General features: G+C 40.2%; 2 protein-coding genes and 1 non-coding gene across 3 annotated transcripts; 2 read left to right on the top strand and 1 right to left on the bottom strand.

Annotated features, from left to right (window-relative positions):
* The first annotated feature begins 192510 nt into the window (after positions 1 to 192510).
* LOC136863948 (mitogen-activated protein kinase kinase kinase 1) lies at positions 192511 to 738218 on the top strand. The gene is made up of 15 exons (XM_067140398.2): positions 192511 to 192630; positions 310563 to 311239; positions 502479 to 502604; positions 626604 to 626708; positions 626854 to 627060; positions 638238 to 638354; positions 657377 to 657546; positions 664846 to 664964; positions 675327 to 675793; positions 676100 to 676303; positions 683821 to 685044; positions 685135 to 685275; positions 712959 to 713253; positions 725601 to 725875; positions 734104 to 738218. The coding sequence occupies exons 2-15, from the start codon at positions 310631 to 310633 to the stop codon at positions 734254 to 734256; spliced, it is 4212 nt and encodes a 1403-aa protein (XP_066996499.2). The 5' UTR covers positions 192511 to 192630; positions 310563 to 310630; the 3' UTR covers positions 734257 to 738218.
* LOC137498663 (U1 spliceosomal RNA) lies at positions 666365 to 666525 on the top strand. The gene has a single exon (XR_011017898.1). It is a non-coding gene; the product is annotated as a U1 spliceosomal RNA (small nuclear RNA).
* A 69577-nt stretch (positions 738219 to 807795) lies between the features above and the next one.
* Positions 807796 to 948888, bottom strand: Cht11 (Chitinase 11). Its single transcript, XM_067138935.2, has 8 exons — positions 948675 to 948888; positions 948437 to 948594; positions 922583 to 922875; positions 911628 to 911752; positions 873565 to 873798; positions 841419 to 841634; positions 821558 to 821768; positions 807796 to 809336 (listed from the first exon to the last, which is right to left on the bottom strand). Exons 1-8 carry the CDS (start codon positions 948731 to 948733, stop codon positions 809154 to 809156), a joined length of 1479 nt encoding a protein of 492 aa, XP_066995036.2. The 5' UTR covers positions 948734 to 948888; the 3' UTR covers positions 807796 to 809153.
* Between the last annotated feature and the right edge of the window lie 7930 nt (positions 948889 to 956818).

Here is a 956818-nt window from a genome sequence, read left to right as displayed (position 1 = left end):
GGTGACTTACCACCTACATTGATTTTTTTCTTCTTCAGTTTTAGCCTATTCTTCTGATGTTGGTGAAGAAGTATAAACAGGAGCAACTTTTCTTCTCCAGTTTGGGAGCTGCTCCTTGCTTTTTATGTTTCTTTACAGCTGACCCTCCAGGTTCATACTCCGGTTCTTGTTCAGTACTTACATGTATTTCAAAGGTACCAGCCAAGTCACGTACTTGTTCCTCTTCTACAAGACAAAGTATTCTTCATCCGTTACTTCATCGACATCAGGGGAAATACAGACAGCGTCAATGTAATCTGCATTCAATGAGTCATCTCTTCTTCTTCTACTTCTTCTAAGATAGCTATGAGTTCTGTCACAGTCAGTGTTTTTTGGTTGATGTGACACATGTCGGAAAACAATGAAATCCTAATATAAATACAAAAGATGTTATTCATAATTCCACAGCAAACAAAAAAGTCCTATTTATAAAATAATTCATTTTTAATACAGTTTAGCATACGGTACCTTTCTTGCGATTTTGTTCCTTTATCAGCACACAATTACAGTTTCATGCTTCCTCACTGCACTACAAACATACACTTCAACAATGAAGGTAGGAACAGAGTTACAAGTGCAGTCAAGTGAGCAGTCTATGTATCACGAATACATCCTTGTTAATCCCAAAGTTACGTAAACGCAACATTATTGTAAATTTCAAAAAGAGGCTTCACGTGATAGATTCATCATGTGAAAAAGACCTACTGTCTTACAAGTATGTCTATAAAATATGAATATATAAAAATAGACACAAAATATCTATTATATTTCTGAAAAAAAATAATCAGAACTCAACCTGGTTACATGTTGTGATTTTCTTCAATCTTAGAAAATTCCAAAAAAATGCCATTACATGTATTTAATGTAGACAACTGGATCAACAATATTTCTAGGATGTTCCTTCAATATGACGATGCTTAAAATTAAAATTCACTGCAACCTTATGTCGGGACAAAGACAAAAATAAAATGTTGCGTTAACGCAACGTTGGGCCTTAATGGGTTAAAAAGTATCATCTGATTGTTACCAAATTTAAATACAATGTCAAGGGACTTATTGTTGATCTGTATACCAAGTTTCATTTTTATCTCATATTTGTGAAAGAGGTTCTTGTAAATTGTGTGAAACAACTTTTTCTCTATACTGGGTGATCATAGCCGTAAAAAATTCAGCTTGTTATGAAACCCATGAGAACGTCAAGCTAAAATTAAAACTGCTTTGTGCCTGCATGCAGTTGTTGATTTTATATTGATTTATATTTAATCGGGTGGTTGTGTGAGAAGAAAGCAGCATAGCGGCCAGCGAGAACAATGCACTTGGCCAGTGAAACCCTAGTGACGTTGCTGGGTTGAACATCAATTGGGCATTCCCTGCTATACAGTATGTGGATGTTTATTGTTTTGTCAGTTGTTTAAATTCTTTATTGAACTAGTGCTTGATATATCAAGTGTCGAACATTCTTATATTTGGCGATAGCCAGGCAAGGGGAATTGCGGAGAAAATGAACAATTAAGATATTGCAGCATCAACCGTCATCTATCCTGGAGCCCCAATCAACAAGGTATTGGAAAACACCGAACAGGCAGCAAGAAATCTCGGAAGTCGTGATGCAGTAGTGATCATCGGCGGGACGAACGACGTAGCTCACAACGACGCTAAGAATGTCATTTCTCAACTTAAATGTACACTAGGTAAGCTGACTCACACTAACATCTTTGTAGTGAACGTGCCCCACAGACATGATTTGACTAGAGACTCGTGTGTGAACATTGAAGTGGACAAAGTTAATACAGATATGGTTAAAATTTGTAAACATTTTCATAATACACAGGTAATTGATAGCAGCAGTTTCGAGAGACACTGTTACACAAAGCATGGCCTTCATCTAAACAATTCAGGTAAACAAAAGACAGCAAATATTATTCTAGATTTTATTAATCTTAAGATATGTACTGTAAAAAAGGCAACTCCCTTGAGTTATAATACTGACCAGGAAAACTAGTTGAAAGAGCCAGCGGTACTTCAAGCTGGCTCAGTCAACTAGAAAATGAAACTCAGAAAAGTAAGGAATTTCAAGTTACCCAATTGCAACAGTCAAGTTTTAGGGAGGAAGGGGATCTGAGAATGCTCTTGGTTAACTGTCAGAGTGTAGTAAATAAACAACTAAATTCGGTACATTGACGGAACCTTATGAGACTGATGTGGTGATAGGAGTGGAATCTTGGTTGAGAGAAGGGGTGGGTAATAGAGAAGTATTTCCAGAAGGGTTCACAGTCTATTGTAGAGACAGAGGAGATAAAAAGGGAGGGGGGGGGTGTTTATTCTGGTGAAGGAAACTTATAGTTCACATGAATGGTTTACCGATGAGAGGGATGAAATATTAGGGATAAAATTAGTTTGTCATAATATGAAGGAGGTGGGAATTATAGGAACATACAGGCCTGGAAGAGAGGAAAGAGACATGGAAATATTTGAGAAAATAATAGATTATACTCATAAAAACAATAATAATGATATGGTAATAATTGGGGGAGATCTAAACTTGCCTGAAGTTGAATGGAATGGAGCTGCAAGTGAAGCCCATGAACAGAAACTGGCAAATAAATTTGGGAGGGAGGATTTACACAGGTAGTATAAGAACCGACTCATCTCAATAACTTACTAGATGTATTCTTGGTTAAACCACGGGAAATTGTTGATAAAACTGAGGTAATTGAAGGAACAGGTGACCATAAGGCTGTAATAATGGATGTAGGACTGGTACCAAAAAGGCTTAATAAGAGGGTCACACAAGACAAGAAATTGTACAGAAAAACTAAAGTTGTTGAATTTGGGACTTTCCTTAAATCACATTTCAGTTGTTGGATATGGAGGGAGTAATGTGGATACACTTTGGGCTAAATTTAAAGGAATCATTTGGGAAGGAGAGAAGAGATTTGTATCTGTTAAGAAGGGTAAAATATCCTCAGACCCTGTTTATTATACAAGGGAAATAAGAAAATAAAAAATAAAATGTAGAATAGTAAACAGGAAAATCAAAGAGGGTAGGGAGAGTAGAGAAACTAGAAAACAGCTAATGAGGGAATTGAATAGAGTGAAAAAGGAAGCAAAAGAGAATTATATGAATGGCATACTTCAAGAGGGTAATGACCACAAAGGGAAATGGAAAAAGCTGTATTCATATATCAGGAATCAGAAAGGAAAAGGAATCCAAATCCCTACAATGATGTGAGAAGGGGGTGAACACTATTTAACAGATACTGAAAAAGCAAACCTATTTAGTAGGGAATTAAGTGATTCAGTAGAAGATTGTCAGGAGTTGGAAACCGAAACAGAAGATAGAGAAGGAGAGACACAGAGGGAAACAAGAAGCTTCTCATTCACAAATGAAGATATTTTCAGAGAAATCCAACTGCTTCAGCAAGGAAAAGCAGCAGGAAGTGATCAAATTACTGGGGAGGTGTTAAAGAGAATGGGTGGTACATAGTGCCTTATTTAAAATTTATCTTTGACTATGTCATAAATAATAGTGTAATACCAAAATAATGGAAGGAGTCTATAATAATAATATTTTTCTAAAGGAAAGGGTGATAAAAGGAAACCAGAGAACTACAGACCAATCAGCCTGACCAGTATAGTATGTAAAATACTGAAGAGTTTAATAGCAAAGTACATCAGAGGGATATGTGATGATAAAAATTTGTTCATGAGGAGCCAGCATGGATTTAGAAATAAATTTTCCTGTGAGGCACAACTGGTGAGATTTCAGCAAGACATATCAGATCAATTGGTTACGGGAGGCCAATTAGATTGCATAGCCATAGATCTTTCCAAAGCCTTTGATAGAGTGGAACATGGAATATTATTAAAGAAATTGGAGGGAATAGGATTGGACGTAAGGGTTACACGTTGGATAAAAACATTTCTAAATTCAAGGGTTCAGAAAGTCAAAGTAGGAAATAATGTATCGCAGGAAGAGAAAGTTTGGAAGGGAATTGCACAGGGTAGTATAATCGGTCCGTTATTTTCTTAATATACGTAAATGATTTAGGGAACAATATAACATCAAAAATAAGATTGTATGCAGATGACATAATTGTTTATAGGGAAATAAATAACATTGACGATTGTTCAGAATTACAAAGGGACCTTGAGAGTATCCAACAATGGGTTGAAGAGAATAATATGAAGGTTAATGGAGGCAAATCAACTGTTACAACATTTACAAACAGGAGCTTTAAAACTGAATTTGAATATACTTTGAATGGGGTAGTTATCCCAAAAGATGGCAAGTGCAAATACTTAGGTGTGAGATTTGAAAGTAATTTGCACTGGAAGGGTCATGTGGATGACATTGTTGGGAAAGCATACAGATCGTTACATGTCATAATGAGGCTACTTAAAGGATGCAACAAAGAATTAAAAGAGAAAAGTTACTTAAGTATGGTTCGTCCATTATTGGAATATGCAAACAGTGTTTGGGATCCTCACCAAGAGTACCTAATAAAATAAATAGATAGTGTGCAGAGGAAAGCAGCAAGATTTGTAACAGGGGATTTCAGGAGAAAGAGTAGTGTATCAGAAATGTTAAAGGAACTTCGGTGGGAAACTTTAAGTAAGAGAAGGGAGAAAACTAGACTTATAGGATTATATAGAGCCTATACAGGAGAAGAAGCATGGGGAGATATCCGTGAGAGGCTTCAGTTGGAAAATAATTATATCAGCAGGACTGACCACAAATATAAAATTAGAAGGAATTTTAGCAGAAGCGAATGGGGTAAATTTTCATTCATTGGGAAGGGTGTGAAGGAGTGGAACAGTTTACCGGGGGTAGTGTTTGATCCTTTTCCATAATCTGTACAGATATTCGAGAAGAGAATGAACAGGAACAGAGAAAATAAATGAAGTGTTAGAGGGCATTCGACCAGTGCAGTTAATGTAAATAAAAAATGTGTGTGAATAAATTAATTCCATCCCCTGGTCTAAGGAGTTTGGACAGCCAACGTAGGGGAAGGGGTGAAGTACAATGGGGACTTTGAGGGCCCTGGGACTGCTACAGTAGCTGTGAAGGCCCTTCAGGAACTCTGAAAATTGGTGGCAAAAGGGGCTCTGGTTAAGACGCAGCATTTCGTTATGTTACTTAGGTTCCAGAATGGGTAAAAAAAAAAAAAAAAAGTAAATAAATGCAATGTAAATTGTAATCTTATACCAGTTGTATAGTATCATTTGAAGTAATTCCACATACTGTATATCAGTTGACTATATTTGTAAGTAGTACAGGAGATATAATAAGTAGAATTTTGTAAACAATATAAATTTATTAAGGATGAACTGTGTGTTTAATAGAAAAAATTGTTAGCGTAAATTGTATAATATTGTATTATAGCAAAATTTTCTTCATGTTAATTTAATATTTAGTGCTTGACAATAATGTATTTTAGTGTACCATTTGCCACTGAGGTAGACACCTCATTTGCAAATAAAGAGATTTTGATTTGATTTGATTTTAATCAATGATAGAATTACATTAGTATATCTTGTATTTTGCCGTTTGTTCCAGCATAAGAGAAGGATCTCTTTATTTTGTTAGTGATTAATGCATCAGTGCACTTTGCAGAATTATTTGGAAACTTACTTTCCTTAGAAGTAGAGAAGAAGTCATTGTTTCTTCAAAATGTCTCATTTCTGCGTGAACTTTAGCAAGAGTGGACAGATTATGCTGACGCTAACAAGTTTGTTCAGCTGAGCACGCGGAGCACAGTAGCATTCACTCCACAGTGAACTCTCGTAGCGCGTGCATAATTCAATACGGTAAAGGTCAAAAACAGATTTTTTTCTCTAATTTTTGTAAGAAAAATACCATTTCCTGTTACTTTCTCTCATCAGCGCTTTGGACCATCAACGGCACATTTAAGAATGGTGTGCCAGCTGAAAAGCTGTTGTCATTGTATTACTGTATAACACACACAGTATTTACAACGTTTTCACTGCTTATTTACAGAGTTCATTCTTTAAAAATAAATGATGAAATCAAATGTTTGAAAGTTTTACAACATTCTTTAGGTGTTAATAGCAATGGTGGGATTTGTTCGACTTTTGAACATCTTATAATTACTTATTTACCACAAATCATACAGATTATATGGATGGTCTAGCGAAAAAGGGCAAGCCCCATGTACGGTACATTAGTTACTTCACAGACCTACTAAGCTAATATATACAATAATTATATTATTCACATATTTTCATTCACTCAACAACATTTTCTCTCCCTTTCACTCCTCTCCATGTACACACCTTGTTTTTACATGGTTTGTAAACTGCATTAGAGGCTAGGCTTTTTTTTTTTTTTTTTTTTTTTTTTTTTTTTTTTTTTTTTTTTTTTTTTTTTGCTTTACGTCGCACTGACACAGATAGGTCTTATGGTGACGATGGGACAGGAAGTGGCCGTGGCTGCTTCAGCCGTAGCTCCTCCAAGGTCACAGTAGGAGTGGATTTTGACAACAACAAGGTTATGGGAAGATTCCTTTATTAATAGCAAAACAGCAGTCATCTTCAAGGTTCCTGAACTAACCGAATTCAAGAGACATTTTGTAAATTTAAAACAAATAGCAGCCACCTTGGAGGGAGTAAATGAAGTGAATACCTAACAATATTCAGAACAGTGACAAAGAAAAGTTATATATTTTTTCAAAAACTTTTTATTAGAAGACAAGCGGAATATTTTAGTGATAAAAGTGCTGGAAACATTTTTTAAAACATCTGTTCAAATGAATAGAAATAGTTTTTTTTAAATAGGCTAACCATAAGTAGATCCATTTCCCTCTCATTTCACTAACCCATTCAACCATCCACATTGTTTTTAATTTATTTTAAATTCATGTAGTATTTAAGAAAAACAAGGTACCTGTTATGATGTACTTAACAAAGATAAACACTTAGTGAATCACCTAAGCAATGTAAAACAGCTGAATATGTTCTAAAAAGGAACGAAACATGTACTTAGTATGATTAATTGATTTGCTAAAATGCAAATATAAGTATCAGAAATGTGGAAGATTTTTTATTGTTATTAAGTCTTTGTAAACAGGATTTCATACGGGAAATGAAGCTGATTTCTTGCAATGTGATCTTAATTTACCAAATGTCAATTGGGAAGGTAATGCGTATGACAGGAAGCTTGACATGGCAAATAAGTTAATATGGGACGGGCATCTGATTCAGAAAGTGATGGAACCAACTAGAGGGAAGAATATTCTGGATGTGGTGCTGGTAAAACCAGATGAGCTCTATAGAAAAACCAAAGTAATAGATGGTATTAGTGATCATGAAGCTGTTTATATGGTAGTTAAAAATAAATGTGATAGAAAAAAAGGAAGGTATTAAATGTAGGACTGTTAGGCAGTACCATATGGCTGATAAAACAGGCATGAGGGAGTTTTTAAAACGTAACTATGATTGGAGGAAAATGGTGAATAAAAATATAAACAGACTCTGGGATGGATTTAAAGCAATTGTTACCGGGTGAGTTGGCGGTGCGGTCAGGATCACGCGGCTGTTAGCTTGCATCCGGGAGATAGTGGGTTCGAATCTCACTGTTGGCAGCCCTGAAGATGGTTTTCCGTGGTTTCCCATTTTCACACCAGGCAAATGCTGGGGCTGTACCTTAATTAAGGCCATGGCCACTTCCTTCCAACTCCTAGGCCTTTCCTATCCCACCGTCACCATAAGAACTATCTGTGTCGGTGCGACGTAAAGCAACTAGCAAAAAAAAAAAAAAAAAGCAATTGTTGAGGAATGTGAAAATAGGATTGTACCTTTAAAGGTGGTAGGGAATGGTAAAGATGCACTATATTATAACAGCGAAGTAAAGAGACTAAGAAGAAAGTGCAGGTTGGAAAGAAATAGATTTACAAATGGCTGTGGAAGTAAGGTACAATTGAAGGAACTTACTAGGGAACTGAATCTAGGAAAGAAGTCAACTAAGGATAACATGATGGCAAGCATAATTGGTTGTCATACAAATTTTAGTGAAAAATGGAAGAGTATGTATAGGTACTTCAAGGCAGGAACAGGTTCCAAGAAGGACATTCCAGGAATAATTAATGAACATAGGGAGTGTATACGCAAGGATCTTGCAGTATGTAAAGATTGCTGGTTACAAGGATAATGTCCAAATAGAAGAGGTGACTAATACTAAAGAAGTATTAAAATTGACCTATGACAACAATGACATTTACAGTAAGATACAAAAGTTGAAAACTTGAAAAGCAGCTGGAATTGATAAGGTTTTGGGGGATATACTAAAGATAATGGGTTGGGATATAGTACCATATCTGAAGTACTTATCTGATTATTGTTTTCAAGTAGGAGCTATACCAAATGAATGGAGACTTTCTATAGTAGCCCCTGTGTGTAAAGGATAGGGTGATAAACATAAAGTTGAAAATTACAGGTCAGTCAGTTTGATATGCATTGCATGTAAGCTTTGGGAAAGCATTCTTTCTGATTATATTAGACATGTTTGCAAAATTAATAACTGGTTTGATAGAAGGCAGTTTGGGTTTAGGAAATGTTATTTCACTGAAGCTCAACTTGTAGGATTCCAGCAAGATATAGCAGATATCCTGGATTCAGGAGATCAAATGGACTGTATCGCGATTGACCTATCTAAGGCATTTGATAGGGTAGGTCATGGGAGATTACTCTCAAAAATGAGTGCAATTGGACTTGACAAAAGAGTGACTGAATGGGTGGCTATTTTTTTTAGAAAATAGGACTCAGATAATTAGAGTAGGCAAAGCTTTTTCTATCCCTGTAATAATTAAGAGGGGAATTCCTGAAGGCAGTATTATTGGACCTTTATGTTTTCTTATGTATATCAATGATAAGTGTAAAGAAGTGGAATCAGAGATAAGTCTTTTTGCAGATGATGTTATTTTTTACAGGGTAATAAATAAGTTACAAGATTGTGAGCAACTGCAAAATGACCTAGATAATGTTGTTAGATGGACAGTAGGCAACAGTATGATGATAACAGGGTTAAAAGTCAGGTTGTGAGTTTCACAAATGGAAAAAGTCCTCTCAGTTTTAATTACTGCGTTGATGGGGTGGGAGTTTCTTTTGAGGATCATTGTAAGTCTCTCTCTCTCTCTTTTCGTTTAATTGATTCTGACTCTCCATGACCCCATGAACTAAAATATGCCAATTTCTTCTGTCCTGCACTGTCTTCCGAAGATTTTCCAAGCTGGAAGTTAGTACTTTTGTGATGCCATCAATCCATCTTATTCTTTGCCGCCCTCTTCTCCTTGTGCCTAAGATCTTCCCCAGCATTAAGGTCTTTTCTAATGAATTGTATCTTCTCATGATATGTCCAAAGTAGCTTAGTTTTTATTTCAGGATTAGCCCATCCAAGGAACACTCTGGTTTTATTTGCTGTAAAACTGACCTATTTGTTCTCTTCGCAGTCCATGGGACTCTAAGGATTTTCCTCCAACACCACAATTCAAAGGAGTCTATTCTACGGCGTTCAGCTTTTCTTATGGTCCAGGTCTGACATCCGTACATCACAACTGGAAAAACCATAGCCCTTACTATATGGATCTTTGTTGTTAATGTTATGTCTCTACTCCTTAAGATATTGTCAAGATTGGCCATTGCCTTTCTACCAAGTAGCAATCGTCTTTTGATTTCATGGCTACAGTCACCATCAGCAGAAACCTGTGAGCCAAGATAGTTGAAAACGGAGACTACCTCCATTTTTTCTCCCCCTACATGCCATGAATTGACAGGTGTAGTTGCCATAATTTTTGTTGTCTTGACATTCAACATTAGTCCAGCCTTTGAACTTTTTAAGTCTTCTTCCTTTTCTGCCATCAGGATAGTATCATCTGCACATCTCAGGTTGTTTATATTTAACCCAGTTTTTTTGATTCCTCTTTCTTCTCCATCTAACCCCACACTTCTCATAATGTGTTCCATATGCAGATTGAAAGGCAAGGTGACAATATACAGCCTTGCCGTACTCCTTTCTGAATCTTGACCCATTCCAATTTTTGCCTGGAATTTTCCTTTGATGTCCCTAACTTTCTTGTTCCATATATGGTCCTCACCATAGCTTCTTGGTCAGAGTATAAGTTCCGTATGAGGTTAATGATATGAACTGGTACTCCCATGTGTTTTAGTACTTTCCATAATTCATTATGATCAACACAGTCAATGGCTTTAGCATAATCAATAAAGCAGAGATACACATCTTTCTGGAATTTTCTTGCCTTCTCCATTATCCATCAGATGTTGGCGATTTGATCTCTGTTCCCTCTTCCTTTACAAAATCCAGCTTGTTCTTCAGGTAGCTCTCGGTCTACATACTGGCGAAGTCTATTTTGCAAGATTTTAAGCCTGAATTTGCTAGCATGTGAGATAAGTGCAATTGTTATGTGATTTGAGCATTCTTTAAAATTTCCTTTCTTTGGAATTGGGATGAATACTGAACTTTTCCAGTCTTTTGGCCACTGTTGGGTTTTCCATATTTGCTGACATATGGAATGCAAAACTTTCACTGCACTATCTCCAATTACTTGGAATATTTCTACTGGAATTCCATCATGTCCACTTGCTTTGTTTTTAGCAGTATTCTCTAGGGCCCATTTGACTTCACTTTCTAAAATATCTGGTTCTGGTTCTAAGGGCACATGAACTTCATTATCAATAATACACGGTTCTACCTTATACAGATCTTCTACATATTCCATCCATCTTTCTTTAGTGTCCTCTGCTTCTGTTAGATCTTTACCACTTTTATCTTTTACCATTCCAATTTTTGCCTAGAATTTTCCTTTGATGTCCCTAATTTTCTTGTAGAGATCCCTCATCTTCCCCATTCTGTTAGTTTCTTCAACTTCTTTGCATTGATCATTTAGAAAAATATTCTTATCTCTTCTAGCTAATTTCTGAAACTCTGCATTGAATTCAAACATTGCTGATCTATCCCCGTTTTTGCTTTCCTTCGTTCTTCTGCAATTTGCAGTGCCTCACCCAATAACCATTTGGCCTTCTTGTTATTCCTTTATTTGGGAAAATGTTTTTCTGCTGCGTCCTTGACAGCAGAGGATACTTCTGTCCACTGCTCTTCAGGGTTTTTGTCTTCTACCTGTAATGCATTAAATCTGTTCCTGATTTCTACTGTATAATCACAAGGAATTCTTCCAATGTCATATCTGTACGATGAGGTGGCTTTAGCCATTTTCCTCAACTTCGACCGGAATTTTGCAATTAAGAGTTCATGGTCTGATCCGCAATCAGCACCGGGTCTTGTTGTAGTTGATTGATTTGCACTCTTCCACCTACTATAACAAATTATGTAATCAATTTGATTCTGGTATTTGCCGTGTGGTGAAGTCCAAGTGTATAGACTTCGTTTGGGTAGCTGGAATAGTGTGTTGGTAATAACCAGTGGATTGTCTTGGCAGAATTCTAGGAGTCTCTGCCCTGCTAAATTTGTTGTACCAAGACCAAATTTCCTTGTTACACCATCTACAATTTGTTTTTTGTTTTTCTGCTAGTGGCTTTATATCGCACTGACACAGATAGGTCTCATGGCGATGATGGGATAGGAAAGGCCTAGGAGTTGGAAGGAAGAGGCTGTGGCCTTAATTAAGGTACAGCCCCAGCATTTGCCTGGTGTGAAAATGGGATACCATGGAGAAAATCTTCAGGGCTGCCAACAGTGGGATTCGAACCCACTATATCCCGGATGCAAGCTCACAGCCGCGCGCCTCTGACTGCACGGCCAACTTGCCCGGTACAATTTGGTTTCCCACTTTGGCATTCCAGTCTCCAACTATGAAAATGACATCCTTTTTTGGTGTTGACTGTAGTAGTTCTTGTAAATCTTTATAGAACTGGTCAACAACACCCTCTTCAGCATCAGTGGTTGGTGCATAAACTTGAATGACTGTGACATTGAGAGGTTGACCTTGAAATCTGATGGACATCATTCTACCATTTTTATAGTTGCAACCCATTACAGTTTTACCTACTCTGTTACTGACCATGAAGGCTACTCCATTACCGTTGTTGTTGTCTTGTCCAGAAAAGTATACCGTGTAGTCATCCGAATTAAACTCTCCCATTCTGGACCTTCTCATTTCACTTATTCCCAATATGTCAATGCCAATTCTCTCCATTTCTCTTTTGACTACATCCAATTTTTCTTGATACATGGATCTCACATTCCATGTTCCTATAGAGTACTGTTCCTTGCAGCATTGCTCTCTTCTTGAGGCTTCTCTCAACCTAGTTACCCCCGGAGATCCGAATGGGGAACTTGAAACTCTGGAAATTTTAATTTGAGAAAGGCCATGGGGTTTTCTTGGGATAATTTCAGTGGTGGTTTCCCGTTGCCTTCCACTGACCTTCAAATCCTGTCTGCTCACCGACTCAGTTTCCCCGCTGGGGTTGGGTATTCAACCTTCCATTGAGTTGCTCGGCTTAACAGGGGCACCACGCGTAGATAGGAACTTGGAGAATTGAGGTGACAGAGGCTAAGAGAACTCACTTCCTGAGTTCTTGTAATTGCATATCACCCCCATTTTTTTTTGCCAGAGTCTCAAGGTGTACTCAGAGACTCCCCCAGGTTATCTCCTGTGGCCCTCATTGTAAGTACCTAGGTGTTATGTAAGGAAAGATTTTCATTGGGGTAATCTATATATATAAAGTAGCTTGTCCTGACTGACTGACTGACTGACTGACTGATTCATCATCGCCGAGCCAAAACTACTGGACATAAAGAAATGATATTTTGGGCATAGATTCATATTAAGATGTAGGTGCTCGCTAAGAGAGGATTTTTGGATATTCCGTCGCTAAGGGGGTGAAAAGGGGGGTGAAATTTTAAAATGAGTGTGTCTATATCTCAAAACTTTAAAAGTTTACAGATGTGAAAATTGGTATTTAGAATCTTCTTTAAAAATAAGGAAACACGTATTTTTTTGTTTTCAGACAATCCCAATAGGAGGGGTGAAAAAGGGTGAAAAAGGGGTTGAATGCCTTTAATCCGGATACGCTACTTATATCTCAGAAACTGAAGATATTACAGACCTCAAAATTGGTACTTTTGATCGCTGTGAAAAGTGAAGAAACACATATTTTTTTGTTTTTGGAAAATCCAATTAATGCGAGGGTGAAAGGGGGGGTGAATTTTTAAAATGAGTGCATCTATATCTCAACAGTTTTAAAGTTTAGAGATGTAAAAATTAGTATTTAGAATCTTCATAAAAAATAAAGGAACACGTATTTTTTTGTTTTCGGAAAATCCCAATAGGAGGGGTGAAAAGGGGTGAAAAATGTGTTGAATGCCTTTAAAGAGAATACATATATCTCAGAAACTGAAGATATTACAGACCTCAAAATTGGTACTTTTGATCGCTTTCAAAAATAAAGAAACACATATTTTTTTGTTTTTGGAAAATCCAATTAATGCGAGGGTGAAAGGGGGGGGTGAATTTTTAAAATGAGTGCATCTATATCTCAAAAGTTTTAAAGTTTAGAGATGTAAAAATTGGTATTTAGAATCTTCATTAAAAATAAAGGAACACGTATTTTTTTGTTTTCGGAAAATCCCAATAGGAGGGGTGAAAAGGGGTGAAAAATGGGTTCGGATGCCTTTAAAGAGAATACTTATATCTTAGAAACTGAATATATTACAGACCTGAAAATTGGTATTTGGGATCTACTTTAAAAATAAAGAAACAGGTATTTTTTCGTTTTGGGAAAATCCAAATAATGGGGGGGTGAAAAGGGGGGTGAATTTTTAAAATGAGTGTGTCTACATCTTAAAACTTTAAACGTTTACAGATGTAAAAATTGGTGTTTAGAATCTCCCTTAAAAATAAAGGAACACGTATTTCTTTGTTTTCTCTAAATCCCAATAGGAGGGGTGTAAAAGGGTGAATAATGGGTTGAATGCCTTTAATGAGGATACATATATCCCAGAAACTGAAGATATTACAGAACTGATAATTTGTAAATGGGATCTCCTTTAAAAATATAGAAACACGTATATTTTTGCTTTTGGAAAATTCAATTAATGGCGGTTAAACAGGAGTGGCAAATTGGGGTGAATTTTTTGAAAGACTATATTTACAGAATATCTGAGAAGCGTAAAATGTTACAGACGTAAATAGTGGGTATTTGGAATCTCCTGTAAGTGTAAAGAAACATAGGTGATTTGTCTTTGGAAACTCCACTTAAGGGGAACTAAAATGGGGTGAAATTTTAAAATAAGAATTTCTACAGTATATCTCAAAAACTTAACATGTACAGAAGTGAAAAATGGTCATTTTTTATCCTATTAAAAATAAAGAAAAGTGTATTTTTAGTTTTCGGAAATACAACTTGGGTAGTGGGGGGTGGGGGGTAAAAGTGACTGAAAATGGTGTTGAATTCTTTTAATTAGGCTACTGATATCTCAAAAATGAAGATGTTACAAACGTGAAATTTTATTTTTGGAATCTGCTTTAAAAGTAGACAAACACGTATTCTCGGAAAATCCAATGAAGGGGATTTGGAGTGTTAAAGGATAGAAAAAATTAATTGACTTAATTGTATGAGAATACATACACCTAATAAAAACTAAAGTTGTTACAGACGTGAAAATTGGTATTTTGATCTCCTTTAAGAAAAGCGCGTTTTGGGGGGAAACAATCTTGAGGGGGGGGGCTGGAGTGAAAAGGAGTTGAATTCCTTTCATGAGGACACATAAATCAAAAACTGAAGATTAGAGTGGTGATAATTGGTATTTAGAAGATCCTTTACTATTAAAGGAACAAGTATTTTTTGCTTTAATATCACTTTGTGAGGGAGGGGGGGGGGGGGGGGAGTGTGGAAGGAAGTTAAAAACGTGAATTATTTTTAAGGGGATACTTATATCTCAAAACTGAAGGTAATAAACGTGAATATTGGTATTTGGAATCTCCTTTAAACATAAAGAAACACGCCTTCTTTTAATTTTTTGGAGGGTGGGGGTAAATAAACTTAACGGCGGTGGGGTGTAAAAGGAGGTGAGACCAATTGATTTTACTGTTCGTAATGTACTTATAAGGAGCCTCCGTTCCTCATTCGGCAGCGCGCCGGCCTCTCAGAGCTGGGTTCCGTGTTTCAAATCCCGGTCACTCCATGTGACATTCGTGCTGGACAAAATGGAGGCGGGACAGGTTTTTCTCCGAATACTCCGGCTTTCCCTGTCATCATTCATTCCAGCAACACTGTCCAATATTTCATTTCATTTGTCACTCATCGATCATTGCCCCAGAGGGGAGCTTCGGCAGCCGGCACAATTCCTATTGTCGCCGCTAGATGGGGCTTTATTCATTTCATCACTGATCCTGTCGAATGATAGGAAACAGGCTGTAGACTTGCGATGTACTTATTCTGATCATAAACCGATCATTTTTAATCTTTCCTGGGTTCTTTTTCAACAGCCATATTTTCCTTCGGAGAACGTTCTTCGATTAGAGTAGATTTTCCTGCCATATAAATAAAAATTTAAACACATTTGAAATAAACGATAGGAATGAGATTGGCCGTCAAATTGTTCACCTCTATAATAAGGTCAATAATACACGGAGGTATGTCATTCGTATCGCCAGAAATTCCGCACACTTGCCTACGCGCAACAATGGTGCTGGTCACATTGTTAGCAATGACAATGGCAGCAGATGCATTTTACCGCCAAGTAGCGGTCTTGCATATTGCTGTGGGGTCCAGAACATCAATAATAATAATAATAATAATAATAATAATAATAATAATAATAATAATAATAATAATAATAATAATAATACCTAAATTCAATTAATTTCAACCACCCTAATAATAATAATAATAATAGTAATAATAATAGTAATAATAATAATAATAATATCATCCTGGACCGTCGTCAACATGTGCGGACCGTGCTGGAAACGGGTCCTGGACGGGTAATGACTACGATTGCAGTCCGGCCGCCGGTTTAGTACCGCCAAGGCACCTAAGAGGACACCACGCCGGATCTCCTCAAGGATTTGATCCACATTAAAAATGCTTATAGGAAAGCATGGCTATGATTTAGGAACCCAACTGACCGGGTGGAATACCTGGACCTAGCCCGGGAAATACGAAATCGATTGCTGGAAAGAAAGATTGAAAAATGGGAGGAACGTTGCCGTAATCTCTCAGTAAACGAGTCAGATCACGAATATCGGCGGGTTGTATATAAAACGATAAGCATTCAATTATAAATTTCAGTAAATTACCGTAGCGAAGCACGGGTATCTTGCTAGTCTATATATATAAAATAACTTGTCCTGACTGACTGACTGACTGACTGACTGACTGACTGACTGACTGACTGACTGACTGACTGACTGATTCATCATCGTGTGATACATGTGTTATTGATTCATCATCGCTGAGCCAAAACTACTGCACATAAAAAAATGAAATTTTGGGGATATATTCATATTAACATGCAGGTGCTCACTAAGGGAGGATTTTTGGATATTCCATCGCTAAGGGGGTACAAAGAAGGTTAATTTTTTAAATGAGGATATCTATATCTCAAAAACTTAAAAGTTTACAGACGTAAATATTGGTACTTGCACTGCCTTCGTAATGTCCAGGCCGTACTGTACCTCTGATGACGTCACGCTTTGGGGGGGACTTGAAGGCGATACGCATACGCTCCGCTTGAATAACACACTCGTTTAAATTACTTAAAGAACTGTTAACACCTTCTAAAACCAAAACCTATCCTCAAATATTTGTTAATTCTGACATACAATGCATATCCTTCTCCGTAACGTTCTATTTCTCGCGTATATACGTTCGTTTGCGTGAGTACAGCCTAACACTTTGAGACACATTCTTGCGATTTTATCCATTTTCTGGTCAACTGGAACATTCACATCATACACATTGACAGAAAACATGCAGCCAATTACCATTACTATTTATTACAAATATAAATTATTTCTGTACCTCACTGTTTCCACTCCATGCACACTGCAGCTTTCCTGGACCTCTTACAGGAAGTTACACCAGTATGGAGTAGGTCTGCTCTCTTTGAAGCACTTTGTTGAGTACACAATTCGGTGTGAATTTTGGAAAAGTTATTTAAAAATATATTCACCCAAATATATATAGGCCTACACTGTCCGGCCAGGTCTTCCAATTTCTTCCCGCAGTCAAAAATGACTAGGGAATCTGCCAACTGCATTGACTCCAAAGCCACGGATTTTGTGACACACTTAGGATCGTCTGGATTTAGAAATACCATCTTATATGTATCTGACACTAACACACAAAATACTTTGTACACCTCAATTCCAAGTTCTATTGACATGTCTGATGGATACTTTAAGCCCCCTCGATTTAGGAAATTCTGATTTCTTACTTCTGGAGGTAATTCATAAATAAGATCTGAATCTGTCAGAAGATAAGATTTACATAAATCACACTGCTGTTTGATACTCATAATTTATTTATTTTTTAAAATTATTTTTTGCTATTTGCTTTTCGTCGCACCGACACAGATAGGTCTTACGGTGACGATGGGAGAGGAAAGGTCGAGGAATGGGAAGGAAGCGGCCGTGGCCTTAAGGTAGAGCCCCAGCATTTGCCTGGCGTGAAAATGGGAAACCACGGAAAACCATCTTTAGGGCTGCCAACAGTGGGGTTCGAACCCACTGTCCCCCGAATACTGGATACTGGCCGCAGTTAAGCGACTGCAGCTATCGAGCTCGGTGATACTCATAAATAAGACTTGCATTTTCAAATACACCGAATTCAGATAAGCCGTAGGACTGATTACATAAAAATATAGGGCCTACCTAATGTTACCCATGTTTATGACATAATAAAAAAAATTAACTCACCATCTGGACGGGACACTCTTATTTCTCTCAGGATGTGATTTTTAGGAAAGTGCTTAATACACACAACTGTGTTGTGATTAACTATTAAATTCCCCCTGGGAATAGCCTTCTTCCATAATTAAACTCGTTCTTCATCAGAAGGAAACACTAATACCGGAGTGTACTCTGCTTGTTTATAATTGGCTTTGCAGCCAGGCACACAGCAACTCTTAGGCATGGTGATTTCCCTCACTGATCATCTTAATTCAAGTATATACAATTCGTGGTTAATAATAAAACACAGAATTAATTTTACACTATAAATATAACTGTACATAAATAAACTACAAAATTAAAACACTGAAGAACGATCTTCTTAACCTATAGCTTCACATAAATACACGCACATACTAAGTTTTCTTCACTAATTAACGACTTTCCACTTAATAATGCAGTCGATGACGACTCATTCTCACGTATATCTGAGTGAACACGCGGCTATCGTTAAAAAAATCAATAAAACTGCGAAAATCTATGTTTAACTCTACTAACTCATGTGCTAAACTTCCCCCCTAACGATCAGCTGATTGCTTTCCTGCGCTCGTTATAGTACAGCCTGGACATCACGAAGGCAGTGGTACTTGGAATCTCCTTTAAATATAAGGAAACACGTATTTTTTATTTTTTTTGGAAAATCCCATTAAGAAGGGTGAAAAAGGGGGAAAAGGAGTTAAACACCTTTTATGAGGAGTCTTATATCTCAAAAACTGAAGATGTTACAGACATGAAAATTGAAATTTGGAATCTCCCTTGAAAATAAAGAAATACGTATTTTTGTGCTTTTGGATAATCCGATGTATAGGGGGTGAACAGGAGTGACAAACTGGGTGAATTAAAAAAAAGACAATATCTGCAAATTATCTCAGATACATAACATATTACACATTTGAAAACGGGTATTTGGAATTTCCTGTAAAAGTAAAGAAACATAAATATGTTTTTTTGGATAATCCACTTAAAGGGGAACTGAAAAAGGGGGTGAATTTTTAAAATGAGCGTATCTACGGTATCTCTCAAAAACTTAACATATTGCAGACGTGAACATTGGTATTTGGAATCTCCTTTAAAAATAAGGAAAAACATATTCTTTGGTTTTTGGGAAAAACCCTTAACAGGGGGGGGGGGGGGTGAAAGAATTGAAAAATTAGTTGAATTATTTGTATGAGAATGTATACCAAAAAACTAAAGATGTTAGAAACGTAAAAACTGGTGTTTGGAATCTCCTTTAAAAATAAAGAAACACACATTTGTTGGGGGAATCAACTTGGTAGGTGGGGGGGAAGAAAGCGGAGATGAATTCCTATTACGAGGATACATATATCTCAAAAACCAAAGATGTTGCAGTCGTGATAATTGGTATTTGGAAGCTCTTTTAAAGAAACGAGTACTGTTTGTATTTGGAAAATTCACTGGAGTGGTGAGTGTGAAAGGAAGTAAAAAAAAATTGAATTCCTTTTCTGGAGAAACATATATCTCAAAACTGAAGATTAAAGATGTGGTAATTGGTATTTGGAATCACCTTTAAAAATAAAGAAACACGCACCTCTGGGGAGAGGGGAATCAACTTAATGGGTAGGAAGGGTGGAGGCGGGGGGGGGGGGGGTTGAAAAAGGAGTTGAATTACTTTTTTGAGGATACTTATATATATTAAAAAAACGAAGATGTTACAGACATGAAAATTTGTATTTGGAATTTTCTTTCAAAATAAAGAATCACGTAATCTTTGTCTTTGGAAAATCCACTTAAGGGGGGTGAATTAATTGAAAAATTAGTTGAATTCTTTGTATGATTACACTTATATCTCAAAAACTAAAGATATTACACATGTGAAAATTTGTATTTGGAATCTCCTTTAAAAATACAGAAACACGCATTTGGGGGGGGGGGGAATCAACTTGGGGGCGGGAGAAATGAAAAAGGAGTTTAATTCCTTTTTATGAGGATACATATATCTCAAAACTGAAAATGTTACAGTTGTGATAATTGGCATTTGGAAGCTCCTTTATAAATAAAGAAAGAAGTTTTTTTGGTTTTTGGAAAATTCACTTACTATAAGGGGGGAGGGTAAAAGTGAATAAATTTAATTCTTTTTATGGAGACTCTTATGTCTCAAAAACTTAAGGTGACACACGTGAAAATTTGTATTTGGAATCACCTTAAAAAAAATAAAGAAGCACGCATTTTTTTGGAGGGGGGAACAAACCTAATGGGCTGGGGTGAAGGAGGAGTTGAATTCTTTTTATGAGGATACTTATATCTCAAAAACTGAATATGTTAGAAGCATGAACATTTGTATTTGGAATCTTCTTTCAAAGTAAAGAAACACATATTCTTTTGTCTTCGGAAAGTCCACTTAAGGGGGGTGAATGAATTGAAAAATTAGTTGAATTCTTTGTGTGAGGATACTTATATCTCAAAAACTAAAAATGTTAAAGATGTGAAAATTGGTATTTGGAATCTTCTTTAAAAATAATCACGCATTTTTGGGGAGGGGGGAATCAACTTAATGGGTAGGAAGGGGAGTGAAAAAGGAGTTGAATTACTTTTATGAATCCGGCCCCGCAGTGTAGGGGGCAACGCGTCCGCCTGTCAACCGGCGTCCTCGGGTTCGATTCCTGGCCAGTAGTGGTTTTTAATTACATACATACATTATCATTATATACTGTTATGCCTTTCAGCGTTCAGTCTGCAAGCCTCTGAGAATTTACTAAACGTCGCCACAATCCTCGATTTGCAACTAGTGTTGTGGCCTCATTTAGTTCTATACCTCTTATCTTTAAATCGTTTGCTAGGGGCTTTACGTCGCACCGACACAGATAGGTCTTATGGCGACGATGGGATGGGAAAGGCCTAGGAGTTGGAAGGAAGCGGCCGTGGCCTTAATTAAGGTACAGCCCCAGCATTTGCCTGGTAAAAATGGGAAACCACAGAAAACCATCTCCAGGGCTACCGATAGTGGGATTCGAACCTACTATCTCCCGGATGCAAGCTCACAGCCGCGCGCCTCTACGCGCACGGCCAACTCACCCGGTCTTTAAATCGTTAGAAACCGAGTCTAACCATCGTCATCTTGGCCTCCCTCTACTTCCCTTACCCTCCATAACAGAGTCCATTATTCTCCTAGGTAACCTATCCTCCTCCATTCGCCTCACATGACCCCACCACCGAAGTCGGTTTATGCGTACAGCTTCATCCATCGAGTTCATTCCTAAATTAGCCTTTATCTCCTCATTCCGAGTACCCTCCTGCCATTGTTCCCACCTGCTTGTACCAGCAATCATTCTTGCTACTTTCATGTCTGTTACTTCTAACTTATGAATAAGATATCCTGAGTCCACCCAGCTTTCGCTCCCGTAAAGCAAAGTTGGTCTGAAAACAGACCGATGTAAAGATAGTTTCGTCTGGGAGCTGACTTCCTTCTTACAGAATACTGCTGATCGCAACTGCGAGCTCACTGCATTTGCTTTACTACACCTTGATTCAATCTATCTTACTATATTACCATCCTGGGAGAACACACAACCTAAATACTTGAAATTATCGACCTGTTCTAGCTTTGTATCACCAATCTGACATTCGATTCTGTTGAATTTCTTACCTACTGACATCAATTTAGTCTTCAAGAGGCTAATTTTCATACCATACTCATTGCACCTATTTTCAAGTTCCAAGATATTAGACTGCAGGCTTTCGGCACAGTCTGCCATTAAGACCAAGTCGTCAGCATAGGCCAAACTGCTTACTACATTTCCAACTAACTGAATCCCTCCTTGCCATTTTATACCTTTCAGCATATGATCCATGTAAACTACAAACAGCAAAGGTGAAAGATTACAGCCTTGTCTAACTCCTGTAAGTACCCTGAACCAAGAACTCATTCTACCATCAATTCTCACTGAAGCCCAATTGTCAACATAAATGCCTTTGATTGATTTTAATAATCTACCTTTAATTCCATAGTCCCCCAGTATGGCGAACATCTTTTCCCTCGGTACCCTTTCATATGCTTTCTCTAGATCTACGAAACAGAAACACAACTTCCTATTCCTCTCGTAGCATTTTTCAATTACCTGGCGCATACTGAAAATCTGATCCTGACAGCCTCTCTGTGGTCTGAAACCACACTGGTTTTCATCCAACTTCCTCTCAATGACTGATCGCACCCTCCCTTCCAAGATGCCATTGAATACTTTGCCAGGTATACTAATCAATGAGATACCTTGATAGTTGTTGCAATCCTTCCTGTTCCCTTGCTTATAGATAGGTGCAATTACTGCTTTTGTCCAATCTGAAGGTACCTTACCAACACTCCACGCTAATTTTACTACCCTATGGAGCCATTTCATCCCTGCCTTCCCACTATACTTCACCATTTCAGGTCTAATTTCATCTATTCCTGCTGCCTTATGACAATGGAGTTTATTTACTATCCTTTCCACTTCCTCAAGCATAATTTCACCAACATCATTTTCCTCCTCCCCATGAGCTTGGCTGTTTGCAACACCACCATGATGATTTCCTTTTACATTGAGAAGATGTTTAAAATATTCCCTCCACCTCTCCAGTGATTCCCTGGGATCTATTATGAGTTCACCTGAATTACTCAAAACACTGGTTTTTAATTGTAAATGATTAATATCCTGGCCTGGGGACTGGGTGTTTTTGTCATCCTTAATGTTCCTTTCCTCACATTCAACACGTTATACTTCAACCATTTACATAATAAACGCAGGTTCCTCAAATATGGTGCAAGTAGGGGCAAAAGTTCTTCCTAGGTCGACGCCACAAACAAATAAAAATAAAAAAACTTATATCTCAAAAACTGAAGATGTTACAGACGTGAAAATTAGTATTTGGAATCTTCTTTAAAAATGAAGAAACACGCATTTGTTGTTTTGTTTTTTTCGGAAAATCGACGTAAGCGGTGTGGGGTTGAAAATAAATATATAAGGAGTTGAAATACATTTATGAGGATACCTTATCTTAAAAACTGAAGCTGTTACAGACATGAAAGTTGGTATTTTCAATTTCCTTTCAAAATAAAGGAACATGTATTTTATGTTTTCGGAAAGTCCACTTAAGGCGGGAGAGGGGTGGAAAGAAGTGAAGAAGAAGAAGAAGAAGAAGAAGAAGAAGAAGAAGAAGAAGAAGAAGAAGAAGAAGAAGAAGAAGAAGAAGAAGAAGAAGTTGAATAACGAGTATACATTTATCTCAAAAACTGAAGGTGTTACAGACGTACAGGCATGAAAACCGGTATTTGGAATCTCCTTTAAAAATAATGAAACAAGTATTTTTTGTTTTTGAAAATCCAGTTAAGGGGCTGAAAAGAATTGGAAAAGCGGGTGAATTTTTAAAATGAGTGCTGGTATATCTACATTATATGTAAAAAAACTTAACATGTTAGAGACAAGAAACTTGGTATTTGGAATGTCCTTTAAAAATAGATGAACCTGTACCTTTTTGTTTTCGGAGAAGGTACTTAACAGGAGATGAAAAGAAATGAAAAATTGTTGAATTATTTTTTATGAGGATACTTATATCTTAAAAACTGAAGATGTGACAGATGTGAAAATAGGTATTTGGAAACTCCTTTAAAAATAAATAAACATGCATTTTTGTTTTCGGAAAATACACTTAAATGGGGGTGAGGGTGGGGGGAGGACTGATCAAGGTGTTGAATTCTTTTTATGGGAATACTTATGTATATCTTAAAAACTGAAGATGTTACAGATGTGGGAATAGGTATTTGGAATCTCCTTTAAAAATATAGAAACATGTATTTCTTTTTTCGACTTGAGAGAAGACTGTTTCTCACATGTATAGTTCTATGTTGCATGATCATCTTAGCCTCAAAAGGTAATACCACAAACATGGTTTACAAAGAATTTCTGGGGTAAAAGAAACTCAGTTTTTGGGTGAGTTTTTATACTTTAGGTATTTTCAGATAATGTCTTAGTACAATGCCGAGGAACGATTAGTTTGTTCAAATTACGAAATCCACGGGAGCGAAGCCTTGCTAGTCTATATATATGAAATAACTTGTCCTGACTGACTGACTGACTGATTCATCATCGCCGAGCCAAAACTACTGGACATAAAGAAATCAAATTTTGGAGAAACATTCATATTAACATGTAGGTGCTTGCTATGTTAGGATTTTTGGATATTCCATCGCTAAGGGGATAAAAAGGGGATGAATTTTTAAAATGTGGATATCTATATCTCAAAAACTTAATGTTTACAGAAGTAAAAATTGGTATTTTTAATCTCCTTTAAAAATAAAGAAGCACATCTTTTTTTGTTTACAGAAAATCCCATTAGTGGGGGGAAAAAAGGGGGAAAAAGGGTTGAACACCTTTTATAAGGAGTCTTATATCTCAAAAACTTAAGATGTTACAGACATGAAAATTGGTATTTGGAATCTCCTTTGAAAATAAGGAAACACGTATTTTCATGTTTTTTAATAATCCAATGAATAGGGGGTGAACAGGAGTGACAAACGGGGTGAATTTTTAAAAAGACTACATCTGTAAATTATCTCAGACATGTAACAAACATATTACAGATTTGAAAACTGGTATTTGGAATCTCCTCTAATGGTAAAGAAACCTAGGTGATTTGTTTTCGGAAACTTCACTTAAGGGGGACTAAAAAGGGGGTGAATTTTTAAAATTAGCATATCTACAGTATGTCTGAAAACCATAACATGTTGCAGACATAAAAATTGGTATTTGGAATCTCCTTTAAATTTAGGAAACATGTATTTTTTAGTTTCGGAAAATCCCATTAAGGGGGAGGGGGGGTGAAAAATGGGGGAAAAGGGGTAGAACACCTTTTATGAGGAGACTTATATCTCAAAAACTGAAGATGTTATGGACATGAAAATTGGTATTTGGAATCTGCTTTAAAAATAAAGAAAAACATATTTCTGGGTTTTTGGATAATCCAATGAATTGGGGGTGAACAGGAGTGACAAACGGGGTGAATTTTTAAAAAGAATATATCTGCAAATTATCTCAGACATGTAACATATTACAGATCTGTAAACTGGTATTTGGAATCTCCTTTAAAAGTAAAGAAACATAGGTGATTTGTTTACGGAAACTCCATTTAAGGGGAACTAAAAGGGGGTGAATTTTTAAAATGAGCATATCTACAGTATATCTCAAATACGTAACATGTTGCAGACGTGAAAATGTGTATTTGGAATCTGCTTTAAAAATTAGGAAATACTTATTCTTTTGTTTTCGGAAAAACCCTTAACGGGTGGTTTTGGTTAAAAAATTTAAAAATTAGTTGAATTATTCATATGAATATATATATATATATATATATACACACACACCAAAAAATCTAGATGTTACAAACGTGAAAACTGGTATTGGGAATCTCCTTTAAAAATAAAGAAACACGCATTTTTGCGGGGGTAACCAACTTGGAAAAGGGGGATGAAAACTGAGAGGAATTTCTTTCGAGGATACATATATCTCAAAAACTGAAGATGTTACAGTCGTGATAATTCGTATTTGGAAGCTCTTTTAAAGAAACGGGTGTAACGTTCCAGACGTCACAGTGTAATTATGTTAATTTTATTATGTGTAATTAATTCAGGAATTTAACGTCATGATATTTATCTTGGTATGTAATTTTATTAATATTCATGTTTGATCATTTGCTCACTATCATTTCATTACTTTGTAACTACGACTTGTAAACGAGGGCTGAATATCCTAATATTAACTTAGATTCTTGCGACATTCGTTTAAATTTAACTTGCAGTAGATTTTCCTCTATCTTGCCACATCACCGAGGAAGAAGGAAGGACAAATTTAGACATCAAATTCTTGGAAAAGCGAGCACGTGTTCAAGCGTTGTAACGAAAGCTACTGTATTTCGACCAGAATAATTCAAACTGATCACCGCCTATATTTTCAAAGGAGCGTCATGTTGCCATGGATACTGAGTGAAAGGGCTAATAGAAGAACAGTTGATATCATGGTTGGGACCCATCAACTTTAATATCTGGAGTGGGGAGAGACGTGTCAACTGATTGGACCACGTGTAGCGACCTGTAATTAGAGCCAGAAAAGGTTATAAAAGGGCGTGTTGGAGCTCTTGGCATCATTATTCTTCTTAATCTTCTTGATTCTTCTATCTTGAATTTCGCTTTAGGTCTGATAACTTGTCTTATGGTTGTTGTACCATAGTGGACCAGTGTGATAGTTTATCACTTCTACATTCATTACTTCGTTACCACGACGTGGTACTTAGGAATTTCTGAATGATGGGTGTATATCCACTCTCATCAGGAAGTACGAACAGCTCTGTATTAGACCAGTTTATACCAGTCTAAGACAATAGGTAGTATTAAAGTAGATAGAAATGAAACTTCAGTGCACATTTTCAGTAAAGTTGGAAGGATTATTAATTGAGTATCCTCTCCACATAACCCAAGGAGGTTTTTCTAACTATGACTTAGGGCTCATCTCCAATATATGGGATAGAGCATAACAGGGAGTGATAGTTTCAAAGCCATCATTCAATTAGTGGTTGATGCAATTTGCAAGGCAGGAATGGTACTTAGCTGCAGATGAAGATATCTCAAAGATGACCGGTGATGTTCCAGCTACAAGGATGGAAGCTTTCCAAGGACCAGCAGAACAAGACTACATGGTGAGCAAGCGAGTTAAAAATATTGCAAGTTTTCGCGAAGTAGAGTCATTCAACTTTTTGTTAAATTCATTTCCTATTTTAAATTCAGTTCTCGTTAAACCGTCGTCATTTATATTCAATATAATAAATAGTATTTTCCTAGTTCACTTTAATCAATCTGCCTTAATTAGCCTTTTGATTTCTAATTCTCCTGCTTAATGATTAGTGCACTGTCACCCCATCCCTGTGATAAGAGTCCGTCCAAGCTTGATTATAAATTTTTATCTTTAAGTCATCAACTTAAAGATTGGCGCCCTTAGCTTGCATGGTTGCATTTCTCGTTCAATTATTGTTCTCAAAAAGGGGAAGTCACATAAATGCCGCTCCAACGTAGGGCGAGAAAATCATTAAGTACGGAGCAGTTAATGACAGTAACGATATCAGAATTCGTATTATGGGAAAAAATTTGGATATCCAAGTTGCATTAGGAGTGTTTGATTGTGGGGAGGGTCATGGCTGATCAGACGAAAGAGGAGAGGATGTTGCGCAGTGGACGGGCGATAAAAGGCAATAACGTATTGAGTTCAGAGGAAGAATTGTGTAGTCTAGTAGAGGAAATTGAAGATAGAAGTGTAAGTAGTATGGAGAGTGAAGGCAAGCAGAAAGAAGTCAGTATGGAGTCAGATGATAGTAGGATGGGGGGCGAAGCGGAAGTAAACACTAACAATGAAAGTAATAATAATGATCAGTTAATGGGAATGATGCAGTTAATGTTGAGTAAGATAGAGGACAGTAAATCTGAAATAAAAAATGAATTGGAACAAATTAAAACAGATGTAGAACAAACTAAATCTGAGCTTAAAAGTGAATTAGAACAAACTAACACTAAAATTGAGAATATTAAATATGAACTTAAAGAACAGTTAGAGCAAACTAAAGCTGAATTAAGCAGGGAGATGAGGGAAAATAAGGAGGAAGCGAATCGGAGAATGGACGAACACAGTAGGCAGTTACGCGATCTGGTGGTAAAAAATGAACATTTTAATAAGCGATTAGAGGAACAGAAAAGTGAATGTGAACGGCAAGGGAAAGAGGTAGAAGAAAAGTTTGCGGAGCAGAGAAGTAAATTCCTGGAATTAATGGGGAAGGAAAACAACTCTACTAGGGAGGAAGTAATGAGGCAGGTTACTAGTATTGATAAGAAAGTTGAGACTCAAAAAGGGGAAATACGGGTATTCAAAGACCACGTCCAACAAGAGATTGACACAGTAAAGCTTAGAATAGAAGATGAGACCCGGGCAAGTGAAGAAAGGTTTGCAATAGCTGAAGAGAATAAGATTGAAATTAGGACACTGAAAGAGAAGCAGGTTAATTTGGAGAGCGAAATTGATAGGAGAGACAAAGATGTAGAATGCCGAATGGAGAAAGCAGAAAATCAGTTAAAACAGGTGGCAAAGGATAAACAGGTTTTCACGGGAAAGCAATGTCTAGGAAATAGCTACATTAGGGAAATTGAACTACCTAAATTTAATGGTAAACAAACGAACCCGCTAGATTTCCTTAAGATGATAGAAAAACGGTTTGAAAAGCGTCTAGAGGAAGGGTCTATGGACTGGGAAGACGTTATGGAAAATATTGATCATGCTTTTGTAGGAGAAACTCGGTCTTGGTTCATGGTATATAGGCAAACGATGACGAACCTGAAAGAATTCAGAAATAAGTTTAGAGAGAAATTCTGGAATGAAGCGATACAAGCTCGGGAGAGAGAAAGGGTGGTATTTGGGAGGTACAAACAGCATGAGGGAGTCACTATGACCGAATACTTCCTGGCCCTTGTCATGATTTGTCAGAACTTAGATGGTATAACCGAGAGGTCTGATGTAGTTAGACTACTTTTGAGACATTTTCTGGACAGGGTGAGAGAAGCGGCCTGCATGCAAAGAGTTGGTACTATTCAGGAGATGGAGAACCTACTAGGCAGTTTTGATGCTTTAGGTAACCTTAGGAGTAGAACGGAGAATATTCAGAGCTTTAGTCATCACAACGGAATGAGACATAACGGAAGAACACAGAATCACGAAGCTCGCAATCAGTTCAGACCTCAGCATAACAGTAGGAGCGGAGCACCTGAATATAGGACAGGAAATTCCCAACGGGGGCCAGAGCAATATACTAATGAGTCCAACGTCAATACACAAAGGGAACCTTTAAACTAACTAGAGGCTGTAATCTTAGGTCAGAATTCCAGCCTAGTACGAAGGTAGCGAAGTGTCTTGTCATGAAAGTGTTACCATATGACCTAGATGTTAGAGACGATTTGTTGTATGAACCCGAGCAGAATAATGGAGATTCAAGTAATGAAGTAGTCAATCCCGTTGTTAAATTGAAAGTTTGGGGGGCGTGGGTTAAAGTTTTTATTGATTCTGGTAGCCAAATATCATGTATTAGTTCTCAGTGGTATGAGTCATTAGTGAAACAGGGTATTCAGTTGGAGGAAATGCCTGTTAAGTCTACTTTCATCATTACGGCTGTTGGAAAGAGGTCTAAGCAAATTTGTAAACATGTAGCTGTTCCGATCTGTATTAATAATTTTATTAGCGTTCAGATATGTTTGGTAATTCCGCATTTGGTATTTGATCTTATCTTGGGATCTGACTGGTTAACGTTAAAATTGGCTCAGTTAAATTACAATGATTCAGTGCTAAATTTGAGGTGGAATAATGAGGATATCAAGGTCAAGTTTGAGGAGGAAATTCAGAGGAAAACGGAAGTTAGTACAGTGTGGAGAATGAGAGAGGTTTCTAAAGTTAATGAAGAGGCTAGTGAGGGCCTGAAGTTGTGCCAGTTGTGGATTAATGAGGATAAAATATGTGGCTTGAAAGAAGCCGTAGGTAGAAATCAGTTAAATGAAGTCCAGAAGGACAAGTTATTTGAAGTGTTATATGAACACATGGAGATTTTCTCTGAGAAACCTGGTGTTACCCATCTGTACGAGCGTTCTTTTTCTGTGCTGGATAAGAGTCCATTCAGCGGACCGCGGTATCCGATACCACACAAATATGCCATAGCCGTAGAGGATCAAATTCAAGCTATGTTAGCAGACGATGTGATTGAATTATCAAACAGTCAATACGTTAATCCCTTAATTGTTGTACCTAAGTGTGATGGATCAATACGTCTGTGTATTGAATGCGAGAGCGTAGTGAATGGTTCATATAACAGTAGCTTACGGAGATACCTGTCGTGTGAGGTGGCTGAACCGGATTGTGAGATAGAGATCAGTAACACGGGGAAGTTGCTACCTGTTATGTCAGACTACGAGCGGAATGAGTTTACCTCTCAATTGTGGTGGTATTTCCTAGTTGTGTTTGTAAACAAGGGAGGTGTTTGTGTGTAGCGGTAGATTTACGCTCGTTCATTGACGATAGATCGTCTGTTTTCTGTATGTGAGGCCATGAAATTTTATATCTTATCTGTTTTCTGAGATGTTACCGAAGGCTAATTAAAGCTGACGACGGCAAATAATTAATTTTCCCGTATGTGCATTTCTAACTTGCAATAATTTTACCATGAGCTTAAATCGCGTGTGTATTCGTGTGAAGTGTATTGCATCCTGCTTCAAGATAAGGTTGACACATTCGAGAGAGTGATGAAGGTGTAAATTGTTTGTATCATTTGTTTTCCATGGTTTTAATGTAAAAGATTGGAAGAGAACGTGTTACTGCTATCTAGCAAAGAATGTCTGAAAGATGGAGAGTAAAAGGACTAATAGACACTCGGGAGAGTTTGTAATCTGAATTGTATATATATTATGTTATATTCTCAAAGATAATCTTGTTTTAAAAAATGGAAAGTTGCTCATGTTGGGCATAATTTAGTATCTAAACCTCAAGATGAACTGAAATAACAGACATTCGCAATGGTAAGCAGTCTAAGAGAGATATGGAGACAGTGAGATATAATTAATTGTATGAAAATAATGTTGCTCATGTTGGGCATAATTTAGTATCTAAACCTCAAGATGAACTGAAATAACAGACATTCGCAATGGTAAGCAGTCTAAGAGAGATATGGAGGCAGTGAGATATAATTAATTGTATGAAAATAATGTCGCTCGTAATGGGCAGGTAATAGAGGTATTTCAAGTCAATGTGGGAGTAAGTGTGTGAGTTCTCAACTCATGTGATATTTGTTAAGAACTCATGGGGGCGTATGTAACGTTCCAGACGTCACAGTGTAATTATCTTAATTTTATTATGTGTAATTAATTCAGGAATTTAACGTCATGATATTTATCTTGGTATGTAATTTTATTAATATTCATGTTTGATCATTTGCTCACTATCATTTCATTACCTTGTAACTACGACTTGTAAACGAGGGCTGAATATCCTAATATTAACTTAGATTCTTGCGACATTCGTTTAAATTTAACTTGCAGTAGATTTTCCTCTATCTTGCCACATCACCGAGGAAGAAGGAAGGACAAATTTAGACATCAAATTCTTGGAAAAGCGAGCACGTGTTCAAGCGTTGTAACGAAAGCTACTGTATTTCGACCAGAATAATTCAAACTGATCACCGCCTATATTTTCAAAGGAGTGTCATGTTGCCATGGATACTGAGTGAAAGGGCTAATAGAAGAACAGTTGATATCATGGTTGGGACCCATCAACTTTAATATCTGGAGTGGGGAGAGACGTGTCAACTGATTGGACCACGTGTAGCGACCTGTAATTAGAGCCAGAAAAGGTTATAAAAGGGCGTGTTGGAGCTCTTGGCATCATTATTCTTCTTAATCTTCTTGATTCTTCTATCTTGTATTTCACTCTAGGTCTGATAACTTGTCTTATGGTTGTTGTACCATAGTGGACCAGTGTGATAGTTTATCACTTCTACATTCATTACTTCGTTACCACGACGTGGTACTTAGGAATTTCTGAATGATGGGTGTATATCCACTCTCATCAGGAAGTACGAACAGCTCTGTATTAGACCAGTTTATACCAGTCTAAGACAATAGGTAGTATTAAAGTAGATAGAAATGAAACTTCAGTGCACATTTTCAGTAAAGTTGGAAGGATTATTAATTGAGTATCCTCTCCACATAACCCAAGGAGGTTTTTCTAACTATGACTTAGGGCTCATCTCCAATATATGGGATAGAGCATAACAGGGAGTGATAGTTTCAAAGCCATCATTCAATTAGTGGTTGATGCAATTTGCAAGGCAGGAATGGTACTTAGCTGCAGATGAAGATATCTCAAAGACGACCGGTGATGTTCCAGCTACAAGGATGGAAGCTTTCCAAGGACCAGCAGAACAAGACTACATGGTGAGCAAGGGAGTTAAAAATATTGCAAGTTTTCGCGAAGTAGAGTCATTCAACTTTTTGTTAAATTCATTTCCTATTTTAAATTCAGTTCTCGTTAAACCGTCGTCATTTATATTCAATATAATAAATAGTATTTTCCTAGTTCACTTTAATCAATCTGCCTTAATTAGCCTTTTGATTTCTAATTCTCCTGCTTAATGATTAGTGCACTGTCACCCCATCCCTGTGATAAGAGTCCGTCCAAGCTTGATTATAAATTTTTATCTTTAAGTCATCAACTTAAAGATTGGCGCCCTTAGCTTGCATGGTTGCATTTCTCGTTCAATTATTGTTCTCAAAAAGGGGAAGTCACACGGGTACTGTTTATTTTTGGGAAATTCATTTAAATGGGGAGTGTGAAAGGAAGTGAATAAAATGTAATTCTTTTTCTGGATAAACTTATATCTCAAAACTGAAGGTTAAAGACGTGGAGATTGGTATTTGGAATCTCCTTGAAAAATAAAGAAACACGCATTTTTCTGGGTGGGGTGGAGTTGAATTCGCTTCATGAGGATACTTATATCCCAAAAACTGAAGATGTTACAGACATGAACATTTGTATTTGGAATTTTCTTTCAAAGCAAGGAAACACGTAATCTTTTGTTTTTGGAAAATCCAATTAAGGAGGGTGAATTAATTGAAAAATTAGTTGAATTCTTTGTATGAGGATACTTATATCTCAAACACTAAAGATATTACACATGTGAAAATTTGTATTTGGAATCTCCTTTAAAATAAAGAAATGCGCATCATTTGGATGGGGGGAGAGTCAACTTAACGTGCTGGGGTGAAAAAGGATTTCAATTCTTTTTATGAGGAAACTTATATCTTAAAAACTGAAGATGTTAGAGGCATGAACATTTCTATTTCGAATCATCTTCCATAGTAAAAAAACACATGTTCTTTTGTCTTCGTAAAATCTAATTAAGGGGGGGTGAATGAACTGAATTTGTATGAGGATACTTATATCTCAAAAACTAAAGATGTTAAAGACATGAAAATTGGTATTTGGAATCTCCTTTAAAAATAAAGGAACACACTTTTGGAGAGGGGTGGATCGATCGGGTAGGAAAAGGGAGGTGAATTACTTTTATGAGGATACTTATATCTCAAAAACTGAAGATGTTACAGACATGAAAATTAGTATTTGGAATCTCCTTTAAAAGTAAAGAAACACGTGTATTTTTTTGTTTTTGGAAAATCCAGTTAAGGCGCTGAAAGGACTTGAAAAAGCAGGTGAATTTTTAAAATGAGTACTGGTATATCTACATTATATGTCAAAAACTTAACATGTTAGAGACAAGAAACTTAGTATTTGGAAAGTACTTTAAAAATACAGGAACATGTACCTTTTTGTTTTCAGAGGAGGCACTTAATGGGGGAGGGGGGGTGAAAATAAGTGAAAAGTAGTTTAATTATTTTATACGAGGATACTTATATCTTAAAAACTGACGATGTAACAGACGTGAAAATTGGTATTTGGAATCTCCTTTAAAAACAAAGAAACATGTATTGTTGTTTCCGTAAAATACACTTAGATGGGGTGGGGGTGGGGGTAGGGTTGGGGTGGGGGAAGGACTGATCAGAGGGTTGAATTCTTTTTATGGGGATACTTATGTACATCTCAAAAACTGAAGATGTTACAAATGTGGGAATAGGTATTTGGAATCTCCTTTAAAAATAAAAAACATATATTTATTTTTCTGACACTAGAGAAGACTGTTTCTCACATGTTCAGTTCTCTGTTGCATGCTCGTCCTAGCCCCAAAAGGTAATACCACAAACATGGTTTACAAAGAATTTCTGAGGTAAATGAAGCTCAATTTTTGAGCGAGTTTTTATACTTCAGGAATTTTCAGATAATGTCTTTGTACAATGCCGAGGAACAATTATTTTGATCAAATTACGAAATCCATGCAAGCGATTGCTAGTACATAAATATGTTTGTAAATAAAGGGTACAGATCTCTGCACATGGTTATGAGGGTATTTAGTGGTTGTAATAAGGATGTAAAGGAGAGGGCATATAAATCTCTGGTAAGACCTCAACTAGTGTATGGTTCCAGTATACGGGACCCTCACCAGGATTACTTGATTCAAGAAATGGAAAAAAATCCAAAGAAAAGCAGCTCAATTGTTCTGGGTGGTTTCCAACAAAAGCGTTACAAAAATGTTGCCATGTTTGGGCTGAGAAGATTTGGGAGAAAGGAGACGAACTGCTCGAATAAGTGGTATGTGTAATAAATAACACTTGTATGTTTTTATTGTTTACCCACCTATTCAATACAATACAATCTTAAAAATTAGGACTTTGTCCTTATTAAAATTGTTAACATAAAATTAATACATTGGATGGTACATGTTTCGCCTATCAATAGTAGGCATCATTCAGCCGTACTTTTAACCTTAAGAATAGATCAGGTACCTGATTGTAAATAACTTATGAATACAGTTAAAAACTATGTCTTGTAAAGTGGATTAGAGATCATTGAACAAATATTACAATATAAAATGTAGTATACTATTACCTAACAATATTTGAGTCTAAAACCATGAAAAATTATTTGAGGATTATTACATAGGTGGTTGGTTATTGATATTAAAAGATATTACAATAAAGATAAAAATAAGAAAGCACATTCCATTTAATTGTAAAATGGCGTGTTGTTAAAAACTTGAGGAAAGTTGAGCATTGGTAATGGTCGTTGGTTCTTGAAGTTATTAAGTGTTGATTTCCATTTATATGCTTATAAATTTTGAAGAATATTCATATGGGCAGTTTTTCTTTGAGATAATATAAATTGGAATTGCTGGTGCCGTAGGCTATATTGAAGTTTGTGTAGGCAAGATATGGAGAATCTGCCACCTGGGCGACTGCCCTAAATGCAGATCAGTAGTGACTGACTGATTGAAAAAAGTCACCGCCCCTAAACATGGGAAATGCTACAACTTTTTCTGATAATACAACTCCACTTTTTTTTCTTTTTTCTTTATTTTTAAAGGAGATACGAAATACCAATTTTCACTTCTGTAAACTGTTAAGTTTTTGAGATATAGATACAGTCATTTAAACAATTCCCCACACCTTTCACCCCTTAGCAATAGAATATCCAAGAATCCTTCCTTAGTGAGCACCTAAACCAGGGATGGCGAATCTATGACACGTGTGCCATTAGGTGACACGTGAATGTGACTTCTGCGGCACTTCAGACAACATACTAATATATGTGAATGTTTCTAATGTGTAATAAATAGGTCAAGAATCTACCAACTTAGCATATTTTAACATTACGCTTGAATAAAGAAGTATGAATATTTGTTTATAGGAAAGTGAGTTAGGGAATGGAATAAGTTACCAAGGGAGATATTTAATAGATTTCCAATTTCTTTGCAATCATTTGAGAAAAGGCTAGGAAAACAACAGGTAGGGAATCTGCCACCTGGGCGACTGCTCTAAATACAGATCAGTAGTGACTAATTGATAAAACGGTTAATTATCCTACTGTAGATCTTTAATATTTTGAACAACAAACTATTTCTTCATCAGTCCTCTTTAGGTGTGTATACTGACCAAAACTTCCTTCTTTAGCCATACAATATGAGGAATCCAACCCTTACATTGCAGCTTTCCATTTTGAATAATCGCTTATATTGACCAGTATTTAAATCAGAGCTTACATTGGGAATGCTAATCTGAGCCGTAGGTGGAACTGGGCATAGCCATAGCCAGACTGTTCTACCGTGCTTGGATGATAGGCAGATTAACCAAAAGAACATAGTAAAAGGTGGGTTAAGGTCACATGTTGTGATAGTTGCAATGAAGTCATTACAAAACTAGATATGAATTTTTATAAGGTCTGCTTATTAATCATATTTATCTGCATTTTCTATTACCTGACTTTGAATGAAAGGAAAATCTTGTTTATTTGTGAAGGCCATATTTTATTTTTGTTATGAATAAAATCAATCAAAGGCATTTTATGTTGACAATTGGGCTTCAGTGAGAATTGATGGTAGAATGAGTTTTTGGTTCAGGGTACTTACAGGGGTTAGACAAGGCTGTAATCTTTCACCTTTGCTGCTCGTAGTTTACATGGATCATCTGCTGAAAGGTATAAAATGGCAGGGAGGGATTCAGTTAGGTGGAAATTTAGTAAGCAGTCTGGCCTATGCTGACGACGTGGTCTTAATGCCAGATTGTGCCGAAAGCCTGCAGTCAAATATCTTGGAACTTGAAAATAGGTGCAATGAGTATGGTATGAAAATTAGCCTTTCGAAGACTAAATTGATGTCAGTAGGTAAGAAATTAAACAGAATTGAATGTCAGATTGGGGATACAAAGCTAGAACAGGTCGATAATTTCAAGTATTTAGGTTGTGTGTTCTCCCAGGATGGTAATATTGTAAGTGAGATTGAATCAAGGTGTTGTAAAGCTAATGCAGTGAGCTTGCAGTTGCGATCAACAGTATTTGTAAGAAGGAAGTCAGCTCCCATACGAAACTATCTTTACATTGGTCTGTTTTCAGACCAACTTTGCTTTACGGGAGCGAAAGCTGGGTGGACTCAGGATATCTTATTCATAAGTTAGAAGTAACAGACATGAAAGTAACAAGAATGATTGCTGGTACAAACCGGTGGGAACAATGGCAGGAGGGTGTTCGGAATGAGATAATGGCTAATTTAGAAATGAACTCGATGGATGAAGCTGTACGCATAAACCGGTTTCAGTGGTGGAGTCATGTGATGAAAATGAAGGAGGATAGGTTACCTAGGAGAATAATGGACTCTGTTATGGAGGGTAAGAGAAGTAGAGGGAGACCAAGACGATGATGGTTAGACTCAGGTTCTAATGATTTAAAGATAAGAAATATAGAACTAAATGAGGCCACAGCACTAGTAGCAAATAGAGGATTGTGGCGATATTTGGTAAATTCACAGAGGCTGGCAGACTGAACGCTGAAAGGCATAACAGTCTATAATGATTATGTATGTATGTATGGATAAAACACTAACTTGAAAGCTTTCTAGTCTGTTGAACATACAAGTTAAATATCAATATTACACTATAACATACCTGTAAAAAAGCACATTATTAAACAAAGAATAACATGTTTCTTTCTTGAAAGAACATCAGATTCTATCAAGTCACACTCAGATATTTAGAATATTTATGTTTATTTCTGTTTAATACTAAGGAACTTGAAATCTGGAACTTATCTAAATGATGTCCTCCTTTGTCTCTACTCCAGCATTTGCAAGGTTTTTGGAAACCGTTGCCCTATCATTGGTGTGGGTCCAAAATGGCTGCAGTTCGTTGACCTCCTTTCGCCACGTCACGTCCCTCTTCTTCGCTATGTCAGTGACACACTGTTTTATTTTTAGCGCTTCCTTCAGTTATACAGTTGTTGTTATTTTTTATTTTGGGATAGTCTAATGAGCTTTATTAAATCTTTTGGTTAGTTTTCCTTTAATTTTCTATTATGCAATTTACGTTTATGTGAACTGCTTCCATGGAATTATATTCATAGTTATTATTGTTATATTTATTACTAGCTGTTACCTGCGGGTTTGCTCACATGGATTTTGTAATTTGATCAAAATAATCGTTCCTTGGTATCGCACTAAGACATTATTTGAACATTCGCCAAAAAATTGAGTTTCATTTACACCAGCACCTCTTTGCAAACCACGTTTGAGGAAATTTTTGTGGCTAAGATGACCAAGCTACTGACAGAGTTAACTCTGGAACATGCAACATAGAACTGTCCATTTGAGAAACAGTCCTCTATCAAGTTGAAAACATAAAAATAAAAAATAAAAAGTGTTTTTTTATTTTTAAAGGAGATTTGAAATACAAATTTTCACTTCTGTAAACTGTTAAGTTTTTGAGATATAGATACAGTCATTTAAACAGTTTCTCCACCTTCCACCACTTAACAATGGAATATGCAAGAATCCTTCGTTAGTGAGCACCTACAGGAAGGATGGCGAACCTATGACTGTGTGCCATTAGGTGACACGCGAATATGACTTCTGTGGCACGTCAGACAACATACTAATATATATGAATGTTTCTAGCATGTAATAAATAGGTCGAAAATCTACCAGCATAGCATATTTTAACATTACGCCTTAATAAAGAAGTATGAATATTTGTTTATAGGAAAGGGAGATATAGATACAGTCATTTAAACAATTCACCCATTTTTCACTTCTTTTCATCCTCCCTTAAGTGGATTTTCCAAAAACAAGAATGTTTGTGTTTCTTTATTTTTAAAGGGAATTCCATGTACCAATTTTAACGTCCATAAAATCTTCAGTTTCTGAGATATAAGTATCACCATAAAAATAATTAAACTCCATTTCTTTTCACTCCACTTAAGTGGATTTTCCAAAAACAAAAATATATGTTTCTCTATTTTTAAAGGAGATTTGAAATACCAGTTTTCACATCTGTAAACTGTTAAGTTTTTGAGATATACAATTCACCCCACCTTTTACCCCCTTAGTGACGGAATATCCTTCCTTAGTGAGCACCTACACCAGGGATGGCGAAACTATGACACGCGAACACAAATTCTGTAGCATGTCAGACAATATACTAATATATTTTAATGTTTCTTTTTTTTTTGCTAGGGGCTTTACGTCGCACCGACACAGATAGGTCTTATGGCTACGATGGGATAGGAAAGGCCTAGGAGTTGGAAGGAAGCGGCCGTGGCCTTAATTAAGGTACAGCCCCAGCATTTGCCTGGTGTGAAAATGGGAAACCACGGAAAACCATTTTCAGGGCTGCCGATAGTGGGATTCGAACCTACTATCTCCCGGATGCAAGCTCACAGCCGCGCGCCTCTACACGCACGGCCAACTCGCCCGGTTTTAATGTTTCTAACTTGTAATAAATAGGTCAAAATCTACCAACATAGCATATTTGAACATTGTGCTTTAATAAAGAAGTATGTCTCATTTAATTCTATGCCCATATTCATTACAATTTATGTTATTAGCTTAAAGTAAAAATGTACCTTATTCTTAAAATTTACCTGTTTTAAAATGTAATTTTCAGTGATGTTTGTAAAATTAAAAAATTAAGCATTCAGTCAAATGTATATGTAATGCAATCTGATACCCAAATGAAGTCAAATGAGGGGTTTCATGATGATTGTAAAGAAAAATAACCAATGGCACACTAGACAGTAAAAAAGAAATAAACAAGGCTTTAATTGACACGGTAGTCGGAAAAGGTTTGCCATCCCTGACCTGTACTGTAATATAATGTATCTGCAGAATTTAATTTCTTTATGTGCAGTAGTTTTGGCTCGGTGATGATGAATCAGTCAGTCAGAACATGTTATATATCTAAAATAGATTATATTTAACTTGTGTGTTCAACAGACTGGAAACCTTTTATTGAAAATGTTCACAAAATAAACTATTTAGACATCACAATCAGTAGGAATAATGACAACCTGTCTTACAAAGTATACAGAAAGCCCACTCAGACATCACACACTATTGACAATGAGTCAAACCGCCCATACAAACACAAAATAGCAGGACTGAACACAACGATATACGCAGCTATTTCCATACCAATGAACACAAAGGATTTCAATGAAGAGATACGAATCATTAAACAAATCATGAATGAAAACAACCAACCCCAGGGCACAGTAAATAAACGATTAAATAAACGTAAGAAAAATGCCCGGGAAACCACCACACATGACAGAAAAAAATACGTGGTTCTCAGTTACGTTAACAAGAACACATACAAAGTAGCTAATATTTTCAACAACAACAACAACAACAACAAAAACAAGGTCTAAAAGTAGCATTGAGAACCAACAACACACTGCAGAGACACATCAGCAAGTGCAACCTCAATAGAGTATGGTTGCAGTGTATGGGACCCTCACCAGGATTACCTGATTCAAGAACGGGAAAAAATCCAAAGAAAAGCAGCTCGATTTGTTCTGGGTGATTTACGACAAAAGAGTAGTGTTACAAAAATGTTGCAAAGTTTGGTCTGGGTAGAATTGAGAGAAAGAAGGAAAGCTGCTCGACTGCGTGGTATGTTTACATACAATTTACAAAATATTCATTTAATGTTAACCTAGTAAATACTTACAATACCACATTTTGTGGTTAAATAATTATAAAAAATAGAAAGATCGTGAACATGTTTCGCCCTTCTTAATGGGCATCATCAGCACAATGGATAACCTTAAAACAAATAATTACAATTAAGACTGTTTACAATTATTGGTCATATAAAATTGGAATGAGACGTTGTGATGTTAAAAGTTATTTTCAATATCATGATTAAAAAGTTTGACGTGAATGTTACAAACACAAGTTTAAACTATTGTAGTACAATTTTACAATATTGTCTAAAAAATATATATTTATATTGGTGAAGTTTTTTAATCGGCATTCGTTTGGAATTGAAATTGATCCTCTTCTTTTAACTTTTTGGTGAAAGTCAATATTATTGTCGTGTTAACCACCAAGTAGATTTGAAGAATAAAATATGTATAAAACATATGTTCCTATTGTAGAAAATTAGATCAGGAATGAACATTTGGTGTTTCTTCTTGAGTTAAATTGGTTAAAACACATTCAGGTGAGAATACGTTAAAATGGAATATACGTCGAAAATTTTTCCGATGTACTAGTTGGAATATTTATCACTATAACAGTAGTCTTCCCATTTGTTGTGTAAATCTTAATGGTTAGAATGTTGATAAACTGCAAAGAAATATAAAAACACTTTTAATGTGTATGTATAAATAATGGATGTGATTGTATAGTGTTATGGTTTACGTAAAAATGGATACTTACTCGAATGCCGTAGAGTGTCTATCTTGTTCTGTTATTAGCGTTAGTCTGACTGGCGTTCCTGCTACACGTATTGTATGGGTGTGGCGGAGGGAGGGGGACGGGTTGAGGGAGGGAAGAATTGGGCAGAGTAATACGTATTGGTATCGGTACGGGATAGGGATTATTCGGAGGGGGAATTGTAGGTTTAGTATTCGGGGGGGTAGATGGAGTTTTTGAATTGGCAACTTTTAATATATGCAGAATTTTCTTTTGATTTGGGATAACTGTTTTCAATAACTTAGGTATTAATGTGTATAAAGAACTCTTAATCTTGGTGTCGTCATTAAGGTTGGGGTCTTTATTAAATGTTTTATCCAGATAAATATAAATTTATATTTATCTGGATAAAACAAACACAAAATAGCAGGACTGAACACAACGATATACGCAGCTATTTCCAGAGTTCTTAATACACATTAATACCTAAATTATTGAAAACAGTTATCCCAAATCAAAAGAAAATTCTGCATATATTAAAAATTGCCAATTCAACAACTCCATCTACCCCCCGAATACTAAACCTACAATTCCCCCTCTGAATAATCCCCATCCCGTACCAATACCAATACGTATTACTCCGCCCAATTCTTCCCTCCCTCAACCCGTCCCCCTCCCTCCGCCCCACCCATACAATACGCGTAGCAGGAACGCCAGTCAGACTAACGCTAATAACAGAACAAGATAGACACTCTACAGCATTCGAGTAAGTATCCATTTTTACGTAACCCATAACACTATACAATCACATCCATTATTTATACATACACATTAAATGCATTTTTATATTTCTTTGCAGTTTATCAACATTCTAACCATTAAGATTTACACAACAAATGGGAAGATTACTGTTATAGTGACAAATATTCCAACTAGTACTTCGAAAAAATTTTCAACGTATATTCCATTTTAACGTATTCTCACCTGAATGTGTTTTAACCAATTTAACTCAAGAAGAAACACCAAATGTTCATTCCTGATCTAATGTTCTACAATAGGAACATATGTTTTATACATATTTTATTCTTCAAATCTACTTGGTGGTTAACACGACAATAATATTGACTTTCACCAAAAAGTTAAAAGAAGAGGATCCATTTCTATTCCAGACGAATGCTGATTAAAAAACTTCTCACCAATATAAATATATAGTTTTTAGACAATATTGTAAAATTGTACTACAATAGTTTAAACTTGTGTTTGTAACATTCACGTCAAACTTTTTAATCATGATATTGAAAATAACTTTTAACATCACAACGTCTCATTCCACTTTTATATGACCAATAATTGTAAACAGTCTTAATTGTAATTATTTGTTTTAAGGTTATCCATTGTGCTGATGATGCCCATTAAGAAGGGCAAAACATGTTCATGATCTTTCTATTTTTTATAATTATTTAACCACAAAATGTGGTATTGTAAGTATTGATTAGGTTAACATTAAACAAATATTTTGTAAATTGTATGTAATCACTAGCATCAATACAGACCAAAAATGAGGTTAATGACTTGTAATAAATGGTATGTTCCGAGCTGTCAGCGGAGAGATGGCGTGGAATGACATAAGTAGACGAATAAGTTTGAGTGGCGTTTTTTATAAAAGTAGGAAAGATCACAATATGAAGATAAAGTTGGAATTCAAGAAGACAAACTGGGGCAAATAGTCATTTATAGGAAGGGGAGTTAGAGATTGGAATAACTTACCAAGGGAGATGTTCAATAAATTTCCAATTTCTTTGAAATCATTTAGGAAAAGGCTAGGAAAACAACAGATAGGGAATCTGCCACCTGGGCGACTGCCCTAAATGCAGATCAGTATTGACTGATTGAATAAAACAGACCCTTTCTCCAAGTCAGGAGTCTATAAACTCAAGTGCCAAGAATCTAACTGCACCGACCTCGATAGCTGAATACAGATGTTGATTCCCATAGGGAATTTAAAATATTTGTCCCGAATGAGTAAATTTATAATACCAATATAATGGTCCGTTATTGGACATTATACATTTTCCAGCTAACTCATTCTTGGTTGCCTGCGTTTCGCCCTCGTGTGCTAAGTTAGGCTCACCAGTTGGGACTTAGCACACCACCCAAGACGCAAGGCTAGTGCATACCGTGGAGGCCACTGCATAGGGTACTTGAAGCCACCAGCAGTGCCAATGCACTATGAGAGCTATGTCTCATTTTCAAAAATTGAAAATGCGAAATGCAGGCAACCAAGAATGAGTTAGCTGGAAAATTTGTAATGTCCAATAACGGACCATTATATTGGTATTATAAATTTACTCATTCGGGACAAATATTTTAAATTCCCTATGGGAATCAACATCTGTATTATCTGATGGCCAGGCAGGCATCAATTTTTGGAAATGAGACATAGCTCTCATAGTGCATTGGCACTGCTGGTGGCTTATTATTATTATTATTATTATTATTATTATTATTATTATTATAGATGTTCTGGACCCCATAGCAAGATGCAAGACCGCTACTTGGCGGTAAATTACATCTGCTGCCACAGTCATTGTTAACAATGTGACCAGCACCATTGTCGTGCGTAGCCATGTGTGCGGGATTTCTGGTGATACGAATGACATATTCCGTGCATTGTTGACCTTATTATAGAGGTGAACAATTGGACGGTCAATTTCATTCCTATTGTTTATATCAAAGGTGTTTAAATTTTTATTTATATGCCAGGAGAATGTACTGTAATCTAAGAACGTTCTCTGAAGAAAAAGATGGCTCTTGAAAACGAACCCAGGAAAGATAAGAAATGATCGGTTTATGATCAGAATAAGTACATCGGAAATCTACAGCCTGTTTCCAGTCATTCGACAGGGTCAGGAATGGAATGAATAAAGCCCCCATCTGGCGGCGGCAATAGGAATTGTGCTGGCTGCCGAAGCCTGTCGCACTCCTCTAGGGCAATGGATAATGAATGACAAATGAAATGAAATGATATTGGACAGTGTTGCTGGAATGAATGATGACAGGGAAAACCGGAGTATCCGGAGAGAACCCTTTTCCACCTCCATTTTGTCTGGCACGAATGTCTCATGGAGTGACAGGGATTTGAACCACATAACCCAGCTGTGAGAGGCAGGCACGCTTTCACCTGAGCAACGGAGGCTCCTTATAAGTACATTATGAACAGTAAAATCAACTATTCTCACCTCCTTTTACACCCCACCACCGTTAAGTTTATTTACCCCCCCCCCCCCACACACAAAAAATAACATAAAGGCATGTTTCTTTATGTATAAAGGAGATTCCAAACACCAATGTTCATGTCTATTACCTTCAGTTTTGGGATATAAGTATCCCCATAAAATAATTCACTTTTTTCACTTCCTTTCACACTCCTCCCCCCCCCCCCCCCAACTCAGTTGAATTTTCCGGCAAAAACCTTGTTTCTTTAATAGTAAAGGATCTTCTAAATACCAATTATCACGACTCTAACTTCCTCAGTTTTTGATTTGTGTGACCTCATGAAAGGAATTCAACTCCTTTTCAATCCCGCCCCCAAGATGATTCACCCCCCCCAAAAAAATGCGTTTTTCTTTGTTTGTAAAGGAGATCCAAATACTAATTTTCACGTCTGTAACAACTTTAGTTTTTATTAGACGTAAGTATTCTCATACAATTAAGTCAATTAATTTTTAATTCTTTCACCTCCCCCCCCCCCCTTCATTGGATTTTTCGAGAATACGTGTTTCTTTACTTTAACACAGAATCCAAATATCAAATTTCATGTCTGTAACTTCTTCATTTTTGAGATGTCAGTAGCTTAATTAAAATAATTCAACATCATTTTCAGTCACTTTACTCCCCCCCCTCCAGCCAAGTGGTATTTCGGAAAACTAAAAATACACGTTTCTTGACTTTTAATATAGATAAAAAGTACCATTTTTCACTTCTGTAACAGGTTAAGTTTTTGAGATATACTGTAGAAATTCTCATTTTAAAATTTCACCCCGTTTTTTGTTCCCCTTAAGTGGAGTTTCCAAAAACAAATCACCTATGTTTCTTTACATTTACAGGTGATTCCAAATACCGCTTCTTACGTCTGTAACATTTTACGTTTCTCAGGTATTCTGTAGATATAGTCTTTCAAAAATTTCACCACAATTTGTCACTCCTGTTTAACCGCCACTACAGTAATTGAATTTAAAAAAAAAATGTTACTTTATTTTTAAAGGAGATCCCATGTTCAAATGTTCAGTTCTGTAATATCTTCAGTTTCTGAGATATATGTAACCTGATTAATGGCACTCAACCCATTATTCACCCTTTTACACCCCTCCTATTGGGATTTTCCAAAAACAAAAAATACATGTTTCTTTATTTTTAAAAGAGGTTTTAAATACCAATTTTTACATCTGTAAACTTTTCAAGTTTTAAGATTTAGATACACTCATTTTAAAAATTCACCCCCTTTTTCACCCCCATATTTGGATTTTCCAAAAACGAAAAATACCTGTTTCTTTATTTTTAAAGTAGATCCCATGTACCAATTTTCAGGTCTGTAATATCTTCAGGTTCTGAAATAAAAGTAGCCTCATTAAAGGCATTCAACCCATTTTTCACCCTTTTCCACCCTTATTACAGTATAAGGATTTTCCAAAAACAAAAAAGCATGCGTATCTTTATTTCTGGGGGAGATTCTGAATACCAATGTTTACATCTATAATCTTTAAAAGTTTTGAGATATAGATACACCCATTTTAAAAATTCACCCCCTTTTCACCCCCTGCCATTAATTGGATTTTCCAAAAACAAAAAATACGTGTTTCTTTATTTTTAAAGGAGATCCCAAACACCAATTTCCAGGTCTGTAATATCTTAAGTTTCTGAGATATAAGTATCCTCTTGAGAGGCATTCAACTCGTTTTTCCCCCGTTTTCACCCCTCCTAATGGGATTTTCCGAAAACAAAAAAATATGTGTTTCTTTATTTTTAATGAAGATTCTAAATACCAATTTTTACATCTGTAAACCTTCAAAGTTTTGAAATATAGATACACTCATTTTAAAAATTCACTCCCTTTTCACCCTCCCATTAATTGGATTTTCCAAAAATAAAAAATACATGTTTCTTTATTTTTAGAAGAGATCAAAGGCACAAATTTTCAGGTCTGTAATATGTTCAGTTTCTTAGATATAAGTACCAGTATCCTGATTAAAGGCATTCAACCCCTTTATCACCCTTTTTCACCCCTCCTATTGGGATTTTCTGAAAACAAAAAAATACTTGTTTCCTTATTTTTAAAGACGATTCTAAATACTAATTTTTACATCTGTAAGCTATTCAAGTTTTGAGATATAGATACAATCATTTTAAAATGTCACCCCTCTTTTCACCCCTTTAGCGATGGAATATCCAAAAATCCTCTCTTAGCGAGCACCTATATCTTAATATGAAAGTATCCCCAAAATTTTATTTCATTATGTCCAGTAGTTTGGCTCGGCGATGATGAATCAGTCAGTCAGTCAGTCAGTCAGTCAGGACAAGTTATTTTATATATATAGATAAGGATTTTCCGAAAACAAAAAAGTACGTGTATCTTTATTTCTGGGGGGATTCTAAATACCAATTTTTACATCTATAATCTGTAAAAATTTTGTGATATAGATCCACTCATTTTAAAAATTCACCCCCTTTTCACCCCCCATTAATTGGATTTTCCAAAAACAAAAAAATACATGTTTCTTTATTTTTAAAGGAGATCCCAAACACCAATTTTCAGGTCTGTAATATCTTAAGTTTCTGAGATGTAAGTATCCCCTTGAGAGGCATTCAACCCGTTTTTCCCCCGTTTTCACCCCTCCTAATGGGATTTTCCGAAAACAAAAAAATACGTGTTTCTTTATTTTTAATGGAGATTCTAAATACCAATTTTTACATCTGTAAACTTTCATAGTTTTGAGATATAGATACACTCATTTTAAAAATTCACCCCTTTTTCACCCTCCCATTAATTGGATTTTCCAAAAATAAAAAAAATTGTGTTTCTTTATTTTTAGAAGAGATCAAAAGCACAAATTTTCAGGTCTGTAATATGTTCAGTTTCTGAGATATAAGTACCGGTATCCTGATTAAAGGCATTCAACCCCTTTATCACCCTTTTCCACCCCTCCTATTGGGATTTTCTGAAAACAAAAAAATACTTGTTTCCTTATTTTTAAAGTCGATTCTAAATACTAATTTTTACATCTGTAAACTATTCAAGTTTTGAGATATAGATACAATCATTTTAAAATTTCACCCCTCTTTTCACCCCCTTAGCGATGGAATATGCAAAAATCCTCTCTCAGCGAGCACCTACATCTTAATATGAATGTATCCCCAAAATTTCGTTTCATTATGTCCAGTAATTTTGGCTCGGCGATGATGAATCAGTCAGTCAGGACAAGTTATTTTATATATATATAGATTATCAATCAATCAATCAATCAATCAATCAATCAATCAATCAATCAATACTGATCTGCATTAAGGGCAGTCGCCCAGGTGGCAGATTCCCTATCTGTTGCTTTCCTAGCCTTTTCCTAAATGATTTCAAAGAAATTGGAAATTTATTGAACATCTCCCTTGGTAAGTTATTCCAATCCCTAACTCCCCTTCCTATAAATGAATATTTGCCCCAGTTTGTCCTCTTGAATTCCAACTTTATCTTCATATTGTGATCTTTCCTACTTTTATAAACGCCATTCATACTTATTCGTCTACTAATGTCATTCCATGCCATCTCTCCGCTGACAGCTCGGAACGTACCACTTAGTCGAGCAGCTCTTCTTCTTTCTCTCAATTCTTCCCAACCCAAACATTGCAACATTTTTGTAACGCTACTCTTTTGTCGGAAATCACCCAGAACAAATCGAGCTGCTTTTCTTTGGATTTTTTCCAGTTCTTGAATCAGGTAATCCTGGTGAGGGTCCCATACACTGGAACCATACTCTAGTTGGGGTCTTACCACAGACTTATATGCACTCTCCTTTTCATCCTTACTACAACCCCTAAACACCCTCATAACCATGTGCAGAGATCTGTACCCTTTATTTACAATCCCATTTATGTGATTACCCCAATGAAGATCTTTCCTTATATTAACACCTAGGTACTTACAATGATCCCCCAAAGGAACTTTCACCCCATCAACGCAGTAATTAAAAGTGAGAGGACTTTTCCTATTTGTGAAACTCACAACCTGACTTTTTACCCCGTTTATCAACATACCATTGCCTGCTGTCCATCTCACAACATTTTCGAGGTCACGTTGCAGTTGCTCACAATCTTGTAACTTATTTATCACTCTATAGAGAATAACATCATCCGCAAAAAGCCTTACCTCCGATTCCACTCCTTTACTTATATCATTTATATATATAAGAAAACATAAAGGTCCGATAATACTGCCTTGAGGAATTCCCAGTAAGTAAGAACCCAGTAAGTGAGTAAGTGAGACAAAGAAAGTTCATGTAACTGGTTTAGACCTTAATAAAGCGATTTTATCAACACCTTTTTATATGTATTTTCAGAACCTTTTTCACCCCTTTTCTCACTATATTTTCCACCTTAAAATCCTTTCCCTAATAATAAGTAACATTACTACTAGTAAAGATCAGGAAAAGACTGTCCTGGAACTACTGGTACCTAGTCCAGGAAACTTGAACTAGATTCTGGACAGAGTAACATCTCAATCTAAAATTTGGGTTCAGAATTAAATAATGACCTATAGGGTAGAAATAAACACTTCAAAATCTTTCATCAGAACATTCAGTGCCTTCAAAATAAAATTTTGAAATTACAAGTGATTTTTAATTTAATACAGTATGTATGAGATTTTCTTATGAAAATAAAGTTCATAAAATGTTTAGTAGGAAAAGCAGCAGAGAAGTAATATTTTGTGGGCTTTTACTTTAAAAATTCTTTCACTTCTTTTGAGACACAATCCTGCCTCCTGAGCACCACAACCAGCTACTCCTTTAAGCTACTCAGTCCATTGTTCTTGCCTGGTTCAAATTCATGGTAAGGGTAATGTTATCTGTAGATAGAAAGTGATGGTTTCCTTATATTAGCCCACTGCTGCTGTCATCATATACTGTTTCAGCCATTTTTGTGCATTGGCAACTGTATCTAAATATATTCTCTGCTCCTCTTTGAGTTAATCTCTGTCAGTCACAAACATGGAAACTGATAGCTTGAAGGTAGTTCTAATTTGCAAAACACAGCAAAATGGATTCTGCTATTGGTGGTTGGTTCTAATCTCTCTAGAGGGCAGCACACTACAGATTGAAGTTGGTTCTATTTTGCATAATAAACTACAGTACATATATTTGTGATAAATAAGCTTTTGGGCTTTTGATGTGTCTCGAAAAGAAGGTGAAATTCTTTACGTTTTGCAGAGAACTTTTCTCTGTGTTTTCAGAAGAAATGCTCGACTGTTCACGAGGAACTCCAATAATGAAGATTTGAATTCAAGAAAGCTCCACTGTTGGTCTGTAGTAAGTGGTACTCTAATTTGTCACCAGATGGCTAACTGTAAGCTAGTATTCCAAGTAGGAGTTGATGACACCATATAAGCTCCAATCAATCAATCAATCAATAAATCAATCAATCACTACTGATCTGCATTTAGTTCAGTCGCCCAGGGGACAGATTCCATATATGTTGTTTTCCTAGCCTTTTCTTGAATTATTGCAAGGAAATTAGAAATTTGATTAACATCTTCCTTGTTAAGATATTCCACTCCCTAACTCCCCTTCCAATAAATGAAAATTTGCCAAAATTTGTCCTCTTGAATTCCAACTTTATCTTCATATTGTGATCTTTCCTACTTTTAAAGACACCACTCAAACTTATTAGTCTACTAAAGTTATTCCATGCGATCTCTCCACTGACAATCCGGCTCCATGGCTAAATGGTTAGCGTGCTGGCCTTTGGTCACAGGGCTCCCGGGTTCGATTCCCAGCAGGGTTGGGAATTTTAACTTTAATTGGTTAATTTCACTGGCACGGGGGCTGGGTGTATGTGTCGTCTTTACCATCATTTCATCCTCATCACGAAGCACTGTTGTTAGGATGTCTGGGAGTGTTTACTGCAGCAGAACGACTGACTGCTGCCGCGCTTCTGCTTCTTGTATTGTAACAGTGTGGATGTTGTAGTGGGGGGGTGAGTCGGGGAAGGAGGGGTGGGTGGAGCATTGAGAACTAGCGTAGCGAGTGGAGGGGAACCATTGGAGGTAGTAGAGGGAGAAGTTGTTTCTGTTGGTGTGGTGGGAGTATTTATAGACGAGGGTTTAAAAATTTTTAAAATCTGCTTTTTTCGAGGATGGCTGATTATGCCTGAAAAACAGGCGAAACATGTCGCAAAAGCAGAATTCGTAACAAGGATTAAATGCTAATCAGAAGGAATTTTATGTATTGAATAGGTGGGTGTATAAATAAATGCTTGTAATTTTTACATTGTATATTGAATTTCAATACGGGTTCATAATGAAAATGATTACTTGCAATGTGACAGCCAACCAGGCTATTATGAAAACTACCATCTAAACCTCAAGGTTAAAGTTAGTAAAATTTCTAAAGACATATGTTTCTTAAAGGAATGTCTGAAGCTCAGAATAGTTCCAAAATTCTTAAAGTCGGTTCAAAGAAATAGCACTATATATCCAGGTACACAAAATAAAATAAACAAAGTCTAGTTAAAAACGAGATTAAGTTGCTTTATAAAAAGAAGTCATTTTTAAATTTACAACTATATCATGCACATTTAACTATTTCCCAGTTCTTATCTCCATAAGAATGGAATTTGTTCCAAAAGTATGATATTGATAAACTCGTTGACATTTTAGACAAGAAGCAAAAAACATTAGATAGTAAACTTGCTCATCTGAAAGAAACTAAGCCAAAATTACACAGGCAAAATATAAGAAAAACAAACTCTACTTCATCCTTAAGTAACATCTCCACTACAGTTAATTTGTCAGACACTAACTTTACGCATAAGGAAATGAATCTACTCAATAAAGGTTTGAAATTTGATTGGCCCAATTCGCACAACGTAAACGACGTGATTACTACAATAGCGAAGGTTGAATCCAATATAAGTAAACTACCTTTAGAACAACAGAATGACAGCAGGTTTGAAATAAAAAAGAAACTCCCCACCTTCGTAAAAGAAATGAAAACTAACTCTGATTCTACCCTTTTAAAGCAAACTAAAGAACTAAAAATTAAATTATTGAAAATAACGTAATTGTTACAAAAGCGGACAAAGGAGATACTACGGTCCTAATAAATAGGAGTGACTATGTTTTTAAAAAAACGAAGAATTTTTTTAGATAAAATTTAAAATAGTAAAGAAAGACTCAATAACTAAAATTCAACTAAATTTAAAACAATACTTAAAAGCTCAACTTTTCTGCTTAAGGAACAGGAATATAAAAAAAATGGTCAATCTGAATCCAAAAATACCCACAGCAAAGGCAGTGCCCAAAATTCATAAAAAAAAGATATACCCATTCGACCGATTATTAATAGCAGAAATAGTCCTACATATAAAACATCAAAATTCATACATTATTTTCTCAAAAAGCACTACAAATTTATTAATTTATCTTCAATCAGAAATTCAATAGATTTTTGTGAAAGACTAAATACATTCAACCTGCAACCCTACAATACCATGTGTTCCTTTGGCATCACAAATATGTATCCTAATATCCCAGTTAGTGAAACCGTCAATATTACAGCTTATAAATCTCATACTTTGTCCCATATTGGCTCAACACAACTAAGGTTAAGTTATAAGGATACTCCCACCTTCCAATACTTGTCAATTTCCTATAGCTAGTTTATTGTTTACATGACATAATCCAGCTTAATCTCTAGGTGTACACAAATTAGAACATGTTTCGTTCCGATTATGGAACATCTTCAGATAAAATATTTGACAGAAAATGGCAGGACAATTAAAACACATGTAATGATTATGGTGATGAAATAAAATGTTCATTCATGTGGGGTTAAAATTTCCAACAAGTCAGTGTCCACGTAACAAATAATATCTCCTTATAACTTAACATTAACCGTCAATATTATCAAACTTAATCTTTCCAAATACAGCATCATAAGTAAATTTGAAATAGAGCATTTCATTAATTTATTAAGTTTTGTTTTAAGCAGCAATTATTGCACTTTTAACAGCAGAATTTACCATCAGAAAAGTTTAGTAATGGGCGACCCCATTTCAGGAATCCTCGCAGATATACATATATACAATTTAGAACATAACAAGAATATCATCATCATCATCACTTTACAGTTCCAGTTTCCCGGGTACTGTTGGTGAGGCTCTTCCATTTTGTCTCATTGAGATACATTCTGTTGTTAATGATGCCCTCCAGTGTCCTTCCCCGATCTGCAATGTCCATCTTTACGATGTCCATCCAGTGGGATCTTGGTCTTCCCACCATCCGTTTCGCTCCAAGTTAACATATGCTATCCTTGTTGACTCCATCCTCATTTCATGCCCAAACCACCTCAGTCTGGACATGCTGATCCGATCTAATAATGATGTAACAATCCCAGCTTCCCTCCTAACCACATCATTCCTCAACTTGTCCAGTTTGGTTTTTTGAATTGTGGACCTAAGGAACTTCATCTTGGATGCCTGCAACCTAGATGAGTCTTTCTTAGTGAGGGTGCAGGTTTCAATACCATAGGTTAAGATTGGTATGAAGTACTGATTGAACATCACCAGCTTTGATTTTGTTGGTACTTTGGGATCCCAGAGGAGTGTTCATACTTGCTGGTAAAAGTGAGAGCTCTCCTGCATATAACATGATAAAGACAAATATTAAAGGGCTCTGTCTTTGGCTCAGGTACGTTGATGACACATTTGTAATAACAGACAATCAACAAAACATTAGTGAGAAAATTCTTGACTTTCTAAATAATCTCGACCATAATGTAAAATTTGCAAAAGAGGACGAAATGAAAAACTCTATAAATTTTCTTGACATCAACGTAACACGCATCGCTAATAGGTTCAATTTTCAAATATATGAAAAACCATCTTATGCCCCAATAACAATAAAAACTGATGCTTTACACTCAAAATCCCACAAACAAACAGCCTTTTTCAGCTTGGTTTATAGAGCATTTAAAATTCCCCTTTCACACTACAACCTAAAAAAAGAACTCAATTATATATTAAGTGAATTTTCCAAAGACAAAAGATTACGTGTTTCATTACTTAGAAAGAAAATTCCAAATACAAATGTTCGTGTCTGTAAAATCTTCAGTTTTTGAGATATAAGTATCCTCATGAAAAGAATTCAACTCCTCTTTCACTCCAACCCGCCCGTTAAGTTGGTTAACCCCCACCCCCACCCAAAAAAGTGTGCTTCTTTATTTTTAAAGGAGATTCCAAATACCAATTTCCACGTCTGTAGCCTTCAGTTTTGAGATATAAATTTCTCCAGAAAAAGAATTCAATTTTTTTAACTTCCTTTCACACTCCTCACTCAAGTGAATTTTCCAAAAACAAACAGAATCCATTTCTTTAAAAGAGCTTTCAAATACCAATTATCATGATTGATTTCATCCCCCCCGACCAAGTTGATTCCCCCACCAAATGCGTGTTTCCTTATTTTTAAAGGAGATTCCAAATACCAGTTTTCATGTTTGTAACATCTTTAGAAAATAATTCAATTATTAATACAAATAATTCAACTAACTTTTCAATTCTTTCACCCCCCGTTAAGGGTTTTTCCCGAAAACCAAATAATACTTGTTTTCTTATTTTTAAAGGAGATTCCAAATACCAATTTTCATGTCTGCAACATGTTAAGGTTTTGAGATATACTGTAGATATGCTAATTTTTAAAATTCACCCCCTTTTTCAGTTCCCCTTAAGTGGATTTTCCAAAATGAAATATGTATGTTTCTTTACTTTTACAGGAAATTCCAAATACCAGTTTTCAAATCTGTAATATGTAATGTGTCTGAGATAATTTACAGATATAGGATTTTTTAATTCACCCCGTTTGTCACTCCTTTCACCCCCTATTCATTGGATTATCCAAAAACACAAAAATATGTGTTTCTTTATTTTCAAAGGAGATTCCGAATTTCAAATTTTCATGTCTGTAACATTTTCAGTTTTGGAGATATAAGTCACCTCATAAAAGGTTTTCAACCCTTTTTCCACCTTTTTTAACCCCCCTTAATGGGATTTTCCGAAAACAAAAAATATATCTTTCTTTACTTTTAACGGAGATTCCAAATACCAATTTTTACATCTGTAAACTGTTAAATTCTTGAGATATAGATTTCCTCATTTTAAAAATTCACCCCCCCCCCTTTTCACCCCGTTAGCAATGGAATATCCAAAAATCCTCCCTTAGCGAGCATCTACATGTTAACGTGAACATATCCCCAAAATTTAATTTCTTTATGTCCAGTAGTTTTAGCTTGGCGATGATGAATCAGTCATCATAGGATGTAAACTTCATGGTTCTGATCCTTATTGAATTGTAATCACAATAATAATTATTAAATTAATGTTGTAATGTCCACCTTTCAATACTATATAAGCAAAATTTTGATTTACATTAACTAGGGACTAGTTTCGGCCTGGGCTGGCCACCTTCAGCCTTAATATACCCTAAAACATCTAATTACTAAACAAATGTACATACACACAATTGACATAAAACAAATGAACAAATATATACAATTGACATTAAAAACTGGGATGAAATTATGAGAATAAAGTAGGCTCTAAATTTATAGCATCTTGAGTATGCTCACCATCGGGACTCTTTTATGCACTAATATTCCCAGAACTGTTAGTTCCATCACTGCTAATCATTGCAATTTCAATTCAAAACCAGGGACTGGTAAATGTTGTTTCTGTAGTAAATCACCAAATCTACTTGAGTGGTGTTAGCCGTATGCAAGTCACTGAACCCCGCTGTAAACAACCAACAGCTGACGCAGCTGCTAGATGGTGTTTCAACATCAGTCAAAGGAAATGCTCTCGTAGTGCTTGTTAAAATCATGCTGAAATGTTATTGGACACTGTCAGGACGGCATATAAAGATGTGGTTAAAACAGTTACATTGTGTCTGGTATAACATTTGCAATTCATTGCGGTGTCCATGAAGTTGTAAATAAAATTAGATAAAATTTAATTAATCAATTGAAGGAGAGAGCGTGTTAGTTAGATGGCATAGGTTATATGAGACTTACCTCTCATCGCGGCATGTAGTGTGTGACCTATTGTTGTGTGTGCCTCGTACTAACGGTTGTGAGATTTAAAGAAAAAGAAAGTGGCGGGACAAGGAGGGAGAGGTGGGGCAAGGTGAGAGGTCACGAATGAGATTTTTTTTGCTTTATGTCGCACCGACACAGATAGGTCTCATGGCGACGATGGGACAGGAAAGGGCTAGGAGTGGGAAGGAAACGGCCGTGGCCTTAATTAAGGTACAGCCCCAGCATTTGCCCGGTGTGAAAATGGGAAACCACGGAAAACCATTTTCAGGGCTGCCGACAGTGGGGTTCGAACCTCCTATCTCCCGAATACTGGACACTGGCCGCACTTAAGCGACTGCAGCTATCGAGCTTGGTCTCAAAGGAGAGAGGGGGTGCATTGGAAAGGAGTGAGAGGGGGGGGGGGGATTAAGGCAGGGCTGAAGGGTGTGGGAAGGTTCTGTGAATATTATGGAAAACTGAATTATGACTTGTTGGTTTGACGTTTCTAGAAATGGGAATTAGAAGATCAAAAAATATTTGGCTTTTCTGAAATTTCATTAAGATTATGATTCAGGTTGAAATATTGATCTATATGCATGAAGCAGCTTTCGGTAATGTTAAGGAGTGGTCCTTTGTTGATGGTTTTGAGAATTTCCATATCTTGTTTTATGTCTGTGAATTTGTGATTATAGTCATGCATATGCTAGCCTACAGTTGAAAATTTATTGTACTTCAGGGCATTGAAGTGTTCCAAGTACCTTCTATTAAAATTCCTCCCGGTATGTCCGACGTAAGAACAATTACAACTGTTGCAAATAATCCTGTATACTCCTGATTTTGAATAATTATTGAACCAACATCTTTAAAAAGCATGATGTAAAAGTAGTTTTCAAAACCAACAATAGGAATGCACAAGTCTTACATAATGCCACATCCATAAACGAGTTCAATAGTTTCCGAATCATAATCTTAATGAAATTTCAGAAAATCCTTTTTGACCTTATAATTCCCATTGTCCGACTCGTTGGCTGAATGGTCAGCGTACTGGCCTTCGGTTCAGAGGGTCCCGGGTTCGATTCCCGGCCGGGTCGGGGATTTTAACCTTAATTGGTTAATTCCAATGGTACGGGGGCTGGGTGTATGTGTTGTCTTCATCATCATTTCATCCTCATCACGACGCGCAGGTCACCTACGGGTGTCAAATAGAAAGACCTGCATCTGGCGAGCCGAACCCGTCCTGGGATATCCCGGCACTAAAAGCCATACGACATTTCATTTCATTTCCATTTTTAGAAACGTCAAACCAACAAGTCATAATTCAGTTTTTCATAATATTCACAGCACCTTCCCACATCTTTCAGCCACGCCTTAATCCACCCCTTCCCACATACCCCCTCTCCTTCGCGGCCTCTCGCCTTGCCCCACCCCTCTCCCCTGCCCCGCCTCTCCCTCCTTGTCCCGCCCCATCCTTTTCCTTTAAATCTCACAACCGTTAGTACGAGGCACACACAACAATACGCCACACCACATGCCGCAATGAGAGGTAAGTCTCATATAACCTATGCCATCCAACTAACATGCTCTCTCCTTCAATTCATTAATTAAATTTTATCTAATTTTATTTACAACTTCATGGACACTGCAATGAATTGCAAATTTTATACCAGACACAATGTATCTGTTTTAATCACATCTTTATATGCCATCCTGATAGTGTCTAACAACATTTCAGCATGATTTTACCAAGTACTACGAGAGGATTTCATTTGATTGATGTTGAAACACCATCTAGCAGTTCTGTGTCAGGTGGTGGTTGTTTACAGCAGCGTTCAGTGACTTGCATATGGCTAACGCCACTCAAGTAGATTTGGTGATTGACTACATGATCAACATTTACCAGTTCCTGGTTTACAATTGAAATTGCAATGATTAGCAGTGATGGAAATAACATTTCTGGGAATATTAGTGCGTAAAAGAGTCTCGATGTTGAGCATACTCAAGATGCTAAGAATTTAGAGCCTAGTTTATTCTCATAATTTCATCCCAGTTTTTAATATCAATTGTATATATTTACTCATTTGTTTTATGTCAATTGTGTGTAGTGTATGTACATTTGTTTAGTTATTAGATGTTTTATATTAAGGCTGAAGATGGCCAACCTAGGCTGAAACTAGTCCCTAGTTAATGTAAATCAAAATATTGCATAAGTATTGATAGGTGGACCATTACAACATTAATTTTATTATTATTATTATTATTATTATTATTATTATTATTATTATTATTATTATTATTATTATTATTATTATTATTATGAAACAGTCAACCAGTCAGTCAGTCAGGACATGTTATTTTATATTTATAGATAATATAACTGTTTTTAATTACAAAATGAAAACTTGTTACTTTACCTGTAAATATTGTATATGACTGTTTTAGTTTAGGATTTAGGTAATTATTTCAAAGGTCAGGGGGTACTACACGTAGGGAGGCCTGTCCTTTTCCCCTGGCCTTCCATAGATACTGTACAGGTTTATGGTAAATAAATAATGAATGAATGAATTGCAAATTAGTTTTAAGACTGCAATTTATAAATTACAAATAACATATAAAGATTAGAGTCAGGATCCTGATCTAACCTTGAGGCACTATGATGGCTGATGATGCCTGAAAAACAGGCGAACCATGTCCCAAAGACAGAATTTGTAGCAAGGATTAAATCCTAATCATAAAGAATTTTATGTATATAATAGGTGGGTGTCCGGCCCCACGGTGTAGGGGGCAACATGTCCGCCTATCACCCGGCAGCCCCGGGTTCGATTCTTGGCTGGGTCAGGGTTTTTTAATTGTAATGATTAATATCCCTGGCCTGGGGACTGGGTGTTTGTGACGTCCTTAATCTTCCTTTCCTTACACACAACATTCCACACTACCACCATTCAATTTACGTGCAGGTTCATACAATATGGTGCCAGTAGGGAAAAAAGATCCACATGGGTCGACGCCCCAAACAAATAACATTTAATAAAATAATAATAGATGGGTGTATAAATAAATACTTGTAATTTTAACATTGTACATACCACTTAGTCGAGTAGCTCATCTTCTTTCTCCCAAGTCTTCCCAGCCCAAACTTTGAAACATTTTTGTAAAGCTACTCTTTTGTCGGAAATCACCCAGAACATTTTGAGCTGCTTTTCTTTGGATTTTTTCCAGCTCTTGAGTCAAGTAATCCTGGTGAGGGTCCCATACAATGAACCATACTCTATTTGGGGGCTTACCAGAGACTTGTATGCCCTCTCCTTTACATCCTTACTCATCATCATCATCATCATCATTTCCCTTTATCCAGCTGTAGCCGGATAGGGGCAAATATGGTTCCTCTCCACTTTCTTCGGTCTTTCCACCACTCCTCCTCCAACACTGTGTCCCAGTCCAGGTTTCTTTCTATAATGCTGCATTGGATGGAATCCTTCCATCTCAATCGTGGTCGTCCACGGCCTCTCCTTCCTTGGATTTGCATTTCCATCACCTTTTTTGGCATTCTTTCATCGCCCATTCGCTTTATGTGCCCAAACCATCTTAGTCGGCTCTTTTCTATTCTATCATTCATTTTTTCCACTCCAATTTCTTCCCGGATTTTCTCATTCCTTATTTTGTCTCTTCTACTCTTCTGTATCATACTCCTCAAGAACTTCATTTCGGCTGCCTGTATTCGACTCTCATCCTTCTTTGTCATTGTCCAAGTTTCTGCTTTGTAAGTTGTTATGGGTACGTAATACATCTTGTACATAGTATCCTTTGCTTCCGTTGGCACATCTTTGTCCCATAACATGTTTCTTACACTATGATAGAAACAACTTCCAGCTTGAATCCTTTTACTAATCTCAGCATCCAGTCGAGCATTCTCCATTAATTCACTCCCCAGGGATTTAAACGTTTTCACTACTTCCAGAGGCTTGTCTTCAAGTCTTATCTGACCTTTCCCTTCTTTCTCCCCTCTAGTCATAACAAGAGTTTTACTCTTTTCTACACTTATTTTCAATCCACATTCTTCATTCTTCCCATTCACCACATTCAACTGTTCTTGAACCTTCCTGTCGTCTTCTCCCCAAAACACAATATCATCTGCAAATAACATCATGTTCATGTCTCTTCCTCCATATGCTGCTTTTGCTGTTCTCATGATGTCATCCATTACTATTGTAAACAGGATTGGTGATAGAACACTTCCCTGTCTCAGCCCACTAGTTATTTTGAACCAACTTGTCCTGCCAACTTGTGTTTGCACGCAACTACAACATTCCTTATACAATGCCATGATCATTTTTATTAATCCCTGTCCAATTCCTTTTTTGACCGGGCGAGTTGGCCGTGCGCGTAAAGGCGCGCGGCTGTGAGCTTGCATCCGGGAGATAGTAGGTTCGAATCCCACTATCGGCAGCCCTGAAGATGGTTTTCCGTGGTTTCCCATTTTCACACCAGGCAAATGCTGGGGCTGTACCTTAATTAAGGCCACGGCCGCTTCCTTCCAACTCCTAGGCCTTTCCTATCCCATCATCGCCATAAGACCTATCTGTGTCGGTGCGACGTAAAGCCCCTAGCAAAAAAAAAAAAAAATCCTTTTTGCACCAGACTGTCCCAAACTTTCGTCCTGGGGACACTGTCATATGCCTTTTCAATATCAATGAATGTCATCACCATATCATTCCCGTACTCCCAATGCTTTTCCATTAGTTGTCTCATAATGAAAATGGGCTCTATTGTTGACCTTCCACTTCTGAAACCAAACTGATTTTCCTGTATCTGATTCTCAACCCTCAACCTTATTCTACTTTCCAGTATCCTTTCCATTATCTTAGCAACATGGGATATTAGAGTAATTCCCCTGTAGTTCTTCAAAACTTTCTTATCACCTTTCTTGAAAATTGGGATGATTATTCCTTTTCGCCAGTCCTCAGGGACCTCCTTATTCTCCCAGACATTCCTGAGAACCCGATATGTCCACTGCAGGCCTACAGCTCCAGCTGCCTTTATCATCTCCACTGAAATTTCATCTATTCCAGCAGTTTTTCCATTCTTCATCTTTCTTACTGTCATTTCAATTTCATTCATTGTAATTTCTTTATTCATTTCTTCATCAACTAGTTGCATTTCCTGGTCGCCCATTGAATGACTGTCATCCGTTCTTATGTTCAGCAGCTTCTGAAAATACTCTCTCCATCTATTTCTTATTTCTTCTGGCTTTGTTAAAATTATGCCACCTTTATCCTTCACAAATCTGGTGTTTACTTGATCTCTCGTTTTGTTTCTTAAGGTACCATACAGTAATTTCTTGCTGCCCTGCGTATCATCTCTCAATTTCTGTGTGAATAAGGCCCAGCTTTTCCTCTTTTCTTCCTCCACTACTTTCTTGGCCAAATTCTTTGCCTCCACATATTTTCTTCTACTTTCTTCAGTCTTAGATGTTTTCCATGCTTTCCATGCCATTTTATTTTCCTTCACTTTAATCTTTACCCTATCATTCCACCAGTGTGTTTCTTTGTCTTTCACATTTCCTGATGTTCTACCACACACCTTTCCTGCACATCCGACCAGTGCTTCCTTAAATCTTTTCCATTCCTCTTCAACATTCCCCACCTCTGTCCTGGGTACCAAGGGTGTTATTTCCCTTTGAAATTCTTCTTGTATGCTTTTCTCCTTCAACTTCCATACTTTAATTCTTTTCTCTCTTCTTAATTGGGGTTTTTCAATCTTGCCAACTTTCAATTTTCCTATCACAACTCTATGATCTCCACCAAAGGCTTCTTCAGGCATGGCTGTTACATCTACAAGGTTCTTCCGGTGTTCTTTCTCTATGATTATATAATCAATCATGGTCTTTGTTCGTCTGTCTCCCCAACCATACCTTGTAATCTTCTGACTGTTCTTCTTCCTAAACCAGATGTTTCCAACAATCATTTGATTCCTCATGCAAAAATCCACCAACAACTCGCCTTCTGGATTTACATTTCCATATCCAAAGGGCCCTACAACATCTTCCTTTCCTTGTTTTTCCATTCCAACTTGTGCATTTAGATCTCCCATCAATAGTACTTCCTTATCTTCTATCTGTCTCTCCACTTCCTCTAAGAAGTCCTCTAGATGTTCATCTATGCAACCAGTTTGTGGGGCATACAACTGAAATAGATCTTTCACGCCATTTTCAAACTGGAGTCTTATCATCATCATCATCCTATCGCTGACGTACTTTGTATATTCTACATATTCTTGGATTTCTCTTCTAAGTATGATGGCCACTCCATTTTTTGCTTCAGGTCCTCCGCTGTAATACAGCCTGTATCCTTCTCTCAGAGGGATCTCCCCTGTACCCCTCTTCTTGGTCTCGCACAGTCCAATTATGGCTATATCTTTTTCTATCATGAAGTCAACCAGTTCTTCTGTCTTTCCCGTCAGTGTCAGTACATTTATTGTTGCAATTTTGATGCGGTTTGGTGCTGGTTGCCCATTTTTCACAGTTCCCCCAGCACCTGAAGAGCTGCGCGTTGCTTTTAGCAGGGGACGCCCTAACCTTTTCCGAGGCACCATATCTGCTTTGTCCATATAGGCTATTGTTACGATGGGCTCACCACACCCAAAGGCATTTTATACCTACTGCCAGGTTCAAAATTAGGCCGCCCCTAACATGGAGAGAGACCCCTTTCGTAGCCGTTCCTCTGGAGTACAGACGCCACGGGTATGCCCCTTCCACCATCTCCGCCGTACCGAAGTCCACCTTCTCCGCCGTAGATGCCGTTGAGGTCTTCACTCGTAACCCTGAGCTGGGACCCATACCAGATGTTACACACCGGGTTAGTGTGCTCTGGGACTCACATAGGCAGGGGCGCCACTCCCTGGGTAGGGCTGCCTCCGAAGAGGGTCCCTACCTGGTACATCCTTACTACAACCCCTAAATACCCTCATAACTATGTGCAGGGATCTGTACACTTTAGTTACAATCCCATTTATGTGATTACCCCAATGAAGATCTTTCCTTACTGGGCGAGTTGGCCATGAGGTTAGAGGGGCGCGGCTGTAAGCTTGCATCCGGAAGATAGCGGGTTCAAACCCCACTGTCGGCAGCCCTGAAGATGGTTTCCTGTGGTTTCCCATTTTCACACCAGGCAAGTGCTGGGGGCTGTACCTTAATTAAGGCCACAGCCACTTCCTTCCAACTCCTAGGGCTTTCCTATCCCATTGTCGCCATAAGACCTATCTGTGTCGGTGCGACATAAAGCCACTAGCGAAAAAGATCTTTCCTTATAATAACACCCAGGTACTTACAGTAATCCCCATAAGGAACTTTCACCCCATCAACGCAGTAATTAAAATAGAGAGGACTTTTCCTATTTGTGAAACTCACAACCTGACTTTTAACCCCGTTTATCACCATGCCATTTCCTAGTAAGTTCCTTCAATTTCTCCATACTTCCACGGCCATTTCTAATTCTATTTCTTTCCAATCTGCACCTCATTCTTAGACTCTTTACTTCTCTGTTATAATATAGTGGGTCTTTACCATTGCTAATCACCTTTAAAAGTACACACCTGTTTTCACATTCCTTAACAATTGCTTTAAACACATCCCAGAGTCTGTTTAAATTTTTATTTACCTTTTTCCACTGATCATAGTTACTTTTTTAAAACTCTCTCGTGCTTGCTTTATCAGCCATATGGTACTGCCTAACAGTCCTGCATTTAAGACCTTCCTTTCTATCACATTTATTTTTAACTACGACCAAAACAGCTTCATGATCACTAATACCATCTATTACTTCGGTTTCTCTATAGAGCTCATCTGGTTTTACCAGGACCACGTCCAGTATATTCTTCCCTCTAGTTGGTTCCATCACTTTCTGAATCAGCTGTCCTTTACAAAGGAAAAAATTAAATGTATCCTTCTAATTCAATAGGTACAAAACATAATTCCATCATTAGATGGAGCAATGAAATTCAAACATGTTTCGACTTGTTTAAGCCATCTTCAGTGAAATAAGGGTGGGGAGGTTAAAGTAATCTACATAATACAAGCTAAAAAATGTGCTAAAAACATAATGAAGGAACAAATGAAAAGCAAAAGAGACATGACGGAAATAAAAACAATAACAATATACAATATTTACATCACTAGAAGGAGCAATAAATAACTTGCTGAAACAAATTCCCCGAAAAAAAAAAAAAGGTTAATTTAAAACATATTTGAATCCAAAAAGTGTGCTAGCCTAAGAAGATAAGAAAACAAATGATACAGACGGATACGAACAATAAGTGCTTATAGTGAGGTTGCGGACCTCTTAGTCTAAATTTTTTTTAGTTTGATAAAAATTCAAAAACAGGACGAAAACACTGTGTTGAAAATTCAGGCTGACAGTCTCTTTGTAGAAACACCATCACCACGAATGGTTATATTAACTTATTTGCCATTCGTTGGTCATGCTTCCTATTGTTCGCATTACCTTCCCAATTGACATTTGGAAAATTGAGATCTCCTGCTACAATCACAATTCTTTCCATGTCGTTCCCCACATAGCTGATTATCTTATCAAATAATTCTGAATCAGTGTCAGCGCTACCCTTTCCCAGTCTGTACACTCCAAAGACATCAAGTTGCCTATTATCTTTAGAATTGAGCCTTACAACTAGAATTTCACATTTGTCATCTTCAACTTTTTCATAGCTTACAAATTCTTCTTTCACCAGAATGAATTACCCCTCGCCTACCATTCCTATCCTATCTCTACAATACACACTCTAGTTCCATGAGAAAATTTCTGCATCCATTATATCATTTCTCAGCAAATGATTCAACTTCTGGTAAGTATATATGTATTAAATTAACAAACCCCATGGCACTACAGCCCTTGAAGGGCCTTGGCCTACCAAGCGATCGCTGCTCAGCCCGAAGTCCTGCAGATTGTGAGTTGTCTCCTCTCAGCTGTTATTCTTAACTTTCTGGACTGAGATCTATTAAATTACTCATTCTATTCCTTTTTTTACAATACTTCTACAGTACAACACTAACATTTTTATGCCATCCCTACTTGACTTCCAGTTCCCTGTTCCCTTATCACCACTGCCTAGACCATCCTGTTTCCCTGAACATACCTCCCTACAACCCTTCTAAACAAATTTCCTAACTTATACATATTACTGCGTTTAAATGAAGACCATCTGAACACAGATCCCTGTCTCCTACCCACCCATTAGTATCTAGAATTAAGAATTAAGATTTAGAATTACGATGTTCCCTGTTACATCATATGTGCGTTGCGAAGTAACTGCAAGGTCATCAGACAAATCAGAGACAAATGTGGTAAGGAAGTAGAAATAAAAATAATAAAACAGAATAAAGTCCATGAAAGACTCACAGGATAGAAGAATAGAATAGAGCTGAAGAATGGAAAGAAAGTATGTAGAAGAAAAAAAAATCACAACAGGATATTGAGTGTCAGTCAGTCGGGCAACGGGGGGGCATAACAAGTGTACACATGTTATGACGGTATGACACTTAACACATAGCCTGGAATGAACATCTGGTGATAAGGAATGTACAAATTTGGAAAACACTGAAACAAAATAACAACAGTGAAAGGACCTACGTAAATCCTTAATGGTTGGCAACCACATATTTCTTAATTGATAGCCAGTGTCCCTGTTGAAATTGTTAGGAATTTTATGTATTTCCACAACTCCCTGTATAATCCTAGATCTGTAAGGTTTAGTGTGCATAAGAGCTCGAACATCTTGGAATACGACATCATGACCTGTTCATAGGACGTGCTCAGCTCTTGCTGACTTGTCTGGCTGTTTGAGACAGATAATTTGTTGGTGTTCCTTGATCCGAGTACCAATGCACTGGCATGTTTGGCCAATATATAACTTGCCACAAGTACAGAGAATTTTGTACAACCCAGGGTGTAATAGTGGGGACAATTTGTCCTTGCTTTTACCTAAACTGTAAGCAATTTCAGAGATGGTGCCAAACACAGTTTTTATATTGTGCTTGCGGAGGAATTTGGCAATTCGATCTGCAGCATTGTGAATGTAAGGCAGATAGGCAGTTCCATTGACTTCTTCTTTCTGAGATCTCTGCTTAGTGTTCTTGAAATGACAAAATGACAAAAGCTTATTATCATGTCTACAATTACGAGCCATAAAAGCATCAATCTATACATATATTCTAGTACATTTTGCTACAGAAATCCAGAAATCTTTAAAATGGTGGTTGTTCAACAATGCAGCCATTACCAAACTATGGTCCGGGGACCCCTGGGGTGGGGGTGGAAAAAGTACTTAAAGTACATATAGTTTATGTAACTCTTAACTTGGCCAATAGATGGTACAAGTTAGCAGCTTACTGTTAGTAACTTTTAAAGTAGCCAACAGATTGCGTGGAGTGCCTTCATTTGTCGTTTAGTTTGGTACACAGCTATACTAGTAATAACTAAAGTTGATGTATGACATTTTTTAGAGGGAGGTCGGTTTACTGCCTGCCGAGGCGGGATACAGGGAGTGGGGGTATGGTTGCCTTGGAAACGAGGGTGGGGCGACTGCGGTTGCCATAGAGATAAAACTTCTGGGTAGCTCGTCTTGCTGTGAGTTGCCAAACCTCTCACTTCACTTGTGAGTTAGATCTTGTCGCAAGCAGTTCAGTGTGAGTGGCATTCTATTTCTGTTTTGTGGCCGTTAGTAAGTTTCTAATTGTATTTTAAATACTATTTACATACGTATGTACGTACAATCATTGTACGATGAAACGCGCCAGGTACTCTACCGCTGGGTGGTGTGGAAAAGAGTACACATGAGCACCCTTTTCCCCTTGAACTCACTTTTTCTTATTTGTTTTACGTCCTATACTTATGCCAATAAGTTGTACAGAGACGAAGTATAGGACAAAGGGCATGCTGAAGGATTTGCCAGGCTATAGGTACCACTCCTGTTAAAGAATAATAATGTTATTGATTTTACATTCTGTAGCACTTTCAAATACCACCGGACTGAGCCAGGATCGAACCTGCTAAGTTGGGATCAGAAGGCCAGCGCTCTACTGTCTGAGCTTATCAGGCTGGTCCCTGTTAAAAATAATGCAACATGAGACCAAGTCAGTCACAGTCACAGCAAAATTTGTCCCATTTGCGATCACTCCCATTACAGTGGAAAACAAGAATGTAAAGAAAGACCAGTTCATGTTACAGCGGTCAGAATGAAGGAGGGAACAAGCGAGGCAGAAGCGAGGGGTTAGAGAATGTAGAAAGGAATGCTGGAATGTGGCAACATCGTGAAATGGCACGTACAATGCTCCTCCCTCCAACCTTACCTGCCATACGCCAACTTTAGTTAAGTCTAGTATAGTTGCCAATGCAGTCATGTGTCAGCCACCTGATGCTAACAGAGCTATCATTTCATATTCATATAGAGACTATCTTCGCTCTTCCACAAACTCAAACTGCAGGAAACAAAAAGCAAACAGGAATATAGTGTAAGTATAAGAGTACTCGTAGATGATAATATGAATTGCTGTTTGAAGTTTTGTTCATTGAAGAGTGCATCTCATTCGAACAGTGTGTTCCGGAATGCTCCTGCCAGCTGGAAAACTGTTAAAGAAGTGCAAAAAGTTGCAAATATGACGATAAATATCTGGAACTGGGATTTACTGTGTTGAACGTTGGATATGATGAGAAGCTCCTGTGTGTGTTGTATGGTGATGTTTCATCTAACAAGAGTATGAAATCTTTGAAATTAAAAAATCTCCAAACCATGCATAGGAGTGTAGCTGACAAGCAATCACCTACTTGCACAATAAACTTGCTGAACTTCATGAAACAGTGTAACGGGAGGCTAGGAAAATTTGATTTTAGCATCATATTGCGTTTCCCTATTAATTGCAAAACATGGCCAACCACATACCAATGGAGAGAAGCTACTACCACTACTTGCAGCAAAACCGATGGTAAATACTGTAGCCTACTTGGTGAAAAGTACTCAGTACAATTGGGTGCTATATAGTTTTCTGACAACACTGTCAAGCGCAGAATAGAAGATATGGCAGGAAATGAGCTATATACATTGTTAATGAGTAGAACCTGGTTAAAGCTATGCTTTACAGCTTGACAAAAGCACTGATATTTCTAACAATGCAAACTTTCATTCAACATGAATTTGAAAAATGATCCACGAGGATTTGCTATTTTGTTCAATCTTATCCACTCACACGTATGCCGAGAGTATCTTTACGGTCTTCAGCATATTCATGATTCAAAATGGACTTAACTGGGAGTAATACGTTGGATACAGTAGCGGCGATGAGGAGAGACAGTCGCCCCCCCCCACCACCACCACCACCACCACCACTTTGTGGAAAAAAATTCAATTTTTATTCCCTTTCAGCTGCCTGAAACTGGGAATTTTTTTAAAGCAGTTTGGAAAAACCCTGTTGACTTTTCAGCCAATTCCTTCCTTTATTTTATTTAATTATTAAGAAAAAACTTAGTGGACATACGCACAAGATGTCATTCGTCATGGCTAACAGAATTGTACAGCGCCACAGCAAGTAGTGGAGACCTACGGAGCAATGTGTTACACGTTCTGCGACGAAGGGTAGCAGGGGTATATTTTTGCCAAGGTCACCTGCTCACCTTCATCAGTCTGGCAGTCTCACTCATTCAGGGTCCGGCTCCATGGCTAAATGGTTAGCGTGCTGGTCTTTGGTCACAGGGGTCCCGGGTTTGATTCCCGGCATGTTCAGGAATTTTAACCATAATTGGTTAATTTCGTTGACACGGGAGCTGGGTGTATGTGTCGTCTTCATCATTTTTTCATCCTCATCACGACGCATAGGTCACCTATGGGCATCTGGCGAGTTGAACTTGTCCTTGGACACTCCCGGCACTAAAAGCCATACTCCATTTTTTTTACTGTTACTTCTGTTACTTAATGTGTACTCAAATAGTAAATTGCTTTTGAATTGTATAATCACGCCAAACTTCTATTTCATTGTAATAATGCGTAATTATTGTTCCTTTAGTACTAGGTATTACCGCACTTAAGTTGGTAGACTGTCAACCCTCTATTGAAATTCGCTCAGAGAGCACCAAAACTTACCATTTTATAGCAATTTCTTTCAATTTTGAAGTATATCACCCCCACTCCCCCACCCCACCATAGCCCTTGGACCTGAGGACTTTTCTTTTCTATATATTTTTTGCCCCACCCCCCACTTCTAATTCCCAATCGCCGCTACTGGTTGGTTAAACTACTGATGGCACAGAGGCCTTATCTGAAAAATATAAAGGCGTAATTACAGACGTGTAGACTGTCGCCCCTCGTGTAACGTGGACACACTGTACATCTACCGTGAAGAACTAGCAACTCACAACAGGACCCCAGAATTGGATGATGTGCTGAAGGAAGCTGTGAAAGTTATTAAATTGATCAAAGCCAGGCATCTAAATTCTAGGTTAATTTAATTTTGGAGCTATACAGAGAAAAGGATGATGATGTGGCATTCACCAAATCCCAGCTTAGGAGAATTTCAAATTGATCCCATGGCAACCTCCAGCCCCCAGGAAATAATGAATGTCAGGGTTCAAAAGGAAGCCAATGTGGACTATGGGACATTACCTCCTGTCTGGAGTATTACTCAAAAGCACCAAGAGAACCCCATTCAAAATCAAAAGATTTAAGACCAATGAGCCCAAAGTGAATCAAGTAATCATGGAGAAGTACAAAAAAAGAACTTCAACTCTTAGACTCGTACGAACCAGAAGAAATTACCAACAAAATCCAGGAGGTGACCCAACATACGATATTCCTGGAAAAGAATATAAAACATCCCTGGTAGGACAATGGGTGCGATGAAACACTGCAGGAAATACCTAGAGCATGGAACAGATGGTGGTCTAACCACAATGATTTTGAAGAATTCAAAAAACAGAGAAAATGTACAACCAAAATCCTCAAGAATGTGAAGTGATGATACAAAAAGGAGCAACTTGACCACATTGAAGAAAATTGTAAGAAAAGTAATACAAAGGAATTTTACCAGGTTTTTAAGAATAAAATTTAGGAATTTGCTCCTAGCAACCTGGATTTCATGAATGAGGAAGGAAATGTCATCGCAACCAACAAGAAAAATGTTGAAGAAGCTTTTGAACTGTGCAGAAAAACTGCAGAGAAGTCAGGTAGCTCCTCGCGTAGTTGGTGCACACTGGCGCCTCCTTAAGTGCCGCGCAGGCCGTGTGGTAGTGATCACCCCCACAATGGTCGCACCTCACTTAGAGCCCACACCTATCATGACGGTGGCCCCACCTCAGGCAGCGGAAACACTGCAAGAGCTGCCGAGCGGGATGTTTCGGTCTCACCTGACTGCCACTACCCGCTGAGGCCCTCTCCTGATTGGCTCCTCGGTTGACTGCTGTACTGGGAGCAGTCCTGGGATGCGGCTGGGCGGCCCTCACTTGGTTGGCCGGCGACGTCTTCTTCTTGGTGCGGGGGCGAAAAGGCTGAAGATGGCCAGCCTAGGCCGAAACTAGTCCCTAATTAATGTAATTTAGAATATTACATATTATAGTATTGAAAGGTGGACCATTACTACATTAATTTAATAATTACATTGTACTTGCAATTCAATACGGATCAGAACCATGAAGTTTATAACCTATGATTATAACCTATGTTTACAACCTATGTTTATAACCTATGATGGATTTGACCTTGCCGATCAACTACCGTTAGTTTGGTCTTTTTGATGTTTATCTCTAGACAATACTGAAGACTAGTGTTCTTCACCCTTGTAAGCAGGTCATGAAGTTCCTCTTCCCTACCAGCGATGAGGGAAGCGTCATCTAAAAAAAAACCAGGTTATTCATTTTTGTGCCACCAATCGAAATTCTACCATTCCAGCAATTGAGAGCTCTTTTCATGACACACTCTGCATAGATGTTGTAGAGTTGAGGTGATAATATACAACCTTGCCTTACTCCATTTGTCACATTGAAAATGCCTGAGAGATCGCCATCCACCTTTATGGTTGCTGCGTGGTTTTTATACAGGCTTTTCAGTAATGATATTAAGTGCAGTGGAACCCAAAATTCCTTTAGCATCTGCCACAACTTGTCCCACATAACACAATCAAAGGTCTTTTTGTAGTCCAGGAAGCAAATAAAGGCAGGGACACAGAACTCGCGACATTTCTCAATTATCTGTCTCATGTTCAGGATAGACTGTCGTGTTCCTTTACCTGCAACAAAGCCTGCTTGTTCTGCTGATATCTGAGGTTGCAGGAATGGTTTTAGGTGTTGATTTATTATGGAGAGCAGAACTCTGCTTGCATGGGATATTAGTGCGATAGTACAATAATTGGAACAATCCCTTATAGACCCCTTTTGTGAAGAGGGATTAGTATTGATGTTGTCCAGTCCTTGGGCCATTCACCAGTTTTCCACACCATATTACATACCAAATGTAAAACACGCATGCCCTCCTCCCCCATCACTTTCAACATTTCTCCTGAAATACCATCCATACCTGGGGCTTTGTTGTTCTTCAAATGATTGACAGCATTCACAATTTCAGTGAATAAAATATCAGGTTCTTCGTCATACCTCATAGAAATTTCCCGTTCGGCAGAATTATGTCCTTTGCAATACAGCATTTCACAGTATATATATAAGAAAACATAAAGGTCCAATAATACTGTCTTGAGGAATTCCCCCCTTAATTATTACAGGGTCAGATAAAGCTTCACCTACTCTAATTCTCTGAGATCTATTTTCTAGAAATACAGCAACCCATTCAGTCACTCTTTTGTCTTGTCCAATTGCACTAATTTTTGCCAGTAGTCTCCCATGATCCACCCTATCAAATGCTTTAGACAGGTCAATTGCAACACATTCCATTTGACCTCCTGAATCCAAGATATCTGCTATAGCTTGCTGGAATCCTACAAGTTGAGCTTTAGTGGAATAACCTTTCCTAAAACTGAACTGCCTTCTATTGAACCAGTTATTAATTTTGCAAACATGTCTGATATAATCAGAAAGAATGCCTTCCCAAAGCTTACATGCAACGCATGTCAAACTTACTGGCCTGTAATTTTCAGCTTTATGCCTATCACCCTTTCCTTTATACACAGGGGCTACTATAGCAACTCTTAATTCATTTGGTATAGCTCCTGGAAACAAACAATAATCAAATAAGTACTTCAGATATGGTACTATATCCCAACACATTGTCTTTAGCATATCCCCAGAAATCTTATCAAATCCAGCATTTTCCTAGTTTTCAACTGTTATATCTTATTGTAAATGTCATTGTTATCATATGTAAATTTTAATAACTCTTTAGCATTAGTCACCTCCTCTATCTGGACATTATCCTTGTAACCAACAATCTTTACATACAGCTGGATGAATACTTCTGCCTTTTGAAGATCCTCACATACACACTCCCCTTGTTCATTAATTATTTCTGGAATGTCCTTCTTGGAACCTGTTTCTGCCTTAAGGTACCTATACATTCCCTTCCATTTTTCACTAAAATTTGTATGACTGCCAATTATGCATGCCATCATGTTATCCTTAGCTGCCTTCTTTGCTAGATTCAATTTCCTACTAAGTTCATTCAATTTCGCCTTACTCCCATGACATTTCTAACTCTATTTCTTTCCAGTCTGCATCTCCTTCTTAGTCTCTTTACTTCTCTGTTATAGCATAGTGGATCTTTACCATTCCTTTCAGGTACAGACCTGTTTTCACATTCCTCAACAATTGCTTTAAACCCATCCCAGAGTCTGTTTACAATTTTATTTATCGTTTTCCACTGATCATAGTTACTTTTTTAAAACTGCCCCATGCCTGCTTTATCAGCCATGTGGTAATGCCTAATAGTCCTACTTTTAAGACCTTCCTTTCTATCACATTTATTTTTTACTACAACAAAAACAGCTTCATGATCACTAGTACCATGTATTACTTTGGTTTCTCTATAGAGCTCATCTGGTTTTCAAATCAAATCAAAATCTCTTTATTTGCAAATAAGGTGTCTACCTCTGTGGCAAATGGTACACTAAAATAAATTATTGTCAAGCACTAAATATTAAATGAACAAGAGAAGAAAATTTTCCCATAATACAATATTATATAATTTACGCCAACAATTTTTTCTATTAAACACACAGCTCATCCTTAATAAATTTTTATTGTTTACAAAATTCTACTTATAATATCTCCTGTACTACTTACAAATATAGTCAACTGATATACAGTATGTGGAATTACTTCAAATGATACTGTGCAACTGGTATAAGATTAAAATTTACATTGAATTTATTTACTTTTTCTTTTCTGTACCCATTCTGGAACCTAAGTAGCATAACGACCTGCTGCGTCTAAATCAGAGCCCATTTTGCCACCACTTTTCAGAGTTCCTGAAGGGCCTTCACAGCTACCGTAGCAGTCCCAGGGCCCTCGAAGTCCCCACTGTACTTCACCCCTACAGGCAGTCCCCTACTTTGGCTGTCCAATCTCCTTAGACCAGGGGATGGAATTAATTTATTCACACACAATTTTTATTTACAATACCTGCACTGGTCGAATGCCCTCTAACATTTTATTTATTTTCTCTGTTGCTGTTTATTCTCTTCTTGAATATCTGTACAGATTTTGGAAAAGGATCAAACACTACCCCTTCCATCGCTTCTGCTAAAATTCCTTCTAATTTTATATTTGTGGTCAGTCCTGCCGATATAATTATTTTCCAACTGAAGCCTCTCACGGATATCTCCCCATGCTTCTTCTCCTGTATAGGCTCTATATAATCCTATAAGTCTAGTTTTTTCCCTTCTCTTACTTAAAGTTTCCCGCCCTAGTTCCTTTAACATTTCTGATACATTACTCTTTCTCCTGAAATCCCCTGTTACAAATCTTGCTGCTTTCCTCTGCACACTATCTATTTATTTTATTAGGTATTCTTAGTGAGGATCCGAAACACTGTTTGCATATTCCAATAATGGACGAACCATACTTAAGTAACTTTTCTCTTTTAATTCTTTGTTGCATCCTTTAAGTAGCCTCATTATGACATGTAACGATCTGTATGCTTTCCCAACAATGTCATCCACATGACCCTTCCAGTGCAAATTACTTTCAAATCTCACACCTAAGTATTTGCACTTGCCATCTTTTGGGATAACTACTCCATCCAAAGTATATTCAAATTCAGTTTTAGAACTCCCGTTTGTAAATGTTGTAACAGTTGATTTGCCTCCATTAACCTTCATATTATTTTCTTCAACCCATTGTTGGATACTTTCAAGGTCCCTTTGTAATTCTGAACAATCCTCAATGTTATTTATTTTCCTATAAACAATTACATCATCTGCATACAATCTTATTTTTGATGTTATATTATTCCCTAAATCATTTACGTATATAAAGAAAAGTAACGGACCGATTTTACTACCCTGTGCAATTCCCTTCCAAACTTTCTCTTACGTCCAATCCTATTCCCTCCAATTTCTTTCATAATATACCATGTTCCACTCTATCAAAGGCTTTGGAAAGATCTATGGCCATGCAATCTAACTGCCGTCCTGAATCCAGTTGATCTGATATGTCCTGCTGAAATCCCACCAGTTGTGCCTCACAAGAAAATTTCTTTCTAAATCCATACTGGCTCCTCATGAACCAATTGTTATCATCACATATCCCTCTGATGTACTTTGATATTAAACTCTCCAGTATTTTACAAACTATACTGGTCAGGCTGATTGGTCTGTAGTTCGCTGGTTTCCTTTTATCACCCTTTCCTTTATAAATTGGTATTATTGTAGATTCCTTCCATTCCTTTGGTATTACACAATTATTTATGACATAATCAAAGAGAAATTTTAAATAAGGCTCTATGTACCACCCCATTGTCTTTAACACCTCCCCAGTAATTTGATCACTCCCTGCTGCTTTTCCTTGCTGAAGCAGATGGATTTCTCTGAAAATATCTTCATTTGTGAATGAGAAGCTTCTTGTTTCCCTCTGTGTCTTCTGTTTTGGTTTCCAACTCCTGACAATCATGTACTGAATCTCTGAATTCCCTACTAAAGAGGTTTGCTTTCTCAGTATCTGTTAAATAGTGTTCACCCCCTTCTCCCACCATTGTAGGAATTTGGATTCCTTTTCCCTTTTGATTCCTGATATATGAATACAGCTTTTTCCATTTCCCTTTGTGGTCATTATGCTCTTGGAGAATGCCATTCATATAATTCTCTTTTGCTTCCTTTTTCACTCTATTCAGTACCCTCATTAGCTGTTTTCTACTTTCTCTACTCTCCCTACCTTCTTTGATTTTCCTGTTTACTATTCTACATTTTCTTTTTAATTTTCTTATTTCCCTTGTATAATAAACAGGGTCTGAGGTCATTTTACCCTTCTTAACAGGTCCAAATCTCTTCTCTCCTTCCCAAATGATTCCTTTGAATTTAGCCCAAAGTGTATCCACATTACTCCCTTCACTAACCCAACAACTGAATTGTGATTTAAGGTAAGTCCCAAATTCAACAACTTTAGTTTTTCTGTACAATTTCTTGTGTTGTGTGACCCTCTTATTAAGCCTTTTTGGTACCAGTCCTACATCCATTATTACAGCCTTATGGTCACCTGTTCCTTCAATTACCTCAGTTTTATCAACAATTTCCCATAGTTTAACCAAGAATACATCTAGTAAGTTATTGAGATGAGTTGGTTCTTTTACTACTTGTGCAAATCCTCCCTCCCAAATTAACTTATTTGCCAGTTTCTGTTCATGGGATTCACTTGCAGCTCCATTCCATTCAACTTCAGGCAAGTTTAGATCTCCCCCAATTATTACCACATCATTATTATTGTTTTTATGAGTATAATGTATTATTTTCTCAAATATTTCCATGTCTCTTTCCTCTCTTCCAGGCCTGTATGTTCCTATAATTCCCACCTCCTTCATATTATCACAAATTAATTTTATCCCTAATATTTCATCCCTTTCATCGGTAAACCATTCATGTGATCAATAAGTTTCCTTCACCAGAATAAACACCCCCCTCCCTTTTTATCTCCTCAGTCTCTACGGTAGACTGTGTCCCCTTCTGGAAATACTTCTCAATTACCCACCCCTTCTCTCAACCACGATTCCACTCCTATCACCACATCAGTCTCATAAGATTCCATCAATGTACCGAATTTTAATCTCTTCCTTTCTTTCACATTTATTTTTAATTACCACAAAAACAGCTTTGTGATTACTAATACCATCTATTCCTTCGGTTTCTCTATAGAGCTCATCTGGTTTTACCAGCACCACATCCAGAATTATCTTCCCTCTAGTTGGTTCCACCACATTCTGAATCAGCTGTCCCTTCCATACTAGCTTATTTGCCATTTGTTGGTCATGGTTCCTGTCGTTCGCATTTCCTTCCCAATTGACATTTGGTAAATTCAGATCTCCCGCTACAATCACTTTCCTTTCCATGTCGTTTCCCACATAGCTGATTATCTTAACAAATAAATTTGTATCAGCATCAGCGCTACCCTTTCGCGGTCTGTACACTCCAAAGACATCAAGTTGCCTATTATTTTAGAAATGAGGCTTATACCTAGAAGTTCACATTTGTCATCTTTAACTTTTTCGTAGCTTACAATCTCTTCTTTCACCAGAATGAATATCCCCATCCCCTCCTACCATTCCCATCCTATCTCTACGATACACACTCTAGTTGTGTGAGAAATTTTCTGCATTCATTATATCATTTTTCAACCATGATTCAACTCCTATTACAACATCTGGTAAGTATATACCTATTAAATTACTTAATTCTATTCCTTTCTTTACAATACTTTTACAGTTCTACATTAACAATTTTATATGTCATCCCTACTTGACTTCCAGATCTCTGTACCCTTATCATCGCTCCCTAGACCACCCAGTTTCCCTGAATGTACCTCCCTATTACCCTTCCAAACAAATTTCCTAACTTATACGTACCACTGCGGTTTAAGTGAAGGCCATCTCAGCGCAGATCCCTATCTCCTACCCACCCATTAGGATCTAGAAATTTCACTCTCAGTTTCCCACATACCCACTCCATAGTCTCATTTAAATCCCCAATCACCCTCCAGTTGGTATCCCTCCTACAGGGTATTCCACTGATAACAATCTCTGCTTCCTTAAACTTCATGCGTGCTGCATTTACCAGATCCCACACATCCCCAACTATGTTGGTACTTATATCTCCCCGAAGACCTTAAAAAGTAGTTAGAGGGACGTAAAGCAAATAACATTATTAGGTACTTATACCAGCTTACCTTACATTGTTGGTACCAACGTGAAACACTACCACCTTCTCCTTCCCCTCCTCCTTCTCTTCTACTTTCCTCAACATCTGCCTTAACATAATTCCTGGATAACACTCTACCCTGGTTCCCTTTCCTCCACACATTTTCCCCACATGTCTAATGATGGAATAACCAATGACCAGAGCCTCAACCCTACCCACCTCATTTGATACCCTCCCCTCCTGGTCAGCCCTATCTTTCCTGATAGCTGCAGAAGTTACTTTCTCCTCCCTTTTCTCTCTCCCATGACCCTGTTCCACCTGTCTTTTCCTATCCTGTACTCTACATTTCCCTTTCCTACCTTTTCCCTTCCTCCTACTTCCACACATCTCAGCAACAGTTCCCTGTCCCTCATCTTCCCTCTGTTGTTCTACCTGGAGTGACTCGTACTGATTTCGCACAGACACCTGTCCTGAATTCTGATCCTGAATAAAGCCTTTAGTCTGCAATCTTCTTCCCTTTAAAACATTAGACCACCTGTCTTCTAAAATTCCCCTGTTTCCTTCCCATCCCTCTTTTACACCTACTGTAACCTGTACATTGTTTGAGGGTGTCCTACCTCCTTCCTGTCTTCTGAGAAAATCCTAATTATCTCCCTCAAACTCTTAATTCCTCCCTCATACCCCTCAATGCCTCGCCACACCCATAGTTCCTACACTTGCACTCCTTAGCCATTCTTTATGAAAAAAATGAAAAGAGAAAGAAAACTTTTTGTTATGTGCAAAAAAAAATGAATGGAAAGAAATACTGACTAGGATAGTACTCAAAGATCACACGACAATAAGGTAATTAATAGACTACTACACTACAATACGACTTAGTCGTACTCTATTTTTATCCTACAACACCCTAACAGGATAAAAACTGCTGTTAATTACTGAATACCAAAAGGAATACACAAGAATTACACAATTATTCTAAACTGCAATTAAGCCTATCCTAATTACTACAACAGAATTCTAGTAAGAGAGTTTATTTATTTATTTATTTATTTATTGGTGATAAAAGGTCCCATGAGCCTCTGGCTCGTGATAGGGACAATACAGTACATACTTTTTTAAGGCAACACAATAATTACATTTCATATACAATGGCTTTTCTGTAAAGTGACAAGTACTTTTTTCTTTCTTTCTTTTTACATGTTAGGATCATAATTTTTCAGAAGTTTCTTTTTACATGTTAGGATCATAATTTTTCAGAAGTATATTCAGATATTGCATGGCTGTAATATACTAAATATGGACAATATATATATTATTGTATTAATTAAAGCAAGTTATATAGAGATTATATTAAGATATCTGTACAAGAGTAATATTCCTTCAGTTTTTTCTTAAAACATATAATCGATTTAGAGTTCTTTATAACAGGAGGCAACACATTATATTCCCTAAACATTGATGATTCTATGCCTTTCACTCCGTACTTTACTGAATTAGAATGAGAGGGATATATCCTTAATGATCCTCTAGTTTCATATCCATGAACTTCACTAAAGTGGGAGAAGTTAACAGTAGAATGGGTTAACTTCCTGTCTAGCTTATACATAAAGACTGCTGATGAAAATGCAATTTGTTTATGGAATGGCAGAATATTTGACTCTGAAAAAACTTCATGTGATGGTTTGAGGAAGGGGAATCCATACATGATTTTGATGGCTCTTTTTTGTAGGATTTCCAAATTATTAATGTAATCTTTCCTACATCTTCCCCAAATAAACCTTGCGTATGTTAGATGTGGGTGGATTATTGCATAATATATACACTTCAATTGTTGATGAGAAAAATTACTGTATCTTAATCTGTGCATTATTCCTATCAAAGGGGTAATTTTGCTGATTACATAATCAATATGGCTTTTCCAGGAAAGTGTTGAGTCTAATATTATACCAAGATACTTAGCTGAGTTGACTCGCTCTATTACTTGGTCCTTTAGGTTAACAGTGTTAGCCGCTGTTATCTTATGGGCTGTTTTATGAAAGATTAGGTATTTTGTTTTAGTCACATTTATGATCATTTTTTTAGATAAAGCCCATTCCGATAACTTGTCCAAGTCACAATTTATGTCTTCCATAATTCGTGTTTCACATAGTCCTTTGTAAGTTATTAAGATATCATCAGCAAATACTTTACATTTCCCCTTTAGTGTTAGAGATTGTATGTCATTAATATAAATCAGAAATAGAATTGGACCTAGTACTGAGCCCTGCGGTATTCCCGTTTTTGTCTGCTGCTTAAAACTTTTAGTATCGTTAATCATCACATATTGTGTTCGATTTGATAAATAATTTTGGAACCATTTGTGTGCTAAACCTCTAATTCCTGCTAATTTTAACTTGTTCAGAAGTATTTTGTGGTCAACCAGGTCAAATGCTTTTTTAAGATCTATGAGTAGCCCTGCTGCTAATTTATTTTCATCTAAGGTCTTTTGAACATCTATTACTGTATCAAATACAGCATTATCAGTTCCTCTATTTGGGAGAAACCCATATTGATTATTGGAGAAGTAATTAGTTTTACACAGAAAATTTACCAATCTAATTTTTACTACCATTTCTATGAGTTTTCCAATTGCAGATAATATACTAATTGGTCTGTAATTGGATGGATCTGTGTTATCTCCTGATTTAAAGATAGGTACAATTCTGGCACATTTGAGTAATTGGGGTATTTCTCCACTGAGAATTGAACGGTTAATAATTTCCACAATATATGGTACTAAACTTTCAACACAGGTTTTTAATATGACATTGGTTATTTTATCTTCAGTTAAATTATTTTTATTTTTTAGAGAAGTGATAATTTTGAGCACTTCACATTCATCAGTAGGAGACATGAAAATACTATTAGTTTGACTTTCAGCTGTTGTGCTGCCATGAACTTGCTCGTCTTCAGGAAGACCTTTTCTTATATTTTCAGCTACATTAACGTATAGTTCATTTAGGTTATTGCATATGTCCTCTGTGTTTGTAATGCTGACATCATTTACCACCAGATGGCTGATTTCATGTTTATGTCCAAGCTTCCTATTTAACACTTCATTGACTACATACCATGTTTCTTTTTGGTTTTTGCAATTCTGTAATCTGTGTTCATAATACCTTTTTTGTAACTCTCTCTTCAATTTGGTTATTTTATTACTGATTCTTTTGTATTCTTCAATTACTTCTGCAGAGGGGTTTTTTACTTTAGTTTTTGAAAACAGTGAGTCTTTGATGTGAATCAGTGTTAGTAATTCTTGGGTAACCCAAGGTTTTAGGGGAATGTCTTTGGGGTTCTTTCTTTTTATTGAAATTGAGCTGGTTTCAATTCCTGTGCTGATATACTCAATAAATTTATTATAATAAGTGTTTATATCTATTTCCTCACATTTAAATTTATTTTGTAGGATATACTGATTTAATTTGTTGTAATTTACAAATTGCTTACCACTATCTTTGATTATTGGTACTGCTGGAACTGATTTTTCACTAGAAATTTCACATACCAGTAGGTAGTGATCGCTTAAGTTATTTGTTATATTGAATACATGACATTTTTTACTACTATTTGTGACAAGTATGTGATCAATTAATGTGGAGGTTGTTTTTGTTACTCTAGTTGGGTATTTGTTATTACAAGTTATATAGCCGTAAGTTGTTATTAAATTGTCATACAAAGTTCTGTTTCTGGAGGTAGAAAGCAAGTCTATATTTGTATCTCCAAGTATTATTGAAGTATGCCCTGAACTGCTATTTAGGATATTTTCTAGATCAAACAAAAAACTTGAAGAGTTACTATCCTGTGGGTTATAAATGGTAATGATTTCATATCTTTGATTTCCTTTTGTAATCATGACTTGCAGTATGCTATGAGATTTATTTATTTCATTTATGACATTGCTTTTCCATTTGTTTGAAACATAAAGCGAAACACCCCCACCTATCTGCTCTCTTACCACATGATGAGAAGTGTAGTTTTTTATTTCAAAAGCGTGGGTTAGTTTGTTGGTTAACCAATTTTCAGAGATTGCAAGAATATCTACTTCTTTAATCTGATCTAAGATAATTTGTATATTATCAAATTTATTTTTCATGCTTTGTGCATTTATGTGTAGGCCTTTCAATTCACATGATCTACTTTCTGAAACTCTATCTTTAATATAATTATAGAGGGTTTCACATTTAAATTCGTGTACTTCAAGAAATTTGTTTTCAGGATCCAGGTTTGGTTATGTAAGGACAAAAATTTGAAATTAAGTAAAGAAAGCTTGGAATTGAAGCGGGCACAACACAAGGAAAGGTTACCTCATTGTTTCCAGATCAGCTGGAGTGAGCAAGTTCATGCAGAACTTCAGGGTTTGCCACTAGCCTCGAAGGACCGTCCTGGAACTTACGGATATACACTTTACAGTCCCTGACCCATGTGCCAAATATTTTCCCCTGTTGCCGTAGCTCGCGGCATTTTTTGGCGAGGGTCTCATTCCTAGGCGTTAAGTGCTCGTTGATATAGATGTTATTTACCGAGCTATATCCGATTTCGTTCGTTTTTAGTGTCTTTTTTTGTCGTCTGCTACTGAGGATTTCTTCTTTCTTCCATCGATTAACAAACTTCACGATGATAGGTTGTGGTCCAGGTTTCGTGGATGGAAGTCTGTGTGCAGCGTCAATATCTTCGGGCTTTATATCGACTCCCAGCGCCTTGCCAACTTCAGTTACTTTCTGGAACACTTTTTCATCCTTTTCAGCAGGAACTCCATACACTAGTAAATTGTTTTTGCGTTGATACTGCTTCAAGTCTTCTAGCTCGTTCACGGCTGCCGTTGTCGCAATTTCCGCATTTTTCTTATCTTTCCTCAAAGTGTCTAGTTCTTTCTTGAGGTCATCATATTTTTCAGAAAGAAAGGTCGCTAATTTCCGTAATTCTTTGTTTTCTTCTGTTAGTACTTTGAGGGACTCTTCCAGTTGTTTGGAGAAGTTCGCCATAACCTCATTTATGTTAGGTTGTGCAATGCAGTCTTCACGTTTACACGACCATTGGAATTGTTCTTCCTTACGGAAGTTTTGGAGAGTTTCTTTGTTCATTTTTACACATGTTACGTGGAACCAACGTTCGCATTTACCATCACAGCCTACAGCCTGTTGATTGTTTTTTATTTTCTTGCCACACGGGGAGCACACGAACACCATGATGTTGTTTATCTTATTTATTTAGTTGTAGCTGTTTGAGTGCTAATTAGATTTTGTTTTAATGGTTTCCTGAGTTATTGATGTTACTGATCTGCAGTATATTCCTGAAGAATTGTGGATATTACTCACATAAATTTGTTTTTTCGTCACTTCACTTAATATATCACATACTCACTGCCGCCATTTTAAGACCTCTACTGTACTACACAAATATTTTACAATAATAAAATACGCACACTAATTTCTAATAAGATATTACTCATATACCACGGTAGCTAAAGAGAGACGGTAGGTGTCACGCGCAGCCTGCCAGGAGCGTGTGACGTCAGCGGACTCTAGTCTGCAAGGCACTGTTACCTATTATAAATCAGTGTGCGTGCCGAGCGCCCCATGTATCTTCCTTATGACAAATATGTTTGCGTTGTAATATAGTATTTTCACACGAAAACCACTAAGATATTGCATAAAATTATTATTTTTATTATTTTGTTTGTGTGCTTTCGTAAATATTGCATACCTACTTTAAAAGCCAGAATAGTTTAAAAATCATTTTTAAATGTTCCAATACACTGGAAATTTTAGTATTTACAGTTCCCAATTACTTGAAAGAATTTAATGTAGGTAACCTATACACATACAGATCAAATAAATCAAAAGCTTAACAATCAAGAAATGATATTAACAGAAAAAGTCTAAATAAAATACATAGGATTAAATACTGCATGTTGTTATTTTTCCTGAAAATAGTAAGTAATGTACTAACATTATTCCTTTTTTATTACTAACAAAAATCTATAATAATAGTAATATTATTATTGAATATCCAGTACAATATGGATCCCTATTTCTCAAAACTATATTAAGGCTGTAGTTTATAATCACCAAATTGTTCAAAACAAAAGATTAAGAATTCAAGTTGTTAATAATAATAATAATAATAATAATAATAATAATAATAATAATAATAATAAATCTACATAAAAAGTAATATTACTATTAATTTAGGCCTACTTTTCAGGACTTAATTTTGTTCATCTTCTTTGATTTTTTCCGTGCAGCGTCAGCATGCACAACCGGAATTCAGCTTTCATTCACTGACCTCTTGAGTGCTCTCATTTTATTCAGTTCTTTCATTCTTATAAATGAACGAGTTCTCACAAGACGCGTAACAGCTAAGTCGTCGACTTCACTATACTTAGGTCTGATGATATCTGTCAGTTCCTTCATCATTTTTGGGCACTTCCTCAGACCATTTCTGTGGAGCCTTTGAAAATCTTTTTCTAGTTCGCAAACAGTGTTGAACCAATGGGAAGATTAGGCCTCCTATAGACAAAGCCGAGATCCGGTCAGAGTCCCTAATATTATCGCATTTTCTTGTTTTTCCTGCGTAGATGAAGCTAGTGGTAATTCCTTTGTTCGTAACTCGGTATGCAATATACTCTGCCAACATTTTCAGTAAGTCCTTATTTTCATTATGTAAGCAATCTTTGAGACTGTGCTGCTCACTAAACTAATCTATTAATGAGTCAACTATACAATTAAAGTATTCATACCCTGAATTAAAAATTTCCAAATTTAGACTGATTCTATGGTGTCATTAATAACAGCAAAGTCTACTCAGTGGAGGACATTTACAGTTAATGTTTTACACTCTTCCCTGTTGCAGTTTGCAGTTTTAATCATGTCATATGCACTTTTGCTCATTAATACGGACTTAATTCTCTAGGTAACTGTTGTGGGCAGGGGATGGTCATAAAACCGACCTAAGCCCCTGACCATAGAAAAATATGACTAAAACATCTTGGTTACATTTCGATGCTAGTAGATATTGATATCCAGATTTTAGGTTTTAAAATAATCCCTGCAAACTACGAATGAAAACTATACAGCCTATTTGAAAAGGTAGTAAGTCGGTCTTTCCAGTAACTCTTGCTGATGAAAACAGGTCAAGCATTTTATTCAGGATACCATCCTGTTCCTCTAAACTTGTTCTGTAAGTACTTTTGAACTTGTTTGTTAGATGATGAGGGATTCTGTTATTAAGAACACCAAATTATTAACAGTTTCAACAAACTGTACTACATGTTCATTCCCAGGAAAAATATACGATATAGCCATAGCCACAGTGCCAGAGAGAAGCTGAGCAGCTTTTCTTACATTTTGTCATTCACTACCAGTTACTAGCAAATGTTGTTGGCTTATTTTGTGAGTGAGTTTTAAGTCCCTGATTTGCTGGTACTGTACTAACTCTACAAAGATGTCTTTTGTAATTTTTTTCCAGATGCAAGCTTGTATCCTTGATCTAACAGATGGTTTCCTATTAACTTACGGAGGTGAGGAACATCACAAAATGCTCAAATCACACATTCTTCAGTACATGGATTTTTTAATGGAAGACTTCTCTGGACTTATTCCTGGGTCGATGCTTATCACTCATATCACTCACAAAAGCCCTTAGGTGAAATCCCGTTTCCTCAACAAGTTTTACCGTTTCATAAAATAAATCAGTCTGGTCGAACTGATAGTAGACAGGCTGTTTCCATTTATCAGTTTGATTTCTTACTATAATAACCTGCACATTTACATGAATCCCTATCTTCGACACTATCATAGCATATATCAGATTTAACTTTCATCTCATCAAAGCTTATCACTACATCTCTTATCCGACTCATTGGCTGAACGGTCTGCGTACTGGCCTTTGGTTCAGAGGGTCCCGGGTTCGATTCCCGGCCGGGTAGGGGATTTTAACCTTAATTGGTTAATTCCAGTGGCACGGGGGCTGGGTGTATGTGTTGTCTTCATTATCAGTTCATCCTCATCAAGACGCGCAGGTCGCCTACGGGAGTCAAATAGAAAGACCTGCACCTGGCGAGCCAAACCCGTCCTGGGATATCCCGGCACTAAAAGCCATACGACATTTCATTTCATTACTACATCTCTTTAAAAATTATCATTCATAATATTTGCTTGACCATTTAGTAGGTTAAAACTGATATCCAAAAACCCAGGTGGAGTTGACACTTGTGACAACAGCCGTGTTATTGTTGTTTCACTAGGAAGGGGATATTTTAGAGTTTTCCTAACATATGACAAAGCTTTTTTGTAGATACACCGAATTGTAACTGCTTTGGCTACATCTTCAGGTGACCAGTTTGTACCCTTTCCCTTTAGTAAACATTGTTTTTGACATTAAAAAAAAATTCTCTCCTCCACCCCCGGAGGTCCGGGTTCGATTCCCGGCTCTGCCACGAAATTTGAAAAGTGGTGCGAGGGCTGGAACGGGGTCCACTCAGCCTCGGGAGGTCAACTGAGTAGAGGTGGGTTCGCTTCCCACCTCAGCCATCCTGGAAGTGGTTTTCCGTGGTTTCCCACTACTCCTCCAGGCAAATGCCGGAATGGTACCTAACTTAAGGCCACGGCCGCTTCCTTCCCTCTTCCTTGTCTATCCCTTCCAATCTTCCCCATCCCCCGCAAGGCCCCTGTTCAGCATAGCAGGTGAGGCCGCCTGGGCGAGGTACTGGTCATTCTCCCCAGTTGTATCCCCCGACCAAGAGTCTGAAGCTCCAGGACACTGCCCTTGAGGCGGTAGAGGTGGGATCCCTCGCTGAGTCCGAGGGAAAAACCGAACCTGGAGGGTAAACAGATGATGATGATGATGATGATGATGAAAAAAATTCTCTTTGTTCTTTAAAATTGCCTCCAATTTAGTTATTTTGGTTTGGGCCCTTTTTAGATCTTCAGTAAATAATTGTATTCGTTCTTTTAATTCTTCATTTTCGACCATCACACCAGCTAGTTCACACTTCGTTAATTTGTCCTTTCTGAGAAAGGTGATCAAGTTCAACTTGATTTCTCTACAGATTTGCTTATTAGCGATTCTAGAACTTGTTTACAATCCCGCCTTTCGGCGCGTATATTTCTCTCTGAATAGTCTATTGATGCAGTTCAGATTGTAAATCTCTTTCAAAATCAGAGGACAGTAAATGTTCGGGGCATATACGTCTAATTTTGAATTAAAAGCATATTTTCTTTTACAAAAATGTACCCGTTGTTTGTGTAGAATTGGGTATTTTGGTAAACTATAAAAGGACAACTTACGGTACGATTTTTTGCGTTGTTGGGATGGTTTTTATAGCCTGCAACCGCAAACCACGTCATTTTAACAGCACAACCACGACATATACAGTGGAATTCACTCTCGAACGATACGCACAAGTTCACGACTTTCAAAACATTCGCAAGCCTCGAAAGTAATTAGATAATTAAAGAAACAATATGCAGGCCACATACGAACAGCAATGCACTGAACTTCACTGCTTGAGCGAAATCACCGACACCAAAGAGTATATCGACTGATATTAGCGCGCCAAACAACGCGTAGTATAATTGGAAGGACGGTCCAGTAACGTCACGACCACGGCAGTCTACTGCGCATCCGTCTCATGACACCGTCTCTCTTCTAGCTACCGTGTTCATATACTACTGTACAGTACACTACAATAATTTTAAACTACGTTCAGACGTATCCTAATCACAATACCGGTACCGTATCTCACTACTAAGCACAAACAGAAATGAAAATTGCAAGTTTGAAATTTGCAAGAACTACTGTAGCAAATACAGTAAGAGACAATACGCGACACTCTGCGAGATATCGAGGGACAGTTATTAGAGCTCTATCTAGCGGAGTGACATGAGAGTTACTGATTCTGTCATAAGAGCACGTGAGTTTGTTTTTGAAGTTTTTGGCGTTATTTATGCGTTTGCATTAAGTTGACATAAGTAAATAGTAGCGTGTGTCATTCCTTTATATCTCCCCTCAATATGAGTGGAAAGATATGTACTGTGTTTTGCTGCAATAACTATGAAGAGCAGAAGAATTCGCGGTCTTTATTCCGTTTCCCTCGTGAAAAGAAAATGTAAGTAAATATTGTGTTTGCATATATATTCTTCCAGTTACAAAGAGATTTTTATAGTACTTCCTAAACGTCTGACCTGTGCGACCCACATTTTAACTGGCTTAAAATATAATAAGCTTATTTTATTGTACAGTGCAGCAGTTAACCTTCAATACCGATGTGTTGTAGGTGTGATTTGTGTGTTTGATTTAATGCAGGAAAATACATATGTATATGTGTGTGGCTGGTTGTGTTCCAAGTTACCCCATTTGGAATGCCGTAATGCTTGTCAAGCACTGAAGAAAATTGGGTGATTTAAGAAATGTACATATTTTGTTGAAACAGTATGATGATGCATATTTGCTTTACACTAATGTAATGGCATTATGGCAAGTATTGCTTCTAGGAAATGTTTGAATGTTTTTGAGGCTAAATTTATAGATTTTCTTTCTGTTAGTAGGCTTCAAGTTAAAATTGTCCAGCTCTTAAATGTAAATTCATTGAATCATGTGTGTAAGGAATGTGCCGATATTTTTGTTGACAAGTATTTTAATGTGATGATAGAATGCTTTTAAATGAGAAAAAAGACAAATCTAGCCGTAAACGTTCAGGCAGGAATGCTAAAGCTAAAAAAGTAATGCATAAATGAAAGATCAAGCCCTTTCACATCAGTCCATTTTATATCTTGATTATAATATGTCTAATTTCAGTCTTTAAATAATAACCTGTTAAATAATTCTTAATTCATTTATCCAGAATTGCTTTAGCAACATTGAAGTTAATATCTTAGTAACGCTTTCTTTCTAGACGTAATTTATTTATCCATTTCTGTTTATACATTTCCATTGATATTTGAATTTAGCGCGAATTTTCAGGTCACGCCACTAGGAGCGCCACTTGCGACTAGTCTCCCATATTAACAAGGCTTTATCCGGAAGGGTCGCGTATTGTCTCTACTGTATTTGACTGTAGGTACTCAAAGATTACGAACAAAGCTAAATGCTTAGACAGATTTTTATTAGTACTATGCTCTAATAGATACATGCGAAAAATACACACACAAAGATACACACGAATATAGCAGGCAAGATACGATACTATCTAAATATACCGTATCTACACTACAATTCTCAACTGAAATGTGGTTATATGATTTTTACCGCTAGTGGATTACTATTATTTTCCCTACTACGCGGGACGGAGAATAAGAGTGTCCTTAGATACTGAAAAATAAGAGGTTGTCAACAATAATTTCTGTCCAAACTACGCCAGGGGCTTGAACTGCAGTATTATTGTGATATAGGAATTTGATTATTAACTTTTACTCGATGAATAAACGAAGGTGCAAAGTACAAAGTATGCCGGGAACTTGAACTACAAATTATCAGAATAAAGTAATCAGCTGATTTTGTATTTGTATACACAACTACCATGTGCATGTAGCCTACTCTTTGATCTCGTCGGAATGCAGCAACAATCGTATTGTAAAGGTGGTGAAAATTTATCCTTATTTTCATGTTCATAATCTGACGTCCAATACGGTCTACAATGAGATTTATTACGTGTAATCGTCAACAATCCAAAAACTGTTAAGTACCGTAATTATCCAGTGAAATCACCGTGTATTCTCTTTAACTTCTTTTTTAAATCGAAGATTACAGGCGTATCGTGTTATTTAATGTAATAAATTATTGCCTTCGTCATAGTTTGAACGGATATCTAGGCCTATACGAAATACCGGAAAAGTTGCGGCGGAAGTTACAACTCCTTATAATAATCTGCCTTTGTAAGTATTATACCAACGAACCTACGGATATTTAAAAAAAGTTAATATTATTAGGTACCCGGTACCTAAAGTATTTCCTAAACCTAAATTCGGAACAAGGTACACCTAGCTAATCTACTTAACCTAGAAAACGTAATCTACTGAACAACTGAATTACTTGTTATAAAATTTAAATAAATATCACTACTCCCAATTTCTACCAACAAGCATTAACAACCAATATAACTTATAAATAGCACTAAATTGATCACGCACACACAAAATTAAACAATTTCAATAGGTTTTAACTACTTTACCACTGCAATAATGCAAGAGCTCTCTCAACAACCGACCGTTCACGAGCGCATCCAACAATGGAATCCAAGAGTCAGGTGGTGGTGGTGATTATTGTTTTAAGAGGAAGTACAACTAGGCAACCATCCTCTACATAACACTAATCAGAGGGGAAAATGGAAGGGATCCGACACTTCGAAAAATGAAGATATCGGCCAAAGAAAGACAAGGGCCACGAAGGGCGTGAAAGTGAAAGACTCCCTAGCCCTCGCAAACCTAATAGCGTCGGGGTCGGAAAAGAACAAGAGTTGACCAAGGGAGGTCGGATAGGATAGATGAAAGTGAGGAGCCTGGCACAAGTAAGTGGAAGCATCCAAGAGTCATACATACAGTTTCGTTCGTTTATAATGCGTTACCTTAGATTAGATTGAATAAATTAACTGCATAAATTAGCCATCTTTGTGTGCGGTAGGCTGTACAATATCACAAACCATAGAAAAATACACAAATGATGTATCATAACTTATTTCAAATAAGTACACACAGTGTTTGGCGATTGGCAGAATTATGTTGCTTTTGCTTGTAACACAGTCCAGCATGTGTACGTTTTTTTAGTACAGTGGGCTTACTTTTCTGTTAGGAAATAACGAAACAGCGAAACGCGATAAACGGTATCCTGCCTGACCGAGTGAATTTATTAGTCACCTCATCCCGTCTGCCTACGATACGGAATAACATGAGGACTTTCAGTCCTACATAACCATTGCTATATAGTCCGACTCGTTGGCTGAACGGTCAGCGTACTGGCCTTCGGTTCAGAGGGTCCCGGGTTCGATTCCCGGCCGGGTCGGGGATTTTAACCTTAATTGGTTAATTCATATGGCACGGGGGCTGGGTGTATGTGTTGTCTTCATCATCATTTCATCCTTATTACGACGCGCAGGTCGCCCACGGGAGTCAAATAGAAAGACCTGCACCTGGCGAGCCGAACCCGTCCTGGGATATCCCGGCACTAAAAGCCGTACGACATTCCATTTCATTGCTATATAGAATTTACGGTAATTTAGATTTAAGTTTTACTTGGTTTTGATCTTGGCCTTTTTGGTAAAAATTCCAGTATTTCTTGTTCATCTATGACTACCGAAGATTGAATCCTACTGTCGACAGCCCTGATATGTTGTCTTCTGTGTTTCCCATTTTCACATCAGGCAAATGCTGGGTTTACTGTACCTTAAAAGAGGCCACTGCAACTTCATTCGCAGCTATTATTATTATTATTATTATTATTATTATTATTATTATTATTATTATTATTATTATTATTATTATTATTATTATTATTATTATTATTATTATTATCATTATCATCAACAACATGTCATGTTAGCTAAAAGCTGAGCCTACTGGTCTTTGGCCCAGTGGGTCCCGGGTTCGATTCCCGACCGGGTCGGGGATATTTTACCCTCATTGGTTGATTTCATTGGCTCAACGGCTAGGTGTGTGTGCCATCTTTACCGTTAGAATTCGTCATAGGTAGGGCCCGATCTCCACAGATGCGCAGGTCGCCTATACGGTGTCAACTCGAAAGACCTGCACCAGACCTCGTCGGAGGCCACACAACATTATTATTATTATTATTATTATTATTATTATTATTATTATTATTATTCAAGTCCGACTCGTTGGCTGAATGGTCAGCGTACTGGCCTTCGGTTCAGAGGGTCCCGGGTTCGATTCCCAGCCGGGTCGGGAATTTTAATCGCTTCTGATTAATTCTTCCGGCTCGGGGACTGGGTGTATATGTCCGTCCCAACACTCTCCTCGTCATATTCACACAACATACTACACTACCAACCACCACAGAAACACGCAATAGTGCTTACATCCCTCCATAGAGGGTTGGCGTCAGGAAGGGCATCCGGCCGTAAAAACAGGGCCAAATCCATTGTGCGACGCAGTTCGCACCCGCGACCCCACAGGTGTGGGAAAAGCGGCAGGAAAAGAAGAATTATTATTATTCAAGGGATGTGAACAATTTCCACCATAGTACTTTATTGTTTTATTATTACTACAATTGTAATTTTTATAATGTGCTATTTCATTACATTATTTTATTACAACGGTCTGACTCCATGGCTGCAGGCCTTTGGTCAGAGGGGTCTCGGGTTCGATTCCCGGCAGGGTCGGGAATTTTAACCATAATTGGTTAATTTCTCTGGCACGGGGGCTGGGTGTATGTGTCGTCTTCATCATCATTTCATCCTCATCACGACGCGCAGGTAGCCTACCGGCGTCAAATCGAAAGACCTGCACTTGGCGAACCGAACATATCCTCGGACACTCCCCGCACTAAAAACCATACGCCATTTAATTTTTTTTCATTACAATTCCAAGTACCGGTATTATGAATAATTTCTCCATTTTGTTGTATTATTTTGTTCAAGATTTTCTGTTCTATATTTTCATTCTCTGTAAGTAGGGATATACGTATTTAATGGAAATTAATTGTGATTTCTTTTATAATTACTGAAATATGTTAACGTTACGAAATTGCCTTCATTTCTGCAACCTGTGTACGGTACTTGCTTCATCACCACGCCTACTTGTTTTGATCGCTTAAAATATGCAGACGCGTCGCTCAAGTGGATTCTAATATGGCGATGAAATAGCCATTAGCCACTGTATAGTTCTCTTTCTAGCTTGTTGCTGACAAACTACACAGCTCCGAAGCCCTGAATGCCGTGCTTGATTGAGAAAGTTCGAAGTCAGAGAGATAATTCTCGGGAAGACCCTAGGCCCGGTACTGTAAAATGGGGAATACTGGAGACGTCAAAACTTCAGAGCTCTCTTCCCCGATAGAGAGGCTCTCTGATTGTACCAGGAAAAGGAGGGTAGCTTTCTATGGCCATCTGACAAGAGTGTCTCCCAACAAACTGATCAACCGCCTGTTCACCTTCTGCCGAAACAAGAAAGTCCGTACCACCTGGCTGACGAGACTGAGAAGGACGCCGGCCTGAGTGGCTCAAATGGTAGAGCGCTGGCCTTCTGACTCCAACTTGGCAATTTCGATCCTGGCTCAGTCCAGTGGTATTTGAAAGTGCTCAAATACGTCAGCCTCGTGTCGGTAGATTTAATTGCACGTTAAAGAACTCCTGCGGGACAAAATTCCGGCACCTCGGCATCTCCGAAAACCGTCGAAAGTAGTTAGTGGGACTTAAAGCCAATAACATTATTATTACTGAGAAGAACATAAAAGAACTGGGGGTGACAAACTTAACAGGCAGGCTATGAGGCAGGTCCTGAAGAAAGTCGGTGGTGTTCAGAAAAATCCACTGAAGAAGAACGGTACTCTCTGATCGGATGGAAGAAAGGAGTTACGCAGGGAGAAGATGCAAAAAATAATCTTCCAGTACCGTTCTTAGGATCATTCCGAGAATCCTTCTCTCTCTCGACTTCCAATTTCCCAAACAAACATGGCACGCGGGGTTTCCGAGCGGATGATATCAAAGCCTTACGGTTAAACAAGCTGATTCCAAGTAGGCCTATTTGAAGGAAGAAAAAGAAACAAATTGATTTTTATACAGTGCTTAAAAATCATTAACTTAAGTTATAAATGTAAGTTGTAAATTAATGAAATTTACATATAATACATAAACAAGAACAAAACATTCAACTTGACACTCAGATGGCAGATTTTTAAAAATTTTAATAATCAGTTGTATTAAACGCAGTGGTTGCCAGAAGGAAAGAAACCAGGACCCGAGCAATGGACAGGAAACAGTGGTGAGCTGTCTGTCAAACTTCAACACCGCAAGGTAGATGAGGTCTCCAAGAAGAAGAATTTTAATAAACATATAGATATATTTTCATGATATCCAGCCGCTAGAAGATTTTTTCAAAATGTATCAAACCTGTAAACATGTTTAATAAATATTTTTAAAATCCTCAGTTTTTAAACCAATGACATAAATCTCTGTCTTGTGCTGCACATACGTATCCTAGCGTACGCTGACCACTAGACAGTTATGAATATACCTCTCCACTTAACTAGTTGAGTTTATTACTTATTTAACCCGTTTACCCTGCAGGGTTGCTTTTTACCCCGGACTCAGCGAGGGATCCCACCTCTACCGCCTCAAGTGCAGTGTCCTAGCGCGTGAGATATTTGGTAGGGGATACAACTGCAGAGGAGGACCAGCACCTCCCCAGGCGGCCTCATCTTCTCTGCTGAACAGGGGCCTTGGGGTACGGGGGGATATGGGAAGATTGGAAGGGATAGGCAAGGAAGAGGGAAGGAAGCGGCCGTGGCCTTATTTTAGGTACCATCCCAGCATTTTCCTGAAGAAGAAGTGGGAAACCACTGAAGACGGCTGAGGTAGGAATCAGAGTCCCGTCTTCCCTGTCGACCTCCTGAAGCTGAGTGGACCCCGTTCCAGCCCTTGTATCATTTTTCCAGGCTTCCGTGGGTTGCAGCTAACCACACTAACCACTACAGCACAGAGGCAGACGAGTTGTATAAGGTACTGCTCTAAAAGTGTTTCATTTTTAATTCTGTAGAAGCTATTTGAAAGTAAAAATATAGAGATTTTATTTCCTCCTCAAGTTTTTGTCTTTGGAAGTTCCCCCCACTCCCAGAAAATCTTAACCTCCCGAAAAAATTCCTGGCTGCGGCCTTGCCTTCATATCGCTAAGCCAGAAGGAAACATAATGTGATGACCTAGCACGTCCAAAGCCCCTAAAACGTATTAAAAAGTAACGCTACACTGACTGACCACTGTTATAAGTAATGTGTGCTTTGTGTCTTCTGTTGCCACTGCTCTCTACTAGATTACATTACAAAAATTAACCCATCAACGACGGGTAAAACAACAGCTAGTTCTGGGAGTGAAATTTCTAGATCCTAACTGGTGGGTAGGAGATACGGATCTGCGTTCAGATGGCCTTCACTTAAACCGCAGTGGTACGTGTAAGTTAGGAAATTGGTTTGGAAGGGTAATAGGGAGGTACATTCAGGGAACGGGGTGGCCTAGGGAGCGGTGATAAGGGAACAGGGAACTGGAAATCAAGTAGGGATGACATAAAAATGTTAGTGCTGAACTGTAAAAGTATTGTAAAGAAAGGAATAGAATTAGTAATTTAAAATATAAGTATATATTTACCAGATATTGTAATAGGAGTTGAATGATGGCTGAAAAATGATATAATGGATGCAGAAATTTTCTCACGGAACTGGAGTGTGTATCGTACAGATAGGATAGGAATTGTGGGAGGGGGAGTATTCATTCTCGTGAAAGAAGAATGGAATGGAATGGCGTATGGCTTTTAGTGCCGGGAGTGTCCGAGGACAAGTTCGGAAAGCCAGATGCAGGTCTTTTGATTTGACCCCCGTAGGCGACCTGCGCGCCATGATAAGGATGAAATGATGATGAAGACGACACATACACCCAGCCCCCGTGTCAGCGAAATTAACCAATTAAGGTTAAAATGCCCGACCCTGCCGGGAATCGAACCCGGGACCCCTGTGGCCAAAGGCCAGCGCGCTAACCATTTAGCCATGGAGCCGGACACGTGAAAGAAGAATTTTTAAGCTACGAAAAAGTTAAAGATGAAAAACATGAAATTTTAGGTATAGGGCTCATTTCTAAAGATAATAGGCAACTTGATATCTCTGGAGTGTACAGACCGGGAAAGGGTAGCGCTGACACGGATTCAAAATTATTTGATAAGATAATCAGCTATGGGGAAACGACATGGAAAGGAATGCCATTATAGCGGGAGATCTGAATTGACCAAATGTCAATTGGGAAGGAAATGCGAACGACAGGACCCATGACCAACAAATGGCAAATAAGCTAGTATGGGAAGGACAGCTGATTCAGAATGTGGTGGAACCAACTAGAGGGAAAAATATCCTGGATGTGGTGCTGGTAAAACCAGATGAGCTCTATAGGGAAACCGAAGTAATAGATGGTATTAGGGATAATGAAGCTGTTTTTGTGGTAGTTAAAAATAAATTTGACAGAAAGGAAGGTCTTAAAAGTAGGACTATTAGGCAGTACCATATGGCTGATAAAGCAGGCATGGGGCAGTTTTTAAAAAGAAACTCTGACCGGTGGAAAACGGTAAATAAAAATGTAAACAGACTCTGGGATGAATTTAAAGCAATTGTTGAGGAATGTGAAAACAGGTTTGTACCTTTAAAGCTGGTAAGGAATAGTAAAGACCCACCTTATTATAATAGAGAAATAAAGAGACTAAGAAGGAGGTGCAGATTGGAAAGAAATAGAGTTAGAAATGGCTGTGGAAGTAAGGAGAAATTGAAGGAACTTACTAGGAAATAGAATCTAGCAAAGAAGGCAGCTAAGGATAATATGATAGCAAGCATAATTGGCAGTCATACAAAATTTAGTGAAAAATGGAAGGGTATGTATAGGTATTTTAAGGCAGAAACAGGTTTCAAGAAGGACATTCCAGGAATCATTAATGAACAAGGGGAGTGTGTATGTGAGGATCTTCAAAAGACAAAAGTATTCAGTCAGCAGTACATGAAGATTGTTGGTTACAAGGATAATGTCCAGAGAGAGGAGGAGACTAATGCTAAAGTATTAAAATTTACATATGATAACAATGACATTTACAGTAAGATACAAAAGTTGAAAACTAGAAAAGCAGCTGGAATTGATAAGATTTTTGGGGATATACTAAAAACAATGGGTGGGGATATAGTATCATATCTGAAGTACGTATTTGATTATTGTTTGGTTGAAGGAGCTATACCAAATGAATGGAAAGTTGCTATAGTAGCCCCTGTGTATAAAGGAAAGGGCGATAGACTTAAAGCTGAATATTACAGGCCAGTAAGTTTGAAATGCGTTGCATGTAAGCTTTGGGAAGGCGATCTTTCCGATTATATTAGACATGTTTGCAAAATTAATAACTGGTTCGATAGCAGGCAGTTCGGTTTTAGGAAAGGTTATTCCACTGAAGCTCAACTTGTAGGATTCCAGCAAGATATAGCAGATATCTTGGATTCGGGAGGTCAAATGGACTGTATCGCGATTGACCTGTCTAAAGCATTTGATAGGGTGGATCATGGGAGACTACTGGCAAAAATGAGTGCAATTGGACTAGACAAAAGGGTGATTGAATGGGTTGCTATATTTCTAGAAAATAGATCCCAGAGAATTAGAGTAGGCAAAGCTTTTTTTATCTGTCCCTGTAATAATTAAGAGGAGAATTCCTCAAGGCAGTGTTATTGGACCTTTATATATATAAATGATATGAGTAAAGAAGTGGAATCAGAGGTAAGGCTTTTTGTGGATGATGTTGTTCTGTATAGAGTAATAAATAAGTTACAAGATTGTGAGCAACTGCAAAATGACCTCAATAATGTTGTGAGATGGACAGCAGGCAATGGTATGTTGATAAACGGGGTTAAAAGTCAGGTTGTGAGTTTCACAAATAGGAAAAGTCCTCTCAGTTTTAATTACTGCATTGATGGGGTGAAAGTTCCTTTTGGGGCTCATTGTAAGTACTTAGGTGTTAATATAAGGAAAGATCTTCATAGGGGTAATCACATCAATGGGATTGTAAATAAAGGGTACAGATCTCTGCACATGGTTATGAGGGTGTTTAGGGGTTCTAGTAAGGATGTAAAGGAGAGGGCATATAAGTCTCTGGTAAGACCTCAACTAGAGTATGGTTCTAGTGTATGGGACCCTCACCAGGATTACCTGATTCAAGAACTGGAAACAATCCAAAGAAAAGCAGCTCGATTTGTTCTGGGTGATTTCCGACAAAAGAGTAGCGTTACAAAAAATGTTGCAAAGTTTGGGCTGGGAAGAATTGGGAGAAAGGAGACGAGCTGCTCGACTAAGTGGTATGTAATATAATATAAGAATATTTATTTTAACTTCAACCTATTCAGTACAATACAAAATGTTAACGTATTAGTTAAACATCGTTAAAATAATTGAGACATGTTTCGCCCCTTCTGTGGGGCATCATCAGTCATTGCAATACCTCAAAATTCTACCAGACGTTTGGTTGGAAATTATAAAAATATGTTGCATGAGTGAATACATTAAAAAACATTTACAAGATCTTATCATCAATAAAATATCAAATTGATTAAAAAATGTTACACTAGTGAACACGTTGGTGAATTTTCACTTAAAACAATGGTAGTTTAAAGTCTTATTTGATGGTAAGTTCGAAGACAGTTTAAAATTTATATACATATATTTGTGAATGAGTGCAGAATACATATAATTACAACTGCTGTACATGTGTTTTACATTGTAAAATGTTGTGGAAAAGCATTCCAAATTTGTATTAGTTTCCATTTTTTTAAATTTTCTTTACCTCAATATTACATTCTTGATGTAGTTTAATCAGAATTAGCTTCAAGATGTGAAATTTTATATGTGATATTATGACCAGCTCATGTAAAAATGTTGCATTACATCGTAATTCAACTTGGATGTCTATGTTGACTAATTATATTTTAGACTCAAACAAATTTGTTCGCCGAAGTAATGTTTTCACTCATGCAACATATTTTTATAATTTCCAACCAGATGTCTGGTAGAATTTTGAGGTATTGATATGACTGGTGATGCCCCACAGAAGGGGCGAAACATGTCTCAACTATTTTAACAATGTTTTAACTAATACGTTAACATCTTGTACTGTATTGAATAGGTTGAAGTTAAAATAAATTTTCTTTTATTACACTGACTGACAGAGCAAATGCAACACCAAGAAGGAGTGGTCAGAACTTTATGCCAATTGCAGGGTAGACTGACGTCACTGAGGTATGCTCATGATGTGAAATGCGCCGCTGTGCTGCGCACGTAGCGAACGATAAATGGGACACGGCGTTGGCGAATGGCCCACTTCGTACCGTGATTTCTCAGCCGACAGTCATTGTAGAACGTGTTGTCGTGTGCCACAGGACACGTGTATAGCTAAGAATGCCAGGCCGCCGTCTACGGAGGCATTTCCAGCAGACAGACGACTTTACGAGGGGTATGGTGATCGGGCTGAGAAGGGCAGGTTGGTCGCTTCGTCAAATCGCAGCCGATACCCATAGGGATGTGTCCACGGTGCAGCGCCTGTGGCGAAGATGGTTGGTGCAGGGACATGTGGCACGTGCGAGGGGTCCAGGCACAGCCCGAGTGACGTCAGCACACGAGGATCGGCGCATCCGCCGCCAAGCGGTGGCAGCCCCGCACGCCACGTCAACCGCCATTCTTCAGCATGTGCAAGACACCCTGGCTGTTCCAATATCGACCAGAACAATTTCCCGTCGATTGGTTGAAGGAGGCCTGCACTCCCGGCGTCCGCTCAGAAGACTACCATTGACTCCACAGCATAGACGTGCACGCCTGGCATGGTGCCGGGCTAGAGCGACTTGGATGAGGGAATGGCGGAACGTCGTGTTCTCCGATGAGTCACGCTTCTGTTCTGTCAGTGATAGTCACCGCAGACGAGTGTGGGGTCGGCGTGGAGAAAGGTCAAATCCGGCAGTAACTGTGGAGCGCCCTAACGCTAGACAACGAGGCATCATGGTTTGGGGCGCTATTGCGTATGATTCCACGTCACCTCTAGTGCGTATTCAAGGCACGTTAAATGCCCACCGCTACGTGCAGCATGTGCTGCGGCCGGTGGCACTCCCGTACCTTCAGGGGCTGCTCAATGCTCTGTTTCAGCAGGATAATGCCCGCCCACATTGCTCGCATCTCCCAACAGGCTCCACGAGGTGTACAGATGCTTCCGTGGCCAGCGTACTCTCCGGATCTCTCACCAATCGAACACGTGTGCGATCTCATTGGACGCCGTTTGCAAACTCTGCCCCAGCCTCGTACGGACGACCAACTGTGGCAAATGGTTGACATAGAATGGAGAACCATCCCTCAGGACACCATCCGCACTCTTATTGACTCTGTACCTCGACGTGTTTCTGCGTGCATCGCCGCTCGCGGTGGTCCTACATCCTACTGAGTCGATGCTGTGCGCATTGTGTAACCTGCATATCGGTTTGAAATAAACATCAATTATTCGTCCGTGCCGTCTCTGTTTTTTCCCCAACTTTCATCCCTTTCGAACCACTCCTTCTTGGTGTTGCATTTGCTCTGTCAGTCAGTGTATATTAAGATTCTTTCAATACAGAGAAAATTATTTTCATTACTTGTAATAATAAGTGGTATGTTCCGAGCTGTCAGCGGAGAAATGCCTCCGTAGCGTAACGGTTAGTGTTATTAGCTGCCGTCCTAGGGGGCCCGGGTTCGATTCCCGGTACTGCCAGAAATTTAAGAATGGCAGGAGGGCTGGTATATGGTTGCAATGGGGGTGTGCCTGAAAAGAGCTGCACCACCTCGGGATGAGGACATGAGTTTACTTTACATTAGCGGAGAAATGGTGTGGAATGACATTTGTAGACAAAGTAGGAAAGATCACAATATGATGATAAAGTTGGAATTTTAGATTACAAATTGGGGCAAATATTCATTTATAGGAAGAGGAGTTAGGGACTGGGATGACTTACTAAGGGAGATGTTCAATAAATTTCCAATTTCTTGCAGATCAGTAGTGATTGATATTGATTGATTCTTAAACAAAGTACATATATAATCTTTTTGATGCGTTTAATTTATTGCACAAAAGGATAGCGTGTATATATAGATATAAGAACAAAGTTTTAGTTATTTGCTGATCCACAGCTTGTAAGTCTCGCATACCATTGAAAATGAGTTAAATAGAGATTCCTATGACTTCTGCGAATTATTTTAGCGCGTCTATTGACCTAATACTGAGGCCTCTTCTGCTTTCGTCAGTCCGGCTGTATGGCTAAATGGTTAGCGTGGTTAGGGTCCCGGGTTCGATTCCCGGCCGGGTTAGGGATTTTCAACCATCACTGATTAATTCCAATGGCGCGGGGGGCTGGGTGTAAATGGCGTCTTCAGCATTAGAATTCAGCGTGGATAGGACCCCATTCTCACAAACGCGCAGGCCACTTATCAGGCATCAACACGAAAGACCTACATAGGCCTTTCTGGAGGCCACAAGCTATTATTATTATTATTATTATTATTATTATTGCTACTTGCTTTACGTCGCACCGACACAGATAGGTCTTATGGCGACGATGGGACAGGAAAGGGCTAGGAGTGAGAAGGAAGCGGCCGTGGCCTTAATTAAGGTGTGAAAATGGGAAACCACGGAAAACCATTTTCAGGGCTGCCGACAGTGGGGTTCGAACCTACTATCTCCCGAATACTGGGTACTGGCCGCACTTAAGCGACTGCAGCTATCGAGCTCGGTATTATTATTATTATTATTATTATTATTATTATTATTATTATTATTATTATCACACTTACGAGGTATGTTGAAATTGTAAAATTCTAGGCGGAATCATCGTCTCATTCTCTCTCTTTCCTTTACTTTCTAGGCCAAGACAATGGTCTCCACTTTAATTTGCTTGACGTGGCCCCATCACACAAGACGATTCGCATGTACAGTTTCAACCGAAGTGTTCATTTCAAATTTAGGTTTATCCTCACGAACTTTCTCTTGCCTTTGTCCCACCTGCAACCAAACTCGAAAATTTAATGTAGCGGCTTCTATATAATGAAGGTATTCCGGGCTGAACTCATTCCCTCATCATCATCAAGTCCGACTCGTTGGCTGAATGGTCAGCGTACTGGCCTTCTGTTCAGAGGGTCCCGGGTTCGATTCCCGGCCAGGTCGGGGATTTTAACCTACAATGGTTAATTCCAATGGCCCGGGGGCTGGGTGATTGTGCCGTCCCCAACATCCCTACAACTCACACACCACACATAACACTATCCTCCACCACAATAACACGCAGTTACCTACACATGGCAGATGCCGCCCACCCTCATCGGAGGGTCTGCCTTACAAGGGCTGCACTCGGCTAGAAATAGCCACACGAAATTATTATCATCATCATCAGCAGCAGCAGTAATTTTAACCCAGAAGTTGGTTTGGAACAATTGTCACAATGCTCCGTTTCATTTCATGATAGGTTGTTCGAGTATCTCGAACAAGTTGGAAACTGTAGAACTAACTTAATACTAAGGTGAGCTACATCTAGAGTTCCTCCCATCGCCATGTTCTTCAATTGGTGCTTTCAAATGATTTCGGGTTTCAGTATATGCTCAATTAGCTGTACTTGCCTCTGCTACATAGAGATGCAAAGCAGTGATTTCGCAAAAATCATGGAGCTAACTGAATCACATGTTTAGGCTTATCTGGAAAAATGTGATTAGACGCAATGACGTACTATTAGGAATTTCAAAAGTACAGCTCTATGAACACTCACCAACATATTTTTAATTTTTTTTATAAGTTGCTTTACGTCGCACAGACACAGATAGGTCTTATGGCGACGACGGGATGGGAAAGGGCTAGGAATGGGAAGGAAGCGACCGCAGCCCCAGCATTTGTCTGGTGTGAAAATGGAAAACCACGGAAAACCATCTTCAGGGCTGCCGACAGTGGAGTTCGAACCCACTATCTCCAGGATGGAAGGTCAGAGCCGCGCGCCCCTAACCGCACGACCAACTCGCCCTCTCACCAACATAAAAAGCAATGATTACTTAATTAAACTAATTTTAAGTCCTTAGATGTGAAGCTTCCACGGTATGTAGACTTGTCTAGTCCTTCTTCCGGGTTGAACCATGTTATTGTTTTCTGTACATTCAGCCGGATGCCCTTCCTGGTGCAAACCCTACATTTATTGTTGCCTGCCGGGCTGAGGGGCTCGTACGGTTGTGCGCTGGCCTTCTGACCCTAACTTGGCTGGTTTGATCCTGGCTCAATTCGGTGGTATTTTAAGTTGCTCAAATACGTCAACCTCGTATCGGTAGATTTACTGGAACGTGAAATAAATCCTACGATACAACATTCCAGCACCTCGGCGTCTCCGAAAACCGTCAAAATGTAAAATGTGGGACATAAAACCAATGACATCAGCTATCATTATTGCATGGTTCATTGGTGGTTGGTAGTGTGTTGTATGTTAAATGATGAAGAATGAATGACGAATACAAACATTCATTTCCAGAGCCAGAGAGATAACCGTACACATATAAAATCCTCGGCCCAACCGCGAATCGGACCCGGCGCTTTGTGAACCGAAGACCAGTACGCCGACCATTCAGCCAAGCAGCCGGACAATTTACAATTTAATCCGTTTAAATTATACATTACATTTTAACACACATCTCTTCACAGCATGTCACGATATTTAAATATTACTAATTTCCTTTCTCCTCATTGAAAATAAACTCTACCTTCATTATATCCATTATTTTCTCATATACTTAACTGGCAGAGAAGCGGAGTAGAGCAATGGTAGTTGTAAACAATATCCGACTCCACAAGAAGACGGATTACCCGAGTAGAGAGCCGATTTCTATACTCTCTCACTGGAAATGGCTGCCGGTTAGTTATGTCTGAAGCGTTGTGCGGAATAGGTCAATCAATAAAATTGATCCTATTAGCCCCATGATTCTAAAAGTCCCACCCTACCCTGCCGCTATTCTGAAATAAATGGTGGCTAATGGGAATATATAAAAAGAAGGGTCAGAGAGAGAAATAACGAAAATCAGTGTTTACTGTGTGGAGAAGAAATGGAAGAAGCGCGTCTATTGAGAGTACCGAAGTACCGATTGTTAAACATCTGGAAGTGATTATAAAACAAAAAGAGAAAGAGAGAGATAATTCTATACAATTGTTAAAGCCGGGCTGAGTGGCTCAGACGGTTGAGGCGCTGGCTTTCTGACCCCAACTTGGTAGGTTTGATCCTGGCTCAGTCCGGTGGTATTCGAAGGTGCTCAAATACGTCAACCTCGTGTCGTTAGATTTACTAGCACGTTAAAGAACTCCTGCGGGACTAAATTCCGGCATCTCGGCGTCTCGGAAAACCGTAAAAGTAGTTAGTGGGATGTAAAGTCAATAACATTAAAAATATTAATAATTGTTAAACTATTCAATAAAGAGTGAATTACACCGGAAATAATAGCAACATATTTTTTTATTTCAAGAAGTGTGGAAAAAGGAAACAAGAAAAATCAAAACAAATATGAACGAGAAATAGAAGGATAAGAGGCAAGCCTGTCCTATAATTACTAGAAGGTTAAATATAAATCTCAAATGTAGTGAACCCTTGACTTACCAATCCATCGTTGGTTGGCCACAGCTGCTGCAGTAGAGCAATATCGAACTCTTAAATCTAGGGGTCGTAGCGGGAATATTTCGGTCACGATGTTAACCAAACGATGGGGTTCAGACGAGAGCCTAACTACTTGAAATGAGGAGCAAATATGTGCTTACTAACTTTTATTGAATCAATTAACTGCAAAAAAAAATATTTATATAAAATCATTGATCAAGAAAAAATTAATTATTTAATGTTTCAAACGCAATCACTTTGCGTGGCGTTAGTTTTATTAGTTACATTATCGAAGAATTTTATTCGGAGAAAAGTAGAAATATCATAGATTAGTGGACAGCTAAAACGAGAAAAATGAAAGAAAACCTGAAAATCAGGCACCTATTTATCCAAAGGATAACTGAGAATTAATCCACACGATCCTTGGAAGATCTGACCTTCAACAAGTAGAATTCCAGATTTACTCTTAACTAAGGTTATCCACCAGTCAAATACCCTGTCGGATATGGGAACACCCGCCGAATGGACCCTTAATCGAACCAAATTGACTGTCAGTTGTTTTGGATAGGTTGCAAAATATTACTGGAAAGCATGATGTTCACTACAAGTTAACAGCAGCATTCCCACTTGAAAATAAAATTCCACCATGTATTGTCATTTCGTGACACCCTTAAGTTATAAAATAATCCCGATGCTGAAACGTGCATCACCCAAACAGCTGTTCAGAAGGAACCAATAACAACACGATCCGAGAGGATCTTACGTTACGTCGTTCTGAAGGAACAAAACTGCGAAATGCAGGAAACACTTATTCATCATGCATTTAGAAGAAATGCCAAACACTGAAGTTAAAGAAAACGTGGTAAATCACTTGCAAAATATTCTTATAAAACCAACTTTCAGGTTATAAACGATTACGTTAAGTTTAATAAAATTACAAGTCCACGTGGTAAAATAGGATCAAAAATCTAGGAATTCTTTCCTTTACAACAGCGACTACCATCACAGATCCATCTACTCATTGTTTGTCCCAACAAACTAACTACAAAGTTATTGATCGACCACAATCAACTATTACAAAAATGAAGAACGACAAACATTGAAAATAAAATATATTCCCGGCTGACGAATCGAACCCGCATTCGTAACTCAAATCTCACATAGATAAACTAAGTGTCAACACGCACACTAGCAAAGCAGTCGGACGTCAGAACGACAAAACAATTAAGTCCGTAACTAAAATAAAATACTGAAGTTCAATGAACTCAAACGCGCGTGGCAAACCGCAGTAATATTCAATCACTGTTAACTCAGTACCCAATATTGGACAACTCTCACGTTCATGCCACTAGTGGTTCCATAATCTTAGGTAAACACCTTCCAGCTGGTAAGGGCTGTGCCACACATGACCTCAATATTACTTAGCTAACACTCTTCGCATTGCATACACTACTGCAGACACTACCATCGCTCTAGTCACTTCGCAAAAACACATAATCTAAGACTTGAGTATATACAGCCGACACCCTAAACCTATCCTCGGGCCTACATAATGTCTACACACCTTAACACTATCCTCTATGTACATACACACACCTTCCTAAACCTTTCGTGGAGCGAAAAGTGGGACGTCTTATCATCAGTATACTCCTAGGATAACATGTGACGTCCTAAATCTATTGTCGAGCGGAAACTGTGTTGTCTGCGCTTCCTCTAGAATGTCAGGCGAAATCGTAACTTCAAACACATTCTTTGATTTTTTTTTTTTTTTTTTTTTTTTTTTGCTATTGGCTTTACGTCGCACCGACACAGATAGGTCTTATGGCGACGATGGGACAGGGAAGGGCTAGGAGTTGGAAGGAAGCGGCCGTGGCCTTAATTAAGGTACAGCCCCAGCATTTGCCTGGTGTGAAAATGGGAAACCCCGGAAGACCATTTTCAGGGCTGCCGACAGTGGGGTTCGAACCTACTATCTCCCGAATACTGGATATTGGCCGCACTTATGCGACTGCAGCTATCGAGCTCTGTCTTTGATATTTAGCTGTAAACCTTGTCGAAACAATAGCACACCATGAAACTTTCCGCAGAATGAACGCAAGTCGGGAAATGCAACTAAGTCCCTATCTTGTCAATAAAACGTGAAATTGAAAATGAATAACGCGAGGCAAACAATCCACAACTCAAACACGATCTCGACATGCGCAATGAAGTTTGGGAAAAATAATAATAACTTTCAGCACACGTCTAACAATACGTGAATATCGCCAAAACAGTAATCATCACACCGCAAAAATCCACACTATAATTCTAGGGTGAGGCCCAAACTTCGCCTAACATCTCACTATTCCAAACATCCATATCCGTGAACTTATCCAGTGAAGCGAAATTCAATGAATCTACACAGCCCAACTATCGCTTTAATAACGTGCAATATCTCATCCCACAATGTTTCCGATTTAATGATAAATTATCGTCTCGTAATTTATGATATTTACTGAGTGGAAATTTGTTATAACAACCAAATCACACCAACCGTGTATTCGGAATGCTCTTTTACACCTGAGGTCGCCTATAATGTTCATTATGCTGACTTTACATAATCGTCACTTGGACTTAACTGCCAAGAGCTACAAGCTTCAAAAGAAATTGTTTTTCACTGGGGGATCTTAACTTGAAATCAAAATGTGCGTCAGAGAGCACTCATTTCGAACCAACCTTCACCCGGTCAGCTGTTCCGGATTGTTAGCGGAATATCACTACAGCCTGCCTCAGAAATTTCACATTGAATATACAGCCTGTCTCAAAAATTCATCTTCATCGCCTACCACGGCGGCATCACACATGAAATACAGGCTTCCTCTGCCTTCAACATCTATACAACTCTTATCTTAACATATCCCGGCACAATCCATTTCTTCCTGTTTCAAAACTTTTCACCTCAGTCCTCCCGTAACGAACAACTTTTATAAGAATCCTTTTCATTTATTTTTACTACAACTTTCGTACCTCAAGAATACAATAACACACCGTGATTCCCTATATCACCGACATACACGATGTCACAAAAATTACCTTCCCACGAAACAAACATGACTTTATCAGACTTCACTGGATTTCGAGAAAACACAAATCTTATTGAACATATCTGTTAAATACACTTTTAACATAGAAAAATTTTTATCCCGCGGTAGATATTATTATTATTATTATTATTATTATTATTATTATTATTATTATTATCCAACAAAAAATTTCTGAACTCATACGATAATCGAAATTAAGACATTCACCACGACTACGTTATCATTGTCACCTTTCTAACTTTACTCAATTTGAACAACACCTCAAAGAATATTAACACATTATTTAAACTTCGCATTTTATAGTTTCTCGACATGAATTTTACAGCCCTGAAGAGTTTCACACGACGACCAGAAATGTAACACATTCGCCTGATCATTATTAAATATTAATTCGACACACGCACTGAAATTTTATTGGGACAAACAAATTCTAACTACAACATTGATAAAAATATAGTCACAGACCTGTAATCGTAGTCGTCTTGGAGATTCCGGCCACATTTAGCCAGCTTCCCTCGTGCTTAGCCTTTCATGGCTACATTTGACATCATCTTCTTATATAACTTAAATTTTACACTCGTTATCGGTTAACACCGCAAATGACACACTTTCCTCGCGTTTAACATGCACCGAGCACCCTTCTCAACTGGCGACTGCCACAGTTTTTCCAGGACCCTGCTTTCGTTCACGCTACTGCTGGCCAGGTGGTTTCAAATAGATAACAAAAATCAGACCTCACAGCTAGCCTCCAGACTTCCCTTCGACAATATCAAACATACACAATTCTCATACGGAGAGAAACTCAGCTACGTATTTTAACCATATATCTAAACCTTCACAGTTTTCATTGGCGGAAGCTCAGGAAAATTTCTATCACCTTCCATTTAATATTCTACTTGAACCATTGACACGAATATATAACAAGTTACTTTGAGAACAAACCCCCGCATTTTCTTGCAGACGAGTGACGTGGGTTTCAGCGTTCAGACCAACAGATAGAATGTGTAAATTAGGTGGAGGGGGTTTCTTTTATACCTTCTGGGAGGGACGCCACCCTCTCCACTAGGCTCGATTGCGCAATCTGCTAATTCCACATCCACTGAACCAATTTTCTTGTAATTTATTCCATAAATCCCGACTGACTTATAATTCATTATGGTGTTAATTTTATATTTTTCCCATACTTGCAACGGGCGTAATGAATTATTTCTGCCATGTAGTTTCGCGGCTTTTCTTCAGGAAAATGACCTCGCCACGTGTCGCAGATCCGCGAGCAGGACGCCAACTTTCCTCCAGGCTTAACTGCATTTATATTTACCCTGGGGATTCTATCTTCACATACGGTTTATAAATAATTTAGATCCTTTATTCCTGGATTTACCATGTCGCTAAAATATCTCGTTATGAAGAATTTTTCGAAATTGGTAACTTATTCAATACTCGAGGTCCACCGAAGTGTACCGGCATTTCACGAGCTCGCGGCTTGCTCGTCACGGTAAGTTCGTTCCCACGAGAAAGCGTGGTTCTTGAAATAAAACATAGCTACTCTCAAAAAGTTGTTTGTAGTTGAAATAAATATTTGGAATTATTTTTCATCGACGGTTCATGTTTGTGGGTTACTGTAGTCACGTCCTAGTGCGTGAACCATGGGCAACGGCTGAGTGGCCTATTAAGTGGTCCTGAGAGTCGGGATACCAGTTGCTATGGAATGGGAGTGGGCATCTCGGAGTCATGGCCCTCCTTGTGCTCAGGTTGCTAGGACTATACAATTCACCGGTGGTCCATAACCCGTTAGAGGAGAGATACTTACTTGGACTATGTGCAAGTAGGGTAGCATCCTGCTTCATGAATTTACCGAGCTCAGAACATTTTAAGGAAGCCTCGGACCTATGTGAGTAACGGAGTCCCACTCTCATTTGACAGGCGAGGGACTCCTTGGAAACAACTTGGCGAACGAAATGGAATTCGATGGGGAGCTATGAATATTAATGGGGCTTATGGAAGAAAGAAGGTAGAACTGGCTGAGTCAGCAAAGAGGATGCATCTGGATGTGCTAGGAGTAAGTGATATTCGGGTAAGGAGAGATAATGAGGAAGAAATAGGAGATTATAAAGTGTACTTGACGGGTGTTAGAAAGAGAAGGGCAGAGTCTGGTGTAGGGCTCTTTATCAGGAATACCATTGCAAGAAACATAGTTCTTGTTAGGCACGTAAATGAGCGAATGATGTGGGTAGATTTGTTAGTTGGAGGAATTAGCACAAGAATTGTGTGCGTGTATTCACCATGTGAGGGTGCAGATGAGGATGAAGTTGACAAGTTTTATGAAGCATTGAGTGACATCGTGGTCAGAGTCAACAGCAAGGATAGAATAGTGCTAATGGGCGATTTCAATGCGAGATTTGGGAATAGAACTGAAGTATACGAAAGGGCGATTGGTAAACATGGGGTAGATATGGAAGCTAATGGGAATGGGAAGCTTTTGCTGGACTTCTGTGCTAGTATGGGTTTAGCTGTTACGAATACATTCTTCAAGCATAAGGCTATTCACCGCTACACATGGGAGGCTAGGGGTACCAGATCCATAATAGATTATATCTTAACAGACTTCGAATTCAGGAAATCTGTTAGGAATGTACGAATTCTCCGGGGATTTTTCGATGATACAGACCACTATCTGATCTGTAGTGAACTAAGTATCTCTAGGCCTAGGGTAGAGAATGTGAAATCTGTCTGCAAACGAATAAGGGTAGAAAATCTCCAGGACGAGGAAATTAGACAGAGGTACATGGATATGGTTAGTGAGAAGTTTCCAACAGTAGACTGTAAGCAGGTTCGGGATATAGAAAGTGAATGGGTGGCATACAGGGATGCTGTAGTAGAAACAGCAAGGGAATGCCTAGGAACAACTGTGTGTAAAGATGTGAAAAGGCGAACATCTTGCTGGAATGATGAAGTGAGAGCAGCCTGTAAACGTAAAAAGAAGGCTTATCAGAAATGGCTCCAAACAAGGGCCGAGGCAGACAGGGATTTGTACGTAGATGAAAGAAACAGAGCGAAACAAATAGTTGTTGAATCCAAAAAGAAGTCATGGGTAGATTTTGGTAATAACCTGGAAAGGCTAAGTCAAGCAGCAGGGAAACCTTTCTGGACAGTAAAAAAGAATCTTAGGCAGGGAGGGAAAAAGGAAATAAACAGTGTTTTGAGTAATTCAGGTGAACTCATAATAGATCCCAGGGAATCACTGGAGAGGTGGAGGGAATATTTTGAACATCTTCTCAATGTAAAAGGAAATCATCCTGGTGGTGTTGCAAACAGCCAAGCTCATGGGGAGGAGGAAGATGATGTTGGTGAAATTATGCTTGAGGAAGTGGAAAGGATGGTAAAATAAACTCCATTGTCATAAGGCAGCAGGAATAGATGAAATTAGACCTGAAATGGTGAAGTATAGTGGGAAGGCAGGGATGAAATGGATTCATAGAGTAGTAAAATTAGCGTGGAGTGTTGGTAAGGTACCTTCAGATTTTACAAAAGCAGTAATTGCACCTATCTATAAGCAAGGGAACCGGAAGGATTGTAACAACTATCGAGGTATCTCATTGATTAGTATACCAGGCAAAGTATTCACTGGCATCTTGGAAGGGATGGTGCGATCAGTCGTTGAGAGGAAGTTGGATGAAAACCAGTGTGGTTTCAGACCACAGAGAGGCTGTCAGGATCAGATTTTCAGTATGTGCCAGGTACTTGAAAAATGCTATGAGAGGAATAGGCAGTTGTGTTTATGTTTCGTAGATCTACAGAAAGCATATGACAGGGTACCGAGGGAAAATATGTTCACTATACTGGGGGACTATGGAATTAAAGGTAGATTATTAAAATCAATCAAAGGCATTTATGTTGACAATTTATCTTCAGTGAGAATTGATGGTAGAATGAGTTCTTGGTTCAGGGTACTTACAGGGGTTAGACAAAGCTGTAATCTTTCACCTTTGCTGTTCATAGTTTACATGGATCATCTGCTGAAAGGTATAAAATGGCAGGGAGGGACTCAGTTAGGTGGAAATGTAGTAAGCAGTTAGGTCTATGCTGACGACTTGGTGTTAATGGCAGACTGTGCCGAAAGCCTGCAGTCTAATATCTTGGAACTTGAAAATAGGTGCAATGAGTATGGTATGAAAATTAGCCTCTTGAAGACTAAATTGATGTCAGTAGGTAAGAAATTCAACAGAACTGAATGTCAGATTGGTGATACAAAGCTAGAACAGGTCGATAATTTCAAGTATTTAGGTTGTGTGTTCTCTCAGGGTGGTAATATAGTAAGTGAGATTGAATCAAGGTGTAGTAAAGCTAATGCAGTGAGCTCTCAGTTGCGATCATCCGTATTCTGTAAGAAGGAAGTCAGCTGGTACAATGAGGTGGGAACAATGGCAGGAGGGCACTCGGAATTAGGAGATAAAGGCTAATTTAGGAATGAACTCGATGGATGAAGCTGTACGCATAAACCAGCTTCGGTGGTGGGTCATGTGAGGCGAATGGAGGAGGATAGGTTTCCTAGGATAATAATGGACTCTGCTATGGAGGGTAAGAGAAGTAGAGGGAAACCAAGACGACGATGGTTATACTCGGTTTCCACCGATTTAAAGATAAGAGATATAGAACTAAATGAGGCCACAACACTAGTTGCAAATCGAGGATTGTGGCGACGTTTAGTAAATTCTGAGAGGCTTGCAGTCTGAACGCTGAAAGGCATAACAGTCTATAATGATAATGTATGTATGTATGTATTTTTCATCGTAGAATTAAGGGTTCAGTAGTAATATATAAATTGTTCTATTGTCGATCCATAATCATCTGTCCTAGTCCATCTCCATGGCTAAATGATTAGCGTGTCTGACTTTGGTCACAGGGGTCCCGGGTTCGATTCGCGGCAGGGTCGGGTATTTTAACTATCATTGGTTAATTTCTGTGGCACGGGCGCTGGGTCTATGTGTCGTCTTCATCATCACGTCATCCCCATCATGACGCGCAGGTCGCCTGCGGACGTCAAATCAAATCACCTGCACCTGGCGAGCCGAACTTGTCCTCGCACACTCCCGGCACTAAAAGCCATACGCCATTTCATTTCATCTTCTATCCTTAATTCAGCCGTTACGTATAGGTGAATTGAATGATAACATGCCTTAATTAATTACTTTCATGAAACTCTCTCCCAATTTGCTGGTCATCCCTGACTGGGAGAGAGGACCTGGAATCCAGTCCATCCATTAACTTATTCATTCATCTGTTCAGGCAGTCAGCATTTCTTTCATCCACAATTAAAAGTTCAAGTTACTTCATCAATTCACTATCTAGCACGAAACTCTCTCCGCAGTTGGTGGCTATCCGCGACTGGGGGAGAGGACTTAGAATCCAGTCCATTCATTCCTGCACTCGGGCATTCATCCATTCATTCATTCATTTAGGCAGTCAGGATCTCACTCATAAAGGAATTCTCAATCCAGTCCACTACATTTCAACCATGAAACCATCCATTTACCAATTCATGCGTTCATCCACTCATTCAATACAGTCATAAGGCATGCCGTAATGGTAGGGTACTCCGTAAGACTTATGACGAAAAAGTAAGCATTAAATAAGCTAAGAAAGGGGAAGATACAGGTTGTCCTAGACTATATAACGTTGTTGACGTCTAGGACAAAATAAATTATATTTAGTGTAGTAACTGTCAAATAATTATAAGAGGAACATATAATGTATGAATCGAATTTAATAAATTGCAGTAAATGAATGAGCCCCCCCCCCCCCACTGTTTCAGTCGATCCAGTACTAGGGAATGGGTGTATTCCATTCTGAAATAAAACACACCCATCTGAAAATGCCCACCTGGTCCGACTAGACATTGTTTTCCATCGACATTAATTTAACACCGAAAGTGCCGATTTTCATATTGTAGTCTCTATTCTTACTATTTGTTTTACGTCGCACCAACACAGACAGGTCTTATGGCGAAAGGGCTGGGAAGGAAGCGATCGTGGCCTCAGAGCACAGCCTGGTGTGAAAATGGAAAACCACGTGAAAACATCTTCAGGATTGCCCAAAGTGCGGTTCGAACCCACTATCTCCCGAATGCAAGCTGACAACTTCGTGATCTAAACTGCAGTGGCGGCCGGTGGTCTCTCAGGTCGGGGGACTCTGTCAAAGTGAAAGCCTTTTCCCGCAAACGTTCTCCCCACGAAACCACTCACCAGCGTGTTTCACCCTTACATCTCATACCCCTCACCCACGCTATATCTTCGGACTGAAGCTCAAGAGTCCGTGCCTTATCTTCAACCTGAAAATATTTACCAGTGAACTGCGCGCAGAAAGTCAGTCACCTAAGTTTGATATTGACGAATACTCTTCCTTATTGATGCGAATTTACAGTTTTACAGTGAAATGTAATTTCTTTTAGCATTATTTGAGTCCAATACTTGACTTCAAATGTCGAGAGAAAATAAAAGACCGGGCGAGTTGGCCGTGCGCGTAGAGGCGCGCGGCTGTGAGCTTGCATCCGGGAGATAGTAGGTTCGAATCCCACTATCGGCAGCCCTGAAAATGGTTTTCCGTGGTTTGCCATTTTCACACCAGGCAAATGCTAGGACTGTACCTTAATTAAGGCCACGGCCGCTTCCTTCCAACTCCTAGGCATTTCCCATCCCATCGTCGCCATAAGACCTATCTGTGTCGGCGCGACGTAAAGCCCCTAGCAAAAAAAAATAAAAATAAAAATAAAAGAACCTTTTCGTTCCCCTGGGAGGGCACCGTACGGGAGTCAATTGGGTGGGGGGGACGTCAACCAATATGCATGTGCACAGAAAATATCATATATCTCCCATACCACAATTCACATACATATGAAAAGTGATAGGCGCATTGCTAGTATAATTATCACAGAGCTCGATAGCTGCAGTCGCTTAAGTGCGGCCAGTATCCAGTATTCGGGAGATAGTAGGTTCGAACCCCACTGTCGGCAGCCCTGAAAAGTTTTTCCATGGTTTCCCATTTTCATACCAGGCAAATGCTGGGGCTGTACCTTAATTAAGGCCGCGGCCGCGTCCTTCCCACTCCTAGCCCTTCCCTGTCCCATCGTCGCCATAAGACCTATCTGTGTCGGTGGGAAGTAAAGCAACTAGCAAAAAAAAAAAAAGTATAATTATCTACAAATTTTGCAATTTTCAGATTTCTATCTTAAAATTTCGAGTTTATGTTGAAATCCAAAATTTTAATTTTGAATACCAATTTATGTATCTTTTTTGCAAGAAACCTTCGAATCGAATTTTCTGAAAATTGAAATTGGATCTCACCAATAGTGTAAACAAATAGGCGCAAGGATATTTTTCTTGGTATAATATCAACGTTTATGAAATATTTTAAAATTTTTGCATTAAAAATTAGTGAAAATGTTCAACAGATGCCTTTTAAAAATTTTATTTTTCAAATATACCATTTCTGTTGTGGTAAAATGTGTGTTCTTATTAGTTTATTAAGTGTAAAAAAATTCATACATACATACATTATCATTATAGACTGTTATGCCTTTCAGCGTTCAGTCTGTAAGCCTCTGTGAATTTACTAAACGCCGCCACAATCCTCGATTTGCTACTAGTGTTGTGGCCTCATTTAGTTCTATACCTCTTATCTTTAAATCGTTAGAAACCGAGTCTAACCATCGTCGTCTTGGTCTACCTCTACTTCTCTTACCCTCCATAGCAGAGTCCATTATTCTCCTAGGTAACCTATCCTCCTCCATTCACATGACCCCACCACCAAAAGCCGGTTTTTGCGTACAGCTTCATCCATCGAGTTCATTCCTAAATTAGCCTTTATCTCCTCATTCCGAGTACCCTCCTGCCATTGTTCCCACCTGTTTGTACCAACAATCATTCTTGCTACTTTCATGTCTGTTACTTCTAACTTATGAATAAGATATCCTGAGTCCACCCAGCTTTCGCTCCCGTAAAGCAAAGTTGGTCTGAAAACAGACCGATGTAAAGATAGTTTCGTCTGGGAGTTGACTTCCTTCTTACAGAATACTGTTGATCGCAGCTGCGAGCTCACTGCATTAGCGTTCCCTCGCCTGTCAAATGGGAGTGGGACTCCGTTACTCTCATAGGTCCGAGGCTTGCTTAAAATGTTCTGAGCTCGGTCGATTCATGAAGCGGGATGCTACCCTACTTGCACATAGTCCAAGTGAGGATCTCTCTTCTAACGGATTATGGACCACCGGTGAATTGTTTAGTCCTAGCCGCCTGAGCACAAAGGAGGGCCAGGACTCAGAATATGTCCGAGATGCCCACTCCCATTCCATAGCAACTGGTATCCCGACTCTCAGGACCACTCACTAGGCCACTCAGCCGTTGCCCATGGTTCATGAAGTAGGACGTGACTACAGTAACCCACAAACATGAACCATAGTGTTGAAGAAAAAAGAACATTTGTTGAAAAAATGGAAATACCGGAAATCATAAATGAAAGTTTGTTAGTCATAAAACTCTGTTTAATGAGCTAAAATGCTCCAGGGCTCTGATCTTTGTCTTCCTCATTTTCTGCTCTTCTCTCTTCACCCCTCTTCTGTTGCCTTCTTTGTTTCATTCCAGCTAGAACTTCAGTTTTGGCTGCAGCAACATGTTTTTGGTCAATAGCTCCATGGATGCGGCATGTGCAGACTCCAATCTCGAAGCCCATATTTAGAATATTAATTCTCTGTTCATTTCCATCAGTGTAGATATTAACAGCATCATTTGTGGTCATTCTGACAGTGGTGAAGGAGCAAAAAGTGATTTTCGGATACCACATACAGATCATTGAGTTCAGGAATTAATTGGGATTTTGTGTTTTCCCATGGAGACATCGGTGGAGAAGGTCGGGATTTCAAAAGGGCTCGGTAGACCGGCCTTATCTATACTAATATATAAAGAGGTAAAGTTTGTATGTAATGGCTAATCTCAGGAACTACTGGACTGATCCTAAAAATTATTTTACTAATGTAAATATTCATTATCCCTGAGGGACATGGGCTGTATCTTATTTTCTAAACAATTCGAGGGGGGGGGCATGAGGGGAGATATAAAAATACTAGGCTAATAAAGGTGAAATATCGAATTTGTCCTAAAAAGACGAGACAAAGCTCAATTTAAGTGCCTTGACGCAAAGAACAAAACTCGGTAAGCCCTACGGGCCCGGAAACCATGTTTTAAGGCCCTAAAACCAACCGTTAAGGCCGGGCGCACATAGAGAAGCAAGTGGCCGCAGAGCAGGGCAGATCAGGTCAGGAGAGCGTAGCTCTGACGAAACTGCGAAGTGCATGTGAGCGCACATTGCCACGCAGTCTCGCGTCAGTTCTCTGAAGGAAGGAGCAATGGCTAACTACATTGATCTAAGTTCCGAATCAGACTCTGATGAAGAAATCGATACCATTATGCTAATGTATATCGCTTCGAAACGTAAAAAGTCAACTTGGAAAAGCGAGTATATGAAGAAGAGGAAAACTCATGGTGAATTTGCCTTGACGTCAGAATTTTCAGATAAACAGTTCAGTAACTACTTTCGTTTAAACAAAATCCAGTTCAACGAAGTTCTGCATATTTTACGAAATGCTATTCAATCTGAAGGTTGTAATGCACAAAGACCGATTGAACCTGAAGAAAAATTAGCTGTATTCCTTAGATAAGCTCCTTTATTTATCACATTTTATTCAATATAAATCAAAATGTATTCACAACAGATTGTCATTGTTGATAGAATTTTAGAATACGGTGTCTTGTGGCAAATAGATAAAAGTTTAGCGGTTAAAAAAAAGAAAAATCTCATTATTTTCACAGAGTTCAAAACCACATACATATTTTCACTCATGCATTCAAAGAGTAATATCACACAAAATGTAAGTTTCTCACAATTATCATTCTAAAGTTGTCACGTAGATCCTGGGAAACTGTTTATGTAGTGCACCAGATGTTTGCGATTTTCGATCTCGATTAACTGAGCGTCATCTATGGGGCTGTTTGAATGGGTCAGGGGTGGAGTACTTGCCGGTGAAACTGAGAAAGAACTGGAGGGAAACTGGAGTTCATTCAATTGCTTAGGCTGTTCTTGGAACGAAGTACGTGGCGTGTTCTACAGGGCAGCTTCAGCTTGGTCAACTGCTTCAAATATTTCATTTCTAACAATACGCTGAGTTGCTGGCGGCATTTTTTGTGTTGCACGGTACATCGAGATGGAAAAAATGATACAAAGAGTCATCTGGAGGTTTCGTATCATGCAGTTTTTGGCGTTCGGCTGCTCTCTCTCTCTTGCCCTGCGTTCACGTTCTGTAATTGACCTATGTAGTAAGCTGCTCACGTCAAGCTTTGCAATTTTCTTGCGCGATTGTTTCAAAATCGGCTTTTTGACAGCTGATACAGAAATATCTTTCTCAGACTCAGCGCTATTTCCGTTTTTGTCTGTAACATCTTCAAGGTCAGTGTCGTCATTTTGCATCTCGCCATCTTCGTCTGCTATTGCTGCCTCCATATCTTCAATGTCCTCATCAACATTTTCACACTGGGCCTGTGACTCTTCATCATTGCTGTTGTGCAAATTGACGACTCGCTTCCTGTTAACCATGTATGGCAATAAAAATTCCATGTGTTTCTGGAAATCATTCATCTCAGCTGCAGCTCCACTTGTAAGATATTTGCGTCGCCTACGAAGCGCATCTCTATGGCAGCTCCTTAATTTTGTCCAGATGGACTTAGCTTTATTACCTGAAAAGAAAAAGAGATCATTTTCAGTTATTCTGGTAAAGCGATGGATATTTCAACTTAGATGTCTAGTTGTACTTTCAACTTAATTTATTATTCTTTGTTAATATTTGGTAAGCTCCAGTGTATTTAGGTGGATGGATTCTTTCGTTTCCATATTTTCCTCTTGTTTACAGGTTTTTGGCGTCTGGAGACAGTTACAAAAGTATTGCTTATAGCTAAAGAATGGGTGATCGAACCGTTTCGAAGATTGTTAATGAAGTATCAACCGCAATATGGGATGTTATGCAACCACTGTATTTACCAGAACCTACAGCAGAAATGTGGGGGCAGACTGCAGTTGGATTTGAACAACGCTGGCTGGCATTTTCCACACTGCAATTGGTGCGTTGGATGGAAAGCATATCGTCATAAAGAACCCAGCAAAAAGTGGTTCTTCGTTCTTCAGTTACAAGCACACTTTCTCGGTCGTGTTAATGGCTGTAGTTGACTTCAACTACAAGTTTATAATAATTGATGTTGGTCCAGTGGGAAGATTTAGTGATGGAAGCATATTTTCAACTAGTGTCTTGGGCAAAAAAATGAATGAACAAAATTTGAAAATCCCGCCTCCAGCACTGGTGAATAATTTTGAAGAACCATTGCCGTACGTTTTTGCTGGTGATGAGGCCTTTCCATTGTCTGAAAATGTAATGAGGCCGTATCCCAAACGAAGTGTAGCCGGAAACTATGAAAATAAGATTTTCAATTACAGGCTGTCACGAGCACGGCAAACTGTTGAATGTGTCACAAATGTTAATTTGACCCTATTTTGCGGCCGGATGCCCTTCCTGACGCCAACCGTATGTGTAGAGATGTAATTACTATTGCGTGTTCCTGTTGTGGTTGGTAAAGTGGTATGTTGAGTGAATATGAAGAGGAGAGTGTTGGGACAAACACAAACAACCTGTCCCCGAGCCAGAAGAATTAATCACACGCGATTTAATTCCCGACTCAGCCCGAAATTGAACCCGTAACCCTGTGAACCGAAAGCCTCAACGCTGACCACTCAGCCAAGGAGCGGGGCAGCTTTTAAAATGAGTATATCTGCATTATATCTCATAAACTTAACATGTTACAGACGTGAAAATTGGTATTTGCAATCTCCTTTAAAAATAAAGAAACACGTAGGCCTATTTTTGTTTTCGGAAAATCAATTTAAGCTGGAGATCAAAAATAAGTGAAGAAAGGGTTGAATTCTCTTTATGAGGATACTTATATCTCAAAAACTAAGATGTTATAGACGTGCAAATTGGTATTTGGAATCTCCTTTAGCATAAAGAACTCATTCTTTTTTCGACTTAAAAGAGGACTGTTTCTTACATGTAGAGTTCCATGACGCATGTTCCAGATTTAGCTCTGCCAGTACCTTGGTCATCTTAGCCCCAAAAGGTAATGCCACAAACGTGCTCATGCTAATGAAGATGCAATTTTTCAGCGAGTTTTTATACTTAAGGGATTTTCAGATAATGTCTTAATGCAGTACCGAGGAACAATTAATTTTTATCAACTTACGAAATCCTTGCGAGCGAAGCCGTGGGTAACAGCTAGTTGGTAATAAAACTGGTTCAGGTAGACTGTGTGACTGGATATCAATGAATCTAAATCCACTAGATTTAGGCGCACTTGGAGGTGTGGAGATACTAGCCACAACGTTATTTACGTCACTTTTGCCTGGTTTACATTTCGTCTTCCGAACATCAGATATTTTTTGTACTTTCTAAAAATTATGTTACATCTAGGCATATTAGCTGTTACCATGAACACCGCTCAGATAAACAATCAACAATACATAGCAAGTCACATGGCAACCACAGAGATGTCAACTAAAGCAATACTCGCGCCAGTTTCACAGACATCTAAATCATAAACACAGTCGTGAACTTTGCCAGTCACGTTGTAGTTATATTACGCCTTCCAGTACAGAATTCTGCTAATATGCAAGGATAAATAGCAATAAATAGAAGACTTGAGCTGGTACGACTGTATGTTGTGAAAAGTGGGCGTGGCCTATGTGCATCATCAACAGCTTTAAGTTTAATAGACTTAGAGATTTAACCCTCTCATGCATGGTGTCCTCATATGAGGACATCCGAATTTTTAGGCATTATTTAGTCCCTGGAGTTTCCAAAGATGGAGGTAAAGTTATCAAAATATTATTTTAAATTGGTAAGAGTGGAAAACATCAGTTTTAAAAAGAACCAATTGGTGGCAGCATTTAATTGGCATAATTGAAAACATGATATTCATGGTTTGCCATTTTTTGAGAAGTCATCATAGTTTCCAATTGTTTTGAGCTGTTCCTATTTCGAAAATGCCCAAGGTAAGTGTGTAGTTCTTCATTTTGTATATTCTACTATGGTTACCAATATAATTTAGCTTCATCTAGTTTATAGTCTTTACACAATATTGGTATAATATGGGTGTCCACATATGAGGACATCATGCAACAAACTACCATGTGTTATTTTTGAGGTTAGCTTGTATTCTCAATTGCTTCAGCCAATATTTATTTTCCAGGATTCTCCAAATGGTTTATAATGTTATCAGATGAGCGAGTGATATTTGTAGGACATGATTATAGTAGTTTACAACATTCCCACCAGACAGCAGCATTTAACTGATAGCATGAAATAATCAGTGTTCGTGTTTCTCCAGTGTCAAACAACATATTACATTTACTTTGAGCTGTTTCACCGTCTCAAGCTGTCTCAAGTAGGTTTTTAACTTACAATTTTAAAGAATATATTAAAATTGTAAAGAAACCAAACCCCATGGCACCGCAGCCCTTGAAGGGACTTGGCCCACCAAGCGACCGTCACTCATCCCCAAGACCCCTATCGACCTGCTCGATTTCAAGAGTCGAGTGGCAACAGGACTTGTCTTCAGTGGTGGGGCAGAAGAAGCACCACGGAAGAGGGGACGGCCATGCGCAAATGGCCCATCACCACCACTCAAGAAATAGGCTACACATACTGTGCCTGCTGAAAAGAGGATGGATGGAATAGTACACTATCCGTAGAAAACAAAGGCTAGAAATGCTAACAGGTGCCGTGACAAAAACTGTGCAATAAACCCAGTATATTTGTGGAAAATGTAATGTACCACTATGTCCAGAGCGCTTTCAGTGTTTCCATACCATTGCCTGAAATATGAACGTGTGAAGTACATCACTTACATATAAATGCCCCAGTAGGACCAGTGTAATTTCGCTGTACTCATACAATTGCCTCAGATGTAAAATGTTCTTGTAAATACTAGTATAATAAACCAAAGTAGTAAATGTATGACTTGTTGACATTCCACTAAATGCATGATGTCCTCATATGAGGACATCAAATTCCCGCCAAGTATGGTAACTTCGTTTTGTGTTTTATGTTTGTATCATCTAATAGGGTCGTTTTAACCAGGAAAATCACATTACAATATTTTTAATTTAACTTTTCTTAAATTCATGCATGAGAGGGTTAATTCACCGGGCGAGTTGGCCATGCGGTTAGAGGAAATCGGCTATGGCCTATGAATAGGAACTATCTCGGCATTTGCCTGGAAGTGAAAATGGGAAACCACAGAAAATAATTCTCAGGACAGCCGACGCAGGGATTCGTACCCACGTGTTTCCAGAATGCAGAGCTTGGCTTCATAACCGTAGCGCGTTAACACGCGCGACCACTGCTCGGTTCAAGTTTCAAGTTTGCAACACAGTCTCCCTTTATGAGACCATCTGGTCAAACTAAAATGTTTATGAGATTTCTCCCTAACTCTCTGTATCCCTCCCTATCAATCAGTAAACTAGGTTATTCATGTAAGGTTGGTAGATTTCAACCTTGCCTGATCCTTGTAGTATTTTCTTTTTTTTTACAAGTTGCTTTACGTCGCACCGACACAGATAGGTTTTACGGCGACAACGGAACAGGAAAGGGCTAGGAGTGGCATGGAATCCTTAATTAAGACACAGCCCCAACATTTGCCTGGTGTGAAAATGGGAAACGACGGAAAAGCATATTCAGGGCTGCCGACAGTGGGATTCGAACCCACTATCTCCCGAATACTGGATACTGACCGCACTTAAGCGACTGCAGCTATCGAGTTCGGTCCTTGTAACTACTATGAAACAAGAACAATTTTATCATCAAGTCCCAACGAACCTGGATCGCTTGTAAGAACCTACGTTTGTTACCACATTTCCTTAATATCGTTAACATGTTTTTCCTTAGTACTGCGGTATACGCATTCTAGAACTAAAATTCATGAATACATCTCTGCTGTTTTCGTAGCATTCCTGAATTACTTGACATGAATAGGAAATTGGTCCAGACAATCTCTTTGTGATTGAAAATCCGCTCTTTCATTCAACTTATGTTTCATCCTCACTTTTCCACGATGTCACAAACACTTTCTCTATCCCTACCTGTTTCTACTGTATAATATTGTCTAATACCACCCCCTCCTGATGCTTTGTGACATTACCATTTATTTTATACTCCCTCCACTTCTTCAGCCATAAAAATGGGAAGTCTTCACAACCCAAAGTTTTCAACAGTTTCGTAACGCTACTTTTCTGCCGGAAATCACCCAGAACAAATCGTGCTTCTTTCCTTTGAATCTTTTTCAGTTCTCGTATCAAGTAATCCTAGTGTGGGTCTCATACACTGGAACCATACAGTAAATGGGTCGCGCGATTCCCCACTCCCACCCCCTTATAAAATACGAGCCTCCTTGCTTTTCAGATAAACTTTAAATTAGAAAATAATCGACATTAAGGTATTTACGTCATCATGGCTTAAATACAGCCAATTACATGTAGGCCTGTCATATGCTTCAATTCTTCTAGTCCCAGTGCTAAATGCAACAGCCGGGCATAACCCTCTCTGTGACTGAAGAAGCAGTGTATAAAGGTGCCCGTAAACTTGAGAGTAAATACTGGCGAGAACCTCTCGATAGCAGTTACTCGCCAATGGACACAGTGCCGAGAGCAACTCTCGGAAATTCCCTCGCAACTCTCCGAAAGCTAACTTGTCTCAACGTGCTCGCTAGTCGACACGTGCTCCCCGGCCCTCTCTCGGAGATTAGCTCTCCAGATACGAACCGTGTTCGAATTGTGGCGAAGCTATCGAGAGCTTGGTTCTATTTTCAATTGCAAGATGGCTAAAAATTGATCACAGGAGGAAACAAAACTGTTCATTGAAATGTATGAAAGTCGAGAAATTTTGTGGAATGTGAAATGTACCGATTACCGTGACAGAGTGAAGAAACATAAAACTTCAGAGGAAATAGGAGTGAACTTTTCGTGTTCCGGAGCTGAAGTTCAAAGGAAACTCCACATCTTAAGGAATCAGGTAAGACTGTTAAATAAAGTTGAATTAAGAGTAAATTGTTAGTTTAGATTGTATTAAATCACATCAATTTTCATTAAAATAAATATATTATAATGATTGTAACCTGGTCATTATAATATAATATAATATAATATAATATAATATAATATAATATAATATAATATAATATAATATAATATAATATAATATAATATAATATAATATAATATAATATAATATAATATAATATAATATAATATAATATTTAAATTAAGCGATAATGTGATGCTCTCTATTGTTTAAAGTATCTCAAGAATTCAAAAAATTAAAAACAGAAAAAGCGGTAGCGGGACAGATAATACCAAAGTAGTTGCCCTTATTTCAATGCTCTGAAGTTCGTCATTTCGGGACTTATTCCCTGTCCAACACAATCTTATTTGGTAAGTTCATAATCTAGTAAGTTCCCTCTTCAACGCAAGTTTCTTATTCTCTGTTGTGGGTTGCGATGTGTATATACTGCCAGTCCACTTCACCCTCAGCAGTCATAAAACAGTTTTTGAATTCATCTCTCACATCATTTTGTGAAGTTGTATAGTTATTTCTTTTGCCTCGTTCCAGCGGAAAAGTGTATTTCCAGGGTTATCTTCATCACGCCAAAGTCCAGATATCACCTCTAGACTTTCCGCATCTTCTGAATCAATCATTCCATTTCCTAAATAGGCTGACTCATTTGCGTTCAGTAGAAAATTTTGAAGGGCACATATTGACGACACAACGTCTTTAATTGTATTCGGATCCAAGAGCACAGTTTTTTTTAGTACTCGAAATCTCTTTGCTAAAATCCCGAAACTGTTTTACACAGTTCTACGAGCCCTTGACAGGCGATAATTAAAAATTCGGTTGGGTGCTGGTTGATCACGAAAGGGATACGTTTTCAAAAGATATGTTTTCATTGCAAAAGCATCATCACCAAGAAGACAGTATGGTACTGGCATATTTCTTCCTGGAAGTGGTTCAGGACAGGGTAAAGGTAGTGCCTTTTGTTCCAATTTATCGAACAAATTGCTGTTAGAAAGTACACCTCCATCAGAAATGCGGCCATTACAACCGATATCTAAAATAAATTTATAATTAGCATCTGCGATTGCCAACACAACAATACTGTGCGTTCCTTTGTAGTTGTAAAACAGGCTCCCACTGTTATTAGGAGCTTGTATAACTACATCCTTCCCGTCCAAGGCACCCAGGAAATGAGGGAAATTCCATCGTCTTTCAAAATCTTCTGCTATTTTAAGCCATTCATCCGAGTTTTGTGGAAACTGTAATGATAGAATAATAATAATCTGCTTAGGCAATGATTTTTTTTTTTTTTTGCTATTTGTTTTACGTCGCACCGACACAGATATGTCTTATGGCGACGATAGGACTGGAAAGGCCTAGGAATGGGAAGGAAGCGTCCGTGGCCTTAGTTAAGGTACAGCCCCAGCATTTGCCTGGTGTGAAAATGGAAAACCATCTTCAGGGCTGCCGACAGTGTGGTTCGAACCCACTATCTCCCGAATACTGGATACTGGCCGCACTTAAGCGACTGCAGCTATCGAGCTCGGTTAGGCAATGAATAACTAGGAAGATGTATTAATACATTACTGTTATAATATTATGATAAAGGTAAATAATAGTAATAATAATGATAATAATAAACAATAACAGTTAACTTTATTGTTTTTTATTTGATTTGTTTTGAATTTGGTAAATTGGTATTTAATTTTAGGCGGAGAGTTCTTCAAATTCTGACAAAGACATACCAAAGGATGGAGAAATTTTTGAGACTTCGGAAAAGTCCTTTGAAACTCTAAATATAGTAAAGAAGAAAATAACTTCGAAGTCGTCTAAAAGGAAACGCGAGGAAGAAGCTGACATTGCAATAAAAACTGCATTAGACGTTCGGGCGAAAGGAACATCAGACGAATACGACAAATTAGGGGTATATGTTGCTTTAGAACTACGCAGTCTTCGAAATTAGTATATTAGAAGGAAGTTGAAAAATGAAATAAGAAAAGTCATAGTTCGTGCGGCATATGAGGACGAAGAAGCAACGTGTTCATTCTCTTCAGGGAGTGCCAGCAACAGCACTTCACCACGATACAATGATTTTTTCTCATCTCCTCCTGCATTACCAAAGACTTCTGAGGCGAATTCGGCAAGAGATTTTATTAATACTTTTCATTTGGCAGATCTGTAATGCAAAATTATGTACACTATATTTCTTTCCTTCCTGTACGAAGTGAAAACTTACGTACAGTATGCCTAAAATTGTACTTTTCGGTTTCTTTACCTTGAATTATCAGCTTGCTTTACTAGAACTCGTGTAATTACATTCTCGAATGAATGAGATTACATGTGTGTATGTTGTATGTTGGGTATTCAGCCCGAAGGCTGGTTGGATCCTCAACAGGTTCACCATTAGCTGTCATAGATGGCCTAGGTGTCACTGAAGAGGCGTACTAGGAAAAATGAAGAGTGAGGTAGTTTCCCGTTGCTTTCCTCACTGAGCCAGAAGTTGCAATTGCACATAAGTCTGCCAAGCCCACTGAAATGCGTGCACCAACCGACCCTATGAGCGACATTTTCACACCATTCATAGCAGGGACTGGCTGCATAAGGAATGGCATTACTAGCGTCACTCATACCTCAGCCACTTTCATATTGTCAAAGCCAAGGAAGAGACTGAGACGGGTCAATGAAAGTAACAATTTTATTCTAGCCCATACCGGAAGACATAGTGCACTGTAAACACTACATCTTGCCAGCAAAGGCATAAGATGACATAAGGATATTATTTCATAAGTGATTTCTTTACCTGTAAGTATTTTCCTTTGAGGGCATTGTAGATAGCGGGAGCAACTTCTTTTACTATTCGTACATACAGGGATACGGAAAAGATACTGAAGACTGCTAAACGAATCACCTGAAAAGAATTGCATTGTATACAGTAGGTAAACAATTAGCACGAATAGAATACATCTTACTATAAATACAAATATTTCAAATAAACTTACCTGTGGCAAAAAAATCTTAGAGTAGCCATCACTCGATCACGCACTGATATAGATTTTCTCATTTTATTGTCCTTCTTGAAAATTACCGGTCCCACAGATTAGACAATAAACTCAACATCCTCGTCAGTCTACAAAATTTTCGAAACTGCTGTGCGTCTTCCACTTGTAATTCCCGAATTAGCATATGACCGGCACCTGGAGCACTTCTCTTTTCAATCCATGGCTAAACCCAGCACCGTTTCCTTTTAGATTTTTTTACATAGAATAATCACAGTTATTGCGACTTGTCTGTGGTAGTGTGATGACATTTCGACTACTCTCCGCTCTCTACAGGTGGACAAGTGGACAGGATGTGACGAGAACTCGTGAAAGCTATCTTGGCGAGGGATTCGCCGGGTACTCTCGATAGTTATTCCGGCCGAAGTTTACTTTCAAATGGACAACAACCTGAGAGCGGATATCAAGAGTTACTCTCCCAGTTAATCTCAAATGGAAATCCACCTTTAGGAAACCTTTCGGCTATTTTGCCGCTGGGCATGTGGACGAGGGAGAATACTGCAAACATTACAGCAGCCTTGGGCACAAGCTCGATGTGTCCTCGGAGCTCACTGCTGGCACTGGGGTGGACGGCGCATTGGGGGTTTCTACCGGTACTATCTTTTCACCCTGGAGTGCTGTTCGAAGGCTGCAAACGTGCTGTAATAGTCAGTGTGCGAGAAATTGCGAAAGCAAGTGCGAGTGCGGTTTGTAATATTTATCAATCCAACAATTCAATCGTTATACTTAGTAATTTCTTCGTAAGGATGAAAATAGTCCGAATGATGTTTCAATCAATCAATCAATCAATCAATCAATCACTGATCTGCATTTAGGAGAGTCGCCCAGGTGGCAGATTCCCTATCTGTTGCTTTCCTAGCCTTTTCTTAAATGATTTCAAAGAAATTGGAAATTTATTGAACATCTCCCTTGGTAAGTTATTCCAATCCCTAACTCCCCTTCCTATAAATGAACATTTGCCCCAATTTGTCCTCTTGAATTCCAACGTTGTCTTCATATTGTGATCTTTCCTACTTTTAAAGACGCCACTCAAACTTATTCGTCTACTAATGTCGTTCCACGCCATCTCTCTGCTGACAGCTCGGAACATACCACTTAGTCGAGCAGCTCGTATCCTTTCTCCCAAGTTTTCCCAGCCCAAACTTTGCAACGTTTTTGTAACGCTACTCTTTTGTCGGAAATCACCCAGAACAAATCGAGCTGCTTTTCTTTGGATTTTTTCCAGTTCTTGAATCAGGTAATCCTGGTGACGGTCCCATACACTGGAACCATACTCTAGTTGGGGGTCTTACCAGAGACTTATATGCCCTCTCCTTTACATCCTTGCTGCAACCCCTAAACACCCTCATAACCATGTGCAGAGATCTGTACCCTTTATTTACAGTCCCATTTATATGATTACCCCAATGAAGATCTTTCCTTATATTAACACCTAGATACCTACAATGATCCCCAAAAGGAACTTTCACCCCATCAACTCAGTAATTAAAACTGAGAGGACTTTTCCTATTTATGAAACTCACAACCTGACTTTTAACCCCGTTACTCTCTTTATTTTAATTCAGTGTTCATTGTTTACAATACAATATACTTAGTGTATTCAGTTTAGTATTTACTATACAACGCACTCTATTCTGTGCACAGCAATTCACTTTTTTTGCGTATTCATAACACTATTGTAAAGTAAAACGATCCAGAGGATAATAATAATAATAATAATAATAATAATAATAATAATAATAATAATAATAATAATAATAATAATAATAATAATAATGTTATGCTGAATACTTCAGACGGTAAAGTGCTGCCTACCTGAGCTCAGTTTCGCAATTTCGAATCCGGCTCAGTCCGGTAATATTTGAAGGTGTTCAAATACGTCAGCCTCGTGCCTGTAAATTTACTGGTGCGTAAAAGAACTCCTGCAGGACAAAATTCCGGTACTTTGGCTTCTCCGAAAACCATACATGTTCAGTGGCGCCTCGTGAGGTACGAATGTATTAATTAATTTATTTATTTATTTACTTATTTATTTATTTATTTATTTATTTATTTATTTATTTATTTATTTATTTATTTATTTATTTATTTATTTATTTAGTTTAGTTCTGTTCTGTTATCGTCTGCTACTACTACTACTACTACTACTACTACTACTACCACGAAACGTTTTCATTCCTCCCCTGAAGGGGGAGGGGGGCCTCTTAGACGGTTACGCCGTCTCTCAGGCCGAAAGATTTGTTACGGTGAAGGAGATGTGCGGTGAAGGTGAGGGGGTAGGCGGCCGTGGCCTATACTATGAACTGTCCCGGCATTCGCCTTAGTGCAGGAGAATGGAAAACCACGGAAAACCATTCTCAGGACAGCCGACGGGCGAGGCCAGGTGAGAAATGCAGCACTGTGCCCCAGGCCCGTCTCCCGAATGCAGAGGCGTAGAGCCACGGTAGAGCCGTGACCACCTCTCCTCTGCTCGGTTGGCCGGTCAGAGTACAGAGCTTATGGGACAACAACCCACTCTGCATCTACCGAACTTATCGTCTGTGTGACCCCCTCAATTCATACCTCACGAGCCGCCACTGTATGTGTGTATGAGACGGGCTACTGCTCTCACCGTTGCTTCTATCTGTCCATGTTATTCTAAACGAAGGCTGTACTCGCAACCAAATAATTTCGTTTTAGATTCGTCCTCAAAAAGTACACTTCGCTGGAATTAACTGCCAAAATGCTATTTTAATGCGTCGGCTGTGAGCACAAATCAAAGTAAACATTAGAAAGTCTGGGACCCTGCTTGGACACTCCGTCACCTTGTGGCAAGTTATGAAATGAATGTCGGGCGCTGGCGCAACCACACTACTCGCGTTAAAGCGCTATGGTCTTCTCGATACAGGGTAGCCAACTTATCAAATGTTAATATCGATACGCTAAGTTATGAGAAGGGTGCATTTGTATGTTGTCACTATACCTCCTGTCCGGCTCCATGGCTAAATGGTTAGCGTGCTGGCCTTTGGCCACAGGGGTCCCGGGTTCGATTCCCGGTAGGGTCGGGAATTTTAACCATCATTGGTTAATTTCGCTGGCACAAGGGCTGGGTGTATGTGTCGTCTTCATCATCATTTCATCTTCATCACGACGCGCAGGTCGCCTACGGGTATCAAATCAAAATACCTGCACCTGACGAGCCGAACTTGTCCTCGGACACTCCCGGCACTAACAGCCATACGCCATTTCATTTCACTATACCTCCTAATTTCTGGACAAACATTTATTGCTTATACAATATCAAGAAGTATGCAAGTAGTTTATGTTACTTTAAGGAACGAGATCTACCTCAGTATAATGTGATTATAAATACTCAATCGTCAATAATTGATTTCCTCTCTAAGGTGCGCAGGGAATCGCGTCTATTATTATTATTATTATTATTATTATTATTATTATTATTATTATTATTATTATTATTATTATTATTGTCTGCCTACCCCTTAGTCCTGTTTCCTGATCCGGGGTCGTGGATGAGGTGAGAGGGAATTATTACCTGGCATGTTTTACGAGCGGATGTCCTTCCCGGCGCCAACCTCAGTTCAAGAGCAAATAAAAATGAAATGGATGATTGTGAATGAAATCGGATAAGAAGGTGAAAGGAATCGACCTTGGCCTATGAATAGGAGCTGTCCCGGCATGTGCTTGACAGTGAAAATGGGAAACCATAGAAAATCATTCTCAGGACAGCCGACAATGAGATTCGAACCCGCTCGACTCCCAGATGCAGAGCCTGGGTCCATAGCCATATCGCGTTAACATACGCGCCCACCCCGCTCGGTACTACTACTACTACTACTACTACTACTACTACTACTACTACTACTAATAATAATAATAATAATAATAATAATAATAATAATAATAATAATAATAATAATAATAATAATAATAATAATAATAATAATCTTTGTCTACAGCTTTTCCCACACCTGTGGGTTCGGGGGTGCGAACTGCGTCACACATGTGGATTTGGCTCTGTTTTTACGGCCGGATGCTGTCCGTGACGCCAACCCTATATGGAGGGATGTAATCACTATTGCGTGTTTCTGTGGTGGTTGGTAGTATGGTGTGTTGTATGAATATGAAGAGAAGAGTGTTGGGACATACAAGAGCACCCACTCCCCGCGCCAGAGGAATTAATGATAGCGATTAAAATCCCCAACTCGGCCGGGAATCGAACCCGGGACCCTCTGAACCGAAGGGCAGTACGCTGACCATTCAGCCAACGAGTCGGACAATAATAATAATAATAATAATAATAATAATAATAATAATAATAATAATAATAATAATAATAATCTATAAAATTCTTTTATTTGTGTCGAGATGATAGGGGAGTGGAAGTAGATTCATTCAAATTACTTTCGAGATCGCAGTGCGAGGGTGAGTTTAGAGTGAAACCTGCTCTTAATTCACTGTCTGATAATTATTTTAAAATATCCCAAGCAAAAGTTGTAGTTTTACGTGGCTGTTGGTTTCGTGAGTATAGACCTGGGATCCTTAGTTTTACTAGGAATTCGACTCACAGGCACATGATTTTTCATTTCAAACATCACAAAAGCATTGCTGGAATTCAAACCGCAGCCGCCTCGGTGAGAAGCCAGCGATGATATCTCTCTGGAGTCATACCCCTGTGTATTCTCCCTAGCATTACCCACAGCTCCGCTCGCGCTGAAGTAACACTGTAGGCAACAATAGTGAACAGTCCAATAATCTAACTGCAAGCCAGGATTATGGAATTTCTTGTATGATGACGTCCTCGCAGTACCTCTTCCCACGACCTGCAAGATTGTTGCTTACGTTGACGACGCATTTTGTTAATTGAAGCTGACAATGATGCTGACTTAAAGCACTCGAACGAATACAGTACTACACGTTCTGTTCCACTGGGGTTCGAAAAATAAGCTGTAATTTAATCCTCTGAAAACTAAGGCTATGGTTAGATGTTATAATTCTCATATTTTTGTCCGTATTGAAATGTACAATGAAGACAAATAAATAATAAAGTTTAAAGTTTAGTTGCATAGGTGGAATAATTAAACTTTATTATTTATTTGACTTATAGTTGTTACGAGAAGAAGAAATCTGATACAGCCACAAATTTGATATAGCCACAGCTCAAGATGAATGGACACGAAATCGTACTGGAAGATCAGCTTTTATCTCTGGGAGTCCTGCTGGACAAACATTTAACTTTTAGGCCACATTTCAATAAACTAAAGCTTAAATCAGATAAATTTCTTCCGGTCATTGCTATTGCATGCGGGCCGTCATGGGGAACAAACTCAGAAGTATACCGCATTCACAACCTCTGTTCCACTGATACTGTATTGTGCTTCATCGTTTCGTTCTACACTCGAAAAGCAGTGGGCTAAGGAAAAATATCTGCAGATTCAGAGAGGAGTCGTCCTTCGAATTTCTCGTGGCTATTGCACAATAGCTACACAAGCAGCCCTAACCATCGCTGCAATAAAACCCCTGTTCCTTACTGCCATCGGAACGGCTCCATGGCTAAATGGTTAGCGTGCTGGCCTTTGGTCACAGGGGTCCCGGGTTCGATTTCCGGCAGGGTCTGGAATTTTAACCATCATTGGTTAATTTCACTGACACAGGGGCTGGGTGTATATGTCGTCTTCATCATCATTTCATTCTCACTACAGCGCGCAGGTCGCCTACGGACGTCAAATCGAAAGACCTGCACATGGTGAGCCGAACATGTCTTCGGACACTCCCGGTACTGAATGCCACACGCCATTTCATTTCATCGGAACGGCCAAACTCACATTAATGAAGAAAAACGTAACATCTCCCGCACCAATTCTTGAAATCACCGTGGGCAAGAACTGCCTGGAATCCGGTCACCCTAGTTTCTTCAAGACTTACGTTTGCAATAGCTTTTTTTTTTTTTTTTTTTTTTTTTTTTTTTTGCTAGTTGTTTTACGTCGCACCGACACAGATAGGTCTTACGGCGACGATGGGACAGGGAAGGAAGCGGCCGTGGCCTTAATTAAGGTACAGCCCCAGCATTTGCCTGGTGTGAAAATGGGAAACCACGGAAAACCATTTTCAGGGCTGTCGACAGTGGGGTTCGAACCTACTATCTCCCGAATACTAGATACTGGCCGCACTTAAGCGACTGCAGCTATCGAGCTCGGTTTTTGCAATAGCTGCTCGCTCAACGACGACTATTATATTTACACAGACGACTCTCGCACACCTTATAACACTGAATCTGACAAAGTGGGATGCGCATTCGTTGTCAACGAGAACAGCAGGGAAGTGTTTTCAGCCCAATATAAATTGTCTTCCAGCTGCTCAGTATTTCAAGCCGAGGTATGGGCCATCAAGTCTGCTGTGGAGTGGTGTGAACGCAACAGCAGTAGTGCTTGGATACTAATAAGTGACTCGCAGGCTGCATTGAACACAATCAGCGACAAGCACAATGTCATTCCAATAGCTGCTATTATAAGATCTAGAGCACAGGAGTGCCCCCATGTCTGTCTTTCCTGGATCCGAAGACACACCGGTTCTCCTTGAAATGAAACGACAGACATCCTTGCAAAAGAAGCCTCCTCATCCAACATAGAAATTACCTAGGCCTACAACAAATCAACCCCAAGCTATAGAAATCTCAAATCAAATCACATCTAATAACTCGTAGGGCCCGGATATTTTAAAAATGCATATGCGCATATGCAAATGCATATTTTGAACGTTAGTGCATATACAGATATATTGTTCTGGTATGTGTGATCGATTACCTCGATTCCTGAATGAAATGAAAAATCGAATGAACTCTATATGTTGTACATCCCTTGGGAACACGAGAAGCCTCCCCTGATCAAGGGAAGAGCTACCAGTGTCGCAATACAAGCAGGTATACGGATAATGACCCATTCCACAACAGCTAGTTCCTTCTTTTTGACATTCCTTTCTCCTTTCAGTAGCCTTCCAATGTACCATATGCTTAACCAAGAGCGTTCGTCTGTTAACTCGCTCTTCGTCCATTGCAGTGTTTTACCAGATTAAACTGTAAAAATGCCTAAAGATAAGAGCTCTAGGTCTTTTTTAATTAAACAGTGGATATCAGGCAACAGTGACTATACAAGTGATGGTGATGTAATATACTGTCACGTGTGCGACAGGAGTGTAAAATACGATGAAAAATTTCAAACTGAACAGCATTCGAAAACAACTTCACGTCTCAGATTAAAAAAAAAAAAAGCAAGAATACAAAACAGCTTCTTTTAACCGACGTGAAAACACGCTGTGAAGTTAGTATAGTTTCCCCTGACATTTGTAAAGCTTTTGTATGCAGCAACATTCCGCTGCATAAATAAATTAAATAATCCACATCTACACTCGTTTCATGAAGAGTATTGTGCTAGTCGAAGGATACCAGATGAATCTATCCTTGTTGTTGTTTGAGTCATCTGTCCATACACTGGTTTGATGCAGCCCTCCATGCCACCCTATCCTGTGCTATCTTTTTCATTTCTACGTAACTACTTCATCTTACATCTGCACTAATCTGCTTGTCATATTCACACCTTGGTCCATCCCTACCGTTCTTACCACCTACACTTCCTTCAAACACAAACTGAACAAGTCCTGGGTGTCTTAAGATGTGTGCTATCATTCTCTCTCTTCTTCTTGTCAAATTTAGATAAATCGATCTCCTCTTACCAATTCGATTCAGTATATCTTCATTCGTGATTCGATTTATCCATCTAACCTTCAACATTCTTCTGTAACAACACATTTCAAAAGCTTCTATTCCCTTTCCTTGTGAGCTAATTTCTAATTCCTATATCAATGTTTGAAGTGAGGACATTTTTTTTCTTAAGAAAGCTCTTCCTTGCTTGTGCTAGTCTGCATTTTATGTCCTCCTTACTTCTGCCATCGTTAGTTATTTTACTACCCAAGTAACAGTATTCATCTACTTCCATTAAGACTTCATTTCCTAATCTATTATTTCCTGCATCACCTGCCTTCGTTCGACTGCACTCCATTACTTTTGTTTTGGACTTATTTATTTTCATCTTATACTCCTTACCCAAGACTTCGTCCATACCATTCAGCAGCTTCTCGAGATCTTCTGCAGTCTCAGATAAAATAACAATATCATCGGCAAATCTCAAGGTTTTGATTTCCTCTCCTTAGATTGTGGTTCCTTTTCCCAATTCCTCTTTGATTTCATTTACTGCCTGTTCTATGTAAACATTGAAAAGGAGGGGGGACAAACTGCTGCCTTGCCTCACTCCTTTCTGCATTGCTGCTTCTTTTTCAAAGCCCTCGATTCTTATCACTGCAGACTTAATTTTATACAGATTGTAGATAATTCTTCGTTCTCGGTATCTGATCCCAATCACCTTCAGAATCGTAAATAGCCTGGTCCAATCAACATTGTCGAATGCCTGTTCTAGATCTACGAATGCCATGTACGTGGGCTTGTCCTTCTTGATTCGATCCTCTAAGATCAGACGTAAAGTCAGGATTGCTTCACGTGCTCCTACATTTCTTCTGAAGCAAAATTGATCTTTTCCCAACTCAGCTTCAACTTGTTTTTCCATTTTTCATAAATAATACGTGTTAAAATTTTACAGGCATGAGATACTAAACTAATGGTGCGGTAGTTTTCACACTTGTCAGCACCGGCTTTCTTGGGAATAGGTATAACAACATTCTGCCGAAAATCGGATGGGACTTCTCCTGTCATCTTACACCCTAAATGAAATAACCTTGCCATGCTGGTTTCTCCTAAGGCAGTCAGTAATTCAGAGGGAATGTCATCAATTCCAGGTGCCTCGTTCCTATTTAGGTCTCTCACAGCTCTGTCAAACTCTGACCTCAAAATTGGGTCTCCCATTTCATCAGCATCAACAGCCTCTTCTTGTTCCAGAACCAAATTATCTACATCTTTACCTTGATACAACTGTTGGATATGTTCTTGCCATCTTTCTGCTTTGTCTTCTTTCCCTAGAAGTGGCTCTTAATATTCATACACCTAGATTTCCTTTCTCCAAAGATTTCCTTGATTTTCCTGTATGCAGCATCTACCTCTCCCAGGACCATACAACCTTCGACAACCTTGCACTTTGTATCCACTTCATTCCTTAATCGCCTGTATTCTTTTCTTCCCTCTTCATTTCTAGCATTCTTGTATTTTCGTCGTTCATCAATCAGATCTAGTATCTCCTGAGTTATCCACTGATTCTTAGTTGATCTTTTCTTCCTTCCTAACATCACTTCAGCTGCCCTATTGACTTCATTTTTCATGACTATCCACTCTTCCTCCATTGTGTTTCCTTCAGCCTTTTCATTTAGCCCTTGTGCAACATGTTCCTTGAAACAATCCCTCACACTCTTTTCTTTCTACTTGTCTATATCCCATCTTTTTGCATTCTTTCCTTTCTTCAATTTCTTCAACTTCAGATGGCATTTCATGACCAACAAGTTGGGGTCAGAGTCCACATCTGCTCCTGGGAAAGTTTTGCAATCCAACACCTGGTTTCTGAATCTCGTTGGCCTACCACTGCATTCCAGCCTCCCATCACAATTAGATTCTCGTCACCTTTTACATATTGTATTAAATCTTCTATCTCTTCATATATTCTTTTGATTTCCTCATCATCCGCTGAACTACTGTCGGATTTTTTATTATGGACACTCGAGTTTAGGCTTTAATTACAAACGAACCAATAGGCCTATGTAAATTCGAGTTATACCAATATTTTCCTTGTTTAATTCTACATTAGCGTATATAAGACGCATTGTTTTCGACGTTCATTAAATATTTTTTATTTGTGGTTGTACTGAATATTGCCCGGATTTTTGGCTTCTTCTCTACGAAGCGCTCACTTAGGAATATATACAAGGAAAACGACTTGTCTGTTTCTAATGAAATTTGTATATGTTATAACCACATACATTTATAGTGTAATACTCAAGTTACAATTTTTTTCAACCACCCTGAAAAAAGTTCTTATCATTTTTCTAAAGCAACTCTTTCTCAGCCCAGGATAAACGTACAGCAGCAAACTTGGGCTTATTTTGAAGCACTCAGTCATGGTTATCAGAAACTACAACAACTGTAACCGTGCAGAGTGGTACCGAATTTATGAAGAGTAATATTGAAGGGAGGTTTTGTCCACGCCGGACAGTGCGATTAACAGCAGGCCGGGTGGTGAAATTGGGCGCAGTGTTGCCGCGTTCAGTAGTAATCACGCGCGCAACGAACAAAGTACACTCGCCCCGGGCAGTTGGGAAACGGAATGCCCGTGACCTTGGTTTGTCCGGAAGCTATTTTCAGTTTTCCTATGTTCTGCATGTTGACCACGTCACTTCAAGATGCCTCCGAGACCACCGGTATCAGAGGGTGAACTTGCAATGATTTTTTTTTGTTGTTGTTATTTGCTTTACGTCGCACCAACATAGATAGGTCTTATGGCGGCGATGGGAGAGGAAAGGCCGAGGAATGGGAAGGAAGCAGCCGTGGCCTTAATTAAGGTACAGCCCCAGCATTTGCCTGGTGTGAAAATGGGAAACCACGGAAAACCATCTTCAGGGCTGCCCTCAGTGAGGTTCGAACCCACTATCTCCCGGATGCGAGTTCACAGCTGCGCGTTCGTAACCGCATGGCCAAATCGCCCGGTTTGCAATGATTTCGAGTGCTATTTTTTCTTTCAATGTGAGGGGTAAAGTAGGGGACAAGAGGTTCCCTGTGTACCAGAAGGTGGCAGATTGTCTTGGATTATCGCTGTCGTCAGTGAAGAGAGTAGGAGCCGCTTCAAAGGAGAATGATGGAAATACGTCATCCAGGTCATGATTTTACGTATCGGAAGTGAAGAACGATTTCTTGACGGTGCAGAACTTTGTTTTAATGGCAAGAAAAGTAGTGGTGATTACCAGAATGAGATGAACTCGACTCATTATGAAGAATGGTTCAAGAAAGTCCTGAGTTTATTTCCTCAAAGTTCGGCCGTCGTTATAGATCAAGCTCCATATCATACGAGGATCGATCCTTCATCTAAAAACCCGAACATGTCATGGCTGAAACGTGAAATTATACATTGGATAACGTCAAAGAATATTTCACTACAACCTGGAGTTGACGATTATAACAAATTAACTAAATCAGAGCTGATTGTCCTTGCCAGGCCTTAGTTTCAAACGCCGGTAAAGAAGCTGGAACAACTGACTAAACGACTTCGACCAGATGTACAGATTATTTGGTTACCAGAGGCCCATTGCGAGCTTAATCCAATCGAGCTCATTTGTGCTTACGTAAAAGGGAAAATAAGCAAAAACAAATATCGCTAACACATTAGAAAATGGTAGAGGTATGGAAGCAATTTACGCTTTATGCCGAGAAGCCTTACGTACCGTGACCCCTGAACTCTGGAAACAATGTATTAAACACGCGACGAAAAGTGAAGACCACTACTGGGGGAAAAAAAAAAAAAAAAAAAAAAAGATGGACTGTGTGCAAATGTCCCTTATTTCGAGCCAGTCATAATCAACATGAATGAGAGCAGCACCGATTCTTCGGAGCAAAGTGATTTTTCAGACGAAGAAAATTGATAGAATTAAATACCGTAAATATATGTAAATAATAATAAAAATAACTCTTGTAATAATTGTACAGTGTGATATTTCTAAATTAGGAAGATAACCATTTTTAAACCTGCCGTTGAAGGTACAAAGTCCTTATGAGAAAAGGTGATGGGAAGTGGAATTTATAAGAGGAAATAAAATTAAAGGTTGAAAGTAAACGAAGAGCTGTGTTCGTTGCGCGCGTGATTACTACTGAACGCGGCAACACTGCGCCCGTTTTCACCACCCGGCCTGCTGTTAATCGCACTGTCCGGCGTACACAAAACCTCCTTTCAATATTACTCTTCATAAATTCGATACCACACTGTACGGTTACAGTTGTTGTAGTTTCTGATAACCATGACTGAGTGCTTCAAAACAAGCCCAAGTTTGCTGCTGTACGTTTATCCTGGGCTGAGAAAAAGTTGCGTTAGAAAAATGATAAGAACTTTTTTCAGGGTGGTTGAAAAAAATTGTAACTTGAGTGTTACACTACAAATACATGTGGTTATAACATATACAAATTTCATTAGAATCAGACAAGTCGTTCTCCTTGTATATATTCCTAAGTGAGCGCTTCGTAGAGAAGAAGCCAAAAACCCGGGCAATATTTACTACAACCACAAATAAAAAATATGTAATGAACGTTCAAAACAATGCGTCTTATATACGCTAATGTAGAATTAAACAAGGAAAATATTGGTATAACTCGAATTTCAATAGGCCTATTGGTTCGTTTGTAATTAAAGCCTAAACTCGAGTGTCCATAATAAAAAATCCGACAGGTAGTAGGCATATAGACCTGCACTATTGTGGTGGGCATTGGTTTGGTGTCTATCTTGACGACAGTAATTCTTTCACTATGCTGGTCGTAGTAGCTTACCCGCTGCCCTATTTTCTTATTCATTATTAAACCAACTCCTGCATTTTCCCTGTTTGATTTCGTGTTGATAATTCGGTGGTCGCCTGACAAAAATCCTGTTCTTCCTGCCAACGTACTTCACGTATACCATCTACATCTAACTTTAGTCTATCCATCTCTCTTTTCAGATTCTCTAACCTACCACAACGATTCAAACTTCTCGCAGAATGTCAGTATCCATCTTCCTGATGTTCGCTTCCTGTCGTGTAGTCCTCACTCGGAGATCCGAACGGAGAAGTAGTTTACCTCCGGAATATTTTACCCGGGGGAAGCCATCGTCAGTAAATCATTCATACAGAGAGAGCTGCATGTCCTCGGGAGTTAGTTACGGCTGTAGTTTCCCGTTGCTTTCAGCCTGTAGCAGTATCAACACAGCTAATCCATGTTGAGTATTATTACAAGGCCATATCAGTCAATCATCTAGACTGCTGCCCTTGCAACTTCCGAAAGGCTGCTACCCCCCTTTCGGTGACCCATTCCTTAGTCTGGTCTCTCAACAGATACCCATCCGATATGGTTGCACCGGCGGCTCGGCTATCTGCTTCATTGGGACACGCAAGCCTCCCTACCGCGGCAAGGTCACATGGTTCGCAGGGGAGGGAATGTACCCTTAGGGGAACTTTTTACTTTCACTGCACGCTTCTGTCATCAATTCGATACGATCTGACATAGGACGGAACTGTGTCTCGATATTGGTAGATGAAACAACCGATTCGTGTGGTCGATACATTGCGAACTCCATAGTGGGTAAATTAGGTCCGGAAGAACCCGAAAACCTCATTTACTTTCGTGCAAGGTGCTAGAAATACAACCATGCTACAGTTGCAAGATTTGTTAACGATTCCCTGCGACTTCTGTGGCCTAGTGAATCGAAGAGCGATTGTTATAAAGATCGCCTTTTAGACACAGATGCAGCTTCGTTTATGTTGAAAGCTGGTCAGTCTCTTCGATTACTTTTTTCCAAATCTCATCATGTCACATGTTTGGTGCATCGTATTGCAGACGATGTACGTACCTCTTTCCATATGTCAACAAAGTAATTTCAAATGGGAAAAAGCTATTCCTAAAACCGCCAGCTCGTGTACTGTATGTATGTTTATTCTTCAGCCCTAAGGCTGGTTGTATCCTCAACAGCTCTGCCATCAGCTGTCATAGATGGTCTAGGCATCACTGAAGAGGCGTACTAGGGAAATGAGGAGTGAGATAGTTTCCCGTTGCTTTCCTCACCGAGCCAGAAGTTGCTAGTACATATCACTCTGCCAAGCCCACTGAAATGCACGCATCAACGAACCCTATGAGCAACGTTTTCACACCATTCATAGCAGGGACTGGCTGCATAAGGAATGGCATTACTAGCATCGCTCATAGCTCAGTCGTGTACTGTACAATTGTACAAAACTCATCTGCCTCAGGTATCTCTTCCGCCGGAACCTTTTCTCAAAAGATGGGGAACTTCGTGGGGAACTTGGTTATCCGCAGTATCGTTCCACCAGGAAAATTTTAATCGAGTGAAAGATGTAGCTAAAAGTATTGGTGATAGTTATACTGCGTGGATTCGTGAAGTAAAGTGCGCCTTGAATCTGAAACTGTATATAAAGATATCAGTTTCATCCATGTGCATTATTCGTCACTTTCGAAGGCGATTAAGTGCCTAAAAACTCGCAGTGCACCCCCACACCAATCCCTTCAGTTAATTCAATTCCATTCCTTAAATGGTGTACCTGGTGAAACTGGAGGAAAAGTTAAAAGGAAACTCGGTGTGGTGTTGAAATCAAACCCAAGACTGAAGTAGATTTAATCGATAAGCAACTACATAGTGCCGAAAGAATGTTCCAAGCAGTCAATGCCAGTCATTGCCCAGTTATGTCCGTCGACGTAGAACGATCATTTTCAGCGTATATATTCATTCTGTCCGACAACATTGAAAAACTGTTGATAACCTACTACCATGCATCATTTTGCAATAAATGAAACATGTTTGTCAATTCAACAATGAGTTAAAGTTAAATAATACGTTTGGTAAGTGTATTTTGTTTTATTTTTAGTGCATATTTTCGTGCATATTTTCAACATTTTTTGTGCATATGTGCACGCATATTTTTGGAGTTTTTAGTGCATATGAATCCGGGCCCTACGTAATAAGACAGTGGAACAACCTCCGGACATCAAGAACAAAATGACCGAGCTCGATAGCTGCAGTCGCTTATGTGCGACCAGTATCAAGTATTCGGGACATAGTAGGTTCGAACCCCACTGCCGGCAACACTTAAGATGGTTTTCCGTGGTTTCCCATTTTCACACCAGGCAAATGCTGGGGCTGTACCTTAATTAAAGCCACGGTCGCTTCCTTCCCACTCCTAGCCCTTCCCTGTCCCATCGTCGCCATAAGACCTATCTGTGTCGGTGCGACGTAAAGCAACTGGCAAGATGTAGTGTTTATAGTGCGCTATGTCTTCTGGTATGTGCTAGATCAATTTGTTACTTTCACTGACCTGTCTCAGTCTCATCCTTGGCTTTGACAATATGAAAGTGACCGAGGTATGAGCGATGCTAGTAATACATTCTTTATGCAGCCAGTCTTTGTTATGAATGGTGTGAAAATATTGCTCATAGGGTCGGTTGGTGCAAGCATTTCAGTGGGCTTGGCAGACTGATATGCAATAGCAACTTCTGGCTCGGCGAGGAAAGCAACGGGAAACTACCTCACTCCTCATATCCCTAGTACACCTCTTCAGTGATGCCTAGGCTGTCTATGATAGCTTTTGGTGGAGCTGTGGAGGATCAAACATTCATACATACATACATACATACATACATACATACATACATACATACATACATACATACATACATACATACATACATAAATACACAGCCGACTCCAGTGCAAAATATTAGTGCCCGAATTCATTCTCACTCATTTTCTCTCCGGCCATGGAAAGTTTAAGTACTACTTTGAACGCTTCAGAATTAACATTGCAGACGATTACTTGTGCCTTTATGGATCTTCACAAACAGTGGACCATTTACTGTTCGACTATGCCATATTTGGAAGAACACGATTCGAACTTGAGTATCACCTAAGCAATTGTAATGTGGAACGTTCAAAGCCATTATGCCGTCTGTTCAAGAAATCCTGCTGTTACAAACAGTTCCTCAAAGTTCATTTCACCACATCTTCAATAATTCATTTCCTAGTTTTGTGTCAATGTCCAATAATTAAGAAATTGATCAAAACTATGTAACCCTAATATACTCACATTCAATAGGGTCCAAAGTGTTAGGACAATAAATAAATAAATAAATAAATAAATAAATAAATAAATAAATAAATAAATAAATAAATAAATAAATACATAAATAAATAAATAAATAAATAAATAAATAAATAAATAATAACTTGACTGTAATCAGCTTCTCTGTAACGTTTCATCTCTCTCCTTAGATTCTAGCCTAAATCAATGAAACATGTCAGTTCTCGTAACCTCGGAAAGTTACTTGTACTTCTGATATATGTTGCAGTGTATTCACGTAAGAGTCCCAGACATACACTTCATTTGGCTTGTTCCGCAATTTCTCATTACACAAGAACCTCGTTTATCCAGCCCTCATTAATCCGGATCTCCGGTTTATCCGGATCGAAAATACTAAAAATTAGGTTTTACTCGTACAGTATTTCTTTCATGGGGTCGATTCTTCTTGAATGTCTTTTCCGCGAAGGATAGTTAAGGACAGGAATTTGAAGTAAGTCGTCCGCGTTCTATCAAGGGTACCGCTCCGGCATTCGTCTGGAATTGAGAATGGGGAACTGTGGACTCTTTTGAGTTCCTTGACACATTTCTACGCATTCCCGGATGTTCGGACGTAGATGTGAACGACGTAAATTACTGGTTGAAAAATTATTGTATTTCAGGTTACGACATAATGACAGATGAATAAATTATTGCCTCTTGTTCCTCGGCAGGTAATGACGAGAGTGATGGGGAATTCGAAAATAAAACCGGTGCTCCATCAGAAGAAACAATGACTCGTGCAACAATATAGCTGGACAAACTGATGGCCTATTTAGAATCCCAGACTGAAAACCCACTGACAGAACTGATCCTTGGATGGTAGTAAAGCGTCTTTGTGATCATGCTGCGCGCAAACCATATACAAATGTAAAACAGAAAAAGCTCACACATTATTTTAGTGCACAAAACAGAGTTGTAAATGTAAGAAATTTTTTCTTAAATTTTTGGTTCAATTGAAAAAGGTCTTACTGTACAGCTTACGTTACAATATTACATAACATGTACTGTATTTGTTTTCTTAGTTGTTCCGGATTATCCGGATCTTCGATCATCCGGATCAGTCCCGGTCCCACTTAATCCGTATAAACGAGGTTCTTGTGAATTTATTTTATTTATCGTATGGCTTTTAGTGCCGGGAGTGTCCGAGGATATGTTCGGCACGCATAGTGCAGGTTTCTCTATTTGACTCCCATGGGTGACCTGCGCGTCTGGATGTAGAATTATGATAATGAGATAGTGAAAACCGGTGTCGGCACGTAGGCTACTCCTGTTGAATAACACCAAGGGGGTCTGCTCAAGGTTTAACGTCTCCATCCGACGGACGAATAACCATCGACAGCATTATATATTCTCACACCATATGAAGTCCGCCTCAATAGTGTAACGGTTAGCGCTATTAAGCTGCCGTCCTTGGAGGCCCGGCTTCGATTCTCGGTACTCCCAAATACACTGGCGGAAAAAATATCCAAACAACAAGAAGGAGTTGTGCTGCAGTAACGAACGTTGGTAGACGTGTTTATACATCTAAAAGATGACGTTGATTCAAATATCCCGCAAATTGCATTAGCGTGGCGCTAGTAGCGGTCCCATGACGTTGCACAACAGGTTTGCTCTAAATACGGTCTTTACTGTGCGAGAGCGATAAGAGGACGAGCTTGGCAGTCGAAGCGAGAGGACGTACGTGCTTCCCGCTGATCACTCTCCTCGCCAGGCTATTTGTTAAATTTGTACTTTCCAAGTACCACTCACTCCAGTTCACTGTGAGGCGTGGTTGTGTTCACATCGAGTGTTCCGCTGTTGCTCCAGCGTACTAAGTACTGTGTTTACATGTGGAATAGGTCTATGGCCTATGTATTATTAGATTTTACCTATCTGCCGCTAATAGTTGACTGTGTTTCCTTTTCCTTTACTTTCAAATAAGATTAGCAGCAGTTCGAAAATTCCGTTTGTGTGTGTTTATGTGAGTGCATCATGAACGATCCATCTGACACGGGTCAGGTAATTAACGTTGCCTTACAAGCATGCTACAGCCACTCTCCACCGATGACTCCAGACTTTACTTTAAGTGCCAAAAATCCTCCGAATCACATCAACATCTGTCGCCTCAACAACCAGTCCACACCCACTGAACAGAGATGCAAGTTGCATCTGCCGCATTACTACAAAGAGGTCAGGTACCAATACCCACTGCTTCAGCACAGCCAGCCATCAAATCAGGTAATTCTGACTCTGAATTTTTAAGATAATTCAATCCCCAGTGCAAAAAATGTGTCCTAGTGGAAGTGAACCCCTTCCTACAGAGAAGTCTGACATGCTCCTTGATACCATAAACAGTTCCGGTTCAAATTATACCACGAACTGTTCTAAAGGTTCAGCTGTGGGAGAAATAAATACTTTATCCCCATCTGTAAAACAGCCCAACACTAATCAAAGAGTTGTATTTCGCAATAGCAGCGAAAATAGGTACAATCCCAATGATCATGGCCCTTTCGCTGTTATCGTCGAAAGTGTAAACAAAGACGTGGGTAGTCTCCATCCAATGACGCTTGGCAGGCTGTTATTTAACGAGCAGGTCGTATGCCGTCAGAACATCCTGGACATAAAACCCATAGGGCGAAACAGACTTCGAGTTGAAACCACTTTAGGAGCAGTGGAGAATCAACTAGTGGAAACATAATTTTTTCGTAAACAAAATCTAGAAGTTTACATTCCGTCTAGTGTTATTCAAAGACAAGGTTTAATAACAAATGTCGACGCCTCACTTAGTGAAACTGAAATATTACGGGAGATGTCCGACTCGTTGGCTGAACGGTCAGCGTACTGACCTTCGGTTCAGAGGTCCCGGGTTCGATTCCCGGCCGGGTCGGGGATTTTAACCTTAATTGGTTAATTCCAATGGCACGGGGGCTGGGTGTATGTGTTGTCTTCATCATCATTTCATCCTCATCACGACGCGCAGGTCACCTACGGGTGTCAAATAGAAAGACCTGCACCTGGCGAGCCGAACCCGTCCTGGGATATCCCGGCACTAAAAGCCATACGCCATTTCATTTCATTACGGGAGATACAAACCCCGTTACCACTTGTTCGTGTAAAGCACTTCACTAAGATTATTCGCGGGGAGAGAAGGCCTATCCCAGTTTGTTAACTTTTCGTGCTCAACAACTGCCAACATACGTATATATCCACTTACTCGGAACTAGATGTCCAGTGCAACCATTTGTGATGTCTGTGCGATTATGTGAACGATGTTTGAGATTCAATCATTCTAACCTGCAATGCCAAAGTGCCCAACGCTGTAGCCGTTGCTCAGGGCCTCATGATATTAGTCATTGTTCGGATTTTATAACTCCCTGTTGTGTTCACTGCAAAGGAGGTCATCTCTCCACTGACAAACTGCCCTGAATTTAAAAAGTGGATTTCTATTCTATTCAATATTATTATGCTCACAGTAGGTCAACTTCAGTCTTCAGCGTCCAGCAACATTCATCCAACCGAAATCCGTGACATGATTACCAATATTTTCGCCACTGAAAATGGCCTTTGAAATCTTACAGTGGAACGGCCGGTCGGTGACCTCGAACAGAGGTGCTCTACAGCGTGAGATTCAAAGCCGAAATGCATCTACAACAGCACTACCTGGGACATGGTTCATTACTCTACTGATCCAACAATCTTCTTCTCAACCATCTGACTCTCTACAACTCATGGCGATCAAGAATATGCTGCTACAGGTTTTCCTATCTCATAATGGCATTTAAAATTCTTCAATGGAATGCATGATCGGCTATTTCAAACAAAGATAGTCTAGACAATGCACTTCACAATATAAAGCCTCGTGTTGTTGTACTGTCAGAAACATGGTTCAAACCTCAAATATATATACATTTTCACAACTATACCACTATAAAGGAAGACTATGATGATGGATATGGTGCTGTAGCTCTTCTGTTACACACGACATTATCTTACAGACAGCTAACTATCGAAGGTAGTGTGCCCTCGCCATTTCAACTGTTTGCAGCTAGTATCCAACTACCCTCTAGAACTCTTACGATGGCATCTGGATATTGCCCACCGAGAACAGCAATCACATTGGATATTTGGCAAGAAATCATGATGCAACTTCCTCCCCCACAGATCATCTGTGGAGACTTCAATGCTCACTCCACGGAAAGGAGTCGTCCAACCACCGATGATATAGTCGATATGGTCGAACAATATAATTTAGTCATCCTGAATGATCATTCCCCTACATTGGTTCCTTCACCGAATCGGCAGAAATCGACAGTTGACCTCAATATTACCACCCCTTTTTTATCCTTGTCCACCAACTGGTCCGTCCTTACTGATTCTGGGGGTTCCAACCAATTTCCCATCTTGATTACAATAGAGAATTCTCCTCTTATTCAGCCCCAGAAAGTGTTGACAGGAAAATGGAACTGCTCTAAAGCAAATTGGCCAATATTTAGAGCCAATATGAATGAAGAGATATTACGCCTCAAACTGCAAACTTCTAGTGGTGTCAGCTATAATCTCTATATCTCTGCTATGGAGAAAGCTGCATCAGATTCAATTCCCCTGAAGAAAGTTGGTTCTACACACACGGGAAAAACCAGCTGTCTGGTGGACCCCAGAATACTCTCGAGCTGTTGCACGACGACGGACAGCGCTTCGGGAATATCGGGAACAACCCTTTTTTGAGAGGTACCAGTAATGCCTGCACACTACAGCTCAAGTAAGAAGATTGTTGAAAGAAAGGAAAAGACAGAGCTGCAAGGAATTGTGTGCATCATTAGGTAGGAATACCAACATCTCCGACGCCTGGAACAAAATCAAAGGATTCCGCCACAAGGATCACAGTCCACGAACCCATAAGGTATCACCAGCCTGTATAGAGGGATTCTTTGACAAAATAGCTCCACCGTTTGTTGATTTTCAACCACTTCATTTCAACACGAACCCGAGTACTCATTTCATATGCTCTCCCTTCACATTGACTGAGTGGCAAAATGCAATAAAACAGTCCTGAAGTACTTCGCCAGGTTTTGATAATATATGTTACCCGATGCTAGCCCATTTATCAATCCATCCCCTACAATGGCTGCTTCGGATCATAAACGAAATCTGGACTCAAGGAGAATTTCCGATATCCTGGCTAACACAGATTGTGATACCCATCCTCAAATTCGGAAAGGACCCAGAGGATCCGAACGCATGCCGTACTATCGCCTTGTCTTCCTGTATACTGAAAACCCTCTAGAGAATGAGTAAACTTCGACTCGAATGGTTGTTAGTGTTTCATAATCTTCTACCACGAACTCAGAATGGTTTTCGAAAAGGAAGAAATACCTATGCCAGTCATGCACTGCCCCTACTGAGAAGGTCCTGACTCTCCTACTTACTTTAAAAATTAATCTGAATTAAAATGAAAAATACTCGAATGTCGGACCTTGTACTCACACTTAGTTCTTACCAGGTTACTTACACATACAATATTTGATGGGCGCCAGCTACTACTCAGTGCAGCAATAAGAGAATGAGAGTCTTGAATATCTCTAGGGTGTGGGGTAATAAGCTTACTTTTGACAACATACCAGATACTGTAGGTTCTGGGATAAGGAGATTGTCGTTTTGCTTCCGCATTACATTTCAGGTTATCTAATTCTACCATTGAAATAAAACGATAAATTCATTTGATAGAACAAAATATATTCTTAAATTGTATAGAAAAATAGCAAGACCTGCTGGGATAAATCAGATGAAAATATAAAATTATGACATTACAACTGAAAGAAACTCAGCATTAAATTTGAATTCCTCTTGACCGGACATTTAAAAATTATACAAGAAATTTATCCCTCTCTGGTTCACTTGACTGTACCTTCAACACTTTGAGTGTAATTGCGACGTATTCCTTTGAGTTGATGTTTGCTGTAGGTGTATCAAGCCTAATTTGGTGATGTATCCTTTTTGTTTCACTGACGACTAAGTATCCACGTGACTGCTGGTTCTCCATCCAGATGACTGACTACTATCATCTCAGCACAACACTTCTTGGCAAGCGCCTCCATCCATATGACTTCTTGGCAAATCTCTTCTTCTATATGACTTCATGGCAAGTCTCTCCTTTTATATGACTTCATGGCATGTCTCTCCGTCCATAATCCATATGACTGAGCGACCAACTGTGGCATCACTCTCCCAATGACTCCAACTAACTGACCGACTTAGGCCTCTTCATCCCTTTCACTCACTCACTGTTTACCATCCATTTTACAGACGCTATAAGACGCTGGTCCTAGTATATATAACCATTAGTTAACACACCTACGCAATATCCAGAAATAAGTATAATGCTACTCCCACCCGGCTCCAAATGTTACATACAATGGTGAAATTGCCTGGGGCGGCTGTAGGTATCTCCAATAAGTGAGCTCGCCGCTAAATGCACTCATTGACAGAGCGATGACTCGGCAGTGACGCTAGCAATATTGCAACATATTGTAATGTCACAAGTTATTACACACACTACATCCACATCTTGATATCATACAGCAACTCTCACTGTACACGTCTTGAATGTTAATCTACACACACATATATACGTAACAATTTAACTACTATCACGTAAGCGATAATCATTGCATAATTGAATTGAACAATAATAATAATTACAATAAAGTAATAATACAGACATAATAATAATAATAATAATAATAATAATAATAATAATAATAATAATAATAATAATAATAATACAGATATCACCTGGTAACGTTATTTGAACCGTTACACTACGGACATACATAAGGCATATGTTAAGAACAGTTACATGCTTGCCCTTTTTCTGAATATTTCTGCTGCATACGACAATGTTGATATCTCAAGATTAGTGTCTAAATTATGGACCTCGGCCTTCCTCATCCGATCATCAAGGGAATTTACAATCTTCTGCACACCAGATGGATATATATGCATTATCATGACAAACTACTTGGCCCCCACCAAGTCTCACAAGGACTGCCTCAATGTGCAGTGCTTAGTCCTCTGCTCTCCACCATTTACACCATTGATCTAGAAACCATATATTCATCCAGGATTAAAATGTTACAATATGCTGACGATGTGTGTGTGTGTGTGTGTGTGTGTGTGTGTGTGTGTGTGTGTGTGTGTGTGTGTGTGTGTGTGTGTGTGTGTGTGTGTGTGTGTGTGTGTATACTAGTGCAAGCTCTCTCCAAACTGTAGAAGCCCACATGGCTTCAGCTGTATATCAATTAGAGCAATGGCTCCTTGAAAATAATTTATCCCTTCCAAGTCTCAAGCAGTGATATTTACGCGAAAATACCTAACAGTAACGCCGTTAACCTTGAACTTGGGACCGCACAACTTCAGCGCAAACCTCAGGCAAGGATTTTAGGTCTCACATATGACATTCGACTGACATGGTCGCCACATATATCTGAGCTTACACCAAAACTGGAACGAACTCTGAATATTCTTCGTGCTCTCACCCAGACTTGGTGGGGGCTGATCCCTGTGTTCTCCTCTTATATCGCAGTTTGATCCTATCCAAAATGGATTATGGGAGTATGTTTTATCACAACGGAAGCAAAATCGCCCTGCGCAAGCTGGACAGAATACAATATACAGTAGCTGTGTCAGAACCTGCATTGGAGCAATGGCTTCAACCCCAGCAAATACGTTGTTACTAGAGTGCGCCGAACCTCCTCTTGCTGTACGTCGACAGTATTTAGCAGACAAATTTGTATTAGCCAGGATGTACAACAATCAACCACCAATCTGCAGCAGTCTCGCTGATTTAGAAACAGTTATGAGAGAGCACGGACACCAAAAATGGATGAAAAATATATGCCTTCTGAACAGTCTTCAGTTTCTACGCCTCATACTTCCATCGTCAACACCCCACAAGTCTTGCCCTGCTTTGAGATTCCATACTCCTACTTATTCCTTTCTGTTCCAATACATCTTCCTACACCAGACTTACTTCCTCTAACCGGAGTTCAGTCTTACTTTGTAGAATATACTCAAAGACAGTGGCCCAATGCTCTTCAGACCTTCACTGATGGCTCAAAAATTCCATCGTCGCCCTCAGTGAAAGGCGCGCATTTTACTGTCCCGCAACTGAAGAATCTCGTTTACTTACTTTACGAAATCACTAGAGCTTGCATCTGGGAGTTAGTGGGTTCTAATCCCACTGTCGGCAGCCCTGAAGATGGTTTTCCGTGGTTTCCCCATTTTCACACCAGGTAAATGCTGGGGCTGTACCTTAATTAAGGCCACGGCCGCTTCCTTCCAACTCCTAGGCCTTTCCTATCCCGTCGTCGCCACAAGACCTACATGTGTCGGTGCGACGTAAAGCAACTAGCAAATGACTGGACTATTTTTACCGCAGAAGCTGTCGCTATTTCCAAAGATCTAGCATACAGTTTAAGAGTTAAACCTTCTGCTGTTCTTATAATTACTGACTGTCTGTGTCTTGAAGACTTTACAGTCCCCTGGTACATACAAACTAACACTTCATCAAATTCAGATCTTTCATAGAATTCGATAACTTATACGTCTCAATATTGCTGTGCAATTTCTTTGGATACCTATCAATTAAGGTATCAAACACAACGAATATGTTGACCGGCTCGCTAGAGCAGCAACGCATTTGGGCGAACGACTAGATTATTTTTTTTTTTTTTTTTGCAATCTGCTTTACGTCGCATCGACACAGGTCTTATGGCGACGATGGGATAAGAAAGGTCTAGGAGTGGGAAGGAAGCGTCCGTGGCCTTAATTAAGGTACAGCCCCAGCATTTGCCTGGTGTGAAAATGGGAAACCACGGAAAACCATCTTCAGTGCTGCCGACAGTGGGGTTCGAACCAACTATCTCCCGAATACTGGATACTGGCCGCACTTAAGCGACTGCAGCTATCGAGCTCGGTACGACTAGATTCACCAATGTCCATTCGAGACTATGTGCCACGTATCAAGCAGCTTTCACGGACGCAAATTGAAGAAGAATGGTATATTACAAAAAGGGCAACGGGGAAAACAGTACGCTGCACTCCAACCATACCCTCCTCACTCACCTTGGTTCTCCAAATGGAATGCTTGTCGCCGATACATCACTTCTCTTATTCGCATGAGGTTCAATCACGGCAGTTTTGCAAATCATCTCTACCGGACAGGAGTCCTAAACTCGCCGTACTGTTCCTGTGACCGCCAAGCAATCGCTGACCTCATCCACATCTTCTTCTTGCGCCATCTGTATAATGTACAGCGGCAAAAATTCATAACAACTTTACTTTCATTTAAGTTCCAACTACCACTCAACATCCAGTGCATTTTATCATCTCAACAAGCAGAAGTGTATAATGCAATCGCCATATTCTTAAAAGGCACCGATTTAAGATTATAAAGTTTGACGTGATACTACTTCAGAAAAAAATACGTAAACATCGTACAGTGTCCCAATGTGTTCTTTTTCTCTCTATGTGTGTGCGCGCGCATTCTGTAAGGACTCAGAACGTCTTCACAGTGTAATATTATGGAAGATTCATATGTGTATACGTATTCGCAGTGTCTATTTAATGTACATGTTTTGTATTACAATGTATTTTTAGCCGGCTGTTTGGTTTGGTACCTAAATCCAATAAATTAAAAGAAAGTACTACCCAGGCCACCTGTACTTCTTGGTACAGACAGGAAAGGAGCAGCATTTGTCGGTGCCAGTGCACTTCTCATCGCACGGCATAATGTGTACTATGTACACAAATAAAGCATTGTCTACCAGCGCTTCTCAGCGCTACTTTTCAAGTGTGTTTCAGGCACTTACGGAAACGATGGCGGACAACGGCGAGGGCAGCCAGATGAAGAAGGTGACTCTACGGAGGCAATCATCCAGGAGGTCCTACGGCCACCTGTACCGACGCTGGAGCACAAAACTGAGCCGGAGACGTCGGCACCTGGGCCGGAGCAGGAGACGCGGGAGATCGAGGTGGAGACGGAGCCGTACAGGGACGGGTGTGACCCACGCTAACGGCTTTTTGTTCTCCGAGGGCTACACGGGGCCGGAGTACGAGGCGCTGCTCGTCTACTACAGGCCCGGGCGCCCTGTACCTTCTGAACGGGGCCTAGTCCTGGACAAAATGCGGCGCCCTCTCCATGGAGGCAAGAAGATCTCGACGACCATGTCTGTCCAGAGCTTTCTACCAGGAAGTTTCATCATCATGCATCAGAAGTGGACGCGCGAGGTGGAGAAGGAGCGCTCTACTCTGTTTCAGGTCGTCCGACTACCAGGGAGGGACGGAGTGCCAGGGACGTACGCCGGCGCCCTCAGGAGGAGAGCCGAGACGGAGACGAGGCAGGCCATCACTCAGACGCCGAGGAGGCTAAGGCATAAGGCGGTTAATACCGACTTAGTCCAAGCCACCTAGCCGGAGACCAACAACGCCACCAATCAGATGGCGCGCGCCGCCCCGCGGAGCGGCGGCTGTGCGCCCAGGCCGAGTGGTTCGGCTCTGCCAGGTGGACGCAGACCGAGGCCAACCAGGCAGGGCCTATTACCCGGGCGCAATCCAGGAAAGCGCCCCATACGGCGGACGGCAGCACAGCAATGGAAAAGGACGCCCCCTGGCGTTCGGAGGCTGCTAGCCAGGCCCGGCCTGTCAGCGTGTCTGTCAAGGTGCTGACATAGACGTCCGCCCCACAGGGCAGGGAACGGAGTCGGGCGTCAGCATGGACCGAAGCCGCCACCGCCGTCAAACAGGAGGACGGATACGCCGTCTCCACAGCAGGACAACCCGCCACCCCAGAGTCACCAGGCCGGGAAGAGGGCCACCAGAACGAGGCCTCTTCCTCTGAGAAGAGACCCCCATCGCGGGGAAGAAGACGCCGCCCAGGACAAGGAGGAAGAAGACGACGTCGGCCCAACAGGAGAGAGCCGCCCAGCCGCAACCAAGGACTGCTTCCAGGACAGCAGCCGACCGAGGAGCCAATCAGGAGATGTCCTCAGCGGATAGTGGCAGTCAGGTGAGACCTGTACGTCCCACTCGGCAGCCCTTGCAGTGTTTCCGCTGCTTGAGGTAGGACCACCGTCACGGTAGGTGTGGGCTCTTAGTGAGCTGCAACCGTTGTGAGTAGTAGGGCTGGGCGGGTTCTAAAAGAACGGGAGCTGAATCAGCATTTTTCCCACGAGGTCATTGTCCCCATGACGTCATGGCCACGTGACCGTGACGTCACGAGCACGTGGTCTTGTTTGTAAACAAAAGCACGTGCTCTTGACAGCTGTCAGCTGTCACTTTGACAGACCCTAACCTCACTTCCTTTGAGCACGTGAGCGCGGCTAACCTTACTGCTGCCATCTTGACAGGTACTAACTGAGCCATGTATTTGATTTTTCCTCCCCTCTTATACTATTTATTGTGTCTGTTTTAATGTTTTTCAACTTTTATCTATTATTGTGTTCTTCGCCCGTTGAGTTGTCCCTTTGGGCAAATAATAATAATAAATTATTCCTAAATGATGGTCCCAGGGTAAAGGAACCTTTTCCGCCCTGGGAACGGCCCGGCCTGTGCTGCCTCCCCTTTGCTTTCCCTCCCGTACCCCTGCGGGTGCGCCGTGCTCTTTTCACGCAGCCTGTCCGTGTCGCTTTGCGTCACGTGGTCTCGCGTCACGGCTACTCTTGGCGAGGCCGTGCGGCCTGGCTGGGAGGAAGTGTTATTCTTGCCTCGCTCTCTGACTTGAGCATTTCACGCACCCGCCTTCGAACCCTGGACCGCTAGGGGTATGGGAAGTAAGCACCTAAAACTTAGTTAACATTTACAGACGATGGAAGGACATTATTTTGATTGTAAACCACTGAATTGGCGCTGGAGTTGTTTCAAGGTATTATAAAAGCAGAGTTGTTTCCAAATCATAAAGTATGTGTGAACCCCTTGGGTCTGTTTACTGCAGCCTTACTGCAGCTTGAGTTATTGGGAGTTTGTCCCCTGGGTAGTTGAAAATAAGTGTATATACGTATATCTTGAATGATGTATTCAACTCCCCTAGGAGTTTTAGGCGCTTAGAAGCGTCCCTTAATGAAAGTATAGTATGTTATGTTAGGGGAAGTTTGCGCTCCTCCTTGAGCCACCTGAGGTGGCGTATTATCAATAACCCTTATCTAGAATTATCTTTTACACTGTTCTTTGGTGATGAACTGTGAACAGGGCTGGATCCCTGTAAGTTACAATAGGGCACGTGTCGGAGGAACCTGAGTGATGTTGGTGTTTAAATATTTTAATCTTTTTTACTTTTCTTGGTGTTTACCTATTTTGTTTAATAAACTTTGTTAACCTGTTTTCCTCGGGTATTAGTGATCTTGCCCTCTGGGTTGTACCCTATCCTCGCTAAGTCCAGATTCTATGGGGGCCGCACCTTCTGAAGGTTTGCCAGTGATAATTTACGGTACAAAAACTGGTAGCAGAGCGTGGTTGGATCTGGACTTGTTTTCGATTAGCCGAGGAATTTGAGCCCGTAACATTCTTTCCGTTTCCAGGATTTCTTTAGTTGTTGTGTGGTTTATATCCATTGCACCATGTCCATTCGAGACATACCTTATCCGGGTTCCCTGCGGAAGGAGGAGCTTTTGTATGAACTTTGGATACGTAACTTAGAGTCTAAAGGCACCGTCAAGGCCGATGAAATTTTGTTACGGAATAACTTAAATAGACCGATTACGGTACCCCATTATACTGAAGGTGAGGTCGCTAGCGCACTGTCTCTTATTCAGGCTAACCTTTCTAATATTGCATCTGTGATGGATTTTCTGGAGAATGACGTGGCTTCTCCTCATCAACTCAAGAGACTGCAGGGTAGATTAAATCATTATTGTCAACGAGTGGAAGATCTCCTTTCCCTGGAATTGAAGGAAGAGATTTCGGGTCAGGTTCTCGAATTAAAGGACACATCAGCTGACCTTTTAGAGAAGGTGGAGGCCTGGTTAGCAGGGCTTTCCATTAAATCTAAGCCCGTTCTTCCCCCACCTGCCCAGGTGGAAGGCGAGTTGAATCAACAGTCTCGTAGCTGTGAGCTTGACGAGGAGAGAGCTTCGCTTCCACCGCAGCAGTCTGTTCATTTAAATGCTCCTTCTGATTGTCGCCCGTTGAATCAACAGTCTACTGTGCCATCTTTGAGCTCACCCTTTTCGAATATGCCTCACCCTTTGAATATGATGTTGAAAAGTGCCCCTCGTTACTCAGTAAACTCGGCAAGCGATGTGGTTTCTTTTCTTCAGTTTCTGGTTGAATTTTTGGATCATGCCTTAGTCTTTGGGTTAACGCTTGCTCAAATTCTACAGATTATTTACCCATATACGATTGGGGTTTTGTCAAATAAAATAGTAAACGCTATTTCGAGTCAATCCTCACTACATCAGTTTCATGCTCATTTATTGGCTCAGTTCATTCCTCCTAGGGCTCTTCATTCGTTAGTCCAGAAATTTTATTACAGAGTGCAGCGCCTGGATGAGCCTCTATCGGAGTTTATTTCGGATATCAAGTTTTATGCCAAGGTTTTTGCGCTGAATTTCACTGAAGAGCAAATTGTAGCTACAATTGTGGAGGGCATTTCTCCCTTATACCGTTCATGTTTATGCTTCGCGTCCCAGCCTCGTAATTTTGAAGAGTTGGAAGCGATGGTTGTGTCCGCGGAGGGTTTTCGGCATGCTGATTCACTTCGAGTTGAGAATACTTCTTCCTTGCCCTGTGATAATTCTGGTTCTTCGTTGGTTAATAAACCTGCCCCATTAAAAAGATGTTTTGGTTGCGGGGCTTCCGATCATCTTCGAAATAAGTGTCCTGCTCGTTCTACTAGCGCACAGGTGTCGGGTGCCAGTTCGGGCACCAGGGTTCAGTCTAGGCCTTCTAATGTTGTATGTTTCAAGTGTGGGGTTCCTGGCCACGTGGCGCGGCAGTGTTCGCGTAAGCCAAATGTTAGCTGACTAGATCGGGAAGCGGGAAGTGTTGGCCTCCCCGATCTAGCGCCTGTAGAACCAGGTTATTCTCGCCCTTTTTCCCGCGAATATTCTCCTGGGTGCCCTGATCAGTGTTTAGCCATATCTACCGAGGTTAAGGGATTAGCCCCCTTCGTCAAGGTAGAAATAAATAATGAACCGGTATCGGCCCTTTTGGATTCGGGAAGCGTAGTCTCGTTTATCAGTGAGAAGTGGTTTGCTCTCAATAGTTCTGTTTGTAAATTTTCCGATGTATTGCCTGTTTCTCTGTCGTTTGTTGCTGCAAATTCTTCGAGAGTGGAAGTTTCCGGCGTGGTAAAGTGCAAAGTTCGACTGGCTAATTTCTCCTGGAAATTTCCCCTTTATGTAACTAAAAATTTGCCATATCCTATAATCCTCGGCTCTAATTTTTTTGCGCATACTGGGCTCCTGTTGGATATGCAGGAGGGCTCCTGCTGGTTTAAATTCTGCAAGCCTACTAAGGTACCCTTATTTATGTGTAATTCTCTTTCTTCATGTATTGCCTCACCTCCTCAAGACCAAATGGCATTAGACCTTAGTCATTTGCCCGAGAATCAAGCTGAATGTATTAGGGAAATATGTGATGACTTCCCGGACGTTTTCACCGAAGAATTGGGGATGACGATTCTTTTAGAGTACAAGATCGAGGTCACGGACTCGGTTCCGGTTAGGTCACCGCCCTATCGCTTGGCTCCTCCCAAAATGCAAGCGTTAAAGGAGATAGTTAATAAAATGTTGGATCAGGGCATTATTCGGCCGTCTACTTCTGCCTACTCCTCTCCCATCTTCCTTGTCCCGAAGCCTCAAGGTGGTTATCGATCTGTGTTGGACTATAGGGCTTTGAATAAGAAAGTCGTATTGCAGTCAGTTCCTCTCCCTGATCTGCATTCTTGCTTCTCATGGTTCAAGAAGGCTAGATATTTTACAGTTTTAGATTTAAATCAGGCGTACTACCAGATTCTGTTAGCTGAAGAGTCTCGTCACTTGACAGCCTTCGCTACGGACTGGAATCTTTACGAATTTTGCCGTTTGCCCTTCGGTATTTCCACTGGCGCTGCTGTCCTCACTAGGCTGCTTGATCAACTGTTTTCTAACATAAAGTTCAACTATCTTTATCACTACCTTGACGATGTCGTAATTTTTTCCGAAACCTTCGAGGATCATCTCCGCCATTTGAGGGAAGTGTTGTCCCGTCTTCGCAAGGCTGGTCTTACGGTCAAACTTTCTAAGGTATCCTTTGCCAAGCCCCAAATGTCCTTCTTGGGACATATTGTGTCATCCAATGGCGTCTCTGTTGATCATTCTCGCACCGAGGCCATTCGCCAGTTCAAACCTCCTCTGGATGTTAAGGGTGTTGCTCGCTTTGTTGGGATGGTGAATTTTTTTTCGAAAATTCATTCCAAACTTTGCCAATCGAGCCGGGCCTCTTAACGCCCTCCGACGTAAAGGGGTTAAATTTGAATGGGGGCCCTCCCAACTAGCTGCCTTTGATGATTTAAAGTTGGCCATATCTAACGCTCCGGTGTTGGCTATGCCTGACTTTTCCAAGCCTTTTATCGTTCAGACCGATGCATCGGCGTCTGCCGTTGCGGCCGTCCTTTTGCAGGACTCGGAATTGGGGAGACGTCCCATTGCATATGCTTCTAGGACCTTGTCTTCTGTCGAAGCCAAGTATTCTGTATACGAGCTAGAAGGATTGGCGGTATTGTTCGCTTTAGAAAGGTTTCGTATTTACCTAGAGCATGAAAGGTTCGAACTCGATACTGACAACCAGGCTCTGAGTTGGGTTTTGGGGAAACCTAAGAAAACCGGCCGTCTGGCCCGTTGGGCCATTAGGATCTCAGCTTTCCAGTTCAGCGTACGTCATATCCGTGGTTCGGACAACGTAGTCGCCGACTCTCTCAGTCGCATGTTTTCGGATCAGCCTACTCAGGAGAGCGAATCGTCAAGTTCTGAGGTTCCCTTGTCTTTACCCTTAGCGGGGGCTATCTTGTCTGATACCCCATTACTGTATCATGACGTTGCTAAGTTTCAAGTGGAGGACCCTATTTTGGGACCTATTGTTCAAGATCTTAAGGAAGGGAAAATTATTGATCCTTATGTGTTAAGCAATGGCGTACTGTGTTGTCCCGCCCGTCACGATCATAAAATGAAGGTCGTTATTCCCTCAGTCCTGGTGCCTATGATTTTTAAATACTTTCATGAAACTCCTCTCGGTGGCCACCTAGGAGTATTTAAGACCAGGGAGAAGATTAGGGAAAATTTTATTTGGAAAGGGTTGGACGCTGAAGTACGTGAACTTGTTAAAGCATGTAAGGTTTGTGCGCTCAGTAAGCCTTCTCCTAACACACGTGTAGGCTTACTGTCTTCTAGCCAAGCTACCCTCCCTATGCAGCGGCTCTATATCGATTATGTAGGTCCCTTGCCGAAAACTAGGACTGATGGTAATAGGTTTGTTTTCGTTTGTGTGGATGGTTTTACCCGTTTTTCCTGGTTGATTCCGACGAGGTTAGCCACTTCTGAGACTACAATTAGATGTTTGAAGTCTATATTTTCGTCCTTTGGTCCTTGCCAGTACTTGGTCTCTGACAACGCCAAGGCCTTTACATCGAACCTGTTTAAGAAATTTTGTTTCATCTTGTCCATTTCTCATGTTACCACATCCCCCTATTACCCACAACCTTCTTACGCTGAGAGGGTTAACCGAAACTTGCGGTCTGCTCTCATTGCCTTTCACCACGACGATGTTTTGAGGTGGGACACGTCGTTGCCTTGGCTTGCATTTGCATTCAATTCTGCGGTACACGAGGCTCATAAATTTTCCCCTAATTCTCTCATGTTTTCTTTCGTTCCTAACTCTCCGCTCACCAACTTGTGGAATATAAATGAGTTGTTGCCTGAAAAGATTGATCCCCCTAACATCAGGGCCGTTTGGAGGAAGGCTAAGCAAAATCTGAAGGTCTCGTATGAGAAGAAACGGGAGCACTATGATAAGGGGCGCCGTCCTACCGATCTTGCCGTCGGTGACAGGGTGTTTGTTAAGAATTTCGTGCCTTCTGGGAAACTCGCTCCTCGCTTTCGCGGGCCCTGCGAGATTATTGATTTCTTGACACCAGTCACCCTGTTGGTGAAAGATCCAGACACGGAGAGAGTGTTCCGAGTCCATTTGTCTCAGGTTAAAGCTGCCTAGTGCTATCTAGGTTTTGTGGCATTTTGTTTGCTATGAGTATTTTCTCTGTTATTCTTTTCCTTGTGTTTACCTTCCCTTCGGTTCCCTTGACACGTGTTCTGCCTAAAGGGGAGCTATTTTCTTTAGACTTAAAATTTTAGTGGTATGTTTAATGATTATGTGAGTCCTCCCGGAGTCCCGTTTCTCCCTTATCACTCCCATACCCCGGTCCGGTTCTTCGAACCATCTCCTGCCTGTATCTCCCCAATGTGCTGGGCATCCATTCGACACCATTGCTGGCGCTTGATTTATTTTACAGTGTACTGGAGTGACTATCTTCGCCCGTGCCTGCATGGGAAGGGCCCCCCGTGTGGGCTGCCTTGGCGTGCCTCGTCTCCAGTTCCCGAGCCCTTCGACCTTTGCTCTTGTTGGACTATCTACTGCCAGCCTACTGCTGACCTAGTGTGTGAAGGTCGCTACTGCCTTTCGTCATGTGGCGTGTTTTTGCCACAAGAACTGTCCATCTGCCTGGGAAGATATTTTTCGTTGTATTGGTGATGGTGTGTGAGGCCGGTCTGGTCTCGATAATCTACTGAGATGTCACTTTGTGAAGCTATTACTTAACTAACTGAATTAAGCTGAAACTATTACTTGTCTACATCCCGGGATATTATGACAAGAATTTTCGTCTATTATATTGCAAGAACTTTCGTCTATTATACTGCAAGAATTTCCTCTATTGTACTCCAAGTTATTTATTTATTAAGCTTATTAATTGTAAGGCAAGATTTTTATTATATTATTAGCCTATGAGCAAGTGAATGGACTATACTGCAAGAGTATTTTATTGATGAAAATTTATTGCTCACCCTGGTTGGTGCTTTAGGGGGGGGGATCTGAGCCATGTATTTGATTTTTCCTCCCCTCTTATACTATTTATTGTGTCTCTTTTAATGTTTTTCAACTTTTATCTATTATTGTGTTCTTCGCCCGTTGAGTTGTCCCTTTGGGCAAATAATAATAATAAATTATTCCTAAATGATGGTCCCAGGGTAAAGGAACCTTTTCCGCCCTGGGAACGGCCCGGCCTGTGCTGCCTCCCCTTTGCTTTCCCTCCCGTACCCCTGCGGGTGCGCCGTGCTCTTTTCACGCAGCCTGTCCGTGTCGCTTTGCGTCACGTGGTCTCGCGTCACGGCTACTCTTGGCGAGGCCGTGCGGCCTGGCTGGGAGGAAGTGTTATTCTTGCCTCGCTCTCTGACTTGAGCATTTCACGCACCCGCCTTCGAACCCTGGACCGCTAGGGGTATGGGAGGAAAGCACCTAAAACTTAGTTAACATTTACAGACGATGGAAGGACATTATTTTGATTGTAAACCACTGAATTGGCGCTGGAGTTGTTTCAAGGTATTATAAAAGCAGAGTTGTTTCCAAATCATAAAGTATGTGTGAACCCCTTGGGTCTGTTTACTGCAGCCTTACTGCAGCTTGAGTTATTGGGAGTTTGTCCCCTGGGTAGTTGAAAATAAGTGTATATACGTATATCTTGAATGATGTATTCAACTCCCCTAGGAGTTTTAGGCGCTTAGAAGCGTCCCTTAATGAAAGTATAGTATGTTATGTTAGGGGAAATTTGCGCTCCTCCTTGAGCCACCTGAGGTGGCGTATTATCAATAACCCTTATCTAGAATTATCTTTTACACTGTTCTTTGGTGATGAACTGTGAACAGGGCTGGATCCCTGTAAATTACAATAGGGCACGTGTCGGAGGAACCTGAGTGATGTTGGTGTTTAAATATTTTAATCTTTTTACTTTTCTTGGTGTTTACCTATTTTGTTTAATAAACTTTGTTAACCTGTTTTCCTCGGGTATTAGTGATCTTGCTCTCTGGGTTGTACCCTATCCTCGCTAAGTCCAGATCCTATGGGGGCCGCACCTTCTGAAGGTTTGCCAGTGATAATTTACGGTACACTAACCTTTAAATTTTTAGCCACGTGGGGCTGGGAATTTGATCAAGTGAACGGTGTTAACCTGATAGCCGTCATCTTGACAGGTACTAAACACGTGCACTTGTTTCGCGCGGAATTTGAACAAGTGAACGTGGCTAACCTCCCTGCTGCCATCTTGTCAGGTCCTAACCTTAATTTTTGGCCACGTGGGTTCGGAATTTGAACAAGTGAACGTAGCTAACCTGACCAAGGCCCTACACAGCTGGCTGCGCAGTAGCGTGTGACTGGGGAAGAGCTGTCCATGCGCGTATCGCCATGTTGCAGGCACTCCACAGCTCGCCGAGGAGATCGTAGTATGGAATTCATGCATTAACTTACATTACACACGAATGAAAAAACCTGTCGACAAGTTATTTTTATTGCTGCGATACAGGATAACACGGTAAGAACAGATGTTCATCAGATACATCCAAAATAAAATGTTAAAAAGGCAGAAGATCTGTACGGAAATTCCCGTCTCTTCGCAAACCAAAACTACAGTACTAATTTTAAATCAAAAGCCTCGAGAAGTTATACAGAGCAATAATCCTGAGGTCTGAATAGTACCAGTGGACCGTGAAGTTTGAAAGTCTGTGTGTTCCTTCACATTAATCTCCGGTAAGCGTCTAATACTGTTGCATTCCAAGCATCAGGGAAATTTAGCCATTCCCAGGTCCTAATTCATTAATAATAAAAAGCACAGCCTACACCGACTAATGCGAATACACGCAATAAATATACCGTACAAGAATCGAGACGTTAATAACACGAAAATGATACTTATACATACAGATTGAACATATTTGCATTGTTATTGAACTAGGTAATCTGCACAAATAGTTTGGATAGCTAGCCTATAAGTAACAGGCGTATTAAAACAACATTTAGAAAACTGGATAAGAAGATTTCAAAATACACTACTAATGATAGTAAATATATAACTAGGTAGATAAACAAATACCGAGCTCGATAGCTGCAGTCGCTTAAGTGCGGCCAGTATCCAGTATTCGGGAGGTAGTAGGTTCGAACCCCACTGTCGGCAGCCCTGAAGATGGTTTTCCGTGGTTTCCCATTTTCACACCAGGCAAATGCTGGGGCTGTACCTTAATTAAGGCCACGGCCGCTTCCTTCCCACTCCTAGCCCTTCCTTGTCCCATCGTCGCCATAAGACCTATCTGTGTCGGTGCGACGTAAAGCAACTAGCAAAAAAAATGCCTGCCTCTTACTCGGTGACCCCGGGTTCGATTCCCCGCGAGGTCAGGGAGTTTTACCTAAGGGCTGGTTCGAGGTCCACTCAGCCTACGTGTTTACAATTGAGGAACTATCTGACTGTGGGATAGCGGCACCGGTCTAGAAAAACCAAGAAACAGCCGTGCTGACTACACGACATCTTATAATCTGCAAGCCTTCGGGCTGAGTAGTGGTCGCTTTTAGGCCAAGGCCCTTCGAGGCTGTAGGCCACGAAATTGAAGATCATTCTAGACCTCGTAAATATAATACTGTTATTATTATCATCATTATTATCATCATTATTAATATTGCCTGCCTCCTACCCGGAGACCCCGGGTTCGATTACCGGCGAGGTTAGGGATTTTGCGGATCGACCCCAGAGCCCTCTAGGTAATAATCTCAACCCCCTACACTACCGGCTGATTAAACATTTTTAAAACGTATGTGATTAATGTTATAATTCCCTTCTACTGTACGTTAGAGAATGTTACACGGTGAACAAGCACCGGTCTGTATGTTTGGGCTGTTTCTACGGAAATTTGAAACTTCCTGCTTCCTGTTCAGGATAGCAGAGAAACACGCTCAAACAGGGCAGGCACATGCATTAATTTGATAAGACAACGCACACACAAGACCTCTTCAATGCAGAGATTACATTCATAATTTCAAAACATGAATAAATCCACCTTTTATTTTTTACATGTAAGTATATATTATGCTACTGTAAGGTGAGTACAAAAAAAAGCGATCGAATTGTATATTGAAACAGGGACGCCCGTGCTTTAGCTTAGTGGAGAGCATGGATTGACGACAGAGCGTGTACGGTCCATGCTCAGAGAGTATTAGAAAGAAGGGTAATGCAATAAGTTCGTTTTTAGTGGAACCTGCAGTTTATTCAAGAAAACGCAGAAATTATATCACCTTTACAGATGAATGGTTGAAGTTTGAATGTTCTGAAAGATGTGGAGAAGGCATCGTCCCTCCGCGCTTAACTCCTCACCTCCCACCAAGGTACCACGACATCCTACGGCGATTGTCGACCCTCGATGTTAAAGGAGACTCGAACCTGGGGTCTGTCGTCTGGTTATAGTGCAGCGTGGAATAGTTGATTAGCTTTTTATTCCACTAAAGTCCCATGAAGGGAGTAGAGAAGTGTAAGAGGTTTGCACAGAATGTCAATAGAATCTGATACGACACTTCTCTACCGCAGTGCACTGCAAGTTGTGGCGAGACACTGTTTATTAACTGAACAATTTCCACTGTAAATGGTGTTGAACGCACATTACTTTGGAAGAATGGATTCAAAATCACAGTTTTATGAAAATAATAGAAATTAGCACTGTTCATGGAATAGTCACTGGCGAACTCGAAGTGATAGGCAACGAAAAAATAATCTGGAGCTTTCTGAGATTCAACTGTGTGAAGAAGAAAAATAAATTGAGTCCTACGGACACAGTCTTTCGTACTGTTTGTAATGAGTACGGAGAAGCAAATGCAATGATCTAGCACACACACATGTGGAAATATATTAAAGGTTCTATGAAGATAGTAAAGAAACACTTAATGACTCTTAACACGCAGTCTTGCGTAAAAGAACCAAGTTCCATTAAGACACAGTCTTAATCAAAAAAACACACAGTTTCTCAGAAATAAGTTCACCACTGAGACACAGTTTTACAAGTAGCTTAACACAATATCTCGACAATAAATGCAGACACAGTCTTTCACGAGGGGATTTAACTCGAAGTTTATTAACACAGTCTTTGAAAAGAAATGTCGGCACAGTCTTATGAAAAGAAATGTCTGCACAGTTTTCCACGAAGTGAATAAACACAGTCTTTGAAAAGAAATGTCGGCACTGTCCTTTACGACGCGAATTAACACTGTCCTTTGAAAAGAAATGTACTTTCACTAGGGCACAGTTTTCTCGAAATAACTTAACACAGTCTCTCGAAAAGAAACAATGTTTCACTACGGCACAGTCTTTACGCACGAAGTCCTTCACACTCTTATAACAGCACAGTTTCAAAAATATCTACGAGACAGCGATTACTGTATAGACTCTGCAATACGAAGTTCACAAGACGAAAATAATGTTAATCAGCTCGACAGATCGACATTACAAATGAACAAGTTTCCTGCTTGCACGCGAAGTTGGAGTCTGACGAGAATATGTTCGACACTTGTATCGCGTATTTTCTACCACCGGTCCTTAGCCGGACAGAGTAACAGACTGTACTACTGAAGCTGGCCCGCACGGCGTGGCAGCTGGTACACGACGAAATCACACACTCACTGTCTACTACGGTGCTGGCGATCTCCTTATATTGCTCTAGGTCGGATGGCCAGACTGAAAATATGAGCTTCTTTAAAATTGTATATCTCGGCCATCCTTCCGCCGATTTTCATGAAATTTTGGGCTGTAGTATTTATTATCCAGACCTACAAAGTGGCGTTCTTCAAATCACGATCGGACATCCCGTTCGTGATATAATGACATCGAAGCGAATGGAACAGTCGATCGTGACGTAACTTGGACTTGGCTGGTACTCTGCAGCGAGCGACCACTTGCACGCTGTCACCCATGATGCCTGCGCGCTCGGAACTCGTTATAAATCCACACAGTCGGGTGTTAGCCCGTTCTCCTCAAGAAATACATGAACGGCGAAAGCTGACAGGGCATTCCCGTTTCAACACACAGAATTAAAACACGTACATAAATGCTGTGAAAATATGTATATTTTTCCGTTCATATCTTCACTACGTTTGAAGATGGTGTTACGTAGTTTAATGCGTGTGCTCTTGCGTGTGCTATGTAATGTGTTTATTATCATTCGTTCCGTAAATAGGAGCAAATCCATCTCCTTAACACAATACGATGTAGAAAAACCGTAGAATTAGTTTTATTGCACACGACTGTGGTTATTGTGAATAGCTGCTACACACCCACAAATCGAGCTGCTTTTCTTATCGAGCTGACTGTTACGTAACGGTGCGGAATAAAAGAAAGAATGACTATTCCTTTGAAGTGTTGAACTCATAAATCTATGATGAGAAAATTATTTTCTTTCTTCTCCAATATTTATTCCAAATAAAAGTTACCTGTTTGAGAGCGGCCATGTTTGCATTTCATGAGTCTGGCTGTCTCGTGGGAACGAGCTCCCCGTGTCGAGCCGAGCCGCAAGCTCGTGAAACGCCGGGACACTTCGATGGACTTAGAATATTGAACAATTTTTCGAATTCAAGGAATTCTTCGTAACGAGAGATTTTGGCAACACAGTAAATCCAGTAAACCCTATGGGAAGACAGAACCCCCAGGGTAAATATAAATGCAGTTAAGCCTAGAGACAAATCCGCGTCCGACCCGCGGACTACCGACACGTGTCAAGGTCGATGAATGAAGAAAACCCGCGAAACGCCCGGGCAGAAATAATTTATTTCGCCTGTTGCGAGTATGGGAAAATTATTAAATTAACACAGAAAAAATCGTAAGTCATTCCGAAGTTATGGAACAAATTTCAGGAAAATCGGTCTATTGGATGCGGAATTAGCATATTGCACAACAGAGTTTCATGATGTGAGTAGCGTCATCCCATAGAGTATAAAAGAAATCTCCCTCCGTATATTTCTCAGTGTCTGTCTGGTTTCTGGAGCGGCGGAGCCCACGTCCCTCGTCGGCAGAAAATGTGAAAAGTTTGGTCTCCAAATAACTTATTACATGTTCGTGGCTATGGTTCAAATATACTGTTAGAAATGGAAAATGATAGAAATTATATCAAAAATGGCTTTCACGGCCGCAGATCTTACAATCACATGAATAGAAGCCAGCTTTTGGGTGGTTAGGCCGTGTGCATTTTGCAGAGTTTCGCCCAGACGTGCCATTTGGGCTCATCAGCTGGATTGGCACGCCCCTCCAGGACTCTGCTTAGCAGTGGAAGACCAAGTGCATGGTCCCGCCGTGTTAGCAAATAGGGATTGCTAACCTGCTAAAGGAGAAGTGAATTCTCCGTTTCCAAAAAATATTACTCCCCATGGAGTTACAATATCAAACATGGCTTTCACGGCCGCAGATCTTACAATCACATGAATAGAACCAGCTTTTGGGTGGTTAGGCCGTGTGCATTTTGCAGAGTTTCGCCCAGACGTGCCATTTGGGCTCATCAGTTGGATTGGCACGCCCCTCCAGGACTCTGCTTAGCAGTGGCAGACCAAGCGCATGGTCCCGCCGTGTTAGCAAATAGGGATTGCTAACCTGCTAAAGGAGAAGTGAATTCTCCGTTTCCAAAAAATATTACTCCCCATGGAGTTACCACCCAAAAACTGATCTATTCATGTGATTGCAAGATCTGCGGCCGTGAAAGCCATTTTTGATATTGTAATATTTTTTGGAAACGGAGAATGCACTTCTCCTTTAGCAGGTTAGCAATCCCTATTTGCTAACACGGCGGGACAATGCGCTTGGTCTGCAACTGCTAAGCAGAGTCCTGGAGGGGCGTACCAATCCAGCTGATGAGCCCAAATGGCACGTCTGGGCGAAACTCTGCAAAATGCACACGGCCTAACCACCCATAAGCTGGTTCTATTCATGTGATTGTATGATAGAAATTTTCTTAGCTGCCGCTAATGGAAACTTTGAAGGTTTAGAAGTAATTGAATTTCTCTCGGTATTCAGTGTGTGTTTGTTAAACAGGAGTTTGAAGTTAGCTACTGCGTCTGGTTTCTTATCTGTTGGAACACCTGGACCTTTTAGTAGGGTGAAGGAGGCAGCGGTCTTGTGAACGCAGTAAATGTAGTCATTTGAGCAGAGTGTTCGTCGCTTGCTAAATGTTTGAAAGTTGCGTTGGAAAGTGTTGTGTAATTTAAGTTGTATGTATGAGAAGATGATGATAAATTTAGCCATGGAAGGCTAAAATAAACGAGGTTTGCTGGTTAAATGCAGCTAGAATCCAGGACGATGGCTACAATTGCAGGTCTGCGAATATTTTGTATCAATGTTGTAGTTAGATTATTGTTTGTCCCTACCAATTTTCATTGCGTGTGTTGGGTTGATATTTTGTAATGATCAGGAAAAGATATTATATTTCTGGTCAGCGTGTGAAAATCTTTAGTGTTGAAAAATTCACGTTAAGGAACTATAAAATGCGAAGTTTAAATCTTGTGTTAATATTCTTTGAGATATTATCCGAATTGAGAAAAATTAGGAAGGTGATCATGATAAAGTAGTCGTGGCGAGTGTCTTAATATCGAATATCGTTTGAAGTCAGAATTTTTTGTCGAAATAATAATAATAATAATAATAATAATAATAATAATAATAATAATAATAATAATAATAATAATAATAATATCTACCGCGGGATAAAATTTTCCTATGTTAACAAGTGGATTGAACAAGCATGTTCTACAAGGTTTGCGGGTGTCTAGAAAATTCCAGTGAAATCCGATAAAGTTATGTTTTATTCATGGGAAGTAAAATTTTGTGACATCGTGTATGTCGTTGATAGGGAAACTCACGGTGTGTTGTTGTATTCTCGAGGTCCGAAAGTTGTAGTAACAGTAAAATAAAACGGTGTATTTTTATAAAAGTCGTTTGTCACGAGAGGGAGGTTACAAAAAGTCTTGAGATATAAGAAAATGGATTGAGAGCGAAGAATTTATATATGTGGAGATAAGAGTGGTAGGAATGTTGAAGGCAGAGAAAGCCTGTATATTTCATGAGAAGGCGATGAGAATGAATTTTTGAGACAGGCTATATTTGCCGAGGAATAATTTTTGAGACAGGCTGTGTATTAAATGTGAGATTTATGTGCCAGGCTGTAGTATATTCCGCTAGCAATCCGAAAACTGGGACCTGGAGAAGGTCGGTTCGAGATAATTATTGTGTGAAGCACAGTAAATTACAAATAAGATCCCAAGTGAAAAACGATTTGGTGAAAATGGTAACTCTCGGTAGTAAAAATTCAAGTGACTAGTTACGTAAAGTCAGTATAAGGAATATTAGAATAATATGACCTCAAGGATAGAAGAGCATTTTGAATACACGGTTGGTGTTGTTTGCCTGTAATGACAAGTTTACAATCAGTAAAGTTCATAAATTACAAGGCGGTAATTTATCATTAAATCGGAAACATTTGTGGAATGAGATATTGGACGTTTTAAAGCGATACGTTTGGCTGTGTAGATTCATTGGGTTTTGTTTCACTGGATAGTCATGGATATTAATGTTTGGAAAATGACGGTAGGCGATTTTAGGGCCTCACCCTAAAAGTATAATATGGATCTCTGCGGTGGTGATGATTATTATTTTTGGACGACATCCACTAAATGTTAGACGTGTGTTGGAAGCTATTATTCTTTCCTAAACTTCATTTCGCATGCTGAGATCGTGTTTGAGTTCGGGGATTGTTCGCCACGCGATATTTATTTTTAAGTTCACGTATTTTTTGTAACAAGATAGGGACTTACTGCATTTCCCGACTTACGTTCGTTGTGTGGCAAGAGTTGTTTCGTTGTGTGTTATTAGTTTCGACCAGATTTACAGCCGACATATTTAAGAGTTTGTTTGAAATTACGATTTCGCCTGATATGCTAGGGGAAGCGTATACGACCCAGTTTCCGCCCGATAATAGATTTAGGACGTCACATGTTATCCTAGGAGTATACTGATGATGAGACGTCTTAGTTTACGCTCAACGATAGAATTAGGAAGGTACGTGTACATAGAGGTTAGTGTTAGGGTGTACAGACGTTAAGTAAGCACGACGATAGGTCTGGGAGTTCAGCTGTAGATACTCAAGTCTTAGATTAGATGTTTTTGTGAAGTGACCTGGGCGATGGTAGCGTCTGCAGTAACATACGCAATGTGAAGAGTGTTAGCTCGGCAATAACGAGGCCAAGCTTGTGCGCATCCCTCAACAGCTGGAAGGTGTTTACTCAAGATTATGGAACCGCTATCGGCAAAATGAGGTTTGTCCAATATTGGATACTGAGCTAACGGTGATTGAATATATTACTGCAGTTCTCCATGCGTGTTTGAGTTTAATTAACTTCAGTATTTTATTTTATTTTATTTTATTTTACGGACATAATTGTTTTGTCGTTCTGATGTCCGTTTCGCTTTGATAGTGTGCATGTTGACACTCAACGTATTAGTGTGAGACTTGAGTTACGAACGCGGATTCGATTCGTCAGCCAGTAATATATTTTATTTTCAATTTTTGTCGTTCTTTCAATTTTATACGTAGTGGAGTTCGACCAATTGATAACTTGTAGGTAGTGTGTTGGGACAAACAATAAGTAGATGGATCTGTGATGGTAGTCATTTTGAAGTAGGAAAGAACTCAGTAAGTTTGTGTATTTTTTCCCTGTGGACTTGTAATTTTATTAAGCGTAATGTAACCATTCATAACCTGAAAGTCGGTTTTATAATAATATTTTTTCAAGTGATTTGCCACTTTTTAATTAATTTCAGTGTTTGGCATTTCTTCTAAATGCGTGATGAATAAGTGTTTCCTGCATTTCGCAGATTTGTTCCTTCAGAACGACGTAACGTGAGATCCTCGCGGATCGTGTTGTTGTTTTTGGTTCTTTCTGAACAGCTGTTTGGGTGATGCACGTTTAGCATCGGGTTTATTTTATCACTTAAGGGTGTCATGAAATGACAAATACATGGTGGAATTTTTTTCAATTGTGAATGCTGCTGTTAATTGGTAGTGAACACCATGCTTTCCAATAATATTTCGCAACCTATCCAAAGCAACTGATAGTCAATTTGGTTCGATTAAGGGTCCATTCGGCGGGTGTTCCGTATCCGAAAAAGTATTCGACTGGTGGATAACCTTAATTAAGAGTAAATCAGGCGTTCTACTTGCTGAAGGTCAGATTTTCCACGGATCCTGTGGATTAATTCTCAGTTATCGTTTTGATTAATGGGTGCCCGAGTTTTCAGGTTTTCTTTTCACTTTTTCAGTTTCGCTGTCCACTTATTTATGAGATTCCTACTTTCTCCGAAGAAAACTCTTCGATATTGTAAGAAATGAATTAACGCTACGCAATGTGAATGCGTTTGAAACATTTAATAATTAGTAATTAATTTTTTTGTCAAGGATTTATACAAATAAAATTTTTTTGTGCCATTAAGAATTTAATAAAAGTTAGTAAGCACATATTTGCTCCTCATTTCAAGTAGTTAGGCTCTCTTCTGAACCCCATCGTTTGGTTAAGATCGTGACCGAAACATTCCCGCAACGACCCCAAGATTTAAGAGTTCAATATTGCTCTGCTGTAGCAGCTGTGGCCGACCAACGATGGAATGGTAAGTCAAGGGTTCAGAGTCTCCTTCAAACAATCACTACTGATCTGCATTTAGGGCAGTCGCCCAGGTGCCAGATTCCCTATCTGTTGTTTTCCTAGCCTTTTCCTAAATGATATCAAAGAAATTGGACATTTATTGAACATCTCCCTTGGTAAGTTATTCCAATCCCTAACTCCCCTTCCTATAAATGAATATTTTCCCCAGTTTGTCCTCTTGAATTCCAACTTTATCTTCATACTGTGATCTTTCCTACTTTTATAAACGCAACTCAAACTTATTCGTCTACTAATGTCATTCCACGCCATCTCTCCGCTGACAGCTCGGAACATACCACTTAGTCGAGCAGCTCTCCTCCTTTCTCTCAATTCTTCCCAGCCCAAATTTTGCAACATTATTGTAACGCTACTCTTTTGTCGGAAATCACCCAGAACAAATCGAGCTGCTTTTCTTTGGATTTTTTTCCAGTTCTTGAATCAGGTAATCCTGGTGAGGGTCCCATACACTGGAACCATACTCTAGCTGGGGGGTCTTACCAGAGACTTATATGCCCTCTCCTTTACACCCTTACTACAACCCCTAAACACCCTCATAACCATGTGCAGAGATCTGTACCCTTTATTTACAATCCCATTTATGTGATTACCCCAGTGAAGATCTTTCCTTATATTAACACCTAGATACTTACAATGATCCCCAAAAGGAACTTTCACCGGGCGAGTTGGCCGTGCGCGTAGAGGCGCGCGGCTGTGAGCTTGCATCCGGGAGATAGTAGGTTCGAATCCCACTATCGGCAGCCCTGAAGATGGTTTTCCGTGGTTTCCCCATTTTCACACCAGGCAAATGCTGGGGCTGTACCTTAATTAAGGCCACGGCCGCTTCCTTCCAACTCCTAGGCCTTTCCTATCCCATCGTCGCCATAAGACCTATCTGTGTGGTTGCGACGTAAAGCCCCTAGCAAAAAAAAAAGAACTTTCACTCCAGCAACGCAGTAATTAAAACTGAAAGGTCTTTTCCGATTTGTGAAACTCACAACCTGACTTTTAACCCCGTTTATCAACATACCATTGCCTACTGTCCATCTCCTGTACCTGCGAACAGTGAATCAAGTGAATGTGAAGAAAACGTCGCAACACCGATAGATTTACTGCAGTTCAAGAGGGAAACAAATCTGATCATGATGGGCACGATTGTTGGACATTAACTCAGAAAAATGACGTCTTCCAGAGAAACGGGTGGCTTTATGCGAAAAATAAATTGCTAGGTTGTAGGTTGCGCCAAGGTTTTACAAGTTTAGGACCAGAAAAACAGAAGAAAGTGAACATTTCTTCAGAGTGGGGCAATAATAAGATCCGTGCGAGATGCAGCTTATGAAGAAGTTCGGGTGAGCAGTAGCGACGATTGGAATTAGAAATGGGGGTGGGGGGTGAAGTACAGACAGAAAATGTACCCGAGTTTGTGGGATATAGCGGGGGGATGGTGGGGTGGGAGTATATACACCAGAACTGAAAAGAGACCTACAAAATGGTAAGTTCTTTCTATGCTCTCTGAGCGAATTTCTTCAGAGGTCAAAGTTGACAGTTTACCAACTGAAGTGCGGTAATAGTTTTTTCTAATATTTTGATTCAAAACTATACAGCAAAATTTTCACCAAAGGAACACTGTTACACATGTGTTGCAACTAATAGAAGTACCGGTACGGCGTGCTTCTACAATTCATTTAATTTCGTGTGGCTATTTCTAGCCAAGCGCAGTCCTTGTAAGGCAGACCCTCCGATGAGGGTGGGCGGCATCTGCCATATGTAGGTAACTGCGTGTTATTGTGGTGGAGGATAGCGTTATGTGTGATGTGTGAATTGCAGGGATGTTGGGGACAGCACAAACACCCAGCCCCCGGGCCATTGGAATTAACCGACCCGGCCGGGAATCGAACCCGGAACATTTTGAAACGAAGGCCAGTACGCTGACCATTCAGCCAACGAGTCGGACATAATACAATTAAAAATCATTTAGTATTTGACTACACAATAAGAAATTAAGAGACACAAAAGAGACTAACATGCAGTCAGTCTCCACTACTGTACTTGTTGTGGCGCTACAGAAATCGGTTAACCGCGACATCTTGTGCATATTTCCGCTAATAATTTTGTTAATAATTAAAGATAATAAAGGAAATAATTCGGTGATAAGACAACACAGCTTGTGCAAATTGCTTTTTTTTTAATAATTCCTAGTTTCATCCGGCTAAAATGGAATAAAAATGTAATGTTTTCTCTACAAAGTGGTGGGCGACTGCCCTCCTCCCCCCCCCCACCCCGCTAATCGCCACTACTGCGGGTGAGTACCGCCACCTCTTTTCTTAGAAAAGAAGCACTGCCAACAACGAGTTTCAACCTAATCCACTCAGTTGTACCACCGTCGTCGTGCGTGCCCTCCGCGCCGTACACTTGAAATTCTCGTTTAACATGTAAAAGCTTAATTATCCGGCAAATTATTAAGAGTTACGGAGAAAATGCATATGAAGTTTTATAGGAAATTAAATTCTTAATCCTCCGCGAATGCCCCTTGTTTGAAACAATCAATGTTGTTTTTTATCCGGTAAAATGTGCACCAAAGCGTATTTTTCCCTGGAAAACTGCACGAGTTAGGAAGAAAATGCACATTAACTATTTAGTTGTGGAAAAGTGAATTCTAAGCAAACATGGCGGGCTCCATATTTTAATAGAACTAACAATTCAGGGCCCGTGCTTTTAAGGCTCCCGGACACACAATTTTTCCGACTTGAACTACTTTCTTTAGAAATGTAGCATAAGGCTCCCTTCACATGATCCACTGCTTTCCATGCCACGCCACTCCACTTCTCAGACACTTTTTTCTTCCTTGTTGTCCACTTCCGGCAACTAGTCGTCAACTTCTAGTCCCCACCACATCTGTTGGGTCTCAGTTTTACTTTAGACCATGAACGCGAACGTTAACCTTGGGATTTATATTCTTAGTAAAAGAAGATTGAGGAGAAAGAAGAGTACTATGGTTCAATGGATCCATCCATTGAATTCATATCGCCTAGAACGAGGGGCTCATCGTTTTCTTCTAGATCAATGTAGGCCTGCCAGCGATCCAAAAAATTCTTTCATTATTTTCCGTATGTGTGGGAATTCGTTTGATGAATTGTTGTCAATCCTTGAAGCAAATTTACAGCGACAGGTCACCAACATGAGACAATGTGTTTCACCCAAAGGGAGGGTTGGTGTTATTTTAAGGTAAGTGATATTTTGTATTTCAATTACCGGTATTAATTTTTCAGCATCTATGAATGGAACAGACGTTTTGAGACAAAAAATTCGATCTTGTGCCGCACACAATGTTGACCGTCTTAACGAACTAATATGTTTTAGTGAGCTAGCAGATTTTAGGCCGGTTGTTCACGAGAGTGGAGGGAAGTGGCGCCACCCAAAGTGTCTCATGAGAATGCTCCGGGCGCCTTTCTACACCTCTGATGAAGTGAAGTGGCGTGGAAAGCACTAGATCGTGTGAAAGGGGTCTTATGGTTGGACTGAAGGCATCTCAATCGGTGGCGTCGAGTGACCTGGCTACGCGGTTTGACCACGTAGCTGTTAGCTTGCATTCGGGAGATAGTGGATTCATACTTTACCCTCAGCAGCCTTGAAACTGGTTTTCGGTAATTTTCCATTTTCAAATCAGGCAAATGCAGCAGTCTGTGTTGGTGCGACGCAAAACAAATAGCAAATCAAAGAAATAAAAAAAATCGGTGGCAGAAGAATAAACAATCTGCGCTTTGCTAATCCCACATCTTTCCTTACCGGAAGGGAAACTGAACTTACAGACCTACTTGCAGGGGTAAATGACATAAGTTTAAAATATGAACTAGAAATCAGTCGAAAGAAGTCCAAAGTTATGGTAATCGATCGAACAGCCCAAGTGTAAGGGGTCGCAGACGATTTTGTCAATCTAGGTTCGAAGATCTCTCTTACAGAAAGCTCCGAGGATGAGGTAAGGAGATGAACCACCGTAGGTCGAGCTTTTATGAATAAACTAACCAGGATCTGGCAGAATAGTGCTATTACAAACAACACAAGTATCCATCCACCTTGTGAAAACATGTGTATTTTACGTCTTGTCCAGTGCTTGCGAGACATGGACTATTAAGGCTAGAGACAAACTTCGCGTCGATGCCGTTAATAAACGGTGTTGCGCTAGCAGAAAGAACTGATTCGCCCATTGTCGCCGAGTTTAATATCACCAATCGCCGTCAACCATCGATTCCCAGCCGGGTCGGGGAATTTAATTTTCATTGGTGAATTCCTCTGGCTCAGGGGCTGGGTGTTCGTGTCATCTTTACCATTAGAATTTCTCTTATTTTCATCTTAGGTAGGGCTCCATCGTCACAGACGTGCAAATACCATCGGACTGAGCCAGGATCGAACCTGCCTAGTTGAGGTCAGAAAGCCAACGCCTCAACCGTCTGAGCCACTCAGCACGGCAATGGTGGCTTGTGTGATATCGTAGTTGAAAGTTTCAATCAATCAATCAATCAATCAATCAATCAATCAATCAATCAATCAATCAATCAATCAATCAATCAATCAGTCAATCAACCAATCAATCAATCACTACTGATCTGCATTTAGGGCAGTCGCCCAGGTGGCAGATTCCCTATTTGTTGTTTTCCTAGCCTTTTCTTAAATGATCGCAAAGAAATTGCAAAATTATTGAACATCTCCCTTGGTAAGTTATTCCAATCCCTAACTCCCCTTCCTATAAACGAATATTTGCCCCAATTTGTCCTCTTGAATTCCAACTTTATCTTCATATTGTGATCTTTCCTACTTTTAAAGACGCCACTCAAACTTATTCGTCTACTAATGTCATTCCACGCCATTTCTCCGCTGACAGCTCGGAACATACCACTCTCGAGCAGCTCGTCTCCTTTCTCCCAGTTCTTCCCAGCCCAAACTTTACAACATTATTGTAACGCTACTCTTTTGTCGGAAATCACCCATAACAAATCGGGCTGCTTTTCTATGGATTTTTTCCAGTTCTTGAATCAAGTAATCCTGGTGAGGATCCCATATACTGGAAACATACTCTAGTTGGTGTCTTACCAGAGACTTATATGCCCTCTCCTTTACATCCTTACTACAACCCCTAAACACCTTCATAACCATGTGCAGAGGTCTGTATCCTTTATTTACAATCCCATTTATGTGATTACCCCAATGAAGATCTTTCCTTATATTAACACCCAGATACTTACAATGATCCCCAAAAGGAACTTTCACCCCATCAAAGCAGTAATTAAAACTCAGAGGACTTTTCCTATTTGTGAAACTCACAACCTGCCTTTTAACCCCATTTATCATCATACCATTGCCTATTGTCCATCTCACAACATTATCGAGGTCATTTTGCAGTTGCTCACAATCTTGTAACTTATTTATTACCCTATAGCAGGCCTTTCCAACTCGAGCACTTAGTGCTGGGGCGCACCAGCGCTGCACTCAGCAGCACCGTTCCCCTCCTTCCCCAACTACTCCACGCAGTACACTGCATTTTATATCAAGAACAATTATGTGCAAAAATCTTTCGCAACTTTAAATCTGTTATGGATACTGTGTCAAAATGTGTAAATTTCTGCAGAAAGCAAGGTTTGAACCATCGGCAGTTCAAATGATTTTTAAAATATCTCGAGGCAGAATGTAGCGACATTCCCTGTTGTTGTATTGTGCGCTGGTTAAGTTGCGCGAAAGTGCTAGCAACCTTCTTTGCAATAATTGAAGTAATTTCTCTGTTCATAGAGATGAAAGATTCTCCACAACCAACTTTGCGGAATAAACAATGGGTAGCTGATCTCGCTTCTTTGGCGGACATAACGTCTTATTGAAATGATTTAAATATTTCATTGCAAGGTAGAAACACATTGATTAGCACCATGTGTGATAGAATTAATACTTTCAAAATGCAGAGTTTGTTATGGAAAAGACATCTTGAAGCCGAAAAATTTGACAATGTTACTTCATTAAAATCATTACATTTGTCTACTTACGAAAATCTTGGAGACTATCAGACGTCGTTACAGACATTGCACGATGAATTCAATGCCCGATTCAAAGAAATGAATGATATGACACCCCAACTTGAAATATTTATGACCCCAATTTCAGCGCGTCCTGAAAAATCACCATCATATTTCCAAACAGAGTTGATAAAACTACAGTGCAACGCAATCCGAAAGGCAGGTACTACCACTACAACGGTGATTTAATTTCATTTTACAAAGGTGTTCATCCACAAGAATTTCCCAGACTTAATGTTTTTGCCTTAAAATTTACGTCAATGTTCGGTACAACTTATGCATGCAAACAGATGTTTTCAATTCTTAATTTAAATAAATGTAGAACTAGGACTTCTCTCTATGATACTGTCTTAGAGACTGTACTTAGAATTTCTAATGCCAAATCGATTGTAAATATCGGTAAATTAGTTGCCGCAAAACGATGTCAACAATCGACTTAAACACTACATGTACATTAAGGCAAACGCAATGTATGCACGGAATAAATTGTTTGTTTATGTGTTCACAGAATTGCCATAAATAATATTGTTTTCATAAGCTGCGCGCTGACTTGACGACCTGTGGTTCTGCCTCTGCTACTTCCCCTGCTTCCCCCACCACGTCTACGGTGCTATAGCACAGCACCGGGGCTGCTGCCGGGGCCGTGAGAGCACCTCAGTTGGAATCGTTTGCTCTATAGAGAATAACATCATCCGCAAAAAGCCTTACATCTGATTCCGCTCCTTTACTCAAATCATTTATATATATAAGAAAACATTGGCATTGAGAGAGGCATTGAGGGGCATGAGGGAGGAGTTGGAAAGTTTGAGGGACAAATTAGGATTCTCACAGAAGACAGGAAGGAAGATACGACGGTTCTGTAAAAGTTGCGCCGAGTAAAATTTGCGTTGTGGATTTTCCCCGCCGTAAGTAGAAGTGGTTTGACAGCTGTCTTAACCAACTGCTACCTGCGCTGCATCGCAGGGGCTTATTTCCAGGTCCAGCGAATGGTGTGAATATCTGTAGTACTGAGATTTTGAAATTAATATATATAAAATGTTATTCATTTTATCAATGTTGGTTTCTTGCACATTTAGAAGACCTGCATCGTATTTATATCAGTGTGTGAAATGTGTATAACTACGTAGTTTGACTTTATTTACAAACCAGATGTGGAAACATGGAATTAGCTTTTCAGTCTTATGAAGAATATCCGCAGCCTGTTTGTAGCTGACAGGGTCAGGAAAAGAATGAATGAAGAATGAAATACCGCTAAAGGAAGAAAATACTACCGAATGCGAGGTCTGGCGTGCTTTTCCGGACAAAGATTAATGGATGGCAAATAAAATGATAGCGAATTTGTTGAATAAAGAATGACCAGTGAAAACAAAACAAAAAAAACTGTCTTACCCTACGTTTCCCCCGACATGCACCCCTTATGAAGTGATAGGTGTCAAGAATGAACCATAGCTACTGCCAAGGAAAGGAAATTGTGTGCCCTGGCGAGGCCTGTCGCATTCCCCGGGGTATAAAAGATTAATAAATGACAAATGAAATTGTTTCAAACAGTGATGCTGATATGAAGATGAAGAAACCAGAAATAATATTTTGAATGCCAGTCTTGTCCAGCATAAACGCTACCTAAAGTGATCGGACATTGAACCCCAGAAACACTGATGGGAGGCCTACGTTCCACTATCAGCGTCATGAATAAGCTTTTTTAATCTTAACAATAACTGAAATTTACAAAAGTATCGTAAACATTCGTAACATCGCCATAACTTTTTCAGAATATTAAATTTAACATGTTGTATGTTTTAGTCATCAGCCCGAAGGCTGGTTGGATCCTCAACAGTTCCGCAATGAGCTGTCATAGATGGCCTAGGCATCACTGAAGAGACGTACTAGGGAAATGAGGAGTGAGGTAGTTTCCCGTTGCTTTCCTCACCGAGCCAGAAGTTGCTATTACATATCAGTCTGCCAAGCCCACTGAAATGCATGCACCAACCGACCCTATGAGCAATATTTTCACACCATTCATAGCAGGGACTGGCTGCGTAAGGAATGGCATTACTAGCATCGCTCATACCTCAGTCACTTTCATTTTGTCAAAGCCAAGGATAAGACAGAGACAGATCAATGAAAGTAACAAAATTGCTCTAGCCCATACCAGAAGACTTAGTGCACTGTAAACACTAGGTCCCACCAGCAAAGGCATATTTAACATGTATTGCATTGAAATTTAAAGCTTTCCCTCGCAAATGTTCATTCGATCAGCGTTGTTTCATTATGTCTTATTGAGACGATCTCCGTTGAATTTAAAACAGCCGCTTAAGTGTTACTTGAATGATTTGGCACTATTTAACTAACCAAGTCTAACAAGTGGCTGGAAAACACTGATAAGGGGTAAGTAGGCTGTCACATTCTGAAACACGAAACTTCCCTGTGGAATTCCCAGACAAACAAGACCTCTCGCTAATGAGATCCTAGAATGATTAATGACCACGGCGCAAGTTTTACTGATTTTAACTCGGCGCAAGTTTTACGACACCGATAGGACTCCCTCAAACAATGTACAGGTTACAGTAGGTGTACAAGAGCCCCCCCTCTTGAACAGCCCCCCCCCCCGGCTGTAGAAGACATCATTTATTTAATATCAAATCATCTAAACAGGTCTCTAACACAGAACATTACCACCCTGATGTGGATTCTTCATAATGACTGCAGGCTACATTTGTTCTGAATTCCGCGTTACTAGCTTCCCTCTTTCTGACTGTATTATTACTGTTCGCCTCTGTGATGTAGTGGTTAGCTGCCATCCCGGAGCGCCCAGGTTCGATTTCCGGCTCTGCTACGAAATTTGAGAAGTGGTACGAGGACTAGAACGGGGTCCATTCAACCTCGTGAGGTCAACTGAGTAAAGAGGGTTCGATTCCCACCTCATTTATCCTCGAAGTGGTTTTCCGTGGTTTCCCACATCTCCTCTGGGCAAAAAACGGGATGATACAACTTAAGCCACGGCTGCTTCCTTTCCTCTTCCTTGTCTATCCCATGCAACCTTCCCATCCCCCTCACAAGGCCCCCGTTCAGCATAGCGGGTGAGGCCTCCTGGGCGAGGTACTGTTGTATCCCCTGACTCGACAACGCCTACCTAAACAACGTCGAAATCGAGCACGATCTTCCACTGCATAAAAAATTTTCAGTCGGTGTTTAGGTAGACGTCGTTTAAAGTTTCAATATTGGTTCGAAAATGGAAATAGAAGTATCTTCCATGCAACTCCTTGCTTGTCGCAACCAATAAAATTCGTCTGTGCGTGCGCCAAACGGCGCCAAACGTTAGTCAGCTGTCGTCTTCCTACACATTACTCAAATATGGCTATGCATGAGCATGACTTGCCCACAGATAAGAATATCGTTTTCAGTGGAAATACTATCTCATAATATTATCAACACTAAAGCGACACGCCACCGTACAAGGAAGTGTAAATTTGATTATAGTGTTGTTACGGCGAGTGTAATCTAAATAGTTTCTGCGAAGGGAAGATTAAACTATATTACTGTGATAACCGAATGAGTTTTACGGGCCATATAGATGTAGCTTGCATTCTAGAGATCATACGATCGAAACGCACCATCTGCAGCCCTGAAGATTGTTTTCCGTATTTTCCCCATTTTTATATCAGGCAAATACTGGGGCTGTTATTATGGCCACAGATCTCCCTTTCAAGTCCTTGCCTTTTCCTATCTTATAGTTGCCGAAAAATTATCTGAAATAGCGCGACGATTATTCGCAAAAATCTTACTTCGGCAGTAAATGTAATAAGTGAATCCCTCCCGATTGATGTATGTGACAGCCGATGATGTAGTATCTTTACATACATAATATATCATCGATGACATGCCTCTGACGATCGGAACTAGTTATTCTGATACGGATTTAATCGAAGTGACCTATAATACCGGGGAAATTATTCCAAATATAATAAAATATATCGGTTGCCAAGAATCTTGTAGTCAAGTTGACAGTTAACGGACTGTCCCTTGTGTAATATGTTTCATGGTACATAACCTCTGATTGTTATTCACTCCTAAAATTTGAGGTTAAACAGTGTTCCTGGCAGTGTTTAAACATGGCCGGTTGAACGTCGGTTTTAGACAGTGTCTACGTTATAAATGACGTCTTTGCAATGCGGCAGCCGTACATTGCTTAATCGTAAACATCGTCTAAATACAGTTTCTGCAATCAGCCCTTCAGTCTCACGCTCCAGGACACTGCTCTTGAGACAGTAGAGGTGGGATCCCTCGCTGAGTCCGAGGGAAAAACCAACCCTGAACGATAAACGGATTAAGAAAAAAGATTATTATTACTGACCTGATTATTCCTACACTGCAACGCAATAGACTGTGCGAGTGCGGACGTCACTCCGTTGCTATGCATCTCTAAACAACTCGTTGCTAAGGACAGTACATAGTACGGTACAATGTGTAGCCTTTACTGAAACGTGTAATTCTTTTTAAACGGATTGAAAATGAAACTGCTTGCTATTTTAATAATGATAATGTTGTTGGCTTTACTTTCCACTAACTAATTTTTTTTTACAGTTTTCGGAGACGTCGAGGTGCCAGAACTTAGTCCCACATGAGTTCTTTTACGTGCCAGTGGCTGATGTATTTGAGCACCTTCAAATACCACTGGAGTGAACCAGGATCGAACCTGCCAAATTGGGCTCAGAAGGCCTGCACCTCAACCGTCTGAGCCTCTCAGCGCGGCGCACGCTGTTTTAAATCTTCTTAAGGAAGAACTGAACATCGTAGAGCATGTAGAGAACGCTGTTGAGTCCGATTATGTGGTTTCCTGTTGTTATGATAGCATTTCGTCTTATCTGCATGGAATTGCAGCTAGCATGAAAAAGAAAATGTATAATATAGTCTACAGGTAACAGTAAAACATACTTTGACGTTTATTGTGCTTTACACATTTCGTATTCTTTTGAAATATTATCTATAATCAATCAATCAATAAAAACGATTTAGATTAAAGAGATGTGATAGATATTTTTGTTAATAAATAAATGGGGACATGTTCTAATATACATATTCCTATTACAACCTACAACCTCTGTCAAATACTAAAATACTTCATGGGATCTCATTTAAAAATACTCTGTAATGCTAAAATGGTTAGTGATAAACGCAAAATGTAGAACAGTAAATTAACTTAATCTCACAATACAAGTGATAAGCTTTAACAGCTTCATTTCAAGTAATCCCGTATTGACTAAAATCTTCTTTCTTTCTTTCTTTCTTTCTTTCTTTCTTTGTTAATCTGTTTACACTCCAGGGTTGGCTTTTCTCTCGGACTCAGTGAGGGATCCCACCTCTACCGCCTCAAGGGCAGTGTGCTGGAGCTTCAGACTCTGGGTCGGGGAATACAACTGGGGAGGATGACCAGTGCCTCGCCCAGGTCGCCTCACCTGCTATGCTGAACAGGGGCCTTGCGGGGGGATGGGAAGACTGGAAGGGATAGACAAGGAAGAGGGCAGGAAGCGGCCGTGGCCTTATGTTTGATACCATCCAGGCATTTACCTGGAGGAGAAGTGGGAAACCACGGAAAACCACTTCCAGGATGGCTGAGGTGGGAATCGAATCCACCCCTACTCAGCTGACCTTCCGAGGCTGAGTGGACCCCGTTCCAGCCCTCGTACCACTTTTCAAATTTCGTGGCAGAGCCGGGAATCGAACCTGGGCCTCCGGGGGTGGCAGCTAATCACACTAACCACTACACCACAGAGGCGGACATTGACTATAATCAATGAATATTCAAGATAAACTTAAATATTATAACTAAATGGTCAGCCTATTCAATACAATATATAATTTATTATATTTAGTACATGTTTCGTCCCCTAAGGGACATCATCATCTAATAATAAATTAACATTAATATATCAGAAATACAAAATAGATATTATTAAAATTGGAAAGACGCATTAAAATATTGATATACGGTTACGACATTTAAAATAAGATCTTCGAAATTTTGTTAAAATTGTAAGTCATATGATAGATAAAACAGTTAAATTGTCCATTTTACTCTTGTTGATATTCTTGGAAAATACCAGTTTTGCTTTATAAAATCTTAAATGATCAATTGTTGTAAATAGCACACTTGATTTGTATCTCTTGATGAAAGAGTTGTTAAAGCTTTAATATGTATTACGTATTATTGGCCTCGATGTGCAAAGAAGGACTCACTTCTACCGAGGTAAGTGTGCAGATGCACATCTACTCAGATGACCTCCCGAGGCTGAGTGGACCCAGTTCCAGCCCTCATACCACTTTTCAAAATTCGTGGCAGAGCTGGGAATCGAACCCGGGCCTTCGAGGGTGGCAGCTAATCACACTAATCACTACACCACATACAGATGCACACTTGCCTCGGTAGAATTGAGTCCTTCTCCGCACATCGGGGCCAACAATAAGGAATAAAATTATATCCATTACCACAAAGAACTTTGCCACTACGGCCCCGAACTGACTTTAAATTCTGAAGCATTCGATATATTATACTATCTAAGGAATACATATTAAAGTTTTTACACATCTTTCATCAAGAGATACAAATAAGTGTGCTATTTACAACAATTGAACATTTCTTCTTCTTAATCTGATTATCCTCCAGGTTCGGTTTTTCCCTCGGATTCAGCGAGGGATCCCACCTCTACCGCCTCAAGGGCAGTGTCCTGGAGCTTCAGACTTTGGGTCGGGGATACAACTGGGGAGGATGACCAGTACCTCGCCCAAGCGGCCTCACCTGCTATGCTGAACAGGAGCCTTGTGCAGGGATGGGAAGATTGGATGGGATAGACAAGGAAGAGGGAAGGAAGCGGCCGTGTCCTTAAGTTAGGTACCATTCCGGCATTTGCCCGGAGGAGAAGTGGGAAACCACGGAAAACCACTTCCAGGATGACTGAGGAGGGAATCGAACCCACCTCTACTCAGTTGACCTCCCGAGGCTGAGTGGACCTCGTTCCAGCCCTCGTACCACTTTTCAAATTTCGTGGCAGAGCCGGGAATCGAACCCGGGCCTTCGAGGGTGGCAGCTAGTCACACTAACCACTACACCACTGAGGCTGACTACCCTAATGTCACAAAAAATATGTGCAGTCCATTTCGTCCTTCAGTAACATAGATCGTTACATCAACACTTTTTCCGTATTCATCACAGTGAAGTCCCAAACACTGAAGCGTTTTAGCAAAACTAAACAAATGTTTCCATGTGTCTGGTTTCGCAGAATTCTCAACTTCTTGAAGTTGAATAACAATAATAATTCTAACACTTTGATAAAACGAACATCAGGAATATATTCCTTGCGGCTGAGTGATATAATTTACATACATATAGACTATTAAGTGGAGGCGGATCGGGGGTAAGTCGATGATCGATCTGTAAGAAGCACGCTGACATATTACATGCAAGTAGGCCTAAATGTGGCTACTTCAACTGGAAAAAATAACATAACCAACGAAGCATGCAAATGTAAACAATGACATAAAAGAAAATTTCAATGTTAAAAAGTATTCTGTCCGCCTCTGTGGTGCAGTTTCGATTCCCGGCTCTGCCACGAAATTTTTGAAAAGTGGTACGAGGGCTGGAATGGGGTCCACTCAGCCTCGGGAGGTCAACTGAGTAGAGGAGGGTTCGATTCCCACCTCAGCCATCCTCGAAGTGGTTTTCCGCGGTTTCCTACTTCTCCTCCAGGCAAATGCCGGGATGGTACCTAATTTAAGGCCACGGCCGCTTCCTTCCTTCTTCCTAGTCTATCCCTTCCAATCTTCCCATCCCCCCGCAAGGCCCCTGTTCAGCATAGCAGGTGAGGCCGCCTGGGCGAGATACTGGTCATCCTCCCCAGTTGTATTCCCCGACCCAGAGTCTGAAGCTCCAGGACACTGCCCTTGAGGCGGTAGAGGTGGGATCCCTCGCTGATTCCGAGGGAAAAACTGACCCTGGAGGGTAAACAGATTAAGAAGCAGAAGAAGAAGAAGAAACTATCCTTATAACTGAAACGCACTGAAAAGTATTTTGATGAACTACAAAAGCCCCATATAACTGGCATGTACCTTACAGAATTTACATTTCATCAGAATTCAAACCTAATCATTATCATCGTTGTCATCATCACTAATGTTATCTATGTGGATTGTGGTTTATAATTATAACGTCTGTAAGACCTGGGATTTTAGGCTCTAAAAAAATTAGTTTTAGGCGCCTAAAATAGGCTTTCAAAACAAGTAAATAGGCTTTTAAGAGAGAAAATAGGCACTTAAAATATGTTTTAAAATGTGTGGATAGGCAGGAAATAGACTTTAAAATATTACAATATACACTTAAACTCTAAAGTGATACTATTTTACTTTAACAAACATGGTATCCCTATTCTTAACCGAAATAACTGCAAAATTAAGACAGAATAAAAAAGACATTTATCAAAAACAATATAAAAAGTCATGTGTCAAAAAAGTTATGGATTATATGATATATCATCATCGGTACTGATCTAAAACCTTAATACTAAAATCACTGTACATAATTACAGCACTGTAGGCATCCGAAAACGGTGTAAACGCGAATGGAGTATGTGTTTATTATTTGTGAGGAACATTCCTGCAGTACTTTCATTCGTAGTTTGCTTTACAGTACATAACAATAATCTTCTCCATATTTTCCACAGTCAGGCTGTGTCTTTTGTCTGTTAAAATCGTTTTGAAAGCAGAAAAAGAGCGCTCCACACTCACAGATGTTGGAGGGGCATAGGAAAATTTACCTACATTTTTCAATTCAATTTCACTTGGTAAGTCTACCTTTTCCCCATCCATTACCTGATGTACCCTTTTCAGCACTGAATAACTTGGGATCTTCTGCAGTACACTAGACCACTTGTCCCTTATTTTATCCCCCACCTTGCCCCTAGCACTTTGTATGTTATTCTCAGCTTCCTCAATTACAGAAAATTGCTGTTTGAGACTGTTTCCTTATCCCTCCATTTTTGTAATGGTGACTGGAGGAAATGAAAAATTTGCCTGAATATACGTAATGTCTCTCTGAGCACTGGAACAATCATTTAACAGCTCTTTGACATGCAGAGTTGTCCGTTAAAGGCAGATTGTCCATCACAGTCATGATTTCCTCAAGATGTTCTGCATAATACAGGGCAGCTTCCATCCAGGAATCCCAACGGGTGATGATTGGCTGTGGTGGAAGGGGAATAGAGGGGAGTTTCTCTCGAAAGATGGCTATGCTTGATGGAGCCTTACAGAACACTTTCTTCATTGTTGAAATGAGAGTATTTACTGCAGGAAACTCGGCCTAACTGTTTCTGCGAGTCTATGCAAGGCATGGGCCATGGATGTAACATGAATTAAAGAAGGATAGAAAGTCCTGAGGAGAGGTGCAGTGGCAATCATGTAGGAAGCAGCATCGGAGACAAGGAGAAGGACTTTAGAATCATCAACACTCCCAGGATACAACAATTACAACCCCTTGTAGATGAATTATGCAATGCTTTGACTATTGACTTTCTCAAGCTGTTTAGAGCAAAGAAGGTAAGCGGTAGATGCCTGATTGGGTTCCAGTTTCCCTACTATAAGGTTAGCAATGTACCTGCCCACCGAGTCGGTGGTTTTGTCCACACACAACCATATGCAAGACTCCCCAATATCTCCCTGATTGACAAAATTACCTCATTGTAACAAATATCTAAGTAGTTTTTCTTTAATGTAGATGCTGATGGGATGTGCTGCTTGGTGTATTTCTGTAAGAAATCTCTGAAAACTGGATTATGCACAGCATTCCAGGGGATATTTGCTGCAACTAGGGCTCTACACGTAACAGCATAGAAACCATTATGGGTTGTAGGAGGTATAGTTTGTGTGAGCAGAGTCTGCCTAATGTTACTTTTCATGGCTGCTTTCGCTTTGTGACTGGCAGTACCTGCATGATGCTGAAGGTGGCATTTTTTCTCGTGTGAAATCTAAAACACAATAAAGTGATGCCAATTAGAGACTAAGATGAGGAATATAAAAGGTGAGCTATTGAATAAAATTTGTAATTTTGAACTATTTAAATTAAGTCATTATTACTATAAAGTTAATTAAGAACAAGAACACTACAGTCCCCGAAGGGCCTTGGCTTTCAATAACGGTTGCTGCCCAGGTCATGGCTGCAGATAGTGGGTGGCGTGTGGTCAGCGCGATGCATCCCTCAGTCGCATTGCCTTGCCTCCGTGAACCCTGCCCACTGTAGCTCCTCAATTGTCCTCACGATGCTGGGTCAAAACAGATCCAGACCTCATACATTTGTAAATTACTGCCAGTATTGGAAATCGAACCCAGGTCGCCTGGACTAGGTCTCTACAATTAATTAGAGGAACCAATATCAAAACCTTAGTTTTAGATTAATATGAAATATAAGATATATGCACATACCTGTTTATTGCAGTACTGTCAGAAAATAACCTTGCCATCAAAAGTCATCCCTGGAAATTGTACAAGCCATTGTTGTATAAGTGCACTCTTAAATTATTTCGTTTTAGGCATGATGAACTATATTCACTTAAACAGATGTTCTTTCACTGGCGACTTGACAGAGTATGTCCTTTCTTACTACCTGCTCCTTGTTCTTCCTAGTTAATCGTCCCCCTCACCCCGTCCCTCGACACAGTACGTCCTTTACTACCTGCTCGTTGTTCTTCGGAACTAATCCTCCACCTCCAACCCTTCACTCAGTATTCCTTTGGTGACAGTTGTCTGGGAAGAGAACATTTCTGTGAAAAACCCACCCTCTGTTATTCTGCTCGTTCCAGGGATATCCATTGTGTGATTGTAAAAATTACAGAAGTTGAATTTTATTTTAAATGTAGAAAATAGGCATTTTTAGGCACTAACATAGTAAAATAGGCTCTAAAGGTCCAAATAGGCATTTAAGGGCACTAGAAAACTCTATTAATGTAAGGGATTATCATGAAACGTCAACATATTTAAAAAAAATCATATTATTTCGTAAGGAACGAAATAGGCATTTGCCTTAAAATCCCAGGTCTAGAAGGTAGCTAGTAAACTAAATACATACATTTCATTATAGACCGTTATGCCTTTCAGCGTTCGGTCAGCAAGCCACCGTGAATTTACTAAACACGTCCACAATCCTCTATTTGTAAGTAGTTCTCTGGTCTCGTTTAGTTCTATACCTCTTATCTTTAAATCGTTAGAAACTGAGTCTTCGTCTCCCTCTATTTCTCTTACCTTCCATAACAGAGTCCATTATTCTCTTAGGCAACCTATCCTCCTCCATTCGCCTCACATGACCCCACCACCGAAGCTGGTTTCTGTGTACAGCTTCGTCCATCAAGTTCTTTCCTAACTTAGCCTTTATATCCTCATTCCGAGTACCCTCCTGCCATTATTCCCACATGTTTGTACCAGCAATCATTCTTGCTACTTTCATGTCTGTTACTTCTAACTTATGAATAAGATATCCTGAGTCCACCCAGCTTTCGCTCCCGTAAAGCAACGTTGGTCTGAAAACAGACCAATGTAAAGATAGTTTCGTCTGAGAGCTGACTTCCTTCTTACAGAATACTGCTGATCGCAACTGCGAGCTCACTGCAATAGCTTTAGTACACCTTGATTCAATCTCACTTACTATATTACCATCCTGGGAGAACACACAACCTAAATACTTGAAATTATCGACCTGTTCTAACTTTGTATCACCAATCTGACAATCAATTCTATAGAATTTCTTACCTACTGACATCAATGTAGTCTTCGAGAGGCTAATTTTCATACCATACTCTTTGCACCTATTTTCATGTTCCAAAATATTAGACTTAAGGCTTTCGGCACAGTCTGCCATTAAGACCAAGTCGTCAGCATAGGCCAAACTGCTTACTACATTTCCGAATAACTGAATCCCTCCCTGCCATTTTATATCTTTCAGCAGATGATCTATGTAAACTACGAACAGCAAAGGTGAAAGATTACAGCCCTGTAAGTACCCTGAACCAAGAACTCATTCTACCATCAATTCTCACTGAAGCCCAATTGTCAACATACATGCCTTTGATTGATTTTAATCATCTACCTTTAATTCCATAGTCCCCCAGTATAGTGAACATCTTTTCCCTCAGTACCCTTTCATATGCTTTCTCTAGATCTACGAAACATAAACACAACTGCCTATTCCTCTCGTAGCATTTTTCAATTACCTGGCGCATACCGAAAATCTGACCCTGACTGCTCCTCTGTGGTCTGAACCACGCTGGTTTTCATCCAATTTCCTCTCAATCATCGATCGCACTCTCCTTTCCAAGATGCCAGTGAACACTTTGCCTGGTATACTGATGAATGAGATACCTCGATAGTTGTTGCAATCGGGGCCGATGACCTTCGATGTTAGGCCCCTTAAAACACCAAGCATCATCAAGCAAGCCAAGTTGTTGCAATCCTTCCTGTTCCCTTGCTTATAGATAGGTGAAGTTACTGCTTTTGTCCAATCAGAAGGTATCTTATTAACATTTCATACTAATTTTATCACTCGATGAAGCCATTTCATCTCTGCATTCCCACTATATTTCACCACCTCAGGTGTAATTTCTTTTATTCCTGCTGCTTTATGACAAATGGAGTTCATTTACCATCCTTTCCACTTCATCAAGCGTAATTTCATCAATATTGTTTTCTTCTTTCCCATGAGCTCGGTTCTTCACGACACCACCAGGAAGATTTCCCTTTACGCTGAGAAGATTTTCAAAACATTCCTTCCACCTGTCCAGTGATTCCCTGGAATCTATTATGGATTCACCTAGATTATCCAAAAATACTATTCATTTCCTTTTTCCCTCCCTTCCTAAGATTCTTTTTTTACGGTCGGGAAAGGTTTCCCTGGTGCTTGACCTAGTCTTTACATGTTATTAAGAAAATCTTCCCACGACTTCTTTTTGGATTCAACAACTATTACCGAGCTCGATAGCTGCAATCGCGTAAGTGCGGCCAGTATCCAGTAATTGGGAGATAGTCGGTTCGAATCCCACTGTCGGCAGTCCTGAAGATGGTTTTCCGTGGTTTCCCATTTTCACACCAGGCAAATGCTGGGGCTGTACCTGAATTAAGGCCACGGCCGCTTCCTTCCTATTCCTAGGCCTTTCCTATCCCATCGTCGCCATAAGACCTATCTGTGTCGGTGTGACGTAAAGAAAAAAAAGCAACCACTATTTGTTTCCCTCTGTTTCTTTCATCTACGTAAAATTCCCTGTTTGCATCAGTCCTTGTTTGGAGCCATTTATGATGCGCCTTCCGTTTACGTTTACAAGCTTCTCTCTTCATCATTCCTCCATGATGTTCACTCTTTCCCATCCTTACACACAGTTGTTCCTAGGCATTCCTTTGCTGTTTTTATTAAAGCATCCCTGTATGTCACCCATTCTCTTTCTATATCCCGAACCTGCTTACTGTCCACTCTTTGGAACTTTTCACTAAGTATTACCATCGCCTTCTGCTATGTAGTGCATAGCAGAACGCGATGGTATTACATACATGGTAAACTAAATAAGGATACGTAAGTCCTTCTTTTCTTTTCTCTCTTTCTTTCTGGACTTTTACTAATATCGTTGTATCGGATATGAACCAGTTATACGTCAGGGTATCCTTCCCGACGCCAAACCTATGTGGAGGGGATGTGTTCAGTATCGTGTGTGTGTATGTGGTGGTTAATAGTGTAGTGTGTTGCTTGTTTTGAAGAGGTGGAAAAGAGACTCGGCTAAGTCTACAAAAATAAGGTAAATTTGGAAGTATGACGCATTTTGAGAATGATTATCGAAATAATATTTATACACTGGAACAACTGATACTTATGTTATATTTGTTGAATACTTCAAAATCAATTTTTAAATTTTCAGTTACCGGGCGAGTTGGCGTGCGGTTAGGGGCGCGCAACTGTGAGCTTGCATCCGGGAGATAGTGGGTTCGAAGCCCACTGTCGGCAGCCCTGAAGATGAATTTCCGTGGTTTCCCATTTTCACACCAGGCAAATGCTGGGGCTGTACCTTAATTAAGACCACGGCCGCTTCCTTCCCATTCCTAAGCTTTTCCTATCCCACCGTCGCCACAAGACCTGTGTCGGTGCGACGTAAAACAAATACCAAATAAAGTATTCAATTTACAATTTTCAATTTACAGCCCCAGCATTTGCCTGGTGTGAAAATGGGAAACCACGGGAAACCATCTTCAGGGCTGCCGACAGTAGGGTTCGCTATTTTTTTTTTTTCCTATTTTGTTTTACGTCGCACCGACACAGGTATGTCTTTTGGCGACGATGGGAGAGGAAAGACCTATAAAGTGGAAGGAAGCGGCCGTGGCCTTAATTAAAGTACAGCCCCGGCATTTGCCTGGTGTGAAAATGGGAAACCACGGAAAACCATATTCAGGGCTGCCGACAGTGGGGCTCGAACCCACTATCTCCCGATTACTGGATACTGGCCGCACTTAAGCGACTGTAGCTATCGAGCTCGGTAGAGTAGGGTTCGAATCCACTATCTCCCGGATGGAAGCTCACAGCTGCGCGGCCCTAACCGCACGGCCAACTCGCCCGGTGACAAAATCAATTTACTTTATAAATGCATTCAATGAAAAGTAACTCTTCGGCTAAATTCGCAACAGTCCGGGTAATTCCGCAGCATTGTATGTCTAATTGGGCAGTAGCCCCTGAATTCATCGTAAATAAGACTTTTTGAAAGTAGTATTAAGTATTGTAGAAATACTCTTCTTAAAGCAGCCTGTTATCCAGACACAGTAAACAGGGTATGTAGTGAAGCTTTTTCATGCTACCACCAAAGGAATCACTGTACAATTTACAGCCTTTACCGTCAGAGTACGAGACGTTTAGAGGACGTGATAAGCCGAGCAGACCTTGGGTAAAGCCGCAGCAAATTTGTAATTCAGTTATTGCAGAATTAGCCGAGCAAAGCAAAGAGCAGTGCCATCTCCGTACAGGCCATGAAGGTCCTGGGAGGGGTGGAATATAAAGGCTTCCACTATCCGTAACCTCGGCACTTGGTGTGGTAGAGTGGTTAGCTCTCTACGCCCGTCCGCCTTTGCTCCCAGGAATTAACCTGGTACTCATTTTTGGGGTAGGCTTGGTGAACCTCTGGGCCATATGCACCTCCGGAAGTTGATATATCGTTTCTTAAATTTTTTGACTTCTTGGTGGGGAATTGAACCCACGTCCTTCAGGGTAAACCGAGCACTCCTTTACCGCCTCGGATTTAGCCGAACACCCACTATTTTAAGACAAATACCCAGTTCTCGAACAAGAGGGATTAACCGTACGTGGTTGAAATCCTCGTCCTGGCAAGGAATCGAATCTAAGGCCCTATAACCATAGGTCGCTACATTGTCGATTCGGCCAAATAGCGGGCAAATAAGAATATGTTATAATAGTTGAATTTTAATGGAATACTGAATCTTCACAAGCCCACAAACTCCTTGGTAGGTTCATTAAGTTATTATGCCGTGGATGCCGTGTTAGAGCAATTCACTGAGTAGCAGATGGTCCTTAGTTCGAACCCAGGTCGCGCCGTACAATTTTACCTGCGTACTAAACATCCGTGTGGCTTGCACTCGATACATCATACGCGATCCCGTAGTTGGAAGACATACCATAATCATGAACGTAATTACCAAAATGAAGACTTCAGCTCGATTCCCGGGCGGGTCGGTATTTTAACTTTGTCTGGTCATTTCTCTAACTTGAGGACTGGGTATTTGTGTTCGTCATTACACACATCTTCATATACATAGGCCTACAACGCATCAAACTAAAAACAAACGCAAACTGGTATATTATGACTCGAACTTTTATTGAAAACTAGGAAATAAAACTATTTGATATGGATAAGTATATGTGCTACAAACTACGGTACCTGAAAATATTAGAAAAGGGATATTGTGCATATAGCGAATATTTTTTATTGGAAGGGGCATCTGTCTGTCTGTTAGGTCATCAGCCCAGAGGCTGGTTGGATCCTCAAATAGCACCACCAAAAGTTATGCGGTTATAAGGAAACCGCAAAAACAAATGGCAGCACCAAAATGAGGCGTTCTAGGCAAGACGAGGAGTGAGGTAGTTTGCCATTGCTTTCCTCACTGGGTCAGAAAATGCTATTGCAGCACGACTGACCCTATGAGCAACACCTTTCATAACACTCAGATGCACTAGTCGTGCTCTGAATGTCATTACTCAGCACCACCCATACCCCAGCAGCTTCCATATTGTCACAGCCATGGATGAGACTGGGACTTCGGTGAAAGCTACACTTTACTCTGGCCTGTGCCAAGAGATGGATACAAAAGTACTGTATCCATCAGGAAATGGCAGCAGGCAAGGAAGGGGCATAAAACGTCATAATTCTAGCGAGTGTCGAGGTGCTATTTTAGCTATCATCGTGTTGGTTGCCCTGCTATATCATTGTGCTTCGTTTGTTTGCAGGGCTGTGTCCAGATGGCGCTGGTGTTCGTGTAACTTGCTCTACTGTTTGGAATCTGCCTGGTTGGTCTGAGACCACAGTAGCGTTGTTCAGTGTACGGCAGTGAAGCTAAGGTTACTTTGGATGTGTTTTGTGTGTGCGTGAAAATTGTTTTTATCAAGTGCAAGTGATTACTAAGTACGAATAATGGAGTTAATGAATCTACCAACGGGATAAGGTAAGACCATAAGTTTTCTTAACTTCAGTCTTTTAATATGGTCGTGTCTTAACAATTCTTACCACGCCGCCACTTCATTTCGGGGCCATTTCAAATCAGAGCGTTTGTTGAACGTATGTTGCCAGTATCGTCGTAGGTGATGTTGCCAATTTGGTCAGCTCTCCCTTCGATTGCTCACATTTTATTTAACAGTATTCCCTTCATGTCATTGGAAAACTAATTCGTCTTGAAATGTTGTGGGATTTATCACCGAAGTAAAGCAAGTCAGTTTTCAGAAGTATTTGAGTTTTTAAAATTCTATGTCTTGACTCCTGTAATTGAATATCAGTATGTCATATTTATGTTAGTAATAGGCTGATGTCCCATTGATTCATACATTTTCTTCTCTTAGCGTTGGCGACTCGAAAATAGACCGTGTGTTTACTGAATTTTGTGCATATCTGGAATGTCTTGCAATACTTAGATTATAATTTGTTTTTGAAATTTTATTTACCAAAGTGACCTTTTTATGCCTCAAAATTCCTTCATTTCATATAAAGTTTAATGTATAATACTACAGCAGTTTCGTTAATATTGGAAGAGGACGTGGTTTTATGCGTAAACAATATCGCTATGTGGAGTGTACGGTATCCTATGTATTAAGGGCTGCTGTACCATGTATCATTCCAGCGTCTCTGCGGCGGGAGGGCGTGGAACTGCTCGTCCGGGTTAATGTGCTTTTCGTAGGCCATTCTCCCCTAGCCCGGAAGTCAGGGTTACTCGGCTTAGTAGTAGTAGTAGTAGTAGTAGTCTGAAATCATCAGAACTAGTTCTGAATTCTCATTAATATTTAAACTTCCGATGGACAGTTTTGAGTTGAGATTGATGCTTTCATGGCTCGTAATTGTTTTGAGTTATTTTTGTAAGGACACGTTTCTTTTGTTTTGGATTCTTGTTAGGGTTTACAGTTCAGAGACATTTGAAAACATGATCATGAATGCCGCACTCTTTTGTGATTGGGATTAGTGGGAGGTCCGTGGGGAAGTGGGGTCGGAGTTGTACTTGTCTGGCAACCTGTTGCATTTATTTCGTGTTATCTGAAACATACTGTTTCCTACCTGTTGCAGTGGGCAGTTTTGTACTTCTAAAATTGGTAAGGAAATATTACCCTGTTTTTTGTCATGTGGGATTTTTTGAATGATACGTCACGTCTGTATGTTTCACATTCCATGTAGGCCTACGTAAACCTGAATGTCCCGTGTCTTGATTTGAGATAAACAGTCACCCGATCTAAAGCTTTCAGTTCTTGTATATAGTTAAGCGTTGCAGAATTCCAGCATTTGTTCTGGGCTCTCGTTTTCTCTTACCATTGTAAAGTCTTCAGTCCCCAGCGTGGTGGATCCTTTGCCGTTGAAATATACTCTTCCAGTACTTATTAATTTTAAGTGAGTTATGCGAAATAACCCGAAAATTTCAGTTTACCTCCAGAACGTTGAGGAAGTTTACCTCCAGAATGTTGAGGAATTTCTGAAAAAATACAAATTGTTCGAAATATTTGGTATTTGAAGGAATAACAAAAATAATTACTTACCGGTACAACTAAATTAATAGCCCAAGTCAAACGAAAACTGTCAAAAACGTCATCTTTTAGGTTATTTATAATAATATAAGTTCTGGGTGATTTCAGTCAAACGAGTAGTTACGAAAATGTTACAATTCTTGAACTGGGAAGGGGAGTAAGGAGGCGAACTGTTCGATTTAAGCGGTTTTATTTATTCTTGTCAGAAGCACTTACAATGATTTAAGTAAATATATTAATAATGCATAATATGTACATGATGCATGAAAAATATAACATTGAATTGACAGTTCGTTTACACTTTTGCCGCCCAGAAGTTAGCAACATCGATTGCATTTGGTGTAGCATAAATCAGATCTTCCAGAGTACATGATGTAGGAAACTGACTACATTGGAGCAGGTGGGAGGACGTCTGCACTTCGCCACATTCACGTTGCGGCGACTCTCACAAATACTCCAAAAGCATTTGTGAGATTTAAGCGGTGTGTTCCGGGCTAAAAGTAGGAAGATAAAGTTGGAATTCAAGACGACTAACTGAGGCAAGTATTCGTTCATAGGAAGAAGAATTTCGAGGATGTTCCATAGATTTTCCAATTTCTTTGAAATTATTTAAGAAAATACTAGGTAAACAATACTGATGGAGAGTCTGCGACTTGGTTGACATTCCTAAATACAGATCAGTCGTAAAGTGCAACCCTTGTAAGGTAGACCCTTCGACGAAAGTAGTGTTCTTCGGTTCCGAGGGCCTCGGGTTCGATTCCCGACAGAGTCGGAGATTTTAATCATAAATGGTTAATTCCCCTGGTTCGGGGCCTGGGTATTCGTGCTGTCCCCAGCACCCGTGCAACTCTCTTACCACACTCAACATTATCCTCTGCCACAATAACAGGCAGTTTCCCGTAGGCTACACGGTGGATGGTGCACACCTTCGTCGGAGGGTCTGCCGTACAAGGGTTGAATCAGGCTAGAGTGTAATGTAACTACTACTACTAATAATAAAGTCATGTCTGTGCAGGTCATTTAGGCTCCTGAGGCAGTGGAAGGTTTCTACTGTTTCATAACCTGTGCGTTGAGTGTGAAAGAGTTGTTAGTTTTATGTCTGACTGTTTTTGCCCCCAGGAATTAACCTGGTATTCATTCCTGGTGTAGGATGAGTGAACCCCAAAGTCATGCGTTTCTCCTGGAGTGGGAGTCTCGTATCAGAATTTTTCGACTTCCTGTCTGAAAGTCGAACACGTCCTTCTTTTTGACCCGAGCACGCCTTTAATACCTCAGTTAGATAGCCCCTGATGATAATAATACGTTCATGAAAGTAAACATAATAATGGAATATTCCTGTGAAAATGCAAGTCTTTTTCAGCCATTCATCACCATTACGACAACTTGAATAACTGACTGTTAAGGTAGATTTCATCTTTCTTCTTGCAATATTTGTTGTGTTCCACATTATTTTACGTGCAATTTTCTGTTATCTCATTGATATTATTTTGTTATGTCAATTTTGAATCAGACTCGATCTTATTAACGATGTCCTTATAGATAAGGATAGTTCTTACTTGTAAACTTTGATATGCTGTCTAAAAATATTTTCCTGAATAACTACTATTCCACCATCTCATTTCCAATACAGAAATTACACCAAGGGACAGATGAAACTTACCTCTAAATGATTCTTCAAATGTTTTTATTTACATGACGGTGTGTCAATGCCCTTAGTTTAGGTGTAACGTTTGTCATTGCATGCAAGGAAGCTTACATAGTAGACGTAGAATTTTAAAAATTAATCACTTTTTAACTACCTAACACTAATTCTTCCTCTCTTGCTTTACAATTAGACTGAATCACCTGCTCAAAATCAGAGTAAAGCTTCGAACAGTACAGTGTATAGAGTGTCAATTGAAAAATATTGTTAGTTGATATTTTCTGGGACATAGACGAACAAAATGTGAGGACATAGTGTATGAATATGTTATCCCGAAGGATCGCTCTCTATAATTTCGATTTCTTGCTAGCCTCAGATTCTGCAATGGACTGATTTGTGGTCACAGTATGAAAATCTAAATGGCAGTGTTGCTGACAGTAATTAAGCCAGTTCTGTAGTATCAGACTGGACTCATAGTTCGTAGAATGACTTAATGAACTCTAGATTATATCGAAGTAAAACGTTTTGAGTCACAACTCAAATGAGAGAACTCTCGTCTTATCGGCAAACTATTTGTTTTACACGAGTTCTGTAATTTCAAATGACAAAAATTGAGCGTCCATCTTTCAGTGGATTTTCCTCTAATTCTGCTGTTATTCACTCGAGGCTAGTTTAAAAGCGTCAATCAGTTCTCTTCATCATAAAAATACGGATAAGTGTAGGTACATTAATAACCGTTCAGCACATGTTTTTCATGTTCACCTTAATTGTGAATCGGTAAGAAAATAAGTAATTATATCACATGTGAAAGTATTATTTTACATATGACGAAGGATTTAAATCTTTAAAATTTGAGGTGATTTTATACAGAAGAAAATTACCGGCACTTTAAATGGTAGTTGCTTTACGTCGCACCGAACGGATAGGTCTTATGGCGACGATGGGACAGGGAAGAGCTAGGAGTTGGAAGGAAGCGGCCGTGGCCTTAATTAAGGTACAGCCCCAGCATTTGCCTGGTGTGAAAATGGGAAACCACGGAAAACCACCTTCAGGGCTGCCGACACACGTTAAATGAGGAGTAAAGGCAAACACACAACTTTTGAACTATACCAACTTGTTATTATTCACCACGCAAACGGACACAGTTGTAGAAAAAATTACAGACTTTTTAAATATGATTTAATCACTTACAGAATAGGACAGGATTCAGTCCATAAGGAATGGATTTAATTGGAGTGTAGCTGGTTAAGATACTTTATCAGTGACGTGAACATAAGGAAAAAACTTGTTTAATTTTTGATAGGCTGTGTTAAAAAACGGCAGAGAAAGGAGGAGAAACATTTCTCTTCTGAGTGAAAGAAATTTAAATATCATTTGAGTGTGGGGGAAGGAGAATGGTTTGGCACAAGCCAAAGGAAGATTAGATTCCAAACTCTTGCAAGCAACGGTATGACAAAACACGAAAGTGGCAGGCAAAACGTCGCCTGTTGAATGTAATACAGTATATGTATTGTAAACTATATCATGCTACATAATAACAGAAGAGGGAGACAAAGCTCCAGGTTAGAAACATACATCACTCTGCTAAAATAATGATTCCAAATATAGAGTTTGGAATGTCAGAATTTGCTAACTGTTCGTCTACCCAAAAGTGCTTGAAACTCCACATCAGTGAAAATGAAATGGCGTATGGCTTTTAGTTGCCGGGAGTATCCGAGGACAAGTTCGGCTCGCCAGGTGCAGGTCTTTTGATTTGACACCCGTAGGCGACCTGCGCATGAGGATGAAATGATGATGAAGACGACACATACACCCAGTCCCCGTGCCAAGAGAATTAACCAATTACGGTTAAAATTCTCGACCCTGCCGGGAATCGAACCCGGGGCCCCTGTGACCAAAGGCCAGCACGCTAACCATTTAGCCACGAAGCCGGACTCCACATCAGTGCCCAGATCTTAATAGGATTTAGTGGAGTGAACATGACACAAGGATAAGAAAGAAATAACGCCGAAAGAAGAACTAAAAAAAAGACTCATGTAAGAATGGGGGAAACATCGATTCAAAATACATTGAAAAGTTAGTTTTCTCCAAGTCAAAATGGATATTTTTTTAAAAAACAAGGAGATGTTCAACCGAGTACTAGATTCTACTGTGTTTTCGACACTTATCAATATAATTGTGTTTTCCGAGCGAATTGGCCGTGCACATTTAGTCGTGTAGCGGTTTGAATCCCTCCATCGGCAGCCCTGAAGATGGATTTCCGTTGATTCCTCAGCCAATGCTGGAACTGTATCTTAATTAAGGCCATGATCGCTACCTTCCCAATCCCAGCCCTCTCCCATCCTTGCGTCACCGAAAACCATCGATGTTCAGTTTTGGTCCACCGGCCGAGTTGGCCGTGCGGTTAGGGGCGCGCAGCTGTGAGTTTGCATTCGGTAGATAGTGGGTTCGAACCCCCACTGTCAGTAGCCCTGAAGATTGTTTCCCATTTTCATACCAGGCAAATGCTGGGGCCACGGCCGCTTCCTTCCTACTCCTAGCCCTTTCATGCCCTATGATCGCCATAAGACCTATTTTTATCGGTGCGATGCAAGGCAGATTGTAAAATATGTCCTGTTTAAAAAGTTTACATACCGTAACAAATATTATAGAAGTCTTAATTTTCAATTTTTATATGTAATACATTTTACCGCGTCCGCCTCTGTGGTGTAGTGGTTAGCGTGATTAGCTACCACCCCCGGAGGTCCGGGTTCGATTCCCGGCTCTGCCACTAAATTTGAAAAGTGGTACGAGGGCTGGAACGGGGTCCACTCAGCCTCGGGAGGTCAACTGAGTAGAGGTGGGTTCGATTCCCACCTCAGCCATCCTCGAAGTGGTTTTTCGTGGTTTCTCACTTCACCTCCAGGCGAATGCCGGGATGGTATCTAACTTAAGGCCACGGCCGCTTACTTCCCTCTTCCTTGCCTATCCCTTCCAATCTTCCCATCCCCCTACAAGGCCCCTGTTCCCCACAGCAGGTGAGGCCGCCTGGGCGAGGTACTGGTCATACTCCCCAGTTGTATCCCCGACCAAGAGTCTGAAGCTCCAGGACACTGCCCTTGAGGCGGTAGAGGTGGGATCCCTCGCTGAGTCCGAGGGAAAAGCCGAACCTGGAGGGTAAACAGATGATGATGATGATGATGATGATGACATTTTACCGCAAGAGTTTTTTGCCAGGTGCTTTACGTCGCACCGACACAGATAGGTCTTATGGCGACGATGGGGTAGGAAAGGCCTAGGAGTTGGAAGGAAGCGGCCGTGGCCTTAATTAAGGTACAGCCCCAGCATTTGCCTGGTGTGAAAATGGGAAACCACGGAAAACCATCTTCAGGGCTGCCGATAGTGGTATTCGAACCTACTATCTCCAGGATGCAAGCTCACAGCCGCGCGCCCCTACGCGCACGGCCAACTCGCCCGGTACCGCAAGAGTTATAATGGTGGAGATATTCTCGAATTTAGATATTTATTAAGAAGTCCATCAACGGAGAGCATCTCTGATGTGGAAATATTGTTTATTCTTTATGATAACGATGGTGATGGTTGTTGTGATTGTTTTAATAAGCAGCAAAATCGCGTGATCATTTGCCCCTGTTGATGAAGAAGATAATGAAGATGATTATCGAAATGAAAACGTGGGAGAAAGAGAAGGGAAAAGAACCATAAAAGGATGGATTGATAGCCCGGGCCCCGAATGCTGTAATATCGCCAAGCCAGAAGAAAACAAAATGTGATGACCTACAATAAAATGTGCCATGCCCATAAAACTTGGCAGCAGTAACGTTACACTGACTGACTGTTGTTAGTTGAGGTATGCTTTGTATCTTTTGCTGCAATTACAAATAGTTACCCATCAAAAAACTAACAGACGAAAATAGCATCTGCCAAACATTCGATTTATGAGCTTATTTAGGTATTCATTTGGTCAGGTCGACATGTTTTTCTATTGCCGTCCTCGATCACATATTTCTCATGCAATGAAATACCATGATAATTAATCAGAGTTATTCACCTGAAGGACAACTCTGTTAGTGGAGAAGGTATTGACCCACAACCCTTTCTTGGGAGAACAGTACACCGGCCGAAAAGCTGCTCTTATTTGTGACGAAACCAAGTAAATTCTACATTATTCGGGAAGAAAACTCTAAAGCAAATTAACAGACTATGTAGGGATCTTAATTTTAATTATGGTGTGTCTAAGGTCTTCAAAAATACCTCAAATCAAAGGAAGGATCGTTTGCTTCGCTAAGTGTAGAATATGCAGCGAAAAATGTTTATTTTTCTTTTTGGAGAGGGAAATGATATTCCTTCATTGATATGAACAGCAATAGAGTACTTCAAGTCCAATACTGGGGCCACGGCCCTGGCGATTTTCTGAAGCTAGGCCCTAGCCTAAGTACTGTGGATTTTCACTTCATTTCTTATTTCATAGAAATTGTGGGATGGTAAACTTACCAGATTCAAGTATATACTTATCTTACCAAATCCTGAGCTGAAATATTTAATGGTACCACGGTCATCGCTATGATTACCTAGCCACTGAATGTTAGCTTACATCTGTTCTTGATTAACGTTATTTGTTTTATGTCTCACTAACTCTTTGTATGGTTTTCGGAGACGCTGAAGTGCCGAAATTTTTGTCCCAAAGGAGTTCTTTTACATGTTGGTAAATACCGACAAGGGGGTACATATTTGAGCGTTTTCAAATACCGCCGGACTAAGCCGGGATCGAACCCGCTAGTGTTACTTTCCACTGTCAAATAAATATTTAGGTTTTCTGAATCTACACTATACATTTGTACCGTCGATGACAATACAAAAACCGAGCGAGTTGGCCGTGCGGTTAGGTTTGCGCAACTGTGAGTTTGCATACGGGAGATGGTGGGTTCGAATCCCACCGTCGGCAGCCATGAAGCTGGTTTACCGTGGTTCCCATTTTCACAGCATTCGAATGGTGGGGCTGCCTTCCGAATTCTAGCCCTCTTCCACCCTTGCGTCGCCGAAAACCTTCAGTGTGTTAGTGCGACGTTAAACCACTAGCAAACAATAAAAATAACCAAAAACTACAAAAAGACTTGGATTTTTATTCTTTTCATAACCTTTTTCACTTTCTTCGCACATACTAAGAATGTGATCTTGAAAATATTCAGGTTTATCTAAGAGCAGAATACACCAAGGCCTACGTTTAATCGTTGAGTTCTTTATATTCTCGATTTCACGAGCAAAGAACCATAGAATTTAGGAAGTCATCAATTTGGCTGAAACGTGTCTGTGATGTTACCAACAAAATTATTGCGCGAAAACCGCTTCGTAGGTATCTACTGTATCTTTGAGCATAGGCTTTCCATTATGTTTGGGTGAAATAAATTCAGCTGATTAGGATTGTTAGGTATTAATTCATAACTATTACAGCTATGATACTAGAGTAGAAGAGAAGTGATAATACATAAAATTTTATTATTGGTAAGTATTTGTTACAATAACGGGAAGGGTACTTGAGTGATATCGTCACTGACTTGCCACCATTGCGGCCACTGTTCGAATGCCGGCAGGGTTTTTGAAATCAAAAGTAACGATTTTGTGGTTCGGTTTCTATGTACCGGTACCTGTAATGAGGTGTCATGACTATGATGACTGTTTTTTATAGCAACTATGTAAACCATCAAGCATGGTTGCTGTTTTCGTATACGATACATTAAATATGTTCAGGATGACAGTAGTTACGAACTAAAGCAACTCTTAACAACTGCGAACCATGTGATCGGGCCGATGACCTAGATGTTGGGCCCCTTTAAACAACAAGCATCATCATGTGACCTTGCCGCGGTGGGGAGGCTCTAGCATCCCAGTGAAGCTGATATCCGAGCCGCAGGTGGAACCACATCGGATGGGTATCTGTCGAGGGAACAGACTAACCAGTGGTTAATCGAAAAGGGGGTAGCAGCTTTTCGGAAGTTACGAGGGTGCAGTCTAGATGATTGACTGATATGGCCTTGCAATAATACTCAACGTGGCTTAGCTGTGTTGATATTGCTACATGGACGAAAGGAACGGGAAACGACAAACGTAACTAACTACCGAGAACATCCAACTCTCTGTATGAATGATGTACTAATGATGGCTTCCTTCTGGGCAAAGTATTCCAGAGGTGAAATAAGGTAAATGTACCAATAGATGACACCCTTACCTGGCAATGCCAATAGGTGAAATCAGTCTAAACGTCGTAACACGAAGGAATTTCCACATTCCAAGGGTCGGTAGATGCAGAGTGTGTATCGGCCCGTAATTGGTCCAACAGCTCTGCACTCTGACCGGCCAACCGAGCTCTACCGTGGCTCTACGCCTCTGCATTCGGGAGACGGGATAGGGCTGGTCCTCACGGCTGGCCCCAACCGTCAGCTGTCCTGAGAATGGTTTTCCATGGTTTTCCATTCTCCTGCTCTAAGGCGGGTTTTTTGCTAGTTGCTGTACTTCGCACCGACACAGAGAGGTCTTATGGAGACGATGGGATAGGAATGGGAAGGAAGCAGCCGTGGCCTTAATCAAAGTACAGCCCCAGCATTTGCCTGGTGTGAAAATGGGAAATCACGGAAAATCATCTTCAGGGCTGCCGACAGTGGGATTCGAACCCACTATCTCCCGGATGCAAGCTCACAGCTGCGTGCCCCTAACCGCACGGCCAACTCGCCCGGTTCTGTGCGACGTAAAGTCAAGTGTAAAATAATAATAATAATAATAATAATAATAATAATAATAATAATAATAATAATAATAATAATAATAATAATAATATAATAACCCTTACCTACGTTGTTCTTCGTTAACCTATTCGTATGCTTTACATATCAGCTGTTGACTTTGCTTGCTTAAATTTTTAGTCTCCTTTCTTTTCTTCGCAGAACTGCTACTACCACAGTCTCTACTACTACTAGGTTGAGTATCACTCATGGCTACCAAACCAGTACTATTTGGTGGAGTATCAGTGCTACTGATGCTCGGTTGAGGATCGTTTGTGTGCACTGTCAGATTTAATTCAGGATCTTATGATGTTCATTTCCAGGTTTGATTCCCACGGCCTCCACATTATTTCATGAAGCTAAATGAACAACAATACACTTCACACATATTAGTTAATGAAGTGAATATTACAAGGCTTTCAAACAGCGAACAAACACGTGCGAATTGTCCGAGCCGGAAAAAGAGACTGACGTCTATTGTAATAAGAGGTGCATTGGCAACAGAGCTCTGTGGATTTCTGTTGGGGAATGAGAACTTCCGTGGTAAAGCCCACTACGGTCATAAATCACCCCGTACTGGGCAAGCAAATGGCCGAGAGATCAAACGTTTGCCGAAATGTTTGAATGCCGATGGGTATGCGTTGCCCGTCTCAGCTATACCTTTACCCTAGTCTCCCATTCGGATCTCCTGGTGGGGACTACACGAGAAGGGGCAGTCATCAGGAAGATGGATACTGACATTCTGCGCGTCGAAACGTGGAATGTTAGAAGTTTGAATCGTTGTGGTATGTTAGAGAATCTGAAAAGGGAGACGGATAGACTAAAGTTAGATGTAGTTGGTATAAGTGAATTACGTTGGCAGGAAGAGCAGGAATTTTGGTCAAACGACTAAAGAATTATCGACATAAAATAAACGGGAAATGCAGGAATTGGTTTGTTAATGGGTAAGAAAATAGGGCAGCAGATAAGCTACTGGGACCAGCTTAAGTGGGAGGATTATTGTTGTCAAGATAAACACCAAACTAATGCCCACCACAATAGTGCAGGTCTATATGCCTACTAGTTCAGCGGAAGATGAAGAAATCGAGATAATAAATGAAGAGAGAGAAGATTGAGTACACTTATGTTCATAAAAAACAGAACACCTTGAAAGTCTAGAGCAAGGAAGTTCATATTCACAAGACATATTCATTAGTATGTTCTGCAGAAACGATTAGCATTTCAATCACCTAGGTCCAGCATGTGCCCTGTTACCTAGTAGGCACTTGCTTCTCCGTGGGCACTGATAACTTGGCTTATGCGTGATGGCATCGACGCGTATAAGGCGCGAATGGCGTCCTGGGGTATAGCTAGAGCCCTGCATGGATATAGAAAATATCATCCGCACATCTTTCATTCGCATCCGCGAATGGTTATCCGCATCCGCAAACGATTATGCGCGGATATTATAAATATTTACCTACAGTATATTACACCCAAAGTACTGAAACTGATAGATCTGTTAACATAATACAGTAGGCCTGGCACCACAACCCCTACAGTCACAGCTTTATGAGGGATTTTCTCTTGCGACAACTACTGACGTATTGACCTTCGTTCCTCCTTTCCACTAATTGCGGGCAGAAGCCAATTAGGCTTAGGTCAGATTTACGGTTTTATGATCTCAATGCTCTTTACATATCACCATTCTCCCATACCAATGTTAAGGGTCGCCTAACTACAAGCAAAGGTAAGAGTATACCTGAGTGAAAATCAATAAACATCATTATGTGGAGATTATGAGCAAAATTATCCGCACTGGCGTACAGTTTGTATCCGCCAAGACACTAACTTCGCGAATATCCGCATCTGTGCGGGGATCTAGGTATAGCCATCCATGCTGCATTCACCTGGTTCCACAGTTCATCTTTGGTGGTTGGCATTGGGTCGCAGCGCCGTACCCGTCGTTTCACCATATCCCATACATTTTCGATTGGCGACAAGTCCGGTGATCGGGCGGGTCAGGGCAACAACCTGACATCCTGTGACAACAAGAAGGCACGAGTTCGTGCAGCAACATGTGGTCGCGCATTGTCCTGCTGAAATATGGCGTCTCGGGTATCATGCAGAAAGGGTATGGCTACGGGTCGCAGGATGTCATTCACATAGGTCAAACTGGTCATAGTGCCCTGGACACGCACCAGCTTGTGATTTGTGGTTGTACCCCATAGCACCCCACACCATAAGGCATTGAGTAGGCGCTGTATGCCTTGTGCGAGTGCAGTCGATGTGATGCCTCTCCCCTGTCTGCGGCGAACCGAAATGCGGCCATCATTTTCAAACAAACAGAACCTGAATTCGTCCAAAAACACTGTCTGCTGCCATTCTTGTCCTCAGTGACGTCGTTCCATACACCATTGCAGTCTAACAGGTTTATTTACATTAGTGATAGACGCCAACGGACTGTCACTCCTGATAGTGTACGATGTGTTACATTGTTCCACTGTTGCGCCAGAGCCGAGGAGGACGCAGATTGTCCTGCAATGCCATTCGGGTTAGGTGTCGATCGCCTCGGGGCGGGGGGGGGGGCGGCTGGTCTGGGTGATGTGACCAGACTATCTTGTCGTGTTCTACGGCCTTCTGTAAACCATTCTGTATACACCCGTTGCACTGCCGACATACGTCGTCTCACACGAGCAGCAATTTCCCGGATGGATGCATCACATTCTCTCATGCCAAAAATGCGCCTTCTTTCAAACTGGCAGTGCGGTTCTCGCATACGTCTGCGGGACATCCTGCACGTCTGCTCGAGTCACACTGATCCATTACCTTCGGTTTATAGCGATAACGAGAACCACAGGCACATTTTACCAGTCGTTGGTGGTGCGCCGATATATTGATGTGGACGTTGAACCTGAGGGTTGACAAGGTTCAAATGCTGAACATTTCTTCAGAACGTACTAATGGACATGTCCTATGAATAAGAACTTTCTATCTAGTCTTTCAAGGTGTTCTGGTTTTTATGAACATGGGTGTACAATAATGTAAAAAGTGACGAGAATCTAATTGTAATGGGAAACTGGAATGCAGTGGCAGGCCAAGGAAGAGAAGGTAATACAGTAGGAGAATTCGGACCGATCATAATTTAGTCCTTGCTAACACTTGGTTCAAACACAATAAACGACGGCTGTATACGTGGACGAGACCTGGAGATACTGGAAGGTATCAAATAGACTTAATTATGATTGGGTAGATTCAGAAACCAAGTGTTGGATTTCAAGACCTTCCCAGGAGCAGGCATGGACTCTGACCAAAATGTGTTGTCATGAAATGCCATCTGAAGTTGAAGAAATGAAGGAATGCGAGGAAATGGGATCTAGAGAGGTTTAAAGAAAAGAGTGTGAGGGATTGTTTCAAGGAACGTGCTGCACAGGGATTAAATGAAAAGGCTGAACGAAACACAATAGAAGAAGGATGGACAGTCGTGAAGAATGAAGTCACTAGGGGCTGCTGAAGAAATGTTAGTAAGAAAGGAAAGATCAACTAAGAATCAAGGACTAACTCAGGAGATACTAGACCTGATTGATGAACGACGAAAATACAAGAATGTTAGAAATAAAGAGGGCACAAAAGAATACAGGCGGTTAAAGAATGGAGTGAATAGAGCGTGCAGGACAGCTAAGGAGTAATGGCTGAAAGAGAAGTGCAAGGATGTTGAAAGTTGTATAGTTCTAGGGAAGGTAGATGCTACATACAGGGAAATCAAAGAAAATTTTGGAGAAAGGAACACTAGGTGTATGAACATTAAGAGCTCAGATGGAAAACCACGGAAAGAAGACAAGGAGGAAAAGATGGCAGGAATATATCCAACAGTTGTATCAAGGTAAAGTTGTAGATGGTATGGTTGTGGAACAAGAAAAGGCTGTTGATGCTGACGAAATGGGGGACCCAATATTGAGGTCAGAATTCAACAGCGCTTTGAGAGAGCTAAATAGGAACAACACACCTATAATACTTGGTTTCTGAGGGAATTGCAGGCGGTGAGAACGGTATGGGTAAACCAAGGTATGAATATGACAAGCAGATTAGAACAGATGTAAGGATGTAGTAGTTAGGCCTACATGGAAATGAAAAGATTCGCACAAGGTGCGATGGCATGGAGAGTTACATCAAACCAGTCTATGGAGTGATAGCTCAAACAACAATAACAACAGCTAGAAATTTCTCCTAGTACAGTAGTAGGCTACTTGTATAGTCTAATGGTAATAAGTGGTGTTACATCAAATACTCTGTACAAGTACAGGTGTTCATCTTTGTTGTAATACAGTGAAAACCGGTAGTAAATCAGTGAGTAAACTATATTTAGAAATTGAATGGCTGTTATTATTATTATTATTATTATTATTATTATTGGTTTCCCTTTTTGACACCAGGGAAATATTGGGGCTTTACCTTAATTAAGCCAATCCTGGTTCTTTCCCATCCTTACATCGCCGAAAACCTGCGATGTTTTAGTGCGATGTTAAACCACTAGTAAAAAGAAATTATAGAGGCGGGATTGGGAACAGTAATGCATACAATTCTTACCTTACTTTGAAGTGTATTAATAAATTTAAAGGGGACTTAATAGGCCCTTTATGATCACTTTTAATTGCATATTTGCCATGTGCTGCAGATTTCATTAAATTGGATCTGTTCCAAATTATAGGTGGGCGTGTTACCTTGCAAGAGATTTCTTTACTTAAGGAAAGTGTGGAGTGGATCTTTATTTGATGTTATACTCTGCGTATAGAAACATATTTGTGTGTTTCTTACGAATAGCATTTGAACCACGGAGGTACAGAAAGTGAAGACACTAGCCAGTGCTTGCCCCTGGGTCGCACAGCAAGGCGCTGCGCAGCAAGAACCGACCGTGACACAGATAACCAGCCTGTTGCAAGTAGCGTGCCCTTTACATGGCGACCATTACTACCGGACTGTTGTAACCTGATTGTAGTAATTACGTCAAAAGTGCGGCAAGAATATTATGGGCACTGGTACATTTAAGTTGGCAGTCGTAATAGGTATCGTGAAATACAGTGATCCTCGAATATTGATACTTGAAAAGAAAGAAAAAGGAATATAGTTTTTGCTATTTGCTTTACGTCGCACCGACACAGATAGGTCTTATGGTGACGATGGGATAGGAAAGGCCTAGGAATGGGAAGGAAGCGTCCGTGCCCTGAATTAAGGTACAGCCCCTGGTGTGAAAATGGGAAAACACGGAAAACCATTTTCAGTGCTGCCGATAGTGGCATTCGAACCCACTGTCTCCCGGATATGAGCTCACAGCTGCACGCTCCTAACCGCACGGCCAACTCGCCCGGTAGGAGTAAAAAGGTATCGTGAAATACAGTGATTCTCGAATATTGATACTTGAAAAAAAAAGGAAAAGGAATAATATTCAAGGAAATAAAGATTAAACAAGTAACGTCATTCCTATGGAACCTCTCATATTGATTGTTGCATGTGAAAAGAGATTTATTTTTCTAGAGATGTTATTTTTCCACTCCATTTCAAAAAACTGTAACTATCAGACACACTGTCAGCGAGGGTCACTGTCATGTAATTGTTATGCTTTATGTAAAATGACGTGTGGATATAAACATGAAGTGGAAAAATATATGTAGTCTTTACAAAATGTAATTATTTATTCACCTCCCGTAGGTCTTACGAGATCGGAATGCTGGAATTTTGCCCTAGAATGAGGTTTGTTAGTGTGCTGGTATAACTGCGGATGTCAGTATTTCAGCCTACCTATATAAATATACCTGTACTTGATAATAGAAGACATAAATACAAGCGAGTGAGTGTGCCCGTAAGTACGGTAAACTTCATACGGTATACTTCCATCAAATTATATTTGTTTGTACACTTCAAATTGTTGCTTTTTATCTCGAATTAAGTCTGCAAAAGTCGAAAGTTGATTCAATTAAATTTTTGCGTGTTTTTTTGTTTGTTTGTTTGTGGCGACATCACGGAAAACCCGCTGAATAGAATTTCTGGTAACTCTGTGTTTTAAGTCCAGGTATAGCCAGAGTGTGCATCAGGCTATGCATTATTTTATTAGTAGACAGTAGCGGATGCAATATTAAGAGGACCAAAACAGGAAATGTCAAATTTCTCTGTTATAATAATAATAATAATAATAATAATAATAATAATAATAATAATAATAATAATAATAATAATAATAATAATAATAATAATAATGGCCTCCGGAGAGACCTGGTGCAGGTCTTGTTGAGGCCCATGGGCGATTTGCGTGTCTAGAGGATGTTAATGCTGAAGACGGCACACACGCCCAGTCCCCAAATTAGAGGAATTATCCAAAGTAGGTTAAAATACCCAATCCGGCCGGGAATCGTACACAGGACCCCTGATTCCAAAGGACAGCATGCTAACCAGTTAGCCATGGAGACTGACGTTTCTCTGTTAATATTTTCTGTATCCAAAAACTGTATATGATAAATATTGTGCAAAATATAATTTCCAGTGTTTCTTGTTTCATGTCTTTTTACCATACAAAGAATATTATTAACGGAGATTTGGTCGACATTTTTCACAAACTTTCATATATCTCCGGAAATACTAGTTCTATCTAAAAACTGTACATAAGTTATGGAAACTATGGTTTCCGATCATTTATGTCTTGTACATTTTGGCCTCACGGACTATGATAACAGAAATATTTATGAAATTAGGTTTTTAGTAGTAATCCAGTCCGCTTCGGTGGTGTAGTGATTAGCTGCCACCCCCGGAGGCCCGAGTTTGATTCCCGGCTCTGACACGAAATTTGAAAAGTGATGCGAGGGCTGGAACGGGGTGTACTCAGCCTCCAGAGGTCAACCGAGTATAAAGGCGGGGGGTCGATTCCCACCTTAAACATCCTCGAAGTGGTTTTCCATGGTTTCCCACTTCTCCAGGTAAATGCCGGGATGGTGCCTAACTTAAGGCCACGGCCGCTTCCTTCCCTCTTCCCTATCTATCTCTTCCGATCTTCCTATCCCCCAAGAAGGACCCTGTTCAGCGTAGCAGATGAGGCCGCCTGGGCGAGGTACTGGTCCTCCTCTCCAGTTCTGTCTCCTCGACCCAAAGTCTCACGCTCCAGGACACTGCCCTTGAGGAGGTAGAGGTGAGATCCCTCACTGAGTCCGAGGGAAACACCAACTCAGGAGGGTAAACGGATTAAGAAAGAAAGAACGAAGTACTAATCCATCAACGCCGAACATGGCTGAAATGGAAGTGTTGTCCAATCGTCATAATAAGATGACTGGCGAGGATGGTCTTAGTTTGTTGTGATTTTATTTATACGATGCAAAATCGCGTGATCATCATCCCATGTTAATCAAGAAGATAATGGCAATGACTATCGAAATGTGATAGAAAGCGTGAAGAAGTGTAATGAGAAAAGGAAGCCATGAAAGGTGGGGAGAATGGTCCCTGACGTCGGATAACCTAATATCACCGAACTGGAAGAAAAGTAAATGTGATGGCCTAAAATGTCTCAAGCCGGAAAATTTAACAGTAACATTGCACTCACTGACTTATTGTTAAGGTGTGCTCAATTTCTTCTGCTGCCAGTTATCTCCACTAAGGTGCATTGCTGTTGCAGTGACAAAACATGGATGCTATTTGTTAGATATTATAGATTGTCATACAGAGTGCCCCACTCGCTACCCGTTATTCTCTCAAATACCGAGCTCAATAGCTGCAGTCGCTTAAGTGCGGCCAGTATCCAATAATCGGGAGATAGAGGGTTCGAGCCACACTGTCGGCAGCCCTGAATATGATTTTCCGTGGTTTCCCATTTTCACACGAGGCAAATGCCGGGGCCGTACCTTAATTAAGGCCACGGCCGCTTCCTTCCACTTCCTAGGTCTTTCCTATCCCATCGTCGCCATAATACATATCTGTGTCCGTACGACGTAAAACAAATAGCAATATATATATATTCTCTCAATAATTCCAATACCAATGGAGATATTGCAACGAAATTTGCACAGGACTCCTCATTTTGTAAAGGATGTGTCATCATGACATGTGTTGGAAGTGGCCACCATCTGTGTGTAGACAAAATTCAACCCGGCGCACCATATTCTCAGTACCTCCGCTGCACTGCCTGAATGTCTTCGACATGTTTGGACGACCTCCTGCACAGTCGTCCAGTAAAGTCCCATTGGTTTCCAGCTTCTTCGACAAGGCTCAAATGGTGGACTTCCTCGGTGGATGTCGGCCTCCAAACGTCTCAAGAAATTGCTGTTGACATGGCGTTATCGATTCAGTTTTCCAATAATTGCGGACAATAAACACTCGCTTCTACGGAGTATATCCATTCATTTTCCAACTATCCTATATTGAATTCACATGCACCCCGCAATGCATTGACACTCACAAACAACAACCAACTGTACATTGTTGTGTAAGCCCCTCAGCCAAATGACAGGGAGGACAACAGAGGTAGGCTGGCAAAAGTCAAGCTGGCTGACTTGCGGCTGCTCCGTGTCGCAACAGTTAGGCGCTAGAACGTATTCTTGTTCAAATTTCGTTGTACAGTAATCTTCATTAGTGTTGAAATTATGGGGGAAACTCTGTGTTCGGTAGCGAGTGGGGCATACTGTATAATCCCTTTCTAACTATCCAGTATGAATTCAAGATGGAAGCGTGTGGTACATGGCCCCCATGTTCTAGTTGCTATTTTAATTCACACTTAATAATGAACAGCAGCATCGTCGTTGATGATCTGAGTGCGGCCTAGCACTGGCGTAGTAAAAACTCCATACTGGGAGCGACCACCGGGACCTAAAGCACTTTTTTCCTTAGTGTATTCCATCTGATAATCGAATTTGCAATAAATATCAGGCAGCTAAGTGGCAGTGGAATTTCTAATTGAAAGATACTGAGGACTCACAGGTATCTGGCATGGGAATGTAATTGGAGTTTTATGTTAAGGAGTTAGCCATTCGACTTAGTCCTTTAAGAAAGAACTCGTTACAACGCATTGTGTGCTTTTTGAAATGTATCACGAGTATTTTTACTATAATAAAGATTGTGATCGCTTTGGAATATTGACATATTCTCAGGTGAATATTGCTGTGACGTTATTATCAGGCTTTGAAAATACAACTGCATGATGATTAGGCTGCAGTTTGCCACACGTGCAATTACAGTGAGTGCATCTGGCGACAGCGATATTCCTAGCTTCGGTGTAGAATTAAACAATAATCACTTACACCTTTGTAAAGAGAGTTCGATTTACATACCGTAATTCAGATCATGCATTTTGATCGAATCAATTACTTCTAGTAATTTGTACACACGGAAAATTTGCATACAATGACTACACGATTTATTTGCCGAAGTCCTGTTGGGAAATAAGAGTGGCTGTACCTGTGCGTATTAATGGTGGGAAATGTACGATGTGCTGTTCTCACGGTTAGTCTGTCAGGACGTTATCACTTAATACCCTGTGAGTTATTCAATTTTAGCTAAGAGCTAATTTCCATGATGAAGTCGGAAATTTTAAATTAAAGCGAAGAAAATACAAAGTGAGAACTAAATGCTGACCGTGGACATTGGTGTAGAAATAATTCGTGCAAATGATTGGAAAAGTCCTTAACTGGACTGCATCTTTGATGGTGATTTCTTACAATTGGCTTTACGACGCACCGACACAGATAGGTCTTATGGCGACGATGGGAGAGGAAAGGGCTAGGAGTGGGAAGGAAGTGGCCGTGGCCTTAATTAAGGTACAGCTCCAGTATTTGCCTGCGACGACGATGATAATGATGATGATGACGATGATTGTTGTTTTATTGAATTTATTGAACTGAACATAACAGGCTTTCTCCCAGTTACAATGTTCCAATATGCAATTCAAAATAAAACACTCACAGACTATTTATAGCTAGACACTAACTACTTACTACTTCTAAATCTACTGTGTAGCATCTTGCACATGGGCGGATCGCCAGCTCCACATGCAACACACCACCTAACTAAACTAACTACTTACTACATGAATATACTACTTAACTACTTCTAAATCTACTTTGTAGCATCTTGCACATGGGCGGATCGCCAGCTCCACATGCAACACACCACCTAACTAAACTAACTACTTTACTACATAAATATATACTAAATCTATCCTAAATCTGTCCGGCCGCGACATCACCCCTGGTGAGGAACTGCTACCACCCTTCCCTGGGATGCCACGACCAGACATGTCTCATGAGGCTCGGGAACCGATACCTCATAGACCCTTTAAGCTGTCAATGTTATTTCCTCACCACTCCTTCCTGTAACAACCCACATGTGTGCGGATTGCCTAGCTCCACATGTAGGCTGTCACACCTGTATTTCACTGCCGAGACGGATTCCATAACTCGGCTCATCTTTCACTGTCTCATTGACAACTTACTTCCTCTAACCTAACACTATTCACTACTTTACTCTACTTTACATGTGCAGACGTACCGAATCAACACTTTAGCTTGAGATAGGACAGGCCTATCTCCACCTCTTCCAAATCTACTGTACGTCAGCAGCCAAAAACAAACAAACTAACAAAACCAAACTAAAATAAAACCAAAACAAAAACGGGCCGACAAACAACCAACAAACTCATTAGAAGGTATACAGTACGGCTTACATATCAATGAATTGAATCTACTAATTAGAAATATACAATACCTAAGGAACAAAGAAACAAAACTGAACAAATATAAAAACAAAACATAATACTAAACTTAAAATTATTTTCGCCCTTACTTATTAGTGAGTTATACTACATAATGTTCCATATCTGTGAATAAAGATTGTTGTTTTATGGGGCCTAATATTGAGGTTATCGTTGCCATGCATATTTCGGATTGGTGAGAATCACTACACAAAACGCATCATATTGTTATAATTTCTTCACTAGGAACTCGTCCCATTTTGAGGTCGGGAAATCACAATATTATTAGTATCGTTGAAGGCATCCCACGATGTCTAGTTAGTTCACATGTTCAATACCATTAGCTGCTAATCGAAAATCTTGTCCGCAGGAGAACGAGGGAAAGTTTACCTCCTGTGTGTGTTACAGAAGGCATCTGTCTCTGAATAGAAATGTGATCCATGGGAGATAAGAGCTACATTTTAAGAAGTCGTTGCCGGTGTTCACAAAATGATTATAGCAGACTTTCAACTTCACCATGAGCAGCCAATGAAGGACCAGTCACCTTAGAAAATGGAAAATGCTCCGATAGTATAAAGCTACAACGAGAAAATGGAGTATAACATTGCACGGCCGTGAAAAGTGGACGATGGGTGCCGAAGCGGAAAGATGGCTGATCTTGTTTAAAGTGTGGTATTGCTGGAAAATGCTTAAGATAAATTAAACTGATAATAATGGCGTGTGGCCTCCGGAGCGGCCTAGTTGTAGGTCTTTCGAGTTGACGCCTAATAGGCGACCTGCGCGCCTGTGAGGGATGGAGCCCTACCTATGATAAATTATAATGTTGAAGACGGCACAGACACCTAGCCCACGAGCCATAGGAATTGACTAACGAAATTAAAAATCCCCGACTCGGCCGGGAATCGAACCCGGGCCAGGATGATAATCATTTAGCCATGGAGCCGGACAACTGATACAATGAAAAACGAGGAAGTGATGGAGGAGATAAATTAGTAAATGTATTATTGTTGATCTTGTTGGACACATTACAGAATCATGAGTAACTGTTAAAGTTGATAATGAAAGGAAGGGTAGCGGGCAAGTGATATCGAGGAAGACCGAGGTTGCAGTATATCCGGCGAATCATGGGTTAATTTAAATGTCCGCACAAAAATTGGTCGTTTTCATTGGTAATGTGTTAAATTATTCGAGGCTAAATTTCTCTCTGGTCATGTTTTCATCCCAGAAATTTCAAAATTGTTTGTCTGATAGAAAAAATATGTCCGCCTCTGTGGTGTAGTGCTCAGTGTGATTAGCTGCCACCCCCGGAGGCCCGGGTTCGATTCCCGGCTCTGCCACGAAATTTGAAAAGTGGTACGGGGGCTGGAACGGGGTCCACTCGAAGTGATATTCCGTGGTTTCCCACTTCTCCTCCAGGCAAATGATGCGATGGTAGGCCTACCTAACTTAAGGCCACAGCCGCCTCCTTTCCTCTTCCTTGTCTATGCCTTCCATTCTTATCAACCCCCATAAGGCCCCTGTTCAGCATAGCAGGTGAGGCCGCCTGGGCCAAGTACTGGTCCTCCTCCAGTTGTATCCTCCCGACCAAAGGTCACACGCTCCAGGATACTGCCCTTGAGACGTTAGAGGTGGGATCCCTCGCTGAGTCCGAGGGAAAAGCCAACCTTGGAGGGTAAACAGATTAAGAAAGAAAGAAAGAAAGAAAGAAAGAAAGAAAGAAAGAAAGAAAGAAGAACAAATATAAACTATACCGTACATTTTTAATTCCATTGATGGTTCACGTGTATAAAGGCATTGCTCTCTAAAGACAAGGTAGCGAGTAATTTCAAAGTTTTCCGTTGTTTCCGATTTCCCCCACCAGGCTGGGGTTGTGTCGTAATTAAGGTCAGGTCCTCTTGTCTAGCCCTTTCGAAGCTGAAAACCTTGAGTGCGATGAAAAATATCTTCCCTTCATGAATTCTTTTTACCAGCCAGAGCAGCAAAACATAGAGCCTCCGTGGCTCAGGCGGCAGCGCGCCGGCTCTCACCGCTGGGTTCCGTGATTCAAATCCCGGTCAGTCCATGTGAGAGTTGTGCTGGGCAAAGCGGAGGCGGGACAGGTTTTTCTCCGGGTACTCCAGTTTTCCCTGTCATGTTTCATGCCAGCAACACTCTCCAGTATCATTTCATTTCATCCGTCCTTCATTAATCATTGCCCCAGAGGAGTGCGACAGGCTTCGGCAGCCGCTACAATTCCTATCCTCGCCGCTAGATGGGGCTTCATTCATTCCATTCCTGACCCGGCCGAATTACTGGAAACAGGCTGTGGATTTTCATTTTTTCAACAGCAAAACATATTCGCCGTCTCTGCTAGTTAACACCATTAAGTCATACATCTTGAAACGTTAGTACTGTATTTCCGTGTAAAACCTTAGATGGGGAATATGCGGACATAACACATCTAGAACATAGGACACTGACATTCATATGTCACATGACTTTGCGGCCTCGGTGCTGGCAGCTACGCAGTGAACCAAAAGGCGTTCTATTGTATTCTTACTCTTGTAGTTTCATTAGCACGACTTATGCTGTGACTGTTAATTGAGGTTACATCGTGTGCTATGACAACCATCCCACCACAACAATACATTTGGCTGCGTTGAGGCTTCATTCGTGTACGTTCCAATCAGGCAGGATGCATAACATAAGAATTTCAGCACGAAAGTAGACAGCTCTATACAGGAAGTCGTATAGGTGGTCTTCTCACTTGACCCATAGATACGGTGACCATATTTTTGACAGTCAAAATCGGGACAGCCTTGTTGGTGGGGAAGGGAGGGGGATAGAGAATAGAGAAATTATAGTTTGACTCTAACATATAGAGTTTTTTTAAATTAAAGGTATGGCCTTTCACAAAATTTAATTTTAAGAAGTTCCACAAAAATCGATCCACCAAAAATCCAGTACAGAGGGATACATGAACACAAAGTTTATTTTAGTGTTTTTTATTTATTTATGCAAGTACCGTATAAGTTTTGTGAGAAACAAAAAGAAAACGTCAGTAAGTTTATTTTTAAGTTTCTTACTTTACATCTTATGATTACAATAACAAAAAATCTTACTGAGTCTTTACAAGCGCCTGAAGTCTTTACGAACTAGGTCAGGGTCGTGGAACATGATGGTTGATCACTGCTGCTCTTCTTACTCCATTCGTATTTTTTCGTCGACGCCAATGGTTTCAACAAAGTATTGTTTTTTCTAATTTGGTCGTACATGTCTGTGCACAATTCATTTGCAAGATCAAGTTCGCTTTTACACATTCAGTTGACATTGAAGATTATTTTGGGCCCCAAAAGTTATTGATAAATGAAAATGCTCGTTCCACAGAAGCGTTAGTCCCTGGCAGGGGAAGAACGAACTCGACAAACATCGTGAGGTTAGGGACTTGGGTGTCATTTTTTACTCAAATCCTGGAACACAAGTAGCCATCTTTGTTCTGTTGAAATATTCTTTTCTGCTCATTCTGCTAATGTGCTATCAGAGAGCTGTGTATTTAGCACACTCAATTCATTAAACAAGTTGTCAACTGAAATGGGTGGCATACTATTTGAAACAAAGTCCAACTTCCCTTTAATTCTTCCCACTTTTGTGATTTCTTCAGATCCGTCCAGGATAACTGACTCAAGGAGTCTACGTTTGACTTCCAGAGTTGTAGGTAAGTTATACACTGATCATAAAATGAACAAACTGTGTCTTCAGGATTTGTAAGGCACAGTCATAACCTGCAGCTGTAATTTTCCTTTGTATCTCTTTCACTTTTATAGGTAGAAACGAGGATGCTTTTCTGTCAACCAAGTTCTTGTACAAAAGCAAATATTCATTAATTGCATGTGTTGCTGACACTTTATCACCTTCCATCTTCTTGACAGTTTCATTAAACATTGAAGATACAGTGTGTAGAATCCAAAGCCAAAGTTTTCCTTTTCGGTCGTCAAAGAATGGTTTTAATACCACGGGAGGATTCGATTGAGGAGCAAAGTAGTTTCTAAGGAGTTCAGACAATTGAAGGAGACGCTTTAAAGCTGGCAAAAGTCTCAGCCATTGAGTGTTGGAGTAAGATAAGATGTTTTTGTATTCCACGCCAATAAAGTCACAAAACTCTTTCATTTTTTCCACTCGGACAGTGTATATATGAAAATACTTTAAAAGTTTAACAATAATAACCTCAGCATCAATAGGAAGGGTATATCATCAGCATTGTTAATGAAGTTACAATATGAGTCAACTAAGGTTGTCAGTACTTGCCGATAATTTACAAAACAGGTTATTTTTTCCTTTTCTTTCTGCACCCCCGAAATTGGTGTTTGTGTTGTCTGCTGACATTCCATCTAATTTGCTAACCAGGTTATTGCGGCTTAAAATTGAAAATATATAATTGTTTAGTTGGTCATATTGTTCCCCTGGCAATGTTTCAAGTTCTAAAACCGTTTACATTTATTCCACGGGTACATGAAAATATCTCACAACGATCGGTACTAGGTTTTGAACACCATGCTTTGAACTGTCTACCTTCAGTGCAAAGCAAGAGGTTTCCCTGAGTTCCTGCATCAGTTGTTTTTGACAATTAGGAACTAAAACATTTTTAACAGTAGCTTCACTTTTTGTTCTTGCTGAAGATAATTTTTGATCAAACAACGTTGAAATTAACGTTGATGCACAATCTAACGGTCTGAGTCTATGATTGTGTTTTACAGTATGATATGCAAAAACTGCTTCTCTTGATAAAATCTCTTTTTTTCTGATTCATTCCTAGTAACAAACTTACTCATTGATGATGACATTGCCACCAGCCAAATGATTTTTAGTCTTCAAATGAAGCTTGATATCAGAAACGCCACCATGTGCGATATTAATCTCACTTGAACATTGAGAAGAAAATGCAACATCCGGGTTATTTTCACGCTTCTTTAAGAAAGGATAAGGGACCGTGCGTAACAACAAATTTTCGACCGCAGCGCCCCTAGCGGAAGAGACGATTATTCATCGGTAGGAGAAACACCAGAATAACATCAGCTGTCGTTGTTTACTTATTGAAATGTGTTGTGAATACGTATAATTTGAATTATTCAGCTATGTCGAATGCTGTTATTCTTGTGGGTTTTCAGAAAATTATGTGGAGTTTTCAGTATTTTAGGAATTCTACTTTGAGGAAAGGAAGAGAGCTTAATGATAGCCATCACATGTATCAGGTGGAAGAAAAACTTTCAAAAGAAGTATCTGGTTTATGTTTGAGAGAGACAAATATTAGTCGAACCCCCATATAATATTAACATCAAGATAAGAAGATCCTTTGCTTACGTGTACGAATCCGATCCACGAAATGTCACGGTATCATTTGTCCCAAATGGAAGATAATAATTGTTTTTACTCAAATAACGTGTAAAATCTGCGGTAAATTAAGAAAAAGTAAAAAATATTTTACTTGAAGAGAGTAATATGGATACATACTTTACTACCTTACAACTATTTTTTTTTCTGCTACGTCGCAGCGCTTCCGTACGTGTTTTGTTTGCCTAACACGTTCGTGTGTAAAATCGTCAGAGTTTCTGAATCACATTTTGAATTATCACTGAGCAAATATAAATTACAGAATAGTACATTTACATTTCCCCGGTCATATGAAAATGGTAAATTATCAGTCTGAATACCTATACCGTGGTACTACAAACAGTTCGGAGAGATTGTGATTCAGGAACAGAATTCATGTTTTCTTGCATTTCACTTTGTCTCCCTTTCCTGCTCTTGTACCTGACTGTCAGATTCCTCTGTATTTCGTCCTCATTAGTTCTTCCCGGTAACATATGCAAAGTAGGTTTATATCCAGGGCTATCAGGGTCTCTGGTAGGTGTTCCATCAGTGAAGTGTCGGATGCAGATTCTGGAATTACTGGCAGGAACCCACAGTTTTCCACCAAGTTTTGAACGTTTTAAAGATGTCATCCATGCTTCCCTTATGATTTTATGGGCAGCTGCGGCTGGAAAAGGAAAAATTTTCGTTCCTGGTGGGCTGTTTTAGTAGGTATAATTACAACCGTGCATGGAACAGTTCACGTGACATTTACTGCGTTTACTGGTACGGTACTGTGAGTATCGTTCATGCGTAGAGAATATTATGCTGAAAGAACCTAATCAAAATGTAGGCTACCGCAGTAAGCAATGTGAACAGTCAAAGACTTACAGCTAGTAAAATAAAAAACATTATTCAATAACTCGATGGTGACAAATGCTCCTACCGCTCCTACCAGTTACTTCAGATTAAGCCACCAGATGGCAGCACTCGCTATACGCACGGTCCCGCCCAGTTTTTTAAGTGCGGATGGCTGTACAGTAAAAACCACAGTCAAATCACAGACGCTATTTGAGTATTTCTTCTTTGATTTGACACTTGCTACTAACAACTAACTAGACTCTAGACTAGCAGGAACAGGTGTATCTGATTCGCGTCGTCTCGTCTTGAGTGTGACCTTCAAAACTGATGGGAGTGGGTAGCAGGGGTAGTATCCCGCCACACACTGACACACGCACACAGAGCGTTGCCCGCCACCTGTAAAACAAGCACTGAGCTGCCGACATAGGCTGGAAAATCATCTGCTGTGCTAGTTGCGTACTTAGGAAAAGTCAATTGCACTACCCAAATAAAAGGCTACAGTTTGTTAAAATGATATTTCAAAACAGAATGTATTTTTCGTTTAATTACGCATATTTTTCAGAGAATTATTATTGATTTTTTCGAACTTAAAACTCGGGACACTTTTATTAATATGTCGGATGCCGGGACATGCTCCTTTAAATCGGGAGTGTGCCGATTTTTTCGGGACGTATGGTCCCCGTACCCACAGATGCTCACTTCTCTCTGTACTGAATACCGTACTAAAATAATGTGATATTGTTTCTTTTTGGTTCTTTAATCTGTTGGCCTACTCTGTTAATTCACACAGGCTTACAGACTGAACGCTGAAAGGCACATTGCAGTCTGGACGCTGAAAGGCACAATGAAGTCATGCATGTATTTATCTAATCTGTATGGTTGACCATTGACTGAGCTTTGTGAATGTTCATCTACCTGTTTATCGTATTTGACGTTGCGTAGAGCACGTCGCTGCTTTGATTCAGTAACATGCTACAACTTCTGCAGCAATTTCGTTCTTTCTTTCTTTCATTCATTATTTCTTTCAGGAACTATTACCACCCATGATTTTATGTTGAATTGCTTTCTGTTTCAATAACGGAAACCCAGCTATTAGATAATAGCGTGGTGAGAAAAGGAGTGCGTATCGTACTATTTGGGTCATTTCACTCACTACAATGAATACTAATGTATGCTTCCAATGCCTTCCTCATGATAGGAATGGGAAATTTTGCATTGGATATGTGCCTGTACACATGATGCCAGTGACACAAAATGTTCCACGGAAACCCGATTAGTATGCGTGTGTGTGAACGTGGCGAGCCCTTCTCGGATTTGTGCCAAGCTCAGTCTTCAGGACAGGTGCCATTTTCTTCATGAAAGAATCGATTGTATTTTTACTGTATTTTTTGGATGTTTAACGAGAAACTACTGTTTTTTTACAGGTACATGATTCAATCTATGAAAACATTTTTCCGCCTTCTCAATACTTCATATTTTATTATATTACGTCCCGTACATGTTTCGAAAGCTCAACTGCTCCTTTCCTCAGCGGTGCATAACATCAAAGAAAAATCCTTGGACTCGACACATTTGTACAATACAGTCATCAATAAAACAAATTAGAAATAACATCTTGAAATTGTTAAAACATCCTTTTGTGTCTAAAAGTCCATTTATCCTTCACTATTACACAATTACACAATTCATAGTCCCGACATTAAAGACTTGTACCCCAACATCCCCATCTTTGAAACGATAAATATTGTTAGAAGGAATTTAACAGAACATAGAGGGTGAATTAAAAGAGAGATTGAATACTTTATCAAGTCTTTAGCTTATACATTAGAGAATAATTCTTGGGTTTCCTAGCGTCGGGTATTCTGGCGAATATTTACATGGACTATTTGGAATCAAATAAGGTTATTGAAAAAATTAAAGGATTAATCAAGTATTGGAACTGAATTACAGATTAAGAAATTTGAATATAATGCTTTTCCTTTTTAGGTGTAAATAAGGATTTAAGAAAAGGAGAAGTTTTCAAGAACAGAGCAAACAGCCTTTCAAATGATTGTATACAATGACTAACTTATTAAATTTTATTCATTTTTTTTGATTTGAAATATTTAGAAAGTTTTTACTAAGTGACAAAGTGAACGTAGTGAAGGATAAGTGAACATTTTAGACACAAAAGGGATGTTTTAACGATTTCAAGATTTTATGTCTAATTTGTTTTATTGATGCCTGTATTGTACAAATGTGTCAAGTCCAAAGATTTGTGTTTGATGTCATGCACCGCTGCCGGCCCCGTGGTGTAGGGGTAGCGTGCCTACCTCTTACCTGGAGGCGCCGGTTTCGATTCCCGGCCAGGTCAGGGATTTTTACCTGGACCTGAGGGCTGGTTCGAGGTCCACTCAGCCTACGTGATTAGAATTGAGGAGCTATCTGACGGTGAGATGGCGGCCGCGGTCTAGAAAACCAAGAATAACGGCCGAGAGGATTCGTCGTGCTGACCACATGACACCTCGTAATCTGCAGGCCTACGGGATGAGCAGCGGTCGGTTGGTAGGCCAAGACCCTTCAAGGGCTGTAGTGCCATGGGGTTAGTTTGGTTAGTTAGTTATGCACCGCTGAGGAAGGGAACAGTTGAGATCTCGAAACATGTACGCAAGGGGGAACAGTGTTTTCATAGATTGAATGTAAGTCAATATGGACAAAGTTGAACCATCGTGGTTAAAATAATCAAAGGTACATGATTGTTTAAAATTGTTAGCACACTACGTTTGAATGTTCATATCAAGATACAGCTTGTAGGTTTACGTGATTGCTAACATCGTGATCTTAAGCATGGATCCTCCAATCTTTCCTGGAACTCGAACCATAGGAACGTGATATAAATCCTTAATACGTATCTAGTCGGCTTACCATCGTGTCTTAGAGATTATATTGTAGTGGCGGTGCTGAAGAAATCCTGCCAAATCTGAAATCACCACCATCTCTATCCAAATATTTGAGTTCGATTTGCTATAGCTATTATATAAAATTTCTGTTAGTGAATACACTGACTCCTATGGGGCTACCTCCGTTGGAAGGCGGTCTTGAAAGATAACAAGTAATACGTACAGTTAACCTTTCCGTTCGTTTTCGTCAAAGTTCCCCTCATATGAAGGGATTGATAGCTATTAGCGATATGTAGAGCTCTATGGCTGAGAGGCCTTCGATCCTCAAAACTTCGAGTTTGATTCCCGGCCGCTTCGAGGGATCTTCATCTTAAACTGTTAATTCCCTTTGCTCGGGGGACTGGGTGTTCGCGCGTTCCCCACTATTCGTGTAACTCATACACCACACACAGCACTATTCTCCACCACAATAACACGCGGTTTCTTATTATACGGCAAATACTGCCCACTTTCGTCGGAGGATCTGCCTTACGAGGACCGAGCAAGTGGTCGCGCGGTTTGGGTCACGTAGCTATAGTGAGTTCGAACCTGCCGGCAGCCCTGAAGATGCTTTTCCGTGGTTTCCCACTTTCACACCAGGTGTATGCTTTACGGCTTTACCGTATTTAAGGCCACGGTCGCTTCCTTCCCACACCTAGCCCCTTCCTATCCCATCGTCGCCGTAAGGCCTATCTGTGTCGGTACGACGTAAAGCAGTTTGTTAAAAATGCCTTACGAGGACTGCATCAGACTATAGATAGCCATACAAAAATTAAACAACTTATTAGCAACATTACTTAATTTAAGGTTTAACATTTTAATCACCCCAAGAGTAGTGGTAACTTATATTACGAGAAAATGGCTACCTATAGGAACTTTCCTTGCGTGATGTTGCCGTCATACAGCCGTCGATGCTCATTCTAGACTCAGAATGATGATATAGTAACATCGGAGGGCAGAATCAAACGGGAAATGCCATGCATTTTGCAGTTAAAACGGTAATATCGTTAAGTATTTTGCGGTTATTTTCCGCCATCAATTAGTCAGTATTCCATATTTGTATGATGTACTGGAGTCGAAACGTGTGCCATGCTCTAGTTAAAATTTACCGGGCGAGTTGGCCGTGCGCATAGAGGCGCGCGGCTGTGAGCTTGCATCCGGGAGATAGTAGGTTCGAATCCCACTATCGGCAGCCCTGAAGATGGTGTTCCGTGGTTTCCCATTTTCACACCAGGCAAATGCTGGGGCTGTACCTTAATTAAGGCCACGGCCGCTTCCTTCCAACTCCTAGGCCTTTCCCATCCCATCGTCGCCATAAGACCTATCTGTGTCGGTGCGACGTAAAGCCCCTAGCAAAAAAAAAGAGTTAAAATTTACGCGAATATCGTTAATATCATAAAAAGGGTCGTACGTCTTGTGTGATGACTGACTTTAAGACTTACAAGTGTCAGTATCTGCCTAACAGATCATTCGACCTGTCGAGTATTCCTCACTGGACTCGTGGTGTGAATCGGGCGATTGTCGACGCAGTGCTGAGACATTTCTTACATATTCTGACTGAAATTGTAACGAAATTAAATAAAAATCAGGACATGGAAATAATTATATTACTTCCCCTTTTAAGTGATCTCATAGTATCGATTCTTCACTTATACTTTCGTTAGCAAACGTAGTGTTCTTGAGAACTTCCTGTAGGGTTGTTTACTTTACCCCCGTCCCATTTCTTGTTCTTCCAGAAAGGGTTCTTCTATACCAGGGCCTCTCAGGGTGCATGCGCGTGGTGCATGCACTGTGCACGGTGCAAAAGACGACTTGGCTTGGTTGACCAGAGTGCAGACCCCCACTCATCGATTTGGAGCAATAGCGCTAACTCTCTCTTTCCTCACGCCTCTCTCGCTCGCTCCGCCTGTCTCCCTCTCCCCCACTTGCGCCGTAGCGCTCCAAATCCGGGCTGAGTTGAGCCGAGTATAGCCGAGTAGAGCCGAGCATAGCCGAGCATAGCCGAGTAGCCCAGAGACGAAGCGTTGTTCCGAGCCATACCGAGCGGCACCGAGCGACACCGATGCACAGTGCACGGAGCTCTTGCGCCTCGCTCTGCACGCGTGAGATTTTGGGCGTTTGAGAGGCCCTGTTCTATACCATCGCCGAAGTTAAGGGGTGGACATAGTACCGTAACTTCCCGACCGATCAGCCCATGTACAGTTGCCGGTTTTGCCTTGATTTAGTGCATTGTCCAGAAAAGGGTGCATTGTCCCTCAGGACCACAGAGAGGATAATTGTTTAGAATCCCTCTCACGGACATCCTCGTGCGGTAGCGGTAGTAGTAATGCTGATCGAACGTCCCTTCAGTTGCTGTTCATTTTTAAGAAACAGCGGGGGGCTGGAATTTTGCTCTGCAAAGGGATTTTTAGCGTGCTAGTAAATGTACGGACATGGGTCTGTCTCATTTCAGCATTTCTAATGCCAACCGACTGAGCTGTTATACAATCTCTTAACCTAGAAGACATAAGGCGAGTGTATAATCAACTACGCTACGCAGCTTTTTGGTTTTCTGTGAATTTTCTCTTCACCTTGCGGTATAATGTGGGCAGTACCAAGCGCTTCCCCTCTTACCTCCAAGCTACAATTATTTACTAATACATGCATCAGCACGGATAGGCTACATCAGCCACGCAGGCTGCCAACAATGCTTCACTACTACCATGACGACCCAGGCCTCCAGCATGTGTTCAGCAATTTTTGTTGTTTACGTATACAATCTAAAACGGTAGGGTGAATAAACCCGAAAGTGGATGAAATGTTTGTGTATCATGGTTGAGTTTTCGTTCTTCAATAGTATCTACACATCTGATCACTCTGAATGATTTACCACACTGAAGGAGTTACCATCGTTCTCCTGTGGGCAAGGAATTTTATTAGCAACTAATAAATAGTACGCATGCGAACTAGACGTTGTACGGCGCTTTCAACAATATCAACAATATTTTCTGCCTTGAATTTGGATGGTTTCCTCGTTAATTTTTTTTTTAATGACAATTCATATTTTGAGTTTGCAAGAGACTTTTCTTCTTACTGAGATAAATGGTCAACTGTAGGAGCTAACTTTTGATTTTAGATCAAGTTAATAACTGTGGAAGAACGGGTTTCATAGGAAAGTATGACACAGATTAGGTACAAAATTGAGGAAGTGGCCACCACAGCCTATGAGAAAGGCGCTATCCAGGTATTTGTCTGGAGTTGAAATACAGTTGAACCTCGATATCTCGAACCTCCATTACTCGAATTTTCAGTATCTCGAAGTAACTTAAATTTTCTTGCCGTTTGTCCTATTCTTCACGTGTATTTATTTCTCTATTACTAGGAATTCTATTCCCGGCAGGGTCGATTTCGAATTTCTCGATTTCTCGAAGCAAACATTTCCTCCCTTGAAGCAAAACATACTCTGTAACTCGAATTTTGTGTACAACTTTTACTGTGCAATACATTTGTGGTTTGTAAGGAACAGTTAACAAGTAAAGAAACGTTTACAGTGATGCTGGAAGCTAATATGATGGGAGCCAAAAACTAAAACTTCTAGAGATCAGGAAATTGGCGACGCCTCGCTGTTTCTCGGGTACGAATTAATTACCGGTCACGTAGAAAGCAACCCCCAAAGTCGCGGATGACAAGCTCCATCTACGAATCTCGGCTGAGATACACTACTGTATGTACTGTATCCTATCTTCTAACAAATTTCTATAATAAGTGTTATGATTAAAGTGAAGCTGTAAAATAGAGTTGGTTTGTATATTTTTAAGTACTGTTCAAAATATTGTCGCCGGCCCCGTGGTGTAGGGGTAGCGTGCCTGCCTCTTACCCGGAGGCCCCGGGTTCGATTCCCGGTTAGGTCAGGGATTTTTACCTGGAGCTGAGGGCTTGTTCGAGGTCCACTCAGCCTACGTGATTAGAATTGAGGAGCTATCTGACGGTGAGATAGCGGCCCCGGCCTCGAAAGCCAAGAATAACGGCCGAGAGGATTCGTCGTGCTGACAACACGACACCTCGCAATCTGCAGGCCTTCGGGCTGAACAGCGGTCGCTTGGTAGGCCAAGACCCTTCAAGGGCTGTAGTGCCATGGGGTTTGGTTTTTTTTTTATAAGCCCGTAGAAACATGACTCAATTATCTGCCATACATGCTCAAAAATGATATTCTCTATATCTGGAAATTTCGATAACTCGAAATAAAATTTAGCTCCCGAGGTGATTCGAGATACCGAGGTTCAACTCTATGAGGTTATTGAAAAGCATTTCTAGGAACGGCCAGCAGAGGAGTTCGAACTCACTCGTCCATCCGAATTCAGATCTCCACATTAAACGCCTCAACGCCTTGAGTTAACCTAGTCAGCCTTTGACAAATCATTTCAAAAATGTGTATGATACTAAATTATTATTATTATTATTATTATTATTATTATTATTATTATTATTATTATTATTATTATTATTATTATTATTATTCTGCAGTATTACTTGATGCAGTCCGCCTCTGTGGTGTAGTGGTTAGCGTGATTAACTGCCACCCCCGGAGGCCCGGGTTCGATTCCCGGCTCTGCCACGAAATTTGAAAAGTGGTACGAGGGCTGGAACGGGGTCCACTCAGCCTCGGGAGGTCAACTGAGTAGAGGTGGGTTCGATTCCCACCTCAGCCATCCTCGAAGTGGTTTTCCGTGGTTTCCCACTTCTCCTCCAGGCGAATGCCGGGATGGTACCTAACTTAAGGCCACGGCCGCTTCCTTCCCTCTTCCTTGCCTATCCCTTCCAATCTTCCCATCCCTCCACAAGGCCCCTGTTCAGCATAGCAGGTGAGGCTGCCTGGGCGAGGTACTGGTCATACTCCCCAGTTGTATCCCCCGACCACGAGTCTGAAGCTCCAGGACATTGCCCTTGAGGCGGTAGAGGTGGGATCCCTCGCTAAGTCCGAGGGAAAAACCGAACCTGGAGGGTAAACAGATGATGATGATGATGATTACTTGATGCTGGCCAAGGGAGCTGTTTTACGCTGCTCTGGAAGCAAATGGATTGTTATACTCGTAGTTCTGTGGACTTTCTATCAAATAGCCCTCTGTTTTTTCTGTTTCTGCTGATGAGGAAATTACTTTCATTTTAACGTTTCTTGTGTGAATGGTCAGCGTAGTGACCTACGGTTGAGAGGGCCTGGGTTTGATTGCCGGTCGGACTGGGGATTTTAACTGCGTATAGTTAATTCCTCAGGCTTTGGGGCTGGTTGTTTGTGTTCTTCTTAATACACTTCTTTTCATATACTCACAACACACCACACTACCAGTCATCAGAACACACAGTAGTGAATATATCCCTCCACATCGGGTTGGCTTAAGGAAGGACATCCGGCCGTAAAACTGGGCAATATTTTTTCCTAAGTGCCGATCCCAAGAAATTGGAAAAGGACCAGGCAGAATATTATTTTCCCTAAATGTTCACTGGACCCTATATTCGATTCTGTGACAACTTCCTAAAAAGTCATGGCTGCAGTTTTCTTGTGACCTGAATTTCTTACTGTATATTGTATTAGCTATGCACTATAGTGAGATTGATGTAATATAATAATGTCTCTAAAACTACCTGTATATGTACTAACGGCTAATTCACTTGAATTGGAATTTGTGACATAAATGTACAAAAACCTTTTCTCTGGCAATGATTTTAGGCTTTTGTTAGGTGTACCGGTTGTGATGATAGCCTTGAGGCTTGAAGTGCAGGACTCCCATGGTTGTAATGGAGAACGCTGGAGGTAGAGATCCATCAACAGTTCGTAAGCCGCCGCAGGCAGCTCTGCTTGAAAGTCGCCGTGGCATGCTGCTCCACTCGACGCCCATGACCCTTCTCGACTAGGCTGTTGCAAAATGGACAGTCGAGACCTTCGTTGTTAACTGTGAGAGCTGTGTGTTACTGCTCACTTCTTGCAAACGTCTGTAGAAGGAATCTACAAAATTTATATCTTTCATATATACCGGTATATAAAACATACGACAGCGGGGGAAACATGTGATTTACATTAATGGTAACAACATATCAAATCTACTACGCATTTCACATGCGGTTACCAGATCGGTGAAGTGAGAAAAGAGTACAATTTTTAACAACTCGTGGGAATATGACAATATTTTAAACTAGTTGTGGCAGCAGCGTAGGTCTAACGGGGTCGGTAGATGCAGAGTGGGTCTAGGCCCATAAGGGGCCGCGGCTGGTCCATGGTCCAACAACTCTGCACTCTGACCGGCTAACCGAGCAGAGGAGGGTTGGCCACGGCTCTACCGTGGCTCTACGCCTTTGCATTCGGGAGACGGGACAGGGCTGGACCTCACGGCTGGCCCTAGCGATTCAAACTTCTAACATTCCACGCTCCGACTCGCAGAATGTCAGTATCCATCTTCCTGATGATCGCCCCCTCTCGTGTAGTCCCCACCCGGAGATCCGAATGGGGGACTAGTTTATCTCCGGAATATTTTACCCGATAGGAAGCCATCATCATGACATCATTCATACAGAGAGAGCTGCATGTCCTCGGGAGTTAGTTACGGCTGTATTTTCCCGTTGCTTTCAGCTGTGTAGCAGTATCAACACAGCTAAGCCATGTTGAGTATTATTACAAGGCCATATCAGTCAATCATCTAGACTGCCGCCCTTGCAACTTCCGAAAGGCTGCTACCCGCCTTTCGATGGGTGGCGTGCCAGATGCGACAGTGCCGCGTGCGACCCGTGCCACTAGCGACCGCATAATCTGTAGCCGTGCCGGATGCGACCGGCGTTGACAAGCTTTGTCATCACCCAAGATAAGGTAAGGTAAATCAGAACCAGAAAAAGTTAGAAAAAAGGCCAACAATTGAGAACACTGCTTGCGGGGTAGGGAATGAAATTGTGTTTGTTCTGTTGCAAATAATAATTAATGAGTACATTTCTTACGAAAGTTTAAATAAAACATAAATTACTTCACACACACACACACACACACACATACACACACGCACACAATATGTATATATCTAAACCCAATTCAAGAACTCGTTGAAATATGTCAGTGTAATGTATAATTTGGAATGCCATAAACCGACGTATTACTCCCCCAAAGAAAGCACAAGTCGGTCATAAATAGGCATAACGCAAGAGATATTCCAAGGACAAAATCCTAAAAATTTGGGGGAAATGTACAACCAGGTAATCTTCTGTTGAATACTAGAATAACACAAGTTCGGTTATATTTTAACAAGGATTATTTGTTTTACAGTTCACTGATCTGTATGTACAGCTCTTGGGGATCATCAGGACCAGTCCCTGGATTTTCGGGAAACAGATATGACAGAGCAGCATCTTTTTCAGTTGCTTTTCAAGAACTTTCCTGTGAAGTACCAGTACGGAGTGCAATGTCATTTCAACAGCAGCTACTGCCGCTACTTTACGTAACACTTCTGGGGGAAACTCGTTGTTTTACAACACGAAATATGGTGATGCGTTTACGTCTTTTCCTAAAATATGTCCATATATGGAGCTGCGTTTCCATGTCTGGGAGAAGGTACCAAGCAGGTTAGGTCAGTACGTTGCAATACGACTAGTTACAGCTACTACGGTAGGCTGCTGGATTCGATACCTCGTTGGGCATCCTCAACAATGGTTTCTCGTGGTTTCCCATTTTCATCTTCAGGAAAATGCCTTGATGGCACCTTCTTCCAATTTCTAGCCCGTGCAATTACACTCACAGGCAACACCATCACACAACATAATCCTCGGACACTCCTGGCACTAAAAGCCAGATGCTAAAAAATAAAATGTTAATAAATCAATGATTTGTTGTGCCTTCTAGTGAGGAGTGTTGTGGCAGGTATAGGCCCTACAGAGAATAGCTGACATTAGAAACGTCATGCCCATGCGTGAGGCTGGTGAGTCTAAGCCTGATCTTCGTACAGAGGACCGCATATTAGAATTTACTGCAGAGGACCCCCAGCAGGAATACTCGCCAAATCGCGGCAGTGGTATGAGTGGACCGTTCTACGAACATAACGGGAAGACCGGCAACATCAGTATCATTTGCAGTGTGTTCAGCACTATTGGAAAGAAATTATGCACCGCAGATAGCCTTCTGTGAATAGGTCCACCTTCAACCCAAAGACTTCATGAATCATATTTTGTTCACAAATGAGGTCTCCTTTACGAGGAATGGCAGCTTCATTTTTGACAACACGCATGTGTAGTCGGAGAACAAGCCCCATGCTTTGAGACATTCCCACCACAAGTTTCGGTTTTCTCATTAATGTTTGGACAGCGATTTTGGGGAGCATTGTCAGGGGATCTGTGATATTACCTCATAGAATGTCTGGTGTATCTTATCTACAGTTTCTAGAAGGCACTCTACTACTACTACTACTACTACTACTACTACTACTACTACTACTACTAGAGGACGTTCCACTCCATACGCGACGGCATCTGTGGTTGCAACATGATGGAGCACCCCCGCACATTATCAACGCAGTGCGCCGTCACCTGGACGCCGCCTATCCGCAACGATGGATTGGCCGACAAGAAGTCCCGATCAAAACCCCTTAGATTACTTTTTTGGGGGTTATGAAATCTAAGGTTTATCGCAGAGAAGTGGAAACTCTGCAAGAGTTCTGGGAATGTGTCTTGGAAGCTGCTCAGGGCATCAGTCAAATCAACGAGGTACTGAGGCGGGTTCAAGAGAATTTTCTCCGAAGGTGCCGAGCATGTATTACCGTCAATGGTGTTTTCGAACACTGCCATAACAATGAAAACCATTTCCCACGGCCAATCTGGTCAAGTGTGGTATTTTCTGAAAGGTACATAGACGCTTTGTTGTTGTTTTAATGTTTTTCTATTAAAAAGTAAATACGCTTAGTTTTACGTGACTTTTACTTTTGTGATCATAAGCCACATTTTTAGGTGGAATCCGACCCATAGGACGTGGCATTTCATTTCGTAAATCCCACACGTATTGGCCGAGAACCAAACCCGGACTGCCTTGGTGTTAAGCGAGCAGTGATGCCACTGGGCTCGTTTCTATTACTGTACTCTCGACTTTATCCGGTTTTTACTGCGGGTCAGGGTTTGTAGAAGATTTGGCAGACTTTTACGGCTGGATGTTTTTCTTGACGCCAACCATTAGAGGAGAAATGCTATGTGTTAATGTGGTGGTGGTGATGATTATCAGAGAGAAAAAAAAGAAGGTATCCAACACTGCGAAAAATGAAGATATCAGCCAAAGAAAGACAAGGGCCACGAAGGACGTGAAAGTGAAAGAGTCCCTAGGCCTAGAAAGTTGTAATACCGTCGGGGTCGGAAAAGAACAAGAATTGACCAAGGGGATGGGATAGGATAGATGAAATTGAGGAGCCTGGTACAAGTAAGTGGGAGCAGTGCCAGGACTCAACTCAGTGCCCCGTGGTCGCTAACCCAGGCTCCCAAGTTGAGAGCCTCTTACGACAGGCAGGGAATACCCTGGATGTTGTTCCACTGCCCCACCCACAGAGGTATGTGGAGTTAGATAACTTTCTTCCTTAGCATAACATTCCTCTGCTTCATCGATTGTCTGATACTACTGGCACGTAACGCACTGGTTTATCATAGTATTCCACACATTTGATCCCTACTCTGAGGAGCTGATTGGAATGAGCATTGTGCACACTTAAAGGAACAATGGCAGAGGAGTGTTCACGGTCGTCTGCGGTCTGGTCATTCCAGGTCGGGAACTTGGGATTGTTAGATCGGCAGCATAGCACTGTTCGTTAAACATGAGGAAATGTGCGGTTTTCTGTTTGATTGAGTATTTCATATGATAATATTGCTTGTAATCGCGACATTCCTACTGACTTCATTGTAATGACCTATGATGATTTCAGTTGGAAAAACCACAAAGACAACCTTTCTGAGGATGTAAAAAGGCAGGTGGAGAGTAAGTGCTATTATCATCAAACTGTCCAACTGACTGGCAGTAGGAAGTGGGCCTGCCATCATAATGAAAACTCCCCAAGTTCACTGTGACTGACAGTAGGCAAATGGACCTGCCATTATAATTCCCTAACCCAGTCTTCACGCGGGAAAAGAGGTATGGTGACTTTCCCGTCGCTTTTCTGGGTAACTTTAAGAACTATGCAATTTAATATAATCTTACTCACAACGTATAGAGTACTTAATCTAGAATTCTGAATACAATGTAGGATTCCGTAGCGAAGCAGGGGCACATCAGCCAGTCATATCTAAATTTGTTTCAGAATCTAATTACGCTGTACCGGGGACTCCGAATTTAAGGTTGAACCCCTTTCCGAAAAAATCGATAATGTTAGGTAACAAAACACACGAGTAGCGTTACGAAAATGTTGCAAATCTTGGGCTGGGAATGCTTAGAAGTAAGAAGACGAGCTGCTCGACTAAGCGGGATGTTCCGAGCTGTCAGTGGAGAGATGGCATAGAATGGCATTAGTAGACGAATAAATTTGAGTGGTGTTTTAAAAGTAGGAAAGATTACAATATGAAGATAAAGTTAGAATTCAAGACGACAAATTGGGGCAAATGTTCGTTTATAGGACGAGGAGTTAGGGATTGGAATAATTTACGAAGGGGGATGTTCAGTAAATTTCCTAATTCTCTAAAATTATTTATAACTTTACGCCTACTTACCTATCGTGTCCTATTAGTGCCGGGAGTGTCCGAGGACGTGTTCGACTCGCCTGGTGCAGGTCTTTCTACCTGACACCCATGGGAGGCCTGCGCTTCTGGATGTGAGATTATGATAATGAGGTACGGAGAGGGTGAAACCTGGTGTCGGCACGTAGCCTACTCCTCTCGAATAACACCAAGGGGTCTGTTCAAAGCTTTACGTCGTCATCCGACGGAAGAATCATCATCAAAACATCATATTCCCTCACTCCATTTGAACAATGCGAAGAGCTTTGAATTTGAATCCAGGCTTTTGGCACGCAATCTAGTGATTACAAATTGTATACCACCAACTTTCGTACCCTGCCGGCCTACATTCTGATGGTGAAAATTTTTTCATCCAGGTAAGTGGTTCAGACGGTTGAGGTGCTGGTCTTCCAACTTCAACTTGGCAGGTTCGATCCTGGCTCAGTCCGGTTGATGTTTGAAGGTACTCAAATACGTCAGCTTCGTGTCAGTGGATTCACTGGCACGTAAAATAACTCCTGCGGGACTAAATTCCAGTACCTCGGCGTCTCCTTAAACCAGAAACATAGTTACTGGGACGTAAAGCTAGCAACATTATCATAATTACTTTTTCGTCCAACGACACTCGAACCGGCTAACCCCGGCGTCAGACCTTCATTTTTCAAAAGACTAAGTTAGTAACTGATAAGCAATCTGCCACTTGGTGACGGCCCTAAATGCAGATCAATTGTAAGTGATTGATGGGTCGCATGCGGCAAACCACTCGGTCGCTATTAGCACGATAATGGCCGGGTCGCATCCGGCACGGTCGCTTCTGGCACGTAACCTTTCGATGAACCATTCCTTAGTCTGGTTTCTCAACAGATACCCATCCGATATGGTTGCACCTGCGGCTCGGCTATCTGCTTCATTGGGACACGCAAGCCTCCCCACCACGGCAAAAGGTCACATAGTTCGCAGGGGAAGCCAGGAATGAATACCAGGTTAATTCATGTGGGTAAAGGCAGCCAACCATAGAGCTAACCACTATATCGCACTTCGTGCCGAGCTTACGGAAAGTGGAAGAGATTATCTTCCACTCTTCGAAAGGCCTTTGAGGCCCGCGCGGAGATGACTTGTTGCTCGAGAAGGATAGAATATATGGTGCCACCAAGAAAAATAATTGTTGATAACATTTGAAGAATCGAAGTTAGCTGACCTCAGTGAAATAGTCTGTTAGTCATAGTTCTTGTGTTCCCAAGTGGGTTCGAACTGTGCTGAGGTCGGTGGCAGTTGAGGGTGTTCAAACTTGACAACTCCGTGTCATTAACTTCAAGGACTGGAGAAACTCCTGCATAACAAAATTCCGACTACCGGTACCCAGCGGCTGGTAAAATGTGTAGCAATTGAAGAGACATTAAACAAATTACATTATTACATCAAAATTCGCTAGTTTCTGCTTATTTACTTTGGGTTCGCGGTTTATGATCATAAAAATACGAACTTGCCTGGTTTTCTTTACTGTAAAGTTAGTATTAACTTGCAGTCACAGTGCCTATCCTTTTACGTCGACCACCGAAACAGAATGTGGTCCATAGAGCAGAGTAGTTTTTTATCATTCTTATTCATCTGTTGACATCACCCGCCGTATTTGTGTGACTGGAAAGGTTTGAACCCATTATATTGTGTGCCTGATTAATTAGCGTAGTAGTTGATTATATTGGGCTTAGGATAGTGATAGGTGCTAGTATATTAGGGTCATGCTCGGTTTCTGGAATGGAGAAAACTTAGGATAAGGAATCATAAGTTTTACGGGAATGAAGAAGAAAGGGGGTTGAAAGGAACAGCAGTAACAACATTTATTTAAATAATATCATGAATATACAATGAGTAATCTGTCCCATAGCTATTGGTTTGTTACAGTTGTCGACTCGATGACTCTTTTCTGCGTTGCATAGCGTAATAGTAACCTGTCCGATAGCTGCTGACTTAACTACTGGGTCGTTGATCAAGTTTCATAACTATTCACCAGATGCCACCCGTCGCACTGCTTTGTTTTTATACATAAGCTTTGTTCGTTCCCAGAGTGTTAGGCGCATGCGCACATGTAATTCTTCGTAATGTATTTCGAGCGTTCATGCAGCGAGAATTTGAGTTTCCGACTAATATTTTAGTGTTCTTGCAGGCGTGGTTTTCAATTTCGTACGTTATCAGAACAGAATAATTTGAAGATTGCTTGCGGATAGCCTTATAAACATACCGTGTGTATTTTCTGTTATTGCCAAAATATAAACATTGTTTAACAGCAGTACAGTGATAAAGACCGTGTAATTAACGTACATAACCTCTTAATTCCTTGTAATGTAACGTCGTTAATTGAAAACAAACCCATGAAAATAGTTTACGCCCACAGCCAATGTTAGTAGGCGTACAGTACTACGATAAATTTTTAATTATCTGTTATACTCAGTTACTGGTACCAGTGCCTTTATGAACACGAATACAGTCGCCGATAAAAATCTGATGACTCAGTAGTATAAAAGCGTATCGTAATCAATACTTGAACAAGAGGGGCAATGTGTAACTACTATTTGTCGCAGGACGCAAATTGTCACCTATAACCTCAAGTAAACGCACGATGGTCTGTCTATATGTGTAGTCTGAAGCTTTCACTTCACCCTTACTAAACATCATAACAACATCTGTCTATAATAGAACTTCTCCGTCGAAAGATGCACATAAACAATATACAGTATTAGCTGCCGACTTTTAGTATGATACTGCGCATACGCCCGAAAAGTTAACGAATATATATATCTCCTTTTCAAGGGTCTCTGAATTAGCGGGCAGTTTATCGAACTGATAGATGTAGCCTACTGTATCTTACGTTCGTGCAACGCAAAAAACACAAGTTAACAATTCGATGCCGCTATAGGTTCAATATCTCACGTTCCAGAAACCGGGCATTTTTGTCAGCCTTTTACAGAAAATACACAAACAAAAGCAGTAATACTACATTCAGTATTACCGGGCGAGTTGGCCGTGCGGTCAGGGGCGCGCAGCTGTGAGCTCGCATTCGGGAGATAGTGGGTTCGAACCCTATTGTCGGCAGCCCTGAAAATTCTTTTCCGTGGTTTCCCATTTCCACACCAGGCAAATGCTGGGGCTGTACCTTAATTAAGGCCACGGCCGCTTCCTTCCCATTCCTAGGCCTTTCCTGTCCCATCGTCGCCATAAGACCTATCTGTCGGTGCGACGTAAGGCAGAATAGCAACAAAAAATGCAACATTCGATAAAAGTCTGCATTTGTGTGACTCAAATTTTTTTTGCTTTACGTCGCACCGACACAGGTAGGTCTTATGGCGACGATGGGATAGGAAAGGCCCAGGAATGGGAAGGAAGCGGCCGTGGCCTTAATTAAGGTACAGACCCAGCATTTACCTGGTGTGAAAACGGGAAACCACGAAAAACCATCTTCAGGGTTGCCGACAGTGGGGTTCGAACCCACTATCTCCCGGATGCAAGCTCACAGCTGCGCGTCCCTAACCGCACGGCCAGCTCGTCCGGTGACTCAAAATATATCGCGGGTTAAGCAACAATACTACGTATCTGACAATGCTCTTACTGTCCATTATTATCCGTAAGACTAGCCACGCCTGCCATCCACAATGGATAAGCAGTCCATCAGAACAGTTTTCGTTGTGTTCATTTTCCTACGCTAGTATGTAAAGGAAAATTAACCTTATCGTACCGTAGCGTACTGTTGGAGTGCATATTTGCCTGACGTATTTTCGTACTCGTACAGTATACTATATTTGAAGTTCATTTTCTTTTACGCACAATCGTATGAAAATGAACACAACGAAAATTGTTCTGATGGACTGTATACCGACCAGGCGTGACCAGTCTTAAGGAAAATAATGGATAGGAAGACCATTGTCAGATAGGTGGCATTGTTTCTTAACCCGCAGTATACTAAATTTGCAACCCAGGCAAAATTCTGCCGGCGCCGCCATCTTGGTAAAATAGTTCCAAAAAATTAGCTTTTTCAAGTATCTCGGCTTCAGTGCATTCTAGCGCAAGAAATGTAGATTATAAAGAAGGATAGAGGATAAGCGTTTCTACAGGTGAGGTCTTATTTACTTTTTTCGTAGAATCATTAGTTTGTACGTGACAATCCTACGAATGTGAGATGTACTCGAGGAAACGTGCATTTTTCGTACTTATTCTTTTTATTTCCATTTTAATCAAGTGGAACCGTTTTCTTTTTCTGCATATCACTTAACATTTATTTTTTAATCTTTTGTAATATTGTTTGAACAGTGTTATTTGAATTATTCAATAAAGAGCCATTGGAGTTGACCGACATACACTTTCACTTTTGCGTTCAGAAGATGTCGAAACAGCCGAAAACATTCTAACGATACACGGAATCATCTTTTTGTTGAGTAGAGGTATTCTCCTTCCTCTGTTAACGCTTCAAAAGGCGTCATAGAGCCTCCGAAATTCAGAACCTGTTTCTATTCAATGAGGCACGACCATAGCTTACCGTAGCAGAATACGGAATTGTGTCACGATGTTTGGTGCAATATTGTTTTATTGGCGAAGAAAATTTATCGGAATGTGCCACTTGTGTCGTGAAAGAGAAAGGAATGAATGCTTTCCGAGTGTTTAGTGTCAAGAGAGAGATATTTTTTGACATAAATATGTCTTATGGCAGGGGGTCATCTGAAAATTTGCGTTACGGAAGTTAGCGTGACGGTAGTGTAACCCTAGCAACCGTATGGATGGACGGTCAGACATTGTTATATAGCAACCATGCAGGTTATTATGTCTTATGGCTGGTGGTTTTCTGAAATTAGCAGCCGTTGTTGGATGGCCATGACTGCGAGACATAGGCCTATTTATAATTTGATTTTCGCAAAGAGAAACACGTTTTTATATTTATGTTAATATTAACGTCCGTAGTCATTCACGATGCATACCATAAGCAATATACGAATGAAAAGTATGTTTGTTAATGTAAACGGCAACTAGCTGCCAATGTTCAGTCACCTTCACCGAGATCGAATGAAGATACATTTGATTTTTTAAATCGTTTCTTGTGGACAGGAGAAACAACAGAAGCATTTTTTAAAGAATCAAAATAAGGAAGCTAAGTGATCGTGAAATCGCGTAGGACGTCTGGAGTATTAATTGAAGATGTTCCAAAACGCACTAAGTCAATTTTCTGTTATTTTGTATTTTGCGTTTGTTATTGTTTACAAGGCATAGATGTATCATTTGAGAGGAGAATATTTGCCACTTAGTCACGTAGATAATAATCAGGTGGAAAAATGGAGATTTTTTCCAAACTGTGCTAAAGCAGTTAATGTAATATTCCATAATGTTTTCAGTCACAGTCTGCTGCCAGTGTTCAGTCACCTTCGCCGAGATCGAATGAAGATACATTTGATTTTTATTGCGTATGAGCAGTAGAACACGTAGTAGTAATATTTTACCACGACATTTCTTGTGAAACTGTGGAACAATGTGTGATTTTGATTTAGAATGTTTAGTTAATGCACAGGAAAATGAGAAGAGTAGGAAGATAAAACTGAATACAGAAAATTGGGACAAAAACAAACGCAAGAATGCTCGGAATAGTAGTAATGCCCATGGTGCTCCTAGCAAAGACTGCAATCATTATATAACGAAGCAATGCATGGCAGGGGATTTGAATAAAGAAGACAGTAAGTTGTATGTTATAAAAACCAAACCTGAGCAAAATGTTTCACATATATCAGGCTCTTTCTGGAGATCCTGCTACGAATCCTGCTCAGAAATCGAAGAGAAGAATAAGATAAGTGAGTTAAAGAAGAAGGATGTGGAGAAAATATTAACCTTTGTGCAGCTCAATCCAAAGGACAAAGCCTTTTATGATAAAGCTCTGGGCCACTGCACATCACTAGCTAAGGACGATGACGATGTTCACTGGGATGAAGAATCTTTTCTGTAATATAACCCTGATGTCAAGCTGTAAGATTACTTTAGTTATGTTCCCACGAAAGTAGCACTCAGGAATGGTTTTGTTTTAATGATCTATGTACTTAACCAATTATTCTTTTTTCCAAAATGCACTAAGTCAGTACATTTTGGAAAAACCCAGCATAATAAAGTCCAGTACTTTTCCGGGAATGGACGTTTGTATTATAAAAATAATAATCATTCTACATTTAAGAGGCAATTAAAGGCCGTGGTACAAACATTATGAATAATACTTAAATATATAAAAAATGCTTCTCCTGAAAAATACTATTTTTTTGACTTAGTGCGTATTGGAATCCACCTCTTCAATTGTTAAAGACAGTCTTAAAATCGGCGAGAAAGTGCAGTGATGAATGGGCCCGTAAACTTATTTAACACGTCTAATTTACTCTCGCTGGTTATAGCAGATGCGAAATATCACAAATCCTGCATGGAATAACTGCCTAGACCACATACCACTGGTAAAGAGAAACACCGTCCACCGTCTGTAAATGCTGATGAAGCAGAGCAAGATATACATAACTTATATGCGTTCCTGGAGCCAAAGCGTGAAAAATGTCCGTTTAATCTATTAGAGCTTATGGATGAAATGAAATAAGACTTACGCTCGGATCTGAAGAAAGCAACAAAAATAAGGTTGCAAAAATACGGGGAGAATATTCTCACTGTGGAAGCAGCGAAAAATCTCCGGTTGTTTGCTCCCGCAATATGGTATGTAACGCAGTTACTAACGCATGTTTTGAAAATAAGAAATAAAATGCAAATGAAGAGCTAAATACATTGGTGGCGTGGCGTTTAAAAGAATCAAATGCGTTGAAGATGGAACCGGAGCAAACTGATCTCATCCCAGTGTTAACATTGATAGATCTTGATCCTGAAGCGCTAATTAAATGTATAGGCAAATGTAGGATAAGGTGCGGAACAGAATGCGGTTGCAGAAAAGCTGGCCTAAAATGCTCACTAATTGACTTAAACTGTCACGAAGAAACTTGTACAAATATAGGGTCTCTCATATAAACTAAGACCGAACAACGCGCGGTGTTTGTACTCTGCGCTACGGCAGCTGCCTCAACCGAACTTACGTCACGCGCCGCCGCCCTGCTTTTAGCTTGTATACAGTCGTCGGTGAAATCTTACCTTATAAAAGATGCTGGAAGTGTCATCTTTCCTGGGTTACAGGGATTGTATCTGGCAACCACATTCTGGCTGACGCGAGTGAGTTCTGCCACTGTAATATTTCTGATTTCGTTTGTAATTTTTCTTTCAGTTCATCCAATGTGTGAGAATTTGTTCGATACATATTTTTCTTTCAGTTAACCCCACAAGTAAAAATCACACACTGTTAGATCTGGAGAACGAGGGGGAAATAGACCAGCACTGATCACTCTGTCTGCAAACACTTCCGAGATTGTAAGAAGGAATTTTCCGCTGTATGAGCAGGGACTGAATCCTTTTGGAACACCCGCGCGATTTTTCTTCTTCCGTTAATTGTTCGAAGAACGGCGTCAAAATGTCATCTTGGTACCTCTCTGCATTTACTTTCGTCTCGAAAAAATAGGCCCAATTATTCGTCTTTCACTAACAACACACCAAACACCAATCTTCCTATCATAATGAGGGACTTCATAAACGCTATTACGATTTTCTGCACACCAACAGCAAAAGTTATGACTGTTCACACGACCATAAAGGTGAAACTAGCACTTTTACATACGAAAATACGGTGGTTGCAATGATAACTGTCTCACCATGTTAACAGCTGAGATTCATACTGGCGACTGATGATTGCCAGGTCGAACACTTGCAGGCTCCTTGCAAGGTCAAGAACGTTTTTTTGCTATTTGTTTTACGTCGCACCGACACAGATATGTCTTATGGTGACGATGGGATAGGAGAGGCCTAGGAAGTGGAAGGAAGCAGCCGTGGCCTTAATTAAGGTACAGCCCCGGCATTTACCTGGTGTGAAAATGGGAAACCACGGAAAACCATCTTCAGGGCTGCCGACAGTGGGGCTCGAACCCACTATCTCCCGATTACTGGATACTGGCCGCACTTAAACGACTGCAGCTATAGGTCAAGAACTATGCGCGCGTCTCCTATACTGCAGCTTACGTATCCGAAAGTAATAACCCCGCTTCGACGGTCTTAGTTTATAGGAGAGACCCTGTATACAGGTGTTCTCAACGAGTCTTCCGAGTGGACGGTGTTTTATTACCAGTCGAAACATTTTTTCTCAGTATTGAAAACGATGACGCGCTTCGGTCAAAGAACAGTAGTATTGAATCCGAAGATTTTAGCATTAATTCCAGTATTAATATTCATACAGAAGAAGATCTTAGCGATCTTAATCTATCAGCACCCGAAGTATAAACAAGAAGCCATACAAGACCATAGATCCATGTTACTTTCTGTGGAGTAGGTCAATGGAGACACATTCTAATTAAAGAAGAGGGAGGGAGGGAGAGAGAGAGAGAGAGAGAACGCGCCGTATACTGTATATCAAAAGGTGGTCTGGAAAAGATTTTATTTGAGTATTCTGTTGAAATATTATTGCAAACTATGAAAAGAATGTTAAACTCTGCGTCTCTTTTTATGTGCACATACAAATTCCTTGCAGTGTCTTTTCCACTGCGGGGATCAGATCAACGACGTGACCTCTGAGGGGTTAAATAAAATGCAGAAAATAAAAACAGTGTCACTTGATTTTAAGAAAATGTGAATAAATTGAATAAGTATGACAAAATGCCCTTGTTAACTATGAAAGAAGGAATATTTTGAAAATTTTCTCAACGTAAAGGGAAATCTCTCTGTTGGCGTTGCGAATAACCGAGCTCATGCGGAAGAGGGCAATGATGTTAATGCAATTACGCTTGAAGTATATATATTGCTAGTTGCTTTACGTCGCACCGACACAGATAGGTCTTATGGCGACGATGAGATAGGAAAGGCCTAGGAGTTGGAAGGAAGCGGCCGTGGCCTTAATTAAGGTACAACCTTTGCCTGGTGTGAAAATAGGAAACCATGGAAAACCATCTTCAGGGCTGCCGACAGTGGAATCCTGACTCACTATCTCCCGGATGCAAGCTCACAGCCGCGCGCCTCTAACCGCACGACCAACTCGCCCGGTGCTTGAAGTATAAAGGATGATAAATAGTCTCCATTGTCATAAAGCAGCCGGCATAGATTAAGTTAGACTTTAAATGGTCAAATATAAGGGGAAGACAGGGATGAAATGGCTCCAAAAAGTAATAAGATTAGCATGGAATGTTAGTATGGTGCCTTCTGATTGGACGAAAGCCATAAATAAGCAAGGGATCAAATCGACTACCGAGGTATTTGATCAGTATACCAGGCAAGGTGTTCACTGGCATTTTGGAAGGGAGAGTGCGATCTTTGGTTGGGAGTAAGTTGGATGGAAACCATTGTGGTGTCAGACCACAGAGGGACTATCAGGACAAGATTTTCTGTATTCCCCAGGTAGTTAAAAAATGCTTCCAGAGGAATAGAGAGTTATATTTTTATGTTTCGTAGATCTGGAGAAAACATATATATTTGCTATTTGCTTTACGTCGCACCGACACAGATATGTCTTATGGCGACGATGAGATAGGAAAAGCCTAGGAATTGGAAGGAAGCGGTCGTGGCCTTAATTAAGGTACAGCCCCGGCATTTGCCTGGTGTGAAATGGGAAACCACCGAAAACCATCTTCAGGGCTACCGACAGTGGGACTCGAACCCACTATCTCCCGATTACTGGATACTGGCCGCACTTAAGCGACTGCAGCTATCGAGCTCGGTGAGAAAACATATAACAGAGTACCGAGGGAAAAATATTAGCCGTACTGAGAGATTGTGGGATAAAAGGGTAGATTATTAGAAGCATTCAAAGCCACCAATGTTGGTAATTGGGCTACAGTGAGAGTCAATGTCCAGCTCCATGGCTAAATGGTTAGAGTCCTGGCTTTTAGTCCAGAGGGTCCCGGGTTCAATTCCCGGTCGGGTCGGGGATTTATAACCTTCATTGGTTACCTCCGATGGTTCGTGGGCGGGATGTGTGTGCGTGGCGTCTTCATCATTAGAATTCATCATAGGTAGTGCCGAATCCTCACAGACGCGCGGGTCGCCTATACTCAAAAGACCTGTTCCGGACCTCTTCGGAAGCCACACGCCATTATTATTATTATTATTATTATTATTATTATTATTATTATTATTATTATTATTATTATTATTGTGAGAGACAGTGGTATAGCGAGTTCTTGGTTCAAGGTTCAAGCAGTAATCATAAACTTTTATTGTTCATAGTTTACACGGATCATCGAGTGAAAGGTATAAATTGAGAGGGACGGATTCAGTTTGAAGGAAATGTAGTAATCAGTAGGGAAAAACCTAAGAGAATTGAATACAAAACTGGAGGAAACAGATCATTTCAAGTATTTAAAAAGTGTATTCTCCCATGATAGCAGTGTAGTAAGTGAGATTGAATTAAAGTGCAGCAAAGCTTTATGCAGTGAGCTTGCAGTTGCGATCAGCAGTATTCTGTAACAAAGAAGTCGACTCGCTGACGAAACTATCTCTATACCGATCTGTGTTCAGCCCAACTTTGCTGTACGGGATTGAAAGCTGGGTCAACTCAGGATATCTTATAAGTTAGAAGCAACAGACATGAAAGTAGCGAGATTGATCGCTGATGTAAACAGGAGGTAACAATAGTAAACTCGTGTCTTCATCCTGAGGTGGTGCAGCTCTTTTTCAAGCACACCCCCATTGGAGGTGAGCTGCATGTACCATTTTAACCACATACCAGCCCTTCTGCCAGTTTTAAACTCCTGGCAGTACCGGGAATCGAACCCGGGCCCCCGAGGACGGCAGCTAATAACACTAACCGTTACGCTACGGAGGCGGACAGGAAGTAACAGTGACAGGAGGGCACTCGGGATGAGGAGGTAAAGGCTAAGTTAGGAATGAACTTGATGGGTGGGGTCATCTGAGGTGAATGGAGGAGAATAGGTTACCGAGGGGAGTAATGGACTCGGTTGTGGAGAATAAGCGAAGTATAGGGAGACCAAGACGACAATGGTTAGCCTCCGTTTATAATGATTTAAAGATAAAATGTACGGAACTAACCGAGGCCACAGAGCTAGTTACAGGTAGAGGAGTGGGGAGGTGTTTAGTTAATTCACAGAGGCTTGGAGACTCAACGCTGAAAGACAGAACAGTCAGTGTATGTATGTATGTATGTATGTATGTATGTGTGTATGTGTGTATGTATGTATGTATGTATGTATGTATGTATGAAGATATCTCACTTTCGTAGGAATTTTTAATCAAAATTATTGATTGAGCGAAAAACATGAAATGGATCTTACTTGTAGAAATTTTTATCCGGTATCTTTTTTGGTGATAGCCACTGTTCCTCTAGAATGCGCAGGAGCACTTTTATTTATAAAAAGCCGATTTTTTGGCACCAGTTTCCCAAGATGGCGGTGCTGGCGGAAATCTGAGTTGCAAAATTTAGTAAGCTTTGAGTCACCCAGATGTACCCTTTTACCATTTTTTTAAAAACTACCGTACCTTGCTTAATGCGATCAAAATCTTGCTTACTGAACTACTTGTGAGCGCTGTTATTTGAGCCTGTAATATCAGAATTCCCCATTTCTAATTTGGAAGTGTGATAATGCACTCACTGAGGGGTAGCTGTGCGGTTTGGGTCACGTAGCTGTCGGCATGCGTTCGGGAGATATTGGGTTCGAACCCCACTCTCGGCAGCCTTGACGATTGTTTTCCGTTGTTTCCCATATTCACACCAGGCAAATGTTGGGGCTATACCTTAATCAAGGCCACAGTCGATTCCTCCCCACTCCTAGCCCTTTCCTGTCCCATCGTCGCCATAAGACCTATCTGCGTCGGTGCAATGTAAAGCAACTTGTATAATAATAATAATAATAATAATAATAATAATAATAATAATAATAATAATGCATCAGCTATGAAGTTGCGTTTTTATATTTCATGTTGAGTTAATAGCAGAATAACCAATAGACCACCATTATTAAAATGTGAAAACAGCTCATCCAGTTTATGTATCATAAAGTCTTAATCACTGTTACAATTCTCGTCAATTTAATTTTTAACGAAATCTGTTGATTCTACTTTCTAATGGAATTCAATCTTATTCTCCGAAAAGGCACCGAGACTCAGTTTTCAGTGGTATGAAAATGAAAATCCACAGCCTGTTTGCAATCATTCAGCCGGGTCGGGAATAGAATGAATGAAGGCCCCATCTAGCGCCGAGGTTAGTATCTGTGCTGACTGCTGAAGCCTGTCGCACTCCTCTGGGGTAATGATTAATGACCGACAGATGAAATTAAATGTTAATGGAGAGTGTTGCTGGAATGAAAGATGACAGGGTAAACATGAGTACCCGGAGGAAAACCTGTCCGAACTCCGCTTTGTCTAGCCCAAATCTCATATGGAGTGACCGGGATTTGAACCACGGAACCCAGCGGTGAGAGGCCGGCGCGCTGTCGCGTGAGCCACGGAGGCTTATTTCATTGGTACATAATAGTTAATTTATTTTTGTCTTAAAACTGTATTTGTGGTTGTAACTATACTTTTTTATCTTTCCGTTGAAAGTGTTCACATACGTAACATCGGTAAGGAAAATAAGGAAAATATTCATCCATAATCACCAGATCCGTCTAGATGTAGTAGCGTCCGAAGGATAGAGGATCGAGTGTTTATTTCAGGACCACTGTTTGCTGGTATGGGGAAATTTGGTGCTATTACCCTTTAGATCAAGTTTGTAGTTTTACATGTCGATTAATATCGTGAGCTCTACTGTGAAACTTCCAGCCTTACATGGAATCTGAACCACCAGGAAGTAATTTCTAATTTCAAAAATCCCGTATGAATTGAACGAGTTCGAACTGCGGCCGCTTTGATGAGGAGCTAGTGGCTATTCCATCCGACTGGTACGTTACCCTGTTTAGATCAGTGCGATATAAAATTGAGGTGAAATCTGTGTTCATTATTCTGCTTTACTTTTCCACCTTCATTATTGTGCATATATGGTTTTCACTCTATTGTTTAATCAAGGCCACAGTCTATTCCTTCCCACTCCTAGCCCTTTCCTGTCCCATCGTTGACAGTGACCGACTTTGACAGAAATAATTTAATAATCACGAACTAAACCAATAGATCCAGTATAGTTATTTTGAACTTACAATCGTATTGTGATTTCAGATGTAATTGTCGTTAATATTTACATTTAATTTAACCATCTGCACGTTAACAGAACTAGAACTGAATTACAAAAATGTACACTTTCAACAAGATTAATGGTTGGAAGACAACCGAATGTCGTTTGTACGAAGGTTCAGTTTAGGTTACCGGGCGAGTTGGCCGTGCGCGTAGAGGCGCGCGGTTGTGAGCTTGCATCCGGGAGATCGTGGGTTCGAGCCCCACTGTCGGCAGCCCTGAAGATGGTTTTCCGTGGTTTCCCATTTTCACACCAGGCAAATGCTGGGGCTGTACCTTAATTAAGGCCACGGCCGCTTCCTTCCAACTCCTAGGCCTTTCCCATCCCATCGTCGCCATAAAACCTATCTGTATCGGTGCGACGTAAAGCAACTAGCAGTTTAGGTTGATACTAGAGTGTTTACCATACGCTCAAGATCTGTGTTACACATATATTTCTTTGAAGCTTCGTTCACAGAACAGTAGGCACAGAGGAATCGTTGTGTTTGGTTGATATTGTGCTATACATGAAGGCATGAAATACGATCACCTAACAGCTGGAATGTTTTTGCGAGCATTTGAAGGCTTTCGTGTGTTTTATCATTCAACCGTAGCTTTTAATGGTAGGAGTGGCTGACTTTCGGAACATCTGTTTATGCAGAACATTTAAGTATGAAAAATCTAAAACCGTCTGGAGAGGATATCTTTTACTCTATATTCTACTCTATAATTCCAAAAACTGTGTACAAATTACTTCTTTGTTTTCTGCACAACTGGACGCTTGTATTTCAGTATATAAAGTTGGAAAATATTTATCCTAAATGATTTACGGCTTTCAATCGGCTGACACATTTGATCGACTGAAGAACGCTAATTGTTTAGAACTTAAAGGTAGGTAAAACTAGAAAATAGTCCTTCAGTTTTACTGTTCATTATTTATTCCTGGTCCACTCTGTGTGATGTATGTATTAACAAGGGAGACTGTTAATGTTCGCGGAAGCCATCAGTATACATCACCAACGTGCATGTTGGTACGTACAGTAGTTGTAGAGATATAGAAGCGTTTTCAGGCATCAAAAATGCGTTACATCAGCTCTCAAAGTCTTGTCACTGATTTTCGATTTTGAATGTGTTCATTTTGTCCACAAATTAGTCCCCTTAACTGGCTGCAAATGTAACGATCCACATTCAGCCATACCTCTCAAAAGCAAACAAAGAACAGGAGGCATGTTTCCGTAGTTCAAATCGTACAGCCAGGATGGAAGCATTGTGTTCCTGTTGTGAACTCTCCATAGAATCTAGTCTATAACGAGATTGCCAGTGTTGAAAGAGGATCGTGACAGCACAGTCACTACTTTAAGAAAGACAAGTAGGGAAATTTTCAAACTCGTTAGTGATGTAATTCGAGCATGGAATCGTTTCATGTATGGGGCATTCCACGTCAAGTCGGATAAGAAACTGCAAAAAAGAAAAAGAAAAAAAAAAGAAAAATGAGCTAGGTATTGTTAAATATCACGAAAAATTTTAAGAGATGCAGAAAAGCTTCAAAATCAAGATCATGTAAATAATATTTTCCTAACTGCAATAGTGCTCACAAATATTGTTGTTAAATCTATCGTATATTATTATTTTTCGTGTTTTCCGAGACTCCTATTTCAGTTATCCTGATGATGATGATGATGATGATGATGATGATGATGATGATGATGATGATGATGATGATGATGCTTGTTGTTTAAAGGGGCCTAACATCGAAGGTCATCGGCCCACATAGAAAATTGAATGAGTTTATTTCACATATATAATATTCGCCTATGATATGTAAAGCATGTTTATGGTTGACGATATTGTTGAGAAAAGCATTTAAATGTTTATTTTATTCCACAATGGAATAAAAATCTGTTAATGGTTTTAGTTTCGGCAGTTAAATAAGACAACGCTGTCAAATTTATAGAACATTGTATGATGTACGAATAAAAAAGTAATAATGAATTACTATGGTAAGGTTGAGATCCTACATGAAGCACGTTGCTTCTCAACAAGCGGGTAGCAATGCAGTGCCTGTTCAGCTGAACTTTGAAAATTCTTTTCGTGTAGGGTTGCATAAGTTCAGGCGCGAGTTCCGGAAAATGAATGGAGACTTTGCTTGAGACAGCGGTCTACGAACTCGTTCAGTTGTTATACCGTGGATATTAACAAGGGCTTTTTTTGCATACTTGAACTTCCCTTGTTGGTGTTGAAATTTCATACAAATATGTAGCTTCTCTGTTTGGTTTGCTAGATTTGCATTTATCTTTTCTCCTACGCACGTGATGCACAGAAGTTGTTGAAATCTTCCCGAGCAAGTAGATTTCCTGTTCGTTCTTTATGTCAAAACTTCTGAACTTGGCATAAATAGCAGCACGTTCCATCTTACAAATCCTGCCATAACATTTGCGTTTACACCTAAAATATCATTAAAATAAATATATTGCATTAAAACATTGCACAAAGCACAGTAAAACATATATATTCTAGCCTTATATATAGCAGATTTTAAAATAATTTTAATGAAGGTTATATTTAACTAAAATTGAAATTGCTGTTGTCAGCAAAATTAACTTACTTACAATCATCTCCTTACTTTATTTCTGGTCTGTTGCGGTCCTTCCAGTCTGTGTATGATTCACTATTTACTCTAGCTTTTTTAATCGCATTTCTCCTGCAATCACTCTCAATTATTATTCCTCTCTTCCTTATTATTTTATCATCGGGAGGAGACCTCGGTTCCGTGTCTAAATCCATATCAAGTTACTGAAATTTTACACAAAACAATAGAAAACCGAAATTTCAGACACAATAATCACAAAACACCATGCAACTCTAAAATCAGCTGATTAGTAGAGTTGACCCTGGAAAAAGTAAGTTCTGTATGTATCGGCTCTTTAGTACAGACACCACGTAAGTCAGTGACTTACGTTGTTTCTGCATTAATCGCATCTATCACAGCCTTCCAAATCTCTGAAGTATGGTCGAACTGGTATTGTTTCTGTTCAAAACGATGAGTCTGCATAGAAAGATGTCGCATTTACACTTCACTAAAATTGGCCAAAATAGTGACACTTTTTTCTGAAATAAATTATTCAAATGAGTCTGGGACTTCGGTAGAAACTGTATTTTGCTCTGGTCTATGACAAGAGACAGATGCAAAAATACTGCATTCATCTGGCAATAGTGATAGGCGGAAGGACAACCTTAATGCCCGGTTTCTGGAATGGTGAGATATCTGACCGGTAGCCGATTTGTTACAGTTGTCGACTCGATAAATCTTTGCTGTGTTGCACAGCATAATGACAACTAACTAACAGAATTGTTAACTGTTGGCTCGTTGATGAAGTTTCGTAACTATTCACTAGATGCCATTCTTCCCACTGAATCTGTCTTTCAGTTCACCTTCACTATGCATCATGAGAGCATTAAGCCGGCGACGATAATGTGATAATCGTGGTCGTTCTAGATTATTAACCATGTCTAGAGCTTCTTCGTCGAAAGTTGATGAGAATGCACAGAAACAATGTATTAACAGTCGATATTCAGTAAGGTACTGTGCAAGTCATGTGCCCGGCAAGTTAACGAATAGATATATCTTCTTCAGTGTCCTCTACCTATCTTGCAGACTTCAAGTCCTACTCGTTGGCTGAATGGTCAGCGTACTGGCCTTTGGTTCAGAGGGTCTCGACTTCGTTTCCCGGCCGGTTTGGGGATTTTAACCTTCATTGGTTAAATCCAGTGGCTCGGGGCTGGATGTTTGTGCTGTCTCCAACATCCCTGCAACTCACACACCACACATCCTCCACCACAATAACACGCAGTTACCTACACATGGCAGATGCCGCCCACCCTCATCAGAGGGTCTGCCTTGCAAGGGCTGCACCTGGCTAGAAATAGCCACACGAAATTATAAGACTTAGTCTTCACATTGCCGATATCGGCCATCTACAATAGCCTTGAAGGCTGTTATATATGCCTGAGATTGATGAAAACAGGTTGTTTTTGGGCATCATGACTAACCACGTATATTACAAAACTTTCGTATAATCGTCATTAAAAAGTGGGACGGATAGATCAACCATGTTGATGGGCAGTATGGATACAAAAATGCATCACTAAATGAGAACGATTTACCTAATACTAAAGATGGTGAAACTGATATTTATAATGCAAACTAAGGAAGCAATGCCCTGTTCTTGAAGGAAATGTCCCGTAACATATCGTACCACTAATGAAATAACTCAGCCTGGAACATTACTACCGCTTCTCTATGTAGCAATGTATAGAGAGACAGTTGCATACAGTTCGTAAGCAATAAGTATCAGAGATACATACCTCACATTTGTTTTTCCATGAACTGTTCAATCCATGGGTAATGGAGATTTTGTGTATGTAAACTAATTTAAAAACTGTTTCGTTTCGTGACATTTGAACATAATATTACGGGAATACTTGTCTATTTAGATTTATCAGACTATCATTTAAATTTTAATAAGCAGTACTTTTTGATTTTTTTATGTCTCTTTGCTGACTTCAGAGCCACTAATCAATCAGTCACCACTGATCTGCATTTAGAGCAGTCGCCCAGGTGGAAGATTTCCTCATCAGTTGTTTGTCTAGTTTGTTCTTAAATAATTTCAAAGAAGTTGAAAATGTATCGAATATCTTCCTTGGTAAATTACTCCAATCCCTAACTCCTCTTTCTATAAACGAATATTTGCCCTAATTTGTCCTCTTGAATTCCAACCTTATCTTCACTTTGTGATCTTTCCTACTTTTAAAAGCACAGCTCCAGCTTATTTGTCTACTAATGGATGAAGTTAATAAAAGGTAGAATCTACATAGTAGAATCTAGTGCCTAGACTTAGCGTCGATTAATTTTGAGATGAATAAACAGAAGCTAAGTCTAGGTAGTTGTATCCTCTTTACCTGGAAAAGAAGTAAGATACATCGTTTTCCGCTTGCGACCTGTCAACAGCACTTCCCTTCTCTCTCCTCTGTCCCTGTCATCTGATACAGCACAGTCGGTAGTTGATAGTTTACGTTGCTGGGATAACACACAACACGCAAATTCACAACTGCAGGATGTCGTCGAGTGAAGGTGAAGATTGTGATAAAAGTATGGAAATAAACAAATATTTGTTAAATTATTATCAGAACATATTGTTGTTCTTGAGGTCCGACTCATTGGGTGGTGTGAATAAAAATGAGTCTGAGGGAGTGAGCGTGTACTCGCTGAGTGCCTGAGTGTCTTCCTGCCGATGAGCTTCCACTCTGCATTTGCGGTGAATAAAAATATAGAGCGGAAGTACAGCGTACACTCGAGTGTCTGGAGCAGCCACTCAGTGTCACTGATCAAGGTCGTACACGTGCCATGTATATAACACCTTAGACTGTGATAACACTTCGATGACTTCCGGGTAGTTCAATGCTTAACATGACAGACAACAGTTTTCATCTCCATTTTAAAGGAACATACAATTATGTTTTCAAAGTCACAGTTACCGGATAAGAAGCACAAGAAAACAAGTGCAATAAATGCAGTTCAGTGTGAACTACTCGCTAAATTTAACTCAAACATTTCCGTCCAACAACTGTCTGATTGGCTGAATGGTCAGCATTGAGGCCTTCGCTTCAGAGGGTCGCGGCTGGGTCGGGGATTTTAATCATATCTGATTAATTATTCTGGCCCGGAGACAGGGTATTTGTGTTTGTCCCAACACTTTCCTCTTCATATTCGCACAACACACTACGCTACCAACCATCACAGAAACACGCAATAGTGATTACATCCCTCCATGTAGGGATGGCGTCAGGAAGAGCATCCGGCCGTAAAAAGGGCCAAATCCACATGTGCTGCACAATTCACACCCGGACCCCACAGAGGGGGGAAAATCGGTAGAAGGGGAAGAAGAATTTCCGTCCATCAACTGTTGGTAAAAAATTACAAAACATGAAAACAAGACTGAAATATAAAATAGAATTAAAGCGTACGGGAAACAAATGCATATCGTTAAAATAATGGGAGAAGCGGCTGATAAATCTGATGCAGGGGGAGAATAACTCTACCATCGGCCGTCTGAAATGTAGGAAATCATAGCCTGAATATTACGACATTAATAAATTGAGGAAAATGGTAGGCCTATGACGTAAATAACAAACATTAATTATGATGAAAATAATATATTGACAATTGAATGAAATATTTAAGGAGCCAGATCTTCAGGCCCGGATGAGTTGGCCGTGCGGTAAAGGGCGCGCAGCTGTGAGCTTGCATCCGGGAGATAGTGGGTTCGATCCCCACTGTCAGCAGCCTTGCAGATGGTTTTCCGTGGTTTCCCCATTTTCACACTAGGCAAATCTTGGGATTGTACCTTAATTAAGGCCACGGCCGATCCCTTCCTACTCCTACGCCATTCCTATTCCATCGTCGCCATAAGATCTATCTGTGTCGACGTGACATAAGCAAGTTGTTAGATCTGCAGAAGTTGTCATCCCTTCGACTTCCTACAGAGGCGTCATAATTCTGCAAACATTGGTGTTTCTCGAAATTCGGAAGTCATAGACAGAGTCAGGCCGTGATGCGTCTACGCTGGTTGAATTCTTCCTTTCCATTGCAAGTGACCTGTACATTAATGCTAGGGACGCCTTTTCTGTAAATGCAGTAATTCCCATGAACATGTGGCTTCTGAATTTGTACATGAGTACAGTCTACAGTTGCGACAGCATAAGGGAACCTCAAACGTTCTTGTCACTTAGCCCGTGCTTCCTGCATCTAAGCAACATTTGTTGGAATTTTATCTAATAATATGCTTTCATTTCTGTTCATGTCAAAACCTGTGAAAATGTTTTTGACACAGTTCTCCGAGATGTCTTCACTCCACTCTGAAACCCAGGGTCACCAACAAAACGCAAGATGATATACATTTTTTCTTCATTTGTTAGTGCACCACCTCTTGTTTGTTTGGAGTGCCCAAGGAAATGCTCCGCTAACCATTCAGCATGCTCCTTGAAAATCCACAGTCTGTTTCCAGTCATCTGACCGGGTCAGGAATGGAATTAATGAAGCGGCGAGGATAGGAATCGTGCCGGCTGCCAAAACCTGTCGCACTCCTCTGGGGCAATTATTAATGACTGACAGATGAAATATAATATAATATAATATAATATAATATAATATAATATAATATAATATAATATAATATAATATAATATAATATAATATAATATAATATAATATAATATAATATAATATAATATAATATAATATAATATAATATAATGAGAGTGCTGCTGGAATGAAAGATGACAGGAAAAACTGGAGTACCCGGAGAAAAACCTGTCCCGCTTACGCTTTGTCCAGCACAATCCCACATGGTGGCCGAGATTTGAACCACGGAACCCAAAGGAGAAAGGCCGGTGCGCTGCCATCTGAGCCACGCAGGCTCTTCAGCATGCTCATTAGTGGACCTTTATAACACTCTGTAATCAAGTTGAGGTCATTCTCTGCGAAGTTTATATAATTTTCTTTTCCGATTAACCACCACCGTCACCTCTGCCATGCTACTGAACTTGACACTATCATTTGGAGTCACCTACTGAGTTAGCTCAAGGAAACATGAGCAGGCGCTTACCGGAAAGAGTGCCTGCTTCATCTTTATTCACCAGAAATCTGGAGCGCCCACTCTGCTACTCGAGCGACTGGAGTGTGTGCTCAAGGGCACAGGTCTGCTGTGAGTGACTGCTTCCGACAGGCGGTTTTTATTCACCTCATTGCGAGTGCCTGCTCTAAATTCGCGAGTAAAGAGTGCGTGCTCATTTTTATTCACACCACCCATTGGCTGAATGGTCAGCATTTGAGTCCTTCGGTTCAGAAAGTCCCGGGTTCGATTCCCGGCCGGGTCGGGGATTTTAATCGCGTCTGATTAATTCTTCTGGCTCGGGGGCTGGGTGTTTGTGTTTGTTCCAACACTTTCCTCTTCATATTCAGACAACGCACTACACTACCAACCAGCACAGAAACTCGCAATAGTGATCACATCCCCACATATAGGGTTGACGTCAAGAAGGGCATCCGGCCGTAAAACATGGCCAGATCAACATGTTCGACATACTGTAGTTCGCACCCGTGGCCCCACAGATGTGGGAAATCGGCAGAAGAAGAAGAAGATATTCTTGAAAAATCTAGAGTAGTCTGCCTAAGTTAGTGCAAGGAAAAAGAATGCATGGGATAGTATTGCGGATAAAAAACGTTAGTGTTGCTCAGTTGAATAAACTATTAATAAATATGAAGAGCCAGATAAAGAAGAAAACGGACATAAAGGCAGCCGGCAGTTGTCATCGGCATTGACAGTAGCTTGCACATTGATACTGGCATACCATTTCCGATTTATGTACTCATCGCCGTGCACAAATGGTTTCTTTATTTCTGTTTGAGTGCAGTCCAATGCCCCTGCGACGGTTAGCGGATGAAAACGAGTTTGTCAGTGTAACTTAGCATTATTCATTTCCTGCATTGTGGAAATCAATTTTATCGAATTGTTTGTTTTGTCAAGAACACGATCCATAAAAAATGAATAGTTTTACACACTGTTGTTCGATCAATTCCGAAGTCCTCTGCTACTCCACCATGGAAACCTCAACCACCTATACAACGAAGAAGTATCTCAATCCGTTTTCTGGGAGATAGGGCTCCCCCGCGCATTTCTTCAGTTACTGCCAAAAATTCCGATATCAAAAAGTCTACATTTTCGCTATTGAAACGTAACAGTTCCTTACATTTTCTCTGTTTAACCGGCTTGAACATCGCCATGATGAGAACTGACAAGCAGCGAGGAAAAGCTAGCATGCCCCACCACAGTCTTATAAAAATTAAGATGCATTTAAACAAAATAAGTAGAATCTACTCTTTATTCACACCAAAATGAAGATATATCTAGCCTACATGAAATGGGGATACATCTACAAAATGTTTAAGACTGAGATTCAACTACTTTTTTATTCACTTCACTCAATTTCGTACCACGCCATCTGTCCACATTTCGCTTAGAAGAGCAGCTTGTCTCCGTACTCCTACGTTTTCCCAGTCCAAAGTTTGCAACATTTTCGTATCACTAATCTTTTGTCCTAAATTACCGAGAACAAATCGTGTTTCCCCTTGGCGAAACTCACAACCTCGCCGTTGTCAGTGTAGATTGGCATGACACAAACTTCTCAGCCAAGAAATTAAAATAGATGATTGATTTGTATGGCATTGCTGTTCATTACTGTCACTTTGATGCTGTTGCCGTACGGTACCCCTTGTTCTAGTGCATCTATTCCTTGTGGATCCTTCCTCCACCTCCTCCCCTCCCCCCATATATCACAGGTTGTGTTATTCCATATGTGGTGCGAAACGTTACGGGAATATCAAAGACATTGGTGTTATATTTTGTTATATTTAGTCTAGAATGAGACTTTCTAAACTGCATGAGTATCAGATTACCCGTTTCATAGCGTGTATGAGAAGTGTTAGCTATCATATTGGTGTCATGTAATCCCTGTAGGGCGATTCCTTAATTACCGACAAAATACGCCGTTGCTTGCTGTCGCGACTTGTCATTAGAGACCGAAGTTAAGAGATGTAGCTGTATATGCAATCGTACCATTGTCTACTGCAGATTTTTTATAAAACTTCTTGTATACCAAGTAAAACCGGCTTCTGTAGATATGCACGTGAATACATCTGTCAGCCTATTAAAATTGAAGTGATATTTGAAAGAGAAGAGAACATCTTTTTTTGCTATTGGTTTTACGTCGCACTGACAGATAGGAACGATGGGATAGGAAAGGGCTAGGAGTGGGGAGGAAGAGGCCGTGGTCATAAGTAAGGTACAGCCCCAGCATTTGCCTGGTGTGAAAGTGGAATACAACGGAAAATCATTTTCGGGGCTGCCGACAGTGGGGCTCGAACCCACTATCTCCCGGATGCAAGCTCACAGCTGCGCGCCCCTAACCACACGGCCAACTCGCCCGGTAGAGAACATCTTGGAAGACACGATTTGAATTCTCTAGATCTCAGTGCAGCTCTGATTTTGCGTGATCTTGTATCTGATCATTTGAAAACACAGATAAATACAGTGAATTGAATTGTTACTGTAGCCTATGCATAGTTGAGCGTAGTAATTGTAGTGATATTCTTAGCGGTGCGCCATCGCTCGCTCATGGGGTATGTAATACAGAATGGAGTCGGTAGATTTATTAATGGATGGAGTCAAGTGGCTAGTATAGAATTGACATAGCATTTGTCTTTTCCTAACTAGCTGCAATGAAGTGAGGGCAAACGGTACTTACATTCATCTCTTGTAGTAGTGAGTGAAAGACAAGGACAAATATTTTTGCATCATGCACCATTGTATGTCATAGCCTACGTTTATATTCATATCGCAGATTATAAGAGAGGTCATTATGAGTCTCTTTTGCTGAGACATTGCAACATCGTGAACGAATATTTTTGCGATGTTCTGCTTGCAAAGTATATTTGTCGTTTTAGCGGTACTAAGACGCACGGTGGGGCATGGATTCAAGTCCATGGTTATTCCCATGTGGCATCGATATCGTTTAAGAGCTGTTTTATTTGAAATGATGTATTGGATCCCGGAGGTGGTTGTGCATGTCTTCCCGTGGAACGCATCGATGATGAATGAACGCGGTTTTCTTTTGATATGTTTGTACAGAACTACGCGTCCCATGTAACTTAAATTTGTATTTATTTATTTATTTATTTATTTATTTATTTATTTACAAGTCCTTGCGTTGAATAATGTGCTGAATGGTTTGTCAGTCGCTTCAGATAAGAATCTAATAATAATGTTGTTTGAGTCATCAGTCCATAGACTGTTCTGATGCAGTCTTCCACGCCACCCTATCCTGTGCTAACCTTTTCATTTCTACGTAACTATTTCATCCTACATCTGCTCTAACCTGCTTGTCATATTCATACTTTGGTCTACCCCTACCGTTCTTACTGCCTACGCTTCCCTCAAAAACCAACTGCACAAGTCCTCAGTGTCTTAACATGTGTCCTATCATTCTATTTCTTCTTCTGATTAAATTCAAATCGATCTCCTCTCACCAATTCGATTCAGTATTCGAAGTGAGGAAATTTCTTTTCTTAATGAAGGCCTTCTTTGCTTGTGCTAGTCTGCATTTCGTCCTCTTTACTTCTGCCATTGTTAGTTATTCTACTACCCAGGTAACAATATTCATCTACCTGCTTTAAGACTTCATTTCCTAATCTAATATTTCCTGCATCACCTGAATTCGACTGTACTCCATTACTTTTGTTTTGGATTTATTTTCATTTTGTACTCCTTACCCAAGACTCTGTCCATACCATTCAGCAATTTCTCCAGATATTCTGCAGTCTGAGATAAAATAACAATATCATCAGCAAATCGCAGGGTTTTGATTTCCTCTCCTTGGATTGTTATACCCTTCCCAAATTCACCTTTGATTTCTTCTACCGCCTGTTCAATATAAACATTGAAAAGGAAAAGGGGGTGGGGGACAAACTGTAACCTGCAACAAAAGGCAAACTGCAATCTTATGTGGATTGCTTCTACTTTTTCAAAGCCCTCGATTCTTATCACTGCAGGCTGATTTTTATATAGATTGTAGGTAATTTTTCGTTCTCGGTGTCTGATCCTGATCACATTCAGAATCTCAAATCGCTTGGTCCAATCAACATTATCGAATGCCTTTTCTAGATCTACGAATGCAATGTTTGTGGCCTGCCCTTCTTAATTCGATCCTCTGAGATCAGACATAAAGTCAGGATTGCTTCACGTGTTCGTACATTTCTTCTGAAGCCAAATTGATCTTTTCCCAACTCAGTTTCAACTTGTCTTTACATTCTTCTGTAAATAATGCGTGTTAAAATTTTGCAGGCGTGAGATACTAACTAATGGAGCGGTAGTTTTTTTTTGCTTAACTTCGCGCCGACACAGATAGGTCTTGCGGCGACGATGGGACAAGGAAGGGCTAGGAGTGGGAAGGAAGCGGCCGTGGCCTTAATTAAGGTACAGCCCCAGCATTTGCCTGGTGTGAAAATGGGAAACCACGGAAAACCATCTTCAGGGCTGCCGACAGTGGGGTTCGAACCTACTATCTCCCGAATACTGGATACTGGCCGCACTTAAGCGACTGCAGCTATCGAGCTCGGTGCGGTAGTTTTCACACTTGTCAACACAGGCTTTCTTGGGAATAGGTATAACAACAAACATTCTGCCGAAAATCGGATGGCACTGTTCCTGTCTCAGACATCCTACACATTAAGTGGAATAACCTCGCCATGCTTGTTTCTCCTAAAGCAGTTAGTAATTCAGAGGGAATGTCATCAAAAAGCTCTGTCAAATTCTGATCTCAAAATTGGATCTCACATTTCATCAGCATCAACAGCCTCTTCCCGTTCCAGAACCTTATCATCTACGTCTATACCGTGATACAACTGTTGGATATGTTCATGCCATCTTTCTGTCTTGTCTTCTTTCCCTAGAAGTAGTTTTTCATCTGAGCTCTTTAATATTCATACATCTAGCTTTCCTTTCCCCGAAAGTTTCCTTGATTTTCGTGTATGCAGCATCTAATAATAATAATAATAATAATAATAATAATAATAATAATAATAATAATAATAATAATAATAATAGTATTTCATATAAGCCAACCTCAGTGGCGCAGTCGGTAAGTTGTCCTTCTGTTTCCACAGTAGTGGTTTTATAAGGATTGAAGGGAATTTAAGCAATTATTATCACTATTATTATTATTATTATTATTATTATTATTATTATTATTTACATACCATTAACTACGTTTATGGCTTTCAATGACGGGGAATTGCCGAAATTTTGTTCAATACTAGTTCTTTTACGTCCCAGTAAATTACCGGCACGAGGCTAACGCATAGGGTGATCAACTGTTGAAAGTAGGAATGAGGGGCAAGACAGTCAAAAAAGTGGGGCATTCCACGATTTTGGGGGACAGCTACTTTTTAAGCATTAATTTTAAAACGTCAGAAATATTAACATTTCCAAAAGCATTGCGTTGCTGCATTCCCTCATTTTTGGTCAAGAGTACTCTTAGTGAACATATAACATTGAAAAAAATATCATTCGTCCTTATTGTACAAAATCTTTTCCAGTCTTTAAGAAACGCCTTGTAGACGTTTCTTCGGTTAGGAGATAAGTATGGAGTGTTAGCTTCCCCATTTTGCATTATATGCACATATGCGTTTATATTTCCCCTTTGCCGGGCTGAGTGGCATAGACGGTTGAGGCGCTGGCCTTCTGACCCCAACTTGGCAGGTTCGATCCTGGCTCAGTCCGGTGGTATTTGGAAGTGCTCAAATACGTCAGCCTCGTATCGGCAGATTTACTCGCACGTAAAAGAACTCTTGCGGGACTAAAAACCGTACAAGTAGTTATTGGGACGTAAAGCAAATAACATTATTTATCATATCTCCCTTTTGCCTTCTCGGCTTTAAATGATGGCTTTCCGTTTTGTGACGAGGTAGAAGTACAGTCGTCACACTTTCGACGCCGAATCCATTTCAGAAATCACATAGATTTAAAGAAACACGTCTATGTTGATGCGCTTCTTGCTACGGATAGGCCACGCCACGCACTACCGTAACTCGGAACGCTTCTGCAAAGATGCTGTAACTTGCTTCCTTGCACTTTCAAAAATCATACTGTTGGCAACGGTTACGCTATGTTAGTTGAAGCTAGATGACAGGACAATTAATTGCGTATTGTGAAAATTCGTAGCGAAGATAATAACACGAAAATTAAATTCATTCGAGCAGAAAACGAAAGAATTGCGGGACAAATGTCGCCCTCTGCCGGACATTTACAAAATACCTTAAAATGCGGGACGGTACTATAGAACGTCACCGGAACCGAGCCGGGATCGGACTCCCTAGTTAGAAACCAGCAGGCCAGCGCTCTGCCGTCTGAGCTACTCGGCCCGACATTATTCTTATTATTGTGCAGTTTCTGTTACTTTGAGTCTTGTCGTGTTCACGCACGACTTTGTTATTGCGTAGTTCTTTTATTGGAGTAACTGCTGTAGATAGACGGTCTCCATACTGTATCTACGTACATTCTAAGCCAGTTATTAAATGTGACTATATCTGTGACTTTCACGTCTTGCGCCATGATGGCGAGGAACTGGAGTGTACGTTGGTTATTCGTGAGCGAGTGTGTTCTTTTCTATTTTCTTAACTAGCTTCTTCTGTTTGTGCATTTTTCGTGTTTTTATTTACATGTCATTAATGAATTTCTTGGAACTCCTCGTGGCTGTACAAGTTTCTTTCTCTACTTTAATTACACCATATTATAGAAGAGCGCTCACAACTTACCGTGATTCTTTTGCTGCTGACACGACAGTCATTTCGTTTTATTCCTGAGTAAATTTAATAATTATGTACTGTGTTTTCGCCTTACACCACGGATGACAGATTTGACTTGCATCGTGGGTGCCACTAATAGCCTTATGCCATGAATTCTGTCCGCTCCATGGCTAAATGGTAAGCGTGCTGGACTTTGGCTCAGAAGGTCCCGGGTTCGATTCCCGGCCCGGTCGGGGATTTGAACCTTTATTTGTTAATTCCGATGCCTTGTGGACTGTGTGTGTTTGTATGTGTGTGTGTGTGTGTGTATGTGTACCGTCTTCAGCATCAGAATTCAACGTAGGTAGGGCCTCGTCCTCACAGACGAGCAGGTCGCCTAAAGGGCCTAAAGATCTACACCAGGCCTCCCTGGAGGCCACACGACGTCATTATTACCATTAATTCTCATTTCAGTAAGTTTGCATCCTTTTCAGGAGTTTTATTTTCTACTGCAACCTCTGCATGCAATTTTACAGTCACTGTCTTTCTGAAATCATCTCCGCGTGCTCTTTGATCATGTTCAGGGAATAGTAGTCACAATGCAGGCACAGCATTGAAAAGAAAAGATTAAGGCTAGATACGAATAAGTGGAAATATCTACTTGTTCAGTTATATCCAACCTTGCTTCCCTTCAGTTGCTGTCAATTTTAAGACTCGGCGGGGTGTCAGAATTTTGTCGCCTGTCTTAAAATACTCAGTCATTTTTGAAAATATGTATTTTTCTATCAGCTGAGGATTTTTTAAAAATCGTCATATTTTATATAGGCTACCCGAGATGTACAGTAGCCCGCTGGTTTTCTGATTCAACATACTGTTGGTTAAGTTTTTGCGTCAGTAATCTCACTGTCCACATATGACTGAACTCGGTGTGCCATGGTTCCCTGTATGTCTCGCTGTAGCGGAAGCTCGGCTCTCCGCCAGTGTCCAGATAAGGAGCCGTGTGTATCTTGTGTCTCACTGAGCCGTGCTCGTTCACATTTCTTTCGGTGTGCCATGGCTCACTTGTATGTCTCGCTGCAGCGGAAGCTCGGCTCTCAGCCAGTGTCCAGTGTGCCGATAAGGAGCCGTGTGTATCTTGTGTCTCGCTGAGCCGTCCTCGTTCACGATTCTTTCGATGTGCCATGATTCACTGTCTCGCTGCAGCGGAAGCTCGGCTCCCCGTCCACGTCCAGTGAGTGCGCCACTCATCACTGTCCGCTGGGAGTAAGCTGAATCGTGTGCCTTGAGCTCGCCGTTCATGTGAATCGATTCACTCGGACACTTCACTGCTTCGAATCATGCATTAAGTAGCCAACTCTATGTGTACAGGAACTTGGTGCCGACGAGAAAGAGCAATTGCGGAACAAATGCGGCACTTTCCAGAAGTACTCGATTGCTCTCGATGAGACTACTGACAAAAGTGACACGGCACAGCTATCTATTTTCGTCAGGGGAGTCGAAAAAAGATTTCGCTATAACTGAGGAACTACTGGATATCATTCCCCTCAAAGACTCTACCACCGGCGCAGATACTGTATATTTGCAGCTGTTGAAGACGCAGTGAACGATATGGGCTTATCACTCGGAAAGCTGTCTCGTGTCGCTACTAACGGAGCACCAGCGAAGTCGTCGTCGGATGGGCAAGGTTTTATAGGCCGCATCAAAACGAAGGTGCGCGATGCTGGGTTACCTCCAGTATTATCGGTACATTGTGTTTTACATCAAGAACAATTATGCGCAAAGAACTTTCGCAACTTTAAATCTGTTATGGATACTGTGTCAAAATGTGTAAATGTCTGCAGAAAGCAATGTTTGAACCATCGGCAGTTCAAAGAATTTTTAAAATATCTCGAGGTAGAATGTAGCGACAATCCGTTTTATTGTATTGTGCGCTGGTTAAGTGCTAGCAACCTTCTTTGCAATAATTGAAGAAATTGCTCTGTTCATGAAGATGAAAGGTTCTCCACTACCAACTTTGCGGAATAAACAGTAGATAGCTGACCTCGCTTTCTTTTCAGACATAGCGTCTTATTTAATTGATTTGAATATTTCATTGCAAGAGAGAAACAAATTGATTAGCACCATGTGTGATAAAATTAAGGCATTAAATTTCCTTTTACAAAGGTGTTCATCCACAAGAATTTTCCAGACTTCAAGCACTTGCCTTAAAATTTACGTCAATGTTCGGTACAACGTGTGCAGGCGAACAGATGTTTTCAATTCTGAATTTAAATAAATGGTGAACTACGACTTCTCTTTCTGATGCTAACTTAGAGGCTGTACTTAGAATTTCTACTGCCAAATCGATTGTACCCTATATTGGTAAATTAGTTGCCGCAAAATAATGTCACCAATCGACTTAAACGCTAAATGTACATTAAGGCAAACTTGACGACCTGTGTTTCTGCCTCTTCCACTTCCCCTCCTTCTCCCACCACCTAAACGGTGCTACAGCACAGCGCTGGAGCTGCTGCCGGGGCCGTGGAAGCACCTCGGTTGGAATCGCTTGGTTTAGAGCAGGGCCTCTCAAACGCCCAAAATCTCACGCGTGCAAATTGCGGCGCAGATTTCCTGTGCACAGTACATCGGTCCCACTCGGTTCGGCTCGGACCAACGCTTCGTCTCTGGGCTACTCGGCTAAGCTCGGCTCAACACGTCTCGGATTTGGAGCGCTACGAAGCAAGTGAGGAAGAGGGAGACGGGGGGAGCGAGTGAGACAGGCGTGGGGAAAGAGAGAGTCAGCACTATTTCTCCAAATCGAGGAGTGGGAGTCTGCACTCTGTTCAACCAAGCGAAGTCGTCTTTTGCGCCGTGTACAGCGCATGCACCAGGTGGATGCACCCTGAGAGGCCCTGGTTTAGAGGAATGTAATTTAGGCCGAGCAGTTGTCTAGGTAACATATTTATTTGATTAACGTTCCAGGTCACAGGTTCAAGTATACGCGAGAAGACATGTGACATGGTGGTACATTAATAACCGCTGTAGTCGCCACGATTTTGAATGAAAGTATACATTGTGTTGTACAGGTACCTTATGCCATTCTGTAGGATGGAGTTCGACACCTGTTGCACTTTGTCAGTCAAATCAGCAACGGTTAATGCTGGTACTGGATGACGCTGGAATTGTCGCGTACTGTCCGCTTCGTCGTAAGTGGGCGAAAGGTCTGGTGATCTCGCAAGCCATAGCAACTGGTCGACACGCTGTAGAGCACGTTGGGTGACACCCCCCCTCCCCTTGAATACTGCGATGAATGGTAACACACCCGGTTATCCAGGTGGCTGTTTGGTCTGTAACTGATCTAAAGCCAAATAAATTTAAAAAAAACAACACACACACCCGGTTCAGTCACAAGTCTGACGTACAATCATCTGTCATGATTCTTGGGATAACGACGAGAGCGCTCCTGCAGTAGTGAGAATGATCGCTCATTGGTGCTTTCCTAATGAGGCAAACTTGGACGTAAAGAAAGCTACATTTCGAGCGATGAAGAACAGTGCGCCAGTTCCTCAGGTATTTACTGAACAGGCATTACGAATTCGTTACAAGGAGGCCGCAGTTACGCTGTATCGAAACAGAAACCATGCTCAGAGAGTGCAAAAAGAGCCAAGATATTCCGAGGATGTTGTTCTTCGTGAGGAAATTCTAAAAATATGTGACTGGGAGAATTTTCTCCTGGCCGATGATGGTGTAAAAGATAAGTTGTTAGTGTTAGCGGAGGCAAAGGAGGTTTTGAGAAGAGAAAAGTCTTTCTTCATGGACGGGACATTAAAAGCTACAGTAGACAGTTTAAAAAAGCTACCCCATACATGTCGACCTTGGAAGCACAGGAGATGAAACGAACACCAGACGTCTTTGTTCTTCTTCTTGACGATTGTTTCTACGAGAAGTACCTGAGACGGTATATACTGATTTTGAAACATCGGCTATCGCATCTTAAAGGAGGTATTTTCCTCAGTTAATATTCGCGACTGTTTCTTTCATTTTACGTAATGTCTCTGGAGGAGGGTTCAGACTATTGGTATGACTACGCTATACGAGGAAAGTTAAGACGTCAGACTGTGTGTACGAATGTGTGCTATGCATTCGGGAGATAGTGGGTTCGAAGCCCACTGTCGGCAGCCCTGAAGATGTTTCTTTCCCAATTTTACACCAGGCAAATGCCGGGGCTGTACCTTAATTAAGTCTACGGTCGCTTCCTTCCCACTCCTAGGCCTTTCCTATCCCATTGTCGCCATTATACCTATCTGTGTCGATGCGACGTAAAGCATAATTTAAAAAAAAATTGTGTGCTGCACTTGCTCTTCTCAAGCCTGAAAATGTGTAAGAACAGTATATCCACGGACAAGCACCAGAAGAAGAAAAGCTTGTCGAATTCCTTGACTACTTCGTGGACCAATGGCCAAGGTAAGTAGAATGGGGATGTATCACACAAAACTTGTCTGCTAGGCAGCGCTTTCCGCTGCTCGATTGTTTTACACGAGACTTATATGAAATATTCCTACATTTGTGATCATCGAAACGAAACTTTTGCTCTAAATGCATGAAAATGGAGTTATCATATTCTGCTAATGTTTTTAACAAGACGGGAGATGGTATAGGTGCAATGACGATTGCGGATTTGGAAGCAGAATTGAAGAAAAAGGGCGAAAAAATATCCGAAAAAAGCAAGAGTTAACTGAAAGGTAAGGACTAAATGCAGCAACTCATTCTTTTAGCGTTTTTATTAAGATTGAATTTTTTAAGTACAAATAGCACTTTGAAAACATTCCTAATACGATATTTTTCTTTTCTTTGCAGGTTAGAGGCGTATATAAGGCACGACATTGGTGTGACAGCAGTACCTGGGACTACATCCAGTACGACTGAACTTCATTTCCCTGCAGCGCACGAGTTTCAGGATCTTGTTTCGGATCATAAGACAAATACAAAGATTTCAAATTTGGAATTAATTATTATTTCGTGTTCAGGAAGTCTGAAATTGATGGTGCTTCAGTGTCAAATTATAGGCCACGGTGTACCGCACACGGTGTTATGGCTGTTTTCCTACTTCTATATCTTCTTGCTCTCGGAGTTATTTCCAAGGTGCCGGTGCCGCACCATGAAAATATTGAAGGTACAGCGTTCTCCTTAAGTCTTCGTCTTTCGCCTAAAATTATTAAAATAGGTCATATTAACTCCCCAGAATGTCACTACCTTATTATAAAATGATTTCTTAATAAGTACTAATTAGCTTACCATTTTCAGTAATGACATAATCTTCAACTGTAAAATGTTTCGAGCAGACCTTGATATTAGGAGTCACATTTTTATTTCGTAGGTCCTGCCTACGAATCGCATGCAACTACTTTCTACGGAAAGGACCTTGCTTAGGAAATTGATGGTATGAATACGACCGGGCGAGTTGGCCGTGCGCGTAGAGGCGCGCGGCTGTGAGCTTGCATCCGGGAGATAGTAGGTTCGAATCCCACTATCGGCATCCCTGAAGATGGTTTTCCGTGGTTTCCCATTTTCACACCAGGCAAATGCTGGGGCTGTACCTTAATTAAGGCCATGGCCGCTTCCTTCCAACTCCTAGGCCTTTCCCATCCCATCGTCGCCATAAGACCTATCTGTGTCGGTGCGACGTAAAGCCCCTAGCAAAAAAAAAAGGTATGAATACGGTCGACCTTGATTTTGGCACGTTAGGACACAGCAATAGTCAGGCATCACAATTTTCTTGTTGTCTTTGTTGTCGTTACGATATATTAAATCTTTAACTTCATCATTTAACTAGGTAACTTCCATTAAAAACACATAGAAACAAATGATCGACAAGCGCATACCGTGTACTACTCGTGGGACATCTATCGGTAGTGTTCCAGTAGGTAGGTATCACGGGAGAGGTGTGTAGTAGCAAAGCGGATTTGTGACGTCATGCCGGATCCCCAAGCTGAAGCTGCCTGAACGAGGCAGAGGTACAGTAAAGTAGTTTGAATAAGAATCGCTATGCACGCAGAAGCTAGGAGCTAATAATACACAATAATATCACATCCGTGGCGTAAAAGAAACCGTGTGTATTTATTTTGTGTGATAAAACGTAAAAAGCTGTGTTAGTGTATACTTTTCAGTATGGTTTGTTGCGCCATTGCAGACTGCACAAATCATAGCAGACCGGACTGAGTGGCTCAGACGGTTGAGGCGATGGATTTCGGACCCCAGCTTGGCAGGTTCGATCCTGGCTTAGTCCGGTAGTATTTGAAGGTTCTCAAATACGACAGCCTCATGTCGGTAGATTTACTGGCACCTACAAGAACTCCTGCGGGGCAACATTCCGGCACCTCGGAGTCCATGCCTGTAAAAGATGTGACTCGTTTTCAAGAAATAATGCAAGGGTGTGTTCCGGATATTTTGGAGATGGAGGTTATCAACGAGATTTGAAGTCAGAGTTACTTTAGTTAATCTCCAGAAGAAAGCTGAAATCAAACTCTGTTACACATTTGAAGTTGCCGTGGGTACTAATATAGGGATTATTATAATAATAGTGCAAGAAATCGGAGATTAATAATGAGAGTTACAAAGAAAGAAGTGGACAGACGATTCTGAAAAAAAAAAAAAAAAAAAAAAAAAGGAAAAGTGAAAAATTCCGATGCAGCAGATTAATCCGATTCGACAGATAATTGGTACTCCAACCTCCGAATAGACTTTAAACGAAGAATCATTTTCTGAGAATAATAAAAAGCTTGAACAACAGAATAGTGCATTGGTGGAGGAAAATAAGCACTGGCGGAGGAAAATAAGGATCTCCTCAAATTGCCAACAGCAAATGTTCGAGTCGGTAATAATTAGAGCCTCTTGTTATTGTTGTCACACTCAGGTGTTAGAAACATGAACGTATGGAATGGCCATTGCACTGCGATGCCTGTAGTAACATTGGTACAACCTTTTATATACAGTAGGCCTTATATAAATATTTCGGAAATTCTTAACTAATTCGCATTTTATTTGATTCTCATATTATTACTCTAATGTAACAGTGGAGTACTTTTCTAAGGTGGGGTTGAAATATCAATAGTTTTCTTATATGTAACTTGTGGTTAAAAACAGATCGGCTCACAGCTTTGTATTACCTCATACATAGGACCAGGCGATGAGATGTCCGGGTTCCGATGACGTCACCGACGGCCAAGCTCGGCGGGGAGACGTGAGCGTGATACCTAACCACCTTCAATGGCTACAAAATCCTGAAATTAAACTGCTACAGGTGACGTCTTAGTACGAGTAATTCAGTTGAAGGGTGGAATCATAAACCGAACAGTCGGAACCGGGCAAGTTGGCCGTGCGCGTAGAGGCGCGTGGCTGTGAGCTTGCATCCGGGAGATAGTAGGTTCGAATCCCACTATCGGCAGCCCTGAAGATGGTTTTTCCGTAGTTTCCCAGTTTCACACCAGGCAAATGCTGGGGCTGTACCTTAATTAAGGCCACGGCCGCTTCCTTCCAACTCCTAGGCGTTTCCTATCCCATCGTCGCCATAAGACCTATCTGTGTCGGTGCGACGTAAAGCCCCTAGCAAAAAAAAACGATCAGTCGGTTTCGAAGACCACACTCCAGAGTGAACGAGCTCATCAAGTTCTTAAAATCTGAAGCTGAAGGAATCTAATCATAAAATTCTGAGGACGGACTTGATTTCCGGCAGGGTCGGAAATTTAACCATCATTGGTTAATTTCGCTGGCACGGGGGCTGGGTGTATGTGTTGTCTTCTTCATCATTTCATCCTCATCACGACGCGCAGGTCGCCTACGGGAGTCAATTCAAAAGACCTGCACCTGGCGAGCCGAACTTGTCCTCGGACACTCCCGGCACTAAAAGCCATACGCCATTTCATTTCATTTTCATTATAGAATTATTATTTCTTAAAATTATTTTAATCTAAACATTTTCTTAAAATTAAGTTTTGGACTCTTGTACATCTAATCCGAGTGTACAGACAAAATTATAATGTTATTTATATAGGTGAAAGTACGCTGAATGGCCGCGCGAGTTAAAGCGCTACGACTATGGGGCCAAGCTCTACATTGGGGAGACGCGTGGGTTCGAACTCCACCGTCGGTTGTCCTGAGAATGGTTTTCTGTGGTTTCACATTTTCACTTCCAGGTAAATGCCGTTCCAGTTCCTGTTCATAGGCCACAGCCGATTCCTTCCACCTCCTTACCCAGTTGCATTCACCATAATACATTTCATCTTCATTAGTTCCTAAACTAAGGTTAGTATCAGGAAGGGCATGCGGTCGTAAAACATGCCATATAAATTCATCTCACCTCATCCCCGATCCCGTAACAAGAAACGGGACTTGGGGTAGACTTGCATATAGCTGAAAGTAGGCTAATAATAATTTTAACATTTGCTTACTTAACGTGTCATTTTGAATATTCGAGCAGTTTAAGCATTATTTACGCATTAATTTAATACTGTTCCCTGTTGTATGGTGGGAAAAGAAAGTGTAAATTTACTGCTAAGATGGAGATGAGCTACATTTGCTTGAGAAAGGGTCGCACTGTCCAGGAAGTTGACTGCCTTTTACACTCACAACCATCTGGTAACCCTAAATAAATGGCACAAATGGGTCGTATTTAGTCTTTGTCCCGAAATTATCCCATCAGACTCACACGGTAAACATAAGTTATTTAATGAGTTTCAACATCAGAATCCTAGTACATAGTTGTCCCCATTTACATAAGAGCTGTCTCCCTGTTATATTCCTTCAGTAGGGATTCCCTCACAGCAACCTGAGTGTTTGTAAGTCGTCATAGTCTCAGAGTGATCACACTGATAAGAGTGATCGCAAATGGGGCATTGCTTAACACGCCAGTAATAAATTATTCTTGCATTCTATCTGAACGTAGCCTCCGTGGCTCAGGCGGGAGCGCGTCGGCCTCTCACCGCTGGGTTCCGTGGTTCAAATCCCGGTCACTCCATGTGAGATTTGTGCTGTACAAAGCGGAGGCGGGACAGGTTTTTCTCCGGGTACTCCGGTTTTCCCTGTCATCTTTCATTTCAGCAACACTGTCCAATATCATTTCATTTCATCTATCAGTCATTGCCCAGAGGAGCACAATTCCTATCTTCGTCGCAAGATGGGGGCTTCAATCATTCCATACCTGACCCGGTCACTGACTGGAAAACAGGTTGTAGGTTTTCATTCTATCTGAGTGTTCGGAAGTGGTACGACACCTCCTAATATATTGATCACGCCCGCTTCCTCTCCGCTCTTAGTTAATTGCATGTATATACACTGACTGAGCAAATGTCATGGGATAGCGGAGCACTGATGCGCAGGTGTGTTGTCTGCATACCACACGCCCCCTGTGCCAGCGGCAGTTGTATAGGAGACCTTGTGAGCAGTGGCTGTGCATGTGACAGCTGTAACATGGAATGTCGTCGTGAGCTGACACCGTTCGAACGGGGTACGGTGGTCGGTGCCCGACGGATGGGAAATGCGATTTCGGAAGTGGTGCGGGAATTCGGCTTCACACGATCAACCGTGTCCAGGGTGTATCGTGAATAGTTGAATGCGGGTGTCACCGTCCACAACAGACTAACGACCGGCCGTCCAGCCACCCTCGATGACCGTGACCGGCGATATCTGACACGGATTGTCAATACGACAGACGGGCAACCGTGCAACAAATCACGGCTCAATTCAACACAGGCCGTGCTAGACACGTCTCCCAGTGGACAATCCGTAGGAACATGGGTTCTATGGGGTATGGGCGCCGGCGCCGCACACGGGTGCCACTGTTAACCCAACGTCATCGGACACAACGAAGCGCATTTGTCGCCAGTCACCAGGGATGGACACTGGAACAATGGCGTAACGTGATATGGTCGGACGAATCACGATTTCAACTGCACCATGCCGATGGGAGGCACCGTGTATGGCGCAGACCACATGAAGCGATGGATCCCGCCTGCCTCGAAGGTGTGGTCCAGGGCGCTGGTGTCTCTGTTATGGTCTGGGGTGCATTTTCCTGGTATGGAGCGGGCCCCCTAGTTGTTCTGGAAGAGACTTTGAATGGTACGCGGTATGTTGAGCTGCTCGGAGACCATCTCCACCCATTTTTGGCCTTCCAGCGCCCAGACGGTTCTGCGGTGTTTCAAGATGATAACGCGCCGCCACATCGCTCCCACGTCGCCCGGGAATGGTTCCAGGAACAAGCAGCGGAGGTCCAACGACTGCCATGGCCACCCAGGAGCGCCGATATGAACCCTATCGAGCAAATCTGGGATGGCCTGGAACGCAGGCTCCGTGCCATGGATCCTGCACCCACGAACAGACCAGCATTGGCGGCCGCTCTGCAAACGATTTGGTGTCAGCTGCGTTCAGAGGACTACCAGGGACTGGTCGACTCACTTCCACGGCGTCTCACTGCAGTTCGGAGGGCCAGAGGAGGCCCCACACGCTATTAGGTGACTATCCCATGACATTTGCTAAGTCAGTGTACTTTCCAGTTCAGACACGACACCAGCGCAAGTTGTCAGGCTGACTTCGCACATCGTTAGTACACGGGACTGTTGGCTTCGATGCGAAGTTCCAATCAGTTAACAGTAACAACGTCAACGACAATAAGGAATGTCTGTAAATGGTTCTTTCGTCTTTCTGGTGAAAATCTGCTTAGCACTGTGGTGGCAAGTACATTTTCAGTTTTTTTGTTTTTGCTTCAATTTGATATCAGTTGTAATTCACGGTTGGCATTGTACGTCAGAACTGTCCAACTTTAATTTACCCGAGGTACAGTACTTATTTTATATTCCTGGGAAGTTTGGGGGCCGACATTGTAGAAAGTAAGCGTGCGCCGCAAATTTACTTTGCCAGCACTGTTTTCTTTCAGTGGGTACTTTAAAAATAAAAATACGTTACTTGTTCTACTAAGTAATGTTGTTTCATTTGTGATGAAGAAAGAGGCTTTGCTGTTTGATTTCGTCCTGCAAACTAACGGCAGGACACGTTGTGTATATTACTGCAGATTTACTATTGTACTCAATGAAACCACTTCCTTTTCCTACATAATACATTTTACAGACCATTTAAGTATGATCATGCTTTAGGTGCCATTGATCGAGCGAGATGGCTTGCCGTTTTTCTCATTTTCACACCAGGCAAATGCTGGAGCTGTACCTTCAGTAAGGCCACGGTCGCTTCCTTCCCAGTACTAGCCCCTTACTGTCCTTGCGTCGCCGAAAACCTTCGATGTGTTAGTGTGACGTAAAACAAATTGTATAAAAAATTAAAAAGCCTTGTAGGACTATGTTCCTAAATGCTGTTACATAATGCGTCACCAGCCTCCGGTTGGACAGACAGACAGACAGACAGACAGACAGACAGACAGACAGACAGACAGACAGATAAATTTACGTATTATGGATGTCACTCGAAAATACTGCATATCATTACCGGTTTTAGATGTTTTATAATAAATACTTTTCAGAATGAGAAATGTGGACTTGTGGGTGGTACAAGAAATGTACGGCATATTTCTCTTCATGTAATATAATAAGTCATATTACCACTGTTTGTACTGAATCCACATTCTTAGTTGTACGTGCTAAGGAACACATATCAAATCGAAGCTCAGAACGTTTACCTCTTGGCAGTCATCCTGAGTGTGGCTTCCCTTTCTCCTCATCCTACTTAACCCAGGTATCCGAGATGTTACTTGATTTCATTTCCTCAGACTACTTTAAACCCTAGACCCAGTTATTTACTGATTCACACTCGAGTACAATTATCACAGTAGCATATGTTATCAGGCTTAACTTTTAAATGAGCAACAGTGCACAAATGTAAAGAAGAATTTACTTCCTTGCTATACATTCTATTAGACAGTTAAATATCGCTATTTCTGCTTTACAAGTTTGCAAAACTCTTCTTTCTTGCTGTTGAATTTGCTAGATGCCTGTAAGGTAGCATAACGAAAAATCTTTCTCAAATCCTGCTCAGATATGTCAGCCTCGTGTCGATGGATTTACTGGCATGTAAAAGAACTCCTGCGGGACTAAATTCCGGCACCTCTGCGTCTCCGAAAACCGTAAAAGTAGTTAGCGGGACGTAAAGCCAATACCATTATTATTATTATTATTATTATTATTATTATTATTATTATTATTATTATTATTATTATTATTATTATTATTATTATTATTATTTCTTAATCAGTTTACCCTCCAGGGTTGGTTTTTCTCCTGGACTCAGTGAGGGATCCCACCTTTACCGCCTCAAGGGCAGTGTCTTGGAGCGTGAGACTTAGGGTCGGGAGGGTACAACTGGGGAGGATGATCAGTGCCTAGATTAGGCGAGGGGCCTTGTGGTGGGGGTGGGGGGTGGAGGATTGGAAGAGATAGACAAGAAAGAGGGAAGGAAGCGGCCGTGGCCTTAAGTTAGGTACCATCCCGGCATTTGCCTGGAGAAGAAGTGGAGAAAACCACGGAAAACCTCTTCGAGGATGGCTGAGGAGGGAATCGGACCCCCCTCTACTTACTTGACCTCCCGAGTCTGAGTGGACCCCGTTACAGCCCTCGTACCACTTTTCAAAGTTCGTGGCAGAGCCGGGAATTGAACCCGAGCCTCCGGAGGGTAGGCAGCTAATTACACTAACCACTACACCACAGAGGCGTAGTAGTAGTTCGATTGTGAATCTATCTGGAGTGCTGAACAATTGTATATTATCATATACGTATGTATTTATCTATGTTTTTAGTAGTGAGTGTTGTTTCGATATGTAAAAAATCAGCATTGACATAACCGAGTAAGTATATTCTCAAACAGTGAAGATAAAATCAGCACTAAAATGGTGTTTATCTGAGAGCATTCATGAGCGTGGATGTTCCCTAAGGCTAAACTTTGGTAGTATCCTCTGTAGCGAATTGAACAGTATGCAAAACATGGACTTTCACTTCAGAAATATTAACAGCAACAAATTCTGATGCTTACGCTTTACTTTTACAATGAAAAAAAAAAAATGAAAAAGATGATGCATTGCGCAAACGATGGAGTCTAGCTCATTCCATGTTAAGAAAACAGTATTGTTTTTATGACAATAGGGTTGTCTTATTATGAACGGCTCTGCTCGACACCATCACGGGAAAACGCCGACACATAAATTTGTGAAATTCAGTATCGTACTTACGTTCAAGTCAAAAAGCGGAAGAAACTAAGCTACACGTTATTTTTATGAACTAAAGGGGACGGGGTGTTTGCAGGGGCTATTTTTGGTTTGTACAAAATCAGAGGTAAACTACTGCACATAAAAATCCTCAGCATTGAAGTGTAAGGCAAATTGGGGAGAAAATAGACAATCTTCAGGGGCTCGAGGGGTGAGGGATGCATTTAATTGCATTTAATAAATTTCTCCAGGCAATAAAGACTACACGCGGCTTGTGCCAGAGCAACACAGAAGAAGGAAAATGAAGGAAGCCAACGAAGTGATAGTTGTTTTCGCCATTGTGCTTCCACCCTATAAATGTATTTATGAAAAAGAAAATGGCAAAAGAAAGGCAAAATCGCCTCATCCTTTTTATCTATCTTTCATAATACACTGACTGACAGAGAAAATGCAACACCAAGAAGGAGTTGTCAGAACTTTATGCCAATTGCAGGGTAGACTGACGTCACTGAGGTATGCTCATGATGTGAAATGCGCCGCTGTGCTGCTCACGTAGCGAACGATAAATGGGACACGGCGTTGGCGAATGGCCCACTTCGTACCGTGATTTCTCAGCCGACAGTCATTGTAGAACGTGTTGTCGTGTGCCACAGGACACGTGTATAGCTAAGAATGCCAGGCCGCCGTCAACGGAGGCATTTCCAGCAGACAGACGACTTTACGAGGGGTATGGTGATCGGGCTGAGAAGGGCAGGTTGGTCGCTTCGTCAAATCGCAGCCGATACCCATAGGGATGTGTCCACGGTGCAGCGCCTGTGGCGAAGATGGTTGGCGCAGGGACATGTGGCACGTGCGAGGGGTCCAGGCGCAGCCCGAGTGACGTCAGCACGCGAGGATCGGCGCATCCGCCGCCAAGCGGTGGCAGCCCCACACGCCACGTCAACCGCCATTCTTCAGCATGTGCAAGACACCCTGGCTGTTCCAATATCGACCAGAACAATTTCCCGTCGATTGGTTGAAGGAGGCCTGCACTCCCGGCGTCCGCTCAGAAGACTACCATTGACTCCACAGCATAGACGTGCTAGACGTGCACGCCTGGCATGGTGCCGGGCTAGAGCGACTTGGATGAGGGAATGGCGGAACGTCGTGTTCTCCGATGAGTCACGCTTCTGTTCTGTCAGTGATAGTCACCGCAGACGAGTGTGGCGTCGGCGTGGAGAAAGGTCAAATCCGGCAGTAACTGTGGAGCGCCCTACCGCTAGACAACGCGGCATCATGGTTTGGGGCGCTATTGCGTATGATTCCACGTCACCTCTAGTGCGTATTCAAGGCACGTTAAATGCCCACCGCTACGTGCAGCATGTGCTGCGGCCGGTGGCACTCCCGTACCTTCAGGGGCTGCCCGATGCTCTGTTTCAGCAGGATAATGCCCGCCCACACACTGCTCGCATCTCCCAACAGGCTCTACGAGGTGTACAGATGCTTCCGTGGCCAGCGTACTCTCCGGATCTCTCACCAATCGAACACGTGTGGGATCTCATTGGACGCCGTTTGCAAACTCTGCCCCAGCCTCGTACGGACGACCAACTGTGGCAAATGGTTGACAGAGAATGGAGAACCATCCCTCAGGACACCATCCGCACTCTTATTGACTCTGTACCTCGACGTGTTTCTGCGTGCATCGCCGCTCGCGGTGGTCCTACATCCTACTGAGTCGATGCCGTGCGCATTGTGTAACCTGCATATCGGTTTGAAATAAACATCAATTATTCATCCGTGCCGTCTCTGTTTTTTCCCCAACTTTCATCCCTTTCGAACCACTCCTCCTTGGTGTTGCATTGTCACTGTCAGTCAGTGTACATTACAAAGTACTATATATAATATCCCTTAATCACGAGGAATTATGGTTGTCTCAGAGGGTGTGCGTTCACTCCTTTTATGTCCATAAGAGCAATACTGTTTTCTTAACGTGGAATGAGCGTAAGCAGACGACTAAGATATCTTTGCCTCTTCATGAAGCAGTAGCAACATCACAAGAAACGTTAAAGCAATCGTTCGCTCTGTGGCTATAATGTTCGTTGAAATCGGTATACAATTCTCCGTATGGGAGTGTTTTTGGTTGTGTTCTCGCCACCCGTACAGCAGCAGTCATATTTATCCAAGCTACCAGTTCCTTGCATCATTTGAGTAGGGCGTTCACTCGAATGCTATCCTGTCCTTATTGCTTTCCATTTCCGGTTGTGTTCACCTCTGTCTTCACATACGAAAATAGATACAGGTTCGGACAAATATATTGTTAAAAGTTTATCTGTTTTCAAGTATGATGCTGAGTTGTTTGATGTTTTTGAAGATACTATCTTTCGTTATTGGCGTGAAATGTTCTCTTTTCGCTTAGCCTGAGTTGAAGTTATTCGGTATCTTTTCATGAGGTAGTGCTATCCAGAATACAGTCCGCTGCCACCCTTCTCATAGCCTAGTGGATTTAGAGTAATGCACTGTCAATGCAAATTTTATTCTCAACCTTTAGCTTTTTCGTGTCGTTTACAGACGTTACTTATCATGGCATGTGGCTTCTGCATTGTCTTCACGAGACGAATAATAATAATAATAATAATAATAATAATAATAATAATAATAATGTGTTTTAATGTCCTTCCCAGGTATAGAATTTTAGAGACGCCAGAATGCCAGAAGTTTTCCCTGAAACGTATTATTTTTAGCTTGCCATTAAAACTACTGCCACAGATTTCTTGTACTTAAGCATTCTTAAAAAGAACAACTTATTGCGCCGGGATCCGATCCTGCGTCTCGAACACTGAGGGCGAGTGAATAACTGACTATAATTCGCAACCAGTTGGAAAGTGAAGGCGTTCTGTAGGCGGATAAAAATAAAAGTTTCAGGATAGATAATTAGGCAGCATTACATGGACTCGGCGAAAAGCTTGAAATAATAGACAGGAAGCAGGTTTAGGATATTGAAAGAGAATGACTGGCATATTACAAACTGAGTGAACGACACTGAGACGATCCTACTCTAGTTTGCCTAACACAAATCTTGGAGAGGGCCAGACAGAATAGTGCTAATGGGCGATTTCAATGCAAGAGTAGGGAACAGAACTGAAGGATACGAAAGGGTAATTGGTAAATGTGGGGAAGATATGGAAGCTAATGGGAATGGGGAACGTTTGCTGGACTTCTGTGCTAGTATGGGTTTAGCTGTTACGAATACATTCTTCAAGCATAAGGCTATTCACCGCTACACATGGGAGGCTAGGGGTACGAGATCCATAATAGACTATATCTTAACAGACTTCGAATTCAGGAAATCTGTTAGGAATGTACGAGTTTTCCGGGGATTTTTCGATGATACAGACCACTATCTGATCTGTAGTGAACTAAGAATCTCTAGGCCTAGGGTAGAGAAAGTGAAATCTGACTGCAAACGAATAAGGGTAGAAAATCTCCAGGACGAGGAAATTAGACAGAAGTACATGGATATGATTAGTGAGAAGTTTCGAACAGTAGACAGTAAGCAGGTTCAGGATATAGAAAGTGAATGGGTGGCATACAGGGATGCTGTAGTAGAAACAGGAAGGGAATGCCTAGGAACAACTGTGTGTAAAGATGGGAAAAGGCGAACGTCGTGGTGGAATGATGAAGTGAGAGCAGCTTGTAAACGTAAAAAGAAGGCTTATCAGAAATGGCTCCAAACAAGGACCGAGGCAGACAGGGATTTGTATGTAGATGAAAGAAACAGAGCGAAACAAATAGTTGTTGAATCCAAAAAGAAGTCATGGGAAGATTTTGGTAACAACCTGGAAAGGCTAGGTCAAGCAGCAGGGAAACCTTTCGGGACAGTAATAAAGAATCTTAGGAAGGGAGGGAAAAAGGAAATGAACAGTGTTTTGAGTAATTCAGGTGAACTCATAATAGATCCCAGGGAATCACTGGAGAGGTGGAGGGACTATTTTGAACATCTTCTCAATGTAAAAGGAAATCATCCTGGTGGTGGTGCTGTGAACAGCCAAGCTCATGGGGAGGAGGACAATGATGTTGGTGAAATTATGCTTGAGGAAGTGGAAAGGATGGTAAATATACTCCATTGTCATAAGGCAGCAGGAATAGATGAAATTAGACCTGAAATGGTGAAGTATAGTGGGAAGGCAGGGATGAAATGGCTTCATAGAGTAGTAACATTAGCATGGAGTGTTGGTAAGGTACCTACAGATTGGGCAAAAGCGGTAATTGCATCTATCTATAAGCAAGGGAACAGGAAGGATTGCAACAACTATCGAGGTATCATTGATTAGTATACCAGGCAAAGTATTCACTGGCATCTTGGAAGGGAGGGTGCGATCAGTCATTGAGAGGAAGTTGGATGAAAACTAGTGTGGTTTCAGATCACAGAGAGGCTGTCAGGATCACATTTTCAGTATGCGCCAAGTAATTGAAAAATGCTACGAGAGGAATATTCAGTTGTGTTTATGTTTCGTAGATCTAGAGAAAGCATATGACAGGGTACCGAGGGAAAAGATGTTCGCCATATTGGGGGATGTGGAATTAATGGTAGATTATTGAAATCAATGAAAGGCATTTATGTTGACAATTGGGCTTCAGTGAGAATTGATGGTAGAATGAGTTCTTGGTTCAGGGTACTTACAGGGGTTAGACAAGGCTGTAATCTTTCACCTTTGCTGTTCGTAGTTTACATGGATCATCTGCTGAAAGGTATAAAATGGCAGGGAGGGATTCAGTTAGGGGGAGATATAGTAAGCAGTCTGGCCTATGCTGACGACTTGCTGTTAGTGGCAGATTGTGCCGAAAGCCTGCAGTCTAATATCTTGGAACTTGAAAATAGGTGCAATGAGTATGGTATGAAAATTAGCCTCTCGAAGACTAAATTGATGTCAGTAGGTAAGAAATTCAACAGAATTGAATGTCAGATTGGTGATACAAAGCTAGAACAGGTCGATAATTTCAAGTATTTAGGTTGTGTGTTCTCCCAGGATGGTAATATAATAAGTGAGATTGAATCAAGGTGTCGTAAAGCTAATGCAGTGAGCTCGCAGTTGCGATCAGCAGTATTCTGTAAGAAGGAAGTCAGCTCCCAGACGAAACTATCTTTACATCGGTCTGTTTTCAGACCAACTTTGCTTTATGGGAGCGAAAGTTGGGTGGACTCACGATATCTTATTCATAAGTTAGAAGTAACAGCCATGAAAGTAGCAAGAATAATTGCTGGTACAAACAGGTGGGAACAACGGCAGGAGGGTATTCGGAATGATATAAAGGCTAATTTAGGAATGAACTCGATGGATGAAGCTGTACGCATAAACCGGCTTCGGTGGTGGGTCATGTGAGGCGAATGGAGGAGGATAGGTTACCTAGGAGAATAATGGGCTCTGCTATGGAGGGTAAGAGAAGTAGAGGTAGACCAAGTCGTCGATGGTTAGACTCCGTTTCTAACGATTTAAAGATAAGAGGTATAGAACTGAATGAGGCCACAACACTAGTAGCAAATCGAGGATTGTGGCGGCGTTTAGAAAATTCACAGAGGCTTGCAGACTGAACGCTGAAAGGCATAACAGTCTATAATGATAATCTATGTATGTATGTATTTTTTTTTTGCTATTTGCTTTACGTCACAGCGACACAGATAGGTCTTATGGCGACGATGGGATAGGAAACGCCTAGGAATTGGAAGGAAGCGGCCGTGGCCTTAATTAAGGTACAGCCCCAGCATTTGCCTGGAGTGAAAATGGGAAGCCACGGAAAACCATCTTCAGAGTTGCCGACAGTGGGGCTCGAATCCACTATCCCGATTACTGGATACTGGCCGCACTTAAGCGACTGCACCTATCGAGCTCGGTCGTGATTAAAAACTGCAGTGCAATACCGATCACTGGTACGGTATTCCATGTTTTTATCAGCATACTGTTGTTGAGTGCTCAGACCGAAGGCTGGTTTGGACCTCAACAACTCTGCCATCAGCCATCATAGGTGGCTCAGGCGTCACTGAAAAGGCGTGCTAGGAAAATGAGGACAGAGGTAGTTTCCCGTTTCTTTGCTCACAAGCCAATTTAAATTGTATGTCGCAAAAATACAGCTAATTATATTCAACTCTGAAGACTTGCCCTACAGATAAAGTCTTATCGGACCCTCGAAGTACGCGCTAGGTAACTACGGTTTGTGCATTCGGGAGATAGTGAGTTCGAACCCAAATATCGGCAGTCCTGAAGGTGGTTTTCCGTGATTTCCCATTTTCACACCAGGCAGTTGGTGCTGTACGTTGATTAATACTGCGGTCGTTTCCTTCCCACTCTTAGCACTTTCTTCTCCCCCATCATCGCCATAAGACCTATCTGTGTTGGTGCGGCGTAAAGCAAATTAAAAAAGAAACTGTGCTTTATGCTGCCCATAGCGGTATCCGGGAGTGGTTGAACGGAAATATCCTTTTACGCGAAAGGCAAGTTACGCGTTACTCTACCCGTAGGTGGTAGAACCGGTCCTAAGAGTAAAAATCCATCGACCCGGCTGGGAATCTAACGCGGAATCCTGAGGACTTGAGGCTAAGACGATGATCATTCGGCCATATAGCCGAATAGGGGAATAATACTGCAGTAATTCCATGAAACGAATGAAATGATCCTTAATCGAAGGAAAACGTGGTTTTGATTTTTTAAACAATGTGCTATACGTCGCACCTACATCGACAAGATGGAGATAGTTAGTTGTATCTGTTAGTGGTGCAAGGCTAACATCGATATACTTTTTTCACTTCGTGAGAGCAAGTTAAAGGTGAAAGGCACAGGCAATGAAAGACAGTATGGACCAAACCAAGGAAAATGTACGTCGGGGCCCTTAAAAGAGAATGTACTGTCTAATCTGTTAGAAGTACAGGTTCTGGGAAAGTAATGTATCCTGGTTACGACCTTGGACATGTTATTTGATGTAGAAGCCGAAGGGAGGGATGAAATTTGACAGAAATATTGATCAGAGGTTCGTTATTTTTGGACTGTTCACTTTTGTTCCCAACAGTATATAAATCCTTTCTTCAGCTTATGTGTTTAAATCCAATTGTCTGACTTCAGTGCCTGCGGAGCCGCTGGAATTTCTATGCATTCATATTTCACTAGCAGACCATCTGTCTGTCTGTTAGGTCATCAGCCCAGAGGCTGGTTGGATCCTCAAATAGCACCACCGAAGGCTATGCAGTTATAGGGAAACTGCAGAAACCAAATGCAGAGCCCAAATGAGGCGTACTAGGCAAGATGAAGAGTGAGGTAGTTTGCCATTGCTTTCCTCACTGGACTAGAAGGTGCTACTGCAGCAAGACTGATCCTATGAGCAACACCTTTCGTAATACTCAGACACTAGTTGTGCTCCAAATATCATTACTCAGTACCACCCATACCCCAGCAGCTTCCATATTGTCACAGCCATAGATGAGACTGGGACTTCGGTGGAAGCTACACTTTGCTCTGGCCTGTGCCAAGAGACGGATACAAAATACTGCATCCATCAAGAAATGGCAACAGGTGGGTAGCAGACCATAAGGATTCCTTACTTGCTTCATACAAGCCTTAAAGACTGTCAGTAGTACTGATAGTGTAGAGTCAACGTTCGCAACTGCTGTTCACAATACTGCCAGTACTATTGATTTAGTATTACTGACAGTAATACGACTTTGAAGTGCCGAGTGCAATTAAGACCTTGGCAGCTCACAGGGTGCTCAGAGTACATCTCAAGTATAGACTAGAAGCTCTTGCATAGTTCCAGCTTATCAGTGACTGGTTTAATTTGTAGCTCAAGCGACACATTCAGTTCACCGTAGAGACATAGTAGGAGGAAACAAAGAAGTAAAGCAGCATTTGCTAGCGACCTCTGCAGATAACCCGGACGAGATGGGACGAGTGTCTGGCGGCGCTCAGTTATCATTCAGTCTGTATTATTATGAAAACAGAGGGGACGTTTTTATCAAAGTGTGTAAAATAAGGAAATCTCTCTACTGTTCCATTTTTCTAGGACCATAACACATACTCTACAAACGTTCTCATGCCATGCATTTTGTGCTTACCATGAATTGCCCACTTCCTTCCCATTAAAGGTTTGGCATGGTCACCGTCTTGCATCATTCACGCTCTTCCCCTATTCCGCACTTGTACTAGTTGAATACCACAGTAATGTTAACTTTATTCGCAAGATAGTAAAATACGGAATAGATGGTTAGAATTATTTGATTATTATTGTATTCACCTATAAAAACTGCCGAGAATTTTAAGAGCTGATTTCTCAGTCTTTGTATTGAGTACTGGAGTTCGACTTATTTCTCCGTGGTGGTGGTGGTGAGTGTAGTAATGGTACTGATAATGTGTAAAGGTGGCGATGAATGATAACATTTGCTTGGTGTGAAAATGGGAAACCACAGGAAACCATCTTAAACCCTCTTTAGGGCTGCCGACAATGGAGTTGGAACCAGTTATGTCCCGAATACAAACTGGTTGCTACGTGACCCGAACCGCATAGTCAACTCACTCGGTCACTGCTGTTTGTATGAGACAAATGCCAAATATATATATACAAACACTAATGATAATTCAACTATATCTTGAAAAGACTAGCCTCAACCTACAGATTACCTTTAACAATGGTGTATGAACGAGGACACACGCCCCTTTGCGTCTAGAATATTCAAGAAGGTAACGATGACTTCGCAATATTACTACGAAGCGTGTCACAAAGTTGAAAATTTGCCAATTTTCTCCTCTATTAATTACAATCTTACATTTTATTCGGAAGTTGTTGTTGCTGTTGGGATTTTACGTCCTTTATGAAGGCAAGGACTGTAGCTGTCTGAACCAGTGGCTGTGAACGGTGCACAGGGGTCAATTTTATTCATGTTTCCGAGTGAGAATCTCCTGTATCTGTGTCGACTTTGGGAGATAGTTCTTCATTATATCGTCATTCTTACCTAACTATATACCAATTAGAAGTATCAGATGGATTTACCTCTAACATTTATACCATACATTGAAATCTCAAGAATGTTGATATTCTGTCTCCCATACGCCTGAAGTCATGGGCATTTGTCTTTGTGTTAATTCAGGTGATAACGCATAGTAACGTTCTTTCTACGAAACAGTGGCAGTCTTAACTTTACTGTAGAAAACTTCCCAAATATTTCTTGAAAGGAATTTCGTTTCTCCCAGTCAGACTGCCCGCACATCTCTCAAAAATCTCCCATTGTTAACTTATCACCTACCAGTAACATGAATTCCATGAATTTACCACGCTCCTGTAAAATTTAGACTGTTACCCTCGGTTTGTATGGAAGAGCAGCAGGTAGAGAAAATAAACTACTAGGAAATATGTGGTTGAAAACTGTACCCCACAACGGCCATACTGGGTGCCTTCCCCTCCCCCAAACCCCACTTTTTCTCCACATCCACTTGTGATATGTCAAAAATGTGCCTTATTTTTAGTCTCGGGGTTATTTTTCCAGTCCCAGGCCCAAATTAATTATAGTTACCCACACACGTAGGCCTACATATCACATTATGATGATGATGATGATGATGATGATGCTTGTCGTTTAATGGGCCTAACATATCACATTATTATAGACTGCCAGAGACATACCCATGTCCCTATGTTTAGGATATCACGTAAAGCTGGAGGTCCCGTGGCTTATATGCAATATCAACAGTCTCGTAAAACTACGAGTTTGCATACATTTTTATATTTCGCGTATTTGTTTCTAGACCGTTATCACACATTTTAAATGTAAGACTTGCGGGAGATGGAAGAAATCACGCTTTAATCCCTTCCTACAACATTTCACTGCTGCAAGCAGGTGTAAGTAAACGATGCTGATAGTGTTAATAATAATAATAATAATAATAATAATAATAATAATAGTAACAATAATAATAATAATCATCATCATAGCCATGTTAACGTTCCGCCCAACTGTCGGTCTTAGCAGATGGAGTGCTGTAATATTTCCCTGAAAAGGCGTTTTAGCGTTAAAAGTTCTTAAATGCCAACAGACCGCGCAGTAATTAAATTTTACAACCCTGAACTCAGACGACGTGAGCCTGAACCAGTACAGCTACACTACCAGACGGGGGAGAAAGCACTTAAGGGCCATTCAACACCTTTGCGTGTCCCTATATATGAATTTGTTCCTTGATTGCAGTTAGCAATATAACTTGTAAGTTTTTCAGTCTGTCGAAACGCGAAATATAGCGTTTAATACACAATAACATACGTGTAAAAAATGACAGTGTCATACATGTACTTACAAGTCATTAGTTAAGTCCACATTGAAGCAGAATGGCTTCCTTCTTATCAATCAGTCAATCAATCAATCAATCAATCAATCAATCAATCAATCAATCAATCAATCAATCAATCAGTGAATCGCCACTCATATGCATTTGGGGCCGTTGCCCAGGTGACAGATTCCCTATTAGCTGTTTATCTAGTCCTTTCTTAAATCATTTCAAAAAGTTAGAAATTTATCGCAGATTTCCCTTGGTCAATTATTTCAATCCCTAAGTCAACTTCCTATAAACGAATATTTGCCACAATTTGCCCTATTGAAGGCCAATTTTATCTTCGTAGTATGATCATTCCTACTTTTAAAACCGCCATTCTGCCCTAATCGTCTACTAATGCCATCTGAAGCCATCTTTCCGCTGACAGCTCGGAAGTCAAGCTGTTCGTCTCCTTACTCCCAAGTCTTCCTGGCCCAAAGATTACAACATTTTCGTAACACTACCCTTATGCCGGAAATCACACAGAACAAATTGTGCTGCTTTCCTTTGAATCTTTTCCAGTTCTCGACTCAGATAATTCTGGTAAGGTGAAGTTGACTTAATAAAAAAATATAGTTGGTTAACATATCATTAACTCATGCAGGCTTTCAGCTACAATGGGAAGGTAGCGCTTGTGGCCCTAATTAAGGTACAGCCTTGGCATTCGGCTGATGTGGAAATGGGAACACACGGAAAGCCATCCTGTGGGATGTCAGCGGGGTTCAAACCCACCATCTCTTATAACTAAATGACACGTGCCGCGTAGCGTATTCGCTCAGTGGTCAAGGCAAGACAGTTAATATTTAGAAATTAAATCACATTCGCAGTCGTTAGTAGAGTAATGTGTGTCAAGCTGAGAAATGTGAAATTATTTGTTTTTTCAACAGTATTTATCACAGTGTTTCAAGAAGTACCACCAGATTTGATTAAAAGCTTCAAAATGAACTTTAGAAGTGGGATGGACTTCATATTCCTACATCCAGAGGATACATTGTGCTTCCAAAGTGATTGCTTGCAGCTTGTGACTTCGTTACTACAGAATACAAAGGAAGACTACCATAATGGTGTAACAGTTATGGCATCACCCTGTACCAAAGTCCAAGTTTCATTCCTCAGTAACATCCATGGTGTTTAACCATGTCGCCCGATTTCCGCTTAGCCCCCCCCCCCCCCAGTGTACTATATCAACTGTAAAACATTGTTTATCGGAGTGACATCCTCCGTTAAACAACTTTCTGCGGATAAAAACCGGTCAAGGCTTATAAAGTGCAGAGCACACCATCGCAATTTCCTGTACCAGTGCCTTAACCTCCACAATCCCTGTTAGCCAGTAGGCCGTAAGGAATAAGAAAGACAGTAATGGATGAACCACGATTTGGAAGCTCACTGCGTTTAAGCCTTGGGCGTTATAACAATTATCCTTATACCATTACACTGTTGGTAATCTTTCAATTGATTTACTATGGTTTTCACTCCTGGAGCGTTCTGGAATGGTGCCTTCATAAGGGCATTGTCGCTCCATTTCCATGTTTAGCTCCAGTTAATTACAGATCCATCATATTATTTTTCCTGGTTCTTTTCCCAGTGTGTTGGGGTAGGCAGTTCTTATGAATTTTCCTAGTTTTTCGGCCGGAATGCTCCTCCTGTCGCCAATCCTATGTGGAGGGATGTATTTACTAATGCATGTTTCTGTGGTGGTCGGTACTGTGGTGTGTTTTATGTAGATGAAGAGATATGTATTAGGACGAACACAAGCAGCCAGTCACTGAGGCAGAGTTATTCACCATACGCAGTTAAACTTCCGGCCAGGTCGCGAATCGAACCCAGAATCCTTGAGAACCGAACCTTACAAGGTTCCAGCCAGTGATATTCGTTTTCAGCTGAAACATCTGATAATGTCCCATTGGGAGTTGGAGTGGCAGGCCACTCCTCTTTCAAATACGCTGAGAACGATTAAAGGAACTACTAAGGTATGGAAGACTTCTCTTCGGGTTTCTCGGAGAGAAGCGGTGGTTATGTTGTCTTCGGATCGGCCATGGTATAGTAACACGCTCCTACTTACGGAAGAGAGAAGGCCTCGCCGCTGTGTACTTGTGGCGGTCGTCTGACCGTAGTACACATCTTTATGGAGTGCGCGAACCTGGCCGATCTGCGCCATTGTCTTAAACTTCCGAGTACCATCTCCCTCATTCTACGAGTTGACGAGCAGTCAGTAGACATTTGTCATTCGTTTTATGAGGGATATAGGTCTGTTTTGTGGTGTTTAACAGTGACGTTTCTATTTGTTTTTATATTTTATTTCATTGTTAACTGCACTTTTTATTCTACTGTCCATGTTTCAGTCTGCCGTTGTGTATTTTAATGTGTTTTTAAACTTTTAATTTGAATTGAATGAAATATACGATTTCACTTCAAAGGGGTCTTTTTTTCCATTTTATTACATTTTGATCTATTTTTAAATAGTTTTATAAGAAAATAAGGCATTGCGAATTAGATCCACTGATTATCATACTCATAACCATTTTCATCATCGTCGTTTTTAAAATCCTAGTCGGCGGGTAAATTTCTAATTTTAATTATTACATTTCGTTTCATCTCGTACCATTAGGGGCCCATGACCTAGATTTTAGACCCCTTTAAACAACAATCATAATCATTTTCTTCTTCTTGGTGATGCTTGTTTAATGGGGCCTAACATCTAAGGTTCGGCCCCATCATCTTCTATTCATTCATTGTCATTGAATCGCCGTCACCCAATGCCTCTTTGAGTTGTCATAGCAAATGATAATAGCAGGACGATGAATCTGGGCTGCATATGTGGTGTCCTAGTGGTGTATAGTGAATTTCTTCCACCTTATCATGCGTTAAAGCAGTAATATGGGGCTCTGCGTTATCGTGGATAATAATGACGTCTCGGATTGGTTTCTGACGTGTGCAATAAGCAGCATTTACTGTTCTATAAATCTATAAAATACCAATGAAATCCGAGCAAGCAGTTGTAAGCGACTTTTGTCCTTTACGGCGAGTTTTCTTTCTCTTCCGCCATTCCATGCTCGCTTGTTTGGATCTAGGAGTATAGTGGTTGACCCAAGATTCAACACAGGTAAGGAGTCGGTGCGAAAATCCTCTCCTTCCTCATTGTGAGCTAGTGTGTGCTCTCGATGCTTGCTTCGCAGCCTCGAAAATCAACGCGTGGCCGAGATGTCTCCGAGGGTCTTGCAGCTGGCGAGGTGAATAGCCTGTTGGGTATTGAGATTGTGTAGTCTGTCACTGAAAGTCTCCCTTCCCAGTTGTTCGAGGAACTCTTCTGGTTGTGATGGGTAGGCAAGGTGGATGAGACGATTGACATCAGTCTCGAACTCTTGGAGCGTCTCCGTACTCCTGGAGACCTGGTTCAAAGCAGGCCTATTGGAGGTGGTGATCTCCGTATCCGACGCTCAAGTTAGCTAGCAGCATAGTGTACTTCCTCTGAGCGCCTTCTGGCATTGCATGTTGAACATTAAAATGCGTCCCCTCTCAGAGCCACGACGAGGCATGTAACTTTATTCCTATCGCTGCAACGGTCAAGAGAACTTAACGCCTCGAACTGCCGCAGATACCTGCTCCATAGCACTTTCCCCTCGAACGTTGGTGGCTTCACTTTGGTCGAACTCGGTACTGCAGGCGTTGGCTCCTCCGCATAGGCCCCTTCTCCTACATTATCGCGTAACTGGGCGACTTCTTTTTTGCAGGTCCTGATAAATAGCGTTATATTTTTGTTCACCCGCGTCTATTTTGTCGAGAACCGTGCCTATTTTTTCTTCAAATTTGTCTTTCACTTACACTATTTCTGCGTGCATAATAACTTTATCTCGAGGTGACCATCCTCGATCTTTCTCTGCCCGTCTTCTCTACCTTCTTCTGGTCTTTTCCCATATTCTTCATCATCTCCAAAAGCGCATTTAACTGAGCCTCCATTTTCCTGTGGCTCCTGGTCTCAGTTGGCATGATGTACAATACCACAAGCGGAAACCTAAAGATTTATATATGTGTGTGTATTCACTATACACAGATTTTCTGGAATGCTGCCGAAGGCGGTCGAAACCTGCAGTATCCGGTCCGCTGATTCACGTTGCTTGCAATGACGTGTTAGATACGGGGTCTATTCCGTCTTCTGACACCACTTTTATTACGAATAAAACAAACTGTTTTATTGAACTAATTTAATCTAGGATGACCCATTCAGCACATACAGTTTATTTGAAAATGCATGGCAACACTTCACTAATTATTGATTATCTACAAAAGTCTCTTGTGCTCGCGGTGGGTCTTGGGCTGACAGTCTTTATTCGGAACTGGTGATCTTCCGAAATCTTGACTGACGTGTATCACCTTTCACTTTCACTTCGCTGCACACGCACCACAGTCGCTTCAGACAGTAGTTCCATGTAGTCAGTTCCGAACACACGACCGTTACCTATCACAACGCACAACTGTACACTTGGCTGGACTTCAGACAAGACCAATAACTCGCGCAATCAACTCATGTGATCGCTCCACACACTGAACTCTCAGCTCACGACTCGAAACTGACCATTCAACATTCCATACAGCACAAGACAACAACCAATTACTCCTGGACAAGTGTTCTAGTTTCTCCTGCCAGAAAATTTACAGAGGTACCAGACGAAAAGGACAATAGAAGCAGAGACTGTCACACGCACTTCGGAATGGATGGGAGCATCCCAGCCTACTCACTCGTCCATTCTAGGAACTACCAAAGGGAGCTTCAGTCGCATTATCACGTAACATTCCTTAACAACTTGAATGCAGAACAGCAACGTATTTATAAAGTGATGTATATGTGTAATTTACTTCCTCCATCGTATGAGATTTGCTGCTTCGTGTTAGTCTTTATATTCTCTACTTCTCGTATTGAAGTCCTCGCCATTTCTCTTCTGTTATATATCTTTGTGTCAGCCATGTATGTCTTTTCACAAAACCATTTCAGAACTAAATACCCTTACGAAGATCAGTTACAACTGGACGTTAAACACATCAATCTAGCGTTTCAACACGTCGACTACGCTTGGTAGTCTACCGTGGTGATATATACCTGGCCTTGAATTTCACTGTATTTTCAAGTTAATTGACGGCATTTCCATAGTGTATAATGATATGTTATTAACGCTCCTTAAAGTGCTGTCAGTCTTAGGGAACGTCGGAGTGCCGAAGGTTTACCCTGTAAATGATTCTCGAACGTGCACCGTGCCAGGAAAAATCGATTAACACGGGTCCCTCGCATTTAAGCACTCCTCCGCGATTCGATCCCGTAACCTTCGACTCGGGTAGAACATTCAACCAACTGTGCTATTCTGTCATCTCCTTTAAAGCTATTCTTGTCTTCTGTTCTTCGTAATATTGGTTAAAACTTTCACCATTTTTCCACATTCACTCTCTTTTCTGAAAGTTGATAGTCTCCGAAATGTGTTCGTGATTTTCATGGCGTAGTCGAATAACACTTCTTTTGGACACTAGATGAAACGTTTTTTTACTTTGCTTTTACCATCGGACCAAATTTTTCCACAGATCGTTTTCATTTTTCTCATTTGTGTGTGTCTGAGTACATGTCAGTCCTTGCGTCACTGTTATCTCTGAATGTAGACTATCATCTTAACGTGCTCACTTCGTTTACCATCCATCATGTATAGAAAATATGTTCAGTCCTATCTAGAGATACAAGCTATCACCTCAACGTGCTCTCTTCTACTTACCTGTAGCTTAACTTCAAGGTTCTCTACTCACCAGTCGTACGTATGGTCGATTGTATTAATTCTCTTTTATTGGCCTTTATATACGACTATGAGGAGTTTCTCATTTTCTCTTTTGGGCGTCATAGGTTGTTCGTCTAGAATGTCTCGATGTTGGCCAAGCACCGGTAGGTTATTACTGAAATAAATTCGCTGGCCGGTGGAAGTTTGTTAAGGTTTTTTTTTTTTGTCACACTTCTGGTTTTGCGTTGATCATACATTAATACTCCGAGTGAAAAGCCGAAACCATCATCCTCCTGGAAATCAACCTTGGTATCTGAAGTTTAGGGAACTACCAAGTGTGGCAACTGAAGAATGCTGCCAAATATATACAAAGAAAAGGACTGCACCTCTACGAAATGAGAGCAATTTTGCTAGGTTGCTAGTTGCTTTATGTCGCACCGACACAGATAGGTCTTATGGCGACGATGGGACAGGGAAGGACTAGGATTGGGAAGGAAGCGGCCGTGGCCTTAATTAAGGTACAGCCCCAGCATTTGCCTGGTGTGAAAATGGATAACCACGGAAAACCATTTTCAGAGCTGCCGACAGTGGGGTTCGAACCTACTATCTCCCAAATACTGGATACTGGCCGCCCTTAAGCGACTGCAGAGAGCAATTTTAGTAGCCTCATAAAGTCGTGCTAATATTTCTTTTTCCTATTCGTCTGTTTGCATACTTGTAAATGATGCGCTAATAGTTTTCCTATCCGTGTGGACTGATTTGTGATGTTAACTCACGAGTATTTTCTAAGAGAAATTTCCTTACCACTTCGTGATCACTCTCTTTCGAGGAACCAACTTCGCTATGTTTGCGACAGACCTTTTGAAGAGCCCTTCCAGTTGTCCGTTAAACTGTAGGTCCAGTAATCACGAAATATACAATTCTGTATTGTTTCACTTTGTTTCGTTAAAAAAACGATTTTCTGGCAGCTGAAGATCGAATTTATCCGGCCCCAAGATGTAGGGGGTAGCGTGCCTGTCTCTAACCCGAAAGTCCTGGGTTCGATTGCCGGCCGGGTCAGGATTTTTACCTGGATCTGAGGGCTGGTTAGAGGTTCACTCAGCTGACGTAATTACATTTAATGAGCTACCTGACGGCGTGATAGTGGCCTCTGTCCAGAAAGCCAAGAATAACGGCCTAGACAATTCGTCGTGCAGACCACACGACATCTCGTAATCTGCAGGCCTTCGGGCTGAGCAGCGGTCTCTTAGTAGGCCATGGCCCTTCGGGGTTGTTCGCTAGGGGGTTTGGTTTGAGGAGCGAATTCCGATTGTGACAGCCTCCATCAACTACCAATATTTCCATCATCTCACCGTTATCCTCGAGATTTTTCTTACTTACTCCACATCAAATACTGGGATAGTACCTTATTTCAAATGCTGTACAACTTTTCCCTCATCTTAGTCCGGCTATTTAATTCGCTAGAAAATATATTCGAATATAATAACAATTATTGAAAATATAATCCATCATCCACATGTAGACCTAATATTTTTCCAGTTTAACGTTAGTAATTGTCCAGCGTATGTGAGTGAATGTCTTATTGTTCATAGCAGGGTGTTACGGTAGTACAGGAGGACAGTATACAGAGTTATTCACCTAACATGTTACACGGAAATAACTTCTAAACCGTTAAAGATATCGGCATTCTGATTTCATATTCGTAAATGGTAATCAGGGTCTTGTAAAATAACGTGCTTAGGTGATTAATAACCGAGATATTGATACTAACTCCATATTTTAAAATGGAACGTCACAAATTTATACAGCTGGCCTAAGTTCAACTGCGTACAAGTTCAAATATGTAAGTATTTTCAAAATCGGACAAGTACTTTTTGAGATATAAATAAGAACAACAGCGCGGTTTCACATGCCGCATTAGACGGCGTGCAGTCGGGCAAGGGCATACTGACGCGCAAGCAGTTTCCTGGAAGTGAGTTCAGCCTCAGAACGGATACCAGGCATGTATTGTAAACATAATGTGATGTACCGAGGCTAGGAAAACAACAGATGGGGAATCTGCCACCTGGGCGACTGCCCTAAATGCATATCAGTATTGATTGATTGATTGATTGATTCATTCATTCATTCATTCATTCATTCATACCGTAACATACCCTGGGTGTGCAAAGTTATTGTATGACTGGCAAACACACAACGGGAAAGGGAGATTAATTTTTTTTGTTTCGTTTTGACATCCATGTGTAATAGGCTGCGCTCAGTTTAGCGTCTTTCCCTACGGATGGGAATGGGAAGGATTTGGAAAGGACGTCGGTCGTGGCCTATCCCAAAGGTACCTATCCGGTATTTACCTGGTGTTGAACATGGGGCTCCATGCAAATCACTTTCATGTTGGGCGAGGCAGGACTCGAACCTGCGCTCTCGCGAATGCAGAGCAGTCTGTCGAGTTTTTTAATCACGTGTAGCGGCTAGCATTCGTAGCTGTCGCCGCGGTGGTCCGGGTTAAATGCCCGGCTCTGATAAGCCATTTAATTTTGGTTGGAGGGCTGGAACGGAGTACACTCAGCTCCGTGAGGCAGAACGGAGAAGAGGTGGATTCGGTACCCATCTCACCTATCCTGGAAGTGTTTCTGTGGTTTCCCACCGCCACTCCAGGCAAATGTCGGGATGGTTCCTTACTTACTACAACGGCCGCCTCCGTCCCAATTCCTCACCTGAATTACAAATACAGTACATTACTACAGGTACCACAATAACACAGGTTATCAGACACATTATAACACACATACAGAAAACACACACACACACCCAGGCACATGGGGCTACACGACCACGATGTCCAAGCCCCGGAAATGAAATAACAACTATTCTCTGAACCCCTTCAAGTGTCTTAATTACGTACGTCTGGAGAGGAACCCGAACAATAAGATGCATTACTAAAAGTGCGACCGTATAAGCATTACTCTTCTGGAGTAGACTTAGTGCTTGAAAATGTGGATTTTGTCATGCAATCGCAGTGTGAATGACACACGTCCTGCAAACAGATGGAAATAGTAAGATAAGGTAGTGTAGCTGCTATTAGAGGTCGTAGGAGGGGAAGGTCTTGTCTGCCCTGTTCTCCTGTAAAACGTACCCCTTAACATACGACAGGGTATGTGGTTCCAGCACGACGGTTCTTCTGCCCACTATTCGCCTGTAGCCCGGCAAGTCTTAAACGAGATATTCCCCGGTCGATGGATCGGACGTGGAGGCCCCATCAGGTGGCCAGCACGTTCCCCTGATTTGACACCGCTGGACTTTTTCCTCAAGGATACGTGCACGGACATAGTCTACGCGTAAGTTCCAGCAACACCACAGGATCTCAAGCGACATGTCATCGCAACATGTGCTGCAATGTCGAGGGAAACTCTTCGGTCTGTGTCATCCCTCGCGACACGACTCCAGATGTGCATTGCCATTGATGATCACTATTTCGAGCACATAATTAAATGGACATAGTGTGTATGCGGATCACTGAGACGCAGTCCGGCTCCATGACTAAATGGTTAGCGTGCTGGCCTTTGGTCACAGGGGTCCTGGGTTCGATTCCCGAAAGGGTCGGGAATTTTAAGCATAATTGGTTAATTACGCTGGGTGTATGTGTCGTCTTCATCATCATTTCATCCTCATCACCACGCGCAGGTCACCTAGGGCGTCAAATCAAATCCAAAGACCTGCACCTGGCGAGCCGAACTTGTCCTCGGACACTTCCGGCACCAAAAGCCATACGCCTTTTCATTTTTTACTGAGACGCACGTATTCAAACATCACCCACCTCGTATCTTTATTGTTGTGATAATTCAGCCTCCAGCCAATCAACGATTGGCCACGAATGACTTTGCCACATAAAGTACTGAACTCATTGCCAACACAGTATCTACATACAAAATGCCAAAATACCCGACTCATAACAATTAAACTGACGAGACGTTGATATGTTCCCATTCCTACGCCCTTAGGATCATTTCCAATGAAGTCTACCTCAGACATTATTCATTTGCTTTTCTGGAAGGAGCTCTTCCGGTGTTTTGTGTCATGCTTACTTCTCAACTGATACAGTAGTATGTACTGTACACTAAAACCAGTGACAATTATAGCTTTCGTTATGTTCCTTTCAGCCGATTACCTTCGATGTTAGGCCCCTTAAAACACCAAGCATCATCATCATCATCATCATCATCATGTTCCTTTCAAGGCAAAGTACTTACTTTATTCCTTTTAAACACAGCAGTCCTCCGTGTCCTGTCATGACTTCGCTTGTCATACACACTTTACAAACCCATCACATGTGTACGAGGTGCATACATGCCTGGTATCCATTCTGTGGCCGAACTCACTCCCAGGAAACTCCTTGCGCGTCAATGTGTGCTTGCCCGACTTCACGCCGTCTGATGCGGCATGCAAAACCGCGCATGCTGTTCTTATTTATATCTCAAAAAGTACTTGTCCGATTTTGAAAATACTTACATATTTGAACTTGCACGCAGGTGAACTTTTAGTTCAGCTGTATAAAATTGTGCCGTTCCATTTAATATGGAGTTAGTATCTATATATCGGTTATTAATCACCCCATGACACTAAGTGGCACGTTGTTTTACAAGTCCATGGGTACCATTTACGAATATGAAAACAGAATGGCGATATCTTTAATCGTTTAGAAGTTATTTCCGTGTAACATGTTAGGTGAATAACCCTGTATACAATACACCGGAGAGTTATTACATTGTGACCACCTATCTAATCTATATATATAAAATAGCTTGTCCTGACTGACTGACTGACTGACTGACTGACTGACTGACTGACTGACTGACTGATTCATCATCGCCGAGCCAAAACTACTGGACATAAAGAAATGAAATTTTGGGGATATATTCACATTATGATGTAGGTGCTCGCTAAGAGAGGATTTTTGGATATTCCTTCGGTAAGGGGGTGAAAAGGGGGGATGAAATTTTAAAATGAGTGTATCTATATCTCAAAACTTTAAACGTTTATAGATGTGAAAATTGTGTATTTAGAATCTTCTTTAAAAATAAGGAAACACGTATTTTTTTGTTTTCAGAAAATCCCAATAGGAAAGGTGAAAAAGGGTGAAAATGGGGGAAAATGGGTTGAATGCCTTTAATCAGGATACCGGTACTTATATATCAGAAACTGAAGATATTACAGACCTCAAAATTGGTACTTTTGATCTCTTAAAAATAAAGAAACACGTATTTTTTTGTTTTTGGAAAATCAATTAATGGGAGGGTGAAAAGGGGGTGAATTTTTAAAATGAGTGAATCTATATCTCGAAACTTTTAAAGTTTGCTGATGTAAAAATTGGTATTTAGAATCTTCATTAAAAATAAAGAAACACGTATTTTTTTGTTTTCGGAAAATCGCAATAGGAGTGAAAAGGGGTGAAAATGGGTTGAATGCCTTTAATGAGGATACTTATATCTCAGAACCTGAAGATATTACAGACCTGAAAATTGGTGTTTGGGATCTCCTTTAAAAATAAAGAAACACGTATTTTTTTGTTTGTGAAAAATCCAATTAATGGGGGGGGGGTGAAAAGGGGGTGATTTTTTAAAATGAGTGTATCTATATCTCAAAACTTTTAAAGTTTATAGATGTAAAATTTTTTATTTAGAATCTCCTTTAAAAATAAAGAAACACGTATTCTTTTGTTTTCGGAAAATCCCAATAGGAAGGGTGTAAAAGGGTGAAAAATGGGTTGAATGCCTTTAATGAGGCTACTTATATTTCAGAACCTGAAGATATTACAGACCTGAAAATTGGTATTTTGGATCTACTTTAAAAGTAAAGAAACACGTATTTTTTTCGTTTTTGGAAAATCCAAATACTGGGGGGGGGGGGTGAAAAGGGGGGGGGGTGAATTTTTAAAATGAGTGCGTCTACATCTTAAAACTTTAAAATTTACAGATGTAAAAATTGGTAGTTAGAATCTCCTCTAAAAATAAAGGAACACGTATTTTTTTGTTTCCTGTAAATCCTAATAGGAGGGGTGTAAAAGGGGTGAAAAATGGGTTGAATGCCTTTAATGGGGATACATATATCTCAGAAACGAAAGATATTACAGAACTGAAAATTTGTATATGGGATCTCCTTTCAAAATAAAGAAACACGTAATTCTTAGTTTTTGGGAAATCCAATTAATGGCGGTTAAACAGGAGTGACAAATTGGGGTGAATTTTTTGAAAGACTATATCTACAGAATATCTTGGAAACGTAAAATGTTACAGACGTAAAAAGTGGGTGTTTGGAATCTCCTGTAAATGTAAATAAACATAGGTGATTTGTTTTTGGAAACTCCACAAAAGGGGTGAAATTTTAAAATGAGAATTTTTACAGTATATCTAAAAAAACTTAACATGTTACAGAAGTTAAGGTATTGTTTATCTCTATTAAACATAAAGAAACGTGTGTTTTTAGTTTTCGGAAATACCACTTGGGTGGAGGGGGGTGGTAAAGGTGACTGAAAATGGTGTTGAATTCTTTTAATTAGGCTACTGATATCACAAAAATGAAGACGTTACAGACGTGAAATTTGATATTTGCGATCTTCTTTAAAAGAAAAGAAACACGTATTCTCGGAAAATCCAATGAAGGGGGGAGGGAAGAATTGAAAAATTAATTGGCTTAATTGAATGAGAATACATACATCTAATAAAAACTAAAGTTGTTACAGACGTGAAAATTCGTATTTGGATCTCCTTTAAAAACAAAGAAAAGCGCGTTTTGGTGGGGAAACCATCTCGGAGGGCGGGAGTGTAAAGGAGTTGAATTCCTTTCATGAGGACACATAAATCAAAAACTGAAGAAGTTAGAGTCGTGATCATTGGTATTTAAGAAGATCCTTTACTATTAAAGAAACAAGTAATTTTTGCGGGAATATTCACTTGGGGGGGGGGGGGGGAGTATTGTGATATGAAGTGCAGAAAGTAAATTATTTTTATTGGGATACTTATATCTCAAAACTGAAGGTAATAGATGTGAACATTGGTGTTTGGAATCTCCCTTAAACATAAAGAAACAAGCATTCTTTTAATTTCTTTTGGTGGGGGGGGGGGAGTGGCGGTAAACAAACTTAACGGCGGTGGGGTGTAGAAGGAGGTGAGACCAATTGATTTTACTGTTCTTAATGTACTTATAAGGATCCTCCGTTGCTCAGGCGGCAGCGCGCCGGCCTCTCACAGCTGGGTTCCGTGGTTCAAATCCCGGTCACTACATGTGTCATTCGTGCTGGACAAAACGGAGGCGGGACAGGTTTTTCTCCGGATACTCCGGTTTTCCCTGTCATCAGCCATTACAGCGACACATAATAATAATAATAATAATAATGTTCCGGACCGTCGTCAGTTGTGCGGACTGCGCTGGAAACGGCTCCTGGGCTGGTAATGACTAAGAATGCAGTCCGGCCGCGGGTTTAGTGCCGCCAAGGCACCCAATATGACACCACGCCGGTTCTCCTGAAGGATTTCATCCATATTAAAAATGATTATAGGAAAATATGGCAAAGATTTAGGGACCCAATTGACCGGGAGGAATACCTGAGCCTAGCCCGGGAAGTACGAAATAGATTGCTGGAAAGGAAGATTGAAAAATGGGAGGAAACATGCCGAAATCTAATAGAAAACGAGTCAGAACGGGAATTTTGGTGGATTCTCGCCGAAAACGAGTCAGAACGCGAATTTCGGCGGATTATATATCTAAAACAATGAGCATTCAATTATAAATTTCAGTATAATACCGTAGCGAAGCACGGGTATCTTGCTAGTATTGTATAGGACCACATTTAGTCCGCAGAACCACAGCCATCGATTTGAGGAGGTGGAAAAAGGCTCATTAGGGGTTACGACACTAAAGCAAGTTCTCTGCCATACTCCACGAATCTGTCCATCACAGTCCTGGCAGTGTTGTATACGCATTGTCCAGTTGGAAGTGGCTATCACCAGCAGGGAACACTGTTGACCTGAATAGATTAACTTTGTTTCCAATAATGTTCAGATACCGAGCAGCGGTCAAGGATTGGCTTATCGAAACAATGAACCACAATGTGTCCCATGAAAACATTGCACAGACCATTACACTTCCTCCACCGGTCTGTCCCTACCCAACCGTCTAAACAGGTGCCATAGCCTGCTATGTTAATCGACGTACGCTCACTCGGCTATCGATGAGGTGAACAAGGAATCTGGATGCATTGGAGGAGGCGACCTTTTTCCAGTCATTTACAGTCCACTGTCGATAATTTTGTGGTCACCTCATGCGCTGCTGTTTATTAAGGACAGTCATCATTGGGGTACGACCGAGTTTTCAACTCCGCATTTCCATGCGCAGCAGTGTTCGCTGAACCATATGTCGTGAAACATTGCTCTAGTCACCATTGTTGTACTTCTGGCCAATTTCTCGAACTATGGCTCTGTGGTCTCTCCGAACAATGTGCGACAGCCTCCTCTAGCCAAAGAGTCGCTGCCAACACTAGGGTGTACGACGTTTCATTGTTTGTCCATCGTTGCACCACTTTCGATACAGGGCCACAACAGCATTGCGAAATCAACCAACAAACCGTCCCGTTCCTATGCCGGTACCTGCCATCCCAATTTACCCTCTATCAACCTCGGAGCGATCGGCCGTTTATTCCCTTTTTGACACCGGAGAAATAACTAACAGTGAACCAGTAGGCCTACCCTACATACAGTTTATTGTGCTGTCAGCGTGTAATGTGTAAATCTTCGCGCTCCAGGCACGATTAATGCTCTCGGGTTGTGGTGGTCATAATGTATTGGCTCATCGGTGTATTCTCTAATACAGGACATGTTTCCTAGTTACAGATAATCGCAAAAGTATCTGTACACCCGTTGATGTGATAAGCACTTTGCCGTGCCATCCCAATTTGCCCTCTTATCACCCTCGGAGCTATCGGCCGCTTATTCCCTTTCTGACACCGGAGAAATAACTAACAGTGAACCAGTAGGCCTACCCTACATACAGTATATTATGCTGTTAGCGTGTCATGTGTAATTCTTCGCGCTCCAGGCACGATTAATGCTTTCGGGTTGCGGTAGTCATAATGTATTGGCTCATCGGTGTATTCTCTAATACAGGACATGTCTCCTAGTTACAGATAGTCGCAAAAGTATCTGTCCACCTGTTGATGTGATAAGCACTTTGGTGCATGGATATCCAAATACCTTCACGAAGCCGCGTAATAGTATCATTCAAGGTAAATTTAAGGCGGAATGTAATGGTGTCATAATATATTAACCTCCGTTTCTGTTAATTATTCATAAATGTACGAACGGTAACGCAGAAGTATTCGTCCGCTATATTCTCTGTGAAATCTACCATCATAACATGGAGAAGGCATGAGTCAGGTTTCTGGCGAGCAGTACGTTCTGACGATGCAGTACGTGAACATCACGTACAGAGCTAGAATGGGTATGACAAGGGAAAGAACACTTCTTGAACGGGAGCGAATTGCTGAGAAGACACGAATACCACGACCGATAGTAGAAGATATTTTTCACAAATTCAAAACCACTTCGACTGTGGTAAATAAACCAAGAACAGGACCTTCCGCAGAGCGTGAAGAGAGACTCATCCTACGCACCGAGCGGCAAAATCCGCATGTTTCTGGTCCTGTACTTGGAGACATATATAGAATCGTCAAAGTGGACGAACATCAACACCGATACTGTAAGACGAGTATTAAACAGAGCTGGTATGAAAGGCCCTATAAGCAGAAACTAACCGTGGATAAGTAAGGTAAACAGACAGAAGAGGTTGGAGTTCGCAAAACAGTATGTTAGCAAGTCACTTTTGGAAACGGATGTTATTTACGGAGGAACGTAAATTCAGCGTGTCCTGATACGTCCTCAAAGCGTCGTGCGTGGATGAAGAAGAACGAGGAACTCCACAGTAAAAACTTTAAACGTGCGTGGTGGATCTTTTTTTTTTTTTTTGCTTTACGTCGCACCGTCACAGATAGGTCTTATGACGACGATGGGAGAGGAAAGGCCTAGGAAGTGGAAGGAAGCGGCCGTGGCCTTAATTAAGGTACAGCCCCGGCATTTGCCTGGTGTGAAAATGGGAAACCACGGAAAACCATATTCAGGGCTGCCGGCAGTGGGTGTGAAAATGGGAAACCACGGAAAACCATATTCAGGGCTGCCGGCAGTGGGGCTCGAACCCACTATCTCTCGATTACTGGATACTGGCCGCACTTAAGCGACTGCAGCAATCGAGCTCGGTCGGGGTGGATTCAACATGATAAGTAGGTGTATGTCGGAGGCTGTTGTAGGCAACTTCGAAATAACACCTGGAACAATGGATAGGACGATGCATTAGGACATTTTAAAGCATCATCTGAATCCCGCTATCGAGAAATTAGGGATTACAGGTGACCACTAACTACATCCAGCAAGATAATGGCCCGAAACTTACTACATGGGTCGCTAAGCACTGTTTGCTTTACCATACACCTCGTGCTTCAAACAGCATTCAGTTGTCAGATTTAAAACCCATAAAGCATTTATGGGCGGAACTAAAGCTGACACTGCAGCAAAAGGGAATTACAAGTAAAGAAAGTTCGAAGTAAACGTTTCTCGATTAGTGGCAGAAGATAGGCCCAGAAATCACGGTAAAACTAGTCTAGTCCACCCCAGAGAGGCTTCAAGCTGACATTGCTGCCAAAGGAAATTCGACAAGATACTGAAGAGTAATGTTTTTTGTGAGTCAACTGCATATGCAGTACAAGTGACGGTCACTCGTGCTACACTACTTGTCGGAACAGACAGCTATAGAAGTCACTACTTTTGATGATGTTTTGTTATTATTTGGTTGCTATATATTGTCACGTTCTCATACTCAAATAAAAGGTAACCAAGTATTACAACGTCGATTTCCTTGGTGCGTTTCCACTACTGACCGTTATATCCGGTCAGACCAATGAACGGACGGTTACTTTTGCCACTATCTGTAGATATAAATAAATTGGTGGGGGGGGGGGGTGACGATAGTGTGGTGCTTAATTATTGATTAGTTAGCTAGCAGTTGCTTATACAATACACCTCTATTCTTGGATTGTTTGGATACTGTGCCATTTGTGTAACCTTACTTGGAATAATGCTGCTTAGTTATTGCACACTCGCTCAACATATAATGTTCATGTTGAAGTTCTATCTCCCTATTCCGAATCGATCAGACTTCGGCTTGCATGTTGCCCGAGTATAATAATAATAATAATAATAATAATAATAATAATAATAATAATAATAATAATAATAATAATAATTGTACCAGGAGGTACATCTCAACTCCGCAAATTCAAAATAAGCGCCTTAATGAACTCCTCTATCGACCAAAATGTGAAAATGCTACTACATAAAGTTGAGACTTTAATCAGAAGATGTCACTACTGAAATATCAAGTAATTGTGTTATTGTGAAGTTTCCTAAACTGATTGGATTTCTCTTGGTTTTGTTTTTGCCGTACATCAAGAAGTTTGGACATTTTTCCACAGATGTCACTACCCAAAAACTATGGCCATGCACTCTGGTGCAAGGTAAAATAAGTTGTTATTGAAAGAAATTTTGTGTTTATAGGTTTTCTCAACTTTCATTTGTTTTAAAAAAATGTAATTCTAGGTTTGCAATACTTCTGTCTCATTCCGGCAGTTTTGAATCTGGCCAATGAAAATTTTCTGTAATTAAGTGTAACTTTTGGGTTCAGCCAATAAAAATGAGAGGGTGTGTTTGGATTAGCCCAGAATCCTCTCGAACCTCCCTTGAGGGTATATAAGTCGCGGCTTTTCAAGTTTCCTTGTCTCTTGATCGTCGCCTTTCTGAGTGTGTGTTAAGGCAGGAGGCGGGACGCCTCATTCTTCGGCAGGCAGTACATCAGCCAGGTAATGGCCACTTAAATTCTCTTTTCTGTAGCTACCTACGCAGACTTATCCGAGGGGAAGGTTCGAATTTTTAACTATGTAACAAAACTTTTCTAAAATGTAAATTTTCTTTCGGCTAATGTAAAATTTCATAAAGTCTTTAACTGCAAATCGGGGATAGAGAGTGAGTTACCCTCTCGAGCTCCCCTTCATCTTGGTTTGAGGTGACTACAATTTTGTAACTGTTTTCTTACTGTAATATATTAAATTTATTTCCATGCGAGTCACCTCAGTAGCTTGGGATTAGCCCCTGTTTCGTTGGGCCCAGAGCCCTGTTAGGGTTTTAATATTTCATGATCTAGGAGCGCAAGTGTACGCCTCCATTCAGTTTGTGTTCTGGCCATTTATTTAACCTGTTCTTTTTCCGCAAAGGCCCACTAGGTTGGGTACTAGATACCCCTGTGTAAAACTATTTCCATTTGTAAATCGTGCCTCGTGAGGCCAGGGAGTGTAAGATTTTGATGTAATGCTGCCTTGAGTAGGCTGTAAGAAATTGAGGTATGTAAGCTCTTTCATAAGCTTTGGCGATAGTGAGAGGTGCCTCTGGAAGGCTAGAGATTGTAATTTTTGGAGCAGGTGCTCTTGAATTGGGGGATTTCTGCTCTTGACTAAATTATTCCTAATTTCGAATTGTAAATTTTGTAAACTTGAGCTTGTAGCTCAGAACTTGTAAATCGAGGGCTTGAAACCCACAATTGTTAAATGCCCTATTCTGGGGGTTCTCTATTTTAATCCACAAATTTGTTATTGTTCACTCAGTGAAGAAATTTGTTAAGTTGGAAATTCTAAAAGAAATATAACCATTAGTTAAACTTTTAATTCAATTTTTGATATTGTAGTTAGACCCATTCACCCCAGCACCTTCTTTCACCTCTTTCTGCTCCACGGATATCTCCGTAACAATAATAATAATAATAATAATAATAATAATAATAATAGTAATAATAATAATAACTGCTTCTTAAGTTTTCAGAGTCGCCAAGTTGCCGGAATGTTGATCCACAGGAGTTCTTTTGCATGCTGGTAAAATTACTGAAATGGGTCATGTATTTTAGCGTGTACTGGTCAGCTGCACTGGAAACGAAGAGCTGCTGGTTTCATTGTGTGTAGGTCCACACTCATGACCAGGCTTCGGATAGTTATGCATTTTAAAATGACAAAAATATGCATGCAAATAAGCTCTAAAATGGTCAAAATATGAGTTAGATGATTGAAATATGCATCGGAAAACGCAAATCTGATATCAGTTAGAAATACACTTATATTATAACATTAAACGTTACACTTTAAACGTAGCAAAATAAATGAATAAATTTCATACAGTACCACAATGAAATGCTCCAGTTTCAGAATGAAATTCACAAGTCTTGATTACACTTAATCATAGCATAATGCAATAAGTGCTCACACACAAATTTGCGCCTATTTTCACTTTAAATGGTATTGTACTCAGAAAACACACTCTCTGCATCACATGCCGCAATTGGAGCATACTCCAGCTTTACGAAACAGAGACTTCCAGTATCGATGCACCGTCAACTATTTTGTCTTTGCCTTGAAGAACACCAGGAACATTTTTAAGTTTGCGGAGACCGGAGTTTTTTTAACAGTATATTCTCAATTTTTGAGAAAACTTGATTTGTTAGGTTCATTAGGGATCGTTAAACTTCTTCAACAAAGCCAGTACTAACGTGAAGGGATAGTCCTTTTTCTTACAATTTCTTGATGGCTAAAGGTATGAACATCAAATTGGAACATTTTGTTCACGAACACAACAATCTTTGCTGCAGACTTCTTCTGGTTCTTTAATAGAAGCAGATTCTTCAGAATCGATACATTCTACTACTTCTTTTGCTACTTCAAAATAATAGGCATAATAAGGAGCAGATTCGAGTCACATGAGCTGGTGGAGCCGGGAGCGGCACATTACCAACTGTATCCAAAATCGTATTCTTGCGACGTGGAGCCTTCAGAAATACTCTTCTCACAGTAGAGACCCACATGTTTACTTCAGGAAAGGAAGCCCGGACTGCTTCAGTGAGTCGATGAATTGCATGTGTTACACACATGACGTGTATCATCTTGGGATATAATATCCCAAGACCTCCTATGGATTTGCACATGTAAGTTGTAGCATCAGTGCAGGCCTCGAGAACATGATCGTAAAGAATGCGTGATGGCCACAAAGAAAAATAAGTGCATCATTGAAAAATACAGGTACAGTTGAGTGATTCACCCTATTGTTAGGTAACACATCCATAGTTAGTAGATATGATTTGTCTTTCTCTTCTTCCTCTCCTGAAATTCCAAACAGGAAGTCAGTTACAGATCTTTTTGATCCACGTCCGCTGTTTCGTCTACCGAGACCCAAATATATTTTCCATTAGCCTTTTCCCTTAGTTTACCTAACACCGCTTTATAATTATAAAGCTCACGAACGTAATTCTTCCTAATTGTTGATTCATCTGGGACTGGTTGCTTCGTATACTCCTCCAGAAACTGAACCAAATTCTTATTGTTTTGCTTAGCCAAGTCTTCATTGAATTTACTTCGTGTTGGTCCAGCTTTAACTAAAGCTGTGGTTACGAGAGGCTGGTGTTTTTGTTTCAAGTTTACCATTTTCAATTTATTGTGAGTCGTCGTTTGAAGATGTTGTTGAACTTTATACTTTTTAGTTGCCATTACGGCTGTTCTACAATATTTACAAAACAAAATACTTCCCTCAGTTGAAACGTCAGATTCGCGTACACATGCTTTCAATACATCAGAAACAGTTCTCTTCTCCTTAGGGATTATAAATTAATTACCAACAACACAATCTTTTAATGTACCGGTGCTATGAACCACAAACTGTTTCAACACAACCAAAGCAGGGACTGATGAGGAGTAATAGGGAACATGCATGATCCGGGGTTTTAATTAAAAATATGCTAATCTGATTCAAAATTTCATGCAGAGTTCAAAAATGTGATCAGAATGTACAAATAATAACTCCAAACGTGATAAAAATCTACGAAAATGTCACGTCACGCAAGTACGCGATCTCATTGGTCTGACGTCATCGTACAGGTTGACTGAATTAGCAGACGAAATAACACAGTGTGCGGTGAGAAGCAGGATACACTTCGCGTATTTCTACTTTACGTTAGTGTCTAGTATGGTTAAATTCGAGGTCTATACATTGGATAATAATCCCGAGTGGTATATTTTAGACTTAAAATGAATCCTGCGCAGACAGTGAGGCAGAAAACTTATAAATGGTGTAGAGTTCCGATGTGCAATAGCACATCGCATACCATACCATACCAAACAAATTGTTTATAAATGTTCCAAAGACGCTAAAACTAGGGAGAAATGGATTTTGGCGAGCCAGATAAATGCTGGTGATATATCGGAAAAGTCTACAGTGTATTTTTTTGAAGATTTTAACGCAAGATGAATTTGTTTGAATTTTCAAATCACTTTTCCATGTCAGCTGTTCTAGTGGTAAAACTTTAAATTTTAATGTATGATGCTTTATTTAAATGCTTAAATTACATCTTGGAATATGAAAGTAATAAACAGTGCATTAAATAATGCTGATTATTAAAGTATTCTCCAAACCTAACCCATGTTTTGGGTGATCCACGTCAAGATAATAAATCAAAGGGGTTATGAACCATTTTGACAGCTCTAATTCTACCAATATATCTTGGCATGGGACAGTTATGTATGTCTTTATTGAAGAGCTTAATTGGTAAAGAAATTTAGGCTATATCTAAATACTCTATAATGTAACAAAGAATAGGCGTGTACATCATGAAAGGAAACAACGTGAATTTAACAAATGTATAACTCTACACAAAACCAATGCTTGTCTGTTGGGGTCTTATAAGTTAACAATGCTCAATTATAATAATTATCATAATATTAATGAAATAAATAACATAATTGCACACAGGTGAAAATAGTGATGTAGGTGTTTAAAATATTATCCAACTTAGCCTAAGTTTTAGGTTATACAAGCCAAGTCAATAAACCGAAGGGTAAAAATACCGCGCGAGTTGGCCGTGCGGTTAGGAGCGCGCAGCTGTGAGCACGCATCCGGGAGATAGTGGGTTTTGAACCCCACTGCCGGCAGCCCTGAAGATGGTTTTCCGTGGTTTCCCATTTTCACACCAGGCAAATGCTGAGGCTGTACCTAAGGCCATGGCCGCTTTGTTCCCATTCCTAGGCCTTTCCCGTCCCATCGTCGCCATAAGACCTATATGTGACGGTGTGACGTAAAGCAAAAAAAAGTAAAAGTCACAGCACCCAAAGACATTCCTGTATTGAGCGACTAAAATGTCACCAGTACACTTTTCTTTCCTGGTATGCTCAGCTTGTTAAAAGCCAAATGTAATTAATGTTATTGGCTTCACGCCCCGCTAACTACTTCTACGATTTTCGGAGACGCCGATGTGCAGGAGTTTAGTCCTGCAGGAGTTCTTTTACGTGCCAGTAAATCTACCGACACGAGGCTGACGTATATGAGCACCTTCAACTACCACCGGACTGAACCAGGATCGAACCTGCCAAGTTGGGGTCAGAAGGCCAGCACCTCAACAGTCTGAACCACTCAGCCCGACTTGTGAAAACTAGATGAAGTCATATTTATCTTTATCATGTTTAACATTTTTCCCTCCACAAAGATATTTAATTCTCTTTCATGGGCACTGGAAGTGGGTAGGCCAGTTGTCCCAACCATAAATATATATTTTTTTGGGAATGATAGATTATAGCCCTATAGTACTATGATCTTTCTTTCTTTCCTTCTTTCTTTCTTTCTTTCTTTCTTAATCAGTTTATCCTTCAGGGTTGGTTTTCTCTCGGACTCAGCGAGGGATTTCACCTCTACCACTTCAAGGGCAGTGTCCTGGAACGTGAGACTTTGAGTATGGTGATGAAACTGGTGAGGAGGGCCATTACCTCGCCCAGGCGGCCTCACCTGTTATGCTCAACAGGGGCCTTGTTGGAGGATGGGAGGATAGGAAGGGATAGACAAGGAAGAGGGAAGGAAACGGCCGTGGCCTTAGGTGCCTGGAGGAGAAGTAGGAAAATACGAAAAACCACTTCGAGGATGGCTGAGGTGGGATTCGAAACCCTTCTACTCAGTTGACCTCCCGAGGCTGAGTAGACCCCGTTCCAGTCCTCGTACTATTTGTTTTCAACTTTAATGGCAGAGCCGGGAATCGAAACCGGGCCTCCGGGAGTGGCACACATTAACCACTACACCACAGAAGCGGACTAGTACTATAATGCTACCTATATGTTTATGTTAGTGCTGAAATCCGATTTCCTACTCTACTAATGCTGAAAGCCCGAAAATGTAATGTTATTCTTTAATAGGGGAATCAGTCTAGAAGGAAATGTTGAAATGTTGAAAGTGATGTGATATCTATCCAGGTTCGTTGTTATCCTAATACTATGGGTTACAGTACATTGCACGTATATAAAAGACGCCACTTACAAACTTGCTTGTTATCCGCGAATTTCTGCGGCCACAAAAGTCACTACTTTTCAAGAATGATGACATCTACACATGATAGATTGTCTGACTGTGCTGTTTTGAACCTTTCTTCTGTCATTTCGAAGTTATTCGCGATCATGAATAATAAACAATCGGCTTTTAGCAACGGCTGATGCACAACGGCTGGTAGAGCTCCATGCGGTACTGGATCGTGACGTCACAGCGCGCCGCTTACGTCAGAGGCCGTTTCACTCGCCTTGCGGAAAGGCACTATTAAATATTTTTTAATGGTAGAAAACAAGGCAACATACCACAATGTAATACGTTTACGTACTATTTCATTGGTGTACTTTTCAAAAAAAATATTTTTGAAATTGATGCATGTTCCCAATTGTGCAGGGACTGATGAGGACTAATTGTGCATGAAAAGGGCATTGTATTTCACTATTTACGAAGCGGGGAAAATATTGTCCTATTGTAAGTGAAATTCCAGGAATCAGTAGCCTATTTACATAATTGGGTTACAGGTAAACAAAGGCATGGCCGGATGTAGAGCTGGTGTTGCTAATTTTAAACGCGCTACCCATCTTTCAAACGTACTACATGGCGATAACCAGCACACCTCAACTTTTTGAATATGGCATAAGTCATGCACAGGTTTCCAGCACTTAAGTTATCTGAAATATATGCCAATTTTTTCAGTATTGTTCCGCAGAACCTGATGTCTACATTCAAGATGTACCAACGTCAGCAAGTGGGACTTCGTAATCTGTAATCTGTTTCTGCCTAAAATTCATAAGACGGCCAGTTATGTTTGTCATCGTATTATAATTTATCCTACTTTTAAAAAACTGTAAATTAAGTTTATTCGTCAGGAGTCAATCAATAAGTCAATCGTAATTGATCTGTATTTAGGAGGATTCCCTACCAGTTGTTTACCGAGTCTTTTCCGAAATGATTTCAAAGAACTTCGACATTTATCGAATATTCCCCTGGATTATTCTATTCTCTAATTCGGGTGGGCGGTTTCAGAGTAGGCTTCGGCCTACAAGTGACCACGGATGGTCCATGGTCCGACAGCTCTGCTCTCCGACCGACCAGCCGATTAGAGGTGCGGTGGCCGCGATTCCTCTGTGACTCTAAGGCTCCTTTCACACTACACGGTTTCGACCGTACAGCAAAAAAAACCGTACGGCTCTTTGCCGTGGAGATGTTGCTTTCACACTACAACAGTTTTTTTGCCGTGGAAAGCTCAGTGCATGTCTTGATGCTAGTCATACAAGAGAGTCATTTTAATAATAGGATGATTTCTTAATATTAGTAGTTTGTGGCTGAACATTAAACTGTGAAATTGTATCATAAGTATATATTTGTGAATCTGTATTATGTAATAATATACACTATATATATAATATACTGAAAATACACTTAAATTACCAAACAATTTTTTTCTTTGTCTTAAATTAGATCAAATTGTTCCTTTGATGAAAGTTTTATTGTGTGGTATTGAATCAATATCTAAAAAAATCTACTACCGCACCTAAGTTGGTAGTCTGACAACCTTTACCTCTCTGTCGAAATTAGCCTACCACTTTGAGCTTTTAAAAAAAGTTTTGGTGTATATATCTCCTCTCCCCCCCCCACGCTATAAACCACAAACCCGGGTACGTTTTGTTGTTTGTAAATTTCGCCCTCCTCCCCCAACACACACGTCCAATACCCAATCGCCACTACTGTATAAATGTCTAGAGTTATGTCTCAGAATGGACCAGAGTAATAAGAATTTCAGAATCTACGTCAGCCATTTCACAAAACCAACAATAAATCCTACAAAGCAATGCACTGAACATTTTAACAACAAAGTAAAACAATAAAACGCAACGATACTAATGCGTATAATTTGTGTCTAGATACCCTCGCGTTATCTCCTCTGCTGCCGCTCGAGAGCTGCCATACGATTAAAAAACCGTACAGTGTGAAAGCACGCATTTAGCTGTGTGCGCCACTGAGTCAACGGCAGCCGTCCATTCCAGTGGCAAGACATGGCTCCTACACGGCACGGCCGTAGCCATGCCGTGCTGTGTAGCACGCATTTAGCTGTGTGCGCTTCCCGTTGCTTTCCTTACCGAGCCAGAAGTTGCTCACATATCAGTATGCCAAGCCCACTGAAATGCACGCACCAACCGACCCTATGAGTGATATTTTCATACCATTCATAACAGGGACTGGCTGCATAAGGAATGGTATTACTAGCATCGCTCATACCTCAGTCACTTTCATACTGTCAAAGCCAAGGATGAGACTGAGACAAGTCAACGAAAGTAACAAATTTATTCTAGCCCGTACCAGGAGACATAGTGCACTGTAAACACTACATCTCGCCAGCAAAGGCATATCATCCTCATTAAAATGCTATATTATTTTAATATTTAGAGATTTGTATTTCAGTAAATTTCTTCACGTTATTTGTTATTGGTGGTTTGAAGTTCTGAAGAATGCTGATTATTTTAATTCTTAATTATCTACCTTAATCCTATCAGTAATAGTGTGAAGCTCATTTTGAATGCCCTGATCTTATTTTAAGTGCATCTAATAGCGACCTACTTTAAAAGATACGAGTATAATTTTGTGTAGAAAATAGTATTTTATTATAACTTCTTTAGTTAGTTTTAATTGACACTCTATATTTTGAAGTGTGTTACTTTTCACCATTGTTTGTTTCCTGTGTTTTTCTTACTGTCATATGCATTCCCTTTTCTAGAACTATAACCTCTCTTTATCGTTTTTTGACTAAAGACTTAAATATGGCGTTTTCAAAAACGGTAGCAGTAAGGGACGTTAAATAACGAACATTATTATTAACTATTAAACTTGGGCCTAGCACCTTGCATTACTGTATCAAACACTCGGTCATTAATCATTCAACGAATCCGTCTGTTAGTTAAATGCTGTGAATTTGCTGATGTGCGTAGCAGCTTCCATTGTTCAAGGCTATCCCTCGGTTTTTCATGTACCTTCACTATATTATGTATTGTTTGCATGTCAGTTCTTTCAGGTCGATCAAAAAGTATTTTGTTTGTGTGTTACAGGAAACGAGCTGGGGGGAGAGGCCAACGTAAGAGGCAAGCCTTGTGGCACGGGTAGAGTGACAGACGCGATGGCTGTCGCAATGCCCTGCCCCGACCGCAGCGCAGTAGATGACGATCCCACTGGGATCGACCCCGGTCACGAAGGAGGGCCAACTGAGACGAACGCGCAAAGAGCGGAAAAAGTTGCGTGTGTGGAAATGAAGACAGACGGTTTAAGATCGCGATTTTACGTGGAAGTGTGTTCTGCTCCTTCGACACTCAGGTGTAAGGAGACTATGGTTTCGGGACTAGGGAGTGTGGCAGAATGTTGCAATCTTAAGGCGAGTTCTAGCCGTGATCCTACCTCATTGAGCAGTTCAGTTTCAGCTTCTAGGACTATGCGTCCTAGGGCGTTCAGTTCAGGTTCTTGTTCAAAGTTGTTAAATGCAGGGACCAATTCGGATAGTCCAGTGCCTTTCGATATCATTCCGTGGACACAGAATGGCATTGATTCCATATCAGTGTTAAATACAGGACCCGGAGAATCGGGAGTGTTAAGTGGAGGTGCCAAAAATTGTGTAGGTTCAGTGAGCTCTGCGGTGCCAGGAAACACCTTTGTTAGAATGAACAGACTTGAGAACTTCAAGCTGAGAATTCGAAAAGGAGCAGCCGATATGGGATCAAGAAGAGGGCCTATGGTAAGTCTAATATTGTTATTGCCGTATATGTGCATTTTCAGCTCATTTGCAGGTAAATTTACTATCCTATAATATACACAGTTTGGTCCACTGAAGCAGAATACTATAAGAAGCTGTTCAAAACTAACCTCCAAAGACTATATTTTTCTTTGAGTACGAAACGTACTTTTCCCGTAAATTAATGGATTCATTTCGTTCAAGGTAGATACGTCTTTGCCAATTATGACTATTGTACACTGACTGAGCAAATGTCATGGGATAGCGGAGCACTGATGCGCAGGTGTGTTGTCTGCGCACCACACGCCCCCTGTGCCAGCGGCAGTTGTATAGGAGACCTTGTGAGCAGTGGCTTTGCATGTGATAGGTGTAACATGGAACGTCGTCGTGAGCTGACACCGTTCGAACGGGGTATGGTGGTCGGTGCCCGACGGATGGGAAGTGCGATTTCGGAAGTGGTGCGGGAAGTCGGCTTCACACGATCAACCGTGTCCAGGGTGTATCGTGAATGGTTGAATGCGGGTGTCACCGTCCATAACATACGAACGACCGGCCGTCCAGCCACCCTCGATGACCGTGACCGGTGAGATCTGAGACGGATTGTCAGTAGTGACAGACGGGCAATTGTGCAACAAATCACGGCTCAATTCAACACAGGCCGTGCTGGACACGTCTCCCAGTGGACAATCCGTAGGAACATGGGTTCTATGGGGTATGGGCGCCGGCGCCGCACACGGGTGCCACTGTTAACCCAACGTCATCGGGCACAACGAAGCGCATTTGTCGCCAGTCACCAGGGATGGACACTGGAACAATGGCGTAACGTGATATGGTCGGACGAATCACGATTTCAACTGCACCATGCCGATGGGAGGCACCGTGTATGGCGCAGACCACATGAAGCGATGGATCCCGCCTGCCTCGAAGGTGTGGTCCAGGGCGCTGGTGTCTCTGTTACGGTCTGGGGTGCATTTTCCTGGTATGGAATGGGCCCCCTAGTTGTTCTGGAAGAGACTTTGAATGGTACGCGGTATGTTGAGCTGCTCGGAGACCATCTCCACTCATTTTTGGCCTTCCAGCGCAGAGACGGTTCTGCGGTGTTTCAAGATGATAACGCGCCGCCACATCGCTCCCACGTCGCCCGGGAATGGTTCCAGGAACATGCAGCGGAGGTTCAACGACTGCCATGGCCACCCAGGAGCCCCGATATGAACCCTACCGAGCATATCTGGGATGTCCTGGAACGCAGGCTCCGTGCCATGGATCCTGCACCCACGAACAGACCAGCATTGGCGGCTGCTCTGCAAACGATTTGGTGTCATCTGCGTCCAGAGGACTACCAGGGACTTGTCGACTCACTTCCACGGCGTCTCACTGCAGTTCGCAGGGCCAGAGGAGGCCCCACACGCTATTAGGTGACTATCCCATGACATTTGCTAAGTCATTGTATATTGCGTGTTTGATTACTATCGATTGATCCATAAAAATTCATTATTTCGCGTCGAGCTGAAATTTTTTCACCAATATTTTACTCGTGTTTAAACAATTCACAATAAAACTCCATATTCACGATCTACTACGGTTTTGAGCCTCAGTCGAGTTGCCGGTTATTCCTTGTGCCATCTCTGGGCTTGACCCATATTGCTCGCCCAGTGATATGGTCTCAGCTAGTCTACGATAGGCTTCCGTACAGAGTACAACGTGATTACTTCTTATACAGCATTAGTTGATCGATTTAGTGCCTTGCATGGCTTCTAAATGAACGCATTGGAGAAGAAAGGCAATGTCCTCATTTCTGGCTTTTATTAGATTTAATTTAAGAAGGTACCCATTCTTTTCCAGTGTCGACTTAATCAGTATAACTTTTCGGTTTTCCAATTTGTCGAAACACGAAATCAGGTATGCTGTAGTGTTTTAAGTGTTATTTTCGTCTTCCGATAGACTGGAAAAATTTAAAAGTTATACAGTATTAATTTTGTTATGTGAATCGAGGCTTTGTTCCAAAATTTACCACGATTTGACAAAATTGTCTTATATAAAAGCTTACTGGTGAGATTTACTAACTTGTGATTAGCATAAAAATGTTTGAACCATTGTTTAATCGGGGGTTGAGGATGATTTATTACTGTGAAAAGGGGGACATGTCACTTAAATCTGTATTTAACTTCTCTTCAGAACGAAATTAAATTTCAAATACGGAATAATTTTCATCGAGAGAATCACGGAATTCAGGATACGTTGTTCAGAAGTAATATGACCGAATGAGGTTAATTCCTCAAGGAGTAGATTGTTGTGAACGCAAATTAAGACGTCAAACGTATAGTTCGGTACTTCGTATCCCAAAGATACAGGTTCTATCCTGTATAGGCTATTATCATGATCCAGATTGTGGAATGGCGTTAAATACCCACAAAACAGCATTTACAATTTCTTCAAATTATTCAGGCCTACTTGAGAAAATATAGGCTCTTACTCTTGTCGAAGTATTCCCGAGGAATTGTTTATGCTCACAAAACACATCGACCGAAATCTTGTATGGAGCCTCGTATGGGGGCTCCAACTAGCTTAAAAATAACTTGAGACAAGCTGACAGAATTGTAGTAGTTATTTTAAATTCAAAATTTTGCACTGACTAGAAAGGTATAAGGACACACAGTAAAATTAAAAGATAAATGAAGTACCATTTGTCACGAAGATCATAAAATGTCATTTTCAGCAATACCTTATGCCAGGATGGGATTTAATCAAGTTCTTAAAAAGTTTCCACAACACATCGTGTGTAATAATACCATTTGGTTGCAGAAAGTTCTGTTTAGTGAATGTGAGTAAACTGAGTCAATGCCAGTCATGCAGTAGTGAGTCCCTTACGATGATAATGAAAGTGGATAACATATTTTAATTGAACTATTTCGGCTTTCTGCTGCAGTCAGGTTAAGAGATTAAGAGTTATTTTACTCTTTACTTAGAATTTGGCCAGAATTTGGCCCGTGATCGTGAGAAATAGTCAATCCCTGACGTAGACCATGTGGGTGAAAGTAGTCACGTGGTCTAGTGACTAGGTGCAAGGAATGTAGACTACCAGAAGGACGTACAGTATGAGTGAAGGCAGGGAGTGGGGATATGGTAAAATGAAAGGACATTTGTTTGACGGTACTTTATAGGTGGATTGAAATAGTTGACGTAATAATGAAATCAAGTGTGAGCGTTGTTAGAAGTACGAAGAAAAGTTCGAAATTGCTCGGCATATTTTCTCGGGCATTCATTGAAATTGTGGGTTGGGTGGACTGGAAGTGTGAGGTCTAATGACCCTTTTAAACGAGTTTCTTGAAATTCCATTCCCAGTGAGCCGCTATGGAGAAGATCCCTCATCTTTCGCTACATGAGAAATATAAGAAACTGATCGTTCAGTTACCCTTAGTAAATTAATACAATTTTCTTTCTCTTTTCTAAACTAGGCATCCGATGCGACAGATTTCCTTGCCTGTGCCGAGTCTCCGGTGTCGTTAACTCTACGTGTTTAACTTTCATGCAAGGGTACAAAACATACACAGTCATTTTAGCACTTTTATTGAAACATTGACTAAACAGTATTGTAAATGCTACATGCATTGTATGCGAAGTTATGTATATGCAGGACCTATGCTGTACACCACCAGACTTATTACAGACATAATGCTTATTCTTACGGGAGAAAAATTGTAATTTGTCTCGAACCTGGGTCCTAACAATGATGATAACATTTTCTATGTAATTTAAATATGAATATACACTCCTCATTGACTTATCATCGGAAGCACTGGTAAATAGTCATATCATTCGCATCGCTAAAAAGGTGTTTTGCCGCGTGGGAATTGGTCCAGCTGATTCGCCTTCCTCATGTCCTTTGCCACCAGTTGTGGCATCAGCGTATATTTTTAACAATTTGCTTTGCGTCGCACCGACACAGACAGGTCTTATGGTGACGATGAGATAGGATAGGGCTAAGAGTGGGAAGGAAGCGACCGTGGTCTTAATTAAGGTACGGCCCTAGCTAGCATTTGTCTGGCTTGAAAATAGGGAACCACGCAAAACCATCTTCAGGCTGCCGACAGTAGGATTCGAACCCTGTATCTCCCGAATGCAAGCTGATGGCTACGTGACCACAATCACCTATATAGATGTTAGAAAACTTCATATAAGTTTATTAATTTTTAAAGTATGGAACTTTTCTCTTGCTATTTGCTTTACGTCGCACCGACACAGATATGTCTTATGGCGACGATGGGATAGGAAAGGCTTAGTAATTGGAAGGAAGCGGCCGTGGCCTTAATTAAGGTACAGCCCTGGCATTTGCCTGGTGTGAAAATGGGAAACCACGGAAAACAATCTTCAGGGCTGCCGATAGTGGGATTCGAACCTACTATCTCCCGGATGCAAGCTCACAGCCGCGCGCCTCTACGCGCACGGCCAACTCGCCCGGTTGAAATAATTTTGTCTTGGATGTACTAGTATTCGTATTCTCACTACTCACTTTTTTCAAGATCTTACTTAGATTGCACGCTTTCAGCATAGGCTGACTTCAAGAACAAATTTTCGGCGTAGGCTGAACAAGTTACTACATTTCCGCCTAACTGAATCCGTCTGTCATTTAAGTTAATGATCCACGTGAATAATAAGGGTGAAGGCTGTAGCCTTGTCTAATCTCTGTAACTAATTTGAACAAAGAACTCATTCTACCATCAGTTCTCACTGCTGCCTGATTGTCAACATAAATGCCTTTGATTCCCTGTTGTAACTTACATCTGTTGCCTTAATCCCTCAGTATGGCCAATATCGTTTACCCTGAAGCTCTGTCGTATACCTTCTCTAGATGTATTACACATATGCATAACTGCCTATTCCGTTTGTAGTATTTTTCAATTACTTGACGCATAGTGAAAATCTCGTCATTACAGCCCCCACCTCTGTAGTCTGAAACCGCAGTAGTTCCCGTCGAACTTATTCTTCACTGTTGATCTGACCCCCTTTTCTGAAAAAAAATATGAATACCTTGCCTGTTATATTGATCGAATAAATCAAATCGGGCGAATTCATTGCAGCTCCTGGGTAATCTGCGGGGAGATGGAAGGAATATTTCGAAAATCATGTCACTGTATAGGAAATCTCTGTTTAAGCCACGAACGGCAGTTCATTGGGAGGAAAACTATGACAGCAATGACATTACGTTCGAGGAATAAACTGCAGTGCCACAGAACGGAAGGATTAGATGAAATCTAACCTGAAATGGTTAAATATAGTGGCAAGGCTGGGGTGAAGCGACTACATAGATTAATAGGACTGACATGGAATTTGCGTAAGATTGGACGAAAGCAGTATTTTTACCTACCTATAAAACAAGGGAACAGGCAGGATTGCAACAACTAAGGAGATTATTTCTTTGATCACGTATAGTTAAACAAGTACAGGTATATTTACACATGTGCGTACCGCAGCTAACACCGTTCAAGCGCGTGGTGGGGACGGCGCCTGGTTTCAAACGTAATAGTAACGGTACTCGTGTAGGAGAACATGAGTATAGTATGGATGGGCGCCAAACACTGCGGGCCACGTCTGTGTCCTCGCAGGCTGGGCCGACCCGAACCGAGAGGGAGCATTTCCTGTGGGCGGACATCGTTGCCAGTTATGTCAGACCATTCAAGACAGCCGAGTGGACGTCCTCTCCACGGCAGCAAGCCCAGCGTAACAGATTCTAACTCAACATATCGCTATGAAACCGGTCATTAAAACGTAATCTTATGATATTCTTGCATTAGGTGAACCTAATTACAGATTACAGTATTTTGTAACATAAGCTGGTTATTATTGTTTATAATTAGGCAGTGTTCCAATTATAGAAATTCAGAGGCTCGTTGCCAAAGCGAAAGTATTATCCTTAACTACATTTCGTCCATTTCAGTGTACATTATGGCTAGTCCATATACTCGCATTGTAAAACGGGCACATTTTGAATTACAGAAATGCGTATTTAAAAGCCAGTTGATGATGTCAGCAGGTATTATTGAAGTGCTTAATAATAATGGGCATTGCCGGTTAGTTATTTCTCTTAGATGTCATATTCATACTTCATTTTCTGTATATTCAACGAAATGAAAGGAAATTTTGCCGCAAAACATTCTTCCTTCTTATTTCTTCTTGAATCAAGTAATTACTTTACTTCTATCTCCATAACGTCGTGTACTTGATCGACCTCCACTGATATGATATGTATGTATGTATGTATGTATGTATGTATGTATGTATGTATGTATGTATGTATGTATGTATGTATGTATTGATACATTAAAAACGCCTGGCACTACAGCCCTTGAAGGGCCTTGGCCTACCAAGCGACCGCTGCTCAGCCCGAAGGCCTGCAGATTACGAGATGTCGTGCGGTCAGCACGACGAATCCTCTCGGCCGTTATTCTTGGCTTTCTAGACAGGGGCCGCTATCTCACCGTCAGATAGCTCCTCAATTCTAATCACGTAAGCTGAGTGGACCTCGAACCAGCCCTCAGGTTCAGGAAAAAATCCCTGACCTGGCCGGGAATCGAACCTGGGGCCTACGGGTAAGAGGCAGACACGCTATCCCTACAATTCATCTAAAAGTTGCGAACAACGATTTTAAATATATTTTCATTGTAAACTATTTATACCTTTCATCGTTCAGTTGTTCATCTCCACAGCATAATGGTAAGCGTTACTAGCTTCCATCCTTGGACGTCTGGGTTCGATTCCTGGTTCTGCCTTGGGGTGTGTGTCTGAAAAGACCTTCACTTCGTAGAGGATAAGAGGACACGAATTTTTTACATTATCGTTCAGTTCGTAAGAATGAGCTGAACACTTCTTGTCTACAGCTGGCACGAAGGCTACTTCTGTGCCTCTTCTATGAAACCATTTAACATCGTGTCGTACGATTGTCTGCTATATCCTGGCAAATGCATGTGATATTTTTGAAATTATAGTTCTTGTCCTTGTAATGAGGATTCGACGTAAAACTGGAGGTCCGTGGGTATGATCATGGTACAAACAGTCACGTGAAACAATTTTTTAAAAATTGTCTCTCAGGCCTCCGGAGGCTTTATAGCCGAGCCCATGTTCTGCTAGGCAATCTATCCCTTTCCATTCACCTTACATGACACTTCGACCGATGCACATCATCATCCTCTGTCTTTATTCCGAACTTAGCCTCCGTATTTACATTACGAATGCCTTCCTCCCAATGTTCCCAACTTTTCGTATCAGGAATCAGTATCACTAATTTCATGCCTGTTACCTCCTCGTTATGAGTGAGATATCTCTAGCTCACTCCGCATTAAATGCGATTAAATGATAATTTCGTGTTGTAAGTTTTTTTTTGCTACTTGTTCAGGGCGTCGACCTATAGAGATCTTTTGCCCCTACTTGCACCATGTAATATGAACCTGCGTGTAATTGGAATGGAGGAAGTATAGAGTGTTGAATGTGAGGAAAGGAACGTTAAGGACGACACAAACACCCAGTACCCACGCCAGGGATATTAATCATTTGCAATTAAAAATCTCTGTCCCAGCCGGGAATCGAACCCGGGGCCGCCGGGTGACAGGCGGACGCGTTGCCCCGTACACAGCGGGGCCGGACTGTGTTAAAGTTACTTTCTTTTTACGAAGTACAGTTGACCACAACTGCGAAATCACTGCGTTAGTTTTGCGACACGTTGTTCCGATTTCTTTTACTGGTCTTTTCAAATCATACCGACACAGGTCTTATGACAACGATGGGATAGGACAGGGCTAGGGGCGGGATGGAAGTAACCCTGGCCTTAATTAAGGTACAGCCCTAGCATTTGCCTGATGTGAAAATATGCAACCACGGAAAACCATCTTCAGGGCTGCTGACAGTGGGGTTCGAACCCACTCTCTACCGAATGCAAGCTGATAGCTATTGTCCCAAACCGCGTGGCCACTTGCTCGGTCTCTCTTACTTTTCTACAATCCTGGGCGAATACACAGCCTGAATACTTGAATTGGTCTACACGCTCCAATTTCATGCACCCTACCTGGAATTCGGTCTTCGTAGGGTTATTCCGGATCAATCTTCGTACCGTAAGTGTTCATTTTCATATCATATTCGTTGCATTTCTCTATAAGTTCCATCGTATTAGATTGCAAGTTTTTATACAGCCTCCCATTCATACCAAGTCATCCATATAAGGTGAACTGTTTACGGGATTTTCAACCTACTATATCTCACTCTTACGATTTTTTTAATTTTCTGTCTTTCAGTAAGATCATAGCCTCGTAACCCCCGTAACTACATACTGTAAACCACAAACTTATTCAGTAATCAATTGTCGCTGTTACATGTTAGCACAAATCCCTTTAATTGCCTGAAACAACATACCTTCGACCCCATAGTCTCCTAATATGGTCAACGTAGTTCTTAGTGTGTCTAACGCCCTTTCACTGATCTACAAAGCGATCTCATTGGATGTCTCTTCTTCTCGTAACATTGGCTTGTTTCTATAGAACGGCAGTGGACACGGTAAGAATTCATTATTACCACCTCTTCGACAAACTGCATTCAGAAAAGGGTGAGTTCGAAGCTCTCTGAAAATGTCTTACAGCGCCTTCCCATTTTCATATCGGGAAAATACGGGGGGGGGGGGCTTCCTTAATTAATGTTACCGGAGCATGGCCGAAAATTCATCTGTGTTAGCGTGACGTTCAACACAAAAAATACAAGGAAACCAAGAAAACTGGTGAGGAGGTTGAAAAGCGAGCAGAAATACCAATAAGGCTGGAAATAATTTTATCTTAATTTCATGTTTTCATATTTGTTGTTTAAAAACGTGTATAATGTTTAGATAAAGGATGTTTAGGCATTAATAGGTTAGAATGCAAACGTATTCAAACACATCGCAAGTATCATCTAGTCCACTCCACAGGTATGTTGGTGAGTTGCGTAAATTTTAGGGGTTCGGATAGTCTATATCCCAAATATTTGTGCAAATCTCATTGCAGAACCATTGTGCGGGCTAGATGCTACTTGCGACTTTTATAAATACCTTTGCATTGTAACCTATTATTACCTAAAAATCCTTTCCCTAATAATGATAAAATTGTAATGGCAGGATTATGTCGATTCAAGTTCAGAAATCGCGACTTCTTTGAGAAAGAACAAAATGGCACTAGAGGAGGTGCTGACAGTAAAATTCATCATCCCTGCATTTCTCAATGTTGATTTTCCTAGTGGTTTAACGTTCACCAACCCTAAAAGGTTTTCTGGTGGAAATGAGTTAGGAAAGGACTAGTAGTTTAAAGGAACTGACGTCGGCCTTAAATTAAGGTACATTCCCAGCATTTATCTGATTTTAAAATAGGAAACCACGAAAAACTATCTATAGGGTGGCTGATAGTGGAGTTCGGACCCGCGATCTCCCGAATTCAAGCTAACAATTATACAGCCCGAATCGTGCAGCAAACTCTTGCGGTCTCTCAAATGTGTTGCGCCACATTCCTCTGGAGTTAAACAGCACTAGCGGCACTGTTTTCAACCGACAGTGGTTCTGTTAAGCGTAACGCTGTTAACTCACACCACACTGCAACCCTTGGTTAGTGATATAACTTTCCAACGCAACTTGTAGATTCTGAGCTACACAATTGCTGCAGTTGTGGCTATTAATTAAGTCGTTTAACTAAATGCGACCTCATCGCTCCAGACAGTTTTGTTTCGAAGCAATTTTCCTCTCCTTTGGTAGGTATCACTCATACAGTGGAAACCTCCGGCAAGCATCGTTTTCGTTGAAGATATTGTGTTCTACTGTTAGAGTAAATCTATTCTAACAGATAATTGCTCGTATGTAGATTCTATATCACAAGTCACTTGCCGAATATCTGGCAGATTGATTGAGAGTTCACTACACTGTTTCTGCCATGGGGATTGACAGTCACCCACCGTCTTTTGGAAAGTTGCTCATGATTTTAAAATTTACATCGTCTTTAAACTGATTCCATTGCGAGCAAGAGTAACTCATCTTGTCGGTTTGAAAATTCTCTTTGCATTTCAGCTACCTTTCATTTCAGCTACCTTTTTGCACGTACAACATTGCTTTGATTTTCCGTTTCTCGAAATATAACATTATTTTAGTCATTTTGTCACATCAGCGGGCCGCAAGTCTAGGGGATTGCACCCCCGCCCCCCTATCTCTTACTCGGTGGCCCCGGATTCGATTACCGGCCAGCTCAGGGATTTTTACCTGGATCTGAGGGCTGGTTCGAGGTCCACTCAACTTACGTACACCTATCTATAAGCAAGGGATCAGGAAGGATTGCAACAATTATAGAGGTATCTCATTGATTAGTATACCACGCGGGCAGATGACCTTCGATGTTAGGCCCCTTTAAACAACAAGCATCATCATCAGTTTTTTTTTGCAAGCTGCTTTACGTCGCTTCGACACAGATAGGTCTTTTGGCGACGATGGGATAGGAAAAGACTAGGATTGGGAAGGAAGCGTCCGTGGCCTTATTTAAGGTACAGCCCCAGCATTTGCCTGGTATGAAAGTGGGAAACCACGGAAAACCATCTTCAGGGCTGCCGACAGTGAGGTTCGAACCCACTATCTCCCGAATACTGGATACTGGCCGCACTTACGCGACTGCAGCTATCGAGCTCGGTATCATCATCAGTATACCAGGCAAAGTATTCACTTTCATCTTGAAAGGGAGGGTGCGATCAGTGGTTGAGAGGAAGTTGGATAAAAACCAGTGTGGTTTCAGATCACAGAGGGGCTGTCAGGATCACATTTTCCGTATGCGCCAGGTAATTGAAAAATTTTACGAGAGGAATAGACAGTTGTGTTTATGTTTCGTATATCTAGAGAAATCATATGACAGGGTACCGAGGGAAAAGATGTTCGCCATACTGGGGGACTATGGAATTAAGGGTAGATTATTGAAATCAGTCAAAGGCATTTATGTTGACAATAGGGCTGCAGTGAGAAATGATGGTAGAACGAGTTCTTGGTTCAGATTACTTACAGGGGTTAGACAAGGCTGTAATCTTTCACCTTTGCTGTTCGTAGTTTACATGGATCATCTGCTGAAAGGTATTAAGTGTCAGGGAGGGATTCAGTTAGGTGGAAATGTAGTAAGCAGTCTGGCCTATGCTGACGACTTGGTGTTAATGGCAGATTGTGGCGAAAGCCCGCAGTCTAATACGTAGGAACTGGAAAATAGGTGCAATGAGTATGATGTGAAAATTAGCCTTTCGAAGACTAAATTGATATCAGTAGGTAAGAAATTCAACAGAATTGAATGTGAGATTGGTGATACAAAGCTGAAGCAGGTAGAAAATTTTAAGTGTTTAGGTTGTGTGTTCTCGCAGGATGGTAATATAGTAAGTTAGATTGAATCAAGGTGTAGTAAAGCTAATGCAGTGAACTCGCAGTTGCGAACAGCAGTGTTCTGTAAGAAGGAAGTCAGCTCCCGGACGAAACTATCTTTACGTCGGTCTGTTTTCAGACCAACTTTACTTTACGGGAGCGAAAGCTGGGTGGACTCAGGATACCTTATTTATAAGTTAGAAGTAACAGACATGAAAGTAGCGAGAATGATTGCTGGTACAAACAGGTGGGAACAATGGCAGGGGTTACTCGGAATGAGGAGATAAAGGCTAAGTTAGGAATGAACTCGATGGATGAAGCTGTACGCATAAACCGGCTTCGGTGGTGGGGTCATGTGAGGCGAATGGAGGAGGATAGGTTTCCTAGGAGAATAATGGACTCTGTTATGGAGGATAAGAGGAGTTGAGGGAGACCAAGACGACGATGGTTAGACTCAGTTTCTAACGATTTAAAGATAAGAGGTGCAAATGGAGGATTGTGGCGACGTTTAGTAAATTCACAGAATCTTGCAGACTGAGCGCTGAAAGGCATAACAGTCTATAATGATAATATGTGTAATGTATGTATGTGAATACGTGTGTATTAGTTTGCTGCTCTCTCTTATACATGTACACTGATATGCCAAATGTCATGGGATATGGGTCTGGTAAGGTGTAGGCCCTCCTCTAGCTCGGCCAAGTGCAACAACTTGTGACATCGGTTCCACAAGTTGAAACATGTCGGGAGATTCCGACTCATGCCGTTTGGATAACTACCCGCAGCTTCCTGGTATTTGTAGGTGCAGTGGATGTAATGGACCTCATCACGACCCAACTCCACAGGGTCCATATCAGACGAATGAGGTGGGTACAGCAGTAACTGAAACTCTCCAGAACGCTCCTCGAACCAATTTCACGGAGGGTGTTATACTCGGTACGCAGCAGTAATCCCATCTACCGGAGATGAGTGGCAACTGAAGACACAAAGCACATCCCAACAAACAATGGTCAATGTGATGTTATTGTTAATCAATTTTATGAGCTTTCTATATTGTAGGCCTTCACATTAAGTTTTCTTTCGACTGTGTGATATTAGGGCGTCTTATGGAATTATCTACAGCGTTGACTGTAGTTCCTTATTCCCTGACTTTACATACCGATTTTCATTAAATTCTGTTTACCCATTTTCTCGTGACTCGGCGCTGATATGGACTTAGCAACAAAAATCCAAATTCATGATTATCTCTGTTATCAAAGTCGGTGCGGTAAAAATGTATGCCATAAATGATCGGAAATTTAATACTATATAACTTTAGTTTTGTAGTGTTTATTCATAGGACCACTAATAACATATATATTTGAAAATTAAATTAAGGCCTACCCCTAAACTAACATTTCACTCAGCGTGAATAAAATTATTTGTGACCTAGATTGTAGCGACTTATTTTCCGACTTTACATACCGATTTTCATTAAATTATCTTCAGCCGTTTTCTCGTGATGCGCGTACATACAGACATAGAGACAGAAATGACGGAAAATTATAAAGTGCACATCCTTATTGCTCTGGATACTACCGATATAGAAATATCATTCTTTTTAAATTCTGAGTCAATGTAAAGGCAAAACTCTTATTTTATATATGACGATGTTAAATAAATAAAGATGCGGTGAACTTTTGATTCCAAAAATAAAGTAGGTACTTCGACACCCGAAAAGTTAAAACTTTCTGCTAAAACACCCAGAAGGAAACAAACGTACAGGCAGTCGTAGGAGTGTATAGACAGTGTAGGAAGTGGCTGCATCCTAATCCAACACGTGAAGAAAGGGCAAATTGTATATGTTGCATTTTCTTACTTCTAGTAATACGTTTCAGTTAAGTATTACTATTTGATATTACTGCCACTTGCTATTATTGCCCGTATTCTATTGAATTTTAGTGTATTAGGGTGAATGCTAGTACTGTACGGTTTTACGATAAAGAATACGGTTTATTTTGAATTTCTCTACGGTTTGGGAATTTTCGGAGGTTGGTAACGCTCATGATGCCCTGTTGTCAACTCGGGTCCATGGCTTCATGGGGTCTGCGCCATATCCGAACCTTACCATCAGCTCGAAACAACAGGGAAAGTGATTCATAGGACCTAGGTACATGTTGTCAGTCCTCCAGGGTCCAATTTGCAGCGTCATGGGGCAGATGAGACGTTGTGCCCGGTCTCGTGGTGTTAACGAGGGAACTCTGTTAGGTCTTCTGCTCCCATATCCCACTGACGTTATAGAACGCTGCACTGACATGCTGGATATGCGTCTGGTACCTCCTGCACTGAATGTGGATGTGATTTGAGCCAGTGTGACTTGTGTGTTACCACGGACGGCGCTAATCGCCATCATTAAGTATCTGTGGTCGGCCACTGCGCTGTTCGCTGTGGGTGGTAATGCCTCCCTTGAGGTATTCCCAACGCACACGTGACGCCGTCGATCGAGAAATGTTAAATGTCCGCACAACTTCGACAGAGGAATGTTTTAACCATCTGGAGAGAGACGATAATTCACGTCGCCTTGCCGTGACCAGCACAGACGGTGTTTACGCTCTTTCTCGAGATGTCAGGTCATACCTGATATTGGTCCAGGCACTTCCAAGACTTTACGGTGCGGTGGTGCCACAGACTATTATCTATTCAGGACATTGGAGGCCATCACATATTATATCATTCTAAGCCTGTCTGGCTCCTTGGATGAATGGTCAGCGCTGTGCACTTCGGTTCAGAGGGCCCCGGGTTCGATTTCCGGCCGGGTCGGAGATTTTAACCTTAAATGGTTAATTCCCTTGGCTCGGGGACTGGGTGTTTGTGCTGTCCCCAACATCCTTGCAACTCACACACCACATATAACACTATCCTCCACTACAATAACACGCAGTTACCTGCACATGGCAGATTCCGCCCACCCTCATCGGAGGGTCTGCCTTACAAGGCACAATAATAGCCGGGTACATTAGTAGAATAGTAGAATCCTTAATTATAAAATGATAACTTAAGTACACTTAAATGAAGTAACTACAGTCATTCATTCATTCATTCATTCATTCATTCATTCATTCATTCAAAAATTATCCAGCAAGTCGGAATCTTCTCAGCAAGTACTCACTGTAAGGCACTTTAAACTTGCTATAAGAGAGAAGGTCCCTCATGTTCACAGGTACAAAATTCCATGAAATAGAAGCATAAATTTTGAAGGAGCGGTTGTATTGTAAACAGCATTGTGGTTTACGGGTATGGCAAGAGAGGAGCCAGATCTTGTAATCGGGTCATGACAGGACGTTAGGAAAGAAAAAGGTGAAGAAAGGGCACTATTCTACTGTTATAACCGGCTATAAATAGCCACACGAAATTATTATTATTATTATTATTATTATTATTATTATTATTATTATTATTATTATTATTATAGGCCTAAGCTTCCAACTCCCTCTTTTTATGGTTTCGTTTACCCTCACTCTTTGAATGAGCGTTCCTTCACTTTCTTCGACACATTTCGATTTTAATCATTATTATCTTATTGATCGATAGGGGCTAATGACCACGCGATTTCGTGCTTATGAAAATTACAATAACTACCTCCACCGTCGCCAGCAGGATCTTTATCAGGAAGACTGAACAATATTTCCTCGACAGCAATGCTTGCCGTTGGTGGACTTGGTAATTAAAAACTTACGACAGTAACAAGAAACTGAACCAGAGCCTAAACAGCTGCATAAGATATATCTTTAATCTGCGATATGATGCTCATATAGCATCTTATTATAAGGAGTTGTCTTAGCTACGAGTGCAACAGTGCCATGAACTTCACATGTTATTACTTCTACACAAAATACCTCCAACTAATACTCCCAGCTATCTTTCTTCACCTTCGAATACTCCCAAATATCCTTCTTCACCCTTTTCTTTCCTATCGTCCTGTCATGACCCCAATACAACCGCTCCTTCAAAATTTATGCTTCCATGTCATGGAATTCTGTACCTGCGAACATGAGGGACGTTATCTCTTATCGCAGGTTTAAGGTGCCTTGCCGTGAGTACTTGCTGAGAAGATTCCGACTTGCTGGGTAATTGCTGAATGAATGAATGAATGAATGAATTACTGTATTTACTTCATTTAAGTGTACTTTAGTTATCATTTTATGCTGAAGGATTCTACTATTCTTATTAACATTATTACTATTTTATTGCTATTAATATTATTTGTGCTATTGCATTTCTAATTACGCCTGATTCCAGAGAATAGTCCACCGAAGTACGAAAAAGTAAAGTTTAAATAAAACTCATTAATTTGTTTTTATGATAGATAAAACATGGCATTTTATTGATTTTATAATATGTATTAATTTATTGACGTCTTTCAATTTTTTAATTGTGTGCTTAATTGAACCTTTATGTAGAGGCTAAATTCATTTGATATTTCTCAAGTTTTAGGAATTCCTGTTTATCATGATGAAAAGTTATGAAAATAATTATCGTAAATGTTAATTTTAATGCTCTTTCTCATCGCAGTAATGTACTTATTTTAGGTTATTAACAATTTATATACAGTGTAATAAAGCGACGAATTTATTGCTGCAGGTCGTGTAAACATGCGACGAAAAAGGTATAAAAGTTTCTGTAGATGAAAAGTGCGTGGCCCAGTTTGAATAAAATTTAGTATGCAAAGCCAATACTGCACACCCTTTCAAGCTGCTATATATCACTCGTTTAAAATTTCAAATGGATTCATACGAAGCTGATAGTAAAATACGTCGCGTGTTTACGGCGTTCTTGCGAGCAGGCGACCGATAAGTTCCCCGCTGCCGCAACCAAAGACTTGAATATTACGCTGCCGACAGGATTCAGTTTCTGCGTCAAACTCACTTGTAAAGGACATATTTTAGAATAGCAATCGATGTTCACACTGAGGTGATATTTAATAATCCCGCTTACTCACAAGGAACGTTGTAAACGGTATCGTGAGAAGAAAGATGACACCTGCCCAGTTACGCGTACGCCGCCAACAGGTACAAGAATCGGTGAAGAAACACAGAGCTCAGAAAAAACTTCAGGGCTTATCAACACTTACCTCCTGTTCTACAAGTCCAACAAAACCATCAACATCGATTGCAGAGCCGAGTACGCCAACGTCTGGTTATAAATGCAAACAAACATTGAGGAAAGCTGTAAAGCGTTTGGAGCACGCTTTATCAGTGAGTACGCGGAAGAAACGGCAAGTTGTTCCTGCGCTGAGTGTAAAATTTGGTGCAAGTTCATCTACCTCCGGTAAGCGCAGGAAGTCTTCACTTCCAAATGAAGAAGTTCGTATATTTCTCAATGCGGATGATATCAGTTGGCCATCTCCTCAAGCAAGAGATTTTGTCTCCGTAAAGGACAGTTCAGGAGAAAATTTGAAGAAACGAACGATTTATGTACGTCACAAAGCAAGACACATACGAAGTTTTTAAACAAGAATACCCACATCCCGCAATCGGTCGGTCTTCTTTTTGTGGACTTCGAACAAAGTACATTTATGTGCACTGCCAGAAACACATGATATTCATTATGTAGAGCCATTCAAAAATATATAGTTCAGGCAAGAAAATATTATTCTGAAACTACTACCATACACACTCTACATCCAAGACTACAAGATCAAAGCAGATGACAAAAGTCCACCTCAGTGATACGGCTTTTGAAGTGGGTGACTTAGTACTTGGAAAATACAGTGGAAAGAAACATTCAAAATATTGTGTTTATGCCATAACTGAAAGCAATGGTGATATTTATTTTGTAACCAATTTTCGCTACGTGAACTACCGCTCCGTTAATAGCACTAAGCGCAACAGGTTTTGTGCCATCATATAGTAATTCGCGCTCTACCAACTGCCCACAGATCCGATTGAACGTACAGGAAGGTGGGAACGATAGCCGGGTAGGAATGGGAGTGCAGGTCGTACGCGGAATGAGGAGATAAATGCTTAGTTAGGAATAAACTCCTGAGGATGAAGCTGTACGTATAAACCGCCTTCAGTGGTGGGGGTCAGATGAGGCGAATGGAGAAGGATAGTTTCCCTATGAGAATTATAGTATTTAATGATAAGGGGTGTGGAAATATATTAGGCCAGGGAACTTGTTGCAGATAGAGGATTGTGGAGGCGTTTAGTTGTGCCGGCCCCGCGGTGTAGGGGTAGCATTCCTGCCTCTTACCCAGAGGCTCCGATTTCAATTTCGGGCCAGGTCAGTGATTTTTACCTGGACCTGAGGGCTGGTTCGAGGTCCACTCAGCCTACGTGATTACAATTAAGGAGCCATCTGACGTTGAGTTGGCGGCTCCGGTCTAGAAAGCCAAGAATAACGGGCAAAGGATTCGTCGTGCCGACCACAAGACACCTCGTAATCTGCAGGCCTTCGGGCTGTGCAGCGATCGCTTGGTAGGCCATGGCCCTTCGGGGCTGTTGCACCATGGGGTTTGGTATTAGTTTTTGGAGGCGTAGTTAATTCTGAAAGGCATAACAGGCTGTAATTGAGTACTGTATGTATGTATGTATGTATGTATTGAACCCATAATTCTACGGTGAGAAAAATTTTTATTTTTCCCAAATATTTATTTGGTATTCAGAAACTACTGTATGTTTGAGGGCAGCCATTTTTGCGCTCCCAAGAGCCCGATGTTGCGTGGGAAGGTTCCCGCAAGGCGAGCTCGTGGATTGCCGGGACACCTCGGTGGAGCTCGAGTGCCCGACAATTTTCTAAATTAATGAATTCTGCACAACGAGGGATTTTGATAATATAGTAAAGGAAGAAATAAATAAGCAAAATTATTCATACACCCTCTGTGAAGGTAGTGACACCAGGGACAATTTTAGATGCAGTTAAGCCTAAGTGTGTGTTAGCGTGAGAACAGCGAGCTAGTTACACGTGCCAAGGTCGTGGGCAGAAGAAAACGCGCGAAACGCACGGGCAGAAACAATTTATTTCTCCTGTTGTGGGTGTAGGAAAATTATAAAATTAACACCTAACATAAGTGCAAGTCTGTCCGGAGTTCTGGGACAAGTTTGATCAAAATCGGTTTATTAGAAGCAAATTTGGCAGATTTCACAACCAAGCATCATAGAGGGGATAGCGTCCTTCTGGAAATTATAAAAGAAACCCCCCACCGTAGATTTTGCAGTGTCGATCTGGAACTTGAGGCCGCGGGAGCTCGTGCCCGTCGTCATTAGAATTTCGCGCCAGATTGACCGACAATATTTCAATACATGTTCGTGGCTAAAGTCCATATATTTAGTAAGAAGAAAAGTGAATTGGAGAAGCTGTGAACGTTTGCAGACGAACTGGGAAGGTGTAGGCTGGTTGGAAAATTACACAACAGATTTTATTTTTATCATTTCCTGTACTCTTGTAAGTGAAGAAGGTCTGGGGGAAGCGATTCAAAATAGTTCGATTCCCTTATCGGCCGAACACCTGTTCTTGTTGAAACAACGGGGAGAGAAACCACTCTGGGAGACGCATCAGACAGTTATAGCCGACTGCAGAACGAGGGAAGTTCGTGGTGCAAGTTACAAAGAAAATGCATTATTTATGGTAATTTTAATCTCGTGTGTGTGTGAAGGGTAGTGTTTGGATGAGTGAGTTTTTAAATATGAAAATGTTATCTGTGAAAATGAGGGGCTAAGTACGAGGTTGCTGGGATGATGCAATCAGAATGCTGAGAATGTCACCAATGTGCAGGTCTGTCTATTTTATATTATGTTGTAGTTAGTAGTTAGTTACTGTCTGTCCTAACCAAATTTCCAGATGATTGTCGGGTGAGATTCGTAATTATCAGGCGAAAGGCGTTGTAAATTTTGGTCAGCGTGTGAAAATTTTCAGTGTGTAAATTTCATGTCAAGAACGGTAAAATGCGACGCTTAAAATTTTGTGTTGAGATGAGATATCATTCAAAGTACGGATTTGTGAACGTTATAAGTGTAAATTTGTCGTGGCGAATATTGTAATCTCAGGTGTCAGTTGCATTCAGAAATGCTGGTTAATAATAATAATAATAATAATAATAATAATAATAATAATAATAATGTCTACCGCGGGATAAGGAAATTCTTCTATGTCAAATTTCATTTAACCAGTTATTTTTATAAGGATCGTAGGCATATTTAGATAATGTCAATAAAATTTGTTAGAGTCACAGTCATTAATGGGAAGAAAATTTTGAGACATCGTGTATACCAATGTTGCGAAAGGTCGATGCGTGCTCTTGGATTTTTGAGGTTCGAAAGTCGTAATAATAGTAAAGTCAGAGATGTGCTTAATAATGTTGTCGTTTTCACCAGGGGATCGATGTATGAAAAAGGATCTTGAAGGAAAAGGAATTGAGAGCGATGAATTGATATGTATGTGGAGACGAGATAGATACCGCTGAAAAGCGAGGAGAAAGAGTGTTGAGACAAGCTGTATTTTTGTAGAGGAAGTATTTAGGAACAGGCTGTGTGAGGCAGGCTGTATTGTTTTCCGCAATCAATCCGAATTTGAGATGACTATGATGTGAAGCATTGTGAAATTTATAGAACGATTCCAAGTGAAAACGACTCTTAGTAAAATGTAAAGGTCTGGGTAGTAAACATCCAGTGATTTTTGTTAAGATAATGAACAATCTCCAGGATTAAAGAGCACTTTGGACACACGGTTGGGTTATATTTAATTTGTTCATCGGAGAGGTCATGGATAAGATGGTTGGAATTGATGATAGGCGATCTGAGAATTTCGAATGTGATGGTGATGATTATTATTTTGAAGGCATCCACTAAAAGGGAAACGTGTGTTGGGAATTTTCATTGGCTGCCCTGACACTTCAGTGCACAGGCTGAGATTGTGTTCGAGGTGGAGAATCGTTCGTCACGTCTATTTATTTTTGAGTTCACATATTATGATGAGGTAGACACTTGTTGTATTTTTTTTTCGAGAGGTAGGCACTTACCGTGTTTCGACTTGTATTCTTTTTGATAAGAGACGTAGTTCCGTCGTGCGTATTTTTTTGTCTGACCAGATTCAGTGTTACTGTTGGAGGTTTGTTGGAAATTGCGGTTCGCCTGATATGTTAAGGGAGACGTGGTGCGACCCACTCTGACGCCCAACGATAGATTTAGGACGTCACGTGTTTATTCTTGGAGTCATTGATGATGAGACGTCCTAGGTCACGCCCGACGATAGGATTTGGAAGGCATCATGTATATACTGATTAGGTTTAGGGTGTACAGATTTCAAGTGAGCCCGACGATAGGTCTGGGATGGTAGCTGTACACACTCAAGTCTCGGTTTAGATGTTCCTGTCTTTTATTTCTTTTGTGAAGTGGCCTGGGGGAAGGTAGCAGTTACAGTACGATATGATTTATTGTAGAGGGTCTATGCGAAGCTCTCATTGAGATAACGGGACTGTTGTTGATAAACGAGGGCTGTCCAAGTATGGGACACCGACCCGATCTAGATTAAATATTTTTACTGTGTTTCTTCGTGCGTGTTAAGCTGTATGACTTTGAGATGTTAATTTATTTTTACGAACTTCATTGTTTCTCGTTTTAACGTCCGTTTTCGTTTGATGGTGTGCATATTGACACTCAGTGTTTTAGAATGAGACTGGAGTTGCGAATGCGGTTTCGATTCGTCAGCCAGTATTTTATTTTATTTTCACCTTGTCGTATTTTCATTCTTATTCATAGTAAGTAAGTAAGTATTCACTTTACCAGTAGTGTGTTGGGACAGACAGTAAATAGAGAGATCTGTACTGGTAGCATTGTTGTCATGGGAAAGAATTCCTTAAATTTGTAGTAAATTTTAGCGTGGACTGGTAATTTTATTAAGTATAACAAACCCATTTCTAACCTGAAAATCGGTTCAATAATAATATTTTCAAGTGACTTTTCACTTTTTGATTAACTTCAGTGTTTGGCATTTCTTCTAAATGCATGATTAGTAAGTGTTTCCTGCATTTCGCAGTTTTGTTCCTTTAGAACGACTTAACGTAAGATCCTCCCGGATCATGTGGTTGTTGGTTCCTTCCGAACAGTTGTTTGGGTGATGCACAGTTAGCATCGGGATTAACGTATCACTTAAGGGTGTCATGAATGACAAATACATGGTGGAATTTTATTTCAATTGTGAATGATGCCATTAACTTGTAGTGAACACCATGCTTTCCCATAATATTTCGCAACCTATCCAAAGCAACTGATAGTCAGTTTGGTTCGATTAAGGGTCCATTCGGCGGATGTTCCGTATCCGTGAAGGGTATTTGACTGGTGGATAACCTTAATTAAGAGAAAATCAGGCGTTCTAATTGTTGAAAGTCAGATTTTCCACGGATCGTGTGGATTAACTCTCAGTTCTCGTTTGGAAAATAGGCGCCCGGTTTTCAGGTCTTCCCTTTTTCAGTTTTTCAGTTTCGCTGTCCACTAACATGTAAGCTTCTCCGAAGCAATTCTTCGACATTGGAAGAAACGAAGTGACGTTATGTAATGTGACTGTGTTTGGAACTTTTCAAAAATCAATAATTAAATTTTTTAAATATATTTTTGTGGCAAGAATGCATATTAAATTAACGATGTTATCGTGCTCTTTCAGTTTAATAAAAGTTAGTAAGCACATTTTGCTCCTCATTTCAAGTAGTTAGGCTTTCTTCTGAACCCCATCGTTTGGTTAAGATCGTGACCGAATTTATTCCCGCAACGACCCAAGATTCAAGAGTTCTAAATTGTTCTACTATAGCAGCCGTGGCCGACCAACGATGGAATGGTAAGTTCAAGGGTTCAGTAGGTATGTATCATTGGCGGCGCGTGGATATAACGTTTGGGTGTTCACTGCTTTGGAAAATAACGTGTTCAAATGTATTGTTACTTGATGTTTACATAGATGTAAAATAGTGACATTGCTTTATTAGCAACGCATTTTTCCTTTTAAGGCACACGGCTGCAACTCGAAGAAGTTACTTAAACAAGTAGGAATGAAAGAAAGAGAATATGAGATTTAATTATTTAAAACTGATCCAGTTTCCTCCGATTTCGAAGACTTTGCTTGCTTAGGAATGACTGCTTCAAGAACATGTTAGGCAGACTGCTGTTATTTATGTCTTGACTTATTTGACCGTTTATATTACATAAAACAAGTATTACTAATTACAAGTTTAATTAATAACATAAACGTAGCCTACGTACGCCTATTGATGCTATACAAATCGTAGTTACCAAAATATTCTGGTGCAATGCGGTTAATTACAACAGAACCGCAAAATCGTGAAACATACGGCAAATATTAACCGCGCGCGTTGACAGTGCTGTGGGTAATGTCGGGGCTGCTCGTGTCTATCACTGGTCCCGTTGCCAGTGATTCATGGACTGTTTTCCCTACTCCTCGTAGCCCTTCGCCTTACGCACCCGCCTTACGTCTCACGGCCCTGCTCGTTAGCCCTGAAATTGAACCTCTTCGCTGGTTCCGGAGAGCAAGTGTGTGTTGATGTCAAAATCATCGCTACGTGCGCGAATATACAGAGCTAATTAAAGGAATAGGCTCTTGATAAACCATTTTACTGAGATTTATCCATTTCTAGAAGGTTCACTGAACCACTGAACACATAGAATGCGCCGCCACTGGAATGAATGAATGAATGAATGAATGAATGAATGAATGAATGAATGAATGAATGAATGTATTGTATATGTATGTTATTTTATTACAGTACTGTATTTCTCTCACAAACTTGAAAGAGGAAGAAGGAATACGTGGACTTTCTCCGTCTCCAGCGGTGTTGGTACAACTGAGTACCCAAGTGTCGTATAATGGAACTTGATTTGTGAGTAAATGGTTGAGTAATTCTTCTCCAGGAAGGATCTCAGAATTTCCCTTGAGAGATACTAATTTATGTCGGTGTTATTCTTATAGGAACATGGAGTGTTTGTTAAATTCAATGAATGGCTTCTATTTTATCGATTCGCAACCATTTTGATTATGCTTCAAACTTCTGAAGTAAGCTCCTTTCTAGATTGATTTGAGTACATGATATGATAATTGCGAGATTGTTTGTTATTACAAACCCAGCAGCGTCGTGGCATGAAGAAGCTGGACATTTGTTTTGTGCGCTTGAGAAAGGTATGCTGCTTCGAGAAACCTGTTCTCAGCAGCTTCAAGGTCGGAAGGTACAAGCTTTATTACTTGCCGACGTAGGGATTAATTGCTTTTCAGAACTATAGCTTGAGACTAAGATTTTTGATTTGTCTGAGAGAACCCTGCTCAAGTCCTGGAAACAGTCATTTAAACATGTATTTTTCAGATACTATGCCAGCGCTGTTAGGATTTCATCTCTTATCGTACAATTCAGGTGTCGTTCGTGCTGATGGTGTTGATTAAATATAAACTATCCCTATTATCCTCCGCAAACGTAAGTCAAATGGGCACATATATTGAACAATTCTCATTTTCGCTTTTAGTTTATAACTGTGAAAGTCGCGTTATAGTTATCGTCTTATGTTTTACGTCGCACTGACTCAGGCAGGTCTTACGGTGACATTAGGAAAGGACAGGGTTAGTTCTGGGAAGGAAGCAACCGAGGTCTTAATTAAGGTACAGTCCCATCATTTGCTTGGTGTGGAAATGAGAAACTAAACTACGGAAAATCGTCTTCAGGGCTGCCTAACCGTGGGGATCGAACCCATCATGTTCCGAATACGAGCTAACTGCTGCACGGAATGTACCGCGCAACCAACTCGCTCGGAAGTTATTATCTGTGAACTCATTCTTCGGTGGATTTAGTCTATATTTGCTGGTATTTGTTCGTAATAACGCACGATAAATCATTATAATTTTCTTTTCTTTGCGAAACAACAACCCAAATGTTACTCACCGTCTCTTAAAGATGATTAAGTAGCTGATTGTTCTAGTGACTCACTTTCATTGCTACGGACTGCGAGATCTTAGACCTTGGTCAAGTACGCAGAGTTCTGAATGGTAAGAGGGTTAGAAGTGGTTCTATCGTGAATGAGATTAATTTTAAGTAGTTTCGTACATACGTAGGGAGCAGTTTGTTGTCTGGCAGTAAGGTATATAAAGATACTTACGAGGTAACACATGCATGTGTTTCACTCGGATTCGGTTGAAATTTGGTAGGAATATTCGTGGGAGGCTGTAGAATGCTAAGGTGAAAACTGCATGTCCCCAGCGCAAGTTTAAACGCCAAAATAGAACAAATAAATAGTCGTAAAATTAGAAGTGCCGCGGGTGTATCTGGGTGTGGCGGAGAGGTAGGGAGGAGCGAAGCAGCGGACGTGAGCAGCGTCGACTCGCTCGAGTCGAATGAATGACCACCCACCCCACCCTCCCGGCCACTCTTCTTTACTACACCGCACTTCGCACATACCTCGTATCTTCCCGATTAGAAACGTCAAAGCAGATCAAGATTGCACATTGATTAGTCGTCCGATGAGACAACGTTCTTACAATGACAGGTAAAATCTGACGTTCTTATAGTCATTTTTATGAATGGTGACTGTATATTTACGTTAACCATGCATGGTAATAATTGATTTTTTACACCTAGATACAAAAAAAACGCCCACTACAGAAGTCATTCAATCCGTGGAATGTAGTAGGTGCCTTCAGAATTGTTTTGCAGAGTGTGACAAAAAAGACACCCCATTTTCTGAAGGTGAAAGGAATTTAGGATTGGAATTATATCGTAAGTAGATCAATGTATTTATATATATTTACTTTTACGAGAAAAACAAGCGTTCACAGGAATTGCGTTCTTGTCTCCATTTTACAGGTCTAATTACCGACAGGGTTTTGGATACCGATATGAGAGTGGAACTGGATGGCACATTGGATATGTCAGATGATGACTTTGATTTCGAGGAAGACAGTATTGAAACACCGTTATTTGACCTCGTCTCCAAAAATGTTGCTCCTAACCCTGCATCCACAACAACGGCTGAACGATGCCTAATCCCAATAACTTATAAGAAGAAGGTCGTCGAATGTTGGCGAAACAAAGGTGGGAAACAGAGGAGCTTCGCATCAGTGAAACACAGGTTTTGTAAAGTAAAGTTCTGGGAAGAGCTTTACAGGTGGGAGCAACAACTGGAAAACTGTGGCACAATGGAAGAAACAGATAAATTTGTTACGAAGAAGACTTATCAAAAGTTCAAAGAAAGTAGACAACGAAACAAAGTTGTTCACGATTTAAATATTAAAAAATGGGCCTTAAAGTACGCTCGTCTAGTTAAATACGACACGTTTCGAGCGTCTCATTCCTGGGTAATGAGTTTTAAAAAGAAATTCAAAATTGGATCAAGAAAATTTGCAAATTCGTATCTAAAAAGTGCCAATTTGAACAAGAAGATACTAACTGTAACGCGACACTGTTTGTTGAAGAAGTGTAGCAATTAATAGAAAGTCACGGCCCAGAGTGCGTGTTTAATACTGATCAGTCTGGTTTTCATGAAGAGTTCTATTCTGGCAGGACCCATAATGAACGAGGAGAAAAAGTCGTATTAGCGGAAGCACAATCTATGAATTCTCTAACTCATAGCTACACAATACAGCCAATAATTTCGGCAGATGGACAACTCCTGCCGAAGTTGCTAGTGGTGTTGAAAGAAAAAAATGGCAAATTTGGTCCTAATATAGAAAAAAACTATTTACCGCACCAAATGTGTACACTTTGCCTTCAAAGTCTGGAAAACTGACCAAAGAACTTGTACAGAAATGGTTACGGGATGTTTATTGTGAGCTAGTACCAGAGTACAGTGTTTTAGTTCTCGATTCCAGGACCGGACAGAAAGAAGAAAATATTTTAAATGCTAAAATTGGGAGTAAGAGAATAATTAATGTTCAAACAATTCCGAAAGGAGCCACTGGACTTATGCAGCCGTTAGATGTTTTGGGCTTCCGCATTTGGAAGCAATTTATACGTATTTTGTAAGATTTAATTTTGTTAAACTCGTTAGACATCAAGGTACATTTAAGGAACAGCATTTTAAAAGTGCAATCTTTGACGCACAGCCAGTTCTCCACTCCGCGTTTTCATAGCATGTGGCAGTACAGTTGGTACAAATGTGGCTATGTTAACAAGAAACCTTCACAATTTGTTAATCCAGTCGATTATTGTTTCAAAGAAGAGCCTTCCTATAAGCAATGCAATACTTGTGAAAGCGACAGCGCTGTAAGATGTGCATGGTGCACACAGTATCTGTGCCTTGTACACTTTTTTGTAAACAATCACTATTGCACTAATTACAACGAGTAACAAGAACTCGGGCGTGAATTCTTCAAACCTTATTGGCATCGTTGTCCAAACATCGTCCTTTGTACACTTGTTTCATGTGCTGTTTTCATATTTACGTTTTGCACATCTAATCGGGAAGTTAAGGGGAACGCGCTAACTATACGCTGCCTGGCTGCTGGCGCAGCTCGACACAGCCCGGTTGGCTCACGTCCGCTGCTTCGCTCCTCCATACCTCTCCGCCAAACCCAGATACTCCCGCAGCACTTCTAATTTTACGACTATTTATTTGTTCTATTTTGGCGTTTAAACTTGCGCTGGGGACAAGCAGTTTTCACCTTAGCATTCTACTGCCTGCCACGAATATTCCTACCAAATTTCAACCGAATCCGAGTGAAACACATGTATGTGTTCCCTCGTTAGTGGATTTGTGCGCAAAGCCACGAAGCATGGAAGAAGTTATTTCATGACCTTTTTCGACTTGATAGCATCGATTCGGAGCCTGAGTATCGTGTCCAGTACCACCTTATTTATTCGGCTTATCGACGCTTTGGTGCTGGAGGGGTTGTAAACTATTTAGATTGCTGCAAGTTACCCCTGGGAGGCTGGCTTACAGAGATTTGTGGTCATGCTGGTGCTGTTGCTGCTGCAGTTCATGTGTCCTTCATCGAAACTAGTGAAGGATAACCTATTAGACTGACTTTTCGAAGATCGTGTAGAGCATATGATATTAAGAATTCTCGTACGGCACAAACTTTTTATTATAACAAGGCAAGGCGAGTACGCGATGCCCTATGATTGTCATCGCCATCTTTTACTTGATCGTGCATTTAGTAGAACTTGGTTATAGCGACATTCAAGGGACTTGATAAATTGTGCCGTTATAAACGAGTGTCATTCTAACCGAAGTTCATGCTAACAGTCGAGTAAGGTGGAAAATGGTATAGAACAAAAATTAATTAGGCTTATATTACACAGTGCATATTTACCTTCAAGCCTGACATTAAACTGGAGTACGTACAAATATAAAATAATTTCATTAAGACGTTTTAGCTCGTACAGCTTACAACTACAGAACAGTGTGTGCAGTACTCACTAATCTTCTTCATTTAGGAATAATAACAGTCAATTTTTGTTTTTTCTCATGCTACACACTTTTCTAAATTTTACGTTGATAATTTGCGTCACATTTTCATAGTACCCTTTGTATTTTTTGTGCTCACATTTCTGATGGCTTGTAAAGTAACACTCACTATTGCGTTGGGCACTTCAGATATTTCTTCTTCCTCATCTTGGTCACTGTGCCCGTATTCTTCTCTTCACATACAATATGGTCGTCCATTTTGCCTTCGTTGAAACTAGGGCATTGTCTTTCGTTTCATGTGTTTCTTAATCACATTGATACAGAATATCACAGTCTGGTTTTCGCAGCAATTCAGATAACGACAAATTGTCATCACTGTCATCGACATGATCCTCAGCTCCAGAATGTTCAAGTGACCATCGAGATCTTAACGATAATTTGGTACTTAAAAAATCCTAAGTTGAAAACGACATTATATGTGAGATAGAAGCATATACCGTGTTTGTCGTATTACCGGCCTCGCGGTGTAGGGGTAGCGTGCCTGCCTCTTACCTGGAAGCCCCGGCTTCGATTCCCGGCCAGGTCAGGGTTTTTTACATATATCTGAGGAGTGGTTCGAGGTCCACTCAGCCTACGTGATTACAATTGAGGAGCTATCTGACGGTGAGATGGCGGCGCCGGTCTAGAAAGCCAAGAATAACGGCGGAGAGATTAACGACACTTCGTAATCTGCAGACCTTCGGGTTGAGCAGCGGCCGCTTGGTAGGCGGCCCTTCGGGACTCTTGAGCCATGGGATTTGGTTTGGTTTGGTTTGGGAAAACACATTCTTTATGACGAATACGTTGGTTCTACTTAATACCTGAGGCTATAGACAGGTCGCTTAAACCAGTGTTGCTATAACAGTGTTCTACTGTATTCAAGGATATATCGTATTCCTTACCCTGTGGAGCAGATCTTTTGCTTGCTTACTTACTCGTTTGCTTTCATTGTATATTTGTGGTGCGATCTTTTCCATAAAAGTTGAATATATTATGGAGAAAGCTGCTTCTCTCTTTAGGTTCTCTGGAGGAATTTCTGTTATGTGTAGTATTACTAGCAGCGAGTCGACTACCGGTTAGAGGTGGGGACGGAGCGAGTAATACCGATGAGTAATCCGGTTGTAGCGGTAGAGCGCAGCACCGATCCCCTCCGCTTACAACTGTAAGTACTCGCGGAGGACCAGAGCACAGTGTAGCGCACGACAAGTGTTTAACAAGGGCAGACCACGACGTTGAGATCACGGATCATCTTCAAATTTTGTAAACTTTTAGTAGTCTATTAGGACAAGATAATGTGCAAATAGTAAGGCGTACTATTAAAGCGTTTTCAAGAAAATAGCAAGAGAATTTTCGCGTCGAATGTGTACCGGTGCGTTGCAGTCAGGAGCACGAGGTGGCGATGGTCGAGTGGTTAGCGTTCAAGCTCCGTAATCGCTGGATCACTGGATCGAGTCTCGCTTTTCACTTTTTGTTTTTCAACACTGGTCATATTCTTTCATATATATTGCAGGTCAGAGCGTCCAGGTGCAAAGCAGTTCCGGGTACCTTACTCGATTTCACTGTCAGGTATGAGGGATTTCACAAATCGCGACAGGCATACCTTTTCAGGAATACTTTATGCATTGGGCCGTTTACTTGTTGATAATTATAAATGATATATTTGTTTTGTAGTCCACCTCTGTCGTGGAGTGGTTCGTGTGATTGGCTGCCACCCCCAGATGCCCGGGTTTGATTCCCGGCTCTGCCACGAAATTTGAAAAGTGGTACAAGGGCAGGAACGGGGTCCACTCAGCCTCGGGAGGTCACCTGAGTAGATGGGGGTTCGATTCCCTCCTCAGCCATCCTCGAAGTGGTTTTCCGTAGATTCCCATTTATTTCTCCTCCGGGTAAATGCCGGGATGTAGGCCCCTACCTAATGTAAGGCCACGGCCACTTCCTTCCCTCTTCCTTGCCTATTCCTTCCAATCTTCCCATCTCTCCACAAGGCTCCTGTTCAGCATAGCAGGTGAGGTCACCTGGGCGAGGTACTGGTCATCCTACCCAGTTGTATACTCGACCCAAACTCTCGCGCTCCAGGACACCGCCCTTGAGGCGGTAGAGGTGGGATTCCTCGCTGAGTCCGAGGGAAAAACCGACCCTGGAGGGTAAACAGATAAAGAAAGAAAGAAAGAAAGAAAGAAAGAAAGAAAGAAAGAAAGAAAGAAAGAAAGAAAGAAAAATATTTTTTGTAATGATAAACATTAGTAAAGAGCCAAATAACATTGGAAATCCAATAACGTTCATGCAAATATACCTTTTTTTCAGTATATTACCTTTGAATTGTAATGTATATGAAAGAATTTGACCAGTGTTGAAAAACAAAACAACACGCGGGACTCGATCCAGCGAGCCAGCGCTTACGGAGCTTGAACGCTAACCACTCGACCACCACCGTTTCACGCAATGTTCGCAATGCACCGGTACATATTCGACGCGAAAACTTATCTTCAGATTTTCTCGAGAACGCCTTAGTAGTACACCTTACTACTTGCACATTATCTTGTCCTAATGGACTACTAAATGTGTACAAAGTTTGAAGATACTCCGTGATCCGAACGTCGTGGCCACCCCTTGTAAGAGTATTATGCCTGTATTCAGTCTGTGTTTCTTAATTTGCGTCTATATTTCCTCCGCTTGTTATGGTTTGTAGATAATACAAAGCATAGTAGATAATAATTGTGGCATTAGTTTGATATTTAATCCCATTTTGAGATGGTATTCATGTTTTAGAAAATTTAAGGAATTGCATAAATTTTTACAGAAATTTGTACCACAAATGCCACGAAAACCGTCTGATGCATGGCATTTCTTTGAAATTACTGGTGATAAAAATAAGCAAAATGCAAATTTTGCGGCCGCATTTACTTGACGGGTGGTGGCGTATCAAATTTGTGGGATTATATCAAGAGGCATCACAAGGATGAAATGCGCAGGGCGGCTTCTCCAGCAGAAAGCAACATTGCTGTATTCAGCAAAATGGTTATGTTGTGAGAAAAGGGCATTGAATTTACGTTGCCATACCAATAACGTATTTAAACGTGCCGCCACATTACATTCACTCGGTAGTTTACTCGGTACTACCGGGTAATGACGTCACAACAACTGCTCCGCTCCGCTCCGCTCCGTCCCCACCACTACTACCGGTATATAGGGTACTGCTTAAGGTAGTTCACATCACACCGGGACTGTATTGAAAATCTACAGCCTGTTTCCAGTCATTTGACCGGACCAGGAATGGAATTAATGAAGCCCCATCTAGTGGCGAGGATAGGAATTGTGCCGGCTTCCGAAGCCTGTCGCACTCCTCCGGGGGAATGATTAATGACTGACAGATGAAATGAAATGATATTGGAGAGTGTTGCTGGAATGAAAGATGACAGGGAAAACCGGAGTACCCGGAGAAAAACCTGTCCCGCCTCCGTTTTGTCCAGCACAAATCTCACATGGAGTGACCGGGATTTGAACCACGAAACCCAGCCGCCTGAGCCAAGGAGGCTTCACACCAGGACTGTTCATTGTTAAAACACATTTCTTTCGATCGTTAAATGACTTAAATAAGAAAGCAGATCTGTTCTGTAGCGACAATTTAATGAAGTAAATCTGGCATAACCTGGTCAGTGTTTGGTACTTAGAACCTCGGTCGCGTGACGGATACGGGACAGCTCTTCTTGATATAAGTGAAGATAAGGATTTATGTATTCTAAATGACGGATCCCCAACCTTAGCACCGTTACGCGGACAATTAGCTTCTGCGATAGATCTTACTTTTTATTCTGCATCAGTTTCTACAGATTTCCGATGGAAAGTGCTTCCATATACAAAGGGCACTAGGAAAGTTTTGCGATACGCAAAAACGGTTGGCTGGACACCCCTGTTATTGTGAGGGATGAAAAGAGGGGTGAAAACCGGTCTAGAAGACAGCAAGGCGCGACCTTCACACCAGTTGTTATAGATGTCAGTGTGGTCTAAAGGCGAATACCGCGCAATTATCCGCTACAATTTTGCTCGTGGATTAACTGTTGATCAGTGCCTGGAGGACTGCTATTTGCTTTACGTCGCACCGACTCAGATAGGTCTTATGGCGACGATGGGATAGGAAAGGCCTAGGAAGTGGAAGGAAGCGGCCGTGGCCTTAATTAAGGTACAGCCCCAGCATTTGCCTGGTGTGAAAATGGGAAACCACGGGAACCATCTTCAGGGCTGCCGACAGTGGAATGCCTGGAGGAAAAGACTCCTGTGTTGGGGAAAGACTGTCCACATCGGACTACAATTTTCCGCTGGTACAAAGAATTCCAGAGGGGAAATTTTGGGGTTGCAGACGATCCTCGTTCTGGGCGACCGTCTGAATCATTGACTGAGGAAAACATTGAAGCTGTGAGGAAAATGTTGCGGCAAGAGAGGCGGTTGACATATCGGCAGGTAGAAGAGACCCTCCATATCCCTGCACCAGCTATTCATTCAATTCTACACGACCACCTCCATGTTAGAAAGGTTTGTTCCCTTTGGGTGCCCCATTCACTTTCAGAGGAACAAAGAGCACATCGAGTGAAATGGTCCCCAAAAATGCTAAAACAGTTTGAAAATAGTTAGCGTGCTGGCCTTTGGTCACAGGGGTCCTGGGTTCGATTCCCGGCAGGGTCCGGAATTTTAACCATAATTGGTTAATTTCGCTGGCACGGGGCTGGGTGTATGTGTCGTCTTCATCATCATTTAATTCTCATCACGACGCGCAGGTCGCCTACGGCGTCAATTCAAAAGACCTGCACCTGGCGAGCCGAAATTGTCCTCGGACACTCCCGGCACTAAAAGCCATACGCCACTTCACTTCATCACTAATTTGTTGTTGCTTCTATTTCCAGGCTTAGTCAACCCCCATCTCTCTCCCTGTCTCTGTCTCTGCGAGCGTGTGTGTGTGTGTGTGTGTGTGTGTGTGAGAGAGAGAGAGAGAGAGAGAGAGAGAGCTACACACTTGGTCAGGAAATCGTTTCTTTCAGTCAAGGGTGCGATGTCTACTCTCGATACATTCTGTCGGCATTTGCGAGTGTTCATGTGACAGAACTACGGAAGTAGATTTACTGGCACGATAATTACTTTTAGGCTAAAATTTTGGTTCTCCGGCATCTCGGTTAGACCGCCAAAAGATAGAAAGAAGTTAAGCACAAGTTACTACTACTACTACTACTACTACTACTACTACTACTACTACTACTTATAGTTGTGTGTACGCTGTGTGGTTTTCACGTAAATCTGTAGGTTATATTAAATTCACCAATTAGTGCCTAAAGCGTTGCAGGTAAAATTCTCACGGTCTGTGTGTAAGTAATGTCAGAAACCTGCTTGAAATGTATTCCCTGTCACTTGCTGAGTGTTTTCAGAAAGCATTTATGACAGAGGTCCGTTTCCTCTTAATTAATCGGGAATCCTTTAAGTTACTATAAAGGCACGGAGTGAGGCTACGTATACCTGGAGAATATCCTCACGCGGGATATACCCTAACTCTTTTATATTCTGTACTTTTTAAATTATCGCCCAGCGAAGAAGGAAACAAGTTGAAAGAGTACACCATATCCTTAACCTTTTAAGTGTAATAATGTTATTGTTTTTACGTCCCACTATCTACTCATACTGTTTTCGGAGACGTAGAGTTGCCGGAATTTTGTCCCGCAGAAGTTATTTAACCTGCTAGTAAATCCACTGACACGAGGCTGACGTATTTGAGCACCTTCAAATACCACGGACTGAGCCAGGATCGAACCTGGCAAGTTTGGCTCTACCGTTTTAAGAAACAAAATATAATACCGCTGACTTTCGGATTCTTGAGGTTATGTTTCAGTTAGACATGTACTTTGAAATGCATTTATTTATTTCTGCTTCCCTCATTATGAGGCCGCCAAAAGAAACAAAGCTTACATAAACATTTGATTAATAATTACAAGGGTCGTTTACAATATGTCTATAAATGATAGGTATACCATAGTACAGCCTACTTAATGATATTAAATTGTATCAGTCAATAATTTTGAAATCCATGAGGAATTCCTCATAGGACAAAGATATAGCTAAGAGTATAAATTATATTTTACTATTGCTAACGATCCTTTCAGGGCTGCTAACCCAATGTCCTTAATAAATTGGTTGTGCAAATTAAATTTCAAGTTGTGGAATGTGTGAGTAATGGTGCCTCTTGCTCCTATCATTAATCCTAAAACATCTATGGATTCCAGATGACAGGGCTAAGTGTTTTAAATACAATCCCACAGTTGAAGATGTACACAAACAAAGACGTTCGTAGTTCAGTTCTCTGACGTTATGATACATTACAGGGCCGGTAAGGGTCCAGAGTAGGGATGGGACAAATGGTTACTTTCTAGTATCATGTCCCTGTGTATCCGTTACAGTGTAGTATTAGGTTGGAGTATTAGGACATAAAAGTAACATAATACAAGTTGCAGGTCAACTTATACCTGTTGCCATTTGAAGCGCCTAACCACACCTTAGTAAGTACTTAAAAATAGCAATACTGTATCTTCATCTCACTTTTTTCTCTCCCACTCTCCCTTTCGTCAGCTCGTCACTCACATTCTTTACTATTCCTAGAAAATGTTTGCAGTGACCCATATACACTCCGAGAACTAATACTTCGAAACCTTCATTTATAAAAATCGCCGGATTGTTAGGTAGCTCTTTGTATTCCTAGATGTATAAGGATTTGTAGTTAAACAGGCACTAGGACCCGACATTATAAATATGTTGATGAACGAGTGTCATATACACTTTAGATGCTGCGGGAATGAGATGAGGAAACACTCCTTCTATCAGGCGAGATGTAAGCAGAGTTTAATCCAGTACTCTTTTCTTTCTGTCTTTCTTTTTTCTTCCTTTCTTTCTTAGTCTTTTTAGTCGCACCGACACAGACTGATATTATGGTGACGACGAGATGGGATAGGACAGGGCTAGGACGCAAGCGACCGCGGCCTTAACTGAGGAACAGTCCCAGCATTTGCTTGGTGTGTGCATGGGAAATTACTGAAAGCCATCTTCAGGGTAGTGGGACTACAACCCACCATCTGCCGTATTCAAGGTAACAGCTACGTGACCCGAACTGTGTAGCCAGCTCGCTGTGGAAATCCAGTAAAAAAGTCTCCAAAATCTTCGTCTTCCGCCATAGGAAGAAGGTTGGGAATATGCGGTAAACAACTGTGTAAGTGGCTTGTCCAGCGTCTGTTTCTCTGTATCATTCTTTTTGTTTTGTACTGGTAAAAATTATGATAGCAGCAGGTTGCAGTCGATGACAAAGTTGCAGGAAGGACAGATACACGTGATGACATTTGCGACGGTTTTTCAGGACCTGATACTTGAGTACCATGTACGTTAATGAGAACTGCATGAACCGGTTGAATTTTAAAATTATTATTATTATTATTATTATTATTATTATTATTATTATTATTATTATTATTATTATTATTATTATTATTTGGTACCTTTTTACAACGCATTTCTAAGAAACTGTTTCGCTGTAATTGACTATTTTTCCACGTAAATCGTACCGGGTCTTTTGCTCATTGTACACAACACGGCGTGAAACACGAGATTCCACGCGTAACAGTTTTGAGGAGCTGCGCTTCTGTATGTATTACCAGCAGTAAGCCTAATACAAAGCATTTCCAATAACTAATGAATATCTGTAACCGACCAGGTAACAGAGTAAGAATATCAGTACTGCCTCTAAACTCCTACAAAATTATCGCTCGCAATATCAGTACGGCCTCTAAACTCTTCCAAAATGATCGCTCGCACCACCGCAGAGGCGCGCTTAAAGCGAACTGCTCTGCTTCCTAATATCCGTTAGCCAATCAAAAACTCCCTACCTTTCCGTTGGTTTCGCGCAGGCAGTTACTTTTGTATTAGGGTCTCCGGTGGAAAATAATATTTTTGGTACAGTCGAACCTCTCTTCTGCAGACATATCTGGTTCCGTGGAAAAATGTCCGTTACGAGAGGTGCCCGCTAAAACAAAGTTTTAAAAATTAATCGAACATTTTAACGGCAAAGACATCCACCTTAAATATAAGGATACATCTTTCTTTTGATTATTCTAAATTATTTCCAACTAAATATTTGCCTGGGAGATATTACAAATGATTTTACTGCCCTTACATTCATTACAGCTTCGAGAAGTAATCATTTAGCAGGGTGAGTAAATTTAACACTTTTTTTGCTGCGATATTCTTGAAAAGGGAATAACGTGACACACACATTCTTTACTGAATTAATCTCAACTTTCAGGTTATTTGCTGTTTCTCGCGCTTTGTACTGTAATATTGGCCCACTCACTCAGATTCTTTGCTTGAACAAATTTGAACCACCGGAATGTTCACTTCTGCAAAAACTAAACTTCCACTTTATTTTGATTCCTCGATTACTATTTCTTCTCACTCACTTGAATGGTCATTTTTTTTTCTCAGTTGTGTTTTCCCGCAGTTTAATTTTCAGGGAGTTTTTCTCACTGTTAGTCCTTCCGCACTGCGTTTTTTCTTGATGGAGACCTGAACACGCTCGTCCCTCCTACTCATGTTTACTGGGCGATTGAAATGCTATGGTATTTCTGCCTCAATAATCAGTACATGAAAGTCTCTACCTTGTCAAGTTTAACTGAACCACCTGACCTCGATCTTATTAGCAACAATCTGAGTTATGAATGGAATGATGCAAGATATGCTGGAAAATCCCTTGGTAACTTCTGAGTAACCAACCACTGGCAGCATTCCCGGGCATCTAGAATTATCAGAATGTACACTTATTAGAACACAAGAAGATCCTAACGAAAGGTTTCGAAAAAGCCCTGTGCAGAACAGTTAACTTCACGGCTACTTCAGCAATCCTATGTACGTTTCTTTGTTTTCCTAGGGCACGAAATAGTACAGACATTCAAAAGGATTTCCCGTAGGTCTACAGAATGATATTAAGAGAACGAGTGGCACAGCCCTGTGTAAAGAAACTGTCCTGGAACGTATAAAGTGTCCGCTTAAGACAAGTGGACGAGACTAATGGCGATGTCCACTGTCCGGAATTAGAGGTGTCCGCTTAAATGAAGCTTATTTAACACATGTCTTAAGTAAAATAAAATCGGTTCCGTGGAAAAACGTCCGTATAAAGAGGTGTCCACTGAATAGAGGTGTCCGTTAGTGCAGCTTCGACTATATTTTCTAGACAAGGGACATAAGGAATAAATACATTTCAAATTCATTCGGTAGAGACTCAAGGGTAAATCCACTTAAATATTCATAACCTTATTATAGAAAATATTACTTCCACAACGTTAAACCTATAACAAATGTTCACTCACAATGACTCCTTGGACCAACGCACAAATTCACCATTTGCTAGCTTCTATAAGAACATGAACTAGGGACTACGTCAAACAAAGGAAAACTAAGCGTACCAAAGAATGTTCGTCATTATGCATATTCCAGATTGACAGTACCCTCATCTACGCCCAGGCTTGCACTAAATAAGCAGTGTATGTGGAGCAAGCGACACAGTTTAGCAATTATTCTTTTCCTATGATCGTTCGCCCCAGGTGGATGCATGGCCAGTGATGGAAAGAGAGGCAGGCTATTGTGCTTTCGAAAGGCATTGAACTGTGGAGACTGAATAAAAATAATGTCAAGAGTTGTAGTTATTGTGCCTTCTTATGCTTTCTGATGGAGGTATTTTTTTCTCCAAAAGTACTGACAGTGGCCCATAAAACCTCCTTGCAAACCCGAGGTAGAAACATACTCTGCCTCGTTCTTTAAATATTATTATATGCACGAGGGTCGAGTCATAAGTCATGGCAACATTTTTTTTTCTCGCGAACAGGAGACAACACGGAAAATCTAAGATATGCATTTGGAAATATAGGGCATGTACTTATGCATAGTGCCTGAAGACACATTCTGACTTCAGGAGATTCTCGTAGGAAAGTGACAGAACACAGGCCATTGGTAAACATTGTTTTATTATGGTATAGGCAGCAAATACACAAGACTACGTACGAAGGACAGGTCTCCACTGGTTACAGACCTTCAAAATAATCACCCAAGGTTTCCACTGTGCGTTGCCAGCGGTGGGGCAGGCGCTGAATACCATTCGCTGCATGTTTGAACGTCTCCACCCACCTCGCCAATGTTCTGTAGGGCATGGCATGTACACCTAATGCTTCCCGCAGCTCTGCATGGCATTGGCGTGCATTTCTGCCGCGGAGAACTGCTATTTTAATATACGATCGTTGCTCCTGCTTGTTGACTTCCATTTTGTGACGCTCTCACTCAAACACTGAAATTGGGGGCGTGCTTAGACCCACACTGTTGTTTATATACACCATCTAGTGGCATCATACGCAAGTACATACCGTACGTATCCAAATGCACATCTTAGATTTTCCGTATTGTCTCCTGTTCGCAAGAAGAAAAACGTTGCCATGACTTATGACTGGACCTACGTATTTCTGTTCCACAGCGAATTTTTCTCTTGAAGATCGTAGATTCGTGCTAGAATGAAAGGGGAAACGGGATATCCTGGAGAAAATTCGCCCCACGTCCTCTCTTTCAGCCTTAACTCTACATAACCTGACCGAGGTACTGACTTCTGAGCCACGAAGGAATTCTTCGGACGTTGACCGTGTAGTCGCGCCAACCTTGTTCTATTTCTAACAAGTTTACTTAAAACTATACCCTGTTCCCTTCTCCTTTCGCTCTCCGCCTGTCATATTTACTCTCTGATTCATGTTCATTGTCACGTTTACTTTCTATCTTTGTTCATAACGTGCCGATTCATTCATACACATCAATCTCAATACCGCGCAATCACCTCACTTACTATTTTCGAACTGCGAAATCAAGATTGAGTGGTTTAAATCTAGTCAAAGGCGATTTTTCCAACCACTTTGAAAGTGATATTCTTCCGAATGTTTCAGAACATAGACCTATTGTTGGCAGATGCTCAGATTACGTTCCGGAGCACTTATCCAACATTAGAGTAGTGGCTTTTGTCGGAAGGAGGACACAGGGACCTGTAGGCCCTATACACTTTTATTGGAATACTAGCCTGTTGAAAATGCCGGCAACGTCCCGCCATTTAATTTAAGAAGCTTAATTTTGCCGACTTAATCGTAGAGTCCAATGGTCCGACTCATTAGCTGAATGGCCAGCATTGAGGTCTTCGGTTCAGAGGGTCCCGGGTTCGATTCCCAGCCGGGTCGGGGATTTTAATCACCTTTGATTAATTCTCGCTCGGGGACTGGGTGTTTGTGTTTGTCCCATCACTTTCATCTTCATATTCAGACAACACACTACACTACCAACCGCCATAGAAATACACAGTAGTGATTGCATCCCTCCATATAGGCCTATATGGTTGGCGTCAGGAAGGGCATCCGGCCGTAAAACAGGGCCAAATCTACACGTGCGACAGAGTTGTGGAAAAAAGGGGGAGAAAAGAAGAATCATCCTAGAGTCCAATGCACACACGCATCCTCGTAGTAGTAGTAGTAGTAGTAGTAGTAGTAGTAGTAGTAGTAGTGGTAGTAGTGGTAGTAGTAGTGGTGGTGGTAGTAGCAGTAGTAGTAGTAGTAGTGGTGGTGGTGGTGGTGGTGGTGGTGGTGGTGGTGGTGGTGATAGTAGTAAATTTTAAAATCGCAAATGCCTTCTAAAATAGCCAGCAAAGTCATTCCATGGAAATGTATCCGGAATTATGTTGATATTAATTGGATGTGGAATGTGTTATGAGTAGGGGGCGGATTTCTATGACCTAAAAATGTATGAAATATGTATGCACTTATGACCTAAAAAACATAAAAATATGACCTATAAAATTCAAAATATGACTTAATGAATAGCATCTACGTTACATAGAAGCACTTTCATTACGATTGCTACAGGCTGCAATTAATTTAGAGTTTAAAAAATGTTTAATTCTTCGAAATCTTTAACCCAAAATCAACTAAAATGATGAATATTTCATGAACTCGTTAAGGTTACACTGCATACTCCTAGGCAAGGACGGACTCTGTGGAAGGCATAAACACTACAGTTATTTTCACTGTTCAATATTCAGTGTTTTAATTTATACACAAGATATGTTATTTGAATGAAATTTTCATACCTGATCTAGTCTCCATTATCAGAATTGTTGCAATTTATGACCAAATGCATCTTAAGATTGTTGAATGAGAATCCTCTCCTGTTGTCGCTGAGTATCGTCTTGTAGCGAGAAAAACTTCTTTCGACATCACATGATGTAACGGGAACGTACTTGAATAGAGTTAAATCACTGGAGAAAATTCCTGGAAATCTGCAGATGAAGGGTTTCCACAAAGAATGTCACTTATTCCACGCAGGTACACAAGTCCGCTATTTTTTTCCAGTATATTTTCTAATTTTCTACAGACCCTAGATGCTATTGTTCCTTTCGCATGCTTTAATTCCTGTTCAATGCACTTTAGAACATCCGGTGCATCGCTTAGTTCTGCACCTGAAACTTCCAGTTGCGTGATTGCTCCAGATAAATAATTAAAATTGGACTTTATGTAAGCCAGGTCCGCTTTTAATGTAGTGCTCGAAAATAAATCTTGAGTGGTTTTTATGGAGGACGATTCTGCAAGATCAAAAGACTTCACGATCTTCTCCACGACATCTAAGTTGTTGCAATAGTACACTGCGGCATCAAGCCAAGTCCCCCATCACGTTATAACTGGCTTGGGAGGTAGGGGTAGTGAAGGTGCTTCTTCTTGAAATTTCTGAACGCGAAGCGGAGCTTTGACAAACACTTTCTTACAGTTCGATATTAATTTATCAACTTCAGGGTAGCTACTTCTAACTTCTTCAGCTGCCCTATGCAAGGCATGTGCAAGACATGTCACATGTATCATTTTCGGGTATAGCATTTTAAGTCCCTTGGCTGCCTTCACCATATACGGAGCAGCGTCAGTTACAAATAGAAAAATGTGCTCTCTCTTTGCCCCGTTTGGCCACAACAGATTCATTGAATTGTCGAAGAGAACTGCAATGGTAGAACGGTTTGTCTTCTCTAGTACTTCACATGTCAGGAGGAATGTATCTCCAGGCCGGTCTTCCTTCAGCGTGCCAACGATCACATTTGCTACATATCTTCCATCCACATCTGTGGTCTCGTCTATTGAAACCCATCTTACTGTCTCTGACGCCACGCCTTGTTATATCCAACATCTCTTCATAACAAGGGGTCAGATAGTCCTTCCTGAGAGTAGATTCGTTGGGAACAGGATGCTTTGAATATTTTTCAAGAAACTGTCTGAAGCTTCGGCTGTTAAGTTTCTTTAAAGGGATATTAGACGAAACCATCATCTTGCAGAGATCTTGTGAAAATTGTGAACTCTGAGAACTTGATGTCGGGGTTTCGAATAGTAGACGTTGCCTGTTTTTGAGTGCAGAATATCTAGTTACACAATTCTTATGTTTTACAGTATTACAGTGTTGTTGCACAGAGAAGCGTTTTTCGGCAATAACTTTTACCTCACACAATTTACAGAATAATATCACTCCATCCGTACTGAATATGTTTTCACCGAACTCGCGAACAAAACTTCGCAACTTTCCACAAATTGAGACTTTCGTTTTAGGAATATTGAAAGGAAATGAATGACTGAAGCTCCCTAATGACCAAGGTCATTCAATGTGTTGAAGGTGGAAGAGGGAAGGGGAAGGGGAGGGATAAGAACAATGACAAATAACTGCAGAATTACCTCTGCTTCCGTGTAAACAATAGCCCGGTTTCCAGGAATTGACCCAGCTAGCAAACAATAGCTCCTACCTGTTAGAAACATTCCATATACACTACTTTATAGTAGTTCTTCAGTAGTATATTCCAGTCTATACTGAAAAATAATTTCTAGAGCTTATTCTGATTTTTATAATACGAAATTAAAATGAAAATTACCAAAATATGCCGTTATAATGATATTTTGTTGAAAATATGCCATAAAACTTAAGAAAGCCTAAATATGCATTTATATGCCCAATAAAACATGTTTAATTTTGATTATCATGCTTGGAAACGTGTTGAAAATGCAAGACTATAAGATATAATGTTAAGGGAAAAAATATGACTGGTCATAGAAATCCGCCCCCTAGTTATGAGTATTGATTGACATCTTTAGTTAAACCTATCTCAGTTGGCCATTTCAGTTTGATCCTTCCCGGTAAATTTTCCAGTCATTATTCGTATACACTTTAGCACGCTCATACTCATCACTACACCACTGGATATTAGATGGCATTTACCGACAGTGAATTGCCCGTAGCTGTGATCAAGATATCAACAATCATGGAAATCTTCAAGCTTACCAATGAAGTGCATAGAGCCAGTCCCTACCCCATATAACGAATCAACCTAAAAGTACTTTCAATGGAAGAGCTCATTCTCTGAAGCATATCTGTAGTAATGTTAGCGTACCGTGTTCCAGTAACGTATTCCTTATAGCGATTAATAATAATAATAATAATAATAATAATAATAATAATAATAATAATAATAATAATAAGACGGGCACGATTTTACGGTCATCTGAAAAGAATGGACGGAAGAAAGTTAACTAAAGAGATCTTTCACTTGTTTGATTCTAACCCCAAAACCACAATTCCCTGGTTTAGAAATACCAAAGAAGACCTGCAAATGCTACATATCTCAGCTGAAGGCGCCCTTAACAGAGATCACTTCCGCAAGAAAATATTGACGAACGCGCTAAACCGAGACGAGCAGCCGAAGGGAAGACACGGTGCCCCTTGGACAGAGGAGCGTAAGCAGGCCCACTCACAAAGAATGAAGGAAATTTGGGCTCTAAAGAAGGCGAAGTTCAGTGTTAAATGCAAGAAAACTTAACGTGGTCCTTGATGGCCCCCAGCGAATTATATAATAATAATAATAATAATAATAATAATAATAATAATAATAATAATAATAATAATACATTCTGAATGATTTAACTGAACGACTTAAGCATGCTGTCGTGGAGCCAGTCTTATCGGATTCAGAAGATGGGCCACAGGTCCTTCAATTAATTTTTCATGTCTTCCAGTGTTCAACTCCAGGGGAATGGAAGACCACGGCTGCTTCCTCCCAATTGCTTGCTCGTTCCTGTCCTACCCCTCGCGGAAACCAAGTTTTCGGCCGGTAGGCGCGATAGGCTGATCCCCTGTTTCCAGTTCGAATCCAAATCAGAATGTTCACAACCTCCAATTCGCTGCGCGTTAGAGCGATAAGTGAAAGATCCCTCACTTAATGCGAAGGTGAAATCGCGTTGGAGGATTAACTTAGAGATACCGATAAAAATGTTTACATTTCCTTTAATTTCTATGGTTGTAGGAGAATCCAAAGTCCGCAATTTTGTCTGGAATTGTATTCATTAACTCTTCAAGAGTAAATCTAATGCCATAAATCCCTCACCTACCGGGCGAGTTGGCCGTGCGGTTAGAGGCGCGCAGCTGTGAGCTTGCATCTGGGAGATAGTGGGTTCGAATCCCACTGTCGGCAGCCCTGAGGATGGTTTTCCGTGGTTTCCCATTTTCACACCTGGCAAATGCTGGGACTGTACCTTAGTTAAGGCCACGGCCGCTTCATTCCAACTGTTAGGCCTTTCCTATCCCATCGTCGCCATAAGACTTATCAGTGTCGGTGCGACGTAAAGCCACTAGAAAAAAAATCTCTCACCTGAATATATGTAAGAAAATTTGTTTGCAGCTTCTTTTCTGAGCGTTGAAGCTTATCATGAACTCGTGATCTATACGTAGGAAAGGCGTACGTTAGTAGTTTTGAACAAGAGCACGCTTGAGCCTAGTGAAATATACTGTTTATGTGGTACGGATATTGCCGGTCGTCAAATGAATGAGTGTATGAATGAAAGAATGAGTGTTCATTACGCAACTGTTCCTTCTTTATAAGCTCTTACTTGTGGAGGCGGTGTTTAATGCTACTCTTTGAATACGACCTAAGCCACTCCTGCTGACGAGAAGAAATATGAGCGCGTCTTTGCAAAGGAAGTACTACGTCACGCCTTGCCGTACCATGCAACCTTCTGTTACACCAGATTATCGTGTACTGCCTACGCATTATAACAAAAGCGTTCTATTTTCTCAGATTACTTCGCAGTAGATTAGTAAAAAGCATTTCAAATTAATGCCGATATTAAAAAGCATATCAAATTAATGCCGATATTAACGTCCCTAATTACAAATGAACTTGAGAAGAGACACTGGAGTGTCGGTATTTTGCACCCTGAAATGCCGGCCAGCTGTGCCTGAATTAAATTCTACCAAACCAAAGGAGCCATTGAGCCAACCCTAGATGTACCAGAGACTGTAGTACGTCCCTTGTCGTTTTCCACCCTCAATGATGGAGTCGCAGGTTCGATCTGACCCGCACAAGTGGACTTGGCCCATTTTCACGCCTAAATGCCCTCCCTTACGCCAGCACTGTAAGGGGAATATATACAACCATTGTATGTTCCTATAGTAATTGGCAGTGTAGTGTATTGTATTGAATATAATTGAAGAGGTGTGAATTTAGTTTTACTGAAGCAACCAGTTCCCGAGCCAGAGAAACTAAACGTGGCCGGAAATGGAACACATGACCCTAAGATCCGAAGGCCGCTACGCTGACCAATCAGTAGAAGAGCATGACTCTTTCAATTACCGCAGAGAACATTTTAAAGTGAGCTTGCATAGAACGTTTTTTTTTAGTTGCATTACGTCGCACTAACACAGATAGGTCTTACGGCGACGATGGGATAGGAAAGGGCTAGGAGTGGGAAGGAAGCGACCGTGGCCTTAATAAAGGTACAGCCGCAACATTTGCCTGGTGTGAAAATGGGAAATCACGGAAAACCATCTTCAGGGCTGCCGACAGTGGGATTCGAACCCACTATCTCCCGAATACTGGATACTTGCCGCACTTAAGCGACTGCAGCTATCGAGCTCGGTCGTATTACACTGACTGACAGCGCAAATGCAACACCAAGAAGGAGTGGTCAAAACTTTATGCCAATTGCAGGTTAGACTGACGTCACTGAGGTATGCTCATGATGTGAAATGCGCCGCTGTGCTGCGCACGTAGCGAACGATAAATGGGACACGGCGTTGGCGAATGGCCCACTTCGTACCGTGATTTCTCAGCCGACAGTCATTGTAGAACGTGTTGTCGTGTGCCACAGGACACGTGTATAGCTAAGAATGCCAGGCCGCTGTCAACGGAGGCATTTCCAGCAGACAGACGACTTTACGAGGGTTATGGTGATCGGGCTGAGAAGGGCGCTTCGTCAAATCGCAGCCGATACTCATAGGGATGTGTCCACGGTGCAGCGCCTGTGGCGAAGATGGTTGGCGCAGGGACATGTGGCACGTGCGAGGAGTCCAGGCGCAGCCCGAGTGACGTCAGCACGCGAGGATCGGCGCATCCGCCGCCAAGCGGTGGCAGCCCCGCACGCCACGTCAACCGCCATTCTTCAGCATGTGCAAGACACCCTGGCTGTTCCAATATCGACCAGAACAATTTCCCGTCGATTGGTTGAAGGAGGCCTGCACTCCCGGCGTCCGCTCAGAAGACTACCATTGACTCCACAGCATAGACGTGCACGCCTGGCATGGTGCCGGGCTGGAGCGACTTGGATGAGGGAATGGCGGAACGTCGTGTTCTCCGATGAGTCACGCTTCTGTTCTGTCAGTGATAGTCACCGCAGACGAGTGTGGCGTCGGCGTGGAGAAAGGTCAAATCCGGCAGTAACTGTGGAGCGCCCTACCGCTAGACAACGCGGCATCATGGTTTGGGGCGCTAATGCGTATGATTCCACGTCACCTCTAGTGCGTATTCAAGGCACGTTAAATGCCCACCGCTACGTGCAGCATGTGCTGCGGCCGGTGGCACTCCCGTACCTTCAGGGGCTGCCCAGTGCTCTGTTTCAGCAGGATAATGCCCGCCCACACACTGCTCGCATCTCCCAACAGGCTCTACGAGGTGTACAGATGCTTCCGTGGCCAGTGTACTCTCCGGATCTCTCACCAATCGAACACGTGTGGGATCTCATTGGACGCCGTTTGCAAATTCTGCCCCAGCCTCGTACGGACGACCAACTGTGGCAAATGGTTGACAGAGAATGGAGAACCATCCCTCAGGACACCATCCGCACTCTTATTGACTCTGTACCTCGACGTGTTTCTGCGTGCATCGCCGCTCGCGGTGGTCCTACATCCTACTGAGTCGATGCCGTGCGCATTGTGTAACCTGCATATCGGTTTGAAATAAACATCAATTATTCGTCCGTGCCGTCTCTGTTTTTTCCCCAACTTTCATCCCTTTCGAACCACTCCTCCTTGGAGTGTCATTTGCTCTGTCAGTTAGTGTATTACAGAAGCTTACAAATAAATATCAAAGCGACCTATCTGTGAACGCAAGTTTCATGCTTTAATGATTTAATTATAATAATGTTATTGTTTATACGTCCAACTAACTACTTTTTGACGATTTTCGGAGACGCCGAGGTGCTGCAGTGTTGTCACTCGGGAGCTCTTTTTCGAGCCAGCAAATCTACCGATACGAGGCTGACGTATTTGAGCACATTAAAATACCACATGTGGTACATGCAGCTCAACTCCATTGACGATGTACCTGAAAAGAGCTGCGCTACCTCTGCTTTGCTCTCTCCTTGTGATAAAAGTGATGATCTGCTCTCCGCTGCCCTATGCAAGCTTCCACTAGCAAACGTGAAGTTAATTTCGCCGTCTAAGAGGCTCGCTTCCCCCTTCGGGGGAGGCATGAAAACAGCAACAGTAGTAGTAGTAGTTATAAGCCTGGTTTTAAATAAGTATGGCGTTCAAGGAAAGTCTGGTTATTTATAAATTAAGTTTCAAAACTGTCTCGTACATAATCGGTTGTAACATGTAGGAGTTACTTCTATTTTCCTATCTACCGGGCGAGTTGGCCGTGTGGTTAGGGAAGCGCAGCTGTGAGCTTTCATCCGGGAGATAGTGGATTCGAATCCCACTGTCAGCAGCCCTGACGATGGTTTTTCGTGGTTTCCTATTTTCACACCAGGCAAATGCTGGGGTTGTACCTTAATTTAGGCCTCGGCCGCTTCCTTCCCACTCCTAGACCTTTCCTATCCTATCGTCGCCATAAGACCTATCTGTGTCAGTGAGACGTAAAACAAATTGTTAAAATAAAATCCAGTCTCATCACTTCATGCCTACATCTGATTAGTATTTACAAACTAGGTTTTAAAAGTATTTCTTGCCTCTACCAGTACTTCTGCCTGGAGAGGAAGTGGGAAACCACGAAAAATCACTTCGAGTTTGGCTGAGGTCGGAATCGAACGGTCTCTACTCAGTTGACCTCCCGAGGCTGAGTGAACCCCATTCCAGTCCTCGTACCACTTTTAAAATTTCTTGGCAAAGAAAGTAATTGAACCCGGGCATCCGGGCGTGGCAGCTAACACACTAACGACTACACCGCAGGGGCGGACATTAATAATATACTGTATATAAAATAAAATTTACCTGGTTCATCCAGTCTCTCTCCACCTCACTCCATAACTTCTTCTGCACACCCAGCGAGTGTTAGTCCCTCATTGGTCCCATAAATACTACCTTGTAGCAGAAATATCAGCATCCGCCGCAAAAACGCAACTCTTCGAAAGAAAAAAAAAAAAACAAAAAAAAAAAAAACCACAATCTGGATAGTTCGCAGTTTGCAGGCATTCGTGTATTCACTGACGATCAGCGCCGGGTCTGGTGTAAAGTTGGCTAGTGGTTGTACAGTCATAGTAAAAAGTATTCGAACACTTAATACTGAAACAAAAAATACTTTATTTAGTACATTTATTGCCATGTACGTTGTACAACATAAATAGGTTAGCTTTCTGTATACTATGTAAAGATATTCACCATGAAACATACAATTGATAGACGTCCCTGCCATTAATACATGAATAAATGAGAATACCATGATTTCATACTCATAAAAAGTATTCGTACAGTCCGGTTTTACTTTCATTCCCCACTGATTTTAGTGCATATTTAGTATTTGCTGGCAATCCTTTTGATTTTACAATGGCCTCAAGCCGCCTAGGCATTGAATGAACTAGCTTACCCCATTTTTCCAAGAGAGCCATTTTCAAAGCTGGCTTTGATGAAATATTTATTGTGCCCAGTCTCTCATTAAGATAAGCCCACCCATCTTCAATCGGATTCAGCTTCGGGGATTGGAGGAGTGTTATCATATATTTGGGTGTGTTTTTATAAAATCCACAGTCGTGTATCAAGGGCCGTATGGTTTGGATCATTATCCTGCATGACTACATAACTACCCAGAAGTCCCATTTTTTCGGCACTAGATACTAGATGTTTCTTCAAAACTTCAATACAGTATTTACGGTCCATCTTTCCATCTATGAACTCTAAGGAACCTACTTCAGCTGAGCTCATGCACCCCCAAACCATTAAACAACCTCCACCATGCTTCACTGAAGGAAGCAGATTTTTTCTTCGAGTTCTGTGTTCTTTTTCCTCCGCCCCTTTTTGCCATGTTCTTGAAAAATAGTGAATTTTTCTTTCATCCGTAAATATAACTGGATACCGTAATTCTAGAGAAGCATGTTTCTAGTCTGTAGCATATTGTAGTATTTTATTCCTATTTACTGGGGTAATTAAATGCTTTCGCCGGGCTTTCTACAATGATAGTCATTCGTATATAAAACCTCTTGAATTGTTGAAGCACAGATATGAAGTTTTAAATCATTTCCTAGTTCAGACCTCAGTTTTGCAGCGCTGATTCTAGGATTTTTCTTAAGTTTCCTGAAGTTTAGTCTTTCAGTTCGTTCGTCTAGTGTGCATGGACGTCCACATCTACGTGCATTTTTGAAAGATTTTCTCTCACCATACCTGTCAATAATTCCCTGAATTGTAGATCGTGGTCTCTTCACAAATTTAGATATTTCCGAGAGAGATTTACAGGAATTATGAGCCCGAATTAAAATTATTCTCCCTTCTTCTGTTGTTTCTTTCATTTCGCGGCCCATCGTATTGATAGACTGTATCACTTGTTGTTTACAACGATTCAAGCACAAAGGCTTGGTAAAAGACGTGACCTTTACTGCTTTCCTGCATTGCAAGTGATGTCATCAAGGTTTTTGATCTGAAGATAAACCACCTGTACGAATATTTTTTATGCATCTATATTTCGAAATTATTGGGTGATACGCTTGTTAAAACAAACATTTCCAAAGTACTATTGTTATTTCCGGTACGTATTCATAGTCATGTTTCGTGAAATACCGAAATATAGAAAGTGGTGAAATTTCTAGCGGCCTATGGACAATGCGTCAATTACAAACGACAATATTGCTTAACGTTTAAGGTGTACGCATACTTTTTCCCATGACTGTATGTGTTTCGAAATACTGCGCCGGCACACTCAACTGTCTCGATGTTTCGAAACAGCAACGCATTACTCTTTCGAAGCAGTGAGAATGCTTTATGTGTCCTGTCGCGTGACCAGAAACTCTAGTCGTTTGGTACATGTCAGCAATCTCAGTGCTTCGAAACAGCAAAGATTTGAGGCAGTGGCGTTGCTTTGTTTACCCCCTCGACTAATTGAAACACTCGGTATGCCATTGTTCTAATGATGACCCGACACTCATTAATAGACCGTCCATATTGTGAACCGCGAGACAAGTTACCTAAACAACTCTGCATTATTTTCTCTAACTACACATTGTACAATACAATATAAGGTCTTTGTGTTACACATAGAAAGGACATTAATTTAACCCTTTGCAGTCCAATTTTTTTGTCACTTGTTCCAACAGTCTGGTCCAAATTAATTTTGCTCATTTTTACCTAGTCAGATTATACTCAGAATTTTTATTAGTAATTATAATTATACTCTTATTATGATTATTACCGTACATTCTATTGAATAGGAATTAGTTTACATAATAATTGTCGTCGTCAGTGTAGGAGGAAAGGACAACATAATAAACTGAAGTGGAGTAATGCAGCTAGGCAGAACCTGCGGTCCTCTAGTTTTCTGACCTGATGAATAATTTAGTCTAGGTGGCTCACTATCATGAAATGTTACATTCCGGTAAACACTATTGCCGTTTGGATTCCCATTTGTATGTGCGGAAGTATGTTCAGCATCACTTTTACTGAAATTATAAACCCTGACCTGAAAAGCGTCATCATTACCGTGTGCCCTATCCCCTCCTCCTTCCCGGCCCATTACATTCGCGTGTCTTCTTGCTTTTGTAGCAGTCACTGGAACTTCCTCATCTGAATCTTTGGAAACAGCATATGATGGTCCGGGATCATTCCGCGTTTTTTACGCACAAGTCCAGTCGCTGCAGTTTCACTTGCAATGCTGGAGCTCACTACACCTTCATCTTCACTTGACAATTCTCTAAACTCTTTGTCTAATTCAAATAACTAATCATTGTCACTTCTGTCTAAATAAACGTGCATACGTATTTCTTCTTCATTCATATTTGCCGATTTTATATCGCAAATTCAAACAAGACAATTCGCTTTCACAGATAAAACATGCCTAGTACAACACGTGTGCAGCACTACTCACTGTAAACACAGCTGACAGGCCGCGGGTAACCATGACGACATACGACTACATATATCTCGTATTACATCCATGGAGATAATAGAACGGTTTATTTTGTGCACAAAACTTAGCTCTAGAAACTCCAGGGATATCGATCGACCACAATCAGCTCAAAGAACTTCAATAAATAACTTCTCATGTAGAACGAAACATAATGTCGAGGTGAGCTCGACGTTGGACCGGTTACAATAAGCCATGATGTCGAGGTCACATCGACGTTGGACCGGAAAAGGTTAATAAAGAAAATAGCATACTGTACTGTCGAGAGTGCGTCATTTGTCTTTCAGTCATGTCTTTAATAAGGTAATACAGTAGGAGAATTCGAATTGGGACAAAGGAACGAAAGAGGAAGTCGGCTGGTTGAATTCTGCACTGATCATAATTTAGTCCTTGTCAATACTTGGTTCAAACACCACAAACGACGGCCTTATACGTGGATGAGACCTGGAGACACTGGAAGGTATCAAATAGACTTCATTATGATTAGGCAGAGATTCAGAAACCAGGTGTTGGATTGCAAAATTTTCCCAGGAGCAGACGTGGACTACGACCACAACTTGTTGGTCATGAAATGCCATCTGAAGCTGAAGAAATTGAAGAAAGGAAAGAATGCAAAAAGATGGGATCTAGACAAGTTGGAAGAAAAGAGCGCGAGGGATTGTTTCAAGGAACATGTTGTAAAAGGACTAAATGAAAAGGCTGAAAGAATCACAATAGAGGAAGAGTGGATAGTCACGAAAAATGAAGTCGGCATGGCTGCTGAAGAAATGTTAGAAAGGAAGAAAAGATCAACTAAGAATTAGTGGATAACTCAGGAGATACTAGACCTGATTGATGAACGACGAAAATACAAGAATGCTAGAAATGAAGAGGGCAGAAAAGAATACAGGCGATTAAAGAATGAAGTTGATAGAAAGTGCAAGGTAGCTAAGGAAGACTGGCTGAAGGAGAAGTGCAAGGATATCGAAGGTTGTATGGTCCTAGGAAAGGTAGATACTGCATACAGGAAAATCAAGGAAATCTTTGGAGAAAGGAAATCTAGATGTATGAATATTAAGAGCTCAGATGGAAAGCCACTTCTGGGGAAAGAAGACAAAGCAGAAAGATGGCAGGAACATATCCAACAGTTGTATCAAGGTGAAGATGTAGATAATATGGTTCTGGAACAAGAAGAGGCTGTTGATGCTGATGAAATGGGAGACCCAATTTTGAGGTCAGAGTTTGACAGAGCTGTGAGCGACCTAAATAGGAACTTGGCACCTAGAATTGATGACATTCCCTCTGAATTACTGACTGACTTAAGGCAGAAGCTCAGTAGTTAATAAATTCGTGTGGCTATTTCTAGCCGAGTGCAGCCCTTGTAAGGCAGACCCTCCGATGAGGGTGGGCGGCATCTGCCATTTGTAGGTAACTGCGTGTTATTGTGGTGGAGGATAGTGTTGTGTGTGGTGCGTGAGTTGCAGGGATGTTGGGGACAGCACAAACACCCAGCACCCGGGCCACTGGAATTAACCAATTAAGGTTAAAATCCCCGACCCGGCCGGGAATCGAACCCGGGACCCTCTGAACCGAAGGCCAGTACGCTGACCATTCAGCCAACGAGTCGGACAGCTCAGTAGTAGTAGTAGTAGTAGTAGTATGACCTGGTCTAGAATTACAATTTAGGGCTATTCCAAATTATAGCACTACAACTCTCTAAATAACCCACAATTCAATCCTAAAAGACCCGTTTCTTAAGAAAAGCTTCTTCCTCTTAACTTTTATTAAATTATACATTCATTTTATTCCAAATTAGCGGTGAAGAGGGGGTTTCTCCTCTGGCTTGGAGGAAAACTTTGCCTTTATGTCAGACGAATTTTTCCACCGCCAGTGTAGTGAATTGAGATTTTCCGACTCATCGGTTACTCCTAGGAAACAGATTAGTAAACGGACATAGGCCTAGTCTTTGCCCTGCGACTCTCCACTATTCGACCCACCCTCCCGAAAAAGACGAAGTGTGTTCGCGGATCACGGCTGTCTGCGGCTTGGTCATTCCAGCTCTGGAACTTTGGACTCTTAGATCAGCAGCGTAGTACTGTTCGTTAAAAGTGAGAAAATGTGTGGTTATTCATTTGATCGAGTATTTCATCGAGTATCGCGCCATGCCTACTGACGTCATTGTAATAACCTATTTTCATTTCAGTTGTGAAAACCACAAAGACAGTATTTCTGATGATGTAAAAAGGCGGGCGGAGAATGTCTGCCATTATAATGAAAACTCCCCAACCTGATTGTGATTGAAGGTAGGCAAGTGGGCCTATCATTACAATGAATATTCCCTAACCCAGTCTTCATATGAGAAAATACCTTTGCCCGTCGCATTTCTAGAGTAACGTTAAGAGCTATGCAATTTAATACAATCTCTCTCACAACGTGTAAACCACCTAACCTAGAATTCTGTATACAATGTAGAACTCCGTAGCGAAGCACGGGTACATCAGCTAGTCTGTTATAAAAATAACTTGTTCCAAAAAAAAAAAAAGATTTCTTGAGAATCAATTTTTAGTGCGTTATCATGGACCTCCAATCACGCATATTACATAGCATACTACGCTGACAGCTGTGTGTAAGACGGGTGTGGAAATGTCAGGAAAGGACTTTCCCGATAGCCGTGATGTGGCGGTTTTGATTAAATACTCACAATATAAGTATTGCACTCAGAAATAGGACGAATATATTTAAAAAGTTATAAAACATGGGTGTACAAAGTCTCCAAGAACGCCTCGTTCCATGTACATGTGTAACATTGAGGTACGGTCAAACATTCAGGACATATTCCTCACACGTAGGAAAAGAAAATGTGTTATATGGACGTGTGTTCGGGAAGTGATAGGATTGGGATGGTAGCGTTCGTGGCCTTAAGGTACAGCCCTGGCATTTGCCTGGTGTGAAAATGGGAAAAACGAGAAACCATCGAACGGGCTGCCAAAGGTGAGTCCTCCCAAATTCTAGTTTCAGTTAGTTAAAAATGCACATTTCAGTACCGACACTGCAGACTATTCTTCGACTTCCGGATATCAGGCAGGGTGTTCTCTGTTGATCCTAATGCAATGCGCCTCTTACAGGCAGTGCAGCAACAACAAACCAAACAAAAACAACAGTCTTAACATTTTATGAACTAATTTCTCTTTCTCATTGCTGTTTCGAAGAACAGCGAAAGGTGAGATGTGTTCATTTGTTCATTTCCTTTTTCTGTACAATCATGATGCTTGTAGATGAGAAGCGAATATCTAGCAAGGTCCACTGGATGACCACTGGGCATTAATTTTCGAGATTTTAGTGTTTCAGTTTTCAAACACTGTTTATAAACCGTTACGTAAGCCAGCATTCAGGTAAGCGTTCTTATAGCATAGTGGTCAAACCGTTGGCTCCGTAATGTGAGCTAATTCGAGATAATTTCAGAATAGGTATTGGTGTTCTCATGTTCTCGCGAAAGTTCTACAAATTCGGTGTCCCGATGTTAATTCATTCACAGAGGCATACATCTGGACACTGAAGGGCAGAGCAGTCATTAAGATGCTTGTAGTTCTAAGTAACTACTGATATTGTGTTTTTAATTGAGGGACCTTCAGTTTTACGTGGAATCTTAGCCACAGGGCAGTGCCTTTTATTTTTTGAAATCCTACATGCCTTGGCCAAGAGTTGAATTGTGGCCGGAGCGGCGTGAAAGTCGAGTGGCATAATCACTGATTTCTCACCGAGACAGTCGTGGTAGGTGGTGGTGGTGGTGGTGGTGGTGGTGGTGGTGGTGGTGGTGGTGGTGGTGACGGCGCTGGTTACTGTTTAAGAGGAAGTAAAACTGGGCAGCCATCCTCGTGCGACTGCGATCGCGTGGTTAGGGTCGCGTAGTTGTGTGCTTGCATTTGGAAGATGGTGGGATCGAAATCGTCGACAGCTCTGAAGATGGTTTTCCGTGCTTTCCCCATTTTCACACTAGGCAAATGCTGGGGCTGTACCTTAAGTAAGGCCATCCCCTACCCTCCCAGTCCTAGCCGTTTCCCATCCTTGCTTCTCCGGGAACCTTCGATGTGTTAGCGCGACGTTAAACCACGAGCAAAAAACAAACACAAAAATCGTATGTATGTAAATGTATGGTAGAATTTAAGAGCATTAACCGTATATTACAGGATTTGTCTATAAATCTGATTGCATCATTTAGAGATTCTCAGTGTCATGGGAAGCTGAACAGGATTGTGTTTTTAACACTCTGTCATTCCTTTCTTTGAAACTTGGATAATCTTTTGGTAGCCAGATAGAATCGTGAGAACGATGTCTTTCGTGAGTGGCATCCGTAGAGACTTGGCATCACTGTTAGCGACGAACAAGGCAGCGGCGAGCATAAGAAGACATAATGTTCATATTGGAGTAGGAACTAGCGGCTGGTGTCAGACGCGCTTGGAGGAAGAGTGGGGAGAAGCGGTCTGATGCTTTGCTGCATTTTATGAGTCGAGATAAATTCGTTTTACTTCCTTTGTTCGATGCTGTGTTTCATGTGAGCTATGTAACTTGCTATGATGCATTGCTAAGGAATAAACTTGTTTGACTTATCTTCCTTTTAGTACTCCTGGAATCTTCTTTATTTTGAGAGTTGTTTGTAGACCCTAGTTGCACTTTTACCGTTGGAAATTAATCAGTATTAAACTAAAGCACAGGTAGTGTCCCGCGCTCTCGATATCCTTAAAGTCAGTAGATAAGCAGTAAGTATTTCTTAAGCTCATAATAAATCTATTGGGTATGTCAGTATTGAATATTTCTGGCATTCGTTAGCTGGGATCGATAGTTCCAATTTTTCGCACAAAAAAAGACAATCATCTCAGCTAGTTAACTCGTTACACCGCGCTAAACACCAAGTATTGATATGGATCTGTTAATCGCTCTCTGTTGATAGGGCTGTGTGTATATTTTCAAGGTATAAATATCGTATCCGGCGGGATCACAAGCAATGATAACAGTCATGTAGCTGTGGTGGTTAGTTATGCGGTATGTTTTTATAGATTAATATGTGTAAGACAATCACAGCCAGCCAGCTCCCGAGCTGGAGAAATTAATCAAATGCGGCTAAAATCCCTCACCCGAACGTTTTCGAACCCAGGGCCCTCTCAACCGTAGGCATGTGCGCCCGCAGGATCTTTTCCAAGGGGGGGCACATTAACAATTTTCTTGAATATAAATACCAATATAACGTCAGTAACATTAAATTTTTTACAGAAATTTGCGAATATAACAGATGCTAGATGACTGTCAGTAAGTTCAGTTTATGAAATAATCTGGTATGATATTAAACGATTGAACATCAACTTTTTTTTTAGAATTCCAGGGGGAGGCAAGCGCCCCCCTTGCCCCCCCTTACGGGCGCCCATGACCGTAGGCCACTACGCTGACCATTGAGCCAAGGAGCTGGGCATTATATTTAATTTAACATGGACTCTGAAATACTAATGTGACAAATTTGGTGATGACCGCGTGGTTTTTAACCTTCAGAATATCACGACAAAACCCACCACCATTGCCAGTTAACACGATTAAACATTATTTCTGTTAGCGATTCTCTGCGTTGATATGGTCTGAGCAAAAAAGTCTAAATTCATTATAATAACTGGTAAGGTATAACTGTATAAGACATAAATTATCAGAAATAATGTCTATATAACATTTGTTATCAATAGGACCACTAATAACTTAGTTGTTTGAGAATTAAACTTTAGGCCTTCGCCTAAACTACCATTTCACCAGCGTTGAAAACTTTATAGCCTAACTAGACTGTAGTTTCTTATTCCCCGACCTTACATACCGATTTTCATTAAATTCTGTTCAGCCACTTTCTCGTGATATGTGTACATACATACATACATACATACATACATACATACATACATACATACATACATAAATAAGGAAAATTGAAATAAAAAATTGCAATGCAGTATAAAACATTGTGTGACCGAACAGTTGTGATGCTTATTTTCCCTCTATTTCTCAACAAACTACGTGATACGTGAGCAGGAAACTGTTCCGATCACTGCGTGAGGTAGGCGGAAGTAGGCGCAGAACTGTCTCGTCCCGCTTTGCCCTGCCGCTCAACGTGCGATTTTACAATGAATTGTGTGGATTACAAAAATGTGCTCTGCTCTGCTCTGCGCTGCGCTGCTTTAGATGCTTCTCCTCCGTCCCAGTGTGCCCTGCCTAACACTGATCTGAACTACGTACGTAGATGACGGTGAACGATGAATAATACTCTGTGTTTTTGGGGTGACAGCTCTTCTCCTAGGATTACTTGCATATTTGAATGATGCGGCGTTACCTGCTTCCAAATCAGGGATGATTTCACTCCATCCTTGAAATATGGGAGCAGGACCAAGGGAGATGTTCAATAACTTTCCCATTTCTTTGTAATAATTTTAGAAAAAGCTAGGAAAACAAGAGATAGGGAATCTGCCACCTGGGCGACTGTCCTAAATGCAGATCAGCAGTTATTGATTGATTGATTGATTGATTGATTGATTGATTGATTGATTGATTGATTGATTGATTGATTGATTGATTGAAAATGTATCACGGTACATTATTCCCCCACGTCCCTCTGTACTTGACGTAGTGTTGTGCTAAGCTGTTTCACAATCTGTAGATTCAGTAAGTTAAGCTAGTTAGGATCTTTAGAATGTCATAATTAGGATTGGTGTAGAATAGATCTACTCTAAGCCGAGGTCTAGATAGAACCTCCTTTGCATCAGCTACAACAGTAGAATCATTGTCATAAAACAAGGAACTGCATTTAAATAAAACTAGAAGGCCAGCGCCTCAACCATCTCAGCCACTCAGCCCGGCTTGAATAAAACTGTTGAGGAGTTCATATTATGATTTAATCATAACAAATAAATTGTATAATCTTAACACCATCTCAGCAATATTCACCGCATGTCATAAACTAGTACATTTTAAGGAGATACTGTATATGTAAAAAAACAGGAAACATCCTATGTTTATAATTTACGTAAAATATGCTGTGTGTATTTAAACCAAAAACCAAACCAAACCCTATGGCGCAACCGATCCGAAGGGCCATGGCCTACCAAGTGACCGCTGCTCAGCCCGAAGGCCTACATATTACAAGGTGTCGTGTGGTCAGCACGACGGATCCTCTCGGCCGTAATTCTTAGCTTTCTAGACTGGGGCCGCTACCTCACCGTCAGATAGCTCCTCAGTTGTAATCACTTAGGCTGAGTGGACCTCAAACCAGCCCTCAGATGCAGGTAAAAATCCCTGGCCAGGGCGGGAATCGAACCGGGAGCGTCCGAGTAAGAGGCAGGCACGCTACCCCTACACCGCGGGGTGGGCTATGCTATGTGTATTTAGAAATTAAAACTATTATCAGTACAGCAGCGTGACAGTAAAAAAAAAGTACATTTTTGGCATCAGAGAGACAGGCTTAAAATAAAGTATGAATTGAAAATGTAATTAGATATCCTGATGTCACAAAAATACATTCAAATAGATTGACATAGATTCAAGAATCTGCATGCAAGTGAAATATGAAGAGTAATCATATGCTTTTGAGAACAGAGTAAAATGGCTACTGAAGTGAAATACTGTATGTACAGTTTATAAATCAATATGTTAAATAAAATGTGAAGTTCCCGAAAGGAAATTATGATTTAATTTCATCGATTGCAAATGTTCGAAATATTCCAGCTCCTTACGCCTTTTCCACTGCCACACTGGGGTAAAACGCTGATAACGATTGAAAAATGCTTGGATGTTTTTAAGAAATACACTATTTACAGGATGACGTTAAAAGAATAGCCATATCACAACTCTTTGCAATATTTTTTGCGAAGTATGTTGTGAATGAATTGAGTGTGAGTTACGATGGGCTGTTTTTTCTTGCATTTATAAAAAAATCACGGTTTAAATCGGATCGTGACGATACTTAAGACTTCCCGAACAATAGCTTGACTTACTCCTTTGGTTGTATTACAGTATTATACTTCTTCCACTTGACAGTCTGGACGATTCTTTCTTCTTCTTTTCCTACCTTTCGGGTCGCGGGTGCGAATTGCGTCACACATATGGATTTGGCCCTGTTTTACGGCCGGATGTCCTTCCTGACGCCAACCCCATATGGAGGGATGTAATCACTAATTCGTGTTTCTGTGGTGGTTAGTAGTATGTTGTCTGAACATGATGAGGAGTGTGTTGGGACGGGCATATACACCCAGTCCCTGAGCCAGAAGAATTACTCAGAAGCGATTAAAATCCCCCGAACCGGCCGGGACCCTCTGAACCGTAGGCCAGTACGCTGACCATTCAGCCAACGAGTCGGACTAATGGACTACTTACTCATCTCAAATATGTATTCATCTCATACAAATTGTTAATGGGTAACGTTATGCCCGTGAAGTCTTACTACTTGTCAGTGTGAGTTTATGAGATACATGTATACAGTAGATATTTTAATTACACGGCTGAACCATAGTCAGTTAAATATGACGACATTGATCAAATTTTCTCTCTTACCAGAGGATGCGTGCGGCAGTGCTCACACGGACATTACTTAGACGCAATTGAGAAAGAGCACACTCGTTGCAATTCGTATGGAGATGTTGGGTTCGAGTCCCACTGTCGGCAGCCCTGAAGATGGTTATCAGTGGTTTCCCATTTTCACGCCAGGCAAATGCTGGGGCTGTACCTTAATTGAGGCCACGGTCGCTTCCTTCCCACTCCTAGGACTTCCTTATCCCATCGTCACCATAATACCTGTCTGTGTCGGTGCGACGTAAAACAAATTATAAACCGCTCCCCATTTTCTCTTCATACTTTCTTCTTTCTTAATGCGCTTAACCTCCAGGGTTGGTTTTCCCCTTGGACTCAGCGAGGGATACCACCTCTACCGCCACAAGGGCAGTGTCATGGAGCTTCAGACTTTGTGTTGGGGGATACAACTGGGGAGGATGACCAGTACCTCGCCCAGGTGGCCTCACCTGCTATGCTGAACAGGGGCCTTGGTGGGGGATGGGAAGATTGGAAGGGGTAGACAAGGAAGAGGGAAGGAAATGCCCGTGGCCTTAAGTTAGGTACCATCCCGGCATTTGCCTGGAGGAGAAGTGGGGAAACCACGGGAAACCATTTCTAAGATGGCTGAGGTGGGAATCGAACCCCCCTCTACTCAGTTGACCTCCCGAGGCTGAGTGGACCCCGTTCCAGCCTTCGTACCACTTTTCAAATTTCGTGGCAGAGCCGGGAATAGAACCCGGGTTCCCGGGGGTGCAGCTAATCACCCTAACCACTACACCACAGAGGCTGACCTCTTCATACTTACTAGTGAAAAATCATCCGCTGTAAAACTCCATTTAAGGTTTTAACAGAAATACCGGTCCATGAAATACATTATAATCCATTTTCTCTTAATACACAACGTTGGCTTATTTCGAGACAACCGGGCGAATTGGCCGTGCGGTTAGGAGCGCGCAGCTGTGAGCTCGCATCCGGGAGATAGTGGGTTCGAACCCCACTGTCGGCAGCCCTGAAGATGGTTTTCCGTGGTTTCCCATTTTCACACCAGGAAAATGCTGGGGCCGTACCTTAACTAAGGCCACGGCCGCTTCCTTCCCATTCCTAGGCCTTTCCTGTTCCATCGTCGCCATAAGGCCTATCTGTGTCGGTGCGACGTAAAGCAACTAGCAGTATTTCGAGACCATTTACTCACGTTATTTCTAGCACAGCTTGGGCTGTATCTTACCCAGTACTTCCTGCTCGTATTCATTGTGGCATACCAAAGCACTGATCATTACTGTCTTCAAAACCAAATCACAATATTACGATAGTTTGGAATTTTATATATATTGCATGTTAGTGATTGCTATAGAATAATATACACCTAGATATTATATACAGATGATACATATTAATGACGGTGCATTCCATTTCCATTAGTCCTGGTAGAGTGGCTCTAGGTTTGTCAGACTACAGGATTACCAGCCGACTCTTTCAGTACATGTACTCTATTTTCGGGTGCTAACTTTTGAACTCTCTGTTTCTATAGAGTACTCTTTTTGGTGTAGGTTATTCTTTCCTTACGCTAAATATCGTAGTTAATCCATTCATTAAATTTAACGGACCTGGTAGAAAGAAATGGAGTATAATTTTTGCAGTAAAGCTCAAGAAGTTAATTTCAAAAGCCTGGAAGGTGTGCTACGTTATTTTTTTTATTAAGATAATTTAGAGTCACTTTAACCCTAAGGTCTTATCGTGACTTCTAACTATAGAATTTACATTAAATTACAGTAGGGTGAAGAATGAAAAAAAATATAAAAGATTCTGGTATTTTAAACTGAACAGTTAAATTTTTTAATACAGACCAGTGTCATTGAAAAACTTGATAATTTGTTTGCACAGTGAAGGAGATGAGTGTGTCCCCTTAATATCCTTAGGTATACCGTGGTACTGGCGCCATTTGTCATACAGTGAACAGTCTTTTATGATGTGCTTCACAGTCAACACACTATTGCATGCTGTACAGATGGAAGGCAGTTTCTTCTCAAGGAGGTAGCTGTGACTTATCTTGGAGTGGCCGATCCGTATTCTAGTTATTAGGACTTGATCTTGCCTGTGAAGGTTGTGAAGATAGTATTGTACTGTAGATTCCGTTGTTACTTCGTGGAGTTTGCTGTTCGAAGTTTGAAGCCATTTTATCTTCCACTGTTGGTATAATTTTGTTTTAGCATAGGCAATAATGCCAGTGTGAGGGGTAGCTATTGTTAGATCGCCTAGCGGGAGGTAAGGAGCGTCTTTAGCTGCTTGATCAGCAGATTCATTGCCTTGAATACCTCTATGAGAGGGTATCCACACAAGGATGACTTGTTTGCCTTCTTTCATGATGTTGTTAAACAACAGTTGTATTTCTTGTACAAGGATGTGTTTCGATGATGGACTTTCTATGGCGTTTAATGCACTTTTTGAATCAGAAAAAATGATGGAGTTATTACAGGTGCTGGTTTACAAAATATATAGCATAGCCTGCTTTATTGCGTACAGCTCATTAGAGAAGACTGTATAGTAGTCAGGCAATCGGTATAGCATGGTACGTTCAGGATATATAATCCCACATCCTTTTCTTTCCTCACATTTGGTCCATCAGTATAGATTGCAGTGTGCCTTGGGCATTTATTAGAAATTTCAAGAAATAATTGATGGTAGTGAGATCTGTTAGTTTCATCTTTGACACTGTAATTTATTTCAAAGTTAATTTTTGGAAGGGTAATAGTCCATGGTGGGACATTAAGATTGTTGTCTGCGAGGAGTATTGGAGGGATATTTAAATTTAGTTCTTCAAGAAACTTGGCTATTCTGACATTGAAAGGCTGTGGTTGTGATCCTGATTTAATGAGTGTACCTTGATGCTTGTTAGGAAAAGCATACAACTTAATTCTTGATTCACTAATAGTTGCTACCTTGAGCGCGTAAGTCAAACTTAGTTGTCTACGTCTAATTGTGAGTAGTGGTTCATTTGCTTCTATTTGAATGCTGGCTACTGGACTGGTACGGAAGGCTCCTAGAGCAATTCGAAGAGCTGTGGACTGGATGGAATCAAGGATTTTGAGTGAAGACATTCTTGCGGAATTGTATACAATGCTGCCATAGTCTAATTTAGCCCTAATAATGGCTTTGTACGTGTTCATTAGCACTTGGTAGTCTGCCCCCCAGTTCTTTGCTGCCAGGATCTTCATTATGTTCAGCCTTCGCAAGCAGTCATCTTTAAGGTTTTTCAGGTGAGGTATCCAACTTAACGTAGTGTCGAATAAAACTCCTAAGATTTTCATAGTTGTTACGGTTTCAATTTTGTGATTGTCCATGTACAGCTCAGGGTCTTGTACAGTATGTTTACATTTGGAGAAGAGTATGCATTTGGTTTTAGTTTTGGAAAACTTGAACCCTGTAACTTTAGCCCATTTTTGGATATTATCAATTGATTCTTGAAGTAACTGTTGAGTAGTTAATTTATTTCTTCCTGCACTTAGTATAGTCAAATCATCGGCAAAAAGGCAAGACTTTACTGGTAGGTGAATGTTGGAGACAATGCCATTTATTGCAACGAGGAATAATGTGACACTGATGACTGATCCTTGGGGAACTCCATTGTCAATGGTTACTTCATGTGAAAGAGTTCCATTTGTCCTGACTTGAATTCGGCGATCTTTAAGGAAATTACAAATGAAGTGAAGCATGTTTCCTTAAATATTATGTTTCATCAGTGTTTCAATTAGATAGTCTTTCCACACCATGTCATATGCCTTCTCAGTGTCTAAACTAACAGCTATGAGGTGCTGATTATTTAGGAAAGCTTCTCGGATTTCTGATTCTAAACATATCAGAGTATCTGTTGTTGAACGTGCTTGACGAAAACCATTTTGTGCATCACTAAAAAAGTGTATATGTTCCAAATACCAGCGTAATCTCTGGTTAACAATTTTCTCCAGTAGCTTACACATTGTATTTGTCAAGGCGATGGGACGATAATTATCTGGGATCAAAATGTCCTTTCCTGGTTTGAGTATAGGCACCACAACAGCACAACGCCATTGATCTGGAAATAGTTTGGAACTCCATATATAGTTGAAAATAGCAAGTAGATAATTAAGTGCACTATGGGGAAGCTGTTTTAAAAATTCATATGGAGTGGTGTCTGGGCCAGGACTAGATCTGCCGCATTTTTTGAGTTCTGTAACCATTTCTTGTAACTGTAAAGTATCATTATATGCATAGTTCGGTGTAGGTACAGTTTCACTTAACTCTATTGGATCTCGAGTTGTTTTCATGCGAAGAAATTCAGGTTCATAATTGTTATCGCTAGAGATTTTTGAAAATTATTTAGCCAGTTGATCAGCTATTTGTTGAGGTTCATTTACAATTGACCCAGCGACTGGATCTCTTAGAGATGTAATACAGAATTGATTGTATTTGCCACTTATTCTTTGGATTTTATTCCACATAACTTTTTGTGAAGTTTGGCAGGTTAAGCAGGAGACGAATGTTAACCAGGAGGTTTTCTTACTTAATTTTATTTTATTTCGTGCTATTGCTCAGTATTTTTGAAAATTGATTTTATTTTCAGGCGTAGGATTTCTTTTGTATAGGTAGTAAGCACGGTTTTTATTTTTGATAGCCTCTTTACAGGAGTCATTCCACCAGGGAACCGTTTTCTTGAAGGGCATAGGAGCTGTTTTTGGGATGCTCTGGTCAGCAGATTTAATTATTACTTCAGTGAAGTCTTGAACAATATCATTGATGTGCCTAGAAGGAAATTTATTTGTTGGAGTTAGATCATTTAAACATTTATTTACAATCTTTCTAAATGATTGCCAATTTGCCTTATTTAAATTCCATTTACAGTATTGGGGTTTTGATGTGTTGTCTGGAGAACTTTGATCATCATTAATTATGATGGGGAAGTGGTCACTTCCTTGTAGAGTTGAATAAATGGACCAGTTAAATAGTGCAGCTATGTCTGGCGTACATATAGTTAAATGTATGCTACTGTATGTTCCGTGTGCTATATCAAAACGAGTTGGAGCAGTTGAGTTCAATAATACTAGAATAAATTCATCTAGTATCTTCTCTATTTCTTTCCCCCTTGCATCAGTATTGCGACTACCCCATAAACTGTTGTGGCTATTAAAATTACCCATCAAAATGAAGGGTTTGGGGAGTTGGTGTATTAGGTTTCTTAAATCATCAGCGTGAGATGTACTATTCGTAGGAAAATAAACATTACATACACATATAGCTTGTGGTAGGTATAATAAAACTGCGATTGCTTCTAAATCAGTAGTTAAAGGAACCTCTTGATGGTGTAAATTATTTTTAACATAGGTGGCTACGCCTCCACTTGCATGATTTGGATTAATTCGGTTTTTATAATGTACGTTGAACTGTCTTAAATGGGAAACAAAGTTGTCTCTAAAGCTAGTTTCTTGTAGACAGACAACTGAACGCTGATGTTTATTTAGTAGAAGTTGTAAATACTCTCGCTGTGGTCGAAAACTGTTGAGGTTCCATTGAAGTAATGATATAGTCATAAGAAAGACAAACAAGTGTAGAGGGAATTTTATCATCATTATGTGAGGGAAGTAGAATCATCGCTGGAGTAATCTGGAACTAAACTTAATTGCTTCACCTCGGTTTTCACTGCTAGCCTTAAGCAGTTTCTTGACTATTCGAGTACTCCTGTTCTTAATGGATTTTTCAGTGTAGTATGGATATAGTTTTTTGAAGGGCTTGGGCTAAACCCTCTAGATCTTGGGTGTAATTGGAAGCTATTGCTGCAATGTCATTAACTCCAATACTGTTTTCAAAAAAGGATTGGAGTTGTAAGTCATTGAGGGGGAAGGACTGAGGGTTGGCTTCTAGAACTTGCTTAATTGGCTTAAGCATATCACTAATAGTTGTGCTTTCTTTTTCTGTCTTTGGTTTCTTGTAAGTTTGTTTTGTCTTGTGTTTCCCTGCCTGTTCACTTGTCTTAGGTTCAGTTGTTAGGGGAGGTTCCTTAAAATCAAGGTCTTTTCTGCCTGTAGTTTCACTGCTAGATAGTGATATTGGTCTCTTTGATCCAGCAAGATGAACACATGAGGGGTTTTGAGGGCATTCCAAATGAGAGGTTAGAGTCGTTGCGACTGAGGGTAAAGGCCCACAGTTTTGATTTTGAGAACACTGAAGAGATGTAGATGTAGCAGTTGTCTGAACAGTAGTTTGTGAGGGAGTACAGGTAATATTTTCTTGACAGTTTGTTTTAATTTTTTGTGTATCCTCTACTAGTTGGGGAAATTCTGTTAGATTGATCTTGCCATGAGAATGACTGTTTTGATTTAATGAGGAGCCTTCATTTATTATTTCATCATTACCAGGACAGTTTCTAGCTAAGTGCCCCTCAGTTTTACAAAGAAACCAGGTGGGTGTGTCAGAGGATAAATAAATCCAGTAATTGGTACCCTCGTATTCGATTTGGAGTGAGCCTGGAAGTTTGTTAAAGTCTTCATTTTGAATATAAATTTGTCTCCGAAAACTGAGAATGTGAGAAAATCCGGGGATTGTTAAACCTGCTCTAATAGGTGATATCTTTGACATTGGTTTAATGCCGAGTTCGAGAAATTCTTCAATAACAATATTAGGAACTAGCAAGATACCCGTGCTTCGCTACGGTAATATACTGAAATTTATAATTGTTTTTGCTAATTGCTTTACGTCGCGCCGACACAGATAGGTCTTATGGCGACGATGGGACAGGGAAGGGCTGGGAGTGGGAAGGAAGCGGCCGTGGCCTTAATTAAGGTACAGCCCCAGCATTTGCCTGGTGTGAAAACGGGAAACCACGGGAAACCATTTTCAGGGCTGCCGACAGTGGGGTTCGAACCCACTATCTCCCGAATACTGGATACTGGCCGCTCTTAAGCGACTGCAGCTATCGAGCTCGGTAATTTATAATTGAATGCTTATCGTTTTATATACAACCCGCCGATATTCGTGATCTGACTCGTTTACTGAGAGATTACGGCAACGTTCCTCCCATTTTCAATCTTTCTTTCCAGCAATCGATTTCGTATTTCCCGGGCTAGGTCCAGGTATTCCATCCGGTCAGTTGGGTTCCTAAATCTTAGCCATGCTTTCCTATAATCATTTTTAATGTGGATCAAATCCTTGAGGAGATCCGGCGTGGTGTCCTCTTAGGTGCCTTGGCGGTACTAAACCGGCGGCCGGACTGCAATCGTAGTCATTACCCGTCCAGGACCCGTTTCCAGCACGGTCCGCACATGTTGACGACGGTCCAGGACATTATTATTATTATTATTATTATTATTATTATTATTATTATTATTATTATTATTATTATTATTATTATTATTATTATTATTATTATTATTAGGGTGGTTGAAATTAATTGAATTTAGGTATTATTATTATTATTATTATTATTATTATTATTATTATTATTATTATTATTATTATTATTATTATTATTATAATATTCTGGACCCCACAGCAATATGCAAGACAGCTACTTGGCGGTAAAATACATCTGCTGCCATTGTCATTGCTAACAATGTGTCCAGCACCATTGTTGCGCGTAGGCAAGTGTGCGGAATTTCTGGCGATACGAATGACATACCTCCGTGTATTATTGACCTTATTATAGAAGTGAACAATTTGACGGCCAATCTCATTCCTATCGTTTATTTCAAATGTGTTTAAATTTTTATTTATATGCCAGGAGAATCTACTCTAATCTAAGAACGTTCTCCGAAGGAAAATATGGCTGTTGAAAAAGAACCCAGGAAAGATTAAAAATGATCGGTTTATGATCAGAATAAGTACATCGCAAGTCTACAGCCTGTTTCCTATCATTGGACAGGATCAGTGATGGAATGAATAAAGCCCCATCTAGCGGCGACAATAGGAATTGTGCCGGCTGCCGAAGCTCCCCTCTGGGGCAATGATCGATGAGTGACAAATGAAATGAAATATTGGACAGTGTTGCTGGAATGTATGATGACAGGGAAAGGCGGAGTATCCGGAGAAAAACCTGTCCCGAGTCCATTTTGTCCAGCACGATTGTCACATGGAGTGACCGGGATTTGAAACACGGAACCCAGCTGTGAGAGGCCGGCGCGCTGCCGACTGAGCAACGGAGGCTCCTTATACGTACATTACGAACAGTAAAATCAATTGGTCTCACCTCCTTTTACACCCCACCGCCGTTAAGTTTATTTACCCCCACCCTCCAAAAAATTAAAAGAAGGCGTGTTTCTTTATGTTTAAAGGAGATTCCAAATACCAATGTTCACGTTTATTACCTTCAGTTTTGAGATATAAGTATCCCCTTAAAAATAATTAACGTTTTTAACTTCCTTCCACACTCACCCCCCCCCCCCCTCACTCGCAAAGTGGTATTAAAGCAAAAAATACTTGTTCCTTTAATAGTGAAGGATCTTCTAAATACCAATTATCACCACTCTAACCTCTTCAGTTTTTGATTTATGTGTCCTCATGAAAGGAATTCATCTCCTTTTCACTCCCGCCCCCCCCCCCAAACGCGCTTTTCTTTGTTTTTAAAGGAGATCAAAATACCAATTTTCTCGTCTGTAACAACTTTAGTTTTTATTAGATGTATGTATTCTCATACAATTAAGTCAATTAATTTTTTCTATCCTTTAACACTCCAAATCCCCTTCATTGGATTTTTCGAGAATACGTGTTTGTTTACTTTTAAAGCAGATTCCAAAAATAAAATTTCACGTGTGTAACATCTTCATTTTTGAGATATCAGTAGCCTAATTAAAAGAATTCAACACCATTTTCAGTCACTTTTATCCCTCCCCCAATCCCCACTACCCAAGTTGTATTTCCGAAAACTAAAAATACACTATTCTTTATTTTTAATACGATAAAAAATGACCATTTTTCACTTCTGTACATGTTAAGTTTTTTGAGATATACTGTAGAAATTCTCATTTTAAAATTTCACCCCATTTTAGTTCCCCTTAAGTGGAGTTTCCAAAGACAAATCACCTATGTTTCTTTACACTTACAGGAGATTCCAAATACCCACTATTTACGTCTGTAACATTTTACGCTTCTCAGATATTCTGTAGATACAGTCTTTCAAAATATTCGCCCCAATTTGCCACTCCTGTTTAACCGCCATTAATTGAATTTTCCAAAAGCAAAAATATACGTGTTTCTATATTTTTAAAGGAGATCCTATTTACAAATTTTCAGTTCTGTAATATCTTCAGTTTCTGGGATATATGTATCCTCATTAAAGGCATTCAACCCATTATTCACCCTTTTACACCCCTCCTATTGGGATTTAGAGAAAACAAAGAAATACGTGTTCTTTTATTTTTAAGGGAGATTCTAAACACGAATTTTTACATCTGTAAACGTTTAAAGTTTTAAGATGTAGACACACTCATTTTAAAAATTCACCCCCCTTTTCACCCCCCATTATTTGGATTTTCCAAAAACGAAAAAATACCTGTTTCTTTATTTTTAAAGTAGAACCCAAATACCAATTTTCAGGTCTCTAATATCTTCAGGTTCTGAAATATAAGTAGCCTCATTAAAGGCATTCAACCTATTTTTCACCCTTTTTCACCCTTCCTATTAGGATTTTCCGAAAACACAAAAGTACGTGTTTCTTTATTTTTAAAGGAGATTTCTAAATACCAAATTTTACATATCTAAACTTTAAAACTTTTGAGATATAGATGCACTCATTTTAAAAATTCACCCCCCTTTTCACCCTCGCATTAATTGGATTTTCCAAAAACAAAAAAAGTACGGTATGTGTTTCTTTATTTTTGAAAGCGATCAAAAGTACCAATTTTTAGGTCTGTAATATCTTCAGTTTCTGAGATATATGTATTCTCTTTAAAGGCATTCAACACATTTTTCACCCCTTTTCACCCCTCCTATTGGGATTTTCCGAAAACAAAAAAATACGTGTTCCTTTATTTTTAATGAAGATTCTAAATACTAATTTTTACATCTCTAAACTTTAAAAGTTTTGAGATATAGATGCACTCATTTTAAAAATTCACCCCCCCTTTCACCCTCGCAATAATTGGATTTTCCAAAAACAAAAAAATATGTGTTTCATTATTTTTCACAGCGATCAAAAGTACCAATTTTGCGGTCTGTAATATCTTCAGTTTCTGAGATATAAGTAGCGTATCCGGATTAAAGGCATTCAACCCCTTTTTCACCCCTTTTTCACCCCTCCTATTGGGATTGTCTGAAAACAAAAAAATACGTGTTTCGTTATTTTTAAAGAAGATTCTAAATACCAATTTTCACATCTGTAAACTTTTAAAGTTTTGAGATATAGACACACTCATTTTAAAATTTCACCCCCCTTTTCACCCCCTTAGAGACGGAATATCCAAAAATCCTCTCTTAGCGAGCACCTACATCTTAATATGAATATATCCCCAAAATTTCATTTCTTTATGTCCAGTAGTTTTGGCTCGGCGATGATGAATCAGTCAGTCAGTCAGTCAGTCAGTCAGTCAGTCAGTCAGTCAGGACAAGCTACTATATATATATATATATATAGATTAGGAATCACAGGGCAAACATTGGATAGAATAACTCGTTTGTTTTTAGTTAGGAGAGGTCTTATTTCCAAGGAGACATTATTTATGAGAATCTTAGGATGTTTTGAAATTAATTCTTCAACACACTTTTGACTTGCAAGGAAGATACATATCTTCCATTAGATATCCGTGAGACAAATCGAATGTTACTAGGGCTAGTGACTTTTCCAATTGCTAGTAGCCTATATAATCTCGGATACTAATACCATCGCAAAATTCAATAACAATAGCTTGATCTTTGGTAGGGTAGGATTGCATTGCTGCAGAGTAACTTAACCTTGGATTGTTAGGAGATTGATTAAGTGTGTTAGGAACAGTAATAGAGGTTGTCATGAGGTTACCTGGTTCACCGGTACGGGTGGGAATTATGCTTTCTTTATTCTGTCGATTCGTGAGGTTACTTGAGACTTGCTGATTTTCATTATTTAGATTCAGTGAGTTAGAAAAAACTTGCCGACCTCCATCAACAGAGGCGCATTATCGGTTAACTAACAAGATGAGGTTATAGGTATGAGATTGATCCTTTAATGAACACTAATCTCCGCAACGCAGATTTAAAACCACACTCACTACAAAAGTACTTAGCAGCTTCACTCTGGTGCTTCAGACGGTAAATTTTAGCTTCGAATGACCGATTATTCAATAGTTCCAAGCGACAATATTACACGCGAACATCATGTAAGTCACTGCCATCTTGACTGAGTGTGCTACGTTGTTTAGCATTCAGAACAAGATTAATCTATGTATGTGACAGCTGTCCGCAGTATCTAAAGGTCTGCACTGACAATTTTGATTATTTACAAGTTTTTCAATTGGTGGAGCTCACTGAGACTCTACAGTGGCTGATATTTGTAAGTCTGTTGAATTAATGCAGCAGAAAGGCTGTATCATTCCGAAAATCCTTCTATTCTTAATCATTACAAAGAAAGTGTTGGGCCTATACTGCTGCCAAATCTGTTCATGCTCCCACAAGTTATTGTAAAAAAACTTTTCTTTTCACTTCACCGATCTGGTAATCATAATATTAGAGAGTGCAACATCGCATTGTATAAAGCGGGAGTCTTGGTTAAATTCGACCCAGTTTTTGGTTGAATTGGCAGTGATTGTTTATCTGTTGGCTGTTGAACCCATTCAGGATGCCGTAGGTCAACTCTACATTACAGTGGGATGAAAAGAATTCTCATTGTTTGCTTGTAATTCGTCTTACGAAAAATTTCGCAGATTTCTGTTGTGCAGGGAGTACGCAGAGAAGAATAGCTCTGAGAGTTCGTTGATTCTGGACATCAAACTCTAATGAACGCACTTGGAAAAAGGTCATCTTGTAACGATTTTAGCAAGTAACCGTTTTTGCTTCATCTGCTACGTTTGGCGAACGGTAACGTATTACTCAATGCCCTCTGTATGAGTTGGTTTCCGTTTCTTGGAGTTTAGATAGGCCTAGCCTGCTAGTCATATTCTAAAATGGGTACCGTTGACGGACCATTGGTAGACAGCCACACTAATCGCGGATCGAACGGGAAAAGGTAGAATATCATGTTTTCCAAAGAATAACGCTTCTGTTTAGGTCAAGCGATTCCAACTGAGGTGCTTCCACGGCCCCGGCCGGCCCCGGCAGCAGCCCCGGTGCTGTGCTATAGCGTTTAAGTCGATTGCTGACATCGTTTTGCGGCAGCTAATTTACCAATAATGGGTACAATCGATTTGGCAGTAGAAATTCTAAGTACAGCCTCTTAAGTCCGCATCAGACAGAGAAGTCCTAGTTCTCCACTTATTTAAATTCAGAATAGAAAACATCTGTTTTTTTGCAATTTTCAGAGCAACAATAGCCCATAACGTGCTCGAACTGCGCCTTCTACAGTATTGGGTTCAAGTATCTGTGGGACAGGGAGATAAAATAATTAAAATAATTATCTTTGTGGGTTCTTTTTTTGCAATAGGTCTTATGGCGATGATGGGATAAGAAAAGGCTATGAATGGGAAGGAAGCAGCCGTGGGCTTAATTAAGAAACAGCCCCAGCATTTTCTTGGTTTGAAAATGGTAAACCACGGAAAACCATCTTCAGCGCTGCCGACAGTGGGGTTCGAACCCACTATCTCCCGGATGCAAGCTCACAGCTGAGCACCCCTAACCGCGCCGCCATCTCCACCGGTGTTTTTTCTTAGCAGCACATCTAAGTCTAATTCTAAACAGTTCTTAATAATACAAAACCAAAAACGAAAACAAATCTCCTAAATTGCATGTAAAATAATTCGTAATGAGTAAGTTATTACGTATCCCTGAACAACTTAGCAATTCCGAGTTTAACTTAGCAATTTGTTCGGTTCTTGCTGCGCCAACAATGTCATCATAGATGGAAATATGTTTATTGTAGTAGTGTCGTCGCACGGTTGAAGACTTTACGCTTAAAATGACATGACAAATTAAACAGTGAGCTTTCCCTTCGGTATTGAGAACAAAATATGAATCCACCCATGAAGGATTAAACGACATTTTTAACGAAGGTGAAACCAACTACTCCGGTATCTGTTCTATCGAATAGATTCTACTGAGAATGACACACACACACAGAGAATGAGAATGATTGTACTGTCTCTTACGCACACATGCACAATCACTGCGCGCGGAAGGTGGCGAAGGTGGGGAAGGAGGGGAAAGGTGCTGCTGAGTGCAGCGCTGGTGCGCCCCGGCACCAAGTGCTCGAGTTGGAAAGGCCTGGTTTAGGTGAACATGATTGACACGTCTTTGTCAAATGACATTGCTGGTGCTGTCATCAGGACTGTTTTCAACGCAAGACATCATGGTCAGGAGTGGTCGGGTATTTCAAAAAATCACTTCTATTCAAACTATTCCGTTATTACGAGTGTCCTTTATATCACTGACGCTCTGAGACCAGTATTGTAAAACAGGGTGATTCCGAACGATTTTTGGGGAATTTGACTCTCTGTTAATATAACATATTTTAAATTAACAGGGTTGTAAATTAAAGGTCAGTTTGTTGCCACCAATGTATAGCATGAAAATATATATTTCTAAATGCATCATTTAAGAGTATTAATCTTTTCGAGTCTTGCAATGGACCACATTAACCCTCCAAGGCCGGGTAAAAATTCAGCCGCATATCGGGTGATTTTTATCGTCGAAATTAAACACATGAAAGACTCACAAACTTACGTTATTTTTATACAAAGACAAGCATTTATCAGTTAATAACACAAACTAAATGTAGGCAGATGACCACTGACATTAACAAGAGTATATTGCTTTTACGGAACAACACTCATAATTCACCCTGCTCTCTGTTAATGGTCAGCTCATCAGTCACTTAACTTATAATCTAGCCTGTAGCCTATAACATATTTCCCCAAAATAAACTGTTTTCCCCCTTTTGCCCCGCCTCATATCTCGTGGCAGCATCCTTCATGTATACCCTGGCATTGAACCCTCCCCCCTTTCTTAAGAAATCGTGGATCATCCTAGGACTAGCAAACGAAACCGACTCAAATGTTTATCCTTCGCTTGCAATTATCATCACTTGAATCTGTAACGTTTCTAGACACTGAACGCTTTATATAAGATTTCCTTGTTGGTTATGTTCACAATAATGTTATTTGCTTTACGTCCCACTAACTACTTTTACGGTTTCGGAGACGCCGAGGTGCCGGAATTTAGTCCCGCAGGAATTCTCTTACGTGCCAGTAAATCTACCGACACGAGACTGACGAATTTGAGCACCTTCAAATACCACCGGACTGAGCCAGGATCGAACCTGCCAAGTTGGGGTCAGAAGGCCAGCGCCTCAACCGTCTGAACCACTCAGCCCGGCCGGTCATGTTCACAAAGAGGGAGCATTCGTTAATCTCTCATTTGTTGAATATGCACTAGTGCCCAAAAGTTAAGCATAAGTTACGAGTAAGCAGGGCAACACGACATAGACCGCAAATCGCACGATATATGCACCAACCAACTTTACGTGTTCGCTCTGTGTAGGAAAGGAGTGTTTCCTGCTTTGACTAGCGGCGTAACCGCAAGGTAAACACAGCCAGTGCCTGCGCCTCATATTCCCTCAGTCGTGTTTGCCCTGTTATAGTGTGCGGAGTGTAGCCTCGTGTGAACGTGATAACATAATGGCACAATGACTCCATCTGGACCCCGTTTTGCAGGGTAGAATACTCGGCCGCCTGGAAGTAGGCCTGACACAGACCAAAGTTGCCGTATTCTTGAATGTGCCACAGAGTGTCATTTCCAGGCTTTGAAGACGATTTCGAGACACAGGAAGTGCTAGTCGTAGGCCAGTATCAGGTCGAGCAAGGGTAACCACCCTACAGCAGGACCGAAATCTGGCCTTAGCCGCCCGACGAAATCGGAGTGCACCTGCAAGACAATTGTCGGCGGAGCTTTCAGCCGTCTAAGGGGTTGTTTTTTCCAAGCAAACTGTGCACCAGAGGCTCAGAACAGCAGGGCTGTTTGCCCGACGTCCAGCGGTGTTGCGTCCCGCTCACTCCAGGACAGAGACTCGCCCGTTTACTTTGGAACCGTCAACATCGAAACTAGCCCATGAATGAGTGGAGGCATGTGCTCTTCACAGATGAATCCCGCTTCAGTTCGCAGAACGATTCCCGTCACACATTAATCTGGAGAGAACCGGGTAGCCGACACAACCACCGGAACATCGTGGAACGGGACCAGTATGGCGGTGGTGGCGTCATGGTGTGGGGCGGCATCATGTTGAATGGCCGTACGGATCTGCTCATCTTCATGGGTGGTTCGAGGAACACTTAACGCTCGGAGATACAAGGATGAGGTACTGAGACCACATGTTCGAGTCTTCAGAGGTGCGGTTGGTCCACACTTCCTCTTAATGGACGATAATGCCCGACCGCACCGCGCTGCTCTGGGGGATGAATTTCTAGATGGGGAAGGCATTCATCGCATGGACTGGGTAGCGAGGTCTGCGGATCTGAATCCCTTAGAACATGCCTGGGATGTATTGGGGAGGCGAATTGTTCCCCGTCAGCATCCACCAAGGACCCTCCAAGACCTTCGCATTGCCCTTTCGGAAGAATGGGATCGACTGCCACAAGAGCTCTTGGACCATCTTATAGAGAGCATGCCACTTCGCTGGGAAGGGGTTAGGGGTAACCATACACCCTATTAACAGCATATTTTGTTGTGGAAGACATTGCCAAGTTTTCTTAGTTGTTCCCGTCACACATTAATCTGGAGAGAACCGGGTAGCAGACACAACCACCGGAACATCGTGGAACGGGACCTTTCTGACACTGATTTTTGTGCAAGTTGTGTGACATGGTGTGTGAGTCAGTTTCCGTTTGTTCAGCAATCCGTCTGACATTCCTATCAGGTGGTATGCCGTCGTTTAGTGAGTATGCTTAATTTTTGGACACGTGTGTGTGTGTGTGTGTGTGGGTGTGTGTGTATATATAGATCCTATATACTTGTGAAATGAAAGTTCTTATTAGCACATAACTGTTATGCACTTATGTTTGAAAACATTTGAAAGTGCCTAGAATAGTCTTCTAACAGCGATCTTCTCTCAAGCATCAGCAATGGTTCTCAATAGAACACTTATTACAATATTCACCCGGTGGTACCGCTCCACAGCAAAAAATTTGCGACAGGCATTCGGAAAAATCAAAGGCGCTCGGAATCACTCTTCTTTACCCTAGGATTTCCGTTCGTGCAGACAAGACAGTCCCGGGTTGCAGATAGACCACAGCTTACTTCATGAAGGTTAACAAAATTGTGCGTCTGCTGTGGCCCGGTAGATCGCCAGATGTGTCATCAATTCGAAGTCTTTGCGGCATGGTTAGACGATGCATTCCAACCATTTGACTGCAAATGATGAACCCTGGATACTGATATTTGCTATGCGGAAAACCCTTCCTCAGGACATCGATAAAACATCATTTGATTCTATACTCACACGAGCATGGCACGTTCTACAAGCCAGGAATAGATACACTACTTATTGGTATATTCTGCACACCTTAAGCGTACTTCAGTAAATATATCGTATGTAGAAAATACTTTTACTATAACTGCTTCGTTTATGAACAGCGATGTAATTTTGACCCGGAGATACACAGTTGCTACATAATAAGGGGTGTCATTTTCGCCAGATCGTGCTTTTATAGAACAGAAAATTAAATCTGGACTATCATACTGCTATGTGCTCATGCCACTGCCAGCTCTCTGGAATCCTCCTCCAGTATTTTTGGGAATGGATGTGCGAGTCAGACGGAGATGCTTCCAGCCGGTCTGAGGACATGTGACTACCTCTCCCTCTGTTGTGCATCCGTCCGGTGTCAACGTGGACTTTCTGGAGGCGAAGCTAGATTTTTCTTTTTTGCTAGTTGCTTTACGTCGCACCGACACATATAGGTCTCATGGCGACGATGAGACAGGGAACGGCTAGGAGTGGGAAGGAAGCGGCCGTGGCCTTAATGAAGGTACAGCCCCAGCATTTGCCTGGTGTGAAAATGGGAAACCACGGAAAACCATTTTCAAGTTTGCCGACAGTGGGGTTCGAACCTACTATCTCCCGAATACTAGATTTTGGCCGCACTTAAGCGACTGCAGCTATCGAGCTCGGTGAAAATTTCTTTACCGGCCGCTGTCCTAAGATACCAGAACTCCATTACCATGCATATAAAAATAGGCTCGCTGCGAACAGACTGTCATTGAGTGTTGTTGAAGTAGGGAGTGTTGAGACAGTGTCGTAGTGTTGCAACATGTGCCGTTGTTTATGTGATGTTTGAGCTTTTGTTGTTATTGAGTGTGTCAATCAACGGACTTCAATCAATCACTACTGATCTGCATTTAGGGCAGTCGCCCAGGTGGCAGATTCCCTATCTGTTGTTTTCCTAGCCTTTTCTTAAATGATTGCAAAGAAATTGGAAATATATTGAACATCTCCCTTGGTAAGTTATTCCAATCCCTAACTCCCCTTCCTATAAACGAATACTTGCCCCAATTTGTCCTCTTGAATTCCAACTTTATCTTCATATTGTGATCTTTCCTACTTTTAAAGACACCATCCAAACTTACTCGTCTACTGATGTCCTCCCACGCCATATCTCCACTGACAGCTCGGAACATACCACTTAGTCGAGCAGCTCGTCTCCTTTCTACCAAGTCTTCCCAGCTCAAACTTTGCAACATTTCTGTAACGCTACTCTTTTGTCGGAAATCGCCCAGAACAAATCGAGCTGCTTTTCTTTGGATTTTTTCCAGTTCCTGAATCAAGTAATCCTGGTAAGGGTCCCATACACTGGAACCATACTCAAGTTGAGGTCTCACCAGAGACAAATATGCTCTCTCCTTTACATCCTTGCTACAACCCCGAAATACTCTCATAACCATGTGCAGAGATCTGTACCCTTTACTTACAATCATATTTATGTGATTACCCCAATGAAGATCTCTCCTTATATTTATTATACCTAGGTATTTACAATGATCCCCAAAAGGAACTTTCCGCCCATCAACGCAGTAATTAAAACTGAGAGGACTTTTCCTATTTGTGAAACTCACAACCTGACTTTTATCCCCATTTATCATCATACCATTGCCTACTGTCTCACAACATTATCGAGGTCATTTTGCAGTTGCTCACAATCTTGTAACTTATTTATTACTCTATACAGAATAACATCATCTGCGAAAAGCCTTATCTCTGATTCCACTTCTTTACACATATCATTGATATATATAAGAAAACATAAAGGTCCAACTTGAGGAGTTCCCCTCTTAATTTTTACAGGGACAGATAAAAAGCTTCACCTACTCTAATTCTCTGAGTTCTATTTTCTAGAAACAGAGCCACCCATTCAGTCCCTCTTTTATCAAGTCCAATTGCACACATTTTGGCCAGTAGTTTCCCATGATCCACCCTATCAAATGCCTTAGATAAGTCAATCGCAATACAGTCCAACTGACCTCCTGAATCCAGGATATCTGCTATATCTTGCTGGAATCCTACAAGTTGGGCTTCAGTGGAATAACCTTTCCTAAACCCAAACTGCCTTCTGTCAAACCAATTATTAATTTTGCAAACATGTCTTATATAATCAGAAAGAATGTTTTCCCAAAGCTTACATACAATGCATGTCAAACTGACTGGCCTGTAATTTTCAGCTTTATGCCTATCACCCTTTCCTTTATACACAGGGGCTACTATAGCAACTCTCCATTCATTTGGTAAAGTTCCTTCATGCTAACAAAAATCAAACAAGTACTTCAGATATGGTACTATATCCCCCGAAACCTTATCAATTCCAGCAGCTTTTCTAGTTTTCAACTTTTGTATCTTACTGTAAATGTCATTTATGTCATAGGTAAATTTTAATACTTCTTTAGTATTAGTCACCTCCTCTATCTCGACATTATCCTTGTAACCAACAATCTTTACATATTGCTGACTGAATACTTCTGCCTTTTGAAGATCTTCGCATGCACACTCCCCTTGTTCATTAATTATTCCTGGAATGTCCTTCTTGGAACCTGTTTCTGCCTTAAAGTTCCTATACATACTCTTCCATTTTTCATTAAAATTAGTGTGGCCACCAGTTATGCTTGCCATCATGTTATCCTTAGCTGACTTCTTTGCTAGATTCAATTTCCTAGTAAGTTCCTTCAATTTCTCCTTACTTTCACAACCATTTCTAACTCTATTTCTTTCCAACCTGCACCTCCTTCTTAGTCTCTTTACTTCCCTGTTATAATATAGTGGATCTTTACCATTCCTTACCACCTATAAAGGTACAAACCTATTTTCACATTCCTCAACAATTGCTATAAACCCATTCCAGAGTCTGTTTACATTTTTATTTACCGTTTCCACCGACCATAGTTGCTTATTAAAAACTCCCTTATGCCTGTTTTATCAGCCATATGGTACTGCCTAACAGTCCTAATTTTACTGTAATCTCTTCCTTTCTTTCACATTTATTTTTAATTACCACAAAAACAGCTTCGTGATCACTAATACCATCCATTACTTCGGTTTCTCTATAGAGCTCGTCTGGTTTTATCAGCTCCACATCCAGAATATTCTTCCCTCTAGTTGGTTCCATCACTTTCTGAATCAGTTGCCCTTCCCATATTAACTTATTTGCCATTTGTTGGTCATGCTTCCTGTCGTTCGCATTACCTTCCCAATTGACATTTGGTAAATTGATATCACCCGCTACGATCACGTTCCTTTCCTTATCTTTTCCCACATAGCTGATTATCTTATCAAATAATTCTGAATCAGCATCTGCGCTACCCTTTCCTGGTCTGTGTACTCCAAAGACATCTAGTTGCCTATTATCTTTAGAAATGAGCCTTACCCCTAGAATTTCGTGCTTGTTATCTTTAACTTTTTCGTAGCTTACAAATTCTTCTTTCACGGGAATGAATACTCCCCCTCCTACCTTTCCTATCCTATCTCTACGATACACCCTCTAGTTCCGTGAGAAAATTTCTGCATCCATTATATCATTTCTCAACTATGATTCAACTCCTATTACAATATCTGGTAAGTATATATCTATTAAATTACATAATTCTATTCCTTTCTTTACAATACTTCTACAGTTCAGCACTAACATTTTTATGTCATCCCTACTTGATTTCCAGTTCCCTGTTCGCTTCACACCGCTGCCTAGCGCACCATGTTTCCCTGAATGCACCTCCCTATAACTCTTCTAAACAAATTTCCTAACTTATATGTACCACTGCGGTTTAAGTGAAGGCCACTGAGCGCAGATCCCTATCTCGTACCCACCCATTAGGATCTAGAAATTTCACTCCCAGTTTCCCACATACCCACTCCATAGTCTCATTTAAATCCCCAATCACCTTCCAGTCAGTATCCCTCCTACACAGTATTCCACTGATAACAATCTCCGCTTCCTTAAACTTTATCCGTGCTGCATTTACCAGATCCCACACATCCCCAACTATGTTGGTACTTATACCTGCTTGCCTTACGTTGTTAGTACCAACGTGAAACACTACACTTTCTCCTTTCCCTCCTCCTTCTCTTCTACTTTCTTCAACATCTGTCTTAACCTAATTCCTGGATAACACTCTACCCTGGTACCCTTTCCTCCACACACTTTCCCGACATGTCTAACGATAGAATCCCCCATGACCAGAGCCTCAACCCTACCAACCTCATTTGATCCCCTCCCTTCCTGGTCAGTCCTATCCTTCCTGACAGCTGCAGAAGCTACTTCCTCCTCCCTTTTCTCCATCCCATGACCCTGTTCCACCTGTCTTTTCCTATGCACTACTCCACATTTCCCTTTCCTACCTCTTCCCTTTCTCCTACTTCCAAACTTCTCGGCAACAGTTCCCTGTTCCCCATCTTCCCTCGGTTGTTCTACCTGCAGTGACTCGTACCGATTTCTCACCGACACCTGTCCTGAATTTTGATCCTGAATGGAGCCATTAGCCTGCAATCTCCTTCCCCTTAAAACATTAAACCACCTGTCTTCCACAATTCCCCCATTTCCTTCCAATCCCTCTATTTCATCTACTGTATCCTGTACATCAGGGCTGTCCAACCTTCGTTTCTACGCGAGCACATTCACATGATAACTAAGGGTATGCGGGCGCCAGGTACGATTCCACTAATTGGACTACTGTTATCGGTACTACAACGACTATATATTAATAAAATGAAATGACGTATGGCTTTTAGTGCCAGGAGTGTCCGAGGACATGTCTCCCGTAGGCGACCTGCGCGTCGTGATGAGGATGAAATGATGATGAAGACGACACATACACCCAGTCTCCGTGCCGGCGAAATTAACCAATGATGGTTAAAATTCCCGACCCTGCCTGGAATCGAACCCGGGACCCATGTGACCAAAGGCCAGCACGCTAACCATTTAGCCATGGAGCCGGACTATATAAAATAATAATAATAATAATAATAATAATAATAATAATAATAATAATAATAATAATAATAATAATAATAATAATAATAAATCTAGAATTAAAAATTATATGAAAATATATTTACTCACATAATTAATGTGAAATCTGGCACTGCATGCTCGCTGCAAGTTGAGGAAAGTCTGGTGTGTAACTGGAACAGACTGCTCTTAACGCGTCATCCAGGTGTGGGTCTGTCAGGCAGGATCGGTATTTGTTTTTTATTATGTTCATAGTCGAAAACACGACTTCACAAAGATAGGTTGAACCAAAACAAGGTTGCATCTTCAGACCAACACTGCGGGTAATGGGATATTTTTTTCGTCCACCATAGTCCAGAAATTGCCACATGTTGCGTAGGAGGATTTCAAAGATAGTCTGACTGAAGGCTTAAAATTTCCATTTTTAATTCTTCAGGATTATAATTTTCGAATATTTCTCACACCCTCCCTCCAAGCTCACAAACGTCAACAGAAGCGAAGGGATTATTGACAAACATGATCACTGGTTCAAGCATTGAAAACTGGCTAAATCTGCTACCAAATTCGAACCCAAGGTTTTCAAGATGTTTAGCAAGAAATGAAAAATCATCATTGCCGCCAATTACTGTATCTGCCATAGATTTCAAATTTGGAAAATGTGAAAGGGAATTTCTATTTAAATGGACAATCCGTACCTTAAGCTTCTTTTCAAATGCATTGACAATACTTATCATACCTGAAATATTATGATCTTTTCCTTGTAATTCGACATTTAACTCATTTAATTTTGAGGTGATGTCTGCCAAGAATGCTAATTCGATTAGCCAAGATATATCATCTAGTTCGTGATAATATTTCCCAGGAGATGATTTCATAAAGTCTCGTATCTCATAAAATTGGCAGCAAAACCGTTCGAGTGTTTTCCCCCTACTAAGCCACCTTACGTCTGCATGAAGGATGACGTCACCATACTCCGAATCTGATATACTTAAAATATTTCTGAACAATCGATGTCGAGTAGATGAGAAGCTTATATAATTCACGACATGAGTTACACTTTTTTTTATATGATCGAACTTTAAAACATTTGCGCATAAAGTTTCTTAGTGAATAATACAATGATAAGAAAGAAATTTTGGAAATGATTCATCCTTAGCGCAAAGAGAAAGAAATCCATTATTTCTACCAGTCATAGACGGTGCCCCATCTGTTGTTATAGCGATTAGCTTTGACAGTGGTAAGTTACTCTCTTTGGTGAATTTAACGAAACCATTAAATGTGTCTTCTCCCCTAGTACGTCCATGAAGTGGCAATAGCTCGACAAATTCTTCCTTTACTGTAAAATCATTAAAAACCATTCTAGCAAATACACACAACTCAGCAGTGTCAGACATATCAGCACTTTCATCAAACTGGAGTGAAAAATGTTCACACGATTTCAAATTCTGATGTAATTGAGATTCCATATTATTATAAATCAGTTCAACCCGCCTAGCAACAGTTTGGTGAGACAACTGAAGTCCATTGATTGAAGATATCAATTCAGATTTATCTTTGTGAGATTCGAACAGAGATTCATCGGCATTTAATATAGCTTCTTTGACTACTTCCTCATCCCTGAAAGCTTTTTTCCTTTTAGTTAGGACGTAACAAACTTTGTAAGAAGCTCTTGTCATGTTACGCGTTTGCCGAACTGGGTTCTTAAACGCACATTGTTGCAATGCTATTTTAGATTTTAGTTCTTTCACCTTGTGATTTCTTAGTTCATAATTAACAGGAAATTCACTATCAAACTTTTTGTGATTAGTCAAAAAATGTCGCTGTACATTACTTCTTTTAGGAACAGACACACTAGCGTTGGACAATAAACACACCGACTTTCCTTTGTTTTCAATAAAGCAATAATGGTCCTCCCATTCACTGTTAAAGTTATAATTTCTTTGCCTTTTAGCCATGTTAAGAAGAGTTATGTTTAATGAAATATAACTGATTATAAACTGAATAATTTAAACTTTAAATAGTAATGAAAAAAGCACACGAAACATGTTGAATGAACAACTTATCACAACACAAGGCACTCAAAACGTATTACATAAGCCCTGCATAAGCTCACAAGTAATACTGAATGTTCGCCTGAAAGCTAGGAACTGGGAACATTCCAATTGCAAGACTTTAATAAATCGTTTGTTCATTGTTTACGGTACAGATTTGTTGGGATTAAAGTTACCTTGTGGGCAAATTGGGTGTCCCATTGTCGTCCTGGTGAAACTCTGTCATGGTAGGTAGTTTATGGCATTGCAATCAAGTGAATCATAAGGAAGCGGTTCTGTTTGGCAGAATAAATATGCGGCTATATTTGGCTCCGTGAGTAGACAGGGCCTTATACCTGGCGCTAGGCCCTCCCCCCCCCACAGTGAGAGGTTTGTGGAGGATTTCCCTTTGTCGCTACTACTTACATGTCGAATAGCTCTCTTTCTGAACCTTTTTTCTATCTCTTCACTAATTGCGGACACGAGTCAGTTAGGCCCAGATCACATTTATGGATTACTCAAAGCTCTTTGTGTATTTGGAGGTACGGATATAACAAATTTCCTGACTTTGAGGACGGTATTTTTAAGAGAAAAGTAAGAACATTTATTGAAATGCAAAAGTATTGTTTTCAAATATTAAGTCAAATTTAATTTGGAAATTAATTGCGAAGGGCGCCATAAAAGGCCACCTCGGGCGCCGCGTTGGACAGGACTGCTGTACATTGTTTGGAGGCCTACTTTCCTTCCTGAAGCGGCCGTGTATCCAAATTTATCCCTCAAACTCTTCAACTCCTCCCTCATACTCCTTAATGCCTGGCCACACCCACAGTTCCTACACTCGCACTGCTTAGGCATTTTTTAACTAAATAATGAAAAGAAAAGGAAAATTAAGATAACTTATTCTGTGCAAAATATAAATGAAAGGAAAGAAATATTGTCTAGGTTAGTTCACAAAGAACACACGACTGTAAGTTATTTAATATAGGCTGCTACTACAACACAATACTACTTAATTGTACTATTTTTATTCCTACAACACGCTAACACGATGAAAATTGCTGTTAATTACTGGAAACAGACAATAATACACAAGAATTACACAATTCTTAACTACAGTTAAGTCTAACCTAATTACAACAGAATTTTAGTAAGAGAGTTACTACAGATACCACAGAAACGGTACTATACTGTACAAATATTTCACAGTAATAGAATAAACACACTACTTTCTAATAAGATGCTAGAATACACTACGATAATTTTAAGCTACGTTCAGACTACGTACAGATACTACAATACACTACAATAATTTTAAACTACGTTCAGATGTATTCTAATTACAACAAGGAAAAACAGAAAATTACCATTAAAATTCGAAATTCGCAAAACTACTCAAAATTATAGAATAGGCACTCTGATTTCTAATAAGTTACTATACTACACCACAATAATGTTTAAACTACGTTCGGACGTATACTAGCTTCTTACTAAGCACAAATAGAAATGAAAATTCCAATTAGGCCTAAATTTATATATTCGCAAGAACTACCGGTAGGTACGGTACTTAAAGATTACCAACAAAGTTAAACACGTATACAGCTTAATATTAGTACTACTTTGTCCTACTATGCTGTAACAAGAATGAAACTGCCGTTTGCACAAAAGTACACACGAATTTAACAGGCAAGATACTATCTAATATACTGTATCTACACTACAATTCTCAACTGAAATGCGGTTATGTGATCTTTACAGATGGTGGATTACTAATATTTTCCCTACTCCGCGGGACGGAGAATAAAAGTGTCCTTAAATGTTGAAAAATATGAGGTTGTTTACAATAATTTCTCAAAAGTATTTCTGTCTAAACTACGCCAGGGACTTGAATTGCAGTTATTGGAATGTAGGAACTTGATTATTAGCTAACCGCTCATAAATACTGAAATGTCGAGGGTGTGAAATATAAATTACGGATACTTTAACTGCCTATTCAGAACTACTAATGATCTGACTACAAGAATGAGCTGATTTGTATTTATATTTCCTTGATACACTACACCCTTTGTTCACAGACTGTAGCCAACAATGCCAATATTTGAATAAGAAGAGCGACAATAATCAATAACAATTACGGCTGTTAACTATTTCGCTAGTGAAATACTGTCTATTCTGTTGAAAACCTTTCTTTAAACAAAATTTACAACAGTATCGCGTTATTAAAAGAGGTGAGGTGGGACCGTTGAACTGCTATTTGAAATACCCTGTCAAATGCCTGCACTAATAGATATAACCGCTGCCGAAGTTACGACTCTTTTTAATATCCCGTCTTTGTAAGTACCGTATTTTTATCAACAAACCTACTGATATTTTAATAATACTATTAAAAAGAAAGATATATTTCTTCTTTCACACAGACCTACATTACCGCTTGTAATCAGTGTGAAAACTGTAAATAAATGCCACTAATCACAGATTACTACAAATAAACAATAACACAATTATTTGTGGAGCTAAGTGTGTATCTCTCTCTCTCTCTCTCTCTCTCACACACACACACACACACACACGCACACACACACACACACACACACACACACACACACACACACACACACACACACACAACATTTGGTTAATTTCTACAATTATTAACACTTTATCACTGAGATAACACAGAGCTCTTGGAACAATCAACCTCAACCACTCGCTAGCGCATCCAACAATGGATGTCGTAGTGTTGTTGGAGAGTATCGGAATTGGTGCTGTGTTATTGTCGAATGAAACGTGTGGAGTAGTTCAGTGTGTGTGGAGCAGTCACGTGAATTGATTGTATGAGTTGTCAGCCTTGTCTGGAGTCCAGCCAAGTGTACATTCGTCGTGCTGCGTGATAGTCAGTAGATTTGCGTTCGAACTTGTGTGCATGTAGCTGCTATGTAAAGTGACGTTGGAGAGCGCTAAATCAAAAGGCGAGAACTGCCAGTCAAGATTGCAGAAGGGTCGTCTGTTCCATGTAATAACAGCAAGCTGGAGGGAGACGTACTGTGAGGACTAGAGTCTTTGTAAATAGCCATTAATTAGTGAACTTTTGCCATGTATTGTCAAGTATAATTGTGTGTGTACTAACTCGGTCATCCTAAATGAAGTTAGTACAGTAAAACAGACGCTGATTCATTCGTAACAATATCGTCGTTATGCTTGCAAAAACTGCGATGTGAAATATTTCAGCTTAAAAAGAGACTCTCAGACGTTCCGGGAACCGATTTTATTGATGCTTGATAATTGATATTACTGTAGGCATAACAAAATATTGAAGTAATAAAACCAAACTTTCTACCATTCACAAGAAAATAACAATTAAAATTGCCGAAGAAAATTATATTAGGCAATTATATTCTTATTTAAATTCCGCAGCCAGCTTCTCAACGGTAGACTATTGGTAGCGTTCTTGCGTACGGACCTAGAGCTTTCCTGCGCTAGGATCAGGTCCTGGTCGTGGAAGAACATTTTATTTTTACTTATTAATAACCTATCAAATCTTATTTACAGGAATAAAAATAAACAAATCTTTGATTAAGATTCTCAGGCAGAAGTGTTGACTTTTACGCTAGCGTGCACTTGCCGCAAGAGCTGTAATTAAATGATAAACCAGGCACAGTACTAGGTATTAGATATTTGAATCGCCAGTCTCTCACGAATAGTTGAAAGGTACGCTTTATTACTTTAAAACAGTGATGTGCTTAGTCTTCTACTAATGCATAGGAAGTTTCAAGGAAAACGGTTATACGAACGCCTGAGGATCTCCTCGTTAAAACTTTGGCCGGTAAGAATCTGTCATCTGATGTTCAATATTGTGCGAGTTACTTCAAAAACTTCTCATCATTAGAGGACGGATGTTGTTGAAATGTCATCTTTTTTCCTTTTGCAATAGGACGTTGCTTAGTATTATTCTACGAATTAATAAATGATATTTTGTATTATTTTCCGATTTGGGATGATCAGTTCTTATTTCAACTTTCAAGAAGATTTTACGTGAATATATAGCATTTTGAAGAATTTTCAGATCATTTAAAATTTAAAAAATATGCATGTATTCTTTATTGTCAACCTGATAAATGTCCGCAAGTGACAACATAAAAAATATACATTTTTCTTACATATGGTTAAATTTCCTAAAAATCTAGTAAGACATGGTAAGGAAAGGATTTATACCTGTGAGTCTTGTGTTTACAACATACGTGCAGGAACATAGTACACAAGTCTGATAAATAGGATAAAGTATTTCCAAACGTGTCTCAAGCACAGGGAACGCACCAGCCTTCGCCGCCCCCCCCTTACCGTGCCGCGAGGCGAAGAACAAATGAAACGAGAAGGGATTGGAAACGTGAGTTATATAACTTTCAGCTTTATTACAGAACTATCCTCCCAAATAGTTATGTGTAAGAAAAATGCCAACCACCACAAAGTGTATTTTTAATTCACAGCTAGTGAACGATTGTTGAAAGGGCATGTTTAATACAGATTGCCGTTTTTAATTTTGAAAATCCTGCAGTGTTAAATTGAGTGCGGAAAGGAACTTTGTTGTACAGCAGCACATTTAAAAAAGTAAATGAATCTGAAAGCTGTAACGAGTGCGAAGAAAAGTGTTCCCAGGTTCTTTGGGGGAGGAGTGGTGGCGCTACATTCAGCAAAACAACAACAACAACAACAATAATAATAATATTTTTGGCTTTACGTCCCACTAACTACTTTACGGTTTTTGGAGACGCCGAGGTGCCGGAATTTTGTCCCGCAGGAGTTCTTTTTCGTGCCAATAAATTTACCGACTGAACCAGGATCGAACCTGCCAAGTTGGGATCAGAAGGCCAGTGCCTCAACCGTCTGAGCCACTTAGCCCGGCGGTTGAAGAAGATCCAGCAGTAAACGTTAATGGCAGAATTTATCTGTACATGTGATTGTGCCGGCGTGTATTTCAAGGGGAAAGTTTCAGCAGTTTTCTTAACATTTAATATGTAATCTTTTCATTTTGGGCTGAAGTTTAGGACCTTTTGCGCCGTCTCCGGACTCTATTTATATTCCGTACTGGGAAAACATTTAATGTAAGGGAACACGAGTGGTGACCCTCGGATCTCTCCCCTTCAACTCTTGAGCTGAGTGACTAAAATTTTCAATCTTTAAATTTTGGAAATTTTGTCTCGGCTTTAGAATCCCCCGCTCGACTTTTAGTCACACTTTTTAGTATGAGATTAGCCTCTGCATCATTGGGCCTTGAACTTACTTTGGTTCTCGTCTCTTTTAGAATGTTCGTTAAGGAGTGCTAGGGTTTCGTCTTCTTGCCTTTTGTTAATGGCCTGTTTTGTGTCAACTTTTCCTTTAATTCTAAAGGCCTTGTAGTATGGGTAATTAAGCCCCTGTTTATTGCTCATAATTGATCGGGTAAGTGTATCTACGTTTATATTCCCGTATGAGGCAGTACCTAACACTGATTGTGAAACCTTGTAATAGATAAGCCCACAATGGGGCAACCGGTGTATGAACACTATGGAGTGGGGTCACCCTAGGGGTTACCTAGTGTAATTGAAATTGTAAATAGCAACCGATTGCTTGATTGAGGCTAGCCTCTACTGCATCTTGGAGCTGAGACTCCTATAACATAGTACCTGTTCGGAGCAACTATGCTCTTTCATAACTATGTACCTGTCGGGAGAAGTTTTGCTCTTTCATGTGTAAGTTAACGACTGGGAGTTCTCCCAATTAATTTGTACCGGTTTAAAGACTTCTAAGTTCAATACATTGTTGGAGCTGACGAGTTCGTTGTTAATGTAAATATCCCCAAGTTATATTTCAACTATTCTTTGTTATGTCATTAAATTGTCCCCTTGGAATTTTAATTTTAAGAAAGGAAAGAAACATACAATTTCTAATTTTTTAAAAGTAAATGTTTGCTATAAGTGTTCCCCTGTTCAGCCATTCAACCCAGGCGTTTCCTATTCCGCGGTGAACCACGGTAATAATAATATTAATAATGTTACAGGTTTTCCGTCCAAATAGGGCTTTGATGACTTTCAGAGACACCGAGGTGCCCCAAGTTTGGACCCTATCCGTTCTTTTACATGCCGGTAAATCTGCTGCCTAATCTAATGAAGTTGGCGTATTTGAGCACTTTCAGATTCTGCTAGACTTAGCCGGAATGAACTTAGCACCTTGGGCACAGAAAGCCAGCCCTCTTATCATCTGAGCCACCTAGCCCGGTGGTTATAATAAAACCATAAATCAGTCAGGTAAGACTACACGGACCTTGGCTAATGCGGCTGATTCCTTTACACCTCTCCTGTGTACAGCACTGGTTAATGTTAGGGTACCGTATACGAATTAGTATGAATAAAACAGTTACCGGTATTGTTTTTTCCCTGACACAGTGTCATGTGGGGTGCGCTGCTTAAGAAATTAATATTAGCCAGGACCTCTGTTAGAGAAGTTAACGCAATTATTTATTACTTAACTCGTTTACTTTTGGAATCAGCAACGATTACTAGCGCCCTAGAGTACAAAGTATTCTTTTTAAAATAATGTTTCTGACAGGCCTTTATTTTAGTAACTGACTTCAAAGGTGGAACACCTTATAGATATTAATTAATTAAATTTTTTCCTTGTGCCACTACCGAGGCTCCCAGCACGCAGGATTACGTCACCTGCATGTAGCTATTCTCAATATACGTTCTCTTTGATAGACGCTTTAATGCTGCATTATTGTGTGGGTAATGGATATCCTTCTTGAGAGCGGAAGCTATAAAGAATGCAATAATAACAAACTCGTGTATACTTTTATGGAACAGAAGTTGCAAATCTGCAAGTGTAGATACTACTCTGGCATTAATTGAAGAATGGTCATAAAATTGATTTTAAATGCTCTCTAATAATGTTCCATGCAAACAACACATGCGCGTAGCATCTTAAGTCAAAGGGAAATATTACAAACTTCAAGCAAAAAATTGGATTGATCGATCCTGAAGAATGCGCTAATTAGTGTACTAATGCTCTTAGTCAGTCTTAAATAAATTACATTTCCATGGAAGAAGAGGAATGCAGGGCAAACATGTTCGGCCAAGGTGTCTTCAGACGAAAACTATGCGATATAATCCAGTGAAGTCATACTAAATATTTAGCAACAATGCTTAGCAGTTATGAAAAACAAACTCCGTCTGACATGAGCCACTACCACCATTAATAGGGTAGGACTGTTTTATAATCTTAGATAGGCACATTTTACATGTTGGTGCTGTTCAGGAAATACGTGTAGAATTTGAAGATAATTGCACCGAGCGAGTTGGCCCTGTGGTTAGTTGTGTGCAGCTGTAAGCTTGCATTCGGGAGATAGTGGGTTCGAACCACACTGTCGGCTGCCCTGAAGACTGTTTTCCGTGGTTTCCAATTTTCACAAATTAAGGCCGCGGCCGCTCCCTTCCAACTCCTAGTCCTTTTATTTCCCATCGTCGCCGAAAGACCGATGTGTCTCGGTGCGACGTAAAGCCAATTTAAAATAGAGGAAGATATTTGCTAAAGAACGTAAAGGGGGAGAGAGATTCGAGACTAGTTAACATGAATAACTCACAAGGAAGTGGTCAGATCCGACATTTCTAAACCTGCCCTGATCAACATTGATCTGCATTTAGGGCAGTCGCCCATGTGGCAGACTCCCTTCTGTTGTTTTCCTAACCTTTTCTTAAACGATTGCAAAGAATTTGAAAATTTATTGAACATTTCCCTTGGTAAATTATTCCAATACCTAACTCACCTACTTATAAACGAATATTTGCCCCAATTTGTCCTCTTGAATTCCAACTTTATCTTCATATTGTGATCTTCCCTACTTTTAAAAACACCACTCAAACTTATTCGTCTACCATTACACGCCATCTCTCCACTGGCTCGGAACATAGCGCTTAGTCGAGCAGTTAGTCTACTTTCTCCCAAGTCTTCCCAGTCCAAACTTTGCAAACTTTGTAATTCACAGTAAATTCTTCAAAAGCAACTTAGCAAGATGCTGTTGTATCATCTCTGTTTCCCGAAAATCCAGGGACTGATTCTGACGATCTCCAAGGACTGTATTTGTAGATAACTATAAAACAAATACAATTTTCGTTAAAATATAATGAACTTGTGTGATTCTGGAATACAGTATAGAATTACGTGATTGTAGGCTACATACCCTGCTACATATTTAAGGTTTTGACCTTAAAATATATCTTGCATTATTTATGGCCCATCTATGTTTTCTCTGGGGAAGGGATATCTCTGTTTATGGCCTTCCAAATCATACATTACACTGGTTTAGCTTTCAACCACAAGTTCTTGAGATGGTTTTAGATATCTCTGTGTGTGATGTACTTCCGACATACAAATTTACTCATTAATGATTTTCTGAAAATGAAATGGCGTATGTCTTTTAGTGCCGGGAGTGTCCGAGGGCAAGTTCTCCCGTACGCGACCTGCGTGTCGTGATGAGGAAGATATGATGATGAAGACGACACATACACCCAGTCCCCGTGCCAGCGGAATAAACCAATGATGTTTAAAATCCCCGACCCTCCTGCGAATCGAACCCAGGACCCCTGTAATCAAAGGCCAGCACGCTAACCATTTAGCCATGGAGCCGGAATGATTGTCTGTAAACCTTTCATGGTATCGTGGGATTGTTCTCTGTCAAGGCTTATATAGGTTGTATTTTCCAACGACTAATTTAGTGTAGGTACATAATTAACTGTTGTGCCCTGTTCACGGTTATAGTAGTTTACTATTGGAATTGAATTTTAACAGAACAAAGAACAATTTCTTTGCCATTGATGATTTCACGACCTATGCCGTCTCAAGAAAATGTGAAATTCTTTACGTTTCGCAGAGAACTGTGCTCTGCGTCATCAGAAGGAATCTCGACTGTCCACGAGAAAGGCTTCTTAAACAATGACCCTTTAAATTAGACGTTATAATAGAAGTGGAAATGGTACGTTCATTCTTCCTTCTGTGAGCTTTGCTTGGTCGTTTCTCTGGGATGCAGGGCTCTATGAATCTGCAAATCGCTGTAACTATTACCCTTGAACGCGACTTTGAGCGTGTCCATCTCCACCTGGATATTTGATGGCTCACAAATTCGTCTCGCCCTCTTGACGAGTGTCGTGAGAATGCCTTGTTTTTGTGCTGGATGGTGGTGATAATCTGCATGAAGATAGCAATTTGTGTGGGTAGGCTTACGATAGACGGTATGTCCTTAGGAGCCGTCCGGTTTCTTTCTTACTAGAACATCCAAGAAAGGAAGGCATCCGTCCGACTCATTCTCCGTAGTGAATTTCATTGAAGGATGTTGCTGATTTAGGTGGTTTAGAAATAGATGAAGTTCCTCATGACCTTCTGACCAGATCACAAATGCATCATCTACACACCTCAACCATATCATAGGTTTGCTGGTTGCCTTACATTCACAACACCACAAATCGAATTGCCAAGGTCCTCCGCAAACACAATATAAAAACCGTGTTTGGCACTGCCACTAAAATTGCTCACAGTCCGAATAAAACCAAGGACAAATTGTCCCCACTTTTACATCCGGGGGTTACGAAATTCCCTGTACTTGCGGTAAGGTATACATTGGCCAAACATACCGGTCCATTGGTACCCGTGCCAAAGAACATGGACGTAATATTCGTCTCAACCAACCAGACAAATCGGCAATAGCTGAGCACGCTCTATCGTCGGGTCATGATGTCATGTTCCAAGATGCTCGAGCTCTTACCCACACTAGACACTACAGGTCCAGGGTTATACGGGAAGCTGTGAATATACGTAGAAATCCTAACAATTTCAACCGGGACACCGGCTATGAATTAAGTAAAACCTGGTTGCCAGCCATTAAGAATTTACATAGGTAGTTCTATTCCCTGTCCCTTCACTATTGTTATTTCGTCTCGGTGTTTTCCAAATTCGTACGTTCCTCATCGCCAGATGTTTCATTTCAGGTTTGTGTCTATGTCAAACACCAGTCAATGTCATATGTTACGTACACGCGTTATGTGAACCTCTGAGACTGATTCTGATGGTTCGGTCAGCTTCCGCTTCGAACGCTAGCGCTGTGCCACGTCCTGGGGGCCATCTGGTGGCGAATGAACGTACCATTTCCTCTTCTTTTATAACGTCTAATTTAAAGGGTCATTGTTTAAGAAGCTTTTCTCCTGGACAGTCGAGATTTCTTCTGATGACGCAGAGCACAGTTCTCTGCGAAACGTAAAGAATATTACCTTATTTTCTTGACACGGCATAAGCCGAAAAACCTATACAGTATCATGTCTATAAGAACAATTACATTTCCTATGCGGTGAGCAGTGCTATATATTTTTGGCCTGTTTTCTAACTTTTTTGGGGGTCGGTGGATGCAGAGTGGGTTTCGGCCCTTGGGTTTCATCCCTTAAGAGGCCACGGTTTGTCCGTGGTCCAACAGCTCTGTACTCTGACCGGCCAACCGAGCAGAGGAAAGTTGGCCACGGCTCTACCGTGGCTCTACGCCTCTGTATTCGGGTGACGGGCATGGGGCACAGTGCCGGACTTCACGCCTGGCCCCACCCGTCGGCTGTCCTGAGAATGGGTTTCCGTGGTTTTCCATTCTCCTGCACTAAGGCGAATCCCGGGACAGTTAGTAGTATAGGCCACGGCCGCCTCCCCCCTCACCTTCTCCGCACATCTCCTTCACTGTAACAAATTTCCCGGCCTGAGAGACGGCGTCACCGTCTAAGAGGCCCGCCTCCCCTTTCAGGGGAGGAATGAAAACGTTTAGTAGTTAGTTTTTTTTTGGTTCTGATTTATCCTACCTTATCTTGGATGATGACATAGCTTATTAAATGAAAATCGGGTTGTCAACACTGGTCGCATCCGGCACAGTTACAGATAATGCGTTCGCTGGTGGCACCGGTCGCATCTGGCACGACACCTCGACTACTGGCATCAGCCGCACTACGGGTTCACAATGCCTAGGTTGCCATTAACACCAGACCAGAAATGGCTGCGTTTGAAGTGGTGCCAGAGGCGGCTCTATGTCTCACGAGACCGTAGGCGAAATTAATTTTATGGCCCCTTAAAATGATTTTGGTGAGACAGAGTCAACAAAGCTCGGCAATCGTTCTTTTAACATTCGTAATGGTCAAATTTGGCGAAAAATAAATTATAAAGCTTAGATCAAGGTAAAACAACAGTTATGCACGGTAAATAAACAATGTATGTAACAACCTTAAAAGTGTTCGGAAACTCACCTACGAAACTGCTCTTGATCGGAAGTAGTTCCTGATCAACCTCAGTTTCGGAAATCATCGCTCTGCAGTTGCAACAGACAATGCACAGTCAAAATGATTTTGCAAAGCCATATTTCTTGTGCTATAAATTTTGAGGTAACGCTCGCGTGTTACTAGCAAAATCAATGCAGTCAACTCAGTCTTTGTTTAATAGTTGATGTAGTCTAAGTGAAATACACCGCATCGCTAGGTCCCTTCAAGCTCAAGGGCACTAGGCAGCGCCTTTTTCGGCTTGTAGAGTCGCATCTTGAGTGGTTCCTTAACCAGGATGAATGAACTGATAATCTGTCTCCTAACCATAACCGTCAGGGAAGTCATTTAGTGCCCAAACGGGAACAGTTAATTGAATTTCAAATGGTTGCAGTTCAGAGGTCTTCGTTTCATTCGGCTCGATTCTGGATCAATCCGTAAGTGGGAAACGAATGCTTCGATTTATCTGATGCTACTTTGGAAACTCTTGTTACTTACTTCATCCTTTGTGAAAATTAAATATTTATCACACTTTGTACGACATACATACATACATACATACATACATACATACATACATACATACATACATACATACATACATACATTTTTCACTTTAGACTACCATGCCTATCGGAGCTCAACTGTAAATCAGAGAGAATGGACTAGAAACTTTCATAAGCCTTGTAATTTCTAGTACTGTGGTCTCTTCTACTTCTATGCATTTTACCTTGAAATTATTAAACACAGATTTTAATTATCTTCTACGTCTCGCGGTGCTTCCGTTTTGCTCCAAGGTCGAGTCCACGTGGATCGTTGGTAATCTCTTGTCCTCCATTAGCTTGTTTTTACCAATTCACCTTCACTGAAATAAAACAGTCGGTCTAGAAAGCCAAGAATAACGGCCGAGAGGATTCGTCGTGCTGACTACACGACACCTCGTCACCTGAAGGCCTTTCGGCTGAGCAGCGGTCGCTTGGTAGGCCAAAGCACTTCAAGGGCTGTAGTGCCATGGGGTTTGGTTTGGTTTGGTTTGGTTTGGTTTGGTTTGGTTTGGTTTGGTTTGGTTTGGTTTGGTTTGGTTTGAAATAAAACAAATTACATGAATCCCATTTGCGAATGTGCCGTTCTTCGAATTGACTTGCCCGGTATTCAGTTACATACTGTATCTAGCAGTTGTGAAAATATGATCCAGTAGTTAACATACAGGCTGAGTCAGTTTAATTTTAGGGCAGTGAAATATTTCTCCTTGGCGAAGTTGAGTACTAATTGATAAAGTTTGAGGTTTTATGTTCAAAACATTTTGGAGCAATTCTCCTTTTTCTTTCTTTCTTAAGCTGTTTACCCTGTGCAGGGTTTGTTTTTCCTTCCGATTCAGCGAGGGATCCTAGATCTACTGCCTCAAGAGCATTGTCCTGGAACATGAGACTTTGGGTCGGTGGATACAATTGGTACCTCGCCCAGGCGGCCTCACCTGCTTTGCTGTCCAGGGACCTTGTGGGGGGGGGGGGGAGATTGGAAAGGATAGATAAGGTAGAGGGAAAGAAGCGGCCACGGCCTTCGGTTAAGGTAACATTCCGGCATTTGCCTGGAGGAGAAGTGGGAAACCACGGAAAACCACTTCGAGGGTGGCTGAGGTGGGAATCGAACCCCCTCCACTCAGTTGACCTCCCGAGTCTTGAGTGGACCCCGTTCCAGACCTCGTACCACTTTTCAAATTTCGTGGCAGAGCCAGGAATCGAACCTGGGCCTCCGGGGATGGCAGCTAATCACACTAACCACTACACCACAGAGGCGGACTTTTGAAGCGATTGTTTTACCATACTGGCACAGTTCTCTCGTAATGTGTGATAATGCATAAATACATTTAAATGTCATGGCGTAATTTGATTTTGCGCGGATTCACTTTCTGCTTTCAGTTCTTGGACTAAAATGGACCGAGGAGTGCTATTTTAGAACATTCCGGTGATTGTGCAGTCCTAAATAAGTTCTATTTTGTTAATCTACATATAAGTTATCCTGACTGACTGACTGACTGACTGACTGACTGACTGACTCATCATCGCTGAGCCAAAACTACTGGACATAAAGAAATGAAATGTTGAGGATACTTTATATTACGACGTAGGAGGTTTTTTGGATAATCCGTCGCTAAGGGGGTGAAAAGGGGGGTGAATTTTTGAAATGAGTGTATCTATATCTCAAAACTTTAAAAGTTTACAGATCTAAAAATTGGTATTTAGAATCTCCTCTAAAAATAAAGAAACACGTATTTTTTTGTTTTCGGAAAATCCCAATAGGAGGGGTAAAAAGGGTGAAAAACTGGTTGAATGCCTTTAATGAGGATACTTATATCTCAGAAACTGAAGACATTGCAGACCTGAAAATTTGTATTTGGGATCTCCTTTAAAAATAAAGAAGCACGTATGTTTTCGTTTTTGGAAAATCCAATTAATGGGGGGTGAAAAGGGGAGTGAATTTTTAAAGAGTGTATCTATATCTCAAAACTTTAAATGTTTACAGATGTGAAAATTGGTATGTAGAAACTCCTTTAAAAATAAAGAAACCTGTATTTTTTGTTTTCGGAAAAAATCAATAGGAGGGGTGAAAAAGGTGAAAAAGTGGTTGAATGCCTTTAATCAGGATACTTATATCTCAGAAACTGAAGATATTACAGACCTGAAAATTTGTATTAGGGATCTCCTATAAAAATAAAGAAACGCGCACTTTTTGTTTTTGGAGAATCCAATTAATGAGGGGTGAAAAAGTGGGGAGGTGATTTTTAAAAAAATGAGTGTGTCTATATCTCAAAACTTTGAAAGTCTACAGATGTAAAAATTACTATTTAGAATCTCCTTTAAGAATAAAGAAACAAGTACTATTTGTTTTCGGAAAATCCCAATAGCAGGGGTGAAAAAGGGTGAAGAAGTGGTTGAATGCCTTTAATGAGGACACTTATATCTCAGAAACTGAAGATATTACACACCTGAAAATTTGTATTTGGGATCTCATTTAAAAACAAAGAAACACGAATTTTTTGTTTTTGGAAAATCCGATTAATGGGGGTTAAACGGGAGTGACAAATTGGGGTGAATTTTTAGAAAGATTATAACTACAGTATACCTCAGAAACGTAAAATGTTACAGACGTAAACATTGGTGTTTGGAATCTCCTGTAAAAGTAAAGAAATATAGGTGATTTGTTTTTGGAAACTCCACTTAAGAGGAACTAAAATGGGGGTGAAATTTTAAAATGAGCATTTCTACAGCATATCTCAAAAACGTAACATGTTACAGAAGTGAAAAATAGTATTTTTATCTCTATTACAATTAAAGAAACATGTATTTTTTGTTTTCGGAAAAACACTTGGGGGGGGGGGTGTAAAATTTAATGAATAAGGGGATGAACTGTTTTAATCAGGATACTGATATCTCAAAAACTGAAGATGTTACAGACGTGAAATTTGTATATTTGAAATCTCCTTTAAAAATAAAGAAATACGTAGCTTTTTTTTCGGAAATCTACTTAAAGGGGGGATGGAAATTGAAAAATTAGTTGAAATGTTTGTATGAAGATACTATTATCTTAAACACAAAATATTTTGCAGACGTGAACATTGATATTTGGAATCTGCTTTAAAAGTAAAGAAACACGTATTCTCGGAAAATCCAATGAAGAGGGTCGGAGATGAAAGAATTGAAAAATTAATTGAATTAATTGTATGTGGATACGTACATCTAATAAAAACTGAAGTTGTTACAGACGTGAAAATTGGTATTTGTATCTCCTTTAAAAACAATGAAAAATCATCTTTGGATGCGGGGATGAAAAGGAATTGAATTCCTTTTATGAGGACACATATCTCAAAAACTGAAGATGTTAGAGTCGTGATAGTTGGTATTTAGAAGATACTTTACTATTAAAGAAACAAGTATTTTTGCCGGAATATTCATTTGAGGGGGGAGGGGGGAGTGTGAAAGGAAGTGAAAAAAGTTAATTATTTTTATGGGGATACTCATATCTCAAAACTGAAGGTAATAGGCGTGAACATTGGTATTTGAAATCTCCCTTAAACATAAAGAAACACGCCTTCTTTATGCTTGGGCGGGGGGGGGGGGGGCGGTAAATCAACCTAACGGCGGTGGGGTGAAAACGTACTTGAGACCAGTTGATTTTACTGTTCATAATCTGCTTATTCTGATCATAAACCCATCATTTTTAATCTTTCCTGGTTTCGTTTTCGAGAGCCATCTTTTCTTTTGGAGAACTTAAACTTAGATTACAGTAGATTCTCCTAGCAAATAAAAAAAAATTTAAACACATTTGAAGTGTACGATAGGAATTATATTGGCCGTGCAGTTGTTCACATCTATAATAAGGTCATTAATGCACGGAAGTATATAATTGGTATCGAAATTGTCTACGCTCAACAATGGTGCGGGTCACATTGTCAGCATGACAATTGCAGCGGATGTATTTACCGCTAAGTAGCGGTCTTGCATCTTGCTGCGGAGTCAGTAATAATAATAATAATAATAATAATAATAATAATAATAATAATAATAATAATAATAATAATAATAATAATAATAATAATAATAATAATCTAAATTCAACTAATATCACCCACCCTAATAATAATAATAATAATAATAATAATAATAATAATAATAATAATAATAATAATGTTCTGGACCGTCGTCAAAATGTGCGGACTGCGCTGGAAACGGGTCCTGGCCGGGTAATGACTACTAATGCAGTCCGGCCGCGGGTTCAGTACCCCCAAGGCACCCAAGACGACACCACGCCGGAACTCCTCAAGGATTTGATCCATATTAAAAAATGCTTCCAGGTCAAGATGGCAAAGATTTAGGGACCCAACTGACCGCGTGGAATACCTGGGCCTAGCCCGGGAAGTACGAAGTCGATTGCTGGAAAGAAATATTGAAAAATGGGAGGAACGTTGCCGTAATCTCTCAGAAAACGAGTCAGATTGTGAGTTTCGGCGGATTATATATAAAACGTTAAGCATTCATTTGTAAATTTCAGTATAATACCGTAGCGAAGTCTATATATATAAAAGAACATGTCCTGACTGACTGATTCATCATCGCCGAACCAAAACTACTGGACATAAATGAAATTTTGAGAATACATTTATATTACAATATAGGTGCTCACTAAGGGAAGATTTTTTGATATTCCGTCGCTAAGGGGGTGATTTTTTGAAATGAATGTAGCTATATCTCGAAACTTTAAATGTTTACAGATGTAAAAATTGGTATTTACAATCTCCCCTAAATTTAAAGAAACGCGTATGTTTTTGTTTCCGGAAAATACCAATAGGAGGGGTTAAAAAGGGGTTGAATGCATTTAATGAGGATACTTATATCTCAGAAACTGTAGATATTACAGACCTGAAAATTTGTATTTGGGATCTCCTTTAAAAATAAAGAAATGCAATTTTTTTTGAAAATTCCAATTAATGGGGGGGGGGGGAAGAGGGGGTGAATTTTTAAAAATGAATGTAGCTATATCTCAAAACTTTAAATGTTTACAGATGTACAAATTGGTATTTAGAATCTCCTTTAAAAATAAAGAAACATGTATTTTTTTGTTTCCGGAAAATCCCAATACGAGGGCCAGAAAAGGGTGAAAAAGTGGTTGAATGTCTTTAATGAGGATACTTATATCTCAGAAACTGAAGATATTACAGACCTGATAATTTGTATTTGGGATCTCCTTTAAAAGTAAAGAAATACGTATTTTTTTTGTTTTAGGAAAATACAATTAATGGGTGTGAAAAAGAGGGGGGGGTGATTTTTAAAATGAATGTAGCTATATCTCCCCCGGTCTAGAAAGCCAAGAATAACGGCCGAGAGGATTCATCGTGCTGACCACACGACACCTCGTAATCTGCAGGCCTTCGGGCTGAGCAGCGGTCGCTTGGTAGGCCAAGGTCCTTCAAGGGCTGTTAGTGCCATGGGGTTTGTTTGTTTGTTTGTTTTGTTTGTAGCTATATCTCAAAATGTTAAATGTTTACAGACGTAAACATTAGTATTTAGAATCTCCTTTAAAAAATAAAGAAACACGTATTCTTTGTTTTCGGAAATTCCCAGTAGGAGGGGTGAAAAGGGTGAAAAGGGGTTGAATGCCTTCAGTGAGAATACTTATATCTCAGAAACTGAAGATATCACAGATCTGAAAGTTTGTGTTTGGGAAATCCTTTAAAAATTAAGAAACATGTATTTTTGTTTTTGGAAAATCCAATTAATGGGGGGTGAAAAGGGCGGTGTTTTTTTTAAACGAGCATCTATGTCTCGAAACCTTAAAAGTTTATAGATACAAAAATTGGCATTTAGAATCTCGTTTAAAAATAAAGAAATATGATTTTTTTGTTTCCGGAAAATCCCAACAAGAGGAGTGAAAAAGGGTGAAAAATGGGTTGAATGCCTTTAATGAAGATATTTATATCTCAGAAACTGCAGATATTAGAGACCTGATAATTAGTATTTGGAAAGTCCTTTAAAGATAAAGAAACACGTATTTTTTTGTTTTTGGAAAATCCAATTAATGGCGGTTAAACAGGAGTGACAAATGGGGTGAAGTTTTGAAAGACTATATCTACAGCATATCTCAGAAACATAAAATATTACAGAAGTAAAAATTGGTATTTGGAATCTCCTGTAAAAGTAAAGAAACACAGGTGATTTTTTAGGAAACTCCACTTAAGGGGAACTAAAAAGGGGGTGAAATTAGTACATCTCATAAATTTAACAAGTTACAGAAGTGAAAAATGGTATTTTTAATCTCTATTGAAACTAAAGGAACATATATTTTTTGTTTTCGGAAAAAACACTTAGGTGAGGGGTAAAAATAACTGAAAATGGGGTTGAATTCTGTTCATAGGATACTGATATCTCAAAAACTGGAGATGCTACAGAGCGAAAATTAGTATTTGGAATCTCCTTAAAAATAAAGAAAAACGTATTTTTCATTTTCGGATATCCAATTAAAGTGGAGGGAGAAGATTGAAAATTTAGTTGAATTATTTGTATGAAAATAATATTATCTCAAAGACGAAAAATGTTGCAGACGCGAAAATTGGTATTTGGAATCTGCTTTAAAAGTAAAGAAACACGTATTTCTTTGATTTTGAGGAATCCAATGAAGAGGTGTGAAAGAATTGAAAAATTGAATTAATTGTATGAGGATACTTACACCAAATAAAAACTAAAGTTGTTACAAACGTGAAATTTGGTATTTGGATCTCCTTTAAATATAAAGAAAAACGCATTTTCGAGGGAAAATCATCTTGGGGGACGGGGATGAAAAAGAGTTGAATTCCTTTTATGACACATAGGCCTATCTCAAAAACTGAAGATGTTACAGTCGTGATCATTGGTATTTAGAAGATCCTTTACAAGTACTTGGAATCTCCTTTAAACATAAAGAAACCCGCCCTGTTTTTTGGCGGGGGGAGGGGGGTGTAAATCAACTTAAATGTGGTGGGGTGAAGAAGGAGTTGAGACCAATTGATTTTAATGTTCATAATGTACTTGATTCTGATCATAAATCGATCATAAATCTTACCTGGGTTCGTTTATAAGAGCCATTTTTCCTTTGGAAAAGTTATAGATTACAGTAGATTGTCCCGGCATACGAATAAAAATTTAAACACATGTGAAATAAACGATAGGAATGAAATTGACCGTGCAATTTGTTTACCTCTATAATAAGGTCAGTGATGCATGGAAGTATATTTTCGTATCGCCAGAAATCCCGCGCACTTGCCTACGCGCGACAATGGTGCTGTCACATTGTCAGCAATGACAATGTCAGCAGATGTAATTTACCGCCAAGTAGCGGTCTTGCATCTTGCTGCGGGGTCCATAATAATAATAATAATAATAATAATAATAATAATAATAATAATAATAATAATGATCTGGACCGTCGTCACAATGTGCGGACCGCGCTGGAAACGGGTCCTGGCCGGGTAATAACTACGAATGCAGTAAGGCCACGGGTTCTGTACCGCCAAGGCACCCAAGAAGACACCACGCCGGATCTCCTCAAGGATTTGATCCATATTAACAATGCTAATAGGAAAAGATGGCAAAGATTTAGGGACCCAACTGACCGGGCGAAATACCTAGACCTAGCCCGGGAAGTACGAAGTCGATTTCTGGAAAGAAAGATTGAAAAATGGGAGGAACTTTGCCGTAAACTCTCAGAAAATGAGGCAGATCGCAAATTTTAGTGGATTCTCTCAGAAAACGAGTCAGATCGCGAATTTCGGCGGATTATATACAAAACGTGAAGCATTCAGTTATAAATTTCAGTATAATACCGTAGCGAAGCACGGGTATCTTGCTAGTATTGCATAAATATTTAAACATCCTTCAGCTTATCCCAGCTATTTCTGGGGTCGGTGGAGCATTTTGGTTTTGGCCGGAGGTTTAAGGCCGGATGCCCTTCCTAAGGCCACGTGATTTTTGAGATAAATCTCAAGCCAGGATGGACCGGGATTTGAGCCACAGCCTTCCGTGTGGGAAGCCACCATTTTATTAACACCGTAGGGATGGAATTTCGGCTACCGACAGTGTTGCGTATTGTAGGTACATATCGTGTTGTGTACATCTACTCAGGCTGGTACAGGCAGGGACTTGCACAAACCACTGCTGTGCTAGTTAGGTGACTAAACAAATGGAATATAACACAAGTTTACGAAAGTGACCTATTTCGTAAAGTGACAAATATAAACATATTTCGATTGTTACTCAAAACAGTTTAAAAGAAGATATTTTTCGACATCATACGATGTTATTGGTAATGAAATGGAATGGAATGAAATATGGCTTTTTGTGCCGGGAGTGTCCGAGGACAAGTTCGGCTCGCCACATGCAGGTCTTTTGATTAGACACATGTAGGCAACCTGCGCGTCGTGATGAGGATGAAATGATGATGAAGACGGCACATACATCCAGCCCCCGTGGCAGCGAAATTAACCAATAAAGGTTAAAACTCCCGACCCTGCCGGGAATCGAACCCGGGACCCCTGTGACCAAAGGCCAGCACACTAACCATTTAGCCATGGAGCCGGACAATGTTATTGCTGTGAATTAGTAATAGTTTATTTCAGAATGTTGTTTTGTTTCGCCGGGCTGAGTGGCTCGGACGGTCTTCTGCTCCCAACTTGGCAGGTTCGATCCTGCCTCAGTCCGGTGGTATTTGAAGGTGCTCAAATACGTCAGCCTCGTGTCGGTAGATTTACTGGCACGTAAAAGCACTCCTGAGAGGGACTGAATTCCGGCACCTCGGCGTCTCCGAAAACCTTAAAAGTAGTTTGTGGGGACGTAAAGCAATTAACATTATTATTTATTGTTTTGTTTTATCTTGTGCTTGTTTAATCATTGTAATTCTTTTTGCACGTCACAGACTTTCGAATATGCTGGCTATTTTGACAACACTCTTCACTTTTAGTTTAACACTTCTATAGGCACTGCAATCCGCGGCTTTGTTAGTTGTCTATGATACCTTTTGCACAGCCATTAAAACAACCACATTTCAGTATTAACATTCTCGAGATAGGTGATGGTTGCGCGGTACAGGCCATGTAGCACGTAGCTTGCATTAGGGAGAGGTGGGTTCAAACCCCACTATCGGGAATCCTGGATAAATTTTTTCGTGGTTCCTCATTTTCACATCAAGTAAATACTGGGACTGTAGTTTAATTAAAGCCACGGTCATTTCCTTCGCAGTCCTAGCCCCTTTTCTATCCCATCGCCGCCGAAGACCTGAGTTTGTGTGACGTTGAAACACTAGCAAAGAAAGAAAGAAAGAAAGAAAGTAAGAAAGAAAGAAAGAAAGAAGTTGATTGTTTCTGCTAAGTGTACAGAATTATTTGCTATGTGTGAAATATTTTGTAGTAAACAATACAAAACTCGAGCCCATTAAACTTCGAATGAACAAGCTCTCTTTACCAACGTACTTCAATTTGTATACGAAACTGAAGGTATATAAGTGAAATAAATGACTGATGTCGTCCTACAGCCAGGAATCCTTTAACCTGTAGCCGCCTCTTGGTAATGTTTTGGTGCCCAAGACTTCGTTTCCAACCACATTTCAGTATTAAAAGTCTCTAGATAGGTGATGGTTGCGCGGTACGGGCCATGTAGCAGGTAGCTTGCATTTCCCATGGCGCTACAGTCCTCATGGACATCGGCCACCTAAGTGACCGTTGCTCAGTCCGAAGGCCTGTAGATTTCGAGGTGACGCGTGGTCAGCGTTCCGTAACGAATCTTCTTGGTCGTTATTCTTGGCTTTCTAGACCGGGCTGGTATCTCACTGTCTGATGGCTCATCAGTTGTTCTCACGTAGGTCAAGTGGACCTCGAACCAGCCTTCAGATCCAGGTAAAAATCCCTGACCAGGTCAGGAATCTAACCCGGAGCTTCCGGGTAAGAGGCATGCTCAATACCTCTTGATCGTAGGACCGAATCTCCACTTATTACTGAGATTTAATTCTCCATGACCTTTTTGGGTCACAGTTTCTTCAGTTTGTCCTAAACTTCTAAGTGTTCTAATCTGGATAGGAGAAAATGCTGATGGTAATAAATGAAAGCGGTAATTCTTATATCACGGTTATTACGGTTTTGTTTCTTTCTCCCAATCTTAGACATTCCAAATGAATTATATTTGAGGAGCCCAAGAAAGAGTTTGTGACTGTAGATAGGACTGATAATAAACTGCTTGAGATAGTCTTCATATACAGACCTGGAGCAAATTTTTTGGTTAGGTCAACGTCGAACCTCTGTTGGGTTGAAAATCAAATGGAAGTTGACTTAGATTCTTAACCAAACCGAGCGAGCTGCCTACGCAGTACAGGTCTTGTAGCTGTACACTTGTATACAAATGATGGTGGGTTCGAACCACACCGTCGGTGGTCATGCAGGCAAATGCCGGAGCTGGACCTTAATTAAGATCACGGCCGCTATCGTTCCAGCCCTAACTCTTTACTGTTCTATCATTCCAATATCTGTGTTGCCTTCGACCGAGCAAGTGGCCGTGCGGATTGCGTCACGTAGCTGTCGGCTTACGATGGGTAGAACCAGTTCATTCCTATGAACTGCTTCACTTTCACACTCTTCACTTTGAATTATCAAAAGAAGTAGTTCGTTCATGAAGTAATGAAGTCTGATGAAGCTGCTCAATATGTCACTCACCAGCGACTTCGTTCACAGTATCTCACTCAATAAAGCTTCATAATAATATTAAGTGCGGCCAGTATCCGGCAATCGGGAGATAGTGGGTTCGAACCCCACTGTCGGCAGCCCCGAAGAAGGTTTTCCGTGGTTTCCCATTTTTACACCAGGCAGATGCTGGGGCTGTACCTTCATTAAGGCCACGGCCGCTTCCTTCCCATTCCTAGGCCTTTCCTATCCCATCGTCGCCATAAGACGTATCTGTGTCGGTGCGACGTACAGCAAATAGCATAATAATATTACCAACACATGACAGAGCTATGTAATTATAGACACCCAATAGCTTACCCGCGGCCGGGCGTAGAGCCAACCACTCTACCCCATCAAGTGCCGAGGTTACGGATAGTGGAAGCCTTTACCTTCCACCCCTCCAAGGGCCTTCATGGCCTGTACGGGCAAAAAAAACTTACCCGCTTACAGAATCTAGATCCTGGTTGATAGTGGCATGAAAAGGATAAACAGAGAAGCCTGCCTCATATAACGAAGGAAATATGTTCAATCTAGGTTCGCCATATTCGCATGATGCACTTAACATTGTCTTTATCTGCCCGCGGCACCTGTTTAGCTGTACTTTGCCATAAAACACCAGGGTTACCAGCGATTTGCATCATAATATTATGTTCCTCTTAAAATTCAATCCAAAATAGAATTAATATGATTGATAACCACCGCCATAAGTATGTATTTACCTACCTTAAAGTCCCGAAGAAATGTAAGAAAGTGTTATATTCAACCTATTATGAACCCATACTAACCCATGCAGCTGGATCGTGGACTACAGAAAAACGAGAGGAGATTACAGGCAGCGGAGATAAAATTCCTAAGGGGTATCCAGGGCAAGACCAGAAATGACAGAATTAGAAATGAAGAGATAAGGAAATGGACAGGAATCTTGAATCTTCAAGACAGGATAGAAACAACAAAGCTAAAGTGGTATGGGCATATGATGAGAATGGGAGAAGAGAGAGAGCCAATAAAAGGTTTCTCAGAAAAGTTAACAGGAAAGAGACCACGAGGAGGACCCTGGAAGAGGTGGACAGATTCAGTGTAGGAGTACATAGAGAAGAGGGGAGGAAAACCAGAAAAAAAGAAGAAGAGTAGTGGAGAGACAGGCAGCGATGGAGGTCCTTGATTCACAACCCGACCCGGTAAGCTGGAAACGGGAAATGATGATGAAGATGAATGAATCCTGTATTAATTTTTTAGATTTTTTTGTCAGGAATACTAATCCATGAAATTCAAAAAGTAAACAGCCATATTGGGCCATTGGTACCATTGAAGAAAAAGTCATGTGTGCAGTTAGTGACAATGCTGCTAATGTTGTGGCAGTAATACGACTCACAGCCTGGAAACACATGCCTTGTTTCGCACACATCCTGAATTTAATTGTTCAGAATGGGCTTCAGCACATTCAGCTCATTCTGAACAAAGTGAAAGAATGTTGATTTTTTAAAAGAAGTTCGCAGGCCAGCATGATTCTCAAAAAGATGCAGGAACAGTTGAAAGAAACAGTCCCAACCGCTAAAACAGGATACCATCACGGGTGGATGGAATTCAACATTTGATATGCTACAAGGAATAGTTGATGTCAAGAATTCCCTGATATCATTAATTTTATAATTGTAAATTATATGGATCTTCCAAATTTAACCACATACGGCATTGTAAGCATAAAACAAGCCTGCGAAGTGTTGAAAGTTTTCAAAGACTGTACTGAGGAAATTAGCAGTCAAAGGCTGATTACTGCGTCAAACGTTATACTCCTCAGTCGGTCGTTGAAAAGGTGGTGTTACAGATTTACCAATAACAGTGAAATTCGTGGTGATTTGAAACAGATGGCTGAGAAGCTAGTAGAATAGCTAAACCGGCGATTTCGCAGTGCAGAGGAAAATTCAATTTTCGCAGAAGCAACTTTATTGGATCCCGGTTCAAATTACGGGGATTTTCTGTCAAAAAACGTGGCGAAAAAGCAATATAAAACCTGATCAGGTACTCTGAGAGATACGTGTCGGACGCAGCCAATGCCACTGGAGAAAATCCAATTCCAATCGCCGATCTACTTCTTGTTTCCGAGTTGTATTTGATGAGGTTCTTTCCAGGCTGTAGTGTAATCCAGACGTCATCACGTAGTTGCTCTAGGGAGCCGATGTTATTATACGTGAACCTTTTCTTGAGCCCGATTTTTACGGGGTGAGGAGTAAGGAGGGCGCGCTGCCGGTTCCGGTTATACTGCCAACTGGATGGAAATGAAATCTGAATTGAATCGATAATATGATCGATCTATATAAATTTTCTAAACATTTATTATCTTACGCCAACAACTGTGTCACACATACATTATTTAACATTATATAACATTTCTCGATGCGAATCTTGTTCCTAGCATGTATTATATAGTTTGGCTTTGCTGTGTAAACAACAACAGTACTAGTTCATAAAGTGTACGCTAGATATCGCACAGCGATGCATAAGCGATTCATAGTTTGTGTTTCAAAGGTTGCCAATGTGGATGTCGAAGATAACCGAGGTCTACCGATTCAGCACTAGGGAGCTCAGGGCTCAAGAAAAGGTTCGCGTATAGTACTTGCTCCGCTCGGGACGGGTGTTTGTCACGTGACAAGAGAGCAGCAATCAGGCGGGTTGCATACCGTGGCCGTACTGTACTTGCGCCACTGGCCTTCAGTACATACTACGTCATGCACTTCCCCTACTTGCCTGTTAAGCTGCTCTCGTTCCTCGAGAGCGGGGGCAAACCGGCTCCGAAGGCATTTCGCTCTCGACTGACGATGCCTGGTGTAATCCACACCCTAGATCTGCTGCCTCACCCCTGTGGGTGGGAGACGCAGACGAAGAATACACCCACGGTATACCCTGCCTGTCATAAGAGGCAACAAAAAGGGGCGACCAAGGGATGATGACATTCGAACCATGATGCAACTTGTGAATAGTGCGATTGCGTGCGGAACACCATGGGTCGACGTTACTTGCGACTAGTACCACCATTACTTGATGAACACCATGGGTCGACTTTTCTTGCGATTAGAACTGCTACATGTGCCTGGTTGTGCTCCGTTTTAGAGTAATAATCTGTACTACCTAAGGAGCGCGAATCGCTACGGCCTCCAGCTGGGTCTGAGATTAGTATCAACGGGGGAGGATTACTATGGGAGCAGTACCATTATATGAAGAACACAGTGGGTTTGTGTTGCCTGTGGGTGTTACCATAATGTGTGATACATCGTTGGTCTACATTGCTTACGATTATTACCACTATGTGAGCGACACCATGTGTATACGTGGGTGGCCTGTGATTAGTTTCGCTAAGTGAGGAACACGACAGGAATACAGGCGCCCGTGATTATTCCCACTGTGTGCGGAGCACCATGGGTCTGCATTGCTTGTGAGTGGTGCCCTTACGTGCGAAACACCATGGGTTTTGTTACCTGTACGTTGTGCTGTGAGTAGTACCATTGTAGGATGAACACCATGGTTCTGCTTTACTAGTGATTAGTACCATTGTGAAGGGCCGGTGACCGGCATTTTGGACCCCTTTAGATAGTAAGCATCATCCCAGATATTACGTCATTGTGAATTTGATCCACTGATTGTTTTTGTTTCACGATCATTCTTTCATTATCATTCGTTTTAGATTTTAGTCAGTGGATACATTTTTAGTTTTAGTTTTCATTTCGTTGTACGTCGTGCCATTAGGGGCCGATGAGCTAGCTGTTATGCCCCTTTAAACAAAAAACAACAACAACAATAAGAATAATAATAATCATCATCATCATCATCAGAGCTGCTGCCATAGTGGAAGTAGATAAATGTTTGCAGGAACTCCTACTACAGAGACAGGGTGTGGTGGTCTGAACGGCAGTCTGTATTCCTAACACTCTTTGAATTTGCTGAAATGCGGCTATAAATTGTTGCAACCTCCACGGCATGCGAAGGTGTGTTCTCGAAGGCCGGGCACCTTACAGCAGACAGAAGGAATCACCTGACTGGAATGAAGAGTGGAACAAATCATATTTTTATATGGAAATCTCTAAACATTTGCTTCAGAAGTGATACGAAGTCTTTTCATTTTTATTCTTTATTTAATTATTCTTTTCCCCAAAATGCAACTTTGCTTAATTATTTACGTGTTGTGCATGTGATTAACATTCATACAAGGGAGGTACTCTTTCGGCTGTGAATTATGCGCATTCTTTACTTCGAGATTCACAAGGTAACCATGTTATTTTCATATCTGCTATGCCCACTCGGTGGCGTGCCAGATGCGACCGTGCCGCATGCGACCCGTGCCACTAGCGACCGCATAATCTGTAACCGTGCCGGATGCGACGGGCGTTGACAGGATGCGACCGGCGTTGACAAGCAAATTGTCATTTGATAAGTTGTGTCATCACCCAAGATAAGGTAAGCTAAACGAAGTGCAATGTCATTTCAAAAAGTCTTATAAGCAGCTACTGCCCCTACTTTACATAACACTTCTGGGGGAAACTCGTTTTACAACACGAAATATGGTGATGCGTTTACGTCTTTTCCCACCGGGGCGAGTTGGCCATGCGGTTAGAGGCGCGCGGCTGTGAGCTTGCATCCGGGAGATAGTGGGTACGAATCCCACTATCGGCAGCCCTGAAGATGGTTTTCCGTGGTTTCCCATTTTCACACCAGGCAAATGCTGGGGCTGTACCTTAATTAAGGCCACGGCCGCTTCCTTCCAACTCCTAGGCCTTTCCTATCCCATTGTCGCCATAAGACCTATCTGTGTCGGTGAGACGTAAAGCCAGTAGCAAATAAATAGTATTTTCCTAAAATATGTCCACATATGGAGCTGCACCTCCATGTCTGGGAGAAGGTACCAATCAGGATAGGTCAGTGCGTTGCCGGACGACTAATTACAGCTACTTCGGTAGGCTGCTGGGTTCGAATACCCCGTCGGCCATCCTCTAAAATGATTTATCGTGGTTTCCCATTTTTCATCTCCAGGAAAACGGGCGTAGTATTTCATTTCGTAAATCCCACTCGTATTGGCTGGGAATCAAACGCGGACTGCCTTGGTGAGAAGCGAACAGTGATGCCACTGGGCTCGTTTCTATTACTGTCCACTCTATCCGGTTCTTACTGCGGGTCAAGGTGTGTAGCAGATTTGACATTCTTTTACGGCTGGATGCTTTTCTTGACGCCAACCATTAGAGGAGAAATGCTACATGTTAATGTGGTGTTGGTGGTGGTGGTGAGTGACGAGTCCTATTGTGTGCTGCGTACAAGTGTTGAAGACGACAGATATACCCAGTCTCTGAACCATAGGAATGCACTTGTTAATGTATTAATCCTTGGCCCGGACGATAATCAAACCCGGGTCCTCAGGGCCAGAAGGTTTGTACGCTAGCCATTCAGCTGTGCAGCCGGACAGCTGTGTTCTAGTTATGGTATTATTAATTAACGACTGGCCAACCCGAACAGCAGTTATCAGCAGCACGCTATTCCGGCGAGTTTGCTGAAATCGAATGGTCAGTGGTTTGAATTCCACAGACGACCGTCCTGAAGATAGGGTTCCGTGCTTTTCTGTTTTCACCTTGAGAGGACAAATAAAGGGCAGGAATCATCATCATTGGAAAAAGTCAAGTTGCGCTTTAGGCCTCATTGTTGAATATTTACCAAACGTTCGTTAGGTTTGTTAAGTTCAAAGTATGAAGTTAGGCCCTGTACTGTCGCAAAATACAGTCAATGCATTAGTGCTAGTCGCTCCTTTCCGATCATGTATGTTTTATTCAGTTTTACCGTACCGACTATGATAAGAGTGGTGGTGGTATTGGTTGTGGTGGTGGTGGTGGTGGTGATTATTGTTTTAAGAGGAAGTACAACTAGGCAACCATCCTCTATATAATACTAATCAGTGAGAAAAAATGGAAGGGGCCCGATACTTCGAAAAATGAATTTATCGGCCTAAGAAGGACAAGGGCTACCAAGGGCGTGAAAATTAAAGAGTCTCTATGCTTCCATACGTAATACTGTCGGGTTCAGAAAAGAACGAGAGTTAACCAAGGGAGATCGTAAAGGAACGATTGCTTGAAGAATAAGACAAGCGGGAGTCATGAAAGAAAGGAAGACTCCCTTTACATTAGATGCCCCAATATCAGAGAGTTGGAAGAAAACTAAATGTGAAGCCTACAATATCAAAAGCTCATAAAAGTACTCAACAATGACATTACATTGACTGTTGGAATCACTTAATTATTCCTATAGTAGTTGCTATAGCTCCGATAGCACCGGTTAATAGAACAATTAATTTTCTTTCATGATCATACACTTTTTATTTTATTAATCATTTTGTGATATGCTTCGTCTCTTCTGTTTGCACTCATCTCCGATAGATAGGATTACTGCTGCGTACGGAGTATAGCCGCCTACGTGAATATTGGCGGGAAGTAGCTGGGGAGTTGGTGGTGGTGGTGATTATTGTTTTAAGAGGAAGTGCAGCTAGGTGACCATCCTTTATTTAACACTAATCAGGGAGAAGAATGGAAGGGATCCGACACTGCGAAAAAGGAAGATATCAGCGAAAGAAAGACAAGAGTTACGAAGGGCGTGAAAACGAACGACTCTCCAGGCCTAGAAAGTTCTAATCCCGTCGGGGTTGGAATAGAACAAGATTTGACGAAGGAAAGTCGGATAGGATAGATGAAAGTGAGGAGCCTGGCACAAGTAAGTGGAAGCAGTGCTAGGACTCAACTCAGTGCCTCGTGGTCACTAACCCACGCTCCCAAGTTGAGAGCCCCTTACGACACGCAGGGAATACCGTGGGTGTAATTCTACCGGCCCCCCGTCACAGGGGAATGTGGAGTTAGATAACTTTCTTCTTTAGCATGACTTTCCTCTGGTTCATCGATTTTCTGGTACTACTGGTACGTAACATTCTGGTTTATCATAGTACTCCACGCATTTGATTCCTACTCTGTGGCACTGATTGGAATGAGCAGTGTGCACACTTAAAGGAATAATGGCAGAGGAGTGTTCACGGCTGTCTGCGGCCTGGTCATTCCAGGTCGGGAACTTTGGACTATTAGATCGGCAGCATAGTACTGTTAAAATGAGAAAATATGCGGTTTTCTATTTTATCGAGTATTTCATAATTATGATAGCATTGCTTGTAACTGCGACATTTCTGTTGACTTCATTGTAATGACCTATGATGATTTCAGTTGGCAAAACCACAAAGACAGTCTTTCTGAGGATGTAAAAAGACAGGTAGAGAGTGAGTGTCTGCCATTATCATCAAACTGCCCAACTCCACTGACTGGCAGTAGGCAAGTGGGCCTACCATCATAATAAAAACTTACCAAGTTGATTGTGACTGACAGTAGGCAAGAGGACCTGCCATTATAATTTCCTAACCAAGTCTTCACATGCGAAAACACGTACGGTGACTTGCCCGTCGCTTTTCTGAGTAACTTTAAGAGCTATGTAGTTTAATATAATCTTATTCACAACGTGTAGAGTATTTAACCTAGAATTCTGAATACAATGTAGAATTCCGTAGCGAAGCATGGGTATGTTAGCTAGTCATATCTAAATTTGTATCAGAAACTAATTACGCTGTACCGGGGACTCCGAAATTAAGTTTGAATCACTTTCAGAAAACAATCGATAATGTTTGGTAACAAAACACACGAGTAGCGTTGCGAAAATGTTGCAAACCTTGGGCTAGGAAGACTTAGAAGTAAGAAGACGAGCTGCTCGACTAAGCGGGATGTTCCGAGCTGTCAGTGGTGAGATGGCGTAGAATGACATTAGTAGACGAATAAGTTTGAGTGGTGTTTTTAAAAGTAGGAAAGATCACAATATGAAGATAAAGTTAGAATTCAAGACGACATATTGCAGCAAATATTCGTTTATAGGACGAGGAGTTAGGGATTGGAATAATTTACCAAGCGAGATGTTCAATAAATTCTCTACCGGGCGAGTTGGCCGTGCGGTTAGGAGCGCGCAGCTGTGAGCTGGCTTCCGGGAGAAAGTGGGTTCGAATCCCACTGTCGGCAGCCCTGAAGATGGTTTTCCGTGGTTTCCCATTTTCACATCAGGCAAATGCTGGGGCTGTACTTTAATTAAGGACAAGGCCGCTTCCTTCCCACTCCTAGCCCTTTCCTATCCCATCGTCGCCTTAAGACCTGTCTGTGTCGGTGCGACGTAATACCACTAGCAACAACAAAAAAAAGATCCTAATTCTCTGAAATTATTTACGACTTAGGCCTACTTATCGTGTCCTATTAGTGCCGGGAGTGTCCGAGGACGTGTTCGGCTTGCCTGGTGCAGGTCTTTCTACCTGACGCACATGGGAGGCCTGCGCGTCTGGATGTGAGATTATGATAATGAGGTAGGGAAAGATGAAACCCGGTGTCGGCACGTAGCCTACTACTTTCGAATAATACCAAGGGGTCTGCTCAATGCTTTACGTCCCCTTCCGAGGGCCGAATCACCATCAACAGCATCATATCCCCTCACTTCATTTGAACACTGCGAAGAGGTTTGGATTTGAATCCAGGCTTTTCGTACGCAATCTAGTGATTACAAATTGTATACACCAACTTTCCTACCCTGCCGGCCTACATTATGATAGTGAATTTTTTTTTCATCCTGGCTAAGTGGCTCGACGGCTCAGATGGTTGAGATGCTGGTCTTCCGACTCCAACTTGGCAGGTTCGATACTGGCTCAGTCTGGTGGTATTTGAAGGTGCTCAAATACGTCAGATTTGTGTCGATGGATTTACTGGTACGTTAAATAAGTCCTGCGGGACTAAACTCCGGCACCTCGGCGTCTCCTTAAGCCATAAAAGTAGTTACTGGGACGTAAAGCCAGCAACATTATTATATTTTTCTTTCGACCAACGGCACTCTAACCTGCTAATAACGGTGTCAGACCTTTATTTTAGAAAAATACCAAGTTAGCTGATGATAAACAATCTGCCACTTGGTGACAGCCCTTAATGCAGGTAAGTTGTAAGTGATTGATGGGTCGCATGCGGCACGATGCATATCCGCTCGGTCGCTATTGGCACGATAATGGCCGGGTCGCATCCGGCACGGTCGCATCTGGCACGTAACCGCCCACTCTGTCAGACTGTCAGTGTCTTCGTATATATCTTTAATGGTGTAAGAACACAGTTGACAGGCCTAAGAGTGAAGGGGAAATGAATGACGCAGATTGTGGGTTGGGGCGAAAGAGAGCGATTGAGCGAGCGACAGACGAATCGAATGAGTTGTGAATGCTATGAAGTGTGAGAACTGTGAAGTGTTTGAACTACCAGTTGATGACATTGAATGATTAGTTGACACTTCATAGGAGTGAAGCGTTCATTTTGAAAGACTTATTAACGAGCTAGCCATCACTATATCAGCTTGTATTTGGGAAATAGTGGGTTCGAATTCCACTGTCGGCAGCCCAGAAAATGGTTCTCAATGGTTTCCCATTTTCACACCAGGAAAATGCTGGGGCTGTACCTTTATTAAAGCCACGAGCGCTTCTTTCCCACCTGTAGCCCTTTCCTGTCCCATCGTTGCCGTAAGACCTACCTGTGTTGGTTGACAATTAAATCAGTGACTTGTACTATGAGGTTCCGATATAACATGACTTATACGCTTACTCCCTGGCACGAAAGATATCGTAGTTTTGCTTATCGGTATATTTAGGCTATATTTCTCCTCTCTACTTCTACGATATGCGGCTGCCTTGTTTTACATGTAGGCTCTTTCTTCTTTCTGCCTATGTGGTTTTTCCCTGACCCTTCAATACCATACCTTAACACTATCCAACCAATACAAACTTTGCCGTGGTAGCGAGTCTGACTCTGAAACCGGCAGATACTCCTTGTATCACCTCCCACTCCTCCCTGCTATCTCTTTCTTCTTCTTAGAAATAATAGCATGTCGGAGGCCATGTAGATTGAGTCGATGGTCACGCGGGGGGAGCGGGCTTCGGGGGCCCCCCGAATAAAAAAAAAACATTACGAGCATGAGAAACCGAAACGTATGAGATGGTTTCCGAACTCACCGCAGTTCTGACACTGTGACGTGCGGTGCAGGACGTGTAGATATTCATGAAATGAACTGCTTTATTCCAGATAGTCATTTTTTCAGGTAAGGAATTCGTTTAATTCAGCCCATTTTTAAATTCTTTTCAATTAATGAACAGTGTGGGCATTACTGTATACAGCTCCATGTGTAAAACAACTTTGTTGGTTTTACTCACCATTGATGACAGGCATGGTTTAGCTTGGACCCTTTAATGGCGACAGTCTTGCAAGTTGATTACTGTATTTAGAAGAGAGATAACGCGAAGCGTCGGAGTTCGTTACGTGACATAGCTCTGAAAAGCGAACTGCTCGTAGGATATCACACAGCTGTAGTTTTTATTTTAGGATTTGATATGCCGAGCCATCTTTGTTACGTGAGCTTAGCGACCTTGCAATCTGAGCTGCGTCAAGTGGGCACGTGTCTGAAAGCGAACCTAGCGGTATAGGAGCACTGGTCTCATTGACCTTCCGATGTCGAGCAAGTCGAGCAATCAACTTCCTTCTTCAGGAGATATTTCAGTTCTTGGAAAATCTTCGTAGTCGATTAAGTCCGCTACGCCATAGGACTGACTGCTGCATTATTTGAAGATATGAAGGAGAGAAAGCTGGCACATAGTCAACAAATGGAGTATTGGAAGAAGAAGAAGAAAGCAACAATTTTACCGAAGAGTAGATACGAGTCCCGTGGTCCTCAGTAGGCCTAAACGACAAAGAAGAAAGAAGAAGAAGAAAGATATGAATTTCGGATCCCATCGTAATAACGGCAATCCCAGATCGCCCACATTTTCCTGTTTGTCGCTCCAGGTAAATGCTGATGTACTCTCATACTAAAGAATCGAGGCACGTATACCATACCTTGGGCTAAATACTGTATATTTTATTACAGGCATTGCTTCTGTTATCTAGCCCAGTGGTGTTATTATTATTACTTTTTCTTGCTAGTGGCTTTACGTCGCACCGACACAAGGTCTTATGGCGACGATGGGATAAGAAAGGCCTAGGTGTTGGAAGGAAGCGGCCGTGGCATTTATTAAGGTATCGCCCCAGCATTTGCCTGGTGTGGAAATGGGAAATCACGGAAAACCATCTTCAGGGTTGCCGACAGTGGGATTCGAACCCACTATTTCCCGGATGCAAGCTCACAGCCGCGCGCCCCTAACCGCACGGCCATCTCTCCCGGTGGTGTTAATCTTGACAATTTTAATGATTTTATTGTTATTTTAAAATAAGGAATCATGTTATTGTAGCCTATATGACCGCTGAAATAGTGATTTTAACCATGAAACATAAATTTTTACGTGAAATCCGAACCACAGGGAAATAACTTTTCATTTCAATAACTCCGCGTATGTTGGCTGGAATTAGGACCACCGTCTTGGTGACCGGATAGTGACGTTATTATTATTATTATTATTATTATTATTATTATTATTATTATTATTATTATTATTATTATTATTATATTCTGTTATTCATTCTGATTTCTTCGTTGTAGTTGTTTAGTGTAAGAGAAGGCTGATGGCCAAACATAACTGTAGTTCTCAATATGAGTCAGTAATCTCTATATATAGTCCGCCTCTGTGGTGTATTGATTAGTGTGATTAGCTGCTACCCCCGGAGACCCGGGTTCGATTTCCGGCCCTGCCAAGAAATTTGAAAAATGGTACGAGGGCTGGAACGGGGTCCACTCAGCCTGGGGAGGTCAACTGAGTAGAGGTGGGTTCAATTCCCACCTCAGCCATCCTGGAAGTGGTTTTCCGTGGTTTCCCACTTCTCCAGGCAAATGCCGGGATGGTACCTACCTTAAGGCCACGGCCGCTTCCTTCCCTCTTCCTTGCCTATCCTTCCCAATCTTCCCATCCCCCACCAAGGCCCCTGTTCAGCATAGCAGGTGAGGCCGAATGGGCGAGGTACTGGCCATTCTCCCAGTTGTATCCCCGACCCAATGTCTCACACTCCAGGGCACTGCCCTTGAAGCGGAAGAGGTGGGATCCCTCGCTGAGTCCGAGGGAAAAACCAACCTTGGAGGGTAAGCAGATTAAGAAAGAAAGAATCTTTGTATATAAAATAAGAGTTGTGCCTGTACATTGTACAGAATTTAAAGAAGAGAATGGTATTTCTGCATCGGCCGTTTCGACAATACGATGAAAATGAAATTTTTGATTTTCCTTCATCTATTTTAATGCTATTTATTCGGGGCGTCGACGCCCCTACTTTTCACCTACGTGTATTTGGAAATGGCGGAAGTGTAAAGTGTAATTAAAGCGGAAGTAAAGGACGACACAAACAAGCAGTCCCCAGGCCAGGGATATCGATCATTTACAATTAAAAACCCCTGACCCGGCTAGGAATCGAACCTGGGGCCGCTGGGTGACAGGCGGACGTGTTGCCCCCTACACCGCGGCTGGACATGTGTAAGCCCTCTGTACGGTATATATGTAGGTACGTACGCGCATAACGAGAAAACGGCTGAACAGAATGCAGTGAAAATCGTCATGTAAAGTCGGGAAATAAGGCACTACGATCTGGGGCATAAATGATTTTATTTGTGCTGGTTGAAATGGTAGCTTAGGGGAAGGCTAACAACTTAATTATCAAATATCTGTGTTACTAGTGGACCTATCGATAAACACTGCATAACAAAAGTTATATAAAATAGAATTTTCGATCATGAATGTCTGATACAGTTTTACCGTACAGGCTGTGATAACAGAAATATTCATGAACTAGCAAGGTACCCGTGCTTCGCTACGCTATTATACTGAAATTTATAATTGAATGTTTATTGTTTTAGATATATAATCCGCCGAAATTCGCGATCTGACTCGTTTTCTGCGAGAATCCGCCAAAATTCGTGATGTGACTCGTTTTCTAATAGATTACGGCAAGTCTCCCTCCATTTTTCAATCTTTCTTTCCAGCAATCGATTTCATACCTCCCGGGCTAGGTCCAAGTATTCCACCCGGTCAGTTGCGTCCCTAAATCTTTGCCATCTTTTCCTATAAGCATTTTTCATACGGATGAAATCCTTCAGGAGATCCGGCGTGGTGTCGTCATGGGTGCCTTGGCGGTTCTGAACCCGCAGCCGGACTACATTCTTAGTCATTACCCGTCCAGGACCCGTTTCCAGCACGGTCCGCACATTTGACGATGGTTCAGAACATTATTATTATTATTATTATTATTATTATTATTATTATTATTATTATTATTATTATTATTATTATAATTATAGATGTTCTGGACCCAACAGCAAGACGCAAGACCGCTACTTGGCGGTAAATTACATCTGCTGCCATTGTCATTGTTGACATAGTGACCAGCACCATTGTCGCGCGTAGGCAAGTGTGCGGGATTTCTGGCGATACCAATGACATACTTCCGTGCATTATTGACCATATTATAGAGGTGAAAAACTGGACGGTCAATCTCATTCCTATCGTTTATTTCAAATGTGTTTAAATTTTTATTTATATGCCAGGAGAAGATACTGTAATCTAAGAACGTTCTCCGAAGGGAAAGATGGCTCTTGAAAACGAACCCAGGAAAGATTAAAAATGATCGGTTTATGATCAGAATAAGTACATCGAAAATCTACAGCCTGTTTCCAGTAATTCGACAGGGTCAGGAATGGAATGAATAAAGCCCCCATCTGGCGGCGAAAATAGGAATTGTGCCGGCAGCCGAAACCTGTCGCACTCCTCTGGGGCAATGATTAACGGATGACAAATGAAATGAAATTATATCGGACAGTGTTGCTGGAATGAATGATGACAGGGAAAACCGGAGTATCCGGAGAAAAACCTGTCCCACCTCCGTTTTGTCCAGCACGAATGTCACATGGAGAGACCGGGATTTGAACCACGGAACCCAGCTGTGAGAGGCCACCGCGCTGCCGCCTGAGCAACGGAGGCTCCTTATAAATACATTATGAACAGTAAAATCAATTGGTCTCAACTCCTTTTACACCCCACCGCCGTTAAGTTTATTTACACCCCCCCCCCAAAAAAAACAACTAAAAGAAGGCGTGCTTCTTTATGTTTAAAGGAGATTCCAAACACCATTGTTTACGTCTATTACCTTCAGTTTTCAGATTAAAATAATTCACTTTTTTCACTTTCAAACTCCTCCTCCCCCCTTCAAGTGAACTTTCCGGCAAAAAATACTTGTTTCTTTAATAGTAAAGGATCTTCTAAATACCAATTATCATGACTGTAACTTCTTCAGTTTTTGATTTATGTGTCCTCTTGAAAGGAATTCAACTCATTTTCACTCACGCCTCCCAAGATGATCCTCCCCCCCCCACAAAACGGGCTTTTCTTTGTCTTTAAAGGTGATCCAAATACCAATTTTCACGTCTGTAGGCCCTAACAACTTTAGTTTTTATTAGATGTAAGTATTCTCATACAATTAAGTCAATTAATTTTTCAATTCTTTCACCTCCCCCCCCCCCTCCCCATTCATTGGATTTTCCGAGAATTCGTGTTTCTTTACTTTTAAAGCAGATTCCAAATATCAAATTTCACGTCTGTAACATCTTCATTTTTGAGATAACAGTAGCCTAATTAAAAGAATTCAACACCATTTTCAGTCCTTTTACACCCCGTCCCCCTCCACCCAAGTGCTATATCCGAAAACTAAAAATACACGTTTCCTTATTTTTATACAGATAAAAATACCATTTTTCACTTCTGTCACATGTTAAGTTTCTTGAGATATACTGTATAAATTCTCATTTTAAAATTTAACCCCCTTTTTAGTTCCTCTTAAGAGGAGTTTCCAAAAACAAATCGCCTATGTTTCTTTACATTTACAGGAGATTCCAAATATCACTTTTTACGTCTGTAACATTCTACGTTTCTCAGATATTCTGTAGATACTGTCTTTCAAAAAATTCACCCAAATATGTCACTCCTGTTTAGCTGCCATTAATTGGATTTTCAAAAAAACATAAAAATACGTGTTTCTTTATTTTTAAAGGAGATCCCATATACAAATTTTCAGTTCTGTAATATCTTCAGTTTCTGAGATATGTGTGTCCTCACTGAAGGCATTCAACCCATTATTCACCCTTTTACACCCCTCCTATTGGGATTGTCTAAAAACAAATAATACATGTTTATTTATTTTTAAAGGAGATTCAAAATATCAATTTTTACATCTGCAAACGTTTAAAATTTTAGGATGTATATACACTCATTTTAAAAATTCACTCCCCTTTTCACCCCCCCCCCATTATTTTGATTTTCCAAAAACGAAAAATACCCGTTTCTTTATTATTTTAAAGTAGATCCCAAATACCAATTGTCAGGTCTGTAATATCTTCAGGTTCTGAAATATAATTAGCCTCATTAAAGGCATTCAACACATTTTCACCCTTTTCCACCCTTCCTATTGGGATTTTCCGAAAACAAAAATATACGTGTTTCTTTATTTTTAAAGGAGATTCTAAATACTAAATTTTTACATCTATAAACTTTAAAAGTTTTGTGATATAGATATTTATTTTAAAAATTCACCCCCTCTCACCCCCCATTAATAGGATTTTCCAAAAACAAAAAATACGTGTTTGTTTATTTTTAAAGGAGATCCAAAACACCAATTTTCAGGTCTGTAATATATTCAATTTCTGAGATATAAGTTTCCTCATTAAATTCATTCAACCCATTTTTTCACCCCTTTCCACCTTTCCTATTGGGATTTTCCGAAAACAAAAAAAATACGTGTTTCTTTATTTTTAATGAAGATTCTAAATACCAATTTTTGCATCTGTAAACTTTCAAAGTTTTGAGATATACATACGCTGATTTTAAAAATTCACCCCCCTTTTCACACTCCCATTAATTGGATTTTCCAAAAGCAAAAAAATACGCGTTTCTTTATTTTTAAAAGAGATCAAAAGTACCAATTTTCAGGTCTGTAATACCTTCAGTTTCTGAGATATAAGTACCGGTATCCTGATTAAAGGCATTCAACCCCTTTTTCACCCTTTTTCACACCTCCTATTGGGATTTTCTGAAAACAAAAAATACGTTTTTCCTTATTTTTAAAGAAGATTCTATATACCAATTTTTACACTTGTAAACTTTTAAAGTTTTGAGATATAGATTCACTCATTTTAAAATTTCACCCCCCTTTTCACTCCCTTAGCGACAGAATATCAAAAAGTCCTCTCTTAGCGAGCACCTACATCTTAATATGAATGTATTCCCAAAATTTCATTTCATTTTGTCCAGTAGTTTTGGCTCGGCGATGATGAATTAGTCAGTCAGTCAGTCAGTCAGGACAAGCTATTTTATATATATAGATTTAGACTTTGTTACTTAATCCACGTCAGCGCCGAACATCGCTGACGTGGAAGTATTGTTCATTCGTGTTAACAGGCGATGGTAGTGGTTTCTGTCGAGATTGTCTTAAGGTGAAAACCGCAGGGTCAGCCCATATCGCCAAGGAAAATTGTAAGGATTGGTACCAAAAATGACAGAATTGTGAAGGAACATCATGAAATAAGGAAGAAGGACTCCCTTTACATTAAATATCTTAACATCACAGAGTCGGAAGAAAGGTATAGCTTATAAGACATACATTCTTCCCAGTGTTTTCAGAATCATATCTGAATAGCCTTTCCAAACAAATTGGTATGATATATCGATACAATCACTAAGTCTGAACTAAATATTTCATTGAAGGAAATTATTGCTATCTAATGATATACATACCTTCAAACAAGAAACTTATCTCATATCTCGTCACTCCTTTGGGAACTGCTGCCTTCTCCTGCAGTTCTTGAATCAAGTAATCCAGGTGAGGGTCCCATACACTGGAACCATACCCTAATTGGGGTCTTACCAGAGACTTATATGCCCTCTCCTGGTTACCGGTGACGAACTGTTGCTCCTGATAGTGTACGATGTGTTCCACTGTTGCGCCAGAGCCGAGGACGATGCAGATCTGTCCCGCAATGCCATTCGGATGAGGTGTCGATCTTCTCGGGGGTGGTCTGGGTGGTGCGGCCAGACCCATCTCGTCGTGTTCTACTGCCGTCTGTGAACCATTTTGTACACACCCGTTGCACTGCCGACAAACATCGTCCCACACGAGCAGCAATTTCTCGGATGGATGCATCACGTTCTCTCATGCCAATAATGCGCCCTCTTTCAAACTCACTCATTTGACGGTACGGTACTCGCATACGTCTGCGAGGTCTCCTGCAAGTCTGCTGAAGTCACACTGATCCATTACCTTCTGTTTATAGCGACAACGAGAGCCGCAGGCACATATTTCCAGTCGGTGGTGGTGCGTCGAGATATCGATATGGCCTTGAACTTGAGGGCCGACATGGTTCAAATGCTAATAATTTCTTCAGATCATACTAATGCACATGTCCTGTGAATATGAACTTCCTATCTCTAGCCTTTCAAGGTGTTCTGGTTTTTATGAACATGAGTGTACAATTTCGTAACCCAAATGACTCTTCTCTCAGAGCGCGCCTCAGAAACGATTGTGCCATCTTTCGGATTTCTAATGATGGAGTGAACAGCACTCGGCTGCAAGTGCTGTGGCCATTCGAGCGAAAAATCTTGTGTTCATGTTATGCTACGTAGTGGGTATCAGCCATAGCATGCCCTTGGTCTAATTGATCCTGGAGGTCACTATACTTGGCTTTCCGCCATGGTAACCTGGAATTAATTCCCTTTCATGGGCAGTCTGTGGACAGAATATAAACTTAGAAAATCAGTGGGCAGAAGATTAGACTAAAATGATCATTAGTTTGAGGATACTGTAGAATCAACAATGAGTTTCGTGTGTTGATGAAATTTTTATCCGGAAGCCTTGTAAGGGGACTTTTTTTTAGATAAACTCACAGCTAGCTCATCGTTGTCCTGATCCATCTCTAGTGAGATGTTCAGCTCCATGGCTAAATGGTTAGCGTGCTGGCCTTTGGTCACTGGGATCCCGGGTTCGATTCCCGGCAGGATCGGCAATATTAACCTAATTGGTTAATTTCGCTGGCACGGGGGCTGGGTGTATGTGTCGTCTTCATCCTCATTTCATCCTCATCACGATGCGCAGGTCGCCTACGGGTGTCAAATCAAAAGACCTGCATCTGGCGAGCCAAACTTGTCTTCGGACACTCCCGACACTAAGCCATAGGCCCTACGCCATTTCATTTCTAGTGAGATATAGTCCGTATAGTGCACTTTGTCTTGTGATGCGGGCTAGAATACGTTTGTTCCTTTTATTGACCCGTCTGCCTCATCTTTTGCTTTGACACCATGAACATGACAAGATTATCAGCGACGCTTTTTAACTTCATATCTTATACAACCAGTTGGTGTGTGAATCTCAGTGGGGCTTAGCAGACTGATATGTGATAGCACTTTCTGGTTTACAGGGGGTAGCAAATTCCATTCATTTTCCTACTACATCTCTTCGGTGATGTGAAGGCATTGGAGGACCTGATGGTGGAACTGTTGGAATCTGACCAGTCTGCGGGCTGACGACTTAACATGAATTGTACATGCCCGTAACACAGTGGTTCACAACCGGTCTGTCGCAAAATTTTAAAATTTAAATCATCCACAAAGTCTCCATAGAACGCATTTTTATTTACCAAGAAGCCTTTAATATGGTAAATTCTATTTTTAGTAGCTCCGCTGACAGAGCGCTGTCCTTCCGATTCCAAACTGGCAGGTTCGAAACTGGCTCAGTCCGGTGGTATTTGTAGGCGCTCGAATACGCCGGCCTCGTGTCGGCACGTAAAATAACTCCTGTGGATCATAATTCCGGCATCTCTGCGTGTCCGAAAACCGTAAAAGTAGTCAGTGGGACGTAAAACTAGTAACGTTATTAATAAAATTTGGGACAGACCGTACCAACGAGCAGTGGAACACCTGCAATAATGCTTACTTTGGTCTTCAGTTTTAGTTTAGAATCGTCAAAACACATGGGTCATTTTCAGTTTATACGTGATAACGGATAACATTGAAACTATTCTACCAGCGTGCTTCTTTTCAGTTTTCAGAAACAGTAATAACAATTTTTTTGGACATCCAGCGTGGCGAAAAATCAGAATTGCAGCACTGCCCTTTGTTTGACACAATGCGGTATGCTCCTTGTAGGCCTATTTAGAATAATACCGGGTGAGTTGGCCGTGCGGTTAGGGGCGCGTGGCTGTGAGCTTGCATCCGGGAGATAGTGGGTTCGAATTCTACTGTCGGCAGCCCTGAAGATGATTTTCCGTGGTTCCCATTTTCACACCAGGCAAATTAAGGCCACGGCCGCTTCCTTCCAACTCCTAGGAATTTCCTATCCCATCGTCGCCATAAGACCTATCTTTGCCGGTACGACGTATAGCCACTAGCGAAAAAAAAAAAAATAGAATAATGCCCCGACTTTCATGTTACCATCGGCTGTTACACAACAGTGTGTATCCGCCACTACATAGAAGTTAATAATAAAATATGTCGCGGTATCGTGAGCGTTCAGTAAAGTGTGTCGTCAGTCAAACCAGGTATGGAACTCCTGCCCTAACATATTAATGTATTCAATATCCTGGAGGCAATTGATCATCTTTCATTAAAGGATCTTGTCTGCAAATATGATCGTGATACGCAAATTACAGGCCTCGAGGAACATTAGTAGGTGGAATGGTAGACATTTATATCGTTGCATATGTTCAGTTTCTTCCTTTCTCGCGGCTTTAACCTTCATGCATATTACATTGAACTCCCTGCTTTGAATTCACAGTAATTTACTTCCTGTACTCCGTCACCAATTATTTACTATTTGGAATTTAGTTCTCTAAATGGCTGATGTTTTTAGTCTGGCAGTTTGACCGTGTGAGGATGTCTGGTAGAGAAATGCACGCTGTTGTGGTCCGGGGGATGACAAATTAGCTCACTCTTGGCTACTCTTAACATGGTTTTCCTTGGTATACGGTACCACTCTAGTTCCAGACAAATACTGGGTTGCTACCTAACCTACATACAGACTAGAGCAGGGCCTCTCAGGGTGCATGCGCCTGGTGCATGCATTGTGCACGGTGCAAAAGACGACATCGCTTGGTTGACCAGAGTGCAGACCCCCACTCCTCGATTTGGAGCAGTTGTGCTGTCTCTCTCTTTCCCCACGCCTGTCTCGCTCGCTCCCCCTGTCTCCCTCTTCCTCACTTGCTCCGTAGCGCTCCAAATCCGAGCCAAGTTGAGACGAGTTGAGCCGAACTTAGCCGAGTGGCCCAGAGACGAAGCGTTGGTCCGAGCCTAGCCGAGCGGGACCGATGCACAGTGCACGGAGCTGTTGCGCCTCGATTTGCACGCGTGAGATTTTGGGCGTTTGAGAGGCCCTGGACTAGAGTCACAGCATTATGTTTCCTATTCTATGCTACAGCCGCTACCTTTCCCATCCTAGCCCCATGCATCAGTACACAGAGACACTTTACACACGCAACACACTTGATGATGTTTGTTGTTTAAAGGAGCCTAACACCTAGGTCATCGGCCCCTAATGGTACGAGGTGTAACGAAATGCAAATTAAAACTTCGAAATGTATCCACTGACTGTAGAATCTAAAACGAATGGTGATGAGAAAATGACCATGAAACAAAAACAATCAGTGGATCCAATTCACAATGTCTTAATTACTGGAATGATGCTTATTATCTAAAGGGGTCCAAAATCCAGGTCACCGGCCCCTCGCAATGGTACTAATCACTAGTAAAACAGAACCATGTTGTTCCCTCCTATACTGGTACTAGTCACAGGTAATGTAAACCCATGGTATGTCACGCACAATGACACCACTCGCAGGTAGCACAAACCCACGGCGTTTCGCACGTAAGGGCACCACTCTCAAACAACGCAGACCCATGCTGTTCTTCACTTGGTGGAACTAATCACATGCCGCGTATACTCATGGCTTCGCTCACATAGTGGTACTAATCATAGGCAAAGCAGACCCACGGTGCATCACACATTTTGGTAACGTCCACAGGCAAAATAATCCCATGGTGTTCCTCACATAATAATAATACTCTCTGGCAACGCAGATCAATGATTTTCCTCAAATAGTGGTACTAATCACGGGCGCCGCTATTCCCGTGGTGTTTGTCACATAGTAGTACTAACCGCGGGCAACGGAGACCTAGGGTGTTGCACATAAAGCGGTACCACTTCTAGGTAATGCAGAACATACTGAACGACTTGAAACGGACCAGTGGAATACAAATGATGACTTCTTTCAGAAGCAACACTCAGACCCATAATGTTTCGCACAGAATGGTACTGTTCTTATATAACTTAGAAACGCGCAAGTGGTACTAGTCTCAAGTAACGTCGACCCATGGTGTTCCTTCCGCACGTAATGGTACTAATCACAAGTAGTCTCATGGATCTAATGTCATCACCCCTTGGTCATCCCTTTTATTCGCCTCTTACGGCAGGCAGGAGTACTGTGGGTGTAGTCTACATCTGTGTCCCCTAACCACAGGGGTTAGTGAGAGAGGGAAAAAGGGAAAAAAGAAGGGATCCGACAATTCGAAAAATGAAGTACCAGGCAAAGAAAGACAAGACCACGAAGGGCGGGAAAATGACTCCCTAGGTCTCGAATACTCTAATACCGTCGGGGTCTGAAAAGACAAGGCTAGACCAAGGGAGGTCGGACAGGATATATGAAAATGAAGAGGCTGGCACAGGTGGAAGCAATGCCAGGACTCAGCTAAGGGCCGCGTGGTCGCCAACCCACGCTCCCAAGTTGAGAGTACATGGGACCCATTTTAGTCGCTTCTTACGACAGGTAGGGGATACCTTGGGTGTATTCTTTATCTGCGTCCCCCACCCACAGGGGGTCAACGTACTTGAGGTTGTTGCACAATATGTTTTATACTAATTACCTGAAGTAACAAAAAAAAGCGAGAACAGAGGAATGGAAAGGAACTAGCCACTATTCTTGAAGTAAATTCTAACCAGACATGTCTGATTACCAGAATTGGAAAAATCGTAAAAGAATTAATCGGTAATGTATTCGATCTTAATGGTGAAATGAAATGGCGTATATCTTTCACGAAGCTGTTTTTGTCGTAGTTAAAATAAATGTGATAGAAAGGAAGGTCGTAAAAGTAGGACTGTTAGGCAGTACCATATGGCTGATAAAGCAGGCATAAGGTAGTTTCTAAAAAGTAACTATGATAGATGGAAAACGATAAATAAAAATGTAAACAGATTCTGGGATGGGTTTAAAGCAATTGTTGAGGAATGTGAAAACAGGTTTGTACCTTTAAAGTTGGGAAGGAATGGTAGAGACCCACTTTATTATAACAGAGAAATAAAGTGACTGAGAAGGAGGTGCTGATTGGAAAGAAATAGAAATGGCTGTGGAAGTACGGAGAAATTGAAGGGACGTACTAGGAAATTGAATCAAGCAAAGAAGTCAGCTAACGATAACATTATGACAATCATAAATGGCAGTCATACAAGTTTTAGTGAAAAATTGAAGGGTACGTATAGGTACTTTAAGGCAGAAACAGGTTACAAGAAGGACATTCCAGGAATCATTAATGAACAAGGGGAGTGTGTATATGAGAATCTTCAAAAGACAGAAGTATTCAGTTAGCAACGTAAAGATTGTTGGTTACAAGGATAATGTCCAGATAGAGGAGGTGACTAATGCTAAAGAAGGATTAAAATTTATCCATGATAACAATGACTTTTACAATAAGATACAAAATTTGAAAACTAGAAAAGCGGCTGGAATTGATCAGATTTCTGGAGATATACTAAAGACAATGGGTTGGGATATAGTACCATATCTGAAGTACGTATTTAATTATTATTTGCGTGAAGGAGCTATACCATATGAATGGAGAGTTGCTGTAGTAGACCCTGTGTAGGAATGAAGACATAAAGCTGAAAATTACAAGCCAGTAAGTTTGACATGCATTGCATGTAAGCTTTGGGAAAGCGTTCTTTCTGATTATATTAGACATGTTTGCGAAATTAATAATTGGTTTCATAGAAGGCAGTTCGGAAGCTCAACTTGTAGGATTCCGGCAAGGTATAGCAGATATCTTTGATTCAGGAGGTCAGATGGACTGTATCACGATTGACCTGTCTAAGGCATTTGATAGGGCGGATCATGGGAGACTAGTGGCAAAAATGAGTGCAATTTACTAGACAAAAGGGTGACTGAATGGGTTGCTATACAGTTAAAAAATAGGGGAACATGTTTTTGAATGTATGCATACGCTCACACCTCGGTCACTTTTATGTTGTCAAAGCCAAGAATGAGACTGAGACAGGTCAATGAAAGTAACAAATTTATTCTAGCCCGTACCAGAAGATATAGTGCACTGTAAACACTACATCTCGCCAGCAAAGGCATATTCAATATACTATAAACGAATACTTGTTCCACTTTGTCCTCTTGAATTCCAACTTCTTCGCATTCTGATTTTTCCTACTTTTGAAAACACCACTCAAACTTATTCTTCTACCAATGTCATTCCACGCCATCTCTCCACTGACAGCTCGGAACATACAGTTTATTCGAGCAGCTCGTCTCCTTTCTCCAAAGTCTTAGCGTAACGCTGCAAGCAAGAGACATGAAAATTACGGCATTTTGATCCTCTCTCCAAGATCTACTGTGTTAATTTGGTGCATCAGTTACCCTCCATGCTGTATATTCTGGAATGTGGTTTGATTTTGTAACATGACCTCACGAAACTTCAAATTATCTGTATAAATGCTACAACTTCTTATGACTACCTTGAACGTTTTCAAATTTTATTTTTTAGTGCAAGACTTTTAGTGCTGGGAGGTCCGAGGACATGTTCGGATCGCGAGATCTGTAGCTCCTTTTCCCGGTACACCCCACGGGAGTGAGCTACATGTACCATTGTGTGAGGGCGTTGCCTGTTGGCGTAATTGTACGGGCTAGGAATGGGAAGGAAGTGGTTGTGGCCATGAGAAAGGTACCATCCCGGCGTTTGGCTACAAATGAAAATTTTCGAGGATGGCCGACGGGGGATTCGAACGCAGCCGTCTGCCAAAATAGCCGTAAGGCCAAGTGCACACCGAGCGTGCTTCGCTTAGTGTGTCGCGTGTAGCGTGAAATGCTATGCACAGCGCAAGGCGTGCTTGCTGTTCACAGCGAAAACTCTACGGCATGCTCTTAGCTTGGTTTGGCGCGAGGCGTTTATGGTGGTCACAAACTAATGGCGTTACCCAAGTAACTAGAAACAGTTTACTGATGGATAACTATTACCTGAAATTGAAAATTAGAAAGAAGAATCGAAAGTGGGTTCATGAATTTAATGAAGAACGAATTACTTTCGGAGAATTCCATCGTTTGTACAGAGATGCAAGACTTTATCGCGATAAATTTTAGGATTACTTAAGAATGACAAAAAATACCTTTGACCTTCCAAACCCTGCAACTGAAATGTGGCGACAAGTAGCAGAGAAGTATTGGGAGAAATTCTTTTTTTCCAATTGTCAAGGGTCACCTGGCAGCAAACACGTGGAAATTAAATTTCCGGCTAAATCACGCTCTTTATATAATGATTATAAATAGTATTTTGCAATATTGTTACAATTAGCATACACAATTTACCATCGTAACAAAAGTGGTGTAAATGTGTGACAAATATACGTAATTCATAAACAGAAATATTTACTTCCAAGCACACCACTAGCCTGCAGAGTGATATTCTTCATGTTACCACCCTCCATAAGCAAAATTATAAGCCGATATGTCAAGAGTCTGGGAGATTGTATGCACTTTGTCACGAAGTGTCCGACTACATGGCTAAATGGTTACCGTACTGGCCTTTGGTCACACGAGTCTCGGGTTCGATTCCCGGCAGAGTCGGGAATTGTAATCATAATTAGTAAATTCCATTGGCACGGGGGGTGGGTGTGTGTATTCATAAATTCATCCTCATCAGGACGCAGGTCACATAAGGGAGTCAATTCAAAAGACCTGGACCTGGCAAGCCTAACTTCTCCTCGGACACTTCCGACACTAAAATCCATACCCAATTTCATCCCTTCACAATGTTAAGCCCAGTAAAGTGTGACAGTAGAAGTAATATTACTGTACATGTTTACTGTAGGAATGCGATAGAACTGTTGTAGATACTTAAGTCCACTTATTTTGCAAAACAGTTACATTTTTATAGTTTTTGTGTCTTTTGGTTCCATATTTCTTCTCTTTGAAACACTGCATGAATAGTTTTTTCTTCCATATCTTCAGAACCAGCTAGGTAACGCTAAGTAATTAACCAACACTGCGCGTTGTCTGGCGCTTCGCTTAAGGTGCGTTTTCCAAGGTGCGACTGTAGCGGCCACGGCGGCCAGAGCCGCAACGACTGGGGTCGCCTTGGCGACGGCAGCTGCAAGCGACGGGCACGTGGGGTGTTTCCTGGACGAGAGCACGGGCGATTTCGTTAGTGGCAGGGCTTTACTTAACACTTGAATGGAAGAATAAGAAGAGTTGTTAATGTGGTATCTCGGCCCGAAAAGAAGGAAAGTCAACAGTATACGTATTTGCATCGCACTATGAGGAAGGCTGCTATTACAATTTAATTAACAGGCATATTTTAAGTGATCAGACAAAAGTTCAGGAAGTATTTCAGACTGACACAGATAAGTCTTATGGCGATGATGGCATAGGAAAGGAGCTAGAAGGAAGCTGCCGTGGCTTCATTAAGGTACAGCCCCAGCATTTGCCTGGTGTAAAAATGGAAAATCACGGAAAACCACCTTCAGGACTGCTGATAGTGGGATTCGATCCCACTATATTATAACAGAGAAGTAAAGAGACTAAGAAGGAGGTGCAGACTGGAAAGAAATAGAGTTAGAAATGGTTATGGAAGTAAGGAGAAATTGAAGAAACTTACTAGGAAATTGAATCTAGCTAAGAAGTCAGCTAAGGATAACATGATGGCAAGCATAATTGGTGGTCATACAAATTTTAGTGAAAAATGGAAGAGTATGTGTACGTACTTTAAGGCAGAAACAGGTTCAAAGAAGGACATTCCAGGAATCATTAATTAACAAGGGGAGTGTGTATGCGAGGATCTTCAAAAGGCAGAAGTATTCAGTCAGCAGTATGTAAAGATTGTTGGTTACAAGGATAATGTCCAGATAGGGGATGCGAGTAACACTAACGAAGTATTAAAATTTACCTATGATAACAATGTCATTTACAGTAAGATACAAAAGTTGAAAACTAGAAAAGCAGCTGGAATTGATAAGATTTCTGCGGATATACTAAAGGCATTGGGTTGGGATATAGTACCATATCTGAAATACTTATTTGATTATTGTTTGGTTGGAGGAGCTATGCCAAATGAATGGAGAGTTGCTATAGTAGCCCCTGTCTATAAAGGAAAGGGTGATAGACATAAAGCTGAAAATTACAGGCCAGTCAGTTTGACATGCATTGTATGTAAGTTTTACGAAAGCATTCTTTCTGATTATATTAGACATGTTTGCGAAATTAATAACTGGTTTGACAGATGGCAGTTTGGGTTTAGGAAAGGTTATTCGACTGAAGCTCAGCTTGTAGGATTTCAGCAAGATGTAGCAGATATCCTGGATTCAGGAGGCCAAATGGACTGTATTGCGATTGACCTATCTAAGGCATTTGATAGGGTAGATCATGGAAGACTACTGGCATAAATGAGTGCAATTGGACTAGAAAAAAGAGTGACTGAATGGGTGGCTATATTTCTAGAAAATAGAACTCAGAGAATTTTTTTTTTTTGCTAGGGGCTTTACGTCGCACCGACACAGATAGGTCTTATGGCGACGATGGGATAGGAAAGGCCTAGGAGTTGGAAGGAAGCGGCCGTGGCCTTAATTAAGGTACAGCCCCAGCATTTGCCTGGTGTGAAAATGGGAAACCACGGAAAAACCATCTTCAGGGCTGCCGATAGTGGGATTCGAACCTACTATCTCCCGGATGCAAGCTCACAGCCGCGCGCCTCTACGCGCACGGCCAACTCGCCCGGTACTCAGAGAATTAAAGTAGGCGAAGCTTTATCTGACCCTGTAATAATTAAGAGGGGGAATTCCTCAAGGCAGTATTATTGGACCTTTATGTTTTCTTATATATATCAATGATATGTGTAAAGAAGTGGAATCAGAGATAAGGCTGTTTGCAGATGATATTATTCTGTACAGAGTAATAAATAAGTTACAAGATTGTGAGCGGCTGCAGGGTGACCTCGATAGTGTTGTGAGATGGACGATGGACAATGGTATGATGATAAACGGGGTTAAAAGTCAGGTTGTGAGTTTCACAAATAGGAAAAGTCCTCTCAGTTTTAATTACTGCGTTGATGGGGTGAAAGTTCCTTTTTTTTTCCTAGGGGCTTTACGTCGCACCGACACAGATAGGTCTTATGGCGACGATGGGATAGGAAAGGCCTGGGAGTTGGAAGGAAGCGGCCGTGGCCTTAATTAAGGTACAGCCCCAGCATTTGCCGGGTGTGAAAATGGGAAACCACGGAAAACCATCTTCAGGGCTGCCGATAGTGGGATTCGAACCTACAGTACTATCTCCCGGATGCAAGCTCACAGCCGCGCGCCTCTACACGTACGGCCAACTCGCCCGGTAAAGTTCCTTTCGAGTTCCTTTTGAGGATCATTGTAAGTACCTAGGTGGTAATATTAGAAAAGACCTTCATTGGGGTAATCACATAAATATGATTGTTAATAAAGGGTAAAGATATCTGCACTTGGTTATGAGGGTATTCAGGGGTTGTAGTAAGGATGTAAAGGAGAGGGCATATAAATCTCTGGTAAGACCCCAATTAGGGTATGGTTCCAGTGTATGGGACCCTCACCTGGATTACTTGATTCAAGAACTGGAAAAAATCCAAAGAAAAGCAGCTCGATTTGTTCTGGGTGATTTCTGACAAAAGAGTAGCGTTACAAAAATGTTGCAAAGTTTGGGATGGGAAGATTTGGGAAAGAGGAGCCGATCTGCTCGATTAAGTGGTATGTTCCGAGCTGTCAGAGGAGAGATGGCGTGGGAGGACATCAGTAGACGAATAAGTTTGAGTGGTGTCTTTAAAAGTAGAAAAGATCACAATATGAAGATAAAGTTTGAATTCAAGAGGACAAATTGGGGCAAATATTCGTTTATAGGAAGGGGAGTTAGGGATTGGAATAACATACCAAGGGAAATGTTCAATAATTTTCCAATTTCTTTGCGATCATTTAAGAAAAGTCTAGAAAAACAACAGATAGGGAATCTGCCACCTGGGCGACTGCCCTAAATGCAGATCAGTAGTGATTGATGATGATTGATAGTGATTGATTGAAAGCCTAGGAGCTAGAAGGAAGCGGCCGTGGCATCATTAAGGTACAGCCCCAGCATTTGCCTGGTGTAAAAATGGAAAATCACGGAAAACCAACTTCAGGACTGCCGATTGCGGTATTCGATCCCACTATCTCCCGGATGCAAGCCCACAGCTGCACGCCCCTAACAGCACAGTCAACTGGCCCGGTAAACTTCAAGTTTTAAAAACCCGCAACTTAACTGAGTGACACAACATTAATTGCACCAATATGTCAATTATTTACATGGCATTCCATCGGTGTAATCTAGGGAATGAAGGAATCAATAAAAACGCATAAAAATGATAATGCAGAGCGGGATTTGCATTTTATTTAAAAGTACATATTACACTATATGTTCATTCCTACAAATAATGCCCAGTGATCTTGACAAGATATCAAGACTCTGAGCACGGCTCGGCTTTTATCGGCCCTTGATTGACAGAGGAGAATGCTTGCGGAGGAGGTGTTGAGCAACAGTCACTTTCGTCGCAGCGACTGCGGCCGCCAGCACTGTTCACTGCACCAGTGTGGCGGCTCAAGCCGCAATCGCAGCGGGTCGCAGACCAAATTAAAACTGCGCATGCGCGGAGATGGAGACTGCTGTCGCCGTACGGCTACAATCGCACCTTGGAAAACGCACCTTTTTTAGCTGTAAGGTAGGCGTTTAGCGCAGCAGAGCGCGGACAGTGTGAACACCTGGCTTAGAAACAAAGCACTGGTTATGCGAAGCGCGCTCGGTTTGCACGAAGCCTAACAGGCAGTACCGTAACGCACTGAGATTACTTGTTTGATAACTTCTCCCAGACATGGAAACGCACCTCCATGTGTGGGTATGTTGTAGGATAAAACAAACGCATAACCATATTTCGTGTTGTGAGAAACTTCCAGTTTCCCGCAGTAAATTTTGCCTGACGTTCGAATGTATAGTGGACACAACCGTTCAGTTGTTTAATCTGCTCCAGTAAGAAACGCGTTTAGGTGACTATTTTGCCAGGCACCAAAGGTGAAATGATGTGATGCGTTGGAACTGCAAATGACTGTACAGAATTGACAGAGAATGCATTTCACTTTTTTTTCTTCTGCTATGTGAAAATTACGATAATCAGGTGCAATTTTCGTGGAAGTTCTAAATATACTTTCGCAGCCATGTGAAATGTTATGTGTTCAACATTATCACTGAGACCAACTGCGTACGTTATTACAGATAAGTGATGCAAGTTTTTATTAATTATATTACGTTAAAAAATCTTATACGTGAAGCTTGCACGCAAAGAACGTTGTATACCAATATTTGGACAAGTTGATATTTTGATGGAATAAGGTTGTGTATCATCTAAGGAATGTCTTGGCACCAGAAGGTCACTCTATATTTAAACAAATGAGAGAGACATTTTTGTTTGTAAATTGGCTTCCCTGCAAGAATGTTGTACATCAACATGCATCACCAAACATGGTCGACGTCAGTAATTTGAGTGTCACCTCGATCGACGTCAACACTGAATAAGAGCAGGAAGAGAAAGATTAATCACCTGAACATTAAGGACTTCGTGCCCAAACGATTGAGGGATAGCGGAAGATGCTATACATCAACATCAGGGCGCGTAGTGGAAGAAAGTAAAGCCCAACGCAGGTAAGGAAATGAACGTTTTATATCATATAGCCGATTGTTTAAGGACTATATTTGCGTAACGTTCCTTTCATAACAATATGTCAGGTAATACGTTTACTATTTAACAAACTTCAGTAGTTTATTACTGAAATGCTTGTTTCCTTCTAGACCCGGGTGTGCAATCCCAAAGGTTGTTTTTAAAATGAGTATATGCCTGTATTTCGAGGCCATCTGAGTTAAAACGGTACACATGTTCCTTTCTTAATACTGTATTTTTTTTACAAAACAATGTTTATTTCGTGTGGTCATATATTTGAATCACAAAAGTACTCCAGAATTCATTATGTGATATACAACGTTCTAACTATTTGGTGATATAAGTCAATATCAAGAACTATTTATCATTCTTACCTATGGCACCACAATGGACTGCATCCTCTTCCCAGCATTGATCTAGAACGTATTTGTTATGATGGGATTAGTGATGCTGGTCCCATGTAGCAGTCTTACGGAATTTTTCGCTTATTAATTGCTCTTTATCCATGGCTAGAGTGCTACGACACAAATCGCAATCACAGTTCCAGGGAGATGCATTCTGAAATATCAAACCTATTTGATTTAAACGTTGAGGTGTACGGGTGCAATATGTTCCGACTCATTTGCTACTGTTGGTTTGTTCTCTCGTCGCCACACGGTGAGATGCACGGCGAGATGAATCATGAAAATTTCCAGTATGCTTTTGGTCTAACCCCTCCACCGTTAGTAATGCGTGTAACAAAATGTGTCTTGGTATTGCTAGGATTATCTTAGGTTCCCATACATTTTCCCCTTACTGACCTTTCTTCTGATGTTCCTGCTGATGGCGTATTTCGTTGATTTGCATACGACATTGCATCTTGGAATAACGTGTGCTGTTCAGACATGGGGCGTGTTCTTAAACTTGCATTATTCGGGGGAAGCATGTGAATCATTAGGAGCTAGTCCTGCTTCTTGGCTGAATGGTATACATAGTGGCCGTCGGTTTATAGGACCCCGGGTTCGATTCCCGTCCGGATCGGGGATTTTAATCTTAAACGGTTAATTCCCTTGGCTCGCTGACCGGGTGTTTGTCATGTCCGCAACATCCTTGCAACTCATACACAACACTGTTCTAATTTTTCTTCTTTTATAGTCTATTATGGGCTTCGGTCTTATAATAGGCAGCCTCAATTTGTATTTTCTTACACTTGTTGATGACGCATTTCTAAATAGCCTATGAAGTAGTCGATATGATATTTTACAAATTATATATAATTTTCCATCAATCAATCAATCAATCAATCAATCAATCAATCAATCAATCAATCAGTCAATACTGATCTGCATTTAGGACCGTCGCCCAGGTGGCAGATTTCCTATCTGTTGTTTTCCTAGACTTTTCTTAAATTATTTCAAAGAAATTGGATATTTATTGAACATCTCCCTTGGTAAGTTATTCCACTCCCTAACTCCCCTTCTTATTAACGAATATTTGCCCCAATCTGTCCTCTTGAGTTCCAACTTTATCTTCATATTGTGATCCTTCCTACTTTTAAAGACGCCACTCAAACTTATTCGTCTACAAATGTCATACCACGCCATCTCTCTGTTAACAGCTCGGAACATACCACTTAGTCGAGCGGCTCGTCTCCTTTCTCCCAAGTCTTCCCAGCCCAAATTTTGCAACATTTTTGTTACGCTACTCCGTTGTCGGAAATCACCCAGAACAAATCAAGCTGCTATTCTTTGGATTCTTCCAGTTCTTGAATCAAGTAATCCTGGTGAGGGTCCCATACACTGGAACCATACTCTAGTTGGGGTCTTACCAGAGACTTGTATGCCCTCTCCTTTACATCCTTACTACAACCCCTAAAAACCCTTATAACCATGTGCAGAGATCTCTACCCTTTATTTACAATTATATTTATGTGATTACCCCAATGAAGATCATTCCTTATATTAACACCTCGGTACTTACAGTGATCCCCATAAGGAACATTCACCCCATCGACGCAGTAATTAAAACTGAGCGGTCACACCAGCAAATGCTGGGGCTGTACCTTAATTAAGGTCACGGCCGCTTCCTTCCCATTCCTAGACCTTTCCTGTCCCATCGTCGCCATAAGACTTATCTGTGTCGGTACGACGTAAAGCAACTAGCAATATATATACAGAGGACTTTTCCTGTTTGTGAAACTCACAACCTGACTTTTAACCCCGTTTATCATCATACCATTGCCTGCTGTCCATCTCACAACATTATCGAGGTCATTTTGCAGTTGCTCACAATCATTAACTTATTTATTACTCTATACAGAATAACATAATCTGCAAAAAGCCTCATCTCTGATTCCACTTCTTTACTCATATCATTTATATACCAGGTATATATAATAGAACATAAAGTTCCAATAATACTGGCTTGAGGAATTCCCCTCTTAATTATTACAGGGCCAGATAAAGCTTCGCCTACTAATCTATTTTCTAGAAATATAGCAACCCATTCAGTGGACGACTCGCCGCTAACCCAGACCGTAATAAACTGCGACGGACTGTCACTCCTGATAGTGTATGATGTGTTACATTGTTCCACTGTTGCGCGAGAGCCGAGGAGGACGCAGATCCGTCCTGCAATGCCATTCAGATTAGGTGTCGATTTTCTCGGGTGTGGTCTGGGTGGTGCGACCAGACCCATCTCGTTGTGTTCTACGGCCGTCTGTGAACCATTTCCGTACACACCCGTTGGACTGCCGACACTCGTCGACCCACACGAGCAGCAATTTCCTGGATGGATGCATCACGTTCTCTCATGCCAATAATGCACTCTCTTCCAAACCCACTGATTTGACGGTACGGTTCTAGCATACGTCTGCGAGGCATCCTGCACGTCTGTTCAAATCACACTGATCCTTTACATTCGGTTTATACCGACAACGCGAGCGCAGGCACATTTTACCAGTCGGTGATGATGCGCCGAGATATTGATGTGGACCTTGAACCTGAGGGCGGACATCGTTTAAATACTAATAATTTCTTCAGAACATAGTAATGCACATGTCCCGTGAATATGAACGTAATATATCGTCGTTGCCGGGACAAAACCTCCTATGTGAAATATTTTATCTTAGAACTTTGGCTGGTAAGGTTCTGTCATCTAAGGTGCAATATTGTGTGACAGTTGTCAAGGCATTCTCGCTCTTCATAACGTATGTGCTGCGGGTCAGTGTATCTCCAAAAATATTATCACATAGGAGGTTTTGCCCCGGCAACGACGATATCTAGCCTTTCAAGCTGTTCTGGTTATGAACATGAGTGTAAAACCAGCCCTGGATTGGAGAGTTGTCTTGCACGAACTGTGTTACGTGATCTGGATAGCGCTCTCTCGCACTCGGAAACGCAATATTCTGCAGTGTGTCCAAAGTGTCCGATATGAGACGGTAATCCATTCGATGAAACACTCCGGCTCCGTCAGACGATGTCCACCCCAACACGACACAGATATGCGGCCACTGCTAGGCTATATATCTTTTGTCGTATCGGGCTCCTCGTAGTCTGCAGGAACCGGCCCGACCTCCGCCGAACTAAAGTCTCATCAGAGAAGGTCACATGGTCCTAATTCTTCTTCTTCTTCTTCTTCTTCTTCTTAATCTTTTTAACCTCCAGGGTTGGCTTTTTCCTCGGACTCAGCGAGGGATCCCACCTTTACCGCCTCAAGGGCAGTGTCCTGGAGCGTGAGACTTTGGGCCGGGGGATACAGCTGGGGAGGATGACCAGTACCTCGCCCAGGCGGCCTCACATGTTATGCTGAACAGGGGCCTTGATGCGGGATGTGATGATTGGAAGGGATAGACAAGGAAGAGGGAAGGAAGCGGCCGTGGCCTTAAGTTAGGTACCATCCTGGCATTTGCCTGGCGGAGAAGTGGGAAACCACGGAAAACCACTTCGAGGATGGCTGAGGTGGGAATCGAACCCACCTCTACTCAGTTGACCTCCCGAGGCTGAGTGGAGCCCGTTCCAGCCCTCGTACCACTTTTCAAATTTCGTGGCAGAGCCGGGAATCGAACCCGGACTTCCGGGGGTGGCAGCTAATCACGCTAACCACTATACCACAGAGGCGGACTACATGGTCCTAATTACGATTTAATTCCATCTCGGCAAAGGCAGCTTTTCTGCAATGGAGTCCGGCTTCTCGTAATAGTTTTGAGACCGTGTATGTGGACATCCAGGAAAATTGGTCGCCTCCATGAGCTCCGCCGAGTTTAAGAGCGGGTTCTCCAGTAAAGTGCCAACTAACCTGTTTTCTTCTTTCGTGGTAGAAACCCTCTTTAAACCAGTGCCCTATAGAACTCCAATGCCCCTGATACCTTCCACAGCCTAGGCGGAACGCCACACCAAAACGCTGCCCCACGAATGCCAAAAAGTGCTGTGTTGGACGGGGGCTAGCACTTGATCTCTTCACGCGTGTGAATAATATGCTATGTCACATTTAGAGTGAAGCACTCGGCATCAAAGTTAGGTCGGCCAAACTTAGCGTGTTCGTTGTCTGACTTCATCACGGTGTATTCGTTTGAAAAAAAAATCGTTCACGCCGGGATTCGAACCTTTGCTGTTATGGTAGACACTAATTTTGTAACCTACAGCTGGCTCGCTGCTCTACGTGATAGTAAGCCATCTACTTATAATTGCAGAATGCTGTATGCAAGTGCATGTCACGAGGAGGAGAGTAGGGTGAGAGCGACCGATACAATGAGTGAGAACTACGCGCCGTGTTGCAAAACGCACCCAGTTGACTGTACAAAGCCGAATATAGCCGAAGTGGACTTTTAACCCTTATACGCTCAGCGAGCCGATCTATCGGCTCGGGTGGTACTGCTTAAAACACTCAGCGTCCCGATCTATCGGCTTTGTGTTCGGACGGCTGTATAAGTACCTTAATGGACCCCCAGATGTCAGGAAAAGACATTAATAGTAGCTTTTGGATTTAGTTTACACTTTTCTCGAGAGATACAGACACTAAGCTCACCTGTTTGGAACAAATGAAGTTATCAAACCGCGTATGTTCACCGCATGACGAGTTGAAGTGTGCTGCTTGCCAGTACAGTCTCATTTAAGCTTCAAAATACGTGTTTTCCTTCGTTTTATTGTTTCCATTTTAATAATAGATTATTGTTAATTATATTTTGTTTATATTCTACATTTATCAGTGTTCTCAAGTGAATTTTAGTTTAACATTTCGTGTTATTACATTTTCGTGCCACGAGTAGGCCTAATTTTTTTACATGGCTGGGCCAAGTTCTAGACTAAATAATTCCGATGTTTTGGATTATTTAGATGCTTTAGACGATGACGGTGACGTTATAGCCGATATTGATTCGTATTTCAGTCCGACTCATTGGCTGAAGATCAGCGTTGAGGTATTCGGTTCAGAGGGCCCGAGTTTGATTCGCGGCCAGGTCGGGAATTTTAATCGCCATTGATTAATTCTTCTGACCCGGGGCCTGTGTGTTTGTGTTTGTCCCAACACTTTCTTCTTCATATTCAGACAACACACTACACTACAAACTACCACGGTAACACGCGATAGTGATTACTTCCCCCCATATAGGGTTGGCGTCAGCAAGGGCATCCGACCATAAAACACGAGCCAAATCCACATGTGCGACACAGTTCGCACCCGCGACCCCACAGGTGTAGGAAAAGCTGTAGATAAAGAAGAAGTGATTCGGATTTTACAGGTACTGATGATAGGAGAATGTTTTCCAAAACACAAATGCTGACTCCGGAAGGTACGTGTACAGTTCTTTACGTCAGGTGCTATAACTCATGACTAAATAAGAATACAAAAAAACAAAATTATATCATGTTATACAGAATTAAATGCTCTTATTTTCAGAATGACTGAACAACAATATCACTAAAGAACATATTACTTTTTTAGTATTTAAAAACAGATTTTTATTTTTTGTAATATATTTTCAAATTTCAAAATTTATTTTGAAGTAAAATATGCCATGAACAATTTTGGGATATTTTTTTCCTAAAACGATATTAAATAGTGTACTACTGTAATTTTTTTTCAATTTTGTAACTGGGGATTTCTTTATACGGCAATTTTTTTACATTTTAACATGCATAATCATGAAAAATGGCCTGAGTGTTTTGGGCTTGACCGGTGAAAATAGCCTGAGAGCAAAAGGGTTAAATTTCATGCCTCCAGAGTTGCGACAATTTTTGTTGCTCGTCTCTACCTACCTAATGCAAGGCTAGAAGAAATGTATTTAAGTTGAAAATATGTGCTCCAAGGGAAAGCGTATTGCACTGTACGTCACCTTCGGTCTTTGTCTACACTTATCGAGGTGTCCTATTTCGTTGTTGGGGTTGTGGAAGGCAGTTGGAAGCATCACAACGTTAATTGATGCGTATGGCCTAACGAATTCTTAACATTAGAAATAAATTTATGGAAATTTTTCTCAAATCCGAAATGGGAATGATTATTTAGATGGCGTAACTTGTAGTGTTGCCTGGTTTGAATAAATATAACTGGGCTTTTCAGTAAGCTATAGCAAAAATGAGTTCCATAGCAAAGTCATGTCAGAAGATATTAAAATTAATATCATTAATAATGTTTTCAGTTTTACGTCTCACCAACTACATTTACGGTTTTCGGAGACGCCGAAGTAATGGACATTTATACCACAAGAGTTCCTTTACGTGTTTGTAAATCTGACCACACGAGGCTGGTATATTCGTACATCTTGAAATAGCACCGGATTGAGCCGTGATGAAACCCGCCATCTTAAGGTCATTTAGCTCGGCTAACATAGTAATTTCGGCTTTTAACTTATTCACATGTAAAAAATTTCCAAATTAATTTAGGGTGGATGGTGGTCTTAAACACTGTTAAATTGACGCCTGCCTGACGGAGAAAGACATATATTAGATGATATTTATTCTAATCTTTCGTCAGGGGGAAATGTGGGGTTTAAATCACTGGAATTAAAAAGTTCTTAAATTTTCAAAAGGACTCTCCTCTCGGTTATCGTAAGATTTATCTGACATGCAGTAATATGTCCTTTCTTTCGTAGCATTTATCATTTTTGTACATTTCTCACCTGCTCATAATTAATTTTGAAATGTATCATGTATTGACTTACCGAAAAGCCCAGTTGATACATTTACTCATGCTATGGAACACTGTACGTTACAGCTTCTAAATACAGTAAATCAGATTTTAAAGTATCGGAACATACTTTCACCATGAACAAAGGACAATGAAAAAGAAATAATGTGGTGTGTCGAATCTGCTGGGCTTCTTCAAACAACAATTGTGTGTGTGTGTGTGTGTGTGTGTGTGTGAGAGAGAGAGAGAGAGAGAGAGAGAGAGAGAGAGAGAGAGAGAGAGAGCGTTTTTGTCTCTGTGGATTTGCAGTCAACAAGTTCACTGGAACTAAGTCAAAAGTAGAAGATGGACGATCAGTTCCATTGACGGAGAAGAGTGACTGAGTCATAAAAACATGTAACTTAATTATTATCTCAACTTTATGAATGTGCTGGAATACAACCCAAGACGAACAGGTTCTTTGCGTAGTATTCCATGCGATTAGTTGACCTTCATACCGGCGCTGCTAAAGTGTAGGAGTTAGGCGGCATTGTGTTGGTAGCTCTAGGCAGCGATGGTAGTGACGTCACAAGTTATATTCACTCGCTTCGAGTAGTGATGAGCGATACCGTGATTTGTTAGTCAGAGCGTGATTTGATACTGTGATTTTCTGATATCAGTGACTTTTTACCGTAACGTCATCACCATCTCTGGACCGCCTGTGCTGCTTGTTATTTGTAGCTTGTGATCACGAGAGGGCTTTGTTATTGTGACTATCTCTGTATGTAAATATTTATTAGAAAATCAGCCATCAAAGTTCTTATATATAAACAGCATGAATTTGGTTGCAGTACTACGGAACACGACCGTCGCCAATAACTTCTACGTGTAGACGCACAAAGATAATTTTTGCATCCCAGTTTGCTTTTTTGGATATGCTGAAATCCAACCAATATGGCAAAAAAAGTTAAGATCAATATTGGCAACGGCCATGTACTGCACCGTAACCAATTATTTGGCATGCGCTAGAAAATGAAATTAAATATATTTGCCTAGCAAAGTGAAAAATATAATAATGGATAACTTCTGGTCTCGGCCACCTAAAAGTAAAGTTAGGGTTACCGTTGCACCACCTTTGACTAGGTACAAAATCATTAATCGTATCAACAATCATCGATGCGTTGTATGATCCAAAAGTAAAATGTTATTTGTTAAAAGAAAATGAATTTATCTAAAACAGAGCAGCATATGTGATATCATGGCTGATCGCAGTCATAGTTTATGTAGTAACATTCACTTGCTCGGTATATGGTGTTATGAGGGTGCGCGATGATCACATTGGAGTGAAACCTTGAAATCCCGGCTGATGGCAGTGACACCGAAGGAAGTAGCAGTTGTTACTCCTAAATTTTAGATATCAGTGAAAAAATTACAGTTCGTGAAATATCGCGCATCACTACTATGTGCGTCTCACGAGAAGTCGCGGCGGTTTGTAGGTACGGTACGAGTAACAGATACTCTGCTCTTAGCTACCAACATCAGTCGTGCCAGACAATGTGAGCTTTCTGAATCAAACTGTTCATTGTGCAGTACATACAGTAAATGTGTAACTAAGGCACGATTTGCTCTACCACTTTGAAACTTTACGACAACACATCAGTTCTCAGGCTTGAGACTTGTGATGGCGCATGCGCAGCAGCCTTGCTTAACCTACACACCTCTTACTGCGCATTCACGCGACTTCTGGTCAAACGACCATAGTAGCTTCGAGTACTATGCTTTCACAAGTTAGCGACACAGTGCAACTCCAGTAGCTGTCTGAAATAGAACACGGCCGGGAAGGAGGAATTTTACACGTTCTAACGAAGTGGGCTAATATTAAAGGTACGTGAAGTGAACCAATAAGGACATTCATTTCGTTGTGGTATGATGCATTGCTGACGACAGATGTCGAGAGCGCAATATTTCTTTCGTGTATATGTCATTTCATGCCTCGCACAAATCATCTGATGAAAAGCGCTCTTTCATACACTTCCGGGCGAGTTAGTTCATAATAGCTTGCGCGCGATAGGGATATCTAACAGATTCTAACCTCCCCATGAGTATATTTACGAGGGACAGTAAGCAGTATTTACACAATAATTTATAACAATGAATAATAGTTGAGACTATTCAGTCGTTCTTCTTACCATGTATTCCTTCACTCGATCGCCAGTGGTTCGATTTCTTCCATATCGATGTCGCTATCATGGTCATTATTTTTAGAAGCGTCACTTGATGAACATTCTTCCAACTGAATTATGAAGGACTCTATAACTTCTTACAGCTCATCTGCCTGCAGCTGTATATTGACTTCTATTTCTTTCACATGGTCTATGTAATTCCTCCAGTTTTGATTTGAAACAATTCCGAAGGAGACATGATCAGGCTGTGCGGTTGGGGCCGCGCAGCTGTGGGCTTGCATCCGGGAGATAGTCGGTTCGAGCCGCACTGTCGGCAGCCCTAAAGATGGTTTTCCGTGGTTTCGCATTTTCACACCAGGCAGATGCTGGGGGCTGTGCCTTAATTAAGGCCAGGGCCGATTCCTTCCAACTCCTAGCCCTTTCCTATCCCATCGTCGCCATTAGACCTATCTGAGTCGGCGAGACGTAAAGCAAGTTTTAAAGAAAGAGACATACATACATTTTTCTACAGCTTTCGTTTTGTATGAGTTCCTTTTAAAAATTCGGAAAGTCGGGGTCATTATTCCAGGTTGTTAATACAGATGATAATGTTGGTGGCTGGTATCTTACATTTTTTTTACAATTTGCTTTACATCGCACCGACACAGATAGGTTTTATGCCAACGATGGGCTACGAAAGGGCTAAGAATGGGAAGGAAGCGACCGTGGCCTTAAGTAATATACCAACGAATACCATATTCAGGGCCTCCGACAGTGGGGTTCGAACCCTCTATCTTCCGGATGCAAGCTCACAGCCGCGTGCCCCTGACCGCACGGCCAACTCGCCCGGTGTCTGTCGATTTACTGGCACGTTAAAGAACTCCTTTGGGACTAAATTCCGACACCTCGGCGTCTCCGCAAACTGTGAAAGTAGTTAGTGGGGCGTGAAGCCAATAACATTATTATCGACATAAGCGGGCAATGAGAGAGCGTTCCTTGAGCTAACGCAGATGTGCTCACGCTGGGCATTCTGTTCAGCGGGCGGCGAGCATTGTAAATGCGCGGGCAGGCAGGCGATGAGAACAGCGTATGCTATTCAACAACAGTGACTATACTGAAAGTCAACTCAAGAGCTGAGGAAAAGTATTCTTCCGCGTATCAGCACATCCTCTGTTTCCCCATCGCGCCTCGGTTCTCCTTCTGCCACAACCAGCTTATTATTAACGTCGAGCATCTGTCTGACAAATACTTCATTCTCAAATAGCGTAGCATCGAAAGAAATTATTTCTTTTCACATCGTTGTACTTTGATTACGTACAGTACCTATTTATTCCTTTATTGATCATGTAAAACCTATAGATTACCGAGCAGTACCGTGGCAAGAGAAGTAATGTTTATTTTTATTTAATAATGCAATTTGTTGAGGCACATGGGGACTTACAAAGAAAAGCATGGCGGCATAAGTATACGATTCCGCTCCCGTGCAACGACTGTCATTGGCAGTTTCTCACAGTGAAACAAGTTGAAAACCCACCTGTGAGTGGGATTGCAAAATGCAGTGTTTCGAGGAATGTTGTAAATATTGAAGCCTCGTCATTCGGAAGGTAAAAACGAACTCATGATCCCCTCATATTTCTGCAGGTAGAGGACAGTTACGAATATAAAGTAAAGTACATATTATTATTATTATTATTATTATTATTATTATTATTATTATTATTATTATTATTATTATTATTATTATTATTATTATTATTATTATTATTATTATTATTTCGAGTACGCTCAGAATCTTATACCGATGTCGTGCACGGCCCTTCCTGTTTTACTTACGGCGAGTGCATAGTTCGAACTGTTCGAACATAGGCCTACTGACGAACAGCCGAACGAACAAACGTTTTCTGCCACATAAATCTGGCATGCAGGTTAGTTGAGTTACGTTTTGTTTCACTTTCCTTGTCGCCTTGATTGCTTGTTTCCATAATTCAGACTCTTTCCTAAAAATGAAACTAAATTTTCAGTGACTTTAGCTAGACGTGTCGTTAGAAACACTCACGACATATATAAACAACCGCAGGACAGCATATACTAAACAGTACTACAAGAAAACATACAAATTCCTTTAAATTCCGCGCGAGCCGTATAAACACTGTACGTAGAAACGCCGGTCAGCTGCGCGTTTTTTTCACCACTTCTTCAATAGTCCACAGCGGATTCTCATCTCGTAGGCTACTGTAAATGTTCAAAAGAATTTGTTCAGACTTCCTACGTGATGGTGGCGTGCCAGATGCGACCGTGCCGCATGCGACCCGTGCCACTAGCGACCGCATAATCTGTAACCGTGCCGGATGCGACCGGCGTTGACAAGCAAATTGTCATTTGATAAGTTGTGGCATCACCCAAGATAAGGTAAGCTAAACGAAGTGCAATGCCATTTCAATAAGTCCTATAAGCTGCTACTGCCCCCTACTTTACATAACACTTTTGGGGGAAACTCGTTTTACAATACGAAACATGGTGATGCGTTTACGTCTTTTCCCACCGGGCGAGTTGGCCATGCGGTTAGAGGCGCGCGGCCCTGAGCTTGCATCCGGGAGATAGTGGGTTCGAATCCCACTGTCGGCAGCCATCAAGATGGTTTTCGTTGTTTTCCATTTTCACACCAGGCAAATGCTGGGGCTGTACTTTAATTAAGACCAGGGGCGCTTCCTTCCCATTCCTAGCCCTTTCCTATCCCATCGTCGCCTTAAGACCTATCTGTGTCGGTATGACGTAATGCCACTAGCAATAAAAAAGATCCTAATTCTCTGAAATTATTTACGACTTAGTCCTACTTATTTATCGTGTCCTATTAATACCAGGAGTGTCCGAGGACGTGTTCGGCTTGCCTGGTGCAGGTCTTTCTACCTGACACCCTTGGGCGGCCTGCGCGTTGGATATGGGATTATGATAATGAAGTAAGGAGAGGTGAAACACGGTTTCCGCACGTAGCCTACTCCTCTCGAATAATACCAAGGGGTCTGCTCAATGCTTTACGTCGCCATCCGACGGCCGAATCACCATCAGCAGCATCATATCCCCTCACTCCATTTGAACACTGCAAAGAGGTTTGGATTTGAATCTCGGCTTAAGGCATGCAATCTAGTGATTAGAAACTGTCTACCACCAACTTTCCTACCCTGCCGGCCAACATTCTGACGGTGAATTTTTTTTTTTCATCCAGACTAAGTGGCTCAGAAGGTTGAGATGCTGGTCTTGCGACTCCAACTTGGCAGGTTCGATCCTGGCGTAGTCTGGTGGTATTTGAACGTGCTCAAATACGTCAGCTTTGTGTCGGTAGATTTACTGGCACGTAAAATAAGTCCTGCGGAACTAAATTCCGGCACCTCGGTGTCTTCTTCAATCATAAAAGTAGTTACTGGGACGTAAAGCCAGCAACATTATATTTTTCTTTCGTCCAATGGCACTCGAAGCTGCTAACAATGGTGTCAGACCTTTATTTTAGAAAAGACCACGTTAGCTACTTATAAGCAATCTGCCACTTGGTGACAGCTCTTAATGCAGATCAATTGCAAGTGATTGATGGGTCGCATGCGGCACGGTGCTTATCCGCTCGGTCGCTATTGGCACGATAATGGCCGGGTCGCATCCGGCACGGTCGCATCTGGCACGTAACCTACTTAATTTCCCCCACTTTTATTACCTTTAAAGTATTTCACTGATTAAAGTATTTCACAGCATCACCCATGTGTTGCTCACAGCTGGCACCCATTATGAATAACTGAGCAGGCTATTGCAGCCAGTGTCGCCAATAGCTTTCTTGGATCCATCTTCAACGTTGTAAAATTAGGCGAACTAAATAGCAATGGAATGAACTCGAACAAAGCGTAGTAAGCACACAATGCAGTAAGATATCAAGGTCATGTTAAATAATTATATATTTGCTACATACACCACCAAGAACAATAACTGTTCACAGCCATCTGCGTTTGAAAGATAAAGAGTTGGTAACGGACCCGAATAACATACAACTTGCGAAATATTTTCCATACTTTTACAGCGCATAAAATTTTAATTAATCAAGTTAGTTCACCAGAATATCTAACAAAACTGAGGGAAGCTCCCAACTTCAGAAACAAGCAACAAACCTAGGAACTATTTACCGCTGCGGAAGCCTCTTCACTGACCAGACGTCTGGCTAATATCAGAGGGACCGCTTAGGTCTTGAGTTGACTCTCAGTATAGAGATAGTCGATAAATCACAGCCTGTTACTTTGTCACCGTTGTTTTTCTGTCCCCAATTTATCAGATACGCTGTCACGGAAGTATCTGTGACAAAATATCGTTTAAGTTGTGTACTTGGATCACGTCCACAGGGCAATGTTATCCGCTGTAGCTTAAGGTCTATATCCGTTTATCATTTGCCAGCTACCTACTGCGATATTTAAAGTCTTAAATCATACATTTTATCATCGTGTATTTGTGAACACAGTAGAAAGAATACCTGTCTAGCAACTCTATATATCAATAGCTAGCTCATTTTCATACGTAGCGCGAATCCAACAGATCAGTCCTCGGCTGGCAAATAAGGCATGTTTGAATACGTACTATTTTTTCCAGAAGTACTTGTCCGATTTTCAAAATAATCACGGTGCTGAATTTGTAATGTTTGTAGATGTAAGGCTGTGTGTACAAAATAGTGTGGTACCGTTTAAAAGAAAATATGAACCTCATGACACAGTTCTTACTTTAAGTCCGATTATTAGCGTTTTGGTACCATTACTGAAAGTGAAAACGAAATGTCGATATCTTTAGCCGTTCACGAGTTATTTGAGGTGGGCAACTTTGCTGAATAGTCCTGTATATGGGAGGAATCTTTGTATTAAGTTCATAAATTTATAATTTTTAGTTATGCTATTTTTAAACCTACATTAAGTGCTGTAAATAATCGGTATCCCGGAGACTCGACATGGGTAATCACATTCCGCTTGTTAATTTATTGCACATCATGTTAACAACCTTTTCCCTGTGCATTATTAAAACGTAAAATTATAAAAGTTAATATTATTTATCCCACTTCTAATATCCCGAATCTTCCGAAAAATACTACCCGACTTTGCCATCATATCAACTAGAAGTATTTCCATACTGGCCGCCCGCGACCAAGGAGTGTCCGTGACGATGATCATATGCTCGTGCTTCCTTTGACTGAATCACAGATAAAATCAGATATTTTTGTATTACAGATAGTCTGAAATATCATTTAAGCTCATCTCTAACCGTAACCCGTGACGATGATCATATGCTCGTGCTTCCTGTGACTGAATCACAGATAAAATTCACAGATATTTTTGTGTCACAGATACGCCTGTCACCGATATTCTGAAATATCGGTTAAGCTCATCTCTAACAGTGACGTTGTGGCTACGTCACAGGCCGTGAAGGATGGGCGAAGTTCTCCCAGTCACTCTCGATCACTGATTTGGAGTTTGAAATAGAGGCAGAGGGCAGAAATCCACGTCATTTTCAATTTACGTTCTATGAAAAAAGTGATTTATGTCCATTTCAGTTTATATATTTTGACCGGATACAATAAAGAGTCAGGCCTACAACCTCAAACACTTTTATAATGTACGTAATGAATTACAATTTTCACTGTTACATTTTAAGAGGTGCTTTAGAAACAGTTTTAATATAATATGGAATTAAGGTGAATAAGCTGTTACGTGTGGTTGTTTGGGTTTAAATTGTCTGATAAACTCGCCAACAGTCCAATCATGCTTACAGGGAATAACATCAATGAAGTTATTTATTTGAAGGCATACTGTACATCTACCTGGTAGATATAATTTTGTTGTTGTATCGTTTGGATAGTAAATATCTACGTCTTCACTTGTGATGAAACTCCCTCTCGCCATTTAGGGGTTAGATATTATCGCCGGACGCCTGTTAAATATTAAATACTATTTTCAGAAATTCAGCGAACGGAGAAAGTCACACAACACTACAATAATGTGCAAAATAATTGTTGCATTATGTAATTATGTTAACTTTTGCTTAATGAATAACAGGAATTTTATTCAAAAAATGAAAATACTGCCATTCCCATGCAAGGAATTGTAAATCGTAGCTTATATGCTTAAACCCTGTACCTTTGTAGATGGTAACACCAACATTATACCGTGTCAGTTTTCTTTGAATTAATAAATATAAGAAAATGAAACCGACTGTTTACATCGAGTGCAGTATTAAATCAAACCGGAATATCTTTAAAAGGTCAGGATTTTTTCTTGCGATTATAGGGGTTTATTTTAAATAATGTATCCCAATCAGCACTTCGATGAGTAGTGGAGGAGAGCTTCGTAATCACAGTCGAACGTCAATGCTCCCCCGCTTCACTGTGATGTGTGCTTGTTGCGTAAGCTGTTCGTATTGACGTCACGCCCGCCCGGCCGCACTGGGCTAGCCTCAGCGGGCGCCCAGCTGAGCGCCACTGAGCTAACGGCATGTGCACCAGGAAGAGCCCAAAGCAGCTGACTTCTAATAGTTTGTGCTGTAAAGACTAGATGGCGACATGCGGAGTCAAGACGCAAGCAAAGCCACAGCAATGTAACTGGCTGAGTATATTAGATATGTTTATGCAATACAGTCGTACGGTTCGTTCGTCGTTCATTGTTTATGCTGTATTCCTAAACAAGCTTTTATGTAGGCTTGCTGTTTCTCCATGACTACAGGTAGTAGTCCAAAGAATATTCAGTTATCACATGCCAAATGATTTATGTTTCATACGGCGTAACGTAGTGAAATAAATGTAATTAAACGTATTTACTTAGCACATGACGTTTGTATACAAAATAACTTGGCTTGTTTCGTCGCCATAATCGAATGCACTGAATAGAACGAGAAAGTCTAGGCCGCTTCCCTAAATGCAGATCAGTAGTGTTTGAGAGGGATTGATAGGGACAATAAAACTGTTAAAAGTTTAAATCGGTTTAGATACTCACCTCTTCACTAACTGTAACTGAGAGCCGTGCAAGCAGCTGCTATGCTGTACCGTCTGTCAGATCGCTTACTCTGCTGTTTTACCTGCCTGAGATGGAGCGCTGTTCATTTAGCCTATTTGTGCCCGCCTCTGGTGTAGAGGGACAACATCTCGATGGAAAACGTGGTGTCTATCCCTCTCACTAACTTTTCAAATGTCGAGTAATTTATTTATTTATTTATTTATTTATTTATTTATTTATTTATTTATTTATTTATTTTATTATTTATTTATTTCAAAATGTTAACCATGCGTATGATTTAAACAACAATAACATGCATACATACTAGAGATGGGAGTTAAATACCGTAACATGATAATGTACGACGGGCGTTCAATATATAATGCAACACATTTTATTTCTCGGCCAATATCGGTCTAAAAACATTGTAGCGACGTAACACAAATAGCAAAAAAACCATTGGATTTTTTGGGACATCTTTGAATATTCCCGTTTCATCTCGTAGAGTTTCATTAATTTTCGATAGGTGGCAAAATTATAACTAGCGTTAAAATTGGCGTCTGTAACGGAGGTGCGTACCAAACCGAGATCAGTTATTGAGTTTCTTTTGGCGGAAATCCAGGGCATCACAGATATTCATAGGCGCTTGCAGAATGTCTACGGAGACCTGGCAGTGGACAAAGGCACGGTGAGTCGTTGGGCGAGGCGTGTTTCATCAGCACAACAAGGTCGAGCAAACCTGTCTGATCTCGACTGTTCTTCCTCAGCCACCCTACAGCCCGGCTTTCGCGCCTTCTGACTTCCATCTGTTTGGCCCAATGAAGCATGTACTTCGTAGGAAGCACTACGTAGATGATGGGGAAGTTATCGATGCAGCACGACGGCGACGTTGGCTCCGACATCGACCAGTCGAGTGGTTTCATGCAGGCATACAGGCCCTCACATTACGGTGGCATAAGGCCGTAACATTGAACAGAGATTGTGTTTAAAAATAGGGTATTGTAGTAAAAGGACTGGGGAATAACGTGGTGTATTTGAATCCTCGATAAAACCTACTATTTGCTTTACGTCGCACCGACACAGCTAGGTCTTATGTCGACGATGGGATAGGAAAGTCCAGGAATGGGAAGGAAGCGGCCTTGGCCTTAATTAAGGTATAGCCCCAGCATTTGTCTGGTGTGAAAATGAGAAACCACGGAAAACCATCTTCAGGGCTGCCGACACGGCCAACTAGCCCGGTTTAAAAAATTAAAATTTCAAGTTGGTTGGAGACAGTATTTTGAAACTAATATTGGTGAATCAAAAATCTGTTAAGTATTCAGTACAGTACTAAATTTCAAATAAAAAAGTGGCTATGCGTAAGAAAGTGTTCAGGGCGCAAATTCATACATTCAAGATGACAGTCGCGCCTATATTTCGAATATTAAGATCGCGTCAAAATCTAAATGATTTATTATTGTGATACATAGCATGGGGGTACATGAGGGAATTTCACTTTACCTTCTCTGCTTCATAGTTTTTAAAAATGAGGACTGATTTTTAAATCTCTAGCAATTAAAAGCTGATGTCGAGCGCAATCCTGTGAGTGGATTTTAATAATTATGTTGTTAGTTTTACTTCCCGCTAACTACTTTTACAGTTTTTGGGGACGCCGAGATAGTAGTCAGTTTGTTCTGCAGGAATTCGCTTTGCGTGCCAGTAAATCTGCCCGCACGAAGCTGGCGTAATTGAACACCTTCAAATACCACTGGGTGGAGTCGAGATTGATTCTGCCACCGTGGGCCCAGAAAGCCGGTACTCTGCCATCTGAACTACTTAACCACCATCCCGACATGCCCTAGTTACAAGTTCATCGTCATCCCCTGAAATTGAAGATCATGGACTGCAGTAGACTACCTGCTAGAGCAGGGTCAACCAACTGCTCCTGTACGTGTGATGTCACACCGCCTGGGGCCTGTTTCATAAAACTAACTAATAATATTAGCTAATAATATTAGAACTCATAAAAATAATTATTAGTTAACCAAATTCTGTTTCATAAAGATTTACACATGACTAATAAAATATCTTCACTAATAATATTAGTTCATTAGTCAGCTGATACAAATGGAGGTTAGAATCAGTCTGTTGCATATGTTCTTGGTTTGGGTTTGTTCCTAGCAGTAGGCTAATGCTTGACTACAACCGACTATTAATCCACATGTTCAAAGGCTCACTTGAGATTTTCGTTGTTGTGACGTCGATACATATGAAAATGGATAAAAGAAGTGAAAATAATGTGAGAGAAGAAAATTTCTTTGCGGAAAGTGATTGAGATAAAGCGTGAACTATTCACAGCCTTTTTCACACTATAACTTTCCTTGTTCCTTTTACTTTTTATTTCTTGTGCTCTTAAAAATCTCTGTTGAGATGGACTAGCAAAATCTTTCTTTACTACCCCTGTTGGTGGGGGCAGTAGAATAACAGCCACTGTATCCCCTGCCTGTCGTAAGAGGCGACTAAAAGGGGTCCCAGGGCTCTCAACTTGGGAGCGTGTGTTGGTGAACATGAGGCACTGAGATGAGTCCTGCCATTGCTTCAACTTACTTCTGTCAGGCTCATTTTCATCTACCCTTCTGACCTCACTTGTTCAACTCTTTGTTCTTTTCAGACCCTGACAGTATTAGGTTGCGAGGCCGAGAGAGTCTTTCATTACCACGCCCTTCATGGCCCTTCTCTTTCTTTAGCCGATACCTTCATTTTCAAAATGTCGGATCCTTTCCATTTTTTATCTGATTAGTGTTATTATAGATGATGATTGCCTAGTTGTAGCCTACTTCCTCTTACAACAATAATCATCACCAGCATCATCTTGGTTTACTGGTGATATAAGCCAAGATTTTAAAAGATCCTTGGAGTGTCTGAGCAGAACTGCATTAGAGAAACACAGTGATACTGTGTATCACTACCAACCGGTGGAGTGCAATGCGAAGCTGCTATTTTAAGGTTATGCTTCATTCCTTGCAGTGGAACGTTCTATTACCTACAAATCCTATCATGCAAATACTCAAAAGTTATGTAATCTAACCTAAATATCCCATTGTCCCGGTATTCATATGTTTGTTACATGTCAGTACAGGCTGTTTTTGACGTAACATTTATTGAACGGTGAATACCTACACTCGTTCCTTATCACTATTTGAGTCAGAGTTGACCATTTCAGTGATCTTCATTATTTTATGCCAAAATATTGAAACACTGCTCACTTTGGTTTCTCTAATAATATGAATTATGAGTCAAAATACACTCATGGAAATAATCCTAATAATATGAGTAACTTTTATTAGTCATGTTGTCTATGAAACAATTTACTAATATTATTAGGAACATCTACTAATAATTTTGACCCATAAACTAATAACTAATATTATTAACTAATAATTTTATGAAACATAATACTAATATTATTAGTTAATATTATTGGTATCTTACTAATAACACCTACACTCGTTCCTTATCACTATTTGAATCAGAGTTGACCATTTCAGTGATCTTCATTATTTTATGCCAAAATATTGAAACACTGCTCACTTTAATATTAATATTATTGGTATCTTACTAATAATATTAGTGAAAGATGTTTTATGAAACAGGGCCCTGGGAAGCGAAACGAAGTAACTGAGAAGTGCTGCCTGGAGGGGTAAGGGGAAACACAACGTCATTCATAGGAGAAGGCCTAGGGCTGCAGGTAGTACAAAGAGATATGTGTGTTACATATTTCTCTCTACATACTTTGTAGTAACGTAACTTTGTTATAAAGTAGAATACGAGTTATACAGCCAACTTCGATGCATCTTCGAAACCGATGGTGAAAAAAAAAAAACATTGCTATGTTTCACAATGTCATCCACTGTAAAATGAGTGCTAATAGTAACAAACAGTACAGTTTTACAACAAAAATAGTAATCTGTAAACTCAAAACATACGTTTTACCTCTTGATATCGATACTCACTGGCCACTCGTGCTTTTCCTTGATTTTTGAAGACCTTTTTCGTTGACTAGTTGTTCAATATTCAGAGTTATTACTTCAGAAACACTAAGTGTAAGAGCACATTTCAAATTGTTATCTGACAACTGGCTTCTCTGTTTTTGGTTTGGTTGTTTCTAAAATAGGCATACATGGAACCGAAATTACTCAACATTCTTACTGCAAATCTGTGTCCGACTCGTTGGCTGAATGGTCAGCGTACTGGCCTTCGGCTCAGAGGGTCCCGGGTTCAATTTCCGACTGGGTCGGGGATTTTAACCTTCATTGGTTAATTCCAATGGCCCGGGGCTGAGTGTTTGTGCTGTCCCCAACATCCCTGCAACTCACACACCACACATAACACTATCCTCCACCACAATAACACGCAGTTACCTACACATGGCAGATGCCGCCCACCCTTATCGGAGGGTCTGCCTTACAAGGGCTGCACTCGGCTAGAAATAGCCACACGAAATTTATATATTTTACTGCAAATCTGTGTAATTGTGGAAACCTTCTTTGTGAAAAATGTCTATAACAGACACGCAAATCCTTCTTGTTTTCAAATGTATCCCTTAGTTCTCTATCACGGCGTCAATCTATCAACTCTAATGGTAGATCGGGATGAACATTATCTGCAACTACTGAATATGGAGTGGTTAAAAGTTGAAAATTAGTTTCCAGACACTCCAAATTGTTAAATTTTCTTTCATTCTGAATATTTATTCCTGGAGAGAAGATCTAATTTAGAGACCTGGGTGATCATGGGTATGGTAGATTGATGACAAATATTGTACTGGATGGTGAGGCTTTAGTTTTGGAGACAAGGGTTCGCCGAGATAGGAGAAGGCTAGATTTGGAAAGATAGTCATGGCCTTAATGAAGATATAGTTCCGACATGATGTGAAAATGTCGAACCACGAAAACTGTCCTCACGCCCACTGAATGTGAGGTTCAAATCCACCATGTCGCACATGTAAGCGTACTGTTACACGACGCGTGCCACGTAGCCAACTCGCTCGGAACGTTTGTTATTCTGAGCAGTGAAAATATCAGTCTAAACTAACGAAGTATTTAGTCTCTGATTGGTTAGAGGCCATGCCTTTTCAGTGTCAACTTGACAGGTGTCAGAGAGTGAAATAATTTCCAGTCGGTCAAAGTGGGTACTGGCATGGGAAAGGTTATAAGCCATAAAAATGAAATTTTACAGGAGAGGCAAAGAAATAGCTTTGAGAACACCTGAAAGTGTATTTTATTACAAAACAGAAATGCATTATTGTTTAGAGAACACCTGAAAACTTATCTGATTACAGAAAGCTGTATTATTGTTGAAAGAACACCAGCAAGCAAATTTTATCTAACATTTATTCTTCCTGCACGCAAGTGATTAAATATGGAAGTAAAATTAGTTGTTTGACTTGTAACAAACACAAATTATGTCACTTTTCATTTTTACTAGCACAGATTTTCTGATAAAACTCACGGAACTTCTTGTCCAGAAAATCCAGCATGGGCAGTACATTGTTCTTTCTGGGCTCACATATGACTGGACTCTTTCTAAGAGGCTGTGATGAGTGCATACTTGCGATGGCGCGGAAAGTCTGCCCTCTTTTGAAGATGTTGAATTCTTTCCATGGTTCGTCCTCGTTGAATGACTGCCTTGTCTTCTTTATTAATGGGAAGCTGGCTCTTTGCCTCTTGAAATTCTTAGCCAGGAGAGAATGCCAATTGTGATGGGCATTTTTATTTTATTTTATACAAATTTGCTTCACTTCGCACCGACACAGATAGGTCTTAAGGCGACAATGGGATAGAAAAGGGCTAGGAGTGGGAAGAAAGCGACCGTGACCTTAATTAAGGCACAGCCCCAGCATTTGCTTATTTGCCTAGTGTGAAAATGGGAAACCTCGGAGAACCATCTTCAGGACTGCCGACAGAGTGGTTCGAGCCCACTGTCTCCAGAATGCAAGCTGATAGCTACGTGACCCAAAGCGCGCAGCCTCTTGCTCGGTAGGCACAATGTTAAGCAGTCTGTCTTATTCCTTGGCAAAGCCACAGAAATGTTTATATAACTGTTAGTGTCTTCAGTCTGCCGGAACTTATTCTGAATAAATACATTTATAAGCTATCCGAAAATGAAAATATATTGTAACAGAATTATACCTGATAAAGGAAAAAAAACTTAATTAAAACAGAAAAAGTTGCAGAAATCACCAGGCATAATCGTGATTACATTAAGCGGTTGAACGCTTATCGCCTCTGACCATTTTGGAAATTTCTTCTGGGACCATTGTAGAGATCATTTCCATTCCCTTCTCAATAATGTCAAAGTCCCTGTCACACGGCAATAATTTTGAATAAACATTTTAAATCAATTGTATCAAAGGACTTCTTTGGATTAAGAAAAATCAACACCATCAGAATTATACGATTTTTATTTTGACTGGCGCAGTTATCCACCGTATTTTTATCTTCTTTGTTGTGGTGCCAGCTGATGTGGTGACTTTCAGGAGACATGATGCTACATCATTTTCTCCCCGATCGACTGTACCCTCATGCCACGTGAACTTGGTTCAGTGTCCCCAAAATGGATGCACAAGTTGTAGTTCGAGAGCTGTCGGGTGTAGAACATGTTTGAGTGGGTCAGTAAAAGACTGACAATAAGGCACAAAGTACAACTTGCACCTGTGACTCAGCATTATCCTCTTGCAGTCCCTTTATAGCTCCTTTGTGAAATTACCTTAAATTTTTCGGACGCTTGTGGTAGTAATTTTTATTTCTTAGCAGGTCACAGGTCGTGCAGGCATCAGCTTGTGGACGATGGCGTGAAAGTTTAGTATATTATTTTTTTGAAAACTTTGCGATAAAAATGTTGCCATTGTTAGCATCAGGATGAGCTATTACAGCCGTGGACGTAAGTATTCGTCCAGCAAAACATGTTGCTGTAAGCAACTTATAACTCTGTTAATATTTCGTGTACCGAGTTCGATAGCTGCAGTCGCTTAAGTGCGGCCAGTATCCAGTATTCGGGAGATAGTAGGTTCGAACCCCACTGTCGGCAGGCCTGAAAATGGTTTTCCGTGGTTTCCCATTTTCACACCAGGCAAATGCTGGGGCTGTACCTTAATTAAGGCCACGGCGGCTTCCTTCCCACTCCTAGCCCTTTCCTGTCCCATCGTCGCCGTAAGACCTATCTGTGTCAGTGCGACGTAAAACAACTAGAAAAAAAAATATTTCGTGTACATACTCCATTCCCCTTGGGTAACATAAGCAGTGTTGCCACCTTATATTTTCAAGGTCCGCTAAATATGACTAAAAATCCGCTGAAATTGCGCCAAGAAATCCGTTCTCAAATAATGAGCAGTAAAATGAGCAATAATAATAATAATAATAATAATAATAATAATAATAATAATAATAATAAATGTCTGCACTCACCTGATCTGTTAGTTTCACCGGGATTAACCCCCTGCCTGCGAGCCGGCGAGCTAAAACTTGCAGGCGTTTTACTGCCGGGTGCAATCCCCTACCTCAAGCGCCACACACAAAATAGGCCAGTTCATTAAACGGTCTTCCTTCATAGCATAAATATAAATGCTACTCTCTCACAGTTTCATTATCTGTCGTCATTCCTCAACTAAGAGATAAGTACCCTTTCCCCACGCATTACAAATTTATGATACCATGATCTCATTACATCAAATCCAAATAACATGTTTCCCTCATGTGACTGCTAGCTCCTGACAATAAATACGGAATAGCTCGGAGACAGACTGGAGTACATATGTTAATAAAACGTAAAATGGATAAAACACTAAATTCCGCTATAACAGATCTAGAATTCCGCCAAAAAATCCGCTGCCCGCTAAATGATATATTTCTCCGCCGACAGTCTTCTAATTCCGCCAAATTTAGCGGAAAATCCGCTAAGTTGGCAACACTGAACATAAGTGAGATTTCCCGTAATACCACAGAACAGCCACAAGTGCAAGAATGTATTTGTATGTGAAAAGAAGAAATGTTGACGTTGTAACGTCCCGTTCTTCCCAGATAGAAGTACGTATTCGTACATTGGCTGTGAAGAAGCGAGCAACGAACAAACTACCACATTCAGTCTCTCTCAGGTGTCGACTGGATGTTAAACGAGCTGTATTAAGTGATTGGTGGGATGCATCTGGTTGAGTTGAGGTGGAAAGGAAAGTACAGTGGAAATGGGGCGGCTGATTGTCTCATTAACTCGTGAAGGGAAATCATATTCCGAAATTACAAACATCGTTGGGAGAAGTCGTTCGACTATGCAAGGTATAATTGAACGATTCAAAGAAACGAACTTGCTAATAAACAAAGGAATAACTGGTCGCCCACAAAAACTAACCACAAGGAAAACGAGGCACGTGCCCAAGAAAGACATAAAATCTACATCTAATGTGATATCTATTCATGCTGGAGAACAGTTCAAAAAGCAAGCGACAACGGCGAGGAATACGGCGTCTCATCCGTTGTGCAGGATACAGAGCTAGGGTACACATAAAGAAATCCTACATCAACATGAAGAATCGGAAAAGCAGATTAGAGTTAGCAAAATAGTAAAAGCTCTCGATTTCTGGAACAGCGTTGTTTTCTCAGACGAAAGTAAATTCAGCCTTTTTCATAACGATGGCCATGTTTTGGTTTGGACATCGAGAATCTTCAAGCTACTATGAAACATGGTGTAAGTAGTGTTGTGGTCTGGGGGTGTTTGGTCGCGTCTGGTGTTGGGGAGCTAGTTTTCAATGAGGGAACTGCTGTGTGGACAGACTTGTTTATTTTCAAATTCTGAAAGAAAATTTGAAGAAGAGCGCATGGAAATTGGGTTTGGGGAACGATTACAACTTACAACGATCCCAGGCCACGAACCTACTACGCTGGCATAGCAGGGGGAGATGTGATACTCCCACGTGGCGCGTCCCAGGTGGCGGATAGGGGGGGTCCTAACCGGCTTGTCGGGTGGGTGGGGGTGGAGGGTTGGCGAAGAATACACCCACGGTATCCTCTGCCTGTCGTAAGAAGCGACTAAAAGGGGCGATCAAGTGATGATCGAATTAGAACCATGAGACTACTTGTAATTAGTACCATCACGCGGGAGCACCATTGGTCGCCTCTAGTTGGAAGTAGTACCACTATGTTAGGTACACAATAGGTTTGTGATTAGTAGCAACAGAGTGTGAAATCAGGATGGGGTTTACAGTACCAGTGATTAGTACCACTACGTGCGGAACACCACGGGTTTACGTTGCCTGCAATTAGTACCATTATGTGGGAAACACCACGGGTCTGGGCGTTGCCTGCGGCTAGTACCACTATAATTATGAGCGACACCGTGGGTCTGCATTGCCTCTGATTAGTACCCACTATGTTAGAAACACCGCGGGATAGTACGAGTCCCTGTGATTAGTACACCTATGTGAGGAACATCATAGGTTTGCGTTGCCTGTAAGTGGCGCAGCAATGTGAGAAACACCGTAGGTCTGCGTTAAATGTGCGTATTACATTACCTGTCCGGCTCCATGGCTAAATGGTTAGCGTGCTGGCCTTTGGCCACAGGGGTCCCGGGTTCGATTCCCGGCAGGGTCGGGAATTTTAACCTTAATTGCTTAATTTCGCTGGCGCGGGGGCTGGGTGTATGTGTCGTATTCATCATCATTTCATCCTCATCACGACGCGTAGGTCGCCTACGGGTGTCAAATCAAAAGACCTGCATCTGGCTAGCCGAACTTGTCCTCGGACACTCCCGGCACTAAAAGCCATACGACAATTTAAAAAAAAATACATTACCTGTGAGTAGTACAATGTGTGGAATACCGCGAGTTTACGCTACTTTTCATTAGTACCGCAACATAACAAATACCGTGGTTCTATTTTACTAGCCATGAAAACCAATATGAGGGGCCGATGACCTGGATTATGGACTCCTTTAGATGACAAGCATCATCGATTCAGGATTGTGCTTTAGAAGCAGTCCCTTGGTTTGTAATACCATTGTTTAACGATAGTTTCTGGAAATGTGGGGCATTGCAGATCGGATCAATTGATTGTTTAAAATTCATACTCATCCATTCATTCTTCGTCATCACGTTTTGAATTCTGGTCAGTGGATGATTTTGTACTTTTAAATAGGCATTACATTTCGTCTCATTTCGTAATCCTTGCTTCATTTCGGCTGGGAGTCCGCAGTCCATCCCTCGAAATCGCCTGCTGCCTCGGTCCTTATTCTTGACGTTCCAAATTGCCGCGCTCTCGTACAGAAAGCCAGCAGCTTTCTTTGCCTGGTAACAAACGACACGGTCAGAAGATTACTCACTCAGTTTAGTACAGACTTTGTTTTACGCGTACTTCGCTCATAAAGTCACTTAGTTCATTGGATTTCTCACAGTATTCTTGTACTTTGTTTCTGTTCAGCCTATCTCACGCCTCTAAGCTCACAAAAATCTTTAGAACAGTTACAGTTTATAGTCCGTGGTTCGAAACCCGACGCGGTTGGTACGATATAACCATTCCTGAATTGTCCTCGAGTAAGTTCTGGTTTCCACATCTACGAAATTACGATACTGGGGTGCACACGTGTTCACTCTGTCCATTTGAGAGTTCCTGTCGTCTTCCTGACATCTAATCTTTCCCTGTTGTATCCAAATTTTAGTCATCTCAGTTTTTTGTTCACTCTACGGTTAACAAAGTTCAGTCCCCTCACTCGAAAGTCATAAGCCCACCGCTGCTCTTAGCCAACTTTCTCACAAAACCAAGTGAATGAATATAAGTGCAAGCCAAGCCAAGCCAAGCCAAGCCAAGCCAAGCCAAGCCAAGCCAAGCCAAGCCAAGCCAAGCAAGGCAGGCTTTTTACAATTTTACCGAGCTCGGTAGCTGCAGTCGCATAAGTGCGGTCAGTATCCAGTGTTTGGGAGATTGTGGATTCGAACCCCACTGTCGTCAGCCCTGAAGATAGTTTTCCTTGGTTTCCCATTTTCACACCAGGCAAATGCTGGGACTATGCCTTAATTAAGGCCACGTCCGCTTCTTTCCGATTCCTAGCCCTTTCTTCTCCCATCGTCGCCATAAAACCTATCTGTGTCGGTGTGACGTAAAGCAATCTGTCAATTTCACAATTTTCGCCAAACGTTTTGAAGGCCTGGTCTTCTGTCCAACTGCTAGATAATAAGACATTGTCTTAAAGGTTTTTTCTTTATTCAAATATCCTGATTGTCCCTCTTTTCACTTCATATTTTATAACGTCTCAGTGCCCTACCAACAGATTTATGACCTTATTGTTGGCTCGCCTACACTGTTCTATTATTCCCTAGTTTCCCCCAGTTGCAGCAGCCTGTTAGCCCTCACAGACCCATGTCATCTTTGTACAATTTATTCATGAATTCATTTCTTATATAATTCAGTTTCAATTACATTGGACTCTAATCATTGAGCACGTTATAAATGGGCTCAGTATATTGTGCAGATTAATGTTTCACCCAGTTAGTGGTTACCGTCGTAATGGCTATGTCGGACGTAAGTTATTACTTCAGACGTAAGTTATTACTGGCTTTAGAGTCTATTCCATACTGAGATTTCCGCCTCCTCAGCGCTTCTTTAATTCTATTTCTCAGAATCATAACTTCTGCATCCAGTGCCGTTGTTACTTAAAAAGCTCGGCTTATCCCTGTTATTTATGGGTTGATGGAGCCACCCTTGCTCATTTTGTGTTTTGGGTGGGGCAGGGTGTTCTTCTTGGTGCATATTAATATTTCTGGTGGTATTTTTATCCAAGTATTCAGCGCATTTGTATTTCGGCCATCCGAGAAGAAAGCCAGAAACTGAGTCACTGCACTAATCACGCTGCAGCCGTTGTTACTTTAAAATGCATGATCAAAGCATGTAAAACATTGTTTTTTCCTGCTGTTCTCTGATTCCTCTCACGATTTTTGAAATCAATTCATACTTAGCAAAATATATTTTTCAGTCGGCATTGCGTCACAGTGCCATGTAATCAACATTGATAAACTAGCCGCTTTTCATTTACCTGAGATTTTGTATAAATATTTCGACGTGCCCTCTACTGTTTGCCTAATTTAGTGCTGAGCTTTTTTGGATGGAGGACGGGGCCATTCTTCGATAAGCAATGACTGAAGGTGGTGAGTTTTTCAAAGGAATTATAGGCATGAATACTGCTGTATGTTCAACGTCCATCAACTACTTCCGTTTTTAAGAGACGTCGAAGTGCTGGATTTTTTTTCCTGAAGAAAGATTCTTCGACGTGTAAGTTAACCTACTGAGGTAGTTCACTCGCATTGAAACATTCCTAAATACCAAACAACTGAGCTAGGAACCGATCTTGCAACCGTGATCCGAGAGGACGATTGGTGTAATGGGTCTTTAGTCGGTTTACTATTTCGAATTAAATGGGATAACTTGGCACTTACCCTCTTTGTAACTTTAAAGTTTGTTTCCCCGGACCATCTCGCACTCTTCAGCGGTGATCAAGAGAAGCCTTGCTTGCCTTCAAGCACGACTGTCCTGGAAAAGGCTCTGTTCGTGGATTGTATTATTTATTGTCATGCTATTGCCATGATCAGTGTAGACTCTGGCTGGACTTTCAGTCTTCAACTGCAAATCTCATATACTTTTTGTTCTGTGGGCGTCAGGTTCAATGCAAGTGTAAGTAGGTCGGTACGAATCCACTTCCTCGCGATAGGGTCGAATTCTATGTCGTACTGAGGGTATTTATCGTCCATTGGTGGTAGCATGCCTTACAGCAGATTATTGTGACCCTAGGTTTGAGGGGGGTTTATCCTCATGCCATTAGTGGAGAGTATGACAGAAATTCTAATCGTTCGAACATAATTTGCAATATTGAATATTTGTATGCATATACTGACATTCAGATATTATTGAATGTCTTTAAATGTTGTTTAATCTTTTATATCTTAAGTTATCATTTCTATTCATAATTTATGAGCGACCTTCAACAATTTCATTGCTAACCAAGCGACAGTGAAAAGGTATTGCTTCCAACCAATCAGATATTCCATAGGATCACTCAGCGGTCCACAGCAGTAGAAAACTTTGGGCCTCAATTTCTGAGCTAGTTGAAGTCGTCGGTTGCCCAGCGAAAGCACCCAGCCCGAATCGTGTTTAGAATCTGAAGGCCGAGGTGAAGAGACTGATTGGGCATTATTTGCCCCCGAGCCCTCACGGACAGCAGACACACTTGGGGATAGTGTAGTCCAGGTGTGAGAGAAGTTAACAATAGATGAGGCCTACTTCGAGCAGCTGGTGAAAACCGAAGATTGCACATGATGATTATAATGATGTTGACAATGTTACATGCTAATGTTTCTTCACCTACGTCTTAAGATAAGCCTGATTATTGGAACTTCACCCTGAAAAGGAGTCTAACATGCCAATAAATTTGCTAGCGGAATCTCTCGTATTTAAGTATTTCAGTCAATATTGCCTGGATTCATTCCCGCAACATTAAAGCCAAGAAGACGGTTGTTGGCTCTATATGCAGGTAGACGCGCTAGCCAAGACTTCCACAGTTGACTGGAACCGTATCCAAGCGCACTTCATTCAGCCGGAAGTGACGAGCATAATATAGAGATCCTTTTGGTGATGAACGTAAGAACGACCCGTGGGGGCATGCGGTTTGTAGCATGCACAGTTCCTGACACTAATGTAATCCAAGATTTGTGAAGTCGAATGAACAAAAGAGACACTTATAACTTGCTATTATCAAGCTCATATAAACTTATTTTATAGGACAACATCCAGAATTCGAAACAAATGTAGCTTCTGTGCTTATATGATGATCATCATCATCATCAGGTTACACTTTTCACTGAATTATTATTTTTGTTCCGTTTAACTGATAGATAGTCAGGGAAAACGTAGAAAATAATCTGATATCTATTAATTGTTTTTGCTATTTGCTTTACGTCGCACCGACACAGATAGGTCTTATGGCGACGATGGGACAAGGAAGGGCTAGGAGTGGGAAGGAAGCGGCCGTGGCCTTAATTAAGGTACAGCCCCAGCATTTGCCTGGAGTGAAAATGGGAAACCACGGAAAACCATTTTCAGGGCTGCCGACAGTGGGGTTCGAACCTACTATCTCCCGAATACTGGATACTGGCCGCACTTAAGCGACTGCAGCTATCGAGCTCGGTCTATTAATTGTAATATAGCATGTAATACTGGTAAGGTAAGGGTTATTCTGCCCGAAGGCAGGTCCGAACCTCCGCAGAGGTGTTCCTGAGCCGGAGTTTACATGCGGTAGGGTGGCCAGTTCCTTTCCGCTCCTCCATTCCCTTACCGCCCCCCCCCCACCAACAGCGCGTGGCAACCCATCCAACTCCTGACCACGCCCAATGTTGCTTAACTTCGGAGATCTCACGGGATCCGGTGTTTCAACACGGCTACGATCGTTGGCCATGTAATACAAGTGCAGTGTTAATCAAATATTGACACTTCATTTATTTTTAAACGTGCAGAAAGATTACTTCTTTAAATCCACAAACTAACCATTGCACTGTACGTAGGCATTCTGACTTTTGCGTTGTTAGAACATAATCAGCTTAGGTCTCAGCAGTAACCCAACCGTCATTGGGCGCCACATATAGTTGTAGTTCATCGTTGTCATCAATATCGAAAATATAATTTTCATTATCATTATTATCAGTCATTATAAAAACCTGTATCATATCTTCATCGGCAAGATCTCTAGGCATCTTGAAACATGTATATAAATATGAATAAAAATAAAAGTGGCTAGAACATGAAATTGTAAATCAGTGTCTGTTATATAAATAAAATTATAATTTTGTCCATACACTTCAAATCTCTTACTTCATACTTCGCAGTTTTTGCGGATTAGGTTGGCATATAGAAGTCGGAAATAGTTTTAGTTCAATCTTTATCTGTATTTGTTTGTTTGTTTGTTTGTTTGTGGCGACAAAACAGAAAATCGGCTGAAGGTAATTTTTCGAAACTTGGTATTTACGTTCAGAGATAGCCGGGCTGTGCTCAAGGCTATCTTTCATTTGATAGGTATACGGTGGCGTAAAAATATCAAGGGGCCAAAACAGGAATCGTTCAAATTATCCATTAATATCAGCTGTTCCGGAAAACTGTAGGCCTACATAGTTAAATTTGTGTAAAATTTTATTTTTCCGGTCCTTTGTTTTTTGCGTTTTTAACGTGCAAGGAAGAATAACGGAGATATCATGATCACTGTATTTTTCACAAACTTCCAATTATCTGCGAAAACATTATTTATACCTAAAACGTGTACATAACGATAATGATAGAAAATCTAATTTACATTCTTTTACCCTATATCTGATACAGTTTTATCGTACGAGCTATAATAATGAAGATAATTCACGAATTTAGATTTTTATTACTAAGTTCTTCAACAGCGAGCATATATTGTTCAATCTTCATGATAATGAACTGTCTAGAGGTGGTGGTAGTTCTTATGATTGATTGTATAAGTTGCAAAACTGCGTGGTCATTTGCCCCTATTTTCAGGCAGATAATGAAAATGACTGTCGAAATGTGAATAAACGCGCGAAGGAACGATCACTCGATGAATGAGAGGGGGGAGGGGGGGGGGGGCGAGAAATAAAAGGGGGAGAGGTTTAAAGTTTTAATATCACCGAGCCGGTAGACAACATAATGTGGTATTTTAGAATGTATAAGCCCCTAGAAATTGTCAAAAATAAAATTACACTGACTATTGTTATTAGTTGAGGTGTGCTTTATCTTTCTGCCGCCACTCATCTCCGTCAACGACGGGCACACAACAGCTAGTATAAACTATAGGAATAATGTCATTATTTACTCATCTGTGTAAGTTTTCGTGTTATTCTAAGATTTTCATGAAGGAAGTTGTGTATTTGTTTTACGTTCACAATGGTTGAAGTTACGTCAACATTATTGGAATGAATAAGAAAATACTATGAGAACACAGCATAGCATACGAAGTGGACTAATCTCACAATCCCAGATGGTTTTTAAATAATATTACTAATGAAATGAAATGGCCAATGGCTTTTCGTGCCGGGAGTGTCCGAGGACATGTTCGGCTTGCCAGGTACAGCTCTTTTTACAGCGGAATTAACCAGTGGTGGTTAAAATTACCGACCCTGCCTGGAATCGAACCCGGGGCCCCTGTGACCAAAGGCTCGCACGCTAACCATTTAGTCATGGAGCCGGACATATTACTAATAAAATTTCATTACTTGAAAACTCCACTCGTACTGATTTTATTTATAAAAGTATATAGTCTTGGATAATCGAAATGTCCCGCTTGGTAACGTAACTCTTGACATTTTATGTGATAAAATAGTTTTCACGATAGACATTTTTCTACGTATTTCCACTGTATCTACGTCTTTAAACAGGTAAAAACTGCGTTTGTACCTCTTAGCTTGCCCAAACGCTCATGTAATAATAATATATTTAGCATACTTTCAACTACTGTTGGTAAGAAGTCGCTGGAGTGGCGGGATTTTGTCTTGATAACTTATATTTTTACTATTTTTTTTGCTATTTGCTTTACGTCGCACCGACACAGATAGGTCTTATGGCGACTGTGGGATGGGAAATGCCTAGGAATGGGAAGGAAGCTGCCGTGGCCTTAATAAGGTACATCCCCAGCATTTTCCTGGTGTGAAAATGGGAAACCACGGAAAACCATCTTCAGGGCTGCCGACAGTGGGGTTCGAACCCACTATCTCCCGATTACTGGATACTGGCCGCACTTAAGCGACTGCAGCTGTCGAGCTCGGTTTACTGTATTGTAAACATACTGACACGTGAGTGAATTTTTTATGACGTAAGGGTTTTCATTTTCTTTTTCCCCCTGCTCTGCCGAGAGTCTTGATATATTCGATGTTCTTTTCTTACATAGAAACATTTCTCAACCTAATTTAAGAAACAGATTAGAGAAGCTGATGTGTTGTAGGTACCATCGCTATCGCCTGGAATTTGTTTCCTATGCAGCCCGCACATCAGTTCTGTCCATCGAGTTGCATCACCTCACGGCGATGTTCGTCACGTGTGAGGGCAGGATGTAACTAGTACGTGCGGAAACGTAGTAAGAAGAATCCTTCTAACTGCTGTTATACTGATGGTACAAAGAACCTTCCTAACTGAATATTAACCCTTACGTTACCAAGCTTTTAAACATTTCTTGTTTACCAAGCGGCGTAACCACTCCTTGTATTTTCCTATCCCATCTTCGTTATGTAATATCAAAGTGCGAAGTATATGCATTAAAATGTAGTAAATCTCAGTGAAATGTGTAATATTCGAACAGTACGTAATGAAATATATAGTAGTATTAATGTATTAAATGTACAAAAATATTCGTGTATTCCTTTTATTATGACCTGCGGTTAAGATATGAGACAATACACATCCATATTCTGCAACAAAGTTATCTTTGTTGCTTTATATAATGTACATAGTTTACTGTTCACCGGGCGAGTTGGCCGTGCGGTTAGAGGCGCGTTTTCCGTGGCTTCCCATTTTCACACCAGGCCGCTTCCTACCAACTCATTGGCCTTTCCTATCCCATCGTCGCCATAAGACCTATCTGTGTCGGTGCGACGTAAAGCCAATAGCAAAAAAACCAATTTTCTGTTCTGTAATTTTGAGATTAAGTATGGTTACTTATTAAATAATTAAAATTAAAGGCACAGTCAGAATACTTCACAGATTTAAACAGAATGTCATGCGCTGTATATCGCGGAGTGTGTATCCAACCTTTGTCCCGTTTCTATACGGTATCGGGTATGATGTGAGATGAAACGTCGTAGCGAATTGTTACGACCAGATGTCCTTCCTGACGTCATCAGCAGACCAGTTAATGAGATTATATTAATGACTTGATATATGTCAGTAGGAAGGAGCGGGATGTTTTCCGCTGCAAGCACATATCCTACACCTGTCGAATAGCACCACGAGGCCTGTTCGAGGCTTAACATCGCCGTCCAACGGACTAATCACCATCATCAAAAATATCATATGCCCTCACTCCATATGAACACTGGAGAGGTTTGCAGTTGAATCCAGGCTTCTGACACACAACCAAGCGATTATAAATTGTACACCACCACCTCTCCTACCCTGCCGGCCAAAATTCTGATGGTGGAACTTCTTTCGACCAACGGGACTCAAACCAGCTATCCACGGTGCCAGACCATACAAAATTCACACTTTAACGATCATGACCACCAACTGGGCTGCACAGTAAATCGTTGAGTATTTTATGCAATTTATCGTTGTAGCTAATTTCCTGTTGCCCTCATGCCCTGAAAATTACGTAAATAAGCGTTACTGAATAATGTTTATATGTACAAAAGTGTTACATTTACCACATAATATAAAAAGTATATAATATCACTAAGAATATGTAAAAAATATGTAAAATGAAACCCAAATATAACCAAATACGAACCACAGTTCGTCGACATTTTTCATTTTCAGCGGTCTACAAGTAAAGGATTGAAATATGAAATTGCATAAAAATCCTACCCCTGCATATGATGTAGCCTATATGTCTCTGCGACGTAAAGCAAATTGTAAAAAAAGTCTATTCATAGTCTGTTCAGTTGGCTTACGTTCCACAAGGCTATTTAGTACACCCTTTATTAATGGTGATCAAATATTTGGCTTTTTGCGTATCATTATTATTTGTTTGTTACAGTATTTCCTCTAGTACAGATTCGATCTACTGTGCTTTGAATTTTAATTTAAACTGAGAACCAGTGAGATTGTGCAACTTGTGCTTGGCTAGTCATCGATATACGAAACAATTCTGATGAACTCTTACATATTTTTTACGAGACAATATAACAAAAATTTAAGCGGTATATCGTGGGGAAATGTATTCCTCTTTGTATTAGAGGAGTCCGGCCGTGAGCTGTGTCGACGTAAAATTACTGCACTATATCGTATATCGCTTTATGAAATCCGTCATTTAAGACACTTCTTTATCCAGACGGTGATATACTGAAAATGTCTAAGCCCAGAGTATAAGAATATGTTTGTCATTAAACAACACAGAATTGTAATGACAAAAGTCGATCTAATAATAATTATTATAATGTTATTGGTTTTTGCGTCCACGATCTTCGGGAACGCCGAGGTGCCGCAGGTGTTCTTTCCTGTGCCGGTAAATCTACCGACGACGTATTTGAGTACCGTCAGATACCACCGGACTGAGTTGCAGTCGAACCCGTCAACTTGGGCTCAGTCCGGGCTGAGTGGTTCAGATGGTAGTGCTGGCTTTCCCTTGTATGCATGTAATTGTAAACAGATGAATTTTAAAAAAAATATCAATGCGGAAAACTATGGTCTATAAATGATTGTATTGTTTTTAAGCTGTTAAATATGTAGTCACCTTTGCTGTTTACAGTTGTGATGGATGACATTAATAAAGACAGAACAAAGAACTCACGAAGGTACAAGAATGGACACAATACTCTTTGTTGATTAAATTATGATTTAAGGAAAGGGCGTGAAAGAAGTCCAAGAACAGCCTGATGCAGTAAATTAGAAGTTGAAATATTGAATAGAAGCAGTGTGGAGAAAAATAAGACAAACGTGATGGCAAGGAGAGAGGGAGAAGAGAGAAGAGCAATAGAAATTGGCGATAAAGATATTAAATTTTGAAGTATGTGTACGACCAAAAGGGAGGAGCACATTATCACGGAGATTTCTTCGCTAGTAAATATATGGAGGCTCATCTGTCTATACTTTGGTCTCAAGGATGGCTAACGCTGCGTCCGAATTAATCTGTGTATGGAATCAGTGTATTTACCTACCGCACTGAGCTACCCCGGATGATAACTGGAAATTATATATCTCAAAATACTTTATTTATATACATTTACGATATAAAACAGCACGTTTTCAAACAGTACAAGTGCAAACGAAGTGCTCGAACATATACTTCTAGAAAGGCTCGTAATAGTCCGGACAAACTAAATATTCGTATAGGAAGAAGGAATTGGATTGCTTTCAGTATTTCGACAGAATGAGAACAGATATTTAATTACATGCCATTTATTTTCTTCCTTATACAGTTAAAAAGATATCATGTACATCTTCACTGTATTCCATTATGCCTTTTAGTGTTCTGTCTGCAAGCCTTCACAATCCTCTGTTTGCAGATAGCTCTCTGATTTCGTTTAGTTCCACGCCTCTTTAATTCATTAAAGGCTGAGTTTAACCATTGTTGCCTTTGTTTTCCCCTCCTCCTACCCTCCATTCCCAAGTCCATTATACTCCTATTAACTAATCCTCTTCCATTTTCCTTACATGTTCCCATCCACCCAAGCTGATTCATACGCACAACTTCATCCAGTTTATTCATCTCCTCATTACGACCTCTTGTTATTATTTGTACCTGCTTGAACTAATAATCATTGTCGTTATATTCATTTTATTACTTCCAGCTTAAGAGTAAAATATCCTAAGTGGACCCAGCTTTCACTGTCATACACGCACCAAAACCGCTCTGTAAACAGAGCGGTAAAACATAATTTCATCTGAGGGCTACGTCCTTCTTGCAGAATACCGTACAGCTGATCGCAACTATAACCTCTTTGCATTAGCTTTTCTACACCTTGATTCGATTTCACTTGGTATACTGCCATCCTGAGAGAAACGTCATCGGCGAGGGAATTGCCCGTGCGGTTAGGGTCACGTAGCTGTGAATTAGCATTTGGAAGGCGATGGGCTCGAATCCCACCGTCGACAGCCCTGAAAATGGTTGTCCGTGGTTTCCCATTTTCACACCAGCAAATGTACCTTACTTAAGGTCACGCCGCTACCTTCCCACTCTTAGTCCTTTCCCATCCTTGCGTCGCCGAAAACCTTCGATGTGTTAATTCGACGTTAAACCACTAGCAAAAAATATGAATAAAAGAATGACATCCTATACACCTGAAATGGTCCAACTCTTCCACTTTTATATTTTCCATTTGACTTTCAAGCCATTTAGCGTTTTCTCTACTGACACGTTAGTTATCAAATTGATAATTTTCCTATCATACTCGCTGTATTTCTTTTCAGACCACAAGAAACAAGCTATCAGTACAGTTTACCATATTCACAGGAAAAGAAAATTATTTATATATAAACTATTTTAGTAAATAGCAAGCTATCAGTACAGTTTGCCATGTTAAAAGGGATTAAAAGTCATACATACATACATACATACATACATACATACATACATACATACATACATACATGCATACATTATCATTAAAGACTGTTATGCCTTTCAGCGTTCAGTCTGCAAGCCTCTGTGAATTTACTAAACGTCGCCACAAACCTCTATTTGCAGCTAGTGCTGTGGCCTCCTTTAGTTCTGTACCTCTTATCTTTAAATCGTTGGAAACTGAGTCTAACCATCGTCGTCTAGGTCTCCCTCTACTTCTCTTAACCTCCATAACAGAGTCCATTATTCTCCTAGGTAACCTATTCTCCTCCATTCGCCTCACATGACCCCACCACCGAAGCCGGTTTATGGTTACAGCTTCATCCATCGACTTCATTCCTAAATTAGCCTTTATCTCCTCATTCCAAGTTCCCTCCTGCCGTTGTTCCCACCCGTTTGTGCCAGCAATCATTCTCGCTACTTTCATGTCTGTTACTTCTAACTTATGAATAAAATATCCTGAGTCCACCCAGCTTTCTTTCCCGTAAAGCAATGTTGGTCTGAAAACAGACCGATGTAAAGAGTTTCGTCTGGGAGCTGACTTCCTTCTTACAGAATACTGTTGATCGCAACTGCGAGCTCACTGCATTAGCTTTACTGCACCTTGATTCAATCTCACTTACTATATTACCATCCTGGGAGAACACACAACCTAAATACTTGAAATTACCGACCTGTTCTACCTTTGTATCACCAATCTGACATTCAATTCGGTTGTATTTCCTACCTACTGACATCAGTGTAGTCTTCGAGAGGCTAATGTTCATACCATACTCATTGCACCTATTTTCAAGTTCCAAGATATTAAACTGCAGGTTTTCGGCACAATCTGCCATTAAGACCAAGTCGTCAGCATAGGCCAGACTGCTTACTACATTCCCACCTAACTGAATCTTGCCAGTTTGTACCTTTCAGCAGATGATCCATGTAAATTACGAACAGAAAAGGTGAAAGATTACAGCCTTGTCTAACCCCTGTAAGTACCCTGAACCAGGAACTCATTCCACCACAAATTCTCACTGAAGCCCAATTATCAACATACATGCCTTTCATTGATTTTAATAATCTACCTTTAATTCCATAGTCCCCCAGTATGGCGAACATCTTTTCCCTCGGTACCCTGTCATATGCTTTCTCTACGAAACATAAACACAACTGCCTATTCCTTTCGTAGCATTTTTCAATTATCTGGCGCCTACTGAAAATCTAATCCTGACAGTCCCGCTGTGGTCTGAAACCACACTGGTTTTCATCCAACTTCCTCTCAACGACTGATCGCACCCTCCCTTCCAGGATGCCAGTGAATACTTTACCTGGTATACTAATCAATGAGATACCTCGATAGTTGTTGCAATCCTTCCTGTTCTCTTGCTTATAGATATATGCAATTACTGCTTTTGCCCAATCTGTAGGTACCTTACCAACACTCCATGCTAATGTTACTACTCTATGAAGCCATTTCATCCCTGCCTTCCCACTATACTTCACCATTTCAGGTCTAATTTCATCTATTCCTGCTGCTTTATGACAGTGGAGTTTATTTACCATCCTTTCCACTTCCTCAAGCGTAATCTCTAATTTATATATTCTCTCAGAAGTGTTTTAGTTACTGCAAATTACAGATGTGCGCAAAAAAACTATTCCATGCCCGCTCGATCCGCTCGGCAGTCGAGTACAGCGAGCTTGTACCAGACAGACTCGTAGGCGAGGGCCGCTCTTACAACCGACTACCCAGTCGCCGAGTACAGCGAGCTTGCACGCGCGTCTCCACGCAGGCGAATGCCGCTCCCACAACCAGCCGTCCTGCCGCCGAGTACAACCAACGCAGCCTGAGTTACGTTCTCGCAGATGACCCTCACAGACGATAATTAACATCCCACGGTACCCCCTGCCTGGCGTAATATGCGACTAAAAGGGGCCCCAGGGGTCTTATCTTGAGAGTGTAGGTTGGTGACTACGGGGCTCTTAGCTGAGTCCTGGAATTACTTCCTTGACTGAGCTCGATAGCTGCAGTGCGGCCTGTATCCGGTAATCGAGAGATAATGGGTTCGAACCCCACTGTCGGCAGTCCTGAAGATAGTTTTCCGTGGTTTCCCATTTTCACACCAGGCAAATGCTGGGGCTGTACCTTAATTAAGGCCGCGGCCGCTTCCTTCCCATACCTGGGCCTTTTCCTATCCCATCGTCACCGTAAGACCTGCCTGTGTCGGTGCGACGTAAAGCAAATAGCAAGAAAACGAATTACTTCCACTTACTTATATCAGGCTCCTCATTTTAATCTGTCCTAACCGACCTCATTTGGTCAACGCTGGTTCATTTCCAAACCCGACGGAATTACGTTTGGATGCCTAGGGAGTTTATCATTTTCATGCCCTTCGTGGCCCTTGACATTCTTTGGCCGATACCTTCATTTTTCGAAGTGTCGGACCAATTCCATATTTTCCTTCTGATTAGTGTTAATTTTTTTTTTTTTTGCTAGGGGCTTTACGTCGCACCGACACAGATAGGTCTTATGGCGACGATGGGATAGGAAAGACCTAGGAGTTGGAAGGAAGCGGCCGTGGCCTTAATTAAGGTACAGCCCCAGCATTTGCCTGGTGTGAAAATGGGAAACCACGGAAAACCATTTTCAGGGCTGCCGATAGTGGGATTCGAACCTACTTTCTCCCGGATGCAAGCTCACAGCCGCGCGCCTCTACGCGCACGGCCAACTCACCCGGTGATTAGTGTTAATAGAGGATGGTTGCTAGTTGTACTGCCCCCTTTACGGCCCAGTTTTACGGCCGGATGCCCTTCCTAACGCCAACCCTATATGGAGGGATGAAATAACTATTGCGTGTTTCTGTGGTGGTTGGTAGTGTAGTGTGTTGTCTGAAATGTTGGGAGAAACACAAACACCTAGTCCCCGGGCCAGAAGAATTAATCAGGGGCGATTAAAATCCCCTACCCAGCCGGGAATCGAACCCGGGACTCTCTGAACGGAAGGCCTCAACGCTGACCATTCAGCCAATGAGTCGGACCCATAATATATACACTTAAGAAAATGGAAACTGCAACACCATGAAGGCATTGGTCGTTTGTGTTGATTTTCAAGATTTGGAACAATGCCATGTAGGTATGTAAACGATCAAAGTTTCAGACCCATTGGATTGTTGCTACAGGTCTCCCCACGCGATTGGTCGCGGAGGAATCAACTCCAGTATACGGACTCTGGTGTAGCGTAGTTGACTTGCAGTCTGTGCAGTGAAGTGTTCCCCATCAAACATGCATCGACGGCAGAGAAGAGCACGCTATCAACAACTGTCGCCGTTTGAGAGGGCTCGGATAATTGGGCTGTGTGATGCTGGATTATCGCTAAGGACTGTCGCTGCACGTGTTGGCCGACAGGCATCTGCGGTACAACGTGTATGGCAGCAGTGGTCAAATGAAGGTACCCACACTTGTAGACCTGGCACAGGCCCAGCGCGACGGACAACTGTGAGAGAGGATCGCCACATCATTCGGATGGCCCGGATGGAACCCCATGCAACAGCAGCGCAAATTCGAGCAGCTGTGGCACCCCACGTTACACAACAAACAGTTGGTAATCACCTGCGTGCAGCTGGCTTACGAGCCCGTGTTCCTGCAGAAGGTGTTCCATTGAGCCCACAACAGCGACGTGTAAGGTTGGCCTGTTGTCGAGAAAGATTAACGTGGGTCGACGAATGGCATAGGGTCGCTTTAGTGATGAATCGCGCTTCTGTCTTGCCCGCAGTGATCGCCGGAATCGTGTGCGCCGACGTACCGGGGAGAGGGGCCGCCCAGATCTTACTATCGAGAGCCACACAGTGCCAACACCAAGCATTATGGTCTGCGGAGCTATTGGCTTTAATGTGAAATAACAATTAGTGCTTGTTGAGGGCAGTATGACTGCTCGACAGTACGTCGATAGGGTACTCAATCCAGTGATTGTCCCTATGATGGCGAACATTGCTAATGGGATGTTTCAGCAGGACAATGCCCGGTTTCACACAGCACGCATCTCCAGAGAAGCTCTCCACGACATCACAACCTTAGAATGGCCCGCCAGATCCCCGGACCTCAGTCCTATTGAGCATGTGTGGGACATGATGGGTCGACAACAGGCCAACCGTTCTCAGCCACCAACAACTCTGGAACAACTGACCCGTGCAGTGCAACAAGCATGGGCCACAATTCCTCAGGAAGCGATCCAGGGCCTTATTGACTCCATGCCTCGACGAATTCATCAATTATTGCAGCTCGTGGTGGGCACATCCTGTATTGATTGTTGTCCAAACTTGCGGTCAGAGGGACCTGAAAGTGTAATCATCGAATTACAACCGAACACTCGTCCTGCATGTTCAATTGCAGCAATATAGCGCCACTTCTTCTGGGTGTTCCAGTTTCTATTTTCTTCAGTGTATATATAAAATACCACGTCCTGACTGACTGACTGACTGACTGACTCATCATCGCCGAGCCAAAACTTCTGGATATAAAGAAATGAAATTTTGGGGATACAATTATATTAGAGTATAGGTACCCTCTAAGGGAGGATTTTTTAATATACCGTCGCTAAGGGGGTGAAAAGTGGGGTGAATGTTTAAAACGAGGATATCTATATCTTAAAAACTTCAAAGTTTACAGACGTAAAAATTGGTATTTTGAATCTCCTTTAAAAATAAAGAAACTTGTTTTTTTTGTTTTCGGAAAATTCCATTAGGGAGGGTGAAAAGGGGGAAAAACGGGTTGAATACCTTTTATGAGGACACCAATATCTCAAAAACTGAAGATGTTATAGACATGAAAATTGGTATTTGGTATCTCCTTTGAAAATAAAGAAACATGTATTTTTGTATGTTTCGGAAATCCAATGAATAGGGGGTGAACAGGAGTGACAAACGAGGTGAATTTTTAAAAAGACTGTATGTGCAAGTTATCTGAGACACCTAACATATTACGGACTTGGAAATTGGTATTTGGAATCTCCTGTAAAAGTAAAGAAACATATATAACTTGTTTTCGGAAAATCCGCTGAAGGGGAACTGAAAAAGGGGATATGTATTATTTAAAATGAGCATATCGTCGTTGCCGGTATAAAACCACCTATGAGATAATATTTTTGGAGATATACTGACCCGCAGCACATACATTATGAAGAGCGAGAATGCCTTGACAATATTCCCACAGTATTGCAACTTAGATGACAGAACCTTACCGGCCAAAGTTCTAAGCTAAAATATTTCATATAGGAGGTTTTGTCCCAGCAGCGACGATATGTACAGTATATCTCAAAAACTTAACATGTTGCAGACGTGAAAATTGGTATTTTTTATATCTTTAAAACAAGAGAAATACGCGCTTTTTTGTTTTCGGAAAATCCACTTAAGGGAGGGGGTGAAAGAATTGAAAAATTACTTGAATTCTTTTCAGAGGATACTTATATGTCAAAAACTAAAGATGATGCAGACGTGAAATTTGGTATTTGGAATATCCCTTAAAAGTAAAGAAACATGAATTCTTTTGTTTTCGGAAAATTCATTTAACGGGGGGAGGGGGAGTGAGAGAATTGAAAAATTAGTTGAATTATTTATATGAGAATACATATCTAAAAAATAAAGATGTTACTAACGTGAAAATTGGTATTTGGAATCTCCTTTTGAAAGTAAAGAAACACGCAGTTTTTGGGAGAAATCAACTTGCAGTGGGGGGATGAAAACGGCGTTGAATTCTTTTTATGACGATACGTATATCTAAAAAACTGAAGATGTTACAATCGTGAAAATTCGTATTTGGATGCTCCTTTATAAGTAAAGAAACGTGTATCTATTTCGGAAAATTCACTTAAAGGGGGAGCGTGAAAGGAAGTGAAAAATTGAATTATTTTTATTTTTATCTCAAAAACTGAATGTTAGAAACGCAAACATTTGTATTTGGAATATCATTTAAAAATAAAGAAATGCCTTTTCTTAGGAAGGAATCAACTTAACTTGCGGGGGGGGGGGGCGTGTGAAAAAGGAGTTGAATTCATTTTGAGGATACTTACATCTCAAAAACTGAAGATGTTACAGGCATGAATATTTATATTTGGAATCATCTTTCAAAGCAAAGAAACACGTATTCTTTTGTCCCCGGAAAATCCACTTGGAGGGGGGTTGGAGTGAATAACATGGAAACTTAGTTGAATTGTTTGCTCGAGGATACTTATATCTCAATAAGTAAAGATGTTAAAGAAGTGAAAATTGGTATTCGAAATCTCCTTAAAAAGAAATGAATAAACACGCTTATTTTGGGCGGGGGGAAAATTAACTTTGGGGGCGGTGAAAAAGGTATTTAATTATTTTCATGAGGGTACATATATCTCAAAAAATGAAGATGTTACATTCATGATAACTGATAAATGGAAGCTCCTTTAAAAATAAAGTAGTACGTATTTTTTTTGTTTTCGGAAAATGGACTCAAAGTGGGGGGGGGGAGTGGGTTGAAAATAAGTAAAGAAGGAGTTTAATTATGTTTATGAAGATACGTATATCTTAAAAACTGAAACTGTTACAGACAAGAAAGTTGGAATTTTGAATTTCCTTTCAAAATAAAAAACACGTAGTATATTTTGTCTACGGAAAATGCACTTAAGGGGTTGAAAAAATTGAAAAAAGCTGGTGAATTTTTAAAATGAGTAGGTACCGGTATATCTACAGTATATGTCAAAAACTTAACATGTTACAGCCAAGAAACTGGGTACTTGGAAATTCCTTTAAAATACAGGAACATGCACCTTTTTCTTTTCAGAAAAAGCACTTAACGGGGATGAAAAGAAGTGAAAAATAGTGAATTTTTAAGAGGATACTTATATCTCAAAAACTGAAGTTGTTACAGATGTGGAAATAGGTATTTGGAATCTCCTTTAAAAATAGAGAAACATGTATTTATTTTTTTCCATTTGAGAGAAGATTTCTTTTCACATGTACAGTTTTATGTCGCATGGCCGTCTTAGCTCCAAAAATTAATATCACAAACGTGGTTTACAGTCAATTTTGGGGTAAATGAAACTCAATTTTTCGAAGAGTTTTTATACTTTAGGTAGGGATTTTCAGATAATCTCTTAGTACAATACCGAGGAACAATTACTTTTTATCAACTTACGAAATCCACGCGGGTGAAGCTAGTATATATATAAAATAACTTGTCCTTACTGACTGACTGACTGACTGACTGACTGACTGATTCATCATCGCCGAGCGAAAATTACTGGACATAAAGAAATGACATTTTGAGGATATATTTGTACTACAATATAGGTGCTCATTAAGGGAAGATTTTTGGATATTAAGTCGCTAAGGTAGTTAAAGGGGGTTTATTTTTAAAATGAGTGTATCTATATCATAAACACCTACCAGTTTAAAGACGTGAAAATTGGTATTAGGACTCTCCATTAAAACAAGGAAACACGTATTTTTTGTTTTCGGCGAGACAAAAAGTGAAAAACGGGTTAAATACCTTTTATGAGGATACTTATATCTCAAACACCGAAGACGTTACAGACATGAAAATTTGTATTTGGAATCTACTTTAAAAAATAAAGAAACACGTTTCCTTATTTTCGGTAAATCCACTTAAGGGGGTGGGGTGGGTGAAAAGTGAAAAAAGAGTTGAATACTTTTTATTAGGATACGTACATATCAAATACTGAAGATGTTGCAGACTTGAATATTGATATTTAGAATCTCCTGTAAAAGTAAGGGAGCACGCATGATTTTTTCTGAAAATCCGTTTAAGGGAAAGTGTTAAAGGGGAGTGAATTTTTAAAATGAGCATATCTACAGTTTATCTCAAAAGCAACATATTACAGACGTGGAAATTGGTATTTTTAATTTTAGAAATAAAGTAACACGATTTATGTTTCGGAAAAACACTTAAGGGGTCGGCGTTGTAGAAGGGACTGAAAAAGGGGTTGAATTCTTTTTATGAGGATACCTAGGCCTATATCTCGAAACTGAAGACGTTACAGACATGGCAATTTACATTTGTAATCTCCTGTATTAATAAAGAAACACGTATGCTTTTTTTGAAAATCGTAATTGGGGGAGGTAAATGAATTGAAAAATGAGTTGAATTCCTTGTTTGAGGATACATATACTGTACCTCGAAAATGAAGGATGTTACGGACGAGAAAATTGGTATTTGGAATCTCCTTTAAAAATAAAGGGACACGTATTTGTTTGCTTTTGGAAAATCCAATTAATCGCGGGTGAACAGTAGTGAAAAACGGGGTGAATTTTTGGAAATACTATCCCTACAGTATATCTCAGAAACTTTACATGTTACAGCTGTAGAAATTTGTATTTTGAATCTCCTATAAATTAAAGAATCATAGATAATTTGTTTCCGGAAAATCCACTTAAGGGGATCTAAAAAAGAGGGTGAATTTTTAAATGAGCATATATACGGTATATCTCAAAAACGTAACATGTTACAGAAATGAAAATTGGTATTTTAATCTAATTTTAAAACAAAGAAACGTATTTTTGTTTTCGGAAAAACCACTTGGAGGGGTAGGGGTGAAAAGGATTGAAAAGGGTGTTGAGAATGTTTTTATTAGGATACTGATATCTCAAAAACTGAAGATGTTACAGTCGTGATGATTGGTATTGGGAATCTCTTTTAACAATAAAGAAACACACATATTGGTGAGGGGGAATCAACTTGGGTGGGGGGGGGGCGTGAAAAAGTATTTGAATTCTTTTTATTAGGATACTGATATCTCAAAAAGTGGAGATGTTACAGACATTAAAATTTGTAATGGGAACCCCATTTCAAAGAAGAGAAACACGTATTCTTTTGCTTTCGGAAAATCCACTTAAAGGGGAGGAGTGAATGAATTAAAAAAATTAATTATTTGTTTGAGGATACTTATATCTATAAAAGTTTAAGATGTTACAGACGTGAAAATTGGTATTTCCTTTAAAAATAATGAAACAGGTATATTTTTGTTTTCAGAAAATTGACGTAAGGGGGAAGGGGAAATAAGTAAAGAAGGAGTTTAATTGTGTTGAAGAGGATACTTTTTATCTCAAAATTGAAGATGTTGGTGGTTTGAATCTCCTTTAATAAATAAATACGAATTTTTCTGGAAAAAACACTTAAGGGGCTGAAAAGAATTGAAAAAGCGGGTGAATTATTAAAATGAGTACCGGTATATCTACAGTATGTATAAGAACCTTAATATGTTACAGATATTTACCTTGGTATTTGGAAATTCCTTTAAAAATCCAGGAACACGTACCTTTTTTGTTTCCGGAAAAGGCACTTAACGGGGATGAAAGGAAGTGAAAAAGAGTTGAATAATCTTTATGAGCATGCTTATATCTCAAAAGCTGAAGATGTTACAGATCTGAAAATTGGTAGTTGGAATCTCCTTTAAAAATAAAGAAACATGTATTTTTTGTTTTCGGAAAATTCACTTAGGTGGGCGTATAGTTGGGGGAGGGCTGATAAAGGGGTTGAATTATTTTTATGAGGATACTTATATCTCAAAGACTGAAGATGTTACAGACGTGGAAATAGGTATTTGCAATCTCCTTTAAAAATATTTTTTTCGACTTGAGAGAAGACTGTTTCTCACACGTACAGTTCTATGTCGCGTGGTCGTCTTAACCCCAAAAGGCAATACCACAAACGTGGTTAACAATGGGATAAATGAAACTCAATTGTTCGGTGAGATTTTATACTTTAGAGATTTTGAGATAATGTCGTAGCACAGTACCGAGGAACAATTAATTTTATCAAATTACAAAATCCACGCGAGTGAAACCGCGGGTAACTGCTACAGTAGAACGCAGCCCGGAAGGCGGTTTCGTCGCGCAGAGAGAGACAGAAGTATGAGGTGCGGTGATGCCAATGTGGCTACTCATAACAGCATGTATGTGTAAACATTTTTTCATCCAGTTATATCTTGAATTCCAAAGCGATGACCTATATTTTTTGTGGGCTTAAACGTTTCCTAAAAGTCCAAATTAATTTTTAACATCAAACCCCGCGAAAGTGTTGAGGAAAATTTTCGAGATATTAAGGAAGGTAAATGTAAGGTGAGAGAAATGAAAGGCGAAGGGCAGAGACCATAACAACATGAATGTGTAAACCTTTTTACATCCAGTTATATCTTGAATTCCAAAGCGATGACCTATATTTTTGTGGGCTTAAAAGTTTCGTGAAAGTCCAAATTAATTCTTAACATCAAACCCCGAGAAAGTGTTGAGTGAAATTTTTGAGATATTAAATAAGTTAAATGGAAATTGAGAGAAATGAAGGCGAAGTGCAGAGAGCATAACAGCATGAATGTGTAAACATTTTTTCTTCCAGTTGTATCTTGAATTCTAAAGCGATGACCTATATTTTTTGTGGGCTTAAACGTTTTCTAAAAGTCCAAATTAATTTTTAACATCAAACCCCGCGAAACATACATACATACATTATCATTATAGACTGTTATGCCTTTCAGCGTTCAGTCTGCAAGCCTCTGAGAATTTACTAAACGTCGCCACAATCCTCGATTTGCAACTAGTGTTGTGGCCTCATTTAGTTCTATACCTCTTATCTTTAAATCGTTAGAAACCGAGTCTAACCATCGTCGTCTTGGTCTCCCTCTACTTCTCTTACCCTCCATAACAGAGTCCATTATTCTCCTAGGTAACCTATCCTTCTCCATTCGCCTCACATAACCCCACCACCGAAGCCGGTTTATGCGTACAGCTTCATCCATCGAGTTCATTCCTAAATTAGCCTTTATCTCCTCATTCCGAGTGCCTTCCTGCCATTGTTCCCACCTGTTTGTACCAGCAATCATTCTTGCTACTTTCATGTCTGTTACTTCTAACTTATGAATAAGGTATCTTGAGTCCACCCGGCTTTCGCTCCCGTAAAGCAAAGTTGGTCTGAAAACAGACCGATGTAAAGATAGTTTCGTCTGGGAGCTGACTTCCTTCTTACAGAATGCTGTTGATCGCAGCTGCGAGCTCACTGCATTAGCTTTACTACACCTTGATTCAATCTCACTTACTATATTACCATCCTGGGAGAACACAGAACCTAAATACTTGAAATTATTGACCTGTTCTAGCTTTGTATCACCAATCTGACATTCAATTCTGTTGAATTTCTTACCTACTGACATCAATTTAGACTTCGAGAGGCTAATTTTCATACCATACTCATTGCACCTATTTTCAAGTTCCAAAATATTAGACTGCAGGCTTTCGGCACAGTCTGCCATTAAGACCAAGTCGTCAGCATAGGCCACACTGCTTACTACATTTCCACCTAACTGAATCCCTCCCTGCCATTTTATACCTTTCAGCAGATGATCCATGTAAACTACGAACAGCAAAGGTGAAAGATTACAGCCTTGTCTAACCCCTGTAAGTACCCTGAACCAAGAACTCATTCTACCATCAATTCTCACTGAAGCCCAATTGTCGACATAAATGCCTTTGATTGATTTTAATCATCTACCTTTAATTCCATAGTCCCCCAGTATGGCGAACATCTTTTCCCTCGGTACCCTGTCATATGCTTTCTCTAGATCTACGAAACATAAACACAACTGCCTATTCCTCTCGTAGCATTTTTCAATTACCTGGCGCATACTGAAAATCTGATCCTGACAGCCTCTCTGTGGTCTGAAACCACACTGGTTTTCATCCAACTTCCTCTCAACGACTGATCGCACCCTCCCTTCCAAGATGCCGGTGAATACTTTGCCTGGTATACTAATCAATGAGATAGCTCGATAGTTGTTGCAATCCTTCCTGTTCCCTTGCTTATAGGTAGGTGCCATTACTGCTTTTGTCCAATCTGAAGGTACCTTACCAACACTCCACGCTAATTTTACTACTCTATGAAGCCATTTCATCCCTGCCTTCCCACTATACTTCACCATTTCAGGTCTAATTTCATCTATTCCTGCTGCCTTATGACAATGGAGTTTATTTACTATCATTTCCACTTCCTCAAGCATAATTTCACCAACATCATTTTCCTCCTCCCCATGAGCTTGGCTGTTTGCAACACCACCAGGATGATTTCCTTTCACATTGAGAAGATGTTCAAAATATTCCCTCCACCTCTCCAGTGATTCCCTGGGATCTATTATGAGTTCACCTGACTTACTCAAAACACTGTTCATCTTCAGATAATTCGTAGACCAAGCAAGCTGAAAAACTTTGTTACTTTTCTGACTCTGCCGGGGTGTAAGGATACCTACAGTACTAACCTTCCTTGGCGTTGTACTGAACTTCATGAGGTAGCGAAAGATCTTGGAACAAGCTGTATAGAATATAGCTATACGGTAACTACTCTCTTGTAGAACACATTATTTGTATTGAATTGGTGTTTGACTTGTAAGGCAAGTAAACAAACAACATTCCTCCACAGTCGGCTTGTTCTGCTAGGAAAGTATTATGAAGTGTAGAACGAAGGAGGGGGAGATGTGGAACAGGGCTCAAGCCAAGGAATTTAAGTAACAAACAAGTGTATAGGAATTTTGGGATTTTGATATTCCGCGACCTAGTTGATGAGTGATATAGTTACTTTTCTAAGGTGATCATGGTTTCTTTGGCGAGTTGATGGACTTTTCTAGCCGAATATAAGGTTTCTTCTCCAGGTGAAAGTAGGAAGAGCGGTGGGGAGTGGCCATTATACATAAAGGGCTGTTAAAAGGCTGGCCCTAAAGGTTATGTTGAGGTGAGCTCAGCGGAAAATCCCAGGTATTCAGTTCTTATTAGCAGCGATTGCTGTGTAACTAGTAGCTCCAACCATTTGTCCTTACACGTGATACCTAGCGATACTGATAACTAGTACACGGTTTTATAGATGTCCAGTGACACTGTTCCTTCGTTTACGTTGTATAAAAGTAGCGGGAAGAATTCATCAGTTCATCAAATAGATTATCAGTATGAGTACTAGTACTACTGGACGTTATGGGGACAACCGGGCAAGTTAGCCGTGCAGTTAGGGGCGCACAGCTCTGAGCTTGCATCCGGGAGATAGTGGGTTCGAGCCTCACTATCGGCAGGCCTGAAAATGGTGTTCCGTGGTTTCCAATTTTCACACCAGTTTCATTTTGCCAAAGTCAAAGATAAGACTGAGACGGGTCGATGAAAGTAGCAAACTTATTCTAGCCCATACAAGAAAACATAGTGCATTCTGAACACTTAATCTCATCAGGGATGTATCTGGGGCTGTACCTTAATTAAGGCCACGGCCGCTTCCTTTCCACTCCTAGGCCTTTCCTATCCCATCATCGCTATAAGACATTCTGTTGGTGCGACGTAAAACAAATTGTAAAAGAAAAAACTCATGGGAAGGTACTCTTGCATCTCAGGCAAAAGAATAAAACATACGTTTCGGCTCGGTTAGTGCCTGGGTTAATGGCTGTAATAGAACAAGTAGCTTACATTTTCTGAGTAGATTAGATAGTCTTAGGTTTGCCCAGATACATCTCTGATGAGATAAAGTGTTCAGAATGCACTGTTTTCTTGTATGGGCTAGAACAAGTTTGTTACTTTCATCGACCCGTCTCAGTCTTATCCTTGACTTTGGCAAAATGAAACTTACAGGTATGAGCGATTGCTTGTGCTGCCTGTTCATGTGATAGACAGCGTGACAGTAAAGCTGGTAGGGCCAATTGGGAACATGCATCATTTTCAAAAATATTTTTTTTGAAAAGTACACCAATGAAATAGTACGTAAACGTATTACATTGTGGTATGTTGCCTTGTTTTCTACCATTAAAAAAATATTTAATAGTGCCTTTCCGCAAGGCGAGTGAAACGGCCTCTGACGTAAGCGGCGCGCTGTGACGTCACGATCCCGTATCGCATGGAGCTCTACCAGCCGTTGTGCATCAGCCGTTGCTAAAGCCGATTGTTTATTATTCATGATCGCGAATAACTTCAGAATGACAGAAGAAAGGTTCGAAACAGCACAGTCAGACAATCTATCATGTGTAGATGTCATCATTCTTGAAAAATAGTGACTTTTGTGGCCGCAGAATTTCGCGGATAAAAAGCAAGTTTGTAAGTGGCATCTTTTATATACGTGCAATGTACTGTAACCCATAGTATTAGGATAACAACTGAACCTGGATAGATATCACATCACTTTCAACATTTCCTTCTAGACTGATTCCCCTATTAAAGAATAACATTACATTTTCGGGCTTTCAGCATTAGTAAAGTAAGAAATCGGGTTTCAGCACTAACATAAACATATAGGTAGCATTATAGTACTAGTCCGCTTCTGTGGTGTAGTGGTTAATGTGTGCCATTCCCGGAGGCCCGGTTTCGATTCCCGGCTCTGCCATGAAAGTTGAAAACAAATAGTACGAGGGCTGGAACGGGGTCTACTCAGCCTCGGGAGGTCAACTGAGTAGAAGGGTTTCGAATCCCACCACAGCCATCCTCGAAGTGGTTTTTCGTATTTTCCTACTTCTCCTCCAGGCACCTAAGGCCACGGCCGTTTCCTTCCCTCTTCCTTGTCTATCCCTTCCGATCCTCCCATCCTCCAACAAGGCCCCTGTTGAGCATAACAGGTGAGGCCTCCTGGGCGAGGTAATGGCCCTCCTCACCAGCTGCATCACCATACTCAAAGTCTCACGTTCCAGGACACTGCCCTTGAAGTGGTAGAGGTGAAATCCCTCGCTGAGTCCGAGAGAAAACCAACCCTGAAGGATAAACTGATTAAGAAAGAAAGAAAGAAGAAAAGAAAGAAAGATCATAGTACTATAGGGCTATAATCTATCATTCCCAAAAAAATATATATTTATGGTTGGGACAACTGGCCTACTCACTTCCGGGGCCCATGAAAGAGAATTAAATATCTTTGTGGAGGGAAAAAGTTAAACATGATAAAGGTAAATATGACTTCATCTAGTTTTCACAAGTCGGGCTGAGTGGTTCAGACTGTTGAGGTGCTGGCCTTCTGACCCCAACTTGGCAGGTTCGATCCTGGTTCAGTCCGGTGGTAGTTGAAGGTGCTCAAATACGTCAGCCTCGTGTCGGTAGATTTACTGGCACGTAAAATAACTCCTGCCGGACTAAATTCCTGCACATCGGCGTCTCCGAAAATCGTAGAAGTAGCTAGCGGGGCGTGAAGCCAATAACATTAATTACATTTGGCTTTTAACAAGCTGAGCATATCAGGAAAGAAAAGTGTCCTGGTGACATTTTAGTCGTTCAATACAGGAATGTCTTTGGGTGCTGTGACTTTAATTTTTTTTTCTGTTTGCTTTACGTCACACCGTCACATAATGGCGACGATGGGACAGGAAAGGCCTAGGAATTGGAACAAAGCGGCCGTGGCCTTAGGTACAGCCTCAACATTTGCCTGGTGTGAAAATGGGAAACCACAGAAAACCATCTTCAGGGCTGCCGGCAGTGGGGTTCAAAACCCACTATCTCCCGGATACGAGCTCACAGCTGCGCGCTCCTAACCGCACGGCCAACTCGCGCGGTATTTTTACCCTTCGGTTTATTGACTTGGCTTGTATAACCTAAAACTTAGGCTAAGTTGGATAATATTTTAAACACCTACATCACTATTTTCACCTGTGTGCAATTATGTTATTTATTTCATTAATATTATGATAATTATTATAATTGAGCATTGTTAACTTATAAGACTCCAACAGACAAGCATTGGTTTTGTGTAGAGTTATACATTTGTTAAATTCACGTCGTTTCCTTTCATGATGTACACGCCTATTCTTTGCTACATTATAGGGTATTTAGATATAGCCTAAATTTCTTTACCAATTAAGCTCTTCAATAAAGACATACACAACTGTCCCATGCCAAGATATATTGGTAGAATTAGAGCTGTCAAAATGGTTCATAACCCCTTTGATTTATTATCTTGATATGGATCACCCAAAACATAGGTTAGGTTTGGAGAATACTTTAATAATCAGCATTATTTAATGCACCGTTTATTACTTTCATATTCCAAGATGTAATTGAAGCATTTAAATAAAGCATCATACATTAAAATTTAAAGTTTTACCACTAGAACAGCTGACATGGAAAAGTGATTTGAAAATTCAAACAAATTCATCTTACGTTAAAATTTTCAAAAAAATAAACTGTAGACTTTTCCGATATATCACCAGCATTTCTCCAGCTCGCCAAAATCCATTTCTCCCTAGTTTTAGCGTCTTTGGAACGTTTATAAACAATTTGTTTGGGATGGTATGCGATGTGCTATTGCACATCGGAACTCTACACCATTTATAAGTTTTCTGCCTCACTGTCTGCACAGGATTCATTTTAAGTCTAAAATATACCACTCAGATTATTATCCAATGTATAGACCTCGAATTTAACCATACTAGACACCAACGTAAAGTAGAAATACGCGAAGTGTATCCTGCTTCTCACAGCACACTGCGTGTTATTTCGTCTGCTAATTCAGTCAACCTGTACGATGACGTCAGGCCAATGAGATCGCGTACTTGCGTGACGTGACATTTTCGTAGATTTTTATCATGTTTGGAGTTATTATTTGTACATTCTGATCACATTTTTGAATTCTGCATGCAATTTTGTATCAGATTAGCATATTTTTAATTAAAACCCCGGATCATGCATGTTCCCTATTACTGTGCACCTTTCAATGAGCTCCGGCTCCTTGAGGAAGGCAACAGGAAATTACTTACGCTTCATTTCCCTTGAACACCTCTTTAGTAGCACCCAGGCTTTCTAGACAACTGGTGGTGGAACTGCTGGTGATACGCAGCCTTTGGGTGGAACACTTTATATACATAGTCTTGGATAGTATGGAATATCCGGTAATTATGCTTCCTATGTATGTTGGGTAGTCAGCCCGAAGGCTGGTTTGATCCTCTGCAGTTCCGCCAACAGCTGTCATAAAAAGCCTAGGCGTCCCTGAAGAGTCGTACTAGGGAAATGAGGAGTGAGGTAGTTTCCCGTTGCTTTCCTCACCAAGCCAGCCGTTGCTATTACATATCAGTCTGCCAAGCCCACTGAAATGCATGCACCAACCAACCCTATGAGCGATATTTTCACACCATTCATAACAGGGACTGGCTGCATAAAGAATGGTATTACTAGCATCACTCATACCTCAGTCACTTTCATATTGTCAAAGCCAAGGATGAGACTGAGACAAGTCAATGAAAGTAACAAATTTGATATAGCCCATACCAGAAGACATAGTGCACTGTAAACACTACATCTGCAGTCGCTTAAGTGCGGCCAGTATCCAGTATTCGGGAGATAGTAGGTTCGAACCCCACTGTCGGCAGCCCTGAAAATGGTTTTCCGTGGTTTCCCATTTTCACACCAGGCAAATGCTGGGGCTGTATCTTAATTAAGGCCACGGTCGCTTCCTTCCCACTCCTAGCCCTTTCCTGTCCCATCGTCGCGGTAAGACCTATCTGTGTCGGTGTGACGTAAAACAACTAGCAAAAAAAAAAAAAAAACCACCACTACATCTCGCCAGCAAAGGCATTTATGGTTCCTAGGGTTACAATTTTGGTACCTCACACGATTCTTTTTCGTACTGTTTAATCATTATTCTATCTTTAGCTCGATTAATAGGCGTGATTAAAAAGTTAGTTTATATTTATACTGATTCGCTAATTCGTTCACTGAGCTAAAGAGCTAAGAGAGGGTCTGTTGATTTTCGGGAAGTGTGTAGAATTACATTAAGAGAAACTTCGAAGGTATGCACCTTAGACTCAAAAACTGAAGTACATTTTATCAGTGACTTGTAGTATGTAGGTCCTGATGTGCTTATATCACCTACATTTATATATTGTATGTACATATTTTGATTAAATATGCAATTTAAAATATAATTTCTTTTCATGATTATGGATAATTTTGTGATCTAACACTGATTGAAAGTATCTGCGGTGAAGGTGCTGAAAATGTGACCACCTTCGGGTCTAAAACTTGAATACTCGTACCCCGCTCTTCAGATTGGTGAATTAAAGGATTCTGCTTCGATGGTCAGCCCTAGAGATTCTCATACTCAGATCTTAGATGTTGAGTTGGCTCTCTAAGGAGTTTAACGATTTTCTGAGATTCTATGAATTATGTAGCTGGGTTGGGTAGTTCAGGTGGTAGAGCGCTGGCCTTCTGAGCTCAGTTGGCGGGTTCGATTCCGGCTCGTTCTGGTGGTAGTTGAAGGTGCTCAAATACGTCAGCCTCACGTCGCTAGATTTACTGGCACGTTAACGAACTCTTGCGGGACAAGATTCCGGCACCTTGGCGTCTCTGAAAACCGTAAGAGTAGTTAAGAGCGAAAAACCAATGACATTTATTATTGTATTAATTGAGGAATACAGAAATATATTTTCTATAATAGTAGTTCCTTAAGCTGTGGATCGTAATTCATCCTTGTTCCCGTCTCTTTTTTTGTTTGCAGATCGCACGTCATCCTCAAGCCAGCTCACTGCCTACGAGCCCTGAGACACCTGCCCCCACAGCTGCATTGGCGGGCTCTAATCCTGTAACTAGCCTCCTCGCTGCCACCGCTGCTGCTGCCTCCGAGGTGAGTTGTTTGCGTGGATAATACTATTAGCATATATTGAATAGTACCGAGGAGATATGCTCAGGTATTGGTTTAGAAATACCTGTTCTACACCTATTGATCACGTTTCTGTGTTCATACTCCGTTCTTTATTCTATGTAAGTTCTTTGTAGGGGAACGATGATATCAACAGTCAGATGGAATTTCATTCATTCATTCATTCATTCATTCATTCATTCATCGCATTTTTATTGTGAATGGATATACAACTTTCTTCAGCTTATCTCAGTTATTTCTGGGGTCTCTGGAGCCACACTGGCTCATTTTGTGTTTTGACTAGTATTTTAGGACCGGTTGCCATTTCTGATGTCATATCAATTTTCGAGTGAAACTTTTACACTAGGATCGACTAGGATTCGAAGCTCCGCCGTCTGCGTTGATAACTGGCAGCTAATCACACTCCGAAAATGAGAGATCCTTTAAGACATGTAGTTTTCTAAATAGCTCAAGGTCAAATATTTCGATTTGTTTAACAGCCTTTAATTTTCTCAGAGCTAATTATTTTCGACACGCATTGAGAAGATTGAAGACTGAACACTGCGCAAGTGATGTATTTTTGCAGATTTCAAGCTGCCTTTTTAGTTCAGGTAAAATCATGCTGCTCATTACTGAGCTTTTCATATCCCAATCGTCTTATTCATGTAATCCTTTGCATTGTATCTATTCTGTTTCACCATAAGGAAGGAAAAGGTCCATGGCCTCCAGTTATTAGACTATTAACGTCATTAGGATTATCGACATCGTTCGTATGGTGCAGAAGTTGAAAATCACTAAAAAGTGATCGATACTGAAATTCAAATCTGTTTTTTCTGTAACGCCTTGCAGTTGACTAACAGGTTATACCAAACAGTCTGCTTTCCTAGAACACGTAGTGTCAATGAAATTCTAAAATAGTGTGTAGTTGTAAGGCAGGCATGGCAAACTGAGCCATAGATAGCAATGATCACAGCCGTCGCCGTACTTCTGCAGTGCCTGGAGGATAAGTAGCTCTCTTTTTTTTTGCTAGTTGTTTTACGTCGCATCGACACAGATAGGTCTTATGGCGATGGTGGGACAGGGAAGGGCTGGGAGTGGAAAAGAAGCTGCCGTGGCCTTAATTAAGGTACAGGCCCAGCATTTGCCTGGTGTGAAAATTGGAAAACACGGAAAACCATCTTCAGGGCTGCCGACAGTGGGGGTTAGAACCCACTATCTCCCGAATACTGGATACTAGCCACACTTAAGTGACTGCAGCTATCGAGCTCGGTAAGTAGCTCTCTGTGATCGCCTCAAAATAGTGAAAGGTGGAAGAAGGAGGTCGCATGTTGTGATGGCTACGTTTAAATAAATGTAAACCTAATATTCAAAGAATTATAGAGTAAAACAATAGAAACAAAATGAGTAAAATCGCCATACATGCAAGGGAAAAGTTAATTTCATGTTTTGTAAGAGTATTTCTTCATTTTTTATAATTATTATTATTCGTATATTAGTGTATATCTAATTCATTTCTGTGTGGTACTAAGGCTGAAGTCCGCCTCTGTGGTGTAGTGGTTAGCGTGATTAGCTGCCACCCCCGGAGGCCCGGGTTCGATTCCCGGCTCTGCCACGAAATTTGAAAAGTAGTATGAGGGCTGGAACGGGATCCACTCAGCCTCGGGAGGTCAACTGAGTAGAGGTGGGTTCGATTCCCACCTCAGCCATCCTGGAAGTGGTTTTCCGTGGTTTCCCACTTCTCCTCCAGGCAAATGCCGGGATGGTACCTACCATAAGGCCACGGCCGCTTCCTTCCCTCTTCCTTGCCTATCCCTTCCAACCTTCCCATCCCGCCACAAGGCCCCTGTTCAGCATAGCTGGTGAGGCCGCCGGGGAGAGGTACTGGTCATTCTCCCCAGTTGTATCCCCGACCAAGAGTCTGAAGCTTCAGGACACTGCCCTTGAGGCGGTAGAGGTGGGATCCCTCGCTATGTCCGAGGGAAAAGCCGACCCTGGAGGGTAAACAGATGATGATGATGATGATGATGATGACTAAGGCTGAAACCGATATGACAAAAGAAAGAAATATAATCGAATTTTCTGTTTTAATCCCAGTATGGTAGATTTTGCGACGAAGAATATGTAAAATACGTTTGTTCCCGAAACAAAGATACGGATATATTCAGTACATAGATTGAGGCAACCGAGTAATTTATTCCATGAACTTGCTGAATAAACAAGAATTAAACTTGTTCCTTCCTTTTATTATTACATTCACAAGTGTATCCCACTTCAGTTTAGAGGTCATTGAAACACAATATGAGTTTCAGCTAGCTCGCCAACTTTTTTAAAAAACAGCGTCTCTTGAAATATCAAGTTTTTTGACATATCGGATCCTTAGTACCACAGAAATGTCCGGCTCCATGGCTAAATGGTTAGCGTACTGGCCTTTGGTCACAGGGGTCCCGGGTTCGATTCCCGGCAGGGTCGGGACTTTTAACCATCATTGGTTAATTTCGCTGTAACGGGGGCTGGTTGTACCTGTCGTCTTTATCATAATTTCATCCTCATCACGACGCGCAGGTCGCCTTCGGGAGTCAAATCAAAAGACCTGTACCTGGCGAGCCGAACATGTCCCCGGACACTCCCGGCACTAAAGGCCATACGCCATTTCATTTCTTAAACCACAGAAATGAAATATTTATGTTATTGATGTATGATCATTATAATTTCAGTTACTAAACATGTACTGGTGTCATTCTCTCTTCACTAGAATATGAACAATTAGCAATTATTTATATGCGTTCGTAATTATTTTGAGGGGAAAATGATTTGTGCAATAAGGATGCTTTCATACCTGACAACTCTCCCGATTTAGGCGAGAGACTCCCGATTTTACACCATTTCTCCCGCCCTCCCGCTTAACATATTAATTCTCCCGATTTTTTAAAAATCCGTCGCGTAATTTCGGACTAAAAGTGCGAGATGACAAACACCAGTCGTCCTTCGAACATATCGATCAGACATTGATTTTACGTGTTTTGAAGTGTGGTTCGATACCGCAGTTGCGCATTGTATCGATAATTTATCGATACTTCTCAATAACAGTAGTTATCTACTATCTCCCGCGTCGCGTTTAGTTGGCATCGAGAATTTTTGAAATCATTGATGGTTAATTTAGTGCGTGTTGGCTGCGGAATATTGTAAAATCTGTTTCAGATGTGAAATTATGATTTGTGCAGAACATATATGGTGTTGGCATTAATAGACCGGTAGGCTATTGCGATTTTCGGCGTGAGTGATTTTGTCGATTTCTCGGTCATATGGCAAAGAAATATGACGTGACTTTTAAAAGTGTGTACAATGGTAACTTTAATATACAACTGAGTCAAGATGAGACTCAACATTTGCATTTTGTAGCGTTTGTAAGTGTGATTCGAGCATGTCGCATTGAGGGAAGGGAGACATTTCAAAACATGTGTTCACAAGGAAACATGAAGGCAATGCCTAATGTGTTGAAGATAAAAACAAACAAGAAACTTAATTTCGAGAGTAAGGAGGACGACATTGGCAGTATAACGCGTGCAGAAGTATTGTTCACGTCGTTTATAATTGAACATAACCTCCCAGTTAATTGTTCCTATCACGCCGGTCCTTTATTTAGGAAGAAGTTCCCGGACTCAAAAATTGCCGCGAAATTGCCAGAACTAAAGCCTCGGCTATCCTTGCATTGAAGAAAAATAAGTTATTGGTTGCCTAAAAACGTGTGGGATTTTTTATTTTGCCAACGGCCGTAACCATATTGAAACACCGGATCCCGTGAGATCTCCGAAGTTAAGCAACATTGGGCGTGGCCAAGAATTGGATGGGTTGCCACGCGCTGTTGGTGGTGTGGGGGGGGGGGAGAACTGGCCACCCTACCGTACGTAAACTCCGACTCAGGCACACCTGTGCGGAGGTTCGGACCTGCCTTCGGGCAGAATACACCCTTCCCTTTTTTCTTTTGCAACGGATGGTAGTATTCAAAGTGATTCGAATTTATACCCAATTGTGGTTATTTTTTGGCAACCCCATTCAACAAATTCAGATTTGTCTTTTAGGAGTTCCTGTCTTAGAAGGAAGTGCAACAGGCATTGCAATTGCCTATCTTTACTCTCTAACTTGAAAGAATACAACATCCCCTTAAAAAACTGCATTGCTCTTGGTACAGATAATACCCCAGTGATGGTAGGGTTAAAGTTGGGTGTAGCAAGGCTGTTGAGTAGGCAAATGGAATTTCTAAAGAAACTGCGTGATGCCCTTGTCATTTAATGAATTTAGTTGCTGAAAAGGGATCGCCATGTCTGCTTGTTAAAATAGATGAACATTTAATGGACATTTCCTGAAAGTCGTTCAAAAAGAAAGGAAAAGTTTTTAAATTCAGTATTTGTTTTACGTGGCACCGACACAGATAGGTCTTATGGCGACGATGGGATAGGAAAGAGCTAGGAGTGGGAAGGAAGGGGCCGTGGCCGTAATTAAGGTACAGCCCCAGCATTTGCTTGGTGTGAAAATGGGAAACAACGGAAAACCGTCTTCAAGGCTGCCGACAGTGGGGTTCGAGCCCACTATCTCCCGGATGCAAGCTCACAGCTGTGCGCCCCTAACCGCACGACCAACTTGCCCGGTAAAGGAAAAGTTTAAACAGTTTCAGGAACTGGACTATGCAGAGATGAGAAAAATTCTGAAACATGTTTTTACACGTTGGCTATCAATGGGACAATGTATGTCAGGTTTTTAAAGCAGTGGTAACCTCTCAATAGTTTCTTTAGGAATGAAATCACATGGAAGGAGCTCCAATTAGGAAATTTAGAATCCTGCAAAATTCCGAAAGTATCTCAGAATTTTAGCAGTACCTGTTCTACTTTGTGGTCATCATCATCAAACAGCAAAAAGAATTTAAGTCCTCATTCCTCTGGAAAACGGAAGTCAGAGACGCAGTTTTTAAATGCTCAAAAAAAATCATAGCCCTTGACAGTCAGTACCAGCCAGGTTTTATCACAACAGGTAAGACTGGTCATGTTCTTATCATCAGAACTTAATAAGGTATTATGGTTGTTTCTCTCCAGTTTTCTGCCACTGCTTGGCAATCGAAATGAATTGCTTCAGTTAAACGTGTTGCACAGCCATATATTGAGGTCACTTCTTCTTGATATGCTAAAGAATATGATGTCTTGATTTGTGAAGCCGAAAATAATGAGATTTGCACATTCACTCTTAAGAGTCGATTATCACACAACCTCTAATCAGAAGGATGACTATGATTTGATGGTAGGACATTCAACTAGTGTTATCGTTGACAATCTTAGGCAAGAAGATAAGCGTTCCATCTCCATTTCTGTGAGGAATTGTTTTATTACTTAATGTGACTATATGATCCTCAAATTCCCTTCCAACAGTAATTTTTGTTGAATGCGGAACGGGTGAACTTGAGACAATATTAGTCATGCATCATTTTCCAAAGTGAAGGCTTTTTAAAGATTTATTTTCTAGCCTTCTAACCAACACACAATACGATTTTAATGAGGAAATGGATGCTCTACATTCTTAATTCTGTACTTCCAACTTGAGGATGTGAAATCTATTCAGGTAGAAGAGAGAATTGATGTTCAGTGGGCACTGGTAGGGCAAATGAAATGTACTGGAGGGGTATTCAATTATGACAAATTATCTGAAGTGTTGCTTTCCATTCTGATCTTTCCGCATAGTAATGCAGTGTGTGAGAGGATGTTCAATCTAGTCAGAAAAACAAGAATGCATCTCTCTCCGACAAGATCTTATGTAAATATATAACTCTGAGGTCCATTCAGAAAGGCAAGTGTTTTGAGCAAGAATACAGCAAGACCCTTCTGAAGAGGGCAAAATCAGCCGCATTCACCTGCAAAAACGACCAATATTGTTGTGATCTTCCATACGCTACTAGTTTTATGCTAGAATATGGTCAAAAGAAAGGCACGATAAGTTGATAGTTGGAATTTAAATTTACTCAGTATAACTTAATGCATTTGTAAACTGGTATATCATAACATGTTAGTTATACACAATTTAACTGTACATGTATATGCACTGACTTAGCAAATGTCATGGGTTAGTCACCTAATAGCGTGTGGGGCCTCCTCTGGCCCTGCGAACTGCAGTGAGACGCCGTGGAATTGAGTCAAGTCCGTGGTAGTCCTCTGGACGCAGTTGACACCAAATCGTTTGCAGAGCGGCCGCCAATGCTGGTCTGTTCGTGGGTGCAGGATCCATGGCACGGAGCCTGCGTTCCAGGACATCCCAGATATGCTCGATAGGGTTCATATTGGGGCTCCTGGGTGGCCATGGCAGTCGTTGGACCTCCACTGCATGTTCCTGGAACAATTCCCGGGCGACTTGCGAGCGATGTGGCAGCGCATTATCATCTTGAAACACCGCAGAACCGTCTGAGCGCTGGAAGGCCAAAAATGGGTGGAGATGGTCTCCGAGCAGCTCAACATACCGCGTACCATTCAAAGTCTCTTCCAGAACAACTAGGGGGCCCATTCCATACCAGCGAAATGCACCCCAGACCATAACAGAGACACCAGCGCCCTGGACCACACCTTCGAGGCAGGTGGGATCCATCGCTTCATGTAGTCTGCGCCATACACGGTGCCTCCCATCGGCATGGTGCAGTTGAAATCGTGATTCGTCCGACCATATCACGTTAAGCCATTGTTCCAGTGTCCATCCCTGGTGACTGGCGACAAATGCACTTCGTTGTGCCCGATGACGTTGGGATAACATTGGCACCCGTGTGCGGCGCCGGCGCCCATACCCCATAGAACCCATGTTCCTACGGATTGTCCACTGGGAGACATGTCTAGCACGGCCTGTGTTGAATTGAGCCGTGATTTGTTGCACAGTTGCCCGTCTGTCACTATTGACAATCCGTCTCAGATGTCGCCGGTCACGGTCATCGAGGGTGGCTGGACGGCCGGTCGTTCGTCTGTTGTGGACGGTGACACCCGCATTCAACCTTTCACGATACACCCTGGACACGGTTGATCGTGTGAAGCCGAATTCCCGCACCAACCGCTATACCCCGTTTGAACGGTGTCAGCTCACGACGATGTTCCATGTTACACCTGTCACATGCACAGCCACTTCTCACAAGGTCTCCTATACAACTGCCGCTGGCACAGGGGGCGTGTGGTGCGCAGACAACACACCTGCGCATCAGTGCTCCGCTATCCCATGGCATTTGCTCAGTCAGTGTATTTGCAGTAACTTCTTAACCTGTGTATGCGCAATGTTGGTAAGAAAAAACCAGATGTTTTTCACGTAACCGAAAACTGAAACCATCCCCGTCGTCGTCAAATCTCCCGATTTTTCAGTTTGGAAGGTTGACAATTTCTCATTTGTCCCATTTTGTGAAATCTTTAAAAATATTGTGAATTGACATATTGTTCCTTTCAATTTTACATACAGCGTGAAACTTTGAACTTTCATTTACTAGTCTCGCAAGTTCTCTTTATACTGTAGAAGAAAGGTGTGTGCATGCCCCACACTGGCCCAGAGCAAAAAGCCATGACTGTCACACTTGCGCAACCCTCGTTTTGTGATCATTGTCCCTGACAGACCTGATTATAAGGATTAAAACCCTCCTTTGCACTAAATTAAATTGATATTCTAAAATTGAGCATTCTGGTATTTTTTGTGTATACTGTGTGCAATAAATCAAGCTCCCCGAAAATGTCGAGACTTTGTGACGACCTTCGCTTCTCTTCCTCAGAACAATTCACTCCTGAAGAACCCACTGTTCTAATGGCGATGGCTGGTTACGGATGAGAATATTTCAAGAAATGAGCAGCAAAGACTTTAATTGCAATCGTATACTGTATATCGACCATGCAAACTCGTCAGGACGTATAAGCGACCATCAGTATTAGTCCAATTAATGAGGAAATCTTAAACTGAGATGCTACCAGAACTCTGTCTACACATTTTTTTTTTGCTTCTATCAAGTAGTATTGGCCCATTTCCACCCGAATATGCCGCGGTTACAAATAAAAACGCCATGACAGGCAGATAGGAAATTCAACGGAGGAGGGAGCTGTTATGAGGGCTCTTGTGCCTTGGAGGCTTTTTTAAACACTGACATCTCCCAATACCCCATTTGATGGAAATGAAAACAAGTTGATTTAGCGCATAACTCCCTATATTATTTATGCTAATTTTGATGTTGTCTTTTATATCCTGACGAGTTTGTCCTGTCGATTCCGACCACGCTTTGTGCAGGCTATGGAGCGTTCCCAAAGGTATAGAAAAAATCGGGGCGTGGATAGTGCACCCCAAGACAATACTAAATGTCTCTATGAACATATGCCCTATGATTGATCGTTTACGAGTAACACACATTCCAAAGTTGTACTGGAATTATTGGCAATAGCCCCGCCTGGCATTTCCCATTTAGAACAGTTGTATCCATATCTGTGTAGAAGGAGTGCTCAAAATGTGTCGCAGGTTTGATGGCTTTACGGCTAATGAACAGCTTATTTTTGAATGCTATTGGAAATCGTGCTTGGTGTTATCAATGAGAGAAATTTACGCTATTTTAGCCATGGAGGAAGAAACAACGATCGAACTCGTAATGATTAGATAGTAAATTTAATCGGTTATGACAAGCTGAAATGCTACTAGAACGCACGCAGTGCAAGCTAGAGGTGGGGACGGAGCGAGTAATACCGATGAGTAATCCGGTTGTAGCGGTAGAGCGCAGCACCGATCCCCTCCGCTTACAACTGTAAGTACTCGCGGAGGACCAGAGCACAGTGTAGCGCACGACAAGTGTTTAACAAGGGCAGACCACGACGTTGAGATCACGGATCATCTTCAAATTTTGTAAACTTTTAGTAGTCTATTAGGACAAGATAATGTGCAAATAGTAAGGCGTACTATTAAAGCGTTTTCAAGAAAATAGCAAGAGAATTTTCGCGTCGAATGTGTACCGGTGCGTTGCAGTCAGGAGCACGAGGTGGCGATGGTCGAGTGGTTAGCGTTCAAGCTCCGTAATCGCTGGATCACTGGATCGAGTCTCGCTTTTCACTTTTTGTTTTTCAACACTGGTCATATTCTTTCATATATATTGCAGGTCAGAGCGTCCAGGTGCAAAGCAGTTCCGGGTACCTTACTCGATTTCACTGTCAGGTATGAGGGATTTCACAAATCGCGACAGGCATACCTTTTCAGGAATACTTTATGCATTGGGCCGTTTACTTGTTGATAATTATAAATGATATATTTGTTTTGTAGTCCACCTCTGTCGTGGAGTGGTTCGTGTGATTGGCTGCCACCCCCAGATGCCCGGGTTTGATTCCCGGCTCTGCCACGAAATTTGAAAAGTGGTACAAGGGCAGGAACGGGGTCCACTCAGCCTCGGGAGGTCACCTGAGTAGATGGGGGTTCGATTCCCTCCTCAGCCATCCTCGAAGTGGTTTTCCGTAGATTCCCATTTATTTCTCCTCCGGGTAAATGCCGGGATGTAGGCCCCTACCTAATGTAAGGCCACGGCCACTTCCTTCCCTCTTCCTTGCCTATTCCTTCCAATCTTCCCATCTCTCCACAAGGCTCCTGTTCAGCATAGCAGGTGAGGTCACCTGGGCGAGGTACTGGTCATCCTACCCAGTTGTATACTCGACCCAAACTCTCGCGCTCCAGGACACCGCCCTTGAGGCGGTAGAGGTGGGATTCCTCGCTGAGTCCGAGGGAAAAACCGACCCTGGAGGGTAAACAGATAAAGAAAGAAAGAAAGAAAGAAAGAAAGAAAGAAAGAAAGAAAGAAAGAAAGAAAGAAAGAAAAATATTTTTTGTAATGATAAACATTAGTAAAGAGCCAAATAACATTGGAAATCCAATAACGTTCATGCAAATATACCTTTTTTTCAGTATATTACCTTTGAATTGTAATGTATATGAAAGAATTTGACCAGTGTTGAAAAACAAAACAACACGCGGGACTCGATCCAGCGAGCCAGCGCTTACGGAGCTTGAACGCTAACCACTCGACCACCACCGTTTCACGCAATGTTCGCAATGCACCGGTACATATTCGACGCGAAAACTTATCTTCAGATTTTCTCGAGAACGCCTTAGTAGTACACCTTACTACTTGCACATTATCTTGTCCTAATGGACTACTAAATGTGTACAAAGTTTGAAGATACTCCGTGATCCGAACGTCGTGGCCACCCCTTGTAAGAGTATTATGCCTGTATTCAGTCTGTGTTTCTTAATTTGCGTCTATATTTCCTCCGCTTGTTATGGTTTGTAGATAATACAAAGCATAGTAGATAATAATTGTGGCATTAGTTTGATATTTAATCCCATTTTGAGATGGTATTCATGTTTTAGAAAATTTAAGGAATTGCATAAATTTTTACAGAAATTTGTACCACAAATGCCACGAAAACCGTCTGATGCATGGCATTTCTTTGAAATTACTGGTGATAAAAATAAGCAAAATGCAAATTTTGCGGCCGCATTTACTTGACGGGTGGTGGCGTATCAAATTTGTGGGATTATATCAAGAGGCATCACAAGGATGAAATGCGCAGGGCGGCTTCTCCAGCAGAAAGCAACATTGCTGTATTCAGCAAAATGGTTATGTTGTGAGAAAAGGGCATTGAATTTACGTTGCCATACCAATAACGTATTTAAACGTGCCGCCACATTACATTCACTCGGTAGTTTACTCGGTACTACCGGGTAATGACGTCACAACAACTGCTCCGCTCCGCTCCGCTCCGTCCCCACCACTAGTGCAAGCATGAAAGTTCAGGGCCGATGTCTCAACAGCAGCAGATTCAGCGGGGAAAGAAGAAACGTACTGCAGCAGGTATGGTTTTTGTTTTTACATTTCGGCTTTCGGTTTTCACCTTTTAGCCAGCATATATTTGCATCGAGTCATTATTTGAATTTTATTATATATGAAACAACGTAATGAAACTTATATTGAAATAGACACACTTATAATGTTAAGTACAACACGCACACACCCAGTCCCGGAGCTAGTGACATTAATCAGTTAAGGTTAAATTCACCGTCCCGGCCGGGAATCGAACGCAGGGTCCCTTGAACTAAAGGTCAGCTCGCTAACCATGTAGTCATGGAGCCGGAAAGGTATGATTTATGTTAGCGACCACCCCATCGGAGTGTAAAATAATCGCACGCTCCCATTTAAATTATATTTAATAATAGGCGTAGACAATACCTCTGTTGTTAGTGAAATTTAGACACAAAAATTACTTCTCGCTTTATTATTATTATTATTATTATTATTATTATTATTATTATTATTATCCGACTCAATGGTTAAATGGTTAGCGTCCTGGCCTTTGGTCCAGAGGGTCCTGGGTTCGATTCCCGACCGGGTCGGGGATTTAAACCTTCATTGGTTAATTCCATTGGCTCGATAGCTGGGTGTTTGTGCTGTTCCCAACACTCCACACATAACACTATCCTCCATCATCAATAACACGCAGTTACCTACACATGGCAGATGCCCCCCTCTCTCATTGGAGGGTCTGCCGTACAAGAGCTGCACCCGGCTAGAAATAGCCACCGAGATCGATAGCTGCAGTCGCTTAATTGCGGCCAGTATTCAGTATTCGGAGATAGTGTGTTCGAACCCCACTGTCGGCAGCCCTGAAGATGGTTTTCCTTGGTTTCCCATTTTCACACCGGGCAAAGGCTGGGGTTGTACCTTAATTAAGGCCACGATCGCTTCCTTCCCACTCCTAGCTCCTTTCTGTCCCATCGTCGCCGTAAGACCTAGCTGTGTTGGTGCGACGTAAAGCAACTTGCAAAAGAAATAGCCACACAAAATTATCATTAATATTATTATTACAATAATAAAAGGCATATATATATATATATATATTATTTAGTGTCTGAAACGGAAACACCGGGCAAGTTGGCCGAGCGGTTAGAGGCGCGCGGCTGTGAGCTTGCATCCGGGAGATAGTGGGTTCGAATCCCATTGTCGGCAGCCCTGAAGATCCCATTTTCACACCAGGCAAATGCTAAGGCTGTACCTTAATTAAGGCCACGGCCGCTTCCTTCCAACTCCTATGCCTTTCCTGTGCCCATCGTCGCCATAAGACCTATCTGTGTCGGTGCGACGTAAAGCCACTAGGAAAAAAAAAAAAAAAAAAAAACAGAAACACGCAGCCTTATTCACGCAGTGTCAGCCTCCACTCACTGCCATCTCTGAACTGGCATGGCGAGAGGACTGACCTTCGAACTCGGCACGCAGAACTATTGGCACACGCTTGTGGCAAAGCGAGGGGACGAAAGCCACCAGTGTATATTTTTGACAACGCTGAATTAAATGATACAATACCCTAAGAAAATTTCTGATCCAAAATTAAAACGAAACATCCTTTCATTCCATGTGATAACATAAACAGACGTAACTCGTAAACGATCGACCATAGGACGTGTGTTGAATCAGTCAATACTGATCTGCATTTAGGGCAGTCGCCCAGGTGGCAGATTCCCTATCTGTTGTTTTCCTAGCCTTTTCCTAAATGATTTTAAAGAAATTGGAAATTTATTGAACATCTCACTTGGTAAATTATTCCAATCCCTAACTCCCCTTCCTATAAATGAATATTTGTCCTAGTTTCATCGGGACATTCTGTTGTTTTGGGTTGTGATGATGATGATGATGATGATGATGATGCTTCTTATTTAAGGGGGCCTAACATCTAGGACATCGGCTTTGGGGTGTACTCTTCCCTCCCCGATTACTTTTCACATTTTTGGGAACAGGTGCACAAAAGTACACCGCCTTTTAACTAGTTTGCTGTATAGTTCCTTCTGTAGATGAGCGGCAGTGTCGACCTCTATGTCACAAAATTGTAGAATTCAAACCCGACAGAGGTAATCGGATTGGTGGAAGGCAGCAAAATATCTATTCGATGCTATGCTATACGATGTTGGCATATAAAATATCTCCTCTGACAATTTTGATGTTAATCGGACAAAAGAATGTAATTAAAACTGGGCTGTAGATCACCCAATAGAGGTTTGCTATCCCTGCCATTTCGTAGAATAAAACGGAACGTCACAATCGACCCGCGAACTGCCTAAATGGCGTATTATTATAATGGCCACATTCGGTAGCTGAGGCCACGTGACTGTTGATATCATGTTCATAGCCACAAGATCTCCACGTCCGAACCACAGGGACATGAATTTTCATTTTAAAAATTCCACATGCCATTCGGCTATAACATCCCATGATATTTTATTTTAACCTGTTATCCTGTTTTTCTCTTCGAAAATTTTCCCCACACTGCTAACTATGGTTATGCAAATTTGAAATAACTTGTTAGCGACACATTGTTACTCTATACATGGCATGTGAAACTCGGGTTATATTAGACATTATCTATCTCGTTGCATTGATGAAAAGTTACGTCGCTATTCGTTATTCATTGAAACAAGTTGTATGTGAAATATAACGTATTCATTGTGGCGGAGACCCCCTTCGCTTAATGGTTGCTATTACCTTGAGACTTGGTAAAGTTCACTGTACCGTGGACGTCACGGAGTGGTACTATCAGTAACGTTATGATAACTTCCCTTACTGTATGGCAGACCTTGGAAGTGTGTGTGATAAATGGCAGCACCCACGATGCCAGTGATCGAAGAATCATCATAGAAAATATATTATCAATTTACACTTTATACTCCGCTTAACGAAACGTCGGTGGGTTTTGTATAATAGTGAGTGGTCAATTGCCGTAATTTCGATGACTATGTTTTCTGTTTGACTCATTTTTAGCCCAGAGGCCTGTATTATTAAAAAGCTGCTATTATTAACACTAGAATTAAGACATTGAGAGTTAAACAGTGAAAAGTGTTTAATTAAACATGAAAATCAAGTTTTATGCATAACGTAATTTACCGAATATATAAAACAATACTGTACTGTATATGATGTATTTCTGGGTGTAACAAAAAATGTACGGCACAAATTGCACGGCCGCACGGCCAACTCGCCCGTTAATTTATGTTCTAGGCACTTCACGAATTAATTCAAAGTCGAAGTGTTCGTGGGAAGTTAGGGCTCCACTGTAACGCTCGATCAACTACGGATGCCAGATTACGACTATGTTCGGGATATAAAGAAATGCACGTTGACCCATTGCTGATCAGCTCTTGTTTGGATCCTTTCTGTCGATTAGATGAAATCAAACTCGTGTCCTCTGTATGATTCACGATGATGTCGGCTCTCTGTGTAGCTTCTATGGATCGGTGGTAGAGTGACGCCCATCGAATATCAAGATTGCGGACTCAAACCCGGCAGAGGTAATCGGATTTTTGAAAGGTGGAAAAAGTCCATTTTTCGAGATGCCTTGTCTTACGATGTCGGCACGTAAATATCTGTTGACGCATTGGGTGTTTATCGATAGAATTAATTAAAACTCAGCCATAGATTGCTCAACAGAGATCCGTTTTCTACTGTCTGGTAGAGTAAAACGGAACGTTGAAATTCACACACAGGCAGTCTAAATGACGTCAAATCAAAATGCTTGTGCGCGGTAGCTTAGGGGCGTGCGATTATTATTATTATTATTATTATTATTATTATTATTATTATTATTATTATTATACATGCGAATAAGCCCACTAAGACTACGCAAAGTACTTAGAGGCTTGCATTTGCCTTCCTTGTGCCCATATTTCTTAAATTATTTTACTGTGGGCTTCCTTTCTGTCTTCAGATCAGGTTGTTCCAGTATTTTTCCTTGGTCGTTCCTCTTAGTCAACTTGTCACTTGTGAATTTTGGATCTAAAGATTACCCTGTCTTGGACATCTGCTAGTGTAATCTCTGCCTGTTTCAAATCGGTTTTGATTTCGCCAATCCATTTCATTGTGTCTGTTTTAACTTTACTCCTATTTTTATAGAATTCGACTATTTGTTTGGTAAGTCTGTCCGGATTCATTCTTTTAATATGTCCATAGATATTTTTTCTAATTTCGCTGTGAATATTTGTGTATTGTTTCCTGTATTCCTGTCTGCCTCTAAAGTTGGTATTGTCCGTTGGTGAGTTTTGGGCCTAGAAATTTTCTTATGATTTTGCGTTTCTTTTTTTTTTGTGTTTTGCGTCTCTGATCCGTAAAGACATTCTGGTTTAATGACTGTATTGTAATGTCTCAGTTTTGTGTGCTTGGTGATACATGTTTTGTTATAGATATTTTGGGTTAGTCGATATGCAGTTTCCATCTTTTGGCATCTAATTTCATTGGCTTTTGTTTCGAGTCCATTTTCCTGAATTGTTTCACCGAGGTACTTAAATTGTGATACTCGTTTAATTTTGCCATATTTTGTGTCCATGAATTTTGGTGCATGTTTGTTGCAGGTCATGTATTCTGTCTTTTCAAAAGATATCTGAAGGCCGACTATTCCCGCAATTTCTTTCAAGAGTTCAGTCTGATTTTGGGGTGTTGAAATGTCTCGGGTTAATATTGCTATGTCGTCCGCAAATGCTAGGCAATCCATCGCTAGTTTTCCTAAAGTGATTAGTTGGTGAATTTTGAGGACCAATTTCTGTTTGCGGCATTCATGTATAATTGTTTCAAGAATGCAGTTGAAGAGTAAAGGTGAGAGTCCATCTCCTGTCTTACTCCCGTATTGATTTCAAAGGGTTGTGAGGTTTTCCCCATTAATTTAACCTTGGACTTCGTGTCTTATTATTATTATTATTATTATTATTATTATTATTATTATTATTATTATTATTATTATTATTATTATTATTATTATTATTATTATTATTATTATTATTATTATTATTATTATATTACATTTCTTGCAGCACAGTCCAGACAGACAGTTTCGTTACATGCAAGTACTGATATGTATAGTTTCCATTCCTCCGTCTCCTTGAGATGGGAAAGTAATTATTAAATAATAATGTGATACACACTTATGTTTTTCTATCAGATTCTCTAGCTAGCAATGGCTATTAGTACGAAATACTACAACTTATTAAATAATTTAGTGACTGAATTATGATGAGCAAATTCTGAAATTGAAACCATCCACAGATGGACTGTGTGAATGTGGGGCAAGCACAGTAAAATATATGGGATGGATTTCCAGCATCTTAAAGAAAATTATGAAACAATGAGACAATGATATTATTCTCGTACTGGCTTAGTTGAGATTCTTATAAGCAAAGATAACTGATTTCAACCACACATGCGTTCACTGTTAAATATTACCTTTATGATAGAAGTATTGTAAAAATAAAAAAAACTGTATTTGTAGTTTAGTAGGTAGACTACTTTGATCATATTCATTTTTGTCCTATTTGATCAGTGCGGATTTTTCACTATCGATTTATATCTGGAGCTTACTAAATAATTATTCTCGTCGCCATAAGACCTATCTGTGTCGGTGCGACGTAAAGCAACTTGCAGGAAAAAATATATACCTCGTATAGGCTATTCTTGAAAATTCCTATTCATAATTTGACATGGCCTGGATAGTTTGCGATAATCAGCTTCATACATAAAGGAAACGGGCGAATTGTCCTGTTGTTTGAAGACATTCTTAAGAATAGTTAAAATATCACGCAATCCTTTCCTGAAAGAATGTAATGTGTCACGGAAAGGTTCAAGTGGTTTATGGGAGCGGTTTTTGGAAATTTATGTTGAGGACCAAACCGCTTCCAAGTAGTCTTTTTTCTCCCTTTGTGCTTAATACATGTTGTGGATTAACTTGTACATAATAGTGCCTATTCGCTTTTACAAAAGCCATTCGCACTGAGCCAAAATCATACAGTACAATTCCATCAACAGGGATCAAGAGAAGAAATCGCTCACTGAATTGAGTTATTCAGTATTTCAAGTGTACATTACTGAAATATGTATTTTGATTTTTGAATTATAATTTAACATTCTTGAGTATTTCCTATTTAATTCTAATTGTTCCCATTTCTGGTCGGAGGACCACTGCCTCCCCGCACGGCCATTAGGCCGCACCTCGTGTCCGCCATGTTGTCCAGACAGTATTATTTTCCCATCTCTTTAAATGTCGCCTAATCTCAGATAGCTTTTCGGTATAATATCGCGAGGCTATTGCTACCCTGCAGCAGCCCTGGTGAGGCAGACCCTCCGACGAGGGTGGGCGTTATCTGTCGTATACGGGGAACTGCGCGTTATTGTGATGGACGATAATATTGAATGTGGAGAGTGAGTCGGAGGGATGTTGAGGATAGCACAAACATCCAGTCCCCGAGCCAAGGAAATTAACCGTTTAAAATTAAAATCCTCGACGGGAATCGAACCCGTGGCACTCTAAACTGAAGCCTACGCTGACCATTCAGCCAAGGTGAACATAGGTGTTCGGTGACGATAGATCTAGGACTGATATGTTAGGAGCAGTAGCCTTAAGTAAAGAACATCCCCGGTATTTACTGGTGTGCAAATGGGAAATCCACCTACTCATGAATCCACATTTACGGCTGCACGACATGTACCTCGTAGCTAACGTTATCAGTAAGATAGTGGGGTTGGTGGAAACATTGTCAATTATTGGGGTACATGCTGTGATACATTTCGTCCAAAGAGCATATTGAAAACTCTCTCCTTGAGAACGTTCATAGCAGCCCGCCTTCGGGATGACGAGTAAAACAGAAGGTCAAAACTGACGAGCAGACAGCCATATAGCCTCAAATTGAAATGTCTGTACACGGTAGCAGATGTCAAACTATTATTATTATTATTGTTATTATTATTATTATTATTATTATTATTATATTGGCTTTACGTCCCACTAACTACTTTTTGGTTTTCGGAGACGCCGACGTGCCGAAATTTTGTCCCGCAGGAATAATAATAATAATAATTATTATTATCGCAAACTGAAATTTAGCGGGCAAGTTAGACGTGCGGTTAGGGGCGCGCAGCTGTGAGCTTGCATCCGGGAGATGGTGGGTTCGAACCCCACTGTCGGCAGCTCTGAAGATGTTTTTCCGTGGTTTCCCATTTTTACACTACGCAAATGCTGGGGCTGTACATTAATTAAGGCAACGGTCGCTTCCTTCCCACTCCTAGGCCTTTCCCAATCCCATCGTCGCCATAAGACCTATCTGTATCGGTGCAACGTAAAGCAAATTGTTTTAAAAAACTGAAATTCGTCGAGGATAGCCTGGGTTGTTGCGAACAGACGTTGTGATGGTTGCACGATCAATCGCGGCCTCATGAGGTGATCGAAGCAATCATACCCACAGTACGATCACCTCATCGCCGCACCACAGGTATTTTAAGCTGATACTTGTGCAGACATCCACTGTGACCTGCGCCGTACAACATTTCCAACGATAGTTACTGATTTACAAAATAATATATTTAAATGTTTTATTTCAATATTTGTATCACTACTAGTTAAGGCTTTCAGACGTAATTTCATAAAAGAATATGGTAACAGGTCAAAAGGGACAAAATGCTCTAAAGAGACGAAATTATCCAAAATATGACTGTACAATTCTCCAAAATCAAAGAAAATGCTGTTAAAATTTAAAATCCTAAGAAATGCAAAGAACAATGCAAAAATGCAAAATAAAAAGGATATACTTGTAATCAAAATGCCATAAAACAAGGTTCATATCATCTGGCCCCTATTAATTAGTAAAGATGGTCGCCAGAGACGGAATCTAGTGGGAAGTTTTAGATTCCAACTCGTCATCCCGAAGATAAATCTTTTATGTGGATCTAACTTGCATGGTTTCATAAGAGATCAAAATGACCACTTGTGCGGTGATAGGAATAGAAAATTCTCCGCGTTTCTTGTGTCAAGGACTTTGGCCTGCCACGGCGGCTCCTGCTGCCCAGCTAGATGACATGAGGATTACGGAATGTCACGTGGTCAGTGTGACTACATCCGCAGGCACACTGTTTGGCTTTCGTGCCTGGGCCGCTGCTTCTCCGTGGTTTCATGAGGCTGAGTGCAGTCCACAATTAAAATCCCTAAACTGGCTGGTAATGGAACTCAGGGCCTTCGGGTTAGAGGCAAGCACGCTACCCTACACCATAGGACCGGCCTTTAATTTGATCATGGTCCACGGGCTGAGTAGCTCAGGCGGTAGAACGCTGAGATTCTGAGCTCACGTTTGCGGGTTCGATTCCGGCTCAAACCAGTGGTATTTGAAGGTGCTGAAATACGCCAGCCCCGTGCCTTTGATTTACCGGCACGTAAAGATAATTCCAGCACCTAGGTGTCTCCGAAAACCATATACGTAATAATAATAATAATAATTATTATTATTATTATGCCTTGTTTTCCGCTGAGCAGAGAGGGAAAAAACGTGAGGGATGAATGGCTGGACACAACACGAGCCAAAGTTCAAATTTCGTCAACAATGTTTACTGAAAATGTATTTTCTTTCTTTTCTATTACTTGGGTTATATGGCAATGATCACAAAAATTTAACGATATAACAAGGGGAGCTTAGAAGCTCTGTAAATTGAAATAGGGGAGTAAGGATACCATTTCTTACAATAATAGAGGAGATTGGACCAAAGGGTCTTTAAAATGACAGAGTTTTAGTAAAAGACAAGTCGTAAAAATTTATGCCCCATAGTAGAGGGAACTTAGAATATTGCTCAATACCCAGAAGAAGCCGTGGCTTCCAGAACAAAGTTGCCTGAGGGAAATCGAACCCTCAAATTGCAGTTTCCATTACATTAGAAGGGTTTCCAACTCTGACAACAATTTGCATTTTACAATTCATAACTGCTGTTATGGGCCGGGAATTAAAATCACTCATTACATAGACCAGAATACACATTCTGCCTTCAAAACGACTTTGCCACTCGTTACCCTCATATCAAAGGGAAGCTACACATAGAAAGTTGGATCGAAAAATCCAGGGCCGAAGCCCATACTACACGGTCATAAACAAGAAGAAAAAAAACTACGGTTAAGAAGAAAGGCCGAGAACAAATGTGAATAATGGAGGCTGAACGGAAACACTCAAGCGCTTAAGACAAAAGAAATACCTGACAGAGCATAGGGCCCGGTGACGCAGTGAATAAGTCGTACCATTTGGTGACCGAGGAAAACAAAATTTAAAATCCGAAAATAAGGTAGATGAATTTCGAAAATTAGAAAGCTTAGTCACAAAAAGATAAAATAGAAGAAAGGAAAGGAGGGTACACATGAGTCCTTTCATTTACAGAATCCCCATTAGGGGTGATACTTTGAAGTCCGAAGACTGTCTAGAGAAACCTACATTTTAAGTTTAAGTAAAAGAGAAAGCCCTACATTAAAGCTAAAGTAAACGCAGGTCGACCTAACCGTTACATGCCAAGGAGGAACGCTGGAATCTAACCTTCATTCACAAATATATAATCTTCATATAGTTAGATGAAAATTCTTCCCTTAACTTGTGTTACCACTTTCTCATGCCAGCCCCCGCTCCATCATCTCCCGAGGGAGACCTCGTGAGACAAGTAGAACACTGAAAGATACGATGCAGATAGGCATTTTAGCTAAAAATATCTCAGTATTTATATGGGGCTGGCAGATAGTTCTAGAACAATGACTTTTTTTCCTAGTTGCTTTACGTCGCACCGACACGGATAAGTCTTATGGCGACGATGGGACAGGAAAGGCCTAGGAAAGGGAAGAAAGCAGTCGTGGCCTTAATTAAGGTACAGCCCCAGCATTTGCCTGGTGTGAAAATGGGAAACCACGGAAAACCATCCTTAGTGCTGCCGACAGTGGGATTCGAACCCATTATCTCCCGGATGCGAGCTCACAGCTGCACACTCCTAACCGCACGTCCAACTCGCCCGTTAGAACAATGATTTAATGCCTTCTGTAATTGGTGGAATTTAATTTTAGAAGGCAGATTTTGATCGGTTTATAAACCTTAGAACAGTAGTAATAACTGCAAAATAATAAATAAACAACTGAAGAGTAATCAGGTTTCTAAACCTCCAGACATAAACATTCTCGATAATTAGTTTCAGAACATAACACAAGATAGCACTAGAAAATTGCTGCTAGAGAACTCTAGTCCAAACTCTTAGAACTTCTTGGATATAAAATAGTTCAACCAATTCTTAATAGATAACACCACTGTCGGAGGTAACGGCGGCAGTTTAGAAAACTTTAGAAGAGGCCTAACCAGTGGTACAGTTTAATTTGATCACTCGTCATTTTTAAACTTTATCATATCCTGACCGAGCTGAAAAGTCCAAGGTACTGTTTTAACTCAACTAGGAAACACTGAAAAATCTGGCTTTACACTTACCTTATTGCTGGAAGTCGAAACCATCTTCTCAGAGATTCCTGCATTATTTGTTTACGATGTTTTGTCTTTTACATCATATCGAGTTTGCTCCTTAGTTTGCTGTTTCCAAACTGCACCTTGATTAATCTGTATGCCTCCGAGCGAGTTGGCTGCGTGGTACAGACCGCGTAGCTGTAAGCTATCATTTTGGAGATGATGGGTTCGAATCCCGCAAACAGCAGCTCTGAAGATAATTTTGCGTGGTTTCCTCATTTTCACCAAGCGAATGCTGGCGCAGTCGCTTAATTAAACCCACGGCCACTTCCTTCCTAGTTCTAGCCCATTCCTATCCCATCGTTGCTTAAAACTGGCGTGCGACGTTAAACCGTTAAAAGAGAAATCTATATCCTCGGAAGAAACCAGCAATGAAAGCATGCTAGATTGAGAAGCAAGCCTTTCCCCTATGTCTAGCGAATATCAAGATAAAGTTCAAAGGTGGTCACAAACATGACTCGAGCAGGATTCTTTGTAGATATTACCTTATTACGTCCGACTCCATGGCTAAATTGTTAGCGTACTGGCCTTTGGTCCAGATGGTCACGGGTTCGATTCCCGGTGAGGTCGGAAATTTTAACCTTCATTGGTTAATTCCGATGGCTCGGGGCTGGGTGTGTGTGCTGTCTTCATTAGAATTCATCACAGGCGAGGCCCCATCCTCATAGACGCGCAGGTCGCCTATACTGTATCAGCTCGAAAGACCTGCACCAGGCTTCTTCGGAGGCCACACGCTGTTATTTTATTACCTTATAACTATTTTGTTGCTACAGCTAGAGCTAAAATGTTGGTGATCGCACACAAATAAAAGTAGTTTTCAAAGTGTGATACCGGGCGAGTTGGCCGTGCGATTAGGGGCGCGCAGCTGTGAGCTTGAATCCGGGAGATAGTGGGTTCGTGCCCCACTGTCGGCATCCCTGAAGATGGTTTGCCGTGGTTTCCCATTTTCGTACCAGGCAAGTGCTGGGGCTGTACCTTACTTAAGACCACGTCCGCTTTCTCCCACTCCTAGACTTTTCCTATTCCATCGTCGCCATAAGACCTCTCTGTGTCGGTGCGACGTAAAGCAAGTTGTGAGAAAAAAAGTGAGATATGGTCTTAACAAGTTTTAGGTGGTAGTAAACATTTTCAAAAGTAAATGTATACTTTCAATTCAGTTCGTCGCCGTTATTTAAAAAAGATTGGTGAAATATAAAATCAAATTAAAGAGAGGTATGAAATGTCTCATATCAAGATGTTCAGAGGTATGTTTCGTCGGCGGTTGCAGAGTAGGCAGCGGCTTGCAAGTGGCCACGGCTTGTCCGTAGTCCGACAGCTCTGCACTCCGACCGACCAACCGAGCAGAGGAGGGGTGGCCACGGCTCTACCGTGGCTCTACGCCTCTATATTCGGCAGACGGAGAGGGGCTGGTCCCCAACGTCGGCTGTCCTGAGTACGAATTTCCGTGGTTTTCCATACTCCTGTACAAAGGCGAATGCCGGACAGTTCCTAGTAGGCCTACAGGGGTCTGTTCCACGAACGCACTTTGCAACTTTTCACTTTGCACTTTGCACTTCTCAGTTCAGATTTTGTCCCACCATCACTTTTCTGATTTAGCTTGCAAAGTGAAAAGTTAGGAATCTTAACACTTTTCAAGCCCGTTATGTTCCTCCATTGGTACAGAAATGCAAAGTGCAAAGAAATGAAGTGAACAGTTTTCATAAATCTCGCAAAGAGATGATTCCATTTTCATCTGTTAATTAACAAGTATGTACACTAGTTTCTCGGCGTAGAATTTGGTTTAGTGATATAGACATGTTACTACGAGAGCTTTCGTTATCATCAAGTGAGGACAGTGATGAAAAATCCAACAAGAAAACGTACAAAGAGAGGATTAATTTTCATAACCTCACTTCGACGGAATTTCGCGAGTGTTTTCGTATTACCCCGACACAGGCTGACTATATTCCTGAAATGATCGGTTATTTATTGAAACATGCAACAACAAAAAAGTCAATCCCTTTCCGAAAAATAACAAATTCTTATATGCGTACATTGGTTAGGAAATGGTGCTCAGCTGCACGGTGTAGCAGCAATGCATGGGACATCAGAATGAATTATTTGCAGGACCGTTACCAGAGTCGTAGATGTTATAGTAAACGTAATATTTCCTAACATAGTACGTTGCCTTGATAATCCACATAATATAGCGACGGAATTTCTAATGAGGGGTGAATTTCCTTTTGTGTATTTCTCCTCGGCAACTTCTAGTACAGCCAGCTTCTTGTAATCATCTTTCTTTCTCATGATTAAAACTTTAAAATTACCGGTACCACAATTATACTGTCAAGTTCGCCGCGAAAAATAAAGTATTAAAATCATGGAGTATTATACAGTTTGCCCATGGAATAAACATGATCGGTTCACTTATTCGCTTTGCGAAGGAATTGAAAAATAAAACGTAGATCATGGTGGAACAGAAAGACTGCAGTTTGCAAGAATTGAAAAGTGAAAAATGCAGAGTTGAAAAGTTACAAAGTTCGTTCGTGGAACAGGCCCCAGGTCACGGCCGCCAACCCGCTCACGTTCTCCGAGCATCTCCTTCACCGTAACAAATGCGGCACACAGTCCATTGCGGGCCTTGTCCTGCCAAGACGATTGCTGCCCAGCCAGGTGGCCTGTAGATTTTCGAATAACACGGCAGCTGATTCGGAGCTTTACATTTCAGATAGTTCATCAGATGACCGCACGAGGGTGAATTAGCCTCGATTCAGCCCTCAGTCCATAATTAACATCATTCGACGTGCCGGCTATCGAATCTAGGCCTCCGCTGGAATATTCCTAGTGTTCCCCTTCCGTGAATACACAGTTGTAAAATATTTATAAACCGCTCTTTGTTAATCTCTGAATACTGAATCAAAACCTGATAATTGAAAGTCGCACTAAGCATGAGGGGTGCTTACTATGTCCTTGGAGTTAATTTATTCCTTTTTGCACATATGATTAATTCATCTGTGTTAACTTTGGTTGCATCATAGCCATGTACTTTTCCTGAAATACGTGTTTAAAGGTGTCTTTAAACGTTCGGGCTTTGATATTAAAGTAATATACTTGCTCAACGTATAACCAGTTCACTGCTTTCTGCTACAGACATCATTTTGCTAACCTTGACTCATGTTATCGCCCTTGACTCGAAACGTGCCATTTGGAAGAAGATCTAATGAAGATTAACTCCAAATGTTCACTTTCTTAAACGTATCTGCACATGAAATGTATTTATAGTTAAAATAATGACCTTGTTATTGCAGGTCCATAAAAGTAACATTTTTGAATGATTTTGGGTGAATTGTCCTTTCAAGCAAATAATTTAGAATCTGGAATTGATTACAGAAGTTCATTAAACCGTAGTGCAGCGAAGCTGGAAATAAGAACTTATATTAAATAACGATTTCTATTTTCGATCATCATTAAGGAAACTATTCACAAAAAGAAAAAAAGGAACATTTCTGTTCAGGTCTGAAGGAACTTAAGGAGTGTAAGGTAAAGGCTTCCGTTTTTTGTAATCTCACTCAAAGTAGAATAACATGGTTAGCTCTATGTCGGGTCGACTTTTTCTCTGATTAAATAACTTGGTAGTCTGTAATCATTCTTGGTGCAGATTGAATAAACTCCAGGGGCCATGTGCCTCTCCAGAAGTGAAAATTTCCTTTCTAAATTTTCCGACTTTCCGACGGGGAATCGAACTCTTATCTTTCTGGGTGAACTCAGCACGCCCTTTCCACCCCGATTCGACAGCCCCAATAGTCACCTCGGCTTCTGAAATAAAATTCGAGTATATTTAATGTGGGGGATGGTCAAGAAATTACTGCCTTGGCGTTCTTAACATACAATTGTTGATTGTATCTTCGCTCTTCCTCTGTAATTTAATGTTTATTTCTTAATGCAGTTTGTGATTGAAGCCTTGTTCTCTCGTTTTGGTACTAAAGTACTTAATTTGTATTACTGTACTGAAGACTCTTGTATTTTATCACCATGCAGAAGTTACCGAAACTATGGATACAGTTTGGAGGTAGAACTCCAATTTTTGAATCGTCGACGGTGGTATTCGAAACTGCTCGTCTTATTAATCTATTTTCCTCAGCTTAACATTCAACGTTCCGAACCAGTTTGGTCGATGTAGATTTTCTTTCAGCCCTTGTAAGTGACTCAAATTCTCCCAATCTTCCAGCTGTACACAGCTTTAGATTTCTGATCGAATAGTCCTTTCAGCTGGCTCAAGTTTGTTGATACTATGTTTTTAATGAAACTAGTAGTACTGGAGTGTATCATATTCGCAGTGTTCAACTTCTTCCTCATGCATGACATCATTCTCTACTTTGTTGCCCGTGCGTCTTGGAAAATATCCATCACCGCACCTTTAACCTGCTATTCCTGGAAGATCATTCTGCAGTTTTAGTGCATAGGGCACCTTGCTCATGAGCAGTCTGCTTAACCCAGTTACTTCAACGTGAAGTAGAGTGGCTTTTGACTTCTTAAAAAAGAGAAAGGAAACAAAACACCTTTTGTTGACTGCTGTTTTAAGTCGTTCTTTTTAGAAACAAAAGCTAGCTTGGAGTAAGTATTTTTGGTGAAATCTGAATCTCTGAGACATGACTTTTCATTTCGAAATGCTCGGTTGCATTGACAAGAATCCGAACCACGGCCGCGTTGGTGGGAAGCCAGAGATTAAGGTCCGGTTTAATCAAACTCCGTTAAGGTTTTAACGATACGTTAAGCTACTTTAACGGTATTGTTAACAGAAACAACCTTCGTTAACGTTAACGCGCCGTTAAACTCGCCGTTAATTTAACGTAGCACTCTCGACCCGTTAAGCTGCTTAACGTTGTGTTAAAATAAAAATGGCTAGAATAGATTTTGTTTGGTGCTCTCGGATGCGAGCTCACAGCTGCGCGCTTATAACCGCACGGCCAACTCTCCCGGATGTAATGAGGAATAGATTAGAATTGACCGATAGAATTGCCCTCTCCAGCTCTTGTCGTTGATGTATATAAAAAGAAGCAAAGTCATCTCCGTTCAGGCCTTGAAGGCCCTTAGAGGGGTGGAAGATAAAGGCTTCCACTATCCGTATTCTCGGCACTTGTTGGGGTAGAGTGGTTAGCTCTATGCCCGGCCGCCTTTGCCCCCAGGAATTAACCTGGTACTCATTTTTGGTGTAGGCTGAGTGAACCTCAGGGCCATGTGCACCTCCGGAAGTGGAAATCTCGTTTCTTAAATACGACTTCCTGACGGGGATTCGAACACGCCTTTACCGCCTCGGCCAGGCAGCCCCTCGTTGATGTATATAGGCTCCAGAATCTCCCTCCATGTACCATATCACATGGTCCAGTAAGATTTGATGTACTATCCCTCCTCCTATCCATCGTTGTATATCCATCATCTTGTTCCATAACGTCCATTCACATAGGTTGAACTTTCCCGGGCAATCAAAGCGTCATGTAGTGAACTTCGAAAAGTAACAAGGCTTTAACTGTCTCTTCAGAGTCTGGAAAGGGTAAGGACTCTTGCAAGCTTGATGACGTATATTTCCTGGTAATGGGCTAAAATTAGCATGGTGAGTCCGGTCACCTGACTTCGGCTACTGGAAATTTACTCCAAGGTATTAATACGAGTGATGTTGTAATACCTTACTCAAGAAGTTGTTCGTTCAGAATACGTTATAGCCTTGATACAAAGAAATCAAATGATGGTATGAACTGGATAACTAAAACCCTATATATAAACATAATAATTTAAAAAAGACCTACCACTAATTAAATATATACAGCTTTCCAATTATTTACACAGTTCGATAATTTTGTACATACTGTCATGTTCCAAATATCACAACCTTCCTTTATATTTTTTTCTGTGCGTTGTCTAATTTATTATCTTGGCCAAACAGTTTAGTTCAGTTCAGTTTCAAATGAGACCACTTATTAACGTAAAAACGAAAAATGAAACGTGACATTATGCCCGGCACCGGTCAGAAGAACGAAATAATGTTAATGGTACACAATGCTGACTTGATCATTAACGTTAACGCTGCGTTACTCAACGGGCTTGTTCCGTGAAACGCGATTTCCATAGCGCCACGTTAAAATTTTAACAAGGTGTTAACTAACACTCCGTTAGCGAATTTTAACATTGGTTGATGAAACTGGCCTTAAGTCCTTTAGCTGTGAGGTCTGCCCTTCCTTTTTCGACCGGTGAAATAACATCAGACGTAGGTACAGTAATACTATTTTATGTTGACCCGGTCTTTGGAAGTTACCGGTACCTTATTTGTATCTCACACCGAGCAAGTTAGCCGTGCGGGTTCGAAGCACGCAGCTGTGAGCTTGCATTCGGGGGATAGTAGATTTGAACTCCACTGTTGGCAGCCCTGAAGTTGGATTTCCATGGTTTTCCATTTTCACACGAGGCTGTACTTTAATTGAGGCCACAGTCGCTTTCTTTCCACTCTTTGCCCTTTCCTACCCCATCGTCGCCATAACACGTATCTGAAATGGCGTATGGCTTTTAGTGCCGGGAGTGTCCGATGACAAGTTCGGCTCGCCAGATGCAGGTCTTTTAATTTGACACCCGTAGGTGACCTGCGCGTCTTGATGAAGATGAAATGATGATGAAGACAACACATACACCCAGCCCCCGTTCCGGAGAAATAAACCAATCATGGTTAAAATTCCCGACCCTGCCGGGAATCGAACCCAGGACCCCTGTGACCAAAGACCAGCACGCTAACCATTTAGCCATGGAGCCGGACAACACGTATCTGTGTCGGTGCGACGTAAAGCAGCTTGTCTTATATTGCGCATTATATACAAATGCGGTCCGCTTCTGCGTTGTAGTGGTTTGTGTGATCAGCTGCCACCCCCGGAGGCCCGGGCTCGATTCCCGGCTCTGCCACGAAATTTGAAAAGTGGTATGAGGGCCGGAACGGGGTCCACTCAGGCTCGTGAGGTCAACTGGGAATCGAACCCACCTCAGCCATCCTGGAAGTGGTTTTCCGTGGTTTCCCACTTCTCCTCCAGGCAAATGCCGGGATAGTACCTAAATTAAGGCCACGGCCACTACCTTCCCTCTTCCTTGCCTATCCTTTCCAATCTTCCCATCCCCCACCAAGGCCCCTGTTCAGCTTAGCAGGTGGGGTCGTCTGGGCGAGGTACTGGCCATTCTCCCTAGTTTTATCCCCCGACCAAATGTCTCCCGCTCCAGGACACTGCCCTTGAGGCGGTAGAGGTTGGATCCCTCGTTGAGTCCGAGGGAAAAAACCAACCCTGGAGGGTAAGCAGATTAAGAAAGAAAGAACGAATATACAAATGCTATGAGAGTTGCAAGTAAATACTGCCTATTAGTGATACTCAGAAGGTCTTGTGTACAATTATTGAATTTAATTGAACAGTGTAAACTGTGCACTCAAAAATTATTACAAAAAAAAGTTATAGTAAGAACATACACTTAAACATTATAAAAATAATATACAGTGGTTGACCTTAAGTATTGAAATGGTTAACTTGGTTGCAATGAACAGCTATGCAGATGACAGGAGTTAGTTTAATTATCTGAAATGCTGCCGAAAGGAAGATTGCAAGAGAATTAAATTACTAAGATTAAAATAATAATAATAATAATAATAATAATGGGTTATGCAAAATGAGATGATTAGCGAACATAGTATGCAAATTAATTCTTCATTAATTAATTGCATTTGTTGTATTTACTCAGAAAGCAGATCGTTAAGTATTTTCAGAGAGTCGTGAGTTGGCAGAATTCAAGAAGGAGCTGTTGGGAGAAGTGTACTTTCAAAAGTCAGTTTAAACTTCTGCACTCATAAATCGATCAGTTGAATAGTGTACCATCGTCTAGTATACACTTCAGGTTATTTAATCAAATATTTCATAGAAACTCTCACCAGTGATTGATTTCGTAATAAATGCCTCCTGCGTAGGACGCGACTGTAACCACAGAAACGCAGATTTAATTTAGAAGCAAATCTAATATGTACACATCATCTTATGACTACGTTGCGGATGCCTTTACGAGGGTAAACTACTATGTAACAAACAGTCTGTGGCTTATAATTTTAAGTCAAATCCTTCGGTGTTATTATTGTGGTCGCGGTTGTCCTCAGTCAGTCTCATGAGGCTGAGTGAATCCCTGCTCCAGCCCCAGTCGAGAATAAAATCCCTGGACTGGTCGGGAATCGATAGGAGTATTAGACAGGCACGCTATACCTACACCACGGGACCGGCTCATTCTTCTTTATTATTATTATTATTATTATTATTATTATTATTATTATTATTATTATTATTATTTCACGATGACTCTATTTTCCACCACGTTACTATGAAATGCTAAATGTTAAATTTACAAGATTGTGAAATAAGATTCAGGGTGCTGAGTACAAAATTACATAACCTTAAAAGTATCACACTCGAGTATGTTTCGTTTTAGTGGCTTGGGGTTTTGTATTCATCAGCTTCGTGTACTGCGTGTGTGACTTCGTATAACTTATGGTTAATTTTCTGCAGTGTTTGAAAAGTGTACCAGCCACAACATCTGCTTAGATTTGATGTGGGAAAACAACAGAAAAATCATCTCAAGGACGTTTGACGAGGCATTGTAACACACCTGTCTTCCGAGATCATGAATACTCGACTCACTAGCTGCCCTCTGAAAGCTTGGTAGGCTGAGTTACCATGGTCGGTAAAAACATGCGATAAATTATGTGCCTGATGGAATAAACGTTATACTATAAAGACAACACAATGTAGGAAACTTTTCCAGATTTAGCGACGACATGCACATAGCGATAAGATAAAAAGCTAATAATAATAATAATAATAATAATAATAATAATAATAATAATAATAATAATTGTTTAACGTCTCGTCAGTTGTCTATGTGAAGAGACCGGCGAGTGCCGGAATATCCGACAAGAGGACTCATTAATGTGCCATTAAATGTTATCACGGTTATATCGAATGGTTTGTTTGTTTGTTTGCTTGCTTGCTTGCTTGCTTGCTTGCTTGCTTTTGAAGTCATCAGGCTCGTTGAAGCCTACACCACCACCACCACCACCACCACCACCACTGAAGGTTATTCTTTTATAAGGAAAGTGCAAAATCTGATGGCGGCACCAAAATTAGGCGTAACTTACTAGACAAGATGAGCGAGGTATGGCATTGCTTTCTTCACTGGGTCAGAACGTGCTATAACACTCAGACGCACTTGCCGTTACTATACACGCAATCCCACTTAGCGCTGACGTTATAGGATAGTAGACACCGGACATTCCTGGCCTATACGGGGATGGCTTTACTTTAGATGAGAACATTCTGACGGCTAACAGGCCAAAGAAATCGTCCTTGTCCAATTCATGATCCACATACGAGCTGCAGATGTGAAGCTGTGCTGTGTCGACCTTTGCAATGAAGCGATTACGCCTATCTCATCCATCCAGAAACAGGGAGGATTCGGGTTTGCCTGCTTAATCTTATGTAAAATTATATCTAGCGTTTCCCTTCTTACACGAACAATATTATTTTGTATCAACGATGTATTAAAATATCCTGGTTCTCAGCTTGGCTATACCTCAGAGATGAATGAAATGTAAAGATGAAGTGATATGCTGTGTGGTTTAAATGGCACGATGCAGCCGTTAGCTAGGTCTGATTCTAGCGAACGTTGTTGGTAGACAATGAGTGCGCAGTTACCTGGCTGTTCTCGTTATGCTCGTAAAATACTGGAGAGTGGAAGTACTAAATGTACATAATTGCTACAGTATAATTTATCGTCAGGTTCTTTCTTTATTTCTTTCTTCCGTTACTTTTATGTATCCTATTTCATATTCCATCGTTTTATAATCGTTAGACAGGAAGGATCCAAGGACTTATTCTCTGTTCTACTCTGTTAATGAAGTTCTTCACTCGGATTACGCAAGGGATCATTTCTCTGCTGCTTGATGTCGATAGTGGTTTGTGCGTAAGCAGTCAACATTTATTTTTATGTACGTTGTAGTGAATATTTTTTATAAGATAACTTTCTTTCTGTTCTGTCTCCGTGGCTCAGGTGGCAGCGCGCCGTTCTCTCACCGCTGGGTTCCGTGGTTCAAATCCTTGTTACTTTGTGAGATTTGTGCTGGACAAAGTGGAGGCGGGACAGGTTTTTCTCCGGGTACTCCGGTTTTCCCTGTCATAATTCATTCCAGCAAAATTCTTCAATATCACTTCATCTGACAGTCATAACTCATTACCTCAGAGGAATGAGAAAGGCTTCGGCAGCCGGCACAATTCCTGTCCTCGCCGCTGGCTGTGGATTTGCATTTACTTAGCTTCTGTTGCACTTGATGTTCTTTCATTCCCTGATTCCAAAAGGAAGTTCTGGTCTTTTTTCCACGAATCATTTAGTCCACTTTTCAGATGAGAGAGAGAGTGTGAGTGTACGAAACTTTGTATAGTTGAACTAGTTTCTATTCTGTAATATCTGAGACTGTAAGTTGAGGAGTTAAATTATGCATACGCATAGAGTCCTCAGTGCTAAGAGCTATTGAATAATCGGGATCAAAATCTCTCGAACTTAAACAAATTTAGCTTTGATAGGGCCGAATTGAGTAACTCAGACGGCAGAGAGCTCGTATCGGTAACCCCTGTGGGTGGGGGACGCAGACGAAGCATACACCCACGGTATCCCCTGCCTGTCGTAATAGGCGACTAAAAGGGTAATACCCGCTGCGGGTGGGGAACACAGATGCAGAATACATCCCCGGTATGCCCTGCTTGTCGAAAGAGGCGAATAAAAGGTGCGACTAAGGCGCGGACATGGATTGTGGTTCGGTATAATGTGTTGACCGCCTGTGAATGGGAGGGGCTGAATACATTCATAGGTAATCCTTGCCTGTCGTAGAAGGCGACCTAAAGGATCATGTGGGTATCGGTCCCCCCCTTTTTTTTTTTTTTTTTTTTGAGGGTTTGTTGTAGACCGATTCAAAATTCTTGATGTGCGTGCTACTTGGAGATGGGCGTCTTACGTGTGCGACTACGCTCGAAAGCCCGCTGGTGATCCCGAGAATCCAGTTGGGTGGGAGCGCCATGTATGCGCGCAGTAGTATCCGCCTGACAACACAGGTCCCCCCACAGCCGAATGCCAGAAGGACATATTTGTATTAATTGTTTATTATTTTTAAATCTGTACTTATTACTCTGTGCACGCTATGGGTTACATGCTATTGCGGGTGATTGGAGGAAGGGAGTCCTAGTGCTCATTACCTTAGTCATTCCGTATTAGGCATCGTCTAACATCGGACCCCGGGCAATACCTGCTACGACCAGGTGGGTATTGCCTTGGCCGCTTGGTTTTGCTGCAGAGGCCCCTGATCGGAGTGGGTGGCATTCGGGGAGGATGATTTCGGGCGTGGCCTCGAAACGTCTTCAGCCTGCCCAAGGTGGTCCCCCACCGAAGTCTTTAACTTTTGATTCCTTGAGGGGTTCAATCCCCTGGGAGCATGCGTAGCGTGAAAGAATGGGATCCAGCCTCCCTAGGTTTCTTGTTGCCTCCAGAACTGACGGGAGTGACTTCAAGCTGGTAAAGTCTATTTTGTTTAGTAGGCACATATAAGGTGTCTACGGAGCACTGGAAGATCTGGAAAAATGCTCAACGATAGTTTGTTGCTAAAGACAAGAACTGCCGTGCAAGCTGATCGGTTGCTCAAGTGCGACCAGTTCGGCGATATTCCCGTCAAAGTGGAGGAGCACAGCATCTTGAATCTGATTCGTGGAGTTATCTTCCACCACGATTTAATCTTGAACACTGACGATGAGTTGATGGAAGACATGAAGCACCGCGGTGTGGCACACATCCAGCGCATTACGCTCAAAGTCAACGGCGAAGGCGTTGCCACGGGTGCGTTCATTGTCTCCTTCACATTGTCAGTGTTACCAGAAAATGTCAAGGTAACAACATATCGCTGCGATGAGAGGCCGTACATCCCGCCTCCCATGCGCTGCTATCAATTCCAGAGGTTCGGGCAATGGTATCTCTTTGCTCGAATCCGTCTGTGTGGTACATGTGGCAGAGGAGCTCACGCGCGGAAGAGTGCACAACTTCTTACAGGTGCACTAACTGCCCTGGTCATCATTCACCCCGAGATCGGAACTGTCCGGTATACCTCGGTAAGAAGAAGATCCAGGAGATCAAGATCCTGGATGGTCTTTCCCACCAGGAAGCACGCCGCAAGTTCAATTCTATGAATGCACCCGCCAAGACGCTAGACTACACGAAGATAGCACAAAGTCTTCCAGGTTCGTCGTTCACTACATCAGCACCTGTTACGATCCCTGCGCTCTAGGCGGCTGTTGCTCCTGTGAGCAAAACTGCAAAGAGTATAATCTCGAAGCGAGGGTGGGCACCCACCTTCGACCACAAAGAAGTCTGTGCGTCTGGGACCTCTAAGCCGGCCCAGCGGAGGGTGAGGCCAAGTCTCTCCCCACAAAGAGGTCGGCGAAAGCCGTGCCCACGCCGGCGGAGGCGGCATCGTCGGCATCGTCGACCAGCGCTGGGAAATTATATCCCAGTCCTAAACAAGAAAATAAGGCGGAGAAGATGAGCGCCCTTACCAGGTGCTCCCGCAATTCTCCTGCGAAGGGGAAATCATTCCCTCCATCTGGAGGGTATGAATCAGCGCCAGCAGGTACGCCTGCTCCTAAACCTGTGTGCTCACCTCGTAGGAGGAATTTCCGCCCCAAAACGCGTCGAAGTTCTAGGCGTCAGTTCCCTCGTCTGTTGGCGACGGGATGGAGTCGAGCTTTAATCTGCATCTACAGATGTAGATGTTAGTGCTTAGGTTTTAAAGCATCTCTTCGCTTATAACCTAACACTCTTCCCTTTTAGTTCACACTATGGCACTGTCACAGTGGAATTGTAACGATTATGTTAGGCATCTTGCTGAGCTGCGCCAGTTAATTAGTGAGTTTTCGGCGAGTATAGTCTGCATTCAGGAAACTAATCTTAGACCAGGTCATCATAACGTCTTGAGAAATTTTGACTTTACTCGACAGAAGGACATTATGCTCACCGGGCTTCCGGTGGCGTTGGCATTTTTCGCGTTCCGCTGCTTGTCATAGCAACAGTGTGTAATGTTTATTTTCCACCAGGCCAGCGTCCTAATATAAATGATGTAACTGATCTTACAGATCAGCTTCCACCTCCATTCCTCTTATTGGGAGATTTTAACGCGCATCGCCCTGTGTGGGGCTCTGAAACGCCTTGCCCCAGGGGAAGGGAATTGGAAACATTAGTAAGTGCTGGTTTTATGTATTTTGAATGCAGGTGAACCAACTTATTTCAGTGTACGTTACGGCACATACTCTCGCATAGACGTTCGTCAATGCAGCCGAACACTGGTTCTTCTGTTTCGGTGGAATACACACGATGATCTCTGTGACAATGACCATTTTCCACTGTTCTTTGTTGAAACAGAAATTCATCGAGGCTCCTTCTCGATGGATCCATATACATGCTGATTGGCCAAAGTTCATATCACTAGCTGTCTTTAACGACGTGACCAGGCGGAGCGTAGACGGCGATATAACTTACATAACACAAGTCCACCTCCCGTTTTAAAGTACGTGTTCTGCGTATCTGTGCTCGTTTTGCTGGTTCATTCGAGGTACCCATAATGAATTAATAGTAACGCTCACGATTCCTGCTGTCTTCTAGCCCGTAAACACACATCTCGTTATATTACCCCGGGTTAGGGAGAGGGACCGATGTCTTTCAGAATTGTAGTAAATGCGAAGAGATGCATAAAACTGGATCGCAAGGGCCTGGTGGACCATCCGGCAATTTCTTTTCAAAATCAGGTAAAGTAGACAAGAATTTCCTTAAACAATAGCGGGATAACTGCCTCTCCCAGTGTTCGAACGAAATGCTGTCTGGTTCTACATTCATTTTCACTCCGCAAACAAAATTTGTTCGCAATACTGGATGAACAACTACTGATAACAAACATTCCACGTGGTGCAACTCCCTTGTTCAACCTTTGGCTGTATACAGTCATGTTTCATCAGTGGAAGAAGTTTGCCAAACGTTTTTGTACGTTTTTGTGTGCGAGTTTTACTCGACCTCGACAGCCGTGACGCTTCGTCAACGTTCATCAGTTCAGTGCTCCCATATTCATTATCATGATTAAGCATGCCTGGAAGAAAGCTATATTTCCATTTGAATATGGTACTTTTGATGCTCCTGACAATTTTAGCTCCCAGCTGCACACATTTATCAGCCATCCGATGTACTTACTGCCGTTTACATTAATCGTGCTTAACAAATTCCTATATCAAGATACACAAACATGTTAAGTATATTGTAGTCGGTTGGCCGCCATGCTGATTCCAAGGTATGAGGATCAAGTTATTCTGGCCCCGCCCGCGAGCTACGTCACCGAGTTATTGGCTGCTGCTGCTCCTCCTACCCGCCCCCACGTGCCTGCGTGGCAACCACTTGGGACGAAGCGAGAGTGGAAGACGAGCCTCTCTCTGACATTGCTTGGAGGCCGTGAATCACCAGCCGAGGGTGTTCGGCACCGAGAGATTTCTGGATGTATCCACCCTCTAGAGCATTCTGGAGACCAGCGTATCTCAGGAAACTTCTCGGCTGCTAGGCCCGGCCTATATAAGGCAGCAGACAGCCAGTCGCGTTCAGTGTTGTTTGGAGGTGTACTGCCGTGGAGTACTGAGTAGAGAGAGAGAGAGAGAGAGAGAGAGAGAACTACCGTGAAGTTGCCAGCCTGTCAGTCGCCGCGGAGTTCAGTGAATATTCGGTCTGTCATGCTGTCCGGTAGTCTTGTGGAGTTGGATCTCTCTTGACTGGTTGCAGTGATGTGAGCGGCGTATCTGATTTGTGAGCGGCGTATCTGATTTGCAGCGTGATATTTCGACGAGGATCGGCAAGTGACATCGATCGACGACTCCTGGACTATACGACTGACGAAGAGTGAGGATTTCCGTTAACAAAGGCGGTGCACGATGTATAGAATTGGGTAACTATGTAATGCAGAACTGGAGCTAGTGTTGGTGTGTTAACTTGTAAGTGATGGAGTGAGCAACTGGTGTGACTTAGTATGAATAGAGAGAGTGCAGACTATGAATTAATGTCTGTTAGTGTGTAAATACTAGCAGCTAATAAATGTTAGCCATATAAATAAAACTTTGCCCCCACACCCACCCCGCTGTCACGTTACTACAGGGTGCGGCTGAAATACCTGACGAATTTCAAACGTAAATAACTCGGCAACGCATCAAGCCATTTAACAATTTATTGCACAGTTGGAAAGAGTAGTGCTTGCCATTTAAGCCACATACACATACACACTAGGTTTTGACAATAATGTCATCCAAAGGCCGGCCGTCCTGTTCGATGAACCTATGAAGCCTCTCCCCGAAGTTCCGCATGACTTGCTTGAGCATGTCTTGTGGTATTGCCTCAATTTCTTCACGGATGGCAGTTTTCAGGTCTTGTAGTGTTCGCGGCTTACGTCGGAAGACGCGATCCTTCGAATATCCCCAGAGAAAGAAATCGCACTGGGCGAGGTCAGGGGAACGGGCTGGCCATGGAACGTCACCCCGTAAGGAGATGAGACGTCCTGTAAACATTTCTCTGAGGAGACCCTTCGACGCCCTGGCTGTGTGTGCATTGGCACCTTCTTGTTGGATCCACTCAGCAGGATTCCCTAAGCCGGTGAGTGTCGGCTGCAACAAGTTGTTTAACAGTTGTACTTAACGATCCGATGTTACTGTTAGAGTTCTGTCCTCCTCTTCAAGAAAGTAAGGGCCTACAATTCCGAAACCAGCGACAGCGCACCAAACAGTAACACGCTCGCTGTGGAGAGGTCGCTCATGGAGCTGTTGAGGATTGGTTGCGGACCAGTACCGAAAATTTTATTTATTAACGTAGCCTGACAAAGAAAGTGCGCTTCATCACTTGGCAAGACACTGGTATCAGCTGCTACAGCTTCCAGGATAGTCCCACAACACGCTCTGCTGTTGGCCCAATCACGTTCACTGAGTTTCTGAACACCCACCATTTTGTACGGATGGAACTTCATGTCTGCGTGTAAAATCCTCCTTGCGGTGCGATCCGAGATTCCCATAGCACGTGAATGCCTACGCACCGAACGTTGGGGAGATTGCGTAACGGCGTGTCTCTCTGCACGCACGGTCTGTAGTGTTCGGACGCTACGAGGCCTACCAGGCGGCTTCGTTTTCACACTGGAACCACTTGTTCTCAAACTGTTCACCCATAACAGAATGTTGTTCCTGCTCGGAATTTTCTCATGTCGACCTACGCCAAAGTGTCTGCGAAACAAACGCTGTGTTGTGGTAACAGAGTCGGCATTTTTGAAATAGGTCTTAATCACGAAACCTCGGTGTTCACCACTCCACGCCATACTAGCGGCTGGCTGGCTGGCTGGCTGACTGACTAGCCCGGACGAGACGATGCACGTGTTCTCCAAGGCGAAGACCAAGACCGCGCGCACCACGACAATAACACCTGTTTGAAAGCTGTGGCCAATACGACCTTTAGTTCGCTCTAATCTACTGTATGTGACATAAATGGCAATCCCTGCTCTTTTAAACTGCGCAACAAAATTGTGAATGGCTTGTTGCGTTGCTGAGTTATTTACGTCTGAAATTCGTTAGGTATTTCTGCCGCATCCTGTATATGTAAGTACAGGAAAAAGTAGTGGAATAATAATTGTTCTGTTGTATCCTCTATTATACCATTATCTATCTACGCTGTTAAATAAGTATAATTGCCGCTATAAGCAGCTAACGTTGGTACAATAAGCACTGATTACAGCTGAACTTTCCATCATATTTGATTGTACACCATTATCAGTCAGGTACTTCGCGAGTATTCCTTGCCATACACCGTGACCAACATGTGCAGCAAGGTGGTGGCTCATTGTTTTTCTCGGGTGGCATTACACGGCTTCACCTTTCACCACCCATAGTTCATGGTACTATAACGATCCGAAGTACTGGGTCGATATTCTCCAATCAATAGTGGAACTGTGTCGCTAGCATCTGGAAAATAACTTCTTAATGGACGATAACTCGCGTGTCAACGTGCAGTTATTGTTAACGTCTTTCTTCATCGTGATCGTATTATCCCTAAGCAGGAACCCCGTGACCAAATCTGGGTTAAATTGAAGTGATTTATTTATAGATGCCCTGACGGACCACGTAATCCACAAGACTTGACGCTGTATCGTCATTGATGATTGGGACAAATCCGACGAAGAATAGCTTGATGACGTTGCGGACAGCATGCCAAAACGGATTGAAGCTACGTATCCAATCAAGGCGACGTGCTACGCGGTATTCACTTTGTCAAGACTGATGTGAACATTTCCAAGTGAGAAACCAGAGATGCGATCTTGTACAAGAATGCCTTTTTGTTTGTTTACTTACCGGGAGTTATTGCATATGTGTTATATTTACATGAATCCGGTCTATTATAGTTTGTTTAATCCCATGTGTCGCACTCGAAGGGCGTCCCGATATATTCTTTGTCTACATTTGGTAATATTCAGTTGTGTTTGGATGCCAAAGGAAGACACTTTCAGCATCTGATGTGATCACCCTCCTTCCCTCATACACAGAAGTATGACATATTAGAGGTTCATTTCCCCTCGTGCTGTTAATTTAAGCTAACGTTTTCCAAGGCTGTCTTCGAGCGGGACATCCTGCATTTCGTAGGTAGTACAAAACTTCTGTTAATGAATATAAATTAAGTTTCTCAAATACAATCTGAATGTTCCTGAATCTCACCTATTGTCTCAATCAAGATTCATTGATTAGGTTCATGATTCTAATTTATCTGAATGTAAATCAATGGTATTCACTTCAATCTTAAAATGCTAGTTCGTCGAAATGCTAGTAGCAAAGTATGCTATTTCTGTTGGCATTATCATGTCTTGGGTTATCTCTTTACTAAACCGGATGGCCTAGTTTCTGTAACGATGTGGATCATCTATGGAGGGCAGAGGTAGGAATCACATGTTGCTACTCACTAGCCATCGTCGTATAGGTCGCATGGATTCTTGGAGGAGTGGAAGTTAAAGGCTTCCACTGTTCATGACCTCGGTGCTAAGTAGGCTTAAGTGGTTAGCTCCGTGTTCGCCCGCCTTTGCTGCCAGGAATTAACCTGGTAATCATTTTTTATGTAGGCTGAATGAACTCCAGAGCTGTGTGCCTTTCCACAAGTGGAAGTCTCGTATGTAAATATTACGACTTTCTGATGGGAAATCGAACCCACTTCCTCCCGAATGACCGAGCACGCCTTTATCGCCTTTGCTATGCAGCCCCCAACTACTTGTCACTGCCGTCCCCTTAATATTACCACCTTCCACTACTAACTTACTACTACTATACCACTTTTCACGAGAGTTTAATCCTGATGTAAACAAATAGGCGGAGCATCTTGCCTTTGCACGTGGACATAGACGTAGTTGATTGGAGAAGCAACCGTCGCACTCACTCGGCTGTATGATAGTTCGAAGAAAAGTAGTACGTCGCATTAATTTTAAATATTTTAGCTTATTACATTTAGAGAGTTTGGAAGAGTACGTAATCAAATTAAAATATGGTTGTCATATATACCGGTATGTATATGCGTTTTATATAAAATAATGATTAAATAACGAGAAATGAAGGCACAAGGCGTGGTGTAATACAGGAAGTTTTCTCGTAGTGGGGGAAAGTTCCAAGCTGTGCGGCGTGAAGATCTTGCAGCAGCAGCAGCAGCAGTCATTGTCAGTATTCATAGTGAGAGAAATGGAGCAAGAGGTAGGACCATCGCGTGTAGGTAGTGAAGCACAAAAGAGGAAAACCGCTCAGAAGTGACCATAGGCAGTGCATTGTGAATGTGTTCATTAAACTAAGTGAACAGAATCCAGGTTTAGCCGTTTTTTTAGAAGTTCAGATCTTCGCACTGTTGTCGTATGTGATGCGCAGCCGTATACGTCCGAACACGAGACGTTTACGGGATGGAGGTCGGTACTACACGCGCAGCGAATCACGACTCTTTCTTTGGGGGAAGCGTGGACATACCATGTTTACATCAGGATTAAACTCCCGTGAAAAGGCATATCCTACTACTAGTAACGCGTCGGCGGGTAGGTAAATAAACGCACAACTGGTAGCGAACGCTAGGATTTATTAACTAGCACTGATTGATTATACAGCTACAGAGGCACACGGTTACACAATTCGTGCTCTTTCTTCCACAACTGTCCCACAACTTGTCACTGTCGTACTACTACTACACTACTACTACTACTACTACTACTGGCGTATGGCCTCCGGAGAGGCCTGGTGCAGGTCTTTTTCGTAGACGGCCTGTTAGGCGACCTGCATGTCTGTGAAGATGAGGGCCCTACCTAGGATGATTTCTAATGCTGAATACGCCACACACGCCCAGCCCCCGCGCCATTGGAATTAACCAATTAAGGTTGAAATCCCCGACCCGGCCGGGAATCGAGCCCGGGACCCCATGGACCAAAGGCCAGCACGCTAATCATTTAGCCTTGGAGCCGGACACTACTGCTACTACTACTACTACTACTACTACTACTACTACTACTACTACTACTACTACTTGATGTGAAAATTATTGTAATGTGTAGGCGGGCCGCTAAATACATGCACAGCTGGTAGCGTTTACTCTATAGGCTTTGTTAACTAACAATGAGTGTTTATACAAATACATAGGCACACAATTACACACTTCCGCTATCTCTCCCTGCCCTCGCTAATTCAGTCAAACGAGTGATTCACTCTGGCACAAACTATAGCAATCACACTACAAGACTTCCCACAACTGTCGCATAGACCCTAGGGCAGGGTCAGCCAACTGCGTGTACGTGTGATGTCAGGTAACACGTCACACACTCTGCTCGGGCAGCGATACGAGGTACTTAGTACTGTAACTGAGAAGTGAAGGCTAGAGGGGCGAGGGGAATCACAACGTCATTCCTAGTACAATGCGGTTATGTGTAGTACATATTTCTCTCCACATAATTTATTGTAACGTAACTTTGTTATGAATTAACATAAAATTTATAAAGCGACTTTATTTCTACATATACAAACTAAATTAGCTTTTTCCGGTGAATCTTCGGAATTGATATTGAACACAAGATTGCTGTGTTTTACAATATCACCAACTGTAAAACATAGTGCTAATAGTGACAAACAGCACAGTTTTACAACAAAAATAGTACAGGGAGTAATCTGTAAACTCAAAACATACGTTTTATCTCATGATATCAATACTCAGTTGCCACTCGTGGGTTTCCTTGATTTTTGTAGTCTTGTTTCGTTTACTAGTTTTGCAATATTTGGAGTTAATGTTTGAGGAAACACTATGTTTAAGAGCACACTTCAAATCGTGATCTGACAACTGGCTTCAGTGTTTTGGTTTTGTTGATTTAAAATAGAAAAGTTTCGTTCACAGGCATATGTGGAACCGAAAATACTAAACATTCTCGCTGCAAACCTATGCAATCGGGGAAACCTTTTTTTAAATATTATGAGCCCAACTACTCCAGAATTGTGCCCTAACATAGAAGGTGCACCATCTGTTGCTATTGAAATTAGTTTGTTCCATGGCAAAGAAGCATTTTCAACAACACTTACAATGCACTTGAAAATGTCGATGCCTTTCGTTGTATTCTTCATAGGCGAAAATGTCGATGCCTTTCGTGGTATTCTTCATAGGCGAAAATGTCGATGCCTTTCGTGGTATTCTTCATAGGCACTAAATCCAGTATTTCCTCCCAAATTGTAAAGTTTTTGTCAACCCCTCGTATGAAAACGGCTAGCTGGGCCATGTCAGAAATATCTGTGCCCTCGTCATTTGCTAAGGAGTATGCCCGGAAGATTTTTGTCAGTTCTAATAATTGTAGGTGGACATCATCAGATAGGTCTTGAATTTTTGTCGACACTGTGTGCGCGGACAAGCTTGTAGCTTCCAACTCTTGAATGATATTTAGACAAAACCCCTCACCTGCCAGAATCAAACATTCATTTACAAACTCACCACCACTGAACGGTTTTTAAGTTTCTTTGCAATTAAATATGAAATTTTATAACTCAGTCGAACTGCTGACTCAGACTCACTGATCGAATGCTCGACATAGTTATTTAATTTACCTTTTAGTTCTGTAATTACACGTACCCCTTCCTCGCCTTGATACTGATCATAATCTGCAGCGTGATACAAACTGTATTGGCGTTGTAAATTATATTATTTTTTACATATTGTAGCTCTTTTCTACAAACTAAACATTTAGCTGTAGCAATCCTATCATTTTCAACAAATAAATATAGATCTTCCCATAAAGATAAAAAGATCGGAGGCGTAGATAGCTTCTCGCACCGTGATGTGCCCGGTTCGTCCATACTTATGTACTGTACCACTAACACTATACGGCTGAGGATACTGATAGGTATGTCTAAATCATAAAAAAACCTTTTTTCGGAATTTAATCCTAGATTTAACAATTTGGAATGTCTGGAAACTTATATTCAACTTTTAACCACGCCATTTTCAGGTGTTGCAGATAACGTTTATCTGGACCTACAGTTAGAGTTATTAGATTTACAGTGTGATAGAGAACTAAGAGATAAATTTTTAAATAAGAAGGATTTGTGTGGCTTGTTGAGAAAAGTGTTTATAAAAGCCGTAGCCATCAGCATGTATGGCACTTCACGTATTTACTAAAAAGCGAGGCTGTCTCTTCGTCTCCAGTCTACGACAGCGGCTCCCCACCTTCTGCGCTCTTACGTCACATGGTCTCTCCGACGTCACACGGTCTCTCTTACATCACACGCCAGCCGGTTGGCCGACCCTGCCCTAGGGCAATTCACAATTTCCATCACTGTACACTGTCGTAGCCACACAGTTCTCTCGCACGCAACACGACTTACAATTCTCTACGTTGTACATAGACCGTACACGCACGGTGGTCTTCGTTCAATGTCCCTCGTCGCTCAGCTGCACTGTCCGCACTCGCCGTCAGCATACACGGGCAGCACTGATAGCACTCAGTCGCAACTGTCTGCAGTTCCACAGCAGCACAACTCAACTGAACCGAACCGAACTAAACAAAACTGAACTATCGAAGCTCCTCCGCCTGCTTTATATCGGGAGACCGCCCTTTCCTGAGACTCACGAAAGTTCAGGGTTCATCATGTAGACTTTTCAAGCGCCGCCAGGGATGCCTGCAGTTAGATAACGGGGCATCGGCAGTAGTTGTAGTAGTGGGGCCTGGCCTTGCACGCTTGGCTCATCACTGACTGGTTGCTGCAGCGACGAGCGGGCGGCGCCCTAACTCGGTGACATCACTCGTGGATGGAGCCAAGCTTACTTGTTCCTCCCAAGGCCACACAATAAAAATGGCGGACACCGCCGCAGTATTTTGTAACATGTATGAAAATTTTAAAGTCTTCTCTTACTAATGTTATTTTTTATGTCCCACTAACTACGTTTCGATGGTTTTCGGAGACGCCGAGGTGCCAGAATTTTGTTCCGCAGGAGTTCTTCTACTGTACGTGCCAGTAAATCTACCGAAACGAGGCTGACGTATTTCAGCACCTTCAAATACCACCGGACTGAGCCAGGATGGAACCTGCCAAGTTGGTGTCAGAAGGCCAGCGCCTCAACCGTCTGAGCCACTCAGCCCGGCTCTTCTACGTCGCAACCCGCTAGTGTTGCGTCCTTCCTTCATGCCGCGTGTTGGGCAAACGACAGCGCGATTGCCGTCACACTGTTCCCCGCCCGTAGAAATTTCGATGAATGGTTAATCAGATTGTAGGTAAAATAGTTAAACGTTTCCCAGTACATTAAGTGATGAAAGTGCTCTCCCTCAACCTGTGAACAAGCGCTGTAGCGTGTGATGATATTCCGGTTCCGTCTCTGCATCCTCTTCGAACATCGCATGTCCACGCTTTTTTCGGCTGGGTGGCGCTCATCTCTACTGTTACCCAGTCGGCCCAAGGAAAATCAAACGGGCAGACGCCTAGTTGGCTGTCGCCTCCCCTCTCCACTATGTACTCGTGCCTAATCAAGGGCGTGGACACCTCTTATTCTCCAACCTCCATCCGTGATAAAATTCGCCGCAGCGGAACCTTTGTCTTCGCCTCCAGGATGGCTTATCAGGACAACCTTCTCCAGACGTCGTCGCCTTCTTCCGCTTTCCAGGCCCACCGATTGGCATCATCGAAAACGGTATACGTCTCTATGATGCTGGCTATGCCGCGGTCCCTACTCCGGAGCATCTACTACAGCAAATGATTTCCCTTCCTGACTTCCCCATCTCTCCGACCATCGCTCCCACCGTTACTCACTCCTCACCCACGTTTACTACTACTACTACCACCACCACCATCACCCCTTCTGTCAATTCTGCTCCGTCTACTTCCACCTGCACTGTCACGTCCATTCACTCCCTCTTCTATCATGTCTGCACCCGTTATCTCCCTACCTGCTAGTTCCCAGCCGCCCCCTGCCCCCTTCACGGATGCCACCATCGCAGCTCCGCCACTCTCCCCCAACACTGAAGATACCTCCGTACCAGCTCACCACCGGCTTTCGTCACCGAGCTGTGTCATCCGTGGCCTGGACCCTGCCTTCACCGAGCAAGACATCCTGGCTGAACTGACCTTCGCAGGCGTCCCTGCCCGTCGAGCGCTACGCATCTTTAACTCCAGCGGCCCGACCTTCATGGTTCGTCTCCAACTCTCCTCTGCAACCGACGTCGACCATCTCATCACCACCGGCGTCCGTTTTCGCGGGCGAACATATCGAGTGGAGCCTTCTCGCTCCCCACCCCGCCCCGAACGTTCCCCTCCTCTTCCCTCTTCTCGTAGTTCGCCGCCCGCCCCGCCACCCACGCCACCACCGCAAACGGTCCCCCTACCCGCTCCACAACCTAACTTCTTCATACCGCCCCTCCCGACCTTAGACCTTCTCCGCCTTCTTGCCACTTCCATTACCAACATTACCGCCACCCTTTCCTACCTTCTCTCACAATAGTACCCTCCACCTTACACCCAATTTCTACCAGCACCATTTATGTAATACGCTTATGTACATATCTGTAAATAAATGTCACTTTCTGTAATGCGCGCCCGAGATACATCAGTCTTAAATGAAGTCTCTCTTCCCCTGCTGTTCGTAGGGGTTGGCCTGCGCGGGGTGCATTGGGGGCTTCGCCCTGGGTCCCGGCTTGTTGTGACGGTGCCCTTACGCCAGATTCATTCACTCTTTTCCCCCTCTGGTGTGTACGACACACACCCCGTAGATTGTAACTTCTCCACCACTTCTTTCCTCTACAAGGCCGAAGAGCTCCTTAGTTGAGCTGATGGCCCGCCCCTCCTCGTTTGAGGAGAGGAATGAAATAACTTGTTTTCGCTTCGCCCCGTCTCTGCAATTATTTCTCACGAATTTTCAAAATTTAAAAATCTACAGTACACGAAAATACGCTGTACAGGTCAGGCGGCTACTGTATAGCCCACTCGCCCAGACACGGCTGACGCGGCACGGGGAATAACCGGAAACTAGACCGAGGCTGTTGTACTTGTATATAATCGCGCGAGTGAGATAGCCGAGATAAAGGAAACCCTTGTATGAACTAGCGTCACTTGTTCCAGGACAGAAACCTGCATCATTTGCTCGGAAAATATTGTATTACCTCTATTGCACTGAACGCTGGGTTTGGGAACAGGGGACAGTTCTTATGCCCAAGAGCGAGTTACCAAATGGCATGAAATGAAACTAAGCGAAGCAATATTAATTTGTCCTCAGGATCGGAAGTTGTTCTTAAGTCAGCTGATTGTTCGTCCATCGGATACTTGAAGAATATCGTCCCTAAACGTTACAGGAAATACAAGCCCGAGATTTACTGCGAGCTTATTCAAAATTACAATTACAATGTAAAATTTCTCTAAAATTGTCCTTGTTTGACCACTCATCTTCAATTTTCTTCTGAAAGCGTCAGTTCCTTGGGCAATGGAGTGCATGGGGAGCATTTCTGCCAGGATCTCAGTGAAATCTAAAGATCCCCGAGCAAAAATGCAACCCAGATACGCCCCCCCCCCCCCGCAGATTGCTGCCGGACCCTTACGATGTATATTCCTCAGACTACAACTGACCATTTTATATTATGTGAGGTCATTCCAGCCTCCTTTACGACGTAAATGTTCTTTTTCTGTGAACCGATGTTTTATCTCGTTTATCAGAGTTAACGGTCTATCTCCGGATCTCAAGACCGCGGTTTCAAACCCGGCGGACGTGCTCGTGCTGTGAAGGGCGGAAGAAAGCCAATTTGACACTCCAAGTCATACGATATTTGCACATAGAATGTCCGGCTCCATGGCTAAATGGTTAGCGTGCTGGCCTTTGGTCACAGGGGTCCCGGGTTCGTTTCCCGGCAGGGTCGGGAATTTTAACCTTAATTGGTTAATTTCGCTGGCACGGGGGCCTGGGTGTATGTGTCGTCTTCATCATCGTTTCATCCTCATCATGACGCGCAGGTCGCCTACGGGTGTCATTTCAAAAGGCCTGCACCTGGCGAGTCGAACTTGTCCTCGGTCACTCTCGGCAATAAAAGCCATACGCCATTTCATTTCATTTTTGCACATAGAATATCCCTAGTGACACATTTAGTGTTTTCCTGGCAAGATTAATTAAAATTCAATCCTCAGTGACCATTTTATATTATGTGAGGTCATTCCAGCCTCCTTTACGACGTAAATGTTCTTTTTCTGTGAACCGATGTTTTATCTCGTTTATCAGAGTTAACGGTCTATCTCCGGATCTCAAGACCGCGGTTTCAAACCCGGCGGACGTGCTCGTGCTGTGAAGGGCGGAAGAAAGCCAATTTGACACTCCAAGTCATACGATATTTGCACATAGAATGTCCGGCTCCATGGCTAAATGGTTAGCGTGCTGGCCTTTGGTCACAGGGGTCCCGGGTTCGTTTCCCGGCAGGGTCGGGAATTTTAACCTTAATTGGTTAATTTCGCTGGCACGGGGGCCTGGGTGTATGTGTCGTCTTCATCATCGTTTCATCCTCATCATGACGCGCAGGTCGCCTACGGGTGTCATTTCAAAAGGCCTGCACCTGGCGAGTCGAACTTGTCCTCGGTCACTCTCGGCAATAAAAGCCATACGCCATTTCATTTCATTTTTGCACATAGAATATCCCTAGTGACACATTTAGTGTTTTCCTGGCAAGATTAATTAAAATTCAATCCTCAGTGGTCCGAAACACTTCCAGTTTCTTTGCATCTGGAAGACTAACCCGAAACGTCGAAATCGGCACGCAGTTAATGTAAATGGCGTCAAATCAAAATTCCTTCACATCGTAGTTGAAACATTATTATTATTATTATTATTATTATTATTATTATTATTATTATTATTATTATTATTATTATTATTATTATTATTACAATTATAGTGGTTTAAAGCGTCGAATGTTTTCGGCGACGGAAGGTTGGGAAAATGATAGGATATAGATAGTATTGGCCGTGGCCTTAATTAAGGTACAGCCCCACTATTTCTCTGAAGTGAAAATGGGAAGCCACGGAAAACTATCTTCAGGGCTGCCGAAGGTGGGATTCGAACCCACAATCTCCCCAGCATTAGCTCGTAGATACGCGATCCAAACCTTCCGGCCAATTGTTATTAACGTTATCATCATCATCATCGTCCTGGCAGCCGCGGTGACTAGCACGAAATGAGTCTATAAACGGCAGCAGAAAAATCGGCTGGATTGCGCATTGGGAAGGAAATGGCAGTCCACTGCTGGCCAAGTCTTTAACAGGAAGCTACATAAGTAAGAGACGAATGAAAGCTATCTCATGGGTGATCAGGGGTGGAATTCGTATCTGTTTTCCCCGTATTCACGGATCATTAATCCCATGACAATCGCGTAAATGCGGTGAGCTATTCTGGTTGAATGTATCCAGAAATATAATAATGTTATCGGCTTTACGTCCCACTGCCGGGCTGAGTGGCTCAGACGGTTGAGGCGCTGGCCTTCTGGCCCCAACTTGGCAGGTTCGATCCTGGCTCAATCCGGTGGTATTTGAAGGTAGTTAGTGGGACGTAAAGCCAATAACATTATTACTATTTACGTCCCACTAACTACTGTACTTTTACGGTTTTCGGAAATGCCGAGGTGCCGGAATTTCCTCCCGCAGGATTTCTTTTACGTGTCAGAAAATCTACCGACACGAGGCTGTCGTATTTGAGCACGTTCAACCGTCTCAGCCACTCAACCCGGCTATCCAGAAATAGAACGTTATTCTTTCCGTAACTCATCCTACTGTACAGTATTTAGGACCCGGAGATTTGCTGGTATGAAATCTAGCTTTATCCTTGTGTAACTCTTCTTTCGTCGTTCGGAAATGAGATTTACCACTTGTATTCATCATTATTCCGTCCATGCAAGCAGTCGGCAGAGTGAAAGCGAGAGCGCCTGCCCTCTCCGTGCACCATGACCCCAATTCCAGTGGTCACTCGTCTGTTGCTACGCCCACACGCTATGTTCCGAACCTCAAGTTCAAACATAATGGACGGACTTTTGTCACATCAACGTTTGGAAACGTTGCTGCGCGTAAAGCTACACGTTTATGGGAAGAGTGAGTTTACGGCTCAGCTGACTGCGTGACAGATGGATAGGTTCTCGCCTTCTCTTATGCACCAAATCCTAGCATAGTTGTTGCGTATTCAAGAGTGCCAGAAAGCCATGGCAGTGTATAGTAATTGCCACGTAAGGAAATACCCCAGAAAGTAAATATCGCCGCCCGATGCTCTTCTTTTCTCTTTTTTGTAATGGCTGATCACTGCTGCCAACCTGCCTGGTTACATATTAAAATCATCAGACATAACCATAACAAACTAACCTCAATGTAAACACCGATAATGAATGTTTCCCTACCCTAGTAAATGATAAAAGATAAGATGAAATAAATCAAGATAATTATGAATATCTCCTCAATGAGGAATTAAGGAAATAAACACACTTTCTCACTTAAATTATCTGTCTTTATTTTGATATACAGTAGGCGTACTATAACCATATTCTTGAAAAGAGGGGCGTGTTAAACGATGCAATTTATTTAATAAGTCTTTGCAGTGTGATTTTCGAAAGTTCCAGACATCCAATGACTTCCCTTTCTTTTGCGCGAATATTTCCTTCTCTCTTCAATACCGGTAACCAGTAAGGAGAGAGATTATTGGGCATATTTTCAGCCTGCAGGCTGGTTATATCTTCAAGCTTATCAGGAAACATATAGGAATACTAATGTGCCAAGCTCCGTGAACGGAATTTAGGTCAGCTTTCAAGTTCACTGCGGATTTGAAAATAATAATGTTATAAGTTCTACTGCCAAAATTTCGTCCCGCAAGAGTTATTTCATGTACCGGTAGATCTAGACATGAGACTGACGTATTTGAGCACTTTCATCATTTCACACAAACTATGTTATTAAATGCATTATCCGAACATGCCACAATCCTACTTACCTGGTATTAGCCAAATAGATTTACAATCCCACAGAAAAAGAAAATATGCTTTAAATATTCTCGCAAATGTATCACTAGTGACTTTAACGTCGATGCGGTGGCAACACGCACTTCACGCTAGAGCAGTGATTGAACGTTGCCAACGTGCCAGATTAACGGTAAATGTAAGACGTCGTATCGGCAAGTAGGGTCCCTAAACTGTATGGTTACCGACACTGAAAAAGACCCAACAGCAAGAAAAGTAACCATAAATCAATATCTTAATATTGCAGGGGAGAAAGGGTAAGGTTGCACCCTTAGGGTACGTCCTTACACGGAGAGGACTATATATATTGGCTCGTTAAAGAGCCCATCTAAAGGTAGTAGTAGTAGTAGTAGTAGTAGTAGTAGTAGTAGTATGTAGTAAATACACTAGAGAGTACGTGCTACTTTGCGAGATATGGCAAGACATTGCCAGCGCACCTGGCCTTGAAACTGAGTGTAGTATTACACTATTCACAATGAATTATGCCGAAGGTGTCGGGTTCCAAGTCGTCTTTAATTAAAAAGTGGTTACAAGAATTTCCCCCTTTTCAGTTCGGGTTGTGAAATTGTATTCTGTGACGTTTGCAGCAAGGAGGAGAGTGATATATATATATTTCCCTCTAAGAGCTATTATCAATTTAGCAAAATAAACATGGTATTTTAATTGATGTCTATTAAAATACCTAAAATTGAAGCTGCCTAAAACTATTTTAGAACCTATTTGAGAGTATATTTTAGGTAGCTAAAAGAACATTTAAGAACCTCAAAATCCGAGGTCTGGTAATCATTATTGCATGTTCTTATGGTGGCTGGAAGTATAGTTTGTTGTCTGACTATGAAGAGAAACGTGTTGGAACAAACACAAACACCCAGTCCCAGAGTCAGGAAAATGAATTAGACGCATTTAAAATCCCCGATCCGGCCGGGAATCAAATCCGGGTTCTTCAGAAACGAAGGCCTCAGCGCTGGCCATTCAGTCAAGGATTCGGACAAAACGACATCGTTATTGAGTTTCATTATTTCTGTCAGTATTATCATTCAACTTGCATAATAGAACAAGGCAAAACTCATTATTTAGATGCATTATTTCTATAAATTTTCACGTGCAAATTTTGTAATTTCAATCTTGCCGCCTGATTTTTAAGGTCGGGCCGCCAGGTGCGCCACTGTCAATAATACGGAAGTGTTCAGTATTGTCTATAGTGTATTTGATAGTAGTAGTATAACATTACAAGTTGCTTTAGGTCGCACCGATACAGATAGGTCTGATGGCGACGATAGGACAGGAAAGGGCTAGGAGTGGGAAGGAAGCGGCCGTGGCCTTAATCAAATACAGTAGAGACAATACGCGACACTTACGGATATAGCCTTGTTAAAATGGGAGACAATTCGACGATGGCGCTCCTAGTGACTTGACCTGAAAAGTCGCGCTAAATTCAAATATCAATGAAAATGCATATACGAAAATGGATAAATAAATTACGTCTAGAAAGAAAGTATTATTGAGATATTAACTTCGAAGTTGCTAAAGCAATTCTGGATAAATGAATGAAGAATTATTTAAAAGGTTATTATTTAAAGACTGAAATTAGACATATAAACAAGATGTGAAATGGATTGCTGTGAAATGGCTTGATCTTTCATTTATGCATTACTTTTTTTGCGTTAGCATTCCTGCCTGAACTTTTACGGTTAGATTTGTCTTTTTTCTCATTTAAAAAACATTGTATCATCATATTACGACACTTGTCAATAAAAATATCGGCACATTCCTTACACACATGATGCAATGAATTAACATTTAAAAGCTTGAATTAACATTTAAAAGCTGGACAATTTTCCTCTTAACATGAAGCCTACTAACAGAAAGAAAATCTATCAAATCCCGGCTTTAATCTGAGAAGAGGGATAAAAGAAAGAAAAGTATGAAAATGTTGTCGATAGTGATGCTTTGAGGAATATTTACGTACAATTAGTGTAAAAATGTAACATACCCTTGGCTGTATAGTCGAGGATTTCTAAAGTCGCTGGCCTGGAAATGATCTGAACAGATCTTATAATTCTTATATAAGCGTAACGTCCCTTCTTTTTTGTACATCTTATCCAAATCACTTCTGTGACATTTCAAAACCCACAGATCACACCTACAACAACACATCGGTATTGAAGGTTAACTGCTGCACTATACAATAAAATATGCGTACTATATTTTAAGCCGGTTAAAGTATGGGTCGAGCAGGTCAGAAGATTATGAAGTACTATAAAAATCTCTTTTGCCACTGGAAGAATATATATATATGCAAACACAATATTACTTACATTTTCTTGTCTCGAGGGAAGCGGAAGAAAGACCGCGCATTTTTCTCTACTTCATATTTACTGCAGCCAAACACAGCACATACCTTTCCCCTCATGTTGAGAGGAGATATCAAGAAATGACACACGCTACTTTTTAATTATGTCAACTCACTGAAAACGCATAAATAACACCAAAAACTTCACACACAAACACACGCGCTCTTATGACAGAATCAGTAGTTCTCAGGTCTACCCGCTAGAGAGAGCTCTAATCGCTGTCCCTCGATATCTCGCTGAGTGTCGCGTATTGTCTCTACTGTATTTGCCTTAATATAGGTACAGCGCCCCAGCATTTGCCTGGTGTGAAAATTGGAAATCATTGAGAAACATCTTCAGTGTTGTCGACAGTGGGGTTCGAACCCACTCTCTCCCGGATACGGGCACACAGCTCCGCGCTTCTAACCGCACGGCCAACTCGCCCGGTAGTAGTAGTAGTAGTAGTAGTAGTAGTAGTAGTGTTTTTACAAATTGCTTTACGTCGCACCGAGCTCGATAGCTGCAGTCGCTTATCTGCGGCCAGTATTCAGTATTCGGGAAATAGTGGGTTCGAACCCCACTGTCGGCAGCCCTGAAGATGGTTTTCCGTGGTTTCCCATTTTCACACCAGGCAGATGCTGGGGCTCAGCCTTAATTAAGGCCACGGCCGCTTCCTTCCCACTCCTAGCCCTTTCCTGTCCCATCGTCGCCATAAGACCTATCTGTGTACATGCGACGTAAAGCAACTAGCAAAAGTAGTAGTAGTAGTAGTAGTAGTAGTATATGGTGGTGCATATATTGTTTGTATTTGTACTTGATTTGGTTGAGTTTGGGAAAGACAAGTTCATGGCGTATGAGAATGTCATCATTCCAGGATTTTCTTCACTGAAATGTCGTATGGCTTTTAGTGCCGGGATATCCCAGGACAGGTTCGACTCGCCAGGTGCAGGTCTTTCTATTTGACTCCCGTAGGCGACCTGCGCGTCGTGATGAGGATGAAATGATGATGAGGACAACACATACACCCAGTCCCCGTGCCATTGGAATTAACCAATTAAGGTTAAAATCCCCGACCCAGCCGGGAATCGAACCCGGGACCCTCTGAACCGAAGGCCAGTACGCTGACCGTTCAGCCAACGAGTCGGACATTTTCTTCACTGAACTGTAGCTATGATTTCATGGTTCCTTAACATTTCTGCTTAATGAAAAATGCTCTCCATAGAGCTTAGCTTATTTAACATTTAAGATTTGAAACTAAAACTTCTAGTATTTCGCATTTTTAATTTTTCGACGGAGTGAAATGTCGAATAACAGGAAATATGTTAATTTAGAAATATCACGACAACTTAAATTGCTTTTGTTTCGACACTCTTTAGCTAAACTTCGAAATTGGAATTTTCAAATCGAATCCTACAGATTCCAAAGCTTCAAAACCTCTGAAGTTATGTGAGTGATTAGCTACAGCAATTCGAACTAATGGTTAGCGTTTTTCAAAGAGCCATTTTCCAAATACGACCTTGTTCTCTCTAACTTAAGACTTAATAAGCATTGGTGCGTGTCAGTGCAAATGGCCGTGACGAGTGGGTGGAGAATGCTGTATGTCAGTTGAATATCTTAATACCATTCCAGCTTACAAAATATACCCTTAGGCCTATCCGAAGACATCCAGGAGTCCAGCGGGTCTAACGTTCATGTCAACCGATGTTCACCGTAAGCAGTTCCTACTACAGAACTGCAGATTAGTTTTAAAATGAACAAGCGCCTTTGTCACACCGTTATTCAGTTCTCCCACATAAAATCTAGGTTCGTAAGTGAAGTCCTACAAATAACCTAATGATATGCTAAACCCGAAGACAACACTTAACAGACACGATGGTTGCTTGCCTCACCGCTGTTATGAGTTGAGACGTGATTTCGCTCGGGAAAATGTTTTTCCGGTTTATTGCCGTTTATTGTCAAATATCCTATAAATCGTGGAGGAAAAAATAATTTAACTTTTGTTAATGCTTCAGTAAGCAGAATGAATGTGGTACATCTAACAAGGCAGTTTTATCAACATCAAGCTTGCATTCGGGAGATTCGAGCCCCACCTTTGGCAACCCTGAAGATCCCGTGGCTTCCCATTTTCACACTCGACCGCTACCTTCCCAATCCCAAGTCATTCCTATCACGCCGTTGCATGTGTTGTTGCAAAATAAATAGGGTTCAGAATAAATGAATACTATTTTTCAAACTTACATATCGTATTAGTGGGAAAGACCAAACAAGTGGCTGCGCGGTTTGGGTCACACGTCACCTTACATACGGGAGATAGTTTGTTCGAACCCTGCTGTCAGCAGCCCTGAATGCGCTTTTCCGTGGTTTCCCTTTTCCACACCAAGAAAATGTCCGGCTCCATGGCTAAATGGTCAGCGTGCTGGCCTTTGGTCTCAGGATCCCGGGTTCGATTCCCGGCAGGGTCGGGAATTTTAACCATCATTGGTTAATTTCCCTGGCACCGGGGCTGGTTGTATGTGCATCATCATTTCATCCTCATCACGACGTGCAGGTCGCCTGCGGGAGTCAAATCAAAAGACCTGCACCTGGCGAGCCGAACCCGTCCTGGATCTCCCGGCACTAAAAGCCATACGCCATTTCATTTTTCACCAAGAAAATGCTGAGGCTGGACCTTAAGGCCATTTTCGCTTCCTTCCCACTCTTAGCCTTTCTCTATCCCATCGTCGCCATATGACCTGTCTGTGTCGGTGTGCCGTAAAGCAAATTTTATTAGTGGGAAACAAAAAAACATTCCTTGTAGTTATATTTAGTTAAATGACACACATCTATCTTCTTTTTCCCTGGCCTTTTTCCCGTTATCTGGGGTCAGCACTAATGTGGATTAAGCCCGGTGTTAAGGCCGGATGCCTTTCCTGACGCCAAATCTATGTAGATGGATATGCAGTATCCATTATTGCGTGTTGCTTTGTTTGTTGGTAGTGTGATAGATGTGTAGATGTTTATTAAGGCTATCACGTACCCCCAACTCCGAGCTAGAGAAATTATCCAGGCGTGGCTAAAATTCCAGGTCCGTCCAGCAATCGAACAACATCATTGTTGGATTAGTAGTAGAATAATAATAAGAAGAAGAATCGAAAACCTTATCCGAATGATATATAATGGATGTTCCCTTTCTGGTATTGCGGAAAACGTCTGTTACTGAATACCAATATAATATTTTGATATTTCTTTACATCGTCCGAGTTCACATTACTTTTAAGGTGGGATGGGATGCATTTCCTGACACCAACCCTATGCGAAGGGATGTATGTGTTTTTGTGGTAGCTTGCAATGTGATGTGTTGGAGGTAAGTGAAGATGTGTACTAAGTCGAACACAAACACTCAGTCTCCGAGCTAAGGGAATTAACCTGCCAAATTTAAACTCGCCGACCCTGCCGATTCCCGGGACTTCGGAACCGAAGGCCAGTACCTTAACCATTTATCCAAGGAGCCGGACTCTATTATTCACTTATTTATATAAATAATTTAAGAGCTTTGTCTGCACTTTGGTCAGAATGTTAAAAATTGGTATTTCTGTGTCGGTCATGTCTAGAATTTGAAGGAATACAATTATAAATGTATGTATGTATGTATGTGCATCGCAAGAAAATTGCTGAACAGAATTTAATGAAAACCGTATTTAAGGAAATAAGGTACTACAATCTGGACTGTAAGAAATTTTATTCATGCTAGTTGAAATAGTAGTTTAGGCGGTCTTAAAAATAATTCTCAGATATCACCGTTAGTACTTTTCCTATCCGTAAATGCTATACAACAGAAGTTGTAGAAAATAACATCTCACCGAGCAAGTTGGCCGTGCGGTTAGGGGCGCGTAGCTGTGAGCTTGCATTCGGGATATAGTTTATTCGAACCCCGCTGTCGGCAACTCTGAAAATGGTTTTCCGTGGTTTCCAATTTCCTCATCAGGCTGTACCTTAATTAAGACCACTCTCATCGTCCGTGTGAGACCTATCTGTGTCTATGCGACGTAAAAAATATTGTAAAGAAAGTATCATTTCTGATCTTACGTGCCGTGCAGATTGATACCATGGCAAATAATAACGAAAATATTTATGATTTTATGTTTTTATTTACCGCGTCCTACCATTGTTAATGTTAATCTTACCGACTGTTTTTTTGTAACAAGGAGAGGTGGAAGAGTAAATTCGAAATGCAGTAAACCAGCTCACAGATTCTTTGAAACTCACAAAACCGCCACCCCAATGCAGTGACGATAACCGCTATAAAGGTCAGATAACAGACATGTTTATGTATGTATAGAAGTCGTGAACCGCACAGTTAGCAATTTACATCCTGTGTCACTCGGGAAAATTATATTTAATAAGGCTACAGTACACAAATGCAAAGCAAACATTGGAAATTAGACTACGCTTCGAAACTGTATCAGTCGCAGTGGTGAATAATTTAGTTGAGTTTTTTCTACTTCAAAAAAAAATCTAGAAGCTTACATACCTCACCATGCCACTTACTGCCAAGGGTTCATAAAATATTTTGACATTTCTTAAGTGAAGAAGAACTCATTAAGGGAGATTATCTGTGAATTCCCGATAACACGCGTAAAGCGATTTACAAAACAAACCCCATCTAACGGAAAGGCCAATTCCAACGTGACGTGCGATGTGGAGGAGTTAAGTTACCGATTCAGTGGTGCCTCGCTCGCCAGTGTGTACATACTGTACGCATATAAAACCAAAACCAAACCCCATGGCACTACAGCCCTTGAAGGGCCTTGGCCTACCAAGCGACCGCTGCTCAGCCCGAAGGCCTGCAGATTACGAGGTGTCGTCTGGTCAGCACGACGAATCCTCTCGGCCGTTATTCTTGGCTTCCTAGACCGGGGCCGCTATCTCACCGTCAGATAGCTCCTCAATTCTAATCACGTAGGCTGAGTGGACCTCGAACCAGCCCTCAGGTCCAGGTAAAAATCCCTGACCTGGCCGCGAATCGAACCCGGGGCCTCCAGGTGAGAGGCAGGCACGCTACCCCTACACGACGGGGCCGGCACTGTACGCATATACCTATAATAATGCTTGCGAGTCACAGTGGACCGTGTATCTTGTGTCCAGTTCATATTCGTAATGATTTTTTTTCGGTTTTGCTAAATAGTTAATCAGTGCTGAATTAACGAATTTAATTTCGAACAACGAATGATCCGCTTTTGGGGCAGGTCATTTACTCTGTTATTCATACTAGCCATGATGTGCCGCAGTTGCTGGTAACATTACGTGTATTAACAAACCCTGTGGCCAATCAATCGAACCAACGACCAGAGGAGAAGCATTATACGGATAAAACATCTGACTCAGTTGTGAACCTGGAACTATCGATGTTACAACCCAACCCCAATCACCCACCGCCAGCAGAGTTTTCCCTCTGGAGACGGTTGGTACCATCAGTGGAGATTACAGATTCCACAACCATTATTATAAATTCCAGGTAACGATTTAATATATGATTACAATATTGTTTCTTACTTTCAACCGAAATGTTTCCTTTGAGATGACAGTGAAAAGAATGGTGACAGTGTCGGTAACATGATGATCGAATTAATTAGTGGTTTCGAAACGACTAATGATTCAGACTTCAACGATAACCGCAATAAAGGTCAGACAACAGACATTTGTATGTATTTATAGAAGGCGTGAACCGCACATTTAGCAATTTGCATCCTGTGTCACTCGGGAAAATTATACTTAATAAGGCTACAGTACACAAATGCAAAAGAGACATTGTAAATTAGATTACGCTTCGAAACTGTATCAGTCGCAGTTCTGAATCATTTAGTTCAGTCTTCCTACTTCAAGAAAAATAATCTAGAAGCGTACATACCTCACCATACCACTTATATACACGGATTCATAAAATATGTTGACATTTCTTCAGCGAAGAGGAAATCATAAGTGCGATTATCTGTGAATTCCCGATAACACGCGTAAAGCGATTTACAAAACAAACCCCGTCTAAGGGAAAGAGACTAATTCCAATGTACCTATTTACAGTATGTCACTTTCTTATTCATACAGTTTCATATTGTGAAAAGAGCAGTATATTTTGGACATTCAAATGGATGTTATAGTAATTGTCTTTTAAGAAACGTGTTTCTGGTAGATTTCTTTACAGTGCCATACAAAAATTACATTTATAACAACATATATTACAAAATACTCGAGAATATAACGAAACATGACCTTTTCCTACGTCACATCGTACCAGAGGACATTATTCCAAAATTCCTGGCCCTTGTTTACGTGTTCTTTCGCAAAGAGCAGTCTTGCAGCACGGTTCTTCGTACTGACAGATGTCAGTTCTTCAATTAAACATATGAATTAAAAGAACCATAGTACCAGTTCTGGTACTTTGTGGAGTAACCCTTGGTTTTAATGACAGCTTGACAACTACTCTGCATGGAATTTACTAGCCTCGCCCACGTTTGATAGCTGATACTGTACCATTCTTGGGCCACCACTCGTTCTAACTCATCTTTGGATGAAACCTTTCTACTGTGAACCCTAGACTTCAAAAACGCCCATAAATGTTCCATAGGGTTTAAGTCAGCAGACTGGGGAGGTGTTTTTAATTATTTCAGAATGTTCCAAATTAACCACTCCTTGTTCAGAGTAGCGGTACGCTTGGGGTCGTTATCGTGTTGAAACATGTAGGTCAGTAGCATTCCCAATTTTTCAGCTCTTTGATGAACATTGTTCTTTAAAATATTATTGGGGCCGATGACCTTCGATGTTAGGCCCCTTAAAACAACAAGCAAAATATTATTGTACATACTTCGTCCATCGTGCTTTCAATAAATTACATACCGTATTCCCTATACCTTGTGCCGACATAACCCCCACATCACAACCGATCCAACTCCGTGTTTAACCATGGGAATTGTATTGGCCACATCGTCGTCTGTATTGGTCTTTGTCCACATCCTGTGGACACCATCGGAACCAAACAGGTCAATTTTAGTTTCATCGGACCAGAGAACATTATTCCAAAATTCCTGGCCCTTGTTTACGTGTTCTTTCGCAAAGAGCAGTCTTGCAGCACGGTTCTTCTTACTAACATAGGGCCTCTTCCTTGGTACACGGCCATGGTAACCGTGTCGATGTAAAACTCGCCGGACCGTCTGAGTACATATTTTCTTCCCAGTAGCAGCTTCCAGCACTGCAAACAACTTTGGAGCACTTATGAGAGGGTTGGATTTCATTCGCCTCACAATAAGTCTTTCTGCTTGTGGCCTAGTTTCCTTTGTTTCCTTTGTTTGGGTTTACTTGGCACATTCTTCACTAACCCTTCGTACTTAAACGTATTCACGACATACTGAACAGTGGCATGACTTTTCTTCACCATGAGTGCTATATTGACAATTGTCTGTTACAGCTCATAGCCAAGATCTTTACCCTTGCCCATTTCTACCAGCACTCTCACAAGTCTAAGACGAACTCAACCAGCAACACCTCTCCTCGCACCACATCTACTAACGTATGCCCCGTTCAGTATTGTCGGACGACGCCGTCTATACTAGTGTATGAATAACAAAGTGACGAGGTTTTTGGAGTGTATGCAGTTTTTATTTGTGTAAACCCAAATTATTTGCACTCAAAAAATATTTGTGCATTGAGTGTTTACGACTTGTTATTACATTCACGACACACAACTCTAAATAAATAATTTCCATAACTATACAGGCACGTGGAAAGCTTTATAACGAAATGGGTTGTGTATGAATAAGAAAGTGACATACTGGTACATTCCGTGCAAAACGTCTGCCTGAGGCAGTTTGCATCCACGGAACGCACAATGCTGTTGATCAACCATTACACTGGCAATTCAAGCGTTGTATTAATTTAAAGGAGCGATATTACGAACGTTTACTAGGTATGGTTTTACAAGTGATTAGTTAGAACATCCCTAGATCTCAGGAAAAGGAATGCTAAACTTGCGCAGAGTGCACCACGTGAGAAGCTATTATAAATAATTCAAGCAAGAACATGTAAAATTACTTCCGGCCTGTGATAACTTCAGATAAGAATCATTTGTACCTGCTCAGAAGCTTCTAAAAGGAAATTGGACTTAGTTAATCGAACGTAAAGTTATATATACAGATCCCTGACATGGCTTTACTTCAGGTAATAGGTATCATTAAAGCTGAATTGGTGTATGCTGCCCACTTTCACTTCTTGCACGAGACATAGTTTCTACCTACTTGCGACTTAAGATATTTAGGGATCACGAAAGATTAGCCCAAATCTTTCTCAATAAACACGTCTAAAAAGTGCTTTTAGAGTGTTTAATAATAATAATAATAATAATAATAATATAATATATATATAATATATAAATATATATAATATACAGGGTTATTCACCTAACATGTTACACGCAAATAACTTCTAAACGATTAAATATATCGGCATTCTGTTTTCATATTCGTAAATGGTACCCATGGACTTGTAAAACAACTTGCCACTTCGTGTCATGGAGTGAATAATAACCGAGATATTGATACTAACTCCATATTTTTAAATGGAACGGCACAATTTCATACAGCTGGACTAAAAGTTCACCTGCGTGTAAGTTCAAATATGTAAGTATTTTCAAAATCGGACAAGTACTTTTTGAGATATAAATAAGAACAGCATGCGCAGTTTTGCATGCCGCATCAGACGGCGTGAATTCGGGCAAGCACATATTGACGCGCAAGCAGTTTCCTGGGAGTGAGTTCAGCCACAGAAAGGATACCAGGCATGTAAGCACCTCGTACACATGTGATACACATTGTGTCTATTTAATTATGTGCTCGAAATATTGATCATCAATGGCAATGCACATTTGTAGTCGTGCCGCGAGGGATAATGTCACAGACCGAAGAGTTTCCCTCGACACTGCAGCACATCTTGCGATGATATGTCGCTTGAGATCCTGTGGTATTGCTGGATCTTACGCGTAGACTATGTCCGTGCACGTACCCTTGAGGAAAAAGTCCAGCGGTGTCAAATCAGGGGACCGTGCTGGCCACCTGATGGGGCCTCTACGTCCGATCCATCGACCGGGGAATATCTCGTTTAAGACTTGCCGAGTCACAATCGAATAGTGGGCAGAATAACCGTCGTGCTGGAACCACATATCCTGTCGTATGATAAGGGGTACGTTTTCCAGGATAACAGGGCGGACGAGACCTTCCCCTCCTGCGCCCTCTAATAGCAGCTACACTACCTTATCTTACTATTTCCATTTGTTTGCAGGACGTGTGTCATTCACACTGCGATTACATGACAAAATCCACATTTTCAAACACTAAGTCTACTCCAGAACAGTAATGCTTATACGGTCGCACTTTTAGTAATGCATCTTATTGTTCCGGTTCCTCTCCAGACGTACATAATTAAGATACTCGAAGGGTACAGAGAATAGTTGTTGTTATTTCATTTCCGGGGCTTGGACATCGTGGTCGTGTAGCCCCATATGCTTGGGTGTGTGTGTGTGTGTGTGTGTGTGTGTGTGTGTGTGTGTGTGTGTGTACTGTATGTGTTTTAGAATATGTCTGATGACCTGTGTTATTGTGGTGTGTGTAGTAATGTACTGTATTTGTAATTCAGGTGAGGAATTTGGGACGGAGGCGGCCGTTGTAGTAAGTAAGGAACCATCCCGACATTTGCCTGGAGTGGCGGTGGGAAACCACAGAAACACTTCCAGGATAGGTGAGTTGGGTACCGAACCCACCTCTTATCCGTTTTGCCTCATGGAGCTGAGTGTACCTCGTTCCAGCCCTCGAACCAAAATTAAATGGCTTATCAGAGCCGGGAATTTAACCCGGACCACCGCGGCGACAGCTACGAATGAGAGCCGCTACACGTGATTAAAAATCTCAACAGACTGCTCTGCATTCGCGAGAGCGCAGGTTCGAGTCCTGCCTCGCCCAACATGAAAGTGATTTGGATGGAGTCCCATGTTCAACACCGGGCAAATATCGGATAGGTACTTTTGGGATAGACCACGACCGACGTCCTTTCCAAATCCTTCCCATTCCCATCCGTAGGGAAAGACGCTAAACTGAGCGCAGCCTATTATTACACATGGATGTCAAAACGAAACGAAACAAAAAAATCCCTTTCCCGTTGTGTGATTGCCAGTCAAACAGTAACTTTGCACACCCAGGGTATGTTACGGTATGAATCAATCAATCAATCAATCAATCAGTCAATCAATCAATACTGATATGCATTTAGGGCAGTCGCCCAAGTGGTAGATTCCCCATCTGTTGCTTTCCTAGCCTCGGTACATCACATTATGTTTACAATACATGCCTGGGATTCATTCTGAGGCTGAACTCACTCCCAGGAAACTGCTTGCGCGTCAGTATGTCCTTGCCCGACTGCACGCCGTCTAATGCGGCATGTGAAACCGCGCATGCTGTTCTTATTTATATCTCAAAAAGTACTTGCCCGATTTTGAAAATACTTACATATTTGAACTTGTACGCAGTTGAACTTTTAGGCTAGCTGTATAAATTTGTGATGTTCCATTTAAAAATATGGAGTTAGTATCAATATCTCAGTTATTAATCACCCCATGAGACTAAGTAGCACGCTATTTTACAAGACCCTGATTACCATTTACGTATATGAAAACAAAATGCCGATATCTTTAACGGTTTAGAAGTTATTTCCGTGTAACATGTTGGGTGAATAACCCTGTATAAATATATATAAATAATATATTATTATTATTATTATTATTATTATTATTATTATTATTATTATTATTATTATTATTATTAATGTTTCATGGTGTGGGTTACTGTAGCCACGTCCTAGTGCGTGAACCATGGGCAACGGCTAGTAAGTAGTCTTGAGAGTCGGGATACTAGTTGCTGTGGAATGGGAGTGGGCATCTCGGGTATATTCTGAGCCATGGCCCTCCTTGTGCTCAGGCGGCTAGGACTATACAATCCACCGGTGGTCCAGAACCCGTTAGAGGAGAGATCCTCACTTGGACTATGTGTAAGTAGGGTAGCATCCTGCTTCATAAATTTACCAAGCTCAGAACATTTTAAGCAAGCCTCGGACCTATGGGAGTAACGGAGCCCACTCCCATTTGACAGGCGAGGGACTCCTTGGAAACAACTTCGCGAACAAAATGGAATTCGATGGAGAACTATCAATATTAATGGGGCTTTTTGAAGAAAGAAGGTAGAACTGACTGAGTCAGCAAAGAGGATGCATTTGGATGTGCTAGGAGTAAGTGATATTCGGGTAAGGGGAGATAACTAGGAAGAGGTAGGGGATTATTTAGTGTACTTGACGGGTGTTAGAAAGGGAAGGACAGAATATGGTGTAGGGCTGTTTATCAGGAATACCATTGCATTCAACATAGTTTCTGTTAGGCACGTAAATGAGCGAATGATATGGGTAGATTTGGCAGTTGCAGGAATTATGACGAGAATTGTCTCAGTGTATTCACCATGTGAGGGTGCATATGAGGATGATGTTGGCAAGTTTTATGAAGCATTGAGTGACATCGTGGTCAGGGTCAACAGCAAGGATAGATTAGTGCTATTGGGAGATTTCAATGCGAGAGTTGGAAATAGAACTGAAGGATACGAAAGGGTGATTGTTGTGGTGGTCTTTCACCTTTGCTGTTCGCAGTTTACATGGATCATTTGCTGAAAGGTATAAAATGGCAGGGAGGGATTCAGTTTGGTGGAAAAGTAGTAAGCAGTCTGGCCTATGTTGACGACTTGGTCTTAATGGCAGATTGTGTCGAAAGCCTGCAGTCTAATATCTTGAAACTTGAAAATAGGTGCAATGAGTATGATATGAAAGTTAGCCTTTCGAAGACTAAATTGATGTCAGTAGGTAAGAAATTCAACAGAATTGAATGTCAGATTGGTGATACAAAGCTAGAACAGATCGATAATTTCAAGTATTTAGGTTGTGTGTTCTCCCAGGATGGTAATATAGTGAGATTGAATCAAGGTGTAGTAAAGCTAATGCAGTGAGCTCGCAGTTGCGATCAGCAGTATTCTCTAAGAAGGAAGTGAGCTCTGTCTGTTTTCATCGGTCTGTTTTCAGACCAACTTTGCTTTACGGGAGCGAAAGCTGGGTAGACTCAGGATATCTTATTCATAAGTTAGAAGTAACAGACATGAAAGTAGCAAGAATGATTGCTGGTACAAACAGGTGGGAACAATGGCAGGAGGGTACTCGGAATGAGGAGATAAAGGCTAATTTAGGAATGAACTTGATGGATGAAGCTGTACGCATAAACCGGCTTCGGTGGTGGGGTCATGTGAGGCGAACGGAGGAGGGTAGGTTACATAGGAGTATAATGCACTGTGTTATGGAGGTTAGGAGAAGTGGAGGGAGACTAAGACGACGATGGTTAGACTCAGTTTCTAACAATTTAAAGATAAGAGGTATAGAACTAAATGACGCCACATCACTAGTTGCGAATAGAGGATCGTGGTAACGTTTAGTAAATTCACAGAAGCTTGCAGACTGAACGCTGAAAGGCATAACAGTCTATAATGATAATGTATGTATGTGTTGTTATTATTATTATTATTATTATTATTATTATTATTATTATTATTAAGCCTCCGCGGCTCAGGCGGCTGCGCGTCGGAGGCGGGACAAGTTTTTCTCCGGGTACTCCGGTTTTCCCTGTCATCTTTCATTCCAGCAACACTCTCCATCAACATTTCATTTCATCCGTCGTTTGCAGTGAACATTTCTTTGGGGGAAATCCAAGTAATATTGAAAATCATCCTTTATATTGTACCCGTAAAAAGTGTTCATATCTTTAAGGCGCTTGATATTAAATTAACGAGTATGGATCTTATCCTTGGGAGTGGCTTTATCATTGGAGTTGGTACAGAGAGGGGTATAGTTATCAATTTTAGAGATTCTTTTGATAAATTGAGTTTATTGATCATCAAAAGCAAGTTCATATCACCTTCGTCCAGCAGCATGGAAGTGTCGTGGCTGGTTGGTACCTCCGAGTCCTGGGATGGCGCTGGACATCGCCTGGGCAGGGACCACACCTGCTCGGATGAGGAGTTCTGGAATATCTCGAGGTTCTGGAATGTCTCGACGTTCTGGAATGTCTCGAAGATTGGCACACGTTCCTGGGTTCGATTTGAGACGTAATTCACACTTGAGTTTTCTGCACGGCACTCCACACATTCATGGCACTGTCTGAACAGATATGACCTTTTAATTATGGTTACTGTACTCTAGATATTAAATCAAAACGTTCTGGATTAATCACTCGAAGAACAAGATGATTTTGACTTTGTACCGGTAGAAATGCAAGTTCATAATGCAAGCTTATTGTAAATTGGAATGCATAGTTTCTGAAGATTTAAAACACATTGGCAATGAACTGAATAAATAGCACTCGGAAACTGTCTTGTTCCGTCAATAGGCGAAGTGAATAGCCATTAAAGAAAATTATATTTGAAAGAAAAAGTCTGACTTCATAAATTATGGATTCACTCAAATTACTGGAAAGGTCTAGGCTTTCTGGGAACGCGACATGCGTATTCTGAATTGTCACAGTCTTTAATGATAGATAAGAATCAAAACACAAGTCCCAGTGCAGCACTTGGAAAGTATTGCATATTTCACAATTAAACGTAATGTTGAACGTCCCCTAAGTTTCACAGTCTTTACAAGACGTAAATTCAATGAGGTACTTGGGAAAACAAGTCATATCGTTCACACGAAAGTCTATGTTGGTAGGGCACAAGTTCATCCTACACGCTCGGAAAATTCCAATGTTCCAGAAATTGATTCACAAAATACAAGTTCGAATAAGTTCGAAACGTAAGTTCCATGTGGTACACAACACTCGTGAAAATTCAAAGTCCTTTCAATCGTCGTCGAATAACTAAGTCCCTATGTGGCACTTCAAAAAATAACAAAGTTCCAATGTGTAGAAATAACAAAGTTCCGATGTGTCAAAATATTAAAGTCCCAACACGACACTCGAAGAAAATAAAGTTCCGATGACAATGTTCCAGTATGTCACCTTAAGAAAATAATAGTCTTACCGCGACACTTGGCGAAAATAACTAAGTTCCAATGAGACGCTTAAGAAAAATGACGAAGTTTCTATATGGCACGTTAAGAAAATATCAAAGTCCAATCACGACACACGAAAAATAACAAAGTTCCAATGTGTCAATATGACGAAGTTCCAACACGATGCTCGCAGAAAATAACAAAGTCCCAATCAGGCACTTCAAGAACATGATAAAGTCCCGACACAACACTTAGAGAGACCGGGCGAGTTGGCCGTCCGCGTAGAGGCCCGCGGCTGTGAGCTTGCATCCGGGAGATAGTAGGTTCGAATCCCACTATCGGCAGCCCTGAAAATGGTTTTCCGTGGTTTCCCATTTTCACACCAGGCAAATGCTGGGGCTGTACCTTAATTGAGGCCACGGCCGCTTCCTTCCAACTCCTAGGCCTTTCCTGTCCCATCGTCGCCATAAGACCTATCTGTGTCGGTGCGACGTAAAGCCCATAGCAAAAAAAACACTTAGAGAAAATACCGAAGTTCCAATACTTGGATTTCGAAGACTGTCAACTAGAAGTTCGACACACACACAATACTCCTCCTGTCACCCGTGTCACAGAGACGGCGGAGTGACAGATACTGAATTCGTAGGTCGGGTGGTCCTCCTTTTATACCCGTCCGCGTGGAAGTGTCTAGAACTACCCTTATAACTCCTATAACACTCGGTGGATTTTCTTGAAATCTTGACAGATTACGTCCATGGTAATGGTTTTTAAGATGGCAGTGTCGAAATAGCGATAAAGTAGCGCAAAATGTACTTTTGAGGGTAAGCTGGAACATTACCATATATGGTTGCGTATAGCTGGCTTATGGCGGCTCGCTGGGTACGTCACTGCGTTCGGCGGGCTGCCTACCTTCCACCTCGCGCGAAGTTCAACAAACATACTTCGGACTTCTCTCGTAGCGGCGTTTCCGGTACAATATATTCCATCTGTGTTTCATGAGAGTAATAAGAGGAAGCCGAAAAGAGAATGTGATGTGTCCAGTTTTGAAAAAGCGAGGAAACCAGTGAAGTGCTCAAGTACAATATGCGCACCTTTCAGTGATACATGCGCACCCTAGTGCTGAATCGGTCGACCTCGGTTATCTTCGAGGATCGTATTGGGAACCTTTGAAACACAAACTATGAATCGCTTATGGATCGCTGTGCGACATCTGGCGTACACTTTACGTACTAGTACTGTTGTTGTTTACACAGCAAAGCCAAAGTATAGAATTCATGCTAGGAACAAGATTCGCATCGAGAAATCTATATATATAAAATAACTTGTCCTGACTGACTGACTGACTGACTGATTCATCATCGCAGAGCCAAAACTACTGGACATAAAGAAATGAAATTTTGGGGATATATTCATATTATGATGTAGGTGCTCGCTAAGAGAGGATTTTTGGATATTCCTTCGCTAAGGGGGTGAAAAGGGGGGTGAAATTTTAAAATGAGTGTATCTATATCTCAAAACTTTAAAAGTTTACACATGTAAAAATTGGTATTTAGAATCTTCTTTAAAAATAAGGAAACACGTATTTTTTTGTTTTCAGAAAATACCAATAGGAGGGTGAAAAAGGGTGAAAAATGGGGGGAAATGGGTTGAATGCCTTTAATCAGGATACCAGTACTTATATCTCAGAAACTGAAGATATTACAGACCTGAAAATTGGTGCTTTTGATCTCTTTTAAAAATAAAGAAACACGTATTTTTTTGTTTTTGGAAAATCCAATTAATACGAGGGTGAAAAGGGGGTGAATTTTTAAAATCAGTGTATCTATATCTCAAAACTTTGAAAGTTTACAGTTGTAAAAATTGATATTTAGAAACTTCATTAAAAATAAAGAAACACGTATTTTTTGGTTTTCGGAAAATCCCCTGTAGGAAAGGTGGAAAGGGGTGAAAAATGGGTTGAATGCATTTAATGAGGATACTTATATCTCAGAAACTGAATATATTACAGACCTGAAAATTGGTGTTTTGCATCTCCTTTAAAAATAAAGAAACACGTATTTTTTGTTTTTGGAAAATCCAATTAATGGGGGGTGAGAGGGGGTGAATATTTGAAATGATTGTATCTATATCACAAAACTTTTAAAGTTTATAGATGTAAAAAATTAGTTTTTAGAATCTCCTTTAAAAATAAAGAAACACGTATATTTTTGTTTTCGGAAAATCCCAACAGGAAGGGTGGAAAAGGGTGAAAAATGGGTTGAATGTCTTTAATGAGGCTACTTTCATTTCAGAAGCTGAAGATATTACAGACCTGAAAATTGGTATTTGGGATCTACTTTAAAAATAAAGAAACAGGTATTTTTTCGTTTTTGGAAAATCGAAATATGGGGGTGAAAAGAGGGGTGAATTTTTAAAATGAGTGTATCTACATCTTAAAACTTGAAAAGTTTACAGATTTAAAACTTGGTATTTAAAACCTCCTTCAAAAATAAAGAAACCTGTATTTTTTGTTTTTGGAAAATCCAATTAATGGGGGGTGAGACGGGGTGAATATTTGAAATTTGAAAAGTGGTACGAGGGATGGAACGGGGTCCACTTGTGGAGGGAAATTGTGAAATTTGATATTTGGATTCTGCTTTAAAGTAAAGAAACGCGTATTCTCGAAAAATCCAATGAAGGGGGGGGGGGGTGATAGAATTGAAAAATTAATTGACTTAATTGTATGTGAATACTTACGTCTAATAAAAACTAAAGTTGTTACAGACGTGAAAATTGGTATTTGGATCTCTTTTAGAAACAAAGAAAACGCGTTTTTAGGGGGGGGGGGGGGGAATCATCTTGGTGGGCGGGTTTGAAAAGGAGTTGAATTCCTTTCATGAGGTCACACAAATCAAAAACTGAGGAAGTTAGAGTCGTGATGATTGGTATTTAGAAGATCCTTCACTATTAAAGAAACAAAGATTTTGCCGGAAAATTCAATTCGGGGGGGGGGGGGGAGAGGAGTGTAAAGAAAGTGAAAAAAGTGAATTATTTTTATGGGGATACTTATATCTCAAAACTGAAGGTAATAGACGTGAACATTGGTGTTTGGAATCTCCTTTAAACATAAAGAAACATGGCTTTCTGTTATTTTTGTGTCTGGCGAGGGGGGGGGGGGGTGTAAATAAACTTAACGGAGGTGGGGTGTAAAAGGAGGTGAGAATAGTTGATTTTACTGTTCAAAATGTACTTATAAGGAGCCTCCGTTGCTCAGGTGGCAGCGCGCCTGCCTCTCACAGCTGGGTTATGTGGTTCAAATCCCGGTCACTCCATGAGACATTCGTGCTGGACAAAACGGAGGCGGGACAGGGTTTTTCTCCGGATACTCCGGTTTTCCCTGTCATCATTCATTCCAGCAACACTGTCCAATATAATTTCATTTCATTTGTCATTCATTATCCATTGCCCCAGAGGAGTGCGACAGGCTTTGGCAGCCGGCACAATTCCTATTGCCGCCGCCAGATGGGGCTTTATTCATTCCATTCCTGACCCTGTCGAATGACTGGAAACAGGCTGTAGATTTCTGATGTACTTATTCTGATCATAAACCGATCATTTTTTATCTTTCCTGGGTTCGTTTTCAAGAGCCATCTTTTCCTTCGGAGAACGTTCTTAGATTACAGTAGATTCTCCTGGCATATAAATAAAAATTTAAACACCTTTCAAATAAGCGATAGGAATGAGATTAACCGTCCAATTGACCCAACTGACAGGGTGAAATACCTGGACCTAGCCCGGGAAGTATGAAATCGATTGCTGGAAAGAAAGATTGAAAAATGGAAGGAAACTTGCCGTAATCTATTAGAAAAGGTGTCAGATCGTGAATTTTGGTGGATTCTCTCAGATAACCAGTCAAATTGCGAATTTCGGCTGATTATATATAAAACAATAAGCATTCAATTATAAATTTCAGTACAATACCGTAGCGAAGCACGGGTATCTTGCTAGTCTATATATATATAAAGTAGCTTGTCCTGACTGACTGACTGATTCATCATCGCCGAACCAAAACTACTGGACATAAAGGAATGAAATTTTGGGGATATATTCATATTATAATGTAGGTGCTCGCTAAGAGAGGATTTTTGGATATTCCGTCGCTAAGGGGGTGAAAAGGGGGGTGAAATTTTAAAATGAGTGTGTCTATATCTCAAAACTTTAAAAGTTTACAGATGTGAAAATTGGTATTTAGAATCTTCTTTAAAAATAAGGAATCACGTATTTTTTGGTTTTCAGACAATCCCAATAGGAGGGGTGAAAAAGGGTGAAAAAGGGGTTGAATGCCTTTAATCAGGATACCGCTACTTATATCTCAGAAACTGAAGATATTACAGACCTCAAAATTGGTACTTTCGATCGCTGTCAAAAATAAAGAAACACATTTTTGTTTTTGTTTTTGGAAAATCCAATTAATTGGAGGGTGAAACGGGGTGGATTTTTAAAATGAGTGCATCTATATCTTAAAAGTTTTAAAGTTTAGAGATGTAAAAATTGGTATTTAGAATCTTCATTAAAAATAAAGGAACACGTATTTTTTTGTTTTCGGAAAATCCCAAGAGGAGGGTTAAAAAGGGGTGAAAAATGGGTTGAATGCCTTTAAAGAGAATACTTATATCTCAGAAACTGAAGATATTACAGACCTCAAAATTGCTACTTTTGATAGCTTTCAAAAATAAATTAACACATATTTTTTTGTTTTTGGAAAATCCAATTAATGCGAGGTTGAAAAGGGGGGTGAATTTTTAAAATGAGTGCATCTATATCTCATAAGTTTTAAAGTTTAGAGATGTAAAAATTGGTATTTAGAATCTTCATTAAAAATAAAGGAACACGTAGTTTTTTGTTTTCGGAAAATCCCAATAGGAGGGGTGAAAAGCGGTGAAAAATGGGTTGAATGCCTTTAAAGAGAATACTTATATCTTAGAAACTGAATATATTACAGACCTGAAAATTGGTATTTGGGATCTACTTTAAAAATAAAGAAACAAGTATTTTTTCGTTTTGGGAAAATCCAAATAATGGGGGGTGAAAAGGGGGATGAGATTTTTAAAATGAGTGTATCTATATCTCAAAACTTTTAAAATTTATAGATGTAAAATTTGGTATTTAGAATCTCCTTTAGAAATAAAGAAACACTTTTTTTTGTTTTCGGAAAATCCTAATAGGAAGGGTGGAAAAGGGTGAAAAAGAGGTTGAATGCCTTTAATGAGGCTACTTATATTTCAGAACCAGAAGATATTACAGACCTGAAAATTGGTATTTGGGATCTACTTTAAAAATAAAGAAACAGGTATTTTTCGTTTTTGGAAAATCCAAGTAATGGGGGGTGAAAAGGGGGGGTGAATTTTTAAAATGAGTGTGTCTACATCTTAAAACTTTAAACGTTTACAGATGTAAAAATTGGTGTTTAGAATCTCCCTTAAAAATAAAGGAACACGTATTTCTTTGTTTTCTCTAAATCCCAATAGGAGGGGTGTAAAAGGATGAATAATGAGTTGAATGCCTTTAATGAGGATACATATATCTCAGAAACTGAAGATATTACAGAACTGAAAATTTGTAAATGGGATCTCCTTTAAAAATAAAGAAACACGTATATTTTTGCTTTTGGAAAATTCAATTAATGGCGGTTAAACAGGAGTGGCAAATTGGGGTGAATTTTTTGAAAGACTATATCTACAGAATATCTGAGAAGCGTAAAATGTTACAGACGTAAAAAGTGGGTATTTGGAATCTCCTGTATGTGTAAAGAAGCATAGGTGATTTGTCTTTGGAAACTCCACTTAAGGGGAACTAAAAAGGGGTGAAATTTTAAAATGAGAATTTCTACATTATATCTCAAAAAACTTAACATGTTAAGAAGTGAAAAATGGTAATTTTTTAATTCTATTAAAAATAAAGAAACGTGTATTTTTAGTTTTCGGAAATACCACTTGGGTAGTGGGGGGGGGGGTAAAAGTGACTGAAAATGGTGTTGAATTATTTTAATTAGGCTACTGATATCTCAAAAATGAAGATGTTACACACGTGAAATTTGATTTTTGGAATCTGCTTTAAAAGTAAACAAACACGTATTCTCGGAAAATCCAATGAAGGGGGTTTGGGGGGTTAAAGGATTGAAAAAATTATTTAATTGTATTAGAATACATACATCTAATAAAAACTAAAGTTGTTACAGACGTGAAAATTGGTATTTTGATCTCTTTTAAAAACAAAGAAAAGCGCGTTTTGGTGGGGGGGAACAATCTTGGGGGTGCGGGTGTGAATAGGATCTGAATTCCTTTCATGAGGATACATAAATCAAAAACTAAAGAGTTTAGAGTGGTGATAATTGGTATTTAGAAGATCCTTTACTATTACAGGAACAAGTATTTTTTGCCTTAATATCACTTTGTGGGGGGGGGGTGAAAGGAAGTTAAAAAAGTGAATTATTTTTAAGGGGATACTTATACCTCAAACCTGAAGGTAATAAACGTGAACATTGGTATTTGGAATCTCCTTTAAACATAAAGAAACACACCTTCTTTTAATTTTTTGGGGGGTGGGGGTAAATAAACTTAACGGCGGTGGGGTGTAAAAGGCGGTGAGACCAATTGAAGGGTCAGGGGAAAAAAAGCAGGAGAGTCAGTATTTGTACAACTTGAGAAAAAGCAACTTTTGTGCTTGAATTCCCTATTTCTTTCCCCTAACAGCAAAACTTCGAGCCGTGCGCGTAGAGGCGCGCGGCTGTGAGCTTGCATCCGGGAGATAGTAGGTTCGAATCCCACTATCGGCAGCCCTGAAAATGGTTTTCCGTGGTTTCCCATTTTCACACCAGGCAAATGCTGGGGCTGTACCTTAATTAAGGCCACGGCCGCTTCCTTCCAACTCCTAGTCCTTTCCTATCCCATCGTCGCCATAAGACCTATCTGTGTCGGTGCGACGTAAAGCCCCTAGCAAAAAAAAAAAAAAAAAAAACTTCGAGTGCTAATTTTTCCTGACTTGCCTGCTTTTTTTCCATTTCCGACCTCTCAATAGATGCGCATGATCACTCTGAAGCGGACTGTAACAATATCTCAATTTCAATGAAAAAGTGACTTGCCTGTTTTTTTCCCCTGACCCTTCAATTGATTTTACTGTTCATAATGTACTTATAAGGAGCCTCCGTTGCTCAGGCGGCAGCGCGCCGGCCTCTCACAGCTGGGTTCCGTGTTTCAAATCCCGGTCACTCCATGTGACATTCGTGCTGGACAAAATGGAGGCGGGACAGGTTTTTCTCCGGATACTCCGGCTTTCCCTGTCATCATTCATTCCAGCAACACTGTCCAATATTTCATTTCATTTGTCACTCATCGATCATTGCCCCAGAGGGGATCTTCGGCAGCCGGCACAATTCATATTGTCGCCGCTAGATGGGGCTTTATTTATTCCATCCGTGATCCTGTCGAATGATAGGAAACAGGCTGTAGATTTTCGATGTACTTATTCTGATCATAAACCGATCATTTTTAATCTTTCCTGGGTTCTTTTTCAACAGCCGTCTTTTCCTTCGGAGAACGTTCTTAGATTACAGTAGATTCTCCTGGCATATAAATAAAAATTTAAACATATTTGAAATAAACGATAGGAATGATATTGACCGTCAAATTGTTCACCTCTATAATAAGGTCAATAATACACGGAGGTATGTCATTCGTATCGCCAGAAATCCCGCACACTTGCATACGCGCGACAATGGTGCTGGTCACATTGTCAACAATGACAGTGGCAGCAGATGTAATTTACCGCCAAGTAGCGGTCTTGCATATTGCTGTGGGGTCCAGAACATATAATAATAATAATAATAATAATAATAATAATAATAATAATAATAATAATAATAATAATAATAATAATAATAATAATAATGTTCTGGACTTTCGTCACATGTGCGGACCACGCTGGAAACGGGTCCTGGACGGCTAATGACTAAGAATGCAGTCCGGCCGCGGGTTCAGTAGACTACCGCCAAGGCACCCAAGACGACACCACGACAGATCCCCTGAAGGATTTGATCCATATTAAAAATGCTTATAGGAAATGATGGCAAAGATTTAGGGACCCAACTAGCTGGGTGGAATACCTGGACCTAGCCCGGGAAGTACGAAATCGATTGCTGGAAAGAAAGATTGAAAAATGGGAGGAAACTTGCCGTAATCTATTAGAAAACGAGTCAGATCGCGAATTTTGGCGGATTCTCGCAGAAAACGAGTCAGATCGCGAATTTCGGCGGATTATATATCTAAAACAATAAGCATTCAATTATAAATTTCAGTATAATACCGTAGCGAAGCACGGGTATCTTGCTAGTGTTATATAATGTTAAATAACGTATGTGTGACACAGTTGTTGGCGTAAGATAATAAATGTTTAGAAAATTCATATCGATCGATCAATTATTGATTCAATTCAGATTTTATTTCCATTCAGTTGGCAGTATAATCGGAATTGGGAGTGCTTTCTCCTTACTCCTCACGGCCGTACAGAGTAATATTGTTAAAATGTGCGCGGACTTATTACGTACGTGTTCTGATCAGGGGAGTGAATTCGTTGTGCAAAATGAAATTGAAAAACTATGTAAATCGTTGCAAGTAGCATTTGAGGTTGAAGCAACGACTTCCGAATTCACATGTGTTTCGAGCTCGATAGCTGCAGTCGCGTAAGTGCGGCCGCTATTCAGTATTCGGGAGTTAGTAGGTTCGAATCCCACTGTCGGCAGCCCTGAAAATGGCTTTCCGTGGTTTCCCATTTTCGCACCAGGCAAATGCTGGGGCTGTACCTTAATTCAGGCCACGGCCGCTTCCTTCCCACTCCTAGCCTTTTCCTGTCCCATTGTCGCCATAAGACCTATCTGTGTCGGTGCGACATAAAGCAAAAAAAGAAAAAAAGGAAATGCACAGCAATTCCAAGTATTGCGGTAAAGGTGGATAAAAGTTGTGGTTCCAACTTTCCCCTGAACATATGCAGAGGAATTCATGAATACCAGAACATAAAATGTGAGGTACAGTTGAAGGATTTAACAAATGTTTCATTTATAACATTCATTTTTTTTACTTTCGTTATTTATTTCTAAATTGTAAATAATTACGATGTTCGTTTACTCTTTCTAAAGAAAATTAAATTGGGCATAACCTTTCTGCCTTGGCAGTCATATTTGGTATACATCGTTCTATTGCTGCGAGAATTTTTTTCCACAAGTCTCGGAATAGTCAAGAAACGCACTTCTAATTTTATTTTCTGACCTAGCAAACTATCTTTGCAAGATACTTCGCCTCACGCTTTTAAAACTTTTTACCCTGGCGGACGTGTTATAATCGATTGCACGGAAATGAAATCAGAAACGCCAGCGAGAATAGATGAGCGATGTTACAAGTCATGTTATACATTTAAGTTTTTATTAGCTGTGGCCCCAAAGGTTAACTATTGTTCTTGTTTCTCCTTGTTATGGTGGAAGGACTAGAGATACTTTCATTGTTAACAATTCAGGCTTCTTAAACCTTTTCGATTGAGGAGGACGTTATATTAGCAGGCAAGGTATTCCCGTGTCGCCTCATTCTTTACTTGTTATGCCACCTTTTCTTTGCAATGAGCGGTTTACGGAAGCTGAAGTGTTACAAACTCGGAGTGTAGCATGTGTGCGAATTCTTGTTGAAAGATGCAGAGGGTGAAAATTTTCAGAATCCTGAAACTCATTGCTAAAGATCTGTTCCTGTATATCAGCGACATTGTTTACGTAGCTTGTGTACTAGCAATTTTTTACCACCAATAATAAATAACGTAGAACTGTAACTTTTGTACATAATACACTTAGATAAATCTGGCTTCTCAGAACTTTGCAGTCATCTACTTATTCCAATTCCTGTTTATTCGCTTACGGGATGTTGCCTGTCAATAGCTTGTCAAAAGCACAGTCAATTCCACCGGAAATCTCACTCGCGAAATTTAAGTTTTCAGAAGCGTTTCTTCTTTAAATAGATTTGGGGTAGTTAGAGCTGTCATTCATTTCGCTCAGTGTCAGCAATATCAGATACCTATATAAATTGTATTTTTATATGTTCAATATCTTTTTAGAACCTAAGTGACATTTAAAAAGCATGCACAGTGTTTTTAACATGTATATCAGCAGGAACATGCCGACAGCTGAGACATGATTTACAGGAGATTAACGAATTTACGTTGTACTCATTTAGGGTATTTATTTATTTATTTATTTATTTATTTATTTATTTATTTATTTATTTATTTATTTATTTATTTATTTATTTATTTATTTATTAGATACAGCCTATGGAGGGGCATTTTACACTAATCACAATAATAATAATAATGTTTAAATAAGTATAAAAGATAACAATGGTATAAGCATCAATATTAAGTATCAACAATAAATTAACAATTATTAACAATAACAGTGTTACAAAAATGACAACGATACCTGGCAAGCGTCTGTTACAGAATTAAGAAGTAGAAAGGTCGAGGGTTGGATGGACGGAAGGAAATGGAAACCTGGAGTGGACTTCAAAGGAATCTTTCAATTTATTGTTTGAAGGATGCGAAAGGTGTGAATTTGCCGATATCGGGTAGCGAGTTATCAAGAGTAGGGAGACGGTGGAAGATAAGAGCGTTGTTGTTAAGTTAGGCGCGGACGGGACACATGATGAGAGCGCCGGTTGCGTGTAGGGCGGGGAGGAACGTGTATAGGGAAGTACGCCGGAAGAGTATTACATTTTTTGTAGCCATTGGTTATTTTATGAAGGTAAGATAGATCGGAGAACTGTAAACGGCTTCTCAGGTCTCTAGTATACCCAGATAGTTCAAGATGTCAGATTTAGTTTTGTCCTTAAAAACAGGATTGCGAGTCGTAACCCTCGACTGGCGTTGTGAAAACTTTGGTACGTAAATGGCGTTGTGGGGTCGAAAATGATACCATCGAATGGATGACCTCAAACACCCTTTATTTAAGTTTAAAAAATAAATACATGTCAGTTATATTTTCTTATACCTTTTGCATTACCTACAATGAGGAATTAATATATTTACTGATTATGGATTGTAAGATAATGCACAATTGTTTTACCGTCACTGATTTTAAAAGAAAATCGCACTCCCATGAATTAAACTTAAATGAAAACAAATTTTACATGTTCATTGCTCCAAAGCAAATTCAAAGGTACATTTAAATATTATAGTATTCAAACCTCATAAAATGTTCGAATTTCACAGTCATTTACGTCATTTTCACAACCACTTAAAGGTTGGAAGTTTGACAATAATGTTCTGACTCTGACGTCTCACTTGCCTGTTGGGTTCGATAGCTCACCACTTCTATCAGTTCTACCAGAGAAAGATGACGGCTGGTCATGGACGTCTAGGTTGTCCGTGGAACTTCCCTCTTCGTCTTCCTCACCTTCTTCTTGTTCCGAATCCGTGTCGTGCTCGGAATTGAAATCTGGATCATTTTCAACTGAGAGATCGCTGTCGTCGCTTCCTTTGGCATCTTCCTCTAAAACACTGCGATCCTAGGATCACACATTGACATGCCAGGGCGAGATGTGGAAGCCATAGCAAGGCTTACACGAAGAAAAAGTACCAAACACGCATTCGAATGAAATATGAACACTTACAAAATCTTAAGTTACGACCAACTTCGTAACACAAACGCCGTTGTGGGGTCGTAAACGGCACCACACAATATTTATATCAAGTTTATGAGAAAACCAATATTTACTAAAAGCTACAACTCCAGATAGCAGTGGACCTTACACTAAGTAACAGCTACAGTGAACGGTGGTACCCAGAATGGAATACGGAGGGAGCACCAGGGTTGTACAAATTCACTGGTAGCCTATCTTTAAAGACCCCACAACGCCAGTCGAGGGTTAACAAAGGAAGTGAAAAAGTAAAAAATACTATTTAGTTGAGATATATTTGTGATAGCAGATGAGGACCAAATAGGGGAACAAAAGTCATAATTTGCTATAAGAGTATATAATATTGTTTGGCTTTCATTCTTCACGTTTATTGTACTGTTAATTCAACAATAATTTACTGATCTCAGGCGTTCATCTTGGGAGACGGTAAACTCCGGGACGGTCAAGTAAAAGCCGCGTTTAGGTAACATAAACTCCCTCACGGAGACAACTGAAAACATATTCTTTCCCACTTTATCGGACTGAAGACTGGCTGTGCGAAATGCATAGGTGCGGTTAAAAATGTGTGCCCACTTCCACTCTCCATTACTTTAGTTGAGAAGTCAACATTTTACATTTAACTTTGTTAAAAATACTTGGCCACTTCTACTTTCCATTAATTGAGAAGTCAACATTTAAAATTTTACTTCGTCATTTTATTTAAATATGCTGCTCTTGTAACGAATGCAAACCTAGATATTTCCTTCAGAAAGTATTGTTGACGCAAGGGTGAAACTGTAATATGGTGCTTTTGAACTTGAACATGTTCGGGTGACTACGATAGGAGGGTGGCATTGAATTTGGAATGAAAAGCTTCAACTGCATTCGTGATTTCTTTTAATTCGTTAATATTATTGTGTCCCCATAATGCAGGGGGGAAATACAGCGTCGTCAGAGATGTAATTATCACAGATGTAGTCACGGAATTCATCCAACTTGCCATAATTAGGTTCCGAAGCCATTAGGTTATCTGTGAAAGATTTACTTGTCTTAGATTTGTAGATAAGGAAGGCCAAAGAAATAGACTAAAAATTTCCCCACTTCGGAACACTTTACATAGTCCAAGTTTCTGTATTTTTCGGTACCAGTTTTGGCATACTTGGAAAGTACAACAAGGTATGGTACACAGGCGGTAAAACTGTGTACAACACTATGTAGCCTATAAATTGTTCAAAATCAGGTACGATGACTTTCGGTTGAAAATGTAAGCCCATTGATGTACAAATATCTTGGATTTTAGTAAATACATATTTGTGGGTTCCAGCCTGTTTATTAGGCAATAAAGCATAAATAAGTGGCACGTAATGTCCGTTTCGATAGTCAAGTAAGGAAAACATTTGAAGAAAGAAGGAAGGAAAAAAAGAAAGAAAGAAAGAAAGAAAGCAGAGAAATACTGAAAAGTTCCATCGACATATACTTTTTCGCACAAACAGAGGAACTATAAATTGGTGCCACAAGAATATATACTAACGCTACTTACATCATCGTTGTAAAGTAGAAAATCTTCGTTTCGATTACTTTTAAGGCTATGGGCATTGACAGCTTCATGCACATCAGCTAGTGTCTTCGGCAATGGTGGCAATTGCAGCTTGCTTAACGTACTGTACGTTGCGTCGAGTGCGGGTACCATCTGTTGTTGCTAACCATAGTTCATTTTCGTATTGGGGGATTTTTTTGTATTATCCCTTTAGAGGGTTTGTCGTGTAGTAAAGGATAGTCCTCTCTCATTTTTCTTTTTAGCGCATTAGAGAAGCTTTGGCGGTTCAATGTATCATCTGGATCATGGTAGTGTTCGAAATTATATTTGGAAAATTCTATGTCCAGGCTTGAAATTCCATAAGTAGGCTATACACTTTGTTAGGGCACAACTTTTTAACACAGCACCAGTGACACAAACCATCATTTGCTTCATGTTTAAAATAACATTTATACCCAAACTTGTTAAGAGGAGTATTCTTTCAGGGCAATGCCCTCAGTAGCCTTGCCATGAATGAGATTTCTATTAGCCACGAGGGTTTACTCAAGGAATATTGTTGCTAATTTATGAGGGTTCTGCGTCCTACAGGCCCGATGGGATCGACTTGAAGCGGAAATGCGTAGTGACCGCACGTTCAGCCATTCGTCACATTCACTTGGAAAATGAGTTTTAAAGGCAATATCAAATATTTGTTCTGTTCTTACCATAATATTATAAGCATAAAAGTCGTCACTTACAACAAACTCCAGAACTGAACACTATGAATGCGTTTTGAATTTGTAGCAACTCTTTTATGAATTTACTAAAAACTAGTAGTTAGCCGCGGCTACGTTCGCGTGGATTTCGTTATTTGTTAAAAGTGATCGTTCCTCGGTAGTGCACTAAGAGTCCGGCTCCATGGCTAAATCGTTAGCGTGCTGGTCTTTGGCCACAGGAGTCCCGGGTTCGATTCCCGGCGGGGTCGGGAATTTTAACCATAATTGGTTAATTTCGCTGACACGGGGGCTGGGTGTATGTGGCGTATTCATTATCATTTCATCCTCATAACGACGCGCAGGTCACCTACGGGTGTCAAATCAAAAGACCTGCATCTGGCGAGCCGAACTTGTCCTCGGACACTCCCGGCACTAAAAGCCATACGCCATTTCATTTCAGTGCACTAAGACATTGTCTGAAAATCCGTAAAGTATAAAAACTCACTGAAAAATTGAGTTCCATTTACCCCCAGAAACTCTTTGTAAACCACATTTGTGGTATTGCCTTCTGGGACTGATGACCATGCGACATAGAACTGTACTTGTGAGAAACAGTCTTCACTCATGTCGAAGGAAAACAAACATGTTTCTTTATTTTTAAAGGAGATTCCAAATACCTATTTCCACGTCTGTAACATCTTCAGTTTTTTAGATATAAGTATCCTCATAAAAATAATTAAACTCTGTTTTGACTTCTTTTCACGCCCGTTAAGTAGCTTTTCCGAAAACAAAAAATGCATGTTCCTGCATTATTAAAGGATTTTCCAAATACAAAGTTTCATGTCTGTAACATGTTAAGTTTTCGACATATACTGTATATGTATAGTATATACCGGTACTCATTTTAAAAATTCGCCCGCGTTTTCAATTCTTTTCAGCCCCTTAAGTGGATTTTCTGAAAATAAAAAGATACGTATTTCTTTATTTCTAAAGGAGGTTCCAAATACCAGTTTTCACGTCTATAACATCTTCAGTTTTTGAGATATAGCCTAAGTATTCCCATAAAAAGAATTCACCTTCTTCACTTCTTTCCACCTGCTCCTCTCATGTGGACTTTCCGAAAACAAAAAATACGCGTTTCTTTATTTTTAAAGGAGATTCCAAATACAAATTCTCACGTCTGTAACATCTTTAGTTTTTGAGATGTAAGTGCCCTCATACAAAGAATTCAACTCATTTTTCAAATCTTTCGCCCCCGCTTTCGTGGTTTATCCGAAAATAAAAATACATGTTTCTTTATTTTTAACAGAGATTAAAAATACCAGTTTTCACGTCTGTAACATATTAAATTTTTGAGATACGCTGTAGAAATGCTGATTTTAAAAATTCACCCCCTTTTACAGTTCCCCTTAAGTGGATTTTTCGAAAACAAATTATCTGTGTTTCTTTACATTTATAGGAGATTTCCAAGTACCAATTTTCACGTTTGTAACATGTTACGTTTCTGAGATATACTGTAGATATAATAGTTTTTTTTTAATTCATCCACTTTGCCATTTCTGTTCACCCTCTCCCCATTAATTGGATTTTCCAAAAACAAAAAAAATACCGGTTTCTTTATTTTTAAAGGAGATTCCAAATACAGTACCAATTTTCACGTCTGTAACATATTCGATTTCTGAGATATAAATATCCTCATAAAAGGTATTCAACCTCTTTTTCACCTTGTTTCACCCCCCTTAATGGGATTCTGCGAAAACAAAAAAATACGTGTTTATTTTTAAAGAAGGTTACAAATACCAATTTTTACGTCTGTAAACTTTTAAGTTTTTGAGAGCACCTACACTCTGATGTAAATGTATCCGTAAAATTTCATATCATTATGCCCAGTAGTTTTGGCTCGGCGATGATGAGTCAGTCAGTCAGGACATGTTGTTTTATATATATAGATTGTTCTTATGCCATTGCTGACACTATTGTTGTACAACTCTTCGCGTAAACTTTTGGCTACTGATTCAGACCCAGTTTTCAGCTCCTCTCCAATCATTTCAGTTCAAGGCGAATGGGGGACGTGCAAGTCACAAGGGTCAGAGCGTTCTAGCGTACACTGACTGAGCAAATGTCATGGGATAGCGGAACACTGATGCGCAGGTGTGTTGTCTGCGCACCACACGCCCCCTGTGCCAACGGCAGTTGTATAAGAGACCTTGTGAGCAGTGGCTGTGCATGTGACAGGTGTAACATGGAACGTCGTCGTGAGCTGACACCGTTCGAACGAGGTATGGTGGTCGTTGCCCGACGGATGGGAAGTGCGATTTCGGAAGTGGTGCGGGAATTTGGCTTCACACGATCAACCGTGTCCAGGGAGTATCGTGAATGGTTGAATGCGGGTGTCACCGTCCACAACAGACTAACGACCGGCCGTCCAGCCACCCTCGATGACCGTGACCGGCGATTTCTGAGACGGATTGTCAATCGTGACAGACGGGCAACCGTGCAACAAATCACGGCTCAATTCAGCACAGGCCGTGCTAGACACGTCTCCCAGTGGACAGTCCGTAGGAACATGGGTTCTATGCGGTATGGGAGCGGGCACCGCACACGGGTGCCACTGTTAACGCAACGTCATCGGGCACAACGACGCGCATTTGTCGCCAGTAACGAGGGATGGACACTGGAACAATGGCGTAACGCGATATGGTCAGACGAATCACGATTTCAACTGCACCATGCCGATGGGAGGCACCGTGTATGGCGCAGACCACATGAAGCGATGGATCCCGCCTGCCTCGAAGGTGTGGTCCAGGGCGCTGGTGTCTCTGTTATGGTCTGGGGTGCATTTTCCTGGTATGGAGTGGGCCCCCTAGTTGTTCTGGAAGAGACTTTGAATGGTACGCGGTATGTTGAGCTGCTCGGAGACCATCTTCACCCATTTTTGGCCTTCCAGCGCCCAGACGGTTCTGCGGTGTTTCAAGATGATAACGCGCCGCCACATCGCTCCCACGTCGCCCGGGAATGGTTCCAGGAACATGCAGCGGAGGTCCAACGACTGCCATGGCCACCCAGGAGCGCCGATATGAACCCTATCGAGCATATCTGGGATGTCCTGGAACACAGGCTCCGTGCCATGGATCCTGCACCCACGAACAGACCAGCATTGGCAGCCGCTCTGCAAACGATTTGGTGTCAGCTGCGTCCAGAGGACTACCAGGGACTTGTCGACTCACTTCCACGGCGTCTCACTGCAGTTCGCAGGGCCAGAGGAGGTCCCACACGCTATTAGGTGACTATCGCATGACATTTGCTAAGTCAGTGTACTTCTCTGAGTTATTATGGTGCAGGCTAGCACTGTGAGTTGCTGATGCAAATAGTGAGCAAGGAGCGACCATCGAGGGATATTTTCATTTATGACGGATTTAATGCCGTGATTGTCATACCCAAAAGCGAATAAATAATAATACCACAAAAGAGCACGCTATTACAAATGATATTATAACAGATATTTTTTAAATATATGCTTTACGTCGCACCGATGCAGGTAGCTTTTATTGACGACTATGGGATAGGAAGAGGCTATAATCGGAGGGAAACCAGTACTATTATTATTATTGTATTATTAATATTATATTGACTTTACGTCCCACTAATTACTTTTATGGTTATCGGAGTTGCTGATATGCCGGAATTTTGTCTCGCGGGAGTTATTTTACGTGCTGGTAAATCTACCGACACGGGTTTGACGTATTTGCGCACCTTCAAATACCACCGGACTGAGGCAGGATCGAACCTGCCAGGTTGGATTCAGAAGGCCAGCGCCTCAACTGTCTGAGCTACTTAGCCCGACAAAAATCACTAATTAGAATCAAAACTGAAGAAGTTTCAAAATTCATTCATAATTTCCTTTAATAATTATTTTTCGCAGGGAAGAATTTCGATTTACAGGAAGAGTGAAATCTGAAATCAGTACAAAATTAATTATGGGAATATATGATTTCACCGTTGTAATAAACAAGAACAAGGAACTTACGAGACGTTATTAATGCCTGTTTTAAAAATGAATTAATCCACTGTAATTCTCAAAGTGTCAATTACGTTTGAATTATACTTCTGGCATTATTTCACGATAGTTACTTCATTCTGTTCCCAGCCAATATCCATTTTTGTCTTCTTTCTTTTTCGTATTGAAAGCGAAAAACTATACACTAGGATCGCTATAACGTTCTGAATTATGGCAGTTCACGACACAACAATGCCGTTTACCACGACGGGGACGTTCCATATTGCCTCTGTATGTAAATTGCTGTTGCAATACGGACAAATAACAAATCTTTCCGTGGATCAACACCACAGTCGTGTGTTAGTTAAACCAGCATGGCCTGCTCGCTACCTCACTGTTTTGCCACCTGTAGCGCTAGTGGTCACTTGCACGTTCCCCATTGTCTACTGTAGATCTGATTTTCCTTGTGGTAAAAGCGCCCTTTTCTTTGGAAAGAGATCTTTGGCCAATGTATTACATAATTAAAAGAGATAATATTTCATACCAGTCGTTTTCAAGTTCGGTTTCCCCCATTTTTGTGGCAAATTTATCTTACTAAATCCTGAATCAGAATTGCAGTACTGTATAATGGCACACACTGTACATGTTTACATTGCCCTACCGCACCAGCCACACAGTCACAGTTTGAATCAATACAGTTTGGTTTATTGTCAAGCTGAAAAAGAAATTCGAAATATTATGGACTTCACTGACTCACATAAAATTAAAATTTAAAATATACTTTGTTTCACAATAGTGAGCTACCATAATAACCTCAGTTGTAACCTCCTTGTACGGGCATTTACTGACACTCGTCTCTCTTACGACGAAGCCAGTACCTACGCGTAGGCCTACTCTAAAACTTGAAACAGTTCATCTTTCTTCAACCTGTAACACGTGGCCACTCTCAACTAGTTTCTGAGTTTGATTCACAGTTGACTTCTTCACAAGGTAGAGCTTATGCTCGCGTGCAACCCAGGTTCCCTCCTAAGCCATGGTATTATAAGTTTCATCAATCAATCAATCAATCAATCAATCAATCAATCAATCAATCAATCAATCAATCAATCAGCCAACCAATCAATCAATACTTTTTTTTGCTAGTTGCTTTACGTCGCACCGACACAGATAGGTATTATGGCGACGATGGGACAGGGAAGGGCTAGGAGTGGGAAGGAAGCGGCCGTGGCTTTAATTAAGGTACAGCCCCAGCATTTTCCTGGTGTGAAAATGGGAAACCACGGAAAACCATTTTCAGGGCTGCCGACAATGGGGTTCGAACCTACTATCTCCCGAATACTGGATACTGACCGCACTTAATCACTCAATACTGATCTGCATTTAGGGCAGTCGCCCAGGTGGCAGATTCCCTATCTGTTGTTTTCCTAGCCTTTTCTTAAATGATTTCAAAGAAATTGGAAATTTATTGAACATCTCCCTTGGTAAGTTATTCCAATCCCTAACTCCCCTTCCTATGAACTAATATTTTCCCCAATTTGTCCTCTTGAATTCCAACTCTATCTTCATATTGTGATCTTTCCCACTTTTAAAGACGCCACTCAAACTTATTCGTCTACTAATGTACTCAAACTTATTCGTTTACTAATGTCATTCCACGCCATCTCTCCACTGACAGCTCGGAACATACCACTTAGTCGAGCAGCTCGTCTTCTTTCTCCCAGTTCTTCCCAGCCCAAACCTTGCAACATTTTTGTAACGCTACTCTTTTGTCGGAAATCACCCAGAACAAATCGAGCTGCTTTTCTTTGGATTTTTTCCAGTTCTTGAATCAGGTAATCCTGATGAGGGTCCATACACTGGAACCATACTCTAGTTGGGGTCTCCTGTACATCCTTACTACAATCCCATATATGTGATTACCCCAATGAAGACCTTTCCTTATATTAACACCTAGATACTTACAATGATCCCCAAAAGGAATCAACGCAGTAATTAAAACTGAGACGACTTTTCCTTTTTGTGAAACTCACAACCTAACTTTTAACCCCGTTTATCATCATACCATTGCGTACTGTCCATCTCATAATATTATCGAGGTCATGTTGCAGTTGCTCACAATCTTGTAACTTATTTATTACTCTATACAGAATAACATCACCTCGGTCATGAGGTCTAACGGTTTCAGTAATCCGAATGAGGCTAAATCATGGATCATTCCCTTCACATCTACATCGCATAGGAGTTTTGGATTCACCACGCTGTCGATGTCATTATGCGGAGGATGGCGATCTCAACCACATTTTGTTTAAGTGTGGCCTTCATGATGCTTCTCGAAGATGCCTTTCTATGTGAACTCTGTCATCTCCAAGTACCGTTCCCGACCAGCGCTGCATTGGTGTTGCAAGGTGAAAACAATTCAGTTCTCAATGCCGCGATGAAATTCTTGTGAAAAACGGGTATAATAATTTGACTTTGTGCTCATCGCATTTTTGTCAGTGTGTTGTTTGTTCTCCCCCTCTCCTCCCGGAAAAGAAATCCAGTGTGGTTTCATGTAGCCTACTTGATGAATGTGGACGATTTGGTTTTTATTTTTTATAAGTAATTTGCGCTGACAATGCATATTTGTGTGTGTGTTCTGTGAGTATTAATTGTGCACGGAGGATGACCAAACGTTGTTACAAGAAAATTCAATTAAATAATAATAAATTTAAAAACACAGTTTTCTTGCAACTATTTTGGTAGTGTATGTTTTTTAATGCTATTTGTTCGGGGCCTCGACCCATGTGGATCTTTTACCCCTACTGGCACCATCTTGTATGAACCTGCGTGTAATTGGAATGGCGGTAGTGTGGAATGTTGTGTGTGAGGAAAGAAAGATTAAGAACGTCACAAACACCCAGTCCCCAGGCTAAGGATACTAATCATTACAATTAAAAACCCCTGACGCGGCCGGGAATCGAACCCGGAGCCGCCGGGTGACAGGCGGGCGCATGCCCGCTACACCGCGGGGTCGGACTTGGTAGTGTATGTACTCACACCCGTATTTTAATACAACTTCCATAGCACTAATTCAATGATAGTTTTGCTGTAACCTCAGCGAGGCCATTGAATTATAGGTCGATGAGAAAGAGCATTTAGAGTTCTGTAGATACTTTTATTATCACCGAGAGGCTGCGCCATTTGAGCCACGTAGCTGCCATCTTGCATTCGCGAATTAGTGGTTTCGAGCCCAACTGTCGTAGTCCTGAAGATGGTTTCCCCGTCGTTTCCCATTTTCACACCAGGCAAATGCTCGGACTGTACCTTAATTAAGGCCACGGACGCTTGCTTCCTACTCCTAGCGCTTTACTGTCCTGTCATCGCCAGAAGCGCTATCTGTCTCGGTGCGACGTAAAGCAAATCGTTGAAACTAGTATCCGGAGCTCAGTTATCCGGAAGTGAAAAGTCCTTTCTTTTCTACTACGTCGATATGTTACGTAAGCTTTGACGCTTTATAATTGTTTTATATATTGTACTGTATGTTTATGTGTCCGCTTCCCTAGCGTAACGGTTAGCGCTATTAACTGCCGTCCTTGAAAGCCCGGGTAGAAATTTTAAAATGGCAGGAGGGCTTTTCATCATCATCATCATCATCATCATCTGTTTACCCTCCAGGTTCTGCTTTTCCCTCGGACTCAGCGAGGGATCCCACCTCCACCGCCGCAAGGGCAGTGTCCTGGAGCTTCAGACTCTTGGTCGGGGGATACAACTGGGGAGAATGACCAGTCCCTCACCTGCTATGCTGAACAGGGGCCGTGTGGAGGGATGGGAAGATTGGAAGGGATAGACAAGGAAGAGGGAAGGAAGCGGCCGTGGCCTTAAGTTAGGTACCATACCGGCATTCGCCTGGAGGAGAAGTGGGAAACCACGGAAAACCACTTCGAGGATGGCTGAGGTGGGAATCGAACCCACCTCTACTCAGTTGACCTCCCGAGGCTGAGTGGACCCCGTTCCAGCCCTCGTGCCACTTTTCAAATTTTCGTGGCAGAGCCGGGAATCGAACCCGGACCTCCGGGGGTGGCAGCCAATCACGCTAACCACTACACCACAGAGGCGGACCAGGAGGGCTTTTATGTAGTTAAAATGGCACATGCAGCTCACCTCATTTGGGGATGTCTAAAAAGAGCTGTGCCACCTCGGAACGAGGGCACGAGTTTATTTATTTTACTACGTTAAATTTTTAAAATTGTTCACAAATGTTTCATATACTGTATCATACCGGTTGTGTATTTACTTTATTACATTAAAATTTTGAATTAAATTTTTCGGTTTTTTTTTTCTATCCGGACGCCCCCGAGTTCCAATTGATCCGGATAATCCAGTTTCTACCGTATTTGTTAATCGCGCAGCGTACAGATATTCGATCTCGGAATATGACGGTTACTTAAGGCACCATTTGCAGAGCCGTCCGGGTATTTAACATTCAAAGCTTCTATAGCTAGTGTAGTTATCCCATTATTAAAGAAAGTGACTAAATGGAACCAAATTAATAAAAAGGAACAATTTAGCGTCCCGTTTGCGTTTCATAGGGACAACGAGACGACAGTCGGAAAAACGGACAGTCCCGTGTTTGCTTTCTCGTCTAAATCTGATATTGATACCCCGTGTTTAAATATCAAATGTACTCTTATGTTTTGTGGAGGGTTGGATGCGCCCACCTCTCATTTCCAGCTGTAGCATATCCGCCCATGTTCTTCATTCCACCCGATTTCTCTCTATGAATAACGCGGACAACTCAACTGATGTCTTGTGATACACGAAACCTTATGGATTGCTGTGGGATTACGAACTGCATTAATGCTTATTTCCATTCCGACAACGTAATACAAGATGGCTGTCGGCTGCCAGCAGGATTCATTATGCAGCAGCTAGACAAAGCTCGTTTTCAAGGCCTCCCCGCGGCGTCGACTTCGAAATCATTACTTCAGCAGGCTTGTTTCTCCTCTTTTTTACTTAATGGTCGGAAAAAAGTAGTTCATAACTCGTTGATTAGCTATTCTTTATGACTGTAATTAACTCCACGGAAATGTAAATCTGGTCTTTGAACGTTTGTACCATCGTTAGTTACATTGTTAATCATCGTAAATGTTCGCCGTTGCCAGTGCGATCGTGCATAGGAATTTGATGTTGCGGTTTAATTTGACGCTGGCTAAAGAAGAGAACTGAGGGATGTAATCCATCCTTTGGTGTGGTTGACAGCTAATAATGCGATTTGATTCTTGTTTCCTTGGGAGATAAAGGAATGAAGACAAATCCACATCTAAATAATCCAGCATTCTGCAAGTTTTCGGGTATTCTTTCCAGCATTAGTATAGCCTATCATGACCGTACATTTTTAGAGGCTTAATGATGCAAATATATGTTCATGTAAAGGGAATTCAGTTTTGATTGTCACTGATCGTGATCAGATTAATAATTTGGTATTAAGAAGTTGGAATTTAAAAATACTGTAAGTAATTGTCTCTCATGTTCCTTACCACCTGAATCTCTGTTTGTTTCTTCCCGTCCTGTAATAATTCCAAGAACGTATCAATTATAAATTCATTATGTAAAGCAAACGAGTATCATAGTTCATTCCCGTTATATAGAAAAAACTACCCTCTGTGGACGGGGGACGTAGACGAAGAATACACCCACGATATCCCCTGCCTGTCGTAAGAGGCGACTAAAAGGGGCGACCAAGGGATGATCGAATTAGAACCATTAGACTACTTGTAATTAGTACCATCACGCAGGGAACACCATGGGTCGCTTTTACTTGCGCGTAGTACCACTATGTCAGGTACACAATAGGTTTGTGATTACACTGATTAGTAGCGACAGTGTATACTTCCGGCTGGGTTTTACAGTACCTGTGATTAGTACCACTATATGAGCGACACCGTGGTACTGCGTTGGTTGTTTCTTGATTGCGGACAGTCCAGATTCCGAACAACTAAATATACCTGTCCAGATTGCGAACAAGAGATTAGTGTTGACGTGAGATACATAAAACAGATACAATTTTCAAAACAGTCTCATATGTCATTTTTGTTCTAGTAGTATTAACATTAACCGATACATTGCGATGTTTTAGATAACCTAACCATATTTTAAAAAAAATATTTTTCTTTTTGAAAATGTTTAATAATTTAGTTTGAGGCAATCTTACCATTTAGAAGATTATATTTTTCATTGTATTGAAATCTATCTAAAGAATAAACAATATAAATAATAATGACTAATGGAATTTGGGAGCCATAAATATACAAATAAATAATTCTTAAACTTTGCCGGCTGTTGAAACTCATCTTCAGGGTCGTTGCCTTGTGACAAGGAGATCTGAATCACTTGATACCTAAAAAATTAATATTGGAAAAGGAGTCCATCTGGTAATTTCCCCCACCCATAGAAATTAAACAGAATATATATTAATCTCATACAATATACTTAGTCAATTAAACCTGTATTTACCTAGAAATCCGAGCAGAGCTCGTCGTGATACACCCTTGAACATATATAACAAAATAAAGAGAATATTGATATAAATAATAAATGTCTTAATTTATGAAATAACTCTCTCTCAATAACTGGTACTCAGTTTATTCCGCAACGCAAAATATTCACACGCAGTCATGACTCATTTTTCAAGAATGGACTCCACTTTGCTGATGGCGTTGGTATAGTTTGAAAAGGCCCAACACGTTACCTTACGTAGACTCTCCGTAGAATTATATATGGCTAACATTCATAACCATAGAATGTTGTTACACTCCAGCATCTTTCTCCCTGGTTCCTTCAACAGCAGATCTCGAACTCCCAACATGGCATGGGACATCTTCCTCACAACTCGTACAAAACACCTCTCAGATTACCACCAGTATCACCTCTGCACACTGCAAGCTGCAACTTCCAACTGCCGACGCGTGCTTGCACCACACTAGCCCAAGCCAACACAACAGCATCTTAAAATAGCCCAGTTCCTGGAATTTTCCACCTCAGCTCCGTCAACACGAAAACCCCCCGCTCGGAGACTCGTCACGTACACAACCGGGAGATAAACTGAGTGATTGAAACACACTAGTCCCAAATAAAATATAGAGAGTATCCAAAATAACGAGAGTTCCAAAAAGAATTACTAAGCCGCGACGGCTAAATACACACATAATTGAAATATACACGTGAATAAATAATAATAATAATAATAATAATAATAATAATAATAATAATAATAATAATGACAATAATAATAATAATAATATCTGACCGGGGTTTGTCAGGTTACAATACTCCCCCTTTGTTTTCCAACAGATGCAAATGTTGGCAAAACAACACAAATCAGGTGGCTGATGGCCCAAGGACAGCTCCTCAAACTACCCATCAAATATACAATATACAACATTAGGGATCCCGATGGTATCTCCTCAAATTGAACACATTATAAGTTCCAATACATTTCCTATTAGCATCAATTAAGGAATATGCACACCTCCCTATCCTTCTCGCAACAATAAAAGGACCCTTAAACAATTGAAAAAACTTAGACATGGTCTTATCCTCAGCGTTAGATGGGTGAGGCACTCGCAACAATACTTCATCTCCTACCTCACTGACCAAATCCTGACTTTCCGATACCATACTGTCATTAATTCTGATACTTGTATTATTAACTTTAACATCGACTTCATCCTCAACAATTTCCTGAACTTGTTTTTCAATTTTAGCAACATTAATTTCCAGTTTCTGATTATTATCCTCAAGTTTACTTTCAAGTTTCTGTGTTAACTCATCATTCTGCTCTCTAAGTTTACTTTCAAGTTTATTAGTAAATTCACTCAAAATATGAACTAATTGGTCTAGCTGCTGGTCACTATTATCGCTACTCTGCTCTGATAGAGATGATGAAGCATTGTCCCCGGTTACCATCGAATCTAACACAACATTTAAATTATTATCGCCCATTGTGGCTTCACTCTCTGAATTAATCATGTCAACGGTATAGTTTGCTCCCCCTGTACTACAATTAATATGCACTTTCCTTTCCACACTCCTATTTCTTAATTTTAACAGATTAATATTTTCTCTCGTCCAACTCATCACCTTGCGTTTCCCACATACGCAAAATTTCCACAAGACATATTATACACTCCACAGCGAACAAGAAATCTCCACAACAACTGTACATATCATGAAATCTGAGAGCAACTATACCATTTCTGTGTGCATACCCTATCGTGACTCAGATCAGTCTTGCCCCACGTTGCTAGCGACATTGAAATCTCTCTATTAAATATAAATATAAATAATAATAACTAATGGAATTTGGAAGCCATAAATATACAAATAAATAATTCTTAAACTTTGCCGGCTGTTGAAACTCATCTTCAGGGTCGTTGCCTTGTGACAAGGAGATCTGAATCACTTGATACCTAAAAAATTAATATTGGAAAAGGAGTCCATCTGGTAATTTCCCCCACCCATAGAAATTAAACAGAATATATATTAATTTTATACAATTTACTTAGTCAATTAAACCTGTATTTACCTAGAAATCCGAGCAGAGCTCGTCGTGATACACCCTTGAACATATATAACAAAATAAAGAGAATATTGATATAAATAATAAATGTCTTAATTTATGAAATAACTCTCTCTCAATAACTGGTACTCAGTTTATTCCGCAACGCAAAATATTCACACGCAGTCATGACTCATTTTTCAAGAATGGACTCCACTTTGCTGATGGCGTTGGTATAGTTTGAAAAGGCCCAACACGTTACCTTACGTAGACTCTCCGTAGAATTATATATGGCTAACATTCATAACCATAGAATGTTGTTACACTCCAGCATCTTTCTCCCTGGTTCCTTCAACAGCAGATCTCGAACTCCCAACATGGCATGGGACATCTTCCTCACAACTCGTACAAAACACCTCTCAGATTACCACCAGTATCACCTCTGCACACTGCAAGCTGCAACTTCCAACTGCCGACGCGTGCTTGCACCACACTAGCCCAAGCCAACACAACAGCATCTTAAAATAGCCCAGTTCCTGGAATTTTCCACCTCAGCTCCGTCAACACGAAAACCCCCCGCTCGGAGACTCGTCACGTACACAACCGGGAGATAAACTGAGTGATTGAAACACACTAGTCCCAAATAAAATATAGAGAGTATCCAAAATAACGAGAGTTCCAAAAAGAGTTACTAAGCCGCGACGGCTAAATACACACATAATTGAAATATACACGTGAATAAATAATAATAATAATAATAATAATAATAATAATGACAATAATAATAATAATAATAATATCTGACCGGGGTTTGTCAGGTTACAGTATAACATAACTAGAGGGGTAGTTGTTTATGGTGGATTAGTGAGATTTGTATTGTTACTAGGTTATTTATTATTATTATTATTATTATTATTATTATTATTATTATTTATTTATTTCTTTCTTTTTTGCTAGTGGATTTACGTCGCACCGACACATGTCTTATGGCGACGATGGGATAGGAAAGGCCTAGGAGTTGGAAGGAGGCGGCCGTGGACTTAATTAAGGTACAGCCCCAGCATTTGCCTGGTGTGAAAATGGGAAACCACGGAAAACCATCTTCAAGGCTGCCTACATTGGGGTTCGAACCACTATCTCCCGGATGCGAGCTCACAACGGCTAACTCGCCCGGTATTATTATTATGCCAATGAAAGAAGTGAGTGGTTGCATCGACAAGGCATTAGCCTTTAGAATATTGATTATTATTATTATTATTATTATTATTATTATTATTATTATTATTATTATTATTATTATTATTCAAAATAATACATAAGAAGTGAAATAGTCAGTTTATTTTGAAACAAGTGGGTTTTTATTAACATGCTTTTAACTTTTTTGTTTATTACCCAGTACGGTATTCCAATTGCGTTTACCATAACTTGGTGTACCAACTGAGGTTTTTTTTCTTTGCAGCCGATCAAATTAGAATTTTGTTCATATCCAAGTCAACAATTCTAGTCGAGCGGGTTGGGAAACTTGGTGCTTCCGACTTGTTCACAATCTGGATTCATTAACGTATGTCAAACCCAAATTATACCTTTCAGGTACCCACTTGTTCGCAATCTGGACTGTTCGCAATCAGGACGACACCCCTGCCTTGCCTATGATTAGTACCCACTATGTGAGGAACACCACGGGATAGTGCAAGTCCCTGTGGTTAGTACACTTACGTGAGGACACCATAGGTTTGCGTTGCCTTGTAAATGGCGCCGGAATGTGAGAAACACCATAGGTCTGTGTTACGTGTCCGCATTATATTACCTGGAGTAGTACCATAATGTATGGAATACCGCTAGTCTACGCTACTTTTGATCAGTACCGCAACATGTCAAATACTATGGTTGTATGGTGCGCTTTGAGTTGGAGCCTCCGATTCAATTACGAGTGATTACGGAGCAGCAACACATCCACTAGTATTGCTTTGGAACAGTCGCTTGGTCAGTAATACTATAGTTTAACGCTAGTTTCTGGGAATATGGGGCGTTGCGGGTCGGATCCACTGATTGTTTTAAATTCATATCCGTCCATCCGTCCGTCCGTCCGTCCGTCCATCCATCCATCTATCCGTCCGTCCGTCCATCCATCCATCCATCCATCCATCCATCCATCCATCCATCCATCCATCCATTCATCCATCCATCCATCCATCCGTCCGTCCATCCATCCATCCATCCATCCATCGTATTTCGTCTCATTTCGTACCATTAGGGGCCGATGACCTAAACGTTAGGCCCATTTAAACAATAAACGTCATCATCATCATAGAAAAGAACTAGCAGTTCCTGACTTTGATGGATATCTAAATCTTTTCATTGTCCGCGAAGTAAGAAGGAATCTACTATTTTGAGGTTATTGGAAGTTTTCAAAATACTATTTTGCCGGTGTATTCGCCGCACCATGTTTGAGAGGAAGACATTATCACATTATTTCAAATGTAAAATAATACGTAACGTACTTTCAACCAATAGGCCCTACCTAATCCTACTAGGAAGGAATACGTTATTTCTTCTTCTTCAAACCACTGACATTCATCTTTAGAGCTAAATGAACATTCACTTGAACAAGTTGGCAGGTTCGATCCCGGCTCAGTCTGGTGGTATTTGAAGTAGTGCTGGTTACAACGAACTGTTCTTCGTCGAATGAATCGGAGACAGCTATTACTGCGTTCCCTCCGGTTATCCCTGGTACTACCGACGGAGCGTAGACCTGTTCGGAGGCGAATCGGAAGTGCACCGGAGGGAGGAATAGGTAGGAAGCAACTTTTGGATAGTACTACATATTCTCCCATCGTAACTGTTGTGCATTTGTCTTGTGTGACAGTAATTCACAAGAAATTTCACAATCCTATTATGGTCAATATAATATGCTGTTATAGTCCAGCTCCATGGCTAAATGGTTAGCGTGCTGGCCTTTGGTCACAGGGGTCCCGGGTTCGATTCCCGGTAGGGTCGGTAATTTTAACTATCATTGGTTAATTTCGCTGGCACGGGGACTGGGCATATGTGATGTCATCATAATTTCATCCTCATCATGTCGCACAGGTCGCCTACGGGAGTCAAATCCAAAGACCAGCACCTGGCGAGCCGAAGATGTCCTCCGACACTCCCGGCACTAAAAGCCATTCTTTATGCTGTTATAAACGGAAATGTGGGGAAATGACGTAAAATAATATCTCATAAGACAGTTACTTGTGAGCCTCCTTGGCTGAAATGTCAGCGTAGCAGCCTTCAGATTAGAGAGCCTTGGATTCGATTCCCGGTCGAGTCGGAGAATTTAATTTTGTTTGGTTAATTCCTCGAAACTCGGGGCTAAGTGTTTGTGAACGTCTTAATATATATATTCATTTACATACAGCACTACCAACCGCCGCAGAAACACGCAATAGTCAATTCATCCCTCTGCATAGGGTTGACTTCATTAAAGGCAACCGGCCGTAAAACTGGGCTAAATCCACGCAGAGTGCCGTCTCCACGTAATTGGGAAAAGGGCAAGAAGGAGAGAAGCCACCCTAGGATCTGAATGTAGAAGTTCTGTTACGCTAGTGTGCACTCGACGTCATAAAACAGGTACAGCATCATATATTATTTCAATCTTGGTTACTTCTTTTAACACGAATGGTTGAGAAGTTCACTTGATTGCTTTAAAACAGTGATGCACGTAGAGTGTTCAAATGACACACGAAGTTTCAAAAAGACTGGTGATTAAAAAAAACCGATTGTCTCATTGTAAGTTAAATATTAGTGGATGTGTTGCTGCTCCGTAATCACTCGTAATGAATCGGAGACTCCAACTGAAAGCGCACCATACATCCGCTCCGTCCTCAACCCCTCCGTTGCCAGCACTATTTTGAAGGTGCTCAGTCTTTTATCGATTGGTTTACGGGCACGTTAAAGAACTAGTGCAGGATGAAATTCTGGCACCTCGGAGTCTCCGAAAACCGTAAAAATAGTTTTCGGACCTAAAACCAATATTATTATTCTCCTTTTCTTGCATTAATGACGAATCGATGAAGGTCAATAAAATTTTGTTCACATTCATCTGGTGCCTTTGCGATATTTTTGTTTTAGTCCATATGCAAAGCTGTTTTTTCTCAGTGAATCGTGAGCATCATGATGCAAAATCGGCGTTCTCTATGTTAGTCGCTATTGCTTTCGCATGAATAATCATTTTCATATAGCCTACACTGAATGTTCGGACTTGTGGTTCTGTAATATAAGTATTCAGCTCTGCCTCAAGTTCTGGTCATTTTTCAGTTCCTCTTCGTACGTTATGTTTACTGCGAGTTTCTGGCTATAAGCTTTCTTTTTAAAATATTTTTAGATCTTCTTCCTCATTCCGCGAAATGTCTATAATTTTCTTGGTTTTGGGTTGCCCGCAGCGCCTCTTTTTTCGTGTTCTTTAGCGTATGCAATCACACATGGTTTATATGTAGTGATATAGAAATGTCGATGTTGTTTTTGGGCCACAGCTTATCAACAAATTAAACAGTTCAACATCAGAAATGTAACACGCTTAAAAATCGTTTCCAACAAGTAAGGAACAGGAGTGTGATCATCGTTGATAGCGTACGTGCATCCACTGAACTGTACGGAACCGCACATCGCAGAGCAACAAGAAAAAATTCGTGGTACTCAGAACATAGAACATTCCCAGAAATGAAAGTGATAAAGAATTGAGTATCGGCGTCCAAAACGCATCCTGAATTTCAGATCTATTTTGAAAGAAAAGGAAGTGTCTTATACTCTGGTAAATGCGGTGGAAATGGACTGATGAATGTGACGGAACCCATTTACATTATAGTTTTAAATTTATGATAAAGAGACAAAAGAAACCATGTTGCTCTCTGAGGTCACACCACAGTATCACGGAGTCGTGCTCCGGATTCGGGGACACGGAGCCAAGTTTCGATGAATCTCGGGCAATATACTATTTTCTGACAATGAGCGTTGACCTAATTTTCAAAATTGGGAAGATAAAAGTGATTTCATCACGTAACATATCCGAAGATTCCTGGGAAACCAGTGATCTGTAGAAGAGTCTGTTATCGAATCCCTGAAAATGTAGTAAGCAGTTTGGCCTATGCTGACGACATGGTCTTGATCGCAGACTGTGCCGAAAGCCTGCAGTCTAATATCTTGGAACATGAAAATAGGTGCAATGAGTATGGTATGAAAATTAGCCTCTGGAAGACTAAACTGATGTCATTAGGTAAGAAATTCAACAATTGAATGTCAGATTGGTGATACAAAGCTAGAACAGGTCGATAATTTCAAGTATTTAGGTTGTGTGTTCTCCCGGGATGGTAATATAGTAAGGGAGATTGAATCAAGGTGTAGTAAAGCTAATGCAGTGAGCTCGCAGTTGCGATCAGCAGTATTCTCTAAGAAGGAAGTGAGCTCTGTCTGTTTTCATCGGTCTGTTTTCAGACCAACTTTGCTTTACGGGAGCGAAAGCTGGGTGGACTCAGGATATCTTATTCATAAGCTAGAAGTAACAGACATGAAAGTAGCAAGAATGTTTGCTGGTACAAACACGTGGGAACAATGGCAGGAGGGTACTCGGAATGAGGAGATAAAGGCTAATTTAGGAATGAACTCGATGGATGAAGCTGTACGCATAAACCGGCTTCGGTGGTGGGGTCATGTGAGGCGAATGGAGAAGGATGGGTTACCTAGGAGAATAATGGACTCTGCTATGGAGGGTGAGAGAAGTAGAGGGAGACCAAGACGACGATGGTTAGATTAGGTTTCTAACGATTTAAAGATAAGAGGTATAGAACTAAATGAGGCCACAACACTAGTAGCAAATCGAGGATTTTGGCGACGTTTAGTAAATTCACAGAGGCTTGCAGACTGAACGCTGAAAGGCATAAGTCTATAATGACAATGTATGTATGTATGTATGTATGTATGTATGTATGTATGAATTGAATTGAATTAGTTGAACGGCAAAGAGAAAATTCAATTCCGTTCATTTGGATTCGTGGTAAACCACGAGAGTCTAAGTGTTAGTACGGTAGTTTCCCCGCCCAGATGGGCTGACTTCTATACCAGGCACTGCCCAGCTCCATGGCTAAATGGTTAGCATGCTGGCCTTTGGTCATAGGGGTCCCAGATTCGATTCCCGCCGGGCCTGGGATTTTAAAGTGCATTGGTTAATTCCGGTAGTTTGGGAGCTGGGTGTGTGTGCCGTCTTCAGCATTAGAATTCATGATATGCAGGGCCCCATCCTCGCAGACATGCAGGTCGCCCATCAGGCGTTAACTCGAAAGACCTGCACCAGGTTTCTCCGGAGGCCATAATCATCATCATCATCATCATCATCATCATTCCATGCACTACCATGAGGGATTTGGATACTGGTATGAGGGCGGGAACGGAGTGTACTCAGTCGTACGAGGAGAACAGAAAAAACAAAACCTTTTAAATGCGGCGTTTCACCATCTTAGAAGTGCGTGGCTTTCTCACTTAAACCTAGGCGAATGTCGTTGTTTTCCCAATTTTTGCTTCAATTAATTGCAAGCACAGAGACTATGCCCACACAGTTCATTGGGCAGACTGGACACGTTTACGAGGCTGTCGTCCAAGACATAATGAGTTCTTGTTATTTATTTCACGTCGCACCGATGCAGACAGATCTTATGGCGACGATGTGATAGGGGAAGGGAAGAAAACGGCCCTGTCCTTGATTAAGGTATAACCTCAATATTTGCCTTGTGTGAACATGGGATACCACGGAAAATCATATTGAGGGCTGCCGACAGTGGGATTCGAACCCACTATCTCCCGAATGCAAGCTAACAGCTGCAAGACTCGAACCGCGTAGCCAACTCGCTCGATGATACACCAAGTCCCTAAACGGAAGCAACAACTGAAGTAACTATGTTAGCAAAGTAGGTCTACCTGTTCGCCAATTGGGGATTAGAATTGTCGGTAATACATCGTTATTAACGTAACGCGCAGAGAACTGTAGGCCTAACGTTCATGTAGTGGACCTCGCTACGATCTTGTCACATTCCGTCGACAAATTACTATCTTCGCTGAGACTGCTTTTGGGTCCCTGTGAAGGAAACCAATGTACATAGACGTAGATAATTACACGAAAATTCTCACCAAATTATGTACCTCCTTGTACACGAAAGTAATGGAAAAATGGGATCCAGCATAGTGCTTACGAAAGGCAACAAGCTAAAGAATAGGCTTATACTATCTGTTATGTATGGTATGCTCTCGCTTAACAGTTACAGGAACTGCTGGGGCGGTACCTTACTTAAGGCTATGTTCGCTTACTTCCCACTCTTTTTTTTTTTTTTTTTTTTTTTTTGCTAGGGGCTTTACGTCGCACTGACACAGATAGGTCTTATGGCGACGATGGGTTAGGAAAGGCTTAGGAGTTGGAAGGAAGCGGCCGTGGCCTTAATTAAGGTACAGCCCCAGCATTTGCCTGGTGTGAAAATGGGAAACCACGGAAAACCATTTTCAGGGCTGCCGATAGTGGGATTCGAACCTACTATCTCCCGGATGCAAGCTCACAGCCGCGCGCCTCTACGCGCACGGCCAACTCGCCCGGTACTTCTTCCCACTCCTAGCTCTTTCCTATACCATCTTCGTCATAAGACCTATCTATGTCGGTGTGACGTAAAACAAATTGAAAAAAAAGTTGTAGGAACTCTCAATCATTTTACCGAATGACATATTTCTGTTATCACAATCCTTATACGGAGGTCGAGTCATAAGTCATGGCAATTTTTTTTCTTGCGAACAGGAGACCACACGGAAAATCGAAGATATGCATTTGGAAACGTACGGTATGTACTTGCGTACGATGCCACTGGATGGTGTATATAAACAACAGTGTGGGTCTAAGCACGCCCCCAAGTTCAGTGTTTGAGTGAGAGCGTCACAAAATGGAAGTCAACAAGCAGGAACGACGATCGTATATTAAAATAGTAGTACTCCGTAGCAGAAATGCACGCCAATGCCATGCAGAGCTGCGGGAAGCAAAGTCAACAAGCCATTACGTAGACAACGGTTTGCTAACAGAGGACATCGTAACAACATTTCGGAGAGAGGTGTCACACGTTGGCGATACACATGCAGCGAATGGTATTCAGCGCCTGCCCCACCGCTGGCAACGCTCAGTGGAAACCTTGGGTGATTATTTCGAAGGTCTGTAACCAGTGGAGACCTGTCCTTTGTACGTAGTCTTGTGTATTTGCTGTCTATACCATAATAAAACAATGTTTTCCCATGGCCTGTGTTCTGTCACTTTCCTATAAGAATCTCCTGAAGTCAGAACTTGTCTTCAGGCACTATGCATAAGCACATGCCCTATATTTCCAAATGCATGTCTTAGATTTTCCGTGTTGTCTCATGTTCGCGAGAGAAAAAAAATAGTTGCCATTACTTATGACTCGACCCTCGTATATACACTGACTGACAGAGCAAATGCAACACCAAGAAGGAGTGGTCAGAACTTGATGCCAATTGCAGGGTAGACTGACGTCACTGAGGTATGCTCATGATGTGAAATGCGCCGCTGTGCTGCGCACGTAGCGAACGATAAATGGGACACGGCGTTGGCGAATGGCCCACTTCGTACCGTGATTTCTCAGCCGACAGTCATTGTAGAACGTGTTGTCGTGTGCCACAGGACACGTGTATAGCTAAGAATGCCAGGCCGCTGTCAACGGAGGCATTTCCAGCAGACAGACGACTTTACGAGGGGTATGGTGATCGGGCTGAGAAGGGCAGGTTGGTCGCTTCGTCAAATCGCAGCCGATACCCATAGGGATGTGTCCACGGTGCAGCGCCTGTGGCGAAGATGGTTGGCGCAGGGACATGTGGCACGTGCGAGGGGTCCAGGCGCAGCCCGAGTGACGTCAGCACGCGAGGATCGGCGCATCCGCCGCCAAGCAGTGGCAGCCCCGCACGCCACGTCAACCGCCATTCTTCAGCATGTGCAAGACACCCTGGCTGTTCCAATATCGACCAGAACAATTTCCCGTCGATTGGTTGAAGGAGGCCTGCACTCCCGGCGTCCGCTCAGAAGACTACCATTGACTCCACAGCATAGACGTGCACGCCTGGCATGGTGCCGGGCTAGAGCGACTTGGATGAGGGAATGGCGGAACGTCGTGTTCTCCGATGAGTCACGCTTCTGTTCTGTCAGTGATAGTCACCGCAGACGAGTGTGGCGTCGGCGTGGAGAAAGGTCAAATCCGGCAGTAACTGTGGAGCGCCCTACCGCTAGATAACGCGGCATCATGGTTTGGGGCGCTATTGCGTATGATTCCACGTCACCTCTAGTGCGTATTCAAGGCACGTTAAATGCCCACCGCTACGTGCAGCATGTGCTGCGGCCGGTGGCACTCCCGTACCTTCAGGGGCTGCCCAATGCTCTGTTTCAGCAGGATAATGCCCGCCCACACACTGCTCGCATCTCCCAACAGGCTCTACGAGGTGTACAGATGCTTCCGTGGCCAGCGTACTCTCCGGATCTCTCACCAATCGAACACGTGTGGGATCTCATTGGACGCCGTTTGCAAACTCTGCCCCACCCTCGTACGGACGACCAACTGTGGCAAATGGTTGACAGAGAATGGAGAACCATCCCTCAGGACACCATCCGCACTCTTATTGACTCTGTACCTCGACGTGTTTCTGCGTGCATCGCCGCTCGCGGTGGTCCTACATCCTACTGAGTCGATGCCGTGCGCATTGTGTAACCTGCATATCGGTTTGAAATAAACATCTATTATTCGTCCGTGCCGTCTCTGTTTTTTCCCCATCTTTCATCCCTTTCGAACCACTCCTTCTTGGTGTTGCATTTGCTCTGTCAGTCAGTGTATATATTTAGAGAATAAACACTGCCCCCATAATGAGGTTGCCCATGAGGATACAGTATACTAAGTACATTTGTGACCATATAAATCATTTCTCCGTATTAATAATGAATCTTTCAAGGCTTTGAGAACCACATTCTTCGTCATCGACTCTCGTAGTTTGTCTTGAGCGGAATTCTTGGAGGAACTTTGGAATTGTTCCTCTTGCACCGATCGTGAGGCCTATCACCTCGATGTTATCGAGTCCGTGTTCACGTCGGTAGAAGGTGATAGTTGGTTCGTAGGTGATCAATCAATCAATCAATCAATCAATCAATCAATCAATCAATCAATCAACACTGATATCCATGTAGGGCAGTCGCCCAGGTGGCAGATTTCCTGTCGTTTTTCTAGCCTTTTCGTAAATGATTGGAAAGAATTTGGAAATTTATTGAACATTTCCCTGGGTTAATAATTCCAATCCCTATCTCCCCTACCAATAAACGAATATTTGCCCCAGCAATATTCTCGCATATCATTACATCTCATGTGGAGAATTACGAAAGGCAACATATGCTCCTCTTTACCTCGTGTACTTCACTGGGCTGGTTGGCATCCAGGATCAATAATATACCCCTTGTTGTTACATATCCACGTGGGCTAGTTGGCATGAAAGGAACTCGTTGTGTGAAATGGACTTTATTTACGTAACACCCACGTTACAGTCGGTGAAACCTGAGACCGAGCTCGATAGCTGCAGTCTCTTTAGTGCGGCCAGTATCCAGTATTGGGGAGATAGTGGGTTCGAACCCCACTGTCGGCAGGCCTGAAGATGGTTTTCCGTGGCTTCCCATTTTCATACCAGGCAAATGTTGGGGTTGTACCTTAATTCAGGCAATGACTGCTTCCTTCCCACTCATATTCCTTTCCTGTCTCCTTGTCGCCATAAGACCTATCCGTGTCGGTGCCACGTAAAACAGCCTGTAGAAAGAAAAAGAATCCTCTCATTACCGAGTTGACCATGCGGTTTGGGTCGCGCAGTTGTGAGCGTGCATTCGGGAGATAGTGGGGTTGAATCCCATCGTCGGCAGCCCTGAAAATGGTTTTCCGTGGTTTCCCATTTTCATACCAGGCAAATGCTGGGGCTGTACCTTAATTAAGGCCACGACCGCTTCCTTCCCATTCCTAACCCTTCCCTGTCCCATCGTCGCCATCAGACCTATCTGTGTCGGTGCAACGTAAAACAACTTGCAAAAAAAAAAAAAAAAAATACATGGGGATTGAGATCGATTTGAGTACTTACCGTATTGAATACGATCCCCATTTACATGTAGTAGGTAGGCTATTTGAGTATCGAATTGAATCCGCCAGGGAACATCGACGTATACAGACGATGCAGAATTGTAGTAGAATCGATATCACCTCTTAGAATTTAAAAACGCCAAATGAAGTAGAAGCCCACGAGATAACTTTCAGTTTTGAAAGTATGTGTGGTATTCCAAATGTAATTGGTGCAATAGGTAGAACGCACATTCCAATTTTACCCCCAACAGAAGGTTATCGTGATTTTCTTAATCGCCAGGGCTGGCCGTCTTATAATATGATTGCAGTTGCTGATCATTTATACAGGTAAATATATTTACTGGCTTATTATATTTGTTATTTCGACATAACTTTAATGATGATTTTGTCAGAACAAACATGGAGTGTGTGCGCGGTCATTTTCAATACGATCTCAGTACGATCCGCGTTTACATGGAACTCAATTCGAACCGAGTACGATACGATCCCAGATTTTACCGTATCGACCTTGAGACTCAATCCGAACTGAGTCCCCGTTTACATGGCGTTTTCAATACGGGAAGTGTACTCAGATCGATCTAAATCCTGCATGTAAACGTACTAATCGTCAGCTGGTCTTTTTAGCCAGTGTGTCCATTGACGATATATCGTCAGTTGGTCTTTCTCGCAAGGACTGTCTCTGATGATATCGTCAGTTGGTCCTGTAAGGGTTAATAACCCAAGTTGTTTAACGTCCGTCCGTTCTTAACAAACACCGGGGTGTCGGAATTTCGTCCCGCAGTAGTTCTTTAACGTGCCGGAAGCCAACGACATGGGGTTGTCACCTTTAAATACTCTTAAAATTCACCGACCTCATTCGGTTTGAACCCGTTAACTTGGGATTAGTAGTTCAACGCCGTATCCACTCCAGCACTGCGGCCGGCAGTCAAAAGTTAAAACAAAAAGCCTTGTGTATGAGACACCTGTCGAGACTGAAGAGGATCCCGTGGTATAAATTCTCACTGCCTCCGACGCTGTCCAAACGACACCGGGGATATTCGAACAGGTACGACAGAAATTTGTGCGACGATGCCCCGCCTGCAGTGACGCAGAGGGACGCCATTTCGAACATTTGTTGTAAATGGAGCAACTTGTGAAACTTGTGCAGGTAAATGGACTTAAATGAGTAGAACTTTGCTTAACTTTTGACTCGATCGTTTCCGGAATATGGTTCCTTATCTCAAATTGATTAATTTGCCGTACTCCATCATCCCTGAAAGTTTGTAACATCATCACGGATACGCCCTGTACAGTAGGTACATGAAATCTGTATCTCCATAAAGTTACAACCGTAATGCAAAAACATAATGGGCCGATTGCAGAAACGGTGTTTGGACGTTGTCTACGGTTAAACAATGCCTAAGTATGACTGCCGCATTGCAAAGGGGATATTTATTACTTAGACACTGTCTAAAACCGATGTTCAACCCGTCATGTTTAAACACTGCCGAGAGCACTGTTTAACCTCAAATGAGAGGAGTGAATGACAATCAGAGGTTATGTACCATGAGACATTTAATTTGTACTATCATGTTGAGACGATTCCTTGAAGAAAGGTTAGTCCGACGGCCACTCTGTGGGTCACCCGCTGCTAAATAGCAGCAATTCATTTTACGTGTACGGGGAGATAGATCTTAAAATAAGGTTTCGCTTTTCAAGGGACTTGTTTCTTGAGACTGACAATGGGACAGTCCGGTAACTGTCAACTTGAATACAATTCTTGGCAACCGATGTATTTTATTATATACATGAGGTAATTTCCAGGGAATTATAGGTCACTTCGACTACATAATGTCAGAATCACCTGTCCCAATCGTCAGAGGGCTGTCACGTACATCAACCTGGAGGGATTCACTTATATTTACTGCCAGATAAACACACATAATAGTGAAAACTAAAAAGTAGGTTGTATAGGTTTTCGGCAACTATCAGATGGGAAAAGGCAAGTGGTGGTGATTGTTTAAAAAGGAGGATTGGGGAAGAAGAGCCGTGGCCATAATAACAGCCCTAGTATTTGCCTGGTGTAAAAATACGGAAACTGCGGAAAACAATCTTCAGGGCTGCCGATGATGCGTTTCGAACTTACGATCTCCTGAATGCAAGTTACATCTATATGGTCCGTACAACACACACTGTTACACACTACTATTGCTTCATCTTCTCTTCGTCGAAGCTACCGTATTTATAAGTAGTTTACAGTCCGACTCGTTGGCTGAATGGTCAGCGTACTGGCCTTCGGTTCAGAGGGTCCCGGGTTCGATTCCCGGCCGGGTCGGGGATTTTAACCTTAATTGGTTAATTCCAATGGCCCGGGCGCTGGGTGTTTGTGCTGTCCCCAACATTCCTGCAATTCACACACCACACTTAACACTATCCTCCACCACAATAACACGCAGTTACCTACACATGGCAGATGCCGCCCACCCTCATCGGAGGGTCTGCCTTACAAGGGCTGCACTCGGCTAGAAATAGCCACACGAAATTAAAAAGTAGTTTACATTCACTGCAACAACCCTATAATCAAAGCTACACTTCCCCGTACGGTGGCGTGTCGCATTGGTGTCGATAACATTATGAGATTTAATTTCCACCGAAAGCGATACTCTCATCTGTGGGCAAGTCATGCTCATGCTTAGCCATATTATTTGAGTTATGTGTAGGAAGACAAACAGCTGACTGGCGTTCGGCGCGCGTACCCACGAATTTCATTGGTTGCGACAAGCGAAGAGTTGTATGAAAGATACTCTATCTCCATTTTCAAACCAATATTGAAACATTAAACGATGTCTAGTTAAACATTGGCTGAACATTGTTTATGAAATGGAAGATCGTGCTCGATTTAGACGTTGTTTAGGTAGACGTTGTTTAAGGCTTAAAACTAGTTATCGCTTCTGCAATCGGCCCAATAACTTCATCTATGCCCGTCATCTATTGTTAGATGCTCAAATGTGTGCATGAGTACTGAATTACGTTTGAACCGCGCAAAGAAACTACTACTACTACTACTACTACTAAAACGTTTTCATTCCGTCCCTGCTGGCTCGGCGGGCCAATAGAAGTTAACGCCGTCTCTCAGGCCAGGTAGTTGTGATGTGGTGAAGATGTTCGGAGAAGGTGAAGAAGCTGGCTGCCGTGGCCTATACTAGGAAATATCCCGGCTTTCACTTTAGTGCGGGGGAATGGAAAACCACGGAAAACCATTCTCAGGACAACCTACGGTGGGGACCAGCCCCTCTCCGTATCCCGAATACAGAGGCGCAGAAACACGGCCTCCCCCTCCTATGCTCGGTTGGTCGGTCGGAGTGCAGAGCTGTCGGATTACGGACCAGCCGTGGCCATTTGTAGGCCGAAGCCTACTCCGCAACCGCCGATCGTGGGAAGAAAGTAGTGTATTTTCCACAAGCTTCCATCAAATAACCGTATGGTACAGCTCAGTTCTGAGCCTTGCAACTTCCTTCTACTTCAGAACAGTCTGATCCCATGTACAAGCCGCTGCAAGAACTGGAGTGGCACTACCAAGGTCAGCTCGGTTTAAGCTGGAGTCAGAAGTAGCGCAAGTTTGGTTTCCAGTGGACGTACCAGAGTGGTGAAGTGCTGTGGCAACTTCCGGCATCCACAACATTTTACAGCTGCCTTCCGGGAAATATGACCCTCGTGAACAAGTGCTGGGCCCTTTTGACTCCTGCTGCACCGCCAAGAGAAATACGTGGAAATTTTTGGGACAAGGCGTAACAGAAACAGTTAGACTATACAGTATATCATTTACTTCTTTTTCCACAAGATTCCATCAAATAACCGTATGGTACAGCTCAGTTCTAAGCCTTGCAACTTCCTCCTACTTCTTTCCTGGACTTTTTCCAATCATCTGGGATAGACACTAATGCGGATTAAGCCCATTTATACGACCGGGTGTCATTCCTGACGCCAAACCTATATGGAGCGATGAAGTCACCATTTCGTATTTTTGTGGTGGTTGATGGTTTGTTGTATCGTTTGTAGATGTGTACTAAGACGATCAAAAATACACAGTCCCTGAGCCAGAGGAATTAACTTTACGCAGTTAAAATCCTCATCCTCGACCCGGTCGGGAATCGAACCTGGGCCCTCTGAACTGATGGCCGGTATGCTGAATTACCTAGTAATGGTATTAGAAAACCTTCTTAGTTATCAGCAGTCAGTTCGATTTCTCCTTGACCATCCGGATATTTTGTTCGAGAATTTGAAACTTTTAAGCAAGAATCCAGGGAAGAGATCCCGATGAAAGTAATAACATAAAAAGTAGTGGAAATGCCAAGGAAGATCGGGCTTTTTGTTACAGAACGTTTCACACTACATGAAAGGAAGAAAATGAAGTGTTGAATCCAATTCAGGAAGACACGTGATTGTTGTACGTTTGAGCTTACTGTTACTGAAGACTTGCTTTACTATTTATTATGAGTATGGATGTTAATGTCCGCCTCTGTGGTGTAGTGGTTAACATGATTAGCTGCCACCCCCGGAGGTCCGGGTTCGATTCCCGGCTCTGCCACGAAACTTGAAAAGTGATACGAGGGCTGGAACGGGGTCCACTCAGCCTCGGGAGGTCAAATGAGTAGAGGTGGGTTCGATTCCCACCTCAGCCATCCTGGAAGTGGTTTTCCGTGGTTTCCCACTTCTCCTCCAGGCAAATGCCGGGATGGTCCCTAACTTAAGGCCACGGCCGCTTCCTTCCCTCTTCCTTGCCTTTCCCATCCAATCTTCCCATCCCTCCACAAGGCCCCTGTTCAGCATAGCAGGTGAGGCCGCCTGGGCGAGGTACTGGTCATCCTCCCCAGTTGTATCCCCGACCCAGAGTCTGAAGCTCCAGGACACTGCCCTTGAGGCGGTAGAGATGGGATCCCTCGCTGAGTCCGAGGGGAAAACCGACCCTGGAGGGAAAACAGATTAAGAAGAAGAATATTAATTTGTTAATAAATAATTGACAATTACTAACCGAATTAAATCAAGTTTGTTTCGGTTGTAAATACTAAAGAGTTTTATTACATTATGTAGCCACCTCTTCAATATTAGCCCTATTGAAATTGCATGTCTTTTGTGGCTTCGATGGCAAGGAATAAACGCGCGCTCTTCTCTTCCTCAAATTGCTTATAGAATACACCCAGAAAGCAGTGCCATAGCAACAGAAGTGTTCTCAATTGGTAGAAATCTATGGGGTGTGTACGTAAACTTAACGTATGAATGGCGTCACTAGAACACGCGACGTGCGAGAGTGTACGTGCCGCGCTTGAGGACATGAAACCCCTTCCACAGACAGTGAGGGTCCAGTTGATTCTGCCAGGACGCTGTCAACGAGTATGTGTGACCACAGAGTATGTCAGATTGTCGACACCATATGCAGCATTAGCATTTAGGCCCAATTTAGCGAGGTTGGATTATGGGCGTGCACAAAGGCAGTTCAATCAATCAATCAATCAATCAATCAATACTGATCTGCATTTAGGTCGACTCGATCTATAGCCCTGTAATGTGAACCATGTACTCAGTATCGTTATTGTTGCCACAGCCACACTACCGCGAATCTAGCGTTGTCATTGTCTCGGAGGATTATCTGGAGGGGTTAAATGAAGGTGGACGATGTCCGCTGTTCATCATCATTATATTTAGTGGTGCAGAGAACGTGAGCATTCGAGACAGAAATGGCATCCCATTGTCTTCTTATACCCTGAAGATGCGCTGTATTTCGCTCTAAATTGCAACTGTGGCCTCATGAAGACATGGCGTCCCAGAGGTCGATTTAACACTAGTGCGTGTTTTGGAACAACATAGGGGTTCTTTACCTGGATTAATTATATGAATTGCGTGATGTTCGTGTAGCGTTCACTGGCAGCCCACGAGATCTTTCAGCACAGATTTCTGCTATTTCTCCAGCGTATACCGATTAACCGATTAGTATCCTACGGAATGACAACCCTTTGACCACATGTCGCAATTATGGCGTTACATGTTGTGAAGCTAAGATATTTTAATTTATTAGGATTAAAATGAATAAACTTAGATGATATTGGAAGAAAACATATTTCATAAGACGGGTTTAGAGTTAAACATTGCAAGCAAAAGCAAACAAGCTTGTAGTTTTACGCAGCTGTTGATATCGTGATCATGGCCATCGGACCTTCCGTTTTAAGTGAAATCCGAACCACAGTGCTGCGTCTTTTCACTTTAAAAATCCGACTTGTATTGGCTGGGATTTGAACAGCAGCCGCCTTGGTGAAAAATCCAGTGGCGATGTCTTTTGGTTATCATAACCACTCCTCCAGGCTCCCTTAATTAATCACAGTACCGAAATATGTGGCAGTTATGACTAAACTTGAACATAAGCTGCTACACGATACAACATTCACTTCATTCCAAAACGTACTGTAAATACAATAATTGTGAATACTAATTTAAGAAGACAGTTTATAAGTTGTATTAAAGTTACTTTACCTGGATCTGAAAAGAGTTACTTGACAATCGAAACATGTAACACCTCTCTTAACGTAAGATTCCAGTCCTCTTAACGTCTCCCGTATAACGTGCTTAGCAGTTAGGAATGGGAATAATTTACTGTTACGAATAAAACTGCATCTGTTTTATTACTCTTAATTTATTCCAGGATGATCCACTAAATGCACGCGCGCACGCACGCACACACACACACACACACACACACACACACACACACACACACACACACACACACACACACACACACACACACACACACACACACACACACAATTTTTTTCAACCATGAACGGCCGCACTTACTAATGGCTGTTTATTTACAAGTGTCTCTTCATATACGCAGTAGGCGGTCCAGGCTGTTGGTATTATCTGGAGATGGCTATAATCCTTCTCCAAGTCCAGTCACCCCATACAGCAGCTGTGGGCAGACCGCTGGGTTTGAACACAGTGCTACTGGCTGCACAACGCGATGACTGTTCCTTGGTTCAACTCCAGAGATTTACACAGTCACATGCAGTGAACAACTAAACTAATTGCTCAGCAGTATTCAACAGCGACTATTAACACGGATCCAATTACACTCACAATACCTACCTGCTTTCCTCGCTAACTCATGGCAGTCATCGGTCCCCAGAAATACACAACAACAGCTCCTCATTCCGACCTCGGTGGGACACTAGCGACAGCCAAAACCTCTATCGCTCTTAGCCCAGCCACCTAACACACTGAGTCTCACATTGACTCCAACACTGAGTCCATAGAGTCCAACACCCACTGACTGACTGTCTGTGGCTAGCTTGGGTGATGTGTAACAAAATATTCGCACGTGGCGAGAGGGGGAACATTCTCGTTGCATCTCCCAGAAACTCACAGGTAAACCAACTGACAAGAACAATACACAGAATGGCCGGCCACAGAATCCGCGGTCGTCTGACTCGCTAGCCCCTTCCAGGAAGTACCGAAAGGTGTTATCCTTTGAAATTATCTAAGAAAAGACTAGGTAAACAGCGGATAGGGAATCTGCCACATGGGCAACTGCCCTAAATGCAGATTATTGATTGATTGATTGATTGATTGATTGATTGATTATGTTTGCCTTTTAATTTCACCTCTAATTCCGTTTCCTACTTTTATTGTTTCCTACCGATTACTTACACAGATGTCTTTATATCATGTTTTCTTTCTTTGTAACGAGTGGTTTATTGTTAGCATTATTTATTTATTTATTTATTTATTTATTTATTTATTTATTTATTTGTTTACCCTCCAGGTTCGGCTTTTTCCTCGGAGGGATCCCACCTCTACCGCCTCAAGGGCAGTGTCCTGGAGCTTCAGGCTCTTGGTCGGGGATACAACTGGGGAGTATGACCAGTACCTCGCCCAGGCGGCCTCACCTGCTATGGTGAACAGGGGCCTTGTAGGGGGATGGGAAGATTGGAAGGGATAGGCAAGGAATAGGGAAGGAAGCGGCCGTGGCCTTAAGTTAGGTACCATCCCGGCATTTGCCTGGAGGAGAAGTGGGAAACCACGGAAAACCACTTCCAGGATGGCTGAGGTGGGAATCGAACCCACCTCTACTCAGTTGACCTCCCGAGGCTGAGTGGACCCCGTTCCAGCCCTCGTACCACTTTTCAAATTTCGTGGCAGAGCCGGGAATCGAACCCGGACCTCCGGGGGTGGCAGCTAATCACGCTAACCACTTTACTTTACTTTACTTTACTTTACTTTACTTTACTTTACTTTACTTTACTTTGATCACCTGTCTAACGTAATTTGGATCTTGATCACGTGTTAACCGCCTGAAAAGTTAGTATTTTATAACAAGGCAGCAGTGAAATATATGGTTTCTAAACAGTCCTTCCCGGCTTTTGCTATTTCTTGATTAGGCTAGAGCAAAATTGCAGCTTCCTGCAAAGTCTGTCTCATTTATGGCTGACTGTAGAAACTGCTGAGGTATGGTTGGCGCTGAGTAATGACTTTCGGAGCATGGCTTGCGCGTCTTAGGGCCGTTTTCTCCTAATGAGTTTAAATGAGGTTTATTTTAATCTGGTTTAAGTCTGAGTTTAAACTAACATTCATTTTCCCCACATTGGTTTAAACTTTGTACCAAGTTTAAACTTGGTACAAAGTTAAACCTTGCCGGACTGAGTGGCTCAGACGGTAGAGGCGCTGACCTTCTGACCCCAACTTGGCAGGTTAGATCCTGGCTGAGTCCGGTGGTATTTGAAGGTGCTCAAATACGTCAGCCTCGTGTCGGTAGATCTACTGGCACGTAAAAGAACTGCGGGACTAAATTCCGGCACCTCGGCGTCTCTGAAGACCTTAAAAGTAGTTAGTGGGACGTAAAGCAAATAACATTATTATTATTATTATTATTATTATTATTATTATTATTATTATTATTATTATTATTATTATTATTATTATTATTATTATTATTAAACTTAAACCTTCTATATTGTAGGTTTAAACTGCTGTTTATATTCAGCCTTCTTGACATTTTATTAACCTATCTGTGATTTTCCTAGTACAATGGTTAGTTTTGACTACCAGTTCTGCAGTACTTAAATAGGAAACGTACTAAAATTAGAACGTGGTATTAGCATTAGAAAAATGGAAAAATTTATTGAAGTCTTGGATTAAGTAGGAAATAATTCTGATGTGCAGTTGAGGCTAAGAAGCTGCATTCCAACAAAAGTTTACAAATCTGGAAAATTCGATGTAAGGGAGTTTTTGATGGATTTAAAATTCATAAGCGAAACAGCAAGGATTGTCTTGTATCAAAGGATTTATTCAAAACGTCAACTGCACGAAATAATGCTATTTCGCTAGAAGCAATGATTCTGGTTGATTTAAGATATTATGCAACAGGCATTTTTCTCATTAACAACAGGGACCACAGACCTTAAATTGCAGTCTCCTTATAATATTATACAAAATACTGTTGGTGGCATGAATACTGTAATGTGAAGCATGAAAATATTCGTACATAAGTGGTGTAATACCTCCACTCTCCGTGTGGCGTTAGTTGGTTCTGGTCGTTAAAGCGTTAGGTCAGCATTGTCCGAAACAGTAATTGGATGGTTCGAATCCAGAGGGTCGAAAATATTTTTACCATCAGAATGTTGGGCGGCACGGTAGGAGAGGTGGTGGTATACAATTTCTAATGGCTAGATTGGGTGCGAAAAGCCTGGATTCAATCCCGAACCTCCCTGCCATGTTTAAATGGAGTGGGGGCATTGACGCTGTTGATGGCGATGCTAAGCCCTGAGTAGAGCCCTTGGTGCTATTCGGATAGCAGTAGACTACGTACGTCGACAACGGGGTGTACCCTCCCCATTTCTAATAATAATACTGTTTCTACGTCCCACTAACTACTTTTGACCGTTTTCAGAGACGCCGAGGTGTCGGAATTTTGTCCCGCATGAGCTCTTTTACGTGCCAGTAAATCTACCAACACGAGGCTGACGTATTTGAGCACCTTCAAATACTACCGGACTCAACCAGGATCGAACCTACCAAGTTGGTTTCAGAAGACCAGCGCCTCAGCCATCTGAGCCACTTCTTCTTCTTGTTATTATTATTGTTATTATTTCATATATATATATGAGGAGTGACAATATATTCTCTCTCTCTCACCCCGTGCACCTCGCGAGATAGTGGATTCGAATCCCTCTGTCGGCAGCCCTGAAGATGGTTTTCCGCGGTTTCCCATTTTCACACCAGGCAAGTGCTGGGGCTTCACCTTAATTAACCCTGGAGTGGTCGCATGGGTTTTGTCAATATTAATGGTCGCATCGGATCTCTCAGACCTATTTTTTCTCAGTGTTTTACTATTAGATTTTTATACTTTATTTCCAATTACAGTATTATAGGACATTATTTCGTTTATTTTAATGCAGTCTACATGACTAAAATATTTAACTATCCCGTTTCTTAACGAAAAAATGTATTTTAATAATTACACTGAAAACCTGATTGTTTTCTGTTAACTTGTGAAAGGTAAAACATGGTAACAGCAAAATGTATTTCACATCTTTTTTTTTCACTTTTTCCTGCATCTACATGCACAAAGCAACATTTTCATCTATTTTCTACACTGCGTCAAAACAACAAATTTTTGAGAATTTCACACTTGAACTATTGGTACAAAAATATGGATTTTTTTAGGTAGGCCTATGTGTGAATTATGCATCATAATTCATAAAATAAAAATCAAATTAGTTTTTTTTTGCTAGGGGCTTTACGTCGCACCGACACAGATAGGTCTTATGGCGACGATGGGATAGGAAAGGCCTAGGAGTTGGAAGGAAGCGGCCGTGGCCTTAATTAAGGTACAGCCCCAGCATTTGCCTGGTGTGAAAATGGGAAACCACGGAAAACCATTTTCAGGGCTGCCGATAGTGGGATTCGAACCTACTATCTCCCGGATGCAAGCTCACAGCCGCGCGCCTCTACGCAAATTAGTTTTAGAAACACATCCAAGTACAGAGAAACATCACTTTAATCAGTTTATATGCACATTCTGTAGATAAGTTGTCCATGTTCTCCGCAAATGAAATTTTGGCCCTTGGAGCAGATGAAGGATGTCTTCCTCTTTGTTTGTCGGACAGAAATGACCAAGAGCTTCTTCATCTTCAGATTCCTCCAATATGGAACGTATCCAGGCAGAGTTAGCTTCACCCATTGTTACACAGAAGAAAAAGTGTACTAAACTAACAATGCGAAGTTTGACAAAAAAGACCAACGTTAACAGTCGCACCGGGTCTGCGAGACCCTGAACAGCCTGTACGCGCAAAGTTTCCAAGGCAACTGAGAGCGGGCTACTGTGTTCGGTTGAAGGCCGGGAGCCAAGAAGCTATAACCAGGGATGGGGAAGCGCTCGTTGCATTCCAACAACAGGAACACCAATAAGTATGTCCGCCCGGGTCTCGTAGACCCATCGCGACCACTCCAGGGTTAAGCTCACGGTCGCTTCCTCCTCGCTCCTAGCCCTTTCCTGTCCCATAGTTGCCGTAAGACCTATCTGTATCGTTGCGACGTAAAGCAAATTATTAAAAAAAGAAGTCTCCACCCATCTCAACTCACACACCCATACTGATCTATTACAGTAACATAATCATGCAGACTATTTACAAACTACTTTCTGGTGGCCCGTGTGAAATCTGGGAGTTTTCAGAGCATTCCAGAGTCGAGCAGAATGATTGCAAAACTGAGGGATTATCATCATCATCTGTTGGTTTGCCGATGACCTTGGATGTTAGGCTCCTTTAAACAACAAACATCATAATCATTCATCAGTAAGCCGTATCGAAATGAACAGGGCTATAGCGACGATGGAATAGAACAGATCTCAGTTGTGAAGAAGCGACTCGAATCGATTTTTAAAAATTTTTAATATGCACCATCAGATTGAAGCTGGAGTCAAGTTCGAAGATACAAACCTCTGGGAGCTGTACAGTTTTTAAATAACCTGATTGCGAAAGAGCCAATGCTAGTTTGTTGTCGTTAATTGGCTGGGATGGGCCCCGATGGCGGTACTTGTCCTTGAGAAGTTGCGGTCACACTCTAGTGGCTAGGTTTCCTGCCTCTGTTGAAGCGTGGAATGAAGTGACCGCCAGGGGCATTGGTGCATCTCATTTACTGCTTAAAACAGGAAGATCACTGGTTGACCCTCCATTTAGTCCGTGGAAGTTATTTTACTGTATTTTCATATTGATGTTCACCATCGATATCCATGCAAGTTTTTGCTTCTGCTCTTAAATCGTTAGATCACTAGAATTGGAAGTTGTTATATTTGAATGATGTCACGTTTTAGTTTCATGTGATATTTTTATGCCATTCTAAGTGGAAAGCGTAATGTATTGTTTTCAACAGGTCCGGGAAAGGTGCCTCAGAACAAGATATCATCCCAAGAATTGTAGTCGAAAGTTGATTGGGGTAGGATTACGATACTGTATATGGAAACCTGCAGGCTGTTCGGCTTGTAGCTATAACTTACGTATAAGTCCTTGTTAACAGTTTGCAGTGTGGCATACCAGTATGATGGACAACAGTTCAAAGCAAAATAATGCTTGCAGACGGAAGAAATAGTTAATAAGACTATTTACTAGGTAGAATATTATTATTGGAGCGCAGTCAGTAAATTGTTAATCTCCCGTTGCCAAGATACAGTAGTTGGTTTGACCTCGACTGGAGTCGACTATTTACACGTGAAAATTCCCTGTTGTTGGCTTCGGGCATGTTTAGAAACTCCAGTGGGACAACATTCCAACAATCCTGCTTCTGTTAAGATTATTAGTACCGTAGTTAGAACGGACGTTGAACAAATAACGTTATTACTAAAATTGGAGCAGGTGGTACTTTTATAGTTCTTGAGCTGTGTACTGTAGAATGGCAGTACAATGATAGATGAAGATTTAGAGTTAGTTGTTAGTTCATCTGTAATCTAACTGGGAAGGTATCACTTCTGCTTATCCCAGTGTGGCTCGGACGGTCGGAGCGCTGACTGTCTTGAATCCAAGTTGGCGGACTCGATCCCATCTGAGTCTGGTGGCATTTGATGACGATGATGATGATGATGATGATTATTATTATTATTATTATTATTATTATTATTATTGTTTAAAGGGCCTAACATCTAGGTCATCGGCGCATGCTGATGTTTGAAGGTGATTGTATACACCCGCCTGGTGTCGTTAAATTTACCATCCTATTAAAAAAATTCTACAGGACAAAATTCCGGCATATAGAACTTCTTTTTGTACCGTTTCTTCCACACCTGTGAGGTTGCGGGTACGAACAGGGTAGTACAAGTGGATTTGGCCCTGTTTTACGGACGGATGCCCTTCCTGATGCCAGCCCTATGTGGAGGGATGTAATCACTATTACGTGTTTCTGTGGTGGTTGGTGATGTGGCGTGTTGTCTGAACAAGAAGAGGGGAGTCTTAGGACGTACACAAACACCCAGCCCCCGAGCCAGAAGAATTCATCAGACGCGACTAAAATCCTTGACCCGGCCGGGAATCGAACCCGGGACCCTCTCAACCGAAGGCTTCAACGCTGACCGTTCAGCCAGTGAGTCGGCCGTGGGGATGTACTATTATTAGTTATTTCTGTGGTTACTGAAGCCACACTTAGTGAGTTTTAGCTGGGACATTTTTAAGGCTGGACGTCCTTCCTAACACTACTTGATTTCCAGGTGCAAATTCTACATTGCACAGTCTCCAGGATGTTAGCCTCATTTGTTCAGAAGGGAAAGCCAGCAGCTCAGTCGCTATGTTAATCTCTGGTCCCGCAACGGCATTTGGCTTGTGACAGACAAGGAAATTTAGAACAGATTTAGTTAACGTCACAGTCCTTATTCAGTACCTGCACGAACAACTTCATTATGGCAAGATGATGGGAAGATATAACACGATCTGTTTGCACCTCTCCAGACTCCTTTTACAACCTTCTTTAAAAAATGTTGCAATGAGCGACTCCCTTCTAATCAGTGTAATTCATAAAATCATAATGTCATTGGTTTTACGTTCTACTGATTACTTTTACAGTTTTCGGAGACTCCCTGGTGCCGGAATTTCGTCCCGCAGATGCTCTTTTACATGCTGGCAAATATGCCGACTCGAGGCTGGCGTATTCGCGCACCTTCAAATACCACCAGACTGAGCCAGGATCGAACCTGCCAGCCTGGGCTCGGAAAGTCAGTACACTCAACCCGGCTTAATTGATGAGCTGGCTGTCTTGCATAGGAACCTGTCTAGAGTTATGCGAAACTGGTAGATATTCATGAAAATTTAGCAGTACAATTCACGCAAAAGATAAAAAAATTCACCTAGTAAAGTTAAACTGTTATGTTGCATTACTAAGATTTCCAGTTCAGCACGTATGGATTAGAGTCAACTTCAATTCCTGCCAAATGTACTACCCACAATTATAAAATGCAAACTCGTGTCCTCATGCCGAGGTGGTGCAGCTCTTTTCAGGCACACCCCGAATGGAGGTGAGCTGCATGTACCATTTCAACCACATACCAGCCCTCCTGCTATTTTTAAATTTCTGGCAGTCCCGGGAATCGAACCCGGGCCTCCGATGACGGCAGCTAATAACAATAACCGTTACGCTACGGAGGCGGGCACCCGCAATTGATTATTGTTATTATTATCAGTACTACGGTGCATAGTAAAGCACGTTATTGCTAAAATTGGAGCAGGTGGTACTTTTATAGTTCTTGAGCTGTGTACTGTAGAATGGCAGTACAATGATAGATGAAGATTTAGAGTTAGTTCATCTGTAATCTAACTGGGAGGGTATCACTTCTGCTTATCCCAGTGTGGCTCAGACGGTCGGAGCGCTGTCTTGAGTCCAAGTTGGCGGGCTCGATCCCATCTGAGTCTGGTGGCAGTCGAGGTCAAACCAACTACTGTATCTTGGCAACGGGAGACTAGTGATTGAATACTACACTGAGTGATTTAGCTACGAGGTTCGAGGCTTACAGTTCTTCGCTTGTATTCGGGAGATAGTAGGTTCGAACCCCACTGTCAGCGGTCCTGAAGATGGTTTTCCGTGGTTTCTCATTTTCACCTCTGTCAAATGCTGGGGCTGTACCTTAATTAAGGCCACGTTCGCTTCTTTCCCAGTCGTAGCCCTTTCCTGTCCTATCGTCGCCATAAGACCTGCCTGTGTCGGTGCGACGTAAAGCAAAGAGCAAAAGAAAGAAATGCCGTTTATTAGACACCGTGTCAGAATTTCGCTTATCAGTCGGAAAGGATGAGAAAAATATTTTGAATCAGCGGATACCAAAAATGCTGCTTGTTAATGCTGTGAGTGTAAGAAAACTTGGCGGAAGTTCTGAAAGCTGGAGGAAGTTTCAGAATCAGGATCGTGTTGATGACAAGTTTTCTCTCTGTTACTTGGTGAGTAGTCTTTTCCACTGAAGAAATTACTCAACTAGTTTTGTAAGGGAAAGTGTTCATCTTAAAGTGTTTCGTATGTTTTGTTTATTATGCCATGCATTAATGGTGTACATTTTGAATATTCTGACATCGTATCTATAATATTGGTTTTACGCCCCACTGACTACTTTTATGGTTTCTGTGGACGCCGAGGTGCCGGAATTTAGTCCCGCATGAGTTCTATTACATGCCAGATCTACCGACACGAGGGCGATGTATTTGGGCACCTTCAAATACCACCGGACTGAGCTAGGATCGAACCTGCCAAGTTGGGATCAATGGGCCAGCGCCTCAACTGTCTGAGCCACTCAGCCCGGCAAGAATGATGTTTCATAGGTGTTCTTTGGCGTATTTTGGCTCCTTCAAATACCTACTACCGGACTGAGCGGGGATTGAAATCCGCCAACTTGAGCGCAGAAGGCCAGCGCTCTACCGTCTGAACTGCTCAGTCCGGCGAATTCTCTATGACATGAAATTGTCAGTTTATAGGAAGTTTCTTCAAGCCTCTAAGGGAGGAAAATAATAATTCTTCAATTACTTAGTCATGAGAAAAATAACCAAAATATCTTCGAAGTACTGGAACAAAACATCTGCATTTGTCAACCACTTACGCAGACATCAGCACAAGCATGGGAATTTTACACATCCATCTTGAAATAGCAACTTGTTTTGCTATTTGTTTTACGTCGCACTGACTATGGCGCTTACGGGACGTGACAGAACTAGGAGTGGCAAAGAAGCGACCTGCAAATTGCCTGGTTTGAAAAGGGAAACCGCGGAAAACAATGTTCAGGACTGCTGATAGTACGGTTCGAACCTACTGGCTTCCGAATCTAAGCTCGCGGCTACGTGACGCGAACCGCTTAGCCAACTCGCGTGGTGGACATACCCATCATATTGAAAATTCACAGCCTGTTTCCGGTCATTCGAGCGGGTCAGGAATGGAATGAATGAAGCCCGCATCTAGCGGCGAGGATAGGAAATGTGCCGGCTGCCGAAGCCTGTTGCACTCCTCTGGGGCGATAATTAATGAATGACGGATGAAATGAAATGATGTTGGAGAGTGTTGCTGGAATGAAATATGACAGGGAAAACAGGAGTACCCGGAGAAAAACCTGTCCTGCCTCCTCTTTGTCCAGCACAAATCTTGCATGGAGTGATCGGGGTTTGAACCACGGAACCCAGCGATGAGAGGCCGGTGCGCCGGCCACGGAGGCTCTCCACCCTTCACACTCTAAAACAAAACTTCCTTCAGTTTATCCCAGCTACTTCTGGGGTCGCTGGAGCCATCCAGGCTCATGTTTTGGTTTTGGCCGGGGGTTTAAGGCCGGATGCCCTTCGTGACGCCCACATGAATTTTGAGATGAAAATCTCAACCCGGGATCCACCGCGATTCGAACCTTAGCCTTCCGGCTGGGAATAAATCAGCTAAGCCACTTAACTAATTTTACTACCCTCTCCCATCACCCTTGACACATTAGAACAATTATAAATAATAAAAAAGAAAACATATGTCTGTTTCTGGAGTCAGTTGTTGAGGACAGTCATTAAGAAAACGGTTAATATTGCTCATTGAGTTTATTTGCTTACTGTTGAAAACAGAAGCAAAGTTTTTTTGAGTTGAAGCTTCACAGTTAGTTGGACTGCTATTGCGTTCTTCAGAGAACAACGGCAAGGTCCCACTCACACGAACAACGTAATAGTAATCGTGAAATTTATATTTTAAAAAATCGGAATAGTGCACATAATAGTACTACCTACCAATGTTGATAAAAACTCAGCGGTGTAGTCTGCTGCCAATGTCAGCGCTAGCTCTCCTTATAATGACGATGCCAGTAATAATAATAATAATAATAATAATAATAATAATAATAATAGAGCATCCTAATCTGTTTTACATAAATATGTCCAGCTCCTTGGCTGAGAATGGTCATTGTAGTGATCTTTGTTTCAGAGGACCTCGGTTTCTATTCCCGCTCGGGCCGGGGGTTTTAACATCGTTTAATTAATTCCACTAGCTCAGGGGTATTTGTGTTCGTCCTAATAATATCTTCGTTATGTACAATACATTACACTTTATACCGCTACAGAAATACGCAGCAATGAATACATCCCTCCTCATAGGGTTGGTGGCAGGAAAGACGTCCGATGGTAAAACTTGGCTAAATCTGTACAAAGTGTCGATTCCAGGTAACTAAAAGAAGAAGAATAAGAATAATCTGTTTTATATAAACCCATTTAGGAATATTAAGAAATTTGAATTTTTATTTGTGTTGTTTGTATAGTTACCTTTTATTTTGGTGAATTTTTGAGCCATGTCCTTCTAAGGAAATAAAAATATAAAATCTGTTGTAGTCCTAAAACATAGAAATAAAAATATGGAAAAAGAACCAATACACAGTTTGTGGTTTATCAAAATAGGTCTTTTTGAAGAAATTAAAAATATATTATTAGAGTGGAATAAGGGCACTAGGCTGACAACATTAAGACTACCATCCAGCAGTGCACTTGTTACGTCTGCAAGGTTATTGCAGTGTGAAGAATGGTGTCTGGTGGTGTCTCCAGCAAACTCAGCAGCTCTTCACCCCGCTGAAAAGCAGTCGGTGTATGAGTAGTGTTGTTGGAAGATCAGGGCTTATTTAAACAGTAAAAAATGTCATAGTCTAAAATTTGGAATTTAGAAGGAAGAATGTAATTAAAAACAAGAGGTATTGCAACTAGTGCACAGGATATGCACCTGGGAAAACTTCTTATAAGTATCTGAAATATTCTCTTTAGCCTGTGTTCCCACTAAAATATAAGAAATACCGAGCAGCCTCTTTTTTCTCTGGTCATAACGTAGACAGTGTTGTTGTTTCTAGTCGCTGTTATCAATGACAAAATCATTAGTATTTGTGTATTAGTATCACAAGTATTACACTATGTACACAGAATCCAAGCATCTAGGATATAACTTCAGAAACCTCATTCACAATGACTGGAATCTGAACTGAAGGAACCTGGGTGAGAAACCATTTAAGTCACTCTTATTGGAATAAGACTTTGACATCTCTAGCTGTTAAAATATAGACTGTTCTACGAAAATGTCTGCAGTGATTAGGCTATTCTTACAAAACATGTACAACTGTTATCTGACCTGCAATGTTTCTTGACATACGTCCTAGTCCATCTGATTGCTGTCCAGGTGGCTCAAAAATTGATTTCCAGCTCTCCTTTACAGATTTTCTCTCAGCCTGGAAAAATGGAAAAGGATTAACTAAGCATTATCAAGACGATCATAGAGCTATTTGACTGAAGAAATAGGTGCTGTTATTGTCGCAGTCCGCTAGTCGTTGCCCTTTTCTCTAGATGGTAGATCCATTCCAGGATGGAATCTATGGCACTTAAGGGTATTTAAATGCAACATTGTGTATTTGCCTTCTAGCATGTCATAGAACTCCTGCAAGACAGATTTCCGATACCAAGGTGCCTCTTAAAAACTTTGGAAATCGTAGGGATGTTAATATCAAGTAACATTATTATGTGATACAAAAAATAGTGGCCTGGTTCCAAAACTGAAAACTGGTACTAATGTAGGAGCTATTACATTGAACCTTATACTCCCCAGAGGAGAGAATACAGCTGTTTGTTAGTAGCCCATGATCACATGAAGGTTTGCAGTGCCATAGTATTCAAGTTTGGGAGAATTTCTTGCAGTTAACAGATTATGTTTGTGAATTCTTCAGCATTGAGACTAGTTGGATCCTCATCATTGACAGTTGCTCGCTATCAGACTGGGAGGGCTTGCACATCTGTGTATCAGAGAATAGTGTTAAAGCTAAATATATCAGATGAGGTTTCTCAGTTTTGTATGTTGTTAAGACAAGTTCTGTGTATGTTCCCCATAGTATACTGTTGTAAACTGCATGCAGCCCTCCCTGTCCCTTCACACTTTGCTTTTATGTCACACCGACACAGATAGGTCTTACGGCAACGATGGGATAGGAAAGGGCTAGGAGTGGAAATGAAGCGGCCGTGGCCTTAATTAAGGAACAGCCCCAGCCAGCATTTGCCTGTTATGAAAATGGGAAACAATGGAAAACTATCTTCAGGGCTGTCAACAGTGGGGTTCGAAGCCACTATCTCATTCACAGCTGCGTGATCCTAACTGCATGGCCACTTGCTCGGTCCTCCCTCCCCTTGATCCTCCATTGCTTTCCTCACTGGTCCAGGAAGTGCTATTGCAGCACAATCTGCCGTATGAGATATTCACACACACTAATCATGCTCCGAATGTCATTAAATTACTCAGTACCACCCGAATCTCAGCAGCTTCCGTACTGTCACAGCCATTAATAAGACTGGGACTTCACAGTGGATGATACATTTTGCTGTGGCCTGTACAGAGTGGGAGATGAGAGACGTAGCAATATGCTTTGTAAATCTTTTATTACTATGATTGAATATTAAAATGTCTTTTAATCTCTCTTTTCAGATTGCAAACAAATGTGCCTCTCCCCCCAACCGTTCCAGAACCCCTCCCTCAGTCTCTGGGGAGGGGTGTCATTCAAGGAAGAGGTCACCTAGTATTACTCGCTCTGTAAGTACATTTTGCACACTACTTTATGTTCTTATATGAAGAGTTGATGTTGAAGTTCATATTACTATGGAATTCATTCACAAAAACAAATGCCTACGTAAAGGTCATCTTCATTGTCCTAAATATGCATATGTTTACTTGACAGCGCCCATCAAGCCCTGGTGGAGGTGGATCTGGGCGACGGCCACCAAGTCCAGGAGCCCTTGATCCATCTGTGATGGAAGCAGTGAAGAGGCGAGTCCGGCGTGTTCAAAAAGCTCGCCTGTATCTCCTACAGCAACCAGGTCCCAATTCATTCCTGGTTGGTGGAGATTCACCAGAACACAAGTACAGGGTTGTTATTGGACCTCAGGTAAAATGGTTACATCTAGAACATTCCATTTCCTCACTGGTCATCTGTATTACCAACTATTCTTTCTTTAACGTGTGCCTAAAATTAGATAGAATTGCATAAAGTGATACTGAATAATTATTTTAACTCTGCTGAGCAATGCTAGTAATGCCATTCCTTATGCAGCCAGTCCCCGCTATGAATGGTGTGAAAATGTTGTTCATAGGGTCGGATGATGCATGCATTTCAGTGGACTTGGCAGACTGATAAGTATTAGTATCTTTCTTTCTTTCTTTCTTTCTTTCTTTCTTTCTTTCTTTCTTTCTTTATTTATTTATTTATTTATTTATTTATTTATTTATTTACCACTAATTGTAGGTACAATTTAATGATGAAGCGAGAGCAGCTTGTAAATGTAAACAGAAGGTGTATCAGAAATGGCTTCAAACAAGGACTGATGCAGACAGGGAATTATACATGGATTAAAGACACAGAGTGAAATGAATAATTTTTGAGCCCTAGGAGAAGTCACGGGAAGATTTTGATAATGACCTGGAAAGGCTAGGACAGGTGGCTGGGAAACTTTTCAGGACAGTAATAAAGCATCTTAGCAAGAGAGGTAAAAAGTAAATGAATTGTGTTTTGGGTGAATCAGATGAAATCTTAGTAGGTCTCAGGGAATCACTGGACAGGTGGAAGGAAGATTTTGAAAATCTTCTCAACGGAAAAGGAAATATTTCTGGTGATGTTGCGAACAACTAAGCTTATGGGGAGGAGGAAAATGATGTTGGTGAAATTCAATTGAGGAAGTAGAAAGGATGGTAAATAAACTCCATTGTCATTGTTACGGAATTTTCCGTGGTAGTTAGAGGTGAAAGAAGGTGCGGGCTGGAATAGGTCTCAACTACAAAATTAAAGTTAATTTAAAACTTTAACAAAGGTTATATTTTCTTTTCAAAATCAACCAGTAACAGAGTATAACAGGTACCAAGTAGCAGATCAACAAATTAAGAAATTACAAATTACAGTTCGTTACAAGATTTGGGCTTCGAGCCCCACAATCACGATCCTTGAGCTATTAGCCCAACATTACCAAGGTACCAAATTGAACCAAGGGGCAGAAAACCCCATCATGCCAAGGAGCACTTGCTCCAAATTACAATGTTAAGCCTCCTAGAGGCACACAGAAATTAAATTTAGGAAAGAGCAGACCCGCTCTCAAGGTTCAAGCCTATCAAAGGCCACAACGAATTTCACTTCTATTTGCCCTCAAGGCGCACAAAGAAACAGGGCTATTTACTACCCAACCTACAGGGGCTTCTGAATGAGAATAAAACATCAGGTTAAGTTACTGGCCCAAAGTACAGAAAGGACTGGATGCGTGAGCTTGCACTCCAAAACACCTTTTAAAACCTAAATGGCTCTAGGCCGGTACACAGGGGCTAATCCCAAGCTAGGGAGGTGACCCGTATGAGAAAACTATAATACATTAAGGAAGCGTAGAAACGGTTATGAAAACGTGGTCACCTCAATTTCAAAATGAAAGGGGAGCTCAAAGGGTAAAGCACTCTCTATCCCCGATTTACAGTTAAAGAGTTTTGTAGTTTTTACATAGACAGAAGAGGAACTTACTTTTAAAGTGGTAGGTTACATATTAAAGGATTTGAACCCTCCCTGAGAGTTAAACTGCTGAGCTAGGCAAGAAATAAAGATGTTAACAGGCCATTACCTTGTAGAAGAACTGCTGCTTGAAGAAAGAGGCGCTTCCCGCCCCCTGCTACATATCCACACACTGAGTTAGATGTTATACTAGTGGCCCCGAGACAAGAAAATCAGCAGTTTTTATACCCTCGTGGAAAATTCGAGACCTTTCAGGAATGAGTAGACACACCCCCTCAATTTTATTGGGTCGCTAAAAGTTATACATCAACATCGAAGAAGAAGGACACTATCGGTCGGAAATTAATTAAAGAAATTCGGGATTGGCTGAGTTCAAAACTGGCGGACAGAAAGATTAATATTGCCAACCCCAAAAATAAAAGAACAAAATTTAGTAAAGACAAAACTTAAGAATACAAAATGTCTTCAAGAGAGTTTATTCCATTGCGCCAGAGTGTATTACCATAGTTTTTTTTGGTAGAGACATCTGTTAGAGAATGTTCACACTTCTTGATCAATGAAAAACAAAAGCAAATCAAAAACATTCAGTGACCTCTTCTGATAACTAGTAGAATTAGTTCAGTGGTTAAAGTTCCGGGTTTCTCCAGTAGAGAAGTTTCAATTGGCACAAGATTTGAACTTGTGTCGCGTAGAGGTGTACCTCCCGGTACAGACCTCCCCCCCCTAAAAGTTCTTCCACGGGGTGACACAGAGAAGAAAAAAAAAATTGTTCCAAAACCAAGTCCAAGTTGGTGGTGTTGATTATTGAAAGTAGTTGCAGAAGGATTTAGAAGAGAAAATAAAATTCTCCAGTAGCCGAAGGTTTCTTAAATGATCTGATGAAACTAGTTTAAGTCCAGCTTTAGAGTTTCTTTGTAGTAGATTTTGATGAAAGGTCTCTATGTTTGTAGTAGTTGAATTCAGAAAAAAACTTTAATTCTTGAAAGGAAAAATTTTTTTTGAGTCCACCAAATGTTAATTGGAGCAAAAATGTAGAAATTGCGGATATGGAATGTCCATGTAGCTTAAGAAGCACATAAGCTGTCGATTAATTTTGACTGTAAGAACTATCGCCGCTGCTTGTATCCAGTGGAGGCCGCTCGGACCACTCAAGTACCCTGAGATACACCTCTCCAGCTACTATGAGAGAGGTAGTCGTGGTGAAGGACGCCGCAGACGCGACGATTGTTTACAGTCCTCGAGCAGTTTGCAGGTGGTGCGCCGCACATCAGCCTTGGCCGGAAGGAGAACTCCGGCTCGCCGTACACTGGTTGACCTCACTGGAGTGGAGTGGGCCCATACCCCACCTCAGTGGCGGTACGGCGCCGCGCGGCTGCGGGGGCACTGAAACATTAAGATCTCGGCGGCAGAATTTTGTTGGAATATAATTTTTTAGGGTACTGTCTTGGAGATGAGGCTGAGAGGCCAGCAGGGTGGAAACTTTTATTTCATTACTTTTATTTTAATGCCACTGGTGTGGTTTAGCAGGAGACAGGAGCTTGGTAATGGCCATACGGAGAGGACAGCAGAGTAACCTCAGAGAAGGTTTCACAATGTTTATACAGAGCAGATAACTAAAAAAACGAAATGTAAAACTATAAGGGGCAGAAGCCCAAGGATTTAGAGAAAAATATAACCTTTTGGGGTTCTTACAAGATGTTAAAAATCCAAGGAGCAAGTAATTTACACAGGTTTCACCTGGGACAGGTGAACCCTAAATATTCTCTCGGTGGCTGGATTGCTCACTAACAAAGTCACCGGTGTTAAAAAATCCAAGACGGTGTATGGCCCATGAAATCTGGGGGCAAGCTTGCCCGCGGGAATAAAATTCTTGACCATAACTTGGTCTCCTACCTTTAAGTTGGTGGGCCTCCGTCCACGATCATATCTTTCCCTAACCTTTTCATGAGAAATTTTAAGATTGGCCTTGGCCTTCTTCCAAAGATCTCTAATATTATCTGGATCTATTGCCTCAGGTAGAATATCGCTAAGAGACCACAGGTTAGAGAGCGGCATGTTGGGTACAAACTTGAACATCAATGAAGCAGGGGTGAATTTATGAGATTCGTGAACCGCCGAGTTCAAAGCGAAGGCTAACCAATGCAGGGATGTATCCCACCTGGAATGATCATCGTGATGATAGGCAATCAGCGCCGCCCTCAGATTACGATTGACCCGTTCAGCCAGAGATGGTTGAGGATAGTAAGCAGAAGTTGTTACATGTGAGATAGATAGATCAAAACAGAATTTACGAAAAAGATTAGAGGTAAAGGCTTTAGCATTATCAGATACAATATATTGGCACGGACCAAAAGAAGCAAAGATAGAATTTAAACAAGAAATGGTGGACTGAGCGGTAGCCAGCTTAGTCGGAAATAACCAAGAAAATCTTGTAAAACCATCTACATACACAAGGATGAATTTATTTGCATTCCCCTTTGACTGGGGGAAGGGTCCGACGTAGTCGATATAGAGTCGTTCCATGGGGCGCGACGCTTGGTGGGAAGACAAGAGCCCTTGCTTAGTGGACATGGTGGGTTTACTAAGCCAACAAGATTTACAAGCTTTTACTAATTCACGGATTTCTCCGACCATACCCTTCCAAATGAACAATTCACGGATCTTTTCACGGGTTTTGAAGATGCCTAAATGCTCCCCTAGTGGGGTCTCATGGTAATACTTGAAGATCATAGGTACGAGAACAGCTGGAACCACAACTTTCATCTTCTTATAATGCCCCGACGGGCAACATAAAACACCATTCCTCAATACATAAGGGACTACATGTTCCCCCGAAGAAAGGGTTTCCATGATAGGGGCCAGCGTCGGATCTTCACGTTGATATTTTTCAATATCCCTAAAGAGCATGGGAGCATCAGTTAGAATGGCATTAACCTCAGGAGGTATGGACTCAGGAGATGAAGAACTATCAACCTGTTCAGGAGTCTCTATATCATTGGCAAACATACGGCTTAGACCATCTGCCACAACATTTTCCGTTCCTCTTATATGCCTGACATCAAATTGGAAGCCAGAAATTCTGATGGCCCAGCGGGCTATGCGACCCGTACGACGCAGCCTAGCTAAGACCCAGCTTAAGGCTTGGTAATGAGTCTCCCAGATGAACTTGACATGTTCCAGATAGAGGCGGAACTTTTCTAGAGCAAACAAGACAGCCAAACCCTCAAGTTCATAGATGGAATACTTGGATTCTTGGGCCGATAATGTCCTAGATGCATAGGCAATGGGTCGCCTCCCTAGTTCAGTCTCTTGAAAAAGGACTGCTGCCACCGCTGACGACGACGCGTCAGTTTGGACAATGAATTTCTTCGAGAAATGAGGCATGGCGAGAACAGGGGCATTACACAGAGCTAATTTGAGATCTTCAAAAGCGGCTTGTTGAGAAGGTCCCCACTCAAATTTCACGCCTTTCCTACGAAGTAAGTTCGAGGGCGCCGCTCTATTGGCGAAATTTGGAATAAATTTCCTGAAGAAATTCACCGTACCAATGAACCTAGCAATCCCTTTGATGTCCTTGGGAGGTTTGAAATCGCGGATGGCCTGTGTTCTAGAATGATCTACAGCGACGTCATCGGGCGACACAATATGCCCTAGGAATGACATGGAAGGTTTAGCGAAGGCAACCTTGGACAACTTCACCATTCACCCTGCCTTACGAAGGCGACTCTGGGCCTCTTTCAGATGATCTAGATGTTCTTCAAAGGTCTCAGAAAATACGACGACATCATCAAGATAATGGTATAAATACTCAAATTTAATGTCGGAGAAGACCCTATCTAGCAGTCTCGTAAGCACAGCTGCTCCCGCGGGGAGTCCGAAAGGCATGCGGTTGTATTCGTACAAGTTCCAATCTGTGGCAAAAGCTGTCAAGTGTTTAGATTCCTCTGCTAACGGTATCTGATTATAAGCCTGATTAAGATCTAAGATGGTAAAGAACTTAGCCTTTCGAAACCATGAGAAACAAGAGTGAAGGTCTGGAAGGGGCACAGATTGTAACACCACCTTCCGATTGAGAGCCCTATAATCAATCACAGGCCTGAAACCACCTTGGGGTTTTGGGACTAGAAAAATAGGCGAAGAATACGCCGACTTAGAGGGTTGGATAATACCATCTTTCAACATCTGATCTATGATTTCCTTCAGAGCTTTCATTTTAGGTGGAGACAGCCTATAAGGCGGAAATCTAACAGGGATCGAATCCGTCACCTCAATCTTGTATTCGATAAGGTCAGTTGCACCAAGTGTATCAGAAAAAACTTCTGGAAACGACTGACACAACCTGCGAATACTATCAGCCTGCTCCTCAGGTAGATGTCTAAGGTCTAACAACATCTCATCCTGGGTAGGCGAAACAGATGAACATGACACAGAACTACATTTTAATAAAGGGATTTTGGAATTACTCGCAAATTTGAAAGTGCAAGACTTTCTCTGAAGGTCGAGCACTAGACCGGTGTGAGACATGAAGTCCGCTCCCAATATAATGGGGCAAGACAAGCGTTTAGCCACCAACAGTTAAACCTTCCAAGTAAATTTGGCAATTCTAATTTTAGCATACAGAAAACCTACAATTTCTAATGGAGAGGAGTTTGCCGAAACGCACTGAACCAAAGACGAACAATAATCAGGAAGTTTACACACATATTTTAATTTGGAATACCATTCAGCCGAAATAATAGAACAAACACTCCCTGAGTCTAAAAGAGCCGTTACGGGCTCATTATTCAATTCAATTGTGAGAAAAGGAACAGGTGCGGGGGTATCCGCCGCAATCCTAAGGCATTCCTTGGGACCTTCGAAAGGTAAATTCGAAGACTGGGTTTTCCCTGAGATTTCGACTGGTTTACGTGGGGCTGAGCTTCGGGAAGATGGGTTAGCCGACTCAGCCGAAGCCACTAGTCACTTATGATTGTTGGTGGAGGTTGCACCCGAAGATGAGCAGGAGGGAATGCTATTAGAATTCGGGCAATTCTTGGCGATATGGGAAAAAGCGACGCATTTAAAGCAGCCTTGGGATGACCCTGCTCTCTTGTTTGTCCCATTGGATTTAATCAAGGGGCACTTGTTCCGAAGATGATCTGCTGAGCCACAAGCATAACATTTGCGAGTCGTGACAGTTCGGCGAGGCGGAGGCCGAAAGTTACTTGAAGACGGAGGGGGCTCCCTCGCAACACGTAATGTGTCTGCATATCTAACCCCTTCGGCTGACACAGCCATAGCCTCTAGCTCGGCAAAACACAAGTAGGACCTGTAAGATGGGGAAATTCCTTCCACAATAGCCTGTACAATTTGATCTTCTGGAAAATGAAGAGCAAACACCCTAGTATAGAATTTGATGTCTTGGATGAAGTCTGCCAGGTTTTCATCGAGTCGCTGTACTCGGTAGTAGTACTATTGAATTAGCGATGACCTAGCTCGAGCGGGGATAAAATTCGCCAGAAGGTGTGCATGAAACTCTTCAATAGTTGATTGTTCGGCAGTTGCCCTAACTATCTTGTCTAAGAGGACACCAATGGAATAAGGGTAAATAATTTGAAGGATTTGACTTGGAGAAAGAGAGAAAACAAGTGCATGATCCTGAAACTCAACGAAAAATCTTAGAAAAGCAATAACATCACTGGTGGAATTGACTGACAATTTCGAAATACCTCTAAGTAACATTGCTAAAGGATGGGGCAAACTGCTGAAGCCAGGTGACATAGTAGGTAGAGGCCTAAGTGGCGGAGAAGCTGTTTCGGAAGGGGCATTATTCAACGAGTTACGACGCTCAGATTCGTTGTCTAATGGGGCAGAGGTTTGTTGAGCTCCCATAGATTTCCTATTTTCTTCTCCTTTAGAAGACTCTTCCTTGCTATCTACGTTTACCGTAGCAGGTTGGTCGGTTTTGGGAGGGACTGCCCCGGTTAACAATAGGGTAATCTTACTGGACAGTTTAGCAAGGTTTTCGAGAAGAGCACTAGCCTCTTTCCCTTGAATGTCACTCAACTTAAGAGACAATAGATCACTAACTCTATTAGAAAAATGGTATAATCTAGCTTGTACCCCTTTGAGCTGATTAGGTGATGGATCACCACCTTCAAAAAAACTAACCACAGATGCTAGCTCAGTAGCATTATCAGTGATCGTGGAGAGAGCATCGTCAATATCTTTCTCTCCCAAGGTTGGGATGGTAATAGGCAATACAAGGGAATCTTTAAGCTTAGTGATGTCGGCCGCAACCGTGCCTCCAGATTGAACATTTCTAATTGTTAATTCATAGATCAATTCCTCCTTGCGCAAATAGCCGGGATGGAGGACATCGCGAGGGCCGGGCATGATGACAGAACTTTACAAATTTGGAAAAATCAAAAAATGCCAGCGACTGAGAAAATTGTTAGAGTTCAAAACAAAGCAAGATTTAGCCATCAAAAGGGGCTAAATTGAGACCCATTCAACCATGCTCTGCTACCACTTGTTACGGAATTTTCCGTGGTAGTTAGAGGTGAAAGAAGGTGCGGGCTGGAATAGGTCTCAACTACAAAATTAAAGTTAATTTAAAACTTTAACAAAGTTTATATTTTCTTTCCAAAATCAACCAATAACAGAGTATAACAGGTACCAAGTAGCACATCAACAAATTAAGAAATTACAAATTACAGTTCGTTACAAGATTTGGGCTTCGAGCCCCACAATCACAATCCTTGAGCTATTAGCCCAACGTTACCAAGGTACCAAATTGAACCAAGGGGCAGAAAACCCCATCATGCCAAGGAGCACTTGCTCCAAATTACAATGTTAAGCCTCCTAGAGGCACACAGAAATTAAATTTAGGAAAGAGCAGACCTGCTCTCAAGGTTCAAGCCTATCAAAGGCCACAACGAATTTCACTTCTATTTGCCCTCAAGGCGCACAAAGAAACAGGGGTATTTACTACCCAACCTACAGGGTCTTCTGAATGAGAATAAAACATCAGGTTAAGTTGCTGGCCCAAAGTACAGAAAGGACTGGATGCGTGAGCTTGCACTCCAAAACACCTTTTAAAACCTAAATGGCTCTAGGCCGGTACACAGGGGCTAATCCCAAGCTAGGGAGGTGACCCGTATGAGAAAACTATAATACATTAAGGAAGTGTAGAAACGGTTATGAAAACGTGGTCACCTCAATTTCAAAATGAAAGGGGAGTTCAAAGGGTAAAGCACTCTTTATCCCCGCTTTACAGTTAAAGAGTTTTGAAGTTTTTACATAGACAGAAGAGGAACTTACTTTTAAAGTGGTAGGTTACATATTAAAGGATTTGAACCCTCCCCGAGAGTTAAACTGCTGAGCTAGGCAAGAAATAAAGATGTTAACAGGCCATTACCTTGTAGAAGAACTGCTGCTTGAAGAAAGAGGCGCTTCCCGCCCCCTGCTACATATCCACACACTGAGTTAGATGTTATACTAGTGGCCCCGAGACAAGAAAATCAGCAGTTTTTATACCCTCGTGGAGAATTCGAGACCTTTCAAGAATGAGTAGACACACCCCCTCAATTTTATTGGGTCGCTAAAAGTTATACATCAACATCGAAGAAGAAGGACACTATTGGTCAGAAATTAATTAAAGAAATTCGGGATTGGCTGAGTTCAAAACTGGCGGACAGAAAGATTAATATTGCCAACCCCAAAAATAAAAGAACAAAATTTAGTAAAGACAAAACTTAAGAATACAAAATGTCTTCAAGAGAGTTTATTCCATTGCGCCAGAGTGTATTACCATAGTTTTTTTTTTTTTTTTTTTTTTTTTTTTTTTTTGGAAGAGACATATGTTAGAGAATGTTCACACTTCTTGATCAATGAAAAACAAAAGCAAATCAAAAACACTCAGTGACCTCTTCTGATAACTAGTAGAGTTAGTTCAGTGGTTAAAGTTCCGGGTTTCTCCAGTAGAGAAGTTTCAATTGGCACAAGATTTGAACTTGCGTCGCGTAGAGGTGTACCGCCCGGTACAGTCATAACGCTGGAGGAATAGATGAAATTAGATCTGAAATGAAGAAATATAGTGGGAATACTTCATAGAGTAATTAGGGTAGCATGGAATGTAAGTAAGATACCTTCTGATGGGACAAAAGTTTGCACCTATCTGTAAGCAAGCAAATAGGAAGGATTGTAACAACTATTGAGGTATTTCATCGATCAATATAACAGGCAAGGTGTTCACTGTCATTTTGGAAGACGGTGCAATCGGGGGTTGAGAGTAAGTTGGATCAACACCAGTGTGGTTTCAGACCACAGAGGGGCTGTCAGAATCAGATTTTCAGTATGTGCCAGGTAATTAAAAAAATTTACGAGAGGAATAGATGATAGTTATGTTTATGTTTTGTAGATCTAGGGAAGGCATATGACATAGTACCGAGGGAAAGAATGTTCACCGTACTGGGGGACTATGGGATTAAGGGTAGATTATTCAAAACAATTGAGGGCATTTATGTTGATATTTGGGCTATGGTGAGAATTGATGGTAGAATGAGTTCTTGGTTCAAGGTACTTTCAAGGGTTAGACAAAGCTGAAATCTTTCACCTTTGTTGTTCATAGTTTACATGGGTCATCTACTGAAGGTTATGAAGTGGCAGGGAGGGATTCAATTTGGTGGAAATGTAATAAACCTTAATTTGGCCTATGCCGATGACTTGGTCTTCATGGCAGATTGTGCCAAAAGCGTGCAAAATAGGTTCAATGAGTATGATATGAAAATTAGTATTTTAAAGACTAATGTGATGTCAGTAGGTTAAGAAACTAAGAGAATTGAATTTCAGGTTGGGAATACGAAACTAAAACAGGTACATAATTTCACATATTTAGAGTGTGTATTCTCCTGGGATGGTAGTATTGTGAGATTGAATTAAGGTGCATCAGAGTTATTGTAGTGAGTTCACAGTTTTGGTCAACTGTATCCTGTAGGAAGGAAGCCAGCTCACGGACAAAACTATCTTTATACTGGTCTGTTTTGAGACCAACTTTGCTTTACGGTAGTGGAAGCTGGATGGACTCAGGATATCTTATTCATATGTTAGAAAAAACAGACATGAAAGTAGCGAGAATGATCGCTAGCACAAATAATGGCAGGAGGGTACTCGGAATGAGGAGATAAAGGCTAAGTTAGGAATGAACTTGATTGATGAAACTGTACACATAAATGGACTGTGGTGGTGAAGTCATGTGAGGCAAATGGAGGAGGATAGGTTACCTAGGGTAATAATGAACTTATACATGGGGGGTACGAGAAATAGAGGGAGACCAGGATGATGATGGTTGGACTCAGTTTCTAACGATTTGAAGGTAAGGTATAGAACTAAACGAGGCCCCAGAGCTAGTTACATATAGAGGATTGTGGCGGCGTTCAATAAATTGACAGAGGCTTGCAGACTGAATGCTGAAAGGCATAACGGTCTATAATGATGTACGTAGTGTAATGTATGTATGTATGTATGTATGTATGTATGTATGTATGTATAGGACTATATGTATGTATGATCTAATCAGTGATTGACTTTTGTTACAGTCGTGCAGTTGCGGCAGAGGTCCACATTGTCTTCATCTTCTTTTTGTCATGCTCAGGGTATTCCAAGTTCCTGAAAACGATACCAGGATATATGCTAAGGAACTGAAAAACTTTGAGGTAAGCTTTTACTTTGGTATCAGTGTATATGGCTAGTGGATTACTTTGTAAACTTTGTACAAGTCAAATTCCAGGAATTGTTCAATGAAGTTTCTAAAATTCCCTAAATGGTATTGTAACAGTAAATTTGGTACTTTGGTAGAGATGAGACGCAGGGCGTGTACCAGTCGCTGAAGTGCATACAGAGGGAGAGGGTTTTGTTTAAAAGAAATCTTAAAAACTTTGTTTTCAGAGTTTATTATAAGATTGAAATTAATATCACCTCTGTACAGCGTATACAGTCGAAAAAGTTCCTCGTCCTACGGCTGGCGATGTCCTTGGATTCCGGCAGCTCCATTTTCCATAGCAGCGAACCACCATTCGTCCCCCGATGGAAGTTCTAGAAGATCTATTCGGTGCTTTGAAGATCCATGGCGTCGAGGTAGTCCTTGTAAATGGTGAACATGAATGAACATTGTTCAGCTCTGGGTCGAGTTAGTGCAAAGGCTGCTTCTGCACAGATGATAGAGTGTTTATAAATGCTTTTGACAAAGTCCAAACACAAATGTCTCGGTGAAATGTCACTTAACTTTATCACGTGTCAAATGAAAGAAACATTCACAAAATAAAGTCCACTCGGAACTGATTGTCCAGTTTAAAGTTACTTAAAGTTTGTTGCACCTATGACAACATGAAGTAAGTTCATTGAAGCACTGTTCAATTTAAATGAAATAAAGATTTTCCGCTCGTGAATCAAACTCGTTCACGTGTTGAAACCAAAAGACGAAATTAACTGAGTACTGACAGTCCTTGGTTTGACTGTCCGTAAACTAAATGTGCCCAGAATTGAAATACACTGTTCATTAGAGTAGAAATGCACTGTTCATTAAAATAGAGATGCGCTGTTCACACCTGTACAGTTCAAAAATGTCGACACAATTTACGGATTGGTAATTTAAATTTGGATTAAATACAGTTTATAACTTAAAGTATCGAGTCCTCGGCAAGGAGCAATCAGATTCAAGTCCATAAAATTTCAATTTCGAACACTCGAAAATGTTTGCGGGTCTCGGACACTCGTATAGAGTAACAGTCAATAAATAATGTCCAGACGATACACAATTCACCTCACGTCCTATCGGAGTAAAAGGTTGTCACAATATAAGGAAATCTGAATAAGTCCACATTCAACGTGACTATATTAAAGTCCACGAACTTGAAACTTAGCAGCGGCTTCACGCTCGATTACCACACCCGCGAACTGACGGTGCGAATACTGCAGTCTAGTGTGCTTATAGAAATCCCGGCCACAAACTGGCATCACATTCTGCAGCGCACTGCTGCTCACTATAACATGCTGCAACACACACTCACATTCACTTTCACTGATCTGCTGAGCGAAGCAGCACGTATTTATATTTGATCCGAAACTCGTAGAACATTCTCCATCAATCCAGGCTTCGTAGTGCAGCGAGGCATGCTGTGACGTCACCCGCTCACTACGTCACCCGCGCGCAGCTGTCGCTCGCTGTCGAGTTAGTTCTTCGTAAGCGTTCCGGAGCATAACACGTAAGTTTAAGATTTTCATAACGGGGACTTAGTCTGTACCGCCGTTACCGGTACATCTCCCCCTCCTCCTGGGGAAAAGAAAATTCGATAGGATTTTCTTTTAATGATATTCTCTCCTGAAATATTTCTTTAGGTTGGCTGCATTGTAAATGCCCTCGATGCTTCCATCCAATTTCTTAATTTTGTATGCCCCGTTCTCGAGAACCTCTGCAATCCTATATGGTCCTACATAAAGCGGGCAAAACTTTGCATAAATGCGAAGTTCGGGATGTGAAACAGCTGGTTTTCTTATCAAAACATAATCATTGACTCTAAGTGGTTGTCGAAACGCGTGGTTTCGGTATCGGTTCTCTCTGATTCTAGCAGCGTGTCTGAGCTTCTCCTTTGTTGCGTCCACGCGAGTCTGATGAGTAATTGCTGGATCTTGAGGTGATGGTAATACTTGGTCCCATGGCCTGTCAGGCATGACATCTCTATGTAGAGTCATGGGAATGTCCTGCGTAGACTCATGAACAGTTGAATTTACACATTGCTGCATCACGGGTAAGACTTCGATCCATTTCCAGTGTTGAGTTCTGCAATACAAACGGCAAAACCTTGCAATCTCGCGCATGATTCTCTCAGCGGGATTAGCCTCTGGGTGTCGAATAGAATTCATAATGTGTCTTATACCGAGTTCTTCGAGTACTGTTTGGAACTCCATAGATGTAAATTGGGGTCCATGATCGGTGAGTAGGAACTCCGGTTTTCCCATCTCTGGAATAATGTTTTTCTTGATCCTTCGGAGGATGTTTCCAGCATTAGCCTTCTGTATAGGCAGTAGCATCGTATACTTAGAGAAGACATCTACTGCCACCACAATGTGCCTGTTGCCGCGGTTCGCCTTGGGGAGTGGCCCGTATAGGTCTAAAGCCAATATTTCACCAGGGTTTTCGGGAAGAAGTGGCTTTGGAAACTCCCTCAACAATCTATTATTAGGCTTAGTTCGTTGGCAGACATCACAAGTTCGGAGAACGTTTCTAATATCACGTCTCATGTACTCCCAAGTGAACTTTTCCTTTATGATCATCATTACTTTATCCGTGCCGGCATGTCCAGATATTGAATGACAGTGCCAGATAATGTTGGACCTTAAGCGTGGAGGAGCATAAATTCGGCGTTTGGTTTTGGCATGATCAAGATACTTATACAGTAATCCATCATGAAAGCAAAAAGATTGAGCCAACATTGAGATGCGAAAATAGTCATCGTCATTTGCAGGAATCAAACCCTTAAAAAATATAATCAATTCTCGGGACTTCCTATCTCTCCCCTGTGCTTGAGGTAAGTACTGTAATTTCCTAAGAAATTCCTCATCTTCGTTGCTCATGACTTCTATGTGATGACTAGTGACGACATCGACCGGATTGCGGCTTAAAGCATCAGCTAGGATGTTCTTCCTTCCTGGTCTGTGAATAACAGTTATGTTGAACTGCTGAATAAAAAGTGCCCACCGGGTTACTCTCTCGCTAGTTAGATCAGAAGACATGATAAATGTGAGGGCTTTGTGATCCGTGTAGATGGTCACGGGATACCCATATATAATCTTCCTCCAGTACAACAAGGAATATACAATAGCAAGAGCCTCAAGTTCCGTAATAGTATAGGACCTCTCATGTGGTCTCAACTTCCTGCTCATGAATGAAATAAAGACGCGGACATCAGGCTTCTCAGGATCGATTTGGTACAGCGCTGCACCGATGCCTACGGAGCTGGCGTCGCACTCAAGGCAAAAGGGCCATTCAAAGTTAGGATATGCTAACTGTACGCTTCCCTGAAGCATCTTCTTTGTTTCGGAAAAAGCCTCCTCGCATTCTTTTGACCATTTCCACTTATTATTTTTCTTGAGCAGCAGCTGCAAGGGTGCTACCGTTTTGGTGTAATCTGGGCAATGCTGTGCAAAGAACTGACATAGTCCCAGAAATTGTCTCACATGTTTAATTTTTGTGGGTTTCGGGAAATCCAAAACACTTTGAATCTTGGCCGGATTAGGCTTGATCCCGTCTCCACTAATGAGGTGACCCAAGAACAGTACCTCTGTCTTAAAAAACTGGCTTTTACAGGCATTTATCTTAAAATTTTTGGTTTTGAGTTCGTCGAGTACCTTATTAACGTCTTCAATGTGTTGCTCTAAGGACTCCGAAGCTATTAGGATATCATCAACATAAATCGTTGCGATTTTTTAAATCTCATCGGATAATTGATTCTCAAGAGCCCTGATGAGAACTGCCCCTGAATTCTTGATCCCGAAAGGGAGACGATTGAATGCATATGTAATGTTTTCGAAAATGAAGCCAGTAAATTTCCTGCTATCCTCCGCCAATAAGATGTGAAAATAAGATGACGTCATGTCCATAGTAGAGAAGAGTTTCATGCCTCTAAATTTCCGGATGACATCCCTGAGTGAAGGTGGGTGGTCATGTTCCAATACAAGTCTGTCATTGAGCATGCGCGCGTCTAGGCACAAACGCAGACTGCCATTCGGTTTTTTTACAATAGCCAAGGGGTTTAGATACGGAGTGACACATTTGGAAATGATACCATTATTTTCCATTTCCTTTATCACAATCCTGGCTTCCTCTCGGTACTTCTCAGGAACTGGATAGGGCCGTTTTTTATAAGGAGAGGTGTCCTTGACATTCAATTGGTATTCAAAATCTCTAATAACGCCTGGTTTGTCATCAAAAACTTCAGGGAATTTCTCAAATATTTGTTGAGTCGCTTCTGCCACGCGGGAATCGAACTCTGGGCTTTCAGCCGCACTGGTGAGAAATATGAAGTGATCACGACCTTCGTCGAACATATCCTCAACAATGGGCACTTCCTGGCCCTCGACGGGTCCCTCTTGACCGGGTCTACCCTCTTCGCAATCTATTTCATCGGCAGGCAAAGCATCGCTCATCTTGCCTCCGGCTTCTATGAATGGGGTACCCAGACCTTGGCACTTCAAATTATTACAGTCTACCAGCTGCAACTCTACAGAGTCGATATTAAAAAATCGTATGACGTTGGCAGGATAATCAATGATTCCCCCATACTTGGCTAGGAAATCTGACCCTAGGATGACGTTGAACTTCATTGGCGAAATAACTAGGAATATATGCTCGAACTGGACACCTTCAATGTCAAATGTAACAAAAGCTTGAAATTTACATTTGATATGCTTGTCCGGTACTATCCCTTTAATTTTAATCCGTGCGACTGGTATCAATAACATGTCTTCTCCTCCCTTCAACATTTCAATTAACCTCTCAGACATTAACGAAGCTTGAGCTCCAGAATCGATTAAGGCAGTTACATAAAGGGTATCCAAAGTAATATTAATAACTGGAAGACTTCGCTGGACCTTCGGTGTTGTAGGAGTGGGATCTTCATGCAAGAGATCTGAGTCATCCAAGTACCAGTAATTAATATTAGTGACACAAATTATTTCCCCTCTACTACAGTTTTCAGGCAATCTTATTGTTGTGTTGTCGAAGTTTTTTTTTTTATTGCGCCTGTCGACTCAGGGTTGGTCGCAGGCGTCGTGTTCTGTCTTCTGGCATGCTCTTGATATTCTAAAGAGGTAGCGCCAGGTAATCCTTCATCCCGGTTTCGATTCTGGATATATTCGCAAGTTTCTCTCCATCTTCTTTCGATCTCGGCTCTCGGTGAATCTCTATCTCGAGTAAGTGATTCGGTGGGTTTCTTCCACGTTTGAGTACGTCTATAAGGCGCACTTTGCCTGTATGGACGTCTCCTGAATCGTTGGAAATGAGATAACGGATCTCTCCGTGGTTCTACTTCCTCACGGGGTTCGGGATTCGATCTCGGCGGGTTATTAACTTCGACATGGTTAGTTGCAACCTCTTTCGTCTTAGTAACCCTAGGTAGATTTTGTGTATGGGCAGTGTCAAGTTTCCTTAATAAATCATCAAGTTGTTCTAGGTCTTGAACATTGGCTGCCACAAGAATTTCTTGTACATGCGCCGGAAATTGTAAAGTTACTACTTGTATTAACTCCTGTTCTGGCAAAGGAGGATCAAAGAACTGCATCTTCTTTAATTGGGAAATGAGAAAATCAGAATATCGTGAAGAATTAATAGCTGTGTTGTATCTCCTAGAGTACAACTGTAGCTTAATCAAATGTTGAATTTCCGAATTCCAAAACCTCTTCAACAAGGCTTCCTTGAACTCATCATAGGTTTTAATGTTAAATTTAAATGCTGTGTACCAATTTAGTGCTTTCCCTTCCAATAATCTAGAAGCTATCCTTAATTGATGATCGGATCGTACTTTATTCTCTTGGAAATACTCTTCAATATTGAGAAGGAATTCTTTCGCTGTGTACTCTTCCTTTCCGGAAAATTTTGCAGGTTTATCGTCTGACAATTTTAGGACTGTGGACATGCTAGAAGTATCTCCACTAAACCCTTGACACTGGTGTGTAGACACCTCCTTCTCCACCTGAGAGATTCTATTACCAATCGTCTCTATTTTTCCTTGTAATTCGACCTTGATATTTTTAACTTGCCCATGGATGGAGTTTTCCACGCTCTGGACTTCCTTTTCGAGGTCCTGCTTCACTTCATTTACATCGCGGCCTATGCGAATGATTTGAGTATGTGCGCTATCTAATTGGTTTTTTACATGCTTATCTGTTTCCTCCTGCCTTGTTTTAAGTAAATTGACTTCATTACTTATTTTCTGAAAGTTAGTCTTAAAAGATTCATGGATGTTATCCTGAATAGAGGCTATTTTTGCTTGTGCCTGTGATAACTGACCATGAGATTCTTTAAATTCTGCCTTTAAGCTTTCAACTTCCTTAATCAATTGATGTGAGGTAGGAAAAGAAGCTTTTAAGTCTTCAACTATTTGTAGTTTAAGGTTCTGTTTTACTGTTTCTAAGTCATGGGTGAGGCGTTCGTTTATTTCCGTAAACTTAGAATTAATCTTCGCGTTAGTTTCTGAGAATCTTTTTTCAATCTCGGAACCAGCTTTAGTAAGCCTATTTTCCAAATTAGCATTAACTTCGGTAAACTTGGTATTAATTACTTTAGTTACTTGTGTGATACGACTTTCTAAGTTGGCTGTAGTTGCGGTACTGGTCTCATTAATACGAGTGTTAATCTCATTAATACGAGTGTTAATCTCAGTAATACGAGATTCTAAAGTAGTACCTAATTGAGCAGTTACGGCATTGGCCTCGTTAATACGGGCTTGTAAATCAGCACCTACTTGAGCAGTTGCAGCATTGGCCTCAGTAATACGAGCTTGTAAATCAGCACCTACTTGAGCATGCGATTTGGCGATACGTTCATTTAAGCTAATCTTAAGAGCTTCAATAGCCGCTAAAATATTTTCCATTTTGATGGTAATGTATTTAAACCAAGCAACAAGAAAATCATAAATCACTTGAAAAAAATTCAGACATCACCATTATTGTCCAATGGTTAAAAGTTCATGTTCAAAGTCATTCAAACATTCCCAAAAAGAAAAATCTCCAAGACATTTAACACACAAAAATGATCCCATATCATTGATAACACTTCTTATTATAGAGAAGTTAAATCTTGTTAGAAAGTTCACTGTAATATTAATAGTTATTCCACATAAAACACTGGAAATGTATCTGAATTAAATTACTAAGTCACACGATTTTAGTGCGATTTTGTCTATCACTGCACTTCTTAATTACTAGTACTTCAAAATTGAGCTTAGAATGGTTAAGTGTCAATTTAATGTCTGCTGCACTCATAATTAAGTTCTGATATTGCTGAAGCGCTAATTTCTAATTTTACTGCACTCCAAATCGGCCCCGATACGACTGGGGCGCCAATTTCTACCCCTCTCCTCTGTAACAGTAAATTTGGTACTTTGGTAGAGATGAGACGCAGGGCGTGTACCAGTCGCTGAAGTGCATACAGAGGGAGAGGGTTTTGTTTAAAAGAAATCTTAAAAACTTTGTTTTCAGAGTTTATTATAAGATTGAAATTAATATCACCTCTGTACAGCGTATACAGTCGAAAAAGTTCCTCGTCCTACGGCTGGCGATGTCCTTGGATTCCGGCAGCTCCATTTTCCATAGCAGCGAACCACCATTCGTCCCCCGATGGAAGTTCTAGAAGATCTATTCGGTGCTTTGAAGATCCATGGCGTCGAGGTAGTCCTTGTAAATGGTGAACATGAATGAACATTGTTCAGCTCTGGGTCGAGTTAGTGCAAAGGCTGCTTCTGCACAGATGATAGAGTGTTTATAAATGCTTTTGACAAAGTCCAAACACAAATGTCTCGGTGAAATGTCACTTAACTTTATCACGTGTCAAATGAAAGAAACATTCACAAAATAAAGTCCACTCGGAACTGATTGTCCAGTTTAAAGTTACTTAAAGTTTGTTGCACCTATGACAACATGAAGTAAGTTCATTGAAGCACTGTTCAATTTAAATGAAATAAAGATTTTCCGCTCGTGAATCAAACTCGTTCACGTGTTGAAACCAAAAGACGAAATTAACTGAGTACTGACAGTCCTTGGTTTGACTGTCCGTAAACTAAATGTGCCCAGAATTGAAATACACTGTTCATTAGAGTAGAAATGCACTGTTCATTAAAATAGAGATGCGCTGTTCACACCTGTACAGTTCAAAAATGTCGACACAATTTACGGATTGGTAATTTAAATTTGGATTAAATACAGTTTATAACTTAAAGTATCGAGTCCTCGGCAAGGAGCAATCAGATTCAAGTCCATAAAATTTCAATTTCGAACACTCGAAAATGTTTGCGGGTCTCGGACACTCGTATAGAGTAACAGTCAATAAATAATGTCCAGACGATACACAATTCACCTCACGTCCTATCGGAGTAAAAGGTTGTCACAATATAAGGAAATCTGAATAAGTCCACATTCAACGTGACTATATTAAAGTCCACGAACTTGAAACTTAGCAGCGGCTTCACGCTCGATTACCACACCCGCGAACTGACGGTGCGAATACTGCAGTCTAGTGTGCTTATAGAAATCCCGGCCACAAACTGGCATCACATTCTGCAGCGCACTGCTGCTCACTATAACATGCTGCAACACACACTCACATTCACTTTCACTGATCTGCTGAGCGAAGCAGCACGTATTTATATTTGATCCGAAACTCGTAGAACATTCTCCATCAATCCAGGCTTCGTAGTGCAGCGAGGCATGCTGTGACGTCACCCGCTCACTACGTCACCCGCGCGCAGCTGTCGCTCGCTGTCGAGTTAGTTCTTCGTAAGCGTTCCGGAGCATAACACGTAAGTTTAAGATTTTCATAACGGGGACTTAGTCTGTACCGCCGTTACCGGTACAGTATATAGTAATATAAATTTGAAAGTGAAGTAATGAAATGGATTGGTCGCGTTACAATCTTTATCGAAGTATCACTGTGTGACTAAAAAATGCGTAAATGAATTCACTTCTTTTATATCAGTTTGTATTTTCATTGGATAGAATTATATTATACTAGCTGATATACCCGTGCTTCGCTACGGGATTCTCAGAAAGACTTACTTGGTGGTTTTCCTAACTGAATTCAACATGGGTCATTACAAAAACGTCAGTAGGAATGTAGCGATTGAAAGCAATGTTATCATATAAAATACTCGATCCAATGAAAAACCGCACAGTTTCTCACTTTCAACGAAGAGTACTACGGTGCCGATCTAAGAGTCCAAAGTTCTAGAGCTGGAATAACCAGGTCGCAGACTGCCGTGAACACTCCTCTGTCATTATTCCATTAAATATGCACACTACTCATTCCAATCAGTGGCTCAGAGTAGGGATTGAATAGCTCAAATACTATGATGAACCAGTGTGTTATGTTCCAGATATATCAGAAAATGTATGAACCAGAGGAATGGCATGCTAAGGAAGAAAGTTATCTTACTCCCCAGCTACTTCCCACCAATATACAGGCAGGCTGTTACAGTCGGTACGACCAGCCGAGTTGGCCATGTGGTTAGGGGCGCGCAGCTGTGAGCTTGCATCTGGGAGATAGTGGATTCGAACCCCACTGCTGGCAACCCTGAAGATGGTATTCGGGAAATAGTGGGTTCGAGCCCCACTGTCGGCAGCCCTGATGATGGTTTTCCGTGGTTTCCCATTTTCACACCAGGCAAATGCCGGTACTGTACCTTAATTAAAGGCACGACTGCTTCCTTCCACTTCCTAGAACTTTCCTATTCCATCGTCGCCATAAGACCTACCTGTGTTGGTGCGACGTCAAGCAAATTTAAAAAATCCTCGGTACGCTGCAGTAATCCTATCTATCGGTGATGAGAGGAAACGGAAGACAAAAAGAACATCACAAAAAACAATGGTCAATGTAATGTTACTGTTGATAAAGTTTATGAGCTTTCTATATTGCAGGCCTTCACATTAGTTTTCTTTCGACTCTGTGATATTAGGGTGTCTTACAAAATTATTTATATCATAGACTGTAATTCCTTATTCTCAGACTTTACATACCGATTTTCACTAAATTCTATTTACCCATTTTCTTGTGACTCGGCGCTGATATGGACTTAGTAACAAAAATCCAAATTCATGAATATCTCCGACTATATGCGGTACGGTAACAATGTATAAGCATAAGTGATCGGAAATTTAATAACTTCTTACATAACTACTACTAACTTACGACATAACTAAAGTTATGTTAGTTATGTAGTATTTATCGATACGACCACTAATAACATAAATAACTTATTTGAGAATTACATTTCAGACCTTCCCCTAAACTACCATTTCACTCAGCGTGAATAAAATAATTTGTAGCCTAGATTGCAGTGGTTCATCACCCGACCTTACATACCGATTTTAATTAAATTCTCTTCAGCCGTTTTATCGTGATGCGTGTACATACATACATACATACATACATACATACATACATACATACAGACAGACAGACAGAAATTATGGAAAAGTAAAAAATGCATTTCCTTGTTACTATGGACATGACCGATACAGAAATACCATTCTTTTCAAATTCTGAGTAATGTACAGACAAAACTTTTATTTTATATATGTAGATTTATCGATATGACCACTAATAACATAAATAACTTATTTCAGAATTACATTTCAGGCCTTCCCCTAAACTACCATTTCACTCAGCGTGAATAAAATAATTTATAGCCGAGCTTGTAGTGGTTCATCACCCGACATTACATACCGATTTTCATTAAATTCTCTTCAGCCGTTTTCTATTGATGCGTGTACAGTACAATCATACATACATACATACATACATACAGACAGACAGACAGACAGACAGACAGACATTACGGAAAAGTAAAAAATGCATTTTCATGTTACTGTGGACATGACCGATACAGAAATATCATTATTTTCAAATTCTGAGCAATGTACAGACAAAACTCTTTATATATATAGATTACATTTCAGGCCTTCCCCTAAACTACCATTTCACTCAGTGTGAATAGCATTATTGATAGCCTAGATTATAGCGACCTATTCCCCGACTTTGCATACCAATTTTCGTGAAGATACGACCACTGATAAAATAAATATATGACAATTAAATTTTAGTCCTTCCCCTAAACTACCATTTTTCTCAGCTTGTATAGCCTATATTGTAGCAACTTATTTCTCATCTTTGTCTAGCGATTTTCATTAAGACACGACCATTAATAACTTAAATATTTGAGAATTAAATTTCAGGCCTTCCCCTAAACTACCATTTCACTCGGCGTGATTAAAATAATTTATAGCCTAGATTGTAGCGGTTCATCACCCGACTTTACATTCCGATTTTCATTAAATTATCTTCAGCCGTTTTCTCGTGATGCGTGTACATACATACATACATACATACAGACAGACAGACAGACAGACAGACAGAAATTACGGAAAAGTAAAAAAATGCATTTTCTTGTTACTGTGGACATGACCGATACAGAAATACCATTCTTTTCAAATTCTGAGCAATGTACAGACAAAACTCTTATTTTATATATATAGATATCACTGACTGGCCAGTACAGGGAAAGACGTGAGGTGGGGACGGGGTTGATGCACTACTTCATTTCAACATGGGAAACAGTGTCTGGCGTGCTGGCTTTTGGTCACAGGGGTCCCAGGTTTGATTCCCGTCAGGGTCTGGAATTTTAACCATAATTGGTTAATTTCTCTGGCATGGGGGATGGATGTATGTGTCGTCTCCATCATCATTTCATCCTCATCATGACACGCAGGTTGCCTATGGGTGTCAAATCAAAAGACCTGCATCTGGCGAGCCGAACTTGTCTTCGGACACTCCCGGCACTAAAAGCCATACGCCATTTCATTTATTTTTGTCGGAAACCGTAAGTTATTTTGACTGTTTTGCTCAGCACTAACCCATGCTCAATAATTTCCTGGAATGTATCGCATTCCGTACAAATGTCAACATCATCAGCTCCGTGCAAGTACTGTTATCACAACTTCCTGGTGACACGACTATGTGACCCTGGAGGGTGAGAGGGGAATCGCTCGCTCGGCCTTGGCCTTTCTTACTGACATCTATGCACCCGCGATGTAACTATCAGTCCAATTAGCTGTCAACAGCAACGAGACTAGTGGCGATATTTTGAAATCAAAAGTGGTTCTAGACCTGACTCTGGCCGCCTCTTAAAACAGTAAACATTAATTTTAAATATTACTTAGAACTTACCTGTGTCTGCCTACACATTATGCCCGGCTATCCAGATTGATATACGTAGTACTGTAGTACACTGATTTGTTAATTATTATTACTGTGCTTTATGATTACTTACAGAATAATTATACACAGTATATCATTTTGGCACACTCACAATGCTATATTATACTATTTCAGAACACTGGGTATACGCTTCTTAAACTTATTTTCATCACAAAACGTGATACAGTACTTCACAATACTAAGCTTTCTTCCACAGATCAAACAGAGAAACTTATTTCCTCTTCTTTCTAATCATGTCTTTCTGAACGCAGTCCTGACCTGAGTAAATTAGTTCAAGAAGATTGGGAAGAGTTAGATGTAATGGCAAATTGTTTTACGTCACAAAAACACTGTGGGACTTTTTGTGGGTTCAGATCTTGTTTTGATCTCCATCTTCTTGCTCATCTCCTTCTTCCATCACCTCTTCTTTCTCGGTCTTCCCCACTGCTGAAAGGCCTGTAGCTGGTTCGAAAAACTGGTGTGTCGTAAGTTGTTCATCATTTTGAATGAAGTTGTCTGGCTCACAGGGCTCTTTTCTTGCTTGACAGAAGTTGGACATTGCTGATGCATTTTCAAGCACTTCAGTCGTTCCACCATTCGTGTTATAACTCTCTCCAAACACGTGCGCCAGTTTGTCGAAACAATGACATTAATCATACCAGCACCAGAAATGCACAAACATTTTACGTAGGACTTCATCAGTTCCTAATATTTTCCACATTGTACAAGTAGATTTTAACGCTGTAAGCTTCGCCGGGATGGAGAAAATATTTCATAGTGGACAAGTTTCTGCTTTATTCAAGTTCCACTTTGAGCATGTTTTACTGTCTAATTACAGAAATAGGCCTACATTACACAGTACCAATAGCGCACAGAAATACCTTATTTTACAAATCGTAATCATGCGTAAATTCGTGTCCTTGTCCTGAGGTGCAACTCTTTTCAGGCACAGCCCTAGTGGAAACGAGCTGCATTTACTGTTTTTACCACATAATAGCCCTAATGGCAAACTTATATTTCACCAAGCTTGATAGCTGCAATCGCTTAAGTGCGGCCAGTGTCCAGTATTCGGGAGAAAATGGGTTCGAATCCCACTGTCGGCAGCCCTGAAGATGGTTTTCCGTGGTTTCCCGTTTTCACACCAGGCAAATGCTGGAGCTGTACCATAATTAAGGCCACGGCTGCTTCCTTCCCATTCCCAGCCCTTTCCTCTCCCACCATCGCCATAAGACCTATCTGTGTCAGTGCGATGTAAAGTAACTTCTAAAAAAACTTATATTTCTGGCAATATCAGGAATCAAACCGGAAACCCGAGGGCGGTGGCTGATAGCACTAATCATTACACTAAGAACATCATCAGATAATATCAAGTCAAAATCTGATGATGATCTTTTTAGAACGAAACATGTCAATCTTTGTTTAATAAAAAAACCAAACCCCATGGCACAACAGCCCTGAAGGGCCATGGCCTACCAAGGGACCGCTGCTTAGCCCGAAGGCCTGCAGATTATGAGGTGTCGTGTGGTCAGGACGACAAATCCTCTTGGCCGTTATTCTTGGCTTTCTAGACTGGGGCCACCATCTCACTGTCAGATAGGTTCTCAGTTCTAATCATGTAGGCTGACTGGACCTCAAACCAACTTTCAGATCAAGGTAAAACTCCCTGACCTGGCCGGGAATCGAACCCGGGGCCTCCAGGTAAGAGGCAGGCACGCTACCCCTACACCGCAAGGCCAGCTTTTCGTTTAGTAGTGTGTATTTTTATTCGTTTAAAAAAAATACTATTAGTTCTGGGCATTGACCTATAGAGACCTTTTGCCCCTACTTGCACCATGTGATATGAACCTGCATGTAATTGGAATGGAGGAAGTGTAGAGTGTTGAATGTGAGGAAAGGAACTTTAAGGAAGACACAAACACCCAGTCCACAGGCCAGGGATATTAATCATTTAAACTAAAAACCCTTGACCCAGCCATGAATCGAACCCGGGTTTGCCGGGTGACAGCGGGCGCATTGCCCCCTACACTGCGGGGCCGGACATTTTTATTCCTATTCAATGGTGTGTTTTTTTAGAAGTATGCTACGGTGTAATATTTATATTGAACTTCTGTGTTTGACAGACTGAAAAGCTTTTAAGTTACATTTAACTGAGTCGACACTGGAAGTATAGCATCCTACTTAACAAAACATTCACAGGGTTGATTAGTTCTGACTGAACTGCATGAATAACAACCTTTTTTGCTATTGGCTTTACGTTGCACCGACGCAGATGGGTCTTATGGCGACGATGGGACAGAAAAGGGCTAGGACTGGGAAGGAAGTGGCTGTGGCCTTAATTAAGGTACAGCCTGGTGTGAAAATGGGAAACCACAGAAAACCATCTTCAAGGCTGCCGGCTGTGGGGTTCGAACCCACTATCTCTCGAATCCTGGATACTGGCCACACTTAAGCGACTGCAGCTATCAAGCTCGGTAAAATAATAACTGAAGTATGCTTACATTTCACGGGAACAATTAATTGCCACCCTAGCAGCATTTACCTTCGCTAACATGATATCGTATTAGAAATAGGTCAAAACAGTTTTTGTCTGAAGACAGCATTGTTGAATGTGTACATGAACATTAATCTCATTATCACCACTGCTGATACACAAATCACTATGTTGCCTCTGTTGTGAAATGGTAGGGTAGCTAGTGAACCAATGTTTCTCTTATCACATTAGCAATTATTACTGTATTGTTATTTCCTGCAAACTTTTTTCTTGTAAATATCACCACTTTCTGCAAAGAGAATTAGGCTGAAAACTGTCATATAAAACCCTCTGAAGTTCCATTGTTATTATTTAGTCGACCATTGCACCTTGCAGCGAGACAACAGCAGATTGCGCGGCAACACACAATAACTTACAATGTTTGCCACGAGCAGTGTAGCGGTGCATTTCTCCCATTGACGCACAGAGCCTATAGAAGCCTGCGACCTATCAACACTACCAAGCACTATAAAAATTAACTTTTACAGCAGCCTGTGATATATCAATACTACCAAGCACTATAAAAATGAAATCTCATAGCAGCCTGTGATCTATCGCTCTGAACATTGCCCATTTTTCATGCTATTACCCCCTTATATTTACTCTTTGAATTTTTTCAAAAAGGTTTCTTAGCTAATACTTTTAACCTAAGAGAAATCTTTGTGCCAGATTTCACTAGCATCGATTTGGTGGTTCCTGTGATTTTCTGATGAGTGAGTTATATTTTGTATTTTTGTATAGATAGATAGATAGGTAGATAGATAGATAGATGGATAGATGTAAGCTTTGCCCAAATGAAATTGAGACTTCTGTTGGTTTTTGTAACGGTTTATTGTTTAAAATATATGAACATACAGGCAGTAAAAAGTGATGAATGTGTGACCTATCTGCCTAAATTTAGTTGCCTTGTTTGTTCAAGCAAGTGTCCCATTGGTTAACTTGATGACGGAGACCCTGACTGGTTGGTAGTGGAACCGGCATCTCGGACTCACCATTGCTTTCGAACTGGGCATCCCTAATTGTTTTTGCCTTTTCACTTTTCACCAAGCTGTCCACTGTATCTGACTTTCTTGTAACACATCTTTGCACATCTGTGATGGAATTTCCAGCACTGTACAGTGTGATATATAGTGTGAATCACCTCAAACTTGTACCCCAAATATTTCTGAAATGGAAGGTGCTATTGATGTGCTCTTTTCACATAAATGAAGTGTAACCGAGGGCTCATAATTGTAGCCCAGACACAGATTTTAATAATAATTAGAATATTTATTTATTTTAGGCTGGCCCCACGGTCTAGGGGTAGCATGCCTGCCTTTTACCGGGTGGCCCCGGGTTTGATTCCTATCCAAGTCAGGGATTTGTACCTGGATCTGAGGGCTGGTTAAAGGTGCACTCAGCCTACCTGATTACAATTGAGAGCTATCTGATGGTGAGATAGCAACCCCAGTCTAGGGATCCAAGAATAAAGGCTGAGAAAATTTCTTGTGCTGACCACATGATACGTTGTAATCTGCAGGCCTTTGGGCTGATCAGCAGTCACTCAGGAGACCTTGGCCCCTCTTTTTCAGGATTTTAGTACGAGTAGTTTATGAGCTACAGTAGTTTGAAAACGGTAAATACTGGCATTTGGATACAACTTTTTCTAACCCTCACCAGCGCAGGAACTGCTGTTTAATGTTCATCTGTCATTAGGGATGTAAGTACGTTCTTGGCGACTGGTACCATCTGATGTGACATAATTAGTTCCTAGTACCAACTTCACTTAGTTCCTAGTACCAACTTTGGTCGGGCTGTTTAATTTATTCATGGTTAGTTGCTACGGTCATAAATCTATGGTAATCAACAAGGTATTGTTAAACATGAATGTTGTTCCGTACGGAGATTGCTATGTCAGAAGTACTGATTTTTGAGGGAACAAATTATTCTTCAGATGCTCTCTAATAAGGTATGCTAAATTTTGATATAAATCTTCCTTCCTTCCTTCCTTCCTTCCCTCCTTCTATGTACGTTAAACTTTGTTTATATGTGTGTGTGAAATAATTTTTCAGCGTTCGTCTGCCCAGGACCATTAGTGTTACTTTTCAGAGGCCCGGCTAGTCAGAAAATTAGTGTTACTTTTCAGAGGCCTGGCTAGTCAGAAAATCATTTGACTGGATATGTTAGGTCCGGCTAATGACAAAACCATTGGTCTGGATATGTTAGGTCCGGCTAGTGACAAAACCGTTGGTCTGGATAGGTTAGGTCCGGCTAGTGACAAAATCATTGGTCTGGATTTGTTAGGTCCGGCTAGTGACAAAACCATTGGTCTGTGATCAAGCAAAGTGGCTTTAGGCCTCTCTATCTTATTCATAAACATGTTGTTATTTGCCTTTGGTATTCATATTTAATCATGGCTGGCAGTGGCATGAATAGACTCTGCCATTTGCTGAAGTTTGCCCTATGAAACATCACTCACGGGCCACCAAGGTACAGGTCCCTTTTGTTCAGTTCAACGATTTTGAAACAGTTGGTGAAGACAAGCTGTAGTACGTCGTGCACTATGTGCTGGACTGCCATCATGCTGATTTCACATGTTCCTCCTAGTCTGCAGTGGAACGTCTTTTAACACTAACGTCTGTGGGAGTTGGTCTGTTTCCTAACAGATACTTTTGAGGTATTTTTGAGAATCTAGTGTTCCTGCTATGAAAAAAAAAAGTGCCTGTGAGCTGGTGGTTCACTATTCCACAGCACACATTTAAAAACCATGGGCTCTTGCATTCCACGTAATGAAGCCATTGGGATTGTTTTTGAACCAATAGTTCATGTTTCAGAGATTTGCTTGGGCATGATTTGTAAATGTTGCTTCATCACTAAACAAAATACATGACAAATCTGGTGTATCTTGTCTTAATGCCCATGTACAAAGGTTAACGCGATTCTCAAAACCGTTTCCATGCAACTCTTGATGGAGAGAGACATGATACGGGTGGAACTTATGATAGTGGAGAACGCGTAGTACACTTGCCTGACTCATGCCAATGCCTCATGTGATTGCACAGGAACTAATGTGCGGATCTACAGCAACAGCAGCTAGAACACCAATTTCACCGTCTTCTCCAGTCACTCGTTTGTTTGGTATATTTCCTGGGTGCAACACTTCCAGTTTCACGTAATTGGTTGAAGAGATGTTCACAAATAATAATTGTTGAGCTGGGTGTTGTCTATTGGGATATCATTCCCATAATTGTTGAGCTGGGTGTTGTCTGTTGGGATATCATTCCCCGTATAGAGCACGAAAACGAACACAATTCTTCCTATATTATCCATACACCATGAACATGTCTGCTTTTTCTGCATTGGTAAATACCATCTTCCACCACGTTCTACTTGTTGAACTATTACAATGTAACTGACAAGGAAGTCGCAGAGCAGTCAGTGTGCTGTAAAGGAAACAAACATAAGAACATCATAGCCTCGTAACTAAGCAGTTGATGCAGCAGACAACAGTCCGTATTTACAATTTTCAAACTGCAATAGCTCATAATGATATTCTGATTTACTTTAGTTTTATTTTGTTGATGTTAGTTGGCATTGTTCGATTTGAAAAATAGAACTTTCTGAAATAATACCCATTCTAATAATTATTAAGCCAACGACCATACCATTTTGAATACACCGGTTCTCATATGATCACCGCAGTTAATGATTATTCAATTCTCTGCATGGGCTTGTACTTACTGATGATACCAGATTTATTCCTGACATACATAGCCATTCACCGACACATGCGCAGTGTTGTGTTTCTTTGAATAATGAAGCTTCTTCTAAAGTCTTAGTTGTATTTGGGCAACCCTAATAGATGGATGGATGGATGGACGGACGGACGGACGGACGGACGGACGGACGGACGGACGGACGTTACCAAGCACATATAATTCATAGAGCAACTCAGCTTGTGTAGTATCTTTCAAATTTGAGTTACAGTATACTACACAGCCAGCATATTAAATATGCTAGCCTCAACTGTTCAAGATTCCTTTAGCCCTTTGGTTTATTTTTATTCAAGAATCTCTGTGAATTCAGTTAATTTTGTCATTCTGGAAACTCTTGTTTTATATTGTAAAAACAGTGTGTTTACTGTAAGTAATTAAATTCTTCCATCTAGATTTGAAGATGAATTTAAATGTTGATGTGGCTTGCAGGTAGAGTCATTATTTCGACACTACCAACAGCGTAGAAACTCACGAGTAAGTGGAATGCCCGAAGAAATCCACAAGGACTCTTCACTGACGCCATCAAATGTTGATTCAAGTCCATCACCTCTTACTGAAGGTTCTAGTCGATCTGTGGTTGATTCTGCATCAGATAACAAGTAAGTCTGTCTGTTTACAGATACATTTCTAGTTATATTTCTACCCTCTTGTGGTAGAACATGAATGGCTGAATTGATCAAGAACTTTCCCTGAAAGCCTAAAATTATTTGCTCAGTCTAGGCTTAGACTGGTGTTATTTTAGGGTATGTAATTGCATTAGCTCTATATTGATTCATTTATGTTCACACAATAGCCCCAATGTCCCTGACAACTAGAAGCAGTTTCTAGAATTTTAAATACCCTTACTTGTTATAATGATGCCAGTGCTGTTTTCTGAGTGATTGAGTCTACAAGTTATCGAGTTTAATCCTGGAGTTTTGAAAATGAGGTAGATCTATAGCTTACCATGTAATTCATGTTGGTATGCTAAAGAACTGTTATACATTACATGTCCACTCTTCAAGATTTCAATCTAATTACATGATTTTCTTTATTTCAATGTTAGAAGAGTTGACTATAGTATGTACTGTGGTGACGTGATGCACAGGAGAGAATGGAACATTGAAAATGACCTACAATTTTCCCAAGATGTCTTAAATCAAGAGAGTTGCAACCATCAGCCAATGCTGTATAATACATTTTCTCTGTATGCTGTGACTTTGATGAACATTTAGGCATCCATGATCTAAGAGGAAAGAACATAAGTAGATGTCTCTTGGGGGGTGCTTATGCATATATTCACCTTTTCCATCACCAGAGGATGAAAAATATAATTTTTTGAGCCTCTTTATATTGATGTTGTTTAATGAGGACAGATTACATGTGTTCACTCTAGTGAGGTATTTTATTGTACACTTTAAAAATTGAGAACACACACTTTAACAGGTTAGAAAATAGGTCAGTTTATTGAGTTAAATATTTTATTCCAGAGCTCTTCCTGTGTAGTGTAGGCAAAATAAGATTGGAGACAGAAATAATTATTAGAAAGTTGATTTCTTCTGAAATATGTTCTGTCCCCCCCTGTACTTCCCCAGTATTGCATATTACTTCTATATCTAACACACCAGGATTTGTTCATCCAATAATTGCCCCTACTATACTGAACATATCATTGTCATTGGGGCACATGGTGACAGAGTAGCTTACTCCAATAAAGTCCTTAACCCATTTGCCTCAGGTGACAGATGGCCTGTTGCATCCTTGATTGCCTTCAACTCAGATAGCGGGTCTCGCTCACCAAGTACAGGCTGTTACATGTCTGTTTGTAGTTTGGCTACACCTGCAAGTACTTCCAGTATGTTTAAGTTTTTATGAATAGCTAAGGAATGTAGCTGTCCTACCCTCATGTTTAATATTTATTTTATTTATAACCTAAAACCTTTTTTATTTAAATCTAAGAATTTCATTTTTGTCCGTATTGAACTGAGAATGGAAGATAGGAAACTTAAAAGGGCCAACCTTAAAACCTGTTTTCCAGTCAGTGACCGGGTCAGGGATGGAATGAATGAAGCTCCCATCTAGCGGCGAGGATAGGAATTGTGCCGGCTGCTGAAGCCTGTCGCACTCCTCTGGGGCAATGATTAATGACTGAGAGATGAAATGAAATGATAGTGGAGATTGTTGCTGGAATGAAAGATGACAGGCAAAACGGAGTACCCGGAGAAAAACCTGTCCTGCCTCCGCTTTGTCCAGCACAAATCTCACATGGAGTGATCGGGATTTGAACCACGGAACCCAGCGGTGGGAGACCGACCCCCTGCCACGTGAGCCACGGAGGCTCATGTTTATTATTGCCCTTGTCTATATATTTTGCTTACTTTAAGTCTTAGAATTAACAACAATATTCCCTTAGTTTTTCTCACTATGGCTTGGGGCTGATCATTAGTCCTTGCCAATACTTGGTTCAAACACCACAAACGACGGCTGTATATGTGGACGAGACCTGGAGAGACTGGAAGGTATCAAATAGACTTCATTATGATTAGGCAGAGATTCAGAAACCAGGTGTTGCATTGCAAAACTTTCTCAGGAGCAGACGTCGACTCTGGCCACAATTTGTTGGTCATGAAATGCCATCTGAAGTTGAAGAAATTGAAGAAAGGAAAGAATGCAAAGAGATGGGATCTAGACAAGCTGAAAGAAAAGAGTGTGAGGGATTGTTTCAAGGAACATGTTGCACAAGGACTAAATGAAAAGGCTGAAGGAAACACTATAGAGGAAGAGTGGAGAGTCATGAAAAATGAAGTCAGTAGGGCTGCTGAAGAAATGTTAGGATGGAAGAAAAGATCAACTAAGAATCAGTGGATAACTCAGGAGATACTAGACCTGATTGATGAACGACAAAAATACAAGAATGCTAGAAATGAATGAAGAGGGCAGAAAATAATACAGGCGATTAAAGAATGAAGTGGATAGAAAGTGCAAGGTAGCTAAGGAAGAATGGCTGAAGGAGAAGTGCAAGGATGTCGAAGGCTGTATGGCCCTGGGAAAGGTAGATGCTGCATACAGGAAAATCAAGGAAACCTTTGGAGAAAGGAAATCTAGGTGTATGAATATTAAGAGCTCAGATGGAAAGCCACTTCTAGGGAAAGAAGACAAAGCAGAAATATGGCAGGAGCATATCCAACAGGTGTATCAAGGTAAAGATGTAGATAATTTGGTTCTGGAACATGAAGAGGCTGTTGATGCTGATGAAATGGGAGACCCAATTTTGAGGTCAGAGTTTGACAGAGCTGTGAGTGACCTAAATAGGAACAAGGCACCTGGAATTGATGACATTCCCTCTGAATTACTGACTGCCTTCAGAGAAAGCAGCATGGCAAGGTTATTTCATTTAGTGTGCAAGATGTATGAGACAGGAGAAGTCCCATCCGATTTTCGGCAGAATGTTATTATACCTATTCCCAAGAAAGCCGGTGCTGACAGGTGTGAAAACTACCGCACCATTAGTTTCGTATCTCATGCCTGCAAAATGTTAACATGTATTATTTACAGAAGAATGGAAAAACAAGTTGAAGCTGAGTTGGGAGAAGATCAATTTGGCTTCAGAAGAAATGTAGGAACACGTGAAGCAATCCTGACTTTATGTCTGATCTTAGAGGATCGAATCAAGAAGGACAAGCCCACATACATGGCATTCGTAGATCTAGAAAAGGCATTCAATAATGTTGTTTGGACCAAGCTATTTATGATTCTGAAGTTGATAGGGATCAGATACCGAGAACGAAGAATTATCTACAATCTGTATAAAAATCAGTCTGCAGTGATAAGAATTGAGGGCTTTGAAAAAGAAGCAGCAATCCAGAAAGGAGTGAGGCAAGGCTGCAGTTGTCCCCCTGTCCTTTTCAGTGTTTACATAGAACAGGCAGTAAAGGAAATCAAAGAGAAATTTGGAAAGGGAATCACAGTCCAGGGAGAGGAAATCAAAACCTTGAGATTTGCCGATGATATTGTTATTTTATCTGAGACTGCAGAAGATCTCGAGAAGTTGCTGAATGGCATGGATGAAGTCTTGGGTAAGGAGTACAAGATGAAAATAAAGAAGTCCAAAACAAAAGTAATGGAGTGCAGTCGAACGAAGGCAGGTGATGTAGGAAATATTAGATTAGGAAATGAAGTCTTAAAGGAAGTAGATGAATATTGTTACTTGGGTAGTAAAATAGCTAACGATGGCAGAAGTAAGGGGACATAAAATGCAGACTAGCACAAGCAAGGAAGAGCTTTCTTAAGAAAAGAAATTTGCTCACTTCAAACATTGATATCGGAATTAGAAAGATATTTTTGAAGACTTTTGTGTGGAGCATGGCATTGTATGGAAGTGAAACGTGGACGATAACTAGCTCAGAAAGAAAGAGAATAGAAGCTTTTGAAATGTGGTGTTACAGAAGAATGCTGAAGGTGAGATGGATAGATCAAATCACGAATGAAGAGATACTGAATCGAATTGGTGAGAGGAGATCGATTTGGCTAAATTTTACGAGAAGAAAAGATAGAATGATAGGACACATCTTAAGACACCCAGGACTTGTTCAGTTGGTTTTTGAAGTAAGTGTAGGTGGTAAGAACGGTAGGGGTAGACCAAGGTATGAATATGACTAGCAGATTAGAGCAGATGTAGGATGCAATTGTTACGTAGAAATGAAAAGGTTAACGCAGGATAGGTTGGCATGGAGAGCTGCATCAAACCAGTCTATGGATTGATGACTCAAACAACAACAATGGCTTAGGGTTGTGTATATCACTACATTGAGAGTTTGCTTGAAAGTGCTCCAGATAGTGGATCGGAAGTAAGTAAAAGTGATAATGAAGAGAATGCATGTGATAATAATTTAAGTAAGTTTGGTAAGCTTGTTGTTCAAAAGTGGTAGTGAGATTACGTATGGTTGATTTAGCATAGGCACAACACAAATATGTGAGAAAGGTTGAAGGTAACTGGACGTGAATGGCCGGGGAAAGCAGTTCAGTATTGGTCATTCATTCATTCATTCATTCATTCATTCATTCATTCATTCATTCATTCATTCATTCATTCATTCACCAGAAACTGTGAAGTGTCTGAAATACTTCTTAAAAAGTGTGAGAACAGAGCTTTCATTATGTTTAGATTGTGTGGAGCCCCTGTCTTTTTAGTTGTAGTGCACAAAAAAAAATTATTATTGTGAGAAACAGTTGTCCAACCTCGGTATAAAATAATGGATAATGTTCAGTGGTTTCACACTAATGAAGATGAGATAAAGGCTTCTTTAGCTGTCTGCATTCTAGTGTCACTGGTTCAAAAGTCCAGTATTCAATTGTACTAAAAAATAAATGCCTCTCTTCATATCCCAGAGTGTATTGAAGTTCATTAATAGATTTATTAAACACAATGTGTACAGACTGATTGGGAAAAAAATTAAATAAAAATGTTTAACTGTTATTGCCAGTTATCGTATTTAGCATAATGGGAGATTGGCGGGGTTCTTGGTGTGCACTCGAACAGGTGGTATAATGAGCAGTATAGTCCAGAGATTTCACAGATGCATTCACTGGGCACTTGATGATAGCCTTTCCTATTACAAATGCAATAGTAAAAACCATGTATTGCTCCTTGCGTGTAGAGGTGTCTCAACTTATAGTTGGCTGTTTTCCATTCCTCATTGATCATGGCTGGGGTACGGAAAAACTCTGGATCTATTTCTGCTGTTTTCTGTCGTTGCTCTTCTAGGATCTATTTACTGGCTGGGGTAGGCAACAGGTTGTGAGTTGTCATATGTTGATTATCATATAAAATCGTTCTTAAGTGTTTTTACCGGAGAGTACAATTTCTCTGCATTTTAAATTAAAATCAGCATGTACTGTATGATGATCTGTGATAGGTTTTAATTTGATGTGCACTGTAGTGCAGTGCAGGGCTTTAAATTCATGAGTCAGGATATTTAAATCTTTTTTCTGAGTAAACTTGTTTGTCTTTCAAATATGAGGCAAATGGATTTATGTGTCTAACTGAGGTTTAATGTGTTTGCTGTCACTTTTTTCTCTTATTTAAATTCTCTGGCCAAAAGTTCCCTATGTAAACTATAACAGTATATGTACAAAATAAGATCCAGAAGTTCGTGGACTTGACATATTGTTCTGTACCACCACCACCATCATCATCATCATCATCATCATCATCTGCACTCTTCTTTATTGAATTGATCCAACTTGTTCTGGTCCTCCGTCTCGCTCTCTTTCTCTCGAACTTCATCTCCATCATCTGCAATGCTGTTTCTACACCCCTTCAGATGTTTTTACATATTTGGAAAGGGGTAATATGTTGCAGGAGGCTAAATCAAAAGAAAAGGTGGGATGTTGAAGAACAAAAGTGTCGTATTTGACGAGAAACTCGCAAGACCATTAGGAACCATTGTGCAGGCACTTTGACATTGGGAAGGTACCGTTCTCCACTTTGCCATTTATCAGACCATGTATGATGGCAGACTCCCACAAGCAATGTAAAATATCCTTGTGTACTGTTTTGCTCTCAGGAATGAATTCCTGTAAGAGCCACTCTTGGGAGTCAGTTGCTGAGGATGGCTATGCAGGAAGTGGTTGAAAGCACTCTACCCGGGGTAGTTCATTTACCATTATAAGACAGCAGTGAAGTTAGTTTAATTCTGTAATAAACATTGAAAAGTTTGTTTGAAGTAACATTGACAAGAATTTGGTAAAAAGCATAGTCAAAAAAAGTTTGAGAAGTTTTGAAAATACAGTCGAAATTGGTTATAACGACTCCGAAGGGACTGCCAGTCAACAGTCGTTATAGCCGATAGTCGCACAAACCATTTTTATTTCTTGTTCCTAAAAATGTAATATCAATAAGTTGTAGGCTGCACAATTACATGGTTAATTAACATAAAATTAAAACTATAAAAACGTAATGGAAATAAGTACTATGCTTGACAGTACAGTATTTGTGGAGTGGGATTGAGAGGAATTTCATTGGCTTTCACTTGAAGATCAGGTCCATTGATCAGCACATTATTTGTTCTTTGCTGCTTAAATGATCTAAGTAAAGATTCTTCTCTATCTTTGTACTCAGATGATCTGACCTGCTTTATTTTCTAGAATTATTAGAAAAGAGACTGTATTTTCTCTCTGTCCTTCCAAATTGTAGAAATCATTCAGTGTGTTACACCAGATTCCTTTGCGATGTTGACGTTTGTTTCCCCATTTTCCAATCGCCAAATTATTTGTGACTTTTCCCCAATATTAAACACCTTCCTTTTCTTTTGCAGCATCTTCATAGCGATGCTTGCCTTGGCTATTTAACAGATAGACTTATTTGAAGTCTACAATAATACTGTAAGTGTTATATTGTTGTCAGCAATCCCCAGATATGTACTGGTATTTTTAAAAAAATCATTGGACGTTATAACCGATACATTTATCCAAAAATGTGCTAAACATGCGTCGTTTTATACGATATGTTGTAATAAGCGATGTTGTACTAAGCAACTTTTTAAACTACAGTGTTTATGTAGAATTCAGACAGGACTATTAGATTTTGCTATTATATCCAATACGTTGTTTAAAGCGATGTCGCAATAAACGGTTTTAACTGCATGTGAACATTATTCCTTATGACAGAATAACGTATTATTAATATCTAATTATACTTTGGAGGTCAGTTTTTCTGTATACACTCTATGCCAATTTCTGTATGTTCCTCACTCTATTTTCAGAATTAAAGAATTCTTGTTGTATTAGCAATTTAGTGGCAGCATATGCAAAATTAGAAGTGTGGAAGAAATTTTGAATCCCCATAGTAAAGGGTAATATTATGTTAAGAATGTTTATAAATGTCTCATTTTGATATAATTTATTTATGTATTACACAGAAATGCAGAGGAAGAAGAAGTATGTCCAATTTGTCTTCTGGAGATGGTGGATGGAGAAAGCTTAGTGGTGTGCACATCAGGATGCCGTAATAAACTGCATCTTCACTGCATGGCAATTTGTAAGTTAGATCATTCTGCCTCATTGAGAGTTGTATTATTTAAGCATACTGAAATGTAATATTAAACAAAATACTACTTGGCCTGCCCAATTTTGTGTCCACAACGAGATTACATGACTGTAGGTGTTAGACATCCTGTAATCATCATGAACAGGGGGATTCAGATTTCTACAGAGTGGCTTGCCTAAGTTTTTCACCTCATATATCTTCGGACTGTGTAGTTGTAAATAGCAGTAGTTGGTTTTCGTGTAGAGAATAACCACAAAGGGCATGTATATAATCTATATATATAAAGTAACTTGTCCTGACTGACTGACTGACTGACTGATTCATCATCGCCGAGCCAAAACTACTGGACATAAAAGAATGAAATTTTGAGGATATATTCATATTAAGATGTAGGTGCTCGCTAAGAGAGGATTTTTGGATATTCCGTCGCTAAGGGGGTGAAAAGGGGGTGTGAAATTTTAAAATGAGTGTATCTATATCTCAAAACTTTAAAAATTTACAGATGTGAAAATTGGTATTTAAAATCTTCTTTAAAAATAAGGAAACCCGTATTTTTTATTTTCAGAAAATCCCAATAGGTTGGGTGAAAGAGGGTGAAAAAGGGGTTGAATGCCTTTTAATCAGGATACCGGTACTTATATCTCAGAAACCGCAGACATTACAGACCTGAAAATTGGAACTTTTGTTCGTTTTTAAAAATAAAGAAGCACGTATTTTTTTTTTTGAAAATCCAATTAATGGGAGGGTGAAAAGGGGGGTGAATTTTTGAAATGAGTGCATCTATATCTCAAAAGTTTTAAAGTTTACAGATGTAAACATTGGTATTTAGAATCTTCATTAAAAATAAAGAAGCACGTATTTCTTTGTTTTCGGAAAATCCCAATAGGAGGGGTGAAAAGAGGTGAAAAAGTGGTTGAATGCCTTTAAAGAGAATACTTATATCTCAGGAACTGAAGATATTACAGATCTGAAAATTGGTGTTTGGGATCTCCTTTAAAAATAAAGAAACACGTATTTTTTGTTTTTGGAAAATACAATTCATGGTGGGGCTGAAATGGGGGTGAAATTTTAAAATGAGTGTATCTATATCTCAAAACATTTAAAGCTTATAGATGTAAAAATTGGTATTTAGAATCTCCTTTAATAATAGAGAAAAATATTTTTTTTTGTTTTCGGAAAATCCCAATAGGAAGGGTGGAAAAGGGTGAAAAACGGGTTGAATGCCTTTAATGTAGCTACTTATATTTCAAAACCTGAAGATACTACAGACCTGAAAACTGGTGTTTGGGATCTCCTTTAAAAATAAAGAAACACATATTTTTTGGTTTCGGAAAATCCAATTAATAGGGGGGGGGGGGTGAAAAGGGGGCGAATTTTTCAAATGAGTGTATATACTTACCTGGCGTAGGGGTTACTGTGATCAACAAGGCGGTTCCCCCAGGGTGAGGCCCTTGCATTGCACTTCGCTTGGGTTGACCCCTGCGAATACCCGAAATGTGGGTATCTCGGGCGCGTAATTTTTGGTGTAAGTTTATAGATGTAAAAATTGGTATTTAGAATCTCCTTTAAAAATAAAGAAACATGTATTTTTTTGTTCTCGGAAAATCCCAATAAGAAGGGTGGAAAAGGGTGAAAAAAGGTTGAATGCCTTTAATGAGGCTACTTATATTTCAGAACCTGGAGATATTACAGACCTGAAAATTGGTATTTGGGATCTACTTTAAAACTAAAGAAGCAGGTATTTTTTCGTTTTTGGAAAATCCAAATAATGGGGGGGGGGGTGAAAAGGGGGGTGAATTTTTAAAATAAGTGTGTCTACATCTTAAAACTTTAAAAGTTTACAGATGTAAAAATTCGTATTTAGAATCTCCCTTTAAAATGAAGGAAAACGTATTTTTTTGTTTTCTGTAAATCCCAATAGGAGGGGTTTAAAATGGTGAATAATTGGTTGAATGCCTTTAATGAGGATACATATATCTCAGAAACTGAAGATATTACAGAACTGAAAATTTGTATATGGGATCTCCTTTGAAAATAAAGAAACACGTATTTTTTTGGAAATTCCAATTAATGGCGGTTAAACAGGAGTGACATATTGGGGTGAATTTTTTGAAAGACTATATCTACAGAACATCTGAGAAACGTAAAATGTTGCAGACGTAAAAAGTGTGTATTTGGAATCTCCTCTAAATGTAAAGAAACATAGGTGATTTGTTTTTGGAAACTCCACTTAAGGGGAACTAAAAGTGGTGAAATTTTAAAATGAGAATTTCTACAGTAGGCATATATCTCATAAAAGTTAACATGTTACAGAAGTGAAAAATTGCATTTTTTTATCGTATTAAAAACAAAGAAACGTGTATTTTTAGTTGTCGGAAATACCACTTGGGTGGAGGGGGTGTAAAATTGACTGAAGATAGTGTTGATTTCTTTCAATTAGGCTACTGACATCTCAGAAATGAAGATGTTACAGACGTGAAATTTGATATTTGGAATCTGCTTTAAAAAGTGAAGAAACGCGTATTCTCGGAAAATCCAATGAGGGGGGGGGGGGGGTGAAAATATTGAAAAAATTAATTGACTTAATTGTATGAGAATACTTACATCTAATAAAAACTATATTTGTTACAGGCGTGAAAATTGGTATTTGGATCTCCTTTAAAATCAAAGTCAAACGCGTTTTGGGGGGGAATAATCTTGGGGGGCGGGAGTGAAAAGGAGTTGAATTCCTTTCACGAGGACACATAAATCAAAAACTGAAGAGGTTAGAGTCGTGATAATTGGTATTTAGAAGATCCTTTACTATTAAAGAAACGAGTTTGTTGCAGGAAAATTCACTTGGGGGGGGGGGGGGGGGGAGTGTGAAAGATGTGAAAAAAATGAATTATTTTTATGGGGATACTTATATCTCAAAACTGAAGGTTATAGACGTGAACATTGGAGTTTGCCTTCTTTTCTTTTTGCGGGGGGGGGGGGATGAAACTAACGACGGTGGGGTGTAAAAGGAGGTTAGACCAATTGATTTTACTGTTTATTCATTCCATTCCTGATCCTGTCGAATGACTGGAAACAGGCTGTGGATTTTCGATGTACTTATTCTGATCATAAACCGATCATTTTTAATCTTTCCTGGGTTCGTTTTCCAGAGCCATCTTTTCCTTGGTATTCGGGAGATAGTAGGTTCGAACCCCACTGCCGGCAGCCCTGAAAATGGTTTTCCGTGGTTTCCCATTTTCACACCAGGCAAATGCTGGGGCTGTACCTTAAGTAAGGCCACGGCCGCTTCCTTCCAACTCCTAGCCCTTTCCCGTCCCATCGTCGCCATAAGACATATCTGTGTCGGTGCGACGTAAAGCAACTAGCAAATATATATATATATATATTCCTTGGGAGAACGTTCTTAGATTACAGTAGATTCTCCGGGCATATAAATAAAAGTTAAAGACATTTGAAATAAACGATAGGAATGAGATTGATTGTCCAATTGTTCACCTCTATAATAAGGTCAATAATGCATGGAAGAATGTCATTCGTATCGCCAGAAATTCCGCGTACTTGCCTACGCACGACAATAGTGCTGGTCACAATGTCAAAAATGACAATGGCAGCAGATGGAATTTACCGCCAATTAGCGGTCTTGCATCTTGCTGTGGGGTCCAGAACATCTATAATAATAATAATAATAATAATAATAATAATAATAATAATAATAATAATAATAATAATAATAATAAGAAGAAGAAGAAGAAGAAGAAGAAGAAGAATATTCTGGACCGTCGTCAAATGTGCGGACCGCGCTGGAAATGGGTCTGGACGGGTAATGACTACAAATGCAGTCCGGCCGCGGGTTCAGTACTGCCAAGGCACCCAAGAAGACACCACGCCGAATCTCCTCAAGAATTTGATCCATATTAAAAATGCTTATATTAAAAGATGGCAAACATTTAGGGACCGAACTGACCGGGTGGAATACGTGGTCCTAGCCCGGGAAGTACGAAATCGATTGCTGGAAAGAGAGATTGAAAAATGGGAGGGAACTTGCTGTAATCTCTCAGAAAACGAGTCAGATCTCGAATTTTGACGGATTATATATAAATCGATATCCATTCAATTATAAATTTCAGTTTAATACCGTAGCAAAGCACGGGTATCTTGCTAGTCTTATATAAAATCTTACCTTATAAAAGATGCTGGAAGTGTCATCCTTCATAATGAGGGACTTCATAAACACCATTAGGATTTTCAGCACACCAATAGCGAGAGTTATAACTGTTCACACGACCATTAAGATGAAACCAGGCCGAAAAGAACACAAGGTGTGGGTCGAATAAACGATCATTCAATGATGCAAGATACCACTTACATGTCCGCCTCCCTAGCGTAACGGTTAGTGTTATTAGCTGCCGTTCTCGGAGGCCCGGGTTCGATTCCCGGTACTGCCAGGAATTTAAGAATGGCAGGAGGGCTGGTATGTGGTTGAAATGGTACATGCAGCTCACCTCTAAAGGGGGTGTGCCTGAAAAGAGCTGCACCACCTCAGGATGAGGACACGAGTTTACTTTTACCACTTACATTATCTCATTCTTGTGGCTGGATCATCAGGTTTTAAACAGTGGGCCCATGTAAACCTGTACGGTTTGATGTGTAACAGCTTTGTAGCTCTGTGTGCAGAAGAAACCGAAACCCCTACTTGTTGTGCTAATTTTGTGAGTGATTTATTCGGTGACCGTTCAAGATTCGCACCAATGTCATCTAGCTTTTCCTCTGTTAAGACTGTTCATGTGTGTGCATGTTTTTTATTGAGCACTGAGCCAGTAGTCTCAAATTTATTTACAATTACATGAATCTGTGCTCATGAAGGTGGCACTGCCCCAGAAAATTGTTGAATAAATGCATCGTGTACCCGTCAAACCGACTCATACTTAAAATAACTTTTACATACCAAAATACGGTGTTGCAATGATAACTGTCTCACCATGTTAACAGCTAAGATTCAGACTGGCTATTGATGCTATGTTGAACGCATGCACACTCTTTGCAAGGTCAAGAACTATACGCGCGCCTCCCGTACAGTTGCTTAGGTCTCGGAGAGTAGAAACTCCGCTGGGTGATCTAGGTTTATAAGACAGACCCTGTATAACTTCATTCATCAAATAGTATCCTCCTGCCATTGTTTCCACCTGTTTGTATCAGCAATCAATCTTGCTGCTTTCATTTCATGTTTGTTTCTTCCAGCTTATAAGATAGATTGAGTGAACTCAGCTATCACTCCTGTACAGCAAATTCAGCCTGAAAACAGACTAATGTAAAGGTAGTTTCATCTGAGAATTCATTTCCTTCTTACAGAATACCATTGATGGCAACTGTGAGTTCACTGCATTAACTTTGCTGAACCGTGATTCAGTGTCACTTAGAGAAAGTGTTCATTGGAACATTCCTTCCTTCACTCATCAACTCAAGCTGTCATTGTTTCTGGAGTTACAGCAGTACACGCAGAGGCATTACATTAGTTCTTGTCTGGTACGCCATATTCTTTTTCATGTCCCCAAACAAAGAAACCTAATGGGGTTAGATCAGGCAGTCATCCTGGAAATCTCTGTACCACCCTTCAATTTGGAAATAACTGGTTCAGTGAATTTCTTGCCTCTAAGCCGTCATGTTCAAGGACATCCATGATGCAGATATTACATCATTTGACACACATTCAGCAGTGGGTCTTCTAATATTATGGATAATGTATGTTTCCAGAATCGCCTGTGCATCCATTAATTCAGTATACCATGAATGAAGTACAGGAAGATGATATATTGTCCGATTATATCACACCATTTGATGCTCCTCTGATGATGTTTGACCTCTCAAAGCCACTGTAGTATTTGTGTTGCTCAGAAATGCATGTTTGTCAGTTGACATTGTCAGTTGCATTATTGGTAAACAGTACCTCCTATACGAGAGTTATGGATTTGCTGCTGAACTCACTGGCAGTATTCCAGATGATTATAAAATTGTCATGCATCTCTTTATGAGGGAAACTTAGAGCAAGTGGTATTTATGCTTGTAAAGAATGTGCAGCACATATGTTCAGCTAATTCCAATCTGTTGTTCTGTTTGGCAAGAACCAAAATAAGGTTTATCCATGAGTAACAAGAACTGCTATTTCCACTGCTTGGTTTTGTCACTTTCTTACAGTAATGTTATTGGCTTTATGTCCAACTAACTACTTTCACAGGTTTTGGAGCTGCCAAGGTGTCGGAAATCTTGTCTTGCAAGAGTTCTTTTACAAGCTAGTTAATCTTAACAACATGAAGTTGGCATATTTGAGCACCTTCAAATACCACCAGACTGAGTCAGGATTAAATCCACCTTTTGAGCTCAGAAAATCAGTGCTCTACCATCTGAGCTACTCAATCCAGCTGTCACTCTCTTACTTCACACCTGCATTTGAAGGAAGAAGCTTTCAGTGTTGTAAAGATTATGGGCTTTATTAATGAGGTGGGGTGGATTGGATGAACCTGTTATGGAAAATATGTGGCATACATCTGTTCTGCTCTGGTTGCATTTTATGAGATTATCTATAAATTAATAGCCATTCTATGATTTCTTCCCTTGTGAACTCATTTTCACATGTCCGAAAATAAATGACATATTCGTAATTCCGTGCCTTCATAACAAATGTGTACACACATGAAATGTATCTTAACTTACCTCCTAACAAATCGAAGCATTTCAGTAGCTGTAAATTTACTGTACAGTGCCTTATCATTCTGATGTTTCATACAGAACTAATGAAGTAAGGGTTATATTTGACCTTTCATATCCAATTTCAACCATATGAACACGTGCATCTGAGATTGTAAGTATATTGATTTTTCCTAGTGACATAAACATGAGGTATGACATCATCCTTGTCTTGTGGACCTTCTGGCAGATGGTGCCACATTTGTAAACATATGCACGTTAGTTCTCTCCTTCAGTAGTAAATAATTACACTTCTTACTTATACCTATCTGAGTTCTGCTGTTTAGGTGACAGAAATGGTTATAGTTCCATTAATAGAAATAAGCTTGGTTTTGCTGTCTCAGTGATTCTTATAGGATTAAACAAACACTGAATGTCATTTCATACACTCCTTTCATTATTCATCTTACTGAAAACTGGCTACTGCTATCTGGAGTTAGTCTGAATATTTGAGGCATGAAACATACGTGGGTTCACCCTGTGTATTAGGTGAACTATTGCAATTATTGGTATTTCCCCAGCTGAATTGAAGATTGTAAGCTTTACACATTGTTAGTAGCCATACATTTTAGGATGCTGTAATTAATCATCTTTTGTCATAGGTTCTGTAATTGCACATGGCAGAGTAGGAACATTCTTTTTCTTTCTGTCAAGTATCACATGCGTGGTAGTTTATTAGAGCTAAAAATTAAGCTGACCATATGAACTATCATTTGCATGTACTATAATTCTATATTATCATCGTAATCTCCATCTCCCAGATCGGTTCAAGGAAATTTAATCATAAACAGTTGATTTTTCTTGGCTTGGGGACTGGGTGTTTGTGATTTCCCCAACATCCCTGCAGTCCATACACACCATACAACACTATCCTCCATCACACGAACATTCAGTTTCCTATGCATGGCAGATGCTACCCACTCCCGTCAGAGGGTTTGTCTTACAAGGGATATACTAGGTTAGCAGTAGCCACACAAAATCATCATCATCATCATCATCATTATCATCATCATTTTCACTTATCCAGATGCAGCCAGATCATGTCAAATATATTTTACTCTTATCTATCCAGATACAGTCAGATTACATCAAATATGTTTCCTCTATATTTTACCGAATATTTCCGTCACCATTGTCCTTTCCAAGCCCAGTTGCTATACGCTGTCCTCAGCTAGGTTCATCGGTTGTGATTTGGGTCTTTCTAGGCCTCTTTTTTTCTTTCTGCATTTAATTCCATAGTTGAGTATGGTTTTCTTTTCACCAAACTGTATAATATGCCCTATCTACCAGAGTCATATTTTCTCCATTTTATGGCTCAAATTTTCCACCTTCAGTTCTTTCCTGTAATTTTTCATTTCTCATTCTGTATTTCCTTGTCTTCTCTGTTCCTCCCTTATCCATGGACATATCTGAGCTTCATACCTTATATGGATTATTATTTCTTTAACCCTCCTCGATATATTTTTGCTCCATTGTAGATTCCATATTTATTCAGCTTTCAGTTGCATGTTCAGCATTGAGGCCTTTGATTCAGAAGGTCCCACGTCTGATTCCCAGCTGGGTTGGGGATTTTAATCACGTTTGGTTAATTCCTCTGACTCAAGGACAAGGTATTTGTGTTTGTCCCAGCACACTCCTTTTCATATGCCTATACCACTCCGCATTACCACTCACCATAGGAACCTGCAGTGTGGGCCAAGTGCACATGTGCGACATAATTTGCACTCGTGACCTCACCGGGGTGGTGGTGGTGGTGGTGATGATGATGATGATGATGGATGATTCCATGTTTATGATAGAATTCTCTCCCAAGTTGTATCCTCCTGCTGATATCCATATCCACTTTGGAATTCTCCATTTATTTACTTCCTCAAAGAAATCCCTTTGGAACACATGCTTTTGCTTTTGCATGCCAAGATGACTGCTGTCCAGCTGAATAGCCTGCAAATATTGGACTGTCATTTGTTCAGTATCCCTGCACTCTCAGTCATATTGCTTGGCTTCCTTGGCTGGGAACAGATTTTCTAAAACCGTGAAATTCTCCATAAATTCAATATTTTTCTACTTCATAGGCATCCATAACAGTGGTTACCCATTAACAGCCCTTAAATAAAATTAGTCAGATGAGAGTAGCTATTTCTTGTTTTTCTCTCTCTTTCTTGTTTTCTCTTGCTTTTCTCCACTCTGATTCTTGCTCCTCACTTCGCACCCCTCAGTCTTTCTATTTATTGCATCAGGATGTTTTTACTCTTTCCTCTCATCCTTTCCAAAAATCACGATATCATCAGCAAATGGTATTAAGATACCTCTATGTGCAGCTTTTGCTGCTCTTATGGAATCATCTATCACAATCATAAACAGTAAACATGACAGTACACTTCCTTCTCTCAGTCCATTTTCAATTTCAGACCATTCTGTTTTGCTGTTTTTGCCCTCTTGGGATTGGACACTACTGTAATATTGAAGATACATTGTTTCTTCCATTTTTATTGTTTCTTTTCCAATAACATCTTTGTATCAAACTTTTCCTAACTTTCACTAGGCTCTTTTATTAAATTAATACAAGTCTGTATTACATCCTTCACATACATCCACTGTTGATCTTGGTCTTCTGAAACCATATTGATCTTTTTGAAGTTCCATTCCACCATACTTTTAATTCTTATTTTTACTCATATTTTTTCCATGATTTTGTATGGAATATAATTGTAATTCCTTTTATTATTATATAACTTCCTATCACCTTAAAAAGAAGAAAACTGTAATTCACTTTCTCACTTCCGTCCTTTAACTTCCTCTGCCATAGCAATGTCAGTTTCAGCACCTTCTCCAGTCAGTTAGACATTTTTCTGTGTTTTGTTGCTGCATAATCTTAATTTAAGAAGTCATAAAAAATATTTCTCTTATCTGTTTTTTGTTTGAGCTAGTGTTGTCAATATTTCTCCATTCTTGTTCTTTACAAATCTAGTGTTAACATTTTCCCTATTTTGTACAAGTCCATATATTGCTTTTTACATCGTTCTGGTCCTCAGTCACTTCTTGGGTGAACATTTCCCGGCTTTTTTTATTTTCCTTGCATCAGGTGTGTTTGTTGAGATCACAGGTGTTCATCAGAAACGTAATGTAAATATGATCTTCGTCTTCTTTTCCTACCGCTTTTCCCACATCTATGGGGTTGCGGGTGCAAACTGTGTCGAACATGTGGATTTGGGCCTGTTTACGGCTGGATGCCCTTCCTGACGCCAACCGTATATGGCGGGATATAATCACTGTTGCGTGCTTCTGTGGTGGTTGGTAGTGTAGTGTGTTGTGTGAATATGAAGAGGAAAGTGTTGGGACAAACACAAACACCCAGTCCCCAGGCCAGAAGAATTAATCAGAGGCGATTAAAATCCCCAACCGGCCAGGAATCGAACCCGGGACTCTCTAAACCGAAGGCCTCAGTGCTGACCGTTCAGGCAATGAGCCTCTAAACCGAAGGCCTCAATGCTGACCGTTCAGGCAATGAGTCGGACCCTTAATATAAATGTGATATATATGTTTATTCTCTACTTTAATGTCATTCATCATTTACATGTTATTCCTAAATTATCCATTTGATTCCTTCTCTTCCAGGGGCTGCAGAATGTACCCAACAAGGAGAATATGTTCTTTGCCCATTGTGCAGACAGCCATGGTGTGATGAGGCCTCTGCATTTAAATCTTTTCCTTCAATGCAGAATATACAGAGCAATGGCTATAAGCATGTACCTGGTACACTTCCCATTTTCAAGAATGTCCAGCCCCCTCTTCCAATGAGTTTCCAACCTCTTCCTGGGCCTGGCCCTGGACCAGGATCTCCAAAGAACCAGCCAAAAGGAAAAACTTTGTTATCCTGTGGAAGTCCTTCTGGAGCTTTAGTAAAAGTAATGAAAAAGCCTCAGTGTCTCCCGCTGACTAAGGCGGAACATTTGGGAGCATTATCACCAACAGAATGGAAACAAAATCATGTCACATATTCACCTACTTCATCAGAAATTTCTTTGCCTTGCTCTGGAATCATCCCACCAGAACAAATAGGAACTGCTGCTGAGTGGATAAAGGTAAGGTTTGTTTAGAAACCATCATTTTCATTATTGCCTGTTTGGAGGTAAGATAGTGAATCAGTTCATTTCATGTCATTTACAGGTAGTTAAATCTATATATTTATAACCTAATGCTTTACCATAACTTTAACCTTGAATTAATGAATATCCTTACAACTGTTTGAAATAATATTGAAACATTGAGAGAAAGTAGTTTTATCTTTTGTTACCTTTGGTAGCTTTTATGATTTTACCTTGTTTTACTTAAATTTTACTTCACAATTCTACACAAATTTTCAACAGTCATGTCGTTCTTTTTTCAAGGTGTTTGGATTGGCATTGGTTTCATGTCTTTACTCCAGAGACTGGAAAGATAGAGAGATGGCATTACGAAAGTTAGTGAATGAAGTGATCTCGGTATATCAGTCAGGCAGTGAAGAAAGGCAGCAGAAAGTATCGTGGTGCTGTGCTAAGATCCTTGCTATGGTTATAGCTGACCCTGTATTCAAAGTGTATTTAGGATGTTTGGTAAGTATTTGTTTGCTTTATTTTAACAATATATGTTCAATGAATGTAGAAAACTGCCGGCCCCTTGGTGTAGGGGTAGCATGCCTGCCTCTTACCCGGAGGCCCCGAATTCGATTCCCGGCCAGGTCAGGGATTTTTACCTGGACCTGAGGGCTGGTTCGAAGTCCATTCAGCCTACGTGATTAGAATTGAGGAGCTATCTGATGGTGAGATAGCGGCCCCAGTCTAGAAAGCCAAGAATAACAGCCGAGAGGATTCGTTGTGCTGACTACACGACACCTCGCAGTCTGCAGGCCTTCGGGCTGTGCAGCGGTCGCTTGGTAGGCCAAGGCCCTTCAAGGGGTGTAGTGCCATGGGGTTTGGTTTGGTTTTTTATGTAGTAAACTGGACAAAGCTGAGGCAGGACAGGTTTTTCTCCGGGTACTCCAGTTTTTAATACCATTATAAAGGGTCCGTTATAAATTTTCCAGCTAACTCATTCCTGGTTGCCAGCGTTTTGCCCCTGTGTGCTAGGCTGGGCTCATCAGTTGGTACCTAGCACACCTGCCAAGACGCTGGCTAGTGCATACCGTGGAGGCCACTGCGTAGGCAAATTGTAGCCACTGGCAATGCCAATACACTATGAGAGACGTTGTCTCATTATCAAAACTTTGTAATAACGGACCATTTATATTGGTATTATAAATTTACTCATTCGGAACAAATATTTCAGATTCCCTATGGGAATCAACATCTATATCATTACTCTAGTTTTCCCTGTCATCTCTCATTCTAGCAACACTCTCCATTATCATTTCATTTCATCTGTCAGTCATTAATCATTGCCCCAGAGGAGTGCGACAGGCCTCAGCAGCCAGCATAATTCCTATCCTCGCCGGAAGTTGGGGGCTTCATTCATTCCATCCCTGACCTGCCAATGACTGGAAAACAGGTTGTAGGTTTTCATTCATTCATATGTAGAAAACTAAAATTAGCTGAAGTTCAAAGTATGATGGAATATATTTTTGTTTTTCTTTTTTGGTCTGGTATTTCAAACCAATGTATAGTAAAATTGCCTGCAAGAAATTTAAGAAATTTAAATCCTCTTAAGACAAAGCATTGTGAGCTGCCATATTTGTGTGCAAGGTAGCTGGAAGGTTTTCAGGGTCTTTCTTGAAGCCTGACTCACTTACCTTCAAGTGCATCTTTGAGGACCCGCTTTTTGTTAAAGATGGAGCCTATCTCATGCTACATTTAAAACAAACTGCAGAAAGTATCTAGGAAAAAAATAACAATAATAATGTTATTGGCTTTACATCCCACTAACTACTTTTATGGTTTTTGGAAACAATGAGTGCTGGAATTTAGTCCCACAGGAGTTCTTTTACATGCTAGTAAATCTATAGACATGAGGTTGACATATTTGAGCACCTTCAAATACCACTGGACTAAGCCAGTATCGAAGGCCAGTGCCTTAACTGTTTGAGCCACTCAGCCTGGTTCTAGGAAACTATTGCACACACTTCTTGTATGACTTCTTCCTTAGGAAGTATGTCTCAAAGACAAATACTCTTTATTCATTGGTGTATTTAACCAGAATGATAAATTGTTGTAACTATGTATGTTACAATAATTGTACATGATGAGTCTACATGTTTTACCTGCCCAAGATTATAACTCCTACTAAACTGTGAGGGAGCCATTTGTGTGTTGGGAAATAGTCTGTACTTTCCACCAGCAACCTATCCCCATGCCTACCATTATTATGCTGTAAACTCTTCGTTGGAGGTAGCTATATAAGAACAGAGGGAGTATCATGTAACGGATTTTAAATTTTTTTCCTTTTCAATTTTTCTTTACATCACACTGACACAGATAGGTCTTATGGTGACAATTGGATGGGAATGGATCAGGAGTGGGAAGAAAGTGGCCATGGCCTTAATTAAGGTACAGCCTGGGCATTTGCCTGGCGTGAAAATGAGAAACCATATTCAAGGCTGTCGACAGTGGGATTCGAATCCACTATCTCCCAAATGCAAGCTGACAGCTTCATGACCCAAAATGCGCTGCCACTCACTCGGTCATGTAACACAGTCTTTAGCAACGATTACATTGCTACTTATGGTGTTCCACTCACTTTCCCTCACTGTGTGGCAGTATAATAAAAGTTGTTTTATCCAGCACCTTTGGCACAGAGATTGCCAGTTATTGCAGTTTTCCAAATATTAAAACCCCATTTCATTATAACTTTTGTAATACATTGTTAACAGTGCCATCCTAAACCTGTTTCATCAGCATTATATATTTGTTGTGGTGTTAGATTATACTCTTTCACTATTTCCTCAAACTTGTGAACTTATTCGATCACTGTTAATGGTCTGATCTGGTGAGTACAGTAAAACCTTGATGTATCGTTTTTCAAGGAGGGGGATGACGTTGGACGCGGGAAAACGATAAATGCGGGTGACGTAAAAAAATAGGGAGAAAGCAGAATAATAAAATATGGGTACTGTATTTGGGCATTTTTTGTCATGTAAATATAATAATAATAATAATAATAATAATAATAATAATAATAATAATAATAATAATAATAATAATAATAATAATAATAATAATAATATAACAATAATAATGGCATGTGGCCTCCGAAGCCAGATGCAGGTCTTGCGAGTTGTTGCGTGATAGGTGATCTATGTTCTTATGAAAATTCAGCCCTACCTAAGATGAATCCTAATGTGTAAATCGGCGCACGCGCACACAGCCCCTGAATCATCGGAATTAACCAAGGAAAGTTAAAATCCCCGACCCGATTGAGATCCCTTGAACCGAAGGCCAACACGTGCTAACCATTTTGCCATGGAGCTGGATATGCTCATACTATGTACACTCAATGGTATCAAAACATTGCAACCATGATACAGGCTACACGATAAAAACTAATTTACGCCGTTTCATTTCACTTTTCTTTACACCTCATAATAAGTGAAAACCTTATTGCCTTCTCTTATTGCAAATTAATGATATACGTGAATATTACGGCGATAGCCTGCATTTTGGTAAAGACTCCACAGACCCTTCGTGAACGATACATTAGAGATCCTGCACCGCCACACGGCGCGGCTCGATATCACAGAGGTTAGAAATTCAACATGGCGCGTCTCGGACGATGTCACAGCAATTGCGAGGCTGTGAACTTATGAATTAGTTTCAAGACCAGGCTAGTGAATAGATTATTGGTCTGGCTTGGTTAGGTCCAGCTTGTAACAAGACAATTGGGCAGGGGCAACAAAGTGGTCAACAGGCCCCTAGCATCCCATACACTTCACAAGGTACGATGTGATTAATAACCTTGTGACTAATTAAAACTTACCCGGCGCACACCATGGCTAATTTAAACTGTGCAATTTTCTCATTTCCAACAAAGGTAGCAGCCCTAGCCAACCAATAGCAACACAGAAAATGGTGGCAAATTTGCGTTTTACAGTGCCTTAGTTTTAATTCTTGTAAATAAGAATACTTCTAGGGGTTAGTTAGTGGCCAGGAGGCTCATAGTGAGGTTGCGCATGAATAGCCTGCGCACACCACTCCAGCTTACAAGATCCTTGTTTAAGACTAGCAACTAGCAAATCTGAATCGCTCGTACATCCTCGTAACAAGTTGCTGCTATTATATGCTAGAGTATTGAGCTGTCTCTTTGAATTTAAAAAAAACTTTAGGGTATTTTTTCTTTTGTACGATTGATCCATGCGGGAAAAATGTGGCCGAGGACAAATTTTTTGACGATCGATGCGATAAAACAATAGTTCGAGGAACGTTAATCATTGGTTTATATGGAACATTTTTGGGACCAAATAAATTGAACGATGGATATGGGAAAACAACAGATCCGGTAATGATGCATCGAGGTTCTACTGTATTGAAACTGGCTAACCAACTGCCTAAAAAGGTGCACTCCTCTGTTAGTTCAGTTTTCTTGTAAAATTCCTTGTCATTTTCTATGACCATTAAATAGTTTTAGAGCTTTTAAGACAGCAGTATTGTACCTCACTTGCAGAGCAATCTCATCCAGCATGTTGTAAAATGGAACTATGAAGTTCTTGTGTTAATCACCACCAAAGGAAGTTTTGACGCAATTTCTCAAATTTCTCAATTTTAAGCTACCGTAGAACATGACATCCAGTGATGGCCTGGCTCGATTCTGTGGTTGAATGAAATTTCAACAGTGTGCTCACATATATCATAAATAGTAGACGATCCAATGTCATACTCATTTATTAATTTATAACAGTTTCTGCGACACCGAAGTCAATGACATAAGTCAATTTTTTCTTTATTGTTAATGCCACTCCTTTCCTCTTCTTACTTTCTCCTTACATGATATTGTAGTAGTGTTCAGATTACAAAACAACATGGCATGCCAAGCACAAAACTGTAATGGCAAAGGTAACATTTCATTTAATTACACCAGACCCATCTAGGGGCACTCGTTTAATTGTGCAGGATTTCCATATTCTTGCTGCCATTTCATGGGATAATGAACCAGAATGAAGCACTTGATTGCTTTTCTAGTTAGTAGAACTTTCTGGAAGATCAATTGCTGGATAAACTGGCTTTTACTTTATCTTTCATGTCACTCATTCATAGCTAGAGACTTGGACAGAAAGAGAGGTGCAGTAATGTGGTGTACGTTGATGTTATATCTGTGGATTATGTGATGGAAATGCCCTTGTTACCATAAGACACTATCACTGCCAGTTTCCTAATTGACAGCAATTTCACAGATATGCTTTTGAGACAGCACATCATAACCTAAGTGAAACTGATACGGTAAATGGAACTTGGGTTGTTAGGTGCTGAGGAACAAATGTTGGTACTGAAGAAGACATTCTGAATGTCGAATATGCCAGTTCTTTGATTAGCACTCTGAGTCTTAGTTTGAATTGACATACCTCTAATTACAGCATGGGATACTTTCGGTGTAAATGGAATGTACCCACTCTGGAAGAACTCAAACCTAGATAACCCAGATCCATCTCTGATGAGAAATAATGTTTACAGTAACACAGTATGGTATGGCTTGTTATAGTGGAAGCCATTTCTTCTCAGTTTCAACTAAGTTAATCAATAACGGGCTGCAAAACCCGTAACATGGATCTTCCTGTCACCATTCACACAAGGCATCATCAAACAATGTTTGATGAGTGTTTCACATATAAGAGCTTCAATCATTTACCACTGTATGCATTGAAACATGTCTTAAGTAGTTACTAGTCGTTCTTCAAGAAAATTGCTATTAAAACAGGTGGCCGTTATATGAAGGTAATAATAATAATAATAATAATAATAATAATAAATAGATAAATAAATAAATTAATTAATTTTGCCAGGTGTCAACCAGAGATATTTTACGTACCAACATCATACACTTTGAAGTATCGAGTGAACTTTTTCTCTGTCCTTCGAAAATCTGGCTACCTCTGCTGGGTTTGAACTCGTGTTCTTGGAATCTGGAGGCTGACACTCGACCACAGATCCACAGAGGAAGCTTAAAGAGTTTATGGAATATAGGGATGAGGGAATAAATCTTATATTATTACTAGATATTGACAACTCGAAATGTAATATTATGTCCTTTTTTGGAAGCACCCCAACCAGCCCTTGCTTGCCGATTGGCTAACTGTACACAATGATTTTTAAAACGAAACTGAAAAATATTTCTTTCCAACTTAAATGGTGTTGTGCATATTGCATATGACAGCACTTAGTTTAAGCAAGTAATGCCACCTCATTCTTTGTAAACATATTTTACAACTTTGTTACAAGGTGCCAGAGTAGAAATTTTGAGGAAAATACGTATAATGCACACAAAAAAAGGTGAAATTCTATCAGTATTTTAGATTCCATATAAAATTTATGTAATTTTCCCTCTGCATTTTTTGGGTTTAAAATTATGCACTAAATAAAAAATTGTTGCTGAAAGAATTTCACAAAATCACAATTAGCACAGCGACTGGTATATGTTAAAAACAAAGTATGCGTCTCCCACGTGGTTACTACAAATATATTAGTGATGTATGCATGGACCAACACTGAGTGTAGCTTGCCGAGCGGTCCCATTACTGCATTGTTGCCACTTGCGCTTTCTCGGTCGCCGTCTAGAAAATGATGATCAGTTGTTGAAACAGTAGATGGCTGCACATTTTAGAAGAAAATAAATTTTTAAAAATACTGATGATGGTAAAATTTTTTGCTTTATGTTGCACCGACACAGATAGGTCTTATGGCGACGATGGGATAGGAAAGGCCGTGGCCTTAATTAAGGTACAGCCCCAGCATTTGCCTGGTGTAAAAATGGAAACCACGGAAAACCATCTTCAGGGCTGCCGACGGTGGGGTTCAAACTCACTATCTCCTGGATGCAAGCTCACAGCTGCGCGCCCCTAACTGCAGGGTCAACTTGCCTGGTAAAACCTTTTACATAATCATGGTGGGAAAATTATACAGATGTTCATTGTCCACCAAATTTCTAATTCAAAGTTAAGGGTGGGAAAATTACATGAGGGGGAAAATAAACAAGAGTGAAAACTGTGTGGATAAAAGCAGTATTTTGTGAACAGTTACCATTAAAATTTTTCATTGACTGTGCTAAAGAATTACAGTGCCAGGCTGAGTGGCTCAGAGGGTTGAGGCGCTGACGTTGTGACCCCAACTTGGGAGGTTCGATCCTGGCTCAGTCCAGTGATATTTGAAGATGCTCAAATACGTCAGCCTCGTGTTGGTAGATTTACTGGCATGTTAAAGAACTCCTGCAGGACTGAATTCCGGCACCTCAGCATCTCCAAAAAGCCGTAGAAGTAGGTAGTGGGACGTAAAGCCAATAATGTTGTTATTATTATTATTATTATTATTATTATTATTATTATTATTATTATTATTATTATTATTATTATTAATGTTTACAATGAAAAACTAGGCACATTGTATTGTAAAACAAAACTATATTACAATGAAAATATTTCATGAAAATCAAGACATATTTTTGGTCATAATTCAGCATAAATCACTTTCAGATATTTGCTGCCGTATGATGTGCATTAAAGTAAGTTGCATTATACAGAGCTATGTCACACATATATCATGATTTTGTTCTCATCTTCCTCTCTGTACTGTGATATAAATTTGTCTGAGAATTTGAAAAGTAAAAGTGAAGTTTTATGCAATCTTGTGTAACTAGGTGCACAAAATATTTATATTTGAGGTTTTAAGTTTATTTACTGCATACTGTTAGGTTGCTTGAATATTTTCAGGGTTTTAATTTTTCTTAAAAATTAACCTGCAATATCTTGGGCTTTTAAGTTAAGAGGTTACCCAGAAAGTTGTGTCAGTTGCAACTGTGCAAATCCACACATTTCCACAGGTTGGCTATTTTGTGATGAAGTGTTCAATGATGTGCTTGTTTATTTGCTGAATTTCTATGCAAAGTGATATAAGTTACTAAAATCCTGTACACTAATTCTATTTTTTATGTTTTTCAGCGATGCTTCAGAGTTCTTGTGAACAATGCAGCTTGTCAAAACTGGAGTCAGTCTGAAGAATTCCAAGAACTTATTCGACCTGTTATTAAAACACTCCTAAAGAAGTGTGCTGATCGCAACAGACGCACTAGTCATTTGAGTGCTGAAGTATTGGTAGAGCTGGCAAGGGGACCAAGTGGTGAACAATCTTCAGAACCACTCTCATGGAGTCTCGATGGCCTAGAAATTATTTTGAGTTGTGTGTTAGAACCTTTCACTGTGGAGTCTGTTAGTTGGCAGTGGTTAGCAGGAAGACTATTGATGCTGAATACACTTCTCCAAGTATTTCCTGAAGAATTTTGCCTAAGATATGTTCCATTATATGCAAATGAGTCAGGATATAAACTGAACAACTTCAATAGACTTCTTTCTGTTATAGAATTTTCATTCAAAGCTCTACAGAGTTCTCATAGTACAGTGAGCAAACTAGCTAGGCATGTGTTTGTAGTGTCTTCAAGTATGACAACAGCAGAAAGAGGAATGTTAAATCAGATTCTAGAGATGATATCTGAACTAGATATTAGCTTACAATCAAGACTGAAAAAACGCCTCCAGTTGGCCATTGATAGCCAATCCCAGACTCCTAATTGTTCCCAGAAGAAATGTAAACCAGCTCGCGGCACACAAATGAATGTTGCAAGTAACAAAATAGAAATGCAAGGATCATCTGCAGTATCTAGTTTAAGGTCATCTTCACCTCCAGTACGGCCAAAGGATCTGCCTCTTGAATCAGTTGTGAAGGTAAGGAAGGCAACCAGGCACCAGCAAGTACCTAACAGTCATCAGTCTCCATCACCATCTTCTAAACGTTGGATCAACTCGGGATCAAAACTGTCAAGTTTATTTTCTAGAAATAAGAAAGTGGAGGATATTCTTCCCACAAAGCCTGAATTAAATGGTACTTGTGATTCGGGTTGTGATCATGGGTTAGTTGACAGTCCTTCTACACCTACTCATGACTGCTTCTGCCATTCTCCTGTGGAAGATGAAAATATAAGCTTCTTCAGCAGAGTGATGGGGTGTGTTCCGAACTCTCCAAATGATAGGCCATTATGTGATAAAGTTGGTCCTGTTACACCAAATGAAGGAGAGCGGCCGCAAGAAAATGAACAGAGAATTCCTGAATATCGTGGGACAGAGTCCGAGACACTGGTCAGGCCAGGAGGCTTCTCCATTCAAACCAGGGTATGTTAATTTCCATTCCCATTATGATTACAAATTTTCGTATCAGAAGTGAAATTTGGCTCATTGTTTTCATTGAATTCTGTATTGCAGTACATGGGAGAAATTGTTAAACTGACTACTTACTTGGAAGATGTCCATTGGAAGCGAGGCCCATTACTTGGAACAGGAGCTTATAGTACTTGTTATCAGGCGAGAGATGTTGAGACTGGTACACTCATGGCTGTGAAACAGGTTTGTAGATTCTTGAATTCAATTCATAAATACTCAGTGTAATAAATATCTTCAGTAGAGTGACGTTCTACATAAGTCATTTCTGGATATTTCAGTGTAACAGTTACTTTGAGGATGTGCCATAATCTACCAAAACTTTTCATATACAAAGGGGGTAGGTTATTTCTATGTTGAAAACAAAATTGTACTGTGCAAAATACCGAAAAGTAAATACTGTATTGTCCCCTTCTCCGGGGTCGCTCAGTCGGCAAAACGAGAGTCCCAAAAGGGTGGACCGTTCGCAGGGCCGATTTTGCTATTAAGGGACAATTTCACAGAGTTTATATTTTCAGGACCCTTGGTGACTGGATAGGTGACACAATATAAATGAAAATCAGGGCAAATAACAACAACGTTTATTAAAACATAACGGAAACTCAGTCTGGACAAATGCATGAAAAGGAAGAAAAAAAAAAAATTTTAAATACAATGTGACTTTGCAACAAAAGAAATATCTCAATCTTTAATGGCTTGTGAATAAATGAACACGACTATAAGTCCTCGCATGCTTCTGGAGTTAGATTCCATTGCTTCTTCAGTGAAACTCCACCCAGTATTTTACTCTGCAACATCGAATGAACCACAAAATTAGCAAAGCTGTCATTTCCCGTTATAACTCATGTTTAGTCATTTACAGGTAAAATAATTTCATACATTTTGAAGAAAAATTACTATTAGCTCAGCATTTACTTGTTCGAGGAAATCTCTTGAAAATTCATTCACTCTACCTGTGAAAATCCTCTAACTCATCTTGTCATCATAAAATTCCTTTACAATTTCATTTTAGTGTTGGGAAAATATTTTTACAATTTCTTTGGCATAACTCCCTCTCTCTCGTAGACTACGCTTGACTGTATTCTTTCCTTACTCTATTTAACTTTTCTAAATTACCTAGCATTTCATGGATGGATAGAGCATCATGAGATCCTACACGGAATCAACAACAACAACAACAATGCTTCACAGTCACCAAAAAAAATATACAAGATAAGTTTCCTTGGAATGATATAAGTAAATGACATCAAACAACCCAATTCTATCAACTGGTTAAGTAAATTTTTATCACACAATGAATCTGTAATATTTATTATTATTATTATTATCCAGTCATTTATCTCGTCTTCCTCTTGAGTTTTATTGAAGATCCTTACAATCATCTGACCAGAATAAAAACTCGCTCATGACTGTAGTTATGATGATACAGAAAGCCAAATTTCTCTCTCGAAGAATAACTATCACCATCATCAGTGATAAGAGCTCACGAGCCTCGAAAACATCTAATAACGATTAAGTCATGTATTATTCATTTCAGTTGTTGAGCCAGAAATGGACCTATTATTAGTCACTAAATTCGTACATCCTCATAAATCATTATCGCCATAATCATTCATTACAATCACTGTGACTCATAATACCTTTTAGGCCCGACATGCACCCTAGTAGTCCCATGTCGTCCATTAATGGCGAATTCCATTATCACAATGACCATACAAGTTTAATCTCAACAACTTTTACATTATCCGACCTTTACTATTATTAGCATTATTATTATTATTATCCTATAATGGCTCCTAGATCGTTCTCTCGAAGAATATTTCTTACATTCGTCGTTCACTTTCCCTTCTACCATCGATCACTACACATGACTAACAGGGTTTTAAAACTACGATTTAATTATAGTGTACTCCTACATCTAATCATATCTTCATTTACTATTTTTATGAGTTTAATTTATTCTTATTATTACTATTATTATTATCATGATTGTTAGTAGGCCTTACTCCCTTAAAGTCACTTTCGAAGATCATAATCACTCACTCTTGTCGACTCAAGAACAACTGGGATTATTCATCATCACGTCCAAAATAAAACTATCATTATTCCAAGGAAATGCAAAGATAGAACAATATTGAAATCACAAATCAACGAAGTAAGGAACGCTCTCCCATCACCATTAAATACAAATTACTAAGGAAACTACTTTACTCTACGCAAGAATACAATCTAGTCATCTACTAAAAGAGAAGAAATTTTACAAGGGTACTCATATTTCCGGTGAGAATCCTTGGCGTCGGGATGCTGCTCCAGGCGACGACATCTCTTGCCTCATCTATGGTGGTTTACGGATGTACAAAGTCATCGCGTTGGCGTGCACTCTGGAATTTAGTTCCACATGACTGTAGCTCTATTCAGCGTCTTCCTTTTATTCCAGCAAAGTCCCAGAAAATCTCTCGATTTCCCTCTTGATCGCCGCATCTCGACAACTTGGTTTCCTCGGAGATAGCTGAAACTAAAATATTCTATTAGCACAAGGATCCACACTAGCTATAACTCACTAAGTTATTTTCAACACTTAACTTGGCGCAACGATGTACTTCAGGTCCATTATTACTATAAGCTTCGTCTTCTGTACACATTCATTAAGTTACGATGCGCCTTAGGCTGACAAATAATAGGGCTGAATATTATGATGATTAAATAAAGGTTAGATTTCCTCTCGTCTATCCACTTGAGATCGTGACTTCCTTTCATAATGTCCAATGGAACATTCCTAAAGCTTCTATGGCAAGAATCGGCTTTAATGAGCACGCTGACTGTCTGTGGTTTAACATTTTCCACCCGGGAGAATGCATGACTGTAATAAGCTCGCTGGATACTGCGTTGAGCTAACAATGAATTACACTGGCCTTCAAATAATGTAATGATCGTGCCCTACAAGGATTACACTAGTATTCACGTCGTCTAAAAATATTCTTCTTTCCCGTAGAGAATACACGGTTCGACTTCTCGTAAGAAAACCACTGTCCGACGTGCTCTTGGAAAACTGTTCTGGCCATCGTCTCGTGAAATTTTTCCTGAACTGTTCTGTCGTTCATACACAAGAACTTCCTTCGACTTCTCCAGAACAATCCTAATATTTCCAGCACTTTCCTCAATTTCTATTGGCTGGTAATCGACCTGCGCCATAGCTCGTCCTTGACCGCTACGAGTGGATTTTATGAGAACATTTCTCCTCCCCTCTGTCGTCTGCTGGTGTCGTGACGTAACTGCGCTCTGGTCACCCTCGATCAGCTGTTGACCTAGTTTCGGCCGGCTCGCTCTCGCACAACTATGTCACAGCTGGTACACGCGCACTCGTAAGCAATGCTCCGTAATAAATATTCCCAGCTTTCCCAAATTAACTGAGGTACCATTTAGACGGGTACATAATCCCCCTTGGTTGATTTAGGATTTAATTAGTAGATTAAATCATAACAACTCAATTCACTTTCTAAATGTACACGGAAAATGTGCACCATAACAGCTCCTTTTCAAGATTAATTTCTAGGATTTCTCCGGGACTGGTGATAGACACGTAAATTCCCAGCATTATAAATAGCTCTAAAGTGTCCATCAAAACTTTCTACCTGGTATGCGTTGTTCCCCAAGTCTTTAATTACTCTGTAAGGTCCAACATATAAAGGTGCGAACTTCGCGTAGAATTTTTCAACAGGACTTGAAATAGCGGGTTTACGGAGTAATACGTACTCTCCAACATTTAAGGGACGATGAAATCGTTTCTTACGTACTCTCCTCCGTCTTCTGTTGGCATGATCTACAAGGTTTTCTCTCGCTTGGAGAATTACTTCCGCATGAGTAGGACGTCTTTGATCCAGGTGGGGAATTACGTTGTCCCAAGTTCGGACGGGATATTGATTGAAGTGAATGACTGAGGGAATTAATTTCGTCGCCTCATGCACTGTGTTATTTACCACGTCCATCATTATTGGTAACACTGCGATCCACCTATCGTGTCTGTTTTTACAATAAATTCTGCAAAATTTTGAAATCTCTTGCATCACCCGCTCAGCGGGATTACTGGCTGGATTTCGGATCGAACTCATGGTGTGCTTGACCCCCATTTCAGATAAGCCTCGTCGGAACTCTTCAGCCGTGAATTGCGATCCGTGGTCAGTCAGCAAGACTTTGGGTTTCCCCATCTTCCAGGGATACGATTTCTGAAAAATCGTTTTTCCTTAATAAAACTTGATTAGTTTTGAATTTAATTTGAGCTTGATAGTACTCTAAGAAGTCGACTCCCAAAATCATATTGTATTGGATCCGCGACATTACTACAAAAATGTGAGGAAATTCTGAATTTCCTATCTGAAGTGTGAGGAAAACCTGCACTTTGCATTCTACGGATTTATCCGGTATGATACCCTTAATCTTCATATTGGATACCGGAATTGATGGTATATCTCCTTTTCCCTGCAGTTCCTGTAAAAAACTGTTGGATATAACGCTAATGGTAGCTCCAGTGTCAACTAAACAGGATACCTTCCTGTCGAATACTCGTGCTGTAATGACAGGTAATTTACCTTTATTCGGGTTGTTGTCCTGGCGTCTTTCTTCCAATAAATCATGCGGTCGTGTGAGCCATGAATCCACCTGAATTATCTCAAAGCAGTCCCCTTGACCATTCGCCAATATTTCGGGTATTTCTTCATTCAAAAATTGACGTTTTTTTTTTCACCCCTTGACTCATTCCGGGCTGGCAGACGGTCTCCTCCTCTCCTTTCCGTCTTTTTTTTTCTTCCTGAAATGCGAGGGATTCTGCGCCTGTTACGTCGGGATCTGTATTTTGATTCAAAATAGCTCTTCTCCATATTTCACCTCCGTCTGTTTTCTCCTTGAGTTCCCGGACATGTTCTTTGTTTTCATCAACTGTCCCCCTTGGTTGATAAAACCGATAACAATTTCTTCTTTTCTCGGCGGCATATTTTATTCCTCGGGAAGTTCGGCCAAAATATCGATCTCTTCCTCTTGATCCCATCGAATACGGTCGAAATCCATGGAAGCCCCTCTGTAATCTCTGCTCATCCCTTGTTTCACTCCGTTCGGACCTTTCTTTAGTTTGTACCTCTTTATTTTTCTGTGGAACCACCGTCCTTTCTTTCTCAACATAAGTCGAATTGATTTCCTGACTCAAGGCTCGAGTATTACGGGTATGATCCCTAGACGTCATATCTAGCAGTCTTAATACTCTTTCCAGCTCTATAGCTGTTCGGATGTTCGATGCTATTAATATTCTTTGTACGTCCGGCGGTAGCTGTCGAATGATGACTCGGCATAATTCTTCCTCTGGAAGTGGGTCGTCCAATTCTCGAATTTTCCGGATCTGATTTGCGGCAAACTCGGAAAATTTCGTAGGCAGCGTCGAAGCATATCGACGAGCATACCATTCCGTCCTTAAATTGTGCTGAATATCTGTGTTCCAAAATTTATCGAAAAATGCGACCTTAAATCCTTCGAAATCATCGAAACTGTACCGGAATGCCATAAACCACGTGTGAGCTGACGAATCTAGGTATTTTTCCGTCACTCGTAATTGTCGTTCAGGAGGAATGTCATTATCTTTAAAATATTCTTGTAGGTCCTTAATAAAAGTTTTAGGTGTAGGTCCGTTTTGATTGTTGAACTTTCGGGGTTGATTGTCCTGTAGACGTATAATATTCACAATCTGCGGCCTGTTCCCTTTATCGTCCATTTGATTTAAAGATGCGGTATTATTCTTAGCTCGACCGGAAGTTTTTATCTCCTGTGCTGCATTAGGAGTCGAACAAATGAATCCTGCTTTAAACTGTTGCTCCATTTGTGATTGCCTTTCAATTACGGACGCAGTCACAACTCGTGTGCTGTCACTATGCAATCGCAACGTTTGTAATTCCGTTGTCATATTTGATATTTCGTCTGACATCCCTTTTATTTTATCCTCGATTTGTCCTACTAACCCACGGGACGCAAGAAGTTTGTGTTCCACCTTGGATACAACTTCTCCGATAGCTTTCTTATTGTCATTTACAGCTGTTTTCAGACCTTCTACTTCACCAGTAATGACTTCTTTGCTCATCTGAATTTCCTGTCTGACCCCCTTGTCGACCTGAATTATACTATCACATACTTCCTTAAATCGTTTAGTCCACCTCAATTGCACATCGGTCGTATTTTCCTTATGCGATTGTATTTGGTTGCTAAGCTCAGAAATTTTCCTTTCCACCTCAGTCTTCTGTGTGATCATATTATCCATAATTGATTTCTTGAGCGTGCCTAGCCTCTCAGTAAACTCCTGCGCTACGCTAGCTATCGAGTTTGTAACCGTTCGTTCAATCTCTTGTTTCAACTTCGCCTGACTATCTTTAAAATCACGCGACATCACTTTAATTTCTTGGGTTAACCTAGTCTGGTTGTCTTTGAACTCACGTGACATCTGTGCTTGACTCTCCTTAAACTCAGTTCTAATAGAATCAACACTAGCCTTAGTTTCCGCTCTCATTTCGGATTGATTACGTTCAAGTCTTTCAATACTAGCCTTATTCTCAGCTCCCAATTTCTCAGCGCTGGCTCTCATCTCCGCTATCATCCGAGCTAAAGTATCCAAATCCATTACAATTCATAAGCATTGTGCTCGCCAACAACGATGAACCTGTACATCTTTGCCCCATTTGCCTAAATTTCACCGGAAATTGCCAAAGAATTTGTAAAATACAAAGTATGAACTCAACAAGCATGCTCTCCGTACTGTAACAAATAGACCTATACCGAAGCAATGTCCAGTTGTATTATGTCATTACCAACCTTGGTATCTCTATCCATTTAATTGTCACCATTTAACTGAATGAAAATTACCATCTCCTTGCTTTTGCGCCACCATAGTGTTCGCCGAAACAACAAGATCGTAAATATAACAACAACAACAAAAATATGCCCTGGAAATAATCCACCAAAACGATCAATGCCTAAGCAATGAGGGTTTTGGTTGGCCCTGAAAGTTGGGCGCCAATGAAATATGTCCCCTTCTCCGGGGTCGCTCAGTCGGCAAAACGAGAGTCCCAAAAGGGTGGACCGTTCGCAGGGCCGATTTTGCTATTAAGGGACAATTTCACAGAGTTTATATTTTCAGGACCCTTGGTGACTGGATAGGTGACACAATATAAATGAAAATCAGGGCAAATAACAACAACGTTTATTAAAACATAACGGAAACTCAGTCTGGACAAATGCATGAAAAGGAAGAAAAAAAAAAAATTTTAAATACAATGTGACTTTGCAACAAAAGAAATATCTCAATCTTTAATGGCTTGTGAATAAATGAACACGACTATAAGTCCTCGCATGCTTCTGGAGTTAGATTCCATTGCTTCTTCAGTGAAACTCCACCCAGTATTTTACTCTGCAACATCGAATGAACCACAAAATTAGCAAAGCTGTCATTTCCCGTTATAACTCATGTTTAGTCATTTACAGGTAAAATAATTTCATACATTTTGAAGAAAAATTACTATTAGCTCAGCATTTACTTGTTCGAGGAAATCTCTTGAAAATTCATTCACTCTACCTGTGAAAATCCTCTAACTCATCTTGTCATCATAAAATTCCTTTACAATTTCATTTTAGTGTTGGGAAAATATTTTTACAATTTCTTTGGCATAACTCCCTCTCTCTCGTAGACTACGCTTGACTGTATTCTTTCCTTACTCTATTTAACTTTTCTAAATTACCTAGCATTTCATGGATGGATAGAGCATCATGAGATCCTACACGGAATCAACAACAACAACAACAATGCTTCACAGTCACCAAAAAAAATATACAAGATAAGTTTCCTTGGAATGATATAAGTAAATGACATCAAACAACCCAATTCTATCAACTGGTTAAGTAAATTTTTATCACACAATGAATCTGTAATATTTATTATTATTATTATTATCCAGTCATTTATCTCGTCTTCCTCTTGAGTTTTATTGAAGATCCTTACAATCATCTGACCAGAATAAAAACTCGCTCATGACTGTAGTTATGATGATACAGAAAGCCAAATTTCTCTCTCGAAGAATAACTATCACCATCATCAGTGATAAGAGCTCACGAGCCTCGAAAACATCTAATAACGATTAAGTCATGTATTATTCATTTCAGTTGTTGAGCCAGAAATGGACCTATTATTAGTCACTAAATTCGTACATCCTCATAAATCATTATCGCCATAATCATTCATTACAATCACTGTGACTCATAATACCTTTTAGGCCCGACATGCACCCTAGTAGTCCCATGTCGTCCATTAATGGCGAATTCCATTATCACAATGACCATACAAGTTTAATCTCAACAACTTTTACATTATCCGACCTTTACTATTATTAGCATTATTATTATTATTATCCTATAATGGCTCCTAGATCGTTCTCTCGAAGAATATTTCTTACATTCGTCGTTCACTTTCCCTTCTACCATCGATCACTACACATGACTAACAGGGTTTTAAAACTACGATTTAATTATAGTGTACTCCTACATCTAATCATATCTTCATTTACTATTTTTATGAGTTTAATTTATTCTTATTATTACTATTATTATTATCATGATTGTTAGTAGGCCTTACTCCCTTAAAGTCACTTTCGAAGATCATAATCACTCACTCTTGTCGACTCAAGAACAACTGGGATTATTCATCATCACGTCCAAAATAAAACTATCATTATTCCAAGGAAATGCAAAGATAGAACAATATTGAAATCACAAATCAACGAAGTAAGGAACGCTCTCCCATCACCATTAAATACAAATTACTAAGGAAACTACTTTACTCTACGCAAGAATACAATCTAGTCATCTACTAAAAGAGAAGAAATTTTACAAGGGTACTCATATTTCCGGTGAGAATCCTTGGCGTCGGGATGCTGCTCCAGGCGACGACATCTCTTGCCTCATCTATGGTGGTTTACGGATGTACAAAGTCATCGCGTTGGCGTGCACTCTGGAATTTAGTTCCACATGACTGTAGCTCTATTCAGCGTCTTCCTTTTATTCCAGCAAAGTCCCAGAAAATCTCTCGATTTCCCTCTTGATCGCCGCATCTCGACAACTTGGTTTCCTCGGAGATAGCTGAAACTAAAATATTCTATTAGCACAAGGATCCACACTAGCTATAACTCACTAAGTTATTTTCAACACTTAACTTGGCGCAACGATGTACTTCAGGTCCATTATTACTATAAGCTTCGTCTTCTGTACACATTCATTAAGTTACGATGCGCCTTAGGCTGACAAATAATAGGGCTGAATATTATGATGATTAAATAAAGGTTAGATTTCCTCTAGTCTATCCACTTGAGATCGTGACTTCCTTTCATAATGTCCAATGGAACATTCCTAAAGCTTCTATGGCAAGAATCGGCTTTAATGAGCACGCTGACTGTCTGTGGTTTAACATTTTCCACCCGGGAGAATGCATGACTGTAATAAGCTCGCTGGATACTGCGTTGAGCTAACAATGAATTACACTGGCCTTCAAATAATGTAATGATCGTGCCCTACAAGGATTACACTAGTATTCACGTCGTCTAAAAATATTCTTCTTTCCCGTAGAGAATACACGGTTCGACTTCTCGTAAGAAAACCACTGTCCGACGTGCTCTTGGAAAACTGTTCTGGCCGTCGTCTCGTGAAATTTTTCCTGAACTGTTCTGTCGTTCATACACAAGAACTTCCTTCGACTTCTCCAGAACAATCCTAATATTTCCAGCACTTTCCTCAATTTCTATTGGCTGGTAATCGACCTGCGCCATAGCTCGTCCTTGACCGCTACGAGTGGATTTTATGAGAACATTTCTCCTCCCCTCTGTCGTCTGCTGGTGTCGTGACGTAACTGCGCTCTGGTCACCCTCGATCAGCTGTTGACCTAGTTTCGGCCGGCTCGCTCTCGCACAACTATGTCACAGCTGGTACACGCGCACTCGTAAGCAATGCTCCGTAATAAATATTCCCAGCTTTCCCAAATTAACTGAGGTACCATTTAGACGGGTACATAATATTATTACTGCTTCCTCAAGACCTAATTCACCGGGCGAGTTGGCCGTGTGGTTAGGGGCGCGCGGCTGTGAGCTTGCATCCGGGAGATAGTGAGTTCGAATCCCACTGTCGGCAGCCTTGTAGATGGTTTTCCGTGGTTTCCCATTTTCACACCAGGCAAATACTGGGGCTGTACCTTAATTAAGGCCACGGTCGCTTCGTTCCCACTCCCAGGCCGTTCCTATCCCATCGTCGCCATAAGACCTATCTGTGTCGGTGAGACATAAAGCCACTAGTAAGCAAAAACAACTTCCATAAAAAATATAAAAGTTATAAAATATATCAAAGACTGAACCACCCATCAATAATCAACTAAAAAACATAGAGGGATTAAAAATATAATCATAAGTATAAACTTTAACATTGTAAAACTCTAAATGTTTGAAAAAAATCATTACCATGAGTCATTCTTGAATGGCTGTAAATCAGTCACACATTATCCTGTTGTTGCTAGCCAAAGAAAAGAGAGTGAAAGGAACATCCAAAAATTGACAATAATGAAAAGTTTGCTTATATTATGAGATGTGTCATTGGTTTTTGTCTCAGCAAGGTGATCTGACTGGTTTGTCAAAAATCGAGAATTGGTCACCCAGTGGATGAAAATCATCCTCTAATAAAAGGAAGTGTTATTACTGTTCAGCAGCAATGTGAAGTACTTACTTATCTCTTCTGCCATTGATAGAATTATCTGCTTGGTATTTTCCTGTCTTGGACAGTCAATGTTTAATTATGTTGCTAGGTCATGAGGTGTCTAAAGAAGGATAACTGTCAAACATCCATAATAATGGTACAGAGAGGTTGAAATATATTTTCACAACAGCTCCCATTATGAAGTAAGCTTTAGTAGTGATGTGGAAAACAGGAAAAGTCAGGAAGATAGTACTGTATTAAAGAAGTTACAGAACAATCTGGGAAAGGCATTGGTCTCTTGTGACTATCAGAGGCAGCCACTGTTGGAATCTCAGCCCATGCCTGTAGGAATTTTGAAATGAAAAGTCACAACCCTGTAGTTCACATTACTCATAAATCTGAAGATCCCATGGCTATGGTCATAAGAAATGTTGAACACTATCATTAATATTCAATTGGATGGAGTTATGCATCAATAGACTAAGCGCCATTTGACGAAAATTGAGATTTTAGCACTATCTTATAGAGGAAAGCTTGAACTATTTATAATAAATTCCCCACTGTCTTACAAGAGGGGATTAGTTGTTAGGAAACTTAAAACCTAAGCGACATAGCGGGAATCAGTTAAACTGTAAATTGCATCAATAGACTATGCGACATTCCATTTTGCATCATTATTCCTCACATTCCATCATGTATGACAGTGAGGAAGCCCGCGTTTTCGATAGTGCTAAGTTTTGACGTGGTGATACATTGAGTGGTTTATCAAGTGACGAAGTTCAGCGATGTATCAAGTACTTCTGAAAGTAAGGTGAAGGACAATGCTACTAATGCAGCTTGCTAAAATGGTTACGTCGGAGTTTCATTCTCTAGAAGAACTTTCTAAGGTTAGTATGAAAATGAGATTGTTGTATGGTATCTAATACGGGAGTCTGCAATGTAAGTAGTATTTTTGTATTGATATATTTATTTGAATAAGCTGCAAAGGCTTCAGTGTAACAGTGTTTTAACATGTTATGCTAGGTAATACACATCAAATCAGTGAATTTCAGATAAGAATAATTTGCTAGTTGCTTTACGTCGCACCGACACAGATATGTCTTATGGCGACGATGGGACAGGAAGGGGTTAGTAGTGGGAAGGAAGCGGCCGTGGCCTTAATTAACGTACAGCCCCAGCATTTGCCTGGTGTGAAAATGGGAAACCACGGAAAACCATTTTCAGGGCTGCCGACAGTGGGATTCGAACCTACTGTCTCCCGAATACTGGATACTGGCCGCACTTAAGCGACTGCTCGGTGATAAGAATAATGAAAGCAGTGACTGCAGATATTTAGCATGCCCTCAAATTTTATTAGCGTTTATACATTGCAGAGGACTATGTAAACGTAATGAGAAACTGCAGGCAGAAAAAACTCCATTGTACTTCACCAGATGGAAAACACGTTCTTAAGTTCAGTAAAACTTGAAAAACTGATTGTGAATCGGGAAACGGATGTCCATGGTTGCAAGATAAACCGGCAAAAACTAAAAGAAATCCAGTTCTTGAAATCACAACCGTTCAGTATGTACGCCAAAACTACATTTGATGGTGAATATATAGAAGTAAATCTAAATACGTCAAGACTAGGATGACCACAGGAAACTAGAGTTCCCTTTAATCAGGCATTAATACCTTTGTGGCCAAATGGAAAACCTATCTCTGAAGCCAAACTTGGATACCTTAATTTGCTGATGCACCTAATACTTGCAGATGCCAAACAATTTTACCAGGACCTTTAAGGGGATTCTGATATCGTGAACAGCATAGATGGATGCAATGGAGATCCTGATTTCAAGATTGAATGAACTGAGAGTAACAACCTTATTACCTGTCCAGTGTTTTATATGAATTTATGGGTGCGAATATAATCACATTTTCTGTTCGACTGAGATAAGTAATTAAAATTCTATACTTTCTTTCAGAATCACTTTATTTTTCTTGGAATAAGGTAATCATAACCACATATACCGACCTTCATATCCTTTACTTAGTTTAAGGGACTGTCATTCCAATGATGATGATGATGATGATGATGATGACGATGCTTGTTTAAAGGGGCCAACCACTTAAGTCAACGGCCCCTAATGGTTTGAGAGGGCCTTTCTACTTAGCAACTAATGTGTGTCTAAAGAAAAACAAATCTTACCCATAGGCTTGAAAATATCACGTCAGTACTGTACTCTCAGAACATAATAGGCCTATTGTGAAGGAAAATCCATAAAGAAATATGAATTGCATTGTATAGACTACAATGGCTCACTTCTTACCATTTGTATTTGACTCAGATCAGTTGAAATTCATCATATCAATAAGTGGTTATAGCAATGACTTTAAGGAATAGCTCACCTTCTAGAGTTTCTCCATCTAAAACTTGAATAATATACCGGAGTTGTCGCGCGGCTCGTGATGGTTCAAGCGCTTAGCGCAGTAGGAGATTCAGGTTTTAATCACGGCATATTTTTTGAATTCTTACTCGGTAGATACTCAACAGTAAGGGGTTATTGGTGTAGCATTGTGATGCATTAAGTGCACGTGAGAAATACCTTAAATTGCATCAGTAGACTGAGTGCCATTTTTTCAAGAAAATTTATGAACTGTGAGTATAACAATGTTAAAATTTGGTGAGAAGGTACAATCTATTATCCTACAACACCAGGAGTACCATGTTTAACAAAATTATGTTTGCTTGAATTTACACATAAACCTAAAGTTCAACGCGAATATCTCGAAACCAACTTTTGGCGCTTGGTCTAATGATGCATAACAGCATCCAATTATGCATTAAGTAAATAGAAGTCCATGGAGGCCTGTAGGGTATTAGTTCAGTTTTATACAATTTGCTTTCAGCTAGTGGTAGAATCGGTTAGCATTACAATGATTGCAATAGTATGGGTGGATGCAAATGGGTTGAAGGCATTCTCAGGTTTGTAGGGTTCCTCAAAATACTGTGACTCCAGACCCTATTGAACTGGGAGGTGTTGGTAATGTAAATTGGAGAGTTATCATCAGACTATCACATCTTGACAAAGGCTGGTGGCCGCTACCTTCCCATTGTTTCATTGCTGAAAACCTTTGATGTGTGAGTGCGGCATTAAACCAGTAGCAAAGAAGAATTTCCCAATCGGAACTGAATAATTTACTGAGGGACCTCTATCTTTCGAAAAGTCACGGAGAATTGTTGGGTTCTCGTCTTCAGGGGTGGAATTTTAAGTAGCAAGGTGTTAACATGTCAATTTGAAATGAGAGAAACACTTAACTAGCTTTCAGACTAGAAACATCATATTTCGGTCATATTTCGGCGGTTTGGCGACAGCTGTAGCTGTGCAAAATCATCGTCAACTTTCCGAATGAGAACTAGTATTCACAAAACTGCTTTTTTCTTGGAAATACAAAAGCCGACAAATATAAGGAACGTATTGAAGATGTATCAGCGTATGGGGTATAATATGTTGTTGAAAATCCACTCTTTACACTCCCATTTGGTCTTCTTTCCACCTAATTTGGGCACAGTTAGTGATGAGTAGGGCTCGGATGTTTAGGAAAAGTCATATTTTTTCTCTGTCTATATTTTCTTGCCTGATTGGACACTGGTGCAAATCAGGTGATTATTGTCCAAATTAAATGATTTTTATTTGTCATATAAATGCATATTTTGGCTATTTTTTGTCATAAGGTCATATTTTGAGCTATTTTAATAGAAACATAATATTTTGGTCATATTTCGGCGGTTTGGCGACAGCTGTAGCTGTGCAAAATCATCGTCAACTTTCCGAATGGGAACTAGTATTCACAAAACTGCTTTTCCATATCACATCTGTAGTTAATGCAAGTGGAATACTCTGCCTCTTCTATCAAGATTGCACAGAAATTGTTTTCCAACAGTTTGTCAGAAAGTCTGGCATATATTAAGTCGAACTGTGGAATTCTATCGAGTGCAGTTGCTAGTTTAGAAGCTGCTAGGTTAGAAATTCATGCAAGTATTGAAATTGTGAGAAGTGTTGAACTTTAAGCACAACGATCACATGAAATACAATAGAAGTCCGTTATAGCGAGAATTCATAACAGCGAAAAAATTACTCGCTATAACGGATTGTCGTTATATCCGATTTTTTTATAAAAGTCGGAAAACCCTTCATGCATTTTAAAATCGGTATGAAACGGCAATCAGTTTGTTCAAAACTTGCGTTTCCCTAGATGATATCCACACTACGGCTTACTTGTTTGTTATTTTTCATAATCCGATACTACGTGAAAGTGTATGTTTAATTTTATTCTGAAAAAAATAAAGTACCGTATATCTCCAAATCCAAGATGAACCCCACTTTTTCCTTCAAAAAATTGAAATCAGGCTCAAAAAGAAGTTTGTAAAATCATATGAATGCCTTGTCGTACAGTAGGCTTACGCATTTTTAGACTATTTTTAGACGCCGAACATTGACTTTCGTCACGCCGTATTTATTTATTTTTGGCGGCTGCACGATTATCTATTTCCATGGGTTTAAGGACCATTAACTTAACATTGGCATCATAATAAAGAAGAGAACTCATTGAAAATTTTCCGGCAATACCTATTCCATGTGTCTCTACAATACAACGATCCATCAGGAAATTATTCTTGCTGTCTATAAAACTGTTATTTTTACGCAGCATCAGATATAACCGGCTGCCGCTACATGCACATCTCGCTTGTCGGGTTCGGCCAAATTCAGCAGCTAGCGATGTATTGGCCTAATCGCGAACGTTGAAAGTCAACGAACAAGTTTATTGCGCCATGGTATGGCCATTCTGCCCTTGCATTTTTTGTGCACATACCTCACAATTTCATCTTCGACTTCTTTAAACCGTCCTTGTTGCGGACCACTGAATGCATTTTTTTGTACAGTACGCATTTTGTTTAGCTCTTTGTCTTCACGCTAACGCCAAATATTGGCTTTAGTTAGGCCTATGCCGTATTTTCTTGCGGCTGCACAATTATTCTACATTTCCGAGTGTTTAATAAACATTAATTTATAATTGGCATCATAATATCGACTAGAACCCGTTGAAAATTTGCCAGCAATACCTTTTCCACATACCGTATCTTTACAATATGACTATCCATCACGAAAATATTCCTGCTGTCTATAAACCTTAATTTTACTAAGCGTCAAGTACAATAGACGCGTTATGACTCTGCCACTGAGTAGCCATGGCTTTTCTAAGAATTCGAAGGGTCACATGTTTTGATGCCATTCTGCAGATTTGAGAAACACACAGGCTCTGTACAACCGGTTGTCGCGGCTAGCGATGTGTAGTAAAGAGGCGGTCGTTTATTGTCAACGAGTTCTGTGCGCGTGTGAAAAGAAGCAGCGTGGTTACCGCGGTAGTTGCCAGTGGAATCCATTAACTTACTGTTAGGCTGCGAATGCAACAACCCTTGAGTTTTCGCATGAGATTCTGAGAAAAAAAAGTATTGGATTCGGAGAAATACGGTATCACTCCAGAGTTTTCTGTGGCAAAACACCTCAGCTTTCTTCTTCAGACAGCGTCATCTAACCTAACCGCATATATAGCCTATCATGAAAACATATTTGAAACGCATGTAGAGAAATAACCTCCTCGCGAAAAATTTACATGTAAATAGCCGTAAATTGACGCGAGAAGATATGAAATATTCTCTGAAATCAGTGATGTACTCTGCCATATCTTGAGGTGTATCACATTCTTACTTAATTTCCATATATAACATTAAAATTAAGATATCGTTCACTTCAGTCTTTATTTTTAACGAGTTAACAACTGCTATCGGCCACGTTATTTACGCATTTATCACGAAAACGTGTTTTCCTCTTTCATTTCGAATTTTTTTTAGAGAACAGCAGTCAATGGGTATTACTAATAAACGTAATAGACAAGAAAAATGTTCCACCGATCAATACTATTTATTGTGAATGAATTATTGCACTAGTACCGGTTTCGGCCTCTCTTGGCCATCATCAGCTAGCACACAATATTTACAGTCATTAGACAATATTACAAAGGTGTTACGTTAGAGCATTACGTTATACCTTTCTCGCTGTAAATTTTCATAATAGCCTTTCCGTAATTTAACCAGACGTGACAAAATATAAACTAACCTCTGAAATTAATTAAGCACTCTACCATATCTCAAGGTGTATCCCATTCTTACTTAATTGCAGTATTTAGCCTCAAAATTAAGCAGTCGTTTAGTCAGCCTTAATTTTAACGAGTTAACAACCGTTATCGGACACGTTATTTACGCATTTATTACGAAAATATGTTCTCTTTCATTTCAAATTTTCTTTACGGAACAACTGTCGATGGATATTACTAATCGACTCCGACATCGCCTTCGAATGTCGACGAGAGAAATCGCTAGTGCACATAGCGAGGAAACGATGACGAAGGTAATCGATCGCATGCAGTATCATCGCTGGGGTGCATAAATATCGGTAACGGAAAGAATCGCGCACGCTTAATAGCTCGTAATAACGGATGCGCCAGTGATAGGGTTCTCGCTGTGACCGAAGGACGATACACAGTTTAATATAGGAATTTTGAAGGGACGGAAAAATGTCGTCGCTATAACGAAGTTCTCGTTATATGCCGTACTCGCTATAGCGGATTTCCACTGTAGTTGGTGTCAGTGTAAAACGGAAACTTCAAAACATGCTTAATCGAAGTGACGGTTTTCACTGTGTGCATGATAAATGATGTTCTTAGAGGAAAAGGTTCCAGTACATTTCAAGATGAGTGCATACTCGACAGCAGTGATTTAATATTATTTAAATATGCACCAATAACGTCTTGTGACGTAGAAAGGAGATTCTCTTCTTACAAGAATGTGTTAAGTGATAATCGGAGATCTTTCGCGCCTGATGCTTTGAAGATGAACATTGTCACACACTTTAATACCACCCGCGGAAAAGAATGAAAAAAGTTATGTGAGTTTGCACTATTTGCCCTGCCGCCCTACCATAATGTATCGACAGATATGTACTTAATTCGTTTCGTGGTGCTCAATTTAAACTTTAACGCATTTGAGTAATATTAATGTAATCTGGGCCAAAGCGTTCCAAAGTATTTTAAAAATAGATTGTTTTCTAATTTTCTCATATTTTAAACCCCAATGAAGGGTGCAAACCTGTTTCGCCTTTTAAAATGTTGTGTGATTTGATAATCGTAGCGAACTTAGTACTTTATAGGTATGTATTCACAAATGTTTGAAAAGGGAATCGAGGAAAATAGACTGTGAATAACTGCTAAAAATGTATATTCAGAAAACTGATATGAAAGTAGGAATAAAGAATGTAGTTAACAAATATGTATCAAAGGAATTTATAACTTATTTTAAAATGGAAATGTCCATATTTAGATTAATTACTTTCGGTTCATATTTTGTAATTTTTACAACATACTTCGTCACTTTTGAGGTCATATCTGCTTGCTTATTTTGGCTATTTTTTTGTCTTAAACATCCGAGCCCTAGTGATGAGTATTTCAAAATGTTTTACAAGAATAGTGCTGATATGGAGAAAAGAAATGCAGGAAAGTTATTAAAGTCATTAAAGAATATGTTAGCAGACTATTGTTAGAACCTCAAACAAGAAGGTTCTGCTGCCAGTTACAAACAGAAGAGGTCAAGGAGAGAATTCTTATCAGTTCTAAGAATGTAAGTAAAAGTAAAATCATATTTAACTGTTATTGCTCAATATTTCTATATAGAGAAGTCCTAAGTTTTGAATTCATGGATTTTTAATATTTAAAATATATTTCACAGCAAAATACACAAGAATAATTTAAAAATTTAATTTTTTTTTTTGATTCAGTGGTGTCGATTTAAAAAAAAATATTTTTGTTTGGGGGAAATTTAAAAATTCAAATTTTTTTATCCTTCTTTTCAGGTATGTGGGGAATGATATGGTAAAGAACATGGTTGTAGTGGGTGGTCTCAATATACCAAACATTAACTGGGAAGGTAATGTGAATAACAGAAAGTATGACCCACAATTTGTAAATAAGTTAATCTGGGAAGGACCGCTGATGCAGAAGGTGATGGAACCAACTATTAGGGAGTAATATTCTAGACGTTGTGCTGATAAAACCAGATGAGCTCTGTAGAGGAACTTCAATGATCAATGGTATATAAGTGGTCACGAAGCTGTTTTAATCGTAGTTCAGAATAATTGTGATAGAAAGGAAGGTTGTAAAAGTAGAACTATTAAGCAATACCATATGGCTGATAAGAGAGTCATGAGGGAGTTTAAAAAATTATGATCAGTGGCAAGTCTGTATATATAAAATAAGATTTACTGACTGACTGACTAATTCATCATCGCCGAGCCAAAATTACTGGACATAAAGGAATTAAATTTTGTGGTTACAGTTATATTACAGTGTAGGTGCTCACTAAGGGAGGATTTTTTAATATTGCATCGCTAATGGGGAAAAAACAGGCCGAATTGTTTAAACGAGAAGATCTTTATCTCAAAAACTTCACAGTTTACAGATGTGACAATTGGTATTTGGAATCTCCTTTAAAAATGAAGAAAAACACATTTTTTTTTTTTTTTTGGAAGATCTGCTTAAGAGGGGTGGAAAGAAGTGAAAAAGTAGTTGAAATCTTTTTATGAGGATATTTATATCTATTCTGTGGTTTCCCATTTTTACACCAGGCAAATGCTGCACACAAAATTGTGTAAAACTTGTAAGCTAATAATAGCTCATCTTTGTTACCATCATATATTGTAGTATTGTTTTGTACCTGACAAATCAGCTATGACCAATCTTCTGGGCTATATTCAAATTTTGTATGATACCTTTAATAACAACAGAAGGACTGCTATTATATTTATATGGATTTTGAAAAAGCATTTCATAAAGTTGACCATAGAATTCTAGTTACTAAAGTGTATGTTTTTTGTAAACAGTTACTATAGTTAATGTGTGCATATTTAAAAAATCAACAACAATTTGTTTCTTTAGGTACAAAATTTCAGGTAATTTTATTAGTCTTTCTGGGGTACTGCAAGGATCTAATCTTGGACCTATTTCGTTTTTAATTCTAATTAATTTACCAGATAATATCTGCCACTCTAACTTTACTTTTTGCATATGATTTTCAAATTTGCAAAGACCAGAATGAGTTACAAAAGGACCTTGATAACGTCTTTTCCTGGTGTGATATGAATAATTTGCTTTGTATTTGAATGTTAGTAAATGTAAATACATTATTCTTACCAGTAGGAAGAGTTTGAAACATCAGCCTTTCATTTACATGGGGCAAATGTGGATAGGATTTTAATGTTTAAAGATCTTTTGATACTAAGTTAGCGTTCAACGATCATATTAATAAAATAACAAAGGGTGCAGACCGAATGCTAGGATTTTTGTTATATAAAATTCGAGACTTTTATCCAGCCTTCTATAATGAGTTGAGGTGAATAGCTATTGGTTAATACATGAATGACTTAGTATTGTAAAGGTGGAATTTCCTCAAAGAGCCATAATACTTGTAGCTATTGCTTGTCAGCAGACATGCACTAGGCAAAGTGAGTTCAAATATATAATATTTGAAACATCAATCAAAATACACTAATATGAGTGGAAGAAATCTCGCCCCTGTTAGGATTCTCATAGAGGACAGGAATGAACGTAGGTCTCCCTCAAACAATGTACAGGATATGGTAGGTGCACAAAAGGGTATATAGTAATACATACATACATACATACATACATACATACATACATACATTATCATTATAGACTGTTATGCCTTTCAGCGTTCAGTCTGCAAGCCTCGATTTGCAACTAGTGTTGTGGCCTCATTTAGTTCTATACCTCTTATCTTTAAATCGTTAGAAACCGAGTCTAACCATTGTCGTCTTGGTCTCCCTCTACTTCTCTTACCCTCCATAACAGAGTCCATTATTCTCCTAGGTAACCTATCCTCCTCCATTCGCCTCACATGACCCCACCACTGAAGCCGGTTTATGCGTACAGCTTCATCCATAGAGTTCATTCCTAAATTAGCCTTTATCTCCTCATTCTGAGTACCATCCTGCCATTGTTCCCACCTGTTTGTACCAGCAATCATTCTCGCTACTTTCGTGTCTGTTACTTCTAACTTATGAATAAGATATCCTGAGTCCACCCAGCTTTCGCTCCCGTAAAACAAAGTTGGTCTGAAAACAGACCGATGTAAAGATAGTTTCGTCTGGGAGCTAACTTCCTTCTTACAGAATACTGCTGATCGCAACTGCGAGCTCACTGCATTAGCTTTACTACACCTTGATTCAATCTCACTTACTATATATTACCATCCTGGGAGAACACACAACCTAAATACTTGAAATTATCGACCTGTTCTAGCTTTGTATCACCAATCTGACATTCAATTCTGTTGAATTTCTTACCTACTGACATCAATTTAGTCTTCCAGAGGCTAATTTTCATACCATACTCATTGCACCTATTTTCAAGTTCCAAGATATTAGACTGCAGACTTTCGGCACAGTCTGCCATTAAGACCAAGTCGTCAGCATAGGCCAAACTGCTTACTACATTTCCACCTAACTGAATCCCTCCCTGCCATTTTATACCTTTCAGCAGATGATCCATGTAAACTACGAACAGCAAAGGTGAAAGATTACAGCCTTGTCTAACTCCTGTAAGTACCCTGAACCAAGAACTCATTCTACCATCAATTCTCACTGAAGCCCAATTGTCAACATAAATGCCTTTGATTGATTCTAATAATCTACCTTTAATTCCATAGTCCCCCAGTATGGCGAACATCTTTTCCCTTGGTACCGTGTCATATGCTTTCTCTAGATCTACGAAACATAAACACAACTGCCTATTCTTCTCGTAGCATTTTTCAATTACCTGGCGCATACTGAAAATCTGATCCTGACAGCCTCTCTGTGGTCTGAAACCACACTGGTTTTCATCCAACTTCCTCTCAACGACTGATCGCACCCTCCCTTCCTCGATAGTTGTTGCAATCCTTCCTGTTCCCTTGCTTATAGATAGGTGCAATTACTGCTTTTGTCCAATCTGAAAGTACCTTACCAACACTCCACACTAATTTTACTACTCTATGAAGCCATTTCATCCTTGCCTTCCTACTATACTTCACCATTTCAGGTCTAATTTCATCTATTCCTGCTACCTTATGACAATGGAGTTTATTTACTATCCTTTCCACTTCCTCAAGCATAATTTCACCAACATCCTTTTCCTCCTCCCCATGAGCTTGGCTGTTCGCCACACCACTATGATGATTTCCTTTTACATTGAAAAGATGTTCAAAATATTCCCTCCACCTCTCTAGTGATTCCCTGGGATCTATTATGAGTTCATCTGAATTACTCAAAACACTGTTCATTTCCTTTTTCCCTCCCTTCCTAAGATTCTTTATTACTGTCCAGAAAGGTTTCCCTGCTGCTTGACCTAGCCTTTCCAGGTTATTACCAAAATCTTCCCATGACTTCTTTTTGGATTCAGCAACTATTTGTTTCGCTCTGTTTCTTTCATCTACGTACCAATCCCTGTCTGCCTTGGCCCTTGTTTGGAGCCATTTCTGATAAGCCTTCTTTTTACGTTTACAGGCTGCTCTCACTTCATCATTCCACCAAGATGTTCGCCTTTTCCCATCTTTACATACAGTTGTTCCTAGGCATTCCCTTGCTGTTTCTATTACAGCATCCCTGTATGCCACCCATTCACTTTCTATATCCTGAACCTGCTTACTGTCTACTGTTTGAAACTTCTCACTAATCATATCCATGTACTTCTGTCTAATTTCCTCGTCCTGGAGACTTTCTACCCTTATTCGTTTGCAGACAGATTTCACTTTCTCTACCCTAGGCCTAGAGATACTTAGTTCACTACAGATCAGATAGTGGTCTATATCATCGAAAAATCCACGAAAAACTCGTATATTTTTAACAGATTTCCTGAATTCGAAGTCTGTGAAGATATAGTCTATTATGGATCTGGTACCCCTAGCCTCCCATGTGTAGCGATGAATAGCCTTATGCTTGAAGAATGTATTCATAGCAGCTAAACCCATGTTGTTGTTGTTGAGTCATCAGTCCATAGACTGGTTTGATGCAGCCCTCCATGCCACCCTATCCTGTGCTAAGCTTTTCATTTCTACGTAACTATTGCATCCTACATCTGCTCTAATCTGTTTGTCATATTCATACCTTGGTCTACCCCTACCGTTCTTGCCACCTACACTTCCTTCAAAAACCAACTGAACAAGTCCTGGGTGTCTTAAGATGTGTCCTATCATTCTATCTCTTCTTCTCGTCAAATGTAGCCAAATCGATCTCCTCTCACCAATTCGATTCAGTATCTCTTCATTCGTGATTCGATCTATCCATCTCACCTTCAGCATTCTTCTGTAACACCACATTTCAAAAGCTTCTATTCTCTTTCTTTCTGAGCTAGTTATCGTCCATGTTTCACTTCCATACAATGCCACGCTCCACACAAAAGTCTTCAAAAACATCTTTCTAATTCCGATATCAATGTTTGAAGTGAGCAAATTTCTTTTCTTAAGAAAATTCTTCCTGGCTTGTGCTAGTCTGCATTTTATGTCCTCCTTACTTCTGCCATCGTTGGTTATTTTACTACCCAAGTAACAATATTCATCTACTTCCTTTAAGACTTCATTTCCTAATCTAATATTTCCTACATCACCTGCCTTCGTTCGACTGCACTCCATTACTTTTGTTTTGGACTTATTTATTTTCATCTTGTACTCCTTACCTAAAACTTCATCCATACCATTCAGCAACTTCTCTAGATCTTCTGCAGTCTCAGATAAATAACAATATCATCGGCAAATCTCAAGGTTTTGATTTCCTCTCCTTGGACTGTGATTCCCTTTCCAAATTTCTCTTTGATTTCCTTTACTGCCTGTTCTATGTAAACATTGAAAAGGAGAGGGGACAAACTGCAGCCTTGCCTCACTCCTTTCTGGATTGCTGCTTCTTTTTCAAAGCCCTTGATTCTTATCACTGCAGACTGATTTTTATACAGGTTGTAGATAATTCTTCGTTCTCGGTATCTGATCCCTATCATCTTCAGAATCATAAATAGCCTGGTCCAATCAACATTATCGAATGCCTTTTCTAGATCTACGAATGCCATGTACGTGGGCTTGTCCTTCTTGATTCGATCCTCTAAGATAAGACGTAAAGTCAGGATTGCTTCACGTGTTCCTGCATTTCTTCTGAAGCCAAATTGATCTTCCCCCAACTCAGCTTCAACTTGTTTTTCCATTCTTCTGTAAATAATACGTGTTAAAATTTTGCAGGCATGAGATACTAAACTAATAGTGCGGTAGTTTTCACACCTGTCAGCACCGGCTTTCTTGGGAATAGGTATAACAACATTCTGCCGAAAATCGGATGGGACTTCTCCTGTCTCATACATCTTGCACACTAAATGAAATAACCTTACCATGCTGGTTTCTCCTAAGGCAGTCAGTAATTCAGAGGGAATGTCATCAATTCCAGGTGCCTTGTTCCTATTTAGGTCACTCACAGCTCTGTCAAACTCTGACCTCAAAATTGGGTCTCCCATTTCATCAGCATCAACAGCCTCTTCATGTTCCAGAAAGAAATTATCTACATCGTTACCTTGATACAACTGTTGGATATGCTCCTGCCATCTTTCTGCTTTGTCTTCTTTCCCTAGAAGTGGCTTTCCATCTGAGCTCTTAATATTCATGCACCTAGATTTCCTTTCTCCAAAGGTTTCCTTGATTTTCCTGTATGCAGCATCTACCTTTCCCAGGACCATACAGCCTTCGACATCCTTGCACTTCTCCTTCAGCCATTCTTCCTTAGCTACCTTGCACTTTCTATCCACTTCATTCTTTAATCGCCTGTATTATTTTCTGCCCTCTTCATTTCTAGCATTCTTGTATTTTCGTCGTTCATCAATCAGGTCTAGTATCTCCTGAGTTATCCACTGATTCTTAGTTGATTTTTTCTTCCTTCCTAACATTTCTTCAGCAGCCCTACTGACTTCATTTTTCATGACTCTCCACTCTTCCTCTACTGTGTTTCCTTCGGCCTTTTCATTTAGTCCTTGTGCAACATGTTCCTTGAAACAATCCATCACACTCTTTTCTTTCAACTTGTCTAGATCCCATCTTTTTGCATTCTTTCCTTTCTTCAATTTCTTCAACTTCAGATGGCATTTCATGACCAACAAGTTGTGGTCAGAGTCCACGTCTGCTCCTGGGAAAGTTTTGCAATCCAACACCTGGTTTCTGAATCTCTGCCTAATCATAATGAAGTCTATTTGATACCTTCCAGTGTCTCCAGGTCTCGTCCACGTATACAGCCGTCGTTAGTGGTGTTTGAACCAAGTATTGGCGAGGACTAAATTATGGCCAGTGCAGAATTCAACCAGCCGACTTCCTCTTTCGTTCCTTTGTCCCAATCTAAATTCTCCTACTGTGCTACCTTCTCTTCCTTGGCCTACCACTGCGTTCCAGTCTCCCATCACAATTAGATTCTCGTCACCTTTGACATATTGTATTAAATCTTCTATCTCCTCATATATTCTTTCAATTTCTTCATCATCCGCTGAACTAGTAGGCATATAGACCTGCACTATTGTGGTGGGCATTGGTTTGGTGTCTATCTTGGCGACAATAATTCTTTCACTATGCTGGTCGTAGTAGCTTATCCGCTGCCCTATTTTCTTATTCATTATTAAACCAACTCCTGCATTACCCCTGTTTGATTTCGTGTTGATAATTCGGTAGTCGCCTGACCAAAAATCCTGTTCCTCCTGCCAACGTACTTCACTTATACCAACTACATCTAACTTTAGCCTATCCATCTCCCTTTTCAGATTCTCTAACCTACCACAACGATTCAAACTTCTAACATTCCACGCTCCGACTCGCAGAATGTCAGTATCCATCTTCCTGATGATCGCCCCCTCTCGTGTAGTCCCCACCCGGAGATCCGAATGGGGGACTAGTTTACCTCCGGAATATTTTACCCGGGAGGAAGCCATCATCAGTACATCATTCATACAGAGAGAGCTGCATGTCCTCGGGAGGTGGTTACGGCTGTAGTTTCCCGTTGCTTTCAGCCGTGTAGCAGTATCAACAGAGCTAAGCCATGTTGAGTATTATTACAAGGCCGTATCAGTCAATCATCTAGACTGCCGCCCTTGCAACTACCGAAAGGCTGCTACCCCCCTTTCGATGAACCATTCGTTAGTCTGGTCTCTCAACAGATACCCATCCGATATGGTTGCACCTGCGGCTCGGCTATCTGCATCATTGGGACACGCAAGCCTCCCTACCGCGGCAAGGTCACATGGTTCGCAGAGAAGGCTAAACCCATACTACCACAGAAGTCCAGCAAACGCTTCCCATTCCCATTAGCTTCCATATCTTCCCCACATTTACCAATCACCCTTTCGTATCCTTCAGTTCTATTTCCAACTCTCGCATTGAAATCGCCCATTAGCACTATTCTATCCTTGCTGTTGACCCTGACCAGGATGTCACTCAATGCTTCATAAAACTTGTCAACTTCATCCTCATCTGCACCCTCACATGGTGAATACACGGACACAATTCTTGTGCTAATTCCTCCCACTGACAAATCTACCCACATCATTCGCTCATTTACGTGCCTAACAGAAACTATGTTGCGTGCAATGGTATTCCTGATAAAGAACCCTACCCCAGACTCTGCCCTTCCCTTTCTAACACCCGTCAAGTACACTTTATAATCTCCTATCTCTTCCTCATTATCTCCCCTTACCCGAATATCGCTTACTCCTAGCACATCCAGATGCATCCTCTTTGCTGACTCAGCCAGTTCTACCTTCTTTCTTCCATAAGCCCCATTAATATTGATAGCTCCCCATCGAATTCCATTTCGTTCGCCAAGTTGTTTCCAAGGAGTCCCTCGCCTGTCAAATGGGAGTGGGACTCCATTACTCCCATAGGTCCGAGGCTTGCTTAAAGTGTTCTGAGCTCGGTAAATTCATGAAGCAGGATGCTGCTCTACTTGCACAAAGTCCAAGTGAGGATCTCTCCTCTAACGGGTTATGGACCACCGGTGAATTGTATAGTCCTAGCCGCCTGAGCACAAGCAGGGCCACGACTCAGAATATGTCCGAGATGCCCACTCCCATTCCATGGCAACTGGTATCCCGACTCTCAGGACCACTTACTAGGCCACTCAGCCGTTGCCCATGGTTCACGAACTAGGACGTGAATATTCTACAATGATTTGGAGCCTGTGTACGAAGGAGCAAATGAATGCTATTGAAATATTGTACAAAACAAGTTCCTATGTTATCTCTACTACTGAACATTTTCTGTTTTTTTCCTCTCGACACATCAACCCAGTTACTGAGGAATATATTTCAATTTCCTTCAGTGAAAATCACACAGACCTTAATATTGGAAAAAATATTAAGGAAAATTAATAGGATGAATTGATTCATTGTACCTGTTAAACCACATTTCATTCCATGTTCATGAAATAGGATCACATCAGCATCAATTATTTCATGTCAAAGTCAAAAATATTACATCAGTCAAATTCACCTGCCGTAGAAATGACAACACTTTATAATATTTCAACAAAAGAAGTCGATTTATTTATTGAATTGGTTAATTAACTTCATAAGAAATTATAAGCCTGCTTTTACAATTTATAAAAAAAATTGATAATTATTTCTTCCTGGTACTCATCATATTTTCCAGTGCACTCATTTGTATTTTAAGTTTGATTTGATTATCTTTTGTTTTGCTTTTGATTACTGTGCAATTTCACTGTGCATTTTTCATTTCTTTTAAATTGTAAATGGTATCATATATAATGTTACTATGCATTTTGTTATATATATTTTTTAATTGTTAATTTTCGATTTCACACATATAGATTCATAGTTAATGTTAAGAAAGTGCTTAGATGAGTGTAGAACCTGTGTTGTTTCATATAAATATATAAATAAATAAATATAAAATACTAGAATAAATAATTTAACCCATTCCTTTGTATGTTTTACAGGTTCCATATTGTCGTAATTCTGAAGAGGAGCAAACATGTGTTGAAGCTGGAATAAGGAAGGAAATACTAACCATGTCAAAGCTGTGTCATCCCAATGTTTTGACTATTCTGGGAGCAACAAGACAAGGAAGTCATTTCAATATATTTGTGGAATGGATGGCTGGGGGTTCAGTGGCAGGCCTTCTGGACAGCTATGGTCCCTTTAATCAGTATGTCATCACGGAATATACCAAACAGGTCCTTGAAGGATTAAACTATCTCCATGAAAATCACATTCTGCACCGCGACCTTAAAGGTACATGTAGAAGTCATATCTCTTATTTTCATCACTATATGCTTTTATATTTATTGCTTGCTACGTGACTTACCACAGTATTTAAATATTTGTTTGAGAAAGGTAACTTTCAAAACAGAGCCACTAATTTATTAGATGAACTTCATGGTGCTGAGTTCCACGAGCTTGGCGGATGCTATTACCAACTAGCTTTTTAACTTTAAAACATTCAAGTTCTTTAGGACCTTTCAGTTGTGAAATTACCAGCATTTCAGTGTGGCAATGGGCTAGTCAGTTGGATTGCCACACCTTTCCAAGACGCTGGTGGTTAGTATGGCATTGATACACCACTGCAAGCTTCCTTTGAAGGACATTGCAGTGATGGTGCACTAGGGGAAGTATATATTTCCACTTGTATAAATGCCTGCCTTCAGCGTTTACATAAAATATTAAGTTCTCAGAGGGAAACTTTAATTTAATTTCATTGGTTGCAAATGTTGAAAGCATTCAAGCATTTTAGGCCTTTTCAATTGTGAAATTAGCAGTGTTTCATCCCAGTATGGCAGTGGGCTCACCAGTTGGATTGCTACACCTTTCCAAAACACTGGCAGCTAGTGCGGCATTGAGTTTTTACCTTTATTCCAGGAATCTGTTAACTCATAGAAGGAAAATAAAGAAATTATTTGTCAATATTTTGTACTTCTTTGAGACGATCTTTTAATTAGTATGTTCAGCCCGAAGGATGCTTGAATCTTCAACAGCTACACCATTAGCTATCATAGATGGCCTAAGCATCACTGAAGAGGTGTTCTAGGGAAATGAGGAGTGAGGTAGTTTTCTGTTGCTTTCCTCACAGAGCCAGAAAATATTATTACATATCAGTCTGCCATATCCTCTAAAACACATGCACCAACGTACAATATGAGCAACATTTCCACACCATTCATAGAAGGGACTGGCTACATAAGGAATGCTAATAAGTGTACAGTAAAACTACACTTATTAGCATTGCTCATACCTCAGTCACTTTCATATTGTCAAAGCCAAGGATTAAACTGAGACAGATCAATGAAAGTAACAAAATTGCTCTGGCCCGTACCAGAAGACATACTGCACTGTAAACACTAGGTCTCGCCAGCAAAGGCATTAATGATTAGTACCAGATAAATTTTCTGTATATGTATTGGCACCATTTTTGGAGTAATTTCTATTATCGGCTAATATTACAATAGGGTTGTCCGTCCCAAAGGTATTTTTTGCCTACTGCGAGATTTTGGTTAGTATAAGTTAAAAACTTCATTTTCCTGTATTGAACTGAGATTCACAATTAAAATATCAAGGAAGGTTCAACCTTTTCAATACAAAACGTGTTGCATAAGATGTTCACAACATAATATTTATTAAATAGTTAGAACCGGTTTCGACGTTCATTGCGTCATCATCAGCTACAAAAATCACAATGGGCAAAGTACATGTCATAAAAAATGCATTAATAACTCTTGCATGGCTGAATACAAATGGTAGGCTGCTTTTTCTTAAAAGCTAGAAGAACTTGAGTAAAATATGATGATGTGATGTGACACATAAAAGCATAGTAGTTTGATGGGTAAGTATTGTGCATAAAATTGAACTGGTGCTTTGAACATAAAAGTCTGAATATGATGATAAAACGATGTGGTAAAAACAAAGTAGTAAAATAGTCCACTCTACTGATGTTCAATTCAGGCACAAAAGTCCAGGTCTGATGTTATATAGCAATACCAACAAAAAGATTTTGTCGAGGCCAGGACACCTGATGTTGGGCGATTGAATAAGGTTGATCTTCGAATTAGTCTCAGCTCAACAGGGTGGTGAGTCTTAAAAGAAAGGAAAGAAAACTAAGTTAGTGAAATGGAAGTCTAAATGGAGTCGCGGCGAAGGATGATAGGGTATGAGACTCACCTTGTTTAGCGTGCTGTGTGTATTAAGTATGTGTGTCGGCATACGCTTGTAAATTTGTATTGTATTTTGATTCTCAAGATGGACTCTGTTAAGCTGAGAGAATGATCTGAGTCATGTCAATTTTTCTTATCACATTTGATAATGTTTGCTTTTTTTTCTCATTTTCTGGCTTATTAAAAAAAAACATATTGTTCCTGTAAACTGACGTCATGCTTCGCCTTGCTTTATTTATAGCTATTAGTTGACCTCACCATGTCCATTTTAGTCATATGTTCCCCATCAAAATCCAGGGTGTAAACATTTTTAAGGTTTTTTTTCTTCTTCATAGTTCGAACTGAGCAAGCCTGGGAGCGGCTGACTAGTCTGGGGCAAATTAACCTTGATGGTAGAAATGGGGAGAGCACGCTATCAGCAGTCATAATGTGTGTATGGGGAAAGTAGAAGTGTTGATGCCAAGACTGTAACATTGGAAACAAAATTGTTTGAAATAACTGACATCTCGATTCGCTCCTAAGGACATTTTCAATGCGGACAAGACAGGCCTCTTTTTTAATTTAATGCCTGGACATACGGTGGCATTCAAAGGAAAAAAAGTCACTGTAGGAAACAAAGGAAACAACGCGTAACAGTTCTATTATGTGCCAGTAGTGACGGAAGTGAAAAACTGCCACCACTGACAATCGGCAAATTTTCAAAGCTGCGTTGCATTAAAATATTTGCTCCGTTCCCCATGAAATACACCAGCAATAAGAAATCCTAGATCACTACGAAAGTTTTTGAAGACTGGCTTCGAAGCGTGAATGCCAAAATGGGAGCGAAAGGTCGTAAGATCTTATTGTTCGTGGATCGATACCCAGCACATCCTCCTATTACTTATGTAAAGAATGTAACTGGAATTTCTTCTCGTGAATTGCATGAGCGAGATGCAGCCGCTCGATCTTGGAGTGATATGCAACTTCAAGTTGCATTATCGTGAGATGCTGGAGCAGCACTCAATCAGATGTCTAAACGTCGGAAAGGACGAAATAAAGATCAACATATTACAGGTATTTCTCTCATTTATTTCCTCTTTTTGTATGTTTATTCATGTTTATGTGAAATATTTGCTCTAGGACTTTGCGCAGTACCATAAATTAAGGGCCACTTCACACTAGGTGACAGGAATCGGCTACCTGTGCTTGTGAAACATCATTTTAAATGGAGCTCTTCACACCGGGCTACTTTGTCTTGGCGACCAACCCTGAAGTAATTTACTCCCGCTGCCGACAGCCAAGGCAGATTTCGCAACCCCGACTGGCGACAGCTGGTAAACCATCTCTGTGCACTGGGGTCTTCACTTTCTTCAGTTGCGGTCCCTTCAGAACTCCCTTCATTTCATGTTCCTTCACATTATGGATTCCGTTTCAAAATACTATAAACTGTACAAAATAAATTATATTCAGTATGAATGATGTCTGGCTCATTGGCTAAATGGTCAGCCTACTGGCCTTCGGTTTAGTGAGCCTCATGTTCAATTCCTAGTGGGGCCGGAAATTTTAACTGTGCACGGTATGGTTTGTGTTTGTCCCCACACTCTCTTCTTCATATTCATACAACACATCACACTACCAACCACTACAGAAACACACAATAGTGAACACATCCTTCCTCATAGATTTACATGTGCAACACAGTTTGCACCCGCGACCCCACCACTGTGGGTAACGCGCTAGAAGAAGAAAAATATTTCAGTATGATATTTCTAGACAAGTGGACCGAATAAACATGGAAGATTTCATTATACAGATTTTACAACCATCTGGAACTTAAAATGTGATGAATGTAACAATAGAGTTGTGAACAGAAATGCATGGTCTCAAGTAATGACCATCTCAGCTCAACTATCCCAAAGTTAAGGCTGATTTTTCTTTAGCCAGTTTTGCTTTTCTCAACTTGGTATCCATTCTCGTAGTATTTTCTTTCACACTTTCGAAGAGTTCATCAAAATATTTCTTTGACATCCTGAAGGATCTAATAAACTTGGTCATCACATAAATAATAAAAAATTTATAGGTAAGTCCTTTTTCCAACATAGGATGTGAATGAAACATACAATGCTCTATTTCCTTCTTTCTTTTCGACAATAACAAGAGGCAGGAAGATGATGAAAACTGGCAGTAGGTTGGGGAAGGCAGCTATGTAGTGCAGCGGGCTACACCGCCCGGTGACATGGAATTCATATGAGCTACTCGATAGCCGATTCCGGTCGCCTAGTGTGAAGCGGCCTTGAAAGACACGATTCTCTGAGTTATTTTTATAATAATCTTGTGTCTTCAAACAAATAAAAAACAATAAATATATACAATTTTCTTCTCTTCTGATAGACAGTGCATTACTTCGCAGCGTCATGTCACCGTGTTTCAGAACTTACAGTTCAAAATTGTTTCCGAAAAGCTGGATTTAAAATGTAAAGAATAGAATAGATTTATTTATCATCAACAGGTTATTTTCCCAATTAAAGATGATCCAATAAAACAAAATATACAACAAATACACCTTAAATAAATAACACTAATTTCCTAAAACAATAACCAAGTTCAAACTAAATCTAGAGACCTTTATATATGCATATTTACAACTCCTTAAATAAATAAATAAAATAAATAATTAAAACTAAATCTCCTTAAATAATTGACATTATTAAACTACATCAAGTAACACTTACATATTTACATATCTTATAGATAGGGCCGTACATTTATGAGGTCATTAGGGTACGTCTGATTTTAGACGGGGGTGAGTGAAAAAGGTCCACTGATTCACCCACCTCATTCAGTGATGTTAGTGCCCTCACAAGCCATGAGTTAGCCTGAGCCACAGTTCTCACTTTAGGCAGATGAAAAATATACCTTTGCCTAGTATTGTGACAAGGAACATGTAATGGAATCAGCTCCAGTAATGTTGAGTAATCCACTCTATTCATCAGACACTTATAAAGAAAGAGGGCATTGGCACATCTGCGGCGTGAGTGCAATGTCCTCATGCTCATAGTCTCACAAAAAGACTCGTAATCGGACGAAGAGAGAGAAATACCCAAACCCTTGGAGGTAGTTCTGATGATGACTGTATTATCATCGATGATAATGGCGATGCTCCTGATAATGACGGCGAATGGAGGAAATTGGAAGAGGAGGCATCATTCGACGATTGCGTAAATGTTTATGCTAAGCTCGTCACTGCAGAAGCCATGACTATCTCCAAGATTGCTGAAGATGCACAAAGGGGTCTGAGTGAGGACTGTAATCACGATGATGATACCGAAAAGCTGCAGCATACTTCAGTGAACTTTAATGATGCTCTCAGTGCTCTATGGACTATCGGACATTTTTGTGATGCGCCATAACGTTTCTGAGGAGGTAATGACTGAATTGTATAGGTTTGAAAATACTGTTCGTGCTGTGACCGCGGCCAACAAAAGACAAACCAAGTTAACTGGACTACTTTTTTCCGTAAAGTGACTCTTTTCCCTCTCTTTGTACTTTTTTTAAAATCTGGGTGCATTTCTGTTTGGGTTTATATTGTTTCATATTACCATATATACTTTGGAATATAACTCAGCTTCATATTTACAGCATTTCATTTAAGCGTTTTTCACACTTACACTTTTTTTTCTTTCGGTCCCCTGGAAAACGTATAAATGAAGTTTTATTGTACTAAGGACAGGGGCCAATACTATCATGAAGATGGGTTACATGTTTGAAGTCATCATTAGGAGACCAAAGGGACAATCTAAACAGCAATGGGCTGATACTCTTCACAAAGGTACGAAGAGTGTCATTCTCCACCCTGACATGACCCAGGACAGAAGAAAATGGAGACAACAAATCCATGTAGAAGAACCTGTCACCAGGAGGGATAAACACTGAACAAAAAGAAAAAAGAGACCAGATATGGAAAAGCATTGGCCAAGAAAACGGAATTTGATACGGCTAATAGGAAGAAGAAAGTAGTACTGGATGTACTGGGAGACAGGATGAGACTAAATGTGTTAGAGATCAGCAAAATTTAGGATGATGGATAGGCATATAAGTTAATCCTAATAGGTGTAAAAAGGATTTGGAGTGGGACTGTTGAGCAGGAAAACTATAGCACTTAATAGTGTTTGTAAGGCATATAAATCAGCGAGTGAGATTGGGTACATTTGCTGGTAGCAAGAATTAGGAATAAATTGGAAATAGAACATAATATTTTAAATAGTGATGGGTTAAAGTTTGGAAGAAGGGGGAACGTGTTTTGGATTTCTATGCTAGTATGCAATTAAACAGTTGTTTATTATGAAAGCATAAGGCTACTTACCATTACACTTGGGAGAGGCAGGTGTACTACAGTACATCCACAATACACTATCTATATCATAACAAACTTTGAATTTAGGAAACCGTTAAGGAATGTGCACATATTCAAAATGTTTTCGGTGTAATGGCCACCATCTCATCTTCAGTGATCCAAGTACAGTAAAACCCTGGTAAAACACTCTTCACAGCAGCATATTAAGCGAATGCCAACCAAATATATACAGAAAAACAGATATAAAACATGTCCCGATTTTGTTTAGCATTTATATTGAAATACTGCGTACACAACATTCTAAATGCCATGTATACTGTATACTAAGATACTATACAGTATTTATGATTGACAACACTCGGCCTGTTAATAAATTAGTCGTACTGTGCTTACTTTTTGTGGGAAAAGTAAGTCTCGTGCATAAACCAAAACGGTGAATAACAATATTTTCTCTAAATTTTAACTGTATGTAGCTCTCGCATCACAGCAAGGGTACTTGCCGCATGAGAAGCTATTCAGTTGATTAGTCTTCTTTATCCCCTTCGTAATCAGCTGTGGCACCAGCATGATTTTGTATGATTTCATCCAATTCAGGATGTTCTGAAGGGAGTTTAACAATCACTTTATCACACAGGCACTTCAATACATCACGGACAACATGAAACTGACTGGCAAAATTTTTCACAACTAAGGAATAGGAGTGTGAGAGAGAAGGGGTAACAAAACAGCAGTCATGGTAGGTATTGTTCTCTTCAAGGGTATAGATTTTAAGAAGAAGAAGAATGCTATTTGCTTTGCATCGCACCGACACAGATAGGTCATATGGCGACGATGGGAGAGGAATGGGAAGGAAGCGGCTGTGGCCTTAATTAAGGTACAGCCCCAGCATTTGCCTGGTGTGAAAATGGGAAACCACAGAAAACCTTCTTCAGGGCTGCCGACAGTGGGGTTCGAACCATACATTTTAAGAGCATAGGTAATGGTATCAGTACTTTACAAAACCAGCAAGTTAAGGATGGTATACTTTACAAATGAATTATCCTAGCTAGAACAAGTAAAGAAAGTTAAACTTCCATTTCAGACATTGCTGACAATGAATTGAAAAGATTCCCTGAATGAAGTATAATAGATGGGATTCGAGAGGAATACATGGGGTAATTTTTAAACGTTTTAAATATGAGATGTGCTGGGACTGGAAAAAAAAAAAACATGTATTGTGCAGGATAGTGCATTAAGCTGGCAATTATTATTGGAGTTTCACTGTATTACTGTACTGAAGACAGAAAATGAGATCTGTCTGCAAATGGAGAAGGTTGGAAGAGAAATAAAATAAGAGAATTTGGCAATAGTACATGAAGATGACCAGTGAAAGTACCAAAGAATTGATAGCAAGCAGGTCCAGATTCATCTTCAGGCTTGTGAGTCACCGGGTATGAAGTTGCCATCTCCCAAACGCAGGCATAACCCATACCATATACCCAACACTAAGGAAACTAATAGGAATGGGATAGCAGTCACTAACAGCACCAATTTGTGGGAGAATATGTTAACTTGTTTCTCTATAATGTTTTCACTCTTGAGTTTCTTCCAAAACTGCCTCATGTGAGAAGTAAAACATTTAAAAACTTGCTGTAACTGCCTTTCATTTTGTGCCATGGTGTGAGTAGAAATTTAGATTAAGAAATATCCAAGTAAGAGAGATTGTAATGTATGAAACATGATATTGCATGTGATTCTTCCACCTGTATTAAAGTATTAAATTTCTGAATAGTTTAAACATTTGCTAGTTACCTTTGAAAGTTGTATGCTGAAAAAAATGTACAAGTTTCTTACAAAATTTTGTTTACCCTTTTCTAATAATGCAGCTGGGCCTTTGAACTGGGTAAGTGGTAGCATTTACCAGAATAGCGGCATCTGTAGGCATAACGTTTGATTGAGTGATTTGCATCATTTTGTGCAAGCCATTGTGGAATTTGCAATATTAAAAAATCATCATATACTGAGAGAACATACATAGTGTTTAAAAGGAGAAATTGAAAGGAATAGCAACTTACCAAAGAAAGCCTCTTTTTAATTATTATTTAAAGCTTTTTTAAAAATCTGAAGCCATTTCTTTTCACTTTCAACTCAGATAATTTACAACTGTTAGGCTCTTCAGTCTGCCAGAACTATCTTTGAGTAAATAAATTTATTAACTAGCTGGGGGTTCGAACCCTACTGTCGGCAGCCTTGAAGATGGTTCTCTGTGGTTTCCCATTTTCACACCAGGCAAATGCTGGGGCTGTACCTTAATTAAGGCCACGGTCCCTTCCTTCCCACTCCTAGTCCTTTCCTATAAAATCGTCACCATAAGACCTATCTATGTCGGTGCGACATCAAGCAATTTGTAAAAATATTAACTACCTGAAAGAGAAAACGTATGGTAACAGTATTACACCTGAAATAGAATCAACTTAATTAAAATAGAATGACATGTTTCATTCTTGAAAGAACATCATAGATTCTGTTAAATCACATTCTAAATATTTATGTTTATTTCTGTTTAAATACTTAGGAACTTGAAATCTGGAACTTATCTCAATGCTGTCCTCCTTTGTCTCTACTCCAGCATATACTGGAGGAACATGTATGGGAGACGTTGCAGTATATGCTGGAGAAGAGACAAAAGAGGACAGCATTAAGATAAGTTCCTGAAAGTTCCAAAGTATTTAAACAGAAATAAACACAAATACTTATTTCGAAATATTTGAGGGTGATTTGATAGAATCTGATGATGATGTTCTTTCAAGAACAAAGTATGTCATTGTATTTTAATTAAGTTGATTTTTTTCAGGTGCAATATTGTTACCATATGTTTTCTGCTTCAGGTAGTTTATAAAATTATTTACTCAAAGTTAGTTTAGGCAGGCTGATGAGCCTAACAGTTATAAATTACCAAAGAAAGGACGTGGCAGAGAAGTACATCATAGGCCAGGTAACAAAAGAACAAAGATACATCTGTGTTAAAGTTGTCATTAGTGTAAGTAGAACGTGCATGCGTATGTCATACCAGTTATTCTTTTTTCCACTATTTTCCTCATCCAGAATGACAGCGTGTTGCATATCAAAGTTCTCATTTACTATGCATGAGTAAAATTTGAGAAAGAAATGTTCCTTTCCTGTGGATGTTCAGATTTAGAATTATTTTAGAAACACCAGTAATATACTGTACATATTGCTTACTTCAAATTTCTCATCAAGGTAGGTGAATCAGTCAGTCAGTGCAATAATGCTTAATATGGTCTGTACTTGGTGGGAAGTAATAATTTAAATGTTTTGTCCGTTGATTCATATGGGTCTGTGGATTTGTGATTGATCTTCACTCCAAATAAAGGTACAATCAACCCCTGATACAGTGCCCCTGTTAACATGCTGAGAAGTATTTGGAAACAGATCCACTTGAATGGTAAATATTCAACATTGACCAGTCATTATGTTTATATACAACATGATTTGTTTCTGTCCATTACTTGTATTCATTAGATTTCCATTACCGGCTTTATATTCAGTAAATTTATAAGGAATATATAATTATTTGTGGTATGTTTTGGAGATTACGCTTATCCGATTTGCAGCAAACCAGGTACTGCTAAGACTAAGATGCAAAAAGTGAGACACCAGGTTAACAGCAGTTAGTTTTGACTTGCCTTGCAGCTCTGCGTTCAGGAGACAGAGAGGCTGCTCCCCACTTTAGGCTGCTCTTAGAATGGTTTTCTGTTCTTTCTGTTCTGTTCTTAAGGCAAATGCCAGGACAGTTCCTTCATAGGCCACAATTGCTCTATTCCTCACCTTCTCCCCACATCAGATCACCGTATCACACCTCCTGGCCTGAGAGAGGGCATCACCCTCTAAGAGGCCTGCTGTTCCCTGTCTGGGTACAGAATGAAAGTGTTTACTCCTCCCCCAAAAGTAATATTAGGGACATTGGAAGGGAAAAGCTTCATGACTAGAAAATTGCACAAAAATATATGGGGCATGATTAGTTAAATAGAATAGACAGGAATAAGGTGTAGGATACTGAAAGGGAATGGGAAAGTATTACTGAAATTGGCATGGGTGTACCCTGAAATGACAATCAAAGAATGACAGTGAAAGGTAGAAGAACACTTACCCTGATGGAATGATCTCATCAAGATACCTTTGTAAAAAAAGTCACAAAGTATTTGAAAACAGTTTCACTTGAATGGTAAATATTCAAGAACAAGAATGGTTTTCTGTTGTTTTCCATTCTCCTGCTCTGAGGCGAATGCCATTTCATTAAGTGCCAACATGGATGTCATTGTAATGTTACAAAATGTTGCCATGACATTTCTTGGAATTGTTTTAGAACTGGCAACAATGACTAGTTGTAAACTGAAAATACAGTTATATAGTGTTCAGCACTTAATTTTCTATTCCAGCTTCTCTGAAAAGGAGTTAAAATGTCTGTAAAAAATGAGGAAAATACAGTTTAAATTTTAATCATGAAGTATTAAGGATCAGTTGCCTACTAGCATGTTTACTTCAGCTGTATAGAGTAACTTCTTTCTATTTTATACAGGGAATTCTGAACATATCTGCTTATAGAATTTGGATGATGGCAAGGACCTAACGGAATGATTCCTCACAATAATCACATCTGGATCTATGAGAATCCTCGTGCTACTACTGACTGTATTCTTTGTTATGTTAAATTTTCTGTTAATGTGTGGACGGGTGTTTGGGCCATGCGTCTACCCAGTCACGTGGACAGTAGAGTGTATGGGATGTTTCTTGAGGAAATTCTCCCTGAACTCTTAGATGATAACCTGCTCACAATAAGACAGCAAATCTGGTTTCAGGGCTATGGGGCACCAGCCCATTATTCTCTACTGGTGCATCAGTATCTCAGTATTACATTCCAGAATGGGTAGGTAGGTCTCTGATCTCTGGACTTGAATCTACTTGATATTTTCCCATTGGGGTCACATGCCCATTGAAAATGAACAAACGCTGGTAGCAAGGATTGCCATTGCATCTGGTGTTTCTTGCACAATGCTAGATATACGAGTTTGTCAGTCACTCTTCTGGTGATTCACCTTTCGTACCTAGGTAGGAGGAAGACCTTTCGAGCATTTGCTGCAATTAAGCAGTTGATTAATATGAAAGCACAGTGCCTCATGGGAAAAGAGATGCAGACCTGTGCAACCTTTCTGCTGCCATTCCTTTAGGTTGAGTCATAATTATTGTAAAAAATTAAAGCCATTGTAAACATTGCTGGTGCTTGATACATTTACTAAAATAAAAAATAAAAAGTCTATTTATTTCTTCACTGCCGCACAAGGAAGCATTCTCACTTCAGGGTCATGTTACATTAATCCTTAGTGTGGAAGATCAGCTGCTAATGAGCAGTATAGGCCATACAGGAGGGTAGTAACAGATGGCACCAAGTAGTAAAGAATAGACTGGTAGAGGAAGGAGTGAAGCACTTGAGCGACCACAGTCAACTTGTTCATAAGACAGAGTGAATTGTAACTACATAGGAAGGTGTACACGTAGGCCGTCAGAGCTCCAGTTGTATGGCAGAATTGACCATATTACACCTTTTTGTTTAGAATATTTCCTTCCGCATGCTTATTTCATCTTGAGACATTTCCTGAAACTTCTAGGCAAGCTTTCTGTTTTGCAGTTGTTTGATAAGATTAGTGATGCTCCATTTGTTTCTATATCAATTTGAATATTATTTTTGTTCATAATTCTACAGGTTCTATAAGGTTTACTTAAGGGTCCTGTACATTGTTAAGTGTTATTTTAGAAACTACTAACAGGCCAAAATCAGTGTGTTTAGTGTATTTTTTCTCAAGCTGTATCTCCTATTAGCAGCTAATATTCTCCATATCATGTAGACATCAAACAGCACTTCTGGTGATATCATTGGCTTCTTGGAACTCCAACTTCAAAATGAGAATGGTCTCTTTCCAGCAGCAAAATATTATGGCTTCTCCTCAGTAGCGAATTACTTCTGTTTTCAGTCCAATGATTGGCTTAATATGTTGGAAGTGTTATTTGAACTTGAAAATTCATTTATAATGTTTATTTGTTAGGTGCAAACCTCCTGGTAGATAGTACTGGTAAACATCTCCGAATTGGGGATTTTGGTGCCGCTGCTCGCCTTGAGTCCCAGGCTACTATATCAGGTGAATTCCAGGGTCAGCTCCTGGGTACCATTGCATTTATGGCACCAGAAGTGTTACGTGGTGAGGATTATGGGCGTTCCTGTGACATCTGGAGTGTTGGTTGTTGTATGATTGAAATGGCCACAAGCAAGGCACCATGGAAGGAGAATAGAGTGTCTAACCACTTAGCACTGATGTACAAGGTAAGATTGCAAAATGATCTTTTGAAATATTTTTGTAATATCTCTTACTTTCTACTTAGATTGTAACATGCCTGTCATTGTCAGATGATGACTTTTTAAATAAATTGATTAGGACATTTTCACTAATGTTTCATGTCTGGCTCCTTAGCTGAATGGTCATTGCAGTGCTCTTCAGTTCAGAGGGCCCCCCGGGTTTGATTCCCGGCTGGGTCGGAGATTTTAACATTAAATGGTTAATTCCCTTGGCTCGGGGACTGGGTGTTTATGCTGCAGCTCACACACCGCACATAACACTATCCTCTACCACAATAACACAGAGTTACCTACACGTCGCAGATGCCGCCCACCCTCATCGGAGGGTCTGCCTTGCAAGGGCTGTACCCAGATAGAAATAGCCACACAAAATCATTATTGTTATTACTAATGTTTCATAATTTTTGGTTGACATTAGCAATGAGTTTGGGTTCATTTTAATTTTTTTCCCTCAATAAATTTGTTATAATTTTCATGAAGATATGTTTTGCATAGTATTAAATTTTAAAATAAATTATCAAATAAAGTCTGCAGTAGGTGATTGTGTTGTTGTGGGCTAATCTTGAGAACCACCTATCAGATTTTGATGCACATTTCACCGTTGTATAGATCGTTGATCAAGGAAGGTTTAGTTGAATGAAACCTTTATCTTTGACTAAAGGGAGCAAAGTAGTGGTGAAGGAAGTCAAAGAAAAAATGGCCATTAGAGCCCTTTCTTGGCTCTGCCTAAACCATCAACGATGGACCCCCAAGCATGTGTGGAAGAATAGTTGGGCATAATAAGCCCTACAAAAAAGTCTAGGATGGACTTATCTGGAAAAGTGTTTTTGTGTTATAGTTTTCAGTAAAAATTAAACCTTAAAATTTGAAACCATATTTCGACATTAATCACATGTTCCTTATCAAAATAAATTGTTTAATTCACCTCAGTAATCTTATTTAGATAACAGAATACCAGATATAGTAAAGTGTAATTTACATGAGTGATGTAACAGTTTTCATAATTTTAAAGAAATTGCAGGAATGATTTAAATATTACATGAAGATAACAAGCTAACAAGCAGGCGGCTCATAGGTATTGGATAAACATCGCTCTGAGTTACGTACTGTTGATACCTCAAGAAGAAAACCAACTAATGTTGGTTACAAGGAAATATTACGATGCCTATCACCTGTTCTATCTGTTGCCATACGTTCAAAATCGCTCCCATGTGAAGCTGCAGCGGGTCGCAGTCTAAATTAATCATTGCTGGTGATGATGGATATGACCTTTCACAGCATGGACATCACTATCCATCTCTTTAGACAATGGCTATAAGGGATGAAACTTGATGTGGGTTTTTAAATAAAGTACAGTACCGTATACTCCTGATTATCCAGGCGCGGATTATCCAGTGCTCATTCACATCCAAACGAAAGTTTGTTAACTTCAGACGATGGACTCGTTGCCAAATTTCTTCCTTCGAATGTGACAGCCCTGATACAGCCTATGGATCAGGGCGTTATTGCATCTGTGAAGCAACACTATGGATCCAAACTCCTGAAAAATTTGATGGAAGAAAGTGTTACTCTGTCAAATTTCTGGAAACAGTATTCCTTATTGGATGCAATACATGGAATTGAAACAGCCTGGGGAAAAGTAAAACCGTGTACCCTATTGCGATCCTGGAGGAAAATTCTACCACAAATAGAAGAACAAGATATCCACGAAGACAGTTCTCAAGAAATTCTTGCTCATGGTAAGAAAGCTGAAGGGTTCAAAGAAATTGAGGAGGATAACTTAAGTGAATGGTTTTTGAGTGACTCGCTTGAAAAGGCTTTCAACAATGAAGTGATGAAGACATTGCCAATGTCTGTGCTAGATATGGTAGTGATGTTGACAGTTTAAATGAGGTTGAAGAAAAAGAATGTGATGAAAGTGTTTCTCATTCTGTGGCTCTACAATATATAGATACTGTGTTGGATTATATGGGACAAAGAGGGTTTGATTATGGTGACATTATTGCCGCACGCAAAATATGTCTCGAAGTAAGGAAGCAGATGAACAACCAAAAGCAGAGAACCATTACAGACTTTTTCAGAGCACAATAATGTGGATGAGTTATCTTTATAATTATAGCCTACTTTCTATGGTACTGTATTTAAAAAAAGTATAGAAGGCATTTTTCTTGCAATAAGCAATCGCTTTAAGATTATCCATGTTTTCTGATTATCCGTGCCATGCATCCCAGTCATTAGCCCAGATAATCAAGAGTATACTATATAATTAACATTATTTAATTGGCATTTTAGATATTCTGAAGACTTGCAAACAGGCACAGCACTCTTTAAACTACACTCTGTTTATATGTTCAAATGTTTATAAGATTCTTTCCTTGTTAACGTTTCGTAGGACGACATATCTAGCAAGCTCGTAGCGCAGAGTAAGTGGAATTTACATCGCATGCAACCTAGCCAAATAAGCGTGTTGCAAAAACATTAGCACATTGCCTCACTACCATGCGTTTCAGTTGCTGCACGACAATGGAGCCAGGTGGACGTGAAAGCAAGTCAAATAAAACGATTCACAGCAGAGAGAGAGAGAAGTAATTACAGAAGTAACTGATGTTAGTGATGAGGAAGCCAAAAGTAAGTCTTGGCGGCAAGTGTCAGTACTAAAGGTAACAAAGAGAGCAGCTTATTATTTTGGAGTGAGTAAAGCCAATATTATGAGTAAAGGGTGAATACTTTAAAAAGGAATGCATAATGGAGGAAACCGTGAACAGAACTATCATTCGTGTTGAACTGATGATAATGGCAATAAAGAAGAAATTCAGACTGTAGGAAGTGATGACAGTGACACTTATGCAATATCTTATGATAGTGACAATTGAAGAGCTTATTTCCAATGTGATGTTTTTCCATTTTCTTTAAAAATCTTGCTCTTTGTCCCGATACATTGGAAAGATTGTCCTTGCTTGTAATAAAACAGGTTATATCTTCAAAACAACGTTTATCCTAGTTTGAAGAGCGATTGAAAGTTGATGTTATTTCCAATGCGACATATCTCTGTGCTGTTTTTATTTACGAACAGTTGTATCTGTAGGCGGCCACCAAGGATGCTCCACATAGTCACGCCAGTATCCAACTATCGTAGTGGATGAAGTTTTATGCTAAGCTTGCTTTTTGTTAAAACAGGGGAGTTTAGAAGTTTGTAGTGCAATTTTCCATCATTTGACCAAATTTTGTTCTGAGACTACAGGAAAACAGAAAATCAAATAATTTTGTGATGGGTGCAGTGATCAGAAAAGAAAAGGTATATTATTAGCAATGAAAAGCAAGCTTTGTTATCAGCTGAACATATTTACAGATATTTCCTGTACATGGGCAGTTATTTATCTGTTGATTGCATTTTTGGAATAATTGAAAAAATGCTTTAGAAAACTGAACTGATACTTCTACCTAAGGAATATTTTCTCCAAAGTTCTGATAGATTAGGTCCAAAATTCTGGCAGAGACTGGCATGTTTCTAACTGGAAAGGTGACGTTAAATTGCACATCAAATAAAAAATGGATTTAAATATCAGAAATGAAAATACAGTAACTAATATTAATCCAAATTGCATCAGCTGCCATTGTCACTATTCAGAACTAAGTAATGTGAGTTCCCACACGCTGTTAGAGAGGGGTAAGAAATGGCTTTGCCTTAGAAGGGCACTACTCCATTTGTGTAACCAGATAAAAGAAGAGGAACATGTTGATGTAAGAGAATTAATAAGGAAACTAGGTATTGGTGAATGGCATCCTGTCATAGTATTTTATAACAAAGTATTATTCTCAACTGCTAGTAATACCAATCATAATAAAGGTAAGGAAGAGTAGTGCGATGTCATAAAATTCCCTTAACTAGTTCTTCTTAGTTTATGTTGCGTTAATAAACAATTAGCACTTTGATCATGTTATTTCAACAGTCTGTTTCAACACATACCTATAATGAAAATGACTTCCTTAATAAATATTGGACATTTCTTTCCTAAGAATGATGGATTATTATTGTAAAACTGATTCTAAAATAAGTGTGTGTGCATGCGCTCACACACACACACGCACGCACACACACACACCCCCCCCTGTGAGTTTGAACACAGTGCTACTGGATACACAATACGTGATGGCTGTTCTGGGATTTGACTCCCGAGACAGTCCAGTAATTCACATAGTCAAACACAGTGGACAGTTAAACAGTGCTAAATAGCAGGACAGTACTTCTTACAAAAGGACTGTTAATACTGTTCCAATTACACTCACAATAGCTGATCCAGTCTAATTCCATGGCAGTCCTCACTCTACAGAAATACACACATGCACAGTGCTCTCAGGTAGTAAACAGTCTTCCGTTCCGTATGTTGTCTTCAGTACAGCTACTCGCTGGACATTCCGACACAACAACAACCACCACAACTCCTCGTTCAGGCCTTGGTGGGACACATGGAACCGAGGAATTTTTGCGACCAGAATGTACATGTTTTGGGGTAAACAATCAAGTTCATAAAATGTTCCGGTTTTATGTATTATTTTTATCTAATACAAAATCGATGTCTGTCTGTTAGGTCATCAGCTCAGAGGCTGAGTGAAACCTCAAATAGCACCACCAAAGGGTATGCAGTTATAGAAAAACCACAAAAACCAATGGTATTACCAAAGTGAGGAATAGGGCAAGATGAGGAGTGAGGTAGTTTGCCAGTACTTTCCTCACTGGGCTAGACTGTGCTGTTGTAGGATGGCTAATCCTATGGGCAACACCTTTCATTAACACTCAGGTGCACTGGTTGTGTTCCGAATGTCATTAATTAGCACCACTCGTACCCCAGCAGCTTCCATATTGTCACAGCCCTGGATGAGATTGGGAAGCTACACTTTGCTCTGGCCTGTGCCAAGAGATGGATACAAAAGTACTTTATTTATCAAGAAATGGCAGCAGGCAGATAAGTGCTTTTAAAATACTTATTTCTATACCTAAAACCTACATACTTTTCAAAATGGGTACTTTTCCAATTAATATACAATGGATAAGGTTTACATGTAGCAATATGGACCGAAGTACTCATTGTCAAAAAAAGATAGCAAAAAATAATAATCTGCATCAATAGCACCACCAGAATTGTGGAAATGTTAAGGAGTATCTTGTAAGATGTTATTTTTGGTAATAGATAATAACCTACTAAAATATCTCAAATGGTGGGAGCATTGCCTAACAGATAACAATATTCTAACCCACATTCCAAACGTTTAGTATCAGGGTAGCCTTTCGTGAGATTCATTAAGCACTAAAGCAAAATTTGTGAAATGTTGTTCCGAAAATTAATTAACCCCTTGTGGATGTATCTTTATAGGTTCGAAATTATGTCAGAGTACATGTTCTTTAGGTTTCCTGTCATCAGACTTTACTTTCTTCTACCCATCAACATAGGGTAAACTTCTTGCGCTTGTCTCTTGTATTTTATCCTCTAAATTGCTATCATCACTGCTGGTGTCTTCTCCAAACACTTCATTTATTTGTTCCTCATCTAAAATATTATACCGCGTTCTATTCAGCCTGGAAGAGCCAGCTTCAACCTGGTCTATTGCCATGTGCTCATGTGCAGAACATGCTTGCTCTTGTAGTTTATTCTTTTTCCAGACTTCCTAGTAGTTGTAAATATTGCATGGAGATGATAGTAGAAGCTACTTCATGGCTCCTACTTGAACGCATCTGTTGGGGCCACTACAATAATTAATCAACAGAACGGAAAAGTGAGATATCGGCTATATATCTACAACCGACTGTGGAAGCATATTACAGTTGTAAATTATATATCAACATACATCTGTAGAAAGTTTAAGTAGTACAAAAAGGGGGGAATTGAGTTTTTCCTCCTCGGTGTGAATTTCTATAACTTCTCTTATGTTCAAATATTTGCTTTTCTTTTTGATGTGTAAAATTTTTAGAGCTGTGCTGATGTCTGAGAAATGGTGTAAGGTGTCGTATATGTGCTTTCCGAAGGCTTAATGCTGATTGAATCTAATCTCATATTTGTGTTCTTTGTATCTAATGTGAAAATTACATTAAAATCATTATCATGCTCTTACTTCATAACACGGAAAGACATTTGAAGATGACCTAGCAGCACTTCCCTTCCCCTCTCCAGTGAACAGAGTTATTGCCTACAGCATTCCCATTGCCCCTCTACATAATCAAACAAACCAACCTCAACAATCACACATATGTATAAAATTCCTCCATCTTTGCGCTACTTAATTAATTTTCGAACAACATTTCACACTTTCTACATTAGCACTTTAAACATCTGCAATATGGGTTAGAACAATCTTATCTGTAACAAATTCTCTGAATTTAGGCAGCGCTCTCGCCACTCAAAAAATAATGTCTTGCAAGAAACTCCTGAATTTAGTTCCACACTTTTATAAGTATTTAATCAAAATCATTACCATGCATATACACTGAGTGGCCAGAAGTCACAGGAAGGGGTGTCCCATTAGAAAATGTGCCATGTATGACCCCTGAGCATTGTGGATAGCTGTGGCATAGCTGAGCAGTCTGTCCCAGACATCAGTGTTGTGAAGATGGCAACACATCGCGAGTTAACCGACTTTGAACATGGGATGATCACTGGCGCACATTATTGCGGAGATTATGCACAAATTCGGGTTTCTGAGGTCAACAGTGTCGAGGGTGGATCTTCAGTATCGCAGAGAGAGTGTTACCACCTGCGGCGTAAACCGCTACGGGAAGATCACAGGTGTTTAACAAACGGACATTACGCCGCCTCCGCAGAACCATACTGGGCACTCGAAGGGCTACTGTGAGTCAGATCACCGCCCAGTTGAATGTTGGGAGTCAGGAACCCATTTCTACCAGGACTCTAAGAAGGTACCTGCACCGCATGGGTTTCACCATTTTACCATTTCACCAGCCGACGACCAACTTGTGTCCCTTTGCTGACACCTTGACACAGAGCTCAGTGACGTGCATGGGCCCGCGAACATCAGCAATAGACCATGGAACAGTGGCAGTGTGTGGTATGGTGCGATGAATCCCAGTTCCAGTGGTATCAAGCTGATGGGCGCGTTGTGTCCAGGGGGAGGTGGCTCAGTTCTGTTCTGGGCGGCGTTCTCATGGTCACAATTTGGCCCCATTGTCCGGCTGCAATGTCCGGTGCACATTGTGGACATTCTTTCCGACCATCCGCATCCCTTGCTGGCCCTAGAAAACCCTGATGGAGATGCCATGTTTCAACAGGGCAATGCGCCATGTCACCGCTCTGTGGTGGCACACAGGTGTTTGGAGGAGCACTCTAGTGAAGTTATGACCATGGATTGGCCCTCCACATTCCCTAATCTTAATCAAATCAAGCATTTATAGGATGCTGTCGATGCTGGTGTATGCTCCATGAACCCCGCGCCAATTACACAAGACAAATTGTGGGTAGCAGTGCAAGATGCGAGGGTCCAGATCCCTCCAGAACAATTCCAACACCTTGTAGAGTCGATGCCTCTCCATATTGCTGCCGTTTTGAGGGCTCGCGGAGGAGCATCTCATTATTAACATCACAATCAGTGTCTTCCCATGACGTATGGCCACTCTGTGTACTCTGTAATACACAAATAGACATTATAAGATGACCAGACAGCACTACACCTCTGCTTTCCACTGAACAGAGTTATTGCCAGTAGCATTCTTCTCAATTTTCTGCTTCTCCTCCCCTCATCACTGAAGAAAGTTATTGCCTACAACATTCCCCTCACCCTTCTACATAGCAACCATGACTGGAACTAGGGGACTGGCTTCAATCCATACTTAGTTGCTGGAGGTAATGGATGATTGGCAGCGTAGGTTAAGTACAGAATACTTTTTCAAATGACTAAGGTGACATCGGAGGACTGCTACAATCATAATTTGTCCTAGTTGTTCATAACATCACCAGTTCACAATCATTGAGAAGTTTATGCAATGTAAACAATATTATACTGTGCAAGCACGATTTAAAGAGATTTAATATTACAGTGTTATATGTGTTGTTGATGCTCTTGTTGTTAGTGTTTTTAACAGACTGAAAAGCTTTATAGTTACTCATGTTTTTTCTCAGCTTATTTTCCATTGATTGATTGATTGATTGATTGATTGATTGATTGATTGATTGATTGATTGATTTTAGATTGCATCAAGTAAGGATCCCCCATTTGTACCAGATAATCTTGGTGCAGCTACAAAAGACTTGGCTCTGAAGTGTCTGCAAGTAAAATCAGACCTACGACCCTCTGCTAAGGAACTGCTGTCTCATCATTGTTTCAAGATATTGGGGTCATAGTGTATGTGTACTAAGTGTTTGCCACTAATCTATGTCACCAAGTGTTAGTCTATTTGTGAACTATATTTTGTACCAGAATTAAGTGCAGTTTCTGTCAGACAATCTTCCAGTTACCTAATTGTGTTGTGCTATTGAACATGCTTTTTGAACTTCTCTAGTGCAACTGTGAGTTTTAAAACCTGCTGTGTAAGATTATGTAATGAATTGTATACCTTATATAACAGTTACAAACGAATTAGTTGTTATTAAATTATCTAGAAAATTTAAAGTACCTGATATATCTCTTCAAGGTAAGAGAGAAAAGCTTTTAGAATATGGGATTAGCAGCTGAGGAAGTCAGATGCATCTCCAGTTTATTTGTTGAATTATTCCAGATGTCTGAAAATGAACATGGTAAATGATCGTTATATTTATGAATGTTGACCTCCTTTTTCAAGTGAGAGAAGTAACTCCTGTTTTATTTCATTTCTTTTAAAAAGACTTTTCATGACATCATATTTGCTCACCAGAAGTTTCATTCTCTGTTACTACTCATCATCACTTTGAAAACAATATAAAGAAAGAAAAGAAGGAAAACTAAAATATGACTGTTAGTATAATGTTTTAAATAAAAAGGAACTGTGATTTTAACAGTCCTTAGTTTACTGTGTCAACACAGTAAACTAGTGTGTGTTCAGAATTTGAATGTTAAGGCATCAACAGAATAAACTATTGATCAAAGTGAGCCTAATGTGTAAAAGTACTGGTATTGTCTTAAGATTTGATCATTCCGTGGGAAGCACTTCAGTAGTTTTCATCTACAATTCTTAGTTAACCATAGGAATTAAACGAGAAGTATTTACTGCCTCAGTGGGTTAAGTACATGTGAAAAAAGATGTAAGTTTTAAAGTACAGGTAAATACCAGTTTATACATTATATCTCCTAAGTGGGGTATAGTTGGTTGAAAAAACAGAGGTATAAATTTCCAGTTTTTATCTGTTCCATTATTTCTTTTGTTCAGTTATGATCATCATTATCTTCTGGCATGCTATAAAAGTTGGTATGTAAAAGAACTCTTGTGGGACAACATTCCAGCACCTCAGCATCTCTGAAAACCATAGAAGTAGTTGTAGGATCATAAAACCATTATTATTATTATTATTATTATTATTATTATTATTATTATTATTATTATTATTATTATTATTATTATTATTCTCCCAAAATAAAAGGAAAGAATAACTTCTTAAAACTCTACAACATCATCATCAGTGTTTCTGTTTCCTCTTATAATTCCTGATATTGTCTCTAAATACAGACACTGATACATGCATTGTCCAGAAAAATTTTACTATGACATAACAGTACATAGTCGATCAAATAGAAAAACCTTGTATCTTAAAAATGTTGTTGAGAAATACTGATCCATAGCACATATATCATTAAGAACCAGAATTCGTCGGTATAGTTCGCACAGTTATGAAACTTAGATGACAGATGGTTCTTAATGGTACATGTGCTATGGGTCAGTATTTCTCCGACAACGATTTTAACAGTGGCGTGCACTGATTCCCATCTACCGCAGCACTGCTGGGGTAAAGAACTTTGTACTAACATTTTCTAATTATTCCTTAGAACGCTTTTTATAATGTTTAAAAAATTACAAACATCTAAGCCAAGCCAGGTACAGCTGTCTTGACAATCCGCTCGCACTACCACAGTTCAGCTTCTCCAGTAAGCTGGGTTTCCTTGCCAGCACGATAGAGAGCTACCCCCAGCAAAATTTAAGGTCGCTTGGGTGACGCATGCACTTGAAGCTTCCTCGAGGCGAAGCTGTGGTCCCTCACCCGACAGCAATTTACGGCGATAGGCCAGCTAACTTAGGTAAGGGGTGTTAGTTTTAATACTTGACACTCGAAGTCTTCAGCGCCACACACTAGAGACCGCGAGAAAAATATCAACATCTCAACAGTATAGCCACTTGCACATCGTCTTGCTAATACGAATAGAGTCAGTATATGAAATCAATTGTAATATAGAAGAATATATTTTAGTCTTGGGTTTCGGCATGTATACAGTTTTATTCGAGCAATTCATTGATGGCAGGTATAGAGTAGGCCTATGTGTTCTGATAGCTGCACAAAAATATTTAGGTTGGCCAGCATGAACATAATTAAGCGCGAATGGTTGTCTGTGATGGTGGTATATACTGAATTTTTGTAGTGTTCCTCTTGGATTATAGGTGAAGGTTTCGAGAGTTCTGTGGCATTCTTCATGAATATAACATGTGTTATACACCGTGACAAATATTTTTCCCTCGTTTGTCGTTGATGCACGTACACTCAGTATGCGAGTGAAACTATAAAACTTAACGACGGTAAGATACCAGTCAAATTTTGCAGCTTAGTTTAGATTAGGCTTTTTAAGTAAAAAAATAAATAGTCCCAGTGTATTTTTATGAAAACCATGACTACTATCACGAAGCGCCACCGGATGAAACTGTAAGTACATTGTTTAAAATCTGCTATAGATTAAGTAATGATGGTGTCGCCACTGCCATGAAAATCAATTTCGAAGCATGTGCGAGCGTGTGGTTGAAAATATTCTTGAAAGATCTGTCTCAGGTAAACCTTTCCATGAAAAATGTAGCATTATAAAATGGTAATGTTGACTTTAGAGAGTGTAGTGAGGCTACGATTGTTTATATTTAAAACACTTTTTTGCAGCTGTTCACCGCACGCCACTGTATTTTAATATACGAGATTTTGCTATCTTAACGACAACATGTTCTAAACTTGCATCGAAATATAACTGTTAATCAGTAAAACCGAAATCTTGTAAAATTTTAATATGAAGCAATAGCTCAGATGCGTTTTCTCTCAATATGACTGAAAAGATAGATTTATTGATAGAACAGTATCATTTGAAATTTTGATTTGCTAGTTCTATGATTATTTATTCATATTTGTCATAATGAAATAAAGTTGTAGTACTTTTGGGAAGTAATATTTTGTTCCAACAAGATAGTGAAGGATGTAGAGGTTAAAGCTCTGCATTTATTTTAACTTCTGGTTCATGAGATGAAAGTACCATACTTCATTCACATTTATAACATGCAAACCTTTTCTTGAGTCCTGAGCTCCATACTGCTGAATGGGAACTTGGGCTCAAGAAAAGGTACGCATACTATACTCATAGAATTAATCCTCAGAATGCAGTTCCTTTAAGTAATTACTTTTACAGCTTGCTAAGTTGAAATAGAGCTGCTCTAGAAACTAAAAGTTACCTGGAATCAAATCTTACATTGGGAGATCAAGGTATATTTGACCATCATATTTCATAAAAAGTAAACATAATGGAAAGAAAAAAAAAAAGAAAAAAAAAAGAAAAAAAAGGCTGTTTATAGAAACAAATTTTCGCAGCAGAAAAGTTTTTATGGTCATAAATAATCAGTTAAATGATGTAGGACAGGCTGTGTTTGTTGGTCATTACTTCTCTTACAAATATTTAACAGGAAAAAAAATCTATTTGTTGTAAATTGCTGCCCACTACTCTTTCATATTACTCCCCTAATTTATAACTTTACACCCTCCATTTGTTGTTTACCAAGTGATGGTGACTGAGAACAGAAAATATTGTTACATTTACGAATGTAAGAAAATCATTCCAAGACTTTAAAATTAATAATATATTCTTATTAGGAAATCAAGACTTATACTCTGGGAAAAATCCCATGCACTGATTTGATCTCCCTTTTTTTTAATGGATCATATGGTCTGTGTGTATTTTCAGTCATGTTTATCTTAAATTGTTTTGTCTTGTGAACTGAAAATGAATTTCCATTTATAGCACAGTGTTCATGAACCATTTTCACCATTCTCTTGACTTCATGTTTGCTTGCACAGCATATCCTGTGCACAAAATGTTGTTTTTTTTATGAGAAGTATGTATTCATTATTTATCATAATATAATATTAATTATCTTGTACCAGTGTAATGTTATTTCATTGTACATACAGAACATTTTACCTTTATTTCCTGCATACATCCTGGTTCAGAACAATTCTTGTACTTAACTATCCAAGATAAAATTCTAAAAGAATTTAATTGTATAAAATCCACCTGTTCAGTACAAGTTTGCCATTTGATAAAGGGTCTGTCTAAAAAGCTACATAGGACATGTTTCGACCTAGCCTAGAGGTCATCATCAGCTAAAATAACACAAAGATGAAAGACATATAGAAAAACAGTGATACTTTACAAAAGAAAATATTTATAAAATCCTCCTATCAATACATTGATACATTGATATTTTATTTTGTAAAGTGATAACCGTCAGTACGGAATGAGATTCATAACTTGCAAAAAAACAGTGATACATAAAAAAACATAAGATGAAATACAATCAACGAATGCAATAAAAAATCTATGCTCAGAATGTTCATAGCTTCAATCTTGGACGAATCTAGTTGTAACAGGTGAGAAACTTAATTCTTATACTTGTCATAAAGGCCCATCATGAAGCAGTCTAAGAAGTTATGGAAGCCCTCACCGCTGGCATACAAGTCAGAAAGGAAGTGCCTATCATGTATGAAAGTGTTTCTTTTATTGAACTGGTCACTTTAATATAGCTTCATTAAGATAGGTAATAAAATTTGATATAAACAAAAGAATTAAATGGCAGAGTAAATGGAGAGTGGTAAATCACTTACTGTTGCATGGAATCCATGAAATCATGGCAAGGGAACAGCAGCAAACTTGTAAAGTTTTTGAAAAATGTGAAATGTTCTACATGTTAACATCCTTAGTATATCCAGTGTTTAAATTTTCAGGAGTAGAAACCACTATGAAAGAAAATTGCAAGCATTAATTTTAAACTGCATGCTAACGTACATTTTTAAGAGATAAAATATACATAAACATGCTAGGGAGGGAGAGAGATGAGGGTGGGGGTTTAATGGGTGAGGAAATAAATTTATTAATCTCTTGGCAAAATGTCCGACTCGTTGGCTGAACGGTCAACGTACTGGCCTTCGGTTCAGAGGGTCCCGGGTTCGATTCCCGGCCGGGTCGGGGATTTTAACCTTCATTGGTTAATTCCAATGGCACGGGGGCTGGGTGTATGTGTTGTCTTCATCATCATTTCATCCTCATCACGACGCGCAGGTCGCCTACGGGAGTCAAATAGAAAGACCTGCACCTGGCGAGCCGAACCCGTCCTGGGATATCCCGGCACTAAAAGCCGTACGACATTCCATTTTTTCTTGGCAAAATAGCAACTAAATGAGCTTGATTGATCAACTTCGACTTGGGAGTACAGAGGTGAGCTGCTCGATTAAATAATGGAGAGATGGCGTGAAATGAAGTTCATAGATGAATAAGCTTGAAAGGAATTTTTAAAATATGTTGTAACTGAAGAGGACAAATTGGGAAAACAATTCATTGATAGGAAGAGGAATGAAGGATTGGAATATTTTACCATGGGAGATGTTTGATTGATTTCAAAGTTCTTCAAAATAATTAAAAAAAAGACCAGGTAAACAAATAATAGGAAATCTGCTACCTGGGTGACAGCACTAAGCAGAACATTGTTGATTGATTGATTGATTGATTGATTGATTGATTGATTGATTGATAAAAAATTTTCTTTTTCTTCTTCCTGATGGTTATGGGCTCCTATAATTCTGCCCAGTCAAAAAATCCTGATTTATAGTGAATACACTTGCGATGCAGCAAAACAACCCTCTGTTGCATTCACACACATATAGTACTTCAATATATGCTTCAAAAAATCAATCAAGGCGGATACACTATAACACCCGTGGAAGCAGGAGTGTTATGTTATAAGTAATAGCTATGAGAGTACATTGTGTTATAATGCAATTTTAGAATCATCAAGAAACACATTGATCGCGTCAATCGTATCAATCAATCACTACCGATATGCATTTAGGACAGTCACCCAGGTGGCAGATTCCCTATCTGTTGTTTTCCCAGCCTTTTCTGAAATGATTGCAAAGAAATTGGAAATTTATTGAACATCTCCCTTGGTAAGTTATTCCAATCCCTAATTCCCCTTCCTATAAATGAATATTTGCCCCAATTTGTCCTCTTGAATTCCAATTTTATCTTCATATTGTGATCTTTCCTACTTTTAAAGACACCACTCAAACTTATTCGTCTACTGATGTCATTCCGCACCATCTTTGCACTGACAGCTTGGAACACTTAGTCGAGCAGCTCGTCTTCTTTCTCCCAAGTCTTTCCAGCCCAAACTTTGCAACATTTTTCTCTCGCTACTCCTTTGTCGGAAATCACCCAGAACAAATTGAGCTGCTTTCCTTAGAATTTTTTCCAGTTCTTGAATCAAGTAATCCTGGTGAGGGTCCCATACACTGGAACCATACTCTAGTTGGGATCTTAACAGAGAATCATATGCCCTCTCCTTTACATCCCTACTACAGCCCCTAAATACCCTCACAACCATGTGCAGAGATCTGTACCCTTTATTTACAATCCCATTTATGTGATTACCCCAATGAAGATCTTTCCTTATATTAAGACCTAGGTACTTACAATGATCCCCAAAATGAACTTTCACCCCATCAGTGCAGTAATTAAAACTGAGAGGACTTTTGCTATTTGTGAAACTCACAACTTGACTTTTAACCCCATTTATCATCATACCATTGTGTAATGTCCATCTCACAACATTAACGAGGTCATTTTTCAGTTGCTCACAATCTTGTAACTTATTTATTACCTGGTACAGAATAACATAATCTGCAAAAAGCCTTATCTCTAATTCCACTCCTTTACACATATCTATATATACCAGGTGGCTCCCGAACGCTGTACTTTCTACTCATAAATGTCCCGCATGCACAATTGATGAATGGGATGTCTACCAACTGATTTTCACAGGGGCACTATTGCCAGTGGGCAGATTATGTCAGAATATGGAGAGATAAGAATGGGACTGTCGCTCGCAGCATGTTACTCAGCGCTACTGGTCTAATGCACCCCTTGCATTAGTAAACATCGTTTTCCACCGCATAGTTCTAGGCTGGTTGTATGGTACAGCCACGCTATATTTGCTGTCTGCACATCAGCAATGGCTAGTGTGGTCAGCAGCGACGAATACACAGACAATATTTTAACCTGGACAACTTGGTCGGAATGCAGCCGAAGCTCCAAACAGACATCTGCCGTCTACACACGTACTTCGCCGAACAGTATTTTTTTTTTTTCATTCAAGCAACTCTCTTATCGAGTGGAATGTCTACACGTGTATAAATTAATAAGTTATTAAATTTCCTTTTCTGCATCTTTGGCATATTTACAAGCAGTAGGGGTTTTATGGGCACCCATACAAATACATAGGCTTGATACTGTCATGTGTTGAGTTGCACTAGATTACTACTCTGAGCTATATCAAATAAATGTGCTCCGTAGTCCAAATACACCCTTATTGTTGACCTGTACAACGATATAGCCACACACGGGTCTGCTCCCCCAATGCCTATGAGTAACTGTTTTTAATACTTGAGTCTAGACATTGCTCTTTTTCCAAATGTATTGGAAATGTTTCTTCCAAGTTAGTATATTATCTAAGATTAGCCCCAAATATTTATGTTGATTACAAGTTGGTATTTCATAAGTATGAAATGAAATGGGGGAGTGGTCATAACATCAGTGGTGGGTAAAAATCATTGCATAACATTTGGAAATAGAGAGCTGAAGGCCATGGACACCCAGCCACAAAACTGCCTTGCACATTGTTGTTGTTATATGATGTCTACAGGTGTCTAAGTTATTATGTAAATAATAAAGAAGGAAATTGTCCACATAGGCAAGTAACCACGCTGAACGTAAAATTACTTGTTCGAACTCACTCATATATAGCGCAAAAAGGATACCACTAAAAATATCTCCCTAGGGTAAGCCGTGTGATGTTTGTTGGCTGGGTATGCAGTGTTGTGTCATTTTGACGATCAGCATACATTGTATGATTAATTGCTGTAGAATACATATAAATCCGTCGGGAATTTGCTTTAAAGCAAGTTTTTCCCGAAGAAAGTGCAGCGGGGCAGAGTCGTATACACTTCTGATATTAAGAAAGATAGATACTGTGCTTCGTTTTCTATACTTCGCCAAAAGAACATTGGTGACAAAAATATTAAAAGCATCATGTGAACTTCGTCCTTTAAAAAAGGCGTATTGACGTTTAGGTACAAGATGGTAATATTCTAGTGCCCATATAAAGCACTGTAAAAGGACTATCAGAAATGTTTTCCTAATACAAGGGCCTAATACAATGCCGCGATACTTGTTGGGGTCAGTAGGTATCTGGCGGTCTTTGAGAATTGGAACAAGAAAAAAAGTCATTCCAATTTGTAGGTGTCTTGAAGGTTATCAATATGTTGTTATAGTTGCCTAGTAATACTTTCTTGGCACGTGAGAGTAGTAGCTTTAGATTGATATCAATTGATTGATGACTGAATACCTCAGCTGGATTACACTGATAAAGATGATTGCTGTATTGTTCCTAACTGTCAAACAAAAATTAGGCAGAACTAAATTACAAAATCATTTTGCAAACAAATGTGATTAATTACAATCAATCAATCAATCAATCAATCAATCAATCAATCAATCAATCAATCAATCAATCAATCAATCACTTAATCAGTCAATCTACCAGTCAACACTTAATAGTTCCAGGGTCAGATAATGCTTCACCTGCTCTATTTCTCCGAGTTCTATTTTCAAGAAATGTAGCCAACCATTGGGCCACTCTTTTATCTAGTCCAGGAGCCCTCAATTTTTCACCTTCCGTGAGAGTGCATACTCTGCTCCTTTACCTGCCTGAGCTGGAGTGCTGCTCATTAAGCCGAACTGTGCCCGCCTGTGATCTACACTATCAGAAGCATTGGATAGGTCAGCAGTGATGATGTCAGTTGACCTGAATCTAAAATATATGCTACGTAGGTCCATCAAATATAGAAAGGATTTTTGTTCCTGAGCATCAACAGTTGGTAGGACCAAACCCGCGCTTCTAGTGGGAGCGCCGGCCTTTACTTACTTACAACCACTTTGTCAGTAATGCTCACGATGTCGGAGCAACACGTGTACCCCTCCACTGCACACAACATAGTTATAAAATTTCTTGCCCGTGAAGGAGTTCAAGTGATGGTAATTTTCCAGAGATTGACTGCACAGTTCAGTGATCAAACATTGTAAAAGATGCGTGTGTTTGCCTGGCATAAAGAGTTCAAGGAAGGACGAGAGCGCGTGTAAAATCAGTAACACGATCGCCTTCCGTGGACCAGCATTACGGATGAAAACATTTGTGCGGTTCTAGACATTCTTGAAGATGATTGACGAGTGAAAGCATCAGAAATTGCAGAACAGGTTTGAATAAGTTATGGGAGCTGTCAAGCGATCATCACAAATGGCCTACAGTTTTATAAAGTTTGTTCCAGGTAGATCCCTCGTCTTTTCACCGAAAATCAGAAGTTGATAAGTTTGGAGGTCTGTCAGAGGTTTACAGCAAGGTTTGCAAAAGAAGGTGATGCATTTTTTAGTCAGATCATCACCTGCGACGAAACATGGGTCCACCACTACACTTCCAAATCTGAACAAGCCAGTAAGGAATGGCGGACAAAAGGGGAGGCAGCCCCAGTGAAAGCCAAGACTTGCGTGTCAGCTGGCAAGGTTTTTTCAACCATTGTTTTTGACTGGCAAGGCATTTTGCTCACTGATTTTTGCATGAGTGACAAACAATTAATGCTGCGTACTACTGCGAGCTGTTGAACAAGGTGAGGGATACATATCGCCGCAAAAGACATGACTAATAATACCAATATAAATGGTCCGTTATTGGACATTATAAATTTTCCAGCTAGCTCATTCCTGGTTGCCAGCGTTTCGCCCTCGTGTGCTAGGGTGGGCTCATCAGTTGGTACCTAGCACACCTACCAATACGCTGGCTAGTGAATACCGTGGAGGCCACTGCGTAGGCTAACTGGAGCCACCGGCAGTGCCAATGCACTAAGAGACTTTGTCTCATTACTAAAAATTGATGCCTGCTTGGCCATCAGATGATATAGATGTTGATTCCCATAGGGAATCTGAAATATTTGTCCTGAATGAGCAAATTTATAATACCAATATAAATGGTCCGTTATTGGACATTATAAATTTTCCAGCTAGCTCATTCCTGGTTGCCAGCGTTTCGCCCTCGTGTGCTAGGGTGGGCTCATCAGTTGGTACCTAGCACACCTACCAATACGCTGGCTAGTGCATACCGTGGAGGCCACTGCGTAGGCTAACTGGAGCCACCGGCAGTGCCAATGCACTAAGAGACTTTGTCTCATTACTAAAAATTGATGCCTGCTTGGCCATCAGATGATATAGATGTTGATTCCCATAGGGAATCTGAAATATTTGTCCTGAATGAGCAAATTTATAATACCAATATAAATGGTCCGTTATTGGACATTATAAATTTTCCAGCTAGCTCATTCCTGGTTGCCAGCGTTTTGCTCTCGTGTGCTAGGGTGGGCTCATCAGTTGGTACCTAGCACACCTACCAATACGCTGGCTAGTGCATACCGTGGAGGCCACTGCGTAGGCTAACTGGAGCCACCGGCAGTGCCAATGCACTAAGAGACTTTGTCTCATCACTAAAAATTGATGCCTGCTTGGCCATCAGATGATATAGATGTTGATTCCCATAGGGAATCTGAAATATTTGTCCTGAATGAGCAAATTTATAATACCAATATAAATGGTCCGTTATTGGACGCTGGCAACCAGGAATGAGCTAGCTGGAAAATTTATAATGTCCAATAACGGACCATTTATATTGGTATTATAAATTTGCTCATTCAGGACAAATATTTCAGATTCCCTATGGGAATCAACATCTATATCATCTGATGGCCAAGCAGGCATCAATTTTTAGTGATGAGACAAAGTCTCTTAGTGCATTGGCACTGCCGGTGGCTCCAGTTAGCCTACGCAGTGGCCTCCACGGTATGCACTAGCCAGCGTATTGGTAGGTGTGCTAGGTACCAACTGATGAGCCCACCCTAGCACACGAGGGCGAAACGCTGGCAACCAGGAATGAGCTAGGTGGAAAATTTATAATGTCCAATAACGGACCATTTATATTGGTATTATAAATTTGCTCATTCAGGACAAATATTTCAGATTCCCTATGGGAATCAACATCTATATCAAAAGACATGACTAGCCGATTCAACAGGGGATCCTGCTCCATGACAATGCCAGACCCCATACTGCAGTTCTAACAATCTCCAAACTACAGGAAATGCACTGGATTCAACTTGATCATTTTCCTTACAGCCCGGAACTATAGCCCTGTGATTTCTATTTGTTTGGACCGCTTAAAGAAGCTCTAGGAGGGCAACAATTTGAATATGACGAGGGCGTCGGGGAATTCGTGTGGAATTGGCTCCTGATGCAACCAGCTTAATTCTACAATGCTGTGATTAAAATAATCTTCCTTCTCACTGGGAAAAATGTATTTTTAAAGTGGGAAACAACGAGGAAAAGTAAATTGTAATTGCCTTTTGTTTTTCAATATATGATTTTTTAAAAATCCTATTTATATTTGATTCGCCCTCATATATCTTTCTGGAATCCTACATAGCAGTTGAGCCTCATTGGAATAATGTTTCCAAAGCCCAAACTGCCTTCTGTCCAACCAGTTGGTAATTTTGCAAACACATCCAATAAAATAGTAAAGAACTAGCTGAAACCCGTCAAGACATGATGGTCAATGGGGTAAATATTTATTTGAAGGATTTCTTTATATACGACATTCCTTGTACTTTATTTCTTTACGTCACATGGACACATGTAAGGCTTATGGCAACGATGGGATAGGATATGGCTAGAAGTGGGAAGGAAGCGACCGTGGCTTTAAATAAGCTACAGTCCCAGCATTTGCCTGGTGTGAAAATGGGAAACCACAGAAAAACATCTTCCGGGCTGCCGACAGTGGGGTTCGACCCCACTATCTCCTGAATGCAAGCTGATAGCTACATGACCCAAAGCCACGCAGCCCCTTGCTTGGCGCATTCCTTCTACCTCAAATCTTGTACCTTTCAATACTATTGCAAGTTTAAAATATCGCTCGCTTGACATTGCAACATTTACCTGGCCAGGGCAGAAAAGTGGCTGAGGTAAACAGAGACCTTCACATCCCTTGAAGTTTATTGATCATGATACAAAATGCCAAGCGAATTGTAAATTGATGCCTTTTGAAAGAAATGGAAGTATTTTTTAATTGGATCAGAGTTCTCCATCCAGCTTTTTCTTGACGTACTTTTTCCAAATCTAAATAATTTTCGTACATACTTCTTAGAATTAGGCCCTAATTTTGTTCCATTTAGGAGCTGTTGGGAAATGTTCCAATTTTTAAGGATCATAACTATGGCTCCAATTTTTAGAATAAGAATGTGTGAGGGCAAACCATTAATTCCACGGAATTCAAGAATTATATAGGAATGTGAAGTAGCTAACTTTCATCTTCAGTATTAATTTGTTGACTCTAGCGTATGGTTTTGAATTACTGGGTGTAAGCCCAATGACTTTTAAATTAATTAATTAATGATGGCAACTTTTGAGAAAATTATATTTTTCACAGAAGTGAAAGTTTTGCTATAAATTTCAGTTACAATATCATCATGTGCTAAAATTCTGGCTGGTAGTTCAACAACATTTGATCCGTCAGCATCTATAGAGAGGCAGTCACTATTACCGATTTCTTGCAAAACAAATCAGCGAATTCCATTTCTTTTGTTGTTTTACCCACATATTTTTATGCATGTAAGTGGTGTATTTTGAAAAGTTCAAAGAGGAGCTTATTTAATACAATTATAAATAAATACGGTCTAGAAAACCAAGAATAACGGCCAAGAGGATTCGTCATTCTGATCACACGACCCCTCGTAAACTGCAGGACTTCGGGCTGAGCAGCGGTCGTTTGGTAGGCCACGGCCCTCCAGGGTTGTTACACCATGGGGTTTGGTTTTATTAATAAATAATTGTTTGACAATAAGCATGTGACAAAACAGACAAAACCTTCATGAAATCTCTCCCATGAACAATAATTTTCCCCACCAGAAGGAATGGAATGTCGTTACCTATAGGACGATTCACACACATTAATGAATGATTATTTGTCATTGGAGCTTTATCCCTTACTGAGCCTGCTAATCGAATATCGCCAGCCACTTTGGAATTTAATTTTAAACCAGACACTGAATTCTCATTTAAATGTAGAGGAATGTTGAGTGTAATGTGCACTGTTCAATAATTGGGGAGCAAAACAGCGGTTTTCCCTGTCTACGAAGTACCAGCTGACCAGTAAGACAATGAATGCACATGCGTGCCTATTCCCCTTCCACCTCCCCTAACATCCCTACTGCTCAGCGCTTTCATGGTTCAGGCGGGCTTGGACTGGCCAGTAGGCGAGCGCATTAGCCAATCAGAATGCTACATTTTCTTTAATAATTTAAAAACATATGGCAAGAAATTTTTATGCTTTTAAAGACACTGTAAATCTACAGGCCAAGAGCTTTTGTCAGGATGCTTTACGATGTCCATCGGTACAGCCATTCACTAAAAATCGATGTAACAGAAATCAGTCTAGCGGTTTAAATAATGGGCACCAGGAAATGTTCTCCGCAGTGCCTACGTGCTGCTGCATAAGGGAGCACCAGCAGTTTAGTTGGCAGCACGGTGTCATATCTGTCACGCTCACTCGCCGACAGGCCAAGGTCAACAGGATAGTAGTGCATGGAAGGCCACTCGTGTGAGCTGTGGGCTATCTAAAATCGTCAGTGTGTATGGCATTAAGCGAGCGTTCAGATAGATTATTGGAATAGTGCAACAGGATACAAGCAGTAGTGTTTACTACTGAAGAGAGAACTTTTTTGGTGGAATACGTTTTTCGCGAAAAACAGACGGGTTTACAGAAAATGTAAAACTAAAATTTCAGGCACAGTTTCCTAATTTAAAGTGTCCAAACTGGGATACCGTTGAGGATTTGATAAGTAAATTACGTGTGACCCGCTCAATTCACAATGTACCGGGAACAGGCAGACCTACGCTTTTAACAGATGAATAAATATTGATGAACATAAAGTGAATATCATTAATTATGTGCAGTCCATTACACAAGAAATTTCAGTGAAAGTCTTCAACAATATGTGTAGACGTGTTGAAGTCTGTCTTTGAACACAAGGACAACACTTCCAGCATCTGTTATGAATTGCTGTGGTGAGTACAAAGTTTACTGTTTGATGTTTGTTTGTTTTGTTTTGATACAAGCGGCAGCAGCCGTGCTCTCAACTTAACTGCTGATGCCACCTCACGCAGCAGCACGTAGGCACTGCGGAGAACATTTCCTGGTGCCCTGTATATAGATGCTTTCTCAGAGCTTACATGCAACAAATGTCAAACTAATTGGCCTGTAATTATCCGCATTATGCTTATCACCCTTTCCCTAGTACACTGGAGTTATTAGAGCAATTCTCCATTCATTTGGTATAACTGCTGTATACAAATAGTCATCATTGTCATCATCATCACTTCCCCTTTTCTTGCTGACACCAAATGGGGGCAAGTATGGTTCCTCTCCACTTTGTCCTGTCCTTCCACCATTCCTCATTCAACAGTGTTCCAGTCCAGGTTCCGTTGTCATGTGCTGTTCTTCATAGAGCCAATCCATTGTAATCTTTGTCTTCCTCATCCTCTATTCTCTGTCATCCATCTTTCCAGTGCTTTCCTTGGCAGTCTTTCTTCTTTCATCTGCTTGATATGTCCAATCCATCTCAATCTGTTCTGTTCCAGTTTGTCATTTAGTTTTCGCATTTTTAGCTCTTTTCATATGTCTTCATTTCTCACTCAATCCCTCCTTATCTTCTATACCATACTCCTCACAAGGGAAGTATCAGATAAGACAGGTTGAAACCTACCTTGTATTTTTTTGACACAATCATTGTACTATAAGAGGACAATGTGCAGAAAATCAGCCTCCAAATTTAGCTGCAAGTCTCCAAAATCATGTGGTGAATCTCTCATGTAGATCAAAGGAAAGTGGCGCGAGTACTGTAAATGTACTGTACATGTTGGCTGGAGTGGACAGCCCTGCTGGCTGACGTACCCAAGGCCAGTGATAAGCAGAGTCGCACGCGCTAGTCAGCTGTGAGGTGTTTTCACTGTATCCAGCAGTAACGTAATGGTTTTGATGGTTATTTTAAAGAAAGCAAGAAAGTGAAAATACGTTCCTCAGAGGATGACGTTTTAAGTCCTATTAACATAGCAGAGTTTGTAATGAGTTATTTCTGTGAAAAGGGGTTTTCATTTTCAGGAAAAATTAGCTCCAAATAAAAGGAAATGGGACAATATCTGATTAATTTGATGGAGAATAATTGTTGAGGACTGCAACGTATTGAGGAAGTTTCTCCACAATGGAGACAGTGAAGGTGACTCAAGTGATTCCGTTTGTCAAAACCTTCTGCTGATTGCAAGCGAAGCTCCGGGTCCCAGTTTGAAACTAGAATACGACTCCTCGGAATCTAATGATGCTCCGAGTCTGCTGCCATACAAATCATCCAGTTCTAGTTATGTTCCTACTCACGTAAAAAGTGTACGAGAAAACATCAGTATGGAGTAAAATTCTGGCTTAACGAAGGTGGTAAAATGTGATTATCACTTTCACATTAGTTTAGTGAAGTCGGAGTGTATCTTTACTTGTGGAAGAAGCTGTTTGAAAATATGCGTATATCTGCAATTCCGATTGAACATTAAAATAATAATGTGTGAAAAACTCTATTCCCGTTTCCAGGAGGCAGGAAGGGGAAGACAAAATGTAAGTGATGAAAATTTATTACTGTGGACTTTGGAAATTGAAGATTTATGACTGTGGGCTTTGGAAATTGCACATGAACTATCTATTGAAAAATGTAATTTCTCCGCCTCATGCCTAGATCAGCCGTTTCAAGAAACAACACAGTATTGGGAGCAGGAAAATTACAAAATATGTATCCCGCTTTCATATTCAGGATGAAAAACAAAAGAATAAGGTTGCAGAAGAATTTTCTGGAGATGGCTCGAGAACAATTCTCCATTACACCCTGTCCTCTATCTACTACACTGATCAAAGCAGGTTCAGAGTGCAAAATGCGATCGAAAAGGACTATGTTGTAGGTGAGAAACACACACACATGATAGCCCAATCGGTTTGTTCACTCATACATTCATACACCATAATGCCAACAATCAGTATGGACAGTTCTTTGTTCCCTAAATTATATAGTGTACTGCAGGAGCTGCCTGGAACCTTTGATTGTTTTGCATGGAGGGATATCTTCATGACAAGTTGTATCGCTATATGTGGTCCACAGATCGAAAAGCAGGGCATAGAGAGAAACGGCGGAGGAAACTTGGTGATGACCTTTGCAATATTCAGCACCTTCTTGGCTTCTGCCACCTCCAAATTCTCCTCTTTCCAAAGGTTGCAATTGGCCACTGTCTGTTCCAGTCAGCTTTTAGTTTCTGGATTTGTACAGATCAGTACCATTGCTCCACTTTCCAGCCTTGGAGACTTGAGGAAGCCTGGAAGGCATCCGTCTGACAGCGGTTTCATTTGCGTTATCAGAGCAGATGAAAGTTCCTTCACATCTTCCTCCTTCAGTTTCCCATCTGGAAAGGTTTTAGGTATTATTGCTGCCTTGATTGAAGTTTAAAAAAAAAAATTTAAAAAATGCTATTTGTTCGGGGTGTCGACCTATGAAGATCTTCTGCCCCTACTTGCAACATATGTGAGGAACCTGCGTGTATTATGTAAATGGCTTGTTATGTGAATTATGTAAATGGCGGAAGAGTAAAGTGTTGAATGTGAGGAAAGGAATGTTAAGGATGACACAAACACCCAATCCCCGGACCAGGGATATTAATCATTTACAATTAAAAACCCATGACCCGGCCGGAAATCGAACCCGGGGCCACCGGGTGACAGGCAGACACGTTGCCCACTACACTGCGGGGCCGGACTTGATTAAAGTTAGTCTTTCCGAAAAGGACGTGACCGTCTCTTCTTTCTGTTTCTTGGCGGGCAGTTTTGTAGCCGAGCTTGATGGCATACTATCCCCCGACCTTGGCTGTTTGGGCGTTGTCAGAGGGATGGCCTATCGCCGATCCATTGTTCCTTGGCTTCTTCTCTGTCCAAGTTCTAGCCGCTATTCTGGCTTCCTTCCTCGCTCTCTTCCTTTCCTTGTAATATGTACTGTTGCGAGGTGGTCTGTCGATATGAAATCTGTTGATTTTCGATGCAGAAATCTTCAGTTCTGTCTCTTCGGACATTCCTGGTTTGCTTGTGGTAGCAGTCTGCTCTACTGGAGCTTCTGTTGCCGTTTCTTGTTTTGAGTCGGCGACAGCCTGTCCAATTGAGACTTCTGTCTCCAATTTTTTCATCTTGGGCTTCTCCCGGTTCTGCTCTACTGGAGCTTCCATGGCTTCCCTTGATGTCGAAGTTTTTGAAATTGGTTCTTTATAAGCATCCATATTTGAATCAATCATAGGGTTTTTTGCCCCTTCTAGCATCCTGAGCATCGTTCTCACCACCCGTGGTGAGGCATACAGCCAGACATTGTCCTACTGCAACTCAGGCTCTCCGTAGCAGAGACCACGCTCCTCAGTCGTCCATCCAGCGGTCCGCCCCTGGCCCGAACCTAGCCAGGTTTATTCCCCCTTCAGTAGGCCTACTCACGTGGTCTCCACTTGGCATTATCATGACTGAGTTCACAGCCATGACTTTCCCCCTAGGTTGGGATTGCCCCTTTCCCAACCCGTGGCTCGTCCAGGCTACGTAGAGCAAAGTGATGTGTTGGTTCCAGCACCCCGCAGTGTGCCTTCACCTCAGTCACCAGCCCCATGTCACCTGAACCACCGTATCACCCATGTGGAGGAACCATGGATGCCTCTCTAGCATGTGTGGGCGAGGCCTCCACTTCCAAGCCTTGACTTGGGCTAGCAACAATCACAATGCCTCAAGATGTTTTCTGGCAATACTTGTTTTTGGTTCACGAGAGGGTATTTTATTTCCCCCAGACCCTCCAGACAAGTCCGGAGGGCCTCACTATCCGCCACCTGGGACGCGTCCGATAGAGGAACAGGTAAGAAAACCCCCACGGGTTCCTTTTCTGTTACTTCTTTTATTCCTACTGCCTGGATACCTTCTCCACATGTCTGGTTTCTCACATTCGGCTGTTCACTGAAGTATTCTTTCCATATGTTCATTATCTCTTCTGGTTTTGTCAGTATTACTCCTTTTTTATTCTTCTCTTACCCACTGTTCATCGCTTCATTCCTACAGTTTCTTACAATTCCAAATAATATTTATTTCCCTTACAGTTCAAATCTTATTTTACTTCCTGGGTGAATGTTTCCCAACTTTTCTGATTTGGCTACTAAATTTTTGCAAACTCTTTTGGCTTCTAGAATAGAATAGAATAGATTTATTTATCATCAACAGGTTATTTTTCCAGTTAAAGTGATTCAATAAAACATAATATACAACAAATACACCTTAAATAAATAACACTAATTTCCTAAAACAATAACCAAGTTCAAACTAAAACTAGAGACCTTTATATATGCATATTTACAACACCTTAAAATAAATAAATGAATAAAATAAATAATTAAAACTAAATCTCCTTAAATAATTGACATTATTAAACTACATCAAGTAACATTTACATATTTACATATCTTACACATCTTACAGATAGGGCCTTACATTCATGAGGTCATTAGGGCACGTCTGCTTTTAGACGGGGATGAGTGAAAAAGGTTAGACAGGGATGAGTGAAAAAGGTCCACTGATTCACCAACCTCATTCAGTGATGTTAGTGCCCTCACAAGCCATGAGTTAGCCTAAGCCACAGTTCTCACTTTAGGCAGATGAAAAATATACCTTTGCCTAGTATTGCGATGAGGAACATGTAATGGAATCAGCTCCAGTAATGTTGAGTAATCCACTCTGTTCGTCAGACACTTATAAAGAAAGAGGGCATTGGCACATCTGCGGCGTGCGTGCAATGTCCTCATGCTCACAGTCTCACAAAAAGACTCGTAATCGGACGAAGAGAGAGAAATACCCAAACCTTTGTAGCTGATCCATTTCATGATCCCAATTTGGACTCTTTCCAAGTTTTGTATTAAATACAGCTGAGAAGGTAGCCACACCTCGCAAGAATATTCTAACGATGGCCTGATTAGAGTGCAAAACAAAGATATTAGAGTTCTAGGAGAAACAAATTTGGCAGTTTTTTTTTTTCAGAAAGCCATGTAATTTAAACCCTTTCCTAGAAACATTGTCTAAATGTTTCTCAAAGGAAGGACCGTAGTAGTTTGAAAGTGTCACACCAAGATCATCATTTATTTCATTCACACGAGCTATTTGGAAATTGCATAAATGGTAAGGGTAATTTACTGGTTCCAACTTACGTGAAAATGTAATTGCGTTGCATATTGAAGTATTCAAACCAAGCAGCCACTTTTTACACCAGTTACTTAGGAGGTTCAAGTCAGACTGTAGCAACTTACAGTCCAACTCACTATTGACCACCTTAAAGATCTTTAGATCGTCAGCATAGAGAAGAGAATTACTGTGTTGTATAACTGATGTTATATCATTTATAAATATGACAAAGAAAAGAGGGCCCAGTAAAGAACCTTGGGGGACACTTGAAGTAGGGTGGTACGGCTTAGACATAACATCATCGGCTTTTACTATGCAAACATTATTAGTGAGATAGCTTATAATCCACTCCAAAGCACTTCCTCCTGTCCCATATGCTGACAATTTGATGAGTAGAGCATCATGTTGAACTGAATCAAAGGCTTTGGAGAAGTCCGTGTAAACAACATCCACTTGTTGCCTCCTATCCAGAGATTCTGAAATGAAATTGATATACACCACCATATTGGACACGGTAGAGCGTTTCTGTACAAAACCATTCTGTGTTATCTATATATATAAAATAGCTTGTCCTGACTGACTGACTGACTGATTCATCATAGCCGAGCCAAAACTACTGGACATAAAGAAATGAAATTTTGTGGATACATTCATATTAAGATGTAGGTGCTCGCTAAGAGAGGATTTTTGGATATTTCGTCGCTAAGGGGGTGAAAAGGGGGTTGAAATTTTAAAATGAGTGTATCTATATCTCAAAACTTTAAAAGTTCACAGATGTAAAAATTGGTACTTAGGATCATCTTTAAAAATAAGGAAACACGTATTTTTTTGTTTTCAGAAAATCCCAAGAGGAGGGGTGAAAAACGGTGAAAAAGGGGTTGAATGCCTTTAATGACGATACTTATATCTCAGAAACTGAAAATATTACAGACCTGAAAATTGGTATACTTGATCTCTTTTAAAAATAAAGAAACACGTATTTTTTGTTTTTGGAAAATCCAATTAATGGAGGGGGAAATAGGGGGGTGAATTATTAAAATGAGTGTATCAATATCTCAAAACTTTGAAAGTTTACAAATGTAAAAATTGGTATTTAGAATTTTCATTATAAATAAAGAAACACGTATTTTTTTTTTGTTTTCGGAAAATCCCAACAGGAGGGGTGAAAAGAGGTGAAAAATAGGTTGAATGCCTTTAATGACGATACTTATATCTCAGAAACTGAAAATATTACAGACCTGAAAATTCGTGTTTGGGTTCTCCTTTAAAAATAAAGAAACATGTATTCTTTTGTTTTTGGAAAATCCAATTAATGGGGGGTGTGAAAAGGGGGTGAATTTTGAAAATGAGTGTATCTATATCTCAAAACTTTAAAAGTTTATAGATGTAAAAATTAGTATTTAGAATCTCCTTTAAAAGTAAAGAAACACGTAATTTTTGTTTTCTGTAAATCTGAATAGGAGGGGTGTAAAAGGGTGAAAATGGGTTGAATGCCTTTAATGAGGCTACTTATATTTCAGAACCTGAAGATATTACAGACCTAAAAATTGATATTTGGGATCTACTTTAAAAATAAATAAACAGGTATTTTTTCGTTCTTGGAAAATCCAAATAATGGGGGGTGAAAAGGGGGGTGAATTTTTAAAATGAGTGTGTCTACATCCTAAAACTTTAAAAGTTTACAGATGTAAAAATTGGTATTTAGAATCTCCTTTAAAAATAAATAAACATGTATTTTTTTGTTTTCAGAAAGTCCTAATAGGAGGGGTGAAAAGGGGTTGAATGCCTTTAATGAGGATACTTATATCTCAGAAACTGAAGATATTACAGTCCTGAAGAAAAGTATTTGGGATCTCCCTTAAAAATAAAGAAACATGTACTTTTTGTTTTTGGAAAATCCAAATAGTGGAGGGTTGAAAGGGGGATGAATTTTTAAAATGAGTGTATCTATATCTCAAAACTTTCAAAGTTTACAGGTGTAAAAATTGGTACTTAGAATCTACTTTCAAAATAAAGAAACAGGTATTTTTTTTGTTTTCTGAAAATCCCAATAGGAGGGGTGAAAAGGGGTGAAAAATAGATTAATGCCTTTAATAAGGATCCTTATTTCTCAGAAACTGAAGATGTTACAGACCTGAAAATCGGTATTTGGGATCTCCTTTATAAATAAAGAAACATGTATTTTTTGTTTTAAAAAAAAATCCAAATTGTGTGTGTGTGTGTGTGTGTGTGTGTGTGTGCGCGCGTGTGTGTGTGTGTGTGTGTGTGTGTGTGTGTGTGTGTGAAAGGGCAGTGTATTTTAAAAATGAGTGTATCTATATCTCAAAACTTCAAAAGTTTGCAGATGTAAAATTAATTTTTAGAATCTCCTTTAAATATAAAAGAACACATATTTTTTTGTTTTTGGAAAATCCCAATAGGAGGGGTGAAAAGTATGAATAAGGGGTTGAATGTCTTTAATGAGGATACTTATATCTCAGAAACTGAAGATATTACAGACCAGACAGTTAGTATATGGAATCTCCTTTACAAATACAAAAACATTTATTTTTTTGTTTTTGGAAAATCTAATTAATGGGGGTTAAACAGGAGTGACAAATTGGGGTGAATTTTTAGAAAGACTATATCTACAGTATATCTCAGAAACGTAAAATGTTGCAGACGTAAAAATTGGTATTTGGAATCTCCTGTTAAAGTAAAGAAACAGGTATTCTCGGAAAATCCAATGAGGCTTGGGGGGGGGGGGGTGAAAAATTGAAAAATTTATTGAATTAATTGTATGAGGATACTTACATCTAATAAAAACTAAAGTTGTTACAGACGTGAAAATTGGTATTTAGATCTTCTTTAAAAATAAAATGACGCATTTTTCAGGGGGGGGGGGCGTGGAATCATTTTTGGGGGCGAGTGTGAAAAGGAGTTGAATTCGTTTCATGAGGACACATATCTCAAACTCTGAAGATAATCGGTATTTAGAAGATCCTTTACTATTAAAGAAACAAGTTATTTTTGCCGGAAAATTCACTTAAGGGGGGCGGGGAATGTGAAAGTAAGTGAAAAAAGTGAATTACTTTTATGGGAATACTTATATCTCAAAACTGAAGGTAACACACGTGAACGTTGGTATTTGGGATCTCCTTTAAACATAAAGGAACATGTTTTCTTTTTTTTTTTTGGGGGGGGGGATAGGTAAATCAACTTAACCGTGGTGGGGTGAAAACGGAGGTGAGACCAATTGATTTTACTGTTCCTAATGTACTTATAAGGAGCCTCCGTGGCTCAGGCGGCAGCGCGCTGGCTTCTCACCGCTGGGTTTCGTGGTTCAAATCCCGGTCACTCCATGTGAGATTTGTACTGGACAAAGCGGAGGCGGGACAGGTTGTTCTCCGGGTACTCCGGTTTTTCCCGTCATCATTCATTCCAGCAACACTCTCCAATATCATTTCATTTAATTTGTCATTCATTTAATCATTACCCCAGTGGAGTGCAACAGGCTTCAGCAGAGCTTATTCATTCCATTCCTGACCCGGTTGAATGACTGGAAACAGGCTGTGGATTTTCAGTGTACTTATTCTGATCATAAACGGATCATTTTTAATCTCTCCTGGGTTCGTTTTCAAGAGCCATCTATTCCTTTGGAGAACCTTCTTAGATTACAGTAGATTCTTCTGGCATATAAACAAAAATTTAAACATATTTGAAATAAACGATAGATATATGATTGACCGTGCACTTGTTCACCTCTGTAATAAGGTCAATAATGCACGGAAGTATGTCATTCGTATCGCCAGAAGTCCTGTGCACTTGCCTAAGGGCGACAATGGTGCTGGTCATACTGTCATCAATGACAACAGCAGCAGATGTAATTTACCGCCAAGTAGAGGTTCAGTACCGCCAAGGGACCCAAGACGACACCACGCCGGATCTCCTCAAGGATTTGATCCACATTAAAAATGCTTATAGGAAAAGATGGCAAAGATTTAGGGACCCAACTGACCGGGTGGAATACCTGGACCTATCCCGGGAAGTACGAAATCGATTGCTGGAGAAAAGATTGAAAAACGAGAGGAACGTTGCTGTAATCTCTCAAAAAACGAGTCAGATCGCGAATTTTGGCGGAATCTCTCAGAAAACGAGTCAGATCGCGAATATCGGTGGGTTATATATAAAACGATAAGCATTCAAATATAAATTTCAGTATAATACCGTAGCGAAGCACGGGTATCTTGCTAGTATTAATATACTGTGAAACTGATCTGTACAATCTCTTATACACAATCTTCTCTGCCACCTTTGAAATCAGATACAGTAACACAACAGGCCTATAGTTATCAAACACCATTTTGTCTCCGTTCTTGAACACTGGTATGATGTAACATTTCTTCCACTCACACGGAAAATACCCTGACGAGAATGACATATTTATTATGATACTAAGTGGCCTACCTAGCTTAGATGCACATTCTTTCAATACTATTGCGGGTACATCATCTGGACCACATCACCTGGTATCCAAAGATGCAAGAATTGAAGATACCTCTTCTGGAGAGGTCACTATTGAAGTTAGGCCTATATCACACACAGACAAAGTAGATAGATTACACTGTGCGGCAGGAGAGTGATACTTTTCAAAGGTATATGTAAAACTGTCCAAGATGCTCCTCTTGTCCTGTAATTCTTTCCCGTCCTGAGGCATAGTTTATTGCTTACAAAATTCCAGAAACACTTCGGGTTGGCAGCTAATTTTGATTCCATCGAAGTTGTATAGTTTCTGTATTTTTTAAGCTGAAGACACTTAAATTCACCCCGTATGGTCAAAAATTGCACATAATCACTACTATGGCCCATTTTTTTAAGCTTCCTTCTTGCCCTCTCCTTTTCTTTTAATTTATCTATTACCTCAGAGTCGTACCAGCATGGGTTCTTCCACATGCTAACTATCCGGGATGGTACAGTGTCTTTTATTACAGCGCGAAGGAAGTCGTAGAAAAGGGTTAACGCCTCATCGACGGAGGGGGAGTTCTCAATTAAATTCCAGGGACACAACAAAAGGAGATCTCTCATTTGAGGAAAATCGGCCTTAGTCCATGCGAACATAAACTTCCTCTGCGGTATGGGGCACATAACTCGCGGTAAAGATAGAGTGAATTCTACAGCTCGATGGTCGGATGTAATTACCTTTTCCGTCTCAAAGCAGTCCAGGTGTCCACAGTATTGATCCAAGATTAGAACAAGGTCCAGGAAGTTCTCGTTTCTTGTTGGAAAGTGACACATTTGCTTGAGTCCGAATTCACTGATGATTTCAAGAAGTAAGAAGACTTCCGCACATTTTTGTTTTATAACGGGACCAGGATTCCAAGCCAAATGGCTGATGTTGAAGTCTCTGCGAACTACAAGGATATCCTGCGGGTTTAAAACAGCTGTGACGTTGGCCAGTGTTGCTCGAAGATTACTCATCCTAGCAGTCACTTCGTCCAGTGGCAGGTAGCAGCACACTGCAACTGCAGACCTTCCTGATGTTGGGGTGGCCTTGACCACGAGACACTCCCAGTCTCCCGCCAGCTCTGGCCGGTAAACTGGCCTTAGAGCAGATTTCACAGCAATCATTCCTTCCAAGGTTTCTTTCCTTTTACATTATTTTTCACCCTATCATTCCATCATGTTGTCTATTTCTCACTTATCTTTCCTGATGTTCTTCCACATGGTTTCTCTGCACACCTTACAAATGCACTCTTAAAATTATTCTATTCCTGTTCAACATGGCTAATATCTCTCCTTGGTATCAGGTTTTGTAATTCTGTCCTAAACTCTTCCTGAGCCTACTTTTCCTTCAGTCTCCAGACTGTAATCTTTCTTTCTCCTTTTTCCTGTAGTTTTGTGACCTTGCCTACTTTCAACTTTGCTATCACTGCTCTATGGTCACCCTTAGAGGCTTCCTCAGGCATAGTTCTAACATCCGTAAGATCTTTCCAATGTCTTTTTTCCACTAATATGTAGTCAATCAACATTTTCATTCTTCTGTCTCCCCGTCTATACCTGGTAATCTTTTGGCTACTTTTCTTCCTGAACCATGTGTTTCCTATTATTAGTTGGTTCCTTTGCCACATGTTTTTTCTGCACACATTACAAATACACTCTTAAAATTATTCCATTCCTGTTTAACATTGCTAATATCTGTCCTTGGTATCAGTCCATTAAAATATCCCCTTCTTGATTCTTGCAATATCCATATGGCCCCGGAACCTCTTCTCTTGCCACGTCTGCATTCAGGCCCCCATTATAATTACTTCCTTGTCTTCAATGTATTTCTCCACTTTTTCAAGGAATTGTTCTGTATTCTCTTTTCTATTTCCAGTTTGTGGAGCATTTACTTGGAAGAGATCTTGTATTCCTGTCTCAAACTGTATCCTTGCTATGACCATTCTGTCATTCATCTTCATCAACTCTACATATTCCAAGACATCCTTTCTAATGATTATTTCCACTCCGTTTACTGAATCCTGTCCTCCATTGTAAAACAGCCTATACCCTTTGTTCACTTTGCTTTGTTTCACTAAAACAAAGGATAGCTATTTCCTTTTCTTTCATGAACTCATCAGCACTTTGGTCTTGTCTGTCAGGGTTACGATGTTGATTGTTCCGATTCAGTTATATTGTGATACTTCTCGTCCACTTCTCACAGCTCCCCCAGTACCTGAAGAATTGCATGTCGCCTCATTTTAGGCTTCTATTATGATGAGTTTGCCACTCCCAGAGGCATTTTAGAGCTGCTGCCATCAGGTGACGAGGTCACAGACGTCTTCTGCAACCGCTCCTAACCGGGGGACAGACACTGCTTCATGGGTTCCAGTGTCATTTCCTACACTGAAGGGACCATCATTCCCCCTAAGAGAACTCGCTCGCCCAAAGTCCTTGGTCCTCTTAAGGGGTCGAGTTATTTCTTGCTGCCCAACACTTGGTTCAGATGATATAGATGTTGATTCCTATTGGGAACCTGAAATATTTGTTCCGAATGAGTAAATTTATAATACCAATATAAATGATCCGTTATTGGACATTATCAGTTTTTCAGCTAACTCATTCCTGGTTGCCAGTGCTTCATCCCAGTGTGCTAAGTTGGGCTCATCAGTTGGTAAATAGCACACCCACCAAGACGCATGGATAGTGCATATCGTGGAGGCCACTGCGTAGGCTACTTCGAGCCACCGGCAGTGCCAATGCACTATGAGAGACTTCGTCTCATTACCAAAAATTGATGCCTGCCTGGCCATCAGATGTTATAGATGTTGATTCCTATAGGGAACCTGAAATATTTGTTCTGAATGAGTAAATTTATAATAGGGGCCGATGACCTTCGATGTTAGGCCCCTTAAAACAACAAGCATCATCATTATCATCAAATTTATAATACCAATATAATGGTCTGTTATTGGACATTATAAATTTACCATCTAACTCATTCCTGGTTGCCATCGTTTTGCCCCAGTGTGCTAAGTTGGGCTCATCAGTTGGTAAATAGCACACCCACCAAGATGCATGGCTAGTGCATATCGTGGAGACCACTGCGTAGACTACTTGGAGCCACCGGCATCTCATATCATCTTTATTTACAATTATGTGAATCTGTGCTCGTGAAGGTGGCACTTCACCAGGAAATTGCTGAACAAATGCATCGTGTACACATCGAGCCTACTCGTACTTAAAATAACTTTTACATATGAAAATAACTGTTTCACTGTGTTAACAGCTGAGATTCAGACTGGCGACTGCTACGTCGAACACGTGTACGCTCCTCTGCAAAGTCAAGAACTATGCACGCGCCTCCCATACTGCTGCTCAAGTCTTGGAGAGTAAAAACGTCGCTCAACCTTCAGGGTTTATATGAGAGACCCTTTACTGTTATTTTTGTATGGCACCACCAATCCAACATATGTTGAAGAAGGAAAATGTAGACTATTACCCATTCTGGGTAATTTTCTACCTTTCATCCTGTAGCAAACAAAGATCTTTGATCACTTTCCTTTTCCCACATTCCTTCAATCATGATCCTCTACATCTACATCTGCACTGATCTGAAATCCTTTGAACAATGTGGGGTCCTTCACATGCCAGGGAAGAACTGTTAGCCTTTAGATTCAGTAAACCTTGTTTTCCAAAAATATAACAGTGTCTTTTTTCCCTTTTTCATGATCACCAAGCACACTTGAAGATATATTTCTACACCAAGCATCATTCTACCAGGTACTATCCTCTGTGAATAGAACAGAAGAAAATTTTTGTTTTTCAGGAAAAGGGAATGCATTTTCAGCATTACAATGCTTCACAGATAAAGTTCCTTATGGATTGAATTTTGTACACCCTACTATCTAGATGACATTGTAATGACCTCAACTAGTATCAAAAGATAATGGACACACTTAAAAACTCGTCAAAAATAAAAATAAAAATAGAACAAGCTTGTAGCTTCGTGACCCCTTTACATGATTCTTGCCATTTCTAGCTGTGCTAAGCAGTATCCAGTAAATAGGTGAACCCAGAAATCTTACTTTCACATTAGATAAGATTCCATCTTAAGTATTTTTCTTATTTTTGTTTCTTTTCCGAACGTTACCACCCCCCAAAGTGCTCGAGTATGTCGAGGCTAGCACAGAAAGTAGGAGGCGGGCGGTTCAAAGCCTGTGTTGGCAATTCGGGCCGCTCTTTGATATAGTCTCATCTGTGATTGTTCGTCAGGTGATGCGGATGCATTATTATGCTTGGGTATCCTATCAAAGCCTGTAAGGGTGTACTATGTATGTGAGAGTTTCTCGTACTTCCAAAATCAACATGAGTATGCAAGGAACTTAAGAAGGCAGAAGTATTCAGTCATCAGTATGTAAAGATTGTTGGTTACAAAGATAATATCCAGATACAGGAGGTGACTAATACTAATGAAGCATTGAAATTTGCCTATGATAACTGTTATGGAGATATCCGTGCAGCAGAAAGAGGTGAAAGAAGGTGCTGGGTGGAATGGGTCTAACTATTGTATCAAAAATTAAATTAAAACTTTAAATAAAGGTTATGTTTCTTTTAGAATCTCAAACTTAACAAAATCTTCACTTGGTGAAATAATAAAGTGACAGGTACAAATAGCAATCTTGAAACAATAATTGGAAAACCCAGGATTAGGGAATTTTGCAGATTTGGGGCTTCAAGCCCTTAGTTTACAAATTCTGAGATACCGGATCCAATTTACCAAATTTTGCAAAATCTCAATTTTTAGACAAGAACCAAAATATTCCAATTTAAGAGCACATTGCTCCAACAACTTTACAGCCTTCCAGAGGTGCAGTCGAATTCAGAAAACACAGAAAAGAGCTACATGCTCTCCAACTTTAACAAATTTCTTACAGCCTACTCAAGGCAACATTACGTCAAAATCTTACAATCTCTGGCCTTTCTAGGCACAATTTCCACTTAACAAAATTTGGTACATAGGGGTATCTAGTACCCAACCTACTGGGCCTTTATGGAATAAAGAACAGGTTAAATTAATGGCCCGAAACACAAATTGAATAGAGACGTACACTTGCGCTCCCAGAAACTTTAATATAAAACCCTAATTGGGCTCTCGGCCCGATAATACAAAGGCTAATCCCAAGCCATGTAGGTGACTAGAGTGAAGGTTAATTTTAACACTTTACCAAAAGAGAAAAGTTACAAAATCATAGTCGCCTCAAATTAAATTGAAGGGGAACTCGAGAGGGTAACGCACTCTCTATCCCTGGTTTACAGTTTTAAGACTTTATGAAATTTTACATTAGCAGAAAGAAGGTTTACATTTTGGAAAACAGGAGGTTACATAATTAGAAATCTGAACCTTCCCCTCGTGTAAGTCTGCGGAGGTAGCTACTGAAAAATAAGCCTGGTGGACATTGCCTTGGCTGCTGGACTGCATGGCGAAAAAAGAGGCGTGCCGCCTCCTATATTAACACACACACTCAGAAAGACGACAATCAATGAGACAAGGTAGCCCGAAAAGCCTCAAGTTATATACCCAAGGGGATTGTTCGAGAGGATTCTGGACTAATCCGGACACACCCTTTCAATTTTATTGGCAAATTCAAAAGTTACACCCAAATAACCTAAAACAAGCCTGTGATAGGCTGAAAAATAATTACAGAAAATTCCAATTGGCCAGATTCAAATCTAATGGAACGAGAAGGAAGTGTTACAAACCTTGTAATATAAAAAAACAAATGAAAGTTAATTTACCTGAGAAAACCCATAAACACAAAATTTCTTTCAATAACAACTTCTTTACCTTGCACCAGAGTGCACGACCACAGTTTTTGGTAATGACATTTATGGAGAAATGTCCAAACTTCTTGATGTACAGCAAAAACAAAACAAAATACCTCCAACCAGTTTAGGAAACTTAGAAATGATAAACTTCTCAATTTTGCAGTAGTGACATCTTCTGATTAATGTCCTAACTTCATGCAATAGCAGTTTCACGTTTGTTGGATAGATAGAGTTCATTAAGGTGCTTCTTTGAATGAGTGGATTTGAGGTGTACCTCCCAGTACAATAACAATAACATTTACAATAAGATACAAAAGCTGAAAACTAGAAAAGCAGCTGGAATTGATAAGATTTCTGGGGATATACTAAAGACAATGGGTAGGGATATAGTACCATATCTGAAGTACTTATTTGACTATTGTTGGCATGAAGGAGCTATACCAAATGAATGGAGAGTTGCTATGGTAGCCCCTGTGTACAAAGGAAAGGGTGATAGACATAAAGCTGAAAATTACAGGCCAGTAAGTTTGACATGCATTGCACGTAAGCTCTGGGAAAGCATTCTTCCTGATTATATTAGACATGTTTGTGAAATGAATAGCTGGTTCGATAGAAGGCAGTTCAGGTTTAGGAAATGTTATTCCACTGAAGCTCAACTTGTAAGATTCCAGTAAGATATGGCAGATATCTTGGATTCAGGAAGTCAAATGGACTGTTCTGTGAATGACCTATCTAAGGCATTTGATGTGGTAGGTCATGGGAGACTACTGGCAAAAATGAAGGCTATTGGACTTGACAAAAGAGTAATTGAATGGGTGGCTATATTTCTAGAAAATAGAACTCAGAGAATGAGAGTAGGTGAAGCTTTATCTGATCCTGTAATCATTACGAGGTGAATTCCTCAATGCAGTATTACTGGACATTTATGTTTTCTTATATACAGGGTGTTAGGGGTATACGTGCAGATATTAAGCTAGACGGCAAAGAAAAATACATCTCATACTATAAGCTATGTACTTTTTACCTTGTCCTATTAGTTTGCCCATAACTGAGCCAAATATTTCAGGACCGAATGTGTTTTGAACGGCCGTAGCAGGATATGCCGGTTACGTCATTCTCTCCACGCGTAGTGGAAGTACAGTAGCAGAGTATAGGGCTTGTTGAACCGGTTTCTTATCGCAGGCCAACACATGTTGTTGTGCACTTCCCCTAAAGGCTTGGCAAGTAGAAGAGGATGACTCACGTGCCAGGCCACTTGCTGTACTCGAAAACCGGTCTAGGGTACTCTGAAATGTACACAGAATCCTTACAGTGACCTCGAAGATCCGTACCAGCACATACGTGCGAATCAAGTATTGTGTAGTTGTGTGTGATTTATAAGACGTCAATGGCATTACTCAGTGGTCCAAGCTGACAAAATGAAAGGAAATAATAAGTAAATGAAAAATGGGCGCAACATTTATGTGCTGTTATTGCGACAGTCTACGATGAATTTCTGACAATAGACAATGCGAGTTGTCTATGCTTATTCATAAACTGTTCAGGTCAATGAAAGGACGGTGACACTGAAAGAAAGGGCTGTAAGTATTCAGTGAAATTGTTATTAATGAGACAGATTTCAAAAACCGTAGTTGCAACCATGCGTGAACATTGCTCGAAGGAAAAATAGCTACTGTGGATTTTTTTTTGCTAGTTGCTTTACGTCGCACCGACAGAGGTAGGTCTTATGGCAACGATGGGACAGGAAAGGGCTAGGAGTGGGAAGGAATCGGCCGTGGCCTTAATTAAGGTACAGCCCGAGCATTTGCCTGGTGTGAAAAATGGGAAACCACGGAAAACCATCTTCAGGGCCACCGACAGTGAGGTTCGAACCTGCTATCTCCCGAATACTAGATACTGGCCGCACTTAAGCGACTGCAGCTATCGAGCTCTGTCTACTGTGGAATTGCCGCCGGGCATTTCTAATAGAAGGCTTATTCTTCTTTTTCCTAATCTGTTTAAGCCCCAGGGTTAGTTTTCCCTCGGACTCACCGAGGGATCCCACCTCTACGGCCTCAAGGGCAGTGTCCTGGAGCGTGAGACATTGGGTCTGGGATACAACTGGGGAGAATGACCAGTACCTCGCCCAGGCGGCCTCACCTTGTATGCTGAACAGGGGACTTGCGGGGGAATGGGGAGATTGGAAGGGATAGACAAGGAAGAGGGAAGGAAGCGGTCGTGGCCTTAAGTTACGTACCATCCCGGCATTTGCCTGGAGAAGTGGGAAACTACGAGAAACCACATTCAGGATGGCTGAGGTTGGAATCGAACCACCTCTACTCATTTGACCTCCTGAGGATTAGTGGACCCCGTTCCAGCCCTCGTACCACTCTTCAAATTTCGTGGCGGAGCTGAGAATGGAATACGGGCCTCCGGGGGGTGGCAGCTAATCACACTAACCACTATACCACAGAGGTGGACAGAAGGCTAATTACTGGACAGTAAGTGCCGATAGGTAATGTAACGGACCCGTTTAATTAAAACTTCCGTAATAATAATGTTACTACTACTAATATCTTTACGTCCCACTAACTAATTTTCACGGTTTTCGGAGACGCTGAAGTGCCAGAATTTTGTACCGCAGTACTTTTTTAAATGCTAGTAAATCTACAGACACGAGACTGGCGTATTTCAGCACCTTCAAATACCACCGAACTGAGCCGCCATCGAACCTGCCAAGGTGGGATCAGAAGACCAGCGCCCTATCGTCCGAGCTACTTAGACCGGCATTGGAGATTAGAGTAAGTTGATCGTGCGGTTAGGAGCGCGCAGCTGTGAGCTTGTATTCTGGTGATAGTGGGTTCGAACTCCACTGTCGGCAGGCGAGAAGATGGTTTTCCGTAGTTTCCCATTTTCACATCAGGAAAATGCTGGGACTGCACCTTTATCAGACTTCGAACGCTTCCTTCCCACTCGTATCCCTTTTCTCTCCCATCGTCGCCGTAAGACCTATTTGTGACGGTGCGACGTAAAACAATTTGTAAGTACATGCTTCGGTAATTTCGGAGACATGTCTGCAATTATAATATTAATAATAATTCGGACCTGTTAAAAGTTCACTATTTTCTCTAGTGTTTTCTGACAGATTACGAGCTCCGAAGTTTGAGTGGGGCGATTAACTTTTATTTTCATAGTTAGTAATAATAGACAAACACAGTTTTTATAATATTGTTAGTGGCTTTTCGACGGATGCAAGCTGACAGCTGCGCGCTCCTAATCGCACGGCTAACTCACCCAGTAATAAGAAGAAGAAGAAGGAGAAGAAGAAGAAGAAGAAGAAGAAGAAGAAATCTTTAGGTGCCAATGGAGACGCGCGGTGTCGGAATATTTCCCACAGTATTCTTTAACGTGCCTCTAAATCTACCGATCAGAAGCGGACGTATTTGAGCACCTTCACATACCAGCGGACTGAGCCAGGATCGAGCCTGCTAAGTTCATGAAACCAGTGCTTGAACCGTCTGAGCCACTCAGCCTGATACGTTTAATAGGCACTGCAAAATCAGCAGTAAGCTAGAAGGCTTTCATTTACATTTAAACATGTTCTCTTCGGGTGGAAGCACGAAAGGAAGGTACGTTTAATTAATTTATTTTCATAACATGTCCCTTACTAGTATGAAGTAAAACGTTTGATGTGTTTTGACATTTCAATTCCGATACTACTCACTTGGAAAACCTATCCCATGCATTCTTTCGTTGACGTTATAAACTTTATTTACGTACACGTCAACACGGGATGTTTCTGCATACGGCGAGTTGGACTCCCAAAAGACCATGATATTGAAATCGCACTGTGGGAGAATATTCCACGTAAGCAGTTCGACAAAAGCACTAGACTTGTCAGGGGATGTGGCTGGACGGGTTCCCCGCCCCTACATGAAACCGGTCTGTCTGACCTTGACCTGAATAACAGCTGTCAGAGGTGCGAATTATCGTCCGTACTAGTACGCGAGTTACTTCGTAGCAGTAGCATCAGTAGTAGTATTTGAATAATGCCAGTGTATGAATAACACGAATACCATGATATGCTGCTAGTGTATCGTGTGGCAGAACAGAACACGGGTCGCCCTTCATGAATCTATCGGGAAAGGCTTCGAGCAATTTATATTTTGTTTCTTATTCACTACGAGTTAAAACAGAGAACACTTTGCGTTTTTAAGGGCCGATGACATTAAGACAGCAGTCATCATCATCATCATCATCATCATCATCATCACGTATAAATATTCAATAATTTGCTTTATCTTCATCATTACTGAAATAGGAACTATAAGTTAACATTTAACTTAAGAAGGTTGCCCAGAGTGTTTTGTTAATTTACAAAAGAAAGTTTAAAATTTCTTTTAGTGTAAGGCATTCTGTATGTTTTTGTTTTCTAAACTGTTGTACTGTAATGTTTAACATAGGTACATTTTTTGTTCACAGGCGTTTTCGTGTACGTTCGTAAATCCGTACTTTTCTATTCGAGATAGTCTTGTTACCGTCCACCTGGAATTACGGAGCCCGTACTGTATGTTAGTTCATTAGTTTTCTACAACAGAGTATTACTAATGGGACTGTAGTTCCTACGACCTACAGGTATACTGTATTCTACCGACATCATCTTAACACGCAGTAGCGTAATCTGCTGCGATTTACCGAGATCGATAGCTGCAGCCACTGAAGTCTGGCTCTATGGCTAAATGGTTAGCGTGCTGGCCTTTGGTCACAGGGGTCCCGGGTTCGATTCCCGGCAGCGTCGGGAATTTAACCTTAATTGGTTAATATTGCTGGCACGGGAACTGGGTGTATGTGCCATCTTCATCATTATTTCATCCTCATCACGACGCGCAGGTCGTGGATACAGGTGCTTATGTACCACAATATCACCGGCTTTCAGGCCGGCTCCATGGCTAAATGGTTAACGTGCTGGTCCTTGATCACAGGGGTCCCGGGTTCGATTCGCAACAGGGTCGCGAATTTTAACCATCATAGATTAATCTTGCCGGCACGGGGGCTGGGTGTGTGTATTGTCTTCATCATCATTTCATCCTCATTACGACACGCAGGTCGCCTACGGGTGTCAAATCGAAAGACCTGCTTCTGGCGAGCGGAACTTGTCCTCGGACACTCCCGGCACTAAAAGCCATACGACATTTCATTTCAGTGTGGCCAGTATCCATTATTCGTGAGATAGTGTGTTCGAACCCCACCCTCGGCAGCCCAGAAGATGGTTTTCCGTGGTTTCCCATTTTCACACCAGGAAAATGCTGGGGCTGTACCTTAATTAATGCCACGGCCGCTTCCATCACTGTCCTATCCCTTTCTAGTCCCATGGTCGCCATAAGGCCTATCTGTGTAGGTGCGACGTAAAGCCAATAGCTGCTGCGATTTGTTATTAGCACCATCATAGTAAAATGTACTATAGTTGTGGCGGAATCTTCTTAGATACGTTCGACATGTGTGGATTGTGTATAATTTGATAACTCATCTGTACTCATGAAAGCGACCGTCGGCCTGCTGTTCAGATTAATAGCTACATGTCTCTAACGTGTAACCTTGTTTATGTTTCCTAGATTTGTTGATGTGTATGTTTGATGTTTGTACACAATACGAGATTACAGCTGACTCATCCCCACAAGCTTGACCTGGTTCTCGTCTTACGCATTGTAATCTGTAGGTAACTACTGCGACCAATGCTAACTCACGTGACATACATTTCATCTTGTTTCCTCTTAAACCACGCATATTTTACTATTTTCTTCCACGTATTTGAGCGTTTAATGACCTAATAATAATAATAATATTATTATTAATAATAATAATAATAATAATAATAATAATAATAATAATAATAATAATAATAATAATAATAATAATGTTAAGTGCTTTACATTCCACTAACTACTTCTACACCGAGCTCGATAGCTGCAGTCGCTTAAGTTTGGCCAGTATCAACTAATCGGGAGATAGTGGGTTCGAGCACCACTGTCGGCAGCCCTGAAGATGGTTTTCGTGGTTTCCCATTTTCACACCAGGCAAATGCCGGAGCTGTACCTTAATTAAGGCCACGGCCGCTTCCTTCCACTTTCTAGGCCTTTCCTCTTCCATCGTCGCCATAAGACCTGTCTGTGTCGGTGCGACGTAAAGCAAAATAGCAAAAACAAACTACTTCTACGGTTTTCTGAGGCGCTGAGGTGCCCGAATTTAGTCCCGCACGAGTTCTTTTTATGTACCAGAAAATCTGCCGGCACCAGGCACCTTCAAATACCACCGGACTGGGGCAGGTTCGAACTTGTGAAGTTGGAGCCAAAAGGCCTGCACCTCAACCGTCTGAGCCACTCAGCCCGGAAGGAGGCACGAAATGTAGGTACGTTTAATTTATTTAGTTGTATAACATGTCCATTATTCCTTCGAAAATAAACGTTCGATGTGTTTCGATAATTCAATTCCGATCCTACTCATTTGGGCATCCCATGACTGCTTTCGTTGGCGTAAGGAACTGCCATCTTTCTTCTACCTTTACGCAATGCACAACGGGGATCGTACCGTATTTCACGTCCCGGCGCGCTTATCCCAACCAATAATTATATCACACGCTCGTACAGGTCCCGCACCGATACAGGTTTTCAGGTCATTTCCATACTCACTAGACCACGGGGCTGATGACCACAGATGTCCCAATCCCCTAAAGGACATAACAGCAAATGAACCAGTATTAACGCTGAGAATTCGTTACATCTTCAGGGTCCGAAACCGATGACCAGGGTTGTCTGAAGCCCTTAAGATGGAAACTAAATACTGACAACAACGAAACCAGTCTGGTGAGAATGTAACGTAATATGGCATACACTACTGTAGTAGCCACCTTCAGCTGTTATCGTAGCTCAGTTGCTCTTAAACATAAAACCAGTTTGACAAGTATGTTACGTAACATCTCGTGCATTGCATAGATAGCGTTCTACTGTTACGGTAGTACATGTGCACGTAAACATAAACAGAAACCAGTTTGGCACGAATGGCGCGTGACTCGCCTGTTCTCAAAGGGAAGCTATTCATTCACAAGAACAAGGCATACTACCTATTCTGAAAACATCGTATCTCTTTGCTCTCGAAAATAACTTCCGAGGATTACTAAAAGTTTTATATATAGTGGTTCGTCACATCGTTCTCTATTGCTAGAAGAAATATCTGCAGGTATACACCTAACACCCTGTATATATATATATAAATGATATAGAGCTTCCATGGCTCAGGTGGCAGCACACTGGCCTCTCATCGCTGGGTTCCATGGTTCAAATCCCGGTCACTCCATGTGAGATTTGTGCTGGACAAAACGGAGGCGGGACAGGTTTGCCTCCATGTACTCCGGTTTTCCCTGTCATCATTCATTCAAGCAACACTCTCCAATATCATTTCATTTCATCTGTCAGTCATTAATCATTGCCCCAGGGGAGTGCGACAGATTTCGGCAGCCGGCACAATTCCTATCCCCACCGCCAGATGGGGGCTTCATTCATTCCATTCCTCACCCGGTCAAATGACTGGAAACAGGTTGTGGATTTTCATATATATAAATGATATGAGTTAAAAACTGGAATCAGAGATAAGGCTTTTAGCAGATGATGTTATTCTGTATAGAGTAATAAATAAGTAACAAGATTGTGAGCAACTGCAAAAGAATCTTGACAATGTTGTGAGATGGACAGCAGGCAATGGTATGATGATAAGCCGGGTTAGGTCAGGATGTGACTTACACTAATAAGAAAAGTCCTCTCACTTTTAATTACTGTGTTGATAGGGTGAAAGTTCCTTATGGGGATCTCTGTAAGTACCTAGTTGTTAATACAGCATGATTTAGCCACCCCTTCAAATGTAGTTTTATGCAACCCACGATATTCATTCCATCATGAAAACATCTGCCCTGCTGGTATGCTCAGACAACACAACCAGATATCTTGGTATTTACCGCCTCACCATAATAGGACACCATAATGTTATACTTGTATTAAACACTGGAAGACATGCATGAGCCGTCTAGATCATATGAACCTGACACGGCGGCAAAACACGAAATTGATATTGTGATTGCCGTAAGCCTAATACTTGCTATAAGCAGCCCAGTGTGCCGTATGGAACCGTAGTGTAGTTGGTAAAGGTGTGGCAGAGTGGGCTTGCATGTCAGGTGGGAGGATTGATTCAGAGGCAAAATTTATAAATTTTTGAAATATTTGTTTAACCCCTCAGCGTCGCAGCCATTTAAATAGCTTCCTACCCCGCAGCCGGATGAGATTTCAACTACGCACGACTGAAATACATCGATTCACTTAAAGCGTTACTACAAGTATAAGAGTAGCCCGATTTTCACGAAATTTGGAATTCCTTATGACAGAACTATGTACATGCAGATAATTACATAATTGTTTCACATTTCCTTAGTAATTTAGTTCCGTGTGATAGAGTTCGAAGCACTCTTTGAGACAGGGACTCAAATCACACTGCTGGCAGCAGTACACTGACGTCTTCTTTCCGCCGTGTTTTGAACACAGGATACAATGTCTCTGAGGTTTGGATTTCCAACTCTTGGGTGCTAATTTCCTGATAAAATGTCTTTCCTGCAACCTTGGAACTGTATTATCTGATGCGCGCCGGCCTTGAATATTTCGTTCCTCTCCCTCCCGAGTGTATTTTCTAAACAAACCTTTCACCAGCTGAACCCGATAAGGTAATTGCTCAATATTTGTCTCTGCGACCTGTGTGAGTATTGTTAGAGAATTTAGCAATCAGAATTCACCGTTGAAAACTTCTCTTTGACTTGTATAATTATCTATAGTCTCTTACACGAAATTTCCAAGTACTGTTTCCTCCTCATCGTCACTCTCATCATTTACCACTGCAACATCATCTATTTCATTATCACTGCTGCTCATACTGTCACTACTACTTCCGACTAAACATTCATCTGAATTATACAATATTTCAAGCACGTTACTGTCAGTCATACCACGGCTGAGCGCGGCGCGTCACACGGAATGATGAAGCTGCAGCGTGACCGAAAGCAACAGGACGAAACTGAATGAGGGGAATAACATTTATGACGAAACAAACCAACTCGATACATATTTCAGATAAAAGGTCAAGACATCGTCTTTCAAGCAAGATATATACCATGAACAACTGGTTCTCGTATCGTATGACAGAAAGCAGCACTAACTGATGCCTACACAGAGCGCTCGTGGAGAGTTACGAAAATATTACAAGCTGAGAAATAAAGACAAATATAATAAATAAACCGCACTCCCAGTGTACACATAGAGCAAAGAACATCACACGAAAAGACAAACTTCTCAGATCATCATTTCTTTATTTTATTCTATGGGAAAGAATGAAGCAAACAACTTTAAAAAAAGCAAGAGATTAGTGCTCAGACTTATTTGACAAATAATTATCCTTGCAAAAACAACTACATTATAAGGATTTTTCAATTCTTATTTACAACACTGATAAACCCGAAACTGTCTTCTTGGAAACAAAACAATTTGCATATCAGTAACTCCAAAACTCTTCGCGCTATAGCCGTAAATGTGAAACCATGTATGGGTCTATACGACGTATAGAGGTCGGCGGCTACGGAAGAAAAGAGGGTCTACACCACGTATAGAGGTCGGCGCTGAGGGGTTAATACGTACCGCACGCAGTGTAACTTCAATACCTGCTTTCATCCAAATTGTGTGTGAATGAATGTGTTTGCGGCCCTAAGAAGGGCCGATTAGTTAGCAGGTTGGACACATACAGACAGGAAATAATAGGAACGCAACTGCCCTGTCAAGGTTTTACTGCAGCAAATGCAGTATTATAAATTTACTCATTCAGGACAAATATTTTAGGTTCCCTATGGGAATCAACATCTGCATCATTTGATGGCCAGGCAGGCATCTAGTTTTGGAAATGAGACATAGCTCTCATAGTGCATTGGCACTGCTGGTGGCTTCAAATAGCCTATGCAGTGGCCTCCACGGTATGCACTAGCCTTGCGTCTTGGGTGGTGTGCTAAGTCCCAACTGACGAGCCTAACTTAGTACACGAGGGCGAAACGCAGGCAACCAAGAATGAGTTAGCTGGAAAATTTATAATGTCCAATAACGGACCATTATATTGGTATTATAAATTTACTCATTCAGGACAAATATTTTAGGTTCCCTATGGGAATCAACATCTGCATCATTTGATGGCCAGGCAGGCATCTAGTTTTGGAAATGAGACATAGCTCTCATAGTGCATTGGCACTGCTGGTGGCTTCAAATAGCCTATGCAGTGGCCTCCACGGTATGCACTAGCCTTGCGTCTTGGGTGGTGTGCTAAGTCCCAACTGACGAGCCTAACTTAGTACACGAGGGCGAAACGCAGGCAACCAAGAATGAGTTAGCTGGAAAATTTATAATGTCCAATAACGGACCATTATATTGGTATTATAAATTTACTCATTCAGGACAAATATTTTAGGTTCCCTATGGGAATCAACATCTGCATCATTTGATGGCCAGGCAGGCATCTAGTTTTGGAAATGAGACATAGCTCTCATAGTGCATTGGCACTGCTGGTGGCTTCAAATAGCCTATGCAGTGGCCTCCACGGTATGCACTAGCCTTGCGTCTTGGGTGGTGTGCTAAGTCCCAACTGACGAGCCTAACTTAGTACACGAGGGCGAAACGCAGGCAACCAAGAATGAGTTAGCTGGAAAATTTATAATGTCCAATAACGGACCATTATATTGGTATTATTCATTCAGCCAAGAGTCGGACACAATTTCTTACGAAGCCCTGTGAACTTAGCACATTAATTTCTCAAGCTCTGTTAAACTTCCTTCACAAGAGCTAATGCATTTAAGACTTTTTTTTTTTTTTTTTTCCTTTCTTCAGAATTGTAACCAAGGTTTGACAGAGGATCACTATCGTGCTCAATGCCTGTGTAAGAAATATGTACTCTTGCCTACCCCATGACATCACCACTCATTTAACAGACTTAAGTAGGTTTAACAGTCTTCAGGTGTTTTTAGGGTCAGAGTGCTCACCTTCGAACACTTTCAATCAATTATTCATCAGATCATCAGTGATCTGCATTTAGGACTGTTACCCAAGTGGCAGATTCCCTATCAATTATTTATCTACACTTTTCTTAAATTATTTTTAAGAACTTGGAAATTTATCCAACATTTCCCTTCATAAAGCCAACGGCCGATGATACACCAGGAAAAACATTTTAAATTTCAACAACACATGGCTACGCAGGATAACCAACATGACAACTAGAGAAAGGATGTATGGGAAGCAGGCTGGGAAACCCTACAGAGGACGAGATCTTACGTGACGTTGTAGGGAAAGAAATGTGAGAGCATTAACCCTTTTGTCTGATTTTACTCAACATGTAGAATTTAAACAAGGTATAAAGAACACCAATTAAAAGGATAACATTATCAATTAAGAAAAGGTTCAATCGAACCACAAGGTTCCTATCGGTGGTTCTTCAGAAAATTAAATAACACAATATTACAATTACATTTAAAAGGTGAGCATAACTTCGACGATGAAATTTACAAGGAAAATTTAACTGGGAATATGACATAATTACAACCATCTTACAAGGCAAATACAAAAGTGTTTACAAGGAAAGAAAACACCGGAAATTTAGCGCAGAGGCTTTTAGAGGTGCAGTCCTCTCCTAATACACATCAGTGAGGAACACATAGCTCAACAGGTGTACACTAAACTGATGCAGAATTACTGGAGGCAACAGAACGGAAAAGTTAAAATTTACATTTACACAGAAGGTTAATAAAAGCAATTACCTCCAAAACAAAGGATATGCCTAGCTGACGAACTAAGGCATTACAAAATCAAAACGGTGAAAACCCGGGTCTAAGGTAAACTCCAAACAAATGAATTTACATATTAATATAACATTTTAAGAAAAGAAAACATGCTTACCCCGGGATGGCTGGAGCTGCTGAGCGGACCACCTTACAAGGTGTGTCTGATCGTTAAGACATACGAAAACCAAAGACGCTGAACAGAGCCTTGCTTCTGCTAAGGAGCCAAAAGGCCGGAAATTGGGAAATACTCAAACAGCCAATCAGGGAAGCTACCTATGTTTCGACCCAAAGTTTCACCAATACAATTTAGTGTTATTTTTGCCAATAGCATTACAGCACCATATATGGTGTCCGGCTCCATGGCTAAATGGTTAGCGTGCTGGCCTTTGGTCACAGGGGTCCCGGGTTCGATTCCCGGCAGGGTCGGGAATTTTAACCTTAATTGGTTAATTTCGCTGGCACGGGGGCTGGGTGTGTGTGTCGTCTTCATCATCATTTCATCCTCATCACGACGCGCAGGTCGCCTACGGGTGTCAAATCAAAAGACCTGCATCTGGCGAGCCGAACTTGTCCCCGGACACTCCCGGCACTAAAAGCCATACGCCATTTCATTTACCATATATGGCAATGTGGGAAATATATTCTAGAGGTTTCGATTGCGAAACTCGGCGATTTCGTGATCGAAGCCTCCACGTGGCAACTACAGGGTGATAGAAAAAAAGGGGTTACAACATGTACACTTCTGGAGATCTCAAATACCTAACACTCCATTATTAAATAAATATAATTGTCTCTTCTGTGAGTCCTGAAAATTCCTTAAATCCACAAAATTTCACCAGAAATAAAACATATAAAATTTTACATAAATGTACAGCAACAAGACAAATATTTAATTGAATTCTTCAAAAATGTCAGTTCCTTGGTTTCTTTCAATGACGGCTTCATGACAAATTTTTAGTGTAATGTCAAGAATTAAATGATTCTTCTTTAATAGTAAAGGATCTTCTAAATACCAATTATCATGACTCTAACATCTTTGAATTTGAGATATGTGACCTCATAAAAGGAATTCAACTCCTTTTCACCGCCTCCTCCCAAGATGATTTCTCCCCAAAAATGCGTTTTTCTTTGTTTTTAAAGGAGATACGAATACCATTTTTCACATCTGTAACAACATTAGTTTTTTATTAGATGTACGTATCCACATACAATTAATTCAATTAATTTTTCAATCATTCACCTCCGCCCCACTTCATTGGATGTTAAGAGAAGACATGTTTGTTTAATTTTAAAGCAGGTTCCAAATACCAATTTTCATGTCTGCAAAATCTTTTGTTTTTGAGACAATAGTATCCTCATACAAATAATTCAACTAATTTTTCAATTTCCCTCCTCCCTTTAGGTGGATTTCCGAAAACAAAAAATACGTATTTCTTTATTTTTAAAGGAAATTCAAAATACCAAATTTCACGTCTGTAACATCTTCAACTTTTGAGATATCAGTATCCTAATTAAAAGAATGCAACCCCATTTTCAGTCACTTTTACCCCTCCACCCAAGTGTCTTTTCAGAAAACAAAAAATACATGTTTCTTTATTTTCAACAGAGATAAAAAATACTATTTTTCACTTCGGTAACATGTATAGTTTCTGAGATATACTGTAGAAATGCTCATTTTAAAATTTCACCCCCTTTTTAGTTCCCCTTAAGTGGAGTTTCCAAAAACAAATCACCTATGTTTCTTTACTTTTACAGGAGATTCCAAATACCAATTTTTACGTCTTTAACATTTTACGTTTCTGAGATATACTGTAGATATAGTCTTTCTAAAAATTCACCCCAATTTGTCACTCCTGTTTAACCCCATTAATTAGATTTTCCAAAAACACAAAAGTACGTGTTTATTTTCAAAGGAGATCCCAAATACCAATTTTCAGGTATGTAATATCTTCTGTTTCTGAGATATAAGTATCCTCATTTAAGACATTCAACCCCTTTTTCACCCTTTTCTACCCCTCCTATTGGGATTTTCCAAAAATAAAAAATATGTGTTTCTTTACTTTTAACCCTGACAGTAACACCATACGTTTTTCTGACGTGTTGTGCGAATGAATGCCATCTATTCCTCTTAAGGAGGGGAGAGTTATCCCCTCCACCACCACTATTCCTTGTTCATTCCATCTGGTAATTTTAATGTAACTTTAAATAATAGGCTTTGAGTGACACGTCTTCGAAACGTGTGGTGTAACTAAAGCGATATTTATAGATGTGTTACTGTCAGGGTTAAAGGAGATTCTAAATACCAATTTTTACATCCATAAACTTTTAAAGTTTTGAGATATGGATACACTCATTTTAAAATTTCACCCCCCTTTTCACCTCCTTAGCGATGGAATGTCCAAAGATCCTCTCTTGGCGAGCACCTACATCGTAATATGAATGTGTCCCCAAAATTTCATTTCTTTATGTCTAGTAGTTTTGGCTCGGCGATGATGAATCAGTCAGTCAGTCAGGACAAGTTATTTTATATACAGGATGAAGCAAAATTCGCGCACTCGGGCATCGCAGCGCGACTCCTCACATGCCAGCAAAAAAAAAGTCTCTCACAAAAGTTCGTCCTGCGAGCATATCCGGCAGAAAAAGAACGTTGAAGAGTGGCAATCTGGCAACACTGTAACAACATGTAGGTAATTACCTCTGTCAGCACGTTCTAGTCGCGCCGTACAGTTGGTGCAGTGTATAGGGCTTTGGGTTAGCATGCAGAAGGTCGAGGGTTCGATCCTGGATTGAGGCGCGCTTTTTTATTTGCTAATTTCCATCGGACATTACATACTGTAATACAGTAAGACACCGTTTCATAGGTCACATGTATCCTACATTTACAAAATTTAGTAACGCTGAACACTTTGTAGCGCATCTAGTAGATGACGTGGTGCGAATAAATTCACGCCCACGACGTGGAAAGGGCGTCTTTCAAAGCTGACCAATGAAAACGAATGTTCGTGCATTTCTAGGATCGTAGTATGTAATTGAAATGGTTTCTAGAGGACCTGCTGGAATCGGTGTTGACGATTAAGATGCCAGATACCATACCACCTGGACTACATTTACGAAATAAAAAACATACGCCTCAAACCAGGCTCGACCCCCTCGACCTCCTGCATGCTAACCCAAAACTCTATCCTCTGCACCACCTGTACAGCACGACTAATGCGTGCTGACAGAGGTAGTTGCTCTACATATGATTACAGTGCTGCCAGATTGCCACTCTTCAACGTCCTTTTTCTCTCGGATATACTCGTAGGACGAACTTTTGTAAGAGACATTTTTTTATTGCTGCCATGTGAGGAGTCTCGCTGCGATGCCCGAGTGCGCGAATTTCGCTTCACCCTGTATATAGATTATTCTTATTCCTAACTTTAAAAGCTCCGCTCAAGCTTATTTGTCCACTAATGTCATTCCACACCATTTCTCCACTAACAGCTTGGAACATTCTTCTTAATTCAAATGGGCCGATGACTTTAGATGTTAGACCCCTTTGAACAACAAGCATCATCATCTTAATTCAAATTATAAAGGTTGCGTAGATCCACCACATCAGTACAGCCTTAATATCACTCTTGGTGACCAATTATATTTACAAAAAACAGAGTAGATGTTTCGGCTCCTAAGAGCCATCTTCAGCTGTTCAAATAGTCTAAATTAAGATAGCCATAAATAACACAATGTCTACATTGTCATCATTGCACAAACAATAATTATTTAAAACAAGGTCTAACACATGAACAACACTGTACGTCGGAAACAACGTGAACCGGGTATATCAGCGTTTGAGGGTTGGTCATGCTGATAAATAATTCAAAAAGGTAATTTGTTATCTCATGCTGTTGTAATTTTATCAGCTGCTGGAATTAGCCAATCAGATCGCTTCCCGGGTGAATTCAAATGGATTTTGTGAGAGGGTGTTGTTAAATCTGCACTGACTTAAGACCGGCATCAGAGCATCAGTCGAACAGTAAAACTTCGCCAGGGGAAAAGTTTGAATACGGACCTCCGAGCTGACAGGATCGTGCCATAGCAAATACACTATGGTGACACTGGCTGAAACCAACAGTGTGCTTGTGTTTGATGCTGATTTCTTGGCATGGCTCTCAAGCCGTTCTTAAATCATACTGCAATTCAGCAACAGAATTATTTCCTCAAAAATGGGCGTTTTTGTGGATAGAATGTTCATTTTTTAACCTGTGTGTGTGTCAAATATTGTGGGACAAGAGATTTTTAAGTTCTCTAGAGCATCAAGAGGTAGAATTTTAGAACATTCTTCAAAACTTAGAGCTATCTCCTAAGCAAAGAAACTGGAGCTTCTGCATACATTGAAATCTGGTTTCAATTTCTATGGAGACTAAATCCAATATCTCAAAATAAAGCACTCGATACTTAAGAAAAAATATAATTTTCTGTTCTTAAACTAGAATGTCTTTTTAGTTCAATTTTGTTTTTCTTCTCAGCTGTATGAATATAGGATTTAAATGTATCTTCTTTTTTTTTCTTTGTGAGTCTTGGTGGTCCAGAAGCTTCTTTTGGAACACACCAAATAATATGGTAGTAAGCTCAAAAATGTCATTGAATTATACTGATAGAAATGTAAATTGGAAGCTACTGAAGTTATTAAACCACCCTTCTCATTGACAATTTTTTTCCATCTGACTGAGGATCATACATCTTTCAAACATTTATTTCACTCCTTCCCACTCCTTGACAACCATGTTTAAAAGTATCCCATGTGATGACCAACGTATATCCATACCAGATAGTATTTGCTTCACAGTTACTGAATCAGCGATGGAAGTTATTTTGGTTGATGAGTGAAAAAATGAGGGAATACCACCAAGACTCGCAAAGAAAAAAAAAAGCACTTTGGTAATTTGCTAATAGAGATATGGGCTTATGCCATGTCAAGAAAACAAGGTGAAACTCTTTACCTTTCACAGAGAACTTTGCTCCGTGTCTTCAGAAGAAAATCTTGACTGTTCATGAGGAAGACTTGTATAATAATGAGGGTTTGAATTTAAGAATGCTTTACCATTGGAGCTGCAGTGGTACGCTCATTCTTCACCAAGTGGCTCGCTGTGTCCTAGCACAGCGCTCCAAGTCGGGGATGATGACAACATTAAGATGTTCTATCACGCAAAGCATCTTTCAAATACAGTTGAACCTGCTTTATACGTAACTCTGTTCTATGTAATTTGTATTTGTACGTAATTTCCTTTAGTTCCCGGCAAAATATAATTTAAAAGCGTTGTTAATTAAACCTTATTTATACATAATCCATTTATACTTAATTCGCTGTTATACGTATTAAGTGTCAGTGAAATATAACTGAGTTTTGCGTAATTGTAATGAGAACGTGTTTTTTAAAAAGAAACTACTGCATTTGCAAAGTTTCCTCTTTGTCGGCGTAGGCTGAAATATCGGGTTTCGGTGCTGAAACAAAACACAAAGAGTTTTGCTGAGTGACATTGTTAACAATTACTTACTGGCGGCTTAACAAAGGCGAGTCCCCTTTGCTCCTCCTCTACCTTCATCGTTTTTGACACGCCGCTAAAGATTAAGATACATTATAAACACAGTGGGTGGTTTCGGAGCAGAAACAAAAGAAAATACAGTAAATTTGTTTGAATATGAGAATTTCTTTTGTGGGAACAACGGATAACTAAAATGTCCACGATGCCGGTATCTGGTGTTTACTGTTTATCAGTAGTTTTGTCATTCAGTTGCTTTTGATTAGCCATGGACAACAGAAAAAGGAAAAGTTATACGTGAAGTGGACGCTAATCCACACAAAACAAAACAGAAATTGCTTCAGACTTAGGGATTGCTTATACCACGCTGTGTACAGTCATCAGTAAAAGAAACGCTATTTTGGATGAGTTCTTAAAACTAGGTTCAAAATCAGCAAAGCGCAGCCGTCAGCAAGAAGGATGGTACGCAGATTTGGAGAAAGAACTTTTCACATGGTTCCAGCAAAAGCGGGCTGCAGCTCTACCAATTAGTGGAGACATGCTGAACGCAAAGGCATTAGATTTAGCTAAAGTGATGAGTATCACTGCTGATTTCACGGCTTCATCAGGATGGTTGCAAGGATTTAAAGATCGTCATGGAATCACAGGGAAAACAATTTGCGTTGACTCAAAATCTGTGGACAATGTCACGGTGCAATACTGGAAAGAAGAGGTTCTGCCGGGTATTGTAAGCGATGATCAGCCTCTAAACATCTACAACTGTGATGAGACTGGCCAATTCTACAATCTCCTTCCTATTAAAACATTCGCTGAAAAAGGTGACTCATGGCATGGAGGGAAGAAAAATAAAATTCGTGTAACAGTACTTCACACCACCAATGCAGATGGATCTGACAAACTTCCTCCACTTGTGATAGGAAAATCGAAGAATCAGAGGTGTTTTAAGGGTGCGAAAACGAAACCTACAGAATATGAATACACTGGAACAGTGGTTGAAAAAACTGGACCTTAAAATAAAAAAGAAACAGAAGAAGATCCTTCTTCTTATGGATCGATGTTCAGTACATCAACCTCAAATCGTTCTGGAGAATGTCGGAGTGGAATTTTCCCCTCCTAACTGAACCAGTATTCTACAACCGCTTGATTTGGGCATCATTGCAAATTTCAAAGTGCATTATAAAAAAATGCTGGTTCAACATTTAACAACATTAAGTGATGCAGGAAATTAACCTCTCTCCATTAATTTGCTACACGCCATGGACTTTATTTCGGCTGCCTGGAAGCAGATGTCATCCTCCATAATCAGCAACTGTTTCCAGTCCGACTCGTTGGCTGAATGGTCAGCGTATTGGCCTTCGGTTCAGAGGGTCCCGGGTTCGATTCCCGGCCGGGTCGTGGATTTTAACCTTCATTGGTTAATTCCAATGACTCGGGGGCTGGGTGTCTGTGTTGTCCCCAACATCCCTGCAATTCACACACCACACATAACACTATCCTCCACCACAATAACACGCAGTTACCTACACATGGCAGATGCTGCCCACCCTCATCGGAGGGTCTGCCTTACAAGGGCTGCACTCGGCTAGAAATAGCCACACGAAATTTTAAAAAAAAAGCAACTGTTTCCGCAAAGCTGATATCTTGTCAGAAGAGGCTGCCTCTAATGATGATTATGGGGACGAAGTTTTATCTGGCAAAGAGCTAACGCTACTGGAGAGTGTAGAATTCGATACTTTTGTGCATTTCGATGATAATCTGGATGTATGTGGAGAACTACCGTATGAAGAGATTATTGCTGATGTATGCCAACAACGCGGCGGTGATGGACCAGCTACAAGCGATAGTGACATCGGAGATGGAGGTAATGACTTGAATCTTGAAACACCTGAACTGAGTGAAGTGTTAAGTGCAATCGATGTGTGTAGGCGTTACATCAGTGCGAAAAATTGTAGTGAAAATGCTTTGAATTCATTACTAAGTTTGCAAAAGGAGGTTTATACTCTTAATGCAAGAAAAGTGAAACAAGCCAAATTATCTGATTTCTTTAAGGCTGGACCAAGTTCAAAATAATATTTTCTGTCTTAATGTATTTATTATTTACAAAGATTTACACATGTAGACCTAGGTCTATTCCATTGGTTTTTCAGTTAATATGTGATGTATTGTGTAAGTTTGATTTCCAAGTAATTCTGAGTTATAAGTAGTTTTTTCTCCTCCCCTTGACATATGTATAGGTCAGGTTCAACTGTATATACTTCAATCCCTCCCACTCCTTGACAACCACTAGATTTAATCAGTGTGCGAAACAGTGTACAAACAATGCTTGAGGGGCATCTTCCTTGACCTTAGTTTAAAGACCATTTAGATGGCCTGCCATGGCACAACCTCCATTATAACACTGGACAAGCAATTTAGTTTTGTAAGAAAATTCACTCCAGACAGTCTGCAGCAAGTTGAAGAAAGTAATCGCCATAGAGTCTGAACTGTCATATAAACCAAGAAAGCATTCAGCTAGTGCACCTTCGTAGGTAATATACCGACGTATAACTAAACACTGCGACATCTTCACGATATCAGTTGTATAGTCAACTTGAACTTAAAAGAGAGAGGTTTCTAAAATTTCTTCTTTTGACAGCATTCTTAATGAAGGTATAGATGCAGTCTGTTAACACACATTGTATAGTTTTCGATTCTCCACGCAACACTTTCTTTATCGAAGCGTAATGCTGCTGCAAACTAAAAATTTCAACATTTCTTTGAAGCACCCTCTTTAAGGAGGAGTCGCTCTCATCAATGCCTATAAATGCGATTTCCTGCTTAGAAATAAATAAAACTGCATCGGTTGGTACTTGCATGAAAAGTCTGTTAAGTTTCACATTCTCATTAAATTTTGTGATGTAAAGACAAGCATTTTCTCTTAAAGTCACCAATTTGACTGTGATTTCTTTTAAGTTCTTTAAATCCCATGGCATTTTTATATGCTCCAAAAGAATTTTTGTGCTTTTTAAAGACCTAGTTGCACAGGACATATTTTCAAATCCTCTGTAATTCCAGACTCCCTGTTTCACTCCACCAATAAGACAAGGCCAACGAGAATTTCTGCATATAGCGACTACCGCATAGCATGGATAACTGCTACTCCAAGATATGTGGAAATTTTGCATGTACCGGATGAGTGGGCCGTGCGGTTAGGGTGCGCAGCTGTGAGCTTGCATCCAGGTAACACTGAGGATGGTTTTCTGAAGTTCCCCATTTTCACATCAGGCAAGTGGGGCTATACCTTAATTAAGGCCACAGCAGCTTCCTTACCACTCCTAGACCTATCTATGTCAGTACGACGTAAAGCAACTTGTAAAAAAAAAAAAAATTTACATTTATAACATAACTGAGTTTCAAACATACTTCCTCTTCAAAGATATGCCAATAATCATGTTACGCTTCACACAGTAATGCTAAAAATGCCTCTAAAATCATTATTACTTCACCTAGTAGTCACCTACTTCATGCTATAATGTACTTTCATATAATATGGATGAATGCAAGTTAATGATTTTAGGTAAATAAAGTAAGGAATTGAAATAGAGAATATTTATTAGATGTTATTATTATGATGATAAAAGCTAATTTAATGAGTAAGTGTTTTCCAGATGTTAGGTGAGTTTTTGTTTTTGTTACATTTAATTAAGTTCTTACAGCTGTGCTCTCATATGCTCTTCAAAAGCGCTTATTTTATTTAAACTACACACAATTAATCTTCCATGTGGCCACAATTTACATTGTAACAACAGACATTTATCTTAACTATAAAATAATACTTGGTACACCACACATTCAGATTTATAACAAGCTTTTTGTTACAGCTGTTGGAACAGTAGCCACAACTCTCACAACAAAATATACTAGTAAATGTGTCTTTAAATGTAACAAAAACTTTTCAGTCTGTCAAACACACTGCAATTTCAATACAAATGATAACACTATAAACATACCTGTAAAAATATATGCATTATACAAAGAATGACATGTTTCATTCTCCTCAGATTCCATCATATCTCTTAAAACATGCTTATATATGTACAGTATTGTTTACGTTGCATAAACTTGTCAATGATAGAGAGTTTAGTGATAATATGAACCAGTATTGACAAAAAATAAATTTACAAGTATTAATATAATTAAAAACTTCCGTACTTATCTAGACTGCCGATCCTAAGTCCCTTGTCGCCAAACACTATTTCAGAACTGTGGTCATGGAGAGACAAATGGAAAGTTTTGGGTATAGCACACTGCTCGTGAAGAGGGGAGGGGAAGAAAGGGAGGGGGCGTGTGGAGTGTTGTGGATCCCTCCTGCTGGAGGTTAAAATCTAGTATACTGTACCGTGGAGAGTGGAGCGCTGTGGAACCTTCTTTCAACACTGGAGAGGGGAGAGAAGGTTAACCTACTTCATGTTATAATGTACTTTTATGTAATATGGATGAATCCAAGTTAATGATTTTAGGTAAATAAAGTAAGGAATTGAAATAGAGAATACCTATTAAATGTTATTATTATGATAAAAGCTAATTTAATAAGTCTTGTCCAGATGTTATGTGAGTTTTTGTTTTTGTTACATTTAACTAAGTCGAGACTGAAAAGTATGGGTTCATTCTTAACAGATTATTTGGCCAGTCGTCCGCCTCCGTAGCGTAACGGTTAGTGTTATTAGCTGCCGTCCTTGGGGGCCTTGGTTCGATTCCCGGTACTGCCAAAAATTTAAGAATGGCAGGAGGGCTGGTATGTGGTTGAAATGGTACATGCAGCTCACCTTCAATGGGGGTGTGCCTGAAAAGAGCTGCACCACCTCGGGATGAGGATACGAGTTTACTATGTGGCCAGTCAGGCAAATTACGAAGCCAAAAACCTCAATTCACTTAAAATCAAAATCATGAACATTGACAAATCAATTACATTTAATAAGAAATGTCTAGAATTAAAGCTAGTTCCTAAGTACATACCCATAAAAGCTAAACCCACAACAACTTTGGCTAAAATGTCAACATCTCAATCACAATTACACTAGAACCTCATTTATCCGGCCCTCATCAATCCAGATCTCCGGTTTATCTGGATCAAAAATAATAAAAATTTATGTTTACTTGTACAGTATTTCTTTTACAGGGTCGATCCTTCTTGAATATTGTTTCTGCCAAGGATAGTTAAGGACAGGAATTGGAAGTATGTCGGCCATGGTCTATCAAAGGTACCGTGCCGGCATTCACCTGGAATTGGGAATGGGAACCTTGGGCTCTTCTGAGTTCCTTGACACATTTGCATGCATTTCAGGATGCTCGGACATAAATGACTGGTTGAAAAATGACTGTATTTCAGGCTACGTCATAATGACAGATGAATAAATTCTTGCCTCTTGTCCTCGACAGGTAATGACGAGAGTGATGGTGAATTTGAAAATGAAACCGGTGCTCCATCAGAAGAAACAGTGACTCCTGGAGATGCAACAATGCAGCTGGACAAAGTGATGGCCTGTTTAGAATCCCAGACTGAAACCACACCGGCAGAACTGATGTTAGTAAAACATCCTTGTGATTGTGCTGCGCGCTAACGCTATACAAATGTAAAACAGAAAAAGCTCACACATTATTTTAGTGCATAAAACAGAGTCATAAATGTAAGAAAATAGTTTTTATATTTTTTTTGTACAATTGAAAAAAGGTATTACTGTAAAACTTATGTTAATAACATGTACTGTATTTGTTTTTTAATCTTCCAGATTGTCCAGATTTTCGATAATTCGGATCAGTTCCGGTCCCACTTAATCCAGATAAACGAGGTTCTTGTGTATTATGGATTAGAAACAAAATTAAATTTGCGTACATAAAGAAACAGGAAATCAACAAACAAATTCCACACATCCATTTAAACCTAAGCAACTTCTGGCATCAATGGACATCCTGCTCCAACTTTCTACACAGTTAGATTAAAAAGGAAGCAATCAGGAAACAGAAGGTTATTGACAATAAAGAACCTAACCTAATGATTAAACAGAAAAGTCCAGGAAACAATAACCACAACAAACTTGCTAATTTTCACCCTAGATTAATTAACGGCCGCCTCTGTGGTGTAGTGGTTAGCGTGATTAGCTGCCACCCCCCGAGGTCCGGGTTCGATTCCCGGCTCTGCCACGAAATTTGAAAAGTGGTACGAGGGCTGGAACGGGGTCCACTCAGCCTCGGGAGGTCAACTGAGTAGAGGTGGGTTCGATTCCCACCTCAGCCATCCTGGAAGTGGTTTTCCGTGGTTTCCCACTTCTCCTCCAGGTGAATGCCGGGATGGTACCTAACTTAAGGCCACGGCCGCTTCCTTCCCTCTTCCTTGCCTATCCCTTCCAATCTTCCCATCCCTCCACAAGGCCCCTGTTCAGCATAGCAGGTGAGGCCGCCTGGGCGAGGTACTGGTCATACTCCCCAGTTGTATCCCCCGACCAAGAGTCTGAAGCTCCAGGACACTGCCCTTGAGGCGGTGGAGGTGGGATCCCTCGCGAAGTCCGAGGGAAAAACCGAACCTGGAGGGTAAACAGATGATGATGATGATGATGATGATGATGATTAATTAACAGATCAGACACTACCTTTTCAAAGAATGAAATAATTCTGCTAGAGAAAGGACTCAAATTCAATTGCCAGAATGTCATAACAAAAACAACATAAAAGCAGCTCATCACTGACATAGAAATTGCTTGTGACAACATACCCTCTCCACAGAGGATTAATAAAAAACATGGCCACCAACGAAACCCCAAAATTAATTGCACAAGAAAATTCCACCAAACAACCGAATTGTGCCACTCAATACCCGGCATTAAAAACAGTTAAGAACAAAATCAAACGACAACCTTATCATCATGAAAGCAGATAAAGGTAACATAATAGTCATAATGAAGAAAGATGAGTACATAAAAAAAACAATAGAATCCATCAACAACAACGGAATTCAAGAACTACAACGTGATCCTACATATAAATTTCAAAACGAAATAAAACAAGCTATCAAGGAAACAGATTTTATTTTCACAAAACAAGAAAAAGAAAGCCTCACCATAAAAAATCTCAAACTCCCCACACTAAGAGCCCTCCCCGAAATACACAATCATGTCCCATTAGACCAATAGTAAATTTTAAAGATGCTCCAAGTTACAATTTAAGTAAACAACTCAACCTAATTCTAAAAGAGAAAATTTCACTTAAAGAAGACAGATCAATTAAAAACAGCCTAGAACTAATTAAAGAAGTAAATAAACTTAAAATGATAGAGAGCACACGTATGATATCCTTTGACATCACTAACATGTACACCAATATACCAATAGATGAATCCATTAAAATTATCAAAAATCTTCTTAAAGAAAACACTTCTCTATAAGAAACCAAAGAAATTATTAGCCGTCTTAGAACAACGCTACACCAAAATTGCTTTGCATTCAACAACAAAATCTATTGTTAAAAAGAAGGGTTAGCCATGGGCTGACCATTATCAGGTATAATAGCAAATATTTTTCAAATAACTTCAAAAACATCTTCTTAATGGGCCAGCATTCAAAAGGAATCTTACACTGGAGCAGATACATAGATGACGTCATATGCATATATCATAATGACATCACTAATGCACATCAGTTATTGAACACACTAAATTCTTTACACAAGTCCATCAGGTTCACAATGGAGCCAGAAGCTAACAAGAAAATAAACTATTTAGACATCACAATCAGCAGAAATAATGACAACCTATCTTACAAAGTATACATAAAGCCCACTCAGACGTCGCACACTACTGACAACGAGTCTAACCACCCATACACACACAAAATAGCAGGACTGAATACAATTATACACAGAGCTATTTCCATACCAATGAGCACAACAGATTTCAATGAAGAGATACAAATCATTAAACAAATCGCAATAGAAAACAATCACCCTCCAGGCACAGTAGATAAACTATTAATTAAACAAAAGAAAAATCCCTGGGAAACCACCAGACATGACAAAGAAACATGTGATTCTCAACTACGTTAACAAGAACAAATACAAAGTAGCTAATATTTTCAAGAAACAAGGTTTAAAAATAGCCTTTAAAATGAACAACACGCTACAGACACACATCAGCAAGTGCAACCTAAACAAAAAAGACCCTTTCTCAAAGTCAGGAGTCTATGAACTCAAGTGCCAAGAACCTAACTGCAATGCCACATATACAGGTCAAACGAAACATAATTTCCACACAAGATACAAAGAACGCAAAAATACGATCAGATATAATCGGCATTCAGCCTTCGGGGAGCACATATACGACTGTTCACACCATTTCACAGACATCAGCAGGGATCTAAAAATTTTCCACATCGAAAATAAAAGTAAATCTTTGAATATAAAGGAAGCAATTGAAATTTACATTGCAAAAAATGCAACCAACCTAAATGACCATACACACTTAAAATAATTCCCCCCTCTTTGCTCTCCTTGCTTAACATCTGGACAATACTTACTCATTAAATTACCTTTATCATAATAATGTCCGCCTCTGTAGCGTAACGGTTAGTGTTATTAGCTGCCGTCCTCGGGGGCCCGGGTTCGATTCCCGGTACTGCCAGAAATTTAAAACTGACAGGAGGGCTGGTATGTGGTTGATACGGTACATGCAGCTCACCTCCAATGAGGGTGTGCCTGAAAAGAGCTGCACCACCTCGGAATGAGGACACGAATTTACTTTTACTTTATCATAATAATATCTAATAGATATTCTCAATTTCAATTCCTTACTTTATTTACCTAAAATCATTAACTTGCATTCATCCATATTACATAAAAGTACATTATAACATGAAGTAGGTAAATAACATTCTCTCCCCTCTCCAGTGTTGAAAGAAGGTTCCACAGCACTCCACTCGCTCTGCCCTATTTCCCCCTCCCCTCTCCATGGTACAGTATACTAGATTTTAATATCCAATAGGAGGGATCCACAACGCCCCACATGCTTCCCCTCCCCTCTCCGTGAGTAGTGTGCTATACCCAAAACTTTCCGTATGCCTCTCCATGACCACAGTCTTGAAATAGTGTTTGGTGACAATGGACTTAGCATTGGCAGTCTAGATAAGTACAGAAGTTTTCATTACTTATATTAATACTTGTAATATTTATTGTTTGTCAATACTGGTTCATATTATCACTACTCTCTCTATCATTGACAAGTTTCCACAACGTAAACAATACTGTACATATATAAGCATGTTTTAAGTGATTTGATAGAATCTGAGGATGCTCTTGTAGAACGAAACATGCCATTCTTTGAATAATGTGTGTATTTTTACACTTATGTTTATAGTGTTATCATTTATATTGAAATTGCAGTATGTTTGACAGACTGAAAAGGTTTTGTTATATTTAACTAAGTCGACACTTGAAAAGTATGGCTTCATTCTTAACAAAAAAGTCTTTGATTGTATTTTAGTGTGAGACTAGGATACTAAAATTGGCAGCAATGCAAAAAGGGGCTGGCATGTGTTCAACCTAGGCAGAAAGCCAGGCTTACATATTTGGGTGTGTTCGGATAATATTGTCGCAGCTCGTGCCAGACAGCCAAATATTAAATTGCTTGGATTGGCTGCCCCAAGTGTAATACAGCTGTATTCGTACTGATGGCGGTCTGGTGCGTTGACATGGTAAACGTTGTTATGATTAATGGGATAAGAATGGGTCCATCTATTCAATACACAATCATTAATGACAATATAACTAGATTTTCATTTAAAAAAATCATTAGCTATATTATTAAAAAAAACAATATCCCGGGCGAGTTGGCCATGCGGTTAGGGTCGTGCAGCTTTGAGCTTGCATCTGGGAGATAGTGGGTTTGAACCCCACTGTGGGCAGCTCTGAAGATGGTTTTCCGTGGTTTCCCATTTTCACACCAGGCAAATGCTGGGGCTGTACCTTAGTTAAGGCATAAGGCCACGGCCGCTTCCTTCCCAGTCCTAGGCCTTTCCTGTCACATCGTCGCCATAAGACCTATCTATGCCGGTGTGACGTAAAGAAAAAAATCGGACTGGTTTCGACCTTAAGTATGAGATCATCCTTAGCCATTACATTGAACCAAAATTTAAAAAGAAGCTCTGAAAAGCACAAAACATCTAAAATATATGACGAAACAAAACAGTTCAAAAGTTTGTAAATCTTTAAAGATTTAAAGAGTAACACCAATGTCCGTCTGTTACAACACAATGTTGATATTTGTGTGAAGATAATATTTTATCAAGTCCGATGGCGCTTTGTCCATTTGCAGGCAAAGAATAACAACCAGTCATAATCTTTATTGCAGCAACTTATAATAAATATTTACAGGACGTGATGTTTAAAGCCGGGTATCGACTGCGCACGGCAATGTTCGTTGCTTTGCCTCGCGAAGTCGATACCATGTTGCCTCGTGCGACAAGACGAGCACTGCCACGCTCAAACTTGGTGCGGGTCGAGCCAAATCGGAGCAGTCTTTTGTCCCGCGGCAAAGGGATTTCAGTGCGCTGTGTTCGTTCAGTTGAGACGGGTATTAGGGTGGTTCTACCACGGCAAAATGGAGAATGAAATTTGTATAGCTGTGATACAACTGTATAAATGTAAAGAGATCTTGTGGAATCCTTAAAGTGCTAGTTATCACAACAAAAGTATGTGCAAGGACGCCTGGAAAGACATAGGTGAGGAAATGAAAATGCCAGTTCAAGAGTTAAAGAAGAAAATCATTCATTGGCGTCATACAGAAGAGAAAAGTCCAGTATTAAGAAGTCTCTCATAACTGGTTCTGGTACGTACGTATTTATTAAAATGACTTACGGTATACCAGTTGTGTTATATGCAATTATGCTAATGCACTAATCCTGTCTTGTTTATTTACAGATGCAGGTACTGTTTACGTATCCAAGTGGTTTGCTTTCAAGGAATTAAGACTTCATGACCGACAAAAAATACACCCAACGATACTGTGGATACTTTGTGTGATGTATGTATCTTTTTCATTACAATACGTCTGCACGTGCAGTACTCATAATATTTGCGCGAGAACTAAGGAACCAGGGTCGATCACTTGCCACGCTCGACTCTGGCATCACAAACATGCTGTTACGCGTAACACAAATGAAAGAGTTTGCCGCGCTTGAACAGGTACGCGCGGCAGCCGTGCGCAATTGATACCCGGCTTAACAATCTTATTGAAGTTGCCAGACCCTTTAGCATTGTTGCCATTGTTAGTATCTCAATCTCATTCTAAAACACAATTTCATATTTATCATATGATAACCGTTGTGTTATACGTCACAAGTCAGCCCGCACTACTGTGTGCTCCACTCAGACCACAAGACACACTCATAAAGGAAACAAATTGCAGTTCTTGCTTAATTAGCTAAGAGTTCCAAGCCAGTTGAGTAATCACAACAGACAAGGCAAACTATTCTGCTTTTTAAACAAATAGGTATTAAACAGAAAATATAGGGATGCAGAAAATGATAAAGAGGATTGTTATGAGAAATGTTAGTGCAGCCGGGCTGTACCTGATGCATCTGAAAAGCCGTTACTGCTGTCGAGCTTATTGTTAGTATCCTGGAGGAATCAGAAAACATCCTAGATTCTAATATATACATAGAGCCACCTGAAAATGCTTTTCATAGTGACGGGACTAGTGATGGTAATGAGTCGTATGGGGCAATCTGTCTGGCAATCAACTTCGGGCTGGTGCTGAACTAGTGTGTACAAAACTAACTGAAAATGGTACAATCCATGTGCGGGATAGTGTATTGAGTGAAAATGAACTGATTCATGTCAGTGATGAAGCAGCTAATCCAGTACCGTGTTTGTCTTCAAGTTATACTAATGATAGACAAAGACAAAGTCACCTCCGTACAGGCCATGAAGGCCCTTGGAGGAGTGGAAGGTACAGGCTTCCACCATTGTTAACCGTGGCGTGCGATGGGGTAGAGTGGTTAGCTCTACGCCCGGCCGCCTTTGCCCCCAGGAATTAACCTGGTACTCATTTTTGGTGTAGGCTGAGTGAACCTCAGGACCATATGCACCTCCGGAAGTGGAAATCTTGTTTCTTAAATTTTACGACATCCTGACGGGGATTCGAACCCACGTCCTTCCAGGCGAACCGAGCATGCCTTTACCGCCTCGGGCAGGCAGCCCCCGTTATACTGATGATGGGCAACCCAAATATATATATATATATATATATACAAAAACAACAACTAATAAGTAGGCAGGGCTAAATACATCTAATTATGTGAAAGCAAAACCAAACCACATGGGAAAAGAGTGACATTGTGAACAAGCCAAGCACAGGGTTTATCCAAACGAGCTTTCTAAACAATGAGTATCTTCCAACCCAATTGTTTGAACTGTTCTTTGACTATTACGTACTTGATTATATCATTCAGAGCACAGGTCAGTACTCTGTTGAAAAAGGTACAAGGGCAGATCAAATATAAATGGGAATTTGAATGTACCACTGCTGTTAGTAATAATTCTGAGGCAGGGCTTTGGCCAGGATGTTGGTGGGGGTGTCCGGAAAAGGGGTTTGCGCGTGCAAACGACAGTAGGGAGCCGGTCTGTTTCAGTTCGCCATGAGTGAGCAAGAAGTGCACGTCTGTTGTGCAATGCATCATTATCAAATTTCTCGCAAAGAGGGCACAAACCTTCCAAAATTTTGAGATGGCTCCACACACAGAATGGGGAAGAAACACTTTTGCAGACTCGAGTGTATGAGTGGGCTAAAATATTTGCAGCAGGAAGAGAACCTGTGGAAAATGAACCTCATGAAAGGAAACCGCAGACAAGCATAACTGCAGACAACATCGCTGCCATTTGTGACATTATTGGTGAAGATTTACGAATAAAAATTTTGTAAATTGTTTTAGCCATAGGAATAAGTTATGGAAGTCTTCAAACAATCATCCAAGATCAACTCCATTTCAGAAAGTTGTCTGCCAGGTGGCTTCCTAGTCTCCTCAACCAGGAATAAAAAGCTTTATGCCAGGAAATTTGTCAGAGACTCTTGCGTCGCAATGAGGAGGAGGGAGGGGATTTCTTGCGTTGTATTATGACTTGTGATGGACTTGGGTGCATCATTGCACCCCAGAGTCAAAGCGATGAATGGATGAAGAGATGAAGCAGGTCCGGTCAAGGCCAAAACGTCAGTCTGCTGGAAAGGTGCTTGCAACAGTTTTCTGGGACATTGCAGGCATTTTGCTGGCGATTTTCTTTACGAATAAAGGAAAATTAATGCAGCCTATTACTGTTGCCTTTTGGATGAAGCAAAAGCTGTGTATCGCAACAAGCGACACCGCCAACCGACCCGAAACGTCATTCTTCTCCATGACAATGCAAGGCCACATACTGCCCTTTTGATGCGGGAAAAACTGGAGAAATTCACTGGACACCTCTGTACAGTCCAGATTTATCGCCCTGCGACTACCATTTGTTCGGACCACTCAAACAAGACCTAGGAGGACAGCGGTTCGATGATGATGCAAGTGTATAAGAGTTTGTGCGCACTGGCTCTGCACACGTCCCTCTTCTTTCTATCAGGGTGGCATAAAAAACTTACCAATCCAATGGAGAAAATGTGTACTGAAGGCAGGACACTATGTAAGAAAACAATCTCTATATGCGTATTTTTTTTGGCTGATGCAATAAATTTTAAAAAATAATTCCCGTTTATATTTTATCCACCTTGTAATAAGTCCTTTTCATAGGACAAAACTGAACTTCGGCTATTCTTTGCAATATTGTTTCTTTCCAGTTACAATGTGATGGTCAGGACTGGTAAACCACTGAAGGTGTACATCATGTTGGGATAAGCATAGCAATGTAGTGCAATCAGTTTGAAAAATTCTCGGATATTTACATTTTTGTGACAATGCTAAATTAGACTGCAATGATTGTTTTGGAAAAAGTCGTCCTTTTTGGACATGTGTGGGAAAATGAATGCTGGCTATGGTATTCTTGGTGATATGCATCTTTCTGTGAATGAGTCAATGGTGCCCTATTTTGGAAGACACAGCACCAAGCAACACATTTATGACAAACCAATACATTTTGGATATAAAGTCTGGGCTCTATCGACTCTTCTAGGGTACCTAGTTCAAGGAGAACCTTACCAAGGAACGGTTACTGGAAACACAATACCAGAAGTTACTTAAAACTCAACTTCTTCTTTGATAATTATTTCATATCCTTTTGTTTATTGAAAAAGCTGCAGGTACCATATGCCAGAATCGAGTGAAAAATGTTCCACGTCCTGAGATTCATCTCTGGGAAAAAAAAAAGAGAGAAAATAAACATGGTAGTTACCACCGCTAACAGAACGTAACTCACATATGCTCTTATGCTACAATGACAATAATGTTGTTTCGATAGCCTCAGCTGTGTCTGGTGTAGCACCTGTAAGACATGCCAGAAGATGGAGCACTGCTGAACACAAGTACATGATAGTAATTCAGCCAGCATGCACAATTTTATATAATATGCACATGGGGGTGTTGATTGCTTTTTTTTTTTTTTGCTATTTGTTTTACGTCGCACCGACACAGATATGTCTTACGGCGACGATGGGATAGGAAAGACCTAGAAATTGGAAGGAAGCAGCCGTGGCCTTAATTAAGGTACAGCCCCGGCATTTGCCTGGTGTGAAAATGGGAAACCACGGAAAACCATCTTCAGGGCTGCTGACAGTGGGGCTCGAACCCACTCTCTCCCGATTACTGGATTGGACGAAATGTATCTTGTTACCGCATCAGCATAAAAAAACAAGAGATGGTACTGGACTTTAATTGCGTTCTTTATAAATATTTCCATGAACAATGCATGGCAACTCTACTGTTTGACTCCAAAGGGCAAAGAGGAAAATCTACAGTGGCTCAGCTTCACATGGTACATATCCGATCTTGTACTGCTCCGCGTCCCAATGCAGGAAGACCAAGTACGAAAGTATCGTCGCGTGCTGCCAGGACTCTTGTTTCGATGGGTTATTCCACTACCTCAAAACAAGGGAAATGCAAGCGAGGTGTGTGCAGTGTGCGAGGAAACTGTGCAAAAAATAACGCTGGCTGCCACGTCCTTTGCTTTGAAACATTTGATTCACGTTAAAATATACTGAATTATGAAAAACAGAGTGTATCTTCAAAAAGCATACTAAACTGTCTGAAGTTCTGTTCATAGTTATGATTTTTTATTTGCAGAATGACCATACATGCTTGTTTATAACAAGTAATACAAACAAATGCTGTGCTGTAGTCTTGAAACAATGTGCATCGTAGATGAAGACCAAACTGTTCCTCAGTTACATTGTAAGTCGTATATTTGTAATTTTTATTGTGCTAATTCAACATTTGTGTGACTAATATTTACAAAATTGTAAATTATTATTCATATGAACTTCAAATGCGAAGAAATGTACGTTCATTGAGCATAATATTTACTCTACCCACCTATATGTCGATGTGGAAAATATGTTAATGAAACCTAAAATCATCATAACTGGTTTATTTACGTTACAAAGAACTGGCCTAACAATATACATCATAATTTTCCACAGAAAATTAATTTGGGCAGATATGGGTTATATTTCACAGCAAAAATGGCACTTGTGAATGTGTGATAGAGCCTACACTTGAAGCCTGTTGTCTACCTACTCTTCAAGGGATGTTCACATTTTCTTTACAAGAGTACATCAGTACAAAATAAGAGAATCTACAAAAATATTTTATATGAAGAAGTTCTGCTCTGCTCGCCAACATACGTGTTAGCTTGTAGAGTGCTTTTTATTTTCAACGAGTTTAGCCTTAATAAGTGCTCTTCTCTTCCTTACTTGATAAATAGTGTGTTTCAGTATCGACTTAACCTGCATGCAATACTTGATGTTGGTAACCAAGTTTCAAAAGAATACTGACCTGGACTGAAGATGGCTTGCTGCGCTAGTGGTGGGTAGCGCACATGTCCACTATAAAATCATTCTTCGTTCAGTGCTCAAAGGACAAGTTAAATTTCTGCTTTAATGATTTTTGTGAAATGTAACTTCCATCTCCCATGAATCATCATCATCATCATCATCTTCTTACTCTAAAGCAGATGGGTTTTGCACCTTGTAAAGATGTGTCAACAAGGTTTCCCATTAGCAGCTAATATTCCACATGTGAACTAAACGTTGTGTGGCACTTTCAACAACATCAGTAAAATTGCACTCTCCCGAACTGGAAGCGGGATCTATGCTCCTGACCATTCATTAGTTTAACTTCCTGCCTGAAGTTTCAATGAATGTGAAAAAGTTATTATAAAAAATATTTTTAAAAATGATGAAGGAGAAGAGGCAGGATAGAATTAAAAAACAGACAAATAACAGTATATAAGCGCTTTAATATGCATATTTAATATACTAGAACATGAAAGTTGAGAATAAGGATGAGAGAGGTTTGGGGAGGAAAACAAGCATCTTGGAAGAAATATACAATTAAAAGTGCATTGTTCATTCCTAACCCTTCTGAAGCAGTAGGTTAAATACATACATTACCATTACAGACTATTATGTCTTTTAGCAATCAGATATGGAATACAGACATCCTAAATTTTATATTCGTCAACTACAAACATTTGACATACCTAGCTTCCATTTTTTGTTTCTAGATAGGATGCAACAGCAAAGCTAAAAGTGCTATCAAAATGCAGATCTACTACTATTATCATATTTATTACATTGATATTATGAAGATATTAGAATATTTTTAGTTGGATAAACTGAATAAATGTCCACAACAGTCATATAAACTTGATTTCTATTTTCACTACTGAAGATTATTTATTTACGACTACCAATCAACTGAATATAGGTGACATTTCTTCCTGCTGCCTATGTCAAAAGTAATGGTAATGAGAAAACACTCACTAAGAGCAATTATCAAGAAATATAGTCAATGATAATGAATTAGCCTGGATTAATATACTGTAATTATGCCACAAAAGGGTTAGGAAGTGCTAGGATTAAAAACACCGAGCCAACATACATCTGACCATCAGCAATTTATCAGTGATATTCTCCAAAACCCAACTTTAGTTTTCTGCTCTCATCATGGGATTTGTAACATTCCCTTTCACAAAAGAAGTGCACCATAAAATTAACTGTTTATCAGATTCATTTGAGATCTGCAAATTTATTAAGATTTTCAAAATTGGGTAAATATTTCAACAGAAATTATCTGTTCTACTTTGAATATTTTAGATGCCACAAACAGAGAATATCCATCTCCCTTTCACAGTGAAGGTGGATTACATTCTTATTTTACATACAGATTCATGTATCACTGACAAACTGGTGACAGAAGCAAACTGCATGTTTTACCCTGTAAATTAAGTATCTCATTACCTAATTCTATAATACATTATCACAGAAAAGTAAACATTATCCTGGCCCTGAGTTTGCAGTTCATACATGTAACTTAATGATCACAATGTTTCAAATCAATGAAAGAATTTTATCACGCATTAGAGACAAATGAGGGGGAAAAAAAAAAAAAAAAAAGCCAAAATGAGAGTGACATAAATTGAGAATTTCCCTTCTGTGTGACACTATTGGCACTGTTATTTGATTTTCATAACAAGTTATTACACAGTTCGAGAGACTATATTTAACATCATATTGCATGGCTCTAAAAAAATGTTTTCAATGGTAACTTTATTATCACAGATATATACACAGACTCTCTCTCACAGTTATCAGGCAACAGCACAACAGCCACAACAGATTCACTGTTAGACATAAATAATATTTTTAATGTTTCTAGCACCATCCAATCACAAAGTTACAATATTTAAAATACATTTTACTTCGATTTAACAACAATCACAGGCAAAGACCAAGTTCAGGATTGTTAAAAACCCAGCCTATTCATTTGCCACTGGAATTTCAATATTTTAGAGTATAAATCAAAGTTCCAATTCCATACAAATGTAACATTATAACAACATAGCCAACTATCAGTAAAAGCAGCAGATGAGGTAATCATAGTTCAACCCTGTTCTGTTTACTGACCCTGATCTACTGTCATGGGCAAAGCATTTACAAATTCATAATAGGAAGATCTCATGGCACCATCTGTTTCTTAATGTTTGGAGCACTGCCAGAATATTGTCCATAGTGAGAATGAGTCCTCACTTAAAACAGAGTGGAAGAGATTTGTGCGTGCTTACTTAATGACTACACAAATTAGGTAGAAGGAAGCTATGTATTAAAGACCATTTTGATGACACTGGTTCAATGTTGGCTCCTTACTCAAATACTGCTTTTTTACATAGACTATGGTCTCAAACTGTATAAATTGACAGGGTTCAAATATTGCAGTTTGTTTAAACACCCTGAAGTTTTGTGAGGGATCAATGAAGGTAATTTGTTAATATGCCAATACATTTGACACAAATTCTTCACATTTGTACAATCTTAAATACTGAGCAACCTTGTTGAGGGTAGATTGAGAACTTTGAGTACAGAAGGTTATTGTCTAACCTGCTGCACCACATAGCCAGCTAATACTACTCTATTGGCAACCTTGCAGAAACTTTTGGAGGCATCCTGAAAGTTTAGTGATCTGAAATTCTTCCACATACTCTAAACTGAAGATCTACAGGAAAGCATCATTTCTAATTTTGTCAAAGCATGGCACATTCATTCCTGTGGAAGTTGTCACAAACACACTCTATTAAATCAAATTCAGAATGGATCATCATGGAAGCAGTGGTGGTTTGTGCACGAAGGACTTTAGGCTGCCACGCCGTAGTCTTTTATAAACACCTAACATAACTTCACTCTGTAACTGATTACATAAGGAGATGGACAAATGCAGCAAAGTCAAAAGTATGGTGTGTGCTATTCAGTTATACAATGTTATCTTTATTATTTTGGCTTTTCTATTTTCAAAGGTATGGCAAAGGTTTTCAGATCATGGCTGCTGTCCAGCAAGCATGATGTTTTCTCTTTAGGCTTGAGGCATTTGGGCTGTGGCAGGAGAGCCCTCAGTAGGTTCCTAGAGTTAGCAAGTGTGCAGGGTGCAGAAGGAGCCTGGAAAGACAAGATGGGCTTGTCAGGGGCAGGAAGAGTGCTGGCAGGTGTAAGGGTGGGCCAGCGGAGCACACAGCAACATCGCCAACCACTTACTGTATCTAGCTTTTTATACTCCTATCTTACGTTAATTTTTGTTAGGGACTAAGTCCAAAATATATTTACAAAACAATGAATTCAATTATAATATTTAAACAATTCAGTTCTATAAAGAAGTTTAAATAAAGATTTAAAATGTAAGTATGAGGTGACCACACCATTTGCAGGTTGGTCTAATTGTTAAATACATCTTCATGCTCCGAGATTTAAGCAGGAGGAGAAAAAAATTCAGGTGTGCATTGTCTATTTGTTTTTGTGAATGTTATTTGTCATTTGTAATCAGTGAAACAGTGCACTGCCATAGTAGTCACGGTTGCAGTAGCTGTTAGCCTTTTAATGTGCGTGTGTGGTTTGGTGATGTGCTACTGTATTCAGTTATACAATGTCATCATCATTATTTTGGCAGTAAAAATTTTGTTTTTCTATTTTCAAAGATATGGCAAAGGTTTTCAGATCATGGCTGCTGTCCAGCAAGCATGATGTTTTCTCTTTAGGCTTGAGGCACTCGGGCTGTGGTAGGAGAGCCCTCAGTAGGTTCCCAGTGTGTGTGTGTGTGTGTGTGTGTGTGTGTGTGTGTGTGTGTGTGTGTGTGTAAATACCATTAATGTAGTTAGTTAATTACTGTTGTAATGCAAGTGTTCAGCAGATAAAACTATGATACTAGCTTAAGTAGCAGGCTAAATTCTACCTTCGGTATTTAAGTTTTGTGTTGATATTTTCATTCATGTGTTAGTGTTTATCTGCTAGTTGAAAACTAAATGTTGCAGACATGATTTAAGATACGCAAGATGAATTCTGTAAATAGTGTTTTAAGCAGTGGCAAGAATTTTATTTTGAATATAGGTTAGAATTAAAGGAGTAAGGGTCCTCGACCAAATTTACATATTGCACAAGAAGAGGAGGGTCATAAGAATAAAAATGCATCATCATCATCATCATCATCTGCAGTTTCCAGCTGTTGGCCAGGTCTGCTTGGAACATAAGCCTCTCCATCTCCTCTTGTCTTCCCACCACTTCTCCGTAGTCACTCTTGCCCAGTCCTCTCCTCTTCTCTGTACACACTCTTCCACTACTTTTATCCACCTGTCTCTTGGTCTTCCTCTTGGTCATTTACCCGTTATCTCCATTTCATGCATCCTCCTCGGTATTCTTTCCTTGTCATTCTCTTCTTGTGTCCATACCATCTAAGTGTAGATGCCTCTATCCTATTCTGTAGTGGCTCTTCTTTTACTATATCTCGAACCTTCTCATTTCTCATCTTATCCCATCTTGTCACTCCTATCCTGCTTCTCAGAAATTTAATTTCACTTTCCAGTATTCTGTTCAAGGCTCTCTGCCTCATTACCCAAGTCTGAGCTGCATACGTTAGAATAGGTATATAGTACATCCTGTATATCACCCTTTTGCTTCTCTGAGGGACATCCTTGCTCCAAACCAGGCTTCTGACACTTTTCAGGAATGCTGCTGCTTGTCTTCCATGCTTGATTATTTCCTTATCATTTCTTCCACTTTCCTCTATCATACTTCCTAAGTATTTGAAACACTCTACCTTCCTAAGCTGTATTCCCCTCCAAGCATTATCCCTCTCGTAGGTCTCTCCTTTCTGGTTGTGATCACTATCTCGCTCTTTTGGGCATTAAATTTCATTCCATATTGTTCCACCTCATCTAACTGTTCCTGGATATCCTCTTCCTTTTCTCCCCATACTAACAGGTCATCTGCAAACATCACCACTTTCATTTTTCCTTCTCCAATTTTCCTTGCCACTTCTGTCATTATCTCGTCCATTGTTACTACGAAGAGCAAAGGTGACAGAGCACTTCCTTGTTTTAATCAACCTTTTTGCATACACTAGGAAATTCAGTCCGTCACTTTCTAAGCACGTTGGCTGGCTGTGCGGATGTGAAATAAGGAAATGTATTCTTTTGTTACTCTTGTTTTGCAATGAATGTCGTTAATCCTGCCTGGACATCAGTCGAGGTTTCAGGCATCATCACCTTGATGAAAAGTGAGAAAGCATAAAATGTGTGAGAAACACATGAATGCTGGTATGAATTTGCTATGGTTGGTAGAGTGGATATCAGGTGCCAATTAGATAGTACACAAAGACTTAAAATTACACAGGTTTTGAAGAATCTATACATTCTAATTTAACTGATGGCGTTAAGTTCTATGGGCAGTCTGAACTACTGTTCAGGGCCAACGATGACACAGATACATCTGACAACCCAGGTATTTTTCAAAGTTTATTCAACTTAATGTCAGAGCTAGACAGCACGCAAAGAATGCATTGAGAGAGCAGCTAACACAGTATTTTTGCAGTTATCTAATACCATACAGAACAAGCTGTTGAATTCAATCTTTGCCACATATTAATATTAAATTCAAATAAAATGTACATAAGAATTGCATATTATCCTACTCATGGTTTCTCTCTGCTCTCAGAACTTACAGTCAACTGCCTGGTAAACACTGGCATATGGGCCAGGAATTGGGAGGAGCTGATCGAATGACAGCAACAATAATAAACAATTCCTTAGGAATTTTAGATTACAAAAATTCACTGAAATTCTCCCTGAGGACACTAAATCAATTTGATAACCTTTCACATTTTGTACATGAACACAAGTAAACTGAAAATTGTAAATAAAATGTATTTCTTTCTCTAATTTCGACTCGAACTCAAATGGTTCACTGATACAGATTATTTTTCCATGTTGCAAAACACATGTCACCTACTTGTGTCCAAACTGCTACAAATTGGAAGAAAAATAAGAAAAGATCTGTAGTGTTTTTGAAAATGACTGTACTGAAAACTGTCTGTTGTTTCAAATTTATGTGAATACTTGTACCTAAACTGCGTCCGACTCGTTGGCTGAACGGTCAGCGTACTGGCCTTCGGTTCAGAGGGTCCCGGGTTCGATTCCCGGCCGGGTCGGGGATTTTAATCGTCTCTGATTAATTCTTCTAGCCCGGGGACTGGGTGTTTGTGTTTGTCCCAACACTTTCCTCTTCATATTCACACAACACACTACACTACCAACCACCACAGAAACACGCAATAGTGATTACATCCCTTCATATAGGGTTGGCGTCAGGAAGGGCATCCGGCCGTAAAACAGGGCCAAATCCACATGTGCGACACAGTTCGCACCCGCGACCCCACAGGTGTGGGATAAGCGGTAGAAAAAGAAAAAGAAGAAGACTTGTACCTAAACTGCAATCAGTAAGAAGAGAAGTAAGAAAAAAAACTTTGTTTAATAAGATTTCTGCTTTTTAATTATGCCCATTGTGAAGAGTTTGGATAAAAATGTATGATCTGCAGTTAAAATATTCAAAACCAAGAGAGCGGCGAAGAATGCGATATACAGACATGGTGAAAAATCACATTCAGCAACGAGGAGGGAACTGGGACAGCACTGAAGGAGAAAAGTACACAGACAGAAGTTGGTGGAGGGGCTTCTTTTGCCAACCCATCACATAGATGGAACGACGTGGGATATATATATATTGTACCGGGAACTGTTCCAGCCCTGTACATTGTTTTATTGTTGCCGAAACATATGAAAAAGGGACGGCAATAATATCTGTTCGTGCGTCCGACATCTTGTGCTAGCGCAAGGCGAAGCTCCTTGTAGCGAGTTAGACACGTCACGAGCAACGAGTCTGCAGGTGACGTCAATATCACATGTTACATGCCTCTCGGACATGAGACATGTATCATCATGTAGCTCATGTTCCAAATGCAAACATATATTAATTTCAGTAAATTCCGTCAAGGCATTCTAAAGATATAAGCCAATTTCATCTCTGTGACGTAGCAAGCAGCCTTGAGCCGTACTGAATATAAGCAGAGAGCCAGGCCACAGCAATTCAGTTCACGTCGAGTTCGCACCAAGTTCGCACCAATTTCACATCGAGTTCGCCTCAAGTCTACATTCTTTCACAGCTGGCTAGTATATCACGCTGCGCGCGTCGAACCAAGTATTCCTGCGACCGGACCTCGCACTACTTAGAAAGTTTCGATGGCTAGTTGATACTTAGTCTCTGCGATACCAGTGAGTAACCTGTACCGTACATTGTGGGACTTGTAATTCGTCTGATATCCAGACTTAGAAAATGAACGTGTGTAATTTCGAAGTCTTAAAGACTTATAGTATTCAGCAACAGTGGTACTTGACACTTAGTAAATATCTTAGCTGACGTGTGAATAACCGTAACCAACTTGGGGTTAACATAAATACTTTGCATGGTAATGATCTTGGACTATTTGAACTTTGAATTCCATGAATGTAGGTTATAACACTTTGATTGTCTTGGGAGCCTAGAACACTGTCATTTATGTAGAAGAACTGATCGCGCGTCATCATAAGAGGCTGTGCTATTTAAAATTAATGCATGTGGACTAACTGTGCACCCAGTGTTATCGTGAAGTATAGGACTTATACTTGAATAATTGAGGTATTACAAGAGAGAGTCGCTTATTTATTTTGCTGTGAAGTTGAGCAATTACAAACTGTGTTCCAAATGTAAGTTAATTTAACCCTACGAACAGTGAGCAGTAAGTGGTTAGATGAACTGTGCCGTGAACGATATTTCTCATGATCGTGATAGACGATAAAAGACTCGCTCCGACGTATTTCTCATCGAAGTGAATGGTGATAAATTGTGAAACAGTCACCAGTGATAACCGTGCAAAATCAAACAGTGCACGTTTTTGACGTAGGACGACGGAGATTGACGTAAAACGGCAGAGATCGACGGAGATTTGGTACTACGCGGGAATGGTTCCAGGGGCGTGGTACCATGGAGCAGCTTGGGGCCTGCTGACAGCCGAATCCCAGATTGCTGTTCGCAGAGTGGTTTTCCACTGTTCGAGAAGGCGTATATCAGGTGATGTCAGTGCTTTTCCATTAAATTCTGACTTTAAGCAGGACCTTTATGAACTAAGTCATTACGGACAAAGAACACTAAAGAGTTTACTTAATTAATATTCTACTTGAACAGTATTAACGTTTTCCAAGTCAAGAACGACTTTCAACAACAAAGTGCTCCCGTATACTCCCATTTATTAGAACTTTAAGGTATCAATTAAGTGCACTATTCGTGGTGAAAGTATAACATAAACTCCAAATTTGCCATATTTTTCATAACGTGTGCTCAGAACTTTAAAAGACTAGATTTGATTTCAAGTTTAACGTGTTCTCGAGAAGAAATTTGCTTTACTCAATTCATGTAGGAAATGTAAATATGAAATCGCAAATACCCCTAGAGAGAGAGACTTTAGGATTTCTCATTTGTTTACAACATTCTTGATTGATGACATGAAGAATATGATGGACATATCAAATTGGGAAATGTTATTCAGTTAAATTTCATTTGAATTAATTTTGATGTTCTGTTGTTAAAAAAAGGGAGAATGAGGATTTATTTTCAATTAAATATTCATTATTTGGCGACACAATAGGAGGGCATTCCAAAGAATGAAATAAAGGAATGAAAGACGTAATATCTCTTATTTCGCCTTGCCATCCTTTCTCTGTACCATCTCCTAAGGACTCAGTACCCCTTAGAAAGACCTCATGCTATTAACAGTCAACTTTTCCTGGTACAATATATATGGTAACATAGTGCCTTGTTGTGTCCATCACACAGTGGCTCGTGGACTGGTTGTCAGTCAAGCTGGGTAATCCCGTTGGTAGGTGCACAAAGCCTTGATACACCCGGAGAGATGGATTTAATATCACTGCAACTGATTCTTGTTCTCGTAGATACATAAACATTTAAAATGGTAATAGGATCGTACCTTATGACAAGAGATGCTGGATATGTTGTCCTCCTCTATACATACATTTCTGGCATCTCTTAAAGAAATGTTCATTCACATGGAAACATGAAATAGTGAATACATTCCTGAACATAGTAGTAGCATCAGGAAGGGCATCCGATCGTAAAACGTGGCCAAATCCATATGTGTAACACAGTACGCATCCGTGACCCCACCAGGGTGTGAAAATAGTGGAAAAAGAAGAAAAAGAAGAGTTGGAGCAGAATGTCTCCATGCGGTAGAAATTTTGGTGTGGGTTAAATACAGGGAGATTACTTAGAAAAGTTTGGGTCCAGGAAGTCATTAAAGGAGAGACTGAGTACCGCAATAGGCGACTATAACAATGAATGAATAATAATAATAATAATAATAATAATAATAATAATAATAATAATAATAATAATAAAAAAAAATAATAATAATAATAATAATACAGTCAAAGTTCTTTTCTGCGGACACCGTTGGCTCCGTGGCAATAAAACAGGTGTCCGCTGAAACAAGGTTGTAAAAATGAATCAAACATTTTAATGGCAAAGAGCATCCACCGTAAATATGAATAATTACTAACAAAATATTTGACTGGGAGATATTAGACGTGATTTTACAGCCTTTACAAACATTACAGCTTCAGGAAGTAATCATTTAGCTGTGTCTATGTATATTTAGCACATTTTTCGTTATTGCGATAATCTTGAAAAGGGAATTAAGTCTGATAAATGGTTCCATTGTATTATTCCCGTACTTGCAGTCGAACATGACGCATGATTCTTCATCTGTTTAAGAATCTGAACATTCAAATTATTTGCGATTTCTAGCTCTTTTACTTATAACAATGCCCACTCAGCCTCAGTTTCTTTGCTCAAACAGATCTGAACCACTCATATACCGCAACGTTCATTTCTGAAAAATTTGACTCTTGCTTTCTTTTCACTCCTCAATTCCTATTTTCCTCCCACTCACTTAAAAATTTCACTTTTATTCTTCAGAATTGTGTTTATTTCGGTTTTCCCACATTATAAATTTTCAGCGAGCTTTTCCACTTAAAGTCCTTTTGCAGTTTCCATAATTCCGCTGTCAGCGGAGAAATGGCGTGGAATGACATTAGTAGACGAATAAGTTTGAGTGGCTTCTTTAAAAGTAGGAAAGATCACAATATGAAGGTAAGGTTGGAATTCAAGAGGACAAATTGCGGCAAATATTCATTTATAGGAAGGGGAGTTAGGGATTGGAATAACTTACCAAGGGAGATGTTCAATAAATTTCCAATCTCATTGAAATCATTTAAGAAAAGGTTAGGAAAACAACAGATAGGGAATCTGCCACCTGGGCGACTGCCCTAAATGCAGATCAGTATTGAGCGATTAATACATTTATTTCCTGTCCCTCGATGCTAAACAATTGAAATGATATGGTATTTCTGTCTCAACTATTAACAAATGTAAGTTTCTTCCTTTCCATGTTTAACTGAACTACCAGACCTCGACCTTATCAGGGTTAATATGAGTTATGTATAAAATTATGCAAGCTAAGATGGAAAATCCTGCGGTAACTTGCGAGATTCTGGCAGCATTTCTGATCAAGTGAAATTCTCAGTACGTACACTAATTAGAACGTAAGACGGTCATAATGAAAGGTTTGGAAAGAAGAATTAACTTATGGCTATCCCTATGGACATTTCCTTCTCTCTTTTCCTAGGTCACAAAATAGCAAAAATATTCAAAGAAAGGAATTCCTGTGTGTCTGCTGAAAGGTTTTAAAAGAAAGGATGGCATAGCTCGGTGTAAAAAAAAAAAAAGTGTCCTGGAACGTGTAAAGTGTTCGCTTCACACAAGTAGACAAGGCTAATAGCAGTGTCCACTGTCCGGTATTCGAGGTGTATGAGGCTCATTTAACAAGTGTATTACGTAAAATAAAATCGGTTCTGTGGAAAAATGTCTGTATAGAGAGGTGTCTGTTACGGCAGGTTCGAAAATAATAATAACCTCAACAGTAACCACAACCAAAGTGTGAAAATAAAGTCGTACACACAAACTAAAGAAAACTATTTTTTTCAGGTAAAGCATGTTACCCTTAATAGAAAATAAACATACCTGCTGTATAAACATTTTTACAATACAACAAGAGTGAAGTTAAACTATCTTCAGCAAGCACTGTAGTTTCATAAAAAGGTACACCACATATGTGAAGACATGTCAACTACTGTTTTGGGCAAGAGAAACTAGGAAACAATTCAGCCTTCTCTGACCTTTCACTTTCTTCCAAAAATAAACTGTGGGAATTTCTTTGTAGTAAGACTCTCAGAAACCAAATGTGAAGAATTATTTTGTATTCTAAGATTTTCATCTTTAAAACTGGCTATTTTGTGTAATAAGTTAAAATGAACAGGAAGAAGCATGGCATTTTCTGAATTAAATGCTGGACATTTTTTCCTATCCTTTACATAATTGTTTGCAACTTACTGAATATGATACAACTTTTCTTTGATGAAAATTGTATTTTCATCATTAAGTCCATATATGATGCCACATTTCAAAAACAAACAAACAAACAAATAAATAAATAAATATCTAATACATATTGGTACAAATTAATCTGATCCCTGATGATGGCAAATCACATTTATCCTGTTAAGTTAGTGAATACCAAGAGCAATGGATAAACTTTTTTCCATTTGGAACAGTTGATCATCCATAAGAATAATTTTCAACTGACGGGTGAGTCTGAAAGTTTTGCTTGTACATATTCCCTCATAGTCATCTTGGTTTAATGAGAACACCATAGCTCCAGCATAGTCATTATTCACTATGTACTCGGCCTGAAAGAGAAGAAATACAGGTTACAAATTCTACTTCATGAAGATAATTTTAACAGTGGCATTCGCTATTTTTCTAGGAAAACTCATGAAACTTTCAAAGCTTTAAAAGTAGCCAAACTTGAAACAAAACATGGCTTATAGTTTTATATAACTTGATATTATCATAGCCACGGGACCTCCAATTTAAAAAATGTCATATGCATGGGTACTGATATCACAATTAATTTGCAAATTCACCTCCATTAGATTAGATTGGACTGATATGCTGTGTACTATCCTAACAATAAAAAAAACATGAAGATTTACAATCGGATACCTCCGTGGCTAAGGTGGCAGCGCACAAGCCTCTCACGGCTGGGTTCTGTGGTTCAAATCCCGGTCACTCCATGTGAGATTTGTGCTGGACAAAGCGGAGGCAGGACAGGTTTATCTCTGGATATTCCGGTTTTCCCTGTCATCTTTCATTCCAGCAACACTCTCCAATATCATTTCATTTATCAGTCATTAATCATTGCCCCAGTCCAGCTCCATGGATAAAGGGTTAGCGTGCTGGCCTTTGGTCACAGGGTCCCAGATTCGATTCCCGACAAGGCCAGGAATTTTAACCATTAGTTAACTGATTAATTTCACTGGCATGGGGGCTGGGTGTTTCCCTGGACACTCTCGGCACTAAGAGCCATGTGCCATTTCATTTTTCAACATTGCCCCAGAGGAATGCAACACGCTTTGGCAGCCAGCACAATTCCTATCCTCGCTGCTATATGGGGACTTAATTCATTCCATTCCTGACCCAGTGGAACGACTGGAAACAGGCTGCAGATTTTCAGTTTAATTTACAATCAGCTGCTCATGCCAACATATTCCCATTCTATCAATTCAGAACAGATTGACTGGACTATGTCGATAATGGGAAGGCTGACTGACGACTGATCTGTTTCAGGCAGTCTGCCTGTTGATTGGAAAACTTGCTATCCTGTATGGTAATCAGGTCTTGCTGTACCCTGCAGGTGCTGAATGGATTGTGCTATGCAGGATGATGTCTGATTAGCTCTTGGTGAGAAAGCTGGCAGTTGATTAGGTAACAGTAACTCCCAGTTGGTGTGTAATAGGTGTATGAATTAATTTGGGATGGGTGTTGTATATTATGGTGTGTAAATGGAATGGATATTGTGGCAGTTGCATAGTTGTGACAGTACATAAACTATTGATGATGATGATGATGCTTGTTGTTTAAAGGGGCCTAACATCGAAGGTCATCGGCCCACATAAACTATTACGGTTATGTCTATTCTGTAACAAATTATTCATTTCATATGTTAAATATAGAAATTGTAAAGTTGTCCATGGTAGATATGTACTGTTTACAATATTTGGGAAAAACAGACCTATTTGCAGAAGACAAACATAATATGGGAAACTTGGATGAGTGACTTCTGTATCCAGGACTCAAAAGGATGATTGCATCAGCGTGGCAGCTATGGACCCAAAGTACAATTTCAATGTGTGTATTTGCAGGATGATTTCATTGGAGAGTAGCTACCAGCAAGCATGGCAAATCTCTCTCTCTCTCCCTAGATTGGACAGCATTACCCACGCAGTGTATGCCATGACAATTCGGAGGCCCATATAAACTTGTGTTTGATGTGGTCAAGTATCAATAATTTTGCAAGAAGCAATTAACAGTCTTATCAATGGTTCATTGGCAAGTGGTTTTTTTTTGTGTTTTTTTTTTGTCTAATGTACAGTATCTCTTGTCTGTTATGTATCGTCTGTTGAAAATGAAAATTCACAGCCTGTTTCCAGTCATTTGACTGGGTCAGGAATGCAATGAATGAGGCCCCCTTCTAGCGGCGAGGATGGGAATTGTGCCAGCTGCCGAGGCCTGTCGCACTATCGTCTGCTGACGAGTGTAAACAACAACAACAATAATAATAATAAGTCCCACTAACTACTTTTACGGTTTTTAGAGATGCCAACACGTATATACGAGGGTGGCCCAGAAAATAATGCACCATAATTTTTTCTCAGCCCCAACAATGGCATGAATGCAAAACTTTAGATATGAATTCTTTGAAGTTTTCAGAGTGCGCACGCAAAGTTTCTGTTTCTTCCGACAGATAGCGTACTTGCAGCAATGGTTCAACATGGCGTCTGTAAGTGATGTACGTTATAGGCAGCGTATCATCATTGAATTTCTCACTGTGGAGCAAGAAACGGTTGGAAACATTCACAAACATTTATGTGCAGTTTATGGAGCATCAGCAGTTGACAGAAGTATGGTTAGTCACTGGGCACAGAGGGTGAAGCCATCTGAAAGCGATTCAGCAGAGCTCCAAGATTTGCAGCGGTCGGGGAGGCCACCCACAGCTGTCACACCTGACAAGATGCAGTGTGCTGATGTGCTCATTCGCGAGGACCGACACAGAACGACTCGCCAGATGGTGCGGGAGCTGTCAATTAGCAAAGGAAGTGTGGGTGTAATCATCAGTGCTCTTGATTACGCAAAAAGGTGTTCACGATGGGTCCCATGCCGTCTTACGGAGGAACACAAAACTCGCAGAAAAAAACATTTCTCCTGAGTTGCTGCAATGTTTTGAAGCTGAGGTGGAAGCCTTCTTGTCCGTGATTGTGACAGGTGGTGAAACCTGGGCTCTCAATTTTGAGCCTGGAACAAAACGGCAATCGATGGAATGGCACCATATTATAGATAAATACAAGCTCGAGACCTGCTGTTTGCTATATTGAAACTTGCCATAGTATATCACAAGTTGGGATATATAACATAACAAAATTTCTTCATGACAAAGGCCCATATCAATAAGACGTACACCAGTTTCAAAATGTTCTCGAAGATTACCTTACGCAACTAAAATCAACATAACTTAGAAGCAAAGGAACTGCACAGAGGACAGAAGAATGGAATCTATATAGCATGAATTGAAAATTTTAACAAGTGTCTACCTATACGTACCATTTTAATGTGTTGAAACTTTTTAAATGTTATATATTGTGGCCTGTGTGTTTTTAATATGTTTTACATACTCATGTTCTATTTGTAACTTTTTACCCTGACTACTGATATTTTAATTATATGCTATTGTATACATTTCCATCCCCCATTAGACATCCGGATGCCTAATACAATAACAACTTGTGAATTGTCTAATGGCTAAAACAAAACATGTACTAGCTGATGATGGCCGTTAAAGAGCCGAAACCGGTACTAGCTTAATCTATTAAAATAAATTGTGTATTGAATGGTGGAAAAACACATTTCTTATCTATACTTTGAATCTGTCAATACGGAAAATGAAATTTATAAATAATAATACGGAATGGCACCATCGCGACTCTCCACAGAAGAAAAATTCAAAGCAACTGCTTTTGCTGATAAGGTCATGATCACTGTGTTTTGGGACTGTGATGATGTCATACTTATTGATGTGATGCTGAGAGGCACCACGATTAATTCTGAGGCATATGTGAACACATCAACCAAACTCAAGAAGCGCTTCCAGCGACTTGGAGGCCATAACAAGCCAGGTGATTATTTGCTTCAACATGATAACGCATGTTGTCAGACAAGTTTGAGGACACTGGAACACATCACAAAATAGGGTTAGACAGCGTTACCTCATCCATGATATAGCCCTGAGCTAGCTCCCTCAGACTTTCACTTGTTTGGGCCATTGAAGAATGCCATTTGTGGGAGACATTTTGAGGATGATGAAGAGGTGATTCGCATAGTGAAGAAATGGCTTCGTGAACAGAACAAGGAGTGGTACGCCAGCGCATGCACGCTCTTGTGTCTCGCCGAAGGTAGACCACAGAACGGGAAGGAGATTACATGGAAAAATAGGGAGTGTAGATGAAACATCATTCTTTCTTGTGTATAAGTTTTATTGTGTTCAATAGATAATTGTTGAAGAAAAAACATGCAGTGCATTAGTTTCTGGGCTACCCTCGTAGTCTAAAGACTATCATTTGGCTGTTGTGCAGTGTTCATGGGCTGTTTACGGTTCCACGTCTATTGGCTGATACAATATGTGTTGTTGAACTGCTACAGTCTACAGCCTGGCTTCAAGAGTAGATGAGTCTTGTAAAAGAGGTGTTTGGTTTTGAGAAGTGAACAGTATGATAGTGATAGTGTTAAAATCAGTGCGTGCCTAAAAATGTACAGTATAACAAACGTGATCTGAATCAGTATACCACATGTTAAAACAATCCCTGAAAGTTACGTATGTTGCACAGTACATAGTATTTAATTGTGTTGGCGTTATCACTGTTCGCCTTTCCCTATATGATTACTACAAATAACAGTAGAGTGTAGTGCTTGATTTCCCATGCATTTATTTCAGCTTTAGATTTCTTTTTTGTATGTTGATGTATTAGGAAAAAACTTTCCAGTCATTCATTTATTTTGAAGGGTTGTTTATACTGTTGTGTGTTGGCAGAGTAGTTAATTGAAGATTACCACTGATAGCACTTAACTTTCAAATTTGTTATCTAACTACTTACACACTGCAAACTAACACACAGGCATACCAACACCACAACTTACACGACACACTACAGAACACACAATTACACTGTTAGCACTCTCTCTTATTGTTCTCAATGTTCAATCATAATATGCAGGTTGAGTCATAAGTCATGGCAACTATTTTTTTCTCGTGAACAGGAGACAACATGGAAAATCTAAGATATGCATTTGGAAACGTACGGTATATACTTGCGTATGATGCCACAAGATGATGTATGTAAACAACAGTGTGGGTCTAAGCATGCCCCCAAGTTCAGTGTGTGAGCGAGAGCGTCACAAAATTGAAGTCAACAAGCAGGAGCAACGATCGTGTATTAAAATAGCAGTTTTTCGCAGCAGAAATGGACGCCAATGCCATGCAGAGCTGTGGGAAGCCTTAGGCGTGCAGGCTATGCCCTATAGAACAGTGGCAAGGTGGGTGGAGACGTTCGAACGGGGTAGAATATCAACTGCCGATTTGCCTTGCCCAGCCTGTCCGGTGTCCATGGACAAAGATGTGCGGATAATGGTGATCGATCAGTGTTTACATGAGGAGAGGCGCTGGACTCTAGCGGAATTGCAAGAACATACAGCAATACCAGCGGCAACAATACGGCACATTTTACACAAGGACCTACAGATGCATAAACTTTGTGCAAAGTGGGTGCCACGTCACTTAACTGAGGTACAGAAGTGGACTCATTACGAAACGTCGTATCAATCTGGAGAGGTTTCAACAAGGAGGACAAGCCATATTGAATCGCATTATTGCACTTGATGAAACATGGGCATGTGCTTATGAACCTGAAATGAAGAGACAGTCAAGTGAATGGCGGCGTCAGGGGTCACCATGGAGACACAAGGTTCGACAAAATCAGTCGCCCAATAAGGTTATGGTAATCCTGGCATACGATGTTCAAGGTGTTCTTGTGTGTCATCCACTGCATAAGGTACACACTGTCAATGCAATTTATTACAATTCCTTTTTGTTGTACCAATTGCACCGTGCAGTGCGAACCAAACGCCCAGACCTTTTGGATGTCATAATCCTACACGATAACGCAACAGCTCACACAGCAGCCATCATTCAGTGTCGCTTACAATGGTGGGGATGGGAGGTTCTTCCACACCCGCCTTATTCGCCTGATCTGAGCCCGTTTCACTATGATCTGATCACCAAAGTAAAGAAGCCATTACGTGGACAGCAGTTTTCTAACAAAGATGACATTGTAACAGCATTTCGGAGAGAGGTGTCACACGTTAGCGATACACATGCAGCGAATGGTATTCAGCGCCTGCCCTACCACTGGCAACGCACAGTGGAAACCTCCGGTGATTATTTTGAAGGTCTGTAACCAGTGGAGACCTGTCCTTTGTACGTAGTCTTGTGTATTTGCTGTCTATACCATTTTACAATGCTTAGTAAGCTAAAGGTTCCACCTATTCAATACGTTATCGTAATGGTCTATTTAGAACATCACATATTTATTTAACTTATCATAAAATACATCTTTGGGACCGGTTTCGGCAATCCAGAGAGTCCAGTTGTGTTCTGTCAGTGAGTGAGCCTGTGTGTGTGAGTGAGTGAGTGTTGCTGTGGACGTTGACAGACTGAGGTTAAGGGGACAGTCTGTGGAATGTTCTGTACGTGGAAACTGAGTGTTCGTTCTGGCTGTCTGTTGTCATGCGTTATATCTCAGGCCAGCGTTGTGAGTGAATGTTTTGTTCTGGCGGGGAGAGCGACTGGGTATCGATATGGGACAGCGAATGAAGTCATCTATAAGGAGTGAGCGGACAGCGTACATCATACTAAACTGTGAGACTGTCGTGTGCAGGCTATGAACTGAGGACTGCGATTGTGGCAACAAGGGTAAATGTGGGACTGAGTAAGACTGTAGGCCTAATTGTGAGTAAAGAAAAAGTTGGTATGGACTACGAGGGTCGAGTCATAAGACATGACAACTATTTTTTTTTCTTGCTCACAGGAGACTACACAGAAAATCTAAAATATGCATTTGGAAATATAGCGCATGTACTTATGCATAGTGCCTGAAGACAAATTCTGACTTCAGGAGATTCTCGTAGGAAAGTGACAGAACGCAGGCCATTGGTAAACGTTTTATTATTGGTACCCATCCGCTCTCTAACACCAGCATTACACGATTCTGTTCAACCAGTTATAGTCAAAAGCAATTATTCATAATAGATCTTAGGAAGAGTAATAATTCAATGGAGGATAAGATCATTTTAGAAAGATTTTTAACAACAAAAAGGTCAAGATATTAACGTTTTTTGAGTTTATCCCAGAAAAACCAGATTAATTTTTAATACCATACTTACGCAAATAATTCCTGCATAATTCTTCAAAAAATTTGAGACATAAAATTGGGGTGCAGGTTTTATTTGCGTCAAGGTTGGCAACACACTCCTGCTCACCTAGTTTTCGATGTTGGGTGTACAGTTATGCTTTGTGTAACTGCAGATGGAAGAAAAGTGCCTCCAACTGTCATATTTAAACGGAAGTAATTCAGACTTTTAATTTAAAACTGTTTACATTTTAAAAAAATGGTATTTTACAGAGTAATTTAAATTCAAAATTTCTCCAGGTCATGATAGAATGCGTTTTCCAGAACATGCAGCGGTAGCTTTCCACACTTTCACTTCAGTGTGTCGACAGTGCGTTTCATAGTTGTTAAGTTAGAGTGAAACCTTAATTCCTTTGTATTCGGCGTTTTAAGGAATGCCACAATATCACATAATAGGCAGTGTGCGGAGAACCAGAATCCGCGAACACTGGCAATGCCGAAAGTTAGCGAAAAAGTGTGGCTCATAATTATAATCAATTCGAGCGCACTGAACAATACTGTCAATGCCAATGAAACTGCATTTTTAATGCCTAGCCCAAACAGACTTTTTTTAAAGGAGATGGGGTCACTGTACTGTGTTGCAATGCAGACGTAAGCAAAAGATTTCCTCCCCTCGTCATTGGAAAGTTTGATAAACCACGAAGTTTTAAGGGCATCAGGTACTTTCCGTGCAAGTACAAGGTATCTAAAAATGCAAACAGTACAATAATCCAAAACGGAAAGCATTTGCACAGGGGAGCCAGCATAATTTGTCCTCGTCTTTGAATTGTGTTTTTTTCTTTCGTCGCATGAGGTTATGTTTATCAGTGATTTATCCAAGTGCATTATTTGAATAATGTAAATGCACCTTGTTGGATATATTTTGGAAATAGTTCTTTTCCATGGCATTTGAAAGGTTTAAACTGTGAATCAATGTTAATTGCATGCAGTAATGGTTTTAGAATATTTTATGATGCGTCAAAGGTTGGCATTTCCGAAGTACGAGTTGGTGGTTAATTCGAAATAATGTAATTCGAAGTCGGATTTCTGCGTCCCAATGACTTCAAATTAACGAGGTTTTACTGTATCTCAGAACTAACATCCGAGTTCGCCGGTGTGTCTGCTTTAAGTGTTTACATCGCACGAAAAGGATTATCCACCACCGGTCATGTTAATATCCGAGTAAAAAGAGACCGCACGTGAAAAGTGTCTTAGATGTAGAGTGTGACAAATTTGTAAGTAATTTAAGAGAGGATTCTAGTGATGCAAGTGACAACAAATCTTCCAATCCACAGGGAATCGAACCTATTGCAGGTTCAGATTAATGAAATACCTAGACCTACTTGCTAATTTTCATGGCAAATATATTTTATAGCAGTGATAATATATTTTTATTATTTCAAATATGTTCAAGCAGGTTTATCCGTAAATTTATACGTTCATATTTGCGTAAAGACCACGTGAACCTCACGGATTGATATGAAATGTTTGTTTATGCCTACGCTACTCTTTAGATGGAAGAAATTTTAGTTAATTTTTTTCAGAATGAGCTTTTCTAAAATTACGGTGCGGGGATTATTTGGCGGTGGGAATAATTCGCGTAAATAAGGTATGTTTTCCAAAAGTATACTACAGCAAGAACAAACACAAAAAACAATATCAAGAAACGTTTGAGAGAGAGAGAGAGAGAGAGAGAGAGAGAGAGAGAGAGAGAGAGAGAGAGAGAGAGAGAGAGAGAGAGAGAGAGAGAGAGAGAGAGAGAGAGAGAGAGAGAGAGAGAGAGAGAGAGAGAGTATGTGTGCGCGTGAAAATAAGTTTACAATTTTAAATATGTTTTCTGTATATGTGAAGGGTTGTTAGATCCTAGAATATGGGAAGTCCTGTTTTATGATGTAGAAGTCTCTGATGAAGGGAGTGGTGTCTCCCAAAACATGTACGAGTCAAAATAATTGTATAAACTTATGAATTTGAGAATATAATGACAGGGCGGACCCAACTATTACCCGTAGTATTTATATAGGTTCAAAGTTGGCGATTACGTCCTCCACAGGTATGGAGGTGAGAGTAACAGAGTAATTTCCACCTTCAGCCAGAACTGTTATTTCAATGGGTCACAAAAAGTGTCAAACAATTGGATTCATCTCATAGGTGGCTTTTAACACACTGAGTATGAAGGCCGTATAGGATGTCATTTATTGTGGAGAATGAAGCCCATACAACAGCACATGGTCTCTGGTTTTCATCATTATTACTATGAAAACAAACAAACAAACAAACAAACAAACAAACAAATAAACAAACAAACAAACAAACAAACTGGACAGCGTTCGTTGATTGGCACTGCAGTATTAGATTTGGTTCATACAGTTCTGAAAAAAAAAAAAAAAAAAAAAAAAAAAAAAAAAAAAAAAAAAAAAATATATATACATGGCAGAAAATTACAGCTATCATCATCATCATTTACAGTTCCAGTTTCCTGGGTACCACTGGTGAGCCTCTTCCATTCTGTCTTATTGAAATACATTCTGTTGTTAATGACGTCCTCCAGTGTCCTTCCCCGATCTGCAATGTCCATCTTTATGATGTCCCTCCAGTGGGTTCTTGGTCTTCCCACCATTTGTTTTCCTGCCGCATGTCTGTCCAAGTTAACATAAGCTGTCCTTGTTGGCTCCATCCCCTACTCTACGGATCATACTCTTCTTCCTTTCAAATAGTGTCAGAGCTGCATCGACTCGACAGCAGTGTGCAAGTAATGGCAGCCGCGCGCTAACAGACTGAACAACAGTGACTTACCGGAAGTTGTGAGTCAGCATCAAATATCGATGATGGTAATACTAATTATTATGTACCTCTTGTACAAAAAATGCTGAACAGCCTAAAAACCAAATAAACTCAGTATCAGCCATATTTCAGTACTTCAGGCTTCATTCTGAACTCAAGAAAAATGAAAAACCTATTAATTTCAATCCACTAATTTCATGGTAAGGGATCTATCAATTGTATTACAGTGTTATGGTATTTTTGATTAAAAAAATTCCACCTTTACAATATACTTTAAAAAAATTCTTTTTAGAATAACAATTTCCTAATATAATGGGACATGTTTGATCTTCAGCTGTAATCATAAGACAAAATATACAATAAAAAGAACAAGGATGTGTTTAAAAAACACCTTAAAAGACACTGGGTAGTTCTAATGAGTGTTGTGTCCAATGCTGATTAAAACATTAACCATTGTCAGCTTGCTGTGCATGCAATTAGAGTTGAAAATATGTAGAACTGGTCGCAAAGCGTTCATTTTTTCATGCAACATTCTTTTGGAAAACTTAGACCTACAAATATATTGGTAAAGTTGAATTGTAGAAATGTTGTAGCTTAATAGTGATCAAAATCTTGATGTATTGATCTTGAGGGAAGTTCACAAGTTTCTTATTTGACAGTAGGCTGATTCTATTCTTAAGTTATGAGATGATAGAAGGAACTTCTCTTAAATGAAAGTACACAGACTGGGTGCTGGGCTAGTCTTTGCAAGATGTAAGAAGGAAGAAGTGTAGGGGTAGGAATGAGGGGGTTTGTAAGCGGGGAGTGCGAATTAGTAGTTCTAGCCTGTTGCAGAGTTTTGAAGAATTTTTTAGTAATCTCTTCAAATAAAACAAATATTTTCAGATATGTCATTCTAGTTGTAATTTGGATTGTACCTTTGATCTATACTAATGAATATATTCTCAAAGTTGTTGAGAAGACTACCTTTGTTGACTAATCAGAGGACAGACAAATCTTGATTAACAGAAGTAAGTGAGTGATTAAATTCGGACATATAAGTACTCATAGCCGAGAACTTGTTGTATCTATTGGCACTGAAGTGCTCACTTGGTGTATCTATTGGCATTGAAGTGCTCACTTGTATTGAATTTGGAAGCAAAGACCTCTTTGGCCTATGTAACTAGCCTGGCACTGATTGAAAATATTATTATTATTATTATTATTATTATTATTATTATTATTATTATTATTATTATTATTATTATTATTATTTACAGAGCTTGAAAGCTGCAGTCGCTTAAGTGCGGCCGGTATCTATTATTCGCCGCTTCCTTCCCAGTACTAGCCCTTTCCTGTCCCATCGTTGCCATAAGACCTATCTGTGTCGGTGCAACGTAAAGCCAATAGGGAGAAAAAAAAAATCTTCAAAACTCTGCAATAGGCTAGAACTACTAATTCCCACTCCCCGCTTACTAACCCCCTCATTCCTTTCCTTACAGGTTCGCTTCCACAGGCATGTGATCAGTCCCTCCTTTCATCACGCCCTTAGATCAGTTGAGTTCGTTTCTCAGCCACTGTTTCTGCCTTTCGGATTCCTTCCTTCTTACATCTTGCGAAGACTGGCCCAGCACTCGGTCTGCGTACTTATTTTTAAAGAAAAGTTCCTGCTATTATCTCACAACTTTAGAATCAGAGTACTGTCAAATAAGAAATATGAACTTTCCTCAAGATCAATACACCAAGATTTTGATCACTATTAAGCTGTAACATTTTTACAATCCAACTTTACTAGTATATTTGTAGGTCTAAGTTTTCCAAAAGAAAGTTGCATGACAAATGAATGTTTTGTGACCAGTTTTACATATTTTTGACTCTAATCATATGCACAGCAAGTTGACAACAGTTTAATGTTTTAATCGGCATTGGACAGAACACTCATTAGAACTACAGAGAATCTTCTAATGCATGTTTTTAACATATCCTTGTTCTTTTTATTGTACATTTTGTCTTATAATTATGGCTGAAGATGTCCCCCATGGGGATGAAACACACCCCATTTTATTAGGAAACTGTTCTTCTGAAAAGGATAAAAAGAAGCACCATAAAACTATTAAGGTGACAACAAGTGTTTAAATATGAAATTTAATTCTTGCAACTTAATTACAGTTTTTACAGATATGAAGTAGAAAGTATGAGCTCAAATATACTGAAATAAAAAATTTCATACATTCAAAACTAGTATTTAATTTAAAAATACGAAATAAGCAAAAAAATGGCCAGTCCTAACGATTACAAATGAATGAAAGTGATTAAGACCTCCATGTGTTAACATGAAGTTAGTTGTGAGGATATTAGTGTGTTTATAAGAACTGCTTCTAAAAATCAAAAACAACTGTCAATGCTATCCACAATTTATTGACCTCTGAACTAAACTGTGATGAAACCTGCAATAAATTAATGAACACTTTTGAAAAACATCACCAATGAATAATTAATCAAAACCGTGAACATAGGGAGAGTTCTAACATTACCTTGTGAAATGTCAAAACAGCCCCCTGAGATATAAAGAGTATAACTTGCAATACACATACCTTGTAAGATACACTGCGGTTATCATCATATGACACCCACTCACGACCATTAAATGCGTAAGGCACCTTACTGCGCTTGTCAAATTGATAGTTTGTTCCTGGTTGTGCCAGAAATGCACAAACTTGTCGATATGAGACAAAACCTCCGCTACCAAGTGAGCCAAATCCAATTGCTGGAGCAGACCATCCATGATTGGCTGGGTTCATCAACCTGAAATTTGAGTTGCAATTTGTCAGTACAAATTATAGTTACAAGACTAAGTCAATGAAATCTATTGGTGATAAGTCACCAGTAATTAACACAATGATTCATAATTCCTTATTACTTTCCAAAGTTCAATAATTCATGGAATTTCCTTCAGAGGCAATGTAATGAAGGGTTCTCCTCACACCTGGCTAGTCCTGCAATTAAAACACAGACTGCTAGTAAAAGATAACAAAAGCTAAAGAACATGGACATGGTATATATACCTGACAAGAAGGTCTACACCATGGACTTATCTGACAACAGAGATTGCCAATGAGCACAAAGTGAAAATATAAGTGGAGAGAGAATTGAAACATGTAATGTTTCTGTAAAAACTATGATGAGTAAGAGGTGGATTTCTATGACATGTCATAGTTGTTCAATGAGCTTTATTTTGATTTCTAACTTTGTAAAAACAAATGTGTAAGTCTTCTGTAGGTAATTTTAGGATATTTATATTGCCTTAAATCATATTTTGGACCTTTCTGAGATATTGGTCATGTTTCTGCATTAATTATATATAAAGACATACTTTTGTCACAATTCTTAGGATTTTATATGAAGTATCAATGACAAACTTTCATATATTGCTACTGCAATAGGTAGGTGGTGTCTTTCTGTGGAATACTATTTCTCAGTTTTAGTCTATTTTTAGCAGGTAGTTTTAAAAGAGTAGGCAAAGAAGGTTTACTGCAAAATCCTAATGAGTTTGACTTTGACAGTGAAAAACATTATTTAGAATAAGGCAGCTTGATTTGGGACGTCTTAATTTCACTCATATCTGAATGATCACATTGCCAGGATTTTTGTTTCCTGGAAAAGCGAGGAAAACTGAACTAACCTCTCCTCCACCTTTAAACAGTCCTTGGTTTGAGATCGCAATTTCAGTCTTTCAGTATAATTTCAACACGCCAAAAGGGAAGTGAAGTAGTGAATATTCAAGATAAACTTAAATATTATAACCAAGTGGTCTGCCTATTCAATCTATATATAAACTTGTCCTGACTGACTGACTGACTGACTGATTCATCATCGCCGAGCCAAAACTACTGGACATAAAGAAATGAAATATTGGGGATACATTCATATTGAAATGCAGGTGCTAGCTAAGGGAGGATTTTTGGATATTCCAAAGCCAAGGGGGTAAAAAAAGAGGGGTGAATTTTTAAAATGAGGATATCTATATCTCTAAAACTTAAAAGTTTACAGACGTAAACATTGGTACTTGGAATTTCCTTTAAAAATAAGGAAACACGTATTTTTTTTGTTTTCCAAAAATTACATTAAGAGGGGTGAAAAAAGGGGAAAGAGGGTTGAACACCTTTTATGAGGAGACTTAAAATGTACTCGCTATAACGGATTGGCGTTATTTCCGGTTATCGTATATAAAAAAAAATCTTCCACCTTTTTGATACTTTTTTATTTGCCGTTTAGCAAATTTTTATTTGTCAACAGTACATGTTTCGTTCTCTATTTGGGAACATCTTCAGCTGTTATTAAAGCTTAGGTGAAATTGCTAAGTTTTTAAACACGTTATTTGCAGGTACATTGATTCTCTTAAAAACTACTAGAATAACAATTAAATTAAATGATATTAAAAACAATGTGGGGGTTAATGTGTTAACGAAATGAGAATGGATGATTCACATTAACCCCCACATTAACTTAAAATTGGCATCATAATAACAAAGAGAACCGGTTGAAAATTTGCCGGCAATACCTATTCCATGCGTCTCTAAAATACGACGATCCATCAGGAAATTATTCTTGCTTTCTACAAAACTGTTACTTTTACTCAGCGTCTCATTGTAAGTCATATGATCAATAAAAACAATTGAATTGTCCCTTATACTCTTGATAATATTCTTGGGAAATAACAGTTGTGCTTTATAAAATCTTAAATAATCAATTGTTGTGAATAGCACACTTGATTTATATCTCTTGATGAAATGTTTGTTAGATCTTTGATATGCATTCCTTAGATAGTATATATATTGAATGTTTCAGAATTTAAAGTCAACTCGGGGCCGTATGGTAAAGTTCTTCATAGTAATGGATATTATTGTATCTAAAATAAAATGAAAAAGTAAGTGTAAATAACGAGAAATGGAAGATGAAATGAATATAATGTATTATAATCATACACTTAAGAAAATGGAAATTGCAACACCATGAAGGCATTGGTCGTTTGTGTTGATTTTCAAGATATGGAATGATGCTATGCAGGTATGTAAACGATCAAAGTTTCAGACCCATTGGATTGTTGCTACAGGTCTCCCCACGTGATTGGTTGCAGAGGAATCAACTCCAGTATACGGACTCTGGTGTAGCGTAGTTGACTTGCAGTCTGTGTAGTGAAGTGTTCCCCATCAAACATGCCTCGACGACAGAGAAGAGCACGCTATCAACAACTGTCGCCGTTTTGAGAGGGCTCGGATAATTGGGCTGTATGAGGCTGGATTATCGCTAAGGACTGTCGCTGCACGTGTTGGCCGACAGGCATTTACGGTACAACGTGTATGGCAGCAGTGGTCAAATGAAGGTACCCACACTCGTAGGTATGACACAGGCCCAGCGCGACAGACAACTGTGAGAGAGGATCGCCGCATCATTCGGATGGCCTGGATGGAACCCCATGCAACAGTAGAGCAAATATGAGCAGCTGTGGCACCCCACGTTACACAACAAACAGTTGGTAATCGCCTGCATGCAGCTGGCTTACGAGACCGTGTCCCTGCAGAAGGTGCTCCTTTGACCCCACAACAGTGATGTGTAAGGCTGGCCTGGTGTCGAGAAAGATAGATGTGGGTCGACGAATGGCATAGGGTCGTCTTTAGTGATGAATCGCTCTTCTGTCTTGCCCGTAGTGATCGCCGGAATCGTGTGCGCCGAAGTACCGGGGAGAGGGACCACCCAGATCTTATTGTCGAGAGGCACACAGGGCCAACACCAAGCATTATGGTCTGGGGAACTATTGGCTTTAATGTGAAAATCACTATTAGTGCTTGTCGAGGGCACTATGACAGCTCGACAGTACGTCGATAGGGTACTCAATCCAGTGGTTGTCCCTATGATGGCGAACATTGCTAATGGGATGTTTCAGCAATACAGTGGCCGGGTTCACACTGCACGCATCTCCAGAGAAGCTCTCCATGACATCACAACCTTAGAATGGCCCGCCAGATCCCCGGACCTCAGTCCTATTGAGCATGTGTGGGACATGATGGGTCGACAACTGCCCAACCGTCCTCAGCCACCCACAACTCTGGAACAACTGACCCATGCAGTGCAGCAAGCATGGGCCACAATTCCTCAGGAAGCAATCCAGGGTCTTACTGACTCCATGCCTCGACAAATTCATCAATGTATTGCAGCTCGTGGTGGGCACATCCTGTATTGATTGTTGTCCAAACTTGCAGCCAGAGGGTCATGAAAGTGTAATCATCGAATCACAACCAAACACTCGTCCTGCGTGTTCAATTGCAGCAATGTAGCACCACTCCTTCTGGGTGTTGCAATTTCCATTTTCTTCAGTGTATTACTTACTCCTTCTTATTGGCCCCGATGTGCGGAGAAGGACTCACTTCTACTGAGGTAAGTGTGCATCTGCTTTAAAACAAGTACAGGTAATTCCTATGCTGAGCGGGGAGTGTGGAGGGGAAGTACGGCGGTGCGTCCTAGGGGGAACGACCTGAGTGTCACCGAGCGTGTGACGTGTTGGCGTCTGACGTTTCTTCCTAACTCTCGCTTTTATTAGTTCTTCATATAAAATGTAATACTTCTCAGAAAGCTCATTGATATTATTTGTTGGATTGTTCCTTTGGTCTAGATAAATGTAAATTTCTTCATATACGTTCAATAAATGGCCTTTATTTACAGTTGTCAGTATTTTAACGCTTTCAACACTGCCATATTGTAACATAGATCCTGGCTGTGAACTGGGTCTTTTTGCTAATTTTTAACACGTTATTATGGAACAGCGAAACATATTACATGCCTGATTTTTGTACCAAATGAAGGTATCAACCATCCAAAATGAAGATGTTAACCAACAAGTGAATATCTGAAGTAATTTAATTATACTAGTCTTATGAAAAACATGAAAAAATAGTACGGAAAATATTTTTTACATTGAGTTTATACCAATTATCTTGCTCAAACAATAAAAAATAATCATTTACTGCGACTACTTATGCCACAAATAAACACAAATGCAGTGGAATAAAATATTTACCTATTTAGGAATAGTTTGTTTTCGTATGGTAGTCCTGAAAACATTGGACTATACACAGTCCTACTTCGCACTCCTTGCACCACCATCTACTCTCTTTTCTGACACGCTTACCACTTTCCTTCTTGCCCCTGTCTGAGCATACCTTGCAATAACGAGTAGCATTCACTTTATTGTTCGTTGGAGGAACCTTTTCTGGAAAATGGCGAGCAAAAGTCCTGTCAACACTGGGGGAGGGAGTAGGTTCCAGCCTTGAGATGTCTCCTCCTCCTTTAGCTGCTAACCGCAAACTGATCATTCTCATGTAATCCACAAGAGATATCTTTGATTTTGAGATCTCTTTATATAGAATGAAACCATTTAACAACAGACATAAGGAACAAATGGAAGAAGAGCTTTTTCCACCATTTCATTGTCTTCCGTGCAAATGGGTAATAACTGTTCAGTTGATCGGTTCTATCAACACCAGTTTTATTTATATTGTAATCGATGACTACGTCGGGCTTTAGTTTCTGTACGACACCACCTTTCGATCTACCAGAAACAAGTGTAGTGGAAGCCTTATGTTTTGTTGAAAGGCATAAAACATCCCGCTTGCTCTTCCACTTCACAGCAAGAAGGTGCCCTTTCCTCAAAAATATCATCTCGTCCTTCTTCAATTTCTTTGTCTTGAACGTTGGTGGTAAACCCTTCCTGCTTTTCATGACAGTTCCAACAGCCAGGGTTTTCTTTTGCCACAGCATATTCAGTAGGGAGGGGCTAGTATAGTACCTGTCCATATAAATACAGTGGCTCTTAGTGAAAAACGGTGAGCATAATCTATCTACAAGAGCCTGAATGCTGTTATCAACGTTCCCTGCGGATCCCGTATATATTTCACAATTCAGTACGTACCAGTAGCCTGTTGCCGCATCGCAAAGTACATACATTTTCATACCGTACTTATTGGGCTTATTCTTCATATAAACCCTAAACCCTACTCGACCACGGAAGGGACATATAGCCTCATCTATTGTTAGGTTCTCATGCGGCTGAAAACTGGCAATGCATTTGTGCACAAAAAAGTCAAAGAAAGGCCTGAGTTTATGTAGTGGGTCATGATTAGGTTCCCCCTTCTTGATGAAGGTGGCATTGTCATTTAGGTGCAACATAAATAAAATTCCGGAAAATCTATCACGACTCAACAATCGACTGGCAAATCCTGTCTGATAAAAGGGATCAGTAGACCAATAATCACTAAATTTGCGTAGCTTCACCACACACATATGCAAAATTGTTGCAAAAAAACAATAAATTTCGTGAAGTTTTACTGCAGACCACCGGTGCCACATGGAATTTTCCTTCAGTTAGCCCTGACGTTTCATTGCCGCAATTGTCGTACCTGCATATCTGTTAGTTTCTGTTTTTATATTTTTGATCACATCGTCACTAAAAAAATTACTGAAACAATCCATTTCATCACTCCCCACCATAAACTGAGTAGAACCAGATGCCGACTGGAAGACAGGTAGCTGTGGTTGGTCATCTGCTTCTGACCATTCATCATCAGGTTCAGATGATCCGGCAGATGTTCCCGGCACAGGTGAATCATCAGCCTGCGTCTCTTCATCTAAACGAAAAAAATAAACCCAAATTTCTGTACGCGAAGTATTTCTATCGTTTGTATTCGGAGTAAAATAATACAGCTAAACACTTACGTTCCAAAGTGGCGTAATAAATAAAAATCTTACCTGAACTATCGCTTGATACGTTATCTGGTTCGTAAGCAGGGTCGTCATCACTTTCATCCATCTCTGAACCCGCTTCTCCCGATAAAATATCCAAAATACCACTATCATTGAGCCGGCGTGAAGACATGTTTACACAGTAACACAGCTGACAGCGTGGCAGATTTGGCGTGCGCAGCACACGGCACACAGAGTGCTTCGGTAGAGGTTACGGCAAGGAGAAAATACCATGTTTATCATTTCAGTTCGAAATTCCCGATAACTGCTGCATTCTAGTGGTCACTAGATGAACTATTACCTCCAACCAAGGGACGGGAACCCTACGTGATACGTGCAGCTGGATATAAATACACGAGAAAATCACGCCCTCATCACATATGGGCGCCGTCCACAAGCAGGAAAGCAGCGCGCCCGTATCCCGTACGGGCATAGTGTTGAAAGTGTTAAGGTCATTGTCTATGTTTGTAAACATGTGATTGGAGTCTGTCATGTGTTCGCTCATGGCCGAGTATCTGTTGCATTTCTTGGCTCTGGTGTGTTTCTGATATCTTATAATTAAGTTTCTTCCTGTTTGCCCAATGTAAGTTTTTAAACAACTAGTACATTTCAGTTTCTAAACACCCGAATTTTTGAATTTTTATTATAATTATTATTATTATAATATTATTATTATTAACGATATGAATGTTATAAAATAATTGCGAGTTTGTGTTGTTAGTCCTAAAAAGATTCTTAAATTACGTTTTTTGAATAAATTCGTAATACAATATACATTTTACTGTTATTAAATGTAAATACGGCAAATTTTTTATTCTCTTTTTCTTTTCGTTCTTTTTCTAATGGTCATAGGCTTAATTTTTACTTTATTTATAATCCTGTGTACAAATGCTTTATTATAGCCATTCTTATATGCTATATAGTATTAATTTCTTTTTCTAAATCCTGGGTTGAAAGCGGAATATTAAAAGCTCTGTAAATCATACTAAAGAAACCGGCTTTTTTAAGCTCCTGGGTGTAAAGAATCATTTTAGATCATGTTGACAGTCTGCATTAGTTTTCTAAAAATACTAAATGAAAGGTTTTGGTTATTTCTAGTAATTTTCAAGTCTAAATAATTTAAAGTGTTATTTACTTCAGAGTCAAGTGTGAACTTGATATATGGATCAAGAGAGTTAAGTTAGTTTTAAAAAGGTCTGGCCATCAGTAATTCTTTCATCTAGTATTACAAAGGTGTCATCTACAAATCTAGACCAATGGTACAAACCTTCAAGTTTATTGATAATTTTTGTTTTTTCCATGTAATAAATATAAATTTCGGCTAAGATGCCTGATGCTGGGGTGCCCATCGGAAGACCTTTTTGTTGGTAGATTTTGTTGTTAAACATAAAAGTTGTTTAAGACAAAGTCTAGGACGATTAAAAATTCATTTATTTCATGAAGACTCAAGTGCTTAAATTGGATCAAATTCTCTTTAATAATGTTAATGGTTTCTTTTATTGGAATACTAGGATACATATTTTTAATATCATACCAGTGTATTGTGTTATTGGAATTTTTATTCTAAATTTTTGGTAGCATTACAGAATTCGACAGAGTTCTTTATAGATTTATTGTTGTGAAATTTAAAATGTGTTTGAAGAAATTTATGTACATATTGTGAAATTTTACATGTTGGACTAGTCCAGTAATTAATTAATAATAGGTCTGATGGGTAGCCCAGGTTTATGTATTTTTGGCATCGCTCTAGCAGTAAGAAGTCTTGGGTTCATATTAAGCAGCTTTTTAGTTTCTTGTTCATTCATCAGAAATATGTTGTTTTTCAAAATTTGTTTTAAATTATTTTTGGAGTCCATTAGTGGGATCTTTTTTAACTATTGAAATGTTGCTTTCAGTGAAGAATTGTTCAGTTTTTTCAACATGTTGAGTTTTGTCCATAATGACTGTAACATTACCTTTATCGGCTTTTGTAATTATAAGATTATTATCTTGAATCTTTCGTTTAAGTTCTTTTAATTGTCTATTATTAGTATGTTTAGGTTCATTTTTGCTATCAGGATTGACTCTCTTCACAGAAAGCAATATTTAAATAGTTAAAAAAGATCCCACTAATGGAATCCAAAAAAATTTAAAACAAATTTTGAAAAACAACATATTTATAAAAGGGCAAAACATGTCCCCATAAAATTTAGAATTTATATGTTTATTTAACCACATAACGTGGTACCAATTGTATTGAATAGGTGGGGTAATAAACATACTTCTTTTGTAAACTAAGTGAGATCGCTGTTTTCAATACGGAACAAAAATGAGAGTGATGGTTTGTAATGTAGTAGCCAACCAGGCAAGATGTCAATTGAATAGATTCCTCAATCTTAAAACAAAAATATGTAAATTAAACAAGGATATAGCTTTCCTAAAAAACTGTCAGACTGAAATTGATCCCAAAATTCTTGAAATCAATACAAAGAAAGAATTTAAATAATATTAATATGCACAGAGTTCAAAATAGAGTAAATGATATCTGGTTAAAGAATGAAATCAAAATAATGTACCAAAAAGAAAGCCTAATTGAACTTACAGTGTATGTCGTTATAGCCGTGTTGCTGTTGTATAGGTGGTGTAATAAATGGCCATAACTGGAAAGTGCAACTTATCTTCTGATCTGCCCTCGTAGGTGCTCAGCATAGTAAATAGCGGCAGACAATCAAGTTCCCCAGCGGGTAAGTATCGGCTCAGGTGGAAGAGGTGGTGTTGGTAGTTTCTCTTTGAACAACTGTTACGTGTTGGGGCTTTGAGAAAACTTTCTTGACTGAAGAAACCACACTGTTGACGTCACTGAAGTTGCTTCTAATCTCCTCCGCAAGGCGGTGCAGACCGTGGGCCAAGCACGTAACGTGAAGCATGCTCAGGTAAGCAGCACTGTCTGTCACTAACAAAAGGAACTTACTATCTTGATTCTCTTCTGGCCACAATATGCGTAAAGCATCCCTCACAGCGCAGGCTGTTGTGCTGTTGTTAGTTTGTTCTATTTCTTTACACAGAATTAGATGAGTGTTACCTGGTTCATTTTGATCCAGCTTACCTACTACCACATCCACAATGAAGCGACCGCAACTGTCAGATGTTTCATCGACAGAACACCAAATATAGTGATTGCCTGTATCTTCTCTTATTTCATCTAATGTCTTCTGGTAAACAGGATGCAAATAATTCTTCCTTAAAGTGTATTCATTCTTTATTTGAAGAAGGTAAAACAGCTATTTAGGTTATTTTAGGTGTCAACCCCTCATTTAGGTTTTCTTAGGTGCAATGAAATTCACATATTCAGCTCCAGGAAGCGTAAAACGAACAAATATATCGAAATTTGTGAATTAAATAGCAAGGAAAAAAATAGGTTAAAACATAAAAATCCGGGCCCTACTTATGAAATACAAAACGACATAAAAACAGAATTAAAGAAAAAACTTCCAAGATTAGCAGAAGATCTGAATACTAAATTTGATCCTGATCAACACACATGAATACAAAACTTGAAAACTAAGATAGAAAACAACATCGTTGTAACTAAAGCTGACAAAGGGGGATCAATAGTTCTACTAGATAAAGAAACATATATTCAAAAAAAAGAAGATTTTTTTAATAGTAATAGTTACACGGTACTTAATAAGGACCCGATAGCAAAAATACAGCGTAATTTAAACACATTATTAAAGAAATCTATATTTCTTTTTAACGAACAAGATCAACAAAGACTCAAACATAGAATCCCAACATCCCTGTAGCAAGAGCCCTTCTTAAAGTATATAAGAATGACATCCCAATACGTCCCATCATCAACTGCCGAAACAGTCCAACCTATAAAGCTTCTAAGTATATCCATGGCTTCCTTAAGAAACATTACACATTTAATAACAAGCAACCTTTAAAGAATTCCATTGATTTTTGTGAGATCCTAAATAAATTCAACCTACAACCTTATCATACAATATGCTCCTTTGACATGATTAATATGCACTCAAATATCCCGACCAGAGACACTGTCAACATCATCTATAGTAACATCTGTAAACATAGTGGTCTCAGTAAAATGGAGATCGACAAAATCATGACACTATTAAATTTTGTTCTAGACAACAACTATTTCAATAAGAACATTTATAAACAGAACAGCCTAGCGATGGGTGATCCAATTTCGGGCATCCTAGCTGATATTTACATGGACACGATTGAACACACAAAAATCAGAACTAATATTAAAGGGATTTGTTTATGGTTGAGGTACGTGGATGACACGTTCGTAATAATTGATAAGAGTGTCACCAATAGCAGCAAAGTCTTAGAAAGCTTAAATAATATCAACCCTAACGTAAATTTCACTAATGAAGATGAAGACAAAGGCTCCTTAAATTTCCTAGACATAAAGGTCACCCGAACTAATAACACCTTTGAGTTTTAGATTCATAGAAAGCCTACACATTCGTCCGTAACCATAAATAATTCCTCACTACACCCTGGTCTTCAGAAACAGGCATCTTTTTATAGTTTGATACACATAGCTTTAAGAATCCCATTATCCCCTACTAGCTTAAAAACAGAATTAAATTCTATACGGAATCTTGCCAAAATTAATGGTTGTAAGATTGAAATGGTAAACCGCTTACTTCATAAGATTAAAAACAAGTTATCCACAAACCTTATACCAAACAAACCTAAAAGAACTGTGTATGCCACTTTCATATATAGTAACCCAGTTGTCCACCAAATTACTAACACTTTCAACAAATATAATATGAACAAAGCCTTTATAACAACCAACACAACACAAAATATATTTTTCAATTATAATAAAATCAATAATAATAACAATAAATATTCAGGTTCAGGGGTCTACAGGTTAACATGTTCCCAGTGTGGAATTTCATATGTTGGACAGACTGGACGAAGCTTCTTTGTAAGATACATAGAACACTTCAGTGCAGAAAAGCACAATAAATATTCAGCAATGAGCATGCACATGAAGGAAACTGGTCACCGTTTTACTTCAATAGAATAGGATCTCACAATAATCAGGAATACAAACAAAGGTAAACTTCTAAATGAATTAGAGAATATATATATTTTTTCTGGACAAAACATTTAATAAAGATCGAAACCTTAACGATGATACGGAAGTCAAGAGTCCCTTACATACGTTAACACCTAAGCTATTGTCAATCCAAATCAGAAGAGTCCCACAAATATTTAAATCCTTTGAGTCAAAAACTCCCCTTATCTCACTGAATACCAAGCCTGCACTTGCCCCTCCAAACAATCCCCCTCCCATATTAACATCGACATGTAATGCTCCGCCTACCTCCGCTTTCCCTCCTCCTCTATCACATCGTTACAACACGAGGAGTAGGAAATCCAGACAGACCAACGCTGTTAATACTGTAAGATAGACATAATTACGGCGAATGAGTAAGTAAAGTATATAGGAAAATATTTAAAATTTTATTTCCACCTATTCAATACAATATAAGATATTGACATTTAACTTAAAACATTTTTCAAAAGTGAGACATGTTTCGCCTCATATTTTGAGGCATCTTCAGTCACTAATCAAAACATTATTTCTGTCAGACAACGTTTCCAAATATTCTACAGCTATTATACAATGTTCATGAAATAACTAAAACTCTATTGTAGTGATGAAAACATGTGTTGTTCACTTGATGAAAAGGACGTCATAGGATGGTACAGTATTACAGAAGATGGCTTGAAGCCTTAGTCAATATTAAATTTTAAATACATAGTGGAAAGCATATAAAATCATTTCATTAAAAATATACAATACATTTAAATGATATTAAAATAGTAGGTTCTTAGGGGGTACACTTAAAAATGGAGGTATCTTATAATTATGAGTGAAAGTTGATGGCTTAAAGCTGTAGTCAGAGTTTGATGCATAAGTAGAATAACACGTTAATATGAGGTACAAGAATATGAAAAAGATTACATTAATGAATATAAAAGATAAAGAAAAAACATTCCAAAATGCTGGGCAATTGTTGTTGACGCCAGCGTATATTTGCCCGTAATATTTAATGGTCAAACAGTTCGTAGATTGTTTATAAAATGGTTCAGCGAGATCGTGTTTACACGAAGTTAAGAGTTGGCTTAAATTTATTTTGAATCATCGGAGTAAGTTTGTAGAGATTATGATAAGCAGTTATTCTCTACGTTGGTAAGATTTGACATGAGGTTGAATGGCTGTTGTTTTCATAACTGATTGACAATTACGTATTTTCAAAGTGTTGATATTGGAAATTTTATCTTATTGACGAATGTTGTGGAAGTTAGATGGGGCTGTTGAAATAATGTTGTAGATTGGTTGGTTCTGAAATGAAGAAAAAACTGTATTAATTTTGATGAGAATGGAAGAAAAAACTTGGGAAGGTTTTGTAAAAGTGTTGATGAAGAGAGGATGTTGGTGCTTACCTATGGCGTTGTTAGCCTGTTTGACTTCTTGTGAGAATCGTTGTCAGGATACTAGTGGTCGCTAACGTTTTTACTCCTTGTGTTGTACGCATGTCGTCTGTGCGGAGGGGAATGGTTTGGAAGGGGCGGGGCTGTAGGTTTGTGATTGGCGCACGGAAGGGAGTTGTGTATGGTGGGGGAAGCGGAGGGGTGTGAAGCATTTTTAGGCTTAAGATTGGCCCACGGAGGTGAGTTACGTAAATTGGGAGGGGTAGGGGGGTGTGATGTGTTTGTTGACGTGGAAGGAATGTTTATTGAAACTGTACTGAAAATATTGAAGAAATTTTTGTCCTGAAAGTTTACTTTATCAAACAATGCCACCAATTGGTCATATAAAGGGGTTCTATTGTCTATTGGATCATTTAAATTTTTATTAGCATTGAATTTTTGATCCAAAAATATATATAAATTCTCGAATTCAGTCTTAAGTCTACCTTTTTTTAATCTTTTTAAAATTTGAAGGTCCTGTTCAATTGTGGTTTTGATTAGTGACTGAAGATGCCTCAAAATATGAGGCGAAACATGTCTCACTTTTGAAATATGTTTTAAGTTAAATGTCAATATCTTATATTGTATTGAATAGGTGGAAATAAAATTTTAAATATTTTCCTATATACTTAACGAAATTTTCAAAACGGATAAAAATGATTTTCATCTCTTGTAAGAATGAGTTAAGTACCCGCATTACATGATTCTTGGTCATCAACATACGATTTAAACACACATGTCAAACTCGGTCAAACTCGGTCAAACTCGCCTTTTTGTTCCTTTACAGTGTAACCACATTCATTTCCTCGGTGTTCTAGATCTTCTATAAAGACCGCATTTTCACGTGACAATCAAAATATACCTGTCAAATACTCGGATATACTCATCTCAAAAGCAACTTCAACCAGCACATCAACGTGTTCTTGCATTGGTTATATCACGATAATTTTCTGGATCAATCAACTTAATGAAGATAATTTTATAATACCGGTATTCGCTTTTTCTCTTGGGCAATATTTTTTAAGGTCGGAATGCAAAATATAAACAAAATTCACCCTCAATAATTCAACCATTTTAGTCTATTGAGAAGTTGTGTTGACAACTGCCCCAAGCAAGTATATGCTGAATTTTCTTACGAAGAGGATCCACTTCAGTACCAGACGTGCCGTTTTTAGAATTTTATATGACACAAATTTTCTTTTGGAAAAGATTTTAAATTTGTTTACTATGATTTTAACATGTTTGGTATATGTCATGTCCCAACATCATATTTTATAACTACTATTCCTCAGTGTTAATACCATAAGAAATCACAGTTCAATTTTTGCAAATTATGAATGTCAATATCCTCTAAACAATGTTTGTTTTAAGATTAAATTAATAACGCTGATGATGCCCAATAAGGCAAAACATGTCCTCATAAAATTTAGAATTTGTATGTTTATTTAACCACATAACATGGTACCAATTGTATTGAATAGGTGGGGTAATAAATATACTCCTTTTGTAAACTAAGTGAGATCACTGTTTTCAATACGGAACAAAAACGAGAGTGATGGTTTGTAATCTTATCAGCTCTTCTCTGCTTCTCTCTGTACTCTTCCACTGCTTGCCTTGTCCTCCTTTGAAGCATTCTTTTCCTAGCTTTATTCCTCTCTTGAATTAGTGTTAAGCATTCTTCATCAAACCATTCTGCTCTCTTTACACGTTCCTTCCTCCCCAAAGTATCATCTGCAACTTCACTGATAACTGTTCACAGTATCTCCCACTTACTTTTCACTTCTCCTTTCTCCCATAACTCCTTTCTTATTTCCAAAGATTCTGCTATTTTCTTCTTGTATTTTTCTTGCAATTCCTCGTTTTTCAGACCCTCTACATTATGCTTTGTCTTTCTTCTTACTTTTTCTGTCCTTGCCAAGTCTTTACAAGATAATGGTCTGAATCAGCATCAGCATCTCTACAACTTCTAACATCCATGATGTCTGATGCATGCCGCCTGTCGATGATAACATGGTCTATTTGATTTCTTGTTACACCATCTGGTTATATCTATGTCTCCTGTTCTATGTTTTTCTGCGGGTGCCAAGTACTTTTCATCATCATCTGCTTCCCACTCACAAAGTCTTGGAAGAGAAGAGGTGTATAAATCAATTAACTTTTGAAGGCACGAAAAGTATTTGAAAGAAGTATGTGGACGTATCACAAAATTCAAAACAAATATTTTCAAGAGATTTTTCCAATTTCGAGATTTAGAGAAAACATTTCACTTTATTGCAAAACCTCATATTGCACAAATGAGTGACATTAAGGTTAATTTTTTACTGACCATTTAGAAGTGGAGTTAATTGAATGTGGAGAAAGCAATACATGGGTGAACAAATTCGTACAACTTGGTAAAGCATGGGTGAAAATAAACTGTGCTGTTGATGGTGAATACTCTCTCCAGAAGCCAGACAACTTAATACGTGAACAATGAGACAGCCTCCCACAAAATTTTGTTTGGGTCATCATATGCCTATGAACAGCTATTTTCTACAATGAACGTTGTGAAGTCAACAGACCTAAGTGCTTCTTGTGTGTTATTGAAGACAAGAAATTATGAACCTAATGTGAATGATATGGGTACTAAATGTGAGAACAATATTTTACCTAAAGTCCATTAGCAATATTAGTATTTTAAATTATTATATCTTATAATATTTAATGACAAAGTGTGTTACAATGAGACCTTATTATATATATTTTTACAAGTAATGTTAGGTATTCTCCAAACTTACATACTTAGAAATGTATTTTTGATGTATTTGCATAATACAACCACAAAATGTGCAAGAAAATGCATTTACAAGATATATATTAAATAAATAAGTAAATAAATAAATCACTAAATGAATAATAACATATTATGAAACATAATTAGGAATTAAGAAAGGAAGTCAGTTGTGGGGGAGGGAGGGTGTAGCTATTCCTTAAAAGAAAATAACAAGTGGCACGGTAAATAGTTGAGAATAATAAACCAGACTTAAAATGGCACACTGGCTGGAAAAGGTTCACCATCCCTGTCTTAAGGTATCCGTAACATTTGTCTTTTTACAAGGTAGGGGAGTTAACCCTATGCCCAACCCCCAACCTGGAGGACCAGGGTATCACTCTTAGTCTGGATCATCACCTTAGACCTGTCCGGCTTGGGTGGCCCTACCAGGAGCATGTGCTCCTGCCGGCATAGCCCTAAGGATCATTTGAACACCCAAGCCTCCAAACACCCAGCAAAATGTATTTTGCCTTCGTCAAGGTGGTGATACCATCGGGAGGAATCCCTCATATACATTTATATACAATTCATTGCAATTTATGCAAATGTTTGGTGATAAGATCTGACTGGAAATGATAGGCCAGGATTATGATCTCTGTTAAGCCATGCTTTCAACATGCTAACTTGTGATAGCATTTCACTTAGGATAAAACTATTCAATATTGGACATAAGCAAGCCGTCACAACAACAACAACACGAACAAGAACAACAACAACAACAACAATACCGTAATAAAAGCTCGTATGTAGATTTGTTGTTGGATATTGTATGGTTTAAATATTGCGGTCACTGAGACATTTTTCCAAAATCCCATTAACCCAATTTTTTATGTGGGACTTGGTAATAATGAAGGCACCTGCTCTATGTTGTTAGCACAATGTGATGTAATTGCAACAGACTGGGAATTTATGAAAGTAGTAGGGATTTTGAAGGAGGATAGTGATTTTTTCAATTTGCTTTACATAGCACCAACACATCTTTTATGGTGATGATGGGGTAGGAAAGGGCTAGGAGTGGGAAGGAAACAGCCATGCCCTTAATTAAGGTGCACAACCCTAGCATGTTCCTGGTGTGAAAATTGGAAACCACAGAAAACCATTTTCAGGGCTGCCCACAGTAGAGTTTGAGCCCACTATCTCCCGAATGCAAGCTGTCAGTTACGTAATCCAAACCGCGCAGCCACTCCGTTTACACATTTATTTGGGCCAATCTTGCAATCATCTGGTATTTGCAAATATATAGACAGGTATCTAAGATAAAATTCTAAACAGAATTTAATTGTATGAAGTCCACCTGTTCAATACACTTTTGCCATTTAACCCTTTGCAGTCCAATTTTCTATCACATGTTCCAACAGTTTGGTCCAAATTAATTTTGCACACTTTTACCAACTCCGATTTAACTCAGAATTTTTATTAGTAACTATAATTATATTATTATTGTACCGCGAGGGTACACCCGCCCTGTTCATTCAAATGAAGCGCCTTGAAAAACGCCATCTTCAATATAAATTTGCAACTACTTGGACAAGAAGTTTGGACTTTTTGTGTCCTCTAGTGTGAAGAGGAACTATTAAAATTCCAAAGTAATTCATTATTTTAAGGTTTCCTAAACTGAGTTGATTTGCCTTTTGGTTTTTGGTGTAACACAGTTGTCAACAATTTGATCTCTTTCTGCCAACTTCAAAATTAACCAATGAGAAATTTTGTATGTGTATTTTTCCACCAATCAGTGTTTTCTTCTACATATTTAATTATCTAATAAAATTAGGAGTGTGTTGGGCCTTAGCCCAGATCTCTCTAGAACCTTCCTCTTGCGTATAAAAGCTGGTACCTTTTCGAGCCACCTGGTCTTCTTGATCGTCCAGTTTACTGAGTGTGTGCTAATTGTGGAAGCGGCGTCTCGCCCTTCATCAAACTTTTTTGCAGATTAAGGTAATGGCAGCCATTTAATATCTATGCGATAGCCTCTGAAAGCTAGCTTGAGGGGAAGATTTCCTATCTTTAAATATGTACCGTAACCTTAAATTTCCTATTTCCAATAATGTAAACTTCATCTTCTCATGTAAATCTCAAAACTAGATTAAAAACTTTGCTGAAATTCGGGAATAGAGAGTGCAACACCCTCTCGAGTTCCCTATCAACTTGTATTTTAGGTGACTATGTTTTTGTAACCGTTTTCTATCTGTAGCCTTGTAACTTAAAGTTTCTCCATCTAATCACCTCAGTAGAATAGGATTAGCCTCTCTAACATCAGGCAGTGAGCCCAACTAAGGTTTTAAACTTCTGAGTGTCAGTTTCAAGGAGTGCAAATGTCTGCCTCTGCATCATTTTGATTTCGGGGCCAGTAACTTTAACCTGTGTTCTTTTCTTCCCACAAAGGCCCGGTAGAATGAGTATTTGATACTCCTGTAAAGCTTAGTTATTTCCGTTAAATGGTTAGACCACGAGAGTTTAAAGACAGTGAACTCTGTTTGTATTGTAAAATGTAGGAGGTGCCTTGAGAGGCCTGGAAGTGTAAATTTTAGTGAGTAAATATGCTCTGGTTGTTGAAGGTTGCCGTGAGAAGGCAGTAAAGGTATAAGCTTTGGAGCGTAGTGTCCTAGATATTCATTAGAGCATTGACGCTCTTTCTATTTTTTGTAGAAGTGTTATAAAAACTCTGTAAAGGAAAGTGGGAGACCTGTCTCCTTGACTCTTGAGTATACGAAACAATGGTGCTCAAGTAACATTTGTAAAATCAGGAGCTTCAAGCTCAGATAATTAACTGACAAATTTTGTTGATTTTCTGATTTCTCCTACTTTGTATTTAAACATTTGCACCTGAAATTTTGTTCCATCGCTGAGCGACTTGTTTTGTTAATGTTTCGCATTTGAAAGAAAAAGAAGAGAAAAGGAACATAATTTTAATTTTAAAGCTTTTAATTAATCTTTGATTTGTAGTAGATAGACCCGTTCATGCCCACACCTTCTTTCATCTCTGTGATCCACAAAAACACGGTAACAATTATGATTGTTGTATTCTATACCTTACTGCCAACCCGCTTTCTTCATCCGGCTGTTCATTGGTAGAGATTCGTCTTTGGTTCTTCAGTGCGTCAAATAAAAACTCAATAACTATTCTAATGAAATAAAAGCAGGACAGGAACTAAGATATAATCAACTCGAGACACTAGATAAATTCAATCAATATTCTCTGTCGTTCCAGTTTTCTGTCATGTGGCTCCTAGATGTAATTATCTTGTTAATCTCGCGAGCATTCCACTACTGTTTCTTCCTGCTTTTCTATACTTGCAGTTGGCATTTATGTGGCTTGGTTAGCAGAGTTGGAGATTAATCTGTGAATCCCGCTCACATTCTCCCTTCACTGGTCTACCCGTCCCCGTCGTGGGTGGTATCCTAATTCTGGGGTGCTTTCCTTCATTCACATCCCCGCACTAGCTTTAATGTATACATGAGGTATTCAATAAATGACAATACCATGCAGATTTGGTATGGTACAGTATATATGTATGTGACCTAGCACTTGCCTTCAGTTCCAACAAACCAGGAATTCATGAAATTAGTACTGATTTTGAATGAAGAGGAAATATTTTTTTTCTTTCCCAATTTGCTTTATGTCCCATCGACACACGACAGGTTATATGGCAACGATGGGATAGGAAAGGGCTAGGAATGGGAAGGAAATTACTGTAGCCTTAATTAAGGTAAAGCCGTAGTATTTGCCTGGTGTGAAAATGGGAAACAATAGAAAACCATCTTCAGGGCTGCTGACAGTTTGGGTTCGAATCCATTATCTCCCGAATGCAAGCTGGTAGCTATGTGACCCAAATCGCACAGCCACTTGCTCGGTATGGGATAGGTAGTTCAAGAAGACTAATGTCAAAGATAGTAAGAAAGTAGGATGAATCGGAAATTAGTTCAGAAAGTTTTTGACTGAACCTATCAGCATTCAAGGCTACATTCAATGTTCCTAAAAGAGGGAGTGGGTGCACATGTGGGTGTGTGTGTCTCTCTAGCCAACTAACTCATAAAATGAGCACATAACTGCTGTAAAACTGAATTTTATGCGACTGTCTGTATCATGATCATAACCACGGAACACCCAGTTTTGCATGGAATCCCAACAACACAATGTGATTTTTAATTTAAAAATCGCACGTGCACTGTCTAGGATTTGAGCCGTGACTGCCTTTGTAAAGAGCCAGTTATGTCACTCTGCTATCACACCTCTGTCGTTGTTGTTGTTGTAGAATTAACTCCATTGAGCATCCGGGATTAAACACACAAATTGTCACAAAGAAAATTTATATAATCAATTTTATAATTAAGCATACCTGAAAGAATGCCCATATGTTGGAACACCAACAACTATCTTATTCTTAGGCATTCCTTTCTCCATCCAATAGAATGCAGACCAATTGGTATTCAATGTTCTGAAGTAGCCTTTTTCATCAGGCCGACTGTAGAGAGGGGCATTTGCTCCGGTGGTTGGCAAGTATGGTACATAAAAATGGTAATCATAGGCCATTAAATTTATAAAGTCAAGATACCTGTGGAGAGAAACAAAAAAAAATCACTAATTAGTCAACTATAACCTAGTGTTAACAATGTTCCCGATGTACAGATTTTATTATAAATGAATACACATTATCAACCAGGAATGCTTAACATGGGCTATTAGTTTGGAGGAGAAGGGGGTAAAGTTTTACTGTTTGTCTTTGTTCAATATATTCACTATTCCTTATGATCACAGGTATCTTTTTACCAAGTGCTGGCCTGAGTAAATACAGCAATACACACAGTAATACGAGTGAACAGACGGAATATACACACGGCCAGTGATTGAGAAGACCGAACATCTGTCAAAATTAAACAAACACAGCCGTTCACCACGATCAAACAATATTCATGTGCAAGCAAGTCAGGTGTCTCTGGCTAGCTCACATGGAAATGTTCATTATCACCAGCTGTTTTAGTGTCGGGCACCCAAGTGAAAGTATTATGCAAACAAGGGGAAAAAATTGACATAAAAAGACTTGGTAAATTACCTACAAATCTGTGAATAATGTTGAATGTTCCTTGGTGAGAATAATAATAATAATAATAATAATAATAATAATAATAATAATAATAATAATAATAATAATAATAATAATAATAATAATAATCCTTAACTAATTAACTGAAAACATTTGTTAGAAATTAAAATTTATTTCTGTGCCATTTTTTGAAGTGTTGGACTTCAGTTGTCTAGTGGCACCTTGGATGAGAGCACATGAACTTTGTACCTGGGTAGAGTAATTTAGTCACAGATATTCTACACAATTTATATGTGTGAAAAAATGGTTCGGATCCTCATTTTTAAAACTTACCTACAATATACATAAAATAGGTACCCACATAAGGAGCTTTCTTTAATTCTGGTATACTGGTCATTTGATCATTTTCTACTAAAGGTGTACATGTCTCAACACTTTTCAGCAGATTGCATAAGTAAACAAGTGTGAATTCAGCTTTATTTTGTGCTCGGTGTGTCACATAATTTCAAGTAGAACGCCACTGCAAATTAGATCATCATCATCATCAACAATTTTCCGCTCCAGTAAGCCGGGTGTTTGAGACTCTTCTAGTTCGCCCTGTCCACTCACAGCTGATGTTCTACCTTTTGCAGTCCATTTTACATCATGTCCGGCAAGGTCTTTGAAAATCTGCTTTTCCCAACTAATTGGAGCCATCCTTCTCATATGTCCATACCATCGTAATCTGCTTAATTCTAAGGTTTCCAACAGGCTCCTGTCCAATTCAAGTTGTTGCCGAATACTTTCAGTCTTTATCTTGTCTCTCCCTGTCTTTTGAAGACATGACCGAAGGAACTTCATTTCAGTGGTCTGTAGGTGACTTTGTGCATATCTAGTCAATGTTGCTGCTTCCAGTCTGTATATTAGAATTGGTACAAGATATGTTTTGTACACTGACTGACAGAGCAAATGCAACACCAAGAAGGAGTGGTCAGAACTTTATGCCAATTGCAGGGTAGACTGACGTCACTGAGGTATGCTCATGATGTGAAATGCGCCGCTGTGCTGCGCACGTAGCGAACGATAAATGGGACACGGCGCTGGCGAATGGCCCACTTCGTACCGTGATTTCTCAGCCGACAGTCATTGTAGAACGTGTTGTCGTGTGCCACAGGACACGTGTATAGCTAAGAATGCCAGGCCGCCGTCAACGGAGGCATTTCCAGCAGACAGACGACTTTACGAGGGGTATGGTGATCGGGCTGAGAAGGGCAGGTTGGTCGCTTCGTCAAATCGCAGCCGATACCCATAGGGATGTGTCCACGGTGCAGCGCCTGTGGCGAAGATGGTTGGCGCAGGGACATGTGGCACGTGCGAGGGGTCCAGGCGCAGCCCGAGTGACGTCAGCACGCGAGGATCGGCGCATCCGCCGCCAAGCGGTGGCAGCCCCGCACGCCATTCTTCAGCATGTGCAAGACACCCTGGCTATTCCAATATCGACCAGAACAATTTCCCGTCAATTGGTTGAAGGAGGCCTGCACTCCCGGCGTCCGCTCAGAAGATTACCATTGACTCCACAGCATAGACGTGCACGCCTGGCATGGTGCCGGGCTAGAGCGACTTGGATGAGGGAATGGTGGAACGTCGTGTTCTCCGATGAGTCACGCTTCTGTTCTGTCAGTGATAGTCACCGCAGACGAGTGTGGCGTCGGCGTGGAGAAAGGTCAAATCCGACAGTAACTGTGGAGCGCCCTACCGCTAGACAACGCGGCATCATGGTTTGGGGCGCTATTGCGTATGATTCCACGTCACCTCTAGTGCGTATTCAAGGCACGTTAAATGCCCACCGCTACGTGCAGCATGTGCTGCGGCCGGTGGCACTCCCGTACCTTCAGGGGCTGCCCAATGCTCTGTTTCAGCAGGATAATGCCCGCCCACACACTGCTCGCATCTCCCAACAGGCTCTACGAGATGTACAGATGCTTCCGTGGCCAGCGTACTCTCCGGATCTCTCACCAATCAAACACGTGTGGGATCTCATTGGACGCCGTTTGCAAACTCTGCCCCAGCCTCTTACGGACGACCAACTGTGGCAAATGGTTGACAGAGAATGGAGAACCATCCCTCAGGACACCATCCGCACTCTTATTGACTCTGTACCTCGACGTGTTTTTGCGTGCATCGCCGCTCGCGGTGGTCCTACATCCTACTGAGTCGATGCCGTGCGCATTGTGTAACCTGCATATCGGTTTGAAATAAACATCAATTATTCGTCCGTACCATCTCTGTTTTTTCCCCAACTTTCATCCCTTTCGAACCACTCCTTCTTGGTGTTGCATTTGCTCTGTCCGTCAGTGTATATTGTGAGCTTGCAAGCTTGGGGAAATGAGTCAGCCCAAAGTAATTGAGGAATGGATTGGTAGAATTTTGATGCAGCTTGTATTCTTTTGCCTATTCCTTAGTATATGTTATTGTCAGAAGAAACGAAGCTCCCTAATTGATAATGTCTACTTCATTTTTCACTCGCAAAGTGGACTGCTTCAGAATTTCGACTCATCACTAAACCAACGGTTTTAGTTCAGCAGATGATCATTCCCATTTTTTCAAATTCTTCTTGCCAAACGTCTAGTTCAGCTTGAACTCCTGCTTGACTCACCCCCTAGCATAACATCATCAGCAAATACAAGTGTATTTGTTGTCTGATCCTTCATTTTCACTGGTTTTATAATCTCATCTATTATAGTAATGAAGAGAAGTGGTGATAGACAACTTCCTTGTTGGACTCTGTTCTTGGTTTCAAAACAGTTTGACCCGCCTCCTTGAATTTGCACACACCTATTTGTCTCTCGATATAGCTATTTTATTCTAGCTATAATCTCATCAGGCACTTCTTTATCACAGACATTTCCGTACGTGCTTACATGGTACACGATCATATGTCTTCTCACTATCCAAGAATACAACTATAACCATTCTATTTTTATCCCAATATTTTTCGAAGAGCATTCTTGTCGAAAGAATAAGGTCTAGTGTTAATCTGTTTGCTCTAAATCCATGTTGTTCTTCCTCAAGTTTAGGTTCAATAAATTTTCTGATTTTTCTCTCTAGGATGATCTCATATTTTTAACCCACGAGATAAAAGCGTTACACCTCTATAGTATGGAATAATCACTCCTTGCCTCCAGTCACTGGGGATTTCATTTTTTCCCAAATTTTATTTAGTACTCTTTACAACTATTGTATTCTAGGTTCTCCAAGTGCTTTCATCACGTCCACACTGAGCTCATCCAATCCTGCAGACTTCTTGTTTTTCTTTTTACATATTGCTGTCTCCACTTCCGGGCAGGTCAAACTTTCTATATTATACTTTATAAGGTTTAGAGGGTCATCTCGTGTGTTGTCAGTTGTATTAAAGTTCAGTAAATTATTGAAATATCTGCTGAACTCCTGTAATATCTCATTTTCATTTCTAGTTACCTCTCCGTTTGGAAGCTCTACTGTGCTGATAGTACTATTATAATTTCTTTTGTTTCTAACAATGCTATACAGGAGCTTCTTTTGTTTGTCTTGCCCTATTCTATTGGTAAGATCTTTGCATTTCAGGAGCTTCTTTTGTTTGTCTTGCCCTATTCTATTGGTAAGATCTTTGCATTTCCGTTTCTCAAAGTCAACTATTCTTTTGACCTGTAATCTTTTTTCTCCATAAAATGATAGTTTATTCTCTATTTCACTTGGATTTCCTCACACTTTGGTGCAGTACAAAGCTCTTCTTGTGCCATTTTTAGCTTTGACAGCAGCTTTTACATCCTCATTCCACTATGCTGTTTCTTTGGATTTTCTTATTTGGCTCTGCCTTCCACATACCCTCTCAGCTGTCTTCACCAATACTCTTCTCAGGTTATCCCATTCCTCATTTCCAGATTGCAGATCTTCTTTAGGTAACATCTTTCAAACATTTTCTCAAAACATTTCCTTTAGCCTTGGTTCAGAAAGTCTTTAATTTTGGTGTTCTTTTGTTGTAGACTTTAGGAGGTCTTCTCTTTGTGATACCTGCAACCAACAGCCTGTGGTCTACATTCAAATTTTCACTAGGAATTACTTTGACATCATTTACAATCTTACAAACTTCTTGGTCGGCGAGTATATAATCAATCACAGTTCCATATTGATCGTCCCAACTATATTTTGTGATCTTATGCATGTCCCTTTTCTTGAACCAAGTGTTACTTACAACAATATTGTTCCTCATACAAGGATCTAGAAGATGTTCGCCCTCTGTCATCCTATTCCCTATTCCATGAGGACCCAGGGAAGATTCATAGCCCAGTCTGACTGATTAAATCTGAGCATTAAAATCTCCCATTACTACCAAATTTTCACAATCCATATGTTCTTCCAAGTTGGACAGGAAGGCTTCTTTTCATTTGAACATCCTGACTGTGGAGCATAGACCTGGATTATATGATATTTCTCTCCATTCCAATTTACTGACACTTAAATTATTCTATCACTGACAAATTCAATCTGGCTACAAACATCAATATCTTTATGAAGTATAAAGCCCACTACATTTCTTGACTCAAAGTGATTTCCAGACCAGTATAGTTTATAGTCTAGACGGAGGAGTCTTATTCCTGTTGCCTTCCGTTTGGTCTCACTCATCACCATGATAAAAATTTTCCTCTTTTCCATCATATCAACTATTTCTTTAGTTTTATTTGTCAGTGTTAGTACATTCAAGGTTCCAATCCGGCAATTAGGTCTTGATTTGGGTTTCATAGCTGGTGAAGCTTCAGGCTGTAAGCTGTCACACGTACCTAACTGTTGATCATGATGCTTGTTGTTTAAAAGGGTCTAACATCTAGGCCATCGGCCCCTAATGGTACGAAATGAGACAAAATGCAATGACAATTTAAAAGTACAAAATTCATCCACTCACTAGAATTCAAAATGTGATGAAGAATGGATGTGTGCGCGTAGAGGCGCGCGGCTGTGAGCTTGCATCCGGGAGATAGTAGGTTCGAATCCCACTATCGGCAGCCCTGAAAATGGTTTTCCGTGGTTTCCCATTTTCACACCAGGCAAATGCTGGGGCTGTACCTTAATTAAGGCCACGGCCGCTTCCTTCCAACTCCTAGGCCTTTCCTATCCCATCGTCGCCATAAGACCTATCTGTGTCGGTGCGACGTAAAGCCCCCTAGCAAAAAAAAAAAAAAAAAAAAAAAAAAAAAAAAAAAAAAAAAAAAAAAAATGGATGTATGAATATGAATTTAAAACAATCAGTGGATCCGACCTGCAATGCCTCACCTTCCCAGAAACAATATGACTGACCACGGGACTGCTTCCAAAGCACAATCCTGAATCGATAATGCTTGCTATCTAAAGGGGTTCAGTATCCAGGTCAATGGTCCCTCATAATGGCACTTATCGCTGGTAAAGTAGAACCATGGTATTTCTCAAGTTGCGGTACTAATCAAAGGTAGCGTAAACTCACGGTGTTCCAAATATTATGGTACTACTCACAAGTATTGTATGTCGTACAGGTAACGCAGACCTATGGTGTTTCCCACATAATGGCGCCACTCGTAGGCAACGCAAACTCATGGTGCACCTCACATAGGTGTACTAATCACAGGGACTCTTATTATCCCGTGGTGTTCTTCAAATAGTACAAATAGTACAAATCACAGGCAATGCAGACAATAGTGTCACTCATATAGTGGTATTAATCACAGGCAACACCCATAGCCTTGGTGTTTCTCACATAATGGTACTAATTACAGGCAACGTATGCCCGTGGTGTTCCACATGTAGTGGTACTAATCATGGGTACTGTAAACCCCATCCTGATTCACACACTGTTGTTACTAATCGCAAACCTATTGTGTACCTAACATAGTGGTACTACTTGCAAGAAAAGGCGACCAATGGTGTTCCCCGTGTGATGGTACTAATTACAAGTAGTCTCATGGTTCTAATTTGACCATCACTTGATCGCACCTTTTAGTCGCCTCTTACGACAGGCAGGGGATACTGGGGGTGTACTCTTAGTCTGTGTCCCCCACCTACAGGGGGTCATCTAGCTGTTGCCGTCTTGAGTTGTTTGATCCGAGGCTCCTATATGCTTAGAAAGCGATTGCAAGATCAGCAGAGTTACAAAAATTAGTGTCGGCTAAAAAAAGACTACCGAGCTCGATAGCTGCAGTCGCTTAAGTGCGGCCAGTATCCAGTATTTAAGAGATAGTAGGTTCGAACCCCACTGTCGGCAGCCCTGAAAATGGTTTTCTGTGGTTTCCCATTTTCACACCAGGCAAATGCTGGGGCTGTACCTTAATTAAGGCCACGGCCGATTCCTTCCCACTCCTAGCCCTTTCCTGTCCCACATCGCCATAAGACCTATCTGTGTCGGTGTGACGTAAAGCAACTAGCAAAAAAAAAAAACAACAAAAAAGACGACTAAACATCAAGAAGGTCAAAACAAAGACTCCTCTCACCCAGGGAAGGAGGCGGAGAATGCCACTGCGTCCCCTGCCCCCCCGCACCACTATCAAAGACTCCACCACCCACACAGCCAGAGGCTGGATGGAAGGGCAATCGCCTGAACCCTAGACCCAAGGCAAAACATAACAACATACCCAACAGCTTGTAATACAATATTTCAACTGTCAGCGCTTGCACCACTCCGACCACGGCTGTTCACATCCTCAAAGATGTAACAGGTGCGGCGGCAACTGCCACCATTCTACATGTGAGATACTCAAACAGAACGCAACAACTACTGGACCTAAACATAACACCTCCAACCTAAATTTTTTTGCTAATGGTTTTATGTCACACCGACACAGACAGGTCTTATGGCGACGATGGGATAGAAAAGGACTAGGAGTGGGAAGGAAGTGGCCGTGGTCTTAATTAAGGTACAGCCTGGTATGAAAATGGGCAACCACGGAAGACCATCTTCAGGGCTGCCGACAGTGGGATTCGAACCCACTATCTCCCGGATGCAAGCTCACAGCTGCGCGCCCCTAACCGCATGGCCAACTCGCCTAGTCCTCCAACCTCAAATCCACCTCCAGACACTATGAAACTAGCTCTACAGTTACTAACTACAGTCATTACGATGCACTGGAACTAAAGAGGAAAGCCGAGGCGGGCACACTAGTAATGCTTTTTTTAAAAACTTCATACCAGTCACAGATATTCCACACAATTTATGTGTGTGGATGGTTCGGAATCCCCATTTTTAAAACTTACCTGGAATATACATAAAATAGGTACCCATAAAATGATCTTTCTTTAATTCCGGTATACTGGTCATTCAATAATTGTCTGCTTAAGGTTTACATGTCTCAAAACTTTTCAGCAGATTGCATAAGTAAACAAGTGCGAATTCAGCTTTATTTTGTGCTTGGTATGTTACATAATATAAAGTAGAGTGCAACTACTACTAGTAGTAGTGAACTTATGACCTACCATAGCACACAACAATGGTACAGTGAGAGGGTACAAAAAAAATATCAATGAGACACAGTTAAGCAACATCGGGCGTGGTCACCCACTGGATGCGTCACCCCACTCTCACACAAACTAGGAAGCAAAGAATGCTTCCCTAAGACCTGACCACAAACTCACTTGTCGTTAGTCCACAGCCCTAAATTCAAACTCAAAATTTAATACTCAAGTAACTAGCTGCAACTTCAATGCGTGCTGTATCACCATGCGCCATAATAGCTGTCTGGTTGGAGAATATTTCATACTTCTTAACATTGCATAACGTTTGCTCTGTAGTCCGGCTGGTCCTTGGTTGGCTACAGAGCAAAAATTTCTTCCACTCCATAGTCGTAAGAGGAGCGCAGAGACACACTGGAGACTAAAAAAAAAAAACCATTGCCCCCCCCCCCACAAGGGTAAAGGGCGTGGTGGTTAAACAACACTGGTTACAGGAGTAGTGTTATCCAAAGAGTAGTTACTGTTTCAAATTGTTGAACAAAGAAATACAAGCAAGGGACACTTGTTGTATAAAGGTACCATACCTTCCTCTTACCTGGAGTCGATTCCAACCCAGTCTGAAGATTTTAATTCTGGACTGACGGATGGAACACAGTTCACTCAGCCTCGCGAGACCAGCTGAAGAGCTGTCACATATGAGAGGCAATGGACCTGGTCGTGAAAGCCACCCAATGCGGTTGTGGATGTCATGCTGACCTCGCAGCGCCAGGATCAAGTTGATGAAAGGAATAGATCTCAACATGATCGCCCAGTGTGCTCTGTTTGGCAAAATCACAGGGCATTCCACAATGGGTAGGCCATCTGGCTGGGCAGCAGTCACACTCGCAGACCAGTGTCTTTAATGCTCAGTTTTTACAATCCATTTAAACTTTAGATTTTATTAATTCACTAATAGAGTGCAGTAAGGTACTGTAAGTTCAGAAAACATTTTCACATTTATTAAGACATTAAGCGCACAATTTGAACAGACATGTTTTTACACCTGTCCATAATATTCACCCACTCTTAATTTTGATAGAATATGATGATCTTTCAGGAAAGAAAAATGTCATTCTGTTATTGTTTTCCTTTTCAGGTACTTTCTACTAGTTATCAATTCTGTATTATTTTCAACAGACTGGAAAATGTTAACGTTATATATTAACTAAGCCAAGACTGAAAAAGAACATGGCTTCCAGTTTGTGATGTCTGTTAGGTTATCAGCCCAGAGGCAGGATGGATCCTCAAACCAAAGGCTACTTGGTTAGAGGGAAACCGCAAAAAAATGATGGCAGCACCAATATAAGGCATATTAGGCAAATTGAGGATTCACATAATTTCTCACTGTGTCAGAAGGTACTATTGCAGCATGATTGACCCTATGAGTAGCAACTTTCATAACACTCAGACACACTAGTCATGCTCCGAATGTCATTACTCAGCACCATCCATACCCCGAATCTGATGATTCCACTCCACAGTCGTAAGAGGAGTGCAGAGATGCACTGGTAGAACCCAGAACAAATCGAGTCGCTTTTCTTTGGATTTTTCCAGATCTCAAATCAAGTAATCCTGGTGAGGGGTCCCATACACTGGAACCATATTTTAGTTGCGGTCTTACTTATATGCCCTCTCCTTTACATCCTTACTACAACGCCTAAATACCCTCAAAATCATGTGCAGAGATCTGTATCCTTTATTTACAATCATATTTATGTGATTACCCCAATGAAGATCTTTCCTTATATTAACAACTAGGTACTTACAGTGATTCCCATAAGTAATTTTCACCCATTCAATGCAGTAATTAAACCTGAGAGGACTTTTCCTATTAGTAAAATTCACAACTTGGCTTTTAATCCCATTTATCACCATACCATCACCTGCTGTCCATCTCACAACATTATCGAGGTCTTTTTGCAATTGCTCACAATTTTGGAACTTATTTATTACTCTATACAGAATAACATCATCCGCAAAAATTGTCATCTCTGATTCCAGTTCTTTATTCATTTCTATATACAGGGTTATTCACCTAAGATGTTACACCAAAATAACTTCTAAACCATTAAAGATATTGGCATTCTGTTTTCATATTCGTAAATGGTACCCCGGCTCTTGTAAAATAATGTGCTACCTATTCTCATGAGGTGATTAATAACCGAGATACTGATACTAACTCCATATTCTCAAATGGAATGATAGGAATGCATACAGCCAATCTAAAATTCAACTGAGTACAAGTTCAAATATCTAAGTATTTTCAAAATCGGACAGTTACTTTTTGAGATATCAATAAGAACGCATTTGGGCTTTTGCGTGCCGCATCAGACAGCATACGGTCGGCCAAGGACGTATTGGCACCCAAGCTGTTTCCTGGTACTGATTCCAGCCACAGAATGGATACCAGTTATGTTCTGTAAACTACTGTATACATAATGTGATATACCGTAACATACCCTGGGTGTGTAACATTATTGTATGACTGGTGAACACACAACTGGGAAGGGAGATTATTTGGACATTATTCATTTTCTTTTCTAGAAGGAGCTCTTCCGGTGTCCTGTATTATGTTTATTTCTCAATTCATACAGTAGTATGTACTGTACACTCAAACCAATGACAATTATAGCTTTCGTTATGTTCCTTTTAAGGCAAAGTAATTATTTTATCCCTTTTAAAAACATCACACCTCTCTGTCCTGTCATGAGTTCGCCTGTCATACACACATTGCAAACCCATCACATGTATACGATATGCTTACATTCCTGGTATCCATTCTGTGGCTGGAATCACACCCAAGAACCTGCTTGCGCAGTTGAACTTTTAGACCAGCTGTATGAATTTGTGCCATCCTATTTAAAAAATATGGAGTTAGTATCAATATCTTGGTTATAAATCACCCCATGAGAATACGTAGCACATTATTTTACAAGCTCCTGGGTACCATTTACGAATATGAAAAAAGAATGCTGATATCTTTAATGTTTTAGATGTTATTTCCGTGTAACATCTTAGGTGAATAATCCAATGTATAAAATAAGAGTTTTGTCTGTACATTGCTCAGAATTTAAAAAAGAATTGTGTTTTTGTGTAAGTCGTGTCCACAGTAACAAGGAAATGCATTTTTAAAATTTTCTGTCATTTCTTTTTCACCAATAGGACTCAAACCGGCTAACCATGGTGTTAGCCAGGCTGAGTGTCTCAGACGGTTTAGACAGGGTGGCAGGTTCGATACTGGCTCAGTCCGGTGGTATCTGAAGGTGCTCAAATATATCAGCTTATTGTCTGTAGATTTCCTGGCACATAGGACAACTCCTGTGGAACTAAATTCCGGCACTTCGGCACCTCCAAAAACCCGTCAAAGTAGTTAGTGGGACTTAAAACTAATAATAATATTATTATTATTAACCACGGTACTAGACCTGAAGTTTTAATGGCCATCAGGTGGGATTTGAAGAAATATGAGGTCCATAGTTTTTGAAGGTACAAAAAACAATAAGGCTATTTTCAGAAAAGTTTTGCAACAGCACCCATGCTTGAGGATTTCTAGGAATCAATAAGGGAGGTTTTTATGACAGGATCATTAAAACAGAGATTTGGCCTGAACATTTCCCTAATCTTAGCGTGTATAACTTTCATTCTGAGGGACCCTCAAAAACCGTAACTACAGGTATAAGTCGCAAACTATAGAAGAACTTAAAGAAAACATCAGGTCAGAAATTGGAAGGATTATGGAAACAAGGTTATTGAGAGTTGAGGTAAATTGTACAAATGTGTAATTGTACCTGGGTGAGAAGTCCCCATACTCCTGTAACTGTTTAGTATCAAATGTTATTTAGGTTATGTTCCTTATGTATTACGTATTTATTATAAGCTATAAATTTCATTTTTGTTCCATATTGAAGTGCAATTATAAGAATAAATTATTGAAATTATTGATTACCTTTTAGATCTGTCATCTATTTTATGCTTTAAGGCTCTGTGATCAAAGTCTTCCCAATTCAATACTAGGTGAAAGACTTCTGTGGAAAAAAGCTCATTTAAGCCTTTTGATTCAAAAGTTAAATTCTATTCATTATACAGAGACAGTTAATGTTTCGTCAAACCATTCAATCCAGCCTTCAATACAATATATCAAGTAAATGATATTACATAAGTCTTGGGACTAGTTTCAGCCACTTAATGGCCATTTTCAGCCAAATGAAATTAAACAGATTATGTGGTAACTAAAACATATGTATAACAAAGACAATGTTGCAGGAATAAGTATAACATTAAATTACATATACCGGTAATACCAAAGTTTATGGTTATGATCTTGTCACAATATGATATCTTAAAAGTTCACTTAGGACCACAGGCAAAGAAGTAAATCTCTAATGTCTGATGGAGAACAAGCACTGACTTGCTGGAGGAAGCAGGCAGGCTAAGTAACAAAGGAGTGGGTAGGGGGAGGAGGAGAGGGGAAGGGAAGTGGAAGGTGGGATGGGAGGGGAGGGGGAGGGAGGGCAGAAGGGCTGTCTAAGGTAGGGCTGAAGGATGTGGAAAGAGAGACTGCTGCTGAGAGGGGAATTTAAAAAGATTATAAAAGAAAGAACTCTTATCTGGGACATGATTACTAACGATAGGAATTAATAGGTCAAATAAAATGTTTGATTTCTCTGAAATTTTGTTTAGATTGAAGATAGGATTGAAAAACTGTTCCAAATGGATAAAACAATTTTCCGTAATAATGAGCAAGGGGCCTTTGTGCATTACTTTGAGAATTTTCAGGTCTTGGTTCATATTAGTGAACTTATGGTTACTATCACCCATGTGCTGTCCCATGGCCGAAAATCTGAACATGCTCTAAGTATTTTGTATGGAAGCTCCTACCTGTTTGACCAACATAAGATCCGTAACAATTATTACAATTGAGTCTATAAACACCTGACTTGGTGAACTTATTGCTATGATTAACAGAATTGAATGGATGCACGCAAGAACAGGTTAATCATCATTTTCTTAAATTGGAGAACAAAAATGAAATGGCGTACTGCTTTTAGTGCCAGGAGTGTCCGAGGACAAGTTCGGCTCGCCAGATGAAGGTTTTTCAATTTGACGCCCGTAGGCGTAGTGATGAGGATGAAATGATGATGAAGACGGCACATACACCCAGTCCCCGTGCCAGAGAAATTAACCAATTATGGTTAAAATTCCCGACCCTGCCGGGAATAGAACCTGGGATCCCTGTGACCAAAGGCCAGCGTGCTAACCATTTAGCCATGGAGTCGGACAATTGGAGAAAGTTCCTCACTGATGGAAAAAATAAATGTTTGGAGGATAAAATTAACATTGTTTTCATCTGAAAGAAGAAGCTCTATTTTAACATTGCCAAAGGAAATATGTTAATTTTATCCTCCAAAAAGTTATTTTTTTTCCATCGGTGAGGAACTTCCTCCCATTTGGGAAAATGATGGTTAGCCCAATTTTATGTGCATCCATTCAATTGGTCTTTCTTTTTCATACATTCCCTTTATTGTGTCAAATATCTGTTTTCCTGTTACAAGTTTTGAAGGCTATTTTGACATCATGCTTTTTAAATATGTTTTTGATTTGACAGATATGTTTATTATTAAATGTAAAAGTAGATACAAAATTGTTGTCAGTTTTTTCTTTTGTTTAGGTGGTTGAAGCTTGGTGTTTATATTAATTAATGATTTTCTCTATAAAGGAGCTGTTGTAGCCATTAAATTTAGCTATATTGCGAATGGTGTTTAATTCCTTTTTAAGTTCTTTTTTAGACAGCAGGATGCTAAAAGCAAGGTGTATCATACTATGGTATGCTGCACATTTATGGGTGTGTGGGTGAATGGAATCTTGATGGATTGTGTTAGTGGTTTGTGTTGCTTTTCTAAAAATCTTATAGCTCAATGAACCAGGTTGTCTGATGACCGTTTGATCTAAATAATTGACTTATGTAATTTCACTTACTTGATATATTGTACTGAAAAGGTAATTTATTCTTATATTCTTCTTTATTCTTATATATGTATTAATTGTCCAATATATCTGTATGTTCCCCAGCATGCTGTTCTATACACAACCTCCATGTTGTTCTTAACGTATTTCTGAACATGCCCGGTGTTATAGTGCGAAATGCATCCTTAACAGCATTGTGCAGTTCTAGCATAACAGCATGGAGATACATGCGCCTTAATGATTCCCCATAACAAGTTGTCAGGTGTGGTGAGGTCAGAACTTATTGGTGGCCATTTCAAGGGAGCCGGTGTTGCTAGCGAACCATGACCTATCCACCATCCTGGGAAATGTTTGTTGAGAAACTTGCACACTGCAAGAGCATAGTGAGCAGGCTGCAACCATATGCATTCCTTGGGATCCCTTTCCTCACGGTGGGGTATTAACCATGTTTGTAACATATAAATAATCTGCGCCACTCACAGTCCTTTCAAAAAGGTATGGTCCAAGCAGATCTTGTGATATCATTATGCCCATATCATTATGCGAGGCTGTGTTGTAACAAGGATTCTCTTTGGCCCACACGACAACATTTTTAGCATGTGAACTGCGATACATAGCATATTCATCTGAAAACATAACCTTAGTATGGCACAATGCATTTGGGAATTTAGTTAACAAAGCACAGCATGCTCAAACGCACTCATTCCGGTCTCTATAGGATAACTTGTTTACGAACGTTGGTTGAAAAGGTCTTAACTTAAGGTCTTTTTTTAAATGTAATCTTGCAGTCTTGTCCTCGGTATACCGAGTTCCAAAGCACGTTTGCACATCGACTTCATAGGAGATTGTTCAATCAAATCACAGACTCCGGCACATGTTTCTTCTCGTATCTTCTTCCACTCCACGGTCTCTCTTTAACACTGCCCGAGGCAAAAGCACTTCTGTCCCAATCGATAAGTGTTGCTTTTCGCGGTGGAGCCTTATTAAAACTTTCCTGGAATGGTCCCATAATCTCTCTCACTGCCTGAGTGTTGTCATTCGTGCACCTACACACTTGCCACTAACTGCTCCTCAACAGTGTAAATCATACCGCTCACATCTGCCATGGCTTTACACTAACAGTTGACTGCGACAATATGTACTCCAACACTCAATTCAACAATTAATAAGAAGTAATATAGCTAGCAACCTGCATAAATAACATAGCATAAATAACATTTGAGACTAAACAGTTACAGGGGTACGGGGACTTTTCACCACGCTGGAGATGGACACCACTTTGAAGAGTTAAATGGTTAACGTTTGTGCATCAGTGGAGTCTGTGACTCGCATGGATGGCCTTGGCCTAGAACAGGCTGCATTTAGTTGTGAACAAAGATTGAAAATAACTTCCTGCACGTATAGGTCTATTAGCTACGTGTCAAGAGAATTTCTTTAACCTGCCAGACACATACTCCTTGAATAATACAGTGACTGTGGTTCTCAATGTTATATAGCTGAATAATGCTGTCTTGGTAGATCAGTGAGAGTGTCTGACTCACGATCTCTAGTTTGCTGGTTCGATATAAACTACAGTAGTTGATCTTTGAAGGGAGGTAAAAATCTACGCACTCCATGTCATTATTTTTAAGACATCAAAGACCTAAAAAATGAAGTTAACTCACCCCTTTGGATGCTTTACCACTAATGTGATCCTGTCTTTTGTTCTGATCGTATCTTATACAAAGATAATATACCAATTCTAACCTAACCTAAACCCATGGCACTACAGCCCTGAAGGGCCTTGGCCTACCAAGTGACGCTGCTCAGCCCGAAGGCCTGCAGATTACGAGGTGTCATGTGGTTAGCACGTCAATCTCGGCCGTTATTCTTGGCTTTCTAGACCGGGATATCAATTCTATCTATAGGCAAATAAGTTTGAGTGGAGCTTATAAATGCAGGTAAGAACGTAATATGAACATAAAGTTGGAACTAAAGAGGACAAATTGGGGCAATTATTCATTTATTGGAAGAGGAATTAGGGAATGAAGTAATTTATCACGGGAAATGTTCAATAAATTTCAAAGTTCTTTGAAATCATTTAAATGTATGAGCAACCTCTGCCTGAGATCTCCCCTACTGCAAGGCACATACTACTGACTCCTTAAAATTTATGAAGTGCTCTTTATGCTTAGGTGTCATTTTACTAGTTAATGATTTTCAATTACCCTGCAACACACAGAAATTTACAATTGAGAATGAAATATCTAAACAGTTCTTGTTAAAAGACTTTTGACTATTCACTGCTGTGTTAATGCCCATTTGAAAACAGTTACTGTATCTAGACTTGTTGACTGCTGTGCAGTAGTAAACGCTGCAACTCCGCCCCTACTCTTACACGCTGTAACTGGATTGTCTGCGTTTGTGCTGCGTTCATTTAGAGGTCAGACACACTATGTCAAAAGACTTATGAGTGCTACTGCAGAGAGAAACCATCCAGCAGAATTCTGCTTTCATTGGTAGACAGTAGCTCAATCAGAATATTGCATCTCTTAGGCAGGCCATCTAGACGGCAGCACTTCAGAAAGTCTATAACTCGGTAGGTAAAGCCATACAACTAATAATGATAATCACAGATCATTCAATCACCAGTGACCTGAATGTAAGGCTGTTGCCTAGGTGGCAGATTCCCTATAAATTGTTGACCTAATATTTTCTTAAGTAATTTCTTTTTTTTTTTGCAAGGGGCTTTACGTCGCATTGACACAGATAGGTCTTATGGCGACGATGGGATAGGAAAGGGCCAGGAGTTGGAAGGAAGCGGTCGTGGCCTTGATTAAGGTACAGCCCCAGCATTTGCCTGGTTTGAAAATGGGAAACCACGGAAAACCATCTTCAGGGCTGCTGATAGTGGGGTTCGAACCCACTATCTCCCAGACGCAAGCTCACAGCCGTGCGCCTTTACCTGCATGGTTTAAATAATTTCAAAGAAATTGGAAATCTACTGAATATCTCCCTTGGCAAATTGTTCCAATTCTTAATGCCTCTTCATATAAAAGAACCTCCCTCTTTCCCAGTGTTTTTCCCATTGTGGGGTCCACTGTTTGGCTACATTTTCGCCATTTGACTGTTTACTATGTCTTTAGGGTCCACAGCACCACAGCTTCCATGATTTTGCCCATCCACCACTTCGGTGGTCACCCTTGTGGTCAATGGATCAAGCTGGAGAGCTCTTTTTTATTACAGAACTATCGCTGCTTTGGATGACATGGCCTCAAGGCCCTCTCCCCTTCTCTATGATTGGGGCCACACCAAGTCTACATCACACTTCTTCATTTCTGACATGATCCAAGAGAGTCAATCCCAGTGACTATCACAACATCCTCATCTCTATAACATGGAGAATCTCTCCATGTTTCAAATAGAAACATTCTGCTCCATAGAGAGCAAGTGGTCTTTTCACTGTCTACCGAGCTCGATAGCTGCAGTCGCTTAAGTGCGGGCAGTATCCAGTATTCGGGAGATAGTAGGTTCGAACCCCACTGTCGGCAGCCCTGAAAATGGTTTTCCGTGGTTTCCCATTTTCACACCAGGCAAATGCTGGGGCTGTACCTTAATTAAGGCCACGGCCACTTCCTTCCCACTCCTAGCCCTTTCCTGTCCCATCGTCGCCGTAAGACCTATCTGTGTCGGTGCGACGTAAAACAACTAGCAACTTTTCACTGTCTGGTAAATTTTAACCTTCAGGTATTCAGGCATCTTATCGCAGAGGATACCAGTTACTAGTCTCAACTTGGACCATGCCGCACTGACCCTCATCTGGGAGTCAGACGTAGCATCACTATGTGATGAGACAAGAGACCCAGGATATTTAACTCTTTGAGCACCAAGGGATGATTTTTCATTCCTCTGTTAACTCGCCGAAAGTGCCAGGAATGATATTTCATCCCTCATGCAGACTCGTTTAGAAACAGTCGCAGTTCTTCCTTTCCGCTAGACGGTAGCACATATCAGTATATTCTTATCAAGGAAGATGTGTAGTTTCCAAATTTACCATTAGGAACCACATAAGATTATATATTTTCATGTGATAAATATTTAAAAATGTGATGGTCGTGTCCACACATCTTGCGCACATGTCAACACTGATGGTGGACTTATGGGATGACGTACATATAAACGATGATGATCTAACCGACTGCATATATAGTTTAGGAAATGAAGACTATGTTGAGTCAGAATGTGAACTGGAATTCATAATATTGTTAAAAACACTTCCAGTGAGGTTATAGTCAGTGATAGTGATTCTGAAAATGATTTTGTAAGTGGAACACCGCCAATTACCGTAGTTAGAGATAATTCTGAAAGTAACAAAGATTTCCATCGTAATATTGTTATTAACAATATCATGCATTTGCCGTTTTCAGTGAAGTTACCGCTGATAGTGATTTACCATACCAACTGTCGCCGTTTCTACCATCAAGGTAATTTGCCCCAGACTAGTCAGCCGCTCCCACGGGTGCTCAGTTCGAACTATGATAAAAAAAATGCCCTAAAATTACATACACCATGGATTTGATGGGGAACATATAACTAAATAAGGACATGGTGAGGTCAACTAAAAAAACTACAAATAAAGCAAGGCGAAGCATGACGTCAGCTTTTGGAGGAAATCTGTTTATTAGAAGTAAAAAAAAGTATCAAATGATCCAAATTTTTACATGACTCAATTTTTCTTTCAGCTTGATAAAGTCCATTTTGAGAATCAAACATATATTACAAACGTACAATGTATGCCGCAAACATATATTACAAATGTACAATGTATGCCGACACACATACTTTACATATCAAATCAAATCTTGAAGTTTCATTAATTTTACACCTTGGGCTTTCGTGCTCGCACCATGCTCCTGGCTTTACCTTTTGTTAATACTTTGAACTGTAGATGAGTACGTTCCCCTCTCCTGCACACTTGACATTGCAGTGGGAGGCCCCTAACCTTAAGAAAAGACGTGATTTAATGCGCAAAAAGGGGAGACAAATACTAATCTAACTGTACAAAATATAACATGCTGAGTGGTAAAACATCCTACGCACAAATATATACAGCCCGAATCATGAGCAATCTCATGAGCACAACAAACAATGTGGATTGGAACCATACAAAATCACATAAATGGCAAATATACACATTCAAAGAAACAAAAACATGTCATATTTTCCAGGGCTCATCAAGAAAAGCATGCGGCATTCACGCAACTCTCATTCACTCAAAGCCTCGATGGAAAATACAAGCAAACAAATTACACTTTAAACAACACTTCCTATTCAACGCAGGTTCCTGAAATAAATTACATGTCACAAACTACAAAAAATAACAGAGCAGGCTTCAACTTTCAACACATAATTCAATGTTGTATCCTGAAAAAGATTACTTGACACAAAATATTCCTCAGCGCGGTTAGATCCTGAATAAAAATCCGAACCAAACGTTACAATAAACAAATTGTCTACAGCAACACGTAGTGACATGGACAAACCCAATAAAATCATCACGAAGTATAGGTCGCTCAAATAAAACTCCTCAGTAGACAAACATATCACCCATGCCAACACACGACGGAATGACTCAAAGTGGAGATTCATGTCTCCCAAAATAATGCAGCAAACATCAAAACCACAGCGTCAAACCCTTTACAGATCAGATGTACAGCTTTTCAGGCATTTGCTCTATTAACCAGCGTTTCGTCTTAGGTCTGACACTAGACTCATCAGAGTGGGATGTGTCAGAACCTACCCACTGACGCTGGAGTGTATGCAGGTGAACTTATCAGAAGCCCATTATAAGAGGCACAGTCTGATAACTGCATACGCTGCTCAATGCTTTACTCGAGGCAAGTCACACAATCAAGAAAAATGCAGGCCTTTCAGATGAGGAACGCGTCCCCTTACTAAAAATCACACTAAATAATATCACATGTCCTAAAGTTGCCGAATCTGGAAAAGTATATAAAATGATGTCGTCTAACATAAACTCGCATGAAAATAAACAAGACCGCGCTGGTCACAAATCAAAGCACTTGCGCTCAAAGTTAAACATGAATAATAAAGTGGCCAACTTTGTAATAAATATGATAAACTGAAACTAAGAAATTGCCACACTGACAATTGATCATGTCTGAACATTGGAAAGTTACTGAATTATCTCAATACAACAACTCGAGAAACTCACATTAATAACAATAATAAAAAAATAATAATAAATATAAATTTCACAGAAAATTTATTCTAATATTCGGAACTCGAAATATGAAACTGCGTTCGTGGAACTCGTGAATCAATTACTAATTTACAATCTTGATATACAAAATAGTCGTGAAGATGACCCAATCAAAATTTGTGGATCCAAACTCCACTGTCTCACACACTATCATTCACACATCATGCAATAAATCCCAGAAAACGTGACAGCATGTTTCCGTACACTTTGTGCTCCCATTAATAATACTTTAATCTAGTCCTTCCTGACTATAATTTGAATCCTTATTTACATTTAAGCCCTGAGACATACACTGCATCTCAAACATCAAAGCAAAACAAATCAAAAATATCTATGAGGCTAAAATAAGAAACTGACTCCTAAAAGAAATTACTCTACCCACTCAGCTAAATAAGTCAGAATAAAATGTAAGAAAGCAAGCTGCAACCTTATGCAAACGGTCCACAATTACGTTACAATTATATTTACATTAACAAGCTTCCTAACATTTACTTTAAATAGGATGCTGTCCTTCCAAACAAAGTGAAATTTATTGTCATTAAAACTAACCTATCTCCTTTTGTAACATTAACACACGTTCAGACTCACCCAATTACACTGAAAATTCTGTACTCATCTATTTCGATGACTTATCGCCGCCAGCCTTTCAGGACAGCTGGCCCCCATCATGTTTTGGCCAGCCATATCGATGATGATGCCTTCAGAAAAGACTTGGATCAGTCCTTTGGTCTCCATTCTGGCGTCGAAAAGTGATGTATTTTCCGTCACTACTTCTGCTTCTGGAAGTCGTCTAAAACATCCCCTTGTTCACGATGTAGTAACTAGGCCAAGATTAAACCAGCCAGTTACTAGAATACTACAGCTGGAGTAATTTCCACTGACCATGAAACCAGTTCTCATTCAGTCGCGGAACAACTTCTTTTATCTAATCGCGTAACTAGGTCAAATATTTCCCATTTAAATGCTGGACTGGAAATTGTAAAGTTTATGCCCTTGGAAACTATTCACACAGGCAGGCTACTATGAATTCGAAATGATTAAATGAAAATGTTCTCCCCCTCTGGAAATTGAAAGTTAAATGCCATTCACCCAGTATCAGAAAACTTGAATAGATTAAATGCAGACTGAACGTCTTCCAACAAAATTTACAAGTCCCCAAATGATCACTCGCGTAAATGAAAACTTCTTCTCACGATGTTACCTGCATAGTGCATAGAATCTCGCCGAATAATAAGGGTAGCTAGTTCACACGGTCATAGTTTTTATTAATTTGTCCTCTAAGACGCCGTTGTATCCTCGATCGGGGCCATATCGACTGTGGCTCTATCATTTCATTGGCTCAACATATCGCGTGCCTGACACTTACTTCAAACTTGTATTTGCAGCTCGTGTAGCCTCTTGCCGAGCCTCCGAAATGTTGTCCGTTGGAGTTCTATTGTTTTCTTGCTCTTTGTGTATGTCATGTCGAAATTCCTCCTTCTAAACTTAACTGGCGAGCATACAAACCCGAGCTCCAAGCTCCCTGCAGAAATTGTGACGTGTTGCTGAATATAGACGTTCCCTGCCAGTTACTAGTACTTATTAAAAATGAAATATTCTCTGTACATTCGAATAGATGACTGATTAATTAAATGAACACTTCAATAAGGGCTCACAACCATCTCACAATTTCCTTGAGTTACCTCGACAGAAACATGCCCCTCCTCATGTTGCTGAACCTATAGTTTATATTCTGATATTTGTATCATATTGTCACTCCAAATAACATCATTTTATTCAATACGACAGTGAGGAGGTTGTACTACAAGAAATGCCATCAGCTAATGTCTCAAACTGATTTTTAGAACTATGTATTTGCCTTAAAATGTGGATTTTCATTCACTGAATTTAAAAATTTTAAATTCATCATTTATTTTAACGATAACTATACATGTCTTTAGGCATTAAGTGCTATTAATTCAAAGGAACATTCCTTTTATATAATAGAAAAAAGTTTCATGGATAATGGGTATAAATTGAGAGAGTGATTAATTTTTTTCTAGAGAGTTGCAAATGGGACAAAATGTGGGTGGCACTCTTGGCTAGTACCTAACAAATACACACGGCACTGAGAGGGTTAAAATGAGTGAGAGGCGAAACATGTCTCATCTGAATAATGTTTTAAAGCAAATGCCAACTTCTTGTAATGTATTGAATAGGTGGAAATAAACAAAAGATATTATCCTATATACAGTTTATGAAACTTTCAATACGGACGAAAAATGATTTTCATCACTTGTAATAATAAAGCCAACCAGGCTAATAAAAACAAGTATCTAAACCTTAAAACAAAAATTAGCAAGATCTCAAAAGATATTCAATTCCTAAAAGAATGTGTAAGATCCAATCTAGTGCCGAAATTTCTAAAATCGACTCAAAGGAAAAACATTCCGAAACATAAATCTAACGATATTCAAAACAAAATCAACAACCTTTGGCTCAAAAATGAGATAAAACTATTGTATAGAAAGAAATCCTTATTAAATACACAACTTTATCGCGAACATTTGATTCTCGCGCAATCGTTATCACCGCTAGAATGGCTTTCTTATCAACAACACATTACATATAAAATACAGATTGCATTGAACAAAAAACAAGAAACACTAAATCGTAAATTGACACACTTAAAAGAAGAAAAAGCAAAATCAATGAACCGGAACAGTAATATAAAAATATCCCCCTCTCCTTGGAACAATATTCCAACTACAATTAATCTATCCGACGTCACCTTTACAGATAAAGAAACACGTTTATTCAACCAAGGCTTAAAACACAATTGGCCCAACCCACATAAAGCAGAAGATATAATCACTACAATAGCCGAAGCTGAAACAAACATAAACAAACAAATTCCAACAGACAAACAAAACGACATAAAATACGAAATTAAAAAGAAATTACCTGCCCTTGTAAAAGAAATTTTTAACAAAAATAACTCGTCCTCACTAAAACAGATCCAAGAATTAAGAAAAAAAGTGGACACTAATAACATAATAATAACTAAAGCCGACAAAGGCAATACTGTAGTCTTAATGAAAAAACAAGATTGACATATAAAACCTCACAATTCCTCCAGAAATTTCTCAAAAAACATTTCAAATTCCATAACAAAAACCCCAAAAATTCAATAGAACTATGTGAAACTCTAAAAAAATTTAACTTAAAACCTAATCACACATTGTGCTCTTTCGACGTCATTAACATGTATTCAAACATTCCCGCTAAAAAAACTATAGAAATAATAAAAAACAATCTTTCCAAACATAGCAATTTAAGCAAAATAGAAATAGAAGAATTCTTAAAAGTACTAAACTTCGTCTTACAAAACAACTTTTTCACTTTCAACAATAAAATATACAAACAGGAAGGCCTGGCCATGGGAGACCCTTTATCCGGAATACTTGCTGAAATTTATATGGAAAACCTCGAAAACAGCAAAATAATAAATAACATCAATGGATTAAATCTCTGGCTACGCTATGTTGATGACACGCTAGTAATAATTGACAAAAACCTCAACAATAGTGAAAACATATTAACTTATTTAAATAATCTGGATAACAATATTAAATTCACTAAAGAGGACGAGAACCACAAATCAATTAATTTTCTTGACATCACAATAACAAGAACTTCCAATGATTTCCAAATTTACAGAAAACCCTCATTCACACCTATAACTATTAAACAAAGTTCCCTTCATCCACAATCACACAAACAGTCCTCATTTTATAGTATGGTGTACAGAGCTCTAAAAATTCCCCTTTCAGCGACCAATTTAAAAAAAGAAATAAATACAATAAAAGAAATAGCCACTTTTAATGGATATAATCCCTCTATCATAGACAAACTAATCAATAAAGTTAAATTGAAACTATCCACAAACCTCTCCCCAATAAAAAATGAAAAATCAAAGTTCGCAACCTTTACATACACCAACCCAATCATACACCAAGTAACCAACACCTTAAAAAATCAAGAGATCAAAATAGCTTTCAAAACTCAAAATTCAAACCAAAAAATGTTCTTCAACCATGTTGTTGTTTGAGTCATCAGTCCATAGACTGGTTTGATACAGCTCTCCATGCCACCCTATCCTGTGCTAACCTTTTCATTTCTACGTAACTATTGGATCCTACATCTGCTCTAATCTGTTTGTCATATTCATACCTCGGTCTACCCCTACCGTTCTTGCCACCTACACTTCCTTCAAAAACTAACTGAACAAGTCCTGGGTGTCTTAAGATGTGTCCTATCATTCTATCTCTTCTTCTCTTCAACCATAATACAATAAATTCAGAAAATAATAAATACTCAGGCTCCGGTATCTATAGATTAAAATGTAATGAGTGCCTCAGCTCATACATCGGACAAACAGGAAGAAGCTTCATAACTAGGTACACAGAACATTTCAATGCTCAGAAACATAATAAACACTCAGCAATGAGCAATCACATGAAAGAAACGGGGCACAACTTTACCACAATTGAACAGGACCTTCAAATTTTAAAAACAGTAAAAAAAGGTAGACTTATGACCGAATTCGAAAATTTATACATATTTTTGGACCAAAAATTCAATGCTAATAAGAATTTAAATGATCCCATAGACAATAGAAGCCCTTTATATGACCAAATAGTAACATTATTCAATAATGTAAACCTTCAGGACAAATGTTTTTTAATATTTTCAAAACAGTATCAACAAACACCCCTACGTCAACAAATACATCATACCCCCCCTCCCCCTCCCATCTTACGTAATTCCCCTCCACGCGCCATTCAGAAACCAATAAATGATACACGCCCCTCCGCTTCCCCTACCATTCACAACTCCCTCCCGTTCACGAATCACAAGCCTACAACTCCGCCCCCTCCTACCCACCCCCCTCTAGCCAGACGACATACGTACAACACAAGGAGTAAAAACCGTTAGTGACCATTAGTATCCTAATAGCGCCTCACACAGCTTGTTAAATGGGCCTACAACGCCATAGGTAAGCACCAACATTTTCTCACTAACAACACTTAAAGAAAACCTTCCCATGTTTCCTTTCATTTTCGTCAAAATTAACTACAGTTTTTTCTTCATTTCAGAACCATTCTATAACAACAATAATTCAACAGCTTCATCAAACTTCCATAATACTCTTCAATAGTATAAATTATTTACAATCAACGTTTTATAAAATATATTGTCATCGAAGAAGAACACAACAGCTCTCCAACCTTCACGTCAAAAAAACCATACCAACGTTGAGAATTTCCACCCATCATCATCTCTGCAACTTTCTTTTTACAAATTAGGCCAACTATAAACATCTGGTGAACTTCTTGTCAACGCAATCTTGCCGAATAAATCTAAAATAACCTACGAAATGTTGACCAATAAATATCACGGACATACGCATGCCAACGTCAAGTAACTTTTGTCAAGCAATTGGAATGTTTTTCCTTCATATTTTTTATACTAAGCTGTATATTTTGACTTATATCTTTTTACCATATATTTAGCAGTTATTTGGCCTACATTTCAAACTTTGACTACGGCTTTAAGCCATCAACTGTCTTTTATAGTCACATGACGCCTTCATTTTTAAATGTACCTCTTATGAATCTACCAGTTTTTATGTATCAATTGTTTGTATTATATATTCTCATTGAAATGATTTCATATGCCTTCCACTATGTATTAGACATCTATTAATGACTACGGCTTTAAGCCGTACAATCTTACGACGTCCTAATTAACAAAGAACTACATATGTGTTTATCATTTTATTAGATCTATAGTTATTTCATTGAACATTTTATATGTACTACCTTTGAATCCACTAGTTTTTAGTATCATTTGAATGTAATGTATATTCTCATAGAACTGATATTTTATGCCTTCCACTATGTATTAGACATCTATTAACGACTACGGCTTCAAGCCACCTTCTCTTACTATAGTAGAATCAAACAAGTCCTATTCAACAAAGAACTACATATGTTTTTATCAATATATTGGATTTTTAGTTACTTCATGAACATGTTTATAACTAACGTAATTCTTACCTCTCTTATAATCATCAAACACATTTTTGAATATCTTTAACCAGATGCCTGGTAAAATAATAAGGTTTTTGATAATGACTGAAGATGCCTCACAGTGAGAGGCGAAACATGTCTCATCTGAATAATGTTTTAAAGTAAATGCCAACTTCTTGTAATGTATTGAATAGGTGGAAATAAACAAAAGATATTATCCTATATACAGTTTATGAAACTTTCAATACGGACGAAAAATGATTTTCATCACTTGTAATAATATCTCGTAACTCAGGCCAATATAGTTTTTTTTTTTATATTAGAAGTAGGTTTAAAACGCGATAAAAACAATACAGTCATAACTATCGTTTTACTTGGCAACGTACCTCACAAATAATAATAATAATAATAATAATAATAATAATAATAATAATAATAATAATAATTTTACATCCCCACTTAATGATTTCGGAGACGCCAAACAAAACATACTATGCTTTAATAAAAAAATGGAGACAACGATCGTGCGAAATTAAACATTATGATGATAAAACACATTAAAGCCACACTGGTAGATATCCATAAATGCGGTAAACTTTCCTGTTCTTTATTTTTAGTCTTCCTGTCGTGGAACCTGAACAATGTGATCTCTCTTATCTCATTTACAGCTGTTTGGGTAAATCTTGATGTGATAAATGTGGAAAACAAGCATAAAATATACTTAAAAATAAGGGTTTGTCTTTCAATAGCTGCAGTTATGCAAAGAACGCTTCCAGTCACTATGTATTACATTCGGAAATACAACTCGTAACATACGCTAGTTATCAGCTGGTGGTTTGGCACGCTTTCTGCAGCACGTCTTTATTCGGAAGGAGTGGCTTCTGCTACACATACACAAACTCTTCAGAAACCATTTGGGAATAGATTCTCACTCTTTGGACTCTACAGTCGAATGCTCTCAATGTATGGCTGACGAGATGGCAGTAAGGGGGATGTCATTTGGAATGACGACACATGACGATAATTCAAATGAAAGCAGTAATTAGATTTACTCAGGTTTAGTGTGCGGTAGGCCTAATGCTCAACTGACAGAGACAAATGACTGGCCATTAAGTTATTTTCTATCAATACTGCATAATATGATAATACAATACGCTTATCCCTTTTCTCTACGGAGTCAAGTATGAAGCGAGACAAATTTTTGTAGCTTGTTTTTATGATCGTATGCCCTTCCCGACATCAACCTAATCAGAGGAATTAATGAGATGAAACGAATGATGTGATATGAGTTACTAAACTGACTATATTTACTTTATAATTATGTAGGCTTAAAAGTCGTGTTCACCATTTATTATTGTCTTTTTAGATTTAGAAATACTGCCTTCCAACCCAAATACATTCATAAGTTTGTTAAAGAATAGTGTAGAATGTTTGCATGTATAATTTATAGCTCCTCATAGCCTAGAAGCCATGTGTTCACTGAACAAAATTTGAGGTTATCGCATACTGGACCCGCCTTATTTTTTGGTTGTAAAAGTTTAAGATAGGGGGTCTAACAGCGAGTAAATATGGTAAATATTAGTTAAGACCAAAGAGATTAGGGTCAATTCCAAGGAGTATTGTTACTACAACTGGAGGAGCAAAAGAAGACATCAAGAGCCGTATCAGGAGAGTAAATGGTGCTTTTGTTGAACTGTATCCTATACGGAGGAATAGGAATATTCTGTAGAAGGAATAAGATACGACTTTTTAAGACAAAATAATATTAACACCATCTTCCTTTACAATTACAAAACTTGGAAATTCACCCAGATGACTGCTAAACAACTGCAAATATATCAAAAATATCAGGTTCCCTATGGGAATCAACATCTATATCAAGTCTCCATGCATCGCTGCTTAAGATGCATCATTAACAGAAGATGGCTGGATGTCATATCAAATGAAGATCTATGGGAGGAAACGAATCAGCAGCCAACTGAAGTCCAGATAAAGGAGAGAAAGTGGCAGTGGATAGGCTACACTCTAAGGAAGCCTACTGGAGCCATAGAAAGACAGCATTCAACCAGAACCCCCAAGGTGCTCGAAAACACAGTTGTACGAAGATGACTTGGAAGAAGATGATTGAGGAGAAATGCCTAGGAATGGGAAAGAGTTTGAATGAAGTGATGAGGTTGGCCATTAACAGGACCAGATGGAAGTCAGCCAGCCAGCCAGCCAGCTCCCTCATACTCCTTACTGCCTGCTCACTCCCACAGTCCCTACATCTTAATTTTTCAGGCATTATTTACTATTCTTCTCAGAATTATTATGAAGTATTACAAAAATTATCAACAAAAGTCAAATACTGTATTTTCTTGCATAATTGATGGCCTTGCACAATTTACGCATCCCAATATTTTTGAGTCCAAAGTGGAGAAAAAGAAGTGTTCACGTATTTGACGCTCCCACTTCTTCAAACATCCATCACGCAGCTCCAGATGCATTTCGAAATAAATATGTCAACTACTCAGGTAGCAGCCTTCCCACTGTGAAAGCAGGCATTCCAAATACTGGGCAATGTGCTGTTATCAGCCGGTAGGAAATACCACTGCACTTGTGCAGTAAGAGAATCAGTGCAGAAGCGACTAGTGACGCTCTATTCCAGTCTGGTACAAACATATTTTACGAGCGTTTTGCGTACAGGACATGCGTTTTCTGTGATCTCAAAATTGTTTGTTAGTCCACAGTAAGCAGATATTCGAGTAATACTGCATCATATAAACTCGCCGTGATCAGTTACGCAGAAACATACGGAAAAAGTGCAGCGGGCCGCAAGTATTCTGTGTCCGGATGCAATGTGCGCTACCGCGGAGACAGAGAAGTGCACTTCAAGCAACCAACAATTCTCGCAAAGCATTTTTCAGACCAAAAAGCGACACGTTTCCGAAAGTAGAGGAGGATCTGTTTAAATGTGATTTCATTATGCAACATTGGATATGTCATTCTGAAAGAAATGCTGTACTTTGAAGGAAGAGAACTAGCTGCTGCACATGGAATCAGTGTCTCAGATTTGAAGGTTAGCTGAGGCTAGATGATTAATTTTATGAAGAGAAATGGACTTTCTCTTCGACGAAGAACAACATTATGCCAAACAACGCCAAACGATTTAAACGAAAAAGTAATTGATTTTAATCGCTTTGTAACTGAGAAGTGCAAAGTGAAGGAATATTCGCTCTCCCAAACAGGAACCGCAGGTCAGATGCCAATCAGTTTCCAAATGCCACAAAGTCCAACAATTGATAAAGGGGCATCGAGTGTTATTGTACGCACTACCGGAAGTGAGAAACAACGATGTAATGCAATGCTGGCTGTAACAGGTGATAGAAAGCTTGCAACTTACGTTGTTCTAAAACGAAAAACAATACCTAAATTAAAATTTCTGTGAGGGATCCACATTCGTATCCAAGAAAAAGGGTGGATGGACACGTCATTTGTACAAGATTGGATACAAACAGTTTCGGGAAATCTAGCAGGGTCCCACCTTTGCTACCCGGCCCTTCCCCTGTTGGACAATTTTCTTTTTTGCCGGTATGTCATTATGTACTTACATGAATTGTACTTTTATTGCTTCATGTTTATTTCACTTCGGGTTGTATTGTCAGCTCGTAATGGGAAGATATTTTCCAGGGTTGATAGTTCAAACCCACATGTCCAACTTACCTGATGTACCCCATTTGACTTTTCAGAAAAAGTCTCATGGTGGAATTTTATGCCAAATGACGATAACTGCAAATGAGTTGAAGCAATTGTGTGTATATTATATTTGACTTATCTTTTAAATGCAAATGATTTGTAAATAATTTTTTAAACATCTCAATTCCTTGAATAATTTACGCATCCGAAGTTTTCGCCTGTATTCTTCATAAAAAAAGTGCATTAATTACGCGAGAAAATACGGTAATATATTCTGTGAATAAAAATCAAAGGAAAGAAATACTGTATACTACACAAGAACTACAAATTACATGACAATAAAACAAGCAAGATATTAACTCCTAAAACAACTGCACTACAATTTCTATTTAGGCACAGTCTAATTGTAAAATAATAAATGCCTTAGGAGCCAAACAATGAGGTCATACACCCCCCTCCTTAACACACAATATTATTATTATTATTATTATTATTATTATTATTATTATTATTATTAATGTAAAAATATATGCGTAAAAGGTAAGAGTATTGCACATATCTGTGTTGAAATTAGTAGAACCATTTACACATTCATACCTGCTAACTTTACAAAACAAAAATCAGGAGATACAATTGGTCAAAACTGCTTATTCTGCATGTCTTGGGCAATACAGGAGTACCATGGTATATATTTTCATACTTACTGTCTCAAAACACGACTGTTGCTATACAAGGCTACAAGGCTAAAAATTACACATCTCTATTCCCTCACAAGGAGTATGTTAGTGAGATCATCGGTCTTTGATAAGCCTTCCGAAAATGGCACGAACTCATGCTCCACATGTGTGAATCAGTCACGCAGTTAGATGCCACTACTTAGCAAATGAGTAGATTAATATATTGCATCACGCGCCTGCGCAATTATGAGAAGTGCAATGTTATTTTTAATCAAATAATAAATTAATATTTGCCAGAATTGTCTCCAAATGGCTCCTAAAATCTCTACAGATGTCACTAGTCGATATCTTTGAAATTCTGACACTAGATTACTAAAAAAGAATCCAAATTTAGCATCTAGTCTCTAGAATCGACTAGACTGATGTGAACTAACACGAACATAGCATGCGAGAACGAGAGATTGGCAATCGATATACAGGTTTCATTACAAGTTGTCCATTTCATGACCGTATCGATGTTTAATCAAGAAGTAAGATAGATGTTCGTAATGTTTCCTGCTTGGTTAGCATTCGTATTACATGTTGTCCATTTCATGACCGTATCGATGTTTAATCAAGAAGTAAGATAGATGTTCGTAATGTTTCCTGCTTGGTTTCAATAAACATCGCACATTCGCCCGCATTTCTTGTATTAATAAACGTCGATATTCCATTTGAAAGCAGCCAATGAGTGAAAGACTTCCAGCCACCGGCATACAATGCTGAAATGGTGGGTTTTGATAACAAATGTTTGAAGTTCACCAAAACAAAAGCTAAAATCGGGAGAAATAATGGAACAACCGGGAGGTGGGAAAAACTGTCGAAAATCGGGAGTCTCCCGCCTAAATCAGGAAAGCTGGCTGGTATGCACATTACAGAGGAAAAATGATCAGACTCCAGTCGTATACCCTATAGCATCATTATGTTAACTATAATAATTATAATTTTGTGTGGTTATTTCTAGCCAATTGCAGCCCTTGTAAGGCAGACCCTCCGATGAGGGTGGGCGGCATCTGCCATGTGTAGGTAACTGCGTGTTATTGTGGTGGAGGATAGTGTTGTGTGTGGTGTGTGAATTGCAGGGATGTTGGAGACAGCACAAACACCCAGCCCCCGGGCCATTGGAATTAACCAATGAAGGTTAAAATCCCCGACCCGGCCGGGAATCGAACCCGGGACCCTCTGAACCGAAGGCCAGTACGCTGACCATTCAGCCAACGAGTTGGACATTATGTTAACTAATTTAATGTAAACAAAGAGAAAACTAAAATAGTACCACTTACTGTGCCAATTCTGGTACATCATATGCTACATCAATAACGGGTCTAGGGGCTGCTACAGCCACACTCAAGAGCAGCTGCAGTTTCTTTTTATTTAGTTCTTCTCTTATTTCCTTTAACAGTAGAGAAAAGTGTACACGCTCCATAGCAGCACCCTGCCAAGCTGGAAATTCCCAGTCCAAGTCTATACCATCGAGAGAATATTCCTTTGCCAAGGACAGGATTTCCTTTATGAATCTGAAAATAAGCATACAATTAAGTGTAATTGAAGAAAAAAATCAACTTAAGAAAGTTTTAAGAACTGCAGAAGTTATACTTCTCATTGCCTTGCATAATATAGTCACCAGTAATGCAGTCTTCCACAAACAGGCAAACAAAATATATCTACAGTATTATTTTATACTTGGCTATGATTTTTGTAGTTTAAAAGCTTAATCCTTATCAGGAAAAATGATTTTTTTGCTATTTGCTTTACGTCGCACCGACACAGATAGGTCTTATAGCGACGATGGAACAGGAAAGGCCCTGGAATGGGAAGGAAGCGGCCGTGGCCTTAAGGTACAGCCACAGCATTTGCCTGGTGTGAAAATGGGAAACCACAGAAAACCATCTTCAGGGCTGCCGACAGTGGGGTTCGAACCCACTACCTCCCGGATGCGAGCTTACAGCTGCGTGCTCCTAATCGCACGGCCAACTCGCCCGGTAAGAATGATTTTTAATATACAATTAAAACTAAATGTCTGATAGACAATGATATACAAAATAATACTAATACCTATAGGGCAGAAGTCTGGTTGTTCTGTTGCTTGTAGGAATTCAAAAGTAATTCCCAATTTGCAGGCTTCATGGGTCCAGCTGTATTAAGCATTTCACATGCTTTTATCTGTAGAATGCCATTTCTTAATAAGTAGTTTTTAATGTTATCTTCTGGGGTTTCTTCTTTTATCTTTCCCACATATAGCCCTGTGGTTTTGGTTGCCGGCTGTAGTTCTTCATTGCTTTATTTTGTCCCGATGATGGTCTTACGATGTTGTTTGGATTTTTTCACCACTGTGTTCCAGGGTGTTTCTTCTTCGGGTCTGGAGTCTTCGGTCACTGTTGGCAAGCTGGATTCATTTAGATCACTTGTTTTCTCCTTGTCTCCAAAGATAGCACATGAGCAAGGTGAAGATCTATAGTTCTGGATTTGTGTTGTTCCATCCGTGCACTTTTCCTTGGAATTTTTTTCCGGTCCAGTCAAGATGTCCTTAGGTGGGTTCTTTCCTTTTTTGAGTATTTTCCGGGTCTAGTCGTTGAGTTCTTATTTTGGATCGGTATATCTGAAGCTGTTCGATCTTTAGAGGAGTCTGTTTTCTGTCCTTTTGGTGGGGTTTATGGAGTTTGGTTTGTTTCTATATCTGGAGATGTCTTTGATGTCTGTTCTTTGTTGATTGCATTGTCTTTGCAGGCGTGGTTTTCAACAAATTTCCTCATTTCTTCTCTGATTCCAGCTAGGACTGTTTCCTGTAATGTTTATATTTTTTTTCTGATATCTTTGAGTTTGCTTCTGCTTCTTTTGAGCTATTCGAGCTCTTTTTTTACAAGGTGTACAAAGCCATAACAATGTGCAGCTAGGTTTCTGGAGAGTAGTATAGTCTCCAGAGCCGATACTGACACAATCTTTGTGAAACCATTTATTACAACTATCGATACAGCAAACACCGGCATCACTATCTGTTAAACTGTTTGCAGCATGGGGCGTTGTCGTTCTTTCCCAGTCATGGAAAATGATTCTTTGATTTCCTCTCTTTGTGTATTATGTAAATAAACTCTTTGCTAGCACCATACAAAATGACACTGAGTTCACTCACCAAATGATTACTGATAATATCTTCACCAAACAATTCAATAATTCATTCACTATAAACTTGCTCGCAGTTAGTGAAATAGTTATACAAATCACTTTTATATATCATTCTTTTCTAAAGATGCACTTAAACTGACTTTATCGTGGAGCTACACTTCATCAATCAATCACCGTTTACACTTTACGTACGTTATACTCAGAAAACTAGAGACCGTTGATTACTTGGAAGCATACACCATCAAAAGAAAGAATTACAGAAAACTTCTAAAAGAAAAGCGAGTTGAATATCTGGAAGCAGAAGCCATGAAGCGTGGAAACAGACCCATTTGCTGCCCTCAAGAAAAAGCAAGCAGGCAGAGCGAGGGAAATACCAATGGAAACATGGAAAAAACACTTCTCAGTGCTTCTAAACAGAGACAGCAGGGAAACATGTGACACCGCAAACCACTCTGTCAATCCAGAACACGAAATTAGACTAACCACGGGGGAAGTACAGACGGCAATCAGTAAAGGAAAAAAAGGACAATATAATTATTAAATTAATGTAGTAATGGTCCACCTTTCAATACTATATATGTAATATTCTAAATTACATTAATTAATTAGGGACTAGTTTCGGCCAGGGCTGGCCATCTTCAGCCTTAATGTAAAACATCTAATAACTGAACAAATGTACATGCACACAACTGACATAGAACAAATGAAACAAATATATACAAATTGACATTAAAAACTGGGATGAAAATATGATTAAATTTGAAAATAAACTAGGTTCTAACTTCTTGAGTATGCTCATCATTGAGAGAATATTTCAAGTATTAATTTATATACACAAAACATCTAATCTATATATATATAAAGTAACTTGTCCTGACTGACTGACTGACTGACTGACTGACTGACTGACTGACTAACTAACTGATTCATCATCGCCGAGCCAAAACTACTGGACATAAATGAAATTTTGGGGGTACGTTCATATTAACATGTAGGTGCTCGCCAAGGGAGGATTTTTGGATATCCCGTCGCTAAGGGAGTAAAAAGGGGAGTGAATTTTTAAAATGAGTATATCTATATCTCAAAAACTTAAACGTTTACAGACGTAAAAGTTAGTATCTGGAATCTCCTTTAAAAATAAAGAAACATATTTTTTTGTTTTCGGAAAATTTCATTAAGGGGAGTGAAAAAAAGGGGTAAAAGTGGTTGAACACCCTTTATAAGGAGACTTATATCTCAAAAAGTGAAGATGTTATAGACATGAAAATTAAAATTCGGAATCTCCTTTGAAAATAAACACGTATTTTTGTGTTTTTGGATAATCCGATGAATAGTGGGTGAACAGGAGTGACAAACGGGGTGAATTTAAAAAAGACTACCGTATATCTGCAAATTATCTTAGAAACGTAACATATTACAGATTTGAAAACTGGTATTTGGAATTTCCTGTAAAAGTAGACACATAAATAATTTTTTTGGAAAATCCAGTTAAGGGGAATTCAAAAAAAAGGGGGGGGGGGTGAATTTTTAAATTTAGCATATCTATATCTCAAAACCGTAACATGTTGCAGATGTGAACATTGGTATTTGGAATCTTCTTTAAAAGTAAGGAAACACGTATTCTTTAAGTTTTCAGGAAAAACCCTTAACGGGGGGGGTGTGAAAAAATTGAAAGATAAGTCGAATTATTTGTATGAGAATGCATATATACACCAAAGAATATAAAGATGTTACAATCGTGAAAACTGGTATTCGGAATCTCCTTTAAAAATAAAGAAGCACACATTTTTTGGGTGGGGGGAAACCAACTTAACGGCAGGGGGTGGAGTGAAAAAGGAGCTGAATACTTTTCATGAGGATACTTATATCTCAAAACTGAAGGTGTTAGAGATATGAAAATTTGTACTTGGAACGTTCTTTCAAAGAAAAGAAACACATAATCTTTCGTCCTTGGAAAATCCACTTAATGGGGTAGGGGCTGAATTAACTGAAAGATTAGTTGAATTCTTTGTATGAGGATACTTATATCTCAAAAACTAAAGATGTTATCGACGTGAAAATTAGTATTTGGAATCTCCTTTAAAAATAAAGAAACACATACAGTATTCTTTTGTTTTCCGAAAATCCCATTAAGGGGAGTGAAAAAGGGAGAAAAGTGGTTGAACATCTTTTATGAGGAGACTTATATCTCAAAAAGTGAAGATGTTACAGACATGAAAATTGAAATTTGGAATCTCCTTTGAAAATAGAGAAAAAAGTATTTTTGCATTTTTGGATAATCCGATGAATAGGGGGTGGACAGGAGTGACAAACGGGGTGAAGTTTTAAAAAGACTATTTCTGCAAAATTATCTCAGACAAGTAACATATTACAGATTTGAAAACTGGTATTTGGAATTTCTTGTAAAAGTAAAGAAACATTAATATTATTTTAGGAAAATCCAGTTAAGAGGAAGAGAAAAAGGGGGCAAATAATTAAAATTAGCATATCTACAGTATATCTCAAAAACTTAACATGTTGCAGACGTGAACATTGGTATTTGGAATCTCCTTTAAAAGTAAGGAAACACGTATTCTTTGGTTTTCGGGAAAACCCTTAACGGGGTGGGGGGGGAGGGGTGGCGTGAAAGAATAGTAAATTAGTTGAATTATTTGTATGAGAATGTGTATATTCACCAAAAAACTAAAGATGTTACAAACGTAAACTTGGTATTTGAAATCTCTATTAAAAAGAAAGAAACACACATTTGGTTGGGGAATCAACTTGGTAGGGAGGGGGGGATGAAAATGGAGATGGATTGCTTTTACGAGGATACATACCTGTACATCTCAAAATCTGAAGATGTTACAGTCGGGATAATTGGTATTTGGAAGCTCTTTTAAAGAAACGTGTACTGTTTGTTTTTGGAAAATTCACTTGAGTGGCGAGTGTGAAAGGAAGTAAGAAAAAAGAATTCTCTCTCGTGAGAACCTTAAATCTTAAAACTGAAGATTACAGACGTGGACATTGGTATTTGGAATCTCCTTTAAAAATAAAGAAACACACATTTTTTGGGTGGGGAAAACCAACTTAATGGGCGGGGGTTGTGTGGAAAAGGAATGTAATTCCTTTCATGAGGATACTTATATCTCAAAAACTAAACATGCTGCCGACGTGAAAATTAGTATTTGGAATCTCCCTTAAAAATTAACACGCTTTATGTCGGAGGGGGGGTGCGGGGTGGGTGGGTGAAAATGAACTTGACGGCAAGGGCGGTGAAAAAGGAGTTTAATTTATTTTTTATGAGGATATATATATATATATATATCTTAAAACCTAAGATGTTACATTCATGATAATTGTAATTTGGAAGCTCCTTTATAAATAAAGAAACAAGTTTTTTGGTTTTTTGGAAAATTCACTTAATTTTTTCTGGAGAAACTTATATCTCAAATACATAATGTTACACAAGTGAAAATTTGTATTTGGAATCACCTTAAAGAAATAAATATTCATGCATTTTGATGGGGGGAGGGGGGGAGATGCAACTTAACGGGCTGGGGTGAAAAAGGAGTTGAATTCTTTTTATGAGGATACTTATATCTAAAAAACTGAAAAAGTTAGAGGAATGAACATTTGTATTTGGAATCTTATTTCAATGTAAAGAAACTCGCCTTCTTTTGTCTTCGGAAAATCCACTTAACCCTTTGGGGTCCAATTGATTTTCCACCTGCATCCTGCACAGGTCCAATTTGACATTAGGCAAATATGGGAAGGAAGTACTACATAAGTAAAAAGCTGAATTTTTACATTAATAATACGAACTGCAAATTTATTTATTATCAGTCAAGTTAACCACGTTATCAGCGATATTTTTTCAAAGTATGGTACTTCCGGAAGCATTTGTTCGGGTGTAGTCCTGGGTTCCCTGGACAGGTCTCACAAAAAATGATGTCTCCTTTCTGCCTCCTTTCACTTTCCTGTCGGAACACATGGCACAGTCCTTGTTTTTTTTATCCTGGCGAGCATCTATGATGTGTAGCTTCCAGTTCAGTCGACGTTCTTCGATACAGCTGCTCCGTCGGCCGCGCTTACGGGCATTTTTGTTCCTAACGTCCCCAACAAGCCCCATAATAACTCGGTCCCTGAATGTTTTGTGATTCACCTCGAGCTTATTTTCTGCCTTTTGTTGCAAATTATATAGGCGAAAACTGTTCACCAAAGCTACCTCCAACACCCAGCAGTACAATTTCATCCACCACTTCAGGCTTTTCACTACAATACCATAAGATGAGCAGTAGTGATCAGCACGATCGACCCCTCCCATTTTGCCTGTGTAATCTATAATGGCACCAGGCTTCAAAATTCTTTCTTCTCCTTGCCCATTCCGGTTGTCACCATCAGAATCTGTCAACAAATCATCGTCAATATCGCCACTGTCACATAACTGTTCGTAAATATCATTAGGCTCCATGCCGCGGCTGGTGGACGCCATGTTGATAACGAAAGTAAACTCAGCAGTGACAGTGAGGAATTATCTCCAAAGAAAACACAATTCAGCTTAAAGGAATGAACAGCAGATGACAGTAGGCAAGAGATAAATGCCAAGGCTGTATACTGCGTAAAGCTCGGCGCCATTTCTGCTCCAGCATACGAAATATATAACCTCAAAGTAGTGCCGGACTAGGTCCGACATAGGACCGGAACTGAAAATTAATGATGTCGGACTGAGTAAATCTCAAAAACTAAAAATGTTAAAGACGTGAAAATTGGTATTTGGAATCTCTTTTAAAAATGAAGAAACACGCACTTTTGGGGAGTGGGGAATCCACTTAACGGGTAGGAAGGGGGGGGGGTGTGTGTTGAATTACTTTTATGGGTATACTTATATCTCAAAAACTGAAGATGTTACAGACGTAAAAATTAGTATTTGGAATCTCCTTTAAAAGTGAAGGAACACGCATTTGTTTTTTTGTTTTTTTTTCGAAAATCGACGTAAGGGGTGTGGGGTTGAAAATAAGTAAATAAGGAGTTGAAATATGTTTATGAGGATACCTTATCTTAAAAATGAAGCTGTTACAGACGTGAAAGTTGGTATTTTAAATTTTCTTTCAAAATAAAGAAACAAGATTTTTTTTCGGAAAGTCCACTTAAGGCGGGAGAGGGGTGGGAAGAAGAAGAATTTGAATTATTCTTATGAGGATGCATTTATCTAAAAACTGAAGGTGTTACAGACGTATAGACATGAAAACTGTTATTTGGAATCTTCTTTAACAGTAATGAAACACGTATTTTTTTGTTTTCAAAAAATCCAATTAAAGGATTGAAAAGAATTGGAAAAGCGGGTGAATTTTTAAAATTAATACCGGTATATCTACATTGTATGTCAAAAGCTTAACATGTTAGAGACAAGAAACTTGGTATTTGGAAAGTCCTTTAAAAATACAGGAACATGTATGTTTTTGTTTTTGGAGAAAGCACTTAACAGGGGGTGAAAATAAGTTAAAAATAGTTGAATTATTTTTTATGAGGATACTTATATCTTAAAAACTGAAGATGTCACAGACGTGAAAATTGGTATTTGGAATCTCCTTTAAAAATAAAGAAGCATGTATTTCTGTTTTCGGAAAACATACCTAGATGTAGGTGGGGGAAGGACTGATTAAGGGGTTGAATTCTTTTTGTGGGGATACTTATGTATATCACAAAAACTGAAGATGTTACAGATGTGGGAATCGGTATTTGGAATCTCCTTTAAAAATAAATAAACATGTATTTATTTTTTCGACTTCAGAGAAGGCTGTTTCTGACACGTACTCTTCTATGTCGCATGGTCGTCTTAACCCCAAAAGGTAATACCACAAACATGGTTTACAAAGAATTTCTGGGGTAAATGAAACTCAATTTTGTGGCGAGTTTTTATACTTTAGGAATTTTCAGATATTGTCTTAGTACAATGCCAAGGAACGATTACTTTGATCAAATTACGAAGTCCACGTGAGCTAAGCTGTGGGTAATTGCTAGTCTATCTATCTATCTATCTATCTATCTATCTATCTATCTATATATAAAGAGTTTTGTCTGTACACTGCTCAGAATTTGAAAAGAATGGTATTTCTGTATCGGTCATGTCCATAGTAGCAAGGAAATGCACTTTTTACTTTTCCGTAATTTCTGTCTGTCTGTCTGTGTGTCTGTATGTATGTATGTATGTATGAATGTATGATTGTATGTATGTGTATGTATGTATGTATGTATGTACACACATCACGAGAAAACGGCTGAAGAGAATTTAATGAAAATCAGTATGTGAAGACGGGGGATGAGCCGCTACAATCTAGGCTATAAATCATCTTACTCACGCTGAGTGAAATGGTAGTTTAGGGGAAGGCCTAAAATGTAATTCTCAAATATTTATATTATTAGTGGTCCTATCGGTAATTACTACATAACTTAAGTTATATAGAATTAAATTTTCGATCCATAACTTAAGTTATATAGAATTAAATTTTCGATCATTTATGTCATACATAGTTACCGTACCGGCTTTGATAACACATATTCATGAATTTGTATTTCTGTTGCCAAGTCCATATCAACGCCGAGCCACGAGAAAATGGGTTAACAGAATTTAATGAAAGTTGGTATATAGAGTTGGGGAATAAGAAACTACAGACTAAGTTATAAACAATTTTATTTGCCCTGTATGAAATTGTAGTTTAGGGGAAGGCACCTAAAATTTAATTTTTAAATACCTATGTTATTGGTCCTATCGAAAAGTACTGCATAACAAGTTATAGAGAATACAATTCCCGAACATTTATGTTTTATTCATTTTCACCGTACCGACTATGATAAGAGTGGTATTTCAAAGTCAGAAGAAAACTAAATGTGAAGGCCTACAATACTGAAAGCGCATAACATTGATCAACAATAACATTACATTGACCATTGTTTGTGGTGATGTTCTTTGTCTCTTATGCTGCCACTCAACTCGGATAGATGGGATTACTGCTGTGTACCAAGTATAACAGCCTGATGGAATATTGGCGGGAAATAGCTGGGGAGTGAGAGAACTTTCTTCTTTAGCATGTCATTCCTCTGGTTCATACATTTTCTGATACCGTTCTGCTGGTACGTAACTCACTGGTTCATCATGGTATTCCAGCTATTCGATCCCTACTCTGACGTGCTGGTTTGAATGACCAGTGTGCACTGTTAAGGCAAAGGTTCACTTAGTAGTAGTAGTAGTAGTAGTAGTAGTAGTAGTAGTAGTAGTAGTAGCAGCAGCAGCAGCAGCACGACCTGGTCTAGAATTACAATTTAGGCATATTCCAAATAGCATCACAATTCACTAAGTAACTCAAAATTCAACCCTGAAAAGAGCCGTTTCTTAAAAAGGGCTTCTTCCTCTTCACTTTTATTAAATTGTACATTCATTTTATTCAAAATTCGCAGTGAAGGGGGGGTTTCTCCTCTGGCTTGGAGGAAGAATTTGCCTCCAAGTCAGATAGATTTTTCCGCCGCCAGTGTAGTGAATTGAGATTTCCCGACTCATTGGGTACTCCTAGGAAACAGATTAGTAAAAGGGCATAGTTTCTGCCTTGGAAATCTTCACTATTCGACCCCCCCCCCCCGAAAAAAGACTAAGAGTGTTCATGTATCACTGCTGTCTGCGGCCTGGTCGTTCCAGCTCTGGAACTTTGGACTGTTAGATCGGCAGCGTAGTATTGTTCGTTAAAAGTAAGAAAATGTGTGGTTTTTCATTTGATTGAGTATTTCATGTGAAATCATTGCTTTACTCGCGCCATTCCTACTGACGTCATTCTAATGACCTATGTTCATTTCAGTTGGGAAAACCACCAAGACAGTCTTTCGGAGGATGTAAAATGGCAGTTGGAGATGGAGTGTCTGCCATTATAGAGAAAACCCCAACCTGATTGTTAATGATGGTAGGCAAGCGGCCTACCATTACAATGAAAATTCCCTAATGCAGTCTTCATATGGGAAAAGACGTTTGGTGATTTACCCGTCGCGTTTCTAGGGTAACAAAGATCTATGCAATTTAATACAGTCTTGCTCACAACGTGTACTCTACCTAACCTACAATTCTGTATACAATCTAGAATTCCGTAGCGAAGCACGGGTATATCAGCTAGTCATTAATAACTCAATAGTAAATGGGAACTGGTAAAAGTTGATCCCGTAGTTCATCACCAAATCTATTTGAGTGGTGTTAGTCATATGCAAGCCATTGGACACTGCTGTAAATAACCATTAGCTGACGGAGAACTGTTAGATGTTGTTTCATCATCAATCAAGGTAATAAAATGAGATGCTCTCATGGTGCTTGTTAAATCATGCTGAAATGTTATTGGACATTGTCAGGACAGCACATGTGGTTAACACAGATACATTGTGTCTGGTATAAAATTTGCAATTCATTGCGCTGCCCATGAAGTGAACCTGAATAAATGAGATAAAATTAAATTAATGAATTGAATGAGAGAATATGTTAGATGGCATAGGTTATATGAGACTTACCTCTCAATACAGCTTGAGGTGTGTGGCCTATTGTTGTGTGTGCCTCAGACTAACTGTTGTGAGATTCAAATGAAAAGGAAGGAGAGGGGAGAGGGGAGGGGAAAGGGGTGGGTTTGGGGGAAGGGGGAATTAAGACAAGGCTGAAGGATGTGGGGAAAAAAGGATGGCTGTTGAGGAAAGGTGCTGTGAATATTATGAAAAACTGAATTATGACTTGTTGGTTTGACGTTACTGAAAATGGGAATTAGAAGGTCAAAAAGGATATTTGGCTTTTCTGAAATTTCATTAAGATTATGATTTGGGTTGAAATATTGATCTAAATGTATGAAGCAGCTTTTGGTAATGTTAAGGAGGGGTTCTTAGATGATGATTTTGAGAATTTCCTTATCTTGTTTTATGTCTGTGAATTTGTGATTATAGTCATGCATATGCTGTCCTACAGCTGAAAATTTATTGTATTTTAGGGCACTGACGTGTTCCGAGTACCTTATATTAAAATTTCTCCCAGTGTGTCTGACGTAAGAAGAATTACAACTGTTGCAAATGATCCTGTATACTCCTGATTTTGAATAACTATTGAACTTGTTTATGGATGTGGCATTATGTAAGACTTGTGCGTTTCTATTGTTTGTTTTGAAAGCTACTTTTACATCGTGCTTTTTAAAGATGTTGGTGACTCGGTAGATTTGTTCGTTGAAGGTAAAGATAAAAAGAGAGGAATTGTTTTTCTTATCTTTTTTCAATGTGGTAGAAGGGCAGTATTTATATTTATTGATTATTTTTTCTATAAAGAAACTGTTGTATCCATTGGATTTAGCTATAGTACGAATAGTGTTCAACTCATTTTTGAGATCTCTTTTAGACATTGGAACACTGAAGGCTCGGTATACCATGCTGTTGTATGCTGCTCATTTGTGAATTTGGGGGTGTGAAGAATCTTGATGGATTGTGGTGACTGTTAGGGTGGGTTTTTTCTTATATCTTAAGTAGCTATGAAGAAAAAAAAAGGGAAGGCAGCAGGACCGGACAACATATATACAGAACACTTAAAAAGTACTCAAGACTATTTACTACAGCTTTGGACAGAACTGTTCAACAAATGTCTAAATTTAGGCAAAATACCAGAAGTTTGGAGAACAGAAATGCTGAAGATACTCTACAAAGGGAAAGGAGAAACTGACAACTCTGACTCATATAGAGGTATAGCTCTAGAAAGCAATCTATACAAAGCATTTGCAATTATTGTAGCAAATCACCTGAATAACAAAATAGACCCATTCATACCAGAATGCCAACTAGGCTTCCGTAAAGGAAAAAGCACGTTACAAGCCACAGTATATCTAAAAGAATAAGTATAAGAGGCACTGAGGCATCCAAAAGGGAAGTACTATGTCGTCTTTATTGACTACTGGCTTTTGATCTTATCGACAGAGATATCCTGATAGGAAAATTAAAACAGATGATTGGTGACAACACGCTCGTGAGAATCGCTGAGACCATACTAGACTACAACCTAATCAAAATTGAAGATGGAGCATCCTCATCCAGGAAAGTAATTCAAACAAATGGGGTACCCCAAGGAGACATAAGTCCGCTACTATTCAAGGTAGCAATGGCAGATATCACACAAAAAATGCAGGATTCTCCTGAGACTACTCTAATAATGTACACTGATGACATGGCACTGGGATCGAGCTCAAAGGCAGAACTACAGACGACAATGATGAAGTTAGAAGCTTGGGTTTCAGATAACAAATTTGAAATTAACTAGGAAAAAGACGGTACAGATGGTGTTCAGAAAAGGTGGCAAGATGGCCAAATTCGACGCTATATCATTAAAAAATAAAACACTAGAAATAGTCAAGAAATTCAAATACGTTGGGTATCACGTTCCAAACAAGCATGGCATCCTTCAATAACCACGTCATAGGCAGAACGACAGCAGCAATCAGAGCCATTCACAAAATCAAGAATATTAACTATGCTATCCCTAACACAGCGATGACTTTATTCAAGACTGCAATAACCCCAATTGTCACATATGGAATCGAAATAATATGGGACAACCTGATAGAAAGAGTCAAAGCAAGATTCCTCAAGAAGGCCCTAGGAGTAGGTAAACTGGCACCCTCCACACTTGTTTATGTACTGGCATGGGAAACCTACTTCACTGAAGATCTAAGACTTAATCTACCACTGCCATCTACTGGCCCATTCCAAGAGTTTCAGAAAAAACTTCTTAAGAAACGCACGGAAATAGACCCCGAATTCTATGGCAATGATGCCATGATCGATCGTAACTGGACCAAACAACTTCAAGAACAAAGACATGTCATAAAAATGATATGTGATACATAGCTTCCACCACAAAATAATATGCGCAAAGACAAAATTCCACAACCCAACAGATGATTGTGTTTGTAGACTGTGTAAGGAAAAGTGTGACTGCTACCATCTGCTAAAGTGCAAAAACAGACTAAAAATCCAACAGAATACAGCAAAATGTAAATTAACACAAACTTAATATTCATTCAAGTGCTTCTTATAAATATATATAAAATACTAATTTACTGTTTTGCTGGCAAATTAGTACATTAATATATACAGCAATACAAACACAGAGTATATAACTTCCTCACTCAGTAAAGGTGAATATATGCATGCAAAATATTGTAAGTCTGATTGTTCTTACAAATTTTCAATTAGCATGACGTTAGTATAAAATATGGGGAGTTACAGGAAAAACAATATCTAACAATTTAAATTTAAAAAAAAAAAATGAGCACCAGGGTAGGTTCAGATACACATTACGGTTCAATGAACATTTAACACCAATTTTTCTGGAACATTTCAGACACACTGGTCAGTTACAATTTATAGCTTATATGCTGTGTGTTTATGTTCTTCTGGTAGGTACAAAGACTACAAGTCCATTTTCAAACAAGTTTGTCACTTTTCACCGATTGCTCATCTTCTTTATTCTATGCCTTAGTCTATGAATTGATTGAATTATCCTCAAATCTCCTCTCAAATTAGAAATTTGTAGCCTATTTTGAAGACAAGTTTCGTCAAATTTACAGTGAGCGAATGCTGGTATTCGCTGAATTATACTTTGATAGGGAACACATTTAGCCTTATTTGGCCTTTTATATTACCAAGAAAATCTACCTTTTCTTTAAAAGCACTATCATTATTTATCATTATTTAGTTCGTCATGTACAAATTAAACTATTTTCCAAATCAGAATCAACATCATCATCTGAACCAGAAGTCTCAGGGACAAAGGAAGAATCAATATTGGTATCATCTAAAAATATATCGTATCACCATCATAATCATCATCATCATCATCATCATCATCATCTCACATTTGTGCAATTTTTGGAAAAATTGTTTTCTTTTCTAGACATACAGGGTTCTTGCTCCATTGTTCCCAATCTAATTAAATAATTATAACTAGAACAATAAGTAACTATATTATTCTTATACCCTGTAAAGTAATATTACATTCTGGAAACACAACAATTAACAATATATGATTCTATTCACCAGCACATTAAACAACACTACGTAATTATGTGTCCATGGGTCACGCAACTAATCACACATAATTAGAAGTACAGCATGTGTTTGTCAGACACTATAGTATGAAAGAAAACTGTTATGACTGAACATAGAACCACTACTGAAAATAATGGCTCTCACAACGAGACTGAGAACTAAATTTTATGAAGGTACCAAAATGTTCCTGCCAATAATGGTAAAAGTGTGGCCAAAGCAACAATGTGAAAAAGTAAGCATGTCTGTCACACACATACTTCCAGTTAAGGGTTAACAGAAATTCTCTCTTCACACTCACTTCTCTTAGAAGGCTAGAATACTTCATCAGGTAGAAAGGTCAATGGAATCGTGTGCTTGTGCACAAGTTTCACCTTCTGCAATGAAACGATTCAGTACGTCACTTCCCTTGTGATCAGATTTCTCTTAGATTGTGGATAATGATTGTTTTAATTCTCAAACACAAGCGCCGGGGTGAAATCCACCCCAGCTGAGTTAGATCCTTTGACGCAGTGCACGATTTGTTTTTCAGCTGTTACTTCTTTTAGGAACCTTCCTAGCACCTCCCCTACCAAACGCTCAGCCAAGTTCAGGCAGGTCCCGCGCAGTCATCAAGGAGGGTACACCTTCAAAGTTGGAATGGGGTGAAATACACCCCGCATGTGTGCTTGCGTAACACCTTCTTTGTTTCAGTGTATTGTCAAGATATGTGCCCTTATTGGTTTCAGCACAGCTGTGTTAGGCATATTGTATGAGTTTCATTTTCATTTTGCGTTTCCCATAGGTAGAAACTTACCTGACAAGAAAATGGATAATTTCACCATAGAGGAGGACAGAGTAAGGCGTTTATTTGATTGCGTTGACAGTGATGAAGATTCTCTTGGCAGGGACTTCAGCGACGGTGAAGAGGATAATTTAAACGAAAGTGAGCATGACTCGGAAACTGAACAGGAGAGTGAAAGTGACGAATTAGGTATTGAAAGTGACGGAAATGATGATTTGCCAGTAGCACATGTTAGACATTTACAAAGGAAAGGATGGCACCATTTGGAAAAAGAACCCTCCGCCAGGAAATGTAAGAATTAGGGCAAGAAACATAGTTTCCGTACATCTCCCTACTGTGAAAACTGCAGCTAAAGAGGCGAATACTCCTCATGATGCTTGTCTATGGAACACAGCTTCACTTCTTGCAAAGGGTGCGCTCCGGATAAAGGCAAGTGCCCCCCTCCCACTTTCCCCGGAACTTCCTAGTGAATTATGTGTGCGCAACAGCTGATTGATACTGTATATTTTTAGTGTTAACTACGTGTTTCAGACAGTTAACCTTATATTTTGCATTCCATTCCTTGATTGACTCACTATTTTCTCTGTGTTGAAGGAATTTTACAAGCCACATTTTGTGTTGTTATTTCTAAACATTTTCTCGCATAAGTTTGTGTTGAAAATTTACAGTTTTCATGACTTATTACTCCTTTTGCTTAACATAAACAAAATAGATGATGTTCTCAAAGAATTTAGCATTTTTTTCAGTAATTAGTGTAAACTTAGGAAAATCCATCTGGAAAAGTGCGTAAATCAAATTATGCTTCGTACTGGATATCCATTGATCAATTGTGTAATAAAGTAGTGATAGATAGTGATATTTTATGTCAAATTACAGAAATCCAAATCACTATTTTAATTTTTGAAATATGCTGTTTTAAATGCTGGGGTGTATAAGACCCTATGCGTGTGTTTGGGTCTTAAAATTTGGCGCATGTGCTTAAGGGTTACGAGGAAGTACAATGAGGAAACCGTTCCTGACATGTCTCACAGCAAGTCCACATTTCAACCTCAATCAGGTGATGTCCCCCACTTTAGCATATTTAAGTCATGCCAGACAATTCAGACCACGGATAATGCAGGAATACTGGTAAGCTGAGCTAATTTCATCACAGTTCAGTGTGTACGTATGTTTCATTATGCACCGTTCGATCACAGCAAATGTTCCTCCATTGTGAGCAGACACAAAACGTGCACAGCGAGGACTGTCATGGAGAACATATATCTCTATATAGAAGAGCTGTTCAACCTTGCTACTTCCATTATGTATCATTCTCATTATTCAAGGTTATAAATTTCATTATTGGTTCCGTACTGAATTAAGATTACATATAATTTACAAAGTTTATTCCATCTACTCAATACTATACAATAATTGCAATGTCTATAAATACGTTACAATATATTATTAAGGGACTAGTTTCGACCCTATATGGGTCATCATCAGCCTAACTAAGATACACTTATGGATTTGCCAAAGTCCTAAGTCAGAATTACATTGTGGAAATAAAATTTAAAAGAATGAACTATGTATGTGATGCAATAATGTACATATAAAATGGTGGAATGATGAACTGTTATAGATAAAATAATGTTATACTGATGAGTGACAAATTTTTTAGGATTACGTCAATTACAATCAGACTGTAAAAATAGTTATCACACAACTTTTATAATGATGATTAAAATATGCCCTTGTCAGTGAATCTATATATATATAAAGTAGCTTGTCCTGACTGACTGACTGACTGACTGACTGACTTATTCATCATCGCCGAGCCAAAACTACTGGACATAAGGAAATGAAATTTTGGAGATATATTCATATTAAGATGTAGGTGCTCGCTAAGAGAGGATTTTTGGATATTCCGTCGCTAAAGGAGTGAAAAGGGGGGTGAAATTTTAAAATGAGTGTGTCTATATCTCAAAACTTTAAAAGTTTACAGATGTGAAAATTGGTATTTAGAATCTTCTTTAAAAATAAGGAAACACGTATTTTTTTTTGTTTTGAGACAATCCCAATAGGAGGGGCACAAAAGGGTGAAAAATGGGTTGAATGCCTTTAATCGGGATACTGGTACTTATATCTCAGAAACTGAAGATATTACAGACATGAAAATTGGTACTTTTGATCTCTTTTAAAAATAAAGAAACACGTATTTTTTTGTTTGGGGGAAATCCAATTAATGGGAGGGTGAAAAGGGGGTGAATTTTTAAAATGGGTGCATCTATATCTCAAAACTCTTAAAGTTTACAGATGTAAAAATTGGTACTTAGAATCTTCATTGAAAACAAAGAAACACGTATTTTTTTGTTTTCGGAAAATCCCAATAGGAGGGGTGAAAAGGGGTGAAAACGTGGTTGAATGACTTTCATGAGGATACTTATATCTCAGAAACTGAAGATATTACAGACCTGAAAATTGGTGTTTAGGATCTCCTTTAAAAATAAAGAAATACATATTTTTTGTTTTTGGAAAATCCAATTAATGGGGGGTGTGAAAAGGGGGTGAATTTTTAAAATGAGTCTATCTATATCTCAAAACTTTTAAAGTTTAAAGATGTAAAAATTGGCATTTAGAATCTCCTTTAAAAATAAAGAAACATGTATTTTTTTGTTTTCGGAAAATCCTAATTGGAAGGGTGGAAAAGGGTGAAAAAGCGGTTGAATGCCTTTAATGAGGCTACTTATATTTCAGAACCTGAAGATATTACAGACCTGAAAATTGGTATTTGGGATTTACTTTAAAAATAAACAGGTATTTTTTTTGATTTTGGAAAATCCAAATAATGGAGGGTGAAAAGGGGGGTGAATTTTTAAAATGAGTGTGTCTACATCTTAAAACTTTAAAAGTTTACAGATGTAAAAAAAATGGTATTTAGAATCTTCTTTAAAAATACAAGAACACGTATTTTTTGCTTTCTTTAAATCCCAATAGGAGGGGTGTAAATGGGTGAATAATGGGATGAATGCCTTTAATGAGGATACATATATCTCAGAAACTGAAAATATTACGGAACTGAAAATTTGTATATGGGAGCTCCTTTAAAAATAAGGAAACACGTATTTTTTGTTTTTGGAAAATCCAATTAATGGGGGTTAAACAGGAGTGACAAACTGGGGTGAATTTTTTGAAAGACTATTTCTACAGAATATCTGAGAAACGTAAAATGTTATAGACGTAAAAAGTGGGTATTTGGAATCTCCTGTAAATGTAAAGAAAGATAGGTGATTTGTTTTCGGAAACTCCACGTAAGGGGAAATAAAAAGGGGTGAAATTTGAAAAAGCGAATTTCTACAGTATATCTCAAAAACTTAACATGTTACAGAAGTGAAAAATGGTAATTTTATCTCTATTAAAAATAAAGAAACGTGTATTTTCAGCTTTCGGAAATACCACTTGGGTGGAAGGGGGGGGGGGTAAAAGTGACTGAAAATGGTGTTGAATTCTTTTAATTACGCTACTGATATCTCAAAAATGAAGATATTACAGACGTGAAATCTGCTTTGGAATCTGCTTTAAAAGTAAAGAAACACGTATTCTCGGAAAATCCAATGAAGGGGGGGTGAAAGAATTGAAAAATTAATTGAATTAATTGTATGAGAATACATACATCTAATAGAAACTAAAGTTGTTACGGACGTGAAAATTGGTATTTGAATCTCCTTAAACAAAGAAAAACGCGTTTGGGGGCGGGAGTGAAAAGGAGTTGAATTCCTTTCATGAAGACACATAAATCAAAAACTGAAGAAGTTAGAGTCGTGATAATTACTATTTAGAAGATCCTTTACTATTAAGGAAACAAGTATATTTTGCCGGAAAATTCACTTACGGGGTGGGGGGGAGGGGAGTGTGAAAGGAAGTGAAAATAAAGTGAATTATTTTTATGGGGATACTTATATCTCAAAACGGAATGTAACAGATGTGAACATTGGTGTTTGGAATATCTTTTAAACATAAAGAAACACGTCTTCTATTTTTTTTGGGGGGGGGGGGTGTAAATAAACTTAACGGCGGTGGGGTGTAAAAGGAGGTGAGATCAATTGATTTTACTGTTCATAATGTACTTAAGGAGCCTCCGTTGCTCAGGCGGCAGCGCGCCGGCCTCTCGCAGCTGGGTTCCGTGGTTCAAATCCCGGTCACTCCATGTGACATTCGTGCTGGACAAAACGGAGGCGGGACAGGTTTTTCTCCGGATACTTCGATTTTCTCTCTCATCATTCATTCCAGCAACACTGTCCAATATTTCATTTCATTTGTCATTCAACGATCATTGCCCCAGAGGTGTGCTTCGGCAGCCGGCACAATTCCTATTGTCGCTGCTAGATGGGGCTTTATTCATTCCATTCCTGACCCTGTCGAATGACTGGAAACAGGCTGTAGACTTTCGATGTACTTATTCTGATCATAAACCGATCATTTTTAATCTTTCCTGGGCTGGTTTTCAACAGCCATCTTTTCCTTCGGAGAACGTTCTTAGATTACAGTAGATCCTCCTGGCATGTAAATAAAAATTTAAACACATTTGAAATAAACGATAGGAATGAGATGGACCGTCAAATTGTTCACCTCTATAATAAGGTCAACAATGCACGGAAGTATGTCATTGGTATTGCCAGAAATCCCGCACACTTGCCTACGCGCGACGATGGTGCTGGTCACATTGTAACAATGACACTGGCAGCAGATGTAATTTACCGCCAAGTAGCGATCTTGCAGCTTGCTGTGGGGTTCAGAACATCTTTTAATAATAATAATAATAATAATAATAATAATAATAATAATAATAATAATAATAATAATAATAATAATAGTAATAATAATAATAATAATAATGTTCAGGACCGTTGTCAAATGTGCGGACCCCCCTGGAAAATGGTCCTGGACGGGTAATGACTAAGAATGCAGTCCGGCCGCGGGTTCAGTACCGCCAAGGCACCTAAGACGACACCACGCCGGATCTCCTGAAGGATTTGATCCATATTAAAAACGCTTATAGGAAAAGATGGCAAAGATTTAGGGACCCAACTGACGGGGTGGAATATCTGGACCTAGCCCGGGAAGTACGAAATCGATTGCTGGAAAGAAAGATTGAAAAATGTGAGGATACATACCGTAATCTATTAGAAAACGAGTCAGATCGCGAATTTTGGCGGATTCTCGCAGAAAACGAGTCAGATCGCAAATTTCGGCGGATTATATATCTAAAACAATTAGCATTCAATTATAAATTTCAGTATAATACCGTAGCCAAGCACGGGTATCTTGCTAGTATATATATAAAATAACTTGTCCTGACTGACTGACTGATTCATCATCGCCGAGCCAAAACTACTGGACATAAAGAAATGAAATTTTGGGGATAAATTCATATTAAGATGTAGGTGCTCGCTAAGAGAGGATTTTTGTAAATTCCGTCGCTAAGGGGGTGAAAAGGGGGGTGAAATTTTAAAATGAGTGTATCTATATCTCCAAACTTGCAAAGTTTACAGACGTAAAAATTGGTATTTAAAGTCTTCTCTAAAAATGAGGAAATACGTATTTTTTTGTTTTCAGAAAATCCCAATAGGAGGGGGGAAAAGGGTGAAAAAGGGGTTGAATGCCTTTAATCAGAATACCGGTACTTATATCTCAGAAACTGAAGATACTACAGACCTGAAAATTGGTACTTTTGATCTCTTTTAAAAATAAAGAAACACGTGTTTTTTGTTTTTTGAAAATCCAATTACTGGGAGGGTGGGAAGGGGGGTGAATTTTTAAAGTGACTGTATCTATATCGCAAAACTTTGAAAGTTTACAGATCTAAAAATTGGTACATAGAATTTACTTTCAAAATAAAGAAACACGTATTTTTTTGTTTTCGGAAAATCCCAATAGGAGGGGTGAAAAGGGGTGAAAAAGTGGTGGATGCCTTTAATGAGGATACTTATATAACAGAAACTGAAGATATTACCGACTTGAAAATTGGTGCTTGGGATCTCTTTTAAAAATTAAGGAACACGTATTTTTTTATTTTTGGAAAATCGAATTAATGGGGGTGTGAAAAGGGGTGAATTTTTAAAATGAATGTATCTATATCTCAAAACTTTCAAACTTTACAGATGTAAAAAATTGGTACATAGAATCTACTTTCAAAATAAAGAAACACGCATTTTTTTGTTTTCGGAATATCCCAATAGGAGGGGTGAAAAGGGGTGAAAAATGGTTGAATTCCTTTTATATGGATCCTTATATTTCAGAAACGGAAGATGTGACAGACCTGAAAATCGGTATTTGGGATCTCCTTTATAAATAAAGAAACATGTACTTTTCGTTTTTGAAAAATCCAAATAGTGGAGGGTTGAAAAGGGGGTGAATTTTTAAAATGAGTGTATCTATATCTCAAAAATTTTAAAAGTTTACAGATGTAAAAATTGGTACTTAGAATGTCCTTTCAAAATAAAGAAACACATATTTTTTGTTTTCGGAAAATCCCAATAGGAGGGGTGAAAAGTGTGAATAAGTTGTTGAATGTCTTTAATGAGGATACTTATATCTCAGAAACTGAAGACATTACAGACCAGACAGTTAGTATATGGAATCTTCTTTCAAAATACAGATACATTTATTATTTTGTTTTTTGGAAAATCTAATTAATGGGGGTTTAACAGGAGTGACAAATTGGGGTGAATTTTTAGAAACACTATATCTACAGTATATCTCAGAAACGTAAAATGTTACAGATGTAAAAACTGGTATTTGGAATCTCCTGTTAAAGTAAACAAACAGGTATTCTCGGAAAATCCAATGAAGGGAGGGTGGGGGGTGGGCGTGAAAAATTGAAAAATTAATTGAATTAATTGTAAGAGGATACTTACATCTAATAAAATCTAAAGTTGTTACAGACGTAAAAAGTGGTATTTAGAGCTTCTTTAAAAATAAAACTACGCGTTTTGGGGGAGGGGGATCGGGGAATCATCTTTGGGGGCGGATATGAAAAGGAGTTGAATTCGTTTCATGAGGACACATATCTCAAAATCTGAAGATAATCGGTATTTTAAAGATCCTTTACTATTAAAGAAACAAATATTCTTTGCCGGAAAACTCACTTAAGGGGGTGGGGGGAGCGTGAAAGTAAGTGAAAAAAGTTAATTATTTTTATGGGAATACTTATATCTCAAAACTGAAGGTAACACACGTAAACATTGGTATTTGGAATCTCCTTTAATCATAAAGAAACACGCCATCTTTTTTTGGGGGGGGGGGGGTAAATCAACCGTGGTGGGGTGAAGACGGAGGTGAGACCAATTGATTTTACTGTTCCTAATGTACTTATAAGGAGCCTCCATGGCTCAGGCGGCAGCGCGCTGGCCTCTCACCGTTGGGTTTCTTGGTTGAAATCCAGGTCACTCCACGTGAGATTTGTGCTGGACAAAGCGGAGGCGGGACATGTTTTTCTCCGGGTACTCCGGTTTTCCCCGTCATCATTCATTCCAGCAACACACTCCAATATCATTTCATTTCATTTGTCATTCACTAATCATTGCTCCAGAGGAGTGCGACAGGCTTTGGCAGCCGGCACAATTCCTATCCTCACCGCTAGCTGGGGGCTTTATTAATTCCATTCCTGACCCGGTTGAATGACTGTTGATTTTCAGTGGACTTATTCTGATCATAAACTGATCTTTTTTAATCTTTCCTGGGTTTGTTTTCAAGAGCCATCTTTTCCTTTGGAGAACCTTCTTAGATTACAGTAGATTCTTCTGGCATATAAATAGAAATTTAAACACATTTGAAATAAACGATAGGTATAAGATTGACCGTGCAGTTGTTCACTTCTCTAATAAGGTCAATAATACACGGAAGTATGTCATTCGTATCGCCAGAAGTCCTGCGCACTTGCCTACGGGCGACAATGGTGCTGGTCATACTGTCATCAATGACAATGGCAGCAGATGTAATTTACCGCCTAGTAGAAGTCTTGCATCTTGCTGTGGGGTCCAGAGCATCAATAATAATAATAATACCTAAATTCAACTAATCACCCACCCTAATAATAATAATGTTCTGGACCGTCATCAAAATGTGCGGACCACGCTGGAAACGGGTCCTGGACGGGTAATGACTGCGATTGCAGTCCGGCCGCCGGTTCAGTACCACCAAGGCACCTAAGAGGACACCACGCCGGAGCTCCTCAAGAATTTGATCCACATTAAAAATGCTTATAGGAAAGCATGGCTAAGATTTAGGGACCCAACTGACCGGGTGGAATACCTGGTCCTAGCCCGGGAAATACAAAATCGATTGCTGGAAAAACGATTGAAAAATGGGAGGAACTTTGCCGTAATCTCTAAGTAAATGAGTCAGATCGCGAATATCGGCGGGTTATATATAAAACGTTAAGCATTCAATTACAAATTTCAGTATAATACCGTAGCGAAGCACGGGTATCTTGCTAGTATTCTAAAATTGCACTTTAAAAACGTAATATGCCAGTTGAATGCAAAGTCCAGATGCTTCTATTGAGTTCTAAAATTCCGAGTGCATCTTCATGTGGAGAACTGAAAGTTGATGATGATGATGCTTGTTGTTTAAAGGGGCCTAACATTGAGGTCATCGGCCCCTAATGGTATGAAATGAAATAACAGAAAGTTCAAATTCATCCCCTGATCAAAATAAAATAATGTCATGAAGAATGAATGGATGGACATGAACTCAACAAAGAAAACAGTGGATCAGACTCAAAAAAAGATCGTAAATAATATTATTACTGACCAAGGGACCATTTATAAAGCTCAATGACGCTTGATGTCTAAAGGGGTGCAAAATCCACGTCTAAGGCCCCACAGAATGGTACATGTCGCGAGAAAAGTAGAACCATGGTATTTGTCATGTTGGGGTACTAATCAAAAGTAGCGAAGACTCACGGTGTTCTACAGAAGATGGTACTACTCACAAGGATTGCACTTTGTACAGGGAACGCACACCTATGGAGTTTCTCACACAATGGCGCCACTCAGAGCCAACGCAAACCGATAAGGTTCCCCACCTAGGTGTACTAATCACGGGCGCCGGTATTCCCGTGGTGTTCCTCACATAGTGGGTACTAATCACAGGCAACGCAGACCCACGATGCCGCTCATATAACGGTACAACTCACAGGCTACGCCCAGACCCGCGGTGTTGCTCACATGGGTACGACGCACAGGTACTGGAAACCCCCAGGCCAGCCTCTTTACTGCTACTAATCACAAACCTACTTCGTACCAATTTAGTGGTACTACTCGCAAGTACAGGCAACCCATGGTGTTCCCCGCATGATGGTACGAATCACGAGTAGTTTCATGGTTCTAATTCAACCATCCCTTGGTCGCCCCTTGTAGTCGCCTCTTATGACAGGAAGGGGATACCGCGGGTGTATTCTACATGTGCGTCCCCCACCCGCAGGGGGTAGTGTGTTTGGTCCGCGAGAGGTCTTTTATTTCCCTCAAGCCCGCCGGCAAGCCGGTGAGGACCCCCCTATCCGCCACCTGGGATGCGCCACGTGGGAGTATCACCTCTTCCCCCTGCTACGCCAGCGTAGTAGGTTCGTGGAATTGAAAGTTGAACATTGGCGCAGAGGGTATCTGTCTTGCTTGAGGTCCAATATTTCTGACACAGAAATTAAATGTAGATATAACCATGCAACATTCTTATAATAAAATGGATTCTTGCTGTAGTGTGAAGAAAATTCCCAATCCAAGCTGGAACCAATAGAACCTTGCGTGCAATACGAACAACCTTACCGGTAGAGTGCACACTACTGTGTGTGGTATAGTTTATCATATACAAGCCAGATACATTTCATGCTGAAAGTACTGCAGGCTGTGTTGCCATGCAGGTGGTTTAGATGGTGATGCTGTGTTTGTTTGCTGGCAAAACACCACCTCTCTGGTAGCTCATGATGTAAAACATATACGGAAGACAATTAATACTAATTTATTATCCATATTTACATCATATAATTCAGAAGTTCAGAAACACAACAGTGCGTGGAGATCATTGCTAACTGTGCTATAAGTGAAACATACTCGCTCCAGTTCAAAACTACAATCTATCATTGTTGCCAAGACAAGTCCAACAGTCTCTCCAGCCCACTGTTAAGGGCATACAACAGAGCAGACGAGCGGAACACACAAAAATCACTTCAATAATACAAATACCATAACAAATGCAATACGAACAACTGTACAAATAAACATATAAGAAAGTCACTGTCCCAACACTTAGGGTTTGGAAGTTTACGACCTAAAGAAGTACAAAATATGCAAGCAAATATGCCCTAAATACTAGCTAAATAGGACCTGAAAATGATAAAATATGACCTAAAATACAATACAAACATTAAATGTTTGAAGTACGGTACCAAAACGTGACATTTAATCATACAAACTGCTACAGTATGTTAAAACTTTCAATATTCATTCAGTATCATAGCCTTGAGGTGCAGTTCTCACTCTGTTTAAATAAATAAATAAAAAAATAAAATAAATAAATAAATTAAAAAAAAAAGTATTAGCATGCTTTATGGTATCTGTCGGCGTTAAGTTACAGGACACTTCCTAATAGGAATTTTATTACGGCCAATCTCTTGAAATTTGTTGGTAACGAAAGGGGAAGGGGGATGTAACTGGACCCTTCAAGGAAGAACTGGGCAAGAGATAACGCAGAATTTACTTGTTCGCTAATTGCTTCTGAGCTAAATATATCTACTGGAGTGATTCAAAGGTGGAGACAAACTATCGTCACGTTCGGTAAGCTCATGCGTATCATGTCGCAATTTAACCTGTCCAAGATGATGTGCTATAACACGTCCTTACAGCAGCTCCTTGGAATCAGTTCTAAACTTGTCTGTTCCGGGAAAAGAAAGAAAAATATTGTATATCTACAAAACTATTCGGAAATCATGTGTATGAAACTTGATGCAGATAACAGTATCTTTTTAGCAGCGCCTCAATTTACATAAAAATGCTGAAATTATAACCAAATATGACCTTATATCACTAAAATGAGCAAAATATGACCAAAACAATAAAAATGGTCAAAATATGCATTTATATGCAACATTAAATTGCTTTAAACAGGGTGAGGAACCCGTCATTCACACTTATTTTTCAATTTTCTGGTGAAATGAGCTCAGGAAAGAAATATGACTCTTCCTTAATTTCTGAACCTTAGTGATGACTGGTGATTCAACTATCTCCTGTTTACACACAAAATTGGCAGATGACCGAGGGAGAAAGTTCTACTAAAACGGCCGATACAATGGACGGCACCATATGAGGTATCCAATCAATATCGAATACCTGAGGTGCTTGTAATGGTAAAACTAAAGTAGTTTAACAAGCCGAGAAATGTGTACTTTGTATTTAATTCACAAAAGTGCAGTGTGTATTATGACTTGGAGAAAATAAAGTAATTTGCATTAGTATAAACAGTGTATTTCATCTGGCCCTATAAAAAGAATTAACTGCCAAAGTCCTGTACACCAGTGTCAATTTGTCCAAGCACAAGATGCGCAACATGTTACTGATACAGACAGTACCACTGTTATACTGACCTGCATGTAAATAGAGCAGCAGCAGCGCTACATTCATTCACTATATGCATCTGGGCTGTGTCAAGGCTGTTCCGGGTCTGGATGAAACATCTACCAAGAAGCTGTCATTAATATTATTACCCATTGTACATACGCCATTACTCAGTTTACGGTTTATTTCTTAGTGCTTCAAGGCTTTGTTTAGTTCTGAATGCGATTCAAACTACAACCAGCTTGCTAGGCCTGCCACAGCTCACCATGAGTCCCATTAGCTGACGTTTATTTTTCCAGGCCTTCATAACTATCATGGCAGTGCCAAGGATGAAGTCCCTGCTGTGTATCACACCGGCAAGCAATCACCAACTCTTACTGTTGTTGTCCTCCCATGACATAGACGTGAAGTTGGACTGGTATATATGTAGACTTACATGGTAAGATAACATGCGAAGAACTGTCATTAATAGAATAGTTCTCACTAACACCAAATCGAAAGTGAAGTTTAGGGGTGAAACATCAGAGTCATTTGAAATTAAAACTGGACTACGCCAGGGAGATGGGCTCTCCTCACCACTATTATTTAATTGTGCTCTAGAAATGGTAATGAGGAAATGGTTTAGGAAATGTCCCCCAAAAATAAAGATTGGCTGAAAAATCAAAACAAACTGCCTGGGTTTCGCCGACGATTTAGCATTACTAGCATTGGACATAAAAGAAGCAAAAACCCAGATATCAGAACTTCAAAACACTGCAAATAAAATTGGCCTCAAAATATCATTTGAAAAAATACCAGAAATTATGCCCCAAAAACCAATGCAACTAAAAGAAGTTACCATAAATGGTAATAAAATCAAAATAGTAACTCAATGTAAATATGTTGGAGTAATAACACATAATCCAAATGATTAACATGGGATATCTACAAAAAGAAATGTTTATCAATAAATGCAAAAATAAAACACTACAACACAGTTATAAAACCAGAAACTACATATGCAGCAGAAACACTTTTTTACCTGAATAAACAATCAAAGACTGAAAGACTTCAGAAAATTGAAAGGAGGATTGGAAGAACCTGCATCAACAAAAAATACCAGAAAGATGGACAGTGGCAGATAATACCTAAGAAAGTCATGTACAAAAAGCTAGAACCCATTACAGATACTATGCGTAAGAGGAGACAGATTCTTTGGACATATCATGAGGATGCAGGATTCGAGACTTCTGAAACAACTAGTACAACACAATCTCGTCTCAAAAAATATGACAACAGGATGTAAAAGGATCAGAGAAGAGAGGATCTGAAAGAAATAGGCCTTAAACAGAAGACACCACAAATAAGATAAAATTGAATACAAAACTCAAGAATACAAACCTCCGCTTTACCCTTACACAAAACAACCAACATCATGCGTATTTTCAACCAAGGAAAGGGGACGAAGATTGGAGCGTCTGAAGAAGTAGTGGAAGGACTGCAAAGCCCAAACAATCCCTTCAAAGAGACCTGAATGATGGACTGACTAAAGTGATGCTATACGGTTATAAAAGAAGAACAAAGACAGAATTAGGTAGAGGTTTGTTTACTAACCCATCTAAATAGTCTATTGAAACATGGAACCTCTTTCCCTTATTTAACTGAAATCTGCACTTGTTCTATCCACAGTACATACATTGTGATTTGTTTCTAGATACTTACCAATTGTTTCATTTGATTCCTTACATAGTTTTTAAACTTAGTTTTATTTCACCAACATATTTACGCATATTATCATTAATTTAAATATCAATCCAAAATAACTGGGCATCATAAATAATGGGTTGACCAACTGAAAATCACAAATTATTAAGAACCCAAGCTGGGCAATAACATACTTCAAAAAGAATTTGACAATCTTGTCACGCTGACTTCTTAGATACAGTGAAACCTTGTTAGTGCATTCCTTATTAACACGTTTTCCCCGCTTAACATGTCGTAAATTTGAAATCCCGATTATCATCGTATTAAATCAATATAAAAATACCTCACTTATCACGTCATGAATTTCCGCTATTTCTGCTTAGTACGATCACATTTTTCCTAGCCCTCTTTCCCTTGTGGAAGGAACGTGATTACCAACTCAGGAAAGAGCCCTCGCCACAGTTGCGTGATAACTGGAAAAGGTCTTGAATTCTTGAACTTCACAGGATAAACTGCATCTTCAGGGAGCAAGCCATTAGCCTCAGTTTAGCTTGCCGATTAGCAGTGAAACTGCAGAATAACACCATGAGCCTGTTTGTGCTTGTACTGTATTCTGCACTCCAATCAGAAGTCACAAATGTATTTCATGTTTAGTTGTACAGTGACGGGGAGCAAATATTTGTCGCGCGATAGCCTACATCTGGAACACAATCGTGTGAAGATGACCAGCGTGGTGCATATTTGTCTTGTTATAGCCTAATTATGGATACAGAAAAAGTTGTGAAATTCCTTACGAATGAAACCAAAATTAAAGTCTGTCGGCAAGTCGACTGACATCTACATCTTTAAGCGCGTAGAGGCAAGACCGACTCCAACGTTTCAACAACAGCACAACCATTTTGCAATTCCTCAACTCGTTACATCAAAATATAAAATTCACAGCAGAAAACAAAACCAATAATTCCAAGAACATTTTAGACGTCACCATCACACGAAAAGACGACAGTTTCGAATACCAAATCTACAGAAAGTCAACGCTTTCACCAAACACAATCAAGAACATCTCATTACATCCCAAACTCAAAAATGGGCAGCCTACTACAGTCTAATACATCGAGTGTTCAAAATACCCCTTACACCCAAAGACCTCAACAAAGAATTACAGTACATACAGAACATGGTCAATTTCAATGGGTTCAACTTTGAACTGGTCAATAAAATAATAAGAAAAAGAAATGGAAAAATTTCAATGTTAATTCGGGAAAAACAAAAAAAACCAAATTTGCCACTTTCACTTACAGTAATCCCAATATACAGTATGTCAAATATCCAACCTTAAACAAATAACTACTTCAAAATGTCTTTCAAAATACAAAATACCAACCAAGGCATGTACGTAAATCACAACAGCATCAACTCCAACAAAGACCAATACTGAGGATCCGGGATCTATAAACTCACCCGTGCCCAACGCCATGTTTCATACGTTGGCAAAACAGGAAGAAGTTTTTAATAAGATACTTAGAACACTTTAATGCAAACAAACACCACAAATTTTCAGCAATGAGCGTTTGTATGAAAGAAACAGGACATACTTACAAAACCATAGAACAAGATTTAACCATATTAAAAAGAATGTGAAAAAAAAAGCAGATTGATAAACGAGTTTGAAAACATCTACATTTTTATTGACAAGTTTTCAACCAAAACTATAATTACAGAGGCTAAAAATCTTTATGATCAGATCTTACACTTATTCAAAATACTGAGAGTAAAAGAGAACATGTTCCAAAATATCAACAAATCTCCACATGTAAAATTTCCACCCATAGACAGACCCACTTTTCCGACAACAGCTGATGCCCCTTCTGCCCCCCATGCCCCTCCCCAACTTACACCCTTCAATGCAACATACGCAGATACAACACAAGGCGCACAGCGTTAGCCACTGCCAGTCGGAAGCATCACAGGAGTAAGCCAGCTGTAAGAGCAGCGAGGGGGTGAGTAAGATCCCATTTAGTTTCTCCCATTTCATACTTTATTTCATAAGCCTCAAATTTCACAACTAAGGCACCTTGTCTCGTTACAGACTCCCTATCCACAAATAAACAAGGGAATTATAAGGTCCACCTATTCAATACAGAAGAAAATTATGTGATAGACTCTACTAAAGGTTAAATCTTCACATTTCATTTATTTAGTCATATGGGACCGGTTTCGACATAAATTGTATGTCATCATCAGCCAAGAAAAGAAAACAAAGTTATTAGAAATACATTAAAATTTACCTCACTAGTAAAATAATACCAATAATTTACAAAATTATTCATATTAGGGCTAAAATGTTTGTACAAACGTGGACTGGTAATCGTAATACATCGGTGTATGTTTTTATATGATGAGGTGTACACCATGATCCTTATTATAATTGAGAGATATGCTAAAATCTTTGTACAATACGCTTTGTAGTAAAATGTATACAATTGTCAATTTTTCAGTAGTAAATAAGTGTAACATTTTTGTTTACACAATACGTTATTAAAAATAGATGGGCATTGTAATCAAGTTTCATGAGGCTAAAAAACTGGTACTCACTTATGATGATGATGATGATGCTTGTTGTTTTAAGGGGCCTAACATCGAAGGTCATCGGCCCCTAATGGTACGAAATGAAAGAACAAAAATTGCAAAGGCATCCACTGACCAAAATAAAAATAAAATATGGCATGAAGAATGAATGGATGGACAGGAACTCAACAAAACACAAAACAAACAAACAAAAACCAGTGGATCGGACTCAATACAGATCGAAAATAACATTATTACCGACCAAGGAACCACTTATAAAGCACAATGATGCTTGGTGTCTAAAGGGGGTGCAAAATCCACGTCTAAGGCCCCACAGAATGGTACATGTCATGAGTAAAATAGAACCATGGTATGTGTCATATTGGGGTATTAATCAGAAGGAGCGAAGACTCACGGTGTTCCACAAAAGATGGTACTACTCACAAGTATTGCAATACGTACAAGTAACGCAGACCTATGGTGTGTCTCACACAATGGCCCAACTCAGAGTCAACGCAAACCGAGAAGGTTCCCCACTTAGGTGTACTAAACACGGGCGCCGGTATTCCCGTGGTGTTCCTCACATAGTGGGTACTAATCACAGGCAACGCAGACCCACGGTGCTGCTCATATAGTGGTACAACTCACAGGCTACGCCCAGACCCGCGGTGTTGCACACATGGGTACGACGCACGGGTACTGGAATCCACCAGGCCAGGCTTTTACTGCTACTAATCACAAACCTATTTCGTACTGAATTTAGTGGTACTACTCGCAAGTACAGGCAACCTATGGTGTTCCCCGCGTGATGGTACGATTCAAAATTAGTTTCATGGTTCTAATTCAGTCAGCCCTTGGTCACCCCTTTTAGTCGCCTCTTACGACAGGCAGGGGATACCGCGGGTGTATTCTACATGTGCATCCCCCACCCGCAGGGGGTAGTGTGTTTGGTCCGCGAGAGGTATTTTATTTCCCTCAAGTCCGCCGGCAAGCCGGTTAGGACCCCCCTATCCGCCACCTGGGACGCGCCACGTGGGAGTATCACCTCTCCCCCTGCTACGCCTGCGTAGCAGGTTCGTGGGGTACTCACTTATAAGTCGTTCCACAAAAGTATGTATAATGGTGATGTTGAGAGCATTCTAATTGGAATACAGCTTTGTACTTAACAGAAGTAATGATTAAAATATAGTAATTGCCAATTTAAACAAAGTAGGCAGGTTGGGTTTATAGATCGCTGGTGTCTTGGCATTAAGAGCAAAGTACTTAAAATAGAGTTTTTATATCAGCTTGCTTCACTTTTATGTCCATGATTGTCGTAATGAATTATGATATGAGGTTGATTAATATAAAATGACCAAGGCACTGTTAAAACAGTGTGTTGAAGAAGGATATTATATGAGAAATCCATGGTTACATAGATTGGTCTAAAACAGTCTCGAACCAAGACGGAACCTACAAGAAGAATAAGACGAGATTAGCCTCATGAAACTTGATTACAATACCCACCTATTTTTAATAACATATTGTGTAAACAAAAATGTTACACTTATTTAGTACTGAAAAATTGACAATTGTGTACATTTTACTACAAAGCATACTGTACAAAGATTTTAGCATATCTCTCAATTACAATAATGATTATGGTGTACACCTCATTATATAAAAACATACACCGATGTATTACGATTATCACTCCATGTTTTTACAAACATTTTAGCCCTAATATGAATAATTTTGTAAATTATTGGTATAATTTTACTAGTGAGGTAAATTTTAATGTATTTCTAATGTCTTAGTTTTCTTTTCTTGGCTGATGATGACATACAATTTATGTCGAAACCGGTCCCATATGACTAAATAAATGAAATGTGAAGATTTAACCTTTAGTAGAGTCTATCACATAATTTTCTTCAGTATCGAATAGGTGGGCTTTATGATTCCCTTGTATTTGTGAATCTCGATTCAATACGGAACCAATAATGAAGTTTTTGACTTTAAAAGACTCCCTATCCACCACACTCCACCCATTAAAGAGTAATAAAGTCCAACCACAAAAGGAAGAACAATCTTGAGAACGTCCCTCTTCTGACCTATACAACAGCAGGTAGCCCTATTTTACTTAATTTTAACCACTACGATGCATCAAGGAAAAAAGTCAGACAACTGACCACATCAGCAAGCATCTCATGAAACTACCATCCCAAAATAAACATAAAAAGGTGACAATCAGGTCAATGATGCTTTTTATAGGTTGCACAACGTTGGACATTATAGGCTGAGCAATTCATGCCAGTCCAATGTCCCTATAAGTAATATCTGTTAGTAAACAAAACATATGATTGAACTAGTATATATCATTTGAACTTTTTAAAGTGTGACAATCATCTTAAAGATTTTTTTATTTTTTAAAAGCTGTACAATATGTGTAAGCACAACTCTTTAGACAGAGCAACTCATGCTAGTCTAACTATTTTAAGCGTTTCTATTGTACATAAAGCCTAGGATCTTAGTGAACAATTTTGATCTTAGATATTAGGGAAGCGGCTGAAGATGCCTAGGAAATAGGCAAAAGATGTCCCGCTGAAGACATAGTAATGATGTAACATTATTTATGTAAATAAAAGTGTATAATGTACTGAAAAGGTGAACCCTCAAGAAACATTTTTTTCAGAATGGTATATGTTGTTCAATACAGACGTAACGATGAGATTTATAATATTTAATGTCACTGGGGAAAAAGTATCATTTTTTTAATACATAGCGTTTAATCATTTTTGAGAACTGATTATAATTGTTCAAGTTTTTTAGGGTTGAAGTTGAGAGTTTTCACTAGCGTACACAAGTTGTTGAAGGTTGGAGTTAATATCTCTTACTGCATTCGATATATCTTTTATATTAATGTGACAATAAATGTGGAGGTCATTGGCGAAAATGTATTATTTATTTTAAAGGAGATGTCATTAATATAGAGGGTAAAGAGGGAAGGACCAAGAACAGAACACTGTGGAGCTCTTGCCTTCCCAAGGTACCACTGTGGAGTAATGTCGTGAGCTATAAGATGCTGCTTACGATCTGTAAGGTAAGAGCGGAAAAATTTTGAAACTTCAGTACTGAAAAATTATTCAAGATTTTTCTAACAATATCAGGATAATGATAGTGTCAAAAGCACTGCTGAAGTCTAGGAGTGCGAGTACAGTCACTTGTCTTTCGTCCATTGCTTGTCAGATGTCGGTAATTTTCAGTAAGGCAGTTGTACGATGGCCTTCTTGAAGCCAGACTGCAGCAATCCAGAAGAGAGAGAGAGAGAGAGAGAGAGAGAGTGTGCAGGTATTCCTGTATTTGAACATGTACCAACCATTCTAGTGCTTTGGAGTGGGTAGGGAGAATAGAAACTTGACGGTAATCAGACAGAAGTTTCGAATCTGGGTTCTTAGGAAGTGGGATTGCATTAGCTAACTTTCAAATTGTTGGCAGTGTACCATTCTTCAGACAATAATTGACAATATGGGTGAGAATGGGAAGAAGAGCATCAATAATATTGTGTATAAAAGTGATAGGAATATCATTGACCCCACTCACCCTGGATTTAAGAGAATACATTGGAACCTCGACATCTCGAATCACCTTATTTTGAGTTATCGAAATTTTGAGATATAGAGAATACAGTTTTTGATCGTGTATAGCATACAACTGAATCATATGTATCTATGGGCTTATAGTGAATACATTCTTTTTAACAGTATTTAGAAATATACAAACCAGTTCTTATTTTACAGCATCACTTTAATTATAACCCTTATTATAGTAACTTTTTAAAAGACAGGATACGCTACATACAATAGTGAAACAAGAAACATACCTCCGTTAACACCTTTGGAAAAAAATCTGTTCTGTTTGTTACTGTTTATCTTTCCTCCCTTCACGCTGAAACTTCTCGTCAATACCACACAGCCAGGATTCGTAAATGGAGCTTGCCCTCTGCGACTTCAGGGGTTGCTTTCGTACATGATCGGTAATTAATTCACACCCGAGAAACAGTGAGGCTTTGCCGATTTTCCGATCACTATAAGTTTTAGTTTTTTGGTTCCCGTCATATTAGCTCCCAGCATCACTGTAACCCTTTCTTTACCTGTTAACTGTTCCTCACAAACCAGAAATGGCGTATCGCACAGTTAATGTTGCACAAAATTAGAGTTACAGGGTATTTTTTGCTTGAAGGGAGGAAATGTTTGCTTTGAGAAATCGAGAAATAAATGCACGTGAAGAATAGGACAAACAGCCAGGAAATTTAAGTTACTTCAAGATACTGAAAATTCGAGTAATGGAGGTTCGAGTTAATGAGGTTCAACTGTATAGGACTTCACTCACCCTGGATTTAAAAGAATTAATGATAAACTTCATTAACGCTGACTGTACAAAAGGCAATGCAGGGGAAATCTTGAGGGACAAGTGATGAGCCATTATCTGCACGTCGTCTGTTAAGTGGATTACACTGAATCCTATCTTCCGTGAAATGTCGGGTACCTGCTTGTCTCCCCTCGTTCTACCTATACCCATAGCTCGGAGATGCTTCTAGGCACTAGCCATATTTAAGTTACTTACTAATTTCATTAACATATTTCAATTTAAGTTTATGTATCATTTGTTTAGTTTTATTCCAAATTATTATATAATTTTCATGGTCAGTTTGGTCGCAAGTACATCTGTGGCGTTGAAAAGAAGCAACACACTGACATACATTTTTAACTTCAGAGGTTAGCCATGGATTATGTTTACAGGATACTCTTACCTGTCTCTTTGGTGCAAGTTTGTTATATAGGCTATGTATTAATGAATTAAATTTACTAATTTTTGTATCAATATCTTCTAGATTTAAAATGTTATGCTACGGAAGAATGTAGGCATCGTATCTTAACTGAGTCATGTCGATGTTTCTGAAATTTCTGTGATTAAATATGGCTCTGAAAAAGGTTCAGCATCATCTTTCTGGAGTATTATGAAGTGCCCATTATGAAAAATTAAGCAAATTACTTTATTTAATTACACTGCCTAACAAAAAAAATTAAACATCCAGAAGGAGTGGTCCAATGTTATCCCATTTCTGTATATAATGCATACCATTGATGTGTGAGTAAATGATTACATTTACAAGGATCTGTAATGTGTAGAACACCCACCAGAGTGCATTCATGATGGCAATGTCCAGTTGTTACTGGTCAACTGCTGTGAGTCAGACAGTTAAGCAAGACGTGCTGAGAGGTTACGTACAGTACGAAGCACCCAAGACAGCCTATCCACCAACTAACAGCATTTGACAGAGGCTGCATTGTGGGATTGCATGAGGCTGGTTGGTCGTATTGTGTAATTGCCAGGCATGTGGGCCATTCAGATGTCACAGTGGCCCGATGTTAGACTTAGTGGGTACATCAGGGCACCCAATCACATCGTGCAGGTTTGGGTCGACCAAGAAACACCACCCTGAGGGAGGACAGTCGTATGGTGCGCCAAGCATTGGGGGATCCCATAACTTCGGCACCCGCCATCCGCGAACATGTACTGGAAACTCTACAACATCCTGCGAGTTCCCGCATAGTGCATCAACGACTCGCATCCGCCCGATTGGGGTCGTACCGCTCCATGCGTCTGTTGCCATGGACACCAGAACACCAATGCCTGCGTTTGGAGTGGTGCCTTGCCCGGAAAACATGGACAGAGGACGACTGGCGTTGCATCATGTTCAGTGAAGAGTCCCGGTTCTCCATAACCTCCGATGACCATCGCGTGCGGGTTTGGCGGCATTGAGGGCAGAGGGAAAATCCTGCTTATATTGTAGAAAGACACCCAGGCATAATCCCTGGCATCATGGTGTGGGGAGCTATAGGACATGCGTTCAGGTCACTTCTAATAGTGCGTCGGCAGACTTTGATGGCACAGCGATACATCACAGACATTCTGCGTCTGCACGTCTTACCCCTTATGGCACAGCACCCTGTTGTTCCAAAAATGATAATGCACGTCCACATACAGGACGTGTGACTGTGGACTGCCTAGAGCAAGTTACAGTCCTCCCATGGCCAGCAATATCCTCGGACCTCTCCAGCATTGAACACGTGTAGGATGACATTGGAAGGGAACTCCATCCCAGTACCAACCTGCGGGATCTGGAGGGACAGCTGCAACAACTGTGGACGAACTTGCCTCAGGAGAGGATCCAATGGCTGTTTGAAACATTCCGTACCGCATAAGGGCGTGCATTGTGGCCAGGGGGAGTGCGACGCCCTACTGACCCGGCGCCAACATTCCATCTGCAACTGCCAACAGCCTTTCATCCCATATTGTAATCAGTTCAATAAAGGCACACTGTCTTTCAGCATATGTAGTTTCATTCACTTTCAACCACTCTTTCAGGGTGCTTAACATTTTTGGTCAGGCAATGTACATTATTGATATTATAAGCTATAAATTTCATTTCACCGGGCGAGTTAGCCGTGCGCGTAGAGGCGTGCGGCTGTGAGCTTGCATCCGGGAGATAGTAGGTTCGAATCCCACTATCGGCAGCCCTGAAGATGGTTTTCTGTGGTTTCCCATTTTCACACCAGGCAAATGCTGGGGCTGTACCTTAATTAAGGCCACGGCCGCTTCCTTCCAACTCCTAGGCCTTTCCTATCGTCGCCATAAGACCTATCTGTGTCGGTGCGACGTAAAGCCCCTAGCAAAAAAAATAATTTCATTTTTGTTCTATATTGAAGTGCAATTAAAAGAATAAATTGACAAGAGGGTCCACCTTTTCAGTACATCAAGTAAATGATATTACGTAAGTCTTGGGATAGTTTCAGCCACTTAGTGGCCATCTTCAGCCAAATGAAATTAAACAGATTATGTGGTAACAGGCAAAGACAATGTTGCAGGTATAATTATAACAAATTACATATAACAAAATTTATGGTTATGATGATCTTGTCATGTATGACCTCAGGCAAAGAAGTAAATCTCTAATGTCTGATGGAGAACAAGCACTGACTTGCTGGAGGAAGCAGGCAGGCTAAGTAACAAAGGAGTGGGTAGGGAACAAGGGAACACTGTCTGCTTCCTACAGAAAGTCAGTGCTTATTCTCCATCAGATATTAGAGATTTACTTCTTTGCCTGAGGTCCTAAGTGAACTTTAAGACATCATCATATGACAAGAAGATCATAACCATAAATTTTGTTATTATATGTAATTTAATGTTATAATTATTCCTGCAACATTGTCTTTGTCTGTTATACATATGTTTAGTTACCACATAATTTGTTTAAGTTCATTTGGCTGAAGATGGCCACTAAGTGGCTGAAACTAGTCCCAAGACTTACGTAATATCATTTACTTGATATACTGTATTGAAAAGGCCAATTTATTCTTATATACATTATTGATATTCAAACTGGAATAACGAAAATATTATTTTTATTACTTATAATAGGCACTGAAAAAAAGTTCACAACATTTTTGTTTAATGCGAGAGAATATCATATACTCACTGTTTTCTAGTTTCATGCGTGGCAACCATGTCGTTAAACCCACCAGGACCAGAATATCCTCCCACACAAATCATCACCTTGAGAGCAGAGTTATAAGCTTTCAAAGCTACAACTTGTTTGACCACCTGGAGCAAAGAGGAGATGTAACCAAGACAATCAAGTTACGGAAGATCATTAAAAAAAACAGTAAAAGGCCAAGCAGAGGCATTTAAAATTTTGCCTGGTAATACAACAATGTTATTCCTCTATTATTATGGTATACCATGTCTTCGAGTACAGCCAGTAGCCAATAATTTCTTAACCTCATCACAGGTGAGGGGGAACAGCTCTTTATTACATTTAAATTGGTTTAATAACTACTCTGTATACACATGTGTTGGAATTTTAACAGTGGCAACACTGCTGTGGATGAAAAACAAAACTGATTAAATTATTGTCACTTCTACCATATTAATCTATATCTAATCTACCTCAATGTAAACTGAATCGCCCACCTATTGAAACACGACAATGCTGCGGTAGGAAAAGCCAGTCTTTTGTGAGTTGCCAATATAAACTGTTCTGTGTTGTGTAGTCACGTTTGCAAACCGGAAACAGCGATGTTGGCTGAAAATTCAACGTGTCCATGGCCATACAGCAATATAATATCATGAAGGTCTTTGTAAAGCATATGGTGAAATGGCGTTACTGTATAGAACAGTGGCAAGGTAGGTTACAGTTTTCAATGAGGGTCGCGAGAGCATGGCGGACAAGGCTCGGCCGGGTCACCCTAGTGTCAGTGAAGAAGTAGTGCAGGCTCTTGCTGTGCTATTAGACACAGACAGACGTCAGATGGTTTGTTATTTAAGTCTCGAGACATGATTATCCCTTATGACTAAAGAGCTGCCTAACAATGTGGAAAATTGCAAATCAGTAGGATTCCCATGAGTTAACGGAAGCACAGTGATAGTTACAATACAACTCAAATTCACATGGAGTGCTATGGTTGATGAGATTTGGGCCAAGTTGCATGATCCCAAATTTAAGCACCAATCCAACAATTGGTATCATTACGGATCACCACGCAAATCATAAGTCCATCAGACCCCTATGAACGAGAAAGTTATGGTAAACTAGACTGTGATAGTGTCATCCTAGCACATGCCGTACCGCAAGGACAGACTGTTAACACACAGTATTAATTCTGTGCCGGGCTGAGTGGCTCAGACGGTTGAGGCGCTGGCCTTCTGACCCCAACTTGGCAGGTTCGATCCTGGCTCTGTCCGGTGGTATTTGAAGGTGCTCAAATATGTAGGCTCATGCCGGCAGATTTACTGGCACGTAAAATAACTCCTGCAGGACCAAATTCTGGCACCTAGGCATCTCAGAAAATCTTAAAAGTACTTGGTGGGACGTAAAGCAAATTACATTATTATTATTAATTCTGTAATTTAGTGGAGCATCACCGGAGACCAGTGTTGTGAATAAAACGAGAACCCTCCCATTATGTTGCAGGCACATGTGGCATACCCTGTAGTCAATTTGTATGATCGCTGGGGTTGGGAAGTGCTTTTCCATCCACAATATTCACCAGCCCATGTGTTGAAGGAACCACTTCGTGGCATTTGCTTCTGGACTGTTCCTGAGATTCTGCAGGTAATGGATCGAACAGAACAGGAGCTACTACAGGATTCTACCAACTTCCACATCGCTGGCAATGAGTCTTAGACAATGCTGGTGACTATACTGAAAGACTGCAAATGTTTCACAGAGGTATCACTTTTGTCTTAGTAGTAAGTAAATAGTTGCCACTTTTTAAGTTCCAACCCATATAAATCATGTATAGCAGCACACAAAATTATATTAAATGTACTGCATCTTAAAAGTCCTTACGAAGATTGTTTTTAGTATGAATGTGCATTAGGCTGGAATTACACTATCAAAAAAATCTTTTTTATAAAATAGATCACAGTGTAATGGATGAATATTTTATAACATGTCCTTTTATAAAATTCCTTTGATGAAAGGCATGAGTTTCGTGCTATATCTTGCAAAAGATTTGACTTGTTAAATCCAAAATGGCAGATAGTAAGTTCATTTGGAATGTTGCTACAACAAAACTGCTTATTTCACAAAATGTACAACACAAGACGCCAAGTATATAAAAAGATAAATTTAAGACAACAAGTGTATTTAAATATAGTGGAGGCAATAAATACTATACAGGAAGGATCTACAGTTTAGGAGGTGAAAAAGATATTAAATTGATTATGTAACCAGTATTTGGCTGAAAAACTGAAATTTAAAATGGTGTTTATTTTATAAATTATATTTCTTCCATTCATTTAATTTTGATTATCGTAAACAACTTATTTTACTTTTCTGATAAGCCATGTGAGATAATCTAAAACCATGTGGATTTTAAACTTTCAGTATGAACAAGCAGACAGATGTAGAAATTGTGGTGTATTCTCCTGTGATAGTATAACTTAAAACATACCAGTACATTTTATGAGAATGTTTGTCATTAACAATACAAGTAAAAACTAACAGTAGCCACACATGCACACAACTGTCCTCCATCCATTTTTGCTGAACTGCGATAAATTATTTTATGTAGTGTAATGGCTCAATGGCTGTATGTTATAATCTTTCATAAATGTCAACTTGCACAAAATATTTTACAAAAGATCTTTGACAAACTTCTTTGACAGTGTAATGCCAGCCTTAGAGAAATAATAAATAAGGCTAAAAGAAACTTGTAACAGAAAACAGAACCATTACAATGTGTTTCACCCATTTAACTTTGTAAATAGCATCATCAAGTTAAAAATATTTTCTCTTTTACCGTTCAAATATTATACCATTATGGGAAACCTTTCTGTGTTGTAACACGTAATTCCTGATTCTAAGACAGGACCTCTCAAACGCCGAAAATCGCACGCGTTCAAACCGAGGCGCAGAAGTTCTGTACATCGTGCATCGGGCCAATTCAACTCGGCCTTGCCCAGCCCAGCCCAACATTTTGTCTTGGGGCAACTCAGCTAAGCTCGGCTCGGATGGTGTAGCGCACTACAGAGCAACGAAGAGTGCGCTAGAAAAATATTGTGAAATCATAGGAAATGCCAGAGATGTCGAAAAATCTTGAAGAAGAGCATTCTTGATCAACAAATGAGTTTTGTAATAGTACCTCAGCATTTTCGTTTTGGTTATGTGTCCTGCAAGAATAACATTTTTGTTTACATTCCTATAAAATGTGCATTCATTTTTGTTTTCTGCTTTTGTTATTCTAAATACACCTTTTCTTTTCTAATTTAGGGTGAAAGAGATGAAGGGTGTTGTGCCGCTACTCTCAGAACTAGTTTTAAAGTGGATCTATGGTTAGCAAGAGCCGGGAAGCCGTTTATGGAAGGGCCACCAATAAAGAGCATTTTGTTGGACGTAGTACACACAATGAATCCTATATTAGCTCCAGAATACAGCAGAATACCACTGTCCAATATGAAAATAACTCAGTGCATCAGTGGCAATGCTGGGAATTTCCATGAATAATTGGCAGCCAAATTGAAAACCTATGAGTCAACTGATATTAGCGACACAGCTCAATCAGCCTTTTTTATTTTCGTGGCGTAGACGACGGCCTATATGTAACAATATTTTAGAAGCAGTTGAAACGGCAGATAAAGGAATAGGAATCACTTGGGAACAGCTATTTTCCGCGACAAAGTATGCTGGCTTACTGTGGATAAAGTTTAATATGCCGATTTGCCTCCCGTTCATGTTTCGCCCACCAAGAGGCTGTTTGCGCAATAATTATCGGTCTTCAAGACGTGATGAACGTGGTGGTGTGTATCGTGAACTATATTCGTTCTCACAGGCTCACTCATCACCAATTCAAAATTTAAAAAATTTAATTTGAGGAAGAGTATCCGGATATCTCTTACCATACAGAGATAAAGGCTATTTTCCGAGTTTCGAATGTGCCATGCCCTTGTTGAGTTATTGGAGGAAATAAGGACGTCCGGTGCAACTTAACATGACCTAGAATGGGTAGCTCATTTAAGACATTTAGCAGACATTCGGGCTCTCCTAAATGATATAAGTCTGAAGCTCCAGAAAGAAAATCATCTCATCAATGACATGGTTAGCAAAAAGGCTTTCCAACATAAACTTCAACTTTTTAAAAACAACCTTTCCTTTTGGAGAAAAATACGGAAACTTTCCTGAGCTAGGTAAGTGATATACAAATTATAATCTTCATTAAGGCCCCTAGTTTTTTTTACAACGCACCGAGTCCCTAGGTTTTAAAAAGTTCTTTATTCAAAACTTTACTACGGTTCTGTTTGACGGCATCTGTGCGGGAAGAAGCGCATTTTGAAAAGTACGTTGAGGTACTTGAAAACGAGTTTAGCGATCGATTCTAGGTGAAGGTTCCGGTATATCACTAACTGTACAAAGAACTAGAATATATTAAATGTACAAGCGTAACATTAAATTAGAAAATATTAGTCCAAAATACCAGTTTCTGGAAACATATTGCTCTTAGGTACTTCCAAAGAAATTTTATATATTCAAAATGTAGGCTAAATTTTATTAATTAAAATATCGTCGGTTTTTTCGTTACGGGATATTACTGATCTCCAGCCAATACTTGAAGTGTTTGTAAAGCCCTTTTTGATAGCAGTTGAAAGTGTGCCTCCTGATTTGCATTTCAATTTAATATATTTGCAAACCAATGATCACCAAAAGATCTATTTTACAATACAAAAAGTTTGCTGGAATTCTACTAGAATTTGTCGAAGGACAACTTTCCTAAGCTGCATCGAGAATTAGCTAAGATTATTTCTATATTTGGTTCCACATGTACAGTATATGTGAAAGGTTTTTTCTATTTTGACTTGTACGAAAAATAGATATCGCGTGAGTATTTGATTGTTAATTTAAAAACCGCCCTCAGAATTGCTGTCGGTCGATCCCTTGTTCCACACATTACTGGTATAATAGCAAAGAAAAAGGTAAAAAGGAGATAGAAAGAACTGTATGTTCAAACCAAATTGAAAGATTCTTTTTAAAACCTCTTTTGCACCGGTAACACTGTTTCATCGAACTGAACGTCTCTGCCCACCACAGTAAACTTTTCACAGTGACTCAGTAAAGAAGAAATAGTGGGGAGTTTGAGAAAGGGGGAGACAGGTGTAGGGAAAAAGGGAGAGAGTGCTATTGCTCAAAATCAAGGTGAGGGGATTTCCACTATGGTCAACCTACTGAAGTCGTCCTTTGCACCTTGTGCCGCAAAATGCACTGGCACATGCACCCTGAGAGGCCCTGTTCTAAGACATTTACAACAGTTCAATTTATGGAATTCAGCCTTACTGCATCCTGTCTGTAGTAAATGATACAGGTTTTCTGTTTGCAGACACTGTACAATCGCACACGTAATCAAGAACATCTCAGTGGTGTAAACTGTAACACACCGAGTGATTTGGCTATGTGATATGAGGCAGGAAATAGAGGGTTTGAACCCCACTGTTGGCAGCCCTGAAGATGGTTTTCCATCGTTTCCCATTTACACACCAGGCAAATGCTGGGGCTATACCCTAATTAAGGCCATGGAAGCTTCCCCCCCACTCCTAGCCCTGTCCTATCCCACTGTCGCCATGACCTTTCTGAGTTGGTGCACCAATAAAAAACCAAATAAATTGTAACAACCATGGTAATAACAAAAGTAAGACCACTTGCGACTTGATGAACATGGCATATGGCTTTTAGTGCCGGGAGTGTTCGAGGACACGTTCGGCTTGCCAGGTGCAGGTCTTTCGATTTGACTCTCGTAGGCGACTTGCGCGTCGTGATGATGGAATTATGATGAAGACGACACATACAACCAGCTCCCGTGCTAGAGAAATTAACCAATGATGTTTAAAATTCCTGACCCTGCTGGGAATCGAACCTGGGACCCCTGTAAGCAAAGGCCAGCATGCTAACCATTTAGCCATGGAGCCGGATTGCAACTTGATAAATTCAATTCACTTCACTTATCCTTGCAAGTACAATTTCAAGACCAGGTCCATAAATGTGATGAGAATTATGCCTCGCTCAATGTAACTTTTACCGATCAGCTGTGGATATATTTTCATAGCAATGGGAAATTAACAATAAATTATTAACAATATTTTCCCTCTCAGAACAAAATAGTAAACTATGCAAAAGCAAGTTCTTTCAATAATTTGGTTCATTAAGAGGAGACAAAAGAGTTTGTAGACATGTTAAAAATGTGTCTGTGAGAGAAAGACTGGGGATGAATAGGCTTGCTTGTGTGCAATACATCAAGAATATTGATACAACAGCACAGATTTCACCAAAAATATTTGTAAAAGTTGCATTCTAAATTCACTAACAGTGATTCAAAGATTCATTTTTCAACAACTGTTGTTTAGAAGTAAAAATGGAGGGAGAAAGAAGTGGCCACAACTGACTTCTGGGTATTTCTAAACCCCAAGTATGTTCTAAAAGTAAGCATTACTAAATCACTGAAGATAATGAACTATCAGAGGCAGAAAGTTGCAGGGACACACTAGTTTAATCATTTAGTCTAGGACTGAGTGACTTGGGCATGCGGTTAAGGTTGTGCAGCTGTGAGCTTGCATTTGGCAGATAGTGGGTTAGAACGCAATTGTCGGCAGCCCTGGAGATGGTTTTCCATGGTTTGCCAATTTCACACCAGGCAAATGCTGGGACTGTACCTTAATTAAGGACACGGCTGCTTCCTTCCAACTCCCAGCCCTTTCCTATCTCATTCTTGCCATAAGATCTGTGTTGGTGCAACGTTAAGCTGTAAGAAAAAGAACTTAACTCAGGGTCAAAGAACTAGAAGAGATTACTCCAAAAATACCCTAGCTCATGTTTACAACTTTTCAAATACATGCCTCAAAAAATCTGTTGAAGCTTAAACAGGTTTTATGAAATATTCAAAAAGTATGCTAACATTCCAAAGATTTCAACACTAGTGACACCCCACAAGATAATTTGATGAGGTTCAAATAACTCACTATTATTTTCATAAAAAATGTCTATACAAAATAATTATTCTAATTCTTCAAGTTAAAGCACTAGAATGTATGAACCAAAAGTATATTTGCACTCTAATATATTTTGAAATCAACTAGATTTCATAACAAAGTTCTGGAAATAGTTTCTGCTGTACTGATCACAAATGCAATATGTAAGTTACTGAGCCATTCAATGTTATATTGCAAAATTCTGATTAGTTGCCTCAACAATCAACCTGTGCACAAAAAATTGACGAACATCAATATGTTTTATTATACTAAGTGACAACTGTATAGCATGTCCACTTCTAAATAGGCTCTGGCTGTAGTGCCACATAACGGGACAGTTGTTCTTCACAATCACTGTTAACATAATAAGCTAACAGTCTACAAAATTCTGATTTAAGAACTCTCTGAGGGTGAAGCTGATAAAATGTATTTCCCCTTCAACAATAGATCTAAAGTACTAACTCGACATACGAGGCACTAAAGAGGAAGATACACATGCTAACTCCACTCTTTCGCACGATAAGGTAGCTGAATCAGAAATATACAATGAAACTCAACAGGTTCAAAAAATGCCTGGTGTAAAACAATAGAAACAGTGGTGGAAAGGAAGGCTGAGGGCAATATATTTTCCTAAAGATGGTCAATGATTAAGGTAAAGCAGCATGAGCTGCTGAGGATACTGGTCTAAGACATGAACGTGTCATGTCAACTTAACTGTTTATACTTGAGATGGTTATCATGGAAACTGAAAAAATGAGTATACATAGGGCAGAGCCCCACTACAGAAAGGGAATACTGCATGTTTTCCACGTGTCATCCTGCTCGCCATTCCACTCGTGTACATCTATATTCGGTTGTCCAAGTCACCCACACTCGCTCATATAAGTGTGTGGTGATTGTGGCCAATTGAGCTCTTCTCACTTCTTCACCTGGTTAACCACCACACATCTTGGTGGACAGGAATAGCATGCAGGCAAACCAGTGCCCCATTTATGAGAAACTGAAGGTAGTATAGAAATGACACCAGGACATATGTTTAAATCTAATAGTAACAGTGACTCATTCATTCACACAAAATGGATGAAATCAAAATCTGCTTTAGAGAGATTGATCTGTCAAAAATAAATGGACACATGTCCGAGGGTTTGAGTCATTGGTCGTTATTTAACATGAAAATGGCCCTCCAATTTAAAAGCATGCAAACACGTTGGCAATTTGGGGCAAGTATCTGTACTACCACTGGTCTAGTGGTCATCATCCCTAATTTCTAAGTGGGTATCTTGGGTTCAAGGTCTGCTAGCATTTATTTTTATTTTCTTCTCTCTTTTTTTTCTTTGTCTGTGAGAACTATGAAATGCCCAGAATAAATACAGGCTCTATCATGACCTTGTTTACTATCATACTGTCTTGCCACTCGTGATGTTGGTGAAATTACACTTGATGAAGTGGAACGGATGGTAAATAAACTCCATCATCATAATAGAATAGATAACACTTGACCTGAAATGGTGAAATATAGTCAGAAGGCAGGGCTGAAATGGCCTCATAGAATAATATTAGCATGGAGTGTTATTAAGATACCTTCTGATTGGACAAAAGCAGTAACTGCACCTGTCTATATGAAAGGGAACAAGAAGGACTGCAATAACCATCGATGTATCACAATGATCAGTATACCAGTCAAAGTGTTCACTAGCATCTTGGAACGGAGGGTATGATCAGTGGATGAAAGGAAATTGAAGACCAGTGTGGTTTCAGAACATACAGGGGCTGTTAGGATCAGAGTTTTAGTATGCACTAGGCTCAAGATGTTTGGCTGTACTGGGGAACTATAGGATTAAGGGTAGATTATTAAAAGTAATCAAAGGTATCTATGTTGACAATTGGGCTGCAGTGAGAATTGATGGTAGAATGAGTTCATTGTACTAGGCACTTACAGGAGTTAGAAGTATTTTCACCTTAGTTGTTCATAGTTTACATGAGTCATCTGCTGAAAGGCATAAAGTGGCAGGGAGGGATTCAGTTAGGTGGAAATGTAAGTGGCCTGGACTATGCTGATGACTCGATCTTAATGGCAGATTGTGCCGAAAGCCTGCAATCTAATATCTTGGCATTTGAAAATAGGTGCAATGAGTATGGTATGAAAATTAGCCTTTCCAAGACTAAATTGATGTCAGTAGGTAAGAAATCCAAGGGCATTGAATGTCAGATTGGGATACAAAGATGGTACAGGTAGATAATTTCAAGTATTTAGGATGTGTGTTCCCGCAGGGTGGTAGAATAGAAAGTGATACTGAATCAAAATGCAGTAAAGTTAATGAATGTGTTCGACCTGGCAAGCATTGGTCACTAGTCTGAATTGCAGCTGTTAACAAGGTGAGACAGTTATCACTGCAACACCATATTTTAGTGTGTAAAAGTTCTGGTATCACCTTAATGGTTGTGTGAACAGTCATAACTGTCGCTATTGATGTGCAGAAAATCCTAATTGTGTTTATGAAATCCCTCATTATGATAGGAAAATTGGTGTTTGGTGTGCTGTTAGTGCAAGATGAATCATTGGATTATTTTTCGAGTAAATGCCGAGAGGTACCAAGATTATATTTTGACGCCGTTCTTCCATCAGTTAATGGAAAAAGACAAATCGTGTGGGTGGTTTCAACAAGATTCAGTCCCTGCTCATTCAGCAGAAGATTCCCTTCTTACAATCTCGGAAGTGTTTGCAGAGTGATCAGTGCTGATCTATTTCCCCCTCGTTCTCCAGATCTAACAGTGTGTGATTTTTACTTGTAGGGTAAAGTGAAAGAAAAAGTGCATTGAACAAATCCTCACACATTGGAGGAACTGAAAGAAAATGTTACGAACGAAATCAGAAACATTACAGTGGCAGAACTCACTTGCATCAGCCAGAATGTGGTTACCAGATACAATGCCTGTATAACCCAGGAAAGATGACACTTCCAGCATCTTTTATAGGGTAAAATTTCATATAAGATTGTGTACCTGCTTAAAGCAGGGCAGCCACACGCGCAACATAAGTTCGGCTGAGGCAGCTACCGTAGCGCATATTACAAACACCGTGCATTCGGTCTTAGTTTATATGAGAGACCCTGTATATGTGTGTGTGCATTTATTGGGTCAGCTTGGAAAAGACAAAGTAATAAAACAGATGGTTTTATTTGTAACATTACGAAGTATAGTACGGTGTGGACGCAGCAATGATTATAGACATTATCGCAACTTGACTCCCTTTTCCCATCAAAATATGCAAACACCAGGCTATCTCACTTGCAGAAGAGCTGTTCTCTTCTGCTGGCAGCTGCCTGACGTTCTGTCTCAGCAAGGACAGTGAGAATGAGGGAAGGGCAGGTGCAGCCTGATGGAGCTCTGCTGTGAGACACGCACATATGATGTCCATAAAATTTGTCTAGAGCTGTTACTTAATTGCACAGGGTTTACGTTTCTTCGTGCGTTCAAGATGCCGATTCTCTGAGATGCTACTTATTACTTTTACAGGAATTTAATTTGCGACTGTTAAAAGCATGTAAAAATGTTTTATGTCATTGAATTTTAACACAAAACATTCAAATTTCACAAAAATAGACCTAAAACATGGGAAAATGATGTTATCTGTTGAATATAACAAAAATTTGCATTATTATAAAGAATAGTTTCAGTTTGTGATTTAATTTGCATGTATTTTGACCCATTTTATGTACAGATAATTAAATTCATTATTTAGCGTATGGCAATAAGTTACACATACATCTACAATGAAAGAAAATGTCAACTGATGCACTGTTATCACCAGTGATTTTATCGTGAACTGTGAAAACCAAGACCCCTAGTTATAAGTAGTATTTTAAAACAGACACATGATCAGTTGTAAGTACTATACTAGAATTAATGACCACATACCTTTGATTTTGCTGGATGCAAAAGTGATAGTGACTTATTGACAACACTCATTGATGCAATGATAATGTGTGTACACAGATTTGGATCAATTGCTTCTGGAGTTAAATCATCTGCTCCTGGGAAACTATAGTAACACACCAGCATGGGTGTTGCGTTTTCAGTATCTTTAGTTGATTTATTCACTGTCACATTAGACACAGTCAAATACTCTGTCACAGATGAGTTGTTATTCTCCATCATCATGAACGCTCTTCCATACTGCTCTAATCGCTTCTGATGAATCTGTGTCATTACTGAAAAAATAAGACAAAGAATATTAAGAAACTAACGAATCACAGCCCTAAAAGGAAGGTGATGGTATTCATTTTGTATTAAGATCTTAGGTTATTTCATCATACAGTCCTATACAGAGTGCAAGGGGAAAGTTATACCAAGGTGCAAGAGGAATGTGTAGGAAGTGTATTTGCAACAATATGGTACAGCGGTCAACGTTCTGTTATTGTCCAGAAGGACAAAAGTCTATGTTTTCTGTTAAAAAAAAAAAAATGTTGCATATGTAGTGAGTGTTTGTAAACATCTGTACTCACTGAACACGTGTGTCCGTCAGACAAACAACCATGACACTGGTGTCTGGTGATTATAAACAGTTATGTACAGTAGAAGTTGATCTCTGCACAGACAACATGACACACGGTGGTGGAAATGGCAGGGACACATCTGAATGGACACCGAGGATGAACAAGCTATTTTCCTAATTAGTGAAACTCACAACCTGACCTTTAACCCCATTTATCATCATACTGCCTGCTGTCCATCTCACAATATTCAGGCCTTTTTGCAGCTGCTCACAATCTTGTAACTTATTTATTACTCTATAGAGTATAACATCATCCACAAAAAGCCCTATCTCTGATTACGTTTCTTTACTCATGAAATGAAAACCTACAACCTGTTTTTCAGTCAATGACCAGGTCATTGATGGGATGAATGAAGCCCCCAACTTGCGGCGAGGATATGAATTGTGCCGGCTGCCGAGGCCTGTCACACTTTTTTACTCATATCATTTACTAGCAAGATGCCCGTGCTTCGCTATGGTATTACAATGAAATTGATAATGGAATGCTTATTGTTTTAGATATATAATCCACCGAAATTCGCGATCTGACTCGTTTTCTAATAGATTACGGCAAGTTTACTCCCATTTTTCAATCTTTCTTTCCAGCAATCAATTTCGTACTTCCCGGGCTAGGTCCAGGTATTCCACCCGGTCAGTTGGGCCCCTAAATCTTTGCCATCTTTTCCTATAAGCATTTTTAATATGGATCAAATCCTTCGGGAGATCCGGCGTGGTGTCGTCTTGGGTGCCTTGGCAGTACTGAACTTGCGGCCGGACTGCATTCTTAGTCATTACCCGTCCAGGACCCGTTTCCAGCGCGGTCCGCACATTTGACGACGGTCCAGAACATTATTATTATAATTATAGATGTTCTGGACCACACAGCAAGATGCAAGACTGCTACTTGGCGGTAAATTACATCTGCTGCCATTGTCATGGTCATTGTTGACAATGTGACCAGCACCATTGTCGCGCGTAGGCAAGTGTGCGGGACATCTGGTGATACGAACAACATACTTCTGTGCATTACTGACCTTATTATAGAGGTGAACAATTTGATGGTCAATCTCATTCCTATCATTTAATTCAAATGTGTTTAAATTTTTATTTATATGCCAGAAGAATCTACTGTAATCTAAGAACGTTCTCCGAAGGAAAAGATGGCTGTTGAAAACAAACCTAGGAAAGATTAAAAATGATCAGTTTATGATCAGAATAAGTTCATCGAAAATCTACAGCCTGTTTCCAGTCATTCGACAGGGTCAGGAATGGAATGAACAAAGCCCCATCTAGCACCGACAATAGGAATTGTGCCAGCTGCCGAAGCACTCCTCTCTGGGGCAATGATCGATGAATGACAAATGAAATGAAATATTGGACAGTGTTGCTGGAATGAATGATGACAGAGAAAACCAGAGTATCCGGAGAAAAACCTGTCCCGACTCCGTTTTGTCCAGCACGAATGTCACATGGAGTGACCGGGATTTGAACCACGGAACCCAGCTGTGAGAGGCAGGCGCGCTTCTGCCTGAGCAATGGAGGCTCCTTATAAATACATTATGAACAGAAAAATCAACTGGTCTCACCTTCTTTTACACCCCAACGCCGTTAAGTTTATTTACCCCCCCCCCAAAAAAATTAAAAGTAGGCATGATTCTTTATGTTTAAAGGAGATTCCAAACACCAATGTTCATGTCTATTACCTTCAGTTTTGAGATATAAATATCCCCATAAAAATAATTCACTTTTTTTCACTTCCTTTCACACTCCCCCCCCCCACAAGTGAATTTCCGGCAAAAAATGCTTGTTTCTTTAATAGTAAAGAATCTTCTAAATACCAATCATCATGACTAACTTCTTCAGTTTTTGATTTATGTGTCCTCATGAAAGGAATTCAACTCCTTTTCACTCCTGCCCCCCAAGATTGTTTCCCCCCTCAAACGCGTTTTTGTTTTAAAGCAGATACAAATGCCAATTTTGATGCTTGTAACAACTTTAGTTTTTATTAGATGTATGTATTCTCATACAATTAAGTCAATTTTTCAATTCCTTCAACCCCCCCCCCCCCTTTCATTGGATTTTCTGAGAATACGTGTTTCTTTACTTTTAAAGCAGATTCCAAATATCAAATTTCACGTCTGCAACATCTTCATTTTTGAGATATCAGTAGCCTAATTAAAAGAATTCACCACATTTTCAGTCACTTTTACACCCCCACCACCCAAGTGCTATTTCCGAAAACTAAAAATACACGTTTCTTTATTTTTAATAGAGATAAAAAATACAATTTTTTACTTCTGTAACATGTTAAGTTTTTTGAGATATACTGTAGAAATTCACATTTTAAAACGTTGCCCCTTTCTAGTTCCCCTTAATTGGAGTTTCCAAAAACAAATCACCTATGTTTCTTTACATTTACAGGAGATTCCAAATACCCACTTTTTACGTCTGTAACATTTTACGTTTCACAGATATTCTGTAGATATAGTCTTTCAAAAAATTAACCCTAATTTGTCACTCCTGTTTATCCGCCATTAATTGGATTTTCCAAAAAAAAAAAAAAAAAAAAAAAAGAAAAAAAAAACATGTTTCTTTATTTTTAAAGGAGATTCTAAATACCAACTGTTACATCTATAAACTTTAAAAGTTTTGAGATATAGATACACTCATTTTAAAAATTCACCCCCTTTTCACCCCCCCCCCCCATTAATTGGATTTTCCAAAAACAAATTTTTTTTTTGTTATTTGCTTTACGTCGCACAGACACGGATACGTCTTATGGCCACGATGAGGGAGGAAGGGGCTAGGAGTGGGCAGGAAGCAGCCGTGGCCTTAATTAAGGTATAGCCCCAGCATTTGCCTGGTGTGAAAATGGGAAACCATGGAAAACCAACTTCAGGGCTGCCGACAGTGGGGTTTGAACCCACAATCTACTGAATACTGGATACTGGCCGCACTTAAGCGACTGCAGCTATCGAGCTCGGTCCAAAAAAAAAAAAAGTGTTTATTTTTAAAGGAGATCCAAACACCAATTTTCAGGTTTGTAATCTCTTCAGTTTCTGAGATATAAGTATCCTCATTAAAGGCATTCAACCCCTTTTTCACCCTCCTATTGCGATTTTCCAAAAAAAAGTGTTTGTTTATTTTTAATGAGGATTCTAAATATCAATTTTTACATCTGTAAACTTGAAAAGTTTTGAGATATAGATGCACTCATTTTAAAAATTCACCCCCCTTTTCACCCTCCCATTAATTGGATTTTCCAAAAACAAAAAAAATATATGTTTCTTTATTTTTAAAAGAGATCAAAAGTATCAATTTTCAGGTCTGTAATATCTTTAGTTTCTGAGATATAAGTACCGGTATCCTGATTAAAGGCATTCAACCCCTTTTTTACCCCTCCTATTGGGATTTTCTGAAAACAAAAATAATGTGTTTCCTTATTTTTAAAGAAGATTCTAAATACCAATTTTTACATCTATTAACTTTTAAAGTTTTGAGATATAGATACACTCATTTTAAAATTTCACCCCCCTTTTCACCTCCTTAGGAAGGGAATATCCAAAAATCCTCTCTTAGTGAGCACCTACATCTTAATATGAATATATCACCAAAATTGCATTTCTTTATGTCCAGTAGTTTTGGCTCAGCGATTATGAATCAGTCAGTCAGTCAGGACGAGTTATTTTATTATATATAGATAAATATAAGAAAACATAAAGAGCCAATAATACTGCCTTGAGGAATTCCCCTCTTAATGATTACAGGATCACATAAAGCTTCACCTACTCTAATTCTCTGAGTTCTATTTTCTAGAAATATAGCCACCCATTCAGTCACTCTTTTGTCTAGTCCAAATGCACTCATTTTTGTCAGTAGTCTTTCATGATCTACCCTATCAAATGCCTATGGCAGCTTCTGAATTATGATATGAATCACTGTGAATAATAAGCATATCTGCCAACCTGTTTGTAGAAAACTCCATTTTTTCTAGCAAGTAGAGACTGCAGTTTTACTGTACTTGTAGTCCACAGACAGACGTCTTATCTGTCTAACAATAACTAGTTTGTGAGCTTGTCATGATTCACTCTACTAGGTGTGTTGCCGTTGTCACAACCGGTCGCTTGCTTTGCGACTGGAATAACTTGCAGCATACAGAAGCAAGCTACCATACAGCCATGCATACTTTTACCTACTTGATCATCTATACATATAAAAATCACAATTTTATCTGTACTTTCTTTAATATTAACCCAATATTTGGATTTTATACCAGACTAGCAAGATACCCGTGCTTCGCTACGGTATTATACTGAAATTTGTAATTGAATGCTTAACGTTTTATATATAACCCGCCGATATTCGCGATCTGACTCATTTACTTAGAGATTACGGCAAAGTTCCTCCCATTTTTCAATCGTTTTTCCAGCAATCGATTTTGTATTTCCCGGGCTAGGACCAGGTATTCCACCCGGTCAGTTGGGTCCCTAAATCTTAGCCATGCTTTCCTATAAGCATTTTTAATGTGGATCAAATTCTTGAGGAGCTCCGGCGTGGTGTCCTCTTAGGTGCCTTGGTGGTACTGAACCGGCGGCCGGACTGCAATCGCAGTCATTGCCCGTCCAGGACCCGTTTCCAGCGTGGTCCGCACATTTTGATGACGGTCCAGAACATTATTATTATTAGGGTGGGTGATTAGTTGAATTTAGGTATTATTATTATTATTATTATTGATGCTCTGGACCCCACAGCAAGATGCAAGACTTCTACTAGGCGGTAAATTACATCTGCTGCCATTGTCATTGATGACAGTATGACCAGCACCATTGTCGCCCGTAGGCAAGTGCGCAGGACTTCTGGCGATACGAATGACATACTTCCGTGTATTATTGACCTTATTAGAGAAGTGAACAACTGCACGGTCAATCTTATACCTATTGTTTATTTCAAATGTGTTTAAATTTCTATTTATATGCCAGAAGAATCTACTGTAATCTAAGAAGGTTCTCCAAAGGAAAAGATGGCTCTTGAAAACAAACCCAGGAAAGATTAAAAAAGATCAGTTTATGATCAGAATAAGTCCACTGAAAATCAACAGTCATTCAACCGGGTCAGGAATGGAATTAATAAAGCCCCCAGCTAGCGGTGAGGATAGGAATTGTGCCGGCTGCCAAAGCCTGTCGCACTCCTCTGGAGCAATGATTAGTGAATGACAAATGAAATGAAATGATATTGGAGTGTGTTGCTGGAATGAATGATGACGGGGAAAACCGGAGTACCCGGAGAAAAACATGTCCCGCCTCCGCTTTGTCCAGCACAAATCTCACGTGGAGTGACCTGGATTTCAACCACGAAACCCAACGGTGAGAGGCCAGCGCGCTGCCGCCTGAGCCATGGAGGCTCCTTATAAGTACATTAGGAACAGTAAAATCAATTGGTCTCACCTCCGTCTTCACCCCACCACGGTTGATTTACCCCCCCCCTCCCAAAAAAAGATGGCGTGTTTCTTTATGATTAAAGGAGATTCCAAATACCAATGTTTACGTGTGTTACCTTCAGTTTTGAGATATAAGTATTCCCATAAAAATAATTAACTTTTTTCACTTACTTTCACGCTCCCCCCACCCCCTTAAGTGAGTTTTCCGGCAAAGAATATTTGTTTCTTTAATAGTAAAGGATCTTTAAAATACCGATTATCTTCAGATTTTGAGATATGTGTCCTCATGAAACGAATTCAACTCCTTTTCACATCCGCCCCCAAAGATGATTCCCCGATCCCCCTCCCCCAAAACGCGTAGTTTTATTTTTAAAGAAGCTCTAAATACCACTTTTTACGTCTGTAACAACTTTAGATTTTATTAGATGTAAGTATCCTCTTACAATTAATTCAATTAATTTTTCAATTTTTCACGCCCACCCCCCACCCTCCCTTCATTGGATTTTCCGAGAATACCTGTTTGTTTACTTTAACAGGAGATTCCAAATACCAGTTTTTACATCTGTAACATTTTACGTTTCTGAGATATACTGTAGATATAGTGTTTCTAAAAATTCACCCCAATTTGTCACTCCTGTTAAACCCCCATTAATTAGATTTTCCAAAAAACAAAATAATAAATGTATCTGTATTTTGAAAGAAGATTCCATATACTAACTGTCTGGTCTGTAATGTCTTCAGTTTCTGAGATATAAGTATCCTCATTAAAGACATTCAACAACTTATTCACACTTTTCACCCCTCCTATTGGGATTTTCCGAAAACAAAAAATACGTGTTTCTTTATTTTGAAAGGACATTCTAAGTACCAATTTTTACATCTGTAAACTTTTAAAATTTTTGAGATATAGATACACTCATTTTAAAAATTCACCCCCTTTTCAACCCTCCACTATTTGGATTTTTAAAAAACGAAAAGTACATGTTTCTTTATTTATAAAGGAGATCCCAAATACCGATTTTCAGGTCTGTCACATCTTCAGTTTCTGAAATATAAGGATCCATATAAAAGGAATTCAACCATTTTTCACCCCTTTTCACCCCTCCTATTGGGATATTCCGAAAACAAAAAAATGCGTGTTTCTTTATTTTGAAAGTAGATTCTATGTACCAATTTTTACATCTGTAAAGTTTGAAAGTTTTGAGATATAGATACATTCATTTTAAAAATTCACCCCTTTTCACACCCCCATTAATTCGATTTTCCAAAAATAAAAAAATACGTGTTCCTTAATTTTTAAAAGAGATCCCAAGCACCAATTTTCAAGTCAGTAATATCTTCAGTTTCTGTTATATAAGTATCCTCATTAAAGGCATCCACCACTTTTTCACCCCTTTTCACCCCTCCTATTGGGATTTTCCGAAAACAAAAAAATACGTGTTTCTTTATTTTGAAAGTAGATTCTATGTACCAATTTTTAGATCTGTAAACTTTCAAAGTTTTGCGATATAGATACAGTCACTTTAAAAATTCACCCCCCTTCCCACCCTCCCAGTAATTGGATTTTCAAAAAACAAAAAACACGTGTTTCTTTATTTTTAAAAGAGATCAAAAGTACCAATTTTCAGGTCTGTAGTATCTTCAGTTTCTGAGATATAAGTACCGGTATTCTGATTAAAGGCATTCAACCCCTTTTTCACCCTTTTCCCCCCTCCTATTGGGATTTTCTGAAAACAAAAAAATACGTATTTCCTCATTTTTAGAGAAGACTTTAAATACCAATTTTTACGTCTGTAAACTTTGCAAGTTTGGAGATATAGATACACTCATTTTAAAATTTCACCCCCCTTTTCACCCCCTTAGCGACGGAATTTACAAAAATCCTCTCTTAGCGAGCACCTACATCTTAATATGAATTTATCCCCAAAATTTCATTTCTTTATGTCCAGTAGTTTTGGCTCGGCGATGATGAATCAGTCAGTCAGTCAGGACAAGTTATTTTGTATATATATAGATAGGACAAATCGTAGTCAATGTCGGGTTGTTTATTTTTTGTCTCTTTGTCTGTTTTAGTATCACAGAAAAATGAACAGATGAGTTTTCATGAAAAGTGCTACTATATTTAAGTTTAGGATAAGGGTGAGTGGGATCTTGGCTATATTACAAGATATTAGAATCATTCCGTATTAACGGTTTTCCTTAGTAAATCTTAGCTATATGTCGTTAAAGAACACTTCAGCAGAAGGGGAACTTCAGAAGGGACCTGAAACATAAATTACGATCTATCTTTAACGGTTGGTTTTTCAAGAAAATTGCCCATAATAAACCTAATTTAGAATATAATTTACAAACTTTTTTCCAATACAGTGAAAAACAAGGGAGATACCAATGATGGCTGCCGGCAAGTTTAATACTTAAGAGTGCCAAGGAGCGCAAATGCGCTCCTCCTGACTCTGGCTAAAATTGCCAAGAGCGTGATCACACTCTTCTTGATTCAGCCTTGCAATTTGGATATAAAGGGGATGGCATTCTTAGCATACCCACTGTAAATAGGAATGGCACTAAGAGGGTTAAGTCCAAGAGCTGATAACTAATTCTATGGAAAGTTGTTACTGAGGTCATACCAGCAACGTTTTAAATACTTTGTACTTCTCTCTGTAGTTTTTTAAATGGATTCGAATCACACTGTTGGCAGCCCTGAAGATGGTTTTCCGTGGTTTCCCATTTTCATGGCAGGCAAATGCTGGAGCTGTACCTTAATGCCACAGCCGCTTCCTTCCCACTCCTAGGCCTCTCCCATCCCATCGTCAACATAAGACCTATCTGTGTCTGTGTGATGTAAAACAAATTGTAAAAAGAAAGTTTTTTTAATATTAACCTGACACTTGGATTTTATACCAGATGAAAGAGATAAAATGTAAAGAAGATGAAGGGCTAGAGAGAGCCAAAAAACAAGTATGTCACAACAAGTTGCTGAGAAGAAGAGGGTGTCCACGTACGTGCCTCAGAATCTTGGCGAGAACAATGAGAGGTTGAGAGAAATGTAATCGTGTACATGCTAAGTGATACTTCCATCAACAACAGCTTCAACAGCTAATCTAAAAAAAAAAAAAATACCATGTTTTACATCATGCCTGTACCATCATCACAGTATCTACAGTATGTCCAAAAAATAAAAATGGCTTTCACGTATGATCAAAGGACATTACCTTCGTCCCTGTATATTCAATGTGAGTGAGAGAACTGTGCCTGATAAATAGTGTCAGTGTAGTAGTTTTACTAATATTGTCATTCACCAGAATTAGGATTGGGAAAGAAGCTATTATGATCATAACAGTACCTTTCAAACAATTTCATGTATCTGAAATGGAGGAAACCATTTCGAGACTCACTAACACAGAATCCATTTGACTCTCGAGTCTATATGCAGTTGGTATACAACTGACAGTCTGAATTTACTGAGCTATTCTACTCATTTAAGAAGAAGAAGAAGAACATGTTCAATGGGAATCTCTCACTGGCAGTGGAAAGCAAGCTACACTCAACTCTTGATTAACCAGAATAATATGGGGTTAAGGCTTCCCGGATAAATAAAATCGCGGTTAACCCGCAAAAAGTTAAAAATAGAACAGGGGTACTGAAAGTACAGTTAAAATGATAATAAATGATACTACTGTGTTGTATTTTATTAACTTACCCAATAAGTTGCAGTAAAAGTAGCACTTAGCACAATTAATAAATGGAAAAATAAACAGCACTTTTCATTGAAACAAATTAGGCAAAGAAAAATATTCAGGCTACCTAACTTTCCGTATGATTACTTACTATCTATAGAAGTAAATTCAGACAGTCAGTAGTATACCAACTACTAGTAACCGCGATTTTACTTATCCGGGAACGCTTAGATTATTTTTATAATTCTGAGGTTCTTCAGTTTGTCAAAACTAATTCAGTATAACAAATTTAGAAAATAGCTGAAAAAGAAAATGCTTAATAACAGAATATACCTAAAAAGGATACGGTACTAGTAATTAAAAAGAGAATTATGTTATTTATGTTATACTGAATATACACTTGAAGATTAACATATTCTAGACAATGTCATATACCATTATCTCTGGGTGTGTGCAGAGGTTCAGGTGAACGTATACAATTTAAAGTTTGTCCTTGAGGAAAACATGGCAAACTTAAAATCATCATCATTTATTTGAAAACTAGTTATATCTGAAGAAATAGATTATCCATGATTTAAATTTCCCTGACCTGTATTCTAGGCAATAATGACATCCAAGCAATTTGTATAGTGGAAACCATTTTTCTATAGTTTCGACTTAGTTAATTTATAACTGTGAAGTTCTTCAGTCTGTCGAAACTAATTCAGTATAACATAAATCTCTTTTTAATTACTAGTATCTTTTTTTTATATAATCTGTTACTAAGAGTTTTCTTTCTCAGCTATTTTCTAAATTTATGTTTTGCTGAATTAGTTTTGACAGACTAAAGAACCTCACAGTTATAAAAATGATCTAAGCAATTAACATGCCTATTTAGATCACTAATCACTTTACGTCCGGTAGCACCTGAATTATGTCAACATCTATATATATAAAATAACTTGTCCTGACTGACTGACTGACTGATTCATCATCGCCGAGCCAAAACTACTGGACATAAAGAGATGAAATTTTGGGGATATATTCATATTAAGACGTAGGTGCTCGCTAAGAGAGGATTTTTGGATATTCCTTCGCTAAGGGGGTGAAAACGGGGGTGAAATTTTAAAATGAGTTGCTCTATATCTCAAAACTTTAAAAGTTTACAGATGTAAAAATTGGTATTTAGAACCTTCTTTAAAAATAAGGAAACACGTATTTTTTTGTTTTCAGAAAATCCCAATAGGAGGGGTGAAAAAGGGTGAAAATGGGGAAAAATGGGTTGAATGCCTTTAATCAGGATACCGGTACCTATATCTCAGAAACTGAAGATATTACAGACCTGAAAATTGGTACTTTTGATCTCTTTTAAAAATAAAGAAACATGTAATTTTTTGTTTTTGGAAAATCCAATTAATGGGAGGGTGAAAAGGGGGTGAATTTTTAAAATGAAGGAATCTATATCTCCAAACTTTTAAAGTTTGCAGATGTAAAAATTGGTATTTAGAACCTTCATTAAAAATAAAGCAACACGTATTTTTTTGTTTTCGGAAAATCGCAATAGGAGGAGCGAAAAGGAGCTAAGCTTGGTAAGACACCGAAAGAAACGCATGCGATGCTGGTACATGTTTACGAAGATCAAGCACTGTCCTTCAAGTGTGTGTATGAGTGGTTCGCCCGTTTTCGAGGAGGCCGGGAAAGTGTTTCTGACAACTCCCGTAGCGGAAGACCGGCTCATGTTTCTAGCCTTAATAATCTTAAAGAACACATGAAGAGGAGCCATGAATCCAAATGTATACAGTTTGAGGATAAAGTAAAAACAGGGTCAACTCGTGGGGGAAAAAAAAAAAAAACTATTTAAAGCCTTCTTCAAGTGGTGTAGATTCCTACGATGTTGATAGCAGCAGAAGCTATTTGTTTTCACATCCATCTGCTAAGAAAATGTTACGTCAACAAAGTATTGCTGAATCTTTTGGCATTATATCTACCGGCAGCGGCGTATCCCAAGCTCGTGCGGCCCGATGAATTGTAAATTTTTTTATTGCCTATATGATTCCGTAACATGTTGTAGAATCCGATAAGTTTGGGCAGATGATTAGAACGATGAATCCCAGTAAGAAATAAATGTCCAGCGGGACAATGGGGAGACATATTGTTGATTCGCATGCTCAGCTGAAGCAATATTTGATTAAGTAACTTTTACGAGAAACAAACAAAACAGGTTATTTGACATGATTAAAACATAATATTTTTTTTTTTTAGGGCAAGCGTCCCGCTGTGTGCTTTTCATACAGTACTCTAACATTTTTTTTTTTTACCAAGCTCGATAGCTGCAGTCGCTTAAGTGCGGCCAGTATCCAGTATTCGGGAGACAGTGGGTTCGAACCCCACTGTCGGCAGCCCTGAAGACGGTTTTCCGTGGTTTCCCATTTTCACACCAGGCAAATAATGGGGCTGTACCTTAATCAAGGCCACGGATGCTTTCTTCCCAGTCCTAGCCCTTTCCTGTCCCATCGTCGCTGTCTGTGTCGGTGTGACATAAAGCCAATAACAAAACAAAACAAAAAAAGTTTTCTATTTTGCCTGTCACAGACCCAACTTAGTTTTGCTGAAAATTCCTAAAGACACCTGATAATACTAAATAAATGTTATTATTATTAACTGATCTAGAATAATCAATTATAGACATTATTTTTAACATTCGTAGATCTAGAGAAAGCATATGACAGGGTACCGAGGGAAAAGATGTTCGCCATACTGGGGGACTATGCAATTAAAGGTAGATTATTAAAATCAATCAAAGGCATTTATGTTGACAATTGGGCTTCAGTGAGAATTGATGGTAGAATGAGTTCTTGGTTCAGGGTACTTACAGGGGTTAGACAAGGCCGTAATCTTTCACCTTTGCTGTTTGTAGTTTACATGGATCATCTGCTGAAAGGTATAAAATGGCAGGGAGGGATTCAGTTAGGTGGAAATATAGTAAGCAGTCTGGCCTATGCTGACGACTTGGTCTTCAAGGCAGATTGTGCCGAAAGCCTGCAGTCTAATATCTTGGAACTTGAAAATAGGTGCAATGAGTATGGTATGCAAATTAGCCTCTCGAAGACTAAATTGATGTCAGTAGGTAAGAAATTCAACAGAATTGAATGTCAGATTGGTGATACAAAGCAAGAACAGGTCAATAATTTCAAGTATTTAGGTTATGTGTTCTTCCAGGATGGTAATATAGTAAGTGAGATTGAATCAAGGTGTCATAAAGCTAATTCAGTGAGCTTGCAGTTGCGATCAACGGTATTCTGTAAGAAGGAAGTCAGTTCCCAGACGAAACTATCTTTACATTGGTCTGTTTGCTTTACGGGTAGACAGGTACAGGTACAGGTAGACCAATACGACGATGGTTAGACTCGGTTTCTAACGATTTAAAGATAAGAGGTATAGAACTAAATGAGGCCACAACACTAGTTGCAAATCGAGGATTGTGGCGACGTTTAGCAAATTCACAGAGGCTTGCAGACTGAACGCTGAAAGGCATAATTGTCTATAATGATAATGTATGTAATGTATGTATGTATGTATGTATGTATGTATGTATTTTCTTTTGTATATTGTTTTAGTATACTTGGCTAAATTGAATGGCTGGCTACGACTGCTGGTCTGCTCATAGCAAAAGTTTCTTGGGAATGACTGTTCACTGGACAGATCCTGTTACCAAAGCGAGAAAGCATGCAGTGTTAGCTTGTATGAGAATAAAATGTGTTCATTTATATGATGTACTTGCAGACACAATGATTAATAATCATAATGAGTTCCATATTGAGAAAACAAGTCACTAGGTAAGTAGGTAGGTAGGAAACCGTTCATTAAGGCTGAATGCCTACTCACCTGCGGTGTCAGAATCAAAGAATTTGTTACTAACTACCGACTACTACCACGGCTAGGTCAGTAGTTAGTATCAAATTCTTAGATTCTGATGGGTGCAGACTAGTGGGTTAATACCAACAAAAATTTAAATTATTATACTGACTGGCTGTCTTGTAAACTTCAACATTTAATTTTCAGAACAACAACTGACAATTCATAAGTTATGAATTTAATTATGGTCCATATTGAGAACTGATCACTATCAAAGAGTAGAGAAAGGTCCACCTATTCAATGCCATTAGATTAATATTATTGGTACTGGTTTCGACCTTGCTACATTACGTCATCTTCTTTTTCTTATTTGCTTTACGTCGTACCGGCACAGATAGATCTTATGGTGATGATGGGATAGGAAAGGCCTAGGATTGGGAAGGAAGCGGCCTGGTGTGAAAATGGGAAACCACGGAAAACCATCTTCAGGGCTGCCGATAGTGGGATTCGAACCCACTATCTCCCGAATGCAAGCTCTCAGCTGCGTGCCCCTAACCGAATGGCCAACTCGCCCGGTAGGACATCTTCAGCCATGATCAAATTGGAAATACATGCATATACATATATATATAAACATAACATAATAAAACATTACAAATTGGTATGCCTTAATCTAAAACCGTGATGAAATGTCAGACTACACATTTAAAATTGGAATTAAAATAACACATTAAAACTATTGTGAATGGTGTTGCTGGACTATGCCAATGTCCTTATAATAAACAAGACTCAAGAATACTTGTTTATAATATAGCTACTTCTACTTTATTTGTTTTATTTACCAGTGTATCACAGTTCATGTTCATGTTTGTGATGGTTCATGTAGTCACGTCCTAGTTCGTGAACCATGGGCAACGGCTGAGTGGCCTAGTAAGTGGTCCTGAGAGTCGGGATACCAGTTGCTATGGAATGGGAGTAGGCATCTCGGACATATTCTGAGTCGTGGCCCTCCTTGTGCTCAGGCGGCTAGGACTATACAATTCACCGGTGGTTCATAACCCATTAGAGGAGAGATCCTCACTTGGACTATGTGCAAGTAGGGCAGCATCCTGCTTCATGAATTTACCGAGCTCAGAACACTTTAAGCAAGCCTCGGACCTATGGGAGTAATGGAGTCCCACTCCCATTTGACAGGCGAGGGACTCCTTGGAAACAACTTGGCGAACGAAAAGGAATTCGATGGGGAGCTATCAATATTAATGGGGCTTATGGAAGAAAGAAGGTAGAACTGGCTGAGTCAGCAAAGAGGATGCATCTGGATGTGCTAGGAGTAAGTGATATTCGGGTAAGGGGAGATAATGAGGAAGAGGTGGGAGATTATAAAGTGTACTTGACGGGTGTTAGAAAGGGAAGGGCAGAGTCTGGGGTAGGGCTCTTTATCAGGAATACCATTGCACGCAACATAGTTTCTGTTAGGCACGTAAATGAGCGAATGATGTGGGTAGATTTGTCAGTGGGAGGAATTAGGACAAGAATTGTGTCCGTGTATTCACCATGTGAGGGTGCAGATGAGGATGAAGTTGACAAGTTTTATGAAGCATTGAGTGACATCGTGGTCAGGGTCAACAGCAAGGATAGAATAGTGCTAATGGGAGATTTCAATGCGAGAGTTGGGAATAGAACTGAAGGATATGAAAGGGTGATTAGTATACGTGGGAAAGATATGTAAGCTAATGGGAATGGGAAGCGTTTGCTGGCCTTCTGTGCTAGTATGGGTTTAGCTGTTACGAATACATTCTTCAAGCATAAGGCTATTCACCGCTACACATGGGAGGCTAGGGGTACCAGATCCATAATAGACTATATCTTAACAGACTTTGAATTCAGGAAATCTGTTAGGAATGTACGAGTTTTTCGCGGATTTTTCGATGATACAGACCACTATCTGATCTGTAGTGAACTAAGTATCTCTAGGCCTAGGATAGAGAAAGTGAAATCTGTCCGCAAACGAATAAGGGTAGAAAATCTCCAGGACGAGGAAATGAGACAGAAGTACATGGATATGATTAGTGAGAAGTTTAGAACAGTAGACAGTAAGCAGGTTCACGATATAGAAAGTGAATGGGTGGCATACAGGGATGCTGTAGTAGAAACAACAAGGGAATGCCTAGGAACAACTGTGTGTAAAGATGGGAAAAGGCAAACATCTTGGTGGAATGATGAAGTGAGAGCAGCTTGTAAACGTAAAAAGAAGGCTTATCAGAAATGGCTCCAAACAAGGGCCGAGGCAGACAGGGATTGGTACGTAGATGAAAGAAACAGAGCAAAACAAATAGTTGTTGAATCCAAAAAGAAGTCATGGGAAGATTTTGGTAATAACCTGGAAAGGCTAGGTCAAGCAGCAGGGAAACCTTTCTGGACAGTAATAAAGATTCTTAGGAAGGGAGGGAAAAAGGAAATGAACAGTGTTTTGAGTAATTCAGGTGAACTCATAATAGATCCCAGGGAATCACTGGAGAGGTGGAGGGAATATTTTGAACATCTTCTCAATGTAAAAGGAAATCATCCTGGTGGTGTTGCAAACAGCCAAGCTCATGGGGAGGAGGAATATGATTTTGGTGAAATTATGCTTGAGGAAGTGGAAAGAATAGTAAATAAACTCCATTATCATAAGGCAGCAGGAATAGATGAAATTAGACCTGAAATGGTGAAGTATAGTGGGAAGGCAGGGATGAAATGGCTTCATAGAGTAGTAAAATTAGCGTGGAGTGTTGGTAAGGTACCTTCAGATTGGACAAAAGCAGTAATTGCACCTATCTATAAGCAAGGGAACAGGAAGGATTGCAACAACTATCGAGGTATCTCATTGATTAGTATACCAGGCAAAGTATTCACTGGCATCTTGGAAGGGAGGGTGCGATCAGTCGTTGAGAGGAAGTTGGATGAAAACCAGTGTGGTTTCAGACCACAGAGAGGCTGTCAGGATCAGATTTTCAGTATGCGGCAGGTAATTGAAAAATGCTACGAGAGGAATAGGCAGTTGTGTTTATGTTTCGTAGATCTAGAGAAAGCATATGACAGGGTACCGAGGGAAAAGATGTTCGCCATACTGGGGGACTATGCAATTAAAGGTAGATTATTAAAATCAATCAAAGGCATTTATGTTGACAATTGGGCTTCAGTGAGAATTGATGGTAGAATGAGTTCTTGGTTCAGGGTACTTACAGGGGTTAGACAAGGCTGTAATCTTTCACCTTTGTTGTTCGTAGTTTACATGGATCATCTGCTGAAAGGTATAAAATGTCAGGGAGGGACTCAGTTAGGTGGAAATGTAGTAAGCAGTTTGGCCTATGCTGACGACTTGGTCTTAATGGCAGACTGTGCCGAAAGCCTGCCGTCTAATATCATGGAACTTGAAAATAGGTGCAATGAGTATGGTATGAAAATTAGCCTCTCGAAGACTAAATTGATGTCAGTAGGTAAGAAATTCAAAAGAATTGAATGTCAGATTGGTGATACAAAGCTAGAACAGGTCGATAATATCAAGTATTTAGGTTGTGTGTTCTCCCAGGATGGTAATATGGTAAGTGAGATTGAATCAAGGTGTAGTAAAGCTAATGCAGTGAGCTCGCAGTTGTGATCAGCAGTATTCTGTAAGAAGGAAGTCAGCTCCCAGATGAAACTATCTTTACATCGGTCTGTTTTCAGACCAACTTTGCTTTACGGGAGCGAAAGCTGGGTGGACTCAGGATATCTTATTCATAAGTTAGAAGTAACAGGCATGAAAGTAGCAAGAATGATTGCTGGTACAAACAGGTGGGAACAATGGCAGGATGGTACTCGGAATGAGGAGGTAAAGGCTAATTTAGGAATGAACTCGATGGATGAAGCTGTACGCATAAACCGGCTTCGGTGGTGGGGTCATATGAGGCGTATGGAGGAGGATAGGTTACCTAGGAGAATAATGGACTCTGTTATGGAGGGTAAGAGAAGTAGTGGGAGACCAAGACGACGATGGTTAGACTCGGTTTTTAACAATTTAAAGATAAGAGGTATAGAACTAAATGAGGCCACAACACTAGTTGCAAATCGAGGATTGTGGCGACGTTTAGTAAATTCTCAGAGGCTTGCAGACTGAACGCTGAAAGGCATAACAGTCTATAATGATAATGTATGTATGTATGTATGTATGTATGTATCGCAGTCCAGCATGTTCTATTAGCTTTAAATTGTATATTGTTGTATGTCATTTTGCAGTCATGTTTTAAAAAAATAGAAATTCACAATAACACACGTCTGAGCGAAGTTAAGAAAGGTGAGCATGACACACTTCACTATGTTATAACAGGGAAGTAAAGAGACTAAGAAAGAGGTGCAGGTTGGAAAGAAATAGAGTTAGAAATGGGTGTGGAAGTGAAGAGAAATTTAAGGAACTTACTAGGAAATTGAATCTAGCAAAGAAGTCAGCTAAGGATAACATGATGGCAAGCATAATTGGTGGCCATACAAATTTTAGTGAAAAATGGAAGAATATGTATAGGTACTTTAAGTCAGAAACAGGTTCCAAGAAGGACAGTCCAGGAAACATTAATGAACAAGGGGAGTGTGTATGCAAGGATCTTCAAAAGGCAGAAGTATTCAGTCAGCAGTATGTAAAGATTGTTACTTACAAGGATAATGTCCAGATAGAGGAGGTGACTAATACTAAAGAAGTATTAAAATTTATCTATGACAGCAATGACATTTACAGTAAGATACAAAAGTTGAAAACTAGAAAAGCAGCTGGAATTAATAAGGTTTAGGGGGATATACTAAAGACAATGGGTTGGGATAGTACCATATATGAAGTACTTGTTTGATTTTTGTTTGCATGAAGGAACTTTAACAAATGAATGGAGAGTTGCTACTGTATATAAAGGAATGGGTGATAGACATAAAGCTGAAAATTACAGGCCAGTCAGTTTGACATGCATTGTATGTAAGCTTTGGGAAAACATTCTTTTTGATTATATAAGACATGTTTGCAAAATTAATAACTGGTTTGATAGAAGACTGTTTGGGTTTAGGAAGGGTTATTCCACTGAAGCCCAATTTGTAGGATTCCAGCAAGATATAGCAGATATCCTGGATTCAGGAGGTCAATTGGACTGTATCGCGATTGACCTGTCTAAGGCATTTGATAGGGTAGATTAAGGGAGACTTCTGGCAAAAATGAGTGCAATTGGACTTGACAAGAGAGTGACTGAATGGGTGGCTCAGTTTCTAGAAAACAGAACTCAGAGAATTAGAGTAGGTGAAGCTTTATCTGAACCTGCAATAATTAAGAGGGGAATTCTGCAAGGCAGTATTATTGGACCTTTATGTTTTCTTATATATATATCAATGATATGTATAAAGAAGTGGAATCAGAGATAAGGCTTTTCGCAGATGATGTTATTCGGTACAGAGAAATAAGTTACAAGATTGTGAGCAACTGCAACGTGACCTCGATAATGTTGTGAGATGGACAGCAGGCAATGGTATGTTGATAAACGGGGTTAAAAGTCAGGTTGTGAGTTTCAGAAATAGGAAAAGTCCTCTCAGTTTTAATTACTGCGTTGATGGGGTGAAAGTTCCTTTTGGGGATCATTGTAAGTATCTAGGTGTTAATATAAGAAAAGATCTTCATTGGGGTAGTCACATAAATGGGATTGTAAATAAAGGGTACAGATCTCTGCACATTGTTATGAGGGTGTTTAGGGGTTGTAGTAAGGATGTAATGGAGAGGGCATATAAATCCCTGGTAAGACCCCAACTAGAGTATGGGTCCATTAACAGTCTTCTCGTTCACACAGTCGATACTCCCCATTCTTCTTTTTCGGTAGGACGATAGGTGAAGCCCAACAGGATGTAGAGGGTTCGATGAGACCTTGCCCTTCCATCTCTAGAATCTTCTGAATGACGAAGTTGCGCTTATCCAGGTTGATTGGATATGGACATTGTTTGATAGGGTGAGGAAGTGCTGCATTCAACGATGTGTGTTACCATGGTAGTCTGCCCTATTTTATTGGTGATGACTTCTGGAAAGTCCTTTAAGGCACGTCTCAGCTCCTCTTATTCACTCGGTTGAAGATGCGTTAACTGGATATCTTCCAGGTCTACATCGACTTCCGCATCCTTGCGAGTCCGGAGATTCCCATTGTGCCAGGCGACCCTCAGATATCTGTTTTTTTTTTTTTTTGTTTTTTTTTTTGCAAGTTGCTTTACATCGCACCGACACAGATAGGTCTTATAGTGACGATGGGACAGGACAGGGCTAGGAATGGAAAGGAAGCGGCCGTGGCCTTAATTAAGGTACAGCCCCAGCATTTGCCTGGTGTGAAAATGGGAAACCACGGAAAACCATTTTCAGGGCTGTTGTGTCTGTCTTTTTCCAAAAATACTTCATGAGCTGCATAGTCTAGGATCACCTTGTATTCCACTAGAAAGTTGTGACCTAATATATCCGGTATTAGGTTCTGAAGTACTGCAACGACAATTACAATAGGCAGGTCCATGCATTTAGCGGTTAGGTTAGTCTTTCCTTGGATGGAATAGGTTACCCCGTCCGCTGCTCCCACTACTCTTCCAAGATGGTGAGGCTTCACAGGCGGTAGTAATCTGGCAACAGTTCCGTTGTCAAATGAATGGCTTGCTTGGCTGTTGAGTATGGCTGAAAGACTCCCGTTGTCTATCCTTAAGATGATAACTGGGCGAGGTTGGCCTGTTCTGCTCACAATGTGAACAATCCCTCTCCTACTCGACGAGGGTTGCTTGTCTGTTGTGTCATGAGGCGCATTCCCGTTCCCATCCCCCTACCTCAATCCAGAATGGGCCGGACCTAGCTACTCCGACGTCAAGGTTGGGCACTTGTTCTTCAGGTGTCCTGCTCTTCCACACTAGTAGCACTTCCTAACTGAGCTGGTCTCTTCCATAGCTTTGTTCTTGTGTTCCTCCTCCAACTGGGCGATGATTCTACGTAGATCAACAGAGGATCTTGGTTGTGATACTTTTACTAGGGGTCGAATTTTATCGTGGAGTAGCTCTGTGATGTGTGGTAAGATCTTGTTCTCGCTTCCTTCCAGGTGCAGACGCTTAAAGGGGTGGTACTTCTGTAGGACGAAAGCGCTAGCCCTCATGCCATGGGCTTGTGCCTCGGTCAGCAGCTTCCTTTTCACGGAGCTCTTCACCCCTTCGGAATCAAACCTAATGAGAAATTCCCTCTTGAAGTCCATCCAATATAAATTTAAGCCCTTCAAGTTATTCCTCCAAGTAGCGACTTGTTGGCCATGTGTTCTATTTTCCTCAGAAAAGAATGCTTGGAATAAAGATTGTATGGAGAATTGTCTCAAGCACACGTCAACGCTGTTGCCGATATGATTCAGTTCGGAAGGTCCAGAATAGAGTACAGCTTTCAGAAAGAAAATTGACGAGAATAATAAGCTAATAAAAACAAATATAATATCAGCACTTCAACAGAGTGTGTTTTTTCCTTTCAAAGCAAGGATTACATTTCAGGGGTCATCGAGAAACTGAAGAATCTGATAACAGGACAGGCCCCTGCGCTTTCTTTGATTGCGATTTAGAAGAAATTTCTGAGTAACTTAATGAATATTCCTAATTTCTACGATGCTGTGATACACATTTTAGGGGCCACAACATGCCGTTGTATCGACTTGAGGTATAAATTGGAAATATTGAGGTAAGTCTTAAAGCTCAGTTAGAAATTTGTTTTAACCCTTATGCTTATGAGTGCATGAGTAACCTGCCATATGTTTTGCATGATGTGAACAATTTTTAATTAAAGCAAGATCGATGATAATAGAATCTACAATGTTATTTTGCTTTACGTCCCACTAACTACTTTTACGGTTTTCTGAGACACCGAGGTGCTGAAATTTAGTCATGAGGGGGTTCTTTTACATGACAGTAAATCTACAGACATGAGGCTGACGTATTTGAGCACCTTCAAATACCGCCGGACTACGCCAGGATCGAACCTTCCAAGCTGGGTTCAAAAGGCCAGCTTTTCTACTTGGAGCCACCGGCAGTGCCAATGCACTATGAGAGACTGTATCATTACCATAAATTGATGCCTGCTTGGCCATCAGATAATATAGATGTTGATTCCCATAGGGAACCTGAAATATTTGTTCCAAATGAGTAAATTTATAATACCAATATAAATGGTCCGTTATTGGACATTATAAATTTTCCAGCTAATTTTTGGTAATGAGACAAAGTCTCTCATAGTGCTTTGGCACTGCCGGTGACTCCAAGTAGCCTACGCAGTCTCCATGGTATGCACTAGCCATGTGTCTTGGTGGGTGTGCTGTACCAACTGATGAGCCCAACTTAGCACACGGGGACGAAACGCTGGCAACCAGGAATGAGTTAGCTGGAAAATTTATAATGTCCAATAACGGACCATTTACAGTATATTGGTATTATAGATCTGATTAAGCCAAGAACGTACTATAAACGAGCACATTCTGAGATGGATGTGAGGAAAATGACTAGTTTGCTCTTCTGCTTCAGCCACACAGTTAAGGGCCAATTAAAAACAATTTTAAGGACATGCCAAAACAGTACTTTATATTTAGTACTGCTGATTTTCTAAAATTTGCAAGTAGAAGAAATGTGTAAAAAGATCAACAGTGTAGCTTATGGCATGTTCATAGAAAAGTCAACCACAGTGGCACAATTGTTCTGAAGTGGCTGGCATTCAAGGGTGTTAAAAATGCAACAACTCAATATCTTCAGCTTCCAGTTCCTATTGAAAAAACTTCCAACATTCCGGTGGCTCACAAAATCAACAGCAGTTGAAGAGATGCAAAAACAAATAACATTACATAATTTTATAGGTCTAGCAAAAGTACAGCCAACTGCACAAAAATTGGCTGGAAAAGAAATATTTAATTTTATGCGTTCTCGAAACACGAGGATATTCTTAAACTGTGGAAAGCCATAGGCCGAAGTGAAGATACTTGGAATCCTACCACCTGCAGAATATGTTCATCCCACATCAAACTAATTTTGAAAGAAAGTCATTTTCTGCGATACCCAATTTTGTGCTGTTGAGTACACATTCAAAAATGAAAATTGTTCTCAGAAATGTCACAGCTATACTGGAATATTTAAAATAAAAATTTTTTTAGGGTGTCACAAAAAAGCATAGCTACTTCCCAACATGATCTAGACATCATTTTCTCTTCATTTCCTTGATAACAAGCGACACGGGGAGAAGCTTCTTACGTTATAAACCTAGTCTAGATAGCAGGAGAAACAGCAGCTTCATATTCAAGATGTTTGAAAAATGCATTTAAAATTGTTTCAATAGCCTTGATGATTAAGGAGATGATGACATCATGAACTATATTACAAACAGAATAAATCGTATTTGCATTAACAATACATATTGTATCTCTTCATTTAATTTTTTTTTTTTTTTTTTCAAGTTGCTTTACGCTGCACCAATACAGCTACGTCTTATGGTGAGGATGCGACAGGAAGGAGCTAGGAGTGGGAACGAAGTGGCCATGGCCTTAATTAAGGTACAGCCCCAGCATTTGCCTGATGTGAAACTGGGGAAACCATGGAAAACCATGCTTAGGGCTGCCGACAGTGGGGTTCGAATCCACTATCTCCCAAATACTGGATACTGACCGCATTTAAGCGAGTGCAGCTATCAAGCTCGGTCTTCAAATTTTAACTGTTATAATCTTCCCCGCTGTACAGAACCAGTGACTAATACTGCAGTCTTCATGTCGTTCAATCATCAATGGTCTGCATTTAGGGCTGTTGCCCAGATGGTAGATTCCCTATCAGTTGTTTACCTAGCCTTTTCTTAAATGTTCCCAAGGAACATGGAAATTTATCAAACATTTCCCTTGATAAATTACTCCAATCCCTTATTCCTCACCCTATACATGAATATTTGCCCCCAATTTGTCCTCCTGAATTCTGACAATATCTTCATATCACGACATTTCCTAATTTTAAAAGTTCCACTCATGCTTATTCGTCTACTAAAGTTATTCCATGGCATCTCGCCACCATCGTTATATGATACACAATAGCATTACCAGTGAATATACCTATTCAATTTAACTCCTTATATACATTTCTGCATAAGTGGTTAGTCATTTTTGATCGGGTCAGCATGTTGAGACTGAGGTGGTTTGGGCATGTAATGAGGATGGAGTCAACAAGGACAGTGTATGTTAACTTGGAGAGACATGTGGCCGGGAAACAGATGGTGGGAAGACCAAGAATCTACTGGATGGACATCATAAAGATGGACATTGCAGATCGGGGAAGGACACTGGAGGACGTCATTAACAACAGAACGTATCTCAGTAAGACAGAATGGAAGAGGCTCGCTAACAGTACCCAGGAAACTGGAACTGTAAAATGATTATGATGATCATGACATTTCTGTGTCAGTGTTAGTAAGTATTGGATATTTGAAATGCATCAAGTTTTATGAACTGTCTTCCTCACAATTTACACTTACAATGCACACCAAGACCCAGTAAACCAAGCGAGATGGCTGTGCTGTTAGAGTCACGCAGCTGTGAGCTTGCACTCGAGAGATAATAGGTTCAAACTCCATTATCGACAGAGCCGAAGATGACTTTTCGCGGTTTCCCATTTTCATACCAGGCAAATGCTGAACCTTAATTATCGCCACAGTCGCTTCCTTCCCACTCCCAGCCTTCTCTATCCCATCAACGCCATAAGAGTTTTCTGTGTCTGAAAAAAAAAAAAAAAAAAAACCCACCCTACCAACTGTTTTATTTGTTCTATATCCTATCATGACACTAACATTATGGGACAGTGTTCTAGAAGTCTATAATTGAGGATGGCTATTTCCAAAATTTGTTTTTGCTCGTGGCTTTACGTCGCACCGATACAGATAGGTCTTATGGCGATGATGGGATAGGAAAGGCCTAGAAGTTGGAAGGAAGCAGCCGTGGCCTTTGCATTTGCAGCATTTGCCTGGTTTGAAAATGAGAAACCATCTACAGAGCTGCCGACAGTGGGATTCGAACCCACTATCTCCCGGATGCAAGCTCACAGCTCCCATTGGTTTACAATGCTCCCTAGGCTAATTTATTTTCCACTAAAAAAACAGTAGTTCAGTCTGTATCACATATTGTAACAGTGACGTACATTTACAAGTTGAATGCCCTCACGGCAGAACAGTTGGTAGGTCCAGAAAGGAGTGTAAATTATCTGCGCATGTTTTAGCGATAGATTTACACCCAAGTGCTGAATCGGTCGACTTCGGTTATCTTTGAGATTCGTACTGGCAACTTTTGAAACACAAACTAAGAATCGCTTATTATTGCTGTGCGACATCTGGTGTACACTTTAAGTACTCGTACTGTTGTTGTTTACACAGCAAAGGCAAACTATAGAATTCATGCTAGGAACACGTTTCGCATCGGGAAATGTTATATAATATTATATACTGTGTGTGTGACACAGTTGTTGGCGTAAGATAATAAAGGTTTAGAAAATTCTTATCGATCGATCATATTATCGATTCAATTTAGATTTCATTTCATTCAGTTGGCAGTACTACCGGAACCGGCAGGGCTCCCTTCTTACTTCGCAACCAAGTACAAAAATCTATCACTAAAAAGTGTGTGTACTATAGGTCACATGCTGGCCATTTCTCTGTCATGTGATGGTAGATTGTAATGACTGTGAGTAGTGAATATGTGTGTACCCATTCCTCATTTTAAAATGATGGATGGGAAGTCTGTTTATATTTGATTATACTTTTTATGCACATGTACCTGTAAGCAACAAACGAATATTAAGACAAGAACATCTCAAAGACTGAGATAATATACATGTCTGGAAACAGAATATGCATAGAATAATTTTGGAGAGATTGAAGTAGCCTAGCCTACACAATTATTCTTAATAAGCTGTCGAATTAGAATGCGACATTAAGGCACATAACAAAGATATGAAAATAAGACTGCCAAATTTAAGTGATTGGTATTTATACTTTTAAAAATATTAGCATGAAAAGTAAGGCCACTTAACCACTGAATCTCAGCTACCAAGTTTTGTAACAATTTTACCCCATTTTGTAATTAGGAGTTTTAATATTTTTTGTCATTATTGCTTCCTGAAATGAAATTTTGCTGGTAGCCCACTAGCATGTTTGTCATGCAAGATTTAGTATTTAAAAAAGTGACCTGCTTCAATGAGAGCTCATTTTCTACTAGTAATAAATACATCTAAGGGTAACATACCATTATCATTGTTTTGATGATCAGCTAAATGAAGAAAACTTGCTCTTCCAACCGCATTAATTCCATTCCAAGATAAATAAATTGTAATGACTGTGATGCCTAATATGGCAATTATTAAAACTGCAGCCGCTGCAGCTCTTTTAGTATTCGACGTTGTTCTGAAAGGAAACAGTTCCTTATATAATCCATCATTAACAACATGCGAACAAACTAAAAAATGTGAGAAAAATTACAGTACCGAGCATGTTCCCCAAGTAATTCGTATTTTGCTTGTGGAGGTGGGCGTGAAGAAGACATCGTAACACAACACACAACATCCAATGTCACTCCTCTCTAATCACTTTTATAGGTTATATATGCAAACGAAGAGGACAGTAGCTAATTAGCAGGTCACTAAATTACTTCTGAGATGTCATACAGACTGACATCTTTCACTACGTCTAGACGGAAAACATCACCATATTCAAATACACAAGTACCATAGCCAACTAGATCCACGCTGCGCTCCAGCCATCTATAGCGTCGGATCAAGTCGGCCATGCAATTATAAAACGCATTGTCACCAACATTACAACTTATAACATAATCAACAGGGAACAGAGGAGAATCGTTGGCCGTAATGCTCGTGGTGACCAGCAGTGATTTATTTATCTTGCATGATCCAATTGGAAATATGTGTTGTTATGAACTCCTTAACCATTGTTGCCCCTAAATAAATTGCAATGGTTCCAAAATGTTGCAATTACGCTCTCGTAAGCAATTCCTTCGAGCAGTGTTGACTAAGTGGACCACGCATCGAATCCAAAGCTTGAGATACGGTACAATACTTCGAATTGTCAGGTGGACTCCTGAGACTGTTTTACTTTACGAAACGTTAACTTAAGTCTATTTGTGGATCAATATTGTGCATCCGCTTTGGTCCTTCAGTCTTGTCAATCGTACAATTTCATTTTACCATAGAAGCTTATTGGCCAGCGATTACCAACGGCTACCAACAACAACTCAAGACGTCTATATAGTGTTGTTCAGTCTTTCCCTTCAGTTGTATTATGATATTAAGTGTATGAAACAAAGTCGCGAAAAAGCACAAAATCACTTCCTCATATCTTCAAAAAAATTGCAACCCTTACCGTACACTTTATTTGTTAAGTACGTACCTACCAAGAGATTTGGCCATGAGTAGGCCTATAGGGTCGCATAGCTGTGAGCTGTGAGAGGGTGGGATCGAATCCCACCATTGGCAGTCCTGAAGACGGTTTCCGATGGTTTCTCATTTTCATACACGGCAAATGCTGGGCCTGTGCTTTAATTAAGACCACGGCCGCTACCTTACAAATCCAAGCCCTCTCCCATCCTGGCGTCTCCGAAAACATTCGAAGAGTTAGTGCGACGTTAAACCACTAGGGAAAAAAGAAAAGAAAAGAAAAGAAAAAGAGTTCTTATTTGTCAAAACCTGTGCTTAGTGATGTGACATTTTAATTGTTTGTTATTCGATTTGAAATTGAAATAAAAATTTGTGTAATGTGTTTGAGCTCATGACTCATATTTTATAATGAAGCCATTACAAGAATGTGTCATAGAAAGATGTAACAATTAGTGAAGAAAACTTACGTTGCAGATATCAGTAATTAGCAGCGATTTACGCTGCAGCAACCAAGATTATTTCGATCTTATGAAATGAATGACTACTTAATCAATATTAATTACAAGTTAAAATAATATAAATTTATATTTCGTTGAAGTGCACACTGTAAGGCCGTACGCAAAGGAGATTGCGGGGGTTAAACAGCCCCGAACTAAAAGAAGAACCTGATAAATGTTAACAGCACATCATGAGCTTTCGTAAATTCAACCTATTAAAAAAAAAATGAAATCAAACATTTGTAAAATATGCCATATTTTAATATTTCTCTATGAATTTGTAGTTCCAAACTTACTGCAATTATTATTTTTTTGGTAAAATTTTGGTGAGGTATATGGATCGTTTGCTTTTACCGTTTTCAAAAAAATTGCACCATTAATATTTGCACTCTAGAAGAAGTTATTCACTTCTAAATGTTTTGTTTGGGTATTTTATTTACGTAATACAAATACGGAAAACGAATTACAAATTATATTGTCTTAACACTGTAAGTGTTGAAACCCATATATTTAAGTGCTTATAAACTGGAACATTTTTGACACATATTTGTCTTCAATATTTGATATATCTGTAGATCGTGTTTCAAATATATTTAAAATCACTTCTTTTTCTTCTTCCTGGTGTTATCCAAATTGCTTGGGGATTAAGTACTGTATAGGGTTACGGCTGGATGCTTTACTGTGTTCTGGAATGTATTCACTATTGCGTATTTTTGTAGTGGCTGATCATGTGATATGTTTTGTGGAAATGAATGTGTACTGAGGCTAACAAAAACACCCAGTCCTCGAGTTAGTGAAATGAACCTGACATGGTTAAATCCCCACCTATCCGGCAATCAAACCTGGGGCCCTCTGAGCCGAAGAACACTACGCAGATTATTCAGTCAAAGAACCGGACTATATACTTTAGAGTCTGAACATTCTTAAGATCATGTTCAGTAGGCTTTAGTTAAGTATTTAAATTCCATAACCGAATCGTCTGTGTACATATCATATTCACTGTTTAGTCTCCAATTCTTCAGTGTCCTGCTATACTTCGTCCCGAATTGTTCTGACGCATTCATCATTAAAACAAATTATTTCATTGAAAACCCATGGTACTACAGTCCTTGAAAGGCCTTGACATACCAAGTGACCGCTGCTCAGCCCGAAGGCCTGCATATTACGAGGTGTCGTCAGGTCAGCACGACGAATCCTCTCGGCCGTTATTGTTGGCTTTCTAGACCGGAAATTATTTCATCATTTTCAGATTTTTCTTAAGGCTAGTACACACCTAGCGACAAAGTCGCGAGACACTGTCCCTAGACTGTTGCGATACAATGTCCCGCGTCCACATTTATAGAGCAAGTTGCACCACAGGAATCGGCGCGAAATGGCGCAAGAAATTGCTTTATGTGCTTTTAATGTAGTGAATCTTTTTATCCATCTCGTGAATGGACATAGTGCACTTTTTGGCCAGAGACTCCATTGCTTCCCTCCTTTTGTCTCTGTTTTTATACTCGGTAGACATGACATCCCAAAGACATGGGAGGGTGTGTAAATCCTCAATGATTTTTAGAGTAGTTTCCATCGCAAAACACGAAACACAACACCAACACGTGGCGGCTATCTGCACACTGGCATCGGCGTGTATCGGGACTTTGTCTCGCGACACGTCCAGACTACATCATGTTGCGCAACATTTGTATCATATAGCCTATCCCATTTCGAATGGGAGACCTGCGACATGCAACTTTTATATCGCGACAGTCCCAAACACGGAAAAAATGTCGTAGGACATCCCTGGGACTTGTCGCGATACACGTGTTCCGCAACTTTGTCGCTTGGTGTGTACTAGCCTTTAGAGTAACAATAGAGTTACAATACTCCGACAAGTGTTATGCAAACATGTTGTAAAATATATAAATTCAAATAGAAAACGTTATCGTAATATTTGTTATCTGTAAAACCCCATCTTGAGTCGGTGGATTAACAATCGGCTAAACCGTGAAATATAAACATGAATATAAGGCCTTGCAAAGGGAACCTCTTGCCCGAGGAAACCACAAAATTTATAGCACAGATTCAGTGGTGTAGAAACTGGAGGAAAATTCCGACAGCTTTGGGACGAATTTTTCCTAGTGTACTCATTTTAGTTCCTCTTGCTTCCTCACCAAAAAGGTCACCTACGCAGTAAATAAATGGGGGAATGAAGCAAAGTTAGTTAATCTAAAATCTGATTTTTTCATTGCATCGTTTGGACTACCAGTTAATTATTTAATGATTAATAGTTTGATCGTTCTTTCGCGATTCACGTATTTTAATATTATAACGCTGTACGTAAACCTGTCATATAAATTACAATAACAAAAGTTATATATATAGTGACCTTTCGCGCATCTCTAAATACTGGGTTCTGGTTAAAAACGTTATACATCGGCTGGTGTCATGCGGTGATGCAAAAGATTCCACTCTAGAGACGTGAAGGTTCATCGAGTTGGGTCACAGTATCGCACCGTTTGCTTTATTTTAGATCTGACTGACGCATCAGGAGTTTTGTGAATTAATACCTTAACCTAAACCATCATGATATTACCTTATTCTGTAAAATGAGAAATCCGGAAATATTTCTTTTCGTGGAAGGATGTTCCGTTTAATAATCAACATATTCTGAATATCAATTACAATACTAATGAAAGAAAAGCAACACAAATTGACGTTAGTAGTGATTGGACATTATACTAATCAAAAGAAACAATTCTAATCTCTCTTAGAAGTGAAGCTTCCACGGTGTGAAGAATGATTTAATTTAATTTCCGGGTTGAACCGTGTTGTACTTGTCTGCACATCACGTACAGTTTGCCGACGTTTCGAATACATTGCAGTATTCTTTGTCAAGGCGACTGAAATACCCCTACTCGATCCGAGGTAATCAGTCTCCCAGGCAGAAATTACACTACTAGAGTGGCCCTGATCTTGGCCTTTTATATCCTAGCCTTTCTGGCTGACCTAAGCCCTGGCTGTCTCGTGAGTATTCCGGAAAGTACCGTATGTGTCACAGCCAGGTAATGGGGGCTTGCCCGCGCTGTTATGTAATGGGGTTGCGGCCCGTGTGTTTATGTTGTGGTCAGTAGCGTAGCCAGGATCGCCCAATGGGGGGGTTACAGTTACAAAATTAAGATATAACATAATGAAACTTCTTGTGCGTGTCTGGTACGCGCATGTATGACTGTCATAAGGATACGCCCCAAGGGCTCTGAACTATGGAGCGTGGGTTGGCGACCACGGGGCCCTTAGCTGAGTCCTGGCATTGCTCCCACTTACTTGTGCCAGGCTTCTCACTTTCATCTATCCTATCCGACCTCTCTTGGTCAACTCTTGTTCTTTTCCGACCCTAACGCTATTAGGTTTGCGAGGGCTAGGGAGTCTTTCATTTTCACGCCCTTCGTGGCCCTTGTGTTCCTTTGGCCGATACCTTCATTACCTTTGGCGCTTTGCTATACGAGGAATGGTGGTAATTTGTGGGTCCAATTGAGAAGCTTTCTTGCTTGCTTGCATAAATATGTTTATGAACTCCTCTTCTGCATTTCCTCTGATCTTGATAATTCTGTCCTCCACAACATTAGCATATGAAAATGCTTTTGCAATGTCCAACTCTTCACTTTGAAAAAATCTGCTAAGAAGAGCACTTACATTAAATACTTGATTTAGTATATGTAGAGCATTAGTGCAGGCTTCTTTATTATTCCATTGTACTATATTTTCAAGAACTGCAACAACGGCATCAAACAGTTCTAAAAATACTGCAATTGTTTCATGGCGCTCCACCCATCTTGTTAGACACAATGCTTTAAGCCTCGTTTTGTCACTTTCAGGAACAGTGGCATCTATCGATTCTTTAAATGCATTTAACCTTTTAGGAAAACTAAGAAATGAACAAATATTCCTCACAGTACCCAAACAGTTTCTGATTCCTTGGATTGAGCATGCATGGGTTATAGCAAGATTGAGAACATGTGAACTGCAGTGCACGTACAAAGCCAATGGGTAGGTCTCCCTTATTATCGCTTGGACGCCATTAAACTGCCTACTCATAGCGTTAGTTCCATCATATCCTTGTCCTCTTAAATATTTTAAGTTGACTCCTATCTTCTTAAGCACATCAATTATTTTGGCAGCCAAACCTCTTCCAGAGGCGTCAGTGATCAGTACAATCTGGAGGAAGTCCTCCCTGAGTGTCTGAGAGTCAGGGTTGACATGCCGAACACAACGTGACATTTGTTCCATTCCAGAAATGTCACTTGTCTCATCGGCCATTATAGTGAAACACTGTGATCTGTTCACTCTGCGCACGATGTTTTCAACAATAAAGTAATTGCATACGTGAATGATCTCGTTTTGAGTTTGTGGGCTAATGTACATAGCATTGCGGCTGCTTGTAAGCAAATGAGTTTTTAAATCCTCATCCCCATTTCTTGCACGAAAATGAAGGAAAGTACTAAAATTTCCATCATTTTCAGTAGGCTCTTCATCATTCAATATAATGGGTCCATCGTCTCTATGTCCTCTAAGGGGTAAACCTTGGCGGCCACACAAAATGATAGTTTCGATAATAGGAATAATCTTCTTTCTGTTGTCTTCAATTTCCTTTTTCATGTTCTTCTTACAATTTACTTTTCGTCACACCGACATAGATAGGTAGATACGTAGATGGGACAGGGAAGCAACCATGGCCTTAATTAAGGTACAGCCTTAGTATTTGCCTGGTGTGAAAATGGGTAAACCACGGAAAACCATTTTCAGAGCTGCCGACAGTGGGGTTCAAACCCACTATCTCCCGAATGCAAGATCACAGCTAACTGTACGGCCAACTCGCTCGGTTTTACGTACATGTAACCATGTAGTTACGAAAGCATGGTAAGATAGTTAACAACTAAGTGAACTAATTTGAATGATTATAAAATGAGTAATTCATCTAAGAAGAGTCGAATATCGGTATTATTTTTATTTTATTTTTAAAATCCACTAGGTGGCTGCGTAAAGACAAAGAATACACTATAACAACTTCGTTAAATATAAGGATTTTCTTTGTAAATGATAAATCCATGATCTTTGTCTGGCGAATATAAGTGGTGTCTGAATGAGTGTCAGAAGAGAATCCCTGAGCGCTTTGAGGTCCTTGGTACTGATGTTGAAACTCGTCTTCTTAGGGATTGTCCCTCTTGCACCGATCATGAGACCCCTCACTTCTACGTCGTCAAACTCGTATTTATTGTTGTTATATGGCTCTGTAGGCAAGTAGATATACTTCTTTTCTCTGACTACTTCATCTGGTTGGTCGTACAGTAACAGATTTGGCCTAATCCAGCTTTAAAATCTAGTTCAATTTGAAGTTTAAAAACATAATTTTCGAAACGTTTGCACTTGACAAATGGGAGCATAGTATGACCCTGCTTTGAGAACAATAATGTCCTTTTTCTATGTACAACAAATACCTTACAATGCGGAGTACATTGTTCTTTTAGTAACTTGACTTGCGGTGTGGAATATGAAGCGTCTATTACAGTTCAACTTCAGGACAATGTCAATCGGAGTGTTTCTATTGAGGCGAGAAGATAAACAAACCACCGTCAACGTTTCAAAAATCTTTTCTGTTTCAAAGCATCGATGTAGCTGACATGTACGGAAGGACTGAGCTTCTGTTCACGCAACACACGGTACACGAAACGTTGTGGTGTCGAGGCATCGAGACAGCTGATTGAGCCGGCGGTGTTTCGAAACACACACACTACGACCAATGAGCTGCCGCGGCAGTCATGCAGACACCTCCATACTGACTTTGCATATTCCAACAGTTAATAGACATTATCTATTTTCTATTATCTATTATCTATCTATTTTAAGCAATGTTTATTTAGTTTATTGTTAACTGTCAGTTTATATTTATTTTCTTTTTGTGAAAGTTCCATGGGGGGGGGGGTTCTAACCCCCAGTAACCCCCCCCTGGCTACGCCCCTGGTTGTGGTCTGCATGTCTTAAACTATGAATGATAGGCATCCAAGAATTACTGATTTTATATCCTTCTTCTAAATTTATGTTGTTCGGATGTTTCTTGATTTCGATAGCCTCGCGGATTTTCCTTTCCAGATTCCAAGGGATAGCTGCTAGGATCTTGGTCTTGTCAAATGATATTCCGTGCCTAGTTTCGTAGGAATGCTTGGCTACCGCTGAAATATCTGTGTTTTGGTTCTTGGTGTGACGGATATGTCCTTTTAGGCGGATGGACATCAGACGTTTTGTCTCACCTACATAACAAGCTCCGCAGCTACATTCAATGTGATATACTCCAGGGGCCTGTAATTCTATTGTGTCTTTTACTGGTGATAGATAACGGGCTAGCTTCCGGTGAGGTTTATAGATAGTTTTTATGTTGTATTTGTCCAGTATCTTGCCGATCCTGTCTGTAGTGTTTTTAATGTAGGCAGTATCGCTGTTTTCGGGCGGGTCAGTTCCTCTTTCCCGTTGTTTTCTCCTGCGGCGGCCTTTTCTTTGTTCTCTTCTGATTTTTTAAGGACTCGTCGGATGTTATTGAGCGAGTAGCCATTCTTCCTGAGGGTTCTCGTGAGGTGTTCATTCTCTTCCTCGAGGTGCTCTGCGTCAGATATCGCTAAGGCCCTGTTCACCAGTGATGTTAGGACAACCTGCTTTTGTGATGGGTGATGATGAGACGAGGCGTGTAGGTACCTGTCTGTGTGAGTGGGT

This window comes from Anabrus simplex, chromosome 2 (genome assembly GCF_040414725.1).
Source record: "Anabrus simplex isolate iqAnaSimp1 chromosome 2, ASM4041472v1, whole genome shotgun sequence".
Taxonomy (NCBI): Eukaryota; Metazoa; Arthropoda; class Insecta; order Orthoptera; family Tettigoniidae; genus Anabrus; species Anabrus simplex.
Note: the sequence above shows the minus strand (reverse complement) of the source record. Positions and strands in the feature narration are given on the sequence as shown.

Coding starts and splice junctions, on each gene's coding strand:
- LOC136863948 (XM_067140398.2), top strand. CDS start 310,631: ATGGCTGTCGCAATGCCCTGCCCCGACCGCAGCGCAGTAGATGACGAT. Junction 675,794..676,099: donor CTGCTGCTGAGTGGATAAAG/GTAAGGTTTGTT, acceptor TCTTTTTTCAAG/GTGTTTGGATTGGCATTGGT. Junction 685,045..685,134: donor GCTTCTCCATTCAAACCAGG/GTATGTTAATTT, acceptor TCTGTATTGCAG/TACATGGGAGAAATTGTTAA.
- Cht11 (XM_067138935.2), bottom strand. CDS start 948,733: ATGTCTTCTTCACGCCCACCTCCACAAGCAAAATACGAATTACTTGGG. Junction 841,635..873,564: donor GATGTACCAGAATTGGCACA/GTAAGTGGTACT, acceptor TTCTCTCCACAG/GTATCTTGACTTTATAAATT. Junction 821,769..841,418: donor ACATATGGGCATTCTTTCAG/GTATGCTTAATT, acceptor CTCAAATTTCAG/GTTGATGAACCCAGCCAATC.